This window comes from Sus scrofa, chromosome 9, assembly GCF_000003025.6.
Source record: "Sus scrofa isolate TJ Tabasco breed Duroc chromosome 9, Sscrofa11.1, whole genome shotgun sequence".
Lineage (NCBI taxonomy): Eukaryota > Metazoa > Chordata > Mammalia > Artiodactyla > Suidae > Sus > Sus scrofa.
The window spans coordinates 102,610,852-103,445,814 of record NC_010451.4 but is presented as its reverse complement, the minus strand read 5'-3'; the positions used below and the strand labels follow the sequence as shown (position 1 = coordinate 103,445,814).

At 39.6% G+C, this 834,963-nt stretch overlaps 12 protein-coding genes and 2 long non-coding RNA genes across 27 annotated transcripts; 6 read left to right on the top strand and 8 right to left on the bottom strand.

Annotated features, from left to right (window-relative positions):
* SLC26A5 (solute carrier family 26 member 5) lies at positions 25,761-63,257 on the top strand. Its single transcript, NM_001135963.1, is given in 19 exon segments — positions 25,761-25,912; positions 29,468-29,607; positions 33,789-33,899; positions 34,902-35,068; positions 35,631-35,795; positions 37,616-37,768; positions 43,240-43,281; positions 43,284-43,321; positions 48,397-48,544; positions 49,585-49,698; positions 50,480-50,557; positions 51,222-51,317; positions 51,541-51,647; positions 56,075-56,144; positions 58,160-58,252; positions 58,949-59,056; positions 60,260-60,460; positions 61,203-61,257; positions 63,073-63,257. Coding segments are annotated over 19 exon segments (2,223 nt in total).
* Positions 69,767-83,131, bottom strand: PSMC2 (proteasome 26S subunit, ATPase 2). Its single transcript, NM_001245008.1, is given in 12 exon segments — positions 69,767-70,704; positions 70,790-70,886; positions 70,974-71,176; positions 72,604-72,691; positions 73,558-73,722; positions 74,370-74,465; positions 74,840-74,912; positions 75,331-75,462; positions 79,370-79,469; positions 80,622-80,703; positions 81,242-81,279; positions 82,997-83,131. Coding segments are annotated over 12 exon segments (1,302 nt in total). The 5' UTR covers positions 83,067-83,131; the 3' UTR covers positions 69,767-70,546.
* DNAJC2 (DnaJ heat shock protein family (Hsp40) member C2) lies at positions 83,216-115,942 on the top strand. Of its 3 annotated transcripts, none has more exons than XM_005667716.3 (17): positions 83,216-83,353; positions 88,629-88,819; positions 93,375-93,450; positions 102,833-102,931; positions 104,442-104,583; positions 106,180-106,260; positions 107,920-107,985; positions 109,293-109,384; positions 109,465-109,586; positions 109,978-110,127; positions 111,480-111,568; positions 111,646-111,715; positions 113,033-113,217; positions 114,146-114,246; positions 114,371-114,478; positions 115,371-115,525; positions 115,791-115,942. In XM_005667716.3, the coding sequence occupies exons 2-17, from the start codon at positions 88,787-88,789 to the stop codon at positions 115,863-115,865; spliced, it is 1,644 nt and encodes a 547-aa protein (XP_005667773.1). In that variant the 5' UTR covers positions 83,216-83,353; positions 88,629-88,786; the 3' UTR covers positions 115,866-115,942. The 3 variants fall into 3 exon arrangements, with proteins under 3 accessions (XP_005667773.1, XP_003130290.1, XP_005667774.1); XM_003130242.5 differs by lacking the exon at positions 83,216-83,353 and adding an exon at positions 86,260-86,544; XM_005667717.3 differs by lacking the exon at positions 83,216-83,353 and adding an exon at positions 86,268-86,544 and having other exon boundaries at positions 88,718-88,819.
* PMPCB (peptidase, mitochondrial processing beta subunit) lies at positions 116,162-129,654 on the bottom strand. The gene is made up of 13 exons (XM_003130241.4): positions 129,497-129,654; positions 128,373-128,513; positions 127,558-127,644; positions 127,051-127,180; positions 123,411-123,609; positions 122,867-122,946; positions 119,773-119,885; positions 118,775-118,918; positions 117,837-117,997; positions 116,750-116,835; positions 116,583-116,671; positions 116,348-116,423; positions 116,162-116,258 (listed from the first exon to the last, which is right to left on the bottom strand). Exons 1-13 carry the CDS (start codon positions 129,593-129,595, stop codon positions 116,194-116,196), a joined length of 1,470 nt encoding a protein of 489 aa, XP_003130289.1. The 5' UTR covers positions 129,596-129,654; the 3' UTR covers positions 116,162-116,193.
* Positions 136,797-235,160, top strand: NAPEPLD (N-acyl phosphatidylethanolamine phospholipase D). 5 transcript variants are annotated; one of them, XM_013979817.2, is made up of 6 exons: positions 183,289-183,557; positions 194,188-194,280; positions 212,182-212,488; positions 223,035-223,681; positions 226,901-227,015; positions 231,830-235,160. In XM_013979817.2, exons 3-6 carry the CDS (start codon positions 212,198-212,200, stop codon positions 231,956-231,958), a joined length of 1,182 nt encoding a protein of 393 aa, XP_013835271.1. In that variant the 5' UTR covers positions 183,289-183,557; positions 194,188-194,280; positions 212,182-212,197; the 3' UTR covers positions 231,959-235,160. The 5 variants fall into 5 exon arrangements, with proteins under 5 accessions (XP_020958221.1, XP_003130288.1, XP_013835271.1 ...); XM_021102560.1 differs by lacking the exon at positions 194,188-194,280 and adding an exon at positions 189,016-189,116; XM_021102562.1 differs by lacking the exons at positions 183,289-183,557; positions 194,188-194,280 and adding an exon at positions 136,797-136,913.
* ARMC10 (armadillo repeat containing 10) lies at positions 235,157-266,061 on the bottom strand. Its single transcript, NM_001244923.1, has 6 exons — positions 265,868-266,061; positions 247,078-247,226; positions 244,233-244,367; positions 240,746-240,922; positions 237,256-237,327; positions 235,157-236,335 (listed from the first exon to the last, which is right to left on the bottom strand). The coding sequence occupies exons 1-6, from the start codon at positions 266,004-266,006 to the stop codon at positions 236,084-236,086; spliced, it is 924 nt and encodes a 307-aa protein (NP_001231852.1). The 5' UTR covers positions 266,007-266,061; the 3' UTR covers positions 235,157-236,083.
* FBXL13 (F-box and leucine rich repeat protein 13) lies at positions 266,436-468,828 on the top strand. Its single transcript, XM_013979811.2, has 21 exons — positions 266,436-266,567; positions 284,723-284,826; positions 285,370-285,460; positions 293,243-293,310; positions 294,482-294,636; positions 296,110-296,219; positions 299,285-299,452; positions 334,354-334,449; positions 345,591-345,723; positions 370,259-370,311; positions 373,456-373,556; positions 382,667-382,796; positions 404,948-405,046; positions 405,563-405,680; positions 405,781-405,943; positions 410,559-410,678; positions 411,464-411,590; positions 435,115-435,198; positions 454,259-454,393; positions 459,582-459,745; positions 468,497-468,828. Exons 1-21 carry the CDS (start codon positions 266,493-266,495, stop codon positions 468,684-468,686), a joined length of 2,484 nt encoding a protein of 827 aa, XP_013835265.2. The 5' UTR covers positions 266,436-266,492; the 3' UTR covers positions 468,687-468,828.
* LRRC17 (leucine rich repeat containing 17) lies at positions 345,929-383,162 on the bottom strand. 2 transcript variants are annotated; one of them, XR_001299013.2, is made up of 5 exons: positions 382,737-383,162; positions 367,069-367,979; positions 357,969-358,124; positions 351,095-352,153; positions 345,929-349,789 (listed from the first exon to the last, which is right to left on the bottom strand). XR_001299013.2 is itself a non-coding variant. In XM_013979815.2 (4 exons), exons 2-4 carry the CDS (start codon positions 367,838-367,840, stop codon positions 351,756-351,758), a joined length of 1,326 nt encoding a protein of 441 aa, XP_013835269.1. In that variant the 5' UTR covers positions 367,841-367,979; positions 382,737-383,162; the 3' UTR covers positions 345,929-351,755. The 2 variants fall into 2 exon arrangements, 1 of the variants encoding a protein (XP_013835269.1); XM_013979815.2 differs by having other exon boundaries at positions 345,929-352,153.
* FAM185A (family with sequence similarity 185 member A) lies at positions 444,713-525,872 on the bottom strand. 7 transcript variants are annotated; one of them, XR_002347078.1, is made up of 10 exons: positions 525,171-525,869; positions 522,313-522,422; positions 517,035-517,127; positions 515,750-515,888; positions 504,929-504,970; positions 495,115-495,210; positions 490,441-490,575; positions 460,441-460,500; positions 459,627-459,713; positions 444,713-445,254 (listed from the first exon to the last, which is right to left on the bottom strand). XR_002347078.1 is itself a non-coding variant. In XM_021102563.1 (8 exons), the coding sequence occupies exons 1-8, from the start codon at positions 525,601-525,603 to the stop codon at positions 460,445-460,447; spliced, it is 1,104 nt and encodes a 367-aa protein (XP_020958222.1). In that variant the 5' UTR covers positions 525,604-525,869; the 3' UTR covers positions 459,862-460,444. The 7 variants fall into 7 exon arrangements, 6 of the variants coding, with proteins under 6 accessions (XP_020958222.1, XP_003130280.1, XP_013835260.1 ...); XM_021102563.1 differs by lacking the exons at positions 444,713-445,254; positions 459,627-459,713 and having other exon boundaries at positions 459,862-460,500; XM_003130232.4 differs by lacking the exons at positions 444,713-445,254; positions 459,627-459,713; positions 460,441-460,500 and adding an exon at positions 475,865-479,872 and having other exon boundaries at positions 525,171-525,864.
* Positions 526,057-661,516, top strand: CCDC146 (coiled-coil domain containing 146). The gene is given in 20 exon segments (XM_021102558.1): positions 526,057-526,262; positions 545,325-545,491; positions 620,009-620,091; positions 623,215-623,424; positions 629,467-629,524; positions 631,875-632,051; positions 633,942-634,015; positions 635,210-635,437; positions 636,098-636,284; positions 639,748-639,843; positions 640,428-640,598; positions 643,783-643,871; positions 643,960-644,124; positions 645,355-645,579; positions 647,412-647,640; positions 651,663-651,791; positions 652,615-652,752; positions 655,930-656,077; positions 656,080-656,177; positions 657,797-661,516. Coding segments are annotated over 19 exon segments (2,865 nt in total). The 5' UTR covers positions 526,057-526,262; positions 545,325-545,335; the 3' UTR covers positions 658,001-661,516.
* Positions 570,251-576,771, bottom strand: FGL2 (fibrinogen like 2). Its single transcript, NM_001005152.2, is given in 2 exon segments — positions 570,251-573,869; positions 576,126-576,771. Coding segments are annotated over 2 exon segments (1,329 nt in total). The 5' UTR covers positions 576,748-576,771; the 3' UTR covers positions 570,251-573,162.
* Positions 616,885-643,796, bottom strand: LOC110262247. The gene is made up of 3 exons (XR_002347080.1): positions 643,454-643,796; positions 620,722-620,843; positions 616,885-619,175 (listed from the first exon to the last, which is right to left on the bottom strand). It is a non-coding gene; the product is annotated as an uncharacterized LOC110262247 (long non-coding RNA).
* GSAP (gamma-secretase activating protein) lies at positions 660,607-750,969 on the bottom strand. Its single transcript, XM_021102559.1, is given in 32 exon segments — positions 660,607-661,626; positions 662,023-662,122; positions 662,275-662,376; positions 663,919-663,980; positions 665,291-665,410; positions 670,983-671,077; positions 671,828-671,898; positions 674,186-674,281; positions 677,418-677,479; positions 680,011-680,042; positions 680,722-680,780; positions 681,896-682,024; positions 692,038-692,091; positions 695,738-695,820; positions 696,371-696,440; positions 698,241-698,458; positions 698,593-698,685; positions 704,060-704,137; positions 706,037-706,114; positions 714,397-714,482; positions 715,425-715,468; positions 716,407-716,466; positions 718,344-718,448; positions 722,328-722,377; positions 723,791-723,860; positions 727,830-727,861; positions 727,864-727,917; positions 736,887-736,940; positions 737,244-737,313; positions 740,506-740,562; positions 741,868-741,944; positions 750,778-750,969. Coding segments are annotated over 32 exon segments (2,553 nt in total). The 5' UTR covers positions 750,878-750,969; the 3' UTR covers positions 660,607-661,534.
* LOC110262246 lies at positions 750,405-753,905 on the top strand. The gene is made up of 2 exons (XR_002347079.1): positions 750,405-750,694; positions 751,306-753,905. It is a non-coding gene; the product is annotated as an uncharacterized LOC110262246 (long non-coding RNA).

The window sequence follows — 834,963 nt, the reverse complement described above, 5'->3', positions numbered from 1 at the left end:
TAAAATTGGATTCATTGTACATGTTTCTTGCTAGTCACTGTTCCCAAAGAGTTAGTGGAATGGAGCACATGCTATTTGGTTATGTCATAATTTATTTGTTTTCTACTTCCTGAAATGAATTAAGATAGGAATAAATATACTAGAAGATGGTTTCATCATAACTTTAACTTCATTAAATCTAATGAAAAACTTAATTATTGCTAAACTCAACCAGTTATGTGTTTCTATATAGGCACTTGTCCTCCCATAAATCTAATTTTTTTTTATTATTTTCCCACTGTACAGCAAGGGGGTCAGGTCATCCTTAGATGTATCCATTGCAGTTACAGTTTTTTCCCCCACCCTTTCTTCTGTTGCGACATGAGTATCTAGACATAGTTCTCAATGCTATTCAGCAGGATCTCCTTATAAATCTATTCTAGGTTGTGTCTGATAAGCCCAAGCTCCCGATCCCTCCCACTCCCTCCCCCTCCCATCAGGCAACCACAAGTCTCTTCTCCAAGTCCATGATTTTCTTTTCTGAGGAGATGTTCATTTGTGCTGGATATTAGATTCCAGTTATAAGTGATATCATATGGTATTTGTCTTTGTCTTTCTGGCTCATTTCACTCAGGATGAGATTCTCTAGTTCCATCCATGTTGCTGCAAATGGCATTATGTCATCCTTTTTTATGGCTGAGTAGTATTCCATTGTGTATATATACCACCTCTTCCGAATCCAGTCATCTGTCGATGGACATTTGGATTGTTTCCATGTCCTGGCTATTGTGAATAGGGCTGCAATGAACATGCGGGTGCATGTGTCTCTTTTAAGTAGAGCTTTGTCTGGATAGATGCCCAAGAGTGGGATTGCAGGGTCATATGGAAGTTCTATGTATAGATTTCTAAGGTATCTCCAAACTGTTCTCCATAGTGGCTGTACCAGTTTACATTCCCACCAGCAGTGCAGGAGGGTTCCCTTTTCTCCACAGCCCCTCCAGCACTTGTTATTTGTGGATTTATTAATGATGGCCATTCTGACTGGTGTGAGGTGGTATCTCATGGTAGTTTTGATTTGCATTTCTCTTATAATCAGCCATAAATCTAATTTTTGAAGATAGTAAAAATAGCCAGGGTTGTTCTAGCTTTTAGGATTATCATTAATTTACCTTTTAATCTCTACTTCCTCAAAACAATTAAATGTTGCAAGCTAATGAGAAGTAATGTTTCCTATTAATCCTAATTTTCAATTTTATTTTTTAAAGTATAGTTGATTTAAAATGTTGTACAAATTTCTGCTATATAGCAAAGTGACCCAGTCATACATATTTATACATTATTTCTCTCATATTCCATCATGTTCTGTCCCAAGAGAATGGATATAGTTCCCTGTGCTATACAGTAGGACCTCATTGCTTATCCATTCTAAATATAATAGTCTGCATCTATTAACCCCAGACTCCCAGTCTGCCCAACTTGCTCCCCCTCAGCAACCACAAGTCTGTTCTCTCTGTGAGTCTGTTTTGTAGATAGGTTCATTTGTACCATATTTTAGATTTCACATATAAGTGATATCATATGGCATTTATCTTTCTCTTTCTGACTTCGCTTAGTATGAGGATCTCTAGCTACATCCATGTCGCTACAAAATGTCATTATCTCATTCTTTTTTATGGCTGAGTAGTATTCCATTGTATATACATACTGCATTTTCTTAATCCATTCATCTGTCGATGGAAATTTAGATTGCTTCCATGTCCTGGCCGTTGTGAATAGTGCTGCTATGAACATAGAGGTGCATGTATCTTTTTAAATCATAGTTTTGGGGCTGCTGGATCATAGGTTAGTTCCGTATTTAGTTTTCTAAGGAACCTTCATACTGTTTTTCATACTGGTTGTACCAGTTTACATTCCCACCAGCAGTTAAGGAGGGTTCCCTTTTCTCCATACTCTCTCCAGCGTTTTGTTACTTGTAGACTTAGTAATGATGGCCATTCTGACTGGTGTGAGGTGGTACCTCATTGTAGCTTTGATTTGAAGAGAAATGATAACATTTTCTTAACTAGTCTCTGTCTTATTGAACACTCGAACAACAATCTCCAAAGCCAGCAGGAGTTTTCATGTCTTCCTTCTTCAACTCAGCCGTTTAATGAATATCTCATGATTCCTACTATGTACCTGTCCTCATATAGCTTTCATTTTTGTGACGGGAGGAGGGAAGACAAAAAAATAAAGAATTAAAATGCAGTGTAGGTTAGATGGTGATACATGTAGTGGAGAAAAATAAAGCTGGGAAGAAGGCAGTGAAGGAATTGCATGGGCAATATTTAAAATAAGGTGGCCCGCAAAGGTGGTAAAAAAAAAAAATAGTGAAGATTTCTGAGAGGGAGCTTTCTGGCCGACACAAAGGTCCTGAGGCAGGTGGGCACCCAGCATCTTCACAAAACAGCAGGGAGGTCCATGTGGTTGGAGCAGAGTGATGAAGGGAAAGTAGAAGGAAATGAAATGAATAAAGAAATTGGTGGCTGTGGGGGGGCGTTTGGGAGGGTAGAGCCCTTATAGGGCCCTTTCAGTGGGATGCTTGTCAGGTGAAAGGAAGAGGTTTCTTATAGTTTAGTCAAAATAAAAGACACCCTGCCATCTCCATTTTTTCTCTATTCCTCCCTCTGGATGTTCCCCAATGTTTCTTTTTCTCAGCCTGTGTCCCTTCTTTCCCTGTGGTTCCATTATCCCAAAGCTGGCTCTGGCCTGGGATTCAGTCTCCTGATCTTTGCTTTCTTGATGCCCTGAAGATGTGGCTTGCCTTTCCTTTTTAAGAATTTGCCGCTAGTCACTAAATAAAAACTCTGAGTACCAAAACCAACAATCATGAAAGAAATTAATAAACTTAGATAAAATATACTCTTGTTTTATATTGTAACCTAGACACAAAGCAGATGCACTGTTGGCAGATGGAATTTAGCCTATGTGTTTTGTTGGGTCTGCACGTGATTTTATAAAAGTTTGTGTTGGTTTCCAACATGTAAAAATTAAGAAAGTTTTGGAGTTCCCGTTGTGGCACAGCGGAAATGAATCCGACTAGGAACCATGAGGTTGCGGGTTCGATCCCTGGCCTCACTCAGTGGGTTAAGGATCTGGCGTTGCCATGAGCTGTGGTGTAGGTCTCAGAGGCGGCTCGGATCTGGTGTTGCTATCTATGGCTGTGGGTGTGGCCCTAAAAAGGCAAAAGACAAAAAAAAAAATTTAAGAAAGTTTTCATTAAAATACAGTTTCAAGTTCTTAAAAATTGGATGTTCTAATTATATGAAGTACTGAAATATAGGCAAAACTAATCTATGGTGAGAGAAATCAGAACTGAGGTTGCCTAACATGGGAGTGTGGCAGGGATTAACTGGGGAGGGTACACCAGGGGAAATTCTGAATGATGAGAAGGTCCTGTGCGCAGTAGTCTGAAATACATGGTAAAAGGCACTAAACTCTTCACTAATCTGTGCAGTTCTCTATATGTCAGGCGAACCTCATGGTGAAGTTTAAAATGGAGCCAGCATTCGTTGAGAGCTGGCCAGGGCTGACCACTCTGGGCTTGGCACGTGCTGCCAGGTTTGGCACAGACGCACCTGGTTCACTGCAGTTGTCATTACTGACCTGGCCCTTCTGGGTGGTATTGGTGTGTGATTCCTGCAGCAGTGGTTTAGTTTCATTTATCAATGGGAAACAAATCAGAAGAGGCCTGATGTGTTTAATTGGCAGGGGAGAAATTAGTGCTCGCCTCCGAGGGTTACATGTGGAGCCATGTAAGAAAAATATAAACCCCGTGGCTCGGATCAGTCAAGGATTTCACCTACATCCCTCTCTCAAATGTTGGTATTCTCCCTCTGGGATTCTCAGAGGTCTCTGAACATAGCCCACTTTTCCTGTCAAATGCAAGGTTCTCCTGTTTCTGCAGATGCCTCCTCTGAGAGGATAAGAAAAAGTACCTTTCACTCCTGTTATCAGCATTTTATTATGTTTGTGTTGGAGTTCCCATCGTGGCTTAGGTTAAGAACCCAACATGGTGTCTGTGAGGGCATGGGCTCGATCACTGGCCTTGCTCAGTGGGTTAAGGATCTGGCGTTGCCACAAGGTTGCAGACGTGGCTCAGATGTGGCATTCCTGTGGCTGTGGCATAGGTCCCAGTTGTAGCTCTGAATCAACCCCTAGCCCAGGAACTTCCATACGTCACAGGTGTGGCCCTAAAAAGAAGAAAAAAAGAAAGAAAATAATAGTGTCTATTGTGGAAATCCTATAAAGTAGAGATAAAGAGGCAAAATTATCCACAATTCTGAACATAACCTCTGTTTACCATTTTTTGATAAATGCCTTCAAATTCTTCTCCATGCATCTCTATATTTTATATTCCATGTGTTTACTATATACACACAGGCACACAGTCACCCAACTTGCAAAATGAAAAAAATACAGACTAAAGACGATAAAACTAACTAAGCATGGGCATTTGTCTTCCCTCTATGCTGTAATTCTTCTTAAATGGCTCTAATGTTATACAAATAACAGGAATATCCCTGAAGAGAATGAGATAGCAAAATGTTTAGAGGCAAGTTACTGATGAAACAGAACCAAGAACTGGTGCAGGAAGGGTCACCAGGGGAGGGAGAGTGACCTTCTAGAAGGAGGCTGTGAGCATGGAGTCAGCAAGGACAGAGAGCAGACACGGGCAGGGGACCTGAAAGCAGAGAGACTGATGGAAAGTCTTTATGTCAGACTGGTGATAGGAGTTTGGCATTGTAGAAAGAAATCCTTTCTCTTTCTGGCATTTGGAAAGAGGGTGGGCCCTCTCCTCAAGGCCAGTTCTTGCCTCCTCATCCTAAAGGTAAGCTCAAGATCAAAGAGCCTACCCTGCTGTACAGCACCTCCTAATCACCATTCCATTCAGGAAGGGATCCTATCCTGGAAACATTTGCATACATGACAGTGGAGGAAAGCGACCCCAACTAACCAGAAAAGTCAATGAAGACTGATTTGTTTTTTAAAAGAGTATATATAAAGCCAAGAATAACCTGACATATAAAGGAGCACCCAGAAACGCACGAACCCAAACATCAACACCAAGATAAATAGTTAGGAACGTCCGGGGATCATTTTAAATAGCTTTAGAAAAAAATCTGATTGCCCTCAGACTTATTAAAAATATATTGTTTCCATACAACAAAAACCAAATTCTGTAAAGAAGAAGTGATGATCAGAAAACAGACAAAAAGGATCTGAAATGCTTTAAGTAATTAACAAAATTAAAATAACTTATTAGAAGGGGTTTAAAAGGTAAAGTTGAAGTCTAGAATGCACGGGCAGATGTCAAAGAGATAGAGAATGTATATGCTAGAAAAGGTAAGAAATGTAGTGAAACAGTCCATTTAGTCCAATGCCAGTCTATTGAATCTCTAGGAAAAGAAAACAAAGAAAATGGAGAGGAAGAAATCGACAAAGAAATAGTATTAAAAAAATATCCTGTAGTTGAGGAAAAGTGTGAAATTAATAAATGGAAACAACATTTGTATAGGGATATAATCTTTGTAAAATTTCAGAGTTAAGGTTACAGAAAGGCTCCTAAAATTTTCTGAAAACGAAAAAGTCCCTTAAGACTGATGTAAAGCTTCTCATCAGTGATCTGGTAGTGAATCAGTGCTTTCAAAGTTATGAGGGGAAATGATTTTGAACTTAAAATTCTACTGCCAGTAAAATTACTAAGTATGAGAGTAAAATGAAGACATTTTCAAATAGTCAAAGACGCAGGCCTTTTACTTCCAGATAGCCTTTCTGAAACAATGACCTAAGGATGTGTGCTTCAGCAAATTCAAAGTAAAAAGTGAGAAGAAGATGTGAAATGAGAGTGTTATTCTCCAAGTGCAGTTAAAACAGGTCCTGGAGTTTCTGTCATGGCTCAGTGGTTAACAAATCCAACTAGGAACCATGAGGTTGCGGGTTCGATCCCTGGCCTCGCTCATTGGGTTAAAGATCCAGCGTTGCCATGAGCTGTGGTGTGGGTCTCAGATGCAGCTCAGATCTGGCATTGCTGTGGCTGTTGGGTGGCTGTGGTCTACAGATCCGATTAGACCCCTAGCCTGGGAACCTCCATATGCCTCCAGTGTGGCCCTGAAAAGACAAAAAAAAAAAAAAAAAACCCAAAACAGGTCCTCAACTGACAGATTTGTATCACACTTAGAGACTGATACAAATTGAAACAACTAGTCAGTAAGCTCCAAGAAGAAAGAAGTTATTTCTGTTCAATAAATAGAACCAGTAATGAAATATATTCACATCGTTATGATGATGGGACGTCAAACAACCTGGAAGGCTAAGCTGACTCACACAGACTTCCCTTCAGTACAGACACACAAAAATAAAGGATAAGACGCAATTAAATGTTTAAATTTTAACTTTAAAATAAAGACTACCAGAAGAACACAGAGAAATGCTTTAAAAGAGCACTAAATGCAAGCTCATACTCACCACAACCGTAGGAGTGTCTCTGTGAGAATCAGATCCTCAGGTGTGCAGATGGGATTGTGCTGTTTAAACCTGGGAGGAAGATGTGACCTCACTTCCTCCTCCATCTAATGTGAGCTCACAATTTTCAAAACCTATAAACCACCATAAGGGAATTTCAGCAAACAAAAAACAAAATAGAAAAATCAGATCCCAAAGAATTTTTTAAAATAGAAATATATGAATAAAATACTGAGTGTACTAAAAATTATTAAAATGATAAAATAGAAAACAAAAGGAAAAATAGTGCACTATGGAAAAAGAATAAAAAGCATATATCTAAAAAAATGAAAAAGACATTTTTTTTTTCCTTTTTTCCTTTTTTTTTTTTTTTAGAGCTGCACCTGCAGCATATGAAGTTCCTAGGCTAGGGGTCAAATAGGAGCTACAGCTGCCAGCCTACACCACAGCCACAGCAACATGGGATCCAAGCCATGTCTTTGACCGACACATACAGCTCATGGCAATGCCGGATCCCCGACCCACTGAGTGAGGCTGGGAATCGAACCCACATCCTCATGGATTCTAGTTGGATTTGTTTCCGCTGTGCCACAGTGGGAACTCCTGATTTTTTTTTAAATTAATGTACCAACTAAACAGCATATTAAAGAGATTAGTGAGCTGGAAGCCAAATCTGAGAAGATTATCTGAAATCAGCCTATTGAGAAGAAGTGATGGAACAGGTCAGAGGTTAAAAGACACAACGGTGGAGTTTCTCTTGTGACTAAGGGGTGACAAACCTGACTAATATCCATGAGGACTCAGGTTCAATCCTTGGCCTCGCTCAGTGGGTTAAGGATCCAGCATTGCTGTGAAGTGTGGTGTAGGTCGCAGACGTGGCTCAGACCTGGCCTTGCTGTGGCTGTGCTGTAAGCCGGCAGCTCCAGCTCCAATTCGACCCCTAGCCTGGGAACTTACATATGCTGCAGGTACAGCCCTAAAAAGAAGAAGAAGAAAAAAAGAGGCACAATGGTATAATGAGAAGCTCTAATAAATGTCTAAGAGAAATTCCAGAAGGAGAGAATACAGAACTGACTTAACTTATATTGGTTATATAGGTAAACCAATTAAAATGTAATAAAATCTAGCAAAAATGGTAGGGAGTAAGGAGACTTAAATATTCATTTTCATTGTAAGCCTTCATAGGTAACGTCTAAATTCAATAAATCAAAAGAGGAGTTCCTGTTGTGGCTCAGTGGTTAACAAATCTGACTAGGAACCATGAGGTCGTGGGTTCGATCCCTGGCCTTACTCAGTGGGTTAAGGATCTGGCATTGCCATGAGCTGTGGTGTAGGTCGCAGACGCGGCTCAGATCCCATGTTGCTGTGGCTCTGGTGTAGGCCCGCGGCTGCAGTTCTGATTGGACCCCTAGCCTGCAAACCTCCATATGCCACGGGTACAGCCCTAGAAAAGGCCAAAAAAGATCAAAAATATCTATTTTTTTTTAAATCAAAAGATAGCCATATCATTATATCAGTAGTTCTCATTCCTAGAGGAGATTTGGGGTGTATCATAGTGGCTACTAGCATGTAGTGTTGGGGACAAAGATAATGCACAGGAGAGTTCCACACAAGTCCCACTCAAAATACTAATAGAATACTTTTTGAGAAATGCTGATTTAGAGTAAAAAATAAGCCCACCAGAAGAACTAAAAACAAAAGTGATTTTGGTGGAACAGGACAGAAAGCCCAGAATTAAACCCACGCACCTACAGTCAACTACTCTATGACACAGGAGGCAAGAATATACAATGGAGAAAAGACAGCCCCTTCAATAAGTGGTGCTGGGAAAACCAGACAGCTACATATAAAAGAATGAAATTAGAACGCTTTCTAACACCATACACAAAAATAAAATCAAAATGGATTAAAGACTTAAATATAAGACCAGATACTATAAAATTCTTAGAGGAAAACATAGGCCAAACACTCTCTGACGTAAACCACTGAAACATCTCAGATCTGCCTCCTAGAGTAATGACGATAAAAACAAAAATAGACAAATGGGACTTAATTAAACCTAAAAGTTTCTGCACAGCAAAGAAAACCCTAAACAAAACAAAAAGACAACCCACAGAATGGGAGAGAATATTTGCAAATGGAGCGACTGACAAGGGATTAATCTCCAAAATTTATAAGCACGTTCTGCAGCTCAATACCAAAAATACGAACAACCCCATCAAAAAATGGAGAGAAGATATAAACAGACAGTTCTCCAAAAACGACATATAGATGGCCAAAAAACACATGAAAAGATGTTCAACATCACTCATTATTAGAAAAACGCAGATCAAAAACCACTATGAGGTACCACCTTACACCAGCCAGAATGGCCATCATCAAACAATAAGTGCTGGAGAGGGTGTGGAGAAAGGGAACCCAATTACACTGTTGGTGGGAATGTAAATTGGTGCAACCACTGTGGAAGGCAGTATGGAGATTCTTCAGAAAGCTAAAAATAGAACTACCATTTGATTGATTATTCCCACTCCTGGGCATCTACCTGGAGAAAATCATGACTTGAAAAGATACATGTACTCCAATGTTCATTGCAGCACTATTTGCAATAGCTAAGACATGGAAACAACCTAAATATCTATCGACAGAGGAGTGGATAAAGAAGAGGTGGTACATATACATGGTGGAATATTACTCAGCCATTAAAAGGAAAGAAATAAGGGCACTTTTAGCAACATGGATGACCTAGAAATTATGCTAAGTGAAGTCAGTCAGACACCAACATCAAATGCAATCACCTACATATGGAATCTAAAAAAAAGGACACAATGAACTTCTTTGCAGAACAGATACTGACTCACAGACTTTGAAAAACTTAACAGTTTCCAAATGAGACAGGTTGGGAGGTGGGAGGACGCACTGAAGGTTTGGGATGGAAATGCTATAAGCTTTGGTTGTGATGATTGTTGTACAACTATAAATACAATAAAATTAATTGAAAAATAAAATCCCATTTGAGAAACCCATCCCTCCCCCCAAAAAAACTGATTTTTAAGAAAATGGTTGCCTCAGGAAATGAGCTGGGGTTGAGAAGTGTAGAAAACCACTTATTTTTGCAACTAGCCCTTCCATAATGTGTGCATTTTTATTGTGTCTGTATTATTTTCACTAAAGTTACTATTTTAGAAAAGGAAATGACTGATAAACTAGTAGATTCTTCTTCCATTTTCAGTTAAAGCAGAGAACTTTTTCTTATTAAAATACTTGTCATTCAAACCTTAAGCACCAGTATGAATCACTGAGCTTTTTATCCCAAAGAAGATTCTGGAGGCAAATCTTATAAGTATTAAGGAACTTGCATGTGTTCCTAGTTGGAAAATAAATCTTGCAACCTATCAACTTAAAGAGTTACAGAAAATTGGTGCTGGAAGGGATTCAGCACTTTTGTGGAACTGAATAATTTTTCTCTGGTATGGTGGTTTTGATCAGTAGTTCTGTATAGGGCAAAGGAAGACGGTATATAGTCAAATAACTGGAGCAGATGACTTCAGATTCGAACTGTAGCCTGCATTTTATGGTCCCGTGAGACCTCATCCTATTCTACCTGTCCAGTTTCCATTCCTGAAACCACCCAAAACAGTTTCTACCAGTGCTTTTAGTATGCTTTGAACATGTCCTATTAATTTTCATCTTTCACTTCTCTGTGCAGAATCACATGCCCTCACTTTTTACCTTCTACTCATCAATCAAGAGCTACTTCCAATCCAGTACCCTCTCTGAAGCCTTTCTTGATCTCTAGTCTTGCTTCTAACTTGGTTGTGACCACCATGCTGCATAAGTAACAAATCACGAGTGGGAAAATATGCCTACAATTAATACAACTGAGGCACAGTTAGATAAACATTTTCGGTTATTAATCTCATTCACAGTTGGTGAGGCAGCATGGTTTCTGCAGCAGGTAGACCTAAATTCCAGTCCTGGCTGGTATTACGTCATCAGAACCTCAGATACTCTAGCTGGCTAATTCCTACCTTACATGGATGTGATTCTTCAATTGCATCTCAATAAATGTTATCTATGATAATTACGTTTAACTATTATTTTGTATAGATAAGAAGGTCACACAAATATCTATCATTCATAATATTTTAAGTGTATTTGTAGTTGTTATGTACTCACGTTGTAAGTTACCTAGTGCTTAAAATGAGCATTAGCGATGTTTAAATGTGAATTGTATTTTATTACCATTACACAAATTGACACAGACCAGAAAAAAATCTCATTCGTGATTAAAGCAGAAAATTAGAAATAGCCAAAGTGTCTAATAATAAGGAAGGTGGTTAACTAAATCTTGGTATGTATATATTACTAAATATTATGCAATGGTTAAACAGTACTTTCTGAAGTTATTGATGTAGCAAAATGTTTATGATGTAATGTTAAAATTTTAATGCAACACTATTAAGACAGTATCTCAGAGAGTTCCTGCTGTGGCGCAGTGGAAAGGAATCCATCTAGAATCCATGAGGATGTGGATTCGATCCCTGGCCTTGCTCAGTGGGTTAAGGATACAGCGTTGTCGTGAGCTGTGATGTTGGTCGCAGATGTGACTTGGATCTTGCATTGCTGTGACTGTGGTGTAGCTGTAGCTCTGATAAGACCTCTCGCCTGGGAACTTCCGTACTGCAGGTGTGGCCCTAAAAAGCATTAAAAAAAAAAAAAAGGCAGTATCTCAGCCATGAAAATATTATTACATATATCTACAAATATGTGCATCTGTAATATACATTTAATATGTTTTTATGCATGAGAAAAATGGAACATTTGCAAATTTCCACAGTGCTCATATATCTTACAACAAAAAGGGGAAAATAACATGATTCTGTATCAAAGGCCCTTGGTCTCATTTCCTAAATGTATTTCCTCACCAACAATCTCTTGCTCCCATCCCCAAAACTTCCTATGTTTCCCTACATGCTTCATTTTTTTTCATATACCCCTACCCATCTGTAAGAAATCCTTAAAAGGGTATAAGTTGGTACAAAGATATTACTTGACAAGTTTTCTGAGGGCATGTACCATAGTTTATTAATCTCTGAGCAGAGCCAACTTGCATGTTTCAGCCAAGCCTGTAAGTAGGAACTAAGTAGATTATATTCAATGTGTTAATAAATGGAGATCCAAGGCCTGGAGAAATGGAGCAGGTGAAAAGAAAGAAGTGTGAAATTTAAAGGTAAAAGTAATTATAAATAATAAATATTGAGTGCCTTATTCTAAGTGTTCCATGAGTCCTACCTCAAACCTCACTGCAGTGCTACTAGGACTAGCCAAGCAAATTACAGAGCATCCATGTACCAGCACTCTGTGCAGCTATTTAAAAAAAAAGAATCAGTACCTTTTGCACTCATAATGGAAAGAGCACCAAAATACAATAATCACAGAGCTTATAATGTACATTCAGGGCCAGCTTGCATGGATGGAGGCACCTTTGGCTCTTTCTGCAGTGTGTAGAAACTTCAATGATTGTTAATAAGGAAAAGCAGAGAATTTATCTTGGTTCTGCTAAAAGTACCAAAAGTGTAGAAAAGAGGAAGCATCTTTTTCAAATTGCTTTCAAGAAAAGGCTGGTAATGTCATAAGTGGAAAACAAAAACAACAAAAACAAAAACAATTCTCTTAGGTATAATCTTTTTCTAAACTACAATCCATGAGATTTGAAAAAAATACAGATTCCAGAATTACTAAGTCAGAATCTCTAGAGGACTTGGAAATCTGTTTTTTAAGCTCTGCATATGATTCTGACATGCTTCGAAGTACAGGAACTCCTGGTCTTTTTGACCCCATCATAACTGTAAAGAACAGCTCAGATGCTTGACATGCAGAACTAGGGCCAGACCTTGACCCTGATCCCCAGTGTGGAGCATCTTCCACAAAACCATAGTTACTCTAAATTATTGGCAAGCAACTAATTCTTACTTTTATTGAAGTTTAAAATGTGGCTGCTGGAGTTCCCGTTGTGGCGCAGTGGTTAACGAATCCGACTAGGAACCATGAGGTTGCGGGTTCGGTCCCTGCCCTTGCTCAGTGGGTTAACAATCCGGCGTTGCCGTCAGCTGTGGTGTAGGTTGCAGACGCGGCTCGGATCCCGCGTTGCTGTGGCTCTGGCGTAGGCCGGTGGCTGCAGCTCCGATTCACCCCCTAGCCTGGGAACCTCCATATGCCGTGGGAGTGGCCCAAGAAATAGCAACAACAACAACAACAACAAAAAAAGACAAAAAAAAAAAAGTGGCTGCTGCTATAAGTTAAAATATAATTTTTATTTATAAATATCCATGCCTTTTAAATTTGATGACTACTTTGAATTGGAAACAAGGTTTGCATTTTGAGAATATTTTTGGCTAAATCAAGAGTGTAGATGAGTCCATTTTCTCATAAAGTGAGGGAGTTAAATTGGACGATTTCCAAGATTAACTTTCAGATCTAGCAATCTGTGGTGAAATGTATTCTGAACTTTTTTTTTTTCTTTCTTGGCTGCCCAAGGCTAGGGATCAGATCTGAGCCACAGTTGCAACCTACACCACAGCTGTGGCAATGCCAGATCCTTAATCCACTGTGCCAAGCCAGGGATTGAACCTGCATCCTGGCACTGCGGAGATGCCACCAATCCCGTTGCACCACAGAGGGGACACGTCCTAAACAATTTTTAAATCCCTTCTTTCATAGCTGTGGAAAACAGGGCTTGAACCCCCTAGATGGATTTGCTTTGCTGTCAGTAGTGTTTTTACTGGAGGATGTGCCAGAAGACTTGTCCCTTTGGGCCACGTGAGAAATGACTTTTCTCAGGTGAGAGTTTAGGTGGTTTTACTTCTTGATGACTTATAATTGCAGTCAGCACACTGGAAGCTCATTATCTGTCAGATAAGAGTCTGGTTATTTGATCTCCTGTGTTGGTCCCCTGGTAACTTGGTCTCTCTTCTTCTGATAAGGTGGTTATTGAGAGCCTTCAAGGTTTTAATTATTTAACCATTGTGATGAACATAAAAAGTTTTCCTAAAGGACAGCCTTTGGTTATAACATCCTCTTCTCCTTTACTCGTGCCAGCAGTCCTCTCTTTTCCCAGTTGAGAGCACTCTGAACTGCCAAACAGGTAGCTCAGTGAGGACATAGTCTGTAGCCAGCATCCCAAAACCTCAAATGTATTTGGGATTCTCCTTTTCTCTATCTCTTCCCGACATAGAGTTATGGTTGCCAGATTTAGTAAAGAAAAATATGATTCTCAGTTAAAGTGGGATAAAGAATAAAATTTTAACATAGCTGTGCCCCATGCAATATTTGAAACATACTTATATTAACCAACTATTTGTTCTGTGACCTACACCACAGCTCACAGCAATGCCAGATCCTTAACCCACTGAGCAAGGCTAGGGATCAAACCTGCAACCTCATGGTTCTTAGATTCGTTTCCACCACACCACAATGGGAACTCCATGACCCTTGTTTTATGGACAGTTCTTTTTTTTTTAGATTTTTTTTTAATTTATAATGATTTTTGTTTTTTCCATTATAGCTGATTTACAGTGTTCTGTCAATTTTCTACTGTACGGCAAGGTGACCCAATTACACATACATCCATACATTCTTTTTTCTCACATTATCATGCTCTGTCATAAGTGATGAGACATAGTTCCCAGTGCTACACAGCAGGATCTCATTGCTTCTCCATTCCAAAGGAAATAGTTGGCATCTATTAACCCCAGGCTCCCAATCCATCCCCCCCTCCCTTCCCCTCCCCCTTGTCAAACACAAGTCTGTTCTCCAAGTCCATGCATTTATTTTCTCACACAACTACCTTTTGTTGTGAGAATTTAAGAATGGAAACAAGAGTTTGCTGGAGAAACCTAAGCTAGATAATACTCTCTTCTGTAAGTTCTTATCAAATATTTCAAAGATACACATAATCAAAGACAGTAATTTAATGCATTCCACACTATTTACACCCTATTTCAGTTTTCTTCTTGTTGGTTGGTTGGTAAGTAGGTGTGGGTGTGTATGTTGCCATTCCCTAAGTCAGTGGTTTTGAACCTTGGCCATGCCTTAGAATCACCTGAAGAGCTTTTTAAACTTGATCCCTGCCTGCCTCCCAGACCAATTCAATCAGAATCCTTGGCAGTCGAGCCAGGTGATTCCAGGGTGCAGGCAGGGCTGAGAGCCAGTGCCCTGAATGAAAATGGCAAATGAAAGGAAAAATTTTTACTGCTCAATCATGTCCTTATATTTCACGTTCCTCTTCAAAACGTATTCATATATTTTTCAGTAAGCATATTGGATGTTTTATGTTATGTTGTATTATAGCATAACATGTTTTATATAGTTTACTTTAAAAAACTCATGACTTTAATCATGTCACTGATTGATTATTAATTTCCTAAAAGTCTCTATATAATTGGCTTTTGTTTTCAGATTTTCTTTGTAATTTTCCTATGTCTTTTTCACGTGGATTTCTCTGTCTCTCTTAGATTGTAAACCACTGGTTCTTAACTTTACTTGCTTATTAGGATCATCTTAAGATGCTCTTTGAAAAACGCCTGGGCCCCACATCCCATAGGCTCTGCTGGGAGGCTCTGCTCTAATTGGTCTGGTGTAGGAGTTCCCCTTGTGGCTCAGTGTGATAAGGGCCTGACGTTGTCTCCATGAGGATTCAGGTTTGATCCCTGGCCTCACCCAGTGGATTAAGGGTCTGGCATTGTTGTGGCTGTGGCATAGGCTGGCAGCTGCAGCTTCATATTTGACCCCTAGCCCAGGAACTTCTATATGCCCCACAACCTAAAAAGAAAAACATTAATAATAATAATGTCTGGTGTAGAACCCAGGTATTGCTATTTTTAAAAAGTACCTGAGGAGATTCCAGGTTCAGGCAGAGTTGAAAGCCAATATTTCTAAGTATGACAAATACCTACCTAGCTGATCATCTGACTCTTCCTGGGGAAATTTAAAACATACGTATAATCACCCTGCTTCAGGAGGTAGGAAGAATGTTGAGTTCTAGGAGGGGGAGAAATGAGAGGAAGATAAATAGCCTTCAGAGTCATTGGTGTAGATGAGGAATTCCCGTTGGGGGTAGCCCAAGGCCTTTGGAGACTGAAGATAAGGATGTCAAACATTTGAGAAATATTTTATTTCCTCTGCTGTCTTCACCCTTACTCATTGTGTCGCTCTGAAATTTTCATAGAAGTTCACCACCCTCGGGTACAGGGGTGCACGTCCACACCCACACAGAGTAAGTGTCCAGTGTCCGGGCCCCACCTGTGGGAACCCTGATTCAGGAGGTTCAGAGTGAGGCCAGACACCAGTCCTTTAAAAAACCTTGCCCAGATCATCGTGGTGAGAGGGCAGGCTTGGTCACTACGGCGTTGTATGAAACGCATTCCTAGACATGACCTCACCATTTGTCCCCTTGACCATGGGGCAGATTCATGGGGAGTACCAGTAAAATCAGTGGTTAACTTGTTCTTGCAACAGAGATTCTTTTTTTTTTTTTTTTTTTTGTCTTTTTGCCATTTCTTGAGCCAAGCCACATCTGCAACCCACAGCACAGCTCATGGCAACGCCAGATCCTTAACTCACTGAACAAAGCCAGGGATCGAACCCACAACCTCACGGTTCCTAGTCGGATTCGTTAGCCACTGAGCCACGACGGAAACTCTGCAACAGCAATTCTTATTAGAACTTCCTCCGTTCTACCTGGTCTCTTTTCTCTTGGCACAGCTGTGTAAAGGAAGAAGTTATTTTCTAAAATAGGACAGAAGATGACCAAGGAGGAGATGTCCAGAAAAGCAAACTAATAAATGAACATGTCAAAGCAGACTTACTGTTATGTAATATGAAGTGACAGGGAGGGAGCATGGCATACACTGTCACCAGTCATGACGCACCAGTCCAGAGATCGCGTGCATGTTCATCAGTGAGGCAAGGACTGAGCTGGATCCTGGAAATTCAGGGTGTGGTATTGCTTCGAGGAATTTAGTGTCAAAGATGAGACCAATAATTATATAGTGGGGGGAAAATAGAAGATTATATGATGCAGTGAGTATAGACCCACTTCATGGGAGATTGTAAGTGAAGAGGACTCAGAAAATCAAAAGACAAAACATGACTTTTGAAAGATGCAGTGGTTAGAGTGTGTGGAAAGAAATAGCCTTTCTTACCAGCAGAGTGAATGAAACTCTGGCCACAGGCACAGAGGCTGAAAGCAGCAAGGTAGTTTGCCTGAATTGCAGATGGTTCTCTGATGCTGTTGCATGATTGTTGGGGAGATGGCTCAGATCATCATTGTTGGAAAGTGAGATACATGAACACGGGGAGATCTCGACAGGCTCTTTACTTCTGCAGAAGGGCGCGGGTACTCAAAAAGCGTGTGCAAAGAAGCAAAGACCCTCCCTACTTATCCCTAACGCAGGTGATGGGCCTGTCCCCTTCCCATCCGTCAGGTCAGGGTGCACATTCTTCTCGGTTGGCTAATTTGAAACAAATTGTTACTAGGAGAAGAGGGAAAGGGGTGGGGGGGTGTCGCAGGAAGGCGTTTCAGCAGAAACCTGAACAAAATGGAGTAACCAAGATTCCTTTGATAGAAAAGACATTGTTACTTTCCACCATTCCCCCTTTCATTTTTTTATCAAATGCTCTTTTCTTCAAACTCTTTGAGCATGGTTTGGCTCTCGTGTTCTATTGTGTCCATCAGGAGTATATTGGCTTGGTGGGAGGGGGGTCCCAGTTGCTTCGTTAGGGCAGTTTCTTTTAATCTTTAAATGAGTCCCCTGGCACAAGGAATTATAACAGCATGCAACTAAGACACGGACACTAACGACAGCAGTTTGAGGGGTAAAGATTGAAGCTATTAGTCCCTTCCATTTTTTTTCAAACAAATTTTCTTTTTTTTTTTTTTTTTTTGCTATTTCTTGGGCCGCTCCGGCGGCATATGGAGGTTCCCAGGCTAGGGGTCGAATCGGAACTGTAGCCACTGGCCTACGCCAGAGCCACAGCAACGCTGGATCCAAGCCGTGTCTGCAGCCTACACCACAGCTCACGGCAACGCCGGATCATTAACCCACTGAGCAAGGCCAGGGACCGAACCCTCAACCTCATGGTTCCTAGTTGGATTCGTTAACCACTGAGCCACGACGGGAACTCCTAAACCAATTTTCTAAAAGTTCTGTGAAGGGGTCATTAATACCAGAATTCTCTGAAAGCTCATCTGCTAAGGTTGTTAATCCACCTAGGGCCTTGGTGATGGTGCCGTCTGGGGTGCTGTTGTTGGGAATGAATGTACAGCAGAGGATACCCATCACTACACAGACTCCACCCTTTTCTGCCAGCATCATGTCTAAAGCAAGTCTCTTTTCCCATGCCATTTGACTAGTTGGCCCTAGCTGTTCAGCTATTTCTTTAATGGCATCTCTAATGTAATTAATCAATCTTTGTTGATTGCAAAAGATACAGGTTATCCGATTAACATTTTTGTTTACGGTTGACCACCAAAAGGGAGCAGATTCAAACCTGACAGCTACATGATTTCTTGCCTTAAATTTGTTTGGAACACCTATTGAGTCAATACAGACCTGGGGGTCAAAGGGGGTGATGGGGGTGATGTCTCGTTTCCTCAGGATTTCCTCATTTGAGATTGGGGCCTAAATGCCAGGTCGAAAGGGATGGCCAATTGCACCAAAGTACAGGTGTCACTTTGATTTTCTGGATGGATGCCTATTAGTGGACTCCCACAAGACCACCAGACGTCTGCCTGGGGCACTTGGAACTGGGATTTATTGTGGGGGTGACGTAGGACCGGTTTTCACTGCACCTGGTCAGGTTGCCTAAGAAAGTCGCCTTTGCCTCTTGCCATTTTAGACATGAGGAGAAGTCGACATAGTCATTTGGCTGCTGAACAGTTTTTGGGGGCTGACCCACAGAACTTTTGACCTCAGAGAATAGCAGTGACAAAGTCTGACTGGACTCATTATTTTCAGCCATTTTGTCCTGGAAGAGGGTCATCGCACATTCAAGACCCTGTGGGTCTGATGGCCATCCCAGAGGAAAAGGAACCATTTGGGCCTCTGGTCTCCCTGTGGCACAAGCATAACAGCCGCCTTTGTGTAGTGTGTCCACAGAATATTCTATCCCTTTCAACCAGGCGTCTGTGTCCCATATCCTGTTTTTATACTCACAGTCAGCCTTCCTCCAAAGGTGAGTTTTCAGTTTCCTTCAATTAATAGGGCAGTGGCGGCTACCAATTGTATGTACTCAGCCATCCTCTGGCGACAGGGTCTAGGAGGCAGGAAAGGAAGGCCACCAGCTGGTGGTTTCCCCCATGTTTCTGTGTGAGGACCCCTAGAGTCGTTCTCTGGCCGATGCTTACAAATAAATGAAAAGGTTTTTCAAAAGGATGGTAGAGCCAGAAGACGGGTACCCATCAGTGCCTCTCTTAAATCCCTAAATTGTTGTACCTCCTCCTGGCTGCATAGTGAGGTACCAGGGTCTTCCTCTACAAGCTTGGAAATAGTCCTTTTATACTATGTCCTTTTTGGTATGCCTAGTCCCTTTGTTGCAGGTTTGGGGGCATCTGATTTTTATCTAAAAATAGATTGTTGTGATAAACTTGAGAAAAAAACTCAGAATGTTCTTTTAGAAGCTCAGTTAAACTTTGAAGCAGCATAATATAATAGCAAAAAACTATCTAGGAAGTAAGTCTTAGTGATATTGACCACAATTAGAAGAATGAGATTAACAGATTTAGCAAGTTTTCATTGAAACATCTCTTTCTCTCTAAAATTTCTCTCATTTTATCAAATATTAGCCAAACCAAGACTAACTTATTTGCCAATTAAGTCTGGTGTCAACAACCTTGACCTGATGATTTATGTGAATAAAATTGATCATATAGATTTTTTTTTTAACTGGCTTTGTTAGAACTTTATGAGAAATCTTAGGCTAAGCTTTTAAAAGGCACCTCAGGGCTAGGAAAGTCATGCCAAGGGTTTGTCTTAAAGATTTTTATCTTAAAGATCTTGGTGAATTCCTCCCCTTTTAAAAACCCAGATACCTTGAGGTTTTTACAGGCTATATACAAAGTGGCCTTCCTAATTATCTGATAAAGCTTCTGAGAACCTGAGAGCTTCCATTCTCTGAAGAAATCAGCAAAGAGAGAAATGTTTCAGTTCTGCTCATAAATGTATAATTTACCAAATTGTTTGTTGGGGAGAATTTCTTTATACCTAGAAAACACAGATTAAAAGGCAGTATTATTATTATTATCATTATTATTTTTTGCCATTTCTTGGGCCTCTCCCGAGGCATATGGAGGTTCCCAGGCTAGGGGTCAAATCAGAGCTGTAGTTGCCGGCCTGCACCAGAGCCACAGCAACGCTGGATCTGAGCCGCGTCTGCGACCTACACCACAGCTCACGGCAACACCGGATTGTTAACCCACTGAGCATGGGCAGGGATCGAACCCACAACCTCATGGTTCCTAGTTGGATTCGTTAACCACTGAGCCATGACGGGAACTCCAAGGCAGTATTATTTTAAATAGAAACCATGAAATTATAACCATGTTCACCAGTTCACACAGTCCATTGTAACCAATCCTTTTTGTTTAACTGTTTATGAAATCATCAATTTCCCTTTTAGAATTTTCTTTTTTAATTTCTTACTCAGCTCATTATTAAAGTCTGGAGGTCAGAAGCTTGTATTTCTTAAAAAAAAAAAAGTTCTTTCTATAGATCTTCTAGAATAGGAAACATTTTTTGCAAAGGTATCAGAGTAAAGCCATTAACTAACAGTGAGAAGAGACTTAAGGCACATTTTAAATCTGAGTGCAATGCAAATACAAAATGAAACTTGATAACTGTTGTGACATATAACAATTTGAAATAACTAGGAAAAAAAAAAGAATTATAACATGGTACCAGTATATATCCAGATTTCAGAAACTATAAAAGTTCTAGAATATCTATATTAAAAATGTCTATTCATCTATATAATTTGAGGTTTATCACTCATTTGATAATACTCTCTATGTATTTTAACATTCCAGATAATTCTAGTAAATTTAACTTTTTTTTTTTTGAATGCCTCAAGGATCCCTTGAAGCATTTTAAAGTTAGCTGAATTAAAAGTACTTTATTAGAATTTGATAGTGTTTATAAATAAATCATTTTTTTTAATTTGGTCAGATAGAATCATAGATTGCTGTGGATAATACTTCTTTCTTAACCAAAGTTACAAGAAATCTCAAAAGCAAATACAGCAGATAATTTAAAAGAACATTGTATAATCTGTTATCAAAATAGCCTTCCAAGGAAACTGTTTTCTTAAAAAGGAAAACCAAGTTCAAGTTTTGTACCAGCTTATTGTAAAAATAATTTACTCGAACTTATTTTAAACTGAGTTCTGACAATGTATAACCCTTCTCTCAATATCTACTTCCCATGAAACTTCCAGCACTTTTTTTTTTTGTCTTTTTGCTATTTCTTTGGGCCGCTCCCGCAGCATATGGAGGTTCCCAGGCTAGGGGTCTAATCGGAGCTGTAGCCACCGGCCTACGCCAGAGCCACAGCAACGTGCTAGCACTTTCTGTATCCACTAGTCTGTCCCCTATTTTCCATTTAAAACAAAAAGCTAGGAAACAGACTTACTCTTCTTTTCCCCTGACAAAATAGAATTCCATTCCTCATTCCTTTTCACATATACCTTTTATGTCTCTCTTAGTAAGTTCTCTAGTAGTTTATCTTTCCAATCCTTTATTTTATACATATACCTTTTATGTCTCTCTTAGTAAGTTCTCTAGTAGTTTATCTTTCCAATCCTTTATTTTATATATATATATATAATTTATTTATTTTTACTTATTATTTTGTCCTTTGAGCGCCACACCCGTGGCACATGGAGGTTCCCAGGCCAGGGGTCCAGTCGGAGCTGCAGCCGCCGGCCTACATCAGAGCCACAGCAACATGGGATCTGAGCCACATCTGCAGCCTACACCACAGCTCACGGCAATGCCGGATCCTTAACCCACTGAGTGAGGCCAGGAACGGAATCCGCTTCCACTGTGCCATGACGGGAACTCCTGACATTGTTTTAACTCTCACCTAAGTCTGGAATAAGGCCCTGCCTTTGGTTTTGTTGAGGTGGGGGGTTTTGATCTCATGTGCCAGGGCAGCACACTTGTACCTGTGGTCCAACCCTCCCATTCTGACTCTGAGAGCAGCAGCAGTGCCCTTACGCCAGCGCGAGGCTCTGGCGCCCCCTTCACATTAACTCTGTGAGCAGAGGCAGTGTCCTTGCGCCTGGGTGGTGGGCTCTGCGCCCCTCCCCATCCCATGCTCTCCCCGGCAGTGACAGCAGTGACAGCAATGGTGGCTGTGGCTGGAAGGGGGCCAGCGCCATTTGTGGGATGGTAAGGTGGTGGCAGCAAGCCAAGGGGATCCCATGGAGGGGAGGAGGTCCAAGAATGTTCTTGGGTTTCCTCCTCATTTCCCTTTTGGTCCCGGGCTCTGAGGAGACATCAGCCCTCTGGTCCCCCGCTGCCAATAGAAAGCACAAGTTTCTTCCTGAAACCCCAGTGACTTGTGCTGGATAAACTGAACGAGTAGCTGACAGACCCAATCCTTGTCTGATCCGAACTTTGGCCAAAAGACGGACGGGGCGAGAATAGGTGTCTGTGTTCAGATAAAACAATATTTAATAATTCTTCCTTTCTTCTTGTCCTTCGTCCGTGGATTATTGCCTCAATACTTTAATATCAATCCCAGAGGACGGTCTGGAGGAATTTGGCCCCCTCCCCTATTTGATCCTCCAAGTGGAGGTACAGGTCGGGAAGACTTACTTCCCATTTCCCAGGAATGTGTTTTGATTCTCCCATTTCACCCGAAATCACCAGTTTCACCTGAGACATTCATTTTCCAGGATCATGTTCTGATCCTGGTATCACCTGAGACTACTGGTCTAACCCGAGACCTTTTGAGGGTCATGCTCTGATTTTACAATTTCACTTGAAATCGCCTGTCTCACCCAAAACCTCAAGTCTCACTTGAGACCCTTGGAAGCTTACTGACCCCCATTCCCCAACCACCAAGGGTCTCTCCTGCCTTGGTCCATTAACAAAAGTTGCCTGGTCATTGTGTGATTTCCCGAGTTGTTGAGAACCCTCCACAGGTTTGAAGTTCACAGGCACTCAGACTTCTCAATTTAGGGCCACCGCTACAGGCCCTGGGATGTGTCTCCCCTCCTTGAGAATCTGCACTCCAGTGGACCCCAAATCCCGGACGAGCCCCCAAATCTGTTAGGGAGATGGCTCAGATTGTCATTGTTGGAAAATGAAACACATGAACATGGGGAGATCTCGACAAGGCTCTTTACTTCTGCAGAAGGGTGCAGGTACTCAAAAAGCGTGTGCAAAGAAGCAAAGACCCTCCCTATTTATCCCTAACGCAGGTGATGGGCCTGTCCCCTTCCCATCGGTCAGGTCAGGGCGCACATTCTTCTCGGTTGGCTAATCTGAAACAAATTGTTACTGGGAGAAGAAGGAAAGAGGAGGGGGGGTGTCGCAGGAAGGCGTTTCAGCAGAAACCTGAGCAAAATGGAGTAACCAAGATTTCCTTTGCTAGAAAAGACATTATTTTACTTTCCACATGAAGTTTCGGTAGTAGGGGCAGGGGAGGTGGTGTTACTGTGTGTCAGACCCATTCGCATGTCTCAACCCAGTCATTCTTGGATATCATGATGAGCTCCTGGAATAATAAATAAGTTAGATGAGAAGCCAACCAGCCTTGCTACTGAGACCAGCTCAGCAGATGAGGACTGAAGAACGGGTGCTGTGAAACTTAAGAAAAAATTAGCATAAAACAAGACACAGAGATATTTATCTTAATTAAAGGTGGGAGCTGGGGACTCAAGGCCTTAGGGACCAAGAGCGCTGCCTCAAGAAACCACACTGCTTTTATTGTGTTCTTTAGGGGGTTGTAAGTGAAAGAGACAGGTTTTTTTTTTATTATTATTATTTTAAGAGTTTTTTATTATTTTAAAAGTCACATAGCTGGTGGATGGTTAAGCTTTTATTCTGACCTTTAGGCATTAACAGTCATTAGCATTTGAGGAAGCTTGGCATTGGCTATCTATGCATAGCATCTAGAGAATCCTCACTGTGCTTCTGCAAATGGCATGAGTATCTGCAGCAATCCTGTGTGCCTAGGTTTGCACCTCGGTTCTCCTTGCTGATGCATATCCTGCTACCAACCCCTGATAAACCCATTGGGGCCATGAGGCTCATCTTCCTCTTATTCTTAAGAGGACATATCATGCTGTGCAAATGGCGTGCCAATCTGCACAGGTCCTGCGTGCCTAGACCAACACATTATGTCCCCATTCAGCTGACCACATGAATAACTTATGCCTTTAGGTCTTTGTTCTTAAGCTTAAGTCATTTACCAGCATTGCAACTGTTCTTCGAGCAGGAATATGTGGTAAAGTAAAGCAGGACAAGATGGAGTTTTCAGCATAGACAATAGAAGCAAAGAGGCTAAGAAAATATTGTAGAAACATGTCTCCCAACACCTTGCTAACTCTCAAACAGTTGAAGGCCTACAATCTGTATTGGCCAGATTCTTCTGTGGAATCCTCTTTCTTCAGGCTTATCTTCCATCTCATCCATAATGATACTTGGTTGCATTTGCTGCTGGAATTCCCTTTTATTCTAGACTCTAAATTTTCAACCTCCGTGTATAGAGGCCTTTATTTTGCGTGATAGTTTCTGGTTGGTCACACAAACGTGATTTCAGTTTGAGTGTAATTAGTTTGGTGAAAACTTAAGTTTTCACCCCAAGGGAATTGTATTGACCAGCATCAGCAATTCCCTAGAGCCCACCAACATCACACAGACACCTCATCGTTGACATGCTAACCCCCGACTTCTCTGCCTTTAACTTCCTTCAGTTGGAACTGGTTTCAGTTGTTGGTTTGGGGCATATAATTTTTTATTATTAAATGCATCATTCAAATTCACAGACAAAGAGTTATGTGCCAAACCCTAGTTTACTTACCACAGGGCTTAATCAAATCTCAACATTTTGCTCTATTTCTGCCAATTATTTTTTACAAACTAAAACATAGCGCAAAGCTCCCTTGTGTCTCTTCCAAATCTCATTCCCCTTCTTTCCGACAGTAACACCCTCCTGATCTTAGTGTTTATCATTGTCCTGCATGCTTTTTATACACTCACTACATACATGTGTGTATACAATGTATATTATTAAACTGTATTTAAATAATTGCATCCTTGAAGTATCCATCTGTGCCTTGCATTTTATTGAAAATTACATTTTTGAAATTTATTAATGATGACACATAGATTTAGTTCATATTTTTAAGATACTACATAATGTTCAATTTATGACTATACTGAAATTTATTTTTTATTGAATACAGGTACATCTGGGTTTTAGCAATTTTTCACTGTCAAAACTGCAGTGAACATCCTTGTACACATTTCTATGTGCACAAACATATCAGACTTTTATTCCTTAATCATTTATTTTACTCATATGAGAAGGATTCATTATGTAGCTAGGTAGATAGGCAGACAGACAGAGATATATTGCCAACAGAGTCAACTTTAAAATGATATAACATTGCACTGATGTTTTCAACCTGTGTAGCCTATCACAAAAGTCACCAGGAACTTCCCCCACGGAGACATAAGTCTCAGGTGTGAACCGTAGAATAATTTAAGGAGTAACCAAATGTGAGTACAGAATTGGAAAGGGGGCTAAAGTACCTTCAAGAAACTTGGGGCCAATTTAAGGACTAATCTTGCCCTTCTTTCTGTTTCTTTGACATGTAAATGGTTAGTGTTGACCTGATTCACTGTTCCCCTAATATTGACCTAGAGCCAACTCGTGCAATATTTGGTCACCAAATTTAATAGAATCCTTTGTTAGGAGTATCCACATTACCCACTCATTGCCCTGGGAGGAAATAAGTCACATGTTTTCTGTTGACTTTGATTTCCTTTCACTTATTAGTGCCTCCCATGTCCCGATTGCCAAGTTAAGTCTCTGGGTTTCCAAAGATGGAAAAGTCCTCAGGAGAACTTACAAGAATGTCTCCAGGAAGAGATGCTTAGGAACATCTGGCAGCAGGATTCTGGCATCTGAAATAGAGTTTTCATTTTCTCCCTTAGTGACACTCAGGAAATGCTTGTCTTTGCTGTTGATGCATAATTTCAGAGTACTATGGATCATGCTGAAGAAAATGAACTCCTTGCAGCAACCCAGCGGTACTATGTGGAAAGACCTATCTTTAGTCATCCTGTCCTCCAGGAAAGACTCCACAAGAAGGACAAGATTTCAGATTCCATCGGGGATAAGCTGAAACAGGCATTCACGTATGTTGTTTTAACCTGTTTCCTTTATTCTGTCGTTCAGTTAGGAGGGGAGCAAGGTCAGATGTACAAAGAGAATTGGGTGACATGGAGAAAAAAAAACAAATGTCATCAGTCGTGATTTGCGGAGCCGTCCCCACAGTTCATTCAGCTGTAGCTGTCTCATAAAACACCTTATGTATTTCACCATATGTATTAAATCCCCACTGTGCCTATGTCTCTATAAAGGGTTATATAAACAACCCACTATCCATTTCTCCACCCACCTTCGCAATATCCACCTCTTCCCTTTGTCTCTCGGAATATTCCATCTACTGTGTCTTTTTCCCACTTCTACTCCATGTGGCAACACCTTGAATCTATGAATCTAGGTCCCAGCCTAAGTTATCAAGGATACTCAGTGTCCTGTGACTCTTCATGGTGAAGACACTTCCACAGCCGTGTTGCCGACCTGGGAATATTGATACATGTGTGCCCACCATGTGTACCTCTTAATAGCTCCCAGACTTCAAACCCAAACCATCTGATTGCTGACTCCTGTACCCTGGAAACCACAGCTTCTGTGCTGTGTTCATTTAAGCTTCAGTGACCCTATACTCTAGGTATGACATCAGGAGAGGTTAAAAATATATACGCTGGTGTCCAACTGACTGTTAATCCTAATTTCAACCATCTACTAACTGTGCACTTCATTTATCTACCCTGTGAAAAGGGGGTGATAATAATACTTAACATCATAGAGTGACCTATTACTATGTGAAAAACCTATCAATATATGCAAAGTGCAAGGTATATGGCAAGCACCATATAAATGTGGCTATTATTACTATCTCAACTTTCTAAACAGAGAAGACTGGTGTCAGAGCTGGTTTGCTTCACTCAAATTCATTGCTTTCGTTATATTTGCATCACATTTTGCTTCCAGGAAATTCCAACATCTACTTAACAGATATTCTTAACTGCTAAAGATGCTATGTAAAATACTGTGCATACTGCAATAATGCATTATTTTTTAAATGGAATAAATTGCTCCCTGGTCACCAGGAGGACTTGAGGCTGTCACGGTGGCAATGGAACTCATCTGTCCATACCCTTATTCATTGATGTCTTTAATTATGGGCATAGACTGGCAAAGGACTGGTCAAGGCCCAGAATATAGAATAAAGTTAATTAAATCATTTAGGAATTAAATGCAAGCCTTGGTTTTACCATCATGGCATTCCTCCTAACCAGTACAACCAGCCGTAGACTCTACTCCAGTGACAAACGATGTATTGTTTTTAAATTAATGTATAGTTGCTTTAGAATGTTGTGTTGGGAGTTCCCGTCATGGCGCAGTGGTTAACGAATCCGACTAGGAACCATGAGGTTGAGGGTTCGATCCCTGCCCTTGCTCAGTGGGTTCAGGATCCAGTGCTGCTGTGAGCTGTGGTGTAGGTTGCAGACGCAGCTCGGATCCCGCGTTGCTGTGGCTCTGGCGTAGGCCGGTGGCTATGGCTCCGATTAGACCCCTAGCCTGGGAACCTCCATATGCTGTAGGTGCAGCCCTAGAAAAGGCAAAAAGACAACAACAACAAAATGTTGTGTTAATTTCTGCTGTACAACAAAGTGATTCAGATAGATATATTTATGTATATAGATATAAATTCTTTTTATGTTCTTTTCCATTACGATTTATCACGGGATAGTGAGTCTAGTTCCCTGTGATATACAGTAGGACTTTGTTTGTCCATTCTATATGTAATAGTTTGCACCTGCTAATCCCAAACTCCCAATCCTTCCCTCTCCCCCTTGGCAACCACAAGTCTGTTCTCTATGTCTGTGAGTCTGTTTTTGTTTCATAGATAAGTTTAGACTAATGATGTTTTGAATTTCCCTAATCAAAGACTGTAAAGCATTGGACACATGTTCACAAAGCTCATAATACCAGTATAAATGTCCTTCATTTTATAAGGAAAGGGAAAACTGAATGTGTAGATGCTTCTCAGTGGTTCCACCTTCAAAAATTAACTCAATCAGTAAATAATCCTCCTACTTCACTATTACACTCAAAATAGAAAGTACATTAAGGATTTCACCTATTGAAATAATAGCTTCTATGTGGTACATATACACAATGGAATATTACTCAGCCATTAAAAGAAACGAAATACCAGAATTTTTTGCAACATGGATGGACCTAGAAACTATCATGCTAAGTGAAGTCAGCCATACAATGAGACACCAACATCAAATGCTTTCACTGACATGTGGAATCTGAAAAAAGGACAAGACGAACTTCTTTGCAGGACAGATGCTGACTCACAGACATTGAAAAACTTATGGTCTCCGGAGGAGACAGTTTCGGGTGTAGGGGGATGTGCCTGGGCTGTGGGATGGAAATCCTGTGAAATTAGATTGTTATGATCATTATACAACTACAGATGTGATAAATTCATTTAAGTAATAAAAAAAATGAAAAAAAGAAAAAAAAAATCTGCAGGAGGTTCCAATTCCTGGAAACACCCAAGCTCGCCTTGGCACAACTGGCCCAGGGCAAATGGCCTGTGAGCTTGTCCTTGTCAGAAAATGTTCTTTGTATGGCATTAAATAAATAAATAAGTGCATGCATACATACTTGCATACATACATACAAAAAAAAAAGAATCGAGTTGTTTTCAATCTAATGTCTTTGTATTATTTCCTTCTAATATTCTTATATAGTGTGAATTAATTTGAACACTACCCTTTATAGCTTTTATTTACTTAGGTCCCCAAATCAAATGCACAAAAATAGTAAAAGGAAGTATTCAGAGAACAGTGGTGGCTATTAGTTTTCTGTCTAGTAACAATAGCACCAAATTTAGTATAAGAAAACCTTGTTCTTTTCTGTCTCAATAAAATTTCCCATTCTACAGAAGTCACAGATACCGACAGCTCCAGAGTTAAACATGTCATAGCCCTTTCATCAGAGAGAAACTTTCTTGGTTTAAGTCCAAAGAATCTTGAGAAGGGACCCTTTCACTCAGATTGAGTCAGAGGTCTTCCTTGGACCAATCAATTTTGGCCACTGTGAATGAGGTCTGCTATTATTGACTCCACTTGAGTCTTATTCCCACTTTTGGACCAATCAGCTTTTGCCAGGAATATGGATTTACATAAGACTTAGAATTTCTCACAGGAGCTTTATGAATGAAGTGGAGGGCAAAACATCTTCCCATATAAAGAAAAATCCTTGGCAACCAAAATAAATCTACCACATTAAATGTTATTATTAAAAATTCAAAAAAAAAAAGAAATAATAGCTTCTGGGATATCTCAACTATTTTGAAGCTAATTTTTTCTTATTTTTCATGGTCAATTGTAGAGCATTATTGTGAATCCAACTCAGAGGTTCCTATTTTTAAAAAATAATAATAATCCATTCTTCTCGTCCCTGATCTCTGCAGAGTGGAAAGGTCATCCTTAGCATGAACTGTGCATTCTTGCTTATTGCTCCAGGATGTGAGGAAGGAAAACTGCGTTGGTGTGAATTCTGCAGAAATGATCCTCATGTCATCTATTTCTTTGTCCTCCCAGATGCACTCCAAAGAAAATACGAAATATCATTTACATGTTCCTTCCCATAACCAAGTGGTTGCCTGCGTACAAATTCAAGGAATATGTGTTGGGTGACTTGGTATCTGGCATAAGCACAGGGGTGCTGCAGCTTCCTCAAGGTCGGTAGAATATATTTCTTTTTTTCTCTCCTCTGCTACCGTCTCCTCAAATAATTGCTTGACCATATTTCTGTTTAATTTCATCATGGCTGTAAATTCATAGTTTTTATCATATCATTCTAGTAACATTTAACGTGTCTGAAGGTACGCTTCAGAAAAGTTTAACCCTTTGAAAGCCCCAGAGATATTAGTTGAGAATATAGTGATACTCTTTTACAGATCAGTACACGTAGGAACTGGCTGGGCATTGCTTTCTGTTGCTAAGTTGATCAGTCATTCCATGAACATGTTGTTGGGGTTGTCCTTGTTAAGGTTCTTGACTTATAAGTACATATTCTAATTACAAGCACCGTGATAGACTGAATCCCTCTGCATTTATGTGATTTTATATGGGATATAAGAATTTGAGAAAATACTCATTGATTATTCATCTCTTCATATACATTCAACAAGTATCTGCCTGGCCCTCCCCGTCCTCATGGAACTAACTCTCCAATCATGAAGCACATAAAAGCACACATAGGGAGTTCCCGTTGTGGTGCAGTGGAAACAAATCCGACTCTTAACCATGAAGATGTGGGTTCAATCCCTGACCTCACTCAATGGGTCAGGGATCCAGTGTTGCTGCAAGCTGTGGTGTAGGCGGGCAGCTGTAGCTCCAATTCAACTTCTAGCCTGGGAACTTCCATATGCCACTGGCACAGCCCTAAAAAGCAAACAAAACAAAGCAAAACTAACAAACAGAAAAACAAAACAAAAAAACCCACCACGCATAAATTTTAATTACAGTGATGATAAACACTATGAAGGATACGGGGAACTATGAGATAATAATAGGGAGACTAAGTCACAAGAACCCCTTTAAGAAGGGGAGATTGAGCTGAGACTGAAAGGATGAATAAGAGGCCGGTAAAGAATGAGAAGAGCTGAATTTCAGGAGGAAGGAATAGCATGTGTGAAGGCACTTGGCAGGGAAAAGCACTGGGTATTTGGAACTTGGTTTGAAGAATTACAAGAAAGGCAGTGTGCTAGGAGCGTCAGGAGTGAGGGGCCAGTGGCCAGCGGGGCTGGCAGTGGCAGATCTGCACAACTCAGAGGCCCCTCTTGGATTTCATTCTGAGTGCCACGAAAGCTATCAGCATGCTTTTCACTTGGGTTTGGGGTCGGAGATCACTGAGACTGCTGTGTGGGGAATGGACCTGGTTGGTGGAGCGGCGCTAGAGTGAGTGTGGGGAAGCCAATTGGAAGTGCTAGTGACTCGGTATAGTCAAAACGGGATAATTGCTTCAATAGCCTCTCTATCGGCTGGCCAAAAAAATCTCTTGCCTTTTCTAGTTTCCCAGAAATTAATTATCCAATGATCAATTTTTAAAAATAATCATTCTCCCAATGATCAATCAGCTGAGTTTTTAATTTTCCAAGTGACCGAGTTACTGAATCTATTAAATCTGTTAAACAGGTTTAGAATCATTGTCCCAACCACTTTGGTACCAACACCCCAAGTAGAGAAAGGAATATATTTAAAGGTGGAGGAGTTCCTGCTGTGGCACAACGGGGGTCAGCATCATCTTTGGAGCGCTGGAGTGCATGTTCGATTCCTGGCCTGGCACAGTGGGTTAAGGACCTGGCATTGCTGCAGCTTCGGCTTGGATCGCAACTGCAGCTCGGATCTGATCCTGGCAGGGGACCTCCATGTGCTGCCGAGTGGCCAAAAACGAAAAAAAAATAAAGGTGGAGGTGAGGGCAGGGGGAGGAGCAGCATCTAAGGAGGGAAAGTCTAGAAACTAGACTAACATTCAGTGAAGTCAGACTGACAGAGCTATGGGAAATGGCTGCAGTGAATTCATGTAAATGCATACTTCTGAGAAATCTTCAGGATTTACACATACATGTATACATTTACAGCACAAGGCAGGTGGTCAGCTGCCCCCAGAGAAAAAGAGTTACACTGACAACTGAGGGTTCCCCAGCTAAGAAAGTTAACAGCAGTAAACCAAGTGGGCCAATGCATATGAAGCTTCAGAAAGAGAGAAAATAAACCAAACAGGAAGAAAGAACTCGTTAGGAACGTATATGATGGAAAGGGCAAAATCGGAAATGTCTGCGCTATCATATCCTTTAGAAAGATATGAAAACATAGTCCATGAAACAAGGACAGGGTGCAGTTTTTAAAAGAGCATTCAGAGAATAAAAAGAACTCACAGAAATTAAAAGCATGATATCTGGAATAAAATATTCAGTCACAGAGTTGAAAGATAAAGTAGAGGAAATTTCCTGAAGGTAGAAGAAAAAGATAAATAAATGGACAATAAGAGAGAAAAGCTAAGAACACAGAGGATCAGTCCTGGTGTTTCCTTCATACATCTACTGAGAGTCCCAGAAAGAAGATAAACAGAGGGAGGAGATTGTCACAGGGTAGTCTCAGGATTGAAACACATGAGTTTTCAGACTGAGAGCAACCACCGAGTACCCAGTGGAATAAATGAAAAATTAACTTAAGACACACCATTGTAAAATAGCAGAACACCAGGAATAAACAGAAGATCCCAAAACTTTCTAGAAAGGGAAGCGTCACATCATTGTGAAATTATGATTAAAGAGAAGCTGAAAAATAGACATTAAAGAACATCAGTAGTTTATGTCTAAAACTGATAAACTTAGAAATAACAATGTAAACACATCCTTTAGAACAAGTTTCTCAAACCCACACCATATACATTGTTGGTAGTAGGGCTGTCCCATGCATCATGGCATGTTCGGCAGCATCCTTGGCCTCTACCTACTAGATGCAATAGCAGCTCTGTCCCCAAGTGTGAATAAAAAAATGTCTTCAGACCTTGCCTACTGTCCCCTGGGCATGAGCAGAATCCTCTCAGTTGAGAACTGATAACTTAGAGAAAATGGAGCTAAATAATAAAAAACAGCTAAAAGAGTGGAAGTGAGTGCCTCTGGGGATTGACCCTATAGGTAAGGCAGACGAGTGCTGGCTTTTCCTCTGAGCCTCCCTAGTAATGTTTGGCTTTTTAAACTATGGGCATGCATTCGTTTGCTAGAAATAAAATGCTCTTTTTAAAATTAAAGTGACCATATTATTACATACAAAATAGGGATGCTTTCCCAACTCTTCTTTTGCTAAAATATTCTTATCCACAACATGATAGTGCATTACACGAATTTTCTAGTTGCCCCAGATATTTGGGTGAGGCCCCGAGGCTGAGAACAAAGGGTGTTTATTGTCTTCACATTCTGAAAAGGCATTCCAGCCCATCTATGCGAAACTACAAGTGGATGACACACATGCTCTCGCTTTAGTGCATCACTTTGGCAGGATATGTGAGGGGGCGAGGAGATTGATATTAGATTTGCAATGAGAATTTTCTAGAGAAAGGTGAAAAAAGCCATCTGCATTTCTCCTCCACCTAAAGCCAAGGAAGGAAGGACAGCTAGAGAACCACTCAGAGCACCAGACCCGTGTCCTCTGGAGCTGGTGGGTGCTGTTGCCTAATTCTTGCAAGAAAAAATAATCTGCAGGTGAAAGGATGTGAACTGCATCTAGACAGCAGAATGAAGAGGAGCCCTCTGCTGGTGGGCACCACCTACGCTTCCAGTGTTTCCTGGGGCAAAGCATGGGATAACTGGGTGCCCTGGGAGGTAACCAGGCTTGGCTCAGTTGAAAGGTATGGGCCCAGGAAGACTGCCCTTAGGCTGGACAGCTGTCAGCAGAAGGAACCTGGAAGAGGTATAAGAACTGGAACCTGGAAGGGGGTCAAGGTCAGGGAGGGGGCGTCACATGGGCCAGAAGTTCATCACTGAAGAGAGGTCTCCAAAGGACCCTGAGAACACCCCACTGGAGACACAGCTGGCCTTTGGGCATCAACACCAGATTCTGGCTGCACCAGTCAAGACTTTCTACCCTTATGTTAAGTTGGAAAAGAATAAAGCAGGAGAAAATGCAGCCCTGACAAAGAGGAGATAACAAGGAAAACTGCCACAGCCTGGACTCTGTAAGCACAAATGTAGGGTTCCATGTAGGAGTGGGGTGGAAGGGTGGGCACGCTAAGGCGCATCTGCTTAAATTAACATGGTTTCACTTGTCCATCATAAAGAACCAAGAGCAAAATACATAGAGCCTGCTGTGTTCTAATGATTTCCCCATTTCTGTTTGGTTTTTAATCCTACAGGTTTGGCCTTTGCAATGTTGGCAGCTGTGCCTCCAGTGTTTGGCCTGTACTCTTCGTTTTACCCTGTTATCATGTATTGTTTTTTTGGAACCTCCAGACACATATCCATAGGTAAACATCATAGTTGATATTCTTGTACCTCTCCTTGTGAATTTCCAAGCTTTGCAGTCTGCCAAAGAAATAGCATGTTTGTTATTAGGACATCTGCTCAGTAGTAGCTTCTGTTAACTGTATGCCCAGTAGGCTTTTTAAACAAGTACACCCACCAAGATTTCTAAAACTAATAGTTTTCTTATAATCTGGGCATAATGAAAAAAAAAAAAAGACAGTTTTTTTCTTGTGTGAAAAGAGTTGTTGAAGTCTGTGACATGAGTACTTCAGTTCATAATGGTTTTCTTTTATCTGGTTTTTCTTTTTATTTATTTTATCAGTGGTACCGCAAGTTCCTACTCACTATGCATGTACTGTCTTTGCATCTTATTTTAGGCTCTGAATTGGACATGGTTTCTCTTTCATGTATTTAGGATCAGATTTCTATGGATTTCATAATAGTGTTGGCACTGCTTGAGGCTGCCACAGCCAACACACACCCAAGGTCTCAAGTGTCCATTGCTGGGTGACAAATACCCTCCCCCCGACACACACACACACAAATTTAGCAGGTAAAATCAGCTGTCATTTTATCTCCCACAGCTCCTCTGGGAGAGGATTTGGAAAGAGCTCATTTGGGCAGTTTTGGCTCAGTGTCTCTTCAGCAGTCGAGAGTCCCCCACCCATCCTGCTCTCCTGACCTCCCCCCTCACCTGCTCTCCACTCTCCAAGTGGTCCTGAGTGGGGCTTTCTTGCAGGCAGGGCTACAACACAAGCAAGTAGTGCGGCTCTCAGGCACTGTCACTTCTGCTGTGTTCTTGTGGTTACGGGCATGTCCCAAGGAGAGACCTCATGGGGATGTGTCAAGGTTCTAGAAGAGTATGTGAGATGGAAGATAGCATCACAGTGCACCGTTATTTCAAGGAGAATTTACTGACCCCACCTGTGTCTCCAGATATATTGGCACCAACCACGTTAGGCACGCTGAAAGCGCTCTCCCTGATGAATGACTCCTTATTTCAGGTCCGTTTGCTGTTATCAGCCTGATGATAGGCGGCGTGGCTGTTCGGTTAGTTCCAGATGATATAGTCATCCCGGGAGGAGTGAACGCAACCAATGGTACAGAGGCAAGAGATGCCTTGAGAGTGAAAGTCGCCATGTCTGTGACCTTACTTTCAGGAATCATTCAGGTAAGACTCACAGATGCAGAAATGGGCTCTCATTTTCCCATTTAATAAGTATCCATTGAGCTTTCTTGGCTAGTCTACGTGGTGGGCAGGGTCAGCTAGCAAAAATCCAGAGTTCCAGGTTTGTGGTACTGAGCCGCGCCAATCCTGCTGCATGTCTTCCTTAAACTGATACTGACTAGGAGCTTGCTAGCTTCGGTTGGATACTCTAGAGACGTCCAAAAGCAAAGCAAACTTGAAGCAGGATTGCTCAGTAATGGAAGAGAGCATCTCTCATCTGCCTGGAAGGAACAGGAAGTGCCATGACCAAGCTCGCCCCCACTACCTAGGGACAAGGAAAGTATGCACGTGCCGGGTCTCGGGGCTCTAGGCCCCTCCAGACCTTCCACTGTTTTACACATAACCAGCGATTGATTTGTTAGCTGCTTCCCTGCTGCAGGTGCAGGTTTGTAGTGTTAGAAAGTGGTCCAGGAAGAACTTTTGAATGTGTTCTGTTGGCTTTAACTTCCTCATCTACCATGTGATTTGTTTGTTTCTTTGTCATTTAAAAAAAAAAAAAAAACAGTTTTGCCTAGGTGTCTGTCGGTTTGGGTTTGTGGCCATCTATCTCACGGAGCCCCTGGTCCGTGGGTTTACCACCGCGGCAGCCGTGCACGTCTTCACCTCCATGTTAAAATACCTGTTTGGCGTTAAAACAAAGCGGTACAGTGGGATCTTTTCGGTGGTGTATGTAAGTAAGCAACTTTCTGACTTACTGGTGTTTGTTTCCCCTTCTTTATTTTTCCCCCTTTCTCTTCCCTATCTCTTTCACTTTCAAGCCTCCCTTATTTCCAAGAATTTCAACAGAGTGGAGAAGATTTCATTACTCTTAGGCTTCTCTAAGAAGAGCTCCACAAGGGAATTAAACCATAAAGTCTCATTTCGTTAATATGTGACCCTGTCTACCTCACATGGAATGTTTTTGTTAGATCTTTATTTGGTGATACGGCAACACCCTAATTAGCTGCAGAGACTGCCTTTTCTTAAGACCAAATTAGGTTCTCTTTGGGAACTAACAGTTAAAAGGCATTATGGGATAACATTGCTCTCTCAAAAACTGCTTACTCAAGCAAGCAAAATAAATAAGTGTATAAAGAATTTCACTAACACAGTTAATCAGTTTAATAAAATATGCATAGACTCTTCTACCCACCTCAGAGAAAATATAAATTATTTGCAAAGGCATGTAAACTGGGAAAAATCGAGGTGCATTAATAAAACTGATCGGCTTGGTTGGAAAGGCTGGTGCTCAGTCATTAATATAAAACTGGACCCCCAGATTTTAATAAATAAATTTCCCTGTTTTCTCACACAGTATAATTAGCAAACAATAACTAAATATAGCTTTAAAAACTCCATACCTTTGGAAACCAAAAACCTAAATAACCCATGGACAAAGAGGAAAAGTATGAAATAATTAGGACCAAATGACAGTGGAAGTCCTGCATACCAGAACTTCTGAGATGCTGCTCCAGCTATTCTTAGAATGAAGGACCTAGAGCCTTTGAAGATCTTGGTGTGCCAGGCACTGCGTTGGGCCAAGCAGTGAGCAGGCAGATAGCGCCCCTGCCCTCTTGGAGCTTCCAGACCAGTGGGAAGACAAATAATAAACCACTAATCACGTGACTATGCGACTAATTACAAATTGTGTTCAGTGCTGTGAAGCAAAGTTCAATGCTATGAAAGTCGAATAGAAAGACCTTGAGATTAGGGGTCTAGGAAGGTCACTCTGAGGAAGTGACAGTTACCACTGAGTCCTTCCTTGATTAGAATGGAGTCCAACTGTGGGAACAGACCCTAAATAACTAAATTCTTCATTTCCCGTAATAGCTGGTAACATGCTTCTCACTCTGAGATTTCTCTAAGTGCCTTGTCACAAAGGAAATAGAACAGACAAGTGCGACTGAGTGTGGTCTAGGCTTTGATAGGGAAGGTGTGTAACCTGGGCTCAGTGGGAACCTGCTTTGCCAGGGTCCAGATGAGAACGGACTGTGTTTCGGGTGCTGAGGCCGTAGCCTTAGGAGAAAATTAAGTGGCTTTCTTCTCTAAGTATCCTGGGCTTCGTTCCAAGCTTCAGCCACTCTCTTGCCTTCAAAGCTCACCTGCTTCCTCTTTCATCTTCTAAGAGGCTCCCTCTTTGAGCATCCCAAAGCTTGTCTATATATTTATCTTTGGATTATGTTGCTGATGTCATCCCTAATCCTTTCCTAATGCTCAGGACTCAGTGTAAGGGTTACTTTTCTGAATTTTACAATCGTACCCTGAGACATTAGCATAGCAGAGAACATTGTAATGTAAGATTGCCGGGTAAGGGTTACAACGGCAGTGTTGTATGACTGGGTAAAAATGACTCCGAATTGGTGAAAGCTGCCAAGAAAGAGATTTCCACAAAACTTTCAGCTGGTAACGTCCAGTACTGGGACGGCCAGTGTGAATTAGCGCACAAGACCATCTCTGTCTACTCAGGAGCTATATTGCTTGAGGTAACACCCAGTGTTCACTGTGTTACAGAGTACAGTCGCTGTGCTGCAGAATGTTAAAAACCTCAACGTGTGTTCCCTAGGCGTTGGGCTGATGGTTTTTGGTTTGCTGTTGGGTGGCAAGGAGTTTAATGAGAGATTTAAAGAGAAATTGCCAGCACCCATCCCTTTAGAGTTCTTCGCGGTAAGTCGACTTCTGACCATGTTCACGCAGCTATTTCCATGACATGTTTAGAGGTGGATGGGGGTGGAGGGAGTTAGAATGTTTTTCGCTCCGTTCTGCAAAGAGACGGCTAGAATTTGTCAAGGGGATCTTTTACAAATATACTGGCAAAAAAGAAGAGTGTTAATGCATGGGCATGGATGATTTTTAAAATACCGAAGTTCCCTGGTTGGAGCACCAGATTAAGGACCCAGCATTGTCCCTGCTATGGCTCTGATCACTGCTGTGGCATGGGTTTGACCCCTGGCCCAGTAACTGCTACATGCCACAGGTACAGCCAAAAAGAAAAAAAAAAATATATCTATAGGCGAAGACTATCCATAAAAATATGAATGTAAATTATCTCTGAAATTATGGATATTTTTCTTTCTCAAAGATTTTATTGTCCAGTTGTTTTATAATGAATATGTCAAACTTTAGTAATCTGAAAATGAGTACCTGTTTCCATTTTGAAAAGAGCAAAAGTTCCCAACTTTCTAGGCTCCTGGCGCTCCTAGGCTGAAAGACTTAATTAACTCCATTGCTGAGGAGTTAGGTTCAGACAAATGAATATATATTTATGTCTTACGACTTAAGAACTGTTTATAAAAATAATGTACATAAATTGAAACAAAGTGTATTTTATTACATTCTTAAATATCCACAGTAATTTATTAATGAATGTGTGTGGCTGGTGGGCACTTGACAGGCCCTCAAACCTTGGGAGCAGAGGGACACCAGTACCTTCATTTCCTGTTCACTTTGATTTTTGTGTGGTACCTGCTTTTTTAAAAATTTAACTTTATTTTATTTTTCAGCTTTATGGAGTTTGACAAATGAAATCATGAGATATTTAAAATATACATTGTGAGGATTTGCTATACACATACATCCTGTGGAAGCCATTTTATTTTATTTTTTTCATTGTTTAAGGTTTTAGGGAAGTATGGTTGGTTTACAGTGTTGTGATAATTTCTACTGTACAGCAGAGTGATTCAGTTATGCATATGTATACAGCCATTCTCTTTGAGTTTCTTTTCCCACATAGATTATCAAAGAATATTGGTTGAATATTGGGTAGAGTTGTCTGCACTATACAGCAGGTCCCCATTGGCCAGTCATTCCATATACCTCAGGGCATATGCCAGTCCCAAACCCCCAGTCCATTCCTTCCCTCCACACACACCTGTCCCCTTTAGTAACCATACGTTTTTCAAAGTCTTTGAGTCTGGCCCTGTTTTTTTGTTTGTTTGTTTGTTTGTTTGTTTGTTTGTTTGGGGTTTTTTTTTGTTTTTGCCTTTTATGACGCCACACCTGTGACATATGGAGGTTTGGAGGTTCCCAGGCTAAGGGTCCAATCAGAGCTACTGCTGCTGGCCTACACCACAGCCACAGCAATGCCAGATCCAAGTGGCATCTGCAACCTATACCACAGCTTATGGCAACGCCAGATCCTTAACCCACTGACTGTGGCCAGGGATGGAACCCGCAACCTCATGGTTCCTGGTTGGATTCGTTTCTGCTGCATCATGATGGGAACTCCTGGTACCTGCTTTTTAAAAAATTTATTTAAGTATGGTTGATTTACAATGTCATGATAATTTCTTCTGTACGACATAGTGATTCGGTTTATATATATATACACACACACACACATATTCTTTTTCATATTCTTTTCTATTAGGTTTATTCGAGATAGTGAGTATAGTTCGCTGTGCTATACAGTAGGACCTTGTTGTTTATCCATTCCATATATAACAGTTTGTATCTGCTAATCCAGACTCCCACTCCATCCCTCCCCAATGGCAACCATAAGTCTGTTTGCTATGTAATGTGAGTTTGTTCCTATTTTGTAGATAGGTTCGTTTGTGCTTTTTTTTTTTTTTTTTTTGTCTTTTTAGGGTTGCTCCTGTGGCATATGGAGGTTCCCAAGCTAGGGGTCGAATTGGAGCTACAGCTGTCGACCTCCTCCACAGCCATGGCAATGCCAGATCCGAGCCACGTCTGCAACCTATAGCACAGCTCATGGCAACGCTGAATCCTTAACCCACTGAGCAAGGCCAGGGATTGAACCCACATCCTCATGGATACTAGTCAGATTTATTTCCACTGAGCCTTGGCAAGAACTCCCATTTGTGCCGTATTTTAGATTATACATGTAAGTGACATTATATGTTTTTGTCTTTCTCTTTCAGACTTCTCTTAGTATGATAATCTCTAGATTCATCCATGTTGCTGCAGATGGCATTATTGTTTTTAAGGCTGAGTAATACTCCATTGTGTATATATATAATCACATTTTCTTCATTCATCAGTGGACATTTAGGTTGTTTCCGTGTCTTGGCTATTGTGAATAGTGCTGCTGTGAACATAGGGGTGCATGTATCTTTTTTGAATTATAGTTTTATCTGGACATATGCCCAGGAGTGGGATTGCTAGATCATATGGTAACTCTGTTTTTAGTTTTTTAAGGAACCTCCGTAATGTTTTCCATAGTTGGTTACACCAATTTTCATTCCCACCAACAGTGCAGGAGGGTTCCTTTTCTCCACACCCTCTCCAGCATTTGTTATTTGTAGACTTTTTGATGATGGCCATTCGGACCAGTGTAAAGTGGTAGGTACCTCATTGTAGTTTTGATTTGAGTTTCTTTAATAATTTGTGACGTTGAGCATCTTTTCATGTGCCTGTTGGCCATCTGTATATCTTCTTTGGAGGAATGTCTATGTAGGTCTTCAGCCCATTTTTGTTGAATTATTTTTTTGTTGTTGTTACTAATTGTATAAGCTGTTTATATATTTGGAAATTAAGCCCTTGTCAGTTGCAAATATTTTCTCCCAGTCTTTTTGTTTTGTTCATGGTTTTCTTTGCTGTACAAAAGCTTGTAAATTTGATTTGCATAGTGCTTGCTTTTTATCACAGCAACCACTAAACGCCCAGCTTTGCAAAGATATGTTGGATCAAAATGAATATGGTGGGAACTGATGTTGAAACTGTGAACTGCCTCAAACCAGAAGTTTGCATAGTATCTGACAGGTGTCATTATGTTTCCCTTAAACAATCACATCCCACAGCATCCTGATGAGCTCTCCTTGGGACCCTGGGGCACTTTGGTACATATGATTTGAGAAGCACAAGGAGATGAAATAAAAAGTATAGGTATCTGGTCCAAATTCAGCAGAAAGTTCCAGCCACTGGCTGGTACAGCTCAAAGGAAGCCAGTCCTTTGATCTTTTTCCTTGCTTTTGTCTTGTCTACACTTGAATAGGACTATCTCTCACCATTTCAAAACCTGTTCTGTCAGAGTTCCTGCTGTAGCACAGTGAGTTAAGGATCCAGCTTTGTCTTTGCACCAGCTTGGGTTGCCACTGAGGCGTGGGTTTTATCTGAGGCCTGACACCGTGGGGATCTGGGGTGGCGTAGGTCACAGCTGTGGCTCCCATTCAATCCCTGGCCCAGGAATGTCCATGTGTCGTGGGAATGGCTAAAACAAAGCAAGGCAAAACAACCTGTTCTCTCATTAGGCCTGGGCACAAAGCTCTTGTTTCCTCTGTGAGAACAGCAGGAGATGCTCAGCTCCTTTGCCTGACGAAAGAGCAAGGCAAGCCTTACTCATGAAGTAAATGATGAGGATTGTCTTTCCTGGCTTGGCTTCCTCATTCTGTCCATTTTCCAGATTCCCTTTAAAGTTTTCTTCATGTTTCCTGGGCCAGTGGTTCCCCAGAATTCTGTTCGCGTAATTACAGTGAACGAGTTGGCCTTTTTTTTTTTTTTTAAACTTCTTTTCTGTGTGCTCCTCAGAGCAAAGGGAAACCGTACTGGAAAATCTGTGGCAGAATCTTCATGACTCTTTTTTTCTTTTATCTTTTTGCCATTTCTTGGGCTGCTCCTGCAGCATATGGAGGTTCCCAGGCTAGGGGTCCAATCGGAGCTGCAGCCACTGGCCTACCCCAGAGCCACAGCAACTCAGGATCCGAGCCGTGTCTGCAACCTACACCACAGCTCACAGCAACACCGGATCCTTAACCCACTGAGCAAGGCCAGGGATCGAACCCGAAACCTCATGGTTCCTATTCGGATTTGTTAACCACTGAGCCATGACGGGAACTCCTCTTCATGACTCTTTAAACAAGAAATTTCTTTCTTATAAAATTTAGGAAGAGTTGCATTCTACTTCAAAGTGTATCTGTTTGTGTTTATAAGAAAGCTATGGTTTGAATTATTTACCACTGCATAAAGTTGATGCCTCAGGAACTTGAGCCACATCTATCCTGTAGATTTGAATACTCCAGACGCTCACCCAGTGTGATATGCACAAGAACGGTAACTAAGCATGACAAATAGGAGTTCCCACTGTGGCATAGTAGATTAATGGTTCAGCTGGTCTCTGTGGTGGTGCCAGTTCGATCCCTGGCCTGGCACAGTGGGTTAGGGATCCTGTATTGCCACAGATATGGCAGAGGCTGCAGCTACAGCTGCAGCTCATGTTTAGTCCCTAGTCCAGGAACTTGCCTGTGCCACGGGTGTGGCCGAAAAAGAAAAAATAAATTAAAAAAGGTAACAAACCTTATAACCAACCAGGAAGGGGAAGTTTGTCGTAGGGGCCAGAAGCAGGCAAACCCTTGGTCTCTCAGGCTGCAGTGTCTAATAACAAACTTACCTTCTTGTTGGTTCTCTGTAGCAGCCACCTCTGGGAGGGGGACTTGCTTCTATCCTTGGCCAGCCATATGCCTACTCTCCTGGGTGACCCACTCCGAGAGTTCTACAAGCAGTAACTCTTTGGGATAAAAACAGTTGTTATCTCCCATTGTTTTTCTCTTCTGGTAGCTCACTAGGATTATACCTTAGACACTAAATCTACACCCCGATAATCCAGGAAGCCTTATAAGCAAGGACACTCTGTGATGGGCAGTTTTGTTCTGACCCTGACTCTGCAACGGAAGTGGGAGAAGGCAGGCGTAGGGTGTTGATGGAGGCTTCTAACCACCTTGGTGCTGCTGTCTTCGAAAAAGAGTCAACATGAAGATTGTAGATCCAAACATACATGGTATCGTGAACCACTGTGATTATACCTCCCTCACAGTACATGTTTCAGTGTCCCTTATTAATGCCACCTTGGCCAGAGCCTCATTTCACCTGCCCCAAAGGCAAAGCCAACTCCTGAAAGGATTTATGGCCTCTTTCTTTTTGCAGCCAACTAGCCAGATACCTCAGAGTGGAGTAGGACAAAGAGAAAAGAATTTCAGGCCACCAGGAAATTGTTGAGTCCATTTTAATTTTGTGGGAGGGAGTCATTAGGATAAGTTAGAATTTTTGGAAGCTAACTGTAATTTGTTTAAAACTAAAAAAGTGAGAATAGATTTGGCTAGGCTAACAAGTTCTTTGGAGCTTATGTTTGTGGTGTTTGAATGTTCTTCTGATTTAAAGGTACGTTTGCATTTTGTCTGTTTCAGGTGGTTATGGGAACTGGCATTTCAGCTGGATTTAACTTGAAAGATCATACAATGTGGATGTCGTTGGGACCCTTCCTTTAGGGTAGGAAATTGGTGCTAAGTAACAGTATGACTTGAATAATCAATGAATCTATCCTTGTTTGTAACTCTTGCTTTAGTATTCTTTCAATGAAAAATCTTTTTTCCCTTGACACATCAAATAGCTGAAATCTTGAAGATTTTTTGTTCTTTTTTTTTAGCATGAGTGTGGGGAGGAGGTTATTGTGTAAAAAACACATAACATAAAATTTACTATCTTAATCGTTTTTAATCGTACGGTTTAGTAGTGAGTTTTCACGTTGTTGTGAAACGGATCTTCAAAATGTTTTCATCTCATAAATCTGAAATGCTAAACCATTAAACAGTAATTCTCCATTCTCCCTCCCTCCCTCCAGCTCTTACTTTCTATCTCTAAGAATCTGACTACCCCATATAAGTGAAATCATGCACTATTTTCCTTTTTTGTGACTGGCTTATTTCATTTAGCATAATATCCTTCAGATTCATCTATCTTGTAGCATGTGCCAGGATTTCCTTCTTTTTAAAGCAGGATTGGGAGTTCCCACTGTGGCACAATGGGATTGGCAGCATCTCTGCAGCGCCTGTGGGTTAAAGGATCCGGCGTAGTGATGGCTGTGGCATAGGTCGCAACTGTGGCTTGGATCTGATACCTGGCCTGGGAACCCCATGTGCCTCAAAGTGGCCAAGAAAGAAAGATAAATAAATAAATAAATAAAGCAGAATAAAATGGCCCATAATATACAGACCACATTTGGTTTATCCATTCATCCACTGATGAACGTTTGGGTTGCTTCTGCCTCTTAGCTATTGTGCATAATGCTGCTATGAGTCTGGGTGTGCAGTTAGCGCTTCAAGACCCTGCTTTTTGGATCTTTTGGATACATACATAGCCGTGGGATTGCTGGGTCCTATGGTAGTTCTATTTTAACTTTTTGAGGAACCTCCACACTGTTTTCCATAGTGGTTGCACCATTTTACAGTCCTACCAACAGTGGCATGTGGTTTTTCGTTTGGTTTTATTTCCTATTGTTTAGTATTTATCAGTTTTTTAGATCTCTTCCTGGGTGGCATAGAAATTAAGAGCAAAAAGACCTAAATCTAGGAGTTCCCATCATGGCGCAGTGGAAGCAAATCTAGCTAGTATCCATGAGGATGCAGGTTCCATCCCTGGCCTCGCTCAGTGGCTTAAGGATCTGGCATTGCCGTGAGCTGTGGTGTAGGTCACAACGCGGCTCAGATCTGGCGTGGCTGTGGCTCTGGCTGTGACTGTGGCCAGCAACTGCAGCTCCGATTTGACCCCTAGCCTGGGAATGTCCATATGCCAAAGATACAGCCCTAAAAAGACTGGGAAAAAAAAGACTTAAATCTAGCCTGCCACCTACTAGTTTTGTGACCTTGGGCAAGTCACCTACCCTCTCAGAGCTCCAGTTTCCCCCCCACCAGGTAAGCCTGATCGTTTGTGCCTGTCTCAAGGGCAGTTGTGGGAAATACGGGAGATCACGTCTGTAAAGCAGCCAGCACAGCACCTGGCGCACACAGTGCACGTGTGAGACATGTTAGTTCACAGTTCTGTGGCTCATTACAACAAGTTTTCTAGTTTCACATGAATAGTTCTTTGCTTCATCAGTTTTTCTCTTACCTAATTCTACATTTTAAAAATTGTACTATTATTTTTATGTTTGAAGGAGCAGGAGTGACTGATAGCCTCTCCTGGTCTCTGTATCTCTCTGTGTGTCTCTGTCTTTCTGTCTCTGGTACTGTCTCTTTCTCGCCACTGTATTCTCCCTCTTTCCAAAAGAACAGAGTCAGACATTTGCCCAGATGTTGGACATGGACAGAACCTGGCATTTTTCCATCAGGCCTTGCCTCTGGAACCATCTAAGAATCTCCGAGGAAGGACAGGGAGTAGGAGTTGCTCTCTTTAAGCCAAAGTTCACCCCAGGGAGCAAGTGTTAAAGGAGGAAGCCTGCACTCCACCTCGAAGCAATGAATTGCTGTCATAAACAAGTTACATAGGATTCATTGTAAAGGTATAATACAGTGATGGCCCTTGCTTCTCTAGTTGCACTTATCATTTTTAAGCACTTTCATACCCGTCATGTCAGTTAAAACGTCTCACAGTAATACTGTTGACATATGCTGTCCTCATTCATCAGATGAGGAAGTGCATTTATTCAGCACATGTTTATTGAGTGCCTAGCATGTGCCAGGGACACAGCAGTTAAGAATAAAAGCAAACATGCAGGTGCAAAGGTCCATGCTCTCCTGGAGCGCATGTTCTGCCAGGAGAGACAGACAGAAACTACATTGCTGAGATGTGCTGTAAAGACAGGGGAAGCCAGGTAAGCGATCTGAGGGGCTGGGCTTGCTGTTTTAGGTAGAATGTCAGGAAAGGTGACATTTGAGAGACATGAGTGAGGTTTGGTGAGTCTCAGCCTGGAGCCAGAGCTCAGTCTCCTGATACCGGTTGTGTGATCTTTCCATTACCTCACGTCTGGGTCTTTAACGTAATTAGTTTGGATCCAATAGATAACCCTGTTCAATAACTAATCACACAGTATACATGTGAGTTCTCATCCTTAGATTTCCTCTTTTGAGCATTCAAATGCTGCCATCATTCCCACCTCATGCCTTCCTTTCTTTATGGCTTTGTACCCAAATAGGTGGCTTTCCCTCTATATGTGAGAGCTAAACTTTTTTTTTTAAAGGTAAGAACATTTTGCCTTTTTGAAACTTGGCTTCCCAGAAATCTTATTTTTCTGGAACTTTGCCCCAGCCAAGGCAGGAAACCAATAATGCCTCCCTAACTAGCTGTCTTTGTACAATCATACTGTTTCAGGGGTCTGTGAGTCTTACTGCCAGACAACAGTGGCTTAAAACATCATCCATTTAGGAGTTCCCGTCGTGGTACAGTGGTTAACGAATCCAACTAGGAGCCATGAGGTTGCAGGTTCCGTCCCTGCCCTTGCTCAGTGGGTTAAGGATCCGGCGTTGCCGTGAGCTGTGGTGTAGGTTGCAGACGTGGCTCGGATCCTGCGTTGCTGTGGCTCTGGGGTAGGCCAGTGGCTGCAGTTCTGATTTGATCCCTTGCCTGGGAACCTCCATATACCGCAGGATTGGCCCTAGAAAAGGCAAAAAAAGACAAAAAAAAAAAAAAAAAACACATCATCCATTTATTTGTCATAGTTCATCAGTGCAGGTGGGATTCACTTGGGGTCTTAGGCAGCTGCAGACTCTGAAGGAGTGACAGGTGCCGAAGGATCCAGAGGGCCTCACTCACACATTTGACAGCTCGGCTCGAGTGGCTGAAACAGCGGGGGGCTGGCTGGCATCTTCTCTCCACGTGGGTCACCACCAGGGCACCCAGACTCTTTAGAGGGTGGCTCAGAGCAGTGGTCCAAAGAGCAGAAGCTCAGGCTGCTTCTGGCTCTTATACAACATCACATCCAGCACATTCTTTTGGTCAAAGCAAATCAAAAGGGGAGCTCAGATTCAGCCGGAGGGCAGACAGACTCCACATCTAGGTAGGGGAGCATCACACACAAGTATGGGAAGAATCGTTGGTGGCCAGACTTGAAAACAAACCACCACACTTAACACCACACACACGTAAATACATGCACAGTAGTGTCCGGAAAGTAACAGTTGACTGTTCAGGATCCGATTCATGGCAATATATCCTGTTCCTTGGTTTATATGCTTCCCTTAACTCATTACAACAGACATTCTTTTCTCGTATTCTTATTCCTCAGACCCAAACCTACTGCCAGGCCTTCTCTCCTGGTTAATGCTTATGCAGCAAAGTGCAAGGGAAAAACAGTAAGTTCTATAGTCAGACACCTTGAGTTTGATTCTCTGCTCTGTCTTCAGCAAATGACTTACCATCTGCAAACATCCATTTTTTTCCACCTCTAAATTGGGATAATAATGGCACCTATCTAAAGGGATTGTTTTGAGGACAAATGAGATGACGTCAAACAAGCACGTAGCACATAATCTAGGCTTAGTGTATGTAAGGTACCTTTCCTTTTCTCCCCTCCCTTCCTCTTACCCCAGAGCCCAAGACAACTCCTTGGTCACTGTGAGATGACACAGTATGAGAAAGAGGAATGGAAAGACAGGTTTTTCTTGGTTTTTGATGTACTTGGTAGATGAGCCATTTGACCTTGAACAAGTTGCTTGACCTCACTTTGCCTCATCTTCCTCATCTGTAAAATGGGGATTATAATGGTACCTGCTCACAGTGCCCTTGGAGAGAAATAAACACAGAACCTGGCACAAGAGAAAAACCTAGTAAATAATTGTAATAGTAATAATTTTATGCATCGATTAATTGATATTATTTAGCCCAATGCCTTGAACTGGAGCAGATGCCTTTGAAAAATCTCTGTGCTCCTTCCCCCATACCATTCTAGGGAATACCTGTTTTGTTCTCTTAGGACAAAAGTTCCAAACTGCAAGAATGGACCACAAAAATTAGGTTCCCTATTGGGGAGCTCCAGAAATCACACTTTTGGCCCCTCCAGATTCCTAGGATTCCCAGATGAGACCCAAGGGGTAGAATTAGCTGCTGCTCCTTTGCTGTGTTAGAAACTCACCTAAAGGGGTCGGGGGAGGAAGCAGAGTCCTTACAGCCAATAGAAAAGGAGAGCAGTTGAGTACCCAGTGTTGCCTGGACAGTGGTCATTCTCCACTAAAATAGCCCTTGTCCAGCTCCCTCCTTGCTCGGTCTTTGGTTCGAATGTCCTGTGGCATCTGAGTGCTTCGCTGACCCTCTCTTCTTCCTGCTCTGAGTCTTACTTATACCTGCCATACACACGGTGCCTGGAGGTGTGAGGTTACTCCTTTTCTAAAGAAAATGGCATTTGATCTCTGTTGATAACCCACTCAGGTAGAAAGCCTGCTCTCTGGGGTCAGGGCCTGGAAAGAACTTGTGTGTCAAAGAGAGCCCTCCTTTTTGCCAAACAAGTACCTGAGCGTTGATCACCTCATCTGCAGGTGTTGCCCCCCTAAAATCCACCCCACCCAGTTGCATGGTTTTTTTTTTCCCCCCCAATGGTCACAAGGCCCGAGGTTAAAGTCAGCTTCACTTTTCAGGCTGCTCCCTCCAGCCAATCCAGACACCAGCCTCTTTCACCTTGTGTATGTGGATGCCATCGCCATAGCCATCGTTGGATTTTCAGTGACCATCTCCATGGCCAAGACCTTGGCAAATAAGCATGGCTACCAGGTTGATGGCAATCAGGTAAAAATCATTCATTTCCTGCAGAGATTTCATAGTGGTACAGCCATCATGTTCTGCTGTGGGAGGCAGATGAATTGGATCTATCTGTCTTGCTAGGAAAAAACATTAGTTTGACGATGGATGTATTTGAAGCATGTATTTATTCAACACGACAGTTTTTCATGCTTTATGTGCATTATTAGATCATCGGAAACCCTGAAGTACAGAATCCTACCTCGCCTGGTCAGCCAGTGAAATCTTTAGTCCGAGGCTTACAGTTAGCCATACTCCTCTAGGTGTTATCCTTGTTTTTAAAGCTCACAGCTTGAGAATCGAATGCTTTTTCCGGAACTGTTTTTACTCCACAGGAGTCCTTCTCTTTGTGCCTCAAACTTGGAGTTTATCATTCATCAGTTAAACGCCGCAATATATTCTTGGCCACCTTCTCTTATAAGACAGCTACAGATAAAGTATTTCATCATGGTATTTAAGTGAGTACCATGAGCCATTATTTTGGTATGACAATGCCTACTTTAGTAGGCGCTATGTTTCTAAGAGGAGACCAGATGTCCCAAATTCGTACAAGATATAGTGATCTGAGGAAGACAAGAAGTTGCCCTGCGATCAGGCAGGACTCAGTCCTTGGTCCTCAGAGGACACTGACATGGACTCACTGATGAGCAAGAGCCCAGGCATTTCAAAGATGCCCGTAGTCCTATGCACTAGTAACTTCCTCTTAAACAACAAAAAGTTTCTGTCCCTTTTGCTGTGATTTTCTTTAAAAACAAAAGCATCACTTATGTAAAGAGCATTTGGAAAAGAGGGGGCTGGGTGGTGAGCAGAGCATTTATCTCCAATACAATAAAAATTCAAAGTGTTTTTCTCTCACCTCAGATTGTGCAATAATTCCTATTTTTGAACCCATGCTAAACAAATTCTTGATCTGAAAAGAGAATGAAGAGATAGCCTGTGCTGCTGAAAATGTGCGTGAAATGGGCTGTCATGCCTGTCCCCCTGAAAAATAACTGAACTCTTTTCTGCTTTGTTTCCACATGGAAAAGGAGCTCATTGCCCTGGGACTGTGCAATTCCATCGGCTCACTCTTCCAGACTTTTTCAATTTCATGCTCCTTGTCTCGAAGCCTTGTTCAGGAGGGAACTGGAGGGAAGACCCAGGTGTGTATGCAACTCCCTTTAAGGACAGGTCATTTGGGTGATAAACTTTAATCTCTGGATGGTATTCTGCCCAGAGATCCATGCTCCAGTGAGCTGTGCATGAGTCAGAGACAGGCATGATTGATTGAAGCAAATCACGAGGAACCAGATCTCTAGGAAAGGGGTCTATTTGCCAATCAAATCAAAAATTATACTCCCTGCTACCAGTAAAACTCAAAGTTCAAAATAGGATGCTGTCATGAAAGCTTGAGGGTGAGAATGGTCAGGATGCCAGCACAGTCCAGTAGAACTTTCTGCAGTTAAAAAAACCTTGATTTTTGTACTATCCAGCATGGCAGCCACTAGCTCTTGAGCACTTGGAATGTGGTGAGGGCAACCAAGACTTGAATTTTTAATTTTATCTAATTTTTCTTTTTAACATTTAAATAGCCACATGAAGCTAATGACTGCCACACTGGACAGCAAAGTCTTGTCTGAGCTCTTCTGGCCCTGGTGGGTCTCGTGTTGGCACCAGCCATCTCCTTTCCCCACCCCCCACCCCGGCAAGGGCATTTCACTCAGGATATTTAAACATTTCAGCTTCTATCTAAAAGCTATAAAAAGGGAACCAAAATTTCAGGAAGGGCGTGGGGAAGAGGTAGAGGTTTATATAATGGTTTGGATGATTTTAATGTGAAGCCGTATTGTCCCACCGTGATAATCAAAAAACTAAGGCCAACCTGTGCCTCACTACTTCCTTGCGTCCCCTAAAGGCCTCTTCCATGTGTCCTTTCTCATTCAGCTCGCAGGGTGTTTGGCCTCGTTAATGATTCTGCTGGTCATATTAGCCACTGGATTCCTCTTTGAATCGTTACCCCAGGTACGTAGCTTGACTCAGTGTGAGGTTTTTCCATGTGTAGAGATTTTGCTGTTTTGATTTGTGTATTTATTTTTGTGGCTATCTCGTGGTTGTACTGTAAGCCTAGCAGGGTGGTATGAGAAAGGGCCAAGGCTGGGGTCCAGATCCTATTCCACAATCTGCCAGCGACTGGGACCTAGGGAAAGCCATCACAGCCTCCCTAATTCTCAGTTTCCTTATTTGCAAAGTGGAGGTTTTGGACTGGCTAACCTCCAAGGTCCCTTGTCTCTTTGATCTTCTGTGACTTTATCCTTCCATTGAAAATCTGAGATCGCCCACACTCATAAGACATTTGTTTACTGATACGTTTAACCTAGTGGAACTTGGGAATGATACAGAGAAAATCATAAGGCAGGAAGGCCGTGGCTGAAATAACTCCTTGGGCACCAAGTTTAATTCTGAACCTCTTGACCACCAGGCAAGTTTGCTGCTAGGGCGCAAGGCTTGCTTTCCAAGGCCCATTTTGGCTAACCAGGTCCTGAAATTCCAGGTGTTCTTGGCTCCCGATGTACCATCACTGCTGCAGGGGAAGAGGGTGGGGAGGGCAGCGGGAAGACAGTGAGAAATGAGCACAGGGGTCTCTGGACACCAGAGGAGAGGCATGTGTGGATGTGCTGTGTTTCAGGCTGTGCTCTCGGCCATTGTGATCGTCAACCTGAAAGGGATGTTTATGCAGTTCTCAGATCTCCCCTTTTTCTGGAGAACCAGCAAAATAGAGCTGGTAAGTAACGAAGGTGATTGTTAGGTGAATAACAACAAATGGATCGTTTCTGATAACAATGTGAGAAAGATAAGTTACTGTGGTCAGTGGTTGTTTGCAGCATCCAGTGAGGCAAGGCTCTGTGTGTGTGTGTGTGTACACCCGCGTGCATGCATGCTTGTGTAAGTAGAGCTTAGGAAATTTTTCCCATGATTCTACGTAAAGCCTTCTTTCTTTTCTTTAGACCATATGGCTTACCACTTTTGTTTCCTCCTTGTTCCTGGGGTTGGACTATGGTTTGATTACTGCCGTGATCATCGCGCTGCTGACTGTGATTTACAGAACACAGAGGTGAGTGCACAGACTGGTGTGGGTGTGTGTCCTGCCTGAGACTGCAACACTGGCTTTAAATGTGGATCAAAGCTCACCCTGGTCAGAGCAAGCTCTTTCGTTACTTCTCATCAGCATGAGAGGGAGCTGAAGACTCACAGGGCTCATGGACTAAGCCAAATAAAAATCTCAATATGATCTTATCAAATGCTCTACTGTGTCTTAGTCCGTAGTCCCATCAGTGATTTTAAAAGAACGCGATTTCTGTGCCAGAATGGTTCCTGCCATTCTGGTCTCAGTGGGGCCATGGCTTATTTACCCTCCTTTGAATGAACTGTGTGTTGTTGCACTTTGCTTCAGTACTGTGTATAGCCATGGGTTTTGATGACAAGGAGCAGACTCTCACTCTTCAGCTGTTCCTTTCTCCACCCTGAATCATTTTCACCTGCCATCTCTTCTCCTTGTAGAAAACTGAGCCCACTGGGAAAGATATAGAGTAACTTAAAAAACAAAACACTGTGGGAGTTCTCCGGTGTCACAGCAGGTTGAGGATTCAGCATTGTCACTGCTATGGCTTGGGTCGCTGCTGTGGCATGGGTTAAATCCCTTGCCCCAGAGCTTCTACATGTCATGGGTGAAAATCCCTTGCCCAGGAACTTCCACATGTCATGGGTGGAAAAAAAAAAGCCACACTGTGTTCATGATAAGTAAATAAATCACTATAAAGAAAAAATAAGACACATGTTTCTATAGACATAGCCATAGCCTGGTGTTAGGGTCAGACTACCCTGGGTTCAAGTCCTGGCTGCACACTCTTTAAGCTACGTGAGCTCTGCCTCTATAAAACGGGACCAATACTTGCTACATCATAAGTTTCCATGAGAATAATGCACATGAAGAGCCCAGCACAGGGCCTGATACATACTGTGCACCCAAAAATTTAACACGGAGAGGGATGAAAATGAGGTTAGTCTATTTGCCTTTAGTTACAAATCCTATGATGGGTCTCAAAGTTTTGACTGTGATGTGTTGAAAGGCTGCTGGATGGAGCTGTGAACTTTCATCTGCAGAATGATAGGATTCTCCCCACTCTGCAGAGTAGGAAACGAGCATTTTCTTCATCAAAAATGACAGGGGAGAAGTTCCCGTTGTGGCTCAGCAGTAACAAACCCACCTAGTATCCATGAGGATGTGGGATTGGCCCTGCCGAGGGGATTAAGGATCTGGTGTTGCTGTGAGCTGCATTGTAGGTCGCAGATGCCACTCGGATCCTGAGTTGCAGTGGCTGTGGCGTCAGCTGGCAGCTGTGGCTCCAGTTGCCCCTAGCTGGGAACTTCCATATGCTGTAGGCGTGGCCATAAAAAAAAAAAAAAAAAGGGAAAGTTCACAGCATGTGGAATCTAAACTCAAGAATTAAACTTTTTAATAACAAACTCCACCCTGTCACCCACTTTTATGTAAAAGAAGTTCTCCCCTTGGTTTTCTAAAGAATCTTGTTAGTACATGCCAAAGTTTTTATCTTAGAACTTTGGAGAATATCATGGTTTAAGAACATATCCTTTAAGCAGTGATATAGAATTTGAGACTTTGGGTTTTTTAACCAAACAGGATTTTATGATTTCTTATCATAGATTTTAAAGCTAGGCAGGGTTTTATTTTTTAATGCTGTACCTCCTTCGCTCTAAAATAATTCACTGAAGTTCATTTTTTGTGTTCTGTCCCTGTTGGTGATTGTGCTGGGTCTTCATAGGTTAGAGTTTGGGGAGCCGGCACTCAGGTCGCCTATTTTCAGCTGCCTCTTTTTCTATAATTAGGGCACACTGTTCAGAGGGCTAGGGCTTCACTGACTCTGCTTGTCTTTCAAACACCAAGATATCCTCAAAGGCCACATGGTTATGGGACAGTCAGTTCATCAGCAAATAGTTCCCGATGCCTCTGCCATGCAGGCACTGTGGGTGATACTTTAAATGTGGCAGAAATTCTGCTTATGCCCCCCAAAGGGGTCAGAGTGTATTAAAATACTAAAATAATTATGATCTTAGTTGGAAAAATTTTGAGGGGCTACTCTATTCCTAGGGAGATGCTAGATTCTAGGGGTATTGCAGTCAATAAGACGTGGTCCTTCCCCTCAAAAAGATTGCTCTCTCCTGAGGATGATAGATACACAATGCTGCTGCTGCTGCTGCTGCTTATGGTAATGAAGTAACCAAAGGAAACAATCCAAACTATTGCCATTTTCGATCTGTGCCTGGCTTTATGCCGAGATCCATGCTTCATGTCATTTCATCCTCGCAGCCCAAGGGGGTTAGCATCCCCATTTCACAGATGTGAAAACTGAGGCCTTGCTTAACTTACCTAAGATCACACGGTAAGTGGTAGGCAGCTTGTTCACATATGAGTTTTTGTGACTCCAGAGGCTAACTCTTATTAATCAGCATTTTATAATCCATCTTCAAGAAATTGGGGTACACAGTTATAAGTGCTTCAGTAGGTGTAAGCAAAATTCAGGTGATATTAACCACAAGAGGTGCCCGAGGAAAACCCCATCGGAATTCACAGAGACTTTCTTGCTCCAAGGCTCATTGGGGCAGAAGCAGGGAGTATTTGGAGCTGAGGAGGTGGGGTTCCAGAGGGCCCCAGGTGGTCAGGAAGCCTTCTCATCTGCCTGTTGAAATCCTCACCCTTTGAGATGCCTCTAACCCAGCCAGAGAGAGCCCCACCACAGCGCCGTGGTCCTCCAGCCCCTCCCACATTTCCTAATTAATTGTGTGCGTGTGTGGTCCGTGTGTCCATCCCTCAGCTATCTGCCCCTCCCACACCCCCAGTACTAGATCGCAGCATGTGCACAATGTTTTGAGTCTTATAGGAGGTTTGCTCACAACCAGTAGCTCACCTGAGGACCTTGCCTCTTATCTACAAAAATGGCCATTGGTGTTAAATTTGCCCACAGACACCACTAGACGGTGAGCTGTTTGGTTTGGAGGCAAGGCTTCTGGAGCCCAGTCCCAGCACACAGTGTGTGTTCTCTTGATGTTTGTTGAGGGACTCCACCCAGAAAAACAGCTGACCTCTCCACTGTGGATTCTAACTCAAACACTTGCCCATATGTGCTGAGAAGCCGCAAGGTGTAGTAGCCAGACAGTGGGATGTCAAAGCAAAGGCCTTGACCCACATCCTGACTCTGCCAAACTCTCTGACCTCGAACCACTCACCTAATACCACTGGGCTTCAGTTTCTCTTCCACATGATGGCATAAAGAAGCCCAGCAGGATTTTTTTTCATGGACTATAATAAGGTAAGAGCAGGTGCTTAAGAAGTAGTACCTGTCATCTCTGCAGTATCTAATTAGAGCCAGACTGTCCTATAAAAAGTTAGGAATTTGTGTTCTCCAAAAATAATGTTTAGGAATTCCCACTATAGTGTAGTGGGTCAAGAATCTGACTGCAGCAGCTCAGGTGGCTGCTGAGGCACGGGTTCGATCCCCGGCCTGGCGACTCAGATTCAGCCCTGGCCCGGGAACTTCCATATGTCACAGGTGCAGCCATTAAAGGAAATAATAGTAATAATGTTTAAGGAATTCCCATCGTGGCTCAGCAGTTAACAAACTCAGCTAGCATCCATGAGGATGCAGGTTCTGTCCCTGGCCTCGCTCAGTGGGTTAAGGATCCGGCATTGCTGTGAGCTGTGCTGGAGATTGCAGACGTAACCGGGATCCCACATTGCTGTGGCTCTGGCGTAGGCTGGTGGCTACAGCTCCTATTGGACCCCTAGCCAGGGAACCTTCATGTGGTGCGAGTGCGGCCCTGAAAAGACAATAATAATAATAATAATGTTTAAAATCTATTCACACCAAACTAAGAAAACTTCTATGCTGATTTGAGATTGTTGTTTTCTCCCCACACCCTCGGTTGACTACTCCACCCACCCTCGTTCTGAGAGTCAGAAAGTCTTATTAGAGGCAAAATGAAAATCCCCTCTCCTGCTTTAGAATTAGAGTGGGAAGATAATTCTATCTACTGAGTGATAGGAGATTGAGTTACAAGTGTCCCTGGCTTGAACGCTGCACAATTCATTTTTGCCCCCGTGTATAAATGCCTGGGTCTTCTGTCCTGACCAGATGGTGTGTGTGATATGCATGTGTATGGTGTGTATGTGGTGTGTGTGTGTGTGTGTGTAGGGTAGTGTGTGTGTATTTGGGGGCGTGGGGTGGTGGTGTGTACATCGTGTTTGTGTGGGGTAAGGTGTGTGGGGTGTATTAGGCTTGGAATGGCCCCGGGAGTGTGACATATGTGGAGCCCTTGTGAAAAGGCACCATGAAAGAAAGGCTCGAGGCCTCCTGATGTCACTAGCGAATCCGTACAGGACCTGCACGTGCAGAACCTTGTGTTTCCACCATGTCCGGCACCTCAGCACGGTGGTGTTTTAACACCCTCGCTCTCTGTCTTCAGTCCGAGCTACAAAGTCCTTGGACAGCTTCCTGAGACTGATGTGTACATTGACATAGACGCGTATGAGGAGGTAGGACCTTTTTCTGTTGCTTTTCAGCATTTGTAAGCACTTGATGTGATGGGCTAAGTATTATTTTTACTTAGGACAAGGAGCGGCCTGAAGAGGAGGGAGGTGTAGTGGTCAAAGCGAAAAAAACGGCCTTCACCTTACGACCTGGATTCAGCTTTATAGGTCATATTATACATCACTTACTCGACCTCCTAATGATAATTACTTATCTTTTTAATTGGGATAAATATATATTCTTGGACTTGAAGCATGTATTTACAAAATACTAAGACTTTGGCAAGAATGGTCATTTCCTTCTGATGAATTTAAATTGATGGTAAAATAGGAGTTCTCACTGTGGCTTAGCCGAAACAAGTCTAACCTAGTATTCATGAGAATGAAGGTTCAATCCCTAGCCTCGTTCACTGGGTTAAGGATCCAGCATTGCCGTGAGCTATGATGTAGGTCGCAGACTTGGCTCAGATCTGGCATTGCAGTGGCTGTGGTATAGGCTGGCAGCTATAGCTCTGATTTGACCCCTAGCCTGGGGACCTCCATTTTCCACAGGTGAGGCCCTAAAAAGACTAAATAAATAAATAAATTTATGGTAAAATACTAATACTATATAAAATGTCGGTGATGGGGCTCTTAAATTTACCTGTTTCATCTTTTTTCCTTCATTTCTTTTTTTTTTTTTTTTTTTTGGCTGCACCTGAGGAATGTGAAAGTTCACAGCAGGAATCAAACTTGTGCCACTGAAGCAACCCCGGCCACTGCAGTGACAACACTGTATCCTTAACCCACTAGGCCACAAGGGAACTCCCTTTCCTGCTTCGTTTAATGGTTAAAATTATACTTAAAATGTCTTTGACTTTGAGTGAGTTCCCTTTGTGGCTCAGCAGGTAATGAACCTGAGTAGGATTCATGAGGATGGGGGTTCAATCCCTGGCCTCACTCAGTGGGTTGAGTATCCGACGTTGCCATGAGCTGTGGTGTAGGTCATAGACATGGCTTGTTTCTGTCAGCAGCTGTAGCTCTGATTTGACCCCTAGCCTGAGAACTTCCATATGCCACAGGTACAGCCCCAAAAAAGAAAGAAAAAAAATTTGTATATAGTATATATATCTTTGACTTTGAATGTTCTTATCTTATGTGGAATCTCTTACACGGACTCTTTTACAGAGTCTTCTTAAACTAGTTTTACTTGTTTGTTTTGTTTTATGCTGGAGAAGAAATTCTCAGACTCATTATAAGATATTAGGAAATTAGACTGATGTTAGGATTGCTATTTTTTCCCCCCTTCCAAATAGTTGTATTCCGGATTACTTGTCTCCAAACTGCATTCTAGAGTTCCACAGGCTTCTCAATAAAATTTTCACTGGGTTTTTCTTGGGTTTGACTCCTTCCTACATTCTGTGAATACACTGTAAACCTCTGTTTTCTTTATTTGCCTGCCTGTCACAGTCTGAGTGGCAGCCTCCCCTCTCCTCTCCATTTCTCTTTTTAAATGTTGTTTAGTTTCTTCTTGTGTTTTATGGTAAAAATGAAAGACTTTTAAAAGATGCGGGAAGGAGTTTCCTTCATGGCACAGTGGTTAACGAATCCGACTAGGAACCATGAGGTTGCGGGTTTAATCCCTGGCCTCGCTCAGTGGGTTAAGGATCTGGTGTTGCTGTGAGCTGTGGTGTAGGTTGCAGAGGTGGCTCGGATCCCGTGTTGCTGTGGCTCTGGCGTAGGCCAGTGGCTGCAGCTCTGATTAGACCCCTAGCCTGGGAACCTCCTTGTGCCTCGGGAGCGGCCCTAGAAAAGGCAAAAAGAAAAGAAAAGTGGGAAGATGTGCATTTTAAAGGCATTCCTCTCAGCACGCCTTCCTTCAGAGCTCGAGGAAGTTGGCTAGAGTGACATTATTTTATTTAAATTGTCAGAGGGACCTTAGCAACTTCTGTATGAGTTTTCAAGCAGGAAAAGGGAGGCAATTGAAGTTTTGATTCTGAACTATTTCTGTATGTTACATTCACTAATGTTTTGCTTCTCAGGTGAAAGAAATTCCTGGGATAAAAATATTCCAAATAAATGCTCCAATTTATTATGCAAATAGTGACTTGTACAGCAATGCCTTAAAAAGAAAGGTGAGTTACCAGAAATGAAGAGTGGTTAGTTCTGAGGAAGGAATCTGTGGATTGATAGGCATGTGAGAGTCCCTTAAAAGTCTCAGTATACCATTTATACTATTTCATTCTCTCCCTCTCTATTTTTAAATGGTAGTAAAATATGCATAACTTAAAATGCATAATTTTAACCATTTGCAACTGGATAAGTTAGTGGATGGAATTAATTAGTACATTCACATTGTTATGCAGCCAGCACCACTTACTCATTCTGTTTTATCATATGTTACCTTTTGAAAAATATCTAAGAAAGTGAAAAAATAATTTTAAGTTTCTTATTCTTGGGATCATATGTTCCTCTGGTCGTGATTAGAACTCTCTGCCACACTGTCCCAGTAAAGAGGAAAACCTCCTAAGCAACCCACAGAGCCTCTTAAACATAAGAATCCGAGAGATCTAAATTTGAAAAACACTGCTTTAAATTCTCTTTACTATGTAGCTTCTGGTTGAATCAAGACCAAAAATAAGAACAGTTACTAATGTGCTTTTAATGAGGGAGTAACCCAGTTCAGAGCATCTGTGGGAAAGGCAAAGCAAGGGTTAGCTCAATAACTCGGCATAGAGAACAGTCAACAGGGGAGATTTCAAAATTAATTGCTTTGGATGGGTTCCTCGGAGCCAAGAAGTGATTGTTGCATATATTGCCTTTCTGTAAAGACAGGGGTGAATCCAGCCCTCATAATGGGAGCGAGAAGAAAGGCCATGAAGAAGTATGCTAAGGAAATGGGGAATGCCAACATGGCCAACGCAGCCGTTGTCAAAGTGGTGAGTGGTCCTTCATTGTAACTTTCCCTTGTCTCTCTCGCTCTTTCCATGGCATATGGAGGTTTCAGGCTGGGGGTTGAATCAGAGCTACAGCCGCCGGCCCCAGCGATGCCAGATCTCAGCCATGTCTGCCACCTACACCACAGCTCATGGCCTCACCGGCTCCTTAACCCACTGAGCGAGGCGAGGGATCAAACCTACATCTTCATGGATGCTAGCCAGATTCTTTTCCTCTGAGCCATGGTGGGAACTCCCACTTTCCCTTGTCTCTTGATCTGCAGTGCCCCCGCCCCGCCTTTATTCATGATTGAAGTTTTAACACAGCAAGAAGTCCCTAAAGTAGGAAAGCTTAGAAACAATCGAAATTAGTTAAGTATCCTTTATATATTTAAAGATATGCGTTAAAGTCTGTTATGAGAATGCTTCTGAAATAAGTAGTCATAGGAGCCCAGGAAAACATGGTTTTAAAAAATAAAAATCACACAGAACCTTAATAAATTTTACTATCATTGCTTTGTCAGAGATTCATTCAGCCAATAGTCAAAAAACAAAAAAAACGCAAAAAGCAAAACCTCAAAGACTGGTTTTTGCTGTTCTGGCTTATTTATGTTAACTGTGGTCTCTCATGTTGAAGTTCATGGACTTTTTTTTTTTTTTGGCCTCTCCTATGGCTTATGGAAGTTCCTGTGCCAGGGATAGAACCTTCCCCGCAGTTGCAACCTGCGCCATAGGATCCTTAACCCACTGTGCCACAGAGGAACTTCCAGTGGACTATTTTAGAAGTTAGGGGAAAATGGGTATGATGGCTAAGGAGAGCTGATTTCATTGGAAGAAAAAAATAAAACAGCTAGGTGGTTCTCTTGTGGTGTGGTACAGTAGCAGGTTAAGGATCCAGTGTCATCACTGCTACAACTTTGGCTACTGCTGTGGTGTGGGTTTGGTCCCTGGCCCCAGAACTTCCACATGCTGCAGGTACAGCAAAAAAAAAAAAAAAAAAAGGAAAGAAGGAATAAGTAAAATTTAATATTGTGAACATACCCTTTTTGTTGTATTACAAGTCAGGGATATAGCAAATGTTTTGAAAGAGATCTGGTACAGTCAGAGGCTTGAGAATACAAGGACTAATATTCCCTCATAAATCTTTCTCTGACCCACAATGTGACCTGTTCATAGATTTCTGGTGTGGTTTTGTTTTTGACATAGGATGCAGAAGTAGATGGAGAAGACGGCACCAAGCCTGAGGAAGGGGAGGATGAAATAAAATATCCCCCAATAGTCATCAAGAGCAAATTTCCTGAGGAACTGCAAAGATTTATGCCCCCAGGCGATAACATCCACACCATCATTCTGGATTTTACGCAAGTCAATTTTATTGATTCTGTTGGTGTGAAAACTCTGGCCGTGGTGAGCATCATCTTTAACGAGTCATTTAATATCTCCGTGCCCAGGGTCACCACTGGGTAAAATCAGAGAGTTGAAGTAGGGTCCCTTTTCAACTCTTAAAATTTTGTTGTTGCTGTCTTTCACCTTTCAGTTGTGGAAAATATAAAATACACAAAAGGAGGGAGTTCCCGCTATGGCACAGTGAGTGAAGGATCCAGCGTTGCCACAGCTGGGGCATAGATCTCAGTGGCGGCTTGCACTCAGGCCTTGACATGGAACTTCCATGTGTCACAAGTGTAGCCCACAAAATGAAAACAAAAATATACAAAAGTAGAGAGCAGAGTGTGATGATCCCCCCGTGTAGTTGTCACTGCCGACAGTAATTATCAGTGCATGGTCACTCTTGTTTCATTTGTCCCCCCACAGCCTCTTTCCCATTCCCTTATTTTGAAGCATGTAATCTGTAACTACTTCAGTATATATCTCTATAAGAAGATCCTTTTAAAAAGTCATTACCATAATACATTTATTACACCTGGATAAAAATTAACAATAATTCTTTGATGTTCCAGATGATCACTGTTGATATAAAAATCAAACAAAATACAAATTTTTTAATGATTAACTCAAGTGCATGATTATGGAAGCAAAGTAGCTGAAGTGAATTAACCAAAGCATCTTTTATCACATATTGGTAGAAAGAAATGTGCAAGAAAGAAATTTGTCTTTAGTCATGAGAAACTAAACTTCAATTTTTTTACAGATGGTAAAAGAATATGGAGATGTCGGTATTTATGTGTATTTAGCAGGATGCAGTGGTGAGTACACTTTTGGAATGGGGAGAAGTTTTAACATTTTGGTTTCTTTTCTTTTCTTTCTTTTTTTTTTTTTTTTTTGTCTTTTTGCTATTTCTTTGGGCCGCTCCCGTGGCATGTGGAGGTTTCCAGGCTAGGGGTCAAATCAGAGCTGTAGCCACTGGCCTACACCAGAGCCACAGCAAGGCGGGATCCGAGCAGCATCTGCAACCTACACCCCAGCTCACGGCAACGCCAGATCAATAACCCACTGAGCAAGGGCAGGGACCGAACCTGCAACCTCATGGTTCCTAGTCGGATTCGTTAACCACTGCACCATGACGGGAACTTCTCTTTTCTTTTTTTTAATAACTGAGTTTGGAAATATTTTCCTCTAAATTTTTGGTGAAAATGAAAATTATTCTTCTGAAAATCACTCTAAAGTTAACTTCAAGATTAGCCACTTAGAGGCTCTCATGTCACTGGGTTACCTGTGTCTGGGCTTCTGCCTTGTCATTGGAGGAAAGGAACTAAGAGATGGTGTATTTTTTAGTTATTATTTATTTAAAGACTGCCATAAACATAGTTATATAAAATCATGTAGGTTTTTCCATCCAAGGCCTGCTATTTTTGTTTTATATTAAATTTTGGTTAAAACAGTGCTTGAAAATGAAATTCAGGAGTTCCCGTCGTGGCTCAATGGTTAACGAATCTGACTAGGAACCATGAGGTTGTGGGTTCGATCCCTGCCCTTGCTCAGTGGGTAAAGGATCCGGCATTGCTGTGAGCTGTGGTGTAGGTGGCAGATACGGCTCAGATCCTGCATTGCTGTGCCTCTGGCGTAGACCCGGTTAGACCCCTAGCCTGGGAACCTCCATATGCCACTAGAGTGGCTCTAGAAAAAGGCAAAAAGACAAAAAAAAAAAAAAAAAAAAGAAAATGAAATCCACATAGAGACACCACTTTTCACCTACAAGACTGGCAAAACTTGAAAATGTTGGACAGCAGGCTCTGTCGGCCAGGGGAGGGCAGATACAGCAGCCTCTGTGAAGGGCAGACTGGCATTTTCTTTCAGAATTGCAAATGCATTTGCCTTTAACTCAGCAAATCCAGCAGGGTACCACCCACATTCACGGACACAGGAGCGTGGTTAATTGTCACAGTACCATCTACAAAAAGAAAACACAAGAAAAGATGTGAATGTTAAACAAAAGGGACCAGTAATAATCTAGGGTGCATCTGCACCATAGAATATCACGTAGTGGTAAAAATGAACTGAAAAGACTAAGTAAAATCCATAAAAATATGTGTGTGTGTGTGTGTGTGTGTGTGTGTGTATGGTGCTATCTTTGTGCAATGAAAAGGAGGAAATAGGAATACATTTTTATATTTACTGATATTTTCATAAAGAAATACGAAAAGAATACACAAGAAAACAGTAAAAGTGGCTTCCTTGACCTGGGGGAGTGATGTCATGGAGACAGGTATTGGAGTGAGGCTTTTTATTATACCATTTTAATATTTAAACTGTATCAAAGTGTTACTTGTTTTCACGGCTTAAGACCGACACCCAGGAGTTCCCGCTGTGGTGCAGCAGAAATGAATCCTACTAGCAACCATGAGGATGTGGGTTCAATCCCTGACCTTGCATCGTGGGTTAAGGATCCAGCATTGCCGTGAGCTGTGGGGTAGGCTGGCAGCTGTAGCTCCGATTGGCCCCCTAGCCTGGGATCCTCCATATGCCAGCAGTGTGGCCCTAAAAACAAACAAACAAACAAAAAAAAAAAAAAAAAGGAAGACACCCAAGGTGCAGACTAATTATCCTTTCTTCTTTCATAGCACAAGTTGTGGATGACCTCACTCGAAATCGATTTTTTGAAAATCCTGCCTTACGGGAGCTGCTCTTCCACAGCATCCATGACGCAGTCCTAGGCAGCCAAGTTCGAGAGGCAATGGCCGAACGGGATGCCTCGGCCCCTCCTCTCCAGGAGGACTCGGAGCCCAACGCCACTCCAGAGGCCTAGATGAGGCATCAGCCCAGGAAGGGGTATGAGCCTCTCACGAAGTTACTCACCTATATACTTTAAATACTAGACACTAGAGGGTTTTTTCCCTAAGGGTAAATACTAGTAGTCAGGGCTTCATTTGGAGGGTGAATGACGCATAGCAAGATGTATCTTAACTTGTATTTTTCTTAATGGACTGTTTCAAAGATGTTAGCCTCTTGCCTGCATTTATTGTACAGTGACATTTCTGTTACTTTTTAGTATGATCTCTGTGAGCCAAGCACTTAAGAATGTATTTTCTTTAAGCTCGTTACCCACAAATCAGATACGCTGTCCCCAGATGGCTTGTAGTTCTTTGCTTCTGTGCTTGTTGGTCTGTGGATTTTCTGTAATCAGAGTTTTCTCACAAAGGGGGAAAACTCAGCATTTTCCAGAAGTTCATCTTTTAAAATAGCCACTTAGAGAGTTCCCGCTGTGGTGCAGTGTGTTAAGAATCCTGCTACAGTGGCTTGGGTCGCTGTAGAGGCATGGGTTTGATTCTGGGCCTGGTGCAGTGGGTTAAAAGGATGTGGCATTGCCATGGCTGTGGCATACATCGCAGCTGCAGCTCAGATTCAATCCCTGGCCCAGGAACTTCCAAATGCTGTGGGTGGGGCCATAAAATATTAATTTATTAATTAACCACTTATTGTTATAGAAGCAGAAAATTAGAAAAGATAGACGAGCAAAAATAAGAAACGTTGCATTCAAGATGACTGCTAACACTTTAATGCATATCCCTCTAGGTCTTTTTCTATGCATATATAGTTACACCTTTAATCAAAATAAGATCAGACTCTACGTAGTGTTCTGTAACCTATTTTTTCCCGTCAGTAATCTGGTTTCTCATTCTAGAACATGTTTACCTCAGACCTTTTGTCTCCACGTGTGTAGTTGGTCTGTCCAAACTAGTATTCCTCCTGTGACCTTCTACTGCAAGTGGCCATGCCCCTCTAAGTCCCATAAGTCTGTCTGAATCTAGCATTGACCCTTTTTTGAGGACATTGACTTGTTAAAGGGAGTTGGGGCAGTTGTCCTGTCGAGTCCCATCTTGTGAATGTGTCCACTTGCTTTTTCAAGGTGTTGTTTAGCTTGTCCCTTGATTTCCTGAAATACCCATAATTTAGAAGTTATATTTAATTAAAGGCATTACAGATTTGAATAATACTTTTTTGTTGTTAGAATACATCATAGGTGAGACACATGCTTCCAATTACATCACAACAGAAAACAAGTAATATCTAGTTGACCTAGCATTAGCAGTGGTGAGGAGTTCCCGTTGTGGCTCAGGGGAAACGAATCTGACTAGGAACCATGAGGTTGCGGGTTCAATCTCTGGCCTCGTTCAGTGGGTTAAGGATCCGGCATTGCCGTGAGCTGTGGTGTAGGTTGCAGACGTAGCTTGGATCTGGTGTTGCTTTGGCTGAGATGTAGCCTGGTGGCTATAGCTCTGATTTGACCCCTAGGCTGGGAACCTCCATATGCCACAGGTGCAGCCCTAAAAAACAAAAAAACAAACAAACAAACAACAAACAAAACATTGATGAGCTAGCACTGCATTAACCAGACCAATCCCCCATTTACATTTCTTCCTTTGTGACTAGTGAGCTGTATGTATGGTGTTCTTCAGCATTGAATGAATGCCCAGTGCCCTATTAGCCATTCACCCAGAGGTTTTAATATCCAGTGATAATCCTTGTCTAAATCAGTAATTAAGGTTTGTGAATTTTCTTCTCCAATTCTCTCATTTCTTTTGCATTTATTAGTTGGTGTTTCTGTGTAAACCACACCTTTCCTTCCGCAACTTGAGCTACTTGGTCATCCTTAAATACAGTTCTTACTGGAAAAGCAGATTAAATGTTTTAATTTTTTTCCATTCGATTATCAACTTCAAAGTAAGCAGTTGGTTTACTCGATGGTAATAAAATAGACTCATTTAGATTTCTTTTTTGGTGTAAATATAGACTCATGAATTTTTATAGTTTTAATGTGTTTCAGTCCATTATAGTTACTCTTTTTAGTGTTCAAATTGTCACACCTGTGGCCAGGAGGGGCCCCTAGAAGTTTTGTGGTTGTTGCTAGTGATGAAGTAGCCTTGAAAAACAGGCATTTTAGAAAACTAACTCTTGGGTATAATTTAATGTCTTCCTTCTAAGTCTGTGGAGTTATCGGTTAATTCTTCATCAGATTCAATTTTCAGCCTATGAGTGAGTAAAATGCTATTTCCACCATTCTCGATAGTTATTTAAAAGGAATGGAAAGACCCGTAAGCCAATTATCACAAGTTTTCGCCCCTGTGGTTCAAACCACCAGCTCACTCCAAACCACAGCACAGGTATTAGCCAATCTGCCCAAAGCCTCATCTGCTAAGGTTTCCTGCTAATAGCTTGTCTTTTTTGTGTTTCTTTATTGACCCCTTTGATGAGTTTTTGTAAAGAAAATGCTTCAGAAGAAAAGTGCATCAGGAAAGAACTAGGGTAGCTGGGTCTACTCCAAACCAGACCCTGTGGTTTGTTTAACTCCAATCAGGTTTCTCAGTGACTTTACTAATTTAGTTCCAAGTAGACCCCCTCCTTGCTAATCAATACTTTATCTAGATTTAGAGTGAAATTAGATTTGTATCCAGTTATTTCCTTTGCATTCATCACACATGAGATCAGATACATCTGCACTCTGATACAGACTGCCTTCTGAAAGAGCATGTAGTTATAGGACCTCAGCTTATACTAGAAACTTTTATGAAAGGACTTGCATCATTTCAGCCATTAAAGTAGAATTTAAGGATTTTAAACAATGTTATAAAATATTTTAGCACCAGTCTTCAACAAATGCTTTACACACAACAAATACTCAAGTCCTGGTTGATGATAAATTGAGAGTAGTATACAGAAAAATACTTGTCTATAGCTTATGAATTTGTATTTAACTTTTCTATCCTTTAATTTTTAACCTCTTTTGAATAGAATTCTATCATGTACATAAAGGCACTTAAGGCTTACTGAGGGGAAATATGTTTTCGTTTCAGCATGCCTCTAATAATATGAGACTGAATTTAAAATGTATTTTATCTATATGTAAATATTTTGGAATGTTTTACTTAGAATTATTTCATATAGTAGGAAATTTCCTGACCTTTTTTTACTTAGTCAGGTTTTGTCTCTACTTCCTTTCTGGACCTTAAAAGTTGCTAGTGTATATACCTTTCTGTGTTTTTCAGTCCTGGTTCAAATTCAAATTCTTACTGGCCTATCAAAATGGGCATAATCCACACCGATGGCTGTAGGGACCAAACCAGCCTAGTTTTATGGCATTATGGGAAAGCCCTATTTTCTGGAAGCTTCTGTATAGTGAAGTCTTTCTCAAATGCCGTGCAGTATGACTGTGGTTGATCTCTGTCTCATGGACGGATGGGTTAGGTTTGCAAACACTATGAACCAGGGACCAGGGAACTCTTCATTCATGTCATAGACGCTGACTCTGAAGAATCAGATGGCAGTTGAGAATGGGATCCCAACCGCCATCTCGTCTTCAGTGGGACTCAGAGAAATAGTGAGGGCCATGAATGCTCTGCAAGCCCAAGGAGAAGCTCATTTTGTAGTTTTCAGGTAACATCTAAAATATCCATTCCAGTAGTTCCCATTGTGGCTTAGTGGGTTAAGAACCCGACCAGTGTCCCTGAGGATGCGGATGCCATGTTGCCGTGCCTGTGGCCTAGGCTGTTCCCTCGCTTGGGAACTTCCAATATGTGGTAGGTGTGGCCCTAAAAAGAAAAAAAATAAAAACTAAAAAAAAAAAAAAACCAAAAAAACCTCCATTCCATGGGAGTTTCCATTGTAGCTCAGTGGGTTAAGAACCCAACATAGTGTCTGTGAGGATGTGGGTTCAATCCCTGGCCTCACTCAGTGAGTTAAGGATCCGGTGTTGCACGTGCAACTTGGATCTGGCGTTGCCGTGGCTGTGGTGCAGGCTGGCAGCTGCAGCTCCAGTTCAGTCCCTAATCTGGGAACTTCCATATGCCCCAGGTATAGCCATAAAAAGAAAAATAAAATATCCATTCCATGTTCTTTGATCCTGTGTCCTTACTTGTTTAACAGAGAAACGAGGTGCCTGCCTCCAAAGATAAATGTTGAGAAAATGACGCTGCCCTTCTGTGGGTGTGGAGAGAGGGTAGCAAACACAGTGAATCTGCCCCAGAGTGGGTGGGTATGTTGTTCTGTATTTAGGGGGTGGGGGGAAGGAAGACAATGTGGTGAAGACTTTATCACGTCTTCCCCCTTAAAGATAATTAATCAATTTAAACTCTTAAATTCAAACACAGCCTCTTTGTGTGAGACCGCATGCTTTAGTGAGTACAGTGATGCTGTTGGTCCTTTTTAGTTTACTTTTCAGGAATGTTTTTAGCATTCAGTGTGTTTAGATTCTTTCTTATTTTATTTTATTGAGGTATAGTTGATTAACAGTGTTAATTTCTGGTGTAAAGTAAGTGACTCAGTTATATATAATAGTTTGCATTTGTTAATCATAAACTCCAAATCCATTGCTACCCCCACCTTCCCTTGATACCCAGAAGTCTATTCTTTATGTCCGTGAATCTGTTTGTTTCATTGATAAGTTCGTCTTGTTATATTTTGGATTCCACACATAAGTGATGTCATATTTGTCTTTCTGATTTACTTCACATAGTATGATATCTCTAGGTCCATGTTGCTGCTGCAAATGGCATTGTTGTTTTTTATGCCTGAGTAGTATTCTGTTGTGTATACACCACATTGTCTTAATCCATTCATCTGTTGATGGACATTCAGGTTGTTTCCGTGTTTTGATTATTGTGAATAGTGCTGCTATCAACATAGGGGTGCATGTGTCCTTTTGAATTATAGTTTTGTCTGGATATATGCCCAGGAGTGGGATTGCTGGATCATATGGCAACTCTAGTTTGAGGAACCTCCATACTATTTTCTGTAGTGGCTCCACCAACTTGCATTCCCACCAGCAGTGTAAGAAGGTTCCTTTTTCTCCACATCCTCTCCAGCATTTATTTCTAGACTTTTCAAATGATGACTACTCTGACAGGTATGATTTGATACCTCATTATAGTTTTGAGTTGCATTTATGTAATAATTAGTGATGTTGAACATCTTTTCACGTGCCTGCTGGCTGTCTGTATGTCTTTGAAGAAATGTCTGGTTAGGTCTCCTGCCCCATTTTTGATTGGGTTGTTTGGTTTTTTGTTATTGAATTGTATGAGCTGTTTGTTTATAGATTCTTAATATGGTTTGAGTGCTGATAAAAGTTGTTTTGAAGACTAATACAAGTATTATCTAATTCTCCATATAGCCAACCAAAATGCATGTAGTGGTTTTGAAAGCCCTCAAATCCCAACAACGAAATGTTCTCAAAGCCAGGACTACACCAGGTAACCTGCCCTCTTCTGGATTTAATCAAGTTTGAGCATCTCAAAAATCTATTTTTGCCTTTGAAAAAGGCTTATTACCAGGTTTTCCATTGCACTGGGGTAGATATAGCATTTCAGCTTTATTTAACAAATGAGCCTGAGCTTTGTGGAAATTAAATTTTATAAATCCAGTCACATTTTTAGAATGTTTTTAGTTTTTTTGAGGATCGCTACAGTATTTTTCTTGAGTCATAAACCCTTTGTATTCTGATTTCTCGGCACCCTGATATCTGTATAAACATAGGTGTCTGTAAACACACATGCATATTTTAGGTGGAGGCAGTTACCAGTGAATGTTTATTTTCTTTTTAAATGGGTTACAGATATACTAACTACATAGTGTTGATGCCATCTGCCTACATATGCCTGAGTAGAAACACCCGGATTTTTCAAATAATTCACTGTACACTTATTTAATATGTGGCCAGTTAGATTTTTATCATGTGACTAAGATGTCAACATTACCTGGTCTATGACGTTAGTCCTAAATGAGCTCAGCATACCCACTTTGAGTTATCTCACATTGGCACATATGATACATGTGGCTATGTGAAAAGTATTCTCAATGCTTAGATTTATCAAAGCAGCATAAAAATACACACCTTTAGTACTTACCAATAAGCATAACCTGGAAATGGTGTACTCTATTTCACCCCCCATGAAAGACTAGGGCGGGCTTAGAAAAAAAATTTTTACTGATTAAGTTCACAAAAATGAAAAGAGAAAGGATGTTGGTTGGGTTTTACAAACAGCTTTAATTTTTCTGCTTGAAAACTTTCATATTTTAAATATTTCAATGGAACACTTATAGCGTTTTTTATGTTGTCAACTTTTTCTTTACTGAATTAAAATGTATCCATTAAAATGTATTGACTCTCACTATTTTGCATTATTTATGAATATTGAACTGCAATAAAAACATTCTTTATTGTGTTGGGGTATCAGTGTTGAGAAGGGGTGTGGAAGGGGGTAACTGGTAGAAGAGGGGAGGGAATGTGGTGGTGGTTGTACAAGAAGTAAGTCTAAAGAGCTCTGTTTAGAATTTGAATACAGCTTTTATTTTAAAACTTTATCACTGTAGACCAGAAGTCCAGCAGGAGCTTTACCAAAAATTTAAACCATCAATTCATAAAATGAAAATAAATACTTCTCTGGATGAAGCCAATTCTGGATTTCTAAATGAGATTATAGTATGTATATATATTTTTTTCTGCTTTATACTACTTGGCTAGTCATGGAAGTCAACAATTTTTGATTAATTTTAAATGAACTGAAATGGCAAAGCAAGACACATGGTATCAGATGCTTCTTACACTTTAAACAAAGTTTGGCCAAAGCTTTATTATTCAACATTGTAGGAAAAAAACTGTGGAAACGCATGTGGTCATGTACCTGGATGGGCCACTGTGATGAGGGCTGAAGAGCACAATGAATGAGCATGGGCCATGGAGCTGACAGACTTGGACTTGAATCCCAGCTCTGCTACAAGGAAATGAGGTAGGGAAAGTCTGCATCTGTTAAATCCACCTCACTGGGCAGATGGGAAGATACAATGAGATAATACGTGTACAGCACCCAGCCAGCACATGCCTACAACATACATGGTCGAAGCAAGCACTTCACGATTTGGAACCTTTAAATGGTAGCGAGTCAAAACCAGCCCTGTATCACCCTTTACTGTTCTACAGAGGAAAGACATCTGAAAAAAAGCATACAATTTTTAAACCATTTATTTTGTGTGTGAAATGGTTATTAAGTCCTTCTATCAGGTTAGGATTCCAATGAAAAGTGTTCTCATGAACATCTCTAGGGCTCAGTTGTATGTCATGTAGCGAGGAGTAGCACTGAACTTGGCATAGGACTTAATAACCTTATTTACAGCTTCCAAGAAATCCTTCTCCGTAGCAATTTTTCGCCGTGCTCGGATGGCAAACATACCAGCTTCAGTGCAGACACTTCTGATCTCAGCACCTTTCAAATGAAAAGGAAAAAACAGACTTAATTAAGTAGCCCAAACAGAAAGACCAGCAACTAGAAGCAAGACCTTTCCACCTACCCGTGCTATTTGGACAGAGTCGTGCTAACAATTCAAATCTGATATCTCTTTCAACACTCATTGAACGGGCATGGATCTTAAAAATGTGAGTCCGACCCTAAAAATAAGGCAAGTGACAAATATTAAAATGGAAAACATCACAGGAAGAAAAAATTCCTTTTCTACAATGAAATGATGTCCCCACCTCTAGATCAGGTAAGCTAAACTCAATCTTCCTGTCCAGTCTCCCTGGCCTCATCAGCGCTGGGTCCAGAGTGTCAGGTCTGTTTGTGGCCATTAGCACTTTAATGTTGCCTCGAGGATCAAACCCGTCCAGCTGGTTGATCAATTCCAACATCGTTCTCTGCACTTCATTGTCACCCCCAGCACCATCATCAAAACGGGCCCCTGAGAAGAGCAGAGAGAGGCTCTTCAGGTCCACTCAGAGCAGCGCTCAGCACAGTAAATCTCAGCTTGCCACAGGCCCTCCAGCCCAAGGGAACATCTCAGTTTTAAGCAAATCCTGTAAGAACAGCCTGCTCTGCACAAAACTAATGAGGTCTTTATTTAACATAGGTTCTGCTAAAGTATTCTTTTAAATCCTCTTTAGAGAATTTTGTTTAAGTCACTCGAAAACACCTCTGTCATCTAACACATCTCAACTAGGCAACAGAATACATGCAAATTTTAGCGCTATAATGGTGTTTGATTAGATGTAAGAAAATGCTACACTCATCTAAATTCCTCAAAACTGTCCTTAACAAAATGGCAAATCCACAATACAGCAGAACTGTGACCGCTATATCACACTGATTGGATATATTAGAATACTCTAGGTTAATGTTGATACTGTCCTTCATTTCAACCAAAACAACACCCCCCAAAAGGCCTCCAAATATACTTTTTCCATTTTTAAACTGTATAAATACATAGTTGTATTAATGTATTTAGGTACATTATAAAATTTTTAAAAAATGGAAATGTAAAAAATGAGATTAAAATTAAATATGAAGGGAAAACTGTAGTATTTTCTTCCTGCCCACTAATAATACTCTTTTACACACAGTCTGTTCTGGAAATGAGTTTCAGAGCAGCCTGACATAAGGCTTATTCCAATGATACTACAAAAATGACATCAGGGTCACAACACTGACAGACTGGGGTCAAATTACAGCCCTGGAATAGTAACTACAGAATTTCCAAAGCCCACAACACCCAACCAGTCTACAAGTAAGACTCCAGATAACCTAACCACCAACTCTGAACAGTGTTAAATAACAATTGTCTGGACACATGATGCTTATAAAGTTAGTACAGACTATTTCTAAACTCTTAACAACAGCCAAGGCCTATAGAACAGTATAGTTTTCAAAGTCTATCACATTTATTACTTCAAACCTCTCAAAAACCCATGAAATAAACAAGGCAGGAATTACTCCTTTTATAAGATGAACAAACCAGAGCTCAGAGTTAGTTAAAATAACTTGGCTAGATCACAGAGCTAAAACTACTTTATCAAATCTATGGTGCCCATAATATAGTTATTTTATGTACACTTTATGATAAAGAATTTGAGAGAGGCCAATGCTACATAGTACTTCTTTCTTCCTTTTTGGTGTAGCCCTACTGTTTATTAGATCTGTGACTCTCATGTGCCAAAGTTCATAAATGAGTTGGAATCAAAAGTGTGTACAAGATTAACATAACGTGAGAACTCTACACATACTACTACAGAATTATGATTCTCATGAAACCCGGTCCTGAAGTAGTTCTCTAAGATGCCATACTTACCTCCAATAGCATCCTGAAGTAGTTCTCTAAGATGCCATACTTACCTCCAATAGCATCGATTTCATCAAAGAAGATAAGGCAGGCTTTCTTGGTTCTGGCCATTTCAAAGAGCTCTCGAACCATTCGAGCCCCCTGATGAAAAAAATAATTTGTTAATTTAGAGCTGGTTTTAAAATCTTTTAAACTATGAGAAGTTATGCTTCCAACTTTTCTGTATTTCAAACAGTATCCTTGACCGTCATTACTAAAGCTTTTTCAAAGACTGAAGTTTGTTACCTATTCCATCAAATTAATCTTAGCAGCTTTGAAACAATATTAGGTAATACCGTGATTCTCTACCTGTGAAACAGCCAACAACTTTAAGACCAGAAGAGGTCAAATTAACATAGTTAAATATTAATAAAAGCACCATTTCAGTCAGTAAAACTTAGGGAAATAAAAGCATCTAATCTATCACTTGGCATTTCTGATCACTGAATTTGATTTCTAAGTTTTGATCAGGGAATAAAACTGTATCTCAACTCTTGCAGATCTGTTCTAATTCTTGTTATGAGAATACTAGTTATTAATGCTTTAGATATAAAATATTCAGCTCTAGACTTACTCTGTAATGAAAAAAATCACGTGTGTATATCTCCACGGGTACACATTCAGACAGTCTCTGTTCTCTTTCTCAGTACAACATAAAGCGCTGTCCCTGAACTGAATACGCTTTTGAATCCATTCTCTGGGGATTTCTGAGGTATTTATCTTACAAATCAAATCTCTAGAAAATGTCATTCTTCTGAGTTGGGAGCATACTGATTAAAAATATTAAGCAGTTATTTACTTCCAAATGACCACAAGGTAAGTCCAGTGGCTTCTGAACTGCTAATTACGGTCCATCAAAAACCTTTAGGTCTCACTCTTTCCATGTGGAACAGCCATTTTAATTTCATCTCTGCTTTAGAAAACTTTCACAGAGCTACATATTCTTTGGCTATAATAAGTTTACTTACCTCACCAACATACTTCTGCACAAGCTCAGACCCAATAACTCGAATGAAGCAAGCATCGGTCCTGTTAGCAACTGCCCGAGCACAGAGTGTCTTGCCTGTACCAGGTGGACCAAAGAGCAGCACACCCTTGGGAGGCTCAATGCCAAGGTTAACAAACCTCTCTGGCTGTGATGGAGACACAATTTTTACACTTATCACATCATAAAAATACTACTTCTACTTCAATATATTTAACCAAAATTATTAAGTCCACAATCTATACACTTGACCTGAATAAGAATTTTACCATTCTAAGATCAAAACTATACATATATCAATACACAAGACTGAATGGCTTTTAAAGGTATTTCCACTATCCAGAGTTAACAAAACTTTCCCCCCTAATTTTAAAAAATTACAATGTTTAAAGAACAAAAGTATTATCTCATATTTAATATCCTAGTTTTTTCCATTATCCCAAGTTTAATCTGATTCATTCATTTCTTTTTGATAACATTAAAACATGATTTCTTCCACAATAACCTATAATATACTAACATATTGCTAAGGTTACACCTCCCTCTCCTGTCACTCTAAATAAAAGATCTTTCTTTTGCTGAACAGACTTGACTGCTCGATCCTTTTGCGTTCTCTCTCCTAGAACTTACCAAATCTCCACACCTCTACCCTCTACCCCCTCAAAAATTTTCACTTGGGAAAATACAATTTTAAAAGCTATCCAACATACAGGCATAATTTTAGTGTACAGTACACAAAAGGTTTTCACATCTTTATACAAAGAAATTGAAAAGGGAACAGACTCAGCCACTTACATGAAGTAGTGGGGTTTCAACTACTTCTCGAAGTTTCTCAATCTGTTCCTTACAGCCACCCACATCACTGTATGTAACATCAGGCTTTTCCTCCACCTGAGAGAGAGATGAAAACATACAACATAGAGCCACATGCTTTTGAATACTAATCCAAGTATTCTATCCAGTAGAACAGACCCAGTACCCTAAAAGAAAAATCAGACTTAAACAGCAAGTAAGAAATTCAATAAAAATGGAATATAATGCCCAATGTCCTCGACACACTTGCTATATTATTTGTTATGACACTAAAGTGAGAGACAAACTAGTAAAGACTTTCTCATCTGAAAAGTTATTTTTAAAAATTTGGCAACTCTTTAATACATACACACATATTAATATTTTATTAGTTAAAAGTCTCAATATTTTTTGAGACAGATGCAGTAATAGTCAAAGTCACACCACTTCTTTTCCCTCTCATAGTTTCTTACCTGCATCATGGTAACTGTGGGGTCAATCTTAGGAGGCAGTGGAATGTGAATCTGATACTTATTTCTGTCCACACTACAGAGGTAAAAAAAAGATCTTCACTAACACATTCAAAAAAATTACAGAGTAAATTACGAAGTGTTCTGTATATCTTCATTATATTAATGCAATCCTTATAACCATCCTAAAGTAAGTGCTTCCTTCACCAATACCATGTTACCTTAAACAGACTGGGAAACTTAACTCTACAATTCTGGACTTGCTTTGATCATGACATGTGAAGCCATAAAAAGCCTAGTGGAGATGGGAGAAAGGAAAGGGGTGGGAGGTCCGGACTCGGATTCAGAAGAAAGGATGTTCAACTGTAGAATTCAATAGATTGCCCCCCCTACACCATGGCACCCGGTTCATCCATGTGAACGAAAAACAAGGATGTACAAGCGACATGGCATCTTTAATGAGAAACGAGCTTTACTGTGAAGAGAAATCTTACCCAACTCTCATCCCTTCTTCAATGTCGGTAGGTGCTACCTGATCACTGAGATCCACCACAAACTTGGCAAACTGCTTCACATTGATAATGTACTTTGGGTCCTCCGAATCAGCGTTGATTATCTTTGTACATCTAACACGGCAAAAGGCTTGATTAGAGTAAGGAACCCGAACCACGAGTAATGAATTCAAGTAACTAGATTCTCTCCTGGGCATGTGGTATACTAATGAGCAGGTGTAAACTAGAACTGCCGAAACTGGGCCACTGCTGAGGATCACTCTCTACAGCATATGCTTAACTCTATCCCAAGGGTCCACTCAACTTTAGCCAAGCCATAAAATGTTTAAAAGATACATTCCCCTGGAAAAGTAAACCCAAATATTTCATCACTAAGAAGTTCTCTGATCTCTTTCTTTGTCTTTCGGCTGCCCCCATGGCATGTAAAAATTCCTGGCCCAGGGATCAAACCTACACCACAGCAGTGACCCCAAACCACTGCAGTGACAGCACCAGATCTTTAACTCACTGTGCCACGAGAACCTGTCTAAGTTCTTGATTCTCATAACTATATGCCTTTATTACTGAAACTCCTCTATATCTTAAGTTATTCTTTTTAATTTCCTTCAAGACAGTCATCTTCTCTTACATCAAGTATAACTGTGTTTTCATTCTTCCCTGAGTTTATACTTCCAATCCATTTTCTGTTTGTTTTTGCTTTTTTTGGCTGCACCCAAGGCATGCAGAAGTTCACGGGTCAGGGATCAAATGTGTGCCTCGTACTGAATCTAGAGCTTTTATCAGCTTTTTGTTCTCCCATTAAAACAAAAACCCAAAGTAAGATTAACAACATCCAGCATTAAAGACAGACACCAAGCAAGCAAAGAGCAAAAAAGCATTTTATATGAAACAAAAACGTTCCAGTTAGCCTTAGCTTCCTTAGAGATGAGAACAAGTTACAACCGTGATATAAGAATTCAAATGAAACATATACATTGAAAGAAAGAAAAGTTCCTGGAAATTAAAAACAGCAGGGAAAAAAATCAATACATGGAATCAAAGTTAAGGAAATCCCACAAAAAACAGGGCAAAAAGACAAAACAAAGAAAACAGGAGAGAAAGATTAGCATATTAGAGGAACAATCCAGGAGTCCAAAGCCCAGTAATGGAAGTCCAGAATAGAGGACCAAGAAAATGGAAAGAGGAGTTCCTATCATGGTGCAGCAGAAATGAATCCAACTAGGAACCATGAGGTTGCAGGTTCCATCCCTGGCCTCGCTCAGTGGGTTAAGGATCTGATGTTGCCAATGAGCTGTGGTGCAAATCGCAGATGCAGCTTGGATCTGGTGTTGAGGTGGCTGTGGCATAGGCCGGCAGCTGTAGCTCCAATTCGACCCCTGGCCTGGGAACCTCCATATGCCATGGGTGTGGCCAAAAAAAGACAAAAAGAAGATGGAAAGAAATGATTAACAAACTGTTTCAAGAAAATGTGCCACACTGAGAGCTCATGCACCACATGCACACACATGAGAGCCCGGCACCACAGATGAAAACAAACGAATACCAAGACACAAAGGCATGAAATTTCAGAACAGTGAAAACAGAAAGAGACCCTACAACTTTCTGAAGAAAAGCAGGTCACATATACAGGACTGGGAGTCAGGGAAGCAGAAAACAATGTAACAATGCCTTCAAAAGTTCAAAGGAGAAGAACTTTCTCTGAGCCAATACGCAACATAAAAACAGTACCTCTCACATGATCCTCTTTCAAGAAGCTACCAGGGAATATGGGTCACTAATGAGTGTGGCAGTAAACCAAAGAGAGAAACTCAGGGCACACAAGCAACAGGAGAGAGGCAAAGGCAACCTCCAGGGTAAGAAGTCACAGAATGATCGTGATCAACGGGCATACCGGGCAACCAGTCCAAAGTGAGGGGCATGTCGGTAAGTGCTGGAAAAGGCCGTTCAGGAAGATGAGTCTGGAAGAGCACCTGCTGTAGCTGATGCACCCAAGGTACACCGAGAAAGCCTGAGGGCCTGACACAGCTTAAGAGCAACTGAGACAGTAAGGAAAAGGGGGGGGTGGTTAGGGTTAATTACAGACAAAGAGAATCAGGCAAATGAAAAAACAAGACAATCAGGACAAGGCAAAGAAAAAGTGGTACAAGGAAGCAGTTTACTAACAGCTCTTTGTGAACAGCGTTTACTTAGCCTTAATTCTGAAAACACTAATACTGAACTAATTAAAATTTTAAGGTGATTAATTACACTAGGAGGATGTTGGAAATAGGAAGGGCATGTCCTAGGGATGAAGGCAGAGGAAACAAAGCAAAACAAAATCCTCATCTTCCATGGTGGGAAACCACCAAGTACCACCTGAAACCAAAAATAATCAAGAAGCAATCCATAATATACAAAACTTGTCGTTATCCATTACAAACAGAAAGGTGGAAACTAAAATAAGCAGCTAAAAATTTTAAAAATAAGTGTCTCCAGGGAAAAAGGACTGGGAAAGACAAATGCTGTTATAGAACTATTTAACTCTTTAAAACTATCACAAAATAAAAAACAAATAAAATAGAAAGACAGAAATATGGAAGGATAAGAGGAAGAAAAATAACCCTGCTGTATTAAAGAGACAAAATTAAAACAAAATTTTCAATGATTAGAATAAATATGGAAGAAAATGTTTATAACCTTGGATTGGGAATAGGCCTTTCTAAGCCAACATTAAAACCCAAAGGTATATGAAAATATTGATATATTTACCTCTTAAAAAACTAAAATGTTAGTACGACAAAAGGTACCAAGAAGTTAAAAGTGATAGACTAAGAAAAAAATATTTGTAGCATATTTAACAAAGATTAATGTGCACAATATATGAAGCACTCCTAAATAACAAGAAACAACCCAATAGAACAAAACACGAACGGACCAAAAAAATACAAATGTTTAATAAGTATAAGATGTAGCTATCACACTAGTAACCAGCACAACACAAATTACAGTGATTGGGGTTATTTTTTTGCCCAAATGGCAGGAGTGTAAAAATCAGTATTCACATGTCTTGCACTTATCAGGCAAATACGTATTTCCCTTAAAATCTATTGGTAAGAGTGTGAACTTGCCAAACCACTTTTTCCCCACACATTTTCAAAACAGCAACGTCTTTGTTCCCATAATTCCTCATCTAGGAAGTTATGCTATAGAAATACATGCACATACAAGGAGAATTATCTAACATGAGTGTTCAGTGCAGCACTATATATAATAACAGAAACTGCCAACAGCCCAACACCTACAGAATATGGTGTAATTTTTAAAAAACAAGAGAAACAATAAAGAGGTACATACATATCAAAGACAATGCAAGATTTCTAAGATACGTAGTTATATCTAAAAAGAAAACAGGATATGTTTCTTTCCATGCACCTCTATACCTGAAGATACACAGGAGGATTAAGAGGACTGAACTACTTTCAGTAGTTCCGTCTGAAGAAGAGGCAATGGACAGTGAGGTTTTCCTACTTTGCTCTGTATCTTCCTGTATCAGGTGAAACTTTATACAATTAATTCTCTTTTAGGGCCGAACCTGTGGCATATAGAAGTTCTCAGGTTAAGGGTCGAATCAGAGCTGCAGCTGCCGGCCTACATCACAGCCACAGCAATGCAGGATCCAAGCCGTGTCTTCGACCTACACCAGAGCTCACATCAACACCAGATCCTTAACCCACTGAGCGAGGCCAGGGATTGAAGCCATATCCTCAGGGATATTAGTCAGGTTCTTAACCCGCTGGGCCACAACAGGAACTCCTCACCTGCTTTTTGAATAACTGTTTTAAGGTATAGAATTTTAACCCCCGATACTTTTGTAGAAAGCTTTATTTACTTGGAATATAGAATAAAAATTCTTTATAAACAACTGCACCACACCTAAGATTTTAAAAAGTACCTGAAACAAAGATACTTCAATAAAATTAAATTTAAAGAAAGTACCTGAAAGTACAGATAAAAATAAATTTCCACAGAGCACTATGCATACCTTGCCACCTGCAAAGGCTGTTCACTCTGGAGTGTTTGCTTATCGGCAGCCAAATCCCAGAGTGCTGGTGGGGCCAGGCCAGTGTCAGACTCTTTAATTCCTACATAAAGAAAGATTACAAAAGTCAATGAAATGAAAGCATCACTCTAAAGCAAGCTTTATCAACCTCAGCACTACTAACATTTTGGACTGAGTAATTTGTTGGTGGGGAAGAGTCCTGTGCATTTGTAGTATGGTTAGCAGCATCCCAGGCCTCCAGCCACTAGGTCACTAGTAGCACCTCCCTCTCAAGTTATGAGAATCAAGAACGTCCCCTGGAATTTCCATCATGGGGCAGTGGAAACAAATCTGACAAGGAACCATGAGGTTGCGGGTTCGATCCCTGGCCTCACTCAGTGGGTTAAGGATCTGGCATTGCTGTGAGCTGTGGTGTAGGTCACAGACGTGGCTTGAATCTGGCATTGCTGTGGCTGTCGCTGGCAGCTGCAGCTCCAATTAGACCCCTAGCCTGGGAACCTCCATATGCCACAGGTGCTGCCCTCAAAAGACAAGACCAAAAAAAAAAAAAAAAAGAATGTCTGTCTCCAGACACCAACAAATGTCCTGGGGGATGACCCCAGTTGAAGACCACTGCCCTAAAGTAGTCACAAGCCAAAAAATGTAATGCCCTATTTGAATTTTTTTGTGCACGTCAAATACTATAGAACTTCACCACTTGAGTTCCCAAGAAGAAAAGTTTCCAACTATTAGGCCATAGCCCACTTACTTCCAGCAATACTATGTGAGATGATATTTTTATGCACGAAGAAATTCTGCCTGGTTATTAAGAGTCTACTGAACTGAGCTTTCACCAACAGAATCATTACTTGCTTAAAGAATGATGATGTTTCTTAAATTCTTAACTGCTTAAGCATTAAATTTGCTTGTCAAAGGTAGTGAAAGAGATTATTAAATGAGATCCAATTTCTTTTTTTTTTGGCCACGCCCACAGCACAGCTTGCAGAAGTTCCTGAGCCAGGGATCAAACCTGAGCCACCACTGCAGCCCAAGCCACAGCAGTGACAACACTGGATCCTTAACCCACTGCCCCACCAGGGAACTCCTGAGATCCAATTTCTGAACAGATAGGAAAGATAATTTTTTTTAACCTGTGATTCATGAAAGAGTAACATCTGTATTTCAGCTCCTTTGATATAATTAAACCATTACACACAAAGAAAGGAAACAGGAAAAAAAAAAACAACTTATATACCAGTGAGCTCATTAATCTTCTTGAGAAGTTGTTGAATGTCATCTTCAACCTGTTTGATTTGCCTAGAGTAAGTGCTCTGACCCTAGGAGGTAAAAGTCAGTTTAATGAGAAATTTATTTAAGTGTAGATAAAAACTTTTAACATTTACACTTGCAATTGCTATTACTGTCCTAAATAAAGCTTGTGAAGTAGGGGGGGGGGTCTGTATATCATTTTTAGAACTATTCCTAAACCAGTATATTCCCCCAATGCACCCTTATACAAGATAACAAATGAAAATCATGCCTGAAATTATCTAAAATTCAGGCCCATTCCTATGCCATTTCAGATCAATTCATTTTCATACATTTTAAATATAGTAAATACTTGTGTAAATTATTTCAAATATCTCTCAATATATGGTACCACATTTTAATTACAAATAGCATAGCAAACGCTTAGACATATTGGATGTTTACTCTGATCTATCCTAAATAGAAAGAGTAGGTAGATAACTTTTTTCAGTGACGATAAGAATAAACTCCTAGACAGTCTCTTCTAACTATTTTGGAAGAACAATACCAACAAGTCCTCACTTCAACATAAAACATCTATACTTTGTGGACAATGAAAGGACTTACATAAGTTTTCAGCAACGCAATATCCCCCTCATCCAGAGCTAAAAGGAGAAAAATAACACATGAAACTCAAAACAACGACAAACAGATCTAAGCTCTGAGCAATTCCTTTCTGTTCAATTCAAACTGCATTAGTTGAGAAAAACTGTGCAAACTTGTAACGATATAAATACAGTCATCAGATAGTCCCTGGACTCAAGGAACTTTTTATCTAATTGGGTGAAGGCGGATTTTAAAAAAGTACACAACACAGCGTCAAAGTGACATGACACAACAAGGATAGGCAGCCCAAAGAAGAGACTTTGAGAATCAAAACGATCTGAGCACCAGACCAGCAAGGTCATGCATATTTGGTAAGCAACCTTGGAAAAACTATTTAATTTCTCTGAGCATCAGTGTTCTCATCTAAAACAGCTCATTTCACCCTCATTGTTGCTATAAAGATCAAGTAAGATATGGATGAAGAAGTACATAAATTTTTACACGTTAGTCCTAACTGTAGAGAAGAGATAAATCTCTTAATTACAGAATGATAACTCACCCAGAGAAATACACAGATGAAATGTTAAATCTCTGTTTTTCACTAGGTGAATGAGTACCTCTCTCAGTGGGAAAGAGTAAGATGAAAGGAGAGGAAGTGCTCTCTCTGATGGGTGGGTGGAAACTAAGAAAGGGTGCTAGAAGAGGTTGAAAGTATTTAGGGAGGAAAGAGTGAGAGACAAGACAACCAAAAACCACCATAAAAACATTTAAAAAGAGCCTATAAGGGACAAAAGAAAATGGCATAAAGAGGATTCTATAAGAAGGGCTACTGTGAAGAAATCAAGTACAGAAGTGCTGCGGGTCAAGGGTCAAGTGCATAGTCTCTAAGGAGAGTAATCCAGGACTACCTGTAAAGATTACCACTTCATTTCTAAAATTTACCCTACAGCTTGTGTTTGTGCGTGTGGTCAAGGTTATATGAACAAGGTTACTCATTGCTCTATACTGGCCAATAGTTTGGAAGCAAACGAAACGTCCATCAGCGCTGCTGAACACCTAATAACTGGGAATACCATACAGACAACACGGACTCTAAATGATATGAACTTATCCCTAAAGCATACTAAGACGGTCTTAAAAGGCACAGGTAAATCATGTAACACTTATGTAGAAAAATATAAAAGGAATATATAGGCAAACTTGCTTGTATATACATAGCCAATGTCTAGAAAAATAAAGCAAAATGGCAACATCAGTTGCCTTCGTGTGTAAGAGGTAGCTAGGGTCAAGGATGAGACACTTTTCAATCTGTCCTTTCCTGTCCTTAGGGTTTTGAACCATGTGAATTCATGTCAAAGAAATGTTTTTTAAAAAAGAAAACAATGTCTCAGGATCCTGGCAACACAGTGATAGCAGCAAACTGTCACCTGAGGGGGAGGTAAGACAGTAAAGAGGATCCAGCGGGGTTGACCAAGCGCCGCCAGGAGAACATTTCGAGGCCTGCAAGGCCAAGAGGGGTACATGACTTAAAGCCTGAGAGCTAAATATAAGAACTTCGACCAGCTGGAGATGAGTATGGAACTTAGAGCTGGAAGAGGGGAACGGAGAAAACAGGGAGGTCAACCCGGCCGCCGCCCCCAAACTAGATCACTAGCCCCACAAAAGCGACGGAGCGCCAAGCCCGGAGCAGGAATCCAGCCCCCACACCCCACCCCTCACCCCGGGGACCAAGACTGGTCCCGCCCCGGCCCGGAGCTCCAGCCGGCGTAAACTGACCTCGGATGGGCTTATCGTCCTTCTCATCTTCTTTGGTTTTCCGCTGATCGGCACCGAGGTAGTCCGGCATTTTAGGAGCTCCAAGTGCCTCGGGACCCGTGTGATTACACAGCACCTTCCTCGTTTCCGGTGGTGCCCTCCCTCTCCCTTCCCCACCGGAAGTAAAGCTGGATCTGCGGGCCCTTTTACAGCCGCGCCAGGCGGAAGAGCGCTCTGGACCCGCGCTGGCTTCAGATCGCAGTTAATGACAGTACGTGGGATTTCCTGTTGGAAGGAAGCGTTGGTCTAAGGTCTAACCTGGTCCCGCACCATGGGCAGTTCCCCGAGCAACAGATTTCAAGACCAACTCAGGCTCAGGTGCTGAGTTTAAATCCTGCTTTAATCATTTACTCTGTACTCTTGGGTAATTTCTTGAATTTTGGTGTTAATTTCCCCGTGAACTCACAGCATTGTGGGTGCATAAAATAACAGTGTGAAGTACGTAGCATAATTAGTTACGCGATGAGTACGGGCTAGATTTACAAATAGAGTGAAGGTAAATAGGAGTTGTTCATTAATTTGATGTTAACAAGGGATGAGAAAGTAGGTGGTTTCAATTTTTGAGCCTGCTGCCATACAGTGATAACGATGGTCAGGGTAAAGAGCAGGTTTTGAAAGAAATTAATTTGGAAGATGAGGAATGGAAGAGAGCAGTTAGGAAACAATTGTAGAATTTAGAAATGAAAACAGTAATAATAATGAAAAGCCTGACCCTTCTGTACACAGTCCGTAGAGTAAAAATGCAACCCACAGGATGGGAGAAAATATTTATAACTCATATATCTGGCAATAGGTTAATATCCAGAATACATAAATAAGTAAAACTCAATAACAAGAAAACAAACAATTGGTCTTTTTTCAACAAACAGTGTACTTGAATGGACATCTCTTCAAAGAAGTTATACAAGTGCTTAATAAGCACATGAAAAGATGCTCAACATCACTAGACCCTGGGGGGTTGCAAATCAAAACCGTGAGATACCACTTTTTACCCATTAGAGTGGCGACTACCCGAAGAAAAAAGTGTTGGGAGGATGTGGAGAAAATGGAAACCTTGTGTACTGCTGGTGGGAATATAAAAAGGCGTAACCACTATGGAATACAGTATTGCAATACCTCAAAAAGTTAAAAATAGAATTATCAAATGAACCAGCACTTCTAGTTCTAGGTATATACACAAAATAATTGAAAGCAGGGTCTCAAAGAGGTATTTGTTCTTCCATGCTCACAGCAACATTATTCACAACAGTCTAAATGTGGAAGCAACCCAGGCAACAGATGAATGGAAAAATAAAATGTGCACACAATGGACTGTTATTCCCAACCCTAAAAAGGAAAGAAATTCTGACATATTATAATTGTTAAGACATGATCCTGAGTAAATAAGTCACAAAAAGATCACTGGTGTGTGATTTCACTTATATGAGGTACCTATAGTAGTCAAATTCACAGAAATTTAAAGTAGAATGACGGTTGCTAGAAGGGAGGTGGAAATGTTGAAGTGTTGCTTTATGGGTGTAAGAGTTTCAGTTTGGGAGGTCCCGCTGTAGTGCAATGGGATTGGCAGTGTCCCTGGCACTCTGGGATGCAGTCACTAGGATGCAGGTTTGAGCCTCTGCCTAGGACAGTGGGCTAAGGATCCAGCATTCCTGCAGCTGTGGTGTAGGTGGCAACTGAGGTTCTGATCTGATCCGGGAATTCCATATTGCCTGCGGTGGTCAGAAAAGGGGGGAAAGGAAAAAAAAAGTTTTAGTTTTGCAAGATGAAAAGAATTCTGGAGGTTGGTTGCGCAACAAAGTGAATATACTTAACACTGGTAAACCGCACAGTTAAAATAGTTGAGATGAGGTGTTCCTGCTGTGGTGCAGTGGGTTAAGGATCCAACTGCACTAGTTCCAGTTGCTGCGGAGGCACAGATTCGATCCCTGTCCTGGGAATTTCCATATGCTTCAGGTGCAGCCATTGGGAAAAAAATGGTTAAGGTGGAAATTTTGTTAAGTGTATTTTACTGCAATTAAAAAAAAAAAAAAACAAACCTTTATCGACCTTAGAGGTGATGGTGAGAATAGATGGCGTAGGTGTGAGGAAAAAATTACTGATACTAAGAAAGTGGGAAGTTCACTTGTGGTGCAGCGGGTTAAGGATCTGGCATTGCTGCACATTGCTGGCATTGCTGGCACAGGCTGCAACCGTGGCATGGGTCCATTCCCTGGCCTGGGAAATTTCCACATGCTGTAGGAGCAGCCAAAAGAAAAGAAAAAGTGGGTTGCCTCGAGACTTAGGGATCAGGAAGAGGCTTAGGAGTAGACGAATAGCTTTGTTTTTTGAAATAACAGTTTCATCATACAATAGATAAACAGGCCAATTCTATGCATTTAAAGTGAAAATGTAATTCTTAGAGAATGATTTGCTAATTTCTGATTTTCTTTTCTGAAGAGTGGCATATTGGTCTTGTCTTTTTTTGCCCAGCCTATTCCAGGTACTGTGGCAGTCAGGATGGGGCGGAGATCTGTGAATTTTCATCAACTGGTTTCCTTTTCACCTCAGTCCTAGAAGGAATAATATAACAAAAGTATAATTGACACCCCATCCTCCCACCCCTACCCACAGCATGTGGAAGCTCCCCACTAGGTAAGCTGCTGCAGTGCCAACGCTGGATCCTTAAACCACTGCACCACAGGAGCACTCCCTATAACTGATTTATTAAACAGATCTTAAACAATTAAGTTCCAGAGTTCTGTAATTGGGAATATCTTGAAAGAAAACTTCATGCTGCTAGAACATCATAAAATGATTTCTGCCTTGGATTAGAATCTAACACTAAAGAGGAGTTTCTTCTTAAAATGATATGAAGATTAAATGATTTAGCACAGGTAAATTAGTAATAGCAAACCGGCGTTCACTTCTATTATTATTTACGTAAACACAAATGCATTACAGGTGTATACATACAGAAATTCTCTATGAATGTATAGTTATTCTCAATGCTAGTTCGTACACATCTTTTCATTTTTTATACAAGTCAGCTACTACAAAAATCACCTGTTAGTTATAGACAAAGTAGTGGTAAATTAGAACACAGAGCTGCTTTAGAAAATCATGTTCTAAGTGTTGCACGGGGAAAAACAAGCTTTTTTTACCCGGGAACTGATAAATCTAGGAACCTTTCATTCGTATTACTTATGTTCTGCAGTCGGATCTGAGTTAGTAAAGGACCTAGGCTGCCGCACACGTTGGCGGCGGAGTAGGTGGGGGTTGAATTTGCCCACGCACCACGAAAGATTCATCCCGGAAGTAGTTAGTACTCGGCTCCATGCGCCGGTTCCTGGGCTTCGTAGAGCCAAGGCGCGAGGCTCGGACTGGGAGGTAGAGCTGGAAGGGACTCTAGGTGCCCTCTGCCTGGGACGCAAACCGCTGCGTCTGCGGGGCCGGCCCCGGCGCCATCATGCTGCTGCTGCCCAGCGCTGCGGACGGCCAGAGCACCGCCATCACCCACGCTCTGACCTCTGGTACGTGCCCACTCAACCCCGGCTCGGTCTAGCCTCAGCCCTCCCTGCCTCGGTCCTCTACCTCGACGACCCCGAAACCTTTCTCCCCTTCCCCCTGGCAACTAGCTCACAGAGTATGGGGTCGTGACGAGTGCCTTTTGCTCCCTGCTATAAAGAAATCCTTCCTTAGACTGGAAGGAGGGAGGGAGGGGGGCGTCTTCCTTTTGCCCCCGCAGTTTCTTTCTTGTCTCGCGGCTGCTGACTCATGGATCTGGCGGAGCAGTTCGGGACCGAATCCTTCCCTAACCTAAAAAGGTTTATAAGCATCTCCTTGCCGGGGGCAAGAGACTGCCCGCAGCGACTCCCCACGTCTAGAGCCCCTACGGAGCCTAGCTGCTGGTGCTGTATTAAACACCTCTCTTCCCTTCTACGTTTGCTCAAGCTTTGTTAAGTGTCCCAACTCAGACATTGCCCCTCGTATTCAAATGAAAAGACCATTTCATATGCTGGTGTTAAGACTTGTATAGACAGGCTTTTAAAGGCAAATCAATGAAGCGAAACTTCACCTATGTAAATTAGCTGTCTTCAATTTTTAAAAAGCGAAACTTGTCTTTTCTAGGTTCTTAGATTAATAGCCTAAAACAATCATAGAATTGTAAACCTAAAGAGTTTCTGGTTTCAGTGATTTCACTGATTACCATAGCCATGGATACTGATGCTTGTTGTATGTGATTTTGGACGTATCTCATGGCACATGTTCGCGTTTTCAGAAGTGTCTGTGTAATCTCACAAGTAAAGGGAAAGGCTTAAAGTGCAATGTTCTTAAAAGCCACACCTGCGCTACACAGGTAGTGCTTATTTAATCGTGTTTGAATCCTCTCCTGTGTTTGGTAGGAAAAAAAAAATCCTAATTTCCCCACCTAATTAAAACATGGAAAGTCAGCTGTTTTTAGAAAATTGTGGCAATTTAGGTACAAGGAAAAACTTATTATCTGAGTTAATTCCAGACAGTAAAGCTTTTTGCTTTCATTTGAATTATGAAATTAAAATTAATGGAGTTCCCTCGTTGCGCAGCGGAAATGAATCCAACTAGGAATCATGAGGTTACGGGTTCAACCCCTGCCCTGGCTCAGTGGGTTAAGGATCCCGCGTTGCCGTGAGCTGTGGTGTAGGTCGCAGAAGTGGCTCGGATCCCGTGTTGCTGTGACTGTAGTGTACGCCATCGGCTACAGCTCCGATTAGACCCCTAGCCTGGGGAACCTCCGTAAGCCGCGGTGCGGCCCTGAAAAGACAAATTAAAAAAAAAAAAAAAAAGACGACGACGATGTTCACTTTTTTCCTGACCCAAACTACCTGTTTTGAATTGTTAATGTACAGCCGTATAGTGCCTTACCCCCACTTCCCAGGAATAGAGGCTTACTTTAAGAGTTTGTGATTTTCCAAGTGCTTTTGTGGTCTGTTGTTCAGTCTTCCAAGGAACCAGTGAAGATAGGTATTGTTCCCATTTTACACTTGAAGGTGTCACTGACTCATTTCACGTAGCTGCTGATTGTCAGACCTGCTCTGAAATCCAGAGCTGTTCTACAGTAGCACAGCTTCGTTTGTAAATTCCCTTTTAGCTACTTGAAAATTGTTTTTCAGAAAAAAATAAATGTTCCATCTTAAAATATTTGAAAGAGATCTAAACTCAGGTTTTAATAATTAAGACATTTTGAGTTGTTTTTAGATTTTTTGATGAGTCTAGCTCTTTACAACAGTTTATAATTATTTACTGCTTAATTATAATTATTAATCTTAAAGGAAAGCATTTGCAACTCTTCCTGTTCCTCATCTTTGTCTCATATTCCCAGAAAAGTATTGATTTATTGTTGACACTGCTGAATGTCTTGTTTGTCAGATAACTGGAAGAGGTTGATTGACTTTCTGTAAATACTAGGAAATGGTCATTGCTAACCCTCATGTTAACTGTATTCCTGCAGTTACTTTCAGTTGATAGTTTTAAAATTAAAGTGTGATGCTACCACTGTTTTGATTTTATTTATTGCCTTGGAACAGATTTATTCCATGCAATACATTGAAGCCTCTCTTAACGCTTTCAATCACAGCCTCAACATTCTGTCAAGTTGAACCTGTGGGAAGATGGTTTGAAGCTTTTGTTAAGAGGAGAAACAGAAATGCTTCTGCCTCTTTTCAGGAACTGGAGGATAAGAAAGAGTTATCAGAGGAATCAGAAGATGAAGAATTGCAGTTAGAAGAGTTCCCCATGCTGAAAACACTTGACCCCAAAGACTGGAAGGTATTTAATATCTAAACCTTGTTCACGCAGATGCTTTGTAAGACATAGGCAATTTCTCTATTTTCCATCATTAAATCATGTTTTAGGATGCTCCAACAAAATAATCATCGAGCACCTGTTTATTGTTAAGCCCTGAGTGGGATGGCATTAGCCTTAGGTTGCTGTCTCTGCTGGAGAAATCCAGAAAGGCTTCACAGAAAAGATAATGTTTGAGTGGTCTTAAATGGGTGAATGGCAGTTGATGAAGCAGAGAAGGGAGAAAAGATGTTCTGGGCAGAAAGATTAGATACGCAGCAACACAAAGGAATAAAGCACACATGCTGCCTCTTGGGGATTATGAAGGGTAGAGTGGCACACTTGAGGGGGTGGTGGTGAGAAATTAGCCTGACACAGAGTCTGGACGGAACTCTATAATGTCCTTGTTATGTCACACGAAGGAAGAAGTTCTTATTTTTGAGGCAGTAAGACACCTTTGAAAGTTTCTAAGCTACTTTTAGAAAAGTAATTCTCCTGGCAGTACAGAAACTTGCTTGAAAAGGGAGGGCAGGTGGAGAGGAAAGGAACAGTTTGCTGTTACGGGGCCAGAGCAGTAATCCAAGCCTGTGAATGAATGCTTGATGCTTGAACTAAATTTGTAGACTGGTTTTGAGGAAGAGGGGACAGAGTCCCTTTTTTTGCTAGATAGATGTGACAGGTCTTGGTGACCTTGGCTGCGCCACCCAGGCGTAGGGGATGTGTTTGGAAACCGTCTGATCATCCCAGCCTGAGTCACCTGCTAGACTGAGGTCACCAACACAGGGTGGCAGGAAGAGGAAGTTTGTGGGGAGCGCAGTCTTGTGTTAAGGTTTAATTCTGTCAGAATTGAGGTTCTGGTAACAGCAGTGAAGTCTGTCTAGTGGATGGTTAGAAGTTGGTCTGTGTCTCTGAAAAGAGGTTAGAGCCAAAAACTTGTATAAGTCATTGGCCCATAGATGGCTGTGGGAACTGAATGATGTCAGCCAAGAGAAGAATAGAGACGATTAGGTATAACATTTAACTAGGCATGACCATTATACTTAAGCATTTGTGCCATGGAATTAGGGTGCCTGAATTCAAATCTGGTTTTGCCCAGTTAATGTGCTGGGACCTTGAGAAAGTTACTAGATCTCTCTGTACCTCATTTCCTTTACTGGTACAGTGAGATTGCTAACAGCTCAAAGGATTATAGTGAGGATTAATGAAATTATACATACAAAGCCTTTCACTTAGTGCTTGGGCACATGGCAAATGGTAAACAAAGAGTAGATAATAATTCCTATCTCATAGGTGTTGTGAGGGTTAAAAGAGGAATGGTGTGCATGTAAAACACCTAGAAGAATAAATAAGTGCTCAGAGAGTGTTAGCCGATTCTCCTCCTATGAGCAGTTTTAAAAGAAAAGAATTAAGCATTAAGGAGCATGGTTATCTAGGGGATGGGCAGAGGAGGGAAAACAGCAAGGGATACTAACAGGGGTCGAAGAAGTGGAGAGAAAGCAAAGAAAAACACACGTGTTAGTTCAGCGCAGGTTTATTGAACATCAGGTACTATACTCTTCCAGAAGCTAAGGGAGGAGGAGGAAGTCTCAAGAATGGAAAAACAGTCACCAGTGTCAGTGCTTTGGAGAGAGGTCAGTCACGTAACGTAAATAATGATAAAAAGCCGCTGGGTTTGGCAAATGAAGTGTAGGGACTACCTTGAAAGCAGATCTAGTACAGCGGTTGGGATGGCAAGAGATTGCAGTGGGGAGGTAGCGATCTTAGTATAAAATACTCTTTCAAAGCTAGGTCGTAGAGAAAATGAGAGAAAATAGTAACTTGAGGGAAAGGCACGGTCGGGAATGTTGAGACTACAGGAGAGAAAAGCAAAGAAGAGTGGAGAAGGTTTTTGGCATAGAAAGGAGCAGATGGCATTGGAACAAGGCTCCAGGGTTCATACATTCATTCATTTAACTGTTTAATTCAACAAATTTGGATCAAACACCTGCAAAGGGTGTGTCACACACTGGGTGTCGCTGAACAAGACCGTACGGTGCTCCCACAGAGCATATGCCAGTGAGGAGACAGGAAACAACCAGGAACACGGCACTAAGTGGAAGGCAAAGAAGTAGAACAGGGTGATGGGTCAAGTTGAGTGGATGCTTCAGGTGGAGTAGACAGGGGAACCTGTGCAGTTGACATTTTAGATGAACCTGAATGATATGCAGGTATCAGGGGCAGTGATGTTCCAGACAGAGTCGATGCAGGGGCAGAAGTTTAGAATGTGCCAGGAACTGACAGAAGGCAAGTGGCTGGAACACAGTGAATGGGGGAGGGGGGAGGAAGAGAAGTCAGTGGAAGCCGCTAGAGAGTTTGAAGCACTGACAATATTTCAGTACTTTGGGGGAACCAAAAAAAGAAGCAGAGAAGGGGAGGGAAGGTTGTCCCCTTTTAAATAAGGTGATGACATTTAAGCCGAGACTGAAGGATGAGCGATGGCAGCCACGTGAAGAGTGGGGGAAGAATGTGCCTGGCTGAGGCAGCATGAGGACCCGGGAGCAAGAGCTCTGCATCTTCCCTGAGCTGAAAAGCTGTCTGGTATTTGGAAAGAGGGGAAGAAGGTGGAGGGTGACAGGCCAGGAAGTTTGAGAGACAGGGGTGCTCTGCATCTGGAGCTCAGAGGTCCAAGCTAGAGTGAGCTGGGGAGTCGTGAGCATTTACAGGACACTTACCATCTTCTAGTCCTGGCATTGCATCAGATCACCTTGGACCAAAGTATTAGAGAGAGGCAGAGAGAAACCCCAGGACTGAGCTTTGTAAAGGGCATTGAGAAGCTGGTCACATGGCTGGAAAAAGCTACTGGAAGGTGGGAGGAGAACAGTGGGTTCAGTGAAACTAAAGGAAGATAATGTTTCCCAAAAAAGGAGTCAGCTGTGCTGCCACTGGGCGTTGAAGCCAAGCGAAGGCAGCTGGATGATCTTGGATTTGGCTGCTGGAAGTTGTTCCTAAAGCGATCAGTTTCATAGCACCTGGGGTGGGAATCGGCAGAGCAGAACCACTTTGGTGTGTTTCAAAAACTGAATGCTAGAGGGGGTAAAAAAATATGTGGACAGTTTTTTCAAGAAGTTTAAGTTTGATGAGCAGCAAAGAAATGGAAAAGGGGTCATGGAAGGGTCCTAAAGATAAAAGATAACAGCATCTTTTTATGCTGATGAAAATAATCCAGTTGAAATTTAGGAGACAACTGACAGATGCTGGCATTGCAGAGATAGAGAGCAGATGGCATTCAGAACCAAGAGAGGGATGGAAAAATCTCAGTAGGACAGGTTTGGTCCGTGGTGAGGGGAAGGAAAAAGATGCATGGGTGCAGGTGAAGCGGCAGAAAGATGCTGGGATTTGAGTACGATAATTTACATTTTTTTTCATTAAGCTGGAGACAGGGCTGTTGATGAGAAGATAGAGAAGGGTCTGTGAGGTTTGAGGAAAGACTAGAGGGCAGAGGTATGTAATAATAATAATCTTAGGAAGTGGAAAAGCAAACCAGCTGGAACAAAGTGGGATTGCCAGGGGCCCATCCATATGGAGTTTGCCATCCTGAATTTAAAAGAAAACCTAGTACCCCTATTTGACCGTTTTCTCCCATGTTTTAGGCCCTCAACTCCCATTCCTCTCCACTCATTCTAAACATTACTAGATACACCCTGTTAGCTCCATAAGCTTCACTCAGGTGCTACCTCAGTGTCTGCAAGGATGTCAGCCAAAGCAGAAATGAAAGCTGTGCTTCCTATCCAGAGAAGCCTCACCCCCGGTTTCTCAAAATTTCCATCCACTCTTCCTTCTTTGTCCCACACAGCTCCTGTCCTGTCAATGCCACCAGCCCAACCTGCTGGGGCTACTGTAATGCTCTTCTCAGTTTTGAAATATTCCTGGCTGTACCTTGATTTAAGGATGGCCATAGGATATTAATACATATTAAGAGAAAAAAAAGAGTTCTTTAGCCAAGTAAGTTTGAAAAATGCTGGATTTTACATATTTCTGTCTACTTTTTCTTTTTTTTAATTGCAGGAGTTCTCAGAGCCTTTGTTTTGGCTTCTAGTTACAGAAATTATCAAGAAGCCTATATACAATGGTCCACATTTCCCAAACATCCATGACCTCAGAACCCATTTTATAGGGAACATCTCACTACTATTATGAGAGTTTCACTTCAGGAAATAGCTGTTTTAGGGTGCCAACACAAGGGATGGGATATATGGCTTCATTTCAAACCTGACTTCCTTTTGGACTTCCCGTTGTGGCTCAGTAGTTAACAAATCCGACTAGGAACCATGAGGTTTCGGGTTCGATCCCTGGCCTTGCTCAGTGGGTTAAGGATCTGGCGTTGTCATGAGCTGTGGTGTAGGTTGCAGAAGTGGCTCGGATCTCCTGTTGCTGTGACTGTGGTGTACATCAGCGGCTACAGCTCCGATTTGACCCCTAGCCTGGGAATCTCCATATGCTGTGAGAGCGGCCCTAGAAAAGGCAAAAAAACAAACTTGACTTTCTCTTATGTCTTTGTCAGAACCAAGATCATTATGCAGTACTTGGACTCGGCCATGTAAGATACAAAGCTACGCAGAGACAAATTAAAGCAGCTCGTAAGTAGTTATTTTGAAATAATCAAAAATATCTGGTATAGGAAATATCATTGTTTTGAAAAGATGTGTAAAATCATAGTCTGTAGCCACTACTCTAGATTTTGCATGTGTTATATTGATTCACAATGTCCATCCACAGTCTCCTTTACCTCCAAAACCAAAGTCAGTCTCCTTAATGGACTTTCTCATTAGGGACAAGAAATCAGGAGGTGGGTGGGTATGTTTGTGATAAGAGAAAGCATATTCTTCTGGGAGTTCCCCTTGTGGCTCAGCAAGTCATAGACCTGACTAGTATCCATGAGAATGTGGGTTCAATCAGTGGCCTCAGTCAGTGGGTTAAGAATCCGGCGTGGCTTAGGCTATGGTGTAGCACAGCAGCTGCAGCTCCAATTTGACCCCTAGCTTGGGAACTTCCATGTGCCTCAGCTTCAGCCCTTAAAAAAAAAAAAATTCACCTCCCTTTGGAAGTAGACTAGCTGTGCTTAGTGGAAGTTGCCTTGTTAGGTTTTTCCATGTTCTTTTGTTATCTTAAGTCACATCTTTGTTGATAGCACCCTGTCCTGCCCAAGAAAGAGTTACCTAATGCTTCATTGTTCTGTTCATTGACAAGTTGAAAATTGGGGCAAGGGGTAGGAACTGTTGACAGCCTTCAAAGTCTTCATGGGCCTTATGAAATACCATCCCCTTAGGGCTCGAGGCTGTCCTGTCCTTTGCACTCCTGTGGATGTAATTCCCTACACACCATTCACGTCACCTGATGAGTAGAGTTTGATGACGGAGGCAAAGGTGATTAGTTTTCTGTGTTTTATCTTTGACAGCGTTCTGCCCTCAACTCTAGAGAATGGATGTTGAGGTCAGAGGAGGTAAGATTGTGGCCACATGGAAAGAGGAGTAGGGAATCAGGGCCAGTCAAAAAGAAAGTTTTGTACTTGGAGGAAGATGACTGAATAAACGAGACCTACCTCATGTTGAAAAATACCAATTGAGCTTAAGTATAGCAGATAGACTCAAAATTTTCTCATTAATGCTTGTATTCAGGAACATCACAGAAAATATTTGTTAACATGGTGATGGGATTGTGAGATTATTTTAGAGTTATTACTGGATCTCTTAAAAAGCTGGCATGATTTTAGACTAAGTATATATAATACATATGAATAGTCATTGCAATGTACATAAATACCAGGAAAATTCATTTGCCCTGGAAAACTATTTACAAAGTCTTACTATATGAAAGAAAAGCATGCAAATACCAAGTATATCTTGACACATACAAATTTGTGAAAGAATCACAAATGATTTAGAGCTATGAAAATAATTGGTGTTGGGAGTTCCTTTGTGACTCAGTGGTTAACGAAACCGACTAGGTTCCTTGAGGACTCGGGCTCAATCCCTGGCCTTGCTCAGTGGGTTTAGGATCCAGCGTTCCTGTGAGCTGCGGTGTAGGTTGCAGACACGGCTTGGATCCCTAGTTGCTGTAGCCGTGGTATAGTTTGGTGGCTACGGCTGTAATTGAACCCCTGGCCTGGGAACCTCCATGTTCCATGAGTGCAATACTAAAATAGCAAAAAAAAAAAAAAAAAAAGCTGGTGTTTTAAGGTAAAGGAACTATTTCTTTCTCTAAAGATAAAAAACAGTATAAAATTATAAAATATCCATTTGTTTCTTTAAGCCCACTTATTTTATGGGGATAATAGAAATTAATTTTTGATTATTCTGTTGCCAGAAGTTTTGTAACCCCAGTATACAGGTTATTAGCATTAAATGGAATTACGATTCACTCTCCGCCACACCTGTTGAATATTCTTAGTATTTGTTCTGAAGGAGACTGTCGTTCTCTTTTCTCTGTCACTGTAAAATTGCTACATACTGTTATCTGAAATCTAGTCTAGAAGTAAAAATGCAAAGTTATTGTTTTGAAAATCTGTAATTATTAGCACAAATCTAATCATGTAAATCTATTGACAGTTAAGATCCTTCTAGTTCTTGCATCCTATTACAAACATGCACAAGAAGGAGGTTGGGTTGTTTGGGTTTTTTTACATTTTATTTTATTAATTTTAATTAAAGTATAGTTGATATACCGTATTATTATATAAGTTACAGGTGTACAATATAGGTGATTCACAGGGTTTTTTTGTTTGTTTTTTGGCTTTTTAGGGCTGTACCCACGGCATATGAAAGTTCCCAGGCTAGGGGTCGAATTAGAGCTACAGCTGCTGGCCTACGCCACAGCCACATGCAGGATCTAAGCCACATCTGAAACCTAAACCACAGCTCACGGCAACGCCAGATCCCTGACCCACTGAACACTGAGCAAGGCCGGGTATTGAACCCACATCCTCATGGATACTGGTCTGATTTGTTTCCACTGTACCACAGTGATAACTCTGATTCACAATTATTTATTTATTTATTTATTTTTTTTTTTTGCTATTTAGGTCTGCCCACTCTGCATATGGAAGTTCCCAGGCTAGGGGTCCAGTTGGAGCTGTAGCCGCTGGCCTACACCACAGCCACAGCAACACAGAATCCAAACTGCATTTGTATCCTACACCACAGCCCATAGAAACACCAGATCCTTAACCCTGAGCGAGGCCAGGGGTCGAACCTGCATCCTCATGGATCCTAGTTAGGTTTGTTACTGCTGAGCCACGTGGGAACTTCTCAGTTTTGTTCTTGAAGAAAGATTGCCATACTGGTAAATGATGTGTGTAGGTTTATTCTTTGCATGGAAATAAAGTCTGTGGTGATTGGAGTTTTCTAAATTTAATAATTTTAGCTTAGAATACTTCTCATGTTTTAAACAAAAACTGTTTTATATTATGCCCCTTAAAAATTGGAAGTCATAGGGTTTCTTTTGTGGCTCAAGGATCAGGTTAACGATCTGGTATTGTCACTGCAGCAGTTCGGGTTTGATCCCTGGCTCAGGAACATATGCATGCTGCAAGTGCAGCCAAAAAAAAAATTGGAATCATAGAAATTTTTTGTAATTATAATGGAAAAGAATCTGAAAAAATATGTATGTATATATAACTGAATCACTTTGCTATACACCTGAACCTAACACAATATGGTATATCAACAATACTTCAATTAAAAAACATAGAGACTTTTTATAATAATAGCAGTGTGCTTATACAATAAAAACCCATTTGTGAATGTACCCTTAAAACACCCCAAAAAATGTCTTTGGTGGGGAAAGAAGGAGAGAGAAGTCTTTGAAATTTCAATAAACTTAGGCATTAGCTGCTCCACAGTTACCCATACATTACTTTTTCAAACCAAAACTGTTCTTTGGCCTCTTTTACCTTATTTTTAGTATTGGGTGAGATCTTTTGCCCATCCCCTAGCCCTACCTCTGGGACAGAGTGTAGGAGGGTCTCAGGACCCCCTACATGAATGTACCTGAATGACTAAAGATGATTAGGTGGAAAGTCAATGAAGAAAAAACAGTTTAGCATAAAAGGAGACTATCCCACAAAAACCAGATATCTCCTGTCTCAGACTTTATCATAAGGTTCAAAAGAAAACTCATTTCATGAGTCCATGTTGTCAGTGAAATATGGAGACTCTCTACTGGATGGTGGCCTAGGCTTTGTAGAGGGAGGCTAACAAAATGCCTAGAATGTCCTGAAAACAGAAGAGCAGCATTTAGAATTACAAAGGCTGACATACATTTAAAAAAGCATGGAAAAGCAGAGGACAGCCTTGAGGAATGTTCTCAAGATTCAGAAGGAAAGAATAAAGAGATGCCAGATCTCACAACATGAGAATACTTTGTAGGCATGTGACTTAGGCTTTTATCACTCTGCACACATTTTAGAGGAGAACAAGGTAATTTCAACTGAGCTTCGCAGAATCTACTTCTCCAGCAGGGGAGGAGGAGTGTCACCAAAAGACACTGTGGCTCCTCCATCCCTCCACCCCTCAGCCTGGGCCATGGGAGGAACCTGTGCTGCATTCCTGCAGTGCCCTACAGTGGTGGGGTCCATTATCACACCTCTCAACTGTCCAGGATGACATGATTATTTTTCCTGGCTACTTAGCTTCCAAGTCTGACTCTGAGATCCTGTAAAGCTGCCCAATAACCTTTAATAAATTCCTCTTCTGCTTAAACCAGCTAGAAAGTGAAAATGTTAGTGGAGAAACTGATAATACACTTGACTATAAGAAAAATCTTAGAACTCAAAACCAAGTATATTTGGTCTACTTGCTGATCCCTTGCAGTATATGTAGATATCACTAAATATGCCCATAAAAGGATTTATACAAAAATATTCATAGCAGCCCTATTCACAGTATCCAGAAAATGGAAACCACCCATGTGTTCCTCAGGAGGATGATGTTTAAGCAAAGTGCTGTATATTCATACAATGGAATAGTACTCAGCAGTTTTAAAACATTACTGATACAAGATGGTGAATCTCAAAACATGTTGAAAACAATAAGTCAGATACGATGACGTACTCTTTCAATCCTTTTTCATGAACTTTAAGAACATGCAAACATTATCTGTACTGACAAATCAGGAGGCTGTCCCGGGTGGTAGGAGGTGGGAGTTGACTGGGAAAAGGGTACAAGAGAACTCTGTGAGGGATGGGAATAGTCTGTTATTTTCTTTTAAGGGGTGGTTAAACAAGTATATACAATTGTCAAAACTTACTGAACTGGATACTTAAAATCTAAGCATTTTTTTATTTTATTTTTTGTCTTTTTAGGGCTGCACCCACAGCAGCCCTAAAAGTTCCCAGGCTAGGGGTAGAATCAGAGCTGCAGCCACCAGCCTACACCACAGCCACAGCAACACAGGAGCTGAGCTTCATCTTCAACCTACACCACAGCTCACAGCAATAACGGATCCTTAATCCACTGAGTAAGGCTAGGGGTCAAACCTGTGTCCTGATAGATACTAAGCATATTCGTTTCCACTGAGCCGCAACGGAAACTAACATTTTATTTAAATTTTCTTTCAATAGAGTAGAGGTGATTAAACAAACCAGAAAAAGAAAAATCACTTGGGAAATTAAATGTAATTTTTTTGGCCTAGACAGAAACAAAAATTGTTTTGATAGATTGTTTTTGTGAAAGAAGGATTGCTACCTATCAAAACATGAGGAATGGTAGCTAGAGCTGTACCATCAGTAAGTTCTTTGCTTTCAGCTAGTATGTTACTTTTGTTTTGTTTTGTTTTTGCTTTATAGGGCTGTACCTGCAGCATATGGAAGTTCCCAGGCTAGAGGTCTAATCGGATCTGCAGCTACCGGTCTACCCTAGAGCTACAGCAACTTGGGATCCGAGCCACATCTGCAACCTACACCACAGCTCATAGCAACACCAGATCCTTAACCCACTGAGCAAGGCCAGGGATTGAACCCACATCCTCACGGATACTAGTCGGATTCGTTTCCAGTGTGCCATAATGGGAACTCCTGTATTAACCTTTTTTAAAAGAGGGAAGAATGGACATTCAATTCAAATAGCATTAAGGGAGTTCCCGATATGGCACAGTGGTTTCAGAATCTGACTGCAGCACCTCCAGTCACTGTGGAGGTACAGATTCTATCCGTGGCCCAGTGCAGTGGGTTAAAGGATCTGGCATTGCAGCGGCTGTGGCTCAGATTCAGCCCCTAGCCTGGGAACTTCCATATGCTTCAAGTGCTGCCATAAAAAGAAAAAAAAAAAAAAAAAAAAAGAAGAATAGCACTAAGGAAGATGGGAAGATGGAGGAAAAAAATAGATAAAACAATATCTTAAAATAGATTTATAAGAAAAAACAATGAAATACAGAAAGGATGAAAACAATTATAGAAGATATTTTTAACTGAGACCACTGTTCAATGAATTGGAAGATTTTTGTAAACTTGGCTTTTTTGGAATTGAAAAAATTTAATTATTTTCTAAAAATGCTTTAGGCCTAGATGCTTTCTTTAGGTGATTTTTTTTTTTTCAAATGTTTAGGAAATTGAAAGCTCTTATGCTGAACATAAGCTGTTTTTGGGACACTTCATTTGTGCTGTTACTGTAATCCTAGTATGAAAACCTGGCACTGAAAGACAAAACTATGGAGACAGAAGTTCATAGTTGTTAGGGGTTGGGGGTCGGGGGGGGGGATCAATAAGTGGAGCTCAGGATTTTTAGGGCAGTGAAAACATTTTATATTACAATGGATACATGTCTTAAACATTTATCCAAACCCACAGAACTTCTCTGGTAAGAGTGAAAACCATGGCCGTTGGATAATTATGATGTGTCAGTGTAGGTCCACCAGTTGTAATAAGAGGGCTGCCCTGGTGGGGATGTTGATAATGAGGGGCAAGGCGGGGAAGGAGGCTGCAGATGTGTGGGGGCAGAGGGATTGGAGAGCTCTTAATCCTTGCAGTTTTGTTGTGCACCTAAAACTACTCAATTAAATTTTTTAAAATCTGCAAAGAGCTTTTTAAAAAAACTACAGATATCATCTATGAATGCAATACCAAAAAAACAAAAAACAACACCCAACTAAAATAATAGCAAATTGAGTTTAACAATACATTAAAAGAATAGTGCCCATGGACAAGATTTCTTTTAGGAAATATATTAACAAAATTAAATCTATAGATAGTTTACGTAATACTGTTATATCAATGCCATGCCTTAAGAAGAAAGTGAGAGTACACATCATAGAATTTTGTTGTTGCGCTCTTGGCACGTGAAAGTTCCTAGGCCAGGAATCAAACTTGCCATGACCTGACAATGCTAGGGCCTTAACCTGCTGTGCCACCAGGGAATTCCCATGTAATACATTTTAATATCCACTTCTTTTTTGAGATATAAATCTTTGAAAAGAAATGAAGTTAATCCACTGCTCGGGTGAGTATTTAAGACTCACAGCCAACAAACTTTTAACCATGTTACATTAGTGACATTACCATTAAAACCCATGGAGGGGAGGGGGATTTCCTGTTGTGGCTCAGCAGAAACTAATCTGACTAGTATCCTTGAGGATGCAGGTTTAATCCTTAGCCTTGCTCAGTGAGTTAAGGATCCTGCGTTTGCAGACACAGCTCGGATCCCACATTGCTGTGGCTGTGGCATAGGCCAGCGGCTACAACTCCGATTCAACCCCTAGCCTGGGAACCTCCATATGCCTCAGGTGCGGCCCTAAAAAGACAAAAACAAAACAAAACCCATGGGGGAAACTTACCTGTGCATTACTTTTATGCTATTTGGGAGTTTGGGTCAGTGAATTAAAATATCAGATGGGAGATAATTCTTAGAAAGAAGCAAAAAACATATTTGTAGGTAATAGAGGATCTGCCTAAAAACCCAAAGACTTGAGTCAAGAAACCAGATACTAGAAAAATACACAAAAATAATACACAGTTTTGGGAGGGTACCACCAAATATATTAGAGAGCTATAGCTGTTTTTTTATTGTATGAAATAATTTTTAAAAAATTTTAAAGTATAGTTGATTGTTGTGCTTAACAACAAAGTGGCTCAGCCCACGTACGCACTCTCTATGTATATATCTATACATACATTCTTTTTTTTATATGCTTTTCTGTCATGGTCCATAGTCATTTTAAAAATAATTCTGGGGCATCAATAGGTAACCAGAAATAGACCCTAGTAGAATTTACTCTGATAAAGAAGGCATTACAAATTAGTGGAAAAGAGAAGGATTACTGGATGATGTTAGGACTTTATTTTATTTCATTAACTAAGCTTTTTGATTCTGACCATAGAAAATAATAAAGTTAATAAAGTAGAAACCTATCAGATTTTTGTAGGATGAAGGACCTTCTATGGTATAAGTACTGGAATAAACTATGAAGGAAATGATCAGTAAATAGGAATTAAAACAATGTTTTTTAAAAATACAAAAATGATCACAGCAGTTGGGAAAATCTTTGGCATTAAGCACGAGGAATCAGGAGAGCTGGTCAGGCTGCCTGTGTCAGGGCCCAGCTTGGGCTGGACTTTGGACAGGTTGCCAAGAGCTTAAGTAAGTGGTTATTTAACCTCTCTGTGCCTCCTTTCCTCATCTGTAAAATGAAGAAAAGAGTACTTTCCTCATAGAGTTATTGAGAAGATTAACTGGTCGGTCACACTGGCATATATTAAATGCTCAATTAGCCATTATTTATTGTAAAGTGACAACACAAGCTGAGAAGAAAAATACTAAAAAAAACTAAATAAGAGAAACAACCAAAAAATTTATTGAGCACCAGTGATAATCATATTTGTTTGTTTATTTATTTAGGCCCTCCCCATGGCATATGGAAGTTCCCAGGCTTGAATCATAGCTGCAGCTGCCTGCCTATGCCACAGTCTCACCAGATCCAAGCTGCATCCACGACCTACATACACCTCAGCTCATAGCACCGCTGGAGCCCTAACCCTCTGAGTGAAGCCAGGGATCAAACCCGCATCCTCATAGATACTAGTCAGGTTCTTAACCCACTGAGCCACAATGGGCACTCCAGGCATGTTTTAAATAGTTGGGTCCAGTGCCGGTGAGGCTGTGGTATAACTTTTAGAAAGGGGCTTGTTCCTCCATTTTCACTCACTAACTTCCTTTGGTAAATACATCCTAAGAAGAAAGAGTCCTACATGCGGAAAACTACTTTTCCACAAAATGATTCAAATTAATGTAACTTACAATGGTGGAGAAATTGGAAGCAGTCTAAATCCAGCAGTGGAGTTCCCATCGTGGCTTACTGGTAATGAACCTGACTAGGATCCTGAGGATGCGGGTTCAATCCATGGCTTCACTCATTTGGATAGGGATCTGGCATTGCCGTGAGCTGTTGTGCAGGTCTCAGAAGCGGCTCAGATCCCATGTTGCTATGACTGTGGTGTGGGCTGGTAGCTGTAGCTCCTCTTTGACTCCTAGCCTGGGAACTTCCATATGCCACAGGTGCAGCCCTAAAAAAGCAAAAAAAAAAAAAGCAAAAATAAATAAATACCCAGCAGTAGAGAAGTAAATTATGATAAATCTACTTGAAACACTCTGTTAAGTAGTCATTAAAATTTTTTTGAAGAGTTTGCAACAGCATGGAAAATGGAACTGCTATGAAGTTGAAACAATCAGAATTTAAATTGGTGTATATGATTTTACCTACGTTTTTAAAAGCCTGCGCTTAATGGAAAAAAGACTGTGGAAATACACCAAAATATTAACAATCACTATCTTTTGGTGCTGGCACTTTGGCAAGTTCTTAAAATAATTTTTTCAGTTTTTCTGTAATTTCTGTTTAATAAGCATATATTTTACTGTAGGAGAAAATATCTTTTAGCTAGTGTTAGGCTTTTAGAAATGGCTCCATTTAACTCATGTTTGTTTTTAGTTTTGATGCCTAAAAGGACAAGTTATCTGAACCTGACTTATTTTGTAGATAAAGCAATGGTTTTAAAACATCACCCAGACAAACGGAAAGCAGCTGGTGAACCAATAAAAGAAGGAGATAATGACTACTTCACTTGTATAACTAAAGGTAAGAAAATGCTTTGGAGTCAGGAATTTCTTAGTGAAGATAATTAATTAATGGGATTGGATTTCCTGTGTGTTCGGTAGTTCACTTATACCATAACATTACTAGGTAATGTCTGGTTATTTCTGGTGCTCTTCCCCCAGAGCCTCACTACCCAAAGTGAGGTTCTCCAAAACAGCAGCATCAGCAACACCTGGCAGCTTATCAGAAATGCAGAAGCTCAGTCCCTGCCCCAGACCTACTGAATCGGAATCTGCATTGTAACAAGATCCCCAAGGTGATTCTTATGAGAAGCTCATCCTAGAGTTAATTCATAAAGGTGTTATGCTTAATAATGAAAATACAAGCTCTTTTTCCATTTCAGACACTTTGTGGGACACTTTTGTTTGTTTATATCAAGAAGTTGAGTTCGCGTTGTGACTCAGCAGGTTAAGAACCTGACTAGTATCCATGAGGATGCAGGCTTGGTCCCTGGCTTCGATCAGTGGGTTAAGGATCTGGCACAGCTGCAAGCTGTGACCTAGGTCATAGACATGGCTCGGATCTTTCATTGCCGTGGCTGTGGCGTCGGCTGGTGACTGCAGCTCAGTGATTTGACCTCTAGCCTGTGAACTTCCATATGACGCAGGTGTGGCCTTAGAAGAAGAGGGGGAAAGAATAAATAAATCAAGAAACTGATTCTAGGCGTTCCCTGATGTGTCAGAGGGTTAGGGATCTGACATTGCTACTGCTGTCATGCAGGTTCGGTCCCTGGAACTTCTGCATGCCAAGGTCAGGGCCAGAAAGAAAAAGTTGATTCTGAGTTAGGAACTGACTGTCAATGGCTGTCGATTTACATGGCCACACCTCATTAAGCAAATTAATAGAGGTAACAACCATTTCTAAATGCTTCCTTAAAAGTGATTTTACGTTTTGATACGAATTTTTAAAAAATTGTTTACACATCTTTTAAACTTATTCTTTATTGGCCCATTCTTAAACAGTGCTCAGGATGCCAAAGATCCTTCTGTCTTTGCAACCTTGGGATCTAACAGTTTTCTGGCTATTTCTTTTTCCTCAGAATCCTGCTTTCTTAGAGGTTGAGTGTTTATTGTTTTGTCATTTGCCTTCTAGAAGAGGTGTGTCAAGAAGTTAAGTCAGTTGTATCGTGGTTCCCATCGTGGCTCAGTGGTTAATGAATCTGACTAGGAACCTTGAGGTTGCAGGTTGATCCCTGGCCTTGCTCAGGGGGTTAAGGATCCTGCATTGCTGTGGCTGTGGTGTAGGCCAGCAGCTACAGCTCCGATCAGCAACACCTGGCTTAGACCCTTAGCCTAGGACCCTCCATATGCCAAGGGTGCGGCCCTAGAAAAGACAAAAAAAAAAAAAGTCCATTTGTATCTGAAGAGCCAGAGCTATTACCTAAATCCTTCCCTCCTCACAAGCACACAAAAATTTTAAATATGAAAAATAACTTTTTTAAGGAAAAAAAATTTGAGTTGTGGTGATGTGACCTTATGATTTTTTTCCTCAGCTTATGAAATGTTATCTGACCCAGTGAAAAGACGAGCATTTAACAGTGTAGATCCTACTTTTGATAACTCAGTTCCTTCTAAAAGTGAAGCGAAGGACAATTTCTTTGAAGTGTTTTCCCCAGTGTTTGAAAGGAATTCCAGGTGAGTTCTTGTTGGCTGGCTTCTTGTGGTTCCAGGTTTCTATTTTTTTCCTCTGATAGTAGTTTTGTTTTCTTCTTCCTCCTCCATTACAGTATCGAGCCCCTCTGGTGAACTTACTGTACGGATTTATTTTGCTGTCTAAACAGAAGTTCTTCCTTTCCCTAGTGAAATTCCTTTACAACTCATGGGATGTTTTTCTTTTAAATTTCCTTTAGGGAAAGGAAGAGTGGTTGACTTAATGAAGCGTGACGCTGATACTTAGGGGACAGTAGTTCCCGTTGTTTCCTCCCCCTTTTGTGTTTCATGGGTGCACTACTACATTCGGCCCATTATCATTTAGGAAAAGCTTTCATTCTGTTTTTGAGCATCTGATTTTCATAAGGTTCTCTGACAGGATGATATATATTTAAGATTAAAGCATATGTAATTTCATTAAACTCAGTTTTTAAAGAGAGTACCAATAATTACAGTTTTTTTCATTCCACCTGCAATGGAAGGTTTCCTTAAAGCACATCTTGGCTGCATATTGGAATCGCTTGGAGAGCTTGCACAGTTCCTGATGTCTCGGTTCCCCCTGGGGAGTTGGTGATTTAATTGTGATTCTTTATTATTTTTTTTCATTTACTTTATTATTATTATTATTATTATTTTTGCTTTTTAGGACCACACCTGTGGCATATGGACGTTTCCAGGCTAGGAGTTGAATTGGAGCTACAGCTGCCATCCTACACCACAGCCACAGCAACTCAGGATCTGAGCCGTGACTGTGACTTACACCGCAGCTCACAGCAACACCAATCCTGAACCCACTAAGCAAGGCCAGGGGTTGAACCTATGCCCTCATGGACACTAGCTGGGTTCGTTACTGCTGAGCCACGATGGCACCTCTCTAATTGTGATTCTAATTTAATTGGCATGGAATGCCTATAAATTTTTCGATGCTCCCAGTTGATTCTAATGGCCAGGTTAAGTTTGGGAAGCACCTTGATTAGCGGTTTGATGCAGCCTAGTGTCTCATCCACCTTTTCTCTTCAGATTTATTTTGTGATAGGACTGAGGGTGGTAAAAATTATATGTATTATATTTTTTGGCGGAATGGTTTTATGGAGTAGAAAAACATGGGTCTGTAGCAGTCTCAGGATCCTTTCAGAGATGGTGGGTGAAGTGCTGAACCTCCAAGTCTGACTCTTAGGGGAAGGTGGTGGCCACGAGGGGTAGAAATCTGTTTCCTTTGTGAGTATTCACATTTTTCACAAGGCTAGGCCTGCAAGTTGTTTCTGTACTGACTGTTAGTCCTGACTAAATAAGCTTGAAAAGGAAGCTAAAGGTTTTTTTTTTTTTGTCTGGCCAGCCTGGCAGCTGCTTCAACCCTGTAATTTACAGACCTGAAGATAACCTGATGCTTAGGACACTGTTCCATTGTTTTCTCCCCCACTGAGGCCCCCCTTTTATTGTACCTGCATTGTTCAGCAAAGCTCTGTCTCTTAGTCATAGAGGAAGTAGGTGAAGGGAGATTGTAGGGGGTTAGTTTTAAACTGTTGTTTTTAATAAATAAGCTTGTTGAACTCTTTTGCAGAATGTTTTTTAATATTTCAGGTGGTCAAATAAAAAAAATGTCCCTAAACTTGGTGATATGAACTCATCATTTGAAGATGTAGATGCATTTTATTCTTTCTGGTGAGTGAATACACTGTTTCTAGGATGCTTTCATTTTTTAAGAAGAAAAGTATTCACTAAGTACTTGACTGACAATTATAAAAAAAGTAGTTGAGAAATGGGAAGATTGCAGAACCTTCACTGAACAAAAGCAGTCTGTTCAGAAATTTAAAAGATTTTCACAGGCTGTATTATCTCCTATGTAACATTTAGGCTTTCATGATTATTTTTCAGTCTGTGTTCTATTAATCAGATTTGTCAGTATCAAGCACACTATAGCAGTAAAAACTGAAAATCTAGGAGTCAATTGAATTCAATAAAAAATAAATTTTCCGAGTTCCTGTAGCGGCTCAGCAGTTAAGGAACCCCACTAGTATCCATGAAGATGCCGTTTCCATCCCTGGCATTGCTCAGTGGTTAAGGCTCTGGCATTGCTGTGAGCGGTGGTGTAGGTCACAGATGCAGCTCGGCTCAGATCCCATGTTGCTGTGGCTGTGGCATGGGCCACCAGCTGTAGCTTCGATGCCACCCCTAGCCTGGGAACTTCCATATGCTGCAGGTGTGGCCCTAAAAAGACCAAAAAACAATTTTTTTTTTCATGTAGCTATCTTTTTTATTTTTAAGGGCCGCACCCGAGGCATATGGAGATTCCCAGGCTAGGGGTCTAATGAGAGCTACAGCCGCCGGCCTACGCCACAGCCACAGCAATGCTGGATCCAAGCCACGTCTGTGACCTACACCACAGCTCACGGCAATACCAGATCCTTAACCCACTGAGCAGGGTTAGGGATCAAACCCATAATGTCATGGTTCCTAGTTGGATTCATTTCCACTGTGCCACGATGGGAACTGCCTTCATGTAGCTATCTTTTAAAGTACTTGAGTACATGACGAGGAAGTCACTGTCTTTATAACTAATTTTTAATGAACTGTTCAATTTCCATTTTTATGTGTGCTATATTTTCTCATTAAGTACTGGTAAATATGAAAACATAAAATCACTGTAAGACAAAAATGATAAAATCTGGCTCTTTTATCAGTTGTAGTTCCTCTTACTTTCAGAGGATACAAACCGGATAAAGTAACTACTAGGTTACCCTTAAGACTGACACACTAGTGTAGGTGAAGGCAGGGAAGAATTTAACAAGTCCCAGGCAAGAGAGAAATCTGGTATTAAGAGGAGATAGCTGGGAGGTGGGATTTAGATTTAGAGATAAATATTTTATTTATTTATCTATCTATTTATGCTTTTTAAGGCGGCACCTGCAGCCTATGGAAGTTCCCAGGCTGTGGTCGAATCAGAGCTTCAGCTGCCGGCCTCCACCAGAGCTATAGCAATGCCAGATCCGAGCCACACCTGCGACCTACACCACAGCTCACGGCAATGCTGGATCCTTAGCCCACTGATTGAGGCCAGGGATCGAACCTGCAACCTCATGGTTACTAGTTGGGTTCATTAACCGCTGAACTAGGCAGGAACTCCTGATTTAAAGATAAATATTTTAGACTTTTGTACTAAATACAATGTCATTTTTAAAAGAAGAAGAAAAAAGACTTGTGTAGTGTTAGTTCAGTACCAAAAGAGAGAGGAGGGGTCTGTTAAAGTGTCTTAAAATTGTAATTTTAAAAGGAAGATTTTTTTCATTTATTTTGGCTTGACTTTATTTTTGTTTATATTAGGTATAATTTTGATTCTTGGAGAGAATTTTCTTATTTAGATGAAGAAGAAAAAGAAAAAGCAGAATGGTATGTATATAAATCACTAATAAAAGAAGATAATCATTTGGTTCTTTGGTATTTGTGGATTTTTGTTTGTTTTAAGGACTACACATGCAGCATATGGAGCTTCCCAGGTCAGATGGGGTCAAATCCGAGCTGCAACTGCCCGCGTGCACTGCAGCCACAGCAATATGGTTCTTTGGTATTTGTGATGATATGTTTTCTTTTGCATTTTCTCTTTGTATCTGTTTTAAATGAGTTTTTTTGATATTTTGAGATCCTATCTCACAAGTAAAAATAAATGACACCACATCGGTAGATGGTTATAGTATGTTAAAGAAATTGCCATGGAAAATAATTATTAATAAAGCTCAAGTCAGCAAATTTTTTTTTTCTTTTTTATGGCCACACCTGTAGTAAATGGAAGTTTCCAGGCCAGGAGTCCAATCAGAGCTGCAGCTGCAGGCCTGCATCACAGCCACAGCAACACTGGATCTGAGCCGCATCTGCGACCTACGCCACAGCTCACAGCAACTCTGGATCCTTAACCCACTGAGTGAGGCCAAGGATCGAACCTGCATCCTCATGGAGACTTCGGGTCCTTAACCTGCTGAGTCACAATGGGAACTGCAGCAGATTTTTTTTCCTGTAAGAAATTTGTTTTAAATTCAAATATGAGCTAAATTTATTGATTTTTAAAAATTAATAGACTTAATTTTTTAGAAGTTTTAGGTTTATAGAAAAATTGAGCAGATAGTACAGAGAATTCCCATACACACAATTTCCCTTGTAATATCTTGCTTACATTAGTATACATTTCTTAGTTAATGAACAGGTATTAATACAATATTTTTCTTGTTATTGAAATACAGTTGATTTACAATGTTGTGTTTCACGTGTATAGAACAGTGATTCAAATACACACATACATATGTGTGTGTGTGTGTATATGTATATATTCTTTTTTAGATTCTTTTCCATTATAGGTTATTACAAGATACTGAGTATAGTTTTCTGTGTTATATAGTAGGTCTTTCTTGGTTATCAGTTTTATATGTAGTCGTGAGTATCAGTTAATAATTTATCCCTCCCCACCCTTTTTCTTCTTTTTTCTTCTAGTTGCTTAACTAGTTTTATTTCCATTTTCCCTGTGGAGGGAAATTCTTGTGACATGAATGTTCCCAAAAAATTAACCAAAATTAATACTAAGTACTATTACCCTTTAATTTTAATAATGATTAGCTGTCTACCTTTTCAGATATCACGTACATATAAATTTTCCTGTCATACCATCTGTAAGCAATAATTTGTCCGCAATATTTTCTGTTTTATAGTCGTGATGAAAGGAGATGGATTGAAAAACAGAACAGAGCAACAAGGGCACAGAGAAAAAAAGAAGAAATGAACAGAATAAGAACATTAGTTGGTAAATATAATCAGTAGTTTTTTGAAAGTTATTTAATTAGCTGTTAGAAATTCAAAAGATTTTAACTTTATTTCTGGTAGATAATGCATATAGCTGTGACCCAAGGATAAAAAAATTTAAGGAAGAAGAAAAAGCCAAGAAAGAAGCAGAAAAGAAAGCAAAAGCAGAGGCAAAACGGAAGGAACAAGAAGCTAAAGAAAAAGTAAGATGGCATTTGATAAAGTTGGACTTTAAATGTTCATAAAAATCTTCAATCTTCAGAATTATTTTAAAACTAATCTGGCAGAGAATTAGATATTACTTTGAATGACTCGTGACATTTGGTGTACTCATAGAAGGATCTTCTTACCAGAAAGTCTTACTGAGAAGAACATCATGTTATATAAATTTCTTAACACTATGCTTATTTCTAATACCTATTTTGCATTTCTAGTAAGTTTTTGTAGAACTTTACCGTCTGCTTTTCCTTCAGTCTTTGATAAGTCGATGTTTACCTTTTTCTAATTTATTAAAGATTTTTTTTTGAATAAGATTATAGAGCATTTAGGAGTTATAAGTTTCTTGTTAAATTATTTTATTCCCCATTATTAAAGCAAAGACAAGCTGAATTAGAAGCTGCTCGGTTAGCAAAGGAGAAAGAAGAAGAGGAGGTTAGACAACAGGCATTATTGGCAAAGAAGGAGAAAGATATCCAGAAAAAAGCCATTAAGAAGGAAAGGCAAAAACTTCGAAATTCATGCAAGGTACGTCAGACTGATTGAACAAGCATATAAGTAAATCAGATTGCTGACTAAGCCAGAAATATTTCTCAATATGCAAATATAATTAAACTGTTACACACATTTTATCTCAAAACAAATTTTTTTTGTGTTTTGCTTTTGTTTTTGTTTCTTGCTTTTTAGGGCTGCACCTGTGGCATATGGAGGTTCCCAGGCTAGGGGTCCAGTTGGAGCTGCAGCTGCTCGCCTACACCACAGCCACAGCATTGCAGGATCTGAGCTGCATCTGCGGTGTGCACCACAGCCCACAGCAACGCTGGATCCCTGACCCACTGAGCAAGGCCAGGGATTCAACTCTTATCCTCATGGATACTGGATTCCTTTCTGCTGCGCCACAATGGGAACGCCCCAAACAAATGTTTTCAAATGCACTTTTTAAAATTTGACATGTAGATTGAGTATGCAACTCTGATAGGGTTCGTTTTTGTTGTCTTTGGGGTTTTTTTGGTTTTGCCTTTTAGGGCTGCACCCAAGGGATATGGAGGTTCCCGGGCTAGGGGTCCAGTTGGAGCTGAAGCTGCCAGCCTATGCCAGAGCCACAGCAACGCCAGATCCGAGCCTCGTCTGCAACCTACACCACAGCTCACAGCAACGCCGGATCCTTAACCCACTGAATGAGGCCAGGGATCGAACCTGCATCCTCATGGATCCTAGTTGGGTTCGTTAACCTCTGAGCCACAACGGGAACTCCTGTTTTTGTTTTTAACTATCTTGCCATTTTTCAAACCTAAAAAAAGAAGCTGCTTACTGTTTTAGTACTTGCTGCATATTCAGAGCTCCTTGATTATCTCAATGTCATTTTATATAGTTGGTTTATTCAAATTAGGATCTAAATAAAATCAATACAAGTACTTTTCAATTCTTGTTCATCCAGGAACATCATGATGTTTCCTAAGCATAATCTTTAGTAAGTTTTTGCAGATGCATGCTGTTTCTTAACACACTATCTTTTCCTCTAATTTACATTTAAAATGTCCCAGTAAATTGTATAGTTTGGCACACACTAGAAAGGGATTTCAGTTTGAGTCATATATAGAATTTCTTGGGTCTTAAGTGGTTGTGTGAGGAATCATTTTTTTATAACATCCAGAGGTCTTCTGCACCGTCGCCTGTTTGTTTTTGGCTCCTCCTTCCATTTGGTAGTGCTTCTGTCATGCTGGCTGGCCAAGGAGAGCCCTGAAAAGTGCCATGGAAAGTCGTCAGGAGGCCGGTTGTTCAACTTAAGAACCTTTTGAGAACGACATGCTTTGTAATTGTGGATATGCTCTTGAGTGCCAGTAGATGTAAGATGAAAATGTTTATGTTTACACTTCTAGACCTGGAATCACTTTTCTGACAATGAAGCCGAACGCGTTAAAATGATGGAAGAAGTGGAAAAACTTTGTGATCGGCTTGAACTATCAAGGTATTAACTATAGAGCTGCTATCCTGAAGTCTTCCAGTGGGCTTAGGATAAAGTTTCACCCCCTTTTTTCCTTTAAGCTTACAGTGCTTGAATGAAACACTCACATCATCTACAAAAGAAGTAGGAAAGGCTGCTCTGGAAAAACAGGTAATAGGAAAACATCACTTCTACCTGCATTTAGCATTTAATTCTGCTTTAGTACTGTTTTCATAGTATTTCCCTGCCTGCCATGTAACTATAGGGACAGTTTCTCACTTTGCTTTGTGTGTATTTAAGTGTATATGATTATTAACATATGTAGTTTTTTTGATTTACACCTTAATCAGTTTTTTTCAAAATTATTTTTAGAAAAAAAAAGCTATTCACTCTTGAACATTTTTGTAGGATAATATTTAGAAACCAAAAGAGATTTTTATTCTATCTAGTCTACACATTTTATTTTACAGATGAGGAAACAGGCCCAGAAATCCAGTTTAGAGCAACAAGTGTTAGTACCTGTAGAGCACTGAGCCTGGGCGATTTGGAGAAATACCTAATACTGTTGTTACCATCAAGGAGTTCGAAAAGTTAAGCTAAATAGAAAAGCCTTAAGGACCAAAAGGTAGAGGATTTTTGGCAAATGCTATAGTTTAGACGGGAAGTTCCAACACCAGGTTGAGGCAGCCAGCAAGGCTGAACTATTAGGTACAGGTTGGAGTAGAAAGTTAGGGGGGGAGTGGAAGATGAAGTTGGTTAGGAAGAGTAAAGCCAAATTAAGCAGGCTTTTAGTACCACGATGACCGTTTCCATTACCACGGGTCTTTGAGTAGCACAGGTGTGCTTTTAATCTGGCATTTGTAGGCAGGATGCACTGGATCAGTGTTAAGTGACTAGTCACTGCAAAGCCTTGGGACTATGAGTGATGATGAGCATCTGAAATCTTTGGGCCTTGGTGACTGGTTCTAAGGAATTGAAGTGGGGACATGAGTCAGAGATGACTCCAAAATATCAGCTGACAGAAGCAACAGCAAGTAAAAGTTTTCTTTTTTCCATGTGTGCATGTTTGAAGATGATACTGGAAGTGACAACATAAAGGGTAGAACTTGAAGATAAAACAGAGGCCACTTTGCTGTGTTTTTACCTTGTTATAGAGAATAAATGAGGTTATCTGTGGAAGAATGGGGGTGAGCTTTGCAGTGGCCTTGTGGGTTTAAAACCTGCTGATTATAGACTTGGCAGGTGGTGTCCAAGGCAAGTAGAGGAATACAGGGTAGGTCAGGCCAAGGCTGCTTCTTGGTTCCTCGAGCACAACCTTTGCAGAATCTAGGCAACCTGGAAGCCAGAGTGAGGAAAAGCTGATTCTGGTTTGGGGGTTGGCCTGGGGGGACTGTAGGGTCCTAGAGAACCACAGAGCCCTAGCCAGAAAGGGTGTGTTAGAGTAGTAAGATGCTTTAAGTCCCTGACTTACCTCTGGTATTTGTGTAGATAGAAGAAATAAATGAGCAAATTAGAAAAGAGAAAGAGGAAGCTGAGGCTCGTATGCGACAAGCATCTAAGAATGCAGAGAAATCAACTGGCGGAGGTGGAAATGGCAGTAAACACTGGTCAGAAGATGATCTGCAATTACTGATTAAAGCTGTGAACCTCTTCCCTGCTGGAACAAATTCAAGGTATTGGCTTTTAAAATTTATTTTATATTTTGTATTTTTAAGGGCTGCACCAGCAGCATATGGAAATTCCCAGACTAGGGGGTCCATTCAGAGCTGCAGTTGCCAGCCTACACCACAGCCACATCCAGGTGAGATCTGAGCTGTATCTGCAACCTACACCACAGCTTACGGCAATGCTGGATCCTTAACCCACTGAGCGAGGTCAGGGATCAAACCCGAGTCCTCATGGATACTAGTCGGGTTCATTACTGCTGAGCCTCAATGGGAACTCCAAGGTTTTGGTTTTAATGAAACTTCTCTTCACATCCTGGAGCCTAGGGATAATGGAGACAAGCATTCAAATAGCAGCATGTTACAGAACACCCACCCTTACATGCATATCCATACATAAAGCAGGATGCTTTTCAGTTTCTTGGGAAATTAAGGGTCATGAGACATAAATCTTGACTGACATGTTGGCTTATTCCATCGTGGCTCACACTAGACACTAGGTTTTGTGTTGTATAGTTTGTCTTAATTCTTCTTTGTTGCTTTCTGCCTCAAACTGGAGCTTACTGCAAAGTCTAAGTTGAGAACTCAGAGAAGCCTTGGAGATACAGCCTCCCTCATTCTGTAGATGAGAAAGCTAAAGTCTCTGTCTTCAGAATGATTTATCTCCCTAATATGTGTCCAAATGGCAGTATACGCAAATGTGTGCTTTTATTTGTTGCTTTTTACACAGAATTTTTAAGGTTTCGTATACACTTGAAACCAAAATTATATGCATAGTCATTGATTTAAACATGTAAAAAGCAAAAATCATAGTCCAGGAAATTGTAATAATTAGTCCATCAATTTAGAGCTAATTCTGTAGATATTGTAGCTAACACTTCATTAAAAATGTGGGATCGTTCTGGTTTTTGTTTTTTCTTTTTATCGGTTCCTTTAGGTGGGAAGTTATTGCTAATTACATGAACATACATTCTTCTTCTGGAGTCAAGAGAACTGCCAAAGATGTTATTGGCAAAGCAAAGAGTCTTCAAAAACTTGGTGAGTTAGTTTTGCCAAATCAGTTCCTTTGCTCTCTTGAATATGTATTTTAAAATAATCTATGCAATTTAATAGAAGACTAAATGAGATGATCTGTATTAAAATTTTTTTTTTCACTTCTCAGACCCTCATCAAAAAGATGACATAAACAAAAAAGCTTTTGATAAGTTTAAAAAAGAACACGGTGTGGTGCCTCAAGCAGACAATGCAACACCTTCAGAACGATTTGAAGGTAATGAAAATTCTGTTTTTCTGTGAGTAGAAAATGTTAGCCATGTATGCATATCATGTGAGAATATACAAGATCCAGGGTCTCATCCAGCTAAGTTTTGTAACTAAGGAACTAGGTTTATGAAAAATCTTAAATGACTTGTGATTGTTTTTGAACTCAACAGCCCAACTGTATATTTTAAATCTGATTTAAAAAACAGAATTCTGATAAGTATAATGTTAGGTTGTGAGACTAGAAATAGAAGGCATTTATTTCCTTCTGTGCTTAAAAAAGTCTTTGAGGTATTTTCCTGAGATTTGAGGTCTCTCAAGTTTTTTTTCCTTATTAATCCTTAGAGGTATATATGGGAGTTCTCTTGTGGTGCAGAGGATTAAGAATCTGGCATTGGCACTGCTCTGGCTCTGGTTGCTGCTATGGCACAGGTTCAGTCCCTAGCCTGAGAACTTCCACTTGCTGTGGGCATGACCAAAAAAAAGGCATATATATGTGTTTAATCTCAATGTGTTTAAGACTGCACATCACAGATTCAAATTGGCACTTACCAAGATATCTGTGCACCAAAAGACTCATCTGGGGAAGTGGGCCAAGATAAACTTCTGTCAAAAATTAGGATATGGAGGAGTTCCCATCGTGGCACAGTGGAAACAAATCTGACTAGGTACCATGAGGTTGCAGGTTCAATTCCTGGCCTCACTCAGTGGGCTAAAGATCCAGCGTTGCCATGAGCGTGGTGTAAGTTGCAGACATGGCTTGGATCCAGTGTGGCTGTGGCTGTGGTGTAGGGCGGCAGCTATAGCTCCAATTTTACCCCTAGCCTGGGAACTTCCATATGCCATGGGTGTGGCCCCAAAAAGAAAAAAAAAAAATTCAAATAAAAACATTTTTTAAACAGGTCCATGCACAGATTTTACCCCCTGGACAACAGAGGAACAGAAGCTTTTGGAACAAGCTTTGAAAACGTACCCAGTAAATACACCTGAAAGATGGGAAAAAATAGCAGAAGCAGTGCCCGGCAGGACAAAGAAGGACTGCATGAAGCGATATAAGGTTGTAGATCTTTAGTTTACAGATTTCGTATCATTTAAGTTACATTTTGTGCTTATTTCAATACCACAGTAGTCTGGGGCCGTTATTAGAAATAACCAACCTTAGAAACTTTTTAGTTCTGGTAGTTAGTAAAAAAAAAAAAAAATCAACCTTTTCAGTACAGATTTATCCAGTTTGAGTGTTTTTCATATTTATACTAAACACTGGAAATGTCTGCACATTCTGTTAACTTCTTAGTTTAAATAACATCTTTCTCCTTTCCTAGGAACTTGTTGAGATGGTAAAAGCAAAGAAAGCTGCTCAAGAGCAAGTGCTGAATGCAAGTAGAGCCAAGAAATGACTTATGACAATCTTTGTTGTGTGTGCATTTTTATAATAAAACTGAAAATACTGTATAAATTTTCATTCTTAAAATTATACTTTACTGTACAAAGTTTTCATTCTTAAAATTACACTTAGTGTGTTGTTCCAGCATAATTTCTCAGAGAACAAAAGAGAAAGATCCACTGTTCTCAGCCTTTCAAAGTTTGACACAGTATTTCATTCTTCAGGACTTGCAGTTCTGTTAGTTTTATAAATATATATATATATACACACATATATATACATATACATATATATATACACACACCCATGTATATGTGTTCAAAATATTTTTATTAAGAAACTTAATCACGAAGCCAACACATGTTACTGCGAATCTGGTTAAAATCTGGTAACTGCTCAATGGGACCTAAGGATTAAAAGAAAAGAGAGTTAAAAATGAATAGAAGAAAAACACTTAGCCAACTTTCTGCATAGGAGAAAAGGAGCCGGGCTTACCAACAGCAGCAACAGCTGGACTCTTATCATAAATATATTTGGTACATACTTCTCGAATTGTCTCAGCATTTACAGCCTGAAAAGTTGAAGAAACAAGCATTCAGAGCTTTTTTGTAGTAGTAAAGCCATTCTATAGAAGGTTTTAGATCTAAAGCAAGACATATGAGATATATCCACAGCTTTTGTAACAAGAATCATTTTACACAAGACCCAGCAGTATCTAAGGACTACTTACATCAATTCTTGCTTCAAGCTCAGGGATGGGAATTCTTCTATTATAGCATAACATCTGCCTACCAATATCTTCACAGATGGGAGTGGAACCTGTTTTAAAGAGAAGGGAAAACTAAGTCTTGGCCCACAGATCGACCATGTGAAAAACAGATGTCTTTATTCTCTTACCATCAAGTTGCAGCAACATGTTTGTTTTCAGAAGATTTTTGGCTCGTGCAACTTCACTTTCAGTGACACTTGTACAGAGTCGCATCCTAAAAAACATTTGGAAAAGTCAAACATCAAGTAGTTTGAAAAAATGTTCCATGTTCTATGAGTTCATGACCTAAAGAAAAAAGGGATACTATATTTTACATATTACACAATGTGCGAGTGATTGATTTCAATTTAATAAGAAGCTGAAATTACTAATGATCCCAACAGTTAAGCAAAAGCTAAAATGTTACGGATTATTTGCCTCTTAGTGTTAATTGAGATCAGTACAATATAAAAATAGGGTAACCACATTCTGAGAGACACTATAGTCATTTTGAGAATTCATGAATCCCAGCCTATGGGAATCTGATTTGCTAGGGGACAGGTCAGTGGGTCATTGGTTTTGCAAAAGAATCCAGTTGAGTCTAACTTAAACCTAGTAATTAGATAATAATTACAATCCAACTAGACTTAGAGAGTGGTGGAGGAAAGGGACTAAAGTAAGTTTTCCAAGAAGCCGTGGGCCTCTGTCTCAAGGTTACTAGGTTTTTGTTTTGGCCACACCTGCAGCATGTGAAATTTCCTAGGCCAGAGATCAAACCATGCCACAGCAACAACCCAAGCCAATGCAGTGACACCACTGGATCCTTAACCTTCTGAGCCACAGGAGAACTCAAGGTAGTAGTTTTGACTAAAACACTACATTTTTTCTTTTAGCAATGGCAAATTCATATTCATTTTCACAACACTGCTTTTCCAAGCCAGATAAGTTAAGATACTTCCTATAATTCTAGTTGGCATTTGAACATTTTTACCTATTAGGATCTTTCTGAGGTAATCTGCTTCTTAATTTAAGAATTTTCTATAGTATAAATCAGCTTCACATGAGACTTAGAAGAAACACCTGTGATCTTTAAAAAAGTTGCAACAACTGCTACTGCTTAGTCTTGCTCTCTTAACAAAATACTAACATCATAAAAAAATTAACGACCATCAACAGTATCAACAAGAAACTAGTCTAAAACATGAATTATAAGCAAGATTTAAATTATTTTCTTACCATTCTTTTTGAACAACATGGAGCATGTCTGCAACAGTGGCTGGTTCACAAACCATGTAGATTCCCCATAATCCTGTATCTGTGTAGGAAGTGTTGAAAGACTGGAAGCTATGGCAGAGGTTGCCATGACAGGTGAGCTGGGCCAGCTTGCTAGATAAATTCTGTAAGGGAAAAAAAAAAATCATCCAAGATTTCTGATAATTTGGACAAATAAGGAACACTTGTCCAGATTATCAGAAAGAAAACTGAGATATGTGAAAACTGACTGCCCTGAAGCCAAGTTTCTCTTCTCAGTTTTATCCAACAATATCTCAATAATAAAACTAAAATTCCATGAAACAAAGACTTAGAATTAACCTCACCAGCAAATGCATCATCCCCAGAAAAATTCACAATGTTAAAGCAGTGAATCCTTGAAAGTAATACAGTAGCCGTACCCACTTCTGAAATACTAAATTATTATCAACCCAATTTGCAGTGTTTTTGGCTGGCTGCTTAAAGATTTGAAATTATATTGCCATGTGAAGCCTAAAATATTTGTAGGAAATAATTTTGTCAAAATCTATGAGTACAAACATACACACTTTATATTTTGAAGTAATTTCAGACTTACCACTTTTTTTGCTTTAGGATTCTCTAACATGTTTTTCAACTGTTTGAGAGTATAGTACAGATATTTTTTACCCCTGAATACTAAGTATGCGCTTCTGAAAAATTAACCTCAGTACCATGATTAAAATCAGGATGTTAACATTGATAAAGTTCTTTTAATGAATCCTTCTATCCTTTTTAAAATTTTACCAATATGGCAAAAGAAAAAAATATTTTTTTTCTGGCCCAGGATGCAATCCTGGATCAGTTTATATTTTAAGTCAAAATTCATACTATACACACCATCTTCTCATTTATTATGGAAAATTACTTCAAAAATCACTTACCATTCCTCCTCCAAAGGAGCGATCCCAGTTGCCAATCAATGTGTTTGCAACCATGAGACAGATTGTATCTGGATGTGCCCAACCGACAGCTTCAACAGCTATTGCAAGGTGTGCCAAAGGCATCTTGTCATCCCTCACTCGGATCTACTTAGGAAAAAGAATACAAAGCTCTAAAGATTACCACTATATAACATACTTAACAAGAAACAAATTCACCAGTTCTGTTCACTGCAGAGTTAAAACACTCACTGTGACACTCTTGTTTTTTAAACAATCGGGCCTCATTACACTGTAAAGTCTAATCTATAAGAACTTCACCAAAAGCTCTCCAAGTGAAATGGTACAGACACAGCCACCAGATAATTAACTGGTCAAAAGGTCTCCATTATTTCACTGGCAGAAATAATCTTTTGTCAGTCTGAATTATTTTATCTAAATTTAAGCTAATCTTGACATACAGGCTTATTTTAGTACTGCCAATGCTACAGTCCTATGCCACTGCCAACATCAGACTTCCTTCCAAATACTACTAAATGAGCACCATCCCTAGTGTGGCAAACGAAGCTTCTAATGAGGCTTAAAGATAGGGCTGACATGTAGCAGATACTACAAGTTCTGGCTTTAGCAGCTGCCCTCAGAAATGTACTGTGAGCAGAACTTAGCTAAGAATAAGCCTGATACGAAAGTCAAAATATGGGGTGTTTTTACTCTTACGCCTTACCATAGGAAAACAGGCATAGTGTCAAAGAAAAAACACAAAGACTAATATTGTCCTTAAAGCCTTACTGCATTAGGAAAGAAAAATAGGTGTTAAATACATGGAACAATATCCACTGAACAGTATCCAGTATCCATGGAATAAGCAATTGAGTCCATCCTCGGGTTAAGCCTTTGTTTTCTACCATTTTACTGCTAAAAGTAGACACATTTTGTACACTCATTCATAAATACAACATGAGAAACCCAAAGGGTTAAATACTAGCTTAGGCTTGCCCTACCTCACTTCCTGTGAATTTGCAGGGAGGCAGAGCTGGTATTTCTCCTTCGTCTGGGGACAAAGAGTCACCAAAATGAAACTTCGCCAATTCAAGCAGTTCATCATGGGAAACTCCTAAATTGAAGGAAAATATTTCATGTATCCGATAGCAGTACAATGTAAAGCACACAACGATGACTAACACTTAAGTTTACAATAAGTTCATGGTGGTATAACGTGAAACAAGTTACACATGTACTACTGACACTCCCTAAAAGCCACTGAAGAGTAAGCTCACACAGCACTTCTTCCCTGGTGTCACAAGGCTTGGCAATGCACAGCTTTCTCATTCTCAAGAACTGACAGTTTTCATCAACACACCAATGGAATCACTGATAAGGTAACAGCTTGACAATACCACTTTTCACACAAAATTATGTCATATTACGTAATTAAAGTCCTTGAAAGCAAACTCACAAAAAGGGTCACTTTTCAACAACTTTTTTTGAAGTAGGAAAGAAATATGAGCTCTGTATCATTTAAAGCTAGACACAATATATGCCTCATTCTCTGTGCTCTGCTATCAGAATTCAGTAACAAAATAACTGCATATAAATTTCTGAATAAATCCATAACTATCCAAATATTCACTATTGGCCATCCAAAACTTAAGAATTTCTTAGATTCTATATCCTTTACTTTTCAATCTACCCTTAAGATGCCTATCCTTTACTTGGGACCCAAAAAGATTCAGTGAAATATTCTTAAATTTACAAGATAAATTTAGGCTCGTGCACAAGTGCCTTAAAAAATATCGCAAGATTTTTCTAACTGAAACGTGCTTTCAGAATATAAGAGCACAATGTACATCCATAATTCCCAAACAAATCTATGGTATAAAACAAGACAGTGAATGACTATAGGTTCTTTTCACAATCAGTATGCAGGAGAGCCACCCTGGGTATCCAGAGGGTGATGAAACAACAGGAAGACCCTGGCTGTACAAGGGTAACAAGCAGAGAGTGTAAAACCATGACTACACACTCAGCTCTCAGCGCCTGACAATCAGCACTTCCACTGTTTGACCACCTTCACCTACAGCCCTCCTGCTTGGATGTTCCACATAGCCAGCTCCTGCTCTAACACCACTTCTACTCAGCTCCATCCAAAAGAGAGAGGAGCCAATCCTTTTCTTTTTTAATGATGCTAGGCCTGACCTATTTCACTGAATTTAAAATGCCACTGTTTATAAGGAATATCATCATTTACGTACCAGTAAGAAAAAATGCTAATTAATCTAGGGCAAGCCATTAACTGCTATTAAGATATCTCAACTTTGGCAATGTCAAAATGAACCCATGAACTGTGATAAAACCTGCTGCATCATCCATTTTTTCACAATACTGGCAGAGACAGCCCAGACAGCTTGGTTGTTGAGGCCTCATCCAACCAAGAGTCTTCCCATTTCCCATGCCAGTTCCAAATGCTGAACCCCAGAGAGCACAGTCATTTCAGAAACAATATTACTACCTGGGAAACTTCAGAGCACACTGTCTGGCATACAAAGGTCCTATGTTTAAGATACTTAATCCTCATTTTCATCATTATTCCTGAGTTAGCTCAAAGTCTATCCAGGGTAACTATTATTTTCATTTAATGTCACTGCTAAAGGAAGAAAAATTAAAGAACGTTTCACATATCTTTGCTTTGTCCTAAAAAGAGAATGAGAGAAAGAAAACAAAACTGGAAACCAATAAAATGTACTATTTGTCTAAATTCGGACTTTCAGGAAACCTAGCAAAATTTAATATGAATTTTCTTTCATTCACTGGCTTCAAACACATCCACAAAGAAGTCTTGTCCTAATGCCACCTGCATGTTCAAGTTCCCATTAAACATTCCCATGACCCCCTGTATACTTCTCCTTTTCAGTAATTAGCAGATCTACTGAATGAATGAACACATCAAAGAGTGAATAAACATCATACATATTCATTCCATGCCTGACCATGGATGAAGCTGGTTTTCAAGAATGGAGTTCCCGTTGTGGCTCAGTGGTTAATGAATTCGACTAGGAACCACGATGTTGCGGGTTCGATCCCTGGCCTTGCTCAGTGGGTTAAGCATCCAGCGTTGCTGTGAGCTGTGGTGTAGGTTGCAGACGCAGCTCGGATCCCGAGTTGCTGTGGCTCTGGTGTAGGCCAAAGGCTGCAGCTCCGATTGGACCCCTAGCCTGGGAACCTCCATATGCCATGGGAGCAGCCCAAGAAATGGCAAAAAGATCAAAAAAAAAAGAAAAAAGAAAGAATTAAAAATTTCCAGAGATTCCCAAACTGTAGAACACTATCTTACAAGTGTCATTATCTTCCCGTTCATTCATTTGCCCTTTTCTTGCAAGTAAATTCCATTATGTATGTACACTTATGTATTGGAGGATCCCCAAGTTTTCCTATTAAAAAACTCTACTGGAGTTCCCGTCGTGGCGCAGTGGTTAACGAATCCGACTAGGAACCATGAGGTTGAGGGTTCGGTCCCTGCCCTTGCTCAGTGGGTTAACGATCCGGCGGATCCGGCGTTGCCGTGAGCTGTGGTGTAGGTTGCAGACGTGGCTCGGATCCCGAGTTGCTGTGGCTCTGGTGTAGGCCAGTGGCTATAGCTCCGATTAGACCCCTAGCCTGGGAACCTCCACATGCTGCGGGAGCAGCCCAAGAAATAGCAAAAAGACAAAAAAAAAAAAAACTCTACTAAAAAGAAAAAGAAGGGAAGGGAGTGGGATGGATGGGCATTTTGGGCATGAGGGGATGCAAACTATTATATTTAGAATGCATGGGCAATGGGATCCTACTGTACAGCACAGGGAAATGTATGTGACTGGGTCACTTTATTGTACAACAGAACTTGACAAAACATTGTAAATCAACTCTAATAATAATAAAACTAAAAAAAAAAAAAAAAGAAATAGAGGAAAAGTCTGGTTCCAGTGCTCCACACTGCCCTTACACAATATTAAACAAATGGCTGTGTAAATGAAAACTGTAAAGACATGTCCCAGCAGGATCTAACTGATATGCACATCACTTTGTTTTTCAAATGGTCAGAAATTTAAATGGACTAACCTCCAGCAGCAGCAAGAACTATTCTTGGTCCCTTATAATGTGTGGTTATATAATCGACTAAGTCCTTACGATTTATAGATCTGTAAATGGAGTAAGAGCAGCAGTATTAAAAGGAAATATAAAAGCACATATCTTCACAAAGTATACCTGAAATTAAATTGGACCCTAAAGGTATTCTAAGTTGAATGCAATCATGAACTTCCCATGTGGCTCACAACGTAACTACTTGGATGTTGCTTCTACAATGGCTGTGACTCGACTCCTAAGTTAAATGCAATCAGAAATAAGATATATGTGCAACAAGTACAAAGAATTTCAACATTTTTATATCAAAAAAAAAAAAAAAAGACTGAATACCATCACTTGTTTATTATAGAAGGAGCTACAAGCCCAGGCACCTGGGAGTTAGGTGGGGCTCAAGTATAGTTAAGCACAATTTCGTTCAGGTTATTTGGGGTAAAAAATTACTTTCTGAAACATACTTTCTGAATGTTAATTTTCACAATTCAAAATTTTTCTCGAAAAAAATGCAAATTATACCTACTTGATATTTTCAGTTGGTCCCAAAATTGTCCGTCCAAGTGCAGTATTTTGATAAGCTGTGGCATGAAGATAATCAAAAACAACTTCCTGTAAATTGGTTTCGACTTCCTGCATCTCTCTAAGGATCACTCCACGTTCACGTTCAATCTCTGCTTCTCCCAATGTGCTGTTTTGTATTATATCAGCAAGAATTTCTACAGCTAAATGAAAATAATGCATAAGAGGAAACACCAAGAATCTCACTTTTTGCTATTAAACTCTATTAAGCTAGCATCAGATCATGATACTGACCATCACTCAATACTGATTAAAGGATAACTATACATTTGATACACCTAAAAGGACAAAATTAAAATGAAAAATGTAATCCCCTGTGGTACAGGTGAGCCTGGGGAAAACTAAATTTGCCAAAAGTCCCTCCAACACTTGTAATGACTCTGCCTACAACTACTTTAAAAATGCCATGGAAATCGCTATATGACTATATATTGTTCTCTGCGAAAATGACAAAGGAAAAAACTAGTCAGAATGTCAGGTATGTACAGGGAGTCAACATCATCCAAGTATTTACCATCCAAGTTCCCAGAGTAATGAGGCTACTACATAACGAAGCCAAGAATCATTATAATCTAATATATGCCCCCAGTGAACCCCTTATAGAATTAATGTCCTCTCAATTATCTTTCCCCACTTAATCCCAGTGTCTATTCCTACCCATCTGGTCAGTGTTGGCTAGACTCTTACCACTAGCAAAGTCATTGATAAGATAATCCAACAGAACTGGAACAGTTAACATCTGAAGAAAAGGACAGGTACCCGAAGAGAAATACCTATGCCTATCAAAGGTTTTAAAAAATGGCCCTTGGGAAAATTTGATAGAACCCTCAAATATTTATACAAAAACGAACATTTTTTGCAAAATGCCACAAGTGAACTGAAGGGCACATTGTGCTATTAAGAATCCATTGTGCTATGGATGATCATCGTAAGAATGGATGATCATACAAGTCTGGAGACCACCCGTCTGAACGTCTAATCATTACCTCCCACACCAGCTTCACCCGGCTGAGGGGATAAAAGCCTAAGGCCAACTCCACAGGTAGGATGTGCTTCAGAGAGCACTAACACTTTGGATTCCTCACAGAGCCCCTCTCTTTTCCATTTCCACCCCCACTGACAGGAGCTCTGTCCTTCTGAGCCAGAACCAGAAAGGAAAAAAAAAAAAGGTCCTCTTCCTTCTCTCTTTCTTCCTCTAGTCCTCTTTCTTGCTTTCCTTGCTGTTCTCTGTGTAAAGGAGAGACAGACTAGAATGAACAATCTAGCCCAAGGAGCCTGGCCTAACCCTTTGTTCCTAGTCCCTAACTAGTCCTGGGCAAAAACTACTTCCAAGGAAATCATTAAGAATTTTACCAAGGTTTTTGCAATTCAAATCAACACACCCTCCACTGTTTTCATTTTCATTGGTTTTTAATGCAAAAGTTAAGCTATCACGTTATGAAAATTTAATTTGCAGGTAAGTGTTTCGTTCTGTTGTTTTGACAAAGCAAACTGGCACAGTATATCTGAGTGGGAAGACATGCATTTCGGTCCACAGTAAGCCACTAAGCTATGTGATCCTGGGAAAGTCACAGCTGGGCCTCAGTTTCCACAACTACACAGTGGAGACACCTACCTGATTACTATGCTGATCAAAGGAGAGAATCTATACACAAATTACATATATACAAATAAAGTGGCATTCAAACGTTATTAACAAAAGCCTATTATTAGGAATCCAAAATTTCATAGTAATGAAATTAACTTCAACTATTCAAGGACCTTAAAGATTAATTGTTTCACCACTTAGCACTAACACTGCTATATTTTCTAGTTAATTCTCCCACTGGGAAAATGTTTTGTGTAATAACTGTCCTTCGGTAAACACTCTACAAACATGGTAACTATTAAAAATTGCTGTGCTACGCTGTCAGGATAATTATTTTATTTCTATAAAATAAAAATAAAATCTATTTTATTTTATTGCTATGAGAAAAATCATCAATAATCTCATAAGTGAACATTTGCTGATTTTGCTCAGGACTCAGAGTGTTTATATTAAACAAGGAATAAAAAATTGCTCCTAGTCAGAGCAATCAGGCAAGAAAAAGAAATAAAAGGCATCCAAGTTGGAAAAGAAGTAAAACTATCACTATTTGCAGATGATATGATATTATATACAGAAAACACTAAAGACTCCATAAAAAAATCTGTTGTGTTTCTATGCACTAACAACAAACTAACAGAAAGAAAAATTAAGAAAACAATGACGTTTACAATTGCATCCAAAGGAATAAAATACCTGGGAATCAATTTAATCGAGTAGGTAAAAGAGCTGTATACTGAAAATTCAAAATATTAATGAAAGAAATTGAAGATGACACAAGAAAATGGAAAGATGTTCAGTCTTCATGGATTAGAAAAAGAATTGAGGAGTTCCCGTCGAGGCGCAGTGGTTAACGAATCCGACGAGGAACCATGAGGTTGCGGGTTTGGTCCCTGCCCTTGCTCAGTGGGTTAACGATGATCCGGCGTTGCCGTGAGCTGTGGTGTAGGTTGCAGACGCGGCTCGGATCCCGAGTTGCTGTGGCTCTGGCGTAGGCCGGTGGCTATAGCTCCGATTCGACCCCTAGCCTGGGAACCTCCATATGCCACGGGAGCGGCCCAAAGACATAGAAAAAAGACAAAAAAAGAAAAAGAATTGATGTTGCTAAAATGTCCAAGCTACCCAAAGCATGTACAGACAATGCAATTCCTATCAAAATCTCAAAGGCATTTTTCACAGAAATAAAAGGTACAATCCTAAAATTTTTATAGAACCACAAAAGACCCCAAATAACCAAAGCAATTTTGAGAAAGAACAAAGCTAAAAGCATCATGCTCCCTGATTGCAAACTAGAAAGTATAGTAATCAAAACTATGTATTTGTTTTATGGCGCATAAAAACAAATACGGAATCAATGGAACAGAACAGAGAGCCCAGATAAACCCAGGCATATATGATCAATTAATGTACAACAAAAGAGCAAAGACTACACAATGAGAGAAGGAGAGTCTCCTTAATAAACGGTGTTGGGAAAATTAGCCACGTGCAAAAGAAAGAAACTGGATCACGGGTGTTCCCTTGTGGCTCAGCAAGTTAAGGCATTATCCTAGTGTGGCTCAGGTTGCAGCTGTGGTGTGGTACAGGTTTGATCCCTGACCCAGGAATTGCCACATGCTGTGGGCACAGCCAAAAAAAAAAAAAAAGTCAGATAACAGGACAGAGAAAAAAAACAAAACCAACAAAAAAGTAGGCAGTAAAAATAAACAAATAATATAAACCAATTACAAACGGTTCGCTACACAGGTATGACTCTGGAGGAAGCAATATTTGAATCAAGTGTTAGGGCCTGGCTTGCACAAGTCTTGCAGCCTATAAATATTTTATATCATTTGTCATATTTGGAGGAAAAATAAAAATAGGTGCCCCTCATCCAGAGTTTGGTTCATTTTTTCACATTTCTGGGTGTTACTCTTTCTTAAAAGACATAATGAAAACAGTACTAAATTATTTCTTAACCTCTATGAAAATTACCTATCTGCGGTATAAATAATAACAATACCTCTTGGCAAATCTTTAGAGAATGCTTTGGCATAATATACAGTCTGCTCTCTGGAGGTATAGGCATTGAGATGAGCACCCATGTTTTCAATCTCAAGTTCCAAATCTAACTGGGATCTCTTTTTGGTGCCCTGAAATAAAAGAAGAAAAAAAATTATGCTATCTTCCTTTATTCCTCACCTGTTCTAACACTTCAGACAATTTACATGAGGACATAAGCCTGTGTCAGTCTGATGGAAGAATCAAACTTTATTTCCAAAGTATATTAGGTTTTAGAAGTAGTGGCACACTTTCAGATGACCCTTACATCCCCAGAAAAAATCCTTGTTTCAACTCTACACAGAAACTGTAAGTAATTATTTCAGAAATATCCTGAAGTTTTTAAAAAAAATTAAAACATGCTATACTATTGACGTAGTTCTCCTTGCCACAGAATGAGATTTTGTGCTTACTGTCTCTTAAAGAAAGTTTTTATTAAAGACTTCATTAAAAATGTCTTAGAGCTTGCCTTGAAAGCCATATGTTCCAGAAAGTGAGCTGTTCCATTATTCTTCTCATTTTCATATCGACTCCCAGCATCAATCCAAAGCCCAACCTTAATGCAATCAAGGAAGAATTAAGTAAAACATTATTTTCTTTCTTTTGAGGGATGGGGTAAAACTAGGGGGCAGTCTTCTTTCTTTTTCTGACAAGTGCTTTCCAGTCTTAACTTGAGTGGATTGACAGTACAATCCTAAGAACCATGAGACTTAAAAATTCTGGTTATCAGGCTACTAAGGTGCTACAAAGCCTACTTACCAGCTTCACTAAGAACCTGGATTCTTAGCTCAGTGTGTTACTGCAGTCAATTAACAAGCATAGTATAAAGAACATCACGGATTGTCAGAAAGTCTAGGTTCAAATCCTGGTTCAGTCAAATATTAGCTGTGTGACCCAGGACAAAACCACTTAACTTCTCTGATCTTGTTTTTCAACTGTAAAATGGATATGATGATCCCTGCTAAAAAGAACTATTTTTAAGATCAAGTATGACAATATATATGAAAACATCTGACAGAGTAGTCTAGCAAATATACTTCTCTCATTATTATCAACACTACATGACAATGACAGGCTTCAAGAACCAGATGTGTAGACGCTTAAAGTACACAAGTACCTGGTATAGAAGTAGTACAGAAGAGATTCACAAGTGAGAATCACTTTTGTCAAGGCAAAATAACTGCCCCTATTTTCAACCACCTGCCAACTAACTGAAAAGCTTAAATTAAAGTCAGTAATTTGCTCTCTCCTAATGAGAGGTCAAACTGATGCCGAAACACTTACTGTGCATGTTGAGAGCCCAGAGTCTTCAGAGGCCACTCTGAGTCCGTTCTCCAAACAGGTTACTCTCGTTTCAGGAACATTCAGAAAAACTTGTGTAGCAGCCTGTGTACTTCTCAATCTGTTTCCTCCAAAATATAATGACTGGTTGGGGATGGAGGGACGAAGTAAAACATCACTATTGTAACATGAAAGTTGATCAGAAAACCAAATCTATCTCACAAAGACCCTCTCTATAAAGTACTCTTTCCCCCTCAACTTTTATTCCACTGGGATCCACCCACACCTCTGGCCTAGTCTAGGAACATTCCTCAAGCGACCATCGTTATCCAGAGAGAAAACTGCTTTGAATACTTCTCCAAGAAATGTTGAATATTCACTATAGAAGGAACAAGCCAAGGGGCAAGAAAGGGAGAGAAAAATATAAAAATACCTACATAACATTGGTGTAAGGTTCCCACTGTTCAAAAAAAACTAAGTCTTGAAAAAGGCAGAAAAAGAGAAGATAGGAAGAAAGGCTCAAGACACTGGCTGATTGATTTGCTGACTATGGACTACACGCCTGTCCGCAGTCTTTCTTTTCCTTTATACATAAGTTAAAAGTCCCACAAAGTCTAGAGAAAGCCAGTCTCTGAGGAGAAACATACAAACTTTTCCTTTAGCTACCCTGGGGTTCGCAGGAAGCAGAGGTGAGGATAAAGACACTGAGTTTTAGGCAAAAACAGATATCTGGGGAGTGGGAGTGTGTGTGTGAGAGAGGGTGTCCTCACTTTTTGATTTCCCCCAATTTGCAACCACTGAGATTGCAGTAACCAACACGTACTCTTTACAAGAACTTTTGAGTAACTGGGGAAGGGGCCGGCAACCAAAGTCATGTCTCATGTCACTGGCAGGTCACGCACTGCGGGTGACCAAAGCCAGCTCAGCCCCGGCGGGTGACAAGCCTCCCCGGCCACCTGATGACCCCCGTATCCCAGCGGAGGAAGCCACACCCACTGTTGGGGGCGGGGGTGGCAACTCGCGCGGCCGGGCCGACAGCCTACGGCTCAGGGTCGCCGAGCGGAGTCCAGCGGGAGAGGCCCTGGCCTGGTCCCGGGCGGCATCCAGACAAGTGAAGGGAAGCTCACCTGCCTTGCAGGGCCTCCGACCAAGAGCCTCTTGGAGAAACCCCAGAGCCGCTTCCGCACCGCGGGCAAAAACACCGCTCGGGCCGCCGCCGCCGCCATCTCCGCTCTGGACAGTGTGAGGGATGTGTTTCCGGGGTCGTGACCGGAGGTCCCAGACGTGAGGAGGGGACCCACCTAGTGGCCGGGATGGGAATGGCACTCCTCTAAGCGGTTGTGGAAGAAATAGACCTGGATGTGGTGCTGAGCGGTTTCCCTAAATAACAGCAATTTGGGAAGCTGCAGAAACCCCTGTATCAGCAGTTACTTTGATCACCTAAGACGTTCAAGGTACAAATGTAGAAGAGATAAAGGTAACGTGGTGCAACGTATCATGCCATCAGTGGATGAAATTAATCAGAAGAAGTGGAATATGATCCATAACTCACTGTCCATGGAGGAAGCATCTCCTACAGGAGACACGTGGTGAGGGGAAGGAGGTATTAGTGTTGACGCCTAGTCACTCCTCAACACTCGACAGTCTGACTCGTTCCATGCTACAGAAATTGCTCTTGCTGAAGCCGCTAATTGCTGAAAAATGAACACTTCATAGACCTGTAACCTTATCATATAGTCTTACTGGCTTAATTTGACATAAATCTGTATGAATTTTTCTTCCACGTTGATCTTAGAGCTCTTCCTCCTTCTCCTAGTCCCTTCTTCACCTTCTTGGGCAGCTGTTTATTCACAAAGCTCTTAATGAAACTAAAAATAGCAAGCACTGTTCTAAGTGTGCTATTCTTCTTTGGGGGGCCTTGCCCAGGTGTGCAAAAGTTCCCTCACCAGGAATCAAACCTGCCCCACAGCAGCGACAACAAGGGATCCTTAACTCACTGAGCCACCAGGGAACTTCTAATTGTGCTCTTCTCATACTCTTTTTACAGAGGTAGAAACTGGGGTAAAATAACTTGCCCGGGGTCAAGATGCTAATTACAGGCTGTGTGGCTCCAAAGCTTTGCTCTTAAAGTCCATGCCCTTTTACCCTGAAAGTTGGTATTTCCCTGGGTCTGGGCCTCTTCTCCTATTGCACACTCTCCCTGAGGGTTTCCACTTTGACCTGAAGACTTACCCTGTTTACACAGTCAGACCTTTCTCTTGAGCTCCAGGCACATTTAACCATTCAGTGACTAGACAGTTACACTGAAGTATCCCATTGGTGCCTCAATATCAACGTGTCCAAAATGCATTTCACTGTCTTGCCCCTAAGTTGCTTCCTGTATATGCAATGCAAAACAGCCAATGATACTTCCATTCACCAGACCTCCAAGCCAGAAACCTGGATTTCATCCTCAGCTCCCTTTTTTCCACTCTGAACATCCTACCTCTTGAATCTGCTCTAGCCCTACTGTCATAGTTTTTTATCCAAGGCATCTTTTAAGAATGCACCTTTTAGCATGACAGTCCCATTATAAAGAACCCCACAGTAACTTCCCTGGGTCAGGATAAAGTGACAGCAGGCAAACAGTTAGACACAAGCAGAGAAGGGGTGCGTGGGGCCAAATGGCAGGAAACCACACCTCATGCAAATAGCAGGGCCCATGTGTGGATAGAGAAAAGCTGGAACCTCCAGACTAATAGGAAGCCACACCTTTTGGGGTGATAAGTGCCCTAGAGGCAGACAAAGAGCATGAATCTCCAATGCTGGATGTAACCTGTTGCTCATTATGCCCTAACTATAATAAAATTATAATAAAAATTAGTTATGCAGATAACAGGTACCCATCATACACCAACGCCATGACGCTTCTAATAAAACTAAATAAGGACAAAAATCCCTCCTCGCTTTGGGAAGATCAAGCTGGGATGAGAATTAAGGAATATGACCCCCAAAGCCCACCTTCCCAGGGATTTGAATATTCCACCCATAAAATTAGATGCCCTATATAACTGGTGTGCCAAAAAATGCAGGGCAGCTGCTTGCCTCTCTGCCCACTTCTCTTTAAGAAGTGTATTTCTCGTTTAAATAAATCCTCATTTTTTTTTCAATTTTCCATCTCGTTTCTGAATTCTTTCTGCGACAAGATAAGAACCTGACCTTCAGAACATCTGTATGATAAATAGGACCCTTCTTGATCTGACAGCTACTTATCTTTCCAGACCCATCTCTCTCCACTTCTCGCCTCTGCTATGATCCACAAATTCAGCCCACAGCATCTATTACATAATAAAAACAGCCACAATTATCCCTTCATGATTCTAAAACACAGGTGTGTTAACATTAATAAAGAACTACAAACATGCATACATATATACAAATATATTTAGGTATAATCACAAGAAGTATCTGAGAAATTTTACCACATCTTAATTCTAACTTAGTGTAGGATGTCATGGAAATGACAGAATAAAAACCTCTGAAAATTCTCTCTTCTTTTCATAAAATAAATGAGAAAGCTGATTTTAAAAAAATGGCCAGAATCAACATTTTCAGTACTCTGGAAATTAAACAAAGGCTTGCAGTGATCTGGGGAGCTTTTTCTCCATAAAAACAGTTAAATCTCAGTAAGAGCTTTGTAGTTTATTAATTTAAAAATGTTTAAACATATAATATTTAACTCTGTCCCTAACCCCTTCCTCCTAACTCCATGGTAGCCTTGAAAACCAATATCCCACAGCCAAGATGAAAATCAGCAGCCTGGCAGCCACCAGAGGGAGCAAAATTGGGTTGGAACTCCTCCAAGGCCTCAGACCCAGAGAGCTGAGATTATTTGACCTGTCTAGGGCTTCCCTGGTTGATCTCACTTGCAAGTTTGCTTTTATTTGACCTGGCTTAAAGCAAAAAGCCTTTTTCTGGGGATCCTTGTCAAAAAATATTGAGGCAGTTGTAACTTTGTGACTGCCCGGAGGTAGTGGATAACAGGCAAACCAAGAAGCTTAAAAGGAAAAGCTAGGGCTTGACCTGAAATGTATTTACAGATACCCTGTTTTATTGCACTTCAGTTTATTGTGCTTCAAAGATTATGTTTTTTAAAAATTGGAGGCTTGTGGCAATCCTGCATTAAGTAAGTCTATTGGCACCATTTTTCCAATAGCATTTGCTCACATAGTATCTCTGTATCACATTTTGGTAATTCTCACAATATTCCAAACTTTTTCTTTATTATTATTTATTATGATCATCCATGTCCGTGATCTTGACATAGATGAGCAGACAATCAGGAGTTCCCTGTGCCACTGATTAAGGATCTGGAGTTGTTCCTGAAACAGCTCTGGTCACTGCTGTGGTACAAATTCAATCCCTGGCCTGGGAACTTTCATATGACATGGAGGCAGCCAGAAAGAAATGAAAGAAAGAAAGAAAGAAAGAAAGAAAGAAAGAAAGAAAGAAAGAAAGAAAGAGTAGACAATGTAATAGAATCGAGAATTCATGGAGTTCCCATTGTGGCACAGTGGAAATGAATCCAACTAGTATCCATGAGGATGTGGGTTCGGTCCCTGGCCTCGCTCAGTAGGTTAAGGATCTGGTGTTGCCATGAGCTGTATGTGTATGTCAAAGATGTGGCTTGGTCCCATGTTACTGTGGCTGTGGCATAGCCTGGCAGCTACAGCTCCAATTCAACCCCTAGCCTGGGAACTTCCATATACCTCCAGTGCAGCCCCCTCTGCAAAAAAAACAAACCAAAAAAAAAAATTATGTATGTGCTTACTGTATAACCCAGAGATTGTACTCTTGGGCATTTATGCCAGAGATCAAAATATCTGCATGAATATTAGTAAAAACTTTATTCATGATGGCCAAAAACTGGAAAAAATCCAAAATGTCCTTTGCTAGGTACTTGGTTAAACCAACTGAGGTACATTCACACTATGGACTCTTACTCAGCACTAAACAGGAATGAACTCTTGATCAAAGCAACAATATGGATGACCCCAAGAGAGTTATGCCAATCTTAAAAGGCTATGTCCTTCACGATCCTATTTATAAAACATTCTTTTTTTTTTTGTCCTTTTGCCATTTCTTGGGCCGCTCCCATGGCACATGGAGGTTCCCAGGCTAGGGGTCCAATTGGAGCTGTAGCTACCAGCCTACACCACAGCCACAGCAACTCGGGATCCAAGCCATGTCTGCAATATACACCACAGCTCACAGCAACACCGGATCCTTAACCCACTGGGTAAGGCCAGGGATTGAACCTGCAACCTCATGGTTTCTAGTCGGATTCCTTAACCAGGTAGCCACGATGGGAACTCCCTAAAACGTTCTTGAAATAACAGAATCACAGAGATGGGGAAGAGATTATTGATTGCCAGGGGTTGAGGCAGAAAGAAGAGGAGGACAGGGAGAAGGAGGTGAGCATGACCATAAAAGGGTAGCATGCAAGATCCTGGAAGTGATGGAACTTTTCTCTCTCTTGAAATGGTGATGATTACACATATCTACACATGTGAGAACATTTCATAGAAATAAATATCTACAAAGGAATGCATGTAAAACTATCAAAATATGAAGATGGTCAGTGAATTATATCATTGTCAATTTCCAGGATGTGATATTGGGTTGCACTTGTGAAAGACCTTACCATTAGGGCAAAATAGATGAAGGGTGCCTGAGATCTCTCTGCATTATTTTTCTTACACCTGCATGTGAATCTACAACTGTCTTAAAATAAGAAGTGGAATTAAGGGGAAAAAAATGAAGTTACAGTTCCAAAAATATTTTTGTATTATGGGAGAGGAATAGTTTGGGAATGGTACTGTTTCTATCTATTGATCTTCATGTATCACAACCCTGCACTCAAACACACACACACACACACACACACACAGACATATTAGTCACAGTGGTTCTTACAAATTGGAATGGGAAGAAAAATTTGGAATTGTTCTTCTGGGCATAACTAATAAGGTAATCAAGGGAACTGCAAATGAACTGGAGTGAAAAAATCTTTGCATGTTTCATAAAGCTTTCCTGATCCAGCCTTTTCTACAATGGCCCCCTAATGAGGAGGGAGCGATTAGTGTGCTATGAGATGTGTAATGCGACAGTTCGAGAAGCTCCCTGCATCTGGTGGTGGTGCTAGCAGCCTTTGTGCCCAGTTTGGACTCATTGAAGTGCTTTGGCTTTATTTCCTTTTGTTTTTTGCCTCTTAATGGATGTTATGCTGTGTGGGAAGGAGGCCCTGAGTTGAATGTATAATCACCATGGGAACAGAGGCCACAGTCAATCCCTGGGAATGTAGCTCATGGCCCCCACGTCCATTGTCAAAGTCTTTCTTGTGCACTTTTCTATGACCTGAATGTGGCAGAGTTTGCATGAGTATGCGTCTGTGGGCATAATACTTAGAGGTCGCCTGATTTGTCCTTGAGGGCAGAGGCAGAAGAAAATGTAGGGAACTTTGTACCAACAACTTCGCAGCTCTCAAATTTCTGGTTTGTGTTTATCATCTAGAAATCAAGTAATAAAGGATAGTAGAAGAAACATAATTTCTGAAAATTCTGAACTCCTACTTACCCACACTCAGGCCACCATTTCTCTTCTATAGGAAACTAAGTCCCAGATTTATGATGCCAGCAAAATCTGATTTTCTGTCTTCCTCACCTTCATTTCCTCCTGGTCTAGATGACTCCAAAGTGTGAGGATCTTTGCACACTCAGTGGTCTTTCTGGGACTCTTACATCACACATTACCTCCTTATCTTGTTCTCCATTTGTCATCCACTCAGTCCTCCTTGATTTGCCCTGGATTGATGTCCAGTGCAAGTTCCTGCCCCTGGGCTCTATTCACTCTACAAATCTTCCTAGAGACACTGTCTTTCCCATGGTGAAGGCCTACAGTGCCTTCTAGACAAATATTCTGCTCCAGATGACTCCAGTGGTATCTTTAGGATAGACTTAAACTTGCTAAATCTTAACGAGAAGCCCTCTACCAGGGGCTTGGTAGAGAAGAGAGGAAGAAGACAGAATCTAGGTTCTAATTTGATGTAGAGGAATCTTCTATATAGATCTCAAAAAAATATTTGCAAGAGTATGAAATCGCCTGGGTTGCAAGATGCATTCTTCAGACATGGGTATGAGATTCTTAGAGGAGTAAGCACTGAAACTATTTTCATCATTTACTCAGTCATCCAGTATCTGAGAAAAGTATAGGCAATTCAGAAATTGCAGGAATGATGATTTCCCAATTAAGTAATTTAGATTTCCGGGGAGGGAAGCTAATCAAGTCAATTTTGATTATCTATCTACCTAGACCTGTATGCATCCCTCTCTTCTTTTGTCTTTTTTTTTTTTTTTTTTTTTTTTTTTTGTCTTTTTGCCATTTCTTGGGCTGCTCCTGCGGCATATGGAGGTTCCCAGGCTAGGGGTTGAATCGGAGCTGTAGCCACCGGCCTACGCCAGAGCCACAGCAACGCGGGATCCGAGCCGCGTCTGCAACCTACATCACAGCTCACGGCAATGTCGGACCCTTAACCCACTGAGCAAGGGCAGGGACCGAACCCGCAACCTCATGGTTCCTAGTCAGGTTGTTAACCACTGCGCCACAATGGGAACTCCCATCCCTCTCTTCTTAAACCTGGCTGATTTCACCAAATTTGTATAGAGATCTCTAATCCATTAAGTAGAAATTAATGATAAAAGTATTTTTAAAAATTCCCACCAAATCCATAAGCTGCATGAAACCTTTTTTCCATTGATCTCTTTTTAGTCTCAGTGTGCGTGTAGAATTCTAAGATGTCCCCCAATAACCCATACCCTTATAAAAATCCCCCCCCCATGGAATCTCATTCCTGTGATTAGGTTACATTATATGGCAAAGGTGAAGGCATTTTTCAGGTGGAATTAAAGTACCTAATAAGTTGAATTTCAGATAATCAAATAATCCTGGGGGGATGTCGCCTAATCAGGTGAGCCCTTTAAAAGGGTCAGGTGACTGTTAGCAGTGGATCATTCGGCTCGTGCGTGGATGAAGAACGCAGCTAGCTGTGAGAATCATTGCAGGACCCAAAATAAAATAGGTAAAAGGGTCAGAGGTAAAGATTCCAGGATTCTGTGGCCAGGTAACGATCGACTAGACATGAGGTTGCGGTCGGTCCTGCTTGCTCAGTGGTAACGATCCGGCGTGCCGTGAGCTCTGGTGTAGGTGCAGACGCGGCTCGATCTGCGTGTGGCTCTGGCGTAGGCAGTGGTACAGCTCGATTCGACCCTAGCCTGGAACCTCATATGCGCAAGGAAAAAAAAAAAACAAAAAATCAAAAAAAAAAAAAAAAAAAAAAAAAAAAAAAAATCTCAGTGACTTGAAGAAGTAAGATGTCAAGAGTTCTACAACTTCAAGAAAATGAACTCTTCCAACTATCTTGTTCTTGGAAGAGGACTCCAAGCCTAAGAGACGCCAGTTCTGACATGTTGATTGTAGTCTTGGGAAGCTCTGCGATGGAGAACTCAGGTAAGCTATTTGGAACCTGTGAGCCCATAGATGGATGTTGCTGTAAGCTCCTAAATTTATGTTAACTTGTGCCGCCACAGAAAACAAATACACAGTTTTATCTCGAGAAGTTTGGTTAGCTGTTGCAGAGTGACTATTTTGTTATCTGGCTTTATTGCCAGTCTCTTTCAGTTTGCCACAGCAACAGGAAAAGAAGGGGGAAAAAGGACCCCTTAACACTAAGCTCTAAGCCTGTGTTTTGCATATTACAGACAAAAGAGGAGAAATGGTATGAATATAAATTCTTACTTTGATTTTCCATGAAGATAGAAAACTTGCCCCATCTCCAACAATTCATTACTGAATTCTGATGGTTCTACGTACAAAACACACCCTGAGTCCCTTTTCCCTTTCAATCTCCATCCCACCCTAGTTGAAACCACCCTCACTTGTAGCCTAGATGATTATTAACCAGCCTCCTATCGGGTTTCCCAGCATCTCCTCTTCTCACTCATTCCTGACCAGTCCAAAGAGCTATGAAAATACTGGGGGGAGGATTATGTCCCCCACTTAAAGCCTTTCAATGGCTTCTCATTGTCCTTAGGATAGAATCCAAAATGACCTGGGCTCTCCCCAAAATAATCCACTTTCCTCTACAGCTAAGTTCTCCAGCCCTGATGATACTTTTGTTTTTTATTCAGGCACATGTTGTCTCTTGAAACTGGAATACTCTTTTTTTGGCTCTTACTTATCCTTCAAGACTTAGCTCAAAAGTCACATCTTCAGAGGAGCCCCCCTAGACGCTCTGCAGCAGATGCTACCGATGCCTGTCTCATCACCTGTACCCAATAGCAAACGTCCATTAGCTACAGCAGGTGTGGCTCCTGCTAAGCGCTCACCCCCCACACCTTTCTCCAGGGTACCTCCTTTGGATGATGGGAACTGCCTTGATGAAAGATGCCTGGGAGGTTATTCTTCCCCCCGCAGAGGGTAGCCTTAACCAATTATTGATTGATATGAGGGTAAAACAGCTCAGCCCTATTGCCTTTGAGTGGGACAAATATGGGCCTGGAATCAAGCTTCAGAGCTCCTGGTGGGATCAGGCTGAGGCTAGAGCTCTCCTGAAACCCGATCTTTTGCACAGATGCTCCCCTGCCTTCACTCTGCTGTGTCACCCTCTTAGGGGCCTCTCCTGAGAGCACTCTCAGTGAGTCGCTTGCACAAGCATCCCCACTTCAGGCTCAGCTTCTTGAGAACTTGCCCTAAGATCCTTCCAAGAGCAACAACGTTCCCCGTTATTGTCTCATGTACACCTTCTTTTCCTTCACTGCACTTCTCAAAAATAGTAATTTTATATGTTGGTGGGTTGATTGAATTGACCTGTTTCCCTATTAGCCATGACCTTTGGGAAGGTGGGGGGGCCTGTTTTACCCACCTCTGCATCCCTAAGAATAACATCATGTCCAGTACCCGGGGGAGCTCATAGTTGGTGAATAGGCAAATGAGTGTCTGTTCATTGGTGTCTTGTCTTCAAGATGAATGTAGCTCCAGTGGATGGAATGCCTACATTGTGCCTTGGCGCATGACTTCGAAGTTGTGTGCAGCTCTTTTATGTGTTTCTAAGTGGAAGCACTTAGCAAATTTGGCTTCATTAATTTATATTTTTTGCCTCAGGAGGAGGAAGGAGGAGGGGAGAACATAGAGTGGTTAGTGGTGGTGTTTCTTAATTCATGTTGTGAGATTTGAACATTGATCTCACAATGACCAAAAAGAGAAATCAATGGCAGATGATTTTTTAAAGTATAGTTGGTTTACAATATTATGCTACTTTCAGATGTAAAGTGATTCAGACGTGTGTGTGTATAATAACCATTAGAGGTTATTACAAGATACTGATTCTATTTCCTTATGCTATATAGTAAATCCTTGTTATTTATCTATTTCATATACAGTGATGTGTAAAATTGATCCCATACTCCTAAATTATCTCTCCCCCACTTTTTCCCTTTCGGTAATGATAAGTTTGTTTCCTGTGTCTGTCAGTCTGCTTCAGTTTCGCATATACAAGATTGATTTAAGTGATAGCATGCAATATTTGTCTTTACCTGACTGACTTCACTTAGTATGATAATCTCTTAAGTCCATTCATATTGCTGCATATGGCAATATTTCATTCTTAAAAGCTAACATTCTACTGTATGTATGTATACATATATACATACATACACCGCATCATCTTTTTTTTGGCCTTGCCTATAGCATGCAGAAGTTCCCAGGCCAGGGATCAAACCCACACCACAGCAGTGAAAACTCTTAACCTGATGAATCACCAGGAAGCTCCACCACAACGCCTTTATAATTGGAGATGATTTTGTTTTTGGATTTCCTGCTGGCCCAGGTGTTTTAAGTCACATCTGTAAGGATGAGGGTTTGATCCCTGCCTCCCTCAGTGGGTTAAGATTCCATTGTTGCCGTTAGCAGTGTTGTAGGTCACAGACACGGCTCGGATCTGGCATTGCTGTGGCTGTGGTGTAGGCTGGCGGCTACAACTCCGATTCTGCCCCTAGCCTGGGAACCTCCATATTCCAAGGGTGCAGCCCTAAAAAGACAAAAAAATTTTCAAAAACCAGACTAGACAGCAGGGTGCCAGCTCTCCTGCCCTCTCCAGAGGAAGTGCAGCTCTGCAGTCACTTCCACTGTACCTTTTGGCTCCAGTCACAGCTTCCCCTAAGTTGCCAAGGTGCCCCCCTCCCCGCCCCAGGCCTATAGGCTCTGGCAATTGCTTAAACCATTCTGTCTCTTGAGCCCTGCCCCTCCAGTCCATTGTTGCTTTCTTTCAAGGTTCAGTTCAGGCAGCACATTCTCCAGACCTGACCTGACCTCCCCTGACCAGGCTATGGATCCCTCCTATGGGTGCCGTACACTCTGTACAGTTACCATTGTGTGTTGACTTCTAAATTTTCCTTTTCATTAGAGTATCTTTTAAATCGGTGACACATTCATATGCTTCAAAATTAAAAGGCTCAAGAAGATAAAAAATAGGTCTTTTTACCCTGTCCCCCTAGCCGCCCATTTCCCTTCCATAGAAACAAGCAGTATTACCACTTGGCCATGACTCCTTTGAGAGACTGACTACATATAGTTAAGCTTTGAACAGCAAAGGGCTTGGGACACTGACCCTCCATGCACTTGAAAACTCCAGCATAACTTAGTCCTCTGCGCTCCCCACCACCACTCACAGCACCTGTGATTGTGGTACTGTAACCTGCGTTATTCAAGAGTCGACTGTACAAGCAAACACATGTATATGTACTCCGTATTCTTTTTTTCTCTTCTTTTCACCCTTTTTAAAATACAAATGGCAGCATATTATAGTCAACATTTGGCTCCTGTTTTTTTTTTTTTAATTTTTTTTTTTTTTGTCTTTTTAGGGTCACACTCATGGCACATGGAGGTTCCCAGGCTACGTGTCAAATCGGAGCTATAGCCGCTGGCCTACACCACATTGGCTCCTGTTTTTTAAAACAATATATCTCAGGAATTATTCCATGTCATTATATAAAGATAAAAAAAATTTAAAGATCTTTTAATACACAATTTTAAATATACGTTTTGTGTGTTTGTTTTTACGGCCACATTCAAGGCATACGGAGGTTCCCAGGCTAGGGGTTGAATCAGGAGCCGTAGCTGCTGGCCTACGCCACAGCAATGCCAAATCAGAGCCACATCTGCAACCTGCACCGTAGCTCACAGCAATGCTGGATCATTTAACCTACCGAGCGAAGCCAGTGGTGGAACCTGCATCCTCACGGATGCTAGTAAGATTTGTTTCCACTGAGCCACAACAGAGCACACATATCAGGCAGTGTCCTGTGTCCAGTCAGATGCAAGGACTGGAACAATGGGAACTCCTAAATATTCCATTTTAAATAGTAAGTATACAATTACATAGGATTCTACTGAATTGAGGTCTCACTATTTAACCAATCCCCAGTTGATGGATAATTTACACCTCATTTCTTGCTCTTACAAACAATGCTACAGTAGGTGACTGCACCTATGCTTTAGTTTAGACAGGACATGTTCTATTGAAATTTCTTCCTTACCGTCTGTTCTGGTTTAGGCTCTAGTTTCCTCTGAAATGGAGAATTATGCTTTATGCATCCCCAAGTTTGCCTGCTTTTAGCAGAGCCTGACATAAGGTAGGTGGGCAGTTAAAGTTGGTTAGACTGAAGTTACTGTGTAAGGAATATGCTGATCTCCATGTACTTTGGTTGACAAAAAAATTGGTCAACCTAAAAAAGAATTGGAAAATTTTATTTGACTCAAATTTGAGAATTATAACCCAGAAAGAGCATCTTGGAAAGCTCTGGGAGTTGCTTTGACCATTAGGAGTTAAGACAGAGCTTAATATGTTTTTTAAGACAGAGGGCTGTGTAACAAATGATGTATTACTGAGTTGACACCATCCAGGTCTAAGCATCAGTCTGGTAGGTCATGAGACCTCTTAATGATGTCCTCAGGAGGCTGTAGGGTTGAGGTAGGAGATAGATGGGCCCCTGGACTGAGAACAGTTGGGGCTTGTTAGGCCAAGTAAATTGGGCCTTGCTTCTCTTTGACACTTCCAGGAAAAAGTTAATTGCAGGAGCTGAGCTCTGCTGGAGTACAAAGATAAAGGGACCACTTCAATCACTCCTGGGGTCAAGGAGATCTCCCCAACTACACATGTGCAGTAAGACACCTAGAGGTCAAAAAGAGAGGGGAGCACCAGGCCATAATAAGTCCTGATACCATTCCAGCATTCTTGACTCTGAAATCCATCTTTGCCAAGAGATGAGCACACAAATCAGGCAGTATCCTGCATCTAGTCAGGTGTGAGAAATAAAACAAGATAATTGGCCAAAGGTATGCAAAGACCCAGAGGAACTACCCTATATAAGTGAATTAATTACCTCTGGTGCATTCTTCACTCAGGGGGGATTCCCTCACCCATACTCCTCTTTAGAGTGTATATTTCTTTGCTTCTGACTTAAACCAATTCTCTGTGTGCTCACCCTCATGTTGTACTGTGACTCTCACAAACTTTATATCTGTTTTCACAGTCTTTGCCTCCTTGAAACATTCTTGCTTTCATCAGGGGCAAGAATAAGGGCAATTCTATTTTTAGCTCCTAGCTAGTCTAGTGGTTAGGATTCCTGGTTTTTCATCCAGGACGCCAAGCTTCAATTCTGAGCAGAAAATTAAGATCTCACTCCAAGCCATCACTCACTGCTCTCTCTCTTTGAGACCAGAGTGAACTGCTGAACCCTCATCGCTAGTCCTCAAGGCCTAGCAGGACTGATGTAGGTCCCCACACCTTGTCCCTTTGAAGAAAAATTCAGCAAAGACTGAGTGTAGTGAGGCAAATAATATGTTTATTAAGAGAGAAGATAGGTGCAGAGAAAGCATAGGGCAGGCTCGGGAGTTGGGGTGGGGGGCAGAACGATGGGGAAGGGGAGGGACAGGGAGAGGGAGGGAGGCAAACAGGCAAAGAGGGAAAAAAGAGCACCCTGTGCTTTGGGGATGGTTCAAGTCTGGCCAGTCATCTAACATTGTCTGACCTTGAGTCCACATTTGGCCCTTCCCTATGTATGTGCATCTTGTAACCAGATGGATTCTAGCATGAGGGTTCCTGGGAAGCTAACAGGGGTCTGGTACCCCTCCTCCTTCCTTCTCTGGCCCCTGAGGAACCTTTCTGTGCATGTACAGTTGGGGAGGTCTCCTTGACCTCAAGATGAGAAAAAAGTGGTCTCTTTTTCTTTTATCCAAACAAGATGCAGCTCCATTTCGCTCCTGCCATAATATTAAAAGTATCTGTCCATAGGAGACAGATTCCAGTTGCTCAGCCTAGGACCCGTCTATCTCCTGCCTCCATAAGATCAAGAAGGAATGATACCTTTTAAGGAGTTGTCTTGTTGATGCTTGGAGAATGTTGTTCTCTATGGTGGAGCAGGTATTTCCGCCAACAGGTAACATTTGGTTGATGCACAATGTGGAGTAGGTGGGAGGGAGGAGACCAAAGGGCAGAGAATTTTTATGTTTAATTTTTTCTTGCTTTGCCATAAAATATGAATTTTATTTCATATTTTGCCACCTGCATGGGTCTAAGAACCATTGGACCTGTGGACCTCTCAGAGTCTGTTGGGTTATTCTCTGCTCCCCACCTCCCCTCGTTCATTCTGTTCCCCTGTCCCCTGATCTGTGTGCCAGGTGGGAGCTGAGCCTTGCAGATGTCAACATCCAGGCTCCTGGCCTCTGGCTTCCCTTGGTTCATCCAATAGGAGGCACTGCCAGGGAATGGAGGGTAGGAGATGGGGGCACTTCTTCCTTCTCCTCCGCTGCCTCAGCAGTTGTGTTCCAGCAGTGGTTTTGTGTTCCTCTGGGTAGGACTACAGCTACAGCTCACCCAGCACTCACAACACTGTCTTCTGCCCTTGCCTTTCATGGCCAGAGTAGTGACAATCCCACCAATTGTCCTGAGGCAGGAGATAGATGAGTCCCGGGCTGAGCAACTAGAATCTGTCCCCTGTGGACAGACACTTCAAAACAAAGGTTATGAAGTTCCCAACGTGGCTCAGCAGTTAACAAACCCAACTAGGTTACATGAGGATGCGGGTTTGATCCCTGGTCTCACTAAGTGGGTTAAGGATCTGGTGTTGCCATGATCTGTGGTGTAGATTGCAGACGTCGCTCAGATCCCGCGTGGCTGTGGCTGTGGAGTAGGCTGGTGGTTACAGCTCTGATTGGACCCCTAGCCTGGGAATCTCCATATGCTATGGGTGTGGCCCTAAAAAGACCAAAAAAAAAAAAAAAAAAAGATAAAGGTTATGGTAGGAGCAAGGAGGGGCTGAGTCCTGCTTGGATAAAAGATAGATGTATTTGTCATTCTTGAGTTCAAGGAGAACCCCTGAACTACACACACACAGAAATGTTCCTCAGGGGTCATAGATGGGAGGGGGCAATGGACCATAGTACATCCTGTCAACCTCCCCAAGACCCTTGTACTAGAAGCCATTTTGGCTAAAAGATGCTCAGACACACAGGGAAGGGCCCCGGGTCAGGCCAAGTGTGGACTCAAGGCCAGACAAAGCAAGACGACTGGCCAGAGGAAGCCTGAAAGGACTGCCCCATGCAGGTGATTTAAACCACCTCCAAACACATGTTGCTTTCTGTTTCTGTCTCTTTCTCTCTGACCAAATTGCCCCACCAGAGACTGCTATTCCTTTCTCTGCATGCATTCTTTCTTTCTTAAAAAATATTTTGTAATGATTTTTATTTTTTCCATTATAGCTGGTTTACAGTGTTCTGTCAATTTCTACTGTACAGCAAAGTGACCAAGTCACACATAGATATACATTCTTTTTCTCACATTATCCTCCATCATATTCTGTCACAAGGGATTGGATATAGTCCCTCTGCTAAACAGCAGGATCTCGTTGCTTATCCACTCCAAACGCAATAGTTTTCATCTATTAACTCCAGACTCCCAGTCCATTGCACTCCCTCCCCCTCCCCCTGGGCAACCACAAGTCTGTTCTCCATGTCCATGATTTTCTTTCCTGAAGAAAGTTTCATTTGTGCCATGTGTTAGATTCCAAATATGTGATATCATAGGGTATTTGTCTTTTTCTTTCTGACTTACTCCACTTAGCATGAGAGTTTCTAGTTCCATCTATTTTGCTTCAGTCTCTCTCTTAACAATTTGCCTCACTACCCTCAGTCTCTTTGCTGAATTTTTTTCTCCAAAGGGACAAGGACTGGGGACCTATATCAAGCCTGCTGGTGCTTGAGGTCTAGTGGTTAGGGTTCAGCACTCTCACTCCACAGCCACACACAAACAGTTTTGGGTGGTTCCTCATCCCTTTTTCTGACCCCTTAACCCTGTCTACATCCCTGTAAGTAATCTTGCTATTAAATTATCCTCGGTTAAACCCTTTGCATGGAATTCTGTCTTCTGCTAGAACCTCCTTCTGAACCTGAAATTCTATCATTCTAAGCCTAGATAGTTTCCGAACCGATTTTTCAGATATAAAAAAATATAACAAAAGCTGGCAAAACAGGCAGTCAAACCATAGCTGATCCCACCGAGCTTTAAAACAATAGTTATAAAGTAGTGTTGAGAAGATGAAGCACCTAAAAATCCCTCTTATTCTCCTATGGCTACTTTGCCAGCATCAGCATTTTTGTGACTCAGCCAGGAGTATTGAATAAAAATAAGCACAAAGTTTAAAATATTTCAATGGCTTCTGCCTAAAGATTCTTCTCACTCATTGAAGCAGCAGTAGAAACTAATAAAACAGAGCAAGCAAATAAGACCAGAAGGATTTTATGTGAATTTAGCAGTATTCTTTATACATTTCTTAAAATGTATATAAATAGGGCTTTCAATGTGAGCATCTTTTGAATAGCTGTTCATTAGTAGGCCATGAATTGTATTTTTATGTCTATAGGTTGTCTTCCAACCAATTAAGTTGAAAATAGGTTTTCCCCCCCATGATTAATAGCTGAACCATAGCCTGAAGAGTCTTCAGAGCATTGAAATGGATTCTTGGTACTTTTGAATTGTAAGGAAATCTGGCCTCAAGTAAAACATAATGTCTGCAAATTGCAATGTTCCTCATTAGCAAAGCTCAGGCTTTTGAAATTGGTGATTTGGATTTTCCTTCAGGGAGGATCAGGCTGCAATGTCTATGCACAATTTTTGTTTCTAGACATTAGCTACCAAGAGCTTTAAAAGACACTCTAAAAGCAGACCTGTCACTTTGTCTCCAATCAGCCTGCTTCTAAGGTGGTAGGACTTTGCTGAGGCATAAAAAGATAGTTTGAATGATTCATGAGCTCCTTTCCCCATCTTAAAAATAAAATGGTGATGTGAATGACAAAATCGCCCATTTATTTGCAGCAAAAAAAAAAAATTTTTCTTGGGAAAAGAGATGCTGTATATATGCATGTGTACACATATAGCATATAGCAGAGTCCCCCTAAAACCAAGTTCCTAGGCCAAATTTATGATTAACTTCTCTATCCAAAACTTTATTCCCTTTCTTGTCCTTCCCTTGTTCCCCTCAGTAATGAAGAAATTAAAGAAAGGGGAAATTGATACTGAGCAGGACTCTAGCACCCTCCCGGGTACAAAGGCCCCTGTATGTCCTCCATTTCTTGTTTGTAGAAAAAAGCTTTAGTTGCCTAGGCCTTCCCTGAATTCCAAAGAGCAGGCACAAGCAGCTACTAATCAGGGGAATGAGGGAATGCAGAAACAAAGGAAAAGCAATTAAACAAGAAGAGTAATGGCAATGGTTCAGTGATAAAATAGAATCCTAGTTCCTCTTTAAGGATGTATGTAACAATCTGACATACATCTTTGAGTCGTTCTGCAGGAACTAACACACAAACACACACACACACACCCCACTAATCCAGATGGAGAATGGGGACTACATACTGACCACAAGCACTTGGATTTCGGACTGATTGGAACCAGAAGGCTGATGACTGAGATTCCTGATACACCACCCTGTTACCTCGCCACCAACCAATCAGAAGAAAGTCATGTACTTTGCAGCCCTCACTCAAATGTTGCCTTTAAAAATGCCTGCCCGGGGAGTTCCCGTCATGGCTCAGTGGTTAACAAATCCCACTAGGAACCATGAGGTTGTGTGTTCGAACCCTGGCCTGGCTCAGTGGGTTAAGGATCCGGTGTTGCTGTGAGCTATGGTGTAGGTCACAGACGTGGCTTGGATCTGCACTATTGTGTCTGTGGCATAAGCTAGCAGCTGTAGCTCCGATAGGACCCGTAGCCTGGGAACCTCCATATGCCACTGGTGTTACCCTAGGAAAGACAACAACAAAAATGCTTACCTGAAAACCGCTAAGGTGTTCAGGTCTTTTTGAACATGAGCCGCCGTTACTCCTTGCTTGGTGCCCTGCAAATAAATTCCGTACTTTCCTTCACCACAACCCTATGTCACATAGGCATTGCTGTGCAGCAGGTGAGCAGTGCCAAGTTCAGTTCAGTAACATATACACACAAGGAATGCAGGTGCTTTCTCTTCTGCAAACTGGAGACTTTTCTTTAAAGCCAGCATTTATTTAGGACTAAATTGAACATGTTTATTTGTTTTCAGACATCCTCGTACTTCTTCACATCAAATCTTACATATATTTTTTCTTCGAAATTTTCATGTAGAATATCCTTGATCTACCAATAATACCTTTAATGAGGTGGAGACATTTCATTCATGTGTTATATTAATGTACTTCCTTCTGATTCACTAGCGATATGACATTATCTTCAAACATATGCCAATGTTAAGGCTTTATACCCCATAATGATCATTTGGTCATTGTTCTTTTTTTGTTTGTTTTTTAGGGCCACCCTGGAGGCACATGGCGGTTCCCAGGCTAGGGGTTGAATAGGAGTTGTAGCTGCCAGCCTACACCACAGCCATAGCGGTGTGGAAACTGGTTGTGTCTGTGACCTACACCACAGCTCACAGAAATGCCAGATCCTTAACCCACTGAGCAAAGCCAGGGATCGAACCTGCATCCTCATGGATGCTAGTCAGATTTGTTTCTGCTGAGCCACAATGGGTACTCCCATTTGATTATTTTTCTATGTCTGTGTTTTGGGTCCCCTAACACTTTAGTATATTCAGCTCTCATAACTGAGGGAAAAGGCTCGTGAATCTAGAAAGCTAAATTCTAACAGCGGGAGTTTGAAGCAAAGTAAGGATTTATTATAGGACACCAAGCAGTGGAATGGGAAATAGGCCTCAGATCCACTTCAACTTGGTCTTTGAGTTAGGAGTTCTTTTAAAAGGGGAAGAACAAAAAGGCAGGCATTACTCATTATCTTGTGACATTTTTTTTCTTTTTTTTCTTTTAATAATGTTTTTTATTTTTTCCATTATAGTTGGTTTACAATGTTCTGTCTGTTTTCTTCTGTACAGCAAGGTGACCCAGTATCTTGTGATTTTTTTTTTTTGTCTTTTTGCCATTTCTTGGGCCGCTCCCGTGGCATATGGAGGTTCCCAGGCTAGGGGTCGAATCAGAGCTGTTGCCACTAGCCTACACCAGGGCCACAGCAACATGGGATCCGAGCCGCATCTGCAACCTACACCACAGCTCACAGCAACGTTGGATCCTTAACCCACTGAGCAAAGCCAGGGATCAAACCCACAACCTCATGGTTCCCTGTCGGATTCGTTAACCACTGAGCCACGATGGGAACTCCTCTTGTGACATTTCTTAATCATAGTTTTGGCAGTCAGGATGTCTCTGACTTAAGAATCTCTGGCCATGTGATCCATGAGTCTCAGGTCTGTTAGCTTATCTTGCCCTGGAGGAACAATCTGAGTTTCTACATTAATGATGATATCTGTAATATCAGTTTTAGTACACTATGATGTTATCCATAATAGCAATTTTAATCATCCGAATCTGGTTGATTAGTGTTCCCATTAGCACAGGATTGAAGTCAGAGGGGACATGAAAGGGAACAAATTTTTGGATAGAGAGATTAATCACAAACTTGGTAAGGGAACTCCATTTCAAATTTTTATGTTCCTATGAACAACTTATGCCCAATGGATAGGATAACATAGCTGTATTTCTATGGAGAGCTAGGCCCCGATGTTCTTATTGTATATAAAAGTGATACTATTGTATATACAGTTAATAATTACTCAGCTTATATTGGAGTTTAGCTTCCTGTGAAGAGTTTCTCTTTTAGTCCTTGAAAATAGCCTGGTAATAGACCAATACGATCACCTTAACAGATGAGGAAGTTGAGGCTCTGAGAAGTTAAGGTCTCACAGCGTGTAAGAAATGGAGGTGATACACTGAAATGAACCTAGAGATTTGACCACATTCTATGCTTCATGATCTCCACTATCCTAGGGCTTGACTTTCACAAGATGTCTAAGAAATTTTCCAGAACCACTTTGGCCTTGAACTGTATGGTACTGAAGGCATGAGTTCATTTAATATGGATGAAATAAAATTCATACTTTAAGGCAAGACAAGAGAAATTTAACCATCAAAATCTGCTCTGCCCACTTGGGTCTCCTCGTTCCCCTCCAGTGTGCCTTGTGCATCTGACTTATGCATTAACCAGACCTCCCCAGGGATATAAATACCTAAATAACTGCTCTACCATGAAGATCAGCATTCCCTCTTCTGCTGCCAGCCATGTAACTCCTTAGAAGAGAACATCACTCACTTAGGACCTTATTAGCGTTACTAGCTATATTACTTAATTCTGTCTATTTTACAAGATTGTTGTTCTTGCATTACCAAAGGTGACCGAGCCTCTGCAAATAACAACCAAGTGATTTGAAATGATTGACCAATTATATGGTTCTATAAGATCAATGATTATAATTGTGTAACTCTAGATATGGGAGGAAGTAACAAGAGGGAGCCATTTCTTGGGCCATTACAGGTTGTCCAGAGACTTTTGGTTACTGTTAGCAGGGCCTAATCCAGGAGTAGCTTATTGGGTGGCCTTTCAGCGAAATCCTTGCCTGACCTGAGAAAGAACATTCTTGCACCATGAGACAAATTGGTTATGAAATGCCTCAGGTCACTAAAGGGAGAGGATTGTTAAATAAAGAACATACATTACTCAACATCCAGTCCTATAGGGATCAAGTCATTTAGCCACGTAGTAGCTGACCTACAATACATCCTGAAAGGAATTCAGGACAAAGATCAGGATGAAGAATTTTGGGCTGTCAGAAAACTGGCAGACTGGCCCTCAAATAGTTATTTTTAGGAGAAAACGTTAGAAACTTCCCATACTTAGAAAAGCTCTAGAACAATTAAGTATCTATTCCTCCTGAATAGCAGTAGCTTTCTACCAAGATATGTGCGTGATGCATGTACCCCTTCACCAAAATCACGCACATGCTGGCCTCCCCTCCCGCCCCAAACCTTTTCAGAACAGTCCTTGGAGCTTTCTGAAAGGCTGTCTCCCAGGTTATAATCTTCAGGTTGACTCAAATAAAAATTTCCCTTTGTTAAGTTTACTATTAATTTTCTCATCTGGATGTTCCCGTCATGGATCAGTGGAAACAAATCTGACTGGTATACATGAGGACGCAGGTTTGTTCCCTGGTCTCATTCAGTGGTTAAGCATCTGGTGCTGCCATGAGCTGTGGTGTAGGCTGCAGACATGGCTCGGATCTGGTGTTGCTGTGGCTGTGGTGTAAGGCCAGTGGCTGCAGCTCCAATTCAACCCCTAGCGTGGGAACTTCCATATGCCATGGGTGCAGCCCTGAAAAAAAGACAAAAAAAATTTTTTTTTCATCAGCAACAAAGAAAAATTGGCTCAGGGAGATGCTCCATAAGATATCTTTCCTGTTCTGCTTTAGAAGATCAATGTAGAAATGGGAGTAGTCCTTATCAGCATAGCACAATTTAGTGGGGCTTGACATACTGGTTCTCTAACACGTACAATTTTATCATTTGAGTCACTAATACCATATTCAGTGACATCGAAGTGGTCTTTATTCAATAGTATACTATGCACTTCCTTCCTTCCTTGAATTATTTAATAATCTTTTATTAATATGAGAATCCTTGGTGAGAGATGTCACTGGCCTTGTTTTACAGACAAAGGCAAACCAATGTAGTGATCAGGTAAAAGAAGAGATAGTCTTTCTGTGTGAGTCCCCAGAGTGAGGGTCTGCAGAACTCTGAGCTTTGGAGGCAAAGAGGAATTTCAAGATAGGAAGCAATTGGGACACCAGAAGAAAGAAGTGGAATAGGTTTTCTTAGAATACCAGTTAGAACAAGCAGTCAAATGCCCTGATGATTAAATCGTTTTCTGTCTGTGACCTAATTGTACTGTCTGAATTCAACCAGTCAGGAAGCCCATTAGACTAGGATTTGGCTCTAAAACCCTGTATCACTTCCATTTCTTTAAGTTCCATCCACAGCTGAATCTCTCCCTGTTGGACCAGTTTTCTGTTCTCTGTTGGACGGTAAAATCAGCTTAGTGTTAACTCTGGTCTCACTGTTTTTCTTTCTCTTTTTTTTAAGGACCGCACCCATGGCATATGGAGTTTCCCAGGTAAGGGGTCAAATCTGAACTGTAGCTGCCAGCCTCTGTCACAGCAACACAGGATCCAAGCCGTGTCTGCGACCTTCACCACAGCTCACGGCCACACCAGATCCTTAGCCCACTGAGCAAGGCCAGGGATGGAATCTTCATCCTCATGGATGCTAGTCAGATTAGTTTCCACTGAGCTACCATGGGAACTCCTGACTGTTTTTTAATGTTATTAATGTTATCAATTACACAGTAATTCACATAGGAAACATGGTAAAAATAGCAAGTAAACTTTTCAGTAAATATTTGCTGAGTCCTTCATTTACTAACTTTTTGAGTGCTAAACCTGGGAGATGTATTGGTGACATGGAGTCTCCTGGAGTTTACACTCTGGTCAGGGAGGTAGATATTAAAGAAATGGTCAAACACACAGATGTAAAACTGGGATCGTGATTTACTAAGGAGAAGTGGACAGGGCTGGAACTACCTACTGGATGGGAATCTAGCTTCTTCAGGGAGGTCAGGAAAGACTCCTCTGAGAAATCCTCCTCCGAGCTGAAGAAGGAGAAGAGAAGCAGCCTTGTGCATGGGGAGGCAAGCACACGGCACAGTGGGGCCTTTGGGAGGGAGAGGACAGAGGAGTCTTTGGCACCCGTAGAAGCCTGTGAAGGATTTTGAAAGTGAGGTTTACAGGGTCTGGTGGGCCATGTAAGGAGCTTGTCTTGAGTCTTAAAGGTAGCAAGCCTGAATTTGTGTTTTATAAGGAAACTCTGGCTGCTATATATGGAAAAGCATGCCAGAGCGAGTGCTGGTAGACCAGTAAGATAACTACTGCAATAGTACATGGAAGAACAATCTAGTCCAGAAGAGGCTAATTTTTATTTATTTGTTTATTTATTAATGAATTTTATTGGAGCATAGGTAACTTACAATGTTGTATTAGTTTCAGATGTATAGCAAAATGAATCAGCCAAATACATACATATATATCCATTCTTTTTCAGATTCTTTCTCCACACAGGCTGTCATAGAGTTTTGAATAATTTTCCTGAGCTATATACTAGATCGTTGTTACCAGTCAATTTTGTGTATAGTAGTGTGTATATGCCAATCCCAACTGCCCAATCCATCCCTCCTCCCAGTTCCACTTTGGTATCCATAAGTTTGGTTTCAAAATCTTTGGGTCTGTTTCTATTTTGTGAATATGTTCTTTTGTATCATTTTAAAAATTAGATTCCACATATTAGTGATCTCATGTGATATTTGTCTTTCTCTGACTTACCTTACTTAATATGATACTTTCTAGGTCTACCCATGTTGCTGCAAATGGCTTATTTCAAGCTTTTTTATGGCTGTGTAATATTCCACTGTATATATTACCACATCTTCTTTATTCATTCCTCTGTTGATGGACATTTTGGTTTCTTCCATGTCTTAACTATTTTTAATAGTGCTGCTATGAACATAGTAGTGCATGTAAGTTTTTGAATTATAGTTTTGTCTGGATTTATTCCCAGGAGTGGGATTGCTGGATCAAATGGTAGTTCTTTATTTAGTTTTTTTAAGAAACCTCCACACTGCTTTCCACAGTGATTGCACTAGCTTAAATTCCTACCAACAGTGTAGGAGGGTTCTGTTTTCTGCACACCCTCTCCAGCATTTGTTTGTAGACTTTTTGATGATGACCAGGCTGATTGGTGTGAAGTGATACTTCATTATAGTTTTGATTTACATTACTCTAATAATTAGTGATGTTGAACATCTTTTCATGTGTTTTTTTTTGGCCATCTTTATGTCTTTGGAGAAATGTCTATTTAGATCTTCTGCCCATTTTGTTTTGTTTTGTTTTTCAGAATGGTTCTGCCCATTTTTTGATTGAGTTGTTTGTTTTTTTGATAGAAAGCTGTATGACCTGTTTGTATATTTTGAAGATTAACCCTTTGTCAGTCACTTTGTAAAAATTTTCTCCCATTTTATGGACTGACTTTTTTTTTAATTGTCTCCTTTGCTATGCAAAATCCTTGACTTCTAATTAGATCCCATTTGTTTATTTCTGTTTTTAATTTCATTACTCTGGGAGGTGGATCCAAAAAAATATTACTGTGATTTATGTCAAAGAGTATTCTGCCTATATTTTCCTCTATAAATTTTGTAGTATCTTGTATTACATTTAGCTCTTTAATCCATCTTGAGTTTTTTGTGTGGTGTTAGGGTTCTAATTTCATTCTTTTACTTGTAGCTGTCCAGTTTTCCCAGCACCATTTATTGAAAAGATTGTCTTTTCTCCATTGTAAATTCTTGCCTATTTTATCATAGATTAATTGACCATTGCTGTGTGGGTTTATCTCTGGGCTTTCTATCCTGTTCCACTGATTTATATGTCTGTTATTGAGCCAGTACCATACTGTTTTGAATACTGGAATTTTGTAGTATAGTCTGAAATCAGGGAGCCAGATCCCTCCAGCTCCATTTTTCTTTTTCAGGATTGCTTTGGCTATATAGGGTCTTTTGTTTTTCCATGCAAATTAAAAATCTTTTTTGTCCTAGTTCTGTGAAAAGTGCCATTGTTAGTTTAAAGGGATTGTGCTGAATATGCAGATTGCCTTGGGTAGTATAATCAGTCACATAGACAGTGTTGATTCTTCCAATCCAAGAGTATGATTATTTCATTCCATCTCTTTGTATCATCTTGATTTTCCTTCATCAGAGTTTTCAGAGTACAGATCTTTTGTCCAGAAGAGGCTAATTTTAAACCGTAGAGTCAGGAAGTTTGTCTGAGGTGTCTTCCATCCCAGATTGTTGAGGCACTGCTGTTTTCCTTTCTTCATTTCCCTCTTCATTCAGACTTTGTCTCTTAGTCACTGATGATCAGCATAATTGATCAAATGCACTAAGAAATAAGCAAAAGGACAAAAAGTTACTATGCCATCATTTTGCTTGTAGAGAGACTGTTAAATCTTGGAGCAGTACTATAATAATAAATGTTATTGATAGTGATGCATTGTTTAATATCACTTTTTCTTCTTAAATCACAAGATATATCCTCCAGTGAATTTTGAAATTTGTTTCTTGAAATGTAACATGGTGAAAGTGATCCTTAGAGTCCACTGAGATTACGAGTAGCCTCTGTTTTCTTTGTGTAGCGTGTTGGGTAAGATCACACACTCCAGACAGGCTGCCTGGTTTGAACCTACTTTTGTTGATTTCACCAGCTTACTTCACACCGCTGCTGGGAGAATTAAATAGGTTGATACATTTTAAAATACTCAGTACAGAAGCTGGCACGTAATAAATGCCTAGTAAGTAATGGCCATTACTGTTACTATTTTTTCCTCCAGACATGAGTTCCTAATAAATTATTGGAGTTCCCCCATGGCCTAGTGTGTAAGGATCTGGTTTTGTCACTGCTGTGGCTCAGGCTGCTGCTGTGACATGGGTTCAATCCCTGGCCCAGGAATTTCCTTATGCTATGGCTGTGGCCCACAAAACACCCCACACACATATTATTACATGCAGAGTTATATTTAAACTATAAGTATGATAGCATAAGAATGTTGGGAGTGTTTATCTCTGGATGCTGGTATGGATGGTGATTTTTATCTGCTTTTTTGTACTTAAGTGCATTTTTCTAAGTCTCTAAAGTTAACATGCATTATTTTACCATATAAAGTGCTCTTTTAAATTGTCTTCTGTGTAACAGATTTTTGCCAGTAGGGAGAGAGAAATGTTAAAACAAACAAACATAAAAGCAATTCTTCATAACAACACACAATGCTTAGAATTTGCCCAAATGCCTCATCAGGAATAAAGGTGACCAAGCTCAGTAACTTTCTGGGTCTAAGTTGGGCCTACCTAGGAGACAATATTGACAAAACAGGGCCAGCTGTGCCTGCTTCTTAATACTTTTTAGCTCCCAGATATAGTCAACAACCAACTAACAGCTGTGTTTAAAAATTGGTGGTATTAACAACACTATCTAAACTGAAATTCTGGAGTTCCCCTTGTAACTCAGAAGAAACGAACCTGACTAGCATTTGGGTTCGATTCCTAGCCTGGGCTAACAATCTGGCATTACCATGAGCTGTGGTAGATTGCAGACAATGCTCATATCTGGCTATGGCTGTGGTGTGGGCTGGCAGCTGTATCTCTGATTTGACTCCCAGTCCAGGAACTTCAATATGCCACAGGTGCGGCCCTAAAAAGTGAGAAGAAAAAAAAAACAAAACCCTGAAATTCTGTCCCCACTGAACCATTAATGCTAAAAGCAGCTGGACTCTCCAGCTCTTTAATATATGAATATTTCAGATTAATTTAAAGCTCCACAGAAGCAGTGACTTTTCTGCATCCCTAGAGTACTTTATTTTTATTTAAAAAATGTTTTTAATGATTGCACCTGTGGCATATGGAAGTTCCCAGGCTAGGGTTTGAATCAGAGCTGCAGCTGCCAGCCTACACCACAGCCATGACAGTGCTGGATCTGAGCCGCATCTGTGACCTAAGTGACAGCTTGCAGCAATGCCGGATCCTTAACCAAGTGAGCAAGGCTGTGGATCAAACCCACAATCTCATGGATACCCGTCAGGTTCTTAACCCACTCAGTCACAATGGGAAATCCTCCCCAGAGTACTTTAATCCTGATATTTGCAGGCTTCATTACCATTTACAAGGTCAGAAGGTGAAGGCCTTAACTAGAGTGTACACACCTCAGTCTGGCCCTCAGTTAAAGGCTTCAGTGTGATGCTTCTGTTATCCTGGTCCACCTACCAATATGAATAGGCAGGAGGTATGAACAGCATTCAGGAATCAGACATGACAGCTGGGTTGGGACAGGTATTGGGAGACCAGGTATATGAGAAAGGTGAATTCCAGAAGGCAGGACACACTAGCCAAGGGGGATCTAGCTCCCTGGAACTGGAACACCCCAACCGGTGAGAGACAGGCCTGGAGGGATGAAAGAGGTGATAATTCGAACTCCAAGCGGTAATGCAGGGAGGCTAGTTAGCCAGGGGTAGGACCATGTTATCGGACCAGCCTCAGGAGCAGGACTGTTGCCCTAGATCCTGCTGGTGGAGGAAGCGTGATGGGGGTGGGGAAGTTTGACAAGAGGGTCCCAAAGAGAGGGACTTGGTACCGGCCAGAGCTCCAAGACCCAGGCCCATGGAAATAGAGGGCAGAGGTCCAGATCTCAAAGCGGAAGCAGGGAGTTCCGTCGTGGCGCAGTGGTTAACGAATCCGACAGGGAACCATGAGGTTGTGGGTTCGGTCCCTGCCCTTGCTCAGTGGGTTAACGATCCGGCGTTGCCGTGAGCTGTGGTGTAGGTTGCAGATGCGGCTTGCATCCCACGTTGCTGTGCCTCTGGCGTAGGCCGGTGGCTACAGCTCCGATTGGACCCCTAGCCTGGGAACCTCCATATGCCACAGGAGCGGCCAAAGAAATAGCAAAAAAAAAAAAAAAAAGCAGAAGCAGGAGGACAGAAGACCAACAGCTGAAGTGGATGGACGTTGCAGGATTAGCCTCCACACTGGCCTGGAGCTGAGCTGCCCAGAAGGAAGTGGGGGCTGGAGTGCATGTGAGGAGGCATCACACTGTGGCAAGAGCAGGTATTAAGTAGTTAGGGACTAGATGGAACCTGTTATTAGTAAAAATAACAACTGCTCACTGAGCACCTACTATGTGTCAGACTTTGCATACATTATCACTAACCTCAAAACACCCCTGTAAGGTAGATGTACTTATTTTTATTTTATAAGTGAAGAAAATGGGGCTCAGAGCATAAGTAATAGCCTGAGGTCATAGCGTTAAGAAAAGATAATCTGAGATCTGTTTGACTCAAGAGCTATGATCTTTCCATTCAGTGAAGGCATTTATTCCTTAATATATCTGAGCACAGTTGATTTCTGATTCCTCTGTTTTGTTTTTAGGAACAACATCAAACAAGCAACCTATGATGGTAAAACATTAAAAACAGTAAAGTTTTTATCTGTGGAAAAGTAAGGTCAGGCATCAAGCTAATAGTGTCAATAGCATGTTTGTTATTCCATGTTGTAGTAGCAGTGACCTCTGTCGTTAAGAAAACATAAACATAGCTGGTGGTAGCCTCAGCATTCTTGCTGGCTGTTTTGCTAACTCTGGAAACCCTGAAAATTAACATCAGCTGATAGCTATTGGAACACTTTTAATACAAAATTAGTTATTCTAAGAGATTCAACATTATATAATGAAGGAATTTGTCAATAGGAAGAGGAATCCTGGTGGGTGGGTTTGAGTCATGGGCTTCTCATAGGAAACTAGTAAGGTCACTGCCTATTCCTTTAGTCAAAAGCGCACAGATGAGAGGTGAGTGCCTCTTTATCACTTATAATTCCAAATTCCAGTAGCTCACTTTCAAAACTAAATGACTACCTCACTATGGCCGTATTTCAGAGTCTGTAGGGGAAATGAATAGGGAGGGGTCAGCATGAGATGGGTATTAAGATCCCCAGGCACATAACCCTCAGAGTTCTCATCATAGTTCAGCCATTACCGAACTCAACTAGCATCCATGAGGACACAGGTTCCATCCCTGGTCTCGCTCAGTGGGTTAAGGAACCAGCATTGCCATGAGCTGTGGTTTAGATCACAGACACGGCTTGGATCTGGCATTGCTGATAGGACCCCTAGCCTGAGAACCTCCATATGCCAAGGGTGCAGCCCTAAAAGACAAAAAAAAAAAAAAAAAAAACCCAAAAGATCCCCAGGCACAAAACCTGTGGTCCCCCAAAACCCAGGGTTTCTCACCCCTCCTTCCTGCAAGGAGAGCACTAAAGAGAGGGAGGAGGGAAGTGTTTTGTGAGGCTCAGCTTCCTTCAGGTCTGAGGAGGGCATTAGGGAAGCAGGGAAGCTCTGGATGCTGTTTCTGCCGTGGGTTTAAGAGAAGCAGATGTTGAGAGCTGCTGTGCCTAGAGGGCATTTTAGAGTTAGGAATCCCCGGTGAGAGATGGGAATAATAAGATGGGTCCGGGCATCCTTGGAAGGAGAATAGTGGCCATCCAAAGGGGTTTGTGGCATTTTATAGCTGCCTCCAGGCTGGAGAGAACAGTGCTTCCCATTAACTCTGCAGCTGGCCCTGGGATTATCCTCCCAGCCTGACTGACAGCAGGTTTGCTTTTTTTCTTTTTCAGTTTGAGCTGCTTTTGTTCATCTTTTAGTTCCAGAGAGGTGTTTACTTTTAATGGGGGAAGGGGAGGAGATGGGGGGGATGTTAAGAAATTACCTTGGTCACCTAACTGCTCCTCGAGCCCCTTGCTTTTGGATCTTCTGATTGTCATCCATGTCTGGGAACTTCAGCCACTCTGTAAACCTGGACGAGAATACTGGAAAGCCTGCTGAGAGTTCCTGTTGTAGCTCAGCTGGTTAAGAATCCGACATTGTGTCCATGAGGATGTGGGTTCAATTCCTGGCCTCGCTCAGTGGGTTAAGGATCTGGCATTGCCATAAGCTGCAGCGTAGGTCACAGATGTAGCTCAGATCTCACCTTGCTGTGGCTGTGGTGTAGGCTGGCAGCCTCAGCTCCAATGTGAGCCCTTGCCTGGGAACTTTTATATGCCGCGAGTGCAGCTATAAAAAGGAAAAAGAAAAAGTCTGCTTATAAAGTCACAAATGACAGAGGGATGAAAGACAGAAGTTTCTGGGTGATTGAAATGAACCACATTTGAAATGCTATGTTCCTGCTAGGCCCACCTTGAATTCGGCATGTCAGGCAGTACCTTCTGGTTTTAAAACCGGATTGTACTCCCCACACCCAACTCATGTGCCATATTTAAAACTCCTAAGTGGTTCGTAAGTGATCTGGTCTCTGCCTGCCTTTCCAAGTTCACCTGCCTCTCTTCCCTTTACTCCCATTAGTTCTACCACACTGACCCTTCCTCAATACCAGTCTCAGTCCCATACTCAGCACTTGGCTAGACCTTCTTGGAATGGGCAGGAATATTCTTAGAGATTTTTCTTTTTTGGCTGTCCCATGGCATATGCAGTTTCCGGGCCAGGGATCAGACCCAAGGCACGGTTGTGACCTATGCTGCAGCTGTGGCAATTCCGGATCCTTTAACTCACCATGCCAGGCTGAGGATTAAACCTGTCCTGGTGGTGCAGACACCACCAATCCTGTTGCACCACAGCGCGAACTCAATCTTAAGAGATATTTTTTTGGGGCGGCTGCATCTGAGGCATGTGGAAGTTCCCAGATGAGGGGTCACATCAGAGCTGCAGCTGCTGGTTGGCGCCACAGCCATGCCAGATTTGAGCCGAGTCTGAGACCTACACCAGGTCTCAGTGTAATAACAGTCGATCCTTATTCCACTGAGCAGGGCCAGGGGTCGAACCCATATCCTCATGGATACTAGTCAGGTTTGTTACTGCTGAGCCACAGCAGGAACTCCCTTACAGAGATTTTTGATGAGAGCAATTCCTCATTATTTAAGTCTCAGCTTAAGTTTTATCTTTTCCAAGAGGCCTTCCCTGTCAACTCGAATCCCTTTCCCTAGCCCAGTCTCTCTCATTACCTCTTTTTTTTTTTTTAATACATAATGGCACTTACCACTAAATTTTTTTTTTATAATGAGTGTTCCCTGAGGGCACTTGTAAAAAAAAAAAAGACCACTCCTTCCAAAAGGAAGTCTAAGTCTTTTTTTTTTATAATGAGTGTTCCCTGAGGGCAGGGACTTGGCGTATACTACCAGCCACGATATAACATCTGTCACACAGGTGACCAGTTAATACCATGAATGAACACATTTTTGTTAAGAGACCCCATTGTGTTGGCCACATCTGAAGGAACTAATAACTGCTATTCCAGCCAAATCAGCTGTTAGGCTAGTCACGGCAGAGGAGTGAGCTGTGAGTGAGTCCACATGGGAAATCCACAGTGCACTATAGATGGTGAGGTGACTGTTGGAGCCCATCAGATTCACATTAATGGCGTCTTGCATGCAAGTTTAGGCAGGGAAGGCATTAGGAAGCAGCAGCAGCAAGGGGGCAATGGAAGCCGTGATAAGAAAAGCAAAAAGAGAGACTGAGATACATGTGAGGCCTCAAAAATAGTGTCACTAGCATTTGGATTACTTTGGGTTACCAAACACGTTTTGGGCAGGACACGTGCTGCTGTGTCCTAAATGATATTTGTCCAGTCATCTAAGAGATCTTTTTCTTACATTTTTCAGTAAAAACCTTAGAAATGTTTTTGCCACATGAAAGACTGTTTGACAGAGATGAAATTGTAACCTAAGATGACCTCTGCTGGTCATCTTAGCTGGGGTGCTGAGCTTCATGCAATACATTAAGATTTCATAGGTACAAATTTAAAAGCTCTCCATTCATGTTCAAAGAGTCAAGTGTGCAAATAAGTGGTGAGTGGAAGATACAAGTAAACTGTGACCTAAAAGCAATCTTTTTTTTGCAAACTGAAAGTTCAGTTTATATTTGTAACAGTAGGATGATTTCTTAAAAAGGGAATTTCTTCTTAGGTAATTTTTCTAAAACTGTAGTGTTCCACCCTGAAGGGATCTTCACTCTGCATTCTGCACATCTAGCTCTGCCTAGAATATGGTGTTTAGGTCTGGGTACACTCTTCATGAGGAATTCTGTAGGAGCCCCCAAGCTGGTTCTATCAGCTCATCATTGGAATTCAGATTGGCATGGATGTGTCTGGTAGGTTGATAGACAGATGAACCTTTTAAAAGAACAGAACCAAAACGAAGAATCACACAGCTAACCTTGGCCTAGTTGCAAAGCTTTAAGTTTTGGAAGGAGTGGTCTAGCCCTAAGTTTTACTTGTCATTTGAATTTATTTCCTGATTCAGGCAATCCCTCCCCGGCAAATTCATACCTAGTTCCTATGGAGAGAGAGAGAATGCGAGTAAAACCATGCAATAGCAGTTTCGTAAAATCTTCAGGCCTTTGGGGTCTAAGCAACATGTCTTTGGTCCTTATGGAAGATAATCAACCAAATTGTAATGGCAACAGGAGCAGAGCAGTCTTCCCACTTTGTCAGGGACCCATGATTTTCTTGGGCTCTGGTGTATCAGTAACAGACCTGGAAATGACAGTGGTATCAGGCATGGGGGCAGAGCTGCAGGCAGAGGAACTGGAGCAGGAAGGGTGGCTGATCGGAATGAGCCGACAAACACAAGTAAGGGATAATTGAAAGCAATTTTAGGAGTTCCCATTGTGGCTCAGAGGAAATGAATCTAACTAGCATCCATGAGGACACAAGTTTGATTCCTGGCCTTGCTCAGTGGGTTAAGGATCCAGTGCTGCTGTGAGCTGTTGTGTAGATTGAAGATGCAGCTCAGATCCTGTGTTGCTGTGGCTATGGTGTAGGCCAGCAGATACAGCTCCAATTTGACCCCTCTAGCCTGGGAAACTCCATATTGTCAGGTGCGGCCCTTAAAAAAAAAAATGGAAAGAAAGGAAAAAAACCAAAATTTTAGCTTGAGAAAGAGAAGACATGGATGAATGTGATAGATATCTTTTATTGTCTGGGACCAACTGGGAGATGGAAAGAAAATGGAACATTATTTGTAAAATGCCAACTCTTTTCAAAACTATGCCAAATGCTTCCATGTTTCTTTTTATTTTCCATAGTTGTCATTCCTTCCATTTTTACGGATGAGAAAAATGAAGCTTAGAGAGTTTTTTAAAATGTGCCTAGAGTGCTGTAGCCAGTAGGTGGTGGAACTGAGGATTAAGCCATAAATCTAGTGGTGTGCTGGTAAATGTTTAACTGGAGGAAAGAAGCCCGGGTGTGTTGTGTTTGCCAATTTCTGCGGTGTAAATACTCCATCAAGGTGGATTTCAAGCTACCAACATAATGCCATTAAACAGGCATGGGAAGAGATGCACACAAACATCTCTTCTAAGCCATAGGAGCCAGTCCAATATCTCACCTATTTTCCTCCCAAGTCCGCACTCATTCCATCATACAGTTCTTTCCAGGATCAGTCTTATTCTCCACAGAGTGGAGGAGGCAGTCACAAATGAGCAGAAATTCTAAAATAGGCTGCCCTGAGGTGAGTGGCTCTCAATCTAGCTCAGAGACTGCTAGGTATGGGGTTGTTAGAGGAGATTCAGATATCATTTGAGGTTTGTGAGGGTTTCCAAACCTTGTTGCACATCAGAATCACCTGGAAAACTAGTCAACATACAGATTATACATAACATAGTATAGAGGTTAAGAGTGCAAATCTGGAGTCGGTTGGCTTATGTTCATGTCTGGCTGAGCTCCTAATTGGCTGGGTGACCTTGGGCAAGTTCTTTAACCTCTCTGTGCCTCAGTTTCATCGTTGATAGATGGTGACAATAATAGCATGTGCCTCACAGCACTGTTAAGCAAGTTAAATGGGTAAATGCTTGTTAAATGCTTAGAATAGTGCCTGGAACATAGTAAACATTATGTTAATAATAGTCATTTTGTTATTCCCCAGACCTCTCTTGGGTGAGGCCCATCGGTCTATATTTGAAACATTTCCCCAGTAATGTTTATGCAGTCATCTGGGCTTATACGTAGACATCTGGGAAACCACTGAAGTCTATGATTCTTGCTTTTTGGGAGTTGAGTAGCTTCTTGTAGGACATAAGGCCAAGCCAAGAGTGAATCTCAGACTGTCCTTGCAAATCTGGGACATTCTGTGAACCCTAAGCTCATGATGGTTGTCTTGGAAATCTTCTCCCAAGTCCTTACCCTTCCATAGACGACCTAGATTGCAGAATACTATACTGATCTGTGTGTGTGTGTGTATGTGTGTGTGTGTTTTAAAGGAATTAATAAAACCTAATCCACAAAGTTTCATCTTCATGATAGCACAGAGCATGACAGAGGCCATATTCTACAAAGTATTGTAATTCCCACTAAAGTCCCCCTCAATGTACCTTTACATGTACATAATAAACCTATATTTCATGTTTGGCCTGGATCCACATAGGGAGTCCTTTGGGATCTAGCTTTGTTCTCTCTGACTTCAAGAATTAAAAGAGAGGAGATCAGTCAAGATGGATGAGTAAAAGGATGTGGATTTCACCTCCCCTCATGAACAAGTCAAAAAAACATCTATATGTGGTACCCTTCTCTGAAAACCAACTAGAACCTGGCAGAAGGACCCCTGTACAAGCAAAGCTATAAGAAAGACCCACACATTGTTGGACAGGAAAGAAAGAAAAGCAGTTGGGTCAGGATCAGTGCCCCTGGAGGAGATTCAGGAGAAAAGGGAGATGACACAGGCAGGCACCTGCCCTGGGCAGTGAATGGTGAGAGCCACAGATGGGGTGCACTGGTCCTGGCGTCATACACAAGGGATACAAGCCCATTTGGCTGGCTGGAGGACCACTGAGACTAAGGGCTGTGGGAAGCCTGGACTCCACTCAGGACTGTGCACACTGTCTTACACTGGAGGCAGGGTGGAGAGAAGACTACTCTAGTGGGCTTGCATGACCACTCCAGGTTTCCATGACCACTCCAGTCCTGCTTACTCCATGCCACATCTCAGCACTGGATCTGGGGTGGCTACAACTGGAGAGTTGACTTGACTATGGGGACACATATGTGACCCAGTCCCAGGTAGGAGCCTAGGTGGAGTAGTAGTAGCTGTTTTTGGCACTAACTCAAGCAGTGTGTCAGAAGCAGCCCAGATCTCTGATGGCAACCACTCAATCATAGCCCATAACCGCTCAAGAGATAGATGCTGACAGTCCACATGGGCTCCATCTGCCCTCAGAATGAACTGTCAGAAAACGAAGGTTTAAAATTTTTTTTTTTCTGTTAAAATCAGGTCAAAAAGAATAAAATGCCTAGGAATAAATTTAACCAAAATGGTGAAAGACCTATGCTTTGAAAACTATAAAACATTGATGAAGGAAATTGAAGATAATACAAGCAAATAAAAAGCTATACCATGTTTTTGGATTGGAAGAATTAATATTGTTAAAATGGCCATACTACTCAAAGCAATCTATAGATTTAATTTAATCCCTGTCAGAATACCTATGACATTTTTCACTGAACTGGAACAAATAATCCCCAAATTCATATTGAACCACAAAAGATTCAGAATTGCAAAAGCAATTTTGAGAAAGAAGAACAAAGCTGGAGCTATCACCCTTCTAGACTTCAGACTATACTACAAAGCTGTCGTAATTAAAAGAGCAGAGTATTGGCACAAAAACAAACAGATGGATCAATGGAACAGAAGAGAGTTCAGAAATAACCCTTTACACCTATGGTCAATTAATCTATAACAGAGGGGGCCAGAATATACAATGGATAAAAGACAGTCTCCTCAATAAGTGGTGCTGGGCAACCTGGACAGCTACATGTAAAACAGTTAGATTAGAACATTTCATCATACCATATTAAAAAATCTCTAAATGAATTAAAGGCCTAAATGTAAGACTTAAAACCATAAAACTCCTAGAATATAGGCAGAACACTCTTTGACATAAATTGTAGCAATATTTTTTGTTATCTCCTAAGACAAAAGAAACAAAAATAAAAAGAAGCAAATAAGACCTAATTAAACTGAAAAGCTTTTGCACAGCAAAGGAAGCCACTGACAAAATGAAAAGGCCACCTATGGAATGGGGGAAAATATTTGCAAATGATATGACCAATAAGGGGTTAATATCCAAAATAAGCACTCCATACAACTATATCAAAAAAACAAAGAACCCAATCAAAAAATGGGCAAAAGACCAGAATAGACATTTTTCCAAAGACAACAGATGGATACCAGGCATGTGAAAAGATGCTCAAATCAAAACCATGATATCACCTCACACCTGTTAGAATGGCTATCGTTAAAAAGTTTAAAAATAAAAAATGTTGGTGAGGATGTGGAGAAAAGGAACACTTGCACACTTTTGGTGGGAATGTAAACTGACGCAGCAACAATGGAAAACGGTATGGAATTTTCTCAAAGAACTAAAAAATAAAACTACCATTTGACCTAGCAATTCTAATTCTGGGTATATATCTGGAAAAAAATGGAAACACTAATTTGAAAAGGTACATGCTCTTCAATGTTCATAGTGGCACTATTCACCGTAGCCAAGATAAAGAAGCAATCCAAGTGCCCATCAACAGATGAATAGATAAGGAAGGTGTGGTATGTATATATATCTCTGCACATACATACACACACAATGGAATATTACTCTGCCATAAAGAAGAATGAATTCTGCCATTTGTAACAAGGTGGATGAAGCTAGAAAATACTGTATTTGAGGAAATAAGTCAGAGAGATAGGATATCACTTATATGCGGAATCTGAAAACAAGACGAATGTATATAGTAAAACAAACAGACTTAACACATAGAAAACAAACGAGTGGGGAGAGGAAAGGGGGAGGGGCAAGTTGGGGTATAGGATTGGTACAAACTGTATAAAATAGATGACTAATAAGGATATATTTTACAATGTAGGAAATTATAGCTATCATTCTGTAATAACTTTTAATGGCATATAATCTGTAAAAATACTGAATCACTATGCTGTACACCTGAAGTTAATATAATTGTATATTTTTTTAAAAAGTTGAAGTAGAAGAGGAACTCTCCAACATTCACAGGCCTGTCACTTCCACATCTTACTAGCCTTGTGCCCTCAGGAAAGCTAATTATCCTCTCTAAATCTCAGCTTCCTCCTCAATAAAAAGATTAACAATGCTGAATGCCTGAGGTTGTTATGAGGATTAAAGGAGATCTGTAAAGCACTCAGCATAGTGGCCAGAACATGGAAAATGTACAATAAATGGCAACTTAAAATAAGCAGAATCTCAAATGCAAAATTTGAACCAACACAGGTATATGGTATAAAACCACAAAAGCACATACAGAGATGGCTACACCATGAAGAGTGATGTGTGATCAAAGAGACATTGTAAATAGCAACTCAGTCTTTATATTGCGAAAAGAGTTGATAGGTTTTTGTAAGGTAAGTGGAAATGATGACCTCATTTCCACTCTAAGTTTTTCTGAGTATGTTTGTCCTTTGTTCTTTGTATCAAGGGAATGGAAGACATATTCGGAGCACTCATAGAATAGGGGGAGGATATGTCTTATGCCGACGAAAGAACACTGGTGTAGACTGTTTTATGAGCTATTGCTCAGAATGGTCTATAAGGATAGAGTTGTTAACTAGCTCCCATAAAATTCTGAAGTTGTAGCCTCTGCCTTGTGGCATACAAGGATGCAGAGCTGACAAATCATGCGTGGCTCCCTGCCATCCGCCCCAGTTAAGAGCTTCTAATCAGCAGATTGCTGTGCAAGGAATCTCATACTGTTAACTTCACTTAAAATTTGACTTTGAAGCAAGGTCAAGAGAGATGCTTAGATCGCATGGGCAATGAGCATCTAAGGATAGCCTGGAATTAAATCATCACACACATTGGCCTCATTTTTTTCTCCAGGGCTCTGGAAATCTTGCTGAAACAGAAATTTCCTGTCCTCTTGTACTTCCCTTCCATTCCTCCCCATTTCCTACTCCTGCCCAGCCCCAAACAGGCACTTCAGAATTCAGGGAATCATCATTCATTTCAGTCCAGACACAGTAGGAGTGTCTTCTGTGTGCCAAACACAGAAGTCGGTGCTAGAGATATAAAGATGGGTCAGGCAGAATGTCTGTCTGCGTGTGAGTAGCCCACATTCTGGTTTGGGAAACCGAAAGGGAAACAAATAATCACACTATAATTTGCTACCTGCATTAATAGTTTTCTGAAAGCACCAAAGCAGAGATGAGCATTCTGCTCTGAGAAGGTAGGGTTGCCTCTCAAATGTGGTGATTCTTGATTTGAACGTTGCTGCTGAAACCTCAATTCTCAGGGGTGAAGCCAGGAAGACAATTCTAAACAGAAGCAGCAATGTGTGCATAAGCTCAGACGTGTGTGTGGTTTACACATAGGCTTCGTGGTGGACAGGGTGGCTGGGAAGTGGGCTGGAGAGCAATTGCAACAGCAGTAACGTGTGAATGTGAAAGTCAAAGCTAATCATGTTTTGCCACAGCCCCAAATTTTAGAATTGGAAGAGATCTTAGAGATTATGTAGGTTAACCTCATGGCAGCTCAGACTTGTAGATAATGACTTGTTTATAACAGGACCAGAAGCAGTCTGTTGGGAGGAGAAAAAAACGTCCCCTTTCCCCTCTTCGTTCTTCCGGCTGGTTGAATAATTAAAATGACATCGTTTAACAGGAGAAAAAAAAATCCCAAATTTAATCACAGGGAATGTACAGGGAATCCACATAAATATGGGAGATTCCAAAGAGTCAAATAAAATGAGGTATATATATATCATCCTGGACCAGGGAGAAGGGTGCTGAGGGGCCTGGGACTTCACAGGAAAAGAAGCGAATTCATAGAAAGAAGGAAGAGAGCAAATGTTTAGTAAATAACTGTTTCCTGGGCCATACAGAAACCATGGGGCACCGAGAGGAATTTTAGCAGACTTGCCTAGGTTCCTTTCTGTCTACCACACCTAGTTCTTATTATACTGGAGAGAATTCTGGTGATAGTTCTCTTTCCTGGAATAGGTCCTCTCTCTAAATTCTTTTAGGCTGTTAAGTGGGAGTTGAAAAGAAAAACTTTGTGAAACTTCTGTTTCTTCCTTATGCCAAGAGACAGTGGCAAATTCTGCTTCCCTACCAATCTCTCCCAACACTAGGTCTTCTGCTCCTTTCTCCAAATCCTCCAGCCACAACTGCTAGCATCAGCCTGGAGAACTGGTCCTAGAAAGCCTGGAAATTGGGTCTCTCAGAGCTCAACCTGGAAGTCACAGTATAGCGTTTAAATCCATGTGTCCCCTCATTGATATTAGGCTGAGAGATATTTTATATATGTTGTTATCACACTTTAAAGACTACTTAAAGGAGAATATAGTAGCTTTCCATTACTCTTGTAACAAAGCACCATGAATTTAGAGGGCTATGCATACTTAGGTATTTTCTTACAGTTCTGGAAACTAAGAGCTGAAATCAGTTTCAATGGGCTGAAGGCAAGGAGTTGGCAGGACTGATTCCTTCCAGAGGCTGCTCACCTTCCTTGACTGTGGCTGTACAGATCAGTCCTTGCTGCTGTTGCCACATCCTTCTCTCCTTGACCTTCTTGCCTCCCCATGTGCTTTTTTTTTTTTTTTTTTTTTGGCCTAGTCCATGGTATGCGGAAGTTCCCTGGCCGGGGATCCAACCTGTGCCACAGCAGTGACAATGCCAGATCCTTAACCCACTGAGCTACCAGGGAATTATAAAAGCCCTTGTCATTACATTTAGGACTCACCTGAATAATCCAGGTTTGTCTCCCCATTTTAAGATCCTTAATCACGTAAGATCTCTTTTGCCATTTACCACATTCATAGATTCTGGGGATTAGGAGGTGGATTTTTTATGGGGAAGGGAGGATTCTTTGGTTTAGCATGGAGAGCAGAATTCTTTGTCCCTGAATTGGAAGTAGAAGACACGCAGGTGTTTGTGGCTGGGGACTTGGGAACTTAGGGGTAGGTGGGAAGGACTGGGACAAATAACCCTCATTAGTTGCCCAGCCTCTGCCCCGTTAGGAGGAAGAAGGCAAGACATCTTTTTTTTCCTCTGACTGCAATAAGTGCCATCCATGCTGAATTAACATTGGGATGGAAATGTGTGTGGCAATTTAAAAAGGGTTAGGGAACTATCTGAAAAATTTTTCACTGAATCACTGATGGCAGAGTCACATGACTAGCTGAGTAAATTTTTTGTTGTTGGTGGTGGTGGTTTTGGTTTTTGATTTTTTTTTAACAGGTGCAGGAGGTTCACAGTTTCTGATTCAGGACTGGCTGTATGTACAGTGTAGGACATGCTGAAGCAGAACTAGACCCAGGACAGAGGCTCCCATTCCAGGCCCTGTGCCTGAGAGCTCACTCCGGACTACTTTGTCTGTACCTCTCCAGATGCTCTCCAGGTACCTAGGAATTTGGAGTCCTGCCCAAATGGTTCCAGGGCTGCTTCCATAGCCTGCCCCGACCTCTTCCCCATCACCATCCTCCTGATGCCAGGTAGACACAGCTCTGTGGACCTCAAGGCCCATGAGTGGCCAAGGAGGGGCTCTTTAGGGAATGGAAGAAACTTGGACTTGGGGAATGTTCCACATCATAGTACAGGACAAAGCCTTGAAGCCAATGTCATGCACAAGGGGCCATTGTTCCCTAAGCACTCCCCAGGGTTTGGTGGAGAACACAGAGGGGGCCAAGAGCTCCACAGAACCTGGGCTTTTTCATCCTTACGAAGGTGTATTTTGTCAAGGTAGGAAGGTTGAATATCTTTTACTTAACCATTTGTCAGTTTGATTTGTGACTTTTAAATAATGAGACATGTAGCATGTGTACCTTGTAATACTATTGCCTTGGGGTCTGTGTGTACTGATGGCAGGCCTGGCCTGAGCTACACTCACTGCCGTGAACAGCTTGGCCTATGTCAGAGGTACCCTGCATTGCACAAGGCAGTGCAAGGAAATCATCATAAAGGGAAGGAAGTCAAGTCAAGCTTCTTTGGGTGGCAAACAAAGTGTAAAAAGAAGCTCAGGAGTTCCCGTCGTGGCGCAGTGGTTAACGAATCCGACTAGGAACCATGAGGTTGCGGGTTCGGTCCCTGGCCTTGCTCAGTGGGTTAACGATCCGGCGTTGCCGTGAGCTGTGGTGTAGGTTGCAGACGCGGCTTGGATCCCGCGTTGCTGTGGCTCTGGCGTAGGCCGGTGGCTACAGCTCCGATTCAACCCCTAGCCTGGGAACCTCCATATGCCACGGGAGCGGCCTAAGAAATAGCAACAACAACAAAAGACAAAAGACAAAAGACAAAAAAAAAAAGAAAAAAAAAAAAGAAGCTCAATCCAGTAAGTCATTAACAAAGTACCTGTTTTAGCGCCCAGCCTTCATAAGATACAGTATTTAGTTAGCTAGGAAGAAAAGGATGAATAGAACTTAATACTTTCAATATTAAAAGTCAGTTTTTGGTGTTTAGATTTTGGAAAATTCTGATTTTTTAAATTCTAAATGCCAATCTTTTGTTGCACTGCATGGGAACCAGAAATAATGTTCTCAAAAAACTATGAGAATAGGAGTTCCTGTTGTGGTTCAGTGGGTTAAGAATCCAACATAGTGTCTGTGAGGATGTGGGTTCGATCCCTGGTTTTGCTCAGTGGGTTAAGGATCCAGTGTTGCTGCAAGCTCTGGTATAGTTTGTGGATGCAGCTTGGATTCAGCATTGCTGTGGCATAAGCTTCAGCTGCAGCTCTGTTTAGACCCTAACCCAGAAACTTCCATATGCTGTAGGTGCAGCCCTAAAAAAAACAAAAAACAAAAAACACCAAAACTACATGGACAAAGAATAAGTGATTCACAATGGTTATGGCCATATGAAGACTTCCCTCAAATCATATTCTTTGAACCACTGAGATGTAGGAGAGATCCTCTCTCATTGGACAAAACCATGGTGGGTTTTCCCATATTCTCCTGCTTAATTTATCAATAGATTTTTTTTTTCTTTTTTTTTTTAGAGCCGCATCTGCGGCATATGGAGGTTCCCAGCTAGGAGCTACAGCTGCCGGCCTACATCACAGCCACAGCAGCACCAGATCTGAGCTGTGTCTGTGACTTACACCACAGCTCATGGCAACACTGGATCCTTAACCCACTGAGTGAGGCTAGGGATCAAACCTGTAACCTCATGGTTCCTAGATGGATTCGTTTCTGCTGTGCCACAACAGGAACCCCTCAATAGATTTTTCTTGACAATCTAATGCCATAAGGATTAAAAACTGAAATCTTTGTTCAACAAGAGTAATATTTTAAAAGTTAAATGGCACAAAAACAAATATGGATTAATGGAACAGGATAAAAAGCTCAGAAATAAACCCATGCAACTATGGTCAATTAATCTATGACAAAAGAGGCAAGAATATACAATGGAGAAAAGACAGTCTCTTCAATAAGTGGTGTTGGGAAAACTGGACAGCTACATATAAAAGAAGGAAATTAGAATATTCTCTAACATCATACACAAAAATAAACTCAGAATGGATTGAAGACCTAAACATAAGGCCATAGAGTATAAAACTCTTAAGGAAAACATAGGCAGAACACTCTTTGATATAAATCACAGCAATTTGTGCCTTCTGGATTCATCTCCCCCAAAAAATAAAAATAAAAACAAAAATAAACAAATAGGACTGAATTAAACTTAAAAGCTTCTGCACAGCAAAGAAAACCATTAAACAAAACAAAAAGACAACACACAGAATGGGAGAAAATCTTTGCAAATGAAGTGACTGAGAAGGAATTAATCTTCAAAATACACAAACAGCTGCTGCAGCTCAGTATCAAAAAACCAAACAGCCCAATCAGAAAATGGTCAGAAGATCTAAATAAACATTTCTCCTAGGAAGACAGAAAGATGATCAAAAAGCACAGGAAAAGATGCTCAATATCACAATGGGGTATCATGTGATACCTGGCTATCATCAAGAAAATCTTCAAACAAATGCTAAAATGGTATAGAGAAAGGAAGCCCTCCTACACTGTTGGTGGGAATGTAAACTGGTGCAGCCACTGTGGAAAACAGTACGGAGGTGCCTCAAAAAACTAAAAACAGAGTTGCCCTATCATCCAGCAGTCCCACTCCTGGACATCTATCTGGAGAAAAAAACAATTCAAAAAGACAAATTCACCCCAATATTCCTTGCAGCACTATTTACAACAGCTAAGACATGGAAACAACCTAAATGTCCATTGACAGGAATGGATAAAGAAGATGGTACATATATATAATGGAATATTACTCATTGAATGAAATGATATTTGCAGCAATGTGGATAGACCTAGAGATTATCATACTGAGTTAAGACAGATATTATATCACTTATATGTGAATTCTGAAAAAAAAATGATACAAATGAACTTATTTACAAAACAGAGACAGACTCACAGACTTTGAAAAAAACTTATGGCTACCAAAAGGGAAAGATGGGGGAGAGGATAAACTGGGAATTTGGGATTAATATATACACACTACTGTATATAAAACAGAAAATCAACAAGGACCTACTGTATAGCCTGGGGAAGTCAATGTTCTGTAATAAGATACATGGTAAAAGAATCTGAAAAAGGATGTGAGTATGTGTATACAATTCACTTTGCTGTAAACCTGAAACTAACACAACATCTTAAATCAAGTATACCACAATAAAAATAAAAATTCAAAGAAGTTAAAGAGTAAACTCAACTATAAAAACTCAAAAAAAACCCCTTGAAGTGTAATAATTTTTCTTAACCACAAAATACGTATCTCTTGGTTAGTCTCCCTTTCACTGTTTTTTTTTAAAGCACATCTAAAGTTTCATGATTAAAAATAGGCTGCTGACTTGTACTATCTCAGTTTGTTCTTGAAGGCACAGAATATTCCAAGAGAAATAAATAGTAGCAATGGCAGACTAATCCCTCCACATTTGAAGTGCTCCTCTATATTTTTGCTGTTATTAATCCACATAGAAAATGCCATTTATCAGAAGCTGGAAATTTTTTTTTTTTTTTTTTTTTTGGCCCTATCTTGAGTACTTGGACATTCCCAGGACAGGGTTTGAACTCACGCCACAGCAACCACCTGAGCTGCTGCAGTGACAATGCCAGATCCTTAACCTGCTCAGCCACAAGGGAAGTCCTAGAATACCTATTTTTAAAATCAGCAAATCAGTAGCATTACTGAGTTTATCTGGGGTTAGATTTTTATGTTTTGAAAATCATTGAGATTTTAGAAAATAAGCTGGACTTCCCATTGTGGCTCAGCGGAAACGAATGTGACTAGTATCTATGAGGATGTGAGTTTGATCCCTTGCCTCTCTCAGTGGGTCGGTGATCTGGTGCTGCCGCTAGCTGTGGTGTAGGTCACAGATGCAGCTCGGATCCTGCGTTGCTGTGGCTGTGGGATAGGCCGGCAGCTGTAGCTCGGAATGGACCCTTAGCCTGGGAACTTCCATATGCCTCAAGTGTGGCCCTAAAAAAGCAATAAATAAATAAATAAATAAACTGACCCATTGTCAGTAAGAAATATTTTCATACAACTGAATAATATCTGGCTAGTCTCTACATTTGGTCTGATATATGCTAGATGAAATTTGAAGTATGTTCTCATAACTGTTCTGTATGAAGGTACTCTTAAGGAGCAAAGAGATTTAATTTTAACGATGTCTTTGGATAAACTGCCTCCTCCACTTGCTAACACCATCCTCTCATTTGGAGATCTCTCAGAGTCTCTATTTTTTTATTGTGAATGCCGTACAAATATCCCTTATTTATGAATTTTATAATGTGCTATTATACTGATATATATTCATATATATCTGTTCAAAGTAAAAAGGATGAGATTTAAAAAACATAAAACAGAAGCTCTGTTTTCTTGTATACCCACTTTAGAAGCTACTGCTGTAAAGTGATATCATCTGCCAGAATTTCTCCTGGCTACTGATTCTGCTTTAAAAAAGAAGAGAAGATTTAGAGAACTTTTCTTAAATATCCCTTTAGATAGAACACAGGTCTTATCCTTGAGTCCTTGACTCTAAACTTTTCTATACCTTTTCTTTTCTGGCCCATCTCAGATGCTGAGACTTAGGAGAAAAGTAGACTAATATAGAGGTCAGCAAGCATTTTTGGTAAAAGGTCAGACAATAAATATTTTAGGCTTTGTGGGTCAGATGTCTCTGTTGCAACTACTCAGCTCTTTCCCTGTAGTGAAGAAATAGTCAGATGATATGTGAATGAACAAATGTGGCTTTATGTCAATAAAACTTTTTTATGGACACTGAAATTTGAATTTTACATAATGTTCAGGTATTATTAAACATTTTTTATTTTGATTATTTCCCCCAAACATGTAAAACTGTTTAAAGACATTCTTTGTTAACAGACCATACAAAAACAGGTGGCAACCTAAAACTGTAAATCTACTGAAGAAAACAGAGGAAAATCATGACATTGCACTTGGCAATTATTTTTTAGATATGACACTAAAAGCACAGGAAACAAAAGTAAGACAGACAAATAGGACTGTATCAAACAAATTTCTGTACATCAAGGACAAAATAGAGTGAAAAGGCAACCTACGGAATGGAAGAAAATGTTTGCAAATCATATATCTGAAAAGGTGTTAATATCCATAATATATAAAGAATCCTCTAACTCCACAATAAAAAGTCAAATAACTCAATTTAAAAATAGGCAGAGTACTTAGACATTTCTCCAAAGATGATACATAAATGGTCAGCAAGTATATGAAAGGAAGTTCAACATCCCTTAATCATCGGAGAACTACAAATGAAGATCACAATGAAATATCACTTCAGACTCATTAGGATGGCTACTATTAAGAAAACAAAAAATGACAGGTGTTAAGAGGATATAGAGATACTGCAATAGCTGTGTCCTATTACTGGAGTTGTAAAATGATTCAGTCTCTATGGAAATGATAAAAAATCAATCGAAACCCCAATTAAATAGAGGTGGGAGACCAGAAGGGGGAGCTCTCATGCCCTGTGATGATACCAGAGCCCAACAGGAAGAAAGACCCTTCTTTAAGAGGAAGGATTCAGCCAAGGAGAAGCCATGGATTCTTTGTTTACTACAGCCCTCCCAACTTCCTTTTCCTCTTTATAAAAGCATGTTCCTTCCTTGCTATGCAAGGACTTGTACATGGGTTATCATGGTTGCAGACTCTGACTTGCAGTTCTTTGCTGCGCCATCTTTGCCGGAGAAATATTTGGCAGTCTATTTGTTTCAAATCAATAAAACAATACTGAGGTTCCTCAAAACATGGAATTGCCATATGATCCAGCAATCCCAGTTCTGGGTATATATTTGGAAAAAAGGTCTTGAAGAGAGATTTGCACATCCATGTTCATACCAGCACTATTCACAGTAGCTAAGAGGTGGAAGCAAACCAAATGTCCACTGATGGATGAATGGATAAATAAAATATGACAAATACATATAGTGGAATATTATTCAGCCTTAAAAAGGAAGAAAATCATGGGTTACATGCCACATGGATGACACTTGAGGACAATATGTTAAGTGAATTAAGCCAGTCACAAAAAGACAAATACTGGATTATCCCATATAGATTAGATATTTAAATAGTCAAATCCAGGAAGTTCCTGTGTGGTACAATGGGTTAAGGATCTGGGGTTGCCACAGTTGTGGCACAAGTTGCAACTGTGGTACAGGTTCGATTCCTAGCCTGGGAGCTTCCACATAGCTTGGGTGTAGCCAAAAAAAAAAAAAAAAAAAAAGTCAAATCCCCATAAACAGAAAATAGAATGGTGGTTACCAAGGCTTAGGGATGGGGAGAAGAGGGGAGTATCATTTAATGGGTATAGGGTTTTAGATTTGCAAGATGGAAAAATTTTGGAGATCTATTTCCTAACAATGTGAATATACTTAATGCTACTGAGCTGTACATTTAAAATTTACGATCTTTGAGTTCCCTTTGTGGCTCAGCAGTTAACAAACCCGACCAGGATCTGTGAGGACCTGGGTTCCATCCCTGGCCTTGCTCAGTGGATTAAGGATCCAGCATTGCCATGAGCTGTGGTGTAGGTTGCAGATGTGACTCGGATCCTACGTTTCTGTGGCTGTGGGGTAGGCCAGCAGCTGTAGCTCCAATTTGACCCCTAGCCTGGGAACTTCCATATGCATCGGGTGTGGACATGAAAAGCAAAAAAATAAAAAAATAAAATTTACTACCCTAACCATTTTTGTGTTACTTGTATTTTACCCCTCTAAAATAAGAAAGTGTCATTATAATATGAATGTTGAGGATTTTATATATATATATATATATTTTTTTTTTTTTTTTTTTTTTTTGCTTTTTTAGTGCTGCACCCATGGCACATAGAAATTCCCAGGCTGGGGGTCCTATAAGACCTACAGCTGCTGGCCTACAACACAGCCACAGCAATATAGGATCCGAGCCTCGTCTGCGACCTACACCACAGCTCACGGCAATGCTGGATCCTTAACCCACTGAGCAAGGCCAGGTACCAAACCTGCAACCTCATGGTTCCTAGATGGATTTGTTTCTGCTGTGCCATGACAGGAACTCCTGAGGACTTTATATTCTGCAAACTAATTTGAATTAAAAAAAACCCAAATCAGATGGCAGGCTAGATTTGGCCTTCAAGTCCAATTTCATTGACCATTGGCCTAATGCAATACAACTCCCCCCCTGTAATCACACCCTCTTTTCACATATTTTCCCCCAAATATTTTTATAGAGTCACAGAATGTTAAAACTACAAACGGCCTTAGACAGTCATTTCGAAGAGGGGCCTGGTGAGATGGGATGGGTATTTTCCAAGGTCTAAGAGGTAAATGGCAGAGCACTGGTGAGAAGTTAGCTGTCTTATTGCTGTTTGGACTTATCTGTAGATTCTCAATGATCATGAAAACAATTTTTTATTTAAATGGAGGTGAACACAGTAGTTAACTGAATTTCACAGGTGCTGCTGTAAATACACATTGAATTAAAGGCTCTGGTAAGTAGTCATGTGGTGCTCTAGTCCTCTGTGCCTTTAGGCCTGGAGGCAGGAGAAAGGACACTACTGATAACATAACTCAGTTTAAAGAGGAGCCACTGTGCTAAAATTGTTTTATATATGGTTTCTCAGAAGTAATTTAAATAGCACTTAACATTTTGTGAAGTATTAAAATAATCTCATTTAATACTAGTCTCCAGAAACATTACCTTGGCCACCAGCATCTTTTAGAGAACTGTGCCTATTTTCTCCTCTGTGTTTTTCTAAAATAATTGTTGATTTACAAAGTTGTGCAAATTTCTGCTATGCAGTGAAGTCACTTAGTCATACATGTATATACATTTTTATCTTTTTTTTTTCTTTTTTTTTTTTTTTTTTTTTTGTTGTTGTTATTGTTGCTATCCCTTGGTTCTTGGGCCACTCCCGCGGCATATGGAGGTTCCCAGGCTAGGGGTTGAATCAGAGCTGTAGCCACCGGCCTACGCCAGAGCCACAGCAACGCAGGATCCGAGCTGCGTCTGCAACCTACACCACAGCTCACGGCAACGCCGGATTGTTAACCCACTGAGCAAGGCCAGGGACCGAACCCGCAACCTCATGGTTCCTAGTCGGATTCGTTAACCACTGCACCACGACGGGAACTCCTGTATATACATTTTTAAACATGTTCTTTTTGTGGCTGTACCTGTGGCATATGGTAGTTCCTGGGCTAGGGACTGAATTAGAGCTATAGCTGTTGGCCTACACCACAGCCACAGCAATGCCAGATCCTTAACCCACTGATCAAGGCCAGGGATTGAATCTGCATCCTCACATTCTGTCATGTTCTTAACCAGCTGACCCACAATGGGAACTCCTATACATTCTTTTTTTTTTTTTTTTGTCTTTTTGCCTTTTCTAGGGCTGCTCCCACAGCATATGGAGGTTCCCAGGCTAGGGGTCTAATCGGAGCTGTAGCCACCAGCCTTAGCCAGAGCCACAGCAACATGGGATCCGAGCCACATCTGCAATCTACACCACAGCTCACGGCAATGTCGGATCCTTAACCCACTGAGCAAGGCCAGTTATCAAACCTGCAACCTCATGGTGCCTAGTTGGATTCGTTAACCACTGCGCCACGACGGGAACTCCACATTCTTTTTTAATATTCTTTTTCATCATAGTCTATATGGTCTATTGCAGGGGATTGGATAGAGTTCTTTGTGCTACATGGTAGGACCTTGTGGTTTATCCATTCTAAATGTAATAGAATTTACCTGTTACCCCCAAACTCCCTGTCCATCCCACTCCCTCCCCCCTTCTCCCTTGGCACCCACAAGTTTGTTCTCTATTTCTGTGAATCTGTTTCTGTTTTGTAGATAGGTTTGTTTATGCCATGTTTTAGATTCTACATACAGGTGATATCATATGGTATTTGTCTGTCTGACATTTCATTTAGTATGATAATCTCTAGTTGCATCCATGTTGCTACAAATGGCATTATTTCATTCTTTTTAGGGCTGAGTGGTATTTCATTGTGGATATGTACCACATCTTCTTAATCCATTCATCTGTTGGACGTTTAGGTTGTTTCCATGCCTAGGCTATTGCGAATACTGCCGCTATGAACATAGGGTGCATGTATCTTTTTGAATCATAGTTTTTTCTGAATATATGCCCAGGATTGGGATTGCTGGATCATATGGTAGTTCTATATTTAGTTTTCTGAGGAGCCTCCATACTGTTTTCCATAGTGGTTATACCGATTTTCACCTCTTCTTTAGAGCATTAATTAACATTTAAAAATTAAGTGATGTTTAAAAAATTCAACTGAGTAAATGTTAAAGATCTTACAAGTTTTATTCAATAATTCATGAGTTGGGCAGCATACCAACTAGCAGACAGAAAGAAGCTCCAAGGAGTTGTGCAAAATGAAAGGCTTACAGGCAGCAGGGAGTGGGGCAAGATAGTCATACGAGCAGAAAGTGGATTGGTTGTGATAAAGTCACTTTCCTTTAGGGGATGGTACAGATCTAACAGGCCAATGACCTGACTAGTTCTGACCAGGAGATTCCTGATTGGTTAAAGATTCCATTTCTGGGAGAGGCCGACATTTTAAGTTGTGATTTGGTGATGTGGAGCTTAGCACAACTGATTTCATTTTAGGCCTTGTCCTATTAAAAAAATTTTATTGGGTTATAGCTGATTTACAATGTTGTATTAGCTTCAGGTTTACAGCAGGTTGAATCAGTTACACATATCCATATATCTATTTTTTTCCCGTATAGATTATTACAGAACATTGAGGAGATCTTCCTACGCTATACAATAGGTCCCTGTCAGTTATCTATTTTACATATAGACTAGATAACTATATATTTATATATAAAATATCATACTCTCCATTTATCCCTCCCTACAAGTTTCCTCTTTAATGACCCTAAGTTTGATTTAGAAATCTGAGTTTGTTTCTGTTTTATAAATAAGTTCTTTTGTATCATTTTTTTAGATTCCACATATAAGCAATATCATATGATCTTTGTCTTTCTCCATCTGACTTAATATGATAATCTCTAGATCCATCTATGTTGCTGCAAATTTTGTTCTTTTTATGGCTGAGTAGTATTCTATTCTGTATATGTACCACATCTTCATCCATTCCTCTGTTGATGGATATTTAGGTTATTTCCATGTCAGGGTTATTGTAAATAGCGCTGCAGTGGATGTGGGGGTACATTTACTTTTTTGAATCCTGGTTTTCTCTGGATATATGCCCCGGAGTGGGATTGCCAAGTCATGGTAGTGGTTTTTGTTTTTTGTTTTTTTTTGGAGCCCGCTGCATGCACAAGTTCTCAGTTCAGGGATCAAAACTGCGCCACAGCTGTAACCAGAGCCACAGCAGTGACCATGCTGGATCCCCAACCTGTTGAGCCATGAGGGAACTCATATTTAGTTTTTTTAAGGAGCCTCCATACTGTTCTCCATGGTGGTTGTACCAATTTACATTCTCACCAATAGTGCAGGAGGGTTCCCTTTTCTCCATATCCTCTTTAGCATTTATTGTTTGTAGGCTTTTTTTTTTTTTTTGTCTTTTTGCCATTTTCTTGGGCTGCTCTTGCGGCATATGGAGGTTCCCAGGCTGCAACCTACACCACAGCTCACGGCAACGCCGGATCGTTAACCCACTGAGCAAGGGCAGGGATCGAACCCGCAACCTCATGGTTCCTAGTCGGGTTCATTAACCACTGCGCCACGACGGGAGCTCCTGTTTGTAGGCTTTTTGATGACGGCCATTCTGACTGGTATGAAGTTATACCTCATTATAGTTTTGACTTACATTTCTCTAGTAATTAGTGATGCTGAGCATCTTTTCATGTGCTTTCTGACCATCCATCTATCTTCTTTGGAGAAATTTCTATTTAGATCTTCTGACCATTTTTTGATTTGGCTGCTATATACATATATATGTGTGTATGTATACACACACACATATATATATGTACTTACACATATATACATTTTTATGAGCTGTTGGTATATTTTGAAGATTAATTCCTTGTCAGTTGCTTCATTTGCAAAAGAGTCTCATTCTGTGGGTTGTCTTTTTGCTTGTTTAATAGTTTCCTTTGCTGTGCAGAAGCTTTTAGGTTTAATTAGGTCCCATTTAAAAAATTTTTGTTTTTATTTTCATTACTCTGGGAGGTGGACCCAAAGATATTGCTGCAATTTATATCAAAGAATGTTCTGCTTGTGTTTTCCTCTAGGATTTTTGTAGACCTTACACTTAGGTCTTTAACGCAATTTGAGTTTTTGTGTATGGTGTTAGAGAGTATTTTTATTTCATTTATTTACGTGTAGCTGTCCAGTTTTCCCAACACCACTTACTGAAGAGACTGTCTTTTTTCCATTGTATATTCTTGCCTCTTTTGTCATAGTTAAGTTGACCATAGGTGTATGGGTTGTCTTATATTTAACAGTGACAACTTAAAAGACAGTTATCATGTGCTGAGTACCTGACTTCCTAGAGGTGGCATAAGAGGGAAGGACAAATAAAACCCAGTTCAGCAGGTCAGGATCTAAAATTAAACCATGAGTGAAATACAGGGTGTACGGTGTTCATTCTGTTCTGTACTGTGAAGCAGAGCAAGCAAGAGGTTTTGTGTGAAACGATAGAAATTGTTATACTAAATGGCTTTCATTGTCTAGAAAAAAACCCTGGCCATTAAACTTTTAGAAGTCGAGTAGAAATTACAGCAGAATTCATAAAGTTTATGTCACATTCCAGAGTTAAGAAAGAATAAACAGGGAGTTCCTGTTCTGGTGCAGTGGATTAAGGACCTGGCATTCTGTGTTGAAGGTCACAGCTCTGGCTCGGGTTTGATCCCTGGCCCAGGAACTTGCATATGCTGTGAGTGCAGCCAAAAAACAAAAAACAAGAAAGCAAAAACATTATTATTTAATTAATATACTCAACTGTAATCTCAGTGATGCATTAAGATTGCTGTTCATTCCTCCTAGACTTTTCCGGTCTTCTGAAATGTGCTTATCTAAAGCCACCTGCTCTCAGTGAAAAATGCCCTGTGAACATTTATCTCTTTTGTCTGTAAATTTGTGTAGAAAAGAGTTATCAAGCGAACATTTCAAATTGCTTCTTAAACATAATAAGCAAATGCAGTGCATGAGCCTAGGTATTATCCTAGTTTAGGAAAAAAAAAAAAGGCTATAAAAGACATTCTTGGGGCAACCATACAAACTTGAATAGGAACTGGATATGAATTTACATCAGGGAATTGTTTTCTCAGGTGTGCTAACGATATCATGGTTCTGAAGTGAATGTCGTTTCTAGAAGAATTAACCTGAAGTATTTAGGAGTGATGCATTTTGATCTCTGCAATTTATTCAAGTGGTATAACAGAAAGGCATCTCTAATTTCCGTGTATTTGAAAATCTTTATCATAAAGAATTGGGTGAGAGGAACAAAGGACATCTTTTTATAAAGTTCCTTAGCCAAGAGCACTGTGAAGATCTGAACTCCTAGTATCCTCAGTTGACCATTTGGGTTTGTAGCACTCTTTTCCTGTAGCACGGGATGTACCACTCAGTGAGAGCATGCGCTTGGCCCTGCCCAGGTGCCAGGAGCTTTTAATACGCCTAAGTCAATAAGATTCAACTACAATTGCAAGCTACCCTGAGGGAGTAAAGTTCACACCTGACATAATCTTCTTTACATTCCGACGCTATTACACCAGCAGGTTCACTTTGAAATTGCAAAACAGTTGGCTTTGCATTTTCCAACCGTTCTAGCTACATTCAGAGTCCGGGACAGAGGGCAATTCTTTCTGGCCCAAGGGGCACACCCCAGAGGGCTCTTATAGACGACTCATTTTGCCCAACTACTGATTGTACAATTTTTTTTTTTGGTCTTTTTGCCTTTTCTAGGGCCGCTCCCACGGCATATGGAGGTTCCCAGGCTAGGGGTCCAATCGTGTCTGCAACCTAACACCACAGCTCTCTGCAACGCCAGATCCTTAACCCACTGAACAAGGCCAGGAATCGAACCGTCAACGTCATGGTTCCTAGTTGGATTCGTTAACCATTGCGCCACAACGGGAACTCCCGATTGTAGAATTCTATTTCCATCTGGTTATACTTAAATTACTTTTGTTTCCCTCTCTTCTTTTCAGGGCTGCACCTGTGGGGCATATGGAAGTTCTCAGGCTAGGGGTCGACTCAGAGCTGCAGGTGCTAACCTACACCACAGCCACACCAACAGGGGATGCAAGCTGCAAGGCCAGATCCCTAATCCACTGAGCGAGGCCGGGGACACCACTCCGCCTGCGCGCCCCAAGCCCAATGAGAGCTCCTTCAAATTACTTCTTGAAACTGAATTGTATCTGGCAGTTCAAAAAGGAAAATCTGGGAATCACAATTCGGTGAAGACCGAAATCATCCTGAGGTTTTTGTTTTTGTTTTAAAGAAGCGAATTTAGATGAGAACTGTGTATAGCACGAGGCTGTGATATCTTTTTAAAAGTTAATTAGCACACACCGTGACAAGGCAATGCCGCCATTAATAGTTAATATCTACTATACACACTTCAAATTACCGTTTAGATTCTTCACTACCAGGCTCATGGCGCCATAGGTTTTAAGTATCTTGCTACCAGGTGCTGGTCTACTATGATCGCGCAGGCTGGGAGAGGCCAAATCCCTCTTAATTTTAGAAATTAGGGCCAGAGTGCGACAAGGCAGGTTTTCCTGCGACCTGAAAGTTAGGAGGTGGTCTAGGCAGCCAGGCCGTGTCGGAACGGCTGGTAGAGTGTCGGGGATGCCCGGGCGGGCCGGGAGGGGGGGAAGCGCGCCTCCGCGCCAGGGTCCGCGGGGGCGGCCATCTTGGTAGGAGCTGGCCGGGCGGCCCCGCGCCGAGCTGGCAGGCTCTAAGGTCACAATAAGTGAGTGACCGGGCGACACGGAACGGCATCTAGCTGGGCTGGGGCCCCGCGCAGCCTCGGGGCGCTCGGTGGACCGTGGCGCCAGCTCGTCCCAGGATGGTGAGGCGGCGAGCACTGAGGCGCTGCCTGCAGCTGCTGGCGCTCTCGGCGGAGCCGGCGCGGCGGGACCGGAGGCGGAGGAACCCGGCCGCCGGCCGCCGCGGCCCCTCCCGCTGCGCCGGGGCGCTGTGGCCGGTAGCAGAGGAGCGGCCACGGCGGCGGCGCGCGCTCCCGGCCTCCCCCTGCGCCAGGTGAGCCCACGCCCCCACGCCCCCGCGCCCGCCTCTCCAGGTCCCGCCCGCCAGCTGTTCCCCAGCGCGGCGCGCCTCGCTTCCTCCTGGGTCTTTGGGTGGAGTGGCCTCACGCCCCGGCCTGGGGCTGCTTGGACTCTTCGCGGAGTAGAGCGGGCTGTGGGTCGATTCCTGCTCCCGAGCCCTGCCTCATCCTGGAGATGCTACGCTTGTGAGTGGCAGGGATTCGTTGGAATTTCCACACATCGCGAGGTGGGGAGCCCGAATCTCTGAAGCTGCCTGGGTAAGGAGCCACAGGATTTTTTACTCTACTCGGGAGCCGTCTTTGGCTTTTGTTATGGGTCCTGTCTTCTCTGCACATTTCTAGGTTGCATCTTCACTGATTGGAATAAATGTGGGTGTATCTTTTGGTTGTATTGTAAACGAGTGGGTGAACAACTTCCTTAGAGTAATTTATTTCTGCTTCACCGATAGTATTTATCTTGTAAAAATCCGTTCCAACAGGTTTCTCATTTGATCTTGAAAGTTAACCACGGAATGAGCGAAAGATTGGAGGAAGGTGCGGCGGGGTGATGGAAGCCCGTGCTTTCTTGAGTTTTCTGTCCGGTGGTAGTTTGTTTCTCAAATTGAGTATTATTGCAGGCTTTTCAGGACAGCTATTCAAATAGTTCCCCCCGCTTTTGGATAGAACTAGCTGTAATCTTGGTAGTTGAGATAAATACTCTTCATCAGATGCATCACATCTCAGTTGAACCTGGAAGGTATTAAGGGAATGAGAAAAGATAACCTTTAAAAAGTCACTTTCTTCTTGTCCTTGCCTTTACTGCAGTTGATCTATCTATAATATGACTCACCTGGTTTACTTTGGCTTATTGGAATGACATGTTTGCTGTATCTGATTAACTTACTGAGAGAAATCATTCCTGAGATACAGCTCTCTGGAAATTAAGAATTAATTTCCATCTTTGTTGACAATGGTTATTTAGCCGTTCCATTTCTGTTTTAACTTTGATTGGTTTTGGTTTATCCTCAGACATCGATGTCGTTTAGAAAGAAGTTATGTACTCTTTAAAAAGAAAAGATTACCTATGTCACACGGTGGTCTGATTTTATTGCAAGAAAATATTAGGTCTATTAGAGAAGAAATTTAGGGCTTGTTTAAAACTTGAGAGAGATTGACTCCAGTTCAAACTGAAATTAAACTGAAAATGTCACAATTTTCAGATTTTATTTGGTTATATCCTCAGACTTTCCTGCTGTAAGAATACCTGCGTCTCTAAGAGAGGAAAATGCTTGGTCCATTTCTCATGCTCTTATTTTTCATTCACGATTTCAAATTGTGCAGATTTGATATTGTAAACTTTAAGTTTTAATTAGTCCAGTTTCAACTGTGTGAAGGACATTTTAATATTAGTATTCCATCATAGGGTTTGGGTTTTGGTGGTTTAGGTGGTAGTCATCTTCATGTATTTGAAAAAGGGTATTATGTTACTTTGATTATTAGTGAGTTTGGGAAATTGGGATTTTTAAGAACATTTTGTCTGTGTTTGGAAAAGTACTGTTTGCCTTTAATTTTGTTGTTGTTTGATTCTGCTTTTTCTTTGTAGTGGTAGATAGCTGTGGGTTTTTCCATTCCATTCTACCCTTTTTTTTTTTTTTTTTTTTTTTTTTTTGTAAATTAGAATATGGCTGTAGCTGGAAGACAATGTTTTCATTGAAGTATTATTGGGGAAGTGAACTGTGCCTGTAATTAATGGTTAACGAGCACTTTTATCCTGAAGGCCTGTAAGGGCATGTATAACACTGGCATTAAAAAAATCACCCATATGATTTCCAGCATAATGTACAAGTCCTGTACCATTCTAGCTGGTAGAATACTGAAGAATTCTACTTGTCTATACTTAAAATACTTTGCTTGATTTGTTTTTTAAATTTAGTAACCACTTAGTGTATTTTTAAATACTTTATTAACAGGTATTTGTGACATACTATGTATGAACTCACATATCCCCAGGGGCAGTTAGTTTTTATCAACTTACCTGGTTAAATGATGTATTATAACTATAATTTACACAGTTTTTTCAAGTACTCTTTTATATATTTATTTTTAGCTTGGTTTTATGGACATGCACTTTGTAAGATTATTAATCCACTTCCACAGATGAAGAAAATAGGAAACTGAGAGTCTGGGAGATTCAATCATTTGCCCAAGAAAGCACAGCAGCCTTGCCCTTTGACAGAATATGCATATAAACTGCTGCTTCTTGTTTGAAAAGGGTATCAATTGTGAAGATGAGAGTGGTTTGGATCAGCAAGCTTTGGTCATCATCACAGCCCTAGGTTGTGCCCCTAAACCTGTTGGTTGTGAATGGTCAGTACTATTGGCTATGACAGAGCACAGGGCTGGCATTTGAATGGATCAGCATAAATTTGAAAGTAATTGAAAATGAACTCAGTATGTGCCTGCTACCTAGAACTATTCTTCTTTCCCCTTGGAGGCTGTAGATTTTCCTGTTTATTTAATTTGGGGGCCTTCCCAGATTAAGAGACAGTAACATATTGATCCAACAGTAAATGCTTATAGACTTCTGTGCTCTTTTGTAATCTCTCTCAGAAGAATGCATTTGTCAGAATAAAGAAATGCCAAGCTTCCTCATTGTTACTGGCCATCCTTAAACTGGGTAGATAACTGTTTTGCTTGCAAAAGATCCTGATGCTAGGACAACTGGAAGATAGCAGTAATTTGTTTTGAAAGTAATTTTTTGTATTTTGAAGGTCCTTCAAACTACAAAGATGTTTATTTTCAAGTTACTATATTCAATTCTTTGGCTTGTTCAGAGAGTTGATGAGAAGTACTACTATATATATTAAGAGTATTGTGCTATTGTATGGTTGAAGTAACTAATGATAGCTTAAAGAGTTTCTGAGCTGAAAGTGCTTTTTTTAAAACTTGAGGCCAGTTTATCTGTTGATCAGCTAAACTAAATGAAAAACCCCTGATAGGGTGAAATGTGTCATTTATCTTCCCATGCTGACCACACACTCTCTTGGTTCTAAGTGTTTCCAAGCATAATAATTCAGGTGAGAATATGGTGAATCAACAGTCCAGGCTCCGTCACCAGCTAGAGCTGGACCCTAGGAGTGTCAGGTAACTCTCTGACCTGACTTGTTTTATCAGTAAAAGAAAGGGGTCACACAGAGATGATTTGAGTCATGGAGCGTTCAAGCTGGAAAGGACCTTAGAGAGTTTGTGGCCAGTCCAAACTCTTTTAACCTAACAGACTTCCTGTTTCTACTTGTGCAAGAGTTTTTATCCTCTCATGATACCACAAAGCTGAAACATCTAAATTAGACGTTTACACCATTTCACAGAGATGAGGTACAGATCTTCCTGATTTTGGATGGGGTCATGTCCTCATAGCCATGATGTGAGTTGAAAATATCATAATTTGAAAATGCGTTTAATACAGTTAACCTATCAAACATTGTAGCTAAGCTTGATCTACCTTCAGTGTGCTCGGAATACTTATGTTAGCCCACACTTGGACAAAATCATCTCACACAAAGCCTATCTTATAATTAAGTCTTAACTCTCTCATGTAATTTATTGAATACTGTAGTGAAAGTAAAAAAGGGAATGGTTCTAAGTGTTTGGGTTGTTTACCATCTTGATGGATAGCCAGTGATCCCAGTCACTCACTGGGAGCTGTGGCCTGCTGCCACTGCCCAGCATGGCAAGGGAGTATTTTTCAGCCCACATATGACTAGCCTGAGAAAAGATGAAAATTCATAATTCAGAGTAGGATTTCTACTGAATGCCTATCACTTTTGCACCATTGTGAAGTTGAAAAATCGTAAATTGAACCATCGTAAGTTGAGAATTGCCCGTACTTTAGAATTCTTGCTTGAAAGTTCATTCCTTTCTCATTCTTTCCTCATTGTGTCTCCGTTTTATAGGGGGAGGAAATGTTTGTGGTGTGTAAGTGTATGTGTGTTGTTTGGAGCCCATTTTTTTAATTGGGTGAAAGTGAATGCTGGGGCAAGTGTGAAATACTATTTGTTCTTTTCTGAGTAACTTTAAGTGAGAACAGTTAAGCAATTAAATAGATTAGTTACATCATTTGAAATCTCCATGTAAAATAAAAAAAGGCAATTGTAAGGGAACTAGTATTTATTGAGTGTCTACTAAGTGCTTTTTACTTTGAAAGGATAAAAGACATTGTTGAAAGCAAGAAGGGCTAGCCTTGGAGTTCCCGTCGTGGCTCAGTGGTTAGGAACCATAAGGTTGCAGGTTTGGTACCTGGTCTTGCTCAGTGGGTTAAGGATCCGGCGTTGCCATGAGCTGTGCTGTAGGTTGCAGACACGGCTCGGATCCCACGTTGCTGTGGCTCTGGTGTAGGCTGGTGTCTACAGCTCTGATTTGACTCCTCACCTGGGAACCTTCATATGCCGTGGGAGCGGCCCAAGAAATGCAAAAAAAAAAAAAGAAGGGCTAGCCTTGTCAGACCATGCTGTTGACTGTGTGCTACTAACTTTATTTTTTTTTTATTTATTTTTTTTTTGGTCTTTCGTCTTTTGTCTTTTTGTTGTTGTTGTTGTTGTTGTTGCTATTTCTTGGGCCGCTCCCGCGGCATATGGAGGTTCCCAGGCTAGGGGCTGAATCGGAGCTGTAGCCACCGGCCTACGCCAGAGCCACAGCAACACAGGATCCGAGCCGTGTCTGCAACCTACACCACAGCTCACGGCAACGCCGGATCGTTAACCCACTGAGCAAGGGCAGGGACCGAACCCGCAACCTCATGGTTCCTAGTCGGATTCGTTAACCACTGCGCCACGACGGGAACTCCGCTACTAACTTTAGAACCTAGGTATCTCTTCAAGATAAATTTATGGAATTATCCTTGCAGATTCATTATGATTAATGGAAAGAGCATAGGCTTTGGGATCTAATCAACTTGAGCTGGATTTCCAGGTACAACTATTACCAGCTTTTTGTCTTTAGGCATACTATTAAACTCTGTAAACCTCCAGTACATCACTTGTAACACAAGGATAATATCTGTCTCATGGGAATGTTGTGAGAATTAAGTCAGATAATATACAATAAAGTGACACATACAAGTGCTCAATAAATAGTATAAGTATAGCAATCATGCGTGCAGCTCTCTGTGTGCACTTTTGGATTGGGAAAGCTCTATTTTTGGATAGTTACCTTTTGTGATTTTATAGCTTCCCTAAGCTTGCAAGGTGTGTGTCATGGTCCAAGCATGGGTTGAAAAAAGAATTTCCAGACTCCAAGTGAGGTAAGAAGAGAGATGAGTTTATTGAGATAATAAATGCTGCTAGTACAGCAGGATGCCTTCCGATGGTCAGGGAAAGCCAACCCCCAGTAGATGTTGGCTGCTTGTTTTTATAGCCAGAGGGTAAGGGAAAAGGTGGTAGGGCTTCGCTGGGGGTCTGAAACTTGCTTCATCCCTGATAAGAGTCTGCTTGGGTAAGCCATTGCTTTATCCTGAGAAAGAGAGCTTACTGGGGTGCTACTTCCTTATCGGAAGGGAGCCAGGCCTGTCACAAACATCACCTCCAGGTTTTGTTGTTTGAGCTGATAATGCTGCAGCTTGAGTTGTACATTATGGTCATTGTATCAGTTAGGATTAGATTGGGGGGCTGTCCAGAGTTGGAAGGTTCAGACCTGGTATATGGCTTCTGTCTGAGGTCCTGGTTATCTATGCCATTCCTAGGAAGTGGCCCTCAGACTCATGGCTCAGGATGACTCCAGGCAGCGGGATGCAGGAAGAATCAAGAATGCTTTCCTTTCCTTTGAGGAGACTGGAAGTGCCAAGTAAGACTTCTGCTTCTGTCGCATTGGCCAAAGTGTTATCCACATGGCAGTCCCTAGCTGGAAGGCGGGCAAGTGTAGTCATTAACCAGTGTATAGCTACCCCAGTGTAGTTCTGTTACTGAGGAGAAATGGGGACTGGACTTTATGGTAGGTGTCTTCTGGTCTTTACTGCTTCGTTACCACTTCACCGTCATAGAATTCAATCACTCAAGTGTTCCCTAAGATTTTTCAATTAATTTTTTTATCTCCACATTAGTAGACTTGGTGAGAATGCGCCCCCCCCCCCTTTCTTTTTAGGGCCTCACCTGTGGCATATAGAGGTTCCCAGGCTAGGGGTCTAATTGGAGCTACAGCTTCCAGCCTACGCCACAGCCAGAGCAACGCCAGATCCGAGCTGTGTCTGCGACCTACACCACAGCTCATGGCAACACTGGATCCTTAACCCACTGAGTGAGGCCAGGGATTGAACCTACATCCTCATGGATACTTACTTGGATTCGTTTCTGCTGCACCACAAGGGGAATTCTGAGAATGCCCTCCCCTTTAAAGGCCTGAACCTGCGGCATATGGAAGTTCCCAATCCAATCTGAGTTGCAGCTGCCGGCCACAGCAACACCGATCGAAGACACGTCTTCTATCTACACTGGAAGCAGCTCATGGCAACACTGGATCCTTAACCCACTGAGTGAGGCTAGGGATTGAACCTACATCCTCATGGATACTAGTAAGATTCATTACCACTGAGCCATGATGGGAACCCCGAGAATGCCCTTGAATTTTGTCTCGTTGTCCTTTGGTTACTTTCGCTTTGCTTATAGTGGGATTCCCAGCAGATTCTTACACAGAAAATTAACTCTATCCCAGGGAAGAGTAATTAGGAGTTTAACAAATATTTATTGGGCGCTCATAGTGTACAGGCTGCTATGGGTTATTATAGACAGTGTGACCCATCCCTGAGTGTGTTTCCTCTTTTTCTTTTTTTTTGGTGGTGGGGCAGGGGTTGGTTTCCTAAGTGCATAGAGTTGAACTTGTGACTCAGGACTGAGTGCCAGCCTGAGACCCATCAAACTTTGTCCTTAGCTATGTAGTCTTCCCAGTCCTGGTACTGTGTGGCCATCCTGGGTTAAGGCCACCTTTCTCATTTAGGGTGCAGAGCGGGAGGAGAAGGCTTGATTGTTGGCAGCTGCCACCCTGGTGTAAATTTGGGGGTATCAGAAGAAAGTCCCTTTGGTCCTTCCTAAATGCTGTCTTTGTGCCGATGGCTGATTCAGAGTGGTAGTTCTCAATCCTGCCTACATATCAGAATCACCCACAGAGGTTTTAAAACTACCTGGGGAGCTCCCCAGCAGACATTTTCATTCAGGAGCCTCTGGTTAGTTTAAAAAAGCTCCATGGGTGGATGTGATATGCAGCCAGAAGTGAGGGTCGATTGGGAAATACTCCAGGGAGGAGTCCCATGTTGCCCCTTTTCAGTCTTACTTGAAATCAGACCCCTCCTTGATAGTCTGTTTTGACCCCCCCCAGAAGGGGAGCTGGGAGAGGTCAGAGGTTAGTAGGGTTACCTGTGTAGGAGATGGAAAACAGGGACATGCTTTAGGGGACATTTAACTGGAGCTGGCCTTGCCTGCCTGTTTGGTTTGTTCCTATTGTGGGAAATTTTTCCTTTGAGCTGAAGAACCTCAGTAACTAGGGCTCAAGCTCTGGGGAGAGTGCTGGATGTGGAAGTGGCCACTGTTAGGATTTTGAGTTTGCACATTTTTCTTCCCTGGGGGGCAATACCGGGAGATGAAGTGGGTGAGGGTGGAGAAGATTATTAGTTTCAGAACCAGGATGCAGTCAAGGCTTATGAGAACCTCCTCTGTATCTGGAGAAGTTGGTGGGGGTCATAGGAGTTGCATTGGAATCCTGTAGAGCATGGTAGTTTCATATTTATTTTAAAGACTTAAGTGAATTACAGGAAGATCAGGGCTTCTCTTAATCAAATATAAGAACCAAAAGACATTCCAGAGTTTATTCTCTTTCAGTTTATTCACACCATTGCCCACAGTCCCCCTGTCCTATTAGTGCAGAAATTTCAAACTGGAATAGTATTCTACTAACCCTTATTAAATAGTGTTTAGGTCATAGTAAAACAGTGGCTTAGTTATTGAGGGTTGACTGTGTACCAGGCACTGGACTAAGGATTATGGACATTTTGTCCAATAGTCTTATGAATAGGCAGCAGACAAGGAAACTAAAGCTTAGAAAGCATGACAAGGGGAGTTCCCATTGTAGCTCAGCAGTAAGGAGCCTGACTAGTAGCCAGGAGGATGTGGGTTCGATTTGTGAGCTGTGGTATAGGTTGCAGACGAGGCTCGGATCCCACCTTGCTGTGGCTGTGCTGTGCTGGGAGCTTGCATATGCTGAGGGTGCGGCCCTAAAAAGACCAAAAAAAAAAAAAAAAAATGGAGTTCCCATTGTGGCTCAGGGGTAATGATCCTGACTAGTATCTGTGAAGATTGGGGTTTGGTCCCTGGCCTTGCTCAATGGATTAAGGATCCATTGCTGCTCTGAGCTGTGGTGTGGATCGCAGACATAGCTTGGATCCTGTGTTGCTGTGACTGTGGTGTAGGCTGGTAGCTGCAACTTCGATTTGACCCTTAGCTTGGGAACTTCCATATTCGGCCCTGGGGGGGGGAAAAAAGAGACCTTTAATATTCTATTAGTTGATTTCTTGGGAGTATCCGCAAGGTCTTCACTCTGAACCTGCTGTTACAACTGTCAGGTGATGGGCCAAATGGGTCCTGACCCCAGTACTGCCCTGGGCATTGCTTCCTTGAAAAAGCCCCCACTGTTGGTTTGTTTTTTGTCATTGACCTTTTTCTCATGGAGGATCAGCAGGGCTGACATCCAGGGCAGAATAATTGTCTGCCTTTCTGCCACGTTCATTCATAAACGAATCAGAGGTTCACATAACCCCTCTAGTGACTTTCTTGTTTTCCATTACCCTCTGTCGACATCAGGGCCCTTTAACTTGTTGGCTGCTTTCAAAAGCTTAAGAGCCTCTTCAGCATCTCTGACCCCATGGATCACAGAACTTCCTTGTCAGTATGAACCACTCAGTATGTAAGGAAAAGTGTTCCTTATCATGTCAAGATTTTGGGCTAGTTGTTTTGGAAGTGCTTTATTCTAAAGGCTACTGTTTTCATTATTCAGAGCTGATATTTTTTGTAAGCATGATATTATGCCAAAACCTGTATGGTTGCTTGTGATTTTTTTTCCTCCTACGGATTTTGAATCCTTGAAGCTTGGGGCTTGTATTGCTCACTGTACCTGGAGGGTTTAGAACTTAAATGTAGTAGATGTTAAGTATGACTTTAAATATGCTGTAAGTACAGGCCCTTACACATTGTATCTGAAATTGCATTTTAAGATTGGAAGTCTAAGGCTATTTGATGTATCAGATTTGTCATGAAATGTCTTCTGAAGTACTTTATGCTCTGAATAACTCCCGGTCAGCCTGATCAGCCTGTGAAACCACGTTTTCTTCTTGGAGCTGGCTTTGCTGTTGTTAGGTGAAAAACACTTGGCTTATCCCCTCCTAATTCGGCCTTAGGGAAAGTGGCCAGATTTGAGCTGCTAACTTGCTTACCAGGGCTTGCAGCTTGGGAGAGGCCGTCCAAGGTCCTTGGCCACTTTGGAGGGGACAGCTCTTTGGTGGCCTTAGCTGGCTCTTTGGTGCATCCAAAGATTGTTAGAATATTCAGGTGCAAGGATGGCCTTTTTCGGGTATGGCTCAGTCCTCTCATTTTACAGATGAATAAAGTGAGCCTTGATAATAAGTGACTTTTTAAAGGTTGCAGAATTCAGTAGAGCAAAAGTTGGAACCAGGACTGAAGTCAGAAGTTTTTTTTGTGTGTTTTTGCCATTTCTTGGGCTGCTCCCGCAGCATATGGAGGTTCCCAGGCTAGGGGTCGAATCGGAACTGTAGCCACCGGCCTACGCCAGAGCCACAGCAACGCGGGATCCGAGCCCCGTCTGCAACCTACACCACAGCGCCAGGGCAACGTCGGATCATTAACCCACTGAGCAAGTGCAGGGACGGAACCTGCAACCTCATGGTTCCTAGTCGGATTCGTTAACCACTGCGCCACGATGGGAACTCCTAAAGTCAGAAGTTTTTAAAAGAGTGCGTTTTTCTTATTACCCTTCCTGCCTATCCAGGAACTGTGAAGACATGTTTTCCCATTCTTTTTTTTTTTTTTTTTTAATGGGTTATGATTTAAAAACAAGCTTTTCTTTTTGCATAATTGATTATGAGATGGGAGGGAGGGAAAGAGAGATACCACATTTTCAAAGTGTATTTTTGTTGAAATCTTGAATTAGGAAATAGTAACTTATTTATTTATTTATTTTTTTAAATTAATTTATTTTTTTTATTTTCCCACTGTACAGCAAAGGGATCAAGTTATCCTTACATGTATACATTACAGTTACATTTTTTTCCCCACCCTTTGTTCTGTTGCAACATGAGGGTCTGGACATAGTTCTCAGGAAATAGTAACTTTTAAGATCCTCTAACATATTTAGGGTACATTTTGAACTTTCACAGGCATCACGTTAGTTTTCTTATTCCCCCCCTTTCCAATTAAATAATTTGGTGTCTTTACGTATTATTTATATATCCCAAATGAATTGCACTTCTTGTTTGGTATTTTTATGATATCAAGGAGGCAAAAACTATCTTTTTTGTTTTCTCAATTTGCCATAATGTGCCATTGTAATTTGATTATCCCAAAGATACCAGTTGTGATACTGTAAGTGATATTTTTAAATGGACTTTAGTCTTAAGCTGGTTGTTTATCTTGCTTTCTGTTTCTAATTCTAATCAAAGCTTTGCTTATTTACATATAGGGAAAACACCCATTGTAGAGGAAGTACCTACAGTGTTTATTTTATGACTTAAAATATGTAAAGAGCCTGTGAAGTGACTTTTAGTTCAATATGTTGGATATTGCCTAATAACAAAGAATTTTCAAAGCCTTTGGCATTCCAGCATCAAGAACATTTGTTGTTTTTGACTACTTTTTAGAAAGAAAACTTGTTCTCTAATTTGCATCCTACGGAGTCTGGTTTTACATTGATTCATCCCTCTCAAAACTATTCTGGGTCCTGTGTGCTCTTGGTAAGTTAGCATTACTTTGCTTTGTGAATTATTTGTGTCAAATGACAAAAATAACACAGTTTAGTAACAGGTTTGCTGTCTTTATTCAAGGGGTAACAGCCTATGGATTAGGGTAGTTCAGGGCCTCACAAGCTGTGGAGCCCCAGTCCCTGGGGATTTGGGGCAGGAGCAAATTCTATAGAACTTGTTAGAAGAGGCAGCCTGGAAACAGGGCATGATTGGCCAGGAGGTCCTATTTTCTAGGGGAAGGTAAGCTAGCTTAGCTGAGTTGGAGGATTGTGATTGGTGTATGTTAGGATTCCTTGCCAGGTGTTTCCCAGATGTGCAGTCTACTTGGGTTTAGATTCAACGTGTGGGTGAGGGCGCGGGGGGCGGCCTTCATTTTGACGGTCCCAGTGTGTATTGTCCTTCTTGTTTGTCAAAGTAATGTTTCCATCTGTAATCAGATGAGCACTTTATAAGACAGATTTAAAGGTTTTTTTTTTTCTTTTTTGGCTGGACCCAAGGCATGTGGAAGGTCTAGGCCAGGGACTGAACCTGTGCCACAGCAGCAATGCAAGCCACTGCTGTAACAAAGCCAGATGCTTACCCTCTGCACCACAAGAGAACTTTTTTTTTTTTTTTTTAGTTCTTAAACAGAAGATACTGTGATTTCTGTAAAGAGGGACACTTAGTAAGTAATTTTTTTTTTTTTACTTTTTAAAATTATAGTTGATTTATAACATTGTGCCAATTTCTGTTGTATAGCAAAATGACTCAGTTATATATATACTTAAGTTCTTTTTTATATTCTTTTCCATCATGGTCTGTCCCAGGAGATTGGATATAGTTGTTGTGCTGTACAGTAGAACCTTGTTATTTATCCATTCTAAATGTAATAGTTGGCATGTGCAAACCCCAAACTCCCTGTCCCTACCTCTCCATCCCCCTCCCCTTTGGTAACCATAAGTCTGTGATCCATGTCTGTGGGTCTGTTTCGTAGATGAGTTTATTTGTGCCGTATTTTAGATTCCACATATAAGTGATAACATATGGTATTTGTCTTTCTCTTTCTGACCTACTTCACTGAGTATGAGAGTCTTTCATTGCAGCCATGTTGCTGTGAATGGCATTATTTAATTCCTTTTTATGGCTGAGTAGTGTTCCTTTATATGTGCCACATCTTCTTAATCCATTCATCTGTCAGTGGACATTTAGGTTGTTACCATGTCTTGGCTATTATGAATAGTGTTGCTATGAACAGAGGGCATATTGTCTGGATATATGCCCAGGAGTGGGATTGCTGGATCATGTGGTAATTCTATTTTTAATTTAATTTTATTTTTTAATTTTTATTTTATTTTTTGTCTTTTTGCTATTTCTTTGGGCCGCTCCCGAGGCATATGGAGGTTCCCAGGCTAGGGGTCTAATCGGAGCTGTAGCCGCTGGCCTACGCCAGAGCCACAGCAACGCGGGATCCGAGCCCCGTCTGCAACCTACACCACAGCTCACGGCAACGCCGGATCGTTAACCCACTGAGCAAGGGCAGGGACCGAACCCGCAACCTCATGGTTCCTAGTCGGATTCGTTAACCACTGCACCACGACGGGAACTCCTCTATTTTTAATTTTATGAGGCATCTCCCTGCATACTGTTTTCCATAGTAGTTGCACCACCTTGCATTCCCACCAGCAGTGTGGGAAGGTTGCCTTTGGTCCACATCCTCACCCTCTCCAGGTTTTTTAATTTGTAGACTTTTTGATGATGGCCATTCTGACCTGTGTGAGATGGTACCTCATTCATTTCTCTAATAAATTAGTGATGTTGAACATCTTTTCATATGCCTACTGGCCATCTGTATGTCTTTGGAGAAATGTCCGCTTAGGTATTCTGCCCATTTTTTTTGTTGTTGTTGACTTGTGTGGGTTGTTTGTATATTTTGGAGATTAAGCCCTTGTCAGTTGCATTATTGGCAAAATATTTTATCCCATTCCTTAGGTTATCTTTTTTTTTTCATTTTTATTTTCTTTTTTGGCTGCCCCATGGCATATGGAGTTTCCCAGCTAGGGATCAGACCCAAGCCGTAGTTGTGACCTACGCTGCAACTGTGGCAATGCCAGATCTGTGCTGGGCCAGAGAGCAAATCTGTGTCCAGGTGCTGCAGAGATGCCACTGATCCCACTGTACCACTGCAGCAACTCTTGTCTTTTCCCTTTTTAATGGTTTCCTTTGCTGTGCAAAAGTGTTTTAATTCGATTAGGTCCCATTTGTTTATTTTTGTTTTTATTTCTATTGCCTTGGAAGGCTGACCTAAGAAACAGTCATATGATTTATGGCAGACAATGTTTTGCCTATGATCTCTTCTAGGAGTTTTATGGTGTCGTGTTTTATGTTTAAATCTTTAAGCCATTTTGAATTTACTCTTGTGCATGTGTGAGGATGTGTTCTAATTTCACTGATTTACATGCAGCTGTCTACCTTTTCCAGCATCACTTGCTGAGAGGACTCTCCTTGTACCATTTCATATTCTTGCATGCGTTGTTGAAGATCATTTGACTGTAGGTGTGTGGGTTTATTATTTCTAGGCTCTCTATTCTGTTCCATTGATCCATAGGTCTGTTTGTATACCAAAACCACACTGTATTGATTATTATAGCTTTGTAGTATTGTCTGGGAGAGTTATGCTTCCTGCTTAGTTTTTTCCCTCAGGATTGCTTTGGCAATTCTTTTTTTTCTTTTTAATGTTTCCATATGAATCCTTTGGATTATTTGTTTTAGTTCTGTGGAAATTGTCATGGGTAGCTAGATAGGGATCACATTAAACATATAGATTGCTTTGGTTAATATTGTCATTTTAACAATATTCTTTCAATCCAGGAGCCTGGGATATCTTTCCATTTATTTGTTTTTATTTTTATTTTTGTCTTTTAAGGGCTACACCCATGACCTATGGAAGTTCCTAGGCTTGGGGTCGAATCAGAGCTGAAGCTGCTGGCCTACACCACAGCAACACCAGATCCAAGCCATGTCTGCAACCTACCCTCCTGCTCACGGCAATGCCAGATCCTTAACCTGCTGAGTGGGGCCAGGGATCAAACCTCATCCTCATGGATACTAGTTGGGTTCCTAACCCACTGAGCCACAATGGGAACTCCAAAGTAATTTTATTTTTTTTACATAAAATTTTTAAGAAAAATTTTAGCAGTGGTTTTTTGAACCCAAAATTCTAGAATGTTATCCTTCACCTGAAAAACAACTCAGTTGGCTGAAAAGGTTCTATTATTCTTCTCCTGAATATAATTAATAGTGGTAATTTTACATTTGTATAGTACTCTGAAATACTACCCCATGATGTCATTGCTCTTAATTATGATCCTTCAAGGAGAAAGTTAGGAGTTATTTTTATTTAGCAGATGAGTAAGCCCAAGTTTAGAGAGATTGGTACTCTGCACTCACACTTTAGTTAATGGGAGAATTGGAGTCCTGTCTTCCTGACTCTCATCGAATACACTTTCTACTGTTGTGAAGATAAATTGCTTAGTGAGGCATGTAGGTTTCTACTACATATACATGTGTCTAAATGTATATTATGTATGTAAATAAGTTACACATGTGTATCAATTCTAATATATTTTTGACACTAATTGTTATTAAAAGTTGTCATATGGAGTTCGCTGGTGGCTCAGCAGGTTAATGATCTGGCATTGTCACTGCTGTGGCTCTGTTCACTGCTGTGGCATGGCTTTGGCCCAGGAACTTATGCATGCTGTGTTTTTTTGGCCTTGCCAAAAAAAGTTGTCAAAACATTAGCCTTGGTAATTAAATATATTAATTTGTTGACCCTCCTTTCCTCTGTGAACAACAGCTGAATTTGTGAACAATGGCTAAATTTGGAAAAGGAATCCAGAAGCATATATAGAGGCAATAAGACCTGTGACAACTGGTGAATATAAAATAAAAATGTTCTTTTTAAGAACAATTTGTTACAAAAAGGACAACATATAGATTCCATCTAGTAATCATCAACTATATTCTCTACATTTCTTTAAAGATTAATTGCCAACTTTAAGAGCAGAAGGACTTTTATCCCCATGTCTCTAACATAGGAGGGGTCTGAGCTATGACATTTGGTGAAGACAAGTCTGCCAAGTACAAATGTTTTACACAATAACTGCACACATGGGTAAAATGCTTTTGAAAAACAATGCTTTATTTCAAAAGCAAATGTTTCATTCTTCTTTGACATTTAAGAATTGCCAGCTGCTTAGAATTGGATGCATTGCTTTAAAAAAATCAAAAAATTACACACTAGTATAGTATATGTTTGGGATTTCAACATACTCATGAATCATGACATTGGAAATCATCATTCCTAGTTTTGACATTTAATAAATGCTAAATGAATGATTATCCATTACATACCAGCAGAGATGCTGAATGTTTAATCTGGGAGATAGTTAGACCTCTATTTTCAGATATCTAAAACAACACTAAATTCACAATTTTATGTTTGCTCTCCTATCTTTAGTGAAGAAAAGGGTCCTTTTAAAACACTGCTAGATAATATAGCTAATGAAACTGCTTCATTTTATCGAAATGTCTGCACAAGACGTAGCAGGTTAAAATTAAACTGTCCCCAGCTTTCGCATGCAGTACAGATTTCTCCTGACACTGGTGGTAACCTCCACAGGCATTGAGGAGACTGGCGGGAGGGCAGATATGTCCAAGTGTGGGAAGTACACTCGATAATGAAAGGGAGAGTGTTCCGACTTGATAATGAAAGGGAGAGTGTTCTGTGGGACGCATGTACACAGCATACGTCAACAAAGAAAATACTGCTTTTTTTATCCATGAATTTCATTTTTAACTGTTTATTGACTTAATCCATTTTGCTCAAAAGCTAAGACAACAGAGCATAGAAACTTAATAGATACTGTACCTAGGCTCACACTAGAAAATGGTATATTTCATTAATTTCAAGATGTTTTACTCAGGTTTTAATAACATCACTGCTATCAGGGTATGTCATATAATGCATGACTAAAAGGATAACATTTTTTCTTTTTTAGTGGCACATTAAGTAACTGTGTGCTTAACTATTCCTGGTATCTTCAACTGAATGAAAATTAGCACAATGTAAAAGTCTTTATCAAGTTTTGAACCTCCTTTTGAAACACAGGTGTTGACAGGGTATATAGACTAATGAATGTGCCTGTCTCCTGCACTGAGTGTTGGCCTGAAATCAAGGCAGAATTTTCGCTTAATGTTGTTAGCTTTGGAGACAGATGTATAACAAGAAATAATCAGGAAATCAGCTACATTTAAATAAGGAAACCCCAGCCTAGATTTGTTAGTTTTATCTGAGTTTGCAAAGCTAAAAGCAGGATCACACATAGAACCCATCTTTCTTAGTTTTAGTTTTCCTATCATTTTATCTCTCTCTAAGTATAGTTGATTTATAATGTTGTATTAATTCCTGCTGTACAGTGTTGTGTGTGTGTAAAAAGAATGTGTATATGTGTACATTAAATTTTTTCCGTTATGGTTTATCATAGGACATTGAATATAGTTCTCTGTGCTATATATATAGTAGAAGAATGTGTATATATGTACATTAAATTTTTTCTGTTATGGTTTATCATAGGACATTGAATATAGTTCTCTGTGCTATATATATAGTAGAATCTTGTTTATTACCTCTATATGTAATAGCTTACATCTGCTACCCCCAACCTCCTACTGCATCCCTCCCCAACCCTTTCCCCCTTCGCAACCATAAGTCTGTTCTCCTTATCCATGAATCTTCTGTTTTGTAGTTAGGATTTTTGGGTCATATTTTAGATTCCACATATAAGTAATATCATAACTATTTGTCTTTCTGATGTGCTTCACTTAGTATGATAATCTTTAGTTGCATCCATGTTGCTACAAAGGGCATTATTTTGTTTGTTAAGGCTGAGCAGTACTACATTTGTGTGTGTGTGTGTGTATACCACATCTTCCCTAGCTATTCATTTGCTGATGGACATTTAGGTTGTTTCCATATCTTGGCTATTGTGAATAATGCTGCTGTGAACATAGGGGTGCATGTATCTTTTTGAATTGTAGTTTTGTCTGAGTCTATGTCCAGGAGTGGGGTTGCTGGATTGCATGGTAACTCTACCTTAGTTTTCTAAGGAACCTCCATACTGTTTTCCATAGTGGCTTTACCAACTTGCATTCAACTAGCAGTGTAGGGAGGGTTCCCTTTTCTCCACACCCTCTCCAACTTTTGTTATTTGTAGACTTTTTGATGACGGCCATTCTGACTTGTGTGAGGTTGTACCTCACCGTAGTTTTGTTTGTTTTTTTTTTTTTTTTTTTTTTTTGTCTTCTTAGGGCCACACCTGTGGCATATGGAAGTCCCAGGCTAGGAGTTGAATTGAAGCTGTAGCCTCCAGCCTACGCCACAGCCCCAGCAATGACAGATCCGAGCCACTTTTATGACCTACAACCACAGCTCTTGGCAATGGCGGATCTTTAACCCACTGAGTGAGACCAGGGATCAAACTTGTGTCCTCATGGATACTAGTCAGATTCGTTTCTGCTGAGCCAGGACTCCTCACTGTAGTTTTTTTTTTTTTTTTTTTTTTTAATTTTAGGACCATGCCCACAGCATGTGGAAGTTCCCAGGCTAGGGATTGAATTGGAGCTGCAGCTACAGGCCTATACCATAGACACATCGGATTTGAACCAGGTCTTTGACCTACACCACAGCTCATGGCAACCCCAGATCCTCAGCCCCAATGAATGAGGCCGGGGATAAAGCCTGTATCCTTATGGATACTAGTTGGGTTTGTTACACCGGCACCACAAAGGGGAACTCCCTCATTGTAGTTTTGATTTGTGTTTCTCTAATAATTAGTGATATTGAGCATTTTTTCATCTGCCTATTGGCCATTTATATTTCTTTTTTGGAGAAATGTCTGTTAGGTCTTCTGTCCATTTTTCAGTTGAGTTTGTTTTTTTGTTGTTCACTTGTATGAGTTGTTTTTATATTTTGAGATTAAGTCCTTGTCAGTTGCATCATTTGTAAATACATGCTCCCATTTTGGTTTTTTTTTTTTTTTTTTTTTTTACCTTTTTGCCTTTTTGCCTTTTTGCCTTTTCTAGGGCCGCTTCCCGAGGCATATGGAGGTTCCCAAGCTAGGGATCGAATCAGAGCTGTAATCACCGGCCTACGCCAGAGCCATAGCAACGTGGGATCCGAGCCACGTCTGCAACCTACACCATAGCTCACCGCAACGCCAGATCCTTAACCCACTGAGCAAGGTCAGGGATCGAACCTGTAACCTCATGGTTCCTAGTAGGATTCCTCAACCACTGCACCACGACGGGAACTCCCCATTTTGCTTTTTAATGGTTTCTTTTGCTGTGGACCTATATTTGATTAGGTCCAATTTGTCTATTTTTGTGTTTATTTCTTTGTGTGTGTGTGTTTTTTTTTTAGGGCCACACTCAAAGTATCTGGAAGTTCCCAGGCTAGGGTTCCAGCTGGAGCCGCAGCTGCCAGCCTATACCACAGCCACAGTAACACCATATCTGAGCTGTGTCTGCGACCCACACTGCAGCTTATGGCAATGCCAGATCCTTAACACACTGAGCGGGGCCCGGGATTGAACCCATGTTCCCATGCCAGGTTTGTTACTGCTGAGCCACAATGGGAACTACTTTTTGTCTTTATTTCTATTGCCTTGAGAGACTAAGAAAACATGGATGTGATTTATGGCAGAGAACGTTTTGCCTATCATCTCTTCTAGGAATTTTATGGTGTCATGTCTTATGCTTAAGTCTTTAAGCCATTTTGAGTTTATTTTTATGCATGGTGTGAAGGTTTCTTCTGATTTCATTGATGTACATGCGGCTATTTAGTTTTCCCAGCACAACTTGGAGAGAAGACTATCTTTGTCCCAATTCCTGTTCTTGTCCCTTTTGTTGAAGATTGACTGTAGGTGGTGGGGGTTTATTTTTAGGCTCTCTATTCTGTTCCATTGATCCATAGGTCTGTTTTTGTACCAAAACCACATTGATTTGATTATTGTATCTTTATGGTATTGTCTGAAGTCTGGGAGAGTTATATTTCCCGCTTATTTTTTTTTTTCCCCTCTCAGGATTGCCTTGGCAATTCTGAGTCTTTTATGGTTCCATATAAATTTTTGGATTACTTGCTCTAGTTCTGTGAAAATTGTCATGGGTAGCTTGATAGGGATCACATTAAATCTGAAGATTGCTTTGGGTAATACTGCCATTTTAACAATATTAATTCTTTGAATCCAAAGAATGGGATATCCATTTATTTAAATCAGCATCATATGGAAATTCCCAGGCTAGTGGTTGAATCGGAGCTGCAGCTGCCAGCCTGTACCACAGCCACAGCAACACCAGTTATGAGCCATGTCTACATCCTACACCACAGCTCACAGCAATGCCAGATCCTTAACCCAAAGATTGAGGCCAGGGATTGAACCTCCATCCTCATGGATAGTAGTCAGATTCATTATTGCTGAGTCACAATGGGAACTCCTTTGCTACAATTTTAAAAGATAGATTTTTTTTACATTCCCTTTCTGATACTTCATTGATATTTCATTGTGTAAAGGAATGCAACCAGTTTCTGTATATTATTCTTATATCCTGCTACCTTGTTGAATTCATTGATCAGATCTAGTAGTTTTTTTTTTTTTTTTTTTTTTTTTTTTTTTGTCTTTTTGCTATTTCTTTGGGCCACTTCTGCGGCATATGGAGGTTCCCAGGCTGGGGTCAAATCGGAGCTGTAGCCGCTGGCCTACGCCAGAGCCACAGCAACGTGGGATCGGAGCCGTGTCTGCAACCTACACCACAGCTCACAGCAACACCAGATCGTTAACCCACTGAGCAAGCGCAGGAACCGAACCCGCAACCTCATGGTTCCTAGTCGGATTCGTTAACCACTGCACCACGATGGGAACTCCAGATCTAGTAGTTTTTGTTTGGAGTCTTGAGGATTTTCTATATATGATATCACGTCATATGCATGTAATGACTGTCTTAGCTCTTTGCTTCCAATTTGCTTACCTTTTATTTCCTTTTCTTGTCTGATTGTTGTGACTAGGTCTTCCAGTAGTTTGTTGTATATAAGAGGTAAAGAGTGGGCATCTTTGCCTTGTTGCAGATTTTAGCAGGAAGGTTTTTGGCTTTTTACCATTGGGTATTATGTTGGCTGTAGGTTTGTGATAGATAGCTACTATTTTGCTGAGATATGCTTCCTCTATATCCACTTTGGTAAGAGTTTTTATCATTAGTGGATGTTGAATTTTGTCAGATGCTTTTTCTGTGTCTATTGAGATAGTCATGTGGTTTTTAACTTTTGTTGATGTATCAAACTGATTGATTTGCATATGTTGAACCATCCTTGTGAACTTGGGATGAATCTCAGTTGCTTGTGGTGTATGATCTTTTTTATGTGTTTTTGGATTCGTTTTGCTAATACTTGGTTGAGCATTTTTGTGTTTATATTCATTAATGATATCAGCCTATTATGTTCTTTTTTTTAGTGTTATCTTTGGTTTTGGTATCAGAGTGATGTTAGCTTTATAGAATATCATTGGGAGTGTTCCCTCCTCTGCAGTATTTTGGAAGAGTTTGAGAAGGAGTGGTATAAATTCTTTGTATGTTTGGTAGAATTCACCTGTGAAGCCATCTGGTCCTAGACTTTGGTTTATAGGGAGTTTTCTTCTTACTCTTATCTCATTTCTAGTGATTGGTCTGTTAAAATTATCTTTTTCTTCTTGATTCAGTTTTGGTGGCCTGTATGTTTCTAGAACTTGAAATCCATTTCTTCTAGATTGTTAAATTTGTTGACGTAGAATTGTTCATGATATTCCCTTATAGTTTTTTGTATTTCTCTAGTATTGGTCATGGCTCCTTTTTCATTTCTTTGTTTATTTGGGTTCTATTTCTTTTTTTGTGAGCCCGGCCAGAGTTTTGTCAGTCTTGCTTATTACCCTTTCGAAGAACCAGTTCTTGGTTCTATTAATTTTTTTCTATCCTTTTTTAAACATTTTATTTATTTCCTCACTGATCTTTATTATTTCCTTCCTTCTTTGGGGATTTAACTTTTTTTTTAATTTTTATTGCTGGAGTATAGCTGACTTACAAAGCTGTGTTAGTTTCAGGTGTACAGCAAATTAAATCAGTTATACGTGTACATATGTCCATTCTTTTTCAGATTCTTTTCCCATATAGATTATTACACAGTATTAAGATTTCCCTGTGCTATACAGTAGGTCTTGTTACCTATTTTATATATGTCAGTCCTAGCCTTCCAATTTATCCTCCCCACATGTTTCCCTTTTGGTGACCATAAGTTTGTTTTTGAAATTTTTGGGTCTGTTTCTCTTTTGTAAATTCTTTTTTTTTTAATTTTAAATTTTTTTTTGTCTTTTTGCCTTCTCTAGGGCTGCTCCTGCAGCATATGGAGATTCCCAGGCTAGGAGTCTAATTGGAGCTGCAGCCACCAGCCTACACCAGAGCCACAGCAACGCTGGATCTGAGCCGTGTCTGCAACCTACACCACAGCTCATGGCAACATCGGATCCTGAACCCACTGAGCAAGGGCAGGGATCGAACCCGCAGCCTCATGGTTCCTAGTCAGATTCGCTAACCACTGCTCCATGATGGGAACTCCTGTTTTGTAAATATCATTTAAAAAATTAGATTCCACATATTAGTGACCTCATATGATATTTGTCTTTCTCTTTCTGACTTTAGTATGATAATCTCTGATTGCATCCATGTTGCTGTGAATAGCATTATTTTACTCTCTTTTATGGCTGAGTAACATTCCATTGTATATATGTACCACATCTTCTTTATCCATTCCTCTGTTTATGTACATTTAGGTTGCTTCCATGTCTTGGCTGTTGTGAATAGTGCTGCTGTGAATGCTGGGGTGCATGTATCTTTTTGAATTACGGTTTTCTCTGGATATGTGCCCAGGAGTAAGGTTGCTGGGTCATATAGTAATTCTATTTTTAGTTTTTTAGGGAACCTGCATATTGTTCTCCATAGTGGTTGCACCAGCATATGTTCTCACCAGCAGTGTATGGGTGTTCCCTTTCTCCACACCCTCTTGAGCATTTATTGTTTGTAAACTTTGTGATGATGGACATTCTGGCAGTGTGAGGTGATACCCCATGTAGTTTTGATTTGCATTTCTTGAATAATTAGTGAGGTTGAGTATTTTTTTCATGTGCTTTTTGGCCATCTGTTTGTCATCTTTGGAGAAATGTCTCTTTAGATCTGATATTTTAATTGGGTTGTTTGTTTTTTGATATAGAGCTATATGAGATGTTTGTATATTTTTTTAATGTTTTTTTGTCTCCCCAACACATCATTTGTTTTTCAACTGTACAGCATGGTGACCTCGTTACACACACACACACACACACACACATATATATATATATATATATATATATATATATATATATACATTCTTTTTTCTCACATTATCATGCTCCATCATAAATGACTAGACATTTCCCAGTGCTACACAGCAGGGTCTCATTGCTAATCCATTCCAAAGGCAGTAGTATGCTTCTGTTAACCCCAAGCTCCTAATCCATCCCACTCCCTCCCCCTCCCTTTTGGCAACCACAAGTCTGTTCTCCAAGTCCATGATTTTCTTTTCTGTGGAAAGGTTCATTTGTGCTGTCTGTTAGATTCCAGATATAAGTGATATCATATGATATTTGCCTTTCTCTTTCTGACTTACTTCACTCAGTATGAGAGTCTCTAGTTCCATCCATGTTGCTGTAAATGGCATTATTTCATTCTTTTTTATGGCTGAGTAGTATTCCATTGTGATATATACCACATCTTCCTAGTCCAGTCATCTGTCGATGGACACCTGGGTTGTTGCCATGACTTGCCTATTGTGATTAATGCTGCAATGAACATGCGGGTGCATGTGTCTTTTTTAAGGAAAGTTTTGTCCGGTATATGCCCAAGAATGGGATTGCTGGGTCCTATGGTAGTTGTATGTATCTTTTTCTAATGTACCTCCATACTGTTCTCCATAGTGGTTGTACCAGCTTATATTCCCATCTAGAGTGCAGGAGGGTTCCCTTTTCTCCACACCCCCTCCACCATTTGTTATTTGTGGACTTATTAATGATGGCCATTCTGACTGGTGTGAGGTAGTATCTCATGGTAGTTTTGATTTGCATATTTCTAATAATCAGGGATGTTGAGCATTGTTTCATGTGTTTGTTGGCCATCTGTATATCTTCCTTGGAGAAATGTCTATTCAGGTCTTCTGCCCATTTTTTCATTGGGTTGTTCGCTTTTTTAGTGTTGAGTTGTACAAGTTTTTTATATATTTTAGAGATTAAGCCCTTGTCAGTTGCATCATTTGAAAATATTTTCTCCCATTCTGTAAGTTGTCTTTTTGTTTTCTTTTTGATTTCAGATATTTGTATATTTTGGAGATTAATCTCTTGTTTGTTGCTTTATTTGCAAAGAATTTCTCCCATTCTCTGTGTTGTCTTTTTTTTTTTTTTAAATGGTTTTTCTTTGCTGTGCAAAACCTTCTTAAGTTGGGTCCCACTTTTTTTTTTTTTTTATTTTCATTAGTCTAGGAAGTGGATCCAAAAAGATAATGCTGTGATTTATGTCAAAGTGTGTTCTGCCTCTGTTCTTCTCTAGGATATTTATAGTTTCTGGTCTTACATATAGGTCTTCAATCCGTTTTGAGTTTATTTTTGTGTATGGTGTTAGAGACTATACACAAAAATACACACATATTTTTGTCTATGGTGTTAGAGACTGTAGCACTGTGGAAAGGTTCATTTGTGCTGTCTATTAGATTCCATATATAAGTGATATCATGTGGTATTTGCCTTTCTCTTTCTGACTTACTTCACTCAGTATGAGAGTCTCTAGTTCCATCCATGTTGCTGTAAATGGCATTATTTCATTCTTTTTTATGGCTGAGTAGTATTCCATTGTGATATATACCACATCTTCCTAGTCCAGTCATCTATTGATGGACACCTGGGTTGTTGCCATGGTGTCATTCTTTTACATGTAGCTGTTTAGTTTTCCTAGCACCACTTATCGAAGACACCGTCTTTTCTCCATTGTATATTCTTTCCTCCTTCATTGTAGATTAATTGGCCACATGTGTGTGGATGTATTTCTTGGCTCTCTGCTGTTCCACTAATTTCTGTTTCTATTTTTGTGCCAGTACCATACTGTTTTGATGAGTGCAGTTTTGTAATATAGTCTGAAGTCAGGGAGTCTGATTCCTCCAGTTTCATTTTTCTTTCTCAAGATTGCTTTGGCTATTTGAGGTATTTTGTTTCCATACAGACTTCATCTTTGATGTTTTTCATTGGTGTCTTAGAGTTTTCAGAGGTCATTTGCCTCTTTAGGTAGGTTTATTCCTAGGTATTTATTCTCTTTGATGTAACAGTAAATGGGGTTGTTTCTTTAATTTCTTTTTCTGACCTTTCATTGTTAGTGTATAGGAATGCAAGAGATTCTGTGTATTAATTTTGTATCCTGCAACTTTACTGAATTCATTGATGAGCTCTAGCAGTTTTCTGGTAATATCTTTGGATTTTTCTGTATATGGTTATCATGTCATCTGGAAATAATAACAGTTTTACTTCTTTCCAATTTGGATTTATTTTATTTCTTTTTCCTGTCTGATTGCCATGGCTAGGACTTCTGAAACTATGTTGAATAATGGTGGTGAGGAGGAATATCTTTGTCTTGTTCCTGATGTTAGTGGAACTTCTTTCAGATTTTTACCGCTTGAAAATGATGTTACTGTATGTTTGTCATATATGGCTTTTATTGAGGTAGATTCCCTCTTTGCCCAGTGTCTGGAGAGTTTTTATCATAAATGAGTGTTGAATTTTGTCAAAAGCTTTTTCAGCATCCCTTGAGATGACTATACAGTTTTTATTTTTGTATTTGTTGATGTGGTGTCTAACATTGAATAATTTGTGCAAATTGAAAATTCCTTCTATCCCTGGGATAAATCCCTCTTGATCATGGTATATGATCCTTTTAATGTATTGTTGAATTTGATTTGCTGTTACTTTGTTTAGGATTTTTGCATTTATGTCTATCAATGATATTGGCCTGTAATTTTCTTCTTCTTTTTTTTTTTTTTTGTATTTTACAGGGCCACACCAGCGGCATGTGAAGGTTCCCAGGCTAGGGGTCTAATCGGAGCTATAGCTGCCGGCCTTCGCCATAGCCACAGCAACGCAGGATCCAAGCTGAGTCTGCAACCTACACCACAGCTACAGCTGCTAGCCTATGCCACAGCCACAGCAATGCCAGATCCTTAACCCACTGAGAAAGGCCAGGGATGGAACCCGCAACCTCATGGTTCCTAGTCGGATTCGTTAACCCCTGAGCCGATGGGAACTCCTGGCCTGTTATTTTCCTTCCTTCCTCCCTCCCTTCCTTCTTTCTCTTTGCCCTGTTTTGGTATCAACATGATGGTGGTGTCATAGAATAAGCTTGGGATTGTTACTTCGTCAGCAACTTTTTGGAAGAGTTTCAAATAACGCCTAGAATAATAGGCGTTATTTCTTCTATAAATGTTTGATAAAATTTGCCTGTTAAGCCATCTGGTCTTGGACTATGTTGGAATTTTTAAAATCAGTTTCAGTACTTGTGATTGAACTATTCATATTGTGTCTTTCTTCCTGACTGAGTCCTGGAACATTATTCCTTTCTAAGAATTTGTCCATTTCTTATAGGTTGTCCATTTTATTGGCATATGGTTGTTTGTGGTAGCCTCTTCTGATACTTTATATTTCTGTGGTGTCAGTTGTAATTTCTCCTTTTTCACTTCTAATTTTATTGTTTTGAGCCCATCCCCTTTTTTTCTTGGTGAGTCTGGCTAAAGGTTTATCAATTCTGTTTACCCTTTCAAAGAACCTATTCTTGGTATTATTGATTTTTTTTTAACCTATTAGTTTTTAAATCAGTATTTTATTCATCTCTGAGCTTTTTTATCTTTTTCCTTCTACTGACTTTAGGTTTTGTTTGTTCTTTTTCTTATTCTTTTAGGTAGTAGATTAGATTATTTGAGATTTTTCTTTCTTTTTTTTTTTTTTTGTCTTTTTAGGGCTGCACCTGCAGCATATGGAGGTTCCCAGGCTAGGGGTCAAATTGGAGCTGTGGCCACTGGCCACAGCCACAGCAACGCTAGATCCGAGCTGTGTCTGCAACCTACACCACAGCTCATGGCAGTGCCAGATCCTTAACCCATTGAGTGAGGCCAGGGATCAAACCTGCATCCTCGTGGGTACTAGTCAGATTCACTTCCCCTGAGCCCCAACGGGAACTCTTTTGTGTGGTTTTTGAATGGGAGTAACCTTTTCTTTTTTTCCCCTTATCTCTTCATTGTTTAAAACAGGGAGCCAATACTTTATTAATTATTTGGTAGAATTATTGTGTATGTGTGTTTATATGAATATATTTATATGTCTGTGTATCCTATAACAAATATACTCTCTTATCACAAGGGGTGGTGTGAGGTTAGCTCTACCATCAGTTAGACATGTTATCTTGTCTAGAAGTGACTTAAACTCTCTAAACTTGTATATTTTCATCTGTTAAGTGATTTAGATCTAAATAGATGGTCTTTGTTTCTGCCTTTTGAAAAGGACTGAGCCTGAACTTAATTACAACCCACTAAGGCAGTTCTTTGAGAGGAACAGAGGTGATTCACCCAGATCTGTTGCTTTCTAATAGAATTTAAAGAATTTAGATGTTAACAGGATTAGGGAAAAAAGAATTAGCACTTGTTGAGTGGCAAGCACCTTATGTTCATTATGTCATTTAATCCTTTGAAACCCCACTTGAGATAAGTAGTTATTTTATATACTAGACAGTTGAGGGCTGGAAAGGAAAGGTTAAGTCATTTGCTCAAGGTTTAAAGCTGGTAAGGCTATCTTAGCTATTAGGCTCTCCCACTGACACCAGTGCCTGAGCAGCTATGCGCATTGGTATTTGTTTTCTTTTCTTTTTTTTCTGTTGTGTGTGTGTGTTTTTTTTTTTTTTTTTTTTTTTTTTTTTTTTTTTTTTTTTTAGGGCTGCACCCTTGGCACACGTAAGTTACTAGGCTAGGGTTTGAATCGGAGCTACAGCTGCTAGCCTATGCCACAGCCACAGCAACACAGGGTCCGAGCCACGTCTTGTGACTATCACCACAGCTTATGGCAGCGCCGGATCATTAGACAACTGAGCAAGGCCAGGCATTGAACCCCTGTCCTCATGGATGCTAGTTGAGTTCATTACTGCTGAGCCACCACAGGAACTCCAGCTGTGTTTTCTTAATACTAGTTTTTCTCCAGACCATATTCTATTTACTCTAGACACTTTGGAGAAGAAAAAAGTTTTGGTTGAGTGTTCATATTCATCCTGGGTTTGAGCCCTCTCCCTTTCTCTCCTGGGTGATATTTCTGTTTAAACATCATTGTAGCCAAAAAAATAATTCGTGGCTGTTATTGTGTTTATTTTTCTTGGGGTTATAACGTATTATGTATGCATATTTAAACAGCAAAGTTTTGTTTAACAAAATAGGAAAGAGAGGAAATTTATGGCAGATAAATGCATATTCTTACTACCTTGTTTCTCAATTTTGTGTATCAATTTGTGTATTTCCATGTGTTGAGTTAAGTGATGGTGTAAGTGCTTGTAAAAGCAGTAAAGAACAGCTGTGACACACATGACATGTACATGTGTATTACATCTGCTATATATAGGTTACATATGTGTTTCTAAGTGCTTTATTAATATTATTATTATTATTATTATTATTATTATTATTATTTTTGGTCTTTTTGGGGCCGCACCCATAGCATATGGAGGTTCCCAGGCTAGGGGTCTAATCAGAGCTGTTGCTGACGGCCTGTGCCAGAGCCACAGCAATGTGGGATCTGAGCCAGAGCCACAGCAACGTGGGATCCAAGCCGCGTCTATGACCTACACCACAGCTCGCAGCAACGCTGGATCCTTAACCCATTGAGCAAGGCCAGGGATCGAACCTGAAACCTCATGGTTCCTAGTTGGATTGTTTCCGCTGCCCACAACAGGAACTCCTCTAAGTGCTTTATTATTAGCTTTTTCAATCCTCTCAGTAACCCTTTGGAGGCAGGTAGCATTATTCTCTTCATTTTATAGATGATGAAATCAAGGCACAGAGAGGATAAGACACTTGCCTCAGGTCACAGAGCTAGGATACATGCTTGCAGTTCTACATCTGAGTTCATTCAAATTTGTATTGTTAACCACTTAAATACGTTATTGAAATGTCTCTCAACTAATATGTATCTCCTTTCCTGGCATTCGGACTCACTGTACTTTCTGGGAGGGTATTAGTAACAGATTGTCTTCAAAGTAAATATGACTAGGCCTGGTAGGATTTTATGTCATTCAGTTGAATTATGGAAGTGTCCTCGAGGAACTAAGGCAATTCTTCTTATCAGGGGTTATTAACAATAATGTTTTTTAAATGCAGGTATTAAGGTATTATAGATTCATGAAGGTACTTTATTCTACAGAATGTCCTTGAAATGGAGATTTTTCATATGATTAAATGCTGGCTGGTAGAGTAGATCATTTTGTACTAGAGCAGAGGAGGGGTTTTTAAAAGGTTTGGCAGTAATAAGTAAAGCAAACATCTTTTCTATTTAGCAAGCAGTAATACTGGATTCTAAAATTGTATTTTGCTAGAAGAAAGTTTGAGCTAAAAAAGAGACATTTTTTTAAGTTTGAGGAAATTTTTATTGGTTAAGAAATAACACTGTGTATGTTTTAATGTCTTTATGCTAAGCTCAATGTATCCTCCTCCTTTTTTTTTTTTTTTTTTAGCTCTTCACCAAAGGACATGGATGAAAATGAAAGTAACCAGTCCCTGATGACAAGTAGCCAGTATTCTAAAGAATCTGTAAGAAAGCGCCAAGATTCACGGAATTCAGGAGGAAGTGATTCTTCTAGGTTTTCCAGGAAAAGTTTCAAGCTGGATTACAGACTCGAAGAAGATGTAACTAAATCAAAGAAAGGCAAAGATGGGAGATTTGTTAACCCTTGGCCAACGTGGAAAAATCTCTCTATTCCAAGTGTTCTCAGATGGCTAATAATGGAAAAAGATCACAGCAGTGTTCCATGTTCCAAAGAGGTAGCATTTGGCCTTTTAAGTGCTGTGTATTTGCTCTTTCATTTCTTTGTTGTTTAATTTGTTATTATATGTATTACATAATATGACACTTAAGTTAGTTAATTGAGCACTTACATATGATGTTCTGGGGACATGACATGAATAACGTGCCTTCAAGTTCATAGTTGAGTGGCAGAGTTCATGTGTGAATAACCAGCTCTGATCTGGTGGCAACTAGGGGTAGGAACGGAATATGTTAGAAGTATAGGAATGGAGGCAATCGATGCTGATTGATTGGATTGGAAATGACTTCTCAGAGGAAGTGATATTTGAGCTGAGCCTAGAAAGATAAAAGGTATTTGGCAGTGGTTTTCCACTTGGAGAGATGGCATAAACAAGGTCACAAAGGTGAGAGTGCATGATGGGTTTCAGAAAGTAGTAGCCTGATGTGTTTGGAATATGAATTATGAGGATTAAGCCCAGAGTGCTTGGCTCTTCATCCTCGTATAAAGCTTCTAAAGCTGTAAAAGAAATTGTCAGATAACTTTTCCAGAACTTTAAAAATTATCATAGATTACTGGGTTTTAAACATGCTATAGTTAGGGAGTTCCTGTCATGGCTTAGCAGATTGAGAATCTGACTGATATCCACAAGGATGTGGGTTCGATCTCTGGCCTTGTTCAGTGGCTTAAGGATCTGACATTGCCATGAGCTGCCATGTAGGTCCCAGATGGCGCTAGATCTGGCGTGGCTGTGGCTGTGGCATAGGCCGGCAACTGCAGCTCTGATTTGACCCCTAGCCTGGGAACTTCCATACACTGCAGGAGTGGCTGTAAAAAGAAAAAAAAGAAAGAAAAAAAAATGCTAGTTCTATTTAGGACGAAACTATTAATGTTTGGTCTACAGTGTAATAAATGAGTGATTTTTTTTTTTTTGTAATGGCCACACCTGCAGCATACGGAAGTTCCCAGGCTAGGGGACTAATTGGAGCTGTAGGCAGTAGCCTACGCCACAACCACAGCAACACCAGATCCGAGCTGAGTCTTCGATCTACACACACTACATCCTCATGGATACTAGTTGGGTTCTTAACCCGCTGAGCCACAGTGAGAAATCCTGGATGAATGAGATTTTATTTGGGCAAGAGTAGGTGGCTCCCAATTGCAGTAGCACTTTTTTCTTCTTTCTCAGTTTCTTGATCCTCTCCATTTCCTACCTCTATTGGCCTCTTTCTTGCAACGACCTGTGTCCTGCAAGGCTTTGTGGGGAATGGAGAGAGAAGGAACCAGACAAGGGAAGTGGATGGGGCAAGAGTGGGTGCATCCCTGAAGGCTTGATCTGCACTGGGAAGAGGTGGGGTGGGGGCAGTGGGTGGCTGGGTGGTGGTGGTGGTAGATCTTTTTACTTGGTAAGTGTGTCCATTTTTCTTTAAAGGATATAGGATAAAAAGCCTGATATTATCACTTTGATGCTAAGGAACATTCACAGTATTAATCTTACTTAACAGAATTAATTAACATGAATAATACTTTCCCGACACTTTTAAAGAATGAGTTAGGATAATAATAGATAAAACATTATTCTGTATTTCAACTTCGTGGTTGGGAGGAACAGGAAAATTTTATTTTCTGGAGAACTGGTACGAAGAGAAACACAGAGTCAAGCTGTGAAAAGAAGGCTTTAGGGCAGGAGGCCAGGATGGGTAGGCTACATGTTGGGTAAAAATTTCTTCTTGGTTTTTGGGTCACTGTTGCTAAAAATATGGAAGTGATAGTAGTGTTTTTAGTTTTGTTTCCTTTCAAAGAGGGAAGTGAGTGAGCACATGAAGGTGGAAATACTTCTCTGCACTTGATGATTTGGAGATATTCTAGAAACTGGGGTTGAATTTCTGAGAACTCACCAGGCCAGTGTTCCTTAAACTCTTTTGTGTATTGGCCCCTCTTGAAAATCTGGTGAAAGCCATGGACCTCCTTCTTAGAGAAATATACATGCGCATGTAAACACATGGCCTTTTCTATACTTTTAGGGAGTCCATGGGCCCTCCAAAGCCTGCCCATTAATTCATTTGTTCATTTGGTAAGTATTTGAGTCACACTGTGCAAGGTGCTAGAGATAGAGCCATGAACAAAGCAGAAAGACACCCTAGCCTCTTTCAGCCTTAGGTCAAATGGAAGAGAGACAGTAAACAAGTAAATGATGTGAGATATTGAAAGATGATTAGTGCTTTGAGGAATAATAAGGCAGAGAAGGAACCTGGGGGGTGGGAGCTGTATTCTTTAATGAAGTGTAAGCCTTTTTTTTTTTCTTCTTTTCTTTTAAGGCAGGAGTTGTATTTTTTTTTTTGAGAAAATGTCAAAGGAAGTCTCAATATGAACCATCATGTAAAAGAGAAGAAACCTTTGTCCTATTCCCATTTGTATTTTTTCTCATCTTTTACCTATATCTTGTTTCCCCATTGTTTCCAGTGAAAGCCTAGAATTAGATTAAATGCATGTTGACTTCTGTTACTTTCAGAGATAGCTGTAACTCCATATTAAATCTCTTTAAATTGCTCACATTATTAACTTCCGTAGTCTCCTAAATGTGATAGTTCTTCATTTTATGAAAAAAAATAATTCATAAAGAATACCTACTTCAGATCATTGGATCTGATCAGAGTTTACTCAGATTTCTGGCAGTTATTTTTGTTAGACATTGGGAGACTAGAGTTTTATAAAACACAGCTTGCTGTTTTGGAAGGAGACAAGATAATATTATGCAGTTTATATCATGGTATATATAGGTATATGAATGTGAAAGCAATTTGGAAGAAACATCTAATTAAAGTATAAAATAACTAATAGAATAGGTCAGAACAAAATGAATACAGGCTGTTAGCAGAGCTACATGATTAGGTTGCCTGGTCAGAAAACAGCATTTCTTTACTTGGGCTGTTCGTGCCGTTGGCTTTTTCTGGGCCATTGGAGCATGGAGCAGGCTTCAAGTTGTTCACGGGCTGTCATTGCTCTATGGTCTTGTAGTGGCTCCGTGACCTCGTCTGATTGTTAGTGTTAACGATCGTCACCAATAGTCAGGGGAAAGGAGGTGATGGGAGAATTTTAAAGAGGAAAGGAAGCAGAGTTTGATTAGTGGAAGGAGGCTGTGCTTATCAGTTGCTACTGTAGAAGTGAGAGGGGCATTCACACTGGAGTGGGAGACAGACAAGGGACTGAGGCCGCCCAGCATGGCCTGGTAGAAAAAAGCAGAACCCTGGGAGTCCAGGAACCAGGCTCAGGCTCACGATTCTTAATGGTGTGTGACTTTATTTCTATCACAGTCCTTCAGGGAACTCTTTTTTTTTTTTTTGATGGGGGGGGGCTCTATAAAATTAGGATAAGACAGTTTAGGTGACTGGGATTATTTAGAGATTCACAGGACATCTTTAAATACTGATGTGTGATATTGAAGAATAGGATGCCCTTTGAGAAAATAAAATAATACTGCTTATTTTATATTTATACTGTAATATGCTAATAGGCTGCTTTTTTATTTTTACCAAGGGAAAAAGAATACATGTATACCATTTTTAAAGTCATAGTATTGGAGTTCCTTGGTGGCTCAGCAGAGTAAGGATCTGGTGGTGTCACTGCTGTGGCTGGTATTGCTGCTGTGGCACGGGTTCGATCCCTGGCTCTGGAACTTGCGTGTTAGACAAAAAAAAAAAAAAAAAAAAAAATTTGTGGTACTGAAGGCTTATAAGAAAAATACCAACCCCTAACCAGCCCCTGTGATCCAGTCCCCTCCCCAAAGGCAGGACTTTCAACCCTTTAAGTTGTTTCCTCTGGAGTTTAGTCTTTTCTTCTGATATTGTTGTGGTAAGAACACTCACCATGAAGTCTGCCCTCTCAGATTGGTTAAGCATGTGGTACATTATGGTTGACTGCAGGTACCGTGTTTTACAGCAGACCCCTGGAGCTGGCTCACCTCGCTTAACTGAAGCTTTATACCCACTGACATTAACTCCCCATCTTCCTCTCCCCCCAGCCCCTGGCACCTGCCACACCACTCTGTGATTCTGTGATCCTCTTTTAGAGACTTCAGCTATGTGGAGGTGTCTTTCACTCTGTACCCTTTGCCCCCTTGCCCCTCTTATAATGGGAAGAGTTTGCACTGCTGTGGCTATGTCAGTATTTTTCATGAATGAACCACGCAGCATAGCATGGGCACGTCTCCTGCCTTACACACTTCTCTCCCTGAGGTTGAGCTTTATGTGTATGTGTGACTGATCATTTCCCTCCTGTGGCTTCTCAAGGGAGAGACCATTTTCCCCTGAGGTGGGAGACTTTCAGGTGTGGCAGCACCGGCTTTAACCTGCCTGACTGCCCTCCTGGGCCCCTTTGTCACCTCAGTATGGCCCTGTTTCCTGCGTCCTGCTCTGTATACCTTTTTGGATATTTTCTCACTTTGGTGGAGTATATTTTTTTTGGTTGGGGGGTGGGGCGCTCCTGCAGCATGTGAACGTTCCAAGGCTAGGTGTTGAATTGGAGTTGTAGCCACTGGCCTACACCACAGCCACAGCAACCTCAGATCTGCGCTGCATATGTGATCTTCACCACAGCTCACGGCAGCACCGTATCCTTAACTCACTGAGCAAGGCCAGGGATTGAACCTGCATCTTCATGAACGCTGAGCCATGTTAGGAACTCCTGGTAGAGTACATTCTTGATGAGCTTTCTGAAAGAGTACACAGGAAGTCAGGTTTTTGAGACTTTGCTTGTCTGAAATGCCTTTTTCCTCACTCTTGATGGATAGTGTGGATATAGAATTTTAGTTTGGAAACTGTTTTCTCTCAGAATTTGAAAGCACTGCTTCCATGACCACCTTCTTAGCATTGCTGTAGAGAAGTTCTGTGCCCTTCTTTTTTTTTTTTGCCTTTTCTGGGGCCGCTTCTGTGACACATGGAGGTTCCCAGGCTAGGGGTCGAATTGGAGCTGTAGCCAGCAGCCTACGCCAGAGCCCCAGCAGTGCGGGATCTGAGCTGTGTCTGTGACCTACACCACAGCTCACAGCAATACCGGATTCTTAACCCACTGAGCAAGGCCAGGGATCGAACCCCCAGCCTCATGGTTCCTAGTTGGATTCATTAACCACTGAGTGAGCCATGACGGGAACTCCAGAAGTTCTGTGCCCTTCTTGATTGTCTGTGTGGGACCTTGGTTTTCTCCACAGAAGCTCTGAGGATCATCTCTTTGGCACCTGTGTTCTGAAATTTCAGTGGGATGTATGTGGTTCTTCATTAATTCATCATGCTTGATGACAGGTGGGCCCTTTAGATGTGAAAATCTGTGGCCTTCAGTTCTTGGAAATTTTCTTGTCTATTTCTTTGAAAATCTTCTTGTCTCCATCTTTTCATTCTAAAATGACAACTAATATATTTTGGATCACCTAGATCAACCCTCTGTAATTGTATTTCATTTTTAAATTTTTTTTGTTTTGCTTTCTGAAAGGTTTCCTCAAGAATTTGTTTCATTTTTAGATCAGTATGTGTCAGTTTTATGTGATGGGTGAAAATGTCACAATATGAAAATGAAAAAAAAGACATTAGGAAATATGACTACCCTCTGATCTTAACTATGCATAAAGATGACATAATGTTGGGGGCGGGGGAGTCCCCTGGTGGATCAGTGGGTTAAGGATCCAGTATTGTCACTGCTGTGGAATGGGTTTGATCCCTGGTCCAGGAGCTTCTGTATGCTTGTGGGCATGGCCCCCCCCCCAAAAAAAGTCTAATGTTAGCAGTGGTTATGATCTCTGCACATTGACATAATTGATGGCTACTGTTCTTATCTTTATTTTTTCTACTTTCCAAACACTTTATGAAGGGCATTTTCTTCTATAATCGAGGAGTTTAAAAATATTAAGCCATTTTGATGGATCTTATACTCCTAATACAGATAGTATGGCAAGAATATAAAAAATTAGCATTAATAATTGAATTGGAGGTATTTTGATATCAATTCAGTGTTCATATATATCATCAAAATAAATATAAAAAGAAAAATTTAAAATTTTTTTTTTTTTGTCTTTTTGCCTTTTCTAGGGCCGCTTCCCACGGCATATGGAGGTTCCCAGGCTAGGGAGGGGTCTAATTGGAGCTATAGCCGCTGGCCTACACCACAGCCACAGCAATGCCAGATCCGAGCCGCGTCTTCGACCTACACCATGGCTCATGGCAACGCCGTATCTTTAACCCGCTGAGCAAGGCTAGGAGTTGAACCTGCAACTTCATGGTTCCTAGTTGGATTCGTTAACCACTGCACCACGATGGCAACTTCTTAAATTTTTAATTTAAATCTGAGTTGTAAAATATAAAGTTTCCTATGACTAGGAAAAAAAAAGATACTTTCAGTTGGAAGAGAAGGATTTACTTGTCTTATTTAAGTAATTTCTTTCTAAGAAAATATGGTTTTAACAGATGTGCATTGAATCTTGCACACAAACACATACACTTAAGATAATGTTAACAAGAATATGGGTTTCATTGTTTTATTTTTTTGGGAATATCAAGCTTTTTATTTTTTCCCCAATACATTATTTTTTTCCTACCGTACAGCATTGTGACCCAGTTACACATACATGTATACATTCTTTTTTCTTACATTTTTGTGCTTCTTCATAAGCGACTAGACATAGTTCCCAGTGCTACACAGCAGGATCTCATTGCTAATCCATAGTTTCATTGTTTTAAAATTCATATTATCTGTGCCATGGAAAGAGTTATGTTTTACTGAAAAGAGTGTCTTTAGAGTCAGAAAACCCTGAGTCCACTCCCAATTGGATGCTCACCTACTGTATGACCTTGGCAACTTTCTTCATGCCTCCCTGCCTTGGTGTGGTTATCAAGTGGCGGTAATGTTTGGTTCATAGAGTACCTGATTTAATGTACTTAAGTACCTGGCAAAGAGTAGTGGCTGAATGAATGTTGGGATTTTTGCCTTTCCCCAAGAAAAGTAAAACACTAACTGGTATACTGGTTAATAGCAGCCATAGTGCTTTTCCCATTTGTAGCTTTGAAAAAGGAAGACCAGCTAAGTCTTCTTTGATCTAGTAAGGAAAATGCCCAAATGATTGCTTGATTCTTCACATAAGCAAGAATTTCCCCATTCTACATGCTTTTTCAAATTGCATTGATTAGGATTAAAAAGTAAAACTATTTTTCTTTTTGGAATCTCAGTTATAGGTGCTATTTCTTTGAGTTTCATGGACTAATAGTACTAGAGATCAAATTCTTTAAGCTACTCTTTTGTGATGGGCTTAGAAACAATATAGCGTGAAGAAAGGACCTTGAAGAAAAGTGACTGCTTATTAATTCAGATGTCTTGTCAGTCCTTACCTAAAAGCAGCTTTGTTGAGATGTAATTCATGTATTATGCAATTGAGCTGTTCAAAGTGTACAGTTCAATGGTTTTTCAGTACAGAGTTATGCAATTCTCACCACAATCTAATACATTTTTAATACCCCCCAAAAAATCCGTGTCCTTAGTCATCCTCCCCCCAATTCTCCACACTCTGGAAATCAGTATTTTAATACCTATTTTCTGTCTCTATGGATTTGCCTATTCCAGAAATTTCATATAAATTTCAAGGTATGATCCTTTTTTTTGGGGGGGGGCACATTCGTGGCACATGGAGGTTCCCAGGCTAGGGGTCTAATCAGAGCTGTACCTGCCAGTCTACACCACAGTCACAGCAACGCCAGATCCAAGCCGCGTCTGTGACCTACACCACAGCTCATAGCAACACCACATCCTTCACCCACTGAGTGAGGGCAGGGATCGAACCTGCAACCTCATGGTTCATATCATTTCTGCTGAGCCACGCTCCTTATGATCCTTTGTGATGGGCTTCTTTCTGCACTTCACTTTTTAGTACTGTGCTTGGAGAACGTGCTAAGGCTGCCAGAGGTGCTCAAGGTTTTGTTTTGTTTCCTCTCAATTGTTAGTGGATAATGACTTTTAAACTTAGAGCAAACACTTTTCTTAGGGCAAATAGAAATGCAGTGATTTTCAGGAGTTTTGTTTCAGTATTTTGATGTGCTGTTTAAGTGTGATGGTGCTTAAGTATTTTTGAGGTGTCTCTCATGTATAGAATCAGTTGGCAAGAAGACAGTTGAGCCATCAGGAGCACTTGAAAATTGCTGAATGTTACTTAGGATCTTACTTAGGATCTTGTCTTGGTTAGAGACTGAGTAAGGAAACAGGTAAAAATGCAAAGAATCCATAGGGGTGGTGCCTGATGGCTTGTCAGGGTTGGGGCTGGCGTCCTTCTTTTGGGACACTTGCAGAGAGCTTTCTATGTGCTGGCCACTCCTAATTCAGTCCCTAGCAATGACATGGTGCACCTTTTTCCTGATTTTTTTTTTTCCCCTTGCACCTGAGGCATGCAGAAGTTCCTGGGCTAGGGATCAGATCTGTGCCACAGCAGCGACACCACCAAATCCTTAACTGCTAGGCCACCAGGGAACTCCCAGAGGCAATTGTACTCATTTTTCAGATGAGGAAACTAAGGCTTAGGCAGGCTAGGAGAAATCTTGTCATCCTCCACCTCCTCTGCTCTTGCTCTTCTTCCCTATTAGGGCCCATTTCCTGTTCCGACCTGCTCAGTGACCTCTCCCTTTCCTTTCACCAGCATCTCCCCCTTCTGCCCACTCAGCTCTGCCCTTTGTTGTCTCCTTTGTCCAAATCTTAATCTCTCCTGGCAGCTATTATGACACACCCCAGGTCATCATTTGCACTTGAAATGTTTTCTCTAAACATAAATGGGGTCATGTCTCCCTCTCCCCCCCTTTTAAGCGTGTTTTCATTGTTTCTGGGTGAAGTACTACATTCAAGGCTCTTACTGTGTTCATATCCTTTATAGATGCCAGTTTGTTTCCTGCCCCCAAATGTGGTGTTCCTACTTGGCTCTCTGCCTTTGCTTGGACATTTTCTCTGCCCAAAATGTCCTTTCCCCTTTCCTCTGCATTATGAACGTCTCATCGTTCTTGAGGAACCCACACAGGTTCCTGTGTCTGTAATGCCTTCTACAGCTGGGCTCTTCATTCCTTCTTGTGGGCTATGGCATGTCTTATATTTTATTTAATCATTCAGTACCACGCTTTTTTCCTTCTTTCCTGGCTGCCCCATGGCACAGGGAGTTCCTGGGCCAGGGGTCATATCCAAACCTCAGTTGCGACCTACACTGCAGCTTTGGCAACGGTGGATCCTATAATCCACTGTGCTGGGCTGGGAATCGAACTTATGTCCTGGCACTGTAGAGACGCCACTGATCCTGTTGTGCCATAGCAGGAACTCCAGTACCACACCTTTTTCAAAACTGACTTGCAGCAATGTATAAAAAGACACGTAGCAGGAAAAAATGGATGAACACACAAGAGCAAACGGGCAATTAGGGTACAAAGATAAAGCCAAGAATCAAGAATCGGTCCCATTGTGCCCTGCCCTGTTTTATCTTGCATAGGGCTGCAGGCAGGACCCTGCCCATGGCTTTGACTCTGAACTTCCTAGCCAAAGCAAAAAAACGAAGCTTGAATTGTCAGTCCCAATGACAGTCAAATGAATAAAGCAAATTGCTCTGGAGAAGAGGAGTTCTTCCTCTTACAGGGAATTGAGAGAAATGTTTGTGGGTGAGTAGGAAGGTGGTGGGGTGGGTTGGTGGGGAGAGTGGTACCCTCTGGCCCTGTGGCACATACTTGGCAAGGTGAACGAGGAGGAGACCTGGCTGCAGCTGTGTTCACCAAGGTTTTATAAATGTCAGGATTGTGACCCTAGAACACAGTTTTTTATTGGTCTAGCTTAATCCAGGGATAAAATGTTCAGTAACCAAAGGAGTAATACTTACCACATTTTGTTGTAGTTATTGTTTCACATCTGTTTACCCAAAAAGTGATCTTCTCATGGGCAGGGGCCATGCTTTGCTTTGGTTTGATCAGTGGTAGAAAACCTCGTAGGTAAGGAATGAGGAGAACCACCAGGCCTGTGATTTGCTCCGGGATTGTCACAGTGCTCTGCTTTGAATTCTCTGTGCTCAGGAAGTCAGGTTCACATGAGATCCAAGATCTACATGTATGTATGGGGTCAAAAGTTATCTTTACTCGTTCCAGGGGCTGACCTGCTTCTGAGGCAGTTTTCAGCAGGAAATGCACCGGCCTCTGAGAAAATGGCAGTAAGCAAAGGAACAGACAGCATCTAGGCTGGTCCACTCCTGGCACTTACAGAAGCAATAAAGCCTTTGAAAAAATTAGTAAAGTCAGCAGCACTCAAAGTTTTTAATTTTATTGCATTGGGGGCTAAGATCTTACATTACCATACAGTGATTGTTGAGTCAGATTCAGAAAGAAGGATGCATTTTCAAGAGAAAAGCAAAGGTACCACATTTATCAAATGACTTCAGGTCTCCCCAGTTAACCCTTCTCTCTAATTTAGGTCAAAATGTGCTTATGATGACATATAATACCTTCTCTCTCTCTCTTTTTCTTTTTTTTTTTTTTTAATAACGGTTGCTTTTCTTTCTTTCCTTGTATGCATAGGAGCTTGATAAAGAACTCCCAGTGCTTAGGCCATATTTTATCCGTGACCCTGAAGACGCTGGTGTGAGGGAGGCTGCCTTAAGAGTCACGTGGCTGGGACACGCGACGGTGATGGTGGAAATGGACGAGCTCATCTTCCTCACGGATCCCGTCTTTAGCGCTCGGGCCTCCCCGTCACAGCACATGGGTCCCAAGAGGTTTCGCCGTCCCCCTTGCTCCATTGGAGAACTGCCCCGGATAGATGCGGTTCTTATCAGCCACAACCACTACGACCACCTGGACTACAATTCTGTCATCGCTCTCAATGAGCGGTTCGGCAACGAGCTGAGGTGGTTTGTGCCCTTGGGGCTCCTGGACTGGATGCAGAAGTGTGGCTGTGAGAATGTCATTGAGCTGGACTGGTGGGAGGAGAATTGTGTCCCCGGGCACGATAAGGTCACCTTCGTGTTTACACCCTCCCAGCACTGGTGTAAGAGGACCCTGATGGATGACAACAAGGTTCTCTGGGGCAGCTGGTCTGTCTTGGGACCTTGGAACCGATTTTTTTTCGCAGGGGACACTGGTTACTGCTCTGCATTTGAAGAGATAGGAAAAAGATTTGGACCTTTTGACCTTGCAGCTATTCCCATTGGAGCATATGAACCAAGGTACGTGGATGACCAAAGAAAACATTCCTGCTACATGAGTTAACTGGGCTTAAAGTAGTTAGGATATATAATTGGTGATTTTAATGGTGGACTTTGTTATACACTGGGTGGGGATTGGTAGGTTAATTAAAAATTTTTTTAAATTGTAAAGTACTTTAGTCAGTCATATCAGTTAAGTAATTACTCAAAATCAAGAATTACATTACTGAGAAAATAGGACCTCGGTTTAAAGAATTACTATACCTAGCCTGAAGTTCACATACTATTCTGACTAACGTTAAACCCATCAGCCAGTCATCAAACCTAACTCTTGCTCTCCTTTTCACATGGAGGATGGTTTTCTTGTAGGACCACCATTCTTTTCTTTTTTCTTTCATTTTTTTTTGGCTGTGGCATGCAATGGCTTGACGTGGGCTATCAGTTCCCAGACCAGGGATGGAACCCAGGCCGCAGCGGGAAAGTGCCGAATCCTAACCACTAGGCCACCAGGGAGCTCCCTGGACCACTTTTCACTCCATGACTAGAATGCACCCATCCTGTCCTTCGTTAGTGGAGAAAAAGCAAGGACTGGGCCTAGAGCATCAGTCAGTACTGAAGTTAGTCTGGTAAAGACATTGCTGAATCACTCACCCACCACTTGCCCTCAAATCTCTCCATACTCATCACCTGTTTTCAGAGCAGATGAAGGTCACACTAGCATTTGAGATCCTGGAGACCCATCCACTCAGTGTTTTACTCAGTACTGTTTAAGGAAAAAAAGAAGTGATTTCAAAGAACTTAGATTTCAGTCAACTGTGTTTTGTCTTTTTTTCCTACTCTTCTTTTTGACCACACCTGTGGCATATGGAAGTTCCTGGCCAGGAGGGATCGCATCTGAGCTGCAGCTGCAACCTATGCCACAGCTGCGACAATGCCACATCCTTAACCCACTGCACTGAGCTGGGGACCGAACCCATGCCGTCTCAGAGACAGTACTGTATCATCAACCTGCTGTGCCAACAGGAAGTCCCAACTTTGGTTGATACGTACTGGTTTAAAAAAAAACAAAAACTGAAAGTAACAAAGTAAGGGCTAATTTTTAAAAATGTTTTATTTTCTACAGTGCATGCACAGACACATACAGCATGGTATGTAGGATGGCATTTTATTTAGGCAGTCCTACAAGCAGAACACAGATGTACTGAGCACATCTGATTGTTGGTTTCTATCTGATTTTGTTATTATACTTATTTAATTAACTTTTTAAGTTAACCATTTGGTTAACAACCAAAACCATCGTATTATTACCTTTATTAATGCTTCTTTCTCCCTTTTTTCTTGTTTCTTCATGTAAGGGGCTAGATACTTTTTACCTTATTAAAAATTATTATAAACTACTTAATAGTGGTTGAATTTCACTTTACCACATAATTCTAATTCTGAATTCTAATGAAACCTCTCAAAACATCATTCAGCCTGTTTACAAAGCAATTTTATATGGTGTTGATCTTTATTCAATATATGTTCTTAGTATAGCAGAATATTATAATTATGAAAATAAATTTTCATAGGTAGCACTATAAAGACTTGTCATATAGATATGTGATGATAAATGTGTACAGCCTGACTGCACAAATGCACTTGCTCCTTCCTGCTTGCACTGCAGCTGTCTTGTTACTAATACTAAGCTGGGAGGAGGATGGGGAGGACAGTATTTGCTCTGAAGAATTAGACTGTGGTGGCCTCTACTCTCACCGAAGTCGAAGTACCCTATAAATGTAAGAGTTACACCCCAAACAGCTTTCAGTAATACACTTAGAATGTTTTCACCCATACTTTTGGGGTCTCCTGTCATCAGGTATTCTATCCAAGTCAGTTAGGATTTTCAGTTTTTATTTTAATTTTTTTTTATACCAGGGTAAAAGACTGAAATTTATTTCAGACATGAGGGTAGAAAGGAATGTTAGTCCCTTTGATTTGAAGTAGTTTAAAGAAACAAGAGAGAGAAACACCAAAAACTGTTTTCATCTTGCCCTGAATTCTGAGTGTCAGGAGACAGGCAGAACAAGTGCTCCTCTAATGTGCTGTTGAGGAGAACACAGTGGCTTTGTCTCTGGGCTCCCACTGGGCCCAGCAACTCCTAACAGTACATAATAACCCTTGCGTTGTTGCAGATGGGTGTTCTTTTCCAGGATGTGTTCTGTAAAGTGCAGGAGCACCTGTGCTGAATACAGATCCCTCGGTCTTAACTGTCGCATTAGCAGGCAGTAGCAGACCCAGGATGTGAATAATGCGAAGACAGTGTTGTTTTTCCTCTTCTGCACTGATGGCTGGGAAAGCAAAGGATTTGCTTGCAGATAGTATACTTTTGTCTTTTGTATTAGAAAGAATACTTTCTCCTTAAATGGTTGGTTTTGTCAACTCCCCATTCTTTGGGGAGAGTTCTATGAAGTAGGTGCTGTACTTGATGTTTCCAGAAGCACCCTTATGAAGTGGGTGTAGCTTCTATTTCACAGATGAGGAAATGGAAGCTGGAGAATTTGAGGTGGCCCCAAAACGTCCCCAGGCATCGGCAGAGCTGGGATTCACGCCCAGTCCTCTGCCTCCTGAGCCCTGTTCTTCCAGGCCTAAGGCAGCCTTTCAGCGTTTCTAGTTTCTATGCTCTATTTAGTCCCCAATGTGCCCTTTCTTCTTGCCAAACCAAACACCTCACTCTTCAGTTGTATGATGTTAAAATAAAATCCCTGAACAGTAACTGGATTTTTTTTGCTCCTGATCTTACAAATATGTCCTAATTTTTGTTTGCTTTTCACTTTAAGCATGTTAACAAAAAATTGTTCCGGTAAGCTATAGACTTTTTTTTTTTTTTTTTTTTTTGCAAAAGGAGTTTTGATTTCCAGTTCTTTACCCATTATTCCCTTACTTTGATTCATGCCAGGATTGCAAAATAGCAACTTTTAAAAGTAATAGTATCTTCAGAATAAATCATCAATAAAATCAGAACACACATTATACAAAAGCTTACTCTTCAGAGGAGGAGTTTTGCTTGAGGCTTATCTACTGTGTAGCAGTTTGCACAAGAAGGATTTTTGCTTAATTTTTTCCAGCAGAAAAAGATTAAAGGGAGATGGTTTTTGCCTACTGTGATTTATTCCTGTGCAGAATCTTAAAGGCTGAAGCAGTAATTAGAATTTAGTGTATATTTCAAAGGCTGGAGCTAATAAATGACTGTTTTATCAGGTGGTTCATGAAATACCAGCATGTAGACCCAGAAGAAGCTGTAAGGATTCACATTGATGTTCAAACAAAGAGATCAGTGGCGATTCACTGGGGAACTTTTGCCTTAGCAAATGAGGTAAGTGATCGTGATCAAAATAACTGGTTTTGTGTTTGGCCTATGATAGGTTTCAGGCATCACCATACCCTGCAGTGTGTTCAGAAACCAAACTAGAGTCAGAGGTGCATGGCCAGCTTAGTGAATTAGGGTGCTAAATCATATTAATTAGTTAAAGAGTATTTATGTACAGTGGGGAAAAAAAAACCTCATTGCATGCTGTTCTTTTCGCTATTTCTGTAGTTGATGAAATGTGTATTTATATAACCAAAAATGGGTGTAGTCTTGGGAGGCAGAAGAATGAAGCATCCTGTCATCCCATTCAAGGTGAGGCTTTCGTGTTACAAAGTGAGACAGATAAAGTGGTCTCAGAGTCAGGGACTGTGACTGACTGGAGGGATCACGGAGCGCTTCATGGAAGAGGTGACATTTGAACTTGGCTGTGAGAAGGCAAGGAGGAGGACATTCCAGGAGGAGGAAGGTGTGGGACTGGAGGCAGCAGGCATGGGGAAAAGTGAAGAATCAGTTCTGCCGGAGTGTGGATGATACGGAGGACAATGGGGGAAATAAGGCTGGACAACTTGGAACTTTCCAGAAATACCCAGGGAACACTAATTCAGGGTCTGCTGTGTGCCAAGCATTAGGATAAGTCGTTTAATTCCTAGACTAGTACAGAAGAGCTGATGTTTCCTTAAGTAGCTGAATCCTAGAACTCTGCTGCTAGCCAGGGTGCTGGGATCAAACAGAAGCTTAGCAGAGAGCTTCCTCTCCTTTCCTGGATCCAGCGCCTGCCTGCCCTAAGCAAAATTTGGAAACTGATGATTGAACTTGGCTTTCCACTTTGCTCTGTGTGGTATCTGCCCCATTGCAGGGCCTCTTTGTGTTTTCGTGCTTCTTAAGCACTCCCTCTCTGTCCTATTTCTGGCCCGCCTACTCCCTAGTTACATCTTATTCCAAAATTAATACACTGCCTTCTTCCTGTTGACTCCCTCAATCAAAATTCCCATTCCAGGCAATGATATCCTGCTGTATAGCACTAGGAACTATGTCTAATCACTTATGATGGATCTATACATGTGTGTGTAACCAGGTCACCACGTTGTATAGTAGAAAATTGACAGAACACGGTAGACCAGCTATAATGGAAAAAACAAAAATCATTATAAAAAAAATTCCCATTCTGCAATGGGCTTGGGAAGGATGTCCTGTTGGGGGACAGAATGGAGTTTGTAAATGAATGACCATGACCATGGGCATGGGAAGGATGAAGAATATGAGTATGTGTGTGTTTGTTTCTGTTTCTGTTTGGAGAAGGGGAAATTTTGGTACTGGTTTCCACTGGAGTACTACCATACTGAGCGGCAGTGCCTTATTCTCTGTGTGTGTATTCCATCTATGATTGTAGACACATTGAGATATATGGATGTTTATGTTCCCTGTAATATGTTCCAGCAGCTTTGATAAAGTAATAGTATTTTATTAAACCTGTGCAAAGAGAACAATCAAGGATAACTCCAAGATCTTTAACTTCAATACTGGGAAGATGGTTATGCTCTTTACTGAGAGGAAGATGAGGGAAAGGAAACCTCAGTCTTCAAGTTGTGTTGCTCAGCTTTCAAGAATTACTTCCCTTATAAATCTAACTTCCATCTATCTATCTATCTATCTATCTATCTATCTATCTTCTTCTCTCTCTCTCTCTCTCTCTCTCTCTCCCTCTCTCTTTTTGCCTTTTTTAGGGCTGCTTCCGCGGCATATGGAGAACCATGAGGTTGTAGGTTCGATCCCTGCCCTTGCTCCGTGGGTTAAGGGTCTGGCGTTGCCGTGAGCTGTGGTGTAGGTCGCAGACGCTGCTCGGATCTGGCATTGCTGTGGCTCTGGTGTAGGCCGGCGGCTACAGCTCTGATTTGACCCCTAGGCTGGGAACCTCCATATGCCGTGGCAGCAGCCCAAGAAATGGAAAAAAGACAAAAAAAAAATTAAAATAAAAGGGAACATATGAAATTATGAGATGTCTGGGGCTGGTTGCCTGGCCCTTAATGGGTCCAGACTGCTGGGAACTTCTGCTCTCACCACTTACACTTATTTATCTTTGATCTATTATCCTGCTTTATACATATTGTTTGGTCCCATGGGTGTTGGGCATTTTTATCTTCCCTGAAGGACTGAAGTGCTTGCACTAAGAAATAGCAGTAACTCAGAAGGCCTTTTTGCCTTCTTTTAGAATTATCTTTAGATGGTTGAAGCAGCCAAGAATTGACCTTAGAAGTAACTCAGAAAGATACTGCAACTTCAAAATCCACACTAACTTATAGCTTATAACTAAAGCTACAGTTTAGGAAAGAGACTATTGGTATATGGTGATTGTGTGATTGTGTAAGTGTATTTCTGGCCAAGACTTATAGAGCATAGGGGAAAAAGAATTTAACAAAGCAATTGTTTTCAGTGGGAAAGAGTGTCATTGTTTTTTTGCCTTTTTGCCATTTCTTGGGCTGCTGCCCCGGCATATGGAGGTTCCCAGGCTAGGGGTCCAGTCGGAGCTACAGCTGTCAGCCTATGCCAGAGCCACAGCAACGCAGGATCTGAGCTGCATCTGCGACCTACACCACAGCTCATGGCAGTGCCAGATCCTTAACCCACTGAGCCAGGCCAGGGATCGAACCTGCAACCTCATGGTTCCTAGTCGGATTCGTTTCCATTGCGCCACGATGGGAGCGCCTGTATTGAAGCTTTTAAAAGACAATTTGGCATGAGAAGCTTCTTGACTTAGGCTGTTAAAGTTAGATTTGTGGGGGGGATATATTAGCAATCTCCTATATGCATAAAAAAGATGAAAAGTAGATTCCTGTTATCAACTAATAGCCATAATAAGTGACTATCTCTAGAAATACTAGGTGAGCAATGCATAGTTTGTTAACCTCAGTTACTCAGCAGTCAGTGAGAGGGCAATCCCTTAGGCTCTAATCATAGCTGTTAGCCAAGAAGTGAGCAAGCAGGAAAAAGACAAGACTTGCGTAACTGTTGGCAGATCTGTATATCTGAAGCCACAGAAAACTTTCCTGGTTTTCTTAGATCCCTGGCTGGTCTTTCTCAGTCTCTGCTGCTAGTTCCTGTCTCCCCTCCTTTGGAGCAGTGAGTGCCCTAGGGCTTGGCCCAGGGGGCCCCTTCTGTTCTCCAGTTGCTTACTCCCATGGGGATCTCATCTGTCTTAGGGCTTTGAACCCCATCTGTCTACTGTACCTCTCTAGGCAGGTGTCCCCCTAAATCCATGTTTATATATCTGGGTGCTTACTTGGCATTTCCACTTGGATGTCCATTAGGTACCAGAAACTTAAGTCTCAAAACACACTTCCTGATCATCTCTCAAACTTTGTCTTACATCTCAGTAAGTGGCAGCACCCTCTATCCTGCTCCTCAGGTCAAAACTTTGACTCTCTCATTTTTTCCATCCAGTTTCTCCCCACCTGCAGTTAGCTCACCCATAAGATTGTATTTAGATTTTGACTACTTACCGCCCCACTGCCCCTTACAGTCTTTACTCAGTGCTGCACAGGGCAGTGACCTCTAACCCTTAAATCAGATTGTGACACTCACTTGCCAGAAGGACCCCCAGCTTTCCATCACCCTCGAGTCCAAGCCGCAAAAGCTGCCTGCAAAAGCCCGGTACCATCTGATCTTTGTTCAGATGTTGCCGTCTCGGAGAGGACCTCTTAGTTGTATTTAAAATTAAACTCCATCCCCTACACTTACCAACCACTTTCTCCCTAGAACATACCATCCCCTCAGATGCTATTTTCTTACTTGTTCATTTATTATCTGTCTCTGTGTTAGGTTGTAAGCTCCAGGAAGGCAAGGATTTTTGTCCGGGTCACTGACCTGGCTACTCTCAGTGCCCACAAGACATTGCTGCATGAAGCGTAGAAGCCGACTTAGCACGGGTGATCAGGATTGAGATGATTTGATTATTTTTATTCCTACTTTAACTTTCACATTTTATGACTTTTCATATTGAAATTGGGGGAAAAGCCCTTTTGTGAGAAAATAGCTCCTTTTCCCTTTATTGATGTAAAAATAGCTACTTATACAGAGTAAAGATTCGGCTCCTAAGAGAAATAACTGGGGAAAGGATTTATCTTTTATACCTTTTACTTTTCCTCAATAACTAGACCACAGAATTGGTATTTGGCTGGGGTTGGGGATGACAACCCTTCTTCAGCCAAAAATATTTCCTCTGGCATTTGCTTATGTACTCTTCCTTGTAATCTAAGTTTCTATATTCTCTCAAAGTATTGTCTCATTTTATCTTTAGCATCTGTTCCATTTAGACTGGGATTTCAAGTACAGAAATAGTCATCAAAGTTCATGCAATCTAATGTTATGTTCAGTCTAAGTTGGCACTACATTTAACATATACAGTGTAGGATAGATTTTCACTCAATAGAAATATATTTATCAGTCATCTATATTACGAAGTATGATTGACTTATTTGCTAATGCTTCAATGAAAAGAAAGGGCATTACTTTTTTCTTTTTCTTTTTAGGGCCTCACCTGCAGCATATGGAGGTTCCCAGGCTAGGGGACAGATCGGACCCGCATCTGTGACCTACACCTCAGGTCACGGCAACACCAGACTGAGGCAGGCTAGGGACTGAACCTGCATCCTTATGGATACTAGTCAGGTTTGTTACCTCTGAGCCACACAACGGGAACTCCAAAAGGGCATTATTTCTAAGTAGGCTATGTTGATTATTTTAGAACACTTATTTGAAATATCCCCCCAAATGTATGTATGCTTAATCTTTTTGCATTTTTGTTTCTCTCTGTCCTTTGCCAGCATTACTTAGAGCCTCCAGTGAAACTGAGTGAGGCTCTAGAGAGATATGGACTTAAGACTGAAGATTTTTTTGTCTTGAAGCATGGAGAGTCAAGATACCTTAATACTGATGATGAGAATTTTGAGTAAATATGAGCACAGGATGATATAAATCTGAAAAGACTAAGAAATTCATGAATATGACGATTTTTTACATTTGGAAACAGCTGCAAGTTTGTGTTTTATGTTATAACCTGCTTACTAATGTGATTGGCAGTCCACATAAACAAAGAAGAGTTCAGAGGTGGGTCATTTAAATACTGAATTGGCCAATGTGGATTTTAGTCACGACTCAGTGATATGAACATTGCAATGGGAGTTTTTTTATTAAAGCATTCTACTTTAGTGGTAGAATTTTGAGGTTATGAAAAACTGATTTAAAAAACTCATTTCTGTTATTTTGTTCTTAAGGGCCTTCTGCAAGGTAAGTCAAGGCTGTCTACCTACCTAGTTTCTCTCAGGGGCCTGCACATAGAAACATACTTGTTATTGTCACATTAGATTAAATGATGACATGGATTCCTACATGCTTATAGCAATTCTTGCTTTATCAAGACTAGCTTATATGCCAAATGTTAAGTGATGTATTTTTTTATACATAAGAACATGGGAGTTTGGGCTGAATTACCATTTGTAAAGACTTAATTTTTGTAAAGAGAGGCAAAGTGTATTCTAGGACACATCTATAGTCCCCAAACCAAAGCCCTCTGGGCAGGAGAAAAGGGAAGTGTGGTTATGAGAGCATGATTTATGATATTTTCTATCTTTAAAAGTCAGACCTGCTCAGCCCAAATACAGCTGCAAAGAAATAATTTACAAAGATAAATGCAGAGCCTAAATGTTAATAGACCATATACTTTGAATTCAATTCTGTTCTTATGCACATTCCATCTCTTCCCACCCCCTTTTCCTGGTTTCTTAGCTCCAACTCCAATATATCAGTAAGACTTATAAATATTTTATGCTTTACATGATCCCGAGGACTTATATTTTTATATTAAATGACCCTTAAGCATGGTTCTACTTTCATTAAGCCAGTGTTTAAAAAAAAAAGTGGTTAAAAAAAGATGATGCTGGGGGTTGCTGCCCTGAGTTTTAGTTCTAGAGGGGCTTTGGAGGCACGCCCTTACTCTGAGCCTCCTAGTGAAAGAGGAGGCTTCCCCATGAGTCTTTCAGTGAAATGAACTTACTCATACAAAATAATCAAAATAGGTTTTCCACATCAAATGCTACTCAGGCCGCACCCTATCATTTATTTTTACGTATATATGCATGTTAGCCACTTAATCTGATTTTTAATCCTGCTTCCACCATGGATTTTCTGTGTGCCCTAAAGCACGTCACCTAAGCTCACTGTGCCTCAGTTTCCTCATGTCCAACAAGAGGATGATTTTCACCTACCTCCAAAAAACGTCAAGAATCAATTACAGTCATTTCTTTTTTAAAAAGCACTTTGAGAATATAAGGGAGAAAACGATTTCTTAAGATATCACTGCCTAGTATTCATAGGTAGATTTGAAAGTGGAAAACAGGCTCACGGTTTTGATAATCAGACATTACAGGATGCTAAACATGGAGGACTAGCTTCATCTCCTGCATTTTGTAAATCTGGAGAGTAATAGCCAAAAGAAGTGTAAATGATCCTTATTAAAACTTAGTATTTTTATCTATAATGATGCAAATCTGTCAAGGGGAAATGTCTGTGTCATGTAGGTAAATGTATGTGATTAGCTCCCCAAATTTCTCCATAAAATAAACCTTCAAGAAAAAGAAACAAAGCCTTTATCCCTCCAAAGGAACATTTGGCTAGCAGACAGGAATCAAGACGTTAGGCTTATGGTGGATGAGCTTTGGCACGTGCCACCCTAATCCTAGCCAGTGTTCCGTGGTTGCCTTCCTTTCTGTCACATGCCAGATAGAAAATTCATCTCTTACGTCTGCTTTACGAAGCAAGCCAAGCACATCTTGCTGAATTATTTCTTCGTCATGAATAGCCTTAACATTAATTTTGTATTCATATGTACTGAGGGTCTTCATGAACTTTATACTCTAAATTCCACTGAATTGGGCCTGCCTCATTTTTCTTGGCTTCCTCCAAACTTTCCTTTTTATTACCATTCACATTCTTTGTACTTTGACATTTTGTTCATTAAGTTCATCTCTCCCTATAGAATCTCACCCTATTGCATGGTTTCCATTTTATTTTTCACGTCTTAACACATTGTGAAGAGTTTTCTGTGCAAAGCAAAACCAAAATTTTGAAAAATAAGACTAATCCACTTTCTTCCCTCCATTCATTCTAACATGTCATAATACTTTTTGGTCTGTCTCATCCTCTAAGTGAATTTCATTTTGCTCCTCAATTAGCCAGCATCCCTACCCCCATGTTAAGATTTTATTGAAATCCCTTTCTCTTCCCTCTGAGATCACTTTGATACTCACTGCCCAAGAGGGTAGGACCACCAATTAGGAGAAAGACCACCTAAAAAAGGTAAGCTGTGCCATAATGTACAGAGATATATATAGATCTCATTGTGTAATTCTGGATAGTTAAAGATGACTCCACGCTTTTCTCCAGCATTTTGACATAGAGACTCATGCTCTAATCTCTAGGAAATGTGATTATTTGTTCAAACTAATAATAGGGGAAAAGAAGGGAGGGGAATTTTAGAATCCAATGCTGCTAAAGCACATTGAAACCAAATCTTGGTTTTAATGGGTGTACACTTTGAATATATATTTTCACTAACCAAGGAGAAAGATTAGGCAAAGCTGTTATAAAGAAAGGTGCCTTTCAGAGAATACCTATGTTTGCATCACTGATAAAGTGTGATTCTTAGCTCTCATAATGTACATTAGCGCTACTGTAGCTAATTGAGAATTGTCATGTTTTTACCATATACGGAATACTTTTTGTACTATAAAAACATTTCTCCCAAGTTTCATTTCTGGGTCAGAATAACCCTGAGAAAGCACATTTTTCTGTTTCAGAATTTGTGACTTTGTATGGAAATCTATGTATTTGCAAATGAAATTTAAAGTACTCTTCCCTTAAAGGTTCTGCTTGTAAACTGATTTGCTTAATAACTCTGAGCATGGTGGTGGTTATGAACTTGAATATATTATAAAACCTGGCTGAATTCAGATATATCAACAGATTGTTAAAGTAGCTTATGAAATAAAAAATACTATTAAAAATAATTGCTGAGACTTTGCTATATTGTAATTTTAGTCATGTAAAATATGGATAAAATTAATAAAATTTCTTTCAATTAATGGGAGAAAAAATAAACTTGAGACTTTTTTTCTTTATTTAAAAAAGTATAAAAATTTCTGCTCAGAGTAAAAAATTCAAACAGTAGAAGTTGTTGATCATAGAAAAGTTACTTCCTCCCTCTCCAGCCCTATTCCCAGGAGGGTGGTATCACTCTCCATATACCAAGACACTTATATATGGACAGAACACTTGTGTCATTCATATATAAGCATAATTTTCTTCACTTAAAAAAAACACACATGGGGTCACATTACACAGTTTTTTTACATGTATTTTAAAAACAACCATATTTCATGGATGTCTTTCCACATCAGCACATTCAAACTTGCTTCATTCTTTTTAAAGACTAGATAACTGATTTAACCAATTGCCTCTGGATGGATTTTGACTGATCCCAGTATGTTATACAAATCACACTGAATGGGAGTGGGTGAGTACTAGGAAACACTTCTAACAGGTTACAGTTTGCATGGGCTAAAATAGGGTCTCATGATTAGAACAGACTTGAAAGCAGTGTGGCAGGTGGGCTTGCAAGTACAGATCTCATCGTTACTAAAAGAACAAAGCCATTCCTAGGATGGTGCTAATGCTGTCCCAGATGAGTAACTGCAGATCACTTCCAACAGTGGAAGCGTAGCTATACATAAAAGGGTCACTGTTGTGCCATGTAGAGGAAATAACTAGTTTAGCAAAAAGCAAAATACAAAGAAAGAAAATGGTTTGAGAATAAGCTCTTATACTCATTTGAAGTCAATAAAATGATCCAGAATAAACCAGAAGACCATGGCAGGTAGTAGCTGTGTTAATGATGAAACATGCTATTTACTGGTTTAATTTCAGCAATCGCAAGAATCTCTTTGTAAGGAAGGTGAAAGATGAGAAGTTTATGTGTATTACTTCTAGACTGCACTACTTCCTGGAAAAACACGACCGACCAATTAGAATTTTGGTATCATCGTTACCTTTTCCTTCACGTCCGCGTCATGGTGATAAACTAACGCTCTCATTTTCTGGGCACATTCGTCTCCATATAACAGGTAAAACAGAGAACCTTCAGGGAAAGCTGGCTGAAGAGCTAAACGACCTTCCTTTTTGAGGCAGTTATCTATATTCTGAAACAGTGTGAGAACTCGAACAAGAATTTCCTTTGCTACGTGGCCATCGAAAAGGGAAAGGAATGATGAATCCACCTGAAATAGGAAACAAGAAGAAGTTAAAATATACGAAAACATTTTCCATGTATATTTTCACGTTTTATTTTTTTGCTTTTTAGGCCTGCACCTGCAGCATATGGAAATTCCCAGGCCAGGGGTCGAATTGGAGCTGTAGCCGCTGGCCTACACCACAGCCACATGCAATCCGAGCTGTCTCTGTGACCTACACCACAGCTCACGGCAACGCCGGATCCTTAACCTGCTGAGGGAGGCCAAGGACTGAAGCAGCATCCTCATGGACACTAGTTGGGTTCATTACCGCTGAGCCACGATGGGAAGTTCGGTTTTCACATTTTAAAGCTCCCTGAATACACTGAAAAATCTTGTCATGGAAAAGTATCCCTAGGACTGCAAAACATGAATGTGTAAAATCTTCCACACCTCTACCTTGATTACTAATGGAAAGAGAGAGGTCTTGTGTTACAGCTAAAAAAATTCTATTCCCTTGGAATCCTAGAATGTAATCATTTGAAAAATACCCATTTCCTCTTTAAGATCCGTCATATACAGTCATCATGGACGCTCATTCATTCACCCAACACTAACTGCATACACAGTGCAGGGTACGGGGCCGAGCAGATGAGTGTGACAGGTCCTTTCTGAAATGGCACCACCTGCACTTCCTTCAAAACACTTACCATAGCTTTCAATTATCGCTCATTTCTTACATATTTTTGTCTCCTCCCGCTAGACTGTGAGCAAGATGATTTTTAAAAGTAAAATATGTCTATTACATAAAATGTAAGGAATTCACGTAGGCAAAAAGAACCCCCAAAAAACCCCACCCACCTTTAATATTGCTCCACAGATATAATCCCTGTTACTATTTTGGGATAAATCCTTTCCTTCCAGATCTGTCCACATCTATTTGTATAGACAAAATGAAAGCTCTCTACCTGGGCACCAAGGAGTCCATCTGTCATGGCTGGGTTTTCAGACAAATTCAACAGCAGTTTCAAAACTTGAACCTGAAATAAGAGTATCAGTTTGTCTCAGACCAGCAAGCATGGATTTTCTCTCCCTGGCATGCTGCCGCCAACCATGTCCACATTTTAAAGTTCTGCCTAGTTTTAAGATTAGACTCTCATTCTCTCCTCTCCACGAAGCCTTCTCAATCCATCTTAAAGCTGAGTCTTCCAGTTATATTGATAGGGAGAAAGGGAGAAAATAGTGAATTTCTTCACTACCCACCCCGGCCCACCCACATACCTAACACAGGGTAAGGTAAACATGTGTTACATAAATGCTCTTTGTTAGGATTACTAGTAAGTGAAATATCATCTTTGGAACAAAAAAGGAATCTCTCAAAGCTTAGTGTTTCTACTTAAAGTATGAAAATTTAGGGACAATTTCGTTATGAAGGCTAACAATATGGTTCTTTTTATTGGTTACTGTGATTCTTGGAGCTTATCTTTTTATGTGAAAAAAAACTTTCAATCATTTAAATAGGCAGTGGCATAAGTAATCAGCAGACATGTTAACTTATGGCTGACAAGCTAAAATATTAGCATTCTTACCACTTATAATTGAAAAGTCAGGAATACAAACATTTGAATAGAATTCTTCCTTTAAAAATACGAGTCATGTAAAACTATACTTTCTACAAAATATTTGAAATTACAGATGCTGAGGACCTGGGAGAGGAGACTGACATCCAGAGAAGGTGCCACACGTGTCCTTCACTAGACCTGGGAAGGAACCTGGATATTATCTTTAAAACTTTTTTTTTGGATTATAAAGGCATTGTGTTTACTATGGAACATTTTTTTTAAACTATAGGAAAGCACAGAGGAAAAGGATATTCACATTTCCACGAACAGAGACCATAATTACTAAGTTTGGTATTTGCTTGCTACTCCTTATACCTATATCCTATGTACTCACATTCCTTTGATCACACTCCACACACTAATTTGTTAAGGAGGAAGATACAAGGCTTTCCTTAATTTTACTGTTTTTATCAATTAAAAAAAAATCTTAGAAATTTAATATATGGCCATGATGCATTTCAAACAGTGCGGATGGGAACAAGGTAACAACATAGGCCTGCCCATCTCACTCCCCTGCAGAAACCACTGCAAACAGTTTCCTGCCCTTGCAGAGAGGAAATTTTGCAAGCACATGCTTTATTCATCATAGCCTTAAGGGGAAAGCGCAAAGATGACTTCTGACCCTGTAGTGAGCTTCCTGGGGGTCACTGTCGGACCTGGTCTGGCCTGACTGGCTCAGCAACACTGAGAATAAGTGTTAGGAAGAAACACTTGTCTCTTTTAAGTTTTGATTAGGAAAATGAGGAGAGTTATGACACAGGATGGTCCTGAGCCGATGAAATAAGCCTGGATGAAGTCAATAAAATCTAAAAAAGGCCTTTTTTTTTTTACAACCGGGAACAGTAACAGCAAGTTAGAATCCTGCACTAAAATTTCATGTTGCTATGCTCCACAGAAGGGAGTTAAACATGACAAAAAGTATACATAATGGTAGAGTATTTATGACTACAGATTAAACAGCTATGTGTGTATATACTGTTTTGAAACCACGAACAGATTTTTTTTTTCCCCTTCTGGTCACATATGCCACCTTGTGGTGACTCCAGGACATTTCTTTAAGCCATTAGTTTTTTTTTTTTTTTTTTTTTGCCTCTTGGCAGATGCAGCAAACACAACATTTCTTTATAGTCATCTTCCGCTCTTTATATTTAGTTACGGATCAGTGTTGAGCCTAAAAGATTATTATAGATCACTCATTAAAAACTATGTTGAAAATTCACGTCAGTAGTTATTTACTAAGACAATGTCTAAATCGGATACATCTTCCCACTTACAAATAGATTACTATCCAAAAGTTCATCTGCAAGTTGGAACTTTAAACTCATTTTTGTATGGAGAAACAATTGGTAGCTAGGTTCCCAGACAGACTGAAAAGGCAAATTTTTGATTCCAGAAATACCATGCTAGGCAATGTCATGGAAAAACAAAACAAAGCAAAAATGGAACATACTATTGTGGTCTGAGTCACTTTTTAAGAAGCCATAAAGTATATGAAAACACAGACCATGTCTGGGACAGATCTATGAAGCCCCGAGACAGACGGGCCTGGCTCTGAACACAGTGTTCCTCTGAGGTTTTGGGCAGAGCAGCTGCAGGGAGAAGCACAGGAGAGATTTCTCCTCCAGCGGCAATGCTATGGGGGTAGATAGAGCAAGGGGAGTTTCCATGGGGCTCAGGGGCTGGATGTTACCTTGCTCCCTGGAGAGAAGGGTGTTGACAGGTGTGTGTGCATTCTGGAGATTAGGTATGGATGGAGCAATATTGCTAGAGTATTGCCAGTGTTATTACATCGAATCGTGAGTGCGTCCGGGTACATCATGGACCACATCCAAATAAGTCTGGCGACTGGAAATGGGGAAAGCCCACATAAAAACGTCTCAGAACAAATGTCACCAGGACCATAGCGCGGCTCTCTGATAATCACCGTGTCATAACCTCGGGAGTAACTCTCTGTGAAGCTGAGTATCTGGAGTTTGGCTTCACATCTGGTCCTTCTTTTCAACTGTGCCAGAGAACACAGACCAATACAGTAAAACACTGATGAACAATCGACTCAACTAACAGAATCTTTGACTACCTTCTGTTCTTATGCTGTTTCTTAAAAAATGGCACTTGCTAAGAGTGCACACTAATATGAAGGGTTTACTTGAGGAATTTTCACAGGGCGTCCTCGTTAATTCAGCTTCATCTCTGTTGCCTCCTCCATCTACCTAACAGGTCAACGTGGAGCACTGAGACATGCGTTACTAAAACTTCAACGTCTGAGTTTTAGAAAGATTTTTCAACAGCTAACGGCTGAATAAAAAGAAAAGTTTAATACTGAGGTAAACAAAAAACTCAATTACCTAGCACTGTTCACTCAAAGATTCCTTTCAATCACAATGGTCCTGCATCTTGTGCAGGGGTCGGGGTGGGGAAGGGAGCTACTTCAGTAAAACATAAACTGATTTTCAGAAAACCAAGTGAATACCCATCTATTGATAAGTGAAAGAGGTCATTTTCAAAATTCTGAAATTTAATATTGGGGATAAAAATAATATACTTTTTAGGCCCATATTAGGATTTTTTCTCTTTTTTGAGGGGACATCAACTTAAGATGGGTGATCTGTAAACTCAATTCCAATCTTTTTAATTAATTAATTTATTTTTTTGTCTGCGCCCTCATCATGTGGCAGTTTCTGGGCCAGGGATGGAACCTGTGCCACAGCAGCGACCTAAGCTGCTGCAGTGACAACATCGGATCCTTAACCCGAGAGGCCACAGAACTCAATTCCAAGCTTAATGAGCTGGATGCAACACCTCTGTGCAGCTCGGGTAATAACCATTTCCTTCATACCTTGGTGCTTCCATTTCCCGTGAGCAACACGTGGAACAGGTCTGCAATGTAGGTGCTCAGCATGTGCTGGTGGTCATTGGTAACTGTCATGTTTGTCAACAGCCTCAGTCCAGCCAGCTGCACGGCCGAGTTCAGGGGACCAGACAAGACGTCCTCGCAGACTTGATTAACGTACACCTAAAGGCGGGGGGGAAAAGCGAGTGTCTTTATTTATTTATTTATTTATTTTTAAGTGAGTGCCTTAGAATCTCCCCAATTTTTCCACTGAACCGTAACTTTTCTGCACAGGGGAGCAGGGTGACTGTTTAGGCTGAGATCGGCTCCTCAGCAAAGACGGCAGCCCTCAAACTTGGGTGACTTTATTTTTAAGCTTAAGGTCCCTTGTTAATGGCAGGCCCTGTGCTGAGAATTTTGCAGATGAACCTCACTTTGTCCCTAAGCCAACTCTAATGGGGCTGTATTGTTAGGACCATTTTACAGACAGCGGCTTTAAACTCTTCAAGGAGCTTGGATCCCCTGTCCAGTGTAACTAGCTGGTGGAGCCATGTCCAACCCCAGAGAGCACCTCTCGACACCACTGGGGGGCCATCTCACTTGCTGGCGGCTCCCAACTGAGCCTCCCCTTCTGTGTCTGGGCACGCCAGGAGGAGGTGGAAGCCCAAAGACCTGAGGGGCCGTTGGTACCATGGTAAGTTCCTGGACAGTGGGATCCAGGGGCTACATCCTGTTACAAGTAAACAATGGAGGGAGGGGGGAAGGCAAAGTGAAAGAGAGCTTTTCTTTACAGTTCTTTCTTTCAAAAGTACGCAGAGGCCAAACTCTCTTTGGCCCAAGGTGCCTCTTCATCGAGGTTTCTGTACACGACCTTCTCCTTCATGATACTGTAATCCACCACTGGCGAAGAGTAAGGCCAGTCGTGTTCCTATTTCACACGTGATAGATCAAAAGTAAACCCAGGATGATGGAAAGTTCTCTAAAACTATACTGTCTGGCTGTGATCTTTCTGGCTTGAAAAATGATGTCTCTCAAGTAATTGGTATTCACCTAAGTCTGAACACCACTGAAAGTTCTAACTGGTAAGAAAAATTCCCTAATATAAAATGCCAAGGAATTTTCAAATTGTCCTATAAGCCAGTACTACCTTTAGAAAATATCCAAATGTACCTATGTTACTACAGAAATGAAAATGATGGCAATAAAGCAAAGAGATTAAATTTTTAATCTGATTTCAAGATTCAAATGATAATTACAGATCAATCTGGCTCTCCTGGGTCACAATTTCATCTATCCTTCCAAAAATGCCATTTGCAGAGTTCCCATTGTGGCTCAGTGGGTTAAGAACCTGACTAGCGGAGTTCCCGTTGTGGCACAGTGGGAACAAATCTGACTAGTATCCATGAAGATGTGGGTTTGGTCCCTGGCCTCGCTCAGTGGGTTAAGGATCCAGTGTTGTGAGCTGTGGTGTAGGTTGCAGATGCGGATTGGATCTGGCGTTGCTGTGGGCTGGCAGCTGCAGCTCTGATTCAACCCCTCGCCTGGGAACTTCCATATGTTGCAGGTGTGACCCTAAGAAGAAACATAAATGAATAAATAAATAAGAATGGCATTTCCTTTATAAATCATATATTTTCATAGGATGCTGCTGTCTTTCCAAGCATTTCCTAAAATGTGCTGAACATTTATATCCATATTATCTCTGAATCTTTTCTCCATTTCAGTTCTAGCAACAAGATTACCAAATGGGCCAGCTCAGTTATGGCTGGGGCTGTGCCCACCTCACCCTGCTCCCTCCTCTTGGGATACCCTCTTTGCCCAACCCTGACTGTAGCAACCTTAGACACTCCTAGGTGCCACGTTGGTCTCTACCTTTTATAGAAGCTTCTGAATGAGATTTCCCCCCACCTTCTGTGTATTCAATGATGTTTTACTTTTATTTTTCCTTAAAGTAATTCATGTTCTGCTTCAATTATAACTATTTGTGGATTTGTCTTATCCTTCCTTCTAGCCGTCATAAAACAAGAGCCAATCCTGTTCACTTCTAAACTCTGTAACACACAGCAGGAGCTCAAGAAATGTTGAATTAACATGATTTCCTAATTTATTGTGTCTCTCTGCTGATGCTATTTGATTTTGGCCTGGTTCCTTTACCACATGTGGATTAAACTGAACCCCAGATTCAAAAGTCCACTGCACCCCTTACTGGCTGGTTCATGTCCTTTCTTCCTCTGCGTACTCTCCATAAAAAATGAGCAGAGGACCCAAATAGACATTTTTCCAAAGACATACAAATGGTCAAGAGGTTCAGGAAAAGATGCTCAACCTCACTAATCATCAGGGAACTGCAAGCGCAAACTACAGTAAGATATCACCTCATACCTATTAGAATGCTTATTATCAAAAAGATAAGAACGGAGTTCTTTTGAGGTGAAACAGGTTAAGGAACTGGAGTTGCCACTGTAGCAGCTAGGGTCACTGCTGTGGTGTGGGTTTGATCCCTGGCCCGGGAACCTCTGCATGCTATGGGCATGGCCACCAAAAAAAAAAAAAAAAACCAAAAAAACAAACAAACAAAAAATGTGTAGGCGAGGATGCAGAGAAAAAGGAACCCTTGTGGACTGTTGCTTGGTGCAGCCACTATGGAAACAGTAAGGATAGTCTTCAAAAAATTAAAAATAAAACTACCATATGATCCGGCAATCTCGCTTCTGGGTATATATCCAAAGGAAACAAAATCACTATCTCGAAGAGATGTCTAAACCCCCATGTTCATTGCACCATAGGCCACAATGGCCAAGACAGTAATAACCTACGTATAGATCAGTGGATAAATGGATAAAGGAAGTGTGGTCTGTTTAGACAATGGAATATTAACCAGCTATAAAAAAAAGAAATCTTGCCATTTGTGAAAAATGGATGGACCTTGAGCGCATTATACTAAGTGAAGTAAGTCAGACAGAGAAGACAAATACTGAATGATCTCACTTATATGCGGAATCTGAAAAAGCCAAACTTATTCAAAGAGTAGTTGAATGGTTGGGTGAAGGGAAATGGGGAGGGCACAAGCCTAAAAGTTATAAAATGAGTAAGTTCGGGGGTCTGATGTACCGCAGGGAGACTAGAGCTTACAAGACTGCATTCTATACTTGCATGTCCCCAAGAAAGTAGCTCTCAAATGTTCTCACCACACACACACACACACACACACACACACACACACACACACACACACACACACACGCATGCACGCACGCACGCGCTATAGTGGTAATCACTTTACAGTATATACGTGTATCAAGTCATCATGTTGTACACCTTAAACTTATACAATATTTCTGTCAACTATATCTTGATAAAGCTGGGAAAAAATAAAAGTAATTCTTGGCTATAAAGTGATAAAGCATGGTCTACTAAAATTTCATTACTTACCTTTTATTTTTCTCTCTCATATACAGAAAATGTTACGTATTTGTGATTTTAGGTAACTTACCTTAATCTTGATTTGATTTTCAACATTCACACTCAGGTTATTCAGTGCATTTAAAGCTTTCTCTTTAATACTCTGGTTGGGATTATTGATTTGGCTTCCGACAATTGTAATACCACCCAATTCACGAATAATGACCTAAAGGGGGGAATAAAACCAGGACCGTGACTTTAATATGCATCCCTTTTCAATATATTCTTTGCATCTACAAATACAAATACAAATTAGTGATTCTTTGGAAATACTATTCCCATATACAATATGTAATTCCTAATTTTTAAAAACGTTTACTATCTTAATTTTATAGGCAAAGAAATCAACTGAAAATAAATTAAGATGTGTAATATTTAAACTATTGCGTGGAGACATACAATGAAGATTTGCAGAGCTACCACAATGATCTCAAAGCAATTTACAAATAAAATTTAGTTTGAAATAAGTTATACAATATCTCTTACACAGGCCGATTTGCAAATGCATTCATATTTAGAATACTACGGTAGTGTGCTCTATGAATACTTTGGAACACTAATCCCTTATGATGTTCATAGATGCTTCATTTAAAAAAGGGGAGGTTTGGGAGTTCCTGCTGTAGCGCAGTGGCTTAAGAATCTACTCCCTGGCTCAGTGCAATGGGTTAGGAATCTGGTGTCGCTGCAACTGTGGCTTGGGTTCAGTTCCTGGCCCAGGAGCTTCCATAGGTCATGGGTGCAGCCCTATTAAAAGAAGGGGGGGCGGTTTCGTGGATAATTAGGTTTGAGAAACTCTGGGTATAACAAGAGTAAACAGGTCTCTTTATTGTGATGTATTCCTATGTTCATGTGCACTGGAATCTCTAAGAGAGGAGTATTGAATGTAGTATCTCTATAAACTATATCCAAAAACAAGGTCATTTTTTCAGTTGGGGAAGGCAGGGTATACACCTGTTAACATCTTAAAGAATTAAAGTTCCACACAGTTTGGAAATGGTGCCCAAATTTTCAAAGGAAAAATAAGCTGGAGAGTTCTCACAATAAATTGCAATACTGTAAGACTATGTGCCTTGGTCCCAACATTGAAAGAGGCATTAACTGCTTCATTTCTTAACAGGAAAAATAAGCTGGAAAATGACTCGTGTGGGGCCAAAACATGCCATTCTATCAGAAAAAGAGAAAAAGCTTTCCATCTGCAATTCCAGCTTCTTCCCAAGGATGTGTGGTTACTAGATGACGGCCCTTTAAAAAACAAAAAAAGGAGTTCCCATCGTGGCACAGTGGTTAACAAATCCGACTAGGAACCATGAGGTTGCGGGTTCGGTTCCTGCCCTTGCTCAGTGGGTTAACGATCCGGCGTTGCCGTGAGCTGTGGTGTAGGTTGTAGACGCGGCCTGGATCCCGCGTTGCTCTGGCTCTGGCGTAGGCCGGTGGCTACGGCTCTGATTGGACCCCTAGCCTGGGAACCTCCATCTGCCGTGGGAGCAGCCCAAGAAATGGCAAAAAGACCAAAAAAAAAAAATAAATAAATAAATAAAATAAAAAAATAAAAAACAAAAGCAAAAACAAAAACCCCTGTATTGTTAAAGCAGATGAAGGCACTATAATTGATGACGAGGGGCTGCAACTCCCATTACCCAAGAAAGTACTTGTTTTTCAGTGGCTACTGACCCACACTGACTACAGTTTGTTTCAGAGGCATATAAAACTACAGCATCAGAAATGCCCCTAATAGAGGCATGCGAATAAGCTAGGCACCATCTGCTGTTTTTGTCTGCCTGGCACCCGTCTTTGTACTGGGGCAGACACGGCACCTCCTCTATCCTTCACAGTCCCCCGTGGGGCTTGCTGGTCAGTCATGTTCCCCCATCCCTGCTGTTTTTGGCTATAGGATGTGCAGGTGAGCCAGGCCTTGCTCCTCGCAGTCCAGGGTGCCTTGGCCCAGAAATAGATCCAAAGGCTTGGCACTTGATCCTAGCAGCGCCAACTCTACCTTTTAGATCAGGAGCCACAATGATGAAGTCTTATGAGGCCAGTGACTTTCTTTTCCAACTCTATGAAGACAGTGTCTTTGTGGCCAGGGAGACAAAGATCAATACAGAAAAAGAAGCGGGGGCAAGCAAAGCCAAAAAGAGAGAGCGAGAAGTCGGACAGTGCTTTCTGTAACCTTGAACTCTATTCAGATCTGTGTCTGAAGCCAATGCTATCCCTGGATGTCCAAGTTAAAGGCGCTCAATGTCTTCCCTTTTCGGTTGAAAAATAATTTCAGCTGGGCTCTGTCATTTGCAACTGAAATGTGAGTAAGGCACAATTATTCCTTATATCTCACTATAAATCTGAAAGCGTAGCAGTAAAACTTACAAGTAATTTAGCTTTCATGACAATGGTGATGAAGGGGGTTAGCTGAAAATAATGACACAAATGGTTTTACTCTTTCTCCATGTTGGGGACGGGTGGGAAGGACACAGAGCATGTTTACAGAGATCTGTGTATGTCAGAGTGTGGTCTAGGGACCACCTGCATCAGAACCATCCTCATAAGCCCTGTGTATCATACAAAGCATGCACTTAAATGTTAGATGCTTTTGTGGCTCTACTGCAACACTGATGAATTTTAAATAATTTAAAAGGCCATGCAATGCTAAGCCTTGATTAGAGAGACTTACTACAAATGTGATGTCAGGGAGCAACTTCATAGGGATCTGGGATCCGATGACTAATCCTCTTACTATTTATTAGCCTACGCTTTTCAGAAGTCAACAGTTGTTCTACTCTGGGATCCACAGCCACACTACACAGGCTCTGGGAGGTTAAGTACCTTATCAGGGTCACAATGAGTGCTTGTGCTTGTGAATGGCAGGAGACTAGGGTACTCACTTGGTTGGCTGAAAAGGCTGCATTGTTACCTAGAGTGACCAAAGCTTTTTCGATGATGACAGGATCTTCAGTTGACTCAAGCAGGTACAGGAGTTTCTGAAGTTGCTCAGCATTTAGGATATCATCATATGAGCCATTGGTTAAGTCTTCTGCATAAAAATAAAGTTGTTTAAAATTCATCTAAAGTTCAAATGAGACGAATTTTTTTTAGGGACAATACTGAATGCATATTCTGATGCCAGGCGCAGTTTTAAGCACTTTATAGGCCTTATCTCATTTAATCTTCAAGTAACCCTTAGATAATGCTAGCATAATTCTCAATTTATAAACTGAATACTAAGGCTTATAGATATTAAGAAATGAGCCAACGGTCACCACTCTCTCTTTTAGTAAGGTGCTGCATGCCAACAGCATTTTCTGTTTATTCTTTCTAAAAATCAGCTACAGGAATTCCCTGTGTGGCTCAGTGATAACAAACCTGACTAGTATCCATGAGGACGCAGGTTTGATCCCTGGCCTCGATCAGTGGGTTAAGGATCTGGTGTTGTGTGAGCTGCAGTGTAGGTTACAGATGTGGCTTGGATATGGTGTTGTTGTGGCTGTAGCGTGGGCTGGCAGCTGCAGCTCTGATTCGACCCCTAGCCTGGGAACTTCCATATGCCGTGGGTGCGGCCCTAAAAATAAAATAAAATAATAAAACAAAACAAAATAAAATAAAAAAACAAGTGCATCCATCCAGTAGAACACTTCCCTACAGGCATAGCTTCATTAAGAAATGGTGTTCACATTAAGGAGAACTCTTCTGATCACAGGTTTAAGAGCACCCGAGGCCACAGGAAAAACTTTGGGAGTGACACAGTCATGCAGCTACTGAGTCACTTTTGTTTGGTTTGTATGAACAAGGCATGATGACAGAGATGCTAGAGTAACAGTCCACCCAGGGGTGATGACAAAAGCTGTCATTCTGAGAAAAGGCAGAGCAGTCAAATGCTGGTTCTGCTCAGGGACTTTTAACATATATAGCTCTAGCTTTTAATAAAAAAAATCCTCTTTATAGAAATCACCACAGGAAAACAGAAACCATTTTTATAACACTATCATTGTGTTATAAACATAGAACATGATTCCTCCAGAATGAATCCATGATTGTAGGTCAGACAGTGCAAGTGTGCAGAAAGGGTGGGAGACGGGGGGTGGGCAGTTTACAACAATAGGTGTTGTATGATGTCACATAGGTGCCTTTTTTAGAATGTCTCTCAAATTACTGCAAGTTGTTATCTTTTGATGCTGAGATGATAAATAACTTCTACCCTCTGCTAATGAGTAAACTGATTTTTTTTACAATAAACATGTGTTATAATAAAATATTAAAATAATTGAGTATACTGCTTAAAGAGAAATCACAGACAAACAGGAGGGAAATAAACAAGCTTAGATTACAGGAGCCAATAAGTGATATTCCCAAGAAGCCAAATAAGAAATCAGCTATTAGGTTGAAAAAATGCTCAACATCACTAATTATTAGAGAAATGCAAACCAATACTACTATGAGATACCATCTCACACCAGTCAGAATGGCCATCATTAACAAGTCAACAAATAACAAATGCTGGAGAGGGGTGTGGACAAAAGGGAACCCTCCTGCACTGTTGGTAGGAATGTAAATTGGTACAACCACTATGGAAGATGGTATGGAGGTACCTTAGAAAATGAAATATAGATATACCATATGACGCAGCAATCCCACTCTTGGGCATATAACTGGACAAAACTTTCTTTGAAAAAGATACATGCACCTATATGTTCACTGCAGCACTATTCGAGACAGTCAAGACATGGAAACAACCTAAATGTCCATTGACACATGAATGAAGATGTAGAATATATATACACAATGGAATACTACTCAGCCATAAAAAAGAACAAAATAATACCATTTGCAGCAACATGGATGGAACTAGAGACTCATACCAAGTAAGTCAGAAAGAGAAATACAAATACCATTTGATGTCACTTATATCTGGAATTTAATACATGGCATAAATGAAACTTTCCACAGAAAAGAATCTCATGGACTTAGAGAACAGACTTGTGGTTGCCAAGGGGAGGTCACTTTGCTGTACAGTAGAAATTGACAGAACACTGTAAATCAACTGTAATGGAAAAAATAAAAATCATTAAAAAAAAAAGAAATCATCTATTAGGAAAACTTAAAAGCCAAAAAGCCTGCAGATTCTCACACCCAAGTTTTATAATCTGAACCTGTGGACCCTGCTTTTTCAGGTGTGCTTTATTTACACCTCATAATAGTATTTTACCCATAGAATACTTGAAAAGGGTAAGTGAAAGAATGACAAAAACACAGATTTTTAGAATGGAAAGATTTTCAGGGTTCATCTAAACCTCTCATTTTGCACACAAGGAAACCGAGACCAGGATCATTTAAGGATTTGCCTAAAGTCACACAGGAGTTAGTAGCAGAGACCAGAGAAATGAAAATACAAAGCTGCAGGCAATTACAACTTCTTCTGGGATCTCAATTTTCTCATCTGTAAAGTCAGTTTGATCAAAGACTATAACTGGTTCCAAAAGCTCCTATACAGCTCTGAAGTTGTGAAATTTTACACATATATACATGGCAGAAACATGAAAAATTTAACTCATCTATACTTCCAAAATATTTCAAAATCCTGTAACTTCCTTATACATTTTCCCGCAAAGCCATTTAAAAAGTTTTACAGATATATAAATTTATTTATAAAGAGCCAAGAAAATTTAATAGGGAAAAGTATTAAATCATAGAATTTTCAGCTGAAGACAGAAGGTGCAATGTGGTAGTTTAAAGTAAGCCAAGGTTAAGTCTAATTCAAATTCCAGCTAAGCTTCTTATCAGCTGAGAGACTTAACCTCTCCAAGACTCAGTTTCTTCATCTATTAAATGGAAGTAGTGCCTACATTAAAGCATTTTTATGTCTTTGGATATATATCCAAGAGTGGACTTGCTGGATCAAAAAGTAGCCCCGTTCTTAGTTTTATGAGGAACCTCCATACTGTTTTCCACAGTGGCTGCACCAATTTACATTCCTACCAACCAGGAACAAGGGTTCCCTTTTCTCTACATACTCACCAACATTTGGTATGTGTGGTCTTTTTGATGACAGCCATTCTGACAGGTGTGAGGTGATAGCTCATTGCGGTTTTTTTGCATTCCTCTAATGATTAGCAATGCTGAGAACCTTTTCATGTGCCTGTTGGAAAAATATCTGTTCAGATCTGCCCATTTTTTAAGCAGGTTGTTTTCTTTTGGTATTGAGTTGTATGAGATGTTTATATATTTTGGATATTAACCCCTTGAGGATAGAATCATTTGCAAATATTTTCTCCCATCCTGTAGGGTGTCTTTTTGTTTTGTCAATGGTTTCCTTTGCTGTGCAAAAGCTTTTCAGTTTAATTGGGTTCCTATATGTTTATTTTTAATTTTGTTTCATTTGTCTTAGGAAACATCCAAAAATACATTGCTACGATTCCTCTCAGAGTGTTCTGCCTAAGTTTTCTCCTAGGAGTCTACACTTTCCAGTCTTACATTTAGTCTTTATTCCATTTTGAGTTTACTTTTGTATGTGGTTTGGAGAAAATGTTCTCATTTCACGTTTTTACATGTAACTGTCCAGTTTTCCAAGCACAACTTATTGAAGAGAATGTCTCTCTCCATTGTATATTCTTGCCTCCTTTGCTGTAGATTAACTGACCTTAAGTGTTTGGATTTATTTCTGAATTATGTATTCTCTTCCACTAATCTCTGTGTCTGGTTTTGTGCTGGTACCACCCTGTTTTCATTACTGTAGCTTTGTAGTATAATCTGAAATCAGGTGCACGATTCCTCCAGCTCTGTTCTTCTTTCCCAAGACTATTTTGGTTATTCAGGATTTTCTGTGTTTCCATATGAATTTTAAAATTGTTCTAGTTCTTGAAAAATGCCACTGGTATTTTGATAGGAATTACACCACTATTGTGGTAGTCTGGTAGGTGTGACTGCCCTGGTCTAGTTAGTTGCCAGGCCCTGCCTCGTGCAGAGGCTGCCAGCTACTGGTTGGCTGGGCTGGTTCACAAGACAGCTGGCTGCAAAAACCTGGGGGGTCCCAGGACTAGTGCTGGCTCACTGGTGGACATAGCTGGGTTCTGGGATGGGTGAGTGCAGGGCTGGGGTTTCCAGATCTAGTGTCAGTCTCCTGGTAGATGGAGCTGATTCCTGAGAAGTCCAAGGTATTTTGGGGCTAGTTTTGGCCTTCTGGTGGGTGAGGCTAGGATCCATGGGAGTCCTGAGTCTGACATCAGCCAGCTGGTGGATGGAGTCAGAGCCCAACTGCCAGCTCACTTATGAATAGAGCTGGGTCCTAGGGTCTCTGGCTTACAGGGTCTTGGGGGTCCCAAAGCTGGTGTTTGCCCACTGGTACGTGTCTACTTGAGTTTTTAATAAAAATCATGTATTACTTTTTTGGTAAAGAAACATAATAAAAGTCTAAAAGGTATAGAGGGTGGTGATGATCAAATACCCCACTTTTCAACTGATTAGTTTTTGAACTGCTATTACACAGGTGAGGCAGTCAAGCCTGAGTGTCCCAGTTCTCCTCTTAGCTTTATACCAGTAAGATTGGGAAAGAATTTTAGGCTCAGGAGTTCACCATCTCCTTGAATAAAGTGAGGAGAAATTACAATTCTCAAAGGAAAGGAAAAGTGACTACCAAATAATATTATAGCAAGATAAACTTCAAAATAATTGTCATGGTACAGAATCATTTCAGCCAGGAACATACCATATTTCCCTGTTTATGGAGTCTATGTCCTTCACAAAAATTATCTTCATATAGGCTTCTTGCTAGATGTATACCTAGTTTTTAAAATTTTTATAGCTATCATAAATGAAATCTTTTCAATTAAATTCTGAATTGGTTATTAACTGTATACAAAAAGCTACTGATTTGGGCATATTTATCTTGAATTCAAATTACATTACTGCACTCTTATTGCTTCTAAAGTTATCTAGTTGATTCTCTTGGGTTTTTCCAAACAAATCATTGTATCATTTACGAATTATACTTTTGCCTCCTTTCTAATATTTATGTAATTTTTCTTATCAAGCTAGCAAAGACTCCAGGACAGTAACAGCTGTGATATCAGGTATTGATATCTCTTGTTCTTGAACTTATTAAGGATGCTAATAGTGTTTCACCATTAAATATAATGTTGCTTTTGGTTTATGATGGATGTTCTTCACCAACTTAAGAACATTTCCTTGTATTTATTCCTAATTTGCTGCAAGTGTTTATCGGAAATGATGATACTCAAATGTCTTTGAAATTGAGGTCACTATGTGTTTTTGCTTTTAATCTATTAATGCAAAAAGTTACATCAATATATTTCCCAATTTGAATCTTCCCTCCATGACCATTTGGTCTTGGTATATTATTACCTTTTTTTTTGGTCTTTGGTCTTTTGAGGGCCACACCTGCGGCATATGGAGATTCCCCAGGCCAGGGGTCTAATCAGATCTGCAGCTGTCAGCCTACACCACAGCCACCACAATGCCAGCTCTGAGCCGTGTCTGGGACCTACCCCACAGCTCACAGCAATGCTGAATCCTTAACCCACTGAGTGAGGCCAGGGATTGAATCCGCAACCTCATGGTTACTAATCAGATTCGTTTCCGCTGCACCATGATGGGAACTCCAATATATTATTTCTTTAATTGCCTAATGGATGTGAGTTGTTAACATTTGATTTAGTATTTTTATATCTGTATTCATAATTTAGATTTACAGATTTTTCATACTATTCTTCTCAGGTGTGGTATCAGGTTGTTGAATGAATAGGGAGTATTTTTTTCTTTCAAGCTCTCAAACAGTGCTGACAGTACAGGAATTACAAATTTCTTAAAGTTTAAGACAAAGAAAAGACTAGCAGTTCTCATTCAAAATGGTCACAGAGGAAGATCCTGTGACTCCTATGCTGACACACCAGATCCACAACTACATATGGAACAATTCCCTCTGAATAAACTGAGGGAATTGTAACTGAGTGACTTCTACACCCTGGACAAAGGAGAAAACGACCCACTTTGAAGTGGGTAGGAGAGGCTGAGACACAATTTCACCATCAACCCCACCCCTGGGGTCGTGATATACAAACTGGGAGGGTCTTGCTGACAAGGACCAGCTTCTCCCCGAAGACCAAAGAGTTAAGGAGTCCGCATCCTGTGCCGCAACATTTAAGATTTACACTTGAGAAATGTGTCCCCACGACATCTAGCTTTAAAAGTTAACAGGACTTGCACTCACAAGACCCACAAGCTCCCCTGGCTCTGGTGGCCAGTGGGGCTCGCGTTCATGGATTCAATAAGCCAGTAGCAAACAAGGAAACAGTACTGAACTGGCTGTCATTCCACAGCTTAGGAAAGAAGGAACAGACAGAAACACCCATCTCCTGGTCTTTCCCTGAGAGAGAGAGAGATTTGCATATTTCAAAGCTGCTACCTTAGGGTCTGGCTTCCAATCAATCTGCATCTAGGGGCTGACTGAGAACTTCCCCTTTGGGACACTGATAGCTCTTGGCACACCCTCAAATCTTGGGTGCTATTAAGAATAAAGTAGGCTGTTTGGACCATCTTAAAGTTTTGAGAAACAACTAAGAGCTGCGGCAGGATTGAATGATGAGGCCCATCTTCTATACAAGACCAGTCCTTCAAGACTAGGAGAGGGGGCCGTTTCACCTAATGCAACACAGATTAAACAAAATGAAGAAACAGGAATATGCTCCAAAGGAAAGAATGAGATAAGACCTCAGGGAGGAAGGAAAAAAAAAAAAACTTAATGAAATGCAGATAAGTAACTCACCTGATAAAGAGTAATGCTCACAAAGATGCCCACCAAATTCAGGAGAATAATGAACACAGTGAGACAAGAGTGCTAATTAGTAACAGGAAGACACATGAAAGTATAAACCTCACTGGTAAAGATAAATAGATAGTTAAATTCAGAATAACTCAATGTTATAACAGTGGTGGGTGACTCACTTATGAATGCAGTACGGAGGTTAAAAAAAAAAAGGAGTAAAAATAACTATAGCTACAGTAATTTGTTAAGGGATACACGAGATGAAAAGATGTAAATTGTGGCATCACAAACAAAAAAATGGGGACGGGGTCAAGATGGTGAAATAGCAGGACCTGGGCTCACCTCTTCCCACAGATACATCAAGGGCACGTCTACTAATGGAACAATTCTCACAGAACACCCACTAAATGCCAGCAGAAGACCTCAAACACCTGAAAGGACAAGAAGTATCTCCATGTGACTGGATAGGATGAACGAAAAAAAAAAAAAAAAAATGAAGAGAAGAAGCGAGATAGGACCTGCACCCCTACGAGGGAGCTGAAGGAGAGGAGAGGTTCCTGTACCACGAGGGTCCCCTCACCAGTGGGGAGATCAGCCCGGACAGAAAAGGAGCTTCGGAGACTTGGAGGAGAGCACGACAGCCAGTCTGTGGCAGGAAGGACCCAGAGTGAGACCTACAGAGGGTCCAGGCCACTGCCCTGCACACCCTAGTCTGAGATGCATGCTCACTGGTATGGGTGGGGACCGGGTGCTAGAGTGTGGGGTTTGGAGAACAGACCCAGAGAGAAAACTCCTGATGGCTGCAAAGAGACAGAGTGACAGGGCAGGAGAATGGATACCGCAGCTGGGAATGTTCATGAAGGAAGCCAGAGCCGCCGGAGAAGTAAGGTGTCATTGCTGACTGGCAGGCCAGGGGTGGAGCCGCCATCGCAGCCTCTTTTCCCATGTGTCTGCCTCTGCCTCTGCAGGTTCTAGGAGAGGCTGCTGCCTGGACAGGCATGTACACGCCTGTTCCCTGCCCACACCACCCCACCGTCCCAGCTGCCACCCTGGCCTGACTCCCACCTGAGTGGGTTACACATGCTCCCTGGCTGCCCTCCTCCAGCTCCCTGGCATCTTCCCATGTGGGCAGGCTCGTGCACACTGGCTGCCTCAGGACTAAATGTCCCTGGGTTGCCCACATACAGAGATGGGGCTGAAATCACAGCTGATCCCCAGGGACCATGCAACTTAGGAAAAAGAGGTAAAATTGTTCCTTGCAGCTGGGCAACATGTGGGTTTATACCTTAGCTGCCAGCTTGGTAAATTTAGTACCTGTGGATCATCTGAATTGCCAAGTGCTCTCGCAACTGGGACAGGTCTGGCTTTAGCAGCTGTGGGCTTTGTGGGTGTGTACACACAGAGGCTGGGCCAGACCATGGTCTGAGATGCCTCTATAGCTCCCACAGTGGGTCCAGGTGCATGACTACTGCAGTCCTTGGGCTTGACTTCAGTGGATATGCATTGGTGGCTTAGTGATACCAGGGCCAACTGCTGGCATACTCATGGTTGAGGTAGGGCTAAGAGCAGTGCCAACTGCCCACACAACGAGTGAAAGGTGACATAACAGAGCACATGCAGAGGTGAACAGCTCCAGTGGAGGAATACTCAGTGGCTCCTCCTAGTGGGAGTACTGCATCCCACCTACTTCACACCACAAACCAGGAACACAGCTAAGAAAAGATCTTCTTTTCTAGGCTTCTAGGTTTCCACTTCAATAACCAGAGAGCATGCCTGCCCTTGACAGGGCAGTATAACCATAGAGCAAAGAGGAGGCCTCATTCAAAATCCAGTGCAGGCTGTGGTCACAACATCAGTTACACCTCTTATCAAGGGGACAATGGCCAACATACACTGAGAAAAGAGGTGGCAGGCATCCATACTAAAAACAGCCCTCACACCAAAAAATATTAAACCCACAGAGGCTACAAAGGCATATTCCCACATAAAAATAGCCTTTTAAGACAGTCTAAGGGCCTGGTATTGGGAGGAGGAACCACCAGAGCTTTGGCTCTACAGAACTGGGGGAGCTCTACAGAACTGGGGGAGCCAGAGACTCCACTTTTGGAGGGTGCACACAAGGTTTCATGTGCATGAGACCCAGTACAAAGCAATAACTACATAGGAGACTGGGTGAGACCTACCTATAGGTCTTGTAGGATCTTTTGGGTGGGGGGCAGCGGGGAGGTCAGCTATGGCTCATGGCAGGGACATGAACACTGGTTGTGGAGGCCCCAGGGAATAGTGATTGGCCTGAGCTCTCCTGGAGGTCACCATTTTGGCAACAAGGCCCAACAACAGACTACAGTCTCCAGTGCTAGACAACTCAGGCTAAACAACCAGAAGAATAGCAACACATCATCTGCCTAAAGTCATACTGAGCTCACATACATCTTTAAACATACCTCTTGATATGGTGCTGCGTACCAGAGGGGCAAGATGCAGCTGCCCACTGGTGGGCAGTCCCTCCCACCAGCAACCCTGCACAAGCCTCTGAACTAACCTCACCCATCAGGGGTCAGACACCAGAAACAAGAGGAACTATGATCTTGCACCCTACAGAAAGGAGACCACGAACACAACAAGTTAGACGAAATGAGATGACAGAAATATGTTTCAGATCAAAAAACAAGATAAAAATCCACAAAAACTAAATGGAGATAGGCAATCTACCTGAAAAAGAATTCAGAGTGATGACAGGAAGGATGACTGAAGATCTCAGAAAAAGAATGGAAGTGAGAAGACTTAAAGAGCAAACAAAGCTCAAGAATACAGTAACTAATAACACAAGCACATGGAGGATAAACAATATGCTACCAAACAATCAATGGATCACTGAAGAAATCAAAGGGGAAACAGAAAAATACCTGGAGACAAATGACAGTGAAAACACGACAATCCAAAAACAATGGAACACACATAAGCTGTTCTAAGAGGGACGTTTATAGCATACAATCTTAGGAAATAAGAAGAATCTCAAATAAACAACTTAACCTTACATCTAAAGCAACTAGAGAAAGAAGAACAAACAAAATGCAAAATTAGGAGAAGGAACAAAATCATAAAGATCATAGCAGAAATAAATGACAGTGATGAAGAAAACAATAGAACAGATCAATGAAACTAAAAGTTGGTTCTTTGAAAAAATAAAATTGATAAACCTTTAGCGAGACTCATCAAGGAAAAAAAAGGGAGGGGGCTCAAATGAATAAAATTAGAAATGAAAAAGGAGAAGTTAAAATTGACATCATGGAAATACAAAGAATTAGAAGAAGTTAATACAAGCAATGATATGCCAATAAAATGGACAACCTAGAAGAAATGGACAAATTCTTAGAAAGGTACAACCTTCCAAGACTGAACCAGGAAGAAACAGAAAATATGAACAGGTGTTCCCACTGTGGCACAGTGGGTTAAGAGTCTAACTGCTGCAGCTCAGGCTGTTGCAAAGGCACAGGTTTGCTCCCTCGCTTGGTGCAGTGGGATAAAGGATCTATCATGGCCGCAGCTGTGGCTCAGATTTGATTCCTGGCTCAGGAACTTCCGTGTGCTGCAGCTGTGGCCATAAAATAAAAGTTTTTTTGTTTTTTTTTTTTAGGGCTGCAGTATATGGAAGTTCCCAGGCTAGGTGTTGAATGGGAGCTGCAGCCTCCATCCTATGGCACAGTCACAGCCAGGATCTGAGCCATGTCTGTGAACTACACCACAGCTCACAGCAATGCCAGATCCCTAACCCACTGAGAGAGGCCAGGGACCAAACCTGCATCCTCATGGATGCTAGTCAGATTCATTTCTGCTGTGCTACAATGGGGACCATAGAAGTTTTAAAAATTAAAAACAACAACAACAGCAACAAACAGCTCAATCACAAGTACTGAAACTGTAATTTAAAAACGTCCAAAAAACAAAAAACAAAAAACTTCCAAAGTCCAGAACCAGACAGCTTCACAGACGATTTCTATTGAGCACTGAGAGAGGGTTAACACAATCCTACTGAAATTCTTCCAAAATATTGCAGAGGAAGAAACATTCCTAAGAAGTCTATGAGGCCACCATCACACTGATACCAAAACCAGACAAAGAGAGCATACAAAAAAGAAAATTACAAGCCAATATCATTGAAGAACAGAGACACAAAAATCCTAAACAAAACACTAGCAAACCAAATCCAACAATACATTAAAAGGATCATATACCATGATCTAGTGGGATTTAGTACAAGGATTCTACAATATCCACAAATCAATCAGTGTGATATACCACATTAGCAAATTGAAGAATAATAATCATATGATCATCTCAAAGATGCTGTAAAAGTTTTTAACAAAATGCAACACCCATTTATGATAAAAACCCTCTAGAAAGTGGGCAAAGAGGGAAGCTACCTCAAGATAATAAAGACCATAATGACAAACCTACAGCTAACTAACTTCATTCTCAAGTGGTGAAAAGATGAAAGGATTTCCACCAACATCAGGAACAAGACAAGGATATCCACTCTTACCACCATTATTCACCACAGTTTCAGAAATCCTAGACATGGCGATCAGAGAGGAAAAAGAAATAAAATGAATCCGAATGGGAAAAGAAGTAAAATTGTCATTGTTTGCAGGCAATGAGACACCACACATAGAAGATGCCAAGGGTGCCATCAGAAAACTACCAGAGCTCATCAATGAATTCAGTAAAGTTATAGAATACAAAATTAATACATAGAAATCTCTTGCATTCCCATACACTAACAATGAAAGATCAGAAAGAGAAATTAAGGAAACAATTCTATTTCCATCTCATCAAAAAGAATAAAATATCTAGGAATAAATCTACCTAAGGAGGCAAAAGACATGTACTCTGAAAACTATAAGATACTGATGAAAGAAACTGAACATGACACAAACAGATGGAAAGATATATCACGTTTTTGGATTGGAAGACCTAATTTTGTCAAAATGGCTATACTACGCAAGGCAATTGACAGATTCCATGCAATCCCTATCAAAGTACCAATGCCATTTTTTACAAATTAGAAAAAAGAAATTTGAAATTTATATGGAAACACAAAAGACCCCAAATAGCCAAAGCAATTCTGAGAAAGAAAAACAGAGCTGGAGGAATCAGTCTCTCTGACTTCAGACTATACCACAAAGCTAGAGTCATGAAAACAGTATGGTACTAGCATAAAAACAGAAACACAAGTCAGTCGAACAGGATAGAAAGCCAAAAGAGAAACCCACACATCTATGGTCAATTACTCTACAACAAAAGAGGCAAGAATATACAGAGGAGAAAAGATAGTCACTTCAATAAATGGTTCTGGGAAAACTGGACAATTACATAAAAAAAATGAAATTAGAACATTCTCTAATACCATATACAAAAATAAAGTCAAAATGGATTATAGACTTAAACATAAGGTCGGATACTATAAAACTCTTAGAGGAAAACATAGGCAGAATGCTCTTTGGCATAAATCCCAGCAATAACTTTTAGGATCTACCTCCTAGAATAATGAAAATAAAAGCAAAAATAAATAAATGGGACCTACATAAAAGCTTCTGCACAGCAAAGGAAACCATAAACAAAATGAAAAGACAATCCACAGCATGTGAGAAAATATTTGCAAACAAAGCAACTGACAAGGGATTAATCTCCAAAATATACAAACAAATCATACAGCTCTATATCAAAAAAACAACCAATCAAAAAGCAGATAAAAAGATGCTCAACATCACTGATTATTAGAGAAATGCAAATCATAACTATGATGTAACCTCGCACCAGTGAGAATGGCCATCATCAAAAAGTCTACAGATAATAAATGCTGGAGAGGGTGTGGAGAAGAGGGAACCCTCCTACATACTAAGCGAAGTCAAAAAGAGAAAGACAAATGTCATATAACATCACTTATATGTGGGATCATTTTTTTTTTTTTTTTTGCCTTTTCTAGGGCTGCTTCCGTGGCATATGGAGGTTCCCAGGCCAGGGGTCCAATCGGAGCTGCAGCCACTGGCCTACCTCAGAGCCACAGCAACGCAGGATCAGAGCCGCGCCTGCCACCTACAGCACAGCTCACGGCAACGCCAGATCCCTAACCCACTGAGCAAGGCCAGGGATCGAACCCGCAACCTCATGGTTCCTAGTAGGATTTGTTAACCATTGTGCCACGACAGGAACTCTTGGAATCATTTTTTAAAAATTATACAAAAGAACTTATTTACGAAACAGAAAGAGGTGGACAGATTTCAAAATCATACTTAAGGTTACCAAAGGAGAAATGTGAGCAGGAGGGGATACATTAAGAGTTTGGGATTAGCACATACACACTACTATATATAAAAAGATAACTAAAAGGGACCTACTCTATTGCACAGGGAAATCTACTCAATATTGTGTAGTAACTCATATGGCTAAAGAATCTAAAAGAGAACGGATATATGAGGAGTTCTGTGGCATAGCAGGTTAAGCATCACTGCGGCAGCTTAAGATTGCTGCTGTGGCGTGCATGGATTTATTCCCTAGCCTGGGAATTTCCACGTGTTCTAATCATGGCCGGAAAAAAAAAAAAAAAAGAACGGACATATGTATAACTGATTCACTTTGCTATACATCTAAAACTAATACTGTAAGTCAACTATATGCCAATAAAATGTATTTATTTATTTATAAGGCTGCATTTGGGGCATACGGAAGCTCCCAGGCTAGGGGTCAAATCAGAGCTACAGCTGGTGGCCTACATCACAGCCATAGCCAGCCACGCTGGATCCAAGATGCATCTGCAACCTATGCCACAGCTTGTGGCAATGCTGGATCCTTAACCTAAAGAACAAGGCTGGAGATCAAACCTGCATCCTCACAGACACTATGTCGGGTTCTTAACCTACTGAGTCACAACAAGAACTCCCCAATAAAAATTTTAAAATAAAAAAATAAAATGTGTGTGTGGGGAGCAACAACGTAGAGTTTTAGAATACATACATTCAAATATAAATTATCAATTTATAATAGAGTGTAATAACTACTACAGGAAATCATCAAATCATAAAAGAAGAGAGCAAGAGGAATGGAGAAAAGAATTAAACAGTCAAAAAAAAAAAATTTCAAAATGGCCATAAGTCTATACCTATCAATAATTACTTTTAATGTAAATAAATGGATTCAGCAAAGTCGCAGGATACAAAATCAATATTAAAAAATAAGTTGTACAAAAATAAATTATGAGGAAAAGAAATTAAGAAAACAATCCCATTTATAATTTCATCCAAATGAATATGATATCCAGGAATAAATTTAACCAAGGAAGTGACAGTCCTGTCACTGGTAACAATAAGACAGTGGTAAAAGAAACTGAATAAGATACAAATAAACAGACATTTGTGCTCACTGAATGGACAAGTTAATATTGTTAAAATGTCCATAGTACCCAAAGCAATCTACAAATTCAGTGCAATCACTATCAAAATTCCAATGCTAAATTTCACAGAAATAAAACAATCCTAAATCTGTATGAAAGTATGAAAGACCCCAAGGAGCCAAAGTAATGTTGAGAATAAAACTGAAGGCATCATGCTTCCTGATTTCAAACCATACTGCCAAGTTATAGTAATCAAAACACATGGTACTGGCACAAAGACAGTTACATAGATCAATGGAACAGAACAGAGAGTCCAGAAATAAACCCACACAAATATGTTCAATTAATTTATGACAATGGACCCAGGAATATACAATGGGGAAAGAAGAGTCTCTTCAATAAATAGTGTTGGGAAAACTGAACAACCACATGTAAAAGAATCAAACTGGACCACTGTCTTTTATCATATAAAAAAATCAACTCATAATAGATTGAAGTTTTGAATATAAGACCTGAAACCTTTAAACTCCTTAAAAAAATCAATGGTAAGCTTCTTGACATAGGTCTTGACATGACCTTTTGGACTGACCAAAAGCAAGAGAAGCAAAATAAACAAGATAAACTGCATCAAATTAAAAATCTGTAGAGCAAAAGAAGCTATCGACAAAATGTAAGACAACCTACGAAATAGTAGAAAATATCTGCAAATCATATATCTGATAAATAGTTACTAGCCAAAATATATAAAGAACTCAAGCAACTCAACAGAAAAAAAACGAAAAGAAACAATCTGACTGTAAAATGGGCAGAGGCTGTGAATGGACCTTTTTCCAAAGAAGACATGCAGACGGCCAACAAGACTCCCCCTGGTGGCCTAGTGGTAAGGATTCAATGCTCCCTCTCTCCAACAAGTACATGAAAGGATGCTGAACATCACTATCTTTAGGGAAACGCAAACCAAAACCACAATTAGCTGTCACTTTACACTTTTTAGAATGGCTGTCCTCAAAAAGAGAAGAGATAATATGTGTTAATGAGGATGTAGAGAAAAGGAAACCCTCATGCACTCTTGATGGGAATGTAAATTTCCAAGCACTATAGAAAACAATATGGAGGGTCCTCAAAAAATTAAAAGAACTACCACATGATCTAGTAATTCTGGGTATTTATTCAAAGAAAATGAAATCACTATCTTGAAAAGATTTTTACACCCCCATATTCACTGCAACATTATTTACAACGGCCAAGACATGGAAAAAATTTAAGAGTCAATCAATGGATGAATGTATAAATAAAAATGTAATACACACATAGACATACAATGGAATGCTATTCAGCCATAAAAAAGGAAATACTGCCATTTGCAACAACATGGATGGACCCTGAGGGCATTATGGCCAGCGAAATAGGTCAGACAATGAGAGACAAATACAGAATGATCTCACTTTTATGTGGAATCTAAAAAATCTGAACTCAGAGAAACAGAGAGTGTCATGGTGGTGGCCAGGTGTTGGAGGATGAAGGAAATGGAAAGATTTTGCTCAAAGAGTATAAACTTCCAGTTATACGGGAAATAAGTACTGGGAGTGTAATATACAGCTTGGTGACTATAGTTAACAATACTGTATTGTATACCTGAAAGTTGCCAGAGAGTAATTTTTTTTTTTTTTTTTTAAGGGCCGCAGGTGTGGCATATGGAAGTTCCCCAGGCTAGAGGTCAAATCGGAGCTACAGCTGCTGGCCTATACCACAGTTCACGGCAACACCAGATCCTTAACCCACTGAGCAAGACCAGGGATGAAATTTGCATCCTCATGGATACTAGTCAGGCTTATTTCTGACAAGCCACAATGGGAACTCTGAGAGTCAATCTTAAAATTTCTCATCACAAGAAAATTTTTAACTATATGTTATACCATCTGTGATGATGGATGTCAACTCAACTTATTATGGTGATCATTTTGCAACATATACAAATGTCACATCATTATGCTGTACACCTAAAATTAATACAAAAAAAAAGATCACCCTCTGAATGGCAAGGATGATGCTGACAAGATGGATATTTCTCAAGTCCTCTTCCAAGAAAATGTGTAACTTCAGGAAGAAGGGACTGTGAGCAAGTCAAGCTGCTTGACCAAGGTAATGTGATTTTGGGAAGCTGTAAAATCATTTAAAAGTAAGACTTTGGAGTTCCCGTCGTGGCGCAGTGGTTAACGAATCCGACTAGGAACCATGAGGTTGCGGGTTCGGTCCCTGCCCTTGCTCAGTGGGTTAACGATCCGGCGTTGCCGTGAGCTGTGGTGTAGGTTGCAGATGCGGCTCGGATCCCGCGTTGCTGTGGCTCTGGCGTAGGCCGGTGGCTACAGCTCCAATTCAACCCCTAGCCTGGGAACCTCCATATGCCGCGGGAGCGGCCCAAGAAATAGCAACAATAACAACAACAACAACAACAACAACAACAACAACAAAAAAAAAGTAAGACTTTGTTAGTGATCATCATCTTAAGTGAGCATAAGTGAGCAGGTAGCTGAGTTCAGGTCACCTGACTAATTACTTATACAGAGGTATCTCTGAAACAAAGAAATTAGGCTTTGAAGTAAGGGCAAGTACAAATCTTTTTTATTTATTTATTTATTTTTATTTTTAGGGCTGCACTCACAGCATATGGAGTTTCCCAGGCTAGGGTTTGAATCAAATCTATAGCTGCTGGCCTACACCACAGACACAGCAACGCAGGACCTGAGCTGCATCTGTGACCTATACCACAGCTCACAGCAATGCCAGATCCTTAACCCACTGAGTGAGGCCAGGGATCGAATTCGCATCCTCATGATTCCTAGTCAGATTTGTTTCTGCTGCGCCACAACAGGAACTTCCAAATCTTTTAAAAAATGGACTTTTTTCTCCATGTGCCAAAAGGGAAATAAACCTTTCCCCGACTTTCTTTTCTTAGTGCGCTTCCCTGAGCAAACTTGTATATCCTTTGTCTGTCCCTTTGATATAAATGTACATCTTTTTAAAAGCTAAGTAAGGATGCAACTAGAGATTATCATACTAAGGGAAGTCAGTCAGAAAGAGAAAGACAAACACCATATATCACATCTGTAATCTAAAATATGGCATTTACAGGAAGAAACAGACTCACAGGCATAGAAAACAGACTGGTGCTAATAAAGTGGGAGTGGGGAGGGAGTGGGAGGGTCTGGGAGTTTGGGGTTCATAGATGCAAACCATTACATTTAGAATGGATAAGCAATGAGGTCCTGCTGTACAGCACAGAAAACTACATCCAGTCTATTGGGATAGCCATGACAGAGGATAGTACAAGAAAGGGAATGTATTATATGTATGACTGGGTCACTTAGCTATACAGCAGAAACTGGCACAACGATGTAAATCAACTGAATACTGAAATAAAAAATAGATTTTAAAAAGTCTGCAGAATTTCATCTATCATTCCAGGCCCTGCAACACTGTGCAGAGTTAGAGGAATCTCTCTGGTAACACCATAAGGTCCCTCCCCCACCATGTCCTCTGCCTTTTGTCTGTGGGAAAACTTTAGCCAAAGAATAAATTTAATCGGAGAAGTGAGAAAATGCAGGAGCCAAGGAAGAGAGTTGAATGAGACCAAATAATAACAGTTTAGTCATTAAGCAAAGTCAAGGACCTTTAGTTCCTCCTCAAGGGCTATAGATAATATTCTGAGCCATATCCTATGAACTATCTTGTAGATATCAAAACCCCCACCAGGTAGAAGAAGTCAACTGCACCGTGATCCGCCTATGGCCGTGATATATGCTGCCACCATTTAGAGAACTAGCCTCAAAGAAATGGGAACAAACCCACCCTGGAACTGAAGACTTAACTGTACTTAAAACAATCAAGATGACACTGGTCAGACCAGGGGTGACCAATTTCAAGAAGACTGTCACAGCTGACTTTGCTGTTTCTGCATGTAGCCCCTCCCTCCGCCTATATAAAGCTTATGCCCACTGACTGTCAGCGGGGCATTCATCCTTTGGACAGAAGTGCCCCCCTCCCATTTCTGGCATCAGAAATAAAGGAAACTTTCCTTTCCACCAACCTTGCCTTTTTATTAGCTTTAGAGCAGCAAGAGGTCAGACCCACACTGGGTAACAACTGAGAGAGAGCAAGCTTCAACGTGAGAGGCAATCAACATGCTTTTGCAAAACTTAATCTGTCCGCTGTGACGCCAGACTCAGGCAAGAGAGTTTGGGCAATTTTTCAACCGGGGTTTTGAACAAAGAAATGGAGGCAGGGAAGCAGCTATGAACCCTACCCCAAACAGGCTGAAGATTCCCCTTCAGCACCTGTTGGGGCTTCCCAACTTCACCCTTCTTACCAGCCTCCCTCCTTCCCTCCCTAGGTGGGCTCCTTATTTTACCCCCTGCACTGAAAAGCCATGAGCGCCTGCGGCGGCTTCAACCCCACCCTGGGAAAGCCCTGTGCCCAGCTGGCCCACCTATTAGGCACCCCAAGGCCTTACCTGCGGACCGCGAGGGGCGCAGTCCAACCCGACGGGCACCTCGCCGCTGGCCCCGCGTCAGCCTGTAAATGCAATAGCAGGCACCGGCCGCAAGGACCAGGCCCGCCGCCACCCAGCCCACGTCCCGGGCGCCGCCCATGCTCTCGCTGGGGCTGCGCGCAGCGCTGGGCCTGGCGGGCAGGGTCTGAAGCCAGCGAGACCCTTCGCCGCCCGAGCTCAAGCAGCCGCGAGAGAAAGGAAATGAGGGTCTGGGCTCCGCCTCCCGGAAGCCGCCCAGTTAAAATATAAAACCGCCCACTCGGGCCTGGATGCGTCCAGGCGGCTTCCTAGAGGCTGGGCGGGGCGAGGGTGAAGCGCTGCTAGCGCTCCAGGCCCCAAAAGGACCCAGGGGGCCTCCACAGCCGCCCAGAGGCGGGCTGGCGCCAGGCCGAGGCCCGCCCCTTTTCCGGCGGCCAGCGGCCGCAGGCTATTGGGGGCCTGGGACCAGTCGGTGCCTAGCCCCTCCCCTCCCCGCCGCGCAGTTGCCAGGGCAACGCCGGGACGCGCTAGCCCCCAGCTCAGGCGAGGCTTCGGAGCCGGGTTTGAAGAGCGGGTGAGCAGCGCAGTTTCAGCAGTGCCTCTGGTCATGGCCTCGTTGCGAGTTGCCAGCCCCAGACTGAGGAACTACTTCAAGGAGAACTACATTCCTCAGGTCTGCGAGGTACTGGAGCCACGTGGCAGCGGACTTAGAAGGAGGAATTGCAAGAGATTTCCCAGACGAGGGCCTAGGGTTTGGCGGGGAGAGGGAATGGAGGTTAGGAGGAATGAAAAGGGAAAGGATGAAGTCAGCTTTTGACAGGTTGGCGGTCTGGGCTGAATATACACATCAGAGAGTTGACGACAGAGGGGTAATGGTGGCTGAAAGGGAAGAAGGGGTGACATCTCCCAGGGAGAAAGAGAAAAGGAACTCAGGACAGAAAACCCCAAACTCCAGCATTTAAGGTTTGGACAAGGAAGAGCCTGAGTACTAAAGGATTGAGAATGAAGTGCCCTAGAGACATAGGAGGAAGAGTAGGAGAGTGTGCCCTTATGGTGAGAGTCACCTAAGATAAGGACCACCTTATCTTAATGTCACCTATCCTTCAGATAAGGATCTGAAAAGATGTGGTGGATTTGGCTCAAGATGAGTTTGGGTATTCATTGGAAGGATGAAGGTAGAAAATACACTGAGGTTGGCTGAGGGATGGAAGCTGAGACCTTTAGATGGAAGTCATTCCTTTGTGAAAAGTACCCCACAACCAGGAGGAAGGACTTGTTTCCCTCCCCACCAAAACAGGAGAGAAGAAAGACAGGGGTGGATAAGTTTTGTAGGTTTGGAGACAGGAAGCCAAGAAAGTTCTCTTCTGGTGATTTCTATTTTTTCTACACATAATGGGTGAAATATTTGCCAAGAATATGTACGTTTGGGTGGGGATGGAAGGTGCAGAAGGGATTTTGAGTAGTTATGTGGAGAAGGAGGGAGAGCTGGAAGTCTAGGGAAGGAAAGAGAAGGAGAGCCAGGTAGTGTTGAGAGCCCAGCTTGGGGTAGTAACCCTCCTATTCAGGTAGGAGAACACTTTGGTACAGTCTTCTCTTTTTTGGATGCTAATGTTAATAAATGCTTTGATCAAGCATTTCCACTTCTCAGGGTTTGCTTTAGGGATATACTTGCACATGTAACCAGAAGGATGTACAAGTATATTCATTATGATATTGTTGCGTAGTGAAAATGGTAAAAACCTAAGTGTGAATAGTGGAATGGGATATTGTGTAGAATAAAGTATACTGTATCTTTTGAGAAGAAAGGCTCTCCATGACATCCTAATTTTTTAAAAAATGGAAAAAATATGCAAGTTGCTTAAAAAAGTATCTACTACAATCTAGCTACCTGTTTTCATATTTGTATGTATATGTGTATATATGTATTTTTATATGTATATGTTTGTGCATATATGTCTATATTTAAGAAAATAATACACTTATAGAACATATGGCAAACTATTAACAGCAAATGTTTTGGGGAATGACTTTAGGGGAGAACTCTAATCGTTTATTCCATATACATCTGTATTGTTTTAGATTATTTATTTATTTATTTATTTTTGTCTTTTTGCCTTTTCTAGGGCCACATCCATGGCACATGGAGGTTCCCAGGCTAGGGGTCTAATCAGAGCTGTTGCTTCCAGCCTACACCACAGCCACAGCAACTTGGGATCTGAGCTGTGTCTGCGACCTACACCACAGCTCACAGCAACACCGGATCCTTAACCCACTGAGCAAGGCCAGGGATCGAACCGCAACCTCATGGTTCTTAGTCGGATTCGTTAACCACTGAGCCACAATGGGAACTCCTGTTTTAGGTTTTTTAGAAGGTTTTTTTTGGCCACGGCTGAGATGTGTGGAAATTCCCAGGCCAAGAAATAACCTGAGTCACAGTGGCAGCTTGAGCTGCTGCAGTGACAACTCTGGATCCTTAACTTGCTGCACTACAAGGCAACTCCTATTTTAGTGTTTTTAGCTTGAGTTTCATTCATGTTTTACCTCTATACAATTATATTTGAAAATGTGTAGAAAACATGGTATACGCCTTCCCAGTCGTATGATTTTCTGAAACATACATAGGTAGACAAATAAGAGCTGACTTCATTCAGGATAGGAGTTTGGCAGACCTATATTATGGAAGGGCAATGGTGAGGAAGTTAAGCTTTTGAGAGGGCCTGAAGTGGTGGAGCAAGGACTCTAAGGACTGGGTGGGAAATGAGAACAAGACATAATAATGATATGTGGGTACAAAGTGGAAGTTTTTAAGAAGTGAATGAAGAGAGGTAGAGAGAGTAATTGAGTGAAGGAGGTGGACAAGTAGGAAATGGGGCTCAGAAAGTAGAATGTTTGTACTTCTTGGTATCTTATAAGACCTCATTTCTTTCTTTCTTTTTTTTTTTTTTTTTTTTTTTTTGTCTTTTGTCTTTTGTCTTTTGTCTTTCTTTAAGGCTGAACCTGTGGCATGCAGTTCCCAGGCTAGGCGTCTAATCAGCGCTACAGCTGCTGGCCTACACCACAGTCATAGCAACACTGGATCCAAGCCACATCTGCAAACTACACCACAGCTCATGGCAATGCTGGATCCTTAACCCACTGAGCGGGGCCAGGGATCAAACCCACAACCTCATGGTTCCTAGTCAGATTCATTTCTGCTGTGCCACGATGGGAACCCCTCATTTCTTGATCTAATACATTAGCACAAGACTTCATAGTGCAAAATTCCAAACTTATAAAAATAATATGGATTTTAGTTTCCAAGGGGAGACTAAAGAATCTGAAAAATCTGTGAATGACCAATATGCCTTCTTGGAAACCATTTTCATACTGTCAAATCTATGCAAGCAGGCCTAGAGGGATAAAACGATTCTCATACCCAGAACTGGGGAGTTAGAGCCTTCTGGAAAGACCTAATAAGTCATCCCTCATTATCCTTGGGGTTGGTTCCAGGACCGCCCCCCATGGATACTAAAATCCATGCATGCTCAAGACCCTTATAGAAAATGACATAGTATTTGCATACAACCCACATACATCCTACTGTATAAATCACCTCTGTATAAATCTTTAAATAAATCACCTCTAGATTACCTATAATACCCAATCCAATATAAACACTATGTAAATAGTTACCTGTGCATAGCAAATTCAAATTTTGCTTTTTGAAACAATGGAATTCCCCTGCCCCTCAATATTTTGGATCCACAGCTGTATGTATCCATGAAAGCAGAACTCACAGATACAGAAAGCCAAATGTATTTAAGGTGCAGGATAAAGCCACTCTGAGTGATGGTTTGGTCCAAGTGGGCTATGGAGCAGGTAGCACCAGTGGACTAGAGTTGAGAGTCAGGGGACACCAGGGAAGTGGTAACTCTCCTTGGCTTACCCTCCTCTTGCCATAACCCTCCATGCTGATTCCTGCTCCGGACAAGAGTGTCTCTTCCTCACCAGCAAACCCCCCCCCACCCCTCCGCTCCACCACACACACACTGCTTTGCCCCCAGAGAAAAGAGGCCCTCATAAGGGTTCCTTATCACCTAGGCTGATATCTTCTGAGGAGTCCTTCACTAACCCCTGCGACCACATTACCAGCAGATGCAAGAGAGCCTCACACACCCACGTTTACCTGGTTACTTACCAAAGAGACTATTAGGATGACTCCTTTTGTACCTCACAGCCCTGTACATCTATTCATCCGACCCAATTTGCCATGCCCAGCACTCTTCTGAAACTCATCTTCTACAAGCTTTTTCTCATAATGTGTGTATCTAGGGATCATCTTTCATCACAGATTTCCATGTATATTTAACCTCTTCTGAACTCTACCTACTTCCCTGAATAAAACCTAGCTACTTAGGGTATCGTTTCCCTGCAAATCTCTTGAATAAAGGCTGATTTTTAAAAAAAATCCTGCTTGATTCAATGGGCTTACTGAATCTGTTGATTGATATTTTCCATCTGTTTTAGAAAATTCTTGGTCATTCTCTCTTTTTTTATTTTTATTTTTTTAATTTTTATGGCTGTGCCTGTGGTATATAGAAATTCCCAGGCCGGGGTGGCATCGGAGCTGCAGCTGCTGGCCTACACCACAGCAACAGTGACACTGGATGCAAGCCGCATCTGCAGCCTACACTACAGCTTGACCTATGCTGCAGCTTGCAGCAATGCCGGATCCTTAACCCACTGAGTAAAGCCAGGGGTCTAACCTGCAACCTCACAGAGACTATGTCCAGTTCTTAACCCACTGAGCCACAGTGGAACTCCTTTGATCATTTTCAAATTGTGCTTCTACCTAATTCTTTGTTCTCCTTCTGGGACTCCGATCATAAATATATTAGCATTTTGGTTTTTTCCCCCTTGGTCCTACATGCCTATGTCTCTTTTGCTTTGTTCTGTTCCCCACCCCCACCATTCCCTTTTTTTCTCTGTGCTTAAGTTCGGATACTTTGCATTGATTGTTTTTAAGTTTACTGATTCTGCTTTATGCTGAGTCCAGCCTACTGCTAAATACATCAAATGAATCAAACAAGTTCTTAATTTCAGATGGTGTATTTTTGAGTTCTAGAATGTCCATTTGATTTTTTTATACATTTGAATTAAAATTCTGCGTCTTTTCATCCATTTTGTCTATCATTTTCTGTTTTTTAACATGTTAATTTAAAACCATTGTCTGCTAATATGAATAACTTTGAATTATTTATTAAAATTTAGCTATCGGAATAGAATAAGTGTTCTTTATTCAAATTACTAGTGTGATTTCTGTCTCCTGACTAGACCGTGACTGATACAGAGGACTTAATTGGAAAGCTACACAAGGGAACTTCCTAGAGAGTTGAAAAATGACTGAGGTGTAGGTTTGTCCATTGTTAGAATTATACAGATAAGATTTGTGCATCGATTACATGGAAATTTCACCTTAAAAATTATCATTGAGACAGTGGGAAAATGGGTGGATATATAGATAATACAAAGATCACAGAATGGTGATAATTGTTGCAACTGGGTGATGGGCACATGGGGTTCATTATACTGCTGTTTATTTTATACATGTTTGAAGTTTTCCATAATAAAAAGTTAAAATTAAAGGTAGTCATGGCTGGGTGTTTTTTCTCATAATGTGTGTATCTAGGGATGGATGGAATGACAGGTTTGATTTGGCTGTATAGTCATTTTCTGTTTGCTTTCTATATCAATTATTCATTGTTATATACCACAACTCTAAAACTATATGGCTAAGACAACATGAATCATTTAGTTTGCTCAAAAATCTGAAATTCCTGCAAGGATTTTCAGGGAGAGCTTGTTTTTGCTATTTTTGGTACCATCTAAGGTGGATTAGCAGGAGGTTAAAGATCCACTTTTCAGATGATTCACATTCATGCCTGGCAAGTTGTGCCAGATATTGGCTAGGAGTTCATTTAGGCCTGGGAACCAGGAGGCTTGGTTCTTCCATGGGCTGCTTGGACCTCCTCACAGTATGGTGGCTCAGTTCTAAGAGCAAGTGCCTCCGGAGAGAACTAGGTAGAAGTTATATCACCATTTATGATCTAGGTTTGAAAGTCAACATAAACATTATTTTCACCTCGATTCATGACGAGGGAACATAGACCCCACTTCTTGATGGGGAGTGTATCAAATTGAAAAGAGTTCTTGGGATGGGAGACACCGTTATGGCCATTTTAGGAAATATAATCAGCTATACCTGGCTTGGTTCTATAAGGGGAATCTGGGTTCAGGTTGGCTTTCCAAGCATTATCTGAATAAATAAGATGTGGATCACAACAGTATCACCCAGGAAGAGGGTCTCAACCTTTCTATAATTATCCCTTCTTTCTTTTCTATGTTCTCCAGGAGCAGGTGTTTACCAGACATTAACAAGTTGTCTACATAACATCTACTTCCCTCTTCCTAATAGTTCTTTCATTCTTATTCCATAACCTACCTCTTCCCCACACAGCCTATGTGCTTCAGGGAAACTGACTATCCCTATGTCTGGGGTTGGACCCTGACTGGCTTGTGACAATCAGCACATTCAAATTCCCTGGCTGCAATGTTTGTGATTTTGGAGTGTGGTGGGGGGAGGATAGTGGGAGATGGCAAGATGTGATCTAAACTAGTTTAGATCAGGCTGCTGGCTGAAATGCTGGGGCAGAGATACAGTATCTCTGGATGTTCATGGGGAAGCATGTAGCCCTGGGAGCCATTGGCAGTTCTCTTGCGTCCACAAGGAAAGGTGATTTTAGGGTGTGGATTTTGCTGAAGGCAGAAGGGGGAAATGGAAAGAAATCAGTAAGTCACTGCGTTAAATTCATCCTAAACCTTTAGAATTTCTAGTGTAGGAGCCAATGAACTCTATGTTGAGTTGAGGTTTATTACTTGAAAGATAAAGTGTCAGAAGCAATATAAGGGTCTTTTATTATGAGATCGCCTAGGTTCTATTCTTGGCTTTGCCAATGACTAATGGTGTGAATTTGAGCAAGTTTCTAAATCTCTCTGCCTCAGTTTTCTTGGTAGTGAAATTTCAAGTGGATGAGAGATAAGCCTTTATTTTCTAGAGTGGAAGAAAGTGATTATGAAAGGGAAAAATGGGGAAAGAAAATCGTAAAATGCGTCCCAAGGCAAATCCAGTTCAGGAAGGAATACATGGAAAGGCGAGGATCTAGAAATGGTCCTTTCTACTGTCCACCCGCACAGAGCCCTTGAAAAGCCTTTGTGGGCTCCCAGAGGTTTGCACACCAGCTTAAAGACTGCTGGACTGTATGTTCTATTCAAGCTAGGTAACTTTTTTTTTTTTTTTGAACAAAGTTAGGCTCTGGACTCCAGCCTTTTTTTCTTGTGTTGGGGGATGGCAAGAGCGGTCAGCTAATGGTCCATTAGACCATTTATTTCAACAGCAAATATTTGCTGGGCAGCTACCATGTGCTTGAAAACACCTCAACAGCTTCAACCACTTACAGCTATGTCTCTAAAGCTGTCTCTAGCTCAAAGTTTTCTCTTGAGTTCTCTATATTTATCCAGTTTGGTGTCCTATAGACACATTAAAGAAGTGAAAAAAAGTGGGTGAATTTTTTTTTTTTTTTTTTTTTTTTTTTGCTTTTTAGGGCCACATGTGGCATATGGAGGTTCCCAGGCTGGGGTCAAATCAGAGCTATAGCTGCCGACTTAAGCCACAACAGTAACACAGGATCCGAACCGTGCCTGTGACCTACACCACAGCTCATGGCATCACAAGATCCTTAACCCAGTGGGCAAGGCCAGGGATCAAACCTGCAACCTCATGGTTCCTAGTTGGATTTGCTTCTGCTGCACCACAATGGGAACTCCTACAGTTAATTTTAACAATAAATTTTGGACAAACTAATCTATCCAAAATATAATCCTGTTAAGCTGGACTCAATATAAAATCATATTAAGTGTTCAAAACTGGCTCTGCACTTTACACGTACAGCACATTTATTTATTTATTCATTTCTGCTTTTTAGAGTGGCACCTATTGTGTAGGGAAGTTCCCAGACTAGGGGTCAAATTGGAGCTGCAGCTGCCAGTTTATGCCACAGCCACAGCAACGTGGGATCCAAGCCATGTCTGACCTACACCACAGCTCACAGCAATGCCAGATCCTTGACCTACTGAGTGAGGCCAGGGATCGAAATCACATCCTCATGGATACTGGTTGGGTTCTTTTCTGCGGTGCCACAATGGGAACTCCCCTATAGCACATTTCAATTTGGACTGGCCACATTTGATGTGCTCAATAGCCACATGTGATTAGTAGCTGTCATATTATATTAGACAGTGCAGGTCTAGGATATAGTAACATATTTAATAAGCCAAAGAAAATTACCTTTGACCCAGAAATGATCATTGTGTCTCTGAGAAGACTGTTCTTTTCATGGGCACCATGCGACTGGAACTTCAGGAAGGGTCAGTGGCACAGGGTATGTCTGTCTTCTGTTCAGGAACCTCCATCCTGACACTCATTGTCACACAGGGGGCAGTTGTTCTCGCATGCATCAAAATAAATTCCTATTTCCAAATCTTCAGGATTCAGTGATTAGTTCTTTTATCATGAAAATTAAAGAAGTGATATGAACATGTTATAGACTGAACATTTGTGTCTCCCCAGAATTCATATGTTAAAACCCAGTCTCCAATGTGATGGCATTAGGAGGTGGGGGCCTTTGGGAGGTGATCAGGTCATGGAGGTAGAGCCCTCTTGAATGCGGTTAGAGTCCTTACTATAGTGAAGACTCCAGAGAGCTCCCTTGCCCTTTGGTCATGAGAAGATGGCCATCTGTGAACCAGGAAGTGGCTCTCAGCAGACACAGAATCTTCCGCCACTTTGATCTTGGACTTTCCTGTCTCCATAACTGTCAGAACTAAGTTTCTGTTGTTTATTAGTCACCTAGTCTATGATGTTGTGTTATAGGAATCCAAATGGACCAAGACAGAGTGAGTCATGGACTAACTGTTGCCATACCTGTTTCAAACCACAAAACCCTTTAAACCCTTAGCTGAGAGAGAGACTAGGGGAGACTTTGGGGACATGAGTAGAAGTGTGACAAAGGGCCCTGCCATCTTTCTGGTTTTCACCATCCCCCTGAGATGTATCTTGCAACCCTAGCTAACTGAAGCCTGTCCCAATAAAGGACAAATCAAATATATGGAAAATCACAGATGGCCAGTATCTCAGTTGGCTTGGGCTGCCATAATTAAACCATAGCCTGGGTGACTTAACCAGTGAAAATTTGTTTTTTTCAACTCTGGAGGCTGGAAGTCTTAAGATCAGGGTGCCAACATGGCCAGGTTCTGGTGACAGCTCCATTCCTGGCTTGCAGAATGCTGCCAGTGCACTGTGTTCTCCCATGTCAAAGGATGAAAGAGAGAGCAAGCTGTCAGGTGTGTCTTTATATGAGGACGCTCATTCCATCTCAGTGATCCCACCCACACAACCTCATCTAAAGCTATTTCCCAAAGGCTCTGTCTCCAAATACCATCACACTGGGGATTAGGGTTTTGATATGTGAATTTTGGGGAACACAATTCAGTTTAGAGCAGGTAGTAAATGTAAGAAAATGAATTTAATCTCACTGACAAAAACATAATGTAGATGAAAATGAATTATTTTTCATTCATCCAATGAATAAAAATGAAAATTTTATGGTTCTCAGTGTTGGCAAGGTGAAATGGATACTTCCATTGGCTGCTAATGAAAGGATAAACATCTTTTCAGAAAGAAATTTTGAAAAACAAGTGAGTAGCTTCAAATTGCACCTTTTAAGTCTACATTGTTGTAGAAATCTGTCCTAAGAAAACAGAGGTGAAGGTATTTACATTTCATCATTAATAGTGATAACATGCATATCATAATTTGTAATAATGCAAAAAAGTTAGAAACAACCTAAGTGGCCAACCATTTAGGAAATTTTAAATATTTATGTACATTTTTTGTAATAAATTATCAATGAACTTTAATACATGATGTTTTAAAGAATTTTGGTGGGAGGACATGGAAAAATGATCACAATATAATAATGAGGAGTTCCCATAGTGGCACAGCAGAAGTGAATCCAACTAGGAACCATGAGGTTTTGGGTTCAGTCCCTGGCTTTGATCAGTGGATTAAGGATCCAGCATTGCTGTGAGCTGTGGTGTAGGTTGCAGACATGGCTCAGATCCAACATTGCTGTGGCTGTGGTGTAGGCCGGCAGCTGTAGCTTGGATTGGACCCCTAGCCTGGGAACTTCCATATGGTGCAGGTGCAGCCCTAAAAAGCAAAAAACAAAAAACAAAAACAAAACCAAAAATATAATAATTAGCCAGGGGGAAAAAAGGAAATACAAAACTATATATAGCATGACCCTAATTTTAATTTTGTAAAAAACATATGGGTTGAGAAAAGACTGAAATTAAAATTTTTATTTGAGGCTATTTTTGGTTGGCAGGATGATGGCTGATTTTTTTCACTCTCTTCTTTGTGTTTTTTCTCAATTTTCAAAATTACATAGAGCATATACTATTTTTAAAATCAGTAAAAGTTCACATATAAAAACAAAATGATGAAATGTTGGCTTACAGATAGGAAAAATTCTCCTTTTTTGCTTTCCCACACTGTTATTGAATGAACTGTACTGGTAGAAAATTAGAAAAAATATACAAAGAAAGCACAGGAAGCGTAAAAGCATTCATTGCTGGAAAGCGCTGGTTTGTCATCCCTGGCAGGCAGTTGGCTGGCCAGTTTGCAGGCCTGTGTCTGGTCTCCCTGGGACCAGAGCCCTTTTCCTCCGGCTGCTGTGCCAGCTGAGGTCTCCTGGACACCCTATTTCCTAGAGGGGTCAGCTTCTGTTCCAGCTTATGATGCTTTCATAAACCCTCTCACTCTGGTCTCAGGTAGGCCTGTGGGTGGCTAATTGGACGATGATAGATTTCCAAAGTGGTTTTTTTTAATCTTTTTTTTTAAATGTATTTTACTTTTTTGGGGGGCCGTCCCCGCGGCATGTTCCCAGGCTGGGGGTCAAATCGGAGCTACAGCTGCCAGCCTAAGCCACAGCCACAGCAATGCCAGATCCAAACCTGCTCTGTGACCTATACCACAGCTCAAGGCAATGCCAGATCCTTAACCCACTGATCGAGGCCAGGGATTGAACCCACTTCCTCATGGATACTAGTGGGTTTCGTTAACGACTGAGCCACAACGGGAACTCCCAAAGTGCTCTTTTGTCTGTTTTAGCAGAATCTCAGGGTTCTCAGAACTCCTCTGGGGGATGATGTACAGGTTGAGAAAGGGCCTTGGGGAGAAAGAGAGTGTTTCTTCTCTTTTCACCCACCCAGCAACATCCAAGAGCATATCTGCTTTCATCTGGATTACATTTGGGGATTCTGATGAATTTGGTTTTTTAAGTTTTTTTTTCCCCTCTTACTTGAAAAACAAATTTGAAACCACTATGTCCAATCACAGGAAATCCTTCTCTCACGGTTCATGTCCTCCGTGTTGCAGCGAGCTAGTGCTTTCCCTCATAGACCATCAGCATCTAGTACAGAATTTATGCAACCTAGAGGTGTTATTTATACAACAGATCTAAACATAGAGACCTTTTTTAAGATCTTGGAGTCAAGTACTTTTTTTAAACTTTAATTTAGATTTGAAATAAGTGAATTCAATGATCAAAGACTTAGGAATTTGGGCAATAAAATAGTATGCTTTCTTTTTCTTTAAGATTGGGAAAAATATATTTTAGAAATTCAAAGTTTTTTTTTCTTAAAAAAAAAAAAACAAAAAAAACCTGTCCCCTTGTAGCCACCGAGAGGCTGCACTTCTATAGAATTGTGGGGAAACTGAGTATTGCCTTTTAATTCCTCACTCTCACTCTTGTCATCATTTTGCTCTCTGAGGACTCTGAAATACTCCCACCACTGCTGGAATCTGGTTCCTTGGATACATTCCTTTCAAAAGACATTGTATTTTAGATTCCAGTTATAAGTGATATCATATGGTATTACAAATGAACATCTCCTCAGAAAAGAAAATCATGGACTTGGAGAAGAGACTTGTGGCTGCCTGATGGGAGGGGGAGGGAGTAGGAGGGATCGGGAGCTTGGGCTTATCAGACACAACTTAGAATAGATTTACAAGGAGATCCTGCTGAATAGCATTGAGAACTATGTCTAGATACTCATGTTGCAACAGAACAAAGGGTGGGGGAAAAAATGTAATTGTAATGTATACATGTAGGGATAACCTGACCCCCTTGCTGTACAGTGTGGAAAAAAAAAAAAGACATTGTATTTTAAAAGATACCATTAAGATAGGAGCCTATACAATGAAGCCCTATTGATAGACTATCAAACAGCATGTTATCAAAAATATTTGGAAATCTGTTTCTCCCACAATTCCTACAAACTAGGCAGAAGTCAGTACACTGTCAACAAACAAGGCCTGCTCTGTAGGAACCAAAGATAGCCAAGGGTACAGTGTCTACAAAATTATTAAGCAGCTACATATATGGATTGTATCTGAGGGTGAGAAAGCAGTAGCTCAGATTTCAGTTAGGAAAGATGGAAGGAGTTTGCAAAACTAGATCTGCCCAGCAGAGGGCATATTTGAGTTATAAACCAGGATTTTTATGGAGCGTTTTCTATTTTTAGAAATAAATAAGTGGTTTTAGATTTTATGATCTTTATGTGGTTTTTATGCTCTATGTTTCTTGCATGATTAAGTGTCTAATATGTATTTTTAAGATACTGTATTTATTTCTAAATCATATAGACTCTATCATCAGAATTTTTAAAAGAGATTCATTAATGCAAATATTTGCCAGAGATGTAAGAATCAGGAATTACTAAACATATGAGCAAGAAACCACCAGCGAAGGAACTGGTTATACTAACTCGTTTCACTGGACTTTGGGGCTAGAAAGTTTTAGCTTCTGAGGACAGTTTTGTGTGCTGAGCTCCCTCAGCCCAACCAGCCAATTCATAGATGCAGTTCAAGGGGCAAACCCTAAGGTCGCTAGAACAACCAAAAAGCATATGACTTATTATTTTTCCAGTAATAATTCACTTAATCCTCTAGGGATTAGATGACTGGTGACTTAAAACCCCTCAAGTTCTGGCCTTGAGGGGCATCTTCCTGTCCCTGGTGTCCCTCCTTAATGGCTGAAGTCAGTTGGTCCCTTTCAATAATCTTCAGTGGGTTTTAGTTAACGGGTTTCTAAAACAAATATGTGGCACTCCCTATTTAAAAGTCGACAAGACACAGAGCTTCTTTTATTTTCAACTTTTTCACTTACTAACTTCCAAGGAAAAAATTAAGACGTTCCTAGGATTACCGCAGGCCAACACCGTCTCTATCGCAGATGGGGAGACTGAGTATTTCTGCGGTGTCCCTTTGAACTTGTTTTAGGGCTTGGAGAAAGGGAGGGAGGTAGAAGGGACTTTGGACAGTATTTAGGAAATTAAGCCTCTTCCTAAGTAAAAGGGTTTCTGTAACTATGATGCTGACATTGCAATTTTAAAAGCAATCTCATCTGAAACAACAGCAGCAATGATAACAACAAGGTGCAAACTATATGTTGATAACCATCTATTTGAAAGAAGAATGTGTTTGGGGGTTTGCATATGAATAAAATATTTCCAGATAATGTGGAAAAAAAAAAAAAAACCTCTCAAGTTGTGGAGGAAGACACACATGCACACAATTTTGCCTGAGTGCACAGTAGGGGCAAGAGAAGTGTCCTAGGCTTGTCGTTTAAAAACATGCTGGCTCTGTGAATCACCTGGCCCTTCTTTGCCTCATCTATGAAATCCGGAAGCAAGAATAAACCCTCTAAAAGTCAAGGTCTTCCCTAGAGGGATCTTGGAAACATGCTGAACTGGGACTCTCTGACGGGTGGCCATCTGTGACCTTTGGCCATGTGAGTGATCTTGCTGGGATCTGATCATGAATGAACTATTGGAGCTAGAGAAGGACCCAGTCCCAGGTCCCAGCGTGGAATTCTGACATCTTCATAAACTGACCCTGTCTGCTTTTTTCTTATATTTATCCTCCACGCCAGCCAAACTGATCTGTGCTCCTGCGGCTTTGCCCTTGCCAAGGGTAAGAGCTTGCCCTCTCCTTTTCACTTGAAAGTTTCTCTAAATGCTGAGGACTCCATGAGCTTTTGGTAATAACGTTTATCTCTGTCCTCCTAATGCAGTTATTTTCTGTATTGTTGTTTAGGCCCTTAGCATTTTTACTCTGTTTATCCGAGTATATAAAAAGATAAGCAAGACTAGCTCTGTCAAGTGTCTTATATCTACCCACAGTTCTAACAGACAGTTATTATCATGCTATTGTAACTCTCTCCTACCCATTTCCCCCCACATGCACTGGTATTAATCTCTTCCAATAGACTTGGCATAAAGTCAGTCTCTCTTCTCTGTCATCACTCTGGCCTTTAAATGTCACAAGGGAATATTTTTGCATTTCTTTTCTCTTTGTCCAAGTCTTTTCCTCTATTGGAAGTGATAATTAGCAGTGGAATGGTTAGTATAATGACAATGGCTTGCTCTCACTTTTATCTATTGAGTACTTATTTTGTGCTAGACTCAATTAAAAGTACTTTACATACATTAATTCATTTAACTAATATGTACCTTTATTATCCCATGCATAATTAAGGAAACAGAAGAACAAGAGAAGTAACTTGTCAGAGGTTACATACTAGAAGATTACAGATCCAGGAGTAAAACCCAGTGGGGTCCACTCACTGCAATATCTTGTTATTTGAAAGATGGGTAGTAATGGAAAAGAGTAGAAACAACTGTCCTGGATAAACCCCTGTTTGTTGTTAGTACCCAGACATGTTTCAGAATATTTGAGAAATATTGTGGACTGAGATTAAGGAGGCAGTGCCAAAAGAAAGCGGAGGATTGCACAATTGTTTTGTGACTTTACAAGCCTGAGAAAGCCAAGGAAGTCATGGTCTTCTTTGTCCTTGACCATGGAAGTTTTTACTAAGAAGGCTAGCAATAATAAAGTCCTGCTTACTGTTTTTGAAAGTCAAACATTCATCTTGTGGGAATGTTTACTTATTTTATCTCTGCTTATAAAGGCCAAGCTAATGGATATATATATAGATATATATATATATTTTATTTTTATTTTATTATTTTATTATTTTATTTTTATTTTATTATTTTATAGATATATATACATATATTTTATTTTTTAGGGCCATACCTGAAGCATATGGAAGTTCCCAGGCTAGGGGGTCCAATCAGAGCTGCAGCTGCCAGCCTATGCCACAGCCACAGCAACATGGGATCTTAGCCGTGTCTCTGACCTATACCACAGCTCATGGCAACGCCGGATCCCTGACACACTGAGTGAGGCCAGGGATCAAACCTGAATCCTCATGGATACTAGTTGGGTTTGTAACACCCTGAGCCACAGTGGAAACTCTGATTTTATAATTTTTATTTTCACTGAGCAGAAAAAAAATCTATTGATTCACTAACTATGCTTTCTTATTTGCATGTGGCTATGTATTGTTCTCACATTGATATGAGAAACATGAGGATATTTTATTTCACCTAAGAAACTATAAACAGTGAGATTTCTTATGAAAAAAGTGAATCTTTGAACTATGCTAGTTCCATATGACTATTTATTTATTTATTTATTTATTTATTTATTTATTGTCGTTTTTGTCCTTTTAAGGCCACACCCGCAGCATATGGAGGTTCCCAGGCTAGGGGTTTAATTGGAGCTGCAGCTGCTGGCCTATGCCACAGCCACAGCCACAGCAATGTGGGATCCGAGCTGTGTCTGTGACCTACACCACAGCTCACCGCAATGCCAGATCCTTAACCCACTGAGAAAGGCCAGGGATCAAACCTGCAACCCCATTGTTCATAGTCAGATTTGTTTCCACTGTGCCACAAAGAGAACTCCCATATGATTTTATTAGCATTCCAGAGACATATCTTTTCAACTTGATTTGATTTCTGCAAGAAAACATTTCAGGAAAAGTAGCCTTCTGATCTGTGGGGTTTGGAAATACAAAGAAATAAGCAGTTTCTCATAGTCATTAATCAATCCCAATTTTTTTAATGGTTTACTTCAAAGCTGACCTCCAATAAGGCAGAAAATCTGAGACTTTAGTGTGATAGGAATCATCTGGGGAGCTAATGAAATGTAGGTTCCGAGGCCTCATCAGAAATCAGTTCACTCCCTGGGTCATTCTGATGCAGATGTCCTATGGGGACCAGAATAGGATGCAGGAGAGAATGTGAAGTCGGTAATAGAAAAACTCAGTACTCTGGTGATGGAGGCACAAAAGTGACCACAATCAGCTATTAATCGAGGCTATTCAGAGAGCTGTCTGAAGTCTGGTCTCCAGGTAATAGATGACTTCAACCCTTAGGTGACAGAAGACTTTTCAAATCCAGCTCGCCAACTTTGGTGAGAACCCTGATGTGCTGTGTCACCGTGTCACTGTATTCTCCAGATTTGAGGGAGAAGGAAATGGGTCTGGACATGGCTGAGTTGCTCACTGTGAGCAGCTGGGGTGGGGCTAGATCAGCAGGGAGAGCTGGGGAGGGACAGACACTGAGGCCTTACCATTTTATCATAGTCTTAAGAGCTGGGTTCCTTATCCTGCAGGCTGCACACTAAGAAAGGGACATGGAGCTACTGCAAAGAGGAAAATGTGTTGTATGGGTCCCATCAGGAGAAACTGTCCTCTTTTTATTTGGAGGAACACAATGAGAACTGCTGAGAGTCGAAGATGGGACTCCCAGACCTGGATCTGCTGATACCCGGGGGTGGGAAGAACTCTGCATGATTCAGCTGTGGAAATAGTTTGTTCAGGAGAGAGAAGAGTAGGAAAAAAGCCAGCAAGAGTAGGCCCGATGTGGAAGAAAGGCCAAAGAGAACACACCTCCCCCATCACACACACTCCCTACCAATACACGCATATCTAAAGACTCACTAGTGTATCAAAGAGGCAAAGAGAAATTTCTAAGGATCCCAGGTGGTTTCTGTGGGATGTAAACCCCTTCTTTCTGTCTCAAGTGAATTCAATATATGTCTCACCAATACTCTTATGAGAAATTTCTTCTTTGGGGAGGAACTCAGAATAAAATAAGATGGCAGCAAGCTTTCTGAGGTTCCATATAGGTGCCTTAAACATTATCTTAGATCTAATTCAGTAAGTCATATGTGAACTACGCTAAAAATTTTCAGATATATACTCTGCAGCTGTTGTGAATGATAAAATACAAAAGCATTTTTAAAAGACTATTATGGTTGATTTACAATGTTTTGTCAATTTCTGTTGTGCAGCAAAGTGACCCAGTTATATATATATATATATATATATATATATATATATATATATATATATACTTTTTCTCATATTACCGTCTATCACAAATGATTGGATATAATTCCCTGTGCTATACAACAGGACCTCATTGTAAAAGACTTCTAAAATTCACAGTAGATTTTGATTTTGGTATTGGATTTTCTCACTCACTTTCATGGTTGAGTCTGAGGAATTTTTGACTTTAAAAAGGAGTTCCTTAGAGTTCCCATTGTGGCTCAGTGGTAATGAGCCTGACTATTGTCCATGAGGACGCAGGTTAGATCCCTGTCCTTCCCCAGTGGGCTAAGGATCCAGCATTGCTGTGAGCTGCGGTGTAGTTTGCAGATATGGCTTGGATCCTGCATTGCTGTGGCTGTGGTATAGACCGGCAGCTGCAGCTCTGATTTGACCCCTACCCTGGAAACTTCCAGAGGCCATGGCTGCAGCCTTAAAAAAGACAAAAAATTAAAAAATAAATAAATAAAATGGAGTTCTTCATAGCTAAGACATGGAAGCAGCTAAATGTATATCCACAAATGAATGGATGAAGATGTGTGTATGTGTGTGTATACATACATATGTATTATATGTATCTATAGATGCATATATGTATATAATGTGTATGTGTAGATATATTATATATATATAATGGAATAATACTCAGCCATAAAAAGTATGAATATGCCATTTGCAACAACATTGATGGACTTAGAGATTATCATACAAAGTGAAGCCAGAAAGAGAGACAAATACCATATAATATCACTTATATGTGGATTCTAAAATATAATACAAATAAACTTACTTATGAAACAGAAACAGACTACACAGACATAGGAAAGAAACTTATGGTTACCAAAGGGAAAAGGGGGAGTAGGGAGGGATAAATTAGGAGTTTGGGATTAGCAGATACAAACTATGATATATAAAAGAGATCAACAACAAAGTCCTACCATATAAGGAATTATATTCAATATCCTGTATTAAACTGTATGGAAAAGAATATGAGAAAGAATATATAATATTATGTATATTTATGCATATACACACATATTTATACATGCAACTGAAACACTTTGCTGCACACTGGAAACTAACACTGTAAATCAACTATACCTCCATAAAAGAGTTCCTCATTTAAAAAGGGTAGAAACCATTGATTTAAGATAGTCCCAACTATGTCTTTGATTGGACTGCAAAGTACTCCTCACATAACGCAAAACACTCTTTGGTGACTCTGTTGCCATTTACAACGGATTTTTTTAAGAGTAAAAGTAAATTGCATTTTGTTTTGGCTATTTGATAACACTGAATAAATACAGAGGGGTATCTATAAAGTAGGTTTACTTAAAAAACTGTCAGATTGACTTTGTAATTGAGAGAAAGTCTACCTGTTGTTTAGTAAGAACATGCAAATCCAGAAATGCTGATTCCATTTCATTTTTCCCAGGCCCTGTTATGTGGAATACTCGTTACATGTCCTGAGGACCCCCTGAGGTATTTAGAGGAAATGATCACTGCCATTATGGAAAATGGTCTTGAAAGTCTTCTCTGGTAAGTACTGATTTGATTTATGATGCAGGGATATTTTATGTGGAAGGTAAAACACTCACTGCATCGTATCAAAAAGGTCTTAGTAATGAATGTTTTCAACCTTAAGATTGTTAAAGAATCCCTCCATAGTTTTTTTTTGTTGTTTTTTTTTTTGCTTCACACTCAGCATATGGAAGTTCCCAGGCCAGGGGCTGAACCTGTGCCACAGCTGGATCTTTAAACCACTGTGCCACAAGGGAAATTCCTCCCCACTGATTCTTATAAACAGAGCACATTCTCATCAACAATATGTGCTCAAATGGCAGTTTATTTCAAGTTGAGGATGAGGACAGGAAGGCATGCCCTCTTGGGGAGCACAGCAGAATCTTGAGGGGTGGTAGTCTGAAAAAGCCCTTCAGGTGATTCTGACATCCTCTTCCAAGAGGAAGTGTTCTTCCTTCCCTTTCCTTACCCCTCCACCCATTAATATCACTGGTCTAATTATGGAACTAATTACTATGAAATGAAATGAATTTTTGACTGCATTTTATGATTTTATTAAAGGGATATGTGCATTGATCCATCAACAAAACCAAGAATTCGAAGACTATCTGAAACTTACCTGGAACAACTTTTTGGACTGGATGATCAGCTGGTTAGTATTATTAATCAAACATTCTATACCACACATCTTAAGTTAGGATAGGAACTTTCAGATAGATTTTAGATTTCATGAGCAGTAAGGTCAGATTGTTTTTGAAATTGGGAGCACTCAGAAAAGTGAAGGAACATCACACACTACACACACGTGCACACACACACACTCGCACACCATTAATAATCTCCCACTCATAGTAACCTCCCCAAATTTCCAAGAAGCATTTGGACAGGCATTTTTTCTTTCTCTTTTTGATAAAATCTATTAAATTTCTCGCTTTCCCCTCCTCCTCCTCTCTTGCATCTTTATAATGATAAAAATAGCATTATAGAAAACTTTAAAGGAGGATATTTTCTTTCCTTTCTAAGCTACTTCCTCTTTATTCCATCCCCCTCCATTCTCTCTGCCATCTGCCCAAGAATTATGCTCATAAAGATATGGTCAAACCATTCATGAGACCTAACTTAAAAGCCAGACCAACTTAATGAAAGGAACAACTGGCTCCAACAGCTGGTTTTGATTTTATAAAGAGGGCAAGGAAGTAATTCAGGATATGGAGACTTTAGGAACAAAGACTGTGTTATCTAAGAGAAGCTAAAATAGCAAAAGGCATGAGGGGAGAGAAACAGCAATACAAATTAGATGTCTGTAGGACCATGTGTGATACCTCTAGATCCCAGGCTGGTGTCTCAGTGAGAGCAGGCAGGGCTCCAGAGTTGCTGGTGAAGTTGAGCCCTTGAAAAAAAAAAAAAAGTGTAATCAAAGCCATGGTCAAGGTGGGTGATAAGAGCCAGGAACGATCTGAAGCATCATTTAGAAGGATGAGTGGAGAGTAACACTGGATTCTCATCAGCGGTCTATAACAGAGACAGAAATAGAGGGATGGGGATGTTTCTGCTAAGCCTGGGGTGATTCTGAGGCAACAATACACTGGGAAGAACCCTCATGATTGATCACCATTGATCTGCATCCTGGTCCATGTATCTTAATGGCTTTTTCAACCGTGCAATTTTGATCCACTATAGAGTGGAGATACCTGTGTTCTTGGAGGTATTTGGGGGCAACCTCAGGAGCTGGGGAGGGGACACCCAGGGATGGGGTTCTTGGTTCTTCCCTCCTCACCCCTTACTCTCTAGAATAGTTCTGTGGTAAGTTTAATGTCGCATGAAAAGACCTTGAAGGCCACTGCTATAAGATACTACATTTATTAGTACCAGTGATCTAGAGGGATAAACACTGTTGCTATTTTGCAAATGACCTTATAAAACATGATCAGATTGTGTCCAATGTCTAGCTAGAAGCTTATAGAGAATCTTTAAAAGTTTGCACAGCGTTGTCTGTGGTGCACAGGTTTGATCCTTGGCCCCATGCAGTGGTTGAGGATCTGGTGTTGCTACAGCTGTGGCACAGATCCAGCTGCGGCTCGGATTCCGTTTCTGGCCCAGGAACTTCCATATGCTATGGGTACAGCCAAAAAAGAAAAAAAATTGCATAGAATTCTAAGAGCCATCACAGCAGTTCAAATCTACAGTTTTACTAGAAAAGGAATTCATGACATTAAATGTGCAAAATATTGGAAGCTGATCCATATTTACAAAGGAGTATGACAATTCACAGGCATAGAAAATGTGCCCATAAGTTAGAAAAAAGAGAAACTAGACACGATTTTGCAAAACATAAATGTCTAGGTGCCTAAGATTGCTTAGAGGGCTCGACCTCAGTCAGATAGATTAATTCACTTCTCCTTCACTCTCAGAGAGAAAAGAAATAAGACAGTTTAATCCTCAACGCTTCTAACAGTTTAAATTAAAAAATACTAAGTAGGAGTTCCCATCGTGGCGCAGTGGTTAATGAATCCAACTAGGAACCATGAGGTTGCGGGTTCGATCCCTGGCCTTGCTCAGTGGGTTGGGGATCCGATGTTGCTGTGAGCTGTGGTGTAGGTCACTGACACGGCTCAGATCCCACGTTGCTGTGGCTCTGGTGTAGGCTGGTAGCTACAGCTCCCATTAGACCCCTAGCCTGGGAACCTCCACATGCTGTGGGAGCGGCCCTAGAAAAGGCAAAAAAAAAAAAAAAAAAAAAAAAAAAAAAATACTAAGTAATTAGCTTTGTCCCCTCCCCCACCATTTTCTGTCCTACACATTTATAACCACCAGGCAGAGAGTTTTAAATGTTTTGATAAAACGCTTAAGGTCACAAACAATTGTAATTTTCCATATGGATTATTAAGATTGCTTTGCATGGTTCCAGTGTACAGTCATTTTTATGGCCTCTTATTATGCAGTCCTGCACAGCAAAGAGAACCTGTATATAGCCCTATTTATAAATATATATATTGTTTCTATTTGTGCAAACAGAGAAGATTGAATACAGGAAACTATAAGCCAAATGGTTAACAACAACAACAAAAATAATAGAGGAGTTCCCATTGTGACTCAGCAGGCTAAGGACCCGATGTCTCTGTGAGGAGGTGGATTTGATCCCTGGCCTTGCTCAGTGGATTAAGGATCAGTCATTGCTGAAGTTGCAGCATCCCCGCAGATGCAGGTGGGGACTGGGATAGGGTTTTGCCACGACTGTGGTGTAGACCACAGCTGCAGCTCTGATTCTACCCTACCCTGGGAACTTCCATGTGCTTCGGGTGCAGCCATAAAGAAAAGAAAAAAGAAAGAAACTGCTCTCATAACAGTAGATAGAAAGACAATTTAACTGTGTGTCCCAAGATGAAAGAATCAACCATTGTAAGGCAGAAGCTAACTTCACAAACTTGATTCTCATTTCTTAGGAAATGATATCCTTAGATGGCCTCACTAATTATGAGAAGAAAAGGCATCTATAACATTAAAACATCCTTTTATTGTAGAAAATTGTAAACATAACTCAGAAGTAGAGAGTATATAATGATCCCCCTTCATTCAGCTTAAACAATCATCAACAAATTGCCAATCTTGTTTATTATTCTCCCCTCCCCCCTTTTGGTGGCGTATTAGAAAGTAAATCTCAGGAACTGTATTACTTTACCAGTAAACACCTCAGTGTGCATCTTTAACAAGAAATGGCATTTTCAGAGAACATAGCACAGTGCCATTGTCTATGAAACGTCATGAAAGGAGCAACAATTCCTGAAGATAATCTAGTGCTGATTACATTTATATATATATGTGTATATGTGTGTGCGTGTGTGTGTGTGTGTGTGTGTGTGTGTGTATATATATATATATATAGTATCCATATTTACTTCATATTCAAGTTTTCCAAATTGCCTAAAAAATTACTTTTTACATATGTTAAGGGGGAACCCATACAGGGCCCACACATTACACTCGTTTGTTATGTACTCTTGTTTTTTGTCTTCTTTTTTCCCATGGCAATTATTTATTAGGGGAAAAAAAAAAGCCAGATCATCTGTCATGTAAAATGTCCCATATGCTCATTTACTCTGGAATCCTTTCATTTGTTCTGTTTCTTATACTTCCTGCAAGTTACATCTACAAGCTTGATTTTCTGGTTCTTTTTTCCCCTTTTTTCCTCTGGTGACAAGAATACTGCAGAGGGGCGGAGTGTTGGGTTCCTCCTAGTGCATCACATCAGGGGGCACCCATGGTCTCCTTGACTCGCTTTTAATGAAGCTTGATTCTTACAGACATTAAAGTAATTGCTTATTAGTTTCATCCTACAATACTCACATAATAATTTTGAAATTACAATATCATAAAACCACTAACCATACAACTACGGAGAGCATTTGAGAAAATTATGTAATTCTTTTTGCCTTTAAGATATATATATCCTACCAAGTATTTTCATTAAATAATAATTTTTATTACCTAAAATAATTCTTTTCTGTTTTGGCTGTGCCCTCAGCATGCACAAGTTCCCGGGCCTGGGATTGAACTTGAGCCACAGCAGTGACAATGCCAAGTCCTTAACCACTAGGCCACCAGGGAACTCCTAAAGTAATTTTTTGTATTGATGTCCATTTTTTTATATAATTATTTTTTTCAATTATTTATAACATTACAGGACAGAAAAATCAAAACAATGAAATGAGGAGTATTCAGAGAAGTATTGCTTTCTTTCCTGTCTCTTTGTCCACTCTATTTCATCCCTTTCTTTAGGAAACAAATTTTAGCAGTTTTTGGTTTATGGCTCCATTGCTACTTTTGAAAAAATGAGGAAATACACTGTATCCTCCCCACTTTGACTTCTTTTTCTTCTGTTTTTTTTTTTTGTTTGTTTTGTTTGGTTTTTTTTTGTTTGTTTTTTTTAGGGTTGCAGCATATGGAGGTTCCCAGGTTAGGAGTTGAATCAAAGCTGTAGCTTCTGGCCTATACCACAGCCACAGCAACGCCAGATCCTTAACCCACTGAGTGAGGCCAGGGATGGAATCTGAGTCCTCATGGATGCTATTCGAATTCGTTTCCGCTGAGCCATGATGGGAACTCTTCGCAGACACTACATCGGGTTCTTAACCCACAGAGCCACAAAGGCAACTCCCCCTTTGACTTACAGTAAAGTAGCAGACTACACATAGCCTTCTGCTTCTTGCTTTTCTTACTCAATATGTCCTGGAGATCATTCCCTTACACAACTTTTAAAATGATGCCAGCAGAGAGAGCACTGTGTAACAAAACCCTAAAATCTAAATGAAAGATGTGAATTTAAAAAGTCTTACTGGTGTAAAAAAAAAAAAAGTTTAATGATGAAAAAAGAAACTTAACTTTAAGAACCTAAGGTGTGGGGTTTTAATAATTTTGGAGAAGCAGACAGATCTTAGGCCCTAAACAAGATAATCACAGTCTATATCCTTGCTGGTTTGCAAAAGTATTCCTTTTCTTTTGAGATTGGTGAAACATTAATTGAGACAATTTAATATATCTTTTTTTTCTTTTTTATGGCCACACCTGTGGCATGTGGAATTTCTCAGGCGAGGGGTCAAATCAGAGTTGCAGCTGCTGGCCTACACCACAGCCACACAACACTGGATTCTAGCCACAGCTGTGACCTATGCTGCAGCTTGCACCAATGCCAGATCCTTAACCCACTGAGTGAGGCCAGGGATCAAACCTGAATCCTCACAGAGACTACACTGGGCTCTTAACCTGCTCAGCCACAACAGCAACCCCTAAAAATAATTTATTGGGAGTTCCCATCGTGGCTCAGTGGTTAACGAATCCGACTAGGAACCATGAGGTTGCGGGTTCAATCCCTGCCCTTGCTCAGAGGGTTAAGGATCCGGTATTGCTGTGAGCTGTGGTGTAGGTCGCAGATGTGGCTCGGATCTGGCGTTGCTGTGGCTCTGGTGTAGGCCGGTGGCTACAGCTCCGATTAGACCCCTAGCCTGGGAACCTCCACATGCTGCGGGAGTGGCCCTAGAAAAGGCAAAAAAGAAAAAAAAAATTCTTGACTCAAGGATTAACTGAGGAAAAAAAATAAAAGTAACTGCTCACCAGAAGAAAAAATTATAATATGCTAAACTCCAGAAATTATAATGATGTTAATGACTAATATTATACTGGGTATGTCAAATATTATAGAACTAAAACCTTTTTCTAAAGACATTATTTAAAAGCATCCATTTTCTCACACATAATAAAGTGAGTATCTTACAAAGTTAAAAATTTAATGGGACCAATTACTACTAACATTGAAGAGCCAAAAATTCAGTATCTATTAGTAAGTTAGCATTGATGATTTATAATGACATTTCATTTTATCTTTTCATTTATTAGAAAATTTTCCCATGTTTCCTCAGACTACGATACAAAGAGAACTATGCTAGTAGCATCCCAAATTTCACTGCTCTGAGTCCCTATCTTCATAACACAAGAGGTTGGTTTCTCCTTAAAATCCCAACCAATTAATTGCAATTGGTTTGGCATCGTAAGGATTTGACTTAAGTGCTCCTTTCTCTGGATTTCTTGCTCAACTCAAAACATACCCGTTGGTCAGACAGTTTGAAAAAGAGAACTTTTATAAAGACCTCTAATAAGTCAAATTGGCACTTCAAGACTAAGACCACATTTATTTACATGTAAAAAAATAGCATCACTGGGTGGCAAGAATTTAAACGTTCCATTCATTTTCCCACCAGTTTTGAAATGAAGTGCTCCATGATAAAATATTAATTGGAGAGACTGCATTATTTCAGAACTTGGCATAATGTCAAACTTGAGTAATATTTTTATAGCACATGATTTCAGATTTTCACAATTTAAAGTAATATGAAATTTTATGGCACTGGGCTATGTGTGCTGTGTGGAAGTGGGGGAATGCCTTTCCTGTTTTCTGTTGTACCAATAGCACTGTGCACCTCGTAGGAACAGTTCTTTTGGATTTTGCCTGCAGTCTCTTCTTCCACAGGTTCAGACCCACAATCTATGGGGCTGTGCTTCTCCCCCGACACCCCCAAGACTCTTCCTTTACCTGTCTGGATTCCTTTGCCTCATAAAGATAGAATTTAGTAAAAAATGACTTTAATAATTGATATTCTCCCCTCACGACAAACATAGCTTGCATGTAATCCCCGTCAAAAGCAAGAATTTCCAAATGCCATTGAACGTGAGGCAGAATATTGGGAGGCCATGGGACTTTGTTGTAGGCCTGAAGTAAATCACATGATTAGCATGTTTATGCCATATCTGTGGACAAAGCATTCATAGCGATGTGTAAAAGAAAAATGTTTGACTTAGAAAAGTAAAGTTCAGAATTCTAAGCTATTGGTATATATTGGAACCAAATTTATCTCTATGCTCAGCAGATGTGAACATAGGTTTGCTATATATAGTAAACCAGGCGTAGGAGAAAAACATACACTACTAGCACTTAACTGTAGCCATGTGTATGTACTAATAGGGTAACATAATATCTCTACTCTTTAAAGATGTACAGAAGGCATAGGCAACTTCAGCAATCCCAGGATAGTTGTTTATGTTAAGGTGTGTTATTGTGCATAGTTTCGAATGATAAGTTTGCATCTCCTTCAACATATTCCATTGTCTTTTAATTTATGTGGTTTTCCTATATCTGCTTGGCAAGTGAGGCCATCCTGTATTTTTTTTTTTTAAGACTTTTTATTTATTTATTTATTTATTTATTTATTTATTTATTTATTTATTTATTGTCTTTTCTAGGGCCGCTCCCGCGGCATATGGAGGTTCCCAGGCTAGGGGTCTAATTGGAGCTGTAGCTGCCGGCCTACACCAGAGTCACAGCAATGCAGGATCCGAGCTGCATCTGCAGCCTACACCACAGCTCACGGCAACGCCGGATCCTTAACCCACTGAGCCAGGCTAGGGATCGTACCCACCACCTCATGGTTCCTAGTCAGATTTGTTAACCACTGCGTCACGACGGGAACTCCCTGTATTTTTTTTTTAACAGAGAATCTCATTTTCTACTCTTAAGAAGGCAAAATCATTCAGTTAAATAGTGACCAGCCAACCCACAACTCTACGCCCCTAACAATATAGTTGACAAAAAAAAAATAATAATAATGCCACAGTACTTACCTTAAAATGCTTTAAAGGGAGTGCAATATAATGGGGAGAATTTCTCCTGTGATTTTAACTTAATAAAACATAATGGGCATATACAATAAAATTTCCACACTTATAAATGGTATGTGGTTCTTCTCGTCTGTTCCTATCTCCTTGCTGCCTAATTTTGCTCCCTAGCTGCAGTCAGTGTTCTCTTTCTCTTGTGTATCTTCCAGAGGTAGCCTGTGCATTCCATTTCTTTCTAATGTTTGTCATTTCATTTCTTTCTATATTTTAGGTGACTCCAGAATTAATGATAAAAGCGTGTACTTTTTATGCCGGACGTTTACTGAAGACCCACTTTTAGTAAGAACTCGATTTCTTCCTCTTGGTGTACTTATTCTTGACATTCTCCACATGAAGGACAACTCACTCTTGGCCAGGGTGCTGATTTTACCTATTTAATCTCATTTCCACCATTCTCTATTATGTATTTCTTTTCTGTTTCATCAGCTTTTACTTAGTTAAAAGGTGTTCTTTATTTCTTTGAGGTATCACTTTCTCTCTCTCTTTTTTTTTTTTCAATAGAATTTCAAAATCGAAAGTGTAGGTCCACAATCTCCTGATCTGAAGCCCTTAAACCAGGCATATTTAGGAATCTAGAGCCCTCCTACCCCTTTTTAGGGCTGCACTTGCAGCATATGGAGGTTCCAGGCCAGGGCTCAAATAGGACCTGCAGCTGAGACCCATGCCACAGCCACAGCAACACTGGTTCTCTCATCCACTAAGTGAGGCCAGGGATTGAACCCACATCCTCACAAGAGACAACACTGGATCTTCAGCCTACTGAGCCACACTGGGAATTTCTCCTTTTTTTTTTTCTTTAAATTTTAGAAGGGTAATGTCTGTACATACTGTGTACAGTATATAACATCTTCAGCTGTGTCTGGGATGCACGTTGGAATCAAGCATATCTGAACATCCTAGTATTTCTACAGTGAAACATATAGGTGTATTTTTACTAAGTGAAATGAAGAAAGACTATCAACAGCCACGTGCCAGATTCAGAAAGGTTTGGATGCAAGATTTGTTTAGGTCATGTCTCATTGTTGCCTCTAAATAGGTATGGGTCACAGGGGCCGGTGGCGGCGGCAGCTGGTGGCGTTGGGGACACCTCCGGCAGATGGTGGAGGTGCAGTGCCAGGAGGCCGCACCTGCCAGGGTCCTTGGGGGCCCGCAGAGAGCTGGGGCCAGGGCGTTAAAAAATTTAAAAATAAATAAATTTGAAGAAAATAGGTTATGAAAAAAATTGGATTTCAAAATTTTCTGGGCTTTAGAAATGTAGACGAGGAAGTATAAGCTTCAAGGAAATGCAAGGACTGGCTATAAATAAAAATTAAAATAATTTCACAAATTATTTCATGTCATGGTTTTTGAAGAGGTAAAAGAGGCCCAGTGTATTATTTCTCCCTCTCAATTTATTTACTAATGTGTTGCTGTAATATCAAAATATTGCTTCTGCATTTTCTTCCTATAGCACATGGAGAGAGAGAACAATACCTCCTATAAATGAAGATGATCCTCTGGCTGAAAAAATGGAAAAAGCAGCAGAGTATTACAATTTCAGACTTCAAAGATATGTATTTCGTCACTGGCACTCTTATGTGAAAGCTCAAAAAGAACAACTAAAAAGTAAATCCTTGCATAGTAGCAATAGGTTTTTGTTTTCATGTAGCCAAAGTTTCAACAGACTTAACAATTAAACATAGTTTCTACCAGAGAATTTATTATTTTTCATGGCTAGAGACTTATCATGAAATGTGAAGTCACTAATTTAAAATATTTAATGAGATTTGTCTCAAAGGTTTTAGTATACTAGAAAACAGGCATATTTAAAATAAAATTCTAGGAGTTCCCACTGTGGCTTAGCAGGTTAAGGACATAACATTGTCTCTGAGGATGTGGGTTTGATCCCTGGCCTCGCTGAGGGTTAAGGATCCAGCGTTGCTGTGAGCTGAGTTCATAGATTTGGCTGGAATCTGGTTTTGCTGTGGTTGTGGCATAGGCCTCAGCTATAGCTCTGATTTGACTCCTGGCCTGGGAACTTCCACATGTTGCAGGCGTGGCCCTAAAAAAAATTAAAAATAAAAATAAAATAAAATTCTATATGTATTTGTGTGATGTATAAATAAATACACTATTAACTTTTTTACATAATAGAGTTGGTGTGTATATACATATATATGTATATATCGAAAGTGATTATATTTTATAAAGAGCTTTCCATTCCTATTTTTTTTTTTTTAATGGCTACACCATGGCGTATGGAAGTTCCTGGTCTAGGGATTGAATCAGAGCCACAGCTGCAACCTGCTGAAGCTGTCTCAGTGATGGATCCTTTAACCCACTGCACCAGGCCCAGGGGTCAAACCCGTGTCTCTGCAGCGAACTGAGCTAATGCAGTTGGATTTTTAACTTACTGTGCCACAGGAGGAATTCAAAGAGCTCTTCATTCTTTATAGATATTTCACTTAATGAATACCTGAGAAAACTTATAGAAAAATAATTTTCTTTTTCTTGAACCCTTGATAGTTGTAACGAGTAGATAGTGTATGCGTTCTTAGGAGCAGGGATACAGAACTCCAGCCTTTTGCTTAGATTTTATCCAGCTCACTAGATATCAGTTTGTAGCTACCATGAATCACAGAATCATTTCCTTTTGATGGGCTCTGTTGGACCCTCTGAAGGTTTTAACATAAGGGTTGTAGGCCTCTATTTCTGAGAGGAAACAATTAACTGTAGCTAAGAATGCTGTCCCCAGGCCTGCCTTAATCATCCTCCTTCCTGGCCTGGCCCCTGTGTTTGAGCTTTGGACCCCAACTTAAAAAATATATACATGGGGCAATGTATTTAATCATAGGTTACTTTAAATCAGAATACTACCTTATGATTATATATCTGTGAGTATTTGAAACTTGTGGTTTTATAAAGAACAGATTTGTTATTAAAAGATATATATCTTGACATTCTATTACATCTATTACATCTTATTTTATAAACTATTAGATGACACATTGGTTCATATTATAAACATGATAGAGTGTTAAACACTGTTTTTTGGAAACAGCTTTAACTATATACCTTAATCTAATACATTTTCTTCAGATAAATTACTACGGATACAACAAATGTTCCAGTGCTGCAAGCTGATAATTATCCTAAATAAATGGAGGGATAAAGCAAGATATAAGAATAAAAAGAGAGAAAATGAGCTGGTATGGAATATTGGAAACTTAATTTTTTTAAAAACTGAATTTTGCTGTTACATTGCTGTTGCCTCATATAATGATGTTATGTATGGAGAAATACTAAAACCCTGAATATTACATGCTTTTCAGGAGGTCCTTGTTCTTTTGGCTTAATAATTAAATTTTACCACAGCTACCCAAAATATTTCCTAACAAATCATGTTGGATGGAATTAGAGACTCTCATACTGAGTGAAGTAAGTCAGAAAGAGAAAGACAAATACCATATGATACCACCTATATCTGGAATCTAATAGAAGGCACAAATGAACCTTTCCACAGAAAAGAAAATCATGGACTTGGAGAATAGACTTGTAGTTGCCAAGGGGGAGGGGGAGGGAGTGGGGTGGGTGGGAGCTTGGAGTTAATAGATGCAAACTATTGCCTTTGAAATGGATTAGCAATGAGATCCTGCTGTGTAGCACTGGGAGCTATGTCTAGTCACTTATGACGAACCATGATAATGTGGGAAAAAAGAATGTATACACGTATGTGTAACTGGGTCACCATGTTGTACAGTAGAAAAAAATTGTATTGGAGAAATAACAATAAAAAAATTCTGTTGTTTCATTTAAGCTATGGACATCAAGGAAAAAAATCTTTTTAACATTTCATTTAAATTTATTGATAAAGACACTAAGAATCCATTTAGATGGATATAGACGTCTAAAGTGGAAGAGACACTTAGAATGGGTAAGAAATGAGGTCATGCTGTATAGCACAGTGAACTATATCCAATCACTTGTGATAGGACATGATGGAAGATAATATGAAAAAATATGTCACTTTGCTATATAGCAGAAACTGACAGAATACTGAAAATCAACTATACTTTAATAAAAAATTAAAAAATAAAGTGGAAGGGAAACTTTGATATGATTATAATAGAGAAATAAATGATAAAGAGAATAAATGTATATTTTCTAGATAAGATTAAATTGCTATTTATTCTCTTTCAACATTCAGTGTAATAAATTATAATCTTTTTTTTCTTTTTTTTTACGGCCACACCTGCAGCATATGGAAGTTCCCAGCCTAGGGGTCGAATTGGAGCTGCAGCTACTAGCCTTCTCTACAGCCACGCTACATCTGCAAACTATATTGCATCTTGCAGCAACACTGGATCCTTAACACACTGAACAAGGCCAGGGATCAAACCTTCATTCTAATGGATACTAGTCGGGTTCTTTACCTGCTGAGCCACAACAGGAATTACTAATAAATTATAATCTTAATACTAAATTATTTTTTTAACTAACAAGTCACTAAATTTAAAGCATCATTCTTAACTGGGACACCCACTAGGAATGAAAACAGTCAAAATAGAGGATCTAAGCTAACTCCTGCAAATTTAAAAATATCTCTGGCTCAGAGTTTCCTGGTGGTGCAGTGGGTTAAGGATCTAGTGTTGTCACTGCTGTGGCTCAGGTTGCTGCCGTGGTGCAGGTTTGATCCCTGGCCCAAGAAGTTCTGCATGCAATGGGCATGGCAAACAAACAAAAAAACCTTCTAGTTTGCTTAAGCTATTAGTAAAGTTTGTTATCCTTTAATGTTTTAGAATATTCACAGTAACTACTAGAATCAGAAATAGAAATGTGGCTGGAATTTTTTGAAGTTATATTATCTAGTAGGTACTGTTTTGTTAATACTCTTTGAAATGCAAAGTTGGGATAAATAGGAAAGAGAAAAATAGGAAGAAATTAAGCCCCCCTCTTTTGTGGTTGCCCTGTGGAGGGGAGGATCAATGCCTCTCACACCAGATTGGCTCAGATGTTGACATTGATGATACTGTATATGTACCAAGAGAGCAGGCAAAAATTTATGACTCATATAAAGCTTGAAACAGTGCTAGAGTCTGTGGAGGAGACTGAGATGCATAAAGCTCTCTAGAGCTTTGAGCATCAATTCTTCTTGCTCGCTAGAAATTGATCATCCACTGGTACTGAACTGGTGTTCTTACAGGATGCCCTCTAGCATGTGCCTTTTGTGGACCACATTTTCAATGTTACCAGTTAAACAGTTATATTTTGGGTATCACTGTTTTAGTCTGGTCATTCTGTGTTTTCCACCACTTCTTGTACTAAGCTAATGTTTTTGACCTGGTGCCCAAGCCTGGTCATGGATTGTCTAATGGTGAAAAGGGAACTGTACAACCAGGCTGCCCCTTTCACATCCCTTTAAACTGAATGTTCCCAAGATCAGGCAGTACTGTTCTCTTAACCATCCCCATACACTGAGCATACCGTTTTGTAGTAGTTGATATGTATGATATATAGTACTATCCTTAATATAGATATATATGAAATAGTTAATTGAGTATTAGAGAAAATGTTTTCTTTTATCTGTGTGACCTCTTGGCCTAATGATAAGACTATAATCACTTGAGCAGAGTGAGAATGGCAGGTGTCTGCTGGGAGGAGCGGCAGGAATCACTTCTGAGTGCTAGGTCTCCAATGTGTGCTCTTCCTTAGGCTCCCACATGTTACACCAAAAATGTGTGTGTGCAATGCTTATTTACCCTAAACATGTTATACCAAAAATGTATGTGTGTGTCTGTGTGTAAAACATTTATTTATCCTTAAGGATTTTTCTTGATTATGCAGTTTTCAGGAATGTACTGAAAGTTAAAATGGGGGACTTCCTGTAATGATATATCAGGCAGGGTTCCAAATTCCTTCCTTCTGACTCTTCCTATATCCCCATACTAACCCTCTCCCTTCTATGCCCCAAAGAGTAGTTCTGTCATACCAGAACCTTGAATTTGAGGGTGTCAGCTTCTTTACCTCTAAAAGAGAAGGATGGACCACATCTTCAAGGTGACGATCTGTACCAATGCTGCATGACAAGCAGTGGAAATGATCTATAATGCGCTGTGGTTCTGAGAATATTAAACGTGGTCTGGATAATAATTTTTGTAATGACAATGATGATAAGAAATAATGTTTAACTGGTGCTATCACTGGGTCAAGCACTGTGATATATATATAATCCTTACAAAAATTCCATGGAATTTGTAAACTATTTTCATGGCAGATGTTAAAGCATGAACTTCAATTAAGAAAATGGAGAAGCAAGTTAAAATTAAAAGTAAGTGCTAAAGAAGAATCCATTTGTCCTAAACAAGATATATCTGAAGTCTTTCTTGTGGATGAGATTCCTGCGTTTGACATTTCACAGTTACCCAAAAGAGCAATATTACAGGTACGTATGAATTCATAACGTCTTAACTAGTTATTTTCATAATGTTTGTTTAAAGAGTGGTTTATTATGAAATTTGCATGGATGATGGAAGCCATATTTTGAAGGAAAATATTTTTTACAACTAGCTTTGGGTGGTCTCATTTTTTTGGAAGTCATCCATTTGGATGGCTGTGAGCAAATTATAACAATCATAAATGGAGACATTAAAGCTATAGTAAGAATAAAAGGAATGTTTTTCCTTCCTTCCTCCTACAAGCACGTGTTGTCATTTAAGGTGCAACAGATTTTTACCCCCCACTGCTTACCTTTTTATCGCCAATCCCCAATCCTTTAATCTTAACTTTATACCTACATTCTGGAAGGTAATAAGGGCTTGGTCATATTTTAGCTTTCAATTAGTTAAATATTTAGGCATATCATCTTTTTCCCTTAGATTGTAAATTCATAAAAATAAGAATCATGTCTCTATATCTTGCATCTCACTGAATTGACCTCTGAAATATATGTTCCATAGTTCCAACTACTGGTTATATTCTGTGCTATTTTGACAGATAAGTAATTTCTACTTTGTGGAACTATCTGATAAATGGTAAAGCATTACCTTATTCTGGTTCATGGCAGCTTTACATTATAAAATCCCATACATTAAATCTATCCATCTACATATAGAGAATTAAGCTCAAGTTACTTGGGGAACAAGGTATCTATCTCTATACTGATATCTAATCATGCATTTTATGTATAGCATGTAGTTAGATTGAGGGTATTTTTGTCCACTGTTTCTTCTTTATGAATTACCTGTTTGTATCTTCTTGTTTTTATTTTTTTAAATTTTTTTATTTTTTATATTTTTAGGGCCACATCCATGGCATATGGAGCTTCCCAGGCTAGGGGTCGAATTGGAGCTGTAGCTGCTGGCCTACACCACAGCTCACAGAAATGCTAGATCCTTAACCCACTGAGTGAGGCCAGGGATTGAACCCACGTCCTCATGGATACTAGTGAGATTTGTTTCCACTGAGCCACAAAGGGAACTCCTCTTGCTTGTCTTTAAATGTAAATAATCTTCTTACAGTTTGTAAGAGCTCTTTATATGCTGGTAGTATTAACTCTTTGCCTGGAATGTACTTGAGGTCTCCCCTCCATACTTGATATTTGCTTTCAATTTTGCTCATGAAATCTTTTGCAGAGAGAAATCTTAAAGATTTATGGAACAAAGTCTATTACTATTGCCCTAATTATTTCTTCTTGTGTCCTATTACTGTCATTCTTAGCTGTTTTTCTAACCCATAACACACTCCTTCCTACACTTATGCAGCTGCTTTTTTGTCCTTGAACTCCTGTGTGTTGACTGCTAATGTTTCTTTGTTTACATTGTAAGTGGCTGCATTTTCAGTTTATTACAGATTATGCCTTAATTTCTTACCACTTCATAAATAATGGAACAGCCTAACAAGAGCATGCTTTCATTTTTCCTCTCTTGTGCTTCAGGCTACTATTGCCATGCAGATTACTTCCATGTATTTAAAAACTCTATACCTGGACTTATCATTTTTGCTTTAGACAGTCAATTATATTTTATCCGGCACATGGTTTTAATTTTTAACACTCTCAAGCAGAAAAGTTGCAAGTACAATATAAAAGCTTCTTTTCCTGAACTATTTAAAAGTAAGTTGTTGACATACTGCCTTATTACCCCTAAATACAATCAGTGTATTTACTATAAACTAGGGCATCCTTGTATAGTTATCCATCAATCCCTAATGCTCAGACCTAATTTGGGTGTCCCCAGTTGTCCCAGTAATGCAAAAGGGTGCAGTCCAGAATCACCCAGAACAATTGATTATCATGGCTCCCTCGTCTCCTTCAGTCGGCCTTTCTATAATTTTCTTTCCCTTAACTTGAAGATCAGGCCAGTTTTACTGCAGAAGACCTCTTAATTTGAGCTTGTCTTATGTTTCCTCAAGAATAGATTCGGGTCCTGCCTTTTTGTTAGAAATAACACTGACATCACACTGTGCTCTTCTCATGGCATCCTATCAGTGGCTCAGGATTTGGATTTGCCTGTGATTAGTGATGTTGGCTGTGATGGATTGATGAAGGTGGTGTCTGCTGGGCTTCTCCACTATTCAGTAGCCCCCTTTGCAATAGATATGCATTTCGTGGGTAGGTAACTTAACAGTTACATAAACATTCCTATTCCTCATCAAACTTTTAGTTTGTTTGTTTCTTTTCTTTCTTTTTTTTTTTTGTCTTGTCTCTTTAGGGCCACACCCATGGCATTTGGAGGTTCCCAGGCTGGGGGTCCAATTGGAGCTGTAGCTGCAGGCCCATGCCAGAGCCACAGCAACATGGGATCTGAGCTGTGTCTGCGACCTACACCACAGCTCATGGCAATGCCAGATCCTTAACCCACTGAGCAAGGCCAGGGAGCAAACTCGCCACCTCATGGATCCTAGCCAAATTCATTTCCACTGCGCCACTATGGGAACTTCTAGTTTATTTATGTCTGTGTGGACTCATGGTTTTCTATTTTATTCAATGGGTTATAATCCATTACTACTACCATTTATTTTGGTACTCAAATTTTTCCTGATTCAGACAGTGGGAGTCCTTTCAAGTTGCCTTCGGTGGCCCTTGGATGCATAACTACCTTCCTTTGAGCATTTCCTCACTTTATACCACAGCATGACGTCCCAGGCTCATCTTGTGCTTTTCCTGGTCCACCTGGATAGGTCATTTCTCTAGGATTCTCTGAATCCTTTTTAATAGAAAATTATGCATAGAAACCAAGCGTTGAACAGCCTATGGCCATTGGAGTGTCACTTCTCTCATGCCTTCCCAGCAGGTAGAACTAGGGACTGTAAGACAGATACAGACATTCCCCCATATCTACGTATCTATATACAGAAAACCTCAACAGCCATGTGGACACTTCCAGTGCCAATTTAGTACCACAAGGCTCTTTCTAGTTTTCCCCTTTCCCATATCCTTTTCTCCTTTTCCAATGTCCTTCTCCAACAGTGAGAATCCCAGCTCTCATTATTCTTCATATATTTACTTACTTGATCACTCCCCCATGTGTAAGCATTCACACACATTGCTGCCACTGTCCCATCCCTGTGAAGGTACCTTCTTGGTTCTGCTCAGGCTTTGGTATTCCTTGCCATGCTGAGGCCTTCCATGCTGCCTGGGCTCTGACAGCCTCTGCCACTTGTCTTTTACCCTGTGCAATTGCCTTTCTAGCTTTGATTGGGCTCACATGCCCTGTGCTGAGTGCCTTCCTCTGTAGATGCCCTCCTTACCCTACTCAGGCTCTGGCACTCTGGGCATAGGCTGCCCCACTTTGGAGATGCCTGTCACCCCTTCCCCCAGTATAACTACTTTCCACATCCCACTTGGCCCCTGATATCTTATACAGGGTTTCACTTCCTTGGTTCGCCATCCTCATCTTGCTCAGGTTCTGACATGCCACACTGGCTGCCCCTCCAAAGGGACTTCCTCCTCATTCCTTGCAGGCTCCAACATCCTATATTGTCCTTCCATATGAACAAATGCCTTTCCCAGTCTGCTTGGTCTCTGTTTGAGCTGGACAGATGTCCATCTTCATTGACCTTCAACCCCCCCTCCCCCATTGAGCCATCTTTCTTCATTCGTCTTCCTTTTTCCCTTGGGGCTCCAACATTCTACTGTGGGCCATTTCTCCTTGGGGACACCCTCCTCACCTGTCTCAGGCTCCAAAATCCTGTGCAAGGAAGGCTGCTCCACTGAGTGGATACCATCCTTTATGCACCCTGGTTCTGAGGCCCTGCTTTGGGCCAACGGGAGCTCCCTTCTGCCCCCCTCACCCTGGCGTGGATGCCTGCTTTGCTCGGACCAATCTATTGGCTTTAGGACTGAATTAGATTGAAAGAAGTCAGTGAAAGAAAGGGTGGTGGAAGGGATTCATTATCTTTTAAGTAATTAAAAATTGAGAAAAAGTATTTTATATTTTCCACAAATTGGTTGATTCTGGTATTCTTCTTTTTGTTTAGATTTGAGGTTTCACCTGAAATTATTTAGCATGAAGAATCTCCTTTAACATTTCTTGAAGCACAGGTCTCTTGGTGCTTAATTTTCTCAACTCCCCCAAAGTCTTTATTTTTACTCTATTTCTGAATGATATTTTCACTAGATATAGACTTCTAGGCTGACAGCTTTTTAAAAAATGTCATCGATTCCATTTTAAAGATATCATTCTATTGTCTTCTGGATTGAATTATTTTAAATGAGAAATCAATGGAATATTGTTTTTTCTTCCTTTGCATGCCTGTGTCTTTTTCTTTCTTGCTGCTTTTAAGTATTACTGAATCTTCAGCAATTTGACTTCGAGACGACTTGTAGTTTTCTCTGTGTTTTTCCTTCTTGGGATTCACTGAACTCTCAGATATACTTTTTTTTTTTTTTTTTTTTTTTTTGGCAAATTTGGAACATTTTCTGCCATTATTTACTCAAATATTTTTCTGGCTCCTTCTTTCTGGGACTACAATCACACATATATTAAACAACTTAATATTTTCCCATGAGTCACTGAATTCCTGTTCATTTTTTTAAGCCTTTTTTTTCTTTCTGTGCTTCATTTTGAATAGTGTTTATTGATATATCTTCAAGTTCAGAACAGTAAATGTGCAGTTGTCTTTAAAAAGCCACTAGCTTCTATATAAATCACGTAAAGAGAGTATTATTCACCAAAACAGCCAAAAAAAAAAAAAAGTCAACAAGTTTGTGTAATAGATGGCCTGTAACATACTGCTGAATTTTGGAAATAGGATAAACTTCGCATGTTTTGAAATTCTTACTAGCTTTTGTTAACCTCCTTTTTCTTCAACTACCTTGAAAGGGGAAAAATGCCTATAGTCAATCTTGAGTTTAGAAACATCTCATAAAGAGACACAGAGAGAAAGGGCACAATAAATGATAGCTTTCTCATAACATACAGCAAAAAAAAAAAAAAAAAAAAATCGCAGGTCATTAGTGGCAGTTTGCTAGTTTTATAGTAGAGATTTCTTGTTTTTATTGTTGACTGCCTCCATCCAAAATAATTAAACTGTATTTGTTTAGGGGAAAAAAGCAGTGTCTAATCTGCTATGAAGTCATCCCAGTAAATTTTTTCACTGTAAATGTTACAGTCATCTCTAGAAGTTTTATTTGGTTCATTTAAAAACTTTCCACTTCTCTTTCATTTTTCTTTTAAATCCTTGAGCATTTTTATAAAAGCTGTTTTAAAGAACTAATTTATCAGTTCTATTGTCTCTGTAATTTGTCTGTGTGTTTACATTCTAAATTTTTCTCTTGATTAAGTGCTGTGTCAGATAATCCTGCTTTACAGATATAGTAATTTTTTTATTATATGATGGATGTTTAGTAAGTTACATTGTTGAGTGCCTTATGTTGCTGTCTTTGAGGAATGTGAATTTTGTATGAATTTTGTTGAAATTGGTTTTTCTGCTTGGTTAATTTACTTGAAAATAAGCTTCATCTTTTCTCAGCTCTGCTAAGAAAAGACTAGAATAACTGAGTCTTATCCATGACCTTTCTGGGTCCCTGCTGAATACCCCATGTGTTACGACATGTCTCTACTCTGGTTTGTCCCAACCTGTAAATTTCCCAGTCCTGTGTGAACTGTTGTGGTTATTCTGCTTACAGATTCCTGGTAGGTGTTTTGTCCCTGGGAGTCATTTTTCAGTCAGGCTCATGGAGTGTCACTTGTGCACACACACACTGCTTAGAATGCAGTCAAAGATGCAAGGAGTTCCATGCAGACTCCTCAAGCTCTTTTTTCTGTATAACCCCTACTATCCCAGTACTCTGCCAATAAATGCCACCACCCTCAACATCCTTGAGCCCCATTATCTATCTCCTTGGCCTAATGAGACTGCCTAGCACTCTTTCTCTCATCCGCAGCTAATAAATGCCTTCAGGCGTAAAGTCTGGGCTATCATGAGTGTCATCACATTTATTTCCCTTTTTCAGAGATCACAATGTTATGATGACTCTTGTCCAGAATCTAAAAGCTATTGCTTCATGTATTTTGTCCATTGCTCTAGTTGTATGTGACGGGAAGGATGGTCTGGTGCCATTACCTTATCATGGCTGGGAGTGGAAGACTGTTGATGGTTTTCTGAACCCGAGTGGCATTTAACTTCAGTGGCTCCAAGCAACACCTGTCTATCCTTCTGTGGGTCTCCTCCTTCCATTTCTTACAGAGATTGTTTAGGTTCTTGCTTAGGGACTAAATGTTTGTGTCCTCCCCTCCCCATTCCTAGGTTGAAGCCCTAATGTCTAATGTGACTGTATTTGGAGACAGGGCCTGTGAAAAAATGATTAGGGTTAAATGAGGTCATAAGGGTGGTGTCTTAATCCAACAGGGCAGTTGCCTATTTAAGAGGCGGAGACACGAGAGCTCTCTGCCAGGTGAACACCCAGCCAGAAGGCAGTCATCTAAAAGCCAGGAAGAGAGCTCTTACCAAGAACCAGATGGCCAGAACCTTGATCTTGGACTTCCCACCTTCCAGAACAATGAAAAATACACTTTTGCTGTTTAAGCCACCAAATCTATGATATTTTGCACTCTGAGCAGTCCATTACCACCCTTCTTCAACTTTTCATATGAGACCCCCAGTGTCACGCCCTTCAGTTTCACTTTCCATCCTTCTTCACTGAGAAAATACATGCCGTCAGCTAGGAACTCCTTCAACTTACTCCCTGACCCCTTCCTCAATCCTGTTTTCCTGATCGCCTGTACCTTCTTTTCAAATGTGCCATCCATGCTCACCTTTGCTTCCTTTTCTGTTCTAAGGGCATTTTGCCTACATAATGTAGAGTATTTATATCAGATGCTATTAATTTCTACCACAGATAGCGATGCAAGCCATTTTCAGGATATTATTACCATCAGTTTCATGTCAATGAAGAGTGGTTGACAGAAAGCTGTATAGTTAATAAGACAGTTTCTCAACAAAGTTTTGTCACTTGTCAAGGACCTCAATGGTATCCACATACTAAATCATTTCTGGCTATCTAAGAGTATGTCTTATTCCTACTATATCCCCTAATTTACAAACCTACAAAATATTTTAAAATATCTATCAAGTGAATGAATATGTCATTTCAGAAATTATCCTTGGGAGTTCCTGTTGTGGCGCAGCAAATTAAGAACACGACAAGTATCCATGAGGATGGGGGTTCAAACCCTGGCCTCTCTCAGTGGGTTAAGGATCTGGCATTGCCATGAGCTGTGGTGTACATCACAGACATGATTCATATCTGGTGTTGCTGTGGTGGTGTTGCTGTGGCTGTGGCATAGGCCAGCAGCTGCAGCTCTGATTTGACCCCTAGCCTGGAAACTTCCATATGCTGAAGGGGTGGCCCTAAAAAGAAAAAAAAAAAAAAAGAAAAAAAAAAGAAATTATCCTAGGCTACTCCAATTCAAAGTTAACAAACACGGTACAGATCTAGAATAAAAACATCTAAGTTTTCCTCAGGCTATTTCTTTGGCTTGTGACAGTCAAATCCCTAAACAATTACTGATAAATAGACATAAAAGGTAAACTTATAATAATTAAAAAAAAAATCCTAGTGCTGACTGAAACAGAAGAGGAAAGGGATGAGGTTCTGAAAGATCTTTAGGCCTTACATTTTTTCAAGAATACAGCACCTTTCTTTTTATGGGATTCCATATAGGTGATTTAAGGAGAGCAGAAAAATATTTAAGTCCTCCGTCTCAGAAGCTGACTGGCTGCAAATCGTTAGTGTTCCCCAAAGTAGCTATTTTATTCACAACATTCCAGGTCTAGTAGTTCTCTAATACTGCCTTCACCCACCAACATAAAAAATTTGACTGATCGTGGGTCTTAAAGAAATAAGACTTTATTTATTTTTTTAAACTATAACACAAAGTCCAGAGGAAGGCAAGCTAGGGTCCTGCCAATAGAGATGGAATTTTTCTATCCTTCTACCCCACCATCCTCAGCATCCTCTTGCTTACTGTCTCATGGTTGCAATATAGCTGTTCCTCTTCCAGCCTCATATTCACATACCAGGCCAGAAGGGAGAAAACCACAGTGGGAGAAGGCAAATTCCTTGTTTATTAAGAAAGCCAAAGTTCCCCCAAGACCCTGCAGCCAAGACTGTTAGTGATGTGCATTAGGGTAGAACTTTACCACTAGGCCTTGTCCAACAGCAAGATTGCTATGGACAGGGGTCGGGGGGTGGATAGGGCTTGGGTGAGATAATCAGGCAGTCAGCCTCCACTGAAGGTGGATTTGAACTGTTGGTCATCAGTCAGTATTTAAAAGGGCATTCTTCCTTGCCAGAAAAAGATGTGTTGGTTTCAGTGAAAAGCAAAACAAGTACAACAAAGAAGAAGCAACAAGTTATTTAAGAAGTTAATACACAGTTGCTGCAAAAGAACTCTGGTTTAACCTCTTCTGTCTTCCAATGCAGAGAAACTAAAAAATGCCAACTAATAAAGGACCACAGAACCCAGAACCAGCAAACCATTTCATAATGTGATTCAGGGCCTAACAGAGACTTGTACATGGAAATTTCAACCTTACAATGAGTTATGAGCTTGCATGTTTTCTCATAAGAAGTGTTTTGGTTTAATAATATATATATATATATATATAGTGATTAAAAGTCCAGGCACACAGCTCAGGAGAAATGGGTTCATGTCTTGTCTCAGCTACTCGTGAATAATATGACCTCAGGACATTTCAACTCTCTTGGCTCTTGTTTTTTAAAACTTCTCCATGTTCATTTCTCCAACCAAACTTCAAACTTACAGAAATGAGTTTATGTTGAATTAATGGATGTTTAGATTCACTCTGGAAAAGTCTTATGTCAGGATATGGGACATATGTAGAATTACTGGGGGTGTTGCTCAGCCCAATGAAAATCATTATCAGCTTTTGCATTGTAAATATCACTTTCTGATACCATGTCAAGGGTAATGATCAGGCTCCCTTTTCCTCTTTCCACCCCGATTCCCACTCTGACCTCTGTGTGGAGTGGTCCTGAGCCCTTTTGGGATCAGATTTATAGCGTTTGTCAGGGAATTCAAACCATAGCATGATCTAAAAAAAAAGAATGAAGATATTTTTGTGCTATGCATTTTACCTTTTTCTGGGAGGACAGCTGAGGATCTGAGAAATTAAATAACATCTGCAAAGTCAGATGACTATGCAACTGAAACAAGAATCTGGTTTTCCTGATTGCCTGGCTAAAATTACAGGCTCTAGATTATTCTGATTTTTCCTATTGGAGAATTCTAAAGAAATGGAATATGTAAATATATGTATTGTATGTCTATACAATATATATATTAATTACATGTGTAAAATAATTATATATAATCTACATATCCATATGAATAAAATAATCATGAAGCAAAAACCAATAATTAAGAAACATTATACATCTGTTTAGTTGTACTACCCTTAAAAATACAAGAGTAACTTTTAAAAATCACTAAATCTTGGCATGACACTAAAGCACAACATTATTTTTGGAGATAGTCTCAGTTTTTCCCAATCAAATAAATTGTCAAGGCATCCATTAAAATGCATAGGTAATAAAAGAATGAATTTATGTAACACTATAAAACTGGAAATTAATGATAATACCAGCCATGTCTTCAACAGTTGGGTTTGTTAAGCTTATTAATATGATGGATTTGCAGAATTAATTTTTTAAATCATAGTTTTAAAATAGCATTTAACTTGGTCACTGAATTCTCAGGGACTTGAGAAACAAAGGTGTGAAAACATAAGAATGAGAATGGATCTGATCTAAAGTTTTTGAAAGTGTTTATTTTTTTTAAATAAAATGAAATTTATACATTTAGACTACCTAATGTTTTGAGGGAATAATTGAAAAGAGCAATCTGGAAAGAGATAATTGAAATTAACATAGAAAACTGTAGGTTTACTTTTTAGGTTCAGTGACATCAACTCTTGAAAACAAGTCAGGTTCTGTTTTACTATCATTTTTCTTAGCATCATTTATCCATTTGGAAAGGTTGCTTTGTTAGCAGATGGTAGACCTCATACACTATCAGTCAAACTCAGAGCTGCTGGGAGGGTTCGTTTTCCACGAAAACACAAGCTTTTAATTTGTGTGTAGCTTGGCAAGCAATACAGAGAAAACTCTTACGTTGATGAATTTGGAAAATCTAAATAATCTAGTTAAGTAATGCAGTTGTCTTAAAATGAAAAAGTGCTGGGTTACTTTAATAATGTAAGTAGTATCTTAGGGATGTCTTTCATTTTAAACAACTAACTTTTTGTTTGTTTGTAAAAGATACTAGTGTGTGGACTTGCAAAGACTTATAAAGTCGCCTTCAGATTTTATAGTGCTGATGACTCATTTTCTCACTTGGGGGAAAAAAAAAAACCCACCCTGGAAAACCATTAAAATGTGTACCATGTTGCAGAAGAAGAACCAGATGGTTCAGGCCTCTTAGATTAAATTACTTGGAATTGTAAAACAAAAGAGTATTTGCAATGATTTTTTGAGTCCATGTTTTGATAACCTCAGAGGTCAGTCTGACCTTAATTCATCAAAGCAAAGTGTGATTCCAGGTTTCTTAGGCGCGTACTGTGTGAACTTCAGATAAGGGAGACTTCCCAAACCACATTGCTCCATCAAAGAACTATGTGTGTGTTGGCTCAATTTGTGGTGGCGGTGAAAAAGCAGAGGAAGCCAAACATCTAAAAACTGCTTTAGGATCAGTTTATTTTTGGAAGAAAATTGTTCGTCCATAAAGCTGGCTTTCATCACTTCAGCCCTACTCAGTAATGCTAAGTTAAGAAGTTTATGAATGATTTTAATGTAACGTTTTTATGACTTTTAAATCATTGAAGATGCTACACTAATTTGATCAGGAACCACTCTTACAAAATGACACATCATTCATAAGATAAAAACTGACATCACAGAGAGAGGCAGCTACATGGAAAGTGAGAGTGTCCTCTGGAATGTGGGTGGCTGATTCCATCACTAGCTACATGACTGTGGGCATCTTGCCTAGTCTTTTGTTTCTTAGTTGTCTCACTTGTAATGAGGGGATAATAATAATATCTCCTGCACTTGCTTTTGTGAGGATTAAATGAGCTAATACATACTAAGTGCCCAGCATATAGTTATTTCTCAGGAGAAGTTACTATTATCAATATATTGAATTTAGATGGCTGAATGGCAGAGAAGCCACTGAAGAGCTAGCAGGGAAGACTGGAATCTAAACGCAGCACTCCTGGCTCTGTCAGCTGGCTGACCTCCCACAGGGCATCCTACTTCTGTTACCCTCAATTTAAAGATTTTGAACAGGATGGAGGTTTTTTCAAAAACTGCATATAGAACTACCATATGATCCAGCAATCCCACTCTTGGGCATATATCTGGAGAAAACCATAATTCAAAAAGATTCGTGCACCCCAAGTTCATTGCAGCACTACTTAAAATAGCCAAGACATGGAAGCAACCTAAATGTCCATCATCAGACGCATGGATGAAGAAGGTGGGTACATATATACAATGGAATATTCTTCTGTCATAAAAAGAATGAAATAATGCTATTTGCAGCAACACGGATGGACCGAGAGATTATTGTACAAAGTGAACTAAGAAAGAAAGACAAATACCATGTGATATCACTTATATGTGGAATCTAATAAAAATGATACAAAAGACCTTATTTATAAAGCAGAAACAAACTCACAGATTTCAAAATCAATCTTATGGTTACCATAGGTGAAACCATTGCAGGGAAGGAAAAAATGGGAGGGTGGGAATAATATACCCACTACTACATAAAATAAGTGATTAATGAGAACATACTGTATAGCACAGGAAAATCTACTCAATAGTTTGTAATAACCTATATGGGAAAACAGAATGGATATATTTATATGTGTGGCTGATTCACTTTGCTGTATACCTGAAGCTAACAACAACAATTTTAAGTCAGCTATATTCCACTAAAATTAAATTAAAAAAAAGACTTTGAAAATCCCTAGCAAAGAGTACTTGTAATTTCTTCTGTAAAATAAGAGCTGTCTACATGACCTTTAGGATCACTTCTGGCTTCAAACATCTAAGACTCTTGGATGAAAACAAACATCCCAGGAGAGGAACATGTCCAGGGGTGAATGCAGAAAATCCTCCAAAGGGCTGTGCCCATGCTCATATTCCATGGGAAACGCTTCTCCACCCGCTCTTAGCTTGACTAGGACCTTCTTTACTTCTCAGCTTAAATGTCCTCCACTGGAAAGACCTATCCTGATTGCCCAGTCTAAAATCAATCTTTGCCTGTTCTTTTCCTTCATAGCACTTCTCACTGCAAATGGCTATTAATTTTTAATAGTGTTCTTGTTTTTTTTTTTTCCCTCTCCCACTAAATTAAATGCTTTGGGGTTCTGGGATTACATCTGTTTTGATTACTTCTGTTGACCTGAAGCAAATATGCTGTCAGACAATTCTCCAGCAAAGATAGGTTTGTACAGGATCAGCAGAGAACTGCAAGTGGAGGTCTAACCCTGGCCAGCTGCATGCAAATCCCCCTACAGGGCAAAGGAAGGAGAGCACTTTGACAGGGAAGAAAGGACGTGGGGAGGGTTAAGAAAGTAAAGAGCTCATGGCTTCTCATTGGTGGAGTCCTTGCCATGGAAAGAGGACGAGTCCTTCTTCCTGTTGGGCCTTGTTGTCCTCGCAGGGTGTAAGAGTTCCCCTTTCTGGTCTCCTGACTCTATTTAATTGAGGTTTCTATTTATTCATTTTTTTTTACATTTCTGTATCCTCAGTACCTAAGAGATTGGCACAGCAGATGCTCAATCAAGATTTGATTTTATGGATTTAACTACTACATTGGATGCCTACAATGTACAAGGCTCTGTTTTTGGTATTAGGGAAATACCAGTGGATTAGACAAATCCTTTCAAGGGGCTTATATTTTAGTGTGAAGAATCACGTGGTAAACAAAGGAACAAATACAGAAGCACATGTCATACAGAATTAAATGCTATGAAGAAACGATATCAGAGTAAAGAATGTACACCTTCACTAAAAGGAACACCCAAAGCAAAGTTAACAAAAGCAAAAATAAAAAAAAAAGTGGGACAACAGCAAACTAAAAAGTTTCTGCACAGTAAAGGAAACAATCAACAAAATGAAAAGGCAACCTACCGAATGGGAGAAGATATTTACAAATCATATATCTACTAAGAGGTTAATATTGAAAATATATAAAGAACTCAAGCAACTAAAAAAAACCCTGAATAATCTGATTAAAAATGGGCAGAGGCTCTGACCAGATATTTCTGTGGAGAAGACATACAGATGGCCAACAGACATGTGAAAAAATTCTCAACATCACTAATCATCAGTGAAATGGAAATCAAAACCACAGTGAGATATCACGTCACACCTGTTAGAATGACTATTATCAAAAACCCAAGAAATAACAAGTATTAGAGAGGATGTGGCAAAAAAAAAAAAAAAAGAACTCTTGGTAGGACTATAAATTTGGTGCAGCCACCTTGAAAAACATTATGGAAGTTCCTCAAAAAAAGTAAGAATAGAACTGTCAGATGATTCAGCAATTCCACTTCTGGGTATTTGTCTGAAGGAAACAAAAACACTAACTCGAAAAGATACCTACATGCCCCCCATGATCATGGAGCATTATTTATAATTTGCCAAGACATGGAAAACAATCTAAGTGTCCATCAACAGATGAATGGATAAAAGAAAATATGATATATATAACGGAATCTTATTTAGCCATAAAAGAAGGAAATCTTGGCATTTGTAACAACAGAGATGGAACTTGGAGACATTATGCTAAGTGAACTATGTCAGACAGAGAAAGAGACAAATACTGTATGATTGCACTTATGTCTAAAATGTAAACAACTACTACAACAACCGAATTCATAGATGCATAAAACAGATTGATGGAATAGGCAAAAATCGGTGAAGGTGAAGGTGGTCAAAAGTTACAAGTTTCCAGTTATAAACTAAATAAGTCCTGTAATATACAATATGGTGACTATAGTTAATAATACTATATTATATATTTGAAAGTTGCTAAGATTAGATAAGTTCTCATCACCAAAAAAATAAAATACTGTAACTACATCAGGCGATGAACGTTAACCAGACTTATTGTGGTGATCATTTTGTAATACATGCGAAAATTGAGTCGCTACATTTTATACCTGGAAGCAATATAATATTACATGTCAATTATGTCTCAATTAAAAAAAGAGGAGTGTCTGGGATGTGCTGCTGTAGATGGTCCCCTCAGGGAAGGCTTTTCTTCTCTATGTGGGATATTTGTTGAAAGAAAAATAGGAGAAACCTTTCCGGTATGGTTGAAAAAGATCAGTTTGGCTGGAATGGAGAATGTGTGTTGGGGGCAGCAAGACATAAAATTGGAAAAATGGGACAGGGCCATATTGTTGAGGACTTGAGTGTCCACTTGGGAGTTGGCTTTAAACCTGTGGGCAGTGACATGAAGGCAGACTTGGACAGTTCTTCTCTTTCCTCTTCACCTGTCTTCCTTCCCCCTCCCTTGCCCTGCTTGGGTTGTGGGTACTGGGTGAAGTGTGGGAGCCGAGGGGGCTTTCTCGAAGAATGAGAACTAGGATAGCATCAGTGGGAGTGAAAAGAAAAGGACCCAGGTGAAAACCAAAGCACTGGAACAGGTAGTACCTGGAGTGACGGGGTAAGAGAGGAGGCTGATAAGATATCATCAAGCCTGGGTGATGAGGGATGGGGAGCTCAGAAGTAATGAAGTCAGGAGCAGAGCCAGGGTTTTTTTTTTTTTTTTCTTTCCATATAATTAAAAAAAAATTTTTTTTTTACTGATCTTAAATGCATGAGTCAAACCGCTCACCACTTACTCCTGACTCATGCTTCCTCCCTTGCCAAGTGTTTTTCTTTCCATACCATCCAATGTTCCATTGAAATGGCTGTGGAGCCTAATTTATTTTAGCAGTTTACCATCTGTTTTAGATGGCTTATGATCTGCACTAGGCAATTTACCAATTAACTCAAGAGTTCCTGTCTTGTGTTCAGAAGGCTGCTCTCTTTTTACCGCACTACATGGTAAAATTAAGTAGGAGAGAATTGCTACCCCTGCTCCTTCCCTGCCCCATCTTCTTCATTTTTTTTCTTTCTATTGATTAATTCCTTCATGTCTATAAATGTATTCAACTCACTCCTTTCCTATAAAACATTTCTTAACTCTCCTTCTCTCTTGAGTTAATGTTCTCTCTCTCTCTTTTTTTTCCTGCTTTTTAGGGCTGCACTTGAGGCATATGGAGGTTCCCAGGCTAGGGGTCAAATTGGAGCTACAGCTGTCAGTCTGTGGGACCTACACCATAGCTCACGGCAATGCCAGATCCTTAACCCACTGAGCGAGGCCAGGGATCGAACCCGCAACCTCATGGTTTCTTGTCGGATTCGTTTCCGCTGTGCCATGACGGGAACTCCTCAGATTCTTTTCCATTGTAGTTGATTACAAGATAGTGAATAGTTCCCTTTGCTATACAGTAGGCCCTTGTTTATCTCTTCTGCATACAGTAGTTTGTATCTGCTAATCTCAAACTCATCATTTATCCTCCCCTTCCCCTTTGGCAACCATAAGGTGGATTTCTAAATCTATGAATCTGTTTCTGTTTTGTAAGTTCATTTGTGTCATTTTTTAAAGATCCCACATATAAGCGATATCATGTGGTATTTATCTTTCTCTGTCTGACTTACTTCACCTGGTATGATAATCTCTAGGTCTACCCATGCTGCTACAAAAGGTATTATTTCATTCATTTTTATGTTCTACCATCTATTCCTTTTTTAAAATTCAAGTATAGTTGATTGACATTGGCGTGTCAATTTCTGCTGTACAGCAAAGTGATTCTTTTGTACATATATACACATTCTTTTTAAAATTCTTTTTCATTATGATTTTTCTCATCTAGGATCTATTCTTGACCCTTCAATTCATTTTTGTCTACCAGAGATATCTTTCTAAAGTCAGATTTATTCATGTTATTTTCCTGCTGAAAAATCTCTCCTGACTGCCCAGGGGCTCTAACATTGCCCACAGGGCTCTTCCTATTCCAGCCCCTCACGACCTACCAGCTTCACTCTCCACTGTTTCTCTGCAGGAATCTTTGGCTCTAGCCATACTGAGTTACTTAATCACTGTCACCCAAATACAAGTCACTCTCTTCAGCCACTCTGCCCCTCTCTTTATAGGATCCCTTTCTCTTTTTTGACTGGCTCAAGCCTGCTTAAGCACAAGTTCAGATGTCATCTTTTCCAGAAAGGCTATTCTTGGTCTTCTGTCCTCTCCCTTATCCTTGGTTAGTTACCCTTGATATGTGTCCCCAGAGCCCCCGAAGAACTTCTTACTGTCCGTTATAATTGTCTATTTTCTGTTTTCCTCTTGGTCTGTAAGGGCCTTGAGGAGGGGGGACAGTGTCTAGCATGCTTTGAATTCCTATTTCCTAGATGCTCAATAAATGTTGGTTGAATGAATGAATGCGAAATGATTTTTTTCCCTTTCAGCCCCACCACTACCAGTTTAATCTCATCCCCAGGAATTTCTTAATCATCTAATCCATGGAGTTCCGTTGTAGCACAGTGGAAACAAATCTGACTGGTAACCATGAGGATGTGGATTAGCTCCCTGGCCTTGCTCAGTGGGTCGGGGATCCGGCACTGTTGTGAGCTGTGGAGTAGGTTGCATACTCGGCTCAGATCCTGCTTTGCTGTGGCTGTGGTGTAGGCCGGCAGCTGCAGCTCCAATTCGAACCCTAGCCTGGGAACTTCCTGTGGGTGTGGCCCTAAAAAGAAAAAAAATCCAATAGCTTATGCTCACTTCTCATCTTCTCTGTTCTTTCAATAGCATTTGATTATGTTTCTCTTTTGAAATGCTTTCTTTTTGGCTTCGATGGCATGACATGTCCTAGTTGTTTTCTCTGGAAATTATTTCTTTATCCTCAGGAGAGGTTTCTTGCTCTCTCCTCACCCCCCAGCTTCCTCATGGCACCTGTGGATGTTGACTTTGGCCCTTTCTCTGTTCTCCACACTCTCACTAGATATTGGCAATCTCAGGCTTTCATCCACTGTTCACTAATGTCAGTATTGATTTGCAATCATGACAGGAACGTTTTCAACTTCCCTACCATTTGGGAACTTTAACCTTTTAAATCTCAGTGAATGCAAGGGCAGTTGCACTTCTGATGTGCTGCAATGTTGGGAGAGTGAGCTGATTTTGGGGGGAAGATACATTTTAGATTCACTAAATTTGAAATGTCAATGAGACATTAGGTTAGAAGGTCCTAGAAGTATCTGAGAAACCATAAAGTTACATAATCCTACATACAGACCAACTTTTGAGTTAGGTGGTCCAATATTTTTCCCAGGAAGATATTCCTAACAGATATTCTTGGAGTTTTAGAGGACAACATAATAATACCTTTCTTGTCTGAGTTTGGAAGCAGTTGGGAAGAAGACAGATGAAGATCAAAATATTATCAGGAACAGCTAATAGGAACCATGGCTTAAGGTCACTGACCAAAGCCACTTTACTCCTGAATCAGATAGAGTCCCTCTCAGTCACTGCACAGCTTGCACTATTGCAGCCCTCCCTCAGGCTGCTGAGAGCAACCAGGATGCATCTGCTTTCCAGTCAGGGCAGAGTTGCAGGGTTGGTTCCTTCTCACAAATTCTGTAGTCAGGTACATCCCTCCGCTCTTCTTGGGGAGGTATGGGGGGTGGAGAGAGCGAGCCCTGGACTGTTACTGAAGTACTTCCATATGGGAGTATGAGGCCGAGGAAATGAAGCATCTCTAGTAACAGTGATGCTGATGTAGCCTCTAGTCTAAGGCTTTCTGTTCTTGAGAGGCTGTTGACTGTGGGGTGGCATTCTGTTCTTTTTGGGAAGGATGAGATATGTAATTAGCAAGTTGTTTCTCGAAAAAGAGAAAGCAGCTTCCCTAGCTCCCATTGTCCCCTAGCTCCTTCTGCTGCATCCACTAGGAATATGACCAAATTTGTCAATTATTTGAACATGGCTATGATTTTACTTTGTAGTCCTTATGTGGTTACCAATTCCCAGTTCAGCAGTTTATTCTTCTGTCACAGTTTCTAGTCTCAACTCTCTGACTGCCACTCCAGCCACTATCTCGGTTGCTGTCTTTTGAGAATTCTCTCTCTGTAGGTCCTTCATAGGGTGGGATAACCCATGTTTTCTGTTCCACCCTGAGTGGCCCAACCCTTGAAGTACAAGGAAGCTCTCTGGGCAATAGGTGGCCTGGATTTTTGCTTTTTAGGGCTGCACCCATGGCATATGGAAACTCCCAGGCTAGGGGTCGAATCAGACCTGCAGCTGCCAGCCTACACCCTAGCAACATGGATCCAAGCTGTGTCTGCGACCTGCAACACCAGATCCTTAACCCACTGAGTGGGGCCAGGGATTGAACCCTGGGTCTTCATGGATAGTAGTCAGGTTCATTACTGCTGAGCTATGATGGGAACTCCACTTTATACTTTTATACTCAGTTCCCTCCTTATCCTCACCCAGAGGTTTCCCTTCAAGTAGCAATGTGTGTGAAAAGTACACTTTGGTGGCTTACTACTCAATACCGAGTTGGGTGAGAATCAGTGGGAGAAGTAGCACCCAGGGTATGTCTTGTGCAACCAGGTTTAAGTTGATCCTTTTGTGCGGAAAGCTCCATCTCCCAGACAGAGAAATCCAGATGATTTAGGGCTCTAACCAGTTGTGGTTTTCTTCAGGGCTTGAGGATTTCCTCATAGTGCTGCTTGTGTCACGAAGGCATCCTTTGCCAGAGTCATAGGGAGAAGGGAACGTATCAAGCTGAGACCCTCAACCCCATTAGGTCTTATCCCCATCCTGTTCCTGGCTACTGTCACTCCCGAGATTAAACGAAGGTAAATCACTCTACATTCCTGCCTCTACTGCTTTGTTTTCTTTTTCTCATTTCGCTATAACACGGCTTATCTGTTTGGTTTTTCTGAATTTTCTTCTTCTTTTTTTTTTTTTTTTTTGTCTTTCTGTCTCTTCTAGGGCTGCACTCGCGGCATATGGAGGTTCCCAGGCTAGGGGTCGAATCGGAGCTGTAGCTGCCAGCCTATGCCACGGTCACAGCAATGCAGGATCCGAGCCTCATCTGTGACCTACACCACAGCTCACAGCAACGCCAGATCCTTAACCCACTGAGCAAGGCCAGGGATCAAACCTGCAACCTCGTGGTTCCTAGTCGGATTCACTAACCACTAAGCCACGACGGGAACTCCCTGGTTTTTCTGAATCTTCTAATTTGACTTCTATTTCCACTGCATATATATTTTTTTGATTATATCTGCAGCATGTCAAAGTTCTCAAGCCACAGCAGTGTCAATGACCTTAACAGCTGGGCCACCAGGGAACTCCACCACTGCCTAATCTTGATGCCTGCCTGCTTTGCCTATGCAATGGTTTCCTCTTCCAAAGAGTACTTCACTCTCAAAAGTGTCGCAGTTAGAAGAGACATTCCAAGTGTGATCTGATTAGTGTGACATCTAGTGCCAGTGTCACCTCCGTTAAAGTGGACATTCCTGTAGCCCATCTTTGCTCCCACTTTGCCACTGAGGCTGTGCTAGCTAGCATCACCATTGACCTTCAACAGATGATGGCAATGTTATGACTTTATTTGCCTTTCTGCGATCTGACATGGATGACAACTTCTTTAGCATTAAATCTCTCTCTAAATTCAGCCTCGGTGAAAGCCCGCCTTCCTGGTTTTCTCCCAACCTCTCTGAATATTCATTTGAAGATCCCTTCAGGGATAATGTGTTGCCTTTCACTTGTTGTATGATAGTGTTTGCAAAGGCTACACCATTGCTTCTCTGATCTCCCCATTCCATCCTCAGTCTCTGGGGGATGTCAAATATATGCTTCAGGTTATATGCTACTTACTCATGACTCCCAAATCTATATATCTCCAGCCAGCTTTCTCTTTTGAGACTCAGGCCATTATCAGCAATGCCTGCTGAGTGACTCTACCTCAAAGTTCCACAGCGCCTACCACTAGCATGTCCAACTGGAAAATGTCACCTTCTTACTGCTCTTGCGAGACTTCTCCCCACCTCTCCGCATCCCTGACCTTTCTTGGTAAATAGCATCTTCACTTGTCACCCAAAGTAGAGCTGTGAGGGTCATTCTAAACTTATTTTCCTTTCATTCTCCACATGCAATTAGTGATTAACAAATGATACCCATTCAAGATGCTTCTCCACATAGGAATAAATATAAAGTCAGATTTTTTCGTTTTCAAACTCTGCCACATGATAGGGTGCATAGGGTTTTACTGTACTATTTTAAAGCCACAGAATTTAAATTTGTATAAAATGCAACCACACTACACTAAGAACTATGTGAGGATTTCTACCACAAGTTATTTCAGGTAATTCTCCTAAAAGCTTTGTGAAATAGGCACTATTTTTTGTTTTTGTTTTTTGCAAAGAAAAGAAATGATGCTTAGAAAGTAGGTTAAATCACACTGGTATGGTTGGTGTCTGACTGAACAAGTCCTTTCGACATTGCAGAGTGTAAATCATACTCCCTAATACATAGATGAAAATAAATGTCATATTTATTTATTCCCCTATGTCAGGTCAGAGTGCTCCATGTCCCTATCAGCCAGTTAATTCAATCCCAATCATGAGATTTAATTCTAATTCGCCCCCTGGTCCCTGCTCCTTGGCTGTGCAAGAGTCTCAGCGGTCTCTCACAGCCCAAGGAACAAAGAAGAGTGCTGGACTTGAGCCCACACTGGTCACCACGCCTGTGCTTCCTAAGCGGATTCAGTCCCTGATGGCAGGAGGCTCTACAGTTGCTGAACCAAGCCTGGGCACAGGGATTTTTACCATGGTGCTCAAGGCAGGCTTTTTAGAGGTCAGTTGCTGAGGCCTTCAGAGGGCTCCCATTAGGCGACCTGCACCTCTTAGGAGGGTCTGCCTGGGAACACAGCACAGGTGTCTGCCATAAGCTCCCGTTCTTTCCCTAAGTGATGAAATCAGGAGTTGAGGTCGGGTGAATTTGAATCTAGGTCTTATCTTTTCCTCTATGACATTATAATGCCTATCCTTGAACATGTGTTGAACAAAAATGCTGAAGTCTTCTTTATCTGAACTGCTGGCCAGCAGCTCTCCTTTATGGCCCAACCTAAACACAGCAGTTCCTGTTATTTCTGTTCAATTTCATCTTGTTGATTTTGGTTCCGATTCCAATAGTCAGTGAGTGAGCTATGTTGTACAGCCTGTGGAATTCAGTGATTTGGTAAACATGACGCTTTCAGTCTTATCTATGGCGAAAAAAATGTTGAACACAAATCCTGTCTATCCTCCCTTTTTGGGGAGCATTCTGCTGCTCTGAGCTGGGACCTGCTCTCCAGCTTTGTTTTTCAATCAGTTATCTATCCACACTTTTCCCTTTCCCACAAGACCTCATATTATATAGGAGGTGGGGTGGTTTATATGCTAGTGGGACATTGAATCAGAAGCATGATCACCAGGGTGGGGCAAGTTCTGGGTGGAGTGAAGGGAAGACTGTCCCACAGCTGCTCATGATAGGGAAGTGTCTTCAGAGGATTTGGCCAAATAGTCACAGCCAGGGCAGGTAGCAAGCAGGGAAGAATTCCCACCTGGGAGAGTTTTGCATGTAGGTAGAATAGAGCACAGGGATTGGGGTACAGGAGCTGCCAACACGTGGTGATCAGGGACAGGCGGGAGCCATCAACATGTGGTGACCATGGTGACTGGCAGGTGGTCAGGGACAGGTGGTCAGGCAAGCACTGAGGCTCTGTCTGCACGGCTAAAGGACCAGTGCAAGCAATGAAGGACCCCAGTGCAGTGAGGGATGCCAGAGGTACCACATAAAAATACAGGATGCCCGGTTAAATTTACATTTCGGGTAAAGTTTTCTTTTCCTTTTTAGTATAGCTTTGTCTTATACAGTATGTGGTACATACTTACCCTAAAATTTTATTTGTTTATGTAAAATTCAAGTTTAATTGGGCATCTTATGTTTTATATAGCAAGCCTAATCCAGGTAGAACTGGAAAATGGTGTGGAGTCAGGCCCTCCATCTTCAAACTAGGATAATGATGGACATATAACTAGGGTCTTGTAAGAATTAAATTAAGAATTAAAATGGAATGCCTTGCACAGTATAAGTACACAAATAAGTATAAATGTATTTCTATCATCACACAAATTTCTTTCCCGTTTTTACTGAAAGCATAGCATTAAAAAATTTGGTCAGGTAGTTTTTCATAAGCAAAATATCACACAAGCCTGAAGAATGGACAAACTTTTTGAGGGACAGAATTTTTACAATTTGTTGGTACCAAAGAGTGAGTTTTGGGAAATACTCATGATCTGCAAAAATGAAGAGAAGCCAATTAGGGACTGTCATGGTTTTTATGTGTCAACTCGAATGGGCCATGGGGTGCTTGGATATTTGAGTAAATATTAATTCTGGATGTGTCGGTGAGGATGTTTCTGGATAGATTAACATCTGAATTAGGACACTGAGGAAAGCTGATGGCCCTCCCCAGTGTGGGTGAGCATTATCCAAGCCATTAAAGATCTGAACAGAATAAAAGGCTAAGAAAGAATTCTCTCTCTACCTGGCTGCCTTGGAGCTAGGACACTGTTCTCTTGCCTTCTGACTCGGATTAGAAGGGGACCTCATCCCCCACCCTTCCTGTTTCTCAGGCCCTAGGGCTCACACTGGAACTACACTACTGGCTCTCTTGGGTCTTCAGCTTGCCAACTGCCAATCTTGGATTTCTTCTTCTTCTTCTTCTTTTTTTTTTTTTTTTTTAAATGGCTGCACCCACAGCGTATGGAAGTTTCTGGGCCAGGGCTCAAATCTGAGCCACAGTTGCTGTGACACCAGATCCTTTAACTCCCTGTACCAGGCTAGGGGTCCAGCCTGCACCTTCGCAGAGACCTGAGCTGCTGCAGTCAGTTTCTTAACCCATTGTGCCACGGCGGGAACTATAGATCTTAGACTTCTCAGCCTCCGTAATTGTGGGAACCAATTCCTTATTGTGTGTGTATCCTATTGTTTCTCTGGACTAATACAGGGGCAAATGGAGAGAGCAGAGAATTTCTTTCATTTTCTAGATGCTTTCTTTCTTTTTCTAGATATTTTCATAATATCTTACCTTATTTTGATCAGAATTTCTCAAGCTTATTTGGCCACATAATTATTTTTCCTACAACATATTTTTTAATGTTTTAAGTAACACTTACGGAAATAGTGTTCTCTGTACCTCTAGGATCCAGTGCTCGAATGTCAGGCTATAACCACCATGGTTCAGACCTGTATGAAACATATCTGAGACAGTATTTTGACTTTTAGTGGCATTTAGGAAACACAGTAGGATGTTTTTAAGGATATGTTTTCTAGAGAGCATATGTTTCCTTTGAGAATAAGTTTAAATGAGGGAGAAATAGAAAAAAGATACAGAGTGAAAAACTTAGATGTGACTGCTTTTTTCCTTAAGATTCTATACACATGAGAAGCTCACAGTTAAGTTTTTAGAATATCTACCATTTTATACATGAGCTATACTGCATTAAAAACAAAAGTAACTTCCATAGAATGTCCTACTTTGGGGAAGCAGAACAGGAAAGTTGCTAAGAATAGTTCAGGTGTTGTATTAACATGTACATTTTTTAAGATTAAGTTTAAATAGAAGGTGCAGTTTAGCTATTGAAGCAGATTAATTGTTAAGTGTTTTACTCTTGGGAGTTCTATTTCTTTTTTTTCTTTTCTTTTTTTTTTTTTTGTCTTTTTGCTATTTCTTTGGGCCACTCCTGCGGCATGTGGAGGTTCCCAGGCTAGGGGTCGAATCGGAGCTGTAGCCACTGGCCTACACCAGAGCCACAGCAACGCGGGATCCGAGCCGCATCTGCAACCTACACCACAGCTCACGGCAACGCCAGATCGTTAACCCACTGAGCAAGGCCAGGGATTGAACCCGCAACCTCATGGTTCCTAGCTGGATTCGTTAACCACTGCGCCACGACGGGAACTCTGGGAGTTCTATTTCTAATGGGATGTGACTAAATTTTCCTCTAAGTGTTTGGAAGTGAAAGTGTTGTTATACTCTTTGACATGAGATGTTGTGCAAAAAGGAATGGTTACTTTAAACAAGGAACAGGGAACTCTTGCCCTTCCCCTTGTGAAAATTCCATTTTGATTTGGGTGAGAAGAATGACTTCTTTAAATAGCTGAGGTTTACTTTTGAAGAAATTTTATCCTCAAACAAATGGGTGTTTGCAAAATTTTCTTAGGAAAATTTGTCAGCAAAATGATGAAAACCATTACACACTGTCAAGTAGTTTATGTTTGAAAACTGTATAATAATGATGAGACTTTGGAAAAATGTTTCAAAGAGTGTATATGGTGAGGATGAACTTTTATGGTGAAAGGTATTTTCTGACATTCTATTTTAGGCAGGGTGGCAGTCAGGTGAGAAGAACCTATCATTCTACAATGGGGTAAAGATTAGGTGGAAATTGTGTAGGGAAATGAATGCAAAATGTAGAAAGCCAGAGTATGAATTCTGCTCTGGGTAACTGTGTGTTATGGATTGAATGTTTGTGTTCCCACCAGGTTCTATGTTGAAGCATTAACTCCTAATGAGATAGAATTAGGAAGTGGGACTCAGGGAGGAAATGAGGTTTAGATGAGGTCATGAGGGTGGAGACCCCATAATGGAATTGTTGCCCCTAAAAGATGAGGAAGGGGCACCAGAGCTTCCTCTCTTTGTCATGTGAGGACAGCAAGAAGGCCTCTGTCTGCAAACGAGGAAAAGAGCCCTGACCAAGAACCAAATCTTCCAGTCTTTGATCTGGGACTTCTCATTCTCCAGAACTGTGAGAAATAAATGCCTGTGGTTCGAGGCACCCAGCCTATGGTCTTTTGTTAAAGCAGCCTGAGCTGACTGAGACACTGAGTAATTTCACCTCTCTGATCTTCAGTTTCCTGATTTTTATAATGGGATGTGAGCTATAATGTTTGTGAATGAGCCTACCAATATTAAATATGACTAAACCAGTACTAGACAATCCCACTGGTAGATGGTCAATGGGGGAATGGACTCAAGAGATTTACTCTGACATTTAAGGACACTTATGCCCAAGCTGCCTAACAGTGACTTAGATTGCTAGTGAATGTTTAAATACATCCACATCCTAACAGAACTCTATTTTTAATCCCTGGGAATTGTGAAAACTGGCTCTTTTGAGGCAAATTCAGTGTTGCCAAAAAAAATCTTGGGGGAATTTTAATTTTGTCTTAAATTTTGTGTTCTTAATTTTGTTCTATATTTATTCTGATGAAATGAATCTTTCCATACACAGGTTGCCCTCAGGACAGGGGTGACAAGAAATGAGTAGGGTTAAGACTTTGGATTGCCCCAAGGGATCTTGCAGATGCCATAGATCTTTTAGGTTAAGTTCCAGAAGAGCCAACAAGCTGGGCCCATCATGGGCGTGCTGGGGGTGGGGGAGGGTCTACAGGAGTGGTGGCAAACTGTGGCCTGTAGGACAATCTGCCTCCCCCGCCAAACACGCTTGCTCACCTGTTTTTGTATAGATTTCAAACTAAGAATAGTTTTTACATTTTCACATGTGACATGTAAAAAAAAAAAAATGAAAAAAACCCTATTCATCTTTTGATGAACTGTTGCTCAAAGAGCTGGGGACATTGCCTCTCTGCCCACAAAGAGGAAAATATTTACTTTTTGGCCCTTTTCAGAAAATGTTTGCGGATCTCTGATCTAGCAATAATCTAGAAATACTACTGGTTAGTAAGTAGGATCCTGGAAAAAAAAGAGCTGGTAAAAGCATCCTAGAGCCAAAGGCATTTGCTCCTGACTTTGATGATCTATTGGGCGGAGGACTGGCGAGATGTTCACTGCTTTCTAGTTGATCCCTCCCCTCTTCTTGCGAACAGAGCCCTGATTTGGTTCGAGTCCGAGCTCCATGAGCTTCAGTGGAGGATTTTCCCACTCCTAGCCTCCCTTATTGATTGTGTTGTATACTGAAAACTCAATTCCAGTCTAACAACACAGGGATCATTCTCATTTTCTTCCTTTCTACCCTCATAACTACCTTCTCCTAGAAGGAGAACTCTGGCTCCAATTTCCTAATCTCTTTGCTTATTTGATCTATCTGCCCCCTCCCCATGTGTACCAATTTCCATTGTCATGGGCACCGTTCTCAAACAAGTACCCCCCTCCCCCGCCTCCTTTACACTCTCCTGGTTCTGACATTCCACCCAGGCCAGTCCCTCACCCCTGGATGTGCTTCCCAGCCCACTAAGCTCCACCTCCAGCCTGCAGTGTGACCATCTACCTTACCTCCCTTGGGATCCCCACTCTTTGACTCTGTCCTGTGCACTTGGGCACTAAGCCCTGGGCCAGGCCAGCCTCCTCATGCTGCTGGGTTCTACCTCCCACTCTTTGCCCTCCTCCCCCAACCCCCATCATTTGCCCATGCCTCACTTAGATGCCCACCTCCTTCACTGAAGCTCAAACATCTGCACTGGGTAGTCCTTCTAAGTGGACCCCCTGCTCTGAGGGAGATTATTACCCACGTTCCATGCAAATGCCTACTTTGTCAGCCCCAACTAATGGGTTTAGAAAGAGGAAGGGATCAAGTTTTCACAGCTCTCCCTGTTTTGTTTTGTTCCTGAGCAGAGGATGAGGCCTACCTGAAGGTTGTGAGATGGGCTTTGGCACATATGTACAATGGGTCAAAACTGAACCTTTAATCTTTATTATATTTTATTTTCTATCAAGAGAAAGAGTCCTCTCTGTTTCTCTGACTTTGAGGTGTGGTCTCTTGGTTACAGAACTCACTAACAGACTCATCTACTCAGTCACGGGATAGAGGTAGTACCAGTCAGTGGTACCTGACTTCGCTTAATGAAAATCAGCCTTTCACAGGCAGGTTTTTCTCATTTCTACTTTTTCCTATTTTATAAACCTTGCCAAATACAGATGGGAACTCTCTTCAATTTGACCAAGTGACTTCAACAATACAGTTCTCGCAAAATGACCTGGCCGGTGTGCAAGTAATGGTATGTCATAAACTGCACGCTACACAGCTGCCAAGGAGGCATGGTAACTGTTACTTGATGGTGCACACTGCCACATAATTTTGTGATGCATAAATTCTGTCTAATTTAGAAGATTTATACTTTAACATTTCTTCCCTCCAGTGCCAATAGTATCTGGATTTATTTTTATTTGGTTTCCACTGTGCTTACAGCGAGAACTCCCACATGAAATGCATTACTATCTAGGCAATCTAACAAATAAGGGCTGGTATTATTGGAGAGCAGATTTAGTTCTCATGAAGTTCTTTGCTCTGAGAGCTGGCTTGCCTTGCAAAGCAAGGAATTACAAAATCTTAGAATAAGAGACCCTTTGTTCTAGAAGGAACTTAAAGTTCATCGCCTCCAACAGGCTCCTCCACCCCAAGTCAGTATCCCCTTGGTAACACACCCAATGTTCTATCACAGCCAGTGAGCAGACACCCTCCTCGTCAGCCCACCCCACCTTAGCTCTTTCGTGATCCTTCTCCCTGCTCTTGTGTGGAACACATGTGCTGATACATGTTCTAATATCAATCAAATGCCACAGCGTGTTAGAGAATATATTTCATTTTCACCATGAACGTCATAAATTCTTTTCTTTTGGAACTTGCTTGTTTTGGAGAGCAGAGAATTACAAAATCCTAAAATCATAGGTTTTGTGCCAGAAGGGACTAGCCTAGAGGTCTTTCCTTATGTCAAGCTGAAATCTGTCCGCTGTCAATCTCCTGCCAGCGACCCAGGTCTATCATTTGAAGTCAAAATGAAAATAGGTGTTGTACTCCGGGTGCTTCAGCTTATTAACATTTCATAGTCTCCCCATCCAAAGAACCATTCAGGAGGGGTGAGGAGGGGGAAGGAGGCATGAAAGGTCTCAGACTCTAGGCAGATTTTCCTGCAGCTGCTGCCATAGCCCTTAGCTAGGATTATAAACCACGAGGACTCAGTGTGACCCATTAGGGGCAGAGCAGTCTTCCTTAAACTAGTGAATTATTTTTCTTTTGTTCTCCCCATACGAGGGGTACAAGATTCTTCTCTCCTATTTTGTCTTCTTTGTTAACATCCCTCCAATTCTCTTGTGATGTGGGCTTTCATTTGCCTAGCTCACTTCACTTTTATCGGGGTTTGTTGTTGCTGTTGTTGTTTCGGCCACACCCATAGCACAAGGATGTTCCCAGAGCAGGGATCAAATCTGTGCCACAGCTGTGACAATGCTGGATCCCTAACCTATGGTGCCACCAGGGAACTCCTCACCTCATTGTTTTTACAACCACTAGATGTTCTTTCTTCTCCAAAAGGCCTCTAACTCCCCTTGGCACACAGTGCATACTGAATGATACATATTAAATGGGAAGATTAAATAGCCTCATACTTCATACTTATACTTCATAGAGTTTCAGTGGTATTAAGTTTTCTTAAAACTTCCCTTTTTCTTTTCTGTTACATCTTGTCAGTTTTTTGTTTGTTTCATTTTTGGTTTGGGTTAGAAATGTCTTGCACAGAATAACCACACAGTAATTATCTACAGAATTAAATTAGAAATCCATGCTTACCTGCCCTGATGTTCTTTCCAGGTTTCCATGTTGGCAAGAGTCTGTGATCCTTGTGGAGTTATTTTCAATTTTTCCAAGTATAAATACATATGAACGTTTTAAAATGCTCAATGTATATTGCACAACAATGGCATGACTCCCTAGGAGAAAGTATAAGTTTATGGTAATTGCACTTAAATTCTTAACAGAAATTTATTCCACACTGAGATGTGAAACACCCAGACTTTTAAATATTTCTGGGCAGTGTTCTGTAGAATTAGTAACGTACGACTGTTGTAGAGTAGGTACATAACAATGAGTGTTAAGTGAACTAGTGAGTAAATTAATACCATATACTGGAAAAGACATTGTATGGTCTTTGTCTATTAGCCCTTTGCTTTTCTACTAGGTAGACAAGAATGCAGGAATGCCTTTCAGATAAAAGCCTGACTCCATTTATGTAAGAATTTGCACCTAGATAGTGGGTACAATCCAGTCAGAAATGGACTTTCTTTTGGTTATAAATAATATTCTGTTAGATTTTGTCATTGAAAATAATTTAATCATATGATATGAAAAAATAAACCTTTTAAACTTAACATTAAAGATCACACAATGGCAACACAATCAGGAGCCTGGTTTTAACTATCTGGCCATGAATCACAATAGTCATCACAAAATTTTCAGTATGGAAGAGGTTTGACAAGATTATCCCACCAAAGACTCTCATTTTGTAGATGTGAAGACAGACTCAGGGGAGTTAGGTAATTAAACTGAGTAGCCTGACTCCAAAATTCATGTCCAAGCAGAGCTTAAGAATGTGCCTTTATTTGGAAATAGACGTAATTGGCTAAGATAAGGTCACACTACATTAGGGTGAGTCTTAAATTTTGTGACTGGTTTCTTCATAGAAGGGTGATTCAGATACACAGAAACGCATTGGAGGGAAGAAGGCTGTGTGATAAAGACTGGAGGGATGTAGCTATAAGCCAAGGAATGGTAATGAATGCCAACAAACACCAGAAGCTAGAACAAGGCAAAGAGGGAGCCTCCTCTAGGGCTTTCAGAGGGAGCATGGCAATGCTGACATTGATTTCAGATTTCTAGCCTTTTCTATTGTTGTTAGTCACCCAGTTTGGGATAATTTGTTATAGCTGCCATAGGAAACGAAGACAATAACCTTCCAAGGAGTAGCTGTGATCCTGGAATAAAGGCTCAATCTTCCCTGAGCAGTGGTTCATTTCCTGTGTGTTTTGGGGACTCAGAAGAGCTCTCTTCAGTGACTTTAAGTCTTCATTAGTTCAATTACAGTTTGTCTCCCTCAGGGCTTTGCTTTCTTTTTTTTTTTTTTTTTTTTTTTTTTTTTTTTTTTTTTTTGGTCTTTTTGCTATTTCTTGGCCGCTCCGCGGCATATGGAGTTCCCAGGCTAGGGTCAATCGGAGCTGTAGCCACTGCCTACACCAGAGCCACAGCAACGCGGAATCCGAGCCACGTCTGCAACCTACACCACAGCTCACGGCAACGCCGGATCCTTAACCCACTGAGCAAGGGCAGGGACCGAACCCGCAACCTCATGGTTCCTAGTCGGATTCGTTAACCACTGCGCCACGACGGGAACTCCAGGCTTTGCTTTCTATCTCCTCACGCTAAGTGGTTCTTATCCAACTCTTCCACAAGTCATTTATTTTCATGTCTCTTATACTCTCAGAAATTCGGCCCTATGTTTCTACTCTTATTCTGTCCTGCTACTTCTCATTCCTAGGTTGTTTTCACCTCTGGATATACACCATGGCATAATACTTCCTCAAGCATAATACATGTATAGAACTGTACGTGCAGTTTTTAGGCCATCTGATTGACCATAATATCTTTCCAATGCTTCTTGGCCATTACAATGACTGACTTAACTGGTGGCATATTTTCCCCTTTTCATCACATAATACCAAAGGTAAATTTTTAATTTTCTTGATAAAGACATTTGATGCACAAAAAGTTTTAAATTTTGATGAAACCCTATTTATTTATTTTTTCTTCATCGCTCATACTTTTGTTGTCATATCTAAGAGTCCATTGCTAAGCCCGAGGTCATGAAGATATACCCCTATGTTTCCCCGTAAGAGTTTTATAGTTTTCAGCTCTTATATTTAGGTTACTGATCCACTGTTAGTTAATTTTGTATATGCTGTGAGGAGGAGGTACAAATTTATTCTTTTGCATTTTGATATCCAGTTGTCCTGGCACCATTTGTTGAAGAGACTCTTCCTGCCACATTGAATGGTCTTGATGTATAGGTTTATTTCTGGACTCTCAATTCTACTGCAATAGTCTATATGTCTATCCTTATGCCAGTATCATGCTGTTTTGATTACTGTCATTTTGGAATAAGTTTTGAAATTGTGAAGTATGCTCCTCTAAATTTGATTTTCTTTTTCAAAGCTATTTTAGCTATTTGGACCCTCGCAGTTCCATATGAATTTGAGGACTGGCTTTTCCATTTCAGAAAAAAAGAGCCATTGGCATTTCGATTGGCATAGGATTGTATTGAATCTGTAGATCACTTTGGGGGAGTATTGACATCTTGATGTTTTCCTTGTTAGTACTATCTATTCCTTGGATATTTGACAGAATATTCTTAGAAAACCTTTGGACCTGTGGGGTTTTTTTTGGTGTTTATTCATAGGCAAATTTCAAATTCTGATTCAACTCCTTTTATTGTTATTGTTACTATGTCTTCCAATCTATGAACATGGGCTATCTTTGCATTTATTTAGATATTCTTTAATTTCTTTCAGTAAAGCTTTGTTGTTTTTAGTGTACTAGTCTTTCATCTCCTTTATTAAATTTATTCCTCTGTATTTTATTCAAAAGTGGTGTCGTCAAATATTAGCATTATCTAGTGTTTTTGTTTCACCTTGTTTTTATACCCCCATATTAATTATCATCATTATATGTTTTCGTAAGTTTACTGGCTTTATTTCTATGCTTATTAGTTTCATTGTCCATCATTATTATTTCATCTCACTCCTTTCCTCTGATTTCAATGTCCTTTAGAATTTCTCTTGTGATGAGTCTTTTCCGGCCAACTCTCTCCATCTTTGTCTTAGACTGCCTTTATTTAATACTCATTCTTGAATTATAATTTACTTGCAAGTGGTATCTGAGATTGATAAGTATTTCCTGCTGCCTTCTGCTTTCTGTGATCACCATCTAAATGGCATTCTTTTGTAGGCATCTCTGCCTTGTTGTGTTTAAGGTTTTCCTTTGCTTATGGCCTTTTGCAATTTCGCTATGAAGACATGACATCTTGATTATTTTGTCTAGGGTTTCTTATGCTTCTTGAAACTGAGAATTGTTGCTTTTCATCAGTTCTAAAGAATTTTTAAGTTTTGCTTTGATTCCATTCTCTCCAGTACTTCCTTCTGGAAATTCTATAAAAATATATAGAATGTTGGACCTTTTTGTGTTACTTAATGTGTCTCTTAACCCCCTTTATATTTTCAGTCTCTTTATCTCTGTCTTAACCTCTGTAATTTCTCAATCCATAATGCAGTTTGTTATTTCTTATATCAGCTGGGTTTCATCTGCTTCTTAACTGAGTTTTAGTTTCAAACATTATATTTTTTAATTCCTGGGAATTTTGTTTTTAAGGTGAAACTACCCAGTCCTTTTTCAACAACAGCTTTTCTCAAGAATTCCTTAATGCTTCATCACTTTAATATTTTCATAATTACCATCTGACAATTTTATTAACAAAGTTAAAATTTTTCTGCTGTTGATCTTGTTGGATTTTTTTCTCTCCTGAGTTTTGCAATTTTTATTGAGAGCTCATTTTGTTGGGACCTAACCTATAGGAATTCTATAAGGCCTGGTTTGAGGGTGTGTCTCTCTAGAGGGATGGTATTTCTTTCTGCTAAATGTCCCAAAGTTACGACCAAGTTGGAAGCTCTTTTCTTGTTACTGTATCAAATACTATTATGAAGGTAATAAATTCAAGTTAGAGTTCACAAATAATTAAAATTCAAGTTAAATCCACATAATAGCTAGTCTTTTGTTGCCAATCCTTTGGGAAATTTTTTTTTTTTTTCATCCTAGGCTAGGTACTTTAGTTTTTCTGTTGTCAATAAAGAGTTTTTTGTTTTGTTTTTAAATCTCTCTTTCACAATACTAGATTTCTCTTTTTCTCTCTGCCTCTTCTCTTTCTTTCTCTGACTGGGTTTTAACTTTTAACTTTATACAGGCCTAGTAACTTTTTCTACTGCTGCATGGCCAGTAAAATCTGAACCGATTAGTAATGAAAATCAGCAACCCCCTCCACTGTTATCCCATTCCCATTCCAAGCACCTATAGCATGAATACCTTACTGTGAATTGGGTTTACAAAGACTGGAGCCCTGGATACTTTCCTTATTTTCTTGAAAACTTGGTTTTATATATATATACAAATATATATAAGTGTTTTAGAGATTAGAAAAGTGATTACTCAGGGTTATGGTGTAGGAGAAAGAGGGAGAGTTTGGAAAAAGAGTATAAATTGTCAGCTATAAGATGCATAAGATCTGAGAATATAAAGTAGCATATGGCAACCATGGTTATAACACTGTGTTGTATAACTGAAGTTTGCTAACAGAACAGAACTTAAATGTTCTCATCAAAACTTAAAATAAAGATAACTATGTGAGGTGTTGGATCTGTTTAACTAGATGGGGGAATCCTTTGACAATGTATACATATATCAAGTCGCTATGATGTACAATTTAAAGATCTTACAAATTTAGGAGCTTCTGTCGTGGCGCAATAGAAATGAATCCGACTAGGAACCATGGGGTTGCAGGTTCGATCCCTGGCCTCGCTCAGTGGGTTAAGGATCCAGCATTTCCATGGGCTGTGGTGTAGGTCACAGACGTGGCTCGGATCTGGCATTGCTGTGGCTGTGGCATAGGCTGGCAGGTATGGCTCCAATTTGACCCCTAGCCTGGGAACTTCCATGTGCCACAGGTATGGCCCTAAAAAAAAGACAAAAGACAATAAATAAATAAATAAATAACAAATTTATGTCAATATACTTCAATAAGGCTGAAATTTTATAAATTTTAAAAGACATTTTTTTTTCTTTTGTCTTTTTAGGGCCACACCTGTGACATATGGAAGTTCACTGGCTAGGGGTTGAATTGGAGCTTTAGCTGCTGGTCTATGCCACAGCCACAGCAATGTGGGATCCAAGCCACATCTGCAACCTACACTAGAGCTCATAGCAATGCTGGATCCTTAACCCACTGAGTAAGCCCAAGGATCAAACCCATACTCTCGCGGATACTAGTCAGATTCGTTACTGCTGAGCCACGATGGGAACTCCAAAAAGAAATGTTTTTAAATGTTTGTTTTAGCATTTATGATGTTTTGTATAAAAAAGATTTCCAAGTTTTCTAGTCTACCATTTTTCCAGACATAGAAGCCCAGGTAGGTTTATTGATCTTTCTCAGGAATTTTATAACTTGAAAAGGAATCCGGTTCAGTTCAGCAAGCAGTTACTTAATGCCTTCCATGTACCAGATACTATTTAGGAAAATTATTCACTTTCTAGAAGTATTCTACTTTCATTCAGAAGATAAAGTATATCTATCTTCCTCACTATCCTTCAGCACTATCAATTTAAAAAATCTCATTATATCAAATGCATCAGTTAAGTTTTAGTACTCTAGATGAAATTCCTAACTTCAGATAAAATTCAAGCATGTAAACCCCTGCTACTACAATAGATGGATTACATTACCATTATAACACACACACACACACACACACACACACACACACACACACACACACACACACGTAAGTGGAAAAGTTACATCAAAATTCACATATTTTTATTTATTTTATTTTATCTTATTTTTATTTTTATTTTTGTCTTTTCCAGGGCCACACCCATGGCATATGGAGGTTCCCAGGCTAGGGGTCTAATCGGAGCTATAGCCGCAGGCCTACACCATAGCCACAGCAATGCGGGATCCTTAACCCACTGAGTGAGGCCAGGGATCGAACCAGCAACCTCATTGTTTCTAGTCGGATTCATTAACCATTGAGCCATGACGGGAACTCCAAAATTCACATATTTTTAAAAGTTGTATTTTTTTCCTTTGTGTTTAGATTTTTTCCTACCTCAGTTTAAGAGATATGATACTATGTGGTCAAGTTAATCGCTCCTGGCTGTCAATGACACAAATGAACTCATTGTGGACTGGTGTAAGTAGATGCTACCTGAAGCTATGTCTTTATTCTGGTTCTTAAAGGAGAGGAGACTGCTTTAAAGCCACGTGTAATCGGGACTATATTCTTCCCTGCTTCAAAACATGAAGCCACAAAAAATAGGTTCATTTGTTTCTCTTTGGTCTAGGCACAAGCCTAAAGGACAAGATTACAAAATAGTTACTTTAAGAGTATTTTCTAATTTAAGTAGAAGAAACAAATTGAATATTATTTTTGGATTGAAACAAAGCTCCATTATATCTGAGTTAGTTTCAACATTCCCTTACTCAAGAAGCTGCAGAGATAAATTGAGAAAATTCAAGCAAGGCTTCCTGTAGAGCCTGTCATGAGGGCAGCACTGAACAGATACTAGCTACCAGGAGGGGGTAAGGTGGCGGAGGAGTAGGACATGGAGCACACTCTTTCCAACAAATAGATCAGAAATAACATCTACATGTGGAATGATTCTCACAGAACATCTACAGAATGCTGTCAAAAGAGCTCAGATTTCCAAAAGGGCAAGAAAATCCCCACATGGGAAGAAAAACGAGAAGAGACAGAGAGGAATTGGGATGGGATCTGTGAAAGAGGAAAGCTTACTGCACGCTGGGAAGGCTCCTCACTGGTAGAGAGACCTGCCAGGAGAGAGGGGGAGCTTTGGAGCCTCGGAGGAAACTGATTTGCAGAGGGCAAAGTAGAGTCAGTTGGTACCACCAGCCAGCTGAGGCAGACGGGGACTGGGTGCCGAGGCTGGGGCTTCAGAGGTCATGGCCAGGAAGTGGCCTGGAGTGGGCTGTGAGGAGACAACCAGAGGGAGCTAGGGTGTGATGCACCATAACCAAGGGAGTATGGGAAGAAAACTGAGGCTGCTGGAGAGGAAGGCACCAGTGTTGGAGGCGGGGAGAGGGATGGGGCAAGACTGCCCAGAGGTGTTTCTTTCTTCATGTGAAGGCTCTCAGGCCACAGGGCACTACTTGCATGAGCTCCAAGGATGGGTACCAGCCACTGCTGTCCTTTGGACTCCAGAGGTGGGAACAGGTCTTTGCCTCCACTGAGGGTCTCACAAACAGGTAGCAGTTTTCCTTTCTGGGAAAACATGTGGGGTTGTTGTTGCTGCTACCCTAGAGGGCCTGTGACCAAGACCAGGCACCAAGGTCACCCCCACCTTCCCAGAAGCACACATGGCTTGCACCATGTTCCCAAGGGGTCCCGACTGGGCACAAACCACTGCCCCTGACTCTGAGAGTTTAAAAGGTCTGCTGCCATTGCCACCGAGGGTCCTGTGACCAGGCACTGACCTCCGCCTTTACTTCTTCAGGAGCATGTGTGGCCCACAGCCACCACTGCAGGGCCTGCAACCAGATGCCAATTGGTGGCCACTGCCACCAGGGTCAAGAAAGGGTTGTGTAAGCCACTGTCACTTGTCTTGTGGACTATATCCCTAGCTGCTGCCCAGCTCTGAGTGTGCACCTGAGCTGCTACCACTACTGATAACTCCAGGACCAGACACCAGCTGCACACTTACCCCATCTGCACACTTACCATCAATGGGATAATAGCCAGTACACACTGAGGAAAGAGATGACAGGCACCCATACTAAAAACAGCCCTGCAACTAAGGAGAAAGAGCTGAAATCTTGCCTCCCAACTGTGTGAACTGTGGATTTGCACCTCCACTGCTGGCCTTATAAATTCAGCACTGGTAGAACACTTGAATGGACACTGAGTGTTCCCAATTCTGAGACTGGTCTGGCTTTAGCAGCTGTGGGCTCTGTGGGCATGTACCTATGGGGGTTGGAAAAGGCCAGAGTCTGAGATGCCTCCATAGATCCCACAGCAGGCCCAAGTGCATGAATAGTGCAGTGCCTGGTCCTCACCTCAGTGGATCTGTGCTGGTGACCCAGTGAAAATAATGCCTGAGAGACACAAAGGCCAATTACAAATATACCCACAGCTAAGGTGTGACTGAGAGCAGTGCCAACAACAGTGCACTCTGTGAGTCCACACACTGAGAAAGAGGTGACACAACAGACCACACTCACAGGTGAACAGCTCCAGCAGAGGAATTCTCAGTGAGTCTTTTCCCAGTTGGGGTACTACAAACCAATATACCTTGCACTACAGATCAGAACACAGCTCAGAAACAAATCTGGGGATCTGGGGGCTCCTACTACAATAAGTAGGGGAGAAGATGTTGCCCCTTACAGGGTAGTGAAACCACAGAGCAAACAGAAGACCCTGTTCAATATCCAGTGCAGGCTCATGTCACCACAACATCAAGCACACCTCTTATCAAGGGGATAAAAGCCATCACACACTGAGGAAAGAGGTGACAGTCTGCCTAAAATCATACTGAGCAAATAGCCACCTCTAAAAACCCTCCTTGATATGGCCCTGACCATTAGAGGGACAAGACCCAGCTCCACCAACCAGTGAGAAGGCACCAGTTCCTCAAACCAGGAAGCCTGCCCAAGCCCCTGGGCCAACTTTCTTTTTCTTTAGTAAGAGAAACTAAAACCATGTAGTCTGCAGAAAGGAGACCACAAACATAGAAAGTTAAACAAAATGAGATGACAGAAAAATATGTTTCAGACAAAGGAAAAAGATAAAAACCCACAAAAACAACTAATTGAAGAGGAGATAGGAAATCTACTTGAAAAAAAATTAAGAGTGGAGTTCCTGCTATGGCTCAGTGGGTTAAGAGTCTGAATAGAGCTGGCTCAAATCACTATAAAGGTGAGAGTTTGATCTCTGGCCTGGCACAGAGGGTAAAAGGATCCAGCACTGCTGCAGCTGTGGCTTGGGTTTGATCCCTGGCCCAGGAACTTCCATATGGCACTGGTGCAGCCATAAAAAGAAAAAAACAAAACAAAACAAAGTAATGATAGTAAGGATGAAGCAAGATCTTGGAAAAAGAATGGGTGCGGAGTTTCCATTGTGGTGCAGTGGTGGAGTTCCTGTCGTGGTGCAGTGGTTAAGGAATCCGATTAGGAACCATGAGGTTGTGGGTTCGATCCCTGGCCTTGCTCAGTGGGCTAAGGATCCGGCATTGCCGTGAGCTGTGGTGTAGATTGCAGACGTGGCTCGGATCCCGTGTTGCTGTGGCTCTGGCGTAGGCTGATGGCTACAGCTCCGATTCGACCCCTAGCCTGGGACCCTCCATATGCCACAGGAGTGGCCCAAGAAATGGCAAAAAGACAAAAAAAAAAAAAAAAAAGAACCAAAATGTTTTAAAGATGAGAGATGGAAAAGCAAAACTTAAAAAAAAAAAAAAAAGAATAGGTGCACAGATCAAGAAGTTATAAGAAATGTTTAACAAAAAGCTGGAAGATTTTTTTTTGTCTTTTCTAGGACCACACCCACAGCATATGGAGGTTCCCAGGCTAGAGGTCTAATCAGAGCTGTAGCCACCAGCCCATACCATAGCCACAGCAACATGGGATCCTTAACCCACTGAGCGAGGACAGGATAGAACCTGCAACCTCATGGTTCCTAGTTGGATTCGTTAACCGTGGTGCCATGATGGGAACTCCAAAAGCTGGACGATTTAAAGAGCAAGCAAACAGAAATGAATAATACAATAGCTGAAATGAAAAATATACTAGAAGGAATCAACAGCAGAATAAATGAGGCAGAAGAGTGAATTAGTGATGTGGAAAACAGAACTAGTGGAAATCACTATGACAGAAAAGAATAAAGAAAAAAGGAATGAAAAGAAATGAGGACAGTCTAAGAGACCACTGAGACAATATTAAATGTACCAATATTCCCATGATAGGGGTCTCAGAAGGAGAGGAGAAAAAGAAAGGGCCGAGAATATATCTGAAGAGATTATAACTGAAAATTTTCCTAATATAGAAAGGAAACACTTAAGTAGAGGCATTGCAGAGAGTTCAATACAGGATAAAACCAAGGAGGAATACATTAACATACATATTAATCAAAAACTAAATACAAAGAAAAATATTAAAAGCAACAAGGAAAAAGCAACAAATAACATACAAATGAACCCCCATAAGGTGATCAACTGATTTTTTGACAGGAATGCTATCATCCAGAAGGGAGTGGCAAGAGACATTTAAAGTGATAAAGGGAAAAAACTTTCAACCAAGAATACTTTGCATAGTAAGGCTCTCATTCAGATCTGATGGAAAGACCACACTTTATAGACATGCAAAAGCTATAAAAATTTAGCACCATCAAAGCAGCTTTACAACAAATGCTTCAGGAACTTCTCTAGTTTGAAAAGAAAAAAAAAGGGCTACAACTAGAAACAAAAAATTATGAATAGGAAAGATTACCAGTAAAGGCAAACAAGAAATAAAAGTAGGACATCATCCACAGACAAATATGATATCAAAATCAGCAAACTTGAGAGGAGGAGAGGATGAATGCGGAATATTGAAAATGCATTTGAAATTAAGAGGCCAGCAACTTAAAACAATTTTGTATACATATAGAATGCTATATTAAAATTTAGTGAGAAAACAAATGAAAAACCACAATAGACATACTCATAAAAAAGAAAAAGCAATTCAAATACAACACTCAAAACAGACATTAAATGACAACAGAAGAGAGCAAAAGAGCAAGGGAAGAAAAAAGCCTAACAATAACAAATCTAAAACCATTAAGAAAATGGCAATAAGTACATACATATGAATAATTACCTTGAAGGTAAATGGACTAAGGGCTCTGACCAAAACAAACAAACTAACAAAAAACACAGACTGGCTGAATGGATATGAAAATAAGACATATATACATATATGCTGTCTACAAGAGACCCACTTCAGACCCAGTGAAACATATGGAATGAAAGTGAGAGAACGGAAGAAGATATTCCATGGAAGTAGAAATCAAAAGAAAGCTGCAGTAGCAATACTCATATCAGACAAAATAGTCTTTAAAATAAAGACTTACAAGACACAAAGAAGACACTCCCTAACTATCAAGGGATCAATTCAAGAAGAAAATGTATCAACTATAAATATATATGCACCCAACATAGGAGCACTTCACTTTATAAGGCAACTGATAACAGCCATAAAATGAGAAATCAACAATAACACAATAGTAATGGGGGACTTGAACATCCCACTTTCAGCAATGGACAGATCATCCAGACAGAAAATCAATACAGAAACACAGGTCTTAAATGATACATTATGTCAGTTAGACTTAATGATATTTATAGGACATTTCATCCAAAAGCAGCAGAATATACTTTCTACTCAAATGCACATCAAACATTCTCTAGGATAGATCATATCTTGGGTCACAAATCAAGACTAGGTAAATTTTAAAAAGTGAAATCATATCAAACATTTTTCTGACCATAACACTGTGAGACTTGAAATCAACCACAGGAAAAACAAAAAAAAAAACAAAAAACAAACAAACAAAACCCCAAGAAACACAAACACGTGGAGACCAAACAATATGCTACTAACCAATCAATGGATCACTGAAGAAATCAAAAAGGAAAGCAAACAATACCTAGACCAAATGAAAACAAAAACACAATGATCCAAAACCTATGGGATGCGCAAAAGCAGTTCTGAGAGGGAAGTTTATAGCAATACAAGGTTACTTCAGGAAACAAACAAACAACAAACAAAAAAGCCTCAAATAAACAACTTAACCTCACACCTAAAGCAAGTAGAGAAAGAAGTACAAACAAAACCCAAAGTGAGTAGAAGGAAAGAAATCATAAATATCAGAGCAGAAATAAATGAAATAGAAACAAAGAAATAATAGAAAAGATCAATGAAACTAAAAGCTAGTAATGTGAAAAGATCAACAAAATTGACAACCAGACTCATCAAGAGAAAAAGGGGGAAGTCTCAAATCAGTAACTTTAGAAATGAAAAAGGAGAACTCTACAACAGAAATACAAAGGATCATAAGAAATACCCAGGATCATAAGGGACAAGCAACTATATGCCAATAAAATGGACAGTCTAGAAGAAATGGAAAAATTCTTAGAAAGGTACAATCTTTCTGAACAAGAAAGAAATAGAAAATATGATAGATAAGTCACAAGTACTGCAGTCGAAACTGTGATTAAAAAACTTCCGACAAACATAAGTCCAGGAACAGATGGATTCACAGGCAATATCTTTTTTGGGTGTATCTGTGGCATATGGAAGTTCCTGGGCCAGGGCTTGAACTGGATCTGCAGTGCAGCCTATGCCACAGCCATGGCAACACCAGATCCAAGCTGCATCTGTGACCTATGCTGAAGCTTGCAGCAATGTCGGATGCTTCACCAACTAATCAAGGTCAGGGATCAAACCTGTATCCTCACAGAGACAACATCAGGTCCTTAATGCTCTGAGCCACAACAGGAACTCCCACAGGCAAATTCTGTCCAGGATAGTTAACACCTATCCTTCTGAAACTCTTCCAGAGTATTGCAGAGGAAGGAACACACCCGAACTCATTCTACGAGGCCACCATCATTCTGATACAAAAATCAGACAAAGACACCATAAAAAATGAAATTATAGACCAATATTAGTGATGAATACAGATGCAAAAATCCTCAACAAACTATTAACAAACAATATACAATAATGCACTGAAAGGATCATACACCATGATAAAGCAGGATTATCCCAGGGATGCAAGGATTCTTCAATATATGCAAATCAATCAATGTGGAACACTACATTAACAAACTGAAGATTAAAACTATATGATCATTCAATAGATTAAGAAAAAGCCTTTGACAAAATTCAACACCCATTTTTGATAAAAATTCTCCAGAAAGTGGGAACAGAGGGAACCTATCTTAATATAATAAAGGCCACATACGACAAATCCACAGCTAACATCATTCTCAATGATGAAAAATGGAAAGCATTTCTGCTAAGACCAGGAACATGAAAAAGATGTCCACTCTCACCACTGTCATTCAGCAGTTTTGGAAGTCTTAGCCATGGCAATTAGAAAGGAAAAAGAAGTAAGTGGAATCCAAATTGTAAAAGAAGAAGTAAAATGTCATTGTTTGCAGACAACATAATACTATACATAGAAAATCCTAAAGATACCACCAGAAAACTACTAGAGCTTATTAATGAATTCAGTAAAGTTGCAGGATACAAAATCAATACACAGGAAATCCCTTGCATTCCTATACACTAAAAATTAAAGGTCAGAAACAGAAATTAAGGAAACATTCCCATTAACATTGCATCAAAGAGAATAAGTACCTAGGAATAAACCTACTTAAAGGGGCAAAAGACCTGTATTCTGAAAACTTAAGATAATGATGAAGGAAACCAAAGATGACATAAACAGAAAGAAATATCATGTTCTTGGACTGGAAGAATCAACATTGTCAAAATGACTGTACTACCCAAGGCAATCTACAGATTCAGAGCAACCCCTATCAAATTACCAATAGCATTTTTCAGAGAACTAGAAGAAAAAAAATTAAAATTTGTATAGAAACTCAAAAGACCCCTAATAGCCAAAGCAATCTTGGGGAAGAAAAATGGAGCTTGAAGAATTAGGCTACTTGACTTCAGACTTTACTACAAAACTATAGTTGTTAAAAAAGATGGTAATGACACAAAACAGACATATAGATCAATGGAACAGGATAGAAAGCCCAGAGATAAATCCAAATACCTATGGTCAACTAAACTATGACAAGGGAGGCAAGTATATACAATGGAGAAAAGACAGCCTCTTCAATAAGTGGTCCTGGAAAAACTGGACAGCTACATGTAAAAGAATGAAATTAGAACATTCTACCACACCCTGCATGAAAATAAACTCAAAATGGATTGAAGACCTAAATGTAAGGCTGGATAGTATAAAAATCTTAGAGGAAAATATAGGCAAAACACTGTTTGACATAATCTGCAGCAATATTTTTTTGGATCCACTTCCCAGAGCAATGAAAATAAAAACAAAAATAAACAAATGGGACTTGATTAAACTTAAAAGCTTTTGCACAGCAAAGGAAACCATGACAAATAAGCAGAAAGACAATTCACAGAATGGAAGAAAATCTTTGGAAATGAAGCAACTGACAAGGGATTTTATCCAAAATAAATAAACATCTCCTACAGCTTTGTATCCCCCTACAAAACAAAAACAAAAACAAAAACAAAAACAAAAAACCATGCAAACCATGCAATCAAAAAATGGTCAGAAGATCTAAATAGACATTTCTTCAGAGAAGACATATGGATGGCCAAAAAACACATGAAAAGATGCTCAACATCATTATTATTAGAGAAATACAAATCAAAACTACAATGAGATATCACTTCACACCAGTCAGAATGGCCATCATCAAAAAGCCTACAAACAATATATGCTGGAGAGGGTGAGGAGAAAAGGGAACCCTTCTACACTGCTGGTGAGAATATAGGTTGGTGCAACCACTATGGAGGGTTCTAAGAAACTAAAAATAGAACTACCGGCAATCCCATTCTTGGGCGTATAACTAGAAAAAACTATAATTTGGAAAGATACACGCACCCCAATGTTCAGCGCAGCACTCTTTTTATAGCCAAGACATGGAAGCAACCTAAATGTCCATCAGCAGAGGACTGGATAAAGGTGATGTGGTACATATAAACAATGGAATAATACTCAGTCATAAAAAGAAATAATGCCATTTGCAGCAACATGGATGCTTCCAGACCATACTAAGTGAAGTGAGACAAATATATGAGATATACACACTCATATACTTCATACTAAATGAAGTGAGACAAAGACAAATATATGAGATCACTAATATGTAGGATCTAATGAAATATATAAAAAAACCTTATTCACAAAACAGAAACAGACTCAAAGCTTTCAAAACCAAATTTATGGTTACCAAAGGAGAAACATTGTGGGGAGGGATGGATTGGTAGTTTGGGATTGGCATATACACACTACTATATACACAATCAATTGGTAGTAAGGACCTATTATATAGCTTGCAGAAATCTATACAATACTCTGTGACAGTATACATGGGGAAAGAATATGAAAAAGAATGGCTATATATGTATATGTATGGCTGATTCACTTTACTGTATATCCAAAACTAACATAACACTGTAAGGCACATACACACCAATAAAATTATTGAAAAAATAAATTTTTAAAAAATATTATGAGTTTAAAAATATAACAAAACAGCACAAGATATGGAGTAAAGGAAAAAAAAAGCATGAAATAGGGTTATACTATGCAACATGTAAACAAAGTTTCTTTGGTAATTCTTAGTGTGTTTGTAAGCACATGGACACACAAACACTCAGGCATTCTCTAATGTGGTTTCCTAGGCCAGTACCTCTATCCATTCTATGTCATTGTCATATTTTTGTACTATTCTCATAAACCAGGACATGCCTGTATTGTCATTCCAAAGAAGACACTGGATGGTAGGTCTTAGCCAACAATGAAAGTTAAGCATGTGTTATCCCTGATGATCATTCTTTATCTTGGATGATTTCCTTAATCTCAACAATTTTGATCATTTGTTCCATCAACATATGTTGCAGTAGCAACATTTTCCCTGTCACCTAAGTCCAGTCAACAGCTGGCTTCACCATCCCTCCTTGATTGCTATTGATTGGAGGACTAATGATATCATGACTGACCTATGACTAGATGGAGGGGCTATTCTGCAGAAACTGTGACAAAGAAACTAAAAGAGTTGGCAGGTATCAGGCAATCTGGCTCCATAAGTCAGCTCAGCAGCTTTACATCCCATTCTTGGCTATACTGTTCTGCTCTCACCTTGTGCAGCAATGGTAAGAAGAAAATGTGCCTCTGTCTTAGTTAACCCATCTTAGCTATGAACTTAGGTATTCTTCTCTTCAACATATTTTTAGTTGAAGGCTCATTTGAAGGAATTGTTAAAGCAGACTGCTAGTTGCTGCCCCCAGAGTTTCTGACACAGTAGGTCAAAGATGGGGTTTAAGAACTGCTATTTTCAACAGTTCCTGGTGATGCTGATGGTCTCAGGACCACAGTGAGGACCACTGATTTAAAGTAATAAACTCTTACTTATGTGACAGATTGGGGTGCTACTTTTTCCTTTGGAAAACCAGTAAAGAAGGAAAAAATGAATCCAAATGGTCTGGAAGAGAAAGAATATGTATAACATTGGAATCAGGACAAATCTTGCAGAAGCCTGGCAGAAAAAGCCAACACTTCTGCCCAGAGACCTCACTGGGTAAAGATGGAGAAAATAGGAAACGTGGCAGTGAAGAACAAAGCCAAGAAAAGAAGTTAATGTTCAGCAGAGTCCCCATCGTGGCTCAGTGGAAATGAATCTGAATAGTATCCATGAGGATGAGGGTTTGATCTCTGGCCTTGCTTAGTGGGTTAAGGATCTGGTGTTGCTGTGAGCTGTGGTGTAGGTCGCAGATGTGGCTTGGATCTGGCATTGCTGATGTTATGGCATAGGCCAGAGGCCTTAATTGTGAATGCCCGAACATGGTACAACTATAACAAACATTTTAGCAGAAAGAACACTTCTGTTCAGAAGCAAGGAGAAACTGGATGTTTATAAACTTAACTTTTTTAGCTGAAAGAAATTGTTATTATGCTATTGTTTATCAACCAGCCCTGGCCATTCAGAGCTCACCTAAACCTCTTTGCTCTTCAATTTTATATACACTCAGCCAGGTACACTCAGGTTATCTTTCTTTTACTCTAGAACTACCTCTTCCAAATTAATTGGAATAGTTCCTCTTCAAAACAATGACTCAAAGCATAGTTTGTAGTCATTAAGAAAGAAGCCAGCACACATTAATACTGAACCCAGGAAGGTCATTGACATTGAAGTAGTGGGCAGCTTTGGGGCTCATCTGGAATGATGGGGGCGCCTCTGGCCACTCTGAGAAAACTGACTCTGTTGGGGTGTGGATGCGAGATCCCTGCCCTCCCAGCTGTCAACCTGGAGTGGACATTTAGACATTTGTAATTAAACCTGGGAAGGACCATGAAAGAAAAAGTCTTATTTGTAATTAAACCTGGGAATGACCACAAAATCCCAAACCAGAAGAAACGATGATAAAGAAATTTTAGTCCTTTGATGCCTTAAAAATATTTATAAATTTTATATGCAAAAAATATTTCTCACTTCCAAATGTTTTTGTTTATTCTTTTAGATTGATTTTTCTACTGTAAAAAATATTATCACAGATAAATATGTAGTGTCTACTTTGCAAAGGTGGCGTCTAAATGTGTTACGCTTGAATTTTTGTGGCTGTGTTCTCCGAATGAAAACTTTGAGATCTGTCAGTAAGTATGTTTGTGACAACTGTTTGTCTTGTTTTCCTGTAATGAATGAAACAAATATAAGGAAAACTCTAAATAAAATGGAAACTTCAATTACAGTCTTAGGCCAGAAGAATGTCTATTAAAGCTATTTAAAAGTCCTATAATATAGTCAGCTCTTACTGGATTGTATGTCCTGGGAGTTGATCCTTTGTTCATTATTATTGACTTTTTTTTTTTTTTTTGGTCTAGCATTTGTCTGGAATATATATGTATTTATACACCATTAATTTATCCACTACAATGGATTAAAAACATAAGAACATATTCTCCTTAAGAAATTCTAAGTATAGACAGTAGAAGCAAAAATCTACTTTTCTCTCAAATCCATTCATTTACCCAATGGTACTCGATGCTATCAATTTTTCTGTTTTTCTAAAATACATTTATGTATTGATTAAAAGTACACAATTTTAACATGAAAGGGATCATATTGTTTAATGTTTTCTTTTATGTCCTGGAAATCTTTTCATGTCAGTATATATAGAGCTACTAAATGATTTATTTATTTTTATGGCCACACCCACAGCATACGGAAATTCCCAGGCCAGAGATTGAACCTGAGCCACAGCTTTGACCTATGCTGCACTGAGACAATGTTGGATCCTTTACACCACTGCTCCAGGCCAGGGATCAAACCTGCACCTCTGCAGCAACCTGAGCTGCTGTAGTTGGATGCTTCTTGCTCTCTTTCCTTGTGATTTGATGATTATCTTTGGTGTTATATTTGGATTTTTTAAAAATAATTTTTGATTATAGATTTTTGATTTGTGGTTACCATGAGGTATATATATATAGCAATTTTCATATATATTTGACTAAGTTGCTAATTTCTTAAATTTGAACACATTTAAACAACTCTGCATTTTTACTCCCAAGTTTGTTTTTGAAATCATAGTTTATACTTCTTTGTTTTGTCTCTTAATTATTTATTGCTCTTTTCCAACCGTCCTGAGGCATATGGAGTTCCTGGGACAGGGATCACATCATATTTGAGTTGCAGCCTAAGCCACAGCTACAGCAATGCTGGATCCTTAACCCACTGTGCCCAGCCAGAGATCGAACCTGCATCCCAGCACTCTCAAGATACTGCTGATCGCATTGCACCACAGCAGGAACTCCTTAACTATTTATTGTTAATAGAGATGATTATTACTACTTTTGTCTTTTAGCCTTCCAAGTTTAGAAATGGTTGATGTACTACCTTTACTTTATATATGTATTTACCAATGAGACTTTTCCTTTTGTAATTTTCATATTACATAAAGACCAGTTGTGGTCTTTTCTTTTCCACTTAGTCAAATTTCTTGAACATTTCTTGTAAACCCAATTTCTTTTGGCTTTTGCTTGTGTAACTCCTGATCTTTTCTTTAAATATGAATGATAGCCTTGCTGAGTAGATTGATTTTCCTTTCGCCATTTTAAATATATCATGCCACTCCCTTCTGGCATACAGAATTTATGCTGAAAAGTGAGTTGATGGTCTTATGGGAATTCCCTTATATATTATTTGTTGTTTTCCCTTGCTGCTCTTAAGATCTCCCTTTAATGTTTGCCATTTAGATTATAATGTATATTGGTGTGGACCTCACTGAGTGATCTTATGGGACTCTCTGCTTCCTGGACCTGGATGTCTGTTTCCTTTCCCAGTTAGGGAAGTTTTCACCTATGATGCCTTCAAATAAGTTTTCTGCCCTTTTCTCTTTTCTCCTTCTGGGACGCCCTATAATGTGAATGTTAGTACAGTTGATGAAGTTCCAGAAATTTTTTTTTTGTTGAGATTGGGTGATTACCACTATTCTGTCTTTCAGTTCTTTGATTAGTTCCTATCATCTATCTATGGTAGATTCCTTGTAGAGTATTTTTTATATCAGTTATTGTATTCCTCAGCTCTGTTTGGTTCTTTGTTTTTCTAACTCTGTTAAACTTTCTACTGTGTTCATAATTCTTCTAATTCACAGAGCACCTTTAGATCATTATTTTTTTGGGTATCTTATTTAATTTCTTCACTTAATTCTTCTTCTGGAGTTTTGTTTCTTCATTTGGTGCATACTCCTTCATCTCATTTTGCCTAATTCTCTGTTTTTATTTCTATGTGTTTGGTAAATTTGTTATACTTGCTAATTTTAGAGAAGTGGCCTCATGTAGGAGATGTCCCATGGGGCCCAGTAGAACACTCTTCTATGATCACTAGATTTAAATGCTCTAGGGCTGCCCCCTAAGACCAGTGTGGGCCCTTCTTCTGAGGCTGGACCAACTGTAGTAGGCAGTCTTGAAGACATGGCTGGTTCCTGTCCGGTTGGTTGCCAGGCCCTGTCTAGTTCAATGGATGCCAGCCTGCTGGGTTAGTTGTGAGGCTTGGGAGGTCCTGCATTTGGTGCTGGTCCACTAACGGGTGGGGCTGGTTCCTGCTCTGGCTCGCTGTGTGGCCTGGGAGGTCCTGTGGCTGGTGCCCCTACCTGATAGGTGGGACCATTTCCCAGAGTTTCTTGCTACAGGCCCTAGGAAAGCCTGGTTGCCATAGATTATTTAATAAAATCACTGTTCATTTCTTGAGTGTATCAAAGATAAAACAACAATCTCAGAGATGTTTCAGCTTTTCCGTTTCCCAGCCCAGCTTATGTCAGTTGATTTATTGATGTATCTAAAGTTACATACATTTCTGTTGAGAAGTCTTTCTCACTTTTCGTTATATTGAAGATAAATAATGGCTGATTTTGGGGGGGCTGTTTGGCTGAGTAGCCCAAGAGCTATACTTACAATCCTTATGCACAAAAATTTTAAAAGAAACTTTACTTTAAAATACTAGTCTCTTAAAATGTTTAAAAGGCAGATGAGGGCAAGGCTAGGAAATGCTTGTTAAAATATTTTGACAGTTAAATGTGCAGAGTATAAGATGAAATGCTTTAGCATACATTTGGCAAGAGTAAAAACACAGTGATTTTTTTTAAGTTCAGCAGTTGTGTTGTTGGGCCTGAGCAAAAGAGATGATTAGAGGTAAGAAGCCCACTTGACTGCAGTTTTTTTTTTTTTTTCCCACTCACAATGATTGGTAAGATGTGAGCAGTTCAGCAAAAGCTTGATTTGTAAATACTTCTAAAGCTGCATTTTTATGTTTCTGGAATTCATAGGATATAATATTGAAACTTTTTTGAATAGAAATTATAAAGTAATTTGTGTTTTCCCACAATATTATGTTATTTTTACTCATTGTCTCACTGATACTGTTTTCTTACACTGTTGACTGATACATATTACATGTCCCCATCCACTCACCAACACTCCATCTCCTGGCAAACAAGCCCCATCTCACAGAATTTAGACAAGTAGGTTCTCATTACTGAATTGCTTCTGTTTGCCAGAACAGGAGACTTGTTCGGGTTTCTCAGAAACAGACGTTAATTGATCCAGGGCGTAAACTCCAGAGGGGGATGGTTAGTAAGTGAAAAATCTGAACCATTCAATGTTAAATATCTTTCCCAAATAATCCGGAATTAGGTCAGACCTAACTCAGGTTTAGGAGTCAGGAGACTTAAGCTTGTAGTAAACCTTATTTACTTCAGAAAAAATCAGAGAATCTTAAAACTAATTGAAAAAAAAACACACTTGGATAATTGGGTAAAAACACAAGTGATATTTAAACATATATGCTCAAATATGCAAAATAGGTAGATCTCAGGATTGTAATATGTTTGACTACCATAAAATATATTTAAAATTTTTTTCTGAATTTCATTATCTACTGAACAGAAGGAAGGTCCAAAGGCAAATTATTAAATGATTAAGTAAGAAATTGGCAGAAGAGGAAGTATATAATTGTTCATTCCATCATTGATCAACCATGATTCCCTGAAAAAGTATAAACTCTGATATAGAAAAAGAGCAAATTTTAAGGGTTCAAAAATGTATTTCGATTTTGGCCCTGGGAGATATTAGCAATTCTAAATGACTTACTTTTGGATGGTCCAGGTCAATTTCTATTGTGATGTGTTCCAGAGTTTTATTTCCAAATAGGTCAGTAGGGATGATCCTGAATATAAAAATCAACCAATAAAATTCCCAACTAGCCTCCAAAAATTAAACCAGAGAGTAACTTAGGCCTTTGTCTGAATTATATTTAATAACTTTATTCTTTCCAGAACCTTCATGCCCCCATTGTGTGCCCCCATCTCCTACTGAGGTCTCACCTAGGCTTTCTCCACCATCAATCTTGGATATTTAATTCTTGTGTCCCTAATATTCCACCTGGAGTGCTCATGAACAAGAAGTGATGTATTACATTTCTCTGGTAATCCTTCAGATTCAACAGCTGCTTTTAATACCTCATAGTGAATAATGTGAGAATCTGTATTGAGAATCAGTATCTCTAAGTCTCTACCCTGACCCAAACCACTGGTAAAATGGGCAGAGCACTTAGAATCTTATGATCCAGAGTTATTTCCTGAACTGCCAGCTGCAGCAATTCTTCCAGCCTCCCACTCTCTTGGTTTCCTAAAAATATTAACACAGATTTAACTGACTTGACCCAAAGACTATCTCTTGCCCTCATAGGTATGTCAGGAGAAAATACCTATTTTCTTTTAGTGTCTGTTTCTGGAAATTCTGATGTGAGACAGCTATGGTTAAAGGTAACTTTCAGAGTGCTCTGTAGCCTTGCACAGCACAAAGGACTTAGGTGGACCTGAATCCCGGTTCTGCCACCTGCCAGTTCTGTGGCTTCATCCAAGTTACCAACTCTCTAAGCCTTGGATTCCTCATGTAGAAAAGGCAGATAATATTATGTACTTTGGAGGGAACTGTTGAGAATTAGAACTAGATTATGTGAAGCTCTTAGTACAGTGTCTGGCCTCTAGTAAGTGCTTAAGAAATGCTCAATACTATTTGTTAAAACATGGAAATATACTCCAGCTCAGTGGGAAAAGGAAATCTGCATAAAAAGAAAAAGCGGGATTTCTAATCATATATATGTATTTCTTTTCATCTTATTTTTCAAATAGTATAGTATCATCAAAAGTACAAACTAGTAGATCAGTCTTCAGGTACTTCCCCCCTCTTTCTGGTGATTGTTTCTCTAGGTGAGCTAATTTTAACCTGCAACCCAAATCAAGGGGCTTTTCTTTGGGTATGATCTCCTCCTTCTGATATCACTTCCTTTATTATTTCTTCTTCACCCCAAATCCTGACCCTGAATCCTAATTTCATTCTGTCTTATGCTCCTTGACACAGTAGCTTAGCAAGAAGGGCTCAGACCCTTCCCACTGATAGGTGGCTTTGTAGTCTGAACTCTGTTAAAAAAAACCCAGTGTTGTTGTTTCCACATTTACTATGTTTATACCTGTTCAGAGCTCATGATTCACACCATCTACACCTGCTTCTCAGAGTCCCATCTTCTGACCAGCCTCTAATATTCTCAGATTCTTGACTTATTGCTTGTGACAATGCTCCTTCAGGTCTAGCTTGACAGTTTTTTGCAAGGATCAGTGAAAAGTAGTTCAGAATTTGGGTTTACTGGGACCTCATTTTGGAGTGCACAGGAATCAGAAATGGAAATGTATTCAATGCATAAGCTGACTTACTGAAAAAAAAGTTGGGGGAGGGGCAGAGGGGAGAGAATAACATTTTATTATTACTAAGCACTCATATTCTTCATTATGATCATCTTTAGGTATATACAGGCAGCTCTTAAAAGGCATGTAAAAATGAAGTTTTTTTTATTATTTTCAAAAGCAGTAAAAACATTTATACAGGACCTTATGAAATTCTAATGCCATTATTAGGACCCAACACAATTTACCAGTGGCTGTTTTGCAAACAGGCAGGCAAGCAGGATGAGAGTATTCCCTTGATTACTATATTGTTACAATAATTAAGGGAATCTTCCTTTAGCTGGATAATCCTGCATAAATAGATAACAGTTAATCCAACATGTAAACATGCGATTTTCCAACACCAGTATAGCAAAGACAAAACTAGTTGCAACCAGAACAATTACTAAGTTATCCCACAATGGTGATTCTTACACTTTGCTTCTTTGCTGTGTAATCCTTATGTATTTTTTCCCATTCATCATCTTCCGAATCCTGGTCAAATGTTTCAGGGTATGCTGGTAATTTGTCCTTGGGGCATTCTTCATAGTAACTCCGGACATATTTCCCCACAAACCACCCTTTGTATTCTTCAGGCATCTTGCATTCCAGGCCATTATATTGCACGTTGTAGTGGTGCTTTAACCAGTAGTAGAGGTAGTGGATGTTGTAGTCACATCTCCAAGGATTATCTCTGAGCCACAAGAGTTTCAAAAAATACAGGTCTTCTAGTACTCCATAGTCAAAGTTCTGCAGACTGTTGTTTGATAAATCTAACTCTTGTAGATGTGTGAGTCCTAAAAAAGCAGCTAGAAACAGAAAATACTTATTAAGCCAATTAGTAATTGAGTTAAATGTACTGTGTATTATAAGGACAAATATAAATTAAAAATAAGAGACAATCTCGGAGTTCCTGTTGTAGCTCAGCAGAAACGAACCCAACGAGTATCCATGAAGATGTGGCTTCAATCCCTGGCCCAACTCAGTGGGTTAAGGATCCACTGTTTCCTTGAGAGTTGTGGTGTAGGTCACAGATGCAGCTCAGATTGTGCATTGCTGTGGGTATGGCATAGGCCAGTAGCTGTAGCTCTCATTCAACCCCTGGCCCAGGAACTTTCTGGGAGAGGGAGAGAGAGAGAGGACTTAATCTCTCTGTTGATAAAAAAGGAAAAGGTATCTCTTTCCTCCTTTTTCTCAGAGTTCTTACTTTAGAAAATTTGTAAGTACTATCTCTTCTCTTTGAAATGTACACCTATCTTTTAGAAGACTTAAAGAGGACTTTTTCAGTTTTATGAGGAATGCCTTTCTAAAAACTTCTTCTTAAGAGACTTTCTTAAGAACCCATTTCTCTTTGAAAGCATCAAGGAGGATAACAGCCCTGTCTCCCAGTTTCTGTGGGAGGGTAGGGGCCTTGTTCCAAATTGCAAAACTACCTCCTGTCATAAAGACAGAAGTTTGTTTTCCTCTTGATAAAGCCAATTAGGTAAGAGAGATGGCCACTCAATTACTGGGTAAGGTTAGAATGAACTATGTTTCACAAATGTGCTGTCAAGTCTTCTTCCTTAAGGACTAGTTATCATTTATCCTGAAAACACATATGTATTGTGTTTTATCTGCTTAAAAGGATGATATTTCTTTCTGTCTTTTCAATCTCTTAGCAGATTGTCTGTGATGTACATCACATTCTGGTTTAATGCTTATTCAATAATAAAAGAGTCTTCTTTTCTCTACTTCTTTTGCAGAGAGGCTTTCTGTATTGGGTGAATATTTCAGTTTTAATTATATTTCCCTAACAGTATATATGTCTAAATGGAAAATCCTGAAATATATTTTTACTCAAAGATTTCCCCTTGATTAAATTGACTAGAATACAATTTTTTATTTGAAAAATCAGTTTTAAGTTAGCTTTCTAAAAGAAATTATTTTGTGCTTACGTATATTTTTTGTACTTACTAGAACAATGCCACAAAAAAGGCATGAATTAGGAAAATATTTCAAATGTAAGACATAAGTGCATAAAAAATGAGAAATGTGGTTGGTGGTGATTTGATAGCTCACCAGGATATAAGTAAACTCTGGAAATGCCTTGAAGAAGCCATTTCCCAGTTTAGGGAGAATAATTCTTATATTGTCCAAAATCATAAAATTTCATCAGCATTTTGAAAACATCTGGTAGTACCTTGGGAAGCTATGGGAGCTATCAGCTTAGAATCCATACGTATTTAATTCTGCTGCAGGGTGGATAATTAAAACAAACATCAAACTTATAACACAAATAATACCAAAAAGCTTTTTTTCTTCTAGTATAGAGAAATGTCAGCCTAAATTATCCCTATTTCAGTTGATGTAAGCTGACCAGATACTCTAGAATTTATAGGTCAATCCTGATTTCAAATATATGTTTCTATTTCAAACATTTTGCCACTGCTCTTTTAAAACATTCTTGTTAGAGCATACAGTGCCCTTATTTTGAATTTGAAAAATATGTTTTCAAACCAGTGCCATTAACCATTTTCATATCCTTTATTCTCAGACAAAACCCATACTTCCCTGAAGATTCTTTCTATTTTGGTGCAAAGGAATGACGGGTGTGAGGAGGGAGCAGGAAGCAGGTGGTTGGGGAGGAATAAGAAGTCAACCCTTGTCAGGATAGCTCTGAAGACACTCATTTAAAACAAATAAACAATATATATAGATTGGAGATATCTATGTATCATATATAAATTGGAATATATATATATACACACACATATATACACATTGTGCATGTGTGTATACATACAATGGATATTACCCATAAAAAATAATGAAATACTGCCATTTAGAGCAACATGGATGGACCCAGAAATGATCACAATGAATGACATAAGTCAAAGACAAATATGATATCACTTCCATGCAGCATATTAAAAAAAGGCAAATGAATTTATGTTTTTTAAAACATAAACAGACTCACAGAGAAAACAAAAATGGAAAGTGAAGAGAGGGATAAATTAGGAGTACACATATATAATAGATAAACAACAAGGATTTACTGAATGGCACAGGGAACTATATTTGATTCTTGTAATAACCTATAATGGAAAAGAATCTGAAATATATATGTGTGTGTGTAACTGAATCACTTTGCTGTACACCTGAAACTAGCACAATATTGTAAATCAACTACACTTCAATTAAAATTTTTTTCACAACAAAAAAATAAATGAATAAATAAAAAACCTAGGAGTAAAGCTAAGGAGGTGAAAGACTTACTCACTGAGAACTATAAAATATTAAAAAAGGAAATTTAAAAAGATTCAAAGAAATGGAAAGATATCCCACACTCTTGGATTGGAAGAATTAATATTGTTAAAATGGCCATACTACCCAAAGCAACCTATAAATTTAAATTATCCATATTTTCCACAGAACTAGAGCAAATAATCCAAAAATTTTTGTGTAAACACAAAAGACCCAGAACTGCCAAAGCAATCCTGAGGAGGGGGGAAAAACCAAGGAGGAAGCATAATTCTCCCAGGCTTCAGACAATACTACAAAGCTACAGTAATAAAAACAGTGTGGTATTGGTACCAAAACAGACATATGGATCAATGAAACAGAATCGAGATCTCAGAAATAAACCCAGACACCTATGGTCAATTAATCTTCAACAAAGGAGGCAAGAATATAAATTGGGACAAAGATAGTCTCTTCAACAAGTGGTGCTTGGAAAACTAGACAGCTGTATGTAAATCAATGATACTAGAACACACCCTCACATCATGCACAAAATCAACTCAAAATGGCTTAAAGACTTAAATGTAAGACATGATGCCATAAAAGTCCTAGAAGAGACTATAGGCAAAACATCCTCTGACTTAATTTTTACCAATATTTTCTTAGGTCAGTCTCCTAAGGCAATAGAAATAAAAACAAAAATAAACAAATGGGACCTAATAAAACTTATAAGCTTTTGCATGGCAAAGGAAACCATTAAAAAAACAAAAACAAAAAGACAACTTACAGAATGGGGGAAAATTGTTACAAACAATGCAACCAATAAGGGCTTAATCTTCAAAATATATTTAACAACTCATACAACTCAACAACAAGAAAACCAAACAACTCAATTGAAAAATGGGCAGAAGACTTAAACAGACATTTCTCCAAAGGAGAAATACTAATGGTTGGTAGGCCCATGAAAAGATGCTCAACATTGGTGTTCCTGTTGTGGCTCAGTGGTTAATGAACCTAACCAGTATCCATGAGGACAGGGGTTCTATCCTTGGCCTTGCTCAGTGGGTTAAGGATCCAGCATTGCTGTGAGCTGTGGTGTAGGTCACAGATGGGGCTCAGATCCCACATTGCTGTGGCATAGGCCAAAAGCTGCAGCTTCAAGTGGACCCCTAGCCTGGGAACCTCCATATGCCGTGGATGTGGCCCTAAAAAGACCCCCCCCCAAAAAAAGAAAAGATGCTCAATATTGCTAATTATTAGAGAAATGCAAATCAAAACTGTAATGAAGTACTACCTCACACCAGTCAGAATGGCCATCATTAATACGATTATAAATAATAAATGCTGGAGAGGGTGTGGAGAAAAGGGAACCTTCCTATACTGGAGGGAATGTAAATTGGTAAAACAACTATGGAAAACAGTATGGAGGTTCTTCAGAAAACTAAAAATAGAACTACCATAGAACTACCATATGATCCAAAAACTCCACTCGTGGGCATATATCCAGACAAATCTATAATTCAAAAAGATACATGCAACACTATGTTCACAGCAGCACTATTTACTATAGCTAAGACATGGAAACAACCTAAATGTCTATCAACAGAGGCTTGGATAAAGAAGATGTGGTACATAGATACAATTGAATATTACCTAGCCATAAGAAAGAATGAAATAATGCCATTCACAGCAACATTCACTTATCATGCTAAGTGAAGTAAGTCAGAGAAAGATAAATACCATATGATATCATTTATATGTAGAATCTAAAATACTGCATATTTTGTAGATATTAACCTATCTACAAAACAGAAACAAACTCACAGACATAGAGAACAGACTTGTGTTTGCCAAGAAGGAGGGGAAAGGGAGTGGGATGGACTTGGAGTTTGGGGTTAGTAGATGAAAACAATTACATTTAGAATCCCAATCTTCTGGGATAGACCATGATGGGAAAAATATAAAAAAAAGAATGTATATCTTTATCTATACATGACTGAGTCACTTTGCTGTACACCAGAGATTGGCACAACATTGTAAATCAACTATAGCAAAAATAAACTTCCAAAAAATTTTTCAAAAGAATACAACTGCAGATAACAGAATTCAGCATGGAAAGCACATTGGATAAATAAGGTTAAAAAGCCTTCAGAAGAGCCTAAGGATAAAAGAGGCTTATCATCATGAGAATTTCTTAACTGCTGAGACTATATCACTAGAAGTAAAATAAAACGAAATATTCTGGACTATTATTTATCTCTCTGCATTTTCTTTTCTAATTTTTCTCTAGTTTTCTTTACATAGTGTCAGCCTACTAGGCCACAGCCGCAGCAATGCCACATCCGAGCCACATCTGCTACCTATGCTGTAGCTTGTGGCAACAGCAGATCCGTAACCCACTGAGTTAGGCCAGGGATCAAACTCACATCCTCACAGACACTATGTTGGGTTATTAACCTGCTGAGCCACAATGGGAATCCCTGAAAAAATTTTAAATTTAGGATTTCTTAATATTTAAAAAATGTTATTAATGCTAAACTACACCTTTGTAGCTCTAGAATATTCATTCTCAGTTTTTCACTTCTACAAAGTTGAAATCCTAATGTTCTCTTAATGGTATTCAGTTACCAGTAAGAAGAGACAACTGTACTCAATGTTTATGACATTAACACTGCATTATTAATAGTATTAACTCACATTTTTAAAGACAGCACTTTTCAAATTGAAGTAGCACTGTGAAGGCACAAATATTACGTATGTTACAAATATGGTCAACATTGCAGTGATTCTTAGTTCTTTTTAAATTCGGTGAGTACGTTTATTTCATGAATTCATTTTTGTCAGAGCCTTTGCTTAGCAAACAGAGAAGAGATTTGAAGGGTAGAAAAGAATTGATCTAGGATTAGATAAAATCCATCTGGCTCTGGTTTGTGCACATTTTTTTTTTCTTAATTTATGAGCACATTTGATCTTAATTTAATCTGCTTAGACGATTGTTTTAAATTTACTTTAAACAAATTGTTTAAACAAGTTGGGACTTCCTGACTAGAAAAGAAAAATGCCAAATCTGAATTCTCCTTTAAAAGTCATGACATGTTCAGCATATTATTGACCACTAGCCATATACTCTTATTTTTAAAATATATTCTACAAAACACTTTTAACATTTATTTATTTAAATAACTGTTGCTTAGTAGTATATACTGTTACATACTTCATAAAGCAACAATTTGGCAACTATTTCTCTAGGTGCCAATCAAGTTCTAATTTAAGCATCATGTTTAATTTAAATTCAAACTTTATTAGTTTTTATAAAACCAAATTGTATTTGTACTATAAATGTTGCTATAGGACAAAAAACAGAGAACAGGAGTCGCCTGCTTAAAGAGCAACTCTGGAACTTACCAGGATCTATGAATTGAATGCCATTGCTGCTGAGGTTTAATTTCTTTAGCTCATGAACATCTTCAAATTCCTTGGGACGAAGTTGGCTGATTTTATTGTGTGACAAGTCAAGTTTAACAATATCTGGAGGGATATTGTTTGGAACTTTCTTCAGCTCTGGAAAAAAAAAAAAAGTACTATTTTGGTTACCTGACTCTCCTCTCGTCCCCATTTGTTGTACCACCTTTATCTCTGTGTGTCTGAAGAGTCAGCTCTTGAAGGGGAAAGGAATATCCCAGGCTGAAGAAGACGATTATGAACAAACCTTTTAATTTGCCAAATTCCACCAAAGCCCAGCAACCCAAGTGCATCACACTTAGAGGAGCAGCTATCACTCCTTCTGAGCTGTTCTGATAAACTTCCTAGAGGTGGCAAGAAATCAAGAGGCCGACAGCAGGAGGTACAGCTCAGCTGGCTTGTCATCAGGCAGGGTGGTGGGGCTCCATCCTCACCATCCATTAGAGTCACCTGGGAAACTTCTAAAACCAGGACGCTGAAACAAAAGGAAACCTACGAATCCAGCCATTTTACTTGCATCTCCTCCCATTCCCTTCTCACTCTTCGAAGAGCTTTCATCATTACTTATTGCCTCTTCGGTGCATCTTCATTTTATCCCTCTCCTCAGGCTCCTTCTGTCAACAGATGAGCGTGGGTCTTTCCACATTAAAAAACAACAAAAAGCCCTTGACCCTTGATGACCCTCAAACTGCTTTCTTATTTCTCCTTTCCTTGGATGTTAAAATTCAAGAAATAGTCCCAATTTGCTCCCCCTCCTTCCTTATAATCCACTTATTCCCAGAACCCTTGTGATTTAGTCTATACGCCACCACCCACTGATTCTTCCCGAGGTACTGGAGCAACTGGACTCTTTAGGAACAATAATAATAACAATACTGCTATCTCTGGAAGGGAGTCATGGGTTAATAGGAAATCAATGTCCACCTAATTTATCTCTATTTATATTTGTTTTTATATTTGTTTTTAAATCATGTTTTAACAAAATTATGAAGTGTGTTTATATTTTAGCATAACACTTGCCCTTTCTCTTAACCTAGCAAAATGTTCTGAAGAGGTTTTATTCAATTTTATGTAGGGCAAGTGAAGCCTGTGAAAAGAAACACCTGTTCTGACAAAAACAAAAAAAAACCCCTAGAAATAACAAATAACAGACATCTGAGGAACAGTATAACCCCAAGACTTTCTGAATAAATAGAAATTCTTTGAACTAGGTACAGTAAAATAAGCTTATGAAAGGTAGTATCCTTTTGGTACAGAATAATTGAATTACTGATAATTTATTCCAAATATTTTTTTGAAAACCTCTGGTATATATATATTTCTTAACTCATTGTATGTTTAATTTTATACTCAGTCTTACTTTCCCCTCTCTTTTAAAGCTCAGAATCCATGGTTAATGGGATAATATTGGTAGTTCCTTCTTTGGTATCCTTATTACTGTTAAATTTGCTTTTTCTTCTTGATGGGACCTTTGTAATATCTATGCACAAGAACTTTTTTTAGGTTCTTGACCAAGTATTAAGTGACAAGAACCCTATGAGCTAAGGGTTAATTTTACAGAGGAAGAAAACTGAGGATTAACACAGACATACTTGCCCCCAAATCTGTGCTTCTAACTGCTATGCTCTGCTGCCTATTTATGGTACTTTTCTGCGTCATTTATGTTGTTCCACCTGCCTATTATCCTCAAGATTAGCAGGCAGGAGTTGATGTATTGGGCTGGTCAACAGACCTTTCTGGCTCTGTATTTTATTGTTTTTATGGCTCTACCTGTGCCAAATGGAAATTCCTGGTTCAGGGGTTGAATTGGAGCTGTAGCTGTGGCCTGCACCACAACTACTGCAACACGAGATTGGAGCTGCATCCATGACCTATGGCACAACTTGTGGCAATGCCAGATCTTTAACCCACTGAGTGAGGTCGGGGATTGAACATACATCCTCAGAGGCAGCACTGGGTCCTTAATCTGCTGAACCATAGAGGAACTCCGTGGCTCTGTATTTTAAATGACATCTCCCTGCTTTCAAGTAGGCAATGAAAATTATAATAGCATTCCCTGCTTTTTCTTAATGGTAGGTAACAACATCAGGCATAGTGCACATTTTAATAATTTTTTTTTTTCATTTTTGCTCTCTCCTTGCCATGGAAGCTTCATGAGGGAGATTTAGAACAGGGCCTACTACATCATAAATAAATAAGTGGTATGTGGGAGCCAGCTTCTAAAACAGCACTCAACAATCCCCTCTACTAACATTCATGCCTTGTGTAAACTCTTTCTCTTAAGCAGGGGCTGAACCTACTGACTTGTTCTAATAACAAAATGCAGCAAATAAGATGTCACTTCCATAATTAGGTTATAAGAAATTGTGACTTCTCGCTGGTTGGCAGACTCTCTTGCTGCCTTTGAAGCAGATTGCCATGAAGGAGAGGCTCACGTGGCAAGTGCTAAGGGCAGCCTCTAGCCAAAACTCAACAAAGAAACCACTCTAACTGTCCTTGAGGAAGTGAATCCTGCCAACAGCCACATGAGCTTGGAAGAGGCTCTTTTTCCAGCTGAGCCTTCAGATCAGACCACAGCCCTGAGTCTTGGTCAATAACTTATTATATTCTCTAGAGAGATCCTGAAGCAGAGGACTCAGTTAAATCATGTCTGGTTTCCTGATCCACAGAAACTGAGATAATAAAATGTGTTATTTTTAAGTCATTAAGTTCTGGGGTAATTTATTAGACAGCAATAGATAACTAAATAATGGTAGTTAAGTTTTCTAATTCAGGATTATTAAGCCCTCTTGTAATATAAGTGCTTTGAAAATTTGGATCAATTTTATTTCCACCCTCTGATAAAACAGGGCTTTGTTTGACCTAGAGTTGTGTCTGCCAACATATTGAAAGGTGTAAAATTTTAAGACTTGGACTTATTAAAATGTTACAACAGTGAGGTAACCCTCCATTTAAGATTAGCAAGACCTTGACTGGAGAGCTATATTCTCTCTTGGGCACTACATGTAATCAAGGCAATAGAGATCCCAGGAAAAACTGAAAACCACAGACACTTGAGGACAGGCAGAAGAAATCATTTCTTGATATTTAGCATCTGGAATAATTGTTGAGAATGGCTGTGGCATCTTTTTAGCAGGTTCTTAAAAGAGGAGTATAGGTTTATTTCAAAATAACCAGGATCCCACCTCTCCTCTCTTCCTCCATTGCTCCCATATTGGTCTAAGCCACCATCATCTTTTGTCTGGATATTCCCAATATTGTCCTAATCCCATGTGACCATGTTAAAACCTAAGTCAGATCCTGTCATTTTACCAGATGGCTTCCCATCCTCCAGGTAGCAGAATCCTCTAGCTGTTTGCCATCTCAAACCCAAGTCCCCACCAAGGCCCTATAACGCGATTAAAGGCTGAGGTCTTCCTTGCCACCAGAGTTAATATCCCCTTGGTTCTGGAAAGCAACCTATTTATCAGGTCTTGCTTGCTGAACCCACATCTACTGGGCTGGATATGAGGTTGAATGATAGAGACCTCCCAAGCAACCACTGCAGGATAAGCTAAAGTGGGTTAACCACAAATAAATGGGTAGGAAAAAAATGTTTATAGGAACACCCTAAAACCCAGCTTAAGCAATATGGCAGACTTGTGGATGCTGGAAGAGGAACGTGAGTTGCAGAACCAACTGTGGCATTGTTACCAGTAGCCTTGGGTAAAAATAGGACTCACAAGTAGTACCAGAAAATACAAACAAAAGTCTCTGCTAGTAGGCTTAGAACATGGGACTATCTTATTTGTTATATTGATGAGTAAAAACAATTTTTTAGTTTTTAAACTTGAATGAGAATTGCAAATATTGATATGAAGTATGTTTGTCTTTGATAAAGATAACATAAATGCAAATTTCCCCTCACCAGAAATCAAATTTTGTCAATGCCCCCGTTTCTAGGCCAGGCACCACATGCATATTTGCTGCTATCTGAAATTTTTGTTAAATCCTCAATAAATACCATATTTTCTTGATTATAACCCTTGACAAGGCTTGCTGCTCCCCCAACCAAATCTTGCTGATTATTTTGAGGAGGAAATTGGGAATTTTTTTCTATGTAATTTCCCACTTAGTAGGCTATCTTGATTGTCAGCAATGTCAGAATTATCTGAAGGCTTTGTAGTGGTAGGTAAAGAGACATAAACTGCCCTGTGTATTGCAAAAAAAAAAAAATCTAAATTATTGTTCTAACTAATGGTGAAATTAACTCCAGAGGTAGCTGGGAGCAATTTATCGGCATAATTCTCCCCAGCCCCAATCTTAGAAGTAAAATGAATCCTTATAAATGGTAAATTATTCTGGTAAACATGAAGATAAAATACAGTTTTAAAACTCTTCCAAGGATTCTGGGGTATCAAACTTCACTGGTGGAAAGGGTAGATTTAAGATGTCTTAGGATCTCTTCCTGGTGAGCTGGGTAGGTGTTGGCTCTGAGGCTGCTACCTGATTCCTTGATCAGGCTTGGAAGAACTGGGAAAATAGTTGCTCCAACATCAAAATCTCTATCACTTATATAACCTCCCGATTTTTTATCCCTCTTAAGAATGTGAAAATAAGATTATTTGCTGACATTGATTTAAAAATTAGCACAGTAAGGATGAGTTTAGCGATCTGCAGAAGTCATTTTAAAGGATAGATTTCTTAGAATATGAGCTTAAGTAAAAGGGGATAGAAACTAAATTAAGCCATAACTGAATATGAAAGATAATTGTAACTCAAAGATATTATATACTAAATCAATAGGCAGGAAAAAAATAGAGTTTGCATGGAGATTCCAAATAAAGATGTCACCAGTTATTTCTTTTAAAATCAGAATCACAAAAAAAAAACTCTTCCATGTATTTTTGACAAATCCATCCACCTCAATAGGGCATAAACATGCTTTTCAACTAATCTCATATTTATTCCTTTTAAAGACTAAGTTTTGTTGGCAAAATGCCTGTCTCCCAGTGAATAAAGCTATTATTTCTTTTTCTTGCTCACAGATGTTTAAGGCAAAAATAGTGAGCCTTGAGGTCTGTGTGGTCAAATCACGGTCAGATTGGCATGTATTAAGTACCTTATGCACTCCATGTGACTCACCCTCCGTCAGCTGGGAAAGGCACAACTCCTGAATTAGGGGAAATCTATATTCGGGTGCCCTGTGTTGATCATGTACATGGTGTCCTGCACAGAGCGTCAGCGAAGAGCTTAACACTGAGAGGAAGCACCCAGAAGGCTTCCATACGTTCTTCTTGGTTAATAGGCATACCCAGAATCTCGAAGGAAGAGAGGACATTGCATGCTGGCCAGTGGCTTGGGAACTGCTTAGGGATTGCCTGTGTGACCTTGAAAGATGAACTTCTCTACTTCTCAGTTTCATCCTTCATAAAGTGAGGAAAATAATAGACTTTCTTTTCAGGTTGGGAGGAGTAAATGACAATGCATGGAACTGCTAAGTCTTAGGTACACAGAGCATTTAGATGGCAACTCTTATTAATATCATTGCTAGTTCCATGCTTGATGGCATGTTTTAGGTTTCTTTAGTTCCCGAATGTTCAACATGTAGGGCACAATCCAAAGTGTTACTACCCTCTGGCAGGGAGCTAGAGATGCACACAGCTGAACATTTACTCTTAGTTGACACTTAGTCTCTATTTATAGAATGGGATGAGGAAAATGATAATGGATTAAATTCAGATTGTCATACTTGAATTCTAGCTCTGACTTTTGACTCCTCTGTATTTTTATTTCTAAAGGCTGCTTAAATTACTGCTTTGTAAATTGTTATCATCACTCTAAAGAATATGGCCCTGTGGCCAGGCAGTACCAGAGGGATTTTAATAGACACCTTTGCTTTTAAATTTACAGGAATCAACAACATACCAAAAAATGAAAAATAAATGATCAATCCAATCAATAGATGTATATCAGCCATAGTGAGAGTGATTTATATTGATGATATTAAAAGATAAACTACCTTTTATTTTGATAATCTAAAAAGTATAGGATCTGATATACATTGTCATTAACATGTGGCAGAACTTGAATTGCCATTTAGTGTATGACCCTATGTGTACTGTGTATGTTATGAAACTTTATTTATAATGTGTTTCAGTAGATAGTATGTGTATTTCTACAGCAAGGGGAATGAATTTAGGGAGCATATCTGGAAGGCTGTGTTTAGACAACAATAACTTGAGGAAGGAAAGCAATAAAAAATACATTAGTGCTTTTATAAGTTGATTTTTGTAGAGAAAAAAAAAAGACAAAAATATCATTGGAAAAAAAGACAAAGACAGAGTAGGCTCACTGGAGAGGGAATGGCCTAAGAGTAGAAAAGTAGTAAAAAAAAGAAAGCTATTTCCTTTTTTTTTTTTTTTTTTTTTTTTTTTTTGTCTTTTTGCCATTTCTAGGGCCGATCCCGAGGCATATGGAGGTTCCCAGGCTAGGGGTCTAATTGGAGCTGTAGCAGCCGGCCTACGCCACAGCCACAGCAACACAGGATCCGAGCTGTGTCTGCGACGCCGGATCCTTAACACACTGAGCAAGGCCAGGGATAGAACCCGCAACCTCATGGTTCCTAGTCGGATTCGTAAACCACTGAGCCACGACAGAAACTCCAAGAAAGCTATTTCTTAACATGTGGTCCTTTCTTAAATTATAATGTGGTCTAGCTATAGAAATCTTTGAGTCTGTGTTGACTGCATTTTTCTCAGATGATTAATGAGTTTAATAACTTTACCTACATTCTCCTTATCATCTGATGCAGCAAATGCAAATTAACTTAAGGTTGATGATAGAACACCAGCCATAAAGCAATTTTTCCAACTCAAGTCTAGGGTTGTTGCTTAGTATTACTTTTTAAAGTACATAATTCAAATTTTTAAGCATCACAAAGGTGATCACAGTAAAACATGCTCGTCAGCATGAAAGCTAAGTATGCTCCATAACAGTCTTAGGGAAACTCCACCTAATCTGACTAGAGAAACTAAGTTAACTGGCTTGTCTCAATTTTTTTTTTTTTTTTGCTTTTTCTTAGGGCTACACCTATGGCATATGGAAGTTCCCAGGCTAGAGGTCAAATTGGAGCTACAGCCGCTGGACCTACACTGCAGCAACATGGGATCCGAGCCGCTTCTGCCACCTACCCGACAGCTCACGGCAATGCTGGATCTCCAACCCACTAAGTGAGGCCAGGGATCAAACCTGCATCCTCATGGATTCTAGTCAGGTTGGTTAACCGCTGAGCCACAAAAGGAACTCCCCTTTTCTTGAATTCTTTAATGCTCCCATTGTTGAGGCAGTTGCCTGTTTGAACATGATGTTAATTCTGGATGGCAGCAGGCTCAGGTGGACCAAGACTTAGCTTTGCTGATAACCTGTGAGACCCCAGTCACGTGACTGAACCTCCCTTAGGCTCATTTTCCTCAACTGTAGGTGGGCATACTGCTAACTGACTGGCAGCCGTGGGCAGCATATGTGCAGAACACCTGGGGCAGAGTAGGTTCTCAATTAAGGAGCACTTTCAAACTCAGGATCCCATGGCAACATTTCCCATGTGATGATGCTGTAACTGCTCTGCTATAGCATCAAGTGCTGTGTCATTCACAGGGTGTCGTAATGGCAAATCTTTCCCTGCCATACGGCTGTGCTGTGATCTAACCGGGTGCCACCTTCCATGGTCAGAGAGCAGGAGCAAGTCTTGAGCATGACTTCCCCGACAAACGAACACATTTACGCCTGGCTCAGTTCTCTGCTTCCTCAATGTGTACAGATTTCTGCCTCTGGTTCCCTTAAGAGGAGCCAGAGCCCCTATGTTCCTCTTCATCCACCCTTTCTGTTCTTAAAGCAACAAAACCTCCTGAACTAAGTGGAAGGAATGACACCACACTCTATAGGAGCCTAATTCAGCAACATCTGGTTTTAATTGAATGTTACAAGTTACTAACCCATGCCAGAAATGAAACAGATGCTGTCAAAGGGCCTGTTGTCCTAGGGTAGGTTAGCAGTGCCCAAACCACACTTTGAGAGTCTTTGCTAACCTGTCAAGAGCATCACTAAAGCCTCCCATCTGTTTTCTTTTCTTTTTTTCTTTTTTGTTTTTCTTTTTTTGGGTCACACCCAGGCTAGGGATCTAATCGAAGCTACAGCTGCCGGCCTATACCACAGCTCACGGCGACACCGGATCCTTAACCCACTGAGCGAGGCCAGGGATTGAACACAAAACCTCATGGTTCTTAGATTCGTTTCCACTGTGCCATGAAGGGAACTCCCCATCTGTTTTCTTATGCCATGAATTTATCCTGTATACACACAGATCCTGCACAGGAATATAGCCCAAGACTGTGTGGGGCATAAAAGCCAGTAATGATTTTCCAGAAGTAGGTTAACATTCTAGAGAGTTCTTCTTAGTCTCACAGTTCTTGGATTAAATCATCTAATTTTTTTTCAGTATTTTATTTTGGATAATTTGGGAACAATTATGACACAGGATGTTAGCAAGTGTTTACGAAAACCTTGAGACTAATTATAAGAACCACAGATACACCATCACTACAGTCTGTTTGGCCTCCCTCTCTTCGAGTTCTCACCTGTCCTGCTCTGAACGTGGTTTTCCTTGCAGTTATCATTCCTCCACAGCTGCACACCATGTTTTGACTTTAATTGATGTAAGTCAGGTTATATAGATAGCATTTTGCTCTTGATATCAGGCCCAATGGTTTATATAAGTTAAACTACATTAAAGAATAAAGAAATTTAACAGCCACAGCTTGTGATGAGCAAATAAGGGTAAGACCCAAATGGTGGTGCCTCCTGAGCATACTTCCTACCCTCCTTCAAATTTCCCCACATCACCAACCACCTTGAACTTGGAGGAAATTCCATTGTCATTGGGGAAAGATTTCTGGTGGAAATGACACCAGAAATTCTACGTCCTGGTGGAATGCAGGGATTCGTAAGATTCAAAAAGCATTTTAAATCACCTAAATGATTAAATAAAACAAAGAAACTTACAAACCTTTCCTTTGGCAGTCCAGTGTCTGTATGGGAAACACGTAATTGTGGCAAACAGTCGAGTCCACCTCAGGCTTGATGATGGGGGGTTTCCCTGACACTTGGGGTTTCGGATCCAGTTGTTCCTTTTCTTCTTCATTACATAACTGTTCAGATTTTACCTGCTTCAGTTTTTTATTTTTTAGTTCATAGGGGCTTTCACACTTGGCGTAGTTCCCCAGATTTCGGTTCCTTGGAATCTGCAACATTGAAATAAGCGTCTCCATCTCACAAGTACAGTGCCAGGGATTGTCATAAAGACGCAGGTAGCTCAGGAGAGGTGTATAAATGAACACTTCCTCGGTCAAGACCGTGATCTTATTGTGCTGCAGTAGGAGCGTGGTAAGTTTGTTTAAACCAGAAAAAGCCTCACTCTCAATTTTGGAGATCTCGTTCTGTTGGAGATCCAAGGTTTTCAGCTTTTTAAACTTGGAAAACATCTTGTTCTTCAATACGCGGATTTTGTTTCTTGCTAAGAGCATGTGCAGCAAATCCTCTGGCCAGCCGGACAGCACATAAACTAGTTTTCTTTCTTGACAATCTAAGTATTTCTCGTGAAGATACGTGTACACTTCACAGGGGAGGCCTGGTGCGTAGCGTTTGACGGGGTTGGAGCCTCTCCGGCTCCCACCAGCCCGGCCATGACTCACTCGGTTTCTTGAACCCCCGGGGCTTGCCCTGCGGAGCTCAGCAGCTTTGCAAAAGAAGAGCAGGATTATGATGGTAACTACGCGCATCCTGACATCCAGCTGGCCCTAATTACTTGGTGTGACAGATGGAACAATGAAAGTATTCCTTTGAAATCCAAGTGTGGGTGATTTTAACGAATGAAGTTCGGGAACAAGGAGACCCAGGTGAGGTACGGCGATGGCGTCCCTAGATGGCAGGAAGAAGAAAATATTTAATTACAGACCATTCCGGGCACTGCGAACGCGTTGTCAGATAAAAGCAAGTTTTGAAGTTACTTATTTTTATTTTTAAGCAAGAGCATTCTCGTTAATAAAGGCATGTACAGAGGTGTGGTGTAGAAGGCTCCACACCCTTCCATTTACTTGGTTTGGTGGCCACATGTTTGGGCCCTGAGTTTGAGGCAAGACTCTTTTACTTGCTTAACTGTGTGACTGCAGGCTCATTATTTAAGCTCATCTTCAGCATCTGTGAAGTGGGGCTCAGGAAGCCTCTGCAATGCGGGGAAGATGAGACAGGCGCATGTGCATCAGACATTTGCCTGGTCCAGGGGAAATGCTTTGCACTGTCAGGACTTAGCATTATGAAAACTAAACATGATGATGGAACCTGGAGGGTATCATCACATCAGATTCAAAAAATCAAAGGGATTCTCCGTAGAGCTCTGATGCGTGCAAATAAGGGTAGAACTCTAATCACTGTCCTCCTGAGCTTTTTTCCCCTCTCCTTTTCTGGTTCCCAATCACCAACTGTATTGAATGTGGGCTCCAGAAATGCTCAGGGTAAACTGCAACTGTCCTTGTCTGAATCCTGCACATCTTGGCACAAGGGTCACCTTCTTAGCACCTTCTCTGATTGCTCTATTTAAAGTAGCACCCCTTCCACTCCCTTGGCCTGCTCTACTCCATTTCTTGTTTCCTCTCTCCCCAGAGCACTGAGCACCACCTGTCAAAATAGATATTTTGCTTCTTTTGTTTATTGTCATTCTCCCCCAGCTAGGATGTGAACTTCTTTGTAAGGACAGGGATTTTTTTCTCTTTTGTTCACTGCAAACCGGTATTTCCAGCACCAGTAGAGCTTCAACCACAGAATCAGCTCTTGGTAAATATTTGTTGAATGCATGAATCACTCTCAAATAACTAATCTGTAAAAATATCAGTCTCATAAATTTAGCTATTACACATTTTGGAAATCTATTTCCCCCTAAATATTACTGATGACTTCTAAGATCTGCACATTTTTGAGAAGTGTGTTTTCATTTTTGAAATTCTGAAATTGGTTTTGGTTTGCATTTATTACCTAGGCCATAGTCCATTCTTGGCAGAGGAAGAAAAGTTCAAAATGGCTTTATAATTAATAACATTCTGCTTTTATTATTGTGGGGCTATGTGGTTATGAGTGGCAGATGTGTGTTCTATTCAACTGTAGCAGTGCAAATGCCAGGATCACCCTCTGGCCTGGAGTTTTCCAGCTTGTATGGGTCTCCTCAATGCTGTCCCCCTTTTTTGCCCCAAGCATTCCTCCCATTCACTGTTTTGTGTACCCTCCCCTCACTGCTTCTCGTGTCTTAAGATTTGGAGTTTTACTTCGTGTTGGTCTCAACCCAGAGAGCTGATTGTGTAACATTTTGCTGTCTAGCTTTTTGTGTACACATCTTGTCTTTCCTGCCAGATTACAAGCTGTGCAGTTGTCTCTGATTCCAGAACTAATAAGACACTTGGCCTTTCTGACCCTCCACATCTCAATTGGCAATTCTTCGTGCACTGTATGTAACTCTAACCTAAAACATAAATATTTTGTTAACTGTTATACATGCTGAATTATTTATGATATTCATGCTTAAGTATGTGTGGGGAGAGGGGTGTGTGTGGATGTCTGCAACTTTAGAAATGCATAAAAAAATAAGATGGGTTGAGGAATAGAGAGATGGAGGTACAGGTGGGTATTTTTATATATTATTTATTTATAGATATTTAGAAAATAATAAAGCAAATATATTAAAATATAAATTGTAGAGTTTGGGTGATGGGTATATTCATTATATAGTGCTTGAGTTCTCTCAACTTTTCTGTATGTTTGAAAAATTTTCCCAATGAAGTATTATAAAACAACAACCAAAAAATTAACAAAAAAGTTATGCCACAAAAAAGCAGATTGGTTTTCTTCAAGTGCTTTAAATCTAAAAGCTCCCAGTATATACAGTTTTTCCCAAAGTAGTATTTTCTTCTTCCCCCCTTCCTCAGTAATCCTCAAACAATAATAAACATGTGTATGTATTTTAATTTTAAAGCCAAAAGAAATCATTTTTCTGGGAAGGGAAACCATATACTTAGAGCAAGTTACTTGCCAAGGTTTTTGTTTGTTTTCTAATGAATACACTGCATTGAACATAGGATGGAAAACCTTTAAACCTTTTTAATATGCATTTTTAATATGTTGTATAGTAATGTATAACTTGTTTGACTTAGGCCTCTGCAGAAACTTGCAAGAGCTGAATGTCTCTGACTGTCCAACACTCACAGTGAGTATAAGAAGCTTATTTTACTGTTGTTTATATAGATTCAGACTTGCTCCACTGGAGTACTAATACACAGAGGTTCTGCCAAAATACATGCCTGTGTGCTCATTTAGGATTAAATATGGAAAAAAGAAAAAGATATTAAACACTGACAATTTATATAATGCTATTATTAATCCTGTAGATATGCCCAAGGCCAAAGTCTCTGAAAAGTGGAAACTGTTCAGCAATTACACAAAAAGGAACTATATTTTAAGGTCATATATGTATGAGACAGAAAAACTTGGCCCCAGCAGAGATGACAGGCTCAATTTATCAGTCTTCATGGCTACCAACTGTGATGTCAAAGAAATGAATATGTCACCCTAGCCGACTCCTCCCTGGTCTCTCTCTCCAGGCTTTCCTCTACTTCCAATCTGTCCTCCACCCAGTGAGCACAGAAAATCCCTTCTAAAAGGTACTTCTGACCATTTCACACCCATCTGCCATCATTTATACACACATTTATCATCTACACTATTGGATAAAGTCAAAGCTGTTTATCATGATGGTACCTGGGAGGCCCAAGGCAGTCTTGCCTCTGCCTCCCTTTCTGGCCTCGTCTTGTTCTAATTTCTGCATGCACATTAAGTTTCAGCAGCCACAAGCTGCTATGCTTCTTTTGATGTGTGCACCAAGCTCTTTTGCTGTTTTGCCTTTGCTCAGGCTGTCCTCTTTGCTTGGAGACAGAAGGGAACAGAATGAAGAGCCTGACTGAGTCATGCTCCTCATTAAGCGCCAGCTCCAGGATGAAGGCCACGCCACTTGGCACAGGAGAAAAGACTTCATGAACTGGAGTCTCCTTGCCACCTCCCCAGCCTCAACATTACATGCCTTTCTTTCAGATTTCTACTCTATTTCATTGTTTTATGGATATTTTTAGTACCTGCCGTGTAAAAGATACATTTATATATAAAGATATATGGAGAACTTATATCTTAAGTATAAGTTCCCTATACTTTAAATCCCCTATAATATAGGTGTTATAGGGAATTTAAAATGAATTAAATTTCAGTTCTTGTCCTCAGGGAGCTTCAGTTCTCACTTGAATAAAATATCATATTCTTTGAATTTGGCTAATAGGAAAGTCAAAACAGTGCCATCTGTGTTGAATTTGTGAGCATCAAAGTTTTTTCCAGTTTGGGAGTCTAATAATATACAGGGCTGATAATTTTATCCAGCTACATTTTTCTATTATTTTTTCCTTTAAGATAAAGACTGGGAGACAGGCTTACATTTACGGAGATGAGTAACATTCATTCAAAAAGCTTTGATTTCTAAACACGAATATATTACATCCAAAAGATGAGTGCATTGTGGACAAATTCAGAGACCATCCTGGAGTGTAGACACTGAAACAGTTTTTTTGCATTTATGTGCTCAAGCATTTGGGGATTGAAACGAGTTCTTTTAAATATTGAGAACAAAATTTGTTTGACTTTCCTCCATTCAGAAAAATGTAGAGGTGAGGAAAATTCCTCACCTCAAAGGGAAAGTCAGATCATTCTATGTTACATAAAGTCTACTCCATCTTCTTCTTGCTGGCTCTCACATTTTCATCTCTAAGGCTGTTTCTCTATCCTCCTCCTTGTCTCATCTCATTTGCATTTTTGCCAGAGTCTTCCAACAGGTACACAAGTCACTTTGGTAGTTGATTGGCAACGTGAACATTTTTGAAGATAGATTCTTTGTATTAAACTACAATGCCACACATGATGTTTGTTCTCTCCATTCCTGCTGGGAAAAACTGTACTGTGTACTTTTAAAAAAGTCTTTCCACATATATCCAAATCCTACACTTTGGCGATAGAGTCCAGAAAAATTGTTGATATCTTGAATGCAGTGGCAAGAGTATCGTATTGATTGAAAGCTCTGCACTTGGTCTCATGTATCACTGGCACATAGAGCATTTCCTACATTTTTACAACTTAAAAAACCCCATGATTCTCTTTAAGGTATGGTTTGCTGCTCCCGTAAATCACCTAATTTTTATCCCATGTACAAGATGCTCTGATCTACAGGATCTAGTTATTTTTATGTTCATGATTCCAGGAAGTAGCTAGGAATAGAATGCTAAACATTAACAGTCCTACTGAAAGTAAACCTTTGCCATCCTGAATGGTGTTGGGAGTAGCTGCATGGACCATGCAGAATTCTTCCCCAAACCACATCTCTCAGCCAAGTGACAACTCACCTCTTCCTGCAATGGCTTATTCTTCCAGGACAATGTACCACAGATATTTATACCTAGAAGACCTCTTCAGAGTTCCTGATGAGACTCAGCATTCATCATTAAATAAATACAACCCACTGCTACTCATTCGAGAACATGGCATAAATAGTGACCCATATAAGAAGCAGCTCCATTGCAGTTAAAGCTTGCAATTCATCTGTCTTATAAATGTCATTTGGGGCTTATGCTTGAAATCACTTTTTATGGCTTTCTCATGTTTCTGCCACACATATTCTCTTGTACTGGATTCTAGCTCTCTGGATGAGAGTTGCCTGAATCTTTGAGATTTTCCCCAACAGAATCCCCATACACAGAATTTCATGTCCAACAAGGATGAGGCCTATATTTTACTTCAGGCCATCTCAAACTTACCATAAATTTGGTGAAAAACTGTTTCACTGGTTTAATATAACCACAGAAACTTAACTACACATATACCTCTATAGAAATATATATGTGTAAATATGGACTCAGTTGAAAGCGTTCCCTACTCCTGTCTTTCAGAATGGTTTTAGTAAGTTTAAAAATGGATCCATTTTCAATCACTTTGATTCATCTGAAGAGTCAGGAGTGCTTGACACAAGCTCAAATTTCCTATCAGAGTGTGAACTTGCAAGGGCTCAGATTTTAATGAAGTGTCACTGTGATGGAATGGGACTTATTTCCAAAGAAAGGGAAGGGGAGGGAGGAACGGAGCTTCAAGCAAAGCCATCACCTTCCACTTAATTTGATTTATAACTAATAACAAAGAATATGATGAGACCAGGTCTTGTATACATGTTTTTAGAGCAGGGAGAGAGATGACAGAGAGATAATGCAGAAAGAGCAAAGCCCTGCTAGACTTTGGCAAGAGTTTTCCCTCTGTTTTTATGCAGGATGAATCAATGAGATTCATCTCTGAGAGCTGTCCTGGAGTCCTGTACCTCAATTTGTCTAACACAGCTATCACCAACAGGACAATGCGACTCCTGCCAAGGTAAGGCTTGTGCTATTTGTATTACACTGAAAACAGCTGGGCTCCTCTAGGCTCTGACTTGCTCTAGCATTCCCTGAAGTCAGTGCTCTCTTTGTAACATCCCACCACCGTGGCACCCCTAGTCTGATAACAGGACTGCTTTCAAGTTTCCAAGCTGATTCCTATCTACCCCCTCCTTGGTGGGCCTGGATTGAATAATTGGTTTTTAGCCATGGCCAGCATTTTGGGGTCAATTTTGTAGCAAACTGCTCAATAGCCTGAGTCTCTCTCTGGTTTTCCTTCCTGGTCATTGGAGACTGGCTCCTAAATTTCAGTCCAGTGTTTAGACTTCTCTACAATAGAACCCTAATATCCTGCCTCCTTAGACTCTGAGCACTGCAGTGCCAGATTCCCTGTTTCCATGCTCTGGTTAACTGATGGGACCTCCATCACCTCCAGGAAACCTGATGGTTGTTGTTTTTGACCTACGCACTGTTGACAAGCCAGCACTTCTTTGGAGGAGAAAGGATAGAAGAACATAAGACATCACCAAGAGTTGACAGAATCTTAAAATTTATCAAAATTTTATGTCATTCAATTATTGTTTATTTTCATCAATGATTACTTTTCTTATCTAAACACACTGCTGTATATTTGAATTCTTCCCTGACCCAAAAATTATTTTAAAAAGAATTTTTCGCTTCAAGTTGTTGACGTTTCTTTTATTAAGCTTCTCTTTTTAATTCTAGTTTTGTACATGTGGTCAAGAAGTATGGACTGAATTATTTTTATTTTTTGAAATTTACTGAGAATTCTTGGTGGACTAGGCTATATAATCAATTTTAGTAAATTCTGCATGAACATTTAAAACAAGAGAATTCTTTTAGACAACAAAATTTCTATGTGTCTATGTATATACATGTCATAGATAGTAGTGATAATATTAGTTACATACTATATTAGGCTTCTATTAGTTTATTTTTATGTTCTTATTTTCTATATAAATATTAGTAAGTAGTGTGTTTCATTATAGATTTATAGCATTTGTTCACATAAAATTATATTTTTTGTCCTTGTTGATGTTCTTTTCCTTAAACTATTTTTAATCTATGATTAATTACAATAACCTTTGTTTTCTTTTGCTTGTGGTTTTGGGGAATAACTTTATGTATATCTGTATTTTTAACCTTTGTGTTGCTGTATTTTAGGTTTATCTTTTACATGTAACACATAGATAACTTTTATTTTTAAAACTTCCAGTCTCCTTGGCTTTTTAAGAGGGTAGTTTAAAAGATTAATATTTCTTGTCAAAATTGAGTACATGGTCTTATTTTTATCATCTGGCTTTATGATTTTTATTTTTATTACTGCACTGTACTCGTCTTTTCTGCCTTTTACTATATAAAGTGTTATTTAGTTCTATAATCTGAATACATCTCAAAGATACATGCATATTCTATTGTGTATTCTAACTAGTGGCTATTTATATGTTTTTTAAAAACATGCTATAACATGCATTTCTCTAGTTATCAAAGTCATGATGAAACACTTTGGCTCTTCCTGTGTTTGACAAGAGATCTGACACACTCTAATTCTCCCTTGAACTTGAATTTCCTCTACTTCCACTTACCTGTATGTGAATACCTGTTAATTGTGATATTTGTTAATCATTTAACTTTCCTTTTAACATTGATTTTTTTGTGTCTGTACTCAATATCATAATATTTATAATGACTATGTAGTCCTAACTCTAGTTTTGGTATTCACTGATGATCCATATGTCCATAATTTCCTTATTCTTTAATTTTGATTTTGATTTTTTTTCCTTTTCTTTTTATAGCTGCACCTGCAGCATATGGAAGTTCCTGGGCCAGAAGTTGAATTGCAGCTGCAGTTGCAGCCTACACCACAGCCGTGGCAACACTGGATCTGAGCTGCACCTGTGACTTATGCTAAAGCTTGTGACAATGCTGGATCCTTAACCCACTGAGAGAGGCCAGGGATCAAACTTTCATCTTCACTGGGACAACATCGGGTCCTTAACCTGCTGAACCACAACAGGAACTCTTTATTTTTGATTTTGACTCACCCTATGGTGACTAGAAATATAGTTTTAAAAACTCTTTATCTGGAAAGATGTGAAAATATTAGATTTTCAGTCATTGCTTTCTGAAAATGATTTTCTGTTGTCTTGGAAGATGAACAACAAATTGTCTTGGTGTATGGGTCTTGAATCATGTCCCTTACTCTACCCTTAAAACCCTACGAATGTTGCTCCATAATCTTTTCTATTTCAAATTAAAGAGAAGTCTGAAGTCAGCCTGATTTCTTTTTGTTCCTTTGTTGGTAACCTATTTTTTTTGCCAACATGCTGGTGCAAATTTCCTTTTCTCTGAGAAATTAAAAACATTTTCCAAGCTTAATTGTGTTCCTTCAACTAACTTTTCCTGGAACATAGTAAACCTTTGGAACATTAAAACTTAGATCTTTTTTCAGTCAAGGAAAGTATTTTTCTGTTTCCTTCTTTTCTTCTATTAATTAAACTAAATTTTTAAATTCAAATTTCATCAAGTTTTCCACTTACATCCTTTTATTTTTGCTTTAGGAGCCAATGTAGGCTTCCATATGGCACACAGTTGTCATTTCTCCTTCGTCTCTTCCTGTCTGCACCAGACCTCAGTGCTTCCCTGTGTTTCATGACCTTGATACTTGAAGAATACTGGTTGGTTATTTATTTTATAGAATGCCCCTCAATTTGAGTTTATCTGAAGGGTTGTTTTCTTTTTTAATGCTTCTATTCCATTTGTTCAGGTTTTTAAAAATAATCTCCTTATTTTAATTTTTTTGGGTCTTTTTGTCTTTTTAGGGCCACACCTGTAGCATGTGGAGGTTCCCAAACTAGGGGTCTAATCAGAGCTGTATCCACTGGCCTACGCCACAGAGCCACAGCCACAGCAACGTGGGATCCAAGCTGTGTCTGCAACCTACACTACAGCTCATGGCAATGCTGGATCCTTAACCCACTGAGCGAGGACAAGGATCAAACCTGCAACCTCATGGTTCCTAGTTGGATTCCTTTCTGCTGTGCCATGATAGGAACTCTCAGAATCTCCTTATTTGAGACTGAATTTTTACTCTTGTCCTTCAAAGCTGTCATCTTCTCTCTCATCATTTTTATCTCTTTCCTCGGCATGCCACATTCTCTACATCAGTAGTTCTCAAAGTTGTTTCAAGGACACCAATGTTCCGAAAAATGTTTAATAACTGGCTGAGATGGGCAGGGAATGGTATGTTCTGATGTGCAGGAGTTACTGATTTCTGTGATATAAATAATTCTGTCATGGCCAATTTTAAATTACCGACATGATGTCACTGGATGTGGAGTTGGGAAGAGAAGCTAACAGTTGGTTTTCATGGACTGGTGCAAGCTAGCTCCAGCAGCACCACTGTGGAGACTCCCTAACCCTTTTAGGAATCCTTAGAGGTTCTCAGCCCTGCAATATAGAACATCACTCAGTACTTTTCTTTGGATATTCCATATTAAGACATATATGTGTATGAATGAATATATGTACATTTATGAATATGTGTGTTTATGATACATAGAGACAATATATGTTCATTTGTGTGTGTATGTATATATGTATGCATCTATCTATAGATAGAGAGATGAAGGGGTGGAGAGGGAAAAGGAAGAAACACATATATTATAAAATCCATAAATTCATGTGTGAAAATCTGAACTTTCAAAGTAGATGATTTGGGAGTAGCATATATCACATTACAAATTATTTTTTTAACTTACAACATTTTTTTCCAACCAAACTTTGAGATTGACTTTTCTTCTAGGAAATCCAAAATAATACTACAGCTGTGCATAACTGTTTAAGGACATTTATTTTGCAAATGAAACTATACCTTTAGTGGGCAACAGAAGGTATAGGACCTAAAACAAGAATTTTATTTTGATTTTAACTTCTAGTTCTTGCTATTGAGACATTGAGGGTAAATGCTACTTAATACTGATGTTTTTGGTTATATAAAAATGCACACTGACTTTCTCACCTATGATAAAAATACATTTCATAACAATTCTGTTTTTGCTATGCTTTCTATTGTTTTAGACATGCTTGGGTATGCAAAAGCATTTTTTCAGACTATAAATAACCAGAGACATGTTGTTTGTTGCTGTTCTCATTCTCTCTCTGGTGCCTTAATATTTGTTTTCAAAGAAAAACATAATTTGTTTGGCTTTCTTGGAAACATTGGTTTGCTAGTTTTTGAGTTGAATATTTTTCATCACTTCTTTGGGGCTTGCTCAACTTTCTAAAGTTGAAAATGTGGGCTGCCCACAGCTCATGCCCATTCCATGATTTTCTTTCTTTTCTTTTCTTTCCTTTTCTTTTCTTTCTTTCTTTCTTTCTTTCTTTCTTTCTTTCTTTCTTTCTTTCTTTCTTTCTTTCTTTCTTTCCTTCCTTCCTTCCTTCCTTCCTTCCTTCCTTCCTTCCTTCCTTCCTTCCTTCCTCTCTTTCTCTCTCTCTCTTTCTTTCTTGCTTGTTTGCTTCTATTTCCTGAATTAGGTCCTTTCCCATTTTTTTCCCATTGTCACCATCCATGCTTCTCTTTTCTCTACAGCAGGAATGCCTTTCTTCTTCTCTCTGCTAATCCACAGACTTTACACCTCAAGTCACACTATCTACCAGAACTCCATAGTGATTTCTCCTTTTCCTGAGTTCTCTTAGCAACACTTGTTCCCTTAGTCACCATGTATTGATTAACTGCTATTTGCAAGACATTCTGGGCACATTGTGGTGAGTAAAGCTATTATGAACTTTGCTGCTTAATGGAGCCTTATCTGCTGTAGTAGCATGGTGGCCCATTATTTTATATAGAGCTGAATTAATCATTCAATTGGCTTATAACCTTTTTATTAGCAGTCACTCTCATGTCATATAATCTCATCAGAGTGGGATAGACAGAGTAAGCTGGTGCCTTGATTGGGTCTACCCTGTAAATAGGAGGTCAAGTCATTGCATTTGATTTTTCTGTAGGAGTTCTGTTAAACAAAACTGCCTCTGTGAGGCTAAAGGGCTCAACACTCAACTCAAAAAATCCACATGTACATGCTCTTTTTTACAGACTGGGACTTAACTTGGTGATTTTTCAGAGATTTTTTTTTTTGAGAAATTTTCATTTAAATACATAGTCTACATTCCTTCTAGTAATAACTACCTCAGGTATTGAAGATCTAATACAAAGGGCCTCGATTATTTAATGAAAATAAAGCCCAAAGAAAGGAGAAAAAAATCTCTGTAGTTCCTATAAGAGTTGTGATTTCTTTTTTTCTTTCTTTCTTTCTTTTGTCTTTTCTAGAGCCATGCCCATGGTATATGGAGGTTCCCAGGCTAGGGGTCTAAACTGAGCCGTAGCCGCTGGCCTACGCCAGAGGCACAGCAACATGGAATCCAAACCGCGTCTGCGACCTACACCACAGCTCATGGCAACGCCGGATCGTTAACCCACTGAGCAAGGCCAGGGATCAAACTTGCAACCTCATGGTTCCTAGGTGGATTCATTAACCACTGAGCCATGATGGGAACTGTTTGTTTTTTTTTTTTTTTTTTTGGTAAGAGTTGTGATTTCTTAAAGTTTCTACTAACAGTAGGAAGAGAAAAATCAATCAATTCCCCTCCCCCAACATAAGAAGTGCTTAGTTACCAAGTAATTAGGAAAAGACAAACAAACATAGGCTGAAACACCACCTCACAGTGGAATGAGAATTATCAACTAGTCTCTGGATCTGAAAAATGATGAACCAGATCTTACTCATGTTCAGGATTAAAAGTAGCAATATTGCATAAAATTTGCCAAGTCCAATTTCACTGTCAACAGATACGCTTTCCATCCCTAGAAGCTCTAAGTCTGTGGCACTGTAAATCCCTAGAAAGGCCTGCAGGCCTACTCAAGATTTGTGCTTTGCTTTCAAATTGATGGTTCCCATGAGATTCCATGTTGAAGAGAGACATCAAGAGACCTTTAATCTAGGAGTCATTTAGTTTAATTAACAACCTCTTTTTCTTTTTTTTTTAACCAAATTCAAGGTTCTTGACTTGGGATCAATGGATCCTCCAAGGAGACCAGGATTGGAAATCAGGGCATTCATGATTCTTGATGGGAGAAAAAAAATCTCTAGTTTTACTAAGCTGTAACTGAAATGTAGGTTAAAAAAAATCAGAGTAGTATTAGCAGCCCCTGAGACTCTTTCACTCAAAAAAAATCACAAATATTTTCTCATCACAAATATTTTCTTATAGTTGTTACAGATATTTCAAAATATCATTGATACTCATCACTGCTTCAAAGTCATGGTAGTTAGGGAATTCCCATAGTGGTTCAGTGGTTAATGAATCCAACTAGGAACCATGGGGTGGCAAGTTTGATCCCTGGCCTTGCTCAGTGGGTTAAGGATCTGGCATTGCCGTGAGCCGTGGTGTAGGTTGCAGACGCGGCTCGGATCCTGCGTTGCTGTGGCTCTGGCGTAGGCCGATGGCTACAGCTCCGATTCGACCCCTAGCCTGGGAACCTCCATATGCCGTGGGTACGGCTCTAGAAAAGGCAAAAAAAAAAAAAAAAAAAAAGACAAAAACAACAACAACAAAAACAAAATCATGGTAGTTATTAGATCTGCCACTAGATTTTATGTTAATAAAGAAGCATGTTAATAAAGAAACATGTATATTATTGTTCCACTCATTTGTTTTTTTTAAATATTTTGATAATATCTTTCAATATAATTGGTTGCCTTTGTAACTGTAAGTATTTTATTTTATACATTAAAAATATTATGCTGACAAAGGGTCCATCGATCCTTAGGTATCTGTGACACAAAAACAGTTAAAAACGCTTTGCCCAGTTCTCAGTTTTGGTATTTGTTAACTGATTACCTGCACTTAGAGAAACTGAACAATAGGCTTGGACCAGATTTGAACAGATCTGAATATGCATGGTTTTGTAAGTAATAGTTTCATTATTATAGCTGAACAAAGACTGATTGATATATGGAGCTTAAAATAGGTTAGGAAGAACAGACTGCAAATGAGTGGGCAACACATGGGAGGAAGAGAAACTACATCGGAGATTGTCAGCCTCATTGGAGTTGGCAGATTACAAGTGGCATTACCACCGTGACAAAAATGAGGGTACAGTTGCATGTGATGTGCCCCTGTTGCATGCACCATTAACGTCAGGTGAGTACTCATTCCACTAAATGGAAAGAAGATAGTACAAACATTGTAGGAAAATTCAAATGTAATTATTATTGGAGGCAATAGCAGCAGTAACAACATATATATATTTAAAGGTTCCACCATATCCATGCTGATTTGAATCACCAAAAATCACCCTCAGTGTAATACTACTACATCTATGTTCTCATGTAATTGTCACATCTCTAAGAGGAAAGAGCAGATAGGATAGCATCCATGTTACAGATAAGAAAACTGAGGTTCAGGAAAGCTGGAGGTCCCCCAGTTAGTCAGGGTTAAAAAAAAAAAAAGATAATGTTATAATTTCCACTTCACAGAGGTGGACACAATCTTCAAGCATTTGGGGAAGTTGCAGTGTCAGGGCTAGGATTCAAATCCAATTTGGTCAGATTCCAAAATCTTGTGTATTCTCCATTATGTCATGCTGCCTGCCTCACTATTCCTTTCTCCAAATTAGAGAGCTAACGTGTTGTTAGAAATGACAACCCTCCAAAATTGTACTTGACTCAGTTGAATCACAAGGGTATACTTCAGGGAGAGGAAGATAAAGCATTTCCAAAATGTTGGCAATGCCCTTAGTTAACGCAAGGGCTCCAGAGAAGGACTTGTCTTTGGGATGTTCGTGCTGCTTTCTCCTTTAGAGCCCTGCTCACCCAACCACTGGGGAATCCAGAAGCTCATGGACACAGCCATTACCAGAGGGAAATGTGTATTCTGTGTCAAGTAATTCACTATGGAATGGGAATCATAGCATATAGATATATTTTTTTTTTCAAATTCTGGGAAATAAATCTGACTAATGGTGAAAGCTTGTATATCTAATTTCCCTTTTATGTGAAGGTAAACTTTATTAGTCATTCGTGGGCTTTTGAGGGACAGAGAGGCATTTTCTTCCTACTCTTTGTTCTTTTTGCTTTCTTGTTTGCTTTTAAACTGTTGCAGATCACAGACCAAGGGCATGTTGTTAATTCCATTATAAGAGCAGGCAGTAGTGGGAGTTCTTGCACTTTCAAAAAATGCCAAGTTTAGGAGGGTTTGGAAAATTGTCCGCAGAGTGTCTTCAAACTATGAGCCCTTGCACAGTAGTACAGACTCATCCTAAAGACCCTCCTTTTTTCTGGCAGCTCTCATTTCGATCATGGTGGTAATGCCCTATTTAATCTGTTTCAACTCCAGTGAGACTGATAGCCTCTGATGTAGTTTTTATTCTTCTCATATGTTGCTTACTCATTTGGAGACTGTTATTCTTAACCCGTTTTTAAGCTCTGTATAACCATCAGTCTTTCTTTAACTATAATAATGAAACTGTTACCTACAAAATCATGCACATTCAAATCTATTTTTCAAAGCCATTTGCTTTTTAAGTCCACTTTAAGAGCCTATTATGTTCAATTTTACCTGCTTTCTGCCCCAAATCCTAGCTCTCAAGTAGCAGTTAATCGCCGTTGAAATGTTTACAAAGGGTTTGTCCTCCTAGACATTTTGCACATTATTTTGGTGTTCCAAAGGTAAAACTTAAATGCAACAATAACACAAACTCTGAAACTGGTTTCAAACACAAACTAACTTCCAAACAATATGAATGCATAAAGCTCCTCCACCCCCAAAGCTTTATCCCCATTAGCTTTCTGAAAAATCGAGACAAATATTTAATTATTTTCATCTGAAATGTGATTATGCCCGATCTGATATACAGCTGTAATCTCCTTTAATTAACGGGAAGAGAATTCAAGTTCAACTCCTGAATATCTGCAAGGAGAAAAGATTAATTTACTGTTTTACTTCCCTTTGTCATAGTGGCTTAAGAAAGATGTGAAAAAACAACTCAAGTATAATCACTTTCCTTCTCTCTCCCTGACTTTTCAGGTACTTCCATAATTTACAGAATCTTAGTTTGGCTTATTGTAGAAAGTTCACAGACAAAGGCTTACAGTACCTGAATTTGGGGAACGGATGCCACAAGCTCATCTATCTGGACCTTTCCGGCTGCACCCAGGTTTGTCTTTCAGCCTTCTCTTTGCTGCGGCAGGCGAAGAAGTCCTCCAGAGAACGGGCTACATCCAGCCCTCATGTTATACTAACTCTGTGCACGGACTGCAGCACACTTTTCAGAGGTTTTAAATTACATGGCCACAGCTGCTTAAATTTTCCCCAGGATCGCTACTATAGGCTCTTGGCTTCCTTCCACTGGAGTGTCACATCCACTCACAGGCAGAGTTCATTGGATGAGGAAGCAGACCACTTCTGTGTAGATACTCTGAGCCCAATGATAATACCAGAGTCCAAGTCTTGAAAACTTTAGAGTTGCAACCAAGACACAGACAAAGGAAAATCTTTCGGTTGGGGCTGGGGGGAGAATGTGCAAAGGACTTCCTGCAAAGTCCATTTGCTCCCCTATGGGCTTTCAGAGATTAAAGAGGATTGGATAAAATGCTCAATGTAAGAAAGGAAATACAGCAAAGATTATAATTTTAAAAAATCACTTTATAGCCTTGGGCTAAAGAACATGAAGACTGGAGGTCTGCATGGGGAGATACTTAGGTTTGAGGGAACTGGACTAAGAAAAATTGGGCAGAAAATAGGGCAGAGTTGTAGATAGTAGAGCATGACACTTTGGAAGCAGTTACTGCCTCCTTGATAGTTTCTTCTGCTTTATTTTGCTAGGTTTAAATCATGATTCTTTTTTAGAAATGTTTTTTACATTTTTTAAATTATAGTTTATTTAAAATGGTGAGCCAATTTCTGCTGAAAAGCAAAATGTATAATCTTCCATTATGGTCTATCTCAAGAGATTGGATATAGTTCCCTGTGCTATACAGTAGGACTTCATTGCTTGTCCATTCTAAATGTGCTTCTTTTAACTTCTTTTTTTCCACCTTTCTGTATGTTATTGACATTATTACCAGAGAATGTTCATCATCCTATGAGAATACTATAATAATACAGATGAGAACTGTTACTATATGCCAGGCACCATGTTGAGATCAGACTACTGCTCATACAAATGCTGTGCAGTACATATTTACTCTGCCCATTTAGACATGAAATGACCAAGGTTCCCAGGGTTGCACGGCTGGTGAAAGCACATGGTGCTAGTGCAGTTATAAGCAGGTAAATCCCCCGGAAGGAATACAGGGACAGCACGGATTTCTCCTCCAAGTTTTTGAGTGGACAGAATTCTTATTTAGCTACCACCACTGCATACTATGGTTTCCTGGTGCACAAGGCAGTAGGAGGGATGTAGGGGCAAGGAGTTGGGGGCTCTAAGCTAGAGCTGAAATGTCTAGAATTTGCCTTTGCTCAACATCCATCTACTGATGTAAAGCATGCTAAGCATCAACATCCACCATCACTCTCTGACCAAGATGACCTTAATGTTCCCTCCAACTTTAGATAATTCTTCCTGATCCTGGGCCCCTGATGTCCCTTTTCTTAGAGCATTTGTTTTGGAAAACTTGTGGCTGTACATTCTTTCTCTGCTCCCTTTGAGATGTAAACCTCTTAAAAAGCTTCTTGCCAGTTTTGCAACCCAGGAATATTCCTCAAGGACTTGGGAGCCAGTCTTGGATATGGATGTCAATTAGCAAACACAGACGGCCTAATCACAGAGGGAAAAGTATTTGCAAGTTCAAAAATAACTTAATGTGAAAAACAAAACCAAACAAAAAACCCCAAAATAACTCAGTGTGCTTGATACATATCATTGATCAATTTCCACCCCACCCCCTAAAGTTATGCCCTTCAATACTTTTACATTGGCTCACTCCTATGTCTCAAACCTCTCCCCACAGTGTGACTTACCCTCTTGTTTTTTCAGTTTCCTCCAGGTAATTATTATTATTGTAGCAACAATATACAACACATGCACAGACACACAAACACAAAGACACATGTCTGAAGGATAAATATATTCAGATATGGTAAAGTCAAAATTAGAGCTTTCAGGTTGTGACCCTCTGGCCAGATATATGCCCAAAACATACAGACATAGACTATCTTTACATTTTGAGCCACCATTTGAAATTTTGGAGTTTTCAAATAAAAATCTAGACTTCATGCTTCTCTTTAAAAAACAGAAGAACTAGCAAAGTTGGGCCTGCATTCTCTTGTGGCAACAATGGGCTGAAGCTGAGTCAGCCTCACCGCCTCTGCAATGCGAGCAGATAGAGAAATGTATAAAGGCTCGGGAGCGGCTGGAGCTCTGTGATCAGCGGGTATCCTCCAGGTCACAGACGGAGGAGGATTGCACAGAGGAGCTCTTTGACTTCTTGCATGCAAGAGACCACTGCGTGGCCCACAAACTCTTTAACAGCTTGAAATAAATGTGCAGATTCCTTCACCCCAGCCTTCAGCACTTGGGCATCAGGATGTTTCCTTATGGTTTTAGACATGCCAATTTGTTTCTTATTTGTGTAACTAAGTTCTTGTGGACCTCAAGGATTTTGGCATAGGCAAGTAGCATCTATGTAATTATCAGTGATTGCATCTTAATAAAGTCCAGTGATCAGAAAAAAAAAAAAAAAAAAGAATCTGGCATTGCCACAACTGTGGTATAGGTTGCAGCTGCAGCTTGAATTCAGTCCCTGGCCCATGAACTTCCATATGCCACAGGCACAGCCGAAAAAGGAAACAAACACAACTAAAAAATTGGCAGAAGAACTGAATAGACTTTTTTCCAAAGAGGAAATGCATATAACCAATAGGCACATGAAAATATGCTCAACATGGCTAATTATCAGGGGAATGCAAATCAAAATCACAATGAGATATCATTTCACACCTGACAGGATGGCTGTCATCAAAAAGAGCACAAATAACAAATGTCGGTGAGGATGTGGAGAAAAGGCAACCCTTGTACACCATTAGTGGGAATATAAATTGGTGCAGCCACTGTGGAAAATAGTATGGAGGCTTCTCGAAAAACTAAAAATAGAACCACATGACCCAGAAATTTTATTCATGCATATATATCTGAAAAACCCCACTAATTCAAAAAGATACATGTACTCCAATGTTCAGAGCAACACTATTTTCAATTGCCAAGATATGGAAGCAACCTAAGTGTCCATCAACAGATGGATGGATAAAAAAGATGTGGTATACACACACACACACACACACGCATGCACACAAACAATGGAATGCTATTCAGCTGTAAAAAGAATGAAGATTTGCCATATGAGGCAACATGGATGGACTTGGAGGGCATTATGCTAAGTGAAATAGGTCAGACAGGGAAAGACAAACATGTATGATATCACTTATATGTGGAATCTAAAACATACCATAAGGAGTCCTGTTGTGGCTGAGCAGTAACAAACCTGACTGGTATCCATGAGGATGTGCGTTCAATCCCTGGACCCACTCAGTAGATTAACAATCCAGCTTTGCTGTGACCTGTAGTGTAGGTTGCATATGTGGTTTGGATCTGGTGTTGCTGTGTCTGTGGTGTAGGCTGGCAGCTGTAGCTCTGATTCGACCCCTGGCCCTTCGAATCAGGAATTTCCATATGCCATGGGTGCAGCCCTAAAAAGACAAAACGTAAAATAAAATAAAATAAAAATATTATAAACTAGTGAATATGACAAAAAAGAAAGAGACTCATGGATACAGAGAACAGACTAGTGGTTACCAGCGGGGAGAGGGAAGAGGGGAGGGGTAATATAGAGGTAGGGGATTAAGAGGTACAAACTGTTAGATATAAAATAAGCTATAAAGGTATATTGTACAACACAGGGAATATAGAAAGTATATAGCAAGTATTTTTAAAATAACTATAAATGGAGTATAACCTTTAATAATTGTGAATCACTATATTGTATGCCTGTATCTTATATAATATCGTACATCAACTCTACTTCAATGAAAATTTTTTAAAAAAGAAATGGGCTCATTGTGAATGACAGATATCTTGGCGGCGGCTGCTGCAGCTAAATCTGGGCTGATGTGCAGGTCTTTTGCTCAGGAAAATGGAAAAAAATTGTCTGCAGTGGGAAAGAATGAAACCATCACAAAGAGGCTGTCCTCTGAGAGGGAGAGATGATGTTTTTCAGGAGAGATGGTATATTTTTGTTTAGCTAGAGATACAGTTAATTCCCTTTATACCTATGCTAGTTTATAATGAGTTTCTGTCACTGCAATTCAAGGATGCTGACTTGGTACAGCTGGTGAGTAATAGCTTTTAGCTGGAGTAACAAGGAATACTTTTGGTTGGGCTTGATGGAAGTCCTCACTCGAGAAAAAACAGCTAAGATCCAAGAGAGAAAGATGTGACGGTTTCTCACAGCTCTTCACATGCTTGTAGTCTACCATGTACCAGAGTTTGTGACTTTGAGCATGCCTGTGACTGACCACAAAGCAATCCTTAACATCCAAGAAGCCAGTTAAATCTGCTTCCTGTTTTGCTGGCATTGGCAGTTGGGACCTACTGAGCAAAGGCATTCCGTGATGATTTTTTGGGGGATAAGTTTTGTCAAAGAATAATATACAAAAAAGCACATAGCTGGGTGTGAGGTATGTAGATGATTGGCTTTTGTTGGTATTGTTAGTTTCCTAAATTGACTATGTCTATTCTAATGATTATGATTTGGAAAACTCACGTGGATGTGATTTCTACAGGTAAGCTAATGCTGTGGCTCCAGATACTCCCTCTATTTACTCATACAGTTTATTTTCATGGCAACACTACTATTAAAGGGCACTACAGGAGAGATAGGAGAATAACATTCAAATCTAGAATGTATGTCTATGCTAATGAGTACTCATCCTTTCTCTGAAATTAGCAAGAAGTATTTAAGTCATCTCATATTCACTTCCATAGCAAGTGGGTTTCATTAAACTTCCCTCTTTTCTACTATTTTTTATCAAACCTCTAAAATCCATCATTGATGACTACTTTCACTAAGGAGAAAGGTTTAAAAATATTTTGTGTCTCTGCAGTATTTTGCAGGAGAGAAAAAGAATTCAAGGGAAGAAATGTGACCAGAGATTTCTAATTTGTTTCATACTAGCTTTATTTTATTTCTTTTTTTTTTTTACCCCTTTTTGAGCTCAGTACCAGGAACAGATTTACCATACTTCTCAATTCATGGCATATTTTCATCATCAGTCCACACAAGGGTGCCCTTTTGTTGTATTTATTCCCTTTTACCCACATTTTCCAAGCTCGTTCCCCTTTCCCTACACAAGCACACCCTCTAATTTGTTTTATGTGGTTCATATAAGAATATAGTCTTGGAGTTCCCGTCGTGGCGCAGTGGTTAACCAATCCAACTAGGAACCATGAGGTTGCAGGTTTGATCCCTGGCCGTGCTCTGTGGGTTAAGGATCTGGCATTGCCGGAGCTGTAGTGTAGGTCGCAGACATGGCTCGGATCCCGTGTTGCTGTGGCTTTGGCGTAGGCCGGAGGCTACAGCTCTGATTCGACCCCTAGCCTGGGAACCTCCATATGCCGCAGGAGTGGCTCAAGAAAGGCAAAAAGACAAAAAAAAAAAAAAAAAAAAAAAAGAATATAGTCTTAAACTTCTGATATGTGTATTCCAATGTTCCTAGCAGCACTATTTACAATAGCCAAGACATGGAAACAACCCTTGTGCTCATCCACAGATGACTGTATTAAGGAGATGTGGTATATACACAAAGGAATATTACTGAGCCACAGAAATGAAATATTGCCATTTGCAGCAACATGGGACCTAGAGAATATTATGCTTAGTGAAATAAGTCAGACAGAGAAAGACAAATCTATATGACATCATGTATGTGTGGAATCTAAAAAATAATACAAATGAATATATATATATATACAAAACAGAAACAGACCCACAGTCATAGAAAATAAACTTAATGGTTACCAAAGGGGAGAGGTAAGGGGGGAGGGATAAATTGGGAGTACAGGACTAACAGATACAAACTACTATACATAAAATAGATGAGAAACAGGGATTTACTGTATAGCACAGGGAATTATACCCAATATTTTGTAATAACCTATGATGAACTATAATCTGCAAGAAAATTAAATCATCATGCTATATACCTGAAATGAACATAACACTATAAATCAACTATAATTCAATTTTAAAACATGAGCAAAATGTGAAAGTCTTCCTCTAACCCAAAAAAAGAATATATGCATATATATATGCATATATTCTTCCATTTTTATACTGTGGTACTTTGTGTGTATCTTAATTCTCATAGATGATATTGTGATTTCACTGTTTTTCTTCTGATAATATTGCTAAAGTTGCCTCTCTAAGTCACTATTTCTCTCTAATCCACTTTCCCCCAACCCCTTAATCATAGAGAGCCCTGAGGTTTAGTTCTTGGTCTACTTCTCATCACATCCTTAATAATGTCACCTAGATCATGACTTTAAATATCACCCACAATAATGAGCACTTTTATATATGAAATATATATACATATAATCATTACATGTATATATGTATAATATACACACACATACAAATATATGCTCATAAATATACATGTATCTATATAGGAGTGTGTTTATACATGCACGTATATAGAGGAGTGTAGATGTATAAAGGAGTACATATATATGTAACGTGTATAGAAGTAATATATATGTATATACACACACATATATATATACTCAATACACATAGACACATATATGATAGATAATATAATTTGAGACCTCTCTCAAATTTTAGACTCTTGTACCTTTAAAAAAAAATCCCTGTTCTAAGAAATAATTCCTTGCTCCATTCTGGCTTTCCTCATCTCAGTTAAGGACAGCTCCATGTTCACAGTTGCTTAGACCAAAAATCTTGGAGTCATCTGCTACAGATTGAATTGCAACCCCCAGAAATTCATGTGTTGAATTCCTAACCCCTGGTGTCTTAGAATGTGACCTCATTTGGAAATAGGGTCATTGAAGATATAATTAGCTAAGATGAGATCATTAGGGTGGGCCCTAATCCAAAGTGATTGATATTCTTATAAAAAGGGGAAATTTGGACACAGAAATATGCATATGGGAGAGAACCATGTGAACATGAAGACAGCCATCTGCAAGCCAAGGAGAGAGGCCTGAACCATATCCTTCCATTAAATTGAAGGAACCAACCCTGCTGATACTGTTATCTTGGAGCATTAGCCTCCAGAACCCTTGGGTAACAAATTTCTGTTTTGTAAGGCACAGTGTTTGTAGTACTTCGTTACAGCAGACCTAGCAAACCAATACATAATCCTTGACTCTTCTCTTTCTCTCACACTCCGCATGTCCTCTGGCAAGAATTCCAGTTGACCATTACTTCAGCCTCTATCCAGGATCCGACCATCCCTCACCATTTCCACAGCTACCACCCACGTTCTAAGGCACCATCATCTGGATTATTGTGGTAGCTTCCTAATTGGTCTGTCTGCTTTCACTTCAACCCAGCAGCATCTAGAATGATCTTTTAAAAACCCAAATCAATGTCTTTCCTCTGCTCAAACACCTGGCAAGGCTTCCTATGCACTCAATAAAGCAAAAGCCTTGGAATGACCTTTGGGACCCATGTAATCTGACTCCTTCATTAATTACCATTCTGACATCACTTCCTACCGCTCTTCCTCTTATCAGTTCTGCTCCAGCCACATGACTTCCCTACAGTTCTTTTAACACACAAGCTATTGACTTAGTGTTTTTTTCATTGGCTGTTTTCCTTGCCTAGAACACTCTCTCTGCATCTGTCTGTATGGCTAACTTCCTTACCTCCCTTAAGTCTTTCTCACATATCCCCCTGATGAATGAACAAGTGGATAAAAAGGCACTAGCTAAAATGTTCCAAAGAGATCCACATCAGTTCCTGATCATATCAGAGCTCTCTAAAATATGATCTTGTTTTTTTTTTTTTTAATCTCAAAAAAGAAAATGTGGGTAGGATAAAGAGTTTTAATGGAAAGGATAAATCTATCCTACTTGTAGATGAGCAAGTACCACTAGGAGGGCAGTGATTCCTGGTCATGCTTCCCCTTCACTCTCTGCTCTGTTTGACTGTACTGCCAAGGGTTCTCCTGCTGATGTTACAGATTCATGTATCGCCAACTGTGTTTAGCAGAGGTTATGGCATTATGTAGGAAGTTAGGCATGGAATGACCACAGCTATGCTGGGAAGGAAGGCTGGGCTGCAGCCAACCCTAGGTTGAAACCCAAATGCCCAGAAACCAGTAATTCTGAACATGGAGTGGGAGAAGGAGCCAGATGAAGAGTGGGGAGTTGGACCAAAGTATAGATTTATATGTTCAGATTTAAGATCTAAGTTAAACTGAGGGGTAAGAGAGATTACAACAGCAGTTTCTGCCTCTCTGCCTTCCTGTTTTTCATTTCCAGCCTCAGACTTTCACTAGGCTCATTTTCTGCCCTGTGCCTGAACACCTTCATACTGTCCCTTTCTCCCATTCACAGGTTAACTTTCATATATCCTTTGAGGCTCTGCTTAATTACAACCTTTTCTAGGAACCCCTTACTGACCCCTCACCCAAGCTGGGTTAAGATCCTTTCCTTGTATGTCTTATCACTAAGTGTTCTCTACATATTGGAGGATTTGCTTATTTGCTTACTTTCCTCCCCATTGTGAGCTTCCTGATGGCCAGGATGGTACCTTATTTTCTATATCTGTATCCTTAGTACATAATACAGTAGCTAACAAAGAGTAGGGCTTTGATCACTGTTTGATGAATAAATGAATGCACGCATGAATAAAACAGCAGCCAACTTCAGGGCATGGCTAGCCAGGTGCTTCAGGTGGAAGCGCAGGAGGCCTGTTAGGTATCTGAGAAGTTGGCAACTTGCTAGAACAAGGTCTGATTATCTTTTCTTGGTAAGAGTTAAGTCTAATATTTCTTGAGGTTTACAGGGAGGAAAGAGCCTAGGAAACTACAAAATAATAAAGTGAAAGTATTTTTTATTAATTACTTTTTAGTTACTACACACAAGTAAAAATGAAAACAGAAGGAAAATGAAATGAAATGGGACAGAATCCCAGAAATGTTCAAATGATTAGAATACTCAAGAAAATAATAATGGTTTATCAGTAGCTCTTGTACTAATAAATCTCTCTAGGACCCATGAATCTTAAAGGTAGGCTGTTGTAAACCCTAAACTGGAAGCTTCCAAGGTTGTTTCAGTTTGCTCTAGGCTACACAAATTCCAACCTCCCCTTTCAGAGAGGCAAAGATCATGGAAGATCTTACATATTCACCCCTGGGGTTTGTGGTGGTGGTGGGAGAAAGTCACAGAGGCACAAACAGGGAAGAATGTATTAGCCAAATGGAACAGAGGCTGCATAAGCAGAGCGTGCACTCACTCTTTCATGCAGCAAAAGGCAGTGGGTTCGTGAAAAGAGCCCCAAACTAAAGTCAGGACACCTAGGATCTGGTCCTTGCTATGCCACTAAGCACGCGTGCAACCCTGGACAGTTACTTGGTTTTTCTGCCTCAGTTCTCTTTTCTGTAGAATGGCTACATTGGGCTAGATGATCTCTAAGATCTTCTTCAGCTTTAGGATTTTGTGTTTCTATATGATGACTAATCAAGATAACTAAAGAAGGAGCAAGATTGAGGGAAAAGAATAATGACTTTTATTTTGAAAAAGCTGAATTTGAGGTTCCTGGGATACATATGGGTATCAATGACAAGAACTATTTGAAAATGGAAGTCTTGGAGCACTTGGAGCACTGCTGGGGGTGGAGGTACAGATTTAGGAGTTAATAAGAGTTCTGTGTCCAGCTAAACCAGTTGTGAATGGACAGATTATGTACCAAAATGAATTGGTAACAGCTAAATTCAAAATTATAACTCACTTGGATTTATTTGATTTCATTTTCCCTTATTCTGTATTTGAATGGATGGTAATAATAATTGCTACCATTTGTTGAGTATTGGCTATAAGCTTGGTGTTGAGTAAGTGTTTTGCATTTATTATCTCCTTTAGTATTTATAAATAACCATATGAGGTGGATATCATGATTTCCATTTTAGAGACGTGGAAACTGAACACGGGTATGTTGGTAAAGATCTAACAACTGGAGAGGAACAGGCAACGCTCTGAGTTACAGTGGTTGCTGACTTCCATGGTATAAATATTCTTCCCATGGCCCATTTCAAGCCACCAACAAGAGGTCACAAAACAGGAAGATCGGAAGAGATGTGCATTATCTAATACTGTCACCACAGAGACATAATAAGCATACATATTTTGAAGAGCATAAGTAACAGTAACATGTAGTAAAATAATTAAGAAGTCATAAGTTTGGGTGTTCACTGCCTTTGATTTATATGATTTCATCTTTTAACTGGCTATGTTTAACAACTGCCTTGCATAGTTCTTAAAATTTTAACAATCTGCCTTTGCAAGCTCATGTAAGCTGGCTTCACGTATCCCTGAAAATGATGCTAAGTCAGGCTGAGTAACTTGCCTAAGATCACAGAGAAAATGTCTAATTCTGAAGACCAGGCTCCCATCCACTAGACTATCATTGGTAAATCTATAAAGTGCTACATACTGTGTATGGTTAAAATTATTGTTTCATTTACTATTTGAAAAAAATGTTATGTGGTCTTAAGTGTCATCAATAACAGAGGGGTTCTATAAGAAAAGCCGTCATGAGTCAGAAAAATCACAGTGTAATTCCTGCTTTTCTGGGTCAGTTCTTGGGCCTCAGTTTCCCTCTTAATGAAAGGAATGCTTTATGTCCTTTCTGAACCACACGTCAATCTATGTTGGAAAGAAATAGAGGAATTTATTAAAATACTTTTATGTTTTTATAGATAGGACTCATGTAACTTTAAATGATTGTTACAGTGATCAGTTTGAAACTGATCATTTAGTTAAACAGATTAACTTTATGCTAGCCATACTGAAAATAAAAAATGAAGAGATGTAACAAACACCTATTGTCTAGCATCTATAGCTTAATGTAAGGTCTTTGTAGCCACAGCGTATAAAGATATTTACTACATAAAGTAGTAAAAAATAAAACATCTGGCAACAATTTTCAGATCTTGAATCAGAGGACAAAATGATGAGTCTCAAGGGACCAAGATCATGTTTCCCCCTTCTGAAAAAAGATTTGAAAAAAAAATTAATGTTTTCTAAAAAAAAAAAAAAGTGATAATTTTAGTTTCTTCTCTGTTCCCTATTGTAGGGAATGACCTACCCACAAAATTTCATGAACTGCTCATAAAACCCTACTTAGGCTGTTGGACCTGGGTGAAATCTGTAGTTAGAACTGTAGCTGTTAAGCCATCATCTAGCACAATATATCTAGACAAACTGAGTAGCTCTATGGATGACTGTGTTGTAAGAAGAAAGTATTAAGAATTGTGATTCTCCTGGTTAAAAAGGAGATAGAGCTCTGTTATAACACAGGGGACGCTTTGAGTAGTTTGGCCAGTGGATGAAGAAGAGAACAAAGTCGTGTACTCCAGATAAGAATGATGCAGTTTAGGAAGAGTCAGCCTGCTTCTGCAGATCTCTGCTCTGAGTCATTGTGCAGTGAGTACATGCAGAGCTGGCAGACATGCTTGCCTTCCTGGCATCTGCAGCCTTCACTCATCTTGTGCTCTAGTTCCTTACTCACATTGGAAAATGAAACTTTTTTTTCATGTTTGGCTGTTCAATGTTTTAAGATAAATATGGCAATCTTTAACAAATGACCATATTGACTGTCCCCTTCCCCCACTCCAGAACTACTAAATCTGATTTATACCCTACAAGCAACTTATTCAACAACTACTTGATCTATTAACAAACTGCTGTTGAATCATACTTTGCGCCAAGCACTGTATTGTACTGTAAAGGCCGTGATTGATGAGATGCTGTTCATGTCTCTTGGCAGGGATATTAGACATGTGCACAGGGAATTATTATACAAGAAAGAAAATGCAAAGTGAGGACTCTGGTCATTGATGCTCTTAAATGTAAGAGAAAGAGCAGTACTTGAAATGAACCCTGGGAGGAAGTGTATTAGTGAACATAGAGGAGGGGGTGGCAATGAAGAGATTATAGACTGGAGATTCATAGACATAGAGAACAGACTTGTGGTTGCCAAGGGGGAGAGGGAGGTTGGGAGAGGGACAGGGAGTTTGGGGTTAGTAGATGCAAACTATTATATTTAGAATAGATAAGCAATAACGTCTTGCTGTATAGCACAGGGAACTATATCCAATCTCTTGGGATAGAACATGATGGAAGATAATATGAGAAAAAAATATTTATGTATGACTGGATCACTATGCTATACAGCAGAAATTGATACAACATTGTAAAGCAACTATACTTTAATTAAAAAAAGGAAAGACAGTTCTCAAAATATTTTTTACAAAAAGAATATATAGACTGGAAAGTACAAGATCTTCCAAACAGGGAGACTGGCAGGGATAATAACTAAGCATCTTTTCCTGTCACCACAGAGGACACAATATTTGAAAGCCTGTCAAACCCTCTTAACACAGACCCTGGAAAGTGTTACTATTGAAACTTGGGGCACGTTTGAATGCAATAAAACAGAATGTTCCATAAAGTTTTGGGAGAAATATTTGTCTTTCTCTCCAACAATTTATTCTACTTGCTAAGCCAAGCTTCTCCGAGGTCACCGAGAGGTTGTGAAGGACATAACATATATGACTAAAGTCATCATATTACCCATTAGTCATTGGTTGCCGGGCTGGTTAGAGTGACAGAAACAGCTGGAAATGGTACAGGAACACAGCGTGGGCCATATCTACCTAAGATGGATATTTATAGCTGTCATGGAGGGTCTGGCCCTACGTATAATCTCTTTTCTATGTTGTTGAGTGAACTGATTCAGAGACAAAGTTGTAAAGAAGGAGTGGAAAGTGGAAGCTTGGTAAGATGTTCTCCTCACTGAGGTAACTTCCTCCCTTCCTTTGACCACCTTGGAGCATCAAGGAAGGGACCTGAGCTAGACCTTGATGCCCAGCACCTTGGTCTTCATTTCATAGGGCTGACAGACAACTCACTTGCTTCACAGAGAGCTCTGTACTGTTGTGCTGATGGGCTGAGACCCACCCAGAGACAGATGGAGAGAATTTATCTGTGATCACTAGAGATCCTCTTCCCCCATTAGCAGCAGTAGCTGTCTGCTGGGACTTGAGACTGGAACATCACTGGTGTGGCCAACTTTCCCAACTTCCTAACCAATGGGAGCTAAACCAGCAAAAAGCAGAGTGGCAAGGCTCCAGTTGGTGTCCAAGTTGAAGCCAAAATCACCTCAAATCTAAACGAAGAGAGATCAAATCCCAAGGACTGTAAGACCACTACACTGAAAAAGCACAGATAGCAGATGTGGAAAGACCTGGTATTTTTAACATGGGTAAAATATTTTGTTTTTTCTCTTAGAGAGGATTTTTAATTTCAGGCTGATATCACCATGATTTCAGTGAAGAAAAAGAACAACTAATAGTTGGTTGGCCTAAAAGATACTGGGAGGAATATTTGAGTCATAAAATATTAGCCAAGCATCTTTTTGGATATTCTAAAATAAACTGTGTAGAGAACTAGGCATTTCATGCCAGGACAAAACTAAAAAGGTTTTCTCAGCGGTCTCCCTGCCCCCTCTTTCTGGATACAATCTTATTGGTTGACAGCACCTAGTTTTTGGCTGCATTGCAAGGAACCACTCAGCTGTGGCTGATTATTGCTATCATTTTTTCCCCTTGTTCAGGAAATCTTGTCATGAACATGTTTCCAAGACAGCAAGAGAGAAAAAGTTTTTTGCTTGTTTTGGGGAAGCCATTATTGGAGACACTAGGGTTGGGGTAATAGACTAGAGCTGAGATAAAGGGGAGAAATTTAGAAGGGTTATAAAAAACCACGGTTTCCATCTCTGGAGTTGTAAGTCACAATAAGGAGACATGGTCTCTAACCTTGGCTCTGCCACCGACAGTGTGACTCAAGAGCATTCGTTCATTCATTTAGCACCTATGGAGCACCCACTGTGTCTGACGCTATGTCTAGCATGGAGGACACATGGTGAGAAATAGATAAGGAACTTGTTCTCAAATCACACAACTTCTCTGAATACAATTCCTTTATGTTTACGATGTGAAGAATGCATTAGAATGACCTCTCAAGGCCCTTTACCTCTAGATCTTGAATCTTTATTTTTCTGGGCTCACGATCTGCCCAGAAGAAGAGTAACAGGAAAGCTGCTGCTCAAATCACATAATAGATACTGTGCTAATTACCCTATTCTCTCCAGAGTCTCCTAAAATAGGTATTATTATACCCATTTTATAGATAAGAAAATTAAGCATCAGAGAGGTTGAATTGCCTTTTGTTACAAGTGAGAAAGAGGCAGAACCAGACTCAATCCAGCTCTACTGACTCCAAGACCAACATTCTCCCTCCTCCTCTGTTCCCATTCCCCAGATTTATAATCTCAATTCATCTCCCCTGGACTTTTCTCTGGGAGTATTTATGGAGAACTTCTTTAAGCATCCATGGAAGTACAATATAAACTATCTCCTTTTTGCCATATGGGTCACTCCCTCTTTACCTTTTAAGATTTTCCTATTCACCCTAAGGGTGATCTTGTGATCTAAACCCAGTGCTCCCACCGATTTGCCTTTGCACGTGCTTCACCTTCACCTTGGAATCATTGTCAATCTTGTCTGTAGCCAAATTCTGTACTCTTTCCCAGACTTAATTTGTCTTACTCCTAAACTTAGTTCATTCAGCACTAATAGCTGTCTAATACAGAAAGAAGTTTAAAAAACGAAAGAGTATAAAATCATTTCTTTGTGGGAAATAAGACATGCAGAGATTATAGGAAAGTTATAGGCTAAAATAGTTATAGAGAAAGAGAAGGAAGGTAGCAGGATAGGGCTGGAGTCATTGGAACTTGAGGAATAGTTAAGGCTTGATTAGATGAAAAGAGACAGAGGCAGGGAAGGGTAACAAGGTCAGATAAAGAGCAGAGAGGTCCACTGAGTATTGAAGAAGTTGGATGTCTTTCTGGCTGGAGTGACTAGGTTTGAAGAACCCTGGAAGCTGAGATGGAACAGTTGAACTGGATGTTATTGTTGAAGAATGTGACTTAGGAGTACTGGAGTAAGAGTTTGCACATCTGTGTTCTTGCTCTATCAATCTGCAGTCTAGGGAATATCGATCAAGAGACCTGAGCCTCCATTTCTTCATCTCCTGGGCTGCCTCAGACCATGAGACGTCTAAGCCCCTTTGAATAGCCTGCCTCCTCTACTCTTCCCTCCTCCAGGTGTTTTGTAGAGCGTCTTTATGCATAAGTCAGCTAGGAGCTGAGACCTTTCACAGCACAGTATAGTCACATCCACTCTATGAGAACTCTCACGGTGCAGAAAAATATGATTTCTCACGAAGCTACACAAGTTAAATAATAAAAATTGTTATGCAATTTAAATAATAAAATTCAGGCTACATAAGTTAAATAATACTCACGCATATGCATTCAAAATAGAGTTGTTCCCTTACCAATTTCATGATTTTAAGACACTAAAATTCCTTAATTAAATATTTGGAATTAAAACTTTAAGGCTCGAGGGTTTCTGTTTCACTTGAAAATGTGATCTTGGGAAAACAGTAATATCTCAGGGCTTTTGTTTAATTACATCTGATTCAGACAGTGGTGGCAGAAAGGGTGGATGGTCTCAAGATGATCATCTGGATAAAAATGTGGTCAGGCACACTCAGATGACCAGCCAGGAAAAGCCGGCAGGAGCAAACAGCATCAACCATGAGTCTTAGGAAAAGGCAATGCCTAAAATCCTCAAAGAAGCTAATTTTATGTATCAACTTGAATGGGCGATGGGGTGCCTAGTTTTTGGATAAATATTATTCTAGTTTTGTCCAGGAGGGGGTTTCTGGATGAGATCAATCAATATATAAATTGGTAGACTGAGTAAAGCAGATTGCCCTCCCCAATGTGGGTGGGTCTCATCCAATCTGTTGAAGACCTGAATAGAGCAAAAATGCTGAGAAAGGGAAAAAACACAGTCTTTGCCTGTCTTCAAGCTAGGATGTCAGTCTTGACCTGCCTTCAGACTTGGACTCAGATTGGAACAAGACCTTCAGCTCTCTTGGGTCTCCAGCTGACCAACTGTAGATCTTGGGACTTCTTCGCCTCTATTGTTGTATGAACCAATTCCTTATAATAAAACCAGGTATCTATCTATGCATCTATATTCTTGTATCTATCTGTGTATGTGTATGTATGTATGCATCTACCATTAGGATCTGGATCAAAGAGTGAAGGATCAAGGCAGCAGTTCTCTCTTAGAGTCTAGTGGCAAAAGGTTTGTTGTTTCTGTCCTTTCTAAGTGTAGTAATGGAAGCTGATCTTAAAGAGCAATGTAGTTTAATGACTACACTGGAATCAGACTACTTGGATTCTTATCCTGGCTCCACTATTTATGAGCTAGACGACTTGGACACATCACTTAACTGCTCTGGACCTCATTTTTCTCATCTGTAAAATGAGAAAAATGAGGTGTTTGTTAGAATTTTATAGACCAGTATATGAAGATCACCTAAAAGAGCACCTAGGACACAGTAAGTGTTCTTTAAATGGTAGCTATTATAAACTCTCCTGGGCTCACTGAGCTCATCATGGTCTCTCATCTTCTGTACAGCACCCTTTTCATCCAGTCCATGACTAAGGACAGGAGGAAAGAGGAATTCCACAAATGTTTTTCCTGAACTTACCAGGAAGTCTTTGAAGTTATCTAACAGGACACAGGACACTTTTAGGCCAAGTATTACCCAGTGGAATAGCTTTTCAATGAGTTAAAAGGACTGTGTCCTGGAGTAGAGGTTCTAAGTAGATGCCCACTTTGAACATACATTAGATTTCCTCGGGTATATGACTGGGAAGCTACGGTGTGAGAAGGAGGACTGAATTTCCTTCTTCTTTCCTTTTATAATAATTTGCTCCTAATTGCAGAAGAATTATATGCTCATTAAATAAAAAATTTAAAGTTATATAAAAGAAAATAAAAATCATCCACAGTCCTAATATCTAAAGATAAACAGTATTTTAAAATATGTATTTCTAGCTTTTATCTATTTGTTCGTAAGACACATACCTTTATGAAAACAAGATTGAGACTATAATATATACAGTCAAGTCCAAATCCTGATTTTTAAAAACACAATATTATATTGTAAGCATTTTTCTATGTTATTAATTTGAAATCGTAATCTTAATGGACATTTAGCAGTTTCTAATTCTCTTTTATTGTGATTAAATCCTACAATAAAATAACTTCTACATGGATCTTTTTTTCTTATGTAAACAATGTTTTATGAGACTGCAATGAGATCTCATACATGGAAAGCCCTTAGAACAATGCCTGTCTTGGAGTTGCCGTCATGGCACAGAGGATAACAAATCTGACTAGGAACCATGAGGTTGCGGGTTTGATTCCTGGCCTCACTCAGTGGGTTGACGATCAGGCGATGCCGTGAGCTGTGACCCGTGAGCTGTGACGTAGGTCGCAGACAAGGCTCGGATCTGGTGTTGCTATAGCTCTGGTGTAGGCCAGCAGCTACAGCTCCGATTAGACCGCTAGCCTGGGAACCTCCATATGCTGCGGGTGCAGCCTAAAAAAAGGCAAAAAGACGAAAAAAAAAAAAAAAAAAAAAAAAAAAGAACAATGCCTGTCTCATAGAAAATGTTCAATCCTTGTAATTATGATGATAGACTTCTAGTGGGGAATTCCTAGGCGAAAGAGTATAAACATTTTTAAAGTATTTGATGTCTACTGCTTTCCAGACAGGACATCACAATGTCCACTTCTAACTAGCAGCATGTGAGAGGGCCTGCCTCCCACACCCTGACCTAGCTGTTTTTCTCAATCCAATTCTGTAAGCTTTGCAGAAAGAGAATACCATTTCCATTTTCTGGCACCAGGTAAACTGCCAATTTTAGTGTTTGACAGTGTGGTGAGTGATCATATTTTTCTGTGTTTCTGTAGATTTCCTGCTGTGATGTTAGGAGACTTACAAAGGCTCTGAAGTGGAAACTGGATGAAGGCCTCTGAGTTATAAGATGGCATTATGCTTTACCTTTGGGAGATGAGTGCTCTGTACTATGCCCACAGTTAGTCCAGTGCCTACATGCTGTTGCTGAGCACTCTTTCCCCCACTTTCAATGTAAAATAAATATCTAGATTTATTGTCATAGGGGCTGACTCAGTTTAGAAGCTCTAGGTTTCCAGGGTGTACCACACAGGACTCAGTACTAAGGGCCACGCAAGGGCTCAGAGAGCCAGGCTGGTTTGTCCAGTAAATCACCTGAGAATCTTGTTCAAGAGCAGCCTTTGAGTCAGTAGGTGGCAGTTTGAAATTCTGCATTTCTAACAAGCTCCCAGGTTGTGCCAGTGCTGCTGGTCTATGGATCACACTTTGAGTGGCAAGCCTTTATATAATTAACTCTTCCTTTCAAATTATATCATGATGCCAGTTACTCTTCAAAAATATTATTTGCAGTAACTGTATTATATTCCATTATAGGAATCACCATAGTTTGGGTAACCCATTTCTAATTGTGGAAATTTTAGTTTGGTGTCAATTTTTCAATATTATATAACTCTCCAATGAACATTCTTGTATATAAATCTGTGTGCAAGTCTACTTCCTTAGGATAATTCTATCAAGGAAATCCGTGGGCCAAAATAGATACATGTTCAGGCTTTTAGAAACTTATTTCCCAAAAGTTCTTTAGAAAAATTATTCCACACAAAGACACATGTACTCCAATGTTCATTGTAGCACTATTTACAATAGCCAAGACATGGAAACAACCTGAATGTCCATCGACAGAGGAGTGGATCCAGAAGATGTGGTACATATACACAATGGAATATTACTCAGCCATTAAAAAGAACGAAATACCAGCATTTTTTTGTAACACGGATGGACCTAGAAACTATCATGCTAAGTGAAGTCAGCCATACAATGAGACACCAACATCAAATGCTTTCACTGACATGTGGAATCTGAAAAAAGGACAGACTGAACTTCTTTGCAGAACAGATGCTGACTCACAGACATTGAAAAACTTATGGTCTCCAGAGGAGACAGTTTGGGGGGTGGGGGGACGTGCCTGGGCTGTGGGGTGGAAATCCTGTGAAATCAGATTGTTATGATCATTATACAACTACAGATGTGATAAATTCATTTGAATAATAAAAAAAATGGAAAAAAATTTTAAAAAAAGGTTAAAAAAAAAAAAGAAAAAAGTTATCCCAGTGTCTTAGTCCATTCAGGCGGCTTTAGCAAAATACCACAGAGTAGGTTATAAGTAACAGATACTGATTTCTCACAGCTCTGAAGGCTGTTAAGTCCAAGATCAAGGTGCTGGCAGATGCAGTGTCAGGTGAGGGTCCACTTCCCAGTTCACAGACAGAAACTTCTCATTGTAACCTCACATGGTAGAGGGGATGAGGGATCTCTCTGGGGCCTCTTTTATTTTTATTTATTAATTTATTTTGGAGGCACCTGCAGCATGAGGAAGTTCCCACGCCAGGGATTGAATCCGTGTCAACATGGTGCCTCCTTTATAAGGGTACTAATTCTATTTATGAGGGCTCTACCCTCATCACCTAATTACCTCCTAAAGGATCCACCTCCTAATACCATCACCTTAGGGGTTTAGGATTTTAACACATGAATTCTGCAGGGGACAGAAACATTCAGACCATAGCACCAAATATACTGCTGACTGAGAGATTTGCTTCCTGTAGCCCCTCACACTTACATGCTCAGCCCCTACTTTCAAGGGCTTCCCCTGGCTTTTGACTGGGTGCTTACATTGCCAGTGCCTGCTGGACAGCAGAACCTACTCAATAGATACGGTTCTCATAATTCACCCTTATATTCCTCCACTTACGCATGTAAAAATACTCTTGACTGTCCACTCAGTTGATGCTATAGGCACCCTACTGGGAGATGGAGTACAGGAGAGTTCAGCAACTAATCATAAAATTAATTTAATTATAGTTATGATACTTACATGGTGCTATAAGTATATAAGAATCTGGCCTAATCTAAGGATTAGGAACACCTCCTAAGGAAGTGACATTTGAGATGAATTCTGAATGTTCTGAAGATATGGCACTCAAGTTCCCTAAGTTTTGGTTAGTCCTTTTCAAATAGGTGGAGGCCCTAATGACAGAAACTTGGAAGTCACCTTCAGTAAGAAATGGTACACATGAAGTCTCCAAAGTTCTCCCAAAAGGTCCATTGCCTCTGCTGTTATTCATTCTCCCTGTCATGCTATTGCGAAGATGACTCTGTGGGAGAGTTCCCCTGATGTTTCCCATTATTGAATCAAAATATCATCTGATTTCCCATCCATGACCATTTGTTAGGGAATGGAGCCTAAATAAGAGGTTAATTTAAGGTAATTCATTCAGAGGCAAATATATTTGATCTTCACATCAGTCATTATTTTGAATATTCTCTACCACTGCTGCTTCTGTTAATGCAGATAATGAGAGCTGAGAGAAAGAAATCAGTACACAAAGTTACAGTAATCAAAACAGTGTGGTACTGCCATAAGCATGGCCATATAGACTTGAGAATCCAGAAATAAACCTATACTTTTCTGGCTGATTGATTTTCAATGCAGATGCCAAGACCATTCAATGCAGGAAAGAATACTCTCTTCAACAATTGGTGCTGGGCAACTGGATATCGGCATACAAAAAAAAAAAAATGAAGTTTGATCCCTATCTCACACCAAATACAAAAATTAACTGAAAATGGGCCAATGACCTAAATATAGGAGCTAAAATGATAAAACTTAGAAGAAAAAACTGAGGATAAAACTTCATGACCTTGAATTTGGCAATGGATTATTAGCTGTAACATAAAAAGCATAAGCAATAAAAGGAAAAATAACTTTTACTTCATTAAAATTAAAAACTTGTGCATCAAAGAACAGTATTAAAAAAGTGAAAAGACATCTGAAAGAATGGGGAAAATACTTGCAAGTCATATATTTAAGGGTCTAGAATCCAGAATATTTAGAGAATTCATACAACTCAATGAAATGACAAATGACTCAGTCAAAAAATAGTCAAAGGACTTGAACAGACATTTCCCTAAAGAAGACATACAAATGACTAATAAGTACATGAAAAGATGCTCAATGTCATTAGTCACTAGGAAGTTGGAAATCAAAATCACAGTGAGGTACACTTCAAACTCATTAGGAAATATTTTTAAGAAGGAAAATATGGAAAAGTAAACAAGATTTGGCAAAAATGTGGAGGACTTGGAACCCTTGTAGACTGCTGATGGGAACGTAAAATAGTACAGCCCCTGTAGAAAATATTTTTGGTTGTTTCTTCAAAAGTTATATGTAGTATTACCATGTAACTCAGCAATCCTACTCCTATGTATATACCCCAAAGAATTTAAAACTGGTACTCAAACAAATAGATATACATGTATGTTCACATCAGCACTACTCAAAATATCAAAAATACTATGAACAGGTGAATGTATAAACACAATGTAGTATGTCCGTAAAATGGAATATTATTCAGCCATAAAAATAAATAAGGTGCTGATACATACCATATTGTGATGAACCTCAAAAACATTAACCCAAATGAAAGAAACTAGACACAGAAGGCCACATATTATATGATTCCACTTAGATGAAATATTTAGAATAGGTAAATCCATAGAGACAGAATACAGATTAGTTATTGCCAGGGGCTGGGAAAAGGTGAGCATGGGAAGCAACTGCTTAATAGGTACGAGGTTTCCTCTTAGATAAAAGTGTTCTGAAATTAGATAGGAGTTGTGGTTGCACAAAATTATGAATGGTTAAATGACTTTTTAAAGTGACTGATTTTATGTTATATGAATTTTACCTCCATAAAAAATAGAACAAGTTAACTAGACTTTCTGTGGTGATCATTTCACAATACATACATATAATAACTAAAATAAAGAAATCAAGATAAGATTCTTTCCTTTTTTGTCTGCAATATTTTATGGTTTCAATTTTGAAACATATTAGCAAAATCATGATATACCTTTGGTTATTACTATCTGAGGGTTTTAGTAGAGGTCATGCTAATGGGTTTGCCCATCATTTTCACCAACTCTGTACAATTCAGATTTCAGTCCAAGGCTTCAGGAACATTGCCAACAGCTGCAGTGGGATTATGCATCTGACCATCAATGACATGCCAACTCTGACAGACAACTGTGTAAAAGTAAGTAGTTGGAAAGTACATTTTCTTCCCAGTCCCATCAGTAGGCACATTTTCTAGTGGCTTAAATTATTGAAAAATACGAATGAGCTTTTCTTTACATAACAAAAATCAGAAAATTTACACATATACACATTTGAGCATTTGAATCCTTAAGTACCCTAAGAAAATTTGTTTCAGTTAGGATATTTTTGTTTCAATGATATTATAGTCTAAGCATACATTTTAAGTTTAGTTCTACATGTCAGGCTTCTAAATGTAGTGATTTTTTTTCCCAGCATTCCATTTTCTTAAGTTTTCCAATTCTTTTGTAATATGATTTAGTTGATTCCTCTGCATTACTCAAATGTAAGTGTACTAAAATATACTGAAAGAAGATCCCATTTTGTTTGAAATTAGGAAAATTTTATAGTCAATGTGTCTGTTTTTGAAAACATTAAGAGGGGGAAAATGACCTCATTACTTTGCTAAGTTTGTTAGATACACCCCAGTTAATTTAATTACCTTTTCTTTTGAAAGGCTTTAGTTGAAAAATGCCATCGTATTACATCGGTAGTTTTCATCGGTGCACCACATATCTCTGATTATACTTTCAAGGCTCTTTCTACTTGTGACCTCAGAAAAATCCGATTTGAAGGTCTGTGATATTTAAAAGTGGTCTAGCATTAATTTTTACTTTTTCTCTTCTGGCAATTCAAATACAATACTTTTCTGTTTTCTTCTTTTTTTAAAAACAGGAAATAAAAGGATTACTGATGCATGCTTTGAATTTATAGACAAGAATTATCCAAATATCAGCCACATTTACATGGTGGACTGCAAGGGACTAACAGATGGTAGCCTGAAGTCCCTCTCACCTTTAAAGCAGCTAACTGTGTTGAATCTGGCAAACTGTGTAAGGTAATGAGTCATTCAGTCAAGAAACACTGATTATCTAGAATGTTTCAGATTTTCCCTCCAGGCTCATTGGTTAGTAAACACGAAGGCCAGGAGTTCAAGGAGAGGTAAGTGAAGGGGTCTGTTGTAAAGAAAGTGAGGGGCACCCAACTCAGGCTGGTTGTATGGACGTGCATGGGGATTATCAGGGGATGCTCAGGATATGTGGAACACAGCACCTTGTAAGATTAAATGAATTCATTGTAACACTTCTGGGCTATTTTTCCTAGTGAGGGTTCTCACAGTTAGTTCAGAACTTTTCCTGAACTGACTTGCAGACTTTCTTATAAAGAACCAGTCTTATTGAAGGGTTTCTTCTTGAGTACTGGTTAGATTTCTCCTCTGTGTGGATTTGCTCACCAATGAACAGAAGCCAACTTCCTACTAATACCCTTTGTTTAGCTAGGTTACAGTTGGGCTTCTATCCTGATATTCTCAGATGGGCAAGGATCAAATTCTTGCTAAAATTTCTTCCTCAATATATATCTCAGCCTCTTTCCTATATAAATTTCTTATAATATTATAGGGCCAGATGATAACAAAGTATCATTTGATCTACAATGAAATTGGCCAATATTTGGGAAAATATAAGACAGGTTAAGCTAAGCTACACAAAATCTTAACCCATGTTCTATATTATCAAAATGGGGAGGTACCATAGGTGGGGAGGGGAGGTAAACACAGGATTTAAAATGGGAAAAATATGGATTAGGATGAGGCCTCCAGTCAGCAGCTGGGAAGGAACTGAGGCCTCCTGCCAATGGCCATGTGAGTAAACTTGGAAACAGACCTTCCACTTCTCAGGCAAGCCTTTAGGAGACTAAAGCTGCACCTGGCATTTTGATTGCAAGCTCATGAGCAAGATGGCATTATGATGCAAGAACAGCGTTTGTGTGTGTGTATTTGTGTGTGTGTGTGTTTAACAGCTAATCCTATCTGTGCAATAAAGTTGAATTTCACTCATATATTTCACTCAGACTTTTGCAGGTTAACTAATTTTAAAAATAAGTGGAGGTTTTCCAGCAGTATAGTTGACAAAACACTTCAAAGGACTCCTTGCTACAAAAAATTTAGATCCTTGATGAACACATTTTCAATACATTGCTGAGCCCACAAAGAGTGAGAGAAATCTCCAATATCCAATCTAATGATTCTGTACCATCTTCGCAATGAACAGACTCTCTGAGATGAGTAGTGAATAGCAAGCATACATAAAAGGTAGAGCTGCTCTGAGCATAAACATTCATTTCAACATTGCCTTTAAGATTGTCAACTTTAGCTAGACTCAAGATATGGAAGCAGAATCTGAAACTTCGACAGTGTTTGCACTCCTTCAAAGGGGACAAGGTGGTCTCAGGAAGGTAGTACTCAGGCTCCTAGAAAAAGTTAGCTCTAAGCTTTTCTGAAGTAAAGCATCTTCTATTTAGGTCTCCAGGATTCACATTGGTTAAGATCAAATAAAAAGGTACTCACTACTAAAGATCATCAAATGTACAAATACATGACCTGTCATGAAGCAAAATAAATTTGATCTTCCAATAATTCAGATGTTAGAATTATCAGTCACAGAATATTAAGTAAACTATGTATGAACCATTTGAAGAAATAATGGAATCAGAAATCTAAGTCGGCAACAAAATATGATAAAAACAACTAGATTTATTTGAAAACTAACTTTTAGAAAAATATATAGTTATATATAGTAAATATATAGTTATATATATTCATATAACTATACTATAGTTACTGAAATAAAGAAACTCAATGTGTTGCTAATCATCAGATTAGAACTCACTGAAAAGAGAAGCAGAGCTAGAAGATAACTGAAGAAATGACAGCTGAGTAAAAAAATAAAAAGAAAAATGTGGCAAGGAATAACAAATGACAGAGAAGTTTTAATATCAGAGATTTAGATTAGATTTTTAAAATTTATAAGCAATATACCTAAAGCAGGAGGTTAGAGAGTCAAAAAGTATATCTTTTTCTCAAACATACATCAATCCTTTAAAAAATGGATTGTGGGAGTTCCTGTCGTGGCGCAGTGGTTGCGGAATCCGACTAAGAACCATGAGGTTGCGGATTTGGTCCCTGCCCTTGCTCAGTGGGTTGACGATCTGGCGTTGCCGTGAGCTGTGGTGTAGGTTGCAGACGCGGCTTGGATCCCGCGTTGCTGTGGCTCTGGCGTAGGCCAGTTACTGCTCAGATTCGAGCCCTAGCCTGGGAACCTCCATATGCCGCGGGAGCGGCCCAAAGAAATAGCAAAAAGACAAAACAAAACAAAACAAAACAACAAAAAAATGGATTGTGTATGCAGTTTTAAAGCGAGTCCCACAATTTTCAGAGCACTGGTATCAACAAACTATATTCTCTCACTGCAATACAATTAAATTAGGAATCAATAATAAAAAGATAAATTTAAAAACATATATATGATTTTAAAGTGAGAATTCCAGGGCATCAGAATCATCTGAAGAGCTGAATAAAACTACATATGTCCAAGCCCCACTCCAGAGCCACAAAATCTGAATATTTAGGAATGGAACAGTAAGTTGCGTATTTAAAAAAATAATAATAATATGGATGCTTTTGATATACAGCCATGTTTAGGACTAACTGCACTAACTTGGCCTATAAGATCCCCTTCTATTGACATTTATGCCCCAGGATTATCACATAAATTTATATATACATATACATGTAAATATATACATACATACCATACATACACATCTGTATGTGTGTGTGTATTATATATATATGTGTGTGTGTGTGTGTGTTTTCAGCTTATCTTATCCACTCCATTCATTTATATGTATTCTATCTATATTTTATAATATTTCATCTATAAAATGAGGACAATAAAGGCTTTTATTTTCTCAAAATTTTTTGTGAGGATCAAGTACGTTAATTCATGTCATGGGCTTAGAATAGTGTCTGGCACATAATAAGCTCTCAATAAATGCTATGTATTATTTTATTACTGCTTTATAATATGTTTTGATATCTAATAGAATAAGACTCTATTAGTAGTCTTCTTTTAAGTTATTAGATATTTTGTCAATTTATTCTTCCAAGTGAACTTTAGAATAATTTTATCATATTTCAGAAGAAAATCCTATTGAGATGTTAGTTGAAATTGTGTTAAATAGATGAGTTAATTTTGGAAAGATATATAGTTTTATAATACTTATTTGAGTTTTTCTTTAACCCAAAATTATTTATTAAAAATATATTCAGATATCTAAGCAGTTTATGTCTAATTATCATTTTGTTATTAGTTTTATGACATCATGGTATACAAAAATACAGCCTGTACAACTTCTGTCTTTTGGAGTCTTTATTTAGGAGTAAGGCTGGTGGGGAAGTTGATGGTTATATTATTTATCATGTTGAATATACTTAAATATTCTAAGGAACTTACATTAATTACATTACTTAAATTTTCATGCCCTTTTTGGTCAAGAGTCAAGTTTACTGCAAAATTGTATATTAATTATGTTCCTTTTGAATTTCTAAGTATGTTTCCTTTATTTTGTATATATGCTATATTATATGTTGCATGAAAGTTCATGACTAAAATTACCAAAAAACAAAAATCAGACTGGCCTTGTATTTCTCCTCTGTAATGGAAAATATGTTTATAATTGATATTTATTATTGTTGTTATATTACATGCACACACACATATTCAAATTGCTGTATCATTGCATCATTTCACTGTACACAGATGGGAAAGAATATGACCCCAAAATTCTATACACAGACATATTATCTTTGTTGATGATGTTACTTAATCAGTATAAAATTATCCCATTAGTATTGCTCAGTATCTTAACTAGCAGAGTTTTTTAGCTCAGTGTAAAATTGCCACTCTTGTGTAATTTTATTTACATTTGCCTAATACCATTTTGCAATTTTCTTTGTTTGTTGTCATTTTATTATAAATGTATTTCTTGTTGACTACTTATCATTTAGGGAGATCATTTATAAAGCAGGACTTACACAGATGGGGCAGGGAGGGCACTGACGTATAGGTATCTCTGATCAAGGACAGTGTGGTAAGAACTGAGGTCAAGGCCCTCAGAATCAGGTTTTTTTCTGCCTCAGAAAGAAAGGATCTATAGGTAATGTAATAGGATTCCAGATCAAATAAAGTGACTTGTACTCAGTGCAAATTCCTCTAATATTTTGACTGCTAGTCTTGGTTCTCCCTACCCTAAGTTTTAGTCTTTTTCTGTTGTAGGAGATTGCATCAGACACTGTTCAACATGATCACAGTTTAACTCAAAGGAAGAGACCTTGTAGACCCTCTGTTTTATCAATAATTATGCCACCTAAGTAAATGAATAAATGAACAGGGATGGCATTATTATTAATACTTCTCCCATTACTATCATTTATACATTTTCTACTAAAATAAAAGCTATATAATCAAATTTGGTTTTAAAATGCTGACAAAATATCACACTTATATATTACCTTGCTATTTTCAAATGTATTAGTTGTAGTAACTATTAATAGTGTGCTATATACTTATGTATAAAATCACACATATAACTTTGCTTACTCTTTCCTATAGAATTGGTGATATGGGACTAATTCAATTTCTTGATGGCCCTGTGAGCACAAAGATAAGAGAGCTAAATTTAAGTAACTGTATACACTTGGGTGATGCCTCTATGGCGAAGCTATCAGAACGGTATGATAAAACAGTGATACTACTTTACATCATATTACGAATAATTTGTATATTTGCTAATGGGAGAGATCAGAAATAGACTTTTGAAGCCATTTGGAAAACATCAGCGATGCCCTGAAGCTGATCCAATATTCAGTGAACCCAAGCAAGATATTGGAGTCATAGACTGAATTAATCTTTTGATTATATCTAAGATATTTCTTACTAACTAACTTCACCTTAGAGAAAGTTTGAGATAGAATCACTCATGAAGTTATGAAGAGCTATGCCTAGGTAACTTCTCTGTACTTTTCAAGGATATTATCTGTACATAAACCTTTATTTCAGTGTTTCCCAGGGGCTACGCTGGTGGAAACACTGGTGGGTTTATACTTGATCCTCTTTACTTGTCAAAGGTCTTGTGTATACTAAATGGTTAAATCCAATTCTTGTAGCAAACTTGTAAAGGATAAATGAGAAATTTAACTTTGAACTTTTAGTGGTCATTTATCATGATATCTACACCACAGTTCTTGTAAATATGTATGAATGTAACATTTTTTCTTATTAGAAATTGCAACAGGAGACAAAATCAAAGATTTATGTCATGTAATAATCCACCTCTTCTCCATCCAACTTTGTAATGTCAAATTATTTCCACTTTTAAGCTTGCTTTTATGACAAAAAAAAAAGGAAAACCCTTGTTTCAATAGTATTTGCTCTCCCCAGTAGTTTTTATACGAAGAAATTGCTACTGACAGTATGACTAAAAGCTAAAATTAATTCTTAATGATACTTTCTTTCAGCTGTTCTAATTTAAACTACTTGAGTTTACGAAATTGTGAACATTTGACTGACCTAGCAATTGAATATATTGTAAACATCTTTTCTTTGGTATCAGTAGATCTCTCCGGGACAGATATCTCCAATGAGGTAAAAAAAAAAAAAAAAAAAAATTCAAACAGTTCAATGACTTCTATTTTTATCTATAATATAATCATTTTCCATTTTGTAAACAATGGAGAAAACAATATTTTTATTTCTTTAATTATTGGCTTATAAAGGGCAAGTTTGGGAATATTGTTTCTGTAATAGTGATAGACAAGGTTATTTTAAAATCAATAGCCTTATTTCTGTTTTAAAAAACGGTAAAATACAGTATTTTTTATTTAAGGAAAGTCCTTTTCAGATCAGAGTGTTACATGATCTGAAATTTGTTTCAGTAATAGACAATTGGTCATTGTGGAGATAATATTTTAGATGGGCATAAGTATATTTTTCTTGTGAACTGCACATTCTATAAGACTACCTGAACGACTTAAGATCTAAGTTTTTAGTTCAAAATTGAAAACTAGAAATGGCCTCTTCAAATCTACAAAAGGATACATTTTAAGAAATATTTCCTGCAAGCTGCTGTTGCTTTTCATCAGAATAGAATCCAGGTCACACCCATCCTATTATTCCAGCACTGCCCCAATTAACAATTAAAGTGGAGATAAACCCAGAGATTTGTAATGTTTCTGAAAGACTTTAATGGCCTGCAGATAAGGAATGTACTTGTTTCTCTTGAAAATTAGAGCATTGGGAGGGAGGGATAGAAGAAGGCAAGAGACTGAGGAACTGTCTCCCATCTGCTTGCTAAATCCTCATCTCTCAAGCTCATCAGATTTCACGTGTCTCTGAGGCTTTACAGACAAGCATAGGAACATTTCCCCTCCAGTGCATCCTTTAAAATGACCTATTTCTGTTTCTCACCGCATTATTGATATTCGTATTAGATGTTCATCCTTCCCCACACATTCAGTGGGTTCTTTTTTAAGTAAAGAACTGTGTCTGTTCATTGGTCCAAGTTCTTTCCTTTCTTCATCTAAGAGTGAATTTAGATTCAGCCTCCATTCTGCTAGGTGGTCTCCTCTCCCCTTTCTTGGAGTGTCATCTAAGTGTATGTAGTATGAGAGTGGGAGGTGGGAGAAGTCACACGTAGTCAACTCATTATGGTGGAACCAAGTCTAATCTTCTCAATGCTGTCTTTTGTCCAATCCTGATGTGTCTGCCCTATCCCAGCTCCAAGGCCCTCTCAAGGCTTCAGGCTCCTTTGTCATATGTGCCTTGCTCTGGGCCCCTCTGGGTCATCCTGGTTCGTAGGAGTCTGTGAGGCCTTCTTAAGCCCATAGTCCTAGACATCCCCCATAGACAGTTCCTTCCTTTTACATCTGGGTATTTTTTTTTTTCCCACTGTACAGCAAGGGGATCAAGTTATCCTTACATGCATACATTACAATTACATTTTTTCCCCACCCTTTGTTCTGTTGCAATATGAGTATTTAGACATAGTTCTCAATGCTATTCAGCAGGATCTCCTTGTAAATCTATTCTAAGTTGTATCTGATAAGCCCAAGCTCCCAATCCCTCCCACTCCCTCTCCCTCCCATCAGGCAGCCACAAGTGAAATTAGAGCAAAAATAAACCCATGGGACCTAATCAAACTGAGAAGCTTTTGCACAGCAAAGGAAACCCAAAAGAAAACAGAAAGACAACTTTCAGAATGGGAGAAAATAGTTTCAAATGATGCAACGGACAAGGGCTTCATCTCTAGAATATATAAGCAACTTATACAACTCAACAGCAAAAAAGCCAATCAACCAATGGAAAAATGGGCAAAAGACCTGAATAGATTGTTCTCCAAGGAAGATATACAGATGGCCAGCAAACACATGAGAAAATGCTCAACATCGCTGATTATAAGAGAAATGCAAATCAGAACTACCTTGAGACACCACCTCACACCAGTCAGAATGGCCATCATTAATAAATCCACAAATAACAAGTGCTGGAGGGGCTATGGAGAAAAGGGAACCCTCCTGCACTGTTGGTGGGAATGGAAACTGGTACAGCCACTATGGAGAACAGTTTGGAGATACCTTAGAAATCTATACATAGAACTTCCATATGACCCCGCAATCCCACTCTTGGGCATCTATCCGGACAAAACTCTACTTAAAAGAGACACATGCACCCGCATGTTCATTGCAGCACTGTTCACAATAGCCAGGACATGGAAACAACCTAAATGTCCATCGACAGATGATTGGATTCGGAAGAAGTGGTATATATACGCAATGGAATACTACTCAGTCATAAAAAAAAAGAATGACATCATGCCATTTGCAGCAACATGGATGGAACTAGAGAATCTCATCCTGAATGAAATTAGCCAGAAAGACAAAGACAAATACCATATGATATCACTTATAACTGGAATCTAATATCCAGCACAAATGAACATCTCCACAGAAAAGAAAATCATGGACTTGGAGAAAAGACTTGTGGCTACATCTGGGTATTTTTGCTCCCAGAGCCACGCTTCATCCTTCTCACTCTCCTGCAGAGTGGCTCACTCATATCAGCTAGAATCCAGCTGTATTTGGTGCTTGTGAGGCATTTGTGAACAATGGGAGGGTCAGAAGAAGGGAGAGGTCAGGGTTTTCGTCCACCTTTCCTTGAATCATTATCATCAGCTACATTTCTATTGTGATCTACTCCCTTTAGTCAGCATGGCTGTGGTTCCAGCTTCCCTGTGACCTTGGACTCTGGGCTCTTCCTGTTGTTCTTCCAGCATAAGGATGGTGGTAGCTTCCTGCTGCTGCTAATCTCTAGATTTTGCCATTATTTCATTAGGCTCCTCAGTTCTCTAACACCTGTGTAGTCAATTCTCTTTCATAATTAAACTTCCTCAGATTTGAACAGAGTTGTTTTTGTTTTCCTCATTAGACCTTAGCTGATAGAATGATAAGCATAGGAACACTCTGATGCCATGTTGCTCTTGCAACCATACCAGGGCAAGGCAGAATGAGTTCTCATGTCTTCCCCAAACCTATCAGAAGGTTCTAACTTTCTCCCTAGCTGACTAGAATCCAGAGAGGTCTAGAACACAGCCCTGCATCCCAGCCAGCAGCTCATTCTTTTGCCACCTCTGCCTCTCCCTTCCCCCACTTCTTCCCCCACAATCCCTTCCTTCCCCCTCCTCCTTTCTCTCTTCTCTTCTCCTTCCCCCTCTGCTCCTCTCCATTCTTCTCTTCTTTGTTCCCTTTTTCTCTTTTCTCTTGGAATGTATTCTTTATCTAATCTGGGGGTGTGGTGTGTGGAAGAAATGTCCCAACTGATTACATGGTTTAAAAAATGTCATGCTCCAAGTCTTTCAGGGTATAGAATCTTAAGCTTACAAGTCTAGTGTTTTTCTCCTGTGTTATTCTATAAAAACCCTTCCCTGACACATAGAATTAGAATGCCCAGCTGTTGTCTGAAAGATCACAGGGTAACAAGAGGGATCAAAGCGCATTATAAAACACATCAAAATATAATTTTCCTATAAGCTTGGAGTGTCTGGTGAACATTTGTTAAATTAATGAAGTGAGGCTTAGATGCTCTATTGTAGTTTTTAGCATTTGGAAAAAAAACTTTTTATTTTAAAGATCATATATTAAAATTTTATCAACCCAGGATAAATTAAAAATTTAGGAATATAGCCTCAAGTCCTCTCCACCCTTTTTATTTTCCTGTAAAGAATATACATGATCTGAGAGAGCTACAAATGGGCCCTTCTGGAGAAGAAAGCTAGTTGTTTTCTGCTAAAAGACTGAAAAATAAGTGTTTTAGAGATTATTGTTTTCTTCCTCCAAGCCAGTTACAGTCTTGTATCAAAGGCAAATGATTGACAGTACAATGCTACAGCAGCTGTGGAAGCTAACCTCAAACAGTCAAATTAAAATGAGTCAGCCCAGATGTCAACTTGGGCAGCTAAACACCAGCCTGGAGAGTAGGTCTGATGAAGTGCAAATATGATTACAGACTTAACATTCAGGATTTAAACTCTGAAATGTTACAGATACTCACCAGAGATCAAATGTGGTCATGTATACCTTTGGGGGGGGGGGGAGAAACAAACCAGTTATTATGTTCACTCTCAATTCTTTTCAATAGCGCTTTTTAAGAATCACACTACTTATTTAGTTAACTAATATTTATTCTGATTACATTGTGCTTGGTGCTGGGGATACTGGAATGAATAAAACAGACATGGCCCCTCCTTCTAGCCCTTACATTCTAGTGGAAGACAGATGTGAGATGAATGGTTACAAAGTGTGCTGGGTGTGGGAGACAGAAGGGAAACTTAACCTGGCTCAGAGAGTCAGGGAAGAACTTCTTTTCCAAGAGAAAGAGAAGGGGTATGTGGTGAACAGTCTGCACAAAGGTAAAGATGTTAAAATATATGGCGGCATGAAGGCACTCTGCACAGCTGGGTATGGCTGGATTGTGAGAGTGGTGAGAGATGATGTTTGAGAGATAGGCAGGGGCCAGGTCATGAGGGACGCAGAAGCCACAGTGAGGAATTTGTGCTCTGCCTTGTTGGCAATAGGACATTTTGGTATTGTCAGTTAGACTAACATAGTCAGATTGACTATTTTTTATGGCCATGCTCACAGAAGTTCCATGCCAGGGAATGAGCCCATGCCACAGCAGCCACCCAAGCTGCTGTAGTGACAATGCTGGATCCTGACCCGCTATGCCACAAGGGAACCCCCCAGACTGACATTTTGAAAAGATCGTTCTATCTAATTATAAAGCAGGAATCCAGGTGAAGAGTTATGAGGGTCTGTATTAGGGCCAGAACCAGGGAGATGGTAGTAGGTCTGGAGCAGCAGATGTGAGAGAAATTTAGGAGAAAGGATCAACGGGAGCTAGAGGTAGACTGTATGGGGTAAGAAAGAGAGGGAATCAAGGATGGCGCTATATTTTTGGCCTGGGTATCTATGCAAATGGTGACGTCCCTTTCTGAGCTGTGTTCCTTTAGAGTGGGAGGAGCAGGCTTGCTATAGGTTGGGAAAATAGGCATGTTTACTTTGCAACAACTGCAAGACAGCTTTATAGAGATGTAGAAGAGCTCTGGAAATAAGTAGGGAAACTGTTGAAATTTATTCCTCAGAAGCAGAAGAGCTCTTTAGGGTTGCAGTGGGTAATGGGGCATTATGTTCTGAAACCATGAATACTACTTATGAGGAAATTCATCAGCAAAGGCAAAACTATAGATATATAGAAATCTTGAAAGATGTTTAATTGAGAGAGCTAATTTTAATGGGGACAGCAAAGAGGAGAACAAAATTATTTCAAACTTCATACATTTCTTATATGGCTGTATTGTCCTCAGCCATTCCTTTTGTTGAAAATTTTGACTGATATATCATGTCACCCATGAATAAAAGCAATTTAGGAAGTTATCTAATAAGCATATTTTACAGAAAGAGGAAATAACATCAAATTTCTTCTAATAGAAAGAGGATGGAAGTGAAGTAAATAGCTTACTAATGTGGTGGTTTAAGGTATCTTTAAAAATCTTTAATTTTCTATAGCTTTTTTCTTAATTTCTAATTTTCTGGGATGTTACTCATTCCCTTCTTATGCCAGAGGATTGTCTGAGTAGGAGGTTATATCTCCATGTATGTGGGAGAATGTTTTCCACTAAGTTAGGAGAATGATCATTGCTGAAGACCACAGGATCCACAGTTAGGGCAGTTCAATCTGTTACTTCAGTTGCCTTAGTCACTGCCATACTTGTTGTTTAAAGGAAAAATGAGTCAGAGTAATATTCCAGACACTATGCTCAGACAGTGGTTTAAGAAGACTCTTTCATTTGCCTGATTTTCAAAACTGTTCACTATGAGTACTAGCTCCCGAGTGCCTGTGGTGTCAGTAGCCTCCTGGAGTCCCCACACTAGAATGTGAGATCCATGAGGCTGAGACTTTGTTTTATTCACTGCTGTTTTCCCAGAACCTCAGCAGTAGAAAACACTTGATAAATACTCATTAAATTAAGGAAGAGGAGTTCCCGTCGTGGCGCAGTGGTTAACAAATCCGACTGGGAACCATGAGGTTGTGGATTCGGTCCCTGCCCTTGCTCAGTGGGTTGACGATCCGGCGTTGCCGTGAGCTGTGGTGTAGGTTGCAGATGCAGCTCGGATCCCTCGTTGCTGTGGCTCTGGCGTAGGCCAGTGGCTGTAGCTCTGATTCGAGCCCTAGCCTGGGAACCTCCATATGCCGCGGGAGCAGCCCAAAGAAATAGCAAAAAGACAAAAATTAATTAATTAATTAAGGAAGAAAGGCTGATCTCTAGAGATAATAAATGTGGATAAGATCTGTCCCCTGCAACCCAATCTGAAGGGCAAGTGTGGCTAATTTCAATATGGCACAGCAGGTGTGGTGACAGAGGAAGCAGTGAAAACGATCAATTAACAGCCTGTCTAACACAGAAGCATGCAACCGCATGCTTGTTCAGGACACTTTAGGTAGCTTAGTACTACTAGGGATCCACTATGAAAAGGAGATGTGGAGTTCCCGTCATGGCACAGCAGAAATGAATCTGACTAGGAACCAAAAGGTTTCAGGTTTGATCCCTGGCCTTGCTAAGTGGGTTAAGGATCTGGCATTGCCGTGGCTGTGGTGTAGGCCAGCAGCTACAGTTCCAATTCGACCCCTAGCCTGGGAATCTCCATATGCCACAGATGTGGCCCTAAAAAGGCAAAAAAAAAAAAAAAAAAGAAAAAAAAAGAAAAAAAAAAGAAAGAAAGAAAGAAAAGAAAAAGAAAAAAAAAAAAAAAAGAAAAGGAGATGTCACTGAGGGAATATCATGCTATTCCGAGGAGCTTGGACTTAAGTCAATGGATGAAGGCGCACTTAGAAGGGCAGTCACAGTCATGGCCAGCCTCCCATTTTAGATTATTTGGGTTTTTTTCTCTGGGGGACAGACTAGAGAGGAGACTAGTGGGATTTAAATTTTTAGTAGTTAAAGAAAGAGATGTGCATTTCTTGAACTAGGTCAGAGACTAGAATTAGTGTGGAAAGAACATATTCAAGAGTACTTAAGAAGTAAAAACTGAAGGAACTTGGTGACTGATTAGATGCAGAAAATAAGGACCTGAGGGTGAGTAGGAGGATAAGAGTGACTCCAAATATCTGATTTGGGGTGGATGGAGAGCCTATCTCAAAAAAGGTTAGGTAATGTAAGAAAAGTAACAGGTGTTGAGGGAAAGGTGATTTCAGTTTTATTAAACTGAGTTAGAGTGTGTAGGATATACAGGAAAATGCTTGAGAGAGAGACAGATCCTGAAGGGAGATTCAGGTTTAGGACTCATTAGCATAGAGGTGTGAATGTGCCCAGGATCCTCAGAGACAGTGTGGGGAGTAATGAGAAATGCACCAAGGAAGAACACAACAGAATACCCATATTTAACGAGTGAAGAAGATGAATCCATGAAGGAGACTAAAGATAGAAGGTGAAAAGTTTGAAGAGAACCAGGTGAGTGTAGTCCTGTAATGTTGAAGGAATAACCAACAATGTCTAATAAAACAGAAATAGGAGTTCCTGCTGTGGCACAGTGGGTTAAGAATCTGACTGCAGTGGCTCAGGTTGTTGCAGAGGCATGGGTTTGATCCCCAGCCTGGCACAGTGTGTTAAAGGATCCTGCACTGCAGCAGCTGCAGCATAGGTCACAGCTGCAGCTTGGATTCAATCCCTGGCCCCAGAACTTCCATTCGCCATGGGTGCAGCCATAAAAATAAAAAAATTAAAAAAAAAAAACCACCAATGAACCCCAGAAATATAATCAGAGAAAGACCAAAATTTGAAAGAACATTTGCCTTTAATTAAGCAGATCCCTGCCTACCCCTCCAATATCATCTCATGTTCCTTCGCATCTCATTCCCTACCCTCCAGCCCCACTGCCACTTTTCAGCTCCTCCAACAAGCCAAATTCCTTCTACCTAAGGACATTTATACATGTTGTACCTTCTGCCTGGGATACTCCTCCTTTTATTTATGTGCTTGGGAGACTCCTCTTTCTATTCCTATCCTGAGCAAGTAACCACTGAGCTTCCCAACAACAGCTACAGCATATTGACACAAGCTAACAATGCCTTTTAAGATATTATGGATGTAATTTATCTATGGTGAACATTAGTCATCCTATCCATAATTATCAGAAAATCACTCTCAGCCCAGGTCATTTCAAGGCAATATCAATAGGTTTTATTTTATTGATGTTTTCTTTCTTTAAGAAAACATAAATTACACAGTGAGGTTAATGTCTCTAGATTTTTTTTTTTTTTAGGTCCACACCCACGGCATATAGAGGCTCCCAGGCCAGGGGTCTAATCAGAGCTACAGCTGCCAGCCTGTGCCACAGCCACAGCAATGCCAGATCCAACCTGCGTCTGTGACCTACACCATAGCTCATGGCAACGCCGGATTCTTAACCCACTGAGCAGGGATCAAACATGCAACCTCATGGTTCCTAGTCAGATTCGCTTCTGCTGCGCCATGACAGGAACTCCTCTAAAGGTTTTTCTAAATAACCAGACACTCTTTATTTCCTAATGTACTGTGTCTTATCTCTGCCACATTACAGCATAGCTCCCTAGAGGGGTGTTGTCCTTGTAGATGGCCTCATAGTAATAGTGGCTCCTGAATTATTGGTAGCACCCAAATTACTTTCAAATCGAATTGCAAAAAATAAGCATAATCTTAATTGAATATTGGCATGTGGTTTCCACGTTAATTTTAATTGGATATGCTATGTCATTTCATTTCAGATATTTCTAGCCCCTGTCCCCCATCAAAATCTCTAAGACTAAATAATACACTAGAATAGAAAGAAGCCAGTATGAGACTTTTGCAATAACTGGTGTAGTCAATATCTTTTATACATGTCCCTCTGCCTCCTCTATATCCTTGCTGCCACTGACATAGTTCAAGCACTAGTTCTCCTTACTAACCTCTCTTACCTTAAGTATCACTGTCCTCAAATCTGTTCTCCATTCTGCTGTGGTGTGATCCTCCAGCATGCAGCTCTGAGCCTATCGTGCTTGCTCAGACTTCTTCAGGAGTTCCACACAGCTTTCAATATAAAGTCTAAACAATCTAGTGTGGAGGACCAAGCTCTTCCTTAACTGGTCCCTGCCTATGTCTGCAGCCTCACTTCCAGCTGACTCCCACTTTTCCTCTTTAGCTCCAGAGACACAGAACTGACTTTGTTACAGCTCCTCAAACATATCATGCTCTCCTTACCTTCCCATTTCTGTGAGTTATTCTCTCTATCTGGAACACCCTTTCTTCTTATCCACTTAGTAAGTTTTTGCTCATTCCTCAAGTTTCAACTCTATGAAGCCCTCCTGGAATTCCTGGGCAGGCGTAGGATCTCCCTGCCTTGTGCTGCCACTGTTCTTTATAATGCCTCCAATAAAGCAGTCAACTCATAGTTTAATACATTTTCCCACACCTGTCTCCTTACAACATTGTAAACTTCTTGAGGGCAGAGACTAGATCATCCTACCTTTGGGATGCTCAGCATAATGCCTAGATCATCCTACCTTTGGGATGCTCAGCATAATGCCTAGATCATCCTACCTTTGGGATGCTCAGCATAATGCCTAGTACATAAGAGGCATGTAAAATATTTGATCAGTCAGTGAGTGAATGAGGGATTGAATGGATCAGGTACTATTTCATTCTTCTCAACCAAACACTTAAGTTTTTTAAAATTCCACATTTTCTTACTTATGCTCTGAGCTGGAGTGGGAATGATTACAGCTGCATGTCTTAATCTGAAGATACACTTTCAAGAGACCACCCATCTGCATGGAAAACACACACAAAGCCTTAGGTTCAGTGCAGGATAACCTCTAAAGCAGGAAGCACATTAAATCACTTGGGATTTAAGAAACAGAAAGAATGGGAGTTAAAAGGGAGCAGAGTAATTCAGGGACAAATGGATTGGCCTTGGATTTTTTAAAAAACCACATAACAAGTCTGCCCTATGGTGCTTTTTCATATGGAGCAGGAACTTTTCTTAGTCCATTCCAGGCCCTTCTTCCCAGCCAGTGTCCTTATAGGAATCTGCTGGTCCCATCACTAGCAACAGTAGTTTTTCTCATGGAGGTTATAGTCAATTGCCTCCCGTTTCCAGCAAAATGCCCATTAAACACATGGCGAAAAGAAGTGACCAACTTAAACCTGTCACTTCTCTCAAGGAGAATCTTTGGTGACATAACTTTCCTCCCAACCTTAGTCAGGAAGGAGGCAAGTCATCTCAAGGTGAATTGCTCTATTTCCAGATGACAGTGATGCGTATTTTCCTTCCCTCCAAAAATATACACAGGACCTATTTCTAAAGGCAGCCTTCTTTTAGACTTGTAGATAGTAAATTAGGTTGGAAAGGTTGACATATTTTAAAAAGAAATATGACTGCACAATTCATACTAAAAATCAAGTAATTAGAAATAAATAAAAATAATTGAGAAGAAGAAAAGGTAAGTTATTCTTATAAAATTGAATCGCTAACCAGAGCATAAAAGGGGAGATCACTTGTGAGGTTAATATACATTTTCAGGGACATTACCCAAGATGGCATTATCAGTGATTTTAGACAGAGGATGTGTAAATTGAGATAAAACATATTTCCAAGTAAAAGTTGTGTTCTTTATTCCTAAAAGAATGTGGTAGGCAGCATCAAACAGAGGGAATTTTTCAGAGAGAGACATATTAAATATAAACACTGATTCCCACAATTACAAAGGGAAATAGATTCTATCCAAGAACTCTGAGAGTATGCCAGAAAGATAAAATTTGGTCCATAAAAAGATAATTTTATAAATAGACTACTCATTCATTCACAAATAATTATTCATCGTCAAACGCTAAGCAAGCTCTAGGCGTACTAAATTCACAGACACAGTCCTGATCTCAAGGTACAACCTAGTGGCAAAACAATGATGACAAGAGTAACAACATTAAATGGTTAAAAGTTACTAAAACCATGAGTTTAGAGCATGGCTTCACATCCTTGCTGCTATCAACACATCACGAGATCTCAGGCAAGTTACTTAACCTCTCTGTGCCTCCATTTCTCTCTGTTTAAAACAATGATTATATTACATTCCTATAGTATAGTGAGGATTTGCAAACTGCTTAACATAAGTGTCTGGCACTTGGTAAGCACTCAGTACATCTTAGCAATAATTTATTAGCATTTTGGCATGATGAGGGATATTTGCTCTTATGAAGATATGTCACTGCGATAAAGCATGGATGAGTTGGAGACTGAGTGCTTTTGTCTCTGTGGAGGAGTCAGGAGATGCTCTGCAGCTTCTGAGATGCAGCTGAGAACTTCGGTAGGTGTTTGTGAGGTAAAGATGAGAAGGGCATTCTCAGTGAATGAAGAAGCAGGGGGAAGGCATGGAGACATGAGAGAGGTTTACGTGTAGGGGGATCCACAGGTGACTTTGTACTGTCAGAGCCTGGCCTGGGAAGATAGAGGGTGTAGCAGGAGATAAAGCTGGAGAAAGAGGTGGAGGGTAGAATGTGAATAGGCTCTGGTACCTCCCAGAGTGATTCAGACTGTGCTATATGCAATGGGAGCCACTGAAGAACTCTGAGTAGGACTTGTATAGATTTGTGTACAGAAATATAATAGTATGGAAGATCTATTTAAGAACAGGTGAACTATTGCAAAGACAGCCAGAAATAATGAGGTTTTGATCATGGTGGCAGAAGAGACATGTAAGAGAGAGATTTAGGAGGTAGGGCTTGGTGACTGACTGGCTTGATACGGGGAGCAGCAGGGACAGGAGGAAACATAGATCCTGTCCAGGTTTTTATTTGGTCAGTTGTGGACATGGTGGTACCATTAACCAGGAAAAGAACCTAAGAGATAGATTAGGACTTGGAGACAAGATTCCATTTCAACCTGTGTCATTCCAGTACCAGGACACATCTCTCCAGACTAAGAACCCATTTGGTCCTGGGTGACAACAAGAAGACAGATACCCATTTGACTCCAGAATCTTCACTTTGGTTTGTTTTGGTTTGGTGTTAGTAGTTTCTCAGTATGTCTGGCAAGGAATCACATGGTATACCTAATGGTATATTACAATTCAAGCATTAATGAAAGTAGATGATTTATGCAAAGGATTTGTAAAATCTCCAGTATATATATGTACATGTATATGCTTTGTTAACACCCAAAGCTTAATATTTTGCTTGAATATTGGTGCTTTTGTGCCATTATAGTTTGTTTGGTACAGATGGTAAACTTGCCAAAATTGTTATTTCTCTTTGAAAGGAAATATACATGGTGTTAATATTTTATATAATTTTTTGTTGTTCTATAAAAAGATTTAATGATGGACTTGTGTATTGGTTTTTTTCCAAGTTATTCTAAATTATTTTCCACAAACATTGAGAAATTTTACTCATTTATTCACTCATTTTTTTCCTCCTTCTTTCTTTTGATACATAATTATTTAGTTCCTACTATATTTAGGGCAGTAATTCTAGGTTTGAATGTAAAAACAGGAATAAAACCAGAAGACAAACCCCAAATTTTTATTACCCTTTTTCCTCTCAAATTTTCCCTTCTTTTGAACAGGACATTTTCTTGTTGTTCTGGCCAATTGCTTTCCCAATGGGTTGTAGTAATTTTTATTGCCATCAGCCTTACACATTCACCAATATTGTCTGTTTTAATTTTAATAAAAGTGGATAGAAATTATATGTTTATTGTTATTTGGATTTGCATTAAAAATTCTAGTAATATAATCTCTCCCTATATTTATCACTGTGATTGCATTTTTTTCATATGTGAATTTTCTTTTTTTTTTTTTTTTGTCTTTTTGCCTTTTCTAGGGCCACTTCCCACAGCATATGGAGGTTCCCAGGCTAGGGGTCTAATTGGAGCTGTAGCAGCCAGCCTACGCCAGAGTCACAGCAACATGGGATCTGAGCCGCGTCTGTGACCTACACCACAGCTCACAGCAACGTCGGATCCTTAACCCACTGAGCAAGGCCAGGGATCGAACCTGCAACTCATGGTTCTTAGTTGGATTCGTTAACCACTGCGCCACAATGGGAACTCCTCCTTTTTTTTTTTTTTAACTCCTCATAGATGAATTTTCTGTTTAGATTCTTTAGTTATTTATCTACTGGGAGTCTCAATATTCCTGCCAATTTGTATGAACTGTATATAATAATGTAGTTATTAATCATTTGTCATATTTTCTCCATATCTTTACAGTAGCTTGTCTCATGGCTATGGAAGAGAAGTTTTAGTGTTTTAATCTTGAAAGCCTAAAAGTTACTGCTTATAAAGAATATTCAAGAAAAAAATGAATTTGGACAAACTATATAATTTTAAATAATTTTATATAGATATTTTTCAAGAGACTGTTTCTTTAATCATATGCAGAACAGATTATAATGTTTTTTATGCTTATTTGCTGTTCTGTGTACCTGTATTAAAGTGTTGACAGTTTCCAAACTGAAACATACTATAAACAAGGATGATTTGTAGTAATGTGGCTACCAGATAAATTACATTATATTTTATTCTAATGTTAGTATTCCATAATGCCTGGACCATCTTTCCAGACTTTTTGTAAATCACTGTCTGTCTGGTCTCTCAGAAGAAAAGCCTCTTTCATATTGTTAAGCTATTTAACAAGGTTTCATCAACTTCAATTTCATATGGAAAACATGGTTTGTTTTTAAATTATGACCATATGTTCATATAATGGGGCAAAATACTGATGTTCTTGTTTTGTTCAATGTGTCATCTTTTGCCAACAAACAACATAATTACACCAAGCAAAACAGTAACTCCATTTTGTAAATGTACTTTAAAGGAATTTGGGAAAATTAAGATTGTTACCTGGGGTCTCTTATCATAAAGATAAGAAATAACAGGCGTTGGCAAAGATGGGGAGAAAAGGGAATGCTTGTGCATTGTTGGTGGGAATGTAAATTGGTGCAGCCACTATGGAAAGCAGTATGGAGATTCCTAAAAAAATAGAACTATCATATGATCTAGCAATCCCACTTCTGAGTATTTATCCAAAGGAAATGAAGACACTAGTTCAAAAAGATGTATCTACCCCTTTTCACTACAGCATTATTTACAATAGCCAAGATATGGAAACAACCTAATTGCTCACTGATGGATGACTGGGTAAAGATAATATGGCATATATATATATATATATGGAAATCTGGCCATTTCTGACAAAGTGGATAGACCTTAAGGGCACTATGCTAAGTGAAATAAGTCAGACATAGGAAAACAAATACTATATGCTTTCACTTATATGTATAGTCTAAAAAATAAATACATCATGGGATGTAATGTACAGCATGATGACTATAGTTAATAATAATGTATACCTGAAAGTTTCTCATAGAGTAGATTTTAGAAGTTCTCATGACAAGAAAAAAAGTGTAACTATATATGGTGACAGATGTTAACTAGATTTACTGTGATGATCACTTCACAATGTATACAAACACTGAATCATTATGTTCTACACCTGAAACTAACATAATGTCATGTCAATTATATCTCAATAAAAAGTGCATAAAATAAATAAAAAGAAATGTTTCTCATTAGAAAAGGAATACAAAAATACTATACCTTTTAAAATTGTACCTCACAAAATCAAATACCTCGGAATACACCTGACCAAGGAGGTAAAGGACCTATATGCCGAGAACTATAAAACTTTCATCAAAGAAATCAAAGAAGATGTAAAGAAATGGAAAGATATTCCATGTTCCTGGATTGGAAAAATCAATATTGTAAAAATGGCCATCCTACCCAAAGCAATCTACAGATTCAATGCAATCCCTATCAAATTACCCATGACATTTTTCACAGAACTAGAACAAACAATCCAAACATTTATATGGAACCACAAAAGACCCAGAATTACCAAAGCAATCCTGAGAAACAAAAACCAAGCAGGAGGCATAACTCTCCCAGACTTCAAGAAATACTACAAAGCCACAGTCATCAAAACAGTGTGGTACTGGTATCAAAACAGACAGACAGACCAATGGAACAGAATAGAGAATCCGGAAATAAACCCTGACACCTATGGTCAATTAATCTTTGACAAGGGTGGCAAGAACATAAAATGGGAAAAAGAAAGTCTATTCAGCAAGCATTGCTAGGAAACCTGGACAGCAGCATGCAAAGCAATGAAACTAGAACACACCCTCACACCATGCACAAAAATAAACTCCAAATGGCTGAAAGACTTAAATATACGACAGGACACCATCAAACTCCTAGAAGAAAACATAGGCAAAACACTCTCTGACATCAACGTCATGAATATTTTCTCAGGTCAGTCTCCCAAAGCAATAGAAATTAGAGCAAAAATAAACCCATGGGGCCTCATCAAACTGAAAAGCTTTTGCACAGCAAAGGAAACCAAAAAGAAAACAAAAAGACAACTTACAGAATGGGAGAAAATAGTTTCAAATGATGCAACTGACAAGGGCTTAATCTCTAGAATATATAAGCAACTTATACAACTCAACAGCAAAAAAACCAATCAATCAATGGAAAAATGGGGAAAAGACCTGAATAGACATTTCTCCAAAGAAGATATACAGATGGCCAGCAAATACATGAAAAAATGCTCAACATCGCTGATTATAAGAGAAATGCAAATCAAAACTACCATGAGATACCACCTCACAGCAGTCAGAATGGCCATCATTAATAAATCCACAAATAACAAGTGCTGGAGGGGCTGTGGAGAAAAGGGAACCCTCCTGCACTGTTGGTGGGAATGGAAACTGGTACAGCCACTATGGAGAACAGTTTGGAGATACCTTAGAAATCTATACATAGAACTTCCATATGACCCCGCAATCCCACTCTTGGGCATCTATCCGGACAAAACTCTACTTAAAAGAGACACATGCACCCGTACGTTCATTGCAGCACTGTTCACAATAGCCAGGACATGGAAACAATCCAAATGTCCATCGACAGATGATTGGATTCGGAAGAGGTGGTATATATACGCAATGGAATACTACTCAGCCATAAAAAAGAATGACATAATGCCATTTGTAGCAATATGGATGGAACTAGAGAATCTCATCCTGAGTGAAATGAGCCAGAAAGACAAAGACAAATACCATATGATATCACTTATAACTGGAATCTAATATCCAGCACAAATGAACATCTCCACAGAAAAGAAAATCATGGACTTGGAGAAGAGACTTGTGGCTGCCTGATGGGAGAGGGAGGGAGTGGGAGGGATGGGGAGCTTGGGCTTACCAGACACAACTTAGAATAGATTTACAAGGAGATCCTGCTGAATAGCATTGAGAACTATGTCTAGATACTCATGTTGCAACAGAACAAAGGGTGGGGGAAAAAATGTAATTGTAATGTATACATGTAGGGATAACCTGACCCCCTTGCTGTACAGTGGGAAAATAAAAAATAAAAAAAAAAGAAATGTTTCTGACAATATATTTAGGAAAAGAGTAGCAGTAATGAATAAATTAAAATTATATCTTAATGTAATATTCTTTCCCTTGAAAATGAATGGTGGATGCATATGTAATGCATACACAGTACATTAATGTTAGATTTAGTATGCAGTCACAGACCTTATAAAAAAAGATTTACTTCTATATTTTAATATACTTATAAGCTTTTAAATACAGGTTAATAAAAAGAGCACTATACTTATAAAAAAAGATTGTTAATAGGTAACACAAAAAAATTAATTGGGACAGTTCATTGTTATGTCTGAAATAATCTTTTAGGAGTTCCCACTGTGGCTTAGTGGGCTACAAACCCAACTAGTATCCACGAGGATGTGGGTTTGATCCCTGGCCTCCCTCAGTGGGTTAAGAATCCGGCATTGCCATGAGCTGTGGTGTAGGTTGCAGACACAGCACAATCTTGTGTTGCTGTGGCTATGGTATAGGCCGGCAGCTGCAGGTGAATTAGACCCCTAGCCTGGGAAATTCCATATGCTGTAGGTGTGACCCTAAAAAGCAAAATCATAGTCATCATCATCATCATCATCATCATCTTTTATTCAAAGTGCCTCCCAAAATATTCAGCAGGGAACAAGAAAAAGCGTGATAAAAAAGGTTTAAATGAATACCAGCTAATACTGTAGAAGGAAGAACAGAATTAGAAAATTCAGCATTATGCAACTCTCAATGAAATAAGTAATTTAGGCAAGGATCATCAATTGATGCTCAAACCATTGACTGAAGGGTTGTTAGGAAACAGGGAATTCATGTGGTCTCAAAGAATCACATTCTAGATTTTTTACTAAATAAGTAGGAAAAATATAGTTCTAATGCCACAGCACCTAGGTAGTCATTTTGCAAAAAGTCTTTACCTAGACTCTAATCATAAAGAACAGTCACACAAATCCAGACATAAAAAGGGACATTTTACGTAATGGCTGGCCTGGGATCTTTAAAGCAGTCAGTGTCTTAAAAGACAAAATTTACAGGAAAAAAAAAAAGCTAAAGTGACATGACTACCAAATGTAATGCATGAATTCTGGGAACTGGATAAAAAGCAAATTTAAATACTGACTTTCTATGATATAGTATGGTATTACTGTTAACCTTAGGTATCATACTATATATATATACAATCCTATATAGTATCATAATGGTATGCAGTTATATAGGAAAATGTCCTTATTCCTAAGGAGACTCATATAGAATATTTAGAGGTAAAGCATCATGATACCTGAAACTCATTTTCAAATGGTTTATACTATATATATTAATTTAAATATATATACTATATATTATATATATATAACCTTATTCATACATAAATATCAATGTACTATCATAGCATTAAGGTAAAAAGGGGAAAATGATTATAACTGGTGAATTTAGCTAAAAGGAATGTAAGTGTTCACTGTACCATTCTTTGAATCTGCCTATAAGTTTGAATATTTTCAAAATAAAGAGTCAGGGAGGTATGTTTTATGTTTAGGTTGGTGATATTCTAAGTCTGGAGTAGTATGACTCAGCCATATAATAAGTATGACTCAGCCATATAACCATTCCCATGTTTGGTAACTAGTTCATTGCTGATGTCTATCTACATCAGCTAAACAATTCCAGCTGTAAAACTGGGGGGAAAAGAGCAGTTTTCAAAGGATTTGTTCGCTCCTAACTGTTCGCTCTGGTGTATGTGTATCTGTTCCTGGCAGTGTGTAGTGTTCCCTCCCACTACTCCCAGTGACCCCAAACTGGACTACTTCCCAAACAACTCACACTCTCCAAATGAAGTCTTTGTTGCCTGAAACACTTCCTATTGCTTTGCTTGTCAAAATCTGACTCAGTCTTGAAAGCTTAATTCAAATTCTTTTCCTTTGTGTTATTCTCTACTAGTCTACCACCTCTTCCTTCCAACTAAAAGCAATTGGTCCCTGCTCTGTGGTCCCTATACCTCTTTTGAAACACATTCTCATTTTTTTTTTTTGCATTATTGTCATTTATTCCCTAACAAGGGAAAGTTTTGTTTAATTTTAGGTTGCAAGGTTATGTTGCATAGGATAAAGTCCACATTCCAGAATAATGTACAAACTCTTATAACTTGGTATCTGCTTCCTTTTACATCTTAAGTCTTCACACTCTCTTCAATGGACCTGATAACAGAGATATACAATGACCCAATTTTCCACTAGGGAATCCTGGACCCCTAAGATCCAGGTCACTTAACTCCATGGCCTAGGAAGGAGCAAAGTGCTCCCAGGATACCTCGGACTTCCTAAGGCCTTACATCCTTATACAAACTGCACTGCTAGTGACACCTCCCAGGCTATCACACCATCTGTTTTCCTCTGAATTTTACTTGATTATAAAATTTAGCTCCTTCTAAATTTTGGGAAAATCAGAACCTTCCTGCAAAGCATTCGTGAGTTTGTCTGACTTCTGAAGGAGATGAAGGAGGATTTACATCTTCATGATGCTACAACTTTCTTGAAAAATTAAGTATCCACCTGCCCTTTGCCCCACTGAGACCCTGTCACTCCGTCTTGTTGGCTCCTCTTTCCTCCTTATCTTTGTCTTGTCTTCCCACTTTCCTCTTTCTATCCCTCCCAGAAGTACAGCCAACCCCCAGGACTTTCACTCTGAGCACTAAACAAGGTATTAAAATAAAACAAAACCAAAAACAAGGACAAAAACCTCCATAGTTTCTTAAGAGAAATTCTTGGACTAGCTTTCCAGATAATTAAAAAAAAATCCATGTAAATCTGGTCATGCCACATTATATAATTCCCTACACATACCGTGCTTTTTCATACCTGAATGCTTTTGCACATTTTATTTCCTCAGCCTGTGTCCTTCCTTCTATAGTTTTCTTGGCAATTTACACTTCCCCACTCATGTAGTCTTCTCTAATCTAAAGTGATGGTCTCATCTTCTCTCTTTGATTCAACCACTGTGCACAATATTTACCTTTCACTGGGTCATAGTGATCTATTGTACACATCTGTCTTCAGTGCCAGACTGTTACCAAGTCCAAGCTCTTTCTGCTTGCCGCACGACAGGCCAATAAATCGGGTGATGAATTGTTGGGGCAAAGAACAGCTTTTAATTGGAAAGCCGGCAGACCAAGAACATGACAGACTGATGTCTCGAAGAACCATCTCTTTCTTAGTCAGAGACCTAAGCTGTATTTTGCCCATTTCTTTAAGATACGCCCTGAAGAGCTTTCCTTAGAAACAGATGGAGTATTTCCCATACTTGTAAGTTCATCAACAACAAAACACAACAAGTACAAGCAAATTCTAACACCAAAAGCACAAACAGATTCCATCATGAATGAATGCAAAAGAAAAGCAAATGAACCGGTGTGCAGATCAGGTAGAGCTCAACAAGACTATGGGCTCCTAGAGAGTAAACACTGCACTTCACTGACTTATACACCCAGCTTCCATCCCAGAGCCTGATCAATATTCACCAAATGAATGTTGAGTTAAAAATGAATGAATTTTGCCTAGAGCTGAGATTAAGACTTTCTAAGATATAAAAAAAGTCTGTAAAATGGTGGGACCACCACTTGCTTCAGAGAACACCTAATTTGGAGCATTTACAAACCTCACAGTGCCAAGGAGAAAAATTTACCTACCCGGCACTGATATTCCATGAGTCATTAATTTGAAAATCTTCTGAGTCAAAAAGCCATTAAAAAATGTATCTTGCTGACTGGAATAGTATTATTTCACTTGTTCAGTGAAGCTGGCCTCCCACAACCACCTCCGGGCAGCCTTTAATGGAGGCCTCATTTCCCCCAACGGGCTTAGATTTCTCACTGTCCAATTACCAAGTTGTGTTCACTTACAACAGCAGGGCCTTATGACAACTTGTCTGACACATGAGCATGATGACATCTCCTGTTCCCTGTTTTGCTAACAGAATGGCCATGCTGGTCTGATGTTTTTCTAACAAAAAATATTTGAAAAGTGAGCAATTTCTGTATTCATTTTGGACTGAAAGGTGCTGTAGCAATATTTCCCATTTGCATTTAGTTATATAATTATTAAAACAAGCAATTCAATTTTTAAAAAGCATCTTTATTGACATAGGATGTACATACTAAAAAGTCTACAAAGTGTACAGCTGAGTGGTGTTTAGTATATTAATAGAATTGTGCAACCATCACCATGATTTAATTCCAGAACATTTTCATCACTCCAAAAAAAAACCCTTCCTTCCCATAAGCAGTCACACCCTATCACCCCTCTGGATCACCCTAGGCCACTACTCAACTACTTTCTGTTTTTATATGCCTATTCTGGACTTTTCATATAAGAGGAATCATACAACATGTGGCCTTTCAGGTCTGGCATATTTTACTCACCATAATGTCTTTAATGTTTATCTATAAATAAGAATGCATCAATACTTATTTTTTATTGGCAAATGATATTCCACTGTGTGAATATAACATATTTTATTTATCCTTTTACCAGTTGATGGACATTTGAATTTTTTTTTTAATTATGAACAACATTGCTAGCAACATTCAAGTTTTTTAGGTGGACAGATATTTTCATGTCTCTTGGGTATATCCCTAGGAGTGGAACTGTCAGGTCCACAGAGTAGCTCTATGTTTAATTTTTCTTAAGACTTGCCCAACTGTTTTCCAAAGGGACTGGACCATTCTACATTCCCATCAACAGTAAATGAGGATACTAATTTCTTTACTTCCTTGCCAAGGCTTGTTATTATCTGTCCTTTTAATTATAGCCATCCTAGTAGGTGTGTAGTAGTATCTCATTGTGGTTTTGACTTGTATTTACTTAATGGCTAATGATGTTTAATTAACTAAAATTTGAGGCTGTACATTTTAATGAATAATTATGGTAATGAAATGTGCATTCCATTGTAATATTAATAATAATTATAAATAATATTGAACAAAGTGGTGAAGATAATATAGTCTTAAAATGTCATACTTAGCAAGGGTACTTCATTATATCTCATCTTTAAAAAGTCTAACATGGCTACATAGAAGAAAAAAACTGGAAACTTTAGAGATAGTTTCACAGGACAAATTCTACACAGAACAATAAAATATATTTATCTATTATTATCAAGTATAGGGCAAAGAGAAAAACTACATCCATTACTTGATATTTTTGTTCAAACAATTTAGTTTCTGTTGGTGGGAATATCTAGATTCCAATTATTTTAACATGAATAAAGCAGCAGCCACATCTGGAACCCAAACCACATGTAATGGATTCACAGGGTTTGGCCACTCTTTGTTTTAAAATAAGGAGGTAGAAAACATAATGTGTTCCTAGCAAAAGAATCCACATTTGCAATAAAATTAAAAGAATAGACAAAATTATTTTATTTGTGGGTGGTATACAGAACTGTTAAAATAAATTAGAAATTATTTATCATAAAAAAAAAGAAATTATTTATCAGACACAACCTAGAATAGATTTACAAGGAGATCCTGCTGAATAGCACTGAGAACAATGTCTAGATACTCATGTTGCAACAGAAGAAAGGATGGGGGAAAAACTGTAATTGCAATGTATACATGTAAGGATAACCTGACCCCCTTGCTGTACAGTGGGAAAAAAAAAATATCTTGTAATAATCTTTAATGAAAAAGAATATGGAAAAAAAAAAGAAATTATAATTTAAAGAGTGACTTCAATCAAGCAGAATTTCAAGCACTTTTCCCCTTGAATTTGATTTTGTTTTTGAAAAATGAAAGGGCCTAATATGTGAAAAAATCAGGATATAATAGTTGCATGGCCCATTTTCAAGTATAGTCCAAATGTGGTTTTTAAGATCAGTAAAATGTAAACCAGTCCTGAAAATAAAATGTAAAAATGACAAATCATATACCATTTTTGGCATTTTTCCTACCTGCCAGCTCTGGGACCATGGACTGAGAAAAAAAATGCACTAGTCCACATAGTCTAGGAAGTATATCTTACAGAATTATAAAAGCCATGTGACCCTGAATGTAAAACAAGGGGATGGCACTGAGAAGACACATTAGTAATTTCATCTGACTGTTGGGCCAGTTTAGAGGGGAAGGTACTGAGAAATGGGCCAGCAAAATCACACATTAAAAAAAAAAAAAAAACAAAACTGAAAGGCTAAAAGTACAATTGATTTTGTTTTTATTTTTTACTTTTTTTAAATCTGAAGGTTTACTTTATTTATATAATGACTTTTTTTTTTCCATTATAGCTGGTTTACAGTGTTCTGTCAATTTTCTACTATACAGCATGGTGAGCCAGTTACACATACATGTATACATTCTTTTTTCTCACATTATCATGCTCCATCATAAGTGACTAGACATAGTTCCCACTGCTACACAGCAGGATCTCATTGCTAATCCATTCCAAAGGCAATAGTCTGCATCTATTAACCCCAAGTTCCCAATCCATCCCATCCCTTCCCCCTCCCCCTTGGCAACCACAAGTCTATTCTCCAAGTCCTTGATTTTCTTTTCTGTGGAAAGGTTCATTTGTTCTGTATATTATATCTGGAATCTAATATACAGCACAAATGATTTTATTTTGAACAAAAAGAAACAAAGCTTTTAGCCTGAAAAAAGAGGTAAGCCACTGTTGAATGATTATCTGTCTATAGGCCTTTATATAAACATGTTCCTTCTTCATGAGTATAATAAAATGAGCTAAAGACTTTCATATTTTTAGGCTGGGCATAAATAAGAATTTACTGACAAACAGATTCATTATCCGCATGAAGTGTCTCCAAAATAAAGCTGTAAGCTTAGAGGTCTTTAAGTTTTCTTTATATTGATTCAGATAGCATTTACTTGGAAATAGGAAGCAAGATAAGAAATTTCCTGTCTCTGGGATTTGTAACACTCTTTGAAACATTAGAGATAACCCCAAAATTTTATTTAATGATGTTACCTAACCAAAGTGATTTTCTGATCTGTAAGGAAATATAAGACAGAAACTAAATTATTTTTTAGCTTGTGTAAGCGTTTGTTATTGGAAATATACCTTCTATACTAAATTATAATCATGAAATATTCTTTACATTAAACATTTTTAGGGTTTGATGATACTTTCCAGACACAGAAAATTAAAGGAACTCTCTCTATCTGAGTGTGACAGAATCACCGATATTGGAATTCAGGTAAGATAACTAAGGTCTTCTGTTACAGAATTAAGATTGAAAATTAAGCACAAATTGAATAAGCTATATAGGTCACAACAGAAGAAAGAAGTGGACAGGAAACGTAACAATATGAATGTGATCTTGGTAGAGCCAAGATCAACTCCTGCCTTTAGCCAGGTCTCCACAGCTCAAGGGCACTGAGAGGACTTGCTTTCCCCTTTTTCGTACCTTTTCTCTCCCTTCCAGATGTCCGACTCAGGATAAATAGGGATAGGTAGCATTTTACTTGGAGAATGATGAACTGCAATGTGGTAAAATTCTTCTCATATAATGGAAATGTTCTGTAGATAGAAATGTTGTATAACCTAACTATGAACATTCATGGAGTTTGAAAAATTACATCAGCTACTTAACAATTAGGGACTTAAGTTACTCAAACATATTTGGTGGCATACTTTACCAGGATGGAAAGCATGAGGTAAGTAAGTGTATACGATACATTTATGTGCTCAAATGGTACTTTAAAAACTCCCTAGAAGGGTAAATTCCTAGATCTGGCCTTTTGTGATACAAAGTCATAAAGTAGCTATCGTGAGCAAACCACATGTAACGTAATAACAACATTAAGCATTTGGGAATTCCCGCTGTGGCTCAGCAGTAAAAAAACCTGACTGTATCCATGAGAATGAGGGTTCCACCCCTGGCCTCGCTCAGTGGGTTAAGGATCCAGCATTGCCATGAGCTGTGGTGTAGGTTACTGACCCAGCTTGGATCCTGCATTGCTGTGGCTGTGGCACAGGCCGGCAGCTGCAGCTCTGATTTGACCCCCTAGGCTGGGAACTTCCATATGCCACAGGCGCGGCCCTAAAAAGAAAAAGAAAAAAAATCAAGTATTTAAATTTGCTGTTAAGAGAAGAGATACTGAAATCATTTCTCATACATGTATTGAACTAAGACACAATCTGGTTACCTTATGGTAAAGTAATGGAAGATAACATTTTTAAAGGGAACTAATAATTTAGGAATGTGGAAACTGTTAAATCCAATTGAAGTATCTTGATAGTTCAAAACTCCAAGCATTTATGAAAATCTGGGGCTAAACTTGGAAAAAAAATTTTAAAAATAGAAACTCTGTTGGTGCTCTAGACTTTAGCATAGAATTCTAGCATTCTGAAGCTGAAGGACTCAGGACCACCTAAACCAACCCTGTAATTTTACAGATGAGGAAACTAGGGCCTGGAGGGCTTAAATGATTAGTCCAAAGCCCTATGCCTTCTCAGCAAACTAAATAATATCTAGTTTTAGGGAAGTGAAGAGTAGAAATGGAGAACTGCTGTTCTAAATGGTTGCCTGGCAACATGACTTAATAGGAAAAATTGTTTTCAGATGATTTTTTTGCTGTATTTCATTGTATCTGGACAATGAATTGTACTTCAGCAGAAACTGCAACACCATTTAGAAGTCTCCATTAAGAGGCATTCCTGTCAAGCAATGTCAATTTTTCCCAGCTTCAGACCCTGGTTAGCAGGTTTCAATTGTATAAGAAGTTAAAAAGAACACATACTATCTTTCAAAACAAAGATCTCAGAGAGAACTAACAACTTACATATAGGACAAGACTGTAAGACTACAATAACAAAAGGGGTTATAAAACATTTAGGTGCCTACTAGAAGAAAAAAGCTAAATGTTTTTAGCTAAATGTTTTTTAGCTAAATTTTTTTAGTTAAAGAAAAAGCTAAATGTTTTCTCTAAGGTTAAACCTTAATTTACCTATTGCAGTTCATTTAAGGATTAAATATGCATTTTCACCAAACTTTTTCCATGAATATGATCTAGTCAGGCTTTCAAAAAGTCTTTGACAAGGTGACAGAACAAAGTTATTAAAAAAAAACAGCTAAGTATTAACATTTCTAATATCAGGTTATATTTCTTATCATCAATTACATTTGACCAATAACTACAAATAATTCAGAAGTACTGAAATCTACCATGATGATGACATACACGTCTTCTTAATATCCATCACTCTATTCTCTTCTCTTCTCTTCTCTTCTCTTCTCTTCTCTTCTCTTCTCTTCTCTTCTGTTCTCTTCTCTTCTCTTCTCTTCTTTTCTCTTCTCTTCTCTTCTGTCTTTTGTCTTTTTAGGGCTGCACCCATGGCATATAGAAGGTCCCAGGCTAGGGGTCCTCTCAGAGCTGAAGCCGCTGGCCTACGTCACAGCCACAGCAATGCAGGACTCAAGCTGTGTCTGCAGCCTACACCACAGTTCATGGCAATGCCAGCTCCTTAACCCAATGAGCAAGGCCAGGGATCAAACCCATGTCCTCATGCACGCTAGCTGGGTTTGTTAACCTCTGAGCCACAATAGGGACTCCCATCACCTATTAATTTTAAAATGCTTCTTTGGATAAGAGAGTGCTGACCAAAATATGAGTCTAAGTATCAGGAAGCCAGTGCTTCATACCATTTACCTTTGAATCTGTGGGCTCCAGGCCTTTTTACTTTCACCCTATGGAGCCTAAAAATCATACTGCTTTTAAGTGCTATGAGATTTTAGATGAAAGCATTTACTCATATGCTAACTATGGGATCATATAGCTAAGTTTGGCATAGCTTTTAAAAAAAGTAAACTTTTAAAAATTGCTATGTATTTATTTTCAGTGATCTAAAAGAGAAAATAAGAAACACAGAAGACAGGGGCATGGAAATACAAAAGTCTTTATCAGGTGCATGAGATAAAATGTTCCATTCAAGTTAAGGAAAAAATATTTTTCTCTTTCTCATTATCCCTCTTTTTCTCCTCCCAGCTTTTGGGGGAGAGAGAGGAGAGCGTGAGAGAAAGCAAAGAAGGGGGAAGAGGGAATGACACATAAGCCAATTTTACAATTCCTTATCTGGATTTACAAAAGAAGGGGAAGGGAATAAACTAGGGTGATTAAACTAAGATGTTTAGATTATCCTTCATCTATCAGGAATTCTTTTTTTAAAATTTTTTTATTTTATTTTTTTCCCACTGTATAGCAAGGGGATCAAGTTATCCTTACATGTATACATTTTTTCCCCCACCCTTTGTTCTGTTGCAATATGAGTATTTAAACATAGTTCTCAATGCTACTCAGCAGGATCTCCTTTTAAATCTATTCTAAGTTGTGTCTGGTAAGCCCAAGGTCCCAATCCCTCCCACTCCCTCCCTCTCCCATCAGGCAGCCACAAGTCTCTTCTCCAAGTCCATGATTTTCTTTTCTGTGGAGATGTTCATTTGTGCTGGATATTAGATTCCAGTTATAAGTGATATCATATGGTATTTGTCTTTGTCTTTCTGACTCATTTCACTCAGTATGAGATTCTCTAGTTCCATCCATGTTGCTGCAAATGGCATCATGTCATCCTTTTTTTATGGCTGAGTAGTATTCCATTGTGTATATATACCACTTCTTCCGAATCCAGTCATCTGTTGATGGACATCTGGGTTGTTTCCATGTCCTGGCTATTGTGAATAGTGCTGCAATGAACATGCGGGTGCATGTGTCTCTTTTAAGTAGAGTTTTGTCCGGATAGATGCCCAAGAGTGGGATTGCGGGGTCATATGGAAGTTCTATGTATAGATTTCCAAGGTTATCTCCAAACTGTTCTCCATAGTGGCTGTACCAGTTTACATTCCCACCAACAGTGCAGGAGGGTTCCCTTTTCTCCACAGCCCCTCCAGCACTTGTTATTTGTGGATTTATTAATGATGGCCATTCTGACTGGTGTGAGGTGGTATCTCAAGGTAGTTCTGATTTGCATTTCTCTTATAATCAGCGATGTTGAGCATTTTCTCATGTATTTGCTGGCCATCTGTATATCTTCCTTGGAGAACAGTCTATTCAGGTCTTTTGCCCATTTTTCCATTGGTTGATTGGCTTTTTTGCTGTTGAGTTGTATAAGTTGCTTATATATTCTAGAGATGAAGCCCTTGTCCGTTGCATCATTTGAAACTATTTTCTCCCATTCTGAAAGTTGTCTTTTTGTTTTCTTTTGGGTTTCTTTTGCTGTGCAAAAGCTTCTCAGTTTGATTAGGTCCCATGGGTTTATTTTTGCTCTTATTTCTATTGCTTTGGGAGACTGACCTGAGAAAATATTCATGATGTTGATGTCAGAGAGGAATTCTTTTCTTATTACTTAGAGAAGGCAACTATAGGATATTCTCTTTTCAGCATAAGACATTGAAAACTGCATAATGATTTAATGAGAAAAAGGAGGAGATAAGCATTTTTACCCTGGTTGGGTTTTGCAAGAGTCATGAATATAATATAAATAAAAAATTACCTCATTTTAGTTTTACTGGAAACCACAGCACATGCAGTTTGAATATCTGGAGCATCAGATGTATTGACTTTTTAGGATCTGGTTTTAATTATTTTCTCCAACTTTAGTTTTTTCTGAGAACATTAGACATTTAGTAATCACGTTAAACTAAAATTTGGTGTTCTTGAACGATAAACTCATTTTGGAAGTAATGTTTGATACAGTCATAATTGAGTATTTCTCAAGAAAGTTTCCTTGAGCATTTTGTGAATTTAAATAACAGACTGTCAAGTTTGGCAAAAGAATTGGTTTAGCTGGGATATTACAATACAAATAAATTGGAAGTTCTGTCTTATTCTTTGGCTAGAACTAAGGGAATAAACACAGTTATTTACTCTAGTTGCTTTTTACATTCCCTTAAGCTGGCTTATATTTCCCATTCCCTTTTTTAGGAAATGAAGTATGCTGTAAATACATTAGTGCAATATCAATATATGCGAATGTGTATGTTTTTCTTTATGCAGGTTATCTGTAAGTGAAACCCTTTTAGATTGACAATTTTTTTTTTTTTATTATTTCAGTGTTGTAGGTTAAGGTAGTTAAGAGAGGAGAAAATCAGGTTTAGTTACATGTGTATGTAATGAAAACTGTGCCTATGTGTGTTCACATGTAAATATATATGTAAATTTATATGTGTAGCATATGTGTGCAAATTATTTACAAGTTTCAGCATATGTTAGATTATATAAGATTACATGTAAGTACATAAGTACATACCTAATTGTCTAGTATATGTGTGTAAACTAAACATACATACACATCTTGGTTGTTAGATTACATGCATATGTCAATGTGTATGGATATTAGCTATGTCTAGATTGCGTATAGAGATGCTTTATTATTAATTTATTTATTTGTTTTTGCTTTTTAGGGCCAACCCATGGCATATGGAAGTTCCCAGGCTAGGGGTTGAATGGGAGCTACAGCTGCCAGCCTACACCACAGCCACAGCAACGCGGGATCCAAGCCGTCTGTGGCCTACATCCCAGCTCACGGCAACTCCAGATCCCCAACCCACTGAGCGAGGCCAGGTATCATGGATACTAGTCAGATTCATTTCCACTGTGCCACAGCAGGAACTCCTGAGAAGCTATATTGTTTATTTCTAGGCTAACACCAAATAAATGATGGTCAATATTCAAGGCAAATAAAAAATAGTTTATTCAAGAATTATATTTTTGTTTACACCTTAATTTTAAAAATTAAATGTCTATGTAAATTGCAAGGGCCCTTTACTTATGGTAAGGAGATAGTTTGGAATATGCTCTCAGAAGACATAATTTACTAATTTTTACTTCTGTGAATGAACCAATGCATTTTTTAGTGGCATCTTAATTATAACTGACTAAATAAATATACGTGTGTTAGAGTATTTAACAATTCTATGACACTACCTCATATTTAATTGCTATTATTTTTGAGAATGATTTAAGAGAATACACAAGGTAAAAAGAAAATGGATCATTGTTTTTCACTGGAATTATGATTTTAAATATACTTTCCAACATTCCTGTTAATTTGGTATAATAATGACCATATTGATTTGCACACTTAGGCATTTTATTTACCCTTCTGCTTATGGCAACTTATATGTGCCCAGCCCCGGAAAAGATTTTTTTTTTTCAATTTTACTCAGCCTGATTCCATATCTACTACTGTTACATCTCATAACAGTATAAATCATGTTCGCATACCACAAATACAGACCTCTCTGCTAAAGCCCTCTTACTGCTCACCCATGGATGTGTTAAGAGTAGTCAAATCTTGGAGGAAGAAGGTCCACAGGGCCAAAATAGGCATATGGAACATTCATTTTAATTTTATATCCTGAAACTTTGTTATAATTACTTATTAGTTCCTCTAGTTGGTGTGTTTTTTGGTTTGTTTTGGCTCTTTGTTGATTCTTTAGGATTTTCTACTTAATAATCATACCACTGCAAACAAAGGCAGTTTTTTCCTTCTTTCTCAATCTGTATATACCTTTTCTTTTTCTTATCTTTTTGAATTAGTTAGGATTTCCAGTATGATGTAAAACAGGAGTGGTAAGAGAGGACCTCCTTGCCTTATTCCCTATCACAGGAGCAAAGCTTCTGGTTTTGTTCCATTAAGTATGATGTTAGCTGGTTTTCTGTAAATGTTCTTTATCAACTTGAGGGAAGCTCCCCTCTATTCCTAGTTTGCAGAGAGTGCTTATCAGGAATGGGGGTTGGATTTTGTCAAATGTGATTACTGACATGATCGTAAGATTTTTTCTTCCTTAGCCTACTGATGTGATGAATTACAGTAATTGACTTTTGAAATCTGAACCAGCCTTGCATACTTCCAAAGCATTATTCACAATGGTTTACCTCTCCCCTTGTATCTTCACTCTTAGAACTTGGTGTCCTGAAGGTAAAACTCATGAAAGTATGGAGGTCCACCTCAGGCTGGGCCACCAGGAATTTTTCTTTCAGGCTACTCCACTTTTAGTCTCCAGCAGTTAGTCAATTATCCTTTCAATGTTCCTACTGGTACTGGCTCCAGCCACACGTTTTCACTCACTCATACTAAGCCTTGATTCTCTGTATTTGCCTGTCTCTACAATTTTCAGTGTAGTGGTTTGTTTTATGACTTCAATTATCTGACAGATCTAAAAAGAGTTGTTGATTTCCAGTCTGCTCAGCTTTTTTCTTATTTTCAGGATGGGAGTGACAAGTTTCAGACTCCTATGACACTGGAAACTGGAAGTCTGGAACATTACTTTTGGGTCCCTGGATGCTCACTGAATCAGTAGCACCCAAAATGGATGACAAATGTGATATAGGCTCTGAATTAGACCTTGAGAGCACAGGAATGAAGTCAGGAACTGAAGGGGTCAGAAGCCAAGAGCAGAGAGCTAAAGGTGAGCTGGGCAAGTAGGCAGTCATTGTTGGTAAGCATGGCACCTGTGGCAGTTTGCTCTCTTTGAGCTCTCTGCAGTGTGTAGCCCAGTGCACTGGCTGTGTTCATATAGATGGGACCTGTGGCTGACCCAAAGTTCAGGTACTTTTGTCATGTCTATTCAGAAAGACCTTAAGCCTCCTTAGTACGTTATTTGCAGAATATTATTTGCAATGACGAAATTGGAAAAAAAAAAACCCAAAGATAACTAAGTCAACTTAGATGAAGAATTCCACGCCTTCATGTAAGACAATATTCAGGCTGTTTCATTCAGATTAATTAATTTTTTGAAAACGTGACAACTTGCTTAGTGACCAAGCTGAAAATACTTGAACTGGATGGGCTGGACTTTCTATAGAGTGGACAATGAGATAATGTTTGTTGTCTGAAAACAGAAATCACTCTAAAATTTTTAAAGAATGTTGAGGCTGGGTCTAGTGGGATAAGGAGACTTATAAACAGTAAAATCCAATACTATGTAGTGATTGTTAGCTAACATTAATTTAGCACCTACTACATTGCCAGGCACTACTGTAAGTATTTTCTGTATATTAATTACCTACCTTATGAGGAAGGTAATACCTTTAATTGTATTTTATAGATAAGAACGCTAAGGTTCAAAGAGGTTAAGAATCTTGCCCCAAGTCATGAAACAAGCAATCACGTGAGCTAGGGTATAAAATGTCTAATTCCAGAATGACAATTCTAGCCATTATTCTGTGGAAAAGGAAGCTATGGAAGGATTCAGTTGAGATATCTAATTCAGCGTGGAAATGCCAGGGAAGGCTTATCTGCTGAAAAAAATCACTTTAACAAGCAGTACAGAAGACAGATTGAAGAGCAGAGGGGAGAAAGAACAGCTGTCATGATTAAAAGCAGAAATTTAAGTTGAAGTTTTTGTTATAGTCCAGGAGAGAGAGAGAGGGTGGCAGCCGGAACAGCAGGAGAAAGGAATGAATTGGAGAATAAATATCTACATAGAAAAATCCATGGAACTAGTGATAGTTTGGATGTGACAAGGGTAAAAATATGGTTAAAGATGATATCCATGCATCTGACTTGGCTGCCTGGGAGGTCTGTGGTACCCTCATCTTCAAGCCCTTTTCCATAGTCAAGTCAGGTATACAGGGCTATGAACTACTAAGTCCTATTCAGTTATTTTGGCATGTATTGTTGCACTTTCTTTTTTTTGTGAGTGATTTTGTCAGTGCTTCCTCTAAGCTCTCTTCACCCCTCTACTTTTTTCTAAATTTTTTTAAACTTAAGTAGAGTTGATTTACAATGTTGTATTAGTTACCCCTCTACTCTTAAGACAGTCTTTTAAACATCCCCTCTCCTACTCTCTCTACCATGTGGCTGTAGGAAGGCTAAGGGAGCTCTGTTGGAGTTTATTTCTGTTTATACTCTACTTATAGGTAATTTGAAGGCTGAGGTGTTGTCTATCTCCTAGGAATTATGAGTGTATGGGTACTGTGTAGTTTTATTTGTTTTCTCTGTAGATTTTATGGGTTGGTGGCAGTGAGATTCAGACATAGACAACTGTCATTGTTCTTCAAGGCCAAACATGGTCTCCTCTTATTTTTTTTTTAATGAAAAAATATCTCTTACAGAGATGGATATTTTTCGAAACCCTGCAACGAGAGTGGAGCAGGTAGTATTTAGAACTATATAAGAGAAATAAGAGGCACGTGGTAATGGTTCAGTCTCATCTACTCTCTTGTGTCTTTTCTGTCTAGCTTATAGTTTATATTCTTTATAAGCTGGTTTACTGAGATCTCACAAATGGCACCAGTAATTAATTTTAAGAGTCTAGTTATAGCCTAGGTTAATGTCACAGTCTCTGATATGACAAAGGTATCTGACTTCTGTTTTGAGGTACAAGCAGCAGTTGAGATGCTAGAACCTTTACTTCCCTTCCTGTTCTCTTAGGGGCCCTTCTTTTTTGAGACCCTCAATATAACTGCTTAGACACTTAAGATAACAAGTTCGTTTTCTCCTTTAATCTTCAGTGTGTTTTTATCTCTTTTATCCTTGCTCTTGTGTTATTAATTTTTTCAAAATTTTTTATGATTTACCCAATACATTTTTTTCTACTGTACAGCATGGTGACCCAGTTATACATACATGTACACATTCTTTTTTCTCCCATTATCATGCTCCATCAAAGTGACTAGACATAGTTCTCAGTGCTACACAGCAGGATCTCATTGCTAATCCATTCCAAAAGCAATAGTTTGCATCTTTTAACCCCAAGCTCCCAATCCATCCCACTCTCTCCCTCTCCCCCTACGGTTATTAATTTTTATTTCACTTTGTAATTGACCTTTAGTTTAAACAGATTTATCTTGATTTACAAATAGAAAGGAAGGAGAAAGGACAGATCAAGGAATAAGGGGCTGCGGAAGTATGGCCATATGGAGCAAATCACAAGCTACTTCATAGCTGGGAGAACAGCAGAGCAAGACCCATGGTTGTTCATTTGGCTCTCAGCCTGACTCAGGAATGTTGAGTGGTTCAAAATATGTGAGTCTGCTCCAGGTTGAGTCCAAGTGGGCCCTGGAGGGTTCAGGGTTCTTAGTCCTGTATTCTGGACCACCAGTGCTACAGAAGTGAAACCCTTATGACTAATTAACATGGAGATTCTGTTTGGAAAGGCCTAGGAATGCTCACCTCATTTCCAAGCAGTCCTATCTTGACTCCTCCTCCTCGAGAATGGCCTATGGCCAGCATGTTCTGGATGGTTCTCTCTAGAGTGTAAAAAGAGCTGGATTCTTGTCCTAATCATCATGTTGGATTCATTCTTTCCCTAAAAGCAAGAACCAAATTACTCTCCAGGGACTCTTTTCTGATCTTCTACTTTGAATTACTAAACTTTCTGACTAGTTACAAAAGGTTGTTTATGCAAGATTCTCATCATTCATTCTCATCAGTTCATAGATTCCACCCATAGTACTAAACCAAAATTGATCTTAGTGACCTTTGACACATACCGATTTATAATGCCAAAGATGGATTAGATGTGTTGGCTTCACCCAGAAACAACTTTTTTAAAACCAACATTGATTTCTATTTGGTTTCCAAGATTAAATCATTCAATAATTGTCAAAGCATGAGATTTCAATAACTCCACCTCCTCCCCAGGGATACAGTTATGTTTATGACTTTCAAGGGAAGCAACAGAGGATTCATTTCCAAAATGGCCTTAATCCTTTGCCTTTGGTGCAGTGGAAGCTCTGAAATTTCCTGCATTTGAGGAGATGGGACAACCAGAAGTCTGGACACTTTATCTCCTGGCCATACTGCTCAGGAAAATGCTTTAACTCATCCACTACTGCAGGTTACTATTAGGAAGTAACTGGCTAAATTGTCTATGATGAAGATCCCAGAAGGTCCCAGGTTCAGAATCATTTTACAGGATCTAAGGAGAAGGAACTAAGGAATCCCTCTAGTAGAATTAAGAAGGGGGTATTTGATAGCTTGTGGAAAAAGCAACTTCCACAAAACCTGGAATAAATAAGAGCTTTGTTATAGAAATTGATGCTTCATGGCTACCTATGCCAAGAATGGTCTCCTAGAATTTATAATAGAACAAAATACTCTTAGAGACCTAAAGCACCTGGAATCAACTGAGTCACAGACAAAATGCCAACCTTCATGATCCTCTCTTCAAAAGCTATAAACAAAAGAAATAAGATCAGAATTCTCCATTGCTCCTCACACTAGTGTGTTTCCAACTGCAGAGGCAATTCAATACAATTAGACATTTGGCAGACTTCAAAGGATGTGGGATTTGACAGCTTGTCATTTTCCCACAGTCTCTACAGTTCCAAGGGATAATGAAGCCATGGGTACCATGTTTTCCTGGCTGATAAATAGCTGAAACTGAGAACACCCCACACAAGTCCTGGCTTTTTGCCTACTCTCACTGGGAAGAACCATTCTCCAACAACCAAAGTGCTGATGGAGGAGCTAAATGAATGTGCACATCTGTTATTTTCATGTTGAGCATCCACAGAAAAGAGCTATAAGAGAATATGTTAAAAGGAAAATAATCCTGTGGAGGCTTATCCCAATTTAAGTTGCCCTGGAATATTAGTTTATTCTACGTAAGATAAAACTTGCCAAAAGTTAAACAAAACCTGTCAGATTGTCTGAAGGCAAACATAAAAATGCAGGAAAAAATAAACATCAGAATCCCACTTTTCTACAACAGAATGAGTTTTTGCTTCTTAAACCTATATGGCTGATCAATTTTTGATTTCTCTTTCTATGCAGTGTGCCTGGGCTCACTGTCTCTCACCTGTCATGAATTGGGTACCTGTGGCATGTCTCATAGGAGCTATGATTTTCTCTGTTATGACTTCTAATAATCCTCTCTGTCAACTTCCAGTTAAATTTTGTGCACAATATTTCCTCATCCCCAAGCCTCCAGAATGCTAAAGGTGGTGAGTCCAGGATTTCTCGGACACCACAGCTGATAGACAAAAGCCAGCATTTATACAGGGTGTTATGTCTGCTAAGGGCTTTTGGAGTACACATTTTCTTTCCATCTTCTAATAAAACTGTAAGATAGATAGTTGTTTCCATTTCCCTATTATAGATGATGAAATGAGGTTAAGTAACTTGCAGAAGATCAAAGATGCAATTTTAGATTCCAGGCCCTTTGTTTTTCTACTGGACCAGTAACCTCCCATGATTAAATCATCTCTATTCCATTATGCACCAAAATGGGAGACCAAATCAGCAATGATGGTTGATGAACTCATTACTTCCCAGAGATTCTTAAATGGAAGAGGTCATAGGAGGATACTGTGTCTTTGTCCTTAGAGTAAAAGTTCTGAGTTGTCATTTTCTCGGGAAAGAGTAAGAAAGAGAACAAGCCGAGTGGCTGGTTGTGCAAAAAGAAGCCCATCAACTTTTTAAAGCTGATCATTACAGCTTAAGTAATTTCCCTGCCTTTCCTGTCCACAGAGGCCCCTGGAGTACCAGATAATTTGGGTTGCTGGACACCCATTTATTAACTTATTTTTTTAAAATGGAAAAAGTGTGGACAAGCCACAGAAAAATACCTAATTGACTTTTGGGTAGTCCAATCATGGTGCTCTCTTTTTTTTTTTTTTTTTTGGTAGATAAAATTCTAGTATTTTAATAAATCCTAATTATAAATTATAATTCAAAGATACATTGTTTTGGTATTTTCTTGGTGTTCTTTCCAATATACATTCTCTTTCAGTCACTTACCCTGTTTTTAATTTTCTTATACTTGACATCCTTTTATGTACATGTCACATCTTATATTTTAAAAGTAATTCCCTTATTTTTACCAATACTCGAGATTTGTTTTCCAGTAAGTCAAGGTTTACTGACAACTAAAAGTGTGCTGTTGAGTAGGCTTCTCCAGAGACAGACTTTACTCTGATAAGTAAACAAGACAATATATTTCAGTGTGACAAGATAATATTATCACTTATTAAATTTATTTTTATCTCATATATTTTATTTCTGTTCTTATAAGGCCTTATAATATATTTTTAATAGTGGTATATCTATATAATTTATAAATACATTAATATATAAATTTATTAAAAGTATATGCTCAAAATATTTTTATTATGGTGTGATTTTAAAAATTTGGCAATCAGAGCCATAGAGAATCAGTAGATATGAATAACAGAACTAGCTATTATTTAATGGCTGCTTCCTGTATTCCAGGCACTGTTCAACTGCTTTATTCACATTAACTCACTTAATCCCCGTAACTACTCTATGTAGTGGGTGCCCTATTAAGGAACCATGTTGTTTCCATGTTGCAGATGAGATTGTTGAGACATCAAGAAGTTGGATAATTTATCTAGAGACACAGAGCTTCTAAGCCACAGGATTTGAACTCAGGCTAGTGGACCCCAGACTCTGTCCTCTTAACTACTCTCCTCAAGCCTCTGGCAGTTATTGAACAGAGTGCGAAGAAGGACTGGGCTTAGTGTTTTAAGAGTGGTCTATGGGAGCTCATTCTCCCTACTCCTGGGCTGAGGGGCATTTTTCAATCCCTCTGGATACTCAACTTGAATTTCATTTGCATACCAGACATTGGGGCCACAAAATAATTCAGACATGGTTTCTGCCCTCAAGAAGCTACAGTCCATGCAGAAGACAAGACAATCATGTAAATAGCTATGAGTAAAAAGTGAGAAAGACTAAAAAAATTAAAGCTATAGGAATTTGGGAAAGGCATTACTTCCAGAGGGAGGAATTGGGGAAAACTTCAAGGAGTAAGCTATAGTTTGCCTGGCTTTGAGCTAAGTAAGGCTTATTCCCTCAAATCACCATATAATTTGGTAAGTAATTTCATCATGAAAGTATCTTTGGAAATGTTTGTTTTGGGCCCTGGCCTCACCCCTTCTCCCTTTCAGTCTTCTCCATATTTAAAAGCAGCATATTCCTCTAACGCTGGGCCTTAGCTAGGCTGCGCTCAGCCTGGCTTCCCTGGCAGGGAGAATGGGAATGCAGGAGGGGCATCTCACCAGCAGTGTGTGGGTGGTGCCAAGGCCCAGGTTTCCCAGCTCAGTATGCCTAGGTCACAACTGCTCCGCATGCTCTGATGCCAAGTGCAAACAAGGCTATCTTTGATGGAGTGGAGTTCTATACCCTGTGGGATATATATATACACACATATGTATATGCCCAAGAAACTGTAGTTTTGACTTCAGTTTATAACTTAGAATTATATGCTCATGAAAATTATAGTCCTTGTTTCTGTAACTGGTCACATGGTCATAGCTGGTGTTTATAACCGCCTTATCCCACTACCATTCTGTATTCCCTTTGCCTTCAGCAAGCACCTCAGCTGTTTTTTGTTTGTTTGTTTTCTGTTTTTGTTATTATTATTTTTTTCTTTTCTTTTTAGGGCCGCACCTGCAGCATACGGAAGTTCTCAGGCTAGGGGTCAAGTCAGAGCTGCAGCCGCCAGCCTATACTACAGCCACAGCAATGTGCGATCCAAGCTGCATCTGCAACCTATGCCATAGCTCACAGGAATGCCAGATCCTTAACCTGCTGAGCAAGTCAAGGGATTGAACCTACATCCTTGTGGATACTAGTTGGGTTTACAACCTGCTGAGCCACAATGGGAACTACTGGCCATTTTTTTTTTTACATTCTTTTTCTATATTATTTCCCATCATGGTCTATCCAGGAGACTGGATATAGTTCCCTGTGCTACACAGTAGAAACTTGTTGTTTATTCATTCTAAATGTAATAGTTCACATCTACTAATCCCAAACTCCCAGTCCATCCCACTCGGTCCCCTCTCCCCCTTGGCAAACGCAAGTTTGTTCTCTAGTCCATGAGAGTCTGCTTCTGTTTTGTAGACAGATTCATTTGTGCCATATTTTAGATTCCACTTGTAAGTGATATCCTACAGTATTTGTCTTTCTCTTTCTGACTTCACTTATTATAAGAATTTTTTTTTCTTTTATTTTCCCACTGTACAGCAAGGGGGTCAGGTTATCCTTACATGTATACATTACAATTACATTTTTCCCCCCACCCTTTCTTCTGTTGCAACATGAGTATCTAGACCTAGTTCTCAATGCTATTTAGCAGGATCTCTTGTAAATCTGTTCTAAGTTGTGTCTGATAAGCCCAAGCTCCCGATCCCTCCCATCCCTCCCTCTCCCATCAGGCAGCCACAAGTCTCTTCTCCAAGTCCATGATTTTCTTTTCTGAGGAGATGTTCATTTGTGCTGGATACTAGATTCCAGTTATAAGTGATATCATATGGTATTTGTCTTTGTCTTTCTGGCTCATTTCACTCAGGATGAGATTCTCTAGTTCCATCCATGTTGCTGCAAATGGCATTATGTCATCCTTTTTTATGGCTGAGTAGTATTCCATTGTGTATATATACCACCTCTTCCGAATCCAATCATCTGTCGATGGACATTTGGATTGTTTCCATGTCCTGGCTATTGTGAATAGTGCTGCAATGAACATGCGGGTGCATGTGTCTCTTTTAAGTAGAGTTTTGTCCGGATAGATGCCCAAGAGTGGGATTGCGGGGTCATATGGAAGTTCTATGTATAGATTTCTAAGGTATCTCCAAACTGTTCTCCATAGTGGCTGTACCAGTTTCCATTCCAACCAGCAGTGCAGGAGGGTTCCCTTTTCTCCACAGCCCCTCCAGCACTTGTTATTTGTGGATTTATTAATGATGGCCATTCTGACTGGTGTGAGGTGGTATCTCATGGTAGTTTTGATTTGCATTTCTCTTATAACCAGCGATGTTGAGCATTTTTTCATGTGTTTAATCTTTGACAAGGGAGGCAAGAACATAAAATGGGAAAAAGAAAGTCTATTCAGCAAGCATTGCTGGGAAACCTGGACAGCTGCATGCAGAGCAATGAAACTAGAACACACCCTCACACCATGCACAAAAATAAACTCCAAATGGCTGAAAGACTTAAATATACGACAGGACACCATCAAACTCCTAGAAGAAAACATAGGCAAAACACTCTCTGACATCAATGTCATGAATATTTTCTCAGGTCAGTCTCCCAAAGCAATAGAAATTAGAGCAAAAATAAACCCGTGGGACCTCATCAAACTGAAAAGCTTTTGCACAGCAAAGGAAACCAAAAAGAAAACAAAAAGACAACTTACAGAATGGGAGAAAATAGTTTCAAATGATGCAATGGACAAGGGCTTCATCTCTAGAATATATAAGCAACTTATACAACTCAACAGCAAAAAAACCAATCAATCAATGGAAAAATGGGAAAAAGACCTGAATAGACATTTCTCCAAAGAAGTTATTATGAGAATTTCTAGTTGCATTCATGTTGCCATGAATGGCATTATTTCATTCTTCTTTAATGGCTGAGTAGTATTCCATGTATATATGTACCATATCTTCTTAATCCATTCATTTGTAGATGGACATTTAGGTTGTCTCCATGTCTTGGCTGCTGTGAAGAGTGCTACTATTAACATACAGGTGCATGTATCTTTTTGAATTATAGTTTTGTTCAGAACGGGATTGCTGGATTATATGGTGAATCTATTTTTAGTTTAGAAAATTGTTCTTTTTTTGTTGTCTTTTTATTATTTTTAGGGCTGTACCTGCTGCATATGGAAGTTCCCAGGCTAGGGATCAAACTGGAGCTGTAGCTGCTGGCCTACACCACAGCCGCAGCAACGTGGGAATCCCAGCTGCATCTGCAACGCTGGATCCTTAAACCACTGAGTGAAGTCAGGGATTGAACCTGAGTTCTCATGGATTTTAGTTGGGTTCGTTACTGCTGAGCCACAACGGGAACTCCTAGAAAATGATTCTCAATAACACAAAATTTTTCTAGAATTATCAACAGGAAAGCTCCCCCCTACGCCCTGCTACAAAGTTCAGGATTAAAAGCCCCTCTCCCCACACTGTAAAGTTCAGGATTACTCAGAACTTAATGAGGCAAATAGTCAAGAGATGGTGTTATAAGTATGCAGAATGAGGTGAGGTTTTTTTAAGACTGGGAGCTGCCACTTGGCAAGGTGGTTTAAATCAGGATTTTGGCAGAGTATTTAAGAAGTACTTAAGTACTTTGTCATTATTGTGACAGTCAGTAAAAGTGAATGAAACTCAGTTTCTTCTACATACCCAATTTAGGAATAAAATCATTAAGCCTCCACATTGTGGTTCAGCTCAAAAGAAACAGAGAAGAAATTTAACTCAGTAAGGGATTTGGAATTGTTTTCAAGATTGTTAACCCACAGCAAAATTTGTTGATACATGGGATGGAAGCCAAACTTGATAATTTTTTGCATTTTCTCTCCATTTTCACTATGAAAGATTTTTACTTTGGAAAAGCTCAGTCTAGCATTTTCCCAGAAAAGAAAATCCAGAGCATTGATATATGTGTGATTCTGCAGCACTGTAGCCAGAAGAGTACATAATAATCTTATCAGTAGGGGGGAATTGGAATTTCATGAGTGATTATGTTGAAACATGCCTGCAGACTTAAGTACTTAATATAACTTACATGTCTCTAAAGGGGAATGTGAATTCTATGAGAGGAAAAGTTCTGACTTATTTCTCAAATCTGCAGTGGATTTATGCCAAGTATAAAGCCTCAGACCCATCTTTCTGCCCAGATTTTCCATGAATGAGCATGCTACCATGAATGTATCATAGCCCTTGTGGTCGTTTTTATAAGTTATTCTTTTTTATTTGTTTGTTTTGTTTTGTCTTTTTGCCATTTCTTGGGCCGCTCTCGCGGCATATGAAGGTTCCCAGGCTAGGGGTCGATTCCGAGCTGTAGCCACCGGCCTACGCCAGAACCACAGCAACGTGGGATCCGAGCCGCGTCTGCAACCTACACCACAGCTCATGGCAACACCGGATCCTTAACCCACTGAGCAAGGGCAGGGATCGAACCCGCAACCTCATGGTTCCTAGTTGGATTCATTAACAACTGAGCCACAGCGGGAACTCCTATAAGTTATTCTTTAAAATCTCTGAGAAAGCTGAACTTCAAAGAATATCAGAGCTTTAAAAAAGGCTTAAAGCAGAACTGATTCAAGCAGTCTAAGACATTAACGGATGCTACTAAAAAGAATTCGCAGACACTAAGAGCCTTGAATCTCCCTTGGAAGCTTGTCTCATCTTTAAATAAATTATTCTTATAGTTTAAATATTCCTTCTTGCTTTAAATTCTCCCTGGTTCCTTGAACTCTATCCATTCTCTAAGTAGAAATCAATGTTATCCTATCCTTTCAGCATAAGAATTCCTGTATTATTAAAACAGAATTCTTCATCTCCTTAAAGACACTCATAAGGGAGTGAGCAGCCAACTAGTATGTATTGAGAACCTATTGTGTTCTAAATAAAATCCTTGTGAAAGGGGTCTAAAAAATAGCAGCATTCCAGGCAGAACCTCTGAGAGACTTACTGCATTCTTATTAAAAAAACTTTTTGAATCTCTGAGCTGAGATTCAAGACCACCAATTCCAATCCTTTAAAACCAGATTTCCCTCTTTACAACACCAGGTATGCCCAGTTATCTGTGCTTGATTATCTCCAAACACTGTGACAGGGACCTTAGCATCTCCTAGCAATCTGTTTCCAGTTTGACATCACTTAGTTGCTAGAGGAAACAGATCTCCATATAAAGTAAGCCACAAAACAGAATGAGTCAAGCACTATAATGCTGCATCAGTTGAAAAAGACAAGTTCTGTGCAAGATCAGAGGTAAGAGGAAACATTGTGGGTTTTTGTAGTCAGAAAAAGATTATGATTTAGGTTTAAATAACCAATTTCTTTTAGCTTTCATCTTTATTTTCACTGGTATCATATGCAAATTTCAATAAGTTAATACTTATTGAGTGCTTACTACATGCCAAGAATTAACCAACATGCTATACTGCCTCTGAAATTACACTGTTTATAAAATTTTATGGCTAACTAGACCATCTGCTTTGTTCTAGAAACTGTATTAGGTATATATGTTATTTGATATAATCTGCACAACTGTGCTTTGATATGGGTGTTATCATTCACATTTTACCCAAGGAGACACTGTGACTCAGAGAGGCACAGCAAGGCTTCTAAACCCACTATTTCTGATGCCACAGTCGTAGTCTAATCTACTGTGCTAAACTGGCCTTTTTTTTTTTTTTTTTGCAACAAAATGTAACACTTCTGTATTTCAGGAATGGAAATGCATACCAAGCACACTGCCATGGATAAGATGGCTCTAGATGTACGCTCATTTGAATAACTAAGCAAAAGAAAAAAATCTTTTGACTGTGGAATTTTTTGCAGGCATTCTGTAAAGGCTCAATGATCTTGGAACACTTGGATGTCTCCTATTGCCCCCAGCTGTCAGATGAAATTATTAAAGCACTGGCCATTTACTGTATTAACCTCACATCTCTCAGCATTGCTGGCTGTCCAAAGGTAGGTGCAAGAGTCAGAGCTCAGACATTTCGAATTGAAGCACTGCCAAAGAACTCAGGCGGGGCAGCAATCAGGGGTTACAGTCATCATAGAACTTGTTTTCTTTGCCATGTTTGAAGTATCCATTAGATTTTTCTTCTTTCCCCAAATTGGAACGATCTTTATGATTTCATTTGTGTCAAAGTAGAATTTTCAAAAAGTTAAAAAAACAGTTCTTGTATAAGTATAAAAATGCGCCAAGTATTTATTTAATTCATTAATGAGAGAACCAGCAAAATGGTTAAGCTAGTTTACAAAGCGTTTGATCAAACTGAGTATTTACAGTAACTGAAGAAAGAATGCTGAATTGTGATTGCTAGGTTAAATCCAAATTGGTTAATATCCTACAAGGTAATAAATCCACAACCTTGGAGGTTTAATTTCTACCAGACAGAAATACTTTGCATCTTTCCTGGACAAAAATATAACAAACAGAGTTTGGGCCCTAATCAATAGGAAATAGAATGTCAAACAAAAAGGCATAGTTCCTTATAAAATTTCTCAGGTGGGCCTGTTAAAACAATGTTCCAGTAAGACACTGAAAGGATATACAATCATCTTTTGTCTTATTTTCAAGTCTCTGATAATTTTTCTTGACATCCATCTTTGAAAGAATATATACTCATTATAAAATCTTTGAACAAACTATAAAAGCATGAAGGAGAAAGTAAAAATTTGAAGTCATACCACCATCCAGACATAATTACTGCTGGCATTTTATATTTATTCCTCTAGAGTTCTTTTCTATGTACAGATATTAGAACTAGTTACAGACATTTTGTGCTTTGTCTTGTTTTTTAAAGACTAGAATCGTACTTTCCAAAATACATTGTAACTTACTTTCTTTTCTCTTACTGTACCAACATATCACTATGCCAAGAAATAGAGACCTCTAGTTCTGCATTAATATGGCAGAATGAATGTATACATACAATTTTCTTCCTTCTTAAAACCCTTCTAGAACTACAGAAGAAGGGTAAGGGGCCATATTGATAGGGAAAACAGTAGAGAAAACTAGTACAACAGAATTTTGGAAACTTGAAAGTAAATGGACTTATTTAGCAGACTTTGAATCCTAAGCCAATAGCACAGAAAGCAGGGGAAAAAATGGATTTACAGCATAATCTGCAAACTTGGCAATACTGAGTACACTGCAACTGGGTTAGGAGGGTGGCTAAAATAAGGAAGACTGGGTTAAAAGTTCTTGAGAAGTAGATAGATCCTCATATCTCCTCCTCTACTCCATACCTCTAAGCAACTGCTCCTTCCTACTCTCACAAGATCTCAGATATATTTCCTAGAGCCATATTTCTCAACCTTGGCATTACTGATATTTTGGACAAGATTGTTCTTTATAGTGGGGATTGTTCTGTGCACCAGGATGTTTAATAGCATCTTTGCTCCCTATCCACTATATGTCAGTAGCACCCAGCCCCCCACAACTCCAGCTGTAACAGTAAAAAAAAAAGTCTCCCGATATTGTTAAATATCCTCTGGAGGGGAGCGAAATCTCTCTATTATCTGCTCTACAGATAACAAACAGAAGGTTGTCAGGCTTGGGGACATCATGTGTAATTGAGAGCTTCGGTACCAAAGTGACAACAGGAATTAAGTGACTAATTGCTGAATGCAGAGATACTCAGCACCTTTCCAACACAGCATTCAGAATTTGGCTGCCAGATCTTTCCCTCCAGGCAGGAGATTAGAAGCCTCTTTTCTGGGGATACTGACTAGCCCAAGATGAAAGACCAAAAAATAGTGACATTTTGTGGATTTCCCAACAAATAACCCATTTACACCTCTGAAGTTTAATGTGGAGAAGGCCCACATCATGCAATCAGACCTTCCAATCAGCTCTTAGCTCTCCACTATTAATCATGAGCAGACAGTCAAGGACATAAGAAACCAGATATAAGAGAAGAGCCTCTAAAGTGGAATATAAAGACCAAAACAAATTAATAGGAAAACCTTAGAAGAAGCAAAATACTCAGAGGAAAGAAAACTAAAAAAAAATCTAAAAAAAAAAATCCTCAGAAATTGCAAGGTGATTAACTACCTTGTCTTCTTCTGTTGCACACACCAATGGGTTTAGATTTACTAAGCATCACCTTAACTTTAAAATGCTCCGCATTTTTTTTTTTTTTTGGCTTTTTTTTAGGGCCACACCCGCATCATATGGAAGTTCCCAGGCAAGGAGTCCAATCGGAGCTATAGCTGCTGGCTTATGCCACAGCCACAGCAACGCCACATCTGAGCCGTGCCTGTAACCTACACTACAGCTCATGGCAACACCAGATCCTTAACCCACTGAGTGAGGCCAGCGATCGAACCTGCCAACCTCATGGTTCCTAGTCAGATTCATTTCTGCTGTGCTACAACGAGAACTCCGCCCTGCATTTTAGCTAGTCTAAAAATTCAGTTTCTCAGTTGTTTAGTCTGGGTAAAAGTTGTTTAGTGGGTAGATTAAAATAATGATTCCTCCATCCTTAATTGTGCTGCAATAAGGAGGAGCAGGCAGTGGTGGGAAAGATATGGTAAATCATGACAAAATTAACTTAGAAAATTCACAGCAAAAATCTTTTTGCTCAAAAGTGTACTTGTTTAAAAAGAGGAAACCAGGTGTTTCTGGTCAGCATCATCTGGCTCTAGAAATGAGCTGGGTCAAGGAATTCAGGACATGAGCATCTCTGGCCATGAACCCTCTGCAGTGTGGGCAGTCAAGTTCTCAGGGTCCTTAATTTCACTGCACACAGACACACAGACACATGGGCAACACGTGGCTCACTGGGAATTGCTGTGGCAGTAAAGCAGGCACAGATGGCGAACAGGCTTTCAAATGGCTCTACTAATAAGAGAGGGAAGCAGGAGATGAGAAAAAGAAAGACTCCAATGAGCACAGGAATTGAGGCAAAGGATTTTTTTTTTTTCATTTTGTTTTACTTTGGTTTGTTTTTTGATAAGGGGAAACCGAGAGAGCTCTTGCTGTAAATTGTGCAGTGGATACTGTCTTGAAGCCTAGAAACTAAGGAGGATATTACACAAATAAGCTATAATGAAATGAATTACTCTTCATTAAAGATCCAAGCTGAGAAAAAGGGGAGTAGATTAGTTCAGAATCTCAAGGCGAAGGAGAAGAAGGATTTAGCTTGACCATCTATGCAGGTGATCTGAGTATCGTGATTTGGAAGATGTAGGGACCACAACGTAGGCCAATCTGAACACTCCACACAGCATCAGAAGTCATAAGGCCATGGTCTGGCCTATTATATTCCAGCTCCATTGTTTCTGATGAGCCATAAAACACATTAGTGTTTGGCTCATCCTTCTGAGCTAGGTTTCCCAAAAGCCCATGGGTCAATCTTGAACAGTCATCTTATCCACCTCCTGGAAGGTCAGCCTTTCCTTGCAACCATCTTGCCTCCAAGGTCAGTGAGAAGTACTGTGACCTCATCCTACTTAGCTCTAAAATGGGTAAAAATAATCTGCTCAATAGGACTGAGATCACAACCGTGTATCTGAGAGTTAGGAACATGGCCAGTCATCTCCACTTCCAATTTTCAACCCCTGTACATCCCAACAATATCACCCCAGTCATTGATCAACAGGAAATGGTGGCTCCTTTTCAGTTCCCCCAGTATCAATAAAACCTAGTACTCTGAGCTCTGTCGGGATTTTTCCATCATCTCATTGTCTTTCCTTTTCTCTACAATTCTAAGGGCTCCCCCACCCTTCCGCAATGACATCAGATCCTCAGAGACCCACATAGTATAGCAAGAATGTCTGAAGGCATTTTTGCGAGAATCAGCTGCAGTGTTAAACTGCAGGCTCTCCAAGCTTGGTCCTGAGCGTGTTCTGGAAACAGGGCATGCTTAGACAATGACATCTATTTTTCCAAACATAAAAAGTATACATTTCAAATTGAAGGGTTTTTCTGCATATTTCTCTCAACTTTATGTTAAAAACAAGAGCTAAGCCTCATGGTATGTTTTTCAGAATGTCCAAACATTTAAAATAATAAATTAAGTCCAGTTGGAAAAAAATTCTTTTGGGAAGAGTAATCCTGTTGATTATGCAGCAGGTCTCAGTTCAGCTATAAATTCAAAAGCTAGACCTTGAGTAAGTGAAGTAATTTAAGAAGTGGAGTTGAATTACCTCTGCAGAACATCTGGGCAAACTCTCTAGATGCTGGAGCCCTCAGCAGAAATTCTCAGAGTGAAATTCATGTAGTCTCTGTGGCTCTGCTCTTCTTTCGCCTGCTGCCTACAAACATCTGGCTCACCTACTTGTCCCTTTTCAGAACATATTATTCCATACACAAACCATCAGAGATGTCCAGATCCCTTCTTATAGCAATTTGATCCTGTCTCCAGGTTTATATATATATATATATTATATATACATATATATATAATTAAAATTATATATATATATAATTAAAATTATTTCTCTTGAATTGATGATGCCTTAGAGTGGATTTTAAGTTTAAGGTTAAATCTCATTACTGCAGCATTTTATAAGTTGCTTATGTTGGTATAACAGGTATTACTAAGGAAATTTTTATGAAGTTTCCCATCCAAACCAGAGATCTCTAAAATAAGTATAACAGCAAGATCACAAATTCTATTGGTGCCACTAGAAACATACATTTTACTGTTCTGGAAATAGACTTAAATCACTAACAGTGTGACAAGCTAGTTAAAGACAATCTGCCAGGGTACTGATTCTATTTGTTATGGACTGAATATATATGTCCTTCCAAAATTCGTATGTTGAAACCCTCATCCCTGGTGTGACAGTTTTAGGAGGTAATGCTTTGGGAGGTAAGTAGGTTTAGATTAAGATCATGAGGGTAGAGCCCCCATGATGGGATTAATGTCCTTAAAGAACAGGAAGAAACTAGAGCCTCTCTGCTATGTGAGACTAGAGCAAGAAGGCAGCCACCTGCAAACCAGGAAGAGGGCCCTCATTAGAAATTACATCTGTAGGCAACTCGATCTTGGACTTCTTAGATGCTAGAACTGTGAGAAATAATGTATGCTCTTTAAACCATCTAGTCTATGATATTTTGTTATAGCATCCCAAATTAACCAATACACTATTCTCCCCTTGGATGGAGAATAATCAATAGTTTCTCTGGCTGTGTGTTCAGATTAGTGACTCGGCAATGGAGATATTATCAGCAAAATGCCATTACCTGCACATTTTGGATATTTCTGGCTGTATCCTGCTCACTGATAAAATGCTCGAAGACATTCAGATGGGCTGCAAACAGCTCCGGATCCTAAAGATGCAATACTGCAGACTTATTTCCAAGTAAGTATGTACTTGAATATGAAAAGCTTTGAGAACTACTTTCTGAGGAAATAGAATATGTCACTATGGCATTCCTCATACATGGTGGCTTTCAGAGTTAGGAAGTTTCATTTTACTTTTTTTTTTTTTTTTTTTTTTACATAATTTACACCAACGTTTTGAGCTGAACCAAGGGAAACTCCCTCCAAAAAGGTCTTTGTGGTTTCATATTCCTTCTCCAGCAGCCCTTCTATTTTGATCACTTTCCTTTCCTTGACCATGCAGATACCCAAAGCCTTAATTCTGTTCCTCATAGAATAATCACTAGCTCTTCCTCTACTCCTCTCTCAAAATATTTCCAATCAAATCACCCTAGAGGTTAAGAAAATAATCAGATTAAACTAGCTCACTGAGATACTAACAGTTACCCTAAGAGCCCCATCTCTTCCAATGCTATTTGTTTGACAGTTGTTATTTGACTAAGATCTAGAGCTCAGAGTAAGGTATTCTGATGACTGCTACAGGCTAAAGCCTATTTCCTCAATATACAAAATGTTTCCAATGAAGTAATAGTTGGGAAAATAAGCAATTTATAAAAAATAGAAGGTACCAGGTAGCAATCCTGCAAGTTTTTAGATAGAAAGCAGTTATCTGCTTCATTGTTTTTTTTTCCCCTACTGACTGAAAGTGAAAATGTGCAAATATTTTTAACTGACCTGATTAAGTAAGCTGTGAAATGAAAATTCTTGACCAATCCCTGAAGGTCAGGTTCTTTTCTGCAGGTTGGAAAAAAGAATACTAAGAATTAATATTATCAAAGTGCAAAGGGTATAATGTGTTCTAAGCAATATATTTCACAGAAGAACTTTCTTAAGCAGCCTTGGCATGAGCAGAACCATGAGATCTGGTCACTTGAGGCCTGAGGAGAAAGATGGTTTCTGATGTAAGGATGTATGTGTTAAAATGAAATGAAAAACAACAACTGTAACTTGTAATATAGGCACTCCCATTAGGCCCAGGCTTGCCTCAGGTAGGGCAGCCAACTGAAGCTAGATCAGAAAAAAGAGGGGAAGTTCTTGAAAATCTTTTTTTTTCTTTTTCTTTCTTTCTTTCTTTCTTTCTTTCTTTCTTTCTTTCTTTCTTTCTTTCTTTCCTTTTCTTTTCTTTCTTTTCTTTCTTTCTTTCCTTCCTTCCTTTCCTTCCTTCCTTCCTTCCTTCCTTCCTTCCTTCTTTCTCTCTCTCTCTTTTTCTTTCTTTCTTGTCTTTTTAAGGCTGCACCTGCAGCATATGGAGGTTCGCAGGCTAGGGTCAAATCAGAGCTGTAGCTGCTATCGAACACCAGAGACACAGGAACGCGGGATCTGAGCCACATCCATGATCTACATACACCACAGCTCACGGCAATGCTGGATTCTTAACCCACTGAGCAAGGCCAGATATCAAACCTGCATCTTCATGGATGCTAGTCAGATTCAGTTCCACTGAGCCATGATGGGAACTCCAGGTTCTTGAAAATTTTTAACGAGAAGTGGAGACTCAACCTTTCTTGATAGGACTGACATGGATATATTAACTGCATTTTAAGTGTATACCATGAAATAAGGTCTTAGGAGGTCCTGCTGACCTTGTCATATCATTAACAGCCAACTTTGGCAAGATGACAGTAAATGAATAATGTATTACACAAAGGAGTTTAACTTCTAATATTTTGATTGTATTTTGCCAAACACTGTTTTGGGAGGTAATATTATTGAACTTCTAAAATGTAGGATTTTAAGTAGAATGAATGAAGACTTTATAATCAGGGCCTCTCTTAACCTAAACAGAGTGAACCTGATCATGAGATGTTAAAGTGTGATACATACGATGCTTGGTCCAGAAGACTCAAGATACCTAGTAATTTTCAAATCCTGCCTTTGACCATTCACTCTCTAGATAAAAAAATGTACAAAGAAAATAAAACAAGGCAAAGTAAGATTTTACTACTAGCTAGGGTTAGCCCTCAAAACCCAATGCAAAACTCTAGTTAACTAACTGAATCTATGGAAATTCCTTTACCTAAGCCAGGAAAACCAAATGGTGAATTTTGTTTTCTATCAGCAAGCCTGGCTGTCTCTATCAGCAAGAAGCAGACAAAGAGTTGGCCCTAATGCTTACAGGGGAGCTATCTCCTCTGCCCATCTCAATCTCTAGAGGCCAAACCACTTTAGTCTCCCTTCTGGCTCCACTCCTGCTAAGATATAGCAAGAAAGAGGCCTGGTATTCTCTGATTCTATCCTTGTCTGGTAATGGAGAAGGGCTGTCCCCATGGCAGAGTAGCCTGGAGAATACCAGCCTTTAGATTAGTAAGGCTCCAGGAGCATCTGTTTTGACATCCAGCTCCTAGGAGACAATACTGTTTGGGGTCAGCTTTTGAGACCCTGGGTGGAATTGGAAGTGCTTGCAGAGTATGTGGACCCTTCAAGATACAAGTTCATGATGATGGCTAACCCCTTACTTATGTTCATGCTACAAAGCCATATACTTCCACTTATTTGATTCCATTTGAACATAAAAATGTCTGATGCTGCCCTTAAAATCCAATTACAGCCCTCAGAATAAACTGTTCTATGTACAAATTCTCCTGTATTCCATGGAACATGAAAATACTGTACCAGCTTTAGAAATCAAAGAGCTCTGTTCAGCCCACCCTTTCTGAACCAGGGGAGTAGCAAACTTTTGGTTATGAGCGAACTGGCTGTAGCTATTTTATAAGAGAGCTTTCAGCAATGAGATACGCTAACATTCTACAACTCCAGAGCCTGGAAGGATCCCGGAAACTGATTCCAGAAGTCCCATGTGGAGACATAATAACGGCCCCATTAATTCAAGGAGAAATAAGTAATAACTGAGAATATAAACATGACAAGAAAATTTAGCTGTTTATGTTTGAAGCAGTTGTATTCCACCAGCCTTTCAATTTATGGACTTCTGTGGGGAAAGCAAGATAGGCAATGGAGAGAAAGAAAAGCATAGTGAGAGAGAAGGAGAAGGAACCAAACAATGGTTTCCATAACCCAGGAAGATCTGAACCACAATGAGGCAGAAGAGCCATTAAGTTTATAATTAACAAAGAGTAAAGGGACCTTTCTGATATTTCTGTGTCTGGAGTCCAAAACTTCAAACTTTAGAGAGATGAATGAACAGAGAAAGTCTAGGTGGTCAGAACCCACAACAGCAGTATTGAGATTTTTTGAAGAAGTTTTTTAGCACTTGCTGGCAGCATAAATTACTACCTAGGTGCTCTAAAAGATCTACTGACCATGAGCAGTCTTTGGCATAGGCTCCAAATTCCCCTTTCATTTAGCCTACTCAGGAACCTACAAAGAAATATGAGTAAGGGCAAGTAAGGTTATTACAGTAAACTTAAATTCCCTTTACTTTATTAAAAACAAAAATCATTTACAAACTTCAGTATGTCTTTATTATTAGCCATCTAATAAGATAGTTTACAATTGTTTGTGGCATATTGTGTTTGAAAATGATTGTTCTATACTGCTCCAAAGAAACCTCTCTCACCAGGTTAAAATGTGTCATGATTGACCACTGCAGTAGACTGCTTCAATTCCCAAATCATTTCCTACAAGGTCCTGGAGTCACTCATGCTAAGCCAAATAGAAGTACGCGGGATTCCACATGCACTTTAAGAAATTTAGAACACTCAGTGACTCCTGAGTAGACATTTTCTTTTCAGTATTTCCTAGCTCCCATGTACACTGGAACACCAAATAATTAAAAAGGGGATGGGGATTTGAGACAGACATGTTTCTGGCAGGAGAATTCAGTTTATACATTTTCAAGTTTCCTGATACCTTGCCAAAGTGCTTATGTGCAAACACACAGCTGCACAGGATGCTGTGAAAAATAACTCACAGAAACTTGCTGGCAGTCACCACACTCATCTGTTCTCTTGGTTAGGTTCTGAGTCTTAGGAGTCAGTCCAAGTGAAGATGCCAAAGGTCCTAGTAAGGTGGTGAGGGCAGCTAGTTCATGGGTTAAGGATTTTCTAAAGGGTGGAGAGGAAGTAGGCTAGGGAGTAGTCTACACTAGTATTCAAATTCTAAAAATAATACCAGATTTGCCCTAGGACAGATTCAGATTTTCAGTTTTTCCCAGGACCACTCTTGCTATGAAAGTATGTAGGACTAAGACAGGCCCTAGCGTCGCTCTAGACTCGAGGAGGCCCTAACCTCCTGGCATGTGAGACTGGGGAAAGAGGGGGTCTCACATCGGATCCTTTGCTCCTCTCTAGTCTTTATCACCTCTGATGATCAGATTATCCCCTCCCCCCCAATGTTTGGTTTCATTGATGCTGACTGTGGGTAGATGGGAGAGCAGTGCTTACCAGTAAGAGATCAAGTAAGAGTAGTATGGAATCAAGAAATAAGCAAGTCTTAAGAAATGCATGTATCACTGCACACTTCACCCATGGCTGGGGCTTTATGCAGCTCATTTTTTTTTAATATGAACTCATTTTGATTCTGTCCCATCAATTGCTTCCTAATCATTCCCTATTATTCTTGTCTATATTGAGTCAAAATCCCCAATTTGCTTTTTCTTGTTATTTTGCTCAAATTCCCATTATTTTCTAACTGTTTTTATCTCAGTTATCATCTAATTTACCAGGTTTATAACAGAGTAAGGAACGGTATGACTCAATATTTATACATTATCAGACTTAGCATTGAGTACTCATCTTCATACAAGTTGTCTAGAACTTTCAAAAACTGTTGCTCTTCTGAGGCCAAAGGTTACACATAATTTGGTCAACTACTTACAAATCTTTTACTCCCCAAATATGTCCTTTTCTTATAGGTCAAAACCACTGTTGCCTCTAAATGCAATAGCCTTATTATCAGTGGCATTAAATCATTTCCAGCAACTGTGAACTATAGTATTGTGTCCAGAGCTCTGCTGTTAGGATGTTGGAAATAGCAACCTAAGAATACCTCTTCTAAAAACTAACAAACACCCCAAAATAGCAGAAGATAAGAATCCTAAAGGACTTCTTGGTATAAGCTACTTTAAGTCTCTTGTTTTGACTGCTGGATTTTAGGGAGATGCAAAGAAAAAATGTAATATACTCTTAAAAACCTGTTTAAAGAAAAGGAAAATCACAAAGTTTAAAATTACAAACACTACCATATAGCCATGTACTGGAAAGAAGTTAATCCTATGATCAACTTCCTATAGCAATTCAGAGGAGGAAAGGATTAGGTTGGAGTCTTGAATGATGCATAATTTAGACAGGCAGAGATAGGGGAGACATAACTAACAATGGAGCCCTGTTGCCCAGGACAGTGTTTAACCACATGAAATGACAGTGCCATTGCTTTATGCTTCAGATTCCCCCCGGCATTTGGTATTATATTGCAGTAGGTTTCTTGGGGTAAGAAAACCTCCCAGGAAACACCTTCAGAAACATGGCAATCTCAACCACATAGAATTAAAAAGAGAGAAAAATCTTCAGAAGAAAATCGAGAAAACTAAAGATATAACACTATTATTTTTGCATACTAATGTTCCACTTAGAGGATGTATGAAGTTTATATAAGTTTAAAACATAGGATTACACTTCTTAAAAAATATTTTAAAATTAGCAGAATGCAAGACTTTATATTTGACTATTATCATTTTCAAATATGATAATAAGTATTTCTCTAAAGAGAAGACACCTGTTTATCAAGTTCTAATCCACAGGGACTAGTGGCTCAGAACTAGATATTAGTACAACAATTGCTTTTGCTCAAATTGTTCTTTAAAACTTAAGTTTTGTGAGTGCAAATAGATTAGCCAAAAAGCAATATGGTAAGAGACAAAATTGGCAATGCTTTTGTTGTCTCCCTGCTTAGTTTGATTACATTTTAATACACCCAGGATTTGATTCAGATGAAACAGTTTTTTAAACAACTGATGTATCATGGCCTTCTCTGATTTCATTGCCTTACCGGTGAACCCAAATTTGACTCAAAGCATATGATACCAACCTCCTATTAAGGACTCGGTCTCCAAACCTTTGCAACCAACAACTCAATGTAACAGAGCCATAGCAGGCAAAGTTGCCCCTTTATGGACAAACATCATTACTCCTTTCTTTCTTTTTTTTTCTTTTTCTTTCTTTCTTTCTTTCTTTCTTTCTTTCTTTCTTTCTTTCTTTCTTTCTTTCTTTCTTTCTTTCTTTCTTTCTTTCTCTCTCTCTTTCCTTCCTTCCTTCCTTCCTTTCTTCCTTCCCTCCCTCCTTCCTTCTTTCCTTCCTTCCTTTCTTTGCATTTTAGGGCCTCACCAGCAGCATATGGAGGTTCCCAGGCTAGGGGTCCAGTTGGAACTACAGCTGCTGACCTATGCCACAGCCACAGAAACATCAGTTCTTTTTTTTTTTTTTTTGTCTTTTTGTCTTTTTTGGGCCGCTCCTGCGGCATATGGAGGTTCCCAGGCTAGGGGTCGAATCGGAGCTGTAGCCACCGGCCTACGCCAGAGCCACAGCAACGCAGGATCCGAGCCGCGTCTGCAACCTACACCACAGCTCACGGCAACGCCGGATCGTTAACCCACTGAGCAAGGGCAGGGACCGAACCCGCAACCTCATGGTTCCTAGTCGGATTCGTTAACCACTGCGCCACGACGGGAACTCCAGAAACATCAGTTCTGACCTGCATCTGCAACCTACACCACAGCTAATGGCAATGCCGGATCCTTAACCCACTGAGCGAGGCCAGGGATTGAACCTGCAACTTCATGGATACCAGCTGGATTCGTTTCCACTGCACCATGAAGGGAACTTCTCATTACTTCTTTGTGATAATACAGAAGTTGCCAATTACTCATTTCCTTTTTAGTACTAGTCTCAAGATCCAAACCAACTTCCTAGGAAAATCCTTCTATCTTGGAAATTACATTATTTTCAAGTTAGATATACTTTTTTTTTATGCTGCAATAATGTGATTTGGCTGTTCAGATGATCAAAATATATTTTTCCACTTATATTTGGACTTCCTGCACAGTTCCTGGCTCAGAGCTCCCCCCCCAAACCTTGGAATTTCCTAAGTGATAAGAACAGTAGAAAGATCTTTTATCATAATATTTGGTTTCTTCTTCTTTTTTTTTTTTTTTTTTGTCTTTTTGCTATTTCTTGGGCCGCTCCCGAGACATGTGGAGGTTCCCAGGCTAGGAGTCGAATCAGAGCTGTAGCCACTGGCCTACGCCAAAGCCACAGCAACGCAGGATCCAAGCCGTGTCTGCAACCTACACCATAGCTCACGGCAACGCCGGATCGTTAACCCACTAAGCAAGGGCAGGGACGGAACCCGCAACCTCATGGTTCCTCCTCGGATTCGTTAACCACTGCGCCACGACGGGAACTCTTTTTTTTTTTTTTTTTTTTTTTTTTTTTTTGTCTTTTAATACTTGGTTTCTTATCATCAGCTCCTGAAAGTGATTCAGAGCCATAAAGTGAAATGAGTGTCCTATTTCTAACGAGACTCTTTCCACTACAACCGAATTTATGTTAAAGAAGTGATTTTTGGAAAGCACCTAAAGATGGGGGGGCTGGTCGACTAGAGAATCAACCATGAATAGAAGGGTGGAACTTTTTAAGTCCCATCCTCTGATTTTTGAGAAATGAGGGTTTGGAGCTTGAATCAGTGACCTACAGCCAATGATTTAGTCAATCATCCTATGTAATGAAGCCTCTATAAAAACCCAAATGGGAGCTTCTGAATTGATTGAATGCACAGAAATTTGGGGAGAGTGATATGTCTGGAGAGAGCATAAAGCTCAGCATCATCTCCCCATACCTTGCCCTATGCATAGATGGTTGTTTTTGAGTTATATCCTTTTATAATAAACAAGTGATCCAGTAAGTAAAATGTTTCTGAGTTTTGTGAGCAGCTCTATGTGGTAAGTTCAGAAGCCCAGATGACAATCTGGACTTGCCATTGGTATCTGAAGTGGAGGGTGGTCTTGTGGGACTAGGCCCTTCATCTGTGGAATGTAATGCTTTCTCGAGGTAGATAATGTCAGAACTGAGCTGAATTGTAGGACGCTCAACTGGTGTCTGAGAATTTCTTGGTGGTTTGGGGAACACCACCCTCTATAGCTATGTTGGAATTGGGGTCCCAAACAACTTTTAGATGCCTTCTTTGCTTCCTTCCTCCAAAGAAATAGAGTAACAGTATTCTTAACCATTTTGGTCATGGACACCTTTGCGAATTTGCTGAAAGTCACACACACACACACACACACACACACACACACACACACAAAGTATATACAGAACTGCATGAATCTTCAGGGAGTTCATGGGCCTCTCTGAAATTCATCCACATATCTAAAGGGATTTGTGGACTCTGGGTTAAGAACTCCACTTCTGGGGCAAAGCCAGCCATCACAGGTTGCCTGGTTAGGATATTCCCTCATCAAAGAAACTGGAAATATCAGGCAGAAAGCTAACTCAGAAGTGCAATAGAGTGCACTCAATGTTCCCACACACAGTTTCCTTCCCCATTTGCTTTTCTAGTCATCTCAGAATTGGCTGAACCAGAGAACTACTGAACTACTTAAGTTTTAGGATCCTGATCATCAACACAATTACCCACACCTTCCCCTCCTCAGGAAGGCAAGAGATATGTGAACTCAAGTTGTGATAGTTCTTTAACTCCAAATATGATCTAGTTTGAGAATTCTGCCCTAGCGATTACATCTACAACTAGCTAATGCTCATCACTGTTATTACAGGGAGGCAGCTAAGAAAATGTTGTCTATGGTTCAGCAGCAGGAGTATAGTGCTGCTGACCCTCCACACTGGTTTGGCTATGATTTTGAAGGCAAGCCTCTCACAGAGGAACAAGATATAAAACCACTTAAAGATTCAGAATTGACCCTGAATGAGTCAACATACAGCAGTGAAGAGGAAGTAGCAGCCTAAACAGGAAGAATGGAAAAAACCTAGAACTTGGCAACTTCACTTGATGCAAGTATTTTTACTAACTGGATCTTAACAATATAAATAAGCAGCAAATCATCTCCAGATTCTTATTCCAGCTACAAATGTTTCTAAATACATCTATTAGTTCTTCTGTCTAATAATCATGATTAAAAAAAAGCCAAATTAAGTACTGCACTATGTAAATTTTCCACTTAAATTTACCTTAATCAAACCAATAGTTTTGATGAGGTTCTCAAGTCTAATGTTACATTTGTACATTTGTACAGTTGTACATTTTTGACAAGGAATTTAGAAGCTTCTCTTTAGAAAAGAAAGCAAATAGCCATATAAATCAGACTAAATGTTTAAATCAGGGCAATGACTTTAAGGTAAGGATTGTGAGGATTTATTATAAAAGACATAGACAAATATTTTTTAAAGGAAATGAGGCTTTTTAGTGATTTCCAGATACTTAACAGGACAGAATTAAATGCCAATTAACCCTGGGCTCATCTCAACATTTGACTTAATGGAGGAAATTAAATAGAAATAGGAATTATTGGAGTTCCCATTGTGGCACAGTGGAAACGAATCAGACTAGGAACCATGAGGATGTGGTTCAATCGCAGGCCCAGCTCAGTGGGACAGGGATCTGGCATTGTTGTGAGCTGTGGTATAGGTCACAGACTCAGCTTGGATCCTGTGTTGCTGGGACCTAGGCCAGCAGCTATTTAACCCCTAGCCTGGGAACTTCCATATGCCAGCAGCTATTTAACCCCTAGCCTGGGAACTTCCATATGCCATAATTGTGGCCCTAAAAAGCAAAAAAGAAAAAGGAAAATAAAAAAGAAGAAATAGGAACTATCTGTGAAGAGAAAGGATATATGCAATGTCTCAGAAAGATTTTTTTTATTTTCAATTGAAGTATAGTTGATTTACAATGCTGTATTAGTTTCAGGTGTACAGCACAGTGATTCAGTTACACACACTACTTCAGATTCTTTTCCCTTGTAGTTATTACAAAACATTAAGTATAGTTTCCTGTGCTATACAGTAGGTCATTTTTTGGTTATCTATTTTATATATATTAGTGAATATATGTTAATCCCAAACTTAATTTATCCCTCCCCTCACTGTTCCTCTTTGGTAACTGTAAGTTTTCTTTCTATGTCTGTGGGTCTAATTATGTTTTATAAATAAGTTCATTTGTGTGTGTGTGTGTGTGTATACACACATATCTATAATAAGATTTCACATGTAAGCAGTATCATATGTTTGTCTTTGTCTGGCTTACTTAGTATGATAATCTCTAGATCCATCTATGTAAATGGCATTATTTCTTTTTTATGGCTGAGTAATATTCCATTGTATATGTGTACCACATCTTTATCCATTCCTCTGTTGATGGACAATTAAGTTTTTTCCATGTCTTGGCTCTTGTAAATAGTGCTGCAGTGAACACTGGGGGTGTATGTATCTTTTCAAATTATAGGTTTCTGTGGATATACACCCAGGAGTGGGATTGCTGGATCATATGAAAGAAAATGAAAACAACACAAAAAGATGGAACTATATACCATGTTCTTGAATTGGAAGAATCAATATTGTTAAAATGACTATATTACACCCAAGGCAATCTATGGATACAATAAATCCCTATAAAATTATGGGATTTTTTTCACAGGACTAGAATAAATCATTTTAAATTTGTATGGAAACACAAAAGATCCCGAATCACCACAGCAATTTTGAGAAAGAAAAAACGGAGCTGGAAAAATCAGACGTCCTAACTTCAGGCTACACTACAAAGCTACAATAATCCAAAGAGCATGGTACTGGCACAAAAACAGACATATAGATTTACAGAACAGAGTAAGGATAGAAAGTCCAGAAATAACCCCACATGCTATGGTCAATTAATCTACAACAAAGGAGGCAAAAATATACAATGAAGGAAATACAGTTTCTTCAATAAATGGTGCTGGGAAATTGGTAAAAGTTACATGTAAAAGAATGAAATTAGAACATTCTCTAACACCATATACAAAAATAAACTCAAAATGGATTAAAGAACAATATGTAAGACTGAATACTCTAAAACTCCTAGAGGAAAACATAGGCAGAATACTATTTGATGTAAAGGGCAGCAATGCTTTTTTGGATACGTCTTCTAGAGTATGGAAACAAAAACAAACAAATGGGACCTAATTAAACTTAAAAGATTTGGGGAATTAGAGTTGTGGCTCAATGTAATGTAGTATCGATGAAGATGTGGATTCGATCACTGGCCTTGCTCAGTGGGTTAAGGAACTGACATTGCCATGAGCTGTGGTAGAGGGTCGAGATGCAGCTTGGATCTGGCATTGCTGTGGCTGTGGCACAGACCTGTAGTTGAAGCTCTGATTTGACCCCTAGCCTGGGAACTTCCATATGCAGCAGGTGTGACCCTAAAAAGAAAAAAGAAAAGAAAAGAAAAGCTTTTGCATAGTAAACTATAACAAAACAAAAAGAAAACCTACAGAATAGGAGAAAATATTTGCAAATCATGCAACTGACAAGGGATTAGTTTCCAAAATACACAAAATTAATACACAGAAATCGACAGCATTTCTATATACTAACAATGAAAGATCAGAAAGAGAAATTAGGGAAGCAATCCCATTTACCATTGGATCCAAAAGAATAAAATACCTAGGAGTAAACCTACCTAAAGAGACAAAAGACCTGTACTCTGAAAACTTTAAGACACTGATGAAAGAAATCAAAGACGACACAACTAGATGGAAAGACATACCATGCCCTTAGATTGGAAGAGTCAGTACTATCAAAATGACTATACAACCCAAGGCAATCTACAGATTCAATGCAACCCCTACCAAATTACCAAGGACATTTTTTCACAGAACTTGAACAAAGTATTTTAAAGTTTGTTTGGAAGCTCAAAAGACCCAGAATAGCCAAAGACATCCTGAAAAAGAAAAATGGAGCTGGAGGAATCAGGCTCCCAGACTTCAGACTATACTACAAAGCAACAGTCATCAAAACCATATGGTACTGACACAAAGACAGAAGTATAGATCAGTGGAACAGGATAGAAAGCCCAGAATTAAACCCACACACCTACAGACAACTAATCTATGACAAAGGAGGCAAGAATATACAATGGAGAAAAGACAGCCTGTTCAATAAGTGGTGCTGGGAAATTTGGACAGCCACATGGAAAAGAATGAAATGAGAACACTCCCTAACACCGTACACAAAAATAAACTCAAAATGGATTAAAGACCTAGATATAAGACCAGATACCATAAAACTTTTAGAGGAAAACATAGACCAAACACTCTGACATAAATAACTGCAACATCTTCTCAGATCCACCTCCTAGAGTAATGAGAGTAAAACCAAAAATAAACAAATGGGACTTAATGAAACTTAGAAGTTTCTGCACAGCAAAGGAAACCCTAAACAAAACAAAAAGGCAACCCACAGGATGGGAGAAAACATTTGCAAATGAATTGACTGACAAGGGATTAATCTCCAAAATTTATAAACACCTCCTACCACTCAATAATAAAAAAAACCCAACAACCCCATCAAAAAATGGGCAGAAGATCTAAATAGACAATTCTCCAAAGAAGATATATGGATGGCCAAAAAACACATGAAAAGATGTTCAACATTACTCATCATTAGAGAAATGTAAATCAAAACCACTATGAGATACCACCTTACACCAGCCAGTATGGCCATCATCAAAAAGTCTACAAACAATAAGTGTTGGAGAGGGTGTGGAGAAAAAGGAATCCTATTACACTGTTAGTGGGATTGTAAATTGGTGCAACCACTGTGGAAAACAGTATAGAGATTCCTCAGAAAACTAAAAATAGAACTACCATTTGACCCAGCGATCCCACTCCTGGGCATCTATCCAGAGAAAACCATGACTCAAAAAGACCTATATACTCCAATGTTCATTGCAGCACTATTTTCAATAGCTAAGACACAGAAACAACCTAAATGTCCATCGAAAGAGGAGTAGCTAAAGATGTGGTACATACACACAATGGAATATTACTCAGCTATTAAAAGGAATGAAATACTAGCATTTTTAGCAACATGGATACCTAGAAATTATCATGCTAAGTGAAGTCAGACAATGAGACTCCAACATCAAATGCTATTACTTACATGTGGAATCTGAAAAAAGGACACAATGAACTTCTTTGCAGAACAGATACTGACTCACAGACTTTGAAAAACTTATGGTTTCTAAAGGAGACAGTTTGGGGGGTGGGGGGATGTGCTGGGGGTGTGGGATGGAAATCCTCTAAAATTGGATTGTGATGGTCATTGTACAACTATAAATGTAATAAATTCACTGAGTAATAAAAAAATAGAATCATACCATTAAAAAAAAAGAGTTCAGATATTTAAAGCATGAGAACAACTGATTGCATTACTATTGCTGGCTTGAAGATGGAGACGGACCACATGAGAAGGGATACAGATGGTCTCTAGCTTAGAGTGGTTTACAAATGACAGCCAGCATGGAAACAGAGATTTGTCACACCATCACAGGGAATTGGATTTTGCCAACAATGTGAATGAGCTTGGAAGTGGACTGTTCCTCAGATTATTCAGATAAGAATTCAGCCTGGTCCCTTGAGTTGAGCCTTGTGGATACCTTGAGCAGAGAACCTAACCACAGTGAGCTCTAGAACTACAAAACTATAAGCAGGGTTATAAACTGCTTAAGCAGGGTTCTTTTTTCTTCATCTTTACAATTAATTTTATTTTAAAAAAACTTTAATGAGGTATAGTTGATGTACAATATTGCATAGGTTTCAGGTATACAACACAGTGATTGACAATTTTTAAAGGTTATATTCAATTTGTAATTATTATAAAATATTTGCTATATTCCTTCGTTGCACCATATTGTCCTTATAGCTTATTTTATATATAGCAGTGTATACCTCTAAATCCCTTACCCTTATTGTGCCCCTCCCCACTGGTAATCACTAGTATGTTCTCTGTTATCTTTTGAATCTGCTTTTTTGTTATATTCATTAATGTGTTACATTTTTTAAACTCCACATATAAGTGATATCATACAGAATTTATCTTTCCCTGTCTGACTTACTCACTTAGCTTAATACCCTCCAGGTCATCCATGTTGTTGCAAATGACAAAATTTCATTCTTTTTATGGCTGAGTAGTACTCCATTATATATCTTCTTTATTCATCTGCCAAACACTTTGTTTCCTTATCTTGACAATTGAAAATAATGCTGCTATAAATACTGAGGTGCACATATCTTTTCAAATTAATGTTTATGTTTCTACAGATAAGTAACCAGCAGTGGCATTGCTGGGTCATATGGTAGTTCTATTTTTTGTTTTTTGAGAAACATCCATACTGTTTTTCATAGGGGATACACAAATTTACATTCCCGTAAATAGCATAAGAAGGATCCCTTTTCTCCACATCCTTGCTAGCATTTTTTATTTGTGGACTTTTATGATAATAGCCATTGTGACAAATGTGTGGTAATATCCCATTGTGGTTTTAATTTGAATTTCTCTGATGATTAATGATATTGAGCATCTTTTCATGCTATGTCTAACTGTGTGACTTTGGAAAAATGTCTATTTTGGTCATTTTTAAACTTTTGTTTTTGATGTTCAGTTGTAAGAGCTGTTTATATATTTTGGATATAAACCTCTATAGGTCATATCATTTGCGAATGTTTTCTCCCATTTAGTACATTGTCTTTTAATTTTGTCAATGATTTCCTTCGGTGTGCAAAAACTTTAATATTTAGGAGTTCCCACCATGGCTCACCATGAGGTTGTGGGTTCGATCCATGGCCTTGCTCAGGGGGTTAGGGATCTGGCATTGCCATGAGCTGTGATGTAGGTTGTAGACACAGCTCGGATCCCGAGTTGCTGTGGCTGTGGCATGGGCCGGGGGCTACAGCTCCGATTAGACCCCTAGCCTGGGAACCTCCATATGCTGTGGGAGCAGCCCTAGAAAAGGCAAAAAGACAAAAACAAAAACAAAAACAAAAAAAACTTTAATATTTAATTAGGTCCCATTTGTTTATTTTTGCTTTTATTTACTTTGCTTTAGGAGACAGATTCCAAAAAATTTTGTTACAATTTATGTCAAAGAGTATTCTGCCTATACATTCTTCTGGAAGTTTTATGTTCTCTGGTATTACATTTAAGTCTTAAATTCATTTTGAGTTTATTTCTGCATATGGTTAGAGAATTAGAGAATATTCTAATTTTATTCTTTTACATGTAGCTGTCTAGTTCTCCCAGCATCACTTATTGAAAAAATTGTCTTATTTCCCAATGTATATTCTTGCCTCCTTTGTCATAGATTAATTGACCGTAAGTGCTTGGGTTTACCTCTGGACTCTTCATTCTGTTCCACTAATCTGTATGTCTGTTTTGTGCCAGTAACACACTGTTTTTGATTATGGTAGCTTTGTATTATAATCTTAAGCTGGGGTGCCTGATTCCTCCAACTCCATTCTACTTCCCCAAGATTGTTTTAGCTATTTGGAGCCTTTTGTGTTTCCATACAAATTTCAGAATTGTTTTAGTTGTGTGAAAAATGCCTTTGGTATTTTGATAGAGATTGTATTAAATTTGCACATTGCCTTGGTCATTTTACAATATTAATTCTTCTATACCATGAACATGGTATATTTTTCCATCTATTTACATTGCCTTAAATTTCTTTCATCAGTATCTATTAGTTTTCCAAATACAGATCTTTTACCTCCTTAGCCAGTTTTTTTTTCCCCTAGGGGTTTTATTCCTTTTGATATGATGGCAAATGATATTGTTTCCTTATTTCTCTTTCTGATAGTTCATTGTTAGTGTGTAGAAATGCAACAAATTTCTTGGATCGGATGTTGTGGTTGTGGCTGCAGCTCCAATTCGACCCCTAGCCTGGGAACTTCCATATGCCACAAGTGCAGCCCTAAAAAGGAAAAAAAATTTCCAAGGTCAGCCATCTGATAGAAAACCATTCATTTCTTTTCCTCATATCCACACAATTTGAAGATTAAGAACCTCTTGATGGAAAAACTGGCTCTGAAGCTGATGTTCTTGAAGGCACCAAGTTGTATGATATTAAAGTACAGGAAAAAAAAGAGGATTCAGAGCATTCCAAGGACATATTTTACTTCATTTTCTACTCAAGACACAGGGAAAAGTAAATGCTCAAGGGGAAAAGGTACATAAAAGGATTTGAAGTCAGGAGAAATTCTCAAGTATTGTTTGGCTGATTTCCAAGACTTTTTTTTTTAATATTTTAGGTAAATTCTTTTCTAATATTGAAAACACAAGCATAAGGAAGATGTTCACTCCTTAAACTCATTCTTTTTCTTCTTCTTTTTTTTTTTTTTTTTTTTGGCTTTTTAGGGCCACACCTGCAGCATATGGAAGTTCCCTGGCTAGGGACTGAATTGATACCCCCTAGCACAATCCAAGTTGTGTCTGTGACCTACACCACAGCTCACAGCAATGCCAGATCCTTACTTAACCCAATGAGCAAGGCGAGGGATCAAACCTGCATCCTCATGGATACTAGTTGGATTCATTTCTGCTGCACCACAACAGGAACTCCCTTAAGCTCATTCTTATTTTGTAATTCTGTTAAATTATATTTTACAAAATTAAAAAAATACATTAGAGATATAATAAAAAGAGTAATTATAGATAAAAAAGAAATGCAACAAATTTCTGCATATTAATTTTGTTTCCAGAAACACCACAACTTCAGTAACCAGCTCTAGTAGTTTTTTGGTGGCATCTTTAGGATTGTCTGTCTCTTGTTTGTCATATGCAAACAGTGACATTTTCACTTCATCCCTTCCAATCTGGATTCCTTTTATTTTTGTCTGATTGCTGTGGCTAGACTTCCAATACTATGTTGAATAAAAATGGTCAGAGTGGGCATCCCTGTTTTGTTCCTCTTCGTAGAGGAAATGCTTTCAGCTCTTTAGCAGTGAATATGATGCTAGTGTGGATTTGTCATACATGGCCTTCATTATGTTAAGGCATGTTCCCTCTGTGCCCACTTTCTGGAGGGTCTTTTTGTTGTTTTTTAATCATAAATGGACACCGAATTTTGTCAAAAGCTTTTTCTGCATCAGTTGAGGTTATCCCATGGTTTTTATTCCTCAACTTGTTTCTGTGGTATATCACAATAATTTTCAGATACTGAAAAATTCTTGCCTTCCTGGGATAAATCCTGATTGATCATGGTGTATGTTCCTTTTAATGTACTGTTAGGTTCAGTTCGCTCATATTTTGTTAAGGATTTTTATATCTTTATTCATCAGTGATACTGGCCTGCAATGTGTGTGTGTGTGTGTATGTGGTGTGAGATATCTTTGGTATTGGTATCAGGATGATGCTGGAATGAATTCAGAAGTGTTCAATTCTCTTCAATTTTTTGAAATAGTTTCAGAAACTTAAGTGCTAACTTTTCTCTAAATATTTTCATCTGTAAAGCCATCTGTACTTTGGGTTTTGGGAGATTTTTATTACTAATTCAACTTCATTAGTTGTAACTGGTCTGTTCATATTTTCTTTTTTTTCTGGTTTAGTTTTGGTAGATTATAGGGAATTTGTACATTCTTCAAGGTTGTCCATTTTATTGACATACAGTGTTGTCTGCAGTAGTCTCTTATGACCCTTTGTATTTCTGCGATATCAGTTGTAACTTCTTCATTTCTAATTTTATTGATTTGGATTCTTGCTTTTTCTTGATGAGTCTGGCTAAAGCTTTATCAAGGCTAAAGGTATATCAATTTTGTTTATCTTTTCAAAGAACCAGCTATAAGTTTCACTGAATTGCTTTTATTGTTGTTTTAGAGTCTATTTCATTTATTTCTGCTCTGACCTTTATTTCTTTCCTTCTACTAACTTTGGGTTATGTTTCTTCTTCTTTTTCTAGTTTCTTGTAAGGCCAGGTTGTTTGAGATTTTTTCCTGTTTCCCAAGGCAGGCTTATATCTGTATAAACTGCCCTTTTAGAACTGCTTTTGCTGCATCCCACAGATTTTGAATCATTGTGTTTTTGTTTTCCTTTGTCTCCAGGCTTCCCTCCCCTCCCCCCACTTTGATTTCTTCAGTGATCTATTGGTTGTTTAGCAGCATATTGTTTAGCCTCCGCTTTTTAATTTTTTCTTGTAGTTGATTTCTAGTCTCTCTCACAGTGTAGCAGTTGGAAAAGATGTTTTACAAAATTTCAATTTTCTTAAATTTACTAAGGTTTGTTTTGTGGCCTAGCACATGATCTAACCTGGAGAATGTTCTATAACACTTGAAGAGAATGTGTATTCTGCTGCTTTCAGATGGAATGTTTTACTTATCTATTAGTTCCATTTTGTCTAATGTGTCATTTAAGGCCAGTGTTTCCTTAATGACTTTCTGTCTGGATGATCTGTCCAGTGATGTAAGTGGAGTGCTAAAATCTTTCACTATTATTGTGTTACTGTGGATTTCTCCTTTTAAAGCTGTTAGCATTTTAAAGCTACTTATTGTGGATATAGATGATTTTACGACTTTTGTCTTTTAACCATCCTACTGCTTTGTGCATGGATGATTTCTGACCTTAACTGATGAGGTTTTTCATGATTTTCATGTTCCTTGTTGGGTCCTTTTTTGCTTAAAGTGGTTTCTTTAACATTTCTTATAAAGCTGGTTTGGTGATGATGAATTCTTTTAGCTTTTGCTCCTCTGTGAAGCTTTCCTCTCTCCATCAAATCTGGAGAGCCTTGCTGAGTAGAGTATTCTTGGGATTTGTTTTTTTTCCACCACTTTATATATATCATGCCACTCCCTTTTGGCCAGCAGTTTTGCTGAAAAGTCAGCTGATAGCCTTTGGGAGTTCCTTTGTATGTTGCTTTTCCCTTGCTCCTTTTAATATTCTTTTATCTTTAATTTTTGTCCTTTTAAATACAATGAGTCTTGGTGTCTTCCTCTTTAGGTTAATTCTGTATAGGACTGCACTGCCTGGACTTGGATGTCCGTTTCCCTTCCTAGATTAAGGAAGTTTTCAGCTATTTTTGTCTTCAATTATGTTCTCAGTCCCTTTATCTCTCTCTTCTCCTTCTGCGAGCCCTATAATGCAAATGTTAGTGAACTTGATGTTGCTCCAGAGGTCTCTTAAACTTTCTTCATTTCTCTTCATTCCTTTTTACCTTTGAGAACAGTGATTTCCACTACTGTCTCCTAGCTCATAGATCCATTCCTCTGTTTTATTTAGTCCTTTGTTTATTCCTTCTATTTATTTCAGTTATTATATTCTTCATCTCTGGTTGCTCTTTACATTTTCTAACTCTTTGTTAAAAACTAGCTTTTCACACTGTGCACTCATTCTTCTCTTAAGTTCTTTGATCATCTTTACAATCGCTACCTTGAACTCTTTATTAGTTGGATTGCCTATTTCCATTTCATTTAGTTCTTCCAGGTTTTCACCTTGTTCCTTTGTTTGGAACATGCTCTTCTTATGTCTTATTTTGCCTAAGCAGCTGTTCTTATTTTTAGGTATCTGGAAGGTTGGTTATGTTTCCCAACCTTAAAGAAGTGAGCTTTTTGTTCCAGAAGTGCATTCAACTCTTGTCACCACATTATGTACTCTAGGGGTTCCCCCTCTGAGGTCTACATGGGTCTTCTTGTTTTGGCAGGGTGATTATGTGAGTGGTCTCACAGGCTTGACTGGCCCCTGGTTGGTGGAACCAACTCATGTGGTGGATGACTGCAGAATCCCAGGGGGCCTTGGGGATGGTGCTGGATTCCTGCTGTGTGGAGTCAGAATCCAGGAGATTCTGGAGCAAACGGGTATTGATTTAAGTCAACATGTTTATAGTAATTTGTTACAGAAAAAAAAAAATAATGTAATAGTTAAGTACAAATTTTGACAAGGCTCCCCCAAGACATTCCAATTTGTCGTTTTCAACATTTACATGAACAGTGATATTTACATGTTTGTAGTCATAGATCTACTAATCATTGTTAAAAATTATAAACATAACTCAAACCATTCTCAGTCCAGCAGTTTTAGGGACTGAAACCAGCTCTGACTTCTGAAACTTATAGTGCCTTGTGGGGCATCAGCCTTAATCCATTTTTCATTTTTGCTTGCTTGATTCAAGAGTCCTGAAACACAAAATTTCATAAAGTTGTAACTTAATTGACAAGAGCAGCATTTGAGTACATAGAGTCTAACAACATATCTCTAAAATTGAAAAACACTTCAGAACAGCAAAAAACTTAGTAAAGATAGCTTGAGTTGGAAAAGAGTTGCAGAGAGATTTCCTGGACTTGTTCTCTCTTTTCATTTTCTCTGAAGAACTCTGAAAGGGAAACTAATCTGGTTTTTTTTTTTTTTGTACATGTATATTTTTTGTATGCAGGTTTTAAAAAGAGCTTTCTTTATTTAAGTACAACTGACAAAATAATACACATATTTAAAATACGCAGTAAGTTTTGACATATGTAAAGTCTGTAAAACCATCTCCTCAATCAAGATAATGAATATATCCAACAACCCTAAAAGTTTCCCTGTGCCCCTCTATAATCTTTCCCTCCTGCCCCTCCCTGCCATCACCTCTGCATCCCAGCCCCAATCCCTCAATAATTACTAATCTACTTTATGTCGCTATGGATTTGTTGCATTTTCTAAGATTTTAATAAATGGAATCAAACAGTATGTACAATATGTAGTCTTTAAAAAAATCTAGGTTCTTTCACTTGACATAATTATTTCGAGACTGATTCACATAGTTGCATGTATCAGGTGGTTTTTGTTCACAGACATGCCGATCAGTACTTTGCTGAATGGTTGTGGGCACCCTGTGTACCTCCCTTCTCTCTGCAACCTTTCTTTGTTAACTCCAGCAGCCCTGGCGTCCTCTCCTTGGTGAGTCTTTGGGCTCTGCCTGTGTTTCCCCTTCCTGACCTGCAACCCAGAAACTCTCTCAAGGCAACAGGTTATGGCAATCAGAGAGCTCACCTGGTTTGTTTCCTATTTCTAGTCTTCTAGTTCTGTTTTTTTTTTTTCAGCCAGGGCAATAAAGGTGTTAAATCTCCTCTGAAGCACCACTGGAATTCTGGATTTAAGAAACTAGCCAAATCTGAACTGAGGAATGTTGTGAATGAATTCTCTCAATTCATCAAATTACATTTTCTTTGTTGAATACAAGCACACAAATCAAGAAACAACCCTCTTCTTTAGTACACTTTTCTCCTTTGTTAGTAGGATATGTTTCCAACTGCTGAAAAAGTGCTTTATATCATCCATACTTTGTGTCAAGTGCTCCTTTGATACAAATTCTCTGAATTTCTGCCTCTTCCCTTTAATCTGAGCCATAATCTTGTCTCTCTATATCTTCATTGCATCTTTCCCAGAGACAGCTGAGTATTCAATGGCTTCCTCTGGTGTTTTTTCCTTCCACTTCTCTTGCTGTATTTTCAGTAATATCACAACCCCATCTCTCATTAAACTGGTTACAATTTCTCTCATTTTAACTGGTAAATCTTTATGTTACAAGTTTCTCTTTTTCCTCTGATCTTATCATTAAGGGGTTCAACTTTGTCAATTTTAATCTGTTCATCATTTTTGGATCCGTACTGCCTTTAGCAAGTCAGAATTTCGAGGTATCTGCACCCAAGAGTTTTTCTATAACACAGACTTTCTTTTTCTAATAATCCAAATAAACACAGAGGAAAGAGCTGGAAATCCTGAATACTGGTTGCTTTATTTTATTTTATTTTACTTACATCTTTAAACATTACTGACATGAGCAACAGTAAGGGTTTTCCAAATATCTTAGGTCTTTTCCTTAACATATTATTTTTTACATCCCTAATCATGAGTTTTGTGCTTATGGGAAGAGAAGCCAGTCTAACCATTTCATTCTGCAGCAGTAAAGATCATGCACAGTGCTATATTGCTACTGACAAAATGAACACACAAGTCATTTTAGCTTAGAGATAATACTCATAAGCAAGACAGTTTAAAAAGTTCCATTTAGGTTCCCTGAAAATAGCTTTATCTTGCCAATAAGTAATTTCTTAAAAGCTCTGTACTCTGGATTGAATCTGGGGACTCTAATTCTAATTTTTAAAGTTTATAAATTCCATCCTACAAAGATCTTGCAACACAGCATGAACTTGGGGTTATAGAAACCTTGTTCCTTATTTAATTCCCTTTGCCAATAAAAATCAGACTATTTTTTTTCTACCAAGAAATGGGAAATGACTACCCTAGCCCCATGTGGCTTGGCTTCCATTAAGTGGAGAGAAGTTTTTTTCTCAGGACATGTTTTTAAACTTTAGTATTTTCTCTAAATTTGCCATGGCCAAATCTACCCAAATATATAAATATCCAAGTGTAACTTATTGACTGATTTCCAAATACCTATTTGAGAAGCATTAGTCATTATTTAATCCAAAATGCACTTGATCTGATCAGCACTGTAAGCAGTAATCCACGGAATTTCTGTCTCTTGTTTAAAAATAGACTTTTAAGTCTCCTTGTTAAGGTGAGCTTTTTCCTATCCCCCATCCCACCACTCCCCACTCCAAATCCTATAACTAACTTAACTTACTTACATTTGGTTGAGAAGGATAATTCTGGTGCTGCCTTATTAGAAACAGATTAAATTTCACTGCATCACTGTTGAAGGATTTCTTTCAGATTATAAACACTACAACCCCCCACTATGGGAAGCACCATGCTAAGTACTTTAGAGAGGTTCAAAAGATGGAAAAAGACATGCTAATATCCTCAAAAAGCTTACCAGATGGCTAGGAAAATAAATTATACACTTATGAAAAAGCATGAAAATAATTACTCAAATCTTATTATTTTTAATGTAAACATTTCACAAACAAAAGCTCTAATACCACACAAAATCCCAAATATTTTTAATGTTGTTAACATTTTTTAACTGTTTATATAGTCTTTCCTTGATGAAAGTGCAACCCAGGACATCTTAACAACAAATTTTTCCTGAAAAGAAAATATTCTTGAGCTAGCTTTAATGCTGTCCACCATTACATTTTCTTTCAATTACCTGGAATAATGACAAAGTCAACAAACACTACACAAGGTTTTGAGCAAGTATACAATTAATCAATTTTGCCCAAGAAATATTCTTTTATCTATTTTTCATCTCTAATATTGCCACTTTCATTTCTAGAAATTCAACTTTGATCTTCTTTATACCTTCCATGTCTTAATTTTATTCCAACATATGGAATTCAGTTATAATAACTATTTTATTTTCCTTCTCTGCTAATTCTAATATCTGTGTCTGTTCTGGATAGGTTTCAGTTGATATTTTCTTCATTAGGGGTCGTCATGTTTTCTTGCCTCTTTCCATGCCTGATAATCTTTGAGTGGATGTGAGACACTGTGGGAGCTCCCATCATGGCTCAGCAGTTAACAAACCCAACTAGCAACCATGGGGAGGCAGGTTTGATCCCTGGCTGAGCCCAGTGGGTTAAGGATCCCATGTTGCTGTGAGCTGTGGTATAGGTTGCAAATGTGGCTTGGATTCTGTGTTGCTATGGTTCTGGCATTAGCCTGCAGCTACAGCTCTGACTGGACCCCTAGCCTGGGAACCTCCATATGCCACAGGTGGAGCCCTAAAATAGCAAAAAAAAAAAAAAAAAAAAAAAAAAAAGACGTGCGACATTGTGAATTTTGTTAGGTGCTGGTTATTTGTATATTTCTGTAAATCTTAAACTCTGTTCAGGGGATGCAGTTAAATACCTTGTTTTTATGATTGCTAGGCAGTTCTGGAGGAGTGTGTAGTCTAGAGCTAACTGTTTCCAATTACTAAGTGTTCTACTCAAAGCTCCATGGGTTATGGTATTTTCCAGTCTAGTAGGTGGCATAGGCATTATTCCTGGACCTGTGTGAACACTAGGTTCTATTCAATCTGCTTTATTCTATAAAATCTAGCTGTCTTGGTCTCTGTGGACTCTCCTTATGGTCTCCTCAACTCAAGGAATCTGCTGGGCTCTACATTAGTGCCCTCTCCACATACTACAGACTGAATACTTTCAAGGTAGTAAGTAAGGACTCATTTTGTTTGTTTTCCACCTCTCAGTGATCAATTTCTTTCATTGCCTGATGTACAGTATCTTAGAAACTGTTTTTTTCATGTATTTTGTCTCCTTAAAAAATTTTGTTGTTGTTGGTTTAGGTAGGAAAGTCAATCAGTCCTTTTTGCTCCACTTCTAGCCTAGAAGCCTTCACTATTTCTCTTTCTCCCTCTCACCATCTTTTTCCCCTCCCTCCATCATGCTCTCTCTCTTTTTAATTTCTTGTTGTGAAATAATTAAAGACTTGCAAGAAGTTGCAAAAATAATACAAAGAGGTCCTGTGCACCCATTACCCAGTTTCCCCAATGTTAACGTCTATAATGACCATAGTGCAAGACAAATACTGGTTCTCAAAGGATGATTAATTAGACTATAGACCTTACTCAGATTTCACAATTTTTTACAAGCATTCAGTTTTAAAATATGTTTTTGTCTATACTCTTATGACATTTTATCACATGTATAGATTCACATAACTGTCATTACAACCAAAAACAGAATTGTTCTATGACCACAAAGTTCCATGTAACATTCCTTTTTAGTCATCTCTCTCCTTTAACTTGGTAGTTTCACATTTAGGGTTTTTTTTTTTTTTTTTTTTAACAAAATACTAGACTGAAATCCTAGAGTGGCTATATTATTTTACTCTCCCAAGAGCAATGCAGGAGAGATCCAATATCTCCACATCCTTGCCAGCATTTGATATTATCAGTATTTTTTATTTTAGCCATTCTAATAAGTACATAGTAGCATCTTATTCTGGTTTTAATTTGCACTTCAACAGTGGCTAGTGATGGTGAACATATATTTGTGTTTTTACTTACCATCATCTGTGGCTATACTCTTTTTAAAATTTTATATGATTACACTTTTATGCGTACTAATCTTTTATTTTCATTACTGAAAAGAGTTTGCTCAAGATTTGGCTGTGGTTCAATATTTCTTGAATGACCAGCATAAATACAAAAGCATTTAAAAAATACTCAGTCATTACAAATAGAATTCCTGTGTTCTAAGACTGGGGCCTGCACTTTGATCTCCAGTGTAAGGGTCAGCAAACTACAGCCCACAGGCCAAATCTGGCCCAAGGTCTTTTTTTTAACGGCCTAAGAGGTAAGAATGACTTCTACATTTTTAAAGGGTTATAAAAAATAAAATCAAAAAAGAATACATAACAGAAACCATATGTAGCCTGCAAAGTCTAACATTTACTATCCGTTCTTAGCAGATAAAGTTTGCAGATGAATAGAAACAAAACTCGGTCTTCCTTTTTTTGTAAACCTTAACAAATGCACTTGACATCTTATCTATGACATGCCAGGATCTTATACTTTAACAAAATGGAGAAACAAAAATATCACAAAAGCACAATCTGAAGGCAATTCCTACATTAAACCCCTGTCAAAGTATTTTTAAGCAGACAACCATAAGCCTATACCATTCTTCATTCTGTTACCAAATTTCTACTACACTGCCCTGAAGCATATCTACATGATTGACAAATCCATATTCTATAAACTTGGAGAAAACCAAAACTTCAGTGTTCTAAAAAAAGTTATTCCTATGAGTCATATCGAAAGACTAGATATGTTTTCCCCATTTGGAGAGAAAATACTGTCTCTAGATCTTAAAAGTGGCATCCTGTGGGCTTAGCTCCATTTCAACCTCTTTCCAACTAATGATCCAGTTTTCCATTATAAATCATATTACCATTAAATGTATAACTCTGGCTTACAAATAAGCCGAGAACTCTTCTCTGACTTGGTGGTTTATTTTGATCCCAAATGAATTTATTTTTATTATGCCTTATATTTCCAGTTTGACTAAAATAAAGTGAGCCCAGTAATACCATGTAGACAGCAGCAAACAACAATCATTTGTCTGGCAAAATACTTTACCTCTAATACTCTGTAATCATCTAAATTGGGGTGACTTTAAGACAAAAGAACTTTGTAGCACATGCATTTTTGGTCTTACAGAAGGGCTCAAATACAGTGGTGAGGTTTCATACCTAAGTTGATGAACTCAGTCTTAAACCTAATAGAGAGGTCAACTTCTTCCTAATACTTTAACTAAGCCAATCACCATCTATCCTATTTGCCATACATGGGTAGAGCACAAAACTTAGAATCAAGGACTTCATAAAAATTAGAGAATGCACCCCCAAAGAATACATACTGTGCACAACTCTTTAGTAGGTAAATGGTTTAAGCTAAGAATGTTCCAGGCTTTCTTTGACCTTGGACTAGCACGTATTTGTAAATCACTTTTAAGAATTATGCAACATACAGTTATTTATCAGTGACAGCAACAGTGAAGGAAACCACAGAGCAGGGAATCAAATAAAATTGCAGGGTTGACATATAGAACCCTGTGGGAAGGCTGAGCCCCAGGGACTAAAGTTTACTGGCATAGTTTCTTGCAGAAATCTTGCTACAGATATAATCCAGACCTTCTAGCAGTGAGAGTGTTTCTGTTTCTATGCCTCATAGCTTCTGTAAGGAAGGCCCAGAAGAGCTGAGCTCAGCTGCCTGTAATAACAACTCACATATAAAGCTGCTCATTATTTCAAAATTTTGGTTTCAGGTTGGAAGTCTCTATAGAAAAAAGCAATCTGTGCTGATTATCTAGGCCTCTTAAATTATTCCACTCATTTGATAAATAAGATCTGTGGTCCTTTGGGCACCAGTTTTAAAATCAAAATGAAATATAAACATTTCTCTAAACAAAATAACTTTTTCATAGAGCTCTCTCCACAAGAGACTGTTGTCTTTATCTGAAGGGATTTAATCTAATATCAGAGACAGCCTACAGATCCATCTTGGGCCCAACTTCATGGTATATCATGTGCTACTCTACAAAAGAACTGTGCTGATCAGTATCTAGAGTCTTGGGACTCTGGGAAATAAACTTTGTTCTGCAATTTGGTCCTTCCTGGTTTAAGAAATAGGGGCTAGATTTTAAGACATAATATCAAATAACACAAAAAAATTCAATAGGATAAGAAGCTTCATAAAAACCAATGAGGTAAGCATGCATCTTCCTCATAGCATCCATTTACATGGATAATTTAAAATTTTATAAACATTTTTATATAATAAAAATTTATAAGTAGTAAAATAAAAATATCTACTGCTAAAAAAATGCCAACCATGATCTGAGCCTTCAACAGTTAATAATCTTTTTGATGATGGAGCTCTCTTCCTATCTGGGCTTCAACATGCCTTCCTCATTAAACTCAGTCATTTGTAGCTTTTGATTTAAAGTGAGAGATGTGCAACTCTTCCCTTCACTTCAACACTTACAGTCCATCATAGGGTTATTCACTGGCTTAATTTCAATAATATTGTGTCTCAGGGAATAGGAAGGACTGAGGGGAGGGAGAGAGACAGGGGAACGGGCCAATCAGTGGAGCAGCCAGAAGACACAGAATATCTGTCAGTTAAGTTTGCTGTCTATGCACACAGTTCATGGTGGCTAAAACAAATCCAATAGTAACATCAAATGTCACTGTCCACATATCACCAAATACAATAACTTAAAAGTCTGAAATATTGCAATTATCAAATTGAGATGCAGAGATGCGAAATGAGCAAATGTTGGAAAAAAGGTGCTGATAAACATGCTCCATACAGAGTTGTCACAAACCTTTTGTGATAAACACATTCTCTGCTAAGCCCAATAAAGCAAAGTAAAATACAGTGAGGTATACCTACATCTATTTCTTTAATCAAAACTTACTGAAGGCTTGTTTATTCATTTGGTTAAGATAGATTACTGTGGAATCATGGTCACTGAACTCTTTCTCCTGAATTACTGCAGTACCCTGCTAATTATAATTAACTTTTCCTTCATCCACCATTGTCCCTTCCAACTTTTCCCCACTCAACATTCAGTGATCTTTCTAATACACAGATCTGATTATGTGAACCCCAGATTAAAACCTTTTAGTGCCTTTGCAAGGCATTTAGTATAAAGGCCAGATTGGCCCTATGTGATCTGATCCCTCTCAAACCTCCCACCCTCCTTTTATGCCACGTTGCCCATTATCTCTATACTCTAGCTTTATTGGATTGTCTCACTTTCTCAAATTCTCAAAGCTAGTCTAACTGAGATGCACCACCACCATGCTTTCACAGTACCACATACACACCTTTATTATAACATTTATTCCATTTTACTGTATTCACTAGCTTGTCTGTCTAGCGTCACTAGGAAATAAGCTCCTGAGATGACTTAGAGACCGTACTTTATCTTCCCACTCCTAATTTCTAGCAGCACCCGATTCAATAAAAATTGGTTGAGTGACTGACTGACAAAATAAAGTAAAATAAAGACAAGAAGAGGAAGAACTAGGCTAGTATTTGTCTTTAAATATATTAAGTTTGAGGTGGTACTTGTTGAGTGGAATGGAAATGGGCAAGAACTTAAAAAAGAGATCAGGTCTGCAGTTACTGAATTTGTCCAATGACAGGACTAGTAACTGTTCTTAAATGATTTAGTGAGGTCTTTTTTTCTAGTGGCTGAAATAGGGTTTTAAAACTGAACTAAAACTAAATCTAAAGTTCAGAAAGGTATATGATTCTATGAGCAACAGAATGAAAAATGACGAAATAATTTTATAATTCATCCTGAACATCTGTAAAATAATTTGATTATGCTATCATTCAAAACATTATTAAACAAACGTGTATTATTACCTTACATTACAAGGGCAAATAAAGTTAACTCTACTGACTCCATATCAAATTCAAGAGATAGAGCATAAGAAGTTGAATCCTGCCATATTTAACATACTCAAATTTTCTCTATGTAACTAAGAGTCTGTTCATTAGGATTTGAAAGTCTATAGGTGTTATTTTTACTACTGTTATTTTTTTTGTTAATATTCTATGATTTTTAACAGACTCTTAACTTTTATGACATATAAAATGAATATTTTAAACTGAAACTTGATCTTGAGAAGACATCCCACTGCCACCACTCCACCACCATACACTTTCTTTTTCTAGACAATATCTGATGGGTAAACCTGTGGCAAACATGTATGTACATGCTTTAATTTCAATGTCCTTCTGCAATGCCATTTTGGTAAGATTTAAAGGAAAACTACATTAGCATTCCTTTTTTTTTTTTTTTTTTTTTTTTTTTTACTATATAATGTATTGTCTATACCATAAATATTTTAAAAAGTAGTACCAGCCATTAATGCAGCCAGAGGCAATTAGAAAAAATGTGCAGGAGTTCCCGTCGTGGCGCAGTGGTTAACGAATCCGACTAGGAACCATGAGGTTGCGGGTTCGGTCCCTGCCCTTGCTCAATGGGTTAACGATCCGGCGTTGCCGTGAGCTGTGGTGTAGGTTGCAGACGCGGCTCAGATCCCACGTTGCTGTGGCTCTGGTGTAGGCCGGTGGCTACAGCTCCAATTGGACCCCTAGCCTGGGAAGCTCCATATGCCGCGGGAGCGGCCCAAGAAATAGCAAAAAGACAAAAAAAAAAAAAAAGAAAAGAAAAAATGTGCAAAAGCTATTCACATTTCTGGAACTGAGAATTTGTTGCATTAAAAGATCAAGTTTACAATGTGTAAAATACCAAACCAAATTCCTATTTATTGTAATCATACAAAATTAACTTCATAGCTTACGCTATATGTATTTAGAGTTGGCCCCTGAATAACATGGGTTTGAACAATGCGAATCCACTTATATGAAATTTTTTTCCAATAAATACATACTACAGTAGTATATGATCTGTGGTTAGTTGAATCTACAGATGTGGAACCACAAATATGAAGTGCTGACTGTAAAACTATATGCAGACTTTTGACTGTACAGGGGCAGAGGACCCAGTGTTCAAGGGTCAACTGTGGTTAATTTTTAAGTCTAAAAATTAGAAAGCGGCTGTGCCAGAAAAAAAATTTTTAATGATTTTTAAATTTTTGATTATAGTAAAAAAATGTAACATAAAATTTACCATTTTAACTATTTTTAGGTTTACCATTTAGTAGTGTTAAGTACATTTACACTGTTGTGCAAAAAATCCTCATAATTTTACCTTGCAAAACTGAAACTTTATACCAAATGAACAACTCCCCATTTTCCTCTCCCCCTATTTTGTTTCTTTAGGTATCTCATATAAATGCAATCATATGATATTTGTCTTTTTTGCTACTGGCTTATTTCACTGAATACAATGTTCTCAAGGTGCATCCACATTGTAGCACATGACAGAATTTCTCCCTTTTCAAAGCTGAATAATATTGCATTATAACTATATATATCACATTTCATTTATGTATTCATCCATCAGTAGACATATGGGTTGCTTCTACCTCTTGGCTACTGTGAATAATGCTGCTATGAACATGAGTGTGCAAATCTCTCACAGGAAAGTTTTTAAAATCAATTTTATCTAATGATAGGACTAGTGAGTGTTTCAAACTAAACATCTGCAACTGTGTTACTGATAAGCAGATGGAAGAAAAAAATGTGTTCAACACCAACATGTGACAATGGAAAGGAATAAAAGACTAAAACTGCAGTTAAGTATAGCGTATTTCTACTTGTATATGGACAATAACTATCTTACGGAGCAAAAGGCAGCCTTCTTACCAGTAATTACTACACCATCATCTTTATGAGCTTCATTCATTTCTTCAACATGGACTTCTGAGTTCACATCAATCTTTTTCCCTGATAACTGTAAATAAGCTTGAAGAGAAGATGCAACCTTGACAAGAATAGAGCCTATGATAAATTTAAAGGAAAGCTTATTAATACAAAGAAATAAAAAGTACCATAGCCTATTATAAAAATGATTGAAAGGATAGCACTGCCCCTGATACACTATCTTTACTCATCAGTGTGTGTGTGTGTGTGTGTGTGTGTATGTATGTGTGTGTGTGTATGTGTGTATATATATGTATATATATATTTTTTCAGGGTGGCACCTGCAGCATATGGAAGTTCCCAGGCTAGGGGTCGATTGAGAGCTGCAGCTACTGGTCTACACCACAGTTACAGCAACATGGGATCTGAGCCGAGTCTGGAACCTACCACAGTCATAGCAACAGGGGATCCAAGCTGCATCTGTGACCTACACCACAGCTTGTGACAATGCCAGATCCTTAACCCACTGAAAGAGTCCAGGTATCAAACCCGCATCCTCATGGACACTATGTTGGGTTCTTAACCTGCTGAGCCACAATGGGAACTCCAGCATGTTTTATGTAAATAGCAGTACCTTTTCCTTACTCCCAGGTGGTCAACATTCCCTTATTGCCAAGGCATTCACAGTATCTTCTGTCAAGATTTTGAGTCAGTAGGACATCAGGAACTATTTCTTCTTTTGCTAATAGCCCCAGTCAGCTCATCCAATACCAGAAAAGTGAAGAATATTTCACACTGCTATCTCACTGTATGACAGGATTTGTGACTTCACTAATCACTGTAACACAACTAGAACCCTGAGCTCTTGTGTTTTCAGTAGTGTCTTGTCTGGGTGGGGCAATGGTGGATAACAATAATTTTTTTAAAGAAGGAAATATTTAAATTTCAAAGGAAAATACAAAACAAAAACAAACCTGGAGAAGTCCAGAATAAATAAAAGACATATGTTTTTCTGCCAAACATATTTTAAAAAGTAGAAAATAATAGATTTTTAAAACTTTTTCTAGGACTTCCTATCTCTAAATACAACACTAAATGTGATAATATGATGAACACCTTTCTTCTGTTCTTAAATGAATAAAGGGTTATTAGATCTGTTACAGTTTTAAAACTGTTAAACAAGGCAATTAGTTCCATCCCCATCTCCCTCCACATTCTCAGACAACAAAAACCACCAATACTGAAACCAAGCAGGGCCATGTGGGGCTCCTGGGCATGAAAAGTTTTTTTGAATCCCCCATTTCTTTTTCGTAGGGAATAGGCTTCATTCAGCCTCCTTGACCTTTCCTGAGTTTCAAAGGGTAGGTTCCAACCGTTGCTAATCAAGGAAGAGAGGGGATACAGAGACAAGAGAGAAGCAGTCAAGAAACAATAGACCCTTGGGGCAGGGTCTCAGTTTCCCCTTAAGGGATACACATATCTTTGAGTTCTTCTGCAGAACTAAAACCCACAACAAATGGAAGATGTTAGCTACTTGAAGCATTCTGCATTCTAGAAAGAGAGTCACACAGTGAGATAATCTCAAGAACCAACAGAACCAGTCCTGGGACCACCAAACACCTCCTCTGAAGAAGAATGCAAGTCATCATCTGTAGTCCTATTCTATTCTCCACTCCTAAACTATAAGACCCCTTCCTATTCTTTCTCAAGGGAGGACACAGTCTTTAGGGCATTAGACTGCTGTGGCCTCCTTTGCCTGGCAAAGCAATAAAAACTACTCCTTTCTACCTCACCCAAACCTCTGTCTCTGCAATTCTATTTGGCACTGGTGAGGCTGAGTTTCAGCAACAATACTCAAGCTACATTACTCTTTGCGACGAAAAATTCTCATGACCCAAATGCCTCATCTTTAATACTAATTTCTTTAGAAAGGAGAGTTCTAATTATGTCTTCAACCTCTTTTCACTTCAAAAACTGCATCATGGTTATTGACATCAATACTATTTTTAAAAAATTAAAAAGTGAAAACTAACAATAGTATCATTTATTGAAGGCATACTATGTTAAGATTAGTGGCCTTATCAAGAACAACTTCTAAGTGGAAAAATCAGTACTGAGATAAAGGTCTTACTCTAAAGCCTAAACACAACCTTTCTGAATGGATCAGAAAGGTCACTACGTTAACTTTCTTAGGAAGAGATGAAACAAGCATTGTAACACTCTTTTTCACTTGGCAAAATGGTCATGGGGCTGAAACGACAGCCTGAGAGAGTCAAGAGACTGGCTCTTAAACCCTACAGCAAGACAGTGGCAGAGCTGGAAAGGATTCCAAGCGTCTTTTCTAACTACTAAGCAACAGAATCCTGAATACCTTTTTTGTTGTTGCCTTTTTTTTTTTTTTTTTTTTTTTTTTTGTCTTTTCTAGGGCCATCTGCAGCATTTGGAGGTTCCCAGGCTAGGGATCTAATTGGAGCTACAGCCACCGGCCTACACCACAGTCATAGCAACACGGTATCCAAGCCGAGTCTGTGACCTACAGCACAGCTCAGAGCAACGCTGGATCCTTAACCCACTGAGCAAGGCCAGGGATCGAACCTGCAACCTCATGGCTTCTAGTTGGATTTGTTTACCACTGAGCAATGACGGGAACTCCCTGAATAACTTTCCATTACCCCAAAAAGTTACTGTTCCCAAGTACAACGACAATTAAGAGACTTGAATTAAGACAACAATCTTTGTTTCCAATTATCTTTAAGTTCCTGCCAGAAACATGGTCCCAAAAGGAGAAAACACAAAATTGTAATCCCAATCATACACTGCAACATCATCTATTTCAACAGGTTGTTGCTGGAATAACATTCTGACTAATAATTAAAAATGCTTAAAGTAGATGAAGATTAACAATGTTTTTTGTTTTACTTTTTGGTCCACCTATACGAGATAGGAAGTATTTTCATCTAAGAGCTGCTATTCAAAACTTCTTTTTTACTCTGTTACTAGTTACATTAAATGTAGTAATGGTTTATGTTTTGTTTTTCTCCTTGGGTCATCACAATAAAAGCATGCAATTCTTTGAGTTTTTTTGACATTTACAAAATGCCCTGAATAGTATTACTGAAGCTCCTAGAAATTTAGTGAGAACATGGTAATATCCTATTTTAAAAGAAAAAAAAAAATGTTGATCTTGAGAAATCAAATCACACCTGTGTGTCAGCAATAACTTGTTTTGGACTTCTGTGTTTGTAGTTTTATTTTGACATGGACAAGAGAGTCTCATTGGACAAAAAAAGTATTAAACCAACATGGCAAAGAAATTACTCACAGTGGGGACAACTGGTCTCCGCCTAAGTATTTTCCATGTCATACACATAGCCTTGTTCTGGCCTATATGCAAGAACTTCTAGACTTTGTTTTAAAATTTTTTTATACAGAGCTATGGTTCTTAACTCTCTGTACCCAAGCCACTTAAACCCCTATAGACAAGCTACTCCAAGTACCCAAGTCACTTGCCACCATGTACGTGTACATCTATGTGCATGCTGGCAAACAGACTGGTATTCAGCCTTCAGATGACTAAAAACCATACCTCTCTTTTTGTTTTTTAACGGCCACATCTGAGGCTTACGGAATCCCACGATAGGGGTCGAATCAGAGTTGCAGCTGCTGGCATATGCCACAGCCACAGATCCAAGCCACATCTGCAAACTACAATGCAGTTCGTGGCAATGCTGGATCCTTAACCCACTGAGCAAGGCCTGGGATCAAACCCGCATCTTCATGGATGATATGCTGGGTTCTTAAACCAGTGAGCCACAACAGGAACTCCACAAGTGTATCATTTTTTAATGAAACAAGTGGACTCTTAGAATAAGCTGGTTGTATCAGAAGATTATAGGGAGTTCTCATTCAGGCTCAGCAGTAATGAACCTGACTAGTATCCATGAGGAAGTGGGTTCGATCCCTGGCCTCGCTCAGTGGGTTAAGAATATGGTGTTGCCATGAGCTGCAGTGTAGGTCTCAGATGTGGCTTGGATCCCACGTTGCTGTGGCGTAGGCCAGCAGCTACAGCTCCGATTGGACTCCTAGCCTGGGAAGTTCCATATGCTGTGGGTGCAGCCCTAAAAAGATGAAAGGAAAGAAGGAAGGAAGGAAGGAAAAAGATTACAGAAAGAGACCTAAGTCTGATTCTGCAAAAAACTAAGTCAATAATCACTTTAGAGGACTTTCTTGGTGATACCTTTATTTCAGGATCACATTTTGAAAAATATTACTTTAGAGTATTAGCTTGAAAAAGTCCTCTTACAAGGTGGCAGGAAAGCTTCCAAAAAGAATTATGGAAGCATTTTCCTTCCAAAGGATCCTCTATTTCAGACATAAAACTAAACTGAAAAAACCCAAACACCAACACTAAAAAAATTCCACTATAATAGTCAATAAATTACAACTTTTTTTTTTTTTTGTACTACAAAGGGAAAGATAGTCTTCATGGTCATCTGTTCTAAAGGTTTCAAAGATAATTGGTCCAGTGGGCTAGTATTCAAGTCTTTAAATCAGAGAAAAATTTCACTGAAATCACTATGTCAGCATAGATAAGATAATTTGACCATCTGTTTCCTGAATGTTACATAAAACCTTCCTTAAACCATATGTCAAAATAAAACATTCCACTTAGCTAACCTTTATGGGATTTCAAATCCACTTTCCCCAGGTGGCTGACATAAACATCAATGGCACCCTGATGAGTTGAGGCATTTAGACATCCAGAAGACGAATCTAGGAGAAAAAACCATAAGCATAACTGTTCTTATTTAAGTAAAATTGGAATTATATACTTGAAATAAAAGGCTCTATTTCAGCATTAGGATAAGTAGTTCAGAGTCTTGCAAGGTTTGGTATCTTCCTTGTAATTACGCCAACTTTTGCTATAAGATGAAAACAGAATTAGAGAAATCTACACCTAGATAACTGATAAGAAAATCTCTACGTCTAGAAAAACCTCTATAATTTAACTGTAAATATGTTAACTTTAAAATCTTATGTAGGAAGGACAGTACACAAGTAAAGACAGCCAAGACCATTAGGCATCATTGATATATTTAGGTCATTATCAATTTTTAATATTTTCTAAAAAATTCCACCTCATGTACAGTCACATAAAGGGAGTAGCCAAGTTAACAAAAACCAAAACCCTTATATTTTCTCCTTTTAGCAAATTTTCTAGTACTCAAAACTGTTGCTAACAGTGAAAGATTACACTAGATAAGATTCTGTTGCACTTTGTAGAAGGACTAAAACAGGGGAAAAAAGGAAAGACATGAAATGTGGGTGAAGCTTGTTCATATCTAAATATTTCTTGTCAAGTTTCTGGAATTGGACAGATATCTTTAAGTCAGCAGAAGAAAATTAAAATTAAGGTGGCCCTGATTTGACACTCAAATTTCTCTGTCATCACTGACTCCAGTTTTCAATCAGCCAACATTTCAAGTTCCAGGGAAAGCAGACAGTCAGATAACGAAATAAGAGAATAATGCTGAAGAGTCAGTGGTAAGTACCCTTTCTTGTTTCCTCCTCTCCCAAGGCAACCGAACTTTTAGTTTAACATTCTAATTGCCCTGAGAAGAACAAAGCATGTATTTTTTTTTTTTTTAGAGAAGTCTCTTAAAGAGCATATTTTATCAGGAGTTTTTATTAGTTCAAAGTAGAAAAAAGTAGGGAGGATGGTTAAAAAAAAAAAGTTCCAAAAATTATATTACAGTTTTTACAAAATTCAGAGGAAAAAACATTTGTATAACTGACAAAAGAACCAACATTCTTCTTTAAAAGCAAAGGTGATATATTAAAAGCAATGAAGCAAGACATATTACTAATTTTTTTCTTGTATTGTGTAATACAAATGATTGGAACTAAAAATTAATTATCAAGAGTCAAGTTAAGGCTGCATTCACAGAATTTCATTTTTTGGAGATTCACATAATAGAAAAATTCTATTATAGTTCTTGGAGGAACCTTAAGGGAAATATGCATTAGACACTAAGATGTAAACAGAAAATTATTAGTGCAGACAGTGGATGGAATAAACTCTCACAGAGTTTACTATCATCATATTTTGGACAAAGATCTTGTACATCTGACAAAGGCCACTGAGTTTTCCTGGAAATTACACAAACAAAAGGGAAAAACTGATGTCAACTACAGGCTAGCACTACATACAACCAAAGAAATATATATTTGTAATATACACTCTATTAATCAGTGAATAACAACTAAGCTTGAAAGGCTAAAATTTTACTTTGCTATTTTCCTTCACATAAAGAGAGAATTCTCTCAAAACTGGTCAAGCATGTTCACAAAATTCTTCTGAATTTTTATAACTTTACTTCAACTTTCAACACGGAACAGCAACACAGAAGTTATTTAACCTTCTTTTTTTTTTTTTAAGGTTTGCACCTGCAGCACATGGAAGTTCTGAACTATGGGTCGAGTTGGAGCTGCAGCTGCTGGCCTATGCCATAGCAACGTGGGATTGGAGACACCTCTGTGACATATGCCACAGCTTGCCACAACGCAAGATCCTTAACCCACTGAGCAAGGCCAAGGATCAAACCCACATCCTCATAGATACTAGTTGGGCTTGTAACCTAATAAGCCACAATGGGAACTCCCCAAAAGGTATTTCTTGATTTCTGCAACTTGATTCCTACACCTCAAGAACTGTATTAACTGAAAGAACAAGGAACAAATTTTATATACAGGATGTAAAGGATTTGAAAAAACAGAATTTTAAGGTCACTTCAAGGAAAGTTTTCTAAATTCATGTCCTGTCCAGGTATTCTAATATTAGGGAGGGAGCATATAGGAGGCTGGGCTTATGAGAGACACACAAAGCAACTCCTAGTGTGCCCACCCACCCCCCAAAAAAACCTATGAAAACATTCTTTTTAAAATAATTACCAGTATATAACTTCTGGCAGTGCTTTTCAAAAGTGGCAACATAGGTAGGGAAGTAAAGCTAGGTGTGAGCAACTTCTATCACACCATTATACCATTATTTACTATCAAGCTCTGCTTTATCCTGTTGACCTTTTTTTTTTCCTTTTTGATTTTAGGGCTACACTATGGCATGTGGAAGTTCCCAGGCTAGGTAGGGGTGGAATTTAGAGCTGCTGGCCTATACCACAGCCATAGCAACATGGGATGTGAGCTGCTTCTGTGAATTACACCACAGCGTGCCTCAACGCCAGATCCTTAACCTACTGAGGAAGTGAGCAAGGCCAGGGATTGAACCCACATCCTTATGGATACTAGTCAGGTTTGTTTCCACTGAGTCAACAATGGGAACTCCTGTTGACCCATTTTAAATGGAAGATGCCCTGCTATTCCACAATAAAGATATTATTTTTAAAAATATGAGTCTAGAGAAAATCAGAATTTTGATATACATAATCAAAATTTTTAAAGCACTTAAGCTTCTGAGAGAGTGCTGTATGTACTATGGAAATTAAGAAGAACAGAGTTTGGAGATGTAGGTTAGAATGTATGCACAAAATCCAAATAACTGATGAGATTACCTAAAAAAGCTGATAAGCTGATCAATTATCTAAACAAGAAATAAAGGACCATAACTACACTTATTCTTCTTATATAAATCATTGAGATAATACTTAATCTATTTTCCTGAAATCAGATAGTATTCCAATCTGATAATATTATGCAGCCTTTTCTCTACATCCATGCCAATAATTTGAAGCCTCTGTTAGCCTAACAAATTTCCCTCTCAAGTACCTAAATCACTTTTTGTTTCTTTGTAATTGCTTTGCTTCTGGTAATCCCAATTTCTCAAAATCCAAGTTGCTCACTAGACTTTAAGTTGTCATGATCTGCAGAGTTGCCTTCAACTTTCTCCAGCAAATCTTTCGCTTTAATGAAAGCACAAACCAAGAAATTTCAAGAAGTTCCAAAGCAGGAAGGGCTAGAGCAAAGCTAGTGTAGACATTTCCATACATTTCCAAACTGACCTACAAAATGGTTGATCAATTTATACTTCAACTAATAATTGAGAGGAATCCCTATTTCACCATAACTTTCCCCAAAATGTATATGATCAATGTTTTAAGTTATGACTGCTAATATTTAGATGTTTTCAATTAGCAGTAAGATATTAACAAAACTGTACCTTTATACTGACTATTTCTCCTGCGAACTGCTTGTTCATGTTTATCCATGTTCCCATCCCATTAAGTGTTCCTTTTCTTCTCATTTGTCATACACACATGTGGATAGAGATTATATCTACATCTCCATCAAATATCTTTCTAGTTTGCTACTTGTCTTTTATTCAGGTTTATATTTTATCCATACAGAAAAAAATCTGTCAACTCAGAATTATATACCCAATGATAACATGCTTCAAAAAAGAAGGCAAAATAAAGATATTTTTAGATGAGAGAAAACTAAGAGAATTTGTTGCCAGCAGACTTGGATGGACTATAGGAAATGCTAAGGAAATGATACCACTTGTAAACTCACATGTTCAGGGTTCAGGAAGAAATAAAGAACACTGAGAAATGGTAAATATCTGGATAAATATAAAATATTACTTTCCCTTTTTAACTTCTTTGAAATACAAATGATAGTATAAAGCAAAAAAAAAAATCCTATCAGTATGTTAAGGGATTTATAATACATGTAGACATCAGATAGCCTATATTATAAAGAACAGGTATTTGAATGTATCTTCTGGTTGCAAGTTTTGTGCATTTTATATGAAGTGGCATAATATTAATTCTAAATACACTGAAAAGTTAAATTTCTATGTTGAAATCATGGGAAACCCAAATAAAAAATAATGCAAAAAGATATAGCCAAGAAGTCAAAAAGAAAACCAAAATGGAATTCTGAAATATATCCAATTAATGCAAAAGAAGTTAAAAAAAAGTAGGAAAAATAAACAAAAATAGAAGGAACACAATAAATAATAAAATGGTAGACACACACCACACTCAACCATATCAATTATTATACTAAATGTTAATGGAATACACACTCCAATTAAAAGACAAGGAATTCTAGGCATTCCTGTTGTGGCACAGTGGATCTCTGGCCCCGCTCAGTGGGTTAAAGATCTGAGGTTGCTGTAAGCTGTGGTATAGGTCACAAATGCAGCTCAGATCCTGTGTTGCTGTGGCTGTAGTATAGGCCAGCAGCTGTTAGCTCTAATTCAATCCCCTAGCCTGGGAACTTTCATATGCCACGGTGCAGCCCTAAAAAGCGAATGGAAAAAAAAAGACAGGGAATTCAAGGAATCTAAAATGAATTTAAAAAGTAAGAAAGCAAGTCCCAATCATACGCTGTCTATAAAAGATGGTTTGTTGTTGTTGTTTTGCCTTTTCTAGGGCCGTTCCCGTGGCATACGGAGGTTCCCAGGCTAGGGGTCCAATTGGAGCTGTAGCCACTGGCCTCCGCCCGAGCCATAGCAATGCAGGATTTGAGCCGTGTCTGCAACCTACACCACAGCTCACAGCAATACCAGATGCTTAACCCACTGAGCAATGCCGGGGATTGAACCCACAACCTCATGGTTCCTAGTCAGATTCGTCAACCACTGAGCCACAATGGGAACTCCAAAAGATGGTTTTTTAAGCATAAAGGTAGATTGAGAGTAAATGGAAAGAAAAAGATATACCATTTTAACATTAAGATGTCGAGAATGCTTTCATTATTATTTACAAAAGCATAAGAAGGGAAAAGTGCCTTTATTAAGATTAAATGAAGAAGATTCAAGCCAAAGCATTTGCCTAAAGAAAGACACTTTATAATGACAAAAGGTTAATTCATCAGGAAGACACAGCCCTCGTGAATATATACAGCCCTAAATAACAGAGATTCAAAAGCCAAATGTAAAGTTGACAGAATTAGTTAAAAAATTTAACTCTCTTCTCTCACCAAGTGATCAAACAACTGGACCAAAAAAGAAATCACTGTATTACACATTCATTTTAAGGGCACGGGATGCAGTCACTAGGTAGAACCGGGAAATAAAATAAGTTGCAATAAATGTAAAACAAGTGAAACCATACAAAGTATATTCTCCAATCAGAATGGAATTTAATTAGAAATCAATAAAAACAAAAGATCTAGAAAAATCTTAAAGAATGAAAATCAAACAAGAGAATTGTATGGACCAAAGAAGAAATCATAAGAAAAATTTAAAATCCTTTAAAGTGAATGATAATGAAAATGCAACATTTCAAGATTTGAAGGATGCATTACTTTAAAAAACTTATCATTTAAACACAAAGTCTAAAATCAATAACCTAGGAGTGGGATGGACTGGGAATTTGGGGTTAATAGATGCAAACTATTGCCTGTATAGCACTGGGCACGATATCCAGTCACTTATGACAGAGCATGACAATGTGAGAAAAAGAATGTATATACGTATGTGTGACTGGGTCATCTTACTGTACAGTAGAAAATTGACAGAACACTGTAAACCAACTATAACGGAAAAAAATAAAAATAATTTTAAAAAATAAGTAAAATCATTCATTATCAAAGACAATTCCCACTTAAATGGAAGGTTTCACTGGTGAATTCTATCAACTATTTAAGGATGAAATTATACCAATCTTGCATAAATTTAGATAATAGAAAGGAGAGAATCTATTCAACCTTATTTTATAAGAACAGCATACTTCTAAGAGATAAAATCCACATTTTGTAAAACAAAATAAAAATTACAGATCAACATTCATCATAAACATGAATGCAAAAAATCTTTGACAAAATATTAGCAAGCCAAATCCAAACATGTATAAAAAGGATAATACATAATGACAAGGTAGGGTTTAATCCCAAGAATATAAGGTTGGTTAACATGCAAAAGTCAATGTAATTGATATATTAATAGAATAAAAAAATAAAACATGCAATAATTTCAGTAAATACAGAAAATGCATTTGACAAAATCCAACACCCATTCATGATCAAAGAAAAGAAAAACTGTCAGAAAACTAGAAATAAAAAAGAATACCCTCAGTTTGATAAACAATATCTATAAAAAGCCTGTATAGCTAACCTCATACTTAAAAGGTAAAATACCGAATTTACTATTTCCCTAATAATGAATTTTAGAATTTAAAACAAGAGCAAGGACTCCCACCTTCACCACTACTATTCAATACTGTACTGAAGAATCTAGTACCCTAATAAGACAAAAGAAAAAAAAAAGAATACAGATTGGAAAGAAAGAGGTGAAATTGTATTAATGTACAGATGGCATAACTGCCTACATAGAAAAGGATTCTGGATTCTAAAAAATACACTATTAGAACAAATAAGTTTAGCAAGGTCATAAGATACATGGTCCACATATAAAAATCAGTTGTATTTTTTATATATCAGCAGCAGATAATCATAAAATGAAATTTCCTAAAATTCCATTTATAATAGGGTCAAAAACATAAATAAATATAATAAAAAGATGTGTTAGACCTATAAAACAAGAGGAGAGAAATTAAAGATATAAATAAATGAAGAATTATACTATGTTCATGAATTGAAAGACTCAATTTTTATGATTGTCTCTTCTCTCCAAACTGATTCAGTGCAGTTCCTACCTGCATTTGGATTTTTGGTTAAAAAATGTGATATATGTAAAACTGTATACAGAAAATCCTGCATTTGGATTTTTGGTTAAAAAATGTGATATATATATGGAGTTCCCGTCGTGGCGCAGTGGTTAACGAATCCGACTAGGAACCATGAGGTTGCGGGTTCGGTCCCTGCCCTTGCTCAGTGGGTTAAGGATCCGGCATTGCCGTGAGCTGTGGTGTAGGTTGCAGACGCGGCTCGGATCCTATGTTGCTGTGGCTCTGGCGTAGGCCAGTGGCTACAGCTCCGATTGGACCCCTAGCCTGGGAACCTCCATATGCCGCGAGAGCGGTCCAAGAAATAGCAAAAAGACAAAAAAAAAAAAAAAAAAAAAGTGATATATATAAAACTGTATACAGAAAATCAAAGGATTTATGGTATTCAAAACAATTTAAAAAAACAAGTTTGGAAAATAACTACCTAATTTTGAGACTTACTATTATAAAGCTACAATATCCAAGAGAGAATAGACTAGCCTAAGGATCAATTAAATAGATCAATAAAACAAGAGCAACAGAAGTAGATCTAAAATTAAACATCGTGGCTTACTGTTTTACATTATAGATAATAAAATGAAAGAGAAAAGAGAAGGATAGTCTACTGAACAACTACCATGCAATGGGCTGTACTTTCCATTATTTAATTTCTCAACAACCTTATGCTATATGGGTGTTAACCATTTTATATATAAACTGCAAACTGAGTGAGATTTAGTAATTTGCTCAAAGTCACACATCTAATATGAGGTAGAACCAAAATTCACAGTCTTCTAAAGTCCATGCTTTTCTACACTGTCACTGATCAAGATATAATAACTTAATGAATACTTTTTCTTTTGTTTTGAGAGATTCTTCCAAAATAGAACTCAAAATTTATCAGTGCTTATAAAATAAAAATTTCAATTAATACCATTAATGTTTCACTAAAGAAAATTCTAGAATGTCATTAAATACCTCTATACCTGTAGTCAATTATAAGATATTTCTTAACACTGAGCTCAGGTGATTTTCTCTAAATGGACAGAGATTGATCTAAGAAATAAAAATAAAAACACTTTTAGCATTAAAATCTCTCTAATGCATAATAGTGGGAAAGGGGGAAAGTTTATAGGGGAAATTAACAAGAATTTATAATGTTAATCATTTATCATTTATAGAGTATGAAACCATCTTCAAAGATGTAAATTACTGTTCATTTCATTCTTGCTATTAGTATTCTTTTCCAGCATGGATAAATCATCACTTATTTCCAATTTGAGATAGAATGGTTTTCCCTTTATGTTCCCCACATTTCATCCAATAATAATACTAGCATTATTATATTATAAGTATTTCTCCCAAATTCGCATCTGCCTAAAGGGCTTGCTAGTGGGCAGTGAAATGCCTGTTTCTCCCAATTTTGAATATTCCCCTTCTTCTCCTCCCCCTCCCTTACTGCTACAAGCTCTGCCCACATCTAGGACTTCTCTCTTTAGCTAGTTCAACTTCTCACTAGTGTACCTATTTTTCACCCTAGAAGCTTCCCTTAGTATCCCCAGATGCATCCTCTGATGAAATGGCCTGAAGAGTCAGCAGTGAATCTTGATTTCTCATCGGAACACAGATAAATCCCGTGATGTCTTAGTTAAAATGGTCTATAATTATTATTTAGGAAGCCTTTACCTCCTTTGTTTTTTGTCTTTTTAAAATCTTTTTAGGGCCGCACCCATGGCACATGGAGGTTCCCAGGCTAGGGGTCTAATCAGAGCTACAGCTGCCAGCCTACATCACAGTCACAGTAATGCCAGATCCAAGCCGCATCTGTGACTACACCACAGCTCACAGCAACACCGGATCCTTAACCCCCTGAGCGAAGCCAGGGATCAAATCCACAACTTCATGGTTCCTAGTCGGATTCGTTTCCACTGTGCCACGACGGGAACTCCAGGAAGGCTTTACCTTCTATTCATCCCTCCTTGAACATAAAAGTTACAGTATCTAGAAATCTTAAAAAAGGATGTGCTCTGAGCCAGAGAATCCAGAAGGAGTGATAGTGAAAAAGACTGTTGGATATATTCACTATTTCAATCAGCACAAAGAAAAAGAAAATGTCAAATGTCAAAAAGGACAAAAGCAGGAGGCCCTGGGCACTCACACTAGCAATAAGCCACAGCTCTTCAACAAAGACCCCAGCTTCCCTTCTGTCTACCTTCTATCTTCTAAGGCCCAAAAAACTACCACCACTCCTGGAGCTCAGCATGTGTCTTTGCCTAATAGATAAATAGGCGCTGCTAGGGACAGAGAAAAGCTCTAAACTATCCAGAAATCTGAACTTCTGCCTCCACAGGCACAGCATCACATGAGGTGACTAGGTCTAAAGTACCATTAGCCACTATCAGCTCTGGCCTAGGATTAGAACAACAGCAAATAATTTAAATGGCTATTCTTTATTATTTACCCATATATCAGACACTAAATGCTAAATAAAGTATTTCATACATCTCTTTAATTCTTACAAGAGCCCTATATGATAAGTAATTTTTTTTTTCAGATGTGGAAGCTCAGGCACAGAAATTAGATAATTTATATTTGTGTATAAAATGTAGTGAAATCAAAATTCTAACTGTGTTCTGATTGATACCAAACCTATAATTATACAATACTTGTAGAATGATGAACCAATGCATTTACAGAAATAATTTCACATATTCATATACTGAGTGGCTATATTTGACTGGCATATCAGATTCCTATCAGGTTCATCAGCTGAACTATAAACTTTATTTCCTCTAATAAAATCTTACAAATATAACTCTTTGAAAAAGCATGCACAATTTACCAAGTAGCAGCTTAGCACATACCTACTGTGATATTACCCAGCTTGCTTTGTAACGTTATATTCCCTGAAAAGAGAAAAAAAAGACAACTTTATAAATTAGGGATAATTTAGAAAGGAACTGTGCTAACGGTAACCTAAAACATAGTTAGATATCCATGACATTAATTAATAACACTGTTATTGTTGTTGGCAATTTTTCTCAGTATCACAAATCAAGTCAGAGATTAAGTTACACTCTAAATAAACAGCTTTAGGCATCTATGGAAACTCTCCTCCTCCACTCCACCTTCATCTTTTACAGCAGTACTATAAAACAAACTGCCATACTTTCTGGGAAACATGGAAGAAAAATAATGATTCTTCTAAAACCCCAAAATGAAAAAATTTCTTAAATGTACTCACTATGCATTTTCAACCTAAACATCACTGTATTTATCAGACTACACAAAGCCAACTTTTGGCCCAAGTAACACTAAAATAATCCATGGAAAAAAGTAATTACTGTAATTTTTCAGGTCAGTTTGGCACATCTGTTAAAGTGGTTTCTGTGCCAAGAATTAAAAAGGTTTGGGGCAAGAATAATAAATACATTGAAATATGACCAACGAAGAAAAAAAATCTCCAAATATTTCGTTTCCATCTTTCAATGAAAATATATTTTCCAGGATAAGTATAGAATATTGCAACCAGTCTTCCCAGCCTCTTCTAATACTAAAAAATAGTTGGATTTTTGTCCTCATGTGTGTTTATATGCATAATTACTCCCCAGTGCATATTACCTGTATTTACTGCACTAAAAGTGTAAGAAATATTATCTCTTCTACTGTAATTCCAAAACTACTGTAAAAAGTAAAGAAATAACTTTTATGTCAGAATTAATCTACAGTAAGTGAATTCATTTCACGCATCTTATATATACTGACATCTATCAGTACCTGGGGGAAAAAAAAAAGGCACTTGGTTCATCTATTTAACAGTCAGATGTGCTTTGACTGTAAACATTTCCCTAAAAGTTTTATATTCCATCATACTTCATGTGAGTATATGAACAAGGGGTATGTTTGTGTAGGAATAAGCTGATAAAATTACTTTCAAGTTTCAGTAACTTACAAGATTGTGAAAATCCTCCTGTTAAATGGTTAAGTAAATATTATTTCATTGGTATGTTTTAGATACTCTTTCAATTTTCAAACCCAATAAATGCAGATTCACATGCAAATAGTAGCCAAAGATGGCTTCCAAAGACCCTTGCTTCCTGGTATCCATGCCCTGGCATAATCTCTGCCACTCCTGTGTAGACTGGACTACTGATTTGCTTTTAACCAAGAGGATAAGGGCAAGAGTGATGGGAAGTTACTTCCAAGATTAGGTTACAAAAAGATTCTGGCTTCTGGTTTCTTAGCCCTCTTTTGCTCTGATGGAAGCAGTGAACCATGTTGTCAACTGCCTGATGAAAGAGGCCTCCAGCCAATAGAATTGAACTGAACCCCACCAACAACCACAGGAGGGATCTAGGAAGCAGATTCTCTCTTGGCTGAACCTTCAAATAAGCCCACAGCCCCAGCTGACGTCTCTAGAGATCTTGAGGTAGAGGACCCATTTGAGCCACACTCAGATTCCTGACCCACTCAAAGTGTAAGACAATACATGTTGTTTTCAGATGCTAAATTTGTTACACAGAAAGAGGTAACTAGTCAAGATGTTATAAGCTGGAAATGGAGTTTTGCTATATAGTAAATAACTAAAAATATGGGAATAGCTTTGGAACTTGGCAGTAGGCATAGGCTGGAAGGATTTTTAGAAGCATGATAGAGAAAACCTAAATTGCCTGAACAGCATGTTAGTAGAAAGCTGGACTTTGTGCTTCCCTTGAGGGCTCAAAAGGAAGTGAGGAAAATGTTTTTGGAAACCGGAGGAAGGCAGATCCTTGTTAAGCAGTATTAGAAATTTTTTAACAGTATCACCTTCAGTAATGCGGAAAGTAGGAAATATACCTAATGAACTGAATAATCTAGCTAAGATGGCCAAGCAGAGTCAAAGTGTTGTTAGTGCTGCCTATTTTTTCTTGATGCTTCAGTAAAATGCAAAAGGTAAACTAAAGAAAGGACTGTTAAAAAAAAAAAAAAAAAAAAAGAACCAAGGCATGAATGATTTTGAAAATTCTGACTCTTAAGATGGCAAAGGATGCTAAAGTTAAGAATAGTTCCTAAACAAAGTTTGAATCCAGAGCACTGCCCCGGAATGTGGCCTAAAAATGAAACTGATGGCGTGACCGTAAAACCTTTTGTTAAGACTCCAGAAAGATCATGGGTGGTACCTCATAGTATTAATCAGTTACACAAAAAGTCTAATAAAAAGATTTAGGGTGTGTCTTATAAATCTGCTCAAACACTAGGTCCTCTAGAAAGCTTGAGAGCACTGTATCTCAATATCTCTGCAGAAGTGCATTTTTTTGCCCTTTTTTTTGGGGGGGTCGAACCCGTGGCATATGAAGGTTCCCAGACTAGGGGTCAAATCAGAATTACAGCCACAGCCACAGCCACAGCAACGTGGGATCCGAGTCAGGGCTCTGACCTGACCTGGCTCACAGCAACACAGGATCCTTAATCCACTGAGCGAGGCCAGGGATCAAACCCAACCCGCAGCCTCATGGTTATGAGTTAGTTAGATTTGTTTCCACTGTGTCACAGTGGAAACTCCCCAGAAGCCTATTTTTTGAAGAGATTCTTGATGTGGCTTTTATCTAACGTAATTCACAGGAGGCTGACAAAACTTTTGAGAGAATTATAACAACAAACACATTGCTAACTTCAGCTGAGAGGGATAGTGACAATACAAAGAGAAAGGAGACCACTGGACCTCCAAATTCTGCTTGCAGGAAGCAGAGTGAGAAAACTCCTCAGCTGCAAAACACATGCTGCATTTCATGAAAAAGGAAGGATGACTCAGAGGAAGAAACCAAGAGCTCAGAGGGTGAAGTCTAGAACCCTAAAAAATTAAGGCCTTGATATCTAACCAAGGAACCTCTAATGTTTGCCCACCTGAATTTAAAAATCTCTGTGTACCTTATTTTCTCCCTTTGAACAAGAAAACCTACAGCAATTATCTTATGCCTATCTCATCATCATATGCTGAGTGTGTCAGTGATGTGGAGTGAGCCAGGAAGCAGAGTCTCTCTTGGCTGAACCTTCAAATAAGCACACAGCCCCAGCTGACACCTCTAGAGATCCTGAGGCAGAGGACCCATCTGAGCCACACTCAGACTCCTAACCCACTCAAAATGTAAGACAATACACAAATCAATTATTTGAGAGGAGTAGATCTTTGTAAAAGCTTTCTTTCCAATAAAGCGGATGCCAGATGATCTGTAATAACTACGTGTGCTTACTCTATACATATTAGTTTATTTTTCTTCACTAAAAGAAGCATGATTATGGTAAAAACAGCGCATACACTTTCATAATCCAAACAGTGAAATCAAATATCACTAAAGGGTAAATCCTTTTTGTGCTTCTTTTCTGGCAAGAAGTTTGGGGGAGCTGGAAGGAAGGCATTTTTTTATTTGTAAGCCACAGGGCTAAATGCTAAGAATATAGAGATGAATAAAACATGATTTTCGCTCTTGAGTTTATAATTAGGCAAGAATTTATGGGTCAATACAAGGCCAGAGATGAGGAGATGCTGCTTTAGATGAATATTAAAAGATTACTAAAAGTCGATGAGATAAAAAAAGCTGGAAAGGGAGTTCCCATTTCCAAGTGGCACAGTGGAAATGAATCTGACTAGTACCCACGAGGATGTGAGTTCGATCCCTGGCCTCACTCAGTGGGTTGGGGATCCTGCATTGCTGTGAGCTGTGGTGTAGGTCACAGACTCGGCTTGGGTCCTGCATTGCTATGGCTGTGGCAAAGGCTGGCAGTTGTAACTCCAATTGAACCCCTAGCCTGGGAATACCCATATGCTACAAGTGCAGCTCTAAAAAACAAAAGAAAAACAAACAAACAAAAAAAAAAAGCTGAGACTAGCGTTAAGGCAAGAGAGGACAAGAATCTGAATGAGAACAGTAGAAATTAGAAAGAAAAAAATGGATAGGTTGAAGAACTATTTAGATGATAAAACCCACCTAAACTTGGTGACATCAGATGTGGAAGGGGAGAGAAAAAGAGGAATTTAGGATTACTTCTGGATTTCTATCTTGGGAAATTGGGTATACAGTGATATTAGAAACTGCAAATGAAAATAAAGGAGGTGGTATACAGGAATTCTCTCGTGGCTTGAGGGGGTTAAGGATCCGGCATTGTTCACTGTAGTGGCTTGGGTCGCTAGTGGTGCAGTTTGATCCCTGGCCCAAAAACTGCTGTGGGCGCAGCCAAAAAAAAAAGAAAGAAAAAAAGGAATAGGAATATGTTACTGATGAGGTTCGAGGGGCAGGGGCAATGAATTAGAAGAAAAGAAGTTAGAAATGTGGACTAGTTTGAGAAGCCTGTAAAGATCCAAATGACTATGTCTACTAAGCAGATGGATGTGTAAGTTGAAAGTCAGGGCTAGAGATACATATTTGAATCATCGGAATACAAGAGTAGTTAAAACTAAAAAACAGCAAGATACCTAAGGAAAAGGAAGAAGTGAAAGAACAATGACAAGAGGATGAAATTCTGGAGAATATCAAAGGAGTGGAAAGAGGAGGAACTCAAGGAAATTTGAAAGTCGTTATGATTAAAAGATGTGACACAGACTGCCAGTACCCACTAATACTTGTGTGCCTTTCTCCTTCCTCAGAACACATTAAATTCTTTATCTCAGTCTTCCGCAGTTAGTCACTTGAAAACATTCCGGATAACAAACTTCTCACATGACCCTCTATGATCTCTCTCCCTTTAGTGGAAGCTTGAAAGCCACAAACTGAAGATGGCAGCCATCACTTTTATAGAAGGAGCCCAGTCCCTCCAAGGAACTGAGTAGAGTCCAAACACTGCATGGGATAGCAACAGTTTTTTTTGTTTTTGTTTTTTGGCTTTTTGCCTTTTCTAGGGCCACTCCTGCAGCACGTGGAGATTCCCAGGCTAGGGGTCGAATCAGAGCTGTAGCCACTGGCCTACGCCAGAGCCACAGCAATGCGCGATCCAAGCCGTGTCTGCAACCTACACCACAGCTCTCGGCAACGCCGGATCCTCAACCCACTGAGCAAGGGCAGGGACCGAACCCGCAACCTCATGATTCCTAGTCGGATTCATTAACCACTGAGCCATGACAGGAACTCAGGGATAGCAACATTTTTTATCATATTTCTAAACTGTGGGCAAAAAAAAAAAATCTATGCTGCAGCATCACAAAGGAAGCTGTAATTCCTTTTTGGTATTTCACATAAAAAAGGTTTTAAATGTCCAGATTCAATATTAACATAAATTGCCATGTGTCAAAATAACAATCAAACCCAAACTGCACAATGAACTTGAGAATAAACACTAGAATTAGAACGATGCATTTTCATGAACTACAGAAAGAATTCCATTTAAGTCAATAAAAAGGCTTCCTTTAAAAAGTTTACATTATTTCTGAATTTCTAAATTCACAAGGCAGACTTTTTTTTTTATAGCCATACCCATGGCATATGGAAGTTCAGGGGCCAGGGACTGAATCTAAACCGCAGTTGCAACCTACACAACTGCAGCAACACCAGATCCTTTTAACCCACTATGCCTCTGCAGTGACCTGAGCCAGTGCAGTCAGATTCTTAACCCACAGTGCCACCATAGGAACTTCCACAAGAGAGAGATTTATAAATTTGCCAATAGCTATATGTCATTTTTAAAGGAAACTCAGACATTTACTTATGAAATTTTGCATGTTATCAAAATTATCAACTGTGTTTTTATAGTCTATATAACTTTTACTTTCGTGAAAGTTTCTAAAATCCAAAGAAGCTATTTAAGGAAGAGTTTAAGCATGTAAACTTTGCTAAGTCTCTGGGGAATAAAGGACCTCTGAAGTACAGAAAAATGAGAGAATTTATATTCCTCAATTTATCAATGGATGGTCGTAAAGAGTTTAAAATAAGTTGCTAAGTTATATAGGGAATCTAAATATTTAAAAATCCAGTTTTATCTATTAATCATTTATTCCAAATAATAACATAAATTAAATATAAAACACTAAAATGACTGTAAAGAATTCTCCTACATATCGAATTTAATTTGTTTAAAAAGTGTTATATATAAAATTGGTCCCAGCAAACCATTTCAAGGAAGCATTTCTTTATAAGTCAAGAGATTATATATTTACATTTTAAAGGTATATTTAATAGAATACATACAAATACATGTATATCTTATATATACATCTATAGAATTCTCTAAAAATCATAAATATTCAAATAGCAGCATATAATAAAATGCACTTTACACAGAATCTAATTTTTGATAATTTAGAAGGAAATCAAAATAGTAACCATCACAAAATTTTATATCTAAACAAACTATGTCAATACACATTCTCCCACTAGATTGCCAGTGCCAGAACACTGGGGAATATTTGTTGAATCAATGAATGAGCTAGGTACTTTTGTATTAGAAGGCACACATACTTAATAGATATGATTCAGCCAAAAGTACAAATAATAAATACTACTAGTTAATTAGATTACTTCTTTTTTTTACCTAGAAAATATAGTTAGCTGTATCTAAAATTTACATTTGGAAAAAGATTAAAGATAGAATTTTTTTCCTTCTCTGCACGTAGGCGTCAATTTGCAAGGCCAGGAAAGACATATCACTCCTTTCATTTTTCCTTTCCTGATTATTAGGCATCCTCTTAAGTATTTAGCACAATGTTGAGTATTGGTTTGCATCAAGGTTTATGAACAACGAGAAAATACAGACAAGAAATAAATTTCAGGCTCTCTCTTCCTTTCATGGAAGTCTTAAAAGCCACACACTGCAGACAGCAGCATAACTTTCTCTGAATGGCTCCATGAGCTAAGCTGAACCCAAACACTATATGGAACACCACATTTTCATAAGGCAAAACTACTGAAACTGGAATTTACAATATAGAACATAGCTGAAGCAGTGCATCTGTGTTGTAGCGATGTCTGCCTACAAGAAACATCCCTAGAGTGAGCCAGGAAGCCCTGAAAGCAATGATGGAATCTGGGTTCCAATAAGGAAATTCACTGGGGCTATGTGCACACATTTGTTTGAACACTGTTTAGAAGCATCTTCTAGAAAGTCAGGAAACCTGGATCAAATTCTTGCTCCTCCACTAATTAATTTATCACTGAGAGCGAATGACTCACCATTTCTAAGTGTTGTTTTCCTCATTTATAAATAGCCAATGGTCCATTAAGTTAAAGAGGCTGGCTCACCTAAGGCATGTATTTGCTTTCAAAACGCTTTCAAACAACCACCCACCCACCCATTGACACCTGGACTCCAAACTCATGTACCTGAAAAATCTATCAAAAAGACAGTTATTGCCATCATATTTGTGGTATAAACGGCTTTTTACAACATCTGTCATGCTGGGCTTTTAAAAATCTACCTGAAGAAAAAAAATCAGGAGTTCCCGTCATGGCTCAGCAGAAACAAAATGGACTAGTATCCATGAGGATGCAGGTTCCATCCCTGGCCTCCTTCAAAAGAGGCCCTAAAAAAGAAAGAAAGAGAGAGAGGGAAAGAGAAAGAAAGAAAGAAAGAAAGAAAGAGAGAGAGAGAGAGAGAGAGAGAGAAAGAGAGAGAGAGAGAGAGAGAGAGAGAGAGAGAGAGAAAGAGAGAAAGGAAGGAAGGAAGGAAGGAAGGAAGGAAGGATCAGTTTAAGATTTACTTAAGAAAAAGCCAAACTGAATAAATCCTGGACAATTTAAAATGTGTGTGTGTGTGTGTGTGTGTGTGTATTCTTCTGAGTTTCTTTTCTGAAAGTCAGATGTTTAGAAGTAGCAATATATTTTCCCATAAAAGTAAGTTTTAGAGTCCCAAGCTAGCTTATTTAAGTATAACTAAAATATATAAATTCAGTGGAATATATGTTCAGAATTCTGGCTTGGGCTGATCCTTGAGAGGTACCTCCCTACTAATACCCTAGTAGTTAGAATATAGGGCCTTCCTTTCATCACTCATGACTCTAATCTTCTAACCTACTAGGATGCAGGGCTAGAACACTGCCTGCTCTCCTGTACGCATCCTACTTCCAAATTCCAAAATCAAGGAACAAGTGCACATAATCCCTTGGGACAAGGATGGCATGGGAGAGGGAAGCAAGAAATCTGGACCTGTCTGAAGGGGATTTAAAAATAGGCAGGCACTGGGTGTGACTAAAAAATGAAGAGAGTTTCTTTCCTATCTCTGTCTTTCATATGCTTACTACCACTGAAAAACCAAAGCAGAGTGAGGGCCAAAGACTAGATGGAGAAAGCAGGGTTAAACAACATGGAAGCTTTTCTACAGTGGCAAATTTTCCCTTCTCCTACCTCTCACTGCTCTACTACTATTATGAATAAGAAAGATGAGATTCAATCCTTTCACCAGACTGACTTCTTTAAGGATAGGTATCATCTCCTGCCCAACTTCATACCATGGTGCCTAAAAATCCGGCACAGTAGGTGGTCAAGACATGCATTGACTGAATCAATATGTATAATAGAAGTGGAATGCTATGAGTCACTAGTAACTGGAGGGCTTATTTTCCTAGCTATTGGGAATACTGCTGGCAGTCGGTCCTCAGTTGTCAACCCTCTTAGGAAATCACCTTAGCTAAAGAGAGCTATTCTGATCCAAGAGCGTACTTCTTTGGGGGTAATCTGCATCTATTGACTGGGCATATAAATGTCCACCTCCCCTCACCCCAATTTGAGACAATTCTGAAGACCATCCTGGCTTCAGAGCACCCCCTTTGGGGTTGTTGAGACTATGTCATAATCTAATCTCTGCTCTGGAAACTGGGCTTTGTATGGCATTGGTCCCCAGAGGCCTCCCTGCTAAATTTACAACACTCTAATTTCCATCTCAGAATCTGCTTTCAAAAACCCAACCATAGACAACAGACCAAAAGAAGATCTAGGTCTGTAAACTACTCAAGGAAAGGTATTTCACTTCACATTAAAGGTGGGTAAATATAAAAGGTTTTACAAAAGCTAAGGAATGAACTCTTATCCCTAGCAATTTGTTTCCATTTCAGCCACTGTAAGTAATCAAGAGATCCAGAGTATTTTCAGGATGGCTTCAAAAAAGTACATCTATTTAACTATCATTAAGCTATTAATGACAATATGTGCCAAGTTCAATTCTCCACGAACTTAAAAGAAAGCAAAGAACAAAAACAAACAAAACAAAAAATCCACTAATGAATTCAGTATAAACATGGTATAAAGCACTGCAGAGAACAGAGCCGTTCTTATCATAGATGTTAGTCAATATCTGACTTGACAAGGAATAGCTATTCCACTAAAAGTTACATACTATATTAAGTATAGTACTTTTAGTTACAATGAACAGTTAGAAATGCAATGCTTAAATAAAAGTCATAGTTCAAATGTGGAATTACAAATTATCAGAACTATTCAAGGCACAGCTGAATAAAAAAATAAATGAGTAAGTAACAAAACTATTTGCTTTGTTTGATGCAGCTATTTTGAACTCTATACCTTAACCCTGCAAGAATGGTTGATGAGGTTTAACTATTAAATTGAGATTCAAGAATTATTTCAAGCATATAAATACTCTTTTTTTTTTTTTTTAGTTTTTTTTTTTTTTTTTTTTAAACTGTAAGACTACTTGCTCTGTGCTATACAGCCTGGCTAGTACTAGCCAGGATTTCTACCACCTAATAATTCATGCTGCCTACTAAAATCTGGAGGTTTTTAACCAGTGTATAGATAATAATATTTAGCTTTCCTATAGAAGTTAAAAGAGTGGACTACAAATGGAGAAAGTTTGTCTATAACACCTAGAAAAGGGGCCAAAAGGCACTTAGCAGATGTGTACACCAGGGTAAAACTGCATCTGTATACATCTCAGAAAACATACCTGGACTTAAATCATCTGCTAAGTAGAAATTTAAGAAGCATGCTGAGTGACACTGAATACCAGCATGCCCTTTGCCATATTACTTCACCTTTATGTTCTCTTTTCTTTTGACAATACAAAAGTTAACTAGATAATATTACTTATCTCCAGAAACATGTCTGGAAAGTCACAGATGATATTTAAACCAAGAAAAATGAAGTTCCCTTGTGGCACAGTGGGTTAAGGATCTGATATAGTCACAGCTGGACTGCTGCTGCGGCGTGGGTTGGATCCCTGTCCCAGGAACTTCCATATGCCATGGGCGCAGCCAAAAAAAAAAACAAACCCTGAAAATGGCAGGGCACTGAGAGGACCTGGAGTTAGTACTAATACTCATAAGCATTTTAGCCAAAATTAATGTCAGTGAATTGCTATAATCGGATCTCACACAAACGTTTCATTTATTTAATCCTTAGCTTTTCTATCACAACATAAAAGTAGCTGCTCAGAACCCATCTTAATTTTTAACACTGCTTTTATTTCATTGTGTTTTCCTCTAAATATTCCTGCACATATTTCCTTGTTGTTTGTTCCCTTCTATAAGGAGACGCATTAAAAATCAAAATTATTATTAGCTTAATGTATAACACATAATATTCAATTTCTTGCCAAAATAAAATTCAATACCTTATGAGTCTATTTTACGTTTTTTTTTTAAAGATGGTTAGTCTGCCATTATTTAGAGGAGCAGCTTCTAATGGTAAATCGTCAACTACAAAGAAACAGAGTTATCTCCTAAAATTCAAGTTATGTGGTTGAGATGTATTAAGCCTTTGTCACCTTACCATGAACACTTCCTAATGAAATATCCCCAGCAGCAGAAGACAGAAAGGACGATTCTGTGTAAAGATACTTGGCTTTCAGCAAACCATCCTCAGTAGATATATTAACAGAACTTCCCTGTAGTTTATTTACTGTCACAGTCTAGTAAGAGAAAGACTCAAATCAGTTCATTATAAAAATAAAGACTGGTAAAAAGCCAAAATGGTACTTAAAGAATTAGTGCACAACCAATACAACCGTACACAATTGATTGACTTCAATCACCCAGCTCCAATGAGAAGACTGTGAGCAGCGGTGTGTCCTCTGTGGAACACACCATTATTTTCCTTCGCTTATTTAGATCATCTTTAATTTCTCTTAATAATGTTTTTTATTTTCTATGCAGAGTTCTTCATCTTTCGTTAAATGTATTCCTATTTGATATTTTCTAAGTGCTCCCTGGCCTGGGAGCTTCCATATGCTGCAGGTGCGGTCATAAAAAAAGAAAAAAAAAGGAAAATACAAACTATCTTTAAACAACCAAAATTCCTACCACCTATAAAAGCTTCTGGAGAACAGTAATGCTAATAGTGCCACCTTGTGGAAAATATTGAAAAAGTTGAGTTTTGAAACTCATCCTTCAATTGCCTAAAGGCAAAGTAAAAAGGTCTTGGAAAAAATACTCAAATAAATCTAATGCTAAGAAAAATTCAATCCCAGTTATGGTAGTATTATTTAATGACTAGTTTTAAGCCATGATCATAAAAATAAAAATCTCACCAAAACTAGAATTAAATACTAAATATTTAAACATGTTATTGATTCCAAATAAGGAACTAAATAACTGTCAAAAGTACTTAATCACAAATTTTTAAAAAAATTGTATAGTGTTTAATTATCTCGATTTCAAATTTGAATTTACTGATGAACTAAAATGCATTAAAAAGGAAATGCTATGCCACATATTTTGTAGGATCTATCCACTGTATAAGCCAACTTGATACAAAACTGCAATTACTAAAAAAGAAAATTTCGGAGTTTCCGTTGTGGTGCAGCGGAAGCGAATCTGACTAGGAACCATGAGGTTGTGGGTTCGATCTCTGGCCTTGCTCAGTGGGTTAAGAATCTGGTGTTACCGTGAGGTGTAGGTCATGGACGTGGCTCGGATCTGGTGTTGCTGTGGCTCTGGAGTAGGCCCGCAGCTACAGCTCCAATTAGACTCCTAGCCTGGGAACTTCCATATGCAGCGGGTGCGGCCCTAAAAGTACAAAAGACAAAAAAAAAAAAAAAAGAAAATTTCTATCTTACACTTTTATCTGATGCATGAATATCTATATTTCCATAAATTGTTCCCAGGCAGATAACTTTGCCTCCTTTTGATTCAATATGCAATTTTTGACTCTGAAAGACAAATAGAAAAATACACATATAGAAAAAGAGAGAATAAATTTGACTTATACTAATAAAACTTTTTTCTAACATTTTATACATTTCTTTCCTTTCTTATTTATTTTATTTCTTTTAGGGCTGCACTGAGGCATACGGAAGTTCCCAGCTAGGGGTCAAATTTGAGCCAGCCTACCTCACAGCCACAGCCACAAGGGATACGAGCTGAGTGTGCAACCTACACCACAGATCACGACAATGCAGGATCCTTAACCCACAGAGCAAGGTCAGGGATTGAACCAGAACCTCATGGACACTAGTCCGATTTGTTACTGCTAAGCCACAACAGGAACTCCCTTTTACATTTCTTTTTAAATAATAATAAAGCAGCAAAAGAGAAACTAAGAATGAAATAGAAATGCACTGTTTGGAATAAAAACATAAGTGAGAAAAGAATATCAACTGCTGTTAAAGAGAATAAATAAGCTATTTGAACTCAAAGAGAAACAAAAGAGATACTTGGGTGTTCCAGTAGCTTCAGTGAAGAAGGGGTTGGAATCAAAGATCACTGTGACTGGCTAACTAAACATAAATGATGATGAGGATGAACAATAATAATCACTGTTACATTCACATTATTAGTAACAATGATATTTATCACCTACGTGGCATTTTCTTTGCACCAACAATGTTCACTACTTTACATGAACTAACATTTAATCCTCACAAGAACTCAGAGAAATGGGTATTCTTTTTTTCCCATTTTATAGAGGAAGAAATCCAAGAATCAGAAAGGTTAAATAACTTTATCAGGTGATACGTCAGAAAATAACAACATCTAAAGTAATAGAATCAAGTCCTGTATGATTTCAAAACCCAGAGTCTTATGGCTGGAATCATCTGAAGAAGTATACACCCACACTTAGGAAAATAGCCCAGTGATTTTCTTGCACAAAACCAGCCCTAAAACTGGAACTAAATGAAAATGCCTCTAAACACAAATAAAACACCAGTCACAGTTAGCCTCCTGTGCCAGATAAAAAAAAATAATAATAATGAATGTGTGTGTGTAAGACTTGATTTCACACTTGGCAACTGCGGCGGAAATATTGATAGGTCCATAAAAACCCATTTTTTTCCTAAAGTACTAAGAGTATAGCTGGGCCCATGAAGAGACAATATTTTCCAGCTTCCCTTACCTCTTAGGAGCTGCTAACTTCTTGCCAATACAATGTAAGTGGAAATTTTATGTGCAATTTCCCGGCTAGTGCTCTTAGAAGAACTCATGTGCTCTCTCTGTGCCCTACCCTTTCTATGGAGTGAGTACAGATGACAAGGAGGCTCTAACAAATGGCAGAGACAGAAGATGAAAGGAACCTACAAAAACTGAACAGAAATGAGTCACCACACACTTGGACAAATAAGAAATAAACTATAGTTGTGTGTGAGCCATTAGGTGTTTGGTCAATTTTTTAGAGTAGCTTACTTCACCTTAGTATTTGCATATGTCTTCAGTTCTACCACAACCAAAAAGAGAAAAAGAATAGGTAAATACTAAAGGAAGAAATAGCAAAAGCATATTCACAAATATCATGACCAGCAACAGCAGAGAAATATCTAAAAAGCAGGAAAAAAATTCAAAACAACCACACACCTGCTGGTTGCTTTCTCTTGGGTAAACACAGTAAAGCCTTAGGTAAAGTAGCTCAGGAATGAAGTTCAAAAAACTTAGTGAAAAGGACAAAATGAACCATACTTAAAAGTTTGCCTTTTTATAGCATGGTAGACTACTTCACACCCAAAGAAACATGAGTATGAAGTCAAATTGTATTTCATATAATCTTCATCGAGCAGACAAGCAATTGATGAACCTTTAAAAAAAGTATCTTCAAAACAACTTTTTTTTTTTTTTAAATCAAGCTTTCTTAAGCTTACACAACTTTCTAGAGAGTCTATGAAACTTATGCAACTCTAAGCGGAATTTCATATACATATGCATTTTTTCCTAAGCAAATAATCACATTTTCAAAAGCGGTCTAAAGCTCAAAAATGTTAATAGCTCAAAAATTTAAAGCTCATCTAATTTCAAAAAACATATATTATAAAGTTTAAAAACATATGGAAAACAAAATAGTTAAACTGTTGAAATAAATCAGAAGCGATTTAGTATAATATAAACTATTATTATTGCATTTTTTAAAAATGCAAATGTGTGGCATTCAGTATGTTAAGAGTCTATTGCCTAAAAAGTTTACCTACTTATTTCCTAGGAATGTTGAGTAAATGTAGTTTTGCCATACATTTTTCTTGGATAATAAAGAAAGGTAGAAAAAGCGTGAGTCTGGAATGCAAAAAGACACAAGTTCAATCTCAGCTCAAAGTATTAGCTGTATGAACCTAAATGAGTTCCTTAGTCTTTTGGTGCCTCACAGTTCCCCCTTGAAAAATCAAGGATTAAATGAAGGCTTAGTTCCTTGGTACATATTAAGGACTCAGTAAACAGCTGCTATAATTATTGCTATAAATATCTTAACACACAGATCAAATATATTTCAAGTTCTTAGAATGAATAGAATAGAAACATTAATAGCTCATAACTAAGTTGAGATAATGATATTGTACCATATTTAAACCATAAGCTAGATATTTTGCCAAGTGTTCCCATTTGTGAATTTAAGTCAGTTAAATCCTAAGATCTCAAAGATAAGTCTCTTAACTCTTGATATGCCATTAGGATCCACTGGACCCAATTTCAATTCTTAAATTTCTTTTCTGAGTCACTTTTCTCCTAGGACTGATATTTCATGACTTTTATTCTTTCTTAGAGATCTCCCAAAGAATAAACAGAAAATTATTTTTAAAATAGGATAAAAACTCACTCCATCTTAAAATTACCCTAATGGTCCACTGGAGTCTTTTATAAATCTAAAATAAATTACAGGATCTTAGTGCTCTTATTTTTCATACCTCTTATAACATCCTGCTATATCATTATCCTTGGAGTTACTTCAATTATTCCTAACTATGCTTAAAAATATCTAAAGAATGATGAACTTGCTTCAAATGGTGATTCTGAACTAAAGGTGATTTTGTCCCCGCAGAGGACACTGGCAATGTGTGGAGATATTTTTCATTGTCCTAAGTGAGAAGGGTGCACCTGGCATTTAGTTAGTAGAAGCCAGGAAGGCTGCTAAACATTCCACAGCGCATAGGTCAGCCACTGACAAAAAAGCATTATCCAACCCAAAATGTTAATATTGCCAAAAGAGATAAACCATTTTTCATTTTATGCACATAACAGCAAAAAAAGAGAAATGACAAAAGAGATCTTTCAGAATTATCAGATGACTCAAAAGATGATTGTAAAGAGACAGCAGTACAGTAGCTTCTAATCTGGATTGTGAAATTGAAAATCTAAGACTCTGAGTCTCCAGAGGACAATATTCTGGATGAATTTTCTGAAATTCAAGCATTAATGAGTGAACAATATAGTTATAAAGACAAAGGAACCAGAGTGTTCTCATCCAGTTAGTCAGTCAACATGAAGACTTCACTGTGCAATCTTACAACAAGAACAGGAACCATCTCATTTTTCCAAAAGGACATGTAATAGCATTCTTTAATCTTTTTTGATATATATGCAACCAAATTCATTGAAATAGTTTGCATGTGAACAGATGACAAAGGAAGGTATGCAAATTAAGGAGATTGGAACAAAACAAATAATTTAAAAAATTTGAATGCATCTAATTAATCATTCGAATTAGTATTTATGAATCGAAAAATGAAAATGTTTTACAGTTACAAAGCAAAGATGACTGACAGCGCTTCAACAAAGCTATGTACCATCAAAGTTCATAAAAGTATTGACTTTGGAATGTGCAAGTGTAAGAAGTACCAGTAGTAACAATAAACTAGAACTTATTGAGATGGATTTAAAATCATTTAGAGCTAAGACTAATCTAATTTTAAGAAAATTAAATGTAGGAGTTTCCATTGTGACTCAGCAGTAATGAACCCGACTAGGATCCATGAGGTCATGGGTTCAATCCCTGGCCTTGCTCATTGGGTTAAAGAATACCACGTTGCCGTGAGCTGTGGTGTAGATTGCAGATGAGGCTCGGATCTAGTGTTGCTATGGCTGTGGCAGAGGCTGGCGGATACAGCTCCAATTCGACCCCTAGCCTGGGAACTTCCATAGGCTGCAGGAGCAGCCCTAAAAAGCAAAAAAAAAAAAAGAAAGAAAAAAAGAAAATTAAATGTAAAAGTGTTACTACATGGGAGTTCCTGTTGTAGCTCAGCGGGTTATGAACCCAACTAGCAGCATCCATGAGTATTCAGGTTTGGTCCTTGGCCTTGCTCAGTGGGTTAAGAATCTGGCACTGGTGTGAGCTGCAGTATAAATCACAAGCACAGCTTGGTTACTGTGTGCTATGGCATAGGCCAGCAGCTGCAGATCTGATTTGACCCCTAGCCTGGGGACTTCCTTATGCTGCAGGTACAGCCCTAAAAAGCAAAAAAAAAAAAAAAACAAAAAACAGTGTCACTACAAACTAAGATGAATCATTTGTTGTTTAGCACAAATACCTACTTAATTCTTAAGTAATGAGCTAACTGGTACATTAAAAATTTGATTAATATTTAAAGCATATTTATAATGCTTAAAGACTTTTCCTTACTTTTTTAGAAGTGGAAAAAAAATCATTCATTAAAACTAAAATTTATTTAACTTATTAAGATCTCAGAATACTGAAGATGTATTATTACTTTTGCTGTACACTTTGAAATTAAATCTAAAAGTAATATGAAGGAGGTTTCCTGATGGCTCAGCAGGTTAAGGATCCAGTGTTGTCACTACTCTGTCTTAGGTTACTGCCGTGGCATGGGTTCAGCCCCTAGCCTGGGTACTTCTGCATGCTGTGGGTGCAGGGGAAAAAAAAAGAAAAAAACTCTTTGAAAAAAATATATAAAAGAAACATGAAAAAAAAACCTTCAAAGCTGCTACAACCTCTGTACATAAGAGAACTGACTTCAAGACAAAATTTTCACAAGAAATTTCTGAGTGGAGAATAAATGATACCCAATACCCAATATTCGCAGTAAATGATACTCAGAATAATAGCCTTAATTTGATACTGTAGTTCATAATACAATGTTTTAAAAAAATAATACTGAAACAAAATCTGAAAAATAATTATACCTTAACAGACTGTAAAATGCTGGTCCCCTGCTCAGTTTCGATTCTGCAATTATCACATTCAAAATTTTGGACTTTTACACAGCCAGAACCTGATGACTTGATATTCAAATCTAGAAATGAAAAAAAAGAAGAAACAAGTTAGTACATGGGTTAATGGGCTCCAAAAGCATTTTAGTATCCCTCAGAAATCTGGCTCCTCAGTCATGTCCACAACGTTATGAATCCTGGAGAGAACAGCTGTCAGCAGTCTCTCTCTGAGGGCAAGGGGTCTCCAGCATGGCAACAGGACCAAATGCAAAGTCCTACCAGTTTTTAAAGATAAAGTAGCTATTTCTGTTGGCCTGTATCATCTAAAGAAAGAAAGTAACAGGAGGGAAGTAAAGGAGGAGAGAGATTCCAATTCTTATTATAGGTACTCCTAAGGATCATAGAAGCCTCTTCTCCACCAAGAAAATACACACACACAGATTTGAGTAAGGGCATGGCAAATTAACAAGTCATTATGGTGAACTGGATAAGTTATTTAGCTGATTCTCTTTCATATTCATGAAGGTTTAAAGATTTGTTCCCAAACCTCCCTCAAATTAAATGCATATTACAGGAATAGCATAGATCAATATACATGATCATGAGTTAGGTTTTCAAATCCTACCTCTAACCTTTCATATGGAAAAAATAAAGATATTATCATGCAGCTAATCACAAGGTACTTGAAGTAATAAAAAGTAGGAACAACTTTGAAAAACTCAGTACTGAATAGTGTTAGAACCTTAAGATTGTGGATAATAGTGATATATATGAAGACAATTTGGAAAACAGCAAGCCAAATCTCGAGCCACAGGTGCCATCTTTAAGACTTAAGACACCTAAGTGTAACCTTAGGTGTCTCTGTATAAAAATAAAATTTAAAACACTGATATTTCATACCTGATTCAAATAAATATTGATGACTTCCCTTAAACTGGATGATAGAAGTAAAATATTATGTTGACCTAAACACAAACTACTGGGGCCTAACACTACTATTATGTAATAGTTATGGAATAAAAATCAATTTCTACAGTTGTGTATATGACAGTCTCTATAAAGGTTTAAAATAACAGCAATATTTTGATTGGGACTAATATAAAATACATTAAAAGACAATTATACCCCAAACTTACATGGATGCAAATCTAACTATAAACTTTTTACCCAGTTAAGTAGTGTTACAACATAAGGCATGATCTCAGGCAGTGCTGACAGGCATGGAGAGGAAACAGATCTTAAACATACTCTACCCTTACTACGCAGGTAGAGGAGTTAAGGCTAGACACTTAGCCTTAATTAAGAGAGAGAGTAGCAGTGGTGTACTCTCACTCATTCACTGAAACAATTATAGACAACCGTAGAAACATACCAAGTATGAAGAAAATCAAATTATGTTGATTTGAGTGCCTGTGGAGTATACACATAGAAACAGTAAACTGGGGAGTTCCCTGTTGTGACTAGTATCCATGAGGACGAGGGTTCCATCCCTGACCTCGCTCAGTGGGTTAGGCATCCAGCATTGCTGTGAGCTGTGGTGTAGGTCACAGATGCATCTCAGCTCCTGTGTTGCTCTGGTGTATGCTGGCAGCTGCAGCTCAGATTTGACCCCTAGCCTGGGAACTTCCATATGCTGAAGGTGCAGCCCGAAAAAGAAAAAGAAAAAAAAAAAGAAAGAGTAAACTGGAAATTAGATTCTGGCTCTAAAAAGAAGAATCAACAAAAATGTTTGGGTAATTCCATTTTTATCTGAGCTGTCACAAAATTTTACTTATCTCTATTTCAATACTCAGTCTATTTTGTACCACATAATATACTGGCAAATCTTCCTCCTTACCTCAGTCTAAAACATTTTGAAATCAGGGTCTCTTATCCAGGCTAGTTAAAAAGAAGTTAAGAAGCATTCAGGTACAGTGGTTGAACAGACTCCAGTCATTTCAAATCCCAGTTCCACCCTTTACATCTGAGAGAAAATGGGCATAGTCCTTGATGTATCCCCACTAGAAATAAAGTTTCATGAAGGCGTGGATTTTTTTTTCTACTTGTTGGCCCACAATAAATACTTGGTATATGAAACCTGCTGTATTTCAATTCACTTATCTGAAACTGTGACAATAACAGCAGCTAAAATATAGTGCAACTGTAAGGATTAAAAGAGATTCTCTTAAGTGTTAGCTGCTATTATGATCATGGTCAAAATCTTCCTTCAGTTCCAGGAAGGCAGTAAGCCTGGGAATATTTTCCTAGAAAAGTGCTGCATACTATACACAAGTTTCCCAGGCAGTCTTACTATGTGTTCTTTCTTCAAAGCCTGTTACTAACAGAAAATTTATTTAGGCCAAAGTGAACGGTGACGTTTTCAATAAGAAGCTGAGTGCCTGTTAGAAACCAAACACTCGGTCTGGGTTAAATGGAACATACAGACAAGGCTGTTCTGAGACAGAGACCCCAGACGGTGAGCAAGGGGAAATGCAGGTGGACTGCTTGCCAGAGAATAGATTATCAAGATAATCTAACCCTGAAAAAAAACTTCATTATTGACAAAGTGCAGTGACAGAAATAGATACAAAGTGCCAAAGGAGAATATAAGGGCTTCCACAAATGTTACTTATATATTCATCTTTCCATTCAATTTATAAAATTGCTGTAATTGAGTACCTAATTCCCAAAATAGAAAAAAAAAAAAAAAGGGCATCTTCCCTTCCGAAGGGGAAAATTGTAAATTACGTTGGAAAGTCATATCCAAAAAACCAATTAAAACTGCACGTCGGCCTAATTCAAGATAGCGCTACGTGTGCCCTGGGACCCAAACCGGTTTTAACTTCACTTGCCAAACATCAGGGGCGCGCTCACTTCCACAGACGCCTGGGGATCGATGACGTCGGACACGATGATCACCTCCTTCTGCGCCTCGTCGTATGTCACCTGCAGGCCGGCCACGGCCTGCGCCGCGCCCTCCACTCCACTCACCGCCACCAGCACGTGGTTGTTGTCCGGGTGGGAGATGGGGTCCAGGGGCTTCACGGCCAGGTGGCATGGAAGCCGTGCCCGCAGCCGACCGAAAGGGCTCACCATCAGCGCCCACTCTTTCAGACTCGGGCGCGCGGGGCCAGACGGAGAGACCTCGGGCTTGGACCCACCTGAGCCGTACATCCGGGCTTGACAAGCCCCACATGCCCAGGGCACTGAGGCCTCGGGGGCCCATGCTCGCAGCTGACAGAGCCGGAGGCAGCCCAGCCCCCATCCCCAGCGGAGGGTGAACATGGCGCGCCCCACTCACGCTCCCTAGGATCACCTGTCACAGGCCAGTCTCTCCGTAGCCAGTGGACCCGGCCACTGTGCCTGCTCAAGTCAGAAAGTAGACTTTAGAGAGGGTCTGCTGACGCAAGGGCAAGGCCGCCCACTTCCCTCAGCAACTTAAACCTCAGCTGCACACGCCTTGGCGGCAAATTGTAATTTGAAAGTTCTAAGTATCACAGTGACCAGGGACTCCTCGCCTACTCCTCCCCTTTCGCAAAGGCCAATGGGATAGGTAGTTCTAATGGAGGACAGCCGTCGGAGGGCTCCTGCAACTTATAAACTACATGTCCCAGGAGGCAATGCGCAGAGCTGTGCGCGTAGTAAGAGCTGGTGTTAGATAGGACTGGGAAGGCATGCGCCCTTTCTATCAAGCCCATTAGCCATTGGAGGGACTGGGGGCGGGGGGGAGGGGAAATCCACATAAGAATCCAACTGGCCAATGGAAAGCGTAGAAGGCGCAAGATGGGCAAGTCTGTATGGTTTCCTTGGATACCGAGGACGCGATTTCTTTGGAGAGGGTGGAGTTTTGGAGTGAGACCCAGGAGGCCATATCCACAGAAAAAAATAGGAATTTAAATAAGGATCAAAACCAAGGGAAGTGATAAGAAACTGCGCTTTTAAAGGTGAGAACAAGATCAAAATAGCATTATCCTCAGTGAGTGGTTAGATCTAGACCTCACTGAACTCGTGCGCGGTACCCTGTACGAAGAATCTCTCCGCAAGAGGGTAAAGACCAGATTAGTGTTTATTGAGGAAACTCCATATTTTACAGCAAATGTAGGGATAGCATTAGAATTCCTTCCCCTTCCTGACTCTAAGTGATTTTAGGCCAGTCATTGAATGTCTATGGGTTTTAATGCTGGTTCTTAAAATGAGGCCAATAATACCTCCCTTGCCTTGCCTCAAAGGGTTTTTGCAGGGATCAAATGAGATAATGGGTGTGAACACGATGCATTGGCTACCAAACTGTTGTCTAAATTACAGTATTTTTATTTTATAGCATATACGCTAAGTTACCAAGAAAAATCTGAGAGATCAGGACTGGTGTTGACAGCAGCATTGTTCTCTTTGACTACAAAAGATCCTCAGTTTTAGGACTAAAAATATACGAGAGTGAGAGAGAGAGAGACACGGAGTGAGTCAACACAGTGCAATGGGAAGAGTACGAAACTCGTTATTTTCCTGGCTCTGCCGTTGTCTGTCTGTTACCTACCTCTATTTCTTTAGCTTTAGGTGAAGAAGGATTGTGCTAAATGACTCTGTGAGGTCTGCTTTACCATTTATTATTCGGTGGGCAATTTTAAAAATGAGGAAAGATATATTTCCTCCTTTCTATCTATCGCTCTCTCTCTGTGCCCCTTCCTCCTCCTACAAATTATTCCCTAAATTATTCAGCAAAGATACACTGCAAACAGCGACATTCAGTAAAATGCAACAGCTGAAACTGAATGCCTTAAAAATTGAAGTCCTTGGTCAAGTGCAATGACCAGAATTACTGGGAGTTATAGTGATAGAGAGATGGGCTAACGTCCTCATGGGCTCAAGTCACAGGGTTCTTTGCTAGCCATTACCTTTTTAAAAATTCACTGTTTTTCTTAAGTTATCCTATCCTTTTTCCTTTTTGCCCCAGTCCTTCCTTTCACCTTGTGAAGGCTCACGATAGGTGCAAGCTTTTAGCTTTATTTAGTATTAAGTTCCCACTGAATACTACTAGTTCTTAGCTTTGTGTTTTATTTGGTCATCATTATTCAAACTACTCTTCAAACTGTCTTTTTAATGAAAACACATGGAACTAACTTTTGAAAAAGGCATTGGTTTAAGAAAGTTGAGAATACACTCAAATTTGTTGTACACATGCCAAATATTTTTACATTAAATAGGAACTCCAATAGATAATTTTGTTTCCATGATAATTTTTCCTTTTCTTATACAAACCAAGTTAGTGGAATTGGCAACTGAACAATAACTGTTTATGTGGCAAAATCATTGCTCTACTATTTTCAAATATACAAAATAACATGAGAGAAAATCACTGAAAAATTACTTTTCAGACCATCTGGGTTTAAAATGCAGAGAATTTACTTGTAAGATATTTTTATACCTTCAGCTTTTAAATAGCCATTCCTGTGGTCATAACATATACACATGATAAGGGTGTAAGTTATTAAAAGAGTTCAGTTTAGCAATATGCATAAAGCACCTTAAATAAATGTGTATCAATGACCTGGAAATTGTCCTTTTTAGAATTTAACATAAGCATAAAATTAGGGATATTCATGAAAACTTAGTTCGAGGAATTTTGTTTTATAGGGTTACTTATGACAATAAAGAATTGAAGCAGTTTAAAAGTCCAAAAATAGGAGGTTGTTACATGAATTAGTATACATCTGGAGTATTATACATCAACTTAAAATTCTATTTTGAAGATTATTCAATGATATGGGAAATCTTCCTTGACATAACTATAAGGAAAACCCCACAATTTTCTTTCTATATATGTCTCCTTTACTCATGTAACTTCACTTCTGACACTTCCAGTCACCAAATGTGTGGAGGTTTTCCCCCACAACAAGTGACACCAGCTCGATGTCCCAGAATTTAACTAAGTTTGATACTAATGTCAGATTCCACAGATCAAGGGCTCAGTTCCAACAAACTGCTCCCATCCACTTCAGATGCCAATCACTAGTAGGTCTTCAGATTACTGACAACTTCTATCCAATTTGGCTACAAATTGGAGATTTCCACGACTGACCTTCCCAGGTTCAATTAATTTGCTAGGGGAGCTCACAGAGCTCAGGAAAACATTTAAGTTTATCACCTTCCCAAAGGATTTGATAAAGGATACAGATGAACTACCAGATGGAAGAGATGCAGAGTACGAGGCAAGGGAGGGTCTGGACTGCAGGAGCTCCTGTCCCTGGGGAGTTGGGATGTGTCACCCTCTGGTGTGGCTGTGTCACCCTCTGGTGTTGATGTGTTCAGCAGCCAGGAAGCTCTCCAAACTCCAGATCAGTGGGATTTTTATGGAAGCTGCAACATATAGACATGATCAACAATTAACTATATTTTCTGTCCTCCTTCCTTCCCAAGAGATTGGAGGACAGGGATGTAGATTCCCAGCTGCTAATTGTGTCTTATTTTTTCTTGTGACCAGCCCTCATCCAAGAGTCCACCCAAAGGCACTTCATGCACACAAAAGACACCCCTATGATTTAGGAAATTATGAGGTTTTCAGGAGCCTTTTGTAGGAGCCCAGGGCAGAGACCAATACATTTTGTGTGCTATTATCTCATAGTAATATTAAATGACCTGAGTAGCATACCAAATCATGTGCATAGTATGATCACAATTCTGTAATAATAATAATGGTAATTTCAATATAAAATTATATTTAAAAATATATTCCACAGGAGCAATTATAGGGAGAAATACATAACTTGATATCAGTAGTTATTTCTGAGTAATGAGATGAATTATTTCATTTTTTGTTTCTTCAACAATGAACATGTATTACATTTTTTAATGTTTTTTATTTTTTTCCATTATAGTTGGTTTAGTGTTCTGTCCATTTCTACTGTATAGCAAAGTGACCCAGTCACACACATTTATATACATTTTCTCACATTATCCTACATCATGTTCCATCATAAATGACTAGATATATTTCCCTGTGCTAAACAGCAGGATCTCATTGCTTACCCACTGCAAATGCAATAGTTTGCACCTATTAACCCCAGATTCCCAGTCCATTCCACTCTGTCCCCTTCACCCTTAGCAACCACAAGTCTGTTTTCCAAGTCCATGAGTTTTTTTTTCTGTGGAAAGGCTCATTTGTGCAGTATATTAGATTCCAGTTATGTGATATAATATGGTATTTGTCTTTGTCTTTCTGACTTACTCCACTTAGTATGAGTCTCTAGTTCCATCCATGTTGCTGCAAATGACATTATTTTGTTCTTTTTTATGGCTGAGTAGTATTCCATTGTGTATATATATCACATTTTCTTAATCCATTAATCTGCCAATGGACATTTAGGTTGTTTCCATGTCTTGGCTTTTATGAATAGTGCTGCAGTGTACATACTGGTGCATGTATCTTTTTCAAGGAAAGTTTTGTCTGGATATATGCCCAAGAGTATGATTGCTGGGTCATATGGTAGTTGTCTATTTAGTTTTCTGAGGTACCTTCGTACTGTTTTCCATAGTAGTTGTACCAATTTACATTCCCACCAAAAATGTAGGAGGGTACCCTCTTCTCCATACCCTCTCCAGCATTTGCTGTTTGCTGTCTTGTTAATGATGGCCATTCTGACAGGTGTGAGGTGGTACCTCATAGTAGTTTTGATTTGCATTTCTTTAATAATCAGTGATGTTGAGCATTTTTTCATGTGCCTGTTGGCCATCTGTATATCTTCTTTGGAGAAATGTCTATTCAGGTCTTCTGCCCATTTATCAATTGTTTGTTTGTTTGTTTTTTTTTCCGTTGAGTTGTAAAAGTTGTTTGCACACTTTAGAAATTAAGCCCTTGTCAGTCGCATCATTTGAAACTATTTTCTCCCTTTCCATAGGTTGTCATTTTGGAGGTTTTTTTATGCTTTCCTTTTTCTGTACAAAAGCTTGTCAGTTTGATTAGGTCCTATTGGTTTATTTTTGCTTTTATTTCTGTTGTCTTGGGAGATTGACCTAAGAAAACATTCGTAAGGTTGATGTCAGAGAATGTTTTGCCTATGTTCTCTTTTACGAGTTTGACAGTGTCTCGTCTTATATTTAAGTCTTTAAGCCATTTTGAGTTTATTTTTGTGCATGGTATAAGGGTGTGTTCCAGTTTCACTGATTTACATGCGGCTGTCCAGGTTTCCCAGCACCACTTGCTGAAAAGACTAGCTTTTTCCCATTTTATATTCTTGCCTCCTTTGTTGAAGATTAATTGACCACAGGTGTCTGAGTTTATTTCTGGGTTCTCTATTCTGTTCTATTGGTCTGTATGTCTGTTTTGGTACCAGTACCACACTGTCTTGATTACAGTGGCTTTGTAATATTGCCTGAAGTCTGGGAAAGTTATGCCTCCTGCTTGGTTTTTGTTCCTCAGGATTGCTTTTGGCGATTCTGGGTCTTTTATGGTTCCATATCAATTTTTGGATTGTTTGTTATAGTTCTGTGAAAAATGTCATGAGTAATTTTATAGGGGTTGCATTGAATCTGTACATTGCTTTAGGTAGTATGGCCATTTTTATGATATTAATTCTTCCAACCCAGGAGTATGGAATATCTTTCCATTTCTTTGAATCTTCTTTAATTTCATTGATTAATGTTTTGTAGTTATCAGCATATATGTCTTTCACCTCCTTGGTCAGGTTTATTCCCAGGTATGTAATTTTTTGGGGTGCGATTTTAAAAGGTATTGTATTTTTATATTTCTTTTCTAATACTTCATTGTTAGTATACAGAAATGCAACTGATTTCTGACTGTTAATCTTGTATCCTGATAATTTGATGAATTTGTTGATCAGTCCGAGTAGTTTTTGTGTGGAGTCCTTAGGGTTTTCTGTATATAGTATCATGTCATCTGCACATGTATTACATTTATAATAAAAAAACTTAAATGCATTTCTTTCTTAGCATATTTTGTTTTCTGAGACTGACTCAAGTAATTAAATAGGTAGAGGATTTCAAGTAATGAAATAGGTAGAGGATTTCTTACTATCTAAATGCCTATGAATATTTTACTTAATTTAATAATGAATATTCAATAAGTGGACAGCAGAGGGCATGAGAGAGTTTGCAGAAAAACGTAACCTAAAGAAAGTATTCTGGAATTCAGCTTAAGTGGGGGAAACCCTAGGAATTTGCTAACTTCTTAATTATAAATTTTTGAAATAAATGTATCTATGACTTCTATTATTCTTATGAAATCTTAATAATAACTAATAACTGACAATACTAAGAAATATTTAGTGAATATGTAGGGTAGCCCATTTGAAATCTACATATTGTTTCCATGCAGATGATGTACAGGAAGAAGTTTGTTATTTGACATGGTCAAATTTTCCCTACTTTAAACAATTTAGAAGTTGCCTAATTTACAAATGTCTAAAGAAGATTTTCAAGGTGAGGGGATGTGAGCACCTCATACATTAGAGCAATATTTATTTGCGTGTGTGTCTAAGATAATATTTATTGCAAACAGAGCTTAATTATAACAGAAAAACTTTGAAAGCTTACTTCAGGCTAGAGTTCTTGTATTTACTAATGCTTTGCTCCATTTCTAAAAGGAAGCAATTGTGTTATAACCATTTACACAGCAGTAGCATTAATGTATTCTTTGAGTAGAAATTCCATTTACATTTTGTATATTTCGAGGCTATGCTGTTGGTTATGTATGGGATCGAGATTAAGATTGCCTCCTTATAAAATTTTTTATCATTAAATAATGACCTTCATTATCTCTAATACTGCCTTCTGACTTGATGCATATTTTTATCTAATAATAATATTTTGATCTTACTTCAACCCTGTGACATAATATTTGGGCCTTGTCTCTTACAAACAGAATACAGATAGATATTTTATTTATTTATTTTTTTATTTTTTTTTAAGATATTTTATTTTTTTGTCTTTTTTTTTTTTGGTCTTTTTTTTGTTGTTGTTGTTGTTATTGTTGCTATTTCTTTGGGCCACTCCCGCGGCATATGGAGGTTCCCAGGCTAGGGGTCGAATCGGAGCTGTAGCCACCGGCCTACGCCAGAGCCACAGCAACGCGGGATCCGAGCCGCGTCTGCAACCTACACCACAGCTCACGGCAAGGCCGGATCGTTAACCCACTGAGCAAGGGCAGGGATCGAACCCACAACCTCATGGTTCCTAGTCGGATTCGTTAACCACTGCGCCACGACGGGAACTCCCAGATAGATATTTTAAATCCAACTTGAGAATCTATCTCAACAGATCAATTTAATCCACTTACTTTTTTGTAATTATTTTTACACTTATACTTTTTCTTTCCATCTTGTGTTTTTTATTAACCTTGCCTTTTTTGCCTCTTTTCATTGTTGCTGTTACTTTTTCTCCAGTCATATCTTTAGTTTAAAATGTTTTTCTTTGTTTACCTTTTTCTACTATAGTAATTTGAAAGGCTATTGTCTTTTCTTTTAATTAATCATTATCCTTAAATTTTTCACATACTCACTTGACTTAGCAAACATCAATCAATATCTGCATCTTCCTCTCAAACAATAAAATTATTTAACATCAGTCTTTCCCCCCTTCCATGTCATTTATTGCCTTGTGTATTTTAATTTCACCTTATTTTTGAAGCCACATAAGTAGTTGTTATTATTATTGTTGCTATATTTAATGCTTATTTAAATTTAGCAATACCTACCAATTTATTTGCTCATCTCTTTTCCTTCTAGACTTCTTTTTTTGTTTGTTTGTTTAATAGGCAAGAAATAGATTTGTTAGGATAGGATGCTTTTCCTTCTAGACTTCTTTTTTTGTTTGTTTGTTTAATAGGCAAGAAATAGATTTGTTAGGATAGGATGCTTGTGAGAGATGCAGGCGGGTAGGCAAGGAAGCTCTGCCTACATTTCTCTCTAGATTTTTTTTTTACCAAAGTATATCCATTATATATATTCAATAATAGTCTCAGAGTAATCTCTTTATACATTGTCTGAAAATGTTTTTACTTTATAAATAACAATTCAGTTGATAATTACTGTCTCTCAATACTTTGAAGAAGTACAGTTTTTGCTAATGAGAAGTTTTCTGTCTAATTTAGTTCCTTTGTGGAAAACCTGCTTTTCCTCTTTGGTTATTTTTGGATTTTTGTTTGTTTGTTTATAATAGTTTACAGTTTTAGCAATCTGTGTAGGTTTAGTTCTTTTTGTTTGCTTTGTTTTAAAGTCAAGTTTATTGAGGTGTAATTTACACATAGAAAAAAAATCACCCTTTAAGTTATACAGCTCTATGAATTCTTGCAAATAATAGTCATGTAACCACCATGACAATCAAGATACAGAACTTTTCTATTATTGCCTAAAGTTCCTTCATATCCCTTTGAAATCAATATTTGTCCCTCAACATTCAGGGCCTGGCAATCAGTGATCCAGTATCTGCCCCTATACTTTTTGCCTTTTCCAGAAATTCATATAATGACTAAATGGAATCATATATTACATAGCCATTTAACTTCATATAATGTATTTGAGATTCCTCCCTGTTATATGTATCAGTAGTTTATTCCTTTTTATTTTTGAGTTTAATTCCACTGTATGAATGTACCACAGTTTGTTTATAGATCCATAGGTTGCTATTTGGTTTGTTTCCAGTTTTGGGTTAATATGAATAAAGCCAATATAAACATTCGTGTACAGTTTTTGAATGGATATATGTTCTTCATTTCCCTTGAATAAATACATGCGAGTGAGGGATGGCTGGTTTATTTGGTAAATGCATGTTTAACTTCTTAAGAAATATATAAATTGTTTTCCAAAGGAGCTATACAACTTTTCATTCCCACTAGCAATATGCAAGAGTTCCAGTTACTCCATGTTTTCACACTTGGTGGGTTTGATCCCTGGCCTCACACAATGAGTTGTTAAGGATCCAGTGTTGCCACAAGCTGTGGCATAGGTTGCAGATGTGGCTCAGATCCTGTGTTGCTGTGGCTGTGGCATAGGCCAGCAGCAGCAGCTCTGATTCGACCCCTACCCCTGAAACTTCCATGTGCTATAGGTATGGCCATAAAAAGAAAAATAAAACACTCTAATAGGTGTTTAGTTGCATCTCATTGTGATTTTGATTTGCCTTTCCATGGAGTGAACATATTTTCATTCTTATTTGATATTTGTATGTCTTCTTGGGTGAAATATCTGTTCAAATATTTTGCCCATTTTTTAATTGGTCTTTTTAATTTCTTTAGTTCTTTATTTTTTATTTTTCTTTTTGGCCATGCCCGCAGCATATGGAAACTGCCAAGCTACGGATCAAACTCTTACCACAGCAGTAACCCAAGCCACTGCAATGACAACACCCAATCTTTAACCCACTGCATCGCAAAGGAACTCCTGGTTGTTTGATTTCCTATTAGGTTTTGAGATTTCTTTATATATTCTTGATACATGTTTTGTCAGATAAATTATTTGCACACATTTTCTTCCTACCTATGTCTCTTGCATATATTTTCCTAATATACTTTCCTCTGAAGAGCACATTTTTTTTTTTTAATTCGGAAAAGTCCAGGAGCTCCTGTCATGGCTCAGTGGTAATGAACCTGACTGGTATCCATGAGGACACAGGTTTGATCCCTGGCCTCGCTTAGTGGGTTGAGAATCTGGCATCACCATTGCTGTGAGCTGTGGTGTAGGTCACAGACACTTGGATCTGGCATTGCTGTGGCTGTGGTGTAGGTCAGCAGCTACAGCTCTGATTCGACCCCTAGCCTGGGAATTTCCATATGCCATGGGTACAGTCCTAAAAAGACCAAAAAAAAATTCCAGTTTTTTTCTTTTATGATTTGTGGTTTTGTGTCCTATCTTAAAAATATATATATATTTTTTCCCAAAGTAAGTTTGCAAAGATTTTCTTCTAGAAGTTTTTTACTTTTAGGTTTTATATTTAGGCCTATGCCCTTTTTCAAGTCAGTTTTTATAAATTATGCAGGGTGTCAGTTGAGGTACATTTTTTTTACATGAAGATATTAAAGTTGTTCCTATCACTTGGAAAATATGATCATTTTACTGGATTAAAAAAATCCAAAAATTTGGCAAAATTTAATACCCATTCCTGATTTTAAAAACTCCACAAACTTGGAAGAGACAGAATTTCCTCTACCTATGAAAAACTTAACATTTGATGCCATACTTAACCATAGAAGACTGAATGCTTTTTCCCCTTAGGATCTGAAACAGGGCAAAGTTGTTCCCTCTCACCAATTTATTGTTCTGGAGGTCCTATCCAATGCTAAGGAAATAAAAAGAATCTACACTGGACAGAAAGAAGTAGAGTTGTCTTCATTTGCAGATACCATGATCATCTAAGTAGAAAATTCTAAGGAATATTATAAAAAGCTAACTGAATTAATTAAAAAGTTGACAAGGTTGCAAGGTACAAGGTCAATAACAAAAATCGATTCTATTTCTAAGGACTAAAATGGCATTTGGAATTTGAAATTTTTAAACAGTACCATTTACACACAATAACATACAACATGTGAACTATTTAGGGATAAATTTAATGAAATATAAGCAAGACTGATTTTCTGAAATCCGTTAAGACATTGCTGAGAGAAATTGAAGACTTTCTAACTAGGTGGAGAGAAATACCATATTCAAGGAAAATAAGAACTCAATGTTAACTTTGCATATCACTCCACATTGATGTATCAATCCATTGCCCAGTCAAAATTCTAGCAGGGTTTTTAAAAAATAGAAATTGACAAGCTCCTTCTAAAACGTATATGGAAATGTAAAGTACCTAGCATAGCCATAATTTTTTAAAAAGATCTAAGTTTGAGGACTTACACTACTTCATTTTAAGACTTACCATAAAGTACAATAGTCAATACAATATTGTATGGCTATAAGAACAGACACTTAAATCAATGGGGCAGAATAGAGAATATAAAAATAGACCTATACATATTTGGCTAGTTAATTTTTGAAAAAAGTGCTACTATAATTATAATACTAAAATGGGAAGAGGATGCTCTTTCCAACAAATTCTCTCCATTTCCCCCCAAAAAAACCCAACACTTATTACTTCAAATCATACAACAAAATTTAAAATAGATAAAAAATTCAAATAGAAGAGCTAAAATTATAAACATTCTGAAAGAAAACATAGAGGGGAATATTTTAAGCTTGATTTTGGCAAAGTTTTCTTAAGATACAAAAAGCATAAACCATAAAAAATGATAAATTGAATTTCCTCAAAATTCAGAAGTTTTTCTCTTCAGAATGAAGAGAGATCGAGGGAAAATATATATGAAATATATTGATAAAGGACTTGTAGCTGTAACACACAAAGTACTCTTACAACAGTGATAAGAAAACCTGATTTTTTGATGAGCACAAAAAAGAATATACTCTTAAACTAAGAAGATATGTAAATGGCAAATAAGCTTATAAAAAAATACCTAACAAAATAAGTCATTATGGAAATGCAAATTAAAACCACAAAAATTAAAATTAGATACCACTACAAACCCATCAAAATGGCTAAAACTAAAAATACTGACAATATCAAATGTTAACAAGGACGTGGAGCAGTGGGAACTCTTATACCTTGCTGACTGGAATATAAAATGGTACAGCCACTTTGGAAGACAATTTAAGTTGCTTATAGAATTAAACATAATTTACCATATGACCCTGCAATTCCACAGTATTTATCCAAGAGAAATGAAAATATTTATTCCTATGAAGTCTTATATTCAAATGTTCACAGCAATTTTATTCATTATAGCCCCAAAATAAGAAATTAAATATCTCTCAACTGGAGAATGGCAAATAAATGGTGGTATCTTTGTGTAATGGAATAGCACTCAGCAATAAAAGAAATGAAATACTGATATCCACAGCAATGTAGATGAACCTCAGAAACCTTATGGTAAGTGATAGAAGCCAGAAACATACATAATTCTAGTTAATGAAATTCTAGAAAAAGCAAAGCGGTGGCTGGGATGGAGGAAATGGGGACAGAAGGGGCACTGACTATAAAGGGCACAAAGGAACTTTTCAGAGCTGTGAGAATCTGCCAGTGATTACACTTCTGTCAATGTTTGTAAAAACTCATCAAATTGTACTCCTAAAATTGTGAGTTTTATTGAACATAAATTATACCTCAATAAAGCTAATTTTTTTTAAATAAAAATTATGTTTCTCTTTTCCTCTCCTGGGCATGAGACTCAAGTTCAGGGTTACAAGATAGCATCATGGCTTCAGAATGGCTGTCTGTCCATGGTGGATGTCTGACCACACTGACTCTTCCTGAGATAAACATCTGCCTGGGTCTAAGATATGGGCTCCATGCCTGCATCATCTGAGAATTCTGCATCCCCATTTGGTTCTCAATGGTATGGTCCACAAAGCTTTCTGAAGCCATGTCTTTTCATCATAACACCAAGGGCTCTTGAGGCACAGCACTCCAGTCATCCTCAACACCTCTTCTACTCCATTCTGTGGCCTCTCTTGGGCCTTTTCTGCCTCGTTTTCTCTGTTTTATCATATGAAAGCGCAGAGTTTATGATGGCCCTGGAACCTTGCTACTTCTCCCAGATCCCACGTAGAGAAGGAGGAACATTTTCCCTTTGAGGTCCTTGAATGTCCAAGTTGCACTGTTGCATTTCCTGAGCCTGGTCCTGGGTGGACAGGCTGCCTCAGGGGCCCATGGCAACTTGTTTCCTCACCACCTCTCCTAGTTCCCCATCTAAGAAAGAGGGGTTTTTGTTTATTTTTATTTTAAATTTCCTCTTCCAATGTAAAGAAGGACAGCTGGCTTGCTAAATATTTGTCTAACCCTATAAGTAATATAAAGAACCTTTGCTTTTAGAGGAAGGAAAGAAATTGAGTAAGAGACCCTGCCAGGGGAGAGGAAGACAAAAGTAGGGCTATGCCTAGGGCCAGAGGAAGCCTGAGAACAGGAAATACTCATGCAATCATACGAGGCCGTGAAATTTCTAGACAAGGGAGAAGGAAATTTGCCTGCTTTACTTATTGTCTAAAGCTGGTTCTTCCCTGACTCAGAGTTGATACGTATTCTTTTCAGGACTTATAAAAATTTTAGTTGTTCCCTCTCTCCCTCTCCAATACCCAGTATCCTATATAGTCTTTCTTATCCTAGACTTAACCATCTCACAGTGGGATTTGAAGATGAGGTCAACCAGGACCCTCACACAAAATCCTAAGGAGAGCTTTGGCACAAAATCATGCTAAAGAGGACCCAGATCACTTTTTCTAGACAATAGATTCCTGAAATAATTTGTCCAGCCTCAAGCTAACCTCTGTTTATTTGTTCCCTATAAAAATAATTTAAGGTATATTATTCACAAAAGTAAAAGAACCAGGCAGTGAGGTGAGAAAGCTACCATTTACTGAGAACTCCATGCTGGTCTGGGTCAAGACTTCACATGTGTTGTACCATTTAATCTTCATAACAACTCTTAAATCATCTCGAAGTTAAGGAAACTTAACTTAGAGGCTGAACATCTTGCCCAAGTTTACATAGGAAGAGGAGGGATGTGATTCAAGCCTAATCTGAGGAATTTCCAAGTTAGTCGTTTCCATTAATGCATGCTGTCATCCTGGTAGACAAAGTTAAAGCCACTCATCCCAGTCTTAGATGAAATAACAGGAGGAGGGGGAGAAAGAGAAGGAAGAAGGGAAAATCCTGGGATGTTGCAGATGGGAGGCAGTGATAGGCCATATTTCATGAAGATCTTTGCTAAGAAAACAGACCTGTGTAGACCCACAGTTCCTATTGACTATGGTATGGGGAAGAGAAAAGGTATAAATGAAAGAGGAGGTTTGCAAGGCAATGACTTAATTAAATAGGATAGACTAGTGTCGTAATGTTATGAATGTGCTTTCTGTTATCGTTTTTAAAAAATTCCAGCAAAGATAATGGAATTTGAAAAAACATGCACATTTTTGTAGCAAGAATGAGGAATGGCCTGTAATGTCAGGATTCTAGATTCCAAGCAAACATGGAGAATCTCTGTTTAATGGACCTTCTGGAAGACTGTCAGCTTCAGAGACACTTGGGCATTCCACACCTCCCACTGGCTTTGGAACTCAGTCTCTGCTTGCTATAAAATTATTTAGAAACTGCTAGGGAAACCAAGAGGACCTCTCAGGCACTCTGAATTTTTGAAGCCTGATTGGACTTGCAGAATGACTGTAAATTATTACAGACCTAAGCTCAGCATTTCTTGTCATACTTTGTGTATGTGAAGGCGTTCCTTTGGTTCGTAACTATAACAACAAATTCTATAGCCCATTGTTCAGTAGCCCATGGGCTGCCTAATAATCACTACTAGAATTAATTTGTTTTAAACTGATTTACACTGTGCTGGCCTGCGCTTTGCTGAAGGGGTCCTAGCCTTATACCTTTGCAGGGACAGAAGTTGTGTTCCAATAGCCTGCCTATATTCTTAATCCTGTTTTCCACTAGTGGACTCCTAGAAGAAAGGGCTTTGTAAAGGCCATGGCAAATGACCTGTATAGAATATTATGGAAAAGGGTAAGGGATTTGGAGCCAGTGAACACAGGTTTGCATAAGTACTGCCATCTATTGCTGTGTGAGCTTGAGCACACCGTTTATATTCTCCAATTTTCAATTCCATCGCCTATGTAATAGAGGTAATAATTCTCTGTGTGTGTGTGTGCGTGCGCGTGCGCACGCGTGCACATGTGCACTCAGAACATTTGACTCCTTCTTTCTCCCTCTAAGCCCCACCCCAGATGCAAAACTATGGAACACTTCATGAATTTGTGTGTCATCCTTGCACCGGGGCCATTGCTAGTCTTCTTTGTGTTGTTCCAATTTTAGTATGTGTGCTGCTAAAGCAAGCACTGGAGATAATTCTTATGGAACATGGTTGTTCTAAGGATTAAGTGAAACAATGTGAGGAAAGCTTTGCTGAAATCATGAAGGACCATATGAATTTTCTTATTAGGTGCACAGGTGAGTGAACACCAAGCAGGTACATCTGCACGTTGATGAGGGTGGCCAGAAGGATATGTTAGAGACAAAAATCAAGTCTGTTTCCATGGTAGTTCTTCCACTTGGATGATGCTCACCCACCACAACCCTGTCTGTTACACCCACTCTGAAATGAGTAATAAGAACGAGGGGGGTAAAATGTAGCTTTGAAGAAAGAATAAGTAACTTTTCTCGGATATGTGCGTGGGGTGGGAGTTATGCAAAAGGAGGCAAAAGAACAATGAAATGAGTTGGGAGTAGGGCTAGAGCCCTCTCAGCATCTTTCCATCCTAGAGAAGGGCGCTCCTCTTGTGAGAGTCTTGGTTTCTCTGTGATCATGGGCAATAAACTGGTTCCTCATTGGTTACATGTGCACATAATTTAAGACTTTACTACCTAGTACTGTAAACATTTACTTTAAAGATGAGATAGGCACTTGGAGCTTCCTCTCAAGAGTTTTGATTCCTTTTATGTGTGTGCATGTCTTTCATTATAGGTGGTCCAAGCCACATTGTTACTTTAACACTTTGATTATGAGACAGATTTTATCCGTACATACTGATTGCAGTGGTTTTAATTTTTCCCGTGCCAGAGTTGGGGGTTTTGGGCAGGATTCTTTTTTGAGAGGGTTTTTTTCCTTTTCTTTCTTTTTTTCAGGAACAGAAAGAAGTTGCGGTCTGAACTGCTGGGCCTTTGAATGACAAAGCTTTTCTACCGCCTTTTAAAACATGACCTAAAGAGTTCCCATGGTGTCTCAGTGGGTTATAAACCTGACTAGTATCCATGAGGACAGGAGTTCCACCCCTGGCCTTGCTCAGTGGGTTAAGGGTCCTTGGTTGCGGTGAGCTGCGGTGTAGCTGGCAGCTGAGGCTCCTTAGCCGGGGAACTTCCATATGCTGCAGATGCAGTCCTAAAAAGAAAATAAATAAATAAAAACATGACCTAAAATCTGTATCCATATCTTTAAAAAAATATTTCAAGTCTGATCTTGTCTTCGTGTAGTAATAATGGGTATTATACAACTGTACAGAGAATAAAATATCTAGACATGAATAAATTCAACGCACAATAAACATAAGTAATAGCATAATAAATGCGAAAAAGTGTCTTATGATGATGATGTGGTTGAATTAAGTGGATCGGAATCAAGTGCAGGCTGCATATCGGGTTAGCTGCCCAATATTCTAAGACTGTTATATTGTGGACCGGAGGCCTCTCAGAAAGAAAAGCCTTCAGTGTAGGCTTTTAATGTTATCTCCAAAGGAAAATATACATATAATCACAGAGATACACTGACAGGACCAAGAGGCACTTGCCATACAACTTTAAATATACTGCTGTTTTTGTAACCTCATGTTGACATTTCCATGTCTTTTAATATAGGAAACGGAGACAAACAAAAAATTAGATGTCACAGACTCCCCCTCCTCCAAGCTGTTCCCTCTGAGTTACCATAGAAACAGTCCTATAACTAATATTTTATACCAGTGGGTTCTGGGGAAAAGAGGATGTAATCATGTTTCCAGGGGAGTCAGAAGAGCTAAATTATGAAAGCAAATGTCCACACTCTATGTAGGGCTGGGAGAGAAATCCCTTGTTTGACTTTATATTATACCCAGCTACTCTCAAATAAGCACACATTTGCTCATTCAGTGACAAGTAATATCGAAAGACAGCGTGGTGGCTTCCTGCTACCTCTTTCTTGAAGCAAGTCTTGTCATTTTACCTTCAAAGAGTGATATCATTTATGTATCCTGCCCCATTCTCCATGTTCTCTATGTATGGGGTATTTGGTTTGTTGCATGCGCTTCTTAAAACTGACAGGAATGTTTTCCTTAAGAGTTCAAGATCAAAACAAAGTGCTGATCACCTTTTTAGCTTTAGGGAAGAAGAAGTAGTGGTGTGTCTTACAAAACAAGGCATACCCTGCAATGTTTATTGCTTAATTATTCTTTGGGAAGCTTCCTATTTTGGCTCTATGTTTTAGCCCTGAGATGAAGTGTGAACAAAAGAGTTCAGTGTTCTTCTGGAATGGGACTCAAGCTTTACTTATCTCCTTCACTGCCTTTTCCTTTGTGTCAAAGCTCAATATCTGTCCTCTCCCTTCTAGAAAGCCTCATATAACCATGTCCTCTCTCCACAGCATAGCCTAGGACTGCTTGGCTCAGGTTCTCAGCATCCAACCTTCCAATCAGGGCTGCTTCACAGCAGAACTTTCCCTGAGGATGGTGCCTGCGGGGAATGTGCAGTGCCTGGTAACCCAGTGTCTGCCTCCATGCTTTCACAACACCTATTTCAGTTATTAGCATTTTTTTTTTTTAAGGACCACACCTGCAGCACATGAAAGTTCCCAGGCTAGAGGTTGAATTGGAGCTGAAGCTGCCAGCCCATGCCCTGGTCACAGCAACACCAGATCCGAGCCTCATCTGCAACCTACGCCATAGCTTGCAGCAATGCTGGATCCTCAACACACTGAGAAAAGCCAGGGATCAAACCCACATCCTCACGGATACTATGTCGGGTTCTTAACCCAGTGAGCTGCAATGGGAACTCCAGTATATTTGAAATATTTCTTAAAGAAAATGCTAAAATAACATTTATGGTCTAATGTTCAAAAGGAAATATTTTCCTGGTAGAGCCATTCATATTTTTCATCCATGGAATGACTGAACATACACATTTTAGCTTATTAACACAAACAACTCTAGATGTATCACCAAACCATTTCCAGCTCCTTGAAGATGTAAACAGTAAACTGTGATTACTTGCCAAATGTAGTGTTGTGATGCCTCAATAACAATAGGTTTTCTTTTAAAACTGCTTTGTGGCATTAAAAACATTGTGTTAAAGGAGGGAGGGCCAAACAATATCCACGACTATTAATGTCACATAAAGAAATAGAACCAGACATTGGTGCCTCATAAGTAGCACATGCCAGAACTTATGAAGTGTTTCTGTAGCAGGAGGAAGAAGACAAGTCCATGTGTGGCTGCGGCAGAAAACTGGGGATAGCAGAGAGGAAGCTGGGAGTCCAGAGCCATTATCACATCTAATCTGCATATACTCTTTTTTTTAATTTTTTTTAAAAAATGTGCTATAGTTGATTTACAATGTTCTATCCATTTCTGCTGTACAGCAAAGTTACCCAGCCATGTGTCTATATGTTTGTATACGCATTCTTTTTCTCGTATTATCTTCCACCATGTTTTATCCCAAGAGACTGGATATAGTTCCCTGTGCTGTTCTGTGGGACCTCATTGCTTATCCACTCCCTCCCCCTCCCCACTCCCTCCCCCTTGGCAATCACAAGCCTGTTCTCTGTCTGTGAGTCTGTTTCTGTTCTGTAGCCAGGCTCATCTGTGCCATATTTTAGATTCCACATATAAGTGATGTCACATGGTATTTGCCTTTCTCTTTCTGACTTCACTTAGTATGAGAATCTCTCATATATTCTTTATGAAACAAAAATGAGTTGAAACAGAAAAATGAGTTAAAACAGTCACTCCCATGTTAGAGAGGAAGAAAGAGAATTAGTGATTAAATGACATGCCTGTGGCCACTGGACTAAGAAATTGAGGAAGCAGAACCTACAGTGCCTTCTGGATTCATACTGCACAACATACTTTCTGTATTAAAAGGATGGGGATCTCTATCATCAAGGGGCAGTTAACGTGATAAAATAGACATGTACATATATGTTCAATGGAAGATTCAGATCTTAAAATTATAGCAGTTGGAGTTATCTTCTCTGGCAAGAGATGAATGCAGGTATGCTCTTCTGTTGAGTGCAGATTTGCACATGTCAGAGATCAAAAGACCATTTAGACTGGCATTCTCTTATGCAGCGGAGGCCCCGTATCATCTCTCTCTTGGAAGGGCGGCCATCCCAGTGCCACCAAAATGAGCCAGAGACCTTACCAACCAAGACAGGCGTCCTTTAAGAAACTGCTCCCCGGAGTTCCCATCATGGCTCAGCAGAAACAAATCTGACTAGCATCCACGAGGATGCAGGTTCAATCCCTGGCCTCTCTCGGTAGGTTAAAGATCTGGTGTTGTGGTGAACTGTGGTGTAGGTTGCAGACACAGCTCGAATCCTGCATTGCTGTGGCTGTGGCATAGGCCAGCAGCTATAGCTCCAATTTGACCCCTAGCCTGGGAACCTCCATCAGCCATTGGTGTGGCCCTGAAAAGACCCAAAAAGAAAAAAGAAAGAAACCAGTCCTGTTCCACTTAACTGCATGAGCAAATCAATGGACAGTACACAGGGTTGGCTTCATAGGTGTGTGACCTATACAGTCATACAAGGACCTGCTGTCAGAAGGGCCCCATGCTTGGTTTCCTAATCTGGGGTCACCATCTTGAAACCCTTAATCATTTTATTTTTGAGCTTGCCTTTTGTAAGTGAAGTCTGATGGAACAACTGAGCATGCACGTGAGCAGCAGAGGCAGGCCAGGCAGCAGTGCACACAAGCATAGGCCTGAGCTCTGGCCATAGCAGCAAATGTGGATTTTGAGCAATCAGTCCGGTGACCTAGTGCTAAGATGCGTGCCTAAAGCAGTATGGGGCACCACCATGTGTTGGTTTTTATTTTTCCAAAAATAATTTGAATTAACTTCATGTTATGTTTCAAGGATGAAGTTTATATATACTAAACCAGTCAATGCATAGTAATTGAAAACCTCGTACAAATAATCCATCAACAAAATGAGGTTTCTGCCCTCATGGAGTTCCTATTCTACTTATATAATTTTTTTCCAATTGATGCAACAATAGCCTACTTTTTAAAATTAGAAGTATTGATTTGAGTGTATCAGTGGGGAGCATCCTTACAACAAATTTATAAGGATGTGATTATAGCTAAGTTTCCCGACCTTTAATTTTATTGACTAGCTTGCTCTAGTTGCTTTGATTATTTTCCATTAATTTTACCTTCTAAGGGAAGCCATCCCTAAAGAGCTGAATATGGAATGTTTTACTTTAGAATTGTGAGAAATGGGAGACAGTACCACAGACACAGAACAAGAAGAGGAAGAGGAGAAAGAGAAAGTTCAAGGAGACCCCATTTACGCCGTGGCGCCCACAATTAACATCCAAGATGAGCGGTTTGTTGACTTATCCACAACTCCAGCCTTCATTTGTTTGCACGAGGTAGGTTTCTCTTTACATTGACTATAGTGGGACCTGAATCTGCTTAAAAATTCAGCAGAAGCCAACATTGCTATCAAAATGATTTACTCTGTGCAACCTGTAGGCAATTAGGTGCAGTTTGAAGAACTTTAAAATAAAATAGCCCCTACCTGCGCTTATCACAATCCTGTACTAAGGCAGTAGTGTTGGTTCTGATACTTTCATAGAATAAGGAATATTTGCATATATTCCACCAGTTAAGTACATTTTGTGGGTTGGTAAATGAAATAAAAGAGGTTTCTTTCATTATTGGATATATTTCACTTACATAAAATGGAGAAAAGAGATCTTGTCATATAATGATAAAAAGAATATCCAGTTACCTAACTAAATGTAGCTACTACAGTAGAGCCCTGAAATCTGCTGTTGCCTATTAGAAGAGAAGCAAAAAAGGGAATATGATTGCTAGATTTTTGTCTGATTGCCTAATTTTTTAAAAAGCAAGATGAACATTTAGGAAATACTCATCTATTAGGAGAGATTTGTTGTTTTTTTAAAAACTAATAACTGACTACATATGCAACTTGTCATGTTTGAGAGCTGTCCTTGAGAAAATAGTTTAGAGGACATATGAATTCTAAACTTTATGTGACAATAACTGAATAAAATATCTGAGAAAATTGATAGTCATAATAAAAATAAGCTAAAAAACATCAGAACATAATCGGAGTTTACTTAAGACCAAGAAGCAAAATCAAATCCCCACCCAAATATTTTGTTGGTATAAATATTTTAAACAATTGCTGCAGCTACTACTGAGCTTTTATTTTGTGTTTACATGTAAACATCATGTCAGGAACACATGATGTCAGCGTGTCCTTTTACTTGTGCTTTCATCTTTGATCACTTGGTTAAGGTGATGACTTCCAGGTATCTCCTCTATAAAGTTATTATTTTTCTGATTGAAATTAATAAGTGCCTATGGGGAGATAATCTGAGACTATTTAAGTATCCTGTTCCTCCTAAAATTTTCTACTATTTTTATATCTCTTGATGAATCTTGTTCAAATTAATTATTACTATGGTGGTTGCCAAATGGCAATTTCTAATTCCACCATTTCTTCTAATTTATTAGTTGGCTTCCTTCAATAAGAAAGAATGTTCTCTTTTCTTCCTTTTTCCTATCAGTCCATCCATCCATCAGGGTAAACTTACAGAGTTTTTGTTATATTAAATGAGTTAAAATCATAGTTACTGCTATGACTCATTTAGATGCTTCAGCTGTCCCTGGTATGGCCAGTGCTCGTCCTCACAAAAAGGCTCATTTGTCCTTTTGACAGGATCCCATGACACTTTGTGTACATTTTTACTCTCATAAGAATATGTTCCGGGCTCATCTTGCATTGTTGTTGCTCCAATCCTAAGATCAGCCATTTGCCAAAGGATCACTGGTTCCTCTTTTAGTGGAGAATCATATTTGAAAAGTAGGATCTCAGTGCTGGGCCTGCTCATTGCTATTGGTGTGTCATTGTTTCAAAGTACTCTTAGCTGTGAAATAGGTGCATAATTATATTTATCGACACAAATTTATATTTATTTCTATATCCATCTTTACATATTTCAAACAAGTTTATATCTCTAATCTTTTTTGTTTGTTTGTTTGTTTTGTCTTTTCAGGGCTTCACCCACAGTATAAGGAAGTTCCCAGGCTAGGGGTCGAATCAGAGCTGCAGCTGCCGGCCTACATCACAGCTCACAGCAGCATCAGATCCAAGTTGCATCTGTGACCTACATTGTAGCTCACAGCAATGCTGGATCCTTCACCCAGTGAGTGGGGCCAGGAATCAAACCTGTATCTTCATGAATACTAGTCAGATTTGTTACTACTGAGCCACAATGGAAACTCTTCTCTAGTCTTAATATTTTTAAATGATCAAGATTCTCTATTCTGCTAAAATTTATCATATGTTCAACTTTGCAATAGGTTTTCTACTTTTATACAGCTACCTTTAATAATTCTATCAATTAAAATATAAGACCAAACTAGAGTTTATTTCTACCAGAAGTTATATCAACAATAAAAATTGTAGTCAAGTATTTTTGAGCCACAGATAAAGAAGCATGAAAGGTTTGCTGTATAAAGTCAAAGAACTTAGGACAACTCCTGCATATTGATCTTCAGTGTAACAATTTAGTAAATATTTCAAGTTTTTCTCAATACACATGTATGCACAAGTTATAATTATTAATCATTGGATATTACCAGCCCTATAGTGTCAAAGAACTGTCCTACCCTTTTGAATAATTACATCAGTAATTTTACTGCATGACAACTCTTCCTCTAGCCAGCAAAATATTGCATGAATTACTGTCTTCAAACAACTTTATTTCTATAATAAACACCCCTGAGATTGTTCCTATTGGCATCTGTAGTTTTATTTTCTAACTATTTTAACATTCCTTTAAGATTTTTTTAAACCTACTTTATATAAGCGATCCTCATTCAGTTGTCTAAATAGAAGCTGTGAAAGAAAGCAGTCAGAAATGCACTTCCAAAGGTCCAGATTCTTGACATCACATTGAAAGAACCGTAAGCTGCTTACAGCATTTATTATGGTTAATGCTAGTCATACAATTGGCCCAAGATTACTGAGTTGTAAAATGTGGATGTAAAGCTCCAATACTGGAGAATATCCAATCTCATCCAATATTGTCTACAGAATGTGTTCAATATTCATGGCACTCTGCAAGTTGGGCCCAAACTATGTTTGCAATCTAATAATTCACTTAGGCCATCGTGATCTTGTGTTTATGTTACTCCCTATAGCAGGGACTCTCCCATATTCAGATGTCTAGGAAACTGGCACATATTCACAAAGCATGATACAAAGTCATAGCTGGCCACAATCCTCCTAATCACATTGCCTTTGAAAGACTGTGCTACTCCAGCTGAAAAAATCAGATCAAACACTTGGCAGGACCATACTTTGCATCTGTTCCTAAGCTTTTAGACTCAGTTCTCATGTCCTTTGAGAAACTTTTCCTGAGCAGCCAGGTCATGGTATTTCCTACAACCTGTCAAATCTTACAGCATTTGTAGATTGCACCTTTCACTTGGGACTGAGTCATTAACAGATATTTGTTGAATATCTTCTCATCACAAAATATTTTGCATGGAAAATTTATTTACTCACTGACCTTAGGATCACATTAAACAATAAGACTTACCCAGGCAGGAATTTCACTGTGTTAATTTACCTTTGGGATTAATGGTCAAAGTGGTGCTTGGGAACTAAGTCACATGACACACATCAGTGGACTATGTGGGTTAATACTGGACACCTGCTCCCAACTCTGCATTGTGCCTAACTATGAGGTCTGGACCTTCACAGACTTTCCTTGTCCCATTGAAAACTTTTATTAAAAAATTTTTTGTTGAAGTATAAATATATATAGTAACCTTCGCAAATACTCAGAGTACAGATATTTGTTTTACCTATGCCTATAACTAAGTTCAGAACTAAATTCATCATTCTTCCAATCCTAATTCTCTTCCTGTGTTCTCTTTGTCATTTTGAGAATTAAACATCTCCATTAAACATCACTTGAATGTATCTCTTCTTCATTCCTACTGTATTTCTACTCAGATCAAGATATATTTCCTAGAAATAAAAGGCATCCAAATTGGAAGGGAAGAGGTAAAATTGTCATTATATGCAGATACTATGATATTATATATATAGAAAACCCTAAAGGTGCCACATAAAAACTGCTAAAACTTATATTAGAATTCAGCAAGGTAGCAGGATACAAGATTAACAGACAGAAATCTGCTGCATTTCTTTAGACTAACAATGAAATATCACAAAACTAAAGAAATAATCCATTTACACTGTAAACCAACTATAATGGAAAAAATAAAAATCATTATTAAAAAAAGAAATAAACCTTTTAAAAATTGCATCAGAAAGAATAAGATACTTGGGAATAAACCTGGCTAAGGGGGTGAAAGACTTATAGGCTGATAACTATAAAACACTGATAAAGGAAACTGAAGATGATTCTGGAAAATAGAAAGATATCCTTAGGCTCTGGGATTGGAAGAATTAATATTGTTAAAATGGGTGTGCTACCCAAAGCAATCTACAGATTTACGCAATTGCTATAAAATTACTCAGATTATTTTTTGCAAAAATTGAACACATAATCATTAAATTTATATGGAACCATAAGTGACCCAGAATTGCCAAGCAATTTGTGGAAAAAGATGAAAGCTGGAAGCACAACCCTCCCAGACTTCAGATGATGTTGCAAAGCTACAGTAATCAAAACAGTGTGGCATTAGTACAAAAACAGACATACAGATCAATGGAACAGAATAGAAAGCCCAGAAATAAACCCACACACCTATGGTCAATTAACCTTTGACAAAGGAGGCAAGAATATAAAATCAGGGAAAGAGAGTCTCTTCATCAAGTGATGCTAGAAAAACTGGACAGCTGCATATAAATCAATGAAACTAATACACATGCTCACACCACACAAAGAAATAAACTCAAGATGGTTTAAAGATTTTAACATAAGACATGACACTATTAAGCTCCTAGAAAAGAACATAGGCAAAACATTCTCATAAATCAATGTAAATCATACAAATGTTTTATTAGGTCAGCCTCCAGGGCAATAAAGATAAAAACAAAAATAAACAAATGGGACCTAATAAAATTTACAAGCTTTTACACAGCAGAGGTAGACATCAACAAAATGAAAATATAGCCTGTAGACTGGGAGAAATATATGCAAAGATGAGAGATACAAGAGCTTAATTTCTGAAATACATAAACAGATCATATAACCCAACATAAAAAACAAACAATCCAATAAAAAAATGGGCAGAAGACCTAAAAAGACATTTCTATAAAGAAGACATACTGATGGTCAACAGGCACATGAAAAAATGCTCCACGTCATTAATTATTAGAGAAATGCAAATCAAAACTACAGTGAAGTATGACTTCACACTGATCAGAATGGCTATCATCCAAAAGTCTGCAAACAATAAATGTTGATGGGCATGTAAATTGGTGCAACCACTATGGAGAACCATATGGCAGTTACTTCAAAAACTAAAAATAGAATTACTCTATGATCTAGTAATGTGATTCCTAGGCATATATATGGAGAAAAGCATAATTCTAAAAGATACATGCACCCCAAAGTCCATAGCAATGCTATTCACAATAGCTAAGCCATGGAAACAATCTAAATGTCCATTGACAGATTGATGGATAAAGATGTGGTACATATATACAATGGAATATTACTTAGCCATAAAAATGAAATAATACCATTTGCAGCAACATGGATGGGCCTAGAAATTACCCTACTAAATGAAATCAGAAAGAGAAAGACCAATACTATATGGTATCACTTAAATGTGGCAACTAAAATATGCCATAAATAAAATTATCTACAAAACAGATACAGACTCACAGACATAGAGAACAAACTTGTGTTTGCCCAGGTGGAGAAGAGGTGGAGGGATTTCTTGGGAGTTTGGGATTAGCAAATACATGCTTCTAAAAATATAAATTTTTATATAGTTTGTAAATATATAATAAACCCAGAGGTATCCCTTGAGACATTTTCTAGTCATTTCTCCCACCAGAATTAACCACTATTCTGACTTATAGCTATTATTAAATTTGCTTCTAATTAAAAATCTTATGAGTGAAATCATAGAGTATGTTTTTCTTTGTGTCTTACTTCTTTGGCTAATCATTTACTAGATGAAATTCATTCGAAGCATTGCATTTGGGAGTAGTTCAATTTTTAAAAATTGCTGTATAGTGTTCCCTTGGGTAAATATACCAAAATTTGCTTGTCCTTTCTATTCTGTTTAGAGGTTTGAGTTGTTTCCTTTTTTGGATGATCATGAATAAATTTCCACTGTCATTCTTGTTCATACCTTGAAATTATGAATTCATTTCTCTTGGCTATATACCTAGGAATAGGGTTACTGTGTCATAGTGTAGGCTTATATTCAGCTTTAGTCGATACCTTCAAATGGCCTTCCAAGAAGATTAAACTAAGATATACACTCTGATGGGCCAAATGTAACTCTTTTTCATCCAATACCATGTGTTATTTTATTTGTATTTTATATAGCACCTGGCTTAAGACCTTGCACAGAGAGAAGTGGTAAATACTTAGTATTTTAAAATAATTCTTTTAACAAATAGTATCCTGGTATCCCTTGGTGGCTCAGCAGATTAAGAATCCAGCATTGTCAGTGCTGTGGCTTTGGTTCACTGCTGAAGCATGAATCTGATCCCCAGCCCAGCAACTGCTGAATGCCAGGGGGCAGCCAAAGGAAATTAACAAATAGTGTCTGTGCCTTTCATCCAAAGCATCATATCTGTTGCACATTCAGGCTTAATGTAAGTTTTACCTTTTATGGTATTCCTCAAGTCAGGATATCGACTCAATCTGTACATGGTTATATACAGTAGCACTGATTTCTAAGGGTGACCTTTGCTGTCAAATGTCAGTGTGTTAGAGGTTGAACTTTTCCAAGACTTGGAAGCCATAAAGTCATTCTTGTCTTGATGCCAAGAGCCATTATCAAAACATGAAATTATCTTGCCTAAGCCTTTTGGCTCTTTTGATTTTCACCAGAACTAGTCTGCTCCCCCCTTCTCTTCACTTCCTTTAAAAAATTCTTGTGCCAGTCTTTGACCTGACTTAATCAAGGGGTAGAGAAAAGGTAGCACAGGAGCATTAGGAGGCTCAAGGGGAAGTGTGAATACTAGAGGGAAACACTAAGGAAGTAAAAGTGTAGAGTGTGGGGTATGCAAGTATTATGGCTGTGTAGATAAAGATGGATTCTTCTGGTTGATATGTGACCTTTTCACTGAAACAGGTTTTACATAAAACTATCGACTGTTGAACCCCTTACAAAATGTGTAGTAAGTATATTTGTGTTCAAGTTTTAGTTGCATGTCAGATTGGAAAAGAATTGAGATAGCAAGAAGTTTTTGAAGAATAGTGGGAGACCTTGTCTTAATCATTCAAGATATTAATTCAGCAGCCTCTATGTGCTAGAAGGTATTTATCATTATTATTAAAGCTATTAAAATGTATTCAAATTTATCCCTTCAGCTTCTTTGTTTTGAGCGTCTCAAGTGGTCTGCAGAGTGCTAGACACTGTGGGTGTTCATAGGCATAAAGGATATAGAGAGGAAAAAAAGAGAGAAAAAAAAGGAAAAAAAAAAGGGAGTTCCCATCGTGGCACAGTGGTTAACAAGTCTGACTAGGAACCAGGGGGTTGCAGGTTCAATCCCTGGTCTTGATCAGTGGGTTAAGGATCCGGCGTTGCCATGAGCTGTGGTGTGGGTTGCAGACGTGGCTTGGATCCGCGTTGCTGTGGCTCTGGCATAGGCCGGTGGCTACAGCCCCGGTTAGACGCCTAGCCTGGGAACCTCCATATGCCATGGGAGCGGCAGTAAAAAAGGCAAAAAAAAAAAAAAAAATCATATAGAAGGTTACTATTCTTTAGAAGCTTAATTTGGGAAATGAGAAACATGACATGTTAAATAGCAAAAGGCAATAATACACGGTTGTGAATCTGGAAGGTGCAAACAGTGTAATTAGAATTGAATGGAAGGGGTGATCCCTGTGGTCTGAGATGGTCTGGAAAAAGCTTTATGGAGGCAGTAGGACATGAGGGGATAGTTCATCCATATCCCTTTTTTTCTCTCTTATGGTTTGCCCACACCACATGCATATACTTGGAATATCTTCACCTGGATGACCCCAAGTTACCTTAAACTAAACATGCTTAGAACTAAATCCATTTTTCTCTTCCCAACCTAATTCTTCTCCTGTATTCTGTCAGTTGGTTTTCTCTCTTAAATATCTATTAAAATTGGCCTCTTTTCCATTCCCACCATATCACCCACTAGATGCCATTTTCAGTAATCAAGGTAAGATGTGAAGAGAGACCAAACCAAGGCAGTGGCAATGGGGAAAAGGATAGAATATGTATAGGAGAGATATTAAGGAGGTATAAAATTCTCAACTTAGCGTCTGAATGAGTGGGGATGGGGTGAAGGAGAGGAAAGAGTCTCAATCGATATTTGGATATCTGATTTAGGAAAATGACTGGAGTATGGGAATTCAGAAGAAGCAATGCATCTGAGAGGGATTACAGGTACTGAAGCTCAAGCTTATCAGGGAAGTCTTTGGGCTGGAAATACAGACATGGCACATTCTTGGTAGTATTCACATTGCTTTTCTGGAAGGATTGCACATTGCTGCTTCTGCTGTTAAATAACAGCACAGTCTACTACTGTGCATTTATAAAAAGATATTGCCATCATTTACCTAATTCCATACCTTTAAAATAATTTCTTTTTCTAGAATATTCACATGTTCAGAAGATATTTTCTTATATTTTTGTCCTCTTAAGAAGAGTAACAGGGTAAATAAATTTTGGAATGTTTAAAAAATTTTATTTATTTTTATTGTTATTTCCCCAATATGATTTTTTTTCCTACTGTACAGCATGGTGACCCAGTTACACATACATGTATACATTCTTTTTTCACACATTATCATGCTCCATCATAAGTGACTAGGCAGTTTGTCTCAGTGCTACACAGCAGGATCTCATTGTTAATCCATTCCAAAAACAATATTTTGCATCTATTAACCCCAAGCTCCCAGTCCATCCCACTCCCTCCCCCTCCCCCTTGGCAACCACAAGTCTATTCTCCAAGTCCATAATTTTCTTTTCTGTGGAAAGGTTCATTTGTGCCATATATTAGATTCCAGACATAAGTGGTATCATATGGTATTTGTCTTTCTCTTTCTCACTTACTTCACTCAGTATGAGTCTCCAGTTCCATCCATGTTGCTGCAAATGGCATTATTTTTTTCTTTTTTATGGTTAAGTAGCATTCCATTGTGTATATATATCACATATTCCTAATCCAATCATCTGTCAATGGACATTTGGGTTGTTTCATAATAGCCAAGACATAATGTTTAATAAAATTTTTAAATCGATATCTGAAAATATGGGTAATTTTCTGATGCTACTAAATCCTCCTTCATGTGCAAGCCTGGACCTTCAATAGAGTTACTGATGAGTTTTTTGAGATAATCTGTAGTGACACTTTAAATATTTTTCTGACATCGAAAATGTTTTCTATTTCATACATGAATAAATCAATCAAGTAACTGGTTACAAAGATGAAAATATGAGATTCCCACCCTTAAGGGGTTTACAGTCAATGTAGTTTCAAGTATGTAATTTAATTTCATAATAATTCCAAAGGAATAGGAAGCTTGAGATATCATTAATTCTATCTTAAAGGTTCTGGAAGATTGAGGCTTGCCTTAGTTTGCACAGCTAGGCAGATGTGGAGCCAGGCATGGAACCCAGTCCCCTGTCTCTTCCCCCAGCACACATTTCACCTGTCATTCTTCACTCGACATTCCCACATTTAAACATTGCTATTTTAGGATTTTACAAGTTGATTTTTTAAGTAAACTGTAGATGAAAAGAAAAAATAAAGATAAATATTTTAACACTATTTAAATATTTCTCTTGGTTTCCTTATCGTTTCTTAGTTATCATACCTAATAGCTGTACTTAGAGAATATGCATTTTTAAATTTCTTTTCAAAATATTTCCACAAGTCCTGCTATTGTTGGCATGTTTTCACTTTTCCTTCATTCCTTGCAGGGATAATGCTTCAAGATTTTGTTTGGCTGTCAAGAAACTTTAAACAGACTGGTAATTTATTAAACAATACAGATAGGTTCCATTTTTTCCATCAAGTTTTTGGTTTTTCTTCTTATCCTTGGACAGTAAGGTGGAAAATTTTAACTCTTTCCAGTGTGGAAGAAGACCATGGGTCATGCCTGGAATACACTTAAACATTTGGGGGACTGACATGGCTCATATCCATTTACAAAGATTAGAGATTTCTATTCGGATTGCAGAAAGAGAAGCCATAGTCCACTTTGCAAAGCAGATTAACACCCCTAAATTCAATCACTGCACAAGAACCCAGGCCAAGAGAAAGGAAAGTCCCGTGTTAGGGTATCCTGACCCTTGGCACCTTCAAGATGATTCTGGCCAGGAATCTGGGGTGTTGTCAGAAAAGCTCTGCTTTCTCAACATAGGATCAGCGGCAGTGGGAGTCAGAGAGTGTTGAAAATTGGGGACAGAGAGGTATTGGCAGTTCCTCTGCCTCCTTATCCTGTGAAGTTACCTTCCTTTGCTCATTCCAAAAATCTTTCCTGAGTGTGGATCACATGGCAGACCCCAGGTCAGGAACCAGAGGGAAATGCAACAGGGAGCCGTCTTACCTCAGCAGCTCCTGTGTCCCTTCATCTGTGTGGTTAATGTTCCTTGATTTCCCATTTTTTTGTCTCATACCTCTACTGACATAATGAGAACCTAGTTTGTGTGTGCCTGCATGCTTGTGTGTTCATTTTAATTACATATTGAATAAAATTTTAAGTATCTCTTTATTTTTCATTGATTCTTTAGCTACTGTTGTAGCAAGCTGATTTAAGTATTGAAAATAATAATATAAACTCAGATGCTATCTTTTTAAATAATCACTGTGAACAGGTGTTATTTTTTTTTCATAATAGGAACCAGCTTTAATTCTCTGAAATAAAACCTGCTTTGTAACAATGCTATTCCCTTAATAGGCAACTGTGTTCGTTTTGCAACTTTGATATAAACTTTTATATCTCCATTCAGAAGCAAAACTAGCCTATACTTTCCTGCTTTTATACCTATCTTTGTGAGTATTTTCAAATGCCCTTATAAAATGAAACGTGAATTATTTTATCTTTTTCTGTACTCAGAAGGAGCATAAGAATAGTCTATCCCATGAGGATTTGATAAAAATTAGCCATAAAACCATCTGGTGCTGTGCCTTCTGGGGGAGAGAGAGGCTTTTCTAGTTCTGTAGTGACTGATTTTCCATCTATTCTCCAACCTTAGGAAGTGACAGAGGTTGTGGCTTATTCATGGGAAGTATCTGAAAAGGAATCAGAGATATGATGGGGGTAACAGGGATGGATCATGCGGAGCTCTGGGGTTTGCAGGGCTCTCACCGGCTGTTGAACCTGGGGGGAACAGAGCTGTCACTCAGGTAGGCATTGCTGGGGATGGCCACCTTTAGGGAAACAACATCATAAGTTCAGGGCAGCTTCTGGCATCCTCTTGCATGACGTCCTCCAGCCCCACATTGTTGATTGCTGGGATCTTGCCTCAAGTTGCAACCTCCCATCCTTGTGAGCGCTACTGTCTTTGATAAGGTTTACTTAGATGCTGTTATCTCTGGGGATGTGCTGTTTTCCTACACCTCCTGCAATTCTGAAGCCAAGACCTTTAGGTCCCTTGATGAACTTGATCTCCATCCATGAGCTTCTCAGCCGGGGGCTTCTGGTGCATGATGTAGAGGTGGACAGTGCAGTCTGCCTCTTTGACGGCCTCTATCTCAGCTGGGCGGGTCACCTCCTGCATGTCTTACAAACAAGATGCTATCGTTGACCCAGGAATGATGGTGATGAAAATGGATGGGTGGTAACCACTGTGTGGGTTATCAGTGCCAACTGTGATGCTGAAGGCCTGACCTGAGTTACCCCTTCCACTGTCATCTCCTTGTACTCCATTTCCCCTTCCATACCATTCACCTGCAACTCAGATCCCTAGCTTCTAGGGTGCCAGTGTTAACAATCACTAGAGGAGAATTGGCCTTGTCCTGCAGCACAGCTCAGGGCAACAATGGATCCTTAACCCCCTGAGCGAGGCCAGGGAATGAACCATGTCCTCATGGACACTAGTCAGGTTCATTAATGCTGAGCCACAATGGGAACTCCGGTTATATTCTTTTTAATGTTTGCATAGTATTTCAAAGCATGAATGGAACATACTTTATTCAGTTCCCTATTATAACACATTTTGATTATTTCCAACCTTTTGCTATTACAGATAATGACAGAGTCAATAACTTTACACAGGCATCATTTCACACTAAAATAATCCTATTAAAAGGACAAATTCGGAATTTCCATCATGGCTCAGTGGTTAATGAATCCGACTAGGAACCATGAGGTTGCGGGTTAGGTCCCTGGCCTTGCTCAGTGGGTTAAGGATCTGGCATTGCTATGAGCTGTGGTGTTGGTTGCAGACATGGCTCGCATCCCACATTGCTGTGGCTCTGGTATAGGCTGGAGGCTATAGCTCCGATTAGACCCCTAGCCTGGGAACCTCCATATGCTGCAGGAACGGCCCTAGAAAAGGCAAAAAAATTTAAAAAAATAAATAAACAAAAAAAAAAAATAAAAGGACAAATTCCTAACAGCAGGATTGCTACATCAATGGACTTGTTCATTGAAAAAAAAAAAAAGTTTAATTGTAGAAAAAAATAGACAAAACATAAAATATGCCATCCTAAATATTTTTAAGTATACAGTTCAGTGGTGCTAAGTATATTCACACTGTTGTACAACCAACTTCCATAACTTTTCCATCTTGCAAAACTGAAACTCTGTACCCGTTAAACAACACCTTCCATTTCCCCCTCCTCCCAGCTCTTGGCAACCACATTCTACTTTCCATTTCTATGAATTTGACTACTCTAGAAACCTCATATCTTACAGCATTTGTCTTTTTTGACTGGCTTATTTAGCATAATGTCTATAAGGTTCATCCATGTAAAGCTTATGACAAGATTTCCCTCCTTTTTAAGACTGAATAATATTCCATTGAGTATATATACCACATTTAGTTTATCCATGTATCTGTTAGTGGACACTGGAGTTTCTTCCACCTCTCAGCTATTATGAATGATGCTGCCATGAACATGGTGTACAAATACCTCTTCAAGACCCTGTTTCAATTCTTTTGAATATGTACTTTCAATTCATCGGAAGCGGGATTGCCAGCTCATAAGTTTGTGTATTTAAAGAAAACATTTTTTTACTGCCATGACGCTCTCCATAAAGGTTGTAAGAATTTATGTCACCCCTAATAATAAATGAATGTCTCTTTACTCACACCAGCTCTGTGTACCGTCTGGCTCTTGGACCTTTGTCACTCTGATGGCAGGAAAATGTTATTTCATCATAGTCTTTATTTACATTAACCTTAACATGAGTGAAGTGGGGCTTATTTCCATATGTTTAAGACTGTTTTAAAAGGTAGTATATTGATGGAAAGCATGAGGTATGGGAAGGGAAACAGGTCAGGAGATGACCGCCATTGAAATGATAGTTCATTACTCACAGTTCCTAAAAGGAGACATGCCATGTCACAGGGGTGGGGTGGGGGGAGCACATGGGGAAGCACCAGGTTGGACCGGAGGCAAAGAGAGAGAAACAGTGGCAAGAAACTCTATTGTGGTTTCCCTGGGAAGGAATGGGTCTGGCAGGGTAAGCAGCTTAGAACTGGCTACTCTGAATAATTTCAGCAGGCTCTGGGGCACAGCAGATGTCCCCAGTTGTTTGGCACCTGGCACTGGGATGATTAGGGCAGCTGGGATGATTAGGGCAGCTGCATAGTGACTCAAGCATGAGGTCCCAATAAAGGAGATGGTTGAGGGTGTGGACTCTGGATTGGTTGGTTTCTATTTGAAAAGCATTCGCCCAGGAGAAGGACTCTTGTCTGTGAAAGGAGGTAGGAGGCCAAGGCGAGGTGACTCAGGCACATTATCACGTTGTTTAGAATAAGGCGGATCTGACGTAGGCATGTAGCACAGACGTTAAAGCATTAATTTATAGAAGCTGGAAGCATGGTCCGTATAGGGAGCTATTTGTACTTTCTCTTTTTTGTGTGAATTTTGTTCACAAATTTTCTTCCATGTTTTTATTGTATAGGCTTTTTCTAAGAGATGCATAGAGTCTCTTTACACATATAGAAAGTAGGCATTTGTGTATAATATGCATGGCAAAAATCTTTCCATTTTTGGATTTCCTTTGCGTTCACTTAGGGTGATTTTTCCCATGTGGAAATATTTTTTATGTGCTTAAATGTACTGCTCTTTTCTTTTACAACTTCAGTAGTTTATGTCATCCCTAAAAAGACCTTTGGGAAGTTCTCATCATGATGCAGTGGAAACGAATCTGTCTAGGAACCATGAGGTTGCTGATTTGATCCCTGGCCTGAGTGGGTTAAGGATCTGGCATTGCCATGAACTTTGGTGTCAGATGCGGCTTGGTTCTGATGTTGCTGTGGCTGTGATGTAGGCCAGCAGCTGTAGCTCCAACTGGACCCCTAGCCTGGGAGCCTCCATATGCTGTGGGTGCGGCCCTAAAAAGTTAAAAAAAAAAAAAAAAGACCTTTGGTACTCTGAGGTCATAAATTATTTCCTGTGTTTTCTCCTAGTACGTTGATCGTCTGAGTCATCATATTTTAACCTCTGTCCTATCTGGCATACATGTTGGTGTAAGAGGAAACAGAAATGAGATGCCAGCAAGCTTAGAGCCCAGAGCCAAGTCCAATATCGTCTGAGGCAACACTTCTTTACATATTCCCAGCCCATACCTACAGGTGTAGGCAAACAAGTCTATCTGGGTAGCATCAGAGATATGAATTACCTTCTTAATTAGTGGACATCAAACCTCAGATTCCACTGTCTATAGAGACTGTATCTAAGAATGGACAGGTTCAAAATATCCTAAATAGCAATGCTTTGGAGAGAAAATCTCTAATTGTGGGGAGAGGGGAGGGAAGAGTGGTTCAGTAAAAATGAGTCTTAGTTCTCGCTTTGCATGTGCCAGCAATACAGCCTTCAGAAAGTCATTTGAGTTATCTCAGTCTGACTTTATACTAATACTACATTTCTCTTTTTCCGGGGTACCTCACTGCCTACCACGGTGCTTTTCACCCTCTTTTTAAACTGCTTTTATTACTTTTCATCCACTAAAAATCCTACCCAGTATGTAAGACAGAGCTGGATGTGGTGGATGCAGAGGTGAAGGTCCCTTGTTCTCCTCTCTTCACATCTCTTGTCATCACTGGCACCATGGCCCCTGTGCCCCTTGGGTGCTGTGGAAACCTCCATGCTTTATACAGATAGTTCATGAACTAAATTAAAGTGAGCTGGCCCTTCCCCACCCTAAAATCCACCTCAGCACAGCCAAAAGGAAACCCAGATCTGCCTCCAAAATTGTGGGAAAAAATGTGACTACACGGAAGTTTCCTTCAGGAAAAGAATTCCATAACGCATCATGCAGCAAAACTTCCTAAAGTTCCTCATCTCAGCAGATGCCTCTCCCGCACACACCCTGCTTGTCCCCCACTAGAAAAACTCCTCCAAGGAGTTCCCTGGTGGCCTAGTGGTTAAGGATCCCATGTTGTCACTGCTGTGGCTTGGATCGCTGCTGCAGCACAAGTTCAATCCCTTGCCCCAAACATCCACATGCCACAGGCATGGCCAAAAAATAAAATAAAAACTCCTCCAGAAACTTTTTTCTCATCCCTAGGCTGGTTTTTTCCCCCCTTTGTATCTACACCCATTTTCTCCTTGATATTTTTGGCCACTTCATTGTTTTAGAAATCAGTCTTCAGAGTTCCTTCCAGTTTTCCTTCCCACCCAGTATCCCATCATCACCTCAGGTCCAGGCAGAGAACTGAACAATCAAAAGGTGACAGGGGGAAGTCACGGATACTTAGGTTTGAAATTTTTTCTTATTAGAAAGATTAAATGTTACTTCCTTAAATTATAGTCAAATTCCTCTACAGTCTGATCTGATCCACCACTTCTTTTTTTTTTAATTGTTCACTGCTACGTACCCTATGGTCCAGCCAAATCAGACAGATTGTTATTTTCCCCACTAGCTCCTGATTTTTCAACCTGCTTTTGCTCATCTTCTATGCAGCCCAAAGGTGCACTTCTCCACATTTCAGCACTTCAGAATCCTACCCATTTTTTCCAGGACAGCTCAGATCCCACCTTCTTAAAGCATACCACTTCCTGACAAAGAAGGAACACATCTGTTGCTATGACTCCCAGCATAGTGCTTGTACCTCACGCCACTTATTTTCCTTCCTGTTTTTAATCTCATCTATAGTAGCTTTAGGAACTTTGAAAGCTGGAAGTCTATGCTATCCTTCTTGATATTCCTTGCAAACTTCCTTAGCTCACTGTTACATGTGTAGCCATGCCATTTTCAAAGGAATAGATGCACACAGTAATTAGTGAAACCCTCCACCAAGATGATCACACTACTGGATCACTATTCTACAAGGCACACCTAAAGAAGAAAAATGTCTTCTGAGTTTCTGAATGCATTTTTCACATCAAGCCCACCTAGATTCTCAGATAGTTAAATGTTTAAAGTTATAAATATCAGACCAAGTTAGAACCGTTGTGCATCTATTTCAGTTTTACTTTTGCTAGATGAGCCCCCAGAAGGATATGCAATGAGGGAGGAAATGATTTTCAAACATTTTTTGAAGACAGAACAAAACCTTTTCTTTAAATGAAATTGAAGGTGAAGCCCCAAGATCCAAGATGTAAAATAAAAGCAGGATGATTCAAGGTAAACAGTGTTTCATGCATTGTACATTCTCCAGGGACACAGTTCAAGAACCTCTACTCTAGCAGCTCAGCCTGTTAGATACCAACCCCAGGAATTCCCATCATGGCTCAGCGGAAACAAATCCGACTAGTATCCATGAGGACTCAAGTTCAATCCCTGGCCTCGCTTAATGGGTTAGGGTTCCGGCGTTGCCTTGAGTGTGGTGTAGGTCGCAGATGCACTTCAGATCCTGTGTTGCTGTGGCAGTGGCGAAGGCTGACAGGTGTAGCTCCAATTTGACCCCTAACCTGGGAACCTCCATACACTGTGGATGTGGCCCTAAAAAGACAAAAAACAAACAAACAAAAAACCATAACCCCCCTAACTGTCCAACTTCCATACAACCCATGATATACCCATGAGCCTCTCTAGGGTTTTACTTGCTGGTTTGATCAGATAAAGACAAAAATTTTACTTGTTATAGGAGAGAAATTTTAAAGTCACCACCACCAGCACCATTCATTTATAAATGATATTCACATTTTGAAAGAATTATTTTAAATAACAAATGAAACAAACAGCAAAATCTTTTGGCTCTCAAAGAACTTACAAAGTGATTTGTACTCAAGCAGTATGTTTTTCTCAGTGAGTCCTGCCAGGTAACCATGGAAGTAAAAGTGTTTGGAGAGCATAGAAACTTGTTGGCCTTTTCTGTCAGAATTGTGATTTAGCTGCAGGAAGTACATAATGTTTATCCACCAGCTTAAGTAGGGACATTAACATGCTTGAAAATATATCCTCCCCCCACCCCACCCCCGTTTTTTTTTTTTTTTTTTTTCTTTTTAGGGCCACACCCACAGCATATGGAAGTTCCCAGGCTAGGGGTCCAATCAGAGCTACAGCTGCCAGCCTACACCACAGCCACAGCAACGCACAATCTAAGCCACATCTGTGACCTACACCACAGCTCATGGCAATGCCTAATCCTTAGCCACTGAGTGAGGCCAGGATCAAACCCACATCCTCATGGATACAGATTTGTTACCTCTGAGCCACAATGGTAACTCCTATATCCTATTTTAAAATATCTCCCATCAGCAGAATATTATGTCATTGTTTTTAAAGAGACAGAAAAAGATGTTTCACTTTAAATTGTGATTTAATTGGAATCATTTTCCACTTTGTAGATTCACACAGAGTCAAAGCAGGGGTGATACTGAGGTTTACAATGTGTGTACCATGGAATTACCATACATAATTTGTTGTGGGAAATAAGCCCATTTCATGAGAAAAACACCAAGAAAGCTTGGAAAGCTGAAGATGGATAATAGCCCATATATGATACACATTTAATAAATAACATTGATTTGTTTGATTTTTTTCCTCAGGGAAGACTTTAGTGAGTGTAAAACATTATCTCCTTACTGGAGCATTAATCAGAGCAAATAGAGGAAACTTTGGAAATGCTCCTGGGAAAGTATCCAGCACGTGGTTGGCACTCAGCAAGTGACAGCTGCTTATCATTACGAGTATTTAGAAGCAGAATCTCTGAACAAACATTTTAAAAGATTACTTAGATTAACTTAAAAATATGATACTCCATTACTGAATGGGAAATAAATGTAAGCAAATAGAACTTTGAGAAACTTTCACGACATAAGTGCAAGTCACTTGCTTCTTATAGAAGATGAGAAAACCAATTTCCAGAGATAGAAAGTGAACGAGCTTCCAAATTCCATGGGATTTCAAATATGCTGAACCTTTTTTGTTTGTTTGTTTGTTTGTTTGTTTTGCCTTTTCTAGGACCGCTTTCTCAGCATATGGAGATTCCCAGGCTAGGGGTCTAATCAGAGCTAGAACACCACAGCTACAGCAACGCTGGATCCTTAACCCGCTGAGCAAGGCCAGGGATCAAACCCTCAACCTCATGGTTCCTAGTCAGATTTGTTAACCACTGTGACATGACGGGAACTCCTCAAATATGCTAAACCTTTGTAAGAGGACTTTTGTAATAGAAAATCTATTCATCTTAAATTCATCATCCTTAATTACTCAGAGAAAATTTTGGATGCTAGAGATTACCTTCTTGAGAGTTTAGAAGTTCTTATTAGGAAAAAAATCTTATTCAAAATTCTCTAATAAGTGCAAAGCATCATGCTATGTATGTAGTAGGCAAATGATAACTATTTGTTGGATTAAAATAATTACTATAAATTATTTTAAGGGGCTAAAACAAAAAAGGTTATTTTTTAATGTGGGTTTTTTTTTTTTTTTGCTTTCTGAAGAAGAGTATATATTCTCAGAGTTATAGTGTACATTTCTTTCTGAAAGTGGCTAATTAAATAATAAAGATCTTTTTGAGTTACTGCATGAAGTCTAGGAACATGCCAATCACATGTTAGCTTGATCATGGTGTTAATTTTTGTTCTCCCCCAGGAATTTTGGTGAGCAAAGGTGCACAGGCAGAACTGAAATGGCCATGGGGACAGTAGGCTGTTGACCCAATGAAGAAGTTGTCAAGGAGGAGAAAAAAGATAAATAGAGGGAGCCATGCTATGGGGTTGTAGATGAGAAGAGAGGCAGTACGAAAGGACAGTCAAAGAATAAGAGCAGCATTGAAAGTGTAGCATTTCTTACAGGAATTTAAAGAAATTGCCTGAAGTTCTATTTTATGGCAATCTATTCTTTTGGCCACACTCACAGCACATGGAAGTTCTCAGGCCAGGGATCAAACCCTTGCCACAGTAGCAATTTGAGCTAAAGCAGTGACAATGCCAGATCCTTAACCTGCTGTGCCACAAGGGAACTCCAGCCATCTATCTTATACAACATGACTTAAAATAAGCTAGCTGTTGGCCCATTGGTTTTTTTCGTTTGTTTGTTTTTGCTTTTTAGGGCTGAACCTGCAGCATATGGCAGTTCCCAGGGTAGGGGTCTAATCAGAGCTACAGCTGCCAGCCTACACCATAGCCACAGCAATGCCAGACCTGAGCCACATCCGCAACCTATACCATAGCTCATGGCAATGCCAGATCCTTAACCTGAGTGAGGCCAGGTATCAAACCTGCAACCTCATAGTTCCTAGTCAGATTTGTTTCCGCTGCGCCATGACGGGAACTCCTATTGGCCCATTGTGATTTTTGTTGTGTGGACTTTTGACTTCATGTAAGAGCTGCATATCTATTTTATTTCAGTGGGCAGGTTTCCCTGTGTTTTATAGCATGGGTATTACAAATGGCATATATAAACATGCATGTGTACAATATATGTACACATGCTGTATGCATGTATGTATGCACACGTTTACACACTGGAAGGGGGACCTACCCATGTGCAGAGAATTACACTCATTTCTATCTGCAGTTGGACCCGACATAAGTGAAAATTGCCAGTCATATTCACTGACAGCCATTCCAGTGTAAGCACTTTGAAAGCCATTAGGAATACAAGATTTAGGTTACTTCTACCTCAGAAAGCTATTGGAAAATACTTGCAAAAGAAACAAGTTTTAAGATCATTAATGACTCAAATAATAGAGCAAAGGAGTAAGACCAGTTTCTTTTTATTTTAATTTTTTGTCTTTAAAGGGCCACACCTTTGGCCTATGGAAGTTCCTGGGCTGGGGGTCAAATCAGAGCTGCAGCTGTCAGCCTATGCCACAGCCACTGCAATGTGAGATCCAAGTTGTAACTGTGACCTACATCACAGCTCATGGCAACACTGGATCCTTAACCCACTGAGCGAGGCTGGGGATCAAACTCAATTCCGCATGGATACTAATCAAGTATGGTATCAGTAAGCCCTAACAGGAACTCCAAAACCCGTTTCTTCTTAACTAAAGTTTTATAATCATAGCAAAATAGTATCCTAGTGATTTAAAATGATCATGTATAGAGTTCTCATTGTGGCTTAGCGGATTCAGAACCCAACATAGTGTCTGTGAGTATGCGGGTTCAATCCCTGGCCTCACTCAGTGGGTTAAAGATCTGGTGTTGCCACAAGCTGTGGGTGGGTCATAGATGGGATTAGATCTGGTGTTGCTGTGGCTATGGTATAGACTGGCAGCTGCAACTCCAATTCGATCCCTAGCTCAGGAACTTCCATATGCCACAGATACGGCATTAAAATAAAATGATCATATGTGATTCCTCAAACTTGGCCACTACACTGTTAACAAAGAAATTTTTTTTGTGGCTCAGTTCGTATTTATTTTGCTGTATGCACATGTGCACAGGCATCCACACACACACATACACACCAACACATACATGCACTCATGCATACACTGTATTCTGCATGACCATCCTCCAAACTCTATCTTGTGAAGATGCAGTATCTAAGGCTTCAATATGTCACCACCTCTTTCCTTCACTGTGAAGTAACATCTAAGTCAAAAGCCATAATTTGTAGAAACCATACTGGAGTACCATGCTGGCTTTTAGGACATCTAGTAACTCAACAAAAGAGTGTTGTTGGCAGAAGCAAGGAAAATCACATCCAAATCTAAAATAATCCAGACAAAGTAACTGTTCCAGTAAGAATAAATCTCTGCTTTCTTTGTAAAGAAGCAGCCCTGGGACTTCTCCAATGCCCTAGTGTTAGGGTGCTGGTTCCTCCTTATCTCCAAATCCTTCTTGAACATTTTTGTTCCATGTACACTTATTTAATAGGTGATTTCCTCTAGTCCCATAGATTCATTCTCATCTATCCTCTGGCAACCTAGATGTCTTCCCTGATGATTACACTAACATCCAAATGCTTTCCACTTAGAGGCACCAACACATAACATGCACTCATGCATACACTGTATTCTACATGACAATCCTCCAAACTCACAAGGCAGTGTCTTGTGAAGATGCAGTATCTAAGGCTTCAATATGTCACCACCTGAGAATGTTCACAACTGCTGCTGCCCAACCCCACTCTCCCACCCGACCCCCCTACCCCACACTTTCTAGACAGTTTCCCCCTGCAGTCTTCCTCAATTTAGTCAGTCACGGGGCTCTCCTTCTAAGTTGCTCAGGCTAAAATTCTGCAGTTTTCCGTGTTACCTCTAATCTTTTCACTGTCCACCTCTTTACCTTAAAGATTCACGTCACTACAACCACCGTAGTACATGCTCTCATCACCTCTCTCCAAGATTATTGCAAACACTGGCAAATGGGTATTCATGCTTCAGTCTTGTTTTGCAACAGTCTATTCTCCCCTCAGCAACACAAGTGATCCTTTAAAACTGTATGAGATCATGTACCACCTCAGCTCAAAACCCTTGAAGCTCTTACCTATTCAGAGTACAAGACAAAATCCTTACCATGACTCACAAGGTCTAGATGATCTGGCAGCCCCCTCCCCCCATTTCTTATTTAACCTCAACTCCCTAGTCTGATTTCACCTCCTAAGCCCCCCTCCACCCCCAGACTGTCTGCTTTTCCAGCCTCCTTGCTGACCCTAAAATGTACCAAGCGCTTTGCTCCTGATGTTCTCTTTGCTTGGAGCATCCTTCTCCCAGACAATTGCCTGGCTTGTGTTTCCAAATCTTTGTCTCTCCGTTTAAATGTCGCCTCTCAGAGAGGTCTTCCCATACTGCCTGTATAAAATACTATCTTTCCTCTGATACTCCTTATCTCTTTTACCCTGCTTAATTTTTCTTGGAATTTATTATATACTGTTTATTTATTCATCCCCTCTGATTAAATATGAACTACCCGAATATAGGGCTTTTGTCTGTTTGGGTCACTGATATATCTCTGACTTTCTTGAAGACTGTCTAGCACATGGAATACACTCAATGAATACTTTTTAAATGAACTGTAGGAAAATCCATTCCAACATTTCTGTCTTCATAAGTCTTTTAGTTCTAAGACATTTTTTGGCTTGTCAACTTTAGTTAGTACAAGCTGCTATGGAATCAAGGTTTGTGTTAACCAAACAAACTATTAGAACAAACACATCTGCCCAAGCTAGTCCATTGAATTCAGAATTTCTGGCAAATATACCTATATCAATGAATTAAGTCACCTCTGAAATTCTGTTTTTCCTTTGTCAAGCAAACTTAAAATCTGTTTCCATGTGTATTCCCCAGCTTTCTGCTGATATAAATTAGTGAAGTTGTGTACAGTCGCCTCCTGCTCCAATTTGACTTTATAGCTGACAGGAAGGCAAGTCATGCCCTTGTTATAAATTCAGAGATGCTAGGAGTGGGATAGAGGAGCCTAAAGGGGAATTAAGATCACTCTCCTGGGGAAAGGAAGCAACAGTGCCCTCCAGCAAGTCCTACTGAACAGCACAGGGAACTATTTCCAATCTCTTGGGATAGAATATGATGGAAGATAGTATGGAAAAAAGAATGTATACATGTGTATGACTGGGTTGCTGTGCTGTAGAGCAGAAATTGACACAACACGGTAAATCAACTATACTCTAATAAAATTTAAAATAAAATAAAATAGAGCCTTATCAAACATAGGGAAGGAACCACTTCAAGAAGCAAAAGAGGCTCAGGCCTCCTTTGGGAATTCAGGGGGCTCTTGAGTTCTCCAAGTAGGCCCAATTTCCCCCACTTCCAACTCTTTCCAATCAATAAACAAAAGAAACCTGGAAAAGCTGTGATTCTGTAGACGTTGCATTTTGGCAAGGCACGGGGTAAAACTGAGTTTGGATTCAGCCAACTCTGCTTGTTATCTCTGGGGAGAGGGAGGAGACAGGAGTTGAAGAAGGTTCGCAAAAGGTCTTTAGTCTAACCTAAATTTTTAAAAAATTAAAGCATTCATGGATTTTGTATGATCAAACTTAATTTCAACAACATAGTTTAAGAAATATGAAAAAAAAATTTTTTCTTTAGGAACTCAGCCAGGTAGCACAATCCCTGTCTGGCCTGACACAACCACGCTCCTCTGCATGACACGTACCCCGAGGGATGTTTCTAGAACCTCTTCTAAAAGTTTGCTATTGTTATGTACCAGCCTCACAGTACACCTGATCCTGTCGTGCCATATTCTCCCCCAGCTCTCATCACTTCTAACCTGTATTCACCATCTCCCAAATCCTCAGATTTGACAGCACCACTCCTTCCCTAGTTATAACTCTGGCTACTTAGACTATAGCTCTTCATCTGTGGTAACATATTCATGAACTACTCTTGTCTCAAATTTCCTTTCCATCCTAGCCAAACAAATTCATTTCAGGTAAACCTAGATGATGATTGAATAGTGTAATGTATAATAAGGAATATATACGATGGCATTGGACCAAAGAGAAGGGGCACAAACCCCTCCCGATGTCATCAGGGAAAACAGCCCAGAAAAGATATTTAGAATGATGAAGATATGATTATACATGTGTATTTTCCAGGTGCTTTACATATGCTATCTCATTTAAACCTGTCAATAACTCTTTGTCAGATTCTACTATTACCCCTTTTGTATGATGGAAGGAACCAAAGAACAGTAAGATCAAGTGATTTTGCCTGTGATCACACAGCTTGCAAACAATGGAGCTGAAATTCAAACCTAGTAAGTTTGGCTCCTGAGTTCCTACTCTTAATTATGGGTAATAAGAAAAAACTTAGCTGGGGTTAAGGATGGCATTCTGTCTAGACCAAGAAAACAGTAGCACAAAGGAGTGAACACTGAGAGAACATGGTTTGTTCAAGAACAAGGCATTCAGTATGGCCAGAGTGTGTGCAGTGGCAGAAAGGTAGGCAGAAATTGAAATTGGTTCATGAAGGGGCTTATTTGATGGATTATAAAAAGGAGGAGCTGTTAAAGGTTTTAAGCAGGAAAATAACATGATCAGAACTGTTTTTGAATAATCCCTCTGGCAGTGATTTGGAGGATGGATTGGGACAGATTCAAACTGGGAACACAGGTTTACCATTAGGATGGGTTCGCATTGTCCTACCTAAGAGGATGATGAAGGCTAAACCAGAGCAGCAACCCGAATGCTGGAAAAAAAGAGGAGACGGAGTTAAAGGCCGCAAAAGGAAACTGAAACTTCTGTATTTCAAATGTGTCAACAGTGTTCTAGAGGGAAATAAGATAATGGTGTTCCTGCATTTGCCTCTGACTTCCTGTTGATGAAATAGGACACATTAAAGCCTTCAAAGTGTCAAAGTTATTGTCTAGTTAGGTAAACCTTTTCCAACTTTTCAGACAAGTACGTAAAAATTATTTTGCAACCAGTAACCCATGTTCCCACAGTGAAGAAATAGATTTGAAGATTAAATCTTTTATTTCACAAGTTTTTAAAAGACATGAAACATCAACGTATTTATACATAAAGGAAAATATTAATTCTAAGCAAGGGCTTATTGTGACGAGTTACGCATCATGTTTTACCTTTAAACCTTCTACCCTTTCCTTGAGTAGCCATTCAAAACTAAGAGCCAGCAAATTTTGGTACTTGGATATTTTTTTATCTTTGTGTATTTAAGTTCTTTATTTATTGGATGGATCCTTTATTTATTGGATCCATCCAATAAATTTCATTTGGAGCATAACTACTTATCAGAGAAAATTTGATTTTTTTTTCCTCAGTGATGAGTGAACCAGTTCCATTTGGGATTTCTAAGGACCCAATAATTTTAGCCAATATTTTCAAATATGATAAAGCTTGAAACAATTTGTTAATTAAGAGAATACTAGCCATTAAAATGGAACTAAGGCAAGATGCTAAAATAATATATTTGCTAGTAGTCAAGCCATATTTACGACCATTATCATATATTAGTAAATGGTTGTGTTAAGGCAAAAAAATTCTCTCATATATAGTCTATTTCCATCAATATGTTAAAGATCATCAAAGTCTAAAATATATCTAGTATCATAATAAGTGACACGAAATGATTTCAAAAAGGAATTTCTATGTTACGTAATTTGTTATTAGAAAGGTGCCATAAAAGTATGATGGAAAATAAAATTTTGATTCTTTGAAATAAGATGGAAAACTGGAAGGACAAACTTTTGAGTATTTATGTCGATCAAATGAATTGTTTGCCACATTCTCCTGAAACTACACCTGTTTCTCACTAAATCAGGGGACACTCGCTTATATGAGCTATTTTTCTTTAGAACTATATTTTTTAAGGAGTGCACTTTTGATCACAGAAATATACCTAAACTTATATATATATATATAGTTATATATAGTAAGTGAAAATACCCTTGTCTGAAATACATTATATAATATCAAAATCTTCTTAGTCTTGTTTTACAAGAAAAAAGAGAGAAATATAGAATAAATTAGTTACAACATTTACATTTGGTATCCTATTAAGTAGAAATGAAGCCTTTGAAGTCTACAATGGTATTTTACATTTTGGTCATCACTTAATTCTATTTGCATTTCTCTTGCTTCAGTATTTTAATAGTATTCATAAAAACATAGTTTTCATCATGTTTGCCTGAAAACTTTGCATGTTATATATTTTTAAAAGAGTATCTTGCTTCTTCTTGATTAGACTTTTTAATATACGGCAATATTCAAAAAGTTAGCTTCTTCCCTAAAGCTACTCTCTTCCTTAATCTTTTCAAATAATGGGGAAAGCTGCATTTTTGTGAATTTACTTTAAAATCTTTGTTAGTAGAAACAGACACTAGAAATTAAAGATTGAATGTATTTGTATGACTCACATAGTACAGTGTATTCTTTCAGATTTTACTCTAGAGCTGTTTTTTTTTTTTTTTTTTTTTTTTTTTGGGTTGCACCTGTGGCACATTTGCAGGGTAGGGGTCCAATTGGAGCTATAGCTGCCGGCCACAGCCACAGCAATGCCAGATCCAAGCCACGTCTGTGACCTATACCACAGCTCATGGCAACACCGAATCCTTAACCCACTGAGTGAGGCCAGGGATCAAACCTGCATCCCCATGGATACTAGTCAGGTTTGTTAACCGCTGAACCATGACGGGAACTCCAAGAGCATTTTTTTTTTTTTAACATGCAGTAGAATACTGCTGTTCTCTCTGAAGTGATCCCTTTTTTACAATGATGCAATTTAACAATTTTTATAATCTTTTAAATATAATACTTGCATTCTAAAATTAATGAATTGTAAAATTCTATTTTTGTTTTGTTAAAAAAAACTATATTTGAATCTTCTGATAGAAAAATAAGAAATACACCAGTAGGGTTAAAGTATATAATGTTTGAACCATTGTTCTGTATATATTTCAAAATTCATATGCTTTTTGTGAATAGATTTATCTCTTTGTCCTATACAACTTAGCTTTGAATGAAATGAATCACTTAATGATATTATTGCTTTGGATATAACATTGGCCTTCAGAGTGTTATAGTCTATAAATAAGTGCTTCATTCCCCACCCATACCTACCAAAGAAAATCTACCAGTAGTCTCATACAGTAGTGAGCAGTCTTAAATTTAAAACTATTATGCAAAAGAGCAAAGGAAGACGGTTTTTATGTTAAAGCAGTTTTTATCATAAAACATCTGAGGAATTATAAACTATGAATGAATTACCTTTAAACCATGGTCTTTAAGGTTAAATTAATTTTCTGAATGCTTTTAGGAGGGACAGTATATTGTCGCATTTTAAAATATTTTAAATAAAATTTAGCATTTCAGGATTAGTACATGAACAGGTTTAATTATACATATTTCCCTTTGCTTGGGAACTAAAATGCTGTAAATGCCATAAATAGAGTAAGTTTATCTCAGAATGAGGAATAGGGTATTTAGAGACAAATAAATACCCAATAGTTATTTAGGGCCTGAAAAGAGTAATATGCCTTCAGATGTCTTCAAGTCTCAGGCAAAATACAGATTACTCGTGTAAAATTTAGCCTGCTGAATAAGCAATTATTTTTAGTTCGAGTGAGTAAGATGAGCAATAAAAACTTTTCAAATAGAAGAAAGTAAGAGAATTATAAATCTAATGTGTAATTCTCAATATTCCCCTTGCTTGCAAGTGTTTATTTGGATAACAGTGTAACAGCAACAAAGGACTTCTTTACAAGGCATATTTTTCAGCTTTATTTCAAATCCTGTATAGCATAAGAACCCATTGCTCAGAGATAAGTTTTAAGCCATGAAGAGGAGTATGAAACACATTCCAAAGTGCTGAAGGAATTAATTGCCCTATTAGGAAATGAATACCCAGAGGAATAAGCATTAGTGATTTATGGCTTAAAGTACTTGGGTCTGATCATCATTTTGGCTTCTTTGAAAGAGGACCTGTAGCCACCAGGTTGTGCCTCACTTATACCAGGCCAGGTGCCCCAGAAAATCCCATTTCGAACACCTCTGTATTTTTGGTTATAATATTTGCCATTTAAGTTTGCAGAAAGACAAGCATCAAACCACCAACCCGAGCTGTAGTAGAGCCCACAGTTCCCAGAGGGATATCGATCGTTGTCTCTATCTGGGGTGGTGAAATACTTCATGTCATGGTTGTAATGTTTACTGAAACGCAAGGCATCTCCAGCGGTGCCGTTATAGTTACCAATGTGTAGACGGTATTTGAGAAACTCGTTGGCCACATAAAAGTGATCATACAAGGCATAGAGCTTGATACCATTAAAGTCCTCAAGATCTATTCTTAGAATCATATCCTTACTCTTAGTCAGAAGATGAATTTTATCATTCCCCAACCAAAATTCTCTTCTGAGGTTTCCAAAGCCAACTTTGTAGTCTCGCCATGTTCTGGTGAAGTTGGTGCTTCCATCAAGACGTGCCTGCAGCACTGTCCAGCCTCCCCCCATGGTCTCCATGTCACAGTAAACTTCAAAGCTACTGTTTTTGGGATCCGGTGTAACTCTGTAGATCTCACTGCTCCTTTTGCCTATTGTGTAGTATTCAGAGCAATCTTTATATATAAGATGTTGAACTGAAGGAGTGAAAAAAAAAATAAAGGCATTGGATTTTGTTAATAAAAACTATGCATTGAAAGAATTCTTTAGATGTACAAAAGCAGTTTGATAACTCAGTCAATGGTGATAATGAAACCTGGCTCTGCTAAACGTACTTGAACCTATTTGGCAAATGCTTGTTAAAGGCCTCAGAACAAGAACCTGGTGTTATAAAGCAGACCAAGCTCTCCAACACTTTCTTGGTTGGTGATAATATTGATAATGTGAACAGCAAACATCACCAGCAAGAAATAAAGAGAATAGTCTCAATAATTCCGTAATATTTCATAAGGGCTCCCCAGTTGCTCTAGGCATTTGGCCAATGACTTGATAACATTTTCACACTTGGTCTGCACGTGAACTGTATGACGTAGATATTATTACCATTCTGCTGGTGAGAAAGAATATTTAGGCTCAAAGGAGATCACTGGCTTTCCCAACTTCACAGAAACTTTCAGTGGCAGAGCCAGGACACAAACTCAGATCTGGTTGGCTGCAAACCTTGTCCTTGTAAGCACTGTATCCCTTGGCCCTGAAGGTCAGGTGATTCCACTTCTCCCGGAACTGCATTCCATGCAGGCAGAGGAAACACATGCTTCTGTTTCCTTTGACCTAGAGATGCTAATAGCCTCCACTTTGAGGACATTTTATAGGATTTTTCCAATTGATACATTAAAATTCTAAAGTACAGCACTGATCAACATTTCCATTTATTTTACTTGCTTGACAATTAAAGAAGTTCAAGTTAAAAAATTTAATTATATACCAGTATTCTTCTTCTGAATTTATTATCCAGGAAAATATTTAGTGTTTCACGTTTGGATTCTAGAAGGAAACCACACGTACTTGTATTCAGAATAAGTATAATAATCAGCTACTGTGGTTCTGCAGGAATCAAATACAGACATTTACTCCCAGATAATTTCTATAAAAATAGGTGCTAGATAAAGCAAGTTTGGTAGAAGACACTATGAGCCACACTTAATCTATTCATGTATATTTAGAACTCAAACATTCAGATACTTGCCCCAATCTTAGTAGAAAAACAGGCAGTAGACTCTTGTTCTTGTCATTACAAACTGCCATGAAGCATCCCGTCTAACAAGCACCCAGGTGTGTTACCTGACTTGAACCTCTGCCTTGCAATGTGCAGGGTACCCTTAGATACAGGCTGCTGGGAGTAATAACAACAGTGGTCCATGAAACTCCCAACTCCCTTCACTCCTAGATTCCCTGGGAATGGAGCACGCATAAGGTAGGTACTTGTTCCAAATGAATACCATCTCTGCTGCAAGTGCCATATCCTTTAACCTCACACTTACAATAAGCAGAAATTCTAATGCAGAGATGCCTTTCCAAAATGTAATAAGACCACAGTCAGCAATGGCCCTAGGAACTCATGTGGGGAAAACCAGGGTTTGGGAGAACCAGTGCCACAGCCAGCAGTTCTTGTGCAGAGTAGACAGTTAGGTTTGTGATCTTTTTTTACTAAAGTTAATTTATTTACTAAAGTTAATTCAGATAATCTGGATGGGGAAGATGGGTTCTATTGTCACATGCTTGAATTCTAGTGAAAGAGAGGAAGGAATAAGAACATATTCCTAACTTTAGTGGCATATCAAAACTCCCCTTAAAATGCTTTTGTGCCACTAGATCTCAAAGCAAACAGTTGTGCACACATGTGAAGCCTACAAGCTGCTTTTATTTCATCTATAAAGTCTTTGCTTTCCACGAGATATTTGGGATTATGAACTACAGATTACTTGCTAAAATCTTTCAAAGGTCTCTTGTTGCCACACAAGCAGCAATCACCCGACCACAAAAAAAAAAAAAACCAAAACCTGATTTCCAGAGTACAACCACAAACACTGCCTTATCTCCATTGTTTTCAGACATTCCAGTGAAGAGATAAATGTTAAACACAATGACACGTTAAGAAATTTGCCTTCTCCACTCTGTTTGTGTGTAGTTCTGGCGTCAGCACATAAGGTCTTTGAAATTCAAAGTGCTTTCTAATGGAGACAGAACTCTTTATGATTTTTTTTGGTTCCTTAGGTCTTCTAACCTTTCTGTGGTCACATCTGCAAAGACAGTAGTTTTGCCTGTACTACCTTGATGCATAAAAGGCTTAATTTACTTAATCTGTCCTTTATTTTCCCAGGTTAATGTTTATGGGTATTGTCTAGCTATAAAACATTCCGGAACAAATGATAAGAAGGCATTATTATACATACCCGGACGTGACTGTATTTGTTCTTGACTGGGACACCGCGATGAACATTTGCCATCCAAACTATTGACAGCAAACGTTAGGTTTGCCACCTTGTTATCAACGTAATTTTCTATGTTGTTCATATTTACAAGGCTCAGCTTCTCCAGGCGACCCTGAAGCCCGTCGATCTCTTCCTTGGCATTCTTCAGGTCAGAGGACAGCTTGTTAACCTCGTTCTCCAATTCTCTAACTCTGCTGTCATCAGCTTCTCCCGGGGCTCCTGTGCCCGGTGACAGCAGTCCATTCCTGCCTGGGTCTCGGTTGTCGTCAGCCTGCAGTCTGCAGTCTTGGCAAGTCTTCTTCAGGCTGTTCACAATTTCCTTGAGGTTCTGGACCTCTTTGAACACCTCCTCAATCCTGCCAAACTGCTTGGGGAGCTGAAGAGTCAAGGGGGGCAGGTTCACCTGGTAGGGACACCCGCCTACCTCTTCGCATTTCCCTCTGCTTTCTAGTCTCACCGGGCAGGCGTCCTTGGCTGCTTCATCTTTAATTTCCTCCGTCTCATTGTTGGCCACGACCAAAAAGCCATAAGCCGCGAGGACAGCGGAGCTCAGCCAGCACCAGTTCGACAGCTTCAGCTTCATCTCTGCGGTGGCGCTCACCCCAGCAGGGGAGGCTGCCGGCTCGAGCTGTTTTAAGAGCAGCAGCTGCCTGCCTGAGTCAGGCTTTCTGTTCTCAGAAAAGGGCGGGAGCACTTTCATCACAAGGTTCACAAACGCAGAGGAAAAGGAGACTGTCCTCATCCAACTAGGCTTGCCAAAAACTGTCACTGATCCGCAATCCAAATAATCCGCTTTGGAATTCCTGTACTCAGAGGCACATATTCAACACGTTTCACTCATCGTTTATTTTTTAAAAGCACAAGAAGAACCTTGGGTTTTAAAATAATTATACGTGAAATGAATCATTCCATTGTACTTAACTCCACAGTGGGGGCAAGAGTTTTTAAAGATAAAAATAAATGTGCTAATTATCCGGATTGTGCAAAGGAACAGAAATATTGCAGAAATGGAAATGGTTCTTTTTCCTTTCTGGAAGGGGGCATTAGGAATCCTGTATTTTCTTCTCATTGGGCTTTCAGACAGACTCTCAGGCACTTACAATTTTAAATGTAACGAAGTTCAGCTTTTTCTGCCTCTTGCAGTAGACTTTGTTTCATCTATTTGAGATCAGAAGAAAACTGATAGAGAAAAAAGTGCTACTTTCTATCCCTTTGACTACAGCATAGTGCAGCACAAATGTCTAGATGACAGAAACACATAAAAGCACATCACTGCCTTACAAAGGCAGCCTCCTCCTTTGCCTTTCACTATTTTTGTGATTGCACTGTCCTTCCACGGCCGCTGAATGTGAGTCTTTGAACTACTCCCCTCTCTTTCTGATTCTTTTTGTGTCCAGCATCTTTGCCTTCCCTTCCCACTGGCAGCCTGGTGGTCCCCTCTCTGTGCTTTCTGCCTTCAGCGTACATCCCTCTACCTGGACTGTGTGCCACTTGCTGTATCACTACCTTGCCCCACACATGTCTGCAGCATGACTGTTCACACTTGTCAAACTTTCTCTTTAGGGTTTTCCAGCTTTTCTCCTGAGAGGCTGAGGGCAGGGAGAGGGAACAGCTTCAATTGGAGAAACCACCTCCTTTTAATTTGTTTTGCATATTGGTGTCTCATATATAAGATTTTTATTTAAAAAGGGATTTTATTGCTTAATTTCAAAAGTATGGCTAAAAATCCAAATTCTTATTATTCTTATATTATTTAAAGCACCCTGTAATCTGTCTCCTATTTATTTCTTTAACCTGATTTCCTACTATTTTTCTAAATACTTCTCTAGCCCAGCCAAACTGTTGACATCCTCTGACCTATTCAAACTTAACTATTCATAATCTCTAAATGTGTCAGGCTTACTTTACACTCTGGAGACCTGGATTCCACCCACGGATCAACTTCTTGCTGGATAGATAGATAGATAGATAGATAGATAGATAGATAGATAGATAGATAGGGATAGATAGAGATATCTAATATATATATGGATATTCTCTCTCTCTCTCTCTCTCTCTCTCTCTCTCTCTCTCTCTCTCTCAGCCAGGGACTGAGACCAAACTATAGCAGTGACCCAAGCCACAGCAGTGACAATGCCAGATCCTTAACTGCTAGGCCACCAGGGAACTCCTCTTATTGTATATATAGATCATTAACTTTGCTGACCCTTGTTTCCTGTAACTGTGAAGGAGAATTTGGCTATCCTTCCCTCATACAGCAATGATCGTTATAAAATTTGAGTGGTGGGGTGCTTATGGGAAAAAAATGCAGTGTATAAACCTAATGTTTTTTCTCCAAAACAAATTTGTCAAACATGTTCTACATACCTTATGCCTCATTTTCCTCCATCTTCCTCCAGCTTTTTTAAAAAATTAAGTTTCTCTCTTTATTCCATTTAAAGTATCCAAACCAATTTTAGGCAAAATGTTAACTCTTTGACTAAAAATATCGATTTAATCTAATTTCATTTTTCTTTCTCCATCCACTTTTAAGTCATGACATTCCCCTGTTGTGAGGGGAGAAATAAATGATTAGATAATTTTTAAAAGAAATAAAATGATGATATTATAGATGATATATGAAAAATATAAAGCAGAAATATATAGGAATGATGTTTAGTTTAAGGTACATTATTAAATGCCTTTGACTGGATAGGCTATAAATTCACATATGTAGCCAGTCAAGTCTTTATTAAAGATCTATATGCTAGAGCATATAGACAGTCACTCATCCATCCGTCCATACATCTATCCATCCATCATATATTAACTGAGCATCCTCTACATGTGAGACACCATTCCAGGCACTTAGTCTACACTAGTGAACATATCAGACAAAAATGCCCTTTTCCTTCTTAGGAAGAGGTATTGAGGACCTTGTATTTTGTTCCTGATGGACTTTCAAGTGAAATCATAGGTACCTCAGAGCTTTTCTAAATCAAACAAAAGTGCAGCTTTCTGACTCCTGCACTGGGCTTTTGATTCATCTCTTTGAATCAAGGATTTGCTTTCCAGGCACTGCTGCTAATTCTTGGGTCCTGCCTACCATACATGGCCAAGGGCCAGTGGCAAAATTCTACCTGAAAATCTTGGATGTCCTATGGGCACTGGCTCCTGTCCCTCTGGGACCATACAGAATACCCCACATAAAGGAAGAAAATTGCTTTATTCATCAGTTTTTATTGGCACTAATAAGTGGGACTCTGGGTTCTTAATTTTGAAAAATTATTGTTCACCTAATACAGGCAGACTCTAAATGACTTCCACATGAACGAGGCTCAACCTGCCTAACGAATTTATAGCCTCCGGGGTGGGAGGGGGGGTGTGTCGAGAGTGTTGTGCTATGGTTGTGCAAGAAGCTTTCACAGACTATGTGCAGATGACCAAAGAAAGGGCTCAAAACATTAAGGGACTTGCCTATGGCTTTGCACTTTTTAAGGGACAAAGTTGAAATCGGAACCTGCATCTGACTCCAAAGTTCATGTCTTTTCTCCTGTGCCACCCTGGTGTGTGTGTGTGTGTTGGGGGAGTGGCAGAGAGATAATACTGGAAAGGAATCTTGATACCATGTTGTAGAGAGCCTAATGCTTAAATCACTGCTCACATCAGTGGGGAGCCACTGAAGGTTTTTGAGCAAAGAGTAGAGGCTAATTTAAATAGTCCAGGTCATTGTTTCCCAAAGTATGTTTTCTGGGATGTGAGTGACTAGATGTTATAAAGGTTATTGAATATAGAATTCCAGGGACAGATGACTCTGAAAACTATCAGTCATATGCTACCGTGCATTGTGGCTGGCTGTAAGGAAAATAATGGATGCTCCATTTTTCAAATTTTGGTTGATAATGGGGACCTTTTTTCCTAGGACCACTATTTTGGAATGAATCTACTGCTGGAAACCATAGGAAATGGTGAGAGGTGTCAGAAGGGGGTGATCAAGGGGTAGCAGCTATTTTTGGCAAGGAGTACTAGAAGCCATAGGAGCTGATAAGGGATGAAAAATAGAAGGAGAGGGAAGAGTTGAAGGAGGACTATGAAATAAGACTCTATGAAAGTTCATGCCATGGCAATGTGAGTAGAGAGGGAGCAGTACGTTGGGAGAGTAGAGAAGTATTCTTTTTGTTTTGAATGCAGTGCCAAGTCACCAAGTAGAAACATCTAACAGACAGGTGAACACCCACATATTAAAAACAACACAGAATGGATATGGATGTCAATTTAAAACCAAAGGAACAAAAAGGATGATAAAATATAAGAACCAGAAGAGTGGAGTTTCCATCGTGGTGCAGCAGAAATGAATCTGACCAGGAACCACGAGGTTGTGGGTTAGATCCCTGGCCTCGCTCGGTGAGTTAAGGATCCGGCATTGCCATGAGTTGTGGTGTAGGTCACAGACGTGGCTCAGATCCTGCATTGCTATGGCTGTGGCTGTGGCACAGGCTGGCAGCTGGAGCTCCGATTCAGCCCCTAGCCTGAGAACTTCCATATGCGCCATGGGTGCAGCCCTGAAAAGACCAAAAAAAACCCCAAAAACCAGAAGAGTGCAGTGTCATGAAGATGGGGAAAGAGGGTTTCAAGGAGGCAGCCATCAGATACTGAGAACCTTACTAGCTGACTTTTGTCCTCATCGCCTGTGGAATTCCCACCCTTTGACCTCGACTTTCAGCCTTCTCCCTCTTGCTGGAAAGGCTTTCCGGGTTTTTTCATGCCCAGCCTGCCCTGATTCCTCATGGTAGTTGCAAAACTTTCTACCCCAAATCTGCTCTCAACCTAGAACTGATACATTATGTCCACTTACAGACTCATTTTTTACATCTAAAGCAATTTGTTTTAAAGTAGCCAGATATGTTTCTATAAAGCCCCATATGAAAATTACTTTCATCAGTTACAACATACTCAAATTTCTTTATTTTTTTCCTTATGCAAAGGGTATTCAACAGAGGATCTGCATTTGCTGTATCTGAATCAGATTCCAAAAGCAAATTTTCATTTTGCTTAATATAGTTTTTTTAAAAGTAAAGAGACCTTTTATGTTTCTATTTGTATCAAAGGAAGTAGGTTAAATTTAATAATTATTATAGTACTGAGATCCTTTCATTGATATTTTGCCTATCAATTTAATATATTTGTGATTTCTAACTTAATTCAAGGAAGGTTCTTTGAAGGCTCTTTAGGAAACACATGTTTTTGTAATAAAAAAATTAAAACATTCACTTTTTAAACTACTTGATTTGAAATGTCAACAGTAAATAATGTTTTTCTTTTTTTTAATATTTTTTTTTTATTTTCTCACTGTACAGCAAGGGGATCAGGTTATCCTTACATGTATACATTACAATTACATTTTTCCCCCACCCTTTCTTCCTTTGCAACATGAGTATCTAGACAAAGTTCTCAATGCTATTCAGCAGGATCTCCTTGTAAATCTATTCTAAGTTGTGTCTGATAAGCCCAAGCTCCCAATCCCTCCCACTCCCTCCCCCTCCCATCAGGCAGCCACAAGTCTCTTCTCCAAGTCCATGATTTTCTTTTCTGAGGAGATGTTCATTTGTGCTGGATATTAGATTCCAGTTATAAGTGATATCATATGGTATTTGTCTTTGTCTTTCTGGCTCATTTAATAATGTTTTTCTTAATCACTTAGTGGTCTTAGTCCTTGTTCATTATACGTTTCATGGAAAGAACTTTAAATAAAAGCCTGATCTCAGCAAACCATAGAGATATCAGGAATCTCATGGACATAGAGAACAGACTTGTGGTTGCCAAGGGGGAGGGGGGAGAGAGTGAGATGGACTGGGAGTTTGGGGTTAGTAGATGCAAACTATTACATTTAGAATAGACGGCAATGAGGTCCTACTGTATAGCGTGGGGAACTATATCCATACTCTTGGGATAGAACATGATGGAAGATAGTAAGAAAAAAAGAATATATATATGGTATATGTATATTCTTAATTTTAAACATTTTAAACAGTGAAAACGCCATCAAAAAAGCACAAAAAATGTGGGAAATGTGACACTTAGACCACAAAAAAAGCACTTGTTTATAGTATGAGTGCTAAACAAGACAACAGAGTCTTACTCTTTGAGCTCAGCTGGGAATGAATGTGTTGTGCAGCTTAAACTTTTCCCCACCCAGCACGTCTGCAAATGGTGCCCAAAGCCCACAAGTATTATCTTGGTGTTACAAATAAATTCCAACAAGAAGGTGAATTTGCAAATATGAAATACATGAATAATGAGCATTGACTCTATATTGTTGCAAAATCCAATGCTTTAAATTTTTACAAATGTCTACATATTCATTTTACGTGTTAATTTGGTGTTATCTGTTTCATCCCTTGTACTCCTTAGGGTATTATTTGTTTTGTTTGTCTTTATTTGGCTTTTTAAAATAATACTAAACATGAATTTATGTAATATATGAAGTATTACATGTATCTACATTATATATTATATAAATGTATACACAATCATGCAATATCATACATGTTATCTATATTTAAATTGAATAATAAAATCTAGCTTAGGAATTCATTTCAGTTCATTCATAAGAACAGTATGCAGCTTAAACAATTGAGTTACTATGGAAAATTAAAATATTAAACTAATTCCATGCCAGGTGAATATTTTATGCTGAACATATATCTTTTAAATACCTGTTCTTACTCTTTTGAAACTCATTTTTAAAAGACTCAAGCTTATCTTATGAAATATATATGTCAACATGTGAAATCTCAATAAATGTTCATTTAAAGATGATTTCCACTGTGCTGCTAACTAAAGAAAATATATGAAATGGTAGTTTTAATAGTAAACACTGAAACACACTGATAGCTCATCATCCAAGTTTTTCTACGGAAATATTTTTAAGCATGATTTAAAGTATAGCATTCTGAGGTATAGAATTTTTTGAGTCTATTTCTTTTTCTGCTTCTAGTTTGATATTATCTGTGATTGAATAATTTCCCATTATGTACAGTGAAAATTTTTCAGAGGATAAGAAACCACTTTTTGATCTTTATCAACAGATGTAGAACTGCTTGGCCCTTATTTGCTTATTTTAAAGTGCCCACCATTATTTACCACAGCTTCTGTATTTAACATACAATTATTTTAATCACGTTTACATGTACAAATAATGTGGCATGTGTTTTAATACTTGATATAAAGTCCAGTTGCAATAATTCAGTTGCACAAAAAAATAACAAAATAAATGCACAAGTTGTATCCAGTCACATATAAATACAAGTTAGAATAAGTCTCCATTCCCTTACATTATCGTTTCAAAAACAGCTTGACATGACAGAGTGAAAAGAGCCTAAGAATGGTAGTCATGGAACCCATGATCTTAGTGAGCAAACTTCCACTTTCTCGTCACTTAACTAGGCATTAGTTTCCTTATTTGTACTACGAGGAGGTCAGATTAGAAATCTCTAAGGTCTTTTTCAGGGGCAATAGTTTATGACTATAAATGTTATGAATTAGAAACCATGTACTAGCAAAGCAAGTCATAGGTACAGATGGTCCTTTCATTAAATCATTAATTCCAATGGAAAATTGTAAACATCTACTTCATTTTAGCTATTTTGCCACTCAGTGAGTCCTTATTTTGCATTTACTGAACCATGCTCTGTACTGACCCTAGAGATAACAAAAGTGAAAAAACACATTCCTGACTTCACGCAGCTTTAAGCTGTATGATCAAAGCATTTTAAGCCAGTGCCAGCCTTGGACCAACGCAGTGTGTTTGGCCTTACAGAAGGGATCAGCAAGACACCAAGGCCTTTTCTGCACCCCTCATTTCCCTCCCACTACAGCGTGGCATTAGCCACTTCCTTCTCTAACTCTGACACTTTTAGAGTCATTCTTTTCAAGAAACTCATGGACTTGGAGAACAGACATGTGGTGGCCAAGGGGGAGAGGGAGGGAGTGGGACGGACTGGGAGTCTGGGGTTAGTAAATGCAAACTATTGCATTTGGAGTGGATAAGAAATGAGATCCTACTGTATAGCCCAGGAAACTCTATCTAGTCACTTGTGATAGTACATGATGGAGGATAATATGAGAAAAAGAATATATATATATATGTATGTATGTATGTATGGCTGGGTCACTTTGCTATGTAGTAGAAATTGACAGAACACTGTAAATCAACTATAGTGAAAAAAAATCATAAAAAATAGAGTCGTTCTTTTAAAATTAAACCACGAAGTTATACAGTATCTGTAAATAACCATGGCTACATTGGCTATATACTGCCTGTAGAAAAGAGAACTTCCTGTTTCTCTCCTTTATTAGTCTTAATTCTTTGCCTCTTAACCCACCTCTAGTAACTCCTATCGCCACTCCAAAATCTCCCATTTACAAAGCAGAAAAAAAGGAAGTGTTTGGAATGAAAGCCATTTTTAAAAGAAAACCATATACAATACAAATGGCATGCCTTCCCTAGGTCTAAAATTTACCTAATGAGCATGAATTAATATTGATAAAATACAGATTCTGCAGAATGCACAGAAGAAAGATACAGCTGTAGTACTGAAAATATAAAAGCACAGGAAATAAATATATTAAAACTCTTTGCTTTCACATCAGTTGTTTTCCCTGTTTTCTCCTCATGTTGATATTTTTGCTTCTGCAGCATGGGGGGAAGAGGTGGCTCTTTGGAAATTAAAGCATATGGATTTTACTTTTTTCTAAGGCAGGCCCCAGAAGAGGCTTGGACTGACTTGGAGAATCTAGGCCAAGTTTAAGTTGCTATTCCTCCCTGCTCCACAAATAGCTAACATCTGCTGCTTATTATGTGGTCCATCTTCTCTAATTTTTCCTGATAAATCCCACCCAAACATAGAAGACAGAAATATAGTGCAGAGGAATGAACTGGAGCCCAAAGAGATGAAGGCGGTGGGATAAAGATGACAAAGAAGCAGAGAGAAGAGGGACTCGAGGAAAAGAAGGGAGAGAAATTGAAACATGGTGGGGTCTATACAAGAGCCTTTGGTTTAATGACCATATTAAATCCATATGTTAAGTTAACTGTATAGTATTTTTTTTCCAGAATGGATATTGAGAGAACAAAGTTAGAAGCTATGATTGGAATAAGAACATTAGGGCATCAAAAATGAATGCTTTTTCCATCATTTTGACAGTGGCTAGTCATTCTAATAGTTTCGTCAGATTATATTATTATGTTGCCATCAACAAAGTTAAATAAACTTTTAGAGCATAGAAGTTCCAAAAAGGCTTACTTTATAAACAGTGAGAATTTTTAGCCAACATACACAATTTTCAAACGTTTATAAAGGAGTTTTGCTATGGAATTATTTGCTTTTATAACAACTTAACTCATTATGATTTCTTGAATTTTTCATATTTTAAAACACTGGTACTATAGCAAACAGCAAAATATCATTGTCAGGTGGAAGCTATACTCTATATCTATACTCAATATATATCTATATCTATACTCGATATAGATCCCAGTAATTAATATAAAATATTTATAACAAATAGCATTTAGAGTTTTTTAAAGGAAATTTAGTATTAAACAGCTACTTAAAATTTTTCTGGTGCTGTAAAACTTTAGGAAATGACATTACATGTTATCAGGAGCAGACCCTTCACTTTACAGGTGAGTAAACAGGTCTAGGAAAAGCTAAATGACCTGTACATGCCTGACCAAAGCTAGTCAGGTCTCCCAATTTCCATACCATCTATTCTACAGTACCCTTAATTTTTAGCTAGACTATAGAAAAATGCTCCAGCAATATAGTTCACCCATATTAAAAGTTTCCTTATAGAATGGTACTGGGATTTTGGAAAGCAATAGATTTCTTCGGGTCTTTCGCGATAACTGGGAATTCCGAAATGAGCTACTCATTTCCCATGCTATATGTGAAAATGATTCAGACAGTTCTTCAATATATACTAATCTGTCCCAATGTTTTTTTATTCATCTTTATGTTTGTGTACATTGTTTGGCTTGAAGTATAAATTCTTAGAATATATATTTTAAAAACATCTTGTGCCGCACCCTACCCAGACCTGCATTCCATAAGGCATGTAACAAGTATTTTTTAAAAACCTCTTTTCTGAAAAAATTTTTTCTGATTATAGGTGAAATACTTGTTATTGTACAAAAAAGATTATAAAATACATAAATTCTCAAGAAACAAGAAAAATCTCAAGTAAACAACCTAAACTTACACCTAAAGAACTAGAAAAATAACAAACAAAACCCAAAGTTATTAGAAGGAAAGAAATCATAAAGATCAGAGAAGAGAGAAATAAAATAGAGACTTAAAAATATAAAATCAATGAGACTAAGAACTAATTCTTTGAAAATATAAACAAAATTGATAAACCTTTAGCTAGACTCATCAAGAAAAACAGAGAGGGCCCAAATCAACAACATCAGTGACATCAATGAAAAAGGAGAAGTTACAGCCAACACCATAGAAACACAAAGAATCATAAGAGGTTACCATGAACAACTATATGCCAATAAGATGAACAACCTAGAAGAAATGGACAAATTCTTGGAAATGTACAATCTCCCAAGACTGAAAGAAAAAGAAAATATGAAGCAATTACAAGAACTGAAATTGAATCTGTGATTTTAAAATTCCAACAAACAAAAGTCCAGGACCAGATGGCTTCACAGGGGAATTCTACCGAATATTTGGAGAAGAGTTAACACCTGTTCTTCTAAAACTATCCCCAAAAATTGCAGAGGAAGGAATGCTTCTGAACATATTCTATGAAGTCAGAATCACCCTGATACCAAAAATCACACAAAGATATGACCAAAAAAAAAAAATTACAGGCCAATATCACTGATGAACATGATGCAAAGTTTCTCAACAACATATTAGCAAACCAACACAACAATACATTAAAAGGATCATGCACCATCATTAAGTGGGATTTATCCCAGGGATGCAGGGATAGTTCAAAATCCACAAATCAATCAATATGATACACCATATATATTAACAAAGTGAGGAATAAAAATCCTATGATCATCTCAATAGATACAGAAAAGGCTTATGACAAAATTCAACATAATTTATTATAAAAACTCTCCACAGAGTGGGTATAGAGAAAACATACCTCAACATAATAAAGGCCATTTATGAAAAACAGAATTCTCTTCATGGCTCAGTGCTTAATGATACTGACTAGGATCCATGAGGATATGGGTTTGATCCCTGGTCTCGCTCAGTGGGTTAAGGCCCCCGCATTGCCCTGAACTGTGGTAGGTCACAGACGAGGCTCAGATCCCACATTGCTGTGGCTATGGCATAGGCTGGCAGCTGTGGCTCCAATTTGACCCCTGGCCTGGGAATTTCCATATGCCACAAGTGTGGCCCTAAAAAGAAAAAGATGAAAAAAAAAAAAAAAAGAAAGAAAAACACACAGCTAACATCACACTCAATGGTGGAAAAGATCAAGAACAAAACAGGAATGTCCACTCTCACCAATTTTATTCAACATTGTATTGGAAGTCTTAGCTATAGCAATAAGAGAAGAAAAAGACCAAAAAAAAAAATTCAAATTGGAAAGGAAGAAGTAAAACTGTTACTATTTATAGATACATGATACTATACATAGAAAATCCAAAAGGTACCAACGGGAAACTACTAGAGCTCATCAATGAATTCAGTAAAGTTACAGGATACAAAATTCATACACAGAAAACTGCTGCATTTCAATGCATTAACAACAAACTGTCAGAAAGAGAAATTAAGGAAAAACCCCATTTGCAGTAACATCAAAAAGAATAAAATAACTGGAAATAAATCTAACTAAGGGGGTAAAAGACCTGTAGTCAGAAAATTATAAGACACTGATGGAGTTTCTGCTGTGGTGCAGTGGGTTCAGAATCCACTGCAGCAGCTTGGGTCACTTTGGAGGTGTGGATACGATCCCTGGTCAGGCACAGTGGATTAAAGTATATGGTGTTGTGGCAGCTGCAGCACAGTTTGCAGGTGCAGCTTGGATTCAATCCCTAACCCAGGTGTGGCAAGACAAAAAAAAAAAAAAAAAAAGACACTGTTGAAAGAAACTGAAGATAAATCAAACAGATGGAAAGATATACCATGTTTTTGGATTAGATGAATTAATATTGTTAAAACGACCACACTGCCCAAGGCAATCTACAGAGTCAATGAAATCCCTATCAAATCACCATTTTATCCATTTTTAAGTGTACAGTTCAGTGGCATTCAATACATCATATTATTACACAACCACTACCACCGTCCATCTCCAGAAGTTTTTCATCATCTCATACCGAAACTCTGTATTCACTAAACAATAAATCTCCATTCTCTGCTGCCTCACTCCTGGTAACCTCTGTTCTACTTTCTGTCTCTATGGTTATGACTATTCTTGGTACTTTGCATAAGGGGAATCATATCTGTCCTTCTGTATCTGGTTTATTTCAATTAGTATAATGTCTTCCAGGTCTGTTCATGTTGAAGCATGTATTAGAATATCTTTCCTTTTTAAAGCTGAATAATGTTCCTTTGTATGTATATATCACATTTTGTTTATCTACCCATCTACTGATGTACATTTGGTGTTGTTTTCAACTTCTGGCTACAATGAATGATTCTACTATGAAAATAGGCATACAATAGGCAGTATCTGTTTAAGTCCCTGCTTTTATGGGTATACTCAGAAGTGGGATTGATGGATTATAGGGTAATTCTACCTTTAACTCTTTGAGGAACTGCCATACAGTTTTCCACACCAGCTACCCCCAATTAACATTTCCATCATCCATACATCAGGGTTCCAATTCCTCTACATCCTTGCCAGAAGTCCTTCCTTCCTTTCTTCCTCTCTTCCTTCCTTTCTCTTTTCTTTTTATAATAGCCACCCTACTGGATGTGAAGTGGTATCTCACTGTGATTCTGATTTGTATTTTGTGACAATTAGTGAGTTGAGGGCTTACTGACCATTTGTACTCTTCCTTGGAGAAATGACTACTTAGATCTTTGTCCATTTTTAAATTTTGGGTTGTTTTGTTTTTGTTATTGAAGATAGTATAACTACTTTTCTTAACATTTTAGTATAGTTTAAATCATCTTTCCAAATATATATGTGTGTGAAATTTTATAAAAATTAGACCATCTTCTACAAAGTTTTTAATCCTTTAAAATTCTGAGGTAATACACATATATTAAAAGCACAATTCAGGAGTTCCCGTCGTGGCGCAGTGGTTAACAAATCCGACTAGGAACCATGAGGTTGCGGGTTCGGTCCCTGCCCTTGCTCAGTGGGTTAACGATCCGGCGTTGCCGTGAGCTGTGGTGTAGGTTGCAGACGCGGCTCGGATCCCGCGATGCTGTGGCTCTGGCGTAGGCCGGTGGCTACAGCTCCGATTCGACCCCTGGCCTGGGAACCTCCATATGCCGCGGGAGCAGCCCAAGAAATAGCAAAAAAAAAAAAAAGCACAATTCAAATCCAATACTCAGCCACCATCCAGGTCAAAAAATAAAATGCTGTCAGTTCCCAGGAATTTCCCTCATACTCTGTCACTCCCTCCATAGGAGCTACTGTCCTGACTTTTATGATAATGCTTTTCTTGTTGTTCTTTACAGTTTTACCATCTAAGCATGAATCCCTAAATACCATACTTTCTGTTTACCCATATTTTAAATTTGATATAAACAGAATCGTAGAAAATGTACTTTTTTGTGTTTGGTTTCTTTCACTCTATGTTACATTTATGTAAATTATTCCTATTCTTACATGTATATTTTCATTTCATGGTTATATCATTACCATATTGCCAGTGAATATTATTATTGTTTCCAATTTTAATATGTTACTTGAACATTCTTGTACATGGCTCTTGGTACATTTGTGCGTATACCTCTGCAGGCATTTATCAAGGAATTGTTTTATCACAGCGTTTGTGAGATTAGGCAATTTTTATCATACAATTATTAATCATTTGGGTTTAAGTGACATACTTTCATGATCTCTATTAATTCTTCTAATAGAGTATTTTCTTTTCTTTCTTTTTTTTTTTTTCCAGGACCACACGCACCACATGTGCAGCAAATGGAAGTTCCTAGGCTAGGGGTTGAATTGGAGCTATAGGTGCCAGCCTACACCACAGCCACAGCAACGCAGGATCTGAGCCATGTCTGCACCCTACACCACAGCTCACGGCAATGCCGGATCCTTAACCCACTGAGTGAGGCCAGGGATCGAACCCACAACCTCATGGTTCCTAGTCGGATTTGTTTCTGCTGTGCCACGACGGGAACTTCTGGAGTATTTTCGTTTTGATTTCTAAAAGCTCTTTTGTATTTTTAATACATTTATATTATTAACCCTTCATTTATTATTTACATATTTTTTTCAAGTTTGACATTTGAATTTTAATTGTGGTATTTAGATACATGGAAATCTTTGGATGTTGAATTTTTCTATCTGTTCATCTTTTCTCTATGATTCCTTCACAATACTACAATCCTATAAATGCCATGCAATATGTATTTTCTATTATTTTTACGGTTTTGTTTCTTAATGTTTAAATTTTAATAGTCTAGAATTTGTTTTGAAATGTGAGGTAAGGTACTAGCTATATTTTCCCCACAAATGTTTGATTAGTTCTCACAAAACATTAATGAATTCCACCTTTTCCCTGCACTGACCTGAACCTACTCATAAAGCAAAATATTTTCTGGTTACACTGATGTAGTTCTCTATTCTGGTGCTACTGTCCTACTGTTTAAATACCATAGATTGAGAATTTTATCATAGATTGAGACACTTAAATCTGAAAAGGAAAATTCTTTATAAAATTTAAATAACTTATTATTCTAAAAGTATTTAATAATCTTTTATGTTCCCAAAATTCTAGTGATTATTTTGAGGATAGTTGGCTTCTTTTAAAATATTTTTACCAGCCTAGAACATTTGTTCAAATCTTCTCTTACATTTTGCTCTACACTTTTGTAGTTTTCTGTATATAGATCTTTCACAATTCTTATTGTTTATTTCTAGTTTTATCTTTCTCACTGGTATTATGAATCAGATTTTTCTTCAATATGTGTTCAAACATTGAAAATCCGTTTTCTGTGGAATAGAGTACAGTCTGAGTCTAATAAAAAAATTCAGAACATATTCAAAGTGCCTTTGAAAGATGTTTTACAAAATTTTGTTCCTTTATGCTTTCTTTTTAAACTAGTCCGTATAGTCTGTTCTAATTCTGCGGTACATCCTTTTCATCATCTCTGTGGCTGCCAAATATTCATTATCTGAGGACGGATTTGGGTTTTGAGGAAAGTCAAAGGTTCCCTTAGCTCTCTGTACAATTAAGTTTGGTGATTAAGATAGGAAATCAAGCTAATTGATAGGGATCTTTAAAAGTAATGTTGGCTATACAGATGATTAAGTATCTTATGATACTTATTATTATATAATTATAATAATGTAGAAACAATATATTATTGAAATAAAAATTTTGGCTGTGCCCATGGCATGCAGAAGTTCCTGGACCAGGGAGTGAATCTGAACCACAGCCGGGACAGAACCAGATCCTTAGCCACTAGGCCACCAGGGTACTCCCGATTGGAATAAATTGATAGCATTTAAAGTATTTTAGATCAACACTCACTTGGATATCTAAATTCTGATACTTTTGGTTATCAAGAAATATATAATGTTTTAATGAAAATTTTCAGGAGTTCCCGTCATGGCGCAGTGGTTAATGTATCTGACTAGGAACCATGAGGTTGCAGGTTCGATCCCTGGCCTCGCTCAGTGGGTTAAGGATCTGGCATTGCCGTGAGCTGTTGGTGTAGGCCACAGACACGGCTCAGATCCAGCGTTGCTGTGGCTCTGGCATAGGCCGATGGCTACAGCTCCAATTAGACCCCTAGCCTGGGAACCTCCATATACCGTGGCAGCGGCCCAAGAAATAGTAAAAAAGACAAAAAAAAAAAAAAAAAAAAAAAAAGGAAAAGTTTTCAAAGCTATAGCAAAGTAAATAAAATCATATAATGAACCCCCAAGTACACAAAACCTAGCTTCAACAATGATCAATCTATGGCCAGTTTGGATTCATCCCCCATCATTTCCCACACCACCGAACTCCTGATTATTGTGAAGCAAATCCCTAATATCAAAGCATTTTGTTCATAAATATGTCAGTATGTATCTCTAAAAGACAAAAACGCCCTTTAAATGTAGCTGTGATGTCATTATCATATTCCCTCAACTAATGAAAATTCCTTCTTATCTTTAGCTATCCAGTCAGTGTTCCTATATCCCTAATTATCCTATACAATTTTACAAACTATTGTATGGTTATGCAACAACTTGATCCATAGTTATGTTTGTTTGATTTATTTTCAGTTTTTAGCAATTGACTTTACTTTTAATTAATTAAAAATTAATAATTAAGGTGCTATACTAGTCCAGATTGTATCTACAAAACAAAGTATATTTTAAAAATTATAGCTTCTATTCCTAGTCCCTGCTCGTTCTTATAGTGTAATTCTCTTTCAAAGTTTATTTCTCCTTTGTATCTATATATGTCTTTATACATAGCATAGCTTCTGGAATTTAGGAAGGTTTGTGCTTCTGGAATTTAGGAAGGTTTGTGCTTTTGTTATAATGGTTATCTTTACATTCATGCCTTTATCTTTACATTCATGCATTTCTCCTTTATAATTACTTTTGACTATTGTCTTTTGGTTCAATATTATGTGACTTCAAATTAGTTAATATTATCTTGTATATCTTCTTCTCCTTACCCTTCTTCACTGCATCAATTTGACATAGTATCCTTCTATAAATATCACCCACCCCTACATGGTCTTTTGTGTCTCCCAACATTTAACCTGTGTTTGACCCAGTCTCAATGCCATCAGTAAGACTAAGCCACTCATTTCTGAGTTTCTCTAATTCACTTTAAAAAATGAGTATCAGAATAGGACTGTGGTGAAATTCTTAGAAAGCCTCTCACAGGCTTTGTGACCATGTTCAAGTTTTTCAAGCACCTTCAGGTTTGTTTTATTTTTTAAAATTTTGGATTGTAATATTTACTTCGGGGTTATTGTGAGAAATAAATAACATACATGGAGCACCTAACACCATACATAGCAATCTCTCAATAAATAAATAAATGTTGTGTTTATTTCAATAAGACATAAGAGAAGAATTTCTAACTTGTACTTTGTATTATTCATTTGGTAAATATTTATTGAACAAATTTAGTTGATAAATTACTCATTTATTTAGTAAATATTTGTTGAATGACTGCTATTTGCTAAGCACTCACATGTGTGTTTTCTTTTACTTAATTAATACTTGTGAGTTCCACATGGGCTGGACCTTGGAGACATAGTGGTGGGAAAGACGGATGGTCCTACTTTAATAACTTTCAGTATTTCATCTTATCATAAGTCATCAATTATGCTCTTTTAAAATATGCTATCTTTGTCCCAATAACTTCCCTCTTAGAATCACTGGTTCTGGTGCTTGACTTGCCTGGAAATAATTTTCTCCTTTGACTACATTACTGAATGTTCAGTTCTTACTTGTCTCAAACCTCTACTAACATGTGAACTAATGGGGTGGCTCTTTAAAATTTATCCTTCCTTACAGGTTGTAATATGTTTTTGTTTTGTTGTGGTTTTTTGTTTTTGTTTTTGTTTGTTTGTTTTGTTTTTTTCTTTAGGGCCGCACCCACGGCACATAGACGTTCCAGGCTAGGGGTCCAATTGCAAGTGCAGCTACTGGCCTGTGCCACAGCCACAGCAGCATAGGATAGGAGCCACTTCTGCAACCTATGCCACAGCTTGCCACAACGCTGCATCCTTAACCCACAGCAAGGCCAGGGATCGAACCTGAATCCTAATGGATACTAGTCAGGTTCATTACCACTGAGCCACATTGGGAACTCCCTATAATCTGCTTTTTTGTCAAAGCCCATAGAGTACAGATCCAAAGGGATCATTAGCTGCAAAGATAACATCTGTAGATAAGGAAAAGCTCTTTACATTAACTGAATGTTTCCTGCTTTTCTGTGCCATCCCCCCACTCCCAAATTTAGCTGGATGTCACATTTTGTTACATTGTCTTCACAACTTTTTCATTTATTTTTTGTTCTATGGTGTATGTTTTACTGAATTGCAAATATATTTCAGTATCCAAATAATTAATTATTTCAATGTAAGTAATTTTTAAATATTTCAATTAGTCAAAAAAATTATCAGACTTCACATTTATTTATCTTTTCATAAAGTTATCAGAGGCTAAAAGGGAAATCAATAAGAAAATCTTGGAAATTTTAAAGCATTTTCTAAACCTCAGATGATATAGCCATATAGCCTTATGCTCAGGTAGGTACAGATAGGTAAAAGAGACCAACACAACACTCCCAAAAGTTTGTGCAACAGGTCTATAAATGAAACCATTCTCTCAATCAATAGAATATTTTCTACTTTTAAATATATAAAATATATACTACAAAAAATATGTACAACATAAAATCAGTACAAATATATATTTGCATTTGCATTTTTCATCATTCATGGACCGATGGGCATTTATAGAAGATGCCAGGAGTCAGAGGAAATTACCATTACCCAACTAGAAGAATTATCAGGGTGTATAATTAACCAGGATCAAATTGATGCTTTAGCAACAGAGAAGTGAACAGACACTGCCCAGTATGATCTTATATTAAATTTGAACATCTGTGGGTCTGTGGGCCTTTTAAAGTCTCTTGAACATTTTAAAATAGAAGTAAACACTGACCTTAAAATTTTTTTATGTTACACATAGCATTATACACACACACACACATACAAAGTGGGAAGCAGGGTCCCTTAAAAGTCATTGATTTTATTTGAAAGTCTGCCATCATGAGGATAAAATATCCATTTTGAAGACTTGATATTTTCACACAAAACCTTTTTCATTGATTGCATTTTGCAGCCATAAGCAAATATTTGAATTCATTTAGTGTTTGGAATCAGGATATATCCACAGAGTAAATGAACAAAACTGTGTATGCATAGTTGAAAAAAAAAAGTCTACAAGGTCCATAAAAGTAACATAAATGAGCCTAACAGCCTAGGTGTAATACATTGTGCATTCATTGAATTGGTGGGGCAGACTGTGCTCCTTTTAGAAAAAGGGCAGTCTCTTTTATTACTTCTGCAAGTCAGTCTCTGCTAAATGCCAATTGATTGTTGGAATGTTGGAATATGAATCCAGTGTAATCAAATATAATAATTTTTCAAGAGAAGCTGAAAAATTCAGTTTTTTATGGCAAAATTTGCCAATTTTTAAAATCTTACCAGCTAATTTTCTAACTTAAAAAATTGTGCATACTAAAAACATCTGCAGACTTTTACTATTCACTGCTGGTTTGGAGTCTGGAGTGAAGTACACTATTGTGACATGAATTAAGGTCTATCTTATATATTTGAAGAGATATAGGTAATGTCTTACCTTCCTTTCCTGACAAATAAATATGTAGAAGTAGTTACACATCCTTAAATCATTACAGCCTATCAGGAATAACTGGAAATGTGGCATTTCCATGCAATTAGGCTATTTATTTTTGCCAGAAAGCACATTAAAATATTTTGTAATCACTGACTTAGTGAACTAGAAACAGCTGTGTTTGGTAGAATGTTAGAATCTATTTTTTAAAGGTTTTTTTTTTCATTTCTTCTCATTTTACTTTGGGTATCAACGTTTATATCAAGTGAAAAAAAGTTAAGATTACACTTGGTGATATTATATGGTTTTCTATCTTTTTTCCAAAACTAAAACAAGCTAAATAAAAAAAAAGAACCATATCTCCAAATATCATAAAAACCAGTTTTCTTGGAAAACTGTATTAATTTCTGAAAATTCCACCCATTTCTGAGGAAATTCCAAAATAATCTGTTATCAAATTGCAATAGGTAATCACTATCCATCTGTTACCACTAAATTATAGTATTTCTAGAAATTTCTAAGGTGACTAAATTGGTTCCTATTAGTACCTAAACGAAAAGATTCTGAGGATCTAACTTTTAACATATTATAATACCGATTTGGTTATTAAAAATTCTATTATCTTGCCTTTTAAAGAGTTTTTGTTAGGATATTGGATTTTATGATTTATTCATAGATTTGCATCTCTCAGATGCTTAAGTTTGACTCTCCAGTCTACTGACATTATTTATACTGAGTAATTATGGACAGAGTTACGCATCCTTGGAGGTAGATCATGATGAGTTGAGGACTTTTCTGGGTGGCAAGCTGTCAGGACAAAGTGTGACAATTTTTCTATTCATAGGCTTAAGGCTTATATTTTTATTCCAACCTGTATGGAGAATGTGTATTCCTCATAAAATCAACCATTCCATAAATCTTCTACAATAAATGCTAAGTGTATGTCCTCTTACCTTTATAGTAAGGGGCCCACACGCACATACACACACATACACCCTTCAGGCTGCTGGTGTTCTTTCTAGACTGACTTCTTTACAGTCTTTCAGCGATATCCTTGATCCTTTTGGTCCAATTCACATGCGTACACTGAGAGACAAAGTTATACATTGAGATATCCTTCCGTGGTATGCCAAACTTTCATGCCACACCCCTTCTTCAGACATGTGCTGAGCACCTGTTATTGCCATGTCCTATACTACGTTCTTGGGGCGCCAAAATGATCCCCAACTTAGGAGAGCTTCCCACCTCATAGATACACACCTTAGCATGATTTCAACCTAACAAGATAAGTACTCTAATTGAGGAATGTGTGAGATAATTATGGCCTCATTGATTAAATACTTTTGAGCCACTTGGGTGTCAAGCACTGTTCTAGATGCTCAGGATATATCAAGTGAATAAGAGAGCCAAGGATATTCCGCCCTAATTGAAACATTTGGACAATACACCAGGTTATAAAGATTGGCCTCTATTTTCATGGTTAATTATTTTGCTGAACCAAATTGTATAGCTTCTGCACACTAAAAGTAAACACCCAAAAATGAAACTGCAAAACCAGTTTCACTTACAGTAGAATCAAACAGAATAAAATACTTTGGAATATATTTAACCAAAACTAAAGGGCTTGTCCAAATATGCAGCCAGGATTTACAGCCCCTTATCAGAGGATTAGCAAGAGTGGAACTCATACATCCTCCTCTTCTGTTTCCAAGTTTCCATTTTCGGTGTCATGGGGAAGTACAAGCTGAAACTTGGGGGTTTTGTTCTTTTTCAAAGATCACTTCTTCGATTAGCAGTGAAAAGCTTCACTATCTGTCACGATCCCCCTGCTAGAAGGGGAAGTGGCAGCGCCGCCCCCGCGCACACACACACACACACACACACTGCTGGCACCCGGGCTTCCCAGATGCCTCTCAGCTAAATGAATTGTTATTTATGAATAATGGGAAGAACCCTCTGGGCAGAAGCATCTTCAAAGCAGGAAGGTGGGCACCAGAGGCCCCAAGTTTCTTTGTTGTGGGAAGTGTCTATGTCCTTTTTCTGGAACCTCCCAGCCCAGAGCAGGGGGCGCCAGTGGAGACGGCCAGTGCTCTCAGCACAAAGAGGAGCCCGAAGAAGGGTGGGCAGGTGCAGCAGCGGGGAGATCGGCCAGGTCCAGGGATCAAGGACCCAGCCCGCCCTGCTCTAGGCTCCCCCCCATTTACAGCGACAGCGCCTCAGGCACAGGGCAGGGGCCTCGGTCTGTGGTCTGTGATCGGTGTAGTGAAAAGATCTATACAGTTGACTGTGTTCCTAACTCTTGCCTGTGAGAGCTGCTCTGGTCTCTAAGGCCCCCACCCGGCCCTCCGCAGCTCCTTGAGGTCTGTAAAGGTGACCTAGAGGTGGGGCCGATGCGGGTGAGGAACCGAAAGCCGATTGGTCAGAGTCAGCAGCAGGCAACAGAGTTCTTTGCGGGGCCCACGCCACTCGGGCCCCCCACTCATACTCTACTGGTTCCTGTTTTTGTGACTTTAGTCATTCGTGGTTTGAACCCGGCTCTGTTTCCATACTCCACTATGTTCTGACCTCGTATAAACAGACTCCTCAGGACTCTGGCCCAGTTAGCTTTTCTGCTCTTAACCATTCGTTCCCCTTTGAAGTTCAGAAAGAGGCATCTGGGTTTTAATCTGGCTCATTTCCTGCCTCCTGGGCTCACAGCCACCCCAACCTGCTATCATATTTTTCCCATGATCTTTGGAAATGGTCTGGGATGGAGGGTGGAAATCATTTAATCAAAGGATAAATGATTGTGAAAATTCCAAGCAATGGCAGATTCACTGGGACAAATGTGAGTGTTTTAAAGGAATGTCACTCATTAGCATCTAAGTGCTCAGACATGCTTTTTATTTATTTGGCTGTGTGTGTTATCTTCAAATTATTGTAAGAACTTTGAAGTCTTACCCAGAGCTAAGCACCTGCATTGCTTACCACAGTGTCCATTGCATCTGACACCCTAATTCTGGGAGGCCCCATTTGCCAGTTGCGGCCTCCCCCTTGCATTCCTGTGGTCGGCCACCAAAGGAGGAACAAGACAGCTGTGGGAAACAGCCCCAGATGTCCCTGCTTATCCTGTGAGCCTTGCCAACCACGCAGAAGGGAGAAGGGAAGCTATGGGTGAGGCAGCCAGTTTTGTGTGGCCCATTCTCTGCTCTTTCAAGTTTCATGTTCAGGCTAAATTACCTTATTCTTTTCCTCTTTTTCCACCTGCTTTCTCTGATGGGTAATTTAGAATTGAAGTGAGTGAATGAACAAGAGTTCTTCCAGCTACATCACTGGTTTTAAGATAAGCTTAAATGAAGACAATTTAAAGAGTATCACCAAGTGCTTATACTAGATTATGTGCTGAGGCTGGGGGACGAAGACAGCAGGATTCCTGTTATCGAGGCGGACACAGCCTCATGGGGAAGACATATTTAGACTTACGTTGATAATAGGATACAATGGGCACAAAAATAGATGCATCTAAAAACATAGGCGCAATAGAGAGAAAGAAGTAATTCCACCTTAGATGGCTCTTGAATGAGCCGCAGGTGGTGACCACTGAGATGTTTTAAAGGAAGAGTAAGAGTTCTCCAAGTGGACAGGAGACAGAAACTGAAGCCGGGGCAATATAACAGGTTAAGATGTGGTATAGAACTGTATTCGTTTTCTATTGTTCTCCTTACAAATCACCACAACTTTGGTGGCTTAAACAACACAAATCTATTATAGCTCTGAAATTCAGAAGTCCAGTGTGGGTCTCCCTGGGCTAAAATCCAGGTGTTGACAGGACTGCATTCTTTTCTAGGGGCTCTAGGGGAATATCTGGTTCTTTTCCTCTTCCGACCTCTAAAGTCTGCCCATATTTCTTGTCTTGAGAGCCTCTGACCAAGTCCTTCTCAAACTTCAATCTTTCCTTCTTCCGTTTCATCTCTCTTAACATCTTTCTTAACAAGAAATAGTCTCTGCTTTAAAGGACTCATGTGATGAGACTGGGCCCAGCCCGATAACCCACAATAATCTCGTCACCTTAAGGTCCGTATCTGCAAAGTCCCTTTTGCCATATAAAGTACCACATCTACACAAAACAAGGATCAGAATGTGGACATCTTGGGCGGTACCAGAAGGGGATCATTCTGTCTACCACCACAGGAGGTATTATAGAACTGATACAGTCACAGCAGGTGTAGAAAGAAAAGAGACAGGCTTGGAGAGGGTGGCAGATAATAAAGTCCTTTGTATGCCATTTTAAGGGACCTAGACTTAATCCTGAAGGTGACAGGATCCTCTGAAGGATTTTAATTGTGTGTGTGTGTGTGTGTGTGTGTGTGTGTGTTTGAGAAAGATCAATACAAGTCCTTATTTATTTGTTTTCTTTCTTTTTGGAGTCGCTCCTGTGGCATATGGAAATTCCCAGACTAGGGGACAAATCGGAGCTGCAGCTGCCAGTCTACACCACAGCCATGGCTACACCAGATCCAAGCCACATCTGCAACATACTGCACAGCTTGCGGCAATGCTGGATCCTTAACACACTGAGCAAGGCCAGGGATCATACCCACATCCTCACGGACAATACATCAGGTTCTTAATCCACTGGGACACAATGAGAACTCCTGAAAATTATGCTTTAGATAGAGCACTCTGCTGGCAGCATAAAGGACAGATTCAAGGGAACACAACTTGAAGTCAGGGAAAGTGCTTACTTATCTATTGCCACATTCTCAATAGGAAGTGATGAAGGCTTGTGTATAACACTATGTAGATTCTGTTTATTCTATGAAACTGTCTGACAATATCTAGTTCAACAGAACCTGTGCACGAAATGCTCCATAACGTCAAAGATCTCTCTAAAAAATGGTCACCTTTACATTGATATCATATCATTTAAGCAAACCATTGCATGTGTTCCAGGATTGGGTGAAGATTGTTCTCTAACCCTAATTCCCATAGTCTTGAATGGCCCTGGCCCTGTTACAGTCCTAGCTTGTCCACTAACAGTAGCCTGCAGACTCCTCTCTTTGGGTATCATCAGCAGGTAGGGAGGTTGTAGTTCGGAGGTAGGAGGTAGTTCAAACTAAAGACAGTGAATAATTTTTAAAAATAAAAAAGTAATGAAAAAATCCTGGGCAACACCAAGTTTCAAAAGGAGGACCAGAGGGAAAAACAGAAAAGTAAGGAAAGAACAAGGAGACCATACGTCATAGGAATCAGAGGAGGAGAGAGTTCAAGAAATAATGAACTGTAAAAAGTCAATCATACTAAATGCCATAAAATTATAAAGTATGATAAGGAGAGAGAGATGTTCTTTGAATTTAATAATTAAGAGGTCACTGGGGCTCCACATCTAATGAATATGAAGTAACAGAAACCAGATTTACCCTCCTACCTTAAACAACTGAAAAATGGATCAAATTAGATGAAACAGTGGTTTTTAGACTTTGAACAACAACACAGGACAGTGATCCTTAGCAACAGGAAATAACTGGTTGAGGACTAGAACCGCCCAATTTACTACTTAGAGAGGGTTTCCCAGTGATAGTACAGGGAAGGGAATCCAAACAGAGCCAGGTGGCATTGCTGATTTTAGGAGACAGAGTTTGGGGTTCAGGGAGGCCAAGTGGGCTAAAATACATGGGCAAGGGGGGGGCTGAGTTTCACAGAGAAGGACAGAACTCTAGAAATCTGCTAAGAAATACTGATCAGTGCATCCAATGAGGATGCTGCTGAGGCTGGGAGAGAACTCCCAGAGAGGAGGGAATGGAACAATACTTGGACCTCACAGAGCAAAGAACGGTTTGTGTTAGGATGTTAGAAAGAACTGTTGACACAAGAGCACTGAGTAGAAGGGTCCTGACTTAGTAGTGGGGCCATTAGTACAGACCAAAGATTATTCTGGACCTCGTTAAAAAAGTTTAAAAGCCAAGTCTTGAGGAATTCCAATGTGGTGCAGTGGGTTAAGGATCTGGTGTTGTCATGGCAATTGCTTAGGTCGCTACTGTGACACAGTTTTGATCTCTGGCCTGAGAAATTCCACATGCTTGATAGGATAAAACTATGTCCAAGTAATTTAACTGTGATTTATAAAGCACCACAACATTTAAGAGAATACCAAAAAAAAAAAAATTTGTTTAACAACAGTATAAAAATCACAATGTCTGGCACTCAATCAAAAATTCATGGACATGCAAAAAAAGTAGAAAAATATGACCTATCATGAGAAAAATCAATCCATGGAATAGAAACAAAAAACAGAATTAATAGGCAAGGATATTAGAATAGCTATTATATATATATATTTGAATGTAGGTGGAAAAGTAGAGGGAAGCAGAAGCGTAATAAGAGAAGTGGAAGTTACAAAAAGACCCAAATCAAACTTCTAAAGACGAAAAATATAACATTTCAGATGAAAAAGTCACTGAATGGGATTAACAGCAGATTAGACACTAAAGAAAAGGAAATTTTTACGCTTTAAGATATAACAATAAAGACTTATCCAAAATGAAACATCGGTGATCTGTGGACATTAAGTGGCCAAACATATTATTAATTATGAGTCACAGAAGGAACAGAGACAGAGACAAAAAAAAAATATTTGAAGAAATAACACCTAAAATTTTTCCAAATTTGATGAAAACTCTTAACCCACAGACTGTAAACTTGGAACAAATCTCAAGCTGAAGAAAACCATACCAAGACATATTATAAACAACTTACTAAAAATAGTGATAAAGAGAAAAATATCAAAACCAGCCAGAGAAATGAAGAAGACATTGGTCAGTCTACAAATTAGGTGATGGACTGGCAGTCTGGTCACTATGAAATGATGAGTGACCAGAAGGTAAGGGAGGGGAGAGAAAGAGCAGAGACAACTCTTTTAAGAAAAAGTGAAATTAAGGAGAAGAGGAGCTCCTGCTGTAGTTCAGTAGGATCCGTGCATCTCTGGAGCACTGGGATACAGGTTCGATCAGCTGCAGTGTAGTTTGCACCTACAGCTCAGATCTGATCCCTGGCCTGGGAACTCCATGTGCAGTGGAGCAGCCAAAAAATACAAACAAATAGAGAGAAGGAGATAAAGGATGGGGTAATTATATGAGAGCATAGCATTTCCAAGATAGGTTTTTTTGTTTTTTCTTTTCCTGTCTTTGGTCTTTTTAGGGCTGCACCTACAGCATATGGAGGTTCCCAGGCTAGGGGTCGAATCAGGGCTATAGCTGCCAGTCTATGCCACAGCCACAGCAATGCCAGATCCGAGCTGCATCTTCGACCTACACCACAGCTCATGGCAATACTGGATCCATAGCTCACTGATCGAGGCCAGAGATCAAACCCACAACTTCATGGTTCCTAGTTGGATTCATTTCCGCTGCACCACGACAGGAACTCCAGGGGTTTTTTGTTTGTTTGTTTGTTTTTAAGGAGATAGACCTGAGAAAATTTATAGGTTGAGGAAAATATTAATGATAATAATAAGTGACATTGATTAAGCCCTTGTTTGTGTACTAGACACTATTCTCAATACCTTACATATATTGATTTATTTAGTCTTTCATCACAGTCTTATGAAATGGGGCTATTTTTGTCTCTCTTTTGTAACTGGAGAAACTAAAGTACAGATTAATGAAATATTACTCAGATTAATTAAGATTACATACTTTAAAAGTAGCAGAGCTGGAATTCAAACCGAAGTCCATTTGTGATATACTCGATTTCCATGTGTTAAGTCAGCAAAGAGGGAGAAGCAGAGATTATAAAAGAGAGAAGGTATAACTGAGGCCCAGGAAGAGATAGGAGGTTATATATTTGAGACAACAGGTGGATTGGTTGCTCTTGACCGGGAGGAAGGGAAGACTTCATTTTTTGAGATTTGGGGAAAGAAGTTAAGGGTTGGTGCAGCTGTAATAAATGGATGCATTGATGAGTTTCGATGGCCTAATTTGTTGGGTGAATGACTTAGGTATATGGCAAGGCCAAAGCTTAATATAACAACTATGGAGAAAAGTCAAAAGAAGAGATGAATCATTGCCAAGGGCTCGAATGCACTTGGGAACTATGTCAAATGGCTATGTTGTTTATTTCTAGCAGTGAGAGGGAGATGAGCGGTAAAGATTTACGCTTTCAAGTTTATACCACCTCCCAAAGCATGGCAACTGTTTTTGAGGATGGGACCACCAGTAGGTAACGTCAAAGAGGCAACGAGTAGAGGAGGTTAATAACCACGGTCACCTTGGTTGCCCTGCAGACACCCACATAAACACCTAATTGTTTCCTCATGCTGACCCCTTCCAGATAAGTTCACTTGGTAAAAGCTCTTCTGAGCTCTTACTTTCCTTGGAATGTCCTAAAATTTCAATTTTTGAGATTTTTTCCGTATTTATTACATGTCATCTATGAATCATGAACTCTTGTTAAACTTTAGCTCTAGAGTAAATGTTTCCTTCGACTCTCAATTACCAACAAGGCAATTCAGTAACACAAGTGTCTATTGTGAAATCATATGCATGAACTTGTGACATTACATCTAACCTTTTGTTCTGTATAGTCTTTGACAACTTAAGATTCAGCTTTATGTTCTTTCTTAGATTCTGCATTTTTAAAACATGACAGATTTGGTTTCTGTACCCAGTGGTACCATGCAGTGTGAAAACACAACTGTCTTTTCCACATTTATGTTTACGAGTGAAGCATTTCATCTCCTAGAATTAAATCTTTTTCTTTCTTTTTTTGTCTGTGAATTTTTCTAGGGCCGCACCCACAGAATACGGAGGTTCCCAGGCTAGGGGTCTAATCAGAACTGTAGCCGCCTGCCTACGCCATAGCCATAGCAACTAGGGGTCCTTAACCCACTGAACGAGGCCAGGGATTGAACCTGCAACCTCATGGTTCATAGTCAGATTCGTTAACCACTATGCCACAACGGGAACTCCAAATCTTTTTCTTTTTAAGAGAGATTTGTTTTTTAGTAGAGGAGACCAAATAAAGATAGCTTATCAATCCTCTTTCTGAATATCTATGATTTAACCTTTTCCAATTTATGTAAAAACTATAAAGACATGTCAGATGTTTTCCCTGCTCAGCTTTCTTCCAGATATTGAGGCACCAAAAGCAATCTGGCTGGTGGAATGATGAAACAGCAAATAGGAAAGGGAACCACTCCACCTTCCTGCCTTTTCTGTGGTCATAAAACCTGCCAACAGGCATCCTTGGCCCACCTAACATCACACTTCCAACTACTGCTGTTTCCGATGAGACTCAAGTCGGAGAAAACACAGCTAAGTTTTCACTAGTCTGAGCTAGAATGTGGCTGCATCTACCACTAGAATCTGATCGATCACAGTATTCTCCAGTCTTAAGTGCTGCTCTGAATTCCTATTGCTTACAGAAATCGTTTTCAAACATATTTTAACAGCCCTCATTAAAAGTAGTACCTATGCGTTAGAGAAAATTAGAAAATACAGACACAAAAATAAAAATATAAAAGCCATATGTTCCTACTACTCAAATAATTTCATCAGTTTTACATCTCGTTCTCATCCTTCCAGATCAGTACCTGACTGATATTCTCTATTTGATAAATTGTCATCATAACTTCTTTTTAATTCTTTAAATATGGATTCCTTTCATTCTTTGATTATAACAGCTGCTTTGAAGTCTTTGTTATGTCCAACATCTGCACCCCAAAGCAGTTTCTTTTTTGAATATCTCATGTTTTGCTGAAAATTGGATAACACTGCAGTAACTCTGGACTCCAGTCCTCCTCAGCCTTCTTCTTGTTGCTGTTTTGCCTTTATTATTGTTGTTCAAACGTTTATTTTTTTAGTAACTTGGCTAATCCTCAAGTGTATTTCCTCCATAGTGTGCAGCCTCTGATGTCTCTATGGAGATAATCTTCCCTTGTTTTTATTTTTAAGCTTGGCTGACCAGGGGGGGCTCCTGGGTCAACATAGCTTGGTCAGCCATTGATTGGTCAGAGGTTGTTTAAGCCTCCGAAGCCTGTTTTCATCCTTTTCCACTGAGTCTGTATGTGGCTTGGGGACCACTTTCAAGGTTCTGGGAGTTTATATATCTGGCCCACCTTTATTTTAGGGATGAGAGCTTGGAAGTACCCTCTCTGGTTACTCCTAAGAGGTCAGAGTCCTGAGCTTTTCCAAACCTCCTGGACCACCAGTGTTGTGATTTTAGCAGGGCGGTCTTTGTCTGTGGCCCAATTATTCTGTTAACCTCCTGCTGGTCTGCCTCTGCTGGTATCACTATGCTATTAGCCTCCTCTTACAGTTAATCCTTGTGATTTCTATTGTTTTTGATAGTGCTTTGGGCATGAATAGTCTACACTGTTCAAATCAAGTGAGCGTCCTCAGGCAGGAGTTGATGAGCAGAAGCTTTGGGAGAGAGAGGACCCCGGTCTTGTTAGGTTGCCAAACCTGCCCAGAATCTCCCTGTAAAACAGGAGCTAGGGGAATGGGGGTGGGCACCACTGGGCAGCTGCAGCCACCCACTCCCAGCCAGTAAAGCTCTTTCACATGCAGAGCTTGGGGACAGGGCAGGCAGAGCACAGCAGCTTTCTACCCCACCCACCCGAATAGATCTTCAGTGATAGAAAGGTGGGGGGCATGGGCCCTTTCTAGGCAGCCAGCCCTGCCTAGAACAGTTCAAATACAACAGGGAGCTAAGGGAGATGGATGCAGCTCATGGTACAAGTGCCACAGTCTCCATGCTTCTTACTGAGCTTCAGTAAGACTTTGAATAAATACCTCTCAAATTCATGTGTGGTCTTAGGTCAATTTCCAGAAACCTTAAATTGTTCTTAGATAATTTTGACAAGTTAATTTTTTTAATTCAGTGAATTTTATTATGTTGATAGTTTTACAATGATCATCACAACCTAATTTTAGAAAATTTCCATCCACAACCCCTGGCCCATCCCTCCCCCCCAAACCTAGCTCCTTTGGTAACCCCAAGTTTTTCACAGTCTGTGAATCAGTTTTTGTTCTGCAAATACGTTCACTGTATCCTTTTTTTAGATTCCACATATAAATGATAGCATATGGTGTTTGTGTCTCGCTGTCTGACTAACTTTGCTTAGCAAGATAATTCCTAGGTCCATCCATATTGCTGAAAATGCCATTATTTCATTCCTTTTTATGGCTAAGTAATATTCCATTTTTTATATATACCACATCTTCTTTATCTACTCCTCTGTCAATGGACATTTAGGTTGCTTCCATGTCTTGGCTATTGTATACAGTGCTGCAATGAACATTGGAGTACAGGTGGATTTCTAACCATGGTTTTCTCTGGATATATGCCCGGGAGTGGATTGCTGGATCATATGGTATTTCTATTTTTAGTTTTTTGAGGTGTCTCTAAATTGTTTTCCATAGTGGTTGCACCAATTTACATTCCCACCAATAGTGTAAGAAAGTTTCCGTTCCTCCACACCCTTTCTAGCATTTATTGCAGACTTTTAAAAAATTATTTATTTATTTTTGCTTTTTAGGGCCGCATGAGTGGCATATGGATGTTCCACCAGGCTAGGTGGTGGAATCTGATGTACGGCTGTCAGACTACACCACAGCTCATGGCAACACAGGATCCCCAACCCACAGAGCGAGGCTGGGGATCAAACCTGCATCCTCATGGATACTAGCTGGATTCGTTTCTGCTGTGCCACAACCAGAACTCCTGTTTGTAGAATTTTTGATGATGGCCATTCTGGCTAGGGTAAGGTGGTATCTCACAGTATTTTTTATTTGCATTTCTCTAATATTTAGTGATGTTGAACACTTTTTCATGCCATCTGTATGGCCAAGATAATTCTTTGGAGAATTATCTGTTTAGATCTTCTGCCCATTTTTTGATGGGGTTGGGGGGTTTTTTTGGTTCGTTTTTCTGTTTGTTTGGTATTGAGCTGCAGGAAGCATTTATATATTTTGGCTTGCTTTTTTTTTATTTGTGTGTATGTCTATTGTAGATTTTCATTTGCAGTTACCATCAAGTTTTTTTTGTTTGTTTGTTTTTTACCATCAAGTTTTGATATAGGAGTCTGTATATATACAAGATTAAGTTGTTGGTCTTTTAATTGCAGATGCATCTCCAGTATCCTGCATTTGTACCTTCCTTTTCTCATGATTTCTGGTTTGGGTAACATATTTGTGTGTAGATGATTTCCTACTTTTATTATATGTATGCCTTTATTGGTGAGCCTTGTCATTTGTAATACTTTTGTTTCTAGTTGTGGCTTTTCCGCCTATAGAAGTTCCTTTAGTATTTGCTGTAAAGCTGGTTTAGTGGTCCTGAACTCTCTTAGCTTTTGCTTGTCTGTAAAGCTTCTGATTTCTCCTTCAGATCTGAATGAGAGCCTTGGTGGGTAGAATAATCTCAGTTGGAGGTTTTTTCCTTTGATCACTTTCAGTATGTCGTGCCTCTCCCTTCTGGCCTGCAGAGTTTCTGCTGAAAAATCAGCTGCTAAGCTTACTGGGGTTCCCTTGTATGTAATGTGTTTCTTTTCCCTAGCTGCTTTCAACATTTTCTCTTTTGTCTTTAATTTTGGTCAGCTTGATTAATAGATGTCTCGGGGTGTTCCTCCTTGGGTTTATTTTACATGGTACTCATTGTACTTCCTGGATTTGAGTGAGTGATTCCTTTTCCACGTTAGAGAAGTTTTTGGCTGTTATCTCTTCAAATATTTTCTCTGGCCCTTTCCCTCCTCTCTTCTCCTTCTGGCATCCCTATAATACGAATGTTGGTGCATTTAACATTGCCCCAGAGTTCTCTTAGACTGTATACATTTCTATCTTTTTTCCCTTTTCTCTTCCACATCAGTGATTTCCACCAATCTGTCTTCCACCTTGCTTCTTTGTTCTTCTGCCTCCTGTATTCTCCTGTTGTTTCCTTCTAATGAATTTTTTATTTCAGATATGATATTTTTGCATCTCTACTTGCTTAATCTTTAAATATTCTATTTCTCTGTTCAATGTTTCTTATAATTTTCAATTTTGCCTCGTTTATTTCCAAGATCTTGAATCATCTTTATTATCATTAGTCTAAAGAATTTTTTTTTTATTATTATTTTCCCACTGTACAGCAAGGGGGTCAGGTCATCCTTAGATGTATACATTGCAGTTACAGTTTTTTCCCCCACCCTTTCTTCTGTTGCGACATGAGTATCTAGACATAGTTCTCAATGCTATTCAGCAGGATCTCCTTATAAATCTATTCTAGGTTGTGTCTGATAAGCCCAAGCTCCCGATCCCTCCCACTCCCTCCCCCGCCCATCAGGCAACCACAAGTCTCTTCTCCAAGTCCATGATTTTCTTTTCTGAGGAGATGTTCATTTGTGCTGGATATTAGATTCCAGTTATAAGTGATATCATATGGTATTTGTCTTTGTCTTTCTGGCTCATTTCACTCAGTATGAGATTCTCTAGTTCCATCCATGTTGCTGCAAATGGCATTATGTCATCCTTTTTTATGGCTGAGTAGTATTCCATTGTGTATATATACCACCTCTTCCGAATCCAATCATCTGTCGATGGACATTTGGGTTGTTTCCATGTCCTGGCTATTGTGAATAGGGCTGCAATGAACATGCGGGTGCATGTGTCTCTTTTAAGTAGAGCTTTGTCCGGATAGATGCCCAAGAGTGGGATTGCAGGGTCATATGGAAGTTCTATGTATAGATTTCTAAGGTATCTCCAAACTGTTCTCCATAGTGGCTGTACCAGTTTACATTCCCACCAGCAGTGCAGGAGGGTTCCCTTTTCTCCACAGCCCCTCCAGCACTTGTTATTTGTGGATTTATTAATGATGGCCATTCTGACTGGTGTGAGGTGGTATCTCATGGTAGTTTTGATTTGCATTTCTCTTATAATCAGCGATGTTGAGCATTTTTTCATGTGTTTGTTGGCCATCTGTATATCTTCCTTGGAGAAATGTCTATTCAGGTCTTTTGCCCATTTTTCCATTGATTGATTGGCTTTTTTGCTGTTGAGTTGTATAAGTTGCTTGTATATTCTAGAGATTAAGCCCTTGTCAGTTGCATCATTTGAAACTATTTTCTCCCATTCTGTAAGTTGTCTTTTCGTTTTCTTTTTGGTTTCCTTTGCTGTGCAAAAGCTTTTCAGTTTGATGAGGTCCCATGGGTTTATTTTTGCTCTAATTTCTATTGCTTTGGGAGACTGACCTGAGAAAATATTCATGATGTTGATGTCAGAGAGTGTTTTGCCTATGTTTTCTTCTAGGAGTTTGATGGTGTCCTGTCGTATATTTAAGTCTTTCAGCCATTTTGAGTTTATTTTTGTGCATGGTGTGAGGGTGTGTTCTAGTTTCATTGCTTTGCATGCAGCTGTCCAGGTTTCCCAGCAATGCTTGCTGAATAGACTTTCCTTTTCCCATTTGATGTTCCTGCCTCCCTTGTCAAAGATTAATTGACCATAGGTGTCAGGGTTTATTTCCGGGTTCTCTATTCTGTTCCATTGGTCTGTCTGTCTGTTTTGATACCAGTACCACACTGTTTTGATGACTGTGGCTTTGTAGTATTTCTTGAAGTCTGGGAGAGTTATGCCTCCTGCTTGGTTTTTGTTTCTCAGGATTGCTTTGGCGATTCTGGGTCTTTTGTGGTTCCATATAAATGTTTGGATTGTTTGTTCTAGTTCTGTGAACAATGTCATGGGTAATTTGATAGGGATTGCATTGAATCTGTAGATTGCTTTGGGTAGGATGGCCATTTTCACAATATTGATTTTTCCAATCCAGGAACATGGAATATCTTTCCATTTCTTTACATCTTCTTTGATTTCTTTGATTAAAGTTTTATAGTTCTCGGCATATAGGTCCTTTACCTCTTTGGTCAGGTGTATTCCGAGGTATTTGATTTTGTGAGGTACAATTTTAAAAGGTATCATTTTTTTGTATTCCTTTTCTAATGTTTCATTGCTGGTATACAGAAATGCAACTGACTTCTGAATGTTAATCTTATATCCTGCCACTTTGCTGAATTTATTAATCAGTTCAAGGAGTTTTGGGGTTGAGTCCTTAGGGTTTTCTAGGTATAGTATCATATCATCTGCATACAGTGACAGTTTGATCTCTTCTCTTCCTATATGGATGCCTTTTATTTCTTTTGTTTGTCTAATTGCTGTGGCTAAGACTTCCAAAACGATGTTGAAGAGCAGTGGTGAGAGTGGGCATCCCTGTCTTGTTCCAGATTTGAGTGAGAAGGCTTTCAGTTTTTCCCCATTGAGGATTATATTTGCTGTGGGTTTATCATAAATGGCTTTGATTATATTCAGGAATGTTCCCTCTATACCCACTTTGGCGAGGGTCTTGATCATGAATGGATGTTGAACTTTGTCAAATGCTTTTTCTGCGTCTATTGAGATGATCATATGATTTTTGACCTTTTTTTTGTTAATGTGGTGTATGATGCTGATTGATTTGCGTATGTTGAACCATCCTTGTGAACCTGGGATGAACCCAACCTGGTCATGGTGTATAATTTTTTTGATATGTTGTTGGATTCGGTTGGCTAAGATTTTGTTGAGGATTTTTGCATCTATATTCATCAATGATATTGGCCGATAGTTTTCTTTTTTGGTGGTATCTCTGTCTGGTTTTGGAATGAGGGTGATGGTGGCCTCATAGAATGTCTTTGGGAGTATTCCTTCTTCTTCAACCTTTTGAAAGAGTTTAAGGAGGATGGGCACCAATTCCTCTTTATATGTTTGATAAAATTCACCTGTGAAGCCATCTGGTCCTGGACTTTTATTTGTAGGGAGTGATTTTATGACCTCCTCAATTTCATTTCTAGTGATCGGTCTGTTCAGTTGGTCTGTTTCTGCTTGATTCAGTTTTGGCAAGCTGTAAGATTCTAGAAAATTGTCCATTTCTTCCAGATTGTCAAACTTGTTGCCATACAGTTGTTCATAGTATTCTCTTATGGTTTTTTGTATTTCTGCTGTATCCGTTGTGATTTCTCCTTTTTCATTTATAATTTTGGTTATTTGGGTTCTTTCTCTCCTCTTTTTAGTGAGTCTGGCCAGGGGTTTGTCAATTTTGTTCACCTTTTCAAAGAACCAGCTCTTGGTTTTATTAATTTTCTCTATTGTTTTTTGAGTCTCTATTTTATTGATTTCTTCTTTGATCTTTATAATTTCCTTCCTTCTGCTGACTTTAGGACTTTTTTGTTCTTCTTTTTCTAATTCGTTTAGGTGGAGGGTTAAGTTGTCAATTTGGGATCTTTCTTCTTTTTTGAGAAAGGCCTGGATTGCTATAAATTTCCCTCTGAGCACTGCTTTCGCAGCATCCCATAGATTTTGAGAGGTTCTGTCTTCATTATCATTTGTTTCAAGGTAGTTTTTAATTTCCTTCTTGATTTCCTCATTGACCCATTGGTTTTTTAGTAGCTTGTTGTTTAGTCTCCATGGAGTAGGTTTTTTCTCTTTGCTTTTCCCATGGTTGATTTCTAATTTCATGGCATTGTGGTCAGAGAAGATACTTGAGATAATTTCTACGCTCCTAAATTTATTGAGATTCGCTTTGTGTCCCAATATGTGGTCAATTCTTGAGAATGTTCCATGAGCATTTGAGAAGAATGTGTATTCTGCTTTTTTTGGATGTAGTGTCCTGAAGATATCAATTAAGTCTAACTTTTCTATTGTTTCCTTTAGGATCTCTGTTGCTTTATTGGTTTTCTGTCTAGAGGATCTGTCCATTGATGTGAGGGGCGTATTTAGGTCTCCTACTATGATTGTATTCTCATCAATATCTCCCTTTATGTCTGTTAATATTTGTTGTGTGTATCTGGGTGCTCCTGTATTTGGGGCATATATGTTGACAATAGTAACATCCTCTCCTTGGATGGATCCCTTAATCATTAAATAGTGTCCTTCTTTGTCTTTCTTTATGCCTTTTGTTTTAAAGTCTATTTTGTCTGATATGAGCGTTGCGACTCCTGCTTTTCTGTCATGTCTATTGGCGTGAAATATTTTTCCCACCCTTCCACTTTCCATCTATATGTATCTTTTGTCCTAAGGTGAGTTTCTTGTAGGCAGCATATTGAAGGTTTTTGCCTTTTTATCCACTCAGCCACTCTGTGTCTTTTGATTGGAGCATTCAGTCCATTGACATTTAAGGTGATAATTGATAGATGATTATTTATTGCCATTTGAACCTCGTGTTCCAGTTGATTCTATGGTTCTCCATTTTTTTTTTTTTTTTTTTTTTTTTGGTTGGATGGTCTCCTGTTATTATCTGCTTGAGTGGTTTTTTTTTTTTTTTTTCATTTTTTGCAAATGCAATATTTGGTTTTGGCTTGTGATTGCCCTGTTTTTTAAGTATGCTAACCCCTTCCCATAAATGTGTGTTTTAGCCTGATGGTCCTGTAAGTTCAAACACTTCATTACTATATTAAGAAGAGAGACATACATATAAACAAAAAGGGTTATTTACCTCCTGACATCCCTTGCCCACATTTTATGGTTTTGATGACTCTTTTTTATTTTTTTCTTTTTAATTTTATTTTGTTTGAAGCATGTTCATGATTAAATCTGTATGCTGGCTTATTTGAGTGACTGCTCTCTGATTGCAGTTTCCTCAGTCCTAGTTCTTCCTCTTCTTCTTCTTTTTTTTTTTTTTCTTTTCTTTTTTCTTCCCTTTCCTTCCTTTCTTTTTGGTTTAGAGAAGCCCTTTCAATATTTCCTTTAACCTGGGTTTTGTGTTGCTGTATTCTTTAAGTTTTTGTTTGTTGGGGAAAATTTTTATTTCCCCTTCTATTTTAAATGATATTCTTGCTGGATAGAGTATTCTAGGTTGCATATTTTTTCCTTTGAGCACTTTAAATATCTCTTGCCATTCCCTCCTGGCCTGTAGTGTTTCTGTAGAGAAATCAGCTGATATTCTTATGGGGGCTCCTTTGTAGGTAACATTCTGTTTTTCTCTTGCTGCCTTTAGGATCCTCTCTTTATCACTAACTTTTGCCATTTTTATTATGATGTGTCTTGGTGTGGGTCTGTTTGGGTTCAGTTTGTTTGGGGCCCTCTGTGTTTCTTGTATCTTGAACCCAGTATCCTTTAGATTTGGGAAGTTTCCAGTGATAATTTCTTCAAATATATTTTCCATTCCCTTATCTTTTTCTACTCCTTCTGGAATTCCTATTATGCGTAGATTGGCCCGCTTTACATTATCCCATAGGTCTCTTATATTGCTTTCCAGTTTTTTGATTCGGTTTTCTGTCTGTTGACCAGATTGAGTGATTTCCATTATTCTATCTTCCATATCACTGATTCGTTCTTCTGCATTATTCATTCTGGTTTTTACTGCCCCTAGTTCAGTTTGCATCTCTGCAAATGAATGTTCTAGTTTTTCTTGGCTCCTCCTTATATTTTCTAGTTCCTTTCTGAGAGTATCTGCATTACTGTTCATATCTTCTCTTAATTCCTTCAGTATTTTCACTATTTCTCTTTTGAACTCCAGGTCTGTCAGACTGCCGAGATCTGTTTCATTGTTGACTGTTTTAGGTGAGTTCTCCTGTTGGTTTGACTGGGAGTGGTTTCTCAGCTTCTTCATCTTGCTTGTTGTTTTCTTTCTCCTGAGGGAGTTGTACTCTCCGTGATTGGGCAGTGTTTGCCTTGTCACTGCCGTGGAATATTTCCTGAGGGCTGGCATTGTTGGTCAATCTTTTTTGAGGCAGTGTGGCTTTTCTGGAGTGTTGATGGGGCTAACAGTGTTTCTTTGAAGCAAAGGAGGACTTCCTGAGGGCAGACAGGAGTGAGAGGTCCACACCGTGATGGTAGCAGATTTCACTTGGCCATGCAGAGCTTGCTCTGGTGTTTTTAGGCTGTGGGGTTCTTGCAGGGGGTTGGCGGTGTTGGGCAGCTGCTTTTTAGGGGTGCATCACCCCCTGGGGGCTGGAGCAGCTATCTGGGGCACTGAGAACCTGAGAGGCTCTTCCCTAGGGCAGCCCAACTCAGAAGGACAGCCTGAGAATGTAGGCGGATCTCTTCACAGTCTGGCTGAGCTTGTTGCAGCTTTTCTGGGCTGCAGGGGGTCCTGCCTGGAGCTGGCAGTCCTATGCAACTGGTCCACTAGAGCATCCCCTGGGGGCTTGGGCGGGTAGCAGGGCCGTTGGAAACCGAAGAGGCTCCTCCCCGGGGCAACCTGACTCAGAAAAACCGTCCGAGAATTAGGCGGATCTATTCACAGCCTGGCTAAGCTTGTTCTAGCTTTTCTAGGCTGCAGGCCTTTTCTCGGGGGCTGGTGCTGTTTGGTGCTGCTCTGCGGAAGTGTAGCCCTTCCAAAGGGCAAGCAGGCCTGTGCAGGGACAGCCCCTGCGGTGGTAGGCTTCAGGCAATTGTTGAGGCCAGCCCTCCTGGATGGCAGGCAGCCCCAGGTCCGTGAGAGCGTAGGGCGTGGTGGGGGTGGGGGGAGGGGATGCACTGGGAAGCAGAGTTTTCAGCTAGCTAGCGGGCCTGTAAGCTTGCTGTGGCGTGGGGGGTATTCTATGGGGACCCACCCCTTCTTCTCTCCCCTCCCCAGCACGGGCGCAGACCAGGCTCTTTTCCCAGGTTCCCTCTGATGTGGCTTTCCCCTTCCCCACTCCTGGAGTATTGCTCCCTTCCTCTGCGACAGCTTTGTTTTCTAGTCTCCCAGGCAGTCTCTGCCCCGTCAACTGGTTTCTAGACCTCACAAGCAGTTTCCGCTCTGCCCCGCCCCCCTAGCCCGGGGACTAATCTCTGGAGCCGAGGTCTCGGTGCCCAGCCCCCACCCAGGCGGCGCCCCCCGGCCCTTTCTCGGGGACTAACCTTCGGAGGCGAGCTCTCGGTGTTCAGCCCCCACCCAGGCGTCCCCCGGCCCCCTCTCGGGGACTAACCTTCGGCGGCGAGGTCTCGGTGCCCAGCCCCCTCCCAGGCATCCCCCTGCCCTTTCTCAGGGATTAACCTTCGGAGGCGAGGTCTCGGTGTTCAGCCCCCACCCAGGCGTCCCCCGGCCCCCTCTCGGGGACTAACCTTCGGAGGCGAGGTCTCGGTGTTCAGCCCCCACCCAGGCGTCCCCCGGCCCCCTCTCCGGGACTAACCTTCAGAGGCTAGGTCTCGGTGCCCAGCCCCCACCCAGGCGGCGCCCCCCGGCCCTTTCTCAGGGATTAACCTTCGGAGGCGAGGTCTCGGTGTTCAGCCCCCACCCAGGCATCCCCCGGCCCCCTCTCGGGGACTAACCTTCAGAGGCGAGGTCTCGGTGCCCAGCCCCCACCCAGGCGTCTCAATTTTTGGTGACTCTGCCCGTAGTTCAGATGGTCCGTTGGGTTCTCGATCGGCTCCTCCGCACTCCAACTTACTGCTACACTCCTCTCTGCATCCGGAGATTCCTCCGGCTCGTTTGATCTTTCGCCCGGTAGGTGACTTTCCAGGGTGCGGGATCCCTTTCTCCTCCGCAGTTCCCTTTCGGGAGTCCCCATCTCGCTCGGATTGGCCTTCTCTCACTCTCCTCTTTTCTCCTGTTCTGCCCAATAATGTCACGAATTTCTTGCCGTTATTGGAGTTTAGGTTCCTCTGCCAGCGATTGGTTGCTGTTCTGTGCGAGTCATTTATTCTGTAGATGTGCTTTTTTTGTTGTGTTTGTGGGAGAGGGTGAGCGTGTCCTCCTACTCCTCCGCCATCTTGTCCTCTGACCTAAAGAATTTTTCATGGAGGTTGGTAATCTCCAGATCACGTAGCCATTTTTCTGGGGTTTTTTCTTGTTCCTTTAACTGAGTCATAATTCTTTGCCATTTCATTTTGTGTAGACTTTTACCATGGTCTCCTTTTTGCAGGCAATAGGGTTATAACCTCTCTTGCTTCTGAGGTCTGCCTCCCTTTGTGGCTGAAATAGGTACAGGGGCTTCCTGCAGGCTTCTTGATGGGAAGGACTGGTGCCTGATCACTAGTAGGTGGAGCTGATTCTTATCCCTCTGGTGGTTGGGGCTTTGTCCCTTGGTCTGATTAGAGGTGGCTATGTGCCTGAGGGGTCTTCAGGCTGATGGGTGGGGCTGTATTCCCACCTAGTTTTTGTTGGGCCAGACTTTTCCAAAATGGCCACCTCCAGGGGAGTTCCTGCAGATGATTATTCCTGAGACCTTTGCCTCCAATGTCCACTCCCCACAACAAGCCACAGTCACCCCCTGTTTTCCCAGAAAATCCTCCAAGACCTGCAGGCAGGTCTGACCCAGATTCCTATGGAGTCTCTGCTTTGCCCTGGGACCCACTGCACATGGGAGCCTGTGTGTACCTTTCAAGAGTAGAGTCACCATTCCTCCCAGTCCCATGGAATTCCTGGGCATAAGCCCCACTGTCCCTAAATGCCAAAGGCTCTGGGGACTGCTCCTCCCAAAGCAAGATCCCCAGGTGTGGGAACCTGACATGGAGCTCAGAACTCTCACTCCCATGGGTGAGCCTCTGAGATATAAGTTACTTTCCAGACTCTGAGCTTCCCACCCACTGGGTATGCGGTTGCTTATATCACACAATTGCCCCTCCTACCATCTCAAGGTGGCCTCTTTGTCTTTTGGAGTATAATACCTTTTTTGATAGTTTCCAGTCTATTTTGTTGAAGCTTGTTCAGCAGTTGGTTGTAATTTTGTTGTTTTTCGTGAGAGAAGGTAAGTGCCAGTCCTCCTACTCTGCCATCTTAATCCTGTCCAATTTCCACAAGCTTAATCATGTTTCTTTGAGGGAGAAAACTCATCAAGCTCTTCATACCACCAATCTGGACATTCCACCCCAAGGGATCTATCATTTATAATTTACTTATTTGCTTAAACTTACAATATAGAGAAAATAATTGCCAAATATCAAATATAGGGTTTTTTCCCCACAAACGATAAAACTACTGAGTATAGATTTGAACATTCTGTAATTTCTTTTGTGTCTTTCTCCTTGAACTGTGAGCTCCTGTAAGCCAGGGCCTATGTGAATTCACTTGTTTCCATCATACAGGGCGGTGGCTGGGAGGTAATGGTCTTTTCAATGTTTAAACAAAATACTATGTGTGTTTTTAAACACATGATTCCATAATTACCTTACTCAATGGCTTGCCTCCACTGGCCAGCTTCCTAGGCTAGTTTGTTGGTAACAAGGCTGGCTTCCACGTGGCCTTCACAACTCACACATACACATGCAAAACCACAGCCACACACTTGACCTTTTCATAACCTTTTCCCGGCTACTTTTCCCCTTTAGGAGTGCCTATATGCAAAATTTTTTGTTTCTATTGGACTTTAAATTCCCTGTGCCTGTGGCCTACACCCTTTTTAGAAGCCAGTGAAAATGTTTGTGACCCCAAATAGATTATAAAATACAGAAAGCTCAAAACACAGAAAGAAAACTGGCTCAAAAATACAGAAAGTTAACTGAAGAACCCAAACAAATGTGTTTAATTAAATATCTATAAAATGTAACATTAGGTCAACCTACTAAATCACTTAGCAACTCAACACTTAAATATAACTTACATGTAATTTTTCAAGTTGGTGTATGAGTACATTCTAAGATACTTCATATAGTGAGACGTGAAACCTCCTGAAGTTCTTAAAAATCCTATTCTCTGTATTTTACTCATACCTAAAAAAGAAGGGTTGTGGGAATTGGAACCCAGGCCTGGCACCAGCTTGTAGACCCTTGTGAAAGATCCCAGACTTTCACAAAGACGAGATGTTTGCATGGCGTATTTAATAATGTTTTCCTACTCTGATTTTGGTGGAGAGACTATGAAACCTCACTGTGTAGATGCAGGCTTTTGCATGTTATCCATTCCACTCATTCATTTGCTCATTCAGCACACATTTGCCAAATACATACACTGTGCCTTGGGTTCTACAGGCTGAAGATACAGTGAAGAGCAAGGTAACCCAGGCCCTTTCCTCATGGTGCTTATAGACTAGCTGGGGAATAACATTCTTTTGATCACAGAAATAAATGTATTACTACACATGGTAATATATAAAATACAGAGTTTTTGGTGGTGGTGGTGTAAGTGGGTATCTATCTTAGAATAGGCATCAGAGAAGGCCTTCTTAGGGACTGATGTTTAAGCTAAGGTGTAAAGGAAGAGTTAGAGTGAAGAGTGAACTGGGTTGGGGTCAGGGGAGCGTGGAATGAGGAATGGCCCATGCAGAGGCCTGAGGAAGGAAAGAGGTTTGTGCATTTATGGAAACCAAAGGCAGCCAGTGTGGCTGGACCACTATGAACGAGAGCAGATTGCTGTGAAAGGGGACTGCGAGGGAGGCAGGGTCATAGGGGACCTCAAGGGTCATACTAAGGGTCTTGAATTCTTTTCCACTTAAGGAGTTTGAGCACAAAGTGTAACAAGACCATGCTTGATTTTTTTAAAAAAGACCTCCATGGAAATTAGATGAACAGGGGCCCTGAGTAGAAACAGATGGGAAGGAGGAAGGTGGAGGCCTGCTGTAGTCCAGCTCAGAGACGATGTGCCTTAGACTAGTGGAATCTAGGGAAAGGAGCAGAAAATGCATGGATTAAAAAACTATTTTGAGATAAGAACAACAGGGCATCAAAAAACCCTAATCTTTTCTTTAGTTCTGTTTTTCCATAGCATGTCACTGACAATTTAAAGTCCAACCTAATACAAATGCTCATTGCATTATGGCAACACTTTAGTGTTCGATGCTGCATTATGATGTCTATTAAGTACTTATTACCTAACTCAGAGAGTAAATGAAAAGTTCTTTTACCAGAAAGGAAAGATGAATAAATAAAATCACTTTGTGTACCTGATACACTTTCATGTTTCTTCGACATGAAATATCTTAGAATGCACAACTCGGGTTGAAGTTCTGACTCTGCCTTTAACTGTAACTTTAGATATATTACTTAACCTTTTTAAACTTTAGTTTGAAATGGAGATAATCCTTACTTCACAAAACACTTCAAGGATGAAATAACTAATGTACAAGTTGCTCATAATATATACTCAATAATTATTCGTTCTCAACTTACAGGTAACTATCCTATTAATCAATACCCTGTAGGGTGTTTGCTAAGCCTAGAAATATGGGTTTTTTTAGAATTGGAAGAATTTTCCTTCAATTTATAGATGATGGAATCATAGTCTTCATCTAATAAAGATTTGCCCAGGAACTTAAAGCAGAATAGAACTAGAACCATTTTCACCAAAGATCCACCGTCTTCCAAATTTGCCTTATTGTCTCAAATGTTTCCTAATGCTTTTATTACATCCATATATCCATTTTATCTCTGCTTAAAGCATAAAGAGGATGATGGCTCATGGTGGTCATGTGTTCCTTGTGTTTTCTTTGCTAGTTACATGCTTTGGGCAAACTTCCTGGAACTAGGATGGCAGAGTTAAAAGCCAAGTACACCTTGCTGCATGATACAGTGATGAGGTATGTTATTTACTAACGTGGAGACACCTCTTCTGATGTTTATACTTCTCACTTGTAATGAAACCTATCTTATTTTTCATTTTCCCAAAAGCTAAGACAAAGGTCTGAGTTCAAGTGTTTTAAGAAATGATACCAGGAGTTATTGTGAGAGAGTGGGGAAGTGAGATGGGGAAGGGAGTTATCCAGCTGGGATGTGTTGATCTCCAAGTTAACACTGCAGGGAGCTGGCCCCTGAGGACTCTTAAGGGGACTGTAAAGCACATCTCAGAACTCTCCCACCCAAGTATGTGGACACTGGCATATTTGTTCGATAATTTCCATCCCTCGTTGATCAAGGGTTGCTCCTAGGTAGATGAACTTCTGGTTCTTCTAGCTTACCCTTCAAGAAGCCAAGAAAGTTCCAATGGCCAGAGAAATCTCTCAGGCAGAAGCACACAGATGCTGTTGGTAGCATGATAACCATCCACCAAAGCTACAGGTGACCCCCAGAGAGGGCCAAGGGGACTTGGATAGGACACTGAAATCATCTTCTACCGGGCACTCCTCCAAGAGTCTCTCCTCCCCACCTTTCTTCACCACTCAGACAACCCCAGTCTACATCTGCTGAAACCTTTTGTCTTTATTTCTCACCTGTTCCTCCCATCCTTGGCTAATCCATTTAGTCCAATCCCAGTCAGCACAGGTCAGAAGAGTAGACATTCACAGAATCTTTCAACAAGGTTTCCTAAGCACCTGCGATGGCCAGTGAGAATCTAGGAGAGTAAACAAAGAAGGGGAAACTCTATTTTGCTTCGACTTCTTGCTGTTCCCAGCCTCTTTCTTCCTTTCCCCACCTCCTGCCTCATAGCTTCGCATGACACTTTCATCAAAAACCAATGAGCAACAGCAGCATACAGAAGCTCCAAGCTATGATTCCCCAGCCACCCTCTCTCCAATCTCAACCATCGCTCCTACTTCTTTTCTTGCCCAGTCATTTGGCTATGTGGAGGATGGGAGCTGAGGGAGGATTAAAGAAGGAGAGCAGAGCCACATCCCCAAGGACCCCTCGCTTTGACTCCACCCTGAATCCTCAGCTCCATGGAGGTTATAACTACCCTCCAGATCCATCAGCTTTATCTCCTCCCTTCCCCAGCCCCAAGCTAAATCCTCACCCTCACCCCTAACAGAGACTCCATGCCCCACAACTAGTCCTGCCCTCATGTGTACACATAGTTCTCAAGACTCAGCAACTTAGAGGATTTAGGTGGGAAGTCCAGGGTCATCCTTCTCAACCTACTTCACATGGCTTCACCGCAAGAACTCTCCATGCAGTTATGGACATCATTCTGAGCTTCTTTGAGGACAGAATCATCTCTCAGCCTCTGAAGAGCTCTAATCCAGAGCCCTGCACAGCCTGAAGGGTGCTGACTTGGCTGCCTCCTTGCCACCACAACTTGGCTTCTGGTAACAGTGACAGATGGCCATGCAGGACCAAGGTTATGGCATTGTTTCTTCCTACTTCTGGGTCTTGTTGCAAAAACCATGACTTCCCTTCTGCCACCACATTTTACCTCCTCTTGACCCCTTAGTTCCCTCTTGCGTGATTACACTGAACACCCACCACTCTCTCCAATCCCCCTGCCCAGAGGTGGAAAAAGCATGAAGACGGAGACACTTCGCTCTTGCTGCTGGGGCTGCAGCAGGACAGAGAGAGGCTGGAAATGCTAAACTGAAATGGAATGAGTTTTCCATAGACACCACAGTAGAAGAGTTATTAAATTCTCTTCTGCTGACACTGTATTTTAAGTCCATGTGCATAAAATTACAATTTGTGTTCTAGCTGGAATCTTAACCATCTCTTTCACCTCCTTTCTGGGGGGAAATGGCCACTATGGCCCAAGCCAATACCTTACAATTCCATGGTTGCAGATACATACTGAAGACATCAGATAATTGTAGATTTACAAAGAATATACAAGGAAATTGACATGTAAGAAGTAACTCCAGCTTTCATTAGTGGAAATTACATGCAGTATCTTTATAGCTGTTGCTGCTATTTGGAACCTAACACAGTGCCTGGCACATATGATGTTCCAAAAAAGGTTTTGTTGGCTGCTATGGAACAAATGAGATATTAAAACCCGAGAAAATGGGTGGAGCTAGTAACTTCAGCTTGGTCAAGTCATTGGGCATCTCTGCAAATGAGCAGAAACCTGAGGATTTCTCCTGGTGAAGAAAAATGGTGGGGAGCCCACCCACCCAAAGAAGAGTGCTAGCTTTAAAGCAGGACCTGGCAGCGTCTTGCTTCTGAATAGGAGAGGTAGCTCATGAGAGAAAGTTGGGTTTCAAGTCTGCTGGTAAGGCTGGAGCTGATGGCTAGATTATAGCAAAGGTGAGTGATTTCTAGAAGATACTGGAGGGTCCATCAAGTCCCATTTCTAAATCCATTCAATGCTGCTTCTAGCCAAAGGCTTAACCCAAGATAGGACCAATGACATAGAATATAATTAGAGCTGTAGGAATCCCCATCTGCCATGACATTCACATCCAGCTGTAGCTAGGCATTGAACTTATGATCAGAAGCCTATAAATTAATACATACCCATAATTTCACAGGAGAATTTTTCTTTCTAGTGTCCTAGTAAAGTATCATCAGAAAATGTACTGTCTTTTCTTAGTTCACTAAGGAAGAAAAGATTTCCTTTCAGTGAGGTCATGAGAATTCAAGAATTCGAGAACCAGGGTTGCTGGGGCAGTTGGAGGGAGGACTCAATCTTCTCATTCTTCTCCCCACTCTGGATAGTCATGATCATTCTTCAAACTCAAACGCAAATATCCCATTCTCTTCCAACAAATCCTTTCTCTCTCATCTCCCAGCATCTTGATCTAGACACTAGTGGTAGCATTTGTCAGTTGGTTTCCAGCTCTCTATTCAAATCTGTTCCCTCTGCTAAGACTGTGAGCTCCATTTGCCTTTGGACCTAGCACAAACTTGGCAGAAAACTGCCACTGAATCGAACCCAAAAATGAAAGGAACAGTGTAGAATGCTCCCTTTCCTCTTTGCTAGACCTCCATAGGAGCTACGAGGGGTATTAAAGAGGGACACCCCTCATTATGTGAATCTCTGCCTTTCCGGGGTCCAGCACACAGGAGTCAGAGGTCCAGCTGCTCCAGGATGCCAAACGTTTCACCGAACAAATACAACAGCAGCAGTTTCACCTGCAGCAAGCTGATGATTTTCCAGAGGCATTCACCACTGAGGTCTCCAAAATGAGAGAACAACTTCTCAAGTATCAAAATGAATACAATGCAGTGAAGGAAAGAGAGTTCCATAATCAGTACAGATTGAAAAGGTAAGTACACAGTTCTTCAAGCTCACAGAGAACAGGTATAAGCAAAGCTGTTTCCATGGAAACAACATTAGGAAAACATCGGATGAACCGAAGAAGGAATTTTAGGAACAGTGAGTATAAGACAGCCATGTTAAGAGCACTCTAAGCCTTGTTCTTTCCTGGATTCCTTAAAACAAGCACTTCCTGAAAAGAAGGCTGCACAGCCTCTAGAAAAAAGCTCAGGTAACAAGAAGTACTCAGGAAAAGGAGATCCCTCTAGGTTTCCAGGTATCGAGAAAACCATAAGTGTTGGGAACTGCAGCCAAAGAACACACTCCATGGAACAAGGACCTGGCACGTACTCTTGCCTCTCCCACCCTGGCGCTGGCCCCTCGCCCCTTTGTGGCACCACATCCCATGTCTGCGTGGAGACTGCCTGCGTGCACTTTCCAAACATGCCCATGTGAGCTCAGGGTCACATCTGGTTCACTCTATTCTTCCAATAAAGGAATGGGGACCCCAGCGTCAACTCTCTTCTCCTATTACTAGACTATGCCTTAGGATCAAGGAAGAAAGTAATATCCTTTGGGGCAACTGATTTACTTAACCAAATCTGGAGGATGGCATTCAATGAACTAAAGCATAAATGTATTGCTAGAAGGGATAAGTGTTATTTCTAACATTTTTTTCTAATGTTCCTCCTAAGTCGAAGTCAGGAGAAGAGCTGGTTCAGCAAATCACACAATTTATATTGAATTTCAAAACAACTGTGATCCAGGTTTTATGCTGTGGGCTGTGCTTGGATCCTGGAGGGAAAGCCAAACCATCTCTCCTAGAATTTGTTACCATTTAAGGTGGCAGAACTTTGTCTGGCTATTTTTAAGAGGAGGTAGCTTTGCCGCCCAGTGAACGTTAACTCAGTCCTGCTGAGAGATAAGCAAATGACTTGAGTGGCTTTCAGAGGGCCTTGCCCTCCCTGGTTTTGAATCTTCTCTTTGGAGCCTATTTGTCTCAGCTGGGGGATAAAGAAGACTAACTTAATCAGCAGAATTATATCCGGGGAGGGGGAGAATCTGAGTTCTTCTTTGTCTTTCCATCTAAACTTGTTTCGGGCTTACCAGTGAGATCTATAAAAAGAAAGCCTAGCTATTTCTGTGCTCTGTAAGCACTCTTTCAGTTGAGAAAATAATGAAATTAAAACAATTGGTGGTTGTTCATTAGTATTGAAAATATGAATGCTTGACATTTCCGTGAAAGGGTACCAGGAACATAAGTCAGTTGATACTTAAATTGTTTAAAATTTCCAAGTATTCCTGCCAAGTGGAAAGGAAAAAAAAAAAAAAAAAAAACCAGAACTCTTGTCTTTTAGGTATAGACAGACAAACTCATTGAGTTGCTTGGGGTAGGGTGGGGGTGGGGGGCCCGTACACAGTGACCTACAGTAAACAAGAACATTCAAAGTGCACACTTGCAAAAAAGTTTACTGTGTGTTCTTTTTGGATTTGTACCATGTAATGTTATCGCCTAAGCAGATTCCCTTGCACTCTCAAATATTAGTATCTCAAGAATTAACTATTTTCATAATAGTGGTGATACCAAAGGAAATACCAGGAAAGAATTATAGACCATGCATTTCATTGGCTTAATATGTTTAGAATGGAAACAGATTCACCCAACACCTCCCCAGGGGAAAAAAAAAAATAGTTATTTCCATCCCCATATAAAAATAAAGAAACTAAGACAGTGAGGGGGAAAAAAAAAAAAACTATTCATCCAAATAGACAGATGATATTTTTCAGGTCAGCACAATGAACTCTCATTTTATTGGGGGCAAGAGTAGCAGAAGCCCAAGTAATTTGCTCTCTTCGACCCCAACATCCTTAGCAACTTCTGAGTCATGAGCGACTCCTAAGAACAACATATTTTTCAAATATTCTAGAGAAAGGATTTTACTCTATAATTGAGTCGATTTTCTTATGTTTTCACATAATATAAGTTCATTAATATTTTTTATTTTTATTTTTATTTTTTATTTTTTTGTCTTTTTGCCATTTCTAGGGCCGCTCCCACAGCATATGGAGGTTCCCAGGCTAGGGGTCCAATTGGAGCTGTAGCTACTTGGCCTACACCAGAGCCACAGCAACGCGGAATCCAAGCCGCATCTGCAACCTACACCACAGCTCACGGCAACGCCAGATCCTTAACCCACTGAGCGAGGCCAGGGATTAAACCTGCAACCTCATGGTTCCTAGTCAAATTCGTTAACCACTGCGCCACGATGGGAACTCCATAAGTTCATTAATAAATGCTAATCATGAGTATAATTACATGGTTGGCTACTAACTAAATCTGTTACCACAGTTTCTGGGTTTGGATTAATATTCATCAATGACCATTTGATAAATACGCAGTTCGGGAAAGAATATATAACCTACCTAATATACTGTAAATAAATAATGAAGTGATTAAGTAAATACTGTTGAGAACTTATTTTTGAAACAAAGTAGAATTATATATATATATATATTTTTTTTTTTTGGTCTTTTTGTCTTTTAAGTCCGCACCCATGGCATATGGAGGTTCCCAGGCTAGAGGTCCAATTAGAGCTGTAGCCACCAGCCTACACAGAGCAACGCCAGATCCTTAACCCATGGAGAGAGGCCAGAGATCGAACCCATATCCTCATGGATGCTAGTCAGGTTCGCTAACTGCTGAGCCACAATGGCAACTCCTAGATGTCATTATCTTTCTAAAAACTTCCCCAAGCTTTTCCTCGCCTTCACTTTGTTACCCCTTGGGGGCTTCTTTCTAAGTCCTAATATTTGGAGAGCAAATCAATTGTGTCTCTCGTGCTAACCTGATATATTCTGACAAGTCTTGGTCATCTGCAGAAACGGCTGTCGTTGGTTAGTGCCGTCTGTCGTGGGTGTGGACGTGGAGCAGGGGGCATGCATCTCCCCATGTACAGGACTTTCCCGATGTGACCATGGCCTTAAGGGCTGTTTCCTCTGCCATAGCTGGTTCCCTGTCAGTGCTCTCCCAGGGTTTAGTAGTCATTTTCCATTTCATTATTTTTTTTGGCCACTCTCGCAGCCTGCAGAAATTCCCAGGCCAGGGATGGAACTTGAGCCACAGCAGTGACAATGCCAAGTCCTTAACCACTAGGCTATCAGGGAATGCCTGGTCATTTGCTTTCTTTCTTTCCTTTTTATCTTTTTAAGGCCACACCCATGGCATATGGAGGTTCCCAGGCTAGGGTTCTAATCGGAGCCGTAGCCACCGGCCTACGCCAGAGCCACAGCAACTCAGGATCTGAGCCATGTCTGCAACCTACACCACAGCTCAAGGCAATGCCAGATCCTTAGCCCACTGAATGAGGCCAGGGATCAAACCTGTGTCCTCATGGATACTAGTCAGGTTTGTTAACTGCTGGCTGAGCCATGACGGGAACTCCCATTTTCCATTCTTAGTCCAGTAGAGATAGCAAAATTGGAACCAAGAAAAAGAGATCTGGTAAGGAAGGAACAAAAGGATTGTTTTAGCAATGTTACTGGAATTCCAGAAAGTTAGAATTATGACAGAGGGGCATAGAGGTCATCAAGATTAGTAGTAAGAAAAAAACTCACAGCCGGAACAGATTTTACCTTCTAACATGGAAAAAATCTTTCCCGCTCCCCTGTGGCAACCAAGAAGAGAACCAGCCTAGATCAGGTTTTGCAGGAAATAGTCCTTGTAAAATCAAAGAGAAGCACCTGAGATACATGTTAAAATGGCAGATCTAACCCCAAACTAATAATTCTGCTTTCTGCCCAAGCCTCCCCACCCAGAGCGACATTGGAATTGTTAACAAGCTGCGTGATTCTGATTCGTGTCAGAGTTTAAGAATTCATGGTTCCCAAAGTGGTTCTCAGCCCTGACTATATGTAAGAAGCCTCAGAGTGCTCTCTCAATGACCCCTCAGTCTGGGGCCCAAAACCTCCAGTGATGGGGGTTCATAGCCTCCACAGCAGCCCAGCCCAGCTTTGGACAGCCTGACTCTTAGGTGGTTATTGCTTGTACTGGCTCAGAAATCTACCTTCCGGCAACTTCCACCCACTCGTGCTGATTCTACTCCCAGTGGTGAGCAGCAGCTCTTGCACTTGGCTGCATGTAGGGCTTCCTGCATCACCCCTTTACCCACGAGTCCTCAAAACCAAAATCCTTGACAACGTGCTATCAGTTAGGAAAAGAAGTGGATCCTTCCTTAGGAGCTTTCACATTGAAGCACCCCTTAGTCAGCAATGCTGAAAATGTCAGATTTAGATTTTTAATGTCAGTTTAAAAGTTTAGGAGTGTATGTGTGTATGTATGTGTGTATATGTAGGTATATACATAAAAATTATATAAATATGTAATTTCTCAAGAGGCAAAACAGACTTTTTTTTCATCCCAGTAACATCATGCAAAAATGAGAAGTCAAAATGAGAAAAAAAGAGGAGTTCCCATTGTGCCTGAGTGGGTTAAGAACCCGACTAGTATCCATGAGGATGCAGCTTAGATCCCAGGCCTCACTTGGTTAAGAACCCGACTAGTATCCATGAGGATGCAGCTTGGATCCCAGGCCTCAATCAGTGGGTTAAGGATCCAGTGTTGCTGCAAGCTGTGCTGTAGGCGGTATAGGTCATGGCTGTGGCGCAGGCTGGCAGCTGCAGCTCTGATTCGACCCCTAATCTGGGAACTTCTATGTGCTGCAGATGCGGCTGTAAAAAGAAAAAATAAAGGAGAAAAAAAGACATAATGCATAAAGATGTTTATTACATTATAATTTATAAAAGTGAAAAATCTAAAGCAATTTAAATTCTAAAAAAAAAAAAAATAGTGGAATATTTCGAGAATAATGTATTTCAGAGGCAGCTTGATACTAACCAGCGCCCTGGAGTCAGATAGAGCGGAGTTTGAAAATCAGTTCAGAATTGACTGATGACTTTGCATGAGGTACCTAACTCCTCAGTTTTTTCATTTGTGCAGTGAAGATAACAATACCTACCTAATAGTGATCTTAAGTTTAAAAATGATGTATGTAAAGTGCCTGGAAGATAGTAGATAATATTTAGGATTATTTTATTATGGTATGATAGGGGTGGGGTTATGAATGATGTGTTTCTCTTTAAGTAAAAGCCTTTATCTTTTAAAAGAAAAAAGTCAATTAGTGTTTAACAAAAAAAGAGAAAAATGCATGATAGAAATGTAATTAGTTTAAAATATCCTAAAGAATTTGTCATTTTATATTTGTTTAAATTAATATAAAACAAAATTTATTTGAAAGACTGTAAGTCTTACCTGTGGGAGAGTTTTAAGTCACCATTTTGAAACAGGGAGCGCTGGTGGTCTTGGCAACCCAGAGATGGCAGCACACTACCACCCCCTGGTGGCAACATGGCTGAGGTGTAGGATCAACAGCTTGGAAGCAAAGTAGCAATTTATACGAAAGCTCTCAAAGCAAAAGCATTAAGTATTCAAAGCGCTGGAAAAATTCAGCTTCACTTTGTGGTCCACATAACTGATCTATATTAAATCCCTTGTGACACATACTTATTATACCAAGCTTAATTTACATTATTGAGAATACAGTTTCATAAAAATAAACCTGGTATGCATGCCTCTTTAGTATCATGTTCCTAGACTTACTGGCTAGTGGGATCTGCCAATTTGACAGAACTCATAGAGGCTACAGCAGTAATCCAGGCAGGTACTAGTTTATTGCAAGTAATATAAAGAGCACCAAGCCTCCTGTAGGAACCTGAGTCTAGCGGGAGGGGTCGTGCTCCTAAGCAGTTATAATGTGATGAGAGAACTGCTCTGATGTGTGTGCGTGTGTGTGTGTGTGTGTGTGTGTGTGTACATGTTGTAGGAGGATTGGGGAGGGAGCCACAAAATGGGCCCATGGGAATCAGTGAAGCCATCACAAAGAAAGGACACCAAGCAAACACACATGGAAAGTGCTTTCTGAGAAGAGAAAAGTTATTACTGCAGAAATAGCTTACATTTTTATACTTGGCCAAACTTCTTTTTTTTTTTTTGCAGCTTAATGGAAGAAAAAAGTCTCATTCTAAAGGAATTCGAGAAGATACCTAAGCCAGGAGTAAGTCTTAGATGATCTAGACTTTGTTAAGTATAGCTGGATTTGAACATCCTTTTGATGAATATTAGTGTTTATCACAACAACCGTACCCTGAAACATCTGAAAGATCCCAAAGTCTTAACTGTGGATGATGCTGAAAGGAATATCTGCAGTAAACATAAGTGGTGCCTATTACAGGATTTAGCTATTTGGCATCTGATTTAGGTTGTGTCTAGTTGGACAATATCAGCTTTGTTTTCATAAGAAAAAAAGGATTCTGTGGTTGTCACTTCAAATATTTTTGCTATAGCTATTACTCTCACAGCTTCCTGAAGGTCTCAAGCTGATTACAAGAAATGTTAATAAAGATGCATCACTTATCAATTTCTGCATAACAAAGTGCCCCCAAACAGAATGGCTTCAACAACAACCATTTCTTACTTTCCACAGTTCTGAATTGTTCTGGTTTGAGCTGGCTCAGTGGGACTGGATGGTCTAGGATAGCTTCATTCATATGTTGGCCAGGTGGCAGGCTAGTTGGTCTACAAGTCCCATGTCACTAGTTACATGACGGTGAAAGGGTTTCCAAACCCAAGAAAGACAGTTTCAAGAGAGTGCAAACCCCAACACAAGTGCTTTTCAAACCTCCCTTTAAATCATTGTTGGTATCATCTCATTGGCCAAAGCAAGTCACATGGTCATTTTTAGAAGCAAGGGCTAGAGAAACAGGCCCTACCTCTCAACGGGAAAAATGACAGAGACATTTTGCAAAGAGGCATGCCAGCAGGAATAGGAGGAATTTACGTCCCTTCTTTTTTGTAAATCTATCATAGAAAGAAAAGAGATTATCATACTTTGCATTGCTTTCTCCTTTTGAATGGTTATATTTCAAAAGTGTGTTGGTGGCAGTTTAATTCCAAAGCCAAAAAAAAAAAAAAAAAAAAAAAACTGTTTAGAACAGACTAAAAATACCATATTATACATGAATACAATTATGTCCACATATTATATACTATTATATAAGTATTCCTAACCACCATTTATAACATACATTCTATGGGAGAAAGCATTTTGCATTTCAGTTCCAGATCCTAGAATCATCAGTGTTATCTTCTCTCTCTCTCTCTCTCTTTCTTTTTTTTTTTTGCTTTTTCTGGCCATACCCATGATATATGGAGGTTCCCAGGCTAGGGGTTTAATTGGAGCTATAGCCGCTGGCCTGCACCACAGCCACAGCAACTTGGGTTCTGAGCCACATCTTCGACCTACACCCCAGCTCATGGCAACGCCTGATCCTTAACCCACTGAGCAAAGCCAGGGATCAAACCTGCATCCTCATGGATGCTAGTCAGATTCATTTCCGCTGCACCATGACGGACACTCCATCAGTGTTACCCTCTTGCAGCAGCAGTGGAGGAGCGGGATATGTAGAAAGGCCAGAGCAGGCTAAATGGATCCCTCCACTTAGTCATTGGCAATGTGTAGACTTTCTGAGGACCAGAAAGCTTCTCTCTCAAAAGGCAAACACTCCCCAGATAGTCACAAGAAACAAAGACTTGTTAGGAGTCTAGAGGGCAGGGCATTCGGGGAGAATGTGAGTAAGAGAAGTGGTATTAATAAGAGAGCATGGGGTTAAGGAGCTTCCAAGGATTACGTGTTCCAAGTAGAAACTCTAATCCTGATTCTCATGCGCGACTCAGTTTAGCTATAAACCAGATATTCAAATATTATTTGCATCAAATTTTGTCAAATCACAAAGCTACTGGAGAAAAAAAAAAAGACTGGAAATTTTTACTACTTGGTGTGAAATAAGTAATAACAGAAAAAAGACACACTTAAAATTTAAGATGACAGAAAAGAGCATTAGTTTAAAAAATTAGTTCATGGGAGTTCCCGTTGTGGCTCAGCATTTAAGGACCCCAATGCTGTCTCTGTGAGGCTGTGGTTTGGTCCCTGGCCTCACTGAGTGAGTCAGGGATCCAGCCTTGCTGCAAGCTTCAGCATTAAGTCACAGATGGGGCTTCTAGCTGGTGTGGCTGTGGCTGTGGCTGTGGCTGTGGCATAGGCCTCAGCTGCAGCTCCAATTCGACCCCTGGCCCAGGAACTTCCATATGTTGTAGATATGGCCATAAAAAGAAAAAAAAATAGTTCAACTCTAATGTAAAATGTTTAATGCATGCAGTATAATTGCCACACCTTTACTGAAGAGGTTAGAAATACTCAGTTGCATTTAACTTTGCAAGACATCATCCATGAAGCTCAAAACAAATATAATCAACATGGTGAGTAAAATCATTTTTAATTTGATGTTGAGGCAGACAGGTGTTGGCTCAGATGCTGGATAACCCAGTAATTCTCATGACTTTTAAAGGAAATGGAGAAGAAGGTGAGAATGTTGAGAGAAAGCACTGAAGAACTACGTAAGGAAGTAATGCAGAAGAAATTAGAAATTAAAAATTTACGGGAGGATTTGACATCGAAGCAAAAGCAATCACTAAAGGAGCAGAAGGAACTAGAAGAACTGTTGGAATATCAGGTCACTTTAAAGGTGTGCTATTTACAGTTCATAGCTATTTAAATGTGGTGCCTGCAGGGACATAAAACTGCAAGGGGATCAAGACAGATGCATAGGGTTGACAAAGATCAAACCCCACAAACTAAAGTGTCCTCTGCACTGTGCTGGATCCTATCAGACTCCCCCTGGGCTCCAGGAATTCACAAGAGACTTGAGTGTGTTGGGTAACATCCCTTTATGTCACTTCCTTCAAGAGCAACCAAGTGCCCTAACCTCTTCTGTGGATTTTTATTATTTGATCCTTGTCTGTCTGCTTGATTCTGCTTCGCGTCCCTCGCACCATGAAAGGGATGCAGGGCCTATGTTTATATTCTAGAAGATAATTAAAATTCACTTTATTTTGAAACACGTGTAACAAGTCTCAAAACAGTTTAAGTAACCTAGAGTTACTTTTTAAAATAACAACATCTGCATTGGCTGAGAGAGCAATCATGATTCACTTTGACCTCTTTTTCCTTAAGTCAGAGCCATCGGTCAAGACATACCTGTACCTGGGCACTGAACAGAGATGGATTTATGAGGAACCCAATGAAATGAAAGTCTTGGGCTGCTCACTTGCATGAACCTCTTCCAAGTTCCTCCCCTCCGCCCCCGATTTAGCATTTGTCATTTCTGACACTTTTTTTAAAGACCGTACAAGTTCTACCCTCATAAAACCTAGATCTGCCCCAGAACTAAGCAAGATCCCAGGAAGAAAAGCACCACACAGCAGGGATGGTTTCAGCCTCCAAGCATCGGTTCCCCCGGCCCCCAAAGTCCACCGTGATCCTCATGGGATCCTAAGATTGTTGAGGCTAAAACAATCTTGTGTGAATCCACAGAACATAACACAAAGTGGTGTTAGGCCAAGTCAGCTCTGATCTTGGCCTTGCCACACATGAACTTGCCACTTCTGTGACTGTGGGAACATTATTTAACCTCTCTTGGACTCAGTCTTAGGCAGGGGTCCCTAGAGGCAGAGAATAAGACAAGTATTCACTGAGGAAGAGCTCAAAGGACAGTCTGATAGAAGAGTCAGGGAAGCAGGAGAAACCCAGGGAAGAAGCGGAGCCAAAACATGCTTTCAGGAGAATCTTGGTTCCAAGCTGATCCCACGGGGAACTCCAGGCCATGAATTGCAACTCAGAGGTTGTTCCACCCTGAGGCAGGGGGGGTGGGCTGATCTGTCCCCGCATGGGTGAGTCATCAGTCATTCATCAGTCACAGCCTGCTCCCCTCCTTCCACCCTCTATTTCCTGACGAGGCAGCTCTGCCCAGACACAGCCTACCCAGAGACCAAGCCTGGGCTGCAAGCTGCCTCTGCACCCTCTGAAGGATGCACATCCCTCCGTGAGGGAAATCTGAGCAGAGCACCACCAGTATTTGTTACACTTCGTTTTCTCCTCTTCAAAATGCTAACAACCATAACTACCTTGGATGGTCGTTATGAGTACGAAATGGAATAGTAAAAGCTTGCTGCATATGGAGTTCCTGTCGTGGCACAGTGGTTGACGAATCCGACTAGGAACCATGAGGTTGCAGGTTTGATCCCTGGCCTCGCTCAGTGGGTTAAGGATCAGGCGTTGCCGTGAGCTGTGGTGTAGTTCGCAGACTTGGCTCAGATCTAGCATTTCTGTGGCTGTGGTGTAGGCCGGCAGCTGTAGCTCTGATTAGACCCCTAGCCTGGGAACCTCCATATGCCTCGAGTACAGCCCTAAAAAGACAAAAGTCAAAAAAAAAAAAAAAAAAAAAAAAACTTGCTGCACAGCACAGCGAGCTAATACTGAGAAGAACTCTACACCTTGTAGTTCTCTCCTATGTAATTTTCTTAACTGCTCCTGGTCCAAGATTACCTAATTTAACAGGGTTCCCTTTCTTTGCTAGGATGAAGTGGTCCACCATCAAGCCATTCCTGTACAAATTGGAAAAGAGATAGAAAAGACAATGCGCAAAAAAGTGTATGATTGAATATGTTTTATTTGTTGTCCTTCCCTGCCCACTCTCCCCTAAGTTATGTGTGCATGCTAAAACAAGAATGTTAACCACTGAACGCATCAAATTACTGTCATAGTTTTAGAAGTATCTGCGCTTGGCCCTGCCTAGGCTGTGTAGATCAAGTTCTTTCAAAGAATGCAGTGCAGCATATTACTGTCATTCCTAATACTTATTTATATCTTAATTTGGGGACAGTATTCTCTTTCCAATTGACAAATCATCTCTGTTTAGAGAACTCCAGTTGACTTTAACAGGGCTAGGTATGGAATAAATTATCTGAATGGGGTGGAGTTTCATGATCTGGCTCTATGTCCACCTAAAGCAGGTGCCTAAAGCTTGAGGGATAGTAACTCTTCACTTGCCACCTATTCATGGGTGTAAGACCCCCAAACGTTCAGAGTAGATTTGGAGGCAGAAACCACTGAGGAATTCTCAAGGTTTAGAGGAACCCCAAAAGATAAAGAAGTGAAGAGACAAAAATCTGGAGAAGAACTACTATGAATCCTCTGGTGACTGACCTTAAAAGAAGAGGAGGAGTTGCCATTGTGGCTCAGAGGATAATGAATCCAATGAGCATCCATGAGGATACGGGTTTGATCCCTGGCCCTGCTCAGTGAGTTAAGGGTCTGGCGTTGCTCTGAGCAGTGGTGTAGGTTGCAGGTGAGGCTCGGATCTGATGTGGCTGTGGCGTAGGCTCACAGCTGCTGCTCCAATTCCACCCCTAGCCTGGGAACTTCCACATGCTACAGGTGTGCCCTCCCCCCAAAAAAAAGAGGGCAAAAAAGAAGCAGACACTAATTGTTCTAAAAGCCAAGACCACCAGCGCCAAAGTTGAGAAATTTACGTCTGTTCAGGGAAGCTGGTAAGGATGAGGGTAGAATCCCAGGAGACAGTAGCAGTGAGGATCTGAGGAGCAGGTTGGGGCTGGACAAACCCCTGCCCTCAGTGGAGACACCTTCTAAGTCCCACTCATCTGTGATCTTCACCCCACTTCTAAGATCACTGAATTTATGACTATCTGCTGCCTGGTCAGGGAGTAAAAACAGGTAAAGACAGCAGGGGCTCAAAAGAAGGCAAATGTGTGTGTGTGTGTGTGTGTGTGTGTGTGTGTGTGTTGTGTACACGCACATGTATATGCATGTACGTATCCCCCACAGAGAAATGGAAAAGAAAAAACTCACCCTAGAATGCGAATTCAAAGAGCTAAATGACTCCCTAAAGAAAGTTGAAACCAAAATTAACACTATAATGGAAGAGAAGGAGGATGTAATAAAGGAAGTTGAAGGCAAACGAGCCTTACTTGAGATTAAAGAACGAGAATATAACCAATTAGTCAAGCTACTGGAATTAACCAGAGAGAATGAAGCAGCTTCACTAACTGAAAGGTTAGTTATATTTATGTGGTTCCTTCTGTCATCTAAATTTTTCTTTAGTTTACATTCAAGGATACAAACATAGTCTGAAACATATTTACATTGATTCGATAAACATTTTTGTAAGAATGTTAAATCAAGTTTTACTACAAATAAAAGATGTATTAATAAAACACTTCGAAGTATTTTTTCCACCCTTTATTCACTGTCTTCATTTTTTGTGACCAAAGCTTAAGGCTACAATCTATCGTATTTTTATAAGTTTCTGAAATGCCCCTCTGGAAAATTGTATCATCTGAGTGTGTTATAATTGAGGGATCTTTTTCCTGAAAATGATGGTATTTCTGAGGTAATCATGATTTTTTTTTTCCTAATGGGAGAAATTTCATGGTGTGATTCCCTGGGGGTGTATTAACTTCCATTTTTAAGTAACATTTCAGGGAAACTAGCAAACTGTCTTTGCCAGTGTGCTCTTCCATTGGGTTGTTAACTGTTTTTAGTGACTGACTCTAAATGACAACAACTTGCAATCAAAATTGCTTTTGGCATTACCTACAATTTGATTCTAATATGAGAGGAGTTCTCTATCTATCTGCTGAGCATGCTCTCTTGAAAAACATGAAGGGAAGCTGATGACAAGTCACTTTCATATTCTCTTTTTACTTGGAACAGAGGGATCTTGGATCTCAATTTACGAAACTGTCTCATTGACAAGCAGAACTACCATGATGAACTTTCTCGTAAGCAAAGAGAAAAAGAACGAGATTTTCGCAATTTAAAAAAGATGGAGCTACTCCTCAAAGTGTCCTGGGATGCCCTCACTCAAACTCAAGCCATGCATCAAAGGCTTCTGTTGGAGGTAGGTACTGAACACCGCTATCTGATAAGTTCAGTGCCGTCTTCCTGAAGTAAAAGTATTTCAAGAGTTTGTTTTTGCTCTCAATAGAGAAAGAGGGAATGGAAAAGAAGGAAGAAAAAGGGAACTTGAAAATGCATCCAACCTGTTACGGTGGCTCTGTCCTACAGTAGATTTCGATCTTTGGGTCAACCCCAGAGTAGAGAAAAGTCTTGTTGGGATTAAGCACCAACCTGGCTGGGGGAAGCAATGAGGCCATCCATTTCTGGAAGAGCTAAGGGTTCATGCCAGGGCAGAACCCAAGTGGACCACTATCTTTAACCAGTTAAAAGAGGCAGATCCAGAACAATTTTTATTGTAGACTACAACAGTTGGGGACAAGATCAGATCATTTAGGTATAGACGGACAGTCCACCTTCACCTCTAACTTGCCAAGGGCCATCAGAACCCGATGTCAGTCTCCCAGGCTCATTCTGTGCAGTATCAGACTGTACTCCAGTCAGAGGATGCTCAAGAAGCTATTACCATCTTACTTCCTGTCCTCCCAAATGGAAGGTTTTGGTCCTCTCTCAGGTAGCACGCCCTGTGTTAATTGACCAAACGCTGCTGAAAGACGCATCATCCCTGAGAGACCTTGGGCCCCAGGTTTGGCCAGAGCTTCTTTTGGTGAAAAAAGAGAACAATCTCTGAGATGAAGCACCTGGGGGTACAAAAATCCTAACTTTTCTCTTCAGGATTGTCCTGCTCCCTGACCTTATAGAGGTTAATGACCTCAGAAATTTAAAGAGGAGTTTCCAACTATGGTAAACACTTCTAATCCTAACCTACAGGGTTAATTCTCCTCTCCTTCAGAGCATATGGGAGGTTTCTACCCTCTGCCATGAACAGGGTCATGTGACTACTTCTGGCCAATGGATTGTGGGCAGAAGTAACACATATCTCTCCCAGCCTGGAGCATCTAATTACCAGTGTAGACCCTCTAGCTCTTTCCCCCCTCCTGTGGCTACTGGAAGTACATGATGACACAGAGGGCTGTAAAAATGGAAGCAGCCAGGAATGCTGAGCCAACAGTGGTCTTGGAGTTGATCACCTTGATTGGCCACAGGCTTTATCAGAGCAAGAAATAAGCTTTCAATAAGTCAATTACCGTGACTTAATCAGAGGGTTGTTTTATTCACATAATAAAAAAGTCCAAAAGCAGGCACACAACAGGTAGATGTAATGAGAAGTCTAGGATCCTTTTAGCTCTTTCTTCTATCATCTTTAAGATGTATACTTTTTCTCCAAGGTCACAAGATGGTCATTCCACCTTTGAGCCTAAGATCACACAGGAGTGGGGAAGGGCAGAGAGCAAAAGGAATATAGAAGCTGACCTGGCTGACTTTTTTTTTTTAACAGGAAAAAAAGTCTGACAAGTCCTATCCAGAGATTTCCACTTAGATTTTATTGGCCTGTCCTGGCTCATATTGTCATCCTCAGCTGCAAAAGGGTCTGAAGATTTTTGGATACATTGCAGCTCTGAGCAAAACTGAGGTTCTGTTAGTAACATTCAAGTGGAGAGTAGATATTGGCGAGGCAGACAGCAGGCTCTGCTCCCAATGGCTCACCTTGCTACCTCTTCCACAAACCAATTCCTTTCTGAAACCAGAGGGCTGAGTTTGTGCAGAGTTGAGAAACATGTCAGAGAAACAAATAGCCAGAGTTCAAAAACTAACATCATTCACCACAGTACTGTTTGGAATTTAAAACTTTGGAAATAACCTAAATGCCTGAGACCTGAATCCAGGAAAGTCTGTCAGGAGCATTTAGTTGACAGAGTTGCTGAGCAATGTGCTCTCACGTCTTCTGTAGAAACCTTCTAAGATTCTCTAGTCCCAGTTAGTGTACATGTACACATCTGCCTACCTTGGGAGCCAAACATTTGGAGGAGCCCATTTCTGGACGTAGTGACGGAGAAATAGAAAAGGACCAGGATGCTTGCTGGACTCCAATCTTCCCAGGAAGAATTAACTCCATCCTCCTGAAGGAGAAATCAGTCTTCCTCCCTGGCTTCTTAATTCTGCTATGAAATCTTCCCTGATTATTCAAGTCTGCATTGAGCTTTCCATTTCCTCCCTGCTGCAGCAATTATCTGCCCATCAAATATCACAAAGTCTATATACTGCTACATGGAGTTCACAAGGCCTTGTCTCATCTTCCTAAGTCCAGTGTGTGCTTTCAGCAGCTGGCTCTCCGTGGTAGGAGAGGCCATGGGAAGCAGGGAGTCATTAGCCATCTGTGGGTACAAAAGATGCATGGGTTTGTGGGTGTGGGAACCAATGACACACTCTAGCTACTTTAAAAGAACAGCATGAACCTCAGAAGGATCCTGTTAAGTGCCCTTTAAATCAATAAGGAGTATGATCTTTCCTTCTTGGGACAAAAGTCAATATTCAACTTTGGTGCCTGGAAGTATGTATTGTCACGCTGGGAAAGGAACCACATCAGACTGGAGCCAGGTGCTTTTAGTATAAAGATCCAACTCTAAATCTGCTCTGACTCAAGTGTGCAGTCAGCACCCCAAGATAACTCTTCCTATATCCTTGAATGGTACCCCTTCCCCCAGCAGCTACCATGTGTCTTTTTCCGCTCTGCCCTCTTCTTTATCATAATGAATCCAACAAGCTCATTCCTAATAAGGCAGCCAAGACTGATAGAATGAGATATTGCCTTCTCTTCAAGGTAGTGTGATGGAAGACAGAAGCATAAGCCAGTTTGAATGTAATAGCAGAATTTCAAGTGTTAAAAAGTTAAGCAGCTTTTCTTTTGTGAGAACTTTCCAGCCACTCAAACTACTACCCAAGAGTAGTAACTATTTTGTTATTAATAGTTCCTACTTTTTCTTTAATCTTTACGATTTCAGAAACGAATTCCCATTTTATAAGTATAATAAATATCATTTGAATATATGTTTCTAAAGGACCGAGTCATGAGTTAGAGAGGCAGTAAAATACAGTGTTAAGATCGTGGGCTCTGAATTTAACTGCCTGGGTTTGTACCTACACCACTGAGACAAGGTGCTTAAATGTCTTTGTTTCTCATTCTCCTCATCTGACAATTGCAGATACTATTACCTACCTCGTGGGGCTATTGTGAGGATTAAATAAGATCATACATATAAGCACTTACAACTTTAACACATAGTCAATGCTTGATAAATGCTAGCAGCTATTATTAGTAAGATTTTTATTTCCAATGAATGAGAAATAGAATATTTGCAGCTGGTCAATTATAGATTTTTGGCAAGCCGTCACATTTTAATTTAAATTTAACTGTACAAAGGAATATTCAACATAAAAGGCAGTTTCCTTGAAGACTGAGAATTGTAATTTGCCCACCCTCTTCAAAAGATTCATGGTGGGGTTGATTACATGACATTCAAGATTTCTTTCTTGTACAAATACTTGTTTTAAATTTTCATTTCCAGATTGAAGCTATCCCTAAAGATGATTCTCTGTTATCTGAGAGAAGGAGGGAACTCCACAAGGAAGTTGAAGTAGCCAAGAGGAATTTGACCCAACAGGTTAATATCAACTTTCACGTAGGCGTCCGTCTAACAATGATTAATACAATCTTGTGCTTTTAACTGTGTTCCATGAAACATCATTAATAGGAGAGTCATCAAAAACAGTATGATCCTATTTAATGTGGGTATGTTTCTTTCTCTCAGTCCCCTCCAAACCCACATTAAAACTTTGGGGGGAAAAGGGATCTGTTTGAACTAGCAAAAATTATGCAAATTCATGGGATTTTTAAAGTAAAAAGGCTGTTGATAAAACATAAACAGTCAATGTTGTATCTCACCACCATCTCATTTCACATTTAGTTTATTCAAACCACTGTCAAAGTATTTTAAACCATACTTCTATTTCTCTTCAAAAAGTTATTTGAAAATATAGTCTGAAGGAGAAAATGTTCTATCATGTTAAACATGTTATCATGTTTATGCATTCTTTTCTAAGATAAATACTTGGTGTTAGAGCAGCATAGTTGTTTTGAGATTTAATAAATAAACTCTACACAGAAAATTTAAAAGGTAATCTGAGGTTAACGACCTTCTTATGTTTCTTCCAATAAAGACATTATAATATTTGTGTTCTTCCAAAGAAAATCCTATCAGAAGCCGAGTCCAAGTTAGTAGAACAGCAACTTGCTGAAGAAAATAAACTTTTAAAGGAGCAAGAAAACATACGAGAGCTGGTGTTCAACCTGGTCCGTATGACTCAAATCAAAATTGATGAGAAGGAGCAAAAATCCAAGGACTTCCTCAAAGCTCAGGTAACTGCCTTCTCACAACTATCCATTAATTACTGCAAGAGTCCAGGGTAGCCTCATTTTAATACAGTGTTCATTAGAAAGCTATGATTTTAAGCTTCCTTCAAGGTCCAGTGACTACCCAGCTTTCCTAAACAAAACTCAATCATACACTGAAAAACAGTCCCAGGATTCAACTACCAACAGCCAACAATCTAGAGAGTAAAAGAACCAGACTGGTAACAATGGAGCAGAGGACTTGAACAGATGACCTTTTGTAAGAAGAAGGTGGGTACCTCCAGGGGATGGGGCCGATGGCCACACAGGTGCTGATGTCTATGATTCACCACCTCACAGCCCACTGGGACTTGCCCAGAATTCGGGAGCCACAGCATCCGACCGCTCTCCTTCCCAAGTTCATCTAGCCAGCAGCATTTAAACCAAACTCCCTCAGACAGTCACCTTTACCAACTCCACCCCATGACTCTCCCAGGCTCCCAACAAAGTACCTGAGCGGACCCAGGGCATTATCTGCAAATAAAAACAACAATGAAACCAAGAGCAAAACAACTGCTGATCATGCTAGCTTAACTCTAATTTAGAATCAGGTATTCCACATAAGGATTGTGGCCAGAGGACCCCTGTTAAAAATGAATACCGTTAAGACATGTTACAAAAGAGCACAGCTGCCCTGACCAGGTGACCCAGATGTTGGCTGTTTCTGAGTGCAGCTTTGTGTAATTCTGAGCAAGTATGCACACCAGGTAGCATTTCTCGTTCTCCAGAAAGAATTGACATCAAAGCATTAGCGGCCATGAGGTTAAATCCAGAGGAGAGAAAACTGAGGTGAAAATCTCCAGCACACAAGCCACAGCAAATGATTCACACTGACCTTTAACTGTCTATTTCCCCTCCCTAGAACATTTCAGAGAAACTAAAAGATGCTTAGCATGGTTGGGGCCTGGGAAGATGAGGGAAAGAGTGTCCAGTAGTGACGCCAGAGAGCAGGAAAAGTCAGGGGGCAAAGATGGCTTAACTCTTGTTGAGCAATTTGGACCCTGGTCCCAAAAGCTGCAGCAAAGCCCAGGAGAGCTCATGGGGTAGTTGGGTTTCAGCGGCTGAAGAGCAATAGTGGGAAGAAGGCAGCCTGAGGGGACACGGGGGCTGAGGGGAGGACACACAGCAACAAAACAAGGAGAGAGGAGAGGGCAGAAGGTTTGAGGTTTTAAATTCACCTCAAAAACGGATACATATGAGATGCAAACTATTGCATTTAGAGTGGATAAACAATGAGGTCCTACTATACAGCGCAGGGAATTATATCCAATCTCTTGGGACAGACCAGGATGGAAGATACAACGAGACAAAGACTGGATCGCTGTGCTGTACAGCACAAGTTAACACAACATTGTAAAGCAACAATACTCTAATAAAATAATCTTCAGTAAATAAAAAACAACTGATAGGAGTTCCCGTCGTGGCGCAGTGGTTAACGAATCCACTAGGAACCATGAGGTTGCGGGTTCGGTCCCTGCCCTTGCTCAGTGGGTTAACGATCCGGCGTTGCCGTGAGCTGTGGTGTAGGTTGCAGATGTGGCTCGGATCCCGCGTTGCTGTGGCTCTGGTGTAGGCCGGTGGCTGCAGCTCCGATTCAACCCCTAGCCTGGGAACCTCCATATGCTGAGGGAGCGGCCCAAGAAATAACAAAAAAAAGAAAAAGAAAAAAAAAACAACTGATACATGTGTTATCTGTGTGACTAATCTGTCAGCCAAACCTCATTATGAACAGAGCTAATTCAACCCTTTAACTGATCTCCAAGGAGGTATATTCTTTCTCTTGAAGTGTGAGAATCAATAAAGAAAAAAATATTGTTTTATTTAAGTATCTTTACCATTTGGGAATTAGTCTGTTAAGCGTTAGCTCTAATAAACTATAATTTCTATGAGACGCGTTCAGCAAGTTCATCGTTTATTTTCATACGCCTCATCTACATCCCTAAGATTAAATGTGAAGGGGGAAAAAATATCAGTGTGGCCACCATCCCCGAGACAGAGTAGATAATGCTGAATATTTTTATAACTTTTAATTCTTCATACACACAGTTACTTAAATAATGCTAGTTTCTTCCAGACTCCTGTTCTCACTGAGAACATAAAGTTGCTACGTGGCAGCCTTGGCTTTGATGCCTAACTTCTATTGAATTGTTCACACCTCACACTTAGCTCTCACAGTGCTGAAGAGAAGCCTGGCAGAAACTATTTCCTCTGGTTTCTACCAGCAAAACATTGGACCTCATCTTTGAATACGTTTCTCACCCTAGATGAGGGACCCAGCATCTTTGCAGTTGAAGAAAGTAACAAGTACATTTAGCACTTGGTAAATTTTGAGGATTTCAGAAATTTCACTGCTGTGTCAAAATATTGGTGTGTAATCTGTGTCACACCTGCCTATGGTTCGTCTCAGTGTGGAGCTTCCTTGTGTAGGAAAACCCACCTACTGGACAAAAGAATGGAAAGGTGCTTTAAAATCATGGTTTCCTCAGTGTCACAAGATACCACCCAGGAAGGAATTTCTTTCATGGCTCAGTGGTTAACGTATCCAACTAGGATAGATGAAGATGCCGGTTCTATCCCTGGCCACACTCAGTGGGTTAAGGATCTGGCATTGCTGTGAGCTGTGGTGTAGGTTGCAGACGTGGCTCAGATCCGTTGTTGCTGTGGCTGCAGCGTAGGCCGGCGGCTGTAGCTCTGATTTGAGCCCTAGCCTGGGAACTTTCTAAACAACAAAAACAATACCACAGAGGCTTCAAAACATACATTTATCAAAACCGCTTACAAGCCCCATCCCATCATCTCTCTTCCACAAATTCCACACTCACCCAATCCAGCCGTGCCATCTGTAGTCCCTCTTCGGCTCCTGGAAAATTTCCCCAACTTTTCTTTGGCAGGCTCTTTTCTTTCCCTCCTCTCTTGTTCCTACTCTCCTTTAATTAACCCTTTTGTCCCAGCCAATGTGATTCCTTTCAGCTGACCAGGAAATTTTCAACTCTTTCCCCTACGCTTCCCTCTTGAGCTACACAAGCCACCTGGTGGAGATGGAATTGTCCTTAATGGATAAGAATGAGATGGGATGAGGTTAGGAGCAATCACATGTGTTGGTGGTGGTGGGCTTTAAAAAAATTTTTCACACATATTTTTTATATTTCAGCAAAAATATACCAGCATTGTTAAGGAGATCAAAGCCAAGGACCTTGAAATCAGGGTACACAGGAAGAAAAAACGAGAGATTCATCGCAGGTAAAAGAATTAGATGAGAATTTATCTAATTAGGTGGGGGGAAAACATCTTTATCGAATAAGTTTCAAAACCATTTTTATTTTCATAGACTCAGAGAGTTTGCTAAACTGTATGACACTATTCGAAACGAAAGAAACAAATTTATTAACTTACTTCACAAAGCTCACCAGAAAGTCAATGAAATAAAAGAAAGGCATAAAATGTCATTAAATGAACTGGAAATTTTAAGAAATAGTGCAGTTACTCAAGAAAGGTAAGTATTATAATAACTACTGTTTTTAACACTTTCAAAGGTTTCTCTTCTGACTCATTGAATGATAAAAGACCCTGGGAATGAAATAGAAAATAAAGAGTCTTCTACAAACTAGAAAAGCCCTTGCGAACACCCCTTGCTTCACAGCTGACAATCTAAGGACTTGAATGTGAGTCCTTATGCTTCTGTCTCAGAGCCATGTTTTTTAAGTGAATGGAAAACTATAATCTGTAACTTTGTTCACTATGTCTCTTCAATTACTCATCTAGAAAGAAAAGCACAGATTTGATAATTTGTGTTTAAAGTTAGAAGATGATCGAATGTTTATTAACCAGCATCCTGTGATTGTAGATGGGAACCATCTGATGTGCTTGTGCGAGGCAGCATAGCAGAGTGGTCAAGAGAGGTGGCTTTCTAGACTCAAGTCCCAGCCCTGCCACTTACTGGCTGTGTGACTTTGAGCAAGCCACCTTCTCTCTCTGGGCTCACTTTTTTTTTTACCCATAGAAATAGTCCTTACTGTATGGGACTTTTTGATATTAAATGAGTTAATCCATGTGAAAATACTCAGAGGTATCTGACAATGGTTTTGTCTCTGAGTATTTTTAAAAACAAAACAAAATATTATTTACTATGTGCCAAGATCTGGTGGACTCTTTCACCTATATTTAGTCTGTGATCCACAGAGTCTATACACCCTGAACTCTCTGATGGCCATTATTGCCCAGTGTCTTTTCATAAAGATGTAACGAAATGGGCTTTCTTGGGGGTGGAGGAGGGTAGAGGAGTGAGGGGATTGGTATGAAAAGGAAAATCTAACTTCATCAGATTCTTGTCCTGCATGAAAGTAGGCCATGCTTCATTCAGCATTTATGTGATGCTGTATTGAGCCAGGCACTACCTCAGTCCAGTGGACAGTGTCAGATACAACCACCTCTGCCCTCAAGAGAGCAGAGCCCCCTAGGATGACAGAGCAGTAGACTCTTGTTTTGATAAAAAGGGGGGGGGGGCAGCAGACGCTTTGGGCATAAAGGAAAGATGTCCTAATCTAGTTTAGGGGGAATGGGAGACCTGGGAAGATTACAGAAATTCCTGAGGATAACTCTATGATCAATATCTTTACTACTAAAGCAAGAGCTCCCTGGATATTGCTCGTTTCGGAAGTCTTCATTGCTTTTAAAGAAACTAAAGGAAATTACCGTCTTCTCCAACTGCCTTTTATTTTTAAAGAAAGCTACAAAATTCTATGCTGAAGCATGCCAACAACATTACCATCAGAGAAAGCATGCAAAACGATGTGTGCAAAATCGTAGCAAAACTTCAGGAAATGAAAGAGAAGAAGGAAGCCCAGTTAAATAACATCGACAGACTTGCCAACATGATCACAACGATTGAGGAGGAGATGGTGCAGCTTCGCAAAAAATACGAAAAAGCCGTGCAGCGTCGAAATGAAAGGTAAGAACTAGGAACCCAATGTGAGAACAAGGCACCTAGAGATCCAATTTAGAAATGCTGCTCATTGTTCTGTCTAGACCTGACAGTGGGTCGTGAGGAACATGTGACACTCAGGTTTCCTTAGTCTTTGGTGGGGGTGGGAGTGCAGTATATTTTGCCTGAAAATAGAAAACCCTCTCCTCATGAGAGAGACAGGCAAGAGTAAGGTCTGGGAAGTTACTTGCTTAAAGATCAAAGGCTTGGCATTCCCACTGTAGCCCAACAGGATCTGCGGCATCTCTGCAGCACTAGGACACACGTTCAATCCCTGGCCTGGCACTGTGGGTTAAGGATCCCATGCTGCCCCAGATGCACTATTGGTCAGAATTGCAGCTCGGATCTGATCCATGGCCTGGGAACGCCATATGGCTCAGTGCTGCCAAAAAAGCAAAAAAAGAAAGAAAGAAAGAAAGAAAGAAAAGAAAAAAAAGATCAAAGTCCTTTCCCAGTCTACCAGTCAGGGCCAAGATACCATCAAATTACTTCAATATAATTGATGTAAGTAAGTCTTTGATGCTCAGATCCACTTTGAGGACAGATTTGGTCTTTTTATGATATTTATTAAGGTGTTAAGCCAGTTCATTGTCTTAGCGAGGAAGAACCTCAAGAGAAGCATTATTTCTCTCCGGTGTCATCTTCTTATTAATTGGTTACTACTTCACAGTTTTCCCAAGTTGCCTGTGCTCTGAAAAATCTGGCTTGTGAGATGGTAGAGCCCTGTAGTACTTACATCTGGTATTAGATTTTTTTTTTTTTCATCGAATCTGGATTGTGTGCTGTTTCATGTAAGGCTGCGTTCTGTGTTAAGGGGTGGGCCCAGGAAGTACGATATGGTGGTAAAGCCTGGCTTCTGTTGTCAAGAAAACAGAGAGGCTCATGAGATAAGCCAGTGAAGAGCCAGCAAATGAGACAAAATGCAGAGCTAAGATTAGCCAAATACAACACTGTGTACACATGTTTTGAGGGAGGAGAGAGAGAAGGAGAAAGAAGCAATTAAAGATGAACTCTGGGATAATGGATATGCACAGCGCAGCGCTTTGGGGAGGGTTGGGGCTTCAGGTCGTGACGAGCACCCCTTTTTCAAAGGGCTGGCAGGTGTTTTCTCTGGGAAAAGAAAGTCCTCTTATTTGGCTCCTGGCACAATCCAAAGCATTTAGGCAGTCTGTTCCCAGGCCCTAGTCAGTTCTGTGGGGCTGGAATTCGAACATTCTTACTTTGTTTATTCCCCATGGTCTCCTCACAAGGAGGGGTCCTTCGCCTGGCATGATTACAAAGGACAGGATTTTTGCCTGTTGATGGAGAAACGTGCATCGGAAATAATTAACTTTAAAAGAGCCTAATGGGCATGGCAAGTTAGAGAGAACAGAATAGCTCTAAGAAACACATTCCCTGGCCCCCTGCCTGGGTAATTCTGGCCAGACCTCTGTTGACAAGCCTGGCCCTGTAAAAGGGTCTGCAGGAAATCACGCTATGGGATCACATTGTTCGTGCATGGGCAAGGACATTCTTTCCCACCCTGGGAAAACCTTTGAGGCTTGCAGAGAGTCTACGGTCAGCCAATAACACTTTCAGCCCAGAGTCGAGATGCGAAATAATCCTTCCTCCCCTCCATGCCCAGAACAATTCAGACTGTGGCGTTTAACCAGAAAGCCAACAGTGAATCTCTATTGTCGTCTGGAATTATACAGTGTCGATGTGTATTTTGGCACCCAAATCCAGAGGGAATCACCATGACCAGTAAAACAGTGGCTTCTGCCTCCTCTCTTAGCCTCTACCTCTCAATTTGACCACAGCGGTGTTCAGCTGATAGAGCGGGAAGAGGAAGTGTGCATTTTTTATGAAAAAATAAATATCCAAGAGAAGATGAAGCTAAATGGAGAACTTGAAATACATGTCCTAGAGGAAAAGATCCGATTCCTGAAACTGAAGATTGCCGAGAAGCAAAGGCAGATTCACGTGACCCAGCAATTACTGCCAGTCAAGAGGTCTCTGGATGCTGATTTAGCAGTGCTCCAGATTCAGGTGGGGAAAGCGTTCATGCTGTTCTTCCTGGGATCATTTGATGCTTTTTCCTTTTTTTCGCCTTTATTGGTTTGTAGGTTGAACAAGTTCTTACATGTAAATCAAACCAGGCTCCTTCTGGTACCTTTAAAAATTCATGAGTTAAATGCCCTGTGTAAAAATCCCTGTGAACCCTGCTCCAGGCGAGAATCTGTGCTTCAGGCGTCTGAGCTACAGGTTGTCTTTGTTTCCTCCGGAAGCACTTTCTGCCTTTCTCGGAATTTAGACCCTCCCAAATCTCAACTCTAGCTTAGCTTCTTCAGAGCTCAAAACTTCAGTAATCCAGGCTTTTACTACCACCAGCATTATTATGTTTTTGACACTTGCTGGAAAGGTCTTGCAGACCTAGTTCTCTTATTTTTGGTACTCTTGTCCTCTAGAGCCAAGATTGTTGTTTCTTATTAATTGGCAATCCCATGTAATTAAACTTTTCTTTTTTTTTTCTTTTTTTGGCATGCAGAATTTCCCAGGCCAGGGATTGAACTGGTGCCACAGAAGTGACAACACCAGATCCTCAACCCACTGAGCCTCCAGGGAACTCCTGGACTCATTAACTCCTATAGTTTCCCTATAATTGAATAACTTTGCCTCTAATATGGCCTTTTTAAAGTGGAATATATCCATAAAATTTAAACATAAAATGGCAAATAAACTTTTAAAAACATGAATATAAAGCTGTTTTCCTCACATGTAATAATTGTATTTTCATAGTGAAAATAGAAAAAAATGACACTAAAAAATTTGTAGCCTAAATTTTTTTCCATTGACTCAATGTAGTAGGAACACATTTTACACTACATTTTCTAAAATGCCAGGTTTGCTTTCAGGTTTCTTTCCGATTATAAAATTAGGACATACTCCATAAATGAAGTTTTGAAAGAAAATACAAAAATTTTAAAGAAAAAAATAAAATTCTATCTCCAAGATATAATCACTATTAAAATTACTGGAGTTCCCTTCATGGCTCAGTGGAAAAGCATCTGACTAGTATCCATGAGCATGCAGGGTTGATCCCTGTCCTCACTCGTGGGTTAAGGATCCAGCGTTGCTGTGAGCTGTGATGTAGGCCACAAATGTGGCTCAGATCTGGCATTGCTGATTCAACCCCTAGCCTGGGGAACCTCCATATGCCATGGGTACAGCCCTAAAAAAAGACAAAAATAAATTTTAAAAAATAAATAAAAGTTAAACGAATAAATAAAATTATCAAAAGTCTCGAGAAGATCCTCTGGTCTTTTTCTAGATGTACAAGTAAATAGTTTTTATTAGCTCAAGATATAGACACAGTGCTTTTTAAAATTTAATCATGTCTTGAGAATTCACAGGGCTCAATGGATGATGGGTCTCCTTTTTGCACAAATATGCCAGCGTTCTGATTCTAGTGTTCTTTTAGCCCTAAGTTCTCCCATTCACTTCTTTGATAAGTGTAACCCTGAGTTGGATGGATTGGCTGGAACATGCCCCAGGCCTCCCGAGAAGCCTCCCCAGGATTCCCGTGGCTCTGACTCATGCTTCCTGGGTGTGGTCCATTTGGGCATCCACTTATCAGTTCACACACCCCAGGGCTTGGGCCACATCAGTGCAGCCTCGGGACTGGCTCTTCCTTCCCCCCTACACACACAGAAGACCATTCAGGCCAGGCCTGTCTCTGTGCCTGACTTTACTGAAGACTTGGGGGACTGGTATAAGAAGATACATTAAAGAAATGTAAGGAACTTTAAATATCAGACAAGTATGGCATCAGAGTTCATAGGAGCACCCCACCACTGGGAACAGTCCCCCAGCTGTGTTACCCCAGGCAGTGCCTGAGCCTAGCTCCGTTCCACTGGCTTGCCCTTCCATTCCCCCAGCTCCCCTCCACAGCCTCACCATCCCAGGCACCCCATATGTGTCTCAGTCCATTTTACAGAATAATTTGGCTCTTTCCGGGTCCTTTCCGAAACATGTTTTCAGGGCCATCTTTGCCCATGCTAAATGATCAAGATGCCCAGCAGAATGAAAGGACTTGAAATTCAATAAGACCCACAATAGAAAAATTCACTCTGTATTATGGAAGCATTTTCTTTGTGTTAATTGTAAATTAATACTTCTGTTCCAAAGATAAAATTCTTTCTATAAAACCAGTTATCTGGTATGAAATATGAACTCCATTTACCCAAGAGGAAAATCCTGTCCATTCAATGATAGTATACCATCTGGTGTGAGCCTTCGCCATTCTGACTGCATGTGAAATGAAGCATAGGGACCGTGTGTTATCAGCTAACTGTTCCATCAGAGTTAGTTCCAAGCTTAAGAATAGTTGAATAGACAGAGTTCCCTGGTGGCCTGGTGGGTTAAGGATCCTGTATTGTCACTGCTGTGGCATGGACTCAATCCCTGGCCCAAGAATTTATGTGTGCTGTAGGTTCTGCCAAAAAAAAAAAAAAAAAAAAAAACTAAATAGAAAGTTTCCCATTGGTTTTCAAACAGCCTCTAATTATTTAATTGTATACTCAGCACTAATTACATAGGCCCTTTGAGGATATGATGTGAAATTTCAGGCTTCAGGCAAGCCATGTTTGCACCATGCCGTGCAATGCCAGATCCTCATCATATCCTGTTATTTGTCATAGCTGCAGTGTTGTGTGTGTGTGTGTGTGTGTGTGTGTGTGTGTGTGTGTTCAATCTTCCTCTTTTTTGTATCATTTTTAGAATTCTCTTAAGGCTTGCAGTTTTATTTTTTAGTTGCTCGAAACAGTTTTTAATCATCAAACAGTCCACTCCAAGGATTATCATGAGTCACATTTCCCAGCAACATTTTACTTGCAATAAGAGCCCGTTTTTAGAGCTCTTGGAAGTCACGTGAACTATTTTAGAACACAGGAACACTATTTTATACAGAAAAAGGAAACAGTTTTTCCTCAAAGGCCCACAGGAAAATAAGATCAATCGAGGGACCACTTTGATAAATAAGCACAATAATTTTTTCCTTGTGAATTTCCTAACTAAAAAAGATGTTAAATGTTAATACTAAAGACCACAAATGCTTAATTACACATGCATGGATACTTTCACTCCATAGTAAGCAGTCAAGAAGTGTGGCGAGAGAGGAAGGAAAAGAATTATTCATGTCACTATTTGAAATTCTTTTTGTTGTGAGAAGGAGCACAAATCAAAAATTTTAATTCTACCTGTATCACTCTTGGATACATTATAAAGTACGTTAAATATATTATCTTGTTTAATGGATCAACCCATGAGATGGGGACTTACTTTCCCGTTTGATAGTTGAGGTGTAGAGAAGATAAAAGGATTTGCCTGAGACCATACAGATTTTCAGGAGAAAAGCTAAACGTGACGGCTCTTGGCTTTTAGTGTGTTCTACATCTCTCTCTACAAAACAATGCAAGTGTGGCTGCCACTCCTACTCGGTAGGTTCTGTATTTCTTCACCACCTCTAAATTCTAAGAGTCAACAGATATAGTTGACATATAAAACATTACATTGGGTATTTACTAAAGAAGATACAGATATTCCTCACAGACTGTACATTGTGTTGACCTAGTAATTAAGAACTGTATTATTCTTTGGGGAACCATTAAGCCTAATGCCAGAAAAGGGTTTTAAACTGGGGTCTAATATGTAGGGTACCTTGTATGTTGTCTACCTTGGCCCCTGTAACAGTGTGCAATAAAGAGAGGGTAAGTCTGTATAGTTGGAGCTCTGCAACTGCACAGAATCCCATGCATACATCACAAAATGGGAAGTAATAAATGTCAGCTCTTTTTTGATGACCCAGAAGTTGCTGCCTTGCTTTGTAGGGTCAGTTGCAGACATCGTCCTCATGGTCCCGTGAGGAAGCCAAAACATTGCTTGACCACAAGTCCGGCTGATGGGGTGTTGGGAATTCCCTCTCACCTTTGCCTGGAAAGACCCTAAAGAACCTAGACTATGTGGCTTTAAGATTTACTGAGCAAAGTTAATGTTTCTCTCTTGTTTAATAGTTTTCACAGTGTACAGACAGAATAAAAGACCTGGAGAAACAATTTATCAATCCCGACAGTGAGAACAGAACACGCTTCCTTCCAGGGAAAGATATGACCGAAGAAGAAATGATTAAAAAAATGGATGCGGTAAACAATCCTTTCTTAAAATACCACCTCTTAGCCGCTGGTTGATCAGTGTCACAGATATCTGTGGCACTGTGTCATGTTAGGCAGATGCATCCCTCATTATTCTAGCCACTTAACATAGGCCCTTCATTGTAATCTAGTCACAAAACCTAAGCTTGACTTTAGATGCTTGCCAAAAGAAGTATGACTTTGGTGGTCCCAAGATGCCCACCTTTGTCTCACAGCCCACAGGGGCACTTTTGGCATCTTGGCATCTTGAATGGATTCATCTGTTGTCCTGAAGAGCCTATCAGAGGAACGGCAACATGGAAGTTAGATGGAGCTGAGAAGGCCATTCTCTGCCATGGGGAGGAAGAATTTCCATAGCTCTTGATGGGTAGGGGTGTTAGGGATGGGAAGTCTTGGCTTAGTCCAGCTTTAAAGGCCTTCTAGAGTTACCTTGGGAACTATGAAAGCAAGGTGTCTTCATTAAGGGGGAAAAATAGTGCTCTAATTAGGAAAGATTTGGGAGTTCCCATCATGGCTCAGAGGAAATGAATATATCATCCACGAGGACATAGGTTCAACCCCTGGCTTTGCTCAGTGGGTTAAGGATCCAGCATTGCCATGAGCTGTGGTGTAAGTCACAGATGCAGCTTGGATCCTGCGTTGCCGTGGCTGTGGTGTAGGCCAGCACCTGTGGCTCCGATTCAACCCCTAGCTTGGGGAACATCTATATGCCGCAAGTGCAGTCCTAAAAAGACCAAAAACAAACAAACAAAAAAAAACAGGAAAGATTTGGATTCACATGACTTTTTCCTATTACAATTGTTTTCGACCATAGCTGGAACTACAGCTGGCCAAGAAGGAGGAGAAGTTGCTGGAGAAGGATTTCATCTATGAACAGGTGTCTCGGCTCACAGACAGGCTCTACAGCAAAACTCAGGCCTGCAAGCAGGACACACTGCTCTTGGCCAAGAAGGTCCGCCAGAGTCCCGCCTCCTCTTCTGCCCTTCCCCGCCCATCACTTTCCATTTTCCATAGACGGCTTCATTTTTGGAGAGACGCCCCAGAGGGGATAGACTTTATGACCACAGAAATCCAAAGATGTAAAATTAAAAATGTCAAGATGTCTCTTAGAGAATTGTCGAAGATAAGTTTCAATCTTATACCCTGAATACTTTATAGTGGGAAGTCCTAAGCCTTTCAATGACAGTATACAAGTTTCACTTAACAAGATACCTACAAGGATCATCTTCATATTTTACATGTCAGGTTAAATCCTTTCTAGTTCCTTGTGAAGGGAGGGCCTCGATTACTCAGTGGTCTGCACGGGAACTCCCTGAATCCAGAAGTCAGCCAGAACCCAGAAACGGGAGGGGTCTATTAAAGAGAACACCAGTCGCACAATGCCCAGACCTATTCCACCCTGGGGTGGAGCCACCCCCAGGCCCCACTAGTGAGGAAAGGCCAGTAACGTGGAGCTTCCTCATTCCTAATCGTAAAATACCAGGCCTGTCAACCGAAAGTTACAGGGCCAGGCTGGGACTGCTAGAAGCTACTCCAGGTGGAGCAGCCAGCAGGAGGGAGGCAGACAAGCAGAACATTGCACCTTTGGGTTTTGGATGGTTCGCTGCCTGCCTGGCCTCCCCAGGCCCTTGGAGCATCCCTTCATGACAGCACAGGGATTGCAGTCAGTCAGCAACATTACTGGAGCTGCTGAGCGCAAAAGGGAAAGGGCTCGCTGTCCGCACCATCTGGTGGGAGAGACAGATAAGACACCACAAGTAACAGTGACACCCACACCCCCGACTGTGGGCTCCTGAGGGCAGTGATTTTTCCTCAGTTTAAGTTTCCCCAATGCCTCTTATGTACTAAACTCTAGATAAACTTCGACTGAATAAACAGTCCCATTTTAGAAAGAGTTCTGGCCCACTAAATAAATAGGAAATGACTGTCAATCTCAAGCTTTCTTGGCCATTTTTATTTGGCCTTTACTCTTCCACTCTGACCACTGATCACTCCAACAGCACCTGTGCAATCCAGGACTTTACCTCAGAAAATAAGAAATGTTAAGACTTGCTTAGGCTCATGAACTTTTCCTGAATTAGCACGTCCGAAGTTCCTTGAAATGTTGCCTTCCTTCCTTCGGCAAAATGAATTTCCCTTTCTTTGGGGAAGGTGGTTTTTGCCAAAGGCCGGCTTGTCAAAGCTGAGGACAGAGCCCCTCCAGAAGTCAAGTGTAACGCCAGAGAAATGCAAATGGTGGCTGCTGAGACTGTCCACATGGTCAGGAAGGTTCCAGCAAGACTGAGTCCTGTCCTCGTGATTTATCTCCCTTTTCTTTTCCCCACTGTCTATCCTCTCTACCTGGCCATTTCCCCCTCCATTTAAAATAATCTCCTCATATAGACAGAGCTGGAAGGTAGAAAGACATTCAGATCTCAGATCTGTGATTTCCCAATACTAGCAAGTAACACTGAGAAAGATACATAAATGACCTTAAAACTGGGTTTCCTGATCTGTTAAATGAGTGTGATATCAGCTAACGTGGTGGTGAGCATTAGATAGTCAAGCAGAATTGGCCTGGGCCCTTGCGGGTGTTCATCTGTCATCTTTTCTAGAGAGCTTATGACTCCTCTTACATTTCCCAAAGGAACAGAAAGTGGGAAATCTCAGCAATAACATAGAGAAGATGATTATACCATCCTTTTTTTTTTTAATTAATGGAGGAGAAGGGAGGTTGGCTAGTTAAGACACACACTCAAGTGTGCAATGGCTGATTAATGAACAAAATTTAAGAGAGAGATGGTGATTGATCACCGAAGCTTTGAATGGCAGTCATTTCTATTCAAAATATGCTTCCTGAAAATTAGTGCAGTGCGGAAGAGTTATAAAAATGTATATTCCCTAGTCCCTTAAAGAGACAAAGTTTGCACATAATAATCAGTCATTGTATTTTCAGAAGCAGGTAAATCACCAGCAGCATGTTTCTGTAAGCAAATGTACAGACAGAATAATCTACACTCTATTAAGAGGAGAAAGTGTGTCAAGGTCAGGTGTAGTTTTGGAAGCTCATATTCATGTCTCAATTGACCTTGGTTCAAAGAACTGAATGATTAAATAAGACAGAGAATTTTTTCATTCTTTTGTTCAACAAACATCCAACTTTAATTGTGCCTCCTATGTTCCAAGCACTGGGAACATAAGGAATAAAACCAACAGTCCTCATCCCCACGAAGATGACACTCTTGTGGGATGACAGGCTATAACTAAATACGCATATAACCTCGTGTCAGTAGTGAAAGGATATGAAGAAATAATAAGGCAAGGCGATTCGATTCAACAGTGAGTGCTGGTGGCTGGGAGGGGTCACCCCTCACTGTCCCACCAGGGCTGCAGCCTCATTGAAAGGCAGTGCTGTGGGCCAGAAAGCTTACAGAAACCACCAATTCCAATTTTACTTCATTTCTGTCTTTTAAAATCAATCTTTCCATTTAGTCTTATCTCTGAATTCTCTGACAATAAACAAATGATATGAAAAGGTAAGTGTGTGTGAGCACACACACACATAGGAACATTGCATTTCAAATTACTGGCCAGGCTGTCCAGTCAGCTCATGCTTGCTTATGACCTAATAATGATGCATCCCAGGAATTATGATCCATAATACAAACACATGGAAGTGTGAGAGTTACCCTTAAAAATCATTACAGATGCTGATTATCTTAATTAAGCAACAAGTAAGTAATACAGTTCTGTTCTACCAGATTTTTCCCCTAGAATAAGCAACAGGCTAATAACATGGCAAAATCAGGCCGGAACTTAGACATCGAGAACACTCTTTCTCCTGTCCTTTTCACCCGTTAAAAACAGAGACACTAAGATATTCCCCTCAATACCATCCACCTGGAAATCCAGTAACTAGATGAATAGACTTCTTTCTTTTCCCTTTTCCTTGTCCTTATTTACATAGCCAGCATCTTGGGCTGAATCGCTGAGGTCTCTTCCTATTCTTTTTCTCTGTGAATTCCCAGCTAAACTCTCCTTCCTTCAGGCAAGAATGCCCCCCACCACTAGACAGCCAGCAAGCCTGCCATTTTCTTCAAGTCTCTGTGGAATGTATACATAGGCTAAGCCTTGGGCTTTTTAATTCTAGATGAACGGCTACCAGAAAAAAATCAAAGATGCTACCGAAAAAATGATGGCTCTTGTTGCTGAGCTGTCCATGAAACAAGCTATGGCCATTGAACTCCAAAAGGAAGTCAAAGAGAAGGAAGACTTCATCTTCACTTGCAATTCCAGGATGGAAAGGGTCTGCCCCTCAACAAAGAGATTGAGAGAGAATGGCTGAAAGTACTTCGAGATGAAGAAATGTACGCTTCGGCCATTGCTGAAAAGTCTCGGGTAAGCTATGGCTTCTATGTTGCATCTGTAAAGTGTGCCGGGAAGGGCTGTTTTCAGGGGTGTCAATCCTCCCCGAAAACATGAACATTTTCTACTCAATACACACACAGTCTGGACAGTCATTAGAAAGCAGTTCTGGGGAAGTTTGGGGTTGGTAGATGCAAACTATTACATTTAGAATGAATAAGCAATGAGGTCCTACTGCACGGCACAGGCAACTATATCCAATCTCTTGGAATAGAACATGGTGGAGAGTGCATGAGACAAAGAATATTCATATGTAAGACTGGGTCACTATGCTATACAGCAGAAATTGGCACATTGTAAATCAACTATATCTGAATTTTAAAAAAGAAAGAAATAGGTGTTGCTTTTTGAAAATATTATGTAAGCAAGTCAAAGTACAATAGTCTGAAGTGTCCTAATATGCCCTGGAGAACACTTATAAAGCACTGAGTCCCCCCACCCACCCACAGCCCTACATCCTTCGCTGGTGTGCACATCCCCCCAGATAAGCATCCTCGCCTGTGTGAACACCAAGGCCTCCTATTGGTGTGGCAATGGCTGGCCAGGCTGCCACTGCTTTTTTATCCACAGGCCTCTAATCTCTGTCTTTGCACCCCTCCTCAGACCATATCTTACTGTTCCATATCCATCTGCTGTGGCCCCACAGCACACTGTGAGGCCTCTAGCATATGACGGTTGCCACAGGCTTCTGCAGACCCTGCACCCAGTGCAGAACCCCTGAGGAGGCTTCAGTGCCAGCCTTCTTCTCCTACCACTGGCCTAGGTCTATCACTGACCCCACCTACAAGTTGAGTGCCCAGTTCTTACTCCTACTCCCTGACCTTTCAATAACCTTAGAGGGGAATTAGGCATCTCTTTCTAAGGAGACAACATCCCAGGACCTACAAATCACTCACAGATGACTGAGGAGACCCTCCCTAAACACCACTGCTCAGCCCAAGAAAATAGTGCATTCCAAGCACATCCTCAGAATTCCTGAAAATAGGGTCCCATTTGTAATTCCCACACTTCCTGGGACTATGTTTTGAGGACATTCACACTGTACCTGTGGTGTCCCAGCAGTCGTTTACCTGTGGCCATGTTTTTTGAGTTCTTCTTCATGCTGCAAGAGATCTCTTTGTTTTCTAGAAGCACAGGCAGAGTCTTGGGGCTCAAAGCAAGCTGCTGACCACTCCTCGCCTCTGGTTCTACTTTACTCCTTATCTCTTCCTTTGTACCATTTGCTCAACAGCGACCTACCAACAGAAATAGATTGCCCTGCCTTTGTCAAAAACGTGGCAGTAATTAGGGCCGGATGAAAGATACTGAGTTTGGAATGTCCTGAATTTAGGCCCCACCAACCAGTTTATGATAAACTTAAACCCCAGGCAGAGAGTGATGCTTGAGCAACATGGGTCGTTCCAATGAAGTGAAATGTGTGTGTGGAAGTGTGCACATTTGATGACCCCACCCTCACACCCTTTTGTCCCTTTGGGGAATAGGCCCAGCACAGCATAAGGCTGCTCAGACCCAGCTATGTCTGATGGGCCCTGAGGATAAAGTGACTTTACCAGAGTTTTCAAAAACTGAAAAGGATAATTCATTCTTTGCAGGAGTTCCTGGAAGCAGAAAATCGCCAGCTGCCCAATGGTGTTTACACAACCGCAGAGCCGCGTCCAAATGCCTACATCCCAGAGGCAGAGGCCACTCTTCCTCTGCCAAAACCATATGGTGCTCTGGCTCCTTTTAAGCCCAGTGAACCTGGGGCCAATATGAGGCACATAAGGAAACCTGTTATAAAGCCAATTGAAATTTGAATGTGTGAACCAGCCCAGGCTTCTCAAGGAGACACTTCAGCTGGGTTTCTTCCTATCCTCGGCTGCAAAGTGTCCACATTAAGAGCTCTGAATTACAGATAAACATGGTATCCACAATCACCCCACACAATTACCCAACAGAGAACAATATGCTTGCTTCCTTTCACACTCACCAATTTCTGTCTTTTTCACTCTATTGACTACCTTTCAGAAATCTAGAGTAGAGTGGATGCTATAAAAATGCAATAAAAATAAATACCTTTTTAATGAAGTACAGAATTGGCAGAGTGGTCTTTATTTGCTTTTTTAAAAAAAGAAAATCCTGTTCAATATACCCACTTTAAACAGAAAGAAAGAATAATTGAAAGGAACAATATCCTGAGTATCGCAAGGATATACCTCATTTTGTTAAATAAAATAGTTGCATTAGAAGTTGATGTCATATACACACTACTGTATATAAGACAGACAAGTAACAAGGACTTACTGTATAGCACAGGGTAACCTACTCAATACTGTGTAATAACTCATATGGGAAAAGAATCTGAAAAAGAATGGATATATGTGTATGTATAACTGATTCACTTTGCTGTACATCTGAAACTTAACACGACTAAGTCAACTATACTCCCAATAAAATTTATTTTTTAAAAAATTTTAAAAAAGAAGATGTCAGTAAATCTAGATTGAGGAATATAATCAATAGGGAAGCCTGTCCTTTTTAAAAAGTAATATTACGGTGATTCTTTTTACAAATAAGAATCTTTTTGTTCAAAAATAATCAGGCCTGAATTTATTTTTCTTATAAATATAGATTTTCCACAGTGTTACATGCAAATACCCTTATGATTGCTTTAAGTTTAGTTAGCAGATGTTTCAAAATTTCAATGAAATATTTGTAACTTTGCATGTAAAAAGTTGAAAATTAGGCCAATACCACTTATTTCATCACTAATTTTACTGCTTTTCACCCAAGTATGTTTTCCTAATTCTGTTTATTTTCTCACATGAAAAGATACAAGTAAGATTTGAAAACTGTGATTTCACATTCATTAATATACTCAAACAATTGTTATTTCGGATTGTTATCAGTTATGAATTTTAGTTCACAACTCTGAGTGTGAAAAATATCACAATTGTTTATTTTGCTAGACCAAACAAAATCTGTTCCAAGCTCCCATCCTGATAGACTGGAGGGAAACTGAACCTCATTCTCAGTCTGTGGGTCCTGAATCTAATCTGGCTGCTTTGTGAAGTCACTAGAAAGCCATTCCTCAGGAGCGCCTATGACCAGTAATGCCACGAATGCTGTGCAGTTAGTGCAAAGAAACACTGGGTACTTACACATGGTTCCTGTGTTGTAAGGATCAGTAATAACATTAGGGATTCAGAAATTATACACATAGGAAGCTTAACAAAATAAAAAGGAAAAATAATTTTCAAAAATCCAAAGAAAACATTTTAAATCAACTACAATCAAACTTTAAAAAGTGAAAAAAGGGAGTTCCCATCGTGGCACAGCAGAAACAAATCCGACTAGGAACCACGGGGTTGCGGGTTCGATCCCTAGGATCGCTCAGTGCGTTAAGGATCCGGTGTTGCTGTGGCTGTGGTGTAGGCCGGCAGCAACAGCTCCGATTAGACCCCTAGCCTGGGAACCTCCACATGCTGCAGGTATGGCCCTAAAAAGACAACAGACCAAAAAAAAAAAAAAAGTGAAAAAAAATCGCAAAGGATGGGTGCTTAAATATTACAAGGCGTGCTACTTGGTCCAGGGGTGAAGCTGTCACCGTGTGCTGGAATGGTGGGGATCACAGTCAGATGGAACTTTTGATCTGACCCTTAAGAAGCAGTCAGATTTTAATAAGAGGAGGGGATTCCACGTGGGGGTAATAGCCTGAGCGAGGCTTGGAAGTAAGAAGCCAAAAATTGTTTCAAGGCCGTGAGCTAGCCTGGCTGGAACAGAATGTTTGTACTGGGGAATCGCCTAAGGCTGAGATTTGGGAGACCCTGAATGTCAGGAGTTTGGATTTTATCTGTAATACAAGGAAAGTTATCAAAGGACTATGAGCAGAGGAGTGGCAGGCTCAAATGAGTGTTTATCTCAAATATGCGTCAGATGAATTTGATGTCAGAAAGTAACAGAAACAACCCAGGTGTGAAAAGTGAGGCGAATGAAAACTAATGATCTTATCAAAAGGAAACAGCACTGCCTTGATGATATGACTCCAACATTTTAAGCCTTGGTGACCATGAAATATTTGGCCAAAAAGGGAAATTCTGTAGAAAAGGATAATTTTTAGAATGCAATGATTTTAGAAAAGTTGAATGATTATCCTGGCTAGTGAGAATTATAATCATTAAAATTTCACAAGTTCATCAACGGAAACAGTAGGAAGAGAGAAAAGCAAAGGGTTATGGGCTGACCTCAGGCAGCAACTGTACTGATGGTCAGAATGAAGCCACTGGAGAAGAAAAAGGGAAAAAACAAAGAAAAATGGGAGAAAAGTGGGTGTCATGGGGGCCTTTGGGGGAACATGTTCATGGACTCATGATTCTTGGCTAGAATAAAAAGGCCATGTTCAAATAACAAAGGAGTCAGGCTAAAACTTTTAGTACTTTTTTATGGCAAGAATTACTAAATCAAACTTTTATAAATATAAAAATAACTTTACAGTATTAAATACAGTTCCATCTGAACCATCAGAGAGACAAATCCTATTCTAGGTATGTACAAAATGCTACATGTCACAAATTATTTGATGCTGGAATTAGCAGATTTGACTTAGTCCAAATTCAGGGTTTTTTTTTTTTAAGTATCCTCTTTCCAAATAGAGTTTACATGCACCATTTAATTTTTCTGCTTGTTATATGCTATTTTTCAGTGACACATCTAATTTTTGTTTTCCTCAGCACTGTTTCTACATCTTTAAAGCATATTTCATTTCAGAGTGTAACAGAAACTAGCTTTTGGTCTATGAAAGCCCCAGGGAGATAAGCCACTCCGAAGAGCATCATGTACGCCAATGCCTGCCTCCTTGGACCAGCCGACACTCCTCGACACTTGACTGCTCATCTGCTGTTCAAAACAAGGTGAAGCACAGTAGTCTAGTTCTGTCTGAACAAGTACCAAACTGAAATTCAGGTTTTTTGTTTGTTTTGTTTTTTCAGGGTTGCAACCATAGCATATGGAGGCTCCCAGGCTAGGGGTCCAATCAGAGCTACAGCTGCCAGCCACAGCCACAGCACAGCCATAGCAATGCCAGAGCTGAGCCGTGTCTACCACGTACACCACAGCTCATGGCAACGCCAGATTCTTAACTCACTGAGCGAAGCCAGGGATCAAACCCACAGCCTCATGCTTCCTAGTCGATTGGCTTCCACTGCCCCATGACAGGAACTCCCCAGATTGAAATTCAGATGGCTCAACAATGTATTCTGATTTGGGTTACCAGTTTAAAACACTGCAAAAGGATTCTCAGTGGAAATGAGCAAGATTAAAATACTGGAAGCTGATACAATTGCATTTCTCTTTTATAAGCCTAAAAGCGCTGTGGTGTGTTTCAGAGCTGCTTCCTCCACAAATTTTGCATCTACATTGTCATGTCCTTCAAAAGCATACAGAGCTGAAAAGAAAAAGAGAGAGAAGAGTTACTGTGAAGCCACAAAACATTTATACATTGTGTCATACCTCACAGAAACCATAATTGTTTTATATTTTGGTAAAAACATACCATTCTGAGAAAATGCTGTTAAAATTTATCAAATCTCTGCACCAAGAAAGGCTATTTGCATCAACCAAATAGGTTTTTAGACTCTTAAACCCTTTTAAACCCTGAAAAGGTGGTTATTCCTTTGGTAATTTAGGTAGTCAATTATGTATTTCTAATTAAAACCAATTGCAATAAGATCCTACTTGTAAGTAAGGGATATTTTGGCAAGAAAGGGCTACACAGAAGTGAATAGGGACTGACTGATGTGTCAAGGGAAAAACAAGAAAAGCCTGAGAGCTAGTGACGTACCTGGATCAGAAGACTCCATATCTGTCAGTATTTCAATTAAGAAGTTCAGCGGCAGAAATTCTACACTGAATGATGTCTTGTCCATCACACAACTCTGAGGCTAAAAGGAAAAACCACTCTGCTCTCAGTTGATTCTCCAAAACAAGCACACACTTAAAGTGAGAACTACAACTGCTACCCATATGGAGATGGCAAAATGGGAAAAACGGCTCCAAAAACCATTTACTGGGACTGAGCTCCATACAGTCTCACCTGTTTGTTATAGTTCTGAAGCAGGTGCTTTACATGGTTCCGGGAAATAATGTTAGAACTCACAGGATGATCCCAAAGGCGGCAGATCTTCTGACCGATAAGCTATTTTTGCAAATTGAAAAATACGTAGAGGAGAATTTTTAGGGCAGTGAAAACACACTCTGCATGATGATACAATGAAAGATGTATCTCTTTTTACATCTGTCCAAACTCACAGAATGAACCACACCAAGAGGGAACCCTAATGTTAACTATGGACTTGGGGTGACTGTGATGCATCAGTGTAGGTTCATCCACTGTAACAAGTGGACCACTTTGGTGGGGGATGTTGATAAGTTAATGGGGGAGGCTATACATGTTGGGGGGCGGTGCTGGGGTGTGTATGGGAAATCTCTGTGCCTTCCTTGCTAAAAAAAAAAAAAAAATTGTCAATAATAAAAGTAAAAAGATGGAAAAATACAGAGAGGAGAGTAAGTACTTGTACCTTCTATCCATAATTTAAAAAGATTTATTCCAAAGGAGCTAGTCTGTCTAAAAAACAGCCTCTTCATGGTTGAGCCTTGGAGAGAGGCTATCTCCTATGAGGTATGCTTCTGAATTTTGAATAGATAGTCCCTTAAATGCAGCCCTGAGGAAAGCAGTCTATGCGCTGCTGTTGCCAAACTCTTTTTCTGCAATGGAGTGCGTCTGCCACTCTTCAAAACTGGGGATCTGCCAACCCTAAGTGATAGTCTGATAGGAAGCTAAAGGTGGTAGGCACGTGGTTTGCCAGTGCACTGCCCAGAAAATGTTAATTCCCTTAGAGTACAAGGCAAAAACAAAATCAATTTGAGAGACCCAACTAAATGTTCAGAGACATCCCCGGAGAGATCTAGCTTTGGAAAACATAACTTTTATTTTCTCTTCCTGCCTTTGCTGCAGTAAGCCTGTGAAGGCAAGAGGGTGTTACAAAGCCAGGCAATTAGGTCCGGGAAGGCAACAGGCATCCTTTGTGGGAGGATCCTGCCAGAGATACAAGGGCTCAGGGTATGTAAACAGCACAGAGCCGACCACGGTTCTCAGGGCCAGGAGGTCCGCAGAGTCAGAGTCTCTGGAGACCTTGTGGTGGAATGTCTTAACTTCACAGCATTTCTGACTCAGAGAGCTAATATCACCCACACCAGTAAGGAGTGCCTAAATAACCCTTTCCCCCCGTTTCTCATTTTTCCTTCCACCCGGGAATGTTTTCCTGCCATGGTGGAAACAACAGTGGGAGGAAATGCAGTTCCAGAACCTTCTGACCTCACCTGTATTTAAATTTCTTATCAGTTTAAATGCCAAAAAGCACATGTTTCCCTTCTGCCTTCCCTCAGACTCACAGCTGTAAATATTAGTGTGGTTTCCTAAGAGGAGAAAATGGCTTGATGTTCTAGGTGGGCTGTGCCAAGCCAGCGCACAGCCAGAAGAGCAAGCTCTGCAGGCCCTGGGGGAGCAGCAGCAGTGGGGGTGGAGGCGGGGGTGGGGGATGGGATTTCTTGGGAAGGGCCAAAGAGGGAAACAATTGGATTAACTACAGCCCAAAGCAAGTACATGCTCTTCTTGCAAGAAGAAATTGCCAGAGGTAGATTGCCAAGGCTTAGAAAATAAAATATACTTCAGGATTACCGGAGGAAGCCGCACAATGATGCTGAATTTCAGTTTTTCATTTTTCTCTGTATTGTCCAGATCTACAAGAAAGTCAGAAATTGGCAAACAAAATAAAAAGAAGAAAAATCAGAAAGGCCCATTTTGATACCTGAGCAAGCTAATACTTCAGGGGTTCATCCTGACAACACATGGCCCAATCTTGTATTTCAAGCTAAGTCCAACAACACTACAGAAGTCTTAGGGTCTTTGTGAATTAAAAAGGGGGGTAGTTCCCATTGTGGCACAGAGTAATGAATCCAAATAGGAACCATAAGGTTACAGGTTTGATCCCTGGCTTTGCTTAGTGGGTTAAGGATCTGGTGTTGCCGTGAGCTGTGGTGTAGGTCACAGATACGGCTCAGATCTGTAGTTGCTGTGGCTCTGGCATAGGCCGGCGGCTACAGCTCTGATTCAACCCCTAGCCTGGGAACCTCCATATGCCGCAGGTGCGGCCCTAAAAAAGGGGGGAGGGGGCTCTTTTTCTCAAATTTTTGTTGAAAGATAGTTGATTTAAGAAAAGCTTTCTTAATGAAGCTGTCTCTATATATCATGGAACATGGTTCTGTAACAGGCTACCAATCATAAAGCAATTTTGCTGCCTTAGAAGGCAAATATTTGAGGAATGGCAAATACTTCGATAAATATTAATAAACTCATTTATAAACTACCACAACTGAAAATTTTAACTGAGAGTCATTCCACTACAGTCTTATTTCAAGTTCAAATTTTCACCGGCCCTATATCTCTCATTACTTTTCCCTGTGTTTCAAGTCTAACTATGGGATAACAGAGTTAATCAATTGAAAGTAAGCCATTTCATGACATTTTCTTGAGAAACACAGCTTCAAGTGCCCTCACATGCAGAAAAGGAATCTAAAAGCTGTGTGTAGACTGAGAAGCCCTTTGGGGCCTTCTTGAAGGGCTACGGTGCATTGGCCAAAAGGATGGATACAGGAAACAAACGGGACTCAGTAGGACCAGATGCATAAAAGTGGGGCCCACTGCAAAATGAAAATGAGGAGCTCCTCTTCAGCTGTGAAGAATTGCAAGGAGTTCTCTGGTGGCCTAGTAGATAAAGGATCCAGTGTTCTCACTGCTGTGGCTTGGGTTGCTGCTGTGGCATGGGTTCGATCCCTGGCCCCACTGAGGGCGTGGCCAAATAAATAAATAAATATAAATTTTCTCTTTTAAAAAAAGAACTTCAAGATTGAATGCAGAGCCTTAGATGTACACGGGGCCCTTCTGAGTGCAACAAGGTACAATGTGACCACACAGCTTGCATAACCACCAAGACAGCCCTTGGTGGAGTTTGGAGCAGGACAAGCACTCCGGCCAACTCAGAGCCCCTTACCTTTCATGAGCCTCGTGACAGCTGTTTCTGTGAGAAGCAGCACTCCATTATCAATGTAATGCAGCAGGTTATGCAAAGGGAGACAGCGGACGCCAAGGATCGTGTGCAGAGTGTGAAAACCTAGGACAAGAGACCCAGGATGGTAAACACGGGCAGCCAGCCTCTCCAGCCGTCCAGACGCAATGAATCTGCTGACGGCAATAAAGCACTCAGCTTAGCATTTGGCATGGAGAGTCAAATAAATGCTCCTTGAAGACAAGGTCCGAGGTTCCTTCTTTGTACTATCACACTAACCACTGTGCTGGGTGTATAGCAGTTCCCAATAAGCATGTATTCCCTCTGCCTCGTATGCCTTCCTAGGCAAAAAGAGAAAAAAAGCACAAGGTCTGCTCGATGAAAAATGGTTTTAAGGTTTCAGAGGTTTGTAATTCTATGCTAAGATGGCAAAATAGAAAAATTACCAGAAGAGTTTCAAACTCCACAGGTCCAGGCTAAAGGCTGATGGATGGGAACCATTTTGCTGAAGGAGGAAAGATTTGGACCAGAGGGGACAGTTTATATGAGGCATCTCTGGGTATGCCCTAGAGAAAGGCTTTTGGAGTCTCCTTGGACTAAATCATAGAAAAGAAGAACCAAAATGACATGGTCAGATAGAAAAACCTGTAGGAACTCAGTAGAAAGGCCCCCTCTCAAATCTAAGTCTCAAGGGCAGGGCTACCCAAACCCTCACAATGCTAGAGCTTCAAGTCCACTATTAACACTAAATGATAAAAACAATACCCCTGGGAGAAGATATCAGACCAGAGAGAATCAGCAAAGCCCTCTTGGAAAAGACAGCCTGGGAAAGGAGCTTTGAAGGGTCAATGCCATCCCTGTGGGTAGAAATGACGTGAGAGAACTTACAGGCTGGAGACAGAAACAAAAGCCAGGTTTGGCCTGAGTAGACAGAGGTTGGAATCCTGCTGTGCTGCTTCCAAGCTGTAAGTCTTTCTAGATCCTGCTTCCTCATCCCTAAAATGGAATCACCAGTACCTTTCCAGCAGGGCTGCCCTGAGAGCCAGAGCTGGTCTACAAAGAGCCTGACATGGGGTAGAACAACGAGAATTAACACCGGGCGTGTCCCGAGGCCTTTGATCTATGCACAGGCTCACTTGGTCCTCATAAAAAACCACGAGACAGCAGCTACCTGATTCCCCCCCCCCTTTTTATTATTATTATTTTTTTTTTTTTTTTGGCCTTCCTTAGGGCCATACCTGTGGTGTTTGATAGTTTCCAGGCTAGGGGTTGAACCCAAGCTGCAGCTGCCGGCCTATGCCACAGCCACAGTAACATGGGATCCAGGCCGAAATCTGCAACCAACGCCACAGCTCACAGCAATAATGGATCCTTAACCCACTGATCGAGGCCAGGGATCCAACCCGCATCCTCACAGAGATGATGTCAGGTTTTTAAACTGCTGAGCCACAGTGGCAACTCCTGGTTCCCATTTTAGAAACGGGGAAAAAGAGATTTGCAGGAGCTAAGAAACCTGCTTAGGAGTCTATAAATAGTGAGTGGCAGAGATGAAACGTGGGTGCAGGCTGTGGAATATTAGCCCAAGCTTTTAACCAAAACATTATTCTGCCTCAATAACTGGTGTTAATGGAACAAGATGAACAGAAGCCCAAAGGTGAGAAAGCATGGGGCACATCCAGGAAAGACTGAATGATCCCGGGTGAGCTGGAAGAGATATGCAAAAGCAGCAGCAGGAGGTAAGGTGGGATAAGCTAACTGACTCTCGGCAAACCCTCTGCACACCAGGCAAGGGGCTGGGTGTGCAGTAATGAGAGAAACACGCGTGCCTGCTGCTGCCTGCACCTCCCGGTCTGAGGGGGAGACTGGCAAATAACCACAAAATAAATATACATTTAAAAAATATGACCAGTTCTATGAAGAAGTAAGAGGCTCTGAGCACATGTGTCAGGGGTTGAATGCTGAATGACAGGGATTTGTGATGGAGTCAATTTGGGGGAGGCACTGAAAGCTTTTGAGGCAAAGGGAAAGAAGATTTGTGTTTGACTTTCGGAATATTAACGTGGCAACAAGCAAAGAAGGGACTGGAGGGACAGTCTGCTCCCTACTGGGAGGCCATTGCAAGGGCCCACGTGAGAGGGAACGGGGTACTGACAGCAGAAGAGAGGGAGGGATGGGAGGGAAACTGACTGGATGTGGGCGGGAATAATGAAGACTCATCACCTAGTCTTAGACGCTTACATGGCAAGGACACGATGGCCAAAGAGCAGGGACTTGGATTCAGACAGGTTCTGGAGCTTTCTCTGAGCACATGAATCATGAGCAGTGGGGGGCGTGAGTCCCATGTCCTGGCAACATCCAGGGTCACAAGAAGTTCAGACTCTGCCCACAAGCAGATGTTAATGGGCTGATGACAGGATGATTCTGCTAACTGCCCTGATTCAAAAAAAAAAAAAAAAAAAAAAAATAGCGATTTTTCCTAGCTAATTAACAGCATGAGATTTGTCAAATGGATGTGAACAGTCTTCCCAAGATGGAAAAAAAAAGTTATGAAATTATTTCTGAAGAAGAGCTTAATTATAAAAGGTTACTGATGCTATAGGTTTTCTGGATTCAAAATTCCTCTCTAGGAGTTCCCATCATGGCTCAGTGGTTAACAAATCCGACTAGGAACCATGAGGTTCTGGGTTTGATCGCTGGCCACGCTCAGTGGTTTGGGGATCCGGCATTGCCATGAGCTGTGGTGTAGGTCGCAGTTGCGGCTCAGATCCTGAGTTGCTGTGGCTGTGGTGTAGGTCGGCGGCTACAGCTCTGATTAGACCCCTGGCCTGGGAACCTCCATATGCCGCAGGTATGGTCCTAGAGAAGACAAAAAGACCAAAAAAAAAAAAAAAAAAAAAAAAAATTCCTCTCTAGCCCCATGTCCATGTCCTAAAGCACCCTGGTGATGCTGCATCCTCTATCCAGGGGACACAGTCCCAAATTCAACAGCCCAGCCTTAGCCTCCTCTCTGCATGTCAGCTCTCAGCAACAGAACAAATGGGCTACAAGAAGGCATCACTTCTGAAACAGAGAGCTTCTCCAGCCAAGTCTAGTCCTCTTCCTCCAGAGCTCGTGGCCTTCTCCAGCCAGCAAGGGGAACACAGGTCCCATTTAAACTGTAACTGCTGCAGCTCTAAACTACGACTTCCTCTTGGTTGTCCTCGTTCCCTTTTTTCTATAACCCGTTCCTGTTACAAGTTTCTCACATTTGGAACTCAAACAATGATCACGAGTCCAGGAGGCTTGGAAAAGCAGCACATTTATATACATGAACACAAAAATACCTGTATTTATACACATGATCCAATGTCTCTTCATATTAGGGAAACAAACATTTCAGGGAAGAAGATAAGGAGAAACTGTTCTTCCTTACTTGATCCATGGATACAAGCCATCAAGTCTTGCTCATAATAATTCTCAATCATTATGGATAACATTCTTCTGTGTTTTCCCTCCTTATCCATCCCAGTGAAGGAATGCAGTGTTCTGGAGAATGTGGATTTTTATGATCTCCAAATATAATACTGACCCTAGTGAGTCAGTTTCATTTATTTAAAAAAAAAAAAAAAAAAGCGTGGCTATCCATGGCGAGCTAATCTGCAAGTGTCAATCCATTCCTCTACTCGGTCTTTTGTATTCATGACAAGCAATTAAGAATTGAAGCCAGGGAGTTCCCATCATGGCTCAGCAGTAACAAACCCGACTAGTATCCATGAAGACGTGGGTTCCATCCCTGGCCTTGCTCAGTGGCTAGGAGATCCAGCGTTGCTGTGAGCTATGGTGTAGGTGGCAGATGCAGCTTGGATTCCAAACTGCTGTGGCTATGGTATAGGCTAGCAGCTCTGATTCGACCCCTAGCCTGGGAACTTCCTTCCACATGTCATGGGTGTGGCCCTAAAAAGACCAAAAAAAAAAAAAAAGAAAGAAAGAATTTAAGCCAGAAAGCTATATGTAATTTTCATGCCATCCCTTCACACTTTCCAGGGGGCACCTCACAATTCATATTTCATTTAAAGCCATCCATTCTCCTCATAAATGGTCACTTTCCGATCCCTACAAAGTCACAAGAAACTCCTCCACTACAAGCAGATCTTATGAGATAAGATGCATGGCTAGAGAAAGTATGACGTTTTCCAGGCTGTATCAGACAAACCACAAATGCAGAGAAGCTGGGACGACATGCTGTGGGAATTTTCTGGGTCCATAAGTAAGCCAATGTTTCAATATCAACTAATATAAACTTCAAGAAGCAGCACAAAATAATACTTAGAAGCACAGATTTAGGAGCCAGACTCCCTGGATTTGAGTATTGGCTCAGTGCTTAACAGGTATGTGACGTTAGACAAGTTAGTTATAATTTCTGTGCCTCAATTTCCAACCATCCATAATTGAAAATAATATTAAGTAAAACCAAATGAAAGTGCCACCTTTGTTGGTTAAAAACTGGTTGGATAGTGACAATTTAACGTGGTTCGATTTCAGCTCTTATCATTTAGCATTGTTATGAAAATTAAATGTGCTAATTTATGTAAAGTACTTAGAACAATATCTGGCACAAAATGGGTACCATATACATGTCGGCTTAAAATGAATGAACAAAGGAACAAATTAAAGACATACGTATGGGAGTTCCCGTTGTGGCGCAATGGTTAACGAATCCAACTAGGAACCATGAGGTTGCAGGTTCCATCCCTGGCCTTGCTCAGTGGGTTAAGGATCTGGCGTTGCCGTGAGCTGTGGTGTAGGTCACAGATGTGGCTCAGATTCCGCATTGTTGTGGCTCTGGCGTAGGCCGATGGCTACAGCTCCGATTCAACCCCTAGCCTGGGAACCTCCATATGCCTCGGGAGCGGCCCTAGAAAAGGCAAAAAGACAAAATAACAAAAAACAAAAAACATATGTATGTATCTGTGTATGTGAATGAATAAATTAAACTGGCTAATACATTATGTAACGATAGTGATCATAAAGCTTAACAATCATCGAACTTATACACATAATAAACATAAGGCAGATAGTTTACAGCAAACAGGAGCTTATCTGTTTCTTATAATGAATATTGATTTATATGCATATTTTCCCAACTAGACTTTTGTCAATCTTTTAAACTCTGAATTATAACCAAGTACCTGGCATGTAATTATTCAACAAATGTTTGTTGATTGAAAAAAAAAAAAAAAAAGACCAGCTAAATGACTGCAGACACATGCACCAAGGATGTATTAAGGCCTGATTTTGGTCCTGTTTCCTAAGGGAAATTTTTAGCTTCCAAAGAACACTAAGAATCAACTCAACTGTTGACACCCAGCCAGACCCTCTCCTCCTGAGTGTTAACTTTCTTGATCAGATAAGCTAGGCCTGGAGACATCAGAGAAATATATCTCTGCATCAGCTTCACTGGCTCAAATTATCCTAGAAAGCTGCATGGAGAACATCCCAGGTTCCCTAAAGTGGGTGACAAGCCATAGGTTAATAATCAGAGGAGATCTGGTCAGCAGAGACCAACCTCAGGCCATCTTTCACCATGACACCAGACACAGGAGGTCTCATCTGTAAACTCATCATGTGCCAAAGTCTAGGTACCAGGTGAAGAAGAAATAACAAATTTATTATAACAAAAAACAAAGCCAAGACTTACCGGGAGGCAGAGGTAAAAACAAACTATTAGTAGCTTCTAAAATCCTGGTCATGATGTGAAAGACCGCATATTCAGCAGCACTTGCCCGCCTATCACTGGATCAAAGGACAAGACAGCATGTCAGCCAAACAGCTCATCTCCAGAACCCCATCTGTGTGAGCAGCAGCTCTGACTGCCACATCCAGATAGAATTAATGCTCATCGTGAAAGGCTCTGCCCTATAGAAAGCTTATAGATAAGACGGCGGCCACCACCCTAATGCCTAGAATCTCATCAGACAGAAGGCAGAAAAATGATAAACTGCACTAACCTAGATTCCCCTTCTCGGAAGGACTAAGCTCTTGTACCCCTCACTCCTCATCAACCGTATGCCAGGGAAAGAGGACGGGTGAATTAACAAGGGCATAACTTTAAATGCTGAGTATAGAACTAAGGTGCATGGTATGGGCTGGTGACAGTTACCTCCTTTTTTTGTGTGTCTTTTTGTCTTTTTGCCTTTTCTAGGGACACTCCTGAGGCACATGGAGGTTCCCATGCAAGGGGTCTAATCAGAGCTGTAGCCATCGGCCTTCGCCAGAGCCACAGCAACACGGGATCTGAGCCACATCTACAACCTACACCACAGCTCACAGCAACGCCGGATCCTTAACCCACTGAGCAAGGCCAAGGATCGAACCCGCAACCTTGTGGTTCCTAGTCGGATTCGTTAACCACTGAACCACAATGGGAACTCCTATAGTTACTTTCAGTTGGTAAGTTTCAAAAAGGCTTAGCTAAAACAGACAGCAATCAAAGTTGCTTTGGCCCTTTACCCACCATGATCAAATAAAGCAAGAAATACGTACAAGTGGAGAACCCAGGGATGAAGATTATGTTTCCTCCAACTGGCTTCCAGTATTTGGCAAATGAGATCCAGCTGGAGGGTAAAGACAATCTGTTAACCTCTGGACATACCTCTGCACAACTATCCTCCCATAGCTCGGACAGGGCAGCTGGCATTCAGGCTGTGTCCGGACACAGAACCAGCCTTTCTGAGGTCAGTTCTGAAGCACTGGAATCCAAAATGGAAAGACTGAAAACGTGCACCCGAGGCAAACAGAGCACCCTCTGTCCCTGTGGGCAGTGCCCCAGCTGAGCTGCCCCACCGCTAACTGGCCCCACCACTCACAAGCACAGGCCATTGTCCGTCTGTGAAGGTCAAGTGCAACAGGGTTTGCCCTAAGCCTGTTATGTGGCAAGGGTGACAGAGCCCAGCTGACAGAAGAAAGGCAATTCTGAATAGAAGGGAGTTCCTGAGCATGAGCTGTGGAGTAAAACTAGTTCCAAGGTCCGGGCCTATATTTTACACGTGGTCAGCAACAGGGCAATCTGTGAGGAACTGTTATCAGGACCACGAATCCATGCATTGGACGCATAGGTAAGGACCATGGGCAAAATCAGAAAAAGCCTCTACAGGAGCACAGACAGACGCTATTTATTCTGAATGACCCAGAGTCTCGGCTTCTTGTTGGTGAAATCAGGTAAAATAACACAGAAACAATATAATCAAGTTTTGCAGCAACTTCCTGTTTTGTAAAAGCTGTCCAGCCATCCCCTGGAGGGCTCTGGAGACGTCTGAGTGCTGTTGGGCAGGGCAGGCAGGCTTGACATCAATCGGTGACTGCTGAGTTGGAAAGGCAGGAGCACTGAGTTTTCTGAGACTACATCCCTACCATTTCTGGTCTTACTGGTTTAGGAGCTGTGAGCACAAATGAGCATTATGTGAATTTTTCAATGTGATTAACTATAGCAAGAATGGTGTGTAATGAAAAACCCTTGGAGTTCCCGTCGTGGTGCAGCAGTTAACAAACCTGACTAGCACCCATGAGGACGCAGTTCAGTCCCTGGCCTCACTCAGTGGGTTAAGGATCCAGCGTTGCCGTGAGCTGTGGTGTAGGTGGAGACGAGGCTTGGATCCTGCGTTGCCTTGGCTGTGGTGTAGGCCAGCAGCTGTAGTCTGATTGGACCCCTAGCCTGGGAGCTTCCATATGTCCTGGTGTGGCCCTAAAAAGACAAAAAGGAAAAAAAAAAAAAAAAAAAAAAAAAAAAAAACCTTAACTCTCTGGAAGACGAAATTTAAAGAAAGATGATAGGTGATATGTTAAATATGTGTTATGAACAGACAAAGAAATCAAGTTTGTATCAACAAGGGGAAGATCAGTAACAAATTCAGAAAGTGAGCTCCCTGGTATGGTTCTATCACAAAGAAAGTTTCAATGCCCTGCTTATAAACACCAGGATATGCAAATACCAACCTCTCCTAATATATTAAAGCTCTGAAAGTCAGACCTTACTGTAGACATTCAAATATATCATTTGAAATCAGATATTAATGATGGCAATAAAGGCAAAAAAAAAACCCTTTAAAATTAAACATGAAATTAAATCAGGGCCATATCTAATAAATTTAATCTTTCAGAGTTCAGTGCAAAAATATATGTTCACATTTACACACTGGTCCTACCCAAGCTTGGAGACATGGAGTGTTCTTTCTCTTACTGTATATTTAAATACTTTAAAAAAATTTATTCAGCATATTATTTCTGTTTCAAGTAACATCAGGCCTCAAATCCAAAAGAATTTTGAAAGACTCAAGACAGCATCAAATTTCCATCCAGCTACATCGCTTCTGCTTACGCATGGATTGGTGGTACAAGCGTGGATCACACAATTTCAATGAGTGGTTACCAGGCAGATGAGCTGCCAATCTCATCAGCAGACTCTAATGTGCAAGTATTTATACAAATGAGCTGGAATCTGGCCTAATTGGGCTGTTGGAGCTAATTAAGAATTGGGGTTCAAGTTCTCTCCTGTTTGCATAAACTCCATGTACAGAAATCACTACCTACGGTTTAATAAGGAATTGGAAGATGCCAAGATGATATGTGAACACTTAGCAACCATACTGAATTCATCACTGTTCCACGCTTCCATGAGGACATAATCACTGCTGGAATGGAGGTAATCAACCACTTCTAAAGCCATGTTCTGTTTGTTTTCTGGTTCTTTTCCCCTTTCTTCAATCTACAGCACCATATATACTGGTTTGAGGATTAGAGAGCTCCAAAAACCTAATTTGACAAACATACTGAAACACATCCTGGAATCTATACACCAAGGTTTGAGGTTGGGGGCAGGGTGTAGAGAAGATAAAGCAAACCAACCAGTTTTGAAACGTAGTCCAGAACCATCTGTTCAATTTTCTTCTTTTCTACACCCTGTAGGTGTCTCAAAAGATGGTCTTTTAGCTCAGACACCATCTGAAAACAGGATATGAATTAGATACATCACAAACTACCCACTCACACCTGCAATTGGTTGGAATTCCATTCATTGATTAACATTCCTTATCAATATGGAAAACACTGGACTAGCAGAAAGGCATAACACCCAATGTTCCTTTGATGGGCATAAGTCAGGAGGCACCACCATTTTCCTCAAAAAGGACAACTTATGATTCACCCAAAGCCCAATGAGCAGCTGAAAGTCAGGTTCCCAGCCCTGTTGAGAACGCTCCAAAGAAGCCAATGGAAGTCACCAACTTAGCAGTCACAGGCTTTGGGATCTACCAAAGGATCAAAGTCTACTGCTTCTGGCTCTGGAAAACTAACAGGAAGAACTTTAAACTTGGGATGATTATGCTGATGGGGATAAGGGAAGGGACATGGTTTGGGGTGTTTGGCAGGACAGGGGCTGGATAAAAAGGGAACACATCAGGCACTGCCTTCCGTGCAGTGGCTGCAGACATTCCACAGCCCCCGACATGCAAAGGTATGGAAATATTTATTCTAATGCCTCCATGTGGGCTAGTTTCTGTGCCCGCACTGTTCTGATCATCCCTGGGGCTCCCCAGTCAGTGTAGCGTTCCCAGCTGTACCAACCCTTCGCTATTCTCTCCCTTCCCACTTTTTTTTTCCCCTTTTGCCTAGATGCCCTGCTTGGTTACTGGCCCAACCCTCTTTGCTAGAGAATCCTTTGCACCAATAAACACCATGAGAATTATACAATTGACATCACGGGTATGCAGCTTCTATTTTACCAGATTTACATATGCCACATCCTGGGTAAAACTTAGTCCATGGCATCCTGGGCCAAGACAGAGTGGTATATTATTTCAATTCAGTCTGCTGCATGTGCTCATTGATAAGGCTTTTGAAAAGTTATGTTTTTCTGTGTAAGATATAATGCATATTTTCTGTGCATTTCAATCTTTCTATAGTAACTATAAATATTAAAATTTAAATTGCTCATAATCCAACCATTTACACCAATGTTTTGTTTTTTATTTTCCTTTTTTCCAGTGTGCACAATCATTATAATATTTTACAATCTGCTATTTTCTCATGTAATAGTTTGTCATTACATACCAGTTTTTCAGTAAATTTTTTTATCACACTAGTTGTAATGGCTGCACAGTAATTTTACAGAAGTACTATAATTGAATTATTAATTCCCTTTATAGACATATACGGGATTTTTTTTACTATTGTTCATATTACACAGGAGTTCCCTTTACGGCTCAGTGGTTAACAAACCCAACTAGTATCCATGAGGACATGGGTTCGATCCCTGGCCTTGCGGTGTTGCTGTGAGCTATGGTGTAGGTTGCAGACTGAACTCGGATCCCTTGTTGCTATGGCTGTGGCATAGGCCAGCAGCTACAGCTCCAATTCAACCCGTAGCCTGGGAACATCCATGAGCCATGGATACGGCCCTAAAAAGACAAAAAAATAAAAATCCTTATACAAAAGGATTGTCACATCTCCAATTATTTCATCAGACTAAATTCCTAGAAATGGAATTTGCTGGGTCATGTACTTAAGGTCATTGAGACACTGTTGAAATGCCTTCCACTGTGGTTATACTAATTTCCAACTGCACTGCATGAGACTGTCCAATTCTTCATACTCTGAGCCTTCCAGTATGATTTTAAAACTTTTGTCAATTTGGTAACAAAAAAAAAAAAAAAGAAAGGAAGAAAAACACTTGTTCTCTTTGTCATTTGATTATAGCAATGTTAAGCATTCTTTCTTCCTCTGCCCCAACTCGAGATTTTTTGGCCTAAATTAACTTTTGCAAATTTATTGGTTGCAGACCTTGTCCATTTCCCTTCTGGTGTGTTGTTCTCTTATTAATTTTAGAACTTTGTTTTTATGCCATATGTTAATCATTTATCACATATGTGGTAAACATTTTTTTCTAAATGCATTGTTTGTCATTTTGTTGTTTGGTTTCTGGTTTAAGTTTTCAATTTTTCCTGTGCTTATATTCAATAATATACTTGAAAGGCTTTCTCAGGATTATTTAACAATTTACCTAATCTATTCAAATTCACACAACTAAATTTTTTTATATTAGACTCAATCTATCTGATATTTCTGTTGGTTTATGGTATAACATGGTGGTATTTGGGATGGGAAGAATCTGACTTAATTGTCTTCTCCAAATAGTCAACCATTGATTGATTAGTTTAAAAAATATTTCTTTCCACATTGGTTTTTAAATGCCTCATTTGTTACACACCAAATATTCAAATTGAAATTGCAGTCTCCTGTCTGTCTTTGCATAAGCACCACATTGTTCTAATTACCATAGATCAACAACCTATTTAGATATCTATCTGGTAATGCCAGCCTCTTAATTTTATAAAGTGAGTCACCTGGTCAATTCTCAGAGAAATTTCATTGGCTTTTGGGATGTAATTTTATTAAACTTAGGCACTAAGCATATGGAAATAAAATACTGTTTTCCATTATTTTTCCTAACTGGTTATTTCTATTTGACAAGGAAATTTTGTTTGGCTAGAATTTTTAAGTGTATGCATATGGATTTACACACATTTTTCTCATATTTTTAAACTAGCCATATCTAAAGTAATAGGTTATTCCATTTCTAGGCCTGTAGAGTAATAAAAATATTTTATTAGGCTTTTCAGATATTTTTTTGGTTTTTTTAAGATTTGGATTTATTTGCCAATTCTGCTCTTTAATTAATTTATTTTGATTTCTATCTCTTTGGCCTTCGTAGGAGTAGGACCTCATGAAAAAGAAAACTTTATTCCATGGTATTTTAAACCCAAATACAAATGTCACAGAGACACTGCTCTTTCCTATTTTAAACACTCTCAATGCTATACATTTCCTAATGATGTTTTATAATTATACATGTATTGGGGTGACTGGCTAATTTGTGTCTCTCTCATAAAACTACCCATACCAAGAGGGCAGAAATCACATATGCATTCCTTACCACTGAACACACAGGGCCTAAAGTGAGTGGCTGGCAACAACTATGCATTAACGGAATGAGTAAAAAATAAGACCAGAATGAGAGGTACAACCTTGCCCTTTTCCCTTTTCTTGGAGCCCACTGTTCAACATCCTGCAGAGCACTTACCAGCCCCATAAGCAGCCGCTGGTGGTTGTCTTCCTCTTGGAAGAGGGGTGTTAACCTTGGCTCTGAAATGAAGCGGAGCAATAGTCAAGCAGGGTGGTTTTCAGGAAATGGGCTGGAAGGATGAGTCATCAGCCTGAGTTCCCTTCTCTAAGTCGCTGGGAAAACACAGCACTTCCTTGATGGGATGGAAATCTTGCCATGCACTGTGAACTAGTCCTGCAGGCTGGAACTTAGCACTCAGGTGAGAGCTGTGAGCCAGAGAGGTGGGGGCTGGGAGCCAGAGAGGTGGGGGCTGGGAAAGAAAGAGAACAAGGAACACATTCCCAACTCCAAGACTCCCTGGCTTTGACTTCTCTTCAGTGTGAAAACTCACTTCTAAGCATTGCTGCGTCACCAGAGACTGAAGGACGCAGGCCCTCTCTTAACCCAGGAACAGGAACTTGGTGGAAGGGCTGCTTGAGTCCCTTCTTTCTGACCCCAGTCATAGTTGATTGAGTTACCGAGGTGAGGGGACCGGTCAATTACTGCGGCAAATGATAACTGGCACAAGGTAATTGAAAAACTAGCTAGATCGGGATGGAAAAGAGACATGGAAGGTTACATCAGATGGTGCTTTCTGCACCATGATGTGTACGGCACAGGCGAGACTGGAGGGGCAAACCATGTGTCTTTGAAGATCTGCCCTGGCCTCCCTGACAGAACCTTCGTGCCCATCTTCCTCTCCCAGAACCCAAGCCCCAGCACGGGTCAAGAGGGCAGAACTGCTTCTGCACCCCTTGGGATAAATCCTGTCTGGATCCTACCCGACCTGCCTGATTAAGATGAAACAATACAAAACTAGAGCCCAGCAGCCCTGAATCACACAGAGAATGTTCTGTTTTCTGACACTGATGACATTCTTTCTAGGGAACTAGCACAAGCAAAGCCCGTGAGAGGAAGGGCCAAGTTCCCTGAAGTGCAACAAGAGAGAATGACTAGTGATAGGATGCAAATGGGCCTAAAGTTCAGGAGCAGAAGGAGCTCTGACAGGACACAGGAACAGAGGACACACGGAAGCCCTGGCCAGACCAGCCACACTTCCCATGTTGCAAGTCCCCCATCAGTGCAAGGGGGGAGCCTGAATCCCACACGTTCATGTGTGCCTGGCCTACTGCTCCTGCCTGGTGCTGGTGGAAGACCCGGGGCTTCAGGCCTAATGGCTTGGTCCCCTGGGGCTGCTCAGTGAAGTCACAGCTCACAGGGCCATGCGCACAGCTACAGGATATGAGCCAATGCACTGTACAAAATCATTTCCTCTGGGGTCACCCTGCATGTACCTCAGTGGCCAAGGCTGTAACATGGAAGTGGGGTATAAAAACAACAGCTCTTTTTTTTTAACAGAAGCTGACCTTTAGGAGGTGTGAAAGAGTTCCACTGACAAAACCACAGAAAAGCCTGTGTGTGCATATGCTGAGCATCCTCTTCCCCTGGTTTCCCTCAGCTGAGTCCCCCTTGTTTGTCAAGACTTGGCTTCCACATCACCCTCTCTGAGAAGCCTTTTCCAACCACTGTCCCTACTCCCCACAAGCCCTCACCCCTGCAGCCTGCAGCTGCACAATGCCAGCCCTCTAGTTTAGAAGCTGTGTGTTAGCATTGCTTCCTCACATGCTAAAGATAAAGCAGCCCCCTAGGGCATCCCAGCACCAAGCCAGGGACTGGGCCCTACAAACATTTCCTCTCATTTTCTTCCCACCCTTGCCCTGGGAAGGACAACACACAAAATGAATAAATGGCTTGCCTGGGAGTACAGAGTCAACATGTGGCCAAGCTGGAGCCCAGTTCTGTCTGCTTTGAAGCCATGCTCCTCCCTCATAACCACACTGCTTGTCTAGAGGCCCCTCGTCTTCGCACCCCATGACCTAGCCTCCTACCCCCGTGAGCTAATAACCCAAATGAAAGGACCATGCAAGTCAAAGACCCTTCCCTCATCAGACAGCTGGAGAGAAAGCAGCCTTAAGCCGAGGGAAGTATACTATTCAGGTACAGCAGAGGGCATGTTAATTAGATCAGCTCTATGAGGAAATGTAAGGAAAATCAACAGTGGACTTGTATTTGCCAAGGACGTGGCAGGGTGCAGAGGGATGGCCAGGGAGTTTGCAGTTAGTAGATGCAAACTATTACATTTAGAATGGATAAGCAATGAGGTTCTACTCTATGTACAGAACAGGGAAGTATGTCCAATTTCTTGGGATAGAAAATGATGGAAGATAGTATGAAAAAAGAATATATATATTTTTTCATATTATTACAAGGTCACTTTGCTGTACAGCAGAAATGGAAGGAACATGGTAAATACTTTAATTTAAAAATTTTTAAAAAGAAAAGAAAACAAACAGTCAAAGACTCCTCTGGCAAAGGCACGTTCAGCGGCTGTCCCCAAAGGACCTGATGCCAAGAGAGGCGTGAAAGGAGCTGGGTGACCATTCTGATGGGAAGATAGGAAAGGGTGCTATTGGAAGTGATTTCCCTGCCAACCCACAGTGGGAGGGAGAACCATGTTACAAACAAAATATGGTATGAAACCCAGAAGGCTTCATTACAGGTCTTTTCTTACCCGCACTCCTTGCTTCTAGGTTAGAAATCACCCTACAAAGAAATTAGCCAATGTTATTCACACAGGAAGCATTATTTAAAAGAAAAAAAAAGCCACAATACCATACAGAGACAATGTCCTTTAAAAGCCCATAAAACCACTGCAGAAACTGTTTTCGGGCTGTTGCAAACCTCAAAAACTTTAATCAACTTGGCAAAAGCCACATTAGGCAATTATAAAATCTCATAAGTCTTTAGTGCAAACAATGACAATAACGTAGAACAATTGCGGCACTCAGTTATTGGAAATAATGGGAACAGAAAATAGAACAGGAATTGGAACGGAGCCTATGCTTGTAAGCACTCCGAGATGACTCATCTACCCAGAAAATACACTTTCAAAACAAGAGCAGGCTCACCAGCCCACTAACACTTTTTAAAAATCAAACCACTGTTTGTACCCACCCCTAACATGCTCAGTTAATAAACGCTTTCTTTACCACTTTTTCCTACTAAGTCATCCACCCCCAGGATGTGAATCTAAAAAGTTTAACACATAAACTTTTCCCACTAGAAACTGCAGCTCCAAACTCAAGACTAGGGTGCAGGTGGCTGCATTCCTAAGCAGACAGCATCATCTTGCTAAGGTTACACAACACAAGTAAACTATTTTCCTGAGTTAACTGTAAAAGATAGCTATCTTACAGCTAAACTAATCCCTCGTTTTACTTACTTCATTGCATTATCAAGAATATTTCTCACATACACCATCGACCTTCTTTTTCTTGTTTTCTACAAATGAGGACACATCAGAGGTGTGGAAGTTGAAATTTTGTGGGTGACATTTTACACACGGAGTCATAATGCAGTAAGAGTTAAGAGTTCAGAAAAAGAGATACTTTCCAGGTAATCAGAACACCTAGATTCTTTAAAAATACTAGTAAAAAAAAAAAATCAGTTTTTGGAGTTCCTGTTGTGGCTCAAAGGTTAGCAAACCCAACTAGCATCCGTGAGGACTCGAATTCGATCCCTGGCCTTGCTCAGTGGGTTAAGGATCCTGCATTGCCTTGAGCTGTAGTGTAGGTTGCAGATGTGGCTTGGATGGATCTGGTATTGCTGTGGCTGTGGCGCAGGCCGGCAGCTGTTAGCTCCCATTGGACCCCTAGGCTGGGAACCTCCAGATGCCATGGGTGCAGCCCTAAAAAGACAACCCCCCCCCCCCAAAAAAAAAGTTTTATTCTGAAACCATTACATATCTCCAAGGAGTTAAAAGTCACCTATATATTATGTACAATAACACCACAACTATATCAACAATGCTACTTAGAGAGTTCACGTACCCTCCCCCACCCCAGTGTTTACATCTCATATAAATAACTATAGTGCAACACCAAAATCAGGAACATGGCACTGGTACATTGAGTGTGTACTTCTGCCACACTTTGAACACATGCATAAATTCACATACCACGAGGTACCACCCAATCAAGACACACAACAGCTCCATCACCTCGAAGATCTCCCCTTGCCTACCCTTTACAGGGGTCACAGTCACTCTTCTGCTTTTCAACCATCCCACATGCCCAGCAGCCACTAATTTGGGAACACTTGGATTTGTTTAAATCAATTTATCATGGAGTAATGCAAGAAAACAGGTCAGTCCTGCTTTTTCTATGGACATGCCATGTGTGTCTCTTAAACTCTTTGCATTGCGTTTCCTCTTCAAGAGGAGAGAGATCAGAGAAGCACCTTGGTCAGCCTACCGGACGTTAGCAGCACCCATCAACAGCGCCTGGCAGCTGGGGAGAGCGCTGTGGACAAAGCTAGCCTTGTGACCTCAGGGCATCATCTGACCTTTATCCACTAAGTTTCTGCTTCTAGCTTTGCTCTCAGGAACCCACACGTACCTCTTCCGAGATCAGGCTGAGCCACTCTCTCCTGACCATGCTGTTGTTATAGTGTAAGTGTGGCTTGGAGTACTTAACATATTCCAGGTTGGCATTCAGTTTTTCCCAGTAGCCCTTAAAGCTGTGCACCTGCGGGAGACAAACACACCAAGAGCTTGAGAAGCAGGTCCTGTGGCCCAAACTACCTGCTTGGGCCATGCAGGCCTTGCAGCCAAGCTGGGCTCACCTCACAGCCTCAGCTCTCGTGAGGCAGCATTTCTGAGTGAATACTTCCTACAGTGGATGGCATCCTTGTCCCAAGAGGAATTCTAAAATAGAGAGGCTCAAGGAGTCTTGCCTCCCTCCTTCCTTTTGAGCCCCTTTTGCACAGAGAGCAAGCTGCTCATGTCCCCAAACCAGCAGGACTCCCCTGGGTGAGGGCTAAGCTACACTGAACAGAGTGAGTCATTTCTTCCCCAGAGACCCACGTTGTGTCAACAATGCCCTGGTCAGTGAGAGAATGCTCACCAGATTTGCAGCACATGGAAAAATAGATTTACTTTCTGCTAAGTTTATTGACTTCCAAAGGATCTTTTTCAAAACTCAGGAATCAGAAAGGTAATGTAAACTGCTGTCACATTCAAGGTGTCAAATACTCCAAGACAGGATTGATAGTCATCCATCCCATCTAGGCTTTTGACGTGTTGATATAACTGTACTACCCTGAAGCAAAAAGACATCCTTATGTCATTTTTAAATAAATTGCAAGAGTGATACATTTTTTAATGTCGAAGGATATCCTGACTCAAACATTGTTTTTGTAAATTAATGAAGATGGATTTATGATATACACTTTCTTGCCAAAATATATGCATTTATAAAAGATTTGACTGGGTTCAAGGGTACAACGTGTGGTCATAAATCAAAGGGAGCTAATGCCCGAGTCCCGTCGTGGCGCAGCAGAAACGAATCCGATTAGGAACCATGAGGTTGCGGACTCCATCCCCGGCTTTGCTCAGTGGGTTAAGGGTCTGGTGTTGCCGTGAGCTGTGGTGTAGGTCGAAGACACAGCTCAGATGTGGTGTGGCTCTGGCCGTGGTGTAGACCGGCAGCCACAGCTCCTATTCTACCCCTAGCCTGACAACCTCCATGCCTCAGGTGCAGCCCTAAAAAAAAAAAAAAAAAAAAAAAAAGTGAGCTAATGTCTACTGTGGGAACAGACTTGGCTGCATTGCAAGGAAAAAAAGAACTTTTTAAAGTACCTTTTTTGAAGTAATAGCACATCATCCAAATTCTCACTGAAAGGACAGTCCACAATTGGCTCAAAATGGATGTTGCAATATCAGTAAAGTGAGTTACATAATAAAACTAACCTATTTTAGAAGATTGAAAGGCCTGTCCAGCCAACACCCATTCTCACAGAGACAGGAAAAGCTACTTTCAAGAAAGGGCAGTTCTAGAGGAAATCGGAACCCTGGGGTCAGGTCCCATTCCGCACTTGACCTACCTCACTCATCTTTTCTTTCCCTTTCCATTTCTTTATTATGACTATACCTTTATTCACCCTTTGCTCTTCCGTGTATTGAAAAAAACAATAATAAAGGCAAATCCTGCTGACGTTTGGCAGAATTAGATTCCTGACAGGAAGTCCCTACTATTGCTATTCTACCTCTGGGTTCAGGCAACTGGTGCTGAAAGCTGGAAAACTAATTGATGTTGTGGCGACATCTAGTGGTCGGTCCTGATATTAGTTCTTCCTGCTTTGCCACTGAGTCCTAACAGGTGGTCCACCCAACCTGGCCCAGGACCAGGCAGGGAGGGGAGAAACGCAGGTGCCCTTCTACCTTCTGCAAGCCCTCTTCTCCTCAGGCCAAATGCCACTCTCCTATCAGAAGAACCCACTCTTATTTTCACACTGTGGTTCCTAAGAAAAGATCTTGTCCAAACTACCTTCCTCTCACTCCTCCAAAAAATCCCTTTTCATCCCTGGCCCCAGAGCTTCTGCACACTGTGGGCACTGCCCCCACCCCCCCAAAAAATCACTTTCTTCATAACCTTTTCTTAGCTGAGAATAAACAGATAAAACAAGTCCAAGGACATGTTTCAAAGGGGCTCCTGAGCCCACTGCTGTACGTAAAATGGAGTGTTTATATGAGTTGAAGTTTACTTAAGATTTTCAAAGGAATCCATGGGTTAAAATACTTCAAAACTACTGAGTAAGAAAGAAAAAGGATCTAGGTTCTAAAACGCCAACTTACAGTTAAATAAGGAACACTGGTAGCCAAAAGCTGCAGAAATATTTTAATATAATGTGTTGTTCAGAGAGGTCATTGGGCTGGATGTTATGATGCAGATATTGAGAGAGTACTGAGAAAAAGTTAGTGGAATGTATCATTACTTAGTATTTACTAAATAAGTGAATGTAACGTTTTCTGTTATGAAAATTCAGGAGATCATTGTAAATTGGAAGGTCTAGTTGGAAGCCTGGGAAAGAGATAAAACCCCGAGGGTGAACATGGTAGGTGAAGGGTGAAGAGAGAATGTTCCTAGTGGGGTTCTTAGGAAGGGAGCAAAGATTGAGAGACTGGAATGTGGATTGTGGGTTTAGAGCAGAGACAGAGCTTGAGAGACAGCAGAGAAAATAACCCACAGCACTGCATTCTTTGTGGTGAAGCTACCTGCCTCGAGGGTGTGGCGCCCAACCTCAGCAACCACCTGGGTCCCATTCTCTAAAATCCTCAGTGGTGTGGGCTGTGAGCTGAGCCTGTGAGTTTTAGATGGCCCCCAGGCAAGCCTAACATTCAGCCCAGGCTGAGAACACAGCTTGAGCATGTCCAGGTAATCCCAGCCTCCCTCCCTCCCTCCAAGATTCTCATCAATCTACATCTCTTGGTTTAAAGGCTGATGACGAACCAGGTGTCTGAAGATTTGCAGTGGGGCTGTGAATTAACAGGAGACAGGGTTAGAGAGAAGGTGAGGACCAGTCTTCAAAGGATCTCAAATGCCAGAGTAACAGCAGCATGCTCATTAACCCAGGGAAAAAAAGAAGCTCTCAGGTAAAAAGCAGTTGTAACATAGTATTCGGGGAAGAGGGCACGAGAGCTACACAATCGCACACTACCTGCAACCCTGGAGTACAGAAACCACTCCTTTCAGTCAGCTAGCCCTTCCTGAGCACCAGATTCAACTTCATTCATTCCTGAGCAAAAGTCAAAGCCACAAGAGTCCAGGAAGCACACTGCCAGCTACTTGAAAGTAGCTTATAAAGTTTTAAAATACATAAACATGCTTTAGAAGAAAAACACCCATGAATTTAACTACTTCTGGGAGACTCTGCTGTTAGTCCAAATCCTCAAGGAATGGCCCAGAAGCATTTTCCTGCACAAAGAGGAGTTTTAAATTTTGATTTTAAAGGAAGGAAAATTATTCCAAGTCTCTTCTTGAGAACTAATCTAATTTTGACTCTTAGGATAACATGAAATAATTACCAAATGTAACCCATCGCAACAATTAATTGAACAAAAGGACCAACCTGTTACATGAAGGTACTGTTTCCCATTTATGTGGGAAATAATTTCGATTTTTTCTTTCCTTAAAAAGGAAGAAAGAAAAGCCCTGTGGTACTTACTGATTCATCTGCAAATTACTGCCAGGAAAAAAAGCATCTGCCTTTCATTTCTAAAAGGCCACTGGCTTTGATCCTACATCTGCTGATGAACTAGTATCTTCTTTTACAGAAGAGGAAGCCAACACAGACAGAACCTTCCGCTTTCACGCCAGGGCTCAACTAGCATCAGTCCAACTTGGCACTTAAGTGGATCCCATCTCAGTACCAGCTTTTACTTGTAACCCAAAGAAACACAGTGACCCACTACCTCCAACAAAGACAGAATAAAATAGAAATATATATGTGTCCATACAACTAGCAAGGTACCATACTAAGCCAAAATGCTCTAAACAAGGCCACCCATACAGAGGACCAGTGACTGGAACTCCTGAGGCTTTCCACTAAGGGGACTGCTGCTGTAAGTGCAAGTTCTCCCATTTATACATGGAATTACTCCTTCTTCCCAACATTATTTTTAAACAAACAAACAAACAAAAAACTCTTCTTTGCAGATTAGCCTTTTTTTTTTTTTTGGCTTTTTACAGCCACATTTGCGGCACATGAAAGTTCCCAGGCTAGGGGTGGCATCGGAGCTACGGCTGCCAGCCACAGCCACAGCAACACAGGATCCAAGCAAGGCCAGGGATTGAAGCCCCAGCTTCATGGATACTAGTCAAGTTCCTTACCACTGTGCCAAAATGGGGACTCCCCCATTAGCCATTTTTAATGGGATGTATTTTAATGTAATATATTAAATGCATTTAGGGCTCTAAATTCTTCCTTCTCAAAAATCAGCATATATCCTGAGAAAGCTCATGCTAAAATAGTTCCCTTCTCTCAACCTTAAAATTAAATGTTACATCTTCAACCAAACTATGAGTAAGAACAGCACGGCCTAGGGGCTGCTAGGGGAGAAGTAAAGTCAAGAATCCTTGAGCCTGGGTCTATTCCTCAGTTTCATCACCTGGGAATGAGGCAGGAGATAGATGGGTCCCAGGCTGAGCAACTGGAATCTGTCCCCTGTGGACAGACACTTCAAGATAAAGATAATGGCAGGAGCAAGGAGGAGCTGAGTCCTGCTTGGATAAAAGATAAAGAGACCACATATTTCTCATTCTTGAGGTCAAGGAGACCTCCTGAACTCACATGCACAGAAAGGTTCCTTGGGGGTCAGAGAAGGGATGGGGCAACAGACCATAGTACATTCTTTCAACTTTCCAGAAACCTTCATGCTAGAATCCATCTTGACGTAGAGATACATGCACACACAGGGGAGGGCCCCCAGCCAGGCCAAATGTGGACTCAAGGCCAGACAAAGCAAGGTGACTGGCCAGGAGAAGCCCAGAAGGACCACCCCATAGAAGTGATTTAAACCACCTCCAAAGCACATGGCACTCTCGCGCTCTCTCTCTGTCTATCTGCCTGTCTGTCTCTCTTTCTGAGCCCACACACGCTTTCTCTGCACATATCTTCTATCCTAATAAACACTTTTCTTGCCTCACTACTCTCAGTCTCTTTTCTGGATTTTTTTCTCCAAAGCGACAAGGACTGGGGACCCACATCAGGCCTGCCTGTCCAGTGGTTAGGATTTGGTGCTCTCACCCCACAGCCACCTGAGATCGGAGGAAGTAAACTGAAGAGACTCTCATCTCTACAGATGTGACAGGGATGCATTTACCAGCCTGACCCACTGGCTCTATAAACAGTGTTTCTTTGTAACATCACAAAATTACATTTTTACAATATTAACTACACTTGCTTATATAACTCACTGTCCCCAAAAATATGCTGTATAGGAAATACTCGTATTTTTTCTCTACAACTGTCTATTCATAGAATATTTCACTCCTGGTCACCAAATGTGTGGGGTTTTTCCTCCACATCTATCAATTCTTTAAGGCCAGCAGAGTGTGCTACCATTACCTGGAGGTAGTGTCAGACCCACAGGTTGAAGGCTCAGTCCCACAAGACTGCCCCCCATTTCAGATGCTAATGGCAAGTCCAGGTTGTTACCTGTGATTCTGACTGACTGACTATAAACGAGAGGTTCCTAGGACCCCTTTTATGGGTCCTTTAATTTGTTTCAGATATTAAATTCTGGCTCACAGAATTTGGGAATACAGTTTGCATACTATACGCCAGTTGATTATAAAAGGATACAACTAATAAACTACTACTGATAGATTAAAAAAAAAACTAAAAATAAAGAAAAATTTAAAAAAATAAAAAATAAAAGGATACAACGGAGTAATAGCCAGATGGAAGAGACGCTCAGGGCGAGGCGCATGTGGGAATGGGCTCTGAGCTTCCATTCTCTCTTCAGGTGCAGCTCCCCTACCCAGGCACCTCCATATGTTCAACCACCTTGGAAGGTCTCCCAAACCGGTCAGTTAGGGTTCCTTAAGGAGGATCCATTACAGAAGCATCGTTGAATAAGTAACTGGCCATTGGTGACTGAACTCTTATCTCCAACCACTCTAACCTTAGCAAATGGTGGTAGAGGACAGAAAGTTCCAACCCTCTAATAACAAGGTTGGCTCTGCTGGCAACCTGCCCCCACCCTTAGGTGCTTTCCAAAAGTCACATCATTAACAAACTCAGGTGTGGTTGAAAGGGGCTTGTTAGGAATAATAGAAGACATTCTTTTCACCTTTGTGCTCTGGAGCTATTTTAGGAACTGGGAACAAACACTAAGCATTATAATAAAAGACGTCCCTGTAGCTCTTATCACGTAGGAAATTACAAGGACTTTAGGAGCTCTGTGCCAGGAACCGTGGATGAAGACCAAACATGTATTTCCAGCTATATTACAATATCACGTATGTACAAACGAAACTTTGGAAAGTCAATTGACATTTCCCATGTAATCAGCTGACATTTCCCACATACCAGCATTCTGGTAATGCTACGCTGCTGTCAAAGCAATAGTTCCAATTTTTAAAAATGGTAAGCTGTTAAGATTGTGATGCTGTTGATACACTGGATTGCTAAGAGACTTTTTATTTCAGTGATGGTGGCCATTTGTATTGGGAGGGTCAAGGGAAAAAAGGGTCTTTTGTGTTTCACTAAGCATTTAATTATACTCATTCCCAATTAAAACAGTATTTTTAAAACACTTTTTAAATGTTTAAGAGAAGCATAATTCAGTGAACATGTCTCTGAATGGAGAACAGCCCATGTGACCACCACCCTCTTCCCTAATTTCTCAGAGGCATCTAGACACAACAGTCACTGCAGCGTCGTCTTCACATGGAGTGGCCATAACTGGGAAAGGACTTGAAGTCTTTCTCCTTCCCAGTTTCTGGGTCAGACAGTTAATAATTACTATACAAACTATTAAATTAAAGGTTCCTTACTTTACAAAATGAAGCTAAAGATGCCTGGCTTAAAAAATACTTTAATAAAAATACTCCCTTTGAGGCATGCTTATTCAACTTTTATCTTGATAGTCAAGTAAGCTATCGTTTCTATTTTTCTTCTTAATCACTACATGGCTTCCTGCGGAAGGGATAAAATCATTCCTATTAGGAAGGCCTTTCTTGATGACATTCCTTGTAAGGCAAGGATCTTGTTTCAATATACTTTCTGTTTCATTTTAAAAAATTCTTTTGGAAACCATTCTATACAGTGAGGAAGGCTTTTGTCTTTCAGGTGATAAACTGGTGAAACCAGTTCAATTCAATGTTCACAGAGCAAACACTTGTAAAGTACTCCAGTTCACACTAAAGTTATTTGCAGAGAGAGAAGGAGAGTTCTTGTCTAGTGGCATTTTGCCCTTCCCTCTCCAGACTCCTTATCAGGGCAGTCATCTTCCAAGCAGGATGGAAGCTAGTGTGGTCAGAGCAGACAGGGGTGCCGTGGGCCTCGTGGCAAGTCTGGCAGCGAGCATACCTTTGAAAGGTAACATGGGATTCAGGTCAGGGGTGCTCAGAACCAGCTCCTATCCGGTAAACTGCGAGAACAGTCACATAACTAGGGCCGGGAGGGAGGAAGAGTAGGTGGGATGTGCCAATGCAACCAGATTCGTTGCAACATAATTAAGTTGGGAATTGGGGTAGAAGTAGGTCAAAGGCAGCTGCTTATAGTGAGGGGTGTTATGCAAGCAGAGATGGGGAAACAAATGAGAGCTTTCAGGGCCAGGTATCCTCTGAACTGAAGGTACTGATTAGTGATGGGGTATGGGGAATGGAGGGTGCTGGCTACACCAGACCCAGTTCCACCTTCTCCGGAGCCCAAGGCAAATCTCAGCAGCATTCCTCTGCCTTCCCTGATGAATCGTGTCTGCAGGGAGAGGATAAGAAAATGTCTACAGCTCAAACTTGTCCTAGGTAACTCTCCCCACCAGCATGTAAATACATGTGGAGGTGCTGCAGAGCTCCCAAGCATGTTTGGGAACAGTTAATGGTAAAAACTCTCTGCAGAGCCAGTGCTAAATAAAGATAATTAGGGAAGAAGAGAAAAAAGTGAGGAGAAAGCAAAGTAAATATCAAAGAAGAAAAAAACATGGACTACATAAAAACATATCATTTTACATACACACACAAATAGAAAAGACAAAAATAAAAAATCGGAGAATGCAAAAATAAGCTATTTGCTTCCTAAGCAGAGGCAGATTGTATTCTTAGAATAAGCCAATGGGAAAAAGCGGTTCAGCGATAATGCACCTGACTAGTATCCATGAGGATACAGGTTTGATCCCTGGCCCTACTAATGGGTTAAGGATCCAGTGGCATTGCTGCAAGCTGCGGTGTAGGTCGCAGACACGGCTCAGATCTGGTGCTGTGGCTGCCTCGACTCCTAGCCTGGGAACTTTCAGATGCTGCAGGTGCCTCCCTAAAAAAAAATAACAATGATGACGGTAAGGTTAGAGTAAAACATACACTCACAAATCCCTTGTAACAGTGTAAATTATTACAACGCCTTTGGAATATCAATTTGGCAATAAGAATCAAAGGCTATAAAAATTGTCATACCTTTTCACCCAATAACACTCCTGGGCATTTAACCTTGGGGAATAAATCACACACACACACACACACACACACACACACAAACTACATAAAAATATTCATTGCAACATTACTTTTAACAGCAAAAAAAATTTTAGTGAGGGCTAAAAACAAAATAAATATCTCAAAACAGAAAAAAATGTAAGACAGGGCGACACAATGGAATCCTATGGAGTCATTAGAAATCATAATTATGAAAATTATGAAGTTTATGTACCGACATGAAAATATGTATGATGTATTATAATTCATAATCTTTGGTAAATATCTCTACTGGGTAAAATACACATACTTATAACACAGACCAAGACGAAATGGGGCAAACAGACAATGTGTTAGGAACTTCAGAATTTGGGGTGACATTGCTTTCTTTTTAAAATTTCTTTTACTGATTTATTGTGTGTCCATTAAACACATTATGGGTTTGTTGGACTAGTGGTAAAAGCAGAAACAATGAAATGAAAGGATGGAGGCCCTTAGTAAGAATCTTTCAAGCTATTAATCGAACATTTCTCTTCCCTACTTCTCCCTGCTTTTGCAGACCTTCCCAGGTGTCTAACAGTGCTGCCTAGAAACATCATTTGTCCATCTCCCCCTCAAGGACCCTTCTTAGGACCAAACCCCAGAACTCCCAGGGCATCACCATGACCTCAAACGCCCACAGCTTTCCCTCAGCTGCCCAGGCCTGGCCTGGCCTTCCTGGATCAGAAGAATCACATGTAAATAGTAAAAGGCAGCAGCACCCCGAGCTGCCTGCTGCCAAAAGCTGAGATTTCCCAGCACACACTAAGCTATAATTAACAGGAAGCAATGCCAAGAACAACAAAGGAGCTTCAAGGAAACTGTGCTAAAATACTCCGCAGTTTTTAACTACATACACATTCTTTTCTACTCAGCCACTCCACCCAGCCCTCCCTATTGTGCTCAGAAACTCTGAAACCACCAGACTGCAGAGAGCCACGAACAAACGAATGACGAGTGAATGCTGCCGCCGCCGCCGCCACCGCACAGGCAGGAAAGAGGTGCCAACGAGACCAGAGACAGCCCTGACAGGTCACTCTTGAGAAAGAAGAGCTGTTCTCAGAAGCAGAAGGAAGTTAGGTAATCCCAGGCCAGGTTACTTAATGATTTTGGGATTGTGTGTGTGTGTGTTGGGGGTAACAACACACGTGAAGTTAAAAAAACAAAAAAACAAAAAAAACAGCTCCCAGGTCCTCTAAAGAAAATTTACAAGAACTCCTCCAGGGTAGACTTGTTTGAGGCACAGTGGAACGTATGACTTCTAGATGCTTCAAATCAAGCCTTATAGTTCTCTGGCTTCTAAAACCTCCCTCTTCAAAGAGCATTCCTAAGAATTGCCCTGACATCATCCTTAGTGACCACTACCAGGGAAGGATTTCCTAGACAACGAGCCCTACCCTCACTCCATCCTCTTCTGACACTGTACAATCCCTCTGGAACCACCGCAGCACTCGGGGCAGGTGACCGCAGAGGTCAGCAAGGAAGCCACTCAGGTCTGTGCTTTTTGTCCCTTGCTATAAACTTACCTTCATAAGAGGCAATGGGATCTCTTCTGTCACAAGGGTTATTCCAGGAATTTCCTAGGGTGGGGGAAAAACAGACACATCACTGCTAAATGTATCAACTACCACCAGCCCGAGCCTTCAGGAAGTGTTTTCTGCACAGACAGAAGCTGAGGGCAGCTTCCAGTTTGCTAACCTCTACTTTAAATAAACCTTGGGGTTTATAAATAACGATGAACACAGCCTATCTCTTGCCTTGGGAAGGGAAATATTCTGAAAGTTAAGATTATAATAGTTGACAGTGTCACTAAAGGCAAGGATAAGACTATTATTATGAAATATAGAGCAAATAATGTATTATTTACACATTTTCATTTAAGAACAAAGGAAGCAAATTATATTTGCACCATGAAATATAATAATAGGGTGTAAACTTTCCTTTTTTTTTTTTTTTTTTTTTGGCTTTTTGCCATTTATTGGGCCGCTCTCGTGGCATATGGAGTTCCCAGGCTAGGGGTCTAATCGGAGCTGTAGTCACCAGCTGACACCAGAGCCACAGCAATGAGGGATCCGAGCCGCGTCTGCAACCTAAACCACAGCTCACAGCAACGCCAGATCGTTAACCCACTGAGCAAGGCCAGGGATCAAACCTGCAACCTCATGGTTCCTAGTCGGTTTCGTTAACCACCAAGCCACGAACTCCTTTTTTTTTTTTAACTCCTTCCTCCATCTTCTCTTTCACTTAAATGTATTATAGTTGGTCCCTAATGGCTTTTTTGACTTTGGTAGAAAATTGTTTTACACCTCATCTTCCACCATGATTTCAGAAATAAGAGATCCCCTAAATTAGAGTCTATGCCACATGATCATCATGGCAGATGTGAAAGATACAGTTCATATCAGAAATCCAAATTATAACATTCTGCTAACTAGTGAGCATTAAAATAAAATTAGAAATGTAAATAAAAACATAAATTTCTGAGTTCCCGTCATGGCTCAGCAGAAGCAAATCTGACTAGTATCCATGAGGATGCAGGTTCGATTCCCAGCCTTGCTCAGTGAATTAAGGATCTGGAGCAGCTGTGAGCTGTGGTGTATGTAGGTCACAGACATGGCTTGGATCTGGCGTGGCCATGGCTGTGGTGTAGGCCAACGGCTACAGCTCCAATTTGACCCCTAGCCTGGGAACCTCCATATGCCATGGGTGCGGCCCTAAAAACACAAAAATAAAACACTCCTCTCATTATAAAAAGAAAAAAATTCCAAAATTGCCATTTATTTGGTTATTTTGAAAAGTATGTTTCCATGTTAATTAGGTATATTAACCTCTCAACTAGTCAATTCCTCTTTCTTAAAAAAAAAAAGGTAGATGATAAATATGAGAAAATAATTTAGAAGGTACTACGTAGAAATAAAATCAGGTATTTGTTTTGTTTTTTTTTTCAGAAAATTAACATTTTTTAACAATCATTGCAAATTTACTATGTGCCATATACATTTCTAAGCATTTTACATGTGCAATATCTTTTTTTTAATTACTCAAATGAATTTATCACATCTGTAGTTGTATAATGATCATAACAATCCAATTTCACAGGATTTCCATCAGGTATTTGTTTAGAAGTTAAATGTCCTGGATTTTACTGACATGCAATATTCCTGTGAAAACCAACATCACAGGGATGGAGAAATAAATTTCCAGGACATTTCAAGCAACTGAGTTCTCCGCTGTGACAGGAGAAAGCCTGTGATAAAAATCAATGTGTGTTTCTCTTACGGAAATTTCCCTACAGCTTTAGGTTATAAATAGCATCTTAAAATAGGTATAATAAGGCTTACTGTCTGCAAAGCATAATTCAGAATTATCTGTGTGAGAGCACCAAATTTTCTAGTATCTTAAATCCAATTCCACTATTTACAGAAATAATGTCTCCATACAGACTATGAAATTAATGTTTTCTATTGTGACAAGTATTTATTAAGGATATAGCATTAAGAACATTTGAAGATTAGAGAAAAGTAAATGATTTACATCATTGCTAAAGATAATCACGGAATCATAGAATTTCAGGATTAGGTGAGACCTTTAAGGTAACCTGGTCCAACTACAAAGTTTAAAGCCCAGTGGTAAACCCTAACGCCAGCTCCATACGCAGTGGTTATAACTTTCGGGTTTTTTATATTGCACTTTGAGTAGGACTTTCTGATGTCACTCTCTACGTCCGCACGGTTCCTCTGCCCCAGAGAGTCAGGGGAAATGCAGATGTGAAGAACTGCCTATCAGGTTGACACTCTCACACAACATCCAACTAACACCTGCATCATCTTTGAACACAACCCTGGGAACTAGAGGTCCTGTCCCAGCCTCCCAGACACTGAACACAGGACAGCGATGGCCAGGGTTGGGTGGTGAGGGGAGGAAGCTGAAATGCGCATTTCCCGCCTCTGGGGAGGGGGTGGGGGGGTAGGGGTTAACCTGCAAACTTCCTGCCACATTACCGCAGAGTCTGCAAGTATATTCACAAGCGTTCTTCAAACAGTGAGGGCCTGGAGGAGAAACAAGCTCAGATCTTTCCCTTATAATTTTACAGTGAGGCATGAAAGTTTAATAACTCTAACAGTGAGAGACCGAAAGGGCCTTTGGAAAAACACTTCCATTGTGCATACCAAAAATTTAGGAATTAATGAAAACACACTTGATGTGCCATTTTTTTAAGGACTGTATTTAAATAGCCTAAAAACAAAATGGGGGAGTTCCCTGGTAGCCTAGTGGGTTAAGGATCAGGCCTTGTCACTGCAGTGGTGCAGGTTCGATCACTGGCCCGGGAATATCTGCATGCTGTGGGTGCAGCCAAAACCAGAGATATATGTCATAAAATAAATATATAGTTATAAAATAAATATTTTATGTATAAAATTAAAAAAAGGAGAAATGTTAAAATTTATCCAAGTACTTATTTTCCTGTGTCTGTGTTCCCTGAATTAAATTTATTTTTCTAAATGCTTTTTGGATACAAATGCCTGCCTCGAGACTGAGCACACAGTAGTTCTAACATCTCAGTATGCAAGGAAGAGAGGCAGAAACTTTTTCAAGGTTTTCACTTTCCAACAAAGCTCAGCTTACTGAACCACGTTCAAGAGAAAATGAATAATGTTTTCTCTTGAAACATCTCTTCCCAATTAAAAGGAAGGGAGTCTGGACCAACAGGAAGAAAAGGTTGGACTGAGTGAATTTGCTTAAGATTATTGACTTTTACTGTTCTTGCAGCTCTAGAGTTATCACAGATTTTCTTTCTAAAGCTGGGGGGAAAGGTCATGAAGGTGCTAATCTACTAAGTAAATAGAATGGCTCAGAACAGCAGTGGTCCAGCCATTCCTCCTTTAAAAAAAACTCTAAGAAATATTTTCACCCCCTAAAAAATGTAAAAATGAAAAAATGTAAAAACGAAAACCATTTGTAGATGATAGAGGTTGAATTCTGCTTGGACACAGGAAGAATAACACACATGCTGTGCCTTCTCCTTCGGTTCTACGGCTTTATGGAAAGATCTTTGGCCAAGAGCAAGGATTCACTGTTATTTTTTCTGCTGAAAAACTTCAACTCAGATTCTTATGAGTCCAAATAGAAGTGAACACACAACTTTGGTTACTGTGACAGGGATGCGCCACAGTAACCACTGTGAATTAATTTTAATTACATAAGGAGTATAACGTGTTAACTTACTGTATCCCAGGTGAGCAGTGAGGAATATGGCAGGAGTGTATCCATGTTACTTGTCTCGGGATAGATGCTCCAATATGAAGATGCTGAGTAAATTTGGAGGGGGGAGGGAAACAGTTTAATAGGAAGAATAAGGCAGTAGACACTGTAATTCACTGAAACAAGCAAACGAACAAAAGTTTTCATTGCCTTACCCTTCATCCTCAAAAGGCAAATCATTATGGCTCTAACTGCTGATTAAAATGTTCAGGATCTACTTTTTACGATGCAATTAATTTCCCCCCAAATTATTTGGCACTTACATCTATCCTAGTGACATTACACCACTTGACACAGAACCAGCCAACACAATACTGAGCTACGAAAGTTACCGAAAAAAAAAAAAAAAAAACCACTAATAAGGTTATAGAATCAAGATCATATCTTATATCTCATCGGTCTCAGAACAGCCTCAGCTTCTTCCAAAACCACAAGAGAATAAAACTTAATTAGCTGCTGACTACAATAGAAAAAAAAAAAAAAAAAAAAAAAAAAGGAGGCTCCTAACCAGCATTTTGACAGATTGAGGTATTATCAATTTACTAATTTCCCGCAAGCAAAAAGGTCAACTTCACATGCACCATCAGCAACACCTACCAATTATAAACTCCTGAATGAGGTCAAATGAATGGCAAGCAGAGATGTTCTCAGAAATCCATTGAATAATCTTTAAAAATAAGAAGACAGCTCTGTTGGTATTTAGATCTGCACCCTGCCCCCACCACCAAAGAAGTACAAAATATACATGAATCTTTAAAAATTGTATCTCTCTTTTCTAGCTGCCTAAGAATACACTCATTTCTACACTATCTTCAAGATAACATAACGCAAGGCTGTGTGGGTAAAGCAGTGCTATAAATGAGGTCTTTCTCATACATCATTTTAATAAATGCCCTTGGCTGGGATCCCAGTAAACCTTCAACCTAACCTTTGTTTTTGCTAGAGTAGGACATTACAGCAAAGTAGCTGTGTGAAGTGCTGTGAGAAACGGATGAAAAGCAAACCAAACCACTGAGCATGGAGGCAGCAGACCTGGGTTGGAATTCCAGCTCAGTCACACCATTAAATTGTTGTGAGCATGGCTATGCTATCCTCCCAAGGAAAGTACAATCCCTGTTATATCAACAATTCTCTCAAGCTCTGTTAACTACCCGTACCTGCTGCAGGAATGAAACTCCTTGTTCCCAGCTTTGGAATTGATGGCTTGCCTAGCCATAGAGCACTCTCACATTTCTGCTCCTACCAATAAGTTTTTCTTATTTCCAAACCTTCCAAACCTATTCATGCCAGTTGTACTTATTTTCACAATTCAGTAAGTTAATAAAATACTACCATAGACAAATGACATATGGATGGGTTTGTCTATGGTAATATTTGTCAAAAAGAATGCTGGTGGGTCAATAAATGTTGAATATTTTGGAAAGACTCAAAGGCATGTCTCTAAAATACTTATTTAAAAAAAACTAGATGTGAGAAACTATAAAAAATTGAGAAAAAAATTGCCTGATGTACACAAATTGCTTTGAAAGTATCTTTATTTTTTTATTTTTTTTTAACTATTTTATTTTTTATTTTTTTTATTTTTTTTAAATTTTTTATTACTCAAATGAATTTATCACATTGAAAGTATCTTTAAACTACAGACCTTCTTAGAGAATATAATGTAAAGAAAAGAAAAATAAAGTAACTAGAAGAACTGTACAGGAACAGATAAAGCCAAGACATTACTACTGCCTTTATGTCAGAAAAATGATTTTGAATTCCAATTAACTTATATGCAAAGAAAGGGCCTTAATCTACAACAAAAGATAGGTGTGTAAATGTACATTTATATGTTTCAGGTTAAAATAAAACACTTAGGGTATTTTTTTCAATTGAACCACCACCCGTTGCCCCAATAAAGTCTAATGGAGGATTTCTCCAACATCATAGGATGGCTGTAAAATTAAATAAGATGTATGAAAGTGTTCCATGAACTATAATGTGAAATATAAATATAAACGTAAGTTACCTCTATTTAAAATGTAATAAGAAGATTTTATTTACCACCAGATCTTAGACCTTTTGATGATATACACCAAATATACCAGGAGAAAAAGTTGATATTTTAGAAACTATTGACTGAGCAGTTTCTTGGAATGTTCCCAATATAGCTAACATTTACTCACGATATGGAAAGGAGAACCATCAAAAGAACAGGCATGCCCTCACAGTCTGAGGTCTGTGTCCATAAAAAAGGAGCACAGGGATATGCTCCCTTTTTTTTTTTTTTTTTTTTTTTAAAGGGCTTTGCCTTTTATTATCCTTGTATCCTTGTATCCTTTTGAGAGAATATGTTCAAGTTAGGACAGAGCCATCAACCTTGCTTGCCTACCAAATGAAAACAACCCCTGTTCATTGCAACCGCTAACTGTCCACATCTTACGCTGTCCATTTGCCTGCGTTCAGACTGAAGCTCAACTCCCACCTTGGCTTCCGTTTGCCGTGGGTCTCGGCCACACGAGAGCACGCAGTGCATCAAGGCCATCTTCTCACAGTCCAGCCGGGCGTTCCACAGGAACTCCAACAAATAGGACTGGTTGAGGAGCGCCCTATAGAGCTTTCCAGAACACCGATCCAGAACCAGGGACCCTGATAGGGACTGTAAAGGGCGATGAGGTAGCAGATCAATCACTTCGTTGTTTCCTAGCCAAAAAAAAAAAAAAAAAAGTAGATCAGCAAAGAAAAAAAAAAAAAAACCCTCTCCTCCAAACACAAATATTAATGCTTAAAACAAACTCAAGTGGACCGTGTTCATGAGATAAAAACTATCACCATACCTGTCAGAAACAGACTGTGGCAGATCAGGTCTGGATGCTGAATGTTAAGTAGGTGAAAGAAATGACCGGGTAAGTAAACAGCCACATAATAATCTGTGGAAGAGAAAGAGTTCAGTCTTCTCCAGGCAGCAAGAGCTGTATAGGCACAGATAAAGCCAAGAACTGTACGGTAGCTCTTATTTTTCTCTGAGCATTTTAAAACACAAAAGGTTTGACCAATATAATAATAAGCTGTCTGTTTATTTCGTCTTACTCTCAAGCTCTCATTTATTTCTCTCTGAGGCTAATTTTTTTTTCAGATATTTGGCCATGGTTATCTTAATTTATATCTGAAGCTTCGTTTCTCAGGGAATTGCAGTTTTAAATCAACCTAAATGAGCTCAGAGAGAAAATTAGAGAAAAACAATCCAGCAACATAAATTATTCCTTAATATGACAAGCTAGAAAGAGCTTGTAAAACAGCTCCAAAAGTTAGTTCCCTGTGTTTAACTACCACTCACTGTCATCACGAGCATTATCATCACCAGCATCATTTTCTCTAAAGAACCTTTACACTAATATTCACCACAGAAAAATCTCTGCAAGCATTCTGACACTTGGTGAAGTACAAATGTGTTTGCTTGCATAGCTAGCTGCCTGGAATTCAAAGTTTCCCAGTCCCTGCAATATTTTTGTACAAAGAACAATTTGTATACAAATTGAGACAAGGTAAAATAAATAAATAAATAGGTTTCTGGCTAATGGGAGGGTAGAAATAGCTCATGCCAATAATTTCGCTAGGATCTTAGAAAAACGGAGAAATTCATATAATAATGGTAAATTTCATATAGATAAAACACGTAGATTATGTGAGCCAGCTAGACTCTTTTTTTTTTTAACCTGAGATCAAAGAAATAAATGCTAATCATTTGCATAGAAGGTATTCTGTGGAAGGGAAAGGAGAGGATGTAAAACCCTAACCAGCTGACTTTCAGTTACCATGGATTAAGTGATGTTAAACTACTTAACACAAGTGGGTGAAATAACGTTATCATCATGGCAACGCCTAAATAGAAAAACGCAAATAGAGGCGTAGTAGGGCAGAGTGGAAAGGCATCAAATGACCTAGTTTAACTCCTAGCCCTACCACTTAACCAGTTATTTAGATACTAAGTCTCTGGGAGAGGTGGCATTTGGAAATAGATGAGAGTGTTTTGAGTTGTCACAAGGAGTCCTACTGCCACTTGATGAATGGGCTCCAGGGATGCTGAATCCCTCAGTGTGCAGGACACTCTCACCAGAAACATCAATAGTACCTGCAATAAATAGGCTGAATGACGGCTCCCACGGATGTTTGTGTGGTAATCCCCAGAGCCTGAGAATATGTCACTTTAAGGGATGAAAGGGACCTTGCAGATGTGATTAAGGATCGTGAGATGGAGAGGGTCCCCTGAATTATCCAAGTGGATCCAATGTGATCAAAAATGGTTCTATAAGAGGGAGGAAGCAGAGATTTGACTACAGAAGAGAAGACCCCATGATGACGAAAGAGATTGGAGCGATGTGGTCTCAAGCCAAGAAAGAAGACTCTAGATCCTGGAGGAGGCGAAGAATGAATTCTTCCCTGGAATCTCCAGAAGGAACCATTTCTTCCCCTACCGACCCCTCAAGATTCACTCATTTCAGAATTCTAACCTCTGAAACTGAAAGACAGTATGTTGTTTACTTCAAAGCTAACTTTGTGGTGATTTCCTATCGCAGCAATAAGAAACTAACATAGGAGACACTAGCAGAAGCCTGGGCACACGTCACAGACATTCTGAGCCTCAGTTTCATTTTCAGTAAAATGGAGAAAACACCACCAAGAAAAATTGTCATAAGAATCAACATAACATAAAAAAAACCACTTAGCAATATAGTATTCATTTTTAAAATGGTAGTTTTTTGATGCACAAACATATTTCCTATTTTATCTCATTTCTTTTGTATTTTACTGAAGTATAGTTGATTTACAATGTTGTGTTAATTTCTGCTGTTCAGCAAAGTGATTCAGATATACACAGATAGATATACAGATATATATATTCTTTTTCATATTCTCTTCCATTATGGTTTATCACAGGATATTAGATAAACCATAAACCCTGTGCTATACAGTAGGACCTTGTTTATCCATTCTATACGTAATAGTTTGCATCTGTTAACCCCAAACTCCCAGTGCATCCCTCTCCTACTCCCCCGCCCCCCCGCTTGGCAATCACAAGTCTGTTCTCTGTGTCTGTGAGTCTGTGTCTGTTCATGAATAAGTTAATTTGTGTCATATTTAAGAGCAACATCATATGGTATTTGTCTTTCTCTTTCTAACTTCACTTAGTCTGATAATCTCTAGGTCCATCCATGTGACTGCAAACGGCATCATTTCATTTTTTTTAAATGTATAAACATATCTTTCTTGTATAGAGGTGTTGGGGCTCATGGAAAACTTTTCCCAAAACGCTATTCCTTAATATTCCATCAATATAAGCCCCTGTTAACAGCATGACAATTCAAGAAAGTTGTACACATTAGATAGCAAAAACGACATCACTCAAAAAGCAATACTGTTGTTAATAAAAAATTCCCTCTAGAACAGTTTTAATCTTGGGTACAATTTTGTGCCTATATAATAAAATCGTTTTAAGAAGGAAAGACGACTTATGTAAGATAGCCAATTTTTACAAACCTCTAATTTTTCTGCCTCTCCACATTTTGAGGACAATAGACTTAGATCATGGCTTCCCTTTTCAAGAGTCATTCCCAGGGGTTAAAAAAAAAAAGGGAAGGATACCTTTGACCTCACCAAATGCTAAGGTTTTTTTAGTGGAAAGTTTCCCACATCACCCTCGATAGGGGATGCTGATATAGCACTCTTGATAAGAATCAAGTCCCAGATCCAGGAAACCTTCTATTTATCTCTCTTACCACAGGAAGCAGTAGAATCAGGCCTCTCTAAAGCGATTTCCCACAGGTTCAGAGCGCATGTTAAAAACTGCTACACACTGGCCCACTTAGCGTAAGTTCTCTCTCCACATAAATTGTATCATTCCAAATGAAAGTCTTTCTTTGTAACAATGGGAATGGACATAGAGAATATTATGCTTTAGTAAAAGAACTCAGACAGAGAAAGACAAATAGTCTAGGTTATCACTTACATGTGGAATCTAAAAAAAGAAAACAAGTATATATAACGAAACAGAGGCTGACTCAGACAGAGAACAAACAAGTGGTTACCAGTGGGAAGAGGGAAGGAGGGACAAGACAGGTAGGAGATGAAGAGATACAAACTATTATGAATAAAATAAGATACAAGGATATACTGTACAGCACAGAGAATTATAGCCATTATTTTATAATAACCTTAAATGTAGTATAATCTATAAAAACACTGAATTACTATGTTGTACACCTGAAATCAAGATACTACTGTAAATCAACTATACCTCAACTTTAAAAAAAGACCAAAAATGAGTTCCCTTGTGGTGCAGTAGGTTAAGGATCCAGCATTGTCTGGTTAAGGTTAAGGATTGGATTCGATCCTTGGCCCAGGAACTTCCACATGCCATGGACCCAAAAAAAACAAAAATAAAAACAAAACAAACAAACAAAAAAGCTTCTTATGGACTTTCTTATCATTTTGGTTCTCACTTTGCATAGTTCCTTCACACCTTCCTAAATGTCATGACAGTAGACAGACTGGGGACTAGGGGTATAAGAAAATATCAAAGAATCCATGCGCTCTAAACCTGAAGCTTTTCTTTTTCTTTTTTCTTTATTGTTGAGTCTAGTTGATTCACAATGTTTCATCAAGTTCTGTTATACAGCAAAGTGACCCAATCACACACATTTCCCTGTGCTGTCCAGTAGGGTTCCATTGCCCATCCATTTCCAATACAACAGTTTGCATCCAAAAAACCCGCAAAATGCCCATCTATCCCACTCCCTTCCCTTTCCCCTTGGGAACCCCAAGTCCTCTCTCCTTGGCCATGATCTGCTTCTGTTTTGTTGGGGTTTTTTGATAGGATTGTCTGTTTCATATTTTAGAATCCACAAATAAGTGATATCATCTGGTATTTGTCTTTTTCTTTCTGGCTTACTTCACTTAGTATGAGTGTCTCTAGGTCCATCCATGTTGCTGCAAATGGCATCAGTTTGTCTTTTTATGGCTGAATTATATATATATATATATAATATATATATACATATACCACATCTTCTTAATCCATTCATCTGTCAATGGATATCTAGGTTGCTTCCATGTCTTGTCTGTTGTGAATAGTTCTGCTATGAACATAGGGGTGCATATATCTCTTTAATATACTGTGCCATGTCCTATATGCAGGCAAGCAACAATCCTGTTTAGTCTTGTGCTAACCTTTTTGTGCCCCTCATCCTAACACAGAAAAGCAGCTTTTGGAGTTCCAGTTGTGGCTCAGTGGAAACGAATCTGCATCCATGAGGATGCAGGTTCAGTCTCTGGCCTCGTTCAATGGGTTAAGAATCCGGTGTTGCCGTGAGCTGTGGTGTAGGTCGCAAGGGCGGCTTGGATCTGGCATTGCTGTGGCTGGTGGCTACAGCTTCGACTGGACTGCAAACCTGAGAACCTCCATATGCTGTGGGTGCAGCCCTAAAAAGACAAAAAGACCAGAAAAAGAAAAAAAGCAGCTTTAAGGAGGAAAGTATAACAAAACCCTTCTTTGTATTCTTCATTATAGACTAGCTTAATATGCTTAAGCCTAATATTCAAGTTCCCTTTACCACATTTACTTGATAAAAAACGACACACTCAAGCTGACCCATAAATCATTTATGGGACTTGGAAGCTTTGTGCAATTAGCAAAGAGGAATGGAGAATTTCTCGAGGGCCTTTGTCCCTCTAGAATCAAGGGACAATATGATTGATTATTTCTCATAGGCTTTTAGGAAACATCTCATTCACTGCCATCATTTTTATACCAACAAATGGCTTTTTAGGATTGCTACTAAAAACCTAAGAAAGCTCAAGCCTAGGTTCTCCAAGAAGGGAGACGCATCCCTTCAAGGCTGGTGAGAGAGAAAATCTTCCCCTATCAGGCTTCAAAAAGATCAGGCGTTCCCTTCGCGGCACAGCAGAAACCAACTCGACTAGTATTCACGAGGACACAGGTTCCATCCCTGGCCTTACTCAGTGGGTTAAGGATCCGGCGTTGCTCGGATCCTGCATTGCTGTGGCTATGACGTAGGCCGGAAGCTACAGCCTCAACTCAGCCTGGGAACTTCCATGTGCCACAGGTGCAGCCCTAAAAAACAAGACAAAACAAAACAAAAATCAGTGGTAGTCATTACAACTGGAGTTCCAAAGAGGCATGAGAAAAAGGGGTGCACGACAGAAAAATGAGCCATAGAGGGCTGAGGCATAACACGTACTGGAAGGAAGGGTCAGAACAGAGAGATGCCTAAGCCTCTCACTCACCAAGGTTGAGAAAAGTAACGCCCTTTGTCACACCTGAGTCCACACTCTCAAGAGCAGCAGTGAAGGTCTTGCTGTGCCCTGGGGAGAGAGAATGTGAAGCCATAGAATGGAAGTTAAGAAACAAAGAGCTGGAATTCCACCCAAAGCAGTGACTATGCCATGCTCTCAATATTTAGAAACTGTGAGATCCAACAACACATGTGTCTTCGGGGTCCTAGAGCTCCTGGTTCTCCATCACTCTCCAAAAGCCAGCACAGGAGATGGATCACCCGGTGCCATCACCAGTCAGTGGCTGTTCTGGGCTTATGCACAACTTAGACCTGAAACTGTTGTGCTGGGACAGGATCTGAAGAAATCTACTTAAGGACCCAAGCAAGAGGTAGAAGAAACCAGGTGACTCACTGGCTCTTCTGCCTCAGATTCACTGCCACACTCTTGCAACCACTAAGGCCCAGGAGGCCTCTCCAAATCACTTAGGAATCCCACTGTGAGTTAGAAAGGGTGTTGAACTACCTGCTAATCTCAGTGGGCTTCACTCTCCACTCTTCTAACTCTTCATCACAGTTATTAGCTCTTAATAAAACTCTCAGGAAAGTTTAATTGTTTTAATCACTAGAAAAATGAAAACTCTGCACAGTTATCAAACTCGTACTACTAAAGTATGTCTTCTGAAGTTATTTATTTATTTACTTATTTATTTCTTGTCTTTTTTTAGGGTCGCTCCCATGGCACATGGAGGTTCCCAGGCTAGAGGTCTAAGTGGAGCTGTTGCAGACGTCCTACGCCACAGCCACAGCAACGTCAGATCCAAGCCACGTCTGTGAACTACACCACAGCTCATGGCAATGCTGGATCCTTAACCCACTGAGCGAGGCCAGGGATCGAACCCACAACCTCATGGTTCCTAGTTGGATTCGTTTCCACTGTGCCACGATGGGAACTCTCTTCTGAAGTTACTTTTAGTTTCTTCATTTTTAAGTTCTTCAACTTTTTTACTTTCATCTCTAACTTCTAAAGGTAATACTAGGCAATCCTAGAGAATAAATTCTGGTGTGGTCTAACATAAATTTTTTTTTATTTTGAAAATTCTAATTTTAAAAAATTTTAACTCTAGCCATAGTACGTACTACACAAATGTTAATTTTAATTTTAAATGAACAAACAAAATAAATACTCTTTAGCATGGTTCAGGCCTGAAACTATTAAAGGGCACAGTGTGACCAACTACAGAACTAGAAAAGATTGGGCACTCGACTCCTGTCCCACAGGCTGACTGCTGACATGGAAATTTCTCTTTTATTTTTCCTTTTATGGCCACACCTGTGGCATATGGAAGTTCCCCGGCTACAGGTCAAATTGGAGCTACAGCTGAGGCCTACACCACAGCCACAGTAACACTGGATCCAAGACACATCTATAACCTATGCCTCAGCTCGTGTCAACACCGGATCCTTAACCCACTGAGCAAGGTCAGGGGTTGAACCTGGATCCTCAGGGACACTATGGTAGGTTCTTAACCCACGGAGCCGCAATGGGAACACCAACATATCAATTTCTTGGGCCACAGATGTGTGAAATGAAATAAATGTATATTAGTTCTAAGTCAGAGATCATGAAAGCTTTTAACAAAAACCCTATACAAGTTAACTCTATGGGTTACTTTCTAATTAATAATAACATGCAAACACACACACTTTGGGCAAATACATCCATTAAGATTGGTCTACAGGCCTGTAAAAAAGATACAAGTCAGGCAAAAATATATTACAACATATTATTTAAAATATAACATAAAAATAATTAGCTAAATATTCATCACTAGTGAATTTCTTTAGGAAACATTATTATATACAGATGTACACTGTACTGATCAAATTTGTTACAAGGTAAAAAGACTTTAAAAAATCTATGAAATTTGCTGCTATTTGGAAAAAATGATTATGTACAAGTCAAAAATTGAGAAAAAAGAAAAAGTACCTTTATGAAAGTAAAACACTGAATATGTGATTTGTTCCTGAGGGTCAGGGCTCGGGCAGTAACATACACACAGACTTCCTAGAAGGAAGAAGGCATTTAGTAGAACTTAAAAGAATCATAGACAAATAAAAAGTTTCCTAAGCCCCTTAACCTTACTGCTCTTTATTTAGATACACTGCCTCAACCTGCCTCACAGATTATTCCCAAATCCTAGAAAGGGACTATTAACAGGTTGCTAAGAACTTTCAGCTCAACAATTCCTCAGCGCATGCTACAAGCAGTGCACTGTGGTAGCCTCCTGAAGGCTGGCTAGGAAAACGGACAGAGGCACGGAAGTCTGGAGAAGCTTCATGAGATTCTCCTGAGATACATATACGGCCCTGCACTCTTTTTTAGCTTGCTTTCCAGTCATTATTAATGGCAACAGACCCTAGTTCATTGAAAATGTGTCTCCTCTTTAAAGAAAGTTTCCGGTTTTCTTGTTTACCTAGAATGGAAGGCAAACTGGGATAACAGGAGCAAGTGTGGCGGTGTGTGAGCCCGTGCCCACCCATGTTTGGGTCACCAAGGGCCAGGGCCCAAGAGCAAAGGAGAATTTCCAGCATAGAGCCTGAACAGCCTCACTGACCCCACCACTCCATAACCACCTCTGCCTCCCAGCTGCTTCAGCTTGTTCACCATCTTGAGTAGCCATTGTTATCTAGACAGACTAGCTAAGGCCACCAATGACCCACAAATGGGGACATTATACTTAAAACTGATAACCTCTATTCTAATGCCAGCATTTATGTGATTCCCTGAAACAGCAGATCTCCAGGGTGGAAAGGGACTCAACAAGGAGTGTAGAAACCTGGGTTCTAATCCCAGAGTGAATATTAACTAGCTGTGTGAATGAAATCATTATTCTACTTCAGTAAATGGCAATATTTCCTCTACCATACTGCTACTAGAATTCCTTTATCAATGAATCATGGTAGGAAAAAAAAAAAAAAAAAAAAGGCCCATTTTCCCTAAGAAGGCTAATTAAAGACATTTTAAAGCATTCTGTTATAATAATTATCATTTGTGACTTTTTAATGACTTTTAAAGACTGCAATATATTGTTAGAAATTCATTGTATTGCAATATCTTAAACACAAAATAACAAAACAGAGTAACTTTATCAGATAAAAAAGTAACAGTTCTTTTAGAGTTGAAATTACTGCTATGCTTAATGAGTACAGAGTGATAATACCTTTTCTTTCAAATTACAGCAGACTCGCTAAGAACAAAATAATGCTATGCTAAAGCAAAAACAAAAATAATAATTATAAGAGTTACAAAAGTCCCATGTACCACTTGGACTACTTTCATAAAGTAAACATACTACCAGCAAAAACCTTATTGGTTTGTCCTGTTCTTTTATATTCTATGATCACAAGGAGAAACATTCTTAGCAAACAGAGTTAAAACTTCAGCCTCTCAGTATTTTGAACACTATGATAAAATAGACTTTAAGAAATATTTAACAAGATGATACTCTGATGGAAATAGTAGACAGAGAGTAAATGTTAAGAATTCTGTTTTAATGTAGAACCAAATTTTAATTTGATAAAACTATTTGAATGTCTCTCTCTTACTCTTTGATGGGAATAAAGTTTTACTAGCTTGAACCTCCTAAGAGGATAAAATTACACAGGGCAATGAAAAAATAACCATTCAAAGAACATAATTGTACAATAAACTTTACCAAGCCTTAAAAACAAAACAAAACAAAACAAACAAAACAAAACAAAAAAAAACTTCAGCCTCTCTTGTAATAAAGAAATAAGAATTAAAAGAAGGCAGCATATTTTTCCTTTCAAATTAGCAAAGTTTTAAAAACAATAATCAACTCTGTCTGTGGAACAGTAGGAAGAACATTCTCAAATGATAGTAGTGGAAGAATGAACTAGGACCTCCCTGAAAAAATAGTTTTGCAGAGGATTAAATATATTCACACCTGCTGACCCAGTAATTCTTCATTTAGGAATCTAGCCTGAGGCATGAAAATGAAACAATAATATAAGGAAGATCATAACCTCCATTCTAGCAAAATCCTCCGCACACCATCCTTTAGAGAATCGAGGTTATTGTTTTCCTTGTTTTGAAGAAAGTTAAAGTGAAATTCAGAATAAACATACCTAATTACATACACCGAGAGCCACAGTCAGATCTCATAAGCAAATATCTCCAAATAGAATGTGGCTTAGACACCCCCTCCAAATTCCAAAGGGAGAATTAAAAAAAATAAAAAATAAAAAAATAAAATTTTTAAAAAGGGCAGAGCAAAGGGAAATGGGCTGTGCACAGGCTCTGCAAAGCTGTTCTATCCCTAAAATTTTCTTTGATAGTAGAAATATTCTAGACCTGTGCTGTCCAATATGGTAGCCACTAGACACACGTGGGCACTGAGTGCTTAAAATGTGGCTAGTGTAACTGAGGAACTCCTTTTAATTTTATTTAATTTTAATCAGCTTAAACAGCCTTATGTGGCTAATGGCTACCATACTGGATAACACAGCTCCGGAGCCCTGGTTCCCAACCCCAAACGTACATTAAAATGACCTGGGCTCACAGATGCCCAGGCTCCACCTAAGATCAACTAAATCACAGCTGGGGGTGAGACTCAGGCATCAGCATTTTAAAAATTTGACTGAAGCAGATTAATTAAATTCTTTAAGCCTCGGTTTCCCCATGTGTAAATAAAGAAAACATAGACCCTCCTTTATATGGTTCTAATGTGAGAGTCAAATGCAGTCATACAGATAAAGCTTTGGCAGAGAAGTTATATCTGGTCATAAAGGTGAACTGCTATTATTAAAATTCCAGGATAATTTTCCTGCTGTTTCTAAGTTGGGGAAAGTCAGAGTTTGAAAAAACAAAGCCTGCTCTTAACGACGTACCCAGAGATATTTAATGAATATTCATCAATGATGAAGATAACATCTAAAAGTTGGCTAGCCTGGGGGAAAACCATGTGGACAATGAAAGCTATTATGGACAAAGTTTTCCAAGGGAAATTATCTCATTGTAAAAGGCTCTATAAAATGCTAAAACACAAGCCTAATTCTGGGAATATTTGTGATTTATCAATGTTGTCATGCGTTCATTCCTTTTTATTGCCATTATTTGTACCGGAAGACGAGTTTATACTTTTCATCCTCACTGCCTCCCGGTAGGTGGTGCACAAGAAAGATTACAGCACTATTGACTTAGAACACACAAGAGTGCACTAAGCACAGCTTTAAAGTTCACTATCAGATAGGGAAAGAATGAGTACATTTTATTTCCTTCAATGCTTTAGGAAGTCTCTGATTCACTCTCCCACTGTAAGAAAATGAATTAGAAAAATCCATATGAACTCATAATCTTAATACATAAGTGGCCTGACATGAGCAGAGCACTTTTGCCCACCACCAACTCTCAATAGCATCCTCGTCATCCAGATGTTAACTTCTAATTCCCTGGAAGGTAGCAGATTTCATTTCTTAGGGCGGAAAAAATCAGGATAGAGATGCTTTTAAGAAGGTAAAAAGTCATGCTGAAAGGACAAAGTAGGTCCTGATGACCCAGTATGTGACAACTGAAACATCAGATGTTATTCTAGCATCATCATTAACGTAAATAGTTGAAGTAAGTTGAGTTTGTCAAAGGCTCTGTGTCTATTGGCATTCCTTTCATGAACCATGTTTTCTGATCTCCACACCAGTGGAAAACTAAACTCCCTATTAGAGAGGGAACAAGATAGAGATTAGACTATTTGCTCTTTCCATTCCTACTTTGCCAAAGTAGATTTTTGTTTGTTCGTTTTAACCAAAAAGGTTTAAATAAGTACTTTTGAAAAGCAACTTGGGAAATTCATTAACTGACAGCCTATCAGTTGAAAACCAAAAGGTTCCTTCTTTGGCTTTTCTCATCTTTGATTTGGAAGCATCCCATCTGAAACAGCTTTATTTTTTAACAATTACTTTTATTAAAGTATAATTGAGTTACAATGTTGTGTCAATTTCTGCTATACAGTAAAATGACCCAGTCATACGTATATATACATTCTTTTTCTCATATTATCTTCCATCATGTTCTATCCTAAGAGATTGGACATAGTTCCCTGTGCTGTACAGTAGGACCTCATTGCTTATCCATTCTAAATGCAATAATCTGCATTTACCAATCCCAAACTCCCCATCCATCCCGCTCCCTTCCCTCTCCCCACTCCCCATTGGCAACCACAAGCCTGTTCTCCATGTCTGTGGGTCTGTGAAAGAGGCTTATTTTTTCTATTTCAAAGCTCACTATGAAAAGCAAGATTTATGTTCTACCCTCCTAGACCTTGCAAGAAAGGAAAAAATAGACTCTTTCACATCTCATGCCAGATTAACCTAGCATTTATTATGATATATTGTAAATAGCCCATTTACAAGTTGCTACTGTTCGTGCAAAATTCCTACTGGAATAAAATAAAAGGAATAAAAAAAGCCCAAAATGAGTGTTTTATGTCTAACAAATTCTTACTGAAGAATCAGGGAAAAACCAACCCTGGTCCCACTCCATGAGCTCTGGATCCCATTGCATCCCACCTTCTAAGCAAATTTTCTCTACTGGCTATTCCTCTCTGCTGTGTATTGTCATCTTCTCTTTTCCTCTAAATATCCTGGAAGCATTTAAACATGCTAAAGTCCCTACTATCTTAAAAAATCATATCCCCTAAATCCTACTTCCCCTTCCAGCCACTGCCTCTCTCATGCCTAATTATCCTGCTATAATTTTTCAACTCCTACCCATCGCTTAACCCAGCACAACCAAAACTGCACCTCAATCACCCAGCACAAACTACCCACAGTGACCTCCACACTTCTGGACCCACCTCTCACCACCTATTAGCAGTCAGCCACTCTCTTTTAAGAAGTCCTTCCAACATCTCACTTGGTTTTCCTCCTGTCTCCCCATACTTTGATTTTCCTTTTTCTTTGGATGTTCTACCTAACCTTTGTGTATTTTTGGTCCTGAATTTTATTCCTAAACCTCTTCCCTTTTGACCTTTACCCATCCCAAGGCTTCAAGTGCCCGTTTTCAAGAATTTCCTTGTTTATCCATCTCCAGTCTCCCTTCTAAGTTCCAGATCTCTTAGTTAACATGTCCAAAACGAAATTCAAAATCTCCCTTTCTAAGCCCCCACAAAACCACTGTACCTGAGTACATGACACCACTATTTCTCCATTTATTTGTACCAGATACCTTAGAACCATGCCTCTCCATCTGGTTTATAAGTACGTTTTCCCAGTTCCATCCTCAAAATTCATCTCGAACCCACCTAGTTCTCTCCACCCCTACTGTCCATCCTAGTTCAAGCCACCCGCATCTCAAATGTACAAATACAAACCATGCTAACTGCTCATGTCCCCCTTTTTCTCTTGCCTCCTCCAATCTATTCTTCACACAGCAGCCACAGCGGTCTCTTAAAAATACATATCTAATCATGTCACTACCTGCTTAAAACACTTCAGGGAAGGCATGTCTGTGGATCCCAAAAGCACCACACAAAAGTTGTTGGGGAACAGGACAGTCATTTAATGCCAAAGTATCACCTCACAGATTACTAATGCAGAGGTTGAAATGCCCTTTTACAAGGGAGCAGGCAGTGGTTACCACTTAACCAAATGACTAAACCTAGCATCACCAATAATAGGACATCCTTGCATTATATGCCTCCTGATCTAGCGCAAATAAAGTTCACAACATCACCTCTGAAGTAGTCTTGCCAAAAATGTTTAACCCACACCTAACCATGCCTTTAGGCCTAAGTTCCAATTTCCATTTAAAGTGGAAAGGGAGGAGTTTCCATTGTGGCACAGTGGAAAAGAATCTGACTAGGAACCATGAGGATGCGGGTTCGAGACCTGGCCTCACTCAGTGGGTTAAGGACCTGGCACTGCTGCGAACTGTGGTGTAGGTCACAGACATGGCTCGGATCTGGCATTGCTGTGGCTGTGGTGTAGGCCAGCAGCTGCAGCTCTGACTGGACCCCTAGCCTGGGAACCTCCATATGCCATGGGTGCAGCCCTAAAAAGCAAAAAAAGAAAAAAGAAAAAAGAAAAAAAAGGAAAGGAAAGAGAAAGCAATTAAATACCTTCACAAAGAAACAATTAGACAAATCCAAAATGTGGGGCATTCCACAAGGCAAAAAATCTGGACTCCAAAATTCCAGTGTTGTGACAAGGAAAAAAAGGGAGCAGAAGAAAGGTGGGAATTAGTCTACTTTAAGAGACCACAAAGACAATACAACCAGATGTAATACATGAAACTTGATAGATCCTGACTTTAAAAGTTATACAGGAGTTCCCATTGTGGCACAGCGGAAACGAATCCAACTAGGAACCATGAGGTTGCAGGTTTGATCCCTGGCCTTGCTCAGTGGGTTAAGGATCCGGCAGCGTTGCCATGAGCTGTGGTGTAGGTCGCAGATGCGACGTGGATCCTGCGTTGCTGTGGCTGTGGTGTAGGCCAGTGGCTACAGCTCTGATAGGACCCCTAGCCTGGGAACTTCCATATGCCACAGGTGCGGCCCCAATAAGATAAAAAGACAAAAAAAAAAAAGTTATACATGTACATACATCTATTCATTTATATGCATACACATGTATACATACACATGAAAAGGACCTCTTAAAAATGTGGAAATTTGAATATGCAACAGTTTATTGATTAACATAATTTATTTCTTTCAGTGATACTGGAACTGAGGTTATGTATGAATATCCTTAACCTAAGGAGACACATGTTGAGTTACAGGTAAAGTGTCATGATGTCTGCAACTTACTTTAATGATTTAGTTAAAAAGAAGAAAATGCTATTTAAATGTGTGGAGAATGATAAAGCTACTATCGTGAATGATATGAGTACTGCCATAAAAGGTAGATGGAAGTTCATTATATTCTTGAACTATTTTGTAAGTTTGAGCATTCTCAAAATAAAATGTCATCATAAGGAAAAAAAAAAAAAAACTTTAATGACCTTATGTCTCTTGGGAAAAAACCTAAAATCCTGCCATGGTCTGCAAAGCCCTACGAGACCTGGCCTCTGCCTAACTCCTCAGCTTTCTCTCACAATGCTCGCCCTCTTGTTCATTCCACTTCAGTCACACTGTTCTTGGTTTATATACATCCTTCAAGCCTCCAGGGAAATATTATTTCCTGCCCTAAACTCTCCAAGACTGGTTTTTGGTGAGAACTGTGGGGCTGAGGGAAACCCAGGGTGGACAGAAAAATACCGAGATGGATCATGAAGGAGTGAGGTGGGAAAAGGAAACAATTTTCAGGACAAAGACAGAATGGGGCAGGAGGTCTTGGAGGGAGGGAGAAACAGGGATGAACTGACGGGAGGAGAAGATTTTTTAAAATACTGGTATCTTCCATTAAACCTCCATTACATGAGCTCATGGCTTCTCATTCATCGAAGGTTTCATGATTCTATTCAGTTACTGTGTGTGCACTTATTCGATGTCAACATCCACAATGAGTATTAATTCTTTACTAAAAAAAAAGTTAAGTCAGTTTTGTTTATCATTGTAGCTCTGAAGCCCAGCACATAGTAAGTGCCCCTAATTGTGGGCTTCGTGATAACTGCATAATTTGGCTTTAAAGGAAGGCAACTTTAGCCTAAGTGCTACTCGACTCAAGTGGTAACTGTCCACTCAAGTTGGGACATTAAAAAATGGCCATTATCTTTAGTTATTAGCATTGATTATTTGGATGATTATTAAGGTTAATGAGCAGGGTTTTTTTTTTTTCCCCACCAGATTCACTGAATGTAATCATACTCCTCTCATTTTCAGGTATTACTTTTTTCCCTATTTTCTCTATCTACAATAAACAGATGTTAAGAGTGGGAGTATTGTCCACTAAGAACTTCATGCCAAGCTTTGATCATCAGCGCAGTAGATTACAGCATGCCTCTTAAAGCAGCCAAGCACATAGGTTTAGAGCCCAAACATCAGTAAACCTGACACTGAAAAGCAGCCCCATCAGAGTATGCCATTTGTTTAAAAAGTGTGCAGGTAAGAAAACGCAGCTTGATAAAATATGAATCCATCCCCTCTATGAGAACAATAATGCAAAAAAAAACTATAGAACAGTAACCTGACTGTGGCTTCTTTTATACTGACAGCAAATTATACAATTACAGTGGAGATGGTAATTTGGTATGCAAAAATCCATATGATCACTTATATAAGAATGTTGCCCTATTATATGTTATTTTCAGGATCCATACAGCTAAATGACAGCTAAATGCATGGAACTCAGGTACAATTAAATAAATCGATAACTAGAACCCAGTCCTACCTGTATGGTTAGTAAAAACACACAAGGTCGGGTGTCTGGACAACTTCTCTTGGTCTTGAATATCATCATATCTAAAGTTGACAAGTCTAAGAACATAAAGGATAAGAAATCGTAAACGCCTTTAAAAAAAGTTCCATCATGAAACATGTGAGTAACCACCATAATTTAACTGCAGAAGTAGAGACATATTCCTGAGAAACTTAAGTAGTTATTATGTCTTTTAAAAAAAATTCTGTAGAACAGTAATTTTTTAACAATACATGGTTCACAAATGGTATAGCCTTGGCGATAGAGAAAAATATATATTACTTCCAAAAATACATATGTTTTTTAAAAATATTACATTTTTAATAATTTTTTCTGATTTTAGACTAATGTTGACGTTGTGTTTAAAAATAACAGAACTAAGTGTCCATGTAGGACAAAATAAAGCTAGTGAAATATGTAAGAGTCTGGGATTATCATTACACTAATTCAAAAAGATTTCCATTTCTTCTGTGTACTTCTGGCCTTGTGTGTATTTTTCTAAAGGTTCTCATGTTTTTATTACATTTAAAATGGACTGGGGAGGGGGGAACCTCACCTTTTGTGTAAAAAGGAAAACAGAAACAAGCAAAGCAATAGACACAGCTCAACTATAAGTTAACTGACCTGTGAAATTCTCTTTGAGGGCAACAAGAAAAAGGTTTTGATGTTTGAATCTAAATGTAGCTCCCTCTGACTCACTGAACCCTTTTATTGAATCACAGAGAGAAGAGCACTTCCAGACATCAAAATAAATAGAGACACTCTACAGAAGTAAATGGCTAGGAAAATCAATATGATTGACTTTACATGAAAAAAACCCTGTGTCCATGCTCGATAATATTGTTCATATTCCCTATGCAGAAGAGAAACAGAAAAGACGACACACGTGCACCCACACATAGAATATCAAAATATCCTTTTATCTGTATACCGCAGATGAGGTACGATCATTCTGCCCACAAGTGTCCATAAAAATTAATAGTAATCTATGAATAACTTACTTGAATCCTGAGTTACTTAATGATATGTCCAAGGGTGCTTCAAACTGTCAAAAAATCAGAACACAAGATAAAGAATGGCATTAGTTAAGTGATGACAGTTCTGGAAACCAGAGCAAAGCTGACAACATTGTGCTTGCCCAATGATGAAGAGCTCCTCTGACCAGCAGCATCTTCAGAAGGCATCCCCCAAGTCCACCGACAGAGAGTGGACTGGGAATGTCCTGGAGTTTACATACACCACGAGCTTGATGTGTATTTATTCCCAAAGGACAAACCTGGCTTCAGATTTGGACCATCATAAATAGGTTGTATAATAAGCCAAGTGGAAGGAGTAGACTTTTACAAGGCATAGATGATCACATTAGAAGGGAAGGACTGGGTGTCTGAAAGAGAAGAGTGAGTCCAAAAAAGGGGGCAGGAGAAGTAAATGAAAGTCTTGTAATGGGATGATATAAGTCCATATTAGACTCTAATATTAATTCTAGTCAAGAAGAATAAGCATGTCCTGCCCATCACAGACAGATATTTGTAACTCCTCACCCCAAGGCTAGCACTCCAAATAGCTTTTCCAGGAATGAGTCTAGATTTGTACTAATTAAAATATACCTTCTCATTGACTTTTCATGTTATACTCACTCCACCATCCTCACATGCTCTTTTGGATCAAATGACATATAATCACTCAAACCTATCTATCACTGACCATGCTACTACCTTCTAATAACCCTTACTCCTACCTATGTTTCTTTACTGTGAGGCATTCAGTTAGCAGACATTGCCTGTACGTATTCTTCTAATCAGGTATATTAATTGCATTTGTTATAGAGATGAAGCCTCGAGATGGCAAGAATGATTTTACTTGCTCATACAAGTGAATAACACAACATCAAAAATGCTAAAATGCTGTTTATGACAATAACTCTCTTTAAGAGAGGGCAATATGTTATAAAATTCCTACAGCCCATTCATTTTCTGGACTTACCATTAAGGTAAAGTGCTCATCAGCATAAAACTGGATGCATTTTAGGATACTTTTTGATTTCTGAAAGAGAAAACAGTGACAAGTTAACAAAATAAAAATAAACAAAAACACCAGTTTAAAGAGAAAGAGGTACCTCCATACTGTTTTCCATAGTGGTTATACCAATTTACCTTCCCACCAACAGTGCAGGAGGTTCCCTTTTCTCCACACCTTCTCCACCATTTATTATTTGTTGACTTGTTAATGATGGCCATTCTGACAGTAGTTTTGATTTGCGTTTCTCTAATAATCAGTGAAGATAAGCATTTTTTTTATGTGCTTGTTGTTCATCCATATACTTTCTTTGCCCATTTTTCAGTTGGGTTGTTGGTTTTTTTGCTGTTGAGTTGTATAAGTTGTTTGCATATTTTAGATATTAAACCCTTGTCAGCTGCATCATTTGAAACTATTTTATCCCATTCTGTAGCTTGTCTTTTTGGGTTTTTTATGGTTTCCTTTGCTGTGCAAAAGCTTGTCAGTTTGATTAGGTACCATTGATTTATTTTTGCTTTTATTTCTGTTGCCTTAGGAGACTGACCTAAGAAAATCTTTGTGCAGTTGATGTCAGAGAATGTTTTGCCTATGTTCTCTTCTAGGAGTTTGATGGTATGTTGTCTTAACGTTTAAGTCTTTAAGCTACTTTGAGTTTATCTTGGAGCATGGTGTGAGGGTGTGTTCCAGTTTCATGAATTACATGGGGCTGTCCAGTTTTCCCGGCACAATTTACTGAAAAGACTGTCTTTTTCCCCTTTTATATTCTTTCTTCCTTTGTCAAAGATTAATTGACTGTAGGTATCTGGGTTTATTTCTGGGTTCTCTATTCTATGCCATCAGTCTGTGTGTTTTGGTACCACTACTAGACTGTCTTGATTACTGTAGCTGTGTAATATTGCCTGAAGTCTGAGAGAGTTATGTCTCCTGCTTGGTTTTTGTTTCTCAGGATTGCTTTGGCAATTCTGGGTCTTTTATGGTTCCATATAAATCTCTGGATTGTTTTTTGCAGAGAAGAGTATGGAGGTACCTCAGAAAACTAAATATAGAACTACCATATGACCCAACAATCCCACTCTTGGCATATATCCAGACAAAATATTCATTGAAAAAGATACATGCACCCGTATATTCACTCAGCACTATGCACAATAGCCAAGCCATGGAAACAACCTAAATGTCCATCAACAGATGAATGGATCAAGAAGGTGTGGTGTATATACACAATGGAATACTACTCAGCCATAAAAAAGAACAAAATAATGCCATTTACAGCAACATGGATGAAACTAGAGACTCTCATACTAAGTAAAGTCAGAAAGAGAAAGACAAATACCATATGATATCACTTATATGTGGAATCCATAATATGGCACAAATGAACCTTTCCACAGAAAATAAACTCATGGACTTGGAGAATAGACTTGTGGTTGCCAAAGGGGATGGGTAGAGAGTGGGATGGACTGGGAGTCTGGAGTAATAGATGCAAACTATTGCATTTGGAGTAGATATGCAATGAGGTCTTACTGTATGGCACAGGGAACTATATCCAGTCACTTGTGATGGAACATGATGGAGGATAATGTGAGAAAAAGAAAGAAATATATGTATATATATATGACTGGGTCACTTTACTGTACAGTAGAAATTGACAGAACACTGTGAATCAAATATAATGGAAAAAATTAAAATAATAATTTTTTTCAAAATTGACAAAAATAAATGAATAAAGAGAAAGAGAAGGAAGCAGCCAAAAAGCAAACTGTAATGAAAAGTTTTTCATTGTTTTAAATGAAATTTCATTGAAGCCCCATCAATGAAAATGAAGTAATTAATAAATTATGATAATGATAATGTCAAAATTAAAACCCTGCCACAAAAAGGAGAGCCAGTGGACTAATGTTTACCTTCAAATCAATGTAGTACAATCTCTGTTCTGACATATCCCACTGAGCCCAAACAAAATCTTCAGCTATTCTCTCTCTTGGGAGATGGCCAGAATTTTTAATGACCTAAGGAGGCAAAGAGATTTTAGAGATAAATAACTATTTTGAAGGAGAACATATCTGGGTTTCATAATTATTTTGTTCCTATTCTATCTTTATAGTATATGTAAATATTTCCACAGTTTATTTTTAGTAGCCCCCTACCTCCAACACATGCACCTGGAAAGTCCTTCCAAAAAAGAGTTAAGGCCTCCCTTAGTTACTTGCTCTTCCCAAACACTTCACAATAAGCTATTTTTTCTTTCTTTTTTTTTTTCTTTTTTCTTTGCTTTTTAGGGCCACACTCATGACATATGGAAGTTCCCAGGCTAGGGGTCAAATCAGAGCTACAGGTGCCAGCCTATGCAGGAGTCACAGCAATGTGGGAACTGAGCCATGTCTGCGACCTACACCACAGCTCACAGGCAATGCTGGATCCTTAAGTGCTGAGCAAGGCCAGGGATGGAACCCGCATCCTCGTGGATCCTAGTCAGGTTTGTTAACTGCTCAGCCATGAAGGGAACTCTTGAGCTATTTTATCCTTGTTCTCACTTTGACAGACAGACTGGGGCTGGTGAAGACAAGGTCACACCCACCACAAATCAGCTGGGCTAACAGGCGATTTAGAGCTTCCTGTTCTGGGCATGACCCACTCAGTTATCTGCAGTCTAGGGGGCTTTACCACCAAAGGTAGAGACTTTGAGGCCAAGGGAAAACTCAGGCCTGGGAGAAGGGAGTACTGGGCATTGATCTTAGACCTGCCATAAACTCTTCACGTGGCTTCGGTCATGCTTTTTACCTTCGCACCTTCTACAATGCATATGATGACACTGCCCATCTCTCAACAGTATTTAACTACTCCCCCTTCAAGGCCCACCTTAGGCATTGCCTCCTGCACAAATCCTTCCCTCACCTCCCAAGATGAAGGCAAAGCTCCCCATCTCTGTATCTCTCTGTCCTTTGTCATGCTTCTATTACAGTTACATTTAAATTAATGCTCTAAGTCTGCCCCAGTCAGTATCACTATTCTACACCAACTTTATATTCTCAGTGGCTTCATTGTTTCTGGTCTGTAGTTTTACTCAAAAAAATACTTATTAAAAGAAGAAAACTGAGGAGTTCCCACTGCGGTGCAGCAGGTAAAGGATCTGGCATTATCTCTGTGGCAGCGTGCGTCTGATCCCTGGCCTGGCACAGTGGCTTAAGGGTCCAGTCTTGTAGCAGCTACAGTGTAGGTGATCCCCAGCCCAGGAGATTCCATATGCTGTGGGTCTAGCCATAAAAAAAAAAAATGTAATCTATATTGGGACAGATAAGTAAAAAATGAAGACAAGTTGATGTAGAAAAAATGCAGAAGAAAAGGAATAGCAAAATGGTCCATATGCATACCTCAACTCTCTCTAATCTCAAATGGGATTTCTCCTCTGAAGCTAACTTGGAACTCAAGGGAGGAACAGGGCACGCAGAATGACACACCTCTATTTCTTGTGTGCCTAGTTCCATCACATTTGCTGGGAAAAGATCTAAGAGTATTCGTGTGACTCTTAACTTCGGGGGACCCACCTCGTTTCCATTTTTCTGAAATTTCTCAGGTGAGGGGAGCTTTGGAAACTCTCAGATAAAGGTGTCCACTAGTGAGAACATGATCATCAGAAGAGAGCAACCCACGTTCGCATGGCAGTTTTGTCCCTCTCTAGGGTTACCTCACCTCTGGGAGTCTTGGTTGCGGTGTTCGCTGCAAACATGGGGGTACCTAGACCACACCATGTCTATTGTGTAGGGATGTTGTGATGACTGTGTGAACCAGCACATCGCCTCATGAAGCTGTCACCTAAGCCTGGAAGGATGAGGGCAGAAGTGCCCCACACACTTGAGGAGGGAATGTGAAGGCTGTACCATTTTGGCCAGGAGAATCTTTTCTGGGCTTCGGACAGGTTCCCCCAGGCTCACTCTCTCTCTGCAATGTCTCTCGTGGCTCCCAACCCATCTTCTAACCAGCCAGTCCTCTGTCTATGTCCTTTCCCGGCTCCTGATCTCAACTTACTTAACTCTCTCCTCTAAATCTCATGGCTGGCTTTGGGCTTCTGCACTTTGGTCCTTCCTCTCTAGCTTCACCCTTTTCTGACTGCTGGCCCTGTCTCTGCCCTGCCATCCACTTGGCCACAGATGGCCATCCAGCCAGGCCTCTTGGTTTGGGGCTTTCAATCATAGATATGTAATTAATAAAGGCCATTTCCCATTTCAGTTTTGTTCGCATAATTTAAAATTAAAATCTTTCGGGAGTTCCTGTTGTGGCTCAGCAGAAATGAATTTGACTAGTATCCATGAGAATGTGGGTTCAATCCCTGGTCTCGCTCAGTCGGTTGGGGATCCGGCATTGCCGGGAGCTGTGGTGCAGGCTGAAGATGCGGCTTGGACCTCGCATTCCTGTGGTTGTGGTGTAGGCCGGCAGGGAGCTGTAGCTCCAATTCGAACCCTAGCCTGGGAACTTCCATGTGCCATATGCCACAAGTGTGGCCCTAAAAAGCTAAAAAAAAATAATAATAATAAAAAAAATTAAAAAATTAAAAAATTAAAAAATTAAAATCTTTTGGAGAAAAACTACTTTGAGGTAGACTATTTAAATGTTTAAGGAACTGTTTAATATCAATAATATATTAAGTAAGCCCTCTCACAGACTGTACAGAAAAAGATAGCCCAGCATAAAAATAGTCAAGGATATAACCAAGCAGTTTTCAGGAAAAATAAATTCACATAGTCATTAAGTGTAGAAGATGCTCAAATTTATCAATATTAAAGGAACTACAAACTCAAATAATAATGATACCAACTTGAACTTATCAAATCGGATTTTTTTAAAGGGAAATATACTATTACTGGTATGGATAGGGGGAAGGGTACTCTTACACTCTGCTTGCAAATTTCTGAATTGTTACAAGTTTTCTGGAAAGCAATCAGGCAAAATCTATGGAAATTTATTAATTGCATGTACCCATCAACCCAATTATCCATCTCTAAGTATTGAAAACAAAGAAATGTGTACCCAATACTTAAAGCTAAAAACACTTGAGATAATTTGTGATGCAAACAAAAGGGAAAAAAAGTTGGCAATCAAGTGAATGTCCACCCATGGGAGAATAGTGACAAAATTGTGCACACTCATGCCAGGGATTGTGTGTACTTCTAAATACAATGAATTAAGCTACTCTAGTCGACCTGCAGGTAATTCTACAAAGTTGAATGAGGAAGGAGTGAATAAGAAACAAACAAACCCCTGGCTGTGTCAGGGGTAGGGATGGGAGACACATAGGCATGGAGAAAAGTATGAAAGGGTACACACCAGGTTGTGAACGAACGTTAGAGGTGAAAAGGCAAGGGAAAGGTAGAAGAAAATAAGCAAAAAAGAAAAGAAAACTGAACCATATCAAACCTCAGCTTGTACGTTGTGATCCCATTTTGTTATGTGTATATAGGCATAAAAATTAGAGGAAAAAGCTCTATCTCTATTAAACTATAGGGAGACCCCTAATATATTAAGTAAAAAGCAGAAACAAAAGCAGCAAATTAATACATATTATGATTCAATTTTGGTAAAAGCAACTATATCTCTGTATCTTGAGCAAGGTACAAAGCATTGAAAGAGTCGTACAAGGCTGTCATTAGTTATCTCAGGGGATAGAGATGGGGGTAGTGAGGCTGATATAAAGGAGATAATCAACTCCACGGATCTTCACAAGTATCTACTTCACAAGGAGTATTTCACACGATACCCTGGCAAGTCTATAACTTGAAAGACACCAACTAAAGAAAACAGTTGTTTCTATAACATTAATTCATCCTTAACAGTCTAGAAATGCCACTCATTATGGGAAAAACTCTAGAGCAAAAGAAATTTCAAATATTTACCACTCTATTTCCATCTTCTTGGATAACCTGGATATGAAATTGTTCAATATCTTTAAAAAAAAAAAAGAAACAAAGAAACAACAGAGCATTAAACTTCATGAAAAACATGAGTACTTTTTTTCACCTAACATTTGGGATTTTTTTTTTTTTAATAAAAGCAAAGCAGATTAAACAACTGGCTGAAAAAAACAGTATTATCACAGATGGCAATCTCGCAAGAAAGGCTCAAAACAAAATCCACCTTTTTCCACCCACCCTTTGCAGCCTGTTTCAAGTCCAGCATTTACTCTGCTCCTTGAAATCAACAATACATGAAGCATTTAACTCTTCTGCTCCCCTGGCTTTCCTCAATAATTGTTTTTCTCTCCTATACCGTCCATCTTATGTAAGGTTAATCAGGGCTCATTTGGCAGATTTTATCTCTAATTTCCAAATACCAAACACCTCTTTACATGAAAATATCAGATAGAAAACTCATTATACTGGATATTAGGGGGAGGTATTTTTAAAGGGGTCAATTTCACATTTACAAAATTCTAAACACGTTATTGATGTGGATAGTCCTTTTTTTCTCAGCAAGCAATTTAGATTCAGCCATCTGTATCTTCTGCTGGTTCTAGTTAGAAAAATGAGACAGATAATTGGGCAAGAGCATAGGAAGTGAACACAAACCTACACAAACCTAATCCCTCGGTCCTGTCATTCCAGTTATACATCAGCAGTTTCACTTTATAACATGCTTAAGAGAACTTACTAGATAAGATGCACCAGTGAATTCTGCCCTCTCTCCACACCCCCGCCTTGAAATCATCATATGTCCCAGTGTTATCTGCCTCTACCCGAACATGACCAAGTGACCATGTGTTCTTGAGCTCTGCCAGGGAATTCTTTTTTTTTTTTTTTTTTTGGCTTTTTGCCTTTTCTAGAGCCACTCTCGGGCATATGGAGTTTCCCAGGCTAGGGGTCCAATGGGAGCCGTAGCCACCGGCCTGCGCCAGAGCCACAGCAACTCGGGATCAGAGATGCATCTGCAACCTACACCACAGCTCACGGCAACGCCAGATTGCCAGGGCATTCTTTTTGCTTCTAATGCCTTTTCCTCTTTCCATCCAAGCCTCTCCCCTTATATCACGCTTATCCACTGTGACCAACATCCTAAAGAAGGATGGACTAAAGAAGGTAAAAATGACCGCATAGCCGTTCTACACACATTCTGCCATGTGACAAAACTGGAAATCCATGTATGCAGCAGCCTATCAGATATGGAGGCAGAGCAAGTAAGGGAACAAGTGGAGGCAGAAGGAAAGCCCTTTCAAGGGAGTCCTAAGGCTCCAATGGACAACAAAGGTCAGTGGCCCTTAGCAGCGGTGAGTGGACACCCAGAAGATTTCATCACATCCTGCACTGTACTAGGAGGTGCACCATTCACCAAGTCCTCACCTATCCAGTGGAGAGATACTTACATTTCTCCTCTGAAATCAGTAACAGATGATTCACTGGTAGAGGGCGACTTTCAACATGCGGGTGGAGGAACTGTAAAGAGGAAATTCATCAAAATCATAAGGAACCACATTGCTTACACAAATATTTCAAAAGTTGTGTTTGATCACTCTATTGGCACATGCCATAGAAGGATGGGGAAGCGCAGAAGACTTGAGGGGAATCACATTCACACACACATTATAGAAGCAAAGAAGAAAAAGGAAGACTCTCAGGCGCCTGGCTTTCCAGGGGAAATCCATTGCAGGTCCAACACAAGTCACTGAAACAGTAAAGCTAAAAGGTAAGCCATTTCCAGGGCTGGTGCTTCCTATTTGGTATGTATGATTCTGAGGCCAGTCAGAAATAATGGAGGAGTTCCCATCATGGCTCAGTGGAAATAAATCTGACTAGTATCCATGAGGACGCAGGTTCGATCCCTGGCCTTGCTGAGTGGGTTAAGGACCTGGTTTTGCTGTGGCTGTGGTGTAGGCCGGCAAGCAGCTGCAGCTCAGATTCTACCCCTATCCTGGGAACCTCCATATGCCATGGCTGTGGCCCTAAAAAAGAAAAGAAACGATGGAAACAACATTTGGACAGAAAGTTCTATTTGACATGCACTGAAAAAGAGTGATAACACAATGTGTTGTGCAACTCAACCTGGCATTTGATTTGAGAGCCAGGTAAACATACTTTCCACCACAACTTCCAAAGTCCTGCATCCAAGAAACAAAGCACAACAGAACTAGGGGCTTTCCAGGAAAGGACAGTGAGTGACAGTGTGGCATGTAATGAAGGATTTACAAGCCTCAAAGCATAGGAGGATTTTCACTGGGAAGAAAAGGCTTGATCCACCCTTTCCTTCTCCTCTGCGCCTGCCCATGTGTGCCAGCCACAGCCAAAGGTGGCAGCCAGAAGCACAAGGCCTGACGCTGTCCTAATGAGGAAACATTGGCCATGAGATAACTCCAGTGACTTCATTCTTTTGTCATCAAAAGGGTAACTACAAATGAGCAGTTTCATTTTACAATATGAAAGAGCTTACTAGATAAGCTCCACTGGCAAATTTTGGGTTTTCCCTCTGAACTTCAGAGAATAATTAAAGAACAAAACCTTTTATGCCCTATATTACAGCCAGCAGCTTCTCTTCTCTAAAGACTAGGAAATATTTTGACAAAATTTTTACCTGGTGTCCTAACTTTTCATAATGACAAAATGGAAACAGAACTGGTCAACTTTTTAAATTGCTTGTGGTCAAGTTTCCCCTTTTAGAAAAACAAAACATTAACTATCATGCTTCACAGCAATGACCTCAAATTTGTAAAATAGATTGCAAAACAGAATTTAGCTGCAGGAATAACACAGACTTCATTATCTCCTGATTTGTGGAATTACACACATCAAAAAGGATACTTTGTGTGCTGGGGTTGAGGAGAAGCAAAGATGAGTGACGGCACATAAACAGTGGAGGAGTAAACAACCAGTACCTCAAAATAAGGAAAAACTACAGATTTGGCTTCCCTTGGGTCTACAGAGGTGGCCAGGGCGGTGGTAGTTTTTCAGGTGGTGGTAGTTTTTTCTTCCTAAAATGAGACAACCCTCAAGCAAGGCCTGGAAGTGAGAATACAAATAGACAGGCTTCAGACCGATCTCTACAAAAGTGTGTAAAGCTTGGGGCGAGGGGTGTTTTATTTGCATTGTGAGTAGGAATCTACATAGATTATATCATTTTAGGGAAATATGAATCTTCGCAATGATGGTGTTAGACTCTGATTACTAATATTAGTTGTTGAAAGGTAGGCACTATAGGCATGAAGACAGGTGTGTAATTATCCAATGGAACTCTCTGGAAGATGCATTCAGTCTGGTAGGGAACTCTCAAAGGGTCCCAGACTGGGATCCAAACTCCACCTATTACTGTCTTGCTGAAGTTCCTCTGTGAAGGGGGTCAGGGCTGTCCATGTGACTTAGGGAAATGTGCTACTGGAAATACTGGATGTTTTGGTAAGAAAAGGAGACAGATCCCAGGACAGGAACCAACTCAGTGGACCGTGAATGGTGTTTCTCTAAAGGAGAATGGAAGGGAGAGATGGGGGGCAGCTGGGGACTGGCCATGGATGAAGGTTTGAAGGAGTTTCTCTCTCCATGGACGTAAGCCTGAGGAGCAGGGACCAGGGCGAGGACCTGAGATGAGTGTGGGTTTACTTCACATGGTGGAGACTTCCTTTGACCTACAGATGCAATCATGCATCCTGAACTTTTCATTTTTTTAATTAAGATAAGATTCACACCACGGTTACCACTTTCACTACTACGTACACAATTCAGTAATGTTTCATATATTCACAGTGTTTTATGACCATATACTTGTAAAAACTTATTTCCTTTTGGCACTCTGATGACCTTTAGTTAGGTCCATCCTTCAATAATGTCTCATAACCTATAGAGCCCTGGAGGTTCCCAGGCTAGCGGTGGAGATGCTAAGGAAACCAAAAGAAAGGGCCAGAAAAGGGAAGTGTGCTCCATCCCACAGTCACCCTGAGCCCATGGCAGTGTCAACAGAGTGGCTTCCTGGGGGAGGGGACGAAGCTCCATGCCAGGCCTGGCTGGCAGCCAACAGTGGCCCTCAGGGAAGCCAGGCCTGGTGGTGAAAATGCACAACTGGAAGGACTGGCTGACAGTGGATGACCCCGGCCACTGGATGCAGGGGCGGTGTGGGGGGGCAATGATTCCCTCTCCCAACACACATTGTGACAGCGAGACCCACAGTCAGAGGCTGGGAGGAGGTGGGGGGAGGGGAGGCAGACACTCAGGCTATAAGAACCTGAAATACTGAACCCTTGCTCCCAGAGTAAATGCAAGGAGAGGATCCTGCAAGTCTCTAGTCACAATACTTTTGTCAACAAATTAAAACAAAACTTTGCCTAATGTGTTTAAAGACACCTTACTTCATATATATCATTAATTCGTTAGCAGTGAACCCACAGTCAATAGCAAGGGGAGGTTGGGATTAACATATATACAAACTGTATATAAAACAGATAACCCACAAGGACCTAGTGTATAGTACAGGGAACTCTACTTAATATTTTATAACCTATAAGGGAAGAAAATCTGAAGAAGAAAAAATACAATACATATATATATATATATATATACACACACACACATATATATACACACATATATATATATATCTGAATCCCTGTGCTGTATACCTGAAACTAACATGATACTGTTAATCAACTATACTTCAATTTTAAAAAGCACTATAACATATGCCTGGAGGAAGTTTATCTAACACCCATATTTCCTCCATAAAGCGCATCACACAGCCTTCTTGCAATTAGGAACACGAGACAGCACTTCAGCAATAGGCTTAGGGGACATTTTCAACAGCGAAATCATCAACTAAAGCCAAAGAGTGCAAAAAACACGGAGCTAAGTGGACTATGAAAACATCTGTTTACAATCTGAGAGCTGAAACAAAGAGGCAGTGTCACCTTGCTCAACCTCAGCCAGGAACATGTGCATCAGGTGACTGCAAATGACTGCAAATGAAAGCATCACGATTTGAGGGTTACACATACATTTTAGCAGGTAGCGGAATTTGCAAGTTCTAGACTGACCCTATCTAGACCACACATGTTATACATACACTGCCTCTGCATCAATTCATGGAGGTGATAAGTAAGGGATAATTACATCATGTAATCAGATGTTTAATCAGCCAACTCTATGAATACATTAGGTAAATCATTTTAAAACTTTTAAATGCGTCTTGATAGTCAATATTTTATGTTGAAAAACATTACACTGCTATCAGACAAACCAAGCTATAATAGAGACAGAGAGCTAGGTTTGAGTTTTTGATTTTCATGTTTGCAAAGGAAGAGCTGATTAATTCCAGCCATACCCATCTATTAGATTGTTTGAGGATGAAATGTGATAATGTGTGTGATGTAACACCACTGCCTCTAGGTTTCATACCTCTGACTAATGAGATAAGATATACTCACTTACCTGTACCCAAATACAGCTATCCACTGCTTTAGAACCTTCACATTGTTAACGGGGTGGATTTCAACCAACAAAGTTAAGCACTTTGATCCTACAAAGCAAAGAACACTTTTAGTAACGAAGTCCAGAATACCACAAATTATTTTCTCCAAAGACGTCAGATTTTTGAAAACATAATATGTGTTACTTACTGTATTGGCTACTCTACAAACAAATGCAGTTTTCTTAAAACTGATTTTGACACTTCTGCAACCCCCAAATAGATTCAGAAAACATCATAAAGGAGAAGGAACAAGCTCCTATCCATGTCTCAGACATTTTTACCACTCTGCACAGGCCCTCTCAGCTTCTACGTCTAAACAGACACAACTCATTTCAGTGTCAGTGGGCAAATTAATGAAGACTGTTTGTGGAGGAAAATACAAAGATATTTCTGATGCACGAACGTGTTATGGTGGATAGCAACTGGAACATGGGCTTTGCTTCCCTTAGGAAGGGTGGTGGAGCTGCCTGGATAAAGACCCACTCATTTCCTCAGCGTCACATCTGAGCAAATGTCATAAAAGATAGCAATGAGGAGGAAGTTTTGGACATAGGCTAGAATGAGGTTACCACAGATATCCAAAAGTTAGACCAACAGCTCCCCTCCTCAGAAAAGGAGCTGCCTTGTATTATTTGAATTCTTATAACAACTCTAATATTCTCAGGTTCTTTCTCAGTGACTTTATTTTGAATAATAATGTACAATTAGGGGCTGGTGCAGCAGCCTGGATTGAGTCAATGCCAGTTCTCACTATTTAAGAAAGTAACCTAACAGCACTGCTTTCTGTTAAGAAAAGTGGGGAGGAGGGAGGTAAAAGAATATAAGCAGAAATGAATCTGACTAGGATCCATGAGGACGCAGGTTCGATCCCTGGCCTTGCTCAGTGGGTTAAGGATCCACTGTTGCCATGAGCTGTGGGTAGGCTGCAGATGCAGCTCAGATCTGCCATTGCTATGGCTGTGGTGTAGGCCAGCAGCTAAAGCTCCGATTTGACCCCTAGCCTAGGAACCTCCATATGCTGTGGGTGTGGTCCTAAAAAGCAAAAAAAGAAGAAGAATGTAAAACAATTTCTGGGAGATTGCCTCACAGTTTCAAGGACTTGATATCTCTCTAAACATACCTTTTAGAGATTACTGAAAAAGCTAAGCAGTGTGTGGGTTATTCTGTGGGATCTAAAATATACAAAGATAGGAATTCACTGGTGGCCTAGTGGTTAAGGATTCACCATTGTCACTGCTGTGGCTTGGGTTTGATCCCTGGCCTGGGAGATTTCAAGCATGCTATGGCCATGGCCACACACACAAATAAATATACACACACACATGCACGTACACACACAAAACAAATGGAAAGCAAATGTTTAGTCAGTGAGTACTCATAGCTTAAAATAAAAACCCCAGTGACAAGATCATATACCAGTTCAGAAGTGCTGTATTTCTAATAGCTGGGATAGAGGTAAAGTGAGATGCTCTGGAAATCTGCTTGGTGACTCAAAAAATGGCTCTAGGATTAAGAAAAATATTAATGTCAAAGATACTCGTGGAGAAAAATAGAAATGTTCTGTGAAATGTGAGAATAAGGGGGAGAAAAGCAATTTTCCTTATTATGTTATGTTCAGTGTACATAACTAAATTAATAGAGTAAGAAGTACAAGCTCATATTTGACGATTTTATCTCTTGCCCTAAAAGCTTCCAAATGGGGAAAAAACTCTTTTAGGGGAATCTTCTCATTGGAAAAATAAAGAATCCCCTTATACTTGGCCTTTTTGTCAATGTTTCCAGAAAAGATCAACAGCTATCAGCCAAATCCACTTGCTCAAAATGGGAGGATCTTCCCACACTAATTTTCCCCTCTTTAGGGCAGCCCGGACACTTAACTAATAAGCACAATGTTAAGAGTAATTGTGCAAACAGGAATGTCTCTCAATAACGCACCATGTGCTTTCATGATGTAGCAGGAAGCACTATGACTCCGCATTCTAGAGACATCGGTTCTAGCCTGAGATCTGCCACTAACCTAACAACACCTTTCAGAGAATCACAAAGCTTTCCTAGAATTCAGTGCTTTGTTATGTAAAAAATAAAATGAAAGGCTACAGAATCAGATCATTTCTACAATAACTACTAGCCATAAAAATCCCATGATTCCATGAAGTATTTAAAGTTGTCTTAAGAATTTAGAGAACCTGGGTATCAGGGGAGAGCAGGAGGGCATCACTGAAGGGCAAGACATGTCCAGGCAGGACACGGTGCCACAGGAAGTAGAGCGGCAGCATCAAAAAGGACAACTGGATGGATCTCAAGGGCATTGTGCTAAGTGAAATAAGTCAGATGACGAGGAAACAATGCCATTTGCAGCAACATGGGTGGATTTAGAGATTATCATACTAAGAAGAAAGTCTGAAGTCAGGCAGAGAAAGGCAAGTATCATATATCATATATATGTGGAATCTAATTTAAAAATGATAAAAATGAACTTATTTGCAACACAGAAACAGATTCACAATGAAAACAAACCTATTGTTACCAAAGGGAAAAGTGGGGGGAGAGGTAAATTAGGAGTTTGGGATTAACAGACACACACTACTACATATAAAGTAGATAAACAAGGTCCTACCATTTAGCACAGGAACTTAGTCAATACCTTGTAAAAACCTATAATGACAAAGAATCTGAAAAAAATACATATTTGTATAACTCAATCACTTTGCTATATGCCAGAAACTAACACTACATTACTTTAATATACTTTAATAACATAAAAGACAAATATAGTATGAGCCCTCTTATATGAGTAATATAAAAACCAAACCACACCAAACCAAACCCCAAACCGAGCTTACAGATACAGAGAACAGACTGGTGGTTGCAGGAGGTGAGGGGGAGATGGGAGAACATTTTTGTTTTGTTTTCTTTAAACTGAATTTAAAAAAAAATTAAAGCCCAAGGGTAGACATGGCATAGGGAGGGTGAAGAGTGAAATAAAGAACCTGGTCTGGAGCACCTGCTGTGGCTCAGCGGTAATGAACCCAGCTAGTAGCCATGAGGATGCGGGTTTGATCCCTGGCCTCACTCAGTGGGTAAAGGATCCAGCATTGCCATGAGCTGTGGTGCAGATTGCATATGTGGCTCAGATCCCACATTGCTGTGGCAGTGGTATAGGCTGGCAGCTACAGCTCTGATTTGACCCGGAGCCTGGGAACTTCCACATGCCTCGGGTTCAGCGCTTAAGAAAACAAAGAACCTGGTTTTATGCAGGTGAAGGTACATGTGAAATGGTGGTGAGGTTGGAAGGGTCCAACAGAGCCTGTTTCTGGAGAAGCTCTGGTTATTAGAGCTCTGGAAACAAATCACAGCTCCAGTCTGTGATGGAGCCCGGCCAGAGGGAGTGAGCAGAGAGGGGATAGAGCAGCAGTGGAGCCCAAGACACCTGGTCACTCCTACTGCTCCTGCGGGATCTGCTGGGCCTTGTGGCAAATGTAATTCCATCTTGGAGGGTGAAAGGGCCAGCTGGGCCTGGTTTCCTACAGAAGGCCACTTTCTAAATAAAACATTAAGTCTGCCATGGCCCCAGCCAAGAAGAGAAGCACCGTTGCCAAAAAACTTTGTTGTAAAATATGTGGCCCAAGGAACCTTATCCTGCATGTCTGAGATGTTAGAGTTTGTCTCATCTGCAATGGAAAAATCTCATTGTAAGCAACACAGTGTTAATATCTTGAGGCAAACTACAATTGATAATCAAATGACTTATCAGATTATTCAAAAACAGATTAAATATGCCTTTGTGAAATATCTTTTTATTAAAGTATAGCTGATTTACTGTGTTGTGCCAATTTCTGTTGCACAGCAAAGTGACCCAGCCATACATAAAAATACGGAATGCCCCACGAATCTGAGTGTCATCCTTGCACAGGGCCGTGCTAATCTTCTCCGTATCATTCCAGTTTTAGTATATGTGCTGCTAAAGCGAGCACTGTCTTTGCTAAACATTTGTTCAAAGGACAAATCATTATAATAGATCCTATAGCACTTTCTGGTTACATAACTTCTGAAATCTTAACTGAACAAAAGACCTCGTAAGGTCTCCATAATCCGCCTGCACCTCACCCTCGTTCCCGCTGCCCTCAGTTCCCAGCACTGTGCCCCCTGTTCACTCCACTCCAGCCTCCTCGACCTGAACAGCGACTCTACCAAGTACACTCTGGCCTCAGGGCCTTTGTGCTGGCTGTTCCTTCTGTCAGAAATGAGCTTCCCCAGAGGCGCACGCTTGCTTCCTCCCTTCTTTCAGATCTCTGTTTAAACACACCTCTAATGCTATTTCCCAGGAACATCCCGCAAATAAACAAATTGCACACAAATACCTGCCTCAGACTCTACTTGGCGGGGGGTGGGAACCCAAACTAAGACAAAAAGTTACCTTAGGGACAGGATCACTTTATTTTTTTTTAAGATTTTTATTTTTTTCTATTAGAGTTGATTTACAATGTTCTGTCAATTTCTGCTGTACAGCCAAGTGACCCAGCTGCACGCATCTATGTATACATTCTTTTTCTCACACTATCCTCCATCATGTTTTATCACGAGTGACTAGATATATTTCCCTGTGCTAAACAGCAGGATCTCATTGCTTATCCACTCCAAATGCAGTAGTTTGCATCTACTAATCCCAGATTCCCAGTCCATCAGGATCACTTTAGCTATGAAGGGCTGCCATGCGTGGGGAGAGTGAAACAGGGAAGAAGGGTATGCAGTACACTGGCGCTGTCAGATTAGTGACCACCTTGGGTCTGGAGCTTCCTGGGGTGCACCTGAGAATGAGTGGCGCCTCGCCTCCCCATTGGTCACGGCTTACTCTACTGGGAATCCTTTCTAGCCATTCTTGCAGGTGATACACATGCAGGTGGTAAACATTCTCCCAAGGACTCTGGACCAAAAGCAAGAAGTAGGTAGAGCAGGTGAGGTGACATGCTGTGTGTCAAAATTACCTGTGGGCAGAGCTTGTTCTCACTGCAGTGGCTGATATGAAAGGTGAACTAAGAAGATGGAGTATGGGGTATCCAATACAAAAATTAACGCTGTTACCCACGCACCTACAGTCAACTAATCTATGACAAAGGAGGAAAGAATATACAATGGAGAAAAGACAGCCTGTTCAATAAGTGGTGCTGGGAAATCTGGACAGCCACATGTAAAAGAAAGAAATTAGAACACTTCCTAACACCATACACAAAAAATAAACCCGAAATGGATTAAAGACCTAGATATAAGACCAGATACCATAAAACTTTTAGAGGAAAACATAGGCCAAACACTCACTGACATAAACAACAGCAACATCTTCTCAGATGCACCTCTTAGAGTAATGACAATAAAAACAAATGGGACTTAATTAAACTTAAAAGTTTCTGCACAGCAAAGGAAACCCTAAACAAAATGAAAAGACAACCCACAGAATGGGAGAAAAATTTGCAAATGAATCGACTCACAAGGGATTAATCTCCAAAATATATAAACACCTCCTACAGCTCTATACCAAAAAAACAAACAACCCCATCAAAAAATGGGCAGAAGATCTAAACAGACAATTCTCCAAAGAAGACATGCAGATGGCAAAAGACACATGAAAAGATGTCCAACATCACTCATTATTAGAGAAATGCAAATCAAAATCACTATGAGATACCACTTTACACCAGCCAGAAAGGCCATCATCAAAAAGCGTACAAACAATAAGTGCTGGAGAGGGTGTGGAGAAAAAGGAGCCCTATTACACTGTTGGTGTGAATGTAAATTGCTGCAACCACTATGGAAGACAGTATGGAGATTCCTCAGAAAACTAAAAATAGAATTACCATTTGATTCAGCAATCCTACTCCTGGGCATCTATCCAGAGAAAACCATGATTCAAAAAGATCCATGTACTCCAGTGTTCATTGCAGCACTATATACAATAGCCAAGGCACGGAAACAACCCAAATGTCCATTGACAGAGGAGTGGATAAAGATGGGTACATATACCCAATGGAATATTACTCAGTCATTAAAAGAATGAAATAACGGCATTTTTAGCAACATGGATGGACCTAGAAATTATCATGCTAAGTGAAGTCAGTCAGACAATGAGACACCACCATCAAATGCTATCACTTACATGTGAAATCTTAAAAAAGGATACAATGAACTTCTTTACAGAACAGATACTGACTCACAGACTTTGAAAAACTTATGGTTTCCAAATGAGACAGGCTGGGGGGTTGAGGGATGCACTGAGGGTTTGGCATGGAAATGCTATAAAATTTGGGTTGTGATGACTGTTGTACATCTATGAATGTAATAAAATTCATTAAGTAATTTTAAAAAAGAAAACAAAAATTAACACTGTTCATTCAAATACTTTTTTAAAAAAAATGTGGTCAGATAATTTCACTAGAATTGCATCAAACTTTCAATGCTGAGTAAGATGACCTGAATAGGTAGGGTTAATGTAGCCAAATAAAACTTACGGTAAAGTTGGTCTGAACGTACATTTCATGGTATACATCATCACCACTGTTCTGTGTGACAAGCAGGCATAGGTGGCAAATATCATGTAAAGATCACAGTTTCTACTAGGTTTCCCAACATAATAAGGCATTTCTAAGGTTAAAAGGCTAAAAGGAACAAGATTCAAGAAGAACTGAGGGCAAGATAGGGGCTGGGGATTAAGAGGAACAAACTATTCTGTATGAAATAAACTACAAGGACATATTGTGCAACAGAGGGAATATAGCCAATATTTGATAATAACTATAGTATAGAACCTTTACAAATTGTGACTCACTAGGCTTGTACACCTGTAACTTATATAAAACTGCACCCCAACTATATCTCAGTTTTTAAGAACCTAAAGAAAAAAGATAATGATTTTTAATGAACCTCAAAAAACAAAAAAGAGAACTGGGAGCACAGGAGCTAATCCAAGGTTCTGCACATATGCCTCGTCTCGTGATGAGGAAGAACACGAGCTTTTCTCTTCTGGGATTAAAGGGTTTGTTAACCCAGGAGATCAGGGTCGTAGCTTGGCTCTGCCTATTCCCTTGTTTTAGGGGTCAGAACCAAGTTTTAGACCCTATGTTGCTTAAACTAGTCCCACCCCATCACTTCAGAAGTGAGCACTGGAGTTCCCGTCGTGGCGCAGTGGTTAATGAATCCGACTAGGAACCATGAGGTTGCGGGTTCGGTCCCTGCCCTTGCTCACTGGGTTAACGATCCGCCGTTGCCGTGAGCTGTGGTATAGGTTGCAGACGTGGCTCGGATCCCGCGTTGCTGTGGCTCTGGTGTAGGCCGGTGGCTACAGCTCCGATTGGACCCCTAGCCTGGGAACCTCCATATGCCGCAGGAGCGGCCCAAGAAATAGCAAAAAATAAAAAAAAGACAAAAAAAATAAAATAAAAAAAAAAGAAGTGAGCACTGCCCTTAATCCTAAGAGGAGCAAAGGATGCCGAGAGGAGGACGTGGCGAAGAAGAGGGAAGAGGGCTGCGGAGGCTCCCAGTGCAACATGGCATAGGAGGGGAGGTAAGGATGAGTCAAATAATAATGAGATTTCAGGGAAAGCCTCCTGTTTGCCAACATCTTCCATAAACATTTCTGCTCAAGTCTCTGTGACAGTCCCATCCAGATTCAGCTCTGCTTCCCTGGACACTCTAAGCCGGCTCTCTGGGAGCCCAGGACTGCCTGACAAGCCTCACGTGGAAAGTTTGTACAAAGGGTTTTTCCATCACATGCAACTGCAGGAGAATACATCTGAGTGGGAACTGTGCTAACAAAAGAAGGAGCTTAAGTGCCAAATAAGCAGAACAGATGGAAAGCACTGTAGGATAGGAATAGAAAGAGACTGAAATGAGAGCCACCTGACCAGAGGATGAACCAGGGTAAGCCACAGGCTGGGTTCAGCCACAGGGGGTTATCATTGCCTGAGGTGAGGTTTTTTTTGAATATCTGGGCCAACATTTAAAAATTGAAAGTTTACATTAAAAAGTCCATACCACTCTTGATAAATTGAAAAGCCTACCCTACTGGGCTTCCTACCTGCCTCTGGAAATGAGACACATGCCTCATGGGGCACCCTCACCCACCACCAGTCCCTGCAGCTTGCCCTCAGAGCAATGGCCATGCCTCTCTGGCCACCACTGTATCCAGCACCTTGCACTGTGCCACACCCACAGTGGGTGCTCAATATTTACTGAGTTCTAGACAGATGGATGATAAAGAATATTAAAAGAAGGTAGGGAGAGTATCCCATAAACAATCGCCTATGAAGTGGGCCTTACTAAGTGAGTAGAACTGATTTCATTTAGAATTGGTGGACTATTCATAGCGCATTATGTATTGGTCAACAGTTCACCAGATATCAGAAAAAAATGGTATTCTCCAAGGGGTACTAACCTCTTCCCAAACTTTTACACCTGTCCATTGGGTTCTAGTGTGTTTTCGATGTTTAGCCTGCAGGTGCTAATTGTCTTTTTAATACTTCTGCTATTCATTATCTTTTTATTTTTATTAAAGTACAGTTGATTTACAGTGTTGTGTCGATTTCTGCTCCAGAGCATAGTGAATACACACACACACACACACCACACACACATACACATTCTTTTTCTCATACTAACTTCCATAATGGTCTATCCCAAGAGATTTTATATAGCTCCTTGTGCTGTACAGTAAGACCTCATAGCTTTTCCACTCTAAATGTAATACTTTACATCTACCAACAAACTCCCAGTCCATCCTACTTCCTTCCTCTTCCCCCTTGGCAACCACAAGTCTGTTCTCTATATGTTAGTCACTATTACATTATTTTCTGTATTTTCTTGTTTACTTGAAAAATAATTTTTTTAAAAAATCTTTTTATGCTTGACATGACCTTTTTGCCTTTTTATTCTGAGATAAAGTTATTTGCAAAGATGCTTGAAAATTGACTTAGTAGTTCAGTAAATCTTCATCTTTCAATGACTACTAAAAATTGTCATTTCATTACCTGGTTGAAGCTCATTCCTTTTTCCTTCTTTAGCAGCTTGAACTAAACTTGCAGCTAATGGAAAAAAAAATCCATTAGCAAATGATCCATGCAGTGGCTTGTTAAAGTTTACCATTTTATACCTGAAAGGAGTGAGGGCTCAGAGGATCTGTCAATGGATGATTAAGATAAAATCAAAGCTTTGTTTTTTGGAGGTAGAACCTACAGATTCTTTATTTCAAATCTAATCTCCCAAGAGCATCTTTTCTCAGAAAATTATTGTTATAGAACAGTCAAATAGTGCAAAAATTCAACGCCTTGGAACTCAAAAAATGTAGTTTAGTTCTTGAACTGTAGCAATAAAAGAGTTCAACTTACCCAGCAAAGTCCTTTCGCTGTTGACAGAGCAACTGACAGCTTGCAGGTCTTTCTCAAATGTATAGAGATGCTATTAAAACAAAAGTATTTTTTCATTTAGAATTTCATGTTAAATAACAATTTTACGAATGCAAGTCCCATTTAGCTCTCTAGCAAGTATCACTGTGGCAAAGCATTTTATTGAAGAATCACCAATAACTGGTTTATCCATATTGAGAAGCTTCAGATGATTTTTTAAGAAATAAGTTTGCTACTGTAGGCCATGTTTGGCACTGAAATTTAACCATGAGGCAACATAGCATAGTGGTGAAGAACACAGAACTTGGAGGCAAGTTAGGCACAGGTTCAAATCTTGACTCTGCTGCTTGCTAGCTCTTTGACTTTGGACGAGCTATTCAACCTCTCTATCCTCCCATCAGTAAAAGAGGAATCAATCATAGTATTATTACCTATCTCAGGGGATCCTTAGAAGTGTCAAGTTAGATAATCCACGAGTATGTACCACAATGTCTACCATGCATAACAAGCCCTCAAATGTTAGCTATTATGATTACCGAGGCAAAAAAAAAAAAAGTTATAAACAAATGACATAAATATGACATCATTAACTATGTCTAAGAGACTGTCACAAGTGCATTTCCTGCAGGACTTATATATATTTAGAGCGTTGGCAAGGTAATCATCTATCTTTATTTTTCATTTTCTTGCTGTTTGAATGTTGCAAGATTCCATTTCCTTGCATATTAAAGAAAATGAAAATGGTCAGGCAGAACGAGGATGTGATGCTGCAGATTGAGGAACTGGAGACAAGCACAGTTATATTAGGCAAACTCCCTTAAAATCCACTCAGAGGATAAGGAAAGATCGAGTCTTAGACTTCAGGAGAGGACAGGCTAAGAAAAACAGTGACTAGTTCAAATATTAAGAAGGTAATTAGTACCTGCAAGACTAAGAAAGCACTGAGAACAAACTAGAATCCAAGGGCCAGAGGTTGATGAAAAATGTTGGGAAGTCAGAAAAAGTGACCTTGGAGTTAATAAGAAGGTTTGGTTTCCTTTGACTCTTGCTCTGAGAGATTCTTATTTATAAGTAAGAAGAGTCATGGATGTATACACTTAATTTTTAGGGCTTTATCCTTTTAATTATAAAATAACACAGGAGCAGCACCTCAGTATTTAAATCGTGCAAACGCTACCGAATAAAAAGTCTAAGTTCTCCACTTCACTCACTCAATCCCCACTCTCTTCCACAAGTACATACATGTGTAATTTGCTATGTAGCCTTCTAGATCATTCAAAACGAATTTTTAGTATATATTTATGTACATATATATGACATGGTCTTCCTGTAAGTTTAAAAACATAAATGGAATGAATTATTCTGGCAACTTGCTCTTTTCATGTAATAACATGCCTTCGAGAGCCTTCTGTGCCACTCTATAGATTTCTTAGTCCCTCAATATTTGTAAACTGTTTTTACACAAGCACAAAGTGACCCCTTCCCACTTGCCCCAACAAACTCCCAGTTTGTTGTGACAAACCTGTCACATCAACAAATGCCTTATGTGAGTGGTCTGGGGGAAAGTTAAGAAAAGGTGGCCTGTTCTGCACCTGGATCTTTGAGAAGTACTAAGAAGCAAGATCAGAAGTTCCCCTGGTGGCACTGTGGAAACAAATCCACCGAGTATCCATGAGGATACAGGTTCGATACCTGGCCTGGCTCAGTGGGTTAAGGATCCAGCGTTGCAGTGAGCTGTGGTATAGGTTGTAGACACGTCTTGGATCCTATGTTGCTGTGGCTGTGGTGTAGGCTGGCAGCCTTAGCTCCTATTCAACCCCTAGCTTGGAAACTTCCATGTGCCATGGATGTAGCCCTAAAAAGACCAAAAAAAAAAAAAAAAAAAAAAAAAAAAAAAGTGGCAAGACTGAGTTAGTATTCTTTCCATCAGCAGAAAGGGGACTCAGGAGCTAAGTTTGACTTCCATCAGATAAAGATAAAGATAAAAACACATCTGAGTTATGTCTATAAATTTTAAACCCACCACACAACTCACATTTATGTGTTTATCTTTAAATGTTTATCTTCACTCTATTGTTAGTTTCATGAGGGCACAAACCACCCCCTTTTTTGTTTTTATTTCTTAGCATCTAAGCCAGTGCTCAGTACTTGACAGATACTGAAGAATTTACTGTCTGAATATCAGACCCACACATTATAGTGCCTTCTGAAGTACCTGATACACAGCAAGCATGTCATAAATGATATTTTCTCTTCCTTCCTAGAGGAATAGATTTTTTTTTTTTTTTTTTTGTCTTTTTGCCATTTCTTGGGCAGCTCCCACGGCATATGGAGGTTCCCAGGCTAGGGGTCTAATCGGAGCTGTAGCCACCGGCCTATGCCAGAGCCACAGCAACGTGGGATCCGAGCCACTCTGCAACCTACACCACAGCTCACGGCAACGCCGGATCGTCAACCCACTGAGCAAGGGCAGGGACCGAACCCGCAACCTCATGGTTCCTAGTTGGATTCGTTAACTACTGCACCATGACGGGAACTCCAGTAATAGGTATTTCTATGGGCACGGTTCCTCTTGCCCTTGAAGGGCAATTCTGCCTCGGGTGGCTCTACATGTAAATCTGCTTTGGTATCTTTTATGGGAGCTACTTAAGAAACTGAAGACATAGTGTTTGTCTTTCAGCTTTTTCTGTGTCCAAAGGGTAGGTTGGATCCAGCAGTAGCCACAGCTGCAGCTGCTAAGGGTTTGTTCTGCCCTAAAAAGAAAAAAAAAAGAGGAGTTCCCATTGTGGCTCAGTGGTTAATGAATCCAACTAGGAACCATGAGGTTTCAGGTTCCATCCCTGCCCTGGCTTAGTGATAAGGATCCCGAGTTGCCATGAGCTGTGGTGTAGGTCGCAAATGTGACTAGGATTTGGCTTTGCTGTGGCTCTGGGGCAGGCTGGCAGCTATAGCTCGGATTCGACCCCTAGCCTAGGAACCTCCATATGCCATGGATTTGGCCCTAGAAAAGACAAAAAAAAAAAAGCAGCAAGATTTCAGCTAATGTATTAGTCCAGGAGTCCTTATACTTTTTTTTTTTTTTAAGATGATGGTAAAGGGAAAAGAGAGGAAGAAGAGAAAGAAGGCAAAGAAATAGAAACTAAATTTTTAGAAAATGAAATGAAATGAGAATTTATATCAAGAGAAAGGGAAATCTTTAAAAGCAGTAACCGATAAGTAATCCATAATTTATGGTGATTTTTACCTCATTTTGTTTGGTTTGGTAATCATACAATCCAAAGAAGACATTTCCCTTATCATCCTAAAAAGAAAAAAATAACTAGATGTTTATTAAACATCATTGTTTAGGAAATTAGGATGTTACTAGTTTTAAAAGAAACCTGTAATAATTCAACCCGTGTTAGCAATAAGCACTTGAAAGGTAGTTTGCTGCATATGTTAGAGAAGGACTGAGCCTCTCTCCGTTGGTCACAAGAATGAAAAGAAATAAGAATGTACAGCGCAGTGAATGTTATGAAATATCTCCTTTTTTTAAATAAAATAAATCTCTACATGATGTCTGACACAGTGCTATTAGGACTGAGTACGGTAAAGGAGCAAATCTTTTCATACTTCCATTTAGTTCTGTAAGAGAATATATATGATTGATGAACACTGAAAGTGGCCAAAAAAAGTCTATCATATCCCATGATATTTATAAGCAAAATTTCTTGAATCATACAATTCTCAAATGCAGCATGCTTATAGATACAACTTTAAATAACTTTAAGCAAAAAAAAAAAAAAAAAAAAAAAGGTAATATAACGATTCAAAGCAAACTCACCATGGAAGTCACTTTTTCATGTTTCACTATTGCAATAAAGTTATCAGCAGGTCTACATTTTCTTTTCTTAGAGCAATTAACATTGAAAACACTGTTAAACAGGAGTTCCCGTTATGGTGCAGAGGAAACGAATCTGACTGGTAACTGTGAGGTTTCAGGTTTGATCCCCAGCCTCACTCAGTGGGTTAAGGATCTGGTGTTGCCATGAGCTGTTCTGTAGGTCGAAGATCCAGGTTGGAACCCACATTGCTATGGTGGTGGTGTAAGCTGGAGGTTAGAGCTCAAATTCGACCCCTGGCCTGGGAACCTCCATATGCCACAGGTGTAGCCCTAAAAAGCAAAAAAACAAAAGAAAGCACTATTAATAATAATGCCTCTGAATGTCATAAATCTGAACAGATGATGTAGAGTAATCACATTTAATATTTCTCAAAGATAAAAATTTAACATACTAACTAGCTTTAAACATCTCTTATTTGGCATTTTTCCTTAGAAAATGAAACTGTTCATTTATTCAACTGTTCATTTATACTGTGTCAGACATCATGTAGAGATTTATTTTATTTTAAAAAAGGAGATATTTCATAACACTGAATTTTAATTACCCTATTCAATCTCACAAAATAAAATCATATGTTACAGATTAAATGCCAACAAGTCTTATTCATTACCTCTCAACAAGATACAGCATAAAACTCTTAAAAAAGAATACAAATGGTTAAAATAGTAAATTTTATGTAATGTATACTTTACCATAATTTTTAAAAAAGAATATAGGCATACCTTATAGGTATAAATAACATTTCCATTTCTTTCAATATTTAGTATGCGTAAGCTCTCATAATTGTTTTCTAAAATATCTGAAACAATAAGACAATAATAGCAAGTTAGTACTTAGCAGGAGATGCTTAAAAACATACCTAACAAATATAATATTAATGAAAAGTCAAATATGAAAGAACACTGATGATTCCATCACAGAGTTTAAAAACAGGCAAAGCTAATCTATTTTATTAGAGATCACAATAATAATAAACTTCAGGGAAGAGGAAAGGAGTAATGATTAGGAAGCGTCTCAAGGGAGCCTTGAATCGAAACTCTCATATACTAATGAAAGTATAAATTGGAAAATAACTGGCAGGATCTACTGACGTTGAATACATATGGCTTAGCAATTACCCCTGTACATATATCTCAAGAGACGTATATACATATTTTGGCAAATGACACATATGATGTCTATAGTGCTCCAGTTCATAAGAGCCAAAACTGGAAACCCGAAATACCCATCAAGCAAAGAATGAATAAACTGCGGTGTATCCAGACAATGGAATGCTGTACCTCAGCAAAAATGAATTAACTTGCTACAACATACACCATAAAAGCAAGAGCAGCCCAGATCCTCTCCCCTCCTAAAAACGGTACAAATGGTACAATTTCATTTATACACAGGTTTTGAAAACAGGCATAAAGAATCTCTGGTGCTGGATGAGTGATTGCTGGGCAGGAGCATGAAGGGGACCTTGGGGTTCTACTGTCCTCCTTCCCACTCTGAGTGATGGTTCTTCCACGGCCGTGTTTCCCTTTGCGAAAATTAACTGAGCTGTGCACTTATGATCTCTGTACTTTTCTGTATGAAAGCCATATTTTGATGAAGGATATAAAGATTTTCTTTACACAAGACATTTAACTTGTGAGTTAACTGACCATCACATTTATTCTAAAATTTTAGGACATCCCTCCCCATTCTACAGTTAAAGGATTCAGACACTAGAAGAAACAGCATTGATAATTATCATCATTAATTGGGGAGAAATGTGTATTTCCCCAATTTCTGCAAAATTAAAATGCTTAAACTTGACTCATTTCCCCACATAAGAAGAGTGTTTTTAGATGTTAAAATATTATGTTGAATATGAATTCCAATATTCAGGCATTACATATGCAAAATATCCTATAAATCAGAGCAAATTTCAGCTTGTACTCTTGATTAACAAGGACAAAACAAGATCCAAAGTCAGGATAACTGGTGACCTCTACTCCTGCACTGGAGCTGGCCCTGGGAAACATTTAGAGAGACAATGAGCAGGTTTCATTGAGAATTTACGAATCATCCTGAGATCCCTCTACGCAACTTCCCACAGGAAGAAGCTGCCTGGATCTACCTAGAGCAGAGCAAAGAGGGGGGAAGTGTGGTTGATATATAGGTATAAACTCTTCTCAATGTGTATTGAGGTGTCAGACACACTTCTCACTGATTTAAAAAAATAAGAATAATCACTCGTTCTCTTAGGATAATAGATTTGATTAGCTTATTGCTAAAGATCACTTCATAATTCACAGTGTAAGGTATTGCAGGCCCACTGTACTGGTAGAAAAACTGAGCTTCAGTGAAGTTAGGGTACTTGGCCAATATTATACTGAAAAAATGGCAAAGACTAATTTCAAAATTCGAGAAAAGTTAAACAGAATGAACTACGTTTCCTATATCACACCTACAAGGGGAAAATGGATAATTACTGAAAAATCTTTTTATGGTAGATTTTGCAGACATCTAGAGAGAATTTCAGTGAGTTTCTTTTCATCTCACACATGACTCAAAACTTCTGGAATGCAAATGTGTCAATATTTTGAGAAGTATTTTTTTTCTTTCAAGATTATAAAGCTGTTGGGAGAGACCTTCTCAAAAGTGCACTTAAAAGGTTTCAACTAAGATAAGAAATTCCTTTAGAAGAATCTTACTAAGAAAATCTAGTTTCCTTGCAAAAGCATATCTATTTTCAAATCACTGAAATTTATTACGAAAAAAATTTCTCCATCAAGTGCAGACTATAACAAATGATGTACTCCTATTCCAATAAATCAGTGGTTCTCAATGCTGGTTGTGCAGAATCCTCAGGGGGATGGCCAAGCCCCACCTCAAATATTCTGATTTTATTGAGCTGGTAAGGGGCCTATTCTCCAGTGTGTGTATGTGTGTGTGTGTTTAAGTTCCCCATGTTATTCTAATGTGCAGCCAGGGCTGAGAACCATAAAACTACCTATTCATAAGGTACATTAAACAACATTACATAGCATGACTAGGACCAGCTTATAATACAGCCATGGTAGACAGAGTTGAAAGAAATAATAAAAATAATGGCTTCCTAAGTCTGCTAGGGAGTAATAACTGCTGTCTTAAATATTCCTACAGTTAAGTATGTGGTTCTCATCTCAACATTTGTATTAGACAAATTTGGCAATGTTGGAAATCCAGAGACCAGAGTCTCACCACACACTATAAACCCAGCAACCTTACCTCCCTGGATCAGTTGCTCATGTTTTAGACACACCCTAGGAAAAGAATTATTCAGTAACCTCTTTGCTTATTCATTGTGACTCTTCTCCCACTAGTTGATCACTGGAAAGTCCAGAGGAGGAAGTTTAGCAATTTCAAATGAGGAAATGTGGTTTAATTTTACAGTTCAGTGAAATCAGAGTTCATCAAGAAAAAATGTAGCATTTTGATAGATACTTGCCTAAGTAAACCTAGTTAAAAAAAAAAAAATGGAGAGTACCTAGACATTAAAGGTGTTGGCAAGTCACAACTCACATAAAGTTAAAGTTGGTTGGCCAGATATTTCTCTCCACTTCAATCTATTCTTTGCCAACTATGAGTGATTTAAAAGAAGATGTTTGCCAAATATGTACACTTGGTTTCCAACTGCTATCAGGTTAAAATCAAATAAAAGTATTTCTTGTCTTCCCAATGACTATGGCAGGGGAAGTCTCACAGCCTTATACAAAAATTTGAACTCGTTCCTAATACACAGATGAAAGAATACTAAAATGTGATTATACCTATGATATTTCTATTCTATAAATAATTCACATAAATCCTCCTGCTCAACATGACCAGATATTACAATTCTAAACTTATGGAGTAAATGTTCTTATGTGATTTATATTTCATATTCTAAATAAAATGAGAAAAATCAAGGGTGGGGGATTAGCTAAAGAGCAATAAAGAGAGAAGAGAATTAGAAAAGGAGACTAGGAAAGTTGGGGAAAGAAAACTGAAGAGGAAGGATGGTGGCAAGAGAAGCTTGAAAAAAATAAACAAAAACAATGGGACTAAGCCAATCCTCCGGCCCCCAAATCTGTCCAGGGGTATCTAGGAGGCAACAAAAAAAATGATCCTCTTGTGTCAGTCATTTGGTTAAAATACATCACTTCCCTGGAAAAGACGGAGAATTACAATATTTGAAAGATTAATCAATCTAGAATATCAAAATCCAAGACTAATCAAAGTAGGCAAAGAGATATGGGCAAGAAAGCCTACATTCTTTCTGGTCTTACATATACGTAACATTTAAGCCTTAGAAAATTTAGATACCATAGATTTTTTCTTAGTTTCCTTTTTTTTTTTTTTTTCTTTTTGTCTTTTTAAGGCCACACCTGAAGCATATGAAAGTTCCCAGGCCAGGGGTCAAATCTGAGCTGTAGGCACCAGCCTAAGCCACAGCCACAGCAACGTGTCTGTGACCTACACTACAGCTGCCAGATCCTTAACCCACTGAGAGAGGCCAGGGATCAAACCCACATCTTCATGGTTCCTAGTTGGGTTAGTTACTGCTGAGCCAAACAGGATCTCCTCTTAGTTTCTTGAAAATACAATACATTTCTAGAGGGGAGTAAGCATTGGCTACAAGAATTAATACATAAAATCTATTATATTGCTTCATACCAGTAGTAGTTAGAACATAAAATGTTTTATAAAATATGCCATTTATCAGAGCAACAAAAAATAAAAACAATCCAGGAATAAATCTAGCAAAAAAATGTGTAGAACCTTCATGGAAAAAAATCTAAGACTTATTATGAGCCATAAAGGGGCTCTAAATAAATAAGTAGCTATATTTTGTTCATGGTTGGGAAGATTTCATATTGTAAAGTTGCTGGTTCTCCCCAAGCTGATCTATAGATTCAATGCAACTCAAATAAAAAATCCAACAGACTTTTTGGTGAAATCTAACAGTCTGATTCCAAAATATGTATGAACGAGCAAAGAGCACAGAGTAGCCAAGATGATCCTGAAGATGACTAGGGTGAGGAAACTTACCAGTTATCAAGAAAACATAAAAATAATTACTAAGATATCTTTGCCTTACATTGACCAAAGGAACACACTTAAAAGCCCAGATTACTTCAATTTATATTAATGTTTCAACATTCTTATGGAAGCACATCAGTAAATACACGGACATTACTTTTTAAAGCTTAAAAGCCCAGAAACAAACACCCCACACATAAGGAAACTTGATGTGTGAAGGAAGTGGTTTTGTTGTCAGTGAGAAAAGATAGGGTTATTTGGTTAGTGACACTAGAATAAATAGCTATTAATACAGAAAAACAATACAACTTTCAAAAGAGTATTTTAACACCTGTAAGTTATAAATAATAACAAAACACCATGTAACCAACCACCACTCCGCTTAAAAAAGCAAATACCAGAGTTCCCTTCATGGCTCAGCCGTTAACAAACCCGACTAGGATCCATGAGGGTAAGGGTTCCATCCTCATGGGATCCAGCAGATCAGGCTTGGGGTTGGGGATCCCACATTGCTGTGGCTGTGGTGTAGGCCAGCAGCTATAGTTCCCATTCGACCCCTAGCCTGGGATCTTCCTTATTCCACAGACGCAATCCTCAAATTAAAAAAAAAAAAAAAAAAGCAAATTCCAAGACTATTTTTGAAGGCTACTGTGTCCCCCATCTGATTCTTACATCATATTACATGCAAAAATAAATTCCAGATGGTTCAAAAGCAAAATGCAAAGCTTTAAAGCTTTTAGAAGTTAATATAAAAATGTCTTCATGACTTCTAAATTTCTTTAAAATATCCAAAAAGCACAAACCATAAAGGAAAAGACTTGTGAATTAGACTGCATTAAAATAAAGAACTCTTGTTAATCAAAAGTAATCACAAACTTAAAAAGCAAACAATTTGGGGGAAGATATTTGCAACATATATGATGAACAAAGGGCTAGACTACATAAAGAATGCATAATAATCAATATTAAAAAAGTAGAAAAATAGACAAAAGGATGAACTCTCATCTCACAGAAGGTGAAAGTCAAAGGGCCAATAAGTATACAGAGATTTCAACCTCAGACCAAAATAAAATAACATTTACATGTGCCAGTTTGACAAGAAATTAACAATCTGGAAAACTCAAGGGACTGTGAATATGCAGAGTGCCCCAAACATTTCTATTCCACACATGGGGGAGTTAATAAGTACCAACACTTTGGAAAACAATTTGGTGGTAGCCAGCAAAAGGGAATATGTGTATAGCCTGTGACTCGGAAACCGCACTGTTAGACATCCATCCTACAGAAACTTGTGCATGTGTGCACCAGGAGACTTGTACCAGGTTAGTAAGAGCACTGATGTAATAGCAAGCCCCCAAAAACTCCCAGATGACACCAGTGGGAAAAGATAAGTTAGGTTCCCTAGGAAAAACCCGAGACAGTTCAGTATACAGGATATTTACTAGGGAGTGCCTATTAAAGTAGGATTAACACCTGAGCAGGAAGAAGGAAGCAGGACCAGGCTGGGGAAGAAGTCAAGCAGCAATGCAAGCCCAGTGGCCTCAGGTGACCTTGGGGTCCTCTATCGGGAAGCTCTAGAACTGAAATGAATTGTCAAAGTTGTCCCATATTGAGTCAAGATGCCCAGGTCTTTATATGCCACCTCAATCCTTCATTAGAGGTGACATACTCAAATGAACACGAAGTTGGGTGAGGCAGCCCTCAGCCGAGGTCATTCCTGAAGGGGCTGATGGCTGAGGACTATCTGCCATCCACACTCACAGCACCTGGGATGAACCCCTCCTTAAAAAGAAGATCTTAGCATTGCATCACCATGTCCACCATATTGCTGTATATTCGCGCAGCAGTCAACATGGATAAATCTTACAATATTGAGGGGAAAGAGCAAAAGAATGCACCTACTGTTCTTTCATTTACTTAAGGTTCACAAATAAGCAGAATGAACTATTTTGCTGAGGGTGATAAACATGTGGGTTAAAACCACAAATAAGATAAAAAATGTTAAAAAGTAAAAGTTTAAATGGTTGTAGGTAACAACCTACATATGAGAGATAGATAAATAGTATCAAAGAGGGAGCCAGGAGAGCCTACAAAAATCTTGATGTTACCCTATTTTTAAGGTGGGCACATGGTTTTGCTTTTTTTTATTATTTATAGCTTACATGTGTTAAACTATGCTTTCGTATAATTGTTTTAAACTGTATAATTTAATTTATACAAAATACAAAAATATTCTTTTGTATAATTCTTAATTTAATTAAAGAACAAACATTTTCTTCATTTCTTTCAGAAGAAATAAATTTCCCAAAGTTCAACCCAGAACTAGGAACAGATGCAGTAACCAAATCTGGTCTCCTTACATCTTAACTGCTTGCTGACTAAAATGCTGTCCTATAGGCACTGAATTTCTCCTAGCTGACTTAGCTCAGCTCTCTGGCTATTTTGCCAGAAATATCTCATACATCAGAAGTATTATTTAATACCACTAAGAAATCTTCAATTGTATTTATTGATGTAAAAATATTAAGGCTTCAAATTTAGAGAGTGAGTGTGCAGAGAGGAGATTTTACAATGGTATAATTACACATAACTTACATTTGAAAAGCCAAGACTTTGAAAAGAAAATAATTTGTGCAAATGTGTGGAGTAACAGCTGTGCTAGAAATAAAATAGAATCTCAGATTCCCCTGCCAGTGCTACAAATTATAGCAGAAGAATTAACTTGTGGAGGGTTTTTTTGAGCTACCACTCACTGGTGATTATCAGAAGTAGCAATTTCTTTTAGCATAACAGGGCTAGCATCTTTCCAAGGTGCTCTGCAAGAGCAAAATACTACCAATATCAGAAAAAGCTGGCATTTCTAGTGAGTTTACTTTCTGAAGACCCAACAGTATCTGGTATTTAGTGGAATGTCAACCCACAAGTTTATATTTCTTTACAGATGAGTGAAAGACACAAGGAAGCCAAAACCTAACTAGCTCATACACAGCGTTTTGATCACAACACACGTTACTGAAACACAAGACTGTGGCATTTCACACTTCATCTAACTTCTCATTTTCAGAAACCTGCCACTTAGCTATCTAAGATGGAGGTCCAGAGAAAGGACCACTTTGTGATGGAAAGCAGACTGAGAGCTCCTTGGTGTGTTTTCAAAAGTTAAACCTTCAAAAATTCTTTAGATGCTCAGGAGACTTTTAAAAATTTCCTCCCAAAGTGAAGTTTTACTAATAATGACACTAGTCATTAGTCAAACTCACTAGTCAAACTCAAGCCTTGAGCTAGACAAACACAACTCCTTATTTGGGACCAATAACCAAAATGCCAAGACAAGGAACCATACAAATATCCTGCTAAAGCCATAGGATAATGTGAAGATAAACAGTAGGGATAGAAAACTTTCACCAGGGTTAAGGGGAAAGGAGTTGTAGACATGGATATTTTGATAGCCCTCCCCAAAAATGCCCTCCAGCAGTCTACAGTGTTTAAGGAAAACCAAAGAGACAAACTGAATTGGCTAGCTCCTATGCACAACTGGGATCCAGGGTATCAGTGCTTTGAACCTGAACTTAAGCCCTGAAGATGAAACACTTATTTACAGGAAACTTCCCTTCTTAAAAAAACAACCTGGGAAATCACAGAATTCCCCTTCTTTAAAGTTTTGATTGATCAATGCTGAGAAGACTCAAAAGTCACTTTTCACTCCATCAAAATTAAAAAATTTCTAAAACCAAAGCCCAACTGTCCAGAATGCATTCCAATCCATCCTGAAGAAACTGGGCATCACTTGGTGTCTTGCCCCTTGCTGGCCTGCACAGGTGGTCTCTGGAATGGTGGTGATGGGCCTGAGGCTTTGGAAAAGAGCAGGCTCTCAGTTCACTGCTCACAGACTGAAATCGGTCCCCTACCCTCTGACACTTCACCTCTGAAGTGGCATGTCCCCTAAATTATGGACACTGTTCACACAGAAACACGTCTCACAAAAGTGAGGGCAAACTGTGCAACTATTAAGTACTCATATGGTGATTTTCTTGGTGGCCGTGATTCATCTTCTCTTTCTCCTGACTCGAGAGCTCCAGGAGCCCCCAGTCTTGGTAGAGCCCTCACCAGGGTGATAAATCTTTTCAGGCAGGTTAGATGTGAATGAAGCAGCGAGAACCACCCTCCCAACTCCCCGCAGCCTGGGGCTGGAGGAGCGGAGTCTGGGCAGCAGCTCCTCCACGCCTTGCCCTGATGCTAAAGGTACCACTAGTGTCCCCAGGCTTTCTGCTGAAGATGATTTACTATGGGCAACCAGTAAGCCCATAGCTGGAGGGCTCGCAAGAAGAAGCAGTGCAGCTCGGCCGAGATCCTCCCCGGGGGCTGCCCTCCAATCTTCACCCCGGTGGCCGGGTGACAGTGGCAAAGCCCAGATTCAAAGAGGGAAGCTCGCGCCTTCGGCACCAACCTTGGTAGGGGGCACAGGCTGCCGCCGTCCGGCCGGCGACCACCACCCTGGCCCAGCCCGGAACCCTCTAGGTACGAACGACTCCGAGTCCCCAGCCTTGACCGCCTCCTCCTGCCACCACCCCCCACCCCGCCCAGACGCGCGCCTCCGGCACCTGGGCCGCCGCCTCCGGGCGCAGCGGCCGCTGACGCCGCCCGCAGCCACGGTAGCACGTCCTTCCTGAGATCGAAGTCGGCGACAAGACGGAGAGCCATCGCCCGGACGCTGCCTCGGGGCGACTCTGGGGCCCCGCGCCTCGGACATTCCCGGCCCTCCGCGCGCCACCGCGTCCGCCCCTCCTTCCTCTCCCCCGCCCGCCGCTTTCGGTTCCGTCGCGTCGGGGCGGGAGAAGCCCCGGCACCGCCGCCTCCCGGCCCGGCCCGCGCCGCACACCCGAACCACGGGCTGCCCTCGCCGAGCTGGGAGGGAGGGAGACTGCGGCGCGGGGACCAGGGCCACCGAGGCCCGGAACCTTCGCTTGTACTCCCAGGGCGGAGGACCCAGAGGGCCCGAGGATTTGTTTTTTAAGAGACGTGGAGAAGTCGCTAGACCGATGGTTTCCAAGCTATGCTGCACGTTACATGTGGGCGCTAAGCGTTTTGGGACTTGCTTTGAGTTTTTTTTTTTTTTTTTTAATCCCCAGGTGATTCCACTGTGCAGCAAAGTGGCTAGACGGAGGTATTACTAGCTGATTCACCTGAGAAAGTTCAAGTTCACTGCCACCGGGGATTGAAGCAGGCGGCCGCTTGGCCCTATTCGACCCGATTTCAGGGTGAGGGTGTTTTATTAGTGGTATTTAGGTGGTAAGTAGCAGCGAGGAGTGTGTGAACAAGATTCTGAGAGACATACGGAGACGCTGGAAAGGGTCAACCAGCTCAACACAAACAGGGCCTCTGCCTGTTTACACGGTTCCCTACACTGGCTTCAAGGAGGCTGCATTAAAGATTCAGGGAGGGCAGGAGTTCCCGTCGTGGCTCAGTGGTTAACGAATCCGACTAGGAACCATGAGGTTGCGGGTTCAGTCCCTGGCCTTGCTCAGGGGTTAAGGATCCGGCGTTGCAGTGGGCTGTGGTGTAGGTCGGCGGCTACAGCTCCGATTAGACACCTAGCCTGGGAATCTCCAGGAAGAGGACCTGAAAATGACAAAAAAAAAAAAAAATTAAGGGAGGGCAGACCTGTGTTTGCCAAAGGAGTGTGCGGGAGAGAGGGAGACTGACCGGGAGTTTGGAGTTGGTGGATGCAGACTGTTATGATTAGAATGGATGGTTGATGGGGTCCTACTGTACACCCCAGGGAACTGTGTCTGGTCTCTTAAGCTACAACATGATGAAAAAAGAAAAAAAAAAAAAAAAAGAATGCGAATGTGTATGTATGGGTGGCTGGGTCACTTTGCCATACAACAGAAATTGAAGGAACATTGTAAATCACCCATAATTAAAAAAAACAAAAACTTTTAAGTTAAAAAGGCGGGGAGGGGGGAATTCCCTCTGTGCTTAGTCTTTTAAAAGTGCTCTACTTCCAGGTGGACCTGTCATTTTGGGCATCCTCTCATCCCTATCCCTAAAAATAAGCCCACTGTTTTCTTTATCTTGCCACTCAGGTTTCTTTTCATTCCCAAGTGCACACCATCAGAATTGCTTGCCCACCTCTGATGCAGATCTAGTCCATGGTGAACATCAAAACCAGGTTATTACTCTCCCTGAAATAAAGCTGTCTTCATGTCCCCATGTGGCAGACCTTGAGCAGCAGCTGACCACCACAGGATAAAGTCTCTATACTTTACCTGACCCTTCTGGCCTTTTTGCCTAGACCTTTAGCTGCAGGTTGGCCTGATTCCAAAACCCCTGTAACGCCACCTTCCTCCCTCTTAAAAAAAAAAAAAAAAAAAAATCGCCAAACTGTTCCCATCTGGATCCACAAAGCCTTCGCACTGCTTCAGCCCACAGCAACCTTCCCTAACCCGGAACTCCTAGAGAGGTGTTGCTAGTACACCTCATTTGACAGTCAAATACTGTACCAAGACAGGAATTGAATCTTGACCCTTTGCACACACCCCTGCACCAGCTAACAGAGCATCTACAAGGGGCGGGATTGTTATTGAAGAATGAGTCAATTCAGAAATAGACTAAGGAACACTTTGTCACAAGTTTCTCAAAGTTAGGGTCTGAAAACTACATGAATTGCAATCATGTGAGAAGCGGTTTTACAATGCAGACTCCTGGGCTCAGGTCTAGATCTGGGCTAGGCACAGAAGTGTGCTTTTTAGCCAGAGCCTCTGGTGATTTTTAGGCTCCATAAGGTTTGAAACACTTCTCCAAATAAAGGTAAAAGAAACTCTTGAATTTGCCCTAGGGATATGTTTCTCCAACTGAGGTGGTGGATGATTTCAGGCCATTTTCCACTACTTACCATCAGATATGTAGGAAAATCACCCCACCTGCAAAGTGTATGAAGCTTTAATAGAAATGCTTAATGGCACTGCTAATATTGCTAGTGCATAACAGGGAGGCCACTGAGGTCCTGGGGAGTTACTGCAATGAATGTTTCATAGCAAATGGAGCGTGTTGCCTTTTTCATACAGAAACATGTTACTTGCCTATTTAAAAAATTCAGTAAGTTTCTGTTGGTTTTTTCACAGTTAACCTCTATTTTTGGCAAGCAAGACTGATTTTATAATCCTCATCAAGCAGTGATTATGTAAAATTTCACTTCCAAGTAAATTTAAATAAAAAAGAACATAGAGTATGTGAGAAATAGTAAGACACCAGAAAGATGTGGCCAAAAGCATGAAGGAAGTATATGAATGGCTGAGCTTTGGAGATAATTTGCTAAGGAAAAAAACTAGTGACTCGTTTAAAATTTGTGAAAGCTTAATAGGAAAAGAATACTGATGTATTATCCTTCAACTCTAGAGAAAGCAGAACTGGAGACTGTCCTGTCTTCTTTAGTTAAAAAGCTGCTTCATTGATGGATGTGTTAACTTGACTATGGTAATCATTTCACAATGTATATTTATATCAAGTTATGCATTATACACTTTAAATATATACCTCAAAAAATGAAAAAAGAAAAGAAAGCTGCCTCAGATTTGTTAAGCCCTGGAACTGGCTTTTGGATAGAGTAGAAATAGTTCTGCTTCTTGAAGAATTTAAAAATTAACTGTGGCAATGAGGTGTCAAAAAAAAAAAAAAAAAGAATTAACCATCATCTTTCTTAAAATCCAGAGCAGAGCATAGACTTGGAGACTTAAACCTTGGCCATGGAGACTTAAAGAACTGTATTTTACAGATGAGGACACTGGGGCTCAAACAGGTGAAAGGTGTGTCTGGTCTAAAGTAACAAAGCTTATATGTGCAATTTAAAAAAATGATACAAATGAACTTACATACAAAACAGTAACAGACCCACAGACACAGAAAACAAACTGATTGTTATGAGATGGGAAAGTGGGGAGGAATATATTAGGAGTTTGGGATTAATATATACACATTACCATATATAAAATAGAAAACCAACGAGGACCTACTGTATAACTCAGGGAACTATACTCAATCTTTTGTAATAACCTGTAAGGGTAAAGCATCTGAAAAAGTATGTGTGTGTGTATATATATATTATACAGTATATAGTGTGTGTCTATATATATATATATATATAATATCTGAATCACTTTGCTATAATCTAACACAATATTGTAAATCAATTATACTTCAAATTTTAAGAATGTGGCAAAGCTAGTTAACCATAAACTTGGGAGCTCCTGAAAGTGGGAAACTATACAACTTGACTTTGAAGGAGTTAGAAAATGGCCTATTTAACAAATTTAATCCAAAATTCTAAAACTGCAAGGAATCTAATGAAAAGACTGAAGATGCTAGGTTTGAAATTGGCATTCAATAGAGCAATAAATGTGCTAAAGAACATTTTTACTAATAAAGTCATGTATGTTGAAATTAAGTAGAACTGCGTCAACAACAAAAAAATCAAACCTTCCATTTTGGAGTCTAATCCTTTGAAAGCACAGCTGAGAATTTTTTCATTAAAATTCATAGAGGTAACAGAAAATCCATGAGAATCTAAATAGTACATATGTTTCCTCTGAACTTCCTAGGAAATAATAATTTGAGTTCTGTAACTAGGATGATAAAGCACTTAAAATGAGGTGGCTTCTTATGTAGATATTGAGAATGCTGCTTCCCTAGAGTAATCTATTTTTAGCAGAAGTATTTAATGTTTTTAAGTAAATATTTAATGTGGTCATCATCATGACATGCCCCCTCCCCATCCATTTGCCCCAAGTCATGTAGTAACAGTTCCTCTTGCCACTGACTGATTTGGGAATAGGCATGTCCATCATTTGGGACTAGATTCACCAGAAGTTAATGAAAACCCAAATTAACAGTGACTTAAGCACACAAGCTTTTATTTTCTCACCTATCTGGAGGTGGGCAGCCCAATGCTTATAAGGGCAGGTCTCCGAAATCATTAGGGACACAGGCTTCTTCCAGCTTTTTGATCCACTGGCTCTTTGGGTATATCCTTGTCCTCATGGTCTAAGATGACTGCAAAAGCTTCAACCATTGTTTTCTGCGTTCCAGAAATCAGAACAGGAGAGATAAAAGAGGATGCCGCCCCCCTTTTAAGGATACTTCCTTCAAGATCTGTGTAACATCTTCACTTATATTTAATTGACTATAAGTTAGTTGTATGGTCAAATAGAGATGCAAGGGAAGCAAGGAAATATAATCTTTTACCTGGCTAGTCACATGCCCAGATAAATATCAGGTTTATATTGCTAAAGAAAGTAGGGAGAATGGATATTCAGAAGCAACTGGAGATCTCTTTGACGGCAAGAAATTCTGTACAATGGATTGGAAGGAAACCTCTGCTACAGTATTTCTGGGAAAGATTTCTTTATTCCTAAAAAAGGAGACATGGGAAAAGAAGGTCCTGCTCAGTCTTTATATATTTCAAGGCCTAGATATGATTCCTGGAGCTCCACCAGGCCTGCTCCTAGTCTGAAGAGGGAATCAACAGATGGAACTGGGCAAAGCTCAAAGGACTGCAGACAAAGAGGGGCCTTGGCCTGTTCACTCCTGATGTCAGCCCTACCTCTGGCCTTTTTGATATTAGAGATAAAACATTTCCCTATTGTTTAAACAAGACCGAGTCAGACTTTTATTTTACTTGAGGCCAAGGCTCTCCATTTTAAGGGACTATCATTTCAAAATTGTAGTAACTTCCATCAGAGTGCTGTGATCAGAACAGGTTTTCAACACTTTCTATATTTTTGTATTGTTCTTATTAATACAAAATGAAACAAGGTAAAGGGAGTAGGCTTGGTGGGAAAAGCCTAGATAACCTAAAAGTTCCAAAGCCATGATAACTTAAGAACCTCTAGGTCAGATTACATTGACACTTGTCCTAAAGAAGACTTTATAATTACATGAGCCACTAAGTTTCCTTTACCATGTAAGCCATTTTGGATTGGATTCTCAGTTATTTCTGCTAAAAGCACCACAAGTCAGGGATTCTCAAACTTTAATGAGCATACAAATCACCTGAGGGTCTTGTTAAACTGCAGATTCTGATTCAGCAGGCTGGGGTCTACATTTTAACAAGCTCCTAGTGATGCTGGTGGTCCATAGCTGACACTTTGAACAGCAAAATTCTGCCACCTAATGCAAAGGTCCTTCCACCTGTGTACTGCTACTTTCACCACTGAGAGGGCCAGATGAGGATAGGCTTGGATGGGCTAGCTGCAGAGAGAGATACCCCAGAACTGAGGGTCTAGGTCCAGAGGGAAGTCTAGAATGGGGGTGAGTACTGATTGCATCAAGTTAGAACCAGACGGTTCTCGCAGCAGACCACAGAAAATCAGAAACTAAAGGGAGGAGATTTTAGGAAAAGGAAAAGGACCTCTAGAAAGCAGAGCCTGGCCAAAGATTAAAATTCTAACACTTTATAGAAGAGAGGCAAACGCAGGCAAGAACAGAGGTGAAGCAAGGTGGTGAATCAGAATCTGCGTTGTTAATTAACAAGACCCCCAAACAAACCCTGTGCATGTTAAAGTTGGAGGACCACGGTTCTAGCGACCATATGCTTTAAATAAGAGTTTTCTTTCTTTCTGTTTGTGACTGAGTTATTGAGTTCCAAGCCTGTGTTGACTTGGTACAGAGTAGAGATCCCACTCCAAGATGCAGGAGACAAGGGAGTGAGAGAGTACAAGAGGCTTCCAAAATACACTTACTCTTTGCACATCACAACACAGTGATCCTAATAAAATACAGGGGCATCCTCAATCAAGGGAATCGTCTTTATTTATGTTTAAGCTTTTCAGTGCTTTATTTAATGTGGCTTCAGCAATAATATTAGAGATCTACACAATAGGAAATGAAAAAAAGGAGTTCCCATTGTGGCGCAGTGGAAATGAATCTGACTAGGAACCATGAGGTTTCGTGTTCAATCCCTGGCGTCTCTCAGTGGGTTGAGGATCCGGCGTTGCCGTGAGCTGTGGTGTAGGTCAAAGACGTGGCTCAGATCTGGCATTGCTGTGGCTGTGGTGTAGGCCAGCAGCCGTAGCTCCGATTAGACCCCTAGCCTGGGAACCTTCAGATGCTGCTGGTGTGGCCCTAAAAAGACAAAAGACAAAAAAAAAAGAAAGAAAGAAAAGATATGGCCTTCTTAGAAAAAGAGGTTTTTTTTAAGCATACATATGTTGAAGGTGGATAATTCATATGTCCCTGAATCATTAATTCCAAGTTCTGTTATGATAGGATGTTTTTGCAGTCATTTAAAACTTGTCCTAAAAATGAAAGTGAAGCACATTGTCATCCAACACACTTTCTTCATCCGAGAAAGAAATCTTATTTAGATATGTTTTAAAATAGACAGAAGCTACAGTCCTATTTCTTAGCAGTTACAAATGGAATTCTAAAGACTGTCTCAACTGTTAACAATACTTATCTCAGGGAAATGTAACTAGACGGGGCTTAACAACAACAACAAAAAAAAAACCCTCAGGTATATATTAATTTTTTAATTGTAAAAAACAGGCTTAAATTTTTTAAAAATGATCATCTTCACTCTGATTTTGGTAATAAAATTATCATTCAAGCTTTAAGGGAACACCTTCCTGACAATTTGTGCCAATTTTTGTCCTGTGTATTTGTGGATATGGTTCTCTGCTTAAGAATGTCATATACGGTTTTTATGTGTTTTCTATGACATCTAACACTATGCTTAGCAGTGATTAATAAAATAACATTTTAAATCTACTTGGTTATCATTTACAATGTTAACATGAAAGCACTCTCCCTGCAGCTTGCTGAAAAGCAGACACACATAAGGAGTTCCCATTGTGGCTCAGAGGGCTAAGAATCTGACTAGTATCTATGAGGATGTGGGTTCCATCCCTGGCTTCACTCAGTGAGTTAAGGATCTGGCGTTGCTGGAAGTTCCCAGGCTAGGGGTCCAGTTGGAGCTGCAGTTGCAGGCCTAAGCCACAGCCACAGCAATACCAGGCCCCCCTCGGCATCAGCAACATAAGCCTGGGGAACTACTGTAGGGCACAGGAAACTATATTCAGTATTCCGTAATAACCATAAGGGAAAAGAATTTGTAAAAGAATAATATATATATATATATATATATGGTTTTTTGTTTTTCTTTTTTGTCTTTTTTGTCTTTTCTAGGGCCATACCTGCTGCATATGGAGGTTCCCAGGCTAGGAGTCTAATCGGAGCTACAGCTGCCGGCCTACGCCAGAGCCACAGCAACTCGGGGTACAAGTGGTGTGTGCAACCGACTCCAAAGTCACGGGCAATGCCAGATCCTTACTCCACTGAGCAAGGCCAGGGATAGAACCCAAAACGTCACAGTTCCTAGTTGGATTCGTTAACCACTGAGCCACGATGGGAGCTCCTATATATTTGAATCACGTCACACAAGCTGCAAATTGAGAGGCAGGACTGAGAAGTTTTTAAAAATTCCTAGAGCAGATGACTCTCAGGCAATGGTTTTAAACTGGATGCCAATTAAACCTCCCCTCAGATATGAAACTGTCATAACGCTTGTAAGCTCATGTCTTATGTTAGTCTTACCTTTATCAAAGATCTTCTAGTTAATTTTGACTTTTTCAGTTTCTAAATTTTCATTCATGTAAGAATTCAGTAATATAAATTGTTATTTATATAACTGAATCACTGGGATGTATATCTGAAACTAATACAACATTGTAAATCAATTATACTTCAATTAAAAAATAATATACACATATATATTTTTTAACTGGACTGTTATCTTTGAAAGTCTCAAGGTCATGAAAATCACTGGCAGACTAAACTGGATCACTAAACTGTTCCAGCCAGAAGAAGACTGAAGAAACATGACAGCTAAATGCTGCACATGATCATGACCTGGATACTTTACCATAAAATTCATTATTGGGTCAACCGAATAAACTTGAACAGATCTGAGGATTAGATGGTAGTGATGTTTCAGGGTTAATTTCCTGATTTTGTCTGTACTATGGTTATGTAGGATAATGTTCTTGTTTATAGAAAATACATAGTAAACAGAGTTCTCTTCATGACTCAGTGGTTAACGAACCTGACTAAGAGCCATGAGGATTTGGGTTTGATCCCTGGCCTTGTTCAGTGGGTTAAGGATCTGGCGTTGCCGTGAGCTGTGGTGTAGGTTGCACACAAGGCTCGAATCCTGCGTTGCTGTGGCTGTGGTGTAGGCCAGCAGCAACAGCTCTGATTTGACCCCTAGCCTGAGAACCTCTAACATGCCGAAGGGCCCTAAAAAGCAAAAAAAAAAAAAAAAAAAAAAAAAAAAGAAAGAAAGAAAGAAAAAAGAAAAGACATAGTAAAGTATTGGGGGATAATGGGACATCACATCAGCAATTACTCTCAAATGGTTTGGAAAAAAAGTTATTTCTATGATACTCCCACATGTTCTATATGTTTGCGACTATTTCAAGATAAAAAAAATTTTTGTCTTTTTTTTTTTTTTTTTTTTTTAAAGGGCCACATCCGGGCATGTGGAGGTTCCCAGGCTAGGGATCAAATTGGAGCTGCAGCGGCTGGCCTATGCCGCAGCTTATGGCAATGCCAGATCCTTAACCCCTTGAGCAAGGTCAGGGATCGAACCCACATTCTCATGGATGCCAGTCCGGTTCTCTAACCACTGAGCCACAACGGGAACTCCAAAAAATATTTTTAAAAGCATAAATGTTATCAGAATGATTGGTGTCTCAAAACCCTCAAGGCTTTTTTTTTTCTATAGAAGAAACCCTCATCTCCTATTGTCTTAAGAGCAGATTTTAAATAGTGACGTGAGTGGGTTTGACTTAAAACACTGAATTATCAGAAGACGCAAAGGCTTTAAATTAGATTCCATTTATAGAAATGCAAAGAAAATTACTGAACTTAGTAATCTTGTACTCTATGAAGTGAATTCTCCAAAACTGGCTGAAAATAAACCATAGTCAAATAAAAGGAGAAGCATGATGGAAAATTGTATTTTCATCTCTTAAATGACTATCTTTTTTCCTTAATATGAATCTTCCATTAACTGCTCTTAGGAAAAAAATTACTAAAATTAAACTTTTTTTTTCAGAGCAATCATATGATGGTGGTATAAATAAATACATAAAAGGAATAAATAATATATATTACAGAAACATTTTCATTTAAAATGCACACACTGAATTTTATGAACAGCACTTAGCCATTTAAAAAGAAATGTGTAACAGATATTTGTGTGTGTAGCAGATTTTTAATGTCCAACTGCCATGTGTTCTGTATGAAGTTTTTTTTTGGGTTTTTTTTTTTTGCCTTTCAGATTTCTAAACACAGTGGAAACCACGAGAGAGAATATCTGAAGCAATTCATTAAAATCTTGGCAGCCAGGCCCTCAGCTCCTGCATTCCCTGAAAGCTGCCTTCACTGAAGCTGAATGCTGTCCCAGCAACTCCCTCCACAGAAGACTATTGTCGCTGCCTTCGCAGGGGCAATTCCTGGAGGAACCGCTTCAGCCAATCTAGGGTCTTGAATAAACAAAAACTACGTAAATAAATTACTGTCTTGAAATCAGTGGGTTTGTGTGCTCCTTTGAATGTTCCTGGGGAAATAAATTTGATTAAAAAAAAACATTTTTGCTGTACGATGGAATGTTCCAATTCAATGAATTCTGATGTCTCTCCAGTGAGTGTCAGTTGTAGGGGGAAGGGAAACGACAGGCTGTCCTTCAGCTGTTGAGTCAGACGAACCTATTTTCTTGGAAAAGGTTTTACAATGAAAATAGGTTTCAGGTGATTAAAAATAAGAGAATTTCTCCTTGCTAGGAATATTGGGTTTTCTTTCTTTTTCACCTGTTTGTGCTCTGTTTTTGTTTTTGTTTTTGTTTTAATCAGCAGCTCTCCCCTCCACTGGGCTTTGGTAATTAGGGCTGGGAATTTCCTGATTTCCAGGGCTCCGTGGTAGCCTTTTCCCTCCCTCCAGTTTCCTCCCAGTGGCCGTATCTCTTTGGTGTCTTTGTTCTCAGCACAAAATAGTCCCTGCAAGCATTGATCAAAGTTCTATGAATACACACTGACTCATTAACTACTTAAAGATCTTCTTCATTAAGAAGCTTCTTTTGAAATTTTGGTGATGGTTTATTTTTTATTTTAACATGAATCACAATATAGAAAGGGAATATGATTTGACCTGAGTTATAGGAAAAAATCCGTATCATAGGAAACATTTTCGAAAAAGATTTTACTGTGCCAAAATAAGAAGCCTCTGAATCTTTCTCTGCATGCATGCTAATACAGACTACTTAAGAGAAATAGAAACTAGCCCAGCACATTCAAAAGAGGATCCAAGCAGTTAATCATCAATATGACTATGCATCAGTCATCTTAAAAATCCCTGTTATTTACTGAAAATAATTTAATTGGTGGACCTAGTGATATTTGTAGGTAATTTTTTTAAATGTTTATTAAAGTTTCTGTGAATGTTCCCCTTTATGTTCATTTATTTTTTTGAATTTTTTTGGGGGGGAGGGACTTTTTAGGGCTACACTCGTGGCATATGGAAATTCCCAGGCTAGGGGTCGAATCAGAGCTGCAAGTGCCGGCCTACACCACAGCCACAGCAACACCAGATCCCATCCACATCTGCAACCTTCACCACTGCTCATGGCAACACTGGATCCTTAACCCACTGAGTGCGGCCAGGATGGAACCTGTGTCCTCATGGATACTAGTTAGATGGCCATACTGGTCCGATGGCCACCAAAAAAAACCCTATTTTTTTTGAAATATTTACTTGAAACCCTCTTCATTTTCAAAAATCCAAACCTTTTCCAAATTTTGAGCTTACCTCCGCCATTGCAGGATTTTTCTTTAAAAAGATCATCTGTATCTGTAACACTGTAACACTATTGCCAAGGTTGGTTTTAGGATCTTGACTACAGAGACTACTATGAGCCTATGGGAAAGAGGTATCTCTCTTTCTTGCATGCAATCAGAGCACCGTCAGCCAGAGTGCTTGGTACTAATGGCTGCCTGAAGCCTGTAATGTGCCCCCCTTCCCTTAGGCTGCCAGCTTTCCAAACGTCCATTTAATCCATGTCCACCCCTGGGAGCAGTTAGGACAGTTACCCATAAGCATGTTCTTCCGACAGTAGCAAAACCTTACTGCTTAAGAAAAAGCCTGATGTCTATACCAGGTTGGCCAAATGCTCAGCTGAGTCTCAAGAGGGTAAAGACTTTCAGGTATTTAAAAAAAAAAAAAAAAGCAGTAGTTTCCTTGTGGCATGGTGGGTTAAGGACCCAGCATTGCTCCTGCAATAGCTCGGGTCACTGCTGTGGCAAGGGTTCCATCCCTGGCCCTGGAACTTTCGCATGCTGAAGGAGCCGCACCCTACCCCCGCCCCCCAAAAAAGGCAAAGCTAAAAGATGGTGTACTCAGTACTGACTGAGAGTTAAGAAGTCCATATTTTTGCCACAGCCCTGGTATCAGTGGTATTAGGTGGCTCCACGACCTTAGGCAAGTCACTCAAACTTCCTGGACTCAGTTCTCTTATTTGTAAAATAAAAGAAGTTGGACTAGGATCCCCAAAATTCCTTTTGATAAACAGTTCGTGATTCTTAACTGAAGTAGCAATAAGATAATCTAAAAAGATACCCACACACCAACTTTTGCCACCAAGTACATATGCAGAGAAAGTCTTGAGAGAAATATTGCAACACTAGTAACCAAGGAAACAGGAAAATTTTAACAGTGAAAGATGTCATGAATAGCCAGATAAGATAAATTCTACTAAGCAAATCAGGAAATGGAATTGAGGATTTAAGGAATATTAGGGAGTTTTTTTAAAAAACAGCAGTTCATTTCTACTCTCCAATTCCCCCTCAAAAGGCACCTGTAGGTTTACCTGCAGACTACAGGATAAATGCCTGAGAGTTCTCTGGGGGTAGTTAAACCCTTCTAAGATTCAGGTAACATTGCTAATTTTTGCTTTAAAATGCCTTCATCCAACGGAACCCTCCGACACTGTTGGTGGGAATGTAAATTGCCACAACCATTATGGAAAACAGTATGGAGGATCCTCAGAAAACTAAATATAGAACTAGCATATGATCCAGCAATCCCACTCCTGGGCATATACACAGACAAAACTATAATTCAACAAGATACGTGGAGTTCCTGTCGTGGTGCCATGGAAACGAATCTGACTAGGAACCATGAGGTTGCGGGTTCGATCCCTGGCCTTGCTCAGTGGGTTAAGGATCTGGCGTTGCCATGAGCAGTGGTGTAGGTCAAAGACTCAGCTCAGATCCCATGTTGCTGTGACTGTGGCCTAGGCTGGCAGCTGTAGCTCCGATTCAACCCCTAGCCTGGGAACCTCTATATGTGGCAGGTGTAGCCCTTAAAAAGCAAAAAAGGAGAAAAGATACATGCACTCCTATGTTCATAGCAGCACTATTCACAATAGCCAAGACATGGAAACAACCTAAATGTCCATCAAGAGATGAACAGATGAAGAAGATGTAGTACATGTACACAATGGAATACAACTCAGCCCTAAAAAAAGAACAGAATAATGCCATTTGCAGCAACATGGATACAACTAGAGATTCTCATACTAAGTGAAGTAAGTCAGAAGGAGTGACAAATGCCATATGATATCACTTACATGTGGATCTAAAATATGGTACAAAGGAACCTATCTATAAAACAGAAATAGCCTCACAAACATGGAGAACAGACTTGTGCTTGCCAAAGGGGAGATGGAGGGTGTGGGATGGACTGGGAGTTTGGGTTAGCAGATGCAAACAATTATATTTAGAATGGATAAGCAATGAGGTCCTGCTGTAGAGCACAGGGAACTATATCCAGCCTCTTGGGACAGAACATGATGGAAGATAGTATGAGAAAAAGAATGTGTATATACAAAGAACTACCATATGACCCAGCAATCCACTCTTGGGCATATATATGGACAAACTTTCCTTAAAAAAAGGCATATGCACCCACATGTTCATTGCAGCTCTATTCACAATAGCCAAGACATGGAAACAACCAAAATGTCCATCGGCAGACAATTGGATTAGAAAGCTGTGGTATATATACACAATGGAATACTTCTCAGCCATAAAAAAGAATGAAATGCCATTTGCAGCAACATAGATGGAACTAGAGACTCATACTGAGTGAAGTAAGTCAGAAAGAGAAAGACAAATACCATATGATACCACTTATATCTGGAATCTAATAGAAGGCACAAATGAACTTTTCCACAGAAAAGAAACACATGGACTTGGAGAATAGGCTTGTGGTTACCAAGAGGAATGGGGAGGGAGTGGGGTGGATTAGGAACTTGGAGTTAATAGATGCAAACTATTGCCTTTGGAATGGATTAGCAATGAGATCCTGCTGTGTAGCACTGGGAACTATGTCTAGTCACTTACGATGGAGCATGATAATGTGAGAAAATAGAATGTGTACATGTATATGTAACTGGGTCCCTATGCTGTACAGTAGAAAAAAATTGTATTGGGGAAATAACTATTAAAAATGATAATAAAAAAATCTGGAATTACAAAAAAAAGTGTATATATACATATATGACTGGGTCACTTTGCTGTACAGCAAAAATTGGCACGACATAGTAAATCAATGATCATTTTTAAAAAAGTAACCAAAAGTAATTTAAAAAAAATTATTGAGAAAAAAAAATGCCTTCATCAAGTTTTCTTTCAGTGCTATTTAGAGAAACCCTTAATCTCTATGTACTGATGATATGGAATCCAATCCTGCTGTCCTCTGTCCTTCACTCTGAAGTCTCCTTCAGGGCATGCAATGTATTCTGGGAAGAGTCATCTCACTGAAACATATATTGGAATAAATAAAGACCCAGATGTCTCAGATGGCTGAGTCCACTCAGTTTCATCTTTCTCTTTCATCTATTTACATATTAATTTTAAGCCACAGGTGAAAATTAAACCCTGCTCTTTCTCAGTCTCTCTTTGATGTTGCTAAGATCAAAGGCTTCCTAAGGGAAGGTGTCTTGCAGGGAATATTGACTCCCAGTATGACTGGTCCCCCGAATCTGACTGCTAATGTGGACACTGAAATGCTCTGTGGGGCTCAGGAAGTTGGCCACCCTGTCAGGCACTCTCCACCAAAGCCTGGGGTAGGGATGGGGCTTCCTACTGGGAGCCGGGTCACCAAGAGCTGAAATTGGAACATGCATCATAGTCACATCCTGTTTAAGTGAAAGACAAGTTCTATTTCCAGAAACCGCTTTTCATTTGAGGAGAGGAAGGAGGAAATGGGGTTGGATCCTGGAGAGCTACGGTCAGCTAACATGCAACTTGCCCCTTGGAATCAGAGTCCTGCAGGTGAATGAGTGAGGCCAGGGACTGGCTGGGGCATCCTCCCTCTCAGCCACCTTCAGCGCATTTCTCACCTTCACTTTTTCACCTCTCCCCATGTTCACTGGCGAGCACGCTGGACACAGGGAAGTTAAGAATAGGTGGGGGAAGAGTTGTGGGAGGGGTAGTAATGACAGGAGATGGTTACAGTAAGGATCCTTTTCAGGCTTTCTTATCTCTTTTTCTCCATCTTGGGCTCCTCCTCCACCTCGGTAAGTGACTAATATGAGAGCAATAGAGAAAAGCTCTGTGTTGACAGTCCACCAGTATTAAGCATAAGCTGGAAAAGCTCCCATTTGAGCATTTTGCCTGGAATGAGATCTGACTCTCAGAGGAGAATAATTCCTCTCCCCAAATACAAGCCCTGAGCCGGCTCAAACAAAGGAGCAGTCAGGAGTCAGTGGGAGGGGCTCGGCGCTTGGTGATAAGCCACCACCTACACTGCCCATAGGATGCCTAGCCGAGCCCCCACCTCGCTATGACCCTATGAAGTCCCAATTCTAAGAGGCACCTCTAACTTGAATGGGAATCTCTTGAGGGGCTTGTTAATATAAGGATCGCTGGGCTCCACCTCCAGAGTTTCTGATTTGCATTTCTAACAAGTTCTCAGGTGATGCTGCTGTGGCTGGTCCAGGGAACCACACCTGAGAACCACTGCTCCAGCACATAGCAGGCATTTAACAAACATGTGGGGTACGTTTTCATAATGAGAGGCAAGGGATGAATGCTGAGGAATAGAAGAAAACAGCAATCATTTCTGAGTTTATACGGATTTGTTTGTACTTTTCCTCAGTGTCCCATATAGCTGATGTAATCTGAGCAATGTCACTGCAATTTTAATGACTTTCAGCAAACAGCTATTGCTTTTCTCCTTGAAAGACAATGAAAATTTAATAATAGGTTAGATGATGTTTTGGAAGAAACTTGTGTTTTCTATGCATCTGTGATAGCCTTGCCTCTGACATAACTGACAGTTGACATTACAGGGATTATGTCCATTGACTTTTGTTGTTGTTGTTGTTGTTGCTGTTCATTTTTTAAAGTTTTATTGAACTATAGTTGATTTACAAGGTTGTGATAATTTCCGCTGTACAACAAAGTGATTCAGTTACACATATACACATTCTCTTTCAGATTCTTTTCCAACATGGATTATCACAGAATACTGGGTAGAGTTCTCTGTGCTATACAGCAGATCCCCATTGGTCGATCCTTCCATGTACCACAGTGTGCGTATGCCTGTCCTAAATCCTCAGTCCATCCCGGCCCTGCACCCATCCCCTTTGTAACCATAGATTTTTCGAAGTCTGTGAGTCTGTTTCTGTTCTGCAAAGAAGTTGATTTGTATCCTTTTTTTTTTTTTTAGATACCACATAAAAGTGAGACAGTAAAAGACAAACACCATATGATATCACTTATACGTCTGTTGACTTTTTTTTTTTTTTTTTTTTTTTTTGCTTCTTAGGGCCGCCCCCGAGTAAATGGAGATTCCCAGGCTAGGGGTTGAACTGAAGCTGTAGCTGATGGCCTATGCCACAGCCACAGCAATGTCAGATCCAAGCCACATCTTCGAGCTGCAGCACAGCTCATGGCAACACTGGATCCTTAACCCACTGAGTGAGGCCGGGGATCGAACCTGCATCCTCATGGATGATTCATTTCCACTGAGTCATGACAGGAACTCCTGTCCATCGACTTTTGATTTTGTTTTATTACATCTTTAGGGAAATTTATTAATTAAAAAGGTGCAGGTGATTTGCATAGGAACTTTTTTTTTTTCCCAGAAACAAGCATTTCTGACCTGAAGAAATCTTTTCTGACTCAAGTGATCACTTTGATCATAAGGTAGAAAAACAGAGTCTGCACTGTGGTGCTCAGGATTCCCCCTTCCTTCATGCTCTTTCTTTAACTCCTCTCCTTTAGCTTAAAGCCTGAATACCAGTTAGTGAAAGGAAAACGGGCCATTTAAAACCCATATTTGTAGCTGATTATCCCTTCTCCCAACCCCCTCCTCTTAGACATACACACATCAGGGAAAACAGCATGAAGAGCCAATTCCATGTAATGAAACTGAATAATGCATACTCATCAATATATTGATCTGGAATTTAGATTTGTCAGGACCACTGCAACAACAATATATTTTCTTGTAATTATACTTCTCAAAAAGCTTTATAGACTTTTAAAATTAAATCTGTAACATCCCTATGAGGGCCAGGTGTAATTATTCCCTCTTCACAGATGGATAGGCAGACACAAAGGAAAGGACAGAATCAGCCAGGAAGGAAATCCAGCTAAGGACCCAAATAATTCTAACACAATCAGCTTCTCCTATCAATGCCATTTTCCTCTGATTCTCAAAAATGTGTGGTGGGAAACTTCTCTCTCACACTTCACAAAGTGTGAAGGCATTGCTTTTTCATTCTTCAGTGATGTCCCCAACTCTGTAGGGACATCTAAAGAGAGGAACTGATGAGCAGGAGTGCGAGTCTATGGAAACCAAAATTTAGTTTCCCTGGGTACTATGATCAAGGCCCTTCAATGCTAAATTCCATCCGTACCTGATCAGCCAGCACCATGCTTTTATTTTCATAAACTACTCAGAGAAAGGATAATATAAAACTAATAGACACGGGAGTTCCCCTTTTGACTCAGTGGTAACGAACCCAACTAGTATCCATGAGAATGTGGGTTCGATCCCTGGCCTCCCTCAGTGGGTTAAGGAACTGGCCTTGCTGTGAGGTGTGGTATAGCTCGCAGACATGGCTCGGGTCCTAAGTTGCTGTGGCTGTGGTGTAGGCTGGTAGCTGTAGCTCCGATTCAACCCCTAGCTGGGAACTTCCACGTGCTGTGGGTGCGGCCCTAATAGACAGGATTGCAGGACTGCAAACCTCTAAAAGTATCCAACATTTAGGAAGTACTAATTTGAGAAGCAGCCGGGAATTTTTCTGAATGACAATAGTCTTCAGAGCAACAGGCTCGGAAAATATGCTGTCTCTGGCCAGAAGCCAGATTGCTGACACAAAACAGCAGAGCCACAGACTCTGGGGGAAAAGAGAATACAACAGCCTTAAAGCCTGCAACCGTGAATCCTCTTTCATGTTGTGCTGTATTTTTTAGGAAGAGAGTCATGCTACAAAAACCATGTCTTTTAGGAATTACTAGCTTTCATACTCACACCTTTTAAGCAATGGACACAGAACAGGATCATAAACCAGAAGGCCTGGAAGGCTCCAGACTGCCAGCTTCCACAAGGCTGTCCACACCCCAGCGCTGAGGTCTTCCAGCAGCACCAGCCCATCCTGGCTCTCCACTCTCCCCCTCCAGACCTAGCACACACCGACCCCTGAAAGCGCTCCTCCCCAGCAACCCTGAGACCACAGGGAATGAAAGCTGACCATCTAAACCTTCTCAGGGTGGAGATCTCAAAGTACAAAGCTCTCAGGTTTTCCTTTCTGTTAGTACCACTCTTTACCAAGTGGAGAAGGTTTTAAGTGTGAAATTCTCCTCTTCAAGGTGGGATCGGGCAGTAAGGAACGAAATTCTCATAAAATGGATCACCTGCTGTTCTTACAGGTGCTTGCCTTACATTTCAAAAAAAAAAAAAAGAGAGAATAAAGAAAGGCTATGCAGTGTTCCTTTTTCTTTCCTTCTTCTTTTTTTTTTTTTTTCTTTGCTTTTTAGGGTCATGCCCATGGCATATGGAAGTTCCCAGGCTAGGGATTGAATCGGAGCTACAGCTGCCAGCCTACACCACAGCCACAGCAACGCTGGATCCAAGCTATGTCTGCCACCTACACCAGAGTTCACAGCAATGCCCGGTCCTTAACCCAGTGAGAGAGGCCAGGGATCAACCTGTGTCCTCAAGGATACTAATTGGCTTTGTTACCACTGAGCCACAATGGGAACTCCCTTTTAATATTTTACAGTTAAGAGGGTAACATGCTCATGTACAACCACCCTTGGAGACTTACTATAGATTGACTATATAAAGACACGAGTAGGTATTCAGAGGCAAGTTAATGTTCTAATCAAATAAAACAGCTTAGTTAATCAGACACATTTACTGCTATACTTGTTTGTGCTGCATAGTAATAATATGCAAAGTAAGGAGATGGTCAAAATGACTGTAATTAGTACTGTTTGACACAGCTTGACCAATATTTTCAGTGGTTTTTTTAATTTTACTTTGATAGCTCAATATATTTTGCCTGTATCAATATTCTCAGTTTTCCATAATACCATGATTTTTTTCTTTTATTTAATCAGCATTCACATAGATATTTTAGTACTGGATCAATTCCCCCCCCCTTTTTTGAGGGGTTTGGGGGGCTCATGCTCATGGCAATGCAGAAGTTCTGGGGCAGGGATCAAACCCGAGCCACAAAAGTGACAATACTGGATCCTTAACCCACTGTGCCACCAGAGAACTCCAAGTTCCTTTTCACTCAGACATTTTTTTGCCCCTGCCCCACGTCCTTATGTCCCAGTTCCTCACATGTCTTCATCCTCCCAGTCCTTACCAATGTACCTTGGCAAGCTTTCTTAAACTTATCAGATGAAGAGAATTACCTAAAGGAAAAAAAAAAAAAAAAAAAAAAAAAAAAGATTTCAGGCCCACCCAACTGATCTCCAGGGGAAGAGCTGAGGAAATCTGTGTATTTAACAAGCAGCACAGGTAATTCTTTGCAGGCAAGTTCAGGAAATACTGTACCACAGTGTCCATATTTTCCAAGTCTAAATCAGAGCTCATGGATTTTTTTTTTTTACTGGTTAGTGAATTTATGACAAATGTTTCACTAAGATATACTTAAATCAAATACTTTTACAAATGAAGTAGAATAAAAATTAATGGTTTAAAATGTAGACATTAAATTGTTTATTGACATATTTTATAAAATTCCTACTGTGCATGTGTTTTTTGTTTTTTTTTTTCCCAATAAGATGATTCTACCTGAAATGAGAACCATCTAGGACATTTTGTCTGAATGGGAGTTCTACACTGAAAAGGGGTAAAGGTTGGGAGTGTAAATGGGGAAAGCAGACAAGAACAGTGGCACACAAAAAGGAGAGGAGAATGAGAACAGACTGGATCCCAGACTGAGAGGAGAAAGAAGAGAAACTTTTAGAATTTAGGGGGCAGGACTATGTTGGTGGTGGGGCAATTACTACTGAGTATTCAACATCTTCCATAGAACAGACTCTTAGCAGCTGCAGCTGTGGCTACTGCTGGATCCAACCTACCCTTTGGACACAGAAAAAGCTGAAAGACAAACACTATGTCTTCAGTTTCTTAAGTAGCTCCCATAAAAGATACCAAAGCAGATTTACATGCAGAGCCACCTGAGGCAGAATTGCCCTTCAAGGGCAAGAGGAACCATGCCCATAGAAATATCTGTTCTTCTAGGAAGGGAGAGAAAATATCATTTATGACATGCTTGCTCTGTATCAGGTACTTCAGAAGGCGCTATAATGTGTGGGTCTGATATTCAGACAGTAAATTCTTCTTCAGTATCTGTCAAGTACTGAGCACTGGCTTAGATGCTAAGAAATAAAAACAAAAAAGGGGGTGGTTTGTGCCCTCATGAAACTAACAATAGAGTGAAGATAAACATTTAAAGATAAACACATAAATGTGAGTTGTGTGGTGGGTTTAAAATTTATAGACATAACTCAGATGTGTTTTTATCTTTATCTGATGGAAGTCAAACTTAGCTCCTGAGTCCCCTTTCTGCTGATGGAAAGAATACTAACTCAGTCTTGCCACATTTATTTATTTATTCATTTATTTATTTATTTATTTTGGTCTTTTTAGGGCTACATCCATGGCATATGGAAGTTTCCAGGCTAGGGGTTGAATTGGAGCTAAGGCTGCCAGCCTACACCACAGCCACAGCAACACGGGATCTGAGACGTGTCTACGACCTACACCACAGCTCACTGCAACGCTGGATCCTTAACCCACTGAGCCAGGCCAGAGATTGAACCCAAGTCCTCATGGATACTAGTTGGATTCATTTTCCCTGTACCACAATGGGAACTCCAGTCTTGCCACTTCGAGCTCAGTCCCTTTCTGTTGAAAACTATTAACTGTTCATTCTAATTCCAAGTTTACCTCCTCCTCTTTCTGCTTTTTTTTTTTTTTTTTATAATAAGCCATCTTCCTCAAGAATCCTTAACTAGTGCCAGCATCAGGGGACAGCTCTAGTGTCGTCCACATGATCCTTGGTGGATCACATATATGTGCCAGCCAAGGTAGTTTAACCACAGGTGGTATTGCTGGTAGCCATGGTCCCTGCCATTGCTTCCAGCCTCTAGGTCCACATTCAGCCTCTCCTGGTTCCCTGGGCCTCTTGGTATTTTGCCACGACCCTGAAATCCTTCAGAGGCTTAATACCTCAGCAGGTTCCTCACACCATCCTGATATGTGCAGAGATCTATAAAGCTGCCCTCAGCCCATCTGCCAGCACTCATTCAGTTCTTGCTGCCTAGGTGTCCTATTTTCTGGTGCTATTCCAAACTTGAGATTCAGCCAAGTAAATCTGGGTATTATAATTACCTCCCTGGGTTTTGGCCCAGGAGAAGACAGGGTGCCAGCACCTTTCTGGGCACCCGTTAGCATCTATCTACTCTACTCTTGCCTCCTCCAAATTGCCTCTTTGTGTCTGGGAGACTGGCTGACCACAGTTTTTACAACAAGCCTATGGAACTGAGATGAACTCAGGATGAAGAAACAGCCCCAACCTGGGTTAAAGGAGAGGACCAAGTAAAGGATGGCATGTATATGGGATGACCCTGGCCCAGGAACTTGGTGCTCCCCAGAAAGAAGAGGAAGGAAGAATGGACTTTGACTTGGCACTTAATCGCAAGAGAAAAAGTTCCAATGTGGAAATGATTATCATGAATTGTCAAGTTGATGTCCTCCCATTCCTGGCTGGAATCCATGTTCTTTTTTGCTTTATTTTGGTTTGGTTTGGTTTTTCATTTTTGTTTGGTTTTGTTTGTTTGTTGCTGTTTTGGGGCCACACCTGCGGCACGTGGAAGCTCCCAAGCTAAGGACTGAATTGTAGCCACAGCTGCCGGCCTATGCCACAGCCATAGGAACGCGGGTTCTAAGCAGCATCTGTGACCTACACCACAGCCCACGGCAACACTGGATCCTTAACCCACTGAGCAAGGCCAGGGACAGAACCTGCATCCTCATGGATAGTAGTCAGGTTCCTTACTGCTGAGCCACAACAGGAACTCCCACGGTTTATTTATTATAAAGAATTCAGTTATACACAGTTACATTCATACACTCCTGACTTCTCTGACTATAAACCTTCAAAGACCACTACAGTTACAAATTGTGACAAGTGCTGTGAAGGAAAAGGGAAGGATGCTCTGAAACTATGTAGCAAAAGGCCTAATTTAGATTAGAGAGCAGTAAGGGGCTGGGGCACTAGACAGGTTTTCTCAGCCTGACAGCAGCTGCTTACACTGACAAGCACACATGACTTAGTCACAAAGTGCTCACAGCCAGCTCACATCCACCACCCAGACCTCTAGCTGTTATCATCGGTGCCCAAAATAACACCACCAAATCAGTGAAATCTGACAACAACATGCACAAACATTTTCTGTAATGTTTAAAGCTGCCTTGTAACTATACTATAGGCACACAAGTAGCAAAATCCAGACTATTACTGCTACTATGGGGAAAGCTACAGGTCAAAAAAATGTTTTCTTCAACAAGCAAATCACAAGGAGGAAAGAGGGAGAGGGGAAAAGGGAGAAGGAACATAGATTAAGGAAAAATAATCACAATGTCCCCTGACATTTAGTTTTTTTTTTTTTTTAATGGCCACACCCACAGCATATGGAGGTTCCTAGGTGAGGGGTTCAATTGGAGCTACAGCTGCTGGCCTACACCAGAGCCACAGAAATGCAGAATCTGAGCCGTGTCTGTGACCTAAACCACAGGTCATGGCAATGCCGGATTCTTAACCCACTGAGCAAGGCCAGGGATCGAACCCGAAATCTCATGGTTCCTAGTTGGTTTCGCTTCTGCTGCGCCATGACAGGAACTCCAACAGTTCTTGGTTCAATAAAAGAAACTAGAAAATTTGGTGCTTCTAAAACAATGGGAAAATTTAATGCCAATTGCCTGTTTGATTATGTTAAGAAATTTTAGGCATGATAATTGCTTATGTGATGATTTTAAAACTGTTTTTGGGAGTTCCCGTCGTGGCGCAGTGGTTAACGAATCCGACTAGGAACCATGAGGTTGTGGGTTCGGTCCCTGCCCTTGCTCAGTGGGTTAACGATCCGGCGTTGCCGTGAGCTGTGGTGTAGGTTGCAGACTCGGCTCGGATCCCGCGTTGCTGTGGCTCTGGCGTAGGCTGGCGGCTACAGCTCCAATTAGACCCCTAGCCTGGGAACCTCCATATGCCGTGGGAGCGGCCCAAGAAATAGCAAAAAAAAGACAAAAAAAAAAAAAAAACTGTTTTTGTCTTCTAGAGAAATATGCTTCAGAAATAATACAAAAGAAGGAATAGATGAAGGGAGGGATGGAATAGGATTGGCCTTAGGTTAATGGAGACTGAGGCTAAGTGAGGGGGACATAAGAATTTGTTACACTATTCTGTCTACTTTTGCATATATTTAAAATCCTCCACAATTAAAAGTAAAAACAAACAAAATCAACAATTACCTAAAATCTGCCTTGCCATTCTACCCTCGTATATGACTTTAATCTTTAAAGCTGCCTTGTAACTATACCACAGGCACACAAGCAGCAAAGTAGTATCAGACTAGTAGTACCAGGCCCTTGGAAAGGATCTATCCACTTTCTTTATGTCTAGGTATTAGTGTACATACACATTATATTCGTTTAGTTTTACATATATTTAAGGTCTATTGTCATTCAAGTGTCACAAAACAGAGATGGGTTCCTAGGTTCCACTTTTCTAGGTTCCACGAACATGTGTATGTCTTCAAGCCTGTGGCTCCTGCTTCTCACTTTTAGCTCCAAACAGAGATGCTGCAGCCTGCAGAGGGGCGTTGTGAGCACTGACAGAGGGACTCCGAAAACAGTTTAGCATCAAGCAGTATGATGAAGACCTGGGTTTAAGATCCACGTATTAGTCCTGGCTTTGCCATCGACTGGTCATGCAAAGTTGGGCAACTTGGATGAGTCATTTAAACTGGTTAGTCCTCAGTTTCTTCACCTGCAGATGAAATGCTGAGACTGCTCTCCAAGGTCCTCTAAGCTCTAATTCTTTATGATTCCAGTGAAGTTTATTCTAAAATATATTAAAAGCTTATTGCTTTTTTTTCTTCTCATAAAGGAGAATATGCTCTAGATAGCCTAAACAGTGTAAGTTAAATATTATCTTCTTTTAACAGTCTTTGGTGGGGGGTAGAAAATGATTATTCATTTGTCTTCTAAAAATAAAGAAAACAGAGTATTTAATTAATATTTAGCAGTAAGTGACAGTAAAAGCTAAGTTCATATCACATATAAGCTAATGAAGGTTATGACTGAGGGGGAGTCAGAGACTATGAAACTATATAGAAACTGATAACTAAATTGTTCTGGGAGTTCCCATTGTGATTCAGCAGAAACAAATCGTGACTAGTATCCATGAGGATGCAGGTTGGATCCCTGGCCTCGCTCAGTGGGTTAAGGATCTGGTATTGCCATGAGCTGTGGTGTAGGTTGCAGACAAGGCTCGGATCTGGCACTGCTGTGGCTGTGGCATAGGCCAGGAGCTACAGCTCCAATTAGGCTCCTAGCCTGGGAACTTCCATATGCTTCAGGTGTGGCCCTAAAAAGACAAAGAAAAAAAATTTCCAATTAATCTCCATAAGAACTTTAGAAACATTAGTTTCAAGTGCAAAATAATAGTTTAAAACTGAAAGAAATTTTGATGCTAGCAACGTAATATTAAAATAACAGTAGCAAAGTTTATCCCATTCTTACACTAATATGGTGAGCACTGTTCTAAGCAGTTTGCATGTATTTAACTTGTTTACCTTTCATAACAATCCTAGAGGAGGTTATTATTATTTTTCTCATCTCTAAGATGAGGCCCTTTGCCCAAGTTTGCAGAGTCAGCTTTCCTCTCAGGTGTTTTGAGAAGGTCAGATTGTATTTGTCCAACAGTGTATGCAAAAATACTTAGGTGTCAAACAGATGTTTTTGTTTTGTTTTGTTTTTTTGGCTTTTTGCCACTTCTTGGGCCGCTCCCGTGGCATATGGAGATTCCCAGGCTAGGGCTCGAATCAGAGCTGTAGCCGCCAGCCTACGCCAGAGCCACAGCAACACGGGATCTGAGCCGCGTCTGCAACCTACACCACAGCTCACGGCAACCCCGGATCGTTAACCCACTGAGCAAGGGCAGGGATCAAACCTACAACCTCATGGTTCCTAGTCGGATTCGTTAACCACTGCGCCATGACAGGAATTCCTCATTTTTTATGACCAGGAAGAAGTTTAAATGTCTAAAATATATTTAATAAGATAAAAGGAATAATAATTTAAAAATTCTGGAGGATTTTATTGTAAAGAGACACAGAATGTGCATAGTGAAATCATGTTAATGATCATCAATAGCAGCCAAGACCAGGTGAATTCTGAGGGAAAACTTTCAATGGATGGATCAGGGTGACAGCCCTTAAGCTCACTGATAAACCTTTACAGCAAAAAGACAGATAATGAGACATTTCGTGCCTTCTGATGGATATACATAACCCAACTATGATGAAAAATCAAGCCAGAACCTGATCAAGATTCTAGACCTAACTCCAGTCTGCAGAAAATGCTGGGGACAGAGGTACAATAAACTGTGAAAGGAACCATAGGATAGATTCAGCCAAATCCAGAATGTGAGAACCATTATAGGACAAATGACTTGTTTCTTCAATAAGTAAATTCCAATTTAAAAGTGGGGAAAGGAGAGAACTACACTTTTTTTTTTTTTTTTTTTTTAATATTTAAGAGCTATGTCTAAAATGTAGTGTTTCTGGAAGTTCCCATGTAGTGCAGTGGGTTAAGGACCCTGTGTTGCTGCAGCTGTAGCACATGTTGCAATTCTGGTGAGGGTTTGATACCTGGCCCAGGAACTTCCACATGGCATGGCTGTGGTTAAAAAAAAAAAAAAAAAAAAAAAAAAGAGTCGTCGCAGTGGTTAACAATCGATAGGAACATGAGTCGAGGTTGTCCTGCCTTGCTCAGTGGTTGGATCTGGCGTTGCGTAGCTGTGTAGGTGCAGACGCAGCTCGATCCGCATTGCTGTGCTCTGGTGTAGCGGTGCTACAGCTCCATTCAAAGCCTGGAATATAAAAAAAAAAAAAAAAAAAAAAAAAAAAAAAAATGTAGTGTATCTTGATTTGAACAAACCAGTTTGTTTTTTTGTTTGTTTTTTTTTTTGTTTTGTCTTTTTGCTATTTCTTTGGGCCAATCCCGTGGCATATGGAGGTTCCCAGGCTAGGGGTCAAATCGGCTGTAGCCACCAGCCTACGCCAGAGCCACAGCAACGCGGGATCCGAGCCGCGTCTGCAACCTACACCACAGCTCACGGCAACGCCAGATCCTTAACCCACTGAGCAAGGGCAGGGACCGAACCCGCGACCTCATGGTTCCTAGTCAGATTCGTTAACCACTGAGCCACGACGGGAACTCCCAAACCAATTTTTTTTAAATGGGGGAGATGTGACTATTAACTAGATTATTTAGTGATAAAAGGGAATTATCATTATTGAAATAAGATATAGTACTAGAGGATTTTTTTTAGGCCTTATCTATTAGTAATACAAGTAGAAATATTTACACGGGAAATAATATGATATTTATGTTTGGTTTCAAAAATTTAGCATGGGAGGGGAGTGTCTAGTCATGAGTTAATCATATTGAAACCATGCCATATGTACATGGAATTAGTTATAATATTCACTCTATTTTGTATATGTGTCAATTTTTCTATGACAGAAAAGGTTTAGGAAAAGAAAGGAAAGCCAGATGCATCAGTTGAAAATAGTTTTTGAAGCTGAAAAGAATCTTACCATTCTTAAAGGGAAGATAATCAGCTAAATTTCACTTTTTGCAATGCAAAATGAAGAATACATTGCAAATGTGCTCTTACAAAAGACAAAGACAGAATCCCTAGGGACTTGTTAATTTTTTTTTTAATTTCTCTTTCTGGTTTAATTTAGGAATTAAGAACAAAAAATAAAAAGACTACATAAATTATTCTGTTATTTAACAAGCATTCACTGAGCGTACACTGAAGTGCCAAAATCTCATTTTGTTGTATACATTTGTGGAATTTTAGTTACAGTGTAAAATCCAGCAGGGATTACAAAAACACCAAGCAATTAAATTCACTACAGGATAACACTGTAACAAGCTAGCTAGTTATCCCCAGAGATTAGTGTTTCCCTCCAAAGCGCAGAGTAAGAGTAGAGTAGTTCCATGCATGCGATTGCTCAGTCAGGGACTGCATTTCCCAGCAAAGGTTGAGTCCTGTGATTAGTTCTCACCAGCAAAAGCGTTGATGTATCCCTACTTGACTGAGGTGCCTAAGAAGCAAATGTACCGTCTGCACTCTTTCTAAAACTTCCAATGCCTGAGCAACTCTGGGAGCTTTGTGTTAAAGATGGCAGAGCCTCCATCTTCCTGAACCCCTAAATGGCTGCAACGAGCACAGCACCCCACTGTCATCAGCAGCAATACATGAACACTCCACTGATCAGCAAGTATACATCCATGATGTTAAGCCACTGGGACTTGGGAGTTTATCTGTTATAAAGCTAGTACATGTGTCACTTGTTAAGTGAGACATTGCAGTATGTATTCGGGGGTGAAAAATCACTGCAGTTAAGAAAAATTAGAAAATGCTTCATGGCGAGGGTGAAGTTTGAGCTGGAGTTCGAACCATAAACTGTAAATGATGGAAGAGAAGGGCGGAGGTTTACCAGAGCAAGGAACCAACACAGGAAACAGAAAAGGAGCTCATAGGCAGCCAGGGCAGAGAGAGACCAGCCTGATGGGCAGGTGCAGGTTGGGGAGAGCAGAAAACAAGGATGCAGAGGCAGAATGGGGTTAGAGGATGGAGATCCTTGAGAATTTAGGACCTGATTTAATGGCAACTACTTCAGTACAAAGATGCCTGATAAAAGGTCTATATTGGGAAAATCAGTGAGACAGAAGATTGCAAGATGGACCCGAGGGGAAAGGATTAGTCCAAGTGACAATCCAGTTTAGATATAATTCGAGACCATATTAGTAAATGCAGCAGAAAGGAAGGGGTAAATGTAAGTGTCATCTTAAGGCACGAATCCACAGAGGAAAAATGTGTAATCAAAAGATTATTCAACGTTGCTGTGGCTATGACACAGGCCAGCAGCTGTAGCTCCAATTCAACCCCTAGCCTGGGAACTTCCACATGCCCTGGGTGCGGCCCTAAAAATAAAAGAAAGAAAAAATTTTAGGAGTTCTTGTCGTAGCTCAGTGGTTAACGAATCCGTCTAGGAACCATGAGGTTGCGGGTTCGATCCCTGGCCTTGCTCAGTCGGTTAAGGATCCAGCGTTGCCAAGAGCTGTGGTGTAGGTCACAGACGAGGCTCGGATCCCGAGTTGCTGTGGCTGTGGTGTAGGCCAGCAGCTACAGCTCCGATTGGACCCCTAGCCTGGGAAACTCCACATGCTTTGGGTGCGGCCCAATAAAGACAAAAAGACTAAAGAAAACAAAACAAAAAGTAATAATAATAATAAATAAATAAAACAACATAAGTCATATGTTCAGTAGGAGGAGACAGAGAAGGGGAAGTATTCCATTGCATGACTGAAACAGTTTATTTGAATTGGTTTCCTACAGGGGGATGCTTGAATTGTTTTTAACAATTGTGTATTGCAATCAGTGTAGTAAAGCATGATGCAAAAGTACTTTACCACTCCTAGATTTTCTCTTGTATCTTGCTATTTTTATTTTTATTTTTTTGGTCTTTTTGCCATTTCTTGGGCCGCTCCCGCAGCATATGGAGGTTCCCAGGCTAGGGGTCTAATCAGAGCTGCAGCCACCGGCCCACTCCAGAGCCACAGCAACGCAGGATCCGAGCCACGTCTGCAACCTACACCACAGCTCACGGCAACGCTGGATCGTCAACCCACTGAGCAAGGGCAGGGACCGAACCCGCAACCTCATGGTTCCTAGTCGGATTCGTTAACCACTGCACCACGACGGGAACTCCTTGGTTTTAAGAATAAATCCTGAATAAAAGAACTTGCCACAACAGTTGTACTAGTTGCAATATTAATTCCTCTCCTAGAGATTAAGCTAACCCAAAGTTTATTTCCTGATTTTAATGATTTTAAAATGTGAAAGTACTTTGGGGGAAAAAAGATGTCTTCACAAACTTGCAATATCAAGTTTTTATTACCATGAAATCACAGATAGCACCAGATAATTTTTTCCTAGATAATTATTAATAAAGTAATATTAAAACATTGGTTTTCTGGAGTTCCCACCATGGCTCAGTGGCTAAAGAATCTAACTAGGTACCGTGAAGTTTCGGGTTCGAGCCCTGGCCTCACTCAGTGGGTTAAGGATCTGGCATTGCCCTGACCTGTAGTGTAGGTCACAGACACAGCTCAGATCCCATGTTGCTGTGGCGGAGACCGGTGGCTACTGCTTTGATTAGACCCCTAGCCTAGGAACCTCCATGTGCTGCAGGTGTGGCCCTAGAAAAAACAAAAAAGGCAAAATAAAATAAAATAAAACATTGGTTTTCTTAGAGTTCCCACTGTGGTGCAATGGATCTGTGGTGCCTCTCAGTGCCAGGATAAACCACAATGGTTTAAAAGATCCAGTGTTGCCATAGCTGCAGTGGGTCACAACTGTGGCTTGGATCTGATCCCTGGCCTAGGACTCTGTGGGGCAGCCAAAAACAAACAAACAAACAAAACCCACTAGTCTTCTTTCTTCCTTTTACAATTAATCTTAGATATGTTTTGCTTTGTATTACTTTACAAATAGAAAAAAACCCTAGATGAAACTATTTCTAAAAAGTAAACTAAAAATGCTGATTTCCATTCTGAAAATAACCACTGATACTATAGAAGGGCAAATAGAAAAAATAGTCCCTGACATTCAATAGTTTTCTGGAACTCCACCATTGTCTTCCTATGGCATTAAAGAAAGATACCATCTAGAAAGAATTTATTTTACAACTTGTAAGGGTCTTTAGACAAATGTGTCGGCAATATATGACGCTGGTTCAGTTATGCTGCAGGATGGAAGCCAAGAAGGATGAAATCAAAGAAATGGGTTAAAGACATATATCTGACAGAAGACTGCTAACCAGGATATATAAACAACTACAATACAATAACACAAACATAAACCACCTAATAAAAAAGTGGACAAAGATTTAAACAGAACTTTCACAAATAAAGGCCTATGATGATTAGGAAGCATATGAAAAGTACTGAACATCATTAGTTGCTAGGAAATGCCAATGAACATCATTATATATCCACCAAAACTGCTAAAATTTGGAGTTCCCATTGTGGCTCAGTGGGTTAAGAACTTTCTAGTATCCACAAGGATGCGGATTCAATCCTTGGCCTCACTTAGTGGGTTAAGGATCTGGCATTGCCCCAAGCTTCCATGTAAGTCATAGATGTGACTCAGATGTGGCGTTGCTGTGTCTGTGGTGTAGACTGGCAGCTGCAACTCCAATTCAACCCCTAGCCTGGCGCAGATGTGGTCCTTAAAAAAAGGAAAAAAAAGCTAAAATTCAAAAGACTGACAACACTAAATGTTAGCAAGAACATGGAGCAATCAAATTTTGTACATTGCCAATAGAAGCATAAAATGGCATAAGTTATTTTAGAAATGGAAATGGTAGTTCCTTATTACATATACAACTATCCTACAACCCAGCAATTACATTTCTAAGTACTTACCCAAGAGAAAAGAAAACACATGTTCACAAAAACACTTGTACAAAAATGCTCATAGCAGCTTAGTCATCATGGCCCAAATCTGGAAACCACTCAGCTGTTCATGAATAGGAGAATGGATAAACCAATTGTGGTATGGTCATGCAACAGAATACCACTCAGAAGGAAAAAGGAACTAACTACTTGGTGCACACATGGATGCATCTCAACAGTATGCTGAATGAAAGACCTTTTGCCCACAAAGGTTTATACTTTGATTCCATTTGCATGAAGTTCGAGAACTGACAAAACTAATCTGTGGTGGAAAAAAATTCAGAATACTAGTTGCCTAAAGTTGGCGGAGGGTGGGTGAAGACTGGATGGAAAGAGGCACAGGAAACTTTCCAGAATGATAGTAATGTTCTCTTTTTTTTTTTTTTTTTTTTTTTTTTTTGGTCTTTTTGCCATTTCTTTGGGCCACTCCCGCGGCATATGGAGGTTCCCAGGCTAGGGGTCGAATCGGCTGTAGCCACCAGCCTATGCCAGAGCCACAGCAACGCGGGATCCGAGCCGCATCTGCAACCTACACCACGGCTCACGGCAACGCCAGATCCTTAACCCACTGAGCAAGGGCAGGGACCGAACCCGCAACCTCATGGTTCCTAGTCAGATTCGTTAACCACTGCGCCACGACGGGAACTCCTGTTCTCTGTCTTGATAGGGGTTAGGTTGCACAGGGGTAGACATTTGTCAAAATTTAGCAAGCAGTAGGCTTAAGATTTGTATAGATCATTATATATTTATATTACTTGAAAAAAAACTATAAACTAATATAGAATTCTAGTTAATGATACACATGCTAAAGCCTTTTTTATATTAAAATGATACAGAATTTTATTTTATTTTATTTATTTATTTATTTTTGCTTGGTCAATGCTGTTTTTCTTTTATTACTCAAATGAATTTATCACATCTGTAGTTGTATAATGATCGTAACAATCCAATTTCACAGGATTTCCATCCCAACTCCCAAGCACATCCCCCCACCCCCCAAACAGTCTCCTCCAGAGACCATAAATTTTTCAGTGTCTGTGAGTCAGCATCTGTTCTCCAAAGAAGTTCAGTCTGTCCTTTTTTCACATTTCACACGTCAGTGAAAGCCTTTGATGCTGGTGTCTCATTGTATGGCTGACTTCACTTAGCATGATAATTTCTAGGTCCATCCATGTTGCTAAAAATGCTGGTATTTTGTTCCTTTTAATGGCTTAGTAATATTCCACATCTTCTTGATCCACTTCTCTGTCGATGGACATTTAGGTTGTTTCCATGTCTTGGCTATTGCAAATAGTGCTGCAATGAACATCAGAGTACATGAGTCTTTGCAAATCATGGTTTTCTCTGGATAGATGCCCAGGAGTGGAATTGCTGATACTAAAGCCTTTAGAGGTGAAGTATACTGATATCTTCAACTTACTGCATCAAAAAATTAGATGGATTGATGGACAGATGAAGAAACGGATAAATGCACAGCTGGGTCATAAAACACATATAATAAAATGTTCACAGTAGAATATGTATAAGTGGGTGTTCACAGTAGAATATGTATGAGTGGGCGTATGGATATTCAGTATATAATTATTTCAACCTTTCTGTATGTTTGAAATTTATCAAAACAGAATGTTCAGTAGTGAAAGAAAAAAAGAGACTTCAATTTTATTTCTTACATGATGCTTGATTAGAAGATAGTTACAACTGAAAAAATATTAGAGCAATAGGAAAAGAGGGATTTGACCATAAAATGAGGTTAGTGAATATTTAATAAACTCCTGATTCCCTAAGTGTGCCAGAGGTTTTATGAAAGTATTAGATTTAATAAAGGTGTTAAAACTATGGACACTAATATCATTATCCATCATTTAAGGGGTTTACAGAAAGAAAATCAGCGTGGGGATGGGGGAATTACAAAGAACAGAGGAAATTAAACTAAAGGGAACAGAGAAAAATGAGTGAATAAAACAGAATGTACATTTCATTTTGACCAATTTCATAAAGAAGCAAAATGGCCAAGTTTGAACTATACAGAATCATGGTAGTGGTGTTTTTTGCACACAAATTTTCAAATTCTTAAGTGCTTCAGTGAGATTTTATGTACTATAAATACTTTGAATACTTATAGTCAAAATGGCTACAACAGAAAAAACAGGCACATTGATCTTGGTTTTAGTATCTGTCAAAACAGTAATCAAAATAAATGTGAGTGGAGGCTCCAACTCAAAAACAAAGGGAAAGGGTGGAAAATTTTACTTGATAAAATTAAGGTTGGTTGCATGAAAGACACGTCATATCATAATAGATGATGCTTTGGAAACAGAAGATAAAGATATCATCATTAATGGGATGTTTTTGACCCCTGTCTTTCTCGAAATAGATTTTCTTTGAGCCTTAAACTCTGAACTGTGCTGTGTCCCTGAGGATGTCACAGAACAACCTATTTTCACTTGTTAATCCCAGACCTAAATGCTAATCTTTTACCTCACCTGTTAGAGAATAGTTTAAATTAGCTTTATTGATTGCAGAACTAGACATGCATTAAAATGTCTTTTACAGTTTCTGACCTAGCAAGGCCTGAGAAGTATCTGAAGTATGAAATACATGCAGAGTGGTGCTGGTAAGGGGTTGTATTTTAAACTGCAAGGGCAACATTGATTTAGTTTCTATTTTGCAGATTCTTTGAATTCTGCAAAGAAGAAAGTTACTTGCAATATTGAACCACAATTTCTTGCAGACTGTAAACATAAGAAATCTTAAATCAATGGATTTAATCAATTTAGTACATTTCCATTCCTTTTTTTGAGATGGAAATTCAATATCCTGCCACTACAACCTAGACTCCAGTATTGACACACAGGTTGCAATCTTTTAAAAGATAATATTAGAATTTCACCTAGCTAACCTCATGTGAATTAAGTGTTTTAAAAACCTGTTTGTGTATAAATTAAATGATTTGGTTTTTGTTATTAAAAACTGTCAAGCTCTATTTACGAAATAGGATTCTCAATAGAATCATTATTCCAGAAACATCTGGGACGCATTCTGAAAAATAATTTTACCTGCCATGTAAAGCATGAATATAACTTGCCTTCTACAATTTCCTGGGCTGGTTTGTCAGGCTGGTTGACACTGAGCCTGGGGAGTTATAAAGTAACTGGATTGGCCAGTGGACAGAGTAAAGGCCCTGTGCACATGTGTACCAGGCTTACTACACAAGCACTTCTGCTGGGAGTCCAGGAGAAATAGCCAGGGGACCAGAGACTTCAAACACCAGGGAGAAAAGCAAATGGCTTCTTGCCTATTCCTCTAAACTTAAAGTCAGCCTTGGAAAAACTTACTGAGCCAGTCTCAGGAAGTAAGAAACACTAGGAAAGGCTTCCAGAGAGAGAAAGATACATACACACATACATACATACATGCATACATACATACAGTTATAGAGATGGAGACAGTCTCAATTCTCACAACCACTTTAATGAAGTAGTTACTGTTACTATCTCTTTTGTACAGATGTTGACATTGAACATTAGAGAAATTAAGTAATTTGCTTAAGCCTACCACGCAGTCAGTAATGCGACCTGAACTCAAACCCAGAACTACAAAATCCTGCATTTAAGCATTAGACACTGTAGAAAGGATCTGAGGCTGAGTGCCCAGGGAAGCTGCCCAGAGGAATCAGAACTGAAGATGGGCAGTTAAAAGTGAAAGGAATGGAAAAACAGAAAAGGGGAGACTTTTCTTGAAAGGGAAGAGCAGAAGCATAAAGACAGAAGAGCAAATGTGGGAGTTCCTGCTGTGGCCCAATGGGATTAGGGCATCTTGGGAGCACTGGATCACAGGTTAGATCCCTGGCCCAGGAGAGGGGGTTAAGGATCTGGCGTTGCCCCTGCTGTGGCTTAGGTCGTGACTGCAGCTCTGATCTGATCCCTGGCCTGGGAACTCCATAGGCTGTGGGGCGGCCAAAAATGAAGAAGAAAAAAGTGCAAATGTGTGTTGGTGGAGCAGTGAAGGCACAGGCCTGATTGGTTTAATGTACTATCTTATTATGAACAATGCCATGGGACAATTCTTTTAATAAGGAATAAGTATTATAATTCATCTTTGCACATATACAGAAATTAAATCAAGAGAATAAGTGATGCCTCTGTCACATGCCCTAACCTCCACAGGGCCTTTGTACATATGGCTCCTTCCGTCTGGAAAGCACTTCCTCTCCTCTTCTATTTGTTGAATAAACAAATTAACAGAACTCAAGTCTGCCTAGGACTGTTGCTCACACATTTTCTACATTAACACACTATTTATAAAAGGTATAATTGAAAGATCTGAAGCTATTTTACCTGGGAAAGAAAGAATTTAGGAAGAGGAGCTGACAGCTGTCTTCAAGTGTCTAAAGAACAATCATGTTGAAGACGGATTAGACATATTTTGCATAGTTCCAAAGGGCAGAACAAAGACAAATGGGGTGAAAGTCCAGGGAGGCAGATTTCATTACAGCATAAGGAAGTGAAAGATGTAACAATGAGACCTGTCCAGATATGAAGTGGACTGACTGCTAAGAAGGTGAGTATTTAAACAAAGGCCAAAGGAACACCTGTCGGGGTGTTGTAGCGGAAATTCCGTTCTGGCTGGGAAATTTTTAGCCACTTAGACCTTTGCAAGCCTCAGGTGCTCATGGGTCTGGAAGGGACTTTAAAGCAAACCGGGTTGATTTGAACTGACCTCAAAGGAAGAGAGCTATAATACTGGGCCCTTTAAGTGATGCATCCACACTTGTGGGCGCCACTTTGGTGACCTTGACGAGGACTTTGAGAGTCAGCATTCCAATGGTAGTAAGGGCTGTGCAGCTGCCACTGTGACTAAACAGTGGAACACTCCAGCGTACAAGGGACCCATTCCAGGGTCAGGCCCCCTCCTTGGAGCAGTCATCTTCTTCCTCCCCAACCCTCCACCCCCAGTCTTCTTACACATAAACATTTCTACACAGGGAGCTATGGCGGTGTGCTGACAGATCTCCTTCCAAACTATTTTGGAAGCTATCCTTTTGCCCAGCTTCTCAAGGCTATCCCTTATGCTGAGCACAGCTTGACAGCAACGTTTCACCTCGTGCAAACGCTCAGATCATGAAAGAGACATGGAGAGAGAAAAACACTAAAACTTGGGGGGCGGGGGGGCTGCACCCATGGCACATAGAAGTTCCTGGGCAAGGGACTGAACCTATGCCACAGCAGTGACAAAGTTGGATCCTTAACCCATTGAGCCACCAGGGAACTCCAAAATCACTTTTTGTTGTTGTTGTTGTCTTTTTGTCTTTTTAGGGCTGCACCTGTGGCATATGGAGGTTCCCACGCTAGAGATCCAATCGGAGCGGTAGCCACCGGCCTACACCAGAGCTACAGTAACGCGGGATCCGAGCCGAGTCTGCGACCTACACCACAGCTTACCACAACGCCAGATCCTTAACCCACTGAGTGAGGCCAGGGATCCAACCTGCAGCCTCATGGTTCCTAGTCGGATACATTTCCACTGTACCAAGACGGGAACTCGCAAAATCAATTTTTTAATAAATCATTTTGATCTTAATTTCACAAAAGCAAAGGCCTTGAAAATTATGCAGAGGCTGAAAACTAGGAATCCTGATTGGAAACCAAGGTCTTGATCTTACAGAAAACCTATAACTGTTATTTTTAGCAGACACAGGCCTGAGCCAACAGTGACGGTTTTTCTGTTAGAGGAATATACTCTGTGCATCACATAACCAGTTTGCAAATTTTGGAATTCAATCCATTTGTGAACAAGTCCAATACACTGTAATGTTAACATTTCAGGTTAATTTATTATTGATATTTTTAACTACAATGTCCATTTTGCTGTATGATATTTTGTAATTGAATCATCAAATATTTATTGAGCACCTCCTGTGTGCCAGGCCCTATGCTGGTGATAGGGAGGTAAACAAAATGAACATAGCTCTGTTACGCTGTTATAATCTAACTGAGACAGTAATAATCACCAAATAATACATAACTACGAATCGTGACAACTGATATGAAGGCAAAGGGTCAGTAAGAAAGACCTAAGATTACTATAGGCTGTTCTGAGGAAGAGACATTTCTCTGAAAAATTAAGACTAAGTGAGGGAGGTCCCATTGGGGCGCACCAGAAACAAGTCCAACTAGGAACTGTGAGGTTATGGGTTCGATCCTCGGGCTTGCTCAGTGGGTTAAGGATCCAGCGTTGCCATGAGCTATGGTGTAGGTCACAGATGCAGCTCGGATCCCGTGTTGCTGTGGCTGTGGCGTAGGCCGAAGTCTACAGCTCTTATTAGACTCCTAGCCTGGGAACTTCAATATGCCGCAGGCGCAGTCCTAAAAAGCTGAAAGAAAAAAAAAAAACAAAAAAACAACAACAACAAAACAAAACAAAACAAAACACTACGTGAGAATTAACCTTGTGGAGGATTAGGGAAAAGATATACCTGGCAAAGGGCACATCACAAAGGTCTGGAATAAGAAAGAATGGGTTCCTTCAAGAAATGGAAAGAAAGCCAAAATGAGCAAGGGTGTGGGGGTGGAGAAGCCTTGAGATGATGCTGGGGAAGAACACGAGGGCAGAACCTGTAAGGCCGTAGAGACTGAAGGGGGCTCTAAACGCAATGGGAAGCCCCCAGACAGGGGAGTGTGCAGTTACATTTTTAAAATGATTATTCAAAGGTCAGACATGGAGAATGGATTGCGTGAAGACAAAATCATGTCTCCACTTTGTTGTACAGAGGAAATTATCACAACATTGTGAATCAACTATACTTCAATAAAACTTTTAAAAATGAAAAAAAAAAATCCTGTATCTTTCTCAATAAATTCCCAGTTCACCAAATGGTAACTTCCAATTCACAACCATATTAATGTAGCATATTTAGAGTTATTCCCTTTAAATAATTATAAAAGTTCAACATCCCACACATTTTTTGTTTTCTAGGCAACTCTCTTCTAAGGAAACATACTAAATGAATGGAAGCAGAAATATTTTCTGCTCAGTCAGTATACATTCCAACTCACATCGAGAAGGAAGACAAATTACTATTTCTAGGCAGAGGAAGGAGTAAAAATGAATGCCTTTTTATGTAATGTTGTATTCAAAATGTTATCTATATTTTATAATCTGGGGAGACTGTGCACTTCACAGAGGATACTGGGGCAGAAACAGAGCCAGAATCAGACATTCTCTGTCTTGGCTATTTTTCTGTTTTTGTTGTCCAGTACTATTTCTTTCTGTAGAGCATGTAGGAGCAGGCAGCCAGTCTTCTTCATTACTCTTATCAAATTTAAGTATAGTCTTTTGGCAAAAGTGACTATATGTGTAACTGGTTAATGCAATATTTTGAAAAATAATATGCTCTCCTCTTGCTACTCTGAGATCAGGACCCTTGGCAAGGTCCGTTCATGGTATGAGTCAAGGGAGAAGGCTGGAAATTGGTATATCTTAAAGAAAGAATGCAAAGGCAAAAACTTCTTGCATTCAAAATTGGATCATGCAGTAACCCAGGCTATTTTCTGAGTACCTTATTCCAACTCAACTCAAAGAGCCCATTCTCACAGGTTTTCTTTGTTTCTATGCTTGCTTTGTTATGGGTTGTTACTCTGAAAGTTGGTGCTTTATGGTAGTAGGATATTACATCAGAGGAAGTAAACAAAAAGCTTACTTCTTTTAGTCCCTGGGAATTGTAGAAAGAAGAGAGAGAAAGGGAGAGTCAGTTAAGCACATATTCTGATTTCTCCTTTCAACGCATTGCATTAAATTCACAGTTCTGAAATTTTAGCGTGCCTCAAGTCACCTAGAGTACTTGTTAAAACACAGTTGCTGGGCCCCACCCCCAGAGTTTCTGATTCAGTAGGTCTGCGCTAGGAAGTTGTGAGAATTTGCATTTCTCACAAGCTCCCATGTGAGGTTGAGGATGCTGGTCTGGGGACCACTGCGTTGAAGAAGTGAAAGTAAAACCAAGAGCAGAAGAGTTTGTCCTTGATTTTTACTTGGTGCCCTGGAAAGAGATCATGTCTATGACTGATACCTGCTGAACCCTGTGAGCAGCTAAATCTCCCCCAATTCATCCCACATCAATAGGGACATGAAAACCACATCCCTCTTCCATTTACATACACCAGGGCATCTTCTTAAGGAGAGAAAGAGAATGGGTATGGGAGATAGACTATTTTTTCCTAGAAAGACAGCATTGCTTAAGGAACTGTTTAAATTCCAAATCTAACGCTTCCTAAACTCTATTGGACACACAGGTTTCTTCCTCCTTCATTTCCCTTTCTAATAACTGTGCCAGGTTTCATAAGGCCTTCTGCATCCCCTTTTCCTTTTCCTACTGGCTGGAATGTGGACCCAGTTAGTATGGTGGTGAGCCATCTCCACTGTGAATGCCAAAGGCAACATCTTTAAGAATGGCAAAGCCACAAGATAGAAGGAGCTTGGGTCCCAGACACTGAAAAGCCACCTCAGAGGCCCTGGGGTTTACTTGTTTGAGTCATCACATGCTGGGCCCATTTGATGCAGCAGTCTGTCCAATCTGTAACCCAATCGATACAGAAGGAATGGGAGGTATGAGTCATGTGAGAATAACACTTAGAGTCATTGTGGTGCCAGCATACACTGTGTCAACATGTTTTCCCTGTTACATCCTTCCACGACAACTGTCAATGACCTGTCTAGGGCTTCGGTTAGATAAGCGCTTCAGTGTCTCATTCTTCTTCTCATTTCCAATTTTCCTTTTCTTTCTTGGATTTTCTTTGTCTACCATCACATTTATTCAGGTCTAGCAATCTATGTAATTTCACCCCATGTTTTATTAGTATTTCTTCTAACTGCTTTAGAGTTATTAGAAATGGCTTGGGCATTTTTTTTTATACCTCTTAACACTTTTGAATATCTGAGTAAGTACATAAATACTCAAAAGAGTACACTTGTTTTACCTTTTTTAGGGCCATACACAGGGCAAATGGAAGTTCCTGGGCCAGGAATCAAATTCAAGCCGCAGGTGCAACCTATACCACAACCTGATCCTTTAACCCACTGCACCAGCAGGGTTAAACCAAAGGGGTTAAACCTGCACATCCACAGCAACCTGAGCCACTGCAGTCAGATTCTTAACTCGCTGAGCCACAGCAGGAACTCCAAGACTGCACTTGTTTTAAATTGTCATTACCAACTTTTCACTTATGAATTAACAGGTTTAATTGATGAATTAACGAGTATGATTTTGATTAAAGTGATAATGTAAAAATTACAACCAATTGAATCTTTGGGCAACGTACCTAAGAATATCTTCATGTATTTGTTATTTATTTATTTATGTATACATATATATACATACATACATATTCCCTAAACTTTAAATTTATATTTGTACATAATAAACATATAGTCTCTATTGAATAAGATTCCTTAAGACACATTCTCCAAAAAATACATTCACAAATTCCTATTCATTTATCACCTAAAATATTTTAATCAAGTTCAGCTTTGTAACAATATACATTCATATAATGTCTAACAGTTCTTTTTGTTTTCCAAAATAATGTATTCCATTGTTTCATTTTGTTTTGTTTTCCAAAATAATGTAACATTTGTTTAAAAAAAAAGACCACCCAGGCATTGGCACTCAGATTGTAGGACACTATAGGAATGCCAAGTTCCTATTCAGTCCTGAATGAGTATCACCTTTGAAATATTTTTGGTTGTTTATAGAAATCACAATCCTTCAGAGTAAAAATTGCTTAAAGCAGCCAGTATATACAGTTGACTCTTGAACAACATACATTTGACCAACTCAGGTCCACTTACACACAGATTTTTTTTTTTTTCACTTAATATAGTACTCCAAATTCCTTTTTGAACGGTCACATCGCTGACTTGATTTGGCCAAGATAAAACAATTTTAAAAACAATTATGCATCACAGTATTTTTTTCTCTCCAGGACCAACCAATACAATACTATTCTGTACCTCCATCTATTCAAAGCATCAAAAGGTAGGCAGTCCTCTTGCCAAGATAAATAAATAAACAAACAAAAATGTAGAGCTTAGTAAAATAAGTACTCCTGGCATCATTAATACAAAATTATAAAAACATGACAAATTTTATTTAAAACATTTTAGAGTGCCTTTAAATATACTTACAGAAGAAGAGAATATGTGAATGTACTCTACTAAGCTCTAAGGCTTCAGGAAACCACAAAACGATCATTTTATCATCCTAGCCAGCTACTAATCACAGAGATGGGATAAGAAGCCATGACTATGAGAATGAAACAATGAACGTTTGTGACCGGCTACTGGGATACAGCTAACTCAGATGGTAGGCACTGCCTGGGAGCCAGTGCTTGAAATGGAGCCAGAGTCAGAAGTCAGAAAAGTCAGAAGAGCCATCGTGAGTTAGGGAGAATACACATTCGAAGTTCAAAACAAGTCTTGAGTCACATAAAAAACAGAGGCAAAAGTAAGGCACAGAATCAAAAATCAGGACAAGAATTCAGAATCATCCATATGAAGTCCCACACTGCCCGTTATTGATCCACTGGTCACCTAAGGGAATCTAGCTGCAGCAAGAAGAGTATGCGTTAGTTGCAAATGGACCAGTACTAGCCATTCCTTCCACCACAGTGGCCTCCCAGAGACTGAGGACTAAATATGCCATTCATTTTCCCCACTATCCATCAGTTGGGCTTCAGGAGAAAAGCCAGACCAACTATAGACCAAATAAAGAACTTAAATTTTCTTTTGTTTCTGAGTTGTGGGTGAGTTAAATTTCCACCCTGTTACATTAGCTATTGGCTGGACTTCAAGCAGAATTAAAGGGCAAAGCAAATGTGAAATTAGGCATGGGAAAGTCCAGCTAGTCAGAGAATTATTAGGAGACAAAATTAAATGAAAAGAACATACCTCTTTTTTCTTGAATACAACTCTATTAACATATCATTCGCATACTATACAAGTCACCCATTTAAAGTAATTTAATGGCTTTTAGTATATTTACAGATTTTTATATCTATCACCAAAATCAATTTTAGAACATTTTCATTACCCAAAAAAGAAAGCCCTACACCTCTTAGCCATCACTCTGGGCAACCACTAATCTACTTCCTGTCTGTGTATATTTGCTTATGTGGAAAATTTCACATAGGAGAATCACACAATATGTGGCCTTTTATGACTGGTTTCTTTTCACTTAGCAGGTTTTCAAGGTTCACCCATGCCACAGTATGTATCAGTACTTCATTCCTATTAATTGCTGAGTAATATTCCATATTTTACTTATCCATTCATCAGCTAATTGGCATTTAAGTGTTTTCTACACTTTGGCTATTATGAATAATATTGCAATGAATATTCATGTCCAAGAACAAGCTCTTGTGTGGACATATATTTTCATTTCTTTTCTGTATACCTTGAAGTGGGATTGCTAAATCATATGGTAAACTCAATATTTATCTATTTAAAGAACCACCAGACCATTTTCCAAAACAACCATACCATTTTCCATTCCCACCAGCAGTGTATGAGGGCTAGTTTCTCTATACTCTTGCCAACAGTTATTTTCTGTCTTTTTTTATTATAACATTCCACCCCCCTTTTAAATATCTCAAACAGATCTTCTGGATCTTTGGGTCTGGTAATTGAACTAGCTCCCTGGTTAGAGGAGCCCATTTACAAAAGGCAAAATGCTGAGCACACATATGCCTAATGACCAAGCAGGAAAGAAAAGGCCAGAAACAGACCACACAGCCCGTTCTGATTATAAACACAAAGGAGGCCTGGCATTGACACTGCTACTTGAACTTATTCAAGGCATGGCTAGTGCAGGACATGTAGGTGAGAGAAGATGAGCAAAGGTTGAAACATCACTTGAAAATTAACTGGGTGGGGGAATATGGAGCCAAAGCTGAATTCCAACTAATATCTTCTCTCCTCCACTCCCACTTAGTATTTTTCAACCAAGGAGTACATGGGACCTCCTCTACCTTTAAAGTTCTATGATTCCATGCTTTCTTCCTGCAAGTGCAATTTAAATTGACTGGCTAGAGTTTCCATTGTGGCTCAGCGGTAATGAACCCTACTAGTATCCATAAAGATGAGGGTTCGATACCTGGCCTCACTCAGTGGGTTAAGGAATCAGCGCTGCTGTGAGCTGTGGTGTAGGTCACAGATGCAGCTCGGATCCCACATGCTATGGCTGTGACAAAGGCCGGTAGTTATAGCTCCAATTGAACCCCTAGCCTGGGAACTTCCATATGCTACGGGTGAGGCCCTACAAAGATAAAATAAATAAAAAAACTGACTTCGGTATGTATCTCTTTGATAAACAGAAGCCTTTACCTTAATAAGACTCATTTTAACTTTTTCATTAAAAAAATTTTTTTACTTTTAATATTTATTGGAGACTGTTGCAATATCATAATTTTAGCCAGAGCATTAGTGTTTTCTCAAAGTCACTAAAAATTTCTATAAGTCCACTCAAGAAAAAAGGTGACTGTGGTTAAATGGGAAAAAAATAAAATGTATTCCTTGGAAACATACTGATTACTTATCTAGCTAGTTAGAGAATTTTGTTGTTTCATCCTTGAAAATTGTGCTATGGAATAAATTAATTTCATTGATTTGTAATACATCTGAAAAAATAACATTTTCAGTACCACAAAAAATTCTAATGATAATATTCAATACTAATAAGGACTGAAATAGGATGCTTCCATATACAGCTGCATGTGTAAACTGGAATAATATTTCTGGAAGGCAATCAAAATACCCTTGACCAAGCATTTCACCGCTAGAACTTCATCCTAGGGAAACAAGTCATGGATATTAACCAAAAGGAAAAAAAAAATAAGAAGAAAACGTTTAGCCACCAGGATACATTTAACGTCCAACAACAGCAAGCCAGTAAAATAAATCATGAATCATCCTTATAATTGAACATGATGAAGCTACTTTAACTATTTAGGCAAATATTTAGTAACATAGAAATGCTCACAAAATTTTTGTTATTGAAAAAATTAGGTTATAAAAAAGTACTTGTATCAGTTAGAGCTCTTAAGAGCGAGGTCAGACTGACTGGTTTGAGTTTCAGAGCTACCATTTATAGTCCTGTGACCTTAAACCAGTAAACTAACCACTCTGTAGCTCAGTTTCACCATCTGTAAAATGGGGATAATACCAGTACGTATGTCACAGAATTATCTTAAACTTAAATGAATATACATAGAGCATATTGAAATTTACCTGGCATATAGGAAGCCCCATCTAAAATTAGCTATTATTAATATCTATTAAAAGTTATTTTTAATATCATTAGCACTTATCGCCAGTAAATTAATTCAACTTTTAAGCTAAATAAGAAGCAAAGGTGGGACGATAAACCACAGGGCAAGAACCACACCCAAAGCACTCCGCAGAGTTGGTCCTGTGGAGTCACCACTGAGGCTGCCAAGCGCTGACCCCATGGTTAACACTGCCAAGTCCTCCGATGCTGGACACTGCATGCTGCCCCAGCACAGCTGTCTCTGCTACCACTGGAAACCGGATGCAGCTGCCATCACCGCTGTGCCCGGGCCAGAACGGATTCTGCGTCATCCCTGCTGCTTTGAGTCACCAGGTCCTGAATCAAAGCCTAGAGAGGATACATCTGCTTGGCTGCACCAAGTCCCCAGCTCCCAGATGTAAGGGAGATTGAGAAAAGAAGCACTGAGCATTTTTATCATATAGAAAAGGCAGATTCTACTTTGTAAGTCAGGGGATTCAATACACTTAGCAATTCTATGTACAAGGCAACAAAAGCAGAAAGATATAAATGATCCTTTCAGGGTTTGAAAAATACAGATATGACCTGAATGTAGATTTACATGCATAGAAAGAAAGGACTAAAATAATATATATCAAAGCATTAATGATTAATTTCGAATTGACCAATGTGGCTGATTTGAACTTTTTATCTTTTGTCTCTGTACTTTCCAAACTATCTATGACATAGAAAAGACAAATTTGTGGCCAAAACTAAGATCATCAGGAGATTACAGGGTGAAAGAAAGCAAAGGACAGATGTTTCATTATTATTCAATTCTTCCCTCCTTTCATGGCAAACTAGGAGTTGTTTATACAGTTATGCTTACGTTAAACTTGACAGTAATGGATTAAAGGAGATCTTAATTCTTGGGACATAGAATGCTCAAAATAATTGGAAGAGAACACTGATGTTTTAGATGTTACAAGAATAAGTCTCATCATCAGAAGATACAAAATTTTTGTGGCTTTTTAAAAAGTTTTTGATGACAATTTTGTAATTTTTACATTACCACAAATCAAATAAGACCATGACTTATCTTTGTTTTATTCATCCATTCATTCAGAAAATATTTATTGAGCACTTACTATGAGTCAGGCATTCTTCCGGGTTTTAGGGATACAGCAGTTAACAAAATAAGATAAAACACTTTGCCCTCCTGGGGCTCACCTTTTATAGAGGAAGATACATAATAAGCAAAAGAATTAAGTAAACATATTATATGTTAGATGGTAATAAGTGTTACAGAAGGAAAGAACACAGAGGTGGGATGAGAGTTGCAATTTTAAACAAGATGACAGAGAAGATGCCATTGAGAAGACGAATATCCTTGAAGGAGGTAAGGAAGCCACTCCCGCGGTTACCTGAGGGAAGTACACTCCAGGGCAAGGCTGAAGTGGACTTGGGGGTCAATAAGGCCAGCATGGCTCAACTAAGGGCGTGCGGGCATGTGCAGGGAAAGAAGACAGAGGAGTAAAGGCTAATAAAGGTTGCTGAGTATATACATGACATTATTTGACTTAGGTTCTAATAAAATCATTCTGGCTGCTATTTTGAGAACAGACTGAAGTAGGAAAGCCAGATAGGTGACTCTTCTGAATACCAAGGCAAGAATAATGGTGCCTCAGATCGGGTATCTTTGACAGTTTTTGCTCTTTTCAGGTAGCTACCTTTTATTTATTTATTTTCTGGCTGCCCCCAAAGTATGCAGAAGTTCCCTAGCCCAGGATCAAACCCACACCATAGCAGTGACCCAAGCCACTACAGTGACCACACCAGATCTTTAACCTGCTATGCCACAGGGAGATCCAAGATGGCTAACTTTTTTTTCTTCTAGTATATCACACTACAGAGGGATGCAGGAGGGCAAACAGACGGTGCATAGCACAGAAAGGAGTGCCGGAGTCTCAACTCTCCTAGTTTCATAATCCTATCTATTTTACATTTATTTTCAGCCACACAGAACAAAATGTAAATGCAATTTAATTTAAACATTTAAATTTAACTTAAACATTTAATATGATTAAATCTTCTAAATTATTACAACTTTTAAAAAATGTTAAAAAAAAACCCTAAAAACTATTACCATCACCCTGTCAATAAATTTATACTTAGACCTAGGTAACAATAAAGAAACTGGTAATTTATTTTAAAAGACATGAGCAATATTTTTGAAATGGAAAGTCACTAAATAATGACTAATTCTGAAAAGTATTATTTTAAACCTTCCACTCTTTAATGCTATAATTAAAAGCAAAATGAAAGTGAGATCTAGAGAATACACACAGAGACCTCAGTCACATCAGCAAACACATGATTTGCTTCTTCTGTGGATCTAAGACCAAAGCCTCCATTTACTTGCTAAAGACTAAAAGGATAAAATGATTATTTCTTATTTGAAAATACAAAGGCAAGTTAAACACTGGTTCAGAGAGAAGAGCTGTCAACCCTGTTAGTACTACCCTAGAACTATAGAGTAGCTATTGTTTACAAGACACTTTCACTACCATCATCTCATTTAAGCCTCATAATAGACCCTTAGCATCACTGTTCTTGTTTTTGTTTTTGTCTTTTTCTCCATTTCTTGGGCCGCTCCTGTGGCATATGGAGGTTCCCAGGATAGGGGTCAAATCGGAGCCATAGCCGCCGGCCTATGCCAGAGCCACAGCAACACGGGATCGGAGCCGTGTCTGCAACCTACATCACTGCTCATGGCAAAGCCAGATCCTTAACCCACTGAGCAAGGCGAGGGATCGAACCTGCAACCTCATGGTTCCTAGTCGGATTCATTAACCACTGAGTCACAATGGGAACTCCAGTGTCACTGTTCTTAATTAACAGATGAAGAAACCCAGATTCAGAGAAGTTGCACAGCTGGCCACAACCAGGGCCTGAGGAAGTTCCCAGGCCAGGGATTGAACTTGAGCTACAGCAGTGACAACACCGAGTCCTTAAGAGGTAGGCCACCAGGGAACTCCTCTACTGCCGTTTATACTATGCCAATCTATTTCTTTCCCCCAGATATAAAATTGGGGTGGGGTGTGGGGATGCTTTTCCTGTGCAGGAATTATCAGGTCAGCAAGACCAAAGGTGAAGAACAGTACCTACGGAGAAGTACCAGCTTGGGAATAATTGCTTTCTGGTAAATTCTGTCATCCCCATTTGATGTCAGAGAAATCTAGGATTGGAGGATTATTAAGTCAGACATTGGCTCTTAAATTATTCAGGGGCCGGTTTGCCATTTAGGTGTACCTTGGTCTCCCCACAAACCCCCTAATGGCTGGCTTGCTCTCCTGGCCTGCTCTTTGGCAGCTCCACCAGAGGGCAGGCAGGGCAGGAAGAAGAGCATTGGTAACCTATTTCCTCAAAAGGCTGGAAAAAGAAAATTTGGATTCCTATCTTAATTTAGGCTTTTGGAGTCTTTCCGGACCTCAGTTATCAATGAAAACTTTGCTAACATTCTCTTATATAGACCTAGAATAAACAATGTGGCAAAATGATCAGAACTGGAGACTAGAGTTTCATTATACCTTTCTATATTTCCACTCTGATTTTTCTAAATGATCAATGTAAAGCGTTAAATCTTTAAAAATATAACATTTAAAAATATGTGGGAAAATAGATGAGCAATGAACAAGAACAGAAAATTCATAAAAGAGGAAATTCAACTGGCAGTGAACATGCAAAAATGTTCTATTTCATAGGCAATTAGAGCAATATACCTTTAAAACAAGAAACTGCCATCCTTCACCTGTCAAATCAATGAATATTAAAATAAGAATTATTGGTAAGTGTATGGTGAGACAGGCATTTTCATACAGGATTAGTGGAAATGTGAATTGGTCTGAGAGAAAACTAACCATATAGGGAGATTAATCCTGATAGAAGAAAATCAGAGTAACATCCTACTATCCAAATTGGAAGGAAAATCTGGTTCTTTTTCTTCTAATCAAGGGAGCCCTTACATGGAGAATATGGACTCATGACATATGATAACATGAAAAGCAAACTTTATGCTACCTCCAGCCCTCTGCGGACAGATGAGGGTCCTTACCCCAAGAGAGAGTAAAGGCTTTTAACTCTTGCCACTCCAGGAACAGAGGCAGAGAGCATACTGACAGTGGAGAGAACTGGGAGCACCTGGATGCCTATGGGTCTCCCAAGATCACAGGGTCTGTCTCAGACCCACAGGAGAGAAAGCAGTACTTCCTCTGGGTTCCAGAAGGTGTAACATATCACACTGACCTGCATCCTATTGGGCCAGACCGTACTTGAGAGAGAGAGAGCCAGAGGGCTCTGATATTATGGGACTATCCAGATGCAGTTGAGGGTCTTGTCAACAACGTACTGGACCACCCATGCACCCTCAAATTACGCTGCTATAAAGACAGTTATGGCCTTTAAGGCCAAATGCAACATTTGTCTCTAAATAGACTACTGTGCTGTAACAGAGTTGCTTGATCTTAAAACTTAACACCTACTAGGTCCAGCTAATTTAAGAGAGTCTGATGGTGAAAAGAAGGAGGAGTCTTGCAATAGCTATCTCCTTAAAAGGCCCAGCCCCAACACAAACAATTTCCTGAGTTCTCCTAAATGTTTCCTCATCACAGTTTATCATAGGGAGAAATTGAAAGCAACCTAAACGTCCAATCAAGGGTGTGGTACATGCCTATTAATTACTTAACAAAAAAATGGAAAATGCTTCTTCTAGATTAAGAAGTTTAAATGCAGAATACAGAGGTTCCAGTTCCGAGTAATATGACACCATCCTGTCCTTCCCACTGAACGGAGATATAAAACGAACAGAATGCATGACTGACTGCTCTAAAATGAAATAGCAGTAGTCAGATTGGAAGAGAAGATGAGAATGGGAGTCCTGGTGGAGCAGCAGGGAGTCTCTATTTTCTTTTCTCTCCAGCATCTCCTGGACTCAGGGCAGCCGGAAACCGGAAGTGGGAATAGGGCCTGAACAGCAAAAGCTCCAAAAGAAGGCTCTAGTTCTGGCCCAAGAAACAAGAAATGGGACCCCTAATGCTTAGAGAAAACAGAAGAAATCACCTAGTTTTTAAATCTTTTTTCCCCCCATTTCTTTCTTTTTCCCCAGGCAATCTAGGAGTACCGGTGGTGGAAACTGTCACCATGGCAGAAGCAAGGGTCCACAGTGCATAAAAATCTGAGGAAGAGGATATTTACTGAGAAGAGAAATCAGGTTGGGGTTGGGGGGAGGGGAATCATAGTATCAGCATTGGAGTAGTGGGCATGATCCTAGCAAACTGCCTGTAAGAAGATACCACGTGGGGTAATCACAGGTAGCTGGGAATGTAAATCTAGAACTCAGAAAAGAGGGCTGGGCTAGAATTATAAATTCGTGAATCATTTGCATTTAGAAGTTATTTAAAGCTAAATACTCTATTACTGAGTGCAGCTAATTACTGAGATTTTCTTGCAGCATTCTTTAGTATCTGCTCCACTGCCAAAAAGAAAGGTAAGACTACTTATTACAATGCTAAAGATGCAGTTTATCTTACCCCTAGAAAAAAATAGGAATTTATTTGGTCCCAAGATTTGGGGCCTGGCTCCTAAAGCAGCAGTGTTTAGACTCTACTTGCATTCTCCCTAAAATAACTTTGAAAAACTTCATATTCTTTCACACATTTTAAAGTTTGCATCTAAATTTTTGCATCAAATTTAAATAATAGCAAAAGATGTGATTTTGGATGTCCTGCAACTATCGACATGTTTAAAATTAAACTATTGCATCACTCAAATTCAATCAGGAAATGGAGTTCCCCAAAAATTTAAAAAAAAATTTTTTTTTTTTTAATTTAAAAAATGAAAAGAAATGGAGTTCCTTGATGGCTCAGCTGGTTAAGGATCCAGTGTTGTCACTGCTGTGATGCAGGTTCGTTCCCTGGCGAGGGAACTTCCACATGCCATGGGTGAGGCCAAAAAAAGAAAAAGAAAAAGAATGTAAGTAACACAGAGATTTCATTCTCACCATCATACCTTTCAAAAAATATATATGAACAAATACTTTAATTGGCAAAAATTTCATATCATTTATTTTTCTCCTTGAACTCATATTTTCATTCCATTTTTCCCACAGAATTTTATCCTAATATACCATGTTTTGATGCTTGAAAAGCTTTAATTGATCACTCTATCATAATTCTTTGCAATAAAAATATGCATACATATTGAAATATTCTCTGGTCTTATAATGCTGTTATTATTCTTCTGTATTAAGTTTTACCATTAGTATTATACAGACAAAATTGATCAAACATAAATGACATATTTAAATAAATGTTAAATATGAAAAGTTAAAATTTTATTATAAATATATCTTTTAATGACATAATGGGGCCTTCTTGGTTTCTTATATGTGAATTCAAGACTCTTATTTATTTCCTATTTCAATAATGGTATTATAAGCATGTGTTACTTTGTTAGCTTTTCTAAAATTAAAGTTATGCATCCACATGGTGGAAAGAATCAAATTGTCCTAGAAGACATACAACAAACATATATCATATGCCTTCCCACCATTTCCCATTTCCAACAGGCAACTACTTCTATTTTTACCTCCATATCTCCAAATAACATACTTATATTGCTACTTCTTTTTAAATTTTTATATTAAAATATAGTTGATTTACGAGGTTGTGTCAGTTTCTACTGCATAGCAAACTGACTCTATAATACATATGCGTGTGTGTGTGTGTGTGTCTGTATACAGTCTTTTTAAAAAAATATTATTTTCCCTCATGGTCTATCCCAGGAAACTGTATATAGATCCCTGTGCTATACAGTAGGACCTTATTGCTTATCCATCCTAGATGTAATAATTTGTACCTACCACCAACTCCAAACTCCCAGTCCATCCCCCTCCCTCCTTTTCACCCTTGGCAACCACAAATCTATTCTCTATGTCTGTGAGTCTGTTTCAATTTTATAGATAGGTTCACTTGTGCCACATTTTAGATTCCACATATAAGTGATATCATATGGTATTTATCTTTCTCTTTCTGACTTACTTCACTTAGTGTGATAATCTCCAGTTGCATCCATGTTGCTGCAAATGGCATTATTTTGCTCTTTTTATGGTTGAGTAGTATTCCATTGTATATATATGTACCACATCTTCTTAACTTATATTCCTACTTCTTTTTTTTTTTTTCTTTTTAGGGCTGTACCCGAGGCATATGGAGGTTCCTAGGCTAGGGGTTGAATCTGAGCTACAGCTGCTAGCCTACACCATAGCCACAGCAACACAGGATCCAAGCTGTGTCTGTGACCTACACCACAGCTCACAGCAACGCTGGATCCCCAACTCACTGAGCAAAGCCAGGGATGGAATTCGCATCCTCATGGATACTAGTTGGATCATTTCTGCTGTGCCACAATGGGAACTCCATATTGCTACTTCTTGATTTTAAAAAAGTTTTAATCATTATTTATTGACACTCTGCTATAGAGTGGAAATGGAAATACAGTTGATGTACAGTATTATGTTAATTTCAGATGTACTAAATAGTGATTTGACATTTGCAGACATTATGAAATGATCATGATAAGTCTAGTAATCATCCTTCTCCACACAAAGTTATTACAATATTATGGACCATATAACTTATTCTGTATATTATACCCCTGTGGCTTATTGATTTTATCTCTGGAGTTTTGTACCTCCAATACAAACTGGAGGTAATCTCCCTCATCTATTTTGCCTCCCCCCCACACCCCCTAAAGGGGCCTTTTTTCAATTAGTTTATGTATCTATGGGTTAATATGACTTATTGCCAGAATTTAGACACACTTTTGTTCTTTTTTTTTTAATGTAAGCTCTGAAATAATTTATTCACATAAATGAGAAGATGGGACTGAAAGGAGTTTTATTACAGGAATAGCCTGCCATTATTTGAGTCTCTTAAGAGCTATACAACTAAAATTACAAAGTAATGGATAATTAAAAATTATTTTTTAATGAGTCACTAACTGACCATTCAACTAATTCCTCCTCCTTTAATTTTGTGGAAAGTAAAGAAGTGAAAACCTCCTGAGTTTCAAAAGGATTATTATAATTATTCTTCCCTCCCACTGTCCACACTGATGCTATGAATTATCTGGCACTTCAGAGGTTCTTCCACCTCGGAACAATGTGCTGTAACATCTCAGAGGCAGGGAGGCCTTTCTTTCTGAATGTGGGAGGTGAAGGGGAGGGGATTATGCAAGGGCAGGTGAGAAAGGAGAAAGCAGCACAGTGAAAGGGTGTCCTCAAGAGATCAGTTTTAAGGAGAATGAAGAGAGTTGAAATCCAGAAGCTGAATCTATAATCTATCTATCTAGCTAGCTAGCTAGCTATAGTAAATCTATCTTTTGGACCTCTTGCCCTTTTAGATGCTTTGTGCACTCTCCGTTGGTTTAAACCAATGAGTGTTTCCTTTCTTTCACTTTATCTTATCATGGGGGAGAAAAGGAGGTAGGAAAGAAAATATAAACCTGAGAATATTTTTTGAGAGTTGTGGAAAAAAAGAGTCTGATCCTTGGGGATAAGGAAGATTCTTCAGGGAAGGGGGCTGTGTAGGGAGGGAGGAACAGGAGTGGTGGGTGTCCCTGGGTGAGGTAGATGAGAGACTACTCCTACCCTCTGCTCCCCAAAGGTAGAGCCTTGAGATAAGGTCTCCCCTTCTGGAATCAGCACCCAGGAATTGCATTTCACTTACTCAACAAATATATTTTAGGCACTTACAGCCTCTCTACCAGGACTCAAGGATACAAAGATGCTTACATGCTTTGTCTTCAAGGAAATGAACCCCAGCTGCTCAGGACTCAAGTTCTTCACTTCACCAGCTACTCTCCCTGCTTCCCACCAAATACTTCTCCACAACCTTGGATTTCTCCCCTGCTTCCCTCCCCTCCTTCCCTACTCCACCACCACCAAAAGCTACATTCACCTTTTTTCCTCCAGACATTATTCACTGCTTTCTAATGCAGACTGAGCCATGCCATAGTGGGTGCTGCAAGTAGATGGGTTATAGGGATGCCCAGATAATTAGCTCTTCATCCCCTCAATAACTCAAGAGGGAGGGCTAAGACCTAAACATTAGGAGCTCACAGTTCAGGTACCTCTAGGCAACAAGAAGCTTCTTTCAGTGTGCTGTATAAATATTATCATATTTTTATGTGCCCTGGTATCAAATATGTCGGAAACACTGTAAACTAATTTATCAAAGTATGAATCGATGGGTCTGAGCAGAAGTCCAAATGTTCTGCCTAGAAGCTACATCTGTCCTGCAGACATCTTTGGCTTGGCAGATACAGTGCTGATAATTTTAAAATAATTTATATTAAACACGTTACTGTTCAATACAGTATTATATGCATTGAACTTTATATAATATTTTCATTCTTTTTCCAGCCATACCTGTGGCATATGGAAGTTTCTGAGCTAGGGGTTGAATCAGAGCTGCAGCTGCTGGCCTAGGCCACAGCCATAGCAACCTGGGATCCGAGCCACATCTGCAACCTATGCCACAGCTTGTGGCAACATGGGATCCTTAACCCACTGAGTGAGGCCAGGGATCGAACCCACATCCTCATGGGCACTATGTCAGGTTCTTAACCCACTGAGCCACAACGGCAATTCCTAATATTTTAGTTTATTTAGAACTCACTACATTAACCCTATATAACATTTTTAACTTATCTGAATTGTTTTGAGCTCCTTGGAGGACATATGGCATTCTTTGGAGCTTAAATAATAATATCTATCACTTGATGCTGGTAGAAAGCTGTATGCTGTCACTTTTGCTTTCAGTATCTTAGATGTCTACAATTGCCAGTTTGAGATCACTGTTAACTGGGTGTAGCCTGTAGCTATACTATGTCCATGTGTGTATTACAAAAATACCTGAGATAGAGCTGGTTAGATGATTAGAGTGAGGGCCAAACCCACCTCCCCCACTCCTCTAACACCCAGCACTACATTAGCCCCAGTCTTCAAAAAGGAAAGAGAAGTCCAAATGGAATTAGATTAAGTTTCTGTCACCTCTCATTCTAGCCTTTCTACTAAGGGTTATGTAGAAATGAAGTTCATAGAATGACAAGCATACAGAAAAATAAGATAATATCTCCTGGATGCCCAAGTTGAAGAAGATTCATCCCTGCCATGTCTGTTGTTTCTCCTAATGAAAGCATACTGTTTGAGGACTTGTATTTTTCACATAATTACATTGTTACTATTATGAAAGTATAATTTCTAATAAGCTTAGAGAGTTGCTGAAGAAGTATAAACAGTAGTTGCCCCTTCTGCTTTATGTTTTTAAATAATTTATCTCATTTTAAAAAAAATTTTATTTTATTTTATTTTTTCATGGCTATACCCACGGTATATGGAAGTCCCTGGCAGGGACTGAATCTGAGCCACAGCTGCGGAATCTACTGAGCAAGGCCAGAGACTGAACCTGCATCCTCGTGGATACTAGTCAGATTCTTAACCTGCTGAGCCACACAGGAATCGATAAGGTTTAACTTCTGCTTTAACTGAAATTGGTAAGGTTTCTTGGGTTTAGGATGCCAGTGATAACTGCATTTGGAGAGAAAGGAAATTATGATTTTTTTTTTTTTAAATTATGGAGGGTAAAAAGCGCCTTTTCTTTCCAAGTAAAATAAAAGAGTATCAGGAAAGGTTGTTTTATGTGGTTCTTTTCAGTCAAGTAAAAAACAATGTTTACTGTGAGCTTTTAATACTATTTTAAGCCTTCCTGTTGGAGGTTGTAGCAGTTTCAACAGCATTAAAAACAATGTGAACCAACAATTGTCCTACTAAATCCCATATAAAACTGCTCCATATTGGACTTTTCTTTCCTGGGTTATTTATGCATTGGTTATTTCAACATACATTTACAGAATGCCGATCCTGTGTCAGGCATTGTGTTAAGTGTGCTGAGAGAGAAGGATAAACGAGATACAGTCCTTTCCCTCTAAGAGGTTTCAGTGCAGAGAAAGTGGACAACTGCACAGCAGTGCAGTGATGAGGTACAATTCACAGTAAAATGAAGCATGCAACGGGGTCTGTGTGGGAACATGCAGCATAACACCAAGCTAGAAGAGTGGTGAGAAATGAAGAAAGGAGATGTTGCCTGAGTCTTAAAGCATGAGTAAGAGTTTCCCAGATGAAAGGGGAGGCAAGCCATTTTAAGCAAGAAGAGCAGTATGTGCAGAGAAGTATGGTGAGAAAGTAAGATGAATCTAGGGATCTAAAATTTGGTTAAGCATGACCAAGAAGTTAAGTTGGAGGGTGGAAGAGAGGGCTGGCAGATAAGGCTGAACAGAAGGGCAGATGGCAGGTTATAAAGAATCTTTTACGGCATGGTGAAGGTTTGAATTTTTTTTTTTATAGCCATGATCTTTTTATTTTATTTTATTTTATTTTATTTTATTTTTTTGTCTTTTTGCCATTTCTTGGGCAGCTCTCGCGGCATATGGAGGTTCCCAGGCTAGGGGTCGAATCAGAGCTGTAGCTGCCAGCCTACGCCAGAGCCACAGCAACGCAGGATCCGAGCCGCGTCTGCGACCTACACCACAGCTCACGGTAACGCCGGATCGTTAACCCACTGAGCAAGGGCAGGGATCGAACCTGCAACCTCATGGTTCTTAGTCAGATTCGTTAACCACTGCGCCATGATGGGAACTCCAAGGTTTGAATTTTATTCTCAAGGCAATGGGAATTCATTGAAAGCTTGTTAATAGAAAAGAGCCATGATCTCATTTGTATTTTAGAAGGTCCATTTGTTGGCAGAATAGAGAATCAATATTGGAAACAGAGGGAATGGTTGGGACTTTCTGGTCACAGTCATCATAAATACTTGTGAAAATTTTGATCTCCTTTATCGGTGTAAAACTCAGCTTGAAACGAGTAATACTCACCTTTACTTTTGAGTACTAAAATTTTACATTGAAATCTTTTCAACCTCTTGAATGAAAAAGATTTTGAGGGTCTAGTCTCAACACTCAGTACATATTTTTCCGAATCATAAAACCACGATTTGCTGAGAAGGTGACAAAAAAAAATGGGGATGTGGTTCTTTAGAATTATAGCCATTTCACATCTGTCACCACAATCTACTACACCTGTTCATACACCCACCTCCTGTCATTATTAATAGTCCTTTGCTTTTTCAATTTTCCATTCAAACCTAGTTTTTAAAAAACAAGCTGACCGCCAAGCTCAATGAGTCACTTTTAAAGTCATTCTAATGATTAGTGGAGTTTCGGTTCTCAAATTTGTTTTAAATAATGAGTTATCCTAAATGTTCAAAAATTGGTTGAAAAAACCATCAACCTTTTTAAATGTATCAGAAAAAGGCAAGAGACTTGTAATGCAATACAAATTTAAATTTAGGACTCAAATCATGTATTATGACAGGTATGATTTGAAGGAAAGTATACACATTTACAGGAAAGGCACTGCACAGTAGACTTTATAGATACAAGTTGGTGCATTAGTTAGAAACTAACAGATATAGATATAAGTTGTAAAACATGATATAGCATAACTTAGAAACTTTTCAAGCTTATTGAATGACCTTATCATAGGAAACATTAACATGGGCTTTTTTTGGGTTTTGGGTTTTTTTTTTTTTTTTTTTTTTTTTTGGTTTTCAGGGCCGAACTTGCAGCATATGGAAGTTCCTGGACAAGGGGTCGAATGGGAGCTACAGCCTCTGGCCTATGCCACAGCCACAGCAACTCGGGATCCGAGCCACATCTGCGGCCTACACCGTGGCTCATGGCAATGCCAGATCCTTAATCCACTGAGCGAGACCAGGGATTGAACCCACATCCTCATGGATCCTAATCAGGATCATTAACTGCTGAGCCATGAAGGGAACTTCCTATATTAGCATGGTTTTAACATGAACTGTTTTCTCTCCATATGCCCTTAAATTTAATGCTAAGTTGCTGTCATTGTAATACAATACTCAAAACTCTATTGTCAGTGGCACTTAATGTTGGAACTCAGGAATTATGGGAAATACAGTTTGAGAAATTCCCGAGTCCAGTAACAATCCTATAGGAGACTCAATGTCCAAGACAGAAATTTGAGCCTTGGTTTATACAGTATTTGAGTTTCTGTAACTTGAATTTACAGGAGAAACCACGGAGATGACCTTGCTCAACCCTCTAATATTACGAAACTGAGGGCTAAAGAATTATCTGATGTAAATAACAAGATAAGACTAGTCGGTAATGGCCCTAGAATCTAGACCAGAGCTCTTTCCAAGCATTCCCACCTGCGATGTTTTCAATGCCCTTATCACCAACCAAATAAGTTTCAACTAGAGAAGGAACTCTTTTTCATAAAGTTAGTAACCGGACTCTAAATTACACTATCTTTTATACAAATCCTGATTGTCATCTCTCTGTTCAGCATTCTTCAAGTAAAATATATTCAAATAATTACACCTGTTGAATTTGAACTAGAAGGGAACTGAAGGTTGTGTGGAGACTCAGCCTGAATTAATCAAAAGAGTGAGTTTCTTTTTAATTTATAAGAATTTGTTCTTTGGAGAAAACACAGCAATGAGACTATAAGCTGACCGTGTCTGGCTCATAAAGATTAGAGATTCTGTTTTAATAACTGGATATGAATGATGGGTAATCAGCATATCACAAGTCTAAGCTGAGCTGTTCCACCTCCATCTACATAGATGGGATCTAAAGCCCAGCCAGCTTCTATCTAGTTTGCGAATTTTTAGAAGTTCTAATTATGGTGTTACTGTAAAGAGAAAGTGGAGGCCTGGCAGGAAACTGCATCAGAGGCTTTCGGTGGAGCCCAAAACAGGAACATTCACTATCTACCTCCTTGTCTCCTATCATCATTGACTGTAAAAAGAAAAGGGGAGAGAGGTACACTAAGGATGTGACATACAAGAGTCCTTGGATTTACTGGGAAACTTGGTCCTCATATGTAATATTCAATTGCAGTTATGTGCTTTCTGGCCATTAAATTCCTTTTTACAATTTGTAATGAGAGTGCTTAATGCTGAGGAACACTTGGCTCAGTGGTATTCACTTTCATATGGGCTGGGTGGGGCCCTATGCCAAAGGAAGTTCAAGGCAATAAAAAAATTACTCAAGCCCTTGCAGCTGACCCATTATTATCCAAGAATCAGGCTATTCATCAAAGAACTCACCTTCTGTCTTTTTTTTTTCCCCCTAGGGCCGCACCTGCAGCATATGGAGGTTCCCAGGTTAAGGGTCTAACTGGAGTTGTTGCTGCCGGGCTACGCTGGAGGCACAGCAACACCAGATATGAGCCGAGTCTGCAACCTACACCACAGCTCACGGCAACGCTGGATCCTTAACCCACTGAACAAGGCCAGGGATCAAACCCGCAACTTCATGGTTCCTAGTCGGATCCGTTAACCACTGAGCCATGACAGGAACTCCAGAACTCACCTTCTGAATTTTAGTCATGTCCTGACAACCCCTCTAACAAAGTGACAACTACTCCTAGTCAATGTAGGGAAAGGAACTGCTATCTGAGCACCTGCAAAGTGTTTTACATGTTTCTGCATTCTCACAACAGCCCTGTAAGAAAAGGATTACTCCACTTCACAATGCAGGCACGGATTCTGAGAAATGAGCAGTTGCTCAAGATCATACAGCCAGAAGACTGCTCTCTTTAAACTCAAAGTTCACCATGCTCTACTCTTTTTCCAATCTAAGGAGAGGTAAAGGATAAATCCAATGTCCTTTGGGTATGAAAAGAGGCTGGCCTTGCTATGATGCCACAGTTATGCCTCAGTGCACTTTATCTGCCAAATCTCCTGTAGCCTTCACTTCAAAGAGCCGGAAAGTATCTCTATGATGAACTAAACTCTTGTTTAGGAAATGCAACTTGATGATGACTGGGATCATTTGCTTCACAGCCATCAAACCAGACCTGCCCCCAGCTTCATTGCATTGAGACTGTCAGGTGCCAAAAGAAGTGATGACAGGGAGCCCAGGCAGATGTTCTGACAAATTAACACGGGAGGCTACAGGCCAGGAAAGTCACAAAGTGTCTGAAGCATACGTTGAAGAATAATTTCATGTCATCTAACATCACTGTCTGGAAAAGGCTGTCAGAAAAGTAATCCAGTTTTGACTGAAAGAGCCACAGAAACAAGACAACTGGGTTTCCAGCAGGATCTGGTTTTGTCATAAGTAGCTTCATTCCTATCTAGCTCAACATTTGGACTGGCTTTCACACACAGTGGGATCGTGTAAGACAGAACGTTAGGTCATGGCCGGTTTGCCAGAGCCAGTCAAGTGTGTTCTACATTTAGAAGAGGAAGAATTTCTGAGCCTGGCCCCCTTAATCGGCCACAGGACAACCTAGGGTCAATCAGAATGACAATGTCTTGCTTTTACTCACCCTAAATGGAAACTAGTGCTATCTAGGCCATATTTTTATATTACTCAACTTGGAAAAGTATCAGTAGCAGAGTATTTTCATCTTATTTGCAGAGGTGAATATTCAAAAATCTGCCTAATTGTGACGATTCACACACAATAGAGTACATTTATCAATGTGAGTTATCTCCCAACTAAGCAGATCACAAAATGCAATGCTGTATTGAAGGAGCCAGTGAATAAATGTATTAAAATATAAATATATAAAAACAGAAAGGTTTTTACCAAAAACTGAAGACCATGCAATAGTATTTTAAAATGTGGGGAAAAATATTCACTATCCTGGAAGAGGCATTCTGCAATCCCACGGATGGAGCTACTAAGAACTAGTTTGGGGGTTGGGGTGGGGGTAGGAGGAGCGAGGCTAAAACTGGGAAATGCTGCTTACTGACAAATTTAAAAAAAAAAACACAAAACACAAAGATGTGCAAAATTGCAATTAGCTCACATTTTTTCACCTCAACTATTAAAAATTATAGTATTTTAAATTACAATATTGAATGGAATAAAGGGCACAGTGGGATGAGATACCCAGATAAAAACAGAAATTGCTATGAGCTCTCTGAAAAATCAAAATTTCAAAAACCTTTAAATGTTCACATGCCTCGAAAGAACAGTGGTATCAGAAATCCAGCGGGTGGGGCTAGACAGTCTGTGGCTTAAGTTATCCAAGTGCTTGTGATGCACATTGAAGATTTAGAACCACTGCCCTATGGGCTCTCACCTAGTCCTGTGGTGTAATGACCATCTGTAGAAAGATGAGTCCCAAATCTACATCTGTACCCCAGATATTTTTTTCTGAATTCCAAACCCATACAACCAACTACTCACTTGGCATTTGCTTTTTGATACTTCACAGATACCTCAACATAAATATGTTTAACATTATGCTCTGATATTTCTCCCTCACATAATTTCCACCTCCAGTGATCTCAAAGCTCCACAAACAGTGTTATCATTTCTTCCTAAGAACCCGAAGTGTTACCCTTGACTCCTCCATCTTCACTATTAGGACTGTGGTCTTGTAAGAGGAGGGAGAGAGGGAGAGAGAATACAGCTCGCTCTCTTCCCTGTGAGGACAGAGTGAGAAGGAGGCCGTCCGAAAGTCAGGAAGTCTGCCCCAGAAATCCATCTGAGTGAATCTTGATCTGGGACTTCTAGCCTCCACAACTGTGAGAAAATAAGTAGCTCTTGTTTAAGTTGCCCAGTATTTATTACATATTTCATTATGGCAGCATGGGCCAACTAAAAGAGATGTCTATAAAGTGTCCATTTCCTTTTACCCCGACCATCATCTCCTGCTTAAACAACTGCAGCATCCTTCTAGATGAATCTCACCTCCTTCAAACCATTTTCTATACACAGCTAGAGAGGGATATCAGCAATCTGGCTTTCCATTATCTTTCTTTTTTTTTTTTTTTTGTCTTTTTTCTAGGGCTGCATCCATGGCATATGGAGGTTCCCAGGCTAAGGGTCTAATTGGAGCTGTAGCCACCGGCCTACGCCAGAACCACAGCAACGAGGGATCCAAGCCACATCTGTAACCTACACCACAGATCGAGGCAACGCCAGATCCTTAACTCGCTGAGCAAGACCAGGGATCGAACCTGCAACCTCATGGTTCCTAGTCGGATTCACTAACCACTGAGCTATGACGGGAACTCCTCGTTTTCCATTAGCTTTCAAATAACATCCAAATACTTAACATAGATATGTCAGGATGATACAAGAAATATTAACTGATGGACACCAACCCCACCCCTTGTCCCTCCCCCTCTAAACACCTGCTGCCTCAGTGTTTGCATTGCCTCACAAGCAGCCTCAAGGTCAGACTGCTCTTCCATGTCACTTTCTGTCCATGCAAGAAAATATCTGGCTGCTCCTCACAGCCCATGGGGCATCATCTTTATTTGTGAAGCTGGGCAAGGTCGTCTCTCAGGCACCCTATGCAACTATGCTGTCCCGATTTTTCTAATGCGTGGCCTGTTACTTTTTTGGTCTAGACTTCAAAGTCAAAATTTTGAAGTGTCTGTTTTTGGGGTTTTTTGTGGTTCCCTCTTCACATCTTGGCAGATACTTTGCCTATAGCCCAAGTGGTAGAGGACTGAAGGTAAATATACTACTGGCATTAAAAACACATCAGGGGAGTTCCCGTCGTGGCGCAGTGGTTAACGAATCCAACTAGGAACCATGAGGTTGCGGGTTCAGTCCCTGCCCTTGCTCAGTGGGTTAACGATCCGGCGTTGCCGTGACCTGTGGTGTAGGTTGCAGACGCAGTTCGGATCCCGCGTTGCTGTGGCTCTGGCATAGGCCGGTGGCTACAGCTCCGATTCGACCCCTAGCCTGGGAACCTCCATATGCCGCGGGAGCGGCCCAAGAAATAGCAACAACAACAACAACAAAAGACAAAAGACAAAAAAAAAAAAAAAAAGACAAAAAAAAAAAAAAACACATCAGGAGTTCCTATTGTGACTCAGCAGTAATAAACCTGACTAGTACGCATGAGGACACAGGTTTGATCCCTGGCCTCGCTCAGTGGGTTAAGGATATGGCATTGCCATAAGCTGTGGTGTAGGTTGAAGATATGGCTTGGATCCAGTGTTGCTGTGTCTGCAGTGTAGGCCGGCAGCCGTAGCTCTGATTCAACCCCTAGTCTGGGAACTTCTATATGCCATGAATGCAGCCCTAAAAAAAACAAAACAAAAACAAAAAAACCCACATCAATTAGGAGTTTCTGCTGTGGCTCAGCAGGTTAAGAACTTGACATAGTGTCCGTGAGGATGCAGGTTCAATCCCTGGCCTCATTTAGTGGGTTAAGGATCTAGCACGGCCACAAGCTGAGGTGTAGGTCACAGATGTGGTTCAGATCTTGTATTGCTGTGGCTCTGGTGTAGGCCCCAGCTGCAGCTCCAATTCGACCCTTAGCCTGGGAACTTCCACATGCCACAGGTGCGGCTATAAAACAAACAACAAAAAAACCCTGCAGCAATTAATACTTCACAACTTTATTGCATTGGCTAGAAAGCAGTTGGCTTCTATGCAGTTGGCTTCACTAATCTCTTGAGCTTTGTTGGGGAGAAACCATGCTGACTTGTACTTTCTCAAACAGACCATGCCTCTCTCACCTTTGGGCTTTGCACACAGTGGCCCATCTACCTGGAATATTATTCTTTTGCTCTTCCCTTTGCCTACTCACCTCTCACGTCTCAATTTAAACACCGTTTCCTTTGGAAGAACATCTCTGACCACTTTTATACAAGGTTAGGTCTCCCGTCATACAGTCCCAGCACTGAGAATTTCTTTCAACTTATCACTTGTGCACTTACAATTACTTAAAACAATTATTTGTTTAGTGTCTGTCCTCCCAGTTAGACTATAAATTCTGTGTCTGTTTATTTTTTTGAAATGTTGTATTAACTGTAAGCATTATATGCTAACTTATTAACTGTAATTCGATATCTCTCGTCCTCCAACAGGAGCCATCAAAAGAATAATCTGATTTAATAGCAGTAATGCAATAGGAGTTTACCAGGCAAAATTCAAAGCTACTGTCACAAGAAGCTTATGGTAAATAACCTTCTTTCCATTAAATGTAGGTTAATCATTGTGGTAAATCCCAGTACCAGAAGGCTGAGTGTGGACAAGGAAGGGTATTGAAAGCCAGCTGAAAAAGCAATTTGTAGATCAATAAATACTTAAGAACTGCTGAGAAGACGGTAAAATCTACAGCTGCATGAAATTGGAATTGTCAAACCCCAAACTGTGAATCAAGATTTTAGAAAATGTACTTGGAGGGTTGGTAGTTCACTGAACTGCTTTTCCTACCATCACAGCAGAAGGGAGCATCCCAGTTGCATATTTTCAAAGAATTGAAAAGATTATGATAAAATATCATCCTACCCATCTTCCAAATGAAATGCTTGAAGGGAACATTACCTTACTCCGTTCACCAGGATGGAATTTCTCACGGTCTCTGCTGTGCACCTTCCATTCTCTCCTCTTCAGAAACAGAACAGCCAGTAATCCTCACTCCGAGGAAATAGTGAGCTTAAGTCCTGACCATGCAACCACGTCTTCTTAACTCTATTGGAATCATGTTTAAAATTTCATGTTGCATTTACATTTCCCTACTAGCCTCAATGAGTGAGTAGATTTAAAAGATAAGGCAGAAAATTTAAAGTTATCTACATTCAGCAAATCAATGTCTCCCTGAGAGGAGCAATTACCAAATATAATCATTCTTAGGTGTTCCAGGACAGGCCCGATGATTACTTGGCAGCGACTAGAGGGTTAGAACGGGGCTTCTCAAATGTTAATGTGCACAGAAATCACTTGGGGATCTTGTTAAACTGTAGACAGTATCTGGGCTGGGGCTGAGACGCTGCATTTCTAACAAGCTCCAAGGTGTTGGAGAGACTGATAGCCTAGAATACATGTCAAGTAACAGGATCCCACAGCTGTGTTTCCCAAGTTGGCTTTTGATAACAATCACCTGGAGTAGTTGTTCAACTGCATAATTCCAACCTTTGAGCAGAAATCACTCCCAGTCACACTGCTGCCCCAAAACTGGGTTTGCCTTTTGGTGGATGTGAGCCAAAGCATGGGAGAAGGAAGGATTTATTACTTGCAGCAAGTAAGGAAAACACTGAGGATCTTTCCTAAAGTTGTGTCTTTGTGTCTCCGTTTCCTTTAATGCAGTCTTAGTATCTAGAACATACAGTGTTCTGTGAATATTTATGACTGACCCAATGCTTTGGGGGTTTTTCGGCCACACCCATGACATGTAGAAGTTCCCAGGCCAGGGATGCAACCTGAGCCGCTGCAGTGATAATGCCAGATCCTTCACCGATGCACCACAAGGGACTTCCTGAACAATTGATAAAATCAAATCATAATAGGTTAGATTTAGAATGAGGGTTCTGGTACCGTATCTGTTTATTTATAGTATCCAATGACTGCAAAACATGCTGTTTTTTAATTTAAGTGTTCCATTTGCAACTGCTTTTCTGAATGAATCAGGATTTTCTCAATATAAATTGGGAAATAAATTTGGTTGCTCACATACAACCGCCATCCATATACCCTAGTTTAAAATTTCAGTCTCCATCGAAATAACCTCATTTTTCTTATGAAACCTAGGCAACAACTTTACAATGAATAAATGGTATAACTCAATCAAGTGCAGTTACATTTCTAAAATACTATTTCTGTGTAAGATTTCACATGAGGAGTTTCCATGTTGGTTCCCGTGTTGGTCAGTTGACTATTATCCATGAGGATGCAGGTTTAATTCCTGGCCTCGCTTGGTGGGTTAAAGATTCTGCACTGCAACAAGCTGTGGCATAGGTCGAAGACTCGGCTTGGATCTGGCATTGATGTGGCTATGGCACAGGCCAGGAGCTACAGCTCTGATTCAACCCCTAGCCTGGGAACTTCCAAATGCTGCAGATGCAGCCCTAAAAAAAAAAAAAAAAAAAAAAAAAAAAAGATTTCACTTGAAAAGAGAGCCTGAAAGCCAATTTTCAACAATGGCTTTAGGTCCTAGAGAAGAAATAGAACTTTTACAACAGGTTGGATGGAGTCTAGACAAAGACCTGTGGGACATAGGAACAGTGTTATTTCATCCTGCTTAGTTTGTTGCCAATTGAAACATTTACAATAATGCTTGTAGTTTTTGTTTCTATTCTCTTCTCTTACATTTATCCTATGTAATTTTTCCTTCCCCAATTTACACAACTAAGCTATGTCTGTCAGTGGGCTGGGGGAAAAGGAAGGAAGGATTGAGGGAGGGGGAAAGAGAGCGCTAAGGGAAAGAACTGGGCTTTAGGCATCTCCTAGACAACATATAACATCATGATTATCCCACCATGAATCTTCTCACTTTTCCTCAGTAGAAAATAAAAAATATATTTGACTCCTTGGCACATTGGGAATGCTACATAGGTGTATGTCATCTTCAGGACCATCATGGTTGCACCACATTAAAGAAATAATTTAGCTACAGCAGTGATTCTCTGAAGTCCCATCTCATTAGTCAAGTTCAAGACCTGGGTCCTCAGTCCATTACAAGTTGTCAACAATATACCATCTTCCCTTGGATGTCCAAACCAACATGTTTCAAAACGAACTCATTTCCCCCACAAACTGGCTTCCCTTTTTAACTTCCCTGTTTGAATCAGTGCCCCAATCATATTCCTATTCATCCAAATTTATAACCTAAGTGCTACTTTTAACCTCTGTCCTTCCTCATCCTCCAGAGGACAGGGAAGAGGGAAGGAGCTAGGACCTACTCTTTCCTAACCACTAAGATGGGTTTGGCACTGACAAAGAGTTGTCAAGGTGTAATAACACAAGGCCAGGGTAGGTCAGAGTGCTCTGCTCCATTTGTTTAAAATGTAGACTATCAGCCACACCTCAGACTTACTGAATCAGGGCCGGGTTGGGGAATCTGCATTTTAAATTAGCTCCCCAGGAAACGTCTTCAGTCAACTAAACAGAATTAGTGCTCTAAAGGAAATGACCCAATTACAGAAAGACAGACTGTGGAGGAGCAGCTAGGTGAATAAGGCTCCCCGTCCAAAGGGCACAAAGGAAGGAAAGGAGTCTCAAGCAGGTGCTGGAACAGAGAGGCAGACATACAGTTTGCAAGGGTCCAATACTTCTGAAGTCACCTATTAGATCTGTTAGGGCAGGAAGACACTGGTTCACCAAAAACAGAATGAATCAGAACAAGTCATATCAGAGATTAGTTCTTAGAATTCAAACACACATGAGAGGAACAGTAGCGACTCAGGTAACAATGTACCATTCCAGGGTTATTGTTGCCCATAGGATAACAGCTCTATTTAACAACAAAGAGACCTAGGGAACAATACAGGAGGCTGGGAGGAATGATGGGCTCCGTTCCTGTGAGCCAAGATTTGGCAGAAAAAAAAAACAAAAACAAAAACCAAAAGCCATTCTAGCTCATTTAAACTTAAAGGGATTAAATACAATGAAATAGGTGCTTACAAAATTATTAGAAAGTCTGGGGAAACAGGCTCCAAGCTGAGCTTCCAGGAATCATTGCCAGACAGGCCAACCTAGGTAGCTATTGCTTCTGCCATGGTCAGAAAACTGGAGAATAATCAGGAAAAGCTCGGGGATAAGGAAATGGCAGCCACAACAGCTGGGTCCAGGCTCACTGCCTTAGTCCAGATTCACACCATTAAAATGAAGGTCTCCGGCACCCACAGAAGTAGGTATCAGACCCTGGGGCCTTGGCTACGTTGCCATAGAAAAAACCAGAGCCTCCACAACCTTGCTTGCTAGTGGAAACAGCAGATGTGCCACCTCTGTCTCACTTCTGTCTTCCAAATGTGACATTCATATGTCTGCTTGGGCAGAGGGCGGGCCACATGTGGAATCTGAGGAATTCTGGGAAGTGGAGGCTTCAGCTCCTTGTCTTCTAGTTTGTGGCAAAGGGGAGGAGGTGGAATTGTGTGAGTGACTGTGACATCTCTCTCGCCATCATACTCAGCAGTAAGCTTCTCAACTAGAGTGGAAGCTATCAGAGCCAAGGACCTGATTTTAGTTGTTGCAGAGTGTCTGATAAATAGGAGGGAAAGGAAGAAAGGAAGCGGGGGAGAGAGGCAAAGAAGGAAGGAAGGAAAGGATGAAAAGAAGGAGGGAAAAGGGGAGGGAGGGAAGGAGGAAGGGAGTGGGAAAGGAAATAGCGCAGGCAGAATCTACAGGTGGAAACTGCTGGGAAATTCAGTCTCGACGTTATTTAAAACTTAAGATGAAATGAAGCAGGGACTGACACTAACACTCCTTATTTCTTAGTAGCTTTTGGTTTCAGTCTGTTTCTTTTCATTTGCATGACTATAAACTTAAAACAGTTCAAATTTCTGGTATCTGGAAAAAATCAATTGTCCCCTAACTGGTGTCCTGCCCAAATTCTCTCCATTCTAGTCCATTCTACACACTGATCTCTGACTGGGTTTCCTAAAATAGTGGTCTTCAAACTTTTGACTTGCAAACACTTCCAAAAGAATTTTGTAAAGCTTTGTATCCTCTTGCACATTATTAAGCTGACACTGAAAACTTTTCATCCCAAGTTAAAATAGTTGCAAAGGATGTAACTTCCAGTGTATTGTAAATACTGTCTCTTAAAAAAATATATTACAGCACTTTAAAAACATATCCAACAGAATCTAAATATCACATCATCTATTTTTAAAAATATACGAACAAGCTGTTCCTTGATAATTGGAGATTTTGCATATTTCCTTATTCTTTGTATTCTGCTTCTACCAAAAATGTTCACCTTGTATGACATATTCTATTATTAAAAGTATTTGGTTAATTATCTTAATTATCACAATTAAAGTCATAAATGTTGAAACTTTTTTTATATCAGTGACCATGAAGCTGTGTTTAAAAATTTTTCTGGATTGAGTTATCATTTCTATTATTAGTACTATACTATTGATAAAAACAACATGAACACATTATAAATTTTGATATGTAATTATTAAGCAAAAAACCCCAAATTTTACTTTAAATGTACCTCTTAATGAGCTGAATAGGGACTGGTTGGTTTTGCTAAAATTAGGTCAGGTATCAATTTTCCCCTAATTACTTATTACTTATGAGTAAATCAAGCTAGGGTTCGACTTCAGTTTTATTTCCCCATCTTTTGGTGTTTTGCTATTAATGAAAATGTTGAGAAAAATTTGTTCATGTAAATACATAGGTGGGAATATAAAAAGTTTTGTTAATAGCAATGCCCTCAACTGTCTGTCATAATCATACACCAAAAAGCAAGGGAAACCTAGCAGCAAAGTTCATTTTTAATGATTGACAACTCAACTGTAGATCTTCCTGCAGTTTTACTAAAAACAAACAAGGAATCTAATTCCAAAAGGATTTATTGTTCACTCATTAGTGTGACTCCCTCTCTCAACACAAATACCTAATTTCTAATTTTCCCAGTGGGTTACCAAAGTTTTTCTACTGTAGGGTAATATACTATGCAAAGATTAGAGTGAGAAAAGGCCTTTCTTCTTTAAATAGGAGATAATGGCAAGGGGTATGTAAAAGAAGAGGGGAAAATGTATCCTTAGGAAGATCAGTTAAAAAATGTTTTTCAGCTTTACTGACCTATAAGTGACAAATAAAGTAACAAAATTTTAAGATGCCTGAAGTGTACAATGTGATGATTTAACATATGTATACATTGTAAAAGGATTCACTCCACGTTTATACATTAATCACTTTTTTTTTTCTTCTGGTTAGAACATTTAAGTTTTACTCTCTTAGCAAATTTCAGTTATACAATACAGTGTTACCAACTAGTCACCTTATACATTAGAACCTCAGACTTTATTCACCTTTTTTGTACCACTTTACCAAATTCTCCTCTTTTCCCTCACTGCACCTCACCCCTTGCCATAGGAAACTGCTTTTCTACTCTCTGTTTCTATGAGTTTCACTTTTTTTTTTTTTTTTTTTTTTTGGTCTTTTTAGGGCCGCACCGGCAGCATATGGAGTTTCCCAGGCTAGGTGTCCAAGCAGAGCTGTAGCTGCTGGCCAATGCCACAGCCACAGCAACGCAGGATCCAAGCCAGGTCTTTGACCTACATCACAGCTCATGGCAACGCCGGATCCTTAACCCACTGAACAAGGCCAGGGATCGAACCTGCGTTCTCATAGATACTAGTCAGGTTCATTAACCACTGAGCCATGACAGGAACTCCTGTCTATCTTATTTCACTTAGCGCAATGCCCCCCAGCTTCATCTTTGCTGCAAATGACAGGATTTCCTTCTTTTTTAAGGCGGAATAATATGCCACTGTATATCTACTAGCACATTTTCTTTATCCTTTCACCTGAGGACAGGCATTTAGGTAGTTTCTACAATTTGGCTATTGTGCATAATGCTCCTGTGAACACAGGAGTATAGATATCCCTTCGAGATAGTAATTTAACTTCCTTCAGATACATACTCAGAAGCAGGATTGCTGGATCCTATGGTACTTCTATTTTGCATTATTTTGAGGAAGCTTCACACTGTTTTCCATAGTGGCTGCACCCATTTACATTTCCACCAGCAGTGTACAAGTTTTCTCCACATCCTTGTCAACATTTGATATCTCTTTTAGAAGATAGCATTCTTACAGGTGTGCGGTACTATCTTATTGCGGTTTTGATTTGTATTTCCTGGATGATTGGGATGCTGAGCACCTTTTCATGTACCAATTGGCTACTTGTCTTCCTTATAAAAATATCTATTCAGATCTTGTCTTTTTAAAATTTTTTCCTTTTTCAGCTGCTCTGTGGCATATGGAGTTCCCGGGGTCAGGGATCAGATCTGAGCTGCAGTTGCAACCTACACCACAGCTGGGGCAACGCCAGATCCTTAATCTGTTGTGCTTGGTGGGGATTGAACCCACATCCCAATATGCCAAAGATGCCACTGATCCCAGTGGGCCACAGTGGAAACTCCAGGATCTTGCCTATTTTTTAATTGGGTTATTTCCTTTTTGCTATTGGGTTGTTTGTTCTTCATATATTGCATATTAACCCCTTATGAATATATGGTTTGCAACTACTTTCTCCCATTCCATAGACTGCCTTTTCATTTTATTGATGGTTTCCTTTGCTGTGTAGAAGCTTTTTAATTTAATGTAGTCTCATTTCTTTATTTTTGCTTTTGTTGCTTACTTTTGGCATCAAATCGGAAAAAAAAATCATTGTCAAGGCCAACATCAAAGAGCTTACTTCTTTATGATTCCTTCTATGAATTTTATAGTATCATGTCTTATATTCAAGTCTTTAATCCACTTTGAGTCGATTTTTGTATATGATGTAAGATAAAGGTCTGGTTTTTCAACACCACTTATTAACAATATTATCTTTGCTATGGTCTTGTAGTCTCATAGATGCAGGTTCCATTGGCTTCCAGAGCTAGGTGTTTTGGGAGATACTAAAAGTTGGGGTGCTACATGTGGGGTCAAAACCCTTTGCTTCTCAGGGAACAGCTGGGACTTGCAGTTTGAATCTTTATTGTTTGGCTCTGTGCCAGGGGTGAGTTTTATGGTCAGAGAATGTCTCAGTCTCTCTTGCCTGTTTCTATGTGGGTGTTTTCTTGTTTGCCCAATGTGTAGGAGTTGCTTGGCTAGTTTCCAGATCCCTTTCAGTGGGAATTGCTCCACGACAGGTAGACTTTCAGTGCGTCCATTGGTGGAGAGTAGCTCAGGAGCCTCTTAGGTTGTCATCATGGTCCTCTCTCCAGAAATTAGTTTTTTCAGATCAGTTTTAAGGAGGGCAAAGAGAAACTAAATATTCAGAATCCTGATTCCCTTAAAACTCTTTTTGGCCTTCATATCTCTTGTAAAGTACTTGTATCCTAGTATAGATATAGATATAATTTGAAGACTACTACTTCAAAACAGCACAACTTAAGTAGTATCTCGTCATTGGCATAAAATACAATTTGAAACACAGCTTAAGTTGAAAGTGACTAATCATTTAAATATGTATTTCAAAAGAGCTCACTATTAAGTGACTTGACAACTGGTAAATATATGAGTAATGTCACCATTTCTAAAACTGATGGATATTTTTGTGGTTGTTATTTCTAGAATTTCACCCAAACTCTAAAGTTTCTTTTTGCATAAGAAGCTGTTGTTAAATCAACAGTGCAGTGTTCAAGTTAAGGAAATACTCTTCTAAAGAAGGGGGTAGGCAGGAGCAGAGAGGTTGTTTACTGTTCTCAGTTCTGCCATTCATTCCACAGCCAAATGAAAACTTCTTCCAGGAGTTCCCATCGTGGCACAGTGGTTACCGAATCTGACTAGGAACCATGAGGTTGTGGGTTCGATCCCTGCCTTGCTCAGTGGGTTAAGGTTCCAGCATTGCCGTGAGCTGTGGTATAGGTCACAGATGCATCTCAGATCCTGAGTTGCTTTGTCTCTGGCGTAGGCCGGCGTCTACAGCTCCATTAGATCCCTAGTCTGGGAACCTCCAAATGCCGTGGGAAGCAGCCCTAGGAAAGACAGGAAAAAAAAAAAACTTCCTCCAAAACTTGATTGTCAGTCATTAACATGCACTGGAGCCCCATTCCCAGGCTTCACCTCCAGAGTTTCTGATCTAGAACATCTGCAGTAGGGCCAGAACTTTAAGTGATCTGAATACAAGAGCTCCTACAGTCACACTTAGGAAACAGTCACCTAAAGGGCAAGTGTCCTGGAAAATGTATACACTGAAATTTGTAGAGATAATTTATGAAATGAAAAAGTTAATAACCTGGGATGTGTTAATGTAGCTGGATTTGGAGCAAGGGGAACCACTACAGAAAAATGCACACATTATGAGTTCAGGATTGACTTGGACAGGAAGTGCACAGCCTGGCCAGGGTAACTATTTACCTCCAAGGCCCTCTGAGGTCTGAGGTGAGCTCCAAGCGGTGAGCTTCTCCTTGATCCGGAGTCTGGGGGCTTCCCAGGGAAGAAGAGGGCCACCCTACCACTCCTCTAATAAAACAGTGACCAAAGACCTCCACTCTAGAAGCTACTTTACAGGCTAGCCAATTTGAAATAAAGAGAGACCTGATTTCAACAGATTTCTATTGTCCAAGAATGCCTGGAGTTCTTAAAATTAAAAAAAAAAAAAAAAGAAAAGGAGGAGGGCACTATAATGAGGGGAAATAAATCAATATAACTTGATACATGACAACAGAGGGGAAAATACCTTCACTTTTACATTTGATAATATTTGTTCACTAGTGTTCATAGTGCAGTTGTGCTGCACAATTTTTAAAAAATGACAAACTAAAATAAAGATGCATTCTTCAGGGCAAAAAGTAGAATATTAGTATACATTAATTTATTACATTTGCAGTATGTGTTTAGCATCTGCAGTTGCCTACTTAGTATCTTTAGAATTAATAAAAGAATATTTATCTACATATGAATATACATTAAAATTCTTTGTAGCAAAAGGTAGAGGTCCTTATAGAGAACTCAGATTCTCTCAACTTAGGGAGAGGGCAATGAACCGATGACATTAAAGTTTACCATGTATCTTGATGCTTGTGAAAATGATTAGTCCTTTTCAACCTACAAGGACAAGATGAAGTATGACTATGATGTAAAGTGACTTTTTTACTTTTTATAATTGAAAATTTCAAGCATATGGAAAAACGGATTATTACAATGAACCTCAAATGTCTACCCAATAATATTATTTCAACTGTATTCCCCACACTGCCCCTTCTTCCATCACTGGATTATTTTAAAGCAAATGCCACACTATTTCACCTTATTATTTCACTATGTATCTCTAAAAAATGACTTTTTAAAAACATAACCACATTGCCAAGGGGGAGGGGAGAACCCGGATGGGCTGGAAGTTTTGGTAAATAGATGAAAACCATTACATTTAGAATGGATAAGCAATGAGGTTCTACTGCATAGCACAGGGAACTGTATCCAGCCTCTTGGGATAGACCGTGATGGAAGATAATATAAGAAAGGGAATGTATGCATATATATATGTGTGTGTGTGTGTATATGTGTGTGTGTGTATATATACATATATGGCTGGGTCACTTTGCTGTACAGCAGAAATTGGCACAACATCGTAAATCAACTATACTTTAATTAAAAGGGTAAAAGAAATGGAGTTCACACCTGGCTCAGTGGAAACAAATCTGACTAGCATCCATGAAGACGCAGGTTTGATCCCTGGCCTCACTGAGTGGGTTAAGGATCTGGCGTTGCCGTGAGCTATGGTGTAGGTCGAAGACACGGCTTGGATCTGGCATTGCTATGGCTGAGGCATAGGCCAGTGGCTACAGCTCTGATTTGACCCCTAGCCCGGGACTCTCCATATGCCACAGGTGCGGCCCTAAAAAGACAAAAAAAAAAAAAAAAAAAAAAAAAAAGTAAAAAAAACCCCACCACAATACCGTTATGATACCTAAAAATTAACAATATGTGATTATTTTAAAATCCTCCGGAATTTGAACATCCAAAGGAGTACTCTATTCAAAGAATCATCTTAAAAGACTGCAATGATGCTAGCATTTCTAAAAAACAGCTTTGGAATACCTCTCAGGATTATTTTCAGGATTTGCAATGTATTCCATAATTATCCCAAATGATAATAAATCTTCACTCTTCAAGGGTAGACTTGACTTGAAAATAGTCAAAAGTCTTTGGGAATAAACCCCAATAAATAGGGGGGATAATCACACTGGGCAGAACTGATTTTGTTTTAGGAGAGTAACATACACAGAGAGTCACAAGGTGTGTTCCTTTCATGAAAGGAGTCTGATGCTTATAAACTAGCTCAGAAATTACCCTCAGTGACCAGAGATGCTGAGTGAGAAAAAGAGCTCTGTTGTACTGGGAGTAGAAGCAGGAGTGAAACTAAGAGGAGAATGTGAGAGGCAGCTGAGAGAGAGCCAGCCAACTGGTGAAAGGAAGTTATGCTTAATCTTTGTACGCTAAATTCCAGTGATTCCAGGCCACTCTCAGGATTTATCTTGCATTTCAGGCCTCTGCTTTTGCAAACAATGTTCCCTGTGATTGGAATGCCTACTCCCACTGGGTGGACCCACTGGGCCAATCTCTAGTCATCTTTTAAGACCTTGATCAAATATTACCACATACCTTGATTCTCTCTGACACAATTAGTTGTTTCATTGTCTGGTCTTAATTGTTCTTTGCAGGTATTTCTTTTCACATCTTGTGACTACTTTATAATTATTCAGATATGTATGTATTTCCCCAATTAGACTGGGAGCTTGACTTTCATGTCTTTCACACACAGACAATAATTGGCCTTCAGCAATCATTTGTTTAGCACATAGATACAATTAATAACCTATGCTAATAACCCTTTCTTTCCTTCTTTCTTTTTCTTTTTAGGGCTCCACCTGCTGCATATGGAAGTTCCCAGGCTAGGGGTCCAATCTGAGCTGTAGCTGCAGGCCTATGCCACAGCCACAGCAATGCGGACCAGAGCCACATCTGCGACCTATACCACATCTTCTGGCAATGCCAAATCCTTAACCCACTGAGAGAGACCAGGGATTGAACCCAAGTCCTCGTAGATACTAGTTGGTTTCTTAACCCAATGAGCCACAACAGGAACTCCTATCTGTGTTTTTACATAGCACAGATCTTGAAATGCCCTCATAATGCAGCAGAATAGTTGTGGGTTAGAAACATGATAGAATAAGGCAAAAAAAAAAAAAAAAAAGCTTTATTCAAGAGCAGTTTTTGTTACGGAAACTTCGGAAGTTTCAGATGTTGACAGTGGAGAGTTATAGCATAGAAATGACCAAAGAAATGTTAGTGATTTCTTTTCCTATTTTTAAAAATAAAATTTCCAAATCCATTTTTTGGATAATTATTTTATTTTTCAAAGGGATTAATACTTGAGGGGTTAACTAATTAAGTACTAGGTAAAACTGAGTTCCAGCTTAGCTGATACATATTTTTTTCAAAATAAATTTGGAAAGCAGAACACAAGGCATAAAAAAATGTATTACCTACTTTGAAGGGAAAAGACGACTGACTCTTAAGGTCACTGTGTAAAAATTAAAGAAGTCTGGAATGACTGAAACTATTAAGTGTGCTCTCTTGTCAGGACCTTTCACATACTCCTCTCACTTTCTCTCCCACCTCCTGCCCCCGAGCAAGAACCACCCCAGCCATTCCTACTCTATAGTCCTGGACTTAGGCCTTGGTGGGAAGCAGAAGCAACTCTTCTGGCATTAGGCCAGTGGCAGTGCCACTCTTGCAACCCCTGTGGCATATTCCTCAGATGAGAAATAAAGGAGTTTGTGGGTAGCCCAGATGGGCAGAAAGGAGAAAGGGAGAGCCACCTGTAAAGAACAATTGCATCTGATGTCACTTGTTCTTGGTTGAACCTGATTTTTATCCAGAAAATAAAGCCTGTTTTTCAGAGTGCTTTCTGAGCTCTAGTTGACTCCCGGGATATTTTCAATCTAATTTTTTTAAATTCAATAAGTCCACAGGAATTTTTTCAACCCTTCTTGTCACATGGTAGATATCCTATTGAACCATGTTTGTATGGAAGTAACCTGATTTGGATACAGAAGGAACAGGACTGAAGCAGTTGAGCAACAGGTTTTGCTTGGTTTTAAAGGTTACCTTGCACAATCTGGGCAAGGCATCCCATGATATAAAAGACTGTTCTGATTCAACCCGGAAGTCTGGCCAGACCACCCAGGGACTTACACAAGCTCTTTAGCCTCCATAACATAGGAATGATTTCACTGACCTCATGACACATGGCCTCTTGGATCCTGTGACCACTCTCAACTGGAGAATATGTGAAATAATAGCACTTGCTTTTCGCTATTTTTAAAGGACATTAATTCTTTTTAAAAAAGAAAAATAGAATCCAAAATTATAGACCAAAATGAATGCATGAACACAAAATTGAGAATGTAGAAATGATGCTAGTCCAAATAACAGTACCACTTTTATGTTGTTTTAAAGCAGCATATTTTGATTGTTTGATATAAAAATTTCACATTCCAAATAAACAGGTAAACAGTGAAACCTTCAAGACTCCCTTTTATCTTCTGTAATATCAAATACCAAAAAATAAGACTTAATCTGTTTCTAGATTTCAGAGAAATTTAGTTATATGACAGATACTATCTTAAATTCTTAGCAAAAACAATCTAAAATATTTTAAAATGATTTTTAATGTGTATATTAATCATTTTCTCTGAAGATCAATGTGCTAAATTGAGATTTATTTATTTCTCCCCAGGAATGTTTAATTTTTATTTACTGGGTCCAATTTTTGTATATGGAAGTTCAAAACTGTTCACTGTAACTACTGTTTCCTAATTAATCATCAACTCAATTCACATGAATAATGCAAACTTTTACATGCAGCTCTATCTACAACACTATACTTGTCTAGAGGAACCACCCATTCATTATAAAAGGATGATAGAGAATTCATGACCCTCATTACTACTTTTAAGCACATTCATGAGACTAATACATCAATTACGATAAATTAATCTTAATAGGTTGCTAAGGGCAGACCTATGCCTGTGATTTCGGGCTTATAAGCCTTTTCTAAATAAATTCTACTTAAAAAGTCAACTAGTTGCATCAAGAAATCAAATTTTTTCTATAAAACAAGATAAAATAAACTTTTTATTATTAAATTATTTCAAACTTACAAAAGAATTGCAAGACTAAGACAGGAGAATTCCTGATACTCTTTACCCAGATTCACCAATTTTTACTAGTTTGTTACATTTGCGTTAGGGCTTACTTTGTCTCTCCTGCCTCTCGTGTGTCTCCATCTATGTGTTTACATTTATAGATATTCTTTTACATAATTAGGAATTTTAACTTTAATACAATATCATAATCTAACATACTGCCTGTATTCAAACTTCACCAAAAATGAGTTTTATGGCAAATTTCTCCTAATCCAGAATCTAATCCAGGATTACTCATTGCACTCAGTTATTATATCTTTCAATCTCCTTAATATGGAAAGTTTCCCAGCCTTTCTCTGTTTTTCAGGACATTGAAATTTTTTTAAGAATAAAGTCTGTTTTTGGACTAAGAAGATGTGGTATGTATACTCTGAGATGTGGAACACTACTTAGCCATAAAAAAAGAAAAAATAATGCTATTCACAACAATATGGATGGACCTAGTGATTCTCATACTAAATGAAGTAAGTCAGAAAGAGAAAGACAAATACCATATGATATCACTTAGATGTGGAATCTAAACTATGGCACAGGACTTTTCCCCTCCCTACTTCCCTTGGATAATAAAAATGCAGCTCACCTAATTCAAGGAGCGGTGCTTCTTCTTCTTCTTTTTTTTTTTTTTTGCCTTTTTTCCTTTTCTAGGGCCGCTTCCCACGGCATATGGAGGTTCCCAAGCTAGGGGTCTAATTGGAGCTGTAGCTGCCAGCCTACACCACAGCCACAGCAACACCAGATCCGAGTCTATGACCTACACCACAGCTCACAGCAACACTGGATCCTTAACCCACTGAGCAAGGCCAGGGATCGAATCTGCAACCTTAAGGTTCCTAGTCAGATTCGTTAACCACTGTGCCACGATGGGAACTCCAGGGGGGCAGTGCCTCTTTGCCTGCCCATTTGTATCCCTTGCAAGCATCTTATCTTAATAAATTTATTTTTTGCCTATCACTTTAAAAAGATAAAATATGGCACAAATGAACCTATTACAAAACAGAAACAGATTCACAGACATGGAGAACAGACTTGTGGTTGCCAAGAGGAAGTAGGGAGGAAGTGGGAGGGACTGGGAAGTTGGGGTTAGTAGATGCAAACTATTACATTTAGAATAGATAAACAATAAGGTCCTACTATAGCACAAGGAACTACTCCTGGGATAGATCATGATTGAAAATAATATTTTCAAAAAAGAATGTGTGTAAAAAAATAATAAAAAAAAAAATAAATAAATAAAAATAAAAAAATTAAAAAATTAAAAAAAGAATGTGTATGTGTGTGTGTATATATAACATTACGGAGTCACTTTGCTATACAGCAGAAATTGGCACATTGTAAATCAACTATACTTTAATAATAATAATAATAAAAAAGACTGGTAAATGTTGGGGAAAAAAGAATACAGTCCATTTTAAATAGAATATCCTATGGGAGTCCCCGTCGTGGCTCAGCAATAACGAACCCAAACAGGTCCATGAGGATGCAGGTTTGATCTCTGGCCTTAGTGATGTCAACTTGATCCCTTGGTTAAGGTAGTGCCCATTAGCAAAACAAGATAAATTATGTGCTACTAAAAGGAAATAATTAGATGAAATCTTAGAGTTATTTTGCGTGGATTGTTTTCTGAATATTAAAATTTCACAGTTAATGACACACTATCAAGCACACAAAATAAGAAAATATCCAGGCCCTGCTACTAAATGAAATGCTAGGAATCGAGGTAAGAAATATTACTTATTGTATCAAAGACTCATGGACTATATGACCTAGTAAAAATAGCTTTGATTTGTTTTATGTATACTACCTGCAAAACACTATAATGAACATGAACATTTTAATTTCAGTTTCATTTTCAGATGAGGCAAGAAAATTCAGTGATTCTCAGGAGTTCACGTCATGGCTTAATAGAAAGGAATCTGACTAGTATCCATGAGGATGCGGGTTTGATCCTTGGCCTTGCTCAGTGGGTTAAGGATCCGGCATTGCCGTGAGCTGTGGTGTAGGTTGCAGGCGTGGCTTGGATCCCGTGTTGCTGTGGCTGTGGTGTAGGCCAGCAGCTGTAGCTCCAATTCCACCTGTGGCCTGGAAACTTCCATATGCCCCAGGTGTGGCCCTAAAAAGCAAAAAAAGAGAGAGAGAGAAAAATTCAGTGATTCTCTTGGGATTAACCGGTAGTAAGTGGAAAATACAATATGTAAACTCAAATCTACCTGGATATCAAGTCTATGCTTGTTCTAGCATATCACACTGAAGTTCTTCTAAATGAAGAATCTAAGTTTCTCTATCTTAGCCAAAACCAAATACAAATGCTATTAATTTTTCTCCATACAAAAAGTAGATTAACTTTTTGAAGAGGACTTTTTTATGCCAATGATAAATTTTAAAAATTATCTCAGGGGTATATTTTAAATAGGCATCTGAAATAACAGAAATCTGGTGTGCTAGGTTTAAATAAGACTTGATGTATATATTGAACTTTTATTTTCTTATTTACTTATGAAACTTTTATTTGCCATACGTCTCCCTCTTTAACACGTTTCCCCCTTTCCCGCATCCTCTCATTTAGCCAAATATTACTCATCTATATCTTTCTTCTGGATATTTGGATCTTTGGATCTCTCTTTCCCTCTCTCTCATGTTAGCCTCTTTCTAAAAATTTCTCTACTGTTTCAGTGTTTCCTTATTTCTATCATATTATCACAGCTAATAGGGACATAGCTGGCATAGTGGCATAGGTTGAAGATGCAGCTGGGATCTGGTGTTGCCATGGCTGTGGTGTAGGCCAGCAGCTTCAGCCCCAACTCAATCCCTAGCTTGGGAACTTCCATATGCTGTAGATGCAGCCATAAAAAGAAAAAAAAATTAGAATTTCTAACAAGATAAGAAAACGATGGATAAGAACAGTAGATGCTTTGTGAATATCAATAGTATAGTTACATTAGGGGAAAAAAATCTGTTCAAGCACAAGGCAGCACAGGATGAGCTTGACATAAGTATATCAGGAAACAATGGAAAAGAATAGATCTACAAGTAATAAATTCTGGAGAGGGTTTGGAGAAAAGGGAACCTTCCTGCACTATTGGTGGGAATGTAAGTTAGTGCAACCACTATGGAAATCAGTATGGAGGTTTCTCAGCAAACTAAATTCAGAACTACCCTATGATCCAGCAATCCCACTCCTGGGCACCTATCCAGAGAAAATCATAATTTGAAAATGTTCACTGCAGCCCTATTTACAATAGCTAAGACATGGAAGCAACCTAAATGTCCATCAACAGAGGAATCGATAAAGAAGATGAGGTACATATATATACAGTGGACTATTACTCAGACATAAAAAAGAATGAAATAATACCATTTGCAGCAACAAGGATAGATCTAGGGATTATCATAATAAGTGAAGTAAATCAGACAGAGAAAGACAAACACTGTATACTATCACATAGATGTGGAATCTACTTTAAAAATGACACAAATAAACTTATTTACAAAATAGAAACAGACTCACAGACTTCAAAAACAAACATGGTTACTGAAGTGGAGAAAAGTGGTGAGGAGAGATGAACTGGGAATTTGGGATTGACATATACACACTACTATATATAGAATAGATAATCAACAGGGACCTACTGTATAGCACTGGGAACTCTACTAATATTCTAAAATAATCTTTATGGAAAAAGAATTTGAAAAATAATGGATATATATGTATAACTGAATCACTTTGCTATGCAGCTGAAACTAACACACCATTGTAAATCAACTATACTCCAATGTAAAATAAAAATTAAATTAAAAAAGAAAACAGTAGAGGATTACAATGATTCCCATTCTAAAAATGAGACAAGAAAGTAGCACATTTAGAATGTGTTTAATATTGCTATGTATGAACAATATTACAAAATTTATTAACCTTGAAGTTATCCTTCCTTTGTTCTCTGTATTGGTTAGTTCTAAATTACTGTAATGCTTCTATTTTATTTTGGCTGTTTACATATTTTTTTGGCCTTGTCTGTGGCATGTGGAAGTTCCTGGGCCAGGACTGACCTGGGCTGCTGCAGTGACAACACCAGATCCCCAACCCACTGTGTCACAAGAGAACTCCAGCTGTTTACATTTTTATTTATTTATTTATTTATTTATTTTGTTTGTTTGTTTTGTCTTTTGTCCTTTTTTAGGGCTGCACCAGCAGCATATGGAGGCGCCCAGGCTAGGGGTCAACACACAGCCACAACAATGCAGATCTGAGCTGTGTCTGTGACCTATACCAGAGCTCATGGCAAAGCCGGATCCTTAATCCACTGAGCTAGGCCAGGGGTCGAACCTGAGTCCTCATGAATACTAACCACAGTGCCATGACGTGAACTCCTGTTTATATTTTTAAATGTGTGTATCTTATAGAAATACTGGAAAATAAATGCTTATAGATATTACAAATTACTTAGATTCCAGGGAAAAGCAACCGAAAGCTTTAAAAGGCATACAATCAGACCTATAAGGACAAATTTAAGAAACTAAGCTTATTAGTCTACTCTACATTTCAGACTTGTTAATATGGACTGAATTAAAGCAAAAAAACTTTTCAGATAAGGCCACAGAAATATTATTTACAGAATCAAAGACTGTTTGGACTACAGGATCTAATAATAGTAGATACTATTTGCTGTATGGATACAACCTGCTAAGCACTTCATTATTACTTCTAAACTTTACGTGGGCTACAAGGAAGTAACATTAGCTCCAACTTCTACTATCTCTCAGAAGTAAGCATTTTGTTCCTTAATCAATAGGTGATTACTTTAAAAAGCAAATGCCTGCCGAAAAAAAGTCTTTTCCATCAAACATACCTAAATGAAAAACACTTCACCAGATAATCATTTTATCCCAGTTCTAATAAGTAGCTGTTTTGACAGGGGAAGGGAAGGAGAGGATAGAATAATTTGAGGGTGCTGAGATTAAAGGGGTGGCCAACTGGAGTTGAGTATGAGAGTAAGATTACTGTCACTTAAAGTGTATGGTGGGTACATTACAATTTGTTCTGCACCTCACACAGCAACAACCACTCCACTGAGTGTTATCTGCCTTAGTTTGGGAAACCTCCCTGGTGAGGGAAATGCTGTCCAGTATGTCCCAGTCAGCGAAGCAGTCAGAGCCAGAGAATATACAAGAATCATCTCACTACATGCTGATTATGAGTAAACACTGGTGCCAGATACTCAGAGATAGAGTTTGTGGACTCTCCATCCTGAAAGAAGCAGTTCTTTGATGGAAACATCTCTGTGGACCACATACCCTTGACTGGACATGACTGGACATACTGAGGTCGGACAAGCTCTGCTTTGAATGAGAGGCAAAGGAGGTTTTTTTTTTTTTTTTTTTTTTTAATTAAATCCAGTGAATAAAGCATTCATTTCCGTCCAAAGCAAAAATAGACACCACATTACAAAAAATTTTTAAGCCAAGAGAGCTGGTAAACAAACCATCTAGAGAACTTTAAAAGTTTTCAGAACTACTGAATTTTTTAATAGGCCACTTCTCCTGTTTTAGGTAACATAAGTACTTGCAGTTGGTAAAGGATAGGCTAATTCAGGGGAACTTCATGTACTAAAATACGCTCTTATAATTTCTCTAACCTATGTTTCTCTAAAGCAGTTTATAAGCATTTGACAGGAAACTGGTGGGAGAAGTGATGGGAGATCTGGGTCAGGAGCACTGGCAAGTTCAAGCACCTGGATTCTATTCACTCACTGCCAACAACATCCTTCTCTTCACAAAAAAGTTAATCATTATCACAGTGTCCTCTTGTTTACTTACTGAAATTTGAATGCCTATTATGTACTGGGAAAATAATTAAATTGATCCAATAATTTCACACCTTATTCTCATTTGAAAGAACATTACTATTATTGCATCTTTGTTTTCTCATGTGTAAAACTGGTGTGCTAAAGGACACTGAGCTAACTAGATGATCTATGAAATCTCTCTCAATTTTAAAATTACATGTTTCTGTGGTCTCTCTAGGCTGATACTGCTGCTTGTGTTCAATGGAGTCAGATCCCAGTCAGCCACCTCCTCAATGTGGGGCTCTGAACAGGTTACCTAACCCCCTTCCTTGTCTTAGTGCCTCACTTGGTACACTTTTCTGGTCAAGTTATTTAACCCAAGTCTTTCCCTCATGTGTGAGACACCATGAACAAGACTTGAAGACTCATAATACCTGTGAAAAAATGCCAAGTATAATGCCTCATGATGTTTCTCATGGGAGAGCTTGGATAAAGTTAATCACATCCTTTCTGCTGTCTTTGGAGAAGCTCCACACCCATTTCAATGTCATACACAATTTCCCATGAAAACAAAGGACAGAAGATGAGAGAACTGTTAGGTGTTCACCTTGGAGTCTGATACAGGCATTGCATTACAACAATTTCTTTATTTCTTTTTTCCTTTTTTTTTTTTTTTTTTGCTTTTTAGGGCTGTACCCGAAGCATATGGAAGGTCCCAGGCTAGGGGTCAAATCAAAGCTACAGCTGTCGGTCTACACCACAGCCACAGCAACACAGGATCCAAGCCACATTTTCAACATACACCGCAGCTCACAGCAACACCAGATCCTTAACCCACCGAGGGGCAAGGCCAGAGATTGAGCCCGCATCCTCCTGGATACTAGTCGGATTTGTTTCTGCTGTGCCACAATGGGAACTCCCAATGTTTTCTATTTCATCTTTCATCATCCATTATGATTAAGATTATCTGGCATGAATATCAGCTGTTTCCAAAGCGAAGATTCAAAATAAATGCATATGAATGTGATCAGAAACACTTGCTTTTATCAGAAATACAAATGGGGGTTCCCATTGTGGCTCAGCGGATTAAGAACCCAACACAGTGTCTGCGAGGATGCAGATTCGATCCCTGGCCTCACTCGATGGGTTAAGGATCTGGCATTTCTCCTATTTGATCCCTAGCCCAGAAGCTTCCACATGCCACAGATGCAGCCGTAAAAAGAAAAAAAAAGAAATATAAATGGCTAGGTCAAACAGCCAGATAAAAGTTTATGAGAGTCTGGATATGTTTAACTTTTTGCCTATTATTTTAACTGTTCGTCTCATTAACTACCTAAAATGTTTTATGCAAATTAGTCTGGTGGAATATTTTTATTGAATTTTTTATTTTTAACTGCATATCCTCACCTCAGTATAAGCGAAAAATCTAACCAGCTATAGATCTCATAAAGACAGTAGCTGAAAACAAAATTGACAATAAGCATAATTTTTCCTTAGAAAATGCATATTTCCTTAGAAAAGTGGATATATAAATCCT

Coding starts and splice junctions, on each gene's coding strand:
- DNAJC2 (XM_003130242.5), top strand. CDS start 86,481: ATGCTGCTGCTGCCCAGCGCTGCGGACGGCCAGAGCACCGCCATCACC. Junction 102,932..104,441: donor CTTCACTTGTATAACTAAAG/GTAAGAAAATGC, acceptor TTTTTTCCTCAG/CTTATGAAATGTTATCTGAC. Junction 114,247..114,370: donor AAAGAGTCTTCAAAAACTTG/GTGAGTTAGTTT, acceptor TTCACTTCTCAG/ACCCTCATCAAAAAGATGAC.
- PMPCB (XM_003130241.4), bottom strand. CDS start 129,595: ATGGCGGCGGCGGCGGCCCGAGCGGTGTTTTTGCCCGCGGTGCGGAAG. Junction 127,645..128,372: donor CTGGGCTCTCAACATGCACA/GTAAGTGTTTCG, acceptor GATTGCATTAAG/GTTGGGCTTTGGATTGATGC. Junction 122,947..123,410: donor GGACCAACTGAAAATATCAA/GTAGGTATAATT, acceptor CTCCATTTACAG/ATCTATAAATCGTAAGGACT.
- NAPEPLD (XM_021102560.1), top strand. CDS start 189,034: ATGGCTCAGGATGACTCCAGGCAGCGGGATGCAGGAAGAATCAAGAAT. Junction 212,489..223,034: donor GTGTTCCATGTTCCAAAGAG/GTAGCATTTGGC, acceptor TTGTATGCATAG/GAGCTTGATAAAGAACTCCC. Junction 223,682..226,900: donor ATTGGAGCATATGAACCAAG/GTACGTGGATGA, acceptor CTGTTTTATCAG/GTGGTTCATGAAATACCAGC.
- ARMC10 (NM_001244923.1), bottom strand. CDS start 266,006: ATGGGCGGCGCCCGGGACGTGGGCTGGGTGGCGGCGGGCCTGGTCCTT. Junction 240,923..244,232: donor AAAATCAAATCAAGATTAAG/GTAAGTTACCTA, acceptor CCCCGCCTTTAG/GTGTACGTTAATCAAGTCTG. Junction 236,336..237,255: donor ATGGACTCCTTGGTGCCCAG/GTAGAGAGCTTT, acceptor TTCCTATTTCAG/GTGGATTCATCATTCCTTTC.
- FBXL13 (XM_013979811.2), top strand. CDS start 266,493: ATGGCCTCGTTGCGAGTTGCCAGCCCCAGACTGAGGAACTACTTCAAG. Junction 370,312..373,455: donor CTGACTGTCCAACACTCACA/GTGAGTATAAGA, acceptor GTTTTTATGCAG/GATGAATCAATGAGATTCAT. Junction 411,591..435,114: donor GGACAGATATCTCCAATGAG/GTAAAAAAAAAA, acceptor AAACATTTTTAG/GGTTTGATGATACTTTCCAG.
- LRRC17 (XM_013979815.2), bottom strand. CDS start 367,840: ATGCGCGTAGTTACCATCATAATCCTGCTCTTCTTTTGCAAAGCTGCT. Junction 358,125..367,068: donor ACTGGACTGCCAAAGGAAAG/GTTTGTAAGTTT, acceptor TTTTTTTTCCAG/AGCTGAAGAAAGTTCCAAAC. Junction 352,154..357,968: donor CATTCAATTCATAGATCCTG/GTAAGTTCCAGA, acceptor TTCTGTTTCTAG/CTGCTTTTTTAGGACTCACA.
- FAM185A (XM_003130232.4), bottom strand. CDS start 525,603: ATGTTCACCCTCCGCTGGGGATGGGGGCTGGGCTGCCTCCGGCTCTGT. Junction 504,971..515,749: donor TTCATTAGGAAGTGTTCATG/GTAAGGTGACAA, acceptor TTCTCTTTTCAG/GGAATATAACGTTACAAAGC. Junction 495,211..504,928: donor GCTGGGTAATATCACAGTAG/GTATGTGCTAAG, acceptor TTTTTCTCCTAG/ATTCGTCTTCTGGATGTCTA.